This window comes from Ambystoma mexicanum, unplaced genomic scaffold, assembly GCF_040938575.1.
Source record: "Ambystoma mexicanum isolate Mex_15411 unplaced genomic scaffold, UKY_AmexF1_1 Mex_scaf49, whole genome shotgun sequence".
Classification (NCBI taxonomy): Eukaryota; Metazoa; Chordata; class Amphibia; order Caudata; family Ambystomatidae; genus Ambystoma; species Ambystoma mexicanum.
The window spans coordinates 145,855-1,091,666 of NW_027182465.1; the positions used below are offsets into that span (position 1 = coordinate 145,855).

The 945,812-nt window shown below is 48.6% G+C and overlaps 1 protein-coding gene and 2 pseudogenes across 1 annotated transcript; 2 read left to right on the forward strand and 1 right to left on the reverse strand.

Annotated features, from left to right (window-relative positions):
• The first annotated feature begins 486 nt into the window (after positions 1 to 486).
• LOC138560841 (zinc finger protein 585A-like) lies at positions 487 to 184,096 on the forward strand. The gene is made up of 8 exons (XM_069642748.1): positions 487 to 618; positions 6,903 to 6,963; positions 60,579 to 60,680; positions 61,789 to 63,507; positions 63,767 to 63,894; positions 115,526 to 115,531; positions 171,136 to 171,150; positions 181,234 to 184,096. Exons 4-8 carry the CDS (start codon positions 62,192 to 62,194, stop codon positions 183,303 to 183,305), a joined length of 3,537 nt encoding a protein of 1,178 aa, XP_069498849.1. The 5' UTR covers positions 487 to 618; positions 6,903 to 6,963; positions 60,579 to 60,680; positions 61,789 to 62,191; the 3' UTR covers positions 183,306 to 184,096.
• A 131,798-nt stretch (positions 184,097 to 315,894) lies between these two features.
• LOC138560838 (zinc finger protein 850-like) lies at positions 315,895 to 887,547 on the forward strand (annotated as a pseudogene).
• Positions 550,995 to 792,086, reverse strand: LOC138560846 (zinc finger protein 585A pseudogene; annotated as a pseudogene).
• Positions 887,548 to 945,812: the final 58,265 nt, after the last annotated feature.

Consider the following 945,812-nt stretch of genomic DNA (forward strand, 5'->3'; position numbering starts at 1 on the left):
ATCCTCTGCACATGCGCAGTGTCTCTTCAGCAACTAACCAGGCCGGATGCAGAGAAACGACTTATCTGCACATGCACGGTGCAAACCACATCATACTATCCAGGTTCATTTTCTGCATTCACTCATGATCTTCCGAGAAGGTAATGTGCATTGTGTACCTTCAGCCAGGCTTCCTGCTGTAAACTGCTTCTTTGCACATGTATACTGTAACCCTACAGACTACTAAACACACTCACTGCAGAGACACGATCAGAACAATCTACTTGCCAGGCTCACTTCTAAAATTCTGCTTCTGTGCACATGCGCACTGTGCCTCTATAGCTCCTTGCCAGGCTCATTTCTAAACTGCTTCTGTGCTCAGGCTAAAACACAGATTCTCTCCACATGCGCACTGTGCTTCTGTGGCTCTTGCCAGGCTCACTTTTAAAACACTTCTTTTATGCGCATGCGCACTGTGCTTCCACGGCTACTTGTCAGGCTCGGTTCTAAAACACTGCTTCTGTGCGCATGCGCACTGTGTTTCTTCACCTACTTGCCAGTCTCTCTTGTTTGCCTCGAGACCTCTTCTTCGGTTTTGGAATTTTTCCCGCCTGGGGACCTCGTGGTGACATGAGAGAGGTGAGAGGTTTATCCCTGACTGTAGCTTGGGTCCTTTAGAACGGAGGACGTGGCAAATGATCCTCCACCACACTCGGCATTTGTCATGGCATTTCTTCTAGCAGTGGCCTCAGAGGCAGTACTGAGAACTGGTGCAGGAGCATTGCAATCATTAGGCACCAGAAGCATTACAATCATTGGGTATGGCCTTTGGCCTAGTAATTGTACTAGCAGTGGGTTCGGAGGCAGTACTGAACAGGTGCAGGGGCCTTGCAATCATTAGGTATGGCTTTTGGCATGGCATTTGTACTAGCAGTGGCCTCAGAGGCAGTACTGAGAACTGGTGCAGGAGCTTTGCAATCATTAGGCACAGGAGCATTACAATCATTAGGTATGGCATTTGGCATGACAATTGTACTAGCAGTGGGCTCGCAGGCAGTACTGAGAACTGGTGCAGGAGCATTACAATTATTAGGCACAGGAGCATTACAATCATTAGGTATGGCATTTGGCATGACAATTGTACTAGCAGTGAGCTCGCAGGCAGTACTGAGAACTGGTGCAGGAGCTTTGCAATCTTTAGGTAGGCATTTGGCATGGCAATTGTACTAGCAGTGGGCTCGCAGGCAGTACTGAGAACAGGTGCAGGGGCCTTGCAATCATTAGGCACGGCATTTGGCATGGCAATTGTACTAGCCGTGGGCTCGCAGGAAGTACTGAGAACTGGTGCAGGAGCCTTACAATCATTAGGCACCAGAAGCATTACAATCATTAGGTAGGCATTTGTCATGGCATTTGTGCTAGCAGTGGGCTCGCAGGCAGTACTGATAACTGGTGCAGGAGCTTTGCAATCATTAGGAAGGCATTTGGCATGGCAATTGTACTAGCAGTGGACTCGCAGGCAGCACTGAGAACTGGTGCAGGAGCATTACAATCATTAGGCACAGCATTTGGCATGGCAATTGTGCAAGCAGTGGGCTCAGAGGCAGTACTGAGAACTGGTGCAGGAGCCTTGCAATCATTAGGCACAGGAGCATTACAATCATTAGGTATGGCATTTGTCATGGCAATTGTGCTAGCAGTGGGCTCGCAGGCAGTACTGATAACTGGTGCAGGAGCTTTGCAATCATTAGGAAGGCATTTGGCATGGCAATTGTACTAGCAGTGGACTCGCAGGCAGCACTGAGAACTGGTGCAGGAGCATTACAATCATTAGGCACAGCATTTGGCATGGCAATTGTGCAAGCAGTGGGCTCAGAGGCAGTACTGAGAACTGGTGCAGGAGCCTTGCAATCATTAGGCACAGGAGCATTACAATCATTAGGTATGGCATTTGTCATGGCAATTGTGCTAGCAGTAGGCTTGCAGGCAGTACTGAGAACTGGTGCAGGAGCATTACAATCATTAGGCACAGCATTTGGCATGGCAATTGTGCAAGCAGTGGGCTCAGAGGCAGTACTGAGAACTGGTGCAGGAGCTTTGCAATCATTAGGTAGGCCTTTGGCCTGGCAATTGTACTAGCAGTGGGTTCGGAGGCAGTACTGAACAGGTGCAGGGGCCTTGCAATCATTAGGTATGGCTTTTGGCATGGCATTTGTACTAGCAGTGGGCTCGCAGGCAGTACTGAGAACTGGTGCAGGAGCTTTGCAATCTTTAGGTAGGCATTTGGCATGTCAATTGTACTAGCCGTGGGCTCGCAGGAAGTACTGAGAACTGGTGCAGGAGCCTTACAATCATTAGGCACCAGAAGCATTACAATCATTAGGTATGGCATTTGTCATGGCATTTGTGGTAGCAGTGGGCTCGCAGGCAGTACTGAGAACTGGTACAGGAGCATGGCAATCATTGGGTAGGCATTTGGCATGGCAATTGTACTAGCAGTGGGCTCGCAGGCAGTACTGAGAACTGGTGCAGGAGCTTTGCAATCTTTAGGTAGGCATTTGGCATGGCAATTGTACTTGCAGTGGGCTCGCAGGCAGTACTGAGAACTGGTGCAGGAGCCTTGCAATCATTAGGCACAGGAGCATTACAATCGTTAGGTATGGCATTTGGCATGGCAATTGTGCTAGCAGTGGGCTCGCAGGCAGTACTGGGAACTGGTGCAGGAGCTTTGCAATCATTAGGAAGGCATTTGGCATGGCAATTGTACTAGCAGTGGACTCGCAGGCAGCACTGAGAACTGGTGCAGGAGCATTACAATCATTAGGCACAGCATATGGCATGGCAATTGTGCAAGCAGTGGGCTCAGAGGCAGTACTGAGAACTGGTGCAGGAGCCTTGCAATCATTAGGCAAGGAGCATTAAAATCATTAGGTATGGCATTTGTCATGGCAATTGTGCTAGCAGTAGGCTTGCAGGCAGTACTGAGAACTGGTGCAGGAGCATTACAATCATTAGGCACAGCATTTGGCATGGCAATTGTGCAAGCAGTGGGCTCAGAGGCAGTACTGAGAACTGGTGCAGGAGCTTCTTAATCATTAGGTAGGCCTTTGGCCTGGCAATTGTACTAGCAGTGGGTTCGGAGGCAGTACTGACCAGGTGCAGGGGCCTTGCAATCATTAGGTATGGCTTTTGGCATGGCATTTGTACTAGCAGTGGGCTCACAGGCAGTACTGAGAACTGGTGCAGAAGCCTTGCAATCATTAGGCACACAAGCATTCCAATCATTAGGTATGGCATTTGGCATGGCAATTGTACTAGCAGTGGGCTCATAGGCAGTACTGAGAACTGGTGCAGAAGCCTTGCAATCATTAGGCACAGGAGCATTACAATAATTGGGTAGGCATTTGGCATGGCAATTGTGCTAGCATTGGGCTCGCAGGCAGTACTGTGAACTGGTGCAGGAACATTATAATCATTAGGTATGGCATTTGGCATGGCAGTTGTACTAGCAGTGGGTTCGGAGGCAGTATTGAGAACTGGTGCAGGAGCTTTGCAATCATTAGGTATGGCATTTGGCATGGCAATCGTGTTAGCAGTGGGCTTGTAGGCACTACTGAGAATTGGTGCAGTAGCATTGCAATCATTAGGCACAGGAGCATTACAATCATTAGGTATGCATTTGTCATGGCAAGTTTACTAGCAGTGGGCTTGCAGGCTGTACTGAGAACTGGCGCAGGAGCTTTGCAATCATTAGGTATGGCAATTGGCATGGCAATTGTGCTAGCAGGGGGCTCGCAGGTAGTACTGAGAACTGGTGCAAGAGCAATGCAATCATTAGGCATAGGAGCATTACAATCATTAGGTATGGCTTTTGGCATGGTAATTGTACTAGCAGTGGGCTCGGAGGCAGTACTGAGAACTGGTGCAAGAGCAATGCAATCATTAGGCACAGGAGCATTACAATCATTAGGTATGGCATTTGGCATGGCAATTGTACTAGCAGTGGGCTCGGAGGCAGTACTGAGAACTGGCGTAGGAGCCTTGGAATCATTAGGCACAGGAGCATTACAATCATTGGGTAGGCATTTGGCATGGCAGTTGTATTAGCAGTGGGCTCGCAGGCAGTACTGAGAACTGTTTCAGGAGCATTGCAATCATTAGCTATGCCATTTGGCATGGCAGTTGTACTAGCAGTGGGCACGCAGGCAGTACTGAGAACTGGTGCAGGAGCATTGCAATCATTAGGAGCAGGAACATTACAATCATTGGGTCGGCATTTGACATGGCAATTGTATTAGGAGTCGGCTCGCAGGCAGTTCTGCTCACATTTAGAAATAGGGCCAGTTAAAAAGTCTAAACTCCTTCTCAAGTTAATAAAGTTTTTTTTTTTAAACTTTGGTTCTATTGGCATTTTTATCAAACAACAACATTTCCCCCACCCCCCTTCCCCTCACCCTAACCCAACACCCCCACTAGAGTTTCCTCAAACTGAAACCCCGAATGAGTGCTCTACAAACATGAACTGGTGTTAAGACGTTCACGGAAAGTTCTTCATCTGCGGATGAGGACTTGGCCGTAAATAGGTCTTTTCATGGTCTGTAAATCAATCACTGTATGGCAGACAGTGGACCCCTCATGTGCTGTACTTTCAACCCAGACTCTGCATTCCAATCCATTCTATTCCATTCTCTGAGGCTCTCCTCCTCATTTCTCGTGACCTGGTCGGCCCTCATGCGTCAGTGTACTTCCCATCCCCACGCTTGCCTCACTCCCTCCCATTTCAGTTGAAACGTGCTGGAGGCATCATTAACCATAGCAGTAAGTTTATCCATGAGAAACATGTTCTTTAATTTCCTCTGCCAGTCCTCCTTGGAGGGGGGTACCGGGCTCTTCCACTTTTGCACCAGGGCAACCCTCCCCACCCTCAGAATCTTTTCCCATATTCTGGGGTATCTGTATACTTCCGAGTCTCTTGGGGGAAGGCCCAGGAGGATCGTCAGTGGGTCTTGCGGTAGAGGTTCCCCGGTGACTTCAGTAATCCATCCTCTCATGCTCTCCAAATATGTCTGAACCTGCGGGCACTGCCACCACAGGTGTGCCCTCGTACCCACCAAACCGCAACCTCTTGGACATTTGGGAGAGACCCCCGGGAACATTTTTGATAACTTCAGCGGGTCCCTATGCCAACCCTGTATGATCTTTAAGTTGTGCTCCATGTCTGATGTAAAAAGGTTGCGGTGGAAGGCTATTTTGAAAATCTTACTACATGCTTCTTCCGATAGCTCCTCCCCTGCCAATTTATTCCAGTAGTTACAAAACCCTCTCCTTTCCGGTAGGTTAATGGTGTTCAATAATTTGTATATCTTAGATACCATCCCTCGTCTCGAGTCTGCTGAATCCAGCATTTTCTCAAAGGGGGTCAGGGATCCCTTGAACTTTTGCCCCCAGGTTTGTGTGCCCAAAATGCCTTTCAGCCTATTATTTTCAAATATGGAGATTGTACCCTGTCCCAGAGTCTCCCTCATTTCCTCCTATGTTAGAAATACTCCCTCTTTAAACAATTGGCCCGCCCATTCCATGCCCATATCCGACCAAACCTGAGCATTTTTTAATCCCTTGTTGCCCAATCCAAGTGGAGGACCCCAAAGTGAAGTGGAGAAGGCCATGTTGTCAAATGGTTGGTTTGGGTCCCCTCTTTCCAAATGGACCACAGCACCCCCACTTTCGGATGATTCCATAGCTTAAAGGTTTTTAATCTTGATTATTTGTGTCTTTTGATACCATGCTGCCTCACAACAGGTAGATGAGAGCTGGAGGAGCTTGAAGCCTGAAATGGTTTACACAATCCAAGCAATATGCCTAACATATCAATCATCAATACAAATCACTAGCCACTTCATCAAAAAAGCATAACAGAGATAAAATGATTCAAAAGGAGTTGATGCCAATTTGAGTTTGAGCATAGTGCCAGCATGTAGCCAATTAAAATTGAGGGTGTGAGCTCTCGTGCCTTGGGTGGAAAAGTACAACATATTCCCCGTACAGCTCAATCAAAATCAATAGTTCTGCTCAAAAGTCAATAGACAGTCCTCTGGGGACTCCAATGTCTCAGAAAAGCCAAAAATCCAGTTTAGTGGCATTAAAATCCAGCCAGGGATTAGGAGGGACTTTGACCCCTCCCACCTGATCCAGTGCTTTCTCTTCCAGCCTTCTGTTTTCTTGCCAGCCTACAGCAACATCTCCTCCGGCTCCCAAACTCAATTTTTTTTTATAGACTCTGGTCTCCTAAAGTTAACAACCACTATTAGCACAGCTATGAGACGGAAGCCAAAAGCTGCTCTGAACTCAAAAGCAGCTGATCACCAAATCTATGTGTAGCATTTTCCAGTTTTTGCAAAGTTCTTGACTCGCAATGTAATAAAACCTGTTTCATTTGAATAGCAGTGATTTATTGATATTGGGTAGGAGTTACTTATCTGTGGGGTGTAGTTTGGGAGTGGCGCGCATGCCGAGTGCAGGGGGCGCATGGTAGTGTTTCGCCCTGGGCACCAACTGGACTAATAACTGTCCTGGGTGGATGGGCTCCTTTTAATCTCCCTGGGACCTCAAATGCTATGTTTTTAAATGTGAAATATGTCTTAAGGAATCATTGGGCAATCATTTGCTGTGGGTGAGACCAGCGACTATTCACTCCTCTTTTAGTGAGAAAGTGATCTTCTGTTTTGGCCAAGTGTTATTTACGTTTGACCTGCTTGTTCTTCATAAACCTCCAGTTAATCCTGTCTTCTGTGTATGTGATCGAGCGTGCATTTCTGGGCGGTGAGAGAACGGAAAGCTCCTCTTTGGATGTTTCGATTATTTATCGTTATGGGATGTCTTGCGTTTATAATATTTAATAACGTAATAATGTCTTCAATTTATAGATCTAAACACAATATTGCGTCCTCCTACTCTGCAAAACGTAAGAAGCACAGGCACCAAAAGGTAAATAACTGCTGTAGATTTTGTCTGCACAGGTTGTTCTATGCTTCTGAGATAGCCAGTCTCCCACCCTGCGTTCCTGTACCCTTCATGTCTCCTTCTCTCCTGTCTTGTATCCATTCCTGCCTCTTCCTAAAACTGGTGTCCAGATCCAAGTTTAGCATCCAGGTCTGTGGCTCAGTGGACTAGGGCATTCGCTGGTAGGATCCATGGTTGTGTGATCTCATAGTCACTAGTTTGAATCCTGCAGGTCCACCCAGCCCTTCATCCATCCAAGATTGACAGAATGAGCCTCTGAGTTTTGTAACAATGAACATCTGTTACCTTCTGTCTAGGAAACCAAAATACATCAGTGTGTGTGTGGGGGGGGGGAAGCGGGGTGCACTCTACAAATACACATAGCATGTCATGTTAATCCTTTCCTCTATGCTGTTCTATTAAACTCAATTGGTAATTCGCTTTTGGACCTGTATGGTGTATCTCAGCACTATTCTATAGGGGGGCGGAGGAGTGGAATTGTAAAAGTGAGTTAAATAAGCACATTGGTAGCTACACCTAGTGTTGGTTGTCCTCTTTGCTGATCACTTGGGGAGCAAGGGATTGATGGTAAAACCTTTATCGGGAGGGGCTGAATGAAGCGGAACACCAGATCTACACTTTGGTGGGTGTTTTTATGTTGCTATTCATGAATGAGTGAGCGTTCTGGAGGGGAATTGAGGGCATGCGGTAGAGTCAATGGAAAGGATGGTATGTAGTGCGGAAGTATCACAGACACACACACACTTCCCTTGCCTGCCCACCCGCTAGAGCAGTCACAACATGAGGTGATTGAAACCTTCGCCCTCATGATAATGAAGGAAGCTGAGTAAAGGACAGTGACATGCCCACTTGCACACGCTTGTTAACTGTTAGCAAGTTAGGTGACCCGAGTATTGCAGGCTCCTGAAATCATCTGTATCCCTTATTTATTAACTTATTGTCACCAGTTGTGGGATAAAATGACCAACTGGCATTGTTAGGTGTTGGGATCCCCTATTGGCTAGCAGCCTGTGTGCATTCCTGATGACCCACTTTGAAGCACTCTTCCCACAAATTGACCTGGGAGGGAAGCTCCAAGATGTGGCTCCATCAACTGGGTCTAGGTCTTCATCAAGTCCTCGCATCTCACACCCTGCAGATACTGTTCCGAACAGCAGCATGATTCAGTCACGACGCGTGCCGAGCTCTGCATGACGTGCTATGTGAGGGATCTAAAATCCTGATATTGGACCATCCTGGCAGGAGGGGTGAGGGATGGAGCTCATCTGGTAATACCTCAATCACTGATGTTACAAAGCCTTTATGTGAAATATAGCATTAAGAGTCGTAGTTTTAGGCCAGAGTAACCTGACGTTTTATTTTCTTTTTTGAAACTTTATTTACACAACATCCATAGCAAATCCCAATACAATCAGCGTATTTCAAATAACACATGAAAAAAAGCACAACATTTTACACAGTACTATGTACACAGCGAGATATACAATACCCTAAATCCCCAACATCTCAAATACATCTCTCAATTACCCCCCCAACCAACAACTATAATGTCAATTTAAAACAACTGCAAAAATCTACCCCATATTTTCTCAAACAAAGCCAATTTACCAAGTCTCCTATACATCACTCTCTCCATATTTGCCAATTCATGCATCTCAGACAACCACGTCTCCACATTCAATGTCAAAGCATTTTTCCAGTTCCTCAATATAATTCTTTTACCAGTCATTGCCCCTCTGAACAACCACTTCTTCTCACTTTGAGTGAGATCATCCAAAGACTCATCACTCCCAAATATGATCACACTAAAATCCAAGACCGGGAGACCAACAATCACTTCATCACAGACACGTCCAATCTCACCCCAAAACAGTCTCACCAGCCTACAATCCCATAGCAGATGTTCCGTCGTACCAATCTCACATGAACATCTCCAACAATCTGCACTCTCCAACAACCCTCTTTTACACATTCTCTCAGGCGTCCAATAAATTTGATTAAGAATTTTAATCTGTCTCGATCTTTCCGTGAGTCCCAGCGAGCTCAACTTCACATTCATACACATGTTTTGCCGTAAGCCCTCTGTGATATCCAATCCGATTCTCCTGCCCCATTCCTCTCTTAGAGAATCATTCCCCTGATAACACGACACAAATGCTTTATACAGGCAACTGGCCAGTCCCCCACCCGATCCCACCAAATTCCTTGCAAACAGATCCAATGCAATGTTCCTCTCCAAATCCACAACTCCAATCGCACGTTTAAGCTTCACAAAATCAGAGGGTCTAAAGTTTTCAATACCATATTGTTGCTGCAATTGCCTTGCATTCATCCAACAACCATTTGTAAACAGATCAGCAACCCACCTCACCCCACCCAGAAACCAATCTGCCCAAAAGACCACCTTGCCATCTATTTTGATAGCAGGATTTAGCCACACCGAGGCATCAGGCTCCCTCAAAGCGTCCACCTTCAAATAACGACACAAGCCCTTCCAGGCGCTCCTCACGTTATCCATCAGCAAATCATGTCCACAACTCTGTCTAGAGACCGAAGTCAACACAGCTCTTGGAGTAAGAGGCCCATGGAAACTGGTTTCAGCCTCTACCCAGACATCCTGCAAGTCCTCCACAAATGGAACCAAAAATTCTGAAAAGAAAGCCAGGTGGTATGCCCTGAAATTCGGCACCCCAAGACCTCCCCTATGCAATGGCAATTGTAACTTCCACAACTTCAACCTCGGGGGCTTCCTATACCACAGGAACTCCTGCAGCATCCTGTCCAACTCTCTCCAAAAAGTCTCAGGGAACATCAAAGGGACCACACTCAAAACATAAGTAATTCTCAGGGTAGATATCATCTTTAAGGCATTCACCTTACCCCACAAAGAAAGATTCAAAAGACTCCATCTCTCAAGGTCCGTCCGCAAACCACTACACATGACCCGCGCATTTTCCTTAACCATGTCCCCTATCTCCTGAGTAAGCCTAACCCCCAAGTACAGCAATTTATCTGGACACCACCTGAAGCCCAAGTCCACCACAAACCTCCTATCAACAGAATGTGTCAAAGGCATAATATCTGATTTCATCCAAATAATTTGGTATCCAGAACAATGATGAAACTCTGCCATAACATCCATCAACTCCACATACATATCTAGCAACAATCGTAAAGCCGAATCCGGCAGCATCTTATAAAACTCCGCCGGGAACACACATTCAACTTACCAATCGCCATCCTAACCTCATCCAATAAAAAATCCTCCTCCAACAACTCTGAATCATCCACATTAATCCTAGATAGGCCCACCTTATCCAGAAATTCTGTACCCTCACCTGATACCTCTGGCTCATTCTTGTAAAGTTCTTCATAAAAGTCTCTGAAAATGTTGTTTATCTCACCCGGATGATAAATTATACTGCCGTCATGCGTACAAATCGACGGAATAGACCGCCCCGCCTCCCACTTCCTCAGCCTATAAGCCAACCACCTGTTGCATTTTTCACCCTTCTTATAATACGCACATTTCAAATAGAAGTTACTCCGATCATTACGTTCATCAATGAGTGAGTTCAATTCTCTCCTTACCCTTTTAAGTTCACCCACCGCCTCTCCACAAACGGGATCCACCATCACCCTCCTTGACGATTCGGTAAGTTTAGTCTCCAACAATACCTCCCTTTATAACGCTCTTTTTCCTTAGCCCAATCGATACACCAATTAAATGGCCCTGTATCGTACATTTCAATGACTCCCAGACAACACTGGGACGCATCACTCCTGACGTTTGTGTTATGGTACCACCTGCAGGGGTTTTCAGAAATAATCTCTCTTGCTCATACCCACACTTGCATCACTGTAAAATCATGATGCGTTAAATTACATGAAAGTGGGCAGCAAATATAGGTAAACCTACTCCTTCCAAGGACCCATTTTTTTATTTTGGAAAATATGTTGCTATCTTGAGATCTTTGCTTCAAATGGATGCTGGTTTTCTGTCATCTCATTGTCCATGTTGTAGCTCGGCTGCCCTGTGCTTCTCGATGGCGTTCTTTTCTTCTTCTTGCACCTAACCATTGGAATGCTCTCCACATTCTATCCGTGCATCCTGTACCTCATTCTATCCGTGCATTTCAGGTCACCTATCGTATTTTTCGTTCCTAATTAAAAACTTCTCTTCTTTCTCTTTCCTCTAATCAGCTTTGATCATTAGTTTTATTGTGCTTCATGTTTATTGTGCAATTGTATTTAGAATGTTTGTAAACAATTGTACCCTTCTTATGAAATAATGTATTCATGTGATCAGTTCATATTACACTTTACACATACACATATGAAAACGGTTACAAAACATATGTAATACAATTCATCATAAAACTACAAATCACTAATGTATACAGTAATTTCCATCGAAACTAAATAGCAATTCATCACTAAAGATGTAGCATAACTTTCCGCAATATTCACAATCGCTCCTACCTGAGCTCATAAAACATCATCATGACCATAACATTGGTTTTTCCATTGATTCAGGCTAATTCTGAGCAAGATAAGTCATTATGTTCTCTTACTAAATCATCAACTTCCATACACAGTGTAAAGCAACGTGCAGTGCCTTCTTCTCGGTTTTCAAGCAGTGCTGCCAGAAACTCATCTCTGATACTGTCCTAACGATTAATGAAACCGATCTATGAAAACCTCTAAAACCATTAAGGACCACATCGATGCCCTCGCTCCGGCATCTGAATCTCCCACCGGCCCCTCCGAAGCACTCCCTTGTGCATCCTCTCCTCAAGAAACCCACAGCTGATCCCTCCTGTCTGGCTAACTACCGCCCAATTTCCATTACTCCCTTTTTGGAGAAGCTCCTGGAAAAGCTAGCCATCTCCCAGCTTAACCTTCGTTCTGACGCTGTTGGCTCTCTCCATGACCACCAATCTGGATTCAGAGCTGCCAGAAGCACAGAAACTGCTCTCCTGGACATCTGTGAAGACCTGCTTTCTAATCTTGACTCTAACATTCCCTCCATCCTCATCCTACTTGATCTCTCCTCTTGACAACCATACCATCCTGCGCAATCGTCTCTGTGACAACCTGGGTTTCACTGATCAGGCTCTGGCCTGGCTGACCTCTTTCCTTTCTGATCGACCTTCCCAGGTAACACTTGGGTCCTTCCTATCCTCTATCTCTCTCTCTACCTGTGGTGTTCCCCAGGGGTCTAACCTCAAGCCCTGGCTTTTCAACCAATGCTTTGCAACTCTCGCCTACTGCATTTCCATTTTCTGTTCCAACTTCCAATGCTATGCTGATGACACCCAACTCATTTTCAGGCTTCCCTCAGGCACCTCCACTGCCAACCCCTTATCTAAGACTGCCTAATCGTCATTCAAAATTGTGGTGCTGCCAATGATCTTTGTCTAAATGCCAATAAGACTGAGATCCTTCTCATTGGTACACCTTCACCATCCTTTCCCCTCACTCTCTGGCTGGCCTCCCTTGGCCCTCCTCCTACTCCTACCAGCGAGGCTAAGAATCACAGGGTCATCTTTGACTCCACACTTTACTTCTCTGCTCACATCTCTGACGTCTCTAAAAAGTCAAACTTCCTACTGCACCTCCTTAGAGGTACTCCGCCTTTCCTCTCCTTCCCTCAGAAGCTCACTTTCTCCTAAGATCTGGTTCCCTCTAGGGTGGGCTACTGTAACAGCCTCTTCCTAAATCTACCTTCCTCCACTCTCCGACCTCTACATCTAATCCAGAACAAAACTGCAAGGCCTGTCCTTGGCCTCAAGCCCTGGTCACCTCATCCACCTTTGCAGCTTTGAAATCCCTTTGTTGCCTCCCAGTGGATGCAGGTATTACATTTAAAACTCTCTGCATTGTCCACAAGGCTCTCTGGGGCCTGGGTCCAAAATACCTTCAACTATCCCTCTGTAAATACCTCCCCTCTCGAGCCCTTCGCTCCTCTACTTCTAACTGCCTCAGGGTCGGTCCTTTTTCAAAGAAACGAGCAGGGGGCACATATCTGTTGTTGGCTGGGGCCTCCCTTTGGAACAGCCTCCCGACCATCTTGAAACTTGAGGTGCACCATCTCTGGTTCCGGGAGCCCCTCAAGACCTTCTTCTTCGCTTCTGCCTTTGCCCCTCTTCTCCCCTGTTGTTCTGCTTATCTCTCGTGGCACCGTGCACCTTGCCACCCTCTGTCCTTCGGGCACAGATACCGCTCACCCTGCCTCCCTTCTGAACTGCCGCTGATCAACCCCTGGCACTGGGATCTGTATCTGTACCCATACAGCCCCCCACTCGTCTTCTGCAATTATCAGATATATCCTGACTAATCATGCACTTGCTGGCTGCACTACCTTTTTCACTGAAATTTATTTCACTTATTATTCTTTTCTCGCCTCTGTTCCGCACTTTCCCTCACTCCCTTTTCTATGGACGTGTGCGCTCTTAATGTCACTGGGCATAGTAAGATTGCTATTTTCGTTCTCCCCTGTTGCCCTCCCTTTGCTTGGTCACGCTCTGAAACACTTGTGTATTGAGTGCCATATAAATACAATATCATATCATATTTGGCGGAGGGTTTGGTGGGAGCCGGTGTTCATGTCCTCCCCTGTGGATCGGAGGGTGGATGGCGGTGGGGGTTCTGGTGGTGGACAGCAGTGTGTGAGTTTGGGGTTGCACCCATGGAGGCAGAGTTGGGTTGGCAGGTGGTTATCAAGTTGACAAAGCCCGATCAGCATCTCAGTGGGGTTAGCCCTTTTGTGGTGTCCGAGTGGATCCGGAAAGGGGCGGGTGCTGTGCAGTCTTTCAAGGTAATCAGTGGGGGGCGTTTGTTGGTTAAAGGTGTGGGTGAGGTGACCAGGAACAAGGCATTAGATTTGGGTTGTCTTGGGAGACATCCTGTTTCTGTGTTGGAACAGGGCAGTGCAGTGTCTAAGGGGGTGATTTTTGGGGTACCTCTGTGTGCATGACAAGGATATTGTGAGTTCCTTGCAGGAGTTGGAGGTGTGACGGTTGGGTAGGAAAAGTCCAGATGGGGGCTTAATTTCTACAATGATGGCTATTCGGTTTAGGCGGAGTGAAGTGCCGGAGCACGTGTTTTTGCGGTTTCATCGTTTTAGGCTGAAACCTTATGTTCCAGCCCCTCTTCGATGCTATAAGTGTCAGGAGTCTGGTCACGTGGCGCGATCTTGTATGAAGGAGAGAAGGTGTGGTAAGTGTGGTGGTCCCCATGATATTAAGGATTGTGTCTCTGTATGTACACCGAAGTTTTGTAATTGTGGTGGGGATCATGTTGCTTCCTTTGGGGGATGTGTTGTGCAGGTGGAGGCCTGTACGTTTGTGAGTATGAAGGTGGCCCATAACATCAGGTATGCTGCAGCAGTTCAGAAGGTGTGGGCGGATCAGTTGGTTGTATTGGATAGTCCTGCTGGAGTGGTGAAGCAGGTGGAGGTTCAGTCCTTGGGGGCTGAGGGGGTGATTGGCGCGGGTGTCACTATCAGAATGCTGGATTTGTTGTGTTTTATTATCACAACTATTAATATGATGGCCGAGTGTCAGTCAAAATCGGACAGGTTGCAGGCGGTGGTGAAGGCAGCAAAGATGTATTTAAGGATTGGAAATATCACAGATACGGATGTTCATAGGTTGGTGAGTGGTGGTGACGTTCCCTGTGAGGGTTCAGGGGTCTGAGGTTGTGGCAATGGAATGCGAGGAGTTTGTTGGCGAATGGGCAGGGGTTGAAGAAGGAGTTGTTGAGGGTGGGTGATGTTGATGCTGTGTGTGTGTGTGTGCAGGAGACATGGTTTTTGTGCTGCAAGAAAGGTTTTAAGGGGAAGATGTTTTCTTGGATTAAAGCTTTTCTGATGAATAGGGTGTTTCGGGTGCATGTTGGGGATTTGTCGTCCCGAGTTTTTGATGGAAAATGTGACACCCCAGGGTAGTGTTGTCATCTCTATTTTGTTTCTTGTAGCGGTGGATGGCCTTATAGAGAACGTTCGGCAGAGTGGTCATCGGGTGGGATTCTGTGCAGATGATGGAGTGATTTGGGTTGTGGGTAAGGTGGGTGGAGTGATTCAAGGAAGGTTGCAGGAGGCTTTGGAGGTAATGGAACAGTGTTATCAGGCTGGGGGTTTTAAGGTATCCTCCAAAACGGTGTGTATGCTGTTTAACAGGCGACATAGTGGTGTCAGTTTGGATCTCAAGTACATTCCGGTGATCAAGAAGGGTGGTGGTCGGCGATTGGCGGTGCATTATGTGGAGGGGGAAGTTGGCGCTCAAGTATATACGGATGGTTCCAGGGATCCGGAGAGGAACGGGTTTGGTATGGCCTGCTATTTTTATGCGGGTGAGGGGTTTTGGGTGGCTAGGTTGTCAGATGATGTATCCATCTGCACGGCGCAGTTGATGGCTGTTAATATGGCAGTGCTTCGGATTATGGAGAAACAGTTGGCTATGGTGGTGGTGTTTGTGGATTCGATGAGTGCGTTGTTGGCTATTAAGGAGCGGAATTGTGATGGGAGGGATATAGTTGTGCTCATTAGACAGTGATTAGAGGAGTGTGTTGCAGGGGGTACGGTGGTGGAGTTGGCTTGGGCCCTTAGTCATTGTGGGGTCCTAGGTAATGAGTTGGTGGATCAGGCTGCGTATGGGGCCACATTGAGTTTTCTGGGTAATCATGCGCTTATGCTGTGAGAATACCGGTAGTAATCAGCAGGGCTGTGTTCCTGAATCTGTGTGGGTCGATCATTTTATGGAACTATACAAGAATAGATCCTTTGTCCAGGATACACAAGGACCCCTGACCGGCACTCCATGCTTTATTGACCTCACTGATGCAGCCTTTGTCATCTCCTGTGAGGAAGTTAGCAGAGCTCTAAAGAAGCAGAAATTAGGCGAGACAGCGGGCTGGTTAGGGTCCCTATTCATTTTTACCTGTCCGAACCTGGCATGTGTTCCATATTTGACTAGGCTGTTTATCTCAGTTGTACAAACACATGTTGTTCCGGTCTCTTGAGCGCAGGCAGAGATCATGCTGATACCAGGGAACTACCGTCGTTATCTGTTTGACTAATATATGATAAAGATGTATTGACAAACCTGGATTATTGATACTAATCTTATGGTCAGTCAGGTAGGTTTCTGCATTGCCCTAAGCACTGTGGATCAAAGCTTGAGGTTGTGCATAATATGTGACCAGTATGCCGTCTTAAGGATCATGAATGTGTATGCCATCTTTGTAGTCCTCCGTATGGCTTTTGATAGTGGCATGGAGCCGGCTATGGGACGTTTTATGTGGCTCAGCCCTAAACCCCCAATCATACAATTAAGCCCTCTATATCTTAGTCTTTCCATGTTAAGGTGCGTAGACCCATTGCCCTTAAGTTCCAAGAATATCCAATGATGAAAGAAAAAGTGTGGAAGGTTGGGAGTCCTTTTCCCAATCCGATCACTCTAGTACAGTGGTCTTCAAACTTTTGCTTACTGAGCCCTCCCCACCCCCTTTTTGAAAAAAAAATACAGTTTCTGGCCCCACTCACCACCTACCTTAAGTCTTTCTGTTCTATCGTCTGTCCTGGGCCACTTCTGGGCCGGCCAAGTCTCCCGATTTCCATGAATACCTTTTTTAGGCTATTTCATTTTTAATCTGTTTGAAATCACCGGGACAATGTTTCAGTCAATCTAGGGCATTTTAACAGAATAAAGGGGAAGGTGGTTCATCTGCATCTACTTCCGTGGCAGACGAGAGGTGCCGAGGTGCCTCCCCCTTTTTAATTTTTTTTATTTTTATTGAATACCTTGTGTTGCCAAAGAGAGATCAAGCTCAATGATTTTCCTATTAGGGGTGCCCCTCCTAGGAGCAACCCCGTGGGCTGGTGATAGCTCTTCCTCAGCCACTAGGTTCTCTTCCTCTCCTGCAACATCGATTTGTTCAACCTTACAGGAAATGAGTATTGTTCCATCCACAGTACTACCCTCACTTTCCGTAATGTTATATTCGAAAGATTAGTCAGGTCTTCCATGTCGCCTTCAGCATTGGTATGATCTATCCACGTCTGAGTTGGGGTTGAAGGACCTCCTGTGTGTCGCATTGTTCGGGAGGGCCTTTATCTGGACCTTTAGCTTGCATCAGCAGACCACTTGTATTTGGAACCATGATGTTTTTAATTGCCCGTTTTTGAATACCTGCACTTTTAATCTGTCCTCTTTTACAGGGCAGTTTAGCTGTTTTGTGTTACTCAGAGTGCTCCGTCAAAGTCTTGTTTGGGGTGAATGTCCCTTGTTTGCCTCCGGGCCTAATTTAGAGAAGATGTCATATTTCTTCAAGGGGTCACGTGAACACATAACCTTATTACTCACAGCCATCACCAATTAATTGTTATTAGAGACAGATAATGGAAGGACCGGTGTATCCTTATGTGCGCAGTGCCCCACCTACACACTAGTACAGTGGCAGTTCAGCTTCTCCCCCTGTTTGTGCATCTGTGGACAATTGCCCTTTCTTTTCTTGAGCGTTTTGGATCCTTGCTCCTTTAGTACTTGATTGCTCCTTCGCCGGTATAGTGGGATCAGCGAGGCGACCAGTTACCACATCTGCCGCCTTTACCGCATCGCGCAACTTTTCCAAGTCGGCCTGTCTCTTCATCTTGGATAATCGGGTCTATGATGCTATGAAGAATCTCTGTGATGTTTTCTGTGTTTTTATCTAAATTGGATTGTATTGCAGTTACAAAGCCTTCTAAAATCACCATCTTGGAATTGATCATCGCTAGAATCGTTGAATGGTCCCTGATTTGATTGTTTAGGGACACGTGCAATTTCATATATGGCAGAAGTGTTAGAGTAAGAGTCGCTGTTAAGTTAGTATCTACCTGCACCTTAGTCAATGTCTGGTCCTCCATTTGTGCCGCTGCCATATCCATTAGAAGATCTTCAGCGGTTAAGGGTTTTTCCTCGCTGATCGACTAGAGACGGAATCGTTGGATTTCGCAGATTTCCGTTTCTTTGGGCAAATCGAGCTCGCTGGTTGCTCTTGTTTTGGGCTCTTATCATATGATCCTCTGTCTACAATTATCATGGCCCTCCCGACATGAGAGAAGTTCCATTTTATCTCCTTACTGGGGTTGTTAGTAATGGTATCCAAACCTCTTTCGGTGGTCTTCCCGTTGACCTAGCAGTTGCCTCTCGTCTCTCAATCATGTCTTCTGAAGGACTCTATAGTATAATCGGGCCTCCAGTAAAACAACCTTTGTTTGGAGACCAAGGAGGCTTGAGTGAGGCATGGGAGCTTCCAGATTGATTTCATGGGGGGGTGATTCGCCTTTTTAGTAGACCAGTCATTGTGTGGTTTACCAAACCTATAGATAGTGTGAGGTTTAGTGTGGGAGGGCTGCGTGCCTCCCCCTAATGATTGAAAGGTTTTCTGCCCCCAAACCCCTTCCCTCCACGTCTTCTCCGCACCTGGACTTGCCCCTGCACCCTTTTCAGGGTTACAGAGGCAGTTGGCTCCTCGTTCCTCAAGAGGAGTCGAGCTGCGGGTGAGTTGAGATTGCTTTCCAACTGCATTATATTGTCGGCGGAGGTCGTAGAACAACATATTTCCACAACTATAGGTAAATTAGGAATCGCTGCCTCCATTACGTGCAACGACCATCCAATCGACAGTGTTCCCTCAATTGTGCAGTCCGAGCCTATAAGCTTCTGATTTGTATCAGGACAGTGCTCCCTCAATTGTGCAGTCCGAGCCTATAAGCTTCTAATTTGTATCAGCCTCCCTGTCACCGAATGATGTAATATGTATGTCCGCTCCCTCTGCTGATAGGATTTCCCCAATGCTTACATCAGTTTTTGCCATAGTTGTAGCCAAGGCTTCTCGGCGTCCTCGGTTCACGTAGCACAAATGAAGGTTGCTGACGGAGGCAACAATTGAAACCCCTTCCTAACGGTAAAATTATACCAGGTTGTTTAAATATCCTGTGTAAGTATACGCTTCTGTCCCGACCCCAGCGTCGGATTCAAATGCAGCTAGCATCAAAGGAACAACTCCAACAGTCTTCCAGCTGCGTGACTTTCCCCAACTCCGTGTGTAACAATAGACCAGAAACCAGCTTCCTAGATGGCTCCTCACGCCAACGCCTGTTAGTGGTGACCTGATGGCGACCTGGGGCTTCCGAACACATTCGCCAGCAAGGACTGATACAGACCTTGTACAAGGCGGGCGCCGGAAGAGTAACTTCTCTCTTTCTGTAGTGTTCTTTAATTTTACTGATTTAACTGCAGTAACTGCTCCCACTTAGCCAGCCAATTCTCGGCCGCTTTGAGGAGCGGCTGAAGATAAGTATGGGAGGTGGGGGGTGGAGCACGTATGGTCAACACAGCGTCCCTTTGCTTCTTTCCCCTCTTAAAGCGATACCATTCTTTTTGCCAGGTCTCGCTGTAGTAAACAGAATACAATGGACACAGTCAGTTTCACCAAATGAAGCAAAGTGTTATCCTGCAGTAACTTCTCCCACTTAGCCAGCCACTTCCTCTTTAAAACTCAATATTGTAATGGTGATCCAAATAACTGTTATTACTGACCTCGAATGACTCTATGTGCTGGAATATGAATAACCTTCGTACCAGGTGTTGCACTTGGCAATAATGTCATGGGTGTTGGTGATGGACAGGAGAAAGTTGCTGAGAGCAGTGTCAGTGGCAGAGGTTTGAGTTGGGGTGGGCAAGCAGAGGATAAACGTGGAAGTGAAGGCAGCAGCTGACGCTCGTTTCATCGAGCCGATGTTCCTGAAGGAGGTTGGCAGGGCTTTTGGAAGTGCGGAAACAGGGCCACAGGTACCCAGGTGGGAGGAGAGAAGAGTGGTTTGAACAAGAGACAGGGGTTACCAGAGGAGATGTGAGTGGTCGGTCAGAGTGGGTGAGGACATCCAGAGTGTGTCCAGCAGAGTGGGTTAGACCAGAAGGGAGAATGGAGAGGGATAGAGAGGTGCAGTGGTCAATTAAGAGTGGATGCTGTGCCAGGGGAGTCCAATTGGATGTTAGTCACCTTATAGAAGCAGATTGAAAGTAGGGAGGAACAGAAATCAGCCCATACAGGGAGGTAGTGACTGAGGCCGGTAAATGGTAGCAATGGTCAGGTTAGAGGAGGGAGAGATTACCAACTTGCATACCAGGCTCTCAAGAGTAGAGCTGAATGGGTAAGATGGAAAAAGGATCCCCCTCAGGGAAGATTATGGCAACCCCACCGCGGCTTGGAAATCGCATAGGAGGGAGTCAAATGCAGTGAATGAGCTGGCATTGAACCATGTCTCAGTAAGAGCGAGAATGTCCAAGTCAATGTCTTCTTGGATTCCATGTCAGCAGAGTATTTGTTGGCTGAGCGGACAGGTCACCAGTTGGAGACAGTCTCTGCCTTTGAAGGTTTTCTGAATTGGATCACATGTGTGTGGTAATTCAGGCAGGTGGAACCCGGCAGAGAGAGTGGTAGGGGGAGAGGCAGGAAAAGGAAGAAGTTAATGAGGGATAGCAGGATCCGGTCAAAGATAAGGAGATTGGCCTGAGGATCCTGAACCAGGATAGTGCCAGTGTGGTATACATTTGCGATGCAGCGTGATGAGAAGAAGCCCGCCAAGAGGGCTTCCCACTTGGTGTTGGTGCCACAATTAATGGGAAAGGATGTGCAAGTGGGGAGAGTAGAGATGAGAAATCCATAGGTCTGGAGAGGGGACGGAGAGGAGGATTTCAGTGAAGATCTCTCTGGAAGATGCACCAACGTAGGTGTCTGCGATTGGAAGGCCAGGATTTTCACCCAACGTGTCTTTTTGTGTGTCCACTTAACATCCAGATTTCATGAGCAAGGTAGGATAGGTGATAGTGTAGCAGTTAGAGTAGATTAGAGAGATGGTGAGTGGCATCTCAGTGGCATAGGATAGATGAGAGAAGGAGGGGGGAGTTAGGTTTGGGGCACTGCACTCCTGGCTCATGCTATTAGCTGGCTTAGTTGCTAAGGGGGGGCGTAAATGCAAATGCAGAGCAATAGGTGGGGTGCAGGATTCAATTTTAAAAAGGATTGCAATGCACAAAATGGATGCAAGATGTCAAGCACAATCACAGTGCAGTGCACACAGGTACGCGAGAGGAAAGGCAGAATCGCAACTAGAATGAATTTGCCACTTGTAGAACACAGAGTGCAGTGAAAAAAGAGGTGTTCGAGGGAGAAAGGCAGAATAGGCTTGGCACATTTATGATTCAAGGAAATGGCTGGATGAGGCAATAGGACTGGTCAGCCATCACTCACTTTGCGCAGGAGGAGGGGTGGGGCAAATAGTTGTTTGCCAGGGGGACACTCCCCTTCCCTTATCCTCTGCTTGTGTGTTTAATTTGCACTGCAAGTTCCACAATTGCTTTCTTCTTGTACAACGTAACTGTGCCTTTAAATCACTTTCCTTCATCAGCAAACATCCTCTGGCTACTTTTGTTTCCACCCGCGATCTTTCTATGCATCTGAGTAAGAGAATGCCGGGACCATGGTCACATTGTATCCATTGTGCTCTGCTTTCCAAAATGTTGGTTTCATTTTCAAACGTACGGAGCTCCACTAGCAGGCATTCTCCTTTTAACTCCACCGCACTTGATGCATTGTGTTTACTCTTCTGTTTGAAAGCTTTTCAGATTTCTGGACTCACCGGCTCTTATCTGAAGCTTTCTTAACACAGCGTGTTGCTGTAACAACGCTGCAGGGGCTGTCCCTCTGCTCCTAGACACAGCTGACGGTGCCTCGCAGACTGGTATGGTTATTGTGCTGTGTGCTGCTGTAAATCGTCCCTTTGTTGTACTGCAGCGCCTCGCCTCAGATCTCGCAGTGTACCGGTGGCCCCTGTGTGGTCGCAGGCCTGTACTGAGCAAAGGCCCACATCTCTGTCAACAATGCTCCTCGTGCATCCAATGATTCCCCACCGCGTTGATCTGCCATATAGCTCTTCAGATGGGCAGACCGTACATTGTGAAGAAAAGACTGAGGATGATCTGAAGGATGCTGTCTTGTGCTGATTTGGTTGACCTGACTTTAAGGTTTATGGAAAGAAAAGGGGAACAGAGGAAGGAGGTGACTGCTTGCATAAGGTTAGATAAGGTATGTAAAAACCGAACGAGTGAGGGAGAACCTATCCAGATTGGAAGTATTCCTGGACCTCCTAGTCCAGAGGAAAAGGATTAAAGGAGAAGGAATAAGCAATGCTTCACTGTCCTAAGGCGGGGGGCGATGCCATGTCCTTCAGGAAAAGTTTGGAGTCCGTGTAGTGTAGGGATGGGGAGTGTCGGGAGTAAGCGAACTCGCCCCTACATATATCCCTAATGTGCCTCTTTGAGTAGAGTACATATCTCTGTATCAGTCACTTTAGTCTTTGAGGACATCATTGTCACTGCTTCAGCAATGATTGATTCTGGGGTTACAGGTAATTTTACTACTGTAGAATATGTGCAAGCTTTGGTACCATTACAACCCAAGAAGCTCATTGAACCTGTGCAATCCACGGACTAATAAGTGAGCATGACTCCCTAATCGTGAAGAAAGCATATTGCTTGGTTTAATTGCAGCACCCCAGTTTACGATAATACTAGGAATGTCCTGGTTAGTGGAGTGCAATCCCACTATAGAGTTCTTGTTGGGTCCATCAACAGTCTGCTCTCCCCCCACCCCCTTATTTTTAATATTTATGTTCAACCTCTATTTCATCAGCTTGACAAAGCCTCTATTGGCTTCTGGTCGGGCCCGGATTAAATTTAAATCGTGTATTATTTATTAAGCACTTCAGGGCAGAGGGTGCCTGGCTTTACAGGTGACAATTACTCTGTATTGGCCAAATTGCCCGTTATCTTCGGCCTCCCAATGTCTTTTTGAAATTTCCATCCTATCGGCTGGAAAGAGTTTTTTTTTCTTCTGTAGCTGGACCAAAACTATGGAACTCTCTCCCTCTATATCTGCCAAAGATCCGGGACTTTGGTATTTTCAATAATAAAACACCCAAAGATGTTAGTGCGCTCAGTTTAATAAAAATTCAAAGTTTGACATGAAAACCTAATGGATTTTATTTGTTCATCTGAATCTCAACAACCCATTCATTCAAATTATTTACAGGTGGGTGACCACGCGTAGCTTGCACAATAGAATGCCTGATTACTAAGAGGGAATATTCACAACATGGTAGTATTGTAGGTTCCTTTCTTGCCAATAAGCACAAATATAATTTACCACAGATGATGTTGCATCATTCGATAGATTCACTATACACAGGTGGACTTTGAACAATTAAATGGTGTTTCTTCAAATGTACAACATGTGTGGATGCCTAGAGATAGCCCGAATCGGGCGAAATATTGGCATGTGCACCAATGACTTAATGTTGGGCCTAGGTGGTTTGGTTGCAATATCAGTGCTTAGTGTTAGAGGGTGTAGAAATTCAGATGTATAGGGTTGCCGGATTACGGGATATGTTGACCCCTAGGTATCTAGTATGATCCATGTGCCATTGGAACCCCCCACTCATCTGCAAATTGAACTACACCTTCCGTCATTGGGAAGAGGACGGATTGTCCGATTTATTTTAAGCCCTGACACCGCCCCGAATGTAAGTAAATCCTGCCTTATTGGATCAAGGTTGTGCTCAGGGTTAGATACAAATATCCCCATTTCGATATTCAAGGATTTCACCACCCTGTGTTTGCATAGTTGGATTCCCCTGTGTAGGTGACTTTCCCTGATCACATCTGCCAATGGTTCTTTCGCCAATGCGAACAGCAGTGGTGACGGGGGGGGGGGGCGCAACCCTGTCAGGTGCCTCTCTAGCCTGATATCAGAGGTTAGTTGACCATTCACTCTGACCTTAGGTAAATAGTACAATAGCGACACCATTGAGGTGAATTGCTCCCCCGCCCATCTTCCGCAGCACAGTGAATAGGAAGGGCCATGTCAAATGCCTTTGTGGTATTATAAGTTCAAACTGTTGTACCGCAGCCAGTAGACCAAATATTCTACAGAGACCATGGAATGTGCAGCGACCAGGTATGAACTCTGACTGATCTGCTTTCACCATCCTCTACATCAATGGTGCCAGTCTGGATGCCAGCACCTTGACTAGGATTTGTTGGTCTGAGTTAATGAGGTATATGGGTCAATCGGTCTTTCAGGGCCTTGTCCGGTTTAAGTAGCACCACTACCACTGCATCTCGTAGGGATGCTGGCAGTTGACCGTCCTTTAGGCTTTGGTTAAACATTTGTAACAGGTAGGGCCCCAGTTTCCTGGCGTACTGCTTATAAAACTCTGCTGTAAACCCATCCAGCCCGGGGGATTTCCCGGATGGCTGAAATCTAATAGCCCCTAGCACTTCCTCTAATAACCGTGGACGACCAGCCACTCTCGCTCCTCATCTGGACACCAGTACAAGGCCACTCGCTGCAGATAGTCCTCCATCACCCTTTGGGAGGCCTGTGTCTGGAAGGAGTATAGCCACCTGTAAATTTGACAACATTCTTGAACTGTCTCCAGGTCAGCGAACCTCTTCATCCCCTGTGCATCCTTAATGGATAACACTCGGTTCGTGGCATTGTCTATTCTTGCAGCTCTGGCCAATAGCCTCCCATGACTCTGTCCTTCCTTCATATTGCCACACTGCGGTTTTCCCCAATAGAAATATGACCTCTCAATGTGCTAGTTTGTTAAACAGGTGCATTTGTTTCTTGATCTCAGCCTGCTCTGGCGGCGTTGGTGTGGGTGTTCCCGTTTGTAATTGCTGAATGGATCTTCAGCATCGGTTATTTCCCTTCTGATCTGTTTCATTACCCCATATTCTCACGAGATGCATTCATCCCTAACCACACATTTAAATCTCTCCCATAGGATCGCGGCTGATTCCACTGATCCTTCATTTATTTCAAAGAATGTATCTATTACCCCGTCCAGACCCTCCCAGAACACCATGTCCATCAGCCTCTCACTTTTGAAGTCCCAGGGGGTCCTTCCCATTCGTCGAGCCGATGGTTCTATAGATAATAGCATTGGGGCATGGTCTGACGGTGTACGTGCCAGGATAGATGCCTCCGTTACTGATCCTCTAAGTGTTTGAGAGATCAGGCAGTAGTCCAGCTGGGAGGCCGAGTTGTGTACGGAGGAGTGGAATGTGCACTGTTGTATGTCCTGGTGCCTAATCCTCCAAACGCTGCGATTTCCCACCCAGAGCACGTCCTGGAGTTTGCGTTGGGTGATGAGCGCCCACTGTGCAGTCCTTGCTCTGCTCCATGACTGCCCAGATCACCTACCCGGGTATCATCAGCTGCCCTATTTGACGGTCAATACATTCTAATGTTTCCGTTGTGTCTTGGTTGGGACCATAATAGTTGATCCGAGTATATAGTCAATGGCAGATCAAACACCCCCCCCCCCCTTATTGGCCTCCAAAGACTACTTGGTGAGCTCGAGTCCTAAGCATTGGAGAACAGTCTAAGGATTAACACAGCTAAATCTAGCATCTTAAAAATCCAGAATACCAAAGTGAAAAACAGACATTCAAGCTTTACATGGTCTATCAGTACAATCTCACGTGCGATCATACATGAATACAAATATTTAGGATAGAACATCAATGATAATAAATCTGAGCACCCAACAAAGCTGAGATGAAATAAGCATTTCAATCCCTGTGCTTCATCATACATATGGTACATTTTCCTGTCTCCATCTGCTGACCTGTTAGAAGCAAAAAATAATTCCTGCATAAACATATGGCGCCCAATCCAAATTCCCGGAGAATCCGCTGAACTGGGTTTACCTAGGTTTGTTCTAGAAAACCATACTACCGTTGCCTAAAAGCTTTCCAATCCCTGTTGTTCGCTATGAGTTAGGACAGATCTCACTAAGGGTGGTTGTATGCTGGAATCCATTACTACTTGATAGGAAGGGCTTGCACTGTTGTACATTTCATTGCATACACCATTGTCAACAAACTGAAAATTCTGTTCATACCTGGAAGGAAGATTGCGTCGTCAATTTGGAGAAAGCTTATATTGATAAAACCACAATATCGAACCCTGAGCATGGAAAGCGAGTTCTGGTACAATGACTGGGTTAACACAGAGGAAAAATGTAATCAATACAACATTTTTAATCTGGTATCTTCACCCCAAAAATGTTCAATCAAACCCCTAAATACCTACAAAGATTTCTTGACCAAACATATTGCATGGAAATAATGAGACTTCGATTTAATCTATGGCCCACAAGAGTGCTAATAGCAACGAGCTCTAAAGGGCGTGAGCGTGCAACTACTTGTAGATTTTGCAACCTAGGGACCCAACCTGAAACTGGTGCACTGCAACGCGCTATCCATATTAAAGAAAGAAGCTTTCTATGAATTTCTTTGCTACTTTCACACCCTAATGCAATGTGGTCTATGACTGTGAATGCACAACGTATCTCTTTAAGCATTGCCACAATTAACGTCCCTCAACGACTAAGCTTGTGACACTGATGCACAGTATGATGTACAGATGTCCAGCATGAACTAAAGAACAAATGATTTTGTCACACTATGTATATAGCAAAACCTAACTTTAATTTTTAAATTCATAATTAATATGTTGCTAATCATCTCGGGGTAATAAATTGCACTATATGAACAAGCATGCTCTTCCATAACAAGAAAACAATGAAAATGCACTCGAGAAATGTGTTTTTAACAATGTTCAATATGATCTGTATTTATATCCGTTTCATTATTTGAAAAGTTATAACAACTACTAAAATAAATAAAAATAAGATTGTCTGCCCTGTATGGTGACCTCTACCACCGGGCCCCTTACCTCCTGGTTCTTGATCACGGTGGTCAGACAGAACCCAACAGAATTATGCATTAGGACACACACCGCCCGAGAATAAGATGAGTACAAGGAGAAATGGTGGTGGCATGCCCAGCCGTTCCCAAATCCTGCTTCTTTGTTTGGTGTGAAATATGTCTCTTGCAGAAACGCTACCACCACTTGATGTCTTTGCATATAAAGTAGCACCCTACGGCATTTAGATGGGCAGTTCAAAACCCTCAAGATCCATGTAATGTTTCTAAGTGCCCCAGGTATTGCATGTCCATATCAATATTTCAACCATGAATTGTACAGTTTGCATTGCGTTGCACAACGTAATACTCCTTGAGTTTATAGTATACAATATTAACTGACCTCTTTGTTTCCCTAACCCCATAAGTTTTGGGATGAACCCTTATCCAAGCAGTCTATTCTCTCCGACTCTCCTGGTCTCCCCTCTTCTGAGTCAAGGATCGTCTGGTTGGGCTGTAGCCCGACCGTGTGTCATTTACAGAGGCTGTCCAGAATGTGAACCAAATGCAAGAAACGCTGAACTCCACCTCTCCTGCTCCCCCGCCCCCACTGACAACCCCAACCTGTCGGTAATCTGATCTCCACCCCCAGCTGACAAACCCAACTAATCAGCATCACCATTTCTCCCCTCAACAGGTGCTTCCGCTTGAGGGGCAGCTATAACTTTAGTTTTCACCTATTATCAGAGTTCTGTCCTCTACCCCGTGCCACCCGGTCGCGAGTAAGGACAGGTTATACTGGATGCAGTGTCATCCATTGTTATCCATTCTCCTAGATGACTGAAGTATCGTGGGTCATAGGTTGAGTACTTCAGTCCTGTAAGTCTTCCATGGTCTTATGGTTTTTCGCTAGGGTGGGGGTTTTGATTTGAAACTTTGATTGTTGTAGTCCCCCCCCCCCCCCTTTGTTCGCTTTTGACATCTTGCCGGGCGTCCGGGATATGGCAGTTTCCCCTCTGTAATCTTTTTGGTTCAGCCTCTGGGACAATTTCCAAATATGGGTGCAGCTGTCCAGCCCAATGTCTATATTACATGCTTGATCCTCCCCACCCCCCTGCTGAAGTGTCGGTATTACTGGTTTCAACTGCTCAGTCTGTGACCCTCCCTCCAGCGGTTTTTGAGTACCACAGTCTGGTGTGCTCTTTTATCGCCTTCCCACCTGTGATCACTATGACATCTTACTGCTCAGACACTTGGTGCATTGGGCCACAGAGAGGTGAGCAGCACATTGTCACACGTGGGATGTGTCAATACAGCTCCGATATATCACCTTTTGGGGGGCAAGGATTAGTATTCATGATCAGTTTCTCATCCTTCAGTCCCTAGTGGGATTGGCAGGTTCTGCGTTCTCAAAGCACACCAGGGGCCCTCCACTTCACTCCTCGCTTGGATATTTTACAAGGTAGAGGTGCTCTGCTTCCCAAGCAGATTCTGGTTGGTTCATCTTGTAGCCAGTGGCTAGTCTCACAGGTCAATACTGCTCCGAAACTGGGGAAGACGAGAGTGGTTCAGGAGTCCTCTGCCAGTACAAGATCCATTCCTAGTCCTACACAAAGACAAGGTAATGCTACGCACAAACCCTAGCTTCTCACATATATCAAAATTGCATGTCCATCAAACGATGGAGCTTCCTGCATTTTTCCAAAACCGAACAAACACAGCAGAAAGAAGTCTACGTACACTGGATGCATGCAGAGCTGTCACCTTCTACCTTCAAAAGACAGTCGATCAGGAAGAAAGATCGGTTCTTTGTATCAGTAGCCGCTGGAAGAGAAGTGGACCCTATCTCTGAAGCGGCAATTTCTAAATGGATTGTCAACTTCATCCAACTCTGTTGCACTCTTGCCAAGAGAACATTGCCCTTTAAACCCAGAGCACACTCCACTCGAGGCACCGGGGCAACTTTAGCCTTCATAGCAGACGTTCCTCTAGATGACATTTGCAAGGCTGCCACTTGAAGTTCAGTACACACCTTCACCCAACACTAGTGTCTGGACAGTCTAGTGGTGACACACAGGTGGGACAAGCGGTGCTGAAACATCTCTTTTTGCAGCGCTGCCTTCTAATAACCCACCTCCTTCTAGTAGTGCTTGCTAATCTACGCAAAGCATGTGATTCTAAGCAGATCTACAATCCTGAGAAGGGATACAGAGTAATCGTGGATCTGCTTAGATTCACATGCACCCGGCCTTCCCTCTTGGAGTAGAAGGCGCCTGGGTATTAGAACCATGGATCTGTCACACCTCATGGTTCTTCTTACACTTCATGCTTACACTTCCCTCTTGTCAGGAACAATCTGAGGGACTTTGACGCGTGAGGGAATCGTGGTACAAGGGATGGTATTAGTCACGCCCTGCCGATGTCTCTTTTCAAACTTCGAAAAACTTCTGTGCATTACTCCAGCTTCCGCTGGATGTCGGCCTATGGAAAGCATGTGCATCTAAGCAGATACAAGCATCAGAAATACAATTATGGTGAGTAATGTTTCCCATATATATTTATTTTCACCTATTCGGCCACTGGTGTTCTCCTCCTACCAGGTTCATTGCTCAGGGAGGAAGTATTTACTTGCAGCTCACAGCCAGAGCAGGTGTTGTCTTTCAGTGTTGATTCTGCTACAAGGACATCTGGCCGCTGTAATTCTCAGGTTTGCAAGGAACCCGCTAACATCCAGACCCACAGTGGGGGTTGGGAGGGTGGGGGCAGTAGCCCACAGTCTATCACTCCAAAGCAAGGCATTTTGCCTTGGTGCAGCACCCTATAGGACTCTGACACTTACACCCTTGTCTTTGGAGGTGGTGCCCCAGGTTGAGTCTCCACTAGAGTGCATCACCTCAACACCTCCATCCCCCCCCCCGCTGTCCCACCAGAGGCACCCACACAGCCCCTGTTACCACTAACCTGCACACCACCTGGTCCACATCCAGTCCTATAAATATTTGTTTTAATTGTAGACATGTGTAGTATCTTTTTAAGAATAGCATGAATTGCGCAAAGCTTGGTCCCTGTAAAAAAAAAGAAAAGGTATCCGCACCCAGAAGGCAGCTCGGTGGGCTAATAGAAATATATATACTCTTTCCTGGGGGCGTAGAGCTGAAATGCTGCACTTTGGCCTTCCTGACTTGGGTTTGAGCGCCGTTACCAGGTCTTCCTTCACCCAAATGTGGTATTTAATGCTGAATTAAAAATAGTTGAGATCAATGACGGGCAAGAGCCATCTTGTCTACCTGAAGTTGACAATTACCATGCCTACTGCAACACCATACTACATACTGTGAAGATTCACAGGTTCTCGTCAGTTCTTCCCAGAGGGGAGCCCTTCCCTGTGAGGTTAGAGAGTTGTGGCCGCCACCTAATAGTCCCTATGTGGGATTAAGGACTAACTCCCTGAACCGGTTTACCCAGAATTTAGGGTCTTTTGAATACCTCTGAAACTCAACCTAAGAATACTACTGGTTGTTGTTGTAAGATCTCTTCACCTAGATTTTATATAACTGAGATGAGGAAGAGCCAAGAAAACATGCAGAGTAATAACAGGTTGACTGGCAATGGTACAGTAACGAGTTGGCCCAGGGAGGCATGTAGATTACATCAAAGGCACTAAAGAAAGACTTTGACGTTAAGCTGTGGAGAACTCAGCTACACGACATAAAAACTGATCAAGGACTTAAAGGAGAGAGTAGGGACAGCCTCGAGTGAAGGCAGCGTCTTTCCATCACAGCCCAGGAGATTCAAACACAGAACAGAGGAAGTCCTGAGAGGGCAGTCTGTCCTCAGACGAGAGGACCTCGTACAGGAAATTGAGAAGCCTTCCATGACTGGGTACGGACCCATCTCCACTAGCCGCTGCAAGAAACCAGGTGTTTGAACAACCTCAAGCAGATGGACTGTGTGGTCCATAAACTGTGCCGTGATCGCCAAAGCAGCAACGAGAAGCTGAAGAAAGACCCACTGACGCATGCAGAAGAAAAGCCGACCCAAGGCGGTGGAACCAGTAACGTGCCCTAGCCACTATCAAGGTAACGGAAGCCGCAGGTAACCCGAGTCGGTTCTTGGTAGGTACTCTAGTCAAACCAAGAGCCAAGAGGTACTCTGGAGTCATCTCCCTCGTCCTAGTGATAATCTACAAAACTGGGGAAGACGAGAGTGGTTCAGGAGTCCTCTCCCTTGTCACAGTGGGTACCTAAACAAGGTTGAAAAGTGTTAAAGGACAATAACGGATGGAGTAATCTTCCAAACAATAAGACTACTAATAAACAGTGAAACAAGGGACTCTTAAAACTTTATTTCAAATGACTGTACAAAGACGGCCCTCAAGGTTGATCCAGACAGACCAGAAGAATGGAGTCATTCTCTTGGTAGTACCTGTTTTGTCGAGTCAGTACCTGTTTTGTCGAGTCAGAACTTAGATCAAGACTGTTGCAGAATCCTTTAGAAATTATGCACTTTGCTGGGAGAAGAAGAATCTAATCTAGAGGAGAGGATGATTTTTAGACCAAACACAGCGTTTACTGCTGTAGGGGCTAATAAGATGAAAGGACTCAGACTTAAGTAACACAACCTTCAGAAGGAGGTACATCAGTTTCTGATGTTATTCTTATTTGGAGTATTGACAGCTTGTGCATAATGCAGCCAAAGTAAGACTCTTTGTTCAGCCTTTATCCCAAGATGATATGAGGCTAACTCTTTCTTAAAAGAAAGTTACAATGCAAGATCAAAATGTATGCACCATTTCCGCTCAGCTCTGCTGACAGTTGCCCACCATGCCCAGAGTTTCGGTGAGAACCAGGGAGCTGAGACGTGCAGTTTTCTTTATCAATTTTCAAGGTGCCAATTCATTTGCTACTGCTGAGCAAGCGGTAATAAGCTGAGACCATGGTAGAGGCAGGGGCAATTTGTTCTGTTGTGCAAGCACCAACGGTTCGATATGGTGCCCGATCTCTGCAATACTTAGGGCTGAGCCTGCCTTTTAGTAGGTGAAGTAATTTTAAAAGGGATCAACAAATGATCCAAGAAATGCCCTGAAGAAACGGCATAAATCTGGAGAAGCAAAAATTAGATCAAGAGTATGTCCCTTTGTATGTGTAGAGCTTATCCCTAATTGAGGCAGTGATAAACTATCCATACAAGATAAAATGGAGTCAGCCCAGAAATTAAAATGTCCTAAAATACAGATTATTATGGGAAAGAGCCAAAGCCGATAAGTTTGAAAAAAAGCCTGTTCAAAGGTTGTCCAGCTAAATGAAAGTGGGCTATATGCAATCAAAAAGTGAAGTGTGAAAGAGTGAGTGACCAAACTTCTCCCTAACAGATTGCATTGCTATATCCGGAGTCTGAGGGTAAAATCAACCAAATGAGGTCATTTCTTAAAAATTAGGGTGATAACACCCACCCCCCCCCATCACCAGGTTGGTGGTGTTGTGATCAATGTGTAAAATAGAGTAGTAGAGTAGCCCGCAGGTAAAATGTGCACCATATCAGTGCCAGATGGTAAACCATGTTTCTGTTAACCAAATCGGGTGCAACCCACACAACTTCTGCAAACTCTCCCTGCAGTTTACAGAAAGGGAGGGTGGTTGTGGCTGTACGATTCGGACAGCCAGGCCCCCACCCCCCACAGTGGGAACTGGTTTCTCTCAGGCACACCAAAAGGTGAGTGGCGTTTCAGACCCCTACCTCACTTCCTGTCTTTACAGACATGCTGGACCCTCGACAGGCTACATAAAAGGGATCCCACCCAAGACAAACGACCAGAAACTTCCAGTTGACCACTGGAACAGAAGATCGGATGAAAAGGAATAGAAATGACAGGTGTCCCGAAGACAACTCCGACCAGAGACTAGTGGGATCCATCAGTCTTGAGACTACCTGCATTTTGAGCCATCCCAAGATGAGCTGTGAACTTCCTGGGCTGCAAACCGCCAATACCCTGAGACCTCTAGCCAGAGTGCTGTGCAGCGTCTTCTGAAGGGAGAATCCTCTGGTTCACGTGGACTCTGCTAATTCCAGACCTAGGAATGTTAGGTGTACGAACCTCTGCGGGAGAATGCCTTCTACCAGGAGCTTAACGGCCCCAAAGACTAAGTTGAAATCGAGACAGTGGCGTTCCAGGGCTAAGGTCACGTATGAGCTGGTCAGTTCACTGGCCGGTCCAGGAACATTTCTGAAAAGGCTCGTTTACAGGTTAAGCAGGAGGTGCCGAGAGTAGTTGGTCTCACTACTCACTCCAATGGGTTGAAGTGCCATTGCAGGCCTTCTGTGATCGATGAGAAACGGGGGCTCTGTCGGGACAACAGCGCCGTCAGGGTGCCAAACATTCCAGCGGTTCCTATCTGCTTCTTCTGCTCAGGATACTTGGCTCCATTACTAAGTTTGGTGTAAACTCAGAAGTTCGACCTGGAATGGGTGTCTAGTGCCTTTCTGTTATCCTCTGTCTCCTTCGCGCCAAAAGGAAGAAAAACCAATGGGAGATCTGCTCACATTCAGCCACATTCAGCCATCCCAGAGGTGGACCTATCGTGAACCACAGTGATCCCAGACATCCAAGCACACCAGACATCCAAGCACACCAGACATCCAAGCACACCAGACATCCTGGCACCGAGGATATGAATTGGAACTGCACGGCTCCAGCCCACATCCTGGTTGCACACACAAGGCATGCAGAAGCCTGTGACAGCTTCAGTTTGCCCAGGGGTCTGCATGACCAAATAAGGAATTTCCCAGTCCGGCTCGACCTCGGGAAGGCAAACCTACAAGATGGCAAAAGGACAGAACAAAGGACCTCGTGGCATGGCCATGTTACGCACTGGCAACTGTCCTGGGCCAAACAAGGTAAATGCAGTTTGGTCCATAGAAAATAGTCAAACATGCTTTAAAAGTAACTGCTGCCACCAGCTCTGTCCTGGGCATACTTGTACATTCACGAAAAAATCCTTTGAAAAAGGGACTCCTGAGCACTGTAATGTAAGGTACATTGTGCACTGATAAAATGTTGCTAAGAAATAACAACAAAGTGAATGACTAAAGGAATCACTGTCTCCAAGTACTGACAGTCTGAAGGGCATGTCAGTTTCCCCATAACAAAATGAGCAAAAGCCCAGCAGAGTACAGCCGAAGGGTGGGCTCCACTGATAAACATCAGGCTAGGATAATCAGACAAGAGCAAAAAGTTGGGGGAGAAGGTGGGGGTGGGGGGTGGCTTCACAACTGGTCGAAAAATTACCCATGAATGGACATCTTTTCTAATAGCGTCTGTGGCAACCTGGGTATCTCTGGTCAGGCCCTGGCCTGGTTGACCTCCTTTCTCACTGATCGACCCTCCCAAGTCCAGCTTGGGTCTTTCCTCTCTTCTATCTCTCTCTACTTGTGGTGTGCGCTGTTAGGGAGAATTCTCATACAAGTGCTAATTCCTCCCACCTTGGAGCCCTCCAGCTCTTTTGCTAAACTTTGGGACTTTGAACTTTTCCTTTCCAATGTGTTTTCTGTGTTTGTATCTTTGGTTATGGAGCTTTAGACAACTCCATAGGCATCTTGTTTATTTGTGTCACACAGCAACTTCAGTGCAGTGGCATAGGGATGTCCCTTGGACTTGGTTTAAATACCTTCTCTGGGATAAACTACTGTTCCCCAGAGAATGTAAAGTTAAATTGACTTTACTAGTCTTTTTAAATTCATAGACCCAGCCCACACTATCTTCCTATAGAGTGTTGGATGGGTTACTTAGTATCCCCTGTGTCTAAACACTCCTGTAGCAGTCAAATGCTATCCTTTTCCATTGAAATGGCTGGTGGCAGTGGTTTTAGAACAAACCACCATGATTTTTCCAGACGGTGAACACCGGTAGCTAAAAATCGGGGCAGCCATGTTTTTCAATATGGCACCCAAGACCCCTCTGTAAAAACAGACTCCAGTCATCTTTTTCTGCCGTTTCTTTCTGGTGTCGTGCCAAACTAGGTTTGGTCCCTTTTTTTTTGTGAGCCTTTGACGGGTTTCAGGACTGAAGTCCACCCTTGGCGTCTGAGTGTCTGGGGTGGGCAGGAAGTGAGGGAGGTGCCCGAAACTCCCTGTGCTTAGTCTCCTAGGAGACCCAAATGCACTCTGGCGTGATTGGCTGACTGTCTGACAAGAACAGCCACCCTGCTGGGTGAGTGACAGCTAGGCTGGAATGAAAGGGAGAAAACTGTTTAAACGGTGAGTCTCCAGGACTGAAAGGCAGAGTCGACCACTGGAACGAAAGGACCGAAGACGAGCTGGGAGAGGGCGGCTGCTGCAACCACTGGACCGTTGGTTTGCCTGGTGAAGCCCTGCTGCAACTCCAAATTGCCAGATCTCCATTTGACAAAGAAGCTCCTTCAAGGACGGCTTCTTCCCTTGAGCTGGTGAGACCAATCGGCTCAGAAAACACCTGGATACCATTCTCAGTGCTGGTTAAGGTTTAGCCAGGGAGAGGGACACTGGTTTTGTGTTTTGAAGCAACAGCTACTTGAACTGACTCCATCTTGTTTGCTCCGACATTCCTGTGCAGTGCAGGAGTCCCCCCCCCCCTGACGTCCTCCCTCTTGTCCCCATGACTGAGGCTCAGGAACAGTGAGATCTGCAGGAACTGCCAGGAACCAACGTCTTCAGCTACATCTTTGTTCTTCATACTAAAGTACAGTGCCATCCAGTTGAGGGATCCTAACTCTTGCGTTGAGATGTTTGTGAAACGTTCCCAACTTGCAGGCCTAATCAGCTTGTGACCCAGCATATCTTCCTTTTTATCTAAACTACTTCTGAGGACTTTTACAAAGACTTCTCCACTTGTTACCAGAACTGTTCTGTCCTATCCAAGAACACTAGACGATTGACTTTGGCCTGGCCTATTGAATTGAACTGACCCTTTTGCCTCACAAAAGTGTTTTCTAACCCTCTGCACAAACCGTGGCCTTTTATTCCCATTGAAGTGCTATTTGGCTCCTTTTTCAGGGTAGCTTAAACTGTCTCTACAACTAAGAGTTTGGTACTGGAGTGCATTGGTGCTTAATATTAAGTTGATTTCTACTAGTGTATGTTTTCCAAATGATTGTGTAAATAAATGTATAGAGTTTTACCAAGAAACCTTGAGTGTCTACTTGAACCCCTGTGATTGTGATACTCCTGTGTAACTTCATTTACTGCTCACATTCCCTCTTGCGATAAGCCAAAGGTTGGTATTTACTTGCACCTGTAGTCTTAATTGCGTGTGATGTTCCCAGAGGGTACTGCATGCAATTCTGCCTAACATGTGCCATGTGTCTAACCTCTCCCTGGCTCTCTAACCACTAACTGGTACCTCTTGCCCACTGCATCTCTACCTTCTGCTCTAACTTTCAGTGTTATGCGGATGACACCCAGCTCTTCTTCGTGTTCCCCTCAGCCTCTTCTGCTCCTTCTCTCATACCAGACTTCCTGCCCGCAAATCAGGAATGGTGTGCCCCAACCATCTCTGCCTTAATGCCAGGAAGGCTGAGATCCTCCTCATTGGGGTACCTGCTGCCTCCTTTCCTCTCACTCTAGCTGCCCACCCTGGGCCCTCTACCTGCTCCTTCCTGTGAGGCTAAGAACTTTCATGTCGTCTCCTACTCCACCCTCTCTGTAGGTGTAAGTTTCCTTTTATTTCTTTTGGAGTGGACTATCCTCCATGTTTTATTGTACATAGTTTTTTGGTGTGTTTGAGGTATTTTGTTAGTTAATTTCTTTTTTATGTAAAATATTTTTGATACACATGAAAAATGTTTAATTTTCTATTTTAACATGGAAATTTTTTAATATTATGATTGATGATTTGATTAACAATATGTATGATTAAAATACAACTGTTTAATATATATATATATATATATATATATATATATATATATATATATATATATATTCAGTGGAACAACTTTGTTAAAGGGACCTTATGGTTAAGTTGCGCTACTAAAAACCTATGAAATTCAGTGAAAAAACTTTGTTAAAGGGACATTATGGTTCCAAGTAAAACCGAAAAACCCTTGAAATTCGCCAGTTATGGTAAGCTAAGCAACCATAACTTGCGCCACCACCGTGCACTGCTAAGACTAACACCCAGGACATCAAAGATGACATCACAAATGTCATTGATGACATCACTGATGACATCACATGTCTGGCTCACTATTTTTTCTTTTGCTGACAAATCTAGGCCACATGGTTTTCTTTAGTAACAGTCAGAAACTAAGAATTTTATTTTATTTGTATACATATCCTTCTAGTAGGTTCTTACAGTAATTCCCTTAGAGTCCAGTCACATCATATGAAACATATACATACGGGAAGACACAAGCTTGAAAGACAACAATCCTTTTTGTGCATAAATATAATCACTAGACTTATGAGCACTTTCTGATAGTTCTGTTTTTTTTTTTTTTATGGCTGTACTTTCCCTGTATATGGTCATATTTGTATACATTGTACTCACACTACTTTCCTTAGGGTCCAATCACATCAAGTGATACTTATACATAGGGTAAATAGCAGCTTTGAAACAGAGCAATCATTTATTTGCATGAAACTAATCAGTTAAGTTATGAATTGTTTCTGCTACTACTTGTGCTTGTTTTGCTAACTTCACTTTCCCTGTATATACCCATATTGGTATGTGTTCTTGTGTCTTTGTGTTTTGTCTATAGTAATGCAATTATGTAATACATGGGTTTTATTAGCTACTTATTACATATTTCACAGTACACAAAAATCTATTAAGAAAACAATGATCATTTCATTATTCAACATATTAACATTACGAATATCATACGTTCATCTTGTACGCTGCACACAATGTTATGTTTCTGTATGAGTAGCTTAGTATACTAGATAGAACCCCATAATAGGATGCTATTTATATCAATGCATCGTTCAATGCACTTATTAGGGTATATTTCTTGCAATGATTCTTGACACTTTTTTCGCAACATAATAAGAATCCCTTCTACACATATTTCATGAGAAGTACATACACATGTGATGTCATCAGTGATGTTATCAATGACATTTGTGATGTCATCTTTGATGTCCTGGGTGTTAGTCTTAGCAGTGCACAGTGGTGGCGCGAGTTATGGTTGCTTAGCTTACCATAACTGGCGAATTTCAAGGGTTTTTCGGTTTTACTTGGAACCATAACGTCCCTTTAACAAACTTTTTTCACTGATTTTCATAGGTTTTTAGTAGCGCAACTGAACCATAACGTCCCTTTAACAAAGTTTTTTTCACTGAATTTCATAGTTTTTTAGTAGCACAACTTAACAATAATGACTTTGACTTTATATACATGTCATATGGAACTGACTAGATCTCTTCTTATGAACTTGATGTCCGCAAACTTATTTAATGTTCGCGGACATGTTCGGAGAACAGTACCACTACCTAAAAACTGTGGGGGAGGAGGGGTGATGGGGTATGTTTGATTGTTATATCATAATATAGGAACATTTAACAAATTCAAAAAGCAGCACACAAACACATTATATATAGTAATACATAAGAAATGTAACCCATATATGTAACACACTAACCATTCATTTAAATACAATATGTTCTGAAATGGAATATACCACAAGAAGATAAATTGGCTTCCAACATAATTACCTCACAGACACAACAGAACTGAGAACCAGACCAGACCCACTGAATACATAGGACTTATCTTACCAGAAATAGTAAGTGTACTTCATTTTACTCATATATTTATAAACTTTCTGTATTAGATTAAAAAATATATTATCTTTTTTTTTTCTCACAGAAATGTCTAGTACTCTGGAATGGCTAGAGGACAATTTCCCACATGAAGAAATGTCACAAGATAGTGAAACTAATGGTAAACACTTTATAATATAAACCATTTATTTATTATTTTTTTTTATATACATTTAACATATAAATTATTTTTTTGTACAGAGCATACCAAAATAGAAAAAACTTCAGAAAACCCTGTTATGGATAACAGTCTTCACAAAATAGAAGAAAAAATGGATGTATTGTTGGCTAATTTTAATAATTTAAAAACTTTAGTAGAAAATCATTTCAAACCAAAAACCTCATACCATTGCCCCACATGTGCTTGTCCCTCCTCACCATATCCCAGTCAATTATCCCCAAACCCTCTCCATAATCCAAAACGTTTTGATGAGACTTCCATCCCTTCTTCACCTAATACCAATCATGTTGAAACCCCAAATTCTCCTGTTTTTGTTTCTGTTTCTGCCTCACCTTCTCTGTCATAAATTATTAATATATGTTAAATAAAGTAGAATTTTTATATTGTATTGTGAATAGATTCCATTTTTTTTTAAAAAAACAATAAGTGTCCGCGGACAGTGCGAGTGTCCTGAAATGTTCGTAAATAAACAAAAATGATGTGTCCTGAACAACAATACAACTGTTCGTAGTGTTCGCTAGCAACATGAAACTGTACTAAGAACACACGCGGTGTCCTGAATTGTTCGTAAACAAACAAAAATTAAAGTGTCCTAAAGAACACTATACCTGTCCGGTACTGTTCGCTAGCAAGTTCAAACTGTTCTAAGAACGCTATTGGTGTCCTGAAATGTTCGTACATAAACAAAAATGGAGGTGTCCTGAAGAACACTATACCTGTTCGTAGTGTTCGCTACCCAATTGAAATTGTTCAAAGAACACAATTGGTGTCCTGAAATGTTCGTACATAAACAAAATTACACGTGTCCTGAAGAACACTATATCTGTCCTTACTGTTTGCTACCAAGTTTAAACTGTTCTAAGAACACACGCAGTGTCCTGAAATGTTCGTTTCACGTGTGACGCACTTTTAATTACTTCAGAACCCGAACAGTGTCCGTAGGACATCAATGCGCATGCGCTAACCAATCTCCGTGCACTTGGTGTCCTGCGGACAGGCGCTTCCTTCGCGGACTAGTTCACGAACGGATCATATGACCGCGCCCACGCTCATCATGTGTCCTGAAATGCGGACACTGTTCGTGTCCCCGAACAATTTAAAAGTACATTTTCAGTTAATCCATAATATTTTTCAATAAAATCTCACCATGGCACAAGTCCCACATAGCAATCTTGAGTTTCTATATACCTTTTGAAACTTTCCGATCCTTTTTTTGTGTTCGATCTGTCTGCGGACAGTGCGCATGTCCGCGAACCGCGCACAAGCCCCCCTATAAAAGACCACGCCCAAGAGCTTATTCCCATTGTGTTTCTGGCTATTCTTCAGAACACAGTGATTTTTGCTGCCACCTGCAGACTACACCATCATCGAGATGGCATCCTTGGCTGCTGAACTGCCACTTGGTGCTGCACCTGCTTCAGCACCACCCCCACCCCCTCCACCACCACCACCTCCCCAAGGGCCTGAAGAGGGGAACAGGAGTGAGGATTCGGAGGAGGAAGAAGAGGATGATGAGAATGAGGTAGAGGAAAACCCTACTACCCGCACTAGGCGTGAGTCTTGGGTGTGGCGGTTATTTACCATTCATGGTAATGTTCCTAAGGCTCGTGCGAACCGTGTTACCTGCAATGAGTGCAAAATGATACTCAGTCGCGGGAAGCAGGGTAAGTACAGCTTTGGGACCACTACTATGAAGCGACACCTGAGGTCATTTCACACTGGGGCTATTCGCAGGGTTGTACCTTGCGAAGAACGTAGCAGGTTGATTTCCTCTACTTCTTCCTCTGTTTCTGATCCTGTCACCACAAGGACTACCTCTGTGGGACAGCGTCTTCCTCAAGCTGCCTCACAGGCCATACAGAATGCTGACGACCCTTACCTTTCGAGGGTCACAGTTGTATGTATGTACTGTGACACAGTACTCTGCAGGGGGGAGCGACTTCGGAGTGCTTTTGAGACTATCGTCTCAGAGCACGAGAAGACCTGCTCACTACCCAAATAAAACCCACTCTACATCTTCCTCTCTCAGCTCGCCCTTTCTTATCCCTGTGGTTGGTGTCCCCCCCTTTACCCTCCTTTACCCTCCTCTCCTAGTGTGTCGTGTCTGAAAAACCAAAAAAAATACAAAATTACAAAAATCAAAAAAAAATTAGGCTCTTTTCAGAGCCGCCTTTCCCAGTTAAAAAATAGAAGTGAAAATACATGAAGCAGGGCTCTTTGTATTTTTTAGAAGTCCGCGGACAGTTCGCGAACATTAAAAAAATAGGGTTGCTACTCCATCACAAACATTGTAATTTTCTCTGGAAAGAAGTGGTGGCTCTGAAAAGAGCCTTTGGGTGGTGTTTGTAAGTCAAAAATTGTAAATGCTTAACATCTACTTCAAAATCGTGGTTGTAATTCCAAAAAAGGTCGCAATGCATTTTGTAAATTTCTCAGAAATATCTGATTGCCAGCATAAGATGGACTCCATCTCTGCGAAAAATGTATGTACTACAAAACATAATATTTTCATTGTGAAAAGAAGACATGCCAAAATCTCTTAGAAAGCCACAAACAGCCTTATTAACATTGCGCCTTGCTTTTTCCATTTGTGGACCAAATGAAGAAGAACGAAGCCACATTTGTCTCTGCGCAATCCGTGAAAATATCACTTGAGAATTAGGAAACATGTCCATAACCTTCCTAAGTCCTTCTTTGATAGCAAATTGCAAAAATAAATCCAGTCACATGACCTAAACTGTTCCCGCCACAATGAATTACAATTATGTCTGGATGTTGCTCTGTCTCCAAAGTAGCACAGAGAGATAGCAAGTCCAACCACTTCATTCCACGTACTCCATGCCAGTGTACTTCCACATGTGGGAATCCAAGATCTACAGCTACTCCACAGCTTTCTGCATGCACCTTCAACCAATGTATCCACGAATCTCCTAAAATCCAAACAATCTGTTTTCTGAAACACACAGCCATAGCTATCTTTTGTTCTCTCAGCAAAAAGAGTATCTGAGAAAATCTCTCCTGGCACAACACACCCACCAAACTTTCCTGACCAATCCCTTTCAGTGCTTATTCTCATTTGCATGACTTCTGAACCCAAAAATCCCTGGATGTAACTCCCGATGTCCGCGAACTACCGCCATGTCCGCGGACATATCGTAACATGAACAGCCCTTCTACCATTTCCACTACGCTCTCTCTGCCATTTCCTCATTGGATGTACCTCAAAAATCACATGACCATGCACCAATCACATTCAAGACCTCTACATCTAACTGCATCATCATAGATCCAGCACTGCAAATGTACTCTGAATCTCTGAGTACAAGTGGCATATCATTGGCAAGCAGCATCTACCAGAAATACTGTACAAGTCTTCAAGATTTATACTTGCAGCTCCATGCATATCCATATGCATGAACACAAACTTCAAGTATGCATATTTTCTGTATAGTAGATGAACACATTTTCAAACAGACTTTTACCTTGTTAAATCTGTAAAATTAATTTACTGTACTTTTTTCAATTTCCTAAAATCAACTATCACTTATAAACCTTTATACTATTTACTTTCTTTATACACACACACTCAAATCATGTTAAGCTAACATTTTTTAAATGAAATATATAGACTACATATATTCAAACAAAATTGCATGCAAACACAATCTATGTTTAAACCTTTATAAAAATACTTATACAATTTCATATTTTTGTTTTTATTTATTTATTTACTTAATTACTTTAAATTAGACATGACATTGAGGCGCTATTACCTAGAACAGTTTACTTACAGAAATAGTGGTATTCACTAATATATTATAAATTTCACAAGACATAGTAAAGCTATTTTTTATTTGCTACAGTTAGTCATTCAATACAATTTGTTCATTAAGAACATATCATAGGTACTGAACTGATGCAATGTATCTTATGTAAATAAATTAGTTTAATGGTTTTAAAGACGGTACTGAGGATTTCAATTAAAAAAATCAATATCTAAATTAAAAACAGTGCTATATACAAACAAAGTTACTAATTTGAAGCTTTTACAATTGCAGTGAAGACCAGTTTCCTGAAAAGAAGCAGCCAAATTCGAAGAAGAAAGAAAAACTAAGAAGTTACCTGTTAATTTAAAAAAAAAGTAAGTAAAATATCACCATAATATTTGTATTATTAATCAAATATACTATAACGTTAATACGAGCTATTTCGGTTTCTAAACATAGAGATTTTGTACCATTTTGTCCAAAAATGTCCATGTCTTAAACAGCGATTTACAGCCAGAATGGCCCACAAATTTCTATTTTTGGACACACAAATTACCCAACTGAACCACTACAATTTTCATATTATAGAACAAACAACTGTTTTAATTGTATACATTAGATTTACTATTTGTACTTTTCCACACCACTAGCTTACTTTTTTTTGTCATCTGAACCCCAGTTTAGTAACACATAAATTCAAGAATACCTATCCCTACTAGTTTTTGTTCCCAATGCACAATCACACACCATTACATACATCTTTATCATCTTACTCAAACACTCATGCACACAGCACACATACATTCCAGAACACCCCAACCCATATCTTCTTTATTTTTTTCAACAGACCCTAAAGAATGCCTACCAAAAGTCAAGTCCGTAGAAAGCAACGCAAAAGTAGAGCAAATGAAAATAAAGGTGTCCAACATAAGAATCCATCTCTAGCAGAATTTGTAAAAAAAGTTGAAACAAAACCGCTAATACAATCATTTAGTGAAACACAAGAAGTTTCAAGTACAACAACTTCGCTTCCTCTATCAAAATGTAAAACAAACCAAAAAACAATTAACAGAAAATCAGCTATCAGTACAGATAAAACTACTTCTTCAAATTTTAATAAAGTGCAAAGTAAGCATACCAAGAAAAGTATTTTAGCCAAAATATACTGTCACAAAGTCCTTCAAAATCTTATAAAAACAGGAGAGAAATCAGGTTCAAAGCTTAAAACCTATCGTAGGAAATTAATTTTAGAAGCATTGATGGACAGTGCAATTCTTCTCAAAAGAAATGTATTTATTTTACTGTTAAACAAAATGAAACCACTAACAAAACTAATAACTATATTACAAAAAAGACTTCTCAATAAGCGAAATATCAACAGAAAGAACTTCTTAAGTATCAGCGGAGGTGAATGGAATCACACTACAAGCACAGAACCATATTTTAATGAAGAAGCGTACAAACAAAAGCAAACGAATACAATTGCCATACATAGCAGTGGTCGAGGTTATGAAAAAGTGAATAATACCATAATGGAACAAGAAGTACTTCTTACAAAAATATGCCCTGAAAACTTAGAATTACCCCTCCATTCAACTGAATCAGAACGTCTAGTGTACAAATGGCCATGCACGTCAATGTGTAACATTCCCAAACAATGTTTCAAATCTTTACGCCAATTCCTCAATAAATATGTAAAAAGCAAAGACAAAATCAAAATTTAATGACTGCAAAATATAGATACCTGTCCAGTGCGCAAGTACACATGACTACAAGGACATTCATTGGCCTGCATTACAGGACCTACTTGTAAAACCACTTTCCATGATATCAAAAGGATATCAACACATCATTCAACTATAAGAAATCTAGTCTATAAACTGTACTATGCTAAAAGTCCTGCTTTAGCACTAGCAAAGTTAAATAACATCCTTCTACATGGTACAGCAAAAGACCTACTTGAAGAAATTCACTATATCCAGAAAAAATATTTTGGAAGTGAAAGCCATTTACAGAATGAAATAGCTTTAAACCAATTAAGCAACAATTCTACACATGGCAACCTTTTGCTAAACACATACAAAAAAGAAATACTAAAATTTAAAAGTACATCAGCTGAAGTACCAAACCATGTATGTGTATGTTGCCGTAGAATTTTTTATAAAAGTAACACAAAAACTGTGGACCTATCATACAAAATAGAAGACAATGAAGATTCTAAATGGTTTGAATTAGCTCTCTACCTTGTAGCAGAAAACAAATATGAAATAACTGAGCCCTTAATACTTTGCAGATATTGCACTACAAAACTTGACAACAACCAAACTCCTTCACGTTCTATCACAAATAATTTGGAATTATACCCATTACCAAAACCTCTACAACAACTTAATTTATATGAGAGCATCATAATTCAAACGGTACACCCATTTCAAGCAATAATACGCCTTCAACCAAAAACAGAAAAATTACCTCCCTCTGAATTGGTAAAAGGCATTCGTGGAAAAGTAGTTTATTTACCATTAAATCTAAAAGAAAATGTGCATACTCTAGGAGTGCAACGTCCAATGCAGCAATCTTTAATTATATTAGTAAATGGAGTACCTACAAAAGACAAAAAAAATGGCAACAGCTGGTAGATTTATATAAAGTTAGACAAGCCTTCCAATATCTTAAAGAGAATAATGAATATTACAAAGAAATTAATATTGAAGAAAACTTGAAAGATACAACTGAAATAATTCAAGAAACACAAGAAGCTGGTCAATTTGAGCTACTAGATCCTGCTACAATATCAAATACATTAGACCATTATACAATTCATCCTTTGCACTGTAATGACACTGTACAAGATGTACTGGAAACTTACCAAATGCGTCAAACAAAAGGATCACCAATCAGTATATGGGAAAAAAGTATAGAAGCACGTGCTTTTCCTCTACTCTTTCCTACTGGCAAAGGAGGAAGGTATGATAATAGACCTATTCAAATGTCAGCTTCAGAATACCGCTCATTACGGATGTATTCTGAAGATCCCAGATTTAGACAAAATGTGGAATACATATTCCACCTACTCTTTGAAAGTGAACTAGCAACTTTATGTTACGGAGTTGCACACATATTAAAATCAGGATCACAGTTTCAAAATATGACAGCTACACAATTATTAGAGAAAGTGCAACAAAAGGAAGATGTTTTACAATCAAATATTACAAATCTATTAGCAAATATGCGTGGTACTAAAGAGTACTGGTTTCGGCGTCATGGAGATGTACGCTGTATGATCAGAAACCTTGGCCCACCCACTTGGTTTCTTACATTAAGTTGTGCAGAATATGCATGGGAAGATTTACATGACTTCCTACGCATATCAAATAAAAACAAAACAAACATAGATATTCTAACACCTGGAGAACTTTGTTCTTTGGATCCTGTTAATGTTTCAAGATAATTTCACCATCGCTTCATTGCTATGCTAGATTTTATTTGTAATAAAACTGTTCCTCCCCTTGGAGAAGTGCAACACTTCTTTTGGAGAAAAGAATACCAAGCCAGAGGAGCACCACATATCCACATGCTTTTATGGATTAAAGATGCTCCTAAATTTGGTCAAGACAGTGATGCCACTGTTTTACAGTTTATTGAAAAATATGTCACTTGTGAAATTCCATCAGAAGCCACAAATAGTGATCTTCATGCACAAATTTTACAATTTCAAAGACACAAATGTGGAAAATATTGTCGTCGCAAATACAAAAACAAAGGCAAATACTACACCAAATGCCTATTTGGTTTCCCTAGACCAGTTACAAATACAGGTCAAGTAAACAACCTCATGTCTTCAGTTAGATATAGAGTTAAAGGTAAGTCGCCTAAAAATACATATTACATAAAAAGAAAAGAAGAAGAAAAATATATCAATGATTATAATGCAATCATTGCCAACTTATGGAATGCAAACATAGATGTGCAGTACATTGCAGACAATTCTACTGCAGTTGCACGATATGTCACAGCATACTTAACTAAAGCAGAAAAGACAGAGCTCCAAGACCTCTGGAATGACCTGTCATCAGATAAAACAGTATCTCAGAAAGTATACAGCTTGGGCATAAAAATGCTCACCCATAGAGAATGTGGATCTTATGAAGCAGCTGATCGTTTAACTGGTACTTCATTGTATGGTAAATCTGAAAATATAGTATGGCTAAGTCTTGGTCCAGCTAAATCTAGAAAAAGAGTTCTAAAATCATATGAAGATATAGAAACAATAGCCAAACATGATCCCAACAGCCAAGACATTTTAAAAAACAATTTATTGGACACATACTACCCAAACAGAAGTAATACTTTGGAAAACATGTGTCTATACCAAATAGCCCAAAACTACACATACAAAAATAATATGAAACCTGATGAATAAAAAGGTAAATATAGAGTGACAGACTGTGAAGGCAGCTTAGTTAAACTCACTAAACCAAATGTAATTAATCATATCAAATTGTCATTGAAGACTCCTCAACATAAAGAAGTGTATTACATGTCCCTGCTACAACTCTTCAAACCATGGAGAAAAGAAGAACAATTACTAGATAACTATGACTCATATGAGGATGCTTTCAAAGCAAATGAAAGCACTATAACTGATGTAAACGTTATACAGTACAAAACAATGTTGCACAATGAACAGCAACATGAAGAAGAACTCCAAGCCCAACTAGATAAGGATACTCCTGACAGTAGTCAACCTTCTGTAACAGGAAGCCAAGAACCACTGGGAGAACCACTAATAACAAATGAGGCAAAATTAGCTATGATAGAAGTAGAAAACACCATGTGCCAGTATGAAGATAAGGAAGACTTAACTATACTACAATCAAAACTAAACAATGAGCAAAGTAGCATTTTTCAAGAAGTAACAAAACAAATTGCACATGGTGTAAAACATGAAAATAAAGAATGTCCTGCCATAATTATAAACCTATACTACTGTACGTCAGTGGTGAAGCTGGTTCTGGCAAAACATTCCTAATCAAAATCATTAGTAAGTTCCTTCAACAATTGACAAACAACAAACTGTCAGCTGTTGTCACTGCCCCCACAGGTTTAGCTGCCTACAACATAGGTGGTGTTACATTACACCGATTACTACTATTATCAGTAGAACACCAGAACAAATTAGACTATTACAAACTTTCTGCAGAAGCTGCAATGGAATTATGCAGAGTATTGAAACAAATGAAAATGCTACTAATAGATGAAGTGAGCATGGTCTCCAACCTGATGTTAGCTTTGATTCACCTCAGATTACAAGAAGTACTCAAAACAGACTATGAAGAGCTCTTTGCAGGAAAACACATTATTGTTTTTGGAGATCTGCTTCAATTAACACCAGTAAAAGGTGAACCTATTTTTAAAACATTAGGGCACAAACTCTGCCGTAAAACTGTTGGCAGCATTGGAAATGTCAACCTTTGGCAACATTTCCAATACAGAGAATTAACAGAAAACATGCGCCAATCTGCAGATCTCACTTATGCCAACATTTTTAAAAGTTTGAGAGTTTGTTTGTTTGTTTTATTTATTTGTAGAGCGCTCCGGACCCGTGGGTAGAAGGGCGCTTAAGAAGGCGGTTACAGGCATAACATATACATTACATTTACAAAGTACAATAATTTACAAAGCAAGGGTTTACATACAACAATTTACATATAATACAAGTATGGTTGCGGCTGTTAGCTTATTAGAGGTGGGGGTAAATGCTACTCATTGTTCAGTAACCAGCCAATAACAAGTTTCCTAAAGATCGGGAAGGATTGATTGGTTTTAATTATGAGTGGTATGGTGTTCCAGAGTTGGGAGGCTAGCACAGTGAAGCTCGTGCCTCCTGCTCTTTTTAAGGCAAATCTGGGCACTAGCAGGCATAAGGAGTTGGACGATCTAGTGGTTCTAGATGTAGGTTTTAAGGTGAATTTGTTGGAGATGTACGGTGGGGCTAGATTGTTTAATGCCTTGTAAGTGAGGCAGATAGTTTTGAGGTCAATTTTTTGCTGTATGGAGAGCCATTTGCACACTTTCCTGGTTGTGGAGATGTGCTCACGCCTTGGGATGTTGAGTGCTGCGCATAGAGCATTGTTTTGGAGAACCTGGAGTTTGTTAGTTACGGCTTGGTTGGCTGCTAGGTACAAGCTGTTGCAGTAGTCTAGTTTGGATTGGATGAGAGCTCTGGCCAGAGTGAGGCAGCTGTCGGGGCATAGGAAGGGTCTGCTAGCCCTGATTAGCTTACCCGTATAGGCAGTGGCCGAGGCAGTTGAGTTGATTTGTTTGACAAGGTTGGTGTTGGCATCAAGGTGGAAGCCTAAGGTTTTCACACTTTTAGCAATAGGGATGGTGTTACCGTCTATGATAATGTTCTTGTAGCAGGGACTGAGTTTGGACAGGTTATTGGGAGAGCCGACCAATAGAAGCTCCGTCTTCTCATCATTCAGGCAGAGGCCATGGGTGGCCATCCATGCCTGAATGATGGAGAAGATTTCGTTGATCCGGATGACGTCCGCATTGTAGTTGCCTGAGATGGTGAGGAGAATCTGGGTGTCATCTGCATAGTTGGTGTAGGTGACACCCAGACGGTCCAAAATGTCAAATAGAGGCTTCGTAAATATATTATACAGGGTGGGGGAGACACAGGAGCCTTGTGGGACTCCGCAGGTGATGGGGATCGGGTCCGCAGCAGCTGTGGTGGAGAAAACTCGCATGGTTCTGTTTGCTAGGAAGGATTGTATCCATGCAGAGGCAGAGGAGGAGAAGTGGGCTGCGATAGATAGGTGGTTGCATAGTATTTCGTGGTCGATTAAATCGAAGGCCGCTGAGAGATCTAAAAGAAGTAGGATTGCTGCATTGCCTTTGTCTTTGATTTCATCAATCTGACTTTTGAGGTCAACCAGAGCGGTTTCAGTACCATGTTGAGGTCTGAAGCCAGATTGACGCATACCTAGCAGTTGGTTAGATTCCAGGTACTCCTGAATCTGGATGTAGGCGACTCTGTCCAAGATTTTTAGCAGAAAAGGGACAGTGGTGATTGGTCTATAATTAGTTGGTATGGCTGGGTCTAGGGATTGTTTTTTTAGGAGAGGGAGTACCCAGGATTGTTTTAGGTTGTTGGGGACAGAATTGTTATCGAATGAGAGGTTGATTAGCTTGGTGATAAAAGGGGAGAGGTCTCTGGCCGCGTCTTTTATTATTTGGGCAGGGCAACTGAGTTGGTATACTTTCTAAAGAAGCAGAAGCAACATTGAAAACCCGGCACATTAATGCACTTTATGGCGATAATGCATGTGCTACAGATGTTATGGAACAATTAGCCCACAAAAATGTCAATTGTATGGCCTTAATGCCAACTCCTTCAAGCTGTCTCAAATTCAATGAAATAATGTTAAGTAAAGAAATGCAACCAATAATGGAAATTAGCACACAGACAAACTAGATGTACATGGTATGACACTACCCATGTGTGACCAAGCCACAACAAGACTAAATAATTTAGAAAAATCGATCTCAAACACAGCAGGCTTTAAAATTATCCTTAAATTGCAGAGTAATGCTTAAACGGAACCTTGACGTGGACCAAGGACTATTTAATGGAGCACTGGGTACAGTTGTTGGCTTTCAAACATACCCACGTGACAACAAAAATTCAGTTTGTCAATATACTCTTTGACAAACTTTCAGAAGTAAAACGGATAGGACGCTCAACAGTTAGATTCCTTCTCTTCAAAGATATGTATGTACACAGAGAACACTTTTCTCTAACTCTTGCATACGCAGTCACGATTCATAAATCACAAGGTCTTACCCTAGACAAAGCAATGATAGATATTGGTAACACAGTCTTTAAAGAAGGCATGAGCTACGTAGCACTATCACGCTTACGTACACTTGACAGTCTATTTCTAATCAACTTTGATGCAAGTAAAGTAAACGCTGTTATTCCTTGCATTTTAGAATATAATAGACTTCGCTCACTCCCCATCTAAACACATATTCTGTTCCACAAAAACTAAAACGTTGTAAAAGAAAACTAAATCAAACAGAAATGCAACAGGACGTCACTGCAAATCCTCCAAAGAGAGTAAAAGAAACTAATACTTCATCAAGTACCACAAACAAAAAAAAATCAATTAGAGAAAGTAAACCAGGTACTTCTTTAAAGAAGGAAGACAAACTCCAAAAAAAGCAGTCAGATACAGAACTACCTGGACCATTTAAATTCTCAAATATAGTTGGTGTAAGTTGCTATGCAAATGTAGCAATGAATATTCTATTTCAATTACCACCAATTGTTGACAACATTTACTTACACAGTACAGACCCTTTGTGCTTGCAAATGTGAGTACTTCACAGAAATGCAGCAAACAATCCTGACAACACATATAGGGCCTCATTACATGGTAGGCAGTAAGGGTTTACCGGTACCAGTATTTTACCGGTACCGGTAAATCCTTACCGCCTTACTACGAGGTCCCTTTGCGGGTTGGAGGATTTAACGCCTGCTTTTTGCAGGCGTTAAAAACCAACCCGCAAAGGGACTGGTGGAGCTAATTACGGTACCGCAATTTGCGGTACCATAATTAGCGCCTTCCCCATTCCCATAGAGCCCTATGGGGCAAAAATGGGAATGGGGAAGGGCAATGGGGGAAAGGGGAATTACCGCCCCACCAACCTTGGAATGGGGCGGTAATTCCCCTTTCCTCCAAGGCGGTACCAGTAAATTACCGGCATGAACCATGGCGCTAATAGCGCCATGGTTTACCGCCATCCGTGTAATGAGGCCCATAGTGTTTTTGGAATAAGACGACAATTGGACTACTGTGCTGGAATGGTGAAATTCACTATAAACTCACAGGAAGATCCACAAGAATTTCTAATGTACTTACTATTAGTATTGGAAAACAAAAACATACCTGTAAATGAAATCTTCCAGATTTCATACATGTGGAAACATACATGCACTCTGTGCAACAATGTGACACAAGAAGAAATTCCCAATGAACGCTTCATATAAATATCAATACCAAATTGTGAATCCATTGCATTTCAGCAACTTGTACAAAATGCAAACCATGGTAGATTATGCTCTACCTGCAATTCAGATAATCGCTCCACGTTAGTAATACAAACACATAGTAAATACGTAATACTAATGCTTCTACGTTACAATGCAGATGGTACCAAAAACAACTGCAAGCTGACTGGATTCACACATGGTCAAATATCACTTGGTAAGAAAACCTTCACAACAATAGGTATAATCTACCACGCAGGAGCCACAACCAATTCAGGGCACTACACTGCATACATAAAAAAAGAAATGTGGATGGTTTGAATGTAATGATAGTACCATTACTCTAAAGCAGAGATTACCAGCAAATCTTACAAACGCTTATTTGATGTTCTTAAAACCAAAATTTGATAAATAAACTGTATTTAAACCTTTAAGTAAATTTGTGTTAAAAAAATATAAACTGTTAGAATACTCCAACTAACTGCTCAAAGATTCTACAACAGCTAATCAGATAAATGAATACCACTAAATTAGACCAAAAAATACACAGTTAGAATACGCCAATTGTTATCTAACTGTCCCAAAATTTAACAATATCCAAATAGATAAATCAAAACCACTAAAATATATTAAAAAAATAGACAGTTAGAATACGCCAATTGGTATCTAACTGCTCCAAAATTTTATAATATCAAAACAAATGAAGAATCTGTTACTGCTCCAAAAAAAATACAACAAAGCAAAGTATAAAGCAGTAGCCAGAAACAACAAGTGAACACTGAAAACAAACAAATAAACTGTAGCATAACAGAAAAAGTTTTTCTTTTTAATCCAACATGGATTTTTTTTTCTCCCACAGACCCAATGATTTTAGCAACAAATACAGAAACTGAGCAAATTGCACAGTACTCTGATTTATACTCTACTAAATATGAGGGTCGAAAAAAAATAAAAGTATATTGCTTATACAATGTAATAAGTCATTACAAAATACTAATACTAACATGCTATTTTCTTTAATCACAGAAATGAAGAAGAAAAACATGGACTCCCATTACTAGACCAAACAGTAAGTATACAATAATAAGGACAACCATAGCATCATATCACATCCATAGTATCTAATACCTTTGTTCCTTATACATTTGTTTTTCACCCAAAGTTATAAGCAAATATGAATGTGATATGCTGCGGTGGTTGTTGCCAGGGCATAGAGTCTTGGGTGCATGGCCAAATGGCCATGCACCCAAGACTCTATGCCCTGGCAACAACCACCGCAGCATATCACATCCATAGAGTCAAACATTTCAACTATGATCTATGGGAAACTTTTAATGTCCACGAACAATGTGAGTGTTCTTAGAACACTTTGAACTTGCCAGCGAACAATACGGACAACGTTTTCAGGATACCCCCTAGGAACATTTCAGAACAACGCGATAGTTCTTAGAACACTTTCAACTTAACAACGAACAATACGGACAGCGGCCTAAGGACACCCCCTACGAACATTCCAGGACACCGGGAGTGTTCTCAAAAACGTCTTCAGAACACCCCCATTGTGTTTATTTGCGAACATTTCAGGACACCGCGGGTGTTCATTCAACTTGACAGAGAACAATACGGAAAGCGTCCTCAGGATACCCCCTACGAACACTCCCCGGACACCGCGAGTGTTCTTAGAAGCGTCTTCAGAACACCACCATCTTGTTTATTTGCGAACATTTCAGGACACGCGAGTGTTCTTAGGACACATTCAACTTGACAGAGAACAATACGGACAGCGTCCTCAGGACACCCCCTACGAACACTCCCCGGATACCGGGAGTGTTCTTAGAAGCTTCTTCAGAACACCACCATCTTGTTTATTTGCGAACATTTCAGGACACCGTGGGTGTTCTTAGAACGCATTCAACTTGACAGAGAACAATACGGACAGCATCCTCAGGACACCCCCTACGAACATTCCAGGACACCGGGAGTGTTCTTAGAAGCGTCTTCAGAACACCACCATCTTGTTAATTTGCAAACATTTCAGGACACCGCGAGTGTTCTTAGGACACATTCAACTTGACAGAGAACAATACGGACAGCGTCCTCAGGACACCCCCTACGAACACTCCCCGGACACCGCGAGTGTTCTTAGAAGCGTCTTCAGAACACCCCCATTTTGTTTATTTGCGAACATTTCAGGACACCGCGAGTGTTCTTAGGACACATTCAACTTGACAGAGAACAATACGGACATCGTCCTCAGGACACCCCCTACGAACACTCCCCGGACACCGCGAGTGTTCTTAGAAGCGTCTTCAGAACACCCCCATTTTGTTTATTTGCGAACATTTCAGGACACCGCGGGTGTTCTTAGAACACATTCAACTTGACAGAGAACAATACGGAAAGCGTCCTCAGGACACCCCCGACGAACACTCCCCGGACACCACGAGTGTTCTTAGAACAGTTTCACTTTGCTTGCGAACAAAACAGACACATATTGAGTCCTTAGAACACCCCCCAGTCAGTTTATTTAGAACATTTCAGAACACCTGTGATGTCCGCAAACAAATTGAACACAAAAAGAACGTCTAACACATAAAAAACACAATTTTCATCCTATCTCATACACTCCCACCCTCCCCAAACACTCCTACACACCAACACACTCTACAAAATACACATTTTGAACAAAGTTTCACCGCGCTGTCCGCGGACGTCCGCAAATCCAAGATGGCGGGCGCTACCAAAAAATCTGATGCGCTTCACGCTCCACGCCGTCCAATCAGTGAACACGTTGCATGTCCGCGAACATCACGCAAGACGATTGGCCAATCAGGATACTGTCCGCGGAGCGAACAGGGAAGTGTGTCCGCGAACCGAACACAGATATCACCAATTCTTTTTTGTACCTACTTTTTGGTCATTTTAAAAAAAACTACTGGACGGATTTTCACCAAATTTGCAAAAGCACGCTTTCGGGACCAAGCCGCTGCTCCTGGTCCAGATTTGGTGGAAATCCGTCCAGCGGTTTGGGCTGTAGGTGCGAGCAACATTTTTTTTCCCATTCAGTCTATGGGAAAAAAAAGTTTTGGGGCCCCCCCTATAACTTTGCCACCCCTGGACGAATCCACACCAAACTTTGCAAAAAAATTCAGAGTGACCCAAATACTTTTTTTTGCAAAGTTTGGTGAGGATCCGTCCAGGGAGAGCGAAGTTATAAGCCACCCAAAAAGTGCTCTTCCTATGGAAACAGCAACATAACCATAACTACTTGGCCACTACCGTGGCCATGTAATATATATATATATATATATATATATATTATTTTTTTTTTAATCTCACATTCATTGTGGGTCACTGTTATTTTTACAGTGTGCCTGTTTGGTAGTCCATTTAGTAGCCCTGATCCTGCTCATTGTTAGTCATGTGTGTGGTTGCTTACTTGCATGTGTCATGTTTGTGGCTTGTTTGCGGGGTAAGTATACATATGGCGCTCACCGGAGGGGGGTGGAGTGGAAGTTGTGTGTACAGGCAAATGGCATTTCCTTTCACATGTGCAGCATCACTGTGTATTTGCCTTGACAGTGTTTGTGAGTGTGGTGACTGTGGGAGTATTACATGTTCAGGACATTTGCACATGATTTGCTTGATGCTGTGTAACACACAGGTGGTGCTTTCCAAATTCTCACCAGCATGTGTTTTTATCATCATCATCGCTGGTGTTGGTCGACCTCTTGCACTGGGATACACTATTGCCATTTCATAGTATTGACACATTGGCTGCCCATTGCAGCTGACTCAGTTTGTGCTGCACTGTCCGACTGCCATGTCCTTCACACATGGGCATACCAGTGAAGTGTATTTTAGGGTTCTCTTCTAGGGATAGCAGCTCAATGATGCAGGTGATGTCACAAATTGAGGGGGGCTGCCTGCAGGGTGGGGTCATGGGGGGCTGGTTTCTGCCATGTGGATGGGGGCTGCCTGCAGGGTGGGGTCCGGGGTGATGGGTGCTGGGTTCTCCCATGTGGAGGGGGCTTGCCTGCAGGGTGGTGTCAGGGGGGCTGGGTTCTCCCATGTGGAGGGGGCTACCTGCAGGGCGGGGTCAGGGCTGATGGGGGCTGGGTTTTCCCATGTGGATGGGGTTGCCTGCAGGGTGGAGTCAGGGGTGCTGGGTTCTCCCATGGGGAGGGGGCTGCCTGCAGGGTGGTGTCATGGGTAATGGGGCTGGGATCTCCCATGGGGAGGGGGCTGCCTGCAGGGTGGTGTCATGGGTAATGTGGGCTGGGTTCTGCCATGTGTAGAGGGCTGCCTGCAGGGTGGGGTTGGGTTGAGGAGGGCTGGGCTCTCCCATGTTGAGGGGGGCAGCCTGCAGGGTGGGGTCAGGGGTGATGGGGGGGGGGGGCTGGGTTTTTGCCATGTGGAAGAGGCTGCCTGCAGGTTGGTGTCATGGGTAATGGGTGCTGGGTTCTCCCATGTGGAGGGGGGCTGCCTGCAGGGTGGGGGCAGGGTTCTGCCATGTGTAGGGGGATGCCTGCAGGATGGTGTCACTCCAATCTGTTGTGTTGGGTGCGGGTGCTGATGTGCACCATGCGACTGACCAGATCGCCCATGCCCGAACCCGGGTCTGCTTGAAAACACGTTGGATAGTGGTTCCTTTGGGAGCATTGCCATGTGGTGACAGCTTTACCTGTCATCAGGCCCATCTATGCTGGGAGCCACATGCTTGTTATGGTCGTTTGACCAGTGCGTTGTGAGGGGAAGGGTTGGGGCCGGGGGGATGCATTCAAAATTTAACTTGGCTGCTGGCTCTATGGTTCAGCACTCCCTTGATCCACCCAATGTTGAGGATGGAGCTGGCCTTCTCCCGCGAGGGTCAGGTCAAGGGGGGGGGTCCACAGTGCCGCCTCTGGTGTCTAAGGATTACTGCTGGTGTTTGGACAGCAGGCTGCAGACGCTGCCCTTTAGGTCACTCTACCGCTTCCTACAATCCTCAGCGTCCTGTGGGACGGTGCCCTCAGCTGTGCCATTGTTTCAGATAACTGACCAGACGGCTGCATTCCATTGCACTGATGTTTTAAGGTGCTGGGAGCCATATAGCTCCTCGGCACGGGCCTTCACCTCGCCATCCTGGATCTGCAGCTCCACCTCACAAAGTTTGCTTCCTCAGCCTCTGACCGGGCACCTTCCCCTTGGACATTGTTTCTCTCTCTCTCTCTCTGTTTGTCTAGATGGCTACAGGAAGTATTGTATTTCGAGCGGATTGCGTTTTTCAAAATGGCCACCGCCGTGCTTCCCCTTCTAGCAGTAACGGTAAATCCACCAAATCTGTGCAGAATTACTGCCATGGACTCGGTTTTGGCGGTAATTCCGCTGGACGGAATTACTGTTGCTGCCAATGGTGAGTGGGCGCTCCCACCAAGATTTAATGCAGCAGTGATCTGTTATGTTGTGAAGCAACGGACACACCTTGTTAATGGGGCATGATACTGTGCTGTTCTATTATAATTTATGGTGATAAGAGGGAGATCAGATAGGCGAGAGGGCACAGGCAGCTTGTCTGTGTTTTGCATTTTACTGACCCAATTGACTGCCTATTTCCAGGCCAATCGCTATGACCATTATCACTCACTACTTCCCCTTCCCCACCCAAAACACATCCTTCTGAAACTTATTTGAGATGCCCCTGTCTAGCAGCTGTATAGGGCCTGCTAGTGTTATTTTGTCTGAGAATGGCTCAGGTGCATCTGTAAAGGAACCTTTGGTGTAATAAAGATATCATGATAGAGTGTGCCTTCTGTTTAAAAAAAAAAAAAAAAAGCTCTGGCAAAGCCAACACTTGTGTATATGATAGACATTTGGACATTAGGCACACACTGACATATGGCCAGGTACTTGCACCATTTCCAGCTATTTTATGGGCAGGTACTAGTCATATGGAAGGGCCTCGTAAATGCTGATCCCTAGTCCACACAAAAGCCAAAACTATTGGCTTTGCCCATGCTTGTTGTCCCGATGAAGGTTCCTCTACTAGCCAGACCCATAAAACACTAAACTGAAGTGGACCGAAACACATCATGTCAACAGGCAGCCAATTATATATCAACTGAAGTCCATTATCAAGTATACAAAGGGCACCTGGTTGATGCCTTGCTCTACCCCGGTTAGTAGACTATATAACAACACAATTGAGCAAGGTCATAGTTGTCCAACTAATGATTACAACTTTGTACTTCTGAATGTCAAAACGATCTGAATTGACACAATTCTTGGAGCAAATACTGCAGTTATTATTTTGTGTGCAGTAGGTGTAAAAATACCTATACATATTAAGCCATAGGATATTCAACATAAAAAGTATACATGATATAGTGCATGGGTAGAAAGAATTCAAATAGACAATATTTGAAGTTGGAATTTTGACAATTACATTCTCTAAATCTCTTAAATTAGGGGACATGAGGGACATGAGACATCAATGCTTGTAATTGTCTAGTAGACCATACAAAAATGTGAAACAATTAAACGTTGAAAGACAACATAACAAACAGGTCAACACAACAGTGTTTCGGCCATTTTAGCTAAACTTGTGAAGCAGTGGTTTAGTAGGCCTTCATCAGGACGGATCAATTCTTGTGTGTGAGGAATCCTATGTGATCGTAATCAAAGAGGTACATTGGCGTACATCATCTAAGTGTCAGCGTACACTGATGGTAGTAGGTAAGTTGTGGTTCTGTACAGGGTTCAATCCAGTCAAAATGTCTGTGTGAACACAGGTTCTCAGCACAGGGTGCTTGTTCCTGCGTATAGGTCCGGGTGTTCAAAATGGATACAATTGGCCCCTGCGGCGGTGAATGACACGCTTGGATACAGTGAAGTTCAGCGTGTGGACGATCGGACCTTGCAGCGGCTGAAGTCCATTCTGACAAACTGTTGGCACGATGATGCACACATAGATTCCCATGGTATTTAAATGATGTTGTTGGGATTTTATATTTTTACATTGTTTTGTTCTAAATAAAATATGTATTTTTGTAATAGAGGTGTGCTGACATATTGGGCATTATTTGATTAGCCTTAAGTGTGTGTGTTTTTGGGAAAGTTAGGGTTGATCTAGCTCATTCCAGAGTGATGGATTAAGGGAGGCTTTCGGGCCCGCTCTATTAAAGAAAGATCATTGACTCATTCAGTAAAAATGCAGGTGTCTTGACTCAGTGTTTTACGAGTGGTTGGACGTGTGGCTTCGAGGTACTTCATCGAGCTTTGTTCTGAGTTTACCTTTTGTAGTGCGTATCAATTAACATGGGTGATTTAGACAAAACACTGAGGTAATGTGGGTTTTTAGGTTATAGGAAATATATGTATTCATTATCTTACATACTTCTAATGTAAACACACAACAGTAATAGATTGTATGTAATCACCCGACAATTTGAGCTCAACAGAGCCAACAGTTAGCCAACGTAGGAGGTTTTGCAAATGGGGTCCATCTAATTTGCATAAGAATACATTAATTTGAGACCAACATTAATACGATTTGCTCATTAATGTCACCCCAGTTTGGTTTTTAGTTTCTCAAGTAGCGTTAGTGCTTGCCACCTATTGTATACTCTGATAGGTTCATCATATACACCGTCTCTTAGACCATATGCTTGCCAAAATGGCATCTCATGTGAGTCGGCACAGACTTCCAAACTTTCCAACACTACCCAGCAGATGCATGTCGGAAAGGCAAGTGAACATGGTTCATCTGGACTGGAGATGAGTATGCCTCGTGCCTCACGCATACCCCATGCAGAGGAGAAGGGCGTGTGGAAGGCAACAGCACAACACGACACCTTCGAGGCAGAGGAAAGAACCAAGAAGCAATCAATGCCTGGCCTTCCTGAGTCCTCCCACCAACCAGTTGCTAGGGCCTCCTGCAGGTTCAGCCCTACCATGGTGGGATGGTCCTTTGGGCAGACCACCAGGGAAAGGGAAGCATTGAGGATGATAGCCAGGTACTAGAGTAGTGAAGGCAGCAGCAAGGTGTGGTTTAATAGACCAAGCACTGGCAGGCAAAGTCATTCACAATATCACAGCAGGCTGATGCGGGGAAGTGGAGGGCCTGGGCCATGCACAGCCTTTACTCCTGCAGGAATTACATTGCCAACGTGTGGTAGTGTTCAGCTGTAGGTTCCTGACAGCCCAGCTGAAACAGTTCACCAACTTGTGAAACAATGCAAGGATCTGGGAAAACCTGTGCATTACATTTTTGGTAGAGGAAGATGATAAAGATATGAATGAATCGATGGTCGTTGCTATGTTGGGAGGGGTACTGGGTCAAGGGCAGGACTCTGGCTCATTCTGCTTCTTAGTAAAGAATCTGAATGATGGAGTTTTTAATTGGTCTTCACTAAGCGAGTTCAGAAGCACGGATGTAGAGACTAGGATGGAGGGTGTTGTACAGCAGCGCATTCTACTTTTTATTGCAATCGCTTATTATAGTACATTGTGGCCAGATAAATGGATCAACATTCGGGGAGCACGGAAATTGGATTAAAAGGGGACTCGATCAATATGCGCCACACAAGGATATGGTTAGACCAAGATTGTTAAATATTGTGGGCCTTGAAATCCTAAAAAAGAGTTGTTGCTTCTGGAGGATGGTTAAGCTCACACAACCTAAAGTGGTGGCTGCACAGACGACACACCGGAGAACTGTTGAGGGGAGCTTGTCTTCTAAGGATTATCCCCTCAGAACATGGAGCACTTCCAAAAAATGTGTTCCTTGTGTCACCTCAAACTGGTGTTTGTCCCCCATACTGGACCGATGAGAGGTACTCGCATATACTGTTTATAGCTACCTACACTAGACATACAATAAATGTAGGACTGACGGATGAACAGGTGGACAGTTGCGCATTGTGGTGGGTCTATGCATACTATTCACACGTAAATGCATCTTATTCCAGGGTCGCTGCTATATGGGTTGCAAGAGATGCTGCCAATGGAATTCTCACCCTTTCAGATCATGGATCTGTGGGATTATGTTGAGCGGATTCCCCTCGAGTAGGGTGAGTAGAATCTCCACAGTAGATCATTGGGAATCATGTGTTAGCCCTAAATGGCAGCATCAATTTGTGGTTGTTTGTAGAGATGGGGCAACATCCCCATTGGTTACTAGGGATGTGATGAGAATAGTTCTTGGTCACAGCGCAGAGGGTACAGGGGCGCGCAGAGATTCAACCTAAGGTGCAAGGATCAGAATCCTCAAAAAGATGTCATGTTATGGAGTTTGGTAAGTAACAGACCCATTTACACCCACTCCTTAACAGTAAAACATAGGGTGTGCCACCTCCTGAAAACTGCACTGTGGTATTTTGAACAGGGAAACAGAAGTGAAGTGGGATCCCTCTGGCCAATTAAATTTAGTACCTGGAGATGGGGCACTTATAAACTAGGAAGGCAAATGGGTCATGTGGAGTTTGTGGAGTCTCTCCTACACTTTATTCTTGTGGTCTCTGACACGAACTCCAAACTCATCCCTCACCTCCAGGATTGACAGAAAAACAAGCTTATCTAGGTTTAACGTCGATGTTTGAATGTAGTGGCAGCATGGCCTGTGCCATTCTCACCGTGGGAAGAGATTGGCGCTTTACCATTAAATCACAGTTCTGTCCCTATTTCCTCGATGGTGCTGTTAATTATATTATTCATATTTTGGCCAATACACACGTCATCAGTGATTACACAATGGACTGGACAAGCAGGCACCCGATTGGTGGCAAACTCCTGCCTTTATCAGTTGTGTATGGAAATTGGGAGCATCCGTGTGCTATTTAGTCATTTCAGAATAGATATATTGGTAGAACATATATACATGTTCCTGATGATTAAAATATGCATTTAAAATGTTTGTTCCTAGTGTTTTGAATGCAAAACATTTCTAAATAAAAATGAAATGCATTATTCCTGCTGCATGTTACCTCTGTTTCACTAAATGTTCCCATTGGAGCACCACTTCTCTGCCACCTATTAGGGTGCCTTTCCCCAATAGATGGCACTTCAAAGTCAAATACGTTACTATATGAGGAGTTACTACTGAGTAGTCTTATGACGTGTGCTGCCTGTGATTGTGAACATGTTGAAACTAATAATGTGCGTCTCCTTTTATCTTAATAGGTGACTGATGCCCCAGAAATGCAACAGTGATTTAGATTCCCTGGACTATCGCAGGGAAAAGCTTCATTGTTAGAATGTGCAATTTCCGAGCATCCTAGAAGAGTGCAAGTTTGGTGTCCAGTTGCCTTTTCAGAGTATTCAGGAACTCGGATTGCGAAGCCTGTTGATACACGATGCCTTCCGTCCATGCAACCTCTTTGTGGTAGCATCCAGTAACCAAGCATGTTGATGCTGTAAATCCTGGGGGAGAGGGATATCTAGCACAACGTGACAATGTTTTATGTGCAGTTAGAAAAGCATTTCTCGTTTGTGCTCTGAATTTGGGAAAAGGTTAATTGAAAAGGCTTCTCTTGAGTCAAGGCACCTGACAATAAACTGGCAAGACACTTTACTTGTGCACAAAATGTGGGGACAGTTGCCATCTCAAGAACATACTTCTTGCCCACATGAGGACATGGGTGACAACCCATATCAGTGCACTGAATTTGATAATGTCATCCATTTGCATGATACAGTTATCAGCCACCAGCAAATGAATAAAGGTGAGAAACCTTATGAGTGCACTGAGTGTGGGGACGGGTTTGCTGCAAAGCAAGAGCTTACTATCCACCACCAGAGAACACATACAGGTGAGAAACCTTATGTGTGCATTGGATGTGGAAAAGGGTTTTCGAAGAAGGGAGGTCTTATTAGCCACCAGAGAACACATACAGGAGAGAAACCTTATGAGTGCACTGAGTGTGGGAAAGGGTTTTCTACAAAACGAGTGCTTGCTATCCACCAGAGAATACATACAGATGAGAAACCTTATGAGTGCACTGAATGTGGGAAAGGGTTTGTTCAGAAGGGAAATCTTACACGCCACCAGAGAATACATACAGGTGAGAAACCTTATGAGTGCATTGGGTGTGGGAAAGGGTTTTCTACAAAGCACGAGCTTACTAGCCACCAGAGAACACATACAGGTGAGAAACCCTATGAGTGCACTGAGTGTGGGAAAGGGTTTGTTTGGAAGATACATCTTACACGCCACCAGAGAAAACATACCGGTGAGAAACCTTATGAGTGCACTGAATGCGGGAAAGGGTTTGCTGGAAAGGGAGGTCTTATTATCCACCAGAGAACACATACAGGTGAGAAACCTTATGGGTGCATTGAATGTGGGAAAGGTTTTGCTCAGAAGGGATACCTTACTACCCACCAGAGAAAACATACAGGTGAGAAACCTTATGTGTGCACTGAATGTGGGAATGGGTTTGCTGAGAAAGGACATCTTATTAACCACCAGAGAACACATACAGGTGAGAAACCTTATGGGTGCATTGAATGTGGGAAAGGGTTTGCTACAACGGGAGCTCTTAGTAGTCACCAGAGAACACATACAGGTGAGAAACCTTATGGGTGCATTGAATGTGGGAAAGGTTTTGCTCAGAAGGGATACCTTACTACCCACCAGAGAAAACATACAGGGGGGAAACCTTATAAGTGCACTGAATGTGGGAATGGGTTTGCTTCAAAGCAAGCGCTTACTTTCCACCAGAGAACACATACAGGTGAGAAACCTTACGAGTGCACTGAATGTGGGAAAGGGTTTTCTACAAAGCAAAAGCTTACTATCCACCAGAGAACACATACAGGTGAGAAACCTTATGAGTGTGTTGAATGTGGGAAAGGGTTTGCTCAGAAGGGAGCTCTTACTAGCCACCGGGGCACACATAGATGCTTTCTGTAAAGCTATGAAAACCATCCTCTTCACATAAGGTTTCTCTCAGCACCATGAATACTAATCAAATGTCCCACTGCATAAGCTGCATTGTAATGATCAAATGCATAAACTGAAATGACAACTATGTTTGTAGCAATCATAATGTGCCAACGACTGCTACCATTCCTGTACCCCTGTAACTAAGCTCCTGCAAGTAACAGCGCCTCAATGCCCCTGGGCTGTTTGCGTGCTATATAAATAAAAATAAAATACAGGTGAGAAACCTTATGCGTGCACTGAATGTGGGAAAGGGTTTGTTCAGAAGAGACCTCTTATTATCCACCTGAGAACACATACAGGTGAGAAACCTTGTGAGTGCACTGAATGTGGAAAATGCTTCAGTCAGAACAGTCAACTTGGTATGCACCAGACAAAACATGCATGCCTGGGTCTATTTCAGTTTACTGAATAGTTCAGTACCCAGGATGTTCTTATCTGCAATGAGAGAGAACGTGTAGGTGGTGAAATCTCTTCTACAATTGAAGGTGCTTCCGATAGGCGGTGCTTCTACAATGCTACTGAGTTTGGAATGGCTGACTAATACTGTGAAGAACCTGCCTCCACAGCGGTTTTTGGTTTCCTTTGGCACACGAATGATGGCTGATTATGATTGTTGAATCGCTGTTGTTTGAAATGCATCCCTTCTGGAATATTCAGAATGGAGACTGTACCTTCTGTATTAAGGTAGCCATCCTATGAAACACTTTGCCTAAGGACCTCATGCAAATTAATGGACAACAACATTTTGCAAAAGCTTAGTCGGTGGTTGAATCAATAACTATAGAACCTCGTAGGATATATGAGGTGCCCCTTGGGACCCCGGCAGCTAGTAAGGACTCTGCCCCAGCTCTTGGCTCAGCTAAGGTCTATCGCCCTCCTCATGCTCCCATCTACTGAAATGGACCCCAGAGCGCATCTTGTCTTTTTAAGTACTGATATTATGCTCTTGCTACATAGATTATAAAAGTGGATTCGGAGGGGTTCAGAGTGCATTTCCCTTCCCAACTCCATTGCACAGCTTTAGCAACATACAACCCTTACAACGTACTCTGCAACACCTCCACTGCAGTTCCTGTTGCATCTAATGCACTTATATAGGGATAGAGAAGGTTTTCACAAAACAGAAAGGCTTTCGGGAGTGAAGCATAATATTCATTACATAAGTGTTAGCGATTAGCATTTTACTGTACCAACGTCTTATAGCCAAGAATGTAAAAAGGAAGTATTTGTTTACACATACACAAATCCCCTCATACTTTCCTTCTAGAGTAACACAATATTCCAACTTTCCACGTTCACATAGAATTCAAACACATTTGTTTGTCTGATAATAATTCTCATATTCTGTAATCAAATTAATTTATATCACTTCTTTTGTCAAGGACATTCAAATACATGGCAATCATATAAACCCCTGTCCAACACCACCTGGGTTTTAAATGCCCTTTCCATTGACAAAGACACAAAAGTCCTGTCCAGCCTTATCCCTTCTGCTTCAGGAACATCATAGTCCCAATAGACCGGCTCTATCACTGAATCAATATGTATAAAAGGCATTGCATTTCTAAAGGCACATCACAAAGTGTTAACCTAAAATAATAGCTTGTATAGGCTCGTTAAACCTATCCAATGGCAAATAACCATATATCAAGCAACACATTTCATTGTATATCATAATGTTCAATTCATAGCAAAATTGGAGTACATTATTCAGTCAAGCAAACCCCACTGCAATACTAACCCAATCCTGACACCCTCTAACAGGATCCCAGCATAGCATCGCCTCAGCAAGTCAGCCAGCCCTTGTCTAAATGCTTCTCAACCTTCATACTCTGTCAGTTGTTATAACTCTAATTATTTCCACATTTGACTATGGCAGTGCCATTTTTTTGTGCTCCTTGGAATTTGTGACGAACATCAGGTGGCACAAAGTTCCAACACGCTTCTTTCAGGCATTGAGACATGTGGCCATATCACTGTTTCATTACAATCCACACCGGCTTCCTGTGACCTCTCAGATTGGTTTTAAGGTGCTTTGTCTAGCAGTGTATTAACCATTTACTCCCCAAGAATGAGCAAACACTCCCTTCAAAAAAGTAGCCAAACTCCCAACTGTAAAATTGGAAACAATGGACAAATTGGTGCCAACCTTCCTGCTTTCTCCCACTCAGGTTCATGAATATGTTCAGCCCAGTGATGCCAGCCAGGCAGTACCAGTGGATGGTGGTTTACAGGGATTTCCGCTGGATAGGTAGAGAAACTATAAAGTAATGTATATTTTATTTTACATTAATTGCTAGTCATAAAGAAGTGTGAATTAAAAAGTTGCAATTTCTTTCTACTTAAGTAAAAAGAACAAATGACTTGCCTCTCTGCAATGTTTTTTTCTGATGGTTATACCTGCCATAGATTCCTCATCTTTGATATCCATATCCTTTTGCAGCTGTTATCCAGAAACCATTCTGCCGATAGGGGGTGCTGCACAGCTCTGTATCAGTCCAGCCCTCTTCGCACCTTGCACCAACATGATGTCTGGGCCAGTATAAGTAGCAGTGCTGTGCCCCAGACCTCAGTTCCACCCTCCTTTCCTAGCACTCTTGATGCTGAGGGACTGTGGAACTGATGGTGCACCAGTTTCCCAGAAGAGGGGCAGTGCAATGAGGAATCTGACAGGAACATCCATCAGAAGGAACATTACTGAGAGGAAAGTAATTTGTTCTACGAATGGATTCCTTCCTGCCATGGATTCCTCATCTATGATGGACTCCCAAAGCAGTACGTAATCTGGAGGAGGGAGGAAAGCAAGCACACCACCTAAACCACAAAACTCTGAAGGACTGCCCTATCCAAACTGGGATCCTGCCCCGCAAGGGAATCCAAGCAGTAATTCTTATCGAGCGTGTGCAGAGACGCAAACGTTGCTGTGTCAATCTGGAAAAGTGAATACCCTTCAGTTTGGATGATAGACGTATCTTGATGGCTGAAGGCCAACCGTCTTATGCACAGAATTGTAGAAATGTAGATTGCTATACTTGACCAACAAGCGGCCATTTTAAACATAGCAAGAATCGCCATTTTGCTTGTTAACCATTGCTCATTGCTTTCTGTCTAAACTGCTTTGCAGCCTGCAATTCTTGCGAATTCTGCTTACTCTGCTCAACTGTTAACATTGTTGTCTGAATATGAATGGGCAAGGCCGCGGGACTAAGGAGTTCATTGAAACTCCTCACGAGCAGCCAGGAAAGGAATGCCCACGCTCCCTCTCTGTAGCTTTGAGGGAGAGCCGCAGGGCATTTAATAATTTCGCAGCTGCCAGCCAGTCTCGTACTATGGTAGAATATGTTAGAATAAAGCAGCTAAAGGCTTGAATTATGCTGTTCTTACGGCCCCCCTTTCACTGAACCCTTTAGAGCATGTCAGCTCCCAGGACATGAATAGCACCTCATAGATAGCAAAGCTTGGAATGTGACTCTTCCCCCCGTGTGTAGCTCGCTTCCAAGAACAGAAGCACTGTGTTCTGTTCAACAACTAGAAGATGCCTCCGCACTTGCTAAATTTCACATTGTTACTAGAATAGACATCGAAAGTGTCATAATTGTCATACTCGTCAGAAAATGTCCATCATCACCCCGAGTTCAAAGAAACCCAATAAAGGGGGGTGTTAAACATGTCATAGCTGATTGTATGATATGCATTTTGTATATATGTAACTGATGTATGTTGTTCGCTCTCTTGCGTCCCTCGAGGTCTAGAGAATACACGTTGTGGGGCGTGAGACCTGAGTTGGCCAACTGAGACTATTTTTTTCTTGCAAATAAACCCTAGCATTGGGAATTCAACCTTGTGTCTGGCGTATCCTTTCGTGTATGGTTATTGCCTTGTTTCCATATCGCAAGGGACCCCTAAGGGCCCCTTTGAAGATGGTGCCCGAATAGGGACCCTCCCCCACTTGTCCCATCGTAGACGCTGTAACGGAGTAAAGGCGGAAGAACAGCGCGGACGGGACGATCGAGCCGGGATCAAGAGGTGTACAGGGCGCCCTGTAGAAGTGAGGAGAGATTCCTTCGCAGATCTGCACACATCTGATCCCTGATCGACGTACCGGGCCAGACGTTATTGGTTGCGTCAGTAAACAGGCAATTTGTTCTATCAGGTGAGTCATTCCCTGATTCAAAAGTAATCCTGATTTTTGGTTGAGTGTTGATTTTGCAAATTCAAACATCCAGAGTAAGGTTGGTTAGCCAAGGGGAAGGTTAAAAACATGCCTGGAGTACTGTCCACTTTAGCGGGGCTTTTCCGCTGCGGTAGACAGTCCTTGGAAAATGGCCAAAGTGCACCGCCTGGGGGAACGCCGGCTTATGACATGTATGCGAAATATGGTGTGGGTGCGATAATATTTTGTGAAATTTGGCATAGGCAAACTAGAAAGCAACAGGACCATCAGTGGTTGTTTTGAGATTGCGAGGATAGATTACATGGAAAGGGTGTGGATAAGAAAACAAGCGCGACCCGCGGCTTTTGAAACTATTAAAGACTGGAGGAGGGAAGCAATGCTCCGATTTAGGAGTAGAGAGAAGCATGCGCGTAGGCACAAATCGAAGCTTGAGTTAGCGGAAGAGAAGGAGGAGGAGGAGTGGACGGCAAGTCTAAGAAGGGAAGGGAGACATGAACAAATGAACATAGAGGGAATATACCTGCAGCGGGAACTACACATAGCAGATTAATTAATGGAACATTTGTTAACACATACCGGCCAAGGCCCAAAACCAGAATCAAAACCAAATATGCCAGTAGTGGTTGCACAGGCCCCACCAGTAGCTCTCACACTCCCTCCCGCAGCCCAAGCACCTCCTACCACCCAAGCATTAACCCAAGCCCCACCCGTAGCTCGAGCCCTCCCACAGGCAAAGACCATGCACGCAGCATTTCCCAGAATGGCCCTTCACAGATGCCACCTGTGCCACTTGTCCCATCTGCACCTCCCGCTCTGGAGACAGATTCAGCACTGTCCGCCCATCCCGAAGTTGAAATTGAGACCGGGGAGGCAAGAGGCGGGGCTGAAGAAGCAGGATTTGTACGGGTAACCCGCGGCGCGATCAGCAAAGAAAGAAAGGTTGAATTACAGCAAGAGGCAGAAATGTACATAGAAGGAAATGACGGGACGGCAGCATTGGCCTCATTGTATGGTTACCGAAGAAACAACGAGAGACAGGTAGTGTTGGAATGCATGGGGGAATTGTTAGTGGGGAAGTGGAAACAGTCACTTGGGAGATTACCGCCGCAACGATTGTTAGATTTGAATAAATTAGCACGCTGTGAGCAAAAAGATGAAGACGTAAGGGAATATGTGTATAAACTTATCGAGCTTAAAAATGAAATGGATGATGAATATGCTGAAATGTTTGCTACACCTGAGTACAGAAGAGACGATATCAAGAAAGGTAGGAAGGAGGCGTCGAAGTTGTATATGCAAAAATCATGGCGAAAGTTTTTTCGGGTGGCGCAAAGTGTTTGCCGCCCCCTGGACAGATAGGTGATAAACAAAGATTGCAGGCATGGGTGGGGGAAACAATGCGATGGATGTCGAACAAAAGAATGTCAGTGGAAGAAGTAAGTGAGATGTGTAATGGGTACCCATTGGAGATGAGAAAAGAAACGACGCGAACAATAGTAGGGGTACTACTGCAGCAGGTAGCTGGACACAATAGAGGAAGAGGAAACGCACAAGGCAGGGGACATTTAAATAATATGCATGGGGTATCATTGGGATTAAATCAATGTGCGTACTGTAAAGCGGAAGGACACTGGCGAGCGCAATGCCCGCATCTACAGAATAGAGGTGGGTTTGGTCAGAGAAGGCATAATGGAGGGCATCAAGGGTCGAATGGCCCAAATAGAAATAGCATGCAGCAGCAGGATTATAGCAATGGAGGTAATAAAAACCAATCCCATGTTCAAAACCAATCCCAACAAAACCAGGCTTTACACCAAAGTGTTCCAAACCAGAATCAGGGCGGGCAGGGCCAACAGAGAAACAATCAGAGTGGAGGACACTGAGGGGGAAATGGGAATATTTTTGATACACAGCCAAACACGTATTATAGCAGTAGTGGTGACTACACATCGGACGATGTGTTGTTTCCGCAATAGGACAGCCCACAACAGGGGTCAGAACCAGTGTCTATTCCCGTGAATCAGAGAGGACCCTGCGTAGAATTGAGAATCAGGAATAAAGAGCACTGTTTCCTTGTAGATACAGGGGCACAAAAGTGTTCGATAGACCACCACTTGGTTCCGGAGATACCACTGTCGGGGCAAAATAATGTTTCTGTAGGGTTCGCAGGTACACCAGTCATTAACCCAGTGTCCGAATCTGTCCCAGTCACAATATGACCATTTACGGAGCAGTGTCCATTTCTCCTGACAGAAAATTGTGGAGAGAACCTGCTAGGATTAAATTTGTTGAGAAAATTGGGGGCAGTTATACATTGTACGGCAAACGGGGTGTTTCTCACGATTTGGCCACATGATGTACCGGTGACGGAATTCATGTCCGAAGCGTTACCAGAAGAGCTAAGTAGAGTACCAACCTGTCTGTGGGCAATGCATGATAACGATGTGGGATGCTTGAAAATAGAGCCAGCAAAAATAACTTTGAAAGAAGGTATTACATTGCCATGAATTCCCCAGTACAAAATTTCTGTTGAAGGTGAGAAGGAAATTGCAGGCAGCAAGTGCAACAGCCTGATTCTTCCAGTTTATTCATTGCCTCCCAAGAAGGGAGGCAATGAAGTACCATATTGTTTCATAATTGATCTGCGTGCATTAAACAAAGTGGTAGACCCACAATTCCCTTTGGTCCCAGATGTCACAACAATATTGACAATGATACCTGCTACAGCAGAATACTTTTGTGTAGTTGATTTAAAGAATGCGTTCTTTAGCATTACAGTGGACAAGAGCAGTAGATATTTGTTCGCGTTCACTCTAGGAGGACGATCATTCACATTCACGTGCATTCCACAGGAATACACAGAAAGCCCGAGTATTTACAGTAGGGCACTAATGGAACAGCTAGATATGCTAGAATTACCTACAGGTTGCGTACTCTTGCAGTATATAGATGATTTATTACTAGCTGCTGACACAGAGGAGATATGCAAGGAGAGTACTGTATTACTATTGACACACCTAGCGACACATGGTCACAAGGCTAGTTTGAAGAAATTCCAGTATAATCGAAAGGAGGTGTCTTATTTGGGTTACCTACTTTCCAAAGAAGGGAGAAGACTAACGCCAGAGCGCATAGAAAGTATTTCTAGTATGCCTATTCCAAAAACTCAAAAAGGAGTGAGAGCTGTAATAGGCATGGCCTCTTATTGTCCGCAGTGGATCAGTAATTTTGCGTTGATTGTGAAGCCGATGATAAAGTTAACAAAAAAAGGATGCAGTGATGCCTTTACAGTGGGATGAGGAATGTCAGAAAGCGTTTGATCAATTGAAAGTTGCATTGTGTTCCGCACCAGTTTTAGGCACGCCGAACTATGCCAACATTTTTAGATTGTTTATAAGCGAGAGTGAAGGATGTGCGTTGGCGGTTTTGACACAGGAACAAGGTGGAAGAAATAGGCCATGCGGCTATTATTCTTCTGCGCTGGACCCTGTAGCGCACGCACTACCACGATGTTTGCGATCTGTTGCAGCGGCTGCTGCGTCAGTGAAACAAACTGAAGGAATGGTATTGGGGCACACTTTAATTCTGATGGTGCCACATGCCATAGACGTTCTATTAAATAGAACCCAGACGCAACACCTCACCTCTGCGAGACTAACAAGATATGAACTCCTCTTGTTTGCACCCCACATCCAAATTATGAGGTGTAACGCATTGAATCCTGCAGAATTAATGCCACTGCCCATAGCAGAAATTGGTGACAACGAATCACCACCCCATGATTGTCTAATGGTCACAGAAGAAGAAACAAAGGGAAGAGTTGATTTGAGTGACACCCCACAGAAAGAGCCAGATGGGGAATTGTTTTATGACGGCTCCTGTTTCAAATTACCTGATGGCACATCAACTGCCACGTATGCTATCACTACTCTGGAAAGGGTTGTAGAATGTAAAAGAATCCCCTATAATTCAGCACAAGCTGCAGAAATTTTAGCGCTGTCTAGAGCCTGTGAACTCTCTGAAAATTTGAACGTAAACATTTATACTGACAGCCAGTACGCCTTTGGCGTGGTTCATAACTTTGGTCGACTCTGGCCTGAGAGGGGTTTCTTGACATCACATGGGGCCAGGATTCAGCATGGCCCTTTAATTGTGCGATTGTTGTCTGCACTCATGTTTCCAAAGCGCCTAGCAATAGTGAAATGCGACGCGCATAAAAAAATAACATGCAAAATAGGAGAAGGAAACGCATTTGCAGACAGAATTGCGAAACAAACTGCCACTGATTTACATAATAAAATGATGACAGTACAAACAGAGGAAGTACCCTGTATGATAGAGGATGGAGTTGCCACTGTCAAAGAAATGCAGGCCGAGGCCACGGCCGAAGAGATTCGAGGGTGGGCTGAGGGCTCTGCTGAGGTAGATTTGGAGGGTTGTTGGGTGGACAAAGAACTGGATGTTGCCAAATTGTTATGTGACTGCAATGGTCACAATGGCGTGCAGCCCTACTCGGATCTGTGCAAAGAAGATAGTACAGCATTTATCCACAGTATGGAAAAATGGGCACATAAAAAAAATGCAGAAAGATTGGTGTAGAATTGTATTACATGCTTGCAACACAATGTAGGGAAGGGAACCGTGACTCCAACAGGCAGTTTTGGCCCACCCTCTATGCCATTTGAGATGATCCATTTTGATTTCATAGAAATGGAAAGGTGTCAGAACTATAAATATATGTTGGTAATGATGTGTGCATTCAGCAAGTGGGTGGAGGCATATCCCTTAAAAGATTGCACTGCAATGACTACGGCAAAAGTAATGCTCAAGGAGTATTTCTCCATGTTTGGGCTGCCCCGTGTCCTGTGGTCAGACAACGGCCCACATTTTGTGGGCGCAGTGGTATTACAGATCTGTGCAGGTCTGCAGATATATAAACGATTCCACAGCTCCAGGCATCCCAGTTCCGCCGGACTTGTTGAGAGACATAACAGTATTCTAAAATCGAAGATCGCAAAAATATGTGCTGGGAGCAAGTTGAGTTGGGTAGATGCATTACCTCTAGCGCTATTATGCATGCGTATGTCTATGCAGGCTAAAACCGGGCTCTCTCGCTATGAAATTATAATGGGGAGACCAGCAAATGTATGGTGTGCACCGCAGCCCAAAAGATTATGCAAGGTAGAGCATCCTGTGTTAAGTACATACTGTGGCCCTTTAATGCAGAAGTTGCGTTTGATTCATCAGCAGGTGCAGGAGGCGTTACCAGTACGATACACCGGACCGGGGCACGTGCTGGAGCCAGGAGACTGGGTGCTGATCAAAAACTTTGAGCGAAAAACATCATTAGCACCCAGGTGGTGCGGCCCCTATCAAGTACTTTTGGTGATGCAGACGGCCATTCAAGTAGACGGCCACACGGCCTGGATCCATGCGACGCATGCCAAAAGATTCCCAGGTTTGCTGAACACACCGCTTGACCAAGACGACCAGAGAAAGGAAACGGTCTTGGAAGCAAAAGAAACTACTGCCAGTTGACTGCCACAGCATCAGCCTGAGCAAGAAGTGAAACTCGAAACAGAGCCTGGAGAGACTGCCAAAAAGGGGAAAGGGCGAAAAAAGTGCCCCAACACTGGCCAGCAGAAACAACATCATTGTTGAATGACACAGAATCAGCATTGCAGACAGCTGCAAAAACGGAGCGTGTGCCCCTTTGGCACCCATCAGATCTTGTAACCACACCAGAGCCAATAACAGAATCTGCATCATTGCCGCGGCGCTCCACGTCACCTGTCATTGCGCCGCAGGCTGACACTGAGCCTGACACTGGAAGTGCATCGGCACTGTTCACAGATCACACTATACCAGGAGTGAAACGGTATAACCTCAGGCCTTGGAGGGCGAAGTGATCCACTGATTCTTGGTGTTTTTGCCTTTGGTTCCACTCACGGACGGAGAAGGAACCAGGGGTGTAGAGGAGAGAGGTGTGAGAGTTGTGCAAATCGGACAATTCAAGACTCACGGCTCCTCGGTGCGTTTATGACAGAGTACATGTGTCCTAAGCCAGAGCAGGACAAGCTGGATGCACATAGTACTCGGTCACTAAAAACTATTCAGAAATCGTCTGAGCAGTGAGATAAAAGGAATACTACTAATCGTGCCCAAACCAATGGTAAAGGCTGTGAAGGGCTGGCAGACTGAACTATGACATTTTTCCGTTGAACTTTTGGCATCAGAGCAAGTGTAACAACGAGAGATATCCACAACAAATTTTTACAGTAAGAAGAAGGATGATGAAGAGCAAATCGAAACTGGTTCCAGCTTCCTCCTGCACCGCTGCTGAGAAAATGATAGTTATAGAGACTGTAAATTCAGGGAAAAGGCATGGTAAAAAAAATGGTGTACTAACTTGGACGCTGGTTCTGTGTTTCATAAGTATGGTAGTACCAATGACAATAGCCATTGTATTATGGTGCATGGAGTCAAAGCACCCATTAGAAACACTCTTACCAGAAACGAATGTGTCCACTACTGAAAGCCAGGTTCATGTAATCACTTGTACATTGTCCCCAATTGAAGAGAGACAACGAGAAGGGTATGGCAACAACACGTTGTTGCTAATAATGAACATGACCCATGCAGTTCTAAAGAAAAGAAACTGCTGAGTATGTGCTCATTTATCACAGCATGGTGGGAAAGGGATAGGATGGTATGTACAACCGTTGCCATTAAGTTCTGCATGCAGAGCATCTTTAGGTGCAATCGTTTTTTGGGAAATGGAACAGAAGCAGTACGGGTCAATTAGATAAAACAAATATGAATGAATTCCAGGAAATTATCATGAGACCTGTGGGCTGCTCCATATTCCATAAAACACGTGTAATAATCCCAAAACCCACGCCAAAGAGTACACGAAAAATAAGAAAACAAAATAGGCAGGATAGATTGTCCCTGCCAGAAAAAACATCAGTAATGACGTTCCGCATGAGAGAAGAATGGAACAAAGACGCTGTGCCACCTTCCTATGCGGTGAATAACAGCCCAAGAACTGTCCCGTTATGCCTGAAGAAAAAAGGTATCTACTTAGTAGGCATGTCCTCTGGGTGCATGGATACAGTGGTCCTAAAATATGAAGTTGAACCAGTATACGTAGGAGACCCTGTTTATTTCGTATGTGGGGAAAGCGCATACCCATGGTTACCTAGAAACTGGGGAGGTACGTGTTACCTGGGTCTACTGTTTCCGGGAGTGTTCCTCTTAGAAACAGCAGAAGTAGCCAGGCGGTTAAGAGGTAGAACCCGAAGGAGTAGCGAGGACGGAATGATAGCATTAGATGCAGCCAAATCTTTTATACCATTCTTGGCCTAAATAGAAAACTCCTATAACATAAGGAAACTGTCCAGAATACTAAAAAATACAATAGATACAACAACGGATATCTTATACAACATGACGTTGAAAGAAAAAGGAATTAGGCTAATGGCACTACAAAACAGAATGGCTCTTGATCTAATATTAGTTGACCGTGGGGGATTTTGCAAACTCGTAAAAACTGCATGCTGTGTGTTTATAGATGATTACTCCCCTACGATATTTAATGCAATCCGGAAATTACATGTCCTAAGTTCCACACTCTCTACTGAAGAAGGGGGTCGGGGGATAGGATCCTGGTTTTGGGGACTATTGCGGTCCTGGGGATGGAAGCTAATTTCGATACTAGTGGTGGCGCTTGGAATATTCATAACATGTTGCTGTTGCATACAATGCCTACCAATAGCTTGCACTGAGATAACTGAGGGATGTACTAAGGGATGTATGCACATGATGTCGAGAGGAAAACAAACCCATGGCCAAAATGACAAAGACACTGATGAAACAAAAACAGTAAAACAATTCATTGCTATAGACATTAATGATGAAGATGATGCATATGATAGCATGCAGGGTTCAGACATAGATACCCCAGAATTATCCTCATACGAGGAGGATACAATTCATGAATAAGACGCTTGGCATATGGCCAAAAGGCGGGTTTGTCAATCTGAAAAAGTGAATACCCTTCAGTTTGGATGATAGACGTATCTTGATGGCCAAAGGCCAACCGTCTTATGCACAGAATTATAGAAATGTAGATTACTACACTTGACCAACGAGCGGCCATTTTAAACGTAGCAAGAATTGCCATTTTGCTTGTTAACCATTGCTCATTGCTTTCTGTCTAAACTGCTTTGCAGCCTGCAATTCTTGCGAATTCTGCTTACTCTGCTCAACTGTTAACATTGTTGTCTGAATATGAAAGGGCAAGGCGGCAGGACTAAGGAGTTCGTTGAAACTCCTCACGAGCAGCCCGGAAAGGAATGCCCACGCTGCCTCTCTGTAGCCTTGAGGGAGAGCCACAGGGAATTTAATCATTTCGCAGCTGCCAGCCAGTCTCGTACTATGGTAGAATATGTTAGAATAAAACAGCTAAAGGCTTGAATTATGCTCTTCTTACGGCCCACCTTTGACTGAACCCTTTAGAGCGTGTCGGCTCCCAGGACACGAATAGCACCTCATAGATAGCAAAGCTTGGAATGTGACTTCCCCCGTGTGTAGCTCGCTTCCAAGAACAGAAGCACTGTGTTCTGTTCAACAACTAGAAGATGCCTCCGCACTTGCTAAATTGCACATTGTTACTAGAATAGACATCAAAAGTGTCATAATTGTCATACTCGTCAGAAAATGTCCATCATCATCCCGAGTTCAAAGAAACCCAATAAAGGGGGATGTTAAACATGACATAGCTGATTGTATGATATGCATTTTGTATATATGTAACTGATGTATGTTGTTCGCTCTCTTGCGTCCCTCGAGGTCTAGAGAATACACGTTGCGGGGCGTGAGACCTGAGTTGGCCAACTGAGACTATTTTTTTCTTGCAAATAAACCCTAGCATTGGGAATTCAACCTTGTGTCTGGCGTATCCTTTTGTGTATGGTTGTTGCCTTGTTTCCATATCGCGAGGGACCCTTAAGGGCCCCTTTCAGCTGCCTGGCAAATGCCTGCAGGGCAAAGGTGGCAGCCCCTCCTGGTAGAATGAGCCCATATACCCTTACCCCACATCCTTCACACCCAGATCATAGCCTTCTGAGATGCAGAGAATGATCCACCTGGACAGGGTCTGTTTGGTCCCAGCACTTCCCGCACCAGCGCAGCCAACAGAAATCTGGTCATCCTTCCTAGCCTCTCGAGTATGAGAGACATTGAAATGAAGGTCCCGTATTGGGTCCAATCAATGAAATCTTTCCTCTGCCTTGGAAGGGTGAGGTGGAGGGAAGAACGCAAGAAGATGGATCTGAGAGATGGAAATCTGAGACCCTCTTTGGCAGAAAGGAGGGTCTTGCTTCCAGTCACCTTCTCCTTGGGGGGGTGGTGGGGAAAACAAATGCAGAGGTAAAACTAAGTATGGAGCTCACTCACCCATCTCGCGGATGTGATGGCAACCAGGAAAATCACATAAGGGTGAGCAATGGTACAGGAATGAAAGGGCCCAAACAGAGTGCCCATAAGAAAAGTTGAAACTAAATTCAAATTCCACACTGGAACTACGAACTGGTAGGGAGGTAACTGATTATACAAACTCCACAAGAACTGCATGACAATATTGATTGTGAAAAACAAGCCCTTTTCTAGGGACCTCTTGAACACAGAAATGGTGGCAAGGTAACCCTTCCAAGTGTCAATCTGCAGGCTTGTTTGGGCCAAGGAAAGCAGAAAATCCAACACATGGGGCAGTGGACAGGATAAAGGATCCAGGACCTTCTCCGGCAGTGAAAATGTATGCCACCTGCAGGCATAAATGGAGTTTGTAGCTGGCCTCAGAGTTGAAAGGAGGACTCCTTGTATCATATTACCTCAGTAGTCCAGCATGAAGGTTAAGGCTGCTGAGGTTCAGGTGTAGAACACGCCCCTCTGACTGGCGCATTGGCGCAAGGGAGGTCAGATGGGCCTGTCCATTAACTCTGGATACCACGTTCTCTAGCCCAGTCCAGGACGATCGGGATCAGTGTGGTTTTGAACAGACTGGATCTCCTGAGGGCCAGTGGGATGACTGGGATCGGTGGGTACTCATAAAGGAGGTCAAATGTCCACTTGACGGTCAATGCGCCCCTTAAAGCTCCGTACTGAGGAAATTCCCTGCAGTAGAACTCACTTCCGATTGACTCTGGAAGCGAAGAGGTCCAATTGATGAGTCGCCTCCCCCCACCCATAAAGCGAGATCTCCTCCAGAACTTCTTGACGCAGCTCCCATTTGTGGTAGGCCGAGGTCTGGCTGCTCAATGCATCTGCTGTGATGTTCTCCCGTGTGGCCTGATGAGCCGCTGTTGGGGACACCTAGTTCTCCAGAATCACAGTCTCATTGCTTCTCTGCCCTCTGGAGCATGCTCTGCCGCACTGACTACAGCTGACCAGAGGCCAAAGGAGAAGTTCACCATGGCACAAGATGCATTCATGGCTTTCACCACTAGGCTGCCTGACGCGAACACTTCCTTGCCTCATGCGTCCAGCCTTTTGCTTCACCTGCGTGGTGCAGAGCAGGGATAAGGTAGACGTTTTCAGGCTCACTGTAGTGGCCTGTACCACCATGCTTTCAGGTAATGTGTGGGTGGAGAGGAAAGCTGGGTCAGAAGGTGCCGGACAATGCTTCCATGCTAGGTCGGTGTCCATTAGGGGTGACCGAGGCAGGTTTATCCCATGCTTCTAACACTGGTGCCTCTACCACTATGTTGAAGGGCAGCAGTGCCTCTTCGGTGCATCGTCCAGAATGTTGCAGAGTTTGTATTGCACTCTGGACCTGGGCGGCACAGAGGAACCCAGGGTATCGACCACCTTTGCCATCAGGCACTAAAAAGCAGATTGAGGTTTACCTGGTGTTGGTGCTGGTAGAATGTCCAACTACAGGGAATTGTCCAGATTGCTTGCCCCTGGCATGTTAGCTGCCAGGTCCAGCATAGCGCCACTCCCATAGAACTACTCGGGGAAGTGTCTCCTCTCTAGAATCCATGGGCTCCAAACCCAAGGGATCTCGTTGTAAATGTCTTACTTTTTGACATGAAAGTGTCCATGGGAAGTGGCACAAATTCCTGCGGAGTACATGGTGCGGTGTCGTTCAAGTGTGAATGCGTGGAAAAAAGGAACTGAGGTCATGGAGTGTGGCTCCACTACTTATATTGGCCTCAATGTCATTTCTAGTGCAAACCGCATAGAGGCTTTGGACTGACCCGACACAGAGCCGGGACAAACCCCCTGACTGCAGAAATGTTTCTAGAGAACAGCTGTGCTAGGATATAGATACCATAGATGAGGAATCCGTGGAAGGAAGGAATCCATTAGAAATGCCTCAACTGGGGATTCTATTTGTACACCCCCATAAAGTAGTTTTACTTTAAACATCAACACATAGAGATTAAAATACCCCAAATTTAAATTATCTGGAGCACTCATGTATAATACAAATGGAGAAGGCTATACTCCTATGTCCCATCCCCTTTCCTCCATACTTAAGGGACATTCCTCCTTGCTGTGGGACGGGACCGGAGCACTTTGTTAAAAGCATCACATTTTTAAAAAAAATATGTCCTTGCTCTCTTTTTACGTGGTACCGCAAGCGGCCGTAACCCTGCCCTCCTTAGCTCCGCCCAGCACATCACCCATCAGTCCTTTTCTCCGCATGATCGGGACTGGACGCACTTGCATCTTTGTAAGATTTTTTCCTTCAAGTGTCCTTCTCTCCTGCTCCGGTTTAGCGGTCGCGTAGTAGTCCGTCTATGCCGGTTCGGTTAGATTTTCCTTCTTGTTCTTCCTGCGAGCGACGCTTCACTAGGGCGGATCCCCATCCTCTTTGTTTAGAGTGTTTGGGTCCGGATCACGGGTGGGACTCGTGCTTCTACTGCAATTCCCTTTCGGTCCGGTCACTTCAACGTCGTCTGGAGCGGTGGGAGGTGTTTCAGCGTGTTCCTCCCCCGCATTGTCAGAGTTTCATCAACGAAAAGAAGAGATGCCCGGTTAGTTCTTTAGTTTTTAGGGCACCCCAACTCAAAAGCTCTGTTACCGGGTTTCCCCTGAGGTGCCTTTCAGGCCTAAAAAAAGGTACCAGAGTTTTCTCCGAGGGCCTCCGTAAGGGGCCTGCCTACACCGGATTCCAATCTGAGGCCCCTCCTGTGGGGGCTATTCAACGGCCCAGTTCTACTGAGGTGGTGGGTACCGGAGCCGAGGTCTCCTTGTCTGGAGCTTCCCATACAGACACCGGGGTGTGCCCCAAGGCCTCGGCAGAGGCTTTCTGTACCAAACCAAGGTTTGAAGCCCCTCGTGAGCGAACTATTACCGGACTCTGGTCCAAGGTTCCTCTATCTGAGGCTAAGGTGACCGACAGAACTGAGAGGCCTGTTAAGGTCTTGTCAGTGAGGTGGATTCTTCATCGTTCCCGCGCTTGCGGTGATACCGGTTCTGTCGAGGGGGCACAGAGTGAGGTTCCTGACTGTAATTCCTCTTTTACCGGTGTTGCCGAGGTTCCTCTGTTATAGGATAATTTGGCTGATAGTATGTCTCAGAAACATCTTAGGCCACGTAGTACCGGCTCTGCTGAGGTTCCTTGTCTCAAGGCTAAAATGAAGACCCCTGACCCGTCTGTGGAGACCCCTGCCTCACTCCCACATGTGACGCAGTTCTCCTCAGGCACTGACAAAATGGTGGACGTTCCCACCAAGACAACAATTGCCATTTTGGATTCCTCCCTTACACCTACGCCATCGGCTTTAGGTGCTGGGAGTGTTCTTTTCAGGTGAACATCGATTTCCTTGTGCGAATCCCTTTCGTCCAGTTTATGACTTGAATGCTCGGTTGAATTTGCCGCACACGGTTTTGTTTCCTGCTGCATCTGTGCCCTTGATCTACGTTAATCCAGCTGGTGAGGGCCCTTCTTGGCAGGCCTCTCCCTTACGGCCGTGGAGCTACTCCTCTCATGAAACACATCTGCCCGCCCTAGTGTCTGAGCCTTCGGTAGAGGATGCCTTTTTTGGAAAATTTCAGAAGCTTATGCATTCTGACTCCATGAAGTAGTATCTGAGGTCTTTTGAGGTAAACCTGCCCTCCAGTGCCGTCTCCTGTGCCGACAGTTCCTACTGTGGCACTGGTTGTCCCGACAGCTGTGCCACCTCTAACGGTTGGCCCACCTCCAGCCCTTCCGCCCCTGCCTCCCTTGTCTCCAGTAGACAAGTCTTCGGCATAGCCAGATGTGTGATGCAGGTCGATACGGACGCATTGGATGACACGCAGGGAGATCAGGATAGAGATTACCAGCCCCGCTCTGTAAGGGCGTTCCATTACTGCTGGACATGTGTCTTCTGGATGTTCCACTACCTGAGGCAACTGCTCTGCAAGAAGGGGTGCTCTGGGACGTTCACCTTGTCTCCTCAGGAGCGTAGCGGCTTGTTCTTCCAGAAGGACATTTTGGCCAAAGTCTGCAAGGTCTGGGATAAACCACACTCTGGACTGATCGTAAACAAAAATATTGATGCTCGTTATAGGCTTCATACTTCGGAGGAGGTAGCCTTATAGTCTTGCCCGCTCCCTTCCTCCACGGTGGTGGCGGCTGCCACACAACAATACAGACCGGCTTCAGCGTCGTCTAAAGCGGCGGCCCAGGTCCTGGCCAAAGAGGACAAGCTTATTGACTCTTTGGGGATGAAGATCTTTGCTAATTTGGCCCTGCAGTTGCCGGGTGAACGCAGAGCTCCTATTAGAGGGGGCAAATATGAATATGTGGAAAGGTCTGTTGGAATTTGAGGAGTTCTTTCCCGCTGACAAGCTGGACGATTTTTAAGGCTGGCATGTCAGATGCCAGAGTCCTGGCGCAGGATATGCTTGAGGCTGCGCCGCATCATGTCGACACCTCGGCTCGGGGCCTCATGCTTGGTGTGGACACCTCTCGTCAGGCTTGGCTTCATGCCACAAAGTTTTCCAAGGAGGTTCAGGATAAAGTTCTGGACCTGCCTTTTGACGGCAAAGAACTGTTCCATTCGTCAACAGATGTAGAGCTGACCAAGACTAAGGACAGCACTCAGACAGCCAAGTCCCTGTCCGTTCTGGTGAAACCACCTTTCAGGGCTCAGAATGCCCTCACAGCCTTGGCCCTCCTCTGGTTTTCGGGGGTGTCTCGATCGAAAGACACGTAGAGTCGATCCTGCAGCTGGAAACTCCCATCAGCATTGAGGTCAGTTTTTCTCTCAATCCTCTGCCTCCTCCTCAGGATCAGGTGGTCCCGCCACTGAGAAACCTGCTAAATGAGGGTTTTCGATGCTTGCATGAGACCCAGGTGGGAGGGCACATTTAGTCTCACTGGGAGGCGTGGCAGACTATCACGAGGACCAGTGGGTCTTCTCCGTTGCTTGGGCAGGCTTCTGCTTGCCCCTTCCCGCTACCCCACCCATCAATCCTCCCTTCCATCAGTCTGGGACACCCTCCCTCGGAGCCGAGGTCCAGAAGCTTCTGGATCTCAAGGCGGTGGAACCGGTTCCCATAGGGGAGCGAGGGGAGGGCTTCTACTCCCGTCTGTTTACGGTGCCCAAATCCAACCAGGCTGGCCTGCGCACCATCCTAGACCTTTCCCAGTTCAACTACTGGGTGGGCCACTCCCACACCTGTCTGCAGAATATTACATTCTACCTATGTTTAAGTTGAAGCCTTCTGTAACAGCGCCACGATGCCTCAGGGCAGCTCTGTCCGCTTTATAAATGCAAATAAATAAAAAAATTGCCTTCATCAGCAAGAGCTGGAGCTCCCTTCCCACTTCAGGAGCAGTGGACCGCCGGTAAGTGCCCGCCCATCTGCGACACTTCACGAGGAGCGTCGCCCGATCCCAGTAAATTCAATCTAAATGTACTGGCCACCATTATCTTCACTTTGCACCCCTTTGCATGCCCCTAACAGCGCGCAGACAGCGCCACAACCATCTGCACTATTCCTCACCACGAGGAAATAGCCATTACAAAATGGCAGTCCGCATCTGTGCCTGATGGCTTTGTTGTGATTTAAGTGCACCTAGCCCCATCCTCCCGTGCCTATTGGCCATCAGCCCCTCTTATTCATATAAAAATGAGCCGGCCCACACTAAGGCACTCACAAAGGCACAACGCCTGTCGTGAGCCTGTGTGAGTGCCTCTCTGTGCCTTGGGCCACGAGTCCTACTCCGTGCCCCTGCCTACCCGCCAGTCCTTGCAACTTACAAGATTGCCAGCCAAGCAGTGCTACACCCGCCTGTTCAGGACATCTTCAACATGAACTTTGACACTTGTTAAGCCTACCCGCAGGCCACTTTTTAAGATTCTGAATACTGCATACTTGCCTACACTCTATCCCGCTTTTATTATGCATTATATGAAACTCAGTCTGCACCATTTACAGGTGCATACCACTTCCACCATGATTACTATGGCCATAATGTACACGCTAGTCGCTGTGCCTCATTGTAACAGCCTGCCTCACGTTTGTTGCAGCCATTGTTTTAACCCTGCCTCATGCTAATCGCGGCGCCTTATCACTACAATTGCCCAGCCATATGTTTGCTAAGGCCTCTTTGCACTAGCTTTGCCTCTTGTTTGCTGCCGCTGCATTAGCCTTGCCCTCTCATGATTGTTGTTGCCACTGCATTAGCCTTGCCCTCTCATGATTGCTGCTGCCACTGCATTAGCCTTGCCCTCTCAAGATTGTTATTGCCACTGCATTAGCCTTGCCTCTTGTTTGCTGCCGCTGCATTAGCCTTGCCCTCTCATGATTGTTGTTGCCACTGCATTAGCCTTGCCCTCTCATGATTGCTGCTGCCACTGCATTAGCCTTGCCCTCTCATGATTGTTATTGCCACTGCATTAGCCTTGCCCTCTCATGATTTTTGCTGCCACTGCATTAGCCTTGCCCTCTCATGATTGTTGCTGCCACTGCATTAGCCTTGCCCTCTCATGATTGTTGCTGCCACTGCATTCGCCTTGCCCTCTCATGATTGTTGCTGCCACTGCATTAGCCTTGCCCTCTCATGATTGTTGCTGCCATTGCATTAGCCTTACCTCCTCATGATTGTTGTTGCCACTGCATTAGCCTACCGTGTTTACCTACTGCACCAGCATCGGCTGCGCTGTATAGTATTAGCCTAGCCTAAACTGCTGAACCCTACTGTAGCTTGCCCACTCTGAACTCCATTTGCACCTACCTTTTGAATTAGCCTACTATCAGCCTTTCAGGCCCAATCAGGACACAGGCTTATAACCTATTGTCATTATGTACCCCCATTGGTCATACAAACTCCTAACCGGTGCCCTACCGAAGTTAGCTTGGCTTAACGCTTCACGTTGCCTTCTCCTTCCTCTCAGCATCACAGACCAATAGCCTGGTCACCAACACTCGCACCATTATGTTCTCCTGTACAACGACCCCATACAATACTCAAACCTGCCCCATAATGACAGACACACAAAACTGCATACAAAACTAGCCTGCAACAAGAATACTGTATCGCACAGGCTCCATGCAGCACTGCTGATGGAAACCTAAGATTGCGTGCTCGCCTATCTAAATTATATGAACTACCGGCAAAAAAGATTGAGCATCTAAACTACCTAAAACGGTGCCTACCTCATAAAGTAGACATAGAGTTTACTACAAGCTGCACCAATCATAAAAAAAAACACACCCAACCATCCTAGACGGGCGACTCAAGACAGTCCCAGTGCCATTTCTGCATATGAAAGCCACCCACTAAATCTTAAAGGGGCTCTCATAAATGCCAGGTCTCTAGTTGCTCATGCAACTGAAATATCGGACATTATCCTAACAGATATCCTTGACTTCTTCGCCATTTCAGAATCATGGTTGCATGATGCTGCAGGCCCTGCCCTATCTCTGGCAGTCACTGATAACTATGATAACTATACCATCCTGCGAGCAGATAGATATAGCTCTCGAGGTGGAGGATTAGCAATTATAGCTAAGACCAACCTAGATGGTTGCCAGTCAAAGGATCGAATCTAAAGGGTCGACAGGTCAAAGGATCGACACCAAAGGGTCGACAGGTCAAAGGATCACATTTTTTTTTCCACATTTGTTTTTCCCTAACCAAAAGCCTAAAAAAATGATATATATATATAATTAAAAAATAAATTCGATCTTTGACCTGTCGACCCTTTGGTGTCGATCCTTTGACCTGTCGACCCTTTAAATTCGATCCTTTGACTAGACACACTAGGTTATGAGAGTAGTTCTAACACCCACTATGAAATCTTGCAAAATGCCTCACGGTCAAATTACCCACTGCTAACTCCCAAACGTTGAATATCTTTCTTATCTATAGACCGCCAGGCCCTATTGGAACCTTCTTGGAAGACATATCCTCGGCCTTCTCCAGCATGGGGTCTGGCATGGATTCACATGCTCATAAATATTCCCCGTCGTCAGCCTGGGAATCCTCGGTAAAGAAAAAAATCAGTATCAGTTACGTTTCTGATCTGTCTTTCTTAGTAGTAATCAATCACTGGTCTCTGGGTCATACTGCTCCAGCCAATGACTGCCCTCTCCCTAAGCCTCTCCCCTGGCAGCCATCCTCAGATTTTTACCGCACGTTCAAGTGTTGGGAGTCCTCGTGCTATAGCTCTCGAGTTTTTACTTCGTTTTGTGTTTTTTCAAGGAGTTTGATATCATTTTTCAGTGAAACGAGCCTTAAGCTCCGTCGTTTCTACTTCCGATCAACGAGGACCCGTTTTGGAATTTTCTACACCCCTCTAGGGTGAAGTTTCGTCGAGTTACCCTTCTTGGAGGATTCCATAAGATCTAAGGCGTACCTCGTGGACATGGCCCAGGACAAGGGAAGCTCGACGCCCAGATCCAAGCTGTTCAGGAACTGCCCTGGATGCGGATTACAGAATGTTTTCAAGGAGGATGAGCATTTGAGATGTCTCTACTGCCTTCACGAAGACAAAATGCACGTGGAGAAGGACTGTGCGTTTTGCAAGAACTTGTCGGAATGGACTATGAGGGATCGTCGGATCTGCCTTGCCAGCTGGCTGGAGAAGAAGATGAAGAAGAAGTAAGAGCGAAGTCCTGTGAGGGCGCCCCGGCTACGGGGGCCCAACAGAAGGCAAAGCACTGCAGGTCCACGGGCACCGGGAGCGCCGAAGGGTCTTACCCCTCGGCTGCCAGGCAGGATGCACTTACACTGATGCCATCAACCATTAGCCAACACTCTGGCTCGGTGGAAGAGAAAATCCGAGAACCTGGGTAAGCTTCTGGAGAGGCCCTGGTCGATATCTAAGGAACCAGCCGAGGGGGAGCGAGGCAGTGACCCTACCCCCAAGGTGAAGGCCTCAAGCCCGCCTAAGGTGGTGAGGACCTTGATTCACCCAGCTAAGGCCTCTATCGAGGGAGTCGCGGCGGCCCTGGCAAAGCCTGTGGAGGCTACCCCAATGGAGGTGACCTCGGGGCCCAGAGTTTACCTGCCACCGCAGAGGGAATCCTCTTTTCAGCCCATCGATAAGACCCCCGTGAAGACCCCGGTGGAAAAAGAGGGGGGGCGGTGGCCGTCACGCACATGGATCCAGCATCTGCGGAGGAGCTGGTTGAAGTTGTGAAGGGCCTCAACAAGAGGTTCGAGGAGGTCCGGTCCCACTGGAGGAATCCCGAGGAGGTGGATGAAGAGAGCGATGGTGGTGCCGACGAGGGTCCCGTGGAGGAGGAGCAACCATCGCTCCTGTCGCAACCAGTTCCCGAGCCTCAGGACAACTTGGCGGCCATTTTGATGGCAATCCAAACCGTATGCACAGAGATAAGGACGAAGTTGCCTCTACCCCCAATGGACGAACCAGCAGAACTGGCCCCGTCAGGAAGCCCTCCAAGCAAGGGGAGGAGAGTTCACCCGCCCTTCCAGCCTTTGCGGCCCGCTCAGCCTTCATCTCCTTCCCCTGATCCTAGGGATGACACAGGAACGGATACGGCCACGACGGGGACGGATGACGATGGTGGTGATGACGGGATGGGCCTTCCATCACCATCCCCTCGGGCCTTCCCGCCCAATGAAATTGGCTCCTTCACGCCATGATTGCCAGGGCATCCAAGCTTTTCCAGCTCTGCCCCGAAGAACAGAAGAAGGAAGGCTTCCTCAATCAACGGCGCAAGGCCAAGAGGAAGATGGTGCTCGCGGTACCGTCGCTTGACGATATCTGGGACGAGGGACTTGCTCTCCTTGCTCTCGCCTGCCAAGAGGGATCGGTACAAGAAGAAGTACCGGGTCCCTGATAACGCCCCCTTGTGCCTTAGGACACAGGCAACCCCAGATTCAGTCATCTCTGTGGTGGTCAAGAAGAAAGCGGCGGGGGGGCGGCTTCAACTTCAACCTCCCCACCTGACGGCGAGGGAAAGAAACTGGACCTCATGGGACGACGAGTCATCTTGTCTGCGGTGACGACAATTAAGGCGGCCAAACACCCTAGCAATTGTAGCCTGCTACAACAGGAAGTTGTAGTACAAGATCGCTCCCCTGCTGGACTGCCTACTGGACGACAAGAGGGCGGAGACCCTGGAGATCCTGCAGGAAGGTGAGGTGGTGTCGGACCATGCCATAACGGTGGCCACAGACATCGCTGACACCGGGTTCCGCCAGTTGGGCAACGGTGTTTGCCTTCAACGGCGGGGATGGCTCAAGGCAACAGATTTCCGCCAGGACGTGCAAACCAGAGTTTTGGACATGCCCTTCGACAGGAACAACCTGTTTGGAAAGACAGTGGATGAGTCACTTCAGGCCATCAAGAGCGACTCGGAAACAGCTCGGGCCTTGGGAGTTTTGCAGCAACGATGGCTGCCCTTTCGGAAGTCTGGAGTCAGACAGGCTGCCTCCAAGGGATCCGGCAGCGGTTCCTGAACGTACCGCCAGGCGGCCCGCTCCCGTTGCAGGAGGCCTACAGAGGATGCGTCGTTGTCGCCAAGGCGTCAAGGCCGCCACCAAGCAGGACTGAACTGGCCGTAGCATCAGGCCCCCACCTGAGCACCCCGGTGGGAGGCCTGCGGCAAAGTTCATCAGCGTGTGGGAGTCCATCTCCACTGACCGTTGGGTGCTGGATGCCTTGGCCCACGGGCACACTCTCGAATTTCTAAAAAAGTGCCCCCGCATTCCTCCCGTGGCCAGGAAGGAAAATCACGTCCCTCAACTGCTGTTAGAAGTAAGGGCGATGCTCAAGAAAGGTGCCATTGAGCTCGTTCCGAAGAGGCTCCGGGGCTCCGGAGTATACTCAAGATACTTCCTAGTCAGAAAGAAGACAGGCGGTTGGCGCCCTATCCTGGACCAATGTCAGTTAAACAAATACCTCAAGGCCCAGAAGTTCAGGATGGTCACCCTCCAGCACGTGCTGGGACAGCTGGAGGAAGGCGAGGTCCTATCCTCGCTGGACTTGGAGGATGCTTACTTCCACATCCGCATTCTTAAAGGACACCGAGTTTCTCAGGTTTGTAGGACGGCACTACCAATTCAAGGCTCTGCCATTCGGATTGAAGTCGGCGCCCAAGGTATTTACCAAGTGTCTAGCACCAGTGGTGACGCGGCTGCGCCTGCGGGGGGGATCCACATTTACCCCTACCTGGACGATTGGCTCATCCATGCAAGGACAAGAGAACTCGCCGTCGAACACACAGCGCAGACCGTCCAACTGCTCACAGAGATGGGATTTTCCATCAACTACTCGAAATCCCGCCTGGTTCTGTCACAGGTCGCACTGTTTCTGGGAGCCAAGCTCAATACAGTGGCGCGATTGGCCTCTCCGTCGGAGACGACGAAGGCCATCTTGGGCAAGGTGCAGCACCTGCTGGACACGGACGTGGCCAGCGTGAGATCCATCAAGTCCCTGCTCAGCATGATGTCCTCATGTATCTACCAGGTGTGCCTGTGCAGTGTTACACTTCGGACTTTCCCATCGGCATCCTTGTAGAATTCATCTTAGTTACAGGCTCCTCTATGGTCCAGGTACAAGCTACCATGGCGTCTGTACAAACGTCGACGTACTCCAGGTCACCTGACACACCTTGTACGTGGAAGACGTACAGCAAGCCACGCCCCTTGTACGACTATAAAACCACCGTCTTCCAAGGGGCTCGTTGCTGCTAATTAGCGTTACCAGCTACACGCGGTTTCATCCGTTTCTTCTTCGTGTTTCCTTACACGAATCCATATCTGAACTCCTGGTTTTGACCTTCTGCCTGAAATTGGATTGCTTCGTCTCCTCCCTTGTTCTTGTTGTGACCGTCTGGCTGTTGAACTCGGAACGCTTCTGGGTATGGCTTTCTTCAGTGTCTTGCGGTTCTTTCCTGGTGGCCGCTCTGCACATCAATCATCTCAACAACTACTCAATCATAATCATGTACTCAGGTACATATCTATTGTCTTCCATGGACTTTGTTTTCTGTTGGATTCTGGGACATTCAGTGACTTCCCTGTGAGTCTTTTCTTCAGTGCATATGAACGCTTTCCTGATTTGCACCAACCCGACCCTAGTGCGTCCCTCGTGCCGTCCGGGGTTACTTACCTATACTAACTCCCCTGTTTGTTATTTTCTCCTGTCATTGTCTCCAGAATTCTGAACTCCTTATCCTGGACTCCTCCTACTCAAATATTCCTTACTCAGGTCAGTTGTTATCAATACTATAGCTAAAGTGGGAAACGATACTGATTTAGATTGATTCCACTCATTCGTGTTATTCTTTGTAGATAATCCCGGGGAAACGCAATTCCAGTCCAATATCCCTATAGGTAGTTGTTCTATCATTTACTGCTCTAATCACTTGTTTATAACATCAACACATCAACACTGTCTAATATCTTGTATTCTTTTGCAGCATTGGTATTGGCGGTGTGTGTTCTCCCCGCTCTTTTATTCAATTGACATCTCTGTCTGTTCTATTGAAACAGCAGAGAGGTACATTGTGGAAAAGAGCCCCTCGTTGAGGAAGCCTGAGTCTTATACTCAGGGGAGCTGGGATGGAAGGCTGAATTCGGAATTCTATACTACCAACATCTCCAGGGTCGTGTTCTCCGCATCTTTGACCTATTCGGAGTGGTAAGTAACAGAATTAGCAGCCTTAAAAAATGTCCACAGAGGCCAGTGATGCTTTGAATCAAATTGTGCAAATGGTCACGGATCTACGTACCGACTTAACCAATGCACAAGAAGCACTGCGCCAACGCATGGACGCCATTCAGTCTTTGGTTACCACACCAGCGTCACAGATGGCTGGTGCCGGAGCTACAGCATCCGATTCAGGGTTTCCACCTCCACAGCAGGAATCAAATCCGATCATGCTTACAACCCAGTTCCCGCTAGCTCCTCCTGAACGCTTCCTAGGAGATCCTAAACAATACAGAACTTTCATCAATCAATGCAAATTACATTTTCTGTGTTGGCCCACCTCATTTCCCACATCTACAACCAAAGCGGTTTTTATTTTGTCTCATTTGGGAGGCACTGCAGCTGCATGGGCTAACCCGTTGTTGGAATCTAGTAGTCATGTCCTGTACAATTGTGATGCCCTTCTTGCTATGATGAGTAAAGTATTTGATACACGTTATACCACTCAAGCTACTGATCTGGAACTCTTAAAACATAGACAAGGAAACAATTCTTTATTGGTTTATTTGGCTCGATTCAATCAGTTGGCAGCAGAGACCGACTGGCCTGAAGAAAAGAAGACAGCTGTCTTCTATCAAGGCCTATCAGATGAGCTAAAGGACATTCTCTCCACTGTTCCTGTAGTTCCCGCAGCATTCGGGGAATTACTAGATTTAGTCCTTCAGATTGATGCTCGTAAGTCTGAAAGACGTGGCGAAAAGAAAACAGCATTGCTCAGCTCGGTTGCAGCAGAGGCTTCATCTTCATCATCTCCTGCTCCTGAGCCTATGCAGATTGGGGCAATTAGGGGACCTCTTACCTCTGCTCAACGAGAATATCGTCGATCACACAATCTCTGCATGTATTGTGGGGCCTCTGATCACTTGTTACCTGAGTGTACCAAACAACCTAAAAGGAAGGCGGGAAACGCCAAATCCCGACAGTAGACAGAGTCCCTATGTCGGGAAACTCATCCTTGGACACTACAGTACAGAATCCGAGTCATCTAGTTCGCCTACCTGTTACATTTTCTTTAGATCATGGTGTTTCATTCCAGACTACAGCTGTGATCGATTCAGGTGCAACAGGTAATTATGTTGATCAATGTTTTGCCATCATGTCAGAAATACCATTAGTTCACAAAACCATCCCTGAAACAGTTAACGCAGTGGATGGTTCACTTCTTGTCTCTGGAATGGTAACACACCAAACAGTTCCACTCCATATGAGTACTGACGAAGGCCATACTGAAGACATATCATTTGATATCATTAAAGCACCAGCTTACAAAGTCATTCTGGGTATTCCATGGTTGAAACTTCATAATCCTGCCATCGACTGGTCAACATCTCAGATTCAGTTCTCTTCCAATATGTGCAATACTCGATGTACTACATTACTCGGTATTACCCATGACAGTCCAGTCAGGGCGCTAGTTTCACCTACTATGCATATTGGAGCTGTCTCTAAAAACGTATCCTCTGTGATACCTTCGCAATATACAGATTATTCAGATGTTTTTGACAAAGGCATGGCGGAGACTCTACCTCCACATAGAGCTTATGATTGTCCAATAGACCTAATTCCGGGAGTAAAAATACCATCTGGCAGAGTGTACTCTCTCACTCTCAAAGAAGACGAAGTTCTTAAAGAGTACATAGACAAGGCTTTGTCCATGGGATTTATTCGTTCTTCCAAATCACCTATTTCATCACCACTTTTCTTTGTCCCTAAGAAGGAAGGGGATCTACGTCCTTGTATAGATTATCGTGCTTTGAATGCAGCAACCATTAAAAACCAGTATCCTCTTCCTCTGATTTCTGTCCTTCTTGATCAGTTGGGTTCTTCCAAAATATTCACGAAGCTCGATCTTAGAGGAGCTTACAATCTCGTCCGCATGAGAAAAGGGGATGAATGGAAGACCGCATTTAAAACACGTTATGGCCTATTTGAATATCTTGTCATGCCCTTTGGCTTATGTAATGCCCCGGCCACCTTTCAAGCTTTCATGAACGATCTGTTTTACGACATTCTCGATCAATTTGTTGTTGTCTATCTGGATGACATTTTGATTTATTCTCAAAACCAGGAAGACCATGAAAAACACGTCAAGATAGTACTCCAACGTCTGAGAGAACATAGATTGTTCGTTAAAGCTGAAAAGTGCATATTTCATGCCTCAGAAGTGGACTTTTTGGGATATGATCTTACTAACAATGGTGTGCGCATGAGTCAATCCAAGATAAGTGCGATGTTGGAATGGCCTGTGCCTAATTCAGTCAAATCATTACAATCATTCCTGGGATTTGCAAACTTCTATAGACGCTTCATCAATGGGTTTTCTGAAATATCTGCACCACTTACCTCTCTGACAAGTGTCAAAGTACCATTTGTATAGTCCTCAGAAGCTCAGGAAGCCTTTGATCAATTAAAATCAGCCTTCACTTCCGCTCCTGTCCTCAAACATCCTGATCCCGAGCTTCCTTTTTTTGTGGAAGCTGATGCTTCAGGTTATGCCATTGGGGTGGTATTGTCTCAAACCTGTCCGCATTCGGGAGAGATTCATCCTGTTGCCTATTTTTCTCGTAAATTGACAGCTTACGAAAAGAATTATTCCATCACAGAACGCGAACTTTTAGCCATCAGAGACGCATTCTTGGAATGGAGGCATCATCTTTTGGGGGCTAAACACCTTGTAACTGTATACTCTGATCGCCGCAGTCGCTTAGCTTTCAAGTCTATGAAATGTCTTACTGCTAGACAGGCGCGGTGGCATTTATTCTTTTCACAATACCAATTTGTTATTACATACCGTCCTGCTAAAGCTCAAGTTCCGGCTGATACTCTCTCACGCTTACATGCGGATGGCCAGTCTCAACACATAGAAGCTCTTCCTCTTCTACCAAACAAGGTTGTTTGTGCTTGTTCGATCCAGCCTTCTTTGCGTTCAATTATCCTTGAATGGGTTTCAAAAAATTCAAAAGAGATCAGTGACCTCAATCTGGAAGTCATTCAGGGTGTGCCATTCATTCAAGGGCGCGTCTATATACCATCAGGTCAAGCTAGAGACTTAGTTCTTCAGTGGTCTCACGATTCCCTGATTGCTGCACATCCAGGAAGTCAAAAAACTCTTGAAGCCTTACGGCTTTGGGCCTGGTGGCCTTCTATGGTTCGTGATGTAAAGGATTACATTTTGACATGTTCCATATGCACTCAGTGTAAAACTTATTGGGCCAAACCAGTTGGATTGTTACAACCTCTTCCTGTGCCGTACAAACCTTGGCAGATGCTGTCTATGGATTTCATTGTGGAACTTCCTGACGTTCAGGGGTATGACACTATTTGGGTAATCGTTGATTACTTCCCTCAATATGCATTGTTCATACCTTGTTCTGGTTTACCTGCAGCTCCTGAATTGGCAAAACTGTTCTTGACGAATGTATTTCGTTTCTTTGGGTTACCTTCGGCCATTGTTTCCGATCGTGGCCCCCAATTTACGTCACGATTCTGGAAGGCTCTTACAGCTTCTTTGGGTATTGAAGACAGGTACTCCTCCGCTTACCATCCGCAAACGGATGGACAAACTGAGAGAACTAATGCTACCATTGAACAGTATCTACGCTGTTCATGCCTTCAGTACCAACAGTCTTGGTTTACTTCTTTGCCTTATGCAGAATTTGCATATAACAACTCTATGCATACATCAACTGGAGTTTCTCCTTTTTTCGCTCTCTATGGTGGTCATCCTAGAGCACTTCCACTTGATCCGGTATTACCAACCATTAATCCTGCAGCAAAGGATTGCATCAGAGATATTGATAAGATTCATCGGGATGTACGCTGCCATTTACTCCGAGCTCAAGATCGTGCCAAGAAGTATGCCGATGTGCATCGATCACCTGCTCCAGTCTATCGCAGTGGCATGAAAGTGTGGTTATCGTCCCGCAGTTTGCGAATTGCAGGTAAACGCTCACTTCTGCCTAAATTTGTGGGGCCCTATGTCATTACAGATGTCATCAATCCCGTGGCAGTCAAGCTTTCTTTGCCGCGTTCATGGCGCATACACCCAGTCTTCCACGTCTCCTTGATCAAGCCTTTCATCCATGGAACTCGCCTGCCTGATCGTCCTTCGCCAATTTTGGTGGATGTGAGGAGGAATATGAGGTCTCGCGTATCCTGGACTGCAGGGTGTCTAGGGGTACATTGTTCTACCTCGTGGATTGGAAGGGGTATGGGCCTGAGGACCGTACTTGGGAGCCGCTCTCCAATTTGCATTGTCCAGTTCTTCTCAGGAGTTTCCATTCCGCCAGGGGGTTGCCGGTGTCTTTGGGGGAGGATGCTGTTACACTTTGGACTTCCCTGTCGGCATCCTTGCAGAATTCATCTTCGTTACAGGCTCCTCTATGGTCCAGGTACAAGCTACCATGGCATCTGTACAAACGTCGAAGTACTCCAGGTCACCTGACACACCTTGTACGTGGAAGACGTACAGCAAGCCACGCCCCTTGTACGACTATAAAACCACCGTCTTCCAAGGGGCTCGTTGCTGCAAATTAGCGTTACCAGCTACACGCGGTTTCATCCGTTTCTTCTTCGTGTTTCCTTACAAGAATCCATATCTGAACTCCTGGTTTTGACCTTCTGCCTGAAATTGGATTGCTTCGTCTCCTCCCTTGTTCTTGTTGTGACCGTCTGGCTGTTGAACTCGGAACGCTTCTGGATACGGCTTTCTTCAGTGTCTTGCGGTTCTTTCCTGGTGGCCGCTCTGCACATCAATCATCTCAACAACTACTTAATCATAATCGTGTACTCAGGTACATATCTATTGTCTTCCAGGGACGTTGTTTTCTGTTGGATTCTGGGGCATTCAGTGACTTCCCTGTGAGTCTTTTCTTCAGTGGATATGAACGCTTTCCTGATTTGCACCAACCCGACCCTAGTGCGTCCCTCGTGCCGTCCGGGGTTACTTACCTATACTAACTCCCCTGTTTGTTATTTTCTCCTGTCGTTGTCTCCAGAATTCTGAACTCCTTATCCTGGACTCCTCCTACTCAAATATTCCTTACTCAGGTCAGTTGTTATCAATACTATAGCTAAAGTGGGAAACAATACTGATTTAGATTTATTCCACTCATTCGTGTTATTCTTTGTAGATAATCCCGGGGAAACGCAATTCCAGTCCAATATCCCTATAGGTAGTTGTTCTACCATTTACTGCTCTAATCACTTGTTTATAACATCAACACTGTCTAATATCTTGTATTCTTTTGCAGTATTGGTATTGGCGGTGTGTGTTCTCCCCGCTCTTTTATTCAATTGACATCTCTGTCTGTTCTATTGAAACAGCAGAGAGGTACATTGTGGAAAAGAGCCCCTCGTTGAGGAAGCCTGAGTCTTATACTCAGGGGAGCTGGAATGGAAGGCTGAATTCGGAATTCTATACTACCAACATCTCCAAGGTCGTGTTCTCCGCATCTTTGACCTATTCGGAGTGGTGAGTAACATGCAGGCTATGGATGCGTCCTCTACAAGAGTTCCTCGACGCCCGTTGGATACAAGCGGCGGGCAGCTTTGAAGACAGGATCCCGCTCAACGAGGCCTTCCGCCAAGCAATTTGGTGGTGGGACACCCGTGCGCATCTCGCAGTGGGCACAGACTTGCAGACCCCGGCACACCAGGAGACGGTGATGACGGACACCTCCCTGGAGGGAAGGGGAGCGCACTACGGAGATCTCCACGCAAGAGACCTTTGGCTCCCAGAGGAGCGGTCACTCCACATCAACATCCGGGAGCTCCGAGCTGTGTTCTGGGCTCTCAGGTCATTCCTTCCATCCCTCAAGGGCAAGGTGGTGAGGGTCTTCACCGACAACACCACCACAATGATCTACATCCGGAAGCAGGGAGGCACCAGATCCCCAGCCGTATCCAAGGATGCCCAGGATCTGTGGCACTGGGCCGTCGCCCAGGGGATGTTTCTGGTACCATTTCATCTGGCAGGAATAAAGAAAACCATTGCCGACTCACTCAGCAGGGAGCTGCGCCCGTACTACGAGTAGGAGCTGCATTAGGATCAAGCGGATCGAACCTTCCAATGATGGGGCAAACCCTAGATCGGCCTGTTCGCGACGGTGGCAAACTCCAAGTGCCAGAGGTTAACCAGCAGGTTTCCCCAGCCTAGGAGCATGGGTGATGCCTGTTCCTGTATGCATTCCCCCCCCCGTTGCCGTTGCTCCAGCGACTCGTCAACCAACTCAAGAGGTCATGGTGCAGGAGGATCCTCGTTGCACCGGTGTGGCCGAGGCAGATCTGGTTCCCGGACCTTCTGGACTTGTCAGCGTTCCCCCCAATCAAACTGTCAACGGATCTTCTCTCCAGAGAAGGAGGCGCCATCCTCCATCACGACCCGACGTCGCTGAACTTGCAGACCTGGCTCCTGCAGCACTAGAGTTTGGATGGTACGATATCCCGACGGACTGCAAGGAGCTGCTTGCAAAGGCCAGGGCATCCTCAACTCTCAAGTGCTATGGACACAAATGGAAGAGGTTCTCTGTCTGGTGCCGTGCACAGAAGATTAACCCTCTGTGAATTACGCCCCCACAAGTGCTGCCATACCTGCTGTCGCTGGCCAAGGCGGGGCTGTCTCATGCCTCCATCAAGATACATCTGGCAGCGATCTCCCGCTACACCAGAACTACGGGACGATCATCTCTGTGGTCTCATCATCTGGTGAAGGAGTTTATTAAGGGACTGTTCCATTCATTCCCGCCAGTGAAGGCTCCGGCCCCGGCGTAGGAGCTCAACGTTGCACTGACCAGGCTCATGGGGGGGCCCCATTCGAGCCTCTGCATTCGGCACCATTGAAGTTCCTGTCGTGGAAAACAGCATTTCTTGTGGCCATCACCTCCGCACGATGAGTGGGAGGGATCCAGGCCCTATCCTGCAAGCCTCCATACTTGACTTTTCACGAGACGAGGGTGGTGCTGGGGACGCACCCCTCCTTCATGCCCAAGGTGCCGTCAGACTTCCATCTCAACGAGCCCTTGGTGTTACCAGTATTCTTCCCGTCGCCTTCGTCGCCGGCCGAGAGGACTTTGCACTCGCTGGATGTAGCTAGAGCGCTGAAGTTCTACGTGGACCGCACAAAGCATTTTCGGAAGATATCACAGCTGTTTGTGAACTTTGGACCTGTGAACCAAGGGAAGGCTCTGTCGAAGGCTTCCATTTCCAGATGGCTCTCCGGCTGCATCATGCACTGTCACGAGTTGGCAAACCGACCGTTGCCCGGCCGTCTGAGAGCCCATTCGTCCAGAGCGATCGCTGCTACCACAGCGTTCTTGTCTGGTGTACCCCTGCTGGACATCTGCTGGGCTGCTATGTGGAGGTCGACGCACACCTTCACGAAATTCTACTGCGTCGACTGGGATTCCAGGGAGGAGTCCAGGGTCGGTCAAGTAGTTCTGCGCAACCTGTTTGCCTGAAGGTGGGCCTGGTGAGGAGGTAAGAGTTGCTTAATGTTGAGTTGTTGAAATGCTTAATGTTGAGCCTTGCCATCTCCCGTGGTTTTGCATGTGTGTACTGCTACGTATTCTTATATTCATGAGCATGTGAATCCATGCCAGACCCCATGCTGGAGAAGCAACAAGTTACTTACCTGTAACTGTTGTTCTCCAGCATGGGTCTGGCATGGATTCACATGCAAACCCTCCCTCCTTCCCCTCTGCGGCTCTTCACTTGGTCATACTGCCACTTTACGTGCTACCAAATCTGAGGATGGCTTCCAGGGGAGGGGCTTAGGGAGAGGGCAGTCATTGTCTGGGGGCAGTATGACCCAGAGACCAGTGATTGGTTACTACTAAGAAAGACAGATCAGAAACAAAACTGATACCGATTTCTTTTCTTTACCGAGGATTCCCAGCCTGACGACGGGGAATATTCATGAGCATGTGAATCCATGCCAGACCCATGCTGGAGAACAACAGTTACAGGTAAGTAAATTGTTCCTTATCCAACAACTTAAAAAACACCTCCCACACCTTAGTGCTAGGTGATTTTATCTTAGGTTACAATGATATCAAGGACACCCACTCTGTCATTGCCACAATACTGACAGAACTTGGCTTCACTCAGAAAGTAAACCTACCCACGCACGACAAAGGTCGAACTCTCTACTGGATCGCAGAGTACAACTGTAATGTCAACATCACGCCCATTGCTCCCCAGATCTGGACGGACCACCATCTCCTAGCATTTACATTGGCAACCAATCTAGCCACAGTCCAGACCTCCCCGCTTGCTCCACCTACCTTTACGAGGAATAAAAAATGCATGACAGTTGACAAACTGCTGCTCCACTTATTACCTAATCTTAATTCTTTACCAGACATCGTGGACCCCAATTCCTTAACTGAACAGTATAACGCAATCATGAACTCTGCCCTTGACAATAATGCACCTCTCAAATTAAGGAAGAGCAAACACAAAAAAAACCTTAACACCTGGTTCACTCCTCATCTAAAAAACCTTGGACTATGTGAAAGAAAACTTGAACTGCTTGGAGACTCTCACCCTCAGCAGAAAACAAATTAAACCTTACCAACATCTCAACCCAATATAAGACAGACATCCTCCTAGCTAAACAGGAGATGTATGATAACAGAATATCACAATCCAAATCTAGTATCAAAGAACTGTTCATTATTCTAAAAGAATTGGAAACACCTATCGCACTGCAAGAAAACTGTACCAAAGATAAAAAGTGGTGCACCAGTATCCAGCACGCCTTAACTAACAAAGTGTACAACATGCAAACTAAAACTGCTCATAAGAAAGCCTCTCAAGCACCTCAAACCTCTCACAGTATAGCTCCTCTGCCGCACTGTGAACATGAAACTCGCTTCAGCTTCTCTAAAGTTTCTGTCATTGAGGTGGAGCAGGTCATACTGGGACACAAACCGTCCAATTGCAAGGGTGACCAATGCCCGCCACAACTTATTAAGGACGCTGTGAGAGAACTTGCGCCCTTCATAACCAAACTTATCAACTCCTCATTCACAACCAGTACTGTCCCAAACAATTTGAAAGAATCCTGGGTACTACCACTACTCAAGAGCAAACCCTGCACCCCGCCATAACCACTAACTTTAGACCCATCACGACTATGCTATTTCTCTTAAAAATCTTAGATAACGTGGTCTACATCCAAATACAGAACTTCCTGGAATCTAACCTTCTACTAGGCTCTCGCCAATCCGGATTCCAGCCCCAACACAACATTCTGTCCCTACTTCTGCAGTGCTTTCTACAGACTTGACTTTTGGTAGGTATTCTTTAGGGTCTGTTGAAAAAAATAAAGAAGGTATGGGTTGGGGTGTTCTGCAATGTATGTGTGCTGTGTGCATGAGTGTTTGAGTAAGATGATGTATGTAATGGTGTCTGATTGTGCATTGGGTACTACAACTAGTAGGGATGTGTATTCTTCAATTAATTTAAAAAAAAAAAAAAAAAAAAAAATAATATGTTAATAAACTCAGGTTCAGATGACAGAAAATAATAAGCTAGTGGTGTGGAGAAGTACAAATAGTAAATCTAATGTATACAATAAAAACAGTTGTTTGTTCTATAATATGAAAATTCTAGCGGTTGAGTTGGGTAATTTGTGTGTCCAAAAGTAGGAATTTGTGCGCCATTCTGGCTGTAAATCGCTGTTTATGGGGATTTTTGGACAGAATGGTGCGCGATCTCTATTTTTAGGCACAGAAATAGCATGAATTAACTTTACAGTATGTTTGAGAAATAATACAAGTATGATGGTGATATTCTACTTACTTTTTTTCTAAAATGAGCAGTTTACTTCTTAGTTCTTCTTTGTTCTTGAAATTCGGCTACTTCTTTTCAGGAGAATGGTCTTCACTGCAATTGTAAAAGAAACAAATTAGTAATTTTGTTTGTATATAGCATTGTTTTTAATTTAGATATTGATTTTTTTTAATTGAAATCCTCAGTGCCTTCCTTAAAACCAGTAAAACTATCTTAATCACATAAGATACGTCGCACCAGTTCAATACGTATGATATGTTCTTAATGAACACATTGTATTGCAATGAGTAACTGTAACAAACAAAATATCTTTAGTATGTCTTGTGAAATTCATAATGTACCACTGAATACCACCATTTCTGTAACTAAGCTGTTCTAGGTAATAGTGCCTTAATGTCATGCTTAAATTAAAGTAATCAAATAAAAATATGTAATTGTATAAGTATTATTTTTTGAGATTTGAACATAGTGTGCATGCATGCAATTTTGTTTGAATATATGTAGTCTATAAATTCCATTTAAAAAATGTTAGTTTAACATGATTTGAGTGTGTGTGTGTAAAGAAAGTAAATAGTATAAAGGTTTCTAAGTGATAGTTGATTTTAGGAAATTGGAAAAAACACAGTAGATTCATTTTACAGATTACACAAGCTAAAAGTCAGTTTGAAAATGTGTTCATGTACTGTACAGAAAATATGCATACCTGTAGTTTGTGTTCATGCATATGGATATGCATGGAGCTGCAAGTATAAATCTTGGAGACTTGTACAGTATTTCTTGTAGATGGTGCTTGCCAATGATATTACACTTGTACTCAGATAGATTCACAGTACATTTGCATTGCTGATCTATGATGATGCAGTTAGATGTAGAGGTCTTGAATGTGATTGGTGCATGGTCATGTGATTTCTTAGCTACATCCAATGAGGGAATGGCACAGAGAGTGAAGTGGAAATGGTAGAAGGGCTGTTCATGTTACGATATGTCCGCGGACATGGCGGTAGTTCGCGGACATCGGGAGTTACATCCGGGGATTTTTGGGTTCAGAAGTCATGCAAACGAGAATGAACAGTGAAAGGGATTGGTCAGGAAAGTTTAGTGGGTGTGTTGTGCCAGGAGAGAGTTTCTCAGATACTCTTTTTGCTGAGAGAACAACATATAGCTATGGCTGTGTGTTTCAGAAAACAGATTGTTTGGATTTTGGGAGATACGTGGATACATTGGTTGAAGGTGCATGCAGAAAGCTGTGGAGTAGCTGTAGATCTTGGATTTCCACATGTGGAAGTACACTGGCATGGAGTACGTGGAACGAAGTGGTTGGACTTGCTACCTCTCTGTGCTACTTTGGAAACAAAGCAACATCCAGACATAATTGTAATTCATTGTGGAGGGAACAGTTTAGGACATGTGTCTGGAATTTCTTTGCAATTTGCTATGAAATAAGGACTTGAGAAAGTCATGGACATGTTTCCTAATTCTCAAGTAATATTTTCACGGATTGCGCAGAGACAAATGTGGCTTTGTTCTTCTTCATTTGGTCCACAAATGGAAAAAGCAAGGCGCAATGTTAATAAGGCTGTTTGTGCATTTCTAAGAGATTTTGGCATGTCCTCTTTTTCACAATGAAAATATTATGTTTCGTAGTACATACATTTTTCACAGAGATGGAGTCCATCTTACTTATGCTGGCAATCAGATTTTTCATAGAAATGTACAAAATGCATTGCAACCTTTTTTAGAAATACAGGATCCATTTTGAAGTAGGTGTTAAGTATTTATAATTTTTGACATACAAACACCTCCCAAAGGCTCTTTTCAGAGCCACCACTTCCTCCCAGAGAAAAATGTAATGGTAACAATAGGGTAGCATCCCAATTTTTTTAATGTTCACGAACTTTTAAGAAATACAAAGGGCCCTGCTTTATTTATCTTCACTTCTATTTTTTAACTGTGAAAGGCGGCTCTGAAAAGAGCCTTATTTTTTTTTTTTTGTATTTTATTTTTATTTTATTTTGTTTTTTTAGACACAACACACTAGGAGAGGAGGGGAAAGGAGGGTAACGGGGGGACACCAACCACAGGGATAAGAATGGGCGAGCTGAGAGAGGAAGATGTAGAGTGGGTTTTATTTGGGTAGTGAGCAGGTCTTCTCGTGCTCTGAGACGATTGTCTCAAAAGCACTCTGAAGTTTCTCCCCCCTGCGGAGTACGGTGTCACAGTACATACATACAACTGTGACCCTCGAAAGGTAAGGGTCATCAAAATTCTGTATGGCCTGTGAGGCAGCTTGAGGAAGACGCTGTCCCACAGAGGTGGTCCTTGTGGTAACAGGATCAGAAACGGAGGATGAAGTAGAGGAAATCAACATACTATGTTCTTCGCAAGGTACAGCCTTGCAAATATCCCCAGAGTGAAATGACCTCAGGTGTCGCTTTATGGTCATGGTCCCAAAGCTGTACGAACCGTGCTTCCCGCGACTGAGTATCATTTTGCACTCATTGCAGATAACACGGTTCGCACGAGCCTTAGGACCATTCCCATGAATGGAAAATAACCACCACACCCAAGACTCACGCCTAGTGCGGGTAGTAGGGATTTCCTCTACCTCATTCTCGTCATCCTCTTCTTCCTCCTCTGCATCCTCACTCCTGTTCCCCTCTTCAGGCCCTTGGGAAGGTGGTGGTGGAGGGGGTGGGGGTGGTGCTGAAGCAGGTGCAGCACCAGGTGGCAGTTCTGGAGCCAGGGATGCCATCTCGATGGTGTAATCAGCAAGTTGCTGGAGAAATAGCTGTGCTCTGAAGAATAGCCAGAAACACCATGAGAATAAGCTCTAGGGTGTGGTCTTTTATAGGGGTGCTTGTACGCGGTTCGCAGACATGCGTGCTGTCCGCGGACAGATCAAACACAAAAAAGGGTTCAAAAAGTTTCAAAAGATATGTAGAAACTCAGGATTACTATGTGGGACTTGTGCCATGATGAGTTTTTATGGAAAAATATTGTGGATTACTCGAAAATGTACTTTTAAATGTTCGGGGACACAAACAGTGTCCGCATTCAGAACACGCGATCAGCACAGGCGCGGTCACATGATCCCTTCGCGAAAAGGTCCCCGAAGGAAGCTCCTGTCCGCAGGACACCAAATGCACGGACATTGGTTTGCGCATGCACGCTGATGTTCTACGGACAGTGTTTGTGTCCTGAATTAATTAAAAGTGCGTCACACATCAAACGAACATTTCTGGACATCACGTATGTTCTAGAAACTTGCTAGCGAACACTACGGACAGATATAGTGTTCTTTAGGACACTTCCATTTTCGTTTGATTACAAAACTTTTCAGGACATCAATTGGGTTCTTAGAACAGTTTGAACTTGCTAGCGAACAATACGGACAGGTATAGTGTTCTTCAGGACACCTCCACTTTTGTTTATTTATGAACATTTCAGAACATGCGCGCTGTCCGCGGACATCTACATTGTTTTTAAAAATATAAAAAATAGGAAGTAATTACAACACAATATAATAATGTAACTTTATTTCACATATATTAATAATTTATGACAGAGAAGGTGAGGCAGAAACATAAACAAAAACAGGAGAATTAGGGGTTTCAACATGATTGGTATCAGGTGAAGAAGGGATGGAAGTCTCAAAACATTTTGGATTATGGAGAGGGTTTGAGGATAATTGACTGGGATTCGGTGAGGGGGGGGCAAGTACATGTGGGACAATGGTATGAGGTTTTTGTTTTAAAATGATCCTGAACAAAAGTTTTCAAATTATTAAAATTGCTCAATAATAAATCATTTTTTTCTTTTAAGCTGCCAAGCGTGTTTTCCATAAGTTTCTTCAGACATATTTTCTATTTTGGTATGCTATGTACAAAAAGATATATATATATGTTAAATATATATAAAATAATAATAATTAAATGGTTTATATTGTAACGTGTGTACCTTAGCTTCACTATTTTCTGACATTTCGTCACCTGGGAAGTGCTCCTCTAGCCATTCCAGAGTACTAGACATTTCTGTGAGAAAAAAAAATATATATAATATTTTTTTTAATCTAATACAGAAAGTTTATAATGATATGAGTAAAATGATGTGCACTTACTATTTCAGGTAAGATATGTTCTGAGGACTCTGTTGGTCTGGTCTTGGTCTTAGTTTAGGAGCGTCTGTGAGGTAATTATGTTGGAAGCCTATTTATCTTCTCTGGGTATATTCCATTTTAGAATATATTGTATTTAAATGAGTGGTTAGTGCGGTACATATATGGGTTACATTTCTTATGTATTACTAGATATAATATGTATGTGTACTACTTTGTGATTTTTTAAATGTTATCATGTTGTAATATAACAATTAAACATACCCCCCCCAGACTTTTTAGTTAGTGGTACTGTTGTCCGAATATGTCCGCGGACATCAAAAATGTTCGCGGACATTACATTCAGTAGAAGTGGTTCAGTATGTTCCATATTACATGTACATAAAGTCAAAGTTACTATTGTTAAGCTTTGCTACTAAAAACCTATGAAATTCAGTGAAAAAACATTGTTAAAGGGATGTTATGGTTGAGTTGCGCAACTAAAAACCTATGAAATTCAGTGAAAAAACTTTGTTAAAGGGACGTTATGGTTCCAAGTAAAACCGAAAAACCCTTGAAATTTGCCAGTTATGGTAATATAAGCAACCATAACTCGCGCCACCACCGTGCACTGCTAAGACTAACACCCAGGACATCAAAAATGACATCACAAATTTCATTGATGACATCACTGATGACATCACATGTCTGGCTCCCTCTTTTTTCCTTTACTGATATATCTAGGCCAGTTACAATCAGGAACTAAACATTCACTATACTATAATACAAAGTACTATGTTTGTAGACTTATACTACAAATATGTTCTTACAGTAATTCAATTAGGGTCCACTCAAAGCATATGAACCATATACAAGGTAGAAAACACAGACTTGGAAGACAACAATGCTTTCTATGTATGAAGATGATTAGTACGGTTATCAACACTGTGTTATAGTTCTGTTGTTTTTTTATTACTGTACTTTCCCTGAATATGCTCATATGTGTACACATTGCACGTACACTACTTTCATTAGGGTCTAGTCACAATATGTGATAGTTATACATAGGGAAGTAGTAGCTTTGAAGCAGAGCAATCATTTCTGTACATGAAGATAATCAGTTACGTTATGAAAATTGTCAGGTAATACTGCTGTTTTTTTGTTTACTTCACGTTCCCTGTATATGCTCTATTTGTATGTGTTATTGTCTGTTTGTGTTGGTGTGCAGTAATGCAATAATGTAGTAATTGGGTTTTATTAGCTATCTATGACATGTTTCACATTATGCAAAACTCTAATAAAAAAGCAGTTATCATTTCAGTATTCAACATGGCAAGATTAGGAATATTGCACCTTCATCATTTATGCTGCACACACTGCTTATGTTTCTGCATGAATAGCTTAGTATACTGGATAGAACTTCATAATAGAATGCTATGTATATCAACACATTCCTTAATGCACTAATTAGCTCATGATATTTATTCCAATGATCCTTGACACTTTTTTGTCAATATTACAATAAGAATTCCTTCTACAGAGTTTTCATGAAAAGTAAATGCACGTGATGTCATCAGTGATGTCATCAATGACATTTGTGATGTTATCTTTGATGTCCTGGGTGTTAGTCTTAGCAGTGCACGGTGGCGGCGCGAGTTATGGTTGCTTATCTTACCATAACTTCCGAATTTCAGGGGTTTTTCGGTTTTACTTTGAACCATAACATCCCTTTAACAAAGTTTTTTCACTGAATTTTATATATATATATATATATATATATATATATATATATATACCTTTTTTCAATAGTGATTTAATCTTATACATACAATGTAATAAGCAACTATCACTAAAATCAAATGATCATTTGGTGAATATTTTTTTCCCAGGTAGACAACAGAGTCATAACCTGTTTCTTTTCCATCTTTGCATATGCCGATATTAATTCGACCACAAATGTGCCATTATTTAACTGCTGCAATTTTGCATATTAGATCGCTATCATATATTGCATTTTACTATTGACACTAGTAAGGTGTTTATGCAGTCGGAGACCATGTCGGCCTGGTGGTACAAGAGGGTTCTGGGCCTCATGGCCTTGTTTATTTTTTATTTATTTATTTTATTTATTTATAAAGCGCAGCCAGGCCCGGAGGCATACGGGCGCGTAAGTTTAGATCTGGTTACAGTTACATTTGAATGCGGTAAGCAAAGGTTACAGTGGTTACGGTTACAGATAAGTACAGACATTAGTAATACAGATACATACATACATGTTGCAATGTTCATGGGGCAGGTAATGGAGGCTGCCGATGAAATATAGTATAAAATAGATTAAATTAAGTTATTTACAATACGTACAGTAGGCAGTCAGTAATTCAAGGATCTGGGAAGTTTCGGCTATCACTGTGTCCAAGTCGTGTAGCCAACGCTTTGTGTTGCGTTTGAATAGGTTAAAGGAAGGTTCTGACCTAAGGCACGCGGGGAGTGTGTTCCATAATTTCTATGCTTGTACAGGGAAACTAGCTCCACCCGAGTTATGGAGTTTGAATCTCGGTATGGACATGGTGTTTGCTTGAGCTGCTCTGAGTGGTCTTGATGATGTATGTGGTGTGAGTTGGTTGGTGAGGTAGGCTTGTGCAAGGTTGGCCCTGGCTTTGTGTGTGAGGGCCAAGGTTTTGAGGGATATTCTATGCTCTACTGGGAGCCAGTGCAGATTATGTCTAACCTCAGAAATATGCGACTTTTTAGGGATGTTGAGAGCTGCCCTGATGGCATTATTTTGAATTACTTGTAGTTTGTTGATATTTTTGTGGCTCATGCCTAAATAAAGGGCATTACAATAGTCTACTTTGGACAAGACTAACACTCTGGCAAGAGTAATGCAATTTGGTGTGGAGATGAACAGCCTTACATTCAGTGATCAATTTGCAGGTGTAAGCGGCTGATGATGCTACTGCATTAGTTTGTTTGGTGAAGGATAAGGTGGCATCAAGGTAGATACCAAGGGTTTTCATGTTGTTTGAAATGGGGATAGGATTACCATCTATGGTGAAAGATTTGAAAGCAGGGGTGAGATTTTTTAGTTTAGCGTGAGTGCCAAGGATGAGCAACTCCGTTTTTTCGTCAAAGTCCATGATGTGCATCCATGCTTGTATTACTGAGCAGATTTCATTGGGGGTTTTGCTGTCTGTTGCATAGTCACCTGAGATAGGAATGAGTATCTGGGTGTCGTCGGCATAGTTAGTATATGTGACACCCTGATAGTCAAGGCTATCGATGAGGGGCTTTGTGAACACATTATAGAGCGTCGGGGACACACAAGAGGCTTGCGGGACCCCACAAGGTACCGCTGAAGGTTCAGCTGAATCAGTGGGAGATAAGACCCTCATGGTTCTGTTCACCAAGAAGGAACTGATCCAGGCAGTGGCTGCGTCTGAAAAGTGTGCTGCAGTTTTAAAGTGGTGACAGAGTGTTTGGTGGTTGACCAAATCAAAAGCTGCTGACAGATCAAGCAGTAAGTGGAGTGAAAGTTTACCGTTGTCTTTTAGGATTTGGATCTGGGTAGTGAGATCTATTAATGCAGTTTCCGTGCGTGTCTGGGACGGAAACCGGATTGCCTGAGTCCCAAGAGATTGTTCGATTCTAGATAAGCCTATTTGAGGTAAGCTGCTCTATCCAGTATTTTTAATAAGAAGGGTACAGTTGTTATTGGCCTATAGTTAGATGGGTTGGCTGGGTCAAGAGATGTTTTTTTGAGTAGGGGAATAGCCCAAGCGTCTTTTATGTTATCAGGCACTACTACAGATTTGAAGGAGGCATTGATAAGGTTAGTAATAAATGGTGCCAGGTCATGTGCTGCTGCTTTGATGATCGGGGCAGGGCAGGCGTCACCTTGGCAATTTGATGGTTTGAGTTTCCTGATGACGTTTTCTACTTCCCAAATTGAGAGGGGTGAGAAGCTGAATGGCTTGCAAGTTGACTTAGAGGTGGGTGACTTGTTAGGGAGTTGTTTGTAGTCAGGGTCAGTGAGTAACAGCGATTTTATATATATATATATTTTTTTTTTTGCATTGATTTTAGATTGTAAGCGAGCTATTTTATCTAATAAGGCTTTCTGAATGTTACTGCACCATAGTGCATCTGTGTCACATTTGTCAATAGGGGCAATAGAGGATTCTAATTCTCTTAGAATCTTGAAAAGTTCTTTTGTATTGGTTTCCGCTTGCGTAATCCTTTTGTTGTAGGTGTCTTTTTTAGCGAGTAAGATGACTTCTTTATAGCTAGAGGATGCTAAGGCTAGTGCAATCTTGTTGGTTACTGTAGGGCACTTTTTCCAATGTGCTTCTGCAGTTCTCTTAGTTTTGCGTAATTCTCTTAGATACGGCGTGAACCATGTATTCAAGTGATATTGTGGTTTAGATTTCCGCAATTTTAGGGGGACGATGGTATTCAGTGCTTTAAGAATTGCCTGATTGTACATATCCACTAAGACTGTAGGGTCAGAGTAAATGTTGTTGAGAAGGGGGAGCAATAGCGGTAGGAGTTTATCCGGTGTAATGTCTTTCTTGTTTCTCGTGCTGGTAGCTGGAGTGATGATAGGAGCCGGGTGTTGTGTGTTGGCTTTGATTGAAAAGGTTATTTTATGATGATCCAACCAGATACAAGGATCATTAGATAAGAGATCAATAGAGCAGTTGAGGTTAGTGAGCCAGTCCAGTGTTCTTCCTTGTGCGTGCTGGCCTTTCCTCTTGCTCGTCTCAAGATGAGGAGAACGCAGATGGCTCTTTGGAGCTCGTGGCTTCAAGCAGTGGATCCAGATTCCAAAATAATATTGGTTCCACCTTTCATGAGGACAGACCTCCTGTGGTGGTCGTCTCGCAGAAATCTGTCGATGGGCACTCCTTTTCAGGACCCCTGTCCACTGTTGACTGTCAAGACGGATTCCTCCCTTCTGGGTTGGGGTGCGACATTGGCTCTTCTTCAGGTTTCAGATCTTTGGTCGCCACAGGACAGAACGCTTCATATGAACTATCTGGAGCTCCTGGCGATATTCCTGGCGCTGAAAGTGTTCAAACCAGGCATTGTCAACAAGGTGGTTTGTGTCCTCACGGACAATGCGGTGTCCATGTTCTATATCAACAAGCGGGGGGTACCAGGTCTCCTCCTCTTTTGGATCTTGCCATTCAGATTTGGGAATGGGCCATTCAGCATGGTATCTGGATAGTAGCAGTACACATCCCGGGGCAGCTGAATATCACTGCAGATGCCCTCAGCTGATGGTCAATTGTCAGCTACAAGTGGGAACTGAACAAAGAGATCCTCTTGGATATTTTTTGCTGTTGGGACACCCCAGAAGTGGACCTCTTTGCGACTTCTACAAACAGCAAGCTTCCCCTGTATGCCTCCATGAACAGGCTCGGAGCCTCTTCAGTGGGGGCTGCTTTCGAGATTCCATGGCACAACATGAGGGCCTACGCTTTTCCGCCTCTTCCTCTCATCCATCGGGTGCTTTGCAAGCTGAGGAACACGCTGAATTGCTCCCTGCTGTTCATAGCCCGTTGGTGGCTGGCCAGGTTTTGTTTTTTGGAGCTTCAGCATCTGTCGGTGTGCCCGCCACTCAAGCTTCTGCTGGTCCCCGATCTGCTACACCAGAGCGGTCAGCAACTGTGGCACCCCGCCCCGCAATCGTTCAGCTTGGCGGCCTGGTGCCCGAGTTCAGATCTTTAGAGCATTTCAATTTGTCTGCGGATAACATGTGCATTATTTTGAAAGCCCTTTATTCTGCTCCCCTCCATGGTGGTGGTGGTGGTGGTGTTTCTTCCAGGGCTTTGAAATCCCCTCATTCTGCTCCCCTCCGTGGTGATGATGATGGTGGTGTTGGTTCCAGGGCTTTGAAAGCCCCTCATTCTGCTCCCCTCTGTGGTGGTGGTGGTGCTGGTGTTTCTTCCAGGGCTTTGGAAGCCCCTCATTCCGTTCCCCGTGGTGGTGGTGGTGTTTCTTCCAGGGCTTTGAAAGCCCCTCATTCTGCTCCCCTATGTGTTGGTGGCTTTAGACTGTTGCTTCCAGGGCTTTGAAAGCCCCTCATTCTGCTCCCCTGCGTGGTGATGATGATGGTGGTGTTGGTTCCAGGGCTTTGAAAGCCCCTCATTCTGCTCCCCTCTGTGGTGGTGGTGGTGCTGGTGTTTCTTCCAGGGCTTTGGAAGCCCCTCATTCCGTTCCCCGTGGTGGTGGTGGTGTTTCTTCCAGGGCTTTGAAAGCCCCTCATTCTGCTCCCCTATGTGTTGGTGGCTTTAGACTGTTGCTTCCAGGGCTTTGAAAGCCCCTCATTCTGCTCCCCTATGTGTTGGTGGCTTTAGACTGTTGCTTCCAGGGTTTTGAAAGCCCCTCATTCTGCTTCCATCTGTGGTGGTGGTTTTAAAACTGAAGGGGCTTGATGTGCCCTTTCCTTTCGGTGGTGGCACCCTGCCACTTAATGCTGGCAGGGACATTGCTTTCAGGCCGCTGGCAGACAAGCGCAAGCCGACGGGAGGAACCCTTGCTGCCATTTTTTCACCCGGCCCACACAGCACACGTGGCACTGGCTTTCACCTTCTCTGGTGTGCCCGGATTGGCCACCGTGTACCCCATTCCCCTCAGGCCACGCTATGGTCCGGGTCGGGTCACAGGACCCGTGGCCCCAGACTGGGGCATCATCTTCACCCACGGCCCCAGGCACAGGCGTTTACTCTTCACCCAGGCCGCACCGCACACGCGGCCCAGGGCTTTCACCTTCTCTGCTCTGGCCCGGCCCGCAGCCCAGCTTGACCCCTTCAGGTTTCCCAGGGGTAGGGGTGCTCAAGGCTGTGACTCCCCAGGGCTACAGCTCTTTCCTTTCTTTCTGTCCTTTTTACATTCGCCTTTGGTTTCTCTGCCTTTCAACTGTCACCTTCTAACGGTTCCTCCCTCTTAAGGAAATTCTAGTCCATGTCTCTGTTGGCAGGGGAGGCCTGCCCATTGTCCCTCAGCCTCAAGGTTCCATGTGTCTCCCCTGGTGGGGACCGTGGTACAGTCGGGTAAGATCATGTTACACACATACACATTTAATAAAAGCTTTAAAACTCCTTCTTGTGGCTTGTCTTTTCTTATATATTTATTTATTTTTCCATAACCCCATATCTGTAAGGGCCCCATTTGGGCCAGGGGTTACATTCATCTCATTTTTGAATTATTTTTAAATCCTTTTAAAGATGCACAAAATGAAAATGTAATTTGTCAAAGTTGGCATTTTGTACTGGAGAGAGTATTGCACACTTGCTATTTCTATGCAGAATGGGACTGAAATACCAGCGGTAACTGGCAAATCTATTTAATGACACTAGAGAAGGTTTTGCATGACAGAAGCAAGCAATTGATGGATGCATTATGTGGCCATACATTGACACTGTTTAATACACTGCAGCACTCAAGATCCATGTCTGGGGCAGGCCACTCATCCAGTCCCGTTTTTATTTGCATTCTAATTTTCAGGTTATCTGTAAATGTTCTCCTCACTGCTTACTCCATGAGCCACCTGGGAATGTTTACAAGTGAGGTATGTTTCCCCCTTTGAATGGATCTTCTGATGACGCCCAAAATCCCACCTCAGAGGCTTTTCCAATGTTCATAAAAGTCACAGCTTGGAGAGGAACTTGTCTTCCATTTCATACGCTATTAAAATTTCTCACTAGGAGTGATTGACAGCAGCACGGAGCAGACCTCTGAGCAAAGTTTTTCTTGCACTTTGTGCTCTGGTTCAGTTTCTCGGCAACGTGAACCATTTGATGTTTGTACAGGTCAGAGCCCAGAGTGAAGCTTTGCATGCAGTTTGTTGTTTCTCTTCAGTGTGTGATGCCTGTACAGATGAGAACTGGGACTGAACCCTTTCTTGCACTGGTATGGTTTCACCCATATATACAGCATCTGATGTGATGACAGCGGAGAGCTCTGAATTCAGCTTCCCTCACTCTCTGGTATGCAGCTTTTGATGCCTGCATAGATTAGAGCTGTATTTGAAGCTTTTCATGCGTTTTGTGCATGATCCTCTGATGTAATAAGAGATTTGAGCACCAAGTGAAAATGTTCTCACACACTGCACTGGTGTGGTACCTGCCCCCCCCCCCACGTATGCAACATACGAGTCCTGGACAAAGAAGAGCTCTGAGTGAAGGTTTATTCGCACTCCTGTTGGGGCAGACCCCCAATTACCTCAGTGAAAACTGAGTTCCCCACCTGAGGAACAAGTGCACTTTTTGTACGTAAAGCAAGGTTTATTGTAAACATATCCAGGGAGCACTTAGATGGTACTGTAGGACCAAACTAACCCAAGTCTCAGAAAATTACATCAGTTGATATATTTGTATACATTTTAGCAACCGTTGAAACACTCCAAGATATTTTATGACCACCCACCCCTCAAACATGATTGGACAAAACATTTACAAAGTACCACCATCTTTTGCCCAGTTCATTCTTTCTCATTGATCATTGACAATCTTTACTAACATCTTCTGATCATGTTCGAAATCTGCCTTTACTGGGGATTGGTCTGTGGTAGGTCGTGACATCATGGCACAATGAAACATTCACATACAACATTATTCATTACTTGGTAACAACTGGCCTAGAGCCCTTTAACCTTAAGTGTGATTGCACATGGTCAACTTGGATATCTTAGCAATACGAGGAAGGGCTCAACAAACAGGTTCTCTTTGAACTACTGATTGCGATCTCATCTGCCCCAGCATCCCTGTTCCTCTTTAGACATTCTAATTTATGCAACTAATACTCCAACATGTACACCCGCTAGTTTTACCCTGAGAAAACAATTGAACACCGGGCACCCTGGCCTTAGGCCCTATCTTTATTGCTGGCCCAAACTCCTCTGCACAACTTCAATGCAATGGGCAAGATTGCATCTGTCATTTGCAGAACTGTTAAGCCATAAACCATTATGTCCTGCTTGATGGTTGACCTTCTACTGGATTACTTATTCTTCCCCTATCAATCCCCAAGCAGAAGAAATTCAGCTGTGAGTCTTCATCCCAACTCCCCAGTCCTTCAGGGAACTGGGGACTTCCTTCACACTGACCGCAAGTGTAGCACATTCTAATGCAGTGCCAGTTACAGCCGCTGCCCGGGTTTATCCGTTCTAAGAGGAATCACTGCTGCTGCCTGGGAATGCACATAACACGCTGTCCCGCCGTGCCTCATAGCAATAATTACCAGCACCTGACACGGAAGGACAGCTCCCTTATGAAAAACGATATGTGCACATGCTGCATGCGCACATGCTTCCCACAGCATTAAGGAAATTGTAGTTCCTCGCCACCAGAACAGTTTGGGCCCCAGCGCAAGACACCTCAAGGGCTTGTTAGCCTGCGCTTGGTGGCTCTGGCCACAGGAGACCCTAGATGTTGCCCCAAGTGCCCCCATCCACCTAACAATGGACCAAAATTAGATGTTCCTCAGGTGTTACAAGAAAGGCCAAATAAAGGGTAGAAGAACTGCACACACCTCGCCAGGCTGGAGGCAACTGCCTGTATGCGTTGTGTCCACAGGTCTAGAAGTTATCTGGAAGAGCAGCCACACGTCGAGACATATATGCAATGAAAAGCAAGCAGCTGCAGTTCTCATTTGTGCCAACAGGCACTGTGCTAATGCCCATAAAACATGATCCCGTTTGGCTATGGGTGGTAAATCGAGCACAACCTTTGCTTGATCCCTTTGAGCAAAGTTATTTCTTCAAACAAAACATTAAAGAAGTGGGTTCCATTGTCGGATTATAAGATCTCACAAATTCCCCACTGCGGAAATGCCTCTCTCACCAGAAATCTCGCTGCCAATTCAGCATCAGCATGTACAAAGGGACCAACCTCAAGCCACCAGGAGAATGGAGAAGCTACCATGGTTAAATATCTGAAATGACTGCACCGCATGATCATGTCCACGATAGTGATGTGGAGTACCTTGAATGGACCAGAGGGCCTGGGCAAGGCCCCCCATCTTTGACCCCATGGTATTTCTGGGATTGAACTCCTTGCACACTACACAATTCCTTATGAATCTATTTACATGTTCTTGTAAGTTAGGGATAAACCAGTCCTCCTGCATCGCCACTGCGGTTTGTTGTAGAGAAGTATGCAATGGGTAGTGCAGAGCCAAAAGAGGCAGCTCTACAGGCATTACTATGTTCCCCGTCACCCCCTGTCTTCACAGCAAATCCGTGTGTTAGAGAACACATCTTTCCTTTTTCCAGAACTCCTGTTCTTCTATAGGGGCTTCTCTTACATTTCTATAATCTAAAGCACCGGGACTGCAGTATATGAGGCTGGTAACCGAATGTGTTGGGACACGGGTTCCATGTACTGGAAAATGTAAATATGCTGCTTCCTTCACGGCCTTGTCTGCGACATCATTCCCAAGAGCTATTGAACCTGTGCGGTTAGTATGGGCAATGTATTTAACTAAACCTATCTCTACTGGCAAAGTTATTGTTTCAATTAATTGGGATAGCAGCGCAGCATGCTGGACAGGGAAGGTGTCACGCCTCCTAACCCCTCTTCTCTATAATCTTGATAACCGAGCATGGACAGTGGACGTGACATACTCGGAGCCAGAATAAACGGTGACTGCCTTCCCCTTACTAATTTCTAGTGCCTCTATGATTGCCACTAATTCCGACGCTTGCATAGAGTATGAAAAGGCAACCATCTCTTCAATCTGACCATGTGTTCCCCATCCACAAGACCTATGACAGCTGCACCTGTAAGCCTCTCACCCATCTCCTGGTTGATGGGTGAAGTCCCAGCAACAAAAATCAACTCGAGCCCCTCCAGGGAATCCTCTTTCACATTCACCCTCTCTTCCTCTTCTCCCTCATACATGGCACATCCATGAACAATATCTTCAGGCTGCACTGGCTCAGCTACAAATGTTGAAGGATTCGGGAGGAATCGATGCATTTGACAAATGACCTCATATCCTGAAACACGAATGCGAAAAAAGATCAAATGGCTTCTTGTAATTCAGGGTCACTAAAACCAGAGCATTGCTGATTGCAGCCTTGAGTTCCCACAAACAAGTCCCCGTTCCTTCAGACCACTCGATCGGACCATTCCTTTTTTTTGTATAATGTATGGTTCATTTCAAACCTTTCATACAGTATCCACACACTTTAAAACTATTTTCATCATCTTCACAACCAGAATGTCTATGTTAATATTCTTTAACATCCACCCAAATAATGTTACATTCTTTTTCAAACAAACAATACACACAAAAAAGAAGAGGGGGTAAAACGCAAACACAGGGGTGATTACAAAATCAGCCTATGGATATCCTAAAGCAGATGGCGCAGATCCTCCAGCCAGTCCCTTTGAATGGAAGATCTGCAACACCTCTTACACAAATTTATGTATTTGTATGTCTGTGCAGTGTATGTTGTGATGCAGGGTTGGGGGGGGTGTCGGGTTTGTATGGGTGTTTGTATTTGTATGTCTGTGCAGTGTATGTTGAGATGCGGGGTGGGGGGTGTCGGGTCTGCCTGAGTGTTTGTTTTTGTGTGAAAGTGCAGTGTATGTTGTGATGCGGGTGTGGGGGAGTGTCAGCTCCGCCTGAGTGTTTGTTTTTGTGTGAAAATGCAGTGTATGTTGTGATGCGGGTGTGTCGGGTCTGCCTGAGTGTTTGTTTTTGTGTGAAAGAACAGTGTATGTTGTGATGCGGGGGTGGAGTGGGGGTGGAGGGTCTGCCTGAGTGTTTGTTTTTGTGTGAAAGTGCAGTGTATGTTGTGATTCAGGGGTTTGGGGGGGGCGGGTGGATGGTCTTCCTGAGTGTTTGTTTTTGTGTGAAAGTGCAGTGTATGTTGTGATGCGGGGTGGGGTTATCAGGTCTGTCTGAGTGTTTGTTTTTGTGTGAAAGTGCAGTGTATGTTGTGATGCGTGGGTGGAGTGGGGGGTGGAGGGTCTGCCTGAGTGTTTGTTTTTGTGTGAAAGTGCAGTGAAAGTTGAGATGTGGGGGGGGTGTCGGGTCTGCCTGAGTGTTTGTTTTTGTGTGGAAGTGCAGTGTATATTGTGATGCGGGGGTGGGGGGAGTGTCTGGTCTGCCTGAGTGTTTTTTTTTGTGTGAAAGTTGGGGGTTTGGTGTTTGGGCCTGTATGGGTGCATAGTGTATTGGTGTATACTTGTGAGTTTGTGTGCTGGGGTGGGGGGTTCGGGTCTGTATGGGTGTATGGTGTGCCACTTATGAGTTTGTGTGCTGAGTGGGTGGTGGGGGGGTTCGGGTGTTTATAGGTGCATGGTGTATGCTTGTGAGTTTGTGTGCTGAGTTGGTGGGGTGGGGGGTTTGGGTCTTATGGGTGCATAGTGTTTTGGTGTACGCTTGTGAGTGTGTATGCTGAGTTGGGGGTTGGAGGTTCGGTCTGCATGGGTGCATGGTGTATGCATGTTAGTCTGTACGCCAGGGTGGGGTTTGGGGTCTGCATGGGTATATATGCATGGTGCATGCTTGGTGGCATGGGGCATAGTGTTTGGTTGGGGGTGGGGGCCATGGGGCATAGTGTTTGGTTTGGGGTTGGAGCCATGGGGCATAGAGTTTGATTTAGGGGTGGGTGACATGGGGCATAATGTTTGGTTGGGGGAGTGGGCCATGGGGCATAGTGTTTGGTTGGGCAGTGGGGCCCATGGTGCATAGTGTTTGGTTGGGGAGTGGGGGTCATGGAGCATAGTGTTTGGTTGAGGGGTGGGAGCCATGGGGCATAGTGTTTGCTTGGGGGATGGGGGCCATGGGGCATCGTGTCGCACTCCAAGAGTGAACCCAATAATAAAGCTAAAACAGGCACAGTTAGGAGACATACATCCTTTGCTTTTTGAGGAAACCTGACTCACCGAAGGCCATACTCCATACATGCTAACCCTCCCGATTTAGGCGGGAGACTCCTGACTTTAGTGAGAAATATTGCTTTTTCTCACGTTCTCCCGCCTAAGATAATTCCAGCGCCAATACATTTCTATGAGAAAAACTATGCCTCCCGATTTTCTCTCTCAAAAGTCCCTCTTAGGTGGGCCTGAATGTTGGCATGTATGATACTCCTCTTGGGCAACCCAAACAGCAAAGTATATCAGTCCAAAATAACGGAATGTCCAATCAGGGGTCAATAAAATATATATATAATTTAAACAGACGATATGCAATAACTAAATAGAAATACATGCTAACAATGGAAAATGTGTAGTACAAAATGTAAGTTTGAAATACAAATAAAAATCGTTACACCTCAAAACGTATTCTTTTTCCATGTGTTTAATAAAAATTGGGGGTTGAAAAAGCCTTCTACCACGCCACGCCACGCCCCACCACGCCTATCACCCAACCCACATTTACTTTTCGGCCCACTACAGCCATCATGTCAAAATCAGTTGTGCATCCCTGGCTTAAATGCTGGGACCTGGAGGATGTGGGGCTGTTTCTGTACATGTCCTGGAGAGCAGTGTCTTAAACTCTGGACTTGTGCATTAGATTATATAATGGGTCTCTGAGGCTGTGGTGCTGCCTCTGTGCATGTCCTGGGGAGCAGTGTCTCAGGGTCTGGACTTGTGCATTAGATTATATAATGGGCCTCTGAGGCTGAGGTGCTGCCTCTGTGCATGTCCTGGGGAGCAGTGTCTCATAGTCTGGACTTGTGCATTAGATTATATAATGGGTCTCTGAGGCTGTGGGGCTGCCTCTGGGGAGCAGTGTCCCAGGGTCTGGGCTTGTGCATTAGATTATATAATGGGTCTCTGAGGCTGTGGGGCTGCCTCTGAGCATGTCGTGATGAGCAGTGTCTCATGCTGTGGGCTTGTGCATTAGATTATATATTGGAGCTCTGAGGCTGAGGTGCTGCCTCTGTGCATGTCCTGGGGAGCGGTGCCTCAGGGTCTGGGCTTGTGCATTAGATTATATAATGGGTCTGCCTCTGTGCATGTCCTGGGGAGCAGTGTATTATGCTCGGGGTTTGCGCAGTACCTTGGACATGATTCCGATACAAGGCTCCCATATTTCGGATAAGCTCCTGGTTGTAGCAGTGCGTGTCTGGAGTCTGCACCCCGCCTTCTGCTCAGTTACAGCCCCAGAAACTCCTTTCAGCTGCAGGAAATCCCAGCTGAGAGAGGAAAGGCACATCAGCTTCTGATCAGGTGAGTGATGGGCTGTGCAAGGTGTGCTGTGGGATGGGCTGTACAGGGTGTTCTGTGTGATGGGCTGTGCAGGATTGTGCTGTGTGATGGGCTGTGCAAGGTGCGCTGTGTCATGGGCTGTGCAGGAGTGTGCTGCGTGATGGGTAGTGCTGAGTGTGCTGTGTGATGGGCTGTGCAGATTGTGCTATCGTGATGGGAGGATGTTGGGATACTCACTGGAAGATGATGAGTGTGCACGGAATTCATCCCAATATCACACACCTAGGGTACGGGTGTGTGATCTCCCCATTGAATAGCACACTTGCCACATTAGGAAACGCTGGGAACTATATTAATCTGTATTTGTTCGTCCAGCCCCCAATCTGGAGGGGAGGGGGGTCAATTACCTCCACAACGCGAGGGTATCTCAGGGGGCAAAGTTCGTTTTCCCAAGAAAGGGAGCAGAATAATGGTAATAGGACAAATGGGGGAGGGGGTGGAGGGAGGTTCCTAGAGGCAGGAGGTGGGAGGTATATTGTATTTACATATATATTATCACTGTGACCTTTCACAGACACTCCTATCGGTAGGAAAATCGGACAGGAAAGGTCTTGTCATTTTTTCATACCTGTCAGAAATTGCTATCTGCAGGAAATTTACAAAATACAGATCCATGAAAATTTGACAGGGTAGGACAATCTGACAGCAAAGGTCTGTGGCGTGGGAGTGTGCAGTCTACTGCAGTCCTCCCTTCATTTCCTGGTTGCATTGTTGTTTTCTGGAGGCGGAGCAACGTCCTTGGAGTAAGCAGAAGGCTGCTTTAAAGTCTCCCCCCACCCCCTACCGCGGCGCAGACACAGAGTGTGGCGTGGGAGTGTGCAGTCTGCGAAGGCGGTGAAGTCTGCGAAGGGAATGGACACCTTTTAAATGAACGTTGTTTGTTACAAAAGTTTGGCTGCATTGTGAACCTCCCTGGCCCTCTTTCAGCGAACTGTGTGGTTGGAACTGTGTGCCCCCAGGTACTGGAGATACAAAACCAAAGCCAATTGACATTAATGGCATATGGTGTTGCCTGTAGCCATTCTTTTAAAAAGACACCCTTTGGCTGCATTGTGAACATTGTGAACCAGTACCAGTGCTCCAGTGGCATAATGTTGAAAGGACTCTTCTACGCATTTAAAAACGTGCCGAGTGGGGGTCGAGCCTTCTAGTGACTGGTGCTGTGGGCAAAGGGTTAGGGCTGCTGGTATAGTCCCACCACCCTCCTCCATCTCATTACCCACCCTGTGTATCCCTGCACCACACTGTAAGGTTGGAGCTCCCAATTTATCTGCAGTTGTAAAGTGATGACGCGCAAAGCAACGCTTCGTAGTGCCATCAATCACAATAAGCGTCATTCTACAGGAAATCAAACTAAACATGACTTAGCAGAAAATACTAAGCACAATTTGCCCTCACAAGCAGAGGTGACCTTTTTTGGAGCTAAACCTTCCTAATCACCGCGTCACTCATCTATATCACTGGATGAGGTTCAAGAACATTCCCTCACACAGGCAATAGATAATAACAACTCTTTGTTGAAACTGGTGGTTAATTTGAAACGGGCGTCAATGGGTGGTGAACCATTGTTGCCAGGGACAAATAATCTTGAAGATGCCATTGATATTAATCTCTCGACACACCTGACCTGGTGGTTTTTGCATCACATTCCGAATCGGCTAGTACAGACGACTCTGTGAGTGATTGTGATAGTATCAATCGGAGTGACCTCTCTCGGAGCGAACAGAGTGATCTTAAGGCTTCCATTGCCCTATTATCGACCAAGATGGACACTCAATCTGAGACCCTGGCCCTTATATTGGAGGAACAGCGCCATAGTAAGAAACATATGCTGAAATTAATCTTATCACTTCCTCCATAAAAAATACAGAGCTTCAATTACTTAAGCAGAATTATGGGTAGCCCGCAGGGAGGTAAAATCAGCCCACCATGTCGCTCAACAAAGATTCCGACTGACAAGAAAGGTCAAAACGATACAAAAAGATCATTAATCCCCGAGAAGAGTAAGAAAATAAATTTGGTGGACTGGGATTTTGAGGAGGTACATATTCCCCCGCCGACGGAATTAAAAACGGCCCTCACGAACAAGTGCCAACCATACAATCTCCACTTATTCAATCAAAGTTGGAGAGTATAACAAAAATGTCAAAACATACCGAAACCTACGCTATCAAGAGTAGCTGTTGCAATAAGGGGACATTAATTTAAAACCGTGCCACAGACGGTATCATACGTCAGACATATTTGAAGGGCCCGTTGAAAATTGGGGGACAAGACCCTCTGGAATTTTTTTTTCCAGAGAAAGAGATTTCTAAAGAAGGGCATACAACTAGGGTGAAGGATGCCCCCGCTCCGGAATTAGTTTTCACTGAAGATTGGTCAGCTATGACAGATAGGGTGCAAACTCAAATAAATCACATGACCCCAGAAGCCATGGGTATTAAGATTTCACTGCCTATTATACACCCTAATGCTTTAAAAGATGAGGGCACCTGGATTATTTTGGTGGCGAATGCTCAAACAACTGAAAGTACCTTTCTAAACAGGTCTACCCTTCTGTCTATCTTTAAACAACTGCCTTACCTGGAAGTAATTCAATCAGGCAATATCTTAAAAATGGAGCTGTCTCTATGGAATAGTGCCACAAACTGGGCGTTGGTGGAGTTTGTGTCCCCTCTAATGGTGGCTCTCCTGAAAACACATACTGAGCAGCTGATGTATGCCAGTTACACCCTGATTGCCTGTAGAAAAATGCGAGGTCCTAATCAACGTGAAGAAAAACTACTTTCCCCTGGGGGCAGCCACGTAAATACGCAGTTGACGGAGCATGATGCGCCGAGAGCCTTGCAATCTCAGAGTTCCCAAGCACGTGAAAAAGCACCCATGACTGAATATTGGATACCATTGTGCCCATTTAATGGGGCAAACTGACCATTAGAACTAACATCTTGTTTACACTGGTTATCCTGGAATACGCGGTGCATTAAACGTTTTTACATCGATGGCTGTCAAATATTATTTACATATGCTACTCCCTATAAGAAGGGTAGGCTAGCGGGGGCTCAGCAATAGGTGTAAAATCAAATCTGAAATGGACCTGCTTCCTAATGTGATGAAATCTGCAACTATTTGAATGGGTGTCCTGAAGTAGCCTCAAGCCACGTGAAGAAACCCTGATTATAAATATGTATGACCCTCCTGGTGGTGTGCAAACCTGCAGAATTCAGAATATTGTGTTAGAGGCTATCTCTAATTGGTCTGAGCGAACACCTAATGGTCATGTCTTATTTGTGGGTGTTTTTAATAAGAGAGATCTACATTTATTTTAAAATTCTTCAATTAGGAGTCCTAACTCTTGGTCAAGAATCATAGATTTCTTTGAGCTAAAGTTCTTGGAACTGCCTCGTGATTCTGATTACGAATTGCAACATACTTGGTCGAATGGAATAGCAACATTTTTTGTCACGTGATGACTGATCCTGAGCTTGGCCTTTTATGTAGTTCTGTTTCTATCACTCACAATAAGTTAAGTGACCATGGTGTACTAAGTTGGACTATGAGGGTCAAAACAAGTTTCCCATCGGTGGGTAAATGCTCCAAGGTTATGGTTAACCATGCGGGCAATAGACTCCGGTGGGTACCTAGTAATATCAAGTTTATAAACGGGTTTATATAGCAAAGTTCGTCTGATATGGAGGAGATATCGATTGCACTCGGATGGGATTTGGGAAATATGGTTATTGCCGCAATGCAATTGCCCAGAAATGCAAAGTTTGAAAGTAAAAGGAAAGTTAATGCAAAAAATCCAAACCACTGTGATCACATTATCTCGGAAAGAAGGAAACAATATCGCCAAGAATGTAAGGGGATTAGATCTAATGTCAGTGTTTATCCTCTTCAGAGATCAAAAATATTAATAAATCTGCCCACTAAGTATCGAAATTGGCTTAAATTGTATAAATCTTCAATTGGAGGATCTAACTGGCTGAAAGTATTTCAGTGTTTAAAGACGCATAATACGGGCACATTTTGGCGCTGCTATAACTACCGTACGTCCCTCTCACCGGTTGAAATCAACCCCACATCTAAGAGGTATGGTTGATATATATCCAAAGCCTTTACTACTCCTTGGAGAACTCTCACAGTGAGACCGGCTGAGACCGGCTGTTCCGTCAATTTCGAGTCCTCGTTTAGTGAGGAAAAGAAATGGAGTATACTGGGCGATGATATCAAGGAGGAGGATTTGGTTTGCCTTCTTGACAAAGTCAAAGCATCTAGGGCCCCCGCCCCTGATGGAATGCCAAACCTCGTTTTTAAGAGTGACAGCAATCTGTGGGCTAGGGTTTTGGGTGTCTTGTTTAAGTACATAGTACAGATGGCGGAGATCCATCATGGTCCTGATTTTTAAAAAAGGCGGAAGATTAGAATCATGAAACTTCCGCCTTTTGGCCCTGATGGACTCCAGCCAGAAACTGTCTGCCGATATGCTACTGGAGCAAGTGTCTAGTTGGTTGGAAGATAGGAATATCCTGAGTATATTCCAGACGGGTTTCCGAAAGAGAGATACGACTATTACAAGTATTGCCACGCTACATTTTCTTATCCATGAAAGCACTAAAGGGGTTGGCAGACTCCATTGTTGCTATGTGGACTTCTCCAATGCTTTCAACTGTGTCTCAATACCTACATTATGGACCAAATTCAAAGAATGGGGTATCGACCCTCAATTGTTGTATTTCATACAATCTTTATATACAAATAAATCAATTGCTATTCGTTTTAGCTCTGAGGGCCAACATTCTGAATTTGTAGCAACAAATCTGGGCCACAAGCAAGGCTGTGCACTCTGCCCAATTCTATACAATGCTTACACAGCAGATATGGAAATAGCCTTGAAGTACGTACATAATTTCCCACCGAGAATAAATGGCATAGAAGCAGTCAGTGTGCTTTACGCCGATGATATTATCATCTTCGACCAAACAAAAATTGGGTTGCAGCGTACACTGAATGTGTTGTCTATTTATGCCAGGGAAAATTAAATGGTCATAAACAAAATAAAGACCAAGACGATGAGCCTTGGGGGGTCCCATAGAGCTGTAGAGAGATTTAAATGGCAGATGGAGATGACCTTTTTAGAAAGTGCCCAAGAGTTCCTCTACCCGGGTTTTCCTACAATGATTAGACCATCCGCATCATATTATGAGTCCTTTGGAAACCGTGGCTGGACATGAAAAATTACATAGAGCATCGCGGGGGGTGTAATATACAGGGATTTGTAGAGATTTACGGGCCGAGCATTGCTCCCTCAGTATTGTATGCTCTAGAAGCCCTACCGCTAGCTCATGTCATTTGGCTGGAAAAACTTGAGGCCAAATTATTACGATCAATCAAAACCTTGCTAAAGGAGTACCAGTTGAGGCTCAGAGACGTGAATATGTGAATATGTTCTCAGTTGATCAGTCCTCCAATGACTTACTGAAGTTGCTGGGTCAAAAGAGGCAAGGAGACTGTGAAAACCACGTTTAACCTTCACCAAAAGATATTTGTCAGAATTAGTATTATGTTTGGCGGTCTTTGAAACCCGCTCAGATTACGAAAGGGTTATTAAAAGCAAGGCACAGCAAATGGATGAATTGCATACATTGAAAAGATATAGGGAACACTCGCTCCAAAGGTTTCAGGGCGCAGTACCACATAGCTACCTAACCAAATGCTCTAGCCCAGAGTTGAGGCGTTTCACAATGCAGCTCCGTCTTAATATCTTGCAGACTAAAGAATATGTTAGTCACTGGCAAAATGTTATAGCACAGGATGAACTTTGCAGGGGCTGTAATTTGGTGCCGGAGACCTCTGAACCCATATTGACCTCCTGTCCGGCTTTAATGCCCTACTAGAAAAGGGGATATGGCAGATATGTCAGTTCATTGGAAAGCATTAGGGGAGATCAATGTTGAGCCACATTGCTGGGGGCGCAGTCAGTAGTGATACATTCTGCAGCCTTTTTCATCTGGAAATTGGTTTTGAATCTAAAAATTGATGAATAAGCACATGTCACACTTTACATGAATCTTTAAGGATGATGAAATGTACTTATGATTCTCGGTTATTATTAGAGTGTTTAATGAGTGTATGTCTGTTATATTGTAATTTTAGCTGTCGTGTTTTTACGGTAATCGTAAATGTATTTGTTTTTTTAAGCAATGTGGATGCATTGTAGATGTTTCACTGTATAACTTGAGAATAGGTGATCTTTTTAAATGTGCTTAAAGTCTAAAAAATTAACTAGTGCACAATACATTTTTTTAAGTCATTTTCTCCGACCTATCAGAAATTCCTACCTGCAGGAAGTTGTACAAAATACAGAGGTAGGAAAATTTGACAGTGTAGGAAAACCTGACAGCAAAGGTCTCTGCATTTTTTCCTACCCATCAGAAATTCCCACCTGCAGGAAAATGTAAAAAATACAGAGGTTGGAAAATTTGACAGGGTAGGAAAATCTGACAGCAAGGGTTAGGCCATTTTCTCCTACCTATCAGAAAACCCAACCTATTGGAAAATGTAAAAAAATACTGAGGTAGGAAAATTGGACAGTGTAGGAAAATCTGACAGCAAAGGCCTGGGATAGAGAGTGGCATCGCTGGACCCACATGGGCATCCACTTATTAGAGGTGGGTGCTCTACCAGAGAGTTGTGTTCAATCGTAGACTACCAGGGACATCAAAGAGGGTCCTGACATCTTCCAGAGGCTATATTTACCAGCGAGAATGGCAGCCATTGAACCCCTGACGCAGACTGGGACCCTGAGCTCACAGACCCGTCATTGACGAACTATGGTGGCTCCATGTGAAAAAAGTGGGTGGGGCTTAAACCTTATTTTTACTCCAGTATATCATCCCCAGATGGATGCACTAGTTGAGCATTTTAATAAGACTCTCAAAAACGGTCCTCCAAAAGTTTGTGGAAGCCGATGAAAGGGACTGCGATATAATAATACCGTGGGCTCTCTTTGCGTTAAGAAAAGCTTCCCAGTCCCTACATTTCTCGCTATTTGAACTTCTATATGGACGTGAACCAAGGGACGTACTAGATATGCTTAGAGCGACCTGGGAAGAGAGGGAGGAAGCCGCATTACTTTTATCTCAGACAGCACAGAACATAAAGGAAGATATGAAAATTGTTCGAGATCAAGTCCATTCCCACTTAGCCAAGAATATCGAAAGGCCATGCATGACCTGAAAACAGCTACTCGCTCCCTTTCCATAGGACAGAAAGCATTAGTGTTGCTCCCTACAAAACTGAAAATAAAATGCTGTACTGCGGCATGGTCTATACAAGATCTTAGAACAGACTGGCCCATGTAATTGTAGGGCATCTCACCCAGATAGAAGACTCAATCTACCATATTTATAGTAAGCACGAGGTGTGTCAGCGGAATCAAAACTCAAGTTAAGGAGGAAACCGGCAAAGAGTCAGGGAGAGGGGCTCCTAAATTCAGAATCACAGATCAAACCACGCAAAAAAGAAAATAATTAGAAAACATAAATATTTTATTTAAATTTCATTTGTTTAAAACATAACATATTAAATCTTGTTTCGAGCTCATATCTAAATAGCAGCATTTTGTTGGTGAATAAAGTGCATAATCAAACAAAGTGCTTGTATAAAAACAAGACTGATAATTCACTCAGTGCTGGCTTCATGTTACTGAGCTGTCTGGACATCAAACCGGTTGAAGGCATCATCCGACTGATGGTCGGAGGCTGCGGCCACGTTTGACAATATAGGAAAAACCACAATTATTTAGACAAGGCAACAATGGTTCATTCTAACGCAAAAACTAAACAGGAGTGCCGTACGTCGACTACTAAACTGTCATGACCTACTATATGCACTAGGTCTGACATGTAAACAGGAAATAGTTTCGATGGTGCAGAGCATCTAAGCTGTTTCACAGTCGATGCCCATCTTCTTCAGGACGGCGCACTCCCATCAGAATATTTGCCACTAGAAATTTAAATATATATAATATATATAGGGCAATAATGCATTCGGCTATAAAGGTTTGTGCAAGCTAAATCCACAGTTTTGCCTAAAACATCGGAAAAAAAGGAGACAAGAAAAAAGACATAAAAACAGTCAAACAAACCCGTAAATTATTATATCACAGACTAAAAAACTGAATCAATGACCAAAAAATAAATTATAATAAAAATGATCTGTGAATAACGAACAGGATGCCCGCCTCCCTCTGGAATTGTCCGGAAAACATCCTCCATACTTGAGAAAGGGAGAAAGAAGGTTTGACAATTAAATTATCGAATTTACCATCATCTCAACCTTAAGGCTGGTCGCTTTTTCACAAATGTAGATCCTGAGAAATGGATGAGGACCAACACAGCAAGTTCTCTACCAAGTAGAACTGCAGAAAACGAAAACAGGAACACGTTATAATGAAAGAGGGGTAGTGAATAACTAATAACCACTCCAAAAGACAGGGGTACACCACCAAGTGGCAGTCCTTCCCAATATGACAGTTAAATCAAGAAATAGTGCTCATCTGAGTAAAAGTGGACAGAAAGCAATGGAATTCAGTCTCAATGTTGTGTCGCGAACGACAATTAGCAATTAGGCGTCTGGAAAGGTGTATCCTACCAGGGCATAGTAATGTTCAACATTGTGTAATTTAACACGCTAATAGCTGTAATAGTATAAATAAACAGTGTAAGCAACCGATGTTTAGGGTTATCGACCAGCCCAATTGTAATTAAGTTATATTCCACAATGTTGCAAAAATTAGTTAAAGCAGTGAGACCACTGCAGCAACCACGAGAATTGCGGCATTTAAGAAACGCAGTAAAAAGAAGCAGCAACGGTTTCCCGATTATTGAGAAAGCATAGAGTACCACTAAAGCGTAGCCTGTAAAATGGTATCAAGCGTCTCAGCATGTAGCCGAGGTCGCTGCGGCCCATGTTGGGCTAAGCCAAAAGCGGCTGCCGGCAGGCGCAAGTTGCAAAAGCCACTACAGCCGTGCCTGAGACTCAGCGTAAAGCTGAGCGCCTGTCCAATGCTTGAACAAACGCCCCCAGTGCCCCGGTTCTCATCATATAACTGAGCGCCTTGCAAGCACTAGAGGAACACCACTGACATCCAGACTCACCGTAAGTATATTCGCCCGTAGTCCTGCATGCAAACTCTGCACTGGGGCCTGAATGGATCTCACGGATCTCCCGGATCTCCCGCGAGACATCGGATGGAAACATTTAAATGGGCAAATGGGTGGGTCCTGGCGTCCTGCGTCATATGTTTTTGCAGGGTTGCGGGTTTGCTTGTTTGCTGACTCAAGACGGGCCGATACCGGGCGCAGGAAGTCGCCAACTTTTATTGGGAAAGAGTGCCCTATCCAATACTACATAGTCTTGAGCCACAAGCCAGATTAGGTGAAAAAATAATAATTGCGTCACCAACTCAGGGTGCAAGAACAGGGCCATAAACTATAAGAAATTGGACCCGACACATGAGTTAAGTGCAATCGCAAATTATGAATGGATATTAAGCGCCCGAACCTACAGTATTGCAGTGTGTCTGTAAATGCTGACAACTCAAAGCTAAAGAGAAAAGGAAAAAGCAACTGAAATTGAATGAAAATAAAATAGCAATGTAAAAATATGTTGTATTTACAAACTACTGGAAGAGTGAACCCATCCAGAACTACAGTGTGTCTAGACTAGACGAATAGTGCAACCAAAAAAGTGGAGCAGAACAAGAAATTCAGTAAATGTGAATATAAATAAGAACGACAATAGATTTCTAATAGAAAAAACTAGAAACAAAGTAGTCTAGCTGCGGAAGAAATTCTTCTAAATTTAAGCAAATGTAGAGGCAGTGGCAGCCCACTCTTCCTGTGAGTTCAGGCCCACTTTATGACTTTGAGTATTATAGATCCACCAGTTTTCACGAGTGGACAGTCTATTAGCCGAGGTGTGAGGATCAAAGACTCTTCCTTGTTCCACAGCCCACCAACGTAAATCATCACAGCCGTGATGATGTTCTAAGAAGTGGAGTGCAAGGGGAGATGTAAGGTTGCCTGTGCGAATCCTAGACTTGTGTTCAGAAATTCTGAGTTTCACAGGTCTAGACGTCTTGCCAATATAGGTCTTATCGCAGGGACATGTAATCACATATATAACATTCTTGGAGTTACATGTTGTATGGTCCTTAAGGTTCCATACCCTGTTGTTAATATTCACAGTGGTGGTAGCTGTAGTTGACCCGCAGTGGCAACAATACCCACATGGAAAATGACCATGGACTTTGTTCATACCCCACATTTCAGTGATGGTTTTGGGTCCTGTTGGAAATGAGGACCTATCAGCCTTAGAAAGCCAGCTCTTGAGATTTTTACCTTTTCTTAAAGCAAACATGGGAGGAGTCAAATCTGAATGGTTCAACTGCAAAAGATGCCAATGCTTGCTAATTGCTTTCTTAATGACCGAATGATGGGTGTTATAAGTCATTGCACAAACCATTCTTGACTGATTTGATTTGTCACAAGTATTCTTAGCTAAGAGAATCTCACGATGCTGGTGGCGTGCCCTCTTGCGGGATTGACGCAATACATGATGTGGATATCCTCGATCGACAAGTCTGCTTTCGATAATGTCGGCCTATTTGGAAAAGCCTTTTTTGTCCGTACAATTACGCCTTGCCCTTAAAAATTGGCCATAGGGAATGCTGACTCTTAAAGATTGGGGGTGGAAGCTTTCAAAGTGAAGGATGGTATTTCTGTCCGTGGGCTTACGATATAGATCTACTGCAATTGCCCCATCCTTAACTTTCAACAAAAGGTCCAAAAAGGGTATTGACATATTGTCAACAGTCATGGTGAAGCGAAGATGATCGTTCAATGAATTCATCCATGTAAGAAAAGTTTCATGATTACCCAAAGTTTTGTCCCAGATTATTATAATGTCATCTATGTATCTTCGGTAGAAGATAATAGATTGAAGGTAAGGGTTGGATTCATCGCAGATGGAAACCTTCTCAAAAGCCCACATAAATAGAGTGGCATAGTTTGGAGCAAATGAGGTTCCCATGGCGGTCCCCTTGATTTGTAAAAAGAAATCCTGCTTGAACCGAAAGTAGTTCTTTGTAAGTGCAATTTCTAAGAGGTCAATGAGGAATTCACTAGGGACCTGCTGTGGGTCGCTTCTCATGTCCGAAAAGAATTTTATGATGGGAAGAGATTCTGACTGTGGAATGTTGGACTATAACGACTCCACGTCTAAAGTGATGAATAAGTTGGTGGCAATGTTGAAAGGTAGGCCCTCTAAATGTACAATGGCATCCGTTGTATCTGCCAAGTAGGTGGGAGTATCGGCAGCAAGAGGTTTGAGAAAGAAATCGAGATACTTGTCCAAAGGCTCTAAAATAGAGCTGCAATTCCTGGTGGATTCAATCTATCCTTGTGGATTTTAGGAAGGATATAGAAGAGCGGAGCTCTAGTGCCTTTAATGGTAAGTTATTGAAATTCCTTAGGGCTCAAAATGTTGATATCACGTGCCCGTGTAGCCAGGGCAAGGATCTCATCCTGTATGCTATCTGTCGGGTCTCCTCTGAGTTTCAGATAGAAAGAGGTATTATTAAGTTGTCTCATCTTCTCAGAGTCATAGTACGTAGAGTCACAGACAACCACCCCTCCCCCTTTGTCAGCCTGCTTAATAATGATAGAAGAATATTCTTTGAGTTTTTTAAGACATTCCCATTCCCTCTTAGAGAAATTGTATGACCTGTTGTGTTTGGCATCAGTAGGAATGGAAAAGATAGAGTGGAAATCCCGGAGTACTGACTGTTCAAAAATAACAGTTTCAGGAGAAACCATTTGGGAAGTCGGTGTAAATGTGGACTTCAAATGGAATGGAGTGTTGTTCTCTTCTAGCATCTCAGAATTACTTGTACCGAAGTAGTCTTTTAGGCGGACCTTCCAAAAAAGTTCCGGAGTTCTATTTCTAGGTCCATGTGACTAGGATTCTTCATAGGAATGAATGAAAAGCCCTTTTCTAAGATGTCAGTTTCCTGTGTAGAAAGAATGCGTTTGGAAATGTTATAGACGGCTGAAAAATTATTGTTAGGAGTGTTCACCGCCGGTAAGCCTTCCTCCTGGTTTGGAATACATTTTCTATGGGCAGAGGCCCTAGATCGGTTGGAGGAAAAGGAAGATTAGGTGGAGGGAACCCAGAATATGGGCCCTGAGGGACATACATGAGCATCTGAGGATATTGTTGAAATTGCCAATTTTGGCGTCCTCTTCGCCCCCTGTATTGGCCTCTATTCAATCTAACATATTAACATCTCAAAAGAATGGAAGGAAGATCCGGTAGAGACTTCTTTGGTAGTGATGGCCAGTCTGTTAACTGAGGAAGGGGAGAAACATAATCTAATACCATCTGACCGTCCTGGAGCCCAACAGCATAACATCCATCCCACACTTTCTCGTCATCAAATCATAACACTTAAATCATCATTGAATCATCATTAAAATGTGTAACGTTTCCAATTTCCTAAAAGAATAAGATCTTCCCCAGCATTTAGCTGCGCTCTGGAGTCATTTGCTCCTCACTTAAACGTTCTTTTAGAGCACGCAGAAAAGTTGTTAAAGCAAATAACACTGATTTGTTTGATCCGTCAAACATAGCTTTCCACCAGTCTTCCGCACTCAGTGATTGATGTTTGTTGATCATAGGACCGAAGATAGTTGTTCATTGGGGCTGGAGTGCAGGACAGGAAAGCGTTACATGTTTTAGCGTCTCCTTAGTTGCTCCACAAAGACGACATGTAAGATCTATGTCGGCAAACTGAGTCCAGGAACTTAGACGTTCCTTGGTTGCCAATGAGATGAGCTTAAATTGCATGTATAATAATCTTGCTTGTTGATCTGGAAAGCGATTTAAATAGGCTTGGAGCTGGCCATATGCTCTTGCTTTGCCAGGGACCTCATTCATTAGTTTTGATTTGGATCTTAAGTTACATGTATTAATCCAGTCTGTTCTCCAAAGCTTCCTCTTGGCCAGATCTGGATTTTCTATCAAAGTTTGTAAAGTAATTTTGGAAACTTTCATCACATCAAGACATTGGGCGTTCCATTTAAAAGGGATAGTATACTCCTTTGCCGTATCTAACTTGTGCAGTATTTGAAATTGTGGCACTGGAACCGGTAACGCTGTTTTTCTGAACAGGTTTAACAGGTTCCAGCATACTCTTGCTTGAATTGAGATGAGGCCCAGTTCGTCACGTATGCAAACCGTTAATATTCCCTTAGGCAGATAAAGCACTCGAGTCCAAAATATGTTTTTGAGTGTGTTCCACAACTCGTAAGAACAACCAAAAGCATTCTCTGCACCGTAAATCAGTGCCAGCACCACCTTTTGTTTGAAAAAAGTGACAGTTGGCTTCAATGAGAAGTTACCATATTTTTTATTGATCATTGCAGCTTGGCATGCCAGCTGTCGACATTTGCTCTTCGTGCTCTCAATCCAAGGGGCATTGTTTCTACTAGCCCTGATCCTCATACCTAAATAGGTGGCATTGTTTACAATCTTAAGAGCATCTTTGTCAAGGTGGCAGTTGAATTTTCTCCTTTTTCCACTGTTCCCAGTCAGTTTCTCCATCACCAATATTTCACATTTTTATTTGTTGATACAGAGACCATTAGATGTTATATAGGTTTCAAGAATAGCGAGTTTTTCGCTTAAGCACTATAGGGGTCAGATCTAAAAGAATAAGGTCATCTGCATAAACTAGATAGTCAATGTGGGAATCGTGAATTTTCAGTGGAAAAGTGGCAGCTCCGTTGAATACACCATTGACGTCGGATATAAACAAGTTGAAAGTAATGGCTGCCAAAGGGCATCCCTGTTTGACGCCTTTGTGTGTACTAATTGGCGTGGGTAACTTGCCTTTGGAGTCTAGTCTGATCCTTATTGAGGTGTCTGCGTGTAGCTCCCTGATTGCGTCCAACAAGCTGGGGGGACAGTTCCACTTGCTCAGTTTTTCCCACATCAGGTCTCGATTAATACTGTCAAAAGCCTGAGAAAGGTCAATTAGAGCCAAATAGACCTTGGTGTCAGTTCTTAATGCTTCCATCTTTAGCAACTTCAACAGTAGCAGGTTGAGTCCACACCCAACTCCCTTTACAAACCCCGCTTGTCTTGGGTCTACGTGATTGGTTTCCATAGACCATTTTAGGAGTTTCTTTTGTAGGAGAGTGTGTAAACCTTTCCTAACACGTCGAGAAGTGCTATAGGTCTGTAGTTTTTTGGATTGGTTCTGTCGCCCTTTTTAAAAATTGGGACCACCACGGCACTCTTCCACGATTTTGGAGTGGCACAGCTTTTAACAATTCTATCGAATAAGATTACACAAAAGTCTGCCCACAAGTCTGGGTTACGTTTGATGGTGTTGTTTGTGAGGCCGTCTGGGCCAGGTGCTCTTGAGTCACGCACGTTTTTAATTGCGTGTAGAATGTCTTCTCTCTGGAACACCAAGTCCCAGTGGTTCATAGCCGGGGCGTTCCAATCCTTGCTCCCTACATCCTTACGGAAAAGGTTTGTGTAGCACAGCACCCACTCAGCTTCTGGGACTGAATTGGCCTGTAAAGCATGTTGGGGAGCCAAGTTGTTATTTATTTATCAGTCTCCAGTAGTCAGAGGAGTTTTTATTTTCCAGTTCAGAATTGTTCTGTAACATATCGGCCTTATGCGCTTTGATCCAGTTCTTATATTTCTGCTTGATCACTCTTTTGCAGACATAAAAGGTGGTGTTATCGAGGCCTGCTAGCTTTCTTAGGTCGAGCCTCATTGTTCTTTTTCGCTGCAAAATTTGTAAGTCATATTTATGTTTTGGAACAAACTCTTCGTTTTTGTTCATCAAATTGAGTCAGAAGGTGTTGATATTCAGGTGTATCTGGCTCTTGTTGAAAATCCGATGTAATATGAGTTACCTCAGCATCTCGAAGGTTTAGACGAATCCTGCTAGCTCCAGTGTTCACCACGTATGGAAATGTTATATATTTTAATGATGATTTAAGTGTTATGATTTGATGACGAGAAAGTGCGGGATGGAAAAATGTGTTTTATGTTGTATTCATTCACCTTTTTTTGGCTTTGGCTTGGATTCTTTTAAAGGTTTGAATAAACCAATAAAAAAAACTAAAACAAAAGAAAATAACATCCACAGCCTCTTGAACCAATTCCTAGATGTTTCAATGAGGAACCAGGAAGGGTTAAGGTTTTCTTTCCCTGCATCCGTACCTCCTGTGATTAATCCTATGGACCCCTCACTAACCCCCTGCCTAAAGTCTCCTCCCAGGTGGCCAGGGAAAGACAGATGCTTCCTGATCCTGGCCTTGACGGTGGTGCTCTGCGGGAGGATCACCTGGAAGGAGACAAGGCTCAGGGTGGTGAGGCCATTCCATGGGATGAGACACAGTATTTGTCTCCCAATGGGAAGAACCTTTTACAAATACCAAGGCATGTAATGGCTTATTGTTGTTGTCATTTGTCTGATCCACAAATTAAACATCTTAATGTGGGTAAAGCTAATGTGAAAGCCCTAAACACCTTAAGAAATGAAAGCCAGTCTGAGACGGATAATGTTAAAAAATCATCCTAACTCCAGAGGTACAGTGAAAGGAAATCTGTAAATAATGGCTTAAATGAACTGCCTTGCACTTAACAAGTACATTCTTGTGATGTTTCCTTAAATACACTTAATAGAAATGAACTTAAGTTCTAAAGTGGAAAGCTTGTTAAGGCAAACGACCCACACCTGAGGGAGGCAGAGGGGCTTAAAAGGCCCCTTCAGGTGCACAAGCATTGGGAGGAGTAACAGCAGTATCAGAAGGAATCTGAAGGAGGTACGTTGTTGGCAGTCACAGCAGAGGTTGGAGTAAAGAGAGGGCGCTGAGACCATTGCAGGACAGAGTTCAGCTGCTGATCCTGAGAGGGTCCTTTTCTCCCTAAATCTGAAGTGCAGAGGTGGCGATGCAGAAAGTGTGCAGGAATTAGGCTTTTCCTCATCTGAACCAAATTGCAGAGACTGCACAGTAGGAAGTGTGCAGGAGACCGTTGCTGGGGGCTGGTATGCACCTGGGGTTCTCAGGAGCAAACCGAGCTCTGTGTCTGTGTGACGGGAACGAAGGCAACATCAATGAGGAAGTGTGTCCATTCTTGAGAAGCCAGAGCAGTGGAAGTCCTGCAGCATGCAAAAGGATGAATTGAGAAGGAAGAAGCCGGTGAGTGTTACTGAGCGCTCCAATCCCTTTTGCGTAATAAGGGCAGGCAAAAGTAAAAAGAGAGAATCACTCGGTGCGAGTGAAATTGCTGTTAACCTTACTGTTGATTGTTGGACAATGGAGTGCAACAAAGGTAACACTCGCGTATGAGTGAAACTGCTTTGCTCATGTTATTGGAATATCGAACTGAAGAAAATAACCTAAATACTAATTGCGCATACCTAAAAGTGATTCTAAAGTGAAAGCAGAATCCTTTAGAAGCAGCAGAAATGTTGAATCAGTTAAGCCCAACTGACCAAACTTTAAGGTTGTGAGTTTCATTGAACATACACGTATTGCCCAAAGCCATTAGTGATACAAGCATTGCCCAAAGCCAAGAGACTAACATCAAGGCATATCATTAAATGAGTATAACCAATAGGAAGAAAAGGGGAAAATGTAATGTTTCCAAAGATGAAGTTTGTTGACTTATGAATGTTTCATGACATTTAAAGTTATTATAAAATCTCACATTGCGAAAGCCAGAAGGAGGAAAGTCAAAGTCATATCTTGAATGGCACTTGGTTACTGGTGTTGCAGGAATACAGGCATGGCAAGGAAGGTGAATGTTCAGAAGAAGATTTCCTTGCTTGCATTGACGTGTTGAAGAGCAATCATGTAAAACTTGTCTTTTCTGAAAAATTTTTGAAAGTCATAAAAACGAAAACTGCTGAAGCTGTAGATCTAGAACTTTAGAAGCACTGTTGGTTGTGTAAAACAGTCGGGGGAACGGAGTAAACTCATCCAGGGGATCTTTGTAGAAGTAGACCTGGTGTGAGAGTACTATGAAGTTATCCTGACAGATATACAAACTGTGATTTGTGGTGTTAAAAGGAGAGCTAAGAGTAGCTGATATCAAGAAACTGCGTTTCTTTGAATCTTATATGTTGTGGCAAATCATCCTGACCAAGAATATCATTGATGCTATTTGATGGACTGAAAATATCTATTCGAGGGAGAAGAGGAATCTTTACGTTGTTGAACATTGGATTAGTGGAACTTTCTTTTGACAAGTTGAAGGTGCAAAGAACTGTGTTGGAACTTTGTTACAAACCCAGATGTCCTTGTTCCTTTTTGTTGAACAGTGAACTGAATCCAACGGAAAGCCTGGGGAAGGGGAATTCACCCATGTTATAAAGAGAGGCTGTGATTACGTTACAAATACAATTGTTGTTGATGTGAATTGCCATATATTTTCTTGTGTATTTTATGTGCAAGTGTGAGGGCCAGATATCCCTTGTTTGAATGTTTCCTTTAGTTTATTTCAGGCAGGGAAATCCATGTCAGGGTAGGAATAGTGAGGTGTTTATTGACATTTATAATTTAATAAAATGGCATTTATTGATAAATCATCTAATGTTGCCCGCCTCAAATTTTGACCCTTAAGACCTTATAGGAAAAGTGGTGAATCTAAAATCATACGGGATCCCAGAAACTAGAAAAGAAGTAATCCTGAAGGAAGTGGAGAAGATGCTAGCAGCCAACATTATAGAGCCCTCTCAGAGTCTGTGATCCTCGCCAATAGTCTTGGTAGCTAAGCCTGATCAATCATGGAGATTCTGTATTGATTTTCAAAAACTAAACGCTGTGTCCCAGTTCGATAACTATCCCATGCCCAGGATAGATGACCTGATTCATTGACAGGGCGCAGCCGTTTATATTTCCACGACTGATCTCCTCTGAACCCTGAATACAAGGAAAAGACTGCATTCTCCACCTCTGTGGGATTATTTAAATATAAGGTACTTCCGTATAGCCTTCATGGTGCACCAGCACCCTTCCAAAGGATAACGGATTGTGTACTAAGACCATATTCTAGTTTCTGTGGGGCATATATAGATGATATCATCATCCCCACTTAAACCTAGGAGGAGCATATGACACACCTGTATAAAATCAACAAAGCCCCAATGGGCTGGTTTGGCTGCCAGCCCAAAGAAGTGTCACTTAGCCCAATCCACCGAGAAGTATCTGGGCTTCTTTGTGGGCAATGGGTTCTTTAAGGGCTTTCTTTGGGCTGGTAGGATACGCTTTATTCCCAATACATTGGGAAATGCGGAACCTGAGAAGATAAAGTGGGGTAAGAAAGAACAAGGCTTTTTTGATAGTCTTAAAACCATACTATGTCGTGAGCCCGCTGTTAAGGTCCCTAACTCTATTAAAGCAAGGCATAAAATAAGCAGTGTCGCAGAGCAATTTGCTATGCAATTTTGTAGGTTTGCTAATTAAATTAGCACTTGTGTAGCAAAGGTAGCTATTTAAGTTACCCTGTTCAATGAAAGCACAGCTCACCCTGCATTCCTTTCTTGCCTTCAGAGCTCTCTCCACCCTATTTTCTCTGTTCACTGCAAGTTCAAAGGGGCTAATGAAGAGAGAGTGCAGCAGTAATCACCCCCTTCACTCATGTGCCAAAAGGCCTGTGTGGGAGTGCTACGCACATTTTAGTTTTCAAATAATTGCAAACCAGAAATAATCGGGATAATACTGTCATTAAGCTAACTGTATCCTGTCTGGCAAAGACCATGTTGTGTTTTTTTTTTTAAAAAAAATGTTTAAAGGCTTTCAATTCCTTTTCTAAAAATGTAATGGGTTGCATAATGCATAATTACGATATTGCTACTGTAAAACACTGCATTGGCTCCATGTTTTACAGTGAAGTGTACCTACATCTCAGTGTCAACTAGATTTCATTTTGTTGGGGAAGATGCATCATATTGACAAGTGGACACTTTTGAAAATGTACATGAACACGCGGCCACAGGCTTTGATGGCAAACCTAGTCCTGTGGCCTGCTGGTTACATACATCTTGCAACTGGTGCTCAACCCATGAGCTGATCCCATACTCCTTGACATTCTATCTTACCGTGTTTAGTTTATACCCGCTACCCTGAAAGTGAGATGGCTGCAAACTACAATATTCTGCCTAGTTCGCCCAGTTCTCTGCCTGCTATGCCATTCACTCTTAGTTTTTTACATAATGAATACACAAAGCTAACTTGATATTTACTTAAAGTAGCGATCAATAGGTTCATCCAGTCTGTACATCTACAGACCCACTGCAAAACTGTACACTGTAGTTGGCCTCCAGAGCTCAGTTTGCTCTATGATTATGATTGCATTATATAGTTGCACCTGCAGTGGAGAGAGTTGGCCAAACTGTTCTTAAGAGTCTTTTTATCATATCTATTTATTTGTGTCCATTCATGCAGCTAACCTTTTTACAGAGACTCATCCAGGGCTCGCAAATTATTTTCGCCCACTCGCATAGTCTGGTAGATTTTAAGAAGGGCCAGTACCCTTTTTAGGGGATGTTGGAAACTTTTATTTAAACTTTACTTAGTTTGCAGTAAATGTCAAATAAACGTTTCACTGTGCATGGGTGGCAGCAGTGTGCCAAACTAAAGTGGGTTTGTGGTGGCATGCACCATTTTACAGAAAGAATTTGCAAGGCCTGACTTATCTCACTAATGTCTTACTTCAGCGGTATACAAAACAAAACTGCTGTATTGTTATTTTATATCTTGGGTACAAGTATCTTCTGGTGGCATTAAAAACATTAGTACAAAATTGATAATCAAATGGGTGTGTTTGCTAATCAAGAAAAATTTGATGAGCAAATTCTGCTAATCAATTTATGAAAACTAAATTATGCCTCGTAAAGATGTTATACTCCTAACTGACTCCTCCCAGGTGGGCCTGGGAGCAGTGCTTTCACAGACCTAGGAGGGAATAGAGCATTCAGTGATGTATATTAGTAGAAAATTGTTTCCTCGGGAACAAAACTATGGACCCATTCAGCTAGAGGCCCTGGTGATAAAGTGGGCAATGGGACATCTAAAACATTACCTCACTGGCAGGAAGTTTACCTTAATCACAGATCAATCGCCCTTTACGTGGATTAATTTGAGGACACATAAGAATCCTTGGATCATGCGCTGGATTTTCGATTTGCAACCTTTTTGATTTAGCGTGAAACATTGCAAAGGTAAGGAACAGGGCAATGTGGATTTCTTGTCCTTATTTTCTTTACCCGATGGAGAAGCCAGCTGCACGAGGGGAAGGGTATGCAAGGAATCTGAGTGTATTGTCACTGCTTCCATGGGGGAAGCCCCTTCCCATGAGGCCGGGGAGGTGAGGCTGCTACCCGACATTCCCCTAGGGTAATACTCAGCAGGTGGATCGCATGGGGGATGAAACCTTTCATGGGCCAGGGACTATCACCTTGGGAGAATGCATTATTCCCCTCCTTTGTTTATGTCCCTTCCTTCTTTTCCCCCCCACTCAGGACCCTGTGGTCCCCCACACGTCCATTTGTGTAGAGTTGAGGAAACCAAGTGCCAGGAACATGCTGAGATGAGGAAGAGTGCTACTGGACTCAATAATTATTATCAGTTCAGTACTGTGACAAGGAGGAAGGACGGAGCAATATGGAATGCCTGTGGGAACCATAATATGCAGACTAGTGGCCGGAGACTGCCTATTGGAAACTCATCATACAAATTAGAAGGACTAGATTATTGCTCAAACGGAGGAAGGGAGAGCAAAGGTTGAATGCTGCAGACAGAGAGAGATGCAGGGAAGCTGCAGACCGGGATGGCTGTGAAACTGAGACGCCGTCCCGGAGGGTGCTGCCAAGAACCAGCAGACCATGAGAAGTCAAAGGGATGGCAAGTACGCGGAAGCCTTAGAACGCCTCCCGAAGGAGAACCGTGCAGCCTGACTCGCTGAAGCCAATGTAGAGACGTGAACAGCAGCGGGAGCGGAGTGAGGAAGATCGAGAGGTTTCCATGGAGCGGGAACCAAGAAACAAGGTACGGGTGCTGCTTCGGTCCTTGGGAGGGGCTGGGAACCAAATGAGGGAGACATAAGAAGGGTCATGGACTTGATACAAACTGAAGCTGGTAAGACATGGCTCAAGGACTCTAATAGAAATATAAGGACAGAGCCCTCCACCACATCCATAGACATTTGGCAGGAGAGTGAACCAAGCATCCTGGAAGACCAATAGAAAGGGGTCTGGGACCCAAGTGAATCACAGAGGCAAAATCTATATAAGGGGGACACGGACCCCGAGATTGTCCAAAGGGAAGTAAGTCAAAACTATATTTGGTGGGAGAAACCATAACCGTTGGCAGCAGAGTATACAAGATCTGTTCAGGTGGACCTTAGCTGAAGCAAGAGAACCTGTGAAGGCAATACACCAGGGTCGGGGACCCATATGAAGTTGGGCAAGGCTCACAACAGCCAGGCATATGTGTCAGGGACCCCTAGAAGAGCAAGGGAACATCTAGTCCAGGGGCCTAGACCCAGAGTGAATTGGAGACAACCCAGAGGAATCTGGAAACCAGGTGAAAGAGAAAGAAAAGTGCAAGAGACGGAAATCAGGGGTGGAGATCCCATTTCCAAAGGAAGAGACATTTCCTGGAATTCTGAGTTATCCAGCCAAGCCAGTTGGATAGTGCACCAGACTTGACCCTACAATCCTAAGGCTTGTGAAAGGTACAATAATGTCTGAGCAGTTTGAAGTTTGAAGAGAAACCGGGGAAAAGGATAGGAGGTAGGGTAGCATTCCCCTAATAGTGTGAACCGATGACCAGAGGGGAGGGAGTCATCTCCTGGTTGACCAAAGAAAATTTGAAGTCTGTCGGACCGCCCTAGTGGGGCAACTAAGGTGGACAAGAAACACTGAAGCATCAGTGAACTGTGTTCTGAGAAATTATTTGGAACTGATTTTTTTTCGAGTGAGAAAGAAGGCCATTTGTGGGAAGGGAGACCTTTCCTAAACACATTGAACTTTTGGAAGACCCACCTTTTCTTTAGTTCAGTTTAGAGTGTACGGGAAGGAAATAGATTTTGGCACAGGAGGGTGAACCGTTTTACTTTGGACTGACATGCTGACTGAGTCATTAGTGTATTAGTTGATGTACGGAAACCCCTCTTAGTGATAGGGCATGATAGGATTTTCTTTTCCTTTTGTTACTTGAATAAAAGTATTTGCCAACAAATATGCCACCACTGTGTTAGGCTCGTGCTTCTGCACCCTTACAGCTGTAGGGGAGACATGGTATCACAAGTAGGACACTGACACAAAATATACAATTTGTAAAACCTTTATTAACTTTGTGGGGTTTGGAAAAACTCCTACTTTGCCCTATAATTACAACGGGAGTCATCTCAACCATCAAATAATGAAGAACAAAGTCGTGTCTGTCAAATCAAAAAGGCCTATGCTAACAAAACCTAATGCCTAACCTATCTCATGTGCAAAACAATGTGTAAAGGATAAATGTGTATGAAAGGAAAATCTGTGTTTGACAAAGTATAAATGCATGTGAATTTGCTTGCCTTTCACGATTAGAAAGCAAAGAATAAGGCAGTCTCCATACGCAGGATGACACACTCTGGCTCGGGCTGTAACTCTGAAACAGTTTGGAACATGGATCGAGGCCACCTGGCCTTCCACATCAAAGGATCTGATTCCAGTCTTCCCATGTTCACACCGGTCCCTCAAGGAAAACAAAAGTTTCACGTTGGTCCCCCTCTGCCGGGCTCAGACCTCTTCAAAGAAAACACAGTTCAACGAAGGTCCCCTCTGCTGGGGTCAGACCTTTCACAGTTTAACAATAATTTGCTGGGGTTCCCTTCCCCAAATCTTTTACCTTTTGGGTCTCCCTCAGTCAGACTCAAACCACTTTTCGGATGTTGAAGACTTTGGAATGTGCAGGGCTTACCTTTAAGGCCACCGCAGGACCACTTCCACTTAGAATTCAATGTCCAGCTTTTCCTCTCCCCTTCTCTCTGGGTTCTGTTCGTTCACTTCCCCATGCTTTTTACAGTTCAGGTCACCCTCAGTTGGGCTCAGACTGCTTTTCGGGTGTCAAAGGTTTTCAAATGTGCAGGGCTTCCTTTACAGACCACCACAAGACCACTTTGACTTAGAATTCAATGTTCAGCTTTCCCTCTCCCCTTCTATCAGGGTTCACTTCATTCACTTCTCCATTTACCGTTAATTTACTTTTATCACATCAGACAATGCACCTTTCACTGAGATTTTCAAATGGGCTACTCCTTATCACCAGACCACTCAGTTACTCAGTATCATTAATTCCACAGCTATCTTTACTTTAAAGTTCATTCGCAGGTCTGCCTTTCCTAGCCTCTCAACCACATGCATTCAGCCTTCACTTGTGATATACTGTTACAAACTTCATTCTTTCTTGGTACACACATGTCTCTCAGGTTGCTTGCCAACTGACCGGCTGTGTGCGGTTCTTTATTGCTTTTTCGATATCCAATTCACAAGTCAAGGTTCGTACCACAGGCTTGGCCTCTCTTCCCCAGCTCTGTTGGTCACCCGGGAGGGTCGCTGGCATCCTTGAAACACTCTGCAGTCTTCGATATTGGGATATGGCTTTCTCCACATGTCCTTCACCGCCCTGAGGAGGCAACGACTTCCTGAAGGGAAATCTTGAGGTTCCTGATCCGCTACTCTCGTCCCTAGGTCCGTCAGTCTGCTCCAGTAGGTTTGCCTTTCCCCCAGAAGTTCTGCTCGTACTGGTGTTCCACCTTGCTCAGAGTGGCTCTCTAGGTTCTGCCTTTTATCCGTGTCAGTAGAGCTAATTGGAATCAGGTGTATGTATTTGAAGTCAAGTGCCTGACTTTGCCTGACCCAATAGTGGGACATGTCCAGTACGATGTGCACGGTCTAGTTTACATCCATTTAACCTTGCAGTCAATGGGGTATATTACTATAAATGGTCAGTGGCAGCAGAGTCTTTGTTCAAAGGTAAGTGATTGGCATTACACCATTCACAGGTGTTCTAGCCTCTCAAATCTTCAAGACTACAATTAAAACATCCAAAACCTGACTCTCCAGGACGTGCAAGTGCTGTGCAAAAACAAACAAATGAAAGTTACCAAATGAAAGTTACATTTGCAATTGAAATAGAAACTCAGCAAAACCTGTCCCTGTGATAATCCAGATAGGTATTTAACATTATGGTTCTTCCAACATCTAGGCACTGTGATTATCATACACCAGTCGATACTTAGTTAACCGACCTCTGAAGAATGTTAGCAAATAAGATAGCTCAGCCGGTTGAACAGTCGTTGCTGCGATCTGTGCATGATCTGTAGGTTGCAGGTTCGAATTCCGACAAGGCCAACTCAGCTTTTCATCCTTTCAAGGTCGATAAACGAGTACCGACTTCGGTTTGGTGATAATTGTGATAAATATGTTCTATGTACATCGATTTGCCAAAAGTGCTATATGAATTACCATTTAACCATGAGATTAGATATAGAATTTAGCATTGAGTCCTTGCCTCTCTGCACTGTTGTATCTTAACATTGGCATACCATTAGGTAGTAATAGTTTCAGGAAACAAGGATTTCATTAAACATCAAAAGACAATTCTGCTATCAAACCTCAAAACACACAACACAATTCATGCTTGCTTTAGTATGTAATTGGCTAGGTGTTTGTGTTTTCAACATTTAAATATATACAGGAGAGATCAAATGTCCAGACCTTGCAGAAAACTGCTGCATAGTAGGGATTTCCATACAGTTTTTGCACACGTCGACTTGATGTCACATACATTTTACTCTCTTGCAAAGGAGAAAAGTCATTTTTACTCTCTTAAAATCACATTTACTCTCAAAGTTTAAAAATAGGGAGTAAAACACTCCCACCTCAAAATCTTATCTGGAGCACTGCCTGTGTGTATTAAAGGAAAATCAGTGTTTGACAAAGAATAAATGTGTCTGAATCAGCTCTCATCCCCACGTTTAGACAGCACGCAATAAGGCAGTCTCTATGGGCAGGATGACACACTCTGGCTCGGGCTGTAACACTGAAACAGTTTGGAACGTGAATCGAGGCCCGCCTGGCCTTCCACGTCAAAGGCTCTGCTTCTTGTCTTCCCAACAAAACAAAACATTTACACCGGCCCCCCTCTGTCGGGCTCAGACATCTTCAAAGAAAACACAAGTTCAACATCGGTCCCCCTCTGCCAGCCTCAGACCACTACAAAGAAAACACACATCAACGTTGGTCCCCCTACGCTGTGCTCAGACCTTTCACAGTTTAACAATACTTTGCTGGGGCTCCCTTCCCCAAGTCTTTTAGCCTTTGGGTCTCCCTCAGTCAGACTCAAACCACTTTTCGGATGTCGAAGACTTTTGAATGTGTAGGGCTTACCTTTAAGGCCACCGCAGGACTACTTTGACTTAGAATTCAATGTCCAGCTTTTCCTCTCCCCTTCTCTCTGGGTTCTGTTCGTTCACTTTCACTTTACAGTTCGTTCACTTTTATCACCTTAGACAGTGCACCTTTCACTGAGACTTTCAAATGGGCCACTCCTTTTTGCCAGACCACTCTGTGTTAGTACCTGATGTTGGTTTCCACTGGTTTCTCCAGGCGGGATAGGGTGAAAGTACTGGAAACTGAACCAGAGTCTAGAACCCAAAGGTTCTGTTAGAACACTATCGGGTCCCCAGTCTGAGGTGCGATCCACAGCAGTCAACAGTGAGCAGCTTACCCATAGGTATCTGGCTTGGATAGGTTGACCTATAACAGAAAGGTTAGATTTAGAACTCTGTTCTATATAATATCCGGTTCCATGTCATTTCATCGCGGGATGTTTTTTCGCTGGGTCCCCCCCCCCCATTTTCTAAAAAATGTGATGGTTTTTTTCTAAAACAAATTTGCGGTAAAAAACCCAGTGGAAAAAATTCCCGCGACGAAAGGACGTCGTACCGTCTTATCCTCCCCTTCCTCAACTAGCCCTTAAGTAATATACTTACTGTATTAGTTTGTGGATCTAGCTTAGGAAGATTGGACGAAAAAGGAATCATAGGCATGAATCACTTGGAGGGGGGAGTATGGCATAGGAAGGTAACAACAAGGTAACTCTATTAGGTATGAAGAAAAGAAATGTCTCTCTGAGAACTAGGCAAAGTTCTCTGAACTGTCCCTATCTAGTGTTACTTGAATAACCCAGGATTGAGAGTGGGATCTGGATCTGGCATAGATCATGAAGAAAGGTACTCAGTGAGGACCGTAAGGCAAGGAGTCGACTTGAGAAGTTGATTGGACACCCTTTTTTCTTGTGCGTCCGATCTTTATAATTGCGACCCGGAAGTACTTCAGGGTCTTCTGGGTCATGAGTGGGGCTTTGGCATGGGAGAACTGTGAATCTGGCGCTGTCCCCATTTCTGCCATCTTGGGTACAGGCGCCAGGTCTTAGCATGCTGCAGTTGCTTCGTGTCTGTGCCCCTTCGGGGAAGAGTTCACCATCCGCTCTCCAGGACAACCATGATGTCTCCCGAAACCGGGAGTTAGGAGCCGGGCACAGGTGGGCCTTTGTCACATTCTGTCTGGGCCACTGCAGTGATTTCAGACCCAAGGTGGGGGTGTTCCTAACACTCCGAAACTCAGTATTGTTAATTCCACAGTTATCTTTACTTTAAAGTTCACTCGCAGGTCTGCCTTTCCTTGCGTCTCAACCACCACACGTGCAGCCTTCACGTGTGATATATTGTTGCAAACGTCACTCTTTCTTAGCACACAGAGGTCTCTCAGGTCGCTTGCCAACTCACCGGCTGTGTGCGGTTCTTTATTTCTTTTCCGATATCCAATTCACGAGTCAAGGTTAGTACCAAAGGTTTGGCCTCTCCTCCCCAACTCTGTCATTGACCCAGGAGGGTCGCTGGTGTCTTTGAAACACTCTGCAGTCTTCGATATTGGGATCTGGCTTTCTCCACGTGTCTTTTGCGGCCCTGTGGAGGCAACAACCTAATGTAGGTAAATCTTGGGGTTTTGGACCTGCTGCTCTAGTCCCTTGCTCCATTGTTCTGTTCCAGTAGGTTTGCCCTCGCCCCAGAAGTTCTGCTCGTACTTGTGTTCCACCTTGCTCAAAGTATGTCTCTGGGTTCCACCTTTTATCCTTGTAAGAAGAGCTAATTGGAATCAGGTGTATGTATTTGAAGTCAAGTGCCTGATTTGCCTGATCCGATTAGCGGGACATGTCCAGAGTTGGTTTTGTTACTCTGTCACCCTCTTCCTCGGCCTAGTGATTGTGCAGGAGGGGGCGGGGGAGCTGGGACATCGGTTCCTAAAAAATTGGAAGGGTTGGATGTACAAAAAAGGGTGGAATACTGCGTCTCACCATCGGCTGCCGCACCCCTCCTTCCCAAAGACCTCTCACCCAGGTGATCCTCACACACTGGTCCACCCCCAGGGTCTGGATCCAAAGGCGATGGCTGTGCCCTGGCTACCTGAGAGAGAGATCCCCGGGAACTAGTGGGTGAGACACCCTGTGGTTTCTCACACAGCAGACACAACTGGAGGGACCAAAAAAGAAGATATGCCCTCAACCAAACTCCTTTCAATCTCCTCTGTGCTGGGTACGCTTTTATAGCCTAGCCTATCCTCTTCCAAGGGAAGGGAGTGTAGACTTCTCCCGGCTCTGAGTTTTCTCTCTTGTCACATGCTCCCCTTGGCCAGTTTCTGGCAAATCTATACTGGGACGGCTTTAAGAAGTAATTTAGACCTGCCCCTTTTCAATCTCTATTGTGGGGTGGCAGCAATGTGCTCAGGCTTCTCTTTTTCCTTGTGGCTTTCTTCATATTCTGGTGAGGTTTGTTTTCAGTTGGGTTTTGGGTGGATTTCTGTGTCTCCACTGCTCCCCTGCAATCCTTTCTTCCTCTCAGTTCATTTTTCCTTGCCCCACCATTCCCCCTGGGCTCTGTATTGGGTTGTTGGGCTGGGTGTTGGGTGTTTTCAGCCCTTTTTGGCATGAAAAATCCTAGTTCATCATTCTATGTATGGTTTCGATGATTCCACTCGGCTCATTCCAGTCTGTTTCTTTTTGGTTGTGCCCAGGTGCATTCTGGGAGTTGCAATTCTTAAAATGACAAAAGAGATCTGTGACAAATCCAGGGAGTTTCTCACCTCTCCCCAATGGGGAGGTGGGCAAGGTGGCATTGTGACTAAGGACCTCATTATGAGGTTGCAGTAACCCCGTAACACTGAATCCGGGACCTGACTTCCCGGTGCCACTGGGACATTACAAGTACCGGCAGTGCAGGAAGTCGGGCACCCCGTTTTGTAAGTCCCCATTCCCGTGGAGTCTGATAGGGGACATTGAAACACTGGCACCGTTGATTACGGTGCTGGTGCTTCTGTGACAAGTCTACCTGCAGGAGCTGTTGTGCCTGGCAGGGTCAGACCTGCCGGGCACTACGGCCCCTGCAGCCAGACTTGTAGTGTGGTGGTCTGTAAACAAGGGTGCCGGTAAGATTACCGGCAGCCTTGTTTCCAGACAGCCACACTCGTATTGAGGCCCTAAATGTATTTTATTACCATCTAAAAACCTCTTCCATCCCTAGTCCTCGGATCTTGGCCCTATTCTACAAAAGAAACTGTCCAATGGTGCTCGTCAGTGAGGTTGTTGCAAGCAATGAAGTCCTTTGTCTGAAAGCCTATGTTAAATTAGATTCTATCCCTACCACTTACAACAAAACATATAACTCAACCAAAGATACACTCAGGGCCTCAGCCGTTGCACGTGAATGGTGGTTGGTTTCTGACTCCCACACAGGCATGTGGTCTTTAGTAGGGATCACTGCATCCTGTAATGCACAGTTAATGCAGTGCTCAGAATGTATTTTCAAGTGCTCTCTCTCCAGCACAGCTCAGTCAGGTTCCATGAGTGCTTTCATCTGGTTCTAGTCCTTTTTCCACCACTCTTGGAGAGAGTTCTGGGTATCGTCTACTAGGATGGTTCTGACCGTTCTCGTCCCCAATATAGTTTTTAAATGGTACCCTGTCTTGGGTTTTGTTTTCTTGCACCCGCCCTTGGAGTCTGGTGTCTCTCTTCTGCTTTGAGGTTCTGTCTCTCTCACTCGAGTCGGGATCTTCACCTCTTATCCTGCTTTGGGATTTCACTCACCCCGCCTTGGAGCTGTCCTTCTCTCACCCTACCTTATGGCTAAATTCTGTCACCCCACCTTGGGATCTTGTCTCGCTCACCCCACCGTAGGGTTGTTATTCTCTCACCCTATCTTGTGGTCTTGTCTCGCTCACCCTGCCTTGGAGTCTGGATTCTCTCGCCTCACTTTGGGGGTCATCCTCATCTCACCCTGCCTTGGAGTCTGTGTTTGCTTACCCCGTCTTGGGGTCTGATTCAACCTCCCCTCTCCCAGTTCCCCCGGACCAACTGCATACCTTTACTTACGTGGCAGTGCTCCTCGGGAGAATTGGGGAGTTCTGTCTCCATGATTCCGCTTGTGCAACGTGTTCCTGCTGCTCCACATCGGGCAGAGCTGGCCGGCAGGCTGTCTGTGTGACTCCAGTAGCGGCTTCTTGGCATGCTTGGGGTTCAGCGGTTTGTCCTTCTCTCAGCTGTGCCTTCCCGGCTTCTAGTAATATCACATTACTCAATTATCAGACATATATACAGTCACCTTTAGGTTTGTAGGAATGGATACAACAGCTCAGACAACTAAAAGAAGGTAAGGAGTGATGCAGTAGAATGAAACTAGCCACAAAAATGATGCCCTAACTTTATATTTATTTATTTATTTATTTATACAGCGCTCATGATAGGCCCGCAGGCATGGGAGAGCTAAAAACAGAAAAGGCAAACACATCCAGTCATATTGCCAGAGTTTTGTGCAGCATTAGGAAAGGACCTCTGAGAGACCATAGTAAATCTAACTTTGTGCACAGACAGAAGTGAAGAGTTGTTATATCGAAGTGTCCTCACAGCAGGTAGCAGAAAAGGCTGTCAGACAGATACGCTGGCCTTGTGCCATATAAGCACCTGTGTGTAGGCGAAAGGTAATTCTTGAGGCTACGGGAAGCCAATGCAAGGCTTTCCTGGCCTCAGAGATGTGATCCCTCCCATGAAGGCCCTGAACATCTTGCACCACATTATACTGCACTGTTTACAGTTGGGCAATTTCCCCTTTACCATGGCCATACAGGAGACGAGAACAATAATCTGGTTTAGCTCCCACTATATCCCTTGCAATAGTAGTTCGATTATCGTGACTCAAGAACGGTGACAGCTGTGCTAGTAGTTTGAGACAATATGAGGACGATGAGACAGGACTGCTCACATGCGCCCTCAAATTAAGCTCCTGATACAAGATTACACCCATTGTTTTATCCCTAGGAAGTGAAGCAATCATACAACCAACCAGTTTAAATTCACCAAACTCTGAACCAAGCTTTCCAAGTTGGGCACTCGTGCCTGTAATCATCAGCTCGGTTTTGATGTTGTTGAGTGAGAAAACCGAGTTGATGACTTCGGTGTCTTTGGTGTCTTTGATGTAATCGCCAGTCAATGGTATAAGACACTGACTATCATCTCCTTAATTAGTATAAAGTAGCTGTGGCAGTCCACTCCACTCTATGCTGCTGAGACCTGAGTCTCTCTACTGTTCCTGTTCTTTTTGTGGGAGGACCCATAAAATCTGCCAGATTCCGCAGCGCGGCCGCCATGTTAGCTGCTGAGTTAGCGCAGTCTCTGGCAGTCCGTGGACAGGACTGGCAGATCCCCTCCCAATGGCGGCTGGGAGCCTTGAAGAACCTCTTCTATCGCCTCAGGCCAGGGACGATGAGGAGAGGCGGTGGATGAGAAGTTCCAGGCAGGGCCATCCCAGACTCGACCCTCCATGCACCCACTCAGCCTGCTCCTCCTCAAGAACACGCTTTTTACCGGTGCAGGGGCCTTGTAAAGACTTTGCACTTCAGCAGAAACTGCACACATTACAAATCGCCCAAACAGCCGAGTCATCAGGGGAGCGTTCATCTGAACTTCCTCAGAAATTCCCCCAATCAGAGGAAGCTGTGACATCCTGGGAGGACTCAACCTTAAATCATAACACTTCGTAGAAGAACCCAGAAACGGACGCCATGCGAGTGTGTGAGCCGGCGCCGGAGCATCCCATTCCCGGCAAGCACCCAGTCCAGCCCACCGAAGGGTGGACTGCGAGGGACATGCCTGCGGGTTCTTGGGACGCGGACACTAGAGCCTCGCAAAATGAAAGCCAACGTTATTCATCTAACATTTTGCCACCTACATCGATCATTGCGGCGCAGGCGACAAAGAGCACAATCCGGTCCCCAGGTCTGTCTGACCAGGCTGGATCCCCCTGCGGCCGTGGGGGAGCAGGCATGCTCGCGCCGTCCGCCCCACGGCTCCAGGAGATTGGGTGGGAACCCCCTCCGGGCCCGCCACATCATCAGAGCAGAGGGAAGTGCGGACTCTGACCCACGCGGCCGAGAGCGAGGCTTGGCTTTCGCATGGGGGCGGTGGCGAGGAGCTCTCTGGAGGCGGGTCCTTGCTACCGGTTGGAGGAAGAGCGGGGCTTGGATCCCGTCCAGAAAACACTAACTAGGAAGTATCAGTCCTGGAAGAAATGCGTGCTTATCCCCCGGCATCCACCTTGATTTCTTCAACACCACCCCAGAAGAAAAATAAAACCAGAAACGGGGGAAGAAGCACCCAAAAAATACAACTAAAAAATAAAAGACCAGCACGTCCACCAGTCCAAAAACAAAAGGGACCTTCCGTGAAGGTCCTGTCAAAATCATCAATATGTAACTCTTTGAAAGAATACTTTGCCAGTCAAGGCAAAAGAAAATACAACGTGTTAGCAGAACTAACGGATGCAGAAATGTTGGACGCCACCACAGACCCCCCAGTTGGCCCTAAAGCTTGAAAAAACCCTTTTATGCTAAATAAGGGGCCCTCAATAGAAACAGGATCTTTCATGGAAACGCCCCTGCTGCCAGGAAACCATCCCCCAAGACCCCACATTGCCACCCCTCCTCCGACCCAGAAAGCCACTTCTGTCGATTCTTTAGAAGTCCCACTGAGACCCAGTAAATCTCCAGCTAAAGCCTCTCCTATTGCCCTGCCGTCTTTTTCTGCAGCAAACCCAATTGACCCTGAGCACATGGGGCACCCATTCCCCGTCAAAAAACCAGTTCCGAGAGACCACCAAAAAAACTCCACAATGTTGGAATCAACAGATTTACCAGCCCAGGAGGAGAATGCCCCACTGCATTTGACACCATCAAAAATCCACCCGTCCCAGGGCCTTCTCCTTCTTCAACAGCCAAGGACCAGCGGCCTCTGAAGAACCCAGCACAAGTGCCCCACCTACAGGTCTCTCTGCAAGCTACACCTCGAAGAAAAAGCAGAGCCGGAGAACAAGTCGACGACGCTCAGAAAGACACTCTGACAAAAAAACTCGATTTAACAACATTGATGTCTGCTATAATAATTGCGCTTGCCTCTTCGGAAAACTGTACGAGGCCATAAACGATATGTTGAAGGACCAAACCACGCTAATTGCAATGACCCACACCAAATTGACCTACTTGGAGGGGTACATTACAGCCAAAGAAAAAGTAGACAGCGAACTGTAAAATGAAATCCTGGCTGCTCCCTCATGGATCGGCCCTCCTACAGGGGATCCCTTGCCTCGAGCAATTGTCATCAAAGACTCAACAGACCTTGCCACACAAACAGACTTTAGCTTTTCCAAAGAAAACCGACTGATGCCCCAAAAACAAGTGGCTGAAAAATCGAACCCTAGTGGAAATATTTTTGACCTGCATAAAAAACAACAAAAAAAACGGCAAAATAAGGAAAAGACCGACCCAATTCACCTATTTACATTCGTAGGGTGCCAAAAGGGGGCCAACAAATCCTGCTCACAACAAAAGGGGACAAAAGCTGGTCCCCCGCAAATCCTGATAAACCCAAACCAGGGCTCTACTCAGGCGGATTTATCACCTAACGCCAAGATAGCCGAGAACCCAAAAAACGTTTTACGAATAGTGAAAGCAGCAGAACAAATTGACCTAACAGCAGGAAATGGGGCCGTTCCATCTTTTGGAAAGATGGACCTCTCAAAAAAAGCCACTGAGAACTGTGGCTCACCCAGGTCTCCGACGCAGTGTTCCCGCTTCGCCAGGAACCCCTCACAGTCCTCTGCACGACAATCACCGCAGAGGATTTTATGAGAGACGAAAACTTCATGAACATTACTCTTCACATATCACCACCGAGTGCCTCCCAGCACCAGAACTGGGAAAACGGGAGAAAAACTCCGACCACCAAATCCAATCGCGCAGATTCTACAGTCTCTAAAAAACGCAGGAGGCACAGGGATAACAGACAAGTCGAGAATCGTGAAAATAATTCTAGCTATCCGAGAGGCCCAGAATCTCTTAGAACCCGCCCTTCAACGCCAAAAAGGCATTACAAAGGCACGGATCTATCCAACAGAGACAAAGAAGAGCGCAGAGAAAGACGCACTCCGGACAGGCGGACGAGAGAAACTCAGCCACAGAAGCAGAGTAGCCCCCACAGGGCAAAGGCTACCACACAAAAAATCATGTCAGCGTCGCCTAACACTGACAAACATTTTCAAGTTAGAACAGATCCCACAAAATTCTGAGGCAATAACCCTGAATAGGGGAACAGTCCTAAAAGTCCTGAAACACGCCAGAGATTTTAAAGACCTGATGACGGACGACCTAATCTTAGTCGAGCCATACCACAAAGACCAAAAGGCGAAGGCCTACTTACATGTCAGAGCGAACGTTCTAGACAGGAGGACCAAAGAAGGCGAGGCAGACCTCCTCAGAAGGGGCTACTATGTCACAGAGATGACAAGAACAACAGGTGAGCAAACAACCCGAATTCGGGACAGACATCCTTCGGCCCAGAAGCCCCATTACAGGTCAAAAACAGAGGCCAACAAGTGGAATTTATCTCACGCCCACAAACCAGGCATTCACCAAACACAGGCTACCACTGATAATCAATTCCAGACCGAGTTCGTAAACAGGAAAGCCACCAATAATCCTTTGAGTTTGCCAAGAGTAAGCAAAGACGTTCAAAAGAACAACGCCCGTCCCGGTTTGTACCGGGCCGCCGCAACGAGAGGCCAGAGTCTTACTGATAAGGACCATCAAGCTCCCGTGCATTTGGAACCCGTATCTTCTCGCAATAACTCGTCAACATTTGCACCAATCAAACAACTTTTGGCGTGGCTTCCGAAAGCCCCGGCGAATCTAAAGAGCAAATAGCAACTAACATCACCTAGTAAAACTACGAGGAAAATCGCAGACCCTACAAAACTAAATGGATTTTACATGGAGAAGATTCAAACTGTGGATCTCAAAATAATGTCCTTGAATACCAGAGGACACACTCACCTAACAAGAGCAGGAGATGTCAACCTGGGAGACTTCGACATTATACCACCACAAGAAACATGGCTCCTCGACACCCTGTCAGGGAGAATTCTCTGTAAAGGCTAATTTCCCAAACCTAGTGATTCCCCCAGCAGCTTTGCTGGATTTTTGGGGTTTATTTTTTTCTCCTGCTAAGAGTGAGACTCTTTTACTCCCACTCATAGACATGATTTGAGGTGTTCCTTTGACTTGGTATGTGTTTAATGGGCTATGGGGTCTTTTACTCCATAGGGCTTCATGTGTTTTTGATATATGTGTTACACAGCACCTTCCGTGCAGTAACACAGGGGTGTTCTAGAGACTCCCCAACATAGACTCCATACCCTGGGACTGACTACTGTCTCCCAGGGCATGTAAAGTCACCATTGGCTTTACTAGTCCCAAATTGGGAACAGATACAGTACAAACCATCATATTGTGGACGTACTGGTAGGGGCAATTCGATTGCCCCTGGGTCTGTTGTTCGAGGGGGCACTGTCCAGTCCCCCCCTGATCGAGTTTTGGCTGGTGGCAGAGGAAACTACTTCTTATATTCAACCGCAAATATATTCCTATGGTTTTTTCCCATTGTTCGAGGCTAATACTTTTTAACATAGCCTCAAACATACCGCCGGGTTATTTATTTAATATTAATTCACTGGTTGGTATTTTTTGCCAGAACTCGGTTCTAAAATGGCATTTGTGTTCGCTCCTGTGACTCCAACCCAAAGTTGAGCCCTTTGTTCCACTTTTGGCGGGCTTCTACACAGAAGCCCTCCAAAGTGGTGCCACTCTGTCTGGGTAACACAGGGGGTGTGGGAGGGGGATTAGGCACCCTGGACTGAGTTGCCTCGGCAACTCAAGTCACACTCTTGTGTGATTGGCCCAGTGGTGAGCCGCCCGGCTCACCACTTAGCATGTTTGAGTGACAGCTGGGACTGATGAATGGGGGTTTTCTGCATAAAAGCAGGGCTTTGGGGACTGGAACTTCAGAAGTCGCCACAGGACCTAAAGAATCCGAAGAGAGAGAAACTGAGCCGACCTGCCACGACGCCATCACCGGTGAAGCCCTGCTGAATCGCCTCACCACTTCCCGACGACAGAGAAGATCTTTATTCCGGAGAGTCTTCTTCCTTTGACTCGTGGGGATAACCAGTTTACCCACTTTTCGCCTTCCTGCATCATCCCGTGGTCGAATCGCTTGTCCAACCACCCCGGTGGCCGGATAGCCACGTTTGACCACTACCGCGAATCAAAGGGTAGTACCTTTAACCGGAGAACTCCGCGGCTGGTTTCTTCCCTGGCAGTGCAACGACCTTCAACTTTCCTCCACGTCGAGACCTCCTCTTCCTCTGGACGAAACACTGACTTGCACCCGCTGTCAGGAACAACTTCCCCCGCTGGAGCGTTCTCACCATTTCAGGTACTGTGTCCGGCCTGGTCTCCCTTGCAACAGACTGTTCGGGGTGACCAGTAAATCCTTGACTCTCTAACCTGGGTTGGCCTGGTGCCTGTTAACTAACTTTCTAAGAACTGATCCAACTCTTTTTGAACCATTTGCAAAGACTCTTAAGCATAACTCCACTGTGTGATCTTGGGCACATTTCGCCTGGCTCTCTCCCAGAGTTGGCCTGGCCTATGAACTTCCTTGCTCCTCAGCAGACTCTGCCTTCCTGCCTTACTGTGGATCTTTTAAAAAGTGTTGATCTTGTGTGCTCTCTTAATCCTGCTTTTCCCTCCATTTTTTTAATAACTTATTGGAGAGCCATCTTTGGCTAAGCGCTCACCTCTGTCTGCAAATAAGTGGTGTTTTAACTAAGACGTGTCCTATTAGTAATCAGGGTGTTTATATATGAATAGCGACTGTGTTTTGAACTTGCTTGCCATATTAGTGCTAGAGTATTTTACAAGTGTGTCTTTAAATAAATAATTATATACTTTTATACCAAAGCTCTGGTCAGTGTTTGCTTGTGTTACTGTATCTCTGTACCTATTATGTATGCTCTGTATACTGCCTAACTCTTCTTGAGAGAAGTCTGACTGCTCAGCCGCAGCTACCAGGTAAATCTGGGTGGTACAGACTGCTACCAATTGGGTTTACTGCCAACCACCTGTAGTCCTAAGCCTTTTGCAGTGGTCCCTAGGGGAACCGCACAGGTTTCTGCCTAACACACCCCAGTAATAGACGGCTTTTCTGTAGTGGTCTCTCCAGCAATTAAAGGACAACTGGGCCGCCCTTCGGCTGGACTCTTAGTGGCAGTCCAATCAGAGCCATTTAGCAGTACTAGTGAAGAGGGAGAGACCTGTCGCTCGCACCCAAACCACGAAGATCTCCTGGCTCGCTATAATAACAACCTATTGGAATCCTCAGGCCATTTCGGACAAGAAATTCTTAAACATCATTGAAACAGAGATTGACAGAATTATTGCAGACCAGGACGAACCTCTAATAATAATAAGTGGAGACTTGAACGCTAAATGTCAGAGGGGAGTTTCAAGCACCGATCCACCACGCCATAAACTCCAGGTAGAATCTCGCGTACAATTATGGCAATCGCTCATGGACAATCGCTCGTGCCATATTCAGACATGGGAAAGATGCTCCCAAAAAGGGACAATTGACTATATTTTCACATCAGAATCAATGCTCAGCCTGATCACATCCTTCAAGGTCATACGGACCGAGGCCAGCGACCACAACATCCTTAAAATTGGGTGGCACACTGAGAGCAGTCTGAGACTCCATATGCCCGAAGAAATTGAAACAACCGCGCAAGGAAATCGCCTTAGATTAACAGTGGAAAGAATCGGAGAACTTTCAAAAAACTACGCCACTCAACTCTCCAGGAAGGAGAGAGGATTTACATCCCCAACTGACTACCAACCTCTATTAATACCGTACTATTCAAATTCACAGAAAAAACAAGGGGAAATCAACAACCCCTTCACGAGTACGATAAGGAGCTGGTGATGAAATGGCGAAACCTGAGGAAATTGAAGAGACAGGCTGCAAACACCAATTCTGATATTCTAAAGAAAGCTTATTAAGATTAACAAAAAAGTACAAATCCTGGTTAAGATTCCATCGATGTTCTCTATATCAGCAAGACTCCAAGGAAATGTTGAGAAAGCTAGCAGACAAAAACTCCGGAGCATTTTGGCAATTGATCAAAAAGATTGGCAGTGCACCGACTCTCACAGTGTTAAACAATGTCTCGGAGGAAAGCTGGAAATCCCATTTCATCAGCATATTTCAGCCCCTCCTGCCAAAGTTGATCACCACTCAAGAGGATCCTGAAGTAATCAATTGGGAAGATTTCTCAAATACAGACGACATTGAGATGGCCATAAGGAGATTAAAATCCTCCAGAGCTCCAGGCCCTGACGTAATCACCAATATAGATCTGAAAAATCATCCGGCAGAATGGGCCACGTTCATCAGCCAAGTCTTTAAAAACTGCTGCCTTTCAAGATCGATTCCAAGGTCCTGGACCTCCTCCGTGGTCGCTCCAATTTTCAAAAAAGGAGATAGGGTGGTGCCTGGCAACCACCGCCCCATTGCGCTGCTGGACACAATCGGAAAGATCTATGGCTCATTTCTCTTAAGGAGTTTCCAAAAATGGGCAAAAACCACTCCATGCAATGACCCTTTCCAAGCGGGATTTATGAAAAACTCCGGAACGACAGTCAACATAATGATTCTCAGTATCATAAAAAACAAACTCATGACAGGGATAGGAAAGGTGTTCTTGGTGTTCATAGATCTCACTCAGGCATTTGACCAAATAGACTGAGAGATGCTATGGTCTAAACTGGACCACTGGAGCTGTCCGAGAGAAAAACTCGAGCCAATGAAGGCCTTGCAAACCGCAACCACCATGAGAGTCAAGCTAAATCAAGAAGGTCTGTTATCTGAGGAAATTCCAATGCACAGAGGGGTAAAGCAGGGCTGCCCGCTAGCCCCGGCCCTGTTTATTTCATTTTTGGGCGACTACAAAGAGGGCGACAGCGTCATAAGATCCTTCCCGCCCAAAATTGGTCCGACAGCAGTGGCCCGCCTACTATACGCAGACAACATTATTCTTCTTGATCAGACTGCAATTGGCCTCCAAAGACAACTGGACAACTTGGCCAAATATATATCAAAAAACAACTTGGAGATAAACAAAGAGAAAACGAAAATCTTGATTCTAGACAAACCATCAAAAAAGAAGGCAAAGAACCTAGGCTGGCACATTGAAAACTTGAACATCGAAGTAGTTAAAGACTTTAAATACTTGGGCGTGATGGTGGACAGCTCAAAAGGTGAGATAACGATGCAAAAACACCTGTGGGAAAAGACACAAAAACTTACCACGCAGGCCTGTATAATAGACAGGAAATATGGCCGTTTTTCGCTGTTACCAGTACTAAACTTCTACAAGGGGAAAGTTGTGCCGTGTCTGGTGTATGGCAGTGAAGCAATGCCAACGATCCCCTCGACAATATGGCGAAAACTGGAGGGTTATTTTTGGCGCAAGGTCCTTCAATTTCCCAATTCAACGTCCATCTCGGCAATTCAAAGAGAATTTGGTTTACTCTCTCTGAAAGCAGCAAACGAAGCTGGAGAAATGGCTTTGTTCAGAAAAGTGATAATGTCTGAATCTCCCCCACTGTACAACATGATAAAAATGGAAATGAAGGTCGGAAGCTGCAAGGCGTTAACAACATGGTCCACCAAACAGAGATCTCTTTTGACCGACATTGCATGCTCTGAAGAGGTTCTGATTCAGAATCCAACAAAAGTTAAATGTAAAATGGACCAGGTAGATTGGATCGAAACACAAGCCTTAGCTGAGAAAAACAAGCTATTGACCCATTTACCTTTTCAGACTCAAAAATTGCACTTCACTGCCCAAATCCTTAAAAGGTTCCCGATAAAGCTCTGAGACTCACCTTTCTAAGGTCACGTCTAAACGTACTCCCGACAAACGAAATTCGGGCTGTAATGGGCCTATCGACAACAAATCATTGCTGCCTATGCAAAAACGAATCTGAAACCGAATCGGTGAAACACCTCCTGATGAGCTGTCCATCGACCATCAAATGGAGAAGAGCTTATCTTGGACCCCTAATTGAATCAAGCATCCTTTATGAAGAAGAAGTATGGTGGAGTTGACTTTTGAGTGGTACAAAGACATCCTGGCCCCTAGCAACTGCAAACATTTTAAGGGCTGCTCTTGACGAATGTACTAAACAAACTATTGATTAACTCGGCCTGGGCCCGGTCATCTAGAAACTGTGAAAAAAGTAAATCTCAACGATACAAGGCAACAAGACATAAGAAACAAGAAACGAAATACGACATCAAAGAACTTTGCAAAATCATTGATTTGATAAAGGCAAATAATAAAAAAATAAAAAAATAAAATTAGTATAAAGTACCTCATTAGAATCAAGCAGATCAAGAAAGTGTGGCAGAGTGAAGATATTAAAAAATGTAGGTGACAAGCAGGAGTCACCAAGAAATCGTGGGCCCAAGGTCCCCCAAGAAAGCCCTAGCCGAGAGGTCACATAGAAATGACTCGAACCATCCGGCTGCCGCAGGAGAAAAACCAGCAGAAAATAGCAGGCTAGATTGAGAAACTAATTATCAACTATGTGGAAACGCTGTCGACAAAGCTAGGAGCATAAGAAGTGCAGTACCACCTCTCTCAAAAACCTGAAGCATATTTGCCTTCAAATACAACAGGGCGGATTCAGTACTATACGCACTGTGAAAACCGGACTGTCATCGTCGCAAGAGCTTATTGCTGGACAGAACATCCTGCATTTCAATATAGGTCACCCTATCCAGAATGCTGAACAAAAAAACGTAGTGTTAGTAATAGGCCAATAATTCAAAGGGATGTTTGTATCAAGTGTTGCTTTTTTAAGTAAGGGTGATATCCATGCCTGCTTAATACATGGTGGAACAAAACCTTTTCTAAGGAGGAATTAATACATTTCACAATCAAAGGAATAGATTGTGAAGCACAGTCCTTAACAATCATAGCAGGACGGCATCTCCCTTACAATAAGTGGGCTAAATCTGTTGCAAAATGACTAGGTCCTCAGATTCCGTACCCATCCTAAACTCGAAAACAGGAGCGATAATCTCAGAGCTTAAAGAAGCAATATTTGGTTGCAACCCCTCACACACTGTAGTTTTGCTCACAAAATCATCCGCTATTTGCACCGGCTTATGATCCGGCGGAACGGAATTAGTGGTGCTATTACCGTTACTACCACTTTTAAGGTTTACCGCCAGACTTGTGATGAGCCCTGTAGTGTTTTCTCTAAGAGCGGTGGTGTTCAGAGCAAATTTGCATGGTATTAACATTTTTCAAAACACGACCCGTTCTTCTCATTTCATATCTTAGAACACTTTTTAGGAAATACAGCAGTAGATGTGGTTTAAGCTACTATTGCTGGAACACAGAGTTTTGCCAGTCATGCCCCAGTGTCAAGATTGCAGTTATCTGAAGCATATGTCCAAGTTCTTAATAAATGACTCTCTTTTGTCCTCACACTGTTTCCCCTCAAGTTTATAATTGAAAAAGAGATTTTACAATTTATGAGAAAGATTAGATTACACGCGTTCTTTGACATCGACACAGAAACAACAGGTCACCTTTCAGTCACAGGACTGCAGAGTAATTCATCCTTTTTACCAGCCACTAAAGTAATGCCCAAAGAAGTACTCACCTTTGAATCCATTAGCCTCAAAGGGTTGGATGACATCTTGGCAGACAAAAAACATGCCAAATTCAATCTCACAAATGACCAGTACTTGGCACTCTGATCTTTAGAACAATAGAAGTCCGTCATTATAAAGCCAGCCGACAAGGGAGGAGGGATTGTGATATAGGATGTAGAACAGTACATAAGGAAGCTTACCAAAAAGCTTCAGAAAACCACTCTTAAATTAACCGAGCCAGCATATGTTGAAGGTCATCTTAGTTCTGAAGTATTTACATACCTAAATGAAAAGAATCCAAAAGTACCAGCTTTTTATCTGGTGCTCAAAATCCATAACTCCTTGGAGTCACCACCAGGAAGACCTATTGTCTCTGCTTGCAGGACAGTACTGAAACCAGTGTCAAAATATATAGATTTCTTTTCCAAACCTTTGTCAGCAGAGGGTGCTTTATATCTCAAAGATACAAAAGAAGATATTCAACTCATAGAGGGATTTACTTTTGGTTTGGACACAGACTGGTAAATTACATTAGACATAGAGTCAGTATATACTAACTTTCCCCAAGACCAAGGACTCTACTCTATGTACTAGAAGTATCTAGACACTACAGCCAGACCACAGCAGGTGCCAACTGATGTCCTCTTCAATCTAGCAGAAGTTGGCCTCAAACGTAATTACTTCATCTTCAGAAACAAGTTTTTGCAGCAAACCAAAGAAACATCTATGGTGGCGATATTTGCCCCAAGCGTGGCCAATTTGTTTGTCAGTGTCTTTGAGGCTAGGCACATTTGGTCTCCTAATAACCCAATATCTGGTACATATCAAACTGTATTAAATATACATCGCTGATGTCCTTATCTGGACAGGTAACCAGATCCAACTCGCAGAATTTGGCCGGTGTATGAACACCCTGGACTAACTTAAGGTTTACACAAACTAAGAGTCAATTCTCCATTTCTTACCTAGACCTGCTCATTAAAGCAGACCGGGGACAACTAGCGGTAAATTTATACTGCAAGCCCACTGATAGGAACACCATCCTACATCACCACAGCCAGCATCCTCAAAGTTTGAAAACTAAAATCCCATTTAGTCAGTTTCTCAGAGTGAGACATAATTGCAGCAGTCTCTCCAATTTTCACAAAGAAGCAGAGATTATCACACAGCGCATGCAAGCAAGGGGCTATGTGATGAATCGATAATGATTCCTTCCAGAAACCTGGCCTGGGGCCAGGAAAGGGCAGGGAAGGGCAGACGCGTTCTGATCCCGACCCTGGGGGTGGTATTCTACAGGAGGATCACATGGGGAGGGAAACAGGTCAGGCCAAATGGGAAACCCCCTTGTTCAATTTTCCCTGTAATCCCACATTATTGATGGGGTACTGCCATGTAGACAGAGTAGGAAAGCCTAACTTTATTGTTTGGAACTACAAATCCCATAATACCAAAAGTACTGGGACGAAGAAGAGTGCTGCAGAGCAGTGTTGGAACCAAGGTTAGTCATTCGGGCTGAATGCCCCACACCTCAGGAAGGCTGAGAGACTTAAAAGCTCCCAGCAGGTGCAGCTTGGACGAAGGAACTGTAACTGTGGTGGTGGTCGGAATAGTAGACAGAACTGGAACTGTGGCTGGAGTTCGTGAAGAAAGCAGAAGGCAGGGTGCTGGCAATTTAAGCAGAAGTGGGAAATCCGGGAAAACCAAAGAGATGCCGGGACTCGAAACAAGCAGATTTCAACTGCCTGTCCTGAGAGGGTCTTGTTCTCCCAAAATCTGAAGTGCAGAGACTGCGCAGCAGGAGATGTGCTGGGAGGTTGTCGTTCCCCATGTGAGCTTGATTCCCATGATTGACGGACATAATTGCACCCGTCTCGCCGATTTTCACATAGAAGCAGAGATTATCATGCAACATATGTGAGCAAGGGGCTATGTGATGAATCGATAATGATTCCTTCCAGAAACCTGCCCTGGGACCCTTCTCATGTGGCCAGGGAAGGGCAGACACTTTCTGATCCCGATGAAGTGCAGATGCTGCACAGCCGAAGACGTGCTGGGAGGTTGTTATTCCCCATGTGAGCCTGATTCCCATGATTGCTGGGCATATCCCATAACAGAGATCGAAGCGAGGAGCTGTGTTTGAGTCGCATGTCTGAGGAGTGAGAGGGGCTCCTAAACTAAGTGGCTGGACCGAGGCAGCCTTCAGTGTGGAAGGGTGCGGGTCCTGGAAGAGATAGAAGTAGTAGAAGTTGTGCCCGAAGTTGTAGAATTGGGGCAATTAGCAGAAGTTCATATCAGAAGCCGGTTAGTCAAACCGGGCGTTCTGATCTCCTGCGCCAGCACTGCCTGCAACAGTATCCTGTTCAAACCTTCACTCGTGCATAAGGTAAAGCGAGCTTAGGCGTGAGTTCAAATCTTTTTCTTTAATGTTTTTTTTTGCATTTTCAATAAATATGGAACATCCCCCTTTCATTCCCCTGCCACAACGACCCCCCTCTTGAACAAATGGACAGCTGACCCCTCACCAAAAGTTCCCCCCATGCGTCTTCAAGCCAGTTCCAGCATCCACAGTCTTTGTGGGCAAAGTGCCTTTCGAGAGTCTTTGCGAAGAAAGGATAAGACTACATCCGAGTCCTGGCCAAACATTTGCGAATTCCCCTGCACAGAGTATGTCCCTCGTTCCACGGCAACAATTTTCCAAATTTTATCTTTTCCCTCTTGTTCCGTGGGTATAGCCTTGTTTTTTCATTTCTGTACCACTGGCAGCAATGCCGCTATACTGAGGATAATGTAAGCCTTCCTCTGAGCCTTAGTCCGCATTCTCTCCATGGCTCCCCCCTATCCCCAGCATGGTCTCCCCAGATTCCTGTGAGCCTGCATCCCATAAATCCCTGAGATTGCACTCTTTAAAGGATCCCAGATGGGCTGTAATTTCCCACATGACCACAATATATGATCCCAGGATCCAAGCTCATCACACCCTCTCCAGCACCCATAACGGATCACCGGATAGCATTTGTGCAGTCTTTCGGGGGTGAAGTGCCACTACACCATGAACTTTATCCACATTTCCCTGATCAGCACCGCCCTAGTCAACTTCAGTATATTCCCCCACAATCGATCCCATTGGTCCCCTTCTAATGCGTGTCCCAGGGTGGCTTCCCACTGTTGCATAAATGGCCACTTCGCCACCACTAGTGGATTGGAGAATATCTTACAGAGTGCTGCTACCACTGTTAGTCGTTACATATTTCTCAAAGGGGATGAGATCTCTGGTCGCAGCCTTCATGACCACCGGATTAATAAGCCAATCCCGTAATTGAGTGTACCTAAATCTCTCCCCCTCCCCCAATTCAATGTTTTGTTTGCACTGTAGGTAATTCTTGATATCTTAACCCTCCACCAGGGCCATCAGCTAAACCAGGGAATCCCACACCTCCCCCACCAGCGCTGTGATCCTACTCCTATACATATTCTTAGGCCTGTCTGCCCTAAGGCACCAACGCACTTGTCTAGGGACTTCCCCACTACTGCTCTATCCATCTGCCTCCATATCTTGCCCTGATCATATTTAAACCACTCAAAAACCACCCAGATCTGGGCCGCCAAATAATAGAGATGAAAGTTCAGTACCCCCAGACTTCCCCCTACACTACAGAACGAATGAACACCCTCAGGAACTTGGAAAGGCGTAATGCCAGTGTACACTACAGAATTAATGAACACCCTCAGGAACGTGGGAAGGTGTAATGCCAGAGTACACTACAGAATAAATTAACACCCTCGGGAACTCGGGAAGGTGCAATGCCAGGGTGCACTACAGAACGAATGAACACCCTCAGGAACTCGGGAAGGCATGATTCCAGCGTACATTACAGAATGAATGAACACCCTCAGGAACTATAAATGGCGCAATGCCAGCGTACACTACAGAACGAATGAACACCCTCAGGAACTCAGGAAGGCGTGATTCCAGTGTACGCTACAGAACGAGTGAACACCCTCAGGAACTCAGGAAGGCGCGATTCCAACGTACACTACAGAATGAATGAATGAACACCCTCAGGAACTATGAATGGCACAATGCCAGCATACACTACAGAACGAATGAACACCCTCAAGAACTCAGGAAGGCACCATGCCAGCGTACACTACAGAATGAATGAACACCCTCAGGAACTCAGAAAGGCACAATGCCAGCATACACTACAGAATGAATGAACACCCTCAGGAACTATGAATGGCGCAATGCCAGCGTACAGTACAGAACGAATGAACACCCTCAAGAACTCAGGAAGGCACAATGCCAGCATACACTACAGAATGAATGAACACCCTCAGGAACTAAGAAAGGTGCAAAGCCAGCGTACACTATAGAATGAATGAACACCCTCAAGAACGCAGGAAGGCACAATGCCAGCGTACACTACAGAATGAATGAACACCCTCAGGAACTATGAATGGTGTAATGCCAGCGTACACTACAGAATGAATGAACACCCTTACGAACTGGGAAAGGAGCAATGCCAGCGTGCACTAAAAAATGAATGAACAACCTCAGGAACTCAGAAAGGCGCAATGCCAGCGTACACTACAGAATGAATGAACACCCTCAGGAACTATGAATGGCTCAATGCCAGCTTACACTACAGAATGAACACCCTCAAGAACTGGGAAAGGCACAATGACAGCGTACACTACAGAATGAATGAACACCCTCAGGAACTCAGAAAGGCGCAATGCCCGCGCATACTACAGAATGAATGAACACCCTCAGGAACTCGGAAAGGCACGATGCCAGCATACACTACAGAATGAATGAACACCCTTAGGTACTCGGAAAGGCGTGATGCCAGCATATACTACAGAATGAAGTAACACCCTTAGGTACTCGGGAAGGCACAATGCCAGCGTACACTACAGAATGAATGAACACCCTCAGGAACTCGGAAAGGCCAAAGGCCAGCATACACTACAGAGTGAATGAACACCTTCTGGAACTCGGGAAGGAGCATTGCCAGCATACACTACAGAACAAATGAGCACCCTCAGGAACTCAGGAAGGCATAATGCCAGCGTACACTACAGAATGAATGAACACCCTCAGGAACTAAGGAAGGCGTAATGCCAGCGTACACTACAGAATGAATGAACATCCTCAGGAACTCGGAAAGGTGCAGTGCCAGCGCCCAGGACACTACCGAACGAATGAACACCCTCAGAAACTCGAGAAGGCGTAATGCCAGCACACACTACAGAATGAATGAACACCCTCAGGAACTCGGGAAGGCGTAATGCCACCGTACACTACAGAATGAATGAACACCCTCAGGAACTCGGGAAGGCGTAATGCCAGCATACACTACAGAATGAATGAACACCCTCAGGAACTCGGGAAGGCGCAATGCCAGCGTACACTACAGAACGAATGAACATCCTCAGGAACTCTTGAAGGCGCAATGCCAGCGTACACTACAGAATGATTGAACGCCCTCATGGAACTTGGGGAAGGCGCAATGCCAGCGAACACTACACAATTAATGAACACCCTCAGGAATGAATGAACACCCTCAGGAACTTGGGAAAGGCGCAATGCCAGCTTACGTTGGTACATCATTTTACAGAAAAATGCCATTCAGCAGACAGTCTGCCAGGGTGTGTTCTAATTCCAACACAGCCATTGCCGCAGCGCTGGCCAAAAGCGGGCCCTTCTGCATACACTCTTTGAGGTCCTATCCGGAGTGCCTCGAGGAGCATGAGGAAGAAGCCTTGAGGAGAATGAGTAAGGGGCATCCGTAATGTAAGAGGCTCGATAAGCTTCCACTGCCGCAGGACCCTCCCTTTCACTCGGGGAACATTGCTAATGCGCCTTGAGGTGCACGATGGCAGGCTCCAGGCACTGTTCACTATTGTAAATGGAGCATTCAGTACTTGGTAAACACGCATGTGCCACCATGACCAGAAGGGCTGTTATTTTCACGCAATATTGCATTAGCCCCGGGGCAGAAAGCAGTGGAGAGCATGTTATAGGTGGCCAGAGAGAGCCGACTAGACCACCCACGACTCTGCAGTATAATAGACTCGTGGGGCAGCGCCAGCACGGCAGAGTGAATCGTGAAGGGCACTACTCAGGCGAGCAGGGGGTCCCTAAGCACAGGGGACATTCAAGAGCACACGCTTTTAAGATTTAAAGTGTGATCCTTCTCGCCAGATGCAGCTTCCAGCTCTCAGTGACAGCGCACAGGACCCCCCATCACTCTGACAGCACCCAGGTAAGATCTGCAGGGGGGGCATGAACAGGTAAAGACTATCACAGGCCCAGCATAAGCAGCAAAGACAATGCATAATCGGTACATTCATTGTACTATACAATGCATTTACTCCATCGGCCCATTTATGAGGTTTCTGAGCCTGCTGGGGCTCGGCCCCGGCTAGCCCTGGCCCACTTAACGCACTGCCATCAGGGTTCACTTACATTACCAATAAGATTGTTCTCTTTACAGGGTTGACCGTCGGTCCAATCATCAGCTTGTAGACAGCAGGAAAGACAGTGGGCCTCATTACACGGTAGGCGGTAGGGACATACCGTTACCAGTAAGGGATTACCGGTATCGGTAAATCCCCTCCCCAATCACGAACCGGACATACCGCTATTAGCGGCACCGCAAAGTACGGTGGCACTATTAGCGGCAAGTCCGTGAGCGCGCGGCCCCTCAGACCCGAAATAGCGGCATAGCGCTAATATCACGGCATCACGAGCCATGCGTACATGGCAATACCGGCATGTAGTAGACCCAAAGAACCCTTACCGGCAAGGCGCTAATACCGGCATCGCGAACCACACGTCAAAAGAGCACAGCAGAGTTCCCACCTGCCACAGGTGGACAAAATCAGCACAGGTGGAGGCAATGGAGACTGGCAGCACAAAAGAGCACACCACACCCCTCCCCACACCCATTCCCACACCAAGATGGATGCAATACTAGCAGCATTACATGGGCTAGAGGACATGATTGCAGTGCAGCAGCTACAACAACAGGCAGCACAGAGGAGACGCAGGAGGAGGAGGAGGAGGGCAAGACAGGCGCAGCAAGCACCACCAGTGCACCTAGTGATACCACAGAGGCAGCCACCAATTCCCAGGATCAGAGCCAGTCCAGTCAACCTAATCCCTGAGCAGATACACACCCTGTACCGTCTGGACTGGGATACCATCACCACCATAGTAGACATGATATACAACGACATTGTGAGTCTCATTGACATCCGTACTGCCATCCCCCCTCTACTGAAGGTAGTAACAGTGCTCCACTTCTTGGCCACAGGCACCTACCAGCATACGGTAGGTCAGATGCATGGCATATCACAACCAGTATTCTCACGCACACTGAACCAGGTGCTCGATGCCCTCCTGCAGCACACAAGTCAACACATATACATGCCACGGACTGCCCAGGAGATCTCCAACACCAAAGTTGGCTTCCATTCACTGGCAGGCATCCCAAGTTGCATCGGGGCCATCGACTGTACCCATGTAGAACTGGTGGTCCCACATGCCAATGAGGTAGTGTACCGTAACAGAAAGCAATACCACTCCATCAACGTCCAAATGGTATGTGACTCCAATAAGATCATCACACATTGCTGTGCCCAATATCCCGGTTCAACCCATGATGCAATGGTCCTGCAGAACTCGACAATACCACGATACATGGAGCGACATGCTGGACAACGTTCGTGGCTACTTGGTGAGTAGCAGGCCGACCACATGTCAGTGTGATGTGGATTGTGAGTGGGGGGGGAGATGCATACTCCAACTGGGCGTGAATGGGGGGGGGGATGCATACTCCAACTGGGCGTGAATGGGGGGGTGGGGGGGAGATGCATACTCCAACTGGGCGTGAATGGGGGGGGGAGATGCATACTCCAACTGGCCGTGAATGGGGGGGGGGAGATGCATACTCCAACTGGGCGCGAACTGGTGTCATGAGAAGAATGGACATACATATTTGCATCACTGTACAGTGAGGCAGCCCACAATGGACCCAGAGACAAAACCACATGCTGGAAGTGAGTGCCACGGCAAACATACCAATCCATTACGCCAAACAGGCCATTCCAAACAACATGCACACCGCACAACACACCATTCCCCCCATTACACAAATCAGCAACATGCATATCAAAATCACAACTGAAATGTACGCTGAACAACATCAGAAATGGTCCGCGCACATGAGTGCATACAAATGGATCCCCTGTAGCCATTGTGGTGAGGCACACCCGTACTCCACCACAGAATTGCCATCAAACAGCATGGGGACATCAACTAAGGAATGGCAGTGTACTAGTAGTGTGGCACTAACGTTGCCAGGGCCAGGAAACACAAATCACTTAAACTCTGGCGGGACATGGCAATCCCTGCTGTATGCATGCATGGTGCATGTCCACTTGCAAGGACCACCTCACCTTCCCACATTGCAGTTACTCTGATTGCCATGCGTGCTTGGATCAGTGGATGTCGTTGAATATGCAATGTTTGTTTGTGTGATATGTGCACGCTCCACATTATGTAGACACTTACACATACCCATTGTTGCACCCATACAGGTGATGCAGGTTATCCCCTGAAGAGGTGGCTCCTTACCCCTGTGCGGAACCCACAGAACAGGCACGAAGAGGACTACAATCATGCACACACCCGTATCCGCGTGGTGATCGAGCAGACATTCGGCCTATTGAAGGAACGCTTCCGGTGCCTCAGCAGGTCGGGCGGGGCACTCCTGTACGGGCATGAGAAGGTGGCCAAGATCACCATGGCATGTGTCATGCTTCACAATATGTGTATCAGACGGAATGTGCCAATGCCCCCTGACATAGAACTGCGACCACCGTCTGAGGATGATGACGGGGATGAGGATGGAGGAGAGGGGGCTGCAGGTCATGCAGGTGGCGATGCCCATGAGGGACGTGCTGTGCGGCAGCACCTGATAGACCATTGTTTCTGATGCACATGGATTAGGAGGGTGCAATTGGTGTTCAGCTCAGGGCACGGGGTGTATGGAGGACATACACACAGTGCACCCTTCAACAATAAAGCACACATACACAATGATCAATGTCCAGTCATGTGATTATCCATGCCATTACGTGTGTATTGAGCATTATGACATTCAAACGTGCATGTACCCTCCACCCCAACAACCCTCACCCCCCCACAACTCCCCCAAACACCCTCACCCCCCTCCCCCCACAACTCCCCCAAACACCCTCACCCCCCTCCCCCCACAACTCCACCGAACACCCTCACCCCCCTCCCCCCACAACTCCACCGAACACCCTCACCCCCCTCCCCCCACAACTCCACCGAACACCCTCACCCCCCTCCCCCCACAACTCCACCGAACATGGTGTGCACATCAGTGCTGCATTAGTTCCCAAGTGTCAACAGGGACAGGCTGGCCCTACTTCCCTCCTCCACTACCACCATTGGGGGGTTGTGAGTCTGACCGCCGCAAGGACCGGCTGGACCTGCGCAGGATGGTTGTCTGGTCGGAGCTAGTAGACGAGGGGGTGGCTGGTTGATCTGCTCCCTGTGAGTGATGCATGCTCTCCATCGCCTCAGCAATGCGCGTTAGGACCTGCCTCACAGCGGCCATCTCGTCACATAGGCGCGTCGTGTTGCTGTCCATGGCAGCTTTCATGTCCCTTGACAACACCCGGATCTCCTCCCTGGTCGAGGCAGCCTCGCTCACTTGCCGGGCAACCAGGGCATTGAGCTCCTCCTGGCGCTGGCGTATCAGGCTCATGGTGTCGTCTGCGGCCCTGCCCCTGTTACTCCTCGGCGCAGCTTGCTGCATGTGGCCGACATCAGGTGAGCTCGCCACGGGACTGAATGACCCATCCATTGCATCTCCGGCATGCACCTCATGGATGCTGCCATTGGATGTGTTGCATGGGCTGTGGAGTGGGGACAGCTGGGTGCTGGGTGTACGCTGCCCTTCCGGTGTCGGACATGGGTCGTCCACATCACTCATAGGTGCCGTGGCTGCTGCTTCCCCGACGGAGCTATTGGCTGCGGACGGCGTGCCTTCTGGCACTGGCTCCTGAGTGGTGGGGGTGGGTGGTGGGGGTGCTGCCACAGTGTCGGATGGCATTTCGACCCTTGGTGTGGTCGTTGCGTGGGTGGCTTTTGAACGCTGGGCCACTCCAGATATCCCAGTGCCCCTCGATGTACTGGGCCTGGTGCCTGCATCCTTTCCCTTGGCCTGCTTTTTGGGTGGTGGGGCCTGCGTTGCAGAGTCCAGCTCCTCACTGTCAGATTGTGACCCTGTGGGGGAGCAAGACAGGGATAACATCAGTGATGGGTCAACGTGCATCATGCATATGTTGTTGTTGCTGCAGTTCTTTGGATTTGGACATCTAGTTTGGGCCTGCAGGTTGTTGGCCAGATGGGTGGGTCATCCGGACATGTGTCAGGGTGACACGTGTGTGAGGTGCTGCATGCATGTGGTTGTGTGGGGATGTGCAGGGCATATATGCAGGGTTGTGTACATGTGTGTGTGATGACCCCATCCATTAGCTGATTCCCAATTCACATTTGGGGGAGGGACTCATGCTTGGCATTGCTGTGTTTTGCGTGGTCACTCACCTCCGTCTGACGTTGTTGCCACACCACACTCCATTCGGCCCACTCCCTCGATGGATTCTATGCCAATGGTGCTGGCACATGTCTCCTCCCACTCCTGCATCTTCATCTTGGATCCACCTCCGCCTCCTGTGCCCATGGCCAGATTCCTGTTGGCCGATAAAATGCTGCGTACACGGAGGCGCAGATCATCCCACCGCTTGCGCACGTCCTTTACGGTGCGAGGGGTGGAGCCCACCGCACTGACTTTCTGCGCCACCTCAGCCCAGATTTCCTTTTTTCTCAGGAGTGCCGGGCGCCGCATGTCGCTAGCGAACACTACGTCTGCATTTGCAGCCAGGGTGTCTGCCAGCATTTTCAATTCCTCGTTTGAGAAGCGTTCTTTGCGCTGGCGTGCATCGGCTTTCTTTAGGGCCTTGGGCATTGTTTGTTCTTGTGGGATGTGGTTGTGCCAGTCGTGGTGTTGCTGCAGGTCCTGAGTGCAGGGGATGGCAATGGATTGTGTTTTTAAAGATGGCCGCCGGGCTCTTTCCCGTTCCGGTGCGATGACGCTATTTCCGGTTCCGGTGTTTTACGGTGACCGCTAATAGCAGTGACCGCTAACAGCGGTGACCGCTAATAGCGTGCAGCATGAGGGCGGAGGTGCTATCAGCACTTTGGTCGGAGCCGGTAAGGTGCTTTTGCGCCATGGCGGTAGGGTCATTTACCGGCATGGCCCTATGCGCGTGTCCGCTAACTCGTAATGGAACGCTATTAGCGGTCTCCTACGATGGCGGACACGCTAATAGCGCCATGACGGTAAATCACATTTTTTAGCGCCTACCGTGTAATGAGGCCCAGTGACTTTCTTTTTTAAAAAAATTTATTTTGATTTAATTGCATTACAATGTTTACAAAATAAATAAATCCGACCAAAATGATAGTTCATTTGTTCTTTCTAGGTTAAGACTGGAAGATTTGTTTTCAACTGGAGGGCTACTTTTACAGGTTCAGCCTCTTCAAGAAAACAGAAACTCTGATGGCCAATAGAACCCATAGACTTTCTAGGTCTAGGGTGCAATAGTTCTTCAATGGGTCAGCCAAGAAACGGTGTCTATTTGCCGTTAGGCCGGAGCATTCAAGGATCACATATTTGGTAGTTTCTACCGTGTCCAGTACTCCACAAAAGCGACAATTATTTCAGGTGGATTGATTTCTAATTAACAGAATTTCATTTGTTTTTAATTGATTCAGTCTGAACCTTAAAAAGGTACTTCTTAGCCGTTTGTCTGGAAACTTGCGGAGGTATCCAGGCACCTCGTCTAGTTTTATCGGCGTGTTGGGTAAGTTGGCTGTGAACGAGTAGTTATTTGCAACTTCCAGAGTGTTTATCCAGTCTGCTTCAAGACATATTTTTTGGATACCCGGTTTGGATTTTGTATCAATGTGTAGTGACTTTCTACAGGATCTCTACAGTTCGTGATTCAATGTCCCCACCCAGACCCACAAGGGTAACCCCAAAACACCAGGTACTTTCTTGAAGCATTAGTAGAGCAGCATAGCAGCATGTGTCGACATGGAGTATACAGCTATGACCTTATATATATATATATATATATATAACGGTAATGTATGTTTTTTTAATTGTAGCACAGAGGAAGACCAGCCCTGAAGAAGACAACCTTTTGTCGATACTAGCCAGCGGCCACTATTGAAATTGTCATTTGATCTGAGTGTAGATAGCCAAGTGTCCACAGGTTTAGCTCGTAGGCACTTTGCACTTTCCCACAGGCCCTCAGCACTTTACTCAAGGGCCCCAGGAATGGTCCGCACCAGGCCTAGTACCTGCAGCTGTACATTGTACAGCACCAACGTCCTAGTACTCTTAGGACCGCGTGATAAGCTATAAAATCACGAGCAATGCAGGTTCACACAATGGGTAACATAGGCCCCACAGGGGCCATTACAGTGTCCGAGCACCCATGTGCTTTTATGATTTTGGAAATGTAAGCTCTGAATTGTTCATGTATTGTTAGTGTGATGTGTGTCTCCTTATTGTCATGAATGTTGGTCATAACAGCACAGTTCCAGGGGTGATGATGTGCCTGATTACTCTTGACTATGTCTGGAATTCAGCAGCTGATTAAACATTGCACTTTGATCAGAATAAAGTTACAGAAATCCTTCTTAGTCTTCTTCTCCTTGGGGAAACTCATGCATTGTCCAGGCAGGGCCCATATAGGCCAACAAGGGTAGGTAGTAGCAGTTCTTTGCAACCTCATGATATTCATTGCTCACTAGAATCCTCACTTCTAGCCATACAGCTTTTCTGTGTGGTTTTTACAAGTCTCCCTGTCCCGTGTGGGAATACAGGGACTCGCAGAGTTGGTTACACACAGTCACGCCCCTCTGGGCAGGTGCCATGTAGTGGTTGGTGATGTTTGCCAGAGGTACTACTACAGTGGCTTCAGTCATGTCCCCCATTGTCATCATCTGTTCCTTCCATAGGATGCCTCCTGCTAGTGTGTCTATGCTGGGGGCCTCCATCAGGACCACCAGAGTGGCAGCTCCTTTCAGCATGAAGCCGCTTCCCACAGGGATGGTTACAGACTGTCCTTTGGGTATGGTGGTTTCAGTCATGTCCCCCATTGTCATCATCTGTACCTTCCGTAGGATGCCTCGTGCTAGTGTGTCCATGCTGGGTACCTCCACCAGGACCAGAAGAGTGGCAGCTCCTTCCACCATGAAGCTGCTTCCCGCAGGGATGGTGACAGACTGGCCTTTGGGAATGGTGGCTTCAGTCATGTCCCCCATTGTCATCTGCAGTACCTTCCCTAGGATGCTTCGTGCTAGTGTGTCCATGCTGGGGGCCTCGACCAGGACCACCAGAATGGCAGCTCCTTCCACCATGAAGACACTTCTCGCAGGGATGGTGACAGACTGTCCTTTGGGAATGGTGGTTTCAGTCATGACCCCCACTGTCATCAGCAGTACATTCCTTAAGATGCCTCCTGCTAGTGTGTCCATGATGGCAGCCTCCACCAGGACCACCAGAATGGCAGCGAGTGGCAGCTCCTTCCACCATGAAGCTGCTACCCACAGGGATGGTGACAGACTGTCCTTTGGGAATAGTGGCTTTAGTCATGTCCCTTACTCATCAGCAGTATCTTCTCTAGGATGCATTCTGCTAGTGTGTCCATGCTGGGGGCCTCCACCAGGACCATCAGACTGGCAGCTCATTCCATCATGAAGCCGCTTCCGGCAGGGGTGGTGACAGACTGTCCTTTGGGAATGATGGATTTAGTCATGTCCCCCACTCTCATCAGCAGTACCTTCCGTAGGATGCCTCCTGCTAGTGTGTCCATGCTGGGGGCCTCCACCAGGACCAACAGAGTGGCAGCTCCTTCCACCATGAAGCTGCTTCATGCAGGGGTGGTGACAGACGGTCCTTTGGGAATGGTGGCTTCCGTCATGTCCCCCATTGTCATCATCTGTGCCTTCCGTAGGATGCCTCCTGCTAGTGTGTCCATGCTGGGGGCCTCCACCAGGACCACCAGAATGGCAGCGAGTGGCAGCTCCTTTCAACATGAAGCCGCTACCCGCAGGGGTGGTGACAGACTGTCCTTTGGGAATAGTGCCTTTAGTCATGTCCCTCCCTCATCAGCAGTATCTTCTCTAGGATGCCTCCTGCTAGTGTGTCCATGCTGGGGGCCTCCACCAGGACCACCAGTATGGCAGCGAGTGGCAGCTCCTTTTACCTGAAGCCACTTCCCGCAGGGATGGTGACAGACTGTCCTTTGGGATTGGTGGCTTGAGTCATGTCCCCCACTGTCATCAGCAGTACCTTCCGTAGGATGCCTCCTGCTAGTGGGTCCATGCTGAGGACCTCCACTGGGACCACCAGAGTGGCAGCTCCTTACACCATGAAGCCGCATCCCGCAGGGATGGTGACAGACTGTCCTTTGGAAATGGTGACTTCAGTCATGTCCCCCACTCTCATCAGCAGTACCTTCTGTAGGATGCCTCCTGCTAGTTTGTCCATGCTGGGAACCTCCACCAGGACCACTAGAGTGGCATCTAATTCCACCATGAAGCTGCTTACCGCAGGGGTCGTGACAGACTGTCCTTTGGGAATGGTGGCTTCAGTCATGTCTCCCATTGTCATCATCTGTTCCTTCCATAGGATGCCTCCTGCTAGTGTGTCCATGCTGGGGGCCTCCAACAGGACCACCAGAGTAGCAGCTCCTTCCACCATGAAGCCACTTCCCGCAGGGATGGTGACAGACTGTCCTTTGGGAATGGTGGCTTTAGTCATGTCCCCCACTCTCATCAGCAGTGCCTTCCGTAGGATGCCTCGTACTAGTGTGTCCATACCTGGGGCCTCCACCAGGGCCACCAGAGTGGCAGCTCCTTCCACCATGAAGCCGCTTCCTTCAGGGGTGGTGACAGAATGTCCTTTGGGAATGGTGGCTTCAGTCATGTCCCCCATTGTCATCATCTGTACCTACCGTAGGATGCCTCCTGCTAGTGTGTCCATGCTGGGGGCCTCCACCATGACCACTAGAGTGGTTGCACGTGTCTGCTTTTTCCACCATGAAGCCGCTTCACGCAGGGGTGGTGACAGACTGTCCTTTGGGAATAGTGGCTTTAGTCATGTCCCTCCCTCATCAGCAGTATCTTCTCTAGGATGCCTCCTGCTAATGTGTCCATGCTGGGGACTTCGACCAGGACCACCAGAATGGCAGCGAGTGGCAGCTCCTTTTACCATGAAGCCACTTCCCGCAGGGATGGTGACAGACTGTCCTTTGGGTTGGTCGCTTGAGTCATGTCCCCCACTGTCATCAGCAGTACCTTCCATAGGATGCCTCCTGCTAGTGTGTCCATGCTGGGGGCCTCCACTGGGACCACCAGAGTGGCAGCTCCTTCCATCATGAAGCTGCATCCCGCAGAGATGGTGACAGACTGTCCTTTGGGAATGGTGACTTCAGTCATGTCCCCCACTCTCATCAGCAGTACCTTCTGTAGGATGCCTCCTGCTAGTTTGTCCATGCTGGGAGCCTCCACCAGGACCACTAGAGTGGCATCTAATTCCACCATGAAGCTGCTTACCGCAGGGGTGGTGACAGACTGTCCTTTGGGAATGGTGGCTTTAGTCATGTCCCCCACTCTCATCAGCAGTACCTTCCCTAAGATGCCTCCTGCTAGTGTGTCCATGCTGGGTGCCTCCACCAGGACCACCAGAGTTGCAACCGCTTCCACCATGAAGCCGCTTACCGTAGGGGTGGTGACAGACTGTCCTTTGGGAATGGTGGCTTCAGTCATGTCTCCCATTGTCATCATCTGTTCCTTCCATAGGATGCCTCCTGCTAGTGTGTCCATGCTGGGGGCCTCCAACAGGACCACCAGAGTAGCAGCTCCTTCCACCATGAAACCACTTCCCGCAGGGATGGTGACAGACTGTCCTTTGGGAATGGTGGCTTTAGTCATGTCCCCCACTCTCATCAGCAGTGCCTTCCGTAGGATGCCTCGTACTAGTGTGTCCACACCTGGGGCCTCCACCAGGGCCACCAGAGTGGCAGCTCCTTCCACCATGAAGCCGCTTCCTTCAGGGGTGGTGACAGAATGTCCTTTGGGAATGGTGGCTTCAGTCATGTCCCCCATTGTCATCATCTGTACCTACCGTAGGATGCCTCCTGCTAGTGTGTCCATGCTGGGGGCCTCCACCATGACCACCAGAGTGGTTGCAAGTGTCTGCTTTTTCCACCATGAAGCCGCTTCACGCAGGGGTGGTGACAGACTGTCCTTTGGGAATAGTGGCTTTAGTCATGTCCCTCCCTCATCAGCAGTATCTTCTCTAGGATGCCTCCTGCTAGTGTGTCCATGCTGGGGACTTCGACCAGGACCACCAGAATGGCAGCGAGTGGCAGCTCCTTTTACCATGAAGCCACTTCCCGCAGGGATGGTGACAGACTGTCCTTTGGGTTGGTGGCTTGAGTCATGTCCCCCACTGTCATCAGCAGTACCTTCCATAGGATGCCTCCTGCTAGTGTGTCCATGCTGGGGGCCTCCACTGGGACCACCAGAGTGGCAGCTCCTTCCATCATGAAGCTGCATCCCGCAGGGATGGTGACAGACTGTCCTTTGGGAATGGTGACTTCAGTCATGTCCCCCACTCTCATCAGCAGTACCTTCTGTAGGATGCCTCCTGCTAGTTTGTCCATCCTGGGAGCCTCCACCAGGACCACTAGAGTGGCATCTCCTTCCACCATGAAGCCACTTACCGCAGGGGTGGTGACAGACTGTCCTTTGGGAATGGTGGCTTCAGTCATGTCCCCCATTCTCATCAGCAGTACCTTCCCTAAGATGTCTCCTGCTAGTGTGTCCATGCTGGGTGCCTTCACCAGGACCACCAGAGTTGCAACCGCTTCCACCATGAAGCCGCTTACCGTAGGGGTGGTGACAGACTGTCCTTTGGGAATGGTGGCTTCAGTCATGTCTCCCATTGTCATCATCTGTTCCTTCCATAGGATGCCTCCTGCTAGTGTGTCCATGCTGGGGGCCTCCAACAGGACCACCAGAGTAGCAGCTCCTTCCACCATGAAGCCACTTCCCGCAGGGATGGTGACAGCCTGTCCTTTGGGAATGGTGGCTTTAGTCATGTCCCCCACTCTCATCAGCAGTGCCTTCCGTAGGATGCCTCGTACTAGTGTGTCCACACCTGGGGCCTCCACCAGGGCCACCAGAGTGGCAGCTCCTTCCACCATGAAGCCGCTTCCTTCAGGGGTGGTGACAGAATGTCCTTTGGGAATGGTGGCTTCAGTCATGTCCCCCATTGTCATCATCTGTACCTACCGTAGGATGCCTCCTGCTAGTGCGTCCATGCTGGGGGCCTCCACCATGACCACCAGAGTGGTTGCAAGTGTCTGCTTTTTCCACCATGAAGCCGCTTCACGCAGGGGTGGTGACAGACTGTCCTTTGGGAATAGTGGCTTTAGTCATGTCCCTCCCTCATCAGCAGTATCTTCTCTAGGATGCCTCCTGCTAGTGTGTCCATGCTGGGGACTTCGACCAGGACCACCAGAATGGCAGCGAGTGGCAGCTCCTTTTACCATGAAGCCACTTCCCGCAGGGATGGTGACAGACTGTCCTTTGGGTTGGTGGCTTGAGTCATGTCCCCCACTGTCATCAGCAGTACCTTCCATAGGATGCCTCCTGCTAGTGTGTCCATGCTGGGGGCCTCCACTGGGACCACCAGAGTGGCAGCTCCTTCCATCATGAAGCTGCATCCCGCAGGGATGGTGACAGACTGTCCTTTGGGAATGGTGACTTCAGTCATGTCCCCCACTCTCATCAGCAGTACCTTCTGTAGGATGCCTCCTGCTAGTTTGTCCATGCTGGGAGCCTCCACCAGGACCACTAGAGTGGCATCTCCTTCCACCATGAAGCCACTTACCGCAGGGGTGGTGACAGACTGTCCTTTGGGAATGGTGGCTTCAGTCATGTCCCCCATTCTCATCAGCAGTACCTTCCCTAAGATGTCTCCTGCTAGTGTGTCCATGCTGGGTGCCTTCACCAGCAGAAGCACTCATCCAGTAGATGAGCTGGGGAGGTGTCTAACTTAGCTTTTGATGGCTGTGCCAACACTTTCTTTACACAAGAGGCTGCTGATGAGCAGGTCAGCAGCACCTCACTGCTGGGGCACTTTGCAGTTTAAGAGCAGTTAAGAACTAGAGCAAGCAGTGTGACCTGCCCTCTGATGCACACTACTGCACTGTTTATACCCCACAGGGGCTGATGCAGGGACACCCCAGCACTTGTGATCTCTGAATTAGCACCAGATGAACCAGAGCAAGCAGTGTGACCTGCCCTCTGATGCACACTGCTGCACTGTTTATACCCCACAGGGGCTGATGCAGGGACACCCCAGCACTTGTGATCTCTGAATTAGCACCAGATGAACCAGCGCAAGCAGTGTGACCTGCCCTCTGATGCACACTGCTGCACTGTTTATACCCCACAGGGGGCTGATGCAGGGACACCCCAGCACTTGTGATCTCTGCATTAGCACCAGATGAACCAGAGCGAGCAGTGTGACCTGCCCTCTGATGCACACTGCTGCACTGTTTATACCCCACAGGGGGCCGATGCAAGGACACCCCAGCACTTGTGATCTCTGCATTAGCACCAGGTGAACCAGAGCAAGCAGTGTGACCTGCCCTCTGATGCACACTGCTGCACTGTTTATACCCCACAGGGGGCTGATGCAGGGACACCCCAGCACTTGTGATCTCTGCATTTGCACCAGATGAACCAGAGCAAGCAGTGTGACCTGCCCTCTGATGCACACTGCTGCAATGTTTATACCCCACAGGGGGCTGATGCAAGGACACCCCAGCTCTTGTGATCTCTGCATTAGCACCAGATGAACCAGAGCAAGCAGTGTGACCTGCCCTCTGATGCACACTGCTGCACTGTTTATACCCCACAGGGGCTGATGCAGGGACACCCCAGCACTTGTGATCCCTGCATTAGCACCAGATGAACCAGAGCAAGCAGTGTGACCTGCCCTCTGTTGCACACTGCTGCACTGTTTATACCCCACAGGGGGCTGATGCAGGGACACCCCAGCACTTGTGATCTCTGCATTGGCACCAGATGAACCAGAGCAAGCAGTGTGACCTGCCCTCTGATGCACAGTACCACACAGTACCTCCACAGGGGCTGATGCAAGGACACCCCAGCACTTGTGATCTCTGCATTAGCACCAGATGAACCAGAGCGAGCAGTGTGACCTGCCCTCCGATGCACACTGCTGCACTGTTTATACCCCACAGGATGCTGATGCAGGGACACCCCAGCACTTGTGATCTCTGCATTAGCACCAGATGAACTAGAGCAAGCAGTGTGACCTGCCTCTGTTGCACACTGCTGCACTGTTTATACCATACAGGGGGCTGATGCAGGGACACCCCAACACTTGTGATCTCTGCATTAGCACCAGATGAACCAGAGCAAGCAGTGTGACCTGCCCTCCGATGCACACTGCTGCACTGTTTATACCCCACAGGGGCTGATGCAGGGACACCCTAGCACTTGTGATCTCTGCATTAGCACCTGATGAACCAGAGCAAGCAGTGTGACCTGCCCTTCGATGCACACTACTGCAGTGTTTATACCCCACAGGGGACTGAGCAGGGGCACCCCAGCACTTCTGATCTCTGCAGGAGCACCGGATGAACCAGAGCAAGCAGTGTGACCTGCCCTCTGATGCACACTACTGCACTATTTATACCCCACAGGGGGCTGATGCAGGGACACCCCAGCACTTGTGATCTCTGCATTAGCACCAGATGAACCAGAGCATGCAGTGTGACCTGCCCTCTGATGCACACTACTGCACTGTTTATACCCCACAGGGGGCTGATGCAGGGACACCCCAGCACTTGTAATCTCTGCATTAGCACCGGATGAACTAGAGCAAGCAGTGTGACCTGCCCTCCGATGCACACTACTGCACTGTTTATACCCCACAGGGGGCTGATGCATGGACACCCCAGCACTTGTGTTCTCTGCATTAGCACCAGATGAACTAGAGCAAGCAGTGTGACCTGCCCTCTGATGCACACTACTGCACTGTTTATACCCCACAGGAGGCTGATGCAGGGACACCCCAGCACTTGTGATCTCTGCATTAGCACCAGATGAACCAGAGCAAGCAGTGTGACCTGCCCTCTGATGCACACTACTGCACTGTTTATACCCCACAGGGGGCTGATGCAGGAACACCCCAGCACTTGTGATCTCTGCATTAGCACCAGATGAACCAGAGCAAGCAGTGTGACCTGCCCTCCGATGCACACTGCTGCACTGTTTATACCCCACAGGGGGCTGATGCAGGGACACCCCAACACTTGTGATCTCTGCATTAGCACCAGATGAACCAGAGCGAGCAGTGTGACCTGCCCTCTGATGCACACTGCTGCACTGTTTATACCCCACAGGGGGCTGATGCAGGGACACCCCAGCACCTGTGATCTCTGCATTAGCACCAGATGAACCAGAGCGAGCAGTGTGACCTGCCCTCTGATGCACACTACTGCACTGTTTATACCCCACAGGGGCTGATGCAGGGACACCCCAGCACTTGTGATCTCTGCATTAGCACCAGATGAACCAGAGGAAGCAGTGTGACCTGCCCTCTGATGCACACTACTGCACTGTTTATACCCCACAGGGGCTGATGCAGGGACACCCCAGCACTTGCGATCTCTGCATTAGCACCAGATGAACCAGAGAAACAGTATAACTCTGCATGCAATGATGCACTCCACACTTTCCTCTTGCACCCAAAGGGTGGTGAGTAATAGGCAGGCAGTGCCCCCAATATCTGAAACAACCTGAGGAACACATTGGACGACTGACATTTGGTGCTATCAACATGGTGTATTCAGTCACTTAGCCCCAAACAGAATTTGCCAAACAAGAAAAATACTTCCCCTGCATTCTAGCCAATAGCACCACATGCCTTGACCTCCTCTTTAGGGGTACCCCTCACCCTATAAGTCAGCAAGGTAGTTGCTCGCCCCGGCATCTGTATTCACCTTGCGTGACCCAGGTTCAAATCCCATTGGTGCTGACTCAGCATTTAACCCTTCCCGGTTTCTTTCCATGGGGTACCTTAACATTGGGAAATAGCATCTGTTATTACAGCGTTTGGAACCCGGAATGAAGCGCTATATATAATGTGATAGCAATGTTAGCTATTATATTTCACCTACTGTAAGATTTGGCTAACAGTCTGAAAGCCCCCCTCCCCCTTCTTAACTCTTGCACTCACAGGCCATTATTTCTCGTTTACAGGTGCGCAGCAGTGATAACTGCAACAGCCCTTGCAGAAGAAGTACAGCACTACGAGTCGCCAGAGGGAGAGTGATCAGACATCACGCTAAGCTCGATGCATCGGAGCACCCATTCTGCACTGCATCTTTGCTCTGAACCTGCATCCCTGCTCACATCAGATGAGCTGTACTGAGAACAGACTAATACAAGTGTGCTGAGTTCAAGAAGGCATCACCCAAAGCTCACACTTGTACAGATATCACAGCATCCTGCTGGCAAAATGGCACAGTGTACTGGGCATGAGAAAAGCTTCAGTCATGGCTCCCATCTGTCCAGGAAGCAGATGTTGCAGATGGGGAAGAAACCACACCAGGGTAGTGAGCTTGAAAAAAGCTTCACTCTAAACTCTCATCTGTTAGCACACCAGGGAATCCATACCGGGAGGAAACAGTACCAGTGCACGGAGTGCAATACAAGCTTCAGGCATTGCTCTTCCCTTTCCAGGCATCAGAGGTTACATACAGGAGAGAAACCATACCAGTGCACAGAGTGCAATAAAAGCTTCACTCGGAGCTCTCATCTGTTATCACATCAGAGGATCCATACTGGAGCAAAGCCATACCAGTGCACAGAGTGTGGGAAAAGCTTCACTCTGAGTTCTAATCTGTTATCACATCAGAGGATTCATACTGGGGGCAAAACATACCAGTGCACGGAGTGCAATAAAACCTTCAGGCATTGCTCTTCTCTTTCCAGGCATCAGAGGCTGCATACAGGAGAGAAACCATACAAGTGCACAGAGTGTGAGAAAAGCTTCACTCTGAGTTCTAATCTGTTATCACATCAGAGGCTGCATACAGGAGAGAAACCGTACCAGTGCACGGAGTGTGATAAGAGCTTCAATCGAAGCTCTCAACTATTATCACATCAGAGGATCCATACTGGAGAGAAACCATATCAGTGCACGGTGTGCCAAAAAAGCTTCAATCAGAGCTCTCATCTGTCCAGTCATCAGATGTTGCATACTGGGGTGAAACCATACCAGTGCACGGAGTGCAAGAAAAGCTTCAGGCATAGCTGTCATCTGTCCAGGCATCAGATGTTGCATACAGGAGTGAAACCATACCAGTGCACAGAGTGCAAGAAAAGCTTCAGGCATAGCTGTAATCTGTCCAGGCACCAGAGGCTGCATACAGGAGAGAAAATGTACCAGTGCACAGAGTGCAAGGAAAGCTTTGGGCATTGCTTTTCTCTTTCTATTCATCAGATGTTGCATACAGGAGAGAAACCGTACCAGTGCACAGAGTGCAAGAAGAGCTTCAATCAGAGCTCTCATCTGTCCAGGCATCAGATGCTGCATACAGGAGAGAAACCGTACCAGTGCACAGAGTGTGAGAAAAGCTTCACTCTGAGTTCTAATTTGTTATCACATCAGAGGATCCATATTGGAGTGAAGCCATACCAGTGCACGGAGTGCGAGAAGAGCTTCCATCGGAGCTCTCAGCTGTTATCACATCAGAGGATCCATACAGGAGTGAAGCCATATCAGTGCACGGAGTGCGAGAAGAGCTTCAATCAGAGCTCTCATCTGTCCAGGCATCAGATGTTGCATACCGGAGAGAAACCATACCAGTGCACGGAGTGCAAGAAAAGCTTCAGGCTTCGCTGTCATCTGTCCAGGCATCAGATGTTGCATACAGGAGAGAAACCATACCAGTGCACAGAGTGTAAGAAAAGCTTCAGGCATAGCTGTAATCTGGCCAGGCACCAGAGGCTGCATACAGGAGAGAAACCATACCAGTGCACGGAGTGCAAGAAAAGCTTCATGCATAACTTTTCTCTTTCCATCCATCAGAGGCTGCATACAGGCGAGAAACCGTACCAGTGCACGGCATGCAAGAAGAGCTTCAATCAGAGCTCTCATCTGTTATCACATCAGAAGATACATACTAGAGGGAAGCCATACCAGTGCACGGAGTGCATGAAAAGCTTCAGTCATAGCTCTTCTCTTTCCAGGCATCAGATGTTGCATACAGTAGAGAAACCATACCAGTGCATAGAGTGTGAGAAAAGCTTCAATCAGAGCTCTCATCTGTACAGGCATCAGTTGTGGCATAAACGAGAGAAGCCATGCCAGTGCACAGAGTCTGAGGAAAGATTCATACAGAGGGGGGAGTTTGTTATCATATCAGAGGATACAAACTGGGAAGAAACCATACCAGTGGACAGACCAGAGTGTTTGAAAATCTTCCCTCAGAGCTCTCGTCTGTTATCACATGAGATGCTGCATACTGGGGGGACGGGACCATACCAGTGCACAGAGTGCGAGGAAAGCTTCACTCAGAGCTGTCATCTGGCATCACATCAGAGGATCCATACTGGAGTGAAGCCACACCAGTGCACGGAGTGCGAGAAGAGCTTCCATCAGAGCTCACATCTGTACAGACATCAGATGTTGCATACAGAAGAGAAACCATGCCAGTGTACGTAGTGTGGGAAAAGCTTCAGTACTAGTTCTCTCTCCAGTCGTCAGATGCAGCAAACTGGGGAGGAACTGTAATCGTGCACAAAATGCATGCAAAGATTTACTCTGGGCTCTGACATGCTCAGACCTCAAATGGTCTATGATGGCGGGAAACTGAACCAGTGCACAAGATAACCTTTGCTCAGAAGTCTGCTTTGTGCACTGTCAGATGATCCATTGAAATGAGAAACTCTGAGCTATGAGGTGGGATATGGGCCATCATCAGAAGATCCATTCAGGGGTGATCAATACCTGACTTGTTAAAGACAGAGGTCACATGTGGCTCATGGGGAAAGCATTGAGGATAACATGTACAGATAGCCTGAAAGATTGTAATACAATAGAAACCTGTACTGGGTGAGCAGCACGCCCCTGACATGGATCTTGGTTTCTGCAGTGTATGTGTTAAACCATATATTTATGTGTACAGGTAAAGCATTCATATATTGCTTCATCGTGTCATGAAAAACCTTTGCTCATGTCATTGAATTGAGTTGCAAATTACAGCTGATAGCCCAGCCTCATTCTGCATAGAAATGTCAATGTTAAGTGTGTAATACCTTTCTCCAGTACAGAAAGGTCAACTTTAAAAATCTCATCATTATTTGTTGTTTGTTTAAAGGGTTTAGGATAACATAAAGTCCCACATCTCGATGTCATGCCTGTATAATTGTAAATCCTCTAAGAAGCAACATTAATTATCCTATTCTAAAAGTACTTATTATCTTTAAGAGATAAAGAGAGTGTCATGCCACTTACCAGTGGTCCCGTGTGTTGACTGGGGGCTCGCAGGGTCCCACCCTGGTGCTTGTATCTGTGATGGTGGGTTTTCCACAACAGTCCCAACAGAGAACCAGCGTTTCATTCCTAGCCTGCCTCCTCCGTCTGCCAGTGTACCTGTGGAGCCCTTTTTTGGTTGTGCCCACATGTAAAATGCCCGACAATAAGATCCTGCAGCATTTACAGTTATTGCATTGCCGAAAGACCAGACAAGCCTGTTGGGCCTTCTTCTTTTTCCCAATTTGACCTCAAAGTGATTTACATCCCTTGTAAATGGAATCAGAAAGCTGATGCCCTGTCACATTCTTTGGAGTCTGTACTAGTGATACAAGAGAACGAAGCGTTTCTCCCCAAAACTCTTCATGTGTCAGGTACAACCATACCTGCAGACCTTCCTACAAGAAACAGCAACAGACCCATGGAAGCCTGATCTTCTACAAATGTCTGATGTTACCGAAAGGAATGGATTGCTGTTCTTTCGGGGTCGGCTTTACATACCGACTACGGCTCTTCGTTCTCTGGTATAACACAGTTTCTATGATGCCAAGATGAGTGGACACTGTGGGGTGAAGGCCACACAAGAATTAATAGCCCAAAAGTTTTGCGGGCCAGGATAGGCAGGCAAGTACACGCCTATGTGAGTACTTGTCCGGTTTATCACCAGAATAAGACCAGCCGAAACGTCCATTTTGATTACTATAACCCAACGAAATTCCACTGTTTCCCTGGCACACTTTTGCCTTGAATTACATCATTGAACTTCCTGCATCCAACGGCCACACTATCATGGTGGTGGTAGACTGCTTTACAAAGACCACACACTTCATACCCCTGGTGTCTGTTCCTACTGCAACCCAGACAGCACAGGTGTTTTTACACAAAGTCTATTGTCTGCATGCACAAGAAGATACTGTCTGGCCGTAGCTCTCAGTTTCTTTCCAACTTCTGGATTCAATTGTGCAAACAACTAGGTATGCAGTGGGCATTAAGCTCTGGCTATCATCCCCAAACCAACGGGTAGACTGAGCGCACCAACCAGACCCTGGAGCAGTATCTGCAATGCTATGCAAACACCACCCAAGACAATTGGTACTTGTAATGGATATGGCAGAAGTCGCATCCAATGATGCCATACATTCAACCACCGGCCTGAGTCCCTTTTACTGCTCCACCGGGCAACATCCGAAACTACATCCTCTACGGGCAGTAATGCCCAGTCCCAATGGGGCTGCGGACATTGTGGTGGCTCGGATTCAGGAGAAACATCTAAAGGCCATGGTGGCCTTGGCAGATGCATAGAATCACATGAGTGTACAGGAAGACAGGAGATGTACACCAGAGCCCTTGTTTCAGGTGGGAGACCAGGTTTGGCTTTCCTTTAAGAATTTGCCAGTCAGGAATCTCCACACTAAGCTGGCTCCCAGATTTTTTGGTCCATTTAAGATCATCAAACGAGTGTCCTCAGTTGCTTTCCGCCTACTATTACCCACGGTCTGGCGGGTGCATCCGTTCTTTCATCCATATGATATGATAAGGAATTTACAACGTGCCTATACACAAGTGTTTCGAGGCGCAAAACACTTTTAAATCACTCTCAAAGGATATCCATGGCCGTTCCTGCAGTGTGTCCTGGAATTTGAGGTACACGAGAACTGTGACTCGCAAATCCGGCATGGAGTGCTTCAATTTCTGGTTGATTGGAAGGGCTATCCTGCCAGAGATCGCTCTTGGGAGCCTTGTTCCAATGTCCATGCACCATGCCTGTTCCACAAGTTGTTCTGCAGGTACCCCGAGGAAGCCCAGGGCTCCGTGTCTTCCTTGGAGGGGGCATATTATCATGCCACTTACCTGCCATCCCGTGTGGCGACTAGGGGCTCGCAAGGTCCCATCCTGGTGCATGTTTCCACAATGGGTTTTTTCTGCAACGGTGCCCTGCAGTGTTCCGCTTATTGGGGCGCTGCCATCATCTCGCACTGCGCATGCGCTGACAACCGTGGTCATCGATCCGCGCATGCGCAGTACTGAGGGTTATACGGTTGCGTCCGGCTGCCCTTCAAGTCTTGCTTTTGCACTGCAGCACTATTTCAGGAACTGAGCCGGTTGACTCTGCGTGTATCGAAGCTTTTCCCGGTTTTGTCCGTTTGCCACACTTTTACGCTCCTTGTGTTCCTTGTTTTGCCTAGCCCTTCTTGGATCCTGCCTTTTGCCTTGCCCTGTGTTAGGCAGAAACCTGTGCAGTTCCCTCTGGGACCACTGCAAAAGATTTAAGACTACAGGTGTTGGCAATAAACCCACTTGGTAGCAGTCCGCACCGCACAGATTCACTGTGGTAGCTGTGGCTGAGCAGTCAGACTTCCCTCAAGAAGAGTTAGGCAGTATACAGAGGATACATAAATAGGTACAGAGTTACAATAGCACAAGCAAACACTGACCAGAGCTAGGTGTCAAAGTATAAACTTATTTATTAAAGATACACTCATAAACTACACTAGCACATTAGAAAAGATAAGAGAGTCAAACACAGTTACTATTACTCATATGTACATCCCTAATCGTTTGTTGGACAATTCTAAGTTAACACCACTTATTTCCAACCAGAGGTGAGCGCTTAACATTAGATGGTACTCCAACAAGTATTACCAAAAGGGAGGGAAAAGGCAGAAATAAAGAGAGCCGTCAGGTAAAACACTTTTCACATAAGGTTGGCAAAGACAGTCAATAGTGGAACAAGGGGAATTAGTTCGGGGCCCGCGTGAGAGGGAGCCAGGCAAAAATGTGCCCAAGATCACACAATGTCACAAGTCTTTGCAGGTGAGTAGAAAATGGTTTTACTAGGGTTCTGAAAAGTTTAGTTAGGGTGTCCCAGACCTACCCAGGTTCGAGAGCCGAGGACTAAATCTACCCCGTACAATCGGTTGCAAGGGAGGCCGGGCGGATCACAGTACCTTTAAAAGTGGAAAGATTCCTCCAGCGGTGGTAGTCGTTCCTGGTAGTGGGTGTAAGTCGCGGCGTCGTCCCGAGGAAGAGGTGGTCTCGACGGGGAGGGAGGCTGCAGGTCGTTGCACTACCAGGGATGAGGCCAGCCGTGGAGTTTTCCGGTCACAAAGGATTTTTACCCCTCTTTCGCGGTTGAGGTAAAAAGTGGTATCCCGGTTGCCGGGGTGCTTGGCACAGGCAAGGCGGCCACGAGATGCTTCGGGACGGCGAAAAGAAGGCAGCAACTGGTTGTCCCCACCAGTTAAGGGAAGAAGACTCTCCGGCGGGAGATCTCCTCTGTCGTCGGGAAAAGTGGTGAGACGATTCCGCAGGGCTTCACCGGTGGTGTTGTCTTGGCAGGTCGGCTCGGCTTCTCCCTCTTCGGCTTCTTAGGTCCTGTGGCGACTTCTGAAGAACCAGTCCCAAAAACCCTGCTTTTATGCAGCAAACCCCCATTCATACAGCCTAGCTGTCACTCAAACATGCTAAGTGGTGAACGGGGTGGCTCACCACTTGGGCCAATCACACTAGAGTGCGACCTGAGTTGGCAAGGCAACTCGGTCCAGGGTGCCTAAACCCCCTCCCACACCCCCTGTGGTACCCAGACAGAATGGCACCACTTTGGAGGGCTTCTGTGCAGAAGCCCGCCAAAAGTGGAACAAAGGCTCGACTCGGGTTCAGGGTTACTGAAGTGAACCTAGACGCCATTTTGGCGGCGAGTTCCGGCAAAAAATCCCAACCGGTGAATTTATATTAAATAAATAAACCGGCGGTATCTTTAACATTGCACCAAAAAGTGGTGCATCAAAAACCAATGGGAAATCCCATTGGGAAATATTCCGGTGGAATATTTCCGTGGTATCCACTGCCACCAGCCAGAACTCGGCGAGGGGGGACGGGACAGTACCCCCTCGACAACAGACCCAGGGGCAATCTAATTGCCCCTACCAGTACTTCCACAGTAAGATGGTTTGTACTGGTTAAGTTCCTAAGTTAAGACTAGTAAAGTCAATGGTAACTTTACAGACCCAGGGAGACAGTAGTCAGTCCCAGGGTGTGGAGTCTATGTTTGGGGGTCTCTAAGACACCCCTGTGCTACTGCACTGAGGGTGCTGTGTAACACACATTTCAAAAACCAATGATGGCCTATGGGGAAAATTACCCCCCCAGCCCATAAGCACATAGCAAGTCACAGAGAACACTCTCAAGTCATGTCCAAGAGTGAGGATAAAAGAGTCTCACTCTTGGCAGGAGAAAAAAATAAACCCCACGAAATCCAGCAAAGCTGCTGGGGGACTCACTAGGTTAGGAAATTCAGCCTAAACAAAGAATTCTTCCTAACACCCTGCTTGTCTCCTGCCTCTTCCCTTTCCTTCATGCTCCCTCTTGATTCCTGGCCAGCCTTCTTCCCTCTTTCCCCTTTGCTCTAACTGCCTGCCTCAATCCTCTTATTCTGCCTGTTCCAAGTTTGTCCTGGGGATCCCTCTTGCCTGCCAGGACAATCTTTTGTCTGGTTATCTATCTGCCTGGTGTACCCATGTAGCCTTGTTACGCTCACCTGATAGCCACGGGGGCGCCACACAACACCAGATGAGAGGCTGTGCACTATCATGGACCCCTTCTGCTTGTTTGTATGTTGGCTGGTGGACAGATCCTATGACAGGAGAATGGAGGTTAGTGACCGGGTCTATGATGGAGACCCCCACCTCCCACTGATCAAACCCCTTCCCTTGGAGGTTCTGCCTCACCTTGGTTTATTGTATGTTGAGCTCTCCATCCTACCTCTCTGTGCAGGGGTGCGTGGCAGCTGGGGGCTTTCAGTGGGCCTAGTTACGTCACTGGTCCGGTGCCCCTTGTGTAGGGTCCAGTCCGGCTGTGACAGCGACTCTGTTTATCTACGTATAGAGTTCAGGTACGTATTTTAATTCTGTTCCTTCTCCTGTCCTTTTGATGTTGCTTAAAGTCTCTTTCTGTCTTCCACAGGTGTATTGATTGCGGAGCTGCTGCGCCGGATGAATAATGCTGAAGTAAGTGGTTTAGCATGAAGCGCCACGCGGCTCAATGTGACTTAGTTGCTAACCTGCCTTTCCTTCTTTCTCACCTTTTTCAGGATGCAGTGCGCTGACGATCCGGAGTGAAGTAAACCAACGACCGGTTATTCAGGTGAGTGAATTTTGGTGTTTTTAGCTTGTCACCTTTGCAGGAAGCGTTGCGCGATGTAGAACCAGTTGCTTGCCGAGTGCGGGTTATTAATCTGCTGTCCTTTTATCTTGCAGGTTGCGGAGCACTCCAGAGATGGGGAAGCCATCGAGCGTTCATGGAGATGCGGATGAACGTAGGAACTGCTACTCACAGGTAAGCTCCCTTTGGTAATGCTGTTCTTGTTCTTGCAGGCTGCGAAGCACTCCAGAGATGGCGAGATCGCCGAGCGCTGATGGAAGTGCGGATGGAAGTATCACTGGTAAGCTTCCTTTAATGCTGCTCTTGTTCTTGCAGGTTCTCGATCGTATCAAGGTTGATTACTCCAGATGTAAGCCACCGGAAGAAGCTGATGAGCTAGAACTGGACACGGTGAGCGTTACGCTGCACGAGTTCAGAATAATGTGAAGCGTGAATCCTAGTTCAGGCGTGGCTTATAGAGCCAGCCCAACCTGAAGATCGACCACACCCAAAACACTAGACTGCCAAGTTCAGTTCTTGGGGCTGAGTTGAAATAAGGGCCGCCATGTTGGATTAAGGTCCCAAGTGGAGCTTGCTTCCTTCTGAGTAAGGGGCCTGGCGCCAGGACTGACTCCATGTCCTCTGCTGGTGGGTCTTTACGTCCCTTTGAGTCTTTTGGGGGGGTGTAGCCTCACTGCTGTCAGGGGGCTGTTGCCTCTGAGGTGGTCCGGGGTAGAGATTGTGACAGCACTCCCCATAAGACCCCTCTCAAGGCATTCCTTCGGGCCAGCCCAGGTTTGGTTGGATGATATTGATGGAAACATTTAGGCAAGCGTGGTGCATGAAGGTGCTCGCTCGGCTCCCATGTCCTGTCTTGAGGGCCATACCCATTCCATTCCACTAAGTAATATAACTTGGACCTGGTGATTTTTGAGTCTAGGTTGTCCTTAACTTCGAATTCAGGCTCACCATGAACCAGTATCGGATTTGGTGGTGTCTTAACCTGGGTTCCAGGTTGAACTGGCTTTAGAAGTGAGACATGGAACACTGGATTAATCTGCATGTTCGGTGGTAAGGCTAGTTTTACCGCCACAGGGTTTATGATAGCCTTGATGGTATAAGGTCCTAGGTGTTACACTACGGCCTGCATTTAGGGGGGCTCCCGGGTTTGTGTCTTCACATAATAAGGTCAAACCCAGGTTTTGCAGGCGTCGCATTACACTTCACCGCGGCATAAGGAATGTCACGGCTCCATTCCTGAACCGCTGGCGGTTTTCCTGGAGGAAAAAACTTTTGCGGACTACAACTCCCATGATTCCTAGACACCAGGTGTAGTCCTGTGTCGGCAGACACCTGAGCCTTGTTTTCGCCGGGTCACTCCTCCTTTCTGATATAGTGAATGGCAGCTCACTGAACGCTGCTTCTGTTTGTAGTTGCTACCGGCGCTATTCTGACCTCTGTGTCAAACTTCCTTTTTCAAAGTAACTTTTGTGTACCAAACCCTGCTTTTCATACGGACTGCCTTTAGATTCGATTCTGTTCAACTTTGCTTCGTGTTTACCAAATCCTGCCTTTCAAGTACGGACTGCTTTTGTATTTGATTCTGTTCAACTTTGCTCCGTGTGTAGCAGACCCTGCTCATTGTACGGACTGCCTTTGGATTTTCTGATTTTCAACTCATTGGTTCCTGTGTTCCAAACCCTGCACCACGACCCTGAACTGTTCTTGGATTACAAGCATCAACCCCTCGAGCTGATTGTCTCCAGCGATCCTTTGCCCTGTTTATTCCTCTCCATTACCTGGACTTCCTACCTTTCAGTGCACATTGGGACGCTCTGCTGAAGTGCACCATCCCGTCCCTAATGTGCTCCTCGTGTCGCCCGGGCAAAAGCTACCCTACTAACATTCGCTTTTTTTTATTTTATACTTTCGTTGTTTCCCTCTTGGATTTTCGTCATTCCTATGCTCCAACAGTGGTAAGAGAAAGACATCATCTTACTTATCTCCAGTTCTTTAAAGGGTTCATTATCTGATTCTGATCTCTGTTCCTAGGGGGGTGGCTGTGATCCAGTTCCTGTTTTTTCAGTATAGGATAGTAGGGAGAGACTTAAAGGTAATTGTAGTAGATTATTAATAATTAGGAAAGTGCTCTAAATCCTTGGTGACTCAGCACTATTACTTTCTTTACAGCTGGGTCCGTGGCGGTGCAGTTCTCCCCGCTCTTTTATGTGATCAGTTTCTCTGTTAGTAAATACAGTACTACAGAGGGTCATATCGCAGAAAAGGTCTTTATTTTCCTCGCAGAGAGGAGGGTTGGTTGGAGGCCCCAACCAGGCTCCTTCAAGCAAGTCCCTGAGAAATCCAGGCATCCTGTCTTTTGGCACTCTCCGTCCGGTGAGTAACACTAGGTACCTGGGATGGAACGTTTGAGATTCTCTGATTGGTACGTGCCGAGATGCTAACCAGACTTCATCTCCAATTCGGTAGACTGGGGCTCTTTGTCGATGTTGGTCAGAGAACTTTTTCTGTCTTTCTTTGGCTTGAATGAGGTGTTCTGCCGCCCTTTTGAAAGTCTGGGTAATAGTTGTATGTAGGGTCTGTACCGCTGGCATTTCCAAGGTTGTGGGGATGTCCAACTACAAAGTATGTGGATGTCTTCCATACATGGTATAAAATGGACTTTGCCCAGTGCTGGAGTGTAATGAATTTTTATAGGCATATTCGGCTATCCAGAACACATCTTTCCAACCTCCTTCCATTTGATGTAACATGCACCATAGATATTGTCTCTAAAGTCTGATTCGTCCGTTCCATTTGACCATCAGTTTGTGGATGGTGACTGGTGGATAGACGGATATCAATTTGGGCCATTGCACAGATCTTCCTCCAGAAATTAGACACAAACTGGCTGCCTCGTTCTGAAATCAGGACGGAGGGGAATCTGTGTAGTCACACGATTTGTTCCAAAAATATCTTTGCCAGACTGGATGCATTTGGTAGACCCTTAAGCAGTATAAAATGGGCCATCTTTGAAAAGTGGTCAACTACCACTAAAATAGTGTTGAATCCCTGGCAGGGGGGTAGGTCGGTGATAAAATCGAGGGAGAGTGTATGCCAAGGCGCAGGTGGAATTTCCAAGGGCTGAAGGAGACCCGCAGGTCTTTGCTTTAGGGATTTATTCTGTGCACAGATGCCACATGATAGGATAAACTGTATAATGTCCTTGCGCCAGTTTGGCCACCAATAATGTCTTTTTACTTTGGCTAAAGTTTTAGCAATCCCTGGGTGTCCCTCCATCAGGGAATCATGGTAACCTGGGACGACTCGTTCTTGAAGTACCTTTGTTGGTAGATACAAACGTTCCCTGAAATACGGGAGCTGATCCTTGATTGTGCGATGTTCGTTTTGAGTGACCCACTCCTGTAATGCCTCGGTGCTCATTAGGAGCCGAATTTCCTTTTGAAGTTCGTCCAAGGATACTGTGGCGGTGAGACCTAGCAACTTGTCATCTGGTATGATGGCTACGGGATCTGGGGTCGTGTATGCGTTTTCATCGACTCCCATGCGGGATAAGGCGTCTGCCTTTCCGTTCCGAACTCCTGGTCGAAAGGTGATTATGTAATCGTATTCTGCGAAGAATAAAGCCCACCTGAGTTGAAGAGATGATTGAGCATTTGCCGTCTTGAGGTATTGAAGGTTCCGGTGGTTGGTAATTATAGTGATGGTATGTCTGGCACCCAAAAGGTAATGTCGTCAAGCCTTAAAGGATGCCTTGATCGCTAGGAGTTCTTTGTCTGTTATTGCGTAATTAAGTTCAGGTGCGGAGAACTTACGCGACCAAAAAGCCACGGAATGTAATTGGCCGGTCCCGGGATCCCTCTGGGAGAGAAACGCCCCATTGCCATGCTGAAGGCGTCGGTTTCCACTATATACGGGAGGTCCTGCCGGGGGTGTCGCAACAATGGGGCTGAGGTAAACCTCCTCTTAAGTTCCAGAAAGGCTTTTTCTGCCTCTTCCGTCCATTGGAAACGCTTGGTATTTTTTCGTAATAAGGAAGTAAAGTGATCGGATGTACAATCTGCGAGAAACCCAGAATGAATCGGCGGTAAAAGTTTGCAAAACCAAGCATACTTTGGACACCTTTAATCGAAGACGGAGACGGCCAATTAAGAATGCCGTCTACCTTGTGCATATCCATTCGGACGCCTCTGGGAGTGAGGACGAAACCAAAGAACTCGACTTCAGTGGCATGGAAGGAGCATTTCTCAAGTTTTGTGTATAGCTGGTGGTGTCAGAGTTTTGCAAGGACGGAGCGAACGTGCCTAACATGATCCTGTTTGGACGAGGAATACACTAAGATATCATCAATGTGAACTAGGGCACATACGTGAATCAACTCCCACAGTACATCGTTCATGAAGTATTGGAATGCGGGGGGAGCGTTGCAAAGCCCAAAGGGCATCACCTGATATTCGTACCGTCCATACTTGATATGAAAGGTAGTTTTCCATTTGTCTCCTTTCTTTAAACGCACGAGATGGTATGCCCCCAGGAGGTCCAATTTGGTGTATATTTGGGCATCTTTTACTTGGTCCAGAAGTTCTGGGATTAGGGGTAAGAGGAAGCGGTTTTTTACTGTTACTTGATTAAGTGCGCAGTAATCGATGCACGTTCTCAGGTCCCCCTCCTTTTTGGGTACAAAGAATAGCGGTGAGGCTGCTGGGAATTTGGACGGGCGGATGAATCCCTTGGCCAGATATTGGTCCAGGTATGACTTCAGATGGAGATTTTCTAGCTCTGTGAGTGCATAAATGCAACTACATGGGATTTGTGCACCGGGTATTAGGTCGATCTGACAGTCATATGGCCTGTGAGGGGGTAGAGTGTTGGCCTGTTCCTTTTGGAACACATTTTGGAAGTCTTGGTATTCTCGTGGCAGCGTACTCATTACGCCTAGAACCGCTGCCTCTTTACCTTGAGCTGGCGTGGAAGGGTCGGACATTGGCGTTTCTAATTCGTAGCAGGCATGGACACAGTCTTGGGAGAAGGTCAGTTTCTTTGCACGCCAATCGATGCTAGGATTGTGAGCCACTAACCACTGCATCCCCAAAATCACCTGAAACTGAGGGGCCTTGATAAGGTCAAATGCTATGGTTTCCCTATGTCCATCTTGGCACAGATGGATCAATTCTGCTGTGCGCTGAGTGACAGGACCCAAAGCTATCTCCGTACCATCAACGGTGGTAACCTTATCAGTTGTCGTTTTTTTATTTTTTTTATTTGTGTATATTCAAAAGAATTTTACTAAAAAAACCGAAGCAGTAAATTGCGCGATAACTAGCCAGGGTGGGACCCTGTGGCTGTTGTCATTTTCATCGTGTGTTCCAATATTTTCACGGTTGCCAGGAGCCAGGTTATTCTGTCTCCGCTGATCAGTCTATTCCACCAGGTGTCGTCGTCCCACCCTCGATCCTCCACAATTAGAAGATTCAAGTAAGCCCCTCTCAGGTTCTGGTTTTTCGGGCATGACAGAAGCAAATGTCTGATGGATTCGGTTTTATTTTCACATAAGCGACAAGCGCTCGTATCAGATAAACCTCTGATCTTGCGAATTTCGTTTGTGGCCACCAAGTTCATCCTTATCCTTAGAAGGGCATTCTGAGCCTCCCTATTGGGGAATTTTTGAAGGTACTTCATTGGCTCGTTGAGCTTACGGAATGTTGGAGGCAAGTGCTGGAGAAGTTTGTTGTTTGAAGCAGACTCCTGGGTTTGAATCCAGTCAAGCTCTTTCAATTTTTTGAACACTCTAGTTGGATGTGAGGTAAGGTCGGATTCCGAGCAGACGACTGAGTTGAGTAAAGCCAAGTTTGCTTCTTTCCATACTGCCAGCATTTGCACCTTGCCAGAGTTTAACTCCTTATTTAGGAGACCGAAAATATCATCACTCCCATCCATGATGCATTTTCGGTACAGTCTCAGGTAACTAATGTCAACTGTTGTCTTTAGAGACACTAGGCTCAGTTTTCTCCGGATAGCAGCTATGGACTTTGATTTTGGAAGGGACAGGACCCCTTTCCAAAACACACTTTCCAGTTTCTGCCAGATTTTACTTGGAATCAGAGGCATGGCTTCGGCTCCGTAAGTGATGGAGGGGATGACTTTCTTTCTGTAGAATTCGATCGCGGGGATACAAGAAAATTTACCGAATTTTGTGTCAATCGCCTTTCCTTGAGATGTCAACTTCTTTATTCTAAGTTGAAGGTTTGCCTGCGTTGAACTTTCTTGTTTGGTGCTGTCTATCAGGACTCCAAGGTATTTGTATACTGTGACTTTCTCGATCACGTAGTCTTCCAGATACCATTTGAAGTTGTCTGCGTTTTTTTTCTGGCCGGACTCCAGGGACAAGATTTTGGTTTTTTCTTTGTTTATTTTTAAGTTGTTCTCAGACAAGTAACGCAGGAGGTTTGATAATTGCCTCTGGAGGCCAATCTGTGTCTGGTCGAGTAGGATGAGGTTGTCAGCATACAATAGGTGGCTTATTTTTGCTGTGGACAGGGAAGGCGGAAAAGTCCTTGACGGATCTTCTGAGATGCCATAATCACCAATATAGGCCAGAAACAGTGCTGGAGCTAGGGGGCAGCCTTGTTTCACCCCTCAACCCGTCTTGATTTCAGATGACAAGTTGCCCATTTGTGACAATCGGACCCTGAGGGTGGTTTCTGAGTGGAGAGCCTTGATTGGTTGCAGAATCTCCTGAGGGCACCCCCAGCTTTCAAGTTTGTACCAGAGGCGCTGCATGTCGACCAAGTCAAAGGCTTGGGAGAGATCGACAAAGGCCACAAAGATCCTTGGTTTGCCCTCCAAGACCTTGCTTTTCAGTACACTGATGGTAAGTATGTTAGCCGCTGTTCCCACATTTCTTTTAAAGCCCGTTTGAAACCTGTCATTACAAGGGGCTGACTTTGACCAGGCATCAAATCTTTTTAAAAGAAGGCTCCTGCAGACTTTCCCAATGCAGTCCAAAAGGTCTATAGGGCGGTAATTTAGTAGATCGGTGATGTCACCTTTCTTGTAAATTGGGACGATAAACGTCCTCGTCCATGATGGAGGGAGCGATTTCTGGGCGGCACACTGCGCGAAGATAGCCCGGATAAGTGGTGCCCATTCGTCTGTGTTTTTTTTCAAGTCTAAGTTTGAAATTCCATCCGGGCCTGTCGCTCTGGAGTTCTTCAGGTTTTTAATATGATCTCTGATTTCCGCCAGGTCGTCCAATTACAAACAGTTTCCGTTTTTCGATTTTGAATCAGGCAGGCTTGTGGAGAGTGGAGCTTGAAAGAGGGACGAGAAGTGACTGAACCATTTTGCTTCCGCCGTGGCGTTGATGGTCGTGTTGTTTAGAGAAGGTGCTAAAGTTTTTAGCTGAGACCAGAAATCTTTTGCTTTATTTCCGCAGAGTGTTTTTAGCATGGATTCAGCGTCCTGCTGGTACAAGTTGTGGCGGTGGTTTTTTACCCAGTTTGTGTAGGCCTTTGTTTCTGACTTTAGTTGGTCTTGATTTTGTGGGAGGGACCCAAGCCGCCGTTTCAGTCTGCGTAGTTCACGCCTCTTTGCAACCAGTGTTGCATCAAAGGAATGTCTCGGAACAGTAAGTGATGGGGCCGACGTTTTTGATTTGGCCCTATATTGTAGAAGAAGAGGTACGTAGTCCAAAGAATCTTTTCCGCCAGAACGTAGCCCCAAAGCATATTTTGCAGACAAATCTGAGACTGATTTCGTTGTCAGGTTCAAGCGATTGCCTCGTGAATTTGAGGCAACCCCTACCACATACGGTGCCGGTGGATTAAAATGGGATTGCAGAGACATGGTGAGCTGGTTATGGTCGCTCACTTTAGTTTTGCGAACCTCAAAGTCTTTTACCTTCGAAAGAAGGTAGCGCGAGGCAAAAAAGTAGTCAATAGTGGCGTGGTGAACACCTTGCTCCCAAGTGGGTGAACGGTCAGCGTTGGGGAAAAATTAGTACAAATTTTCTATTTTTCTTGATGCCATCAGTGTTGACCACAGGCTCCCTCTTTTTGCGGCAGGATTCGAAGAAGAAGATTTGCCCAACTTTGTGCGGTGGTCCGAGCAGTGGGCGTTTAGGTCACCGCAAATGATGATCGAAGGGACCTGATTGGAAGCTTGGATTTCATCTACTAGATTTTCCATTGTCGCTAAGTATAACTGTTGGTTTATGGCTGCTGGGTTCCAGTAGGTGTTGATAATTGCGGTTTGAGAGGGCCCGCAATTTGGTTGATCCGCCCAGTCAAATAGTACTGCCAGGATTGAAAGGTTGGAAAGGAGGGTGGCCTTGATCTTCAGACCCCTCCCCTGCCGGTAGGCGATGAGAAGACCCGATGTCGGGCGGCCCATTAATCCTTTATTTGCTGGTGCCAAAATGACGTCGCAGCCGTCCATAGCAGGCGATTTCTGGAGCCATGTCTCTTGTAGGCAAATGATATCAAAAGCAGCCAGGTTTGCGTCGCTCGGCATTGTTAGGTACAAATGACCACGGGTGTTCCAAGAGCAGAGACGGAGGGGGGGTGGAGTTGGGTCGGCAGTCGAAGTGACCGAAAGCCCTCTTGGCCGACCTGCGCATTGCTATTTTTTCTTGAGTGTGAGAGCCTTTGGGAGCCAGGCCCACAAACTCTGAGGTTTGTTAGCTGAACAATGTGTGGCATTACTCAGAACAGTGGAAGTATCGGGTATAGATGTCACCTTTCCGACTTTCGATTTAGCGAGTAAGGCCCCTTGCAGTCAAAGGTTTTCTTTATACCCAGCGGTTCAGATTTTCAGTTTGAAGACGCGTTGATGGAAGCTGGGGGCTTCTGAATGTGGCTTTCAGAAACTTGCGTGGGATCGGAGTGACTTTTCCTTTCACTCCTGTTTTCGCTGTCACGACCTTTGACGTTTCGTCTCAAATTACACCCTTGGTCTCCTGACTGGTGAGAGTGAGATTTCTGATTTTGGTTTTCCAAAATGAAACCAAGGAATGCCAAATCCTCTTCAGCTCGAACGATTTCCTTTTTTGCGCTCGTTGAGACAAGGTAAATATAGGCTTTTGCTCGGAAGTTTGAGTGGTAAGGGTCCACTAACTGTAGGTCAGACGATTTAATTCCACGTAGAGCTGGTACGAGGCTGAACAATGCAAGTAATCCCCTTCTATTTAGGATTATGTCGTCTTTGTTTTCGGGATGCTGGACCAGCTTAATAGGAGACGCTCTTACGTGTAAGTTGGCTTTTCGGTATTGTTCGGTTTGTGAGGAAAAGTGAGAATTTGGGTGTTTCCCTCTGTCATTTGTTTTTCCACTCGAATGTTTGGAGCTTTGTGACGTGGAATGCCAGTCGGAAACCGAGGCGCCAACCTTTTCTCGCGCTTGTGGTATGCCAGGGATCCGCCTTGTGCGCTCTTGGACCCCGGGGGACACAAATGACAGAACTCGAAAGTTAGGGGAACTAGGGAGCTTGTGTCTGGACCCCTGATGTCTTTTCTTCCTGCGATCTTCCAGGGTGCTGAACTTTGGGTATGATTCGTCTTCTGATGAATCTTCAATAGTGTTCAAGTCAGCCAAAGCGCCCTGAACCACTGGCGAAACAGCAGCGCGAAGCCCCGTGCTTTCTTTCCTTCCTTCAGTTGTTGCTGGGCTTAAGGATCATCAAGATGCTGAGAGAGGTTCATCATGTCCGCCTCTGCCAGAAATTCCTCCGTTGAATGGGGAGAGGCTTTGTTCAGGTTTTGTGTAACCGGTGGTAGAACCGAAATTTGAGCCGTACTTTGAGTTGCCTCAGTTCTCAGGATTGGAGTAAAGATCCGCGGGGTAGCTTGTTTATCTTTTTTGTTTATTTTTTGGACCACACCTCTTTGTGGGTGGAGGTCTGGTCTCGTTGGAGAGAACATCGAATATGCACATTCATCTGTTCCCCCCGGAAAATGTTGGAGAGGAGGCAGTGACGGTGGTTCATCTGTGATGTCAATTACTTCTTCCGGTGTTAATCTATTTACAACCGCAGTAGTAGGCCTTTGAATAGCCGAGGTGGAGGCTATGGTAGGAGGTTGTACCAGCCTATTTTGACCACCCGCCCCGACATCCATCTGATTTTCTGAGTGAACTTCCGCGAAAGCCTTGTTTCCTTTAACTGCGTCTGATTTTAGGCTTGACAATTTGCCATCGAGGGCGGTGATGTAGCCTTCTAAAAAGGTTAATTTTGAATACATCTTTGCTTGAATCAAGGTATGGTCTTTTAAGGACTCATTTATCCCCTCGTAGAGTTTAATAAACGGATTTAGCGTTATGGTGACCGCTGACATAATTGGTAGAATGTCCCTCTTGTTTTGCGAGGGAGAGTCCGTTTGGTATACTGGTTGATGCGTGAGGCCTTTCGGGTTTGGAGTTGTTGTTTGACTCTCATTTAAAAGTCTTCTTACTACAGGAGAGGATGCTAGCTCTAAGGATCCACGTCTGATTCTGTCCGAGTGAGTCGGTTTATTTTGAAGGTCGGCCAACAGGCTGTCCAAATACAGACGGGATTGCTGCCTTATGTCGGCAGATGCTTGGCATGGCGCTTGCGGTGTAGTTTCAAGCATCCGAGCCTTTGAAGGTGCCACCACCCTTTGGTCTAAGGCTGTTGAAGGGTGAATGGAATAGAGCCGCCTTGGGCTTGAGCGTCCCGGCGGGTCTTTGTTGGTCTGCTTGTTTGAATGAGTAGAACCATGTACCGTGCCAAGTGTATTTGTTTGGTTGACCAGGACTGGTTTTCCCGTGAGGACCAAAGGAGACTTTTCACTATAATTTGTCGGTGTAGTTTGGGCGACTGCGCCCTTGTCACTTGGATCAGCTGATAAGACTTCGCCAGGCAGGTCAAGAAACGGTTCCTTCGGGGATTGGGCCCGCGGCAGCCGAGTTGGAGAGATTTGAGCCGTTTGCGGCTTTGAGGCGTCTTTCATCTTTGGCAGCTGATCTGGCGCCGGGGACCTTTTCTTGTTTTTTCTGGGGGTTGACAAGTTTTAACTGCTTCCAAGATTTCCTCATCGGTGAGGTCCACTTGTCTGCTCCGCGAATCCGGAGCGAATGCGTGGAAAAAGTCTGTAACTAGACTTGCCACTGAGGGCTTTATGGACTCAGGATTCCATGGTTTTTTAACGGAGTGGCCGCTAGGTTTAGTTTTGTTCGACGCTAGACTTGTAAAGATTTTATTTTGTGTTTTTTGCTTCAGCAGGCCTTTTCTTCTGAGAAGACGAGGTTTTCTAGAATCAGATGCCTCCACCTCCTTCCAGCGACGTTTTTTTGGATTTAAAGTTTCTGTGCAGGAGGAAGGGCTCATATCCGTAAGCGGAAGTAAAATGTGATCGAGTTGTTTGACAATTTGAGTTCCCTCGCCCCTCTGGTCCGCCGGAAGGCGGGGGCAGGTTTCTGCCAGGAGAATAGGGGCTGGCGAGTCCGAGCCCAAGTGGACTTGTGCCTCAATTTGTATCAGAGAGTTGGCGACAGTAATTTGAGGACTTTGTTCAGTTCTCAGTTCTCTGTTTTCCCTCTGACCCACGAGGAGGGGCGATGGTGGTGTTTGCTTTGCCGGGGGCGGGGGAAGAAGTCCCCTCCCCCCACTACTCTCCGCACTCGATGCTTCAGCGGGAGCCGCCTCCTTGGCGTCTTCAAGCTCCTCCCCCTGAATGGGGTCCGATTTGCGGGCGGCTGAAGGGCACTTTGCGGGCTTCCCCCCCCGCTCACGGGCCTCGGTCCTCCCTCCGGAGGTATCCCAGGCTCGGAGCTGTGAGGGAGGAATCCGCAGCTGCAGAAGTGACAACGGGAGTCGCTGCGCCACCGGACCTGGAGGTGAATGGGGAGCTGCGGCGCGCTGTGTGTCATCGCGCTGAATTACTGTGTCAGCCTGACTTCCTCGCGCCATTGTGGTGGGGATTTTTCTTGCGGCTGGATCTTTGTTTTCTTTACTTTCGGCCCGCCGCCGAGGGGGGACTTGAGATTGTAGTTGGCAGTGTGAAGAATCCGAGGTTAAGAGGCTCATGACGCCTCGAGGGTGAAGGTGTTGTTTTTGGGCAATTCGGGGCTGAGCACTTCTAAGCAAACGGCCCTCCTCAAGATCCATAGAGTCTAGCACGGTAGCAGAGGCAATGTCCAAAAGTGGCGAAGTTTCAGAGACGGCCGCCATGGCAGCCATGCACAGACTGCCAGAGACTGCACACTCGCAGCCACACTCCGCGGTCCGCTCCGCGGAATGAAGGGTTCTTGTAGGTACAGGAGGGTAGTAGCACCACCCACAGCAACCGTAGAAACAGTAGAGAGACTGCCAGAGACTGCACACTCGCAGCCACACTCCGCCGTTTTTTGACAAAGGGGAAGCCCCATGCTTGTTGCCAAATTTTGAGCCATGTACTTACCAACAGCTCTGCTGTCAATATAAGCCTCCACGGCATGCATCCAAGACGGTTGTTGGTGACTGATCAATATCACAGGCAGGGCAAGGTGCGAGGTCTGTGGCTCTTCCTTTTCGCTCGACAAATGGACCTCTACGTTTGCCGGGCCTGGAAGTTTCCCGACTCATGATCCCCTCCTTCTTTTTCAGAAGCTATGACCACTCTCCTAGGTAGCTTCACTGGGCATTCCCTAAGTATAGGGATAGTTGCTGTTGCCTTCTTTTGTCTCTTTCAGCTTTGGTTAGTGGACTGCGCATCCCCCCACCCCCCGATTTGCATGGGCTCTGAAGTGTTTTATGATGCATGTGGATTATTCTCCTTAGGACGTACATACATAGTACGGTTATCAGTTCTGGCCCGGTCCGTCTTTCGATCTTGCAGCCTGTGGTCGAGCTGTACAACGAGGTTAATAAATTCAGCGGAGTCTCTTGGAGGGCCTATCACCTGGTCTAGGACATCTTTCAATTCTCCCCGTAACCCTCGATGGAATAACGTGGTTCTTTTCTCTTCCGCCTACCCGGTTTCAACAATAAGTCTGTTAAAGGTGGCGATGTATGTCAGCTAATCTTGGCTGCCCTGGATCATCCTGTTTCACTAGCAGTATGGACCAATCTGCGGCACTACCACTCAAATACGACAGAACAAAGGAACACGTGACTGGTCATTCGGAAAGGCTCTGGGTCTGCAAAGGAAATGGAGGCGGCACTGGTTCATGAACACTGTGTATCTTTTCGGATCCCTGGTGAAACGTTCTGGAGGGGCCAAAGGAACGGCCCCAGGGAGGACTACTTGTACTGGATTGACTGATGTGGCTGAAACCGATGGAACAGTTCCTGGCAATGGAGCCTGACCAGCTTGTGTTTGGAGTAATTGCCTGGCTAATTCATCGGTGCAATCCTTAGCGACTATCAACTCCCTCCTAAGGGCATTGGTTTCTTGCCGGGCGGAGTGTACTTCAGCCCGTAATTCCCCCAGTAACTGGGCTAATTGGTCAGTTTCTGATGATTCCATGGCACTCAGGTGGATGTTTAAATGTGGCTTTGCGTTATGTTACACTCACCTGATATCCACGAGGGCGCCACACGACACCGGATGGGAGGCTGTGCACTATCCTGGACCCCTTCTGCTTGTTTGTATGTTGGCTGGTGGACAGATCCTATGACAGGAGAATGGAGGTTAGGTACCGAGACTGTGATGGAGACCCCCACCTCCCACCAATCAAACCCCTTCCCTTGGAGGTTCTGCCTCACCTTGGTTTCTTGTATTTTGAGCTCTCTGTCCTGCGTCTCTCAGCAGGGGCACGTAGCAGTTGGGGGCTTTCAGTGGACCTAGTTACATCACTGGTCTGGTGCCCCATGTGTCGGGTCCATTCCGGCTGTGACACCAACTCTGTTTATCTGCTTATAGAGTTCAGGTAAGTCTTTTAATTCTGTTCCTTCTCCTGTCCTTTTGATGTTGCTTAAAGTCTCTTTCTGTCTTCCACAGGAGTATTGATTGTGGAGCTGCTGCGCCCGATGAATAATGCTGAGGTAAGTGGTTTAGCTCTAAGCGCCGGGTGGCTCAATGTGACTTAGTTGCTAACCTGCCTTTCCTTCTTTCTCGCCTTTTTCAGGATGCAGTGCGCTGACGATCCAGAGTGAAGTAAACCAACGACCGGTTATTCAGGTGAGTGAATTTTGGTGTTTTAGCTTGTCACCTTTGCAGGAAGCGTTGCGCGATGTAGAACCTGTGCAAAACCGTCGAGCGTTGATGGAGATGCAGATGAACGTAGGAACTGCTACTCACAGGTAAGCTCCCTTTGGTAATGCTGTTCTTGTTCTTGCAGGCTGTGAAGCACTCCAGAGATGGCGAGACCGCCGAGCACTGATGGAAGTGCAGATGGAAGTATCACAGGTAAGCTTCCTTTAATGCTGTTCTTGTTCTTGCAGGTTCCTGATGGTATCAAGGTTGATGATTCCAGATGTAAGCCGCCGGAAGAAGCTGATGAGCTGGAGCTGGATACGGTGAGCGTTAAGCTACAGGAGTGCAGAATAACGCAAAGCGTGAATCCTAGTCTCGGTGTGTGGCTTATTTAGCCAGCCCCACCTGATGATTGACCACACCCAAAACACTAGACTTCCAAGTTCAGTTCTTGGGGCTGAGTTGAAATAAGGACCTCCATGTTGGATTAAGGTCCCAAGTGGTGCTTGCTTCCTTCTGAGTAATGAGCTTGGCGCCAAAGGTGCCAGGACTGACTCCATGTCCTCTGCTGGTGGGTTTTTAAGGCCTTTGGAGCATTTTGTGGGGGGGTGTAGCCTCACTGCTGTCAGGGGGCTGTTGCCTCTGAGGTGGTCAGGGGTAGAGATCGTGACAGCCTGCCTCCTCCATCTGCTGATGCACCTGTGGAGCCCTTTTTGGTTGTGCCCACCATTTTCCTCCGGCTCAACCCAAGTGACCGTCTGCCTACTTGCACCAATTTATTCGCTGAGACCTGCCCTGTCAGTGCTTGCATTGTTCCAATGCCATGCAAATCAAGGAAGCGCTGTCCCGTGATTTTGGGAGTCGACTCAGCACTGACCCCTCTTCCTGAATTAGGGTACGGTGTTGGGTTGGTTCCCTGCTCTACATCAACTTCTCAAGTCCCCCGTTGTCAGTCTGGCTTCAAGATCCAAGCAAGAGGCCCAGCGAACATGTACGCAGCACCAGAGTGAGGCTCAGTATAACAGAGAGTAACACGGAATTGAAGAGTCATTAATATATGAACAATTCTTGAATTAGCTTCAACTCACCATTGAGAACTTCAATACTCTAGAACAACCTCCCTGTGATGTGCCTTATTATTATTATTATTTTTTTTTTGATTTTTTATTATAACGTGCCTTAGATTTCATGAAAGGCCAGGCATTTTCCACTTCTGGAGGGCACCGAAAAGACTTTGGCAGGACAAAGTGGTGCTTTTTCCGAGGCCAACAAAGCACATTAAAGCAATAAACTCAAATTACTTGGGCTGGGCTTGCTGGGCTTGCTGGGCTTGCTGGGCTTGCCTTACAGCTGAGCAATGAGGTAGGGAATGAGCAATGGCCTTGCTTTGGCAGGGATGGGCTTTCCTTGATAATGAGGGCCTGCTTTGATAGGCACAGGCTGGCATTAATAAGACTGGGATTCCCTTAACTCTGCTGGACTTCCCATGGTACGGTTGTAGAGATGGACCTGACGTGATAGAACTGGGCTTCCCTTGATAGGACTGGACTTTCCATAGCACAGATGTAGGGATGGTCTTGCCTTGATATGGCTGGGCCTGGATTTGTATGGATTGTCTTGCCTTGATATGGCTGGACTTGCTGTAATAGAGATTCCTCAATGAGGCAGTCCCTGCATTGATAAGGCTAGGCTTTACCTTGATAGGGCTACAGTCACCAATAGGGCTCAGCTTGCCTTGATGGGGCTGGGCTAGCCTTATAAGGGTTGGGCTTGCCTTGATAGGGCTAAGCTCATCTTAGTAGGGCTCAGCTTCCCTTTAAAGAGCTGAGATTGCCTTAATAAAGCTGGGCTCACCTTGCTGTAGCTGAGCTTGCCTTAATAGTGCTGAACATGCCCTGATATGGCTGTACTTGCCTGGACAGGGCTACGGTTACCTAATGGGGCTCAGCTTGCCTTGATGGGGCTCGGCTTGCCTTGATATGGCTGGTTTCACTTTAGTAAACCTGGGCTCACCTTGCTAGGGAGAGCCTGCTTTCATAGGGCTTGGCTTGTCTTAACTCTTCTGAGCTTGCCTTAATAGTACTGAGCTAGCATTACAAGTGTCGAGCTTACCTTAGTAGGGATTGAGGAATGGGCTTGCCTTGATATAAATGGCCTTTCCTTGATAAGGATGGGTTTTCCTTGATGGGCTGTGCTTGCCTTATCAGGAATGGGCTTGCGTTCATAGGGCTGGGCTTTCCATGGCAGGGATGTAGGGATGTGCTTGAGAGGATAGGGCTGGACTCACTGTAATATGGCTGAGCTTGCCCTGATAGGGCTTGGTTTGCCTTGATAGGGATGGGCTTGCATTCATAGGGCTTGTCTTGTCTTAATTATTCCAAGCCTGCTTTAATAGGACTGAGCTGGCATTATAAGGGTTGGGCTTGCCTTATCAGGAATGGGCTTGCATTAATAGGGCTGGGCTTTCCATGGCAGGGATGTAGGGATGGGCTTGAGATGATATGGCTGGACATGCTGTAATAGGGCTGATCTTCCCTTAATATGGCTGAGCTTGCCCTGATAGGGCTTGGTTTGCCTTGATAGGGATGAGCTTGCCTTCATAGGGCTTGGTTTGTCTTAATTATTCCGACCTTGTCTCAATAGGACTGAGCTAGCATTATAAGGATTTGGCTTGCCTTGATAGGGATTGAGTTAATAAGGATGGGTTTTCAATATTAGGGCTGTGCTTGCCTTATTAGGAATGGGCTTGCATTAATAGGGTTGAGCTTCCCTTGATAGGGCTGAGCATTCCATGGAACAGATGTAGGAACGGGCTTCATATGGCTGGGCTTAGATGTGTATGGATTGTCTGCCTTGATATGCCTGGCCTCTCCGTAATAGGGCAGATCTTCCCTTAATATGGCTGAGATTGACTTATTAGGAATGGGCTTCCATTAATAGGGCTGTGCTTCCCTTGATAGGGCTGAGCTTGCCCTGCTTGTGCTGGGCTCGCCCTGATATGGCTGGGCTTGTCTTGAAAGAGCTAAGCTTGCTGTGATATGACTTGACTCACCGTAATAGGGCAGAGCGTGACTAAATAGGGCAAGGTTTGTCTTAATAGATCTGAACTTGGTCTGATCGGGCTGGGCCCAACTTGATAAGGCTGGGTTTGCCTGAATAGGTCTGGGCTTGCCTTGTTTTAGGGCTTAGCTTGCCTTTATATCACTGGATTCAATTTAATAAAGCTGGGCTCCCCTTGCTGGGGCTGAGCTTGCCCTGCTTGTGCTGGGCTCGTCCTGATATGGCTGGACTTGTCTTGATAGGGCTAAGCTTGCTGTGATATGACTTGACTCACCGTAAAAGGGCAGAGCGTGACTTAAAAGGGCAAGGCTTATCTTAATAGATCTGTACTTGGTTTGATAGGTCTGGATTCACTTTGATAGGCCTGGGCTATCCCGTATAGGTCCGGGCTTGCCGTAATATGACTTGGCTTCACTTGAATCGCCCTGCATAGGAGCTCTACGGGTCCCTGTGAGGATTAGGATTACCCTGAAAGGGATCCCTGCGAGGATTCTGACTGATGCCTAGGTGGGATTCCTATGAAGATTCTGGTTTCTTCCTGGGAGAGATAACTGGAAAGATTCTCATCGTTCCCTGGGATTGATGTCTGTAAGAACTCTGATTTCTCTGTACAAGGCATCCCAGCAAGGATTCTAATTGGGTCTTGGCCTGAAAGCCCAAATGGGACTCAGCGGTGCTGCAAACACCATTTGTTGGAGCGCACACAGCACTGAATGAATGTTTGCCCGCCTGCTGCTAGTTCCACTAATGTGCCCCACAAGACACTGGGGTAGCCCTCACACTGAACAGAACCCCGCCTGAGCTTCCATCGGAGACCCAGGTGAAGGGCAGTTTAGCCAAGCTTTAAACCTGCTTGCCTGGCTCGCCCTCCTGCCGCCACTTAGAAAGGCTGCCACATTAAGCATGGCACTGTGACCACACGTACCTTTCCAAGACCCCCACCATCGAGCCTCAAACTATGAGTATTACAGACCCAACTAGAAATCACATCCTTTCTTTATTTTTTAAATCAAACCCCATCTATTTTATTACAATGTGGGCCACCACAAGTCTGGTATTTAATATTTGGCCATAACCAGACAACGGTATTACTCTTTTGGTCTTGACAAGCCTATAATTTGAATGTGTTGCTGTAAGTGGCCTATTGAATTGCACTGCTGATCAGTAGGGCCTACTATTTGAGCTTCATGGTTTGACCCACTGAACTCTCCTTTGAACGCGCATCTCATGCACAGTACCCTCACCCTATCCTTTACATGGGGATTCAATGCCCTTTCCACTCATGGTTCCTTATATTGTTATTGCTCCCCCTCCTCAAGGTCCTTTCCCATCCCTCTACTCACTCAGCAAAGCCCTCTGCCCACTTCAGAATCAAGCACGGTTCCCCACGCACATCCAGGGAATAGGTGCTTAGGAAACACTTTCTCTGGACTCTGAACAAGCTCTGCCCCTTTCATCCACTTCATCTTTCACTACCCAGCCTGCCTCACCCTAGGCACACACCATTATGCCCACCGTCCACTCTTCGGAACGCCAAGTTACTGTGTAAGAAGACCTCTTTCCTCACTTTCCTCACTGACTTGTTTGACTCCTACCCCCCCCCATATCTCTCTTATGGGAATAATGGTCCCCACTCCCATTTTCCGTCTCACTCCTGCTGCTAAAGGAGGAGGCGGGGTACCCATTATGATGAACCGGTCCTGCCCACCTGCCCTTCTCCCCACACTATGACGTCCTCCCCTCTAGCCCCCCCACCCCCACCAGTCTGGGGCTAACCTGCTGGGATTTGATTGTATAATAGTTTACTGTCATGTTTAAAACCCCTGTTTATCAGCATTCAGTTCATATTTCATTTCCAGTCAACGTTTAATAGTATCCAGCAGTGGTAGAAGTGTACCAGAAAAGTCATGGAACTCTGACCCGGGCGGGCAGAACATGCCACCCATTATCAAGGGTTGTGCTGCCTCACAGCCAATGGAATGGAAACAGATTTCAGTTTAGCTGTAACTGCTATTGGTAGGTAAAGTGGAGAAATGTGCTTTAACTTCACAAAGAACAGTTTTGGAATGGTGAAAATGGGTGCAAAAAGTAATAAGACTGTTAACACTAAAATATAAAAGTAGTTTTATGTATTTTATTTTTTACATTTGTAGAGCGCACTGCAGCCCATGGGCATCGAGTAGTGGAACTCCACTCCCGACCGTTCCGCTCACTTAGGCCACTGCTATCCAGAATGCTTTCATTTACCGTTGGCAATAGGTTAAATGATTCTCATCGGTGAGATGTGAACCAATTAGCCCTACTGAACTCTAAACTTGTGCTGGTTCAAGTGTAACTGGTCAATGGATCGTGCGTTATGTACAAATGCGTGACTAGACTGACCCCTAGTTCTAAACTAAACTGAGATTTACAGCCTATCAGCAATCCTGAATCTGTTTCAAATAACTTGTGTTTGGAGCTTTGAGCTTTTTTTATAAGGAACGTACCCTGAACTACAGTGATTAGCTATCTTGGGGTGACTGTTGGGCAGAGCGAACGCCCTTTGAACCGCCTTTCTATCTATAACAACACTCCAGGACACTGAAGCGACGTGCCAGCGACACACGCAATGCACGTCGGGTCAGGCGTATTTGCAGATCAGCGTCTGGTGCAGGAAGATAACTTGGGATGTGAACTTGTTACAATGGAACATAGAATTAATCAGTAGCCTGAAGATTCCATGTTGCTCTGTGCCTTGGAAACAGCCGAAGCCACCCACCAAGAACCACTGTGGAGGATCACCAGGGCAGGCCAACAGAAGATCTACAGGGCAATCAATATGGACAGGGCCGGTAAGAGTTGCTCAAAGATGAACCACTGCGGAGGATCACCAGGACATGCCCACAGATGATCTACAAGGCAATCAATATGGACAGGTCCGGTAAGAGTTGCTCAAAGATGAACCACTGCGGAGGATCACCAGGACATGCCCACAGAAGATCTACAAGGCAATCAATATGGACAGGGTCGGTAAGAGTTGCCCAAAGACAATGAATGTGTTTGCCGTCAAAGAGAACCTTAACCCTATAGTTCAGGATGATCGTTCAGTATTGGTGGCTGAGCTGGAGTCGTCTTTACCTTGGAAGTAAAACAATAAAACATATTGGCCCTCATTACGACCCTGGCGCTAAGGGGTTTGCGCCAGCGTTAGCTGCGCCGACCCCTTACCGCCAACTACGAGTTCCCATAGCGCCATGGTCATTTTTCCGCCCGCTTTTTGCGGGCGTAAAAATCCATGGCGCTATGGGACCTCAGTGTTAATTACGCCACCGTAGTGTACGGTGGCGTAATTAACACCTTCCCCACTCCCATTGAGCCCTATGGGGCCGAAATGGGAATGGGGAAGGGTAAATGGGTCAATGGGGACTTACCGCCCTGCCGACCTCGGAATGGGGCGGTAAGTCCGCCATCCGCCATGGCGTAAAGGGACTTTGCGCCATGGCGGAAAAGTCCGCCGATGGCGGTAAAAATCCGCCAGGGTCCTAATGAGGGCCATTGTGTCTACACTTTTACCGGTGACGAGGCAGCAATCGTGTACATCGACTGGTGAACCAGTGGGATCCTCCAGCCAGAGTGACCAACAGCAAGCTCATGGTATCCCAAGCTCTGGTTCTCTCTAGTTTGGACTATTGAGACAGCCTCTTTCTAAATATACCTGCCTCTACTCTCCGCCCTCTGCAACTAATTCAGAACAGGACTGCGTGACTTGTCCTTGGCCTAAAGCCCTGGGATCGTATATCTGCAGCTCTGAAATCTCTCCATTGGCTCCCAGTGGATGCAAGGATTAAATTCAAAACCCTCTACATTGTCCACAAGGCTTTCTGAGGCCTGGGTCCAAAATACCTTCAGCTATCCCTCCGCAAATACCTCCCCTCTCAAGCTCTTTGCTCCTCTACCTCCAGCTCCCTTAGGGTCAGTCGTTCTTCAAAGAAACAAGCTGGGGGTAGATATCTGTCTTTGGCTGGGGCCTCCCTCTGGAACAGCCTCCCTGCCACTCTAAAACTTGAGGAGAACCATCTCCGGTTCCAGAAGCACTTCAAGAGCTTCCTCTTTTCTTCTGCCTTCGCTTCCCCTCTCCCCAGCTGATCTGTTCTCTCTTGGCACCGTGCACCTGACCACCCTCTGTCCTCCGGACCCAGGCACCTGGTCTCCCTGCCACCCTACAGCACTGCCTCCGGGCCACCCCTTGCAGTGGGGTCTGTATCTGTACCCATACAGCCCCCTCTTTTTTCTTCCTGCACTTATCAGACCTACCCTGTCTGCTGCCTTAAACCTAGCACTTGCAAATTTCTGGCTGCACTAAAACTGTTTGTTGCCTTTATTATTTATTTATTGTTATTTATCTGTTTCTCCTCTGCTTCGCACATTCCACTTCTCCTCCCTTCCATGCACTATTCCCCTCCCCCTCCTCCATGCACTTGCGCGTTCTCAATGTCACTGGGCCTAGTAAGATCGCTGTTTTGTTCTCCCCTGTTCCCCACCCTTGCCTTGTCACGATCTGAAACACTTGTGTATGAGCGCGATAGAAATAAAATATCAATATCAATATCAATGAATATTGAAGAATGTCTTGTATTGGACTCAGCTTTTGGTTATTCTGATTCAATCCACCTCCTATGCATTAGCTGACAGTTGCATGGTGCATCTCTGTTAGGCAGAAACCTGTGCATTTCCCTCTGGGACCACTGCAAAAGATTTAGGACTACAGGTGTTTGGCAGTAAACCCACTTGGTAGCAGTCTGTACCACACAGATTCACTTGGTAGCTGTAGCTGAGCAGTCAGACTTCCCTCAAGAAGAGTTAGGCAGTATACAGAGTATTCACAATAGGTCAAGAGAACACAATAGAACAAGTAAACACTGACCAGGGCTTGGTGTAAAAGAGATTTAATTAATTATTTAAAACCACATCTAGAAAAACACACAGGCACTAAAAGTAAGCAATTCAAAAACACGGTCATTAAAGATATACACTCCCTTAAAAGAATATTAGACAAGTCTTAAGTAAAGCCCCACTTATTTTCAGACAGCGGTGAGCGCTTAACGTAGATGGCAGTCTAATCATTCGTTTTAAAAAGGGAGAGAAAAGCAGAGGAATAAATTGAAACAGATCCCAACACTTTTTCACAAACACAAGAAGAGAGGAAGGCAAAGTAACGCCGTGAATTCAGAGTCAGTAGGCCGGATCCGCTTTAAGAGGATCAAAACGAAATGTGTCCAAGGTCACACGGTTGCAGTGCACAAAAGTCTTGTAACGGTTCAAAAAGGAGTTGGACCAAAGAAAGGAACTAGTTAGAGGGTCAAGGTGGCCAGCCCAGTCCAGAAGGTTAAGGGGTTATTATTACCTTGTTGCAATCTTTAGAAAGGGAGGCTTGGTGGACACAGTACCTTAAAGTGGTGAGAAGACTCCAGCGGGGGCAGTTGTTCCTGGCAGCGGATGCAAGTCGGTGCTTCGTCCTGGGGAAGAGAAGATCTAGTTGGGGAGGAAGACAGGAGTCTGTTGCACTGCCAGGGAAGAAACCAGCCGCAGAGTTTCTCAGGTAAAAGGAGCAGTCCTGTAATTCGCGGTCCAGTAGTAAGTGGCTATCCGGTTGCCGGGGTGCTTGGCACAGGCAATTCGACCACAAACCGGTCTGGGGTGCGAAGAGAAGAAGGTAAACTGGTTGTCCCCACAAGTCAGGGGAAGAAGCCTCTCCAGCCGGGACATCTTCTCTGTCGTCGGGAAGTGGTGAGTCGGTTCCGCAGGGCTCCACCGGTGGTTTCGTTGTGGTAGGTCGGCTCAGCTTCTCCCTCGTCAGATTCTAAGGTCCTGTGGCGACTTCTGAAGTTCCAGTCCCCAAAGCCCTGCTTTTATGCAGTATACCCCCATTCACTCAGCCTAGCTGTCAATCAAACATGCTAAGTGGTGAGCCGGCCGGCTCACCACTTGGGCCAATCACACAAGAGTGCGACTTGAGTTACCAAGGTAACTCAGTCCAGGGTGTCTAAACCCCCTCCCACACCCCCTTTGGTAACCAGACAGAGTGGCACCACTTTTGGAGGCTTCTGTGGAGAAGCCCACCAAAAAGTGGAACAAAGGGCTCGTCTTGGGTTGGAGTCACAGAAGAGAACACAAACGCCATTTTAGAATCGAGTCCTGGCAAAAAATACCAACCGGCGAATTAATATTAATTAAATAAACTGGCGGTATGTTCAAGGCTATGAGAATTAAATAATTAAAGTTGGTAGCCTCGAACAATGGGAAAATCCCATACGGAAATATTCACGGTCGAATATAAAAAGTAGTTTCCACTGCCACCAGCCAAAACTCGATCAGGGGGGATGGAGACGTGGCCCCTCGACTAACAGACCCCGGGGCAATCAAATTGCCCCGACCAGTATGTCCACAATATGATGGTTTGTACTGGTTTCTGTTAATAATTTTGGACTAGTAAAGCCAATGGTGACTTTACATGCCCTAGGAGACAGTAGTCAGTCCCAGGGTATGGAGTCTATGGTGGGGTGTCACTATGACACCCCTGTGTTACTGCACGGAGGGTGCTGTGTAACACCCATAGTAAAAACACATGAGACCCTATGGAGTAAAGGACCCATAGCCCATAAAACACATCAACAGTCAAAGGAACACCATAAATCATGTCCAAGAGTGGGGGAAAAAGAGTCTCACTCTTGGCAGGAGAAAAAATCAAACTCCAGAAATCCAGCAAAGCTGCTGGGGGACTCACTAGGTTAGGAAATTCAGCCTAAAGAGAGAATTCTCCCTAACACTTGTTCCCCCCAGACTAAGGGACAGGAGGATTTAATCCACTCCTGGATGAATCTCATACCTCTAGTCGATGACATACATCCTAGAGAGACCATTAGAATTTTGGTGGTGACAACCTGACCTGTGCTCAATGGTGAAATCAAACCCTTGCAAGCAGATTGACCATCTCAATAGTTTTGGGTTTTCCCCTTTCATTTGCATTAACCATCTCAAGGGTTGGTGGTCAGTCTGAATGACAAAGTAGAACCATACAAGTATGGCCTAAACTTCTTCAGAGCCCACATAATAGAAAAACACTTGCGTTCAATGGTTGCCCACCTTGTTTCAGGATCCTTCAGTTTTCTACTGATGAAGCAAATGGGGTGCTCCCTACCTTTCCCATCCAGTTGACTGAGGACTGCACCTATTCCTACATATGAAGAATCTGTTTGCACAATGAAAGTTTGGTGGTAGTCAGGAGCTCTGAGTACTGGGGCTTGGCAAAGAGCCTTTTTCAGGGTTTCAAAGGCCTGATTGCATTCCTCATTCCATCTAACCTTTTTAGGGAATTTAGGAGATGAGATGACATTCAGTGGAGAAGCTATGGACCCATAGTTCTCAATGAAATTCCTGTAATACACAGTGAGACCTAAGAAGGCTCTCACCTGGGTCTGAGTAGTAGGTGTTGTCCAATTTTGCACAGCTTCAATCTTACTGGGCAAAGGCCTTATTTCTCCACCTCCTACCTCATGTCCAAGGTAGACCACTTTACCCTGTCCAATCTGGCATTTACTTGCCTTTATGGTCAGATTGGCCTTTCCAAGAGCCTGCAAAACATATCTCAGGTGGTCCACATGTTCTTCCCAGGAATTGCTGAACACTGCCATGTCATCCAAGTATGCCATGCAGAAGTCTTCCATCCCATTCAGAACCTGGTTTACCATCCTTTGAAATGTAGCAGGTGCATTTTTCAATCCAAAAGTCATAACCTTAAACTGGTATAAGCTAACTGGGGTAGAAAATGCAGTTTTCTCCTTGGCATGGTCTGTCAGGGCTATTTGCCAATAGCCTGACGTCAAGTCAAATGTACTGACGAACTTAGCTGCACCAAGTCTATCCACCAACTCATCTGTCCTTGGCAAAGGGTGGGCATCAGTCTTAGTGACTGCATTAAGAGCTCTGTAATCCACACAGAATCTAAGTTCTTTAGATCCTGCCTTTGGTACTAACACAACTGGGCTAGACCATGGACTAGTAGAGGGCTCTATTACCCCGAGATCAAGCATCTTGTTGACCTCACCTTTGATGTGGGTTCTTACATTTTCTGACATTCGATATCCTCTGCTTTTGACTGGCAGACAGTCACCAGTGAGTATGTCATGCTGTCCCCAAAGGTTCAAGCCTGGTGAAAGTGAGAACAGAGAGGCAAATTGATTTAACATAGATTTGCACTCTTCCTGTTGCTCAGGTGTCAGATTTGAAGAGAGATTTACTCCATCAATCTTTTCGTCTAAAGGTAAGCCTCTGAGGAGATCAGGAAGAGCTTCACTCTCTTCTTCTTCCTCTGATGATACTAGAAGCAAAGCTCCTACATCAGGTCTAGAGACACACGCTTTTAGTCTGTTGGTGTGGAAGACTGTTGGAGCCTCCTTGGGGTTACCCAAGTCCACCAGATAGTTGACCTCTCCAAGTTTACCCACAACCTTGAAGGGTCCCATCCATTTGTCTTGCAAGGCCCTCTGCCTTGTTGGAATCATAACGAGAACTAGCTGGTCTTGAGTAAACTCAACCATGTTAGCCTTTTGGTCATGCCAGTGCTTGACCAATGCTTGTCCAGCTTTCAAGTTATCACTTGCTTCTGCCATCATTTGTGACATTCTCCTTCGGAGACCTATCACATTGTCAGTCACTCTGACTGGCTTGGGGGAATGAGCACTCTCCAACCCCTCCTTGATCAGGGCCAATGGACCTCTGACCGGATGACCATAAAGAAGTTCAAAGGGAGAATAACCTACTCCCTCCTGAGGGACTTCTCTATAAGCAAAGAGAAGGCATGGCAGTAGAAGGTCCCACCTTCTTTTAAGGGCGTCCTCTAAAGCACCCATCATGCTCTTCATGGTTCTGTTGAACCTTTCAACCAGTCCATTTGTATGAGGGTGGTATGCGGTTGAGAACTTGTAAGTAACTCCGCAGGTTTTCCACATGTCTTTCATGTAGTGGGACATAAAATTTGACCCCCTGTCAGAGATTACTTCCTTAGGAAACCCAACCACGGTAAAAATACCAAAGAGGGCCTTAGCCACAGCCGGAGCTGTAACAGTCCTCATAGGAATTGCCTCATGGTACCTAGTAGCATGGTCTACTACAACAAGTATAAACCTGTTGCCTGAGGAGGTTGGAGGATCAAGGGGACCAACAATGTCAATCCCTACACTTTCAAATGGGACTCCCACAACTGGGAGAGGCACTAAAGGTGCCACATTCTTGGAGCCAACCTTACCAGAAGTCTGGCAGGTGTGGCAGCTCCTGCAGTATTTGTCTACTTCAGCCCCCATCTTTGGCCAATAGAAGTAGAGTGAGAGCCTTTCCTTAGTCTTCTTGAAACTCAAGTGACCAGCCAAAGGAATCTCATGGGCTAACTGTAAGAATTGTGGTCTGTTCTCTTGGGGTACTACAAGTCGTTTGTTGTCCCCAGGTGCAGACTCGGTTGGTTCACTGTAGAAGAGGCCATCTTCCCAGTGTAACCTATATTTCCCAGGCTCTTGCCCTACAGCCTGAGCATCTGCCTGGTGGCAAAGACCTTCCAGAGTTGAACATTCTCTCTGTCCCTTACTGAAGTCTGCCCTGTTGGGTCCACCTTCTGCCAGTAAAGACTGCAGCTCAGGATGGTCAACAGGATCCAGATCTCCAATAAGTTCATGGCCTTTCACTAGCTCTTCTTCAGAGTCTAGTTCAACCACACAGGGTTGTACCTCCCTCTCAGTCTCATCTGGAGGGGGAGTTACTGGTGTAACTTTGGACAACCTAGGGGAAGTCCTTGTTGTCTGCACCGGAGTGCTGGCTGTGAGGTTCTTCTTAGAAGTTTTAGGTTTCCCTTTTTCTTCTAGTTTCTTAGAGACAGCAGCTGACATCTCCAGTGGAGCAGGAGTAATCTCTTTCTTCATCATCTCCTTGGGAGTACCACTCAGGGTTCTCTCCCTTGCAGGTCTGGTGAGCTCCTGTAACCTTTTACTAGGAGGTCTGGGGGGATGTGACACTACTCCAAGAGTTTTCAAGTCATTACCCAGCAGAACCCTTCCTGGCACCTCACTTTGTATGCTGACAGCTATCTTCACAGTCATGTCATTACACTGGATGAGAACTGGTAATTGGGGAAGCATCTGCACAGGCCCTACAGCTAACTTGGTCAGGCGTTTGGGTGCCTTAGCAACATCCTCAGCCTGAAAAAACGATTTGTCCACCACAGTTATGCTGGCTCCAGTGTCCCTAATGGCAGGAGTCTCCTGACCATTCACCTGGACACTGTCCTTATAATACTCTTTAGTATTATCTGGGATAGAATTATAGACATCTAAGTTCTGTTGTTCCCACAGATCCAGAGACACTAAAGAAACACTGGGACACCAATGGGTTCATCAGCCAGTAATAGAAAGTTTCCACTTGCCATTTGTACTTCCTCCTCTGGAGCGAAGGCTAAGGAGACAAGCTGGACCCCTGAAGGTTTACCCTTACATCTGGGATCTCCTTTCACATGGTCAGTAGAGCCACAAACAAAGCATTTACCAAATGCTTTCTGGAATGGTGGCTGGTTCTGACCTCCTTCTGGTTTGGCACCAGGAGGTACACTAGCCTGATTTGGTTTCCCTGGTGGCTTACCCTTTGGGTTCTGTTTGGAGCCCTCTTTGGAATTGGAATGATTAGAATTCTCTTTGGAGTCCTTCTTTGGCTGTTTCCCCTCATCCTTTTTCTGAGTAGCTCCAGAATCCTTTTGAGTGGCCCTGTTGGCAACCCACAAGTCAGCAGCCTTAGCTAACTTCCTGGAATCTAATTCCTTTGAATCAGCCAAGTGCTGTCTGAGGTCAGGAGAGCAGGCATCATAAATTCACTCCGACATTACAAGATTCTTCATTCCTTCATAAGTGTTAACTCTGTAACCCTTAATCCATCCCTCTAAATTTTTCAACCTTTCACTCACCCAAGTAGCCCAAGGGGTCCCATCATGCTTTTTGAGGGTCCTAAACCTCTTAAGGTAGTAGGAAGGGGTCTTCCCAAATCTCGCTATCAAAGCTAGTTTCACACATTCATAATCCTTCTTATCCACCTCCCCAACTCCATTACCACATCAGTTGCAACAGGGGGAAGCCTAGAGAACAACCAGGGAAGTAACTCATTCCCTTTGATGTCCTGGAGCCCCCTGTGATACCCAGACAGAGTGGCACCACTTTTGGAGGCTTCTGTGGAGAAGCCCGCCAAAAAGTGGAACAAAGGACTCGACTTGGGTTGGAGTCACAAAAGAGAACACAAACGCCATTTCAGAATCGAGTCCTGGCAAAAAATACCAACCGGCAAATTAATATTAATTAAATAAACCAGCGGTATGTTCGAGGCTATGAGAATTAAATAATTAAAGTTGGTAGCCTCGAACAATGGGAAAATCCATAGGGAAATATTCACGGTTGAATATAAAAAGTAGTTTCCACTGCCACCAGCCAAAACTCGATCAGGGGGGACGGAGACGTGCCCCCTCGACTAACAGACCCCGGGGCAATTGAATTGCCCCGACCAGTACGTCCACAATATGATGGTTTGTACTGGTTTCTGTTAATAATTTGGGACTAGTAAAGCCAATGGTGACTTTACATGCCCTGGGAGACAGTAGTCAGTCCCAGGGTATGGAGTCTATGGTGGGGTGTCACTATGACACCCCTGTGTTACTGCACGGAGGGTGCTGTGTAACACACATAGTAAAAACACATGAGACCCTATGGAGTAAAGGACCCCATAGCCCATAAAACACATAAACAGTCAAAGGAACACCATAAATCATGTCCAAGAGTGGGAGAAAAATAGTCTCACTCTTGGCAGGAGAAGAAAACAAACTCCAGAAATCCAGCAAAGCTGCTGGGGGACTCATTAGGTTAGGAAATTCAGCCTAAACAGAGAGAATTCTCCCTAACAATCTCACACTGAGTTGTCACCATTGTGGGACACCCAAAAGGATTGTAGTGCCTTCTATTGATCTATATGACTCCCCTCACTTACTATTACCCCTATCCTCGTCACCTGATGTCATCGACAGCAGTACAGAACCTACTAGCAATGACGATGAGTCTGCGGGACATGTTGCGGTGCAGGAGGAGGAGGAGGAGGAAGGGGGTTTATTTGATATTAGCCACTCTATCCTAACAATTCATGGAAGTTGGACTTCTGCAGACATGTTTGGTGTGTTTGAAAATGTACTGACCACTGGTGACAAAATGTGATTACCTGACAGAGAAACTAGCCTTGCAAAAAGAAAAGCTTAAGGGAATAGGGCGGCATTGTGAATCTATAGATACTAAATGCCTTGTCCACTCTACTGGAAAATTATGCTCATTCCACCACTGGCACTCTAGCTCTGGTTAATCCTTAAGGGGATAGGACGGTATTGTGAGTCTATAGATACTGAATGCCTTGCCCACTCTACTGGAAAATTATGCTCATTCCACCACTTACACTCTAGCTCTGGTTAATGTTTAAAGGGATAGGACAGCATTGTGAGTCTATAGATACTGAATGCCTTGTCCACTATACTGGAAAAGTATGCTCATTCTACCACTGGCACTCTAGCTCTGGTTAATGCTTAAGCGGATAGGACGGCATTGTGAATCTATAGATACTAAATGCCTTGCCCACTCTACTGGAAAAGTATGCTCTTTCCACCACTGACACTCTAGCTCTGGTTAATGCTTAAGGGGATAGAGCAGCATTGTGAATCTATAGATACTAAATGCCTTTCCCACTCTACTGGAAAAGTATGCTCATTCCACAACTGACACTCTAACTCTAGTTAATGCTTAAGGCGACAGGACGGAATTGTGAGTCTATAGATAATAAATGCCTTGCCCACTCTACTGGAAAAGTATGCTCATTCCACCACTGACACTCTAGCTCTGGTTAATGCTTAAGGGAGTACGACGGCATTGTGAATCTATAGATACCAAATGCCTTGTCCACTCTACTGGAAAAGTATGCTCTTTCCACCACTGGCACTCTAGCTCTAGTTAATGCTTAAGCGGATAGGATGGCATTGTGAGTCTATAGATACTGAATGCCTTGCCCACTCTACTGGAAAAGTATGCTCTTTCCACCACTGGCACTCTAGCTCTGGTTAATGCTTAAGCGGATAGGATGGCATTGTGAGTCTATAGATACTGAATGCCTTGCCCACTCTACTGGAAAGGTATGCTCTTTCCACCACTGACACTCTAGCTCTGGTTAATCCTTAAGGGGATAGGACAGAATTGTGAGTCTATAGATACTGAATGCCTTGTCCACTCTACTGGAAAAGTATGCTCATTCCACCATTGACACTCTAGCTCTGGTTAATGCTTAAGGGAATAGGACGGCATTGTGAATCTATAGATACCAAATGCCTTGTCCACTCTACTGGAAAAGTATGCTCTTTCCACGACTGGCACTCTAGCTCTGGTTAATGCTTAAGGGGATAGGATGGCATTGTGAGTCTATAGATACTGAATGCCTTGCCCACTCTACTGGAAAAGTATGCTTATTCCACCACTGACACTCTAGCTCTGAATAATGCTTAAGGGGATAAGGACAGCATTGTGAATCTATAGATACTGAATGCCTTGTCCACTCTACTGGAAAAGTATGCTCATTCCAGCACTGACACTCTAGCTCTGGTTAATTCTTAAGGGGATAGGGTGGCATTGTGAATCTAGAGATACCAAATGCCTTGCCCAATCTACTGGAAAACTATGCTCATTCCACCACTGACACATAAGCTCTGGTTAATGCTTCATCAGATAGGACAGCATTGTAAATCTATAGATACTAAATGCCTTGCCCACTCTACTGGAAAAGTATGCTCTTTCCACCACTGGCACTCTAGCTCTGGTTAATGCTTAAGGGGATAGGACGCCATTGTGAATCTATAGATACTAAATGCCTTGTCCACTCTACTGGAAAAGTATGCTCTTTCCACCACTGACACTCTAGCTCTGGTTAATGCTTAAGGGGATAGGACGCCATTGTGAATCTATAGATACTAAATGCCTTGTCCACTCTACTGGAAAAGTATTCTCATTCCACCACTGACAATCTAACTCTGGATAATGCTTAAGGGGATAGGACTCCATTGTGAGTCTCTAGATACTAAATGCCTTGCCCACTCTACTGGAAAAGTATTCTCATTCCACCACTGACAATCTAACTCTGGTTAATGCTTAAGGGGATAGGACGGCATTGTGAATCTATAGATACTAAATGCCTTGCCCACTCTACTGGAAAAGTATGCTCTTTCCACCACTGACACTCTAGCTCTGGATAATGCTTAAGGGGATAGGACGGCATTATCAATCTATAGATACTAAATGCTTTGTCCACTCTACTGGAAAAGTATGCTCTTTCCACCACTGGCACTCTAGCTCTGGATAATGCTTAAGGGGATAGGACGGCATTGTGAATCTATAAATACTGAATGCCTTGTCGACCCTATTGGAAAAGTATGCTCATTCCACTACTGACACTCTATTTTTTTTGTTGATAAAACATTTCATTGGTTTTGGTCAAAACATAACATACAAACAAAAAACAAAGAAAGGCACCTTAGATAAGGTAGCTGGGTCTTTTGGTCTTAATTGGTTACAATTTGCATAGCAGTCTCAGATGGCTCACAGACTCGTAAAATGACATTGTCAGTTAAACTCTACCCACACCACAGGCACGCATCAGTGGGCGTCTTCCCATTTTTGCCAGATCTTATTTGCCTTCTCCGGACACCCCCTTGCCTTGTACACTCTGCGCTCCATTGCAACGCAGATATCCACATCAGTAGTCCATTGTTCGTAATCTGGTGTTGCGGGGGAGCCCCATAGTTGTGCTATGTTCCTTTTGATCAGAGCAACAGTGGTGGATAGAAACAGTTTCTCATAACATGATAGATCACCCTCCTCTTCTATCCCCAACAATAGTAGTTTCGGGTCTCTAAGGATCGTCCTATTCATGACCTTTGACAACTCATTGCAGCACCCCTGCCAGCACTGCTGGATGTGAGTGCAGACGCACAGGATATGGAAGAAGGATCCCTCCTCCGTTTTACAGCGCAGACCTTTTGGGTCAGTACTCTTGCCCCATTTGAATAGTGCCACCCTTGTGTAATATATCCTGTGTAATATTTTTAGCTGGATTAGTCTGAGTCTAGATGATATGGCTATCTACCTGGGGAACATTAATGCACTGACCCACTCTTCTGGCACTACTGACACTCAAGCTCTGGTTAATGCTTAAGGGGATACGACGGCATTGTGAATCTATGGATACTGACAGGGTAATTCATAGAATTTCACACAAAAGTGGCGCACGCGGCTGGCGCACAGTGTGCGCGTGCGAATGTCTGCGCCAGCCGCGTGCGCTAAAATCGATATTCGTGCCCAGCGTATTCATGGATTTCAGGCTCCCAAACCAGCCGTGGCACAGAGTATCGCAGCGACCCTGCAGCAGCGCCAGTAACGCCCCCAAGAACGCCCTCGCGCAAGGAAAAGACTTCAAAATCGCAAAATCATCACAAAGGGCTGCGCTAACCCTGGACCAGTTAACAGGGCTGCCAAACAAGGAACGCAAAGCGTGTAACGTTCATATCAGGGGTACGCGGGAAGTTTTACACGCGATTAGCCAGGGTATGTGTATTACAGTGGTACGCGGGAAGTTTTACACGCGATTAGCCAGGGTATGTGTATTACAGGGATATGCGTGAAGTTTCACATGCGATTAGCCAGGGTACGTGTATTACAGGGGTATGCGTGAAGTTTTACATGGGTACGTGTATTACGGGGGTGCGCGGGAATTATCACAGGCGATTTGTCTGGGTACGTGTATTACAGGGGTGCGCGGGAATTATCACACGCGATTAGGCTGGGTGGGTCCTCACAGGTGTTCCCTGTACACCCTCCACGGCCCCTGCAGGCAGCCCACAAAACAGGGGTTTACCCTGCACAGCTGCTCATGTCCCCCAGCACCCCCACCCCCCAGCAGTCATCGGTACCCTCCACCAGGCCCCCACACATGTCCCCCAGCAGTGCAGGGACACCCTCCACCAGGCCCCCACTCTTGTCACCCAGCACTGAGGGGCACCCTCCACCAGGCCCCCACTCATGTCTTCCAGCACTGAGGGGCACCCTCCACCAGGCCCCCACTCATGTCTTCCAGCACTGAGGGGCACCCTCCACCAGGCCCCCACTCATGTCTCCCACCCCCCAGCACTGAGGGGCACCCTCCACCAGGCCCCCACTCATGTCCCCCAGCACTGAGGGGCACCCTCCACCAGGCCCCCACTCATGTCCCCCAGCACTGAGGGGCACCCTCCACCAGGCCCCCACTCATGTCCCCCAGCACTGAGGAGCACCCTCCACCAGGCCCCCACTCATGCCCCCCAGCACTGAGGGGCACCCTCCACCAGGCCCCCACTCATGTCTCCCACCCCCCAGCACTGAGGGGCACCCTCCACCAGGCCCCCACTCATGTCCCCCAGCACTGAGGGGCACCCTCCACCAGGCCCACACTCATGTCTCCCAGCACTGAGGGGCACCCTCCACCAGGCCCCCACTCATGTCTCCCACCCCTCCACCCCCCAGAACTGAGGGGCACCCTCCACCAGGCCCCCACTCATGTCCCCCAGCACTGAGGGGCACCCTCCACCAGGCCCCCACTCATGTCTCCCACCCCCCAGCACTGAGGGGCACCCTCCACCAGGCCCCCACTCATGTCCCCCAGCACTAAGGGGCACCCTCCACCAGGCCCCCACTCATGTCCCCCAGCACTGAGGGGCACCCTCCAGCAGGCCCCCACTCATGTCTCCCAACCCCCAGCACTGAGGGGCACCCTCCACCAGGCCCCCACTAATGTCCACCAGCACTGAGGGGCACCCTCCACCAGGCCCCCACTCATGTCCCCCAGCACTGAGGGGCACCCTCCACCAGGCCCCCACTCATGTCTCCCACCCACCCCCACCCCCCAGCACTGAGGGGCACCCTCCACCAGGCCCCCACTCATGTCCCCCAGCACTGAGGGGCACCCTCCACCAGGCCCCCACTCATGTCTCCCACCCACCCCCACCCCCAGCACTGAGTGGCACCCTCCACCAGGCCCCAACTCATGTCCCCCAGCACTGAGGGACACCCTCCACCAGGCCCCCACTCATGTCTCCCACCCCCCCAGCACTGAGGGGCACCCTCCACCAGGCCCCCACTCATGTCCCCCAGCACTGAGGGGCACCCTCCACCAGGCCCCACTCATGTCCCCCAGCACTGAGGGGCAGCCTCCACCAGGCCCCCACTCATGTCTCCCACCCCCAGCACTGAGGGGCACGCTCCACCAGGCCCCCACTCATGTCCCCCAGCAGTGAGGGGCACCCTCCACCAGGCCCCCACTCATGTCCCCCAGCACTGAGGGGCACCCTCCACCAGGCCCCCACTCATGTCTCCCACCCCCCAGCACTGAGGGGCACCCTCCACCAGGCCCCCACTCATGTCCCCCAGCACTGAGGGGCACCCTCCACCAGGCCCCCACTCATGTCTCCCAGCACTGAGGGGCACCCTCCACCAGGCCCCCACTCATGTCTCCCACCCCCCCACCCCCAGCACTGAGGGGCACCCTCCACCAGGCCCCCACTCATGTCCCCCAGCACTGAGGGGCACCCTCCACCAGGCCCACACTCATGTCTCCCACCCACCCCACCCCACCCCACAGCACTGAGGGGCACCCTCCACCAGGCCCCCACTCATGTCCCCCAGCACTGAGGGGCACCCTGCACCAGGCCCCCACTCATGTCTCCCAGCACTGAGGGGCACCCTCCACCAGGCCCCCACTCATGTCTCCCACCCCCTAGCACTGAGGGGCACCCTCCACCAGGCCCCCACGCATGTCTCCCAGCACTGAGGGGCACCCTCCACCAGGCCAAACTCATGTCTCCCACCCCCCCCACCCCCCAGCACTGAGGGGCACCCTCCACCAGGCCCCCACTTATGTCCCCCAGCACTGAGGGGCACCCTCCACCAGGCCCCACTCATGTCCCCCAGCACTGAGGGGCACCCTCCACCAGGCCCCCACTCATGTCTCCCACCCCCCAGCACTGAGGGGCACCCTTCACCAGGCCCCCACTCATGTCCCCCAGCACTGAGGAGCACCCTCCACCAGGCCCCCACTCATGTCCCCCAGCACTGAGGGGCACCCTCCACCAGGCCCCCACTCATATCTCCCACCCCCCCAGCACTGAGGGGCACCCTCCACCAGGCCCCCACTCATGTCCCCCAGCATTGAGGGGCACCCTCCACCAGGCCCCCACTCATGTCTCCCAGCACTGAGGGGCACCCTCCACCAGGCCCCCACTCATGTCTCCCACCCCTCCACCCCCATCACTGAGGGGCACCCTCTACCAGGCCCCCACTCATGTCCCCTAGCACTGAGGGGCACCCTGCACCAGGCCCCCACTCATGTCTCCCAGCTCTCAGGGGCACCCTCCACCAGGCCCCCACTCATGTCTCCCACCCCCCAGCACTGAGGGGCACCCTCCACCAGGCCCCCACTCATGTCTGTCACCCCCCCACCCCCCAGCACTGAGGGGCACCCTCCACCAGGCCCCCACTCATGTCCCCCAGCACTGAGGGGCACCCTCCACCAGGCCCCCACTCATGTCCCCCAGCACTGAGGGGCACCCTCCACCAGGCCCCCACTCATGTCTCCCACCCCCCAGCACTGAGGGGCACCCTCCACCAGGCCCCCACTCATGTCCCCCAGCACTGAGGGGCACCCTCCACCAGGCCCCCACTCATGTCCCCCAGCACTGAGGGGCACCCTCCAGCAGGCCCCCACTCATGTCTCCCACCCCCCAGCACTGAGGGGCACCCTCCACCAGGCCCCCACTCATGTCCCCCAGCACTGAGGGGCACCCACCACCAGGCCCCCACTCATGTCTCCCACCCACCCCCACCCCCCAGCACTGAGGGGCACCCTCCACCAGGCCCCCACTCATGTCCCCCAGCACTGAGGGGCACCCTCCACCAGGCCCCCACTCATGTCTCCCACCCCCCAGCACTGAGGGGCACCCTCCACCAGGCCCCAACCCATGTCCCCCAGCACTGAGGGACACCCTCCACTAGGCCCCCACTCATGTCTCCCACCCCCCAGCACTGAGGGGCACCCTCCACCAGGCCCCCACTCATGTCCCCCAGCACTGAGGGGCACCCTCCACCAGGCCCCCACTCATGTCCCCCAGCACTGAGGGGCAGCCTCCACCAGGCCCCCACTCATGTCTCCCACCCCCCAGCACTGAGGGGCACGCTCCACCAGGCCCCCACTCATGTCCCCCAGGAGTGAGGGGCACCCTCCACCAGGCCCCCACTCATGTCCCCCAGCACTGAGGGGCACCCTCCACCAGGCCCCCACTCATGTCTCCCACCCCCCAGCACTGAGGGGCACCCTCCACCAGGCCCCCACTCATGTCCCCCAGCACTGAGGGGCACCCTCCACCAGGCCCCCACTCATGTCTCCCAGCACTGAGGGGCACCCTCCACCAGGCCCCCACTCATGTCTCCCACCCCCCCACTCCCAGCACTGAGGAGCACCCTCCACCAGGCCCCCACTCATGTCCCCCAGCACTGAGGGGCACCCTCCACCAGGCCCACACTCATGTCTCCCACCCACCCCCACCCCACAGTACTGAGGGGCACCCTCCACCAGGCCCCCACTCATGTCCCCCAGCACTGAGGGGCACCCTGCACCAAGCCCCCACTCATGTCTCCCAGCACTGAGGGGCACCCTCCACCAGGCCCCCACTCATGTCTCCCACCCCCTAGCACTGAGGGGCACCCTCCACCAGGCCCCCACTCATGTCTCCCAGCACTGAGGGGCACCCTCCACCAGGCCCCACTCATGTCTCCCACCCCCCCACCCCCCAGCTCTGAGGGGCACCCTCCACCAGGCCCCCACTCATGTCCCCAGCACTGAGGGGCACCCTCCACCAGGCCCCCACTCATGTCCCCCAGCACTGAGGTGCACCCTCCACCAGGCCCCCACTCATGTCTCCCACCCCCCAGCACTGAGGGGCACCCTTCACCAGGCCCCCACTCATGTCTCCCAGCACTGAGGGGCACCCTCCACCAGGCCCCCACTCATGTCTCCCACCCCCCCACCCCCAGCACTGAGGGGAACCCTCCACCAGGCCCCCACTCATGTCTCCCAGCACTGAGGGGCACCCTCCACCAGGCCCCCACTCATGTCCCCCAGCACTGAGGGGCACCCTCCACCAGGCTCCACTCATGTCTCCCACCCCCCACCCCCCAGCTCTGAGGGGCACCCTCCACCAGGCCCCCACTTATGTCCCCCAGCACTGAGGGGCACCCTCCACCAGGCCCCCACTCATGTCCCCCAGCACTGAGGGGCACCCTCCACCAGGCCCCCACTCATGTCCCCCAGCACTGAGGGGCACCCTCCACCAGGCCCCCACTCATGTCTCCCACCCCCCAGCACTGAGGGGCACCCTCCACCAGGCCCCCATACATGTCCCCCAGCACTGAGGGGCACCCTCCACCAGGCCTCCACTCGTGTCCCCCAGCACTGAGGGGCACCCTCCACCAGGCCCCCACTCATGTCTCCCACCCCCCAGCACTGAGGGGCACCCTCCACCAGGCCCCCACTCATGTCCCCCAGCACTGAGGGGCACCCTCCACCAGGCCCCCACTCATGTCTCCCAGCACTGAGGGGCACCCTCCACCAGGCCCCCACTCATGTCTCCCACCCCCCACCCCCAGCACTGAGGGGCACCCTCCACCAGGCCCCCACTCATGTCCCCCAGCACTGAGGGGCGCCCTCCACCAGGCCCACACTCATGTCCCCCAGCACTGAGGGGCACCCTCCACCAGGCCCCCACTCATGTCTCCCACCCACCCACCCCCAGCACTGAGGGGCACCCTCCACCAGGCCCCCACTCATGTCCCCCAGCACTGAGGGGCACCCTCCACCAGGCCCCCACTCATGTCTCCCACCCACCCCCACCCCCCAGCACTGAGGGGCACCCTCCACCAGGCCCCCACTCATGTCCCCCAGCACTGAGGGGCACCCTCCACCAGGCCCCCACTCATGTCTCCCACCCACCCCCACCCCCAGCACTGAGGGGCACCCTCCACCAGGCCCCAACCCATGTCCCCCAGCACTGAGGGACACCCTCCACTAGGCCCCCACTCATGTCTCCCACCCCCCAGCACTGAGGGGCACCCTCCACCAGGCCCCCACTCATGTCTCCCAGCACTGAGGGGCACCCTCCACCAGGCCCCCACTCATGTCCCCCAGCACTGAGGGGCAGCCTCCACCAGGCCCCCACTCATGTCTCCCACCTCCCAGCACTGAGGGGCACGCTCCACCAGGCCCCCACTCATGTCCCCCAGGAGTGAGGGGCACCCTCCACCAGGCCCCCACTCATGTCCCCCAGCACTGAGGGGCACCCTCCACCAGGCCCCCACTCATGTCTCCCACCCCCCAGCACTGAGGGGCACCCTCCACCAGGCCCCCACTCATGTCCCCCAGCACTGAGGGGCACCCTCCACCAGGCCCCACTCATGTCTCCCAGCACTGAGGGGCACCCTCCACCAGGCCCCCACTCATGTCTCCCACCCACCCACCCCCAGCACTGAGGGGCACCCTCCACCAGGCCCCCACTCATGTCCCCCAGCACTGAGGGGCACCCTCCACCAGGCCCACACTCATGTCTCCCACCCACCCCCACCCCACAGTACTGAGGGGCACCCTCCACCAGGCCCCCACTCATGTCCCCCAGCACTGAGGGGCACCCTGCACCAGGCCCCCACTCATGTCTCCCAGCACTGAGGGGCACCCTCCACCAGGCCCCCACTCATGTCTCCCACCCCCTAGCACTGAGGGGCACCCTCCACCAGGCCCCCACTCATGTCTCCCAGCACTGAGGGGCACCCTCCACCAGGCCCCACTCATGTCTCCCACCCCCCACCCCCCAGCTCTGAGGTGCACCCTCCACCAGGCCCCCACTTATGTCCCCCAGCACTGAGGGGCACCCTCCACCAGGCCCCCACTCATGTCCCCCAGCACTGAGGGGCACCCTCCACCAGGCCCCCACTCATGTCCCCCAGCACTGAGGGGCACCCTCCACCAGGCCCCCACTCATGTCTCCCACCCCCCAGCACTGAGGGGCACCCTCCACCAGGCCCCCACACATGTCCCCCAGCACTGAGGGGCACCCTCCACCAGGCCTCCACTCATGTCCCCCAGCACTGAGGGGCACCCTCCACCAGGCCCCCACTCATGTCTCCCACCCCCCAGCACTGAGGGGCACCCTCCACCAGGCCCCCACTCATGTCCCCCAGCACTGAGGGGCACCCTCCACCAGGCCCCCACTCATGTCTCCCAGCACTGAGGGGCACCCTCCGCCAGGCCCCCACTCATGTCTCCCACCCCCCACCCCCAGCACTGAGGGGCACCCTCCACCAGGCCCCCACTCATGTCCCCCAGCACTGAGGGGCGCCCTCCACCAGGCCCACACTCATGTCTCCCACCCACCCCCACCCCACAGTACTGTGGGGCACCCTCCACCAAGCCCCCACTCATGTCCCCCAGCACTGAGGGGCACCCTGCACCAGGCCCCCACTCATGTCTCCCAGCACTGAGGGGCACCCTCCACCAGGCCCCCACTCATGTCTCCCACCCCTAGCACTGAGGGGCACCCTCCACCAGGCCCCCACTCATGTCTCCCAGCACTGAGGGGCACCCTCCACCAGGCCCCACTCATGTCTCCCACCCCCCCACCCCCCAGCTCTGAGGGGCACCCTCCACCAGGCCCCCACTCATGTCCCCCAGCGCTGAGGGGCACCCTCCACCAGGCCCCCACTCATGTCTCCCACCCCCCAGCACTGAGGGGCACCCTCCACCAGGCCCCCACACATGTCCCCCAGCACTGAGGGGCACCCTCCTCCAGGCCTCCACTCATGTCCCCCAGCACTGAGGGGCACCCTCCACCAGGCCCCCACTCATGTCTCCCACCCACCCCCACCCCCCAGCACTGAGGGGCACCCTCCACCAGGCCCCCACTCATGTCCCCCAGCACTGAGGGGCACCCTCCACCAGGCCCCCACTCATGTCTCCCACCCACCCCCACCCCCCAGCACTGAGGGGCACCCTCCACCAGGCCTCCACTCATGTCCCCCAGCACTGAGGGGCACCCTCCACCAGGCCCCCACTCATGTCCCCCAGCACTGAGGGGCACCCTCCACCAGGCCCCCACTCATGTCTCCCACCCCCCAGCACTGAGGGGCACCCTCCACCAGGCCCCCACTCATGTCCCCCAGCACTGAGGGGCACCCTCCACCAGGCCCCCACTCATGTCTCCCAGCACTGAGGGGCACCCTCCACCAGGCCCCCACTCATGTCTCCCACCCCCCACCCCCAGCACTGAGGGGAACCCTCCACCAGGCCCCCACTCATGTCCCCCAGCACTGAGGGGCACCCTCCACCAGGCCCACACTCATGTCTCCCATCCACCCCCACCCCACAGCACTGAGGGGCACCCTCCACCAGGCCCCCACTCATGTCCCCCAGCACTGAGGGGCACCCTGCACCAGGCCCCCACTCATGTCTCCCAGCACTGAAGGGCACCCTCCACCAGGCCCCCACTCATGTCTCCTACCCCCTAGCACTGAGGGGCACCCTCCACCAGGCCCCCACTCATGTCTCCCAGCACTGTGTGGCACCCTCCACCAGGCCCCACTCATGTCTCCCACCCCCCACCCCCCAGCACTGAGGGGCACCCTCCACCAGGCCCCCACTTATGTCCCCCAGCACTGAGGGGCACCCCCCACGAGGCCCCCACTCATGTCCCCCAGCACTGAGGGGCACCCTCCACCAGGCCCCCACTCATGTCTCCCACCCCCCAGCACTGAGGGGCACCCTTCACCAGGCCCCCACTCATGTCCCCCAGCACTGAGGAGCACCCTCCACCAGGCCCCCACTCATGTCCACCAGCACTGAGGGGCACCCTCCACCAGGCCCCCACTCATATCTCCCACCCCCCAGCACTGAGGGGCACCCTCCACCAGGCCCCCACTCATGTCCCCCAGCACTGAGGGGCACCCTCCACCAGGCCTCCACTCATGTCCCCCAGCACTGAGGGGCACCCTCCACCAGGCCCCCACTCATGTCTCCCACCCACCCCCACCCCCAGCACTGAGGGGCACCCTCCACCAGGCCCCAACTCATGTCCCCCAGCACTGAGGGACACCCTCCACCAGGCCCCCACTCATGTCTCCCACCCCCCAGCACTGAGGGGCACTCTCCACCAGGCCCCCACTCATGTCCCCCAGCACTGAGGGGCACCCTCGACCAGGCCCCCACTCATGTCCCCCAGCACTGATGGGCAGCCTCCACCAGGCCCCCACTCATGTCTCCCACCCCCCAGCACTGAGGGGCACGCTCCACCAGGCCCCCACTCATGTCCCCCAGCAGTGAGGGGCACCCTCCACCAGGCCCCCACTCATGTCCCCCAGCACTGAGGGGCACCCTTCACCAGGCCCCCACACATGTCTCCCACCCCCCAGCACTGAGGGGCACCCTCCACCAGGCCCCCACTCATGTCCCCCAGCACTGAGGGGCACCCTCCACCAGGCCCCCACTCATGTCTCCTAGCACTGAGGGGCACCCTCCACCAGGCCCCCACTCATGTCTCCCACCCCCCCACCCCCAGCACTGAGGGGCACCCTCCACCAGGCCCCCACTCATGTCCCCCAGCACTGAGGGGCACCCTCCACCAGGCCCACACTCATGTCTCCCACCCACCCCCACCCCACAGTACTGAGGGGCACCCTCCACCAGGCCCCCACTCATGTCCCCCAGCACTGAGGGGCACCCTGCACCAGGCCCCCACTTATGTCCCCCAGCACTGAGGGGCACCCTCCACCAGGCCCCCACTCATGTCCCCCAGCACTGAGGGGCACCTTCCACCAGGCCCCCACTCATGTCCCCCAGCACTGAGGGGCACCCTCCACCAGGCCCCCACTCATGTCTCCCACCCCCCAGCACTGAGGGGCACCCTCCACCAGGCCCCCACTCATGTCCCCCAGCACTGAGGGGCACCCTCCACCAGGCCCCCACTCATGTCTCCCACCCCCCAGCACTGAGGGGCACCCTCCACCAGGCCCCCACTCATCTCCCCCAGCACTGAGGGGCACCCTCCACCAGGCCCCCACTCATGTCTCCCAGCACTGAGGGGCACCCTCCACCAGTCCCCCACGCATGTCTCCCACCCCCCCACCCCCAGCACTGAGGGGCACCCTCCACCAGGCCCACACTCATGTCCCCCAGCACTGAGGGGCACCCTCCACCAGGCCCCCACTCATGTCTCCCAGCACTGAGGGGCACCCTCCACCAGGCCCCCACTCATGTCTCCCACCCCCCCACCCCCAGCACTGAGGGGAACCCTCCACCAGGCCCCCACTCATGTCCCCCAGCACTGAGGGGCACCCTCCACCAGGCCCACACTCATGTCTCCCATCCACCCCCACCCCACAGCACTGAGGGGCACCCTCCACCAGGCCCCCACTCATGTCCCCCAGCACTGAGGGGCACCCTGCACCAGGCCCCCACTCATGTCTCCCAGCACTGAGGGGCACCCTCCACCAGGCCCCCACTCATGTCTCCTACCCCCTAGCACTGAGGGGCACCCTCCACCAGGCCCCCACTCATGTCTCCCAGCACTGTGTGGCACCCTCCACCAGGCCCCACTCATGTCTCCCACCCCCCACCCCCCAGCACTGAGGGGCACCCTCCACCAGGCCCCCACTTATGTCCCCCAGCACTGAGGGGCACCCTCCACGAGGCCCCCACTCATGTCCCCCAGCACTGAGGGGCACCCTCCACCAGGCCCCCACTCATGTCTCCCACCCCCCAGCACTGAGGGGCACCCTTCACCAGGCCCCCACTCATGTCCCCCAGCACTGAGGAGCACCCTCCACCAGGCCCCCACTCATGTCCACCAGCACTGAGGGGCACCCTCCACCAGGCCCCCACTCATATCTCCCACCCCCCAGCACTGAGGGGCACCCTCCACCAGGCCCCCACTCATGTCCCCCAGCACTGAGGGGCACCCTCCACCAGGCCCCCACTCATGTCCCCCAGCACTGAGGGGCACCCTCCACCAGGCCCCCACTCATGTCTCCCACCCACCCCCACCCCCAGCACTGAGGGGCACCCTCCACCAGGCCCCAACTCATGTCCCCCAGCACTGAGGGACACCCTCCACCAGGCCCCCACTCATGTCTCCCACCCCCCAGCACTGAGGGGCACTCTCCACCAGGCCCCCACTCATGTCCCCCAGCACTGAGGGGCACCCTCGACCAGGCCCCCACTCATGTCCCCCAGCACTGATGGGTAGCCTCCACCAGGCCCCCACTCATGTCTCCCACCCCCCAGCACTGAGGGGCACGCTCCACCAGGCCCCCACTCATGTCCCCCAGCAGTGAGGGGCACCCTCCACCAGGCCCCCACTCATGTCCCCCAGCACTGAGGGGCACCCTTCACCAGGCCCCCACACATGTCTCCCACCCCCCAGCACTGAGGGGCACCCTCCACCAGGCCCCCACTCATGTCTCCTAGCACTGAGGGGCACCCTCCACCAGGCCCCCACTCATGTCTCCCACCCCCCCACCCCCAGCACTGAGGGGCACCCTCCACCAGGCCCCCACTCATGTCCCCCAGCACTGAGGGGCACCCTCCACCAGGCCCACACTCATGTATCCCACCCACCCCCACCCCACAGTACTGAGGGGCACCCTCCACCAGGCCCCCACTCATGTCCCCCAGCACTGAGGGGCACCCTGCACCAGGCCCCCACTTATGTCCCCCAGCACTGAGGGGCACCCTCCACCAGGCCCCCACTCATGTCCCCCAGCACTGAGGGGCACCTTCCACCAGGCCCCCACTCATGTCCCCCAGCACTGAGGGGCACCCTCCACCAGGCCCCCACTCATGTCTCCCACCCCCCAGCACTGAGGGGCACCCTCCACCAGGCCCCCACTCATGTCCCCCAGCACTGAGGGGCACCCTCCACCAGGCCCCCACTCATGTCTCCCACCCCCCAGCACTGAGGGGCACCCTCCACCAGGCCCCCACTCATGTCCCCCAGCACTGAGGGGCACCCTCCACCAGGCCCCCACTCATGTCTCCCAGCACTGAGGGGCACCCTCCACCAGTCCCCCACGCATGTCTCCCACCCCCCCCACCCCCAGCACTGAGGGGCACCCTCCACCAGGCCCACACTCATGTCTCCCACCCACCCCCACCCCACAGTACTGAGGGGCACCCTCCACCAGGCCCCCACTCATGTCCCCCAGCACTGAGGGGCACCCTGCACCAGGCCCCCACTTATGTCCCCCAGCACTGAGGGGCACCCTCCACCAGGCCCCCACTCATGTCCCCCAGCACTGAGGGGCACCCTCCACCAGGCCCCCACTCATGTCTCCCACCCCCCAGCACTGAGGGGCAGCCTCCACCAGGCCCCGACACATGTCCCCCAGCACCGAGGGGCACCCTCCACCAGGCCTCCACTCATGTCCCCCAGCACTGAGGGGCACCCTCCACCAGGCCCCCACTCATGTCTCCCACCCACCCCCACCCCCCTTCACTGAGGGGCACCCTCCACCAGGCCCCCACTCATGTCCCCCAGCACTGAGGGGCACCCTCCACCAGGCCCCCACTCATGTCTCCCACCCACCCCCACCCCCCAGCACTGAGGGGCACCCTCCACCAGGCCCCCACTCATGTCCCCAGCACTGAGGGGAACCCTCCACCAGGCCCCCACTCATGTCTCCCACCCCCAAGCACTGAGGGGCACCCTCCACCAGGCCCCCACACATGTACCCCTGCCCACAGTCCCTGACAATCCTCAAGCATGGGCCTAATGGCCAGCCACCACTGCGCAAAGACACAACCAAGTTTTACATGTGCCCATGATACTACTCCAATTGAAACAATGTAAATGGACACATGTGTCTCACACACAATGGTTGCAAGTGAACCTGAAAACCCATATCATGGCATGCATGAAAACAATGAGATGAAACCACACAATGAAGAATTAAAAAAACAAAATAATGTATTAAAAACAACATTCATGGCAAAAACACAATTAAAAATAACAGATAATAAACCTGGCTGTCCCTTTTCTACTTAAAATCAATAAATGATAATACAAAAAAAGTCTTCCTGAGTTCCAGTCCATAAAAAGAAAATGAAGGTAAAAAAGAAAACCATTGCTCCATGGGAAAAAATATTCATAGTAAGAAAACAATCCAAAATCAAAGTCCAACTATGTACAAAGTATTCAGGGTCCATCATCCCAACAGAAGAAATGAAACCTAAAAAAAAACTATCTAAAATGGAACTATATACAAAAGGTGGAGCAGTGTCCGTCGACTCCAAATAAAAACAAACAATAAAGGAAACCTATCACTAAATAACTATATACAATGGCGGCGGGCCAGTCCAGCGGCTCACTCAGTGGTGTTCCGGGCCAGGGCATCATCGAACTCCTCGTCTATGTCCCGGAGGCGGTCCTGTTCCATGGCCCTGAGGGTCCGCAGGGACGCCGACATGTTCACCTCCTACTCCCTGCGGATTGCCTCGAGGCACTCGGCCCGCCTCAGGGCCCTCCGCATGGAGTTCTCCGCCCTGACCATCGTGAGCCGCGCCTCTTCCGCCCGCCACCGCTCCGCATCTATGGCGTGGCCCAACCGCTGCCACATGGAAGACACTTCCCGTCCAGGGTCCTCCTGCCCTCCGGCCGATGCCTGCCCCTCCGATGTTGAAGGCCCCGAGCTACCGTGGCTCCCACCTACAGCCTCCTGCTGCTGCAGCTGCTGCTGCCCATGTGCCCTGTCCAATGGTGCCTGCACATCCTCCTCCAGCTGGGGTGCAGTTGTTGATGTGGCCACCCCTGCTGGACCTCCGACTCCTGACTGTGGCAGGGATCTGTTGTCCACCAGCCAGGCCGCACGGTCAGAGGCAGCTCCACAGGGCACCCAGGTGACACATGGGTGGGAAGATGGCATGGAGGACGACTGGGGCATAGGGGGTTCTGTGTAGGAGGCGGTCGGAACAAGGTCCAGGAAACGGAGGAATCCAGCCCTGGTGAGCTGTCCCAGTGGGTCAACGCGGTCAACGAGCCATGCGAGAAGACGTGCAGACTCATCATGAAAAGACTGCAGGTCAGCTTGCATGGCCCGTTGACGCAACGACATCCCACCCTGGAGAGGCTCAACCTGGTGCAGGATAGCCACATCCGCAGGGAGAGGAAGGCCAGGTGTTGTAAGCCAATCCCCTCCCTGAGAACGGGTCTGGAGGTAGGCATCCCCGCTGGTGCAAGATGATGCAGTGACAGGAGCAGGGACAGGATTGCACACAGGCACCTCCGCGGCGGTCTGTGCTGCCTCCTGTCCCTGATCCTGCACTGCACCACTAGCACCAGTGGAATCCCCACCTCCAGGCCCCGCCTCTGTCGCTTGCACGGCCTCCTCCTCCACCAAACCCCCCACCAACCTGGATGACTCCGTGCCATCTTCCTCTGTTGGGCCCTGTGGGGTTCCAGCTGCCCCTTCTGCTGCCGAGGAGTCCAACTCCAACCTCCGCCTCTTGGACCTCCCCTCGGCAGCTGCGGCCTGGGATACGGCACCGGACTCCTCACTCCCCGACGAGATCAGAACCAGGGAGGGGAGCCAGGCCTTGCATCTCCGGCTGGTGGTACGACCCCTGCCGCTGTGCTCCACAGCACCTTCTCCGCCCTCTTCATCAGTTGACGCTGCAGACAGGGAGAAAGAAAACACAGGCATCAGGGCACTGTACAATGGACTCATACACACATGACAGTTATACATGAGTGGCATTGGTAAACCTCACACATGGCATCACAATCCCCAACACACATGTCATTTCAACTTGCACACATGAGCCATACCACAGCCATATTGCAACAGCCAGCACCATCCATTCACATACAGCAGCATGAGCAGCCAAAGGTCATCCACACAGCACATGCAACACAGGGAGTGCACTACACATGCACACACACCACCAAACTTGCATGCATGTGTACACCTCCGCCAACTGTAGCAGTGTTCAGATCGCCATCCATGTCACACCTGACAATCAGTCCTCCACATCCTGTGCCATGCAAGCCCACACACACAAGCACCATCCATGTGTCACACATGAGACCCATCGCATGAGTCACCCTCACGGCCCTGTACACCCCCCCCCTACTTGGCCACATAAAAATACATGTTTAACCTGCACACTCCTGGCACACCACCACACGCACAGCTTACAATCAGTATGCATGTACACTTACCGCTCGACTCCAGACGGGTCTGCATCTCAAGGACCTGGACGTGGAGCGCTGGGGATATGCGTTCCAGGACCCTCATCTGATCTTCCGACAAGTGGCCATGGCGCCCCTTAGCATCCGCTGCCTTCAGGAGGCGCTGGGCCTTGTTTAGGGTCCTGGACCTGAAGTCCTCCCAGCGCTTCCTGACACGTTTGTAGTCGCGGACTGCCACCTCCTCTGCGTTGATGGCAGTCACGATGTCCATCCAGATCCGAGTCCGTCCTTCCTTGTCGGCCGCAACCTTCCAAAGAGGGCATCATACTGCCCCAGGACATGCTCCACCAGGGCACCAACTTCGGTGGCAGTGAAGCTGGTGCCCCTCTGCCTCCTTGGCCGGGGGTTGCCACTGGTGCCAGATGTTGCAGTGCCCGACATGGCAACCCCAGAGGCAGGAGTGGGTGGGCAACTGGGTCCTGGGGCTGGGCTGTGGAGCGATGGAAAAGCAGTCGGGAGTCTGCTGTTCCAGCAGGGGTGGTCACAGCAACAGCACCCCTGGCTGATGTGCAGGCAGCAAATGGCAGGGCACGTGGGCAGCAGGCAGTCAGGCAGCAGCAGATGGCAGGTGGGAGCGTGCTCAGGGCTCTGGGGGGCAGTAATTCGGCCTTCTGGGCAGGAGCGTGGTCTTCCGTGTGTGAACGCGTGGCCAGCTTGATACGGAGTGATTTGGCATGTGAAAATCCTGCACGTCTGCGTGTAATTCGAGGAAAGGCCCTTAGCGCGTGAGTGTTACGTTCACCTGACTCCCACGGAGGCGCTGGCCAGGATCGTGCTGCTGTGACCTCTTCTAAGGTGTTGCGCGGGGCTCAGAAGATGGACTGGACCGGACTCCCAACTCCTGCTTGTCCGGCTTGCAAAAGTATCCTTCTGTAGGCGAGAATAAGGGATTAACTGTCTGCGGGGAATGCTACCAGCCTCCCCCTTTCTCCTCTCACCCTCCTCGAAACCCTTCTGTGATTCCCGTGGCGTCTCACCTTAGGGTCTTGAAGGACGAGCTCTCCTTCCTGCATCTGATGCAGGGGCGCGTTGGTATCCAGTTACTTCACTGGATTCTTGGTTTTATGAGAACCAAACTTGCTTGGCTTCCAGGTAAGTTCCTTGAAAGTTTCCCCTTTTGTCCTTGCATCAATATGCTAATGTCAATGTCTTTTTCCCCATAGGGGCCGGGGTACGGAATGCCGGGGAAAAGGCACCGACCCGAGATGCGAGGTGCAATCCCTGTAGAAATCAGGTAAGTCTTGATGAGCGTTTTTGGGTAATGTCTTTTTATTCGCTCATTGACGCTAATGTCTTTTTCCCCATAGGGGCCGGGGGCCGGAAACGCCTGGATGCGGCGCGGACCCGAAATGAAGAGGGAATGACCCAACAGGTAAGTCTTAACATGGAGGTTTAGGTTTCCTCATTCCCTTCTCTCTCTCACCTTTGCTCTTGTCTTTTTCTCCCTAGGCGTGGAAGCGTGGCTGCGAATCCGGGTGATCGCTGCTGAACATGGAGGCGCCCTGTGAAGGTGAGTGGAATGCGGCGCTGCGGCGGTCGATGCGATGTGCTTTTAAATTAAGTGTCTTCCTTTGCAGGATCGTCGGCGAGCTGACTCCGGAATGCGGATCTTGCAGGTAAAGTCTTTTCCTTCTCCTATTCTCTCTTTCTCTTCCTTTGTAGGTGATGAGGATGCTGGCAGGCGTGGCAGAAGTCCGAATGCAGGAGCAAACACGGTGAGCGTCCAGCTGCTAGATGCAGAACAACGCGAAGCATGTGCTGCTCTTCGGGTGTGGTTTAAATAGCCTGTAAAGTAGTTCCAGGTATGTATCCTTCCACTCAGGTATGTATTCTTCCTCAGACCACACCCGAGTGATAAAGTAGTCCAAAAGATAAAGTAGTCCCATTCAGTCCTCAAGAGGGCCTGGATGTAGCAGCACGGTCTGCTTCAGGTAAGTGCACATTAAAACACTTACACACATGTCTTGCTTTATGAGCCTGGAACCTAAGGTGCCAGGACTGGGGTCCAGAATGAGCCTGGCGCCAAAGGCGCCAGGACTGCGTCCAAAAGGACCCAACTTGGGCCCGCTGAGACGTCCTTGGGGAAAATGATGTCTGCCTCTGGGGTTGCTGGGCTGGGCCTGGCTCCTTGGAGGTAGGCATTATGACAGTGAGCGCGTCAGCACACGTCTGTACATTCATTGGCCCAAAGGCCACCAGCATATGCGCGTCTATGAAGGCACGTGCACGTTGAATATGGCGCAAGTCTGAAATGTTGCGTGTTAAAAAAATTAAAGACACGTCCGAATGTCAAAGCGTGTAATATGTGGAAATGGCCCTAGCGCGTACACGCGGAAGTGACAAAGCATGTAATTGGTGGAAATGGCCCTAGCGCGTACACGCGAAAGTGACAAAGCGTGTAATTGGTGGAAATGGCCCTAGCGCAAACACGCGGAAGTGACAAAGCGTGTAATTGGTGAAAATGGCACTAGCGCGAACACGCAGAAGTGACAAAGCGTCTAATTGGTGGAAATGCCCTAGCGCTTACACGCGGAAGTGACGCTGGACGTGTGGGCCTGCATAAAATGTACGTGTAGAACACCATTTCCTTGTACGTGCTTTTCGTGGAGAGCGAGTGGGTGAAATCTGCACTTCTTGTCGTTTCACACGCGATTTACTTCACGGCGTTTCAAGTTCATACTCACTGTTACCTCTGACAGCTTTTTCTCTTTTTTCTCTTTTTCTGGTTTTCCTGGGCCTGTTCCCTCAAACAGCATTCCCTTCTACTGTTGTCCTGTCTCCTCAGACAGCGTACATTTCTTCTTTTGGCAGGGGTGTTGCCAACACGCACACGCGCTTCTTTTTCACGCTCTTTTTCCTGGCAAACGGTGAGTCACGCACGTATCTAACATCTGTGCTTGCCCCGTGTGTAGCCTACCCCTTCAGAGGTCAGTTTAGGCTGCGTGTGACACGCATACGTTAATTCTTGTGTTACTGGGTGCCACAGCGTAGTGCAGGTTCATTTTTCCACACACGTGGTCTACGAGGGGTTGCGTACACGTTATCTCCCTTTTTTGGGCTTCCTGTGCGTTGCGTGACCCGTCATCCTTCCCCAGGGGTCAAATCCAGCCTTGCCAGAGCACTAGGGTACGATTACCATCTGGTACCCAACCCCTTTTACCCCCAAATTGCCCAGGAAAATAGTCTACAGCCACTCCCATACACACATTAACATCAGTGCCATGGTTGGGAGGCGAGGAATCCGTAAGGGTGGCAAAGGTGGACGAGCCACAAGTGGTGGCCGTGGTGGATCCAGTAGGGGACGTGGTTGTTACTTCCAGGGCGACCCTGTCCCCCCATGTGTGGAGGACCAGTCAAGGGCATCCATAATCACCCCCCCGTTCCCCCTGGTTGAGGGTGATGTGGCTGACACCATCCATGCTCAGCCCTTGTTGGACCAGCCCATTGTGGCACCAGACATGGCTGACTCCATGGCTGACTTCCAGGTCAGCAGGCCTATGACATGTGCGCTGGTGCACGTTGATGTCATCAGGCCACGTGGATCAGGGGCAGCAAGGTCATCAGCTGCCCCAAGTAGGCAGGGTGGAGAGCCTGCAGGGGCAGCTGCGGCTCCATCCACCCCAGCACTCACACACCCAGCCAGGACAGTGTCGGTCCTAGTCCATCCTGCTGACATTCCCCCTGACACCATTACACTTGAGCCAATGCCTGCACCAACTCCCATGCTGAGTGTGCAATCCCACACTCCTGATACAGAGTCCACCAGGGCTCCTGCCCCTAGTGTCCAGAGCGGCGTAGGACACTCAGGATCCCCACCACCTTCCAAGCGGAAGAGGAAGAGTGCTCGTCCGGCACAGGCTGATGCCCCAGACATGGCTACACAGTCAGGCCCGTCGAGGAAGCCCAACTTCACGGATGCCGAACTGAATGCACTTGTCGAGTATGTGTCCGCACATGATAACGAAATGGTCATTGTATCAGGATCCAAGACCACACTTGCACAATGCCAGGCACACTGGCAGACCATTGCGGACATCGTAAGTGCCCTTGGAATCGTGTGGCGCACAGCCAATGATTGCTATAAGCGTTGGAATGACCTAAAGCGCAGGGCAAAGAAGAAGCTGGCCTCAAGTCATGCCGCAACTCTAGTGACTGGAGGTGGGTCTCCAGTAGAAGACATGGAACTCACTCCACATGAGTCAGTCGCTGGGACCTATGTCACGGAGGAACAGATCCAAGGCGTGGGAGATCTGCTAGATTATGAGGCATTGTCCGGTGAGTGCACATGCATGTGTGTGTCATCCATGTGCATGGTGTGTGTGTGAGGGCTTACCCAGAAACTCTGCCAAAGTCCGAAATGTGGCAAAATAAACACAATTTCTACACATTTCACTTGGCTCACAACACATGGCCTACCTTCCTGCGTTCCCACAGGTGTCCCGATGAAAACAGTACCTCACATGTGTGTGGATGCAGCTACCTGGCCGCCAAGGGGAAAGCCAAAAATGCAGCTAACTCCAAATCTTTTCGGACAGCAGAATTTGTCGAATTCTGTTTAAGCGCACACCATAAAGATATGGGCCTAGGGTGTCCAAGCCACCAAGGAAAACAGGAAACTCCATGCATCTCCAAAAACAAGACACCCGTGGGAATCTGAAAAGGCTTGACTTGCACAAATCGGCAAAGAATTTATTACCCAGAAACCCCGGCAAAGTCCGAAATTTTGCGACAAAAAGCCAATTTCCGCACATTTCGCTCGGCTCACCCACCGAAACACGCCGCCAACAACACACGGCCTACCTTCCCGCATTCCCACAGGTGTCCCGACATAAATGGTACCTCGCATGTGTGGGTACAGCTACCTAGGTGCCAAGGGAAAAGCATAAAACACGGCTAACCCCAAGTCTTTTCAGACAGCAGAATTTGTGGAATTCTGTGCAAATGCACCCCATACAGATATGGGTCGTAGGGTGTGCAAGCCACCAAGGAAAACAGGGAACCTCATACATTTCCGAAAAGAGGACACCCGTGGGAATCTGCAGAGGTTGACTTGCGCAAATCGGCCCAGAATGTATTACACATTAACCTTGGCAAAATCCGAAATGTGGCGGAAAAAAAAAACAATTTCCGCTCATTTCACTCGGCTCACCCACCGAAACACGCTGCCAACAACACATGGCCTACCTTATCGCGTTCCCACGGGTGTCCTGACGAAAACGGTACCTCATATGTGTGGGTGCAGCTACCCGGGCGCCAAGGGAAAATCAGCAAACGCGGCTAACCCCAAGTATTTTCGGACAGTAGAATTTGTGGAATTCTTTTCAAGAGCACACTGATAGGCAGAATCACCTGCTGTACCCTTAGGGAACACTACAGGCAATTAGGTCTACAAGTGTAAGCACAATATCACCTTTGGTACAAGCCTGTACTACACAGTAAAGTGGTAGTGATGGCTGAGCAGCCAGACTTATCTCAAGAGTTTAAGTGAGCAGTAGAACAAGTTACACAAAGGACCAACTAATACAGTTATTCAAGCAAACACTTACTCAAGGTTTCTTGGTAAAAAATATACATTTATTTACTCAGTCAGTTAGAAAACGTTACACTAGCATCTCAATATCACACACTAATGCACCACAAAAATCCAACCGGTAAGTAAATGAGCAAGTTTAGCTCCAAGATGAAGTGGGAGCAAAATGGAACTTCAGATATTTAATAAAGGAGGGAATAGACAAGGTTATAAGAATAGACAGCCCAAATACATTCATAGGCAGGACAAAGAGTTTTAATTAAATACAACCAGAAATTTTTATCAATAGGCCTGGGCCAAAGTCAATGGGAGTCTCACTGGCTTTGGGGAAGGAGCACTCTCCAACCCCTCCTTAATTAGGGCCAAGGGGCCTCTAACTGGATGGCCATAAAGAAGTTCAAAGGGACTAAATCCTACTCCTTCCTGAAGGACTTCTCTATATGCAAATAGATGGCATGGCAGTAGAAGGTCCCACTTTCTTTTAAGGGGTTCTTCTAAAGCACCTATCATGCTCTCCATTGTACGGTTAAATCTCTCTACCAATCCATTTGTCTGAGGATGGTAGGCAGTTGAGAACTCGTAAGTTACTCCACAGTTTTTCCACATGCCCTGCATGTAGTGGGACATAAAATTGGATCCCTTGTCAGAGATAACCTCCTTAGGAAAACCTACCCTGGTAAAAAATACCAAGTAGGGCCTTAGCCACAGCCTGAGCAGTAACAGTTCTCATAGGTATTGATACCGGATACCTAGTAGCATGGTCTACAACAACCAGGATAAACCTCTTTCCTGAAGATGTTGGCGGGTCTAAGGGACCAACAATGTCGATTCCTACGCTCTCAAAGGGGACTCCCACCACTGGGAGAGGCACCAAGGGTGCCACATTCTTGGCTCCACTCTTGCCAGAGGTTTGGCAAGTGTGACAGCTCCTACAGTACTTATCTATATCAGCCCCTAACTTAGGCCAGTAGAAGTATAAAGAGAGCCTTTCCTTGGTCTTTTTGAAACTCAAGTGACCAGCCAAAGGTATCTCATGGGCTAACTGTAGGAAATGGAGTCTACTTTCAAGAGGCACTGCACATCTTCGGTAGTCCCCTGGGATAGACTCAGTCGGTTCACTGTACAAGAGGCCATCTTCCCAGAACAACCTATGCTTCCCAGGCTCTTGCCCATTCAGCTGGGAAGTTGCCTGTTGGCGAAGACCTTCAAGAGTAGGACACTCTCTTTGACCTCTGCTGTAGTCTGGCCTACAGGGTTCACCTTCTACCAGTAAAGACTGCAGCTCAGGGTGGTCTTTAGGACCCAGATCTCCAACAGGATCAAGGTCCTATTCCAGTTCTGATTCCTCAGCAGCTGAATCAACCACACAAGGTTTTCCAAACACTCAGCCTCAGCTGGTGGAGGGATCACAGGTGTGATCTTGGACAGTCCTCTCGGGATGTCCTTGTTGGTAGCACAGGAGTGCTGGCTGTTTTCTTCCTGGAGGTTTTAGGTTGCCCCCTTTCCTCCTTCTTTGAAATTGCAGTCAGTAAGTCCTGTGGACTGGGAGTTATAGTTTCCTCTGTAATCTCCTCTGGAGAGCCCCTTAAGGTACTCTCTCTGGCCTTCCTAGTCTGCTCCTGTTTCCTTTTGCTGGAAGGCCTGGGGGTGCTTGATAAAACTCCAAGAGTGTTTAAGTCATTCCCCAACAGGACTCTCCCAAGTACTTCACTCTGCACACTTACAGGTATTTTGATAGTCATATCATTACACTGGATGAGAGCTGGTAACTGTGGAAGCATTTGGACAGGGCCTCCAGCAAGCTTAGTTAGGAATTTGGGTGCCTTAACAACATCCTCTTCCTTGAAAAATATTTCATCAACTACAGTTATACTGGCCCCATTGTCTCTGATGGCAGGGGTCTCCTGACCATTCACAAGAACACTGTATTTGTAATACTCTTTAGTATTGTCTGGAATAGAGTTATACACATCTAAGTTCTGTTGTTCTAAAGAAACACTGGCTGAGACTTTCATGGGTTCCTCAGCCAGTAAGCTGGACGATGGCATGTGAAACCTTGTTCACCGATTACGGCTCATCCAAATACATTTTGGCTACAAATCCAATGCTAATAAAAAGGAGCATATGGGCAGTGGAGTGGGACCCCCCAGTACAAAAAAGATCCTTTTTGAAAACCTACTGCTTGAGTAAAAACATCTCGGGCAACTTGAACTTAACAAGAAACTATCTTATGTTTTTATTTTTTATTATTAATTGTTTGGTTGATAAATCAACCTTTCAATATCACACATAATCAACAACAAATAGAAAAAAAACATGTTATAAATATTACATCAGACATTTCATTGTTTCAATACATCAAATTACACAAATGAAAGCAACTTTTACATTTTTACATTTTAGAGTCTCAAACGTCATAGAAGTCATACAAATTCAAACACAATTCATATATATATATACAGGTCCTATGCAATTTCTGTCTCTAAATTCTTACAGAGTTTCCGCACTCGCAAAACCCACAATTTGGAACGTATACTGGAGAACAAGTTAGCTCAGAATTTTTATCATTGAACAAATTATTGGATCGATTTAGACCACGTTAGTATGTGGGTTCAGTTGTCTCTAGATTTAATTCTAAGAGAAGTTGCACAGTAGCTATATGGACAGCTTGCAGAGGAGAAGAAAATATTCTATACCAGAGTACATCTATAGTTAGCAGGTTATAATTCTCATATACTCTTTTAAAGTATTTACGGAGTAGCTCCTTCAATGAGGAGCAAACAACTATTAAATGTTTTAGATTTTCCTCACAATCTGGCAGTTGACAAAACCGGCAAATATTCTGCTGTTTCTTTAGTTGTCCTCTTCTACATAAGATTTCTTTAGTGGGCCATAGGTTGAGTCTAAACCTGAGGTAATGATTTCTAAAGTGAGATGATGGAAATGTAAGTAAGTAAGATGCTGTAGTTCTCATTTTTTGCAATCCAAAAAGTTGGCTGCTATAGTCTTTGCAAATTGAGCATTGATCGAAGGTACAAATCCAATTGTGGTGATATAATTTCTTCTGAGCACGATTAGGATTTGTTATTAGCAAGTCGATTGTTATATCAGCATCTACTAACAGATTAGTAACAAAACTTCTCCACTTAGTTGGAAAAGGATGGGTAGATTTCAACATATAAATGGCCAATATGTGAGATAAATCAATACAATTTATAAACAACAAAAATGTCCTCATTAGCGAACATAATTTCCAAGCATAAAACACAAACATAGAAAGTGCTCCTAACTCGTAGCGTATCAAGGGCCCAGGAGTTGAATTTGGCAGCTTGAACACTTCACGCCATAATTTGCCCTCTAATCGATCCCAAAACGCACGTTCCCTTGGATGTTTTGTTTCAGAACCATACGTGAGAATTGGTAAAACTTTTTGTGCATAATATAAGAAGACCGGGGAGCATGTGAATTTGCCATATTTGTATAAGAGGACTTTAGCTTGGCAAGTTAGCGTATGCAATTTTTGATTTATGTCCAGAACATAGGGAAGGTCAAGCCTCAAATTGTTAATAATCACTCCTAAGTATTTATATTGTGGGGTGATACAAATGAGCTCTTCCAGAAAGGTCCAGATGGACGATTTAAGCGGGCGATATTTTCTATTACCACATTGCATAATCTGAGTTTTGGTTAGGTTAATTGACATGTGATTTTCTTGAACGTAATACGAAAGTCCTTTTATTAACCGTTGTAGACCAGACTGGGTTTCGGAAATTAAAATGAGATCATCTGCATATAAAATCAATGCAATTTGATGTGGCACTAGTTTCGGAGCATCTGAGTTGATGTCGATAAAGTTTTTGGCCATATCTAAGATAAACAAGTTAAAAATAGTGGCCGCCAGAATACAGCCTTGTTTGAGACCCCGTGCTGTCAATATTTTTGAGGTTAATTGCCCAGCTAAAGAGATTCTGATCTGGATTGCAGTGTCTGAATGTAAAAGTGCAATCAATCTAAGTAGTGAGCTAGGGCAGTCCATTTTAATCAGTTTGTTAATTAAAAGTTGTCTTTCAATTGAGTCAAAAGCCTCTCTAAAATCAACGAATGTTAAAAACAGTTGTTGGTTTTGATATTCACACAAGGCTTTTATGGAATTGATTGCAGTAATGTTTATAGCCATTCCTTTGCCTGCAACAAAGCCAGTTTGAAAAACATCGGCATTACCAGAAGTTTCAATCCAGGCCCGCAGGTCTCGCAGGATTAGACAAGCAAAAATCTTGCCCAGTGTATCAAGAAGGGCAATTGGTCTATAATTTGAAGGGTTTTGTCTATCACCCTTCTTGAACACCGGGATAATAATAGAGAGAGACCAGGATGTGGGAGGTGTCTGTGTATGTATAATTAGGGTGTAAAGTTGATTTAAAATCTTTGCCCATACTTCCGGGGCTTGCTTCATCATGTGATTGGAGATCCCGTCATGGCCAGGGGCACGCGAACGACTAGATTTGTTAATATAATATAAATTGTCTGTTAATGTAAGATGTAAACTAAAAACTCATTGATAAGAACGGCTATACAGGAGACTTGAATCCTCTGAGCAAGCATATAATTTTGTGTAATGCTCGATCCATTGGGCCTCTGATACATCGTTAATTTGTAAAGAAATCTGAGATTTAGCATTAGTCTTATTGAGCCGAATTTTTGGTTCCCATTTTTTGGAGCATACATTCCCCGTCCCTTTGGTAGAGACTAGCTCGGTGGGCCTTCATCCAATTTTTATGTCTTGTTTTCAGTAACTTAAGAGCTTGCCATTTCTCTTGACTAGGAAGAGCCAAGACAACTTTCTTTTCACGTCTGGACCAGGACTTTTGTCTCTGTACTTCAGGATCAAAAGTATGTAATGGAGAGTGGATTGCCTTCACCTTGTTTGTAGTACCAAATGTATATAATAGTTCACTATATTCTAGTATATTATTGTTGCCTAAATTCAACTCATACACAGTTGACCTTTCAAATACTCTGGCGAATTTCACTAGATTATCTTCAGTCCAATGTAATCTATTCATTCCATTGTTTAAAGACAAGGGCTGAAAAGTATTGTATGTCTCCATTTTTTTCGATTGGGCCATGATTTGCCGTTTCAAATTCAAAATGTTGTGGTCGCTATCCTTGGAAGGGATCACACAGAACAGTTTAACATCCAAGAATAGTTCCCGATTCACATAGATGAAATCAATAATGGCACCAAGGCGGCCTCTTTTCCAAGTGTTCTGCGGTGGTATATCACCTGGACAAGAGCCATTTAACATAATCACATTTTTTGAGTCAATGAAAGAGTTCCAAGAGGTCAGTCTGCTATCAATACATTTAGAAAGAGAGTCCTAGCAGTGCAAATGTATATCTCCCGCCAGTATAACGTGAGGGTAAATGGGGAGTTTAATTATCTCTGTCCATGTATCTTCTAAATCCTTAAGAAATGCGTTCGTGGACATTGCAACTGGATTCCAATATAAATTTATTATCGCATATCTGTGTTGTCCTATTTTAATTATAATCAATTGGATAAATTGATTAGGAGAAGACTGATGTTCTAGAACAATTTCTGAACTCTTTTTTATGGCCATCAATAGCCCTGACATAGGGCAACCTTTCACAGATTGTATTGCAGGATTGAAAACAATATCAAAGTTGTCCCACAGCGGACGCTCCGTAACCCAAGTCTCTTGAAATAAGATGACATCATGCTGAGTCAACTCATTAGTGTCATTCCTCAACAAATGGGCGTGGCCACGAGTGTTCCATCTTATCAGCAACATAGAAGGTAATAGGTGTGGAGGGGTTAGTTACGGCTGCTGTAGAGGACCTCGGGACATGGAGTTGTAATTTTGCGTGATTGGCTGATCAAAATGAAGCTGCCTCTGATATGAAACATATGTTCATGTTGGATGGCTTTGAGGGGCAGGGGCTGTTACTTGCCATGACTCATCAATAAGTAACTCAGAGCCTAATTCGTGTATTTCTCTTTTGGCAACTCGAGAAGATACCCAAACCCGTGCAATGGATAGGTCTCTATCCAGAATGAATGCAACCAAATCTATATCCGAAGATTGGAGGTCATCTAACGAAGGAATTGCAAGAATGCTAGTACGATTTACATCACACTTCAGAAATGGCCTGTCTCTACATCTAATTATTAGCGAATAAAGGGATTGTTTGGATGTCATTTTCAAGCCTTTTACTGGCAGCGACATATTAGGGCGCTGTGAAGTTATTCCCAGCGAATTGTTTTGGTATTGTGTTTGCGTGTTACCCCTTAGTACGGGTCCCAGAGGATAACTCCGCTGATCATCTGTTTGTAGTTGAATAACAGGCGGCTCAGCCTCAGGCTTATTATGTAATAATGCATTTTTATCCAGGTTAGCCATATATTGTTCCACCACAATTTTTATTGATTGTTCCATTGGGGGGATCAATTGTATTGAAAATATGTTGCTGGGTGACGGGTATGTTATGAGAGGTGTAGACAGTCTTTACAGGTTCAGTAATTTCTTTCACAGAGGGCAACTCAGGGACCTTGGGCATAGGTGGTATCTGTACCTCTCGATCCGTGTCCATTTGTGTTATTAGTTGGCTTTTATCCTGTAAGTTAGCACCAGAAGGAATCACAGCAGGAGCTTTCGTAGTTCTATGCATAGACATATAGTGATCAATCTCTTTTCTAATTTCATTACGTCTGGCTTCAATGTTCTTGTCTAAGACCACATCAACAGAGAAGGGAGTCAACACTGAGCGAGTGTCTCCCACCTTAGACTGAATTAGCGCATTATCCGAGTCCTTGGGTAAAGAGGGGGGCGTGGGATGGAAATTCAACTCATTATTCTGTTCAGCCTCCTTCACCAGGGCATCTAATGGCGCATAAGCAGCGATTTAAGGTGTGCAAAGGGAGTTGGTAACTTTCTTCGCAATGGCCAAATCACTATATTTTTTTTGTACTGCTTCTGCAGCCAAGGTAATATTCTTCTTGGGCAATGAAAGAGCTTTAATAAAAGCCTTGGTCGCTGATTTTGCCATCTTGGCAGGGGCCTTACAGTTTTTCGTAGTTTTCTGCGGCGGAGGCTTTTTTGATTTGATTGCCATTTCTAGTTGCTTAGGACCATTAAACGAGAAGATATTAAATGCTTGAATTGGGTCACTAAGGTTTTCCTTAGATGCACAACAGGCTACAAGATCAGTCGGGGCCTTTTCGTTGGGTTTTTCCATCTTTTGGGGCAACGAAAACCCATCATAGATTACATACGGAAAGTCAGGTATTAGTTTAAATTTTGTGGATTGTGCATGTATAGCTGGGCATATAGATATAGTGTCAGAGATTAGCGGGCTAACAGGCCTTTGTTTTTGCTTTTTTTGCCTATTCATTTCCATACTATCTGAGAGAGAAGTTTGCCATTGTAATAATTTCTCAATCTTTTTATCATGTGCCTGTAGTTTTCGGTCCAATGTTTCAAATAACTTGAAAAGGGAGGAGATGGCCAAATTCATGGCATGTAACGTAGTCTCTATCAAGATTGTAGGAGCAACGACTAAAGATGGAATTGGATCATGAGAGGGGCTTACCAAATTGCCCCAGCGGGGCGATGTGGACACCACGGGGGCACGACGGGGAGTAGGGGCAGCGAACGAGGAAACCATACTGTTTGCTGCATCAGAGTAAATAAAGGAGACTTTGGGTAATTCCAATGAGTCCTGTTTCTCCTCCCCTTCCAAGAAGGATGGGTTCGAACCTATCTCAATTACAGCGGAGCGTGGCTCCGGGGGGTCATGGCAATTTTCATGCGGGGAGGCCTCAGAGGGAGCATCGTGGGGAGCATGAGAAGCTTGGGGTACTGGGGCCTCCCCGGCATCCACTGGCACAGCAAAATCCCGGCCAGGTGGTTGAGATTCCAAGTTAGCATTTAGATTCAAATTAGGCCTTGGAGAACACACAGCTTCACAAACTGCAGGCATTGGCTGAAAATCTTTGGAAGGAGGAATTTCACCTTCTTTGATAAGATTGTTATCTGAAACTCCCCAAAAGTTTTTTCCACGGGATCTGGTACAACCGTGTTGAATTTAAAACAGGGGACTGCTGTTTTACCGGTGAAATCACAGCATAGTGGTTTAAATTCATTAAAAAAAAGCGTTTTATATCATCAGAGCAAAAGGCGCTGTTCGCAATACGAGCAGAGTTGCGTCTCCGTGGCGTGCTACGCATTTGTTTCAGCTTATTAGATTCTCCATGGGCACGACACGGTGTCAGCCCATTAGGCATTGCACTTTTTAGTGTATACATAACGCCCTCAACAAAGTTATCACAGAATAAAATGACAGTGAGCAGATGATATAATTATACAATTGGATAGTAAAAGCAATAGATCAATTAGTAATTACAAATGGGAGCACAGACTAAGTCTACACAAGGAAAATTGAGGCGCAAGCGGCTGCGTGCAAGCCGCAAACAGCCAAACAGCGCCTTAGTAAGCAGCTACTTAATCTGCGGGTGAAGTGCGCGCTGGAGTGCAAGAGCCTGGATATTGTAGCAAGAATCCTGGGAAAAGGAGCGGGCTCAGATGCGGGCTCCAATGTAGGATTCTTCTGATTGTACAGTTTTTCAAAGTCTGTGAGGATTCTGCAGCTGAAACACGGAAACCAACGTTCTCCGGCAGCGACAACCAAACACACCTTAATAGGCAGCTTGTTAAGTAAACCTTAAGGCAGTCTCTAATAACAAGCGTAAAGTGATACCACCAGATCAAAGGGCTCGTACTAAAGCAGATAATATGAGCCCCGCAGTCTCTGGAATAGTTTTGAGTCTGGATATGAACAAGTTCAAGGTTAAATAATTGGGTGGCTGAATCGTTGAGAGATAGAAGGATGTTACCAGATCAAAGAGTCTGCAATACTGATATGCAGGCCGCACAGTCTCTGGTATGCGGAGAAGAAAACAGTAAAAAACTGCTTTTTCAGAAATTCATGCAGGCAGGGAATAAATGTCAATGGAGTTGCAGGAAAGCCAGAATGAAGGTTAAAATCCAGGACATAAAATTGAACAATGTGGACAGCGATAGCCTGGTCAACCAGTAGTTAAGAAATAGAGCTTACTGTATACTGGCAATCCGCAGCCGCCCATGCTGAACAGCCAAACAGCACCAGCCCTTCTGCCACCAGGGCTTACGCTGCGAGGGTGACGCTGGTTGCAATTTGCAGCTTTCACTAAGATCACGTGATGCTATCACGTGAGTGCGTGAAGATCCGCCTCCCTACCAGCAAGAGCCGACTGCTCGCAGTGCTGTAATGGGGCCAAGGAGCTTCCATTGGGCGCAGGAGAAGTCTTTCAATGCATACAAATAGCACCAGTAGCAAGTCCAAACACAGCTACTTCCAACACAGGACGATACCAGGACGATACATCAGCTTGACCCCGTACTCCATCAGCGAGAGCATCCATCTCTCGATGCGCGGTGGTGGTTTGGACGAAGCCCCGGACATGATCGGAATCAGGGGCTTATGATCCATCACGACCACTACAGACTTCCCCAAAATGTAAACATGAAAGTGTTTGCAGCCCCATAGGATAGCCAAGGCTTCACGCTCAATCTGAGAATAGCGCCTTTCGGTCTCGGTGAGAGCCTTGCTGGCATATTCAATGGGCCGCATGGTCCCTTGGGGATCCACCTGCATGAGGACCGCCCTCAGTCGCACCGGGCTGGCATCCACCACGATCTCCGAATCCCGGTCCGGATTGGAGTAGACCATCGTCTCCTGCCCCGACAGGGCATTCTTGATGGCGGCGAAAGCCCTCTGTTCCTTCCCGGTCCAGTTCCAGGCCACAATATTTCTGGTCAGTGCCCGCAAGGGTTTCGACAGAGAGGCCAAGTCGCGAATAAATCGCCACAGTAGTTGACCATCCCCAGGAAGCTCCTGACCTCCGCGGGTGACCCCGGGGGAGCGGCCTCCTGGATGTCCTTTACCTTCTCCGGATCCGGGGAAATGCCCCCGGCGTGGAACACAAAGCCGAAGAATTCCAGCCTGTCCTTCAAAAACTCACATTTCTGTTTGTGGAGAGTCAGCCCAAGGCTGTGGAGCCTTTTCAGGGTGTCTTCCAGGCACTTTAGGTGTTCCGCCTCAGACCTCCGGAACACCAGGATGTCGTCCGACATGTTGATTACGCCTTTGAGTCCCGACAGGGCCCCCTTGATGGCATTTTGGAAAACTTCTGCTGCCGACGAGACCCCGAAGCTGAGCCTCTTAAACTGATACAGCCCCTCGTGAGTCGTAAAGGTGTTAATGTATCTTGACTCGGGGTGGAGCTCCAGCTGGTGGTAGCCAGACCTCAAGTCCAGTTTAGAGAACACTCTCGCCCCTTGCAGTACGCCACCAATGTCATCCAGGGTGGGCGTGAGGTGACGTTCCCTTTTGATCGCCAGGTTGGGCAGACTCATGTCCACGCAGGTGCGGACTGCCCCGGGCTGTTTCGGCTTTGGGGCCACCACTATTGGCGAGACCCACGGGGTGGGCCCTTCCACTCTCTCAATGATGTCCAAGTCGACCATCGTCTGTAGCTCCTTCTCCACCTGGGCCCTCAAGTGGAACGGGATGCGGCGATGCTTGAGCGCTGTTGGCCTCACCAACCCGTCGATGTGAAGCCGTATGGGGTCGGCCTTTAGCTTCCCTATGCCGTGGAAGATCATGTCAAAATGCTGCAGCAGGCGTTCCAGGTCGGTATGATATACGGCAAACGTGAAGTGCACCAGGTTCAGCGCCTCTGAGGCAGCGCAGCTTAAGAGGGAGTGCGGGCTCATGCTTGTGATGAAGAACCTCGCTTTTAACTTGTTCTGTCCGTGGGACACCGGTGCCACAAACACCCCTTGAGTGGGGGAGTGGCGAGTCACCTCCAAATGCACATATCCGCGCTGTGGATTCTGCCAACTCGGGCAGGCCAGGGAGTGCTGCGTAATGGTCAGTTGCTAACACACAGACCGATGCTCCCATATCTATGAGGACTGGGGTGGGGATTTCCCCAATGTTTACCGTGCATGTCGGTTGTCGGCTTCCTGCGGGGCCCTTGGCAATGCTTGAGATAAAGAAGATTGCTTCCTCCAAAGTCAATGGGAGTCTCACTGGCTTTGGGGAAGGAGCACTCTCCAACCCCTCCTTAATTAGGGCCAAGGGGCCTCTAACTGGATGGCCATAAAGAAGTTCAAAGGGACTAAATCCTACTCCTTCCTGAAGGACTTCTCTATATGCAAATAGATGGCATGGCAGTAGAAGGTCCCACTTTCTTTTAAGGGGTTCTTCTAAAGCACCTATCATGCTCTCCATTGTACGGTTAAATCTCTCTACCAATCCATTTGTCTGAGGATGGTAGGCAGTTGAGAACTCGTAAGTTACTCCACAGTTTTTCCACATGCCCTGCATGTAGTGGGACATAAAATTGGATCCCTTGTCAGAGATAACCTCCTTAGGAAAACCTACCCTGGTAAAAAATACCAAGTAGGGCCTTAGCCACAGCCTGAGCAGTAACAGTTCTCATAGGTATTGATACCGGATACCTAGTAGCATGGTCTACAACAACCAGGATAAACCTCTTTCCTGAAGATGTTGGCGGGTCTAAGGGACCAACAATGTCGATTCCTACGCTCTCAAAGGGGACTCCCACCACTGGGAGAGGCACCAAGGGTGCCACATTCTTGGCTCCACTCTTGCCAGAGGTTTGGCAAGTGTGACAGCTCCTACAGTACTTATCTATATCAGCCCCTAACTTAGGCCAGTAGAAGTATAAAGAGAGCCTTTCCTTGGTCTTTTTGAAACTCAAGTGACCAGCCAAAGGTATCTCATGGGCTAACTGTAGGAAATGGAGTCTACTTTCAAGAGGCACTGCACATCTTCGGTAGTCCCCTGGGATAGACTCAGTCGGTTCACTGTACAAGAGGCCATCTTCCCAGAACAACCTATGCTTCCCAGGCTCTTGCCCATTCAGCTGGGAAGTTGCCTGTTGGCGAAGACCTTCAAGAGTAGGACACTCTCTTTGACCTCTGCTGTAGTCTGGCCTACAGGGTTCACCTTCTACCAGTAAAGACTGCAGCTCAGGGTGGTCTTTAGGACCCAGATCTCCAACAGGATCAAGGTCCTATTCCAGTTCTGATTCCTCAGCAGCTGAATCAACCACACAAGGTTTTCCAAACACTCAGCCTCAGCTGGTGGAGGGATCACAGGTGTGATCTTGGACAGTCCTCTCGGGATGTCCTTGTTGGTAGCACAGGAGTGCTGGCTGTTTTCTTCCTGGAGGTTTTAGGTTGCCCCCTTTCCTCCTTCTTTGAAATTGCAGTCAGTAAGTCCTGTGGACTGGGAGTTATAGTTTCCTCTGTAATCTCCTCTGGAGAGCCCCTTAAGGTACTCTCTCTGGCCTTCCTAGTCTGCTCCTGTTTCCTTTTGCTGGAAGGCCTGGGGGTGCTTGATAAAACTCCAAGAGTGTTTAAGTCATTCCCCAACAGGACTCTCCCAAGTACTTCACTCTGCACACTTACAGGTATTTTGATAGTCATATCATTACACTGGATGAGAGCTGGTAACTGTGGAAGCATTTGGACAGGGCCTCCAGCAAGCTTAGTTAGGAATTTGGGTGCCTTAACAACATCCTCTTCCTTGAAAAATATTTCATCAACTACAGTTATACTGGCCCCATTGTCTCTGATGGCAGGGGTCTCCTGACCATTCACAAGAACACTGTATTTGTAATACTCTTTAGTATTGTCTGGAATAGAGTTATACACATCTAAGTTCTGTTGTTCTAAAGAAACACTGGCTGAGACTTTCATGGGTTCCTCAGCCAGTAAGCTGGACGATGGCATGTGAAACCTTGTTCACCGATTACGGCTCATCCAAATACATTTTGGCTACAAATCCAATGCTAATAAAAAGGAGCATATGGGCAGTGGAGTGGGACCCCCCAGTACAAAAAAGATCCTTTTTGAAAACCTACTGCTTGAGTAAAAACATCTCGGGCAACTTGAACTTAACAAGAAACTATCTTATGTTTTTATTTTTTATTATTAATTGTTTGGTTGATAAATCAACCTTTCAATATCACACATAATCAACAACAAATAGAAAAAAAACATGTTATAAATATTACATCAGACATTTCATTGTTTCAATACATCAAATTACACAAATGAAAGCAACTTTTACATTTTTACATTTTAGAGTCTCAAACGTCATAGAAGTCATACAAATTCAAACACAATTCATATATATATATACAGGTCCTATGCAATTTCTGTCTCTAAATTCTTACAGAGTTTCCGCACTCGCAAAACCCACAATTTGGAACGTATACTGGAGAACAAGTTAGCTCAGAATTTTTATCATTGAACAAATTATTGGATCGATTTAGACCACGTTAGTATGTGGGTTCAGTTGTCTCTAGATTTAATTCTAAGAGAAGTTGCACAGTAGCTATATGGACAGCTTGCAGAGGAGAAGAAAATATTCTATACCAGAGTACATCTATAGTTAGCAGGTTATAATTCTCATATACTCTTTTAAAGTATTTACGGAGTAGCTCCTTCAATGAGGAGCAAACAACTATTAAATGTTTTAGATTTTCCTCACAATCTGGCAGTTGACAAAACCGGCAAATATTCTGCTGTTTCTTTAGTTGTCCTCTTCTACATAAGATTTCTTTAGTGGGCCATAGGTTGAGTCTAAACCTGAGGTAATGATTTCTAAAGTGAGATGATGGAAATGTAAGTAAGTAAGATGCTGTAGTTCTCATTTTTTGCAATCCAAAAAGTTGGCTGCTATAGTCTTTGCAAATTGAGCATTGATCGAAGGTACAAATCCAATTGTGGTGATATAATTTCTTCTGAGCACGATTAGGATTTGTTATTAGCAAGTCGATTGTTATATCAGCATCTACTAACAGATTAGTAACAAAACTTCTCCACTTAGTTGGAAAAGGATGGGTAGATTTCAACATATAAATGGCCAATATGTGAGATAAATCAATACAATTTATAAACAACAAAAATGTCCTCATTAGCGAACATAATTTCCAAGCATAAAACACAAACATAGAAAGTGCTCCTAACTCGTAGCGTATCAAGGGCCCAGGAGTTGAATTTGGCAGCTTGAACACTTCACGCCATAATTTGCCCTCTAATCGATCCCAAAACGCACGTTCCCTTGGATGTTTTGTTTCAGAACCATACGTGAGAATTGGTAAAACTTTTTGTGCATAATATAAGAAGACCGGGGAGCATGTGAATTTGCCATATTTGTATAAGAGGACTTTAGCTTGGCAAGTTAGCGTATGCAATTTTTGATTTATGTCCAGAACATAGGGAAGGTCAAGCCTCAAATTGTTAATAATCACTCCTAAGTATTTATATTGTGGGGTGATACAAATGAGCTCTTCCAGAAAGGTCCAGATGGACGATTTAAGCGGGCGATATTTTCTATTACCACATTGCATAATCTGAGTTTTGGTTAGGTTAATTGACATGTGATTTTCTTGAACGTAATACGAAAGTCCTTTTATTAACCGTTGTAGACCAGACTGGGTTTCGGAAATTAAAATGAGATCATCTGCATATAAAATCAATGCAATTTGATGTGGCACTAGTTTCGGAGCATCTGAGTTGATGTCGATAAAGTTTTTGGCCATATCTAAGATAAACAAGTTAAAAATAGTGGCCGTCAGAATACAGCCTTGTTTGAGACCCCGTGCTGTCAATATTTTTGAGGTTAATTGCCCAGCTAAAGAGATTCTGATCTGGATTGCAGTGTCTGAATGTAAAAGTGCAATCAATCTAAGTAGTGAGCTAGGGCAGTCCATTTTAATCAGTTTGTTAATTAAAAGTTGTCTTTCAATTGAGTCAAAAGCCTCTCTAAAATCAACGAATGTTAAAAACAGTTGTTGGTTTTGATATTCACACAAGGCTTTTATGGAATTGATTGCAGTAATGTTTATAGCCATTCCTTTGCCTGCAACAAAGCCAGTTTGAAAAACATCGGCATTACCAGAAGTTTCAATCCAGGCCCGCAGGTCTCGCAGGATTAGACAAGCAAAAATCTTGCCCAGTGTATCAAGAAGGGCAATTGGTCTATAATTTGAAGGGTTTTGTCTATCACCCTTCTTGAACACCGGGATAATAATAGAGAGAGACCAGGATGTGGGAGGTGTCTGTGTATGTATAATTAGGGTGTAAAGTTGATTTAAAATCTTTGCCCATACTTCCGGGGCTTGCTTCATCATGTGATTGGAGATCCCGTCATGGCCAGGGGCACGCGAACGACTAGATTTGTTAATATAATATAAATTGTCTGTTAATGTAAGATGTAAACTAAAAACTCATTGATAAGAACGGCTATACAGGAGACTTGAATCCTCTGAGCAAGCATATAATTTTGTGTAATGCTCGATCCATTGGGCCTCTGATACATCGTTAATTTGTAAAGAAATCTGAGATTTAGCATTAGTCTTATTGAGCCGAATTTTTGGTTCCCATTTTTTGGAGCATACATTCCCCGTCCCTTTGGTAGAGACTAGCTCGGTGGGCCTTCATCCAATTTTTATGTCTTGTTTTCAGTAACTTAAGAGCTTGCCATTTCTCTTGACTAGGAAGAGCCAAGACAACTTTCTTTTCACGTCTGGACCAGGACTTTTGTCTCTGTACTTCAGGATCAAAAGTATGTAATGGAGAGTGGATTGCCTTCACCTTGTTTGTAGTACCAAATGTATATAATAGTTCACTATATTCTAGTATATTATTGTTGCCTAAATTCAACTCATACACAGTTGACCTTTCAAATACTCTGGCGAATTTCACTAGATTATCTTCAGTCCAATGTAATCTATTCATTCCATTGTTTAAAGACAAGGGCTGAAAAGTATTGTATGTCTCCATTTTTTTCGATTGGGCCATGATTTGCCGTTTCAAATTCAAAATGTTGTGGTCGCTATCCTTGGAAGGGATCACACAGAACAGTTTAACATCCAAGAATAGTTCCCGATTCACATAGATGAAATCAATAATGGCACCAAGGCGGCCTCTTTTCCAAGTGTTCTGCGGTGGTATATCACCTGGACAAGAGCCATTTAACATAATCACATTTTTTGAGTCAATGAAAGAGTTCCAAGAGGTCAGTCTGCTATCAATACATTTAGAAAGAGAGTCCTAGCAGTGCAAATGTATATCTCCCGCCAGTATAACGTGAGGGTAAATGGGGAGTTTAATTATCTCTGTCCATGTATCTTCTAAATCCTTAAGAAATGCGTTCGTGGACATTGCAACTGGATTCCAATATAAATTTATTATCGCATATCTGTGTTGTCCTATTTTAATTATAATCAATTGGATAAATTGATTAGGAGAAGACTGATGTTCTAGAACAATTTCTGAACTCTTTTTTATGGCCATCAATAGCCCTGACATAGGGCAACCTTTCACAGATTGTATTGCAGGATTGAAAACAATATCAAAGTTGTCCCACAGCGGACGCTCCGTAACCCAAGTCTCTTGAAATAAGATGACATCATGCTGAGTCAACTCATTAGTGTCATTCCTCAACAAATGGGCGTGGCCACGAGTGTTCCATCTTATCAGCAACATAGAAGGTAATAGGTGTGGAGGGGTTAGTTACGGCTGCTGTAGAGGACCTCGGGACATGGAGTTGTAATTTTGCGTGATTGGCTGATCAAAATGAAGCTGCCTCTGATATGAAACATATGTTCATGTTGGATGGCTTTGAGGGGCAGGGGCTGTTACTTGCCATGACTCATCAATAAGTAACTCAGAGCCTAATTCGTGTATTTCTCTTTTGGCAACTCGAGAAGATACCCAAACCCGTGCAATGGATAGGTCTCTATCCAGAATGAATGCAACCAAATCTATATCCGAAGATTGGAGGTCATCTAACGAAGGAATTGCAAGAATGCTAGTACGATTTACATCACACTTCAGAAATGGCCTGTCTCTACATCTAATTATTAGCGAATAAAGGGATTGTTTGGATGTCATTTTCAAGCCTTTTACTGGCAGCGACATATTAGGGCGCTGTGAAGTTATTCCCAGCGAATTGTTTTGGTATTGTGTTTGCGTGTTACCCCTTAGTACGGGTCCCAGAGGATAACTCCGCTGATCATCTGTTTGTAGTTGAATAACAGACGGCTCAGCCTCAGGCTTATTATGTAATAATGCATTTTTATCCAGGGTAGCCATATATTGTTCCACCACAATTTTTATTGATTGTTCCATTGGGGGGATCAATTGTATTGAAAATATGTTGCTGGGTGACGGGTATGTTATGAGAGGTGTAGACAGTCTTTACAGGTTCAGTAATTTCTTTCACAGAGGGCAACTCAGGGACCTTGGGCATAGGTGGTATCTGTACCTCTCGATCCGTGTCCATTTGTGTTATTAGTTGGCTTTTATCCTGTAAGTTAGCACCAGAAGGAATCACAGCAGGAGCTTTCGTAGTTCTATGCATAGACATATAGTGATCAATCTCTTTTCTAATTTCATTACGTCTGGCTTCAATGTTCTTGTCTAAGACCACATCAACAGAGAAGGGAGTCAACACTGAGCGAGTGTCTCCCACCTTAGACTGAATTAGCGCATTATCCGAGTCCTTGGGTAAAGAGGGGGGCGTGGGATGGAAATTCAACTCATTATTCTGTTCAGCCTCCTTCACCAGGGCATCTAATGGCGCATAAGCAGCGATTTAAGGTGTGCAAAGGGAGTTGGTAACTTTCTTCGCAATGGCCAAATCACTATATTTTTTTTGTACTGCTTCTGCAGCCAAGGTAATATTCTTCTTGGGCAATGAAAGAGCTTTAATAAAAGCCTTGGTCGCTGATTTTGCCATCTTGGCAGGGGCCTTACAGTTTTTCGTAGTTTTCTGCGGCGGAGGCTTTTTTGATTTGATTGCCATTTCTAGTTGCTTAGGACCATTAAACGAGAAGATATTAAATGCTTGAATTGGGTCACTAAGGTTTTCCTTAGATGCACAACAGGCTACAAGATCAGTCGGGGCCTTTTCGTTGGGTTTTTCCATCTTTTGGGGCAACGAAAACCCATCATAGATTACATACGGAAAGTCAGGTATTAGTTTAAATTTTGTGGATTGTGCATGTATAGCTGGGCATATAGATATAGTGTCAGAGATTAGCGGGCTAACAGGCCTTTGTTTTTGCTTTTTTTGCCTATTCATTTCCATACTATCTGAGAGAGAAGTTTGCCATTGTAATAATTTCTCAATCTTTTTATCATGTGCCTGTAGTTTTCGGTCCAATGTTTCAAATAACTTGAAAAGGGAGGAGATGGCCAAATTCATGGCATGTAACGTAGTCTCTATCAAGATTGTAGGAGCAACGACTAAAGATGGAATTGGATCATGAGAGGGGCTTACCAAATTGCCCCAGCGGGGCGATGTGGACACCACGGGGGCACGACGGGGAGTAGGGGCAGCGAACGAGGAAACCATACTGTTTGCTGCATCAGAGTAAATAAAGGAGACTTTGGGTAATTCCAATGAGTCCTGTTTCTCCTCCCCTTCCAAGAAGGATGGGTTCGAACCTATCTCAATTACAGCGGAGCGTGGCTCCGGGGGGTCATGGCAATTTTCATGCGGGGAGGCCTCAGAGGGAGCATCGTGGGGAGCATGAGAAGCTTGGGGTACTGGGGCCTCCCCGGCATCCACTGGCACAGCAAAATCCCGGCCAGGTGGTTGAGATTCCAAGTTAGCATTTAGATTCAAATTAGGCCTTGGAGAACACACAGCTTCACAAACTGCAGGCATTGGCTGAAAATCTTTGGAAGGAGGAATTTCACCTTCTTTGATAAGATTGTTATCTGAAACTCCCCAAAAGTTTTTTCCACGGGATCTGGTACAACCGTGTTGAATTTAAAACAGGGGACTGCTGTTTTACCGGTGAAATCACAGCATAGTGGTTTAAATTCATTAAAAAAAAGCGTTTTATATCATCAGAGCAAAAGGCGCTGTTCGCAATACGAGCAGAGTTGCGTCTCCGTGGCGTGCTACGCATTTGTTTCAGCTTATTAGATTCTCCATGGGCACGACACGGTGTCAGCCCATTAGGCATTGCACTTTTTAGTGTATACATAACGCCCTCAACAAAGTTATCACAGAATAAAATGACAGTGAGCAGATGATATAATTATACAATTGGATAGTAAAAGCAATAGATCAATTAGTAATTACAAATGGGAGCACAGACTAAGTCTACACAAGGAAAATTGAGGCGCAAGCGGCTGCGTGCAAGCCGCAAACAGCCAAACAGCGCCTTAGTAAGCAGCTACTTAATCTGCGGGTGAAGTGCGCGCTGGAGTGCAAGAGCCTGGATATTGTAGCAAGAATCCTGGGAAAAGGAGCGGGCTCAGATGCGGGCTCCAATGTAGGATTCTTCTGATTGTACAGTTTTTCAAAGTCTGTGAGGATTCTGCAGCTGAAACACGGAAACCAACGTTCTCCGGCAGCGACAACCAAACACACCTTAATAGGCAGCTTGTTAAGTAAACCTTAAGGCAGTCTCTAATAACAAGCGTAAAGTGATACCACCAGATCAAAGGGCTCGTACTAAAGCAGATAATATGAGCCCCGCAGTCTCTGGAATAGTTTTGAGTCTGGATATGAACAAGTTCAAGGTTAAATAATTGGGTGGCTGAATCGTTGAGAGATAGAAGGATGTTACCAGATCAAAGAGTCTGCAATACTGATATGCAGGCCGCACAGTCTCTGGTATGCGGAGAAGAAAACAGTAAAAAACTGCTTTTTCAGAAATTCATGCAGGCAGGGAATAAATGTCAATGGAGTTGCAGGAAAGCCAGAATGAAGGTTAAAATCCAGGACATAAAATTGAACAATGTGGACAGCGATAGCCTGGTCAACCAGTAGTTAAGAAATAGAGCTTACTGTATACTGGCAATCCGCAGCCGCCCATGCTGAACAGCCAAACAGCACCAGCCCTTCTGCCACCAGGGCTTACGCTGCGAGGGTGACGCTGGTTGCAATTTGCAGCTTTCACTAAGATCACGTGATGCTATCACGTGAGTGCGTGAAGATCCGCCTCCCTACCAGCAAGAGCCGACTGCTCGCAGTGCTGTAATGGGGCCAAGGAGCTTCCATTGGGCGCAGGAGAAGTCTTTCAATGCATACAAATAGCACCAGTAGCAAGTCCAAACACAGCTACTTCCAACACAGGACGATACCAGGACGATACATCAGCTTGACCCCGTACTCCATCAGCGAGAGCATCCATCTCTCGATGCGCGGTGGTGGTTTGGACGAAGCCCCGGACATGATCGGAATCAGGGGCTTATGATCCATCACGACCACTACAGACTTCCCCAAAATGTAAACATGAAAGTGTTTGCAGCCCCATAGGATAGCCAAGGCTTCACGCTCAATCTGAGAATAGCGCCTTTCGGTCTCGGTGAGAGCCTTGCTGGCATATTCAATGGGCCGCATGGTCCCTTGGGGATCCACCTGCATGAGGACCGCCCTCAGTCGCACCGGGCTGGCATCCACCACGATCTCCGAATCCCGGTCCGGATTGGAGTAGACCATCGTCTCCTGCCCCGACAGGGCATTCTTGATGGCGGCGAAAGCCCTCTGTTCCTTCCCGGTCCAGTTCCAGGCCACAATATTTCTGGTCAGTGCCCGCAAGGGTTTCGACAGAGAGGCCAAGTCGCGAATAAATCGCCACAGTAGTTGACCATCCCCAGGAAGCTCCTGACCTCCGCGGGTGACCCCGGGGGAGCGGCCTCCTGGATGTCCTTTACCTTCTCCGGATCCGGGGAAATGCCCCCGGCGTGGAACACAAAGCCGAAGAATTCCAGCCTGTCCTTCAAAAACTCACATTTCTGTTTGTGGAGAGTCAGCCCAAGGCTGTGGAGCCTTTTCAGGGTGTCTTCCAGGCACTTTAGGTGTTCCGCCTCAGACCTCCGGAACACCAGGATGTCGTCCGACATGTTGATTACGCCTTTGAGTCCCGACAGGGCCCCCTTGATGGCATTTTGGAAAACTTCTGCTGCCGACGAGACCCCGAAGCTGAGCCTCTTAAACTGATACAGCCCCTCGTGAGTCGTAAAGGTGTTAATGTATCTTGACTCGGGGTGGAGCTCCAGCTGGTGGTAGCCAGACCTCAAGTCCAGTTTAGAGAACACTCTCGCCCCTTGCAGTACGCCACCAATGTCATCCAGGGTGGGCGTGAGGTGACGTTCCCTTTTGATCGCCAGGTTGGGCAGACTCATGTCCACGCAGGTGCGGACTGCCCCGGGCTGTTTCGGCTTTGGGGCCACCACTATTGGCGAGACCCACGGGGTGGGCCCTTCCACTCTCTCAATGATGTCCAAGTCGACCATCGTCTGTAGCTCCTTCTCCACCTGGGCCCTCAAGTGGAACGGGATGCGGCGATGCTTGAGCGCTGTTGGCCTCACCAACCCGTCGATGTGAAGCCGTATGGGGTCGGCCTTTAGCTTCCCTATGCCGTGGAAGATCATGTCAAAATGCTGCAGCAGGCGTTCCAGGTCGGTATGATATACGGCAAACGTGAAGTGCACCAGGTTCAGCGCCTCTGAGGCAGCGCAGCTTAAGAGGGAGTGCGGGCTCATGCTTGTGATGAAGAACCTCGCTTTTAACTTGTTCTGTCCGTGGGACACCGGTGCCACAAACACCCCTTGAGTGGGGGAGTGGCGAGTCACCTCCAAATGCACATATCCGCGCTGTGGATTCTGCCAACTCGGGCAGGCCAGGGAGTGCTGCGTAATGGTCAGTTGCTAACACACAGACCGATGCTCCCATATCTATGAGGACTGGGGTGGGGATTTCCCCAATGTTTACCGTGCATGTCGGTTGTCGGCTTCCTGCGGGGCCCTTGGCAATGCTTGAGATAAAGAAGATTGCTTCCTCCTCCTCCTCCTCCTCTGCAATGTTCAGGTCCTGCATGCCTTGCTCGACAGCTGACACGCCCCTCACCCTCCGAGTGTTGCTCCCCCCAACTATTGCTGGTCCTCTCGTGTGCCACACCGGCCGCAGACTCTCGACTTTGCCGGGCACTCCCCCACGTGTGTCAGGTCATATCCGCAGTAGGGGCACGACTGAGCAGTCCCAGGCGCTGGAGGGCCACCTCCTCTCTTTGGTGTCCATCTTGCCCTCCCTGGAGCAGACTGTCCAATGGCAAACGCCTCTTCGCCCTTGCCAGAGTGTGTGGCTGCGTCCATCTTCACCCCCCTGGCCTCCGCCAGCTCGTAAATTCTCCCCGTGTCCAGGATTTGCTGTAGGTTCAGACCAGGCTCTCTCAGAACTTGCCTCCTTAGCTTCCCTGAACTGCACCCTTGCAGCAGGTGGTTACGGAGCATCTCCTCCTCATTCACCCACCTGCAGGAGGTTGCCAGGTGCCTCAGCCGCGCACAGAACTGGTCTAGCGATTACTCTTCTTGCTGCCTTTTCGCGCACATGAGAAATCTGTCAAAGTCCACATTGGCCATGGGCAGAAAATGATCTCGTAGGGCTTGCTTCACAGCGTCATACGTGACCACCGGGATATTAAGAGAGTCATAAATTCTTTGCACCTCCGTGCCTGCAGAATACACCATGATGGCAATTTTGGCATCATCATCCTCTTCCCCAGAGGCCCTGAAAAACATTTCCAGTTTCTTGACCCACAGGAGCCATTTCGGCCCCAGTTTGGAGGGTGGGCCTGTAGTGTCAAAATCGGGCATGGGGGCTAGTGTGCTGTGCATTCTGCGTGGAATGGGCACAAGGGCACCCTCAGGCTCTCCTTCCTCCCCCATGCTGGCGATCAGGCAGAGTCCTTACTATGGTACCTGACGGTGAAAGTGTGGTCCAGGCACCAGAAGGATGATGGCAATCCAGCCACCAGTGAATGTTGCTGGAAGTCCTGCAGCTTCCACTACTGTAAAGGTATCTGTGCCCTTATAGCACCTCCAGTCCCCTGCGAGGGAAGGAGTCGCCTTCCTTTTCCTTTTTTTTATTTTTTTTTAAATCCACAGCCCTGCCATATGCCAGGGTCGTGGGAGTGTCCAAAAATTGTCTTAAGTACACTGGGGATCGCAGCCGTCTCACGAGCACCCTCCCGGTCCGCAACCGCTGCGATCCTCAATGATAGAAAATGGCCGCCGGCCGTACGCATGAGTTCGATGCGACATGGAGCATCAATAATCACTCCGATGCCGTCGGAGCGGGAACAAAATGCTCCTGCGCCTCCTCGTTGCCAGTGTTGGATGGTGGGGGCTGCCCAGGGCCCCCACCGGCACTCACACGCACGCCAGCACACGCACACCAGGAACCACGCAGGACGCGTGTGTTCTGCTCAGGTCCCCGGCACGAACTGCCGGAGGACCGTCTTTATTATTGTGCAAGCCTCGGTCCCGCTCACGCATGCGCGCTAACAGCGTAACTACTACGCAACACACATGTTAACAAAAATGCCTTTATCTGGATTGGTGTAATGCTTCCAAATGCAAAAGGGCACTGTAAAAATGGTAGATGCGTTTTTTGAGGGCACAGGTAAATTTGTAGTTTTGTGCACATAGCCGATCACACATTGACTATAGTTTACCTTTTTGGCAAGTGGGGGGAGGCTTGAGTAATTGGGCGGAGCTTTGTGTAATTGGGGGCAGTCTTGTGTGTCTACGGGCGGGGCATAAATCTCAGGGGTTTTGATTGTCAAATGTAAGCAGGTATGCCCGGGGCATGCTTCTTGTCCTTTACTGCACATGCGCCATTAATTCCTATCTCGGTGCTCTGCATGTTTATCGCCTCTACATAAGACATGGATACTTTGCATCCTTTTACTGCGCATGCTCCGCTGATTCAATTTCTGTCTGTGCTAGTGCTATTCCGGCGCGTGCGCTATTGATTTATCTCTCTGCAATCTGCTTCGTACGATCACTGAGCATGCGCAAACTGTTCCATGATGTACGCATGCGCGGCTCATCAGACTTTCCCGTGAGTGTCTCCCAACAGTGGGCATGTGTCCCATCTCTCAAGCTGTTTTCAACTCTGAGCATGCGCAGTTTGTTCCATGGTGCATGCTTGCCCTACTGCGCATGCTCTCATGAGCCGTGTCAATCTACAGTCATTCCCTGATTTATCGGAGGTCATATTGCCCTGCAAGTGCGGCCCGGGCGGGGGGGCATCATCTTCCATAGGGTTCTACAGCGCCTTTAAGCGCCACGGCTGAGTCGCAGCGCTATACACCACACAGGTACTATTAATAACGGGTAATTCTCTAGTAACGCCCCGATCGCTCGCAGTATCTGTGGGTTCCCCTCTTGCTCCACGATACGAACATCAGATCCCATGCGCTGGGTGTTAAAAAGGCCATCTGCACGGGGTGGGGGTGTAATGGGCATCTGCACGGGGTGTGGGTGTAATGGGCATCTACACAAGGACCGTGTAGTGGGCATCTGCACGGGGTGGGGGTGCAGTGGGCATCTGCACGGGGTGGGGGTGCAGTGGGCATCTGCACAAGGGCCGTGTAGTGGGCATCTGCACAGGGTGGGGGTGTAATGGGCATCTGCACGGGGTGGGGGTGTAGTGGGCATCTGCAGGGGGTGGGGGTGTAGTGGTATCTGCACGGGGTGGGGGTGTAGTGGGCATCTACACAAAGGCCGTGTAGTGGGCACCTGCATGGGGTGGGGGTGTAATGGGCATCTGCACGGGGTGTGGGTGTAATGGGCATCTACACAAGGACCGTGTAGTGGGCATCTGCACGGGGTGGGGGTGTAATGGGCAACTGCACGGGGTGGGGGTGCAGTGGGCATCTGCACAAGGGCCGTGTAGTGGGCATCTGCACACGGTGGGGGTGTAATGGGCATCTGCACGGGGTGGGGGTGTAGTGGGCATCTGCAGGGGGTGGGGGTGTAGTGGTATCTGCACGGGGTGGGGGTGTAGTGGGCATCTACACAAAGGCCGTGTAGTGGGCACCTGCATGGGGTGGGGGTGCAATGGGCATCTGCATGCGGTGGGGGTGCAATGGGCATCAGCACGGGTGGGGGTGTAATGGGCATCTGCACGGGGTGGCCGTGTAGTAGGCATCTGCACGGGGTGTAGTGGTATCTGCACGGGGTGGGGGTGTAGTGGGCATCTACACAAAGGCCGTGTAGTGGGCACCTGCATGGGGTGGGGGTGCAATGGGCATCTGATGGGGTGGGGGTGTAATGGGCATCAGCACGGGGTGGGGGTGTAATGGGCAGCTACACAAGGGCCATGTAGTGGGCATCTGCACAGGGTGGGGGTGTAATGGGCATTTGCACGGGTTGGGGTGAAGTGGGCATCCGCAGGGGGTGGGAGTGTATTGGGCATCTGCACAAGAGCCGTGTAGTGGGCATCTGCACGGGGTGGGGTTGTAATGGGCATCTACACAAGGGCCGTGTAGTGGGCATCTGCACGGGGCAGGGGTGTAAAGGGCATCTGCTCTGGGCGGAGATGTAATGGGCATCTGCATGGGGTGGGGGTGTAATGGGCATCTTCGTGGGGTGGGAGTTCAACGGGCATCTGCACTGGGCAGGAGTGCAGTGGGCATCTGCAGGGTGTGGGGGTGCAGTGGGCATCTGCACAACAGCCGTATAGTGGGCATCTGCATGGGGTGGGGGTGTAATGGGCATCTACAGAAGTGCTGTGTAGTGGGCATCAGCACGGAGTGGGGATGTAATGGGCTTCTACACAAGGGCTGTGTAGTAGGCATCTGCACGGGGTGGGGGTGTAGTGGGCATCTGCAGGGGGTGGGGGTGTAGTGGGCATCTGCACGGGGTGGGGGTGTAGTGGGCATCTGCACAAGGGCCATGTAGTGGGCATCTGCATGGGGTGGGGGTGTAGTGGGTATCTGCACGGGGTGGGGGTGCAATGGGTTTCTACACACGGGTCTGTGCCGTGGGCAGCTCTACGTGGGGCTGTGCAGTGGGCATCTGTAAGAGGGGCTGAGAGATGGGCATTCGCAGCACCCACCTGGGAGGAGGGCTGAATGGGGCCTGGGGCCGGGCAGGCTACTGTCCCGGCCTTTCCTGCTCCTGATCCTTTTTCTATGATTACTGTTTTGCACCTGGTGCTCTCCATCACCCCCACCTGCCCTGGGAATACAACCTCAGTGGCTCACTTTAGGCAGCCATCAGGGCTGGACTGTGGCATAAAATTGGCTCGGACACCAATGGAAACGTGGCCCATATTGCAAATGGTTTGCACAATTTGCAATACGTTTTTGATAAAATGTAATGCAAATTGTGCGATTTAAAGGATATTTATTCAGCAACAATGGTCAAAACTACTAGTTGCATAGTGAAGTAACTCATCAAAGTGGCACACTTCAACCCAGAAAAACTGCCTCACCCTAGCATTTAGCGTTTTTGCAAAGTTCTTGACTCGCAATGTAATAAAACCTGTTTCATTCGTATAGCAGTGATTTATTGATATTGGGTAGGAGTTACTTATCTGTGGAGTGTAGTTTGGGAATGGCGCATGCCGAGCGTGGGGGCGCATTGTAGTGTTTCTCCCTGGGCACCACATGGACTAGAAACTGCTCTGGGTGGATGGGCTCCTTTTTGCTCCCTGGGACCTCAAATGCTACGTTTTTAAATGTGAAATATGTCTTTTAAGGAATAATTGGGGAATTATTTGCTGTAGGTGAGTGACCAGTGACTATTCACTCTTTTGGTGAGAAAGTGATCTTCTTTTTTGGCCAAGTGGAAAGTTGTCTCTGCTTGTTCTTCATAAACCTCCAGTTAATCCTGTCTTGTGTATGTGATGGAGGATGCATTCCTGGGCGCGGAGAGGGGAACGGCAGCTCCTCTCTGGACATTTCGATTATATATCGTTATATGATGTCTTGTGTTTGTAATAGAAAGGGCCTCATTACGAGGTTGGAGGTAGCCATGCCCTTGATAAGGGCATGGCTACCCCCAAACTCGGGTCCGGCTCCGGGTCCAGGGAAAGGCGAATTACCAGGCCATTCCAACCTTGGCGGGCCCGGTAATTCCCCTTGCGCGGGACCTGGAGCCGGTACGTCCCCGTTCCCATTTGAACCCTCATAGGGCTCAATGGGAATGGGGAGGATGGTAGCAGCAGTACCGTTCATAACGGTACCGTTGCTACCATCCAGATCTGCTCGCGGGTGTCGCTCTGCACGCGTGGTCACACCAGGCGTGCAGAGCGGCACCCGCGAGCAGAACTCGTAATGTGGCGGCATGGTAACAACGGCGCCAGTAGCACTATCGGTGCTGTTCTTGCCTTACCGCCACTGTTGTAATGAAGCCCAGTGTCTTCCATTTCTATATCTAAACTCACTATTGTGACCTCCTACTCTGTAAAACATAAGAAGCACAGGCACTGAAAAATAAATAACTGCTGTAGTTAGTTTGTCTGCACAGTTTGTTCTATGCTTCTGAGATAGCCGGTCTCGCACCCTGTGTTCCTATACCCTTCATGTCTACTTCTCTCCTGTCTTGTCTCCATTCCTTCTCCCTGCCCCTTCCTGGAAGTGGTGTTCCAATCCAGGTTTAGTGTCCAGGTCTGTGCCCCACTGGACTAGAGCATTCTCTAGAAGGATCCATGCGTGTGACCTCATAGTCACTGGTTTCAATCCCTGCAGGTCCACCCAGCACTTCATCCACCCAAGATTAACTGAATGAGTACCAATGAGCTGAGTAACAATGAACACCTGCTACCTTCTGTCTAAAACACCAAATACCCCTATTATGTTATGTCAATCCCTTCCTCTGTGCCTTCCTATTAAACTCAATTGATAAGTCACTAATGAACCTGTATGGTAGATCACATCACTTTGCTATAGGGGTGGAGAAGTTAGGCACATTGGTAGCTACAGGAAGTGTTGGTTGTTCTCTTTCCAGATCACCTGGGGAGCAAGAGATTGGTGGTAAAGCCTTAATCGGGAGGGGCTGAATGAAACAGAACACCAGATCTGCACTTTGGTGGGTGTAGTTTTGTGTCTAGGCATGAAAGAGTGAGCGTTCTGGAGGGGAATTGAGAACATGCGATAGAGCGGATGGAAAGGATGATATGGAGTGCAGAAGTAGGATAGACACACACTCCCCTTCCCTGCCCACCCACTAGAGGTGCCACAACATGAGGTGTTTGAAAATGAAGCCCTCGCGCTTGTGAAAAAACTAATCTTCTTGCTCTTTCCTCTAATCAGCTTTGATCATTGATTTGGTTATTGTGCTTAATTTTTATTGGACCATTGTATTTCAAATTTTTTTAAAGCGCTTTGGTGAATGCGCACAACGAATTAAATACAAATACAAAAACTGCCTTTAAAAAAAGAAACAAACAATTGTACCCTTCTTATGAAATAATGTATTACCTCCACGTCCACTCTTCCTCGTCCCAGTACTTACTTCATGAGGCCCCTGCCTCCGACACAGGACCTTCTTCTATTTCTTAAATTCCTATAACTCCTCCCCCACATCCACGTCACTCAGTTTAATTTTTCCTGCCTCCGGCAGGTTGGACTTTTTCTTCCCGGTGCGGGGCACTGGGGAGCACCGATTGCTTGCCCCCTGGGGGTGCTGTGTGGCGGGCCCCTCGGCTCCCTCAGGTGTGGTGCTGCTCCTGGGCCACCTGCGGGGCTTGGGGTCACAGTTGAGCTGGATTGCCTCGCTCGGTTCTTTGCTGGGCTCCGGACCGCAGCGTGAGCATTGTGTCCCGGTCCTGCACGGCCCCGGGAAGGTAAGGAGAGGGGAGGACTGGGCTTGATGTTTTTCCCCTCTCCTCCAGTTTTGGCCATCTTGATTCGACAGGCCTTTTCCTCGTGCTCTGTCTACACATCTTTATTGGAAATGATGGCAAGCACTTGGCAGTATGGGCTAAGTCTTCCCTTTTGTTGTGTGGCCTCTCTGCTTCTTGTCGTGGGGTGACAGTGGCAGAGAGTCTTTGAAAGTGCTGGGGCTCTGTTCTGTCGCAGGCATGTCACATACCACCCGCTCCTCAGACACACACAGCACAGGATGCACCGGATGTTAGCTGCATTCTCTGGGGGAAGGTAAGGAGAGGTGAGGACTGTGCTTGATATTTTTCCCCTCTCCTACTGGTATGGCCATCTTGACTCCTTCAACATGCCGTTTCCTCGTGCTCTGTATACACATCTTTGTTGGAAATGATGGCAAGCACTTGGCAGTATGGGCTAGCCTTCCCTTTTGTTGTGTGGCCTCTCTGCTTCTTGTCGTGGGGTGACAGTGGCAGAGAGTCTTTGAAAGTGCTGGGGCTCTGTTCTGTCACAGGCATGTCACATACTACCCGCTCCTCAGGCACACGCAGCCCAGGATGCACCGGATGTTGGCTGCATTCTTTGCGTGCAGCCTGTGAAACGGCGCATATTTGGACGCGTCTGCAAGCGGCCTGAAGGGTACCGGCCTGGCATAGTCTACACTTTGGGTTTGAGTCTCTGCGGTGCTGACTCGGCATTTCATCCTTCCTAGACCGACGCATTGGAACAATTTAGAGCTTGGGCTACCAGCTACTGGATACAGGGCTCAAGCCACCTCTCAGTAATGTGGCGAGTTAGTGGTGTGTTTGCGTCTGTGCTAGCTATGGACGCAGACTCCTTGTCCTCTTCCTCTGAACTGCACCAGGGAAGGTCAAAGGAGATGATTTTCTTTTCCCTTGTCCGGCATGGAATTATAGAAAATACATCATGGAAGTAATGGCCATTCAGAGGGTTCCCAGTGTCTCTTCTTTTAGGGCCTAGGTCCTCCGGTGCTGACGTGTTGCTTTCACGCCTCCTCTCAGACTTGTGGGAAGTGATATGGCACATGTCTGTGCTTAGAGGGGTTCTCAGAGCCCCTGGTGCCTGTGGAGGGGGATGTCACTTCAGTGGGTTTTTCCAGTGTAGGAATACCCCAGGTGGGGGGTTGCCTTTGATGTCTGCTATCCGGGATGGATTGCTTTGCCCTGCTTTGTGACAGTATTCTGCCCTGTTGACGCCAGCCTGGTGGCTCCTCTGTCGGCTGGGGGGGGGGCCTGGTCTGCTGGACTTCTGGGCTGTCCTGTATCTTCCTTTTGATAAGTCGGATCTTTTTGTGGGCTGACAAGCATGCTGTTATATTGTGGCGCAGGTATGCTTCAACGTCCTGTGATTTTCCTCTGGTGCAAGTGCGGTGACTGGCGGTTTTCCTTGGCTCCTCGTCTCTATCTTCTCTGAGGTGTATGGGACCGGTGGGGTTCGGCTTCCTGGGTAATGGGCTCCTTCCGGAGGGGGGTATCGGTTGCAGTTCCTATCTCCTCCTGTCCAGGTTTGCATGGTTAGGACTTTGGTACCCAGCTCACGGTCCAAGTAGTTGGCCATGGGATCCGTTCTCTAGGAAGGATTGTTGTGGGTTACCGTCTTGCCCGTTCCTCTCCCTGTTCAGGGTCAAGTTTTCTACTTGCGGGTGTTCCTGGTCCCTATGCCTTCTAGGATGTGTCAACTGCTTATGGGTCTCAAGACCCTGCACTGCTTGTCCGGATGTCTGGGGAGAGTGTACTCTGGATGCTGTGCACTGTTTTTAGCTCTGTTTCTCATTGGGACCTTTTCCCCGTTGCTGCTTTGGTATACCTCATGAAGTAAGTACTGGGACGAGGAAGAGTGGACGTGGAGGTAATACTCTGATTACTTACCAGTAATCTTCATTACTCCTTGTCCTACTGTTCCTCGTCACAGTACTGACGACCCTCCTCACCCTCCCTGCGGGGAAGGTCCCATGCTCTGGCTTGGTAATATGAAACTGAGTGACGTGGATGTGGGGGGAGGAGTTATAGGAATTTAAAGAAATAGAAGAAGGTCCTGTGTCGGAGGCAGGGGCCTCATGAAGTAAGTACTGTGACGAGGAAGAGTAGGACTAGGAGTAATGAAGATTACCGGTAAGTAATCAGAGCATTCATGTGATCAGTTCGTATTAAACTTTACGCATACAAATGTATTACAAAACATATATAAAATACAATTTATCATAAAACTACATCACTAATATATACATTAATTTTCATTGAATCTTAATAGCAATTACAAAAAATGTAGCAAAACTTACTTGAGCACCTAAAATAGAATTTTGACCTTAACACTTTTATTTGATTGATTTAGGCTAATTTTGAGCAAGACGATAAGTTGGTCTGTTACCAATTCTTCATCTCCTATACACAGTGTAAAGCAATGTGCAGTGCCCTATTCTTGGTTTTCAAGCAGTGCTGTCAGAAACTGTTGGTTCTGATACTGTCATAACGATTAACCAAGCCTCCCAGGACAGACCTGTGTAATGATCCCTTTTCCCTACATCCTCCCAGGACAGACCTGTATAATGATCCTTTTTCCCTACATCCTCCCAGGACAGACCTGTATAATGTTCCTTTCCCCTACATTCTCCCAGGACAGACCTGTATAATGATCCTTTTTCCCTACATCCTCCCAGGACAGACCTGTATAATGTTCCTTTCCACTACATTCTCTCAGGACAGACCTGTATAATGTTCCTTTCCCCTACATTCTCCCAGGACAGACCTGTATAATGATCCTTTTCCCTACATCCTCCCAGGACAGACCTGTATAATGATCCTTTTTCCCCTTTATTCTGCCAGTACATGCCAAACTGTTTCCTCCATAATCAATAGTTCACACAATCCACATGGTCTTTTTTGATTTCGCGCTACCTCTTTCAGGGCATATTACTGTCAGCACTGGTCGCCTGTTTCCCCTATAATCAATAGTTTACACAATCCACATGTTCCGTTTGATTTCGGGCTACCTCTTTCAGGTCCTATTACTGTCGGCACTGGTAACCTGTTTGTGCCAAGAGGCCATATGAATATATGCATAGCAGGTGCACGACACATTAGTTACTTCTGGGGACTTTTTACTTCATGGCTGACCCCCGTAAAAGCATTGTATGACTTTAGGCTAGCCATGTGCTCTTCATTTGCTGGCCAGTCCATTTTTCCAGTTTGTTGATAAACTATTTCTTCAGCTCATGATATTCGCTCTCCCAATTGGGACGCCAGTCAGCCAGTTTCAATGTAGATCTCACCAGTGACGTGTAACTATCAGCTTGCCCTATGGCAGAGGCCTTCTCCAAAAGTTCTAATAAAGGGCATTTGGGCTTTGTTCTCAATTTTATAAACAAGAGACCTCTCCACTTTAGTGCCATCGCTGGAAGAGATATGAGGCCTAATTCCAGTCTCAGTAACTCAATAGGAACATATGGGGCCATTCCAAGGATCTTCCTTCAGAATTTGCCCTTCATCACCTTCAGCCAAGTTGAATCCCTCATGGCCAATGCCTCGATGCCATAGAGCATCATAGCGCAACAACACTGGTTGTACAGTATCAAGATCCCCACGAGACCCAGTCCTGAAGTCTCAGTAACAAATTTAGTGATGAGGGATGTCAACACGACTGCCTTCCTGAGCTAAACTGAGATAATCTCTGCATAATGATCACTAGTCGACAACTCAAGTCCCAGGCATTTATGGCTTGTGAGGTACGCGATGCAGTTCCCACTAACAACAAGTTTGTGTTTTCCAATTTTCCTATTAATTAAGTGCATCATCTTTGCTTTTCCAAAATTAATGGGCAGCCCATTTTCACCTGCATACTTGTATCATTCAACCAGTAGTCTTTGAACACCCACATATGTGGGATCAAGGATCACAGGATCGGCCTTTGTATGACAGACAGTTTATTTTTACACAATTAAGTCTAGGGGAACAGTTGTCAATCCTACCTAGAGTTGCAGGCAGATCAGACAGGTATTTGTTAAACAGCAGGGGAGCTAGCGCACAGCCTTGTTTTATGCCTTTGTTGATAAATATTGGCACAGTGACAGCTCCCCTGCTGTCCAGCCTGAGCCGAACACTGGTATTCTCGTGCAGCCTCCTGATGGCACAAAGGGTACTCCCAGGGCAACCTATCCCCTCATCTTACTCCACAGTTTGTCTAAGGAGAGAAATGTTTCTCAAATCTACCAGTGTTGCCTACACACCAGGACTGCCTTTCTTTGTTGCTGCTCAAATCTACCAGAGTTGCCTACACACCAGGACTGCCTTTCGTTGTTGCTTGCACTATCGGCTTGTCCATGAGTCTTATGTTCTGGACCATCCCAGAACCAGGTCTAAATCCTGTTTGGAATGTATGTAACAGCTATGTAGATAGTCTGGCCATTTCTGTGTTTCGTTGAGTAAAAAGGAAGTGAACATTTTTCCTGTTACGTCAAGCATTGATAGCAGCCTGTAGTTTGAGGGTTCTGTACATTTACCTTTTTTGAAGACTGGGACTGGTGCCGATTTCCTCCAAGATGCAGGCTTTACACCCTGCAGACATACCTCACTGAACATAATCTCCAATATCGTGGTCCAAGCCTCGGGATCTTCCTCCATGCATACCTCGCTGAACATAATCTCCAATATCGTGGTCCCAGCCTTGTGATCTTTTTTTTAATACCATGTTTGCAAGTCCCTTAGGACCCGGAGCGTGAGATCCTTTGACCTTGGCTATTTTGTTCAGTATATCATCCCTGTCTGTTACAATATTGAAGCCTTCGGGTTCCTTATTTATAGCTTTGGCGTCCACCCTTGAACTTACAACATACTCCCTCTTCCCCCACCTGCTCTCAGGCCTCCCCTTGCCCCCTTCCCTCCTACTCTCCCTCTCACCCATCACACAGGAGATCTCCAAGACAGTCTGCTTTATGAAGGTCTCCTCCAAACAGGTGCTGCTTGGCTCCCCCAGAACTATAAAGGACAACATTGCCTCCCTCGCTCGCTCCTTGGCTGAGTTCTGCAACCACTCCTTTACCACTGGCTTCTTCCTACTACCTCTCAAGCACTCTCTTGTGCACTCCCTCCTAAAAAGGATGTCTGCAGACACTTCCTGCCTGGCTAACTGCCGACCTATCTCTACTACCCCCTTCTTGAGCAAACTCCTGGATAAGTTGGTCATCTCCCAACTAATCGATCACACTGAATCTGTTTCCCGTCTCCACAACCACCAGTCTGGCTTCAGAGGAGCCAGAGGCTCAGAAACTGCTCTTCTGAACACCTGTGAAGATTTGCTCTCATATCTAGACTGCAACTCTCCTTCCGTTCTCATTCTCCTTGACCTGTTCTCTGCCTTTGACACTGTCATTCATGCCACCCTCATAAATCGGCTCTGTGATACTCTTGGCATCACGGACCAGACACTGGACTGGTTGACATCTTTCCTTTCTGACCGGCCCTCCCAGGTTCAACTGGGCCCTTTTCTCTCCTGCACTTCATACTCTACTTGCGGAGTGCCTCATGGCTCTATCCTGTCGCCGTGGCTTCAGTGTTTTCCTTGCCCCCATCGCCCACTTTATCTCCACCTTCTCTCCTCACTTCCAGCGTTATTCTGATGACACACAGCTCTCCTTTAAGCTTCCCTCCTTCCTCTTATTCCCGACCGTCTGACTGTTATTCAGGCATGGGGTGCTGCTAATGATCTCAGCCTTAATGCCAGTAAGGCTGAGATCCTCCTCATTGGGTCTCCTGCCCCTTCCCTCCCACCTACTCTCTGGCCACCCTCCATGGGTCCCCTCTATACACCCTTGTGCGAGGCAAAAAAGCTGGGTGTCCTCTTTGACTCATCTCTCTCCCTCTCACCTCATATCACTGACCTTGCCAAGAAGGCCAACTTTCAGCTTCACCTCCTTCCAGCTTCGTGTCACCCTGCACAATCCATGGAGGCAGAAGATGGCGTAATATCAGACATCAGGCAGCGCCAATAATAAAGGCCACGGAGATCTGAGGGAACGATAGCAACGTTTAGAGGATATGTGTGGCAGCTCCACAAAAGTTCAAGAGAACGGATGACCACATGAACTCTACTTGGGGGCAGCAGTCTATCTGACCTTAAAGCTGAGTGACTCCCCGTACCCCAAATGCAAATGGGAAGCCCTGCTTTCCTTCTCTGACCTGGTCTCTGCTCACTACTCTCTCTCGCTTCTTCCCAACACCATGTTACCACATAAATGGTAGATGGGGATTGGGTGAGTTAAGGGTTTGGCAGCAGGATCACCAGAAAGACTTCTGACTGATAGGTGGGGTGGGAGGGGCTCAAGCCGATAGGTAGTGGGCAGCACACCCCTCTTCCACCTCCTTGGGGGTGGTGGGGGGTATACCACAACTTGCACTAAATTCTGGATGCATTTCTGGGGCACAGGCTTCACTTTAGACTTGCCAACTCATACCCTCATCTCTCCCTATTTTAGGATGCCCCACAGCCATCATTGTGAGGTAGAGTGGAGAACGAAGACCACATACCCCATTCTTCATCCTCCTTTTCCTGGTGCAGAATCGGATGTCATCTCGGCATGCAACCAGGGACAGGATGGGGGAGGCGCACACAGGTGAGATGTTTAGCAAGAGCACAGTGGGTCACAAGCCATGTGCCCAATAAACCAGCAGACCTCTGCTACCTAGATTGTATTACAATAGAAGAAGATTGAGCCGGCTTGCTTTCAGCTTGGAATTCTGACATCCCAACGCTGCACGCCATACCTCAATTTGCCTTGCCACACCAGGCTAGCACCCGGCCATCAAGAAGGGCACACGCCAGGCTTCCACAGCAACTACCTCTGCACTTGCCCCTCTCCACTGCAGCATCAAGAATTGGGAACATGAACTGAGGTTTTGTTAGTGATAACAGTAAATAGTTCAAAATGGGCTCTGCTGCATTGAAGGCACTCTGGTGTGAAGAGGGAGGCCAGTATGCATGGGATCTTCACACCGACTCTCCATAGCGAGAGTCGGCTACTACAAACGCCGCAGCGCGGGAACACTGAGGGACAGATGCAGAAACACATACTGTAGGGTTCCAAACTGAGGGGAGCTGGCGGCTATTTATCTCCTGCTTGTACCATACAAGAGGTTAACTTGATACTGACAGCTAACAGGAGCTACTTTTAGCTCCCCAAGCCAACTGATGCCGAACAAGCAACTTCTATATTTAACTCTATGCGTTTGGGACAATTAATAAATACACGTTATTACACATTTATACAACATTTAAAGCATAAGTGTCATAAATAAAAGCCAACATTTTACAGTTTGCATCTTATATATATGTTAGATTTGCGGAACTAGCTCATCATTCCCCATCGGGGTGCAGGGGTGGGTGCCTGACGTCCTGGCCGGTTTAGTCCTGATTGGCGTCAGCACACCGCCCTGGGGGTCCCTTGACGACGACGGCGGCCACCTCCGAAGGCCTTGGAGCGACCCTGTTGGCTTACTGGGTTGAGGAAACGGAGGGTTGGCAGTAAGAGGGTGAGCCCTCGCCGAAACCCTTCGAAAACCTGCTAGACTTCCCTCTGGAGGAACTAAAGGACGGCTGTGTTGCTGCAGAGTGCCCGAGGCACGGGCCATCTCCATGTCAGTCTTGATGGCCTGGAGGGTTGAGACCGCAGGCACTTGGGCACACACTCCGGTACCCAGTACTTTCTCTCAAGCCGGTCTCTCTACGCTGGGGCTAAGCAGGGTTCTTCAGCAGCGCCAGCCCCTCATCCCAGATGTCGTCCAGGAGCGGTACCGATAGCGTAGTCTTCCTCTTCGCCCCCCGGCATTGGTACAGGAAGCCCTCCTTCTCTGGGGTGAGCTGAAAAAGCTCCGACACCCGAGCAATCGTGGAATGTAAAGATCCCACTTTGTCCAGTAGAGAAGCTCTCGGCGTCGGTGATGCAGGGTCTCCCAATCCTGCGTCATCGTCCGTATCTGTCATCGCTGTGTCCGTCCCCATCCGCCTGCGGGAGGGAGGGGGCAGCGACAGTTGGAATGGAGGTGTAGGGTGTTTCCTCCTCTTATTCGTCGGTGGCTGCCCCACTGTCAACGGGGTCACCGGTAGTGCCGCTGGAGCTGACGGAGCCGTCAGCAATCTCCCCTGGATCTCCGACACCAGCGTGTGGAGTGTCGAGAGGATATCCTGCGACAAGTCTCTAGGGGGCACCTGGGGATCAGGGTCAATACCATCGATTGACGGTATCGATGCCGCCTCTGGCGGGTATCTCTTCGGCGTTCCCACCTTCGTTGTCACCACCGTGTATGGTGTGGATGGAAAATCTCTCCTCCTCGTCTGACGAAGACATGTCAGTACCCTGGTGTTCTTCTCCCTCCTCCTTTCTTCGGGTCCTGAGGCAGGGAGAGACACTCTGGCTCCCGCCGGGGCACCGTGGACAGGGTCCACACCTTTTGCCATTGAAAGGGAGGCCACCACCATCACGTTCAAAGAGGATGATTTGGCCTGGGCCTTCACAGGCAGGTCAGCCAACTTGGCCTTCTCATTCATGGGCGATTCAGACACCTTTCCCTGTTTGGCCTTCTCCGGGGTTTCCCGCAGCTTCCCCGGGGTAGCTGACTTCCTCTTGGATGACGAGCTGAAGCGGTGGCTGGAGATTGAGGCCGACAGAGACGATGAACGCGCCCTGACTAGCGCAAAACTTGCTGGAGCGGCCACCCTGACGGAAGCAGACTCGCAGTGCTTGTCCTTGTGTTGGGCCCCCACGGATGGAGCGCCCTCAAAGGACTTAGTCAGGTTGGCTGGACCCGGAAGCGGCATGCCCTTGAGAATCACCCGGGGTAGAGGCCCTGGTCTTCAGCCATGCCGCCAACCGGACGTGTCGATCCTTCATCGTGCGCTTGGTGATGCCACGGCAGATCTCGCAATCTTCTTCTTTATGCGCTGTGTGTAGACAGTACAGGCACTGGGAATACTTGTCATCCGAAAAAACATTCCCCAAATGGCAGCTGGTGCACAGCTTGAAGAGGGATGCTCTGTCTTTCTTCTCCTCCGACATGATCTAGTGTGGTGTAGGCCTGAAGACTTATGGAAGCTTCAAAGAAGAACACTCAACAATTTCTGCCCTTGAGGGGCGATGAAAGATGCCGAAAAACGGATCCCGTTAATCGGAGGGATAAGCGATGGAGCACATGGGCTCAATTGCACCAAAAACAGAGTTTTCCTAGCAAATAAAATGCAGAAAGCTCGAAACGTGAGGACCCTCAACACTTGAACGTGTGGTAAAAATCTGAAGATAGCTGCCAGAGGAGGAACTTAGGTAGATGGCAGTATGACCCAGAGCTCAGTGATTGGTTTATAGGAGAAAGACAGTTTAGAAATGAAACTGAAACTGTTTTTTCTTTTACCGATGATTCCCAGCCTGACGACAGGGAATATTCATGAGCATGTGAATCCATGCCAGACTGGAGAATAATTTATGACTAGTGTGGCGGATCGAAGGATGCATGCTCATTAAGGACATACTTCAACAATGTTTGTTAAATAATAAGGTGTAAACTGAACTATACCTATGGGTATTCCGTACCTAAAGGATTCACTAAGGCGCTTGTCAGTCTTTTCCAATGTCCAATAAAGAATCGGTCCACCGTCCAAAAAAACACTATCTGACTTGATTACTCTTACAAACAAAATAAAGGGGCAGGAGAATGACTCCCTTCTCCTGCTCAGTGCTTCCATCACTTGTCTTCTCAATATGTGCTTTTCCAATAGTTCCTGGTAACTCTTTTTATCAGTTCATTGAATTCTTTCCTCGCGTTATTCTATGTATTCTTCACTTTGGATGTGGCTTTACTTGGTACAGATTGATTTATCATAAACATTGTTTTGGTCTTCAGCTCTTCATACTCTTTCTTTTGATTGGATTGTGTCCTCCAACGTATTCCTCATCTTTGATAATCACATCCAGCTTCGGCTGCTTCAGAAAAAATGTTCTCGGTAGAGGGTGTCGTCGAGTTGATGTCCCTTTAAGGCCTCCGAAGAGGGTGACGTCATCGGGTGTATAAGTAGCACACGCAGCGCCCGTTGGCCTCACTTCAGTTTTTCCACAAACGTGTTTGCGTCCGAGAATTGGCGTGCCTCACTAGTATTTATTTACTACGCAGTTCTTCAAAAATATACATTGACGACATGTCTTCGTCATCAACCCCAAATACACATTGCTCGGGTTTCAAAAAGTGTAAAGAATGCAATTCAAAAATGTCCATCACAGATCTGCATCGCTCTTGCCTGTGGTGTCTGGGGGAAGGCCATGACACAGATTCCTGCTCAAAATGTCAGACAATGACAGAAAAAGTACTGCGAGAAAGGAAGGGGATGTTGCAGGTAGGTCGTAAATCTAAAATTGATTGTTCCTCGACTGTCAAGTCTGGAGATTGTTCTCCTTGACGCGAGAGTGACAAAAAGAGATTGAGATCCCGTAGTGGTTCCCGCCACTCGCCGTCCTCGACGAAACAATCGGAGAGACTGCACCATCGGACGCCATCCTCTTCATCATCGTTGGACGAATCCCCCAGGAAATGTAAGTGCCCCACCAAACATTCTCGATCTGCAGAGTGGGAGGCATTTCGTGTGAAAATACTGGAAATATCCAAAAAGGGCAAGCCTCTGTCCGTGCCTTTTTCGGAAGCCGGCCAAGAGCTGTCGGGTTCAGACACACGCGCGCCCTTGAGCCCGGGTGGTTGAAGAAAAACCCATCGAGAACCTTTGAAATCTGTGATGAGGAAAAGTCACCCGAGTGGTGATGAGCGCTCGAAGGTCGAAGACTCCACACACCTCGAAAAAGGCCATTGAATCCTCTCTGCCATCGGTGTCATTACCATCGACACCTTTGTCGATGTTGACACCGAAACCTTTGGCGCTGTTTCAGCACAGCCTTCTGAGCAGGTTAAAACGAACAAAGGTGGTAAACTAAAGCCTTCTCGAAAACCTTCTACACCTTTGTTGGTTCTTGAGAAAACTTATACCCCTCTCCCCCCCTAGAAAGAAGTACTTTAAATCCCTTTCTTAGATTTTTCAGGAGGAAGAAAGGTCTGACGAAAAGAAGGTTCCCTTTGGTCTTGAGTTTGGAACTTCAAATGTGCCAGAATGTTTAATCTCAGAGGAAAGTAAGATGAGAGACCTTATTGATGCACTGCACAATGCCAGTGGCTTTGATACATCTCCTGAAACTGAGTTCGGCACAGAGCCAGGAGTGCATGCTGACTCTTCGTATCGGCACCTGATGGTAAAGGTGGTAGAGTATCTACGCTGGGCTAGACCACTGGTTCAATTTATCCAAGATGACCTTACTGATATTCTGGACCACGGTCCACCTACAGAGCCAATCTTACCCTTTCATGTGGCCTTAAATTGGGAGTCCCCAGATTCTATACCTGCGGTGGGTAAATCCCTCACAAAAAATACTGCCCTTCCAGTAGCGACCCCGGCTATCTGTCCAAGCACCCCACTCCCGAGAGTCTGGTGGTCCAGGCAGCCACAGCTACATCAAATAAGGTAGCGTACCCTACCATCCTTCCAGATAGGGATGACAAGCGTGTGGATAGATGGGCGCGCAAGGTATTTTCAGCCGGAAGTATGGCCTTCAAGTTGGCCAAATCCACATATGCCTTAGCCAAATTTTCGTACACTCTGTGGGAGTGCATATCCATGGTGGTGGAGCACATTCCAGAAGGGGAGGAAAGAGAGGGTTTCCTTGCTATCGTTAAGGATGGCTATGCGTGAATCCCTTCAATCTGGATTGGATATTGCAGACAGCGTAAGCAGGTCCATGGCTACACGCATCGTTATGCGCAGATATGCGTGGTTGCAGAAGTCCTGGTTTTGCACCAGATGTGCAAGCCCGTCTTCTAAACATGCCATTTGACGGGTCTCATCTTTTTGGCAACAAGGCTGACGAGAGCCTTGAGAGGTTGCAGACCTCAAAGGCAGCTGCCATATCTTTAGGGGCCGCTATTTGGCAACCCTAGCCTTTTTCATTCTTCAGGACAACCTTGGAGGGGGCAATCCTATCGTTACTACTCCTCATTTGGAAAGGCGAGAGGAATGGACAGTCAAGAGGCCAAATAAGAAACCCTTGTGGTGGATGAGGAAAAAGTGCAAAGCCAGCTCCAGCTTCCTTGCCATTACCTGCTGCAGCAACCGCTCCAAAACCACTTTGAGAGCTTGCATCACAAAACACTGGTGGGGGGGCAGACTGTCTCAGCATTTCGAAAAATGGCAGGTCATTACTTCAGATGCTTGGGCTCTGGGGACAATGATATGATATGATAGGTTATTTATAACGGGCTTATGACACAGAGGTTTCCAAGCGCGGACCCGTGGATTGAACCTGTGTTGCTTCCAAGGCGAGCACGTTGCCACTGAGCTATCCTCACGGTTACTGCCTTCCATTACGCAGCCTCGCCTCACAACAATCCACTGGGGAAACACTCTTTGAGGATTCCAGATCCGCTCCTTGTGCAGGAAATATAAACCGTGCTGGAGAAAGCTACTATAGAACCAGTGCCTGTAGCGGAGAGGAACAAGGGTTGGTATTCCCCATATTTTTTGATTCCCAAAAAGGACGGGAGACTGAGACCCGTCTTGGACTTGAGATACTTGAACAAGTACCTCAGGAAGGACAAGTTGAAGATGGTCACACTTTCCCAGATCCTTCAGGTCCTCCAGTTACAGGATTGGTTGGTGTCATTGTACCTTCAGGATGCTTATTTCCATGTGCCAATCCATCTCATGCACAGAAAATACCTGAGGTTCGCTATTGGCGGCTCGCACTATCAGTTTCGAGTCCTGCCATTTGGGTAGACCTCCTCCCCAAGGGTCTTCACCAAACTGATGATGGTGGTGGCAGCGCATCTCAGGAGAAGGGGAATTCATGTCTACCCCTACATGGACGATTGACTGATCAGAGCACGTTCTCCCAAACAACCCTTGGATCATCTCAGTCACCTGCCACCCTTGACAGCATGGGCTTCTCCCTCAATTTCAAGAAGTCACAGATGACACATTCCCAGCAACTCCAATATATCGCAGCTGTACTAGACACATCCTTGGGAAATAGCTTGCCACCCAGGGCAAGGGCTCAAGACATTCTTCAGATGGTTACCAAATTTCCAATTGCCCAGAACCTTCTAGCCTTCGATTTCTTGAGGTTGCTCGGCCTAATGGCATCCTGCATTTTTCTGGTGCCAGAAGCCCACCTGAGAATGAGATCCCTTCAATGGGCTCTAAGAACACAATGGGCCCAGATCTCATGAAAGATAACGGACCTACTTCATGTTCCAAGCAGGGTAGCACAGGATCTTCTGTGGTGGGCCTGCAAGGACAACATTCTGAAGGGGGAACATTTTTGACAAGCAGGGCCGGAAATTACAGTTTGACAGGCACTTCCCTCATGGGGTGGGGAACCCATGCCAGCGATCTAATGGTCCGCTTTCATTGATCTCCATCGGAGTGCAAACTACGCATCAATCTTTTGGAGCTGAGGGCAATCAGACTAGCGCTGAAGGCCTTCCTACCCTCTGTACGCGGAAAGCATATGTCCTGATAATGACGGACAACACAGTGGCCATGCATTACCTCAACAAAATAGGGGGCTTAGGGTCATTACCACTGTGCAGAGAGGCAATGCAGCTCTGGTACTGGGCAATTTGAGAAGGAATCTCCCTATCGGCAGTTCACCTCGGCGGAGAGGAGAACGCAACGGCAGATGCTCTGAGCAGGCAGAGCGCAGTGTCCCATTAATGAAAATTAGCTCAGGAAGCCCTTCAAGAGACCTTCGCCCTTTGGGGGACCCCTCAAGTAGACCTGTTTGTGACCGGAGTCAACTGAAAGTGCGAGAGGTACTGCTCAAGGGAATTTCCTCAGAGAGGAGCTCTAGGACACGCATTTGTGGTGGATTGGGAGTTCCCACTGCCACCGATCCTCGTCTTTCCTCAGGTAATCAGGAGGTTGAGACGGTTTGGAAGTCGCATGATCCTAATTGCCCGGATTGGGCCAGGAGAACGTGGTACCCAGACCTTCTAGAAATGTCCCTCTGTCCTCTGATACGTCTTCCACAAAGAGAGAATTTCTCTCGCAAAGTGAGGGTCAGGTTCTCCATCCAGAGGTCAACACTCACAACCTTCACACATAGTTGTTGAAAGGCTGAGATGCAAGGATTGGGACCTCCCAGATGACGTCATGGAGGCGTTGCTTTCGGCAAGAAGGCCAGCAACAAAATCTCAGTTCCGTTGCCGTTGGAACAAGTTTTGCGACTGGTGCAGGGAAAAGAATGTTGATCCGTTTCTATGTTCAACTCTGGAAGTGTTATCTTTTCTCCTAACATCAGCACACAAGGTTGGGAACATTAAAGGTTACCTGGCAGCGCTTTCTATCTTCAAGCACTCTTCGGAAGAATGCTCCTACTTTAAAATTCCATTGGTGATTCATTTTCTGAAAGGGCTCACCAATGTGTTTCTGCCTTCTTCTTTTCAGGTTCCAGTTTGGGACCTTAACCTGGTTCTAAAGTTTTTGATGTGTGCCCCTTTTGAACCCTTGCACACATGTCCATTGAGGTTGACCTTCAAAACCATATTGTTGGTTGCATTGACATCTGCACGTAGAGTGAGCGAGTTGCAAGCACTTTCTACCAGGCCACCCTATACTGTATTCCAAAAGGACAGGGTTGTGGTGAGGGTAAAACCCTCCTTCCTTCCTAAGGTTGTATCTGATTTTCATCTAAATCAAAACATTGTTCTGCCGGCGTTCTACCCCCCGCCACATCCCACTAAAGAGGAAGAAAGGCTGCATAGATTGGATCGTGAAGTGCTTTAAGCTTCTATATTTCTAGGTTCTCCAAACTTAGAGTGGATGACAAACTCTTTATTTGGCTACACAGGAAAAAAATTGGGTCAAGCAAAAACAGACTTTATCAAGGTGGATTATACTTGGCATCTCAGAATGTTACAAATTGGAAGGCAAGGATCCGCCAGAGGGTTTGAGAGCTCATTCCATCGGGGGTATAGCCTCTTCTGCAGCTCTTCAAAGGGGCGTACCTATTAAATCTATCTGTGATGCTGCAACATGGTCATCACTGCATACATTTGCAAAGCATTACTGTCTAGATGCTTCCCACTCCCAGGATGTATCCTTTGGTAAGGCAGTACTGTATTTGGCCTTATAAAATGCAGACAATTTCAAATTATCCTCCCTCCTCCATTTCTACATACTGCTTTGGGAGTAGAAATGATGAGGAATACTTTGGAGGACACAATCCATTCGAAGAACAAGTTACTTAGCAACTGGTAACGTTCTTTCAACTGGATGTTCCTCCAACGTATTCCTCATCGCCCTCCCAGGAATCCACAGAGGTCTGACTTGTGAAAATCGGCCCGGAATTTATTACCCCGAACGCCCGGCAAAGTCCGAAATGTGGCAAAAAAACCACAATTTGCGCACATTTCACTCTGCTCACCCACCGAAACACGCTGCCAACACCACATTGCCTACCTTCCTGCGTTCCCGCAGATGTCCCGACGAAATCGGTACCTCACATGAGTGGGTGCACCTAACTGGAGGCAAAGGGAAAAGGCTAAAACACGGGTAACCCCAAGTCTTTCGGCACAGCAGAATTTCAGTAATTTTGTTTCATTCGGACAACCTACAAATTTGGGCCTAGGGTGTCGAAGCCACCAAGGAAAACTCGGAACCCCATGCATTTCCCAAAAGAGGACACCCATGCGAATTCAGAGGTCTGACTCGTGCAAATCGGCTTGCCAACAACACATGGCCTACCTTCCCGCGTTCCCACAGGTATCCCAATGAGAGGCAGACCTTGTATGCGTGTGGTCGTACCTGGGTGAGAATGGGTAAATCATTTGTACAGTAAGTGCTCTTTAGTGCTCTCAGTAAAGAGTAAAGTGTTGTCAGTAAGCCCGTTTGAATGCACCTTTCCTCACACTTCTCATACATACATGTGTAAAGACCTGTAGGGGGTGTCTGTACTTCCGCTCTCTATATGGTAGAGGAGAGGCACAGAGGACCCCAGCCAAGATTCTCTATTATTGGTACGTGGTCGAGAAATCAAGGCCTAGCTTCTTAGGAGGTGATGCAGGCTGGTTCTTAAGTACAGTGTAGTCCCCGAACCCCCACAAAGGAATGTCCACACACTGTATTACTGAGAACACAGTCTTTATATAATTAATATTCAAAGGTATGTACACGATCACAATAACGCACTTTGTACTTGGAAGTCAATGATAAATATATACATGTCTAGAGTGGTACCACTAATGTTATCAAATCTCATTACAGTGCATCATCTGTACGATTAAAATGTCACACAGATCAATAACGAGTAAACCAGCAATAGAGATAGGCAGGAACGTAAGATGGTTGAAACAATAGGCAGAATGCTGACCCCTACCACTAGGCACAGTTCTGTGTGGAGTTCCCCCCACCTGGGCAACCTGTAAATAAAGATATATAGCACAAGCCCAGTCCAAATGTTCAATAGTCTTACTTCTTCCTATTAAGGTTTTATCCCCCCAATGTACCTGGTGGAGTAGAGTTCTCCGACGATGCACCGACCGATCATTCTTGAGTGCCTCCCTTTTAGGCGGGAGCCACGGATCGTCGAGAGGTGTCGGGGAACTTGGCGTTCGGTGTCGGGGAATCGACGGCCTTTCTTGAGTGCCCTCCCTTTAAGGCGGGAGTCACGAGTCGTCGAACGTCCAACGGTGAACAGGGTGAACTAAGGCAAGGAAGTGACAGCTTCGTTCCTAGCGGTGCTCGTCGATGACAGAGCGTTGGGGTCCTGCAAGGAAGAGGCGTGCGGGGCACCTCGATGACAATAGTTCTGGACCGCAAAGAGGTGATGAAGAACTGTGGCTCAGCAAGGGCGTCGAGTCATCGGCATCTCTGCGGTCTGTAGGTGGCGGGAAACCCACCAGTGAATGCTCCTCGGCGCGTCGACGGTCGGGCCTTCTCCAGCGGGAGACAAGCGGATGACGATGCAGACGGGAGCGTCCGATGATCAATGAAAGTTCTTAGACAAACGGGAGCACGGCGGCTCCGGTCGGCGACAGCGGTCGTCGACAGTGGCGGACAACAGTCCGGGTGCTTCTCCTTGGAGTTCCGCAGCAGTCCCCGTATCGGGTCAGCAGCCTGTCGAAGGTCTGTCTACCAGGGAGCGTTGGAAAAGATCAGCTGTGTACGATGGTCCCTCGTAGCTCGGGAAGAGGGCGCCTTACCATGTCCTCTCTGGGTCAGTCCTTGGAGGCACAGCAGCTTTCAGATTGTGAAGGAGAGCAGCAGCAATTCTTCTCGTCCAGCAGGGCTTCAAGGTCAAGCATCAGTTAATCCAGTTACTCGTCGTAGTGGACTTCAGGTTCTGAACACGATCCCTAGCAGTGAGAGGTCCCTAGATATACTGTTGATCTCCCATTCATTCCGCTGGGTCACACTCAAGCATCCAATCACGACTACGGGCATTCATGCAGGCAGGCAGCCAATCAGGCACACAAGGTATTCAGGCCATTCACTTCTCTCCAGACACTCACAACAAGTTATGTGTATTGGGACAAGTACCGAGCCATTCAACACTGCAAGCTGCATTTATACCGGTTTCGGGCAGGGTTGCCTCAGTCATTGTGTCAACCACCAGATACTAGACACCCACAACACAGAATGCATATTCGTCACACACTCTATTCACCCAGGTCCCACCCACAGGAGGTACCCACAACATACATCACCGGGAAGGCTCCAGCTAGTCTGACTGGGCCTTCACAACAACACCATATATGGCACTTCCATCCAACAGCCAGTCAGGGGGAAGGGACAGAATCAGGGCTTCCCAGGACTTTGGGAAAACAAGGTAATGGGTAATAGAAAGCAAGAGGCCACTGGGGCCATCTTGTTTTCCATCAGGAATCAACTGATCCCAATGGCAGGGCCGGGGTATCCCAAAATGGAGGATACTCCGCGCACCTGTCAAATTCAGCATGGAGCTGCCACCAGCCCATACCCTGCTCTGTGGGCCACCCACAGGTGCCCAAAAACATACACTAGGGGCACAGGGTTGTACCCCCACCCATGGGTGCCATAAGGGTATCCCACGGGTCCGTTCACCAAACCAAAAGAAAGGGAGCTGCACCGCCAGGAGTCCCACATGAACTCCTGCACGGAAAACACGACAGAACACACAATGAAAAGCAGTAAAGGACAAGGATACGGAGGCCCGGTCCCTCCGATGCATTTCCAGCATCACAGTCGCCCCCCAGACTGAGGTGGAGGGTACCTAATCTCCCACGGGATAGACACCCTCATCCAGATGGTCAACATCCTTCTGGAAAGGCCATCTGCATTATCGTGACTCTTCCCTGGTCTGTGCTCTATGGTGAAGTCTAGCCCTTGCAGGCTAATGGACCACCTGAGCAGTTTCGGGTTCTCACCCTTCATCTGTATAAGCCACTCTAGGGGCTTATGATCTGTTTGGACCTTGAAGGTAGACCCCGTAAGGTAGGGCCTAAAACGCCTAGGGCTCCAAACTATACTAAAACACTCCTTTTCAACAGTAGCCCACCTAAGTTCTCTACCCTTGAGGTGTCTACTGATGAATATGATAGGATGTTCTCTCCCTTTGTCATCTAACTGGGACAAGACAGCTCCAATTCCGGTGTCGCAGGCATCCGTCTGGACGATAAAGGGTCGGCTGTAGTCAGGCGCACACAACACGGGTGCCCGACACAGACTTTCTTTCAAGCCTTTAAAGGCCCTCTGACAGTCTTCAGTCAAATTGACCTTCCTAGGCTGCTTGGGTGAAGTCAGAGCTGTCAGTGGTGCAGCTATGGTTCCATAGTCCGCCATGAAATTGTGATAGTACCCAGTGAGACCCAAAAAGGCTCTCACCTGGGTTTGAGTAGTGGGAGTCTCCCAGTCATGTACATCCTGCACCTTACTGGTGAGAGGTTGGATTTGACCACCTCTTACCTCATGACCAAGATACATGACTTTCCCCTGAGCTATCTGGCACTTGGTGGCCTTGATAGTGAGGCAAGCCCTTTTTAAGGCCCGCAACACTCCACCCAGATGTGTCAAGTGCTCTTCCCAGGTGGCACTGTAGACGGCAATGTCGTCTAAATAAGCTACACAAAAGGCTTCCAGCCCACTGAGAGCATGATTGACCAATCTCTGGAAGGTGGCAGGGGCATTCTTTAACCCAAAAGGCATGACCCTAAACTGGTAGAGTCCCTCTGGGGTGGAGAACGCCGTCTTTTCCTTGGCATGGTCCGTCAGAGCTATTTGCCAATAGCCTGAGGTGAGGTCAAAGGTGCTCACAAATTTGGCAGCACCTATGGTGTCCACGAGCTCATCAACCCGGGGCAGTGGGTGCGCGTCAGTTTTGGTGACGGCCTTGACTCCTCGGTAGTCCACACAGAACCTCCAATCCTTGGTACTGGCCTGGGAACTTGCCTTGGGGACAAGAACCACTGGACTGGACCAGGGACTGGTTGAGGGTTCAATAACACCCAGATCCAACATCTTGGCGACCTCAGCCTGGATGTGGTTCTTAACCGTATCTGACATTCGGTAGCTCCTGCTCTTGACAGGCACGCTGTCACCAGTGTCAATCTCGTGCTTACACCACGCTGTAAGGCCTGGCATCAGCGAAAACAGAGAGGCATACTGCTGGAGCAAAGTCCTGCAGGCCCTCTGCTGCTCGGTTGTCAAATCTGGAGAGAGCCACACTCCCTCCACTGAGCCATCCTGAGGGTTGCTATGCAGCAAATCAGGGAGGGGCTCACTCTCATCCTCTTCTTGCTCTGAAGCCAGCAAGAGACATGAGACTTCTGCTCGCCTGTGGAACGGCTTGAGCCTATTAACATGGAATACCTGAGGGGCTACCCCTGGGATTCCCATGTGGACCAGATAATTGACCTCGCCCATCTTGGAGACTATCCGGAAGGGTGCAGTCCATTTATCTGCCAATGCCCGAGGCTTGGTAGGCTCCATCACGAGGACCTCCTGTCCCGGAGTCCACTCCACTTGCGATGCTTTAAGGTCATGCCAGTATTTGTTCAATTCCTGGCTGGCCTTGAGATTCGCCGTTGCTTGTCCCATCATCTGTGTCATCCTCCGTCTGAGGCCTAACACATAGTCCCCCACTTGCTTGGCGGGACCGGGAGAGGCGGCTTCCAAGCCTTCTCTGATCAAGGCGAGGGGCCCCCTCACGGGATGTCCAAAGAGCAACTCAAAGGGGCTGAAACCAACACCCTCTTGAGGTACCTCTCTGTAAGCAAACAACAGGCCTGGCAGGAGGAGATCCCATTTCCTCCGTAGGGGCTCTTCCAAAGCACCTAGCATGCCCTTGAGAGTTTTATTAAACCTCTCAACCAGACCATTGGTCTGGGGGTGGTAAGAAGTGGAGAACTTGTAGGTTACCCTGCACTCTTTCCACATGGTTTTCATGTAACTAGACATGAAGTTGGATCCTCGGTCAGAGACAACCTCCTTGGGGAATCCAACTCGGGTGAAAATGCCCAGGAGAGCCCCGGCAACCACCTTGGCCTTAACAGTCCGAAGGGGTATAGCCTCAGGGTACCTGGTGGCATGATCTATCAAAACCAGGATGAACCGAGGTCCACCTGATGTGGGAGGGTCAAGGGGACTGACGATGTCGATGCCCACCCGCTCAAACAGTGTGCCAACCACTGGCAATGGCTGCAGTGGGGCAATGACACTGCCTCCAGTCTTGCCAGACAACTGACAAGTTGGGCAGGTCCTGCAGTGGGACTCCACTTCTTCTCCCATCCGAGGCCAGTAGAAATGGGCAGAGAGCCTCTGCTTAGTCTTCTTGGTACCAAGATGACCAGCCAAGGGCACCTCATGCGCCAACTGCAGTAGGAAGGGCCTGTAAACCTGGGGTACCACCAACCTCTTGAGGGCACCAGGTTCAGGGTTTGTGGGCTCACTAACAAGGAGCTCACCCTCCCAATAAATCCGGAAATTCCTAAGCACTTCGTCTTGTGCCTGGGACAGGGCCTGTTTCCTCAGACCCTCGAGAGAGGGACACTCTCTCTGTCCTTTACAGAAGTCTGCCCGGGAGGGGCCCCCTTCAGCTAACAAGCATTGAAGATCAGGATGATCCTCTGGGTTGAGAACCTCTCCCACAGGAGAGTCTTCTGTCTCTTCTCCCACAGGAGTTGAGACGGGGTTTACCACTGGACCCAGCCCGTCCAGAGGATGGATCCCAATGGGTGCTGTAGGAACAGCAGGAAGAGAAGGGGCTCCCTCCACAGAGGTGGCCTTCTTGCTCTTCCTTCCTCGTGCCTTAGGCCGCGCCTTCGGCTCGGGTACCTGACTCACAGCCAAACCCGGTGTCACCTGTGACTTAGTGACCGCAGCAGCAGTCATGGGAAGACCATCGGTGATCAACCCCAACTCTACTAGATCGTTACCTAACAGAATGTTAACAGGGACATTGTCCTGAACCAGGACAGGAAGCTTTGCTGTCTTGTCTCCAATTACGAGTGTGACTCGGGCTACAGGCGATAATTTGGGAGGCCCACCAGCTAACCTGGTGGTTCTCAGAGGAGCATCTACATAGTCCTCTGGCTTGAGCAGGGTTCTGTCCACCACTGTCATGCTTGCCCCTGTGTCTCTCAAACCAGTAGAAGGCTGGCCATTCAGGAGGACACTTCTCAAAAATTTACGGGTGTTCTGTGGGATAGTCGCCAGTACTTCCGCGTACTGGTCCCAGGCCCCAAGGGACACTAAGGAAATCTCTACGGGAGCACCAAAAGTGATACCGGTAGAGGAGGGGAGGGCCATGGCTTCCACCTCAGACATGACGTAAGGGTAGGTCAGGCTGACAGCCTGTACTCCGAGTACCTTACCTTTACACTTGGAGTCACACCTTTTGTGATCCAGAGCCCCACAGTCCCAACAAGTGCCGGGAGTGCGTGGTACGGTACTGGAACCACCGGGACCCTGCTTTGCAGCAGGTGGACCACTACTCTTATTCCCACCCACAGATGACTTATCCCCACTAGATTTTTGGGTTTTAGGAGAGGAGGGTTTAGGTTTATTCGACTGTGACTGCTTTGGGACTCCTCAGCTTTCTGAGAGGCCCCCTTTTCTTTGTCCTTGTCCTTCCCACTGGAGTCCTTAGGGAACACCCGGTGGGAGACCCACTTGTCAGCCAACCTAGCCAGCTTAAAGGGATCCAAAATGTTCTGGTCAGCAACATACTGACGCAGCTCCGGTGAACAGGCTTCAGAAAAATGCTCAAAAAACAACAGGTGGGACAATTCAACAAAAGTTTTCACCTTGTAACCGTCAATCCACCCCCTTATATTCATATGCGCAGCACTCATCCAGTCGACCGAAGACACATTCTCTCTTTTCTTAAAATCCCTGAACCTTTTAAGGTATTGGGTAGGTGTCTTGCCAAACTTGGCAATCAAAGCAGATTTCATACACTAACACTGACCCCGTTCTTCCACACTCAGCTTCAGAATACAGTCATATCCAGTTTGAGGCACTCTGCTTAGCAAACACTTAGCCCAATCTCTTTTGTCAACATCTTGAATTGCACAAGCCATTTCAAATGCTTCAATCCATTGGAGGATATCAGAACCACCCGAAAACACACCAACCAAATCCTTCATAAATTTAGTGGCTGGGGACCTGACACTCTCACTGGGTTTCGCTGAAGTCTCCACTTGAGCTTTCTCTAGCAGGATTCTCTGACATTCAGTGTCCTTGTCTTTGAGTTCAAGATCCCTATTCTTGAGTTCCACTTGTTGCGGCAGCTCCTCTTTCTTAAGCTCAGCATCTATTTCCAACTTGCGATATTCAAAGGAAATTTCATCCTTAATAACTCAAGTTCCAAGGTATTGCTGGGGTTCAGAACAGAGGCAGCAGGAATGGCGGCATTCCCAGAAACAGATTCAGTAGAAACCCCCGGGGCAGAGTCCTCATTGGTTGCATTCCCCCCCTCATCAAGAGTTTCACCATTGGTCTGGTAGTCTACCAGGACAGCTATCATCTCAGCCCTAGACTTATCCACAAAGTCTAACTCCCTGGCTTCACAAGCACTCTGGAGAGCCTCTAAGCTCATCCGAGTCAATTTACCATTTGCAATAGACTCCATTGCTTGTAATACAGTTATTTTGTACACACTCAAACCTTAATTGAATAAAGTTCGGATATTTTGTAAGTGGCACGGTTATACACTGAGTCTTAAAACCATAAGCATCCCACCGCTGCCACCAGTGTAAAGACCCAGTGGGGGGTAAAGACCCAGTGGGGGGTATCTGTACTTCCGCTCTCTATATGGTAGAGGAGAGGCACAGAAGACCCCAGCCAGGATTCTCTGTTACGGTAGCAATAGACGAGCAATCAAGGCCTAGCTTCTCAGGCGGTCATGCGGGCTGGTTCTTAAGTACAGTGTAGTCCCCGAACCCCCACAAAGGAATGTCCACACACTGTATTACTGAAAACACAGTTTTTATATAATTAATATTCAAAGGTATGTACACGATCACAATAACGCACTTTGTACTTGGAAGTCAATAATGATAAATATATACACGCCTAGAGTGGTACCACTAATGTTATTAAATCTCAATAAAGTGCACCAACTGTACGGTTAAAATGTCACACAGATCCATAACGAGTAAACAAGCAATAGAGATAGGAAGGAACGTAAGATGGTTAGAACAATAGGCAGAATGCTGACACCTACCACTAGGCACAGTTCTGTGTGGAGATCCCCCCACCTGGGCAACCTGTAAATAAAGATATGTAGCACAAGCCCAGTCCAAATGTTCAATAGTCTTACTTTTTCCTGTTAAGGTTTTACCCCCCCCAATGTACCTGGTGGAGTAGAGTTCTCCGACGATGCACCAACCGATCCTTCTTGAGTGCCTCCCTTTCAGGCGGGAGCCACGGATCGCCGAGAGGTGTTGGGGAACTTGGCGTTCGGTGTCGGGGAATCGTCGGCCCTTCTTGAGTGGCCTCCCTTTAAGGCAGGAGTCACGGGTCGTCGAACGTCCGACTGTGAACAGGGTGAACTATGGCAGGGAAGTGGCAGCTTCGTTCCTAGCGGTGCTCGTCGACGACAGAGCGTTGGCGTCCTGCAAGGAAGAGGCGTGCGGGGCACCTCGATGACAATAGTTCTGGACCGCAAAGAGGTGATGAAGAACTGTGGCCCAGAAAGGGCGTTGAGTCGTCGGCCTCTCTGCAGTCTGTAGGTGGCGGGAAACCCACCGGTGGATACTCCTCGGTGCGTCGACGGTCTGCCCTTCTGCAGCGGGAGACAAGCGGATGACGATGCAGACGAGAGCGTCCGATGATCAATGAAAGTTCTTAGGCAAACGGGAGCACGGCGGCTCCGGTCGGCGACAGCGGTCGTCGACAGTGGCGGACAACAGTCCGAGTGCTTCTCCTTGGAGTTCCGCAGCAGTCCCCATATCGGGTCGGCAGCCTGTCAAAGGTCTGTCTACCAGGGAGCGTTGGCAAAGATCAGCTGTGCACGATGGTCCATCGTAGCTCAGGAAGAGGGCGCCTTATCAGGTCCTCTCAGGGTCAGTCCTTGGGGGCACAGCAGCTTTCAGATTGTGAAGGAGAGCAACAGCAATTCTTCTCGTCCAGCAGGGCTTCAAGGTCAAGCGTCAGTTAATCCAGTTACTCGTCGTAGTGGACTTCAGGTTCTGAACACGATTCCTAGCAGTGAGAGGTCCCCAGATATACTGTTGATCTCCCATTCATTCTGCTGGGTCACACTCAAGCATCCAATCACGACTACGGGCATTCATGCAGGCAGGCAGCCAATCAGGTACACAAGGTATTCAGGCCATTCACTTCTCTCCAGACACTCACAACAAGTTATGTGTATTGGGACAAGTACCGAGCCATTCGATACTCCAAGCTGCATTCATGCTGGTTTCGGTCAGGGTTGTCTCAGTCATTGTGTCAACCACCAGATACTAGACACCCACAACACAGAATGCATATTCGTCACACACTCTATTCACCCAGGTCCCACCCACAGGAGGTACCCACAACATACATCACTGGGAATGTTCCAGCTAGTCTGACTGGGCCTTCACAACAACACCATATATGGCACTTCCATCCAACAGCCAGTCAGGGGGAAGGGACAGAGTCAGGTCTTCCCAGGCCTTTGGGAAAACAAGGTAATGGGTAATAGAAAGCAAGAGGCCACCGGGGCCATCTTGTATTCCATCAGGAATCAACTGATCCCAATGGCAGGGACGGGGTATCCCAAAATGGAGGATACTCCGCGCACCTGTCAAATTCAGCATGGAGTTGCCACCAGCCCATACCCTCTCTGTGGGCCACCCACAGGTGCCCAAAAACATACACTGGGGGCACAGGGTTGTACCCCCACCCATGGGTGCCATAAGGGTATCCCACGGGTCCGTTCACCAAACCAAAAGAAAGGGAGCTGCACCGCCAGAAGTCCCACATGAACTCCTGCGTGGAAAACACAACAGAACACACGATGAAAAGCAGTAAAGGACAAGGATACGGAGGCCCTGTCCCTCCGATGCATTTCCAGCATCATAACATGTCACAATGCAGTCGGACAGGCAAGGTGGAATTTAGCACAAGGAGGAACCGCGCTGTGAGCAGTGAAGCCATGACAAGGCACCCACCATTTCACTGGCCATTCATACACCTTTCGTGTCTGCAGTCAGTAGGCATCCATTTCAGCAGTCGCACCTCTACCAAATGACTTGCGGCAGAGCAAGCGTATCTGCACACTCACAGCAAGTGGACATCTGCTCACAATGCAACTGTATCTCTAGCAATATCTTGCACATCATTTATTTATTTATCCATATGTTCCCCAGCGACATTGCTTGCTCAGGTAGCGAAATCTTGCACCTTAAACACGTTCCCACGGGCAACAGAAGCCTTAATCTTATTGTTCTTTACAGGCCCCCCTCTTCCACCCCAGAGTTTAATGAGCAGATAGCACACCAGCTCAACGTGCTTAAAGGGCCAAATACATCCACCTTAATCCAAGGAGACTTTAATCGTTGGTACGGGGATTGCAATGACAAAGAAGCTAGCAACCTTCAGAGGCTGCTTAACAATATTGATTTCAAGATTGATAACCAGGAACCCACGATGGACAATGGTCAGAACTGGACTGGGTTATCACAAACAATCTGGAAACTCGTGACTTTGTGACAGAACCGTGCATATGGTCAGATCACCATAGTATAACATTCCACATCTCCTTGCCTTATCCCAAGCTCAAAATTCCCAACCACCCCAACCCAGCAACATACCAAAACTATAAAAACATTGACAGGAATCTACTCGCGCAATGCCTTGCCGACGTGGAAAATAGTCAAGGTGAGAAGGACTCATGTGAATCCCTATTGACTAATCTATTAAGCCACCTTGAAAAATTAATAAACCAAGCAGCACCCCTTCAAATAAAACCATGCAGACCAGTAAAGAAACAACAACTTTGGTTCACTAGTGAACTCACAGAACAAAAAAAGATTAAGAGAAATAGAGAAAACAGTTGGCGAAAAAATCCCTCATCCGCCAACAAAGCTTCCTGGAAAGAAAGTGAAACTAAATACAAACTTATGATACTTGAAGCCAAGAAAAACCATTACAATGACCAAATAACAGCGGCAGCCAACTCCACCAGTAAACTCTTTAACATCTTAAAATCAGTGGAAAAACCCATCGCCATTACTCCCCCTTTTTCACCAACACAAGAAGAATGTGATGCCACCCAGACCGGCTTCTTCAATAAAATCTCCAAAGCCAGGGACACTATTTTACATTCATTGATGAAAAAAAAGACGTCAATGACCATGCCCCCGGAGATCCCACCTCCACTCTCTGAAACCTTCAATTTTTCAGAAATCACGGTAAAGGACATGACTAAAACCCTCACCTCTATGAAACCTACCACCTGTGCAGAGAACATTCTCCCTCCTAAAATAATCTTGGACAACACAGACATCTTTGCACCGATGCTGACCAAAATGATCAATGCATCCTTTAGAGATCAGGAAGTACCTAAGGCCATCAAAAAAGTTACAGTAACACTGATGGTCAAGAAACCCAACCTCGACCAAAGAGATCCCAACAACCTGAGACCCATTAAAACTATAACTTTATATAAAAAACCATGGACAGGATCGCCACTAGTCAGTTACAGGCACATGTGGAATCAACAAGCTCCCTCCACCCTCAACAATAAGGTTTACACCCGGCTCACAGCACGGAGTCGGCCATGCTTGATCTACAGACCAAGATGCTTAGCATCATTGACAAAGGAAAGGCAGGCCTCCTCATCCTTCTCGATCTAAGCGCTGCGTTCGACCTATTGGACCATAACTTACTCCAGGCCGCTCTGAAGAAAACAGTAAACTGTTCAGATGAAGCCATTGGCTGGATAATGTCGTTCCTAAAAAACAGGTTATCCAAGGTCCATTGGGGCGACAAGTTCTCCATAGAAAAGGAAATTCTATGCAGAGTTCCCCAAGGCGCTAGCATGTCACCATTACTATTTAACATCTACCTGAGATATCTATGCCTTGTCCTCGATTATATCAACGCATTCTTTACCAACTACGCCGATGACACGCAGCTGGTGTTTGAGCTAATTGGAGATTACCACAAAGATAGTGACCAGCTCACCATGATATTCAACAATGTGGAACATTGGATGGACTCCAATTGGATGTGCCTTAATGGACAAAATACAGAGCTTATGATATTCGGCTCCCAGCAGTCAGAGCTAAACTATCTACCCCGTACAAATCTTTCAAAATTAAAGACACACAGATTCAGGTCCTGAGTAAGGTCAAAACCCTGGGTATGATGCTTGAAGCATCCTTGGGGATCAATGCGCAGGCACAATACATTAAAAAGAAAACTGTGCTTACCACCTTAGATTACTTAAATCCATCCGGCCTTACATATCAGAGGACAATAGTGCCACCATTGCTAGAGCCATCATAATGTCTCGCTTGGACTATATTTTATTTATATATATTTTTTTTAATTCTTGTAATGCGCCAACATGCCCGTAGGCCTCAGGGCGCACATAAAACTGAACAAAACAAACAAACACACATGGCAAAGAAGAAAGAAGTGTCAAATTGTTATTCCAGATTGAAGAAGTGGGTTTTTACAGCACGTTTGAATGCAGTGTAGTCCTGGATCTGCCGCATCTGGGCTGGGAGTTTGTTCCATAGAAGGGGACCTTGAGCGTCAAGAGTGGTGCCTCCAAATTTGGCTGTCCTGTATTTTGGATGCTTGAGAATAGTGGCAGAGGATGAACAAAGGTTCCTCACGTTAGATTTAATGCTAATGCGGGCTGACAAATAAGTGGGGCTACAGAGGCTGAGGCATTTGTGGGTTGTGGTCAATATCTTGTACGTTATCCGATGTTTAACGGGAAGCCAATGAAGTTTTTTCCTAAAAGTGGAAATGTGTGTACGACGGGACTGATTGAAGATATTACGAACAGCATTATTCTGAGCATTATTCTATGGCAATGCCTTGGTTCTGGGTTCCTCCAAAAAGTGTTTACACAGCTACCAAGTTGTCCAGAATAATGTGGTAAGGATTGTTAAGCATAAAACCAGGTCACAACACATTAGTGACTCCAGAAGGGAGCTACACTGGTTGAAAATCGAGGATAGGGTAACACTTCAAGGCTCTAACAATCGTGCATAGATGTATCCATGGAAAAGCCCCGGCTTACTTAAAATCCAGGATTCAACCCTATACAGCAGGCAGAACACTAAGATCAACCCATCTTGGCAAAATCACAGTGGCTCTGCATAAACTGAAATGCGGCCTTGGCAGATCCTTTCCAATACTGGCAGCCGGCCTTTGGAATAATCTCCCCATCCACATTAGACTGGGAACCAATGATATGAGTTTTCGCAAACAAGTGAAAACTCTTATCTTCAAATAATCTTTTGAAGAAACCTATAACAAGGCTCCCTGCTCTCCTTCTTGTCAGTCCCGTTATGCAAAGTATTCGTCCTAGTGATATGTTCATGTTTCTGCGCCCCGAGGCCCGCGGGCTACTGGTGCAATACAAATATTAAATAAATAAAAACTGTGTCTGCATTCAAATCTCATGTGCCACCAATCGTATCTGCACACTCACAGCAAGTGGACATCTGCTCACAATGCAACCGTGTCTATGCCAATATCTTTCACATCATTTTCCAGCAGTTGCATATCAACTGTGTCGGCATTCAAATTTCATGTATCTGCAATCGTATCTGCACATTGGCTCCCTTGGCTACCTGGCCTAGAGGCGCCGTCTTTCACACCAACTTCCGAGTATGCCCATAGCAAGTATGTTGAAACATTTATATGTGCAACCTTACCCACACTAAACAAACTCCATCTAACATGCTAATCATTTCTGCAGTGCTGGGAAAGTGCATTCACAGAAATGACATCTGCATGTTCTACGTAGCTTTACCTCACTCACACACCAATCGTACCCAAGTCATTCATACAGAAGACATTTCAGTCACACAACACATAAGATTAGTTCAGGTAAAACAATAAAGAAGGCAGGGTGGTACGAGGTACGCAAGACACCGCCATATAGATGGTGTCCAAGTACCACTTTCATGACACGTAGACCTCAAGGGAGGGAGCCAAAGTGGTGTGTACTATTTTCAAAAGACACCCCTTGAGTGGAGGGAACCCGAATGGTGTTCCCATATTCTCCAACACACGCCTCGAGTAGAGGGAGCAGGACTGGTGCTGCTTTGCATGGCAAGCCTTGGGTGGAAGGAGCCAGAATCGCGTTCCTTTCCAATGTTCGCCTGAAGCGGAGGGAGCTTCACTGATGTTTTTTTCTAAGGCATACCTGAAGTGGAGCGAGCTGCACTAGCGTGCCTTGCCAAGACACCCCAAAGTGGAGAGAACAGAATAGTGTTCCTTTCTTGTGTAAGCACGCCTCCAGTGGAGGCAGCAGAACTGATGTTTTCTGGAAGGCAAGCCTCAAGTGGAAGGAGCCGGAATTGCATTCCTTTCCAATGTACGCCTGAAGCAGAGGGAGCTTCACTGATGTTTCTTTCTAAGGCAGGCCTTAAGTGGAGCGAGCTGCACTAGCATTCCTTGCCAAGACACCCCAAAGCGGAGTGAACCAGTGTGGTGTTCCCTTCTTCTCCAAGGCACATCTTAAGTGGAGGGAGCTGGAGTGGCATTCCTTTCCAAGTTGCCCATGAAGTGGAAGGAGCCTGAATTGCGTTCCTTTGCACGTCACACCTCGCGCAGAGGGAGCTAGACTGACGTTTCCTTCTGAGGTAGGCCTGAAGTGAAAGGCACCGTAGTGATGTGACTTTCCAAGGCAGGCCTCAAGTGGAGGGAGCAGGACTAGCATTGCTTGCCAAAGTACGCCAAAGGGCAGTTAACCACAATGGAGTTCCTTTCTTGTGCATGGCACGCCTCGAGTGCAGGGATCCGTAATGAATTTTCTTTTGCAGGCACACCTCAAATGGAAGCAACCTGAATCGCGTTCCTTTGCAAGTCATGCCTTGAGCTGAGGGAGCAAGATTGATGTTTATTGCTAGGTCAGGCTTAAAGGGAAAGGTACAGGAGTGGTGTGCCTTTCCAAGGCATGCCTGAAGTGGAGCGAGCTGCACTAGCATTCCTTGCCAAGCACCCCAGAGGGGAGTGAACCAGAGTGGTGCTCCCTTCTTCTCCAAGGCACGTCTCAAGTGGAGGGAGCTGGAGTGGCATTCCTTTCCAAGATAGCCTGAAGTGGAAGGAGCCTGAATTGCATTCCTTTGCAAGTCACACCTCACGTAGAGGGAGCTAGACTGACCTTTCCTTCTGAGGCAGGCCTCAAGTGAAAGGTACAGGAGTCGTGTGCCTTTCCAAGGCAGGCATCCAGTGGAGGGAGCAGGACTAGCAATGCTTGTGAAGGCACGCTAAATGATGTGACGTGAGGTGAAATGCTGTTGCATTTTTATTGAAGGTACACCTCCAGTGCAGGAAGCAGGAGTGCCAGTCCTTTGTAAGAAATGCACAAATTCAGAGCCTAAGGGTCCCTTTCAAGGAATTTTGGGCATTTCCGGAAATCAGTCGCTCTCCCAATACTTTTCCTTTGTATGATACAAAAGGAAACAAGGCTCTAGGCAGATAGAAAGTGGGCTGGCTTGGAAGGGCATTGGGGACAGTACACCCGAGTATCCTTCCTCTTTCATTGTTTTGTGCACACCTTACATTTTCTGTAAGGTTGTGTCTTTGTGGCTGTGGCAGGAACATAATCAGCAAAGTGTCGAAACTTGCAATCTGGCCACATCTCCTACCTCTGGAAAGGAGGGAATTTGTACATGGACCATAGTCCGAGATTAAACAACTTCTTTTTCAGTTCAGAAATGAGAGGTTGTTTTGTGGAGCAGCTGCACGGTACAGCACATAAGCATTGTGCGTAGCTACATGCACAATGTGTATGGCCAACTTTTGGTACCACATGTGCAACTTGCGTTCAGCATGATATGGCTGAAGCACTTGGTCTGCTTTATCTACTCCACCCATGTACCTGTTGTAGTCCAGAATGCACTTGGGCTTCTGCACTTTCTGCGCCTACCCGCGCACAGTGACTAGTGAAGTACTTTCATCATGAATAGTACTTAGCATGTGCACATCCCTTTTGTCGCAGAATTTTACTGCCAACAGTTCATCCCGCTGCAATGCCATACATGCTCCCTTGACCAACTGCTTACACACAGGTTGTCTGGGGAGGCCTTTGCGGTTACTGCAGATTGTACCGCATGCCAGTGTGCCCACATTGTCCAATTCCTTGAAGAGTGGAATTCCTGTATAGAAATTGTCCACACACAAACGGTGAATCTAAATGGGCTGGGCAGCCCGGAGGGTTTAGGGTGGAGTCTTTTCCAGTGTAGACTCTCATGCTGTAGGCATACCCAGTGGTACTTTCACACAACATGTACAACTTGATCCTGTTAAGTGCTCTTTTGCTCGGAATGTACTGCTTGAACACTATCCGACCCTTGTACAACATCAATGATTCATCAATGGAGAGGTTCTGGCTAGGAACATACACCTCCACAAATCGGTGACTAATGTGCTTCAGAAATGGCTCAAGTTTGAATCTAAATTTGGGTCAGTTCTCGGTAATGCTGCAGAGTTGTCATTGAAATGCAACACACGTTGCAGTGCTTGAAAGCGATTTCGACTCATTGTTGCTGGATAAAACGGGTTGAAAATACTGCTTCAGTAGACCAATACATTGAGATAGACTGCTTCAGCGATATTCCCATGAGCAGAATGCGCCCCCAAAATTTTCTCATTTCAACATTCATCATTGGAACCCATGCTTGTGCTCTGGAATGGATTTCATAGTGGGACCCCTTGACCTCACAAACTGCAGCGTATAAATTGGTTTGCTGAACCACATCTGCAATGACCCCATCATCAACAAAAAGGTTGAAAAAGTCAATAGGCTGAAACCCATCTGTATTCACCGTGCACCCTGATATACCAGTGAAAGGGGGCACAACAGGCTGAACGATTGCTGGAGGCACCCACTGCGACTCATCAGCCAAGTCAGGAACTGGCAAATTCCCTGCACATCCTGCATGTCCCCTCACCCTTGCAGGTCCCCTGCGTGTGGGAAGTGTGGGAAAAGGAGCATGTACTCTTTCATCCTCTTCGTCATATGATGATGAGGAGCTGGAGGAGCTACCATCCATGGAATACTCACTTCACCAATCACTTTCCTGCTGACCCTCAGAAGCACTATCTGTTTCGGATTGCATATCCAGCTCTGTGCCTTGCTCCGAGCCCGACTCCATCACTGCAGCGAAAGCCTCTGCACCAGACATTGTTCGACGAGAAGCCATGACTACTGCGGAACCCTTCACTGCCCAAAGAACAGATAAAGACTGAAACAATACGTATGTCTGCTTCTCAAAGTATGGAACCTAGTAGAGTAAGTGGTATTCAATGCCACAGACCTACACCACACAAGTACGCCAAAATGTCCAGACTCTGCTCACAAGCTGTAGCAGCCCTCTGCAATATGACGTACTCTCAGCACGCTACAAAAACTGAGTACTGCTTTGAAAAAAACACTCACATGTAATGCTAAGGACCAGCTCACTGCTTTCTTACAAGTGGGTAGACATCTACAACACACCTGCACCTACAACAAAAAATCTAAGAAAGATGTCCTCTTCCGCTATACATTACACAAATACAAGTGTGGGAACAAGGATTGCACCCACAGTACCAATTCAGAGACAGCCAACGTGTGTTGCACCCTCCCCCTCCATGGGGTGCTGGTGGATGGGAAATGGAGGTGAGAAGCAACCATGTAACGTATTAGTGATTGGGTGAGTTGAAAAGGCAGAGGCGATCAAGACACAGACAGGGAAGATAAGGAAAGTACATGGCAGGCCCTTCAAGACAATTGCTGGTACACTTTCGACAAAATCCCCTGCTCATTCACATAGGGTTCTGTGTTGGAAGGGGGAAGGTCACAAGGACGGAACTACTGCAAGGGCAAGCAAGTGCAATTAGGCTGTTGAAAGTGGTGATGGTTAGCAAAGAAATAAGCAGCACCGACATATTGAATACATTGACATGCCATAAACGCGAATCAATTGCTAGGAAGTTGGAGTCTCACTGTCAACATATTATTGCCATGCCACACAATCCAGTAAGTCCATCAGTTACTGGGCTTCCCCTCGCAACATAGCGTATGGGCAAATCCGACAATGTCTTCAGTGAAAATGTCCATTCCTCTTTTTGAACGGTGCACCCCGTCTCGGAGAAACATCACTTCACCCTTGATGAAGCCATGGTGAATAGTCTGAATTCTATCATTGCCCTTTGTCAGTCTTGCCAGCTCCCCATTCGCAGTTCTCGAGGAGCTGATGGCCCTTGCATTCCAATCCCTCCTGGGAATCATCTGGGACCAGCCCACCACAGTGTTTGGAAACCTCTCTGTGCAATCCATTCCAGTTCTGCCATCAATAGCTCCCGTACCCCTTTCCGTCCCATAGACGCCAAATCATTTCCTCCCAGGTGCACCACTATAAGGTCAAGGGGGTCGGGGGGCCTCTCCCTTTTCCAGAGCATCGCTGATGGCTCCCCGGAGCGGCTGAAGGTGCATCCCCCTGACCCCAAACCAGTGGACCGAGAGGGCATCCCTTCAAGACCCAGATGTGGTTGGCCCTCTGAAATGTCGTGCAGCCCTTTGGATGAAAGAGTGGCCGATAATCCACCAACCCTCATCCTCACTAGGAAATGGAAACAAGAAAACCCCCTGCACTGCACGGTGGTAAGGTGACTTGCACGTACTGCACTGTGATACTTTGGCTGGGTGACTATTCTGACAGAGGACATGAACTCCACAGAAAGTGTGCTTTCTGGGACCACTGCTGAACTTGGACGACACAAACGGTGACCGTTGCAATAAAATGAAAGCCCTCCATAGCAAGTGCGCATTGCATACTCAGAAGAAATGACCATCTGCATTAGTAACGCTAACATATTTTAAAAAGTCCTGGGGTTGCCAATTTGTTTTTCCTACAAAGCAGCCACTTCCTCTATGCAGGCCACACCCATCATTGCCCCCATGAACTCCCCACTACCCGTTCCCACCCATACCACTGACACTGCAGCCACAGTCCCTCCCACCACAGTAACCATCCACCCCCACATTACAGTGCATAATTACAAAAGCATGTTATGTACTACTTACATAAGTCAGCGACAGCTTTCGTGGAGCCACAACTGCAAAGGCAACAACAAAAATTACATTCTGTACTTAGCCCACCAATAACACCTCAATACTGTCTGGCTGCTATCTGCAAACTGTTCGATTCCTGCCACCAGATACATGGCGCATCCCAGTCATCTACCACCATGAAAGGCTGAACTGCACACTGATAGGTAATAGGGATAAGACCAATGGGCGTATTGCAACCCCCACCACAAGTAAACCTTGGGCAGATGGTTTACTGGCAAACTGCCCTCCCAGTGGAACAGCACTTTTCAGCTGGTCTGGGGGCAATTCATGGGCTACACCCGCAAGTGTGTCCCTGGCCACCACATTACCTCCCCCAAGCACCCACTCCCGCTCACACCACAAACACTCCTGCCCCAGTTCCCACCCACACCACTATCAATCCGCCCCACGTAATATAGAATGTTGAAATAACCCAAATTCCATTCTTACATAAAAAAGGAGAAGCTTGAACTGTACAAGACCTGAAAAGGGAAAGAAAAACACCTATATTATCTGTGTCAGCCCAGCCAAAAACCAACCCACACTGCCATGCTCCCATCATCAACGTCCGCTACTGAGCACCGGGGCATACTCACAACATTCATTCTTTCACAACGCCCAGTGCCCACTTTCTATGGTGCTCACTTCCCCTGTCCGAATACTGTGCACAGGAAGTAAGCACCACACCAATGTGTTGTGCATTTGAAGGCGCACATCCAGCTATCCACACCCAGCACTGCACTTGGTTCCTTGCAAAGCAGCCAGCCCCCATCCATTCATCATAATTCAAGGTGTCTAGTGCACCCCCCATTCCCTCAAATCACCAACAGAAAAATCAAGAGTGTTCTTATTTGTTTGCCCCTTTGGCATGGGGCAGATGGACACATCAGTTTACAAATCTGCCACCAGGGTGCCCAAAACCTACTGCCCCATCTATTGGGGGGCCTGTCCCACGTTTTGTGGTGGCCTTCCCCCCCACCCCAAATGGATGGGGGGGGCATCTCATGTAGCCCTCCCTGGGGTCAGATGCCCCTTCCTAGGAGCAGATATCTGCCCCCAGGGGTGGCTGCATAATGTGCCCCCCTCCATTTTGGGTGGGGGGGAGAGGGCCACCGCCCTTTCCGTTACATAATTCCCCGGTGGTTTAGGGTGCCCCTAAGCCCGCCCACCTCACTAAAATGTGTCCTGCCATTTTCATTTTTCTTCTGTTTGCCCACCTTCCCTTGGCGCAGATGGGCACATTAGTGTGCCAGTCTGCCCCCAGAGTTTCCCAAAACCTACTGCTCCATCAATTGGGGTGCCTGTCCCACGTTTTATGGTGGCCCTCTGCCCCCCCCACCCTGGGGTCAGATGCCCCTTCCTAGGGCCAGAAATCTGCCACCAGGGAGGACTAAATGAGGTGCCCCCCTTCCACTTAGGGTGGGGGGGACAGGGCCACCCCCCTTTTGATATAAAATTCACCTGGCGGTCTAGTGGGGGGTGGGATGCGGGGGGTCACTCTCCCAAAACAAACCATTTCTCTATTTTAATTTTTTTTTATTTTCTTGCTTTTCCCTAGGTGCAGATGGGCCCTAACCTGCAGGCCCCATCCTTTGGAGTCCTGCCCACACTTTCCTGGTGGCTCTCTTCCCTCCCACCCCCCAAATGTATGAGGGGCACCTCATGTAGTCCTCCCTGGGGGCAGATGGCCCACCCTCGGGGAGGAGGGGCTACATGACGTGCCCCCCATCTACTTGGGGTGGGGGGTAGAGGGCCACCCCCTTTTCCATGAAAACATGTCCATGGTGGTCTAGTGTTGGGGGGTCACTCCCCCTACAGCCACCCATTATTCATTTATTTTTTATTTTGGGATTTGGGCATCCATCTGCCCCCAAGGGGGCCCAAACCTACAGCCCCATGTTTTGGGATCTCGGGGAGAGGGGGCCGCTATGCAGCCCACGTCACAAACACTTCCATTGTGTTTCAAAGGCATTGCTGCCTCATAAATGGTGTAGTTGGAAAGGGGAGAGTCTCCTCTTTCCAACGACACCTCCCTCGATCTCAACGACTCCATAAAGCGAGGGAGAGGAGGACTCACCTTGTCTGTTCACCATGGCAGCCGAAAATGGCTGCCGCAGTGAAATTACTTTCAGTTTCATGTCGGCGTGCATTACGCACTCAGGCGTGAAACTGAAAGAAATCCAAACCCTGTGCCGTGAGGAGGAACCTCCACCTCACATAGCCCAGGGGTTGGATTTACGAACAAAATGGAGTGAAAAAAAGGACGAGCCATCTTGTCCTTGGCGCTACAAACGTAATGTCAAGGACTAGATAGCTTGTCCTTGGTACTTAAGGAGTTAAAGGGTCATTGAATCATTTCAGTGAAAATATAGGTGTCTTGACTTTGTGTTTTTAAAAGTGGTTGGACTTGTGAAGTCAAGACAGGTTACAAGGTACTTCATCTATCTAGTGCGTATAAATTAATATGGATGATTTAAACAAAACACGGAGGTAATGTGGGTTTTTAGGTTATAGGAAATATGTGTATTAATTATCTTGCGTACTTCTAACGTAAACACACAACAGTAACAGATTGTATGCAATAACCAGATCATTTGGGCTTAACACAGCCAGCAATTAGCCAACTGAGAAAGTTTTGCTTTTATCAGTTTATATTTGACATGGGTAGTATAGCTCAGAAGCATCGCGCTTGTCTTGGAAACAGGATTGAATCCCTTGTCCGCGAGTAGAAACCTCTCCGGTATTAAGCGTGTTATAAAAAAATAATGATATTTTATCTAAGAATACATTCATTTGAGACCAACATTAATAAGATTTGCTTCCCAGATGTCACCCCAGTTTGGTTTAACATCTTAGTTTCTCAAGTGACGTCAGTGCTTGCTACTTGCTGTGTACGGTGATGGGATCTGCATATACACTATCTCTTAAAAGCTTTCAGCATTTTAGATGCTGAAAATAGACTATATGCTTTCCAAAATGGCATCTTGTGTGAGCCTGCACAGACTCCCACACCTCCCAACTGTATTCCCCCAAAATACCGAAAAAAAGCTGAATGCGCTTTAACTGCGCTTTTGGCTCTGACCATAAAATCGAATGCCATAATGCTGTACAGGGGTAGCAGGGTTTGCGGGGACGTCCCCCTCTTCCATGACATTGTTTGTTTGTTTGTTTTATTATTTATATTGCGCACCAGACCCAGAGGTATTCGGGCGCGAAAGCATAAAGAGGGATGCTAAGCTTAGGTTACACAGTGGACAGAAATAAGTACAGCTAGGGTTACAATGCTGTATGCATGAAACAACAGGCAAGGCAAAAGGATATATACAGTGAGTAGCATGAATAAGTGTGAAGCACATAAATATAGCAAAAGCAGTGAGGTCGCATATATACAATAGGTACTAAGAAGGATGCAGGTGAGGTGGGGGCAGACGTCATGTTCCTTTATCCAGTGAATGAGACTAGATCTGAATTGTGGGAAGGGGAGATCTTCCCTTAAGGCAAGGGGGAGGGAGTTCCAATATTTTGCTGCTTTAACAGGGAAGCTACTCCCACCGGACTTAGTGAGCTTGAATCTATGTACTAGTAGGAGGTTGGAGTTGGCTTTTCTCAGGGGGCGAGAGCTGTTTGTCTAGTGAATCTGTCTGTGAGGTATTGTGGGGCTGCGTGGTTAAGGAATTTATGTGTCAAGGATGCAGTTTTAAGGAGGATTTTATCTTTTGTGGAAAGCCAATTGACGGATCTCCTAAGGTCAGATATATGGGCATTTTTAGGGACACTTAAGGCAGCTCTCAGGGCATTGTTTTGAAGAGTCTGGATTTTGGATGTGATGTATTTGTTACTGCCTATATATAAGGCGTTACAGTAATCCAGTTTGGATAAGATTAGGGCTTGTGCTAAAGTGATGCAGTTATTGGGTGAAAGGAAGGGCTTGGCTGCTCTGATTAGCTTGCAAGTATAGGATGTGGCTGAGGCCATAGCATTTACTTGTTTACCAAAGGTGAGCGTGGAGTCTATGTAGAAGCCAAGTGTTTTAACTACGTTGGCCTCAGTAATGTTGTTGTTGTCAATTATGAGGGAGTGTAATTAGGACCTAGTTTTTTAATGTTAGATGGAGTACGTAGAATGAGGAGTTCTGATTTGTCATCATTCAGGCATAGACCGTGAGAGGCCATCCATGCCTGGATGATGAGGTACACTCTGTTCACAAAGGGCAAATCCTTGTCATAATCTCCCGTCAACGGGATGAGGATCTGTATATCATCGGCATAATTTGTGTAGGTGATACCTAGACCATCTAGATCATCGAAAAGGGCTTTGCGAAGATGTTGTACAGAGTGGGCGATACGCAGGAGCCTTGGGGTACACCGCATGATAGAGGTACAGCATCCGCAGCTGCTAGGGGCGAGAAGACTCGCATTGTCCTGTTATCAAGGAAGGACTGGATCCAAGCGACTGCCTCCTCGGAGAAGCAGGCCGTGGGAGACCAGGTGGTTGCAAAGTATAGAGTGGTCTACCAAATCGAACGCTGATGAGAGGTCAAGGAGTAGTAGAAGTGCTGTCTTACCTTTGTCTCTCAGTGTGTCTATTTGGGCCTTGAGGTCTAAGAGTGCAGTCTCAGTACCATGCTGAGGTCTGAAGCCAGACTGACGAACTCCTAGGAGGTGATTTTGTTCCAGATGGTGCTAAAGTTGTAGGTATGCTACTTTATCCAAGATTTTAAGTAGGAATGGCACTGTGGTTATGGGGCAGTAATTGGTTGGGGTCGAGGGTTTGTTTTTTAAGGAGAGTGAGGACCCAGGAATGTTTCAGGTTGCTAGGTATGGTGCCTGATGTGAATGAGGCGTTTATAAGTTTTGTGATGAAGGGGCAAAGTTCACGGGCAGCGTCTTTTATAATTTGGGCTGGACATGGGTCGCCCTGACAGTTGGACGGTTTGATGGTGAGGATAACTTTATCAACTTCTTTGGTAGATACTTTGCAAAAGTGGAAACAGGGGGTAGGTGGTATGGGTGGAGTTACGGTGGATTGTGGTGGTGGTAAGAGGTTTGTGGCAGTCTTAGAAGTAATAATGTTATCTTTTTTATTGTTAATCTTCACCTGGAGCATTGTTATCTTGTTGGCCAAGGCATTTTGTTTTCTCATGCACCAATTTTTATCCTTCAGACAGGAGTCAGGAGCTTGAATGGGGGAATTCTACCTCTTTTTACCTCATTGGAAGTGGGGGACAATAAAGAAAAAAAGAAAAGGCACCCTGCGGCACCAGCCCCAACCAACGTTAGTGGGAGGGAACTGACACTGCAGGGGTACAGGAGAGTCGTCGGCACACTTCTGTGCGTGCCGCCGAAGAAGGTAAGTGGCGGGGTAAGCGGGCTGTTGGACAGTGATCTATGTGATCACTGCACAGCAAGATTTTGTGATTTGATATTTTCGAATTCACAATTTCCTGATGCGCTGTAATCACGTAGATCCCCTTCCAACACTACCCAGAAGATGAATGTCGGAAAGGCAAGTGGACGTGGATCATCTGAACTGGAGAGGAGTATGCCTCGTTTCTCATGCGTGGCGCATGCAGCAGAAAAGAGCATGTGGAATGCAGCTATACATACAACACCTGTGAGGCTAAGGAGCGAACTAAGGAGCAATCCATATGTAGGCTTCCCAGAGTCCTCCCACCAACCAGTTGCTTTAGGCTTCCTTCATGTTGAGGCCTACGATGGTGGGATGGTCTGTTGGGCAGACCTCCTTGTAAAGGGAAGAATTGACGATGATAGCCAGGCACTAGAGTACAGAGAGATGGGCATGGCTGAAGGCAGCAGGAAGGTGTGGTTTAATAGACCAAGCACTGACAGGCAAAGTCATTCACAGTATCACTGCAGGCTGATGCGATATTGATGATGCAGGGAGGCAAAGGTCCTGGGCAATGCTCAGCCTTCACTCCTGCTAGAATTACATTGCATACTTGGGGGAGAGTGTTCAGCCGTAGGTTCCCGTCAGCCCAGCTGAGAGCAGTTCACCAACTTATGGAACAATACAACGATCTGGGAAATCATGTGCATTACATTTTTGGTAGAGGAAGATGATGGCAAATATATTAGTATCTCTTGAATGAACCGATGGACTTGGCTATGTTGGGAGGGGTACTGTGTCAAGGGCAGGAATCTGGCTCATTCTTATTAAAGAACTTCAATGATGGAGTTTTTAATTCTTTTTCACTCAGTGAGTTCAGAAGCACACATGTAGAGACGAGGATGGAGGGTGTTGAGGTACAGCAGGGCTATTTTATTGCAATCGCTTATTATAGTATATGGTGGACAGATACATCGGTCACCATTCGGAGAGCACAGACATTGGATTCAAAGGGGATTAGAGATTGATATGTGCCACACAGGGATATGGTTAGGCCAAGATTGTTAAATATTGTGGGCCTTGACATTCTAAAAAAGAGGTGCTGCTTCTGTTATGTTAACAATATTTACAACGTGCACAGTCTCCTGAGGCACAGTCTCCCTGAGGCATCATGGCACAAAGGGGAACACAGCAGACTGGAGCCATAGGAAGGCCTAGAATCACCAAGTTTTAAGAAGACAATGAAAGTGCAAGTGGTGGGTAATTAAGCACACACATCCTAAGGTGGTGGCTGCACAGAAGACACACCTGAAAACAGATGGGGGTGGGGGAGCGCTTCTAGGGATTATCCACTCAGAACATAATGATTGGATTGGCTCACATCAACCTGGCGTTGGTTCTCCATACTGGAATGCTCAAAGGTTCTCGCATATACTGTTGTGATAGCTACTTACACTAGACACACAATACATGCAAGGTAGGACTGACTGACAAACAGGTGGACGGTTGGTGGCTCACACATCATGGGGTGGCTAACTGAGCATACTATTCACACGTACATACATCTTATTCCAGGGTTGATGCCATATGGGTTGCAACAGATGCGGGCAATGGAATTCTCACCCTTTCAGATCATGAATCATGAATTGGTGGTTAGTAGAATCCATTGGCTACTAGGGATGCGATGAAAGCAGTTCTTGGTCACAGCACAGAGGGTACAGGGGCATGCTGAGATTCAATTTAGGGTGCAATAATCAGAATCCACAAAAAGGGGTCTGGATTGGATTATAGGAGCCTGGTAAGTAACTGTCATGACCCTTGCCCCTGGCCCTCACTGGCAAGTCAGCCTTCCAGTTAGGGCCACGTCAAAGGCCTTAAAACCTCATCCAAGACTCTCTTGGAGTCAGTCTTGGCGCCAGGCTCATAACCATCATGAAGACCAACGTTAGAATGTGACTATTTACTTGAGGCTATTTAACTAGGGGGGGTTTCAGCCAACATGGAGGCACACACATAGCTCAGTAACAAGAAACTGAGCTATGCGGTCTAGTCTTTTGGGTGTGGCAGCCTGGGACTACTTTACCTGGACTACTTTGGGTGTGGCAGGCCTGGGACTATTTTACCTGGACTACTTTACCTGAGACTATTTAAACCACACCCAAACAACAGAACATGCTTTGCGTTATTCTGCTGTGGGCAGCGTAACGCTCACTGTGTCCAGTTCTTTGATGCCAGCTTACCTGAAACCAAGGACCTGCAGAGAGAGAAAGAACACTACGAAACTTACCTGGAACAGTATCCTGTCTTCAATCCATCGCTGACTTCAGTTCCACTCACCTGAAGGTACAAACTCCATCATCCGGCACCGCATGCATCCTGGAATACCATAACCTGGAAAGAGGAGAAAGACAGCATTAGTAAGCGTTTACTCACGTTTCCTCACGAATGAAGAAAGCCACATAATTCTGACCTGGGTAGTCATCTCCTGGTCAGTATTATTGCTGGAACATTACGGCGCTCGGCAAGGAACATCGCAACCTGCAAGGAGCGAAAAGACACAGGTTAGCAATATAAAAGGCGAAACAGCGCCACGCATCGCGCATTACTCACCGGACAGCATCGCGCACACCGCGCTTTCACCTACCGGCCCATGCTCATCTTCAAACTGCATGACAACACCTTTCCATACCTAAAAGGAAAGAATCAAGACATTATTATTCGAACTAAGAGGAACATACGAACTGCATATAAAGACTGTAAAGCAGCAAACCTACAGAGTCGCAGCAGGCCTGGATTCCCACAGGGGGGCTTGCACCAGTGAAGGAACTTGGTCGCTGCTTGCCCCCACATCTACGCGCCCCTGCCACGAGGAGCAGGATGGAGAATCCATCTTTTACAATATTAAGGTGAGGAGAAGGCCCAAGGGGAAGGAAGGAGTTGAGACCAAGGGAGGTGGGAAAACATAAAGACAATCTGGTATTGAATCCAGCTCTCCTATATTGCAGACCCATCTTTAACCAGAGCCATATCCAAGGGACCGGGAGAGGGTTTGAGAGTGCAAATCATCCAACCAGGGCTGGGTGGCGTCCCTGTGGATACCAGGTGAGCGTAACAGTAACAGACCAATTTACACCCATTCCTTAGCAATAGCACAGAATGTGTACCCCCTCCTGAAAATTACACAGTGGTATTTTGATCAGGGAAACAGAAGTGGTAACCCACTGTCCAATAAAATTCAGTACCTGGCAATGGGGCATTTGTATAAACAATTAAGAGGACTGATGGGGTGATATAGGGTAGTCTCTCATACACTTTATTGCCAGAAATGTCATTCTATTGGTCTCTGACACAAGCTTGTTCTTTCTGTCACTCCTGGGGGAGATGGATGGGTTAGGTTTAAAGTTCATGTTTGAATGTAGTGCCAGTGTGGCCTGTGCGATTCCCACTGTGGGAAGAGATTGGCACTTTACTTTTTAAATCACAATGCTTTCCTTGTCTGCTCGATGGTGCTGTTGGTTAGATTATTAGTGTTTGGGCCAATGCACATCATCAGTGGCTACCTAATTAACTGGTCAACAGGTGTCCGATTGGTGGCAAACTCTGGCCATGATCATTTGTATATTTATATTGGGAGCTTCCATGTACTCATTTAGTCATTTCTGAATCAATAAAACGGTAGAACATATATGCATGTTCCTGATGATTACAATATCCATTTTAAATTGTTTTTCTCCTAATGTTTTGGATGCTAACATTTTCTAAATAAAAATGAATTGCAGTATTCTTGCTGCATGTTACCTCAGTCCCATTAAATGTTCCCATTGGAGCAGCACTTCTCTGCCACCTATTAGGATGCCTTTCCCCAATAGATGGCACTTCAAAGTCATATAAGTTACTACGTGAGTTCACATCACTGCTACTGAGTAGAGTCTTATTACATGTGCTGCCTGCGATTGTGAATGTTTTGAAACTAATATTGTGCATCTCCTTTTATGTTAATAGGTGACGGATGCCCCAGAAATGCAACAGTGATTGTTTGATTTTCTGGACTAATGCAGTGAAAAGCTTCATTGTTAGAATATACAATTTCCAAGCATCTTAGAAGTGTGCCAGTTTGGGGTCCAGTTGTCTTTTCAGAGTATTCAGGAACTGAGCTTGAGAAGCCTGTTGGATACATGACAGCTTCTGTCAATGCGACCCCCTTCGTGGTAACATCCTGTAACTAAGCGTGTTCATTCTGTAAATCCTGGGGGAGAGGTATATCTAGCATGAAAATTACAATGTGTTATGTGCAGTAAGAAAAGCATTTCTCATCTGTGCTCTGAATTTGGGAAATGGTTCAGTGAAAAGGCTCCTTAATTCAAGGCACCTGACAAAATAAACTGGCCAGAAACTTTACTCGTGCAGAAATGTGGGAACAATTGCCATCTCAAGAACATACTTCTTGCCCACATGAGGACATGAGTGAAAAACCTTATCAATGCACTAACATTGAGAATGGCGCCCATTTGCATGATACAGTTATCAGCCACCAACATGAGTGCAGTGAATGTGGGAAAGCGTTTTCTGAGAAGGGAGAGCTTACTATCCACCAGAAAACACATACAGGTAGGAAACCTTATGAGTGCACTGACTGTGGGAAAGTGTTTGTTCAGAGAGACATCTTATTAGCCACCACAGCACACATACAGGAGAGAAACTTTATGAGTGCAGTGAATGTGGGAAAGGGTTTGCAAGAAAGGAAGATCTTACTTCTGAAAGGAAGCGCCCCCAATTCAGCACGATCCTCCCCGCAATGAGAGACAATAAGGGACTCTCCCGTAGTGGGAATAAGGCCAAGACAGAGTGCGGGTGAGCGTAAGTGGGAGTTTATCCAAAAATAAGGCATGCAAAGAACTCTGCAACCTACGAGAGCGCTCTGTCTGACAATAGCAAAGACAGGCGTATTTCTAATACAAAAAACGTCATCAACACCTAAACACTATAGGGGGCACAAGTTAATTGGGATTGGGTGGCGTCGACTAACTATAGGTGTTGCTGCAGCGGGGTTGGTCTTGGCGTGACGACGTCACTGGTCAGCCTCGTGGGTTGGGTTGGGCCTGGCAGGCCGGCTTGAGGTCATCTGCGCGGTGTTGATGTGCTGGGGCAGCCTGTGACAATGACGAATACCTTTCCTGTCTCATTTGCCCTAGGCCATGCACACTGTAGTTATTCAGAAAACGACATTTAAGTTCATTAATAAATCGCTTCAACAGCTTATCTTATAAAATAAACACAACACATGAGGAATGCACCTCGTGAGAGGTCTGGTGGTTGTCGGTTGGGGTGAGATTTACCTGTGTCCTATTGACCGGTATTTTAGGTCGCGGGACGGGGCTCTGGGGCCTGGGCCGAATGATACATGTCTGTCGGCTGCGTTAGAAGTTATTATATAGATGGGTCTCTGTGTCTTGTCCCAATGATGGGGGTCGTCCTTGCGCGGGGTCAGGATTCTTGGGGGGTTCGTGGGATTTATGAGAGGGTGCTGGTAGATCAGTGGGTTCAACCGTGGGTTTATTACCGTGCTGTAAATAACACAGGTGGCGGGCTGTGGCCTTGGTTGCGGCGCCGGGGCCTCTGACTCTCTGAAGTAACGCCAGCTTGGTTGGGGGAGGTGAGGGAGCGCGGCACAAGTCTTAGCTTTTTTATCTGGCAGGCTTGGTGGGGTGGGAGAGGGAATGGCCTTGCATATATCCACAAAGGTATTTTCCTCGTGCGTTGCTGATCAGTGAATGCAGAAGTTCTATACTGTTCTGCCTTATTTTGACGTTATTTAGACACACATATATATTTCAATTTCGTTACACATTTCTTTAATACAGTCGGTTCCAGTACCTTTTCATTACCTAACATTATATTCACTACATTGTGTGCGTATTGTATGTACATTAGACGTTATACGAGGGATATCTAGGTTATGGCCTACAGAGATTGATGCTCGCCGCTTTGGGTGATTCAAAAACATATATGAGTTCAAGTTTCTACATACTATTGAAAAACACTTTTACAAAATAGAGGTTACACGTTTAGTCAACATCTTTCTCCGTGGTTATAGCAGCATTAGTCCAGACCTGGAGGGATATCATATAACGTTACATTTTTATGGTTTATTCACATTTTAAACAGAGGTAGTTCATTAATACCAATACTTGAATTATTTTCTACCTTCTTCAGATAGTGATGCTTCAGCTTTTTTCCCCGTTACCCCGGCCTTGCGGTCCGGGTCATACGGGGTGCAATATCACATTGTTACTAATATAATGTTGCCGTGTTGGCATCTCGGGTTTAGCTCATCTCCGACTTTCTCATGGGAACGCGCTTGCAGCGGATCTGCCAGGGCTGCTGAGGCGGCAGAGATGCATGAAAGGCCCTCCAAAGGTGGGGGCCTCGTTACAGTGTGCTGAACTCACACCATGTTTGCTATGCAAGATGGCGTCTAGGCCTAACTTAATTTTTGGTAAATGCACGGACAGGGTACGTGTGGGCAATGTCGTCGGCGGGTGAATCCTCCTCCACCTGGGCCCGGGTGGCATGAGGGGGCGCCCACCGAGTCATGGTCCTCACCTGGGGAGGAAGCTGTAGGTGAGGAGGGCCTCGTGGCCATTGCTCCCCTACATTTCCCCCCTTTCGTTACTTAAAGTAACGAATTCTTTAGCTCTTCCAATCTTCTACATTCTTGTTCCTCTATCACTGCGTCATCCCATGCAGGGGTTCCTTTTATAGGCATCCATGCTCTGCACACCCCCCTTAAACTCTCACCTCTCCTAGCATACTCGTCTGGTGTACATGTTAAATATATACAGTCGCCAGTTTCTTCCAGATCTACCCAGACCTCCTCATACCATTCCAGTTCTACGTCTCGTGGTTCTTTGATAGTGGTGTGCCATAGTTTATCTACTATGTACTTATCACGGCACATAGGCACTAACTGGTACCTGGGGGTGTTATCTGCTCCTGTCTGCACATGTACTTCTTGTGTTGCTTTAATTGTACCACCGGAGTTGCCCATTGTCACCATCATCATTGCACCGTTAGGAACTGCGTTAGCACAACACCGGAGGCCCACCTGGCACAGGCAGAACATCACAAGGATGATCACCACTATTGGTATCAGGAACTTCATTGTCACTCCAAGCCATGAGGGAACCCAAGAGAAGATATTGTCGAACCACGAGCTATCCTCAGCTCCACCTTCCATTTTCATCTTCTCGCCCAGGTTATGTACTGCTTCAATAACGTGGGACAGGGACCCATTTTCTGCGTCTTCAGAAGGTACGAACGTGCAGCACGCACTTCCTATTTTTCGGCAAACACCTCCATCGATTGCTGTTAACAGGTCTAGAACATACCTGTTCTGCATGGTCATTAGTCGCAGAGCTCGTAGTTCCACCTTTATTATGTTGAACCCTTCTTCAGTGTCATTGGCCAACTGGATCAGTTCCCACCGTGTGATCTGGAGCCATTTTGCATTTGCTCGTGCTTGGACACTTGATACCAGAGAGGCAAAGAATGTTTCCACGGAGCTGAACAGGCGATACCTGTCTGGGATCTGTGCCAATAAATCAGATGATGCTTGCGATATGTAGTTTGAGGCTCGCTTGTTCCTTGAGAGCTCTTCTCCTTTCCCTCCGGAGGACAGGACATAAAGGTGCCCTTGTGTAGTTGGAGAAGCTACATCCTGGTTCAAGCCTCCTTTCATCATGTTACTTCTGTCAATGTGGCTTTCTGGAATCACCATTAGTGTTGAATGCAAGGTGGCCATTGAACAGCTACCACTCCATGATTGGGGAAGGTGCAGGTACGCCTTGTTTCCGCATACCCAGTATGTGTCCATTAGTGCTGCTGTTCCTTTTTTCATATCTGGGATGGTGAGAGTTTTGTTACAATTCTTGTTCGTTCCCATTGCCATTTTTCCTTCTCCCTTGAAACATAGTTCGTTTTGTATTTCACTTTGTAGCTTGAAGGGTTTCTCCATCGCTGTTACCCATGTTAGTTTAGGGATGTGTTCTTTCCATATTGGCAAGCACGTTCTTTCCATCCACCGCAACTTGTCCGGTTGGACACCTTTCAGTGCTTCTGCCTTGCACAGCACTTCTTCGTCTTTCCATTTGTTTTCGGAAAACAGTGTCCCTTGTATTGCAAAGAAAGGTTCTTTAAGACAGATCACTCCAGACGCTTGCGAATAGCACGTTTTGTTGTTCTGTAGCATTCTGAAAGAGACATCGTGTGCTTGAAAAGTGTTCTTTATTCTACACAGCGTGAGATGAAGGAGACATTGGGCATCCACAATGGGCAATTCTCGTGGCAACAATACTTTAGGTGTGCCTGATGCATGGGGGATAAGCGAGCAGACATAGCAGCTCTCATTGGTTGTCTGTTTGGCTGTTGTGCTCATATCTGCATACCATTTATTTGCTTGGTGAGGGTGTCGTGGGTCTTCCATTTTGTCTAACCCTAGCCCATAATACTCATTATACCCCTGTCCACCAGTCTCTCTTCTCCGTCTACTTTTCTCCCTTCTTCTGTACCTTTTCGTTATAGTAGGTGAAGAACCAGGCCCCCCTTCCTCCTTCCCACCCCCCTTTTCTAATTCTTCATATAGGGACTTGTGTTCTGTCATCATAATCACTTTTCCATCCTCCTTAATAAACAAGAGATCGTTGTTTGAAGTTGGGGCGGGAGGGATCGTGCGGTTGTTGTATGTTCCAGGTTGGGACATTGTGTCATTATTTACATTTTTGGTTCTTGATTGTGACAGGACAGCAGTGGGTGGTGTAGTATAGTATCCCCACACAAAGTGTGATCCATCCCAGATCAAAAAATCACCTTCTTTGATACCTACAGTCGGAATTGTTTTCGTTCCAGGGGCAAGGGTGGTGTTGTTCCCCCCTCCCCCCTCGTTCATCTCGGTAGAGATGAACGCTATAACCCAGTGTAATACTAGACAAAACATCGAGATGAAGAACACGATAGCACACATTGATAAACCACATTCAAATGAATATGTTAACCTAGCCACTAACATTTCTCTAAATCTAACATATCTATTAGTTGCAGGCTGCCCATTCGATGCCATGATAAATCCTGTTTGAGACACAAGAGTTTATTAAATACAAACATGTAAACATTTCCACGTTGTAACGTTTCGGTGATAAAATATAGGGTTAGGTGAGGGAGGGGGTGTGTTGACAGACAAGGTAGCCTTTCAATCATCATTATTCGTTCCTTACTTTATATATATATATATAAATAATAAAAAACATGACAGTTTAAAAACAACAATAATAAAAAAAAACATCTTAAAGAGCACAGGAGAGGAAAAAAGAACCCCACGCAAAACTTTCAAAAATTGTAATAAAAAGAAAATTTGCATATACATATGTACATCTTTTAGTCCAGGACATTTGTTGTGCGCTAATTGTGTTCACTGTTCATCTCATAATGCACACAAAATTCCAATCATTCATTCCGCACAACTTCATCGTCCGCTGTTGCCTGTGCCTCGTCCTGTACCTCACTCTCCGCAGCGCTGTAAGCTTTACGTACGTCTGTCAAATGCACCCAATATCGCAGGCCCTTCACCTTTACTGCTGTGGGCGTACAAAACACTACCTCATAGGGGCCATGGAAACGTGGTGCATTCCACCTCCGCACAAAACTTCTGACATATATAAGGTCACCAGGCATTAGCTGTAGTGGTTTTTCAGGCAGCCTGTTTGGTTCAGTCGCGTTCCCCTCCTCTCTTGTCGAGGGGGGGGCTAGTTGCTTTGCAATTACGCGCGCTGCCCGTGTCAGTTTTCGCAGGTATTCTGTGAACTCCTCCCCCAATATAGCTGCGCTTCTGTGTGCATCAGAACGCTCACGGAGAGGCGAATGCGCTGTGTGCATTCTTCTTCCCGTGACGATCTCGTGCGGGGACAAATGGTGGTCCTTACTTGGCTGGTTTCGTAGTTCAAACAAGGCCAAAGGCAGGCAGTACATCCAAGTCTTTTTAAGGGAAAAACAAAGTTTTGATAATCTGCTTTTTAACAGGCCATTTATCTTTTCCACGACGCCATTACTTTGAGGATGATAAATCGAACATAATTTGTGCTTTATTCCCAATAATGTAGTCACTTCTTTAAATAATTCATTAACAAAATGCGTCCCGTTATCTGAGCGAATAACGTCGCAAATTCCCCAGCGCGGAAACACTTCTCGCACTAGGAACTTCGCGGCGCCCTTCGCGTCAGGGCGGGCACATGGGCCTGCCTCCACCCACCTCGAAAATGGACATACAACCACAATCATGTATCGAGCCCCGTTACACCTTTCTCCCATGTCTACATAATCAATGTGGAGCTCTCTGAACGGGCCACTTGGTTTTGGTATCGTACCCCTTAGTGTACGCAATGTCATACCTGAGTTGTAAATTTGACATGTCGTGCATTCTAGAGCTAACCTTGTGACGTGTTCCTGGAGGCAAGGTGCAAACCAATCTTCTTGTATCTCTGCCATTATGTGTTTCTTTGTGTTGTGTGCGGGAAAGTGTAGTTGTTGAAATGCTATTTCTAGCAGCGTAATTGGCATTACCACTTTTCCTGAACTCTCTTGTCGCCACAATAAATCAGTTGGTGATTTGCTGCATCCTCTCTTAGTCCACAGCAATTTTTCCTCTGCACTAGCTCCCTCTTGCAGCTCTATTATCTCCTGTGTGGACATCATGTTATATCCTGTGGGGACCTCTTGGCTTGCTGTGTGGTGCAACATGTACTCCCCTATTTCACCTTTTTGTAAATATGAAGCTGCTTTGGCAGCGGCGTCTGCTGCCGCGTTCCCCAAAGATATAAAATCTGTATTTGTGGTATGAGCTTGACATTTTACGATGGCCACTGCCGTGGGGTCTTGCAGGGCCTCAATCAGTTCTTTCAATAATTCTGCATGCTGGACTGGCGTTCCGTCTGCTCGCCGAAACCCTCTCCGCCCCCACCGGGCCAACCCGCCGTGAGCTGTTGTTGTCATGTATGCTGAGTCTGTATATATGGTCACTGCGCACCCCTTGGCGGCATGCAATGCTTCTATTAGCGCTATTAGTTCTGCTGCTTGCGCTGAATAGTGTGATGGGAGGCGGTGTTGTACTAGTATCTCATATTCATCTTCCTCTAATCGTACCACTGCCATACCCACATGCTTTTCTCCTGTCTCCATGTCGATTGATGCTGACCCGTCCACAAAATACACCTCACCCTCGGTCAGGGCATTTTCAAAAATCACTGGATCCTTACTTTCGTCACCTGTGTACGTGGCGCAGTTGTGGTTTTGCATGTCCTCTACGGTGCATGCCTCTGTGATGAATGTGGCTGGGTTCACTGTTTTACATCTTACTATATGGATGTTAGCGCTGGACAGTATTATCTCATATGCTGTGGCGCGTTGTGTTGTCAATGTGCTCTTTGTTCGCTCTAGTATTGCAAAAAGTGAGTGTTCCACAAACAGTGTCACCGGGCAGCCCATCACTATCGTGGCACTTTTTTCAATTGCGAACGCGGCTGCAGCTAGGGATTGCTCGCACGCGAAATGACCTTGCATTACTGCGTCTAGGGTGCCGCTATAGTAAGCAAGTGGTTTGTGCCCTAAAGATGTTTTCTGTGTCAATACTGCTGTCATCAGTGTTCCTTTGCAGTGTGAAAATAAGAAGAATTCGCGCCCATAATCTGGATTTGCTAGTACTGGAGCGCTTGATATCAGCTCTTTTAGTGAGTTAAATGCTGTGTTCATCTCCTCTGTCCATTCTATGTGTTTGTGTTCTTGTTGTGCTTCTTTCAGTGCCTGTAACAAGGGCCTTGTGTACGCCGCATAGTCCAATATCCATGCTCGGCAATAGTTACACATACCCAGAAATTTCTGCATCTCTTTTACTGTTTTGGGCTCTCCAATTGTTCTAATCGCCTGTGCCCTGTCTGGTATAATTCGCTTGCCATCCTTTGATATCAGCTGACCCAAGTATAGGACCTCTGTCAGACAGTACTGTAACTTCCCCTTGTCCACCTTGTATCCTTTATTGGCCAATAAAGTCAAAAGTGTTATCGAGTCCTGTCGGCACTCTTCCTCAGCCTGTGCACAAACCAATAAATCATCAACATACTGAATCACTGTGCTTTCTACAGACAAATTCCCCAGATCTTCATGTAGTACCCTGTTAAATATGCTTGGGCTCTCGCAATATCCTTGTGGTAGTCTGCAGTGTTCGAACCTCCTTCCTCCCAATGTAAATGCTGTCAAGTACCTGCTCTCTTCCGCTAAGGGAATCGAGAAAAATGCATTTTTTAAGTCAATTACTGTGAAGTGTGATGCTACTTTTGGAATGTTGCACAGTATTGTCGCCGGGTTCGGGACTAAAGGGAACTCCTTCATTACCACATCGTTCAGTGGGCGTAAATCTTGTATCATCCTCCATGAACCCCCCTTCGCCTTTTTGATTGGGTAAATGCATGTGTTGCATGGGGAGTTTGAGGGCACTATTATACCCTGTGCTAGCAGTGCATCGATTGTCTCTCTGATCCCTTCTTCTGCTTCTCGCGACAGTGGATATTGTTTCACCCGGGGTAGTATTGCTCCCTGTTTTAATTTTATCACCACAGGCTGAACTTCATGCAGCAACCCTACATCGTGGGGGCCATTAGTCCATAAGTTAGTGGGTACTGAACTCATGTCTTCATCAAAAAATGTGTGCGGTGCTCCTACTACCGCCATTAGTTCAACCTTAGTTTGTCTGGCTGTAACTACAATGTCGCAGGGCATTGCCAGTTCCATCACTATTTCACCATCTCCCTCAGTGTCAGAAAATAGCTCCTCGTCCGAGAGCTCTCTCAGCGGGATATTTGCATTTGTACACAATACTGTCCGCCACTCGCATCCTTCCATGTCAATACCAATCACACATATTCTGTTTGTTGATACATGTATTGCATGCAAATCCAACGATAGTACTGCCCCAAGAGCAGTGTCAGGGCTTGCTATGGGACGAAAAAGGAATTCTGCTGGGATCCTCCACTCCACCCTTTTTAGTTCTGGTACTATGAGAGCCAATGTTCTCATACCTTCAACAAACATCTCCTCATTTCTTGGTACCCCTCTGATCTCTTTCATGATTGTATGGCCGTGTATTACTGCTAATATACGGAGGGGGCATATGCCTGGCGTTGAACATACGATGCCGCTCCCTGTGAATGATATTGTCATATTTAGTTTGCTCAAGAGATCTCTCCCCAGTAAGTTGATGGGAGAGTTTTCATAGTATAGTAAGGGTGCTTTTACTGTTTTACCCCCTACTGTCACATCCAATACCTCTGTGTAAGGAACTTCAATTACAGCCCCAGAGAACCCCTGCGTCTCTAACGTTCTATTAGATAACGGGAACCGGCCCTCTCTAATGCATGATTTCTCCGCTCCCGAATCCACCATGAATATGAATTGCTTGTCTCCTATCTGCGCTCCTATCAATGGTTCCTCTGATGCATTGTGGGTCGTAGACAGTACTGGACACGCAAGTGCTCTCTGTGGGCTGTCCTATGCGGGGTGTCTCATTGCCCCCCCTTGATCGAAAATGTTCCCCGAAACTACTGACACTCCACTGTAAGGTGCGGGGGCGGGTGCCCCATTAGCTACTGTGGCGAAAGTGTTACCAGGCGTGTAGTGCACATTGTCATTATTCTGTGGGTTGGTTTGTGTTCGGTACTGATGTCCGTGTAGTTGTGCGTTACTCCTTTGTACTACATTGTCTGGTTGCTGGTATTGTCCCATGGGGAGGCCGTAGGGGCTTCCTGGATGGGGGTGTCCATACTGTTCTATCTCTTGGAAACCGTTGTTTTGTCTGCTCCTGCATTCTCTTGAGTAATGCCCCCATCTCCCACAATTCCAACAGCTCCCCTGTGGACCTCTGGGACCCTGCCACCCATTTCCTCCCATTCCTCCATACCCTTGTCCTCCTCTTCGACCCCTGTACCCACCTCTTCCTCCTCTTGGGGCCCACTCTTGCCACGTTGGACCTCCGTTCTGCTCCTGCTCTGTCCACTGTCGTTGCCCTTGTCCTGCCCAATTCGCTGCTATTCTTCCTTGTATTGCTATTTGCCCCTCCTCTCCTTCCTCTCCCTCCCGTATGAGTGGGAGTCCCGCTACCGCGGCTGCGACCTTCACCAATTTTGATTGCACCAACTTCGCCTCGTCCGCCAACCTTTTCTGTGCTACTTCCCTCTCTCTTTCTTTGATCCGTTTACAATGGTGTACTATTATGCTTTGGATCTCCGGCCAGCCTTTTGCCTCAACGCCTGCTATTTTATCTAGTGCCTTTTGCACTTCCTTTGGGAGCCCTCTCTTAATGATGAAATAAAATAGAGATGTGGATTGGTGCCAGGGCGTACCCGTTTCCGCTCTCCACATCTCCTGCACCCGGAGAATGTAATCCATAGCGTCCTCCCCGTCATTCATGGTACATTGCATTACTGACTGCAAATCAGGGGTATCTGGGAAGGTTTCCCGCAGTGCGTCCCACACCCTTGCTCGCACGGTGTTAAAAGACGCCCCATCATGGCGATCACACTCTAAAGTTACAGCTGGAAAACCCGCTTTAGCCCATACTCTGTCTGCCTGATCCCCTACTGCGGACACTAGTAGGCTCTTCACATCGCCTACTGCCAGTGGTATACCAGCGGTATGTTTCTCAAATGCATATATCCACTTGCTTGCCCCTCCTGACAGCTGTGGTAGTAATTTCATTAAATTAGCCTTGTCCATCTGAGCCCACGGTATATAGTTTGGCCTCCCGCCCCCCCTGTGGAGTAACGGGAGTTGTAATTTCCCTTTTGCCGTTGCAGCTTCCTTTTCCTTAGTCACTGCTGACTCCAATGACGCCATCTTCCCCACCCTATTTCGTAGTCGTCCCATCCATTCGTCTTCTATAGTTCCCAGTGAACATGCACCATCTAGCTCCTCGCCTTCTCCTCCTACTGCCATGCTCAATCTATCACTCTCATCCACCCCTCCTCTGACATCACATAACAAATCCTCTCTGATCCCTCTCTCTCGTGAGACATCACCAATGCTTCCTTCTGCTGTCCCCACTTCTATTATTCTTGTTGGTTCTTCCTCAATCCTGAACAGTATTTCCCCCTTTTTCCATCCCTCCTCAATTTGTCTATTTTCGCTCGACGCTCTAGACGTGCGTCCAGATTGTGTGGGGGCGCATGCTGTGCGTTCACATATGTCTTTTATTCTTGAGAGTTCATCTCTTGCCACTGTAAGCCTCGACTCTAAGTCACTCGTTAACTTCTCTATATCCACCCTCTGTGTGCCTCCCTGGGCGCGCTCTCTGGTGTTTTCGTATGGTGGGGGTGCAGTTGGTCTTTGTGGTGTGCTGGTCGAAGGGGGAGGCACATAAATCGGGTCGCTATATCCTGCTGCAGGGGCTGGTTTAGGTAATATTGGGTACAACTTAATCACCTCCGCCGGTTGTTCTGTACTTAGCTGTTCCTTTTCCTCTCGCGGGATCATTAGTGGATTATCTGTGGTGGAAGGTAAATCAATATTTGGTGTTGGAGCTTTGGGTGGGGGTACTTCCTCAAACAATCTCCAGAGATCTAATATCTCCTTCCTATTCTGCCATTGTTTCCCCTTATACTTGAGGCGAATACATGTACATACCATATCAAGAACGCTTTTGTCAAAAGACCCTCCTTCTGGCCAAATCTGGGGCAACCCCTCCCCTTTCAATTCTGTTAACCATTGATCATGATATTTATTTATGCGTTCAGCATATCCCGGCAAGCTCTTACAAATGTGTGACAAGGGAGTTTCAGCCCCCATCCTCTAAATCGCTAGCGCTACCGCGTTCGCCTTCGTTACTTTTGATTAGGTGTAGATATGCGTATGTATACCTTTATGGCACAGACAAGAGCGGACCTCTCAAAATTATCACCCACTGTTATTCACTGTGCAAATCTCTTCTCACTCACCATATCTCATCTCCTTCCCATTCCCAGGCACTCTTATGTAATCTCACTTGCAATTGATCAAGTAATGGTTATGGCCACACTCTCTGGCACCACCTCGCGGCCACCCGTTCGTCTCCAACACTCGTACGGTGCGCGCACCCTTCACAATACTTTCTACTCACACTTTTGTCTTTTTCCTCCCTTTCCTCCCTGGCCAGCTGTCCCTGTTTCCCTGCTAAGGTTACTGTGTTCACGTCTGTACGTGCCACTACTGAGTCCCCACTTTTTAAGATGTTCTAACTACTTTATACCCTTCTCATTTTCACCCCCTACCCCGTGGAAATGGAAAAAAAGAAATAGAGAGAGAGAGCACAATCACTAAAAATATTCCCGGTGTCTCCTTTTGCTAGACACCAATAACTTATTTCTCACTTCTTCATATATTCCCAGTACTAGTCTAGATAGCACTATGCGGCGCCGCCTTCCACCCCCTTTCGGAGCTAGGTTTCCGTCACTTCTACCACGTCACTTATTTCTTACTCCTAATGGCCATATGCAAAGAAAGAATAAAGAAAGTTTCAAGACCCGTCTTTAGTAGACCCCCGATATTCTTCTCCTCTACCTGTCCCCGTTCTTTTATTCCCAATTCCCCTTCTTCTCCCCTTGACGATCACTCGCACTCGGTACTCACGTGCCCGTCTTGAACCGATACTCTCCGAAACTGGGTCCGTCCAGGCGGCGTCACCGGTAACTCAACGGTCAGCCCCTGGCTCCGGCGAGCGGCACTCAAAGGGGATTTTTTTCCAATCGGGATCCCGTACCCTTTCTCATTGAGTGCGCACTTCTTATTGTGCCGGTCGCCGTTGGCGGGCGGCCTCCCGGAGACGGCTCACCGTGCGTATCCCTTCTCGACCGGAGATTCTCGTGCCACAAGGGGGTCGTTAAGAAGGAGTTAGGAAAAATAGTTTGGAGATATCACGCTATCGGGGTCACCACTGAAAGGAAGCGCCCCCAATTCAGCACGATCCTCCCCGCAATGAGAGACAATAAGGGACTCTCCCGTAGTGGGAATAAGGCCAAGACAGAGTGCGGGTGAGCGTAAGTGGGAGTTTATCCAAAAATAAGGCATGCAAAGAACTCTGCAACCTACGAGAGCGCTCTGTCTGACAATAGCAAAGACAGGCGTATTTCTAATACAAAAAACGTCATCAACACCTAAACACTATAGGGGGCACAAGTTAATTGGGATTGGGTGGCGTCGACTAACTATAGGTGTTGCTGCAGCGGGGTTGGTCTTGGCGTGACGACGTCACTGGTCAGCCTCGTGGGTTGGGTTGGGCCTGGCAGGCCGGCTTGAGGTCATCTGCGCGGTGTTGATGTGCTGGGGCAGCCTGTGACAATGACGAATACCTTTCCTGTCTCATTTGCCCTAGGCCATGCACACTGTAGTTATTCAGAAAACGACATTTAAGTTCATTAATAAATCGCTTCAACAGCTTATCTTATAAAATAAACACAACACATGAGGAATGCACCTCGTGAGAGGTCTGGTGGTTGTCGGTTGGGGTGAGATTTACCTGTGTCCTATTGACCGGTATTTTAGGTCGCGGGACGGGGCTCTGGGGCCTGGGCCGAATGATACATGTCTGTCGGCTGCGTTAGAAGTTATTATATAGATGGGTCTCTGTGTCTTGTCCCAATGATGGGGGTCGTCCTTGCGCGGGGTCAGGATTCTTGGGGGGTTCGTGGGATTTATGAGAGGGTGCTGGTAGATCAGTGGGTTCAACCGTGGGTTTATTACCGTGCTGTAAATAACACAGGTGGCGGGCTGTGGCCTTGGTTGCGGCGCCGGGGCCTCTGACTCTCTGAAGTAACGCCAGCTTGGTTGGGGGAGGTGAGGGAGCGCGGCACAAGTCTTAGCTTTTTTATCTGGCAGGCTTGGTGGGGTGGGAGAGGGAATGGCCTTGCATATATCCACAAAGGTATTTTCCTCGTGCGTTGCTGATCAGTGAATGCAGAAGTTCTATACTGTTCTGCCTTATTTTGACGTTATTTAGACACACATATATATTTCAATTTCGTTACACATTTCTTTAATACAGTCGGTTCCAGTACCTTTTCATTACCTAACATTATATTCACTACATTGTGTGCGTATTGTATGTACATTAGACGTTATACGAGGGATATCTAGGTTATGGCCTACAGAGATTGATGCTCGCCGCTTTGGGTGATTCAAAAACATATATGAGTTCAAGTTTCTACATACTATTGAAAAACACTTTTACAAAATAGAGGTTACACGTTTAGTCAACATCTTTCTCCGTGGTTATAGCAGCATTAGTCCAGACCTGGAGGGATATCATATAACGTTACATTTTTATGGTTTATTCACATTTTAAACAGAGGTAGTTCATTAATACCAATACTTGAATTATTTTCTACCTTCTTCAGATAGTGATGCTTCAGCTTTTTTCCCCGTTACCCCGGCCTTGCGGTCCGGGTCATACGGGGTGCAATATCACATTGTTACTAATATAATGTTGCCGTGTTGGCATCTCGGGTTTAGCTCATCTCCGACTTTCTCATGGGAACGCGCTTGCAGCGGATCTGCCAGGGCTGCTGAGGCGGCAGAGATGCATGAAAGGCCCTCCAAAGGTGGGGGCCTCGTTACAGTGTGCTGAACTCACACCATGTTTGCTATGCAAGATGGCGTCTAGGCCTAACTTAATTTTTGGTAAATGCACGGACAGGGTACGTGTGGGCAATGTCGTCGGCGGGTGAATCCTCCTCCACCTGGGCCCGGGTGGCATGAGGGGGCGCCCACCGAGTCATGGTCCTCACCTGGGGAGGAAGCTGTAGGTGAGGAGGGCCTCGTGGCCATTGCTCCCCTACACTTCCCATCAGAGAAGAACACATACAGGTGAGAAACCTTATGAGTGTGTTGAATGTGGGAAAGGGTTTGTTCAGAAGGGAGCTCTTAGTAGCCACCAGAGAACACATACAGGACATAAACCTTATGAGTGCACTGAATGTGGGAAAGGGTTTGCTACAAAGGGAGAGCTTACTAGCCACCAGAGAACACATACAGGTGTGAAACCTTATGAGTGCATTGAATGTGGGAAAGGGTTTGCTACAAAGGGAGAGCTTACTATCCACCAGAGAACACATACAGGTGAGAAACCTTATGAGTGCACTCAATGTGGGAAAGGGTTTGCTCAGAAGAGACATCGTATTAGCCACAACTGTCATGATCTCTGCTTCCAAAAGGTCAGGGTTTTCCCAACTCCCTTGGAAGCAGATCCATAACCCAGGTTCCGAGTGCCAACCAGTCCCAATTGAGACCTTTTGGACCCATTCCTGGCGCCAGTGGCACCAGGCTCATAAATATGCCCAGTCCCAGCGCTGGAAGCGCCGGGCTCATAATGCTTGGGTGGACTTACCTGCAGCAGACCATGCTGCTTACTTGCCTGCCAGTTGAGCCTCTGATCCTCTTCTGTTTGGAACTACTTTTCCTGTTGGGTGGGGCAGGAGCCACTCCCTAGATTCAGAACACTGGAACTCTTCTGGAAAGCAGGAACTCTTTTCTTACCTAGGCGTGGCTGTGGAAGGAGAGACCTAAGCACTACAGGAGGCTATTTAAACCACACCCGATGGATGAATCTTGCTTTGCGTTATTCTGCATTCTCTGCAGCAGAACGCTCATCGTGTCTTCTGCTTCTGATCCTGGGCCTAAGGAAAAAGGCTTACCATCCTGAATCCAGTCTTCAGCAACACCTATAAAGACAAGAAAGAACAGGTTAGCATTACGGTCTTCAGTGACAGCTCTTCACTTACCTGGTCCATCGGCTGTCACCAACGCCTCGCGCTGCATTCCGGCATCTGAAAGACAAAGGCTTACCTACTCTTCGTGCGCTCCGGAGCTCTTCACACTGCATTCCGGCATCTGAAAGACAAAAGCTTACCAACTCTTCGCACGCTCCGGAGGCCTTCGGCGCTGCATCCCGCATCTGAAAGACAAAACAAGGTGCGTTTAAAGACATTGGGGAACTTTAATACTCACATGCCATTACTCCTTTCCACATCTAACCCAGTGGGTATTCCGGCACCCTGCAGCCGCTCCAAACTTGTACCTGCAAAATAAAAAGACAGTTAGAGCGCATCGTGAAGCAGGCAACAAGCGCTTACTTACGTGCTTCCAGGCGCTTCTATTCATCACACGGGCTCCATCTTCAACTCACTTCAGCCCGTCATCCGCCATCGCCGGAACCCTGCAAAACAAGAAACATCATTACTAAAGACTTTAAAGACATTAGAATTACTCGAAACTTACCGTTTGTGCAGTAAACGACGGACAGCAGTCCTCTGAAGTCAAGAGGCCTGCTCCCCTTATCCAGTGAAGAAACTGGTTACAGCACCCTGCCCCGAGGCAGATGGAGAGCACGGCGTTCACTTACCTAAGGTGAGAGCGTTAACCTTTGGGGTTCTACAGGAGAAGAGAAAGGGAAGAAGAGAGAGACATTCAATAACCCAGTTCCTTAATCCCATATTTTCTATCTGCAGACATCTTACCCTTCGAGTCAGACATACAGTGCACAGAGGTCCAGCCCAAAGAGCCAGCCGTGTGTTACACATCAGCTTTGAAGATACGGTATACGCCCAGTCAAGACCGGCGCCTCTACGGGAATCAGGGGAGCGTTACAGAACGCAAAGCCTACCACAAAACTCCCGTCCAGCCGCTATGGAAACCTCGGATACCGACCAGCTAGCCCAGTTACTTGGGGAACTAAGTGCAGAAGTGCATGCAGCCCGTCAGGAAACGAACGCTCTAAGAAGGGAACTGATTATTTCCAAGGAGCGAACAGATGATCTCGCTAGACAATTGCTACAGTCACAAGCTGGACAGACCCCATTACCCGCATCTGGGGGAAATCTTCCTTCTACATCCTCTATGAATCCAGTGCAGATCAACCTACCTGGGAATGTACCTCTGGCTCCGCCCGAACGATTTTCTGGTGACCCAAAGAGGTTTGCAGTATTTATCAATCAGTGCCGGTTGCATTTCTTATGCCGGCCAGCAGCCTTTCCAACTGATCAAGCTAAAGTAGCTTTCGTGCTTTCGTACCTTAGTGGCAATGCGGCAGACTGGTCGATCCCTCTAGTAAATCAAGATGATCCGGTCCTCCATGATTTTCAAGCTTTTCAGCTCAGTATGGAAAAACTGTTTGCAAGACATTCACAGGGGCAGGCCTTGGACAATGAGCTTCTTTCGTTGCGACAAGGTAATCAAGACCTTTTGGCTTATATTGTGTCTTTCAACAGACTGATAGTGGAAACTCAATGGCCTGAGGACAAAAGGATTACGCTGTTTTATAGAGGTCTACGTGGAGAGCTCAAAGATGTGTTAGCCCAAGTAGTGAATCCCCCACAAGATTGTTCGGACTATATAGACTTAGTCGTTCAAATAGATCACAGACTGCAGAACAGGAAGGCCGATCGTTCCAAGTTTGATGCTCGAGTATTTTCCAAACCGCCAACTCCTTCCAAAGGAGTAGACTCCGGGGAACCCATGCAAATAGGGGGTCTGAAAGGTCCTCTAACACAAAAGGAGCGGGAAAGGAGAAAACAGTTGCAATTATGCCTCTATTGCGCAAACTCAGGGCACTTTCTTCGAGACTGTCCGGTGAAACCTGCCAAGAAGGCAGTAGGAGCTGCAATTACCAAAGTTACAAACTCTGAGCAGGGAAACGACCTTGCCCGACAAGAATAGAGGTCCTCTTGCCGAGCGTGAAAACCAGTTCCGTGACCTCGCATTTCATGATACCTATGGTCCTCATTAGCCCTGATAATCCGGATCGATTACATGCAATTGAAGCTTACGTCGACAGCGGTGCCATCGGCAATTATGTGGATCATGAAATGGTTTTGAGGATGAATCTAACTCTTTGTCCCAAGGCTGTAAAGGACGTCATTACTACGGTGGATGGTACGGAGATAGCCTCCGGGCCAGTAACGCATACCACTCAAGAGGTGACGCTAGTAAGTCAAGATGGACACCATGAGAAGATCGTGTTCGATGTGATCAAGGCCCCTCAGTTTCAGATTATTCTAGGAATACCTTGGTTAGAGAAACACAATCCTCTGATCGATTGGCGAGCAAGAACGGTCCAGTTTCCAGAATGTGTCTCTACTTGTCACCCTCCACCTGGTGTTGCACTGGCAGCAATTTCTTCAGAGACTCCCCAGTTACCTCCCGAATACCTAGAATACCAAGATGTTTTCCGGAAGGATCAGGCTAACTCTCTACCTCCTCATAGGTCTTATGACTGCCAGATAGACCTGATACCTGGATCTACTCCTCCTTGTAGTAGAATTTATGCCCTCACCGAGCCTGAGAACCTTCACCTTCGACAATACCTGGATCAATACCTGGCAAATGGGTTTATTCGTCCTTCCAAGTCCCCTGCTTCTTCAGCTTTGTTCTTCGTTCCAAAAAAGGAAGGAGACCTTAGAACTTGTATAGATTATCGCTCCCTGAACCAGATCACCGTTAAGAATAGACATCCGTTACCTTTGATCCCTGAACTCCTGGACCAAGTCAGAAAAGCATGCATATATACAAAGCTGGATCTTAGAGGAGCTTACCACTTGGTACGAGTAAAAGAGGGCGATGAATGGAAGACGGCCTTCCGCACCAAGTATGGGCTATTCGAATATCAGGTCATGCCCTTCGGACTTTGCAATGCCCCGGCCGCCTTTCAATATTTTATGAACGATGTCCTCAGAGAGCTCATAGATGTGTGTGTTGTTGTTTACATTGACGACATCCTCGTTTATTCTTCATCGGAATCTGAACATCGGAAACACGTGAAAATGGTCCTCGAAAGATTGCGTCAACACAAACTTTTCGCTAAGTTGGAAAAATGTGTTTTCAACGTGACTGAAGTTGAATTCTTGGGATTCATATTATCACCTGGCGGAGTGCGTATGGATTCAAAGAAGGTCGATGCAGTTCTCAAATGGCCATCACCATCCTCCGTAAAAGGTGTGCAAAGCATGTTAGGCTTCGCTAACTTTTACCGCAGGTTTATCCCCGAATTCTCTCGAATAGTCCAGCCCATCACTGCCTTGTTAAAGAAAAGCAAACGTTTTGAATGGTCTACCGAGGCGGAACAAGCTTTCCAGGATTTGAAGACTAAATTTATCTCTGCACCAATCTTAAAACACCCTCGCCCCGAACTCCCCTACATCGTGTAAACTGATGCTTCAAGCCTTGCCATGGGGGCAGTTCTATCACAAAAGGACCCGGTAACCAATCAGTTGCATCCCGTGGCATTTTGGTCCCGCAAATTCTCGCCTCCTGAAATCAATTACACGATTACTGACAAGGAACTTCTGGCTATCAAGTCTGCCTTTAAGGCTTGGCGGCATTATCTGCTGGGGGCCCGACACACCGTTACTGTGATTACGGATCACCGAAACCTGCAATATTTGAAAACCGCAAAAGCCCAATCCTCTAGACAACTCCGTTGGGCATTATTCTTTGCCGAGTTTGACTTCATAATTACCTATCGACCTGGTACAAAGAACGGTAAAGCTGATGCCCTTTCTCGGATGGGAGTGGAAGAACACTTGATCAACCCTAAACCTGTACCAATCATTCCCGAACAAAGAATTCTGGGTGTAATCGCCACAGAATCCATAGAGGAAGTTAAGGATAAAGCCAGGCAACTTGTTACTCCAGCAGACATACAGAATTGGCATCTGCAGGGAAAGGACTTTGCAGTAAAGGACAACTTATTGTATTTCCAAGAACGATTATACCTACCCAGCACAGATTTACAGAAAAAAGTAATCTCTTGTTATCATGATTCTTTAATGGAAGGACATCCCGGTATGGCCAAGACCTCAGAAAAGATCAAGCGCTACTTCTGGTGGCCGTCTTGGAAAAAAGATATCAGAGACTTTATAATGTCCTGTGGAGTATGCGCCCAAAACAAGAGTCAAAAGGAAAGACCAGCAGGCCTCTTACGCCCTATTGACATCCCACCTCGCCCTTGGCATACGCTTTCTATGGACTTCATCACCGATCTACCTCCATGCTCTGGATACAATACGATTCTAGTAATCGTGGACTTATTCTCCAAGATGGCGCATTTCATTCTGCTCAAAGGCTTGCCAACAGCAGCAACTCTGGCCCGAGAATTTCTCAAAAACAACGTCCGACTGCACGGTTTTCCTTCAGTTCTAATTTCGGATCGAGGTAGTCAATTTATTTCTCATTTTTGGCGAAGTTGCTGTCGGTCTGCTCAAATTGATGTGAGACTATCGACCAGTCACCACCCTCAGACCGACGGACAAACCGAGAGGACCAATCAAACTCTGGAACAGTATTTACGCTGCATGCTGCAACAAACTGAAAAAACTTGGAAAGACATCCTTTGGATAGCCGAATATGCCTACAATAACTCTGTCCATTCGGGAACTGGGAAAACCCCATTTTTTCTTTTGTACGGCAGTCACCCTCGAACCTCGGAGTTGGATCCCCTCCAAGATCTTGAAACACCAGCAGTAGACTACCTGCATTCTACAATCACCCAAGCCTTTAAGGAAGCTGTTTCTCACCTTCAAAGGGCTAAAGAACAATACAAGAAAGGAGCAGATCAACATCGGAAGGAAGCCCCTCAATATCAAGTAGGGGATCAAGTCTGGTTATCCACCAAATATCTACCTCTAAAAGGGCCACGCACATTCAACCCAAGATACCTTGGTCCCTATTCCATCACTACCATAGTAAACCCAGTAGCGGTCAAGTTGGACTTGCCCCCGCACATGAAGACACATCCGGTCTTCCACGTCTCTCTATTAAAACCCGTGCAACCTCAAACCCGACTAACTAAATCTCCAAAACCTATCCTAGTTGATGGAGAACTCGAGTTTGAAGTCAAAAGCATTCTGGACTCCAAGATCTCCAAATCTAAACTATTTTACCTAATTGACTGGAAAGGCTATGGCCCCCAAGAGAGATCCTGGGAACCTGCTGAATATGTCCACGCTCCTCGCCTAATCAAAAGATTTCACCGAACATTTCCTGACAAGCCAAAACCCCCGGAGAAGCCCGGTTTGGGAGGGGCCTTGAGGGGGGGTACTGTCATGATCTCTGCTTCCAAAAGGTCAGGGTTTTCCCAACTCCCTTGGAAGCATATCCATAACCCAGGTTCCGAGTGCCAACCAGTCCCAATTGGGACCTTTTGGACCCAGTCCTGGCGCCAGTGGCACCAGGCTCATAAATATGCCCAGTCCCAGCGCTGGAAGCGCCGGGCTCATAATGCTTGGGTGGACTTACCTGCAGCAGACCATGCTGCTTACTTGCCTGCCAGTTGAGCCTCTGATCCTCTTCTGTTTGGAACTACTTTTCCTGTTGGGTGGGGCAGGAGCCACTCCCTAGATTCAGAACACTGGAACTCTTCTGGAAAGCAGGAACTCTTTTCTTACCTAGGCGTGGCTGTGGAAGGAGACACCTAAGCACTACAGGAGGCTATTTAAACCACACCCGATGGATGAATCTTGCTTTGCGTTATTCTGCATTCTCTGCAGCAGAACGCTCATCGTGTCTTCTGCTTCTGATCCTGGGCCTAAGGAAAAAGGCTTACCATCCTGAATCCAGTCTTCAGAAACACCTATAAAGACAAGAAAGAACAGGTTAGCATTACGGTCTTCAGTGACAGCTCTTCACTTACCTGGTCCATCGGCTGTCACCAACGCCTCGCGCTGCATTCCGGCATCTGAAAGACAAAGGCTTACCTACTCTTCGTGCGCTCCGGAGCTCTTCACACTGCATTCCGGCATCTGAAAGACAAAAGCTTACCAACTCTTCGCACGCTCCGGAGGCCTTCGGCGCTGCATCCCGCATCTGAAAGACAAAACAAGGTGCGTTTAAAGACATTGGGGAACTTTAATACTCACGTGCCATTACTCCTTTCCACATCTAACCCAGTGGGTATTCCGCACCCTGCAGCCGCTCCGAACTTGTACCTGCAAAATAAAAATGCAGTTAGAGTGCATCGTGAAGCAGGCAACAAGCGCTTACTTACGTGCTTCCAGGCGCTTCTATTCATCACACGGGCTCCATCTTCAACTCACTTCAGCCCGTCATCCGCCATCGCCGGAACCCTGCAAAACAAGAAACATCATTACTAAAGACTTTAAAGACATTATAATTACTCGAAACTTACCATTTGTGCAGTAAACGACGGACAGCAGTCCTGTGAAGTCAAGAGGCCTGCTCCCCTTATCCAGTGAAGAAACTGGTTACAGCACCCTGCCCCGAGGCAGATGGAGAGCACGGCGTTCACTTACCTAAGGTGAGAGCGTTAACCTTTGGGGTTCTACAGGAGAAGAGAAAGGGAAGAAGAGAGAGACATTCAATAACCCAGTTCCTTAATCCCATATTTTCTATCTGCAGACATCTTACCCTTCGAGTCAGACATACAGTGCACAGAGGTCCAGCCCAAAGAGCCAGCCGTGTGTTACACATCACCTTTGAAGATACGGTATACGCCCAGTCAAGACCGGCGCCTCTACGGGAATCAGGTGAGCGTTACACAACAGCACACATACAGGCGAGAAACCTTATGAGTGCATTGAATGTGGGAAAGGGTTTGTAGAAAAGCGAGATCTTGCTATCCACCAGAGAACACATACAGGAGAGAAACCTTATAAGTGCATTGAATGTGTGAAAGGGTTCGCTCAGAAGGGATGTCTTATTAGCCACCAGAGAACACATACAGGTGAGAAACCTTATGAGTGCATTGAATGTGGGAAAGGGTTTGCCCAGAAGGGACATCTTATTAGTCACCAGAGAATGCATACAGGTTGGAAACATTATGAGTGCACTGAATGTGGGAAAAGGTTTGCACAAAAGCGAGATCTTATTATCCACCACAGCACACATATAGGTGAGAAACCTTACAAGTGCTTTGAATGTGGGAAAGGGTTTGCGCAACGTCGCGACCTTGCTACCCACCAGAGAATACATACAGGAGTGAAACCGTATATGTACATTGAATGTGGGAAAGGGTTTGCTCAGAAGGGACGATTTATTAGCCACCAGAGAACACATACAGGAGTGAAACCTTTTGAGTGCATAGAATGTGGTAAGGGGTTTGCTAAGAAGGGACATCTTCGTCGCCACCAGACTAAACATACAGGAGCGCAACCTTATGAGTGCACTGAATGTGGGAAAGCGTTTGCTCAGAAGGGATGTCTTATTAGCCACCAGAGAACTCATACAGGTGAGAAACCTTTTGAGTGCATTCAATGTGGGAAAGGGTTTGCTCAAAGGGGACATCTTATTGGTCACCAGAGAACACATACAGGTGAGAAACCTTTTGAGTGCATTGAATGTAGGAAAGGGTTTGCACAAAAGCAAGATCTTATTATCCATCACAGCACACATACAGGTGAGAAACCTTATGCATGCGTTGAATGTGGGAAAGGGTTTGCACAACAGTGAGCTCTTGCTATCCACCAGAGAACGCACACAGGCGAGAAACCTTATAAGTGTATTGAATGTGGCAAAGGGTTTGCTCAGAAGGGACATCTTATTAGCCACCAGAGAACACATACAGGAGGGCAACCTTATAGTTGCACTGAATATGGAAAATGCTTCAGTCGGAACAGTCTCCTTACTAGGCACCAGACGAAACAGGCATGCCTGGGGCTGTTTCATCTCAGTGAATGTGGTGAATACTTCACTACACAGGATGTTTAACCACCTAAAGTAATAACTTGTATAAGTTCATCAACCTATTCCATGGTAAATTACAATATATCAAGCAATACATTTCAATGAATATCATAATGTTCAAATGGACATGTAGGTGGTGAAATCCCTTCTGCAACTGAAGATGCTTCAGAAAGAAGGAGGTGCTTCTACAGTGCTATTGAGTTTTCCATGGCTGTTGACTAATACTGTGAAGTACCTGCCTCCACAGCTGTTCTCAGTTTTCTTTGGCACACAAATGATGGCTGATTATGATTGTTGAATCACTGTTTGAAATGCATCCCTTCTGCAATATTCAGAAGGTAGACTGTACCTTCTGTGTTAAGGTAACCATCGTATGGAACAAGTTGCATAAAGACTTCATGCAAATTAATGGGCACCAACATTTTGGAAAAGATTAAAGACTCAGTGGTTGAATAACTATAGACCCTCAAAGGATATATGGGGTGCCCCTTGGGAACCTGGCAGCTAATAAGGGCTCTTACCTTAAGGGGGGGCTCCCACCCCACCCCCTCAGCAGTCGGCTTAGCTAAGGTCTAGCACCCTTCTTATGCAACAGGGAAGCTACTAGCTACTGAAATGGAACCCAGAGGGTGTCTCCGCTCATCTTTTTCCCTTCTGATATTATGCTCTTGCTATTCTAAAAGTGGATTTGGAGGGGCTCAGAATGCATTTCCCTCCCAACTCCATTGCTCGCTCTATCAATCTACAACCATTACAACTTACTACGCTCCCAGGTTCTGCAACACATCCACAATGTCCCATTTAATGCACATATATAGAGATCTAGAAAGTTTTCACAAAACAGAAAGGCTTCCGGGAGAGAGGCATAATATGCATTACATAATAGTTCTTATCAATTAGCATTTCTCTGTGCCAACGTCTTCGAACCAAGAATGACCAACGTGAAGAAATCAGTATTTATTTACACATATAAAAAATCCCTCATACATTCTCTCTGGAAAACCCCAATATTTCCAATTTCCAAACCCCAATATTTCCACTTTCCATGTTCACATAGAATTCAAACATATGTTTGTCTGGTAAGCATCAAGTCTCATATTCTGTAATCAAATCAATCTACATCACTTCTTTAGTCATGGATTTTCAAATACAAGTCAAGCATATAAAGCCCTGTCCAAATCCACCTAGGGTTTAAATTGCATTTCCATTGACAAAGACACAACGTCCTGTCCAGCCTTATCCCTTCTGCTTCAGGAAAATCTAAGTCCAGATAGACCTGCTCTATCACTGAATCAATATGTATAAAATGTCATCGCATTTCTAAAGGCAAATCGCAAAGGTTTAGCCACCTAAAGTAATAACTTGTATAAACTTGTCAACCTTTTCTATCGCACATTGCAATATATCAAATAATACATTTCAATGTATATCATAATGTTCAAATCCATAGCAAAATATTACTGCACCATCCAAAAAAGATCAAAACTGGAGCACATTCTGTCAAGCAAACCCCATTGTGTCTTGGGAGGATAGCTCAGTGGCAATGCACTCGCCTTAGAAGCAAGTCAACGTGGAGCAACACAGGTTTGATCCCCTGGTCCATGCTTAGAAACCTCTGGGTATTAAGTGCGTTATAAATAACCAATTACAATTATCCTCTAGGTACCACTTGTGATATAGCAAGGTCCATCTACTCAATGCACCCACTGTGATGTTCTCCTGTGTGAGCAATATAAGGATACGTGTGAAGGTGCACTCTCTTTAATTTGAAATTCGATAGATTACATTTTTCTCCTCAATAGAGTACGTTGTGGTAAAATGGGTTTAGGTGCACCTTGTTGGGTCTGTAGAAAGATGGCTTCCCATGGTACACGAGAGGCAGTGACAAGGGCACACTTTTATCCGATATAATCAGACGGGTTTTAAATACTAATAAAGTTTCACTAATTCTCTTTGAATTTCTTGAAAAGATTATTTATATTCGTTAAACAAAATTTGATTTTCGGACAAACTGTTTTTCTTAGTTTTCAAACAACACAATTAGTGAAACATTAACATTGCAATTGACAGTCATTACATTGTATATAGCGTTTCTTATTTTTAACACAATATATAAAGTGTTCAGTTGAATGTTCATCAATTTGGGACAAAACATAGATTTTTGTTCGCCTGTGTGGCCAGATGAGCTGCCGTCAGGGAGACTCAGTTCTCCAGAACCACAGTCTCCTTGCTTCTCTGCACAGAGGCAAGGACCCTGCTCCACATTGTTTTTTGAGGTAGTGCATGGCCACTGTGTTGGCAGTCAGGATCAACACAGTCTTGCGTTTTACAGAGGGGAGGAAAGTGACCAGGGCCCGCCTGATCACTCCAAACTCTAGGAAGTTGATGTGTTACAGAGACTCTGCTCACCATAGGATCTGACAAGTGAGCACCCCAACTGGTCAGAGATGCGTCTGTGACTATCGTCCCCTGGCGCAAGGTTGCTGAAACAACGTGCTGCTCAGCAAATTCTTGCTGGACCACACTGCTGGGTCCTCAGCCACTGAATCGCGACCTCTAGGAAGTTCCCATATGTCGCCCTAGAATGACGACCATTGGCAATCAGGCCACTGAAGCTATCTCATGCACAGTCTTGACTGCAGCATCAAAAGGTGCAGGAAGGCAGAGGCTCGGGCTTGTGTCTGTAATTTAAGGTCATTGACCATCCAGAAAATGAAAGCCACTCTATCTTTGAATGGGAAAGCCCTGCCTAGGTGAGTGTCTAAGACTGCCCCAATAAATCAGAGGGCAGTGGATGACAGAACCTGATACTTTGTGAAGTTCAGGGAAAAGCCCAAACTGTGCAAGGGTGCATGTACTCCGTAGGTAATGTACTGAAATGACGCCTCAACTACTGCGCCCCCGCAGTCATTGCAACTTTGGAGGTGCACAAAATACTGACTGCCATTACTGCACCCAAGCAGAGCAGGGGTTGGAGGAGTGTCCCCCGCTCTCCTTGGGCGCAGTAACAGGAGTCGGGGGTTGCAGGGGTGTCCCCCGATTACCATTGTGGTAAGCAGGAAACAAGAAAGTAATAAAAAGAAGAGAAGCACCATTCAGCGTCGGTTCCGAGCCACATTGTTGGGAGGAACTGACACTGCAGGGATAGCGAGGTGTAGGCGACGCACACAGAAGTGTGTCGCTGTTAAGGTAAGTGAGGGGGGTCAGGAAGGGGAATGCGGGTGGGGGACGCGGGCAAAGTGATCTATCTGATCCCTGCGCTATGCCATAATTGGCGTCAACATTTTCGTTGGTGCAGTTACAGGCGGCACAGTGATCACATAGATTCACTCTGTACATGCTCCGACACTAGCTCCGATAAGCGAGTTCAGATGAGCCAGTCCAGATAGGGAAAGACATGGATTCCGTCCCTTCTCAGTTGAGCCATTTCCACTGCAAGTAGCTTGGTGAAAACTCTGGGTGCTGACGAAAGACGAGTCCAGAGAGAGAGGGGAGGCCCATGGATTTTGGTCCAGTGGGCATTGGAGAAAAATAGACAATATCCTTGATTGATGGACTGCAGGGCCCAAGTATTGGACCTGGCCTCTGACCACTCCCTGCTGAACAGGGACAGCCTTGTCCCCACTGGTCACAGGTGCTGGAACCCGCCACTGAGGTTTGGTGTCTGCTGCAATACCTCCTCGCTTCGAACGAAGCCCTCTCTCGGCCTCTCTGGAAGTACCTGCCTTGGGTTGTCCACGGCACCTCTGGGCAAACGTGGGAAAGGGAAAAAAAACCTGCTCTGTGATGAGAATAGCATGGTGGGCTGCTGCACTGCGAGTCCCAATATCTTGGTGGTCTCCTCAGATGTTTCGACTTTCGGGAGGGCCTCATCAGCCTTGACTCAAAATAACTTTTGTCTGTCAGAAGGCATCGCTAGCAGCCTTGGCTGGATGTCGGCTGCAAACCCTGATGTCCTTTGCCATGAATGGTGCTTGACTGCAATGCTAGTGATCATGAATGTGCTCATGCAGTCCGCTGCGTCTTGACCAGATTGCAAAATCTGCCACGCTGCCTCCTTGTTTGAGACCAGGGACAGAAACCCCTCCTTCATCTCGCCCCTAGGGCGTGCTCTGCCACACAGACTGCAGCCGACCTGAGGACAAAGGAGAACTTCTCCATGGCACAGGATGCATTCATGCCTCGCATCGCTAGATTGCCTGATATAAACACGTTCTTGCCCCATGCATCCAGCCTTTTGCTTTCCCTGTCCGGTGTAAGGGAGGGAAAAGGTAGAGGTTTTCAGGCTCACTGTAGTGGCCTGTACCTCCAGGCTTTCAGGCAATGCGTGGGCGGATAGGAAATCTGGGTCAGAAGTTGCAGGATAGTGCTTTCATGCTAGACCTGTGTCCATTGGGGGCAACGGAGGCAGGTTTCTCCCACGCTTCCAAAACTGGAGCCTCTACCACCACGATGAAGGACAGCAGCGTCTCTTTGGTGCATGGTCCCAAATATTGCAGAGTTCGTATTGCACTATGGACCTGGGCGGCGCAGAGAAACCCAGGGTATCTGCCACCTTTGCCATCTGGTACTAAAAAACAGCTTGAGGTTTATCTAGTGTTGGTGCCGGTAGAATGTCCAACTCCAGACCACTTGCCCCTGGCAGGTCAGCTGCCAAGTTCAGCATATCACCTCTCCCGTAGAACTCCTTGGGCAAGTCTCTCCTTTCTAGAACCCATGGGCTACAAACACATGGGATCTCGTTGCCTTCCTCATTGTAAATGTCATACATTTTCGACATAAGTGTCGATGGGAAGCGGGACATATTTCCACAGAGTCTGTTGTGCGACTTCGAAGTGTGAATGTGTGGAAAAAAGGAACTGAGGTCATGGGGCCTGTCTGCACTGCTAATACTGACCGCAATGTTATTTCTGGCGTAAGGTGCATAGAGGCATTGGACGGACCTGACACAGAGCGGTGATGAGCACCCTGACGGCAGAAATGTTTCCAGAGAACAGCTGTGCTGGGATATAGATATTGTAGATGAGAAATCCGTGGCAAGAAGGAATCCATTAGAAATGCCTCTACTAGGAATTGCATTTTTACGCCCCCATAAAGTAACTTTACTTTCAACAACAACACATAGAAATTACAATAGCCAAAATTTAAATCATCTGGAGCCCTCCTGTACATTAAAAATGGAGAAAGCTATATTCTCATTTGGCTAATTAGACTAAGCTTGGCACAACACGTGCAAATACTGTTTTTCAAATGGAAAACATGGCGAATGGAATCCATAAAACTGGAATCTCCAATATTACTCCAGAAGTCTGTTTCCAAGAAATGCATTCATCACCAGGAGTGCCATCTTCGCTGAATGCTGCAGTGTTTACTCTTTGTGTAGCATGTTCTACAGCTCTAGTTTCCTTTTCTCCCCAGGATCCCCTCTAGTGTGTTAAACTATTGCCTATCTCTATAGGAGCATTTAGGATTAGTAGATGGTTCCCTAGCCTGGGATCGACAGGTGGAGGTGCAATTACTCAAATTACACTATTAAAGCACTATCTTATAAGAAATTGGTTTGATGTGAAGGGCCCAGAGAAGATGTCAAGTGTTCCATTAAATTATGTTGCTATGTATTTTATAAAAGTGACATTTGGTGAATAGAGTCGAAAGGGCAAATGGAATGGAAATGTTTGCTGTGTTGCGAGACAATAAAACTCATGCACATTTGGAAATTAAATGGTACCTTTCTGTCTGAAATGAAAGAGTTGTGGGTGTTATGGTATCATAGCTGTTCTCTAAATTCAAAGAAGGAATAGTGTACATAAATATTTACAAAATAAAGCTGGTTTTAGATCAATTAACATGTTTAATGTAAAAGTCTCCCACTGGGATTTACACACTTAATTAAATGATTATTGAACTTCAGCCAATATGGCACTGCGTTAACATTAAATTTAGATTTTTTGTAATAACTCCATTGTTGTGTTAAATCTCTTTTTTTTTCTGGCTTCACTTTTGTGTAAACTGCTTCCTGGCACAGAGTTGACCACCTCTATTCCAGTTTTATGCTGGAATTAATGTTATTGTCCACTTTTTAAACTTTATTCTCATGAATATGGAGAGAGCGGGTTGTGACGGAGGAGGTGGGGTAAAGAGAAGAAGGTGGTAATAATGTCAGTGGAGGTGTGGGAAAGCGGTGTACTTGGAGGGAGCTGGTCGTGTCGGAGCAAGTGGGGTAAAGTGAAGGAGGTGGTAATCTTTTCTTTGGTGGGACAGGAAAGAGTTGACCGTGGAAGGAGTTGGTAGTGACAGAGGAGGTGGGGTAAAGAGAAGGAGGTGCTGGTGTTCAAATCTGCAGGGTGTGCCCTTCCATACCTTAACCCTCATTCTATATTTCCTGTATTTTGTGTAAACATTTGATAGCATGACCTGCCACTTTTCTTACACTTTGAACAAAAGCGATGGATGAACTTTCTTTTGTATGGGATTTTGATTACTCTGGTGTTTTTCTTTTTTTTGCATGGGATTGTGATAACTGAGTCAGGAATGATACTGGAAAAAGAGTCCGACATGATTTTCGCTGAAGACTTTTATTATAACACAAACTGGGCTGGGAAAAGGCCTTGATGTCCCTGCACTAGCACAGTTTCTCTTCCTAATTCAAAACTACAGATCTGTCAGTGTCAGAATGTCTACAACAAAAGTGCCCTGTGTCCAAAGTACTATAATAGCCCTCACACTCTAAACAAACAAATGCTCAGGTGAAAAGGAAAATGGGCCTTGTTAGGCAGAAACCTGTGCAGTTCCCTTAGGGAACACTGCAAAAGATTTCGGACTACAGGTGTTAGCAGTAAACCCACTTGGTAGCAGTCTGTACCACCCAGATTTACCTGGTAGCTGTGGCTGAGCAGTCAGACTTCCCTCAAGAAGAGTTAGGCAGTATGCAAAGTATACACAATAGGCACTCAGACACAATAATACAAGCAAACACTGACCAGAGCTTTGGTATCAAAGTATATAATTATTTATTTAAAAACACACTGTTTGAAACACTCCAGCACTCTTATTGTAAAATACTCTAAACACAGTTACTATTATAATACATACAACCCTTATTCCTTATCAGACAAGTCTTAGTTAACACCACTTATTTTCATACAGAGGTGAGCGCTTAACTATAGATGGCAATTCAATAAGTTTATGAAAAAGGGAGGGAAAAAGACAGAATATGGAAAGGTACACCACTCTAAGATTTAGGAACACTGTTAGCAAGGCAGAAGAGCAAAAGTCACTTGTGAGCCAAAGTCCATAGGCTGAGCCCACTCTTAGAGAGAGCAGAGCACAAATGCGCCCAAGATCACACAGTTACACTAGGCTTGGAAAGTGTTGCAGAGAGTTCGAAAAAAAGTTTAGAGAGGCTCAGAAAAGGTTAGCCAGGGTGTCCCAGGCTAACCCAGGTTCGAAAGCCGGGGGCTAAATCTACCCCATACAGTCGGTGGCAAGGGAAGCCAGGCGGGACACGGTGCCTTAAGTGGGAAGGATCCTCCAGCGGTGGCAGTTATTCCTGGCAGTGGGTGCAGGTCTCGTCGTCGTCCAGGGGAATAGAAGATCTCGACTTGGAGGAAAGATGAAAGTCGTTGCACTACCAGGGAAGAAACCAGCCGCGGAGTTTTCCGGTTAAAGGTAGTACCCTTTAATTCGCGGTCGTGGTAAAACGTGGTATCCCGGTTGCCGGGGTGCTTGGCACAGGCAAGGTGGCCACGAGATACGTCGGGAAGGCGAAAAGACGGTGAAACTGGTTATCCCCACCAGTCAAAAGAAGAAATCTCCTCTGTCGTTGGGAAAAGTGGTGAGACGGTCCAGCAGGGCTCCACCGGTGGTGTCGTCGTGGCAGGTCGGCTCAGCTTCTCCCTCGTCGGATTCTTAGGTCCTGTGGCGACTTCTGAAGTTCCAGTCCCCAAAGCCTTGCTTTTATGCAGAAAACCCGAATTCACTCAGCCTAGCTGTCACTCAAACATGCTAAGTGGTGAGCCGGCCGGCTCACCACTTGGGCCAATCAGGACGGAGTGCGACTTGAGTTGCCTAGGCAACTCAGTCCAGGGTGCCTAAATCCCCCTCCACCTCTCCTAAGCACCCCAGACAGAGTGGCACCACTTTGGAGGGCTTCTGTGGAGAAGCCCGCCAAAAAGTGGAACAAAGGGCTCGACTTCGGTTGGAGTCACAGAAGAGAACACAAACGCCATTTTAGAGTTTTGGCAAAAAATACCAACCGGAGAATTAATATTAATTAAATAAACCGGCCGTATGTTCGAGGCTATCGTAATTACATAAATAAAGATAGTAGCCTCTAACAATGGGAAAATCCCATACAGAAATATTTCCGGATGAATATAAAAAGTAGTATCCACTGCCACCAGCCAAAACTCGATCAGGAGGGACGGAGACGTGCCCCCTCGACTAACAGACCCTGGAGCAATTGGATTGCCCCCGCCAGTACGTCCACAATATGATGGTTTTACTGGTTCTGTTCAGAATTTAAGACTAGTAAAGTCAATGGTGACTTTACATGCCCTGGGAGACAGTAGTCAATCCCAGGGTATGGAGTCTATACTGGGGGGTCACTATGACACCCCTGTGTTACTGCACTGAGGGTGCTGTGTAACACACATCACAAAAACACATGAAGCCCTATGGGGTAAAAGACCCCATAGCCCATTAAACACATCTAGAGTCAAAGAAACACACTCAAATCATGCCCAAGAGTGAGGGTAAAAGAGTCTCACTCTTGGCAGGAGAAGAAAATAAACCCCAAAAATCCAGCAAAGCTGCTGGGGGACTCACTAGGTTAGGAAATTCAGCCTAAACAGAGAATTCTCCCTAACAGGCCTCATTATAAGTTTGGCAGAATGGTGACAATGATGCTGGTAAGCTTACCGGCACCATTGTCACCTACCGCCAAACTACGAGTTGTACTGACCTGGCAGGCTGTGCGGAACCCGCGAGCATAACTCGTGGATGCACCGGCACCGTTATAAACGGTGCATCCATACTCCCCATTCCCATTCAGCCCTATGGGGCAGAACGGGGATGGGGAGCACTTTAATACCGGCACCCGCGAATGGGCAATTACTGGGTCCGCAAGACTCGTAATTGCCCGGTAATTGCCCATTCGCGGGTGCCGGTTCTTTCACGGGTTTGGCGGGAGCCGTGCCTGTCTTACAGGCACGGTTTCCGCCAAACTTCAAATGAGGCCCAATGTATTTGGCCTTGAGTGTTTTACAAATGTTCAGCTGCAGGCTATTAAATGCCATGTCCGCCCTGGCGGTCGGGAGTGCAAGCTATTCACACCTTGGGATTTACCAAGGTGCGGATAGTGTTCTGTTTTTCGTTTGTGCCCAACCCGAAATGCTCTATGCGTGAGCTCATCTCCTGTCCGGAGGGGTCCAGGGGAACAAAAGATGACTGCTGCCTTTAAAATGGAAGAGGCAATAGGTCCCTTTTTGGATGACAGCAGCCATTGAAAATGTTCAAAAATGGACACTGTCATCCGAAAAGGGACCTTTTTTTAATATCAGTGGCCATTTTGTTTTGTATATATTTTCTTTTCACCTCCGCGGGAACTGATGTCAGAATCGCAACCGGTAAATGCTGATTCTGATAGGTCAGACCGCCTTTCCCGGGTGCGAAAAACAGTTTTTGACGTTCCCTTGGGTCAACAGCAACATTTATCTTCAAACTCGTCTTCTTTTTTATGTGTGGTTGGGATTACCTGGTGTACTCTCCTGCCAAGGATATTGTTCCCTCGCTATGTCTTGTGTCTTATTCACTTCCAACTCTCCCGGTGTATTTGTCATGATCACTGGCCCTACCGATATTGGCCTTGGCCCTTGCACCTACCCTAGTGTAATAGCAGGCACATATGCACACAGCCCGGGGTTTCCAAGGCACCACTGGGGTTCTTGGGCCATGTTGAGAAAGAACAAAAAGAGTTGGTCCCAAGCCTGGCATGCCAAGTGCCACGTTTCTTATTCATGAGGTGACTATGCTCTGCCACTTCTTATTCCTTATTCCTCCAACATGGAGGCAGAGTAATCCAAGCAGCATTTAAAATGCTGCAGGGCTGCCTTTGGGTGTGGCTGGTTCTGCCTCTTGGGTGGGGCTAGGCATGCTTAGTCATTGAGTGTGGCTAGGTGTGGTTGGCTATTTAAGCCACATCCAGGCAAGGGTTCTCTGCTTCGCATCATTCTGCCACTGCAGCGTGACGCTTACCGGCCTTGCTGCTGCTCTCTGCACCTGAAAGAAGAAAGAAACAGCTGTTAGACGGGGCTCCGCTCTACGGACCTGATCTACGATCCTCGACAGCACTCACCTGGTTATCCTTGTGTGAATTATTGGCAGCAACGCTTCTTGACATCTCGGCTTCTCGACTCCTCCGTCGCCGCTGCTGCTGGAAAGAGAAAAGAAACAAGACAACAGTTAGTAAGTGGAATTACCACGCAAAGTAGCAGCGCTATGAACAGTATTAACATTGCGCATACCATTAAGGCAGCAATTGAAGAAGGTGAAAGCAGCCTTGTGCTTGGGGGAAAAGCAGCGTTTCAGAAAGCACCAACATAGCACCTTCAACGGCAGCAGCTGCTAGACAATCCACAACAGAGCACCACGCGCCAAAGTGGCAGCGATCTGCATCAAGACACGCTACAGAGCGCCTAGCATAGAAGGGACAGCGCACAGCCAAGCTGAACATTTTAACCACCCTTTACAGACAATTATCTACGCCGCAAGGCAAAAGGACACAAGTGCATACAGCACAGAGCATACAGCCAAGCTGAACTTGAAAAACATCCTTTACAGATAATTATCTACGCCGCAAGGTAAAAGGACACTGATCGACGCAGCAGCAGGCCTGGGCTGTTATAGGCCACCACAGTCAGTGACGTAACTGACCTACACCTATTGCACCCCTGCTCAAGAGATAGCAGGATGGAGAGCTTCTTCTCTTCCCAATAAATCAGGATCACACCCATGGGTTCAGTTCCACCAGACGGTCTGACACAGATACCACATGGAAGAGGTTTCCTGGTGCCCCCGCAGAGCTAAGGTGAGTGTTACAGGACGCAAAGCCCTTTCTGAACCTCTGCCCGGGCATTATGGAAACTTCAGACACAGACCAGTTAGCCCAGTTGTTGGGGGAACTCCGAGCTGAGGTCCACACTGCCCGACAGGAAACAAACGCTCTACGAAGGGAATTAGTCGTGAACAGGGATCGAACTGATGAGTTGGCTCGACAGGTCGTTCAGAGTCAGGCTAGTCAAGCCCCATTACCGGGGAGTCAGCCTCAGGCCCTGTCATCAAGTACAATTCCCCCATACAGGTGGTTCAACCTTTTGCCGTCCCTTTGGCCCCGTCTGAAAGATTTTCAGGTGACCCAAAGAAATTTGCTATCTTTATGAATCAGTGGCATTTACACTTCTTGTGTAGGCCCGGGATGATCACCAGCGACCAGTCCAAAGTTGCCTTTGTGCTATCATACCTGGGGGGAGTGCCGCTGATTGGTCCATTCCCCTAGTAAATCAGGACGGTTCTTTGTTGCGGGACCTTGGAGAGTTTCAGAGAGAACTGGAAAGGTTATTTGCCCGCCATACCAGAGGACAGGCCTTGGACAATAAACTAGTGTCACTCCGACAGGGCAGTCAGGACCTGCTAACTCACATAGCCACATTCAACCGACTGGTCGCCGAGACCGACTGGCCAGAGGAAAAGAGAACAACCCTATTCCATAGGGGTCTGCGGAGTGAATGGAAAGATGTACTAGCCCAAGTCATGAACCCACCTGTCGGCTGTGCTGAGTTTATCGATCTTACAGTACAACAAGACCATAGACTCCAGGATAGAAGAACTTATCAGGCACGGGCGGAAGGGAAGTCAGTGTATATACGTCCTGGGGAGACTCAACTCTGGCACTCTGAAAATCAGCCAGAACCTATGCAGATCAGGGGGGTACGAAGCCCGCTTACCAAAGCCGAAAGGGAAAAAAGAAGACAGCAGCAGCTGTGCTTATATTGTGGTAAGTCGGGGCATTTCCTGCGTAAGTGTACCGTAAAACCCCATCACAAAACCTTAGGGGCCCTGGAAAAGGAGAACCCTGACCTCGACCAGGACCACTACAGCGCCCGGGAAGCATAGGGGTACGTTTGTCGAGCGAGGAAGAGGAACCACAGACTTCCCACTTCGCCATGCCAGTGATCCTGATATGCCATCAACAGCCGTCTAAAATGCACGCATTGGAAGCATACATAGGCAACAAGGCGGTAGGAAACTACATTGATCAGGATCTGGCAGTACGGATTGGTCTTCCCACGTGTCCGAAGGCTGCAACGGAGAACATTACAACAGTTGATGGTACCCAGTTGTCCTCTGGACCTGTCACCCAAAATACCGACACCGTAACCCTCCTTTGCCAAGATGTCCATAAGGAAAACATTACCTTCGGCTTAATAAGCGCCCCACAGTTTCAGCTGATCCTGGGGATCCCTTGGTTGGAGGCCCACAACCCACACATTGATTGGCGTGCTAGAGTGCTGACCTTCTCCAGGGAGTGCACCCATTCCTGTTATGCAATGGAATCACAGTCTTCGGTGGAGCACGTCCGAGCTGTCGACAACAGAAAAGGACCACTGTTGGGTCTGATCGGTGTACTACCCCCTGTATACCTTGTCTTCCAGGACGTATTTCGAAAAGAAAAAGCAGAAACACTGCCTCCGCATCGGGCGTATGACTGCCAAATCGATCTCGTCCGTGGTGCCCCGGTCCCTTGCAGTCACATCTATGCCTTAACGGAACCGGAAAACCGCCATTTGAAGACCTACCTAGACCAGTATCTGGCGAACGGCTTTATCCGGCCATCCAAGTCTCCAGTGGCCTCATCCCTCTTCTTCGTACCAAAGAAGGAGGGGGACCTCAGGGCCTGTATCGACTATAGATCACTTTACCAGATAACGGTGAAAAACAAATACCCTTGCCGCTCATTCTGGAGCTCCTAGACCAAGTGAAAGACGCACATATCTACACCAAACTGGACCTCAGGGGGCCTATCATCTGGTACGAATAAAACAAGGGGACGAATGGAAGACAGCATTTAGGACAAAGTATGGCCTCTACGAATACCAGGTGATGCCTTTGGGGCTTTGTAATGCCCCAGCTGCATTTCAAAGTTTCATGAACAATGTATTACAAGACCTGTTGGACCTTTGTGTTATAGTATACATCGATGACATCCTGGTTTATTCCACCACGGAGCAAGAACATATCAAACATGTAAGGGTTGTTCTAGAGAGGCTATGAAAACATATGCAAAGCTAGAAAAGTGCACCTTTCACGTCACCGAAGTTCAGTTTTGGGGATTTATCCTTACCCCTCATGGCATCCGGATGGCCAATCGCAAGGTTGATGTGGTTCTCAACTGGCCCTCACCCACATCGGTCAAGGGAATACAAAGCTTCCTAGGCTTAGCACATTTTTACCGCCGTTTTATCCCTGGTTTTTCTCACATAGTTCATCCAATCACAACCTTACTGCGGAAAAATCAACGCTTCGTCTGGTACACAGAAGCCGAAACAGCCTTTCAAGAACTGAAACATCTGCTTACCTCGGCCCCGATATTAATACACACAAAGCCTGATCTCCCATATGTGGTTGAGACAGACACCTCCAATATCGCCATGGGAGCAGTCCTTTCACAGAAAAACCCTGAAACCGGCCGCTTGGATCCAGGGGCGTTCTGGTCGAAAAAACTCACTCCTGCAGAAAGGAATTATGCCATCACAGACAAATAACTTCTTGCAATCAAGGCAGCATTCAAATAATGGAGGCATTACCTCCTAGGGGCCAGACACACGGTCACAGTTATCTCCGATCATCGTAACTTGCAATATCTGAGTTCTGCCAAGGCACAATCATCCCGCCAGCTGAGATGGCCTCTGTTTTTCGCAGAGTACGACTACGTTATCACCTATCGCCTGGGAACGTGCAACGGCAAAGCAGATGCCCTATCTCATCTGGGGGAAGGAGAAGATGCATACACAGTCCCAAAACCAATCGCTATCATACCTGAAAACAAACTCCTGGGTGTTACAATGATATCCCCTTTGGATGAACTAAAGGCCGACGTACAGCGCCAGATGAGTACAGAAGACTACAGGCTTCAACCTCGAGAAGTACGAAACACACATACCAGGATGGATAACCATTCTACATGGGCCGCCTCTATCTTCCGACTGAAGCGCAACAAGAACGGATCATTGCCAATTACCATGACACGTTATTGGAAGGACACCCTGGATTGACAAAGACAATGGCCAGGATTAAGCGCGGCTACTGGTGGCCAACCTGGTGAAAAGATATCGCGCAATATGTATTAGCATGTGGGATTTGCGCACAGAACAAGGCTGCCAAACGAAAACCGGCAGGACTCCTGCATCAACTAGCAATTCCTCCTGTACCATGGTATACGCTAAAACTAGACTTCATCACCGACCTTCCCCCCTGCAATGGTAATAACACAATCCTGGTTGTAGTGGATGCATTCTCCAAAATAGCTCACTTCATACCCCTGAAAGGACTATCTACCGCATCCACCTTGGCAAAAGTATTCTTAGAGCAAATTGTCTGGCAACATGGTTTCCCATCGGTCCTGGTGTCGGATTGCGGCAGCCAATTTGTTTCCAAGTTATGGAAAAAAAGTTGTGAATTAGCACAAGTCGACGTACGTCTATCCACCAGCCATCATCCTCAAACAGATGGCCAGACTGAGCGAACCAACCAGACACTTGAGAAATACTTAAGATATTTGCTCCACCAATCAGAAGGTACATGGAAAGATATGTTATGGGTTGTGGAATACGCTTATAACAACTCACATCATGCTACCATCGGACAAACCCTGTTTTACACCTTGTATGGCCGACAAACGCGGACGTCCGTTTTTGACTTGGCAGAAGAATTGGAGATGCCTGCTGTAAGAACTTTACACACCAAAATCAGCCAAAGTCTCAAGGAAGCCACTGAACAATTGACACAGGCCAAGGAAAGACATAAATTATTTGCAGATCAACATCAGAAAGAGGGTCCCGCTTATAAAATTGGTGACGCAGTATGGTTAGCTTCCAAATATGTACCCACTAAAGGTCCCAAGGCCTTCCGCCCCAGGTTCTGTCGCCCATACACCATTGAAGCAATAATTAACCCAGTCTCTATGAAGCTATCCTTGCCTTCTAGCATGTGTATCCACCCGGTATTCCACGTATCCCTCTTAAAACATGTCCAACCAAATACCCGAGTGAAGGCACCCCCGGTTCCTGTAATCAAAAATGACGAAGCTGAATACGAAGTTAAAGAGGTACTAGATTCAAAAGTAACAAGGTCCAAGCTGTATTACCTCATCGAGTGGAAGGGCTATGGGCCACAAGACAGGTCGTGGGAACCCAGTGAGCATGTGCAATCTCCTCGGCTAATCAAAAGATTTCATCGTGAGCACCTGAGTAAAGCAGGGCTCGGAGTGCCGGGAACTACCTTAAGAGGGGCCTTAGGGGGGAGGTATGTCATGATCACTGGCCCTACTGATACTGGCCTTGCCCCTTACACCTACCCTAGTGTAGTAGCAGGCACATATGCACACAGCCTGCAGTTTCCAAGGCACCAATGGGGTTCTTGGGCCAGGTTGAGAAAGAACAAAAAGAGTTGGGCCCAAGCCTGGCGTGTCTGGCGCCACGTTTCTTATTCATGAGGCGACTATGTTCTGCCACTGCTTATTCCTTATTCCTCCAACATGGAGGCAGAGTAAACCAAACAGCATTTAAAATGATGCAGGGCTGCCTTTGAGTGTGGCTGGCTCTGCCTTTTGGGTGGGGCTAGGCATGCTTAGTCATTGGGTGTGGCTGAGTGTGGTTGACTATTTAAGCCACACCCAGGCAAGGGTTCCCTGCTTTGTGTCATTCTGCCACTGCAGCGTGACGCTTACCGGCCTTGCTCCTGCTCTCCGGACCTGAAAGAGGAAATAGACAGCTGTTAGAAAGGGCTCCGCTCTACGGACCCGATCTCCGATCCTCGGCAGCACTCACCTGGTTATCCTCGTGTGAATTCTTGGCGACATCCTGGCTTCTCGACTCCTCCATCGCCGCTCCTGCTGCAAAGAGAAAAGAAACAAGACAACAGTTAGTAAGTGGAATTACCATGCAAGGTAGCAGCGCTATGAACAGTATTAACCTTGTGCATATCATTAAGGCAGCAATTGAAGAAGGTGAAAGCAGCATTGTGCTTGGGGGAAAAGCGGCGCTTCAGAAAGCACCAACATAGTGCCTTCAACGCCTGCAGCTGCTAGATGATCAACAACAGAGCACCACGCACCAAAGGGGCAGTGCTCTGCATCAAGACATGCTAGAGAGCGCCAAGCATTGAAGGAACAGCGCACAGCCAAGCTGATCTTTAAAACTACCCTTTACAGATAATTATCTACACCACGAGGTGAAAGGACACTGATCCACGCAGCAGAAGGCCTGGGCTGGATATAGGCCACCACAGTCAGTGACGTAACTGACCTACACCTACTGTGCCCCTGCTCAAGAGATAGCAGGATGGAGAGCTTCTCTTCCCAATAAATCAGGATCACGCCCAGGAGTTCAGTTTCCACCGCAGGGTTCTGAGACAGATACCACATGGAAGAGGTTTCCTGGTGCCCCCGCAGAGGTAAGGTGAGTGTTACAGTATTTCCCTGTAAGGATTTCTTTCACACTATTGGAACAGCCTGGTATACTCTCCTGCCAGGGCTTTTCATATGTGAACTCCTGCCCACTCTCCCACCTTTGATGGTTCCACTTTTTAGCCTCCTTGGCAAATATACTTGATTTCTTATATATGGTTGCTTTGTCTCTTATATGCTTGCAGCATGCATTGACCAACTTGAAATTGTCTCCTTTTAGAAAACTGCTCTTTGTCTTTCTCCGGTTTTAGAAACCATTCCTTTTCTCTCTCTTGGTTTCGCTATGAGTAATTTAAGTTTGGTGTGGCCGCCCCATTTCTCTCTGCCTCTTTGTGGACTCACCTGTTCTCAATGGCACCTTGTTTCTTCTGTGGTCCGCTGTTGGTCTCCGGCTGCTTTCTGCTTTGCAACAATTTCTCCATTGTTTTCATGCTTCTGCTGTGCTCGTCCGCTTTGCATGGGAATCCGGTGTGGAAAGCGATGTGCTCCAACGCAGGCGAGTGCCCAGAATCCCTCCACTGGCTCCTGGCATTCTTGCCTTGTGTCCGCCACTCAGTTTATCCCGCTGTTGAAGTCTGTGCAGAGACGCATACAGCCCTCACTACTGGCACCTAATCTCACAAGGGCGTTTAACCCCAGAATAGAGAGATTATTCAGGCCAGCTCCTACCGACCTTCTGTAGAGGTCAGCTAAAACCAGATTCACTAGTGGTCACCACTACCAGAAAGAGGGATGGCACACTTCTGGCCTTTGCTGAAGCCCCGCCAGACAAGGAAAGCATTACAATCTATATCTTTGGAAGGAAGGTTGCCTCCTCAGCGGCATATCAAACCAGAATCGCAACCAACACTACACTTCTGGCTAGTTAGGGCTGCCACATGTGGGATGACCTGGAACATCAGATTGAAGCAGTTCAGAACCCCTGAATTCACAATTATTAAGTACTATTGCAGAGGGCAAGCAGGTATCAAACTGCATCCTCAAAAATAATCTTGATGCAGCAGACAATGCATGCCGCATCATTGCAGAAGGCATGCATATCAAGCGCCATGCCTGGCTCAGGCAGTCTGGTTTTAAACTAGAAACTCAGCCACCCTCCTTAATATGTCGGTGGAGCCTAACATACTTTTCAGGAAGGATGTTGAAGATGCCCACGAGCTCAAAGGAGGAGTGCTACACTCTTAAATCCATTGGCCTACGTACAACAGGGCTCTTCAAATTGCAGAATGTTTTAGGGTCGGGTTCTCAACTCTCTTCAAGTTAAACTCAGGGCGGACAGACTTAATCTTGGGGCCCACGTAAGGACAATCTTCCTCTTCTGGTTTTCAAATAAAAGATCCAGAGGAACAGACAGATTATCACCAGGGAGAGGCTCCACCCACCCTCCCCAAACAATGCTGAACTGCTGCAGTTCCCCATTCCATGCCACTCCAGTAGTAGGTCCAATTTCACTTCACCCACGGCTGGGAGGGGATAACGTCAGACAAGTGGGTGTCGTCCACCATGGCAGGCGGGTATTGTATCGCACTGTTACAGAAACCACCCAACCGCCCACCAAGACGAGAAAAATGACACCTGGAGGGAGATGCATACTGTTATAAGAAGTAAAGGCACTGCTGGAGAAGGACGCCATAGAGATCGTCCCAGAAAATCAGGTAAACAAGGGTATTTCTTCAACATACTTCCTTGTGCCAAAGAAAGACGTCTCCATGCGCCCAGTACTAGATCTGTGCCCAGCGAACAGATAAGTTAAACTCCAAATGTTTTGCATGACCACACTTCAAGAAGTAATCCCCCTCTTAAAACGGGGGCATTACAGGGCAACATTAGATATGAAAGATGCATACTTTCATATTTTAATGCTTCCTGCGCACAGAAAATATCTGCGTTTCAAGATAGCGGGAGTTCACTACCAATTCAAGGTACTTCCCTTCGTCATCGCTTCGGCGCCAAGAGTATTCACGATGGTGCTCGCAGTAGTGGCAGCACACCTGCGCAGAAAGTCGATCCCTGTATACTCTTATCTGGACAACTGGCTAATTACTGGGAAATCGGCTCAAATTTGCAAACAAAACACACAAAAGACAATCTGGGTTTCTCCATCAACAGAAAGAATTCAAGTCTGGTCCCCAGCCAAATAAAACAATTTCTGGCAGCAATTCTAAAGACAAAAAAGGAGTTGGCTTTCCTGTCAAATGAGAGAGTATACAATATGCTGTTGCAAGTACCTCACTACAGACCAGTCGCCAGATAACTGTACGCAAAGCAATGCGCTTGCTCTGGATGATGGCCTCATGCATTCACTTGGTGCCACACGCACGCCTGTGCATGCACTCAATGCAGGAATGGTTAGCAAAACAATGGTCTCAGACAAGCGGTCAGTGGACGATCTAGTGGCTGTTTCACTAACCCTGGTACAGGCTCTTTGCTGGTGGTCCAGGGACAACATGCTAAAAGGCAAACCCTTTGGCGTACCACTAGCACAAGCGGTCCTAACTACAGATGACTCACTCACCAGATGGGGCGGCTCACTTCCTTCACCACACAGCCCACGGCCAGTGGACACCTACTACAGCCCAGAGACACATCCGTTTCCTGGAGCTTTTGACAGTCCTCAATGCTCTTTAGCAACACCTTGCAGGTCAGACACTGCAAGTCCTTACAGACAACACCACTGCCATGGTCTACAGTAAGGAGCATGGAGGCACTCATTCTCAAAGTCTGTTAAGCTATCCCCAAAAATATGGAAGTGGGCACTCAAGCAGAACATGTTGCTAACATCTCAACATGTTCCAGGGGAACTCATTTCTCTGGCAGACACCCTAAGCAGATACCCTCTACCAGAGGAACACGAGTGGGGACTCGATAAGGATATCCTAAATGGAATATTCCCACAATGGGGTAATTCCCCCATTAGAAGATTTGTTCGCCAGAAACCTAATCGTGCAATGCACAGACTTTGCATCCATGTTTCCCCAACCAGGGTCCAAGGGGAACGCCTTGTGGTAAAACTGGTCAGGGAAATTTGCTTACGCTTTTTCCCCCCCAACTCCACTCCTGAGCAGAATAGTGCACAAGATGCACCAGGAACAAGTGACCCGAATCCTGGTTGCTCGTATGTGGCGAGACAACCTTGGTTTCCACACAAAACTGCACTTGTGTATGTGTCCAAATTCATTGTCTTTGCTAAGCATGCTAACCCATCGTGCTTAGCGCGATCTGAATGACACAAGGCCTAGTAAGATCGTTGTTTGCCCCCCGTCCTTGTCGCACCTAAAAACACTTGTGTACAGGAGCATTATAAATTACTTTTCTGATGCTTGTTAATCTGCTTAAAATCACATGCTGTGCATATAGTCCGACATATAGTGGTAATCGCAGAGTATTGCATCTGTCTTTCAAGGATTGAAAGGGGATGTCGACATGGGCGTGCCTGTGTAGTGTACCCCAAATCCCTCATGCGTTGAGGTCCCTCAAATTGTTTTTTTCCGCTCAACTGGTTGGTCACCTTATGCAGAGCTCGAAAGAGATATATTGCAAGTTTAGTCACTTCTTTGTCCCACGACCGATGGTCATCTAGTCTTCTACTTTCAACTTCGGCTACTTCGTGGACCCCTACGCCGAAGACGTCCACTGCTTTCGGTGACTTGTGCATCGGTCGCCACTGTCGACCGCGTGGCCCCGGTCCTCTGGCCAGGCCTATAAGTAGGGAGAGTGGGGCCCTGGGGTTTGATTCTCTGAGAATCAATTTCCTTTTCCCCACTTTCCCTTTCTCGTCTGGCTGCTGCCTTTTACCTCTGCAATGGAGAGGACTCCATTTAAGTTTTGTCCGTCTTGTAATGGAAAATACCCTTGGAAGGACACCCATCGCAAGTGCAATCGGTGCTTACCTCGTGACCACAATGAGCGATCCTGTAAATCCTGCAAACTTTTTCATCCCAAGATGTTAAAGGATAGGCGGATGAAACGATGGGCGGTCTACCCAATGCAGTCCGAGAGTTGTTCCCCCCTCTGCGCCGTCGCCTCGAGTGACATGGATTCTAGTGGCAGCCATGGCTCTGATGTGGAGGCCATAGACTGTTTAGCGGTACCGTCCGGTTCCCAGTTGCACATCCACGGCCCGACAGGCAGGCCACTGGGACTGCTATGCGGAGATCACACCACGGTGACAGGGGCACACCCACACCACCCAATGATAAACATACAACCCACGAGCTCCCTCAACGGATATGTTGAATAAGCATCAGATGCCAACAGGCCAGCCAAAAACTACAGTGCTTGCCGATCTTCAAGATTGGGCGCCCTCCCCGCATCCGTCGTCTTGGCATGCGTCCACGCATTTCACCCATAAGGGCGTCTCATCTAAAAAACACACGAGCACTGATGTGCTCTCTAAGAGCGCGTCAGCCCCAAAGATTTCGGCAGAGCTGAAGGCTGCAACGACGCTTGCAGGCACGTCGTAATCCCTCTCCCAACCACCAAAGCTACGCGAGAGTCTTGCACCTATTGTTTAGGCGGCAGAACAACCAAAAAGTACCCCCTCTCGTCAGGATGAGTATTCTGACGGGTACCAGCCCCTCTCTATGGCTTTATCTGATAAATCCCCTCCTTCTAGGGACCTTTTTCCTCCAAGAGAGCCTTTCCATCCTCCAGACCGCTCTGGTTCGTCCCTGTGCACCAGAGTGAGGTTTGAGAAATACATGGACAGACTGTCACAATTTGTGGACTTTTAAGAAAAGTTTATTACCCCTAAGGGACCTAGGGGCGAGGATTCCTGCCCTATTTTACCAAAGGTGCAGAAGCTTACAAGCCAAACTCTAACCATGAGAGGCATACGCGGATTCCTATGGTCATGAGGACAATCCGTTTGGGCAGGACACAACTGACCTGTGCCCAGACTGGGGTCAAAATCAGCCTGCAGAGGAAGCACCATGGCTTTCCCCCACTCCAACTCCTGACCCAGGCGTCATGTGTATGGATCCTCCCTCCTCGCCTCAACAGAGGCAGGCATTGCCTATTATACATCAAATGGCTTTTAATGAAATCCTGAAAAAGGCTGCAGACCACTTCCAAATTGCCACGCAGGAAGCTGTTCAAGACACTGATTTATTTGAGTACATTCTGAAGGAAAGCCCCCCACAAGTCAGACAATCCCCCTGCTAAATTCCATTAAGGTGCGACTTGCCCCTTCTTTACTGTCCTCTTCCCTTACAAGGGCTGTCAATCCTCGGGTTGAGAAACTGTTTCGCCCCTCTCTGTCTGACCCTTTGTACATCTGAGGGCATGCCACACCAGATTCCCCAGTTGTTATCACCACCATGAAGAGGGCTGGGGTGCCACTGTCTACTGCAGAGGCAGCCCTCGACAAAGACTGCAAAAAACTGTAAGCCATTGGTAAACGTGTCACCACTTTGGCGCATATTCTACAAGAATTGCAAATAATACTACTCTTCTTTCGAGTTATAGTGATGTGCAGTAGAACCTGCTTCAGTTAGGCCTCCAAGAAGTCCCTGAACCGGTGCGATCACCCCTGCTGGCGGTCGTCTGAGGAAAAACAGGTGACCCACAGCATCCTTAAAAATACACTAGATGCAGCTTAGATGGCGGGGTGTACTCTGGCTCAGGCTACTCTTCTCAAAAGGCACGCCTGGCTAAACAACTCAGGGTTCAAGCCAGAGACTCAGGCCTCCTTAATAAACAACCTGTGGAAGAAACACATTTGTTTGGTAAGGTTGTGGATGATGCCTTGGAGACGGCGGAAAAAGAACATGAGACTAAAGTGTCTTAATCAAATCACAGCCAAACCTTTTAAACAATGTGGAGGGGCTAACTCTCGCTGTTCCTTTCTGGGCCAGTCTTTTTCCCCGATCTCCACACAACCAGTATGGCGCAGGAGGTACCGCATGGTCCTATGGACAAGGCTCAGCTGGCAACTGCCCCATCCTATTCCCTGTGGCGGCTGCGGAAGCAATGGAAGTTCCACCCTTAGTTGCCATCACGTTCCTTTCTAAATGCGCAGCAGCATTCTAGTCTATTTTCAACATGGCCACCGCTCGAAACCAATATAATCATTCGGACTATTGCTGCAGTGCGTTACAACCCTCCAGCCTCTTTGGGGTAAGACGCTAAGGACCCTGTGTTTGGTACTCTCTCCTTTGAGTTTTGTTTGCTATCCTTTTTGCTTTGGGGATCATTCTCCTCGAGTCTCCTGCACGCCGCAGGCAGCTCCCTCCTGGTCTCTCCCCCCATCCGGCTCTCTCTCTTGCACTCTGCAGTCCCTCCAGTCCAGGCTCTCTCCTGGTTTCCTTGTGCCCTTTACCTTTACTGGCAGTTCCCTCTGTGGCAGCTCTCGAATTGGGGCACGTTATCTGTTATGGTACTCACTCTGTGTTAGCAGCATTATCAGCAAAGTTAGCATTCTATCCTGCACGTTCAGCATTCAGCCTATGGATTCCGTGTACTCCACTTCTCTCCAGCATACACACAGAAGTGGACACAATTGTCATCCTCACGTCTGAGTTACTACTTAACCAGCCAACACCCCAAAGTCTCTCAGAGTGTCCCTCTCAGATCAACTACCTCTCAGGGGTTTTCCTGCTTAAACAGGCTTTTCCCGGCTGGTCTGTTACAGGGAAGGAGCCACTAGTCCACCTATTCAACAGGCAGACACAGTGGCTTCCCCCTGTGACAGGCTCTACCTCTTCAAGGAGCGGAAGAAAAGAGGAAAGAAAGGAAAAAAGAAGGGATCCTCCTATTCCAGCCAGACAAAACAGGTGCAGAGTTTGGGGTTCTCTCAAACATAGAACCCGACCTTGATAGCAACAGCCAATACCATCAGAGGGGACAACGAAGAGGCAAAGGTAGAGGCAGAAACTCCACCCCAAGAGGCTCCCTGGCCTCGGCTTCAAAATGACTCTCCAGTCCGGGTCCCCTCCCCATGCCTCCCCGGTTGGGGGACGTTTAACATATTTTCTTCATGCATGGGAAGGGGAATCAACTCTTACCAGTGGGTGCTCAAGATCGTCACCCACGGTTATTGTATCGAGTTCAACCGTCCACCTCATTACCATCCACCAAGAAACAACACCTGCAGATTCTGCTGGAAGAGGTGGAGATCCTTCAGGAAAAGGGCGCCATAGAAGTCGTCCCATTCACCAGGTAAACAAGGGTATTTATTTAGCGTACTTCCTGGTACCCAAAAAGGATCTCACCATTCACCCTGTGTTTAGACCTGTGTCCAGCGAACAAATTTGTCAAACTGCAAAAGTTCAGAATGACAACATTGCAGGAAGTAATCCCACTTGGCCCACTAAGCCGGTAGACCGCTCGCTTTGACATCCGTGCAGATCTTGCTAACGCAGGTTCGAATCCCGGCAGGGCCAAACTCAGCCTTTCATCCTTCCGAGGTCGATAAATGAGCACCACACACCGTGGGTAATAATAAGCAGCACTCAGATGGCTGAGGGTTCGTAGCGCTATATAAATGCCAAATTATTATTATTATTATTATTATTATTATTATTATTATTATTATTATTATTATTATTATTATTACATACCAACATTGGATGTGAAAGATGCATTCTTTCATATTTCAATGTTGCCAGCGCACAGAAAGTACCTAAGGTTCATGATCGAGGACAAGCACTATTGGTTCAAGGTCCTTCCCTTCGGCATTGCCACAGCCCGAAGGGTGTTTACAAAGGTACTGGCAGTAGTAGCTGTTCACCTGCGCAGGTAGTCCATTCCAGTTTATCCTTACCTCGACTTAATCACTGGAGATTTGTATGGAACATGCCTATCAAATACCCAGAAGACGGTAGATCTTCTCTTCATTCTGGGATTCTCGAGAAAAAGTCCAGCCTAGACCGCAGCCAAGTCCAACAGTTTCTGGGGGCTCTAATTAAGACCAAAGACTGGATCGTCTTTCCCTCCAATGAGAGGGTTAAAAACATGCTGTTCCCGATCCCTCATTACATAGCCAATCACGAGGCGGTCGTACGCAAAGCCATGTGACTATTAGGGATGATGGCCTCCTTCATTTATCTAGTGCCACACGCACGTCTGCGCATGCGCCCCATGTGCCCCATGCAAGAGTGGCTCTCGAGCCAATGGTGTCAGGCCAGTGGACAATGGGATGATCTAGTGGTTGTCTCATCAGCCATCGTCATCTCTCTGCAGTAGTGGTCAAGGGAAAACCTCTTGCAAGGGAAAACCTTTACCACCCCAACAGTAGAAGCCACTCTCACCACGGACACATCTTTGACTGGGTGGGGGGGCTTACTTCCTTCATCAGACAGTGCACAGCGTTTGGTCCCCAGCAGTAGCATCCAACCACATAAACCTGTGGGAACTGCTAGCAGTGTTCAATGCCCTGAAGGCCTTTCAAACACAACTCCAGGGGAAGACATTCCTAGTCCTCACGGACAGTACCACAGCCATGTATTACCTGAACAAGCAAGGGGGCACTCACTCTCTATGGAAATGGGCTCTCAAACACAAGATGTTCCTCCTGTCGCAACACGTTCCAGGGTAACTCAATCTTCTGGTGGATGTGCTCAGAAGAGACTTCCCACTACCCGTAGAGTACGAGTGGCGATTGCACAAAGACATTGTTCTCAACGTCTTCTCAGACTGGGGCTTCCCAGAGCACGACTTGTTCGCGACTCTGGCGAATGCACAACGCCTCCAGGTACCTGCAGAACCACTCCAAGGGGAACGGACTCTGGATAACATGGACAGGGAAATGTGTCTACACTTGCCCCCCCCGCCCGACTCTCCTACTCAACAAGATAGTGTGCAAGATGCACCAGGAACCAGTCACGATGATTCTGGTGGCCCTGAGGTGCGCCCGCCAACCTTGGTTCTCTTATCTTATGCCAATGTCAGTCTCCCCTGCGAGGAAGCTGCCATGCTCATACAACATGCTGTCACAAGACAGGGGGTAAACACTCAATTTAGCAGCCTGGCTCCTGAGGTCATAGAGTTTGGACACCTCAAACTCCCTCAAAGATGTATGGACATACTTAGAGATGCACTAAAACCTAACACCAGACATTGCTAATCCAGGAAATGGAAACGCTTTTTTATCTGGTGCAATGCCAAGAGCATCAACCTAATTGAATGCTCACCAACACATATTGTCCTGTACCTGACTCACCTATTAGATTCAGGCTTAGTTTTCAATTCCTTAAAAGTCGGCTAAGCTGCACTTTCAGCTTACAATCATCCCAGAAAAAGGTTTTGTGGTGGAAAATTCCAATAATCAAGGCTTTTATGCAGAAGGTTAAAAGACTTCATCCCCCTATTTCCGACCCAGATCCCAGATGGGACCTGAACGTTGTACTGACTAGACTAATGGGACCTCCCTTTGAACCTATGCATCAGGCTAGCCTTAAAGCACTCACTCACAAGACCGCCTTCCTGGTGGCAGTCTCATCAAGAAGGAGAGTTAGTGAACTGTAGGCCCTTTCAGTTCAAGACCCGTTTGTCATCTCTGGGTACTGCTCGCTAGTCTATGCACAGCATGTGATTCTAACCAGATAAACAAGCATCAGAAGACATGCATTACTTACCATAAAAGCATTTCTGATGATTATATCTGCTTAGATTCGCATGCGCCCACCCAGCATCCCCTATTGGAGAAGAAGGAACATAGACCTCTTACACCTCTCTCTCTGTACTCTCTCATGATCGTCATAAGGCTCCTTTACAGCAGAAAAAACACATGTCACTTGGGTTGATATCAATACCTTCCCACGTCGTGTCCTTTGATTGGCGATCTATTACAATGGGATTTTCCTTCTTTTGGTCGAAGAGTTTGTTGAAGTGCGGTACCCAAGTAGTTGCTGATTGATTAATAAGAGCCCACATAGCTGCGGTATTTTTTCCTTTCAGTTTTTCCAGCATCTCTTCTCATCTGTTTTTTTTTTGTACATTCTCCTTCAATTCCTATATTGCTGTCATGCTTTGATGATTGCTGCAATGTTCTTTTTGAATTCCTTTTTTTTCGCAGCTACCACCGGGTCATGAGCATGTCGATAGGTGATTCTTGAATAATTTGACCGTCCAAGTTTTTTCTCAAACTCTTACAATAGATTTATGTAATTTAATCTTGTTGTTCCTTTAATATCTTCAGCCTGATAATATTTTTAAGGTTTTCTGTCCACTTATCGGGCAGCTCTTACTGATGGTCTTGTTAGTTTGAGCGGTGAGATTACATACTGAATTTCGCTGTGCCCTGAGGATGTCTTTTGAAGTTCATACCGAATCTTGCAGATGGCCTCCTCTCTTTCCGGTTTGCTGTTTGATTGATCTTGAGGTTTTCTCACTGTTTGTTTAGGTGGGATGTTGTTACCACTATGCACTTCCTTCGGCTGCTCTTCCTTTAACTTCTGTCTAAAAATTGAATTCCTTTGGTGCCTATCTTCGATTGATTCTGTATCTGTGATGTGGCACGCCAGAGGTTAGCAGTGTGTGGCGTTGAACAACATAAATGAAAAACGTATAATGTTGGTTTACCTTAATCTATGTAAGTATACACATGCATTGGCCCCGGTGACTGCTCCATTTACTCCCTTCCACAGCCTGGTCAGAATGCCCCTAAAACTCACCCTATTGTAAGAAGCTCACTACTTACAGACAAATCTGATTTCTCATCTATTGTATGTTTTTTTTGGAATCAAAAGAGCATTATTCCTCCTGTATATAAATAAGTAAATTAAATAAATAAAAACAAAAAAAAATCTACCCTCCTCCCCAACCCACAGATGTGTCCATAATATCCCCACAGCACTACTGCAAGCCAACACACCCAGAACATGTGTGGTTTAGCTCTTTATTTTTGATTTTCTTTAAAACAACAAACAGCCACTTTGACTACTGGATCCTTGCATTCCATGATTGGGGGCTGTAGTTGGCCTGAAAACAGTTCTGGTTGGCATTTGCAGAGGTCTGTCTGGGAAAGAGTGAATTCACTTTTTTGTGTGAGTATTTGTTTTCATGGGTGTGCTTGGAAAAATAGCTAAGATATCCCAGTTATTGAATGTATGCTTGGTGTGTGACGGGTGCTGTGTTTTCTCATTGCCTTCCGAGGGATGGTAAAAGCTGTCCTCCTTACCCATCACCTTGTCTATAGATGGAGCTATACCTGCACTCTGGGAGTCCTGCTGCTCGAAGAAGGATCAAAGCTCTGCACCTGCATTCTTTTGCAGCTCTACTTCGGAAGACAAGAAGAAACCCACAGCAGAGCTCCTTTCGTTAGATCCAGTGGTGACATCCTGCTCAAGCCATTGTCTCCCTGATTCTCTTCACCATGCATGCCTCAGTTGAACCAGAAGTGGGTGCCAGGTATCTGTTGACTTGCTGAACCGACCTTAGAATCTTCCACCCATGACGTAAGTACCCTGGTTCCATTTGGCCTGTGTATGAGGCTGCAATGCCCTGTGCTGCCTTCTATCCTGCCAGTCACCGGTGAGCTCTCCTCCCGGTCGTTCTTCTGTGTCTGGTACTTCTCTCCTGTGACTACCAGCAATCTTTCTTCCCCGGGGTCTCCTCTCCACAACCCGAGCATTAGAAGCCACCTCCTGTGCCAGAGGATGACCGCAGCTGTTCTGGATTTCCACTCCTGTGGCCGGGACTCTGGACCTGGGTATCTCAGTATTCAATAATCCCTCTTCAAGTGCCTGGGATCCACCCTGCACCAATGTTTCTTCACTGGAGCCTAACCAAGTCCCCAAACAACGTGCACAGCAACTGCCTCTGGGAAACACCATAACACCATCCGCATAGCAGTTTTTTTAGTCCCAGTCTATTGCTCTACTGACCCTCTGGTTTACTGGCACGCACTTACTTTGATTTTTTCTTCGATCTTAGCCTCTTATTCATCATCAATGGGTTCCTACGGCTTGACTGGTCAAAACACCTCCCTCACCCCTGCTCACTGGCACTACAGAAATTCTCTTTAGAAACAATTTTGCTAAAGGTAACCTTGTCCTGCCAAAGACTGTCCCTTTCACACAAGTTATTTTATGTTACAGATTTTCATACCGAAGTACAGCGCAGCCACCACCAAAAGGCAACCTGGCGCTAAAACTGAATAGACACTATTGGAGGAAGAAGGACACGGCTAAAAGAGTAAAGTTTTCAAAGCCTTTCTAAATTGCAAATGGGGGGCCACAGAGCGAAGAGCAATGGGAAGGGCATTCCACAACATGGCAGCCCTGACAGAAAATGAGCAGCCGCCAATTCTAGCACGATGGAACCTACTGACAGCTAGAAGGAAGCAATCCTTAAAATGCAGCATACGGCCAGGAACATAAGGTGGAAACTTTGACTTAAAATACTCAAGGCCAACGGCATGAATAGCCCTGCGCACCAGACAAAGGGATTTGAATGCACTCGTTTAGCCGCTGGCAGCCAGTGAAGAGCATTAAGAACAGGAGAAATGTGCGCCCGATAGGAGGAACCCGTGCAAGGGGAGCAGCTGAGTTCTGAAGAATTTGAAGGCTGCATAGCAAATAGTCAGGCTGGGCCAGATAAACAGAGTTACAATACTCAATCCGACTAAGGACCAGATCATAGACCACGTGAGCCTATGGGGTGTTTGGGGAGGGTGTGTGGGTGGACCTCCGATCTCCTTGCTCAAAATAAACCCACCTCATTAGAAGCAAGTGCACGTTTAGTCCGTAAAGCAAGTTTTTTGTACAAACGGCTCCGAGGGGCTAGATGACGCTGTAGTCAAACTAACCCGATTCTATCTGAACCACACAAACGTTGCACATTATAAACACTTTGCAACATTGAACACACTCCCACATATTTTATTACAAAGTCACCCCTCCCCCCCCAAAGAATACTTGGTCAAACCTATACTACGAGATCTAATCCCCCAAGTTCCCATATTCCCATTTGATACATTCAACTCCTTTCAACACAACTCATGTTACCAGCACACCCCTTTTCGGGATCTTTCTGTAGTCAGACGGGACATCATTACATAGTTACATATTCACGCACAACAAACCTAATTTATTAAAGTTCCATCTGGTCTGGGACCTCTAACCCCGGTCGTGATGAACATGGCTTGACAAGGGCACTTCTACAATATGAGGAGGGGGAGAGACAAACAAGTTCCCTTTGAACTGATGGTAGCCATCTTATCCGCCCAGACTTGCTGGCCTCCCTGAGATCTCCTATTTCATGCGAATCTATTATGACTACCATTTCCGCACTCATGTCCTCTGGCCACATCCCGGCCATGTTTGAGAACCTCATTGCCACCCATTAACCATTGACCAACTCTGCCCTTAAGCACCCCTTGCACTGGGTTTATAACCTGGCTTCAAGTCGACCCTATCAGGTGGGCAGACTTCCATGGTAATGAATAACAAACTCCAGTGTACTCGGGAAGATTACATCTCCTCTCCACAATAGTACTAACTCGTAAACCCTTGCCTGGCCGCAACTGACCATTTGATGTCATCGCAGGTTCCTGAATGCAGTTTGCCGACTTCCCCATCCTTCGTACTCAATCAACCGGCATCCCAGGTCGCACAGAATGTACCTCGCCACTCCAGGTTTCTGCGGCCTGCACCAAATGTCTATACAGATTCATGTATTCACTATGTACCCCTTGTTCCCCAATTGTCCTAAACACATTTCCCTGAATCCCTGTTCATATATGTCTGTACATGTGTTTTTAAGACTACCGTGTCCCGTCGCAGTGGCTTCTCTGACCTTGAATCTCCTTTCTCAGGTTTGAATATGAAGCTCCTCGCTTCCCATCTTTTAGGTTCTGCATTGCACGCCACCTGATTACATTATGTTTACATTATATCAGCAGACTTGTCATTATGTTGCTACGTGTGTGTGATTCTAAAATGTATCAACTATACACAAAATAACACTAATAGTAGCACTCCTTTCGTTCCCATCAAATACATTAGATACATGCCGCTAACATCGTGTCTACCCCAGTCACCAATATGGCATGCACAAAACAAATCTTTCTTCTCTGTTGAAACCTTTATTGACCACCCCAACATCCCTCCCTTTAGTTAATTCATTAACTAACCAACCAATCGCTTGTACTTCTAAAACATCTGCTTGGGGGAAACAAGACCCTACAAACATCTCTTACTAGTCCCCCTATGGACATACTCCTTCACTGAACAAACCCAGCTCACCACCCCCCTCCTCCAGTCCACAACCTACACGATGCTAATGCCAATTTGGAGGAGACCTAACCAACCCTGTATCCATCTGTGACTCTGAGTACCCATATGATATGAAAGGGCAGTGTTCCTAGCCTTGGACAGTGTCATAGTCATCATGGCAGCTGATGTTGGTATCTTAGCAGATCAGCAATGTAAGAGCATCTGACAGGTGCAAAAGATAATCAATAAAATGACAGAAATTGACATGAGGATCTTCACAACTATGCTTCTCCATTATGGCGCTCTTGCTGCAGTGGTTGTCTGGCATTGCCGGGTGTTGTGCAGCTCAGCTTCCCTGCTCCTGAGCTCTTGACATGGCTCCACCCATGCCAAGCCGTCTGGGAACTCTCGCGGCCCCTCGCCGGCATGCCCCGATCCACATCGGTTTCTGGACACAATGCAGATCTTCTGTGTTGATCACGTACACCTGCTGCCTCCTTTGGCTGGATTTGACAACTGGTCTAGTCCCTTTTTGAACTTTATACCAAGATTGCAGTTTTGATTTGAATTAAAGGGCAAGTCATTCTTTGGTCCCCCGGGTGTGATCTTCATGGTTCCCGCTGGGCCATCTTGTGTCAGTCCTAGGTCCACATAAGTCTGATATGTTCTTTTTCATCCCAGCACTTTCAAGAAAGACAAGGTCTTGAGTATTACAATAGTACATCTCTTTACTAGATACATCAAGGACCACATTGACACCCTCGCTCCGGCCCTTGTTGATTTTTGCAACCACTCACCCCTGAAGCACTCCCTTGTGCATCCTCTTCTCAGGAAACCCACAGCTGATCCTTGCTGTCTGGTTAACTATCGCCCAATTTCCATTACCTCCTTTCTGGGCAAACTCCTGGAAAGCTGGCCATCTCTCAGCTTAACCTTTATTCAGATTCTGTTGGCTGTCTCCATGACCACCAGTCTGGTTTCAGGGTGGCCAGAAGCATGGAAACTGCTCTCCTGAACATCTGTGAAGATCTGCTCTCCAACCTGGACTTTAACATTCCCTCTGTCCTCATCCTTCTTGATCTCTCTTCTGCCTTCGACACGGTCAACCACACCATCCTGCTCAACTGTCTCCGTGATAACCTGGGTATCACTGATCAGGGCAAAACAGAAAGGTTATGGCTGGAAGGTTTTGAATTAATCATAACCACGGGCAAAGCTCTGGGCAACTCTCCAGACCATCGTTCTTCACCTGCCAAGCCATTACAGAAGGGGAAAAACCATATGCAAATCAATCTTGGTCCTACCCCAAAAGGGGCAGTCCAGCCCAAACTGCTTGGTCACATCCCTTCTGCATGAGACCACAAGCATCTCCAGACATGTTTCAGCCTTGTTGGGTGTCATCAGTGAGGAGTAGCTTGGGTCTCTAGGCCCGGCAGACTCGGGACCCATGTCTGGACATACCCGTCCCACTCGGGTGACTTTAGCAAAACAGAAAGGTGATGGCTGGAAGGTTTTGAATTAATCATAACCACGGGCAAAGCTCTGGGCAACCCTCCAGACCATCGTTTTTCAGCCTACCAAGCCATTACAGAAGGGGAAAAACCATATGCAAATTAGGCTTGGTCCTAACCAAAAGGGGGAGCCCAGCCCGAACGGCTAGGTCACATCCCTTCTGCACAATACCACATGCATCCACAGACATGTTTCAGCCTTGTTGGGCATCATCAGTGAGGAGTAGCTTGGGTCTCTAAACCCGGCAGACTCGGGACCCACGTTTGGGCATACCGTCCCACTTGGAGTGACTTTAGCAAAACAGAAAGTTGATGGATGGAAGGTTTTGAATTAATCATAACCATGGGCAAAGCTCTGGGAAACCCTCCAGACCATCGTTTTTCAGCCTGCCAAGCCATTACAGAAGGGGAAAAACCATATGCAAATCAGGCTTGGTCCGACCCCAAAAGGGGCAGTCCAGCCTGAACTGCTTGGTCACATCCCTTCTGCACGAGACCACAAGCATCCCCAGACATGTTTCAGCCTTGTTGGGCATCATCAGTGAGGAGTAGCTTGGGTCTCTAAACCCGGCAGACTCGGGACCCACGTTTGGGCATACCGTCCCACTTGGAGTGACTTTAGCAAAACAGAAAGGTGATGGATGGAAGGTTTTGAATTAATCATAACCACGGGCAAAGCTCTGGGCAACCCTCCAGACCATCGTTTTTCAGCCTGCCAAGCTATTACAGAAGGGGAAAAAAATATGCAAATCAGGTTTTGTCCTACCCCAAAAGGGGCAGTCCAGCCCAAACTGCTTGGTCACATCCCTTCTGCATGAGACCACAAGCATCTCCAGACATGTTTCAGCCTTGTTGGGTGTCATCAGTGAGGAGTAGCTTGGGTCTCTAGGCCCGGCAGACTCGGGACCCATGTCTGGGCATACCCGTTCCACTCGGGTGACTTTAGCAAAACAGAAAGGTGATGGCTGGAAGGTTTTGAATTAATCATAACCACGGGCAAAGCTCTGGGCAACCCTCCAGACCATCGTTTTTCAGCCTGCCAACCCATTACAGAAGGGGGAAAAACCATATGCAAATTAGGCTTGGTCCTAACCAAAAGGGGGAGCCCAGCCCGAACGGCTAGGTCACATCCCTTCTGCACGAGACCACAAGCATCCCCAGACATGTTTCAGCCTTGTTGGGCGTCATCAGTGAGGAGTAGCTTGGGTCTTTAGGCCCGGCAGACTCGGGACCCACGTCTGGGCATACCCGTCCCACTTGGGGTGACTTTAGCAAAATCGAAAGATGATGGCTGGAAGGTTTTGAATTAATCATAACCACGGGCAAAGCTCTGGGTAACCCTCCAGACCATCGTTTTTCAGCCTACCAAGCCATTACAGAAGGGGAAAAACCATATGCAAATCAGGGTTGGTCCGACCCCAAAAGGGGCAGTCCAGCCCGAACTGCTTGGTCACATCCCTTCTGCACAAGACCACAAGCATCCCCAGACATGTTTCAGCCTTGTTGGGCATCATCAGTGAGGAGTAGCTTGGGTCTCTAAACCCGGCAGACTCGGGACCCACTTTTGGGCATACCGTCCCACTTGGAGTGACTTTAGCAAAACAGAAAGGTGATGGATGGAAGGTTTTGAATTAATCATAACCACGGGCAAAGCTCTGGGCAACACTCCAGACCATCGTTTTTCAGCCTGCCAAGCCATTACAGAAGGGGAAAAACCATATGCAAATCAGGGTTGGTCCGACCCCAAAAGGGGCAGTCCAGCCCGAACTGCTTGGTCACATCCCTTCTGCACAAGACCACAAGCATCCCCAGACATGTTTCAGCCTTGTTGGGCATCATCAGTGAGGAGTAGCTTGGGTCTCTAAACCCGGCAGACTCGGGACCCACTTTTGGGCATACCGTCCCACTTGGAGTGACTTTAGCAAAACAGAAAGGTGATGGATGGAAGGTTTTGAATTAATCATAACCACGGGCAAAGCTCTGGGCAACACTCCAGACCATCGTTTTTCAGCCTGCCAAGCCATTACAGAAGGGGAAAAACCATATGCAAATCAGGCTTGGTCCTAGCCAAAAGGGGCAGGCCAGCCCGAACTGCCAGGTCACATCCCTTCTGCACGAGACCACAAGCATCCCCAGACATGTTTCAGCCTTGTTGGGCATCATCAGTGAGGAGTAGCTTGGGTCTCTAAACCCGGCAGACTCGGGACCCACGTCTGGGCATACCCGACCCACTCGGGGTGACTTTAGCAAAACAGAAAGGTGATGGATGGAAGGTTTTGAATTAATCATAACCACGGGCAAAGCTCTGGGCAACCCTCCAGACCATCGTTTTTCAGCCTGCCAAGCTATTACAGAAGGGGAAAAAAATATGCAAATCAGGCTTTGTCCTACCCTAAAAGGGGCAGTCCAGCCCAAACTGCTTGGTCACATCCCTTCTGCATGAGACCACAAGCATCTCCAGACATGTTTCAGCCTTGTTGGGTGTCATCAGTGAGGAGTAGCTTGGGTCTCTAGGCCCGGCAGACTCGGGACCCATGTCTGGGCATTCCCGTTCCACTCGGGTGACTTTAGCAAAACAGAAAGGTGATAGCTGGAAGGTTTTGAATTAATCATAACCACGGGCAAAGCTCTGGGCAACCCTCCAGACCATCGTTTTTCAGCCTGCCAAGCCATTACAGAAGGGGGAAAAACCATATGCAAATTAGGCTTGGTCCTACCCAAAAGGGGCAGCCCAGCCCGAACGGCTAGGTCACATCCCTTCTGCACGAGACCACAAGCATCCCCAGACATGTTTCAGCCTTGTTGGGCGTCATCAGTGAGGAGTAGCTTGGGTCTTTAGGCCCGGCAGACTCGGGACCCACGTCTGGGCATACCCGTCCCACTTGGGGTGACTTTAGCAAAACAGAAAGGTGATGGATGGAAGGTTTTGAATTAATCATAACCACGGGCAAAGCTCTGGGCAACACTCCAGACCACCGTTTTTCAGCCTGCCAAGCCATTACAGAAGGGGAAAAACCATATGCAAATCAGGCTTGGTCCTAGCCAAAAGGGGCAGTCCAGCCCAAACTGCCAGGTCACATCCCTTCTGCACGAGACCACAAGCATCCCCAGACATGTTTCAGCCTTGTTGGGCGTCATTAGTGAGGAGTAGCTTGGGTCTCTAGGCCCGGCAGACTCCGGACCCACGTCTGGGCATACCCGACCCACTCGGGGTGACTTTAGCAAAACAGAAAGGTGATGGGTGTAAGGTTTTGAATTAATCATAACCACGGGCAAAGCTCTGGGCAACCCTCCAGACCATCGTTTTTCAGCCTTCCAAGCTATTACAGAAGGGGAAAAACCATATGCAAATCAGGCTTGGTCCTACCCCAAAAGGGGCAGTCCAGTCCGAACTTCTAGGTCACATCCCTTCTGCACAAGACCACAAGCATCCCCAGACATGTTGCAGCCTTGTTGGGCATCATTAGTGAGGAGTAGCTTGGGTCTCTAGGCCCGGCAGACTCGGGACCCACGTCTGGGCATACCCGTCCCACTCGGGGTGACTTTAGAAAAACAGAAAGGTGATGGCTGGAAGGTTTTGAATTAATCATAACCACGGGCAAAGCTCTGGGCAACCCCTTCAGACCATCGTTTTTCAGCCTGCCAAGCCATTACAGAAGGGGAAAAACCATATGCAAATCAGGCTTGGTTCTACCCCAAAAAGAGCAGTCCAGCCCGAACTGCTAGGTCACATCCCTTCTGCACGAGACCACAAGCATCCCCAGACATGTTTCAGCCTTGTTGGCGTCATCAGTGAGGAGTAGCTTGGGTCTCTAAGCCCGGCAGACTCAGGACCAACGTCTGGGCATACCCATCCCAATCGGGGTGACTTTAGCAAAACAGAAAGGTGATGGATGGAAGGTTTTGAATTAATCATAACCACGGGCAAAGCTCTGGGCAACACTCCAGACCACCGTTTTTCAGCCTGCCAAGCCATTACAGAAGGGGAAAAACCATATGCAAATCAGGCTTGGTCCTAGCCAAAAGGGGCAGTCCAGCCCAAACTGCCAGGTCACATCCCTTCTGCACGAGACCACAAGCATCCCCAGACATGTTTCAGCCTTGTTGGGCGTCATTAGTGAGGAGTAGCTTGGGTCTCTAGGCCCGGCAGACTCCGGACCCACGTCTGGGCATACCCGACCCACTCGGGGTGACTTTAGCAAAACAGAAAGGTGATGGGTGTAAGGTTTTGAATTAATCATAACCACGGGCAAAGCTCTGGGCAACCCTCCAGACCATCGTTTTTCAGCCTTCCAAGCTATTACAGAAGGGGAAAAACCATATGCAAATCAGGCTTGGTCCTACCCCAAAAGGGGCAGTCCAGTCCGAACTTCTAGGTCACATCCCTTCTGCACAAGACCACAAGCATCCCCAGACATGTTGCAGCCTTGTTGGGCATCATTAGTGAGGAGTAGCTTGGGTCTCTAGGCCCGGCAGACTCGGGACCCACGTCTGGGCATACCCGTCCCACTCGGGGTGACTTTAGAAAAACAGAAAGGTGATGGCTGGAAGGTTTTGAATTAATCATAACCACGGGCAAAGCTCTGGGCAACCCCTTCAGACCATCGTTTTTCAGCCTGCCAAGCCATTACAGAAGGGGAAAAACCATATGCAAATCAGGCTTGGTTCTACCCCAAAAAGAGCAGTCCAGCCCGAACTGCTAGGTCACATCCCTTCTGCACGAGACCACAAGCATCCCCAGACATGTTTCAGCCTTGTTGGCGTCATCAGTGAGGAGTAGCTTGGGTCTCTAAGCCCGGCAGACTCAGGACCAACGTCTGGGCATACCCATCCCAATCGGGGTGACTTTAGCAAAACAGAAAGGTGATAGCTGGACGGTTTTGAATTAATCATACCGACGGGCAAAGCTCTGGGCAACCCTCCAGACCATCGTTTTTCAGCCTGCCAAGCCATTACAGAAGGGGAAAAACCATATGCAAATCAGGCTTGGTCCTACCCCAAAAGGGGCAGTCCAGCCCGAACTGCCAGGTCACATCTGGCCTGGCTGACCAGTTTCCTCTCTGATCAACCCTCCCAGGTCCAACTTGGGTCCTTCCTATCATCTATCTTCCTCTATACCTGTGGGGTTTCCCAGGTGTCTAACCTCTCACCTGGCTCTTCAACCAATACCTGGCAACTCTCACCCACTGCATTGCCATTTTCTGCTCAAATTTCCAGTGCTACGCTGATGACACTTAACTCATTTTCCAGCTGCCCTTGGCCACCTCCTCTCCCACTCTCATCTCTGACTGCCTAACTGCCTTTTAAGATTGGTGTGCCACCAATGATCTTTGTCTGAATGCCAGCAAGACTGAGATCCTCCTCATTGGCACACCATCTCCATCCTTTTCCCTCACTATCTGGCCAGCCTCCCTTGGCCTCTTCTTACCCTTTCCTGTGAGGCTAAGAATCTCGGGGTCATCTCCACACTTTCTTTCTCCGCCCATCCTACTGCACCGCCTCAGGGGTACTCTGCCTTTTCTTTCCTTCCCTTAGAAGCTCACTGTCTCCCAAGCTCTGGTTCTCTCTAGGTTGGACTATTGTAACAGCCTCTTTCTAAATCTACCTGCCTCTACTCTCCGCCCTCTGCAACTTATTCAGAACAGGACTGCAAGACTTGTCCTTGGCATCAAGCCCTGGGATCGTATCTCTCTAGCTCTGAAATCTCTCCATTGGCTCCTAGTGGATGCAAGGATTAGTTCCAAACCCTCTGCATTGTTCACAAGGCTTTCTGGGGCCTGGGTCCAAAATACCTTCAGCTATCCCTCCGCAAATACCTCCCGTCTCGAGTTTTCACTCCTCTACCTCTAACTCCCTCCAGGTCAATCGTTTTTCAAAGAAACAAGCTGGTGGTAGATCTCTATCTTCAGCTGGGGCCTCCCTCTGGAACAGCCTCCCTGCCACTCCAAAACTTGAGGAGAACCATTTCTGGTTCCGGAAGCACCTCAAGACCTTCCTCTTTGCTTCTGCCTTTGCACTCCCCTCTCCCCTGATGATATCCTCTCTCTTGACACTGTGCACCTGACCACCCTCTGTCCCCTGGGCCCAGGTACCTGCTCACCCGGCCACCCTTCTGCACTGCCTCCCGGCCACCCTTTGCACTGGGGACTGTATCTGCACCAATACAGCCCTCTCCCCCCAATTTTTCTTCCCTTTCTGCACTTATCAGACTTACCCAGTCTGCTGCCTTAAACACAGCACTTGCCACTTGCGAGCTGCACTACCACTGTTTATTGTCTCCATTTTCTATTTATTTGTATTTATTTATTTATCTGCTCTCCTCTGCTCCTCACTTTCCACTCTCCCCCTTCCATGCACTTTTTCCCTTTTCACTTACCCATGCACGTTCTCAGTGTCACTGGGCCTAGTAAGATTGTTGTGTTGTGTTGTGCTCTCCCCTGCTCCCCTTCCTTGCCTAGTCGCACTCTGAAACACTTGTGTACGAGTGCGATACAAATAAAATATCATATCATATCATACAGATTTCTCAGGAGATAGAGAGGCGAGTGAGGCTGTGTGGGTTTGGTGTGTTTTCCTTGGCCGTACATTAGATGGCCATCTCTTTTCCCGTGGGGGGAGCCCCTTCCCATGAGATCCTCCCTCATTATACCACCCCCAGGTGGACAATTGGGTAGCAGCCTCACTACCCTGGCATCAGGGGAAGGAGTTCCCCCTTGGGGAGAAGTGACAGCATCCAGGAATGCAAGCAGAAATCCATGACTTTGCTGACATTGCGTTGCACTTATAACATGGAACTGCCAGGCAAGACTAATACTGCAATTTACCTTTGAAGAGAAGTTGCTGGTTACGGGTGTTGTGGGTCAGCTAAGGGAAACCACTGAAATAGCCCAACCCAAATAAATGACCCAACACCCTGGCAGTCTCAGCCTACCAGAAGGGGCAACACAAATACATACATGAGTGAAACATTATAAAATGGGTTGGTTGATACCAGCAGTGGCAGCATGTTTGGAGAGGCCCAACAGTGCAACATGAAGTGCTAGATGCATGCACAGCTGTCACAGGTGCTGAAAGAGCGCTCTAACTCCTGGAGAAGGTTCAAGGGTTTTTATTAAATGTTAAGGCAGAGCGCTAGGGCCATCCCTCACTCTCGTCTTGATGAAGCCTTTCCCACCCTCGCCCAGGTGTCCTTATCCCCCAGATTAGTATAGAGAGTTTATTGCCCCTACTGTCTAATTTCTACAGTAAGGTCGCCTCATCTATCTAAGCCTCCTCTCGGGATATCTACAGTGGTCCATCTCAATCCACGTAGCTAGTTGGATCTATCAGAATCCTCATAGTGAACTCTACAAGGGGGCAATGATAATCCTGACAGGTTAAAAGCTGTGAAACAACATTCATTAGATACTAAAACCGCTGAAAACAGATGGTAGTTAGACTGGTCACATGTGCCTAAAAGTGATTCTGAGGTCAAGATTAACCAACAAATCCATTGTGAAGCAGTGGTGAACAATGTGGCACTGAAGTTAAGTGACTGAACATTACTAATTGTGAGCATTGCCTAAGCCAAGAGTGAAGCAAGCATTTCTACAAGGCCAATGGAGATGCAGGTATTGCCAGAGCTAAGAGTTGGTCAAACATTGGCCCTCATCCCGAGTATGGTGGTCTGGAATAAGGGGGCCGGTAGCAATGTACCAGCACACTTTCTGGACCGCCATACTCTGAGAATGCCGGTAGAGGCCACAGATGTTTTCAGGCCCCTGCTGCCATGTCTCTCCCTGAGCACCGGCACTGTTAGTAACGGTGCCGGTGCTTCAGTGACCCCATTTCCATGGAATCCTATTGGACTCCATGGAAACGGGGAGTAACCGTGACCATCGCAACTTGTGATAGCCTGGTGCCACCAGGATATCAGGCAGAGGTAAGGGTGTTACGGTGTTGCGGGTACCTGCCTCCTACCGGCGGGTTTTACCAGCAACCCCGTTATGAGCCCCATTGTCTAAAGCCAAAAGAGACTAACAACACGGCATACAGTTAAGTTATTCTGGTTGGCTGGAAGGAAAGAGGTGAATGCAAGGCCATAAAAAGAGCTTGTTGATTATTCCCTAAAGGTTGTTGCAACTCACATTACCAAAGCCTCGAGGCGGAATGGTATAATTATATCCTTAAGGGCAGTTTGGTTGTTGATGCTGCAGGAAGACAAGAGTGGCAAATGGGCTGCCCTTCTGGAAAGTGAATGGTCAGAAGAAGAGTGCCTTGCTTACTTTGAAGTGTTTGAGAGGCCCTGAAGTTGAATCTTGTCTTTTCTGAAAAGTTGTTCAATGTCACAAAAATACAAATTGCTGAAGCTGTAGTTAATGTTGATGTTGCTGAAAAACCAGTGGCAAATAGGCTACTCTTCTGAAGGGTGAATGTTCAGAGGAAGAGTGCTTTGCCTATATGAAGGTGGTGTAGAACACTGATGTGAATATTGTTTTTTCGGCAAAAGTTGCTAATCACAAAATTGTAGACTGTTAAAGCTATGATAAAACCTTTGGTTGTCAGTAGATTTAAAAATTCAGAAGCCCAGTTGAATATGGAACCCTATGTGGCAGGCAAGTAGGCCCGCATGGTGCATCCTTTCAGAAATTAACCTGGCATGAGAGTTGCTCAGGTAGAAGCAGTGGTGCTTTGAAGTCATCCTGACAGAGATATAGACTGTGATACATAATGCTGTAAAGAGAAACTTAAGAAGTGCTACCAAGAAGCTTTGTTTCTTTGACCTTTCCAAAAGTTGTGTTTCTTTGAATCTGACAAGAACTGTGATTCCTCTTTGACATTTATAAGTTGTGGCAAAGCATCTTGACAAGGAACACAATTGGTGCTATTTAATGAAGTAGAAATCATAGTTCACGGAAGAAGAGAAACTTTTCTGTTGTTGAACAATGGTTGACAGAACTTTCTTTTGACACAGTGAGGGAGACAAGAACTGAATTGAAACTTTATTGGGCAGCCATATTTCCAGGTTTCTTTTTGTTGAACATTGGAGTTGAATCGACCTTGAAACATGGGGAAGGGGAGATCACCCAGGTTACTAGAAAAGACTGTAAATACATTGGAAATACCGTTGTTGATATTTGGTGTGAAGTGCCATATATATTTTCTTGTATATTTTATGTTTAAGTGTGAAGGCCAGATATCCCTTGTTTGAATCTTTGCTTTAGTTTTGACAGGGAGGTAGATCCTCTTCAGGCTAGTCCTAATGAGGCGTTTGTCGAACTTTATAATTTAATAAAACGGCACCATTTGAGAAATCACCCAAAGTTGGCCATTTCACATTTCTGACTCCTCACAACGCTGCGAGGTACTGAGAATCAGTGTGTATGAGAACACAAAAAAATGCATTTTTAAATCAACTACTGTGAAGTGGGTCGACCCAGTAGTGATGTTTAAGAGTATGGTGGCAGGATACGGTACCACTGAAAATTCCTCCTCAACAATATTATTGAGGGTGCGCAAATACAGGACCATCCGCTAACTGGACCCCTTTAATTTCTTCACAGGGTAGATAGCTGTATTGCATGGGGACACAGAAGGTCTTGTTATGCCTTGCTTCAACAGTGCCATAAGGGTCTCGTAAATCCATTTGTCCGCCTCCCTGGACATGAGGTACGGTTTAACCTGCAGCAATATTGCACCGGGATTCAATTGTATCTTCACTGCTCCAGCCCACATCATGAGGATTGCTGGTCCACAAATAGTCTGACATTTTTCCCAATTCCTCCTTCCAATATGGCAATGTACTTCTAACGATGAGCATGAGCTGTGGCACTTCCCTTTGCTATATCACGATCTGGCAAGACACCCCAATTTCAAGGACCATCTCTCCTGTGTCTTCGGTACCTTCAAACAATTGCTCATCGGACACGTCCCTCAGCGACAAGGTTGTATCGATGCACAGAACTGTGCGCCGCTCTCTGCCTTCCTCGCCAGTGCCTGAGAGAACCACCCTGCTCTTCTTGATCACTACAGTGTCTAAGAGAATCGTAACAATGGTGCCTGGTGTTACCTCCTGTGGCACATCAGGCCAAAATATAAACTCAATCAATACTCGTCAAGTCGGATTTCAGATCCCCGGGACCCAACTTAACAAAACCAACAAAACCATCACCCCATAAAGAAACCACTGAATAAACGGGTACCCCTATAATCGCGCTGTCGCTACAATAGGCCAGCAAATGTGCTGCTTCCCTTACTGGGTACAACCCTTCGGTCAAGCATACAATACCTTCCTCCGTGAAAGCAATTGACTACTCAGGAGGTAGCTTCCCAAGCGATTCGCTGGGGTGTCCATACAAAACAACAAAGGGGCTGATACATTTTGAGTGCCTACCTTAATATGAAGATCTTCAGTATAAGGAGCCAACAGGATAGCCCAAGAGAATCCCTGTGTGCCCATCATTTTGCCTGACATGGAGAACTCACCTTCCTTAATGCAGGATTCTGCATCCCCTGTGTCGCGAATGAATGAAAACGTTTGGTCACCTACCTGCACACCCATTCAGGGTTCCTCTTCCGGATTGGTGGCAAGAGACTGGACACATTGGAGACCCCTGTGGACTGTCCTACTCTTTGTAAATATTTGCACCGGCGGAGAGAATAAGTATTCCCTCCAAACACACTTGCTCCTCTATAGTGAGTAACCAATCCTTGGGATAAAGGATTCTTGGCCCATGTCTGCACCGATGCTTGTACTGGCATGGTTGGTGGTATCCCAAAGGTCTGTGCAACCACAGTCACTGAGTTCTGTTCAGCCTGTGCCTGCTGTGATTGCACATATCCTGGAGCATATGGCAGGGTCAGGGTTTGCATCTGTTGAGCTCCAATACTGCGGCCGCTCACAACAGTCTTGTGACACATGTCCCAACCTTCCACACGACCAACACTGAATCCCATATGATCCTCCGTAACTGTTACCCATTGTTCCATTAAACCGAGGACCCATTCCTCCAAACCTGTAAAATGACCTGCTTTCTTGTAGAAATCCTTCCCCTGCCCCTCGCAAAGCCTCTCATTGGCCTTGGACCGGGAACATACCCGTCCATCTACCCGTGTCATACCCGATTCACTGCATCCCTGTTGTCCCGATTGCCCCTGCTGTCTCTCCATGGAATTCGTAATTACTGCCCCTTCTAGACAAATCTTTGCCAATTTCTTTTGAACAAGCTTAGCCTCTGCTTTTTCTGCCTGCTCTACGCTTTCGTTTTCATGTCTTATTTTGCAAAAATGCACAATATGTGCTTGAATCTCCAGCCAACTCTTGGCATCTATACTTACCACCTTTTCGAAATCATGCCTTTCTTTAGCATGTGATAAAAGATTGCCACTCTTTTATCCAACCCTTCTCTCGTCTCTGCCCTCCACATCTCATGAATTAACTGGATGTGTGCGGCAGGATCATCCTCCAATTTCATTGTCTTCATTAATATCACATTTATATCCGGGGTATCCGGATACATAATTCCCAGGGCACACCAAACCTGTACCGTATAATGATTAAATGCTGCTCCATCCGGGATGTAATTTGGGGGCAGCCAGGGGTCGCCGCAGAGTGTAGTGTGCACCGGTGCTCGGAGGCGTGGTGTAGAGAGGTCCTCTGTACTCACTGTGCATCTTATCAGCGGCTGCTGCAGCAGGGTGCAAAGTATCTTAGGAAAAACACAATCTGCTGCTGGTGTTCAGAGGCGTGGTATAGAGAGGAGTTCTGTACTCACTGTGTATCTTATCAGCCGCTGCTGCAGCAGGGTGCAGAGTGTTTTAGGAAACACACAAGCTGCTGCTGGTGCTCAGAGGTGTGGTGCAGAGAGGAGCTCTGTACTCACTGTGCATTTTATCAGCGGCCGCTTCAGCAGAGTGGAAAGTTTCTTTGGAAACACACAAGCTGCTGCCGGTGCTCAGAGGCATGGTGTAGAGATGAGCTATGTAATCACTGTGTATCTTATCAGCAGCTGCTGCAGCAGGGTGCAAATTGTATTAGGAAACACACAAGCTGCTGCTGGTGCTTTAAAAAGTGGTGTAGAGAGGAACTCTCTACTCACTGTGTATCTTATCAGCGGCCACTGCAGCAGGGTGCAAAGTGTCTTAGGAAACATGTGAGCTGCTGCTGGTGCTCAGAGGCGTGTTGTAGAGATGAGATCGGCACTCACTGTGCATCTTATCAGCTGCCGCTGCAGCAGGGTGCAAAGTGTCTTAGGAAACACACAAGCTGGTGCTGCTGCTCAGAGGCATGGTGTAGAGATGAGATCTGTATTCACTGTGTATCTTAGAAGCTGACGCTGCAGCAGGGTGTAAAGTGTCTTAGGAAGCACACAAGCTGCTGCTGGTGCTCAGAGGCGTCGTGTAGAGAGGAGCTCTGAATGCACGGTGTATCTTATCAGCAGCTGCTGCAGCAGGGTGCAAAGTGCCTTAGTCTTAGAAACACACGAGCTGGTGCTCAGAGGCGTGCTGTAGAGATGAGCTCTTTACTCACTGTGCATCTTATCAGCGGCCGCTGCAGCAGGGTGCAAAGTGTCTTAGGAAACACACAAGCTGCTGCTGGTGCTCAGAGGCATGGTGTAGAGATGAGCTCTGCACTCACTGTGCATCTTATCAGCGGCCGCTTCAGCAAGGTGCAAAGTGTCTTTGGAAACACACAAGCTGCTGCCGGTGCTCAGAGGCGTGGTGTAGAGATGAGCTATGTAATCACTGTGTATTTTATCAGCGGCCGCTGCAGCAGGGTGCAAAGTGTCGAGCTGCTGCTGGTGCCTAGAGGCATGGTGTAGAGGTGAGCTCTGCACTCGTCGTGTATCTTATCAGCAGCTGCTGCAGCAGGGTGCAAAGTGTCTTAGGAAACACACAAGCTGCTGCTGGTGCTAAAAAAAAGTGGTGTAGAGAGGAACTCTCTACTCACTATGTATCTTATCGGCGCCCACTGCAGCAGGGTGCAAAGTGTCTTAGGAAACATGCGAGCTGCTGCTGGTGCTCAGAGGCGTGGTGTAGAGATGAGCTCTGCACTCACTCTGTATCTTATTAGCGGCGGCTGCAGCAGGGTGCAAAGTGTATTAGGAAACATACGAGCTACTGCTGGTGCTCATAGGCGTGTTGTAGAGATGAGCTCTGCACTCACTGAGTATCTTATCAGCAGCCGCTGCAGCAGGATGAAAAGTGTCTGAGGAAACACACGAGCTGCTGCCGGTACTTAGAGGCGTGGTGTAGAGATGAGCTCTGCACTCACTGTGTATCTTATCAGCGGCTGCTGCAGCAGGGTGCAAAGTGTCTTAGGAAACACACAAGCTGCTGCTGATGCTCAGAGGCATGGTGTAGAGAGGAGCTCTGGACTCACTGTGTATCTTATTAGCGACCGCTGCACCAGGGTGCAAAGTGTCTTAGGAAACACACAAGCTGCTGCTGGTGCTCGGAGGCATCATGCAGAAAGGAGCTCTGTACTCACTGTGTATCTTATCAGCGGCTGCTGCAGCAGGGTGCGAAGTGTCGAGCTGCTGCTGGTGCTCAGAGGTGTGGTGTAGAGATGAGCTTTGTACTCACTGTGCATCTTATCAGCAGCCGCTGCAGCAGGGGGCAAAGTATTGTAGGAAACACACAGGCTGCTGCTGGTGCTCAGAGGTTTGGTGCAGAGAGGAGCTCTGTACTCACTGTGCATTTTATCAGTGGCTGCTTCAGCATGGTGCAAAGTGTCTTTGGAAACACACAAGCTGCAACCGGTGCTCAGAGGCGTGATGTAGAGAAGAGCTATGTAATCACTGTGTATCTTATCAGCAGCCGCTGCAGCAGGGTGCAAAGTGTCATGCTGCTGCTGGTGCTCAGAGGCATGGTGTAGAGATGAGCTATGTAATCTCTGTGTATCTTATCAGCGTCGGCAGCAGCAGGGTGCAAAGTGTCTTAGGAAGCACAGAAGCTGATGCTGGTGCTCAGAGGCGTGGTGTAGAGAGGAGCTCTGCATGCACTGTGTATCTTATCAGCAGCTGCTGCAGCAGGGTGCAAAGTGCCTTAGTCTTAGAAACACACGAGCTGCTGCTGGTGCTCAGAGGCGTGTTGTAGAGATGAGCTCTGTACTCACTGTGCAATTTATCAGCGGCCGCTGCAGCAGGGTGCAAAGTTTCTTAGGAAACACACAAGCTGGTGCTGGTGCTCAGAGGCATGTTGTAGAGATGAGCTCCTTACTCACTGTGTATCTTAGCAGCAGCCACTGCAGCAGGGTGAAAAGTGTCTTAGGAAACACACAAGCTGCTGCTCAAAGGCGTGGTGTGGAGAGGAAGTCTGTACTCACTATGTATCTTATAAGCGGCCGCTGCAGCAGGGTGCAAAGTGTCTTAGGAAACACACGAGCTGCTGCTGGTGCTCAGAGGCATGGTTTAGAGATGAGCTCTGCACTCACTGTGTATCTTATCAGCGGCGGCTGCAGCAGGGTGCAAAGTGCCTTAGTCTTAGAAGCACACGAGCTGCTGCTGGTGCTCAGAGGCGTGTTGTAGAGATGAGCTCTGCACTCACTGTGCATCTTATCAGCTGCCGCTGAAGCAGGGTGCAAAGTGTCTTAGGAAACACACAAGCTGGTGCTGCTGCTCAGAGGCATGGTGTAGAGATGAGATCTGTATTCACTGTGTATCTTAGAAGCTGACGCTGCAGCAGGGTGTAAAGTGTCTTAGGAAGCACACAAGCTGCTGCTGGTGCTCAGAGGCGTCGTGCAGAGAGGAGCTCTGAATGCACAGTGTATCTTATAAGCAGCTGCTGCAGCAGGGTGCAAAGTGCCTTAGTCTTAGAAACACAGGAGCTGGTGCTCAGAGGCGTGTTGTAGAGATGAGCTCTGTACTCACTGTGCATCTTATCAGCGGCCGCTGCAGCAGGGTGCAAAGTGTTTTAGGAAACACACAAGCTGGTGCTGGTGCTCAGAGGCGTGGTGTAGAGATGAGCTCTGCACTCACTGTGTATCTTAGTAGCAGCCGTAGAAATCCTTCCCCTGCCCCTCGCAAAGCCTCTCATTGGCCTTGGACCGGGAACATACCCGTCCATCTACCCGTGTCATACCCGATTCACTGCATCCCTGTTGTCCCGATTGCCCTTGCTGTCTCTCCATGGAATTCGTAATTACTGCCCCTTCTAGACAAATCTTTGCCAATTTCTTTTGAACAAGCTTAGCCTCTGCTTTTTCTGCCGGCTCTACGCTTTCGTTTTCATGTCTTATTTTGCAAAAATGCACAATATGTGCTTGAATCTCCAGCCAACTCTTGGCATCTATACTTACCACCTTTTCGAAATCATGCCTTTCTTTAGCATGTGATAAAAGATTGCCACTCTTTTATCCAACCCTTCTCTCGTATCTGCCCTCCACATCTCATGAATTAACTGGATGTGTGCGGCAGGATCATCCTCCAATTTCATTGTCTTCATTAATATCACATTTATATCCGGGGTATCCGGATACATAATTCCCAGGGCACACCAAACCTGTACCGTATAATGATTAAATGCTGCTCCATCCGGGATGTAATTTGGGGGCAGCCAGGGGTCGCCGCAGAGTGTAGTGTGCACCGGTGCTCGGAGGCGTGGTGTAGAGAGGTCCTCTGTACTCACTGTGCATCTTATCAGCGGCTGCTGCAGCAGGGTGCAAAGTATCTTAGGAAAAACACAATCTGCTGCTGGTGTTCAGAGGCGTGGTATAGAGAGGAGTTCTGTACTCACTGTGTATCTTATCAGCCGCTGCTGCAGCAGGGTGCAGAGTGTTTTAGGAAACACACAAGCTGCTGCTGGTGCTCAGAGGTGTGGTGCAGAGAGGAGCTCTGTACTCACTGTGCATTTTATCAGCGGCCGCTTCAGCAGAGTGGAAAGTTTCTTTGGAAACACACAAGCTGCTGCCGGTGCTCAGAGGCATGGTGTAGAGATGAGCTATGTAATCACTGTGTATCTTATCAGCAGCTGCTGCAGCAGGGTGCAAAGTGTCTTAGGAAACACACAAGCTGCTGCTGGTGCTTTAAAAAGTGGTGTAGAGAGGAACTCTCTACTCACTGTGTATCTTATCAGCGGCCACTGCAGCAGGGTGCAAAGTGTCTTAGGAAACATGCCAGCTGCTGCTGGTGCTCAGAGGCGTGTTGTAGAGATGAGATCGGCACTCACTGTGCATCTTATCAGCTGCCGCTGCAGCAGGGTGCAAAGTGTCTTAGGAAACACACAAGCTGGTGCTGCTGCTCAGAGGCATGGTGTAGAGATGAGATCTGTATTCACTGTGTATCTTAGAAGCTGACGCTGCAGCAGGGTGTAAAGTGTCTTAGGAAGCACACAAGCTGCTGCTGGTGCTCAGAGGCGTCGTGTAGAGAGGAGCTCTGAATGCACGGTGTATCTTATCAGCAGCTGCTGCAGCAGGGTGCAAAGTGCCTTAGTCTTAGAAACACACGAGCTGGTGCTCAGAGGCGTGCTGTAGAGATGAGCTCTTTACTCACTGTGCATCTTATCAGCGGCCGCTGCAGCAGGGTGCAAAGTGTCTTAGGAAACACACAAGCTGGTGCTGGTGCTCAGAGGCATGGTGTAGAGATGAGCTCTGCACTCACTGTGTATCTTAGCAGCAGCCGCTGCAGCAGGGTGCAAAGTGTCTTAGGAAACACACAAGCTGCTGCTGGTGCTCAGAGGCGTGGTGCAGAGAGGAGCTCTGTACTCACTGTGCATCTTATCAGCGGCCGCTTCAGCAAGGTGCAAAGTGTCTTTGGAAACACACAAGCTGCTGCCGGTGCTCAGAGGCATGGTGTAGAGATGAGCTATGTAATCACTGTGTATTTTATCAGCGGCCGCTGCAGCAGGGTGCAAAGTGTCGAGCTGCTGCTGGTGCCTAGAGGCATGGTGTAGAGGTGAGCTCTGCACTCGTCGTGTATCTTATCAGCAGCTGCTGCAGCAGGGTGCAAAGTGTCTTAGGAAACACACAAGCTGCTGCTGGTGCTCAGAGGCGTGGTGTAGAGATGAGCTCTGCACTCACTGTGTATCTTATTAGCGGCGGCTGCAGCAGGGTGCAAAGTGTATTAGGAAACATACGAGCTACTGCTGGTGCTCATAGGCGTGTTGTAGAGATGAGCTCTGCACTCACTGAGTATCTTATCAGCAGCCGCTGCAGCAGGATGAAAAGTGTCTGAGGAAACACACGAGCTGCTGCCGGTACTTAGAGGCGTGGTGTAGAGATGAGCTCTGCACTCACTGTGTATCTTATCAGCGGCTGCTGCAGCAGGGTGCAAAGTGTCTTAGGAAACACACAAGCTGCTGCTGATGCTCAGAGGCATGGTGTAGAGAGGAGCTCTGGACTCACTGTGTATCTTATTAGCGACCGCTGCACCAGGGTGCAAAGTGTCTTAGGAAACACACAAGCTGCTGCTGGTGCTCGGAGGCATCATGCAGAAAGTAGCTCTGTACTCACTGTGTATCTTATCAGCGGCTGCTGCAGCAGGGTGCGAAGTGTCGAGCTGCTGCTGGTGCTCAGAGGTGTGGTGTAGAGATGAGCTTTGTACTCACTGTGCATCTTATCAGCAGCCGCTGCAGCAGGGGGCAAAGTATTGTAGGAAACACACAAGCTGCTGCTGGTGCTCAGAGGTTTGGTGCAGAGAGGAGCTCTGTACTCACTGTGCATTTTATCAGTGGCTGCTTCAGCATGGTGCAAAGTGTCTTTGGAAACACACAAGCTGCAACCGGTGCTCAGAGGCGTGATGTAGAGAAGAGCTATGTAATCACTGTGTATCTTATCAGCAGCCGCTGCAGCAGGGTGCAAAGTGTCATGCTGCTGCTGGTGCTCAGAGGCATGGTGTAGAGATGAGCTATGTAATCTCTGTGTATCTTATCAGCGTCGGCAGCAGCAGGGTGCAAAGTGTCTTAGGAAGCACAGAAGCTGATGCTGGTGCTCAGAGGCGTGGTGTAGAGAGGAGCTCTGCATGCACTGTGTATCTTATCAGCAGCTGCTGCAGCAGGGTGCAAAGTGCCTTAGTCTTAGAAACACACGAGCTGCTGCTGGTGCTCAGAGGCCTGTTGTAGAGATGAGCTCTGTACTCACTGTGCAATTTATCAGCGGCCGCTGCAGCAGGGTGCAAAGTTTCTTAGGAAACACACAAGCTGGTGCTGGTGCTCAGAGGCATGTTGTAGAGATGAGCTCCTTACTCACTGTGTATCTTAGCAGCAGCCACTGCAGCAGGGTGAAAAGTGTCTTAGGAAACACACAAGCTGCTGCTCAAAGGCGTGGTGTGGAGAGGAAGTCTGTACTCACTATGTATCTTATAAGCGGCCGCTGCAGCAGGGTGCAAAGTGTCTTAGGAAACACACGAGCTGCTGCTGGTGCTCAGAGGCATGGTTTAGAGATGAGCTCTGCACTCACTGTGTATCTTATCAGCGGCGGCTGCAGCAGGGTGCAAAGTGCCTTAGTCTTAGAAGCACACGAGCTGCTGCTGGTGCTCAGAGGCGTGTTGTAGAGATGAGCTCTGCACTCACTGTGCATCTTATCAGCTGCCGCTGCAGCAGGGTGCAAAGTGTCTTAGGAAACACACAAGCTGGTGCTGCTGCTCAGAGGCATGGTGTAGAGATGAGATCTGTATTTACTGTGTATCTTAGAAGCTGACGCTGCAGCAGGGTGTAAAGTGTCTTAGGAAGCACACAAGCTGCTGCTGGTGCTCAGAGGCGTCGTGCAGAGAGGAGCTCTGAATGCACGGTGTATCTTATAAGCAGCTGCTGCAGCAGGGTGCAAAGTGCCTTAGTCTTAGAAACACACGAGCTGGTGCTCAGAGGCGTGTTGTAGAGATGAGCTCTGTACTCACTGTGCATCTTATCAGCGGCCGCTGCAGCAGGGTGCAAAGTGTTTTAGGAAACACACAAGCTGGTGCTGGTGCTCAGAGGCGTGGTGTAGAGATGAGCTCTGCACTCACTGTGTATCTTAGTAGCAGCCGCTGAAGCAGGGTGCAAAGTGTCTTAGGAAACACACGAGCTGCTGCTGGTGCTCCGAGGCGTGGTTTAGAGAGGAACTCTGTACTCACTGTGCATCTTATCAGCGGCCGCTGCAGCAGGGTGCAAAGTGTCTTAGGAAACACACAAGCTGTTGCTCGTGCTCAGAAGTGTGTTGTAGAAATGAGCTCTGCACTCACTGTATATCTTATCAGCAGCCGCTGCAGCAGGGGGCAAAGTGTCCTAGGAAACACAAAAGCTGCTGCTGCTGCTCAGAGGCGTGGTGCAGAGAGGAGCTCTGTACTCACTGTGCATCTTATCAGCGGCCGCTTCAGCAAAGTGCAAAGTGTCTTTGGAAACACACAAGCTGCTGCTGGTGCTCAGAGGCGTGGTGTAGAGATGAGCTATGTAATCACTGTGTATTTTATCAGCGGCCGCTGCAGCAGGGTGCAAAGTGTCGAGCTGCTGCTGGTGCCTAGAGGCATGGTGTAGAGGTGAGCTCTGCACTCGTCGTGTATCTTATCAGCAGCTGCTGCAGCAGGGTGCAAAGTGTCTTAGGAAACACACAAGCTGCTGCTGGTGCTAAAAAAAAGTGGTGTAGAGAGGAACTCTCTACTCACTATGTATCTTATCGGCGGCCACTGCAGCAGGGTGCAAAGTGTCTTAGGAAACATGCGAGCTGCTGCTGGTGCTCAGAGGCGTGGTGTAGAGATGAGCTCTGCACTCACTGTGTATCTTATCAGCGGCGGCTACAGCAGGGTGCAAAGTGTATTAGGAAACATACGAGCTGCTGCTGGTGCTCAGAGGCGTGTTGTAGAGATGAGATCGGCACTCACTGTGCATCTTATCAGCTGCCGCTGCAGCAGGGTGCAAAGTGTCTTAGGAAACACACAAGCTGGTGCTGCTGCTCAGAGGCATGGTGTAGAGATGAGATCTGTATTCACTGTGTATCTTAGAAGCTGACGCTGCAGCAGGGTGTAAAGTGTCTTAGGAAGCACACAAGCTGCTGCTGGTGCTCAGAGCGTCGTGCAGAGAGGAGCTCTGAATGCACGGTGTATCTTATCAGCAGCTGCTGCAGCAGGGTGCAAAGTGCTTTAGTCTTAGAAACACACGAGCTGGTGCTCAGAGGCATGGTGTAGAGAGGAGCTCTGGACTCACTGTGTATCTTATTAGCGACCGCTGCACCTGGGTGCAAAGTGTCTTAGGAAACACACAAGCTGCTGCTGGTGCTCGGAGGCATCATGCAGAAAGGAGCTCTGTACTCACTGTGTATCTTATCAGCGGCTGCTGCAGCAGGGTACGAAGTGTCGAGCTGCTGCTGGTGCTCAGAGGTGTGGTGTAGAGATGAGCTTTGTACTCACTGTGCATCTTATCAGCAGCCGCTGCAGCAGGGGGCAAAGTATTGTAGGAAACACACAAGCTGCTGCTGGTGCTCAGAGGTTTGGTGCAGAGAGGAGCTCTGTACTCACTGTGCATTTTATCAGCGGCTGCTTCAGCATGGTGCAAAGTGTCTTTGGAAACACACAAGCTGCAACCGGTGCTCAGAGGCGTGGTGTAGAGAAGAGCTATGTAATCACTGTGTATCTTATCAGCAGCCGCTGCAGCAGGGTGCAGAGTGTCATGCTGCTGCTGGTGGTCAGAGGCATGGTGTAGAGATGAGCTATGTAATCTCTGTGTATCTTATCAGCGTCGGCAGCAGCAGGGTGCAAAGTGTCTTAGGAAGCACACAAGCTGCTGCTGGTGCTCAGAGGCGTGGTGTAGAGAGGAGCTCTGCATGCACTGTGTATCTTATCAGCAGCTGCTGCAGCAGGGTGCAAAGTGCCTTAGTCTTAGAAACACACGAGCTGCTGCTGGTGCTCAGAGGCGTGTTGTAGAGATGAGCTCTGTACTCACTGTGCAATTTATCAGCGGCCGCTGCAGCAGGGTGCAAAGTTTCTTAGGAAACACACAAGCTGGTGCTGGTGCTCAGAGGCATGTTGTAGAGATGAGCTCCTTACTCACTGTGTATCTTAGCAGCAGCCACTGCAGCAGGGTGAAAAGTGTCTTAGGAAACACACAAGCTGCTGCTGGTGCTCAGAGGCGTCGTGCAGAGAGGAGCTCTGAATGCACGGTGTATCTTATCAGCAGCTGCTGTAGCAGGGTGCAAAGTGCCTTAGTCTTAGAAACACACAAGCTGCTGCTGGTGCTCAGAGGCGTGTTGTAGAGATGAGCTCTGTACTCACTGTGCAATTTATCAGCGGCCGCTGCAGCAGGGTGCAAAGTTTCTTAGGAAACACACAAGCTGGTGCTGCTGCTCAGAGGCATGGTGTAGAGATGAGATCTGTATTCACTGTGTATCTTAGAAGCTGACGCTGCAGCAGGGTGTAAAGTGTCTTAGGAAGCACACAAGCTGCTGCTGGTGCTCAGAGGCGTCGTGCAGAGAGGAGCTCTGAATGCACAGTGTATCTTATCAGCAGCTGCTGCAGCAGGGTGCAAAGTGCCTTAGTCTTAGAAACACACGAGCTGGTGCTCAGAGGCGTGTTGTAGAGATGAGCTCTGTACTCACTATGCATCTTATCAGCGGCCGCTGCAGCAGGGAGCAAAGTGTTTTAGGAAACACACAAGCTGGTGCTGGTGCTCAGAAGATGGTGTAGAGATGATCTCTGCACTCACTGTGTATCTTAGTAGCAGCCGCTGCAGCAGGGTGCAAAGTGCCTTAGGAAACACACGAGCTGCTGCTGGTGCTCGGAGGCGTGGTTTAGAGAGGAACTCTGTACTCACTGTGCATCTTATCAGCGGCCGCTGCAGCAGGGTGCAAAGTGTCTAAGGAAACACACAAGCTGTTGCTCGTGCTCAGAAGCGTGTTGTAGAAATGAGCTCTGCACTCACTGTATATCTTATCAGCAGCCGCTGCAGCAGGGGGCAAAGTGTCTTAGGAAACACAAAAGCTGCTGCTGGTGCTCAGAGGCGTGGTGCAGAGAGGAGCTCTGTACTCACTGTGCATCTTATCAGCGGCCGCTTCAGCAAGGTGCAAAGTGTCTTTGGAAACACACAAGCTGCTGCCGGTGCTCAGAGGCGTGGTGTAGAGATGAGCTATGTAATCACTGTGTATTTTATCAGCGGCCGCTGCAGCAGGGTGCAAAGTGTCGAGCTGCTGCTGGTGCCTAGAGGCATGGTGTAGAGGTGAGCTCTGCACTCGTCGTGTATCTTATCAGCAGCTGCTGCAGCAGGGTGCAAAGTGTCTTAGGAAACACACAAGCTACTGCTGGTGCTAAAAAAAAGTGGTGTAGAGAGGAACTCTCTACTCACTATGTATCTTATCGGCGGCCACTGCAGCAGGGTGCAAAGTGTCTTAGGAAACATGCGAGCTGCTGCTGGTGCTCAGAGGCGTGGTGTAGAGATGAGCTCTGCACTCACTGTGTATCTTTTCAGCGGCGGCTGCAGCAGGGTGCAAAGTGTATTAGGAAACATACGAGCTGCTGCTGGTGCTCAGAGGCGTGGGGTAGAGAGGAGCTCTGCATGCACTGTGTATCGTATCAGCAGCTGCTGCAGCAGGGTGCAAAGTGCCTTAGTCTTAGAAACACAGGAGCTACTGCTGGTGCTCATAGGCGTGTTGTAGAGATGAGCTCTGCACTCACTGAGTATCTTATCAGCAGCCGCTGCAGCAGGGTGAAAAGTGTCTGAGGAAACACACGAGCTGCTGCCGGTGCTTAGAGGCGTGGTGTAGAGATGAGCTCTGCACTCACTGTGTATCTTATCAGCGGCTGCTGCAGCAGGGTGCAAAGTGTCTTAGGAAACACACAAGCTGCTGCTGGTGCTCAGAGGCGTGGTGTAGAGATGAGCTCTGCACTCACTGTGTATCGTATCAGCAGCTGCTGCAGCAGGGTGCAAAGTGCCTTAGTCTTAGAAACACAGGAGCTACTGCTGGTGCTCATAGGCGTGTTGTAGAGATGAGCTCTGGACTCACTGTGTAACTTATTAGCAGCCGCTGCACCAGGGTGCAAAGTGTCTTAGGAAACACACAAGCTGCTGCTGGTGCTCGGAGGCATCATGCAGAGAGGAGCTCTGTACTCACTGTGTATCTTATCAGCGGCTGCTGCAGCAGGCTGCAAAGTGTCGAGCTGCTGTTGGTGCTCAGAGGTGTGGTGTAGAGATGAGCTTTGTACTCACTGTGCCTCTTATCAGCAGCCACTCCAGCAGGGTGCAGTGTTTTAGGAAACACACAAGCTGGTGCTGGTGCTCAGAGGTATGGTGTAGAGATGAGCTCTGCACTCACTGTGTATCTTAGCAGCAGCCGCTGCAGCAGGGTGCAAAGTGTCTTAGGAAACACACGAGCTGCTGGTGCTCTAAGGTGTGGGGTAGAGAGGAGCTCTGTACTCACTGTGCATCTTATCAGCGGCTGCTGCAGCAGGGTGCAAAGTGTCTTAGGAAACACACAAGCTGCTGCTGGTGCTCAGAGGCATGTTGCAGAGAGGAGCTCTGTACTCGCTGTGCATCTTATCAGCGGCTGCTTCAGCATGGTGCAAAGTGTCTTTGGAAACACACAAGCTGCAACCGGTGCTCAGAGGCGTGGTGTAAAGAAGAGCTATGTAATCACTGTGTATCTTATCAGCAGCCATTGCAGCAGGGTGCAAAGTGATGAGCTGCTGCTGGTGCTCAGAAGCATGGTGCATAGAGGAGCTCTGTACTCACTGTGCATCTTATCAGCGTACGCTTCAGCAGGGTGCAAAGTGTCTTTGGAAACACACAAGCTACTGCCGGTGCTCAGAGGCGTGGTGTAGAGATGAGCTATGTAATCACTGTGTATCTTATCAGCATCAGATGCAGCAGGGTGCAAAGTGTCGAGCTGCTGCTGGTGCTCAGAGGCATGGTGTAGAGATGAGCTATGCAATCTCTGTGTATCTTATCAGCATCTGCTGCAGAAGGGTGCAAAGTGTCTTAGGAAACACTCTAGCTGCTGCTGGTGCTCAGAGGTGTGGTGTAGAGGTGAGCTCTGCACTTGTTGTGTATCTTATCAGCAGCTTCTGCAGCAGGGTGCAAAGTGTCTTAGGAAACACACAAGCTGCTACTGGTGCTCAAAGGCGTGTTGTAGAGAGGAACTCTGTACTCACTATGTATCTTATCAGCGGCCGCTGCAGCAGGGTGTAAAGTGTCTTAGGAAACATGCGAGCTGCTGCTGGTGCTCAGAGGTGCGGTGTAGAGATGGGCTCTGCACTCACTGTGTATCTAATCAGCGGCCGCTGCAGCAGGGTGCAAAGTGTCTTAGGAAACACAGAAGCTGCTGCTGGTGCTCAGAGGTGTGGTGTAGAGATGAGCTCTGTACTCACTGTGTATCTTAGAAGCTGCCACTGCAGCAGGGTGTAAAGTATCTTAGGAAACACACAAGCTGCTGCTGGTGCTCAGAGGCATGGTGTAGAGAGGAGCTCTACATGCACTGTGTATCTTATCAGCAGCTGCTGCAGCAGGGTGTAAAGTGCCTTAGTCTTAGAAACACATGAGCTGCTGCTGGTGCTCAGAGGCGTGCTGTAGAGATGAGCTCTTTACTCACTGTGCATCTTATCAGCGGCCGCTGCAGCAGGGTGCAAAGTGTCTTAGGAAACACACAAGCTGGTACTGGTGCTCAGAGGCATGGTGTAGAGATGAGCTCTGCACTCACTGTGTATCTTAGCAGCAGCCGCTGCAGCAGGGTGCAAAGTGTCTTAGGAAACACACAAGCTGCTGCTGGTGCTCGGAGGCGTGGTGTAGAGAGGTCCTCTGTACTCACTGTGCATCTTATCAGCGGCTGCTGCAGCAGGGTGCAAAGTATCTTAGGAAAAACACAATCTGCTGCTGGTGCTCAGAGGCGTGGTATAGAGAGGAGTTCTGTGCTCACTGTGTATCTTATCAGCCGCTGCTGCAGCAGGATGCAGAGTGTTTTAGGAAACACACAAGCTGCTGCTGGTGCTCAGAGGTGTGGTGCAGAGAGGAGCTCTGTACTCACTGTGCATCTTATCAGCGGCCGCTTCAGCAGGGTGGAAAGTTTCTTTGGAAACACACAAGCTGCTGCCGGTGCTCAGAGGCATGGTGTAGAGATGAGCTATGTAATCACTGTGTATCTTATCAGCAGCTGCTGCAGCAGGGTGCAAAGTGTCTTAGGAAACACACAAGCTGCTGCTGGTGCTTTAAAAAGTGGTGTAGAGAGGAACTCTCTACTCACTGTGTATCTTATCAGCGGCCACTGCAGCAGGGTGCAAAGTGTCTTAGGAAACATGCGAGCTGCTACTGGTGCTCAGAGGCGTGATGTAGAGATGAGATCGGCACTCACTGTGTATCTTATCAGCGGCGGCTGCAGCAGGGTGCAAAGTGTATTAGGAAACACACGAGCTGCTGCTGGTGCTCAGAGGCGTGGTGTAGAGAGGAGCTCTGCATGCACTGTGTATCTTATCAGCAGCTGCTGCAGCAGGGTGCAAAGTGCCTTAGTCTTAGAAATACAGGAGCTGCTGCTGGTGCTCAGAGGCGTGTTTTAGAGATGAGCTCTGCACTCACTGTGTATCTTATCAGCGGTCGCTGCAGCAGGGTGCAAAGTGTCGAGCTGCTGCTGGTGCTCAGAGGCATGGTGTAGAGGTGAGCTCTGCAATCGTCGTGTATCTTATCAGCAGCTGCTGCAGCAGGGTGCAACGTGTCTTAGGAAACACACAAGCTGCTGCTGGTGCTCAAAAAAGTGGTGTAGAGAGGAACTCTCTACTCACTATGTATCTTATCAGCAGCCACTGCAGCAGGGTGCAAAGTGTCTTAGGAAACATGCGAGCTGCTGCTGGTGCTCAGAGGCGTGGTGCAGAGATGCGATCTGCACTCACTGTGTATCTTATCAGCGGCGGCTGCAGCAGGGTGCAAAGTGTATTAGGAAACACACCACCTGCTGCTGGTGCTCAGAGGCGTGGTGTAGAGAGGAGCTCTGCATGCACTGTGTATCTTATCAGCAGCTGCTGCAGCAGGGTGCAACGTGCCTTAGTCTTAGAAACACAGGAGCTGCTGCTGGTGCTCAGAGGCATGTTGTAGAGATGAGCTCTGCACTCACTGTGTATCTTATCAGCAGCCGCTGCAGGAGGGTGCAAAGTGTCTGAGGAAACACACGAGCTGCTGCCGGTGCTTAGAGGCGTGGTGTAGAGATGAGCTCTGCACTCACTGTGTATTTATCAGCGGCTGCTGCATCAGGGTGCAGAGTGTATTAGGAAACACACAAGCTGCTGCTGATGCTCAGAGGCATGGTGTAGAGATGAGCTATGTGATCACTGTGTATTTTATCAGCGGCCGCTGCAGCAGGGTGCAAAGTGTCGAGCTGCTGCTGGTGCCTAGAGGCATGGTGTAGAGGTGAGCTCTGCACTCGTCGTGTATCTTATCAGCAGCTGCTGCAGCAGGGTGCAAAGTGTTTTAGGAAACACACAAGCTGCTGTTGGTGCTAAAAAAAAGTGGTGTAGAGAGGAACTCTCTACTCACTATGTATCTTATCGGCGGCCACTGCAGCAGGGTGCAAAGTGTCTTAGGAAACATGCAAGCTGCAGCTGGTGCTCAGAGGCGTGGTGTAGAGATGAGCTCTGCACTCACTGTGTATCTTATCAGCGGCGGCTGCAGCAGGGTGCAAAGTGTATTAGGAAACATACGAGCTGCTGCTGGTGCTCAGAGGCGTGGGGTAGAGAGGAGCTCTGGATGCACTGTGTATCGTATCAGCAGCTGCTGCAGCAGGGGGCAAAGTGTCGTAGGAAACACACAAGCTGCTGCTGGTGCTCAGAGGCATGGTGCAGAGAGGAGCTCTGTACTCGCTGTGCATCTTATCAGCGGCTGCTTCAGCATGGTGCAAAGTGTCTTTGGAAACACACAAGCTGCAACCGGTGCTCAGAGGTGTGGTGTAAAGAAGAGCTATGTAATCACTGTGTATCTTATCAGCAGCCGTTGCAGCAGGGTGCAAAGTGATGAGCTGCTGCTGGTGCTCAGAAGCATGGTGCAGAGAGGAGCTCTGTACTCACTGTGCATCTTATCAGCGTACGCTTCAGCAGGGTGCAAAGTGTCTTTGGAAACACACAAGCTACTGCCGGTGCTCAGAGGCGTGGTGTAGAGATGAGCTATGTAATCACTGTGTATCTTATCAGCATCAGATGCAGCAGGGTGCAAAGTGTTGAGCTGCTGCTGGTGCTCAGAGGCATGGTGTAGAGATGAGCTATGCAATCTCTGTGTATCTTATCAGCATCAGCTGCAGAAGGGTGCAAAGTGTCTTAGGAAACACTCTAGCTGCTGCTGGTGCTCAGAGGTGTGGTGTAGAGGTGAGCTCTGCACTTGTTGTGTATCTTATCAGCAGCTTCTGCATCAGGGTGCAAAGTGTCTTAGGAAACACACAAGCTGCTACTGGTGCCCAAAGGCGTGTTGTAGAGAGGAACTCTGTACTCACTATGTATCTTATCAGCGGTTGCTGCAGCAGGGTGTAAAGTGTCTTAGGAAACATGCGAGCTGCTGCTGGTGCTCAGAGGTGTGGTGTAGAGATGGGCTCTGCACTCACTGTGTATCTTATCAGCGGCCGCTGCAGCAGGGTGCAAAGTGTCTTAGGAAACACAGAAGCTGCTGCTGGTGCTCAGAGGTGTGGTGTAGAGATGAGCTCTGTACTCACTGTGTATCTTAGAAGCTGCCACTGCAGCAGGGTGTAAAGTATCTTAGGAAACACACAAGCTGCTGCTGGTGCTCAGAGGCATGGTGTAGAGAGGAGCTCTACATGCACTGTGTATCTTATCAGCAGCTGCTGCAGCAGGGTGTAAAGTGCCTTAGTCTTAGAAACACATGAGCTGCTGCTGGTGCTCAGAGGCGTGCTGTAGAGATGAGCTCTTTACTCACTGTGCATCTTATCAGCGGCCGCTGCAGCAGGGTGCAAAGTGTCTTAGGAAACACACAAGCTGGTACTGGTGCTCAGAGGCATGGTGTAGAGATGAGCTCTGCACTCACTGTGTATCTTAGCAGCAGCCGCTGCAGCAGGGTGCAAAGTGTCTTAGGAAACATACAAGCTGCTGCTGGTGCTCGGAGGCGTGGTGTAGAGAGGTCCTCTGTACTCACTGTGCATCTTATCAGCGGCTGCTGCAGCAGGGTGCAAAGTATCTTAGGAAAAACACAATCTGCTGCTGGTGCTCAGAGGCGTGGTATAGAGAGGAGTTCTGTGCTCACTGTGTATCTTATCAGCCGCTGCTGCAGCAGGGTGCAGAGTGTTTTAGGAAACACACAAGCTGCTGCTGGTGCTCAGAGGTGTGGTGCAGAGAGGAGCTCTGTACTCACTGTGCATCTTATCAGCGGCAACTTCAGCAGGGTGGAAAGTTTCTTTGGAAACACACAAGCTGCTGCCGGTGCTCAGAGGCATGGTGTAGAGATGAGCTATGTAATCACTGTGTATCTTATCAGCAGCTGCTGCAGCAGGGTGCAAAGTGTCTTAGGAAACACACAAGCTGCTGCTGGTGCTTTAAAAAGTGGTGTAGAGAGGAACTCTCTACTCACTGTGTATCTTATCAGCGGCCACTGCAGCAGGGTGCAAAGTGTCTTAGGAAACATGCGAGCTGCTACTGGTGCTCAGAGGCGTGATGTAGAGATGAGATCGGCACTCACTGTGTATCTTATCAGCGGCGGCTGCAGCAGGGTGCAAAGTGTATTAGGAAACACACGAGCTGCTGCTGGTGCTCAGAGGCGTGGTGTAGAGAGGAGCTCTGCATGCACTGTGTATCTTATCAGCAGCTGCTGCAGCAGGGTGCAAAGTGCCTTAGTCTTAGAAATACAGGAGCTGCTGCTGGTGCTCAGAGGCGTGTTTTAGAGATGAGCTCTGCACTCACTGTGTATCTTATCAGCGGTCGCTGCAGCAGGGTGCAAAGTGTCGAGCTGCTGCTGGTGCTCAGAGGCATGGTGTAGAGGTGAGCTCTGCAATCGTCGTGTATCTTATCAGCAGCTGCTGCAGCAGGGTGCAACGTGTCTTAGGAAACACACAAGCTGCTGCTGGTGCTCAAAAAAGTGGTGTAGAGAGGAACTCTCTACTCACTATGTATCTTATCAGCAGCCACTGCAGCAGGGCGCAAAGTGTCTTAGGAAACATGCGAGCTGCTGCTGGTGCTCAGAGGCGTGGTGCAGAGATGCGATCTGCACTCACTGTGTATCTTATCAGCGGCGGCTGCAGCAGGGTGCAAAGTGTATTAGGAAACACACGACCTGCTGCTGGTGCTCAGAGGCGTGGTGTAGAGAGGAGCTCTGCATGCACTGTGTATCTTATCAGCAGCTGCTGCAGCAGGGTGCAACGTGCCTTAGTCTTAGAAACACAGGAGCTGCTGCTGGTGCTCAGAGGCATGTTGTAGAGATGAGCTCTGCACTCACTGTGTATCTTATCAGCAGCCGCTGCAGGAGGGTGCAAAGTGTCTGAGGAAACACACGAGCTGCTGCCGGTGCTTAGAGGCGTGGTGTAGAGATGAGCTCTGCACTCACTGTGTATTTATCAGCGGCTGCTGCATCAGGGTGCAGAGTGTATTAGGAAACACACAAGCTGCTGCTGATGCTCAGAGGCATGGTGTAGAGAGGAGCTCTGGACTCACTGTGTATCTTATTAGCGACTGCTGCACCAGGGTGCAAAGTGTCTTAGGAAACACACAAGCTGCTGCTGGTGCTCGGAGGCATCATGCAGAAAGGATCTCTGTACTCACTGTGTATCTTATCAGCGGCTCTGCAGCAGGGTGCAAAGTGTCGAGCTGCTGCTGATGCTCAGAGGTGTGGTGTAGAGATGAGCTTTGTACTCACTGTGCATCTTATCAGCGGCTGCTCCAGCAGGGTGCAAAGTGTCTTAGGAAACACACAAGCTGGTGCTGGTGCTCAGAGGTGTGGTGTAGAGATGAGCTCTGCACTCACTGTATATCTTATCAGCAGCCGCTGCAGCAGGGGGCAACGTATTGTAGGAAACACACAAGCTGCTGCTGGTGCTCAGAGGTTTGGTGCAGAGAGGAGCTCTGTACTCACTGTGCATTTTACCAGCGGCAGCTTCAGCATGGTGCAAAGTATCTTTGGAAACACACAAGCTGCAACCAGTGCTCAGAGGCGTGGTGTAGAGAAGAGCTATATAATCACTGTGTATCTTATCAGCAGCCGCTGCAGCAGGGTGCAAAGTGTCATGCTGCTGCTGGTGCTCAGAGGCATGGTGTAGAGATGAGCTATGTAATCTCTGTGTATCTTATCAGCGTCGGCAGCAGCAGGGTGCAAAGTGTCTTAGGAAACACACAAGCTGCTGCTGGTGCTCAGTGGCGTGGTGTAGAGAGGAGCTCTGCATGCACTGTGTATCTTATCAGCAGCTGCTGCAGCAGGGTGCAAAGTGCCTTAGTCTTAGAAACACACGAGCTGCTGCTGGTGCTCAGAGGCGTGTTGTAGAGATGAGCTCTGTACTCACTATGCAATTTATCAGCAGCCGCTGCAGCAGGGTGCAAAGTTTCTTAGGAAACACACAAGCTGGTGCTGGTGCTCAGAGGCATGTTGTAGAGATGAGCTCCTTACTCACTGTGTATCTTAGCAGCAGCCGCTGCAGCAGGGTGAAAAGTGTCTTAGGAAACACACAAGCTGCTGCTCAAAGGCGTGGTGTGGAGAGGAAGTCTGTACTCACTATGTATCTTATCAGCGGCCGCTGCAGCAGGGTGCAAAGTGTCTTAGGAAACACACGAGCTGCTGCTGGTGCTCAGAGGCATGGTTTAGAGATGAGCTCTGCACTCACTGTGTATCTTATCAGCGGCCGCTGCAGCAGGGTGCAAAGTGCCTTAGTCTTAGAAACACACGAGCGGCTGCTGGTTGCCAGAGGCGTGTTGTAGAGATGAGCTCTGCACTCACTGTGCATCTTATTAGCTGCCGCTGCTGCAGGGTGCAAAGTGTCTTAGGAAACACACAAGCTGGTGCTGCTGCTCAGAGGCATGGTGTAGAGATGAGATCTGTATTCACTGTGTATCTTAGAAGCTGACGCTGCAGCAGGGTGTAAAGTGTCTTAGGAAGCACACAAGCTGCTGCTGTTGCTCAGAGGCGTCGTGCAGAGAGGAGCTCTGAATGCACGGTGTATCTTATCAGCAGCTGCTGCAGCAGGGTGCAAAGTGCCCTAGTCTTAGAAACACACGAGCTGGTGCTCAGAGGCGTGTTGTAGAGATGAGCTCTGTACTCACTGTGCATCTTATCAGCGGCCTCTGCAGCAGGGTGCAAAGTGTTTTAGGAAACGCACAAGCTGGTGCTGGTGCTCAGAGGCGTGGTGTAGAGATGAGCTCTGCACTCACTGTGTATATTAGTAGCAGCCGCTGCAGCAGGGTGCAAAGTGTCTTAGGAAACACACGAGCTGCTGCTGGTGCTCGGAGGCGTGGTTTAGAGAGGAACTCTGTACTCACTGTGCATCTTATCAGCGGCCGCTGCAGCAGGGTGCAAAGTGTCTTAGGAAACACACAAGCTGTTGCACGTGCTCAGAAGCGTGTTGTAGAGATGAGTTCTGCACTCACTGTATATCTTATCAGCAGCCGCTGCAGCAGGGGGCCAATTGTCTTAGGAAACACACAAGCTGCTGCTGGTGCTCAGAGGCGTGGTGCAGAGAGGAGCTCTGTACTCACTGTGCATCTTATCAGCGGCCGCTTCAGCAAGGTGCAAAGTGTCTTTGGAAACACACAAGCTGCTGCCGGTGCTCAGAGGCGTGGTGTAGAGATGAGCTATGTAATCACTGTGTATTTTATCAGCGGCCGCTGCAGCAGGGTGCAAAGTGTCGAGCTGCTGCTGGTGCCTAGAGGCATGGTGTAGAGGTGAGCGCTGCACTCGTCGTGTATCTTATCAGCAGCTGCTGCAGCAGGGTGCAAAGTGTCTTAGGAAACACACAAGCTACTGCTGGTGCTAAAAAAAAGTGGTGTAGAGAAGAACTCTCTACTCACTTTGTATCTTATCGGCGGCCACTGCAGCAGGGTGCAAAGTGTCTTAGGAAACATGCGAGCTGCTGCTGGTGCTCAGAGGCGTGGTGTAGAGATGAGCTCTGCACTCACTGTGTATCTTATCAGCGGCAGCAGGGTGCAAAGTGTATTAGGAAACATACGAGCTGCTGCTGGTGCTCAGAGGCGTGGTGTAGAGAGGAGCTCTGCATGCACTGTGTATCGTATCAGCAGCTGCTGCAGCAGTGTGCAAAGTGCCTTAGTCTTAGAAACACAGGAGCTACTGCTGGTGCTCATAGGCGTGTTGTAGAGATGAGCTCTGCACTCACTGAGTATCTTATCAGCAGCTGCTGCAGCAGGGTGAAAAGTGTCTGAGGAAACACACAAGCTGCTGCTGGTGCTTAGAGGCGTGGTGTAGAGATGAGCTCTGCACTCACTGTGTATCTTATCAGCGGCTGCTGCAGCAGGGTGTAAAGTGTCTTAGGAAACACACAAGCTGCTGCTGATGCACAGAGGCATGGTGTAGAGAGGTGCTCTGGACTCACTGTGTAACTTATTAGCAGCCGCTGCACCAGGGTGCAAAGTGTCTTAGGAAACACACAAGCTGCTGCTGGTGCTATGAGGCATCATGCAGAGAGGAGCTCTGTACTCACTGTGTATCTTATCAGCGGCTGCTGCAGCAGGATGCAAAGTGTCGAGCTGCTGTTGGTGCTCAGAGGTGTGGTGTAGAGATGAGCTTTGTACTCATGTGCCTCTTATCAGCGGCCACTCCAGCAGGGTGCAGTGTCTTAGGAAACACACAAGCTGGTGCTCAGAGGTGTGGTGTAGAGATGAGCTCTGCACTCACTGTGTATCTTAGCAGCAGCCGCTGCAGCAGGGTGCAAAGTGTCTTAGGAAACACACGAGCTGCTGCTGGTGCTCGGAGGTGTGGGGTAGAGAGGAGCTCTGTACTCACTGTGCATCTTACCAGTGGCTGCTGCAGCAGGGTGCAAAGTGTCTTAGGAAACACACAAGCTGCTGCTGGTGCTCAGAGGCGTGTTGTAGAGATGAGCTCTGCACTCACTGTATATCTTATCAGCAGCCGCTGCAGCAGGGGGCAAAGTGTCGTAGGAAACACACAAGCTGCTGCTGGTGCTCAGAGGAATGGTGCAGAGAGGAGCTCTGTACTCACTGTGCATCTTATCAGCGTCTGCTTCAGCATGGTGCAAAGTGTCTTTGGAAACACACAAGCTGCAACCGGTGCTCAGAGGCGTGGTGTAAAGAAGAGCTATGTAATCACTGTGTATCTTATCAGCAGCCGTTGCAGCAGGGTGCAAAGTGATGAGCTGCTGCTGGTGCTCAGAGGCATGTTGCAGAGAGGAGCTCTGTACTCACTGTGCATCTTATCAGCGTACGCTTCAGCAGGGTGAAAAGTGTCTTTGGAAACACACAAGCTACTGCCGGTGCTCAGAGGCGTGGTGTAGAGATGAGGTATGTAATCACTGTGTATCTTATCAGCGGCCGCTGCTGCAGGGTGCAAAGTGTCGAGCTGCTGCTGGTGCTCAGCGGCATGGTGTAGAGATGAGCTATGTAATCTCTGTGTATCTTATCAGCATCAGCTGCAGCAGGGTGCAAAGTGTCTTAGGAAACACTCTAGCTGTTGCTGGTGCTCAGAGGTGTGGTGTAGAGGTGAGCTCTGCACTTGTTGTGTATCTTATCAGCAGCTGCTGCAGCAGGGTGCAAAGTGTCTTAGGAAACACACAAGCTGCTACTGGTGCTCAAAGGCATAGTGTAGAGAGGAACTCTGTACTCACTATGTATCTTATCAGCGACCGCTGCAGCAGGGTGCAAAGTGTCTTAGGAAACATGCGAGCTGCTGCTGGTGCTCAGAGGCGTGGTGTAGAGATGGGCTCTGCACTCACTGTGTATCTTATCAGCGGCCGCTGCAGCAGGGTGCAAAGTGTCTTAGGAAACACACAAGCTGCTGCTGGTGCTCAGAGGTGTGGTGTAGAGATGAGCTCTGTACTCACTGTGTATCTTAGAAGCTGCCAGTGCAGCAGGGTGTAAAGTATCTTAGGAAACACACAAGCTGCTGCTGGTGCTCAGAGGCATGGTGTAGAGAGGAGTTCTACATGCACTGTGTATCTTATCAGCAGCTGCTGCAGCAGGGTGTAAAGTGCCTTAGTCTTAGAAACACACGAGCTGCTGCTGGTGCTCAGAGGCGTGCTGTAGAGATGAGCTCTTTACTCACTGTGCATCTTATCAGCGGCCGCTGCAGCAGGGTGCAAAGTGTCTTAGGAAACACACAAGCTGGTGCTGGTGCTGGTGCTCAGAGGCATGGTGTAGAGATGAGCTCTGCACTCACTGTGTATCTTAGCAGCAGCCGCTGCAGCAGGGTGCAAAGTGTCTTAGGAAACACACAAGCTGCTGCTGGTGCTCGGAGGCGAGGTGTAGAGAGGTCCTCTGTACTCACTGTGCATCTTATCAGCAGCTGCTGCAGCAGGGTGCAAAGTATCTTAGGAAAAACACAATCAGCTGCTGGTGCTCAGAGGCGTGGTATAGAGAGGAGTTCTGTACTCACTGTGTATCTTATCAGCCGCTGCTGCAGCAGGGTGCAGAGTGCTTTAGGAAACACACAAGCTGCTGCTGGTGCTCAGAGGTGTGGTGCAGAGAGGAGCTCTGTACTCACTGTGCATCTTATCAGCGGCCGCTTCAGCAGGGTGGAAAGTTTCTTTGGAAACACACAAGCTGCTGCCAGTGCTCAGAGGCATGGTGTAGAGATGAGCTACGTAATCACTGTGTATCTTATCAGCAGCTGCTGCAGCAGGGTGCAAAGTGTCTTAGGAAACACACAAGCTGCTGCTGGTGCTTTAAAAAGTGGTGTAGAGAGGAACTCTCTACTCACTGTGGGCCTCATTGCGACCCAGGCGGTAAGTTACCGCCTGCGTCGAACCTTTACCACCATCGCGTAAACTATGTTTACGCCATGGTGGTTAGCGGACTTACCGCCCCATTCCGAGGTTGGCGGGGCGGTAAGTCCCCAATCCCAATTTACCCTTCCCCATTCCCATTTTTGCCCCATAGGGCATAATGGGAATGGGGAAGGCGTTAATTACGCCACCGTAAATTACGGTGGCGTAATTAACATCAAGGTCCCTTAGCGCCATGGATTTTAACACCTGCTAAAAGCAGGTGTTAAAACCTCCATGGCGCTAAGGGACCTCGGAATCAGGCGGTAAGGGTCGGCGCTGTCTACGCCACCGTAAACCCCTTACTGCCTAAGTCGTAATGAGGCCCTGTGTATCTTATCAGCGGCCACTGCAGCAGGGCCCAAAGTGTCTTAGGAAACATGCGAGCTGCTGCTGGTGCTCAGAGGCGTGGTGTAGAGATGAGATCGGCACTCACTGTGTATCTTATCAGCGGCGGCTGCAGCAGGGTGCAAAGTGTATTAGGAAACACACGAGCTGCTGCTGGTGCTCAGAGGCATGGTGTAGAGAGGAGCTCTGCATGCACTGTGTATCCCTTCAGCAGCTGCTGCAGCAGGGTGCAAAGTGCCTTAGTCTTAGAAATACAGGAGCTGCTGCTGGTGCTCAGAGGCGTGTTTTAGAGATGATCTCTGCACTCACTGTGTATCTTATCAGTGGCCGCTGCAGCAGGGTGCAAAGTGTCGAGCTGCTGCTGGTGCTCAGAGGCATGGTATAGAGGTGAGCTCTGCAATCGTCGTGTGTCTTATCAGCAGCTGATGCAGCAGGGTGCAACGTGTCTTAGGAAACACACAAGCTGCTGCTGGTGCTCAAAAAAGTGGTGTAGAGAGGAACTCTCTACTCACTATGTATCTTATCAGCAGCCACTGCAGCAGGGTGCAAAGTGTCTTAGGAAACATGCGAGCTGCTGCCGGTGCTTAGAGGCGTGGTGTAGAGATGAGCTCTGGACTCACTGTGTATCTTATCAGCGGCCGCTGCAGCAGGGTGCAAAGTGTCTTAGGAAACATGCGAGCTGCTGCCGGTGCTTAGAGGCGTGGTGTAGAGATGAGCTCTGCACTCACTGTGTATCTTATCAGCGGCCGCTGCAGCAGGGTGCAAAGTGTCTGAGGAAACACACGAGCTGCTGCCGGTGCTTAGAGGCGTGGTGTAGAGATGAGCTCTGCACTCACTGTGTATTTATCAGCGGCTGCTGCAGCAGGTTGCAAAGTGCCTTAGGAAACACACAAGCTTCTGCTGATGCTCAGAGGCATGGTGTAGAGAGGAGCTCTGGACTCACTGTGTATCTTATTAGCGACCGCTGCACCAGGGTGCAAAGTGTCTTAGGAAACACACAAGCTGCTGCTGGTGCTCGGAGGCATCATGCAGAGAGGAGCTCTGTACTCACTGTGTATTTATCAGTGGCTGCTGCAGCAGGGTGCAAAGTGTCGAGCTGCTGCTGGTGCTCAGGGGTGTGGTGTAGAGATGAGCTTTGCACTCACTGTGCATCTTATCAGCGGCCACTCCAGCAGGGTGAAAAGTGTCTTAGGAAACACACAAGCTGGTGCTGGTGCTCAGAGGTGTGGTCTAGAGATGAGCTCTGCACTCACTGTGTATCTTTGCAGCAGCCGCTGCAGCAGGGTGCAAAGTGTCTTAGGAAACACATGAGCTGCTGCTGGTGCTCGGAGGCGTGGTGTAGAGAGGAGCTCTGTACTCATTGTGCATCTTATCAGCGGCTGCTGCAGCAGGGTGCAGAGTGTATTAGGAAACACACAAGCTGCTGCTGATGCTCAGAGGCATGGTGTAGAGAGGAGCTCTGGACTCACTGTGTATCTTATTAGCGACCGCTGCACCAGGGTGCAAAGTGTCTTAGGAAACACACAAGCTGCTGCTGGTGCTCGGAGGCATCATGCAGAAAGGAGCTCTGTACTCACTGTGTATCTTATCAGCGGCTGCTGCAGCAGGGTGCAAAGTGTCAAGCTGCTGCTGGTGCTCAGAGGTGTGGTGTAGAGATGAGCTTTGTACTCACTGTGCATCTTATCAGCGGCTGCTCCAGCAGGGTGCAAAGTGTCTTAGGAAACACACAAGCTGGTGCTGGTGCTCAGAGGCATGTTGTAGAGATGAGCTCCTTACTCACTGTGTATCTTAGCAGCAGCCACTGCAGCAGGGTGAAAAGTGTCTTAGGAAACACACAAGCTGCTGCTCAAAGGCGTGGTGTGGAGAGGAAGTCTGTACTCACTATGTATCTTATAAGCGGCCGCTGCAGCAGGGTGCAAAGTGTCTTAGGAAACACACGAGCTGCTGCTGGTGCTCAGAGGCATGGTTTAGAGATGAGCTCTGCACTCACTGTGTATCTTATCAGCGGCGGCTGCAGCAGGGTGCAAAGTGCCTTAGTCTTAGAAGCACACGAGCTGCTGCTGGTGCTCAGAGGCGTGTTGTAGAGATGAGCTCTGCACTCACTGTGCATCTTATCAGCTGCCGCTGAAGCAGGGTGCAAAGTGTCTTAGGAAACACACAAGCTGGTGCTGCTGCTCAGAGGCATGGTGTAGAGATGAGATCTGTATTCACTGTGTATCTTAGAAGCTGACGCTGCAGCAGGGTGTAAAGTGTCTTAGGAAGCACACAAGCTGCTGCTGGTGCTCAGAGGCGTCGTGCAGAGAGGAGCTCTGAATGCACGGTGTATCTTATAAGCAGCTGCTGCAGCAGGGTGCAAAGTGCCTTAGTCTTAGAAACACACGAGCTGGTGCTCAGAGGCGTGTTGTAGAGATGAGCTCTGTACTCACTGTGCATCTTATCAGCGGCCGCTGCAGCAGGGTGCAAAGTGTTTTAGGAAACACACAAGCTGGTGCTGGTGCTCAGAGGCGTGGTGTAGAGATGAGCTCTGCACTCACTGTGTATCTTAGTAGCAGCCGTAGAAATCCTTCCCCTGCCCCTCGCAAAGCCTCTCATTGGCCTTGGACCGGGAACATACCCGTCCATCTACCCGTGTCATACCCGATTCACTGCATCCCTGTTGTCCCGATTGCCCTTGCTGTCTCTCCATGGAATTCGTAATTACTGCCCCTTCTAGACAAATCTTTGCCAATTTCTTTTGAACAAGCTTAGCCTCTGCTTTTTCTGCCTGCTCTACGCTTTCGTTTTCATGTCTTATTTTGCAAAAATGCACAATATGTGCTTGAATCTCCAGCCAACTCTTGGCATCTATACTTACCACCTTTTCGAAATCATGCCTTTCTTTATCATGTGATAAAAGATTGCCACTCTTTTATCCAACCCTTCTCTCGTCTCTGCCCTCCACATCTCATGAATTAACTGGATGTGTGCGGCAGGATCATCCTCCAATTTCATTGTCTTCATTAATATCACATTTAAATCCGGGGTATCCGGATACATAATTCCCAGGGCACACCAAACCTGTACCGTATAATGATTAAATGCTGCTCCATCCGGGATGTAATTTGGGGGCAGCCAGGGGTCGCCGCAGAGTGTAGTGTGCACCGGTGCTCGGAGGCGTGGTGTAGAGAGGTCCTCTGTACTCACTGTGCATCTTATCAGCGGCTGCTGCAGCAGGGTGCAAAGTATCTTAGGAAAAACACAATCTGCTGATGGTGTTCAGAGGCGTGGTATAGAGAGGAGTTCTGTACTCACTGTGTATCTTATCAGCCGCTGCTGCAGCAGGGTGCAGAGTGTTTTAGGAAACACACAAGCTGCTGCTGGTGCTCAGAGGTGTGGTGCAGAGAGGAGCTCTGTACTCACTGTGCATTTTATCAGCGGCCGCTTCAGCAGAGTGGAAAGTTTCTTTGGAAACACACAAGCTGCTGCCGGTGCTCAGAGGCATGGTGTAGAGATGAGCTATGTAATCACTGTGCATCTTATCAGCAGCTGCTGCAGCAGGGTGCAAAGTGTCTTAGGAAACACACAAGCTGCTGCTGGTGCTTTAAAAAGTGGTGTAGAGAGGAACTCTCTACTCACTGTGTATCTTATCAGCGGCCACTGCAGCAGGGTGCAAAGTGTCTTAGGAAACATGCCAGCTGCTGCTGGTGCTCAGAGGCGTGTTGTAGAGATGAGATCGGCACTCACTGTGCATCTTATCAGCTGCCGCTGCAGCAGGGTGCAAAGTGTCTTAGGAAACACACAAGCTGGTGCTGCTGCTCAGAGGCATGGTGTAGAGATGAGATCTGTATTCACTGTGTATCTTAGAAGCTGACGCTGCAGCAGGGTGTAAAGTGTCTTAGGAAGCACACAAGCTGCTGCTGGTGCTCAGAGGCGTCGTGTAGAGAGGAGCTCTGAATGCACGGTGTATCTTATCAGCAGCTGCTGCAGCAGGGTGCAAAGTGCCTTAGTCTTAGAAACACACGAGCTGGTGCTCAGAGGCGTGCTGTAGAGATGAGCTCTTTACTCACTGTGCATCTTATCAGCGGCCGCTGCAGCAGGGTGCAAAGTGTCTTAGGAAACACACAAGCTGGTGCTGGTGCTCAGAGGCATGGTGTAGAGATGAGCTCTGCACTCACTGTGTATCTTAGCAGCAGCCGCTGCAGCAGGGTGCAAAGTGTCTTAGGAAACACACAAGCTGCTGCTGGTGCTCAGAGGCGTGGTGCAGAGAGGAGCTCTGTACTCACTGTGCATCTTATCAGCGGCCGCTTCAGCAAGGTGCAAAGTGTCTTTGGAAACACACAAGCTGCTGCCGGTGCTCAGAGGCGTGGTGTAGAGATGAGCTATGTAATCACTGTGTATTTTATCAGCGGCCGCTGCAGCAGGGTGCAAAGTGTCGAGCTGCTGCTGGTGCCTAGAGGCATGGTGTAGAGGTGAGCTCTGCACTCGTCGTGTATCTTATCAGCAGCTGCTGCAGCAGGGTGCAAAGTGTCTTAGGAAACACACAAGCTGCTGCTGGTGCTAAAAAAAAGTGGTGTAGAGAGGAACTCTCTACTCACTATGTATCTTATCGGCGGCCACTGCAGCAGGGTGCAAAGTGTCTTAGGAAACATGCGAGCTGCTGCTGGTGCTCAGAGGCGTGGTGTAGAGATGAGCTCTGCACTCACTGTGTATCTTATTAGCGGCGGCTGCAGCAGGGTGCAAAGTGTATTAGGAAACATACGAGCTACTGCTGGTGCTCATAGGCGTGTTGTAGAGATGAGCTCTGCACTCACTGAGTATCTTATCAGCAGCCGCTGCAGCAGGATGAAAAGTGTCTGAGGAAACACACGAGCTGCTGCCGGTACTTAGAGGCGTGGTGTAGAGATGAGCTCTGCACTCACTGTGTATCTTATCAGCGGCTGCTGCAGCAGGGTGCAAAGTGTCTTAGGAAACACACAAGCTGCTGCTGGTGCTCGGAGGCATCATGCAGAAAGGAGCTCTGTACTCACTGTGTATCTTATCAGCGGCTGCTGCAGCAGGGTGCGAAGTGTCGAGCTGCTGCTGGTGCTCAGAGGTGTGGTGTAGAGATGAGCTTTGTACTCACTGTGCATCTTATCAGCAGCCGCTGCAGCAGGGGGCAAAGTATTGTAGGAAACACACAAGCTGCTGCTGGTGCTCAGAGGTTTGGTGCAGAGAGGAGCTCTGTACTCACTGTGCATTTTATCAGTGGCTGCTTCAGCATGGTGCAAAGTGTCTTTGGAAACACACAAGCTGCAACCGGTGCTCAGAGGCGTGATGTAGAGAAGAGCTATGTAATCACTGTGTATCTTATCAGCAGCCGCTGCAGCAGGGTGCAAAGTGTCATGCTGCTGCTGGTGCTCAGAGGCATGGTGTAGAGATGAGCTATGTAATCTCTGTGTATCTTATCAGCGTCGGCAGCAGCAGGGTGCAAAGTGTCTTAGGAAGCACAGAAGCTGATGCTGGTGCTCAGAGGCGTGGTGTAGAGAGGAGCTCTGCATGCACTGTGTATCTTATCAGCAGCTGCTGCAGCAGGGTGCAAAGTGCCTTAGTCTTAGAAACACACGAGCTGCTGCTGGTGCTCAGAGGCGTGTTGTAGAGATGAGCTCTGTACTCACTGTGCAATTTATCAGCGGCCGCTGCAGCAGGGTGCAAAGTTTCTTAGGAAACACACAAGCTGGTGCTGGTGCTCAGAGGCATGTTGTAGAGATGAGCTCCTTACTCACTGTGTATCTTAGCAGCAGCCACTGCAGCAGGGTGAAAAGTGTCTTAGGAAACACACAAGCTGCTGCTCAAAGGCGTGGTGTGGAGAGGAAGTCTGTACTCACTATGTATCTTATAAGCGGCCGCTGCAGCAGGGTGCAAAGTGTCTTAGGAAACACACGAGCTGCTGCTGGTGCTCAGAGGCATGGTTTAGAGATGAGCTCTGCACTCACTGTGTATCTTATCAGCGGCGGCTGCAGCAGGGTGCAAAGTGCCTTAGTCTTAGAAGCACACGAGCTGCTGCTGGTGCTCAGAGGCGTGTTGTAGAGATTAGCTCTGCACTCACTGTGTATCTTATCAGCTGCCGCTGCAGCAGGGTGCAAAGTGTCTTAGGAAACACACAAGCTGGTGCTGCTGCTCAGAGGCATGGTGTAGAGATGAGATCTGTATTCACTGTGTATCTTAGAAGCTGACGCTGCAGCAGGGTGTAAAGTGTCTTAGGAAGCACACAAGCTGCTGCTGGTGCTCAGAGGCGTCGTGCAGAGAGGAGCTCTGAATGCACGGTGTATCTTATAAGCAGCTGCTGCAGCAGGGTGCAAAGTGCCTTAGTCTTAGAAACACACGAGCTGGTGCTCAGAGGCGTGTTGTAGAGATGAGCTCTGTACTCACTGTGCATCTTATCAGCGGCCGCTGCAGCAGGGTGCAAAGTGTTTTAGGAAACACACAAGCTGGTGCTGGTGCTCAGAGGCGTGGTGTAGAGATGAGCTCTGCACTCACTGTGTATCTTAGTAGCAGCCGCTGCAGCAGGGTGCAAAGTGTCTTAGGAAACACACGAGCTGCTGCTGGTGCTCCGAGGCGTGGTTTAGAGAGGAACTCTGTACTCACTGTGCATCTTATCAGCGGCCGCTGCAGCAGGGTGCAAAGTGTCTTAGGAAACACACAAGCTGTTGCTCGTGCTCAGAAGTGTGTTGTAGAAATGAGCTCTGCACTCACTGTATATCTTATCAGCAGCCGCTGCAGCAGGGGGCAAAGTGTCCTAGGAAACACAAAAGCTGCTGCTGCTGCTCAGAGGCGTGGTGCAGAGAGGAGCTCTGTACTCACTGTGCATCTTATCAGCGGCCGCTTCAGCAAAGTGCAAAGTGTCTTTGGAAACACACAAGCTGCTGCTGGTGCTCAGAGGCGTGGTGTAGAGATGAGCTATGTAATCACTGTGTATTTTATCAGCGGCCGCTGCAGCAGGGTGCAAAGTGTCGAGCTGCTGCTGGTGCCTAGAGGCATGGTGTAGAGGTGAGCTCTGCACTCATCGTGTATCTTATCAGCAGCTGCTGCAGCAGGGTGCAAAGTGTCTTAGGAAACACACAAGCTGCTGCTGGTGCTAAAAAAAAGTGGTGTAGAGATGAACTCTCTACTCACTATGTATCTTATCGGCGGCCACTGCAGCAGGGTGCAAAGTGTCTTAGGAAACATGCAAGCTGCTGCTGGTGCTCAGAGGCGTGGTGTAGAGATGAGCTCTGCACTCACTGTGTATCTTATCAGCGGCGGCTACAGCAGGGTGCAAAGTGTATTAGGAAACATACGAGCTGCTGCTGGTGCTCAGAGGCGTGGGGTAGAGAGGAGCTCTGCATGCACTGTGTATCGTATCAGCAGCTGCTGCAGAAGGGTGCAAAGTGCCTTAGTCTTAGAAACACAGGAGCTACTGCTGGTGCTCATAGGCGTGTTGTAGAGATGAGCTCTGCACTCACTGAGTATCTTATCAGCAGCCGCTGCAGCAGGGTGAAAAGTGTCTGAGGAAACACACGAGCTGCTGCCCGTGCTTAGAGGCGTGGTGTAGAGATGAGCTCTGCACTCACTGTGTATCTTATCAGTGGCTGCTGCAGCAGGGTGCAAAGTGTCTTAGGACACATGCGAGCTGCTGCTGGTGCTCAGAGGCGTGTTGTAGAGATGAGATCGGCACTCACTGTGCATCTTATCAGCTGCCGCTGCAGCAGGGTGCAAAGTGTCTTAGGAAACACACAAGCTGGTGCTGCTGCTCAGAGGCATGGTGTAGAGATGAGATCTGTATTCACTGTGTATCTTAGAAGCTGACGCTGCAGCAGGGTGTAAAGTGTCTTAGGAAGCACACAAGCTGCTGCTGGTGCTCAGAGCGTCGTGCAGAGAGGAGCTCTGAATGCACGGTGTATCTTATCAGCAGCTGCTGCAGCAGGGTGCAAAGTGCTTTAGTCTTAGAAACACACGAGCTGGTGCTCAGAGGCATGGTGTAGAGAGGAGCTCTGGACTCACTGTGTATCTTATTAGCGACCGCTGCACCTGGGTGCAAAGTGTCTTAGGAAACACACAAGCTGCTGCTGGTGCTCGGAGGCATCATGCAGAAAGGAGCTCTGTACTCACTGTGTATCTTATCAGCGGCTGCTGCAGCAGGGTGCGAAGTGTCGAGCTGCTGCTGGTGCTCAGAGGTATGGTGTAGAGATGAGCTTTGTACTCACTGTGCATCTTATCAGCAGCCGCTGCAGCAGGGGGCAAAGTATTGTAGGAAACACACAAGCTGCTGCTGGTGCTCAGAGGTTTGGTGCAGAGATGAGCTCTGTACTCACTGTGCATTTTATCAGCGGCTGCTTCAGCATGGTGCAAAGTGTCTTTGGAAACACACAAGCTGCAACCGGTGCTCAGAGGCGTGGTGTAGAGAAGAGCTATGTAATCACTGTGTATCTTATCAGCAGCCGCTGCAGCAGGGTGCAGAGTGTCATGCTGCTGCTGGTGGTCAGAGGCATGGTGTAGAGATGAGCTATGTAATCTCTGTGTATCTTATCAGCGTCGGCAGCAGCAGGGTGCAAAGTGTCTTAGGAAGCACACAAGCTGCTGCTGGTGCTCAGAGGCGTGGTGTAGAGAGGAGCTCTGCATGCACTGTGTATCTTATCAGCAGCTGCTGCAGCAGGGTGCAAAGTGCCTTAGTCTTAGAAACACACGAGCTGCTGCTGGTGCTCAGAGGCGTGTTGTAGAGATGAGCTCTGTACTCACTGTGCAATTTATCAGCGGCCGCTGCAGCAGGGTGCAAAGTTTCTTAGGAAACACACAAGCTGGTGCTGGTGCTCAGAGGCATGTTGTAGAGATGAGCTCCTTACTCACTGTGTATCTTAGCAGCAGCCACTGCAGCAGGGTGAAAAGTGTCTTAGGAAACACACAAGCTGCTGCTGGTGCTCAGAGGCGTCGTGCAGAGAGGAGCTCTGAATGCACGGTGTATCTTATCAGCAGCTGCTGTAGCAGGGTGCAAAGTGCCTTAGTCTTAGAAACACACAAGCTGCTGCTGGTGCTCAGAGGCGTGTTGTAGAGATGAGCTCTGTACTCACTGTGCAATTTATCAGCGGCCGCTGCAGCAGGGTGCAAAGTTTCTTACGAAACACACAAGCTGGTGCTGCTGCTCAGAGGCATGGTGTAGAGATGAGATCTGTATTCACTGTGTATCTTAGAAGCTGACGCTGCAGCAGGGTGTAAAGTGTCTTAGGAAGCACACAAGCTGCTGCTGGTGCTCAGAGGCGTCGTGCAGAGAGGAGCTCTGAATGCACAGTGTATCTTATCAGCAGCTGCTGCAGCAGGGTGCAAAGTGCCTTAGTCTTAGAAACACACGAGCTGGTGCTCAGAGGCGTGTTGTAGAGATGAGCTCTGTACTCACTGTGCATCTTATCAGCGGCCGCTGCAGCAGGGAGCAAAGTGTTTTAGGAAACACACAAGCTGGTGCTGGTGCTCAGAGGCGTGGTGTAGAGATGATCTCTGCACTCACTGTGTATCTTAGTAGCAGCCGCTGCAGCAGGGTGCAAAGTGCCTTAGGAAACACACGAGCTGCTGCTGGTGCTCGGAGGCGTGGTTTAGAGAGGAACTCTGTACTCACTGTGCATCTTATCAGCGGCCGCTGCAGCAGGGTGCAAAGTGTCTTAGGAAACACACAAGCTGTTGCTCGTGCTCAGAAGCGTGTTGTAGAAATGAGCTCTGCACTCACTGTATATCTTATCAGCAGCCGCTGCAGCAGGGGGCAAACTGTCTTAGGAAACACAAAAGCTGCTGCTGGTGCTCAGAGGCGTGGTGCAGAGAGGAGCTCTGTACTCACTGTGCATCTTATCAGCGGCCGCTTCAGCAAGGTGCAAAGTGTCTTTGGAAACACACAAGCTGCTGCCGGTGCTCAGAGGCGTGGTGTAGAGATGAGCTATGTAATCACTGTGTATTTTATCAGCGGCCGCTGCAGCAGGGTGCAAAGTGTCGAGCTGCTGCTGGTGCCTAGAGGCATGGTGTAGAGGTGAGCTCTGCACTCGTCGTGTATCTTATCAGCAGCTGCTGCAGCAGGGTGCAAAGTGTCTTAGGAAACACACAAGCTACTGCTGGTGCTAAAAAAAAGTGGTGTAGAGAGGAACTCTCTACTCACTATGTATCTTATCGGCGGCCACTGCAGCAGGGTGCAAAGTGTCTTAGGAAACATGCGAGCTGCTGCTGGTGCTCAGAGGCGTGGTGTAGAGATGAGCTCTGCACTCACTGTGTATCTTTTCAGCGGCGGCTGCAGCAGGGTGCAAAGTGTATTAGGAAACATACGAGCTGCTGCTGGTGCTCAGAGGCGTGGGGTAGAGAGGAGCTCTGCATGCACTGTGTATCGTATCAGCAGCTGCTGCAGCAGGGTGCAAAGTGCCTTAGTCTTAGAAACACAGGAGCTACTGCTGGTGCTCATAGGCGTGTTGTAGAGATGAGCTCTGCACTCACTGAGTATCTTATCAGCAGCCGCTGCAGCAGGGTGAAAAGTGTCTGAGGAAACACACGAGCTGCTGCCGGTGCTTAGAGGCGTGGTGTAGAGATGAGCTCTGCACTCACTGTGTATCTTATCAGCGGCTGCTGCAGCAGGGTGCAAAGTGTATTAGGAAACACACAAGCTGCTGCTGATGCACAGAGGCATGGTGTAGAGAGGAGCTCTGGACTCACTGTGTAACTTATTAGCAGCCGCTGCACCAGGGTGCAAAGTGTCTTAGGAAACACACAAGCTGCTGCTGGTGCTCGGAGGCATCATGCAGAGAGGAGCTCTGTACTCACTGTGTATCTTATCAGCGGCTGCTGCAGCAGGCTGCAAAGTGTCGAGCTGCTGTTGGTGCTCAGAGGTGTGGTGTAGAGATGAGCTTTGTACTCACTGTGCCTCTTATCAGCAGCCACTCCAGCAGGGTGCAGTGTTTTAGGAAACACACAAGCTGGTGCTGGTGCTCAGAGGTATGGTGTAGAGATGAGCTCTGCACTCACTGTGTATCTTAGCAGCAGCCGCTGCAGCAGGGTGCAAAGTGTCTTAGGAAACACACGAGCTGCTGGTGCTCTAAGGTGTGGGGTAGAGAGGAGCTCTGTACTCACTGTGCATCTTATCAGCGGCTGCTGCAGCAGGGTGCAAAGTGTCTTAGGAAACACACAAGCTGCTGCTGGTGCTCAGAGGCATGGTGCAGAGAGGAGCTCTGTACTCGCTGTGCATCTTATCAGCGGCTGCTTCAGCATGGTGCAAAGTGTCTTTGGAAACACACAAGCTGCAACCGGTGCTCAGAGGCGTGGTGTAAAGAAGAGCTATGTAATCACTGTGTATCTTATCAGCAGCCATTGCAGCAGGGTGCAAAGTGATGAGCTGCTGCTGGTGCTCAGAAGCATGGTGCATAGAGGAGCTCTGTACTCACTGTGCATCTTATCAGCGTACGCTTCAGCAGGGTGCAAAGTGTCTTTGGAAACACACAAGCTACTGCCGGTGCTCAGAGGCGTGGTGTAGAGATGAGCTATGTAATCACTGTGTATCTTATCAGCATCAGATGCAGCAGGGTGCAAAGTGTCGAGCTGCTGCTGGTGCTCAGAGGCATGGTGTAGAGATGAGCTATGCAATCTCTGTGTATCTTATCAGCATCTGCTGCAGAAGGGTGCAAAGTGTCTTAGGAAACACTCTAGCTGCTGCTGGTGCTCAGAGGTGTGGTGTAGAGGTGAGCTCTGCACTTGTTGTGTATCTTATCAGCAGCTTCTGCAGCAGGGTGCAAAGTGTCTTAGGAAACACACAAGCTGCTACTGGTGCTCAAAGGCGTGTTGTAGAGAGGAACTCTGTACTCACTATGTATCTTATCAGCGGCCGCTGCAGCAGGGTGTAAAGTGTCTTAGGAAACATGCGAGCTGCTGCTGGTGCTCAGAGGTGCGGTGTAGAGATGGGCTCTGCACTCACTGTGTATCTTATCAGCGGCCGCTGCAGCAGGGTGCAAAGTGTCTTAGGAAACACAGAAGCTGCTGCTGGTGCTCAGAGGTGTGGTGTAGAGATGAGCTCTGTACTCACTGTGTATCTTAGAAGCTGCCACTGCAGCAGGGTGTAAAGTATTTTAGGAAACACACAAGCTGCTGCTGGTGCTCAGAGGCATGGTGTAGAGAGGAGCTCTACATGCACTGTGTATCTTATCAGCAGCTGCTGCAGCAGGGTGTAAAGTGCCTTAGTCTTAGAAACACATGAGCTGCTGCTGGTGCTCAGAGGCGTGCTGTAGAGATGAGCTCTTTACTCACTGTGCATCTTATCAGCGGCCGCTGCAGCAGGGTGCAAAGTGTCTTAGGAAACACACAAGCTGGTACTGGTGCTCAGAGGCATGGTGTAGAGATGAGCTCTGCACTCACTGTGTATCTTAGCAGCAGCCGCTGCAGCAGGGTGCAAAGTGTCTTAGGAAACACACAAGCTGCTGCTGGTGCTCGGAGGCGTGGTGTAGAGAGGTCCTCTGTACTCACTGTGCATCTTATCAGCGGCTGCTGCAGCAGGGTGCAAAGTATCTTAGGAAAAACACAATCTGCTGCTGGTGCTCAGAGGCGTGGTATAGAGAGGAGTTCTGTGCTCACTGTGTATCTTATCAGCCGCTGCTGCAGCAGGATGCAGAGTGTTTTAGGAAACACACAAGCTGCTGCTGGTGCTCAGAGGTGTGGTGCAGAGAGGAGCTCTGTACTCACTGTGCATCTTATCAGCGGCCGCTTCAGCAGGGTGGAAAGTTTCTTTGGAAACACACAAGCTGCTGCCGGTGCTCAGAGGCATGGTGTAGAGATGAGCTATGTAATCACTGTGTATCTTATCAGCAGCTGCTGCAGCAGGGTGCAAAGTGTCTTAGGAAACACACAAGCTGCTGCTGGTGCTTTAAAAAGTGGTGTAGAGAGGAACTCTCTACTCACTGTGTATCTTATCAGCGGCCACTGCAGCAGGGTGCAAAGTGTCTTAGGAAACATGCGAGCTGCTACTGGTGCTCAGAGGCGTGATGTAGAGATGAGATCGGCACTCACTGTGTATCTTATCAGCGGCGGCTGCAGCAGGGTGCAAAGTGTATTAGGAAACACACGAGCTGCTGCTGGTGCTCAGAGGCGTGGTGTAGAGAGGAGCTCTGCATGCACTGTGTATCTTATCAGCAGCTGCTGCAGCAGGGTGCAAAGTGCCTTAGTCTTAGAAATACAGGAGCTGCTGCTGGTGCTCAGAGGCGTGTTTTAGAGATGAGCTCTGCACTCACTGTGTATCTTTTCAGCGGTCGCTGCAGCAGGGTGCAAAGTGTCGAGCTGCTGCTGGTGCTCAGAGGCATGGTGTAGAGGTGAGCTCTGCAATCGTCGTGTATCTTATCAGCAGCTGCTGCAGCAGGGTGCAACGTGTCTTAGGAAACACACAAGCTGCTGCTGGTGCTCAAAAAAGTGGTGTAGAGAGGAACTCTCTACTCACTATGTATCTTATCAGCAGCCACTGCAGCAGGGTGCAAAGTGTCTTAGGAAACATGCGAGCTGCTGCTGGTGCTCAGAGGCGTGGTGCAGAGATGCGATCTGCACTCACTGTGTATCTTATCAGCGGCGGCTGCAGCAGGGTGCAAAGTGTATTAGGAAACACACCACCTGCTGCTGGTGCTCAGAGGCGTGGTGTAGAGAGGAGCTCTGCATGCACTGTGTATCTTATCAGCAGCTTCTGCAGCAGGGTGCAACGTGCCTTAGTCTTAGAAACACAGGAGCTGCTGCTGGTGCTCAGAGGCATGTTGTAGAGATGAGCTCTGCACTCACTGTGTATCTTATCAGCAGCCGCTGCAGGAGGGTGCAAAGTGTCTGAGGAAACACACGAGCTGCTGCCGGTGCTTAGAGGCGTGGTGTAGAGATGAGCTCTGCACTCACTGTGTATTTATCAGCGGCTGCTGCATCAGGGTGCAGAGTGTATTAGGAAACACACAAGCTGCTGCTGATGCTCAGAGGCATGGTGTAGAGATGAGCTATGTGATCACTGTGTATTTTATCAGCGGCCGCTGCAGCAGGGTGCAAAGTGTCGAGCTGCTGCTGGTGCCTAGAGGCATGGTGTAGAGGTGAGCTCTGCACTCGTCGTGTATCTTATCAGCAGCTGCTGCAGCAGGGTGCAAAGTGTTTTAGGAAACACACAAGCTGCTGTTGGTGCTTAAAAAAAAGTGGTGTAGAGAGGAACTCTCTACTCACTATGTATCTTATCGGCGGCCACTGCAGCAGGGTGCAAAGTGTCTTAGGAAACATGCAAGCTGCAGCTGGTGCTCAGAGGCGTGGTGTAGAGATGAGCTCTGCACTCACTGTGTATCTTATCAGCGGCGGCTGCAGCAGGGTGCAAAGTGTATTAGGAAACATACGAGCTGCTGCTGGTGCTCAGAGGCGTGGGGTAGAGAGGAGCTCTGCATGCACTGTGTATCGTATCAGCAGCTGCTGCAGCAGGGGGCAAAGTGTCGTAGGAAACACACAAGCTGCTGCTGGTGCTCAGAGGCATGGTGCAGAGAGGAGCTCTGTACTCGCTGTGCATCTTATCAGCGGCTGCTTCAGCATGGTGCAAAGTGTCTTTGGAAACACACAAGCTGCAACCGGTGCTCAGAGGCGTGGTGTAAAGAAGAGCTATGTAATCACTGTGTATCTTATCAGCAGCCGTTGCAGCAGGGTGCAAAGTGATGAGCTGCTGCTGGTGCTCAGAAGCATGGTGCAGAGAGGAGCTCTGTACTCACTGTGCATCTTATCAGCGTACGCTTCAGCAGGGTGCAAAGTGTCTTAGGAAACATGCGAGCTGCTGCTGGTGCTCAGAGGCGTGGTGCAGAGATGCGATCTGCACTCACTGTGTATCTTATCAGCGGCGGCTGCAGCAGGGTGCAAAGTGTATTAGGAAACACACCACCTGCTGCTGGTGCTCAGAGGCGTGGTGTAGAGAGGAGCTCTGCATGCACTGTGTATCTTATCAGCAGCTGCTGCAGCAGGGTGCAACGTGCCTTAGTCTTAGAAACACAGGAGCTGCTGCTGGTGCTCAGAGGCATGTTGTAGAGATGAGCTCTGCACTCACTGTGTATCTTATCAGCAGCCGCTGCAGGAGGGTGCAAAGTGTCTGAGGAAACACACGAGCTGCTGCCGGTGCTTAGAGGCGTGGTGTAGAGATGAGCTCTGCACTCACTGTGTATTTATCAGCGGCTGCTGCATCAGGGTGCAGAGTGTATTAGGAAACACACAAGCTGCTGCTGATGCTCAGAGGCATGGTGTAGAGATGAGCTATGTGATCACTGTGTATTTTATCAGCGGCCGCTGCAGCAGGGTGCAAAGTGTCGAGCTGCTGCTGGTGCCTAGAGGCATGGTGTAGAGGTGAGCTCTGCACTCGTCGTGTATCTTATCAGCAGCTGCTGCAGCAGGGTGCAAAGTGTTTTAGGAAACACACAAGCTGCTGTTGGTGCTAAAAAAAAGTGGTGTAGAGAGGAACTCTCTACTCACTATGTATCTTATCGGCGGCCACTGCAGCAGGGTGCAAAGTGTCTTAGGAAACATGCAAGCTGCAGCTGGTGCTCAGAGGCGTGGTGTAGAGATGAGCTCTGCACTCACTGTGTATCTTATCAGCGGCGGCTGCAGCAGGGTGCAAAGTGTATTAGGAAACATACGAGCTGCTGCTGGTGCTCAGAGGCGTGGGGTAGAGAGGAGCTCTGCATGCACTGTGTATCGTATCAGCAGCTGCTGCAGCAGGGGGCAAAGTGTCGTAGGAAACACACAAGCTGCTGCTGGTGCTCAGAGGCATGGTGCAGAGAGGAGCTCTGTACTCGCTGTGCATCTTATCAGCGGCTGCTTCAGCATGGTGCAAAGTGTCTTTGGAAACACACAAGCTGCAACCGGTGCTCAGAGGCGTGGTGTAAAGAAGAGCTATGTAATCACTGTGTATCTTATCAGCAGCCGTTGCAGCAGGGTGCAAAGTGATGAGCTGCTGCTGGTGCTCAGAAGCATGGTGCAGAGAGGAGCTCTGTACTCACTGTGCATCTTATCAGCGTACGCTTCAGCAGGGTGCAAAGTGTCTTTGGAAACACACAAGCTACTGCCGGTGCTCAGAGGCGTGGTGTAGAGATGAGCTATGTAATCACTGTGTATCTTATCAGCATCAGATGCAGCAGGGTGCAAAGTGTTGAGCTGCTGCTGGTGCTCAGAGGCATGGTGTAGAGATGAGCTATGCAATCTCTGTGTATCTTATCAGCATCAGCTGCAGAAGGGTGCAAAGTGTCTTAGGAAACACTCTAGCTGCTGCTGGTGCTCAGAGGTGTGGTGTAGAGGTGAGCTCTGCACTTGTTGTGTATCTTATCAGCAGCTTCTGCAGCAGGGTGCAAAGTGTCTTAGGAAACACACAAGCTGCTACTGGTGCCCAAAGGCGTGTTGTAGAGAGGAACTCTGTACTCACTATGTATCTTATCAGCGGTTGCTGCAGCAGGGTGTAAAGTGTCTTAGGAAACATGCGAGCTGCTGCTGGTGCTCAGAGGTGTGGTGTAGAGATGGGCTCTGCACTCACTGTGTATCTTATCAGCGGCCGCTGCAGCAGGGTGCAAAGTGTCTTAGGAAACACAGAAGCTGCTGCTGGTGCTCAGATGTGTGGTGTAGAGATGAGCTCTGTACTCACTGTGTATCTTAGAAGCTGCCACTGCAGCAGGGTGTAAAGTATCTTAGGAAACACACAAGCTGCTGCTGGTGCTCAGAGGCATGGTGTAGAGAGGAGCTCTACATGCACTGTGTATCTTATCAGCAGCTGCTGCAGCAGGGTGTAAAGTGCCTTAGTCTTAGAAACACATGAGCTGCTGCTGGTGCTCAGAGGCGTGCTGTAGAGATGAGCTCTTTACTCACTGTGCATCTTATCAGCGGCCGCTGCAGCAGGGTGCAAAGTGTCTTAGGAAACACACAAGCTGGTACTGGTGCTCAGAGGCATGGTGTAGAGATGAGCTCTGCACTCACTGTGTATCTTAGCAGCAGCCGCTGCAGCAGGGTGCAAAGTGTCTTAGGAAACATACAAGCTGCTGCTGGTGCTCGGAGGCGTGGTGTAGAGAGGTCCTCTGTACTCACTGTGCATCTTATCAGCGGCTGCTGCAGCAGGGTGCAAAGTATCTTAGGAAAAACACAATCTGCTGCTGGTGCTCAGAGGCGTGGTATAGAGAGGAGTTCTGTGCTCACTGTGTATCTTATCAGCCGCTGCTGCAGCAGGGTGCAGAGTGTTTTAGGAAACACACAAGCTGCTGCTGGTGCTCAGAGGTGTGGTGCAGAGAGGAGCTCTGTACTCACTGTGCATCTTATCAGCGGCCGCTTCAGCAGGGTGGAAAGTTTCTTTGGAAACACACAACCTGCTGCCTGTGCTCAGAGGCATGGTGTAGAGATGAGCTATGTAATCACTGTGTATCTTATCAGCAGCTGCTGCAGCAGGGTGCAAAGTGTCTTAGGAAACACACAAGCTGCTGCTGGTGCTTTAAAAAGTGGTGTAGAGAGGAACTCTCTACTCACTGTGTATCTTATCAGCGGCCACTGCAGCAGGGTGCAAAGTGTCTTAGGAAACATGCGAGCTGCTACTGGTGCTCAGAGGCGTGATGTAGAGATGAGATCGGCACTCACTGTGTATCTTATCAGCGGCGGCTGCAGCAGGGTGCAAAGTGTATTAGGAAACACACGAGCTGCTGCTGGTGCTCAGAGGCGTGGTGTAGAGAGGAGCTCTGCATGCACTGTGTATCTTATCAGCAGCTGCTGCAGCAGGGTGCAAAGTGCCTTAGTCTTAGAAATACAGGAGCTGCTGCTGGTGCTCAGAGGCGTGTTTTAGAGATGAGCTCTGCACTCACTGTGTATCTTATCAGCGGTCGCTGCAGCAGGGTGCAAAGTGTCGAGCTGCTGCTGGTGCTCAGAGGCATGGTGTAGAGGTGAGCTCTGCAATCGTCGTGTATCTTATCAGCAGCTGCTGCAGCAGGGTGCAACGTGTCTTAGGAAACACACAAGCTGCTGCTGGTGCTCAAAAAAGTGGTGTAGAGAGGAACTCTCTACTCACTATGTATCTTATCAGCAGCCACTGCAGCAGGGCGCAAAGTGTCTTAGGAAACATGCGAGCTGCTGCTGGTGCTCAGAGGCGTGGTGCAGAGATGCGATCTGCACTCACTGTGTATCTTATCAGCGGCGGCTGCAGCAGGGTGCAAAGTGTATTAGGAAACACACGACCTGCTGCTGGTGCTCAGAGGCGTGGTGTAGAGAGGAGCTCTGCATGCACTGTGTATCTTATCAGCAGCTGCTGCAGCAGGGTGCAACGTGCCTTAGTCTTAGAAACACAGGAGCTGCTGCTGGTGCTCAGAGGCATGTTGTAGAGATGAGCTCTGCACTCACTGTGTATCTTATCAGCAGCCGCTGCAGGAGGGTGCAAAGTGTCTGAGGAAACACACGAGCTGCTGCCGGTGCTTAGAGGCGTGGTGTAGAGATGAGCTCTGCACTCACTGTGTATTTATCAGCGGCTGCTGCATCAGGGTGCAGAGTGTATTAGGAAACACACAAGCTGCTGCTGATGCTCAGAGGCATGGTGTAGAGAGGAGCTCTGGACTCACTGTGTATCTTATTAGCGACTGCTGCACCAGGGTGCAAAGTGTCTTAGGAAACACACAAGCTGCTGCTGGTGCTCGGAGGCATCATGCAGAAAGGATCTCTGTACTCACTGTGTATCTTATCAGCGGCTCTGCAGCAGGGTGCAAAGTGTCGAGCTGCTGCTGATGCTCAGAGGTGTGGTGTAGAGATGAGCTTTGTACTCACTGTGCATCTTATCAGCGGCTGCTCCAGCAGGGTGCAAAGTGTCTTAGGAAACACACAAGCTGGTGCTGGTGCTCAGAGGTGTGGTGTAGAGATGAGCTCTGCACTCACTGTATATCTTATCAGCAGCCGCTGCAGCAGGGGGCAACGTATTGTAGGAAACACACAAGCTGCTGCTGGTGCTCAGAGGTTTGGTGCAGAGAGGAGCTCTGTACTCACTGTGCATTTTACCAGCGGCAGCTTCAGCATGGTGCAAAGTATCTTTGGAAACACACAAGCTGCAACCAGTGCTCAGAGGCGTGGTGTAGAGAAGAGCTATATAATCACTGTGTATTTTATCAGCAGCCGCTGCAGCAGGGTGCAAAATGTCATGCTGCTGCTGGTGCTCAGAGGCATGGTGTAGAGATGAGCTATGTAATCTCTGTGTATCTTATCAGCGTCGGCAGCAGCAGGGTGCAAAGTGTCTTAGGAAACACACAAGCTGCTGCTGGTGCTCAGTGGCGTGGTGTAGAGAGGAGCTCTGCATGCACTGTGTATCTTATCAGCAGCTGCTGCAGCAGGGTGCAAAGTGCCTTAGTCTTAGAAACACACGAGCTGCTGCTGGTGCTCAGAGGCGTGTTGTAGAGATGAGCTCTGTACTCACTGTGCAATTTATCAGCAGCCGCTGCAGCAGGGTGCAAAGTTTCTTAGGAAACACACAAGCTGGTGCTGGTGCTCAGAGGCATGTTGTAGAGATGAGCTCCTTACTCACTGTGTATCTTAGCAGCAGCCGCTGCAGCAGGGTGAAAAGTGTCTTAGGAAACACACAAGCTGCTGCTCAAAGGCGTGGTGTGGAGAGGAAGTCTGTACTCACTATGTATCTTATCAGCGGCCGCTGCAGCAGGGTGCAAAGTGTCTTAGGAAACACACGAGCTGCTGCTGGTGCTCAGAGGCATGGTTTAGAGATGAGCTCTGCACTCACTGTGTATCTTATCAGCGGCCGCTGCAGCAGGGTGCAAAGTGCCTTAGTCTTAGAAACACACGAGCGGCTGCTGGTTGCCAGAGGCGTGTTGTAGAGATGAGCTCTGCACTCACTGTGCATCTTATTAGCTGCCGCTGCTGCAGGGTGCAAAGTGTCTTAGGAAACACACAAGCTGGTGCTGCTGCTCAGAGGCATGGTGTAGAGATGAGATCTGTATTCACTGTGTATCTTAGAAGCTGACGCTGCAGCAGGGTGTAAAGTGTCTTAGGAAGCACACAAGCTGCTGCTGTTGCTCAGAGGCGTCGTGCAGAGAGGAGCTCTGAATGCACGGTGTATCTTATCAGCAGCTGCTGCAGCAGGGTGCAAAGTGCCCTAGTCTTAGAAACACACGAGCTGGTGCTCAGAGGCGTGTTGTAGAGATGAGCTCTGTACTCACTGTGCATCTTATCAGCGGCCTCTGCAGCAGGGTGCAAAGTGTTTTAGGAAACGCACAAGCTGGTGCTGGTGCTCAGAGGCGTGGTGTAGAGATGAGCTCTGCACTCACTGTTTATATTAGTAGCAGCCGCTGCAGCAGGGTGCAAAGTGTCTTAGGAAACACACGAGCTGCTGCTGGTGCTCGGAGGCGTGGTTTAGAGAGGAACTCTGTACTCACTGTGCATCTTATCAGCGGCCGCTGCAGCAGGGTGCAAAGTGTCTGAGGAAACACACAAGCTGTTGCACGTGCTCAGAAGCGTGTTGTAGAGATGAGTTCTGCACTCACTGTATATCTTATCAGCAGCCGCTGCAGCAGGGGGCCAATTGTCTTAGGAAACACACAAGCTGCTGCTGGTGCTCAGAGGCGTGGTGCAGAGAGGAGCTCTGTACTCACTGTGCATCTTATCAGCGGCTGCTTCAGCAAGGTGCAAAGTGTCTTTGGAAACACACAAGCTGCTGCCGGTGCTCAGAGGCGTGGTGTAGAGATGAGCTATGTAATCACTGTGTATTTTATCAGCGGCCGCTGCAGCAGGGTGCAAAGTGTCGAGCTGCTGCTGGTGCCTAGAGGCATGGTGTAGAGGTGAGCGCTGCACTCGTCGTGTATCTTATCAGCAGCTGCTGCAGCAGGGTGCAAAGTGTCTTAGGAAACACACAAGCTACTGCTGGTGCTAAAAAAAAGTGGTGTAGAGAAGAACTCTCTACTCACTTTGTATCTTATCGGCGGCCACTGCAGCAGGGTGCAAAGTGTCTTAGGAAACATGCGAGCTGCTGCTGGTGCTCAGAGGCGTGGTGTAGAGATGAGCTCTGCACTCACTGTGTATCTTATCAGCGGCAGCAGGGTGCAAAGTGTATTAGGAAACATACGAGCTGCTGCTGGTGCTCAGAGGCGTGGTGTAGAGAGGAGCTCTGCATGCACTGTGTATCGTATCAGCAGCTGCTGCAGCAGTGTGCAAAGTGCCTTAGTCTTAGAAACACAGGAGCTACTGCTGGTGCTCATAGGCGTGTTGTAGAGATGAGCTCTGCACTCACTGAGTATCTTATCAGCAGCTGCTGCAGCAGGGTGAAAAGTGTCTGAGGAAACACACAAGCTGCTGCTGGTGCTTAGAGGCGTGGTGTAGAGATGAGCTCTGCACTCACTGTGTATCTTATCAGCGGCTGCTGCAGCAGGGTGTAAAGTGTCTTAGGAAACACACAAGCTGCTGCTGATGCACAGAGGCATGGTGTAGAGAGGTGCTCTGGACTCACTGTGTAACTTATTAGCAGCCGCTGCACCAGGGTGCAAAGTGTCTTAGGAAACACACAAGCTGCTGCTGGTGCTATGAGGCATCATGCAGAGAGGAGCTCTGTACTCACTGTGTATCTTATCAGCGGCTGCTGCAGCAGGATGCAAAGTGTCGAGCTGCTGTTGGTGCTCAGAGGTGTGGTGTAGAGATGAGCTTTGTACTCATGTGCCTCTTATCAGCGGCCACTCCAGCAGGGTGCAGTGTCTTAGGAAACACACAAGCTGGTGCTCAGAGGTGTGGTGTAGAGATGAGCTCTGCACTCACTGTGTATCTTAGCAGCAGCCGCTGCAGCAGGGTGCAAAGTGTCTTAGGAAACACACGAGCTGCTGCTGGTGCTCGGAGGTGTGGGGTAGAGAGGAGCTCTGTACTCACTGTGCATCTTACCAGTGGCTGCTGCAGCAGGGTGCAAAGTGTCTTAGGAAACACACAAGCTGCTGCTGGTGCTCAGAGGCGTGTTGTAGAGATGAGCTCTGCACTCACTGTATATCTTATCAGCAGCCGCTGCAGCAGGGGGCAAAGTGTCGTAGGAAACACACAAGCTGCTGCTGGTGCTCAGAGGAATGGTGCAGAGAGGAGCTCTGTACTCACTGTGCATCTTATCAGCGTCTGCTTCAGCATGGTGCAAAGTGTCTTTGGAAACACACAAGCTGCAACCGGTGCTCAGAGGCGTGGTGTAAAGAAGAGCTATGTAATCACTGTGTATCTTATCAGCAGCCGTTGCAGCAGGGTGCAAAGTGATGAGCTGCTGCTGGTGCTCAGAGGCATGTTGCAGAGAGGAGCTCTGTACTCACTGTGCATCTTATCAGCGTACGCTTCAGCAGGGTGAAAAGTGTCTTTGGAAACACACAAGCTACTGCCGGTGCTCAGAGGCGTGGTGTAGAGATGAGGTATGTAATCACTGTGTATCTTATCAGCGGCCGCTGCTGCAGGGTGCAAAGTGTCGAGCTGCTGCTGGTGCTCAGCGGCATGGTGTAGAGATGAGCTATGTAATCTCTGTGTATCTTATCAGCATCAGCTGCAGCAGGGTGCAAAGTGTCTTAGGAAACACTCTAGCTGTTGCTGGTGCTCAGAGGTGTGGTGTAGAGGTGAGCTCTGCACTTGTTGTGTATCTTATCAGCAGCTGCTGCAGCAGGGTGCAAAGTGTCTTAGGAAACACACAAGCTGCTACTGGTGCTCAAAGGCATAGTGTAGAGAGGAACTCTGTACTCACTATGTATCTTATCAGCGACCGCTGCAGCAGGGTGCAAAGTGTCTTAGGAAACATGCGAGCTGCTGCTGGTGCTCAGAGGCGTGGTGTAGAGATGGGCTCTGCACTCACTGTGTATCTTATCAGCGGCCGCTGCAGCAGGGTGCAAAGTGTCTTAGGAAACACACAAGCTGCTGCTGGTGCTCAGAGGTGTGGTGTAGAGATGAGCTCTGTACTCACTGTGTATCTTAGAAGCTGCCAGTGCAGCAGGGTGTAAAGTATCTTAGGAAACACACAAGCTGCTGCTGGTGCTCAGAGGCAGGGTGTAGAGAGGAGCTCTACATGCACTGTGTATCTTATCAGCAGCTGCTGCAGCAGGGTGTAAAGTGCCTTAGTCTTAGAAACACACAAGCTGCTGCTGGTGCTCAGAGGCGTGCTGTAGAGATGAGCTCTTTACTCACTGTGCATCTTATCAGCGGCCGCTGCAGCAGGGTGCAAAGTGTCTTAGGAAACACACAAGCTGGTGCTGGTGCTGGTGCTCAGAGGCATGGTGTAGAGATGAGCTCTGCACTCACTGTGTATCTTAGCAGCAGCCGCTGCAGCAGGGTGCAAAGTGTCTTAGGAAACACACAAGCTGCTGCTGGTGCTCGGAGGCGAGGTGTAGAGAGGTCCTCTGTACTCACTGTGCATCTTATCAGCAGCTGCTGCAGCAGGGTGCAAAGTATCTTAGGAAAAACACAATCTGCTGCTGGTGCTCAGAGGCGTGGTATAGAGAGGAGTTCTGTACTCACTGTGTATCTTATCAGCCGCTGCTGCAGCAGGGTGCAGAGTGCTTTAGGAAACACACAAGCTGCTGCTGGTGCTCAGAGGTGTGGTGCAGAGAGGAGCTCTGTACTCACTGTGCATCTTATCAGCGGCCGCTTCAGCAGGGTGGAAAGTTTCTTTGGAAACACACAAGCTGCTGCCGGTGCTCAGAGGCATGGTGTAGAGATGAGCTATGTAATCACTGTGTATCTTATCAGCAGCTGCTGCAACAGGGTGCAAAGTGTCTTAGGAAACACACAAGCTGCTGCTGGTGCTTTAAAAAGTGGTGTAGAGAGGAACTCTCTACTCACTGTGGGCCTCATTGCGACCCAGGCGGTAAGTTACCGCCTGCGTCGAACCTTTACCACCATGGCGTAAACTATGTTTACGCCATGGTGGTTAGCGGACTTACCGCCCCATTCCGAGGTTGGCGGGGCGGTAAGTCCCCAATCCCAATTTACCCTTCCCCATTCCCATTTTTGCCCCATAAGGCATAATGGGAATGGGGAAGGCGTTAATTACGCCACCGTAAATTACGGTGGCGTAATTAACATCAAGGTCCCTTAGCGCCATGGATTTTAACACCTGCTAAAAGCAGGTGTTAAAACCTCCATGGCGCTAAGGGACCTCGGAATCAGGCGGTAAGGGTCGGCGCTGTCTACACCACCGTAAACCCCTTACTGCCTAAGTCGTAATGAGGCCCTGTGTATCTTATCAGCGGCCACTGCAGCAGGGCCCAAAGTGTCTTAGGAAACATGCGAGCTGCTGCTGGTGCTCAGAGGCGTGGTGTAGAGATGAGATCGGCACTCACTGTGTATCTTATCAGCGGCGGCTGCAGCAGGGTGCAAAGTGTATTAGGAAACACACGAGCTGCTGCTGGTGCTCAGAGGCGTGGTGTAGAGAGGAGCTCTGCATGCACTGTGTATCCCTTCAGCAGCTGCTGCAGCAGGGTGCAAAGTGCCTTAGTCTTAGAAATACAGGAGCTGCTGCTGGTGCTCAGAGGCGTGTTTTAGAGATGATCTCTGCACTCACTGTGTATCTTATCAGTGGCCGCTGCAGCAGGGTGCAAAGTGTCGAGCTGCTGCTGGTGCTCAGAGGCATGGTGTAGAGGTGAGCTCTGCAATCGTCGTGTGTCTTATCAGCAGCTGATGCAGCAGGGTGCAACGTGTCTTAGGAAACACACAAGCTGCTGCTGGTGCTCAAAAAAGTGGTGTAGAGAGGAACTCTCTACTCACTATGTATCTTATCAGCAGCCACTGCAGCAGGGTGCAAAGTGTCTTAGGAAACATGCGAGCTGCTGCCGGTGCTTAGAGGCGTGGTGTAGAGATGAGCTCTGGACTCACTGTGTATCTTATCAGCGGCCGCTGCAGCAGGGTGCAAAGTGTCTTAGGAAACATGCGAGCTGCTGCCGGTGCTTAGAGGCGTGGTGTAGAGATGAGCTCTGCACTCACTGTGTATCTTATCAGCGGCCGCTGCAGCAGGGTGCAAAGTGTCTGAGGAAACACACGAGCTGCTGCCGGTGCTTAGAGGCGTGGTGTAGAGATGAGCTCTGCACTCACTGTGTATTTATCAGCGGCTGCTGCAGCAGGTTGCAAAGTGCCTTAGGAAACACACAAGCTTCTGCTGATGCTCAGAGGCATGGTGTAGAGAGGAGCTCTGGACTCACTGTGTATCTTATTAGCGACCGCTGCACCAGGGTGCAAAGTGTCTTAGGAAACACACAAGCTGCTGCTGGTGCTCGGAGGCATCATGCAGAGAGGAGCTCTGTACTCACTGTGTATTTATCAGTGGCTGCTGCAGCAGGGTGCAAAGTGTCGAGCTGCTGCTGGTGCTCAGGGGTGTGGTGTAGAGATGAGCTTTGCACTCACTGTGCATCTTATCAGCGGCCACTCCAGCAGGGTGAAAAGTGTCTTAGGAAACACACAAGCTGGTGCTGGTGCTCAGAGGTGTGGTCTAGAGATGAGCTCTGCACTCACTGTGTATCTTTGCAGCAGCCGCTGCAGCAGGGTGCAAAGTGTCTTAGGAAACACATGAGCTGCTGCTGGTGCTCGGAGGCATGGTGTAGAGAGGAGCTCTGTACTCATTGTGCATCTTATCAGCGGCTGCTGCAGCAGGGTGCAGAGTGTATTAGGAAACACACAAGCTGCTGCTGATGCTCAGAGGCATGGTGTAGAGAGGAGCTCTGGACTCACTGTGTATCTTATTAGCGACCGCTGCACCAGGGTGCAAAGTGTCTTAGGAAACACACAAGCTGCTGCTGGTGCTCGGAGGCATCATGCAGAAAGGAGCTCTGTACTCACTGTGTATCTTATCAGCGGCTGCTGCAGCAGGGTGCAAAGTGTCGAGCTGCTGCTGGTGCTCAGAGGTGTGGTGTAGAGATGAGCTTTGTACTCACTGTGCATCTTATCAGCGGCTGCTCCAGCAGGGTGCAAAGTGTCTTAGGAAACACACAAGCTGGTGCTGGTGCTCAGAGGTGTGGTGTAGAGATGAGCTCTGCACTCACTGTATATCTTATCAGCAGCCGCTGCACCAGGGGGCAAAGTATTGTAGGAAACACACAAGCTGCAACCGGTGCTCAGAGGCGTGGTGTAGAGAAGAGCTATGTAATCACTGTGTATCTTATCAGCAGCCGCTGCAGCAGGATGCAAAGTGTCATGCTGCTGCTGGTGCTCAGAGGCATGGTGTAGAGATGAGCTATGTAATCTCTGTGTATTTTTTCAGCGTCGGCAGCAGCAGGGTGCAAAGTGTCTTAGGAAGCACACAAGCTGCTGCTGGTGCTCAGAGACGTGGTGTAGAGAGGAGCTCTGCATGCACTGTGTATCTTATCAGCAGCTGCTGCAGCAGGGTGCAAAGTGCCTTAGTCTTAGAAACACACAAGCTGCTGCTGGTGCTCAGAGGCGTGGTGTAGAGATGAGCTTTGTACTCACTGTGCCTCTTATCAGCGGCCACTCCAGCAGGGTGCAGTGTTTTAGGAAACACACAAGCTGGTGCTGGTGCTCAGAGGTGTGGTGTAGAGATGAGCTCTGCACTCACTGTGTATCTTAGCAGCAGCCGCTGAAGCAGGGTGAAAAGTGTCTTAGGAAACACACGAGCTGCTGCTGGTGCTCGGAGGTGTGGGGTAGAGAGGAGCTCTGTACTCACTGTGCAGCTTATCAGTGGCTGCTGCAGCAGGGTGCAAAGTGTCTTAGGAAACACACAAGCTGCTGCTGGTGCTCAGAGGCGTGTTGTAGAGATGAGGTCTGCACTCACTGTATATTTTATCAGCAGCCGCTGCAGCAGGGGGCAAAGTGTCGTAGGAAACACACAAGCTGCTGCTGGTGCTCAGAGGAATGGTGCAGAGAGGAGATCTGTACTCACTGTGCATCGTATCAGCGGCTGCTTCAGCATGGTGCAAAGTTTCTTTGGAAACACACAAGCTGCAACCGGTGCTCAGAGGCGTGGTGTAAAGAAGAGCTATGTAATCATTGTGTATCTTATCAGCAGCCATTGCAGCAGGGTGCAAAGTGATGAGCTGCTGCTGGTGCTCAGAGGCATGTTGCAGAGAGGAGCTCTGTACTCACTGTGCATCTTATCAGCGTACGCTTCAGCAGGGTGCAAAGTGTCTTTGGAAACACACAAGCTACTGCCGGTGGTCAGAGGCGTGTTGTAGAGATGAGCTATGTAATCACTGTGTATCTTATCAGCGGCCGCTGCTGCAGGGTGCAAAGTGTCGAGCTGCTGCTGGTGCTCAGAGGCATGGTGTAGAGTTGAGCTATGTAATCTCTCTGTATCTTATCAGCATCAGCTGCAGCAGGGTGCAAAGTGTCTTAGGAAACACTCTAGCTGCTGCTGGTGCTCAGAGGTGTGGTGTAGAGGTGAGCTCTGCACTTGTTGTGTATCTTATCAGCAGCTGCTGCAGCAGGGTGCAAAGTGTCTTAGGAAACACACAAGCTGCTACTGGTGCTCAAAGGCATGGTGTAGAGAGGAACTCTGTACTCACTCTGTATCTTATCAGCGGCCGCTGCAGCAGGGTGCAAAGTGTCTTAGGAAACATGTGAGCTGCTGCTGGTGCTCAGAGGCGTGGTGTAGAGATGGGCTCTGCACTCACTGTGTATCTTATCAGCGGCCGCTGCAGCAGGGTGCAAAGTGTCTTAGGAAACACACAAGCTGCTGCAGTGCTCAGAGGTGTGGTGTAGAGATGAGCTCTGTACTCACTGTGTATCTTAGAAGCTGCCACTGCAGCAGGGTGTAAAGTATCTTAATAAACACACAAGCTGCTGCTGGTGCTCAGAGGCATGGTGTAGAGAGGAGCTCTACATGCACTGTGTATTTTATCAGCAGCTGCTGCAGCAGGGTGTAAAGTGCCTTAGTCATAGAAACACACAAGCTGCTGCTGGTGCTCAGAGGCGTGCTGTAGAGATGAGCTCTTTACTCACTGTGCATCTTATCAGCGGCCGCTGCAGCAGGGTGCAAAGTGTCTTAGGAAAAACACAAGCTGGTGCTGGTGCTCAGAGGCATGGTGTAGAGATGAGCTCTGCACTCACTGTGTATCTTAGCAGCAGCCGCTGCAGCAGGGTGCAAAGTGTATTAGGAAACACACAAGCTGCTGCTGGTGCTCGGAGGCGTGGTGTAGAGAGGTCCTCTGTACTCACTGTGCATCTTATCAGCGGCTGCTGCAGCAGGGTGCAAAGTATCTTAGGAAAAACACAATCTGCTGCTGGTTCTCAGAGGCGTGGTATAGAGAGGAGTTCTGTACTCACTGTGCCTCTTATCAGCGGCCGCTTCAGCAGGGTGGAAAGTTTCTTTGGAAACACACAAGCTGCTGCCGGTGCTCAGAGGCATGGTGTAGAGATGAGCTATGTAATCACTGTGTATCTTATCAGCAGCTGCTGCAGCAGGGTGCAAAGTGTCTTAGGAAACACACAAGCTGCTGCTGGTGCTTTAAAAAGTGGTGTAGAGAGGAACTCTCTACTCACTGTGTATCTTATCAGCAGCTGCTGCAGCAGGGTGCAAAGTGCCTTAGTCTTAGAAACACACGAGCTGCTGCTGGTGCTCAGAGGCGTGGTGTAGAGATGAGCTTTGTACTCACTGTGCCTCTTATCAGCGGCCACTCCAGCAGGGTGCAGTGTCTTAGGAAACACACAAGCTGGTGCTGGTGCTCAGAGGTGTGGTGTAGAGATGAGCTCTGCACTCACTGTGTATCTTAGCAGCAGCCGCTGCAGCAGGGTGCAAAGTGTCTTAGGAAACACACGAGCTGCTGCTGGTGCTCGGAGGTGTGGGGTAGAGAGGAGCTCTGTACTCACTGTGCATCTTATCAGCGGCTGCTGCAGCAGGGTGCAAAGTATCTTAGGAAAAACACAATCTGCTGCTGGTGCTCAGAGGCGTGGTATAGAGAGGAGTTCTGTACTCACTGTGCCTCTTATCAGCGGCCGCTTCAGCAGGGTGGAAAGTTTCTTTGGAAACACACAAGCTGCTGCCGGTGCTCAGAGGCATGGTGTAGAGATGAGCTATGTAATCACTGTGTATCTTATCAGCAGCTGCTGCAGCAGGGTGCAAAGTGTCTTAGGAAACACACAAGCTGCTGCTGGTGCTTTAAAAAGTGGTGTAGAGAGGAACTCTCTACTCACTGTGTATCTTATCAGCAGCTGCTGCAGCAGGGTGCAAAGTGCCTTAGTCTTAGAAACACACGAGCTGCTGCTGGTGCTCAGAGGCGTGGTGTAGAGATGAGCTTTGTACTCACTGTGCCTCTTATCAGCGGCCACTCCAGCAGGGTGCAGTGTCTTAGGAAACACACAAGCTGGTGCTGGTGCTCAGAGGTGTGGTGTAGAGATGAGCTCTGCACTCACTGTGTATCTTAGCAGCAGCTGCTGCAGCAGGGTGCAAAGTGTCTTAGGAAACACACGAGCTGCTGCTGGTGCTCGGAGGTGTGGGGTAGAGAGGAGCTCTGTACTCACTGTGCATCTTATCAGTGGCTGCTGCAGCAGGGTGCAAAGTGTCTTAGGAAACACACAAGCTGCTGCTGGTGCTCAGAGGCGTGTTGTAGAGATGAGGTCTGCACTCACTGTATATCTTATCAGCAGCCGCTGCAGCAGGGGGCAAAGTGTCGTAGGAAACACACAAGCTGCTGCTGGTGCTCAGAGGAATGGTGCAGAGAGGAGCTCTGTACTCACTGTGCATCTTATCAGCGGCTGCTTCAGCATGGTGCAAAGTGTCTTTGGAAACACACAAGCTGCAACCGGTGCTCAGAGGCGTGGTGTAAAGAAGAGCTATGTAATCACTGTGTATCTTATCAGCAGCCGTTGCAGCAGGGTGAAAAGTGATGAGCTGCTGCTGGTGCTCAGAGGCATGTTGCAGAGAGGAGCTCTGTACTCACTGTGCATCTAATCAGCGTACGCTTCAGCAGGGTGCAAAGTGTCTTTGGAAACACACAAGCTACTGCCGGTGCTCAGAGGCGTGGTGTAGAGATGAGCTATGTAATCACTGTGTATCTTATCAGCGGCCGCTGCTGCAGGGTGCAAAGTGTCGAGCTGCTGCTGGTGCTCAGAGTCATGGTGTAGAGATGAGCTATGTCATCTCTGTGTATCTTATCAGCATCAGCTGCAACAGGGTGCAAAGTGTCTTAGGAAACACTCTAGCTGCTGCTGGTGCTCAGAGGTGTGGTGTAGAGGTGAGCTCTGCACTTGTTGTGTATCTTATCAGCAGCTGCTGCAGCAGGGTGCAAAGTGTCTTAGGAAACACACAATCTGCTACTGGTGCTCAAAGGCATGGTGTAGAGAGGAACTCTGTACTCACTATGTATCTTATCAGCGGCCGATGCAGCAGGATGCAAAGTGTCTTAGGAAACATGCGAGCTGCTGCTGGTGCTCAGAGGCGTGGTGTAGAGATGGGCTCTGCACTCACTGTGTATCTTATCAGCGGCCGCTGCAGCAGGGTGCAAAGTGTCTTAGGAAACACACAAGCTGCTGCTGGTGCTCAGAGGTGTGGTGTAGAGATGAGCTCTGTACTCACTGTGTATCTTAGAAGCTGCCACTGCAGCAGGGTGTAAAGTATCTTAGGAAACACACAAACTGCTGCTGGTGGTCAGAGGCATGGTGTAGAGAGGAGCTCTACATGCACTGTGTATCTTATCAGCAGCTGCTGCAGCAGGGTGTAAAGTGCCTTAGTCTTAGAAACACACGAGCTGCTGCTGGTGCTCAGAGGCATGGTGTAGAGATGAGCTCTGCACTCACTGTGTATCTTAGCAGCAGCCGCTGCAGCAGGGTGCAAAGTGTCTTAGGAAACACACAAGCTGCTGCTGGTGCTCGGAGGCGTGGTGTAGAGAGGTCCTCTGTACTCACTGTGCATTTTATCAGCGGCTGCTGCAGCAGGGTGCAAAGTATCTTAGGAAAAACACAATCTGCTGCTGGTGCTCAGAGGCGTGGTATAGAGAGGAGTTCTGTACTCACTGTGTATCTTATCAGCCGCTGCTACAGCAGGGTGCAGAGTGTTTTTCGGAAACACACAAGCTGCTGCTGGTGCTCAGAGGTGTGGTGCAGAGAGGAGCTCTGTACTCACTGTGCATCTTATCAGCGGCCGCTTCAGCAGGGTGGAAAGTTTCTTTGGAAACACACAAGCTGCTGCCCGTGCTCAGAGGCATGGTGTAGAGATGAGCTATGTAATCACTGTGTATCTTATCAGCAGCTGCTGCAGCAGGGTGCAAAGTGCCTTAGTCTTAGAAATACAGGAGCTGCTGCTGGTGCTCAGAGGCGTGTTTTAGAGATGCGCTCTGCACTCACTGTGTATCTTATCAGCGGCCGCTGCAGCAGGGTGCAAAGTATCAAGCTGCTGCTGGTGCTCAGAGGCATGGTGTAGAGGTGAGCTCTGCAATCATCGTGTATCTTATCAGAAGCTGCTGCAGCAGGGTGCAACGTGTTTTAGGAAACACACAAGCTCCTGCTGGTGCTCAAAAAAGTGGTGTAGAGAGAAACTCTCTACTCACTATGTATCTTATCAGCAGCCACTGCAGCAGTGTGCAAAGTGTCTTAGGAAACATGCAAGCTGCTGCTGGTGCTCAGAGGCGTGGTGCAGAGATGCGATCTGCACTCACTGTGTATCTTATCAGCGGCGGCTGCAGCAGGGTGCAAAGTGTATTAGGAAACACACGACCTGCTGCTGGTGCTCAGAGGCGTGGTGTAGAGAGGAGCTCTGCATGCACTGTGTATCTTATCAGCAGCTGCTGCAGCAGGGTGCAAAGTGCCTTAGTCTTAGAAACACAGGAGCTGCTGCTGGTGCTCAGAGGCATGTTGTAGAGATGAGCTCTGCACTCACTGTGTATCTTATCAGCGGCCGCTGCAGCAGGGTGCAAAGTGTCTGAGGAAACACACAAGCTGCTGCCGGTGCTTAGAGGCATGGTGTAGAGATGAGCTCTGCACTCACTGTGTATTTATCAGCGGCTGCTGCAGCAGGTTGCAAAGTGCCTTAGGAAACACACAAGCTTCTGCTGATGCTCAGAGGCATGGTGTAGAGAGGAGCTCTGGACTCACTGTGTATCTTATTAGCGACCGCTGCACCAGGGTGAAAAGTGTCTTAGGAAACACACAAGCTGGTGCTGGTGCTCAGAGGTGTGGTCTAGAGATGAGCTCTGCACTCACTGTGTATCTTAGCAGCAGCCGCTGCAGCAGGGTGCAAAGTGTCTTAGGAAACACATGAGCTGCTGCTGGTGCTCGGAGGCGTGGTGTAGAGAGGAGCTCTGCATGAACTGTGTATCTTATCAGCAGCTGCTGCAGCAGGGTGCAAAGTGCCTTAGTCTTAGAAACACAGGAGCTGCTGCTGGTGCTCAGAGGCATGTTGTAGAGATGAGCTCTGCACTCACTGTGTATCTTATCAGCGGCCGCTGCAGCAGGGTGCAAAGTGTCTGAGGAAACACACATGCTGCTGCCGGTGCTTAGAGGCGTGGTGTAGAGATGAGCTCTGCACTCACTGTGTATTTATCAGCGGCTGCTGCAGCAGGTTGCAAAGTGCCTTAGGAAACACACAAGCTTCTGCTGATGCTCAGAGGCATGGTGTAGAGAGGAGCTCTGGACTCACTGTGTATCTTATCAGCGGCTGCTGCAGCAGGGTGCAGAGTGTATTAGGAAACACACAAGCTGCTGCTGATGCTCAGAGGCATGGTGTAGAGAGGAGCTCTGGACTCACTGTGTATCTTATTAGCGACCGCTGCACCAGGGTGCAAAGTGTCTTAGGAAACACACAAGCTGCTGCTGGTGCTCGGAGGCATCATGCAGAAAGGAGCTCTGTACTCACTGTGTATCTTATCAGCGGCTGCTGCAGCAGGGTGCAAAGTGTCGAGCTGCTGCTGGTGCTCAGAGGTGTGGTGTAGAGATGAGCTTTGTACTCACTGTGCATCTTATCAGCGGCCGCTCCAGCAGGGTGCAAAGTGTCTTAGGAAACACACAAGCTGGTGCTGGTGCTCAGAGGTGTGGTGTAGAGATGAGCTCTGCACTCACTGTATATCTTATCAGCAGCCGCTGCAGCAGGGGGCAAAGTATTGTAGGAAACACACAAGCTGCTGCTGGTGCTCAGAGGTTTGGTGCAGAGAGGAGCTCTGTACTCACTGTGCATTTTATCAGCGGCTGCTTCAGCATGGTGCAAAGTGTCTTTGGAAACACACAAGCTGCAACCGGTGCTCAGAGGCGTGGTGTAGAGAAGAGCTATGTAATCACTGTGTATCTTATCAGCAGCCGCTGCAGCAGGGTGCAAAGTGTCATGCTGCTGCTGGTGCTCAGAGGCATGGTGTAGAGATGAGCTATGTAATCTGTGTGTATGTTATCAGTGTCGGCAGCAGCAGGGTGCAAAGTGTCTTAGGAAGCACACAAGCTGCTGCTGGTGCTCAGAGGCGTGGTGTAGAGAGGAGCTCTGCATGCACTGTGTATCCTATCAGCAGCTGCTGCAGCAGGATGCAAAGTGCCTTAGTCTTAGAAACACACGAGCTGCTGCTGGTGCTCAGAGGCGTGTTCTAGAGATGAGCTCTGTACTCACTGTGTAATTTATCAGCGGCCGCTGCAGCAGGGTGCAAAGTGTCTTAGGAAACACACAAGCTGTTGCTGGTGACCAGAGATGTCGTGTAGAGATGAGCTCTGTACTCACTGTGCATCTTATCAGTGGCCGCTTCATCAGGGTGCAATGTGTCTTTGGAAACACACAAGCTGCTGCCGGTGCTCAGAGGTGTGGTGTAGAGATGAGCTATGTAATCACTGTGTATCTTATCAGCGGCCGCTGCAGCAGGGTGCAAAGTGTCGAGATGCTGCTGGTGCTCAGAGGCGTGGCCTAGAGATGATCTATTTAATCACTGTGTATCTTATCAGTGGCCGCTTCATCAGGGTGCAATGTGTCTTTGGAAACACACAAGCGGCTGCTGGTTCTCAGAGGCGTGGTGTAGAGGTGAGCTCTGTACTCGTTGTGTATCTTATCAGCAGCTGCTGCAGCAGGGTGCAAAGTGTCTTAGGAAACACACAAGCTGCTGGTGCTGAAAGGCGTGGTATAGAGAGGAACTCTGTACTCACTATGTATCTTATCAGCAGCCGCTGCAGCAGGGTGCAAAGTGTTTTAGGAAACATGGGACCTGCTGCTGGTGCTCAGAGGCGTGGTGTAGAGATGAGCTCTGCATTGACTGTGTATCTTAGCGGCTGCAGCAGGGTGCAAAGTGTCTTAGGAAAAACACAAGCTGCTGCAGGTGCTCAGAGGCGTGGTGTAGAGAGGAGCTCTGCATGCACTGTATATTTTATCAGCAGCTGCTGCAGCAGGGTGCGAAATGCCTTAGTCTTAGAAACACACGAGCTGGTGCTCAGAGGCGTGTTGTAGAGATGAGCTCTGTACTCACTGTGCATCTTATCAGCGGCCGCTGCAGTGCAGCAGGGTGCAAAGTGTCTTAGGAAACACACAAGCTGGTGCTGGTGCTCATAGGCGTGGTGTAGAGATGAGCTCTGCACTCACTATGTATCTTAGTAGCAGCCGCCGCAGCAGGGTGCAAAGTGTCTTAGGAAACACACAAGCTGCTGCTGGTGCTCGGAGGCGTGGTGTAGAGAGGAACTCTGTACTCACTGTGCATCTTATCAGTGGCCGCTGCAGCAGGGTGCAAAGTGTCTTAGGAAACACACAAGCTGTTGCTGGTGCTCAGAGGCGTGTTGTAGTGATGAGCTCTGCACTCACTGTATATCTAATCAGCAGCCGCTGCAGCAGGGGGCAAAGTGTCTTAGGAAACACACAAGCTGCTGCTGGTGCTCAGAGGCATGGTGCAGAGAGGAGCTCTGTACTCACGGTGCCTCTTATCAGCGGCCGCTTCAGCAAGGTGCAAAGTGTCTTTGGAAACACACAAGCTGCTGCCGGTGCTCAGAGGCGTTGTGTAGAGATGAGCTATGTAATCACTGTGTATCTTATCAGCAGCCGCTGCAGCAGGGTGCAAAGTGTCGAACTGCTGCTGGTGCTCAGAGGCATGGTGTAGAGGTGAGCTCTGCAATCGTCGTGTATCTTATCAGCAGCTACTGCAGCAGGGTGCAAAGTGTCTTAGGAAACATGCAAGCTGCTGCTGGTGCTCAGAGGCGTGGTGTAGAGATGAGCTCTGCACTCACTGTGTATCTTATCAGTGGCCGCTGCAGCAGGGTGCAAAGTGTCTGAGGAAACACACGAGCTGCTGCTGGTGCTCAGAGGCGTGGTGTAGAGAGGAGCTCTGCATGCACTGTGTATCTTATCAGCAGCTGCTGCAGCAGGGTGCAAAGTGCCTTAGTCATAGAAACACAGGAGCTGCTGCTGGTGCTCATAGGCGTGTTGTAGAGATGAGCTCTGCACTCATTGTGTATCTTATCAGCGGCCGCTGCAACAGGGTGCAAAGTGTCTGAGGAAACACACAAGCTGCTGCCGGTGCTTAGAGGCGTGGTGTAGAGATGAGCTCTGCACTCACTGTGTATTTTATCAGCGGCTGCTGCAGCAGGGTGCAAAGTGTCTTAGGAAACACACAAGCTGCTGCTGCTGATGCTCAGAGGCATGGTGTAGAGAGGAGCTCTGGACTCACTGTGTAACTTATTAGCAGCCGCTGCAGCAGGGTGAAAAGTGTCTTAGGAAACACACACGCTGCTGCTGGTGCTCGGAGGCATCATGCAGAGAGGAGCTCTGTACTCACTGTGTATCTTATCAGCAGCTGCTGCAGCAGGCTGCAAAGTGTCGAGCTGCTGCCGGTGCTCAGAGGTGTGGTGTAGAGATGAGCTTTGTACTCACTGTGCTTCTTATCAGCGGCCACTCCAGCAGGGTGTAGTGTCTTAGGAAACACACAAGCTGGTGCTGGTGCTCAGAGGTGTGGTGTAGAGATGAGCTCTGCACTCACTGTGTATCTTAGCAGCAGCCACTGCAGCAGGGTGCAAAGTGTCTTAGGAAACACACAAGCTGCTGCTGGTGCTAGGAGGCGTGGTGTAGAGATGAGCTCTGTACTCACTGTGCATCTTATCAGCAGCTGCTGCAGCAGAGGCGTGTTGTAGAGATGAGCTCTGCACTCACTGTATATCTTATCAGCAGCCGCTGCAGCAGGGGGCAAAGTGTCGTAGGAAACACACAAGCTGCTGCTGGTGCTCAGAGGCATGGTGCAGAGAGGAGCTTTGTACTCACTGTGCATTTTATCAGCGGCTGCTTCAGCATGGTGCAAAGTGTTTTTGGAAATACACAAGCTGCAACCGTTGCTCAGAGGCGTGGTGTAGAGAAGAGCTATGTAATCACTGTGTATCTTATCAGCAGCCGCTGCAGCAGGGTGCAAAGTGTTGAGCTGCTGCTGGTGCTCAGAGGCAGCTTTGTACTCACTGTGCATCTTATCAGTGGCTGCTTCAGCATGGTGCAAAGTGTTTTTGGAAATACACAAGCTGCAACCGTTGCTCAGAGGCATGGTGCAGAGAGGAGCTTTGTACTCACTGTGCATCTTATCAGCGGCTGCTTCAGCATGGTGCAAAGTGTTTTTGGAAATACACAAGCTGCAACCGTTGCTCAGAGGCTTGGTGTAGAGATGAGCTATGTAATCTCTGTGTATCTTATTAGTGTCGGCAGCAGCAGGGTGCAAAGTGTCTTAGGAAGCACACAAGCTGCTGCTGGTGCTCAGAGGCGTGGTGTAGAGAGGAGCTCTGCATGCACTGTGCAATTTATCAGCGGCCGCTGCAGCAGGGTGCAAAGTGTCTTAGGAAACACACAAGCTGGTGCTGGTGCTCAGAGGCATGGTGTAGAGATGAGCTCCTTACTCACTGTGTATCTTAGCAGCAGCCGCTGCAGCAGGGTGAAAAGTGTCTTAGGAAACACACAAGCTGCTGCTCAAAGGCGTGGTGTAGAGAGGAACTCTGTACTCACTATGTATCTTATCAGTGGCCGCTGCAGCAGGATGCAAAGTGTCTTAGGAAACACACAAGCTGCTGCTGGTGCTCAGAGGCATGGTGTAGAGATGAGCTCTGCACTCACTGTGTATCTTATCAGCGGCCGCTGCAGCAGGGTGCAAAGTGCCTTAGTCTTAGAAACACACGAGCTGCTGCTGGTGCTCAGAGGCGTGTTGTAGAGATGAGCTCTGTACTCACTGTGCATCTTATCAGCGGGCGCTGCAGCAGGGTGCAAAGTGTCTTAGGAAGCACACAAGCTGGTGCTGGTGCTCAGAGGCGTGGTGTGGAGGTGAGATCTGTATTCACTGTGTATCTTAGAAGCTGCCACTGCAGCAGGGTGTAAAGTGTATTAGGAAGCACACAAGCTGCTGCTGGTGCTCAGAGGCGTCGTGCAGAGAGGAGCTCTGCATGCACGGTGTATCTTATCAGCAGCTGCTGCAGCAGGGTGCAAAGTGCCTAAGTCTTAGAAACACACGAGCTGGTGCTCAGAGGCGTGTTGTAGAGATGAGCTCTGTACTCACTGTGCATCTTATCAGCGGCCGCTGCAGCAGGGTGCAAAGTGTCTTAGGAAACACACAAGATGGTGCTGGTGCTCAGAGGCGTGGTGTAGAGATGAGCTCTGCACTCACTGTGTATCTTAATTGCAGCCGCTGCAGCAGGGTGCAAAGTGTCTTAGGAAACACACAAGCTGCTGCTGGTGCTCGGAGGCGTTGTGTAGAGAGGAACTCTGTACTCACTGTGCATCTTATCAGCGGCCGCTGCAGCAGGGTGGAAAGTGTCTTAGGAAACACACAAGCTGTTGCTGGTGCTCAGAGGCGTGTTGCAGAGATGAGCTCTGCACTCACTGTATATCTTATCAGCAGCCGCTGCAGCAGGGTGCAAAGTGTCTTAGGAAACACACAAGCTGGTGCTGGTGCTCAGAGGCTTGGTGTAGAGATGAGCTCCTTACTCACTGTGTATCTTAGCAGCAGCCGCTGCAGCAGGGTGAAAAGTGTCTTAGGAATTACACAAGCTGCTGCTCAAAGGCGTGGTGTAGAGAGGAACTCTGTACTCACTATGTATCTTATCAGTGGCCGCTGCAGCAGGATGCAAAGTGTCTTAGGAAACACACGAGCTGCTGCTGGTGCTCAGAGGCATGGTGTAGAGATGAGCTCTGCACTCACTGTGTATCTTATCAGCGGCCGCTGCAGCACGGTGCAAAGTGCCTTAGTCTTAGAAACACACGAGCTGCTGCTGGTGCTCAGAGGCGTGTTGTAGAGATGAGCTCTGTACTTACTGTGCATCTTATCAGCGGCCGCTGCAGCAGGGTGCAAAGTGTCTTAGGAAGCACACAAGCTGGTGCTGATGCTCAGAGGCGTGGTGTGGAGATGAGATCTGTATTCACTGTGTATCTTAGAAGCTGCCGCTGCAGCAGGGTGTAAAGTGTATTAGGAAGCACACGAGCTGCTGCTGGTGCTCAGAGGAGTCGTGCAGAGAGGAGCTCTGCATGCACGGTGCATCTTATCAGCGGCCGCTGCAGCAGGGTGCAAAGTGTCTTAGGAAACACACAAGATGGTGCTGGTGCTCAGAGGCGTGGTGTAGAGATGAGCCCTGCACTCACTGTGTATCTTAATTGCAGCCGCTGCAGCAGGGTGCAAAGTGTTTTAGGAAACGCACAAGCTGCTGCTGGTGCTCGGAGGCGTGGTGTAGAGAGGAACTCTGTACTCACTGTGCATCTTATCAGCGGCCGCTGCAGCAGGGTGCAAAGTGTCTTAGGAAACACACAAGCTGTTGCTGGTGCTCAGAGGCGTGTTGTAGAGATGAGCTCTGCACTCACTGTATATCTTATCAGCAGCCGCTGCAGCAGGGGGCAAAGTGTCTTAGGAAACACACAAGCTGTTGCTGGTGCTCAGAGGCGTGGTGCAGAGAGGAGCTCTGTACTCATGGTGCATCTCATCAGCGGCCGCTTCAGCAAGGTGCAAAGTGTCTTTGTAAACACACAAGCTGCTGCCGGTGCTCAGAGGTGTGGTGTAGAGATGAGCTATGTAATCACTGTGTATCTTATCAGCGGCTGCTGCAGAAGGGTGCAAAGTATCTTAGGAAACACACAAGCGGCTGCTGGTTCTCAGAGGCGTGGTGTAGAGGTGAGCTCTGCACTCGTTGTGTATCTTATCAGCAGCTGCTGCAGCAGGGTGCAAAGTGTCTTAGGAAACACACAAGCTGCTGCTGGTGCTGAAAGGCGTGGTATAGAGAGGAACTCTGTACTCACTATGTATCTTATCAGCAGCCGCTGCAGCAGGGTGCAAAGTGTTTTAGGAAACATGGGACCTGCTGCTGGTGCTCAGAGGCGTGGTGTAGAGATGAGCTCTGCATTGACTGTGTATCTTAGCGGCTGCAGCAGGGTGCAAAGTGTCTTAGGAAAAACACGAGCTGCTGCAGGTGCTCAGAGGCGTGGTGTAGAGAGGAGCTCTGCATGCACTGTATATTTTATCAGCAGCTGCTGCAGTAGGGTGCAAAATGCCTTAGTCTTAGAAACACACGAGCTGGTGATCAGAGGCGTGTTGTAGAAATGAGCTCTGTACTCACTGTGCATCTTATCAGCGGCCGCTGCAGCAGGGTGCAAAGTGTCTTAGGAAACACACAAGCTGGTGCTGGTGCTCAGAGGCGTGGTGTAGAGATGAGCTCTGCACTCACTGTGTATCTTAGTAGCAGCCGCTGCAGCAGGGTGCAAAGTGTCTTAGGAAACACACAAGCTGCTGCTGGTGCTCGGAGGTGTGGTGTAGAGAGGAACTCTGTACTCCCTGTGCATCTTATCAGTGGCCGCTGCAGCAGGGTGTAAAGTGTCTTAGGAAACACACAAGCTGTTGCTGGTGCTCAGAGGCGTGTTGTAGAGATGAGCTCTGCACTCACTGTATGTCTTATCAGCAGCCGCTGCAGCAGGGGGCACAGTGTCTTAGGAAACACACAAGCTGCTGCTGGTGCTCAGAGGCATTGTGCAGAGAGGAGCTCTGTACTCACGGTGCCTCTTATCAGCGGCCGCTTCAGCAAGGTGCAAAGTGTCTTTGGAAACACACAAGCTGCTGCCGGTGCTCAGAGGCGTGGTGTAGAGATGAGCTCTGCACTCACTGTGTATTTTATCAGCGGCGGCTGCAGCAGGGTGCAAAGTGTACTAGGAAACACACGAGCTGCTGCTGGTGCTCAGAGGCGTGGTGTAGAGAGGAGCTCTGCATGCACTGTGTATCTTATCAACAGCTGCTGCAGCAGGGTGCAAAGTGTCTTAGTCTTAGAAACACAGGAGCTGCTGCTGGTGCTCATAGGCATGTTGTAGAGATTAGCTCTGCACTCACTGTGTATCTTATCAGTGGCTGCTGCAGCAGGGTGCAAAGTGTCTTAGGAAACACACAAGCTTCTGCTGATGCTCAGATGCATGGTGTAGAGAGGAGCTCTGGACTCACTGTGTATCTTATTAGCGACCGCTGAACCAGGGTGCAAAGTGTCTTAGGAAACACACAAGCTGCTGCTGGTGCTTGGAGGCATCATGCAGAGAGGAGCTCTGTACTCACTGTGTATCTTATCAGCGGCTGCTGCAGCAGGGTGCAAAGTGTCGAGTTGTTGCTGGTGCTCAGAGGTGTGGTGTAGAGATGAGCTTTGTACTCACTGTGCATCTTATCAACGGCTGCTCCAGCAGGGTACAAAGTGTCTTAGGAAACACACAAGCTGGTGCTAGTGCTCGGAGGTGTGGTGTAGAGATGAGCTATGTAATCACTGTGTATCTTATCAGCAGCCGCTGCAGCAGGGTGCAAAGTGTCGAGCTGGTGCTGGTGCTCAGAGGCATGGTGTAGAGAGGAGCTATGTAATCTCTGTGTATCTTATCAGCATCGGCAGCAGCAGGGTGCAAAGTGTCTTAGGAAGCACACAAGCTGCTGCTGGTGCTCAGAGGCGTGGTGTAGAGAGGAGCTCTGCATGCACTGTGCAATTTATCAGCGGCCGCTGCAGCAGGGTGCAAAGTGTCTTAGGAAACACACAAGCTGGTGCTCAGAGGCATGGTGTAGAGATGAGCTCCTTACTCACTGCGTATCTTAGCAGCAGCCGCTGCAGCAGGGTGAAAAGTGTCTTAGGAAACACACAAGCTGCTGCTCAAAGGCGTGGTGTAGAGAGGAACTCTGTACTCACTATGTATCTTATCAGTGGCCACTGCAGCAGGATGCAAAGTGTCTTAGGAAGCACACGAGCTGCTGCTGGTGCTCAGAGGCATGGTGTAGAGATGAGCTCTGCACTCACTGTGTATCTTATCAGCGGCCGCTGCATCAGGGTGCAAAGTGCCTTAGTCTTAGAAACACACGAGCTGCTGCTGGTGCTCAGAGGCGTGTTGTAGAGATGAGCTCTGTACTCACTGTGCATCTTATCAGCGGGCGCTGCAGCAGGGTGCAAAGTGTCTTAGGAAGCACACAAGCTGGTGCTGATGCTCAGAGGCGTGGTGTGGAGATGAGATCTGTATTCACTGTGTATCTTAGAAGCTGCCGCTGCAGCAGGGTGTAAAGTGTATTAGGAAGCACACGAGCTGCTGCTGGTGCTCAGAGGCGTCGTGCAGAGAGGAGCTCTGCATGCACGGTGTATCTTATCAGCAGCTGCTGCAGCAGGGTGCAAAGTGCCTTAGTCTTAGAAACACACGAGCGGGTGCTCAGAGGCGTGTTGTAGAGATGAGCTCTGTACTCACTGTGCATCTTATCAGCGGCCGCTGCAGCAGGGTGCAAAGTGTCTTAGGAAACACACAAGATGGTGCTGGTGCTCAGAGGCGTGGTGTAGAGATGAGCTCTGCACTCACTGTGTATCTTAATTGCAGCCGCTGCAGCAGGGTGCAAAGTGTTTTAGGAAACACACAAGCTGCTGCTGGTGCTCGGAGGCGTGGTGTAGAGAGGAACTCTGTACTCACTGTGCATCTTATCAGCGGCCGCTGCAGCATGGTGCAAAGTGTCTTAGGAAACACACAAGCTGTTGCTGGTGCTCAGAGGCGTGTTGTAGAGATGAGCTCTGCACTCACTGTATATCTTATCAGCAGCCGCTTCAGCAGGGGGCAAAGTGTCTTAGGAAACACACAAGCTGTTGCTGGTGCTCAGAGGCGTGGTGCAGATAGGAGCTCTGTACTCACGGTGCATCTCATCAGCGGCCGCTTCAGCAAGGTGCAAAGTGTCTTTGGAAACACACAAGCTGCTGCCGGTGCTCAGAGACGTGGAGTAGAGAGGAGCTCTGTCCTCACTGTGCATCTTATCAGTGGCCGCTTCATCAGGGTGCAAAGTGTCTTTGGAAACACACAAGCTGCTGCCGGTGCTCAGAGGTGTGGTTTAGAGATGAGCTATGTAATCACTGTGTATCTTATCAGCGGCTGCTGCAGAAGGGTGCAAAGTGTCGAGATGCTGCTGGTGCTCAGAGGTGTGGTGTAGAGATGAGCTATGTAATCACTGTGTATCTTATCAGCGGCCTCTTCAGCAGGGTGCAAAGTATCTTAGGAAACACACAAGTGGCTGCTGGTTCTCAGAGGCGTGGTGTAGAGGTGAGCTCTGCACTCATTGTGTATCTTATCAACAGCTGCTGCAGCAGGGTGCAAAGTGTCTTAGGAAACACACAAGCTGCTGCTGGTGCTGAAAGGCGTGGTATAGAGAGGAACTCTGTACTCACTATGTATCTTATCAGCAGCCGCTGCAGCAGGGTGCAAAGTGTTTTAGGAAACATGGGACCTGCTGCTGGTGCTCAGAGGCGTGGTGTAGACATGAGCTCTGCATTGACTGTGTATCTTAGCGGCTGCAGCAGGGTGCAAAGTGTCTTAGGAAACACACGAGCTGCTGCAGGTGCTCAGAGGCGTGGTGTAGAGAGGAGCTCTGCATGCACTGTATATTTTATCAGCAGCTGCTGCAGCAGGGTACAAAGTGCCTTAGTCTTAGAAACACACGAGCTGGTGCTCAGAGGCATGTTGTAGAGATGAGCTCTGTACTCACTGTGCATCTTATCAGCGGCCGCTGCAGCAGGGTGCAAAGTGTCTTAGGAAACACACAAGCTGGTGCTGGTGCTCAGAGGCGTGCTGTAGAGATGAGCTCTGCACTCACTCTGTATCTTAGTAGCAGCCGCTGCAGCAGGGTGCAAAGTGTCTTAGGAATCACAAAAGCTGCTGCTGGTGCTCGGAGGCGTGGTGTAGAGAGCAACTCTGTACTCACTGTGCCTTTTATCAGTGGCCGCTGCAGCAGGTTGCAAAGTGTCTTAGGAAACACACAAGCTGTTGCTGGTGCTCAGAGGCGTGTTGTAGAGACGAGCTCTGCACTCACTGTATATCTTATCAGCAGCCGTTGCAGCAGGGGGCAAAGTGTCTTAGGAAACACACAAGTTGCTGCTGGTGCTCAGAGGCGTGGTGCAGAGAGGAGCTCTGCATGAACTGTGTATCTTATCAGCAGCTGCTGCAGCAGGGTGCAAAGTGCCTTAGTCATAGAAACACAGGAGCTGCTGCTGGTGCTCATAGGCGTGTTGTAGAGATGAGCTCTGCACTCACTGTGTATCTTATCAGCGGCCGCTGCAGCAGGGTGCAAAGTGTCTGAGGAAACACACAAGCTGCTGCCGGTGCTTAGAGGCGTGGTGTAGAGATGAGCTCTGCACTCACTGTGTATTTTATCAGCGGCTGCTGCAGCAGGGTGCAAAGTGTCTTAGGAAACACACAAGCTGCTGCTGCTGATGCTCAGAGGCATGGTGTAGAGAGGAGCTCTGGACTCACTGTGTAACTTATTAGCAGCCGCTGCAGCAGGGTGAAAAGTGTCTTAGGAAACACACACGCTGCTGCTGGTGCTCGGAGGCATCATGCAGAGAGGAGCTCTGTACTCACTGTGTATCTTATCAGCAGCTGCTGCAGCAGGCTGCAAAGTGTCGAGCTGCTGCCGGTGCTCAGAGGTGTGGTGTAGAGATGAGCTTTGTACTCACTGTGCTTCTTATCAGCGGCCACTCCAGCAGGGTGTAGTGTCTTAGGAAACACACAAGCTGGTGCTGGTGCTCAGAGGTGTGGTGTAGAGATGAGCTCTGCACTCACTGTGTATCTTAGCAGCAGCCACTGCAGCAGGGTGCAAAGTGTCTTAGGAAACACACAAGCTGCTGCTGGTGCTAGGAGGCGTGGTGTAGAGATGAGCTCTGTACTCACTGTGCATCTTATCAGCAGCTGCTGCAGCAGAGGCGTGTTGTAGAGATGAGCTCTGCACTCACTGTATATCTTATCAGCAGCCGCTGCAGCAGGGGGCAAAGTGTCGTAGGAAACACACAAGCTGCTGCTGGTGCTCAGAGGCATGGTGCAGAGAGGAGCTTTGTACTCACTGTGCATTTTATCAGCGGCTGCTTCAGCATGGTGCAAAGTGTTTTTGGAAATACACAAGCTGCAACCGTTGCTCAGAGGCGTGGTGTAGAGAAGAGCTATGTAATCACTGTGTATCTTATCAGCAGCCGCTGCAGCAGGGTGCAAAGTGTTGAGCTGCTGCTGGTGCTCAGAGGCAGCTTTGTACTCACTGTGCATCTTATCAGTGGCTGCTTCAGCATGGTGCAAAGTGTTTTTGGAAATACACAAGCTGCAACCGTTGCTCAGAGGCATGGTGCAGAGAGGAGCTTTGTACTCACTGTGCATCTTATCAGCGGCTGCTTCAGCATGGTGCAAAGTGTTTTTGGAAATACACAAGCTGCAACCGTTGCTCAGAGGCTTGGTGTAGAGATGAGCTATGTAATCTCTGTGTATCTTATTAGTGTCGGCAGCAGCAGGGTGCAAAGTGTCTTAGGAAGCACACAAGCTGCTGCTGGTGCTCAGAGGCGTGGTGTAGAGAGGAGCTCTGCATGCACTGTGCAATTTATCAGCGGCCGCTGCAGCAGGGTGCAAAGTGTCTTAGGAAACACACAAGCTGGTGCTGGTGCTCAGAGGCATGGTGTAGAGATGAGCTCCTTACTCACTGTGTATCTTAGCAGCAGCCGCTGCAGCAGGGTGAAAAGTGTCTTAGGAAACACACAAGCTGCTGCTCAAAGGCGTGGTGTAGAGAGGAACTCTGTACTCACTATGTATCTTATCAGTGGCCGCTGCAGCAGGATGCAAAGTGTCTTAGGAAACACACAAGCTGCTGCTGGTGCTCAGAGGCATGGTGTAGAGATGAGCTCTGCACTCACTGTGTATCTTATCAGCGGCCGCTGCAGCAGGGTGCAAAGTGCCTTAGTCTTAGAAACACACGAGCTGCTGCTGGTGCTCAGAGGCATGTTGTAGAGATGAGCTCTGTACTCACTGTGCATCTTATCAGCGGCCGCTGCAGCAGGGTGCAAAGTGTCTTAGGAAACACACAAGCTGGTGCTGGTGCTCAGAGGCGTGCTGTAGAGATGAGCTCTGCACTCACTCTGTATCTTAGTAGCAGCCGCTGCAGCAGGGTGCAAAGTGTCTTAGGAATCACAAAAGCTGCTGCTGGTGCTCGGAGGCGTGGTGTAGAGAGCAACTCTGTACTCACTGTGCCTTTTATCAGTGGCCGCTGCAGCAGGTTGCAAAGTGTCTTAGGAAACACACAAGCTGTTGCTGGTGCTCAGAGGCGTGTTGTAGAGACGAGCTCTGCACTCACTGTATATCTTATCAGCAGCCGTTGCAGCAGGGGGCAAAGTGTCTTAGGAAACACACAAGTTGCTGCTGGTGCTCAGAGGCGTGGTGCAGAGAGGAGCTCTGCATGCACTGTGTATCTTATCAGCAGCTGCTGCAGCAGGGTGCAAAGTGCCTTAGTCATAGAAACACAGGAGCTGCTGCTGGTGCTCATAGGCGTGTTGTAGAGATGAGCTCTGCACTCACTGTGTATCTTATCAGCGGCCGCTGCAGCAGGGTGCAAAGTGTCTGAGGAAACACACAAGCTGCTGCCGGTGCTTAGAGGCGTGGTGTAGAGATGAGCTCTGCACTCACTGTGTATTTTATCAGCGGCTGCTGCAGCAGGGTGCAAAGTGTCTTAGGAAACACACAAGCTGCTGCTGCTGATGCTCAGAGGCATGGTGTAGAGAGGAGCTCTGGACTCACTGTGTAACTTATTAGCAGCCGCTGCAGCAGGGTGAAAAGTGTCTTAGGAAACACACACGCTGCTGCTGGTGCTCGGAGGCATCATGCAGAGAGGAGCTCTGTACTCACTGTGTATCTTATCAGCAGCTGCTGCAGCAGGCTGCAAAGTGTCGAGCTGCTGCCGGTGCTCAGAGGTGTGGTGTAGAGATGAGCTTTGTACTCACTGTGCTTCTTATCAGCGGCCACTCCAGCAGGGTGTAGTGTCTTAGGAAACACACAAGCTGGTGCTGGTGCTCAGAGGTGTGGTGTAGAGATGAGCTCTGCACTCACTGTGTATCTTAGCAGCAGCCACTGCAGCAGGGTGCAAAGTGTCTTAGGAAACACACAAGCTGCTGCTGGTGCTAGGAGGCGTGGTGTAGAGATGAGCTCTGTACTCACTGTGCATCTTATCAGCAGCTGCTGCAGCAGAGGCGTGTTGTAGAGATGAGCTCTGCACTCACTGTATATCTTATCAGCAGCCGCTGCAGCAGGGGGCAAAGTGTCGTAGGAAACACACAAGCTGCTGCTGGTGCTCAGAGGCATGGTGCAGAGAGGAGCTTTGTACTCACTGTGCATTTTATCAGCGGCTGCTTCAGCATGGTGCAAAGTGTTTTTGGAAATACACAAGCTGCAACCGTTGCTCAGAGGCGTGGTGTAGAGAAGAGCTATGTAATCACTGTGTATCTTATCAGCAGCCGCTGCAGCAGGGTGCAAAGTGTTGAGCTGCTGCTGGTGCTCAGAGGCAGCTTTGTACTCACTGTGCATCTTATCAGTGGCTGCTTCAGCATGGTGCAAAGTGTTTTTGGAAATACACAAGCTGCAACCGTTGCTCAGAGGCATGGTGCAGAGAGGAGCTTTGTACTCACTGTGCATCTTATCAGCGGCTGCTTCAGCATGGTGCAAAGTGTTTTTGGAAATACACAAGCTGCAACCGTTGCTCAGAGGCTTGGTGTAGAGATGAGCTATGTAATCTCTGTGTATCTTATTAGTGTCGGCAGCAGCAGGGTGCAAAGTGTCTTAGGAAGCACACAAGCTGCTGCTGGTGCTCAGAGGCGTGGTGTAGAGAGGAGCTCTGCATGCACTGTGCAATTTATCAGCGGCCGCTGCAGCAGGGTGCAAAGTGTCTTAGGAAACACACAAGCTGGTGCTGGTGCTCAGAGGCATGGTGTAGAGATGAGCTCCTTACTCACTGTGTATCTTAGCAGCAGCCGCTGCAGCAGGGTGAAAAGTGTCTTAGGAAACACACAAGCTGCTGCTCAAAGGCGTGGTGTAGAGAGGAACTCTGTACTCACTATGTATCTTATCAGTGGCCGCTGCAGCAGGATGCAAAGTGTCTTAGGAAACACACAAGCTGCTGCTGGTGCTCAGAGGCATGGTGTAGAGATGAGCTCTGCACTCACTGTGTATCTTATCAGCGGCCGCTGCAGCAGGGTGCAAAGTGCCTTAGTCTTAGAAACACACGAGCTGCTGCTGGTGCTCAGAGGCGTGTTGTAGAGATGAGCTCTGTACTCACTGTGCATCTTACCAGCGGGCGCTGCAGCAGGGTGCAAAGTGTCTTAGGAAGCACACAAGCTGGTGCTGGTGCTCAGAGGCGTGGTGTGGAGGTGAGATCTGTATTCACTGTGTATCTTAGAAGCTGCCACTGCAGCAGGGTGTAAAGTGTATTAGGAAGCACACAAGCTGCTGCTGGTGCTCAGAGGCGTCGTGCAGAGAGGAGCTCTGCATGCACGGTGTATCTTATCAGCAGCTGCTGCAGCAGGGTGCAAAGTGCCTAAGTCTTAGAAACACACGAGCTGGTGCTCAGAGGCGTGTTGTAGAGATGAGCTCTGTACTCACTGTGCATCTTATCAGCGGCCGCTGCAGCAGGGTGCAAAGTGTCTTAGGAAACACACAAGATGGTGCTGGTGCTCAGAGGCGTGGTGTAGAGATGAGCTCTGCACTCACTGTGTATCTTAATTGCAGCCGCTGCAGCAGGGTGCAAAGTGTCTTAGGAAACACACAAGCTGCTGCTGGTGCTCGGAGGCGTTGTGTAGAGAGGAACTCTGTACTCACTGTGCATCTTATCAGCGGCCGCTGCAGCAGGGTGGAAAGTGTCTTAGGAAACACACAAGCTGTTGCTGGTGCTCAGAGGCGTGTTGCAGAGATGAGCTCTGCACTCACTGTATATCTTATCAGCAGCCGCTGCAGCAGGGTGCAAAGTGTCTTAGGAAACACACAAGCTGGTGCTGGTGCTCAGAGGCGTGGTGTAGAGAGGAGCTCTGCATGCACTGTGCAATTTATCAGCGGCCGCTGCAGCAGGGTGCAAAGTGTCTTAGGAAACACACAAGCTGGTGCTGGTGCTCAGAGGCATGGTGTAGAGATGAGCTCTGCACTCACTGTGTATCTTAATTGCAGCCGCTGCAGCAGGGTGCAAAGTGTCTTAGGAAACACACAAGCTGCTGCTGGTGCTCGGAGGCGTTGTGTAGAGAGGAACTCTGTACTCACTGTGCATCTTATCAGCGGCCGCTGCAGCAGGGTGGAAAGTGTCTTAGGAAACACACAAGCTGTTGCTGGTGCTCAGAGGCGTGTTGCAGAGATGAGCTCTGCACTCACTGTATATCTTATCAGCAGCCGCTGCAGCAGGGTGCAAAGTGTCTTAGGAAACACACAAGCTGGTGCTGGTGCTCAGAGGCTTGGTGTAGAGATGAGCTCCTTACTCACTGTGTATCTTAGCAGCAGCCGCTGCAGCAGGGTGAAAAGTGTCTTAGGAATTACACAAGCTGCTGCTCAAAGGCGTGGTGTAGAGAGGAACTCTGTACTCACTATGTATCTTATCAGTGGCCGCTGCAGCAGGATGCAAAGTGTCTTAGGAAACACACGAGCTGCTGCTGGTGCTCAGAGGCATGGTGTAGAGATGAGCTCTGCACTCACTGTGTATCTTATCAGCGGCCGCTGCAGCACGGTGCAAAGTGCCTTAGTCTTAGAAACACACGAGCTGCTGCTGGTGCTCAGAGGCGTGTTGTAGAGATGAGCTCTGTACTTACTGTGCATCTTATCAGCGGCCGCTGCAGCAGGGTGCAAAGTGTCTTAGGAAGCACACAAGCTGGTGCTGATGCTCAGAGGCGTGGTGTGGAGATGAGATCTGTATTCACTGTGTATCTTAGAAGCTGCCGCTGCAGCAGGGTGTAAAGTGTATTAGGAAGCACACGAGCTGCTGCTGGTGCTCAGAGGAGTCGTGCAGAGAGGAGCTCTGCATGCACGGTGCATCTTATCAGCGGCCGCTGCAGCAGGGTGCAAAGTGTCTTAGGAAACACACAAGATGGTGCTGGTGCTCAGAGGCGTGGTGTAGAGATGAGCCCTGCACTCACTGTGTATCTTAATTGCAGCCGCTGCAGCAGGGTGCAAAGTGTTTTAGGAAACGCACAAGCTGCTGCTGGTGCTCTGAGGCGTGGTGTAGAGAGGAACTCTGTACTCACTGTGCATCTTATCAGCGGCCGCTGCAGCAGGGTGCAAAGTGTCTTAGGAAACACACAAGCTGGTGCTAGTGCTCGGAGGTGTGGTGTAGAGATGAGCTATGTAATCACTGTGTATCTTATCAGCAGCCGCTGCAGCAGGGTGCAAAGTGTCGAGCTGGTGCTGGTGCTCAGAGGCATGGTGTAGAGAGGAGCTATGTAATCTCTGTGTATCTTATCAGCATCGGCAGCAGCAGGGTGCAAAGTGTCTTAGGAAGCACACAAGCTGCTGCTGGTGCTCAGAGGCGTGGTGTAGAGAGGAGCTCTGCATGCACTGTGCAATTTATCAGCGGCCGCTGCAGCAGGGTGCAAAGTGTCTTAGGAAACACACAAGCTGGTGCTCAGAGGCATGGTGTAGAGATGAGCTCCTTACTCACTGTGTATCTTAGCAGCAGCCGCTGCAGCAGGGTGAAAAGTGTCTTAGGAAACACACAAGCTGCTGCTCAAAGGCGTGGTGTAGAGAGGAACTCTGTACTCACTATGTATCTTATCAGTGGCCACTGCAGCAGGATGCAAAGTGTCTTAGGAAGCACACGAGCTGCTGCTGGTGCTCAGAGGCATGGTGTAGAGATGAGCTCTGCACTCACTGTGTATCTTATCAGCGGCCGCTGCATCAGGGTGCAAAGTGCCTTAGTCTTAGAAACACACGAGCTGCTGCTGGTGCTCAGAGGCGTGTTGTAGAGATGAGCTCTGTACTCACTGTGCATCTTATCAGCGGGCGCTGCAGCAGGGTGCAAAGTGTCTTAGGAAGCACACAAGCTGGTGCTGATGCTCAGAGGCGTGGTGTGGAGATGAGATCTGTATTCACTGTGTATCTTAGAAGCTGCCGCTGCAGCAGGGTGTAAAGTGTATTAGGAAGCACACGAGCTGCTGCTGGTGCTCAGAGGCGTCGTGCAGAGAGGAGCTCTGCATGCACGGTGTATCTTATCAGCAGCTGCTGCAGCAGGGTGCAAAGTGCCTTAGTCTTAGAAACACACGAGCGGGTGCTCAGAGGCGTGTTGTAGAGATGAGCTCTGTACTCACTGTGCATCTTATCAGCGGCCGCTGCAGCAGGGTGCAAAGTGTCTTAGGAAACACACAAGATGGTGCTGGTGCTCAGAGGCGTGGTGTAGAGATGAGCTCTGCACTCACTGTGTATCTTAATTGCAGCCGCTGCAGCAGGGTGCAAAGTGTTTTAGGAAACACACAAGCTGCTGCTGGTGCTCGGAGGCGTGGTGTAGAGAGGAACTCTGTACTCACTGTGCATCTTATCAGCGGCCGCTGCAGCATGGTGCAAAGTGTCTTAGGAAACACACAAGCTGTTGCTGGTGCTCAGAGGCGTGTTGTAGAGATGAGCTCTGCACTCACTGTATATCTTATCAGCAGCCGCTTCAGCAGGGGGCAAAGTGTCTTAGGAAACACACAAGCTGTTGCTGGTGCTCAGAGGCGTGGTGCAGATAGGAGCTCTGTACTCACGGTGCATCTCATCAGCGGCCGCTTCAGCAAGGTGCAAAGTGTCTTTGGAAACACACAAGCTGCTGCCGGTGCTCAGAGACGTGGAGTAGAGAGGAGCTCTGTCCTCACTGTGCATCTTATCAGTGGCCGCTTCATCAGGGTGCAAAGTGTCTTTGGAAACACACAAGCTGCTGCCGGTGCTCAGAGGTGTGGTTTAGAGATGAGCTATGTAATCACTGTGTATCTTATCAGCGGCTGCTGCAGAAGGGTGCAAAGTGTCGAGATGCTGCTGGTGCTCAGAGGTGTGGTGTAGAGATGAGCTATGTAATCACTGTGTATCTTATCAGCGGCCGCTTCAGCAGGGTGCAAAGTATCTTAGGAAACACACAAGTGGCTGCTGGTTCTCAGAGGCGTGGTGTAGAGGTGAGCTCTGCACTCATTGTGTATCTTATCAACAGCTGCTGCAGCAGGGTGCAAAGTGTCTTAGGAAACACACAAGCTGCTGCTGGTGCTGAAAGGCGTGGTATAGAGAGGAACTCTGTACTCACTATGTATCTTATCAGCAGCCGCTGCAGCAGGGTGCAAAGTGTTTTAGGAAACATGGGACCTGCTGCTGGTGCTCAGAGGCGTGGTGTAGACATGAGCTCTGCATTGACTGTGTATCTTAGCGGCTGCAGCAGGGTGCAAAGTGTCTTAGGAAACACACGAGCTGCTGCAGGTGCTCAGAGGCGTGGTGTAGAGAGGAGCTCTGCATGCACTGTATATTTTATCAGCAGCTGCTGCAGCAGGGTACAAAGTGCCTTAGTCTTAGAAACACACGAGCTGGTGCTCAGAGGCATGTTGTAGAGATGAGCTCTGTACTCACTGTGCATCTTATCAGCGGCCGCTGCAGCAGGGTGCAAAGTGTCTTAGGAAACACACAAGCTGGTGCTGGTGCTCAGAGGCGTGCTGTAGAGATGAGCTCTGCACTCACTCTGTATCTTAGTAGCAGCCGCTGCAGCAGGGTGCAAAGTGTCTTAGGAATCACAAAAGCTGCTGCTGGTGCTCGGAGGCGTGGTGTAGAGAGCAACTCTGTACTCACTGTGCCTTTTATCAGTGGCCGCTGCAGCAGGTTGCAAAGTGTCTTAGGAAACACACAAGCTGTTGCTGGTGCTCAGAGGCGTGTTGTAGAGACGAGCTCTGCACTCACTGTATATGTTATCAGCAGCCGCTGCAGCAGGGGGCAAAGTGTCTTAGGAAACACACAAGTTGCTGCTGGTGCTCAGAGGCGTGGTGCAGACAGGAGCTCTGTACTCACGGTGCCTCTTATCAGCAGCCGCTTCAGCAAGGTGCAAAGTGTCTTTGGAAAAACACAAGCTGCTGCCGGTGCTCAGAGGCGTGGTGTAGAGATGAGCTATGTAATCACTGTGTATCTTATCAGCAGCTGCTGCAGCAGGGTGCAAAGTGTATTAGGAAAAACACAAGCTGCTGCTGGTGCTCAAAAAAGTGGTGTAGAGAGGAAGTCTCTACTCACTATGTATCTTATCAGCGGCCACTGCAGCAGGGTGCAAAGTGTCTTAGGAAACATGCAAGCTGCTGCTGGTGCTCAGAGGCGTGGTGTAGAGATGAGCTCTGCACTCACTGTGTATCTTATCAGCGGCGGCTGCAGCAGGGTGCAAAGTGTATTAGGAAACACATGAGCTGCTGCTGGTGCTCAGAGGCGTGGTGTAGAGAGGAGCTCTGCATGCACTGTGTATCTTATCAGCAGCTGCTGCAGCAGGGTGCAAAGTGCCTTAGTCATAGAAACACAGGAGCTGCTGCTGGTGCTCATAGGCGTGTTGTAGAGATGAGCTCTGCACTCACTGTGTATCTTATCAGCGGCCGCTGCAGCAGGGTGCAAAGTGTCTGAGGAAACACACGTGCTGCTGCCGGTGCTTAGAGGCGTGGTGTAGAGATGAGCTCTGCACTCACTGTGTATCTTATCAGCGGCTGCTGCAGCAGGGTGCAAAGTGTCTTAGGAAACACACAAGCTGCTGCTGCTGATGCTCAGAGGCATGGTGTAGAGAGGAGCTCTGGACTCACTGTGTAACTTATTAGCAGCCGCTGCACCAGGGTACAAAGTGTCTTAGGAAACACACACGGTGCTGCTGGTGCTCGGAGGCATCATGCAGAGAGGAGCTCTGTTCTCACTGTGTATCTTATCAGCGGCTGCTGCAGCAGGCTGCAAAGTGTCGAGCTGCTGCTGGTGCTCAGAGGTGTGGTGTAGAGATGAGCTTTGTACTCACTGTGCATCTTATCAGCGGCCACTCCAGCAGGGTGCAGTGTCTTAGGAAACACACAAGCTGGTGCTGGTGCTCAGAGGTGTGGTGTAGAGATGAGCTCTGCACTCACTGTGTATCTTAGCAGCAGCCGCTGCAGCAGGGTGCAAAGTGTCTTAGGAAACACACGAGCTGCTGCTGGTGCTCAGAGGCGTGGTGTAGAGAGGAGCTCTGTACTCACTGTGCATTTTATCAGCAGCTGCTGCAGCAGGGTGCAAAGTGTCTTAGGAAACACACAAGCTGCTGCTGGTGCTCAGAGGCATGTTGTAGAGATGAGCTCTGCACTCACTGTATATCTTATCAGCAGCCGCTTCAGCAGGGTGCAAAGTGTTGTAGGAAACACACAAGCTGCTGCTGGTGCTCAGAGGCATGGTGCAGAGAGGAGCTCTGTACTCACTGTGCATTTTATCAGCGGCTGCTTCAGCATGGTGCAAAGTGTCTTTGGAAACACACAAGCTGCAACCGGTGCTCAGAGGTGTGGTGTAGAGAAGAGCTATGTAATCACTGTGTATCTTATCAGCAGCCGCTGCAGCAGGGTGCAAAGTGTTGAGCTGCTGCTGGTGCTCAGAGGCATGGTGTAGAGATGAGCTATGTAATCTCTGTGTATCTTATCAGCGTCGGCTGCTGCAGGGTGCAAAGTGTCTTATGAAGCACACAAGCTGCTGCTGGTGCTCAGAGACGTGGTGTAGAGAGGAGCTCTGCATGCACTGTGTATCTTATCAGCAGCTGCTGCAGCAGGGTGCAAGGTGCCTTAGTCTTAGAAACACACGAGCTGCTGCTGGTGCTCAGAGGCGTGTTGTAGAGATGAGCTCTGTATTCACTGTGCATCTTATCAGAGGCCGCTGCAGCAGGGTGCCAAGTGTCTTAGGAAACACACAAGCTGGTGCTGGTGCTCAGAGGGGTGGTGTAGAGATGAGCTCTGCACTCACTGTGTATCTTAGCACCAGCCGCTGCAGCAGGGTGAAAAGTGTCTTGGGAAAAACACAAGCTGCTGCTCAAAGTCGTGGTGTAGAAAGGAACTCTGTACTCACTATGTATCTTATCAGCAGCGGCTGCAGCAGGGTGCAAAGTGTCTTAGGAAACACACGAGCTGCTGCTGGTGCTCAGAGGCATGGTGTAGAGATGAGCTCTGCACTCACTGTGTATCTTAGAAGCTGCCGCTGCAGCAGGGTGTAAAGTGCCTTAGGAAACACACGAGCTGCTGCTGGTGCTCAGAGGCGTCGTGTAGAGAGGAGCTCTACATGCACGGTGTATTTTATCAGCAGCTGCTGCAGCAGGGTGCAAAGTGCCTTAGTCTTAGAAACACACGAGCTGGTGCTCAGAGGCGTGTTGTAGAGATGAGCTCTGTACTCACTGTGCATTTTATCAGTGGCCGCTGCAGCAGGGTGCAGTGTTTTAGGAAACACACAAGCTGGTGCTTGTGCTGGTGCTCAGAGGTGTGGTGTAGAGATGAGGTCTGCACTCACTGTGTATCTTAGCAGCAGCCGCTGCAACAGGGTGCAAAGTGTCTTAGGAAACACACAAACTGCTGCTGGTGCTCGGAGGCGTGGTGTAGAGAGGAGCTCTATTCTCACTGTGCATCTTATCAGCGGCCGCTGCAGCAGGGTGCAAAGTGTCTTAGGAAACACACAAGCTGTTGCTGGTGCCCAGAGATGTCGTGTAGAGATGAGCTCTGTACTCACTGTGCATCTTATCAGCGGCTGCGGCAGCAGGGTGAAAAGTGTCTTAGGAAACACACGAGCTGCTGCTGGTGCTCGGAGGCGTGGTGTAGAGAGGAGCTCTGCATGCACTGTGTATCTTATCAGCAGCTGCTGCAGCAGGGTGCAAAGTGCCTTAGTCTTAGAAACACAGGAGCTGCTGCTGGTGCTCATAGGCGTGTTGTGGAGATGAGCTCTGCACTCACTGTGTATCTTATCAGCGGCCGCTGCAGCAGGGTACAAAGTGTCTGAGGAAACACACAAGCTGCTGCCGGTGCTTAGAGGCGTGGTGTAGAGATGAGCTCTGCACTCACTGTGCATCTTATCAGTGGCTGCTGCAGCAGGGTGCAAAGTGTCTTAGGAAACACACAAGCTTCTGCTGATGCTCAGAGGCATGGTGTAGAGAGGAGCTCTGGACTCACTGTGTATCTTATTAGCGACCGCTGCACCAGGGTGCAAAGTGTCTTAGGAAACACACAAGCTGCTGCTGGTGCTCGGAGGTATCATGCAGAGAGGAGCCCTGTACTCACTGTGTATCTTATCAGCAGCCGCTGCAGCAGGGGGCAAAGTGTCGTATGAAACACACAAGCTGCTGCTGGTGCTCAGAGGCGTGGTGCAGAGAGGAGCTCTGTACTCACTGTGCATCTTATCAGCGGCCACTTCAGCATGGTGCAAAGTGTCTTAGGAAACACACAAGCTGGTGCTGGTGCTCAGAGGCATGGTGTAGAGATGAGCTCCTTACTCACTGTGTATCTTAGCAGCAGCCGCTGCAGCAGGGTGCAAAGTGCCTTAGGAAACACACGAGCTGCTGCTGGTGCTCAGAGGCATGGTGTAGAGATGAGCTCTGCACTCACTGTGTATCTTATCAGCGGCCGCTGCAGCAGGGTGCAAAGTGCCTTAGTCTTAGAAACACACGAGCTGCTGCTGATGCTCAGAGGCGTGTTGTAGAGATGAGCTCTGTACTCACTGTGCATCTCATCAGTGGCCGCTGCAGCAGGGTGAAAAGTGTCTTAGGAAACACACAAGCTGGTGCTGGTGCTCAGAGGCATGGTGTGGAGATGAGATCTGTATTCACTGTGTATCTTAGAAGCTGCCGCTGCAGCAGGGTGTAAAGTGTCTTAGGAAGCACACAAGCTGCTGCTGGTGCTCAGAGGTGTCGTGCAGAGAGGAGATCTGCATGTACGGTGTATCTTATCAGCAGCTGCTGCAGCAGGGTGCAAAGTGCCTTAGTCTTAGAAACACAATTGCTGGTGCTCAGAGGCGTGTTGTAGAGATGAGCTCTGTACTCAGTGTGCATCTTATCAGCGGCCGCTGCAGCAGGGTGCAAAGTGTCTTAGGAAACACACAAGCTGTTGCTGGTGCTCAGAGGCGTGTTGTAGAGATGAGCTCTGCACTCACTGTATATCTTATCAGCAGCCGCTGCAGCAGGGGGCAAAGTGTCTTAGGAAACACAGAAGCTGTTGCTGGTGCTCAGAGGCGTGGTGCAGCGAGGAGCTCTGTACTCGCGGTGCATCTTATCAGCGGCCGCTTCAGCAAGGTGCAAAGTGTCTTTGGAAACACACAAGCTGCTGCCGGTGCTCAGAGGCGTGGTGTAGAGATGAGCTATGTAATCACTGTGTATCTTATCAGCAGCCGCTGCAGCAGGGTGCAAAGTGTCGAGCTGCTGCTGGTGCTCAGAGGCATGGTGTAGAGGTGAGCTCTGCAATCGTCGTGTATTTTATCAGCAGCTGCTGCAGCAGGGTGCAAGGTGTCTTAGGAAACACACAAGCTGCTGCTGGTGCTCAAAAAAGTGGTGTAGAGAGGAAGTCTCTACTCACTATGTATCTTATCAGTGGCCACTGCAGCAGGGTGCAAAGTGTCTTAGGAAACACATGAGCTGCTGCTGGTGCTCAGAGGCGTGGTGTAGAGAGGAGCTCTGCATGCACTGTGTATCTTATCAGCAGCTGCTGCAGCAGGGTGCAAAGTGCCTTAGTCTTAGAAAAACAGGAGCTGCTGCTGGTGCTCATAGGCGTGTTGTAGAGAGGAGCTCTGGACTCACTGTGTAACTTATTAGCAGCCGCTGCACCAGGGTGCAAAGTGTCTTAGGAAACACACAAGCTGCTGCTGGTGCTCGGAGGCATAATGCAGAGAGGAGCTCTGTACTCACTGTGTATCTTATCAGCGGCTGCTGCAGCAGGCTGCAAAGTGTCGAGCTGCTGCTGGTGCTCAGAGGTGTGGTGTAGAGATGAGCTTTGTACTCACTGTGCATCTTATCAGCGGCCACTCCAACAGGGTGCATTGTCTTAGGAAACGCACAAGCTGGTGCTGGTGCTCAGAGGTGTGGTGTAGAGATGAGCTCTGCACTCACTGTGTATGTTAGCAGTAGCCGCTGCAGCAGGGTGCAAAGTGTCTTAGGAAACACACGAGCTGCTGCTGGTGCTCAGAGGCGTGGTGTAGAGAGGAGCTCTGTACTCACTGTGCATCTTATCAGCAGCTGCTGCAGCAGGGTGCAAAGTGTCTTAGGAAACACACAAGCTGCTGCTGGTGCTCAGATATGAGCTCTGCACTCACTGTATATCTTATCAGCAGCCGCTGCAGCAGGGGGCAAAGTGTCGTAGGAAACACACAAGCTGCTGCTGGTGCTCAGAGGCATGGTGCAGAGAGGAGCTCTGTACTCACTGTGCATCTTATCAGCGGCTGCTTCAGCATGGTGCAAAGTGTCTTTGGAAACACACAAGCTGCAACCGGTGCTCAGAGGCGTGGTGTAGAGAAGAGCTATGTAATCACTGTGTATCTTATCAGAAGCCGCTGCAGCAGGGTGCAAAGTGATGAGCTGCTGCTGGTGCTCAGAGGCGTGGTGTAGAGAGGAGCTCTGCATGCACTGTGTATCTTATCAGCAGCTGCTGCAGCAGGGTGCAAGGTGCCTTAGTCTTAGAAACACACGAGCTGCTGCTGGTGCTCAGAGGCGTGTTGTAGAGATGAGCTCTGTATTCACTGTGCATCTTATTAGCGGCCGCTGCAGCAGGCTGTCATGACCACTGCTTCCAAGGAGTCGGGACCAACCCAACACCCTTGGAAGCAGGCTCATAACATATACCATCGGCGCCAGCAAGTCCCAATGGGGACCTTTTGGACCCTGTCCTGGCACCGGTGGTGCAAGGCTCATAAAATGGACCAGTCCCGGCACAGGAAGCGCCAGGCTCATAACAAGTGTGAAAGTGCTTGGGTGGACCTACATGCAGCAGACCATGCTGCTTACTTACCAGCAGAATGATGTTTCATTCTCTTCTGGCAGGGACTACTTTTTCTTCTGGGTGGAAGCAGGAACTCTTTTTACCTGGGCGAGGCTGTGGAAGGAGACACCTAAGCACTCCTGTGGGCTATTTAAACCACACCCGATTGGTGCAACGTGCTTCGCGTTATTCTGCATCTGCAGCAGGACGCTCACCGTGTCAGCTCCAGGGAATCTACAGCTCCGGATCCTGTGAATAAGAAAATTACCTGCTGGAACCAATCTGCAGTCTTCAGCAACTCCTGCAAAAACAAAAGGCACAGGTTAGGCAAAAGCAAGGTTGGCTCTTCAACTTACCCGATCCATCGGCAGCATCCAAGGCGTTTTTCTGCATTTCTCGTCCAGCATCGGGCCTGCAAAGACAAAGAACATTGGTTACTAACGCTTAGTTGCAAAACGACTTACCTGCGTTACGCTCGCCCCAACTCTGCTCGCGCCGCATTCCATCACCTGTAAAGACAAAAAAGAGACATTAAGGTGCATTCTACAGCCCTAGAGCAGCCTTTCTTCTTACGTGCCACCCTATTCTCCATCTTCTTGCTTCGTTCATTGCCACGAACCGGGAGGGCATCTTCTTTGGCACCGGCAGCAACTGAAAAGGAAAAAGACATAGACATTAAAAGAGAGCAATCTAAAAAGAACTTTAATACTTACAAGTCACGCTTGTGCAGCAAACGGCGGCATCGCTCTCAAATCATCCTCTGCAATCAAGAGGCTGAACTCAAATCCAGTGAAGTAACTGGACCCAGCGCGCCTGCACAAGACGCAGGATGGAGAGCCCGGCATTCACCTATTTAAGACACCTCACCCTTCAGATCAAATTTTCAGTGAAGAAGGGGCCTAATCCGGGAGCCAAACGAATCCTACGCCTAACGCTGAAGACGGTTTCACCGCCCAGTCAAGACCCGCGCCTCCGAGGGAATCAGGTGAGCGTTACAGAACGCGAAGCCTTACCACATATTTTCCGCCCAGGCGCAATGGAAACTTCAGACACAGACCAATTGCCCCAGTTACTTGGGGAGTTGAGGGCAGAAGTACACGCAGCACGCCAGGAAACGAATGCCTTAAGGAGGGAGTTAGTGGTCTCTAAGGAACGAACAGACGACTTGGCTAGACAATTGCTGCAAGCCCAAGCGGGACAAACTCCTCTGCCTACTCCTAGTGGGAGTCATGCTCCAACGACTTCTACCAATCCGGTGCACATTAACCTACCAGGAAATGTACCTTTGGCTCCACCCGAGCGCTTTTCAGGTGATCCGAAAAGATTTGCTGTGTTCATCAATCAGTGTCGCTTGCATTTTTTATGCAGAACCGCCGCTTTCCCAACGGACCAGGCTAAGGTGGCCTTCGTGCTCTCATATCTTAGTGGCAGTGCCGCAGATTGGTCTATTCCTTTAGTGACTCGAGATGACCCTGTTCTTCATAACTTCCAGGATTTCCAAGCTAGTATGGAAAAATTGTTTGCAAGACACTCGAAGGGACAGGCCCTGGACAATGAACTTCTTTCACTACGACAGGGAAATCAAGATCTTCTGGCCTACATTGCATCGTTCAACAGATTAGTGGTTGAAACCGGATGGCCTGAGGACAAGAGAATCACCCTTTTCTACAGAGGCCTGCGTGGAGAACTTAAAGACGTTCTGGCTCAGGTGGTGAATCCTCCACAAGACTGTTCCGAATACATCGACCTGGTGGTTCAATTGGATCATAGAATACAGAATCGGAAGGCCGATCGTTCCAGATTTGAAACTCAAGTTTTTTCTAGACCACAGAATTCAGCTAAAGGAAATGCTACCGTGGAACCCATGCAGATTGGGGTTGTGAAAGGACCTCTAACCCAAAAGGAAAGGGAAAGAAGAAGACAATTGCAATTGTGCCTCTATTGCGGAAACTCGGGACACTTCCTTTGAGATTGCCCAGTGAAACCAAGGAAGAAGATAGTAGGAGCTTCTGATAAAGGTGCCGAAGGTTCTGAGTCAGAAAACGACCTCGCCCGACGAGTGTAGAGGTCCGCTTGCCGAGCGTTAAAACCAGTTCTTTGACCTCGCATTTCATCATGCCCATGGTCCTCGTGAGTCCAGAACAACCTAATCGTATGCATGCCCTTAAAGCATACATTGATAGTGGCGCAATCGGCAATTACGTGGACTGTGAATTGGCCGCCAGGATGAATCTATCTCTTTGCCCTAAGACGGTGAAAGACGTCATCACCACCGTGGATGCTACGGAAATAGCTTCCGGACCAGTAACTCACACCACCATGGAAGTGACATTGATAACCCAAGATGGACATCAAGAGAAGATTGTGTTTGACGTGATCAAGGTTCCGCAGTTTCAAGTTACCCTGGGAATCCCTTGGTTGGAGAAGCACAATCCTCAAATTGATTGGCGAGCAAAGACAATCCGGTTTCCAGAATGCGCTCCTACCTGTTATCCTCAGCCCCTTACTAAGCTGGCAGCAACTATTTTTGAGAATCCTCAACTGCCTCCAGAATACCGGGAATTTCAAGATGTCTTTCGGAAAGATCAAGCTAATTCTCTGCCTCCTCACAGATCATACGACTGCCAGATAGACTTGATTCCGGGATCCACTCCTCCGTGCAGTCGAATTTATGCCCTCACAGAACCTGAAAATCTTCACCTGAGGCAGTATTTGGACAAGTACCTGGCTAATGGATTTATCCGTCCTTCGAAGTCCCCAGCCTCCTCAGCTCTGTTCTTCGTTCCAAAAAAAGAGGGAGACCTAAGAACATGTATAGATTATCGTGCCCTAAACCAGATTACGATTAAGAACAGGTATCCGTTACCATTGATCCCTGAACTTCTTGACCAAGTTAAAGGTGCCTGTATCTACACAAAGCTGGACCTCAGAGGAGCTTACCATTTGGTGCGAATAAAAGAGGGCGATGAATGGAAGACGGCCTTTCGTACTAAATATGGACTGTTCGAGTATCAAGTAATGCCCTTTGGATTATGCAACGCACCGGCTGCCTTTCAGTATTTTATGAATGACGTCCTCAGAGAGCTCATTGACGTGTGTGTAGTTGTCTATATAGATGACATTCTGGTCTACTCGTCCGAGGCGGAACATCGAAAACATGTCACAGCAGTACTGGAGAGGCTCCGTAAACACAGACTTTTTGCAAAGCTGGAGAAATGCGTTTTTCATGTCACTGAGGTCGAATTTTTGGGATTTATTTTGTCACCTAATGGAGTCCACATGGACTCAAGGAAAGTGGACGCTATCATTAAGTGGCCCTCACCAACGTCTGTGAAAGGTGTTCAAAGCATGTTGGGCTTCGCCAACTTTTATCGTAGGTTCATTCCAGATTTCTCTCGAGTAGTCCAACCCATTACAGCCCTCCTTAGAAAAAATAAGCGTTTCGAGTGGTCGACAGAGGCTGAACAAGCTTTTCAAGAACTAAAAACAAAATTCACCTCGGCTCCGGTTTTAAAACATCCTCGTCCGGAACTCCCCTATATCGTTGAGACCGATGCTTCCAGTCTCGCAATGGGAGCAGTGCTTTCGCAAGGAGACCCAGAGACAAACCAGTTACACCCAGTGGCATTTTGGTCCCGCAAATTTTCGGCTCCCGAAATCAACTATACCATTACAGATAAGGAACTTTTGGCTATTAAGTCCGCCTTTAAAGCCTGGCGGCATTATCTCCTGGGAGCCCGACACACAGTCACCGTCATTACGGATCATCGTAATTTACAGTACCTTAAATCAGCCAAAACTCAATCCTCTAGACAACTTCGCTGGGCACTATTTTTCGCCGATTTCGACTTTGTGATAATTTACCGACCTGGCAACAAGAATGGTAAAGCTGATGCCCTCTCCCGAATTGGAGTAGACGAACTCACGACCAATCCTGAACCCGTGCCCATAATTCCGGAACAGAGAATCCTGGGTTTGGTTAATGCACAATCCATTGAAGACATCGAAGTTTCAGTTAAAAAACTTCTGACTCCAGCAGAGGTGCAAGACTGGCAACTCAAGGGAAAAGACTTCACTACGGATAAGAACTTACTATACTTTCGAGGAAGGTTATATCTACCTTGTACCGATTTACAAAAACAGGTGATCTCATGTTACCATGACTCCTTAATGGAAGGACATCCAGGTATTGCCAAAACGTCAGAAAAGATAAAAAGGCATTTTTGGTGGCCGTCTTGGAGAAAGGACATTAAGGATTTCATAAATTCCTGTGGTGTGTGCGCCCAAAGCAAAAGCCAGAAGGAGAAACCAGCAGGCCTCTTACAACCCATAGACATTCCTCCACACCCGTGGCATACTCTCTCCATGGACTTCATCACGGATTTACCACCATGCTCCGGATTTAATACAATTTTAGTAATTGTGGACCTATTCTCGAAAATGGCTCATTTTATCCCATTGAAAGGGTTACCCACAGCTTCAATTCTGGCCCGAGAGTTCCTCGAAAACATCGTTCGGTTGCACGGCTTTCCTTCAATTTTAATCTCAGACAGAGGAAGTCAATTTATTTCCCACTTCTGGCAGAGTTGTTGTCGCCTAGCCCAAATTGATGTAAGGCTTTCAACCAGCCATCATCCCCAGACCAACGGGCAGACCGAGAGGACCAACCAAACCCTGGAACAATTTTTGCGCTGCATGTTACAACAATCGGAGAGTACTTGGAAAGACATTCTCTGGATTGCGGAGTACACTTATAATAATTCAGTCCATGCTGGAACCGGAAAGACTCCTTTTTTTCTTTTATATTGAATCCACCCCCGCACGTCAAATCTTGATCCACCTCAGACTCTTGGGACCCCAGCTGTAGATCATCTGCATTCTACAATCACTCAAGCCTTTAAAGAGGCCACGTCTCACCTTAAGCGAGCCAAGGAACAATACAAGAAGTGTGCAGACCTACGTCGAAAGGAGGCCCCTCAATATCTTGTAGGAGATCAAGTCTGGCTATCAACCAAACATTTACCTCTCAAAGGACCGTGTACTTTCAATCCACGATACCTGGGACCTTACCCAATCACTGCCATAATAAATCCAGTGGCAGTTAAATTGGGTCTACCTGCCCATATGAAAATACATCCAGTTTTCCACGTTTCTCTACTGAAGCCCATGCAACCTGGAACCCGTTTGACGAAATCTCCAGACCCTATTCTTGTGGACGGAGAACTGGAATTCGAAATACAAGACATCCTAGACTCCAAGATTTCCAAATCAAAACTATACTATCTGATTGACTGGAAAGGTTATGGCCCTCAGGAAAGATCTTGGGAACCGTCGGAACATGTTCATGCACCCCGTCTGGTTAAGAAGTTTCATCGAACTTTTCCTGATAAACCGAAACCCCCGGGGAAGATGAATTTGGGAGGGGCCTTGAGGGGGGGTGCTGTCATGACCACTGCTTCCAAGGAGTCGGGACCAACCCAACACCCTTGGAAGCAGGCTCATAACATATACCATCGGCGCCAGCAAGTCCCAATGGGGACCTTTTGGACCCTGTCCTGGCACCGGTGGTGCCAGGCTCATAAAATGGACCAGTCACGGCACAGGAAGCGTCGGGCTCATAACAAGTGTGAAAGTGCTTGGGTGGACCTACCTGCAGCAGACCACGCTGCTTACTTACCAGCAGAATGATGTTTCATTCTCTTCTGGCAGGGACTACTTTTTCTTCTGGGTGGGGCAGGCACCACTCCCTGGATCATTGATGCTGGAACCCTTCTGGAAGCAGGAACTCTTTTTACCTGGGCGAGGCTGTGGAAGGAGACACCTAAGCACTCCTGTGGGCTATTTAAACCACACCCGATTGGTGCAACGTGCTTCGCGTTATTCTGCATCTGCAGCAGGACGCTCACCGTGTCAGCTCCAGGGAATCTACAGCTCCGGATCCTGTGAATAAGAAAATTACCTGCTGGAACCAATCTGCAGTCTTCAGCAACTCCTGCAAAAACAAAAGGCACAGGTTAGGCAAAAGCAAGGTTGGCTCTTCAACTTACCCGATCCATCGGCAGTATCCAAGGCGTTTTTCTGCATTTCTCGTCCGGCATCGGGCCTGCAAAGACAAAGAACATTGGTTACTAACGCTTAGTTGCAAAATGACTTACCTGCGTTACGCTCGCCCCAACTCTGCTCGCGCCGCATTCCATCACCTGTAAAGACAAAAAAGAGACATTAAGGTGCATTCTACAGCCCTAGAGCAGCCTTTCTTCTTACGTGCCATCCTATTCTCCATCTTCTTGCTTCGTTCATTGCCACGAACCGGGAGGGCATCTTCTTTGGCACCGGCAGCAACTGAAAAGGAAAAAGACATAGACATTAAAAGAGAGCAATCTAAAAAGAATTTTAATACTTACAAGTCACGCTCATGCAGCAAACGGCGGCATCGCTCTCAAATCATCCTCTGCAATCAAGAGGCTGAACTCAAATCCAGTGAAGTAACTGGACCCAGCGCCCCTGCACAAGACGCAGGATGGAGAGCCCGGCATTCACCTATTTAAGACACCTCACCCTTCAGGTCAAATTTTCAGTGAAGAAGGGGCCTAATCCGGGAGCCAAACGAATCCTACGCCTAACGCTGAAGACGGTTACACCGCCCAGTCAAGACCCGCGCCTCCGAGGGAATCAGGTGAGCATTACACAGGGTGCAAAGTGTCGTAGGAAACACACAAGCTTGTGCTGGTGCTCAGAGGGGTGGTGTAGAGATGAGCTCTGCACTCACTGTGTATCTTAGCAGCAGCCGCTGCAGCAGGGTGAAAAGTGTCTTAGGAAAAACCCAAGCTGCTGCTCAAAGTCGTGGTGTAGAGAGGAACTCTGTACTCACTATGTATCTTATCAGCAGCGGCTGCAGCAGGGCACAAAGTGTCTTAGGAAACACACAAGCTGCTGCTGGTGCTCAGAGGCATGGTGTAGAGATGAGCTCTGCACACACTGTGTATCTTAGAAGCTGCCGCTGCAGCAGGGTGTAAAGTGTCTTAGGAAACACACGAGCTGCTGCTGGTGCTCAGAGGCGTCGTGTAGAGAGGAACTCTGCAGGCACTGTGTATCTTGTCAGCAGCTGCTGCAGCAGGGTGCAAAGTGCCTTAGTCTTAGAAACACACGAGCTGGTGCTCAGAGGCGTTTTGTAGAGATGAGTTCTGTACTCACTGTGCATCTTATCAGCGGCCGCTGCAGCAGGGTGCAGTGTCTTAGGAAACACACAAGCTGGTGCTGGTGCTCAGAGGCGTGGTGTAGAGATGAGCTCTGCACTCACTGTGTATCTTGACAGCAGCCGCTGCAGCAGGGTGCAAAGTGTCTTAGGAAACACACAAGCTGCTGCTGGTGCTCCGAGGCGTGGTGTAGAGAGGAGCTCTATACTCACTGTGCATCTTATCAGCAGTCGCTGCAGCAGGCTGCAAAGTGTCTTCGGAAACACACAAGCTGTTGCTGGTGCTCAGAGGCATCGTGTAGAGAGGAGCTCTGCATGCACTGTGTATCTTTTCAGCAGCTGCTGCAGCAGGGTGCAAAGTGCCTTAGTCTTAGAAACACACAAGCTGGTGCTCAGAGGCGTGTTGTAGAGATGAGCTCTGTACTCACTGTGCATCTTATCAGCGGCCGCCGCAGCAGAGTGCTAAGTGTTTTAGGAAACACACAAGCTGGTGCTGGTGCTCAGAGGCGTGGTGTAGAGATGAGCTCTGTACTCACTGTGTATCTTAGAAGCAGCCGCTGCAGCAGGGTGAAAAGTTTCTTAGGAAACACACAAGCTGCTGCTCAAAGGCATGGTGTAGAGAGGAACTCTGTACTCACTATGTATCTTATCAGTGGCCGCTGCAGCAGGGTGCAAAGTGTCTTAGGAAACATGCAAGCTGCTGCTGGTGCTCAGAGGCGTGGTGTAGAGATGAGCTCTGCACTCACTGTGTATCTTATCAGCAGCGGCTGCAGCAGGGTGCAAAGTGTCTTAGGAAATACATGAGCTGCTGCTTATGCTCAGAGGCATGGTGTAGAGATGAGCTCTGCACTCATTTTGTATCTTATCAGCGGCCGCTGCAGCAGGGTGCAAAGTGTTTTAGGAAACACACAAGCTGCTGCTGGTGCTCAGAGGCGTCGTGTAGGAAGGAGCTCTGCATGCACTGTGTATCTTATCAGCCGCTGTTGCAGCAGGGTGCAAAGTGCCTTAGTCTTAGAAACACACAAGCTGGTGCTCAGAGGCGTGTTGTAGAGATGAGCTCTGTACTCACTGTGCATCTTATCAGCGGCCGCTGCAGCAGGGTGCAGTGTCTTAGGAAACACACAAGCTGGTGCTGGTGCTCAGAGGCGTGGTGTAGAGATGAGCTCTGCACTCACTGTGTATCTTAGCAGCAGCCGCTGCAGCAGGGTGCAAAGTGTCTTAGGAAACACATGAACTGCTGCTGGTGCTCGGAGGCGTGGTGTAGAGAGGAGCTCTATACTCACTGTGCATCTTATCAGCGGCCGCTGCAGCAGGGTGCAAAGTGTTTTAGGAAACACACAAGCTGTTGCTGGTGCCCAGAGGCGTTGTGTAGAGAGGAGCTCTGCATGCACTGTGTATCTTATCAGCAGCTGCTGCAGCAGGGTGCAAAGTGCCTTAGTCTTAGAAACACACGAGCTGGTGCTCAGAGGCGTGTTGTAGAGATGAGCTCTGTACTCACTGTGCATCTTATCAGCGGCCGCTGCAGCAGGGTGAAAAGTGTCTTAGGAAACACACAAGCTGCTGCTGGTGCTCGGAGGCGTGGTGTAGAGATGAGCTCTGCACTCACTGTGTATCTTATCAGCGGCGGCTGCAGCAGGGTGCAAAGTGCCTTAATCTTAGAAACACAGGAGCTGCTGCTGGTGCTCATAGGCGTGTTGTAGAGATGAGCTCTGCACTCACTGTGTATCTTATCAGTGGCTGCTGCAGCAGGGTGCAAAGTGTCTTAGGAAACACACAAGCTTCTGCGGATGCTCAGAGGCATGGTGTAGAGAGGAGCTCTGGACTCACTGTGTATCTTATTAGCGTCCGCTGAACCAGGGTGCAAAGTGTCTTAGGAAACACACAAGCTGCTGCTGGTGCTCGGAGGCATCATGCAGAGAGGAGCTCTGTACTCACTGTGTATCTTATCAGCGGCTGCTGCAGCAGGGTGCAAAGTGTCGAGCTGTTGCTGGTGCTCAGAGGTGTGGTGTAGAGATGAGCTTTGTACTCACTGTGCATCTTATCAACGGCTGCTCCAGCAGGGTACAAAGTGTCTTAGGAAACACACAAGCTGGTGCTAGTGCTCAGAGGTGTGTTGTAGAGATGAGCTATGTAATCACTTTGTATCTTATCAGCAGCCGCTGCAGCAGGGTGCAAAGTGTCGAGCTGGTGCTGGTGCTCAGAGGCATGGTGTAGAGAGGAGCTATGTAATCTCTGTGTATCTTATCAGCGTTGGCATCAGCAGGGTGCAAAGTGTCTTAGGAAGCACACAAGCTGCTGCTGGTGCTCAGAGGCGTGGTGTAGAGAGGAGCTCTGCATGCACTGTGCAATTTATCAGCGGCCGCTGCAGCAGGGTGCAAAGTGTCTTAGGAAACACACAAGCTGGTGCTGGTGCTCAGAGGCATGGTGTAGAGATGAGCTCCTTACTCACTGTGTATCTTAGCAGCAGCTGCTGCAGCAGGGTGAAAAGTGTCTTAGGAAACACACAAGCTGCTGCTCAAAGGCGTGGTGTAGAGAGGAACTCTGTACTCACTGTGTATCTTATCAGTGGCCGCTGCAGCAGGATGCAAAGTGTCTTAGGAAACACACGAGCTGCTGCTGGTGCTCAGAGGCATGGTGTAGAGATGAGCTCTGCACTCACTGTGTATCTTATCAGCGGCCGCTGCAGCAGGGTGCAAAGTGCCTTAGTCTTAGAACACATGAGCTGCTGCTGGTGCTCAGAGGCGTGTTGTAGAGATGAGCTCTGTACTCACTGTGCATGTTATCAGCGGCCGCTGCAGCAGGGTGCAAAGTGTCTTAGGAAACACACAAGCTGGTGCTGGTGCTCAGAGGCGTGGTGTGGAGATGAGATCTGTATTCACTGTGTATCTTAGAAGCTGCCGCTGCAGCAGGGTGTAAAGTGTCTTAGGAAGCACACGAGCTGCTGCTGGTGCTCAGAGGCGTCGTGCAGAGAGGAGCTCTGCATGCACAGTGTATCTTATCAGCAGCTGCTGCAGCAGGGTGCAAAGTGCCTTAGTTTTAGAAACACACGAGCTGGTCCTTGGAGGCGTGTTATAGAGATGAGCTCTGTACTCACTGTGCATCTTATCAGCGGCCGCTGCAGCAGGGTGCAAAGTGTCTTAGGAAACACACAAGATGGTGCTGGTGCTCAGAGGTGTGGTGTAGAGATGAGCTCTGCACTCACTGTGTATCTTAATTGCAGCCGCTGCAGCAAGGTGCAAAGTGTCTTAGGAAACACACAAGCTGCTGCTGGTGCTCGGAGGAGTGGTGTAGAGAGTAACTCTGTACTCACTGTGCATCTTATCAGCGGCCGCTGCAGCAGGGTGCAAAGTGTCTTAGGAAACACACAAGCTGTTGCTGGTGCTCAGAGGCGTGTTGTAGAGATGAGCTCTGCACTCACTGTATATCTTATCAGCAGCCGCTGCAGCAGGGGGAAAAGTGTCTTAGGAAACACACAAGCTGTTGCTGGTGCTCAGAGGCGTGGTGCAGAGAGGAGCTCTGTACTCACGGTGCACCTCATCAGCGGCCGCTTCAGCAAGGTGCAAAGTGTCTTTGGAAACACACAAGCTGCTGCCGGTGCTCAGAGACGTGGTGTAGAGAGGAGCTCTGTACTCACTGTGCATCTTATCAGTGGCCGCTTCATCAGGGTGCAAAGTGTCTTTGGAAACACACAAGCTGCTGCCGGTGCTCAGAGGTGTGGTGTAGAGATGAGCTATGTAATCACTGTGTATCTTATCAGCGGCTGCGGCAGAAGGGTGCAAAGTGTCGAGATGCTGCTGGTGCTCAGAGGCATGGTGTAGAGATGAGCTATGTAATCACTGTGCATCTTATCAGCGGCCGCTGCAGCAGGGTGAAAAGTGTCTTAGGAAACACACAAGCTGCTGCTGGTGCTCGGAGGCGTGGTGTAGAGATGAGCTCTACACTCACTGTGTATCTTATCAGCGGCGGCTGCAGCAGGGTGCAAAGTGTATTAGGAAACACATGAGCTGCTGCTGGTGCTCAGAGGTGTGGTGTAGAGATGAGCTATGTACTCACTGTGTATCTTATCAGCGGCTGCTGCAGCAGGCTGCAAAGTGTCGAGCTGCTGCTTGTGCTCAGAGGTTTGGTGTAGAGATGAGCTTTGTACTCACTGTTCATCTTATCAGCGGCCACTCCAGAAGGGTGCAGTGTCTTAGGAAACACACAAGCTGGTGCTGGTGCTCAGAGGTGTGGTGTAGAGATGAGCTCTGCACTCACTGTGTATTTTAGCAGCAGCCGCTGCAGCAGGGTGCAAGGTGTTTTAGGAAACACACGAGCTGCTGCTGGTGCTTGGAGGCGTGGTGTAGAGAGGAGCTCTGTACTCACAGTGCATCTTATCAGCAGCTGCTGCAGCTGGGTGCAAAGTGTCTTAGGAAACACACAAGCTGCTGCTGGTGCTCAGGGGCGTGTTGTAGAGATGAGCTCTGCACTCACTGTATATCTTATCAGCAGCCGCTGCAGCAGGGGGTAAAGTGTCGTAGGAAACACACAAGCTGCTGCGGGTGCGCAGAGGCATGGTGCAGAGAGGAGCTCTGTACTCACTGTGCATCTTATCAGCGGCTGCTTCAGCATGGTGCAAAGTGTCTTTGGAAACACACAAGCTGCAACCGGTGCTCAGAGGCGTGATGTAGAGAAGAGCTATGTAATCACTGTGTATCTTATCAGCAGCCGCTGCAGCAGGGTGCAAAGTGTTGAGCTGCTGCTGGTGCTCAGAGGCATGGTGTAGAGATGAGCTATGTAATCTCTGTGTATCTTATCAGCGTCAGCTGCAGCAGGGGGCAAAGTGTCTTAGGAAGCACACAAGCTGCTGCTGATGCTCAGAGGCGTGGTGTAGAGAGGAGCTCTGCATGCACTGTTTATCATATCAGCAGCTGCTGCAGCAGGGTGCAAGGTGCCTTAGTCTTAGAAACACACGAGCTGCTGCTGGTGCTCAGAGGCGTGTTGTAGAGATGAGCTCTGTATTCACTGTGCATCTTATCAGCGGCCGCTGCAGCAGGGTGCAAAGTGTTTTAGGAAACACACAAGCTGGTGCTGGTGCTCAGAGGGGTGGTGTAGAGATGAGCTCTGCACTCACTGTGTATCTTAGCACCAGCCGCTGCAGCAGGGTGAAAAGTGTCTTGGGAAAACCACAAGCTGCTGCTCAAAGTCGTGGTGTAGAGAGGAACTCTGTACTCACTATGTATCTTATCAGCAGCGGCTGCAGCAGGGTGCAAAGTGTCTTAGGAAACACACGAGCTGCTGCTGGTGCTCAGAGGCATGGTGTAGAGATGAGCTCTGCACTCACTGTGTATCTTAGAAGCTGCCGCTGCAGCAGGGTGTAAAGTGCCTTAGGAAACACACGAGCTGTTGCTGGTGCTCAGAGGCGTCGTGTAGAGAGGAACTCTGCAGGCACTGTGTATCTTGTCAGCAGCTGCTGCAGCAGGGTGCAAAGTGCCTTAGTCTTAGAAACACACGAGCTGGTGCTCAGAGGTGTGTTGTAGAGATGAGCTCTGTACTCACTGTGCATCTTATCAGTGGCAGCTGCAGCAGGGTGCAGTGTCTTAGGAAACACACAAGCTGGTGCTGGTGCTGGTGCTCAGAGGCGTGGTGTAGAGAGGAGCTCTATTCTCACTGTGCATTTTATCAGCGGCCGCTGCAGCAGGGTGCAAAGTGTCTTAGGAAACACACAAGCTGTTGCTGGTGCCCAGAGGCGTCGTGTAGAGATGAGCTCTGTACTCACTGTGCATCTTACCAGCGGCCGCTGCAGCAGGGTGAAAAGTGTCTTAGGAAACACACGAGCTGCTGCTGGTGCTCGGAGGCGTGGTGTAGAGATGAGCTCTGCACTCACTGTGTATCTTATCAGCGGTGGCTGCAGCAGGGTGCAAATGTACTAGGAAACACATCAGCTGCTGCTGGTGCTCAGAGGCGTGGTGTAGAGAGGAGCTCTGCATGCACTGTGTATCTTATCAGCAGCTGCTGCAGCAGGGTGCAATGTTCCTTAGTCTTAGAAACACAGGAGCTGCTGCTGGTGCTCATAGGCGTGATGTAGAGATGAGCTCTGCACTCACTGTGTATCTTATCAGCGGCCGCTGCAGCAGGATACAAAGTGTCTGAGGAAACACACAAGCTGCTGCCGGTGCTTAGAGGCGTGGTGTAGAGATGAGCTCTGCACTCACTGTGTATCTTAGAAGCTGCCGCTGCAGCAGGGTGTAAAGTGCCTTAGGAAACACACGAGCTGCTGCTGGTGCTCAGAGGCGTCGTGTAGAGAGGAGCTCTGCATGCACGGTGTATCTAATCAGCAGCTGCTGCAGCAGGGTGCAAAGTGCCTTAGTCTTAGAAACACACGAGCTGGTGCTCAGAGGTGTGTTGTAGAGATGAGCTCTGTACTCACTGTGCATCTTATCAGTGGCCGCTGCAGCAGGGTGCAGTGTCTTAGGAAACACACAAGCTGGTGCTGGTGCTCAGAGGCGTGGTGTAGAGATGAGCTCTGCACTCACTGTGTATCTTATCAGCAGCCGCTGCAGCAGGGTGCAAAGTGTCTTAGGAAACACACACGCTGTTGCTTGTGCCCAGAGGCGTCGTGTAGAGATGAGCTCTGTACTCACTGTGCATCTTATCAGCGGCCGCTGCAGCAGGGTGAAAAGTGTCTGAGGAAACACACAAGCTGCTGCTGGTGCTCGGAGGCGTGGTGTAGAGATGAGCTCTGCACTCACTGTGTATCTTATCAGCAGCGGCTGCAGCAGGGTGCAAAGTGTACTAGGAAACACACACGCTGTTGCTGGTGCCCAGAGGCGTCGTGTAGAGATGAGCTCTGTACTCACTGTGCATCTTATCAGTGGCCGCTGCAGCAGGGTGCAGTGTCTTAGGAAACACACAAGCTGGTGCTGGTGCTCAGAGGCGTGGTGTAGAGATGAGCTCTGCACTCACTGTGTATCTTATCAGCGGCCGCTGCAGCAGGGTACAAAGTGTCTGAGAAAACACACAAGCTGCTGCCGGTGCTTAGAGGCGTAGTGTAGAGATGAGCTCTGCACTCACTGTGCATCTTATCAGTGGATGCTGCAGCAGGGTGCAAAGTGTTTTAGGAAACACACAAGCTTCTGCTGATGCTCAGAGGCATGGTGTAGAGAGGAGCTCTGGACTCACTGTGTATCTTATTAGCGACCGCTGCACCAGGGTGCAAAGTGTCTTAGGAAACACACAAGCTGCTGCTGGTGCTCGGAGGCATCATGCAGAGAGGAGCTCTGTACTCACTGTGTATCTTATCAGCGGCTGTTGCAGCAGGGTGCAAAGTGTCGAGCTTCTGCTGGTGCTCAGAGGTGTGGTGTAGAGATGAGCTTTCTACTCACTGTGCATCTTATCAACGGCTGCTCCAGCAGGGTACTAAGTGTCTTAGGAAATACACAAGCTGGTGCTAGTGCTCAGAGGTGTGGTGAAGAGATGAGCTCTGCACTCACTGTATATCTTATCAGCAGCCGCTACAGCAGGGGGCAAAGTGTCGTAGGAAACACACAAGCTGCTGCTGGTGCTCAGAGGCATGGTGTAGAGATGAGCTCTGCACTCACTGTGTATCTTATCAGCGGCCGCTGCAGCAGGGTGCAAAGTGCCTTAGTCTTAGAAACACACGAGCTGCTGCTGGTGCTCAGAGGCGTGTTGTAGAGATGAGCTCTGTACTCACTGTGCATCTTATCAGTGTCCGCTGCAGCAGGGTGCAAAGTGTCTTAGGAAACACACAAGCTGGTGCTGGTGCTCAGAGGCGTGGTGTGGAGATGAGATCTGTATTCACTGTGTATCTTAGAAGCTGCCGCTGCAGCAGGGTGTAAAGTGTCTTAGGCAGCACACGAGCTGCTGCTGGTGCTCAGAGGCGTCGTGCAGAGAGGAGCTCTGCATGCACGTTGTATCTTATCAGCAGCTGCTGCAGCAGGGTGCAAAGTGCCTTAGTCTTAGAAACACACGAGCTGGTGCTCAGAGGCGTGTTGTAGAGATGAGCTCTGTACTCACTGTGCATCTTATCAGCGGCCGCTGCAGCAGGGTGCAAAGTGTCTTAGGAAACACAAAAGCTGGTCCTTGTGCTCAGAGGCGTGGTGTAGAGATGAGCTCTGCACTCACTGTGCATCTTAATTGCAGCCACTGCAGCAGGGTGCAAAGTGTCTTAGGAAACACACAAGCTGCTGCTGGTGCTCGGAGGCGTGGTGTAGAGAGGAACTCTGTACTCACTGTGCATCTTATCAGCGGCCGCTGCAGCAGGGTGCAAAGTGTCTTAGGAAACACACAAGCTGTTGCTGGTGCTCAGAGGCGTGTTGCAGAGATGAGCTCTGCACTCACTGTATATCTTATCAGCAGCCGCTGCAGCAGGGGGCAAAGTGTCTTAGGAAACACACAAGCTGTTGCTGGTGCTCAGAGGCGTGGTGCGGAGAGGAGCTCTGTACTCACGGTGCACCTCATCAGCGGCCGCTTCACAAGGTGCAAAGTGTCTTTGGAAACACACAAGCTGCTGCCGGTGCTCAGAGACGTGGTGTAGAGAGGAGCTCTGTACTCACTGTGCATCCTATCAGTGGCCGCTTCATCAGGGTGCAAAGTGTCTTTGGAAACACACAAGCTGCTGCCGGTGCTCAGAGGTGTGGTGTAGAGATGAGCTATGTAATCACTGTGTATCTTATCAGCGGCTGCAGCAGAAGGGTGCAAAGTGTCGAGATGCTGCTGGTGCTCAGAGGCGTGGTGTAGAGATGAGCTATGTAATCACTGTGCATCTTATCAGCGGCCGCTGCAGCAGGGTGAAAAGTGTCTTAGGAAACACACAAGCTGCTGCTGGTGCTCGGAGGCGTGGTGTAGAGATGAGCTCTACACTCACTGTGTATCTTATCAGCGGCGGCTGCAGCAGGGTGCAAAGTGTATTAGGAAACACATGAGCTGCTGCTGGTGCTCAGAGGCGTGGTGTAGAGAGGAGCTCTGCATGCACTGTGTATCGTATCAGCAGCCACTGCAGCAGGGTGCAAAGTGCCTTAGTCATAGAAACACAGGAGCTGCTGCTGGTGCTCATAGGCGTGTTGTAGAGATGAGCTCTGCACTCACTGTGTATCTTATCAGCGGCCGCTGCAGCAGGGTGCAAAGTGTCTGAGGAAACACACGAGCTGCTGCCGGTGCTTAGAGGCGTGGTGTAGAGATGAGCTCTGCACTCACTGTGTATTTTATCAGCGGCTGCTGCAGCAGGGTGCAAAGTGTCTTAGGAAACACACAAGCTGCTGATGCTGATGCTCAGAGGCATGGTGTAGAGAGGAGCTCTGGACTCACTGTGTAACTTATTAGCAGCCGCTGCACCTGGGTTTAAAGTGTCTTAGGAAACACACACACTGCTGCTGGTGCTCGGAGGCATCATGCAGAGAGGAGCTCTGTACTCACTGTGTATCTTATCAGCGGCTGCTGCAGCAGGCTGCAAAGTGTCGAGCTGCTGCTGGTGCTCAGAGGTGTGGTGTAGAGATGAGCTTTGTACTCACTGTGCATCTTATCAGCGGCCACTCCAGAAGAGTGCAGTGTCTTAGGAAACACACAAGCTGGTGCTGGTGCTCAGAGGTGTGGTGTAGAGATGAGCTCTGCACTCACTGTGTATTTTAGCAGCAGCCGCTGCAGCAGGGTGCAAGGTGTTTTAGGAAACACACAAGCTGCTGCTGGTGCTCGGAGGCGTGGTGTAGAGAGGAGCTCTGTACTCACAGTGCATCTTATCAGCAGCTGCTGCAGCAGGGTGCAAAGTGTCTTAGGAAACACACAAGCTGCTGCTGGTGCTCAGAGGCGTGTTGTAGAGATGAGCTCTGCACTCACTGTATATCTTATCAGCAGCGCTGCAGCAGGGGGTAAAGTGTCGTAGGAAACACACAAGCTGCTGCTGGTGCGCAGAGGCATGGTGCAGAGAGGAGCTCTGTACTCACTGTGCATCTTATCAGCGGCTGCTTCAGCATGGTGCAAAGTGTCTTTGGAAACACACAAGCTGCAACCGGTGCTCAGAGGCGTGATTTAGAGAAGAGCTATGTAATCACTGTGTATCTTAACAGCTGCTGCAGCAGGGTGCAAAGTGTTGAGCTGCTGCTGGTGCTCAGAGGCATGGTGTAGAGATGAGCTATGTAATCTCTGTGTATCTTATCAGCGTCAGCTGCAGCAGGGTGCAAAGTGTCTTAGGAAGCACACAAGCTGCTGCTGATGCTCAGAGGCGTGGTGTAGAGAGGAGCTCTGAATGCACTGTGTATCTTATCAGCAGCTGCTGCAGCAGGGTGCAAGGTGCCTTAGTCTTAGAAACACACGAGCTGCTGCAGGTGCTCAGAGGCGTGTTGTAGAGATGAGCTCTGTATTCACTGTGCAACTTATCAGCGGCCGCTGCAGCAGGGTGCAAAGTGTCTTAGGAAACACACAAGCTGGTGCTGGTGCTCAGAGGGGTGGTGTAGAGATGAGCTCTGCACTCACTGTGTATCTTAGCACCAGCCGCTGCAGCAGGGTGAAAAGTGTCTTGGGAAAAACACAAGCTGCTGCTCAAAGTCGTGGTGTAGAGAGGAACTCTGTACTCACTATGTATCTTATCAGCAGCGGCTGCAGCAGGGTGCAAAGTGTCTTAGGAAACACACAAGCTGCTGCTGGTGCTCAGAGGTATGGTGTAGAGATGAGCTCTGCACTCACTGTGTATCTTAGAAGCTGCCGCTGCAGCAGGGTGTAAAGTGCCTTAGGAAACACACGAGCTGCTGCTGGTGCTCAGAAGCGTCGTGTAGAGAGGAGCTCTGCATGCACGGTGGATCTTATCAGCAGTTGCTGCAGCAGGGTGCAAAGTGCCTTAGTCTTAGAAACACACGAGCTGGTGCTCAGAGGCGTGTTGTAGAGATGAGCTCTGTACTCACTGTGCATCTTATCAGTGTCCGCTGCAGCAGGGTGCAAAGTGTCTTAGGAAACACACAAGCTGGTGCTGGTGCTCAGAGGCGTGGTGTGGAGATGAGATCTGTATTCACTGTGTATCTTAGAAGCTGCCGCTGCAGCAGGGTGTAAAGTGTCTTAGGAAGCACACGAGCTGATGCTGGTGCTCAGAGGCGTCGTGCAGAGAGGAGCTCTGCATGCACGTTGTATCTTATCAGCAGCTGCTGCAGCAGGGTGCAAAGTGCCTTAGTCTTAGAAACACACGAGCTGGTGCTCAGAGGCGTGTTGTAGAGATGAGCTCTGTACTCACTGTGCATCTTATCAGCGGCTGCTGCAGCAGGGTGCAAAGTGTCTTAGGAAACACAAAAGCTGGTCCTTGTGCTCAGAGGCGTGGTGTAGAGATGAGCTCTGCACTCACTGTGTATCTTAATTGCAGCCGCTGCAGCAGGGTGCAAAGTGTCTTAGGAAACACACAAGCTGCTGCTGGTGCTCGGAGGCGTGGTGTAGAGAGGAACTCTGTACTCACTGTGCATCTTATCAGCGGCCGCTGCAGCAGGGTGCAAAGTGTCTTAGGAAACACACAAGCTGTTGCTGGTGCTCAGAGGCGTGGTGTAGAGATGAGCTATGTAATCACTGTGTATCTTATCAGCAGCCGCTGCAAAGTGTCGAACTGCTGCTGGTGCTCAGAGGCATGGTGTAGAGGTGAGCTCTGCAATCGTCGTGTATCTTATCAGCAGCTGCTGCAGCAGGGTGCAAAGTGTATTAGGAAACACACAAGCTGCTGCTGGTGCTCAAAAAAGTGGTGTAGAGAGGAAGTCTCTACTCACTATGTATCTTATCAGCGGCCACTGCAGCAGGGTGCAAAGTGTCTTAGGAAACATGCAAGCTGCTGCTTTTGCTGAGAGGCGTGGTGTAGAGATGAGCTCTGCACTCACTGTGTATCTTATCAGCGGCGGCTGCAGCAGGGTGCAAAGTGTATTAGGAAACACATGAGCTGCTGCTGGTGCTCAGAGGTGTGGTGTAGAGAGGATCTCTGCATGCACTGTGTATCTTATCAGCAGCTGCTGCAGCAGGGTGCACAGTGCCTTAGTCATAGAAACACAGGAGCTGCTGCTGGTGCTCATAGGCGTGTTGTAGAGATGAGCTCTGCACTCACTGTGTATTTTATCAGCGGCCGCTGCAGCAGGGTGCAAAGTGTCTGAGGAAACACACGAGGCGTGGTGTAGAGATGAGCTCTGCACTCACTGTGTATCTTATCAGCGGCTGCTGCAGCAGGGTGCAAAGTGTCTTAGGAAACACACAAGCTGCTGCTGCTGATGCTCAGAGGCATGGTGTAGAGAGGAGCTCTGGACTCACTGTGTAACTTATTAGCAGCCGCTGCACCTGGGTTTAAAGGGTCTTAGGAAACACACACGCTGCTGCTCGGAGGCATCATGCAGAGAGGAGCTCTGTACTCACTGTGTATCTTATCAGCGGCTGCTGCAGCAGGCTGCAAAGTGTCGAGCTGCTGCTGGTGCTCAGAGGTGTGGTGTAGAGATGAGCTTTGTATTCACTGTGCATCTTATCAGCGGCCACTCCAGCAGGGTGCAGTGTCTTAGGAAACACACAAGCTGGTGCTGGTGCTCAGAGGTGTGGTGTAGAGATGACCTCTGCACTCACTGTGTATTTTAGCAGCAGCCGCTGCAGCAGGGTGCAATGTGGTTTAGGAAACACACAAGCTGCTGCTGGTGCTCGGAGGCGTGGTGTAGAGAGGAGCTCTGTACTCACAGTGCATCTTATCAGCAGCTGCTGCAGCAGGGTGCAAAGTGTCTTAGGAAACACACAAGCTGCTGCTGGTGCTCAGAGGCGTGTTGTAGAGATGAGCTCTGCACTCACTGTATATCTTATCAGCAGCCGCTGCAGCAGGGGGTACAGTGTCGTAGGAAACACACAAGCTGCAACCGGTGCTCAGAGGCGTGGTGTAGAGAAGAGCTATGTAATCACTGTGTATCTTATCAGCAGCCGCTGCAGCAGGGTGCAAAGTGTTGAGCTGCTGCTGGTGCTCAGAGGCATGGTGTAGAGATGAGCTATGTAATCTCTGTGTATCTTATCAGCGTCAGCTGCAGCAGGGTGCAAAGTGTCTTAGGAAGCACACAGGCTGCTGCTGATGCTCAGAGGCGTGGTGTAGAGAGGAGCTCTGCATGCACTGTGTATCTTATCAGCAGCTGCTGCAGCAGGGTGCAAGGTGCCTTAGTCTTAGAAACACACGAGCTGCTGCTGGTGTTCAGAGGCGTGTTGTAGAGATGAGCTCTGCATTCACTGTGCATCTTATCAGCGGCCGCTGCAGCAGGGTGCAAAGTGTCTTAGGAAACACACAAGCTGGTGCTGGTGCTCAGAGGGGTGGTGTAGAGATGAGCTCTGCACTCACTGTGTATCTTAGCACCAGCCGCTGCAGCAGGGTGAAAAGTGTCTTGGGAAAAACACAAGCTGCTGCTCAAAGTCGTGGTCTAGAGAGGAACTCTGTACTCACTATGTATCTTATCAGCAGCGGCTGCAGCAGGGTGCAAAGTGTCTTAGGAAACACACAAGCTGCTGCTGGTGCTCAGAGGCATGGTGTAGAGATGAGCTCTGCACTCACTGTGTATCTTAGAAGCTTCCGCTGCAGCAGGGTGTAAAGTGCCTTGGGAAACACACAAGCTGCTGCTGGTGCTCAGAGGCGTCGTGTAGAGAGGAGCTCTGCATGCACGGTGTATCTTGTCAGCAGCTGCTGCAGCAGGGTGCAAAGTGCCTTAGTCTTAGAAACACACGAGCTGGTGCTCAGAGGCGTGTTGTAGAGATGAGCTCTGTACTCACTGTGCATCTTATCAGTGGCTGCTGCAGCTGGGTGCAGTGTCTTAGGAAACACACAAGCTGGTGCTGGTGCTGGTGCTCAGAGGCGTGGTGTAGAGATGAGCTCTGCACTCACTGTGTATCTTAGCAGCAGCCGCTGCAGCAGGGTGCAAAGTGTCTTAGGAAACACACAAACTGCTGCTGGTGCTTGGAGGCGTGGTGTAGAGAGGAGCTCTATTCTCACTGTGCATTTTATCAGCGGCCGCTGCAGCAGGGTGCAAAGTGTCTTAGGAAACACACAAGCTGTTGCTGGTGCCCAGAGGCGTCGTGTAGAGATGAGCTCTGTACTCACTGTGCATCTTATCAGTGGCCGCTGCAGCAGGGTGAAAAGTGTCTTAGGAAACACACTGCTGGTGCTCGGAGGCATGGTGTAGAGATGAGCTCTGCACTCACTGTGTATCTTAACAGCGGCGGCTGCAGCAGGGTGCAAAGTGTACTAGGAAACACACCATCTGCTGCTGGTGCTCAGAGGCGTGGTGTAGAGAGGAGCTCTGCATGCACTGTGTATCTTATCAGCAGCTGCTGCAGCAGGGTGCAAAGTGTACTAGGAAACACACCAGCTGCTGCTGGTGCTCATAGGCGTGTTGTAGAGATGAGCTCTGCACTCACTGTGTATCTTATCAGCGGCCGCTGCAGCAGGGTACAAAGTGTCTGAGGAAACACACAAGCTGCTGCCGGTGCTTAGAGGCGTGGTGTAGAGATGAGCTCTGCACTCACTGTGTATCTTAGAAGCTGCCGCTGCAGCAGGGTGCAAAGTGCCTTAGTCTTAGAAACACACGAGCTGGTGCTCAGAGGTGTGTTGTAGAGATGAGCTCTGTACTCACTGTGCATCTTATCAGTGGCCGCTGCAGCAGGGTGCAGTGTCTTAGGAAACACACAAGCTGGTGCTGGTGCTCAGAGGCGTGGTGTAGAGATGAGCTCTGCACTCACTGTGTATCTTAGCAGCAGCCGCTGCAGCAGGGTGCAAAGTGTCTTAGGAAACACACGAACTGCTGCTGGTGCTCGAGGCGTGGTGTAGAGAGGAGCTCTATACTCACTGTGCATGTTATCAGCGGCCGCTGTAGCAGGGTGCAAAGTGTCTTAGGAAACACACAAGCTGTTGCTGGTGCCCAGAGGCGTCGTGTAGAGAGGAGCTCTGCATGCACTGTGTATCTTATCAGCAGCTGCTGCAGCAGGGTGCAAAGTGCCTTAGTCTTAGAAACACACGAGCTAGTGCTCAGAGGTGTGTTGTAGAGATGAGCTCTGTACTCACTGTGCATCTTATCAGTGGCCGCTGCAGCAGGGTGCAGTGTCTTAGGAAACACACAAGCTGGTGCTGGTGCTCAGAGGCGTGGTGTAGAGATGAGCTCTGCACTCACTGTGTATCTTAGCAGCAGCCGCTGCAGCAGGGTGCATAGTGTCTTAGGAAACACACAAACTGCTGCTGGTGCTCGGAGGCGTGGTGTAGAGAGGAGCTCTATTCTCACTGTGCATCTTATCAGCGCCGCTGCAGCAGGGTGCAAAGTGTCTTAGGAAACACACAAGCTGTTGCTGGTGCCCAGAGGCGTCGTGTAGAGATGAGCTCTGTACTCACTGTGCATCTTATCAGCGGCCGCTACAGCAGGGTGAAAAGTGTCTTAGGAAACACACGAGCTGCTGCTGGTGCTCGGAGGCGTGGTGTAGAGATGAGCTCTGCACTCACTGTGTATCTTATCAGCGGCGGCTGCAGCAGGGTGCAAAGTGTACTAGGAAACACACCAGCTGCTGCTGGTGCTCAGAGGCGTGGTGTAGAGAGGAGCTCTGCATGCACTGTGTATCTTATCAGCAGCTGCTGCAGCAGGGTGCAAAGTGCCTTAGTCTTAGAAACACAGGAGCTTCTGCTGGTGCTCATAGGCGTGTTGTAGAGATGAGCTCTGCACTCACTGTGCATCTTATCAGTGGATGCTGCAGCAGGGTGCAAAGTGTCTTAGGAAACACACAAGCTTCTGCTGATGCTCAGAGGCATGGTGTAGAGAGGAGCTCTGGACTCACTGTGTATCTTATTAGCGACCGCTGCACCAGGGTGCAAAGTGTCTTAGGAAACACACAAGCTGCTGCTGGTGCTCGGAGGCATCATGCAGAGAGGAGCTCTGTACTCACTGTGTTTCTTATCAGCGGCAGTTGCAGCAGGGTGCAAAGTGTCGAGCTGCTGCTGGTGCTCAGAGGTGTGGTGTAGAGATGAGCTTTGTACTTACTGTGCATCTTATCAACGGCTGCTCCAGCAGGGTACTAAGTGTCTTAGGAAATACACAAGCTGGTGCTAGTGCTCAGAGGTGTGGTAAAGAGATGAGCTCTGCACTCACTGTATATCTTATCAGCAGCCAATGCAGCAGGGGGCAAAGTGTCGTAGGAAACACACAAGCTGCTGCTGGTGCTCAGTGGCGTGGTGCAGAGAGGAGCTCTGTACTCACTATGTATCTTATCAGTGGCCGCTGCAGCAGGGTGCAAAGTGTCTTAGGAAACACACAAGCTGCTGCTGGTGCTCAGAGGCATGGTGTAGAGATGAGCTCTGCACTCACTGTGTATCTTATCAGCGGCCGCTGCAGCAGGGTGCAAAGTGCCTTAGTCTTAGAAACACACGAGCTGCTGCTGGTGCTCAGAGTCGTGTTGTAGAGATGAGCTCTGTACTCACTGTGCATCTTATCAGTGGCCGCTGCAGCAGGGTGCAAAGTGTCTTAAGAAACACACAAGCTGGTGCTGGTGCTCAGAGGCGTGGTGTGGAGATGAGATCTGTATTCATGGTGTATCTTAGAAGCTGCCGCTGCAGCAGGGTGTAAAGTGTCTTAGGAAGCACACAAGCTGCTGCTGGTGCTCAGAGGCGTCGTGCAGAGAGGAGCTCTGCATGCACGGTGTATCTTATCAGCAGCTGCTGCAGCAGGGTGCAAAGTGCCTTAGTCTTAGAAACACACGAGCTGGTGCTCAGAGGCGTGTTGTAGAGATGAGCTCTGTACTCACTGTGCATCTTATCAGTGGCCGCTGCAGCAGGGTGCAAAGTGTCTTAAGAAACACACAAGCTGGTGCTGGTGCTCAGAGGCGTGGTGTGGAGATGAGATCTGTATTCACTGTGTATCTTAGAAGCTGCCGCTGCAGCAGGGTGTAAAGTGTCTTAGGAAGCACACAAGCTGCTGCTGGTGCTCAGAGGCGTCGTGCAGAGAGGAGCTCTGCATGCACGGTGTATCTTATCAGCAGCTGCTGCAGCAGGGTGCAAAGTGCCTTAGTCTTAGAAACACACGAGCTGGTGCTCAGAGGCGTGTTGTAGAGATGAGCTCTGTACTCACTGTGCATCTTATCAGCGGCCGCTGCAGCAGGGTGCAAAGTGTCTTAGGAAACACACAAGCTGGTGCTGGTGCTCAGAGGCGTGGTGTGGAGATGAGCTCTGCACTCACTGTGTATCTTAATTGCAGCCGCTGCAGCAGGGTGCAAAGTGTCTTAGGAAACACACAAGCTGCTGCTGGTGCTCGGAGGCGTGGTGTAGAGAGGAACTCTGTACTCACTGTGCATCTTATCAGCGGCCGCTGCAGCAGGGTGCAAAGTGTCTTAGGAAACACACAAGCTGCTGCTGGTGCTCAGAGGCGTGGTGCAGAGAGGAGCTCTGTACTCACTGTGCATCTTAACAGCGGCCACTTCAGCATGGTGCAAAGTGTCTTTGGAAACACACAAGCTGCAACCGGTGCTCAGAGGCGTGGTGTAGAGAAGAGCTATGTAATCACTGTGTATTTTATCAGCAGCCGCTGCAGCAGGGTGCAAAGTGTCGAGCTGGTGCTGGTGTTCAGAGGCATGGTAGAGATGAGCTATGTAATCTCTGTGTATTTTATCAGCGTCGGCAGCAGCAGGGTGCAAAGTGTCTTAGGAAGCACACAAGCTGCTGCTGGTGCTCAGAGGCGTGGTGTAGAGAGGAGCTCTGCATGCATTGTGCAATTTATCAGCGGCCGCTGCAGGGTGGTTGCAAAGTGTCTTAGGAAACACACAAGCTGGTGCTGGTGCTCAGAGGCATGGTGTAGAGATGAGCTCCTTACTCACTGTGTATCTTAGCAGCAGCCGCTGCAGCAGGGTGAAAAGTGTCTTAGGAAACACACAAGCTGCTGCTCAAAGGCGTGGTGTAGAGAGGAACTCTGTACTCACTATGTACCTTATCAGTGGCCGCTGCAGCAGTGTGCAAAGTGTCTTAGGAAACACACAAGCTGCTGCTGGTGCTCAGAGGCATGGTGTAGAGATGAGCTCTGCACTCACTGTGTATCTTATCAGCGGCCGCTGCAGCAGGGTGCAAAGTGCCTTAGTCTTAGAAACACACGAGCTGCTGCTGGTGCTCAGAGGTGTGTTGTAGAGATGAGCTCTGTACTCACTGTGCATCTTATCAGCGGCCGCTGCAGCAGGGTGCAAAGTGTCTTAGGAAACACACAAGCTGGTGCTGGTGCTCAGAGGCGTGGTGTGGAGATGAGATCTGTATTCACTGTGTATCTTAGAGGCTGCCGCTGCAGCAGGGTGTAAAGTTTCTTAGGAAGCACACGAGCTGCTGCTGGTGCTCAGAGGCGTCGTGCAGAGAGGAGGAGCTCTGCATGCACGGTGTATCTTATCAGCAGCTGCTGCAGCAGGGTGCAAAGTGCCTTATTCTTAGAAGCACACGAGCTGGTGCTCAGAGGCGTGTTGTAGAGATGAGCTCTGTACTCTCTGTGCATCTTATCAGCGGCCGCTGCAGCAGGGTGCAAAGTGTCTTAGGAAACACACAAGCTGGTGCTGGTGCTCAGAGGCGTGGTGTAGAGATGAGCTCTGCACTCACTGTGTATCTTAATTGCAGCTGCTGCAGCAGGGTGCAAAGTGTCGAGCTGCTGCTGGTGCTCAGAGGCATGGTGTAGAGGTGAGCTCTGCAATCGTCGTGTATCTTATCAGCAGCTGCTGCAGCAGGGTGAAAAGTGTCTTAGGAAACACACAAGCTGCTGCTGGTGCTCAAAAAAGTGGTGTAGAGAGGAAGTCTCTACTCACTATGTATCTTATCAGCGGCCACTGCAGCAGGGTGCAAAGTGTCTTAGGAAACATGCGAGCTGCTGCTGGTGCTCAGAGGCGTGGTGTAGAGATGAGCTCTGCACTCACTGTGTATCTTATCAGCGGCGGCTGCAGCAGCGTGCAAAGTGTATTAGGAAACACATGAGCTGCTGCTGGTGCTCAGAGGCGTGTTGTAGAGATGAGCTCTGTACTCTCTGTGCATCTTATCAGCGGCCGCTGCAGCAGGGTGCAAAGTGTCTTAGGAAACACACAAGCTGGTGCTAGTGCTCAGAGGTGTGGTGAAGAGATGAGCTCTGCACTCACTGCATATCTTATCAGCAGCCGCTGCAGCAGGGGGCAATGTGTCGTAGGAAACACACAAGCTGCTGCTGGTGCTCAGAGGCGTGTTGTAGAGATGAGCTCTGTACTCACTGTGCATCTTATCAGTGTCCGCTGCAGCAGGGTGCAAAGTGTCTTAGGAAACACACAAGCTGGTGCTGGTGCTCAGAGGCGTGGTGTGGAGATGAGATCTGTATTCACTGTGTATCTTAGAAGCTGCCGCTGCAGCAGGGTGTAAAGTGTCTTAGGAAGCACACGAGCTGCTGCTGGTGCTCAGAGGCGTCGTGCAGAGAGGAGCTCTGCATGCACGTTGTATCTTATCAGCAGCTGCTGCAACAGGGTGCAAAGTGCCTTAGTCTTAGAAACACACGAGCTGGTGCTCAGAGGCGTGTTGTAGAGATGAGCTCTGTACTCACTGTGCATCTTATCAGCGGCCGCTGCAGCAGGGTGCAAAGTGTCTTAGGAAACACACAAGCTGGTCCTTGTGCTCAGAGGCGTGGTGTAGAGATGAGCTCTGCACTCACTGTGTATCTTAATTGCAGCCGCTGCAGCAGGGTGCAAAGTGTCTTAGGAAACACACAAGCTGCTGCTGGTGCTCGGAGGCGTGGTGTAGAGAGGAACTCTGTACTCACTGTGCATCTTATCAGCGGCCGCTGCAGCAGGGTGCAAAGTGTCTTAGGAAACACACAAGCTGTTGCTGGTGCTCAGAGGCGTGTTGTAGAGATGAGCTCTGCACTCACTGTATATCTTATCAGCAGCCGCTGCAGCAGGGGGCAAAGTGTCTTAGGACACACACAAGCTGTTGCTGGTGCTCAGAGGCGTGGTGCAGAGAGGAGCTCTGTACTCACGGTGCACCTCATCAGCGGCCGCTTCAGCAAGGTGCAAAGTGTCTTTGGAAACACACAAGCTGCTGCCGGTGCTCAGAGACGTGGTGTAGAGAGGAGCTCTGTACTCACTGTGCATCTTATCAGTGGCCGCTTCATCAGGGTGCAAAGTGTCTTTGGAAACACACAAGCTGCTGCCGGTGCTCAGAGGTGTGGTGTAGAGATGAGCTATGTAATCACTGTGTATCTTATCAGCGGCTGCGGCAGAAGGGTGAAAAGTGTCTTAGGAAACACACAAGCTGCTGCTGGTGCTCGGAGGCGTGGTGTAGAGATGAGCTATGTAATCACTGTGCATCTTATCAGCGGCCGCTGCAGCAGGGTGAAAAGTGTCTTAGGAAACACACAAGCTGCTGCTGGTGCTCGGAGGCGTGGTGTAGAGATGAGCTCTACACTCACTGTGTATCTTATCAGCGGCGGCTGCAGCAGGGTGCAAAGTGTATTAGGAAACACATGAGCTGCTGCTGGTGCTCAGAGGCGTGGTGTAGAGAGGAGCTCTGCATGCACTGTGTATCGTATCAGCAGCCGCTGCAGCAGGGTGCAAAGTGCCTTAGTCATAGAAACACAGGAGCTGCTGCTGGTGCTCATAGGCGTGTTGTAGAGATGAGCTCTGCACTCACTGTGTATCTTATCAGCGGCCGCTGCAGCAGGGTGCAAAGTGTCTGAGGAAACACACGAGCTGCTGCCGGTGCTTAGAGGCGTGGTGTAGAGATGTGCTCTGCACTCACTGTGTATTTTATCAGCGGCTGCTGCAGCAGGGTGCAAAGTGTCTTAGGAAACACACAAGCTGCTGATGCTGATGCTCAGAGGCATGGTGTAGAGAGGAGCTCTGGACTCACTGTGTAACTTATTAGCAGCCGCTGCACCTGGGTTTAAAGTGTCTTAGGAAACACACACACTGCTGCTGGTGCTCGGAGGCATCATGCAGAGAGGAGCTCTGTACTCACTGTGTATCTTATCAGCGGCTGCTGCAGCAGGCTGCAAAGTGTCGAGCTGCTGCTGGTGCTCAGAGGTGTGGTGTAGAGATGAGCTTTGTACTCACTGTGCGTCTTATCAGCGGCCACTCCAGAAGGGTGCAGTGTCTTAGGAAACACACAAGCTGGTGCTGGTGCTCAGAGGTGTGGTGTAGAGATGAGCTCTGCACTCACTGTGTATTTTAGCAGCAGCCGCTGCAGCAGGGTGCAAGGTGTTTTAGGAAACACACAAGCTGCTGCTGGTGCTCGGAGGCGTGGTGTAGAGATGAGCTCTGTACTCACAGTGCATCTTATCAGCAGCTGCTACAGCAGGGTGCAAAGTGTCTTAGGAAACACACAAGCTGCTGCTGGTGCTCAGAGGCGTGTTGTAGAGATGAGCTCTGTACTCACTGTATATCTTATCAGCAGCCGCTGCAGCAGGGGGTAAAGTGTCGTAGGAAACACACAAGCTGCTGCTGGTGCACAGAGGCATGGTGCAGAGAGGAGCTCTGTACTCACTGTGCATCTTATCAGCGGCTGCTTCAGCATGGTGCAAAGTGTCTTTGGAAACACACAAGCTGCAACCGGTGCTCAGAGGCGTGATGTAGAGAAGAGCTATGTAATCACTGTGTATCTTAACAGCTGCTGCAGCAGGGTGCAAAGTGTTGAGCTGCTGCTGGTGCTCAGAGGCATGGTGTAGAGATGAGCTATGTAATCTCTGTGTATCTTATCAGCGTCAGCTGCAGCAGGGTGCAAAGTGTCTTAGGAAGCACACAAGCTGCTGCTGATGCTCAGAGGCGTGGTGTAGAGAGGAGCTCTGAATGCACTGTGTATCTTATCAGCAGCTGCTGCAGCAGGGTGCAAGGTGCCTTAGTCTTAGAAACACACGAGCTGCTGCTGGTGCTCAGAAACGTGTCGTAGAGATGAGCTCTGTATTCACTGTGCAACTTATCAGCGGCCGCTGCAGCAGGGTGCAAAGTGTCTTACGAAACACACAAGCTGGTGCTGGTGCTCAGAGGGGTGGTGTAGAGATGAGCTCTGCACTCACTGTGTATCTTAGCACCAGCCGCTGCAGCAGGGTGAAAAGTGTCTTGGGAAAAACACAAGCTGCTGCTCAAAGTCGTGGTGTAGAGAGGAACTCTGTACTCACTATGTATCTTATCAGCAGCGGCTGCAGCAGGGTGCAAAGTGTCTTAGGAAACACACAAGCTGCTGCTGGTGCTCAGAGGCATGGTGTAGAGATGAGCTCTGCACTCACTGTGTATCTTAGAAGCTGCCGCTGCAGCAGGGTGTAAAGTGCCTTAGGAAACACACGAACTGCTGCTGGTGCTCAGAGGCGTCGTGTAGAGAGGAGCTCTGCATGCACGGTGGATCTTATCAGCAGTTGCTGCAGCAGGGTGCAAAGTGCCTTAGTCTTAGAAACACACGAGCTGGTGCTCAGAGGCGTGTTGTAGAGATGAGCTCTGTACTCACTGTGCATCTTATCAGTGGCAGCTTCAGCAGGGTGCAGTGTCTTAGGAAACACACAAGCTGGTACTGGTGCTCAGAGGCGTGGTGTAGACAGGAGCTCTATTCTCACTGTGCATTTTATCAGCGGCCGCTGCAGCAGGGTGCAAAGTGTCTTAGGAAACACACAAGCTGTTGCTGGTGCCCAGAGGCGTCGTGTAGAGATGAGCTCTGTACTCACTGTGCATCTTACCAGCGGCCGCTGCAGCAGGGTGAAAAGTGTCTTAGGAAACACACGAGCTGCTGCTGGTGCTCGGAGGCGTGGTGTAGAGATGAGCTCTGCACTCACTGTGTATCTTATCAGCGGTGGCTGCAGCAGGGAGCAAAGTGTACTAGGAAACACACCAGCTGCTGCTGGTGCTCAGAGGTGTGGTGTAGAGAGGAGCTCTGCATGCACTGTGTATCTTATCAGCAGCTGCTGCAGCAGGGTGCAAAGTGCCTTAGTCTTAGAAACACAGGAGCTGCTGCTGGTGCTCATAGGCGTGTTGTAGAGATGAGCTCTGCACTCACTGTGTATCTTATCAGCGGCCGCTGCAGCAGGGTACAAAGTGTCTGAGGAAACACACAAGCTGCTGCCGGTGCTTAGAGGCGTGGTGTAGAGATGAGCTCTGCACTCACTGTTTATCTTAGAAGCTGCCGCTGCAGCAGGGTGTAAAGTGCCTTAGGAAACACACAAGCTGCTGCTGGTGCTCAGAGGCGTCGTGTAGAGAGGAGCTCTGCATGCACGGTGTATCTAATCAGCAGCTGCTGCAGCAGGGTGCAAAGTGCCTTAGTCTTAGAAACACACGAGCTGGTGCTCAGAGGTGTGTTGTAGAGATGAGCTCTGTACTCACTGTGCATCTTATCAGTGGCCGCTGCAGCAGGGTGCAGTGTCTTAGGAAACACACAAGCTGGTGCTGGTGCTGGTGCTCAGAGGCGTGGTGTAGAGATGAGCTATGCACTCACTGTGTATCTTAGCAGCAGCCGCTGCAGCAGGGTGCGAAGTGTCTTAGGAAACACACAAGCTGTTGCTGGTGCCCAGAGGCGTCGTGTAGAGATGAGCTCTGTACTCACTGTGCATCTTATCAGCGGCCGCTGCAGCAGGGTGAAAAGTGTCTTAGGAAACACACGAGCTGCTGCTGGTGCTCGGAGGCGTGGTGTAGAGATGAGCTCTGCACTCACGGTGTATCTTATCAGCGGCGGCTGCAGCAGGGTGCAAAGTGTACTAGGAAACACACCAGCTGCTGCTGGTGCTCAGAGGCGTGGTGTAGAGAGGAGCTCTGCATGCACTGTGTATCTTATCAGCAGCTGCTGCAGCAGGGTGCAAAGTGCCTTAGTCTTAGAAACACAGGAGCTGCTGCTGGTGCTCATAGGCGTGTTGTAGAGATGAGCTCTGCACTCACTGTGTACCTTATCAGCGGCCGCTGCAGCAGGGTACAAAGTGTCTGAGAAAACACACAAGCTGCTGCCGGTGCTTAGAGGCGTGGTGTAGAGATGAGCTCTGCACTCACTGTGCATCTTATCAGTGGATGCTGCAGCAGGGTGCAAAGTGTCTTAGGAAACACACAAGCTGCTGCTGGAGCTCGGAGGCATCATGCAGAGAGGAGCTCTGTACTCACTGTGTATCTTATCAGCGGCTGTTGCAGCAGGGTGCAAAGTGTCGAGCTTCTGCTGGTGCTCAGAGGTGTGGTGTAGAGATGAGCTTTGTACTCACTGTGCATCTTATCAACGGCTGCTCCAGCAGGGTACTAAGTGTCTTAGGAAATACACAAGCTGGTGCTAGTGCTCAGAGGTGTGGTGAAGAGATGAGCTCTGCACTCACTGTATATCTTATCAGCAGCCGCTGCAGCAGGGGGAAAGTGTCGTAGGAAACACACAAGCTGCTGCTGGTGCTCAGAGGCGTGGTGCAGAGAGGAGCTCTGTACTCACTATGTATCTTATCAGTGGCCGCTGCAGCAGGGTGCAAAGTGTCTTAGGAAACACACAAGCTGCTGCTGGTGCTCAGAGGCATGGTGTAGAGATGAGCTCTGCACTCACTGTGTATCTTATCAGCGGCCGCTGCAGCAGGGTGCAAAGTGCCTTAGTCTTAGAAACACACGAGCTGCTGCTGGTGCTCAGAGGCGTGTTGTAGAGATGAGCTCTGTACTCACTGTGCACCTTATCAGTGTCCACTGCAGCAGGGTGCAAAGTGTCTTAGGAAACACACAAGCTGGTGCTGGTGCTCAGAGGCGTGGTGTGGAGATGAGATCTGTATTCACTGTGTATCTTAGAAGCTGCCGCTGCAGCAGGGTGTAAAGTGTTTTAGGAAGCACACGAGCTGCTGCTGGTGCTCAGAGGCGTGGTGTAGAGATGAGCTCTGCATGCACGGTGTATCTTATCAGCAGCTGCTGCAGCAGGGTGCAAAGTGCCTTAGTCTTAGAAACACACAAGCTGGTGCTCAGAGGCGTGTTGTAGAGATGAGCTCTGTACTCACTGTGCATCTTATCAGCGGCCGCTGCAGCAGGGTGCAAAGTGTCTTAGGAAACACACAAGCTGGTCCTGGTGCTCAGAGGCGTGGTGTAGAGATGAGCTCTGCACTCACTGTGTATCTTAATTGCAGCCGCTGCAGCAGGGTGCAAAGTGTCTTAGGAAACACACAAGCTGCTGCTGGTGCTCGGAGGCGTGGTGTAGAGAGGAACTCTGTACTCACTGTGCATCTTATCAGCGGCCGCTGCAGCAGGGTGCAAAGTGTCTTAGGAAACACACAAGCTGTTGCTGGTGCTCAGAGGCGTGTTGTAGAGATGAGCTCTGCACTCACTGTATATCTTATCAGCAGCCGCTGCAGCTGGGGGCAAAGTGTCTTAGGAAACACACAAGCTGCTGCTGGTGCTCAGAGGCGTGGTGCAGAGAGGAGCTCTGTACTCACGGTGCCTCTTATCAGCGGCCGCTTCAGCAAGGTGCAAAGTGTCTTTGGAAAAACACAAGCTGCTGCCAGTGCTCAGAGGCGTGGTGTAGAGATGAGCTATGTAATCACTGTGTATCTTATCAGCAGCCGCTGCAGCAGGGTGCAAAGTGTCGAACTGCTGCTGGTGCTCAGAGGCATAGTGTAGAGGTGAGCTCTGCAATCGTCGTGTATCTTATCAGCAGCTGCTGCAGAAGGGTGCAAAGTGTATTAGGAAACACACAAGCTGCTGCTGGTGCTCAAAAAAGTGGTGTAGAGAGGAAGTCTCTACTCACTATGTATCTTATCAGCGGCCACTGCAGCAGGGTGCAAAGTGTCTTAGGAAACATGCGAGCTGCTGCTTTTGCTGAGAGGCGTGGTGTAGAGATGAGCTCTGCACTCACTGTGTATCTTATCAGCGGCGGCTGCAGCAGGGTGCAAAGTGTATTAGGAAACACATGAGCTGCTGCTGTTGCTCAGAGGTGTGGTGTAGAGAAGATCTCTGCATGCACTGTGTATCTTATCAGCAGCTGCTGCAGCAGGGTGCAAAGTGCCTTAGTCATAGAAACACAGGAGCTGCTGCTGGTGCTCATAGGCGTGTTGTAGAGATGAGCTCTGCACTCACTGTGTATCTTATCAGCGGCCGCTGCAGCAGGGTGCAAAGTGTCTGAGGAAACACACGAGCTGCTGCCGGTGCTTAGAGGCGTGGTGTAGAGATGAGCTCTGCACTCACTGTGTATCTTATCAGCGGCTGCTGCAGCAGGGTGCAAAGTGTCTTAGGAAACACACAAGCTGCTGCTGCTGATGCTTAGAGGCATGGTGTAGAGAGGAGCTCTGGACTCACTGTGTAACTTATTAGCAGCCGCTGCACCTGGGTTTAAAGAGTCTTAGGAAACACACACGCTGCTGCTGGTGCTCGGAGGCATCATGCAGAGAGCAGCTCTGTACTCACTGTGTATCTTATCAGCGGCTGCTGCAGCAGGCTGCAAAGTATCGAGCTGCTGCTGGTGCTCAGAGGTGTGGTGTAGAGATGAGCTTTGTATTCACTGTGCATCTTATCAGCGGCCACTCCAGCAGGGTGCAGTGTCTTAGGAAACACACAAGCTGGTGCTGGTGCTCAGAGGTGTGGTGTAGAGATGACCTCTGCACTCACTGTGTATTTTAGCAGCAGCCGCTGCAGCAGGGTGCAAGGTGGTTTAGGAAACACACAAGCTGCTGCTGGTGCTCGGAGGCGTGGTGTAGAGAGGAGCTCTGTACTCACAGTGCATCTTATCAGCAGCTGCTGCAGCAGGGTGCAAAGTGTTTTAGGAAACACACAAGCTGCTGCTGGTGCTCAGAGGCGTGTTGTAGAGATGAGCTCTGCACTCACTGTATATCTTATCAGCAGCCGCTGCAGCAGGGGGTAAAGTGTCGTAGGAAACACACAAGCTGCAACCGGTGCTCAGAGGCGTGGTATAGAGAAGAGCTATGTAATCACTGTGTATCTTATCAGCAGCCGCTGCAGCAGGGTGCAAAGTGTTGAGCTGCTGCTGGTGCTCAGAGGCATGGTGTAGAGATGAGCTATGTAATCTCTGTGTATCTTATCAGCGTCAGCTGCAGCAGGGTGCAAAGTGTCTTAGGAAGCACACAGGCTGCTGCTGATGCTCAGAGGCGTGGTGTAGAGAGGAGCTCTGCATGCACTGTGTATCTTATCAGCAGCTGCTGCAGCAGGGTGCAAGGTGCCTTAGTCTTAGAAACACACGAGCTGCTGCTGGTGTTCAGAGGCGTGTTGTAGAGATGAGCTCTGTATTCACTGTGCATCTTATCAGCGGCCGCTGCAGCAGGGTGCAAAGTGTCTTAGGAAACACACAAGCTGGTGCTGGTGCTCAGAGGGGTGGTGTAGAGATGAGCTCTGCACTCACTGTGTATCTTAGCACCAGCCGCTGCAGCAGGGTGCAAAGTGTCTTAGGAAACACACGAGCTGCTGCTGGTGCTCAGAGGCATGGTGTAGAGATGAGCTCTGCACTCACTGTGTATCTTAGAAGCTGCCGCTGCAGCAGGGTGTAAAGTGCCTTGGGAAACACACGAGCTGCTGCTGGTGCTCAGAGGCGTCGTGTAGAGAGGAGCTCTGCATGCACGGTGTATCTTATCAGCAGCTGCTGCAGCAGGGTGCAAAGTGCCTTAGTCTTAGAAACACACGAGCTGGTGCTCAGAGGCGTGTTGTAGAGATGAGCTCTGTACTCACTCTGCATCTTATCAGTGGCTGCTGCAGCAGGGTGCAGTGTCTTAGGAAACACACAAGCTGGTGCTGGTGCTGGTGCTCAGAGGCGTGGTGTAGAGATGAGCTCTGCACTCACTGTGTATCTTAGCAGCAGCCGCTGCAGCAGGGTGCAAAGTGTCTTAGGAAACACACAAACTGCTGCTGGTGCTCGGAGGCGTGGTGTAGAGAGGAGCTCTATTTTCACTGTGCATTTTATCAGCGGCCGCTGCAGCAGGGTGCAAAGTGTCTTAGGAAACACACAAGCTGTTGCTGGTGCCCAGAGGCGTCGTGTAGAGATGAGCTCTGTACTCACTGTGCATCTTATCAGCGGCCGCTGCAGCAGGGTGAAAAGTGTCTTAGGAAACACACGAGCTGCTGCTGGTGCTCGGAGGCATGGTGTAGAGATGAGCTCTGCACTCACTGTGTATCTTAACAGCGGCGGCTGCAGCAGGGTGCAAAGTGTACTAGGAAACACACCATCTGCTGCTGGTGCTCAGAGGCGTGGTGTAGAGAGGAGCTCTGCATGCACTGTGTATCTTATCAGCAGCTGCTGCAGCAGGGTGCAAAGTGTACTAGGAAACACACCAGCTGCTGCTGGTGCTCATAGGCGTGTTGTAGAGATGAGCTCTGCACTCACTGTGTATCTTATCAGCGGCCGCTGCAGCAGGGTACAAAGTGTCTGAGGAAACACACAAGCTGCTGCCGGTGCTTACAGGCGTGGTGTAGAGATGAGCTCTGCACTCACTGTGTATCTTAGAAGCTGCCGCTGCAGTAGGGTACAAAGTGTCTGAGGAAACACACAAGCTGCTGCTGGTGCTCAGAGGCGTGGTGTAGAGAGGAGCTCTGCATGCACTGTGTATCTTATCAGCAGCTGCTGCAGCAGGGTGCAAAGTGTACTAGGAAACACACCAGCTGCTGCTGGTGCTCATAGGCGTGTTGTAGAGAGGAGCTCTATACTCACTGTGCATCTTATCAGCGGCCGCTGCAGCAGGGTGCAAAGTGTCTTAGGAAACACACAAGCTGTTGCTGGTGCCCAGAGGCGTCGTGTAGAGAGGAGCTCTGCATGCACTGTGTATCTTATCAGCAGCTGCTGCAGCAGGGTGCAAAGTGCCTTAGTCTTAGAAACACACGAGCTAGTGCTCAGAGGTGTGTTGTAGAGATGAGCTCTGTACTCACTGTGCATCTTATCAGTGGCCGCTGCAGCAGGGTGCAGTGTCTTAGGAAACACACAAGCTGGTGCTGGTGCTCAGAGGCGTGGTGTAGAGATGAGCTCTGCACTCACTGTGTATCTTAGCAGCAGCCGCTGCAGCAGGGTGCATAGTGTCTTAGGAAACACACAAACTGCTGCTTGTGCTCGGAGGCGTGGTGTAGAGAGGAGCTCTATTCTCACTGTGCATCTTATCAGCGGCCGCTGCAGCAGGGTGCAAAGTGTCTTAGGAAACACACAAGCTGTTGCTGGTGCCCAGAGGCGTCGTGTAGAGATGAGCTCTGTACTCACTGTGCATCTTATCAGCGGCCGCTGCAGCAGGGTGAAAAGTGTCTTAGGAAACACACGAGCTGCTGCTGGTGCTCGGAGGCGTGGTGTAGAGATGAGCTCTGCACTCACTGTGCATCTTATCAGCGGCCGCTGCAGCAGGGTGAAAAGTGTCTTAGGAAACACACGAGCTGCTGCTGGTGCTCGGAGGCGTGGTGTAGAGAGGAGCTCTGCATGCACTGTGTATCTTATAAGCAGCTGCTGCAGCAGGGTGCAAAGTGCCTTAGTCTTAGAAACACAGGAGCTGCTGCTGGTGCTCATAGGCGTGTTGTAGAGATGAGCTCTGCACTCACTGTGCATCTTATCAGTGGATGCTGCAGCAGGGTGCAAAGTGTCTTAGGAAACACACAAGCTTCTGCTGGTGCTCGAGGCATGGTGTAGAGAGGAGCTCTATACTCACTGTGCATCTTATCAGCGGCCGCTGCAGCAGGGTGCAAAGTGTCTTAGGAAACACACAAGCTGTTGCTGGTGCCCAGAGGCGTCGTGTAGAGAGGAGCTCTGCATGCACTGTGTATCTTATCAGCAGCTGCTGCAGCAGGGTGCAAAGTGCCTTAGTCTTAGAAACACACGAGCTAGTGCTCAGAGGTGTGTTGTAGAGATGAGCTCTGTACTCACTGTGCATCTTATCAGTGGCCGCTGCAGCAGGGTGCAGTGTCTTAGGAAACACACAAGCTGGTGCTGGTGCTCAGAGGCGTGGTGTAGAGATGAGCTCTGCACTCACTGTGTATCTTAGCAGCAGCCGCTGCAGCAGGGTGCATAGTGTCTTAGGAAACACACAAACTGCTGCTTGTGCTCGGAGGCGTGGTGTAGAGAGGAGCTCTATTCTCACTGTGCATCTTATCAGCGGCCGCTGCAGCAGGGTGCAAAGTGTCTTAGGAAACACACAAGCTGTTGCTGGTGCCCAGAGGCGTCGTGTAGAGATGAGCTCTGTACTCACTGTGCATCTTATCAGCGGCCGCTGCAGCAGGGTGAAAAGTGTCTTAGGAAACACACGAGCTGCTGCTGGTGCTCGGAGGCGTGGTGTAGAGATGAGCTCTGCACTCACTGTGCATCTTATCAGCGGCCGCTGCAGCAGGGTGAAAAGTGTCTTAGGAAACACACGAGCTGCTGCTGGTGCTCGGAGGCGTGGTGTAGAGAGGAGCTCTGCATGGACTGTGTATCTTATAAGCAGCTGCTGCAGCAGGGTGCAAAGTGCCTTAGTCTTAGAAACACAGGAGCTGCTGCTGGTGCTCATAGGCGTGTTGTAGAGATGAGCTCTGCACTCACTGTGCATCTTATCAGTGGATGCTGCAGCAGGGTGCAAAGTGTCTTAGGAAACACACAAGCTTCTGCTGATGCTCAGAGGCATGGTGTAGAGAGGAGCTCTGGACTCACTGTGTATCTTATTAGCGACCGCTGCACCAGGGTGCAAAGTGTCTTAGGAAACACACAAGCTGCTGCTGGTGCTCGGAGGCATCATGCAGAGAGTAGCTCTGTACTCACTGTGTATCTTATCAGCAGCTGTTGCAGCAGGGTGCAAAGTGTCGAGCTGCTGCTGGTGCTCAGAGGTGTGGTGTAGAGATGAGCTTTGTACTCACTGTGCATCTTATCAACGGCTGCTCCAGCAGGGTACTAAGTGTCTTAGGAAATACACAAGCTGGTGCTAGTGCTCAGAGGTGTGGTGAAGAGATGAGCTCTGCACTCACTGTATATCTTATCAGCAGCCGCTGCAGCAGGGGGCAAAGTGTCGTAAGAAACACACAAGCTGCTGCTGGTGCTCAGAGGCGTGGTGCAGAGAGGAGCTCTGTACTCACTATGTATCTTATCAGTGGCCGCGGCAGCAGGGTGCAAAGTGTCTTAGGAAACACACAAGCTGCTGCTGGTGCTCAGAGGCATGGTGTAGAGATGAGATCTGCACTCACTGTGTATCTTATCAGCGGCCGCTGCAGCAGGGTGCAAAGTGCCTTAGTCTTAGAAACACACGAGCTGCTGCTGGTGCTCAGAGTCGTGTTGTAGAGATGAGCTCTGTACTCACTGTGCATCTTATCAGTGGCCGCTGCAGCAGGGTGCAAAGTGTCTTAGAAACACACGAGCTGCTGCTGGTGCTCAGAGTCGTGTTGTAGAGATGAGCTCTGTACTCACTGTGCATCTTATCAGTGGCCGCTGCAGCAGGGTGTAAAGTGTCTTAGGAAGCACACGAGCTGCTGCTGGTGCTCAGAGGCGTCGTGCAGAGAGGAGCTCTGCATGCACGGTGTATCTTGTCAGCAGCTGCTGCAGCAGGGTGCAAAGTGCCTTAGTCTTAGAAACACACGAGCTGGTGCTCAGAGGCGTGTTGTAGAGATGAGCTCTGTAGTCACTGTGCATCTTATCAGCGGCCACTGCAGCAGGGTTCAAAGTGTCTTAGGAAACACACAAGCTGGTGCTGGTGCTCAGAGGTGTGGTGTAGAGATGAGCTCTGCACTCACTGTGTATCTTAATTGCAGCCGCTTCAGCAGGGTGCAAAGTGTCTTAGGAAACACACAAGCTGCTGCTGGTGCTCGGAGGCGTGGTGTAGAGAGGAACTCTGTACTCACTGTGCATCTTATCAGCGGCCGCTGCAGCAGGGTGCAAAGTGTCTTAGGAAACACACAAGCTGCTGCTGGTGCTCAGAGGCGTGGTGCAGAGAGGAGCTCTGTACTCACTGTGCATCTTATCAGCGGCCACTTCAGCATGGTGCAAAGTGTCTTTGGAAACACACAAGCTGCAACCGGTGCTCAGAGGCGTGGTGTAGAGAAGAGCTATGTAATCACTGTGTATTTTATCAGCAGCCGCTGCAGCAGGGTGCAAAGTGTCGAGCTGGTGCTGGTGTTCAGAGGCATGGAGTAGAGAGGAGCTATGAAATCTCTGTGTATCTTATCAGCGTCGGCAGCAGCCGGGTGCAAAGTGTCTTAGGAAGCACACAAGCTGCTGCTGGTGCTCAGAGGCGTGGTGTAGAGAGGAGCTCTGCATGCACTGTGCAATTTATCAGCGGCCGCTGCAGCAGGGTGCAAAGTGTCTTAGGAAACACACAAGCTGGTGCTGGTGCTCAGAGGCATGGTGTAGAGATGAGCTCCTTACTCACTTTGTATCTTAGCAGCAGCCGCTGCAGCAGGGTGAAAAGTGTCTTAGGAAACACACAAGCTGCTGCTCAAAGGCGTGGTGTAGAGAGGAACTCTGTACTCACTATGTATCTTATCAGTGGCCGCTGCAGCAGTGTGCAAAGTGTCTTAGGAAACACACAAGCTGCTGCTGGTGCTCAGAGGCACGGTGTAGAGATGAGCTCTGCACATACTGTGTATTTTATCAGCGGCCGCTGCAGCAGGGTGCAAAGTGCCTTAGTCTTAGAAACACACGAGCTGCTGCTGGTGCTCAGAGGTGTGTTGTAGAGATGAGATCTGTATTCACTGTGTATCTTAGAGGCTGCCGCTGCAGCAGGGTGTAAAGTGTCTTAGGAAGCACACGAGCTGCTGCTGGTGCTCAGAGGCGTCGTGCAGAGAGGAGCTCTGCATGCACGGTGTATCTTATCAGCAGCTGCTGCAGCAGGGTGCAAAGTGCCTTATTCTTAGAAACACACGAGCTGGTGCTCAGAGGCGTGTTGTAGAGATGAGCTCTGTACTCTCTGTGCATCTTATCAGCGGCCGCTGCAGCAGGGTGCAAAGTGTCTTAGGAAACACACAAGCTGGTGCTGGTGCTCAGAGGCGTGGTGTAGAGATGAGCTCTGCACTCACTGTGTATCTTAATTGCAGCCGCTGCAGCAGGGTGCAAAGTGTCGAGCTGCTGCTGGTGCTCAGAGGCATGGTGTAGAGGTGAGCTCTGCAATCGTCGTGTATCTTATCAGCAGCTGCTGCAGCAGGGTGCAAAGTGTCTTAGGAAACACACAAGCTGCTGCTGGTGCTCAAAAAAGTGGTGTAGAGAGGAAGTCTCTACTCACTATGTATCTTATCAGCGGCCACTGCAGCAGGGTGCAAAGTGTCTTAGGAAACACATGAGCTGCTGCTGGTGCTCAGAGGCGTGGTGTAGAGAGGAGCTCTGCATGCACTGTGTATCTTATCAGCAGCTGCTGCAGCAGGGTGCAAAGTGCCTTAGTCTTAGAAACACAGGAGCTGCTGCTGGTGCTCATAGGCGTGTTGTAGAGATGAGCTCTGCACTCACTGTGTATCTTATCAGCGGCCACTGCAGCAGGGTGCAAAGTGTCTGAGGAAACACACGAGCTGCTGCCGGTGCTTAGAGGTGTGGTGTAGAGATGAGCTCTGCACTCACTGTGTATCTTATCAGCGTCTGCTGCAGCAGGGTGCAAAGTCTCTTAGGAAACACACAAGCTGCTGCTGATGCTCAGAGGCATGGTGTAGAGAGGAGCTCTGGACTCACTGTGTAACTTATTAGCAGCCGCTGCACCAGGGTGCAAAGTGTCTTAGGAAAAACACAAGCTGCTGCTGGTGCTCGGAGGCATAATGCAGAGAGGAGCTCTGTACTCACTGTGTATCTTATCAGCGGCTGCTGCAGCAGGCTGCAAAGTGTCGAGCTGCTGCTGGTGCTCAAAGGAGTGGAGTAGAGATGAGCTTTGTACTCACTGTGCATCTTATCAGCGGCCACTCCAACAGGGTGCATTGTCTTAGGAAACGCACAAGCTGGTGCTGGTGCTCAGAGGTGTGGTGTAGAGATGAGCTCTGCACTGACTGTGTATCTTAGCAGCAGCCGCTGCAGCAGGGTGCAAAGTGTCTTACGAAACACACAAGCTGCTGCTGGTGCTCAGAGGCGTGGTGTAGAGAGGAGCTCTGTACTCACTGTGCATCTTATCAGCAGCTGCTGCAGCAGGGTGCAAAGTGCCTTAGTCTTAGAAACACACGAGCTGGTGCTCAGAGGCGTGTTGTAGAGATGAGCTCTGTACTCACTCTGCATCTTATCAGTGGCTGCTGCAGCAGGGTGCAGTGTCTTAGGAAACACACAAGCTGGTGCTGGTGCTGGTGCTCAGAGGCGTGGTGTAGAGATGAGCTCTGCACTCACTGTGTATCTTAGCAGCAGCCGCTGCAGCAGGGTGCAAAGTGTCTTAGGAAACACACAAACTGCTGCTGGTGCTCGGAGGCGTGGTGTAGAGAGGAGCTCTATTTTCACTGTGCATTTTATCAGCGGCCGCTGCAGCAGGGTGCAAAGTGTCTTAGGAAACACACAAGCTGTTGCTGGTGCCCAGAGGCGTCGTGTAGAGATGAGCTCTGTACTCACTGTGCATCTTATCAGCGGCCGCTGCAGCAGGGTGAAAAGTGTCTTAGGAAACACACGAGCTGCTGCTGGTGCTCGGAGGCATGGTGTAGAGATGAGCTCTGCACTCACTGTGTATCTTAACAGCGGCGGCTGCAGCAGGGTGCAAAGTGTACTAGGAAACACACCATCTGCTGCTGGTGCTCAGAGGCGTGGTGTAGAGAGGAGCTCTGCATGCACTGTGTATCTTATCAGCAGCTGCTGCAGCAGGGTGCAAAGTGTACTAGGAAACACACCAGCTGCTGCTGGTGCTCATAGGCGTGTTGTAGAGATGAGCTCTGCACTCACTGTGTATCTTATCAGCGGCCGCTGCAGCAGGGTACAAAGTGTCTGAGGAAACACACAAGCTGCTGCCGGTGCTTACAGGCGTGGTGTAGAGATGAGCTCTGCACTCACTGTGTATCTTAGAAGCTGCCGCTGCAGTAGGGTACAAAGTGTCTGAGGAAACACACAAGCTGCTGCTGGTGCTCAGAGGCGTGGTGTAGAGAGGAGCTCTGCATGCACTGTGTATCTTATCAGCAGCTGCTGCAGCAGGGTGCAAAGTGTACTAGGAAACACACCAGCTGCTGCTGGTGCTCATAGGCGTGTTGTAGAGAGGAGCTCTATACTCACTGTGCATCTTATCAGCGGCCGCTGCAGCAGGGTGCAAAGTGTCTTAGGAAACACACAAGCTGTTGCTGGTGCCCAGAGGCGTCGTGTAGAGAGGAGCTCTGCATGCACTGTGTATCTTATCAGCAGCTGCTGCAGCAGGGTGCAAAGTGCCTTAGTCTTAGAAACACACGAGCTAGTGCTCAGAGGTGTGTTGTAGAGATGAGCTCTGTACTCACTGTGCATCTTATCAGTGGCCGCTGCAGCAGGGTGCAGTGTCTTAGGAAACACACAAGCTGGTGCTGGTGCTCAGAGGCGTGGTGTAGAGATGAGCTCTGCACTCACTGTGTATCTTAGCAGCAGCCGCTGCAGCAGGGTGCATAGTGTCTTAGGAAACACACAAACTGCTGCTTGTGCTCGGAGGCGTGGTGTAGAGAGGAGCTCTATTCTCACTGTGCATCTTATCAGCGGCCGCTGCAGCAGGGTGCAAAGTGTCTTAGGAAACACACAAGCTGTTGCTGGTGCCCAGAGGCGTCGTGTAGAGATGAGCTCTGTACTCACTGTGCATCTTATCAGCGGCCGCTGCAGCAGGGTGAAAAGTGTCTTAGGAAACACACGAGCTGCTGCTGGTGCTCGGAGGCGTGGTGTAGAGATGAGCTCTGCACTCACTGTGCATCTTATCAGCGGCCGCTGCAGCAGGGTGAAAAGTGTCTTAGGAAACACACGAGCTGCTGCTGGTGCTCGGAGGCGTGGTGTAGAGAGGAGCTCTGCATGCACTGTGTATCTTATAAGCAGCTGCTGCAGCAGGGTGCAAAGTGCCTTAGTCTTAGAAACACAGGAGCTGCTGCTGGTGCTCATAGGCGTGTTGTAGAGATGAGCTCTGCACTCACTGTGCATCTTATCAGTGGATGCTGCAGCAGGGTGCAAAGTGTCTTAGGAAACACACAAGCTTCTGCTGGTGCTCGAGGCATGGTGTAGAGAGGAGCTCTATACTCACTGTGCATCTTATCAGCGGCCGCTGCAGCAGGGTGCAAAGTGTCTTAGGAAACACACAAGCTGTTGCTGGTGCCCAGAGGCGTCGTGTAGAGAGGAGCTCTGCATGCACTGTGTATCTTATCAGCAGCTGCTGCAGCAGGGTGCAAAGTGCCTTAGTCTTAGAAACACACGAGCTAGTGCTCAGAGGTGTGTTGTAGAGATGAGCTCTGTACTCACTGTGCATCTTATCAGTGGCCGCTGCAGCAGGGTGCAGTGTCTTAGGAAACACACAAGCTGGTGCTGGTGCTCAGAGGCGTGGTGTAGAGATGAGCTCTGCACTCACTGTGTATCTTAGCAGCAGCCGCTGCAGCAGGGTGCATAGTGTCTTAGGAAACACACAAACTGCTGCTTGTGCTCGGAGGCGTGGTGTAGAGAGGAGCTCTATTCTCACTGTGCATCTTATCAGCGGCCGCTGCAGCAGGGTGCAAAGTGTCTTAGGAAACACACAAGCTGTTGCTGGTGCCCAGAGGCGTCGTGTAGAGATGAGCTCTGTACTCACTGTGCATCTTATCAGCGGCCGCTGCAGCAGGGTGAAAAGTGTCTTAGGAAACACACGAGCTGCTGCTGGTGCTCGGAGGCGTGGTGTAGAGATGAGCTCTGCACTCACTGTGCATCTTATCAGCGGCCGCTGCAGCAGGGTGAAAAGTGTCTTAGGAAACACACGAGCTGCTGCTGGTGCTCGGAGGCGTGGTGTAGAGAGGAGCTCTGCATGGACTGTGTATCTTATAAGCAGCTGCTGCAGCAGGGTGCAAAGTGCCTTAGTCTTAGAAACACAGGAGCTGCTGCTGGTGCTCATAGGCGTGTTGTAGAGATGAGCTCTGCACTCACTGTGCATCTTATCAGTGGATGCTGCAGCAGGGTGCAAAGTGTCTTAGGAAACACACAAGCTTCTGCTGATGCTCAGAGGCATGGTGTAGAGAGGAGCTCTGGACTCACTGTGTATCTTATTAGCGACCGCTGCACCAGGGTGCAAAGTGTCTTAGGAAACACACAAGCTGCTGCTGGTGCTCGGAGGCATCATGCAGAGAGTAGCTCTGTACTCACTGTGTATCTTATCAGCAGCTGTTGCAGCAGGGTGCAAAGTGTCGAGCTGCTGCTGGTGCTCAGAGGTGTGGTGTAGAGATGAGCTTTGTACTCACTGTGCATCTTATCAACGGCTGCTCCAGCAGGGTACTAAGTGTCTTAGGAAATACACAAGCTGGTGCTAGTGCTCAGAGGTGTGGTGAAGAGATGAGCTCTGCACTCACTGTATATCTTATCAGCAGCCGCTGCAGCAGGGGGCAAAGTGTCGTAAGAAACACACAAGCTGCTGCTGGTGCTCAGAGGCGTGGTGCAGAGAGGAGCTCTGTACTCACTATGTATCTTATCAGTGGCCGCGGCAGCAGGGTGCAAAGTGTCTTAGGAAACACACAAGCTGCTGCTGGTGCTCAGAGGCATGGTGTAGAGATGAGATCTGCACTCACTGTGTATCTTATCAGCGGCCGCTGCAGCAGGGTGCAAAGTGCCTTAGTCTTAGAAACACACGAGCTGCTGCTGGTGCTCAGAGTCGTGTTGTAGAGATGAGCTCTGTACTCACTGTGCATCTTATCAGTGGCCGCTGCAGCAGGGTGCAAAGTGTCTTAGAAACACACGAGCTGCTGCTGGTGCTCAGAGTCGTGTTGTAGAGATGAGCTCTGTACTCACTGTGCATCTTATCAGTGGCCGCTGCAGCAGGGTGTAAAGTGTCTTAGGAAGCACACGAGCTGCTGCTGGTGCTCAGAGGCGTCGTGCAGAGAGGAGCTCTGCATGCACGGTGTATCTTGTCAGCAGCTGCTGCAGCAGGGTGCAAAGTGCCTTAGTCTTAGAAACACACGAGCTGGTGCTCAGAGGCGTGTTGTAGAGATGAGCTCTGTAGTCACTGTGCATCTTATCAGCGGCCACTGCAGCAGGGTTCAAAGTGTCTTAGGAAACACACAAGCTGGTGCTGGTGCTCAGAGGTGTGGTGTAGAGATGAGCTCTGCACTCACTGTGTATCTTAATTGCAGCCGCTTCAGCAGGGTGCAAAGTGTCTTAGGAAACACACAAGCTGCTGCTGGTGCTCGGAGGCGTGGTGTAGAGAGGAACTCTGTACTCACTGTGCATCTTATCAGCGGCCGCTGCAGCAGGGTGCAAAGTGTCTTAGGAAACACACAAGCTGCTGCTGGTGCTCAGAGGCGTGGTGCAGAGAGGAGCTCTGTACTCACTGTGCATCTTATCAGCGGCCACTTCAGCATGGTGCAAAGTGTCTTTGGAAACACACAAGCTGCAACCGGTGCTCAGAGGCGTGGTGTAGAGAAGAGCTATGTAATCACTGTGTATTTTATCAGCAGCCGCTGCAGCAGGGTGCAAAGTGTCGAGCTGGTGCTGGTGTTCAGAGGCATGGAGTAGAGAGGAGCTATGAAATCTCTGTGTATCTTATCAGCGTCGGCAGCAGCCGGGTGCAAAGTGTCTTAGGAAGCACACAAGCTGCTGCTGGTGCTCAGAGGCGTGGTGTAGAGAGGAGCTCTGCATGCACTGTGCAATTTATCAGCGGCCGCTGCAGCAGGGTGCAAAGTGTCTTAGGAAACACACAAGCTGGTGCTGGTGCTCAGAGGCATGGTGTAGAGATGAGCTCCTTACTCACTTTGTATCTTAGCAGCAGCCGCTGCAGCAGGGTGAAAAGTGTCTTAGGAAACACACAAGCTGCTGCTCAAAGGCGTGGTGTAGAGAGGAACTCTGTACTCACTATGTATCTTATCAGTGGCCGCTGCAGCAGTGTGCAAAGTGTCTTAGGAAACACACAAGCTGCTGCTGGTGCTCAGAGGCACGGTGTAGAGATGAGCTCTGCACATACTGTGTATTTTATCAGCGGCCGCTGCAGCAGGGTGCAAAGTGCCTTAGTCTTAGAAACACACGAGCTGCTGCTGGTGCTCAGAGGTGTGTTGTAGAGATGAGATCTGTATTCACTGTGTATCTTAGAGGCTGCCGCTGCAGCAGGGTGTAAAGTGTCTTAGGAAGCACACGAGCTGCTGCTGGTGCTCAGAGGCGTCGTGCAGAGAGGAGCTCTGCATGCACGGTGTATCTTATCAGCAGCTGCTGCAGCAGGGTGCAAAGTGCCTTATTCTTAGAAACACACGAGCTGGTGCTCAGAGGCGTGTTGTAGAGATGAGCTCTGTACTCTCTGTGCATCTTATCAGCGGCCGCTGCAGCAGGGTGCAAAGTGTCTTAGGAAACACACAAGCTGGTGCTGGTGCTCAGAGGCGTGGTGTAGAGATGAGCTCTGCACTCACTGTGTATCTTAATTGCAGCCGCTGCAGCAGGGTGCAAAGTGTCGAGCTGCTGCTGGTGCTCAGAGGCATGGTGTAGAGGTGAGCTCTGCAATCGTCGTGTATCTTATCAGCAGCTGCTGCAGCAGGGTGCAAAGTGTCTTAGGAAACACACAAGCTGCTGCTGGTGCTCAAAAAAGTGGTGTAGAGAGGAAGTCTCTACTCACTATGTATCTTATCAGCGGCCACTGCAGCAGGGTGCAAAGTGTCTTAGGAAACACATGAGCTGCTGCTGGTGCTCAGAGGCGTGGTGTAGAGAGGAGCTCTGCATGCACTGTGTATCTTATCAGCAGCTGCTGCAGCAGGGTGCAAAGTGCCTTAGTCTTAGAAACACAGGAGCTGCTGCTGGTGCTCATAGGCGTGTTGTAGAGATGAGCTCTGCACTCACTGTGTATCTTATCAGCGGCCACTGCAGCAGGGTGCAAAGTGTCTGAGGAAACACACGAGCTGCTGCCGGTGCTTAGAGGTGTGGTGTAGAGATGAGCTCTGCACTCACTGTGTATCTTATCAGCGTCTGCTGCAGCAGGGTGCAAAGTCTCTTAGGAAACACACAAGCTGCTGCTGATGCTCAGAGGCATGGTGTAGAGAGGAGCTCTGGACTCACTGTGTAACTTATTAGCAGCCGCTGCACCAGGGTGCAAAGTGTCTTAGGAAAAACACAAGCTGCTGCTGGTGCTCGGAGGCATAATGCAGAGAGGAGCTCTGTACTCACTGTGTATCTTATCAGCGGCTGCTGCAGCAGGCTGCAAAGTGTCGAGCTGCTGCTGGTGCTCAAAGGAGTGGAGTAGAGATGAGCTTTGTACTCACTGTGCATCTTATCAGCGGCCACTCCAACAGGGTGCATTGTCTTAGGAAACGCACAAGCTGGTGCTGGTGCTCAGAGGTGTGGTGTAGAGATGAGCTCTGCACTGACTGTGTATCTTAGCAGCAGCCGCTGCAGCAGGGTGCAAAGTGTCTTACGAAACACACAAGCTGCTGCTGGTGCTCAGAGGCGTGGTGTAGAGAGGAGCTCTGTACTCACTGTGCATCTTATCAGCAGCTGCTGCAGCAGGGTGCAAAGTGTCTTAGGAAACACACAAGCTGCTGCTGGTGCTCAGAGGCGTGTTGTAGAGATGAGCTCTGCACTCACTGTATATCTTATCAGCAGCCGCTGCAGCAGGGGGCAAAGTGTCGTAGGAAACACACAAGCTGCTGCTGGTGCTCATAGGCATGGTGCAGAGAGGAGCTCCGTACTCACTGTGCATCTTATCAGCGGCTGCTTCAGCATTGTGCAAAGTGTCTTTGGAAACACACAAGCTGCAACCGGTGCTCAGAGGCGTGGTGTAGAGAAGAGCTATTTAATCACTGTGAATCTTATCAGCAGCCGCTGCAGCAGGGTGCAAAGTGTTGAGCTGCTGCTGGTGCTCAGAGGTATGGTGTAGAGATGAGCTATGTAATCTCTGTGTATCTTATCAGCGTCGGCTGCAGCAGGGTGCAAAGTGTCTTAGGAAGCACACAAGCTGCTTCTGGTGCTCAGAGGCGTGGTGTAGAGAGGAGCTCTGCATGCACTGTGTATCTTATCAGCAGCTGCTGCAGCAGGGTGCAAGGTGCCTTAGTCTTAGAAACACACGAGCTGCTTCTGGTGCTCAGAGGCGTGTTGTAGAGATGAGCTCTGTATTCACTGTGCATCTTATCAGCGGCCGCTGCAGCAGGGTGCAAAGTGTCTTTGGAAACACACAAGCTTGTGCTGGTGCTCAGAGGGGTGGTGTAGAGATGAGCTCTGCACTCTATGTGTATCTTAGCAGCAGCCACTGCAGCAGGGTGAAAAGTGTCTTAGGAAAAACCCAAGCTGCTGCTCAAAGTCGTGGTGTAGAGAGGAACTCTGTACTCACAATGTATCTTATCAGCAGCGGCTGCAGCAGGGTGCAAAGTGTCTTAGGAAACACACGAGCTGCTGCTGGTGCTCAGAGGCATGGTGTAGAGATGAGCTCTGCACACACTGTGTATCTTAGAAGCTGCCGCTGCAGCAGGATGTAAAGTGTCTTAGGAAACACACAAGCTGCTGCTGGTGCTCAGAGGCGTTGTGTAGAGAGGAGCTCTGCAGGCACTGTGTATCTTGTCAGCAGCTGCTGCAGCAGGGTGCAAAGTGCCTTAGTCTTAGAAACACACGAGCTGGTGCTCAGAGGCGTGTTGTAGAGATGAGCTCTGTACTCACTATGCATTTTATCAGCGGCCGCTGCAGCAGGGTGCAGTGTCTTAGGAAACACACAAGCTGGTGCTGGTGCTCAGAGGTGTGGTGTAGAGATGAGCTCTGCACTCACTGTGTATCTTAACAGCAGCCGCTGCAGCAGGGTGCAAAGTGTCTTAGGAAACACACAAGCTGCTGCTGGTGCTCGGAGGCGTGGTGTAGAGAGGAACTCTATACTCACTGTGCATCTTATCAGCAGCCGCTGCAGCAGGCTGCAAAGTGTCTTAGGAAACACACAAGCTGTTGCTGGTGCTCAGATGCGTCGTGTAGAGAGGAGCTCTGCATGCACTGTGTATCTTTTCAGCAGCTGCTGCAGCAGGGTGCAAAGTGCCTTAGTCTTAGAAACACACAAGCTGGTGCTCAGAGGCGTGTTGTAGAGATGAGCTCTGTACTCACTGTGCATCTTATCAGCGGCCGCCGCAGCAGAGTGCAAAGTGTCTTAGGAAACACACAAGCTGGTGCTGGTGCTCAGAGGCGTGGTGTAGAGATGAGCTCTGTACTCACTGTGTATCTTAGCAGCAGCCGCTGCAGCAGGGTGAAAAGTTTCTTAGGAAACACACAAGCTGCTGCTCAAAGGCGTGGTGTAGAGAGGAACTCTGTACTCACTATGTATCTTATCAGCGGCTGCTGCAGCAGGGTGCAAAGTGTCTTAGGAAACATGCAATCTGCTGCTGGTGCTCAGAGGCGTGGTGTAGAGATGAGCTCTGCACTCACTGTGTATCTTATCAGCAGCGGCTGCAGCAGGGTGCAAAGTGTTTTAGGAAACACACAAGCTGCTGCTGGTGCTCAGAGGTGTGGTGTAGAGATGAGCTCTGTATTCACTGTGTATCTTAGAAGCTGCCGCTGCAGCAGGGTGTAAAGTGTCTTAGGAAATACACGAGCTGCTGCTGGTGCTCAGAGGCGTCGTGTAGGAAGGAGCTCTGCATGCACTGTGTATCTTATCAGCCGCTGCTGCAGCTGGGTGCAAAGTGCCTTAGTCTTAGAAACACACAAGCTGGTGCTCAGAGGCATGTTGTAGAGATGAGCTCTGCACTCACTATGTTTCTTAGCAGCAGCCGCTGCAGCAGGGTGCAAAGTGTCTTAGGAAACACACGAGCTGTTGCTTGTGCTCGGAGACGTGGTGTAGAGAGGAGCTCTGTACTCACTGTGCATCTTATCAGCGGCCGCTTCATCAGGGTGAAAAGTGTCTTTGGAAACACACAAGCTGCTGCCGGTGCTCAGAGGTGTGGTGTAGAGATGAGCTATGTAATCACTGTGTATCTTATCAGCGGCCGCTGCAGCAGGGTGCAAAGTGTCGAGATGCTGCTGGTGCTCAGAGGCGTGGTGTAGAGATGAGCTATGTAATAACTGTGTATCTTATCAGCGGCCGCTTCAGCAGGGTGCAAAATATCTCAGGAAACACACAAGCATCTGCTGGTTCTCAGAGGCCTGGTGTAGAGGTGAGCTCTGCACTCATTGTGTATCTTATCAGCAGCTTCTGCAGCAGGGTGCAAAGTGTCTTAGGAAACACACAAGCTGCTGCTGGTGCTGAAAGGCGTGGTATAGAGAGGAACTCTGTACTCACTATGTATCTTATCAGCAGCTGCTGCAGCAGGGTGCAAAGTGTTTTAGGAAACATGGGACCAGCTGCTGGTACTCAGAGGCGTGGTGTAGAGATGAGCTCTGCATTGACTGTGTATCTTAACAGCAGCCGCTGCAGCAGGGTGCAAAGTGTCTTAGGAAACACACAAGCTGCTGCTGGTGCTCAGAGGCATGGTGCAGAGAGGAGCTCCGTACTCACTGTGCATCTTATCAGCGGCTGCTTCAGCATTGTGCAAAGTGTCTTTGGAAACACACAAGCTGCAACCGGTGCTCAGAGGCGTGGTGTAGAGAAGAGCTATGTAATCACTGTGAATCTTATCAGCAGCCGCTGCAGCAGGGTGCAAAGTGTTGAGCTGCTGCTGGTGCTCAGAGGTATGGTGTAGAGATGAGCTATGTAATCTCTGTGTATCTTATCAGCGTCGGCTGCAGCAGGGTGCAAAGTGTCTTAGGAAGCACACAAGCTGCTGCTGGTGCTCAGAGGCGTGGTGTAGAGAGGAGCTCTGCATGCACTGTGTATCTTATCAGCAGCTGCTGCAGCAGGGTGCAAGGTGCCTTAGTCTTAGAAACACACGAGCTGCTTCTGGTGCTCAGAGGCGTGTTGTAGAGATGAGCTCTGTATTCACTGTGCATCTTATCAGCGGCCGCTTCAGCAGGGTGCAAAGTGTCTTAGGAAACACACAAGCTTGTGCTGGTGCTCAGAGGGGTGGTGTAGAGATGAGCTCTGCACTCACTGTGTATCTTAGCAGCAGCCACTGCAGCAGGGTGAAAAGTGTCTTAGGAAAAACCCAAGCTGCTGCTCAAAGTCGTGGTGTAGAGAGGAACTCTGTACTCACAATGTATCTTATCAGCAGCGGCTGCAGCAGGGTGCAAAGTGTCTTAGGAAACACACGAGCTGCTGCTGGTGCTCAGAGGCATGGTGTAGAGATGAGCTCTGCACACACTGTGTATCTTAGAAGCTGCCGCTGCAGCAGGATGTAAAGTGTCTTAGGAAACACACAAGCTGCTGCTGGTGCTCAGAGGTGTGGTGTAGAGATGAGCTCTGTATTCACTGTGTATCTTAGAAGCTGCCGCTGCAGCAGGGTGTAAAGTGTCTTAGGAAATACACGAGTTGCTGCTGGTGCTCAGAGGCGTCGTGTAGGAAGGAGCTCTGCATGCACTGTGTATCTTATCAGCCGCTGCTGCAGCTGGGTGCAAAGTGCCTTAGTCTTAGAAACACACGAGCTGGTGCTCAGAGGCGTGTTGTAGAGATGAGCTCTGCACTCACTGTGTTTCTTAGCAGCAGCCGCTGCAGCAGGGTGCAAAGTGTCTTAGGAAACACACGAGCTGCTGCTTGTGCTCGGAGACGTGGTGTAGAGAGGAGCTCTGTACTCACTGTGCATCTTATCAGCGGCCGCTTCATCAGGGTGAAAAGTGTCTTTGGAAACACACAAGCTGCTGCCGGTGCTCAGAGGTGTGGTGTAGAGATGAGCTATGTAATCACTGTGTATCTTATCAGCGGCCGCTGCAGCAGGGTGCAAAGTGTCGAGATGCTGCTGGTGCTCAGAGGCGTGGTGTAGAGATGAGCTATGTAATAACTGTGTATCTTATCAGCGGCCGCTTCAGCAGGGTGCAAAATATCTTAGGAAACACACAAGCGTCTGCTGGTTCTCAGAGGCCTGGTGTAGAGGTGAGCTCTGCACTCATTGTGTATCTTATCAGCAGCTTCTGCAGCAGGGTGCAAAGTGTCTTAGGAAACACACAAGCTGCTGCTGGTGCTGAAAGGCGTGGTATAGAGAGGAACTCTGTACTCACTATGTATCTTATCAGCAGCTGCTGCAGCAGGGTGCAAAGTGTTTTAGGAAACATGGGACCAGCTGCTGGTACTCAGAGGCGTGGTGTAGAGATGAGCTCTTCATTGACTGTGTATCTTAGCGGCTGCAGCAGGATGCAAAGTGTCTTAGGAAACACACGAGCTGCTGCAGGTGCTCAGAGGCGTGGTGTAGAGATGAGCTCTGCACTCACTGTGTATCTTAGTAGCAGCCGCTGCCGCAGGGTGCAAAGTGTCTTAGGAAACACACAAGCTGCTGCTGGTCCTCGGAGGCGTGGTGTAGAGTGGAACTCTGTACTCACTGTGCAGCTTATCAGCGGCCACTGCAGCAGGGTGCAAAGTGTCTTAGGAAACACACAAGCTGTTGCTGGTGCTCAGAGTCGTGTTGTAGAGATGACCTCTGCACTCACTATATATCTTATCAGCAGCCGCTGCAGAAGGGGGCAAAGTGTCTTAGGAAACACACAAGCTGTTGCTGGTGCTCAGAGGCGTGTTGTAGAGATGAGCTCTGCACTCACTGTATATCTTATCAGCGGCCGCTTCAGCAAGGTGCAAAGTGTCTTTGGAAACACACAAGCTGGTGCTGGTGCTCAGAGGCGTGGTGTAGAGATGAGCTCTGCATGCACGGTGTATCTTATCAGCAGCTGCTGCAGCAGGGTGCAAAGTGCCTTATTCTTAGAAACACACGAGCTGGTGCTCAGAGGCGTGTTGTAGAGATGAGCTCTGTACTCTCTGTGCATCTTATCAGCGGCCACTGCAGCAGGGTGCAAAGTGTCTTAGGAAACACACAAGCTGGAGCTGGTGCTCAGAGGCGTGGTGTAGAGATGAGCTCTGCACTCACTGTGTATCTTAATTGCAGCCGCTGCAGCAGGGTGCAAAGTGTCGAGCTGCTGCTGGTGCTCAGAGGCATGGTGTAGAGGTGAGCTCTGCAATCGTTGTGTATCTTATCAGCAGCTGCTGCAGCAGGGTGCAAAGTGTCTTAGGAAACACGCAAGCTGCTGCTGGTGCTCAAAAAAGTGGTGTAGAGAGGAAGTCTCTACTCACTATGTATCTTATCAGCGGCCACTGCAGCAGGGTGCAAAGTGTCTTAGGAAACATGCGAGCTGCTGCTGGTGCTCAGAGGCGTGGTGTAGAGATGAGCTCTGCACTCACTGTGTATCTTATCAGCGGCAGCTGCAGCAGGGTGCAAAGTGTATTAGGAAACACACAAGCTGCTGCTTGTGCTCAGAGGCGTGGTGTAGAGAGGAGCTCTGCATGCACTGTGTATCTTATCAGCAGCTGCTGCAGCAGGGTGCAAAGTGCCTTAGTCTTAGAAACACAGGAGCTGCTGCTGGTGCTCATAGGCGTGTTGTAGAGATGAGCTCTGCACTCACTGTGTATCTTATCAGTGGCCACTGCAGCAGGGTGCAAAGTGTCTGAGGAAACACACGAGCTGCTGCCGGTGCTTAGAGGCGTGGTGTAGAGATGAGCTCTGCACTCACTGTGTATCTTATCAGCGTCTGCTGCAGCAGGGTGCAAAGTCTCTTAGGAAACACACAAGCTGCTGCTGATGCTCAGAGGCATGGTGTAGAGAGGAGCTCTGGACTCACTGTGTATCTTATCAGCGGCTGCGGCAGAAGGGTGAAAAGTGTCTTAGGAAAAACACAAGCTGCTGCTGGTGCTCGGAGGCATAATGCAGAGAGGAGCTCTGTACTCACTGTGTATCTTATCAGCGGCTGCTGCAGCAGGCTGCAAAGTGTCAAGCTGCTGCTGGTGCTCAAAGGTGTGGAGTAGAGATGAGCTTTGTACTCACTGTGCATCTTATCAGCGGCCACTCCAACAGGGTGCATTGTCTTAGGAAACGCACAAGCTGGTGCTGGTGCTCAGAGGTGTGGTGTAGAGATGAGCTCTGCACTCACTGTGTATCTTAGCAGCAGCTGCTGCAGCAGGGTGCAAAGTGTCTTAGGAAACACACGAGCTGCTGCTGGTGCTCAGAGGCGTGGTGTAGAGAGGAGCTCTGTACTCACTGTGCATCTTATCAGCAGCTGCTGCAGCAGGGTGCAAAGTGTCTTAGGAAACACACAAGCTGCTGCTGGTGCTCAGAGGCGTGTTGTAGAGATGAGCTCTGCACTCACTGTATATCTTATCAGCAGCCGCTGCAGCAGGGGGCAAAGTGTCGTTGGAAACAGACAAGCTGCTGCTGGTGCTCAGAGGCATGGTGCAGAGAGGAGCTCAGTACTCACTGTGCATCTTATCAGCGGCTGCTTCAGCATTGTGCAAAGTGTCTTTGGAAACACACAAGCTGCAACCGGTGCTCAGAGGCGTGGTGTAGAGAAGAGCTATGTAATCACTGTGAATCTTATCAGCAGCCGCTGCAGCAGGGTGCAAAGGGTTGAGCTGCTGCTGGTGCTCAGAGGCATGGTGTAGAGATGAGCTCTGCACACACTGTGTATCTTAGAAGCTGCCGCTGCAGCAGGATGTAAAGTGTCTTAGGAAACACACAAGCTGCTGCTGGTGCTCAGAGGCGTGGTGTAGAGAGGAGCTCTGCAGGCACTGTGTATCTTGTCAGCAGCTGCTGCAGCAGGGTGCAAAGTGCCTTAGTCTTAGAAACACACGAGCTGGTGCTCAGAGGCGTGTTGTAGAGATGAGCTCTGTACTCACTGTGCATTTTATCAGCGGCCGCTGCAGCCGGGTGCAGTGTCTTAGGAAACACACAAGCTGGTGCTGGTGCTCAGAGGTGTGGTGTAGAGATGAGCTCTGCACTCACTGTGTATCTTAACAGCAGCCGCTGCAGCAGGGTGCAAAGTGTCTTAGGAAACACACAAGCTGCTGCTGGTGCTCGGAGGCGTGGTGTAGAGAGGAACTCTATACTCACTGTGCATCTTATCAGCAGCCGCTGCAGCAGGCTGCAAAGTGTCTTAGGAAACACACAAGCTGTTGCTGGTGCTCAGATGCGTCGTGTAGAGAGGAGCTCTGCATGCACTGTGTATCTTTTCAGCAGCTGCTGCAGCAGGGTGCAAAGTGCCTTAGTCTTAGAAACACACAAGCTGGTGCTCAGAGGCGTGTTGTAGAGATGAGCTCTGTACTCACTGTGCATCTTATCAGCGGCCGTCGCAGCAGAGTGCAAAGTGTCTTAGGAAACACACAAGCTGGTGCTGGTGCTCAGAGGCGTGGTGTAGAGATGAGCTCTGTACTCACTGTGTATCTTAGCAGCAGCCGCTGCAGCAGGGTGAAAAGTTTCTTAGGAAACACACAAGCTGCTGCTCAAAGGCGTGGTGTAGAGAGGAACTCTGTACTCACTATGTATCTTATCAGCGGCCGCTGTAGCAGGGTGCAAAGTGTCTTAGGAAACATGCAAGCTGCTGCTGGTGCTCAGAGGCATGGTGTAGAGATGAGCTCTGTATTCACTGTGTATCTTAGAAGCTGCCGCTGCAGCAGGGTGTAAAGTGTCTTAGGAAATACACAAGCTGCTGCTGGTGCTCAGAGGCGTCGTGTAGGAAGGAGCTCTGCATGCACTGTGTATCTTATCAGCCGCTGCTGCAGCTGGGTGCAAAGTGCCTTAGTCTTAGAAACACACGAGCTGGTGCTCAGAGGCGTGTTGTAGAGATGAGCTCTGCACTCACTGTGTTTCTTAGCAGCAGCCGCTGCAGCAGGGTGCTAAGTGTCTTAGGAAACACACGAGCTGCTGCTTGAGCTCGGAGACGTGGTGTAGAGAGGAGCTCTGTACTCACTGTGCATCTTATCAGCGGCCGCTTCATCAGGGTGAAAAGTGTCTTTGGAAACACACAAGCTGCTGCCGGTGCTCAGAGGTGTGGTGTAGAGATGAGCTATGTAATCACTGTGTATCTTATCAGCGGCCGCTGCAGCAGGGTGCAAAGTGTCGAGATGCTGCTGGTGCTCAGAGGCGTGGTGTAGAGATGAGCTATGTAATAACTTTGTATCTTATCAGCGGCCGCTTCAGCAGGGTGCAAAATATCTTAGGAAACACACAAGCGTCTGCTGGTTCTCAGAGGCCTGGTGTAGAGGTGAGCTCTGCACTCATTGTGTATCTTATCAGCAGCTTCTGCAGCAGGGTGCAAAGTGTCTTAGGAAACACACAAGCTGCTGCTGGTGCTGAAAGGCGTGGTATAGAGAGGAACTCTGTACTCACTATGTATCTTATCAGCAGCTGCTGCAGCAGGGTGCAAAGTGTTTTAGGAAACATGGGACCAGCTGCTGGCACTCAGAGGCGTGGTGTAGAGATGAGCTCTGCATTGACTGTGTATCTTAGCGGCTGCAGCAGGATGCAAAGTGTCTTAGGAAACACACGAGCTGCTGCAGGTGCTCAGAGGCGTGGTGTAGAGATGAGCTCTGCACTCACTGTGTATCTTAGTAGCAGACGCTGCAGCAGGGTGCAAAGTGTCTTAGGAAACACACAAGCTGCTGCTGGTCCTCGAAGGCGTGGTGTAGAGTGGAACTCTGTACTCACTGTGCAGCTTATCAGCGGCCACTGCAGCAGGGTGCAAAGTGTCTTAGGAAACACACAAGCTGTTGCTGGTGCTCAGAGTCGTGTTGTAGAGATGACCTCTGCACTCACTATATATCTTATCAGCAGCCGCTGCAGAAGGGGGCAAAGTGTCTTAGGAAACACACAAGCTGTTGCTGGTGCTCAGAGGCATGGTGTAGAGGTGAGCTCTACAATCGTTGTGTATCTTATCAGCAGCTGCTGCAGCAGGGTGCACAGTGTCTTAGGAAACACACAAGCTGCTGCTGGTGCTCAAAAAAGTGGTGTAGAGAGGAAGTCTCTACTCACTATGTATCTTATCAGCGGCCACTGCAGCAGGGTGCAAAGTGTCTTAGGAAACATGCGGGCTGCTGCTGGTGTTCAGAGGCGTGTTGTAGAGATGAGCTCTGCACTCACTGTGTATCTTATCAGCGGCCGCTGCAGCAGGGTGCAAAGTGTCTGAGGAAACACACGAGCTGCCGGTGCTTAGAGGCGTGGTGTAGAGATGAGCTCTGCACTCACTGTGTATCTTATCAGCGGCCGCTGCAGCAGGGTGCAAAGTGTCTGAGGAAACACACGAGCTGCTGCCGGTGCTTAGAGGCGTGGTGTAGAGATGAGCTCTGCACTCACTGTGTATCTTATCAGCAGCTGCTGTAGCAGGGGGCAAAGTGCCTTAGTCATAGAAACACAGGAGCTGCTGCTGGTGCTCATAGGCGTGTTGTAGAGATGAGCTCTGCACTCACTGTGTATCTTATCAGCGGCCGCTGCAGCAGGGTGCAAAGTGTCTGAGGAAACACACGAGCTGCTGCCGGTGCTTAGAGGCGTGGTGTAGAGATGAGCTCTGCACTCACTGTGTATCTTATCAGCGGCTGCTGCAGCAGGGTGCAAAGTGTCTTAGGAAACACACAAGCTGCTGCTGCTGATGCTCAGAGGCATGGTGTAGAGAGGAGCTCTGGACTCACTGTGTAACTTATTAGCAGCCGCTGCACCAGGGTGCAAAGTGTCTTAGGAAACACACACGCTGCTGCTGGTGCTCGGAGGCGTGGTGTAGAGAGGAGCTCTGTACTCACTGTGCATCTTATCAGCAGCCGCTGCAACAGGGGGCAAAGTGTCGTAGGAAACACACAAGCTGCTGCTGGTGCTCAGAGGCATGGTGCAGAGAGGAACTCTGTACTCACTGTGCATCTTATCAGCGGCTGCTTCAGCATGGTGCAAAGTGTCTTTGGAAATACACAAGCTGCAACCGTTGCTTATAGGTGTGGTGTAGAGAAGAGCTATGTAATCACTGTGTATCTTATCAGCAGCCGCTGCAGCAGGGTGCAAAGTGTTGAGCTGCTGCTGGTGCTCAGAGGCGTGTTGTAGAGATGAGCTCTGCACTCACTGTATATCTTATCAGCAGCCGCTACAGCAGGGGGCAAAGTGTCGTAGAAAACACACAAGCTGCTGCTGGTGCTCAGAGGCATGGTGCAGAGAGGAACTCTGTACTCACTGTGCATCTTATCAGCGGCTGCTTCAGCATGGTGCAAAGTGTCTTTGGAAACACACAAGCTGCAACCGTTGCTCATAGGCGTGGTGTAGAGATGAGCTAAGTAATCTCTGTGTATCTTATCAGTGTCGGCTGCAGCAGGGTGCAAAGTGTCTGAGGAAGCACACAAGCTGCTGCTGGTGCTCAAAGGCGTGGTGTAGAGAGGAGCTCTGCATGCACTGTGTATCTTATCAGCAGCTGCTGCAGCAGGGTGCAAGGTGCCTTAGTCTTAGAAACACACAAGCTGCTGCTGGTGCTCAGAGGTGTGTTGTACAGATGAGCTCTGTATTCACTGTGCATCTTATCAGCGGCCGCTGCAGCAGGGTACAAAGTGTCTTAGGAAACACACAAGCTGGTGCTGGTGCTCAAAGGGGTGGTGTAGAGATGAGCTCTGCACTCACTGTGTATCTTAGCAGCAGCGAATGCAGCAGGGTGCAAAGTGCCTTAGTCTTAGAAACACACGAGCTGGTGCTCAGAGGCGTGTTGTAGAGATGAGCTCTGTACTCACAGTGCATCTTATCAGCGGCCGCTGCAGCAGGGTGCAGTGTCTTAGGAAACACACAAGCTGGTGTTGGTGCTCAGAGGCGTGGTGTAGAGATGAGCTCTGCACTCACTGTGTATCTTAGCAGCAGCCGCTGCAGCAGGGTGCAAAGTGTCTTAGGAAACACATGAACTGCTGCTGGTGCTCGGAGGCGTGGTGTAGAGAGGAACTCTATACTCACTGTGCATCTTATTAGCGGCCGCTGCAGCAGGATGAAAAGTGTCTTAGGAAACACACAAGCTGTTGCTGGTGCCCAGAGGTGTGGTGTAGAGATGAGCTCTGTACTCACTGTGTATCTTAGCAGCAGCCGCTGCAGCAGGGTGAAAAGTTTCTTAGGAAACACACAATCTGCTGCTGGTGCTCAGAGGCGTTGTGTAGAAAGGAGCTCTGTACTCACTATGTATCTTATCAGCGGCCACTGCAGCAGGGTGCAAAGTGTCTTAGGAAACATGCAAGCTGCTGCTTATGCTCAGAGGCATGGTGTAGAGATGAGCTATGCACTCATTGTGTATCTTATCAGCGGCCGCTGCAGCAGGGTGCAAAGTGTTTTAGGAAACACACAAGCTGCTGCTGGTGCTCAGAGGCGTGGTGTAGAGATGAGCTCTGTATTCACTGTGTATCTTAGAAGCTGCCGCTGCAGCAGGGTGTAAAGTGTCTTAGGAAACACACGAGCTGCTGCTGGTGCTCAGAGGCGTTGTGTAGAAAGGAGCTCTGCATGCACTGTGTATCTTATCAGCAGCTGCTGCAGCAGGGTGCAAAGTGCCTTAGAAACACACGAGCTGGTGCTCAGAGGCGTGTTGTAGAGATGAGCTCTGTAATCACTGTGCATCTTATCAGCGGCCGCTGCAGCAGGGTGCAGTGTTTTAGGAAACACACAAGCTGGTGCTGGTGCTCAGAGGCGTGGTGTAGAGATGAGCTCTGCACTCACTGTGTATCTTAGCAGCAGCCACTGCAGCAGGGTGCAAAGTGTCTTAGGAAACACACGAACTGCTGCTGGTGCTCGGAGGCGTGGTGCAGAGAGGAGCTCTATACTCACTGTGCATCTTATCAGCGGCCGCTGCAGCAGGGTGCAAAGTGTCTTAGGAAACACACAAGCTGTTGCTGGTGCCCAGAGGCGTCGTGTAGAGAGGAGCTCTGCATGCACTGTGTATCTTATAAGCAGCTGCTGCAGCAGGGTGCAAAGTGCCTTAGTCTTAGAAACACACGAGCTGGTGCTCAGAGGCGTGGTGTAGAGAGGAACTCTGTACTCACTATTTATCTTATCAGCGGCCACTGCAGCAGGGTGCAAAGTGTCTTAGGAAACATGCAAGCTGCTGCTTATGCTCAGAGGCATGGTGTAGAGATGAGCTCTGCACTCATGGTGTATCTTATCAGTGGCCGCTGCAGCAGGGTGCAAAGTGTTTTAGGAAACGCACAAGCTGCTGCTGGTGCTCAGAGGCGTGGTGTAGAGATGAGCTCTGTATTCACTGTGTATCTCAGAAGCTGCCGCTGCAGCAGGGTGTAAAGTGTCTAAGGAAACACACGAGCTGCTGCTGGTGCTCAGAGGCGTTGTGTAGAAAGGAGCTCTGCATTCACTGTGTATTTTATCAGCAGCTGCTGCAGTAGGATACAAAGTGCCTTAGTCTTAGAAACACACGAGCTGGTGCTCAGAGGCGCATTGTAGAGATGAGCTTTGTACTCACTGTGCATCTTATCAGCGGCCACTGCAGCAGGGTGCAAAGTGTCTTAGGAAACACACAAGCTGGTGCTGGTGCTGGTGCTCAGAGGCGTGGTGTAGAGATGAGCTCTGCACTCACTGTGTATCTTAGCAGCAGCCGCTGCAGCAGGGTGCAAAGTGTCTTAGGAAACACACGAGCTGCTGCTGGTGCTCGGAGACGTGGTGTAGAGAGGAGCTTCATCAGGGTGCAAAGTGTCTTTGGAAACACACAAGCTGCTGCCGGTGCTTAGAGGCGTGGTGTAGAGATGAGCTATGTAATCACTGTGTATCTTATCAGTGGCCGCTGCAGCAGGGTGCAAAGTGTCGAGATGCTGCTGGTGCTCAGAGGCGTGGTGTATAGATGAGCTATGTAATCACTGTGTATCTTATTAGCGGCCGCTTCAGCAGGGTGCAAAGTATCTTAGGAAACACACAAGCTGCTGCTGGTTCTCAGAGGCGTGGTGTAGAGGTGAGCTCTGCACTCGTTGTGTATCTTATCAGCAGCTGCTGCAGCAGGGTGCAAAGTGTCTTAGGAAACACACAAGCTGCTGCTGGTGCTGAAAGGCGTGGTATAGAGAGGAACTCTGTACTCACTATGTATCTTATCAGCAGCCGCTGCAGCAGGGTGCAAAGTGTTTTAGGAAACATGGGACCTGCTGCTGGTGCTCAGAGGCGTGGTGTAGAGATGAGCTCTGCATTGACTGTGTATCTTAGCCGCTGCAGCAGGGTGCAAAGTGTCTTAGGAAACACACAAGCTGCTGCAGGTGCTCAGAGGTGTGGTGTAGAGAGGAGCTCTGCATGCACTGTGTATTTTATCAGCCGCTGCTGCAGCAGGGTGCAAAGTGCCTTAGGAAACACACAAGCTGCTGCTAGTGATCAAAGGTGTGTGCTGCTGCTGCTGGTGCTCAGAGGCTTGGTGTAGAGAGGAACTCTGTACTCACTATGTATCTTATCAGTGGCCGCTGCAGCAGGGTGCAAAGTGTCTTAGGAAACACACGAGTTGCTGCTGGTGCTCAGAGGCGTGGTGTAGCGATGAGCTCTGTACTCACTGTGTGTCTTATCAGCTGTCGCTGCAGCAGGGTTCAAGTCTCTTAGGAAACACACGAGCTGCTGCTAGTGCTCAGAGGTGAGGTGCAGAGAGAAGCTCTGCACTCACTGTGTATCCAGGCCGATGCAACAGGGTGCAAAGTGTCTTAGGAAACACACGAGCTGCAGCTAGTGCTCAGAGGTGTGTGCTACTGCTGGTGCTCAGAGGCACGGTGTAGGGATGAGCTCTGTACTCACTGTGCATCTTATAAGCGGCCGCTGCAGCAGGGTGCAAAGTGTCTTACGAAACACACGAGCTGCTGCTGGTGCTCAGAGGCGTGGTGTAGAGAGGAGCTCTGCACTCACTGTCAACTTATCAGCGGCCGCTGCAGCAGGGTGCAAAGTGTCTTAGGAAACACACGAGCTGCTGCTGGTTCTCAGAGGCGCGGTGTAGCGATGAGCTCTGCACTCACTGTGTATCTTATCAGCGGCCGCTGCAGCAGGGTGCAAAGTGTCTTAGGAAACACACGAGTTGCTGCTGGTGCTCAGAGGCGTGGTGTAGCGATGAGCTCTGTACTCACTGTGTGTCTTATCAGCTGTCGCTGCAGCAGGGTTCAAGTCTCATAGGAAACACACGAGCTGCTGCTAGTGCTCAGAGGTGAGGTGCAGAGAGAAGCTCTGCACTCACTGTGTATCCAGGCCGATGCAACAGGGTGCAAAGTGTCTTAGGAAACACACGAGCTGCAGCTAGTGCTCAGAGGCGTGTGCTACTGCTGGTGCTCAGAGGCACGGTGTAGGGATGAGCTCTGTACTCACTGTGCATCTTATAAGCGGCCGCTGCAGCAGGGTGCAAAGTGTCTTACGAAACACACGAGCTGCTGCTGGTGCTCAGAGGCGTGGTGTAGAGAGGAGCTCTGCACTCACTGTCAACTTATCAGCGGCTGCTGCAGCAGGGTGCAAAGTGTCTTAGGAAACACACGAGCTGCTGCTGGTTCTCAGAGGCGCGGTGTAGCGATGAGCTCTGCACTCACTGTGTATCTTATCAGCGGCCGCTGCAGCAGGGTGCAAAGTGTCTTAGGAAACACACAAGCTGCTGCTGGTGCTCAGAGGCGTGGCGCAGAGATGAGCTCTGTACTAACTGTGTATCTTATCAGCAGTCGCTGCAGCAGGGTTCAAGTCTCTTAAGAAACACACAAGCTGCTGCTGGTGCTCAGAGGCGTGGTGCAGAGAGGAGTTCTGCACTCACTGTGTATCCTGGGCCCGAGATCAGAGGGTATCCAGGTGACCAGTGCAGTTTCAGTTTCAGCCAGGAGTTCAGCAGGGGAGAGGAGGAGAGAAAGCAGAAACAAAGAGGAGGGTCTTGAGGTACTTCCAGTACCGGAGATGGTTTTCCTCAAGTTTCAGGGAGGCTTTTCCAGAGGGAGGCCCCAGCCAAAGAAAGAGATCTACCACCAACTCATTGCTTGCAGAAGTGACTGATCCTGAGGGAGTTGGAGGCGGATTAGCAAAGAGCTCGAGAAGGAAGAAATTTAGGAAGAGAGAGTTGAAGGTATTGAGGCCCCAGGCCCTAGAAGGCAGTGGGTTTTGAACTTAATCCTTCCTCGCAGCCACTGGAGCTCCCCCCACTGCAGGAGCAGTGCCATGCCTAGAGGTGCCACAAAGGCACACCCCAAATAAAGGTAGGCCGTCTGCCCCCACACGGATGCACTGCGAAGTCTGCAGCGCGAGTTTGATTTTTCCCACCCTACCCGCCGGAACCTCTCCATAATTCGATATTATTGCATGGAAGCGGATAGCTAAACATATCTTGGCTGGAACAGTCTTCTTTACACCGGAGTGTAATTATCCACCATTGCCTGCCACAAGGCTTTTTGCATTTCCAATATGGCCGCCCGCCATCCCTTTGCCGAAGGCACACATCAAAGGCACCATTCCTGTCGTGAGCATGTCTGGAGCTGTATGGACTGTGTGCCAGACACTATTCCAACTTCACCAATAACACCTCCGCACCCGCGGCTGTATGCTTTGGACACCTGGTAAGACCCCGCCCCACTCCTAAGCTGACTCCTGCCCTCCTGAGCATTCTCACCATATGTTCTTCACGTCCGCCAAGGTAAAGTCTCCCCCATACACAAGACTACTGACAAACATGGCGTAACTTCGCAATGTGCCTCACTCGATTGCTGCCATACGCATTTGTAAATTTACAGCACAGAACCCAACGAGTAAACAACTGCTCCTGGTACAGAACTCCCTGCATATGTATGTGCGCTCGTCTCCTACGAAACGCCTGCTGCCAAACTCCACCCCAGTACTTGAACATGATTCTCTGGACCGTGTGATGCATGCTACCAGTACCAGCATAGCATTGTGCAGCCTAGACCCTGACCTTTGCATGATACCCCATAGACCAATTAGACCAATCCCAGCGTATTACAAATGATGCCCAAAATGTCTTGCATCTGTTGCACATTCCTAATTAGTATTTTTCCATCATGATCAGCTGCCTCAACTCTGTAACTTAAAGTGACTTTCCACTATGTGCTACCCAGGATCATAACTAGCCTGCTCTGCAGACTACTGCAACCACATTGATCTCTGCTTGCTGTGCCGATATGCCCAAATTAGCTACTGTCATTACTCTGATTTTAGCCACTTCTGACTACACTGATCATAGCCTGATGTGCCTATACCCCCAAATTAGCTACTGTCATTACTCTTGATTTTATCCTGTTGTGACTGCACTGATCATAGCCTGATGTGCCTATATCCCCAAATTAGTTACTGTGATTACTCTGATTTTAGCCTTGTGTGACTACACTGGTCATAGCCTGATGTGCCTATATGCCCAAATTAGCTACTGTGATTACTCTGATTTTAGCGTGTTCTGACTACACCGATCTTAGCCTGCTGTGCCTAAATCCCCAAATTAGCTACTGTGATTACTCTGATTTTAGCGTGTTGTGACTACACCGATCTTAGCCTGCTGTGCCTATATGCCCAAATTAGCTTGTGTGATTACTCTGATTTTAGCTTGCTGTGATTATATCGAACCTAGTCCATTCTGCCTTTGGTGTTAAATCTAGCCCACTGTGCCCATGCTCAAATTAGTTTACAGTAATTATCCTGTTTTTAGTCTGCTGTGACCATATTGAATATTGACTACCGTGATCATACTGAACTTAGCCCACTTTCTCCATACCAAACCCAACCCATGTGAACAACTGAGCTGAGCCTTAGCTTAGACTACCGCAAACTTTCACTCCCACTTTGATTCTAGCCTGACCTAGCTTCCACCAACTAGGCCCAGCCTCACCTCACCTGACCTCGCCTACTGCAGCCAGTATTAAATGCCGTACGATGTCTATCAGCAAAACCTTGCTGCTATCCACACCAATGCTGCTCATACAAATAACCTTGATAACCATGGAACAAATTAAATACGCACCTCGTCTCACAGTGAATAGAAACACTAGGCTTTGAGCCAGACTCCCTACCCTCTACGAACCTAAAATGACCAGCAACACACATTTAAACCGCCACACTAACCCTAAACCTACCTTTCTGCATATGGCGCAAGCCCACATGCAAATTATCTCAGATGCCAAGACGAATGAACATATACCAGTAACCATGAAATCTCAAAGATTAACTAATACTACCATGATAGCTGGAGCTTTGATTAACTCCAGATCTGTTGTGGCTCATGCCACTGAAAAAGCCGACATTCTAACATCAGACAACCTTGACCTCCTAGCAGTCACAGAAACCTGGCTGCATGAAGCAGCAGGCCCAACGCTTACATTAGCGATACCAGAGGGTTATCAAGTCTTAAGAATGTACAGACCTAATTCTAGAGGAGGTGGCTTAGCTATTATTGCTAAAGCTAACCTGGATTTAAGACTATCCGCGCTACCAGCACTCAAATCCTGTGAACTACTCTCAGCGAAACTACCTACGTCACCATGCACACACGCTAACTATCTACCTTATATATAGGCCGCCAGGACCCATAGACTCATTTGAAGAGGACATATCTAGCCTCTTAGCTAACAATATTAAAGACACATCCCAGATTATTACCTTAGGCGACCTCAACCTAGGATTCAACTATCCTGATGACAAACAAGCTCAAGCGATAGCTACCATGCTAGCTGAACATGACCTCACCCAAAAAGTCCTCTCCCCTACTCATGATAAAGGCAGGACTCTAGAGTGGGTAGCCACCTTAAACTGCCCAACTACTATCAATAAAATCACACCCCAACCGTGGACTGACCATTACATAATTGACTTCAGCTCATCACTCAACAAACAAATAGATAAAGATAAAATCATGGCACCCTCTCTTCCAACTAGATCCAAGAAAAACATCACAACCGACAACATCCTACCTCTTCTCCTTCCTGTAATTAATGCTCTGCCGAGCAATTCCAACCCAGACACCCTGGTGGACTCCTACGACGACACTATGGCTAAGGTCCTAGACACTGTTGCCCCAGTTAAGGTACGCAAGAGTAAACGACAGTCTCACCTTAATACTTGGTTCACTCCTCACCTCAAAGAACTTAGACTGGAAAAAAGGAAACTAGAAAGTACATGGCAACACACCCCAATGGAGAAAAATAAACTTAAACTAAAACTCTGCGCCAATAATTATATGAAAGAAATCATCCAAAGAAAAAAAGAAGTCTACAATGATAGAATCTCTAAATCTCTCCATGCCCAGGCCTAACCGTGCAGGGGGTGGTGTTGCCCTTATCCTCCGTGAGTGGATTCCTGCCACTGTCACTCCTACGCAGACCTACTCCTCTTTTGAATGTCTTGTCTGCCGACTCTCTCTCTCTCCTAGCCATTCCCTTACCGTGGCTACTATCTATCGGCCACCTGGTCAAATTTCCTCCTTCCTCCATGAGTGGGCTGACCTCTCCACCCCACTCCTGTCCTCAACCAGTCAACTCCTCTTTCTTGGCGACTTCAACATTCACCTTGATGCCTCCAGTCCCCCCACTGCTCTCTTTCGTGACCTCTGCGACTCTCTCTCACTCTCTATTCTCCCGTCTGGGCCTACTCACTCTGCTGGGCACACTCTTGATGCTCTGATCTCCTCTGACCTTCCCCTCTCCGTCCCTCTCTCCACTCCTCTCTCCTGGAGTGATCACTTTCTCCTATCCTCCCACCTCACCCTCCCTACCCCACAGGCAAAGCCACCCTCTTCACTGCCACCCACCTTCTCGGTCATCCGACCCATGAAGCGTGTGTCAGTTGAGGCTTTCGCTTCTACCTTCTCGCCCCCCCCCGACCCTTCGGCTGACTCCCACCCTGACACAGCCCTCTCCATGCTCCACTCTGCTATATCTGTTACTCTTGATATCCTTGCCCCCGTCATGAGAATCCGCCTGAAGCCCAAAGCCAAATGTAACTCCTGGTATGACTCGGATCTCGCCACCCTAAAACGCAAGTGCAGGGTTGCAGAGAGGAAATGGCGTGCTTCATGTTCATCCTCTGACAAACTGGCCTGTCGCCTGCTCCAAAGGCAGTATCGGCTCTCCGTTCTCACCAAGAAGAGAGCCCTTATCCAAGCCCGCATCTCTGCGGCATCTAACAACTCTGCCGAACTCTTTAAAATCTGCAAGGAGCTGGCCAACCCTGTTGCAGTCTCTACCTCTCCTGTCCCCTCCCAGGCCCTCTGCACTGCATTGGCCTCTCACTTCATCTCTAAAACTCAGGACATCCTGTCCTCGCTCTCCTCCTTTGACCTCCCTCCCTCCCTCCCTTCCCGGCTCTTCCTCTGGCCCTTCTGCAGTCACCCCTCCTCCCTCTTTCTCTGCCTTTCCACTTTTCTCTGCTGACGAGGTTTCCAGACAAGTCCAATCTATGAAAGTCTTGTCTAAACAGGTTCACCCCTGTTCCTCCAAAACTATCAAGGACCACATCGACTCCCTGGCTCCTGCCCTGGCTGACTTTTGCAACCACTCCTTCGCCTCTGGAGTCTTCCCTTCCCCCCGTAACCACTCCCTTGTGCACCCTCTTCTCAAGAAACCCTCTTCCGACCCCTCCTGCCCGGCTAACTATCGCCCTATCTCCATCACTCCCTTCCTGGGCAAGCTCCTGGAGAAACTGGCCATCTCCCAGCTTAACCTCCATGCTGAATCTGTTGGTAGTCTTCATGACCATCAATCTGGTTTCAGAGCTGCCAGAAGCACGGAAACTGCTCTCCTGAACATCCGTGAAGACCTGCTCTTGAACCTCGATTCCAACACTCCGTGTGTTCTCATTCTGCCCGATCTCTCCTCTGCCTTGTCAACCATGCCATCCTGCTCAACCGTCTCCGTGAAAACCTGGGTATCACTGGTCAGGCTCTGGCGTGGCTGACCTCTTTCCTTTCAAATCGACCCTCCCAGGTCCAACTGGGGTCCTTCCTCTCGATCAGAGAGGGAAGAGGTCAGCCAAGCCAGGGCCTGATCAGTGATACCCAGGTTATCACGGAGACGGTTCAGCAGGATAGGATGGTTGACCGTGTCAAAAGCAGAAGCGAAATCAAGTGTGACGCTCACCTGACTCCCACGGAGGCGTTGGTCAAGTCTGGGTTGCTGTGGCCTCTTCGAGCGTGATGTGCAGAACTCGGAACACCGACTGAACAGGACCCTCAAATCTTGCTTGTCTGGCCCGTAGGAATATCCTTCTGCAGATGAGAAAGGGGATTAACAGTGTGCAGAATAGTGTGCTTGCTCCCCCCGTCCTCCCTTCGTTCTTCTCTAACTTCCTCCGAAATCCCCAGTTGAAGCTCACCTTATGGTTTGAAAGGATGAACTCTCCATCCTGCTTCTGGTGCAGGGGCGCGTGTTTGTCCAGTTACTTCACTGGTTTTCAGAATGGCGCTGGCAAAATCCACTTGACTTTTCCGAGCGGAACGCCGTAAGTATGAAGAATACAAAAGTTCAAGTGTTGAGCCTCCTTTTCTGTTGCCTTCCTAACCTGTGATCTGTCCTTTATTTCAGGTGCAGAATGAAGGCGATGCGTTGAGGGATTGACTTGCCGATGGTAAACTCAGGTGAGTTAGCAATGGGGGCGATCCCTCTTAATGTCTTTATATTCCTCCAGTAATGTCTTTTGTCCTTTCCCCATAGGGGCCGGGGTGCGGTACCTGCCAACAAAGCGGCGCCGACCCGAAATGAGGAATGATCCACCAACAGAAGACCGGAAAGTGTTATGGCGGAAAATTAGGCTTTCCTCATATGTTCCTTCTGCTGACCTTTTGTCTCTTCTTCTCTCCCCTAGGCGCAGAGATGTGGCGACCGGTGCAGACAGTCGCGGTGGAGCCAGAAGAACTCCCGAGGACAGGCGAGTGAAGCGCGGCGCTGCAGCGAGCAACGCGGTGCTTTTAAATGAAAGTCTTTTCTCAGGAACGCTGGCGTGAAGGTTCTGGATGCAAGTAAGTAGTTTGATAAAATTCTTGGTTTTCACCTTTCTCTTCTCTTCTTTCCTTACAGGTTTTTCCAGGATCGAGGCAGGTGTGGCTGGAGACCAGATGCAGGAGCAGACACGGTGAGCGTTCAGCTGCTTGGATGCAGAACAACGCGAAGCATGAGCTACTGTCTGGACGTGGCTTAAATAGCCCCCAAAGTAGTTCCAGGTAAGTATCCTTCCCTGGCCACGCCCGAGTGGCAAAATAGTCCCAATGAAAAAATAGTTCCTTTCAGGTCTCAGGGAGGCCTGAATCTTGCAGCATGGTCTGCATCAGGTAAGTGCACAAAACACCTTCCTTTATGAGCCTGGCGCTCCAAAGAGCCCCTATAAGGGGCCGCTGGGCTTTTACCGGGGGCATGATGCCTGCTCCCGGGGGTGCTGGGCCTGGCCTGGTGCTCCGGGGGTAGGCATCATGACAGCACTCCCCCCCAAGGCCTCTCCCAAGGTTGTTCCCTCTGGAGGTTTCGGTTTGTTTGGGAAATTCCGACGGAACCTTTTTACCAGCCGAGGTGCATGTACGTGGTCGCTGGGTTCCCAAGACCTTTCCTGAGGCCCGTACCCTTTCCAATCAATTAGATAGAAAAGTTTTGATTTTGAGATCTTAGAATCCAAAATGTTCTTCACCTCGAATTCAGGCTCCCCATCTATCTGGATTGGTTCTGGTGGCTTTATTAATCTGGTTCCTGGTTGCACTGGTTTCAAAAGTGACACATGAAAAATGGGGTGAATCTGCATGTTAGCTGGTAGATCGAGCTTGACTGCCACTGGGTTAATTATAGCTTTGATTGAGTAAGGGCCCAAATACCTTGGATTAAAAGTTTGAGGTCCCTTGAGCAATAAGTGTTTGGTAGCCAACCATACTTGATCCCCTATTTGGTATGGAGGCGCCTCACTCCGATGCAGATCCGCATTCTTTTTGTATTTCCCTTTCGCTTGTTGCAAATGTGCAGTTGCATCCTTGAAGGCTTGAGTTATCGTGGAATGCAAATGGTCTACTGCGGGAATTTCAAGGCTCAGAGGTGAGTCCAGGTCTGAAGTACGAGGGTGATGTCCATATAGGGTATAAAAGGGGCTTTGTCCAGTTCCAGAGTGTACCGAGTTATTGTATGCATATTCGGCCACCCATAAAATATCCTTCCAATTACCCTCCGATTGGTGCAACATACATCGTAGGTATTGTTCAGGGGTCTGGTTCGTTCTCTCCGTCTGACCATCGGTCTGTGGGTGGTGGCTGGTTGAGAGTCTTACGTCGATTTGTGCCAGTTGACAACACTTCCTCCAAAAATGAGAAATAAACTGGGTTCCCCGGTCGGAGACTAGTATGGACGGGAATCCATGCCAACGGATGATATTTTCGAGGAATTCCTTGGCTAGGACAGAAGCTGAAGGTAATCCTTTCAATGGAATAAAATGGGCCATCTTGGAAAATAAATCCACCACAACCAGAATAGTATTGTATCCATTACAAGGGGGCAGGTCCGTGATAAAATCTAGTGACAAGGTGTGCCAAGGTGCTGGTGGAATGTCTAAAGGCTGAAGAAGACCGGCGGGTTTTGTCTTTTGGCCTTTGTTTTGGGCACAAACTCCACAGGACATCACAAAAGATTTAATATCCTTTCACCAGGAAGGCCACCAGAATTGTTTAATTTTTTCCTCAGTTTTGGCAATGCCAGGATGTCCTTCTATCAGGGTATCATGATGACGGGAAATAACCAGTTCTTGCAATTCCTTTTCTGGCAGAAATAAGCGTCCTTGGAAGTAAGGTAGGCCATCGTTGACCGAAAAGTAAGACCCCATTTGGATCCAATCCTGCAAGGCTGTAGAGTCCAGGAGTTGTTTTACCCGTGCTTTAATGTCTTCAAGGGTTTGTAAAGAGGTTATACCCAAAATTCTTTGTTCGGGAATTATCGGCACAGGTTCTGAGTTTGTGTCTATTTCTCCCATTCCTATTCGAGATAGCGCGTCCACTTTGCCATTCTTACAGCCGGGGCGGTAAGTGATTACAAAATCGAACTCAGCAAAGATCAAAGCCCATCGGAGCTGACGTGACGATTGAGCCTTGGCAGTTTTTAAATATTGTAAGTTTCGGTGATCAGTGATCACGGTGATGGTATGCCTGGCACCAAGAAGATAATGCCGCCATGCCTTAAAGGCGGACTTAATGGCTAATAATTCCTTGTCGGTGATTGCATAATTTACCACAGGCAGCGAGAACTTTCTGGGCCAAAACGCTACGGGGTGCAGTTGGTTGGTTTCAGGGTCTCTCTGAGACAGGACAGCTCCCATGGCTAAGCTGGACGCGTCAGTTTCGACTATATATGGGAGATCGGGACGCGGGTGCTTCAAAATAGGTGCAGACATGAATTTAGCTTTCAATTCCTGAAAGGCCTGTTCGGCTTCCTCGGTCCATTCGAAGCGTTTATTTTTCCGCAAGAGTGCAGTGATGGGTTGTACCACACGTGAAAATTCCGGGATAAATCTGCGATAAAAATTGGCAAAACCAAGCATGCTTTGGACACCTTTCACCGAACTAGGTGATGGCCATTTGAGGATGGCATCCACTTTTCGCGAGTCCATTCGGACCCCTTTAGGTGTCAGGATGAATCCAAGAAACTCAACCTCGGTGGTATGGAAAACGCACTTTTCCAGCTTTGCAAACAGTTTGTGCTGGCGCAATTTCTCAAGGACGGCCCTGACATGCTTTCTGTGATCAGATTCCGAAGAGGAGTACACAAGAATGTCATCGATATATACGACAACACAAACATCGATGAGTTCCCGAAGGACATCGTTCATGAAGAATTGGAAGGCAGCAGGCGCGTTGCACAACCCGAAAGGCATCACCTGGTATTCGAATAATCCATATTTTGTATGGAAGGCCGTTTTCCATTCATCGCCTTCTTTTACTCGCATCAGATGATAAGCCCCCCGGAGATCTAACTTGGTGTATACGCAAGCGTCCTTCACCTGGTCAAGGAGTTCAGGGATCAGAGGCAGAGGGTAACGGTTTTTAAAAATTATCTGGTTCAATGCGCGGTAGTCGATACAAGTTCTAAGGTCGCCTTCTTTTTTGGGCACGAAGAACAAAGCCGAGGATGCCGGAGACTTTGACGGGCGAATGAAACCATTGGCCAGGTATTGATCTAAATATTGTCTCAAATGCAGATTCTCAGGTTCAGTAAGGGCATAAATCCTGCTACAAGGGGGTTGTGCACCGGGCACCAGATCGATTTGGTAATCGTACGATCTGTGGGGAGGTAACGTGTTGGCCTGTTCCTTTTGGAAGACGTCCTGAAAGTCTTGGTATTCCAGGTAGTTGCATGGAGACAGAGGTTACAGACGCTAGACTAATCTTCAGATTTTCTGGGTAGCAGGTTTGTGCACAATCCGGGAAGGTTATTCTCTTCGCTCGCCAATCAATTTGAGGATTATGTGTCTCTAACCAAGGGATTTCGAGAATAACCTGAAACTGTGGAGCCTTGATTACATCAAACACAACTGCCTCCCGATGGCCGTCCGGACCTATAAGTGTCACCTCAGCAGTGGAATGTGTTACCGGTCCAGAGGCAATTTCGGTTCCATCGACTGTGGTGATGACATCTTTGCTGGTTTTAGGACGCAGAGGGAGGTTAATCCTAGAGACCAATTCACGATCCACATAATTTCCTATAGCCCCACTATCGATGTATGCCTTGATTGCATGCAACCGCTTAGGCTGTTCCGGATCTACGAGGACCATTGGCACAATGAAATGCGAGGTCTGAGAGTTAGTTTTCAAACTCGGCAAGCGGACCCCTACGCTTGTCGGGCGTGGTCGTTTCCCGAAACAGAGTCTTCATGGTTTTTATCAGCAGCTCCTACCACCTTCTTGGGCGGTTTTGCTGGGAAATCTCGTAGAAAGTGTCCAGAGGACCCACAATAAAGACATAATTGCATCTGCCGTCTTCTTTCACGTTCTTTTTGAGTTAAAGGTCCTTTAACCCCTCCGATTTGCATAGGCTCAGAGACATCAGCACCCTTGGGGTTAGCGTGGGTCTTGACCAACACCCGGGTCTCAAACTTGGACCGATCTGCTTTTCTGTTTTGAAGTCTGTGATCCAATTGGACCACTAAGTCTATATATTCTGTGCATTCTTGGGGCGGATTTACAACTTGGGCCAGGACATCTTTAAGTTCTCCGCGTAGACCTCGATAAAATAACGTGATTCTTTTATCCTCTGGCCACCCAGTTTCCACAATTAGTCTATTAAAGGTTGCAATGTATGATAGGAGGTCCTGATTGCCCTGTCGCAGGGATAGGAGTTCGTCATCCAGAGCCTGCTCCCGAGAGTGTCGAGCAAATAACCTTTCATGCTTGCTTGAAATCCTTGAAAATCACGGAGAATCGGGTCATCTTGAGTAACCAGTGGAACTGACCAATCGGCAGCACAGCCGCTGAGATATGACAATACAAAGGCTACCTTGGTCTGGTCATTAGGGAAGGCCCCAGGTCTGCATAGGAAGTGCAAACGACACTGATTCATGAATACGGCGAATCGTTTGGGGTCCCCAGCAAAGCGTTCAGGTGGGGCCAGCGGCATGTTTGCAGGTAGATTAATCTCCACAGGGTTACCGGGAACCACAGGAGCGGGGTTCCCCCCGGAACCGGGTAGAGGAGTGTGTCCAGCTTAACCTTGCAAAAACTGTCTAGCCAGGTCATCAGTTCTTTCCTTTGATACAATCATTTCCCTCCTGAGAGCATTAGTCTCTTGACGAGCGGCGTGTACTTCGGTCCGTAATTCCCCCAGTAGTCGGGCCAACTGATCAGTCTCAGAAGTTTCCATAGCGCCTGGGTGGGAATTTGTAGGAAGGCTTCGCGTTCTGTGACGCTCACCTGACTCCCACGGAGGCGCTGGACTAGTCTGGGTTGCTGTGGCCTCTTCGAGCGTGATGCGCAGAACTCGGAACACCGACTGAACAGGACCCTCAAATCTTGCTTGTCTGGCCCGTAGGAATATCCTTCTGCAGATGAGAAAGGTGAGTAACAGTCTGCAGAATAGTGTGCTTGCTCCCCCCTTCCCCCCTTCGTTCTTCTCTAACTTCCTCCGAAATCCCCGGTTGAAGCTCACCTTATGGTTTGAAAGGATGAACTCTCCATCCTGCTTCTGGTGCAGGGGCGCGTGTTTGTCCAGCTACTTCACTGGTTTTCAGAATGGCGCTGGCAAAATCCACTTGACTTTTCCGAGCGGAACGCCGTAAGTATGAAGATTACAAAAGTTCAAGTGTTGAGCCTCCTTTTCTGTTGCCTTCCTAACCTGTGATCTGTCCTTTATTTCAGGTGCAGAACGAAGGCGATGCGTTGAGGGATTGACTTGCCGATGGTAAACTCAGGTGAGTTAGCGATGGGGGCGATCCCTTTTAATGTCTTTATATTCCTCCAGTAATGTCTTTTGTCCTTTCCCCATAGGGGCCGGGGTGGAGTACCTGCCAACGAAGCGGTGCCGACCAGAAATGAGGAATGATCCACCAACAGAAGACCGGTAAGTGTTATGGTGGAAAATTAGGCTTTCCTCATATGTTCCTTCTGCTCACCTTTTGTCTCTTCTTCTCTCCCCTAGGCGCAGAGATGTGGCGACCGGTGCAGACAGTCGCGGTGGAGCCAGAAGAACTCCCGAGGACAGGTGAGTGAAGCGCGGCTCTGCAGCGAGCAACGCGGTGCTTTTAAATGAAAGTCTTTTCTCAGGAACGCTGGCGTGAAGGTTCCGGATGCAGGTAAGAAGTTTGATAAAATTCTTGGTTTTCACCTTTCTCTTCTCTTCTTTCCTTACAGGTTTTTCCAGGATCGAGGCGGGCGTGGCTGGAGACCAGATGCAGGAGCAGACACGGTGAGCGTTCAGCTGCTTGGATGCAGAACAACGCGAAGCGTGAGCTACTGTCTGGGCGTGGCTTAAATAGCCCCCAAAGTAGTTCCAGGTAAGTATCCTTCCCTGGCCACGCCCGAGTGGCAAAATAGTCCCAATGAAAAAATACTCTCTTTCAGGTCTCAGGGAGGCCTGAATCTTGCAGTATGGTCTGAATCAGGTAAGTGCACAAAACACCTTCCTTTAAGAGCCTGGCGCCAAAGGCGCCAGGACAGAGTCCAAAGAGCCCCTATAAGGGGCCGCTGGGCTCTTACCCGGGGGCATGATGCCTGCTGCCGGGGGTGCTGGGCCTGGCCTGGTGCTCCGGGGGTAGGCATCATGACATCAAGTAAGATGAGGACACAGGGGGTGTTGGAATCAAGGTGAGAGCAGTTTCCATGCTTCTGACCGCTCTGAAGCCAGACTGATGGTCATGGAGACAACCAACAGATTCAGAGTGAAGATTAACCTAGGAGGTGGCTAGCTTTTCCAGGAGTTTGCCCAGGAGTATGTGTATAGGCGCGTTACAAATACCATATCATATCATATCATGAAAGGAGTGATGGAGATTGGGCGATAGCTAGCTGTGCAAGAGGGGTCAGCTGTAGGTTTCTCAAGAAGAGGGTGGTCAAGGGAGTTCTTCGGGGGGAAGGGAAGACTCCTGTGGTGAAGGAGTGGTTGCAGAAGTCAGCTAGAGCAGGGGCCAAGGTGCCAATGTGGTCCTTGATGGTTTTGGAGGAACAGGGGTGAATCTGTTTTGGCGATTCTTTCATAGATCGGACTTGTCTAGAACCCTTGTCTGGGGAGAAAAGGGGAAAGGCAAAGAAGGAGGGAGGAGAGATGGCCGAAGAAGGGCTAGAGGAAGAGACGGGAGTAGAGGGAGGAGGAGAGGAAGAGAGAGCACAGGATGTCCAGAGTTTTAGAGATGAAATGAGAGGCCAGGTCCGTGCAGAGGGCCTGGGAGGGGACAGGAGAGGTAGAGACTGCAGTAGGATTGACCAGCTCCTTGCAGATTTTAAAGAGTTTGGCTGAGTTGTTAGATGCCACAGAGGTGCAGACTTGGATGTGGTCTCTCTTCTTGGTGCGGACAGAGAGCCGGTATTGCCTTTGGAGCAGGCAGCAGGACAGTTTGTCAGAGGATGTACCAGAAGCACACCATTTCCTCTCAGCCACCCTGCACTTGCATTTAAGGGTGGTGAGGTCTGAGTCATACTAGGAGTTGCAATTGGCTTTGGGCTTCAGGTGGATCCTCATGACAGGGGCAAGAACATCAAGAGTATCAGATATAGCAGAGTGGAGCAAGGAGAGGGCTGTGTCAGGGTGTGAGTCAGCCAAATGGAGAGTGGGGGGTGAGAAAGTGGCAGCAAAAGCCTCAACTGACACACGCTTCATGGGTCGGATAACCGAGAAGGTAGGTGGCAGTGCTGGAGTTGGCTTGGCCTGAGGGGTGGAGAGCATGAGCTGGGAGGAACGGAGAAAGTGATCACTCCAGAAGAGAGGCGTGGTGAGAGGGATAGAGAGGGGAAGGTTTGTAGAGATAAGAACATCAAGAGTGTTCCCTGCAGAGTGAGTCGGGCCACAGGGGAGGATAGAGAGTGAGAGAGAGTTGCAGAGGTTGGAAAAGAGTCCAGAGGAAGGACATGAGGCATCCAGGTGGATGTTAAAGTCTCCAAGAAGGAGGAGTTGAGTGGTCGATACCAGAAGGGAAGAGGAGCGGTCCGCCCATTCAGAGAGGAAGGAGGAGATACGACCAGGTGGCCGATAGATGGTAGCCACAGTAAGGGAATGGCTAGGAGAGAGAGCCTGCCGACAAGGCATTCGAAAGAGGAGTAGGCCTGCGTAGGAATGACAGAGGCAGGGATCCACTCTGGGAAGATCAGGGCTACACCCCCTCTGGAACGGTTAGACCTGGGCGTGGAGAGGATCTTGTAGCCGTCAGAGAGGAGAGTGTCAAAGCTTGTGACCATGTCTCGGTGAGAACCTGGACATTGAGGTCAAGTTCTTTCAGGAGGCGGCAGATGTCAGAGGAGTGTTTGACAGCTGAGAGAGAGTTAAGAGTGGCAATATGGAGAAGGTTGCCATCTTTGAAAGACTTCCGGGGAGGGGTTCAAATCAGAGGTATGGCCTGCAGAGGTGTAAAAGAAGGCCGAGCGGGGGCATAAAAGGAAGGAGAGGGCAAGATAGTCAAGGAGGAGACAGCAGGGGGAGGCAAGAAACCCGTGGAGGGAAGACAGAGAACAGCAGGAGTAGGAAGGAACTTGATGAGGCACGTGAAGCATCTATCAAAGAGGAGAAGATTGACCCGAGGGCTTTGGACCAAGACGGTACCATTCAGGTAAACATTTATGGTGACCTGAGAGGAGTCGAAGGAGGCCAAGAGGGCCTCCCACCAGGTGCCACCATTAATGGGAGAAGAAGCGGCAGGAGAAAGCACAGAAACCATATGAAGTGTCCTCCAGTGGGTGTCCGGGTGTCCCTCTGGGTGGGAGCCAACTGGATGAAACTTCCTCTGGCGAGGGAACAACAAAGAGGATGTCGGTGAGGATTTACCTAGAGGAGGCATTGGTATAGGTGTCAGTGATAGGGAGGCCTGGGTTGGAGACCAGGAGGTCCTTTTTAAACTTCTTCCTACCAGATTTAGTGAGAAGAGCAGGATAGTCGATAGAGAAGCAGTAATAATAATTTTAATGTGACATAGTTTAAATAATAAACTTTACACATATTAATCTATATACTAAAACCATACATTGAATAAAATTCCAATACAATACAATATATATACATTAAAAAAATAATCAAATTCAGATAATGCAGAGTTATAATGATTCATTCACTGTCTCTATAATTCATCGTCAACCATATAAACCAGAGGTACTAATCATTTTGCCTCATAGTCATGGGTATAGTCATCTATTTTATGATACACTTAGCAATATCACAGTTTCCATATAGGAGCACAACCTGGCCAATTCCCAACAAGCATTATATAGATATACCCAACTTAACATCTACCCTTAGCCAGATAGAATAAAGTGCTTTTAACAATCTTATGCTGTTGGTGTTGATACAATGATTCCAGAAAAGCATGTCCCCTATGGTTTCCATATTATCTACATGCTTTCCCAGATGAGTAATTATATCATCTGTCATTGACAAACATTCCGTGAGTACATGCTTAGCTGTCTCAAGATGTTCCAAATTCCTACAGAGACGGCAGTAGCGTAGATCTTTGGGTAGCTTATCCATCACCCCTGTGGTCATCCTTATGGGAAGATATTCAATTCTTAGTAACAGTATAAATCTCCTGAGCCTAAGGGATGGGCATAGCGACAGATATGTCTGCGGTTTCTTATATGTGTATAATCTATTTTGCACAAAGCTATATCTTTTTAGCTTGCGTAGATGGTCAAAATTTTCAAGCCAGTCCCACAGCTCTAACCGTCTCCCCATAAGAGATTGCATCGCTTCAGTATATGACCCTTCACGATGTCTCCAACAGATGTCTTTGAGTAATTGTTCCATTTGATCTTTAAATTCTCTAATGGGACCCTCAGTGTTACTTTTCAAAGAGAATGACATTAGTAGGGCATTACCCTTGCCGTTCACCATTTTTAAATAAAATCCCATCCTCTTTTTCAATACCTGCACTTTTAACGATATAAGCCCCAGCTCCAATCTTAATAGCGACATGGGTATACAAGCCGGAAGTCCCAGGATCCTTCGCCAGAATTTTCCCTCCACAATTTGTAGCCAATCTAGATCCATTTTAATCAGGGATTCAAGGCCATAGACTATCATGGGGGAAAAAACCTGGATATAAAGATGACGGGTTCCCCATAGAGTAAAACCTCCCTGTTTAGTTGTGAAGCTTTTGAAGAGGGCAGTAATTTGTGCTGCTCTTGTTTTTCGGTGGCGTTTACATGTAGTATAGTCACCTTTGGGTTCTAGCTCTATCCCAAGATATTTATATACCGGGGCATATGAGATTGCAACACTATCAATGCGAAGTAGTACACGTGAAGATCTTTTACTTGTGTATCTCATCACTTGTGTCTTCTCCGCATTAATAGTGAGCCCATTATGTGCTGAATATTCCCAGAGGGCTATTGCCGAACGTCGTAATCCACTGATAGTATGGTCAAATATAACTATATCATCCGCATATGCGAGAACCAAACAAGGGGTTTTACCTATGCTGGGAGGGCAATTTTTTGCAGTAGCTATTTTCAAAGGGATGTCGTGAACATATAGATTGTATACAAGTGGAGCAGTCACGCATTCCTGTTTAACCCCTCTATTCTGTAGTACTTCCTCCGACACATGACCGTCCTGGTCTAATTTTAATTTCACCTTAGTGTTCTGATGTAGTAGCCTAAGGTAATACAGAAGATCAACTGGACAACCTAATTTTCGTAGCTTCGTCCAGAGTTTTTCTCGTGGGATAGAATCGAATGCGGCTTTGAAATCTACAAAGAGAGCGTAGAGGGGGGGGTTGCCCACCTTGTAGGGCCCTACTGCGCATATAGTCCACAACCAATAGGTTGTGGCTAGTGGAATACCCCGTTCTAAAGCCGCATTGGAATTTACATAATATATTGGCCTGATCAACCCATTTCTGGAGTTTTCCCAATAAAAGTGAGACGAAAATTTTGCTTGTACTGTCTAACATAGAAAGTAATCTATAGTTGTTGGGATCGAGTCTGTTTCCTTTTTTAAATATAGGAATTAGAATGGCCGATTGCCAAGAGCTTGGGATGTTTCCTGTGCTCAAAATTTTTGTGAACAGGATGTTCATTACTACAGACCAAAACTCTGGGTTGCTCTTTATTACAATATTGGCCAGACCATTTGGTCCAGGTGCTCTGGAAGATTTCAGTGCTTTAATCGTAGACAAGATGGATTCATAGGAGATGTCTATAGAAGGGTCAGTTGGAATTTTACCTATCTCAGTCATCTCGTCATATTTAGATTCTATATTACGCTTTTCCAGGAACCTGGTCCACTCTGCACTAGATATTGGGTTTGCTAACTGCCGAGCCTCGTTTCCCCTGGCTTCATTAAGGAGAGACCGTATACTACTGGATTTCCGAGAGCAAATAGTCTGCACCAGCCTTTGCCGGGACCTATTTCTATCAAGGCTTCTCTTTGCCTTGATGTCTGTAGTTAGAAAATATAGGTGAGACAGAGAGCACCATAGAGTAGGTGGTGAGAAGAGGAAGGGGCAATGGAGGAGGGGATAGGGGCAGGGAGAACCCTAGAGAAGGACACAGGGAGGGGCGCAAGCAGGCGAGACAGAGAAAGACAAGACAATAGTAGGCAATCGGACAAGACGACAGGTGCTCAGACAATGGAAGAAAGTTTGCTAGGTGAATGCTTTGCTAAGAAATCAAAACCACAGAATGGCACAACTTTCACAATGTCGTTTATATACTGGAGAAAAAAAACCCACCTAAGTCTGAGAATCCTGTCTAAGGGGAAAAAAGGCCTAGGTTTCACAATGCAATTTATAAATACCGGAGAAAACACACTTAAGTCTGAGAGTCCTGTATAAGGGGAAAAAGGGCCTAGATTTCACAATGCAATTTTAAATACATACACAATGCAATTTTTAAATACCGAAGAAAACACACCTAAGTTGGAGAGTCCTGTATAAGGGGAAAAAGGGCCTAGGTTTCACAATGCTATTTTAAATACTTACACAATGCATTTTTTTAAATACCAGAGAAAACACACCCAAGTCTGAGAGTCCTGTATAAGGGGAAAAGGGCCTAGGTTTCACAATGCAATTTCAAATACTTACACAATGCAATTTATAAATACCAGAGAAAAAACATACCCAAGTGTGAAATCTACTATGTGGCAGAGTTGTCAGGGTAGAGTGAAGGCTCTATTACTAACCCGGGCCACTCCTACCTTGCATAGTCGCTGCCGGTTGATGGCTGGCCACTGGCCTCCCCTACTGACACCTGCAGACACTATCAGGAGCCGCCTCTGTGAAGGCTGCCCTTTGCCTTGTGGCCCTTAGTCGCAGGGGCTGCACGGGCAGATGGCTGCCATGGGAGGGTGGGTGATGACCAACAGCCACCCAATCAGGGGAGGTGGGCGGGCTTGGAGGAGGGAGGAAAACAGGGACCAGGAAATGGATACTGGGGAGGGAGGTGGAACAACAGCGCTGAGAGCGCTGCGAGCAGCATATGGATAATACACAATAAGGCCCAGGAAGGTCTGTTGGCTCAAGGCTCACCTGAAGATCACTGCCAAAGTGGCAAGAAAGGAGCTTAACGGGCCGGTAGGTGTTAGGCAGAATTACATGCAGTACCCTTTGGGAACACTACACACAATTAAAACTACAGGTGTAAGCACAATCTCACCTTTGGTACAAGCCTATACTACACAGTTATATGGTAGCAGCAGCTGAGCAGTCAGCCATATCTCAAGAGGGATGTGAGCAGTACAAGATGTTACACAAAGGACTTGCAATCACAGTAGTTCAAACAAACACTTTTCAAGGTTTCTTGGTAAAAGAATATACATTTATTTACATAGTCAGTTGGCAAACATTCCACTAGTAAGAAGCAGCTCAATATCACACTATAATACACTACAGTACACAACCAATATGTTTCTGAACAAGTTAGGCTCCACTGAAGTGGGAGCAAAATGGCACTTCGGTAACTTTCAAAGGGGTAGAAAGACAAAGGTTAAAAGAATGAAAGCACAATTACTTTCATAGGCAGGGCAAATAGTTTCAGTTCACTACAACAGGCAATTCAATTCAATAGGCCTGGGCCAAAGTCAATGGTTCAGTGTCTTGGATAGGATAGCACAGTTCTGGTAGTAAACGGTTAAGTCTTTTCCAATGTTCTTAGAAGTAGTTTGCCAGAAAAAGAGTTATATGTCGGATTAGGTGCGAACAATACTCCAAAGTTGGGTAAGTTTCACAAACTTTCACCGCGGCAGAAAGGATTTCCACACCGCGTTTGCACAGTACCTTAAGTATGATGAAAAGCTGTAGCTGAGGCAGTTGATCCTGGCAGTTCCTGCAGATCTCGCTGTTCCTGAGCTTCAGTCGTGGGGACAAGAAGGAGGACGTCGGGAGGTTCCTGCACTGGACAGGGAAGAGGCCACAAGCTTGGCAAAATGTCGGTTTTAAGATGTGAGTGCCTTAAAGTCCACAAATTGATATCCTTCTCACTGGCTATTCGGTTTTCAACAGCACTCTGATGAAAATTCGACCAGTATGGAGACGGTGTCCAGGTGGCTTACGAGTTGGTTGTTCCCACCAGCTCAAGGGAAGAAGTCGTCCTTGAAGGGGCTTCTTTGTCAATGGAGTTTCAGGCAATTCGGACCTGCAGCAGGGCTTCACCGGGCAAACCAACGGCTCAGGAGTTGCAGCAGTCGTCTTCCTTTAGCTCGTCTTCGGTTCTTTCGTTCCAGTGGTCGACTCTGCCTTCCAGTCCTGGAGACTCGGCTTTTAAACAGTTTTCTCCCATTCATTCCAGCCTAGCTGTCACTAAACCCAGCAGGGTGGCTGTCCTTGCTAGACAGCCAGCCAATCACACCAGAGTGCATTCAGGTCTCCTAGGAGACTAAGGACAGGGAGTTTCAGGCACCACCCTCATATCCTGTCCACCCCAGACCCTCAGGCGCCAGAGGAGGGCTTCACCAAAGGGCATCGAACAAAGGGACCAAACCTGGTTTGGTGCGCAAGGTTAAACACAAGAAGGAGCTTTCCTAAAAGAAACAGCAACAAAAGATGACCAGAGTCTGTTTTTACAGAGGGGTCATGGGAGCCATATTGAAAAACATGGCTGACCCGATTTTTAGCTACCGGTGTTCGCGGTCGGGAAAAATCATGGTAGTTTGATCTAAGACCACTGCCACCAGCCATTTCAAGAGGAAAGGGTAACATTTCACTGTTACATGAGTGTTTAGACACAGGGGATGCTAGACAACCGCTCCAGCACTCTATAGAAAGAGAGTGTGTGCTGGGTCTATGAATTTAAAAAGATGCACTGGGAGACAGTAATCAGTCCCAGGGAAGGTATTTAAACCTTGGGAAGTCTGAAAGACATCCCTGTGTCACTGCACTGAAGGTGCTGTGTGACACACAAGAAAAAGATGATGCCTATGGAGTTGTTTAAAACTCCATATCAAAGAACCCAAAAGTAAAACAAACATCAAAATACATGAAAGAGTGGGAAAAAAGGCTCACACTCTTTCCAGGTAAATATTAAAATTCTATAACTCCAGCAAAGTTGCTGGGGGTCTAAAAAGGCAAGGGAAATTAGCACATTCTTGAGAATTCTCCCTAAGAGTAGACTCGATGCACTGCAGGCAATCACACCAATCAGGGGAAGTGGGCGGGCTGGGAGGAGGGACGGAAACAGGAACCAGGAAATGGATGCCAGGGAGGGAGGGGCAACAATGGCACTGTGAGCGCTGCGAGCATCAGATGGAAAATACAAAATAAAGCCCAGAAGGATCTCTTGGCTCACCTGAAGATCACCGCAAAGTCAAGAGACTTAAAATGAACAGAGTGTGCAAGGAAAACATTGGGTGAATTAGTCATTCTCTGAAGCTCATGATGAATTGAAATACATGTTGTTGTAAATTAGGCCTTTTGTGTATGGATTCTGTCCCGAAGTTCTGGCTACTATTCTACCCCCTTTCCTGATTAATGATTCAAGTCATCGATCAGTTAACAAATGGCGAGAAACCCGCTCGGCAATTTTCACAATGATATGAAACGAATACTTTCATACACCTTTAATCTGTCCTTCCGCTAGTATGGATAATTGCACTTCATTTTCCACAAAAATGTCTCCTTTTACTTTCTGTCTCCAGCACTCATCGCGGCCACCTGCCGCCCTTTTGAGATTTCCTATGTGGAAAATGGAGACTGGAAAACACAGACATTCGCCTCCCTGCCGTTCTGAGTGGCCCACACCTTGGTTGCCATGACAACAACTGTAAACTCTATCAGAGCGCATGCGCGCTCACCATAGCAACGGACACATCAGCAGGGAGATGCAGCACGTACACACCCTTCATTCCAGGCGGAACGGTCGAGACGGCGAGCCTCCAGCTTTTACCCTGCACACTTTTCTGCTGACTCACGCAGCAGCATTTCATGCCGTGCACAAGGTAAGCGAGGCGGCCCCCTCCGGCGAATTCCGCCGCATACGCAGACAAGCGTCCACTCTCCCTGACATTTAAATGGTCTGCTCTATCTGTGCTTCTTCATCTTTGACACGCAATTTCACGCGGCCATTTCCCGTGCACAACCAGTGCAAAATAACTGGCGTCACCCTGGCTGCAACAACGAATTTGGAGTCAAATCCCTAGTTAGCTTTAATTTAGTTTGAACAACTTTTCGACACATTAAAGTGGTAACTATCAACATTCAACTTACTTTTAGTAAATATTTTAAAGCATAACACCTTACTAGAAGCAATGCGCATAGCCCATTTTTAATTCAATTTTCCTTGCTGAACCCTATTTTCAACCTCACTGTAAAACGAGGTTTTGACTCTTTTGCCTTTTTTCTTGTCTTCTCAGGAACCGTTTACCAGTCAGCATCGGTTCATTACGTATACCTGTCATCAAAGGAATTGGACTACATCAAAGCAGTGAAATTGTATCCAAACAAGGTACAAATAGAACTCGTTGCAATGTCTTCCTTTGAACTGTATACCACTTGATACACAGTATCAATATATCAGCAGCATAACATAAGGCTTTAGAACTTTATTCAAACAAGCCTCCTTCTCTGCTCATGTTTTCTTTTAGAAAATACCCTGATGTGTGATTTTGATTAACACACCCTAGTAGCCACTTACATGACTGCTTCTGTTGTCTGGTATCCATCTCCGTGCGGCCTGTACCTGAGCACTTGGGATTTGAAGCACCGGCAGGTAAGCCTCCCGACCGGTGCTGAGAGTTTTTTAATGAGTACATCAATGCCCTAATAATACAGGCACCCGCATCCTTATCCCACTCACTTGATATCCATATATTCTCCACAGGGTCCCCCAATAGGAGCCCTGATGAAGGCGGACCTATTTCAATAGACTACCGCCGAAACGTGAAGAAGACAGGGAACTAAATCGAACACATACATCCCTGCCCCTTGGAACCCATTCTATTGTCCCAACAATCAACCTTCACGTTGGCAAGAATAAAAGATATCTTATACCTAAAGACCCTGCAGCATTAATTGCTTTGCACAGAAACAATTTTGGGAGCCATGATGCTAAATATCTATTGAACTATTATTAGGCATCTGTATCTTTTATCTCCTGCTCACTGTTTCTGCTTTTGACATATGTTTGTCTCACAGTATTCCTTTGTACTTTTTGAATTCTTCACTGTATGTACCATGTGGATGTATTTATTTATTTATCTCTTTTTTATGCCCTTGGTTGAGATTGCAATCACATTGACTTTTTTTTGCTATACGGTTTGCTAAAAATATAGGATTTATACTCCCCTTTTTAATTCAGAGTTGACTGTTTCTTTTTCCTATCCATAGTGTTTATTTACCTAGTAACCACTGCCATTACCATTTAAATACTTGCCTTTGAAACACACAGCAAATATACTCTATGAGTGGAAACTCCTGAACTGCGGTTGATTTAGTCTTAGGATTTCCGTATTATGGAAACTTTACTTTGTTAAAGCTAGTTGACAGATTTATAGAATCAGATATCTGTTCACCCTACATGTCTGTGTTCACTTTCTTAAAAGAAGAACTATTAGTAAGGGTGCATTCCTATGTTTAGATGTTTCACCTTTGGCCAAGTACCCTTTCTAGCAAGGCCATCCCCTACTAACCCCTAGTTCTTTTTTTCTGTTACCGTAAATGAGGCATGCGACTTTCTGCATTTTTATATTTTAAACCTTAATGATTAGCTTCAAAGATATTCAGGAATAAGGCATTATTTTACTATTAAGTACACTTCTGCTTTGTACAGCCTTAAAATGTGATATGATTTGTTTTTTGGTCTACCTGCCTTGCAACCTTTATTTGTTCACTCTTTCCAGAAGTGCTAATGAGAGTAGGGGTGGTTCAGTTTATGTTGATGTTTAAATTAGCAGCTATCTACATCCTGCCTGCCTGTCAGATTGCCGAGAACAATGGGTAAATCTGCCACAAGTAGCCACTGAACCCTGCTCTGGTATGTTCCAGCATGTGTTGATGTCTCTCACCAGTTACTTCCACCTCACCTATTACCCTTTATGTCATTCCTTCAGGAGTGGTGTGATTTTACAGGTGGGCAGAGGGTGCACCGACACCTGGGAGTTGTTACAGCGTCATCCTCTTCTGGATTTTCGGAGCGCCCACTGTCCATACGTGCCTGAATCATCCCAAATCATACTCTAACCTTGTTACACCCCAGTTTCTTTATTGATATAAATTGACTGAATTCAATCAAATAGGATCCTATGCATATTTCATTACTCCTGTTGTGGTCAGAATTGTGTATCCTCAAGGAAAATTCAAAGAAATACAGACATGTTGACAAGAAAGTTTAAATGTGGACAATAACATTTATTCCAACATAAAAATGGAATAGAGGTGGTCACCCCACTAATTAAAACAAATGAATCACCTCTGTTCCAGGAAGCAGTTTACACAAAAGTGAAGCAAGAAAAAAGATTTAACACACAAATGAAGTTATTGCTAACAACTTATATTTAATGTTGACACAGTGACATAATGGCTGAAGCGCAATATTAATTTCATCAGCAATGTATTCAGTGTATGAATCCCGGTGGGAGACTTTTACATTAGACATGTCAGTTTATCCAAGACCAGCTTTATTTTGTAAACATTTATGTCCACTGTTCCTTCTTGGAATTTAGAGATCAGCTTTGATATCATTAAACCCACAACTCTTTCATTTAAAAAAGAAATGGACCATTTCATTTCCAAATGCCCATGAGTTTTATTGTCTCACAACACAGCAAATATTTCTAGTCAATTTGCCTTTTTCACTCTATTCACAAAAATTCCCTCATCTAAAATACATGTCAACATAATTTATTGGAACACTTGACATCTTCTCCGGGCCCTTCACACCAAACCAATTATTTATAAGATAGTGCTTTAATAGTATGCATGCACCCTGCCTTGTGTAGTTGCACCTCCACATCCCGATCCCAGGCTAGGGAACCATCTACTAATCCTAAATGCTCCAATAGAGATAGTCAACAGTATAATACAGTACAAGCGAATCCTGAGGAGAAAAGGAAACGAGTGCTGTAGAACATGCACACAAAGTGGAAACACTGCAGCATTCAGCGAGGATGGCACTCCTGGTGATAAATGCATTTCTTGGAAGCATACTTCTGGAGTAATATTTGTGATTCCAGTTTTATGGATTCCATTCTCCAGGTCTTTGCACATGTCTTGTGCCAAGCTTAGTTTAATTAGCCATGGGAGAATACAGCTTTCTCAAATTTTATTATTAAGAAGGGTTCCAAATAATAAAACTTAGGGGTATTTTAATCCCCATGTGTTGATGTTGAAAGTAAAACTACTTTATGGAGTGTAATAATGTAATTCCCAGTAGAGGCATTTCTAAGGATTCCTTCCTGCCACGTATTCCTCATCTATGATATCCATATTCCAACGCAGCTGTTCTCTAGAAACATTTCCGCCGCCAGGTGGCGCCAGACAGCTGTGTCAGGTCCGTCCAAAGCCAGTATAAGTAGCAGGGCCGCGCCCCATGACCTCAGTTCTTTTTTTCTGCGCACTGTGCTCGCTTATCGGGAACGTGCTCGTCGACATTTTCTAAAAGTGATTCGCCATGCAGACTCCATCAAAGGCCTCCGATTTTAAGCCATGTGCAGACTGCAATAGGCAGATGTCTGCCCTCGATCTGTACCGCGATTTCTTGTACTGTCTGGGCGAAGACCACGGCACCCAGGATTGTGGGTCATGTCAGATTTCCATCTCTCTCAGATCCATCTTCCTGTGTTCTTCCCTCCGTCTCAACCTTCTAAGGCAGAGGAAGGATTTCATCGATTGGACCCAGTACGGGTCCTAAAGTTCTACGTCGCTCATATTCGAGAGGTTAGGAAGGATGACCAGCTTTTTGTTGGTTACACTGGTGCTCGCAGGGCTGTGACCAAACAGACCCTGTCCAGGTGGATCATTCTCTGCATCACATAATGCTATGATCTGGGTGTGAAGGATGTGCCATGAGGGTCTCAGGGCTCAGTCTACCAGAGGAGGGGCTGTCACCTCTGCCCGGCAATGGGGTCCCTTGTCCTGGCCATTTTCCTGGCAACTATGTGAGCATCTCTGCACACGTTCGCTATGCATTACTGCTTGGATTCCCGTGTGGGCCAGAATGCCCATTTTGATAGGGAAGTCCTTCAGAGTTTTATGGTTTAGGCGATGTCCTTGCTTTCCTCCCTCCTCCAGATTACATACTGCTTTGGGAGTCCATCAAAGATGTGGAATCCGTGGCAGGACGGTATCCATTAGTAGAACAAATTACTTACCTCTCAGTAATGTTGCTTCTAATGGATGTTCCTGCCATAGATTCTTCATCGCACTCCCTACCTGCCCCAGAATTCTAGGGAAAGAGGGTGGAACTGAGGTCATGGGGCACGGCACCACTACTTATACTGGCCAGACAACATTTTTGCACGGGACTCGTAGAGGCGTCGGACAGATGCAGAGTGGTGCAGAACCCCTAGCAGTGGAAATGTTTCCAGGGAACAGCTGCGTTAGGATATGGATATCATAGATGAGGAATCCGTGGCAGGAACATCCATCAGAAAAAAAACATTAAAAAGAGGCAAGTATTTTTTTCTCATAATTTAAGTAAAACAAATTTGAACTCTTTGAAATGCACACTTCTTTACAACTAGCAATTCATATACAATAAAATATAAATTGTTTACTTTATAGTTTCCCTACATATCAGGGAGAAATCTCTGTAGACCACCATCCACTGGTACTGCCTGGCTGGCATCACTGGCCTGAATATATTCATGAACCTGAGTGGGAGAAAGCAGGAAGGCTGGCATCTATTTGTCCATTGCTTCCAATTTTAGAGTTTTGCTACTTTTTTGAAGGGAGTATTTGCAAATTCTTGGGGAGTAAATGGTTAATACACCGCTTATTGTAGGGATGGTATTAAAAGCTGCCTTTTTTTTAATTACAAAAATAATGCTCTATGGCACATTCAGCCAAAGGTTTATGGGTTCTAACAGCAGGTGGACATTAAAACAGGAGAATCCAGCAAAATGAAGGAAAGACAAAACAGAACAGATGGGTCTTCAGCAAGCATCTGAAGGTCTCATGGCCAGAGGTGGCAATCAATCCTAGACAGAGGCCATTCCAGATACAGGGAGCAAAAACACCCCCACAAAAAAAGAGTTACATCACCTCCTCATCTAGAGTAGTAGAGGCACAGGGAGGACAAGGGTGGAAGGATCCATTGCAGAATGGGGTATTGGGGGGGGGCATTTGCCATAAATAGCGCAATGAGCTAGACAAAGCACATTAAAGCCAATGTGAGAGGTGACAGGTAGCCCGTGTGGCTCGTAATGAAAGAGTGAAATGGCCACATTTGTCAATGCCTGAAAGAAGCAGGTTAGCACTTTGTGCGCCACCTGAAGTTAGTCACACATGCCAAGGAGCACAGAATAAATGTAATTGCCATAGTCAAATCTGGAAATAATTAGGTGTATAGCACCTGACATCAGAATGTTAAAGGTTGAGAAGCATCTATACAGGGGCGGGCTGGCTGACTTGCTGAGGCAATGCCATGCTGAGATCCTGTCAGAGGGAGCAGGGGACATATGCCTTAAGCTGTCCCTTTGAGTCATGATTTGCATAGTAGTGCAATGGGGTTTGCTTGATGGAATAATGTACTCCCATTTTGCTATGCATTGAACATTATGATATACATTGGGCCTCATTACAAGTCTGGCGGTAACCGCGGCGGTAAAACCACCTGGTTACCGCCGGACTCGTATTACCATTCCGCCTCCGTGAGTCTCGGAAATACCAGGGGCATTACGACCCCGGTGTCCCGGGAGTCAAGGAGGTGGAATGGTGTTAATCCCCATTCCCATTGAGTCCTATCGGACTCAATGGGAATCGGGATCATGGAAACACTGGCAGCATCTCGTGATCGTGCCGGTGTTTCCTCGTCAGCCTGCAGGCGGGAGGTGTTCAACCCGCCAGGTCAGACCTGGCGGGAACATCACCTCCCGCCTGCAGGACTCGGGATCGGGTGGTCCGGAATTAACAGTGGCGGCGGGTTTACCACCACTGTTAATTCCGGACCGCCCGACCCCTAATGAGGCCCATTGAAATGTATTGCTGAATATATTGTGATTTGCCATAGGATGGTTTCGATGAGCCTTTACAAGTTATTACTTTAAAGGTTAAACCATTGTGATTTGCCTTTAGAAATGTGATGCCGTTTCATATATATTGCTTCAATGATAGAGCAGGTCTATTTGGACTTAGATGTTCCTTAAACAGAAGGGATAAGGCGATTTTAACCCCAGGTGGAGTTGGACAGGGCTTTATATGCTTGACATGTTTTGGATTGTCCTTGACTAAAGACATCAAGTAGATTGAATTGATTTTAGAAGACGAGAGTTGATGCTTAACAGCCAAGCAAATGTGCTTGAATTCTATGTGAACTTGTAGAGTTGGAATATTGTGTTATTCTAGAGAGAATGTATGAGGGATTTTTGTGTGTGTAAATAAATACATGCTTTTTTACAACATTAGTCATTCTTGGCTTTAAGACGTTGGTACAGTGAAATGGTAATTTATAACAGTTTTATGTAATGCATATTATGCCTCTCTCCCTGAAGCCTTTCTGTTTTGTGAAAACCTTCTCTATCCCTATATATGTGCATTAGTTGTGACAGGAACTGTCGTGGATGTGTTGCAGAACCTCTGAGTATAGTATGTTGTAAGGGTTGTACATTGATAGAGCTGTGCAATGGAGTGGAGAAGGGAAATACACTCTGAGCCTGAATCCTTTTTTAGAATCTATGTAGCAAGAGCATAATATCAGTACAGAAAGAGACAAGATGCCCTCTGGGTTCCATTTCAGTAGTTGGGAGCTTCCCCGTAAAATAGGAAGGGAGGGGGCACCCCATATATCAATGAGGGTCTATAGTTATTGATTCAACCACTGGGTCTTTTTCCAAAATGCTGGTGTCCATTCATTAGCATGAGGTCCTTAGGCAAAGTGTTCCATAGGATGGTTACCTTAGCACAGAAGGTACAGTCTCCCTTCTGAACATTCCAGAAGGGATGCATTTCAAACAGCAGTGATTCAACAATCATAATCAGCCATCATTTGTGTGCCAAAGGAAACCAAGAACCACTGTGGAGGCAGGTTCTTCACAGTATTAGGCAACAGCCATGCCACACTCAGTTGCATTGCAGAAGCACCACCTTCTCTCAGAAGCACCTTCAATTGCAGAAGAGTTTTCACCACCTACATGTCCTCCCTCATGGCAGATAACAACATCCTGCATGTTTTGTCTGGTGCCTAATAAGGGAACTGTTCTGACTGAAACATTTCCCTCATTCAGTGCATTTAAGAGGTTTTTCACCTGTATGTATTCTCTGGTGGCGAATAAGATGTCTCTTCTGAGCAAACCCTTTCCCACAGTCACTGCACTCATGTGGTTTCTCATCTGTATGTGTTCTCTGGTGGCTAGTAAGCTCACCCTTTGTAACAAACCCTTTCCCACATTCAATGCACCCATAAGGCTTATTACCTGTATGTGTTCCCTGGTGGATAATAAGGCATTGCTTCCGAGCAAAACCTTTCCCACATTCAGTGCACTCATAAGGTTTCTCACCTGTATGTGTTCTCTGGTGGCGAATAAGCTGTTCCTTCTGAGCAAACCCTTTCCCACATTCACCGCACTCATGTGGTTTCTCACCTGTATGTGTTCTCTGGTGGATAGTAAGGTGTCTTTTTGTAACAAGTCCTTTCCCACATTCAGTGCACTCATAAGGTTTCTCACCTGTATGTGTTCTCTGGTGATTAATAAGGCATTGCTTCCGAGCAAACCCTTTCCCACATTCACTGCACTCATGTGGTTTCTCACCTGTATGTGTTCTCTGGTGGATAGTAAGCTCTCTCTTTGTAACAAATCCTTTCCCACATTCAATGCACCCATAAGGTTTCACACCTGTATGTGTTCTCTGGTGGATAATAAGGCGTTGCTTCAGAGCAAAACCTTTCCCACATTCAGTGCACTCATAAGGTTTCTCGCCTGTATGTGTTCTCTGGTGTCTAATAAGAGATTCCTTCTTAGCAAAACCTTTGCCACATTCACTGCACTCATGTGGTTTTTCACCTGTATGTGTTCTCTGGTGGAGTGTAAGCTGTTCCTTCTGAGCAAACCCTTTATCACATTCAGTGCACTCATAATGTTTCTCACCTGTATGTGTTCTCTGGTGGATCGTAAGGTGTCTCTTTGTAACAAACCCTTTCCCACATTCAGTGCACTCATAAGGTTTCTCACCGGTATGCGTTCTTCTCTGGTGGAAAGTACGCTCTCTCTTTCTAGCAAACCTTTTCCCACATTCAATGCACTCATAAGATTTCTCGCCTGTATGTGTTATCTGGTGGCTAATCAGATAATCCTTCTGAGCAAACCCTTTCCCACATTCACTGCACTCGAGAGGTTTCTCACCTGTATGTGTTCTCTGATGGCGAATAAGAGATCCCTTCTGAGCAAACCCTTTCCCACATGCAATGCACCCATAAGGTTTCTCACCTGTATGTGTTCTCTGGTGGTTAATAAGGTCTTGCTTCCACATAAACCCTTTGCCACACTCACTGCACTCATGAGGTTTCCCGCCTGTATGTGTTCTCTGGTGGCTAATCAGATGTACCTTCAGAGCAAACCCTTTCCCACATTCACTGCAGACATGTGGTTTCTCACCGTTATGCATTTGTTTGTGGCAGTTAAGTGTATCATGCAAATGGAGGCTAGTCTCAAATTCAGTGCACTGATAAGGTTTTTCACCCATGTCTTCATGAGGGCAATAAGTATGTTCTTAAGATGGCAATTGCTCCGACATTCTGTGCATGTATAAAGTTTATTGCCAATTTGTTTTGTCAGGTGAGGACCCTTTTCACTGAACCGTTTCCCTAATTCAGAGCACAAATGAGAAGTGATTTTCTTACTGCACAGAACACATTGTCATTTTCATGCTAGATATCCCTCTCCCCAGGATTAACAGACTGAACAAGCTTTGTTACTGGATGTTACCAGGAAGGGGTTGCATGGACGGAAGCCATCATGTTCATGCATCCAACAGGCTTCTCAATCTGAGTTCCTGAATACTCTGAAAAGACAACTGGACCCCAAACTTGCACTCTTCTAAGATGCTTGGAAATTGCATATTCTAACAATGAAGCTTTTCATTGCGTTAGTCCAGAGAATCCAAAAATCACTGTTGCTGCATTTCTGGGGCATCAGTCACCTATTAACATAAAATGAGATGCATATTATTAGTTTCAACACGTTCACAATCGCAGGCATCACATGTAATAAGACGACTCTACTCGGTAGCAGTGATATGATCTCACAGAGTAACTTACACGACTTTGAAGTGCCATCTATTGGGGAAAGGCACCCTAATAGGTGTCAGAGTAGTGGTGCTCTAATGAGAGCATTTAATGGGACAGAAGTAACATGCAGCAGGAATAGTGGGATTTATTTTTATTTAGACCATTTTAGCATCCAAAACATTAGGAAACAAAATACAGCTCGATGAATAAACCTTTTAAATGGATAGTTTAATCATCAGGAACATGTATACATGTTCTATCATTTTATTTGTTCAGAAATGAGTACATGGAATCTCCCAATTTCCATATACAAATGATAAAGGCAGGTATTTGACAATAGCAGCAGCAGCTTGTCACCAATCGGCCATATGTCCGACCAGTCTATTATGTAATCACTGATGACTCCATTACATTTGGTCAAATGTGTATTGGCCCAAACTTGAATAATATAACCAACAACACAATTGAGGAAATAAAGAATGCATTGTGAATTAAAGGAAAAGTACAAAACTCTTCCCACAGTGAGAATGGCAGAGGCCACGCTGGCACTACATTCAAACATGGACTTTAAACCTAGATAAACTCCAAACCCATCCCTCTCCCCCAGGAGTGACAGAAAGAACAAGCGTGTTTCAGAGACCAATAGAATGACATTTCTGGCAATGAGGTAAACTGTATGAGAGACTCCCCGAACTCCCCAAAACACCCCAGTTGCCCCTTCCTAATTATTTATACAAATGCCTCATTGCTAGGTACAGACTTTAATCTGCCAGATGGGTCCCTCTTCTGTTTCTCTGTTCAAAATACCACTGTGTAGATTTCACAAGGGGGTACATACCCTGTTTTATTGTTAGGGAGTGGGTGTAAATGGGTTGGTTACTTATCAAACTCCCATAAACCGAGCTAGACCCTTTTTTGTGGATTCTGGTAATTGCCCCCTAGGTTGAATCTCAGCATGCCCATGCACCCTCTGTGCTGCACCCAAGAACTGCTTTCATCCCGTCCCTAGTAACCAATGGGGATGTTGCCCGATCACTGCCAATATCCACAAATTGATTGCAACCATTTAGTGATTGCAGACATGATTCCTGTTGATTTACGGTGGAGATTCTACTCACCCTACTCCAGGGGAACCTATGCAACATAATCCCCCAGATTCGTTATCTGAACAGGTGAGAATCCCACTGCCAGCATCTGTTGCAACCCATCTGGCATCGACCGTGGAATAAGGCTTATGTACGTGTGAAAAGTATGCATAGTTAGTCACACCAGGATGCGCGAGACACCAACCGGCCACCTGCCAGTCCTACCTTAGTATATTTATTGTGCGTCTAGTTTAGGTAACTATCACAACAGTATATGCGAGAACCTTTGAGCGTTCCAGTATGGAGGACAAACACTAGGTTGATGTGAGCCAATACAATCATTGTTTGTGAGTGCTCCATGTTCTGAGTGTATAATCCCTAGAAGCCCCCCATCTGTTCTCAGGTGTGTCTTCTGTGCAGCCACAACCTAAGCTGTCTGTGCTTAAGCACACTCCACTTTCGCGGTCTTCTTAAAAAGTGGCTATTCCAGGCCTTCCTGTGGCTCCGGTCTGTTCCTCTTCGCGTCATGATGCCTCCTGGTGACTGTGCACCTTATAAATATTGTTAACATAACAGAAGCAGCACCTTTTTTAGGATGTCAAGGCCAACAATATTGAACAATCTCAGCCTAACCATATCCCTGTGTGGCACGTATCAATCTCAAGTCCCCTATGAATCCAATTTCGGTGATTTATCTGGCCACATTGTACTATAATGAGCGATTGCAACAAAGAATCCCTGCTGTACCTCAACACCCTCCAACCTTGTCTCTACATGTGTGCTTCTGAACTCGCTGAGTGAAAACGAATTAAGAACTCCATCAATGAGGTTCCTCACTAGGAAGTAGAATGAGCCAGATTCCGGTCCTTGACCCAGTACCCATCCCAACAGTGCCAAGTCCATTGGTTCATTCAAGAGGCACTTATATCTTTGCCATTATCTTCCTCTACCAAAAATGTAATGCACATGTTTCCCCAGATCCTTGCATTGTTCCACAAGTTGGTGACATGCTTTCAGCAGTGCTGTCAGGATCCTACGGCTGAATATTCTCCCGCAAGTTAGCAATGTAATTCTAGCCAGGGATGGCCCTGACATTTTGCCTCCCTGCATCATTAACTCGCATCAGGCTGCTGTGATACTGTGAATGACTTTGCCTGCCAGTGCTTGGTCTAATAAACCACACCTTGCTGCCTTTATCCATGCCCACCTCTCTGTACTCTAGATCCTGGCTACCATTGTCAATACTGCCCTTTCCTAGGAGGGATGCCCAGCGGACCGTACCACCATACCACCATGGTAGGCCTGAACCTGCAGGAGGCCTGAGCAACTGATTGGTGGGAGGACGACTCTGGGAAGCCTAGATATGGATTGCTCCTCCTCAGCCTCGCAGGTGTTGTATTGTGCAGTTGCCTTCCACACGCCCTCTTCCTGCGCTATGTGCGTGAGGAACAAGACATACTCTTCTCCAGTCCAGATGATCCACGTCCACTTACCCTTCCGACATTCATCTTCTGGGTAGTGTTGGAAGGGGATCTACATGATTACTGCACATCGGGAAATTGTGAGATCATACAGATCACTTTTCACCATCCAGCTTTCCCCATCAGTTACCTTTTTGAGCGAGGCACACAGAAGTGTGCCGCTGACTCTCCTGGACCGCTGCAGCGTCAGTTCCCTCGCACTAACCTGGGTCTGAGCTGGTGCCGCAGGGTGCTTTCATTTATTTCTTTAATGTACCCTACTTCATATGTCATGAAAGCGGGGGGGGGGGGACATCGCCACAACCCTTGCTCCCCCTCCATGTTTGGCTTTAGATTGGGAATGCTGATACTTTTTTTATTTTACATGAGCCAGGCTTTGTGTAATTCATACTACACTTAAAAGATATTAGACATGTCCCCAATTAGAAATAAATATTTACAGGACTGGATGTGGACTAGGAGGTGTGCAGGTTAGTGGTAACAAGGGAAGGGGGTGCACTCAGCGGAGACCCGACCTGGGGCAGCACCTCTAAGGACAAGGGTGGAAGCTTCAGAGTCCAATACACCAGGGCGACATGCCCTGCGTTTGAGTGCCACACTGTGGGATACACCCCCACACTGTGGGTCTGGGTGTGAGCGGGTTCCCTGCAAACCTGATGACTACAGCTCCCAGAGGTCCTTGCAGCAGGATCCTCACTAAATGACAACACCGGCACTGGCTGTGAGCTGCAAGCAAAGACCTCCTCCTACCAATCTCAGTGCTCAGGGAGGCAAACACCAGTGGCTGAGTAGGGGTGAATATTGGTTGGATTTGGCTCAGTCAGCGACATAGCTGCAAGCATTAGCACTTTTACTTTGGTATAGACAGGCAGATTCTTGGACATGTCAGGTGCTTTTTATCCCGGACTGCAAGGGGCTAGAGCTCTGAAAAAAACAAATAAGGGTAAGGGTCCTACGGGAAGGCAGATCGCTTTAAATAAGTATTGTGACGAGGAAGAGTTGGACTATGAGTAATGATGATTGACACTAAGTAATCAGAGTATAAGTGCAAGAATTGCAATAAAAGACCCGGTGGCTAGACCTTACAAATGACTTCTGGCCAAACCACTGTGTAAGTTGGCATTTGAACATTGCCAAAAGTGAAATATACCCAATTTCTGCCATAAATGGTTTCAAGAGATTCTCTTTTACCCCAGCCTACCCAAGGCCCGTCACATGCCTTTGTGACACACTGGTGAAGACCATTCACAGGGCCCCCGCAGTGTTTCTGTATCGTGTGTGGTCTGACAGACTGTGTAGGAAACTGAGTGATATGGTATTGAAGTCGCTAATGCACCTTTCACAGACCCCCAACAGTGTATATATTTCTTGTGAGGTCACACTGACTGTGTAGGAAACGGAGTGCTATATTATGTTGACCTCTACTGCACCTTTCACAGGGTGTACCCTGTACTCAATTGTCACTGTTTGATGCCTCTGCTTTGTGTTCTTGTTCCTACCCCCTCCTCGCATTCAGAGATGCGAACATGTTTCCACTTAGTACGGACACTATGGGCTCTACTCTAATACTCAATAGTTATTACAGGCCTCGAAATTAACATTGGAGAAGCAGGAGCTAAAAGCAGCTCCTGGGTATCCAGCATTGACCAGTGACCAGGAGCTAACACTGGAGAAGCAGGAGCTAAAAGCAGCTCCTGGGTATCCAGCATTGACCAGTGACCAGGAGCTAACACTGGAGAAGCAGGAGCTAAAAGCAGCTCCTGGGTATCCAGCATCGACCAGTGACCAGGAGCTATCACTGGAGAAGCAGGAGCTAAAAGCAGCTCCTGGGTATCCAGCATTGACCAGTGACCAGGAGCTAACACTGGCCAACAAGGATCTAGTGAAGATCGTTCTGCAGATGTAGCTTCCACAAAAGATGGAAACATATCAGTTTATCTATTATTTATGGCCCCTTATGCTTTAAATGGCATATACATGTCATAATGTTTATTTATAGATTGTCCCAAATTCACATAGGTGTGCTTGTGTGGCACTACCTGGTCTGGGAGTCAAATGTAGCTCCTGGCGACTGTTGGGTGTCAAGCTAGCCAGGCTCGTCTATGCTACAAGCAGGAACTAAATAGCTCCCAGCTCCCCTGAATTTCCCGCCCTGTATTATATGTTTCATCATATTTTGGCCCAATTTTCTGATGCTTATTTATTTAAATATAACATTAGGTTTTCTAACACCACTTACACTTGTCTTTTGTAAAAAATGTAGGTTTTGTTAGGCCTCTACAAAATAAAATCTGTTTGAAGTGAAGGTACAATTTGCTATTTAAACAGTTATTGCATTTACCTGAGCATAGTATTATCACTTTATTTATTTGCTCGTCTTCACCTACAGACATGTTGTTTGTTTTAAGAACTATTAACATGTTTTATTCCTAAAGAAGTACAAGTTTCGTGATCTAATAAATTGTTAACCAGGTTTTATGCAGTTCTAAAAATCCAAAGTGAATGGTGATTTACATTATTGTTATTGGTATGTTTGAAGAGGAAAATGTATGTTGGTGAGGAAGAAGCTGGTCACATTATGCACAGGTTACTCATTTCCTACATTTTGTCATCATTATGCGTCAGAGTATATGGGGTCCAACATACCAGGCAGTCCGCTCCTGTGATCTCTTCATGGCCATATGGCAACTGAGGTCATTTCCTGTGATGCCATAAGGTAAAGGTTCATGCAACATAATGTCCTGTGATGTCATGGCCTGTCATTTCATCGGGTGAAGTTGATGTGACATCATTTTCCATGATGTCATCATTATGCTAATTACTATTTTTGAAACGTTCAGATTCTTATAGATTGTTGGTCACAGAATGTTGGCATGTATGCTTTGGGACGACTATCTGCTGGACGCGTTTTGGGCGGACTGCGTTGTGCGCATGGGTATACTATGCACACCGTTGCCAATTTTCTAAAGATTACTAGTGCGCCACACGTGCGCCGACCATTTTGGGTGACGCTGCCTATTTATAGGGTACAGCAGGTGGGATGTTTATCTGCATAGCTGTCTGTAGGACGTGGGTGGCGCCACAAGCAAATTAACGTTCCTTTGCATATGCTGCACAGTGGTGATGTCGCCAGGACACAGAGGAACAGATACACATGATTGTACTTGCAGTACACACAAACGTCCGCTCCCACATGCATTGACAGGTGGTGGAAAACATGCAGACATGCAGAGCCTGCTGGCGTTGTACGGTTCCCTTCCTTGCCATTGTGGATAGTCCAAAGGACACCTACCTTTTTCTTAATTGTGAGCATTGCAACGAGGACTGTGTGCCGCTGAGTGAGAATGTTATTTCAGGAAAAAAAGCACAACTCCCAAACACTTAGCAACATTTTCATTATTAACGTTCACTTGTGCACATTCCTACAAGCCATTAGGCAAGGGAAGGGGTAGCACAAGTGGATACTTACTGTGGGGAAATGCAGATTTGCAGAACTTGGTTGTTAGGGAAGCAAGAGATTGCTGTGTCACTGTAACGTCTCCCATGACACGATCTTTGAGGGGATGGCGGCCTCCGACATGGAAAAGGACTACACGTGCACGTGTGCCATTTTGTCCAAAACATATCCTGGCACGCAACCTTTAAGGCGGCACAATTGTTCCCCAATTTCTACACTTTGACTTCCAGACTGTCCATTTTGGTATTCACAGAGTTCCTTTCCTTTGCTATGCGCACATGCTGTTGTGGAAGGGTTGCGGCTTGCGCTGCCTTGCTTTCCTTTCCAATATATTTTCTTACTGAAAACAGAATGTGTTTGCGGTACATGCAGAAATATATTGTACATAATTTACGGCTCACACTACTGTGCATACCAATGGGGTTACTATACAAAGTCATTCCGTCATGAGGGACATTTCTTTCCTGCCACGCTAAGGTGCTTGGCATTGCTGCGTTACAAAATGACACGTTATACTGATGTACTATTGCATACTGCAGCACCTGTGCAATCATTACAGAAAGTTGTTTCCTTAGTACATTGTAGTGACGTTCTGCTCTTAGCACTTGCCAGTCGTTACTCTGGCCATTAGTTCTTTGTTCCCATGTACAGTAGCAGTGCAGTATGATTGGTGAAGGTAGACGTTACTTCTGTTGTTCATGCATTCCCTTATGGTGCCCTCCCTATGGCTTTCTCCCGTTTGTTTTTTAAGTAAACAATTTGCAAACCTACTCTATGTTCCCTTGCCATTCTTCGACATGGTGCTCTTTGTATATATTTTTTGCGTTTGGTGATTGGTACCACCATGTAAGAGAGCAACTGCCTTCCTCAGCAGGATGGATGCCAGCCGATGTACGCAAAGAGACGCATAGTCTGCGACTGCTGAGTGCATTAACATGCTGCCAGCAGTTTCGCTATGTTGCACAGTTCTTCTTTACAAACTAAGGGTATCCTGCTAAAAACCAATGAAATTCACTGGCAAAAAACGTTGCTAAAGGAACGTTATGGTTACGTTGCACTAGTAAAAACCTATGCAATTCAATGGACATCCGTTGTTACAGGGACGTTATGGTTACAGGTAAAACCGAAAAACCCCTGAAATTCGCCAGTTATGGTAAGCTAAGCAACCATAACTCGCGCCACCAGTGTGCACTGCTACGACTCACACTCATGGCATCAAACATGACATCACAAATGCCATTGATGACATCAGTGATGACATACTCTCAATATCAAAGGAATCCCGGTTAACACTATACGAACATACGTTTGGAGTGTATACTCTATCTAGGTCCGGGATGGATAAGCAATCATTATAAATAAGAGAGCTATAGGTAACAAGTTGTACTTACGGAAGTGGCAATTAGTAGCAACCTTTCATAAAAATCAACAGTATTTTATTAAATGTAAACAATGCAAAAAAATTATTAAATCACTAAAAACATTCAATTGCACAAGTGCTAATAACAAAAACACATATCTAAAAACAATTCTCATAGGAGTATGTCAAAATCAATGAATGATTCTTGTTACAGAAGAAAATGTGTGTATCAAAGCATTATGTCATTGCATACACTTATCAAATCATTGGGCCTCATTACGAGTCCGGCGGTAACCGAGGCGGTAAAACCGCCCAAAATAGGGAAAGGTGTGGGTATGAGTTGGCAAGTCTAAAGTGAAGCCAGTGCCCCAGAAATGCATCCAGAATTTGGCGCAAGCTGTGTTATACTCCTCTTCAAGCCACAAGTAGGTGGAAGAGGGGTGTGCTGCCCACTGCCTATCGGCTTGAGCCCCCCGCCCCCCCCAGCTGCCAGTCAGCAGTCTTTCTGGCGATCCTGCTGTCAAACTCTTAACTCACCCAATCCCCATCTACCATTTATGTGGTAACATGGTGTCGGGTGGAAGCCAGAGAGAGTAGTGAGCAGAGACCAGGTCAGAGAAGGAAAGCAGGGCTTCCCATTTGCATTCGTGGTACGCAGAGTCACTCAGTCAGAAAGACTGCTGCCCCCAAGTAGGGTTCATGTGGTCATCCGTTCTCTTGACCTTTTGTGGAACTGCCATACATCTCCTCTCGAATTTGTTATTGTTCCCTCAGATCTCTGTGGCCTTTATTATTGGCGCTGCCTGATGTCTGATATTACGCCATCTTCTGCCTCCATGAATTGTGCAGGGTGGCACGAATCATGGGATGACGTCACTTCTCCCCAGAGGGGAGCACTTCCCTCTGGGGCTAGGGAGGTGAGGCTGCTAACAGATATTCCCCCTAGGGGTGGTCAAATGCGGGAGGACCTCACAGGGAAGAGACATCCCTCTGGGGCTAGGGAGGTGAGGCTGCTAACAGATATTCCCCCTAGGGGTGGTAAAATCCAGGAGGACCTCACAGGATGAGACTCCCCTCTTGGGGATAGGGACTCCCGTTCCGTAGTGGAAGCCCCTTAACCTTTGAGACCCTAAGATCTCTACAACCTATTTCTACCATCATGTATTGTAATGTTCCTACTTTTACTCCTGTAAACTTTGACAAAGCCAAGGTGACAAAACGCCAGGGTCGCTCTCAAGCACTTTTCCAAAGTACTGAGATGAGGGCGGCCTGAGGGGGTGTAAAGATCACACCATGAAAAGCAATAAAACACTGACAGTCCGCCTGGTAGGAACCAGCTGCACAGTATAAAAAGAGACAAAGGACTAGAATCAGGTATAGACCAGCGTGAACGCTGGAAACCCTAGGAAGTTCAAACCTGCTTGCAGGGAATTGATCTGCAGCCGCAAGTCCGTGTCAGAGAGGACTTTGTAGGCCAGTTGGCAGAAGACTCAGAGGAAGCGAGGAGAACTGAGTTTGAAGATGGTCATCAGTGAGTGACCTCAGCGAGGTGGACCGAAGGTCCAGCAACAACGTGGAGACTGACAGACCGTGTACTCTGCAGGGATTTGGGTTGATTGTTCGTGGTAAACTGACCGCAATATAATTGCTCAGGCAATCATTTGAAACGTACATATTAAAGAAGGGAATAACACGAACTATCAAGGCAAATCCTACAATGATGAAAGTCACTTTATATTAGATAAAATGCGCCTGATAAACAGAATACACCACACCGACCCAGCCTCCCCTACTTACCTGCATGCTCGCCTCCACTTCCCCTGCAGCCCCCCCTTTAATTTTTTGGGTCCCCTGCTTCCAATGTTATGGTAACAGAGGATACCCCTGCATCCCAAAAATACCGACCATGGGGAGCTTAGGACTCCCCCGCATCCCCCGCTCTCCATGTTTAGTATTTTGAAAAGTATGCGGTAAAGAGCACAGAAGGTCAATTCACACATGTAACAAACGATCAAATGATTTATTCGCTCAAAAATGTTTGAACAAATTGGCCAATTCCCCCTGCAGAGTCAGTACAGAGCGGAGAAGGAAGCAGAGGCAGCGGCTGAAAGCTGCAACCGCATCAGAGACCCCAGGAAGAACCAGTGATGTGGACGCTCCATAAAAGAGGTAACAGGGCCCACGGTAGACCCAGTAGGTGCTAAGGTGACTTTAAAAACATTGAAGAAAGCATTATAAATCTGCCTTGTCCCAGTTACCCCATCAAAACTACTGGCTTTAAAGACATTGAGGAGAGCATAGGGAGTAATCTCCCTCGTCCCAGTTGCCCCCTCAAAACTACTGGCATTAAAGACATTGAGGAGCGTGCCATGAGTATTCTCCCTCATCCCAGTACCCCCATCCACGCTACTGGCATTAAAGGATTCCCATCCACGCTACTGGCATTAAAGGATTGAAGAGTACATTAGGAGTATTCTCCCTCGTCACAGTAGCTCCATCCACGCTACTGGCATTAAAGGATTGAAGAGTACATTGGGAGTAGTCTCCCTCGTCACAGTAGCTCTCTCAAAGCTGCCGACTGTGAGAAGTAGAGCAGGAGTCATCGCCCTCAGAACGATTGTGAAAAACAACAAAAGCCCAAGGCTAAAGACCCACCCTACCCCCCCGAGATGGGGTGGAGAAGATCAAGAGGCCAATTCATGGAATTAATGTGCGCTGAAAATTCCCGCGCAAGTGTGCGAAAGCGTGCGAATCGCAGTGCAAGTGCGAAAATCGCAGCGAAACTCACTCAAATCGATTCATGGAAGTCTGTGCGCGTGTAAATACTGGGATGTGCGCTGAAAAACTGCACGGCACACGCCTGCGCACAGGTCATCTAACGGCGTGCGTAACGTGCACAGCGAAAGCGCACATATGCGGCGCACACAACAAAAGTAGGCGTGACACGCGGAATGGGGAACAACGCGTGAAAATGTGGGTGTCACGGGGAAGTACAGGAGGCAAGTGTGCGGAACACCCGCACGCTCGCCTACAACACGTATTCATGGAATCGAACGGGGCTAACGCGTGCGCCAAAAAAGATGCGCTAATCCGGAAAGACGTACGCCAGCAGGAAGCAGGCGTACGTGGACCCCCCACGCAGCATAAAAATGCGCGCAAACAACAAACAAGCTCAGACGCCAGGATGAATATACCGTTCCTAGCAGCAGTGGTCGTGGGATACCGCAGGAGGAGGAGGAAGATAGTCAGACCCAGAATTTTTACACCCAGAACCAGCCTTTTTGGGATGCCTGATGACCAGGTGTATGGGAGGTACAGGTTTCCACCTTCCATAATACTCGACCTGGTGAGTGAGTGGGAGGATGACCTCACATCACCCACCCTGTGCTCCCAAGCACTCAGCCCCCTGGAGAAGGTCCTAATGTACTGCACTTCTTGGCCACTGGATCATTTCAGCGGACAAGTGCCATAGTGGGGGGGTGTCACAGGCCACGCAGTCACGCTGCCTACACCAGGTCTTGGCCATCATCACTGCACGCCCATCAGTCCGCAGGCACATATACCTGCCCAGAACACCTGCAGAAAGGCAGGCTGGGGTCCAGGATTTCTATGGGGTGGCACAATTCCGAAAAGTGCTAGGTGTCATTGATTGCACCCATGTGGCTCTACGTCCCGCCAGGACATCTGAGCACATCTATAGAAACCGCAAGCACTGGAATTCCATCAACATGCAGGTAGTATGTGATGCCAAGGGAATCATCACCTCAGTATATGCCAACTATCCAGGGTCCTCCCACGACAGTTTCATTTACAGAATGTCAACCCTAAACCGGGACCTAGAAGCTGGGCGGCATGGTGATACATGGCTGTTTGGTGAGTATAAATGCCACTGCACATGCATGCATGTCAGATACTGAGTAATGTCACAACCCCACTAATGATACCCGTCACCACCTCCCCAGGGGACAGTGCCTACCCTCTGAGCACCTACATGATGACGCCAATTCGGAACCCCACCAGACCACCCGAGGTAAGATACAACACAGCCCATATTGCAACCCGGGGCATAGTGGAGCGCACATTCAGAGTGCTCAAGTCACGCTTTCGCTCCCTTGACCGTTCTGGTGGGCAGCTGCTATACGCTCCCCCAGTAGTGTGCAGGATCAGAGTGGCAACTTGTGTCCTGCACAATGTTGCAACACGCCGGGGCCTGCCGGTGGACATGGTGGTGAACCCCACATCCCCAACCACATGCACACACGCTGCGCATGGGAGGTGAAAGGGCACGTGGTGAGGCAGCCCGTATGCAGCTGGTGGCCAATTACTTCACATAAAATCACACCCCTGTGGAGTGCACACATCCCTGGCACATACCAGATGACAATCAATGATGATGACATAAGGGACAGTCAAGTGTCACAACCATACCAGCCTGAGATTGTTCACCTGGAAGTGTTACATTGTGTGCCTCCCTACCTACCGAAACACCACCAATGCTGTGTCATCAAAAGACACACATATATGCTGCAAAATTGATTACCCCCTTGCAAAACACAACATGAAAACAGCGCCATGTCACCCAACCCCTCCCCAGCTCCCCCACCCAACACACCATGGCATGTCATGTAATGTGAAAGCAAACCAAGCAATGCACAACACCTGACACAAGTGTCACAATGTACACTGCCCCAAATGTAAACAGGCCACAGACAATATGCTCCCAGTAATCAATAACAAACAGCACACATGACCAAATACTTACCACCACCCCAATGCACCAACACATCCTTAGAAATTGCAAAAACATGACAGTACTAAGTGAAAGTAGTGGTAGTCGTACAACCTGAATAAGCCAGCACATCGACCCCTTCCAACTGTAGAGTGCTGCTGCCACGCAAATGTGCCAGTGTACTGCATACAACATGAACTCCATCTGCAAAGTAGATGCCCTTGTGAAGACATGAGGAAGGAACCTGCAAATTAGGTGGAAGACATGGATGCACAAGCACATATCAATACACCATGCAGTGTACAATACAACAACAATATACACTAGGGATGTCTACACAGTATTGACTACAGACTGCCCACACAGCTCATGGGAGCCCAATGTCACTGTGTATGTCACTGTCACTTGGTCACACCCTTTGCAAGCCCAGTGAAACGGGAAGCAGGAGGGTTGTGTGTGTCACAAACCCAAGCATCTAACCCAAACTCAGGACAAGCCTGCATGTGCCCAGCCGGAATACAGTGGATGCCCACGGGAGCCACACAAGGCAACACACTGTAAAAAAACAAAAACAAATCACTAATCAAAAATGGCCATGTGGGGGCCAGAGGGAGGCCACCCAGGAGGTCCGAGTACAGGGTGCACACCAACAGCCACCTGTGTGGATGTTGGGAAGAAAAAAAAAAACACCTCCATGGGCTCATGGCCTGCACGGCTACGCTAGTGTGGGAGAATTGCTGCTGTCGCTCTCCTCACCCTCTGCTGCTGCATCAGGAGGTGGTGGCACTATGGGAGGCAGCCCATGCAAAGCCCTGGTATGGTCCTCCATGGCAGCAAGCATGCGGGTGTGGAAGGTCTCGTTCTGGAGGATTATAGTGCGGAGATCCCCATGCAGCACCCGACGGGTTGCCTGCATTTCTAAACGCATGGCCTCGCGTGATGCCCAATCTCCTCACGTGTTGCTTGCAGCTCAGCTGAGAGCGAACGTGTGATCGGCTCCAGCTGCTGTTCTGCCCTAAATTTATTGGAAGCCTAAAGTTCAACTAGAGTCTGCCTGAGGTTATGTAGTTCTACCCTCAGGGCTTCCCTGTGGCCCTGGGACTCCAGTGATATGAATTTGCGCAGAGTCTCCAGTGCCGCCTGTCGGTCCCTGTTGGACGCCAACATGTCTTCCCTGTGTGATTGGCAAATGGAGTCTGTTGCCTGCTGTTGTTGCTCCATCTGCCTTTCAGGGGGGGAGAATGGAAGTGGCCACCCTCTCCATTGCCTTACCCATCATCTCTGCTGATGCTGCCTGTTGGGTTGCCATACCGTACATGGATTGTTCCCATACGGTATTGCCTGGTGACGTACGGCCACCGCGTCGGCGGGCACCACACCTGTTTGGGGCAAGGTGATCTGCGCCTTGCTGTGCCGGCACTGCCTGAGGCTGCAGGACTGTATTCCCCCTCTGATCTGCTGGCCCAGGAACAGGATCAGATGTTGTGGAGTGTGACCCTGCATCCGTAACCACCAAAGGCGGACTTACCAACACTGACATCCCCATAGAGGGTTCTACCCCTGGTGCAGGTGGGTTGGACAGAACAGAATCCCTGCCAGAAACACTTACCTGCGACTGCACATAGGTCTCATCATCCGAATCAGCACCTGAATAGAGGTCTGGGGAGGTGCACCCAGAGACACCCCTGGACAGCATGGTCTGCAGTAATAATGGGTTCTCACCCACCACCACACCACGTCCCCACTGGTGCCGGGTCATGCCTGAGATTCCTCCTGGGTCTGCACCATCTCCTCAACTTCAACAGCATCAAGTGCGTCATCCCCTGCAAAAACATGAAAGACAAAAAAAGGAAACAGGCATTAGCACCATAGCACACAAATAGGCCTGACAAACTAGAGAACCAGTACATGATTTACACATGTCCCACATGACTATAACCCTGCCATGCATGCACTGTCACTGAGTTGGAAGGGGAGGCAAAGGGCAGAGACTGATGACACCAAGATGGAAGAGCAACACATTTGCTGCATGCTAGGTAGCACTGACATCACACATTGTGTATTGGACATGCCACTCACAGGCCAAACTTGACACATGCCAGCACACAGATAGCATGTAGCATAGCCATGATACATTTGACAAGTACAGCCATATGTCAGTGAATGAGTACTGTCACCCATCCATGTGAGATGTACATGATGAGATGAAAAATGCTACATAGTGTGACAAAATACACATGTGCCACTCACTGCAACACATGCAGCGTACAAGAATACAGTGATTGCAGGCAGAAGTACATATCAATGGTTGTTCACTTAAACTTCCCATGAAACAACTATCATGTACCACATACAAACAGGCCCCAAAAATCACTGTCAGCAGGCCAATACTCAATCAGCCTGAATGCTCTACTCATTCACATGACAAGGTAACACATGTGGGCCAATGTGGTGTGTAATGAATGACAGAAGCATGTCACATATGTGACAATAGGGCTGAGAAATGCGTTGCAAAAGTGGGAGAATTTAAACAATCAGCCTGAACGAACACTGAAAAATACGGAACAATGTTGTTGCAAGATGCCACTTCCAGGGCAACTGCCGTAATGTTGCGCAAAATGTCTACTGTGGCCAGAAGGGATACTGTCATACCCCAATCCAAGGCCGCTGAATGTTTTGGATGAAGCACATGGGTTATCCATACCACTCAGGCACATACACCCCCACCTGGCACTCAATCAGAACCTGTCACACACACAACATACACATGGATTACACACACACATGCATGCATGGGCACTCACCGGACAATGCCTCGTAATCTGGTAGTTCTCCCACGCCTTGGATCTGTGCCTCGGTGACGAAGGTTCCAGCAACATACTCATGTTCAGTGAGTTGGTTGTCCTCTTGTGGAGACCCACCGCCAGTCACCAGAGTAGCGGCATGATTTGAGGCCAGCTTGTTCTTTGCTCTGCGTTTCAGGTCATTCCAGCGCTTGTAGCAATCATCAGCTGTGCGCCTCACAAATCCAAGGGCACTTATGCGGTCCGCAATGATTTGCCAGTGTGCCCTACGCTGACCAGGTGTGGTCTTGCACCCTGCAGTCACCACCATTTCGCGGCCATGTGCTGACATATAGGCCACAAATGCATCAAGTTCGGTGTCATTAAAGCTAGGCTTCCTTGACGTGCCGGAGTGTGCAGCCGTGTCTGGGGTCTCAGCCTGTTGTGCCCGAGCACCCTTCTTCCTCTTTTTCAGAGGTGGAGCGGAGCCTGAGTGGCTTACACCGCTCTGGTCAGTAGGGGCAGAAGCGCCGGTGGACTGGGTAGTAGGAGTGTGCGAATGCACAATGACCATAGGACTTGGTGCAGGTATTGGCTGAAGTGTGATGTTGGCAGGGGGAACGTCAGTATGATGGACCCGGACCGACACTGTCCTGGCTGGGAGAGTCAGAGCTGGGGTGGATGGAGCTGCAGCTGCCCCTGCAGCCTCCCCACCCTGCCTACTCGGGGCAGCACATGAAATAGCTGCCCCAGATCCACGTGGCCTGGTGACACCAACTTGCACCGCCACACGTGGCCTAGACTTGCTGACCTGGAAGTCAGCCTGGGAGCCATCCTGTGCCAGGTCAGGTGCCACTATGGGCCGGTCCAACAAGGGCTGAGCTGGAATGGTGTCAGCCACGTTTCCCTCAACCATAGGGGGGGGCATGGGTGTCCCTGATTGGTCCTCCACACATGGGGGTCTAGGGTCACCCTGCAAATCCTGGCCACGTCCCCTACCGCGCCCACCATGGGACCCTTTTGGAGGTCGGCCACCTTTGCCTCCCAACCATGGCACTGATGTTGTTGTGCGTATGGGAATTGCAGTAAACTATTGTCCTGGGCAATTGGGGGTCAAAGGGGTAGGGTACTAGATGGAATTGATACCCTAGTGCTCTGGCAAGGCTGTCTGTGACACCTGGGGAAAGATGACAGGTCATGCAATGCACAGGCAGCCCAAAAACAGAATATAACGTGCACGCAACCCCTCGTAGAACACGTGTGTGGAAAAATGAACCTGCACTACGCTGTGGCACCCAGAAACACAAAAATGAGCGTACGCGTGTTACACGCAGCCTACAATGACCTCTGAAGGGGTACGCGACACACGGGGCAAGCACAGTTGGTAAATACGTGCGCGACTCACCGTCTGCCTGGAAAAAGAGCGTGAAAAAGACGCACGTGTGCGCGTTGGCAACACCCCCGCCAAACGAAGAATTGTACGCTGTCTGAGGAGACAGGACAAAAGAAGAAGTGAACGCTGTTTGAGGAGACAGGCCCAAAAAAAAAATAATGAAAGCTGTCAGAGGTAACAGGGAGTACGAACTTGAAACGCTGTGAAGTAAATCGCGTGTGAACCGACAAGAAGTACAGAATTCACCCAATCGCTCTCCACGAAAAGCACGTACAAGGAAATGGCATCCTACACGTACCTTTTAAACCGGCCCACACGTCCAACGTCACTTCAGTGTGTACGCGCTAAGGCCCTTTCCTCCAATTACACGAGCTGACACTCGGACGTGCAGTTTTTGGACGTGTACGATGAACATGCACCCGTGTTCAGGGAAACGCCGGCGCGCGTCACGTCACAAACGAGCTTACGCGCTAAGGGCCTTTCCTCGAATTACACGCTGACTTGCACTTTTTTCACATGCCAAATCACTCCGTATCAAGCTGGCCACGCAAAAACACACGGAAGACCACTCTCCTGCCCTGAAGGCCATTTTCCTGACCCCCAGAGCCCCGAGCACGCTCCCACCTGCCATCTGCTGCTGCCCGACTGCCTGGTGCCCATGTGCCCTGCTATTTGCTGCCTGCACATCAGCCAGGGGTGCAGTTGCTGTGACCACCCCCGCTGGAACCAAAGACTCCCGACTGGGATACCATCGCTCCACAGCCCAGCCCCAGGACCCAGTTGCCCACCCACTCCTGCCTCTGGGGTTGCCATGTCGGGCACATCATCTGGCACCACTGGCAACCCCCAGCCAGAGAGGCAGAGGGCCACCAGCTTTACTGCCACTGAAGTTGGTGTCCTGGTGGAGCAAGTCCTGGGGCAGTATGATGCCCTCTTTGGAAGTTTGCGCGCCGACAAAGAAGGACGGACCAGGATCTGGATGGACATCGTGACTGCCATCTACGCGGAGTGGGTGGCAGTCCGCGACTTACATGTCAAGAAGCGCTGGGAGGACTTCAGGTCCAGGACCCTCAACAAGGCCCGGCGCCTCTTGAAGGCAGCGGATGCCAAGGGGCGCCGGGGCCACCTGTCGGAACACCAAATGAGGGTCCTGGAACGCATGTGCCCAGCACTCCACGTCCAGGTCCTTGAGAGGCAGACCCGTCTGGAGTCGAGCGGTAAGTGTACATGCATACTGATTGTACGCTGTGCGTGTTGTTGTGTGCCTGTAGTGGGCAGGTTGCACATGTGTTTTTGTAGGACCATGTATGGATATGTATGTACAGGGGGGTGATGCTGACACATGCAAGTCCTCTCATGTGTGAGACAAATGGATGGTGTATGTGTGGGTAAGCATGAAGGCCAAATGCAGGTGTGGGAGCACACATGTTTGAAATTCTGTGTATGTACGTTAGCATGGTTGTGGTGTCACACATGGATGGTGGTTCCTGCTGCATGTATCTGCACTGTGTACATGTGCATGTGTGTGTATTTGACAGTTGTGCAATTGTGATGCAACATAAATGCATGTGACACTGACATGTAGAAGGCAGAATGCCAGATGTGACATGGATGGGGATGTCATGACTGCAACAGTTTGTGGACATGTACACATGCATGTAGGTCTGGTGGCGTGTGTGCATGTGTTGTGCACTCCCTGTGTTTTATGTGACGTCAGGCTCACCTTCGGTTGCTGGTGCTGTTGTTTGTGTATGGATGGTGCTGCCTGGTGCAATATTGCTGTTGAATTGCTCATGTGTGTGAGTAAAAATGACATGTGTGTTGGGGAGTGTGATTCCATGTCTGAAGTTTGACACTGCCACTCATGTACAACTGTCATGTGTGTATCTGTCCATTGTACAGTGCCCTGATGCCTGTGTTCTATCTCTCCCTGTCTGCCGTGTCAACTGATGAAGAGGGCGGAGAGGGTGGTGTGGAGCAAAGCAGCAGGGATCGCACCGCCAGCCGGAGACGCAAGGCCCGGCTCCCCTCCCAGATTGCCATGTCGTCGATGAGTGAGGAGTCTGGTGCCGCGTCCCAGGCCGCAGCTGCCGGGGGTAGGTCCAAGAGGCGGAGGTCAGAGATGGACTCCTCGTCAGCAGAAGGGGTAGCTGAGACCCCACAGGGTCCGACGGAGGAAGATGGCATGGAGTCATCCAGGTTGGTGGGGGGTTTGGTGGAGGAGGCGGCCGTGGAAAGGACACACACGGGGTCTGGAGGTGGGGATTCCACTGGTGCTAGTGGTGCAGTGCAGGGGCAGGGACAGGAGGCAGCACAGGCCGCCGCAGAGGTGCCTGTGTGTAATCCTGTCCCCGATCCTGTGACTGCATCATCGTGCACCAGCAGGGATGCCTACGTCCAGACCCGTTTTCAGGGAGGGGATCCGCTTACAACAACTGGCCTTCCTCTCCCTGCGGACGTGGCTATCCGGGACCGGGTTGAGCCAGTCCTGAGTGGGATGGCGTTGCGTCAACGGGGCATGCAATGTGACCTGCAGTGTTTTCGTGAAGACACTGCACATTATCTCGAATGCCTCGTTGACCGCGTTGACCTACTGGGACTGGTCACCAGGGCTGGATTCCTCCGTATGCTGGACCTTTTTCTGACCCCCTCCTCACCTGAACCCCCACGCGCCAGTCGTCCTCCATGCCATCTTCCCACCCATGTATCACCTGGGTACCCTGTGGAGCTGCCTCTGACCCAGCGGCCAGGCTGGTGGAGGACAAATCCCTGCCACAGTCGGGAGTCGGACCTCCAGCAGGGGTGGCCACCACGACAACTGCACCCCAGCCGGAGGAGGACGTGCAGGCAGCAAGAGCCAGGGCGCAGGCACAGGGACAGCAGCAGCAACATGGTGGAAGCAATGATGGCTCGGGGCCTTCAACATCGGAGGGGCAGGCATCGGCCATAGGGCAGGAGGACCCAGGTTTTCAAGTGTCTTCCGTGTGGCAGCAGTTGGGCCACGCCATAGTTGCGGAGCAGCAGCGGGCGGAAGAGGCACGGCTCACAATGTTCAGGGCAGAGAACTCCATGCAGAGGGCCCGGAGGCGGGCCAAGTGCCTCGAGGCAATTCGCAGGGAGTTGGAAGTGAACATGTCGTCGTCCCTGCAAACCCTCAGGGCCATGGAAGAGGACCGCCTCGAGGACATTGAGCGGGAGTTCGATGATGCCCTGGCCCGGGACATCCAAAAGTGAGCCGTTGGACTAGGCCACTGCCATTGTATATAGTTAGTTAGTTAGTGTTAGGTTTCATTTTTGTTTTCTATATTTTTTGGGGCGCTTGGACAATACCCTACTTTTTTGTATATAGTTCTTCATTAGTTAGTGTATTTTTGTAGGTTTCATTTGAACAGTTGGGCTCATGGACCCAGGATTTCATCCTTGTAAATATTTGAAGTGTGGATTTGTGAACATATTCATTTTATTATTTTTCCATGGAGCAATAGATATTACTTTATCAGTTTGCTTTGGATTTGCTTTGTTGGAGGGAGACTTGAGACATTTTTGATTTCATATTTTTTGGATTCTTATTTCCTTTTTTTATCATTATGTGACATTCTACATTGTTTTCCTTATGTCCATAGTTTGTTGTTTTAATTTGTTTCACCACAGTTTTTTTGGGCAATACATTTTTTCACGTACTTCAATGTCTGGTATTGTCTCATTGTTCTCATCATGTCACGATGTGGGTTTTCACATTAACTGGCACCCATTGTGTGTGTGTAACGGACATGTGTTGATGTACATACATGTATTTTGGGTTGTTTCATGTCATGCCCATTTCAATGTGGAGTGTATGTTATGCTTGGTTGGTTATTTGGCTGTGGGATTTGGGTGCCCATGAGGGCCATGATTGTGTGTCATGTTAACGTGTTGGGGGGGTGACATGAGTGGGGGCCTGCTGGCAGGTGCCCCCGACTGCTGGGGGGTGGGTGTGCAGGGGGACATGAGTGGGACATGGTTGGGGGCCTGCTGGCAGGTGCCCCTGACTGCTGGGGGTTGGGGGTGCTGGGGGACATGAGTGGGGGCCTGCTGGCAGGTGCCCCTCACTGCTGGGGGGTGGGGGTGCTGGGAGACATGAGTTGGTGATCATATTGCAACGTGACATGTGGCTTGGCTGGGGGACATGCCCATGGTGGATGGGCTGCCTGTGGGACATGACCAGGGGTGCAGGGTAGTCCCCTGTGGTGTGGGCTGCCTGCAGGGGCCGTGGAGGGGTAGAGGGGACACCTGGGAGGACCCACACTGCCAATTCACGTGTAGGACTCTCCGCGCACTCCCAAAATATGCGTTCCCCGCTCTGACAGCAAAATCACGTGTGAAACTTCCCGCGCACCCCAGTAATACACGTACCCTGCTCAAATCGCGTGTGAAACTTCCTGTGAACCCCAGAAATACACGTAACCCGCTCGCCCAAGGCCTATCGCGTGTGAACCTTCCCGTGCACCCCAGTAATACACGTACCCTGCTCAAATCGAGTGTGAAACTTCCCGCGAACCCCAGAAATAAACGCCCCCACTTGCACAGGGCCTATCGCGTGTGAAACTTCCCGCACACCCCAGAAATACACATACCCTGCTCAAATTGCGTGTGAGACTTCCCGCGAACCCCAGATTTACACGTACCCCGCTCACCCAAGGCCTATCGCGTGTGAAACATTCCCGCGAACCCCAATAATACACGCACCCCACTCGCACAGGGCCTATCGCGCGTGAAACTTCCCGCGAACCCCAAATTTACACGTACCCCGCTCGCCCAAGGCTTATCGCCTGTGAAACTTCCCGCGAACCCCAGTAATACACGTACCCCGCTCGCCCAAGCCTTTCGCGTGTGAAACTTCCCGCGCACCTCAGTAATACACATACCCTGCTCAAATCGCATGTGAGACTTCCCGTGAACCCCAGATTTACACGTACCCCGCTCGCCCAAGGCCTATCGCGTGTGAAACTTCCCGCGCACCCCAGTAATACACGTTCCCTGCTCAAATCGCGTGTGAAACTTCCTGCGGACCCCAAATTTACACATACCCCGCTCGCCCAAGGCCTATCGCGTGTGAAACTTCACGTGAACCCCGGAAATACACGCACCCCACTCGCACAGGGCCCATCGCCTGTGAAACTTCCCGCGCACCCCAGTAATACACGTACCCCGCTCGCCCAAGGCCTATCGCGTGTGAAACTTCCCGCGCACCCCAGTAATACACGTACCCTGCTCAAATCGCGTGTGAGACTTCCTGCGAATCCCAGATTTACACGTACCCCGCTCGCCCAAGGCCTATCGTGTGTGAAACTTCCTGCAAACCCAAGTAATACACGTTCTCCGCTCGGCGTTTGCTGTGTGGCGGCCCTGTAAATTGGTCCAGGGTTAGCCCAGCCCTTAGCGCTGGATTGGGGATTTTGATGGCTTTTCCTTGCGCGAGGGCGTTCTTGGGGGCGTAACTAGCGCTGCTGTAGGGTCGCTGCACCACTCTGCACCACGGCTGGTTTTGGTAGCTAAAGTCCATGAATACGCTGTGCGCGGAAATGGATTTTAGCGCACGCGGCTGGCGTAGAGATTCGCACACGCACACTGTGCGCCAGCCGCGTGCGCCACTTGTGCGCCAAATTCTATGAATTACCCTGTTAGTCGGGAGTGGCCTTCCTGATTTCAGTGGATTAACTAAAAGTTGCTGCTGTTGTTGTTTGAAAGACAGTGAACTGTCAAAAGAGAAAGTGATTAAATCTTCTAAGAGGGTTATAAGAAAGGAAGAGAAGTCCAAGTTCACCCTGAGAGAAGTTTGGAAAGAGCCACAGGTGCTCCTAAGAAGTATTGTGTGATCTTGGAGTAAAACTACTTGGACCAGGAGAAGGGAGACATTCTCCTGGTTGGTAAATCAAACTCTAAAGTACCAGAACAAAGTTCTGAAGTAAGAAGGACTAAAAGAAGAAAAATCTGGTTGATTTCAAGTTTGTCAAAAGTGAAATGAATACCGTTATCCTTAGTGGAAATGGAAACGTGAGTCATTCTCATGGCCCCTCCCTCTTTATGAACTTGAACTGTTAATTTATTCAGCATTTGTATGGCGCCTATAAAGCAAATGTTTTCCAGGTGCTACAACACAAAGTGAGAGGGGGACACAGGAGAAAAACAACAACGGTCATACTAGGACTTGTAACATTCGGATCGTGCAAGTGCAGTAACAGGCAGTGCAAGGGGAGGAGGCAAGTCAGTGAGGGAGGATGGGATAAGGGTAGGGGGAGAGGGTGGAAAACCTAAAGGATTGGCAAAATGCCAAAGGGAGCCAAAGATGGCAAGTGCCAGGGAGCAAGGGGTGAGAGTCAACTAGTGCGAGATGGGGGTGGATAGGCTTGTCCGGCAAGGGCGCCCGAGGGCAAGTGCTGATTATATAGGGCCTGGGGGAGACTGGTCGAGGGGGGCAAAGGCCCCTGTAAGACTCATAAGGGAGATCAGGAACCAGTCACAAGCACCTGGGGGAATTAGCAAGGAAGGGGGAGAGGGCAGGAGACAGAGAAAAGGAAAGTAATGAGAAGCTTCTGAGGATCCGGCTTAAGTCTGAAGGGCAGGGAGGCCATTCCAGAGGGAGACTCCTGCTGAAGAAAGATCTACCTCCCACTCTCTGCTTGAAGAAACGTCTGGTCTGCAGAGAGTTGGAGCTAGAGGACCAAAGGACTCTAGAAGGGAGGTGTTTAGGGAAAGAGTTGGATTAAGTGAGGTCACATGCCCCAGAAAGCCTTGTGGATGATGCAGAGGGTCTTGAATTTGATCTGTGCAGCCAATAGAGAGAATTTAGGGCTGGAGAGATGCGGTCCCTGGGCTTGAGGCCAAGAATAAGTCTCACAGTCCTATACTGGATTAGTTGAAGAGAGCGAAGGGAGGAAGAAGGTAGATTGAGGAAGAGGCTGTTGCAGTAGTCCAGCCTGGAGAGAACCAGAGCTCTGGAGACATTGGGCCTCATTCCGAGTATGGCGGTAAGGGATAGCGGCCACCGGTAACGAGACCGGTGGCGGTATTCCCTTACCGCCATACTCCGAGTTCCCTCTGCGCCCTCGCCCTTAACGCCTGCTTTGAGCAGGTGTTAAAGTCGAGGGCGCAAAGGGGCCTCCAAGCCAATAACGGTGACCGTAATGAACGGTCAACGTTATTTGCATCTTCCCCATTCCCATTGAGCACTATGGGGGCTCATTTGGGAATGGGGAAGAGCCTTGGTGAATGGGGAATTACCGCCCCGCCAACCTTGGAATGGGGAGGTAATTCCGCCATCCACCAAGGCGCTGCCGGTCCGGGTACGGCGTAAACCAAGGCGTTAATAGCGCCATTGGTTAGCGCAGTACTCGGAATGAGGCCCATTGAGTTTCTGGGGCAATGGAGAAAGCCACCCAGGAGGTGAAGCTGAAAGTGGGCCTTCTTGGCAAAGTCAGCAATATGAGGTGAGAAGGAGAGAGAGGAGTCGAAGATGACCCCCAGGTTTTTTGCCTCACACAAGGGCAATGTGAGGCTCTCCCCACCCCTAGGAGGGCAGCCAGAGAGGAGGAGGAGGGAAGGAAGGGGCAGGAGTCCCAATGAGGAGGATCTCAGTCTTACTAGCATTAAGGCAGAGATGATTAGCAGCACACCATGCCTGAAGTCAGACAGTCGGGAGTGAGGGATGAAGGAGAGGAGGGAAGCTTAAAAGGTGAGCATAACACTGGAAGCGAGGAGAGAAGGTGGAGATCAAGTGTGCGAGAGGGGCAAGGTAAATGTCGAAGCCATTGTGACAGGATGGAGCCTAGAAGCACGCCGCAAATGGAGAGTGAGGTGGAGGAGTCAAAAAGGCCGAGTTGAACCTGGGAGAGCTGGTCAGAAAGGAAATAGGTCAACCAGCCCAATGCCTGGTCCGTGATGCCAAGGGTATCACAGAGCAGATTTATGAGAGTGGCATGATCGACAGTGTCAAAGGCAAAGGACAGATCAAGGAGGATGAGAACAGAAGGAGAGTTGGAGTCGAGGTTTGAGAGCAAATCTTCACAGGTGTTCAGAAGAGCAGTTTGTGCCTCTGGCTGCTCTGAAGCCAGACTGGTGGTCGTGGAGACAGCCAACAGGTTCAGTGCGAATGATTAGTTGGGAGATGACCAACTTCTCCAGGAGTTTGCCCAAGAGGTGGTTAGTTGAGATAGGGCAGCAGTTAGGCAGGCAGGAAGGGTCCGCAGAAAGTTTTTTTAGGCGGGGGTGCACAAGGGAGTGCTTGAGAGGTAGTGGGAAGGAGCCAGTGGCAAAGAAGAGGTTTTAGAACTCAGTCAAGGAGGGAGCGAAGGAGGCAATGTTGTCCTTGATAGTTCTGGAGGAGCAGGGAAACACCTGTTGGAGACTTTCATAGAGCAGACTGTCGTCGAGAACTGTTCTGGTGCTGTGGGCAAGGAAGAGAGTAGGAGGGCAGGAGAGAGGGGACCCAAGGAAGGCCTGATAGAAGGTGGGGGGGGAGGAAGGGAGGAAGAGGAGAGGGAGGACAGGATGTCCTGAGGCTAGATGAGAAATGGGAGGCTAAAGCCATGCAGAGGGCCTGGGAAGGAGAAGCAGAAGTGGAGACTGCAGTAGGATTGGCGAGTTCCTTACAGATTGAAAAGTTCTGCCGTGTTGTTGGGGGCACCAGAGACACAGGCTTGGATATGGGCCCACTTCTTGGAGCGGATGCAGAATCTGTATTGCCTTTGGATCAGGCAACAGGCCAGTTCGTCAGAGGATGTACAAGAAGCCAACCACTTCCGCAACTCTGCACTTGCTTTTCAACAAGGCAAGGTCAGAATCATACCAACTATTGCACTTGGAAGCAGGCTTCATGTGGATCCTAATGGCAGAGGTAAGGGTGTCAAGAGTGTTGGCAATGGAGAGGTGAGAGGTGAGAGGTAAAGGTTAGCAAGGGCAGAGTCAGTGGGAGAGTTAATAGCAGCTACTGAAACCTGCTTCATCTGTTGATTGACGGCAAAGGAGACTGGCAGAGGCTTAGCCAGGGAGTCCAGGAGCTCAAGATGAGAGGAGAGCATGGTCAGGAAAGAGAGGTGTAGCGAGAGGGTTAGAGAAAGGGACGTCTGTAGAGATGAGCATATCCAGGGTGTGCCTGGCTGAACGAGTCTGACCGGATGGAGCAATGGTGAGGGAAAGTCAGAGGTCACGGAAGAGTTACGTGGTTGCATCATGAGAATCAAGAAGAATATTGAAGTCTGAGTAAGAGGTCGGCCCACTTTGAGAGGGAGAGCGAGACCAGCCCTGGGGTCCTGTACATGGTGGCGGGAGAGAGAGTAGAAGAGTCACAAAGCTTGCAGACAAGGCATTCAAAGGAAGAGTAGGATTTAGTGGGTATGACAGAAGCAGGGACCCAATCAGGGAAAACTCTGCCGTCCGACCAGTTAGGCCTGTGCTTGGAGAGGTTCTTGTAGCCCTCAGGAAGGTGAGTGTCAAAAGCAGTGACAGAGCTGGCATTGAACCACGTCTCAGTGAGAGCGGGGAAGTCAAGGTCAAAGTCTTCAAGGAGTTGACAGAGGTCAGAGGAGTGTTTAACAGCAGAGCAAGAGTTAAGGGTACCTAAGTGAAGCTGGTTACCACCTTTGAAAGTCATCCAAGGAGGGGTACAGGGAGGTGTTTTAATAAGGCCCCTCTAAAATGCTTGGTTTTACTTGGAACAAGGCTTGATTTTTCTTTGTTGATGGGAAAGCCCAGTTGGTTTCCTGCGTTTGTGGCAAATTGATGGATTCTCTCCTGTTATTAGCCAGTTGTCCAGATATGGGTGCAATGTTATGTTTGGGGCACATATGAGCACCCACCACTGAGAGTTACTTAGTGAAGACAAGGCGCCGATGGAATCCCAAAAGGCAGCCCATAGAACTTAAAATGATGGTTTGCTACATTGAGCTGCAGATATTTGCAGTGACCTGGAAACATTAAAACAGGAAAGTATGCATCAAGTTGCCATGACAATGCCCTTCTTTTGCAGGGGGATATCTTTGAGGGTAACCATCCTGAATTTCTGGAATTTTACACATTTTCTTGCTGGCTGTTGGTTCAATACTGGCCTTTTGGTTTGTCTATATTGGGTAAAAGGAAATTGTAAGAAAAACAACGCCTATTCACCAAGTGGTTGGCACTGGCTCTATTGCTTGTTTTTGTATCAGCACCTTGATCTCTTATTGGAGCTGTGAGAACGGATTGTGTGGAGGCAGGTCCAACTAATTCTCTGTCCGCACTTAACACCCACTTGGCTGACATAATCCCCTCCCAAGCGTTGCTGTTAATCAGTCCTAGGAACCGCCACTTAGTCTGAGCCAATCCAGAGACTGAAAGTGACCAAAGCATCTGCGACCCTGGGGCCCTCTGCAACCGAATTAAGCAATCCCAGTGAATTTAGGAACCCTAGTGTTGGTGCTTAGCTTAATTGGAACAAGCGGGACAAGCTTGCATAGGAATTTTACTGCACACACCCCACAACATGGCTTAAGGGGTGGATGGTAATCACTCTACCTCTTCCTTGCCTGATCATGGTTGGTGTAGTTCTGGCCAAGCCTACTCCACTGGGCTTTAGAGCAGTGGTCTTCAATCTGGTGGGGAGGGACTTCCCCCGGGGGATGGGAGTTGCAGGGATGTCCAAGGGGGGCGCCACACTCTTTTAAAAAGGGATTAAGATGACTGCTTTTAATTGAAACTATAAACAGTAGAAAATCTGTTTATATTTTTCAAGAGCCTGCTGCCCCCTAGACATCCTTTGCCCCGCTCCCTGGGGGTGAGGGGGTCAACCTCTATGTGGGGAGCCCAAAAACATTATTTTGACTCAAAGGGGTTGGGGGATTCAGTATGAAAACCTTTGAAGACCACTGTACTAGAGTGATGGGATTGGGAAAGGACGCCTAATCTTCCACACTTAACTTGTTCTTTCATCACTGGAACAGTTTAGTCATCTGTTGGCTTTTCAACTACTTTCAAGACTCTTGACTCACTACAAAACATATTCTTGGAACTTAAGGGCACTGGGTCTACTTATGCTAGAGGGCTTATTTCTTAAGTAGGGTAAAATTGTTGATTTTTTTTTAAAGGCATTTGTATTTAATTTATTGAGAACTTTCACCAAAGTTCTTTACAAAAACTCGAAATACAATGGTACAATAAAAATGAAGCATGATAACTAAATCAATGATCATAGCTGATTAGAGGAAAGAGAACCAATACGAGTTGTTAAATGGGAACAAAAGATATGATAGGTAGAGGATTCAGAGGTAGAAGGTGGAAGAGCATTCCAATGCTTAGGTGCAAGAAGAGGAAAAGAACTGAATCGAGAAGCACAGGGCGGCCAAGAGGGACAATGAGAGGACAGAAATCTGGCAGGTCATTGTAAGCAAAGCACACAAGATAGCAACACATTTTCCAAAATAAAAATCTGGATTTACCCTCCTTGGAGCAAGTAGGTTTACCTATCTTTGCTGCTTACTTTCACATGTAATTGACTACATTATCATTTACAGTGAGGAGAGTGCGGGTATGTCTAAGAGAGATTATTCCTAAAAACAAAATATATTGGTTCTAAAATATCCACGTTCCTCCCCTGCAGGTGGTACCATAACACCAAGGTCTGGTTACTCTGGCCTAAAACCAAGACTCCTAATGCTATACTTTCACATAAAGGCTTTATCACATCAGTGATTGAGACTTTAATGGAAAAGGCCCATCCCTCACCCCTCCTGCCAGGGTGGTCCAATATCAGGATTTTAGATATGATATATGGCATTTATAACACGCCTGTACGGGTAAGTGTTTCCTCCCGAACTGCTTGAGCGATGCTCCAAGAAAAGGTCAGCCATTGCAACATGGATGGTTAAACCAAGTGACACCACCAAGCTTGCCTTCAAAAACATTGCTAAAGAATCTAAAGCCGCCATTATCTCAGCCAAAGTCAATTCCTTCAACACCAGGATAGTCAACGCTGAATCAAGATCCAGAGAAATGTTCGCTATCTTCAGGGAACTGGGATCTCCCGCACCCATCCCACCTTCCCTAACCAAAGACGAGGACTGGTGTAACAAGATTCAGGATGCCATGCTCGACAAACTGAACACCCTACAAGACAAAATCATCAGTCACCAAAATGCACTGAAACAACAACTATCCAACCTACACCTGGATCCCGCTTGCAAAATCCCAGCCTTCTCATTTGAAGAGATGAAGGAACAGGACATACTAGCAATCCTCAACTCTATGAAGCCATCAAACTGTAAGGGTGAATCCTGGCCAGCACAGCTCATTAAAGCCAGTGCAGCCACCCTGGCACCTTTTATCACAGCGTTTATTAACGCCTCCTTCAAAACCAACAGTGTCTCATCATGCCTCAAAGAAGCCTGGGTGTGTCCACTGCCGAAAAAACCTACACTGGACCCTAAACTCCCGGGAAACTACAGAACTATTACAACGGTCCCTTTCCTGCTGAAGATTCTGGATAAGGCAGCCTACCTACAGGTCCACAAATACTTGGAGACTCATCACCTACTAGGCTTCCGTCCAAAACACGCAACGGAAACGGCATTATTGGACTTAAAAAAAAAAGAACAGATCGATGACCTCAGAGATATAGGCAAACCCGCCCTCCTGCTACTCCTTGACTTATCAACGGCCTTTGACCTTGTCGACCATGATACTCTTTGCCACCACCTCTCCACAGACGCCAACTTTTCGCCAAATGCCATTGCCTGGATTTCATCCTTCCTCAAGGAAAGAGCAATGAAGGTCTTCTCAGACCAAGCCAGTGCAAGGCCCGAACTAATCAAATGCGGAGTACCACAAGGATCTTGTATCTCGTCCACTCTTTACAACCTTCATGAGATCGCTATTTAATTATCTGGACTCCCTAGGCATCACATATACTAATTATGCTGATGATACTCAGGTCCTCATACCCCTGACAGGAGACTATGAGGCTGACCAGAAATCCCTTGACTCTATCCACGTCACTATCCAAACCTGGATGGCCGTAAAATTGGCTGTGCCTCAACAGTGAAAAAACAGAACTCTTAATCATTCGCTCACTGGAAATACTCAAGAAACTGGATGAAAAATACAACTCCTTCCGGATCAACAACACCCCCACATCCTTGTATCGCACGCCGTAAAAACTCTGGAAGTCTACTTAGATTCGAACCTCACTATGGTCAGGCAGGTTAACACCATCTCTTCAGCATCGGCCTAGCTCTAAAAACTAATCACAGCAGCCAGACCATTCCTGACGCAACAAAACTGCCTCACCATCTACAGAGCAATAATTGGGTCCTGACTGGACTATTGTAACACACTGCTGCTAGATACCTCTACGAGAAACATCAGGAAACTCCAAACGGTACAAAACAATGCTCTCAGAGCAGCCACTGGCATCTCAAGTAGAGACCACATCTCGGCCACTAGAAAATCTGTTCACTGGCTCCCCGTCAAGGAGCGTATTATTTTTAAGACTCTGCCACTCACCCACAAATGTCTGCATGACGCAGCACCCCTCTACCTCGCCCAGAGATTTACCCCTCCACACACCCACAAGAACAGCCTACACTAACTGTTTGGGCATCCCCAAAAGCATCAGGGCAAGGGCAGGGGGTTCAAGTTTCCCAGTCATTGTGGCCACCAACTGAAACCTTCTACCCCCCCTCATTCAGGAACATCGAGATTCACACAGCGTTCAGGAAAGCAATCAAAACACTCTTGTTTGTGTAGGCTCCTAAACACCTGCCGTCTTATATGTATAATATATGAAGAACTGTACTCCTTAAGACAGAGGATCTTCACACAACTAAGACATTCCTTGTATGTATCATATGAATATGACTGTTTTCTCCAATGCACTTGCTCCCTGTAACCTTTGCAATGCCTCTTGTTCACGCAACTAAGACATCTTCTTGAAACAGCGCCTCAATGCCTCTGGGCTGCAGGCGCTTTACAAATACAAAAAATAAATTAATAAATAGGCGTGATAAGACAAGGAGGGGGAACAAGGGAGGACAAAATAACAATCTTACTAGGCCTTGTGTCATTCAGATTGCGCAAGTGCGGGGAAGGGGAGAAGTGCCTGGGAAGGGGGAAGTGCAGTTAACTTACAAGTGCAGCCAGTGGGTGGCTCATAAGTGTAGACAGAAGGGACTATAGAGTTGCAGATACAGACCCTTAAGTGCTGGGGAGCCTTGAGGCAGTGCAAGGGCAACTGGACATGGAGGAGCCTGGGCCAGAGTTCAGGGGGTGACCAGGTGACCAGTGCACGGAACAGTCAGGTGCACCAGCAGGGGAGAGGAAGAGAAAGCGAAAGAGAAAAGGAAGGTCTGGAGTTGGTTCCGGAACCGGAGGTGGTTCCGCTCAAGTTTGAGAGAGGCAGGGAGGCTGTTCCAGAGGGAGGCCGCAGCAGAGGAGATAGATCTGCCCCCAACTCTCTCCTTGGAGAAGTGTCTGCCCCTCAGAGAGTTGGAGGTGGATGAGCGGAGAGCTCGAGAAGGAAGTTGTTTTGGAAGAAATATTTGCAGGTAGAGGGGTCCCAGGCTCCAGAAAGCCTTGTGGACAATGCAGAGGGAAGTGGATCCTTGCAGTCGAAGAGTAGAGGCAGGAAGATTTAGAAAGAGAGGACCAGAGCTCTGGAGACAGTGAGCATCTGGGGGAAAGTGAGAAAAGGAAGAATACCTCTGAGGAGGTACAATTGATAGATTGACTTCTTAGAGACGTCAGAGATGTGAGGAGAGAAGCAGAGAGTGGAGTCGAAGATGACACCAAGGTTCTTAACCTCACAGGAAGAAGGAGGTAGAAGGCCCAGAGTGGGCGGTAAGAGAGAGGGGAAAGGAGGGAGCAGGTGTCCCAATGAAGAGGATCTCAGTCTTACTGGCATTAAGGCAGAGATCATTGGCAGCACACCATTCCTGAATTGCGGCCAGACAGTCTGGTATGAGAGAAGAAACAGAGGTGGCTGAGGGGAGCCTGATAGAAAACGTAGTGTCATCCACATAACATTGAAAATTAGAGCAGAAAGTAGCGATGCGGTGGGTAAGAGGTGCCAGGTAGTGGTTGAAGAGCCATGGAGAGAGGTTAGACCCCTGGGGAATACGAGAGATAGAGAGAGAGAGAGAGAGAGAGAGAGAGAGAGAGAGAGAGAGAGAGAGAGAGAGAGAGTAAAGACCCCAGTTGGACCACCCGAGAGGGTCGGTGAGATAGGAGGTCAACCAGGCCAGGGCCTGATCAGTAATATCAAGGTTGTCCCAGAGACAATTAAGCAGGATGGCATGGTTGACTATGTCAAAAGCAAAGGACAGATCAAGGAGAATGAGGACAGAAGGGAGATTAGTGTCAAGATTGGAGAGCAAGTCTTCACAGGTGTTCAGGAGAACAGTTTCTGTGCTTCTGGCAGCTCTGAAGCTAGACTGGTGGTCATGGAGGCAACCAACAGATTCAGCATGCAGGTTAAGCTGGGAGATAGCCAGTGTTTCCAAGAGTTTGCCCAGAGTGATGGAGATCGGGCGATGGTTAGCCGGAGAGGAAGGATCAGCCGAGGGTTTCTTTAGAAGGTGGGGCATAAGCGAGTGCTGAAGGGGGCAGGGGAAAGTGCCATTGGCAAAGGAGTGATTGCAGAAATCGGCCAAGGCTGGAGAAAGGGGGTCGATGTGGTCCTTGATAGTCCTGGGTGAGCAGGGGAGAACCTGCTTCGATTAGACTTTCATAGATCGGACATGTCTAGAAACATCATCAGGGGTGAACAGGTGACAGGAGGAGGAGAGACTGCCTCAGACAGGCCAGGAGTGGTAGAGAAGGAGGAATAGGAGGAAGAGAGGGTGGGCAGATCCCTCACATAGCACATCTTGCAGAGTTCGAGAGGTGTTATGACCGAATCATGCTGCTGTTAGCAACAGTATCTGCAGGGTGTGAGCTGTGAGGACATGATGAAGACCTAGGCCAAGTTGATGGAGCCACATCTTGGAGATTCCCTCCCAGGGCAATGTATGAGAGAGTGCTTCAAAGTGGGTCTTCATCAGGAATGTGCATGGGGTGCTAGCCAATAGGGGGCCCTACCACCTAACAATGCCAATTGGTCTTTATTTCCCATAACTGGAGACAAGAAGTTAATAAATAAGGGATACAGATGATTTCCGGAGCCTGTAATACTCTGATCACCTGACTTGCTAACCGTTCACGAACGGGTGCAAGTGGGCACGTCACTGTCCTTGATTCACATTCCTTCACAAGCATGAGAAAGGGGCTTCCTTTTAAATCACCTCATGTTGTGCCCCTCTAGCGGGTGGGCAGGCAAGGGTAGTGTGGGTCTGTCATACTTCTGCACTCCACATCCGATAGTTAGGGGAAAGTATGTTCTTAAAGATTTGATTACAATTTACTGGAGTAGTTTTAATAATAATGGAATGCAAGGTAGATTAAACGTATTTTTACCCTTTTCTTTTATTATTTCAAAGCAATGTAAGCTATTGATATAATGTTTTAAGAAATTAGCGTTTCTTTTTTAACTCAGTGCATTTAGGAATCATGTTTATTCATTGTAATGTAATGAAATGCTTCCTCTTTTTCCCCACTTTGTTATGTATTGTTGTTGGTGCAATTGGGTGAATCGTTTTTTAACCAATAATAAACCTAAATAATTGTTTTAAACGTCAACACCCCATACCATCCTTTCCATCTCATGCTCTCAATGCCCCTCCAGACCACTCACGCGTTCATGTCTACATACATAACACCAAGATGGATAAGATGCTGTAATCACCCGCCAAAGTGCAGATCTGGTGCTCTGTTTCATTCAGCCCCTCCTCAATCCCTTGCGCCCCAGGTGATCTGGAAGGAGAACAACCAACACTAGGTGTAGCTACCAATGTGCGTATTTAATTCACTTGTAGAACTCCAGTGCTCCACCCCCTATAGCAGAGTACTGTGATCCACCATAGAGGTCCAATAGCGAATTAGCAATTGTGTTTAATAGGACGGCACAGTGGAAGATAGTAACATAACATAACATAACAGGTGTATTTGTGGAGTACACCCACCCCACACTGGTGTATTTTGGTTTTATAGACAGAATATACCAGATGTTCATTGTTACACAACTCAGTGGTACTCATTCAGTTAATCTTGGGTGGATGAAGTGCTGGGTGGACCTGCAGGGATTGAAACCAGTGACTATGAGGTCACATGCATGGATCCTTCCAGAGAATGCACTAGTCCACTGGGGCACAGACCTGAACCCCAAACCTGGACCTGGCCACCATTTCCAGGAAGAGGCAGGAATGGAGACAAGACAGGAGAGAAGGAGACATGAAGGGTACAGGAATGCAGGGTGGGAGACCAGCTAAATCAGAAGCATAGAACATACCTGTGTAGAAAAACAAACTACAGCAGTTATTTACCTTTTGGTGCCTGTGCTTCTTATGCTTTGCAAAGTAGGATGACACAATAATGTGTTTAGATCTAGAAATGGAAGACATTATTACGTCATTAAATACTAGAAATGCAAGACATCCTATACCGATATATAATCGAAACATCCAAAGAGGAGCTGCCAACATCCAAAGAGGAGCTGCCGTTCCCCTCTCCCCGCCCAGGAATGCACCCTCCATCCCATACACAGAAGACAGGAATAACTGGAGGTTTATGAAGAACTTTACACTTGGCCAAAACAGATGTTCACTTTCTCGCCAGTCACTCACCTACAGCAAATGATTCCCCAATGATTCCTTAGAATATTGTGATGTATTCCACATTTTAAATGGCAGCATTTGAGGTTCCAAACAATGAAAACACAGCGCATCCCCCGCTCGGGATCTCGGTGAGTGACTGCAGATTGGCCGGACTGAACATCTGCATCAGCAAAGCCGAAGAACGGACATGCGCAGTGCTGAGACACGGATACACAGAGCATGCGCAGTAAAAGGATGCCGAGTCAGGCACGAGTATTCGCAAACACACACAGCGCATGCTCAGTGAAACGTCTGCGCAGCGTGATGAACAGTCGGGGCACTGAGACATGGATCACCATGGATCCTGCGAGAACACAACGGGGCAGGCATGCTCATGGGTAGCACACGCACAGATAGAAATTACGAATCCCGAAGGGCAGGGCATGCTAGAAGGAAAAGCATGCCCGGATTACTTACCGGTAATCTTCATTACTCCTAGCCGTACTCTTCCTCGTCCCAGTACTTGCCTTTAGGTGTGTCCATGCTCACTGGAACTCTTTTTTACAAGCTGGCTCATTCTGGCTCCTCCTACCCCAGGAGGTATAACCTCCTGTTAAATTCATACGTGCAGGAAACAGTGATCAAAACAATCATGTTGAAGTCTAAATAATGCGCAGCGCTAAAGGTGTTGCTTCTTTATTCACCGGCGTGTAACTGTCAACTTGGCAGTAATTCCGCCCACACCACGTGATCAGCTGACACCCGATCTAGATAGTGAAATGGGGCAAGCTAAACGCTTGTCCCTATAGACATAAACATAGGACATTACACCCTGTAAATCCAAAGCAATAAATGGGCAACTTCCTCCAACGGGCGGGCGGGAAGAGTAGTGCGTACTGGGATGAGGAAGAATAGGACTAGAGTAGACTAGGAGTAATAAAGAAAGTAATCCGGCTTTACCTCTGCGTCCCTCTTCCTTGGTCAGTACTTACCTTTGAGTCGCACCAAAGCAAAACAGGAAGGATGCCCATGCACACCACAAAAGACACAAACAGCAAGGGTAATGCAAAAGCAACCCAATACCTATTTATTCAAGGAAGAAAAAACAGCAGGAAGACAAAGTCCCCTGCCACCTCCTAAATCAGACACAGCCCCCAGAACCGCACGCCAAAGGAAGTGCACGGTGCCCCCTCAACGTTGAGCTGGTAATAAATGTCCAGTAAGGGCACCCCCCGCAAATTAGCCCAGGAGGCCCACCCCCCTTGTGCACCGGCCCTGGCCCCGGCCCGCTGGCAGATTCCAGAAAAATCATAGGCAAGGAGAATCAAGGACTTAATCCACCGGCTGATAGTAGGATTAGAGGCCCTGCGGCCACATTCCCCCGCCCCAAAGGTAACCAAGAGATGGTCAGAGAGATGAAAGGACTTGGTCCAGGAAAGACAGTGCAGAATGACCATCTTGACATCCAGGCAATGCCAAGCCTCCTCAGGAGAGGACGGATCAGGGAAAAAGGCATGAAGGACAACCTCCTGACACCGATGGAACCAAGAGGAGACCTTAGATACAAAGGAAGGTTCACATTGCAGTAACAAGGCCTCCTCCCGGACCACCAAAAACCGAGGACGACATATGAGAGCCCTGATCTCCCCCAGACGGTGAGCCGAAGTTACAGCCACCAAAAAGTAGTCTTGAGAGTCAACCACTTCAGCTCGACATCCTCCAGCAGTTCAAAGGGAGGCTTCTGTAACATAGCCAGGACCTTAAGGGCAGGTCCCAAGGAGGATCCCTAACCGGGCCCAAAGAACGAGAGTTCGCCCACCCCCTTCAAGAGCCTCGAAACCAGAGCCTCTCCTCCAGTTGGAGGAGACCAGGAAACGCAAAAGGCCCGAATGGCCACCCACTGAGAACGGAGAGTAGAAACAGCCAACCCTTTTTCAGCACCCTCCTGGAGAAACAGCAAAATGTCAGGAAGCCCACAGACCAGAGCCTGAACACACCTCGGGGAACACCAGGGCAGAAAATTGGTCCAATAACGGATGTAAGAATTAAGGGTAGAGGACCGATGCGCCCTCTGGACCATCCCAGCAACATCTGCAGAAAGGCCTAATGCTTGCAGACCCCTCCTCCCAGTTTCCAGACCCCCAACGGATGAGAGAAAAGAGGGAACCGCCCACCCTCATGGGAGATGGCCAACTGTGCAAGATCCATGGAGTAGTCAATTGCCACTCCAGAAGACAACATAACCACCCCCAGCAAGCCCGGTAGGGGACCACCAGGATGAACATTCCCTGACACATCTTGATCCTGCTGATGACCCTCGGAACCAGAGAGATAGGAGGAAAAGCACAAAGAAGGCCCGGATGCTAGGCCAAGGAAAGAGCATCCACCCCTCAGGCCCCTGTGAACGGAGTCCAGGAACAAAACCGGAGAAGCTTTTTTTCCCTGGGACCTGGCTCTCAGGGCAGGCACAGTGCTTACCTGTTTAAAAATTGCTAAGGCAGGCGCTCTGTTACCAGTCATTAGCTTCTCCTCCAAACGCACGTTTTCATGACTCCATCAATCTTCAGGGAGGCTGAGTTTCTTTCCTGTTTCAGGCGTGTCTTCATTTCTTTTTCAGGTGTGGCACGTTAATTGACTCTGAGGATTCTGGTACTTGTATTTTTCGCACTTGATTCTACTGGCAGGTGACTGGAAACAACTCCCTCCATAGCACAAATTTCCCCTTGATGGAGGCAGGGGGAAAGCCATGGTTTTGGCTCTCCACTGTAAGGCAATATGGCCCTGCTGCTGCTGCTGCCTTTGAGCCCGGTACTCCTGGAACAATGTTTAAAAATTGGTAAGGCAGGCGCTCTGTTACCAGTCATTAGCTTCTCCTCCAAATGCACGTTTTCATGACTCCATCAATCTTCAGGGAGGCTGAGTTTCTTTGCTGTTTCAGGCGTGTCTTCATTTATTTTTCAGGTGTGGCAAGTTAATTGACTCTGAGGATTCTGGTACTTGTATTTTTTGCACTTGATTTTACTGGCAGGTGACTGGAAACAACTCCCTCCATAGCACAAATTTCCCCTTGATGGAGGCAGGCTGAAAGCCATGGTTTTGGCTCTCCACTGTAAGGCATTATAGCCCTGCTGCTGCTGCTGCCTTTGAGCCCGGTACTCCTGGAACAATGTTTAAAAATTGGTAAGGCAGGCGCTCTGTTACCAGTCATTAGCTTCTCCTCCAAACGCACGTTTTCATCACTCCATCAATCTTCAGGGAGGCTGAGTTTCTTTCCTGTTTCAGGCGTGTCTTCATTTCTTTTTCAGGTGTGGCACGTTAATTGACTCTGAGGATTCTGGTACTTTTATTTTTCGCACTTGATTCTACTGGCAGGTGACTGGAAACAACTCCCTCCATAGCACAAATTTCCCCTTGATGGAGGCAGGGGGAAAGCCATGGTTTTGGCTCTCCACTGTAAGGCATTATGGCCCTGCTGCTGCCTTTGAGCCCGGTACTCCTGGAACAATGTTTAAAAATTGGTAAGGCAGGCGCTCTGTTACCAGTCATTAGCTTCTCCTCCAAATGCACGTTTTCATGACTCGATCAATCATCAGGGAGGCTGAGTTTCTTTGCTGTTTCAGGCGTGTCTTGTGAAACCCACGCTGCTTAAACTGAGCCGCGAAGATCCCGAAATGGAAATAAATTTAAGAAGCGGGAAATGCTTATACGATAAGTCACAAAGAATGTTGCAACCAATACCAGCTCCTAGCAATGTTCCGCCTAAGGCGCCTGATAAAGTGGAAACTACTCTGTTGATTATGGATTAATTTTGTGAAGGGAACACGCAACTAGAAAAACGAATGAGTGGCAGCCCTTGTGTTGGCGATATTAGGATGAATAGCTCATGAAGATCCTCCTCTCACACATGTAAAGGGGCTCACATATGCTCACCATCAAAGAGCAATATCATATCATTGTGTAAACCCATTACCAACATACCGTTTTAAGATAACTCAATACTGGGTACTTCTAATGAAGAGTTATTTATTCCATTTTCTGATATATCATTGGTAGCACCAGTGGTAATGAATGAGCTCCACTAAACAGTTTGGCTCTCACTGGGGCCTTCAACCCCAGTATCAAATACATTTGGTGCTACAGATCAAGTTCATTTCTTCAGCACTCAAACTAATCAACAAGAAAGACTATCTTTTGCGGGGAGTGCTGAGGCATTGAATTTGCAAGTAAAGATAAAATTACAAGTCCGTTCGGCACCGGCAGAGGAGGCATCCTTAAATGGGAGATCTTCCCCATTCACAATCTTCGCTACTTGCCCTGTGTAACAATTCATCAGCTCGACAATGAATCAATCTGCTTTCTCACTGTTCCCCCTGGAAGAATCCCTCATTGATCTCAATGAGCAAGAGTTGCAAAATTTTCCGGTGCTTTCAAGAATATTAAATTTGCTGGACAAGGGTCACGAGCACAAACATTTTGCAATAAATGAGATAAAAACCTCAACAAAGGATGATAGACCATACTTTAATACTGTCAAAACTGTATGCGCAAGTGGTCCAGCATCAGCCTGCTGAGAGAACAGGTTTTGATACAGCCACATACATTGACATTATTGATATGGCCAAACTGCAACATGAAAGAATTCTGGCAATTGAGGATATCCTGTTTAAAGCAAATTTGGTCCCTCAAGATTTAATGGGACCCTACCTACTCTGAATGCTACCATGGAGTATAACCAAACTAGCTATGCCACACCTGATAGCCCTTCAGCATTGACTGATATTATTGACCAAAATGGTAAAGTGTTGGCTCAAGAAATTAATAATGTTGATGAGGGCACAGGACAGGTCGAAACTCAACAAACAATGCATTTCTCTTCACGCAAAGCAAAAAGACTTCACATAAGGGCCCAAAAAAGAAGGCAAAAGTCCAAGAATTCAGTAATTACTATAAACTTACCAACTTGTCAACAAACAAAATCTAAGAATTTACCCAATAAAAAAAATTGTAAAATTGCTGAGGATGATATTCTTTTAGATTCAAACCATCTAAGTACCGAAAGTAAAATTTTGCTCCAGCTGAAAGATGCATATCTCGTCATGGCTGAAAACTCCATGTCTAATGTAGATTTTGAGAATGGGTATACCCATCCTGAGTTACATAGTAATCAGATCACTCCTGATATTGACACAGACCAACTTGTCAATTTGGTACAAACACAGATGTCAAATTTCTTTAATAAGATGCAAAATAAAAAGACATCTGGCTTGATACCTTCAATTAATGCAAATAGAGGCATCAACTTACAAACAACGGTAAGCACATTGATGCCTAGTGGATCTGCTCAAACAAATGGGGCCTCATTACGACTGAGGCGTAACGGGTTAACAGGCTCCGCTAAAGGAGGCGGACCCGTTAAACCCGTTCTGCCTCGTTACAAGCTCCCGTCGCGGGACCCGGTAAGTAACGCCTGGTCAAACCAGGCGTCCTTACCGGGTCCCGCGAGGGGAAGAGGGAACAAAGAACGGGCCGCTCATAATCGGCCCGTTGTTTGCTCCCTCTCCCATTCCCATTCAGCCCTATGGGGGATGAATGGGAATGGGGAAGGTCCGGGCCCCGGTTCCTGGAGGGAGGAATTACTGGGCTCTCCGAACTCAGAATGGGCCGGTAATTCCCCCTTCTGGGAACCCAGACCCGATTTTGGCCAAAGTCGTAATGAGGCCCATAATGTCTCCTCTGATTCTGCAGTGATGCGAAAAAATTGACAAACCCTTTATCCTCAGCTCCAGGCCCAAATATTCTAAAACAAAATGCGGGACGAATATTAAAGACCACAGAATTGCACATAGGCCCTAATGCTGCTGTATTGTGTACAGATCTTTCAAAATTGATACCTTCAGAACAGAAAGATGGTAATTTAGGAACTCAGATTAACCAGAATTTAGAAAATGCTTTTAAAAATGATATCAACGACGATGACCAAATACCTTCCTTTTCTGGGGTTACCCCTGAAATGAAACTCTTTTTAGGGTGGGAGACAGACTCATCGCGAAATGGGCAAGTTTCCGGTAATCGCTCCGCTCTCATGAAAATCTTTCAATTCATTCCGGCATTACGAAATTTGGTATCTGATGATGTCGAATGGATTAAACTATCGAGATATAATAACCACAGGATGATTTGTAAACTTCAGTCCCAGATAATAGCAAAGCTGTTATGTGAACATCAAGCAGATTTTTCTGCCCTCAGCTTTATGCTATTTGCCTTCTGGCGAAGGAAGATACTCACGCTTTCATTGAATTCAACCCTTCTATGATACCTGTGAATAATGAATTAGATATATCGGTTACTCAATCTACATCTCTGAATGATACTATGGTGGGTCAACTGGAATCTTTTTCAAACATACTAAAGGACTTGCATGTTTGGAACCACTCATTAAATCCCTCACACTGGTTCCCACTCCAGTACAAAATTCAAAAACCACTACAATCTCCATATTTTCCTGGAATTGTTGTGGTTTTTTGAGTTTCTTTTCATGGCTCAAGCAAGTAAAGATACAGTAGATACCCATGATAATAATGTTGCAAGAGACAATGGCTGTAATGGATATCCACTTAGATGGATACACATCGTACTGTCATCGTGCAAAAAAAGGAGACATTGGACGCCCCTCAGGCTGTCTTGCTGTCCTAATTTCAAACTAATTGAGATTCACTTCAAAACTGATGCATTCATCCAATGAATTTATTATGGTGGAAGTGATTTACGAAGAAACAAGCACCACTAAGTTTTTAATGGTATCCATTTATTGGAATCCTTATACGTCTCAGATTGAGACTGTGCTTCAAAATCTCAATCTAGCATTATGTGAAGCTGTTATGCTTGAACCCGCATATGAAATTATCATTGGTGGAGATTTTAATTCAGTTTTGAGGTATCAGATGGGTGGATCACCTGATATACATCTTAGTGACCCCCACAGTGACCCCCACAGAGTATTGAGGGAAAGAGGTCTCTTATGGTCTCAATTTTTAAATGATTGCGATATTTATATTATATCACAGAAATTTGATGGAGCCCATCCAACCTGGCATAGAGGGATTTGTAGCTCCTGTATTGATTATATAGCAACATCTCGAGAGTTGTCTGGGAGATGTGGCCCGATCATTTTGATTGACTCTAAACTAAGTGACCACATGATTCTGAGGTGTAATATATCGATCACGGTCAAACTCTATCAAGCCTGAAGGGGCCCCTGGGGGACCCTCACATGAGGAAACAAGGCACAATCACCACACACAAACTGATACGCCAGACACAAGGTTGTATTCACAAAATCTAGGGTTTATTGCAAAGCAAATAGTCTCAGTTGGCCAACTGGGTTCCACGCCCTGCGACGTGTGTGTTACCACACCTCGGGGGACGCAAGGGAGAGAAAAACGTACATCAGTTACATATATATAAAACAAGCATATTGCAATCAGTAGTGTCACATCAAATACCCCCACTTGTACATTTCCTTTGAATTGAGCACAATGATTGACAATGGTGATGAGTATGACACCGTAAACATTTATTTAGCAACTGTTTGCAGTTTTGTGAGACTGCAGACATGAGTCTTTGTACCATGTGCGCCCCGCTTGTTCACTCGGGTTCCGGACACATGGATTTTATGTTAGCACCGAGGAGTCTCGCTGTTGGGCTGTCCGATTTGCACAACCCTCACGCCGCTCTCCTCTAGGCCTCCAGTTCCTACTTCATCCGAGAATAGGAACCAGAGGCAACAAAAGATCAACAAAATGAAGATTTGATCACTTCTTCTTTCGATGTCGTAGATTGTACCGCCTTGCTCCTGGTACCGTGTGATCAATGAACAGTGCTGGTGCACTTCCAGACTGAAACTCGGAGTCAGCCTGTGGCGCAGTGGCAGATGATGGTGGGTGCCACAATGATTATGCAAATTTCGTTTCAGGCTGCGGCACAATGGCAGATGCTGGTGGGCGCCAAAGTGGTACACGTTTCGTGTCGGCCAACAGTGATGCAGCAATCTTTTCAGGCTTTCTTTCAGGATCAGGCAGATTGTGAGGCAAAGAACTGTCAACCGTGTCTTTTGTTTCTGGAACCGCTGTTTCTTTCTGGTCGCCTTGGTCAGGCAATTTTTCAGATGGTGACGGCACCTTCTCGGCATGGGTTGCGTGAATCCATGCTTTTCGTCCATCCATACGAATGGCCGTCTACGTTGTCAGGAGTATCAAATAGGTACCACGCCACCTGGGTGCTAACAATGCCTTTCACTCAAAGTTTTTAATTAGCACCAGTCTCCTGGTGTCATGCCTGCGCCACGGGCCACTCATTTTCAACCATCATGGACTAATTGTTATTCATTCATCTTCATAATACTCTTTGAACAACCCCTATTCACACTTTAGTCCTTAATTCCCATTTGCGCAACATTGATACTTTCCTATTTAATTCAACTAACTACATGTACCATAATGCACCTTGCTACAGCTATCAATTCCTGGACATTCCCATTCGTCAGTATTGGAACCACAATCCCTAGAAGCCCTAGCGATCAGTGCTGCTTCCACCATCTCCGGACCAGAGAGGGAGGAGGCAGATTATCTTTAGGAGTGCTGCTCCAGGTGCTGCCAATTAGCCTGCCTTAGTACAGGGCAGGGCTGTATTTAAGCAGCTGCCTGCAGGAGCTCAGTCTCTTGCATCAAGAGTCTCCCAGCCCCTTTTTGCCTTTTGCCACGATTTTGTATGCTGTACCTGCTTTATCCTGCTTTTGATCCAGTGCCCTTTCCGGGCTCCCTGCCTTGCAGCCGACCACGCTCCGCTGCCTTCTACCTACAGCCCTTGTCCTCTGGGCTTCCTGCCTTGCAGCCTGCTTCCCTCCGCTGCCTACGGCCCTTGTCCTCTGGGCTCCCTGCCTTGCAGCCTGCTTCCCTCCGCTGCCTACAGCCCTTGTCCTCTGGGCTCCCTGCCTTGCAGTCTTCTTCACTCCGCTGCCAACAGCCCTTGTCCTCTGGGCCCCCTGCCTTGCAGCTTGCTACACTCCTCTGCCTTCAGCTCTTGTCCTCTGGGCTCCTTGCGTACAGCCCTTGTACTCTGGGCTCCCTGCCTTGCAGACCTGCTCCTTTGGGCTCGCTCCTTGCTGCCCTGCTCCTCTGGGCTCTCTGTCTACCGTCTACTAAAGCTCTCTGCCCTGCTCCTCTGGGCTCCCTGCCTTGCAGCCTACTACAGTCCTATGCAGTCCACAACAGTTTATCTGCACCTTGTGCCATCCGTTACTGCAGCCCTGCTTCCCTGTTTGCAGCCCCCTGTTTCCTGGCTGCTGCTCCCTTGCTCTCTTCCTTGTTTGCAACCCCCTGTTCTTGATCCCTGTCCTTCTCTTCCTTGAGTCCTCTGTCCTTCCCTTAGATTACCCATTTCAGTTATACTGTTTTTCCTTTATTTTCTTCTGCTAGATTGCTCATTGACTTCCTTTTCCCTGGATATTTCTGTTCTTGTCTTCTCTTGTATCGTATGTAGATCCCTTTGTAGAGAGCTTGACGGTTGGTTTCTGGCAGGCAACCTCTGCCCCTTCCCTTGTCACGTTTCAGTGTTACAGAAACCCACTGCTGTTGTTCCCAGCCATGAGCATACAGCGTGGGCCCCTGTAATAGCAATCTGTGCAGAAGGCTGGAGTTTCCTAAGGTCCGTGGAACACTCTTTCCCAATTCTGCATACACCTCAAGAGGGAATCCAGTTTGTTTGTACCTTTGTATTTCCTGCTACAATTGCCTACTCTTCGTTCTTGTTGAGCTTCCTGCTGTGTGTGTGCGCTTATCGGTCACCTTACATCAGCACAGCCACCCAAACCTTACCTGGGTGCCCTGTGCCACTCTTGACAGAGTGCCATCCTTGACACCTGCCTCCAGTGCGTGTCCCGGGCCAGTCTATCTGATCGGTAATGCCTCCTGCACCTGCTGATGAATCAAACGCAATTTTTGAATCAGGAGATTATAATAAATGCTGAGCACAGGGTATTCGATTTCCCTCAGCTTCTTCAGCTGAGGTGTACACCAAACATTCGCCGGTCTCCCCATGACTATTTCATATGGGGAGAGCCCAGTTCTTGCCTGCACAGATGTTCACATGCACAGTAGCACTATTGGTAACGCATCTACCCAGCTTAACTTGCTTCCTGCGCATATCTTGCTAATCTTAGATTTCAAGATATCATTGTGGCGTTCAATAAGACCGGCCGACATCGGATGTCTCGAACAATGGAATCGCTTATCGAGCTGGAGACCTGCGCAAATCTCCTTCAACATTACTTTTGCCGTGCTCATGGCAGTGCAGTCTTTTAATGGATATGCTTCCACCCATTTGCTAAATGCACATATGACCACTAGGACATACTTCACGTTTTGGCATTTCTCCATCTCTATGAAATCAAAATGGATTACCTCAAAAGGCATAGAGGTAGGGCCGAAACTACCTGTAGGAGTCACCGTTCCCTTCCCCACATTGTGTTGTAGACACGTGATACAATTTTGGACCAACCTCTAGGCATTTTTCTTTATGTGTGCATTCTCCCATACTGTGGCTAGATGCTGAACTATCTTTCTGGCACAAATATGAGTAGGGCTGTGGGCCATCGTGACCATTGCAGTTACATAGGAATTGGGCAGCATCCAGTTTCTATTCTCCTTGCCCACCCAGCAACCCTCCAGATCTAATTCAGCAGAGCCCTCAGCCCACCCTTGTATTTCATCTGCAGTGGCTTCTGCCTGCATCTCTTTGACGGTGCCAATTCCATTCTCTATCATGCGGGGCACTTCTTTTGTCTGTACTGTTAACATTTTGGCATTCAAGTCAGTAGCAGTTTGCTTCGCAATCCTGACTGAAAATGCTTTTCCCTCTCCCACTTTGCAAGTTACCTTTTTATGCGCCTCGCATTTCACTATTGCTAGGTGCTTTGGACACGTAAGTGCAGACAACAATCGTACAATCAAAGGGCCTTGTTGGATCCTGGCCCAATGTGATGTTAGGAAACCCCTCTCAGCCCAGAGTCGGCCAAAGTTATGAACCATGCCAAAGGGGTACTGACTGTCAGTATATATGTTTACACTCAGATTCTCAGAAATCTCACAAGCTCTGGTTAATTATCTCTGCTGCTTGTGCAGAGTTGTAAGGGATTCTTTTAGTCTCCACAATACTTTTTAATGTGGTAATGGCATAGGCAGCAGTTGATATGCCATCGGGTAGTTTAAAACAGGAGCCGTCACAAAATAACTCTCCATCTGGCTCTTTTTGTGGGGTATCTGTTAAATCAATTCTTCCCTTCGTCTCTTCCTCAGTAACCATTAAACAATCATGGGGAGGTGATTCGTTGTCACCAAGTTCTTCCGTGGGTAGTGGGATTAATTCTGCAGGATTCAAAGCTCTACACCTCATAATTTGGATGTGTGGTGCGAACAGGACAATTTCGTATCTAGTTAATCTAGCAGATGTGCGGTGTTGCGTCTGTGTTCTATTTAATAGAACGTCTATGGCATGTGGCACCATCAAAATTAAGGTTTGCCCCAATACCATCCCTTCCGTTTGTTTCACTGATGCAGCAGCCGCTGAAACAGCTCGCAAACATTGTGGTAATGCGTGCGCTACAGGGTCCAGTACAGAAGGAAAATAGCCGCACTGCCTATTTCTTCCACCTTGTTCCTGTGTTAAAACTGCCAACGTGCAGCCGTCATTCTCATGCACAAACAATCTGAAAAAGTTTTCATAATTTGGTGTCCCCAAAACTGGAGCAGAACACAATGCAGTTTTGAGCAAGTCAAATGCTTCCTGACATTCTTCATTCCACTGCAAAGGCATCACAACATCCTTTTTTGTCAACTCCACCATTGGCTTCACAATTAGGGCAAAATTCACAATCCATTGCCGACAATAAGAAGCCATGCCTATTATGGCTCTGACTCCTTTTTGTGTTTTTGGAAAAGGCATACCAGAAATACTCTCTATTCTCTCTGGCGTTAGTCTTCTCCCTTCTTACGAAAGTAAGTAACCCAAATAAGCCACTTCCTTTCGACAATACTGAAACTTTTTTAAACTGGCTTTGTGGCCATGTGCTGCTAAGTGTGCTAATAGTAAAATGGTACTCTCTTTACAAGTCTCCTCTGTATCTGCAGCAATCAACAAATCATCTATATATTGTAACAATACACAACCTGTTGGTAACTCTAGCATATATTGTTCTTTCAATGCTCAGCTGTAAATGCTTGGACTTTCTGTGTAGCATTGAGGAATGCGTGTGAAGGTGAACGATCGCCCTCCTAATGTGAAGGCAAACAGATATCTACTTTTTTGGTGTACTGGAATACTGAAGAAAGCATTCTTTAAATCAATAACACTAAAGTATTCTGCCAAAGCTGGAATCATTGTCAAAATTGTGGTAACATCTGGGACCAATGGAAATTGAGGATCTACTACCTTGTTTATTGCACGCAGATCAATTATGAAACGATATGGTACCTCATTACATCCTTTCTTATACACCAGAAGAATGGGGCTGTTACACATGCTGCCTGTAATCTCTTCAATCACCCCCAATTTTACCAAATCAGGCACAATACTTTTCAATCCTTTTTCTCCTTCTGCTGAGATTTTGTACTGTGGAATACGCAGCAACGTTACTCCCTATTTTAGTGTCATTTTCACTGGCTCTATCTTCAAGCATCCCACATCATTATCATTTACCGACAACATACAAGTTGGTACTTCACTTAATTCCCCTGGCAAAGGTTTGGACAAAAATTCAGACACTGGTACATTATGTGGTGAAATAGTCAAAAATACTCCATCTGGTGTACAGTGAATAACTGCACTCAGTTTTTTCAACAAGTTTAAACCTAACAAATTTCCCCTGCAGTTTTCTGTTAAGAGAAATGGACAGTACTCAGTGAATGGACCTAATGTTACTGGTACTGGTTGGGACACTGGATTTATTACTGGGGTACCTGCGAACCCTACTGAAATATTTTTATGCCCTGACAGTGGTATTTCTGGAACCAAGTGATGGTCTATTGAACACTTCTGAGCCCCCGTATCCACAAGGAAGCTGTGCTCACTATTCCCGACTTTCATTTCTACGTAGGGTCCTTTCTTATTCACGGCAATAGACACTGGTTCCAACCCCTGTCTTGGGCTGTCCTATTGGGCAAACAACACATCATCCGATGTGTAGTCACTGCTGTTATTGTAATACACATTCGAATGAGTATCAAAAATGTTCCCGCTCCTTCCTTTATTCCCATTTTGCATGTTCTGCTGGCTCTGATTCTGAGTAGAGGTATGATTCTGGACTTGGTTCTGATTTTGGGCACCATTCCCTTGATTATTTTGGTGCTGCTGCATATTATTTCTATTATGCCCATTCGCTCCTGGATGCCCCCTATGACGTCTTCTCTGGCCATTCCCATTTCTATTTTGTAAGTGCGGACATTGCGCTCGCCAGTGACCTTCCTCTCTGCAATACGCACATTGATTTATTCCCAGAGGCCCTCCATGCATATTCGAATTACCTCTGCCTTGTGCATTCCCTCTCTCTCTATTGTGTCCCGCTACTTGCTGGAGTAGCACCCTTGTTTTCAAATCCGCCCTATCGTTCATTTCTTTCTCTTTCTCCGTATTTACTCTATTCTCATAGTATTGGGCCATATGTAATACTTCGCCCAACGTTTTTGCTTGCCATGGTGTCATGATCTCTGCTTCCAAAAGGTCAGGGTTTTCCCAACTCCCTTGGAAGCAGATCCATAACCCAGGTTCCGAGTGCCAACCAGTCCCAATTGGGACCTTTTGGACCCAGTCCTGGCGCCAGTGGCACCAGGCTCATAAATATGCCCAGTCCCAGCGCTGGAAGCGCCGGGCTCATAATGCTTGGGTGGACTTACCTGCAGCAGACCATGCTGCTTACTTGTCTGCCAGTTGAGCCTCTGATCCCCTTCTGTTTGGAACTACTTTTCCTGTTGGGTGGGGCTGGAGCCACTCCCTAGATTCAGAACACTGGAACTCTTCTGGAAAGCAGGAACTCTTTTCTTACCTAGGCGTGGCTGTGGAAGGAGACACCGAAGCACTACAGGAGGCTATTTAAACCACACCCGGTGGATGAATCTTGCTTTGCGTTATTCTGCAACCTCTGCAGCAGAACGCTCATCGTGTCTTCTGCATCCGGTCCTGGGCCTAAGGAAAAAGGCTTACCATCCTGAATCCAGTCTTCAGCAACACCTATAAAGACAAGAAAGAACAGGTTAGCATTCCGGCATCTGAAAGGCAAAGGCTTACCATCCTGAATCCAGTCTTCAGCAACACCTATAAAGACAAGGAAGAACAGGTTAGCATTCCGGCATCTGAAAGGCAAAGGCTTACCTACTCTTTGTGCGCTCCGGAGGTCCTCACACTGCATTCCGGCATCTGAAAGACAAAAGCTTACCAACTCTTTGCACGCTCCGGAGGCCTTCGGCGCTGCATCCCGCATCTGAAAGACAAAACAAGGTGCGTTTAAGACATTGGGGAACTTTAATACTCACGTGCCATTACTCCTTTCCACATCTAATCCAGTGGGTATTCTGGCACCCTGCAGCCGCTCCGAACTCGTACCTGCAAAATAAAAAGACAGTTAGAGCGCATCGTGAAGCAGGCAACAAGCGCTTACTTACGTGCTTCCAGGCGCTTCTATTCATCACACGGGCTCCATCTTCAACTCACTTCAGCCCGTCATCCGCCATCGCCGGAACCCTGCAAAACAAGAGACATCATTACTAAAGACTTTACAGACATTTGAATGACTCGAAACTTACCGTTCGTGCAGTAAACGACGGACAGCAGTCCTCTGAAGTCAAGAGGCCTGCGCTACCTATCCAGTGAAGAAACTGGTTACAGCACCCTGCCCCAAGGCAGATGGAGAGCTCGGCATTCACTTACCTAAGGTGAGAGCGTTAACCTTTGGGGGTCTACAGGAGAGGAGAAGAGGAAAGAGATAGGGACACCCCAATAACCCCAGTTCATTAACCCCTTATTTTCTATCTGCAGACATCTTACTCTACATGTCAGGCATACAGTGCACAGAGGTCCAGCCCAAAGAGCCAACCGGGTGCTACACATCACCTTTGAAGATACGGTAGTCGCCCAGTCAAGACCGGCGCCTCTGCGAGAATCAGGTGAGCGTTACAGAACGCAAAGCCTACCGCAAAACTCTCGCCCAGGCGCTATGGAAACCTCGGATACTGACCCCCTATCCCGGTTACTTGGGGAACTAAGGGCAGAAGTGCATGCAGCTCGTCAGGAAACGAATGCTCTAAGAAGGGAACTAATTATTTCCAAGGAGAGAACAGACAATCTTGCTAGACAAGTGCTACAGTCACAAGCCGGACAGACCCAGTTACCCGCATCAGGGGCAAATCTTCCTTCAACCTCCTCTATGAATCCAGTGCAGATCAACCTACCTGGGAATGTACCTCTGGCTCCGCCCGAACGATTTTCTGGTGACCCAAAGAGGTTTGCAGTATTTATCAATCAGTGCCGGTTGCACTTCTTATGCCGGCCAGCAGCCTTTCCAACTGATCAAGCAAAAGTAGCTTTTGTACTTTCGTACCTTAGTGGCAATGCGGCAGACTGGTCGATCCCTCTAGTTAATCAAGATGATCCGGTTCTCCATGATTTTCAAGCCTTTCAGCTTAGTATGGAAAAACTGTTCGCAAGACATTCACAGGGGCAGGCCTTGGACAATGAGCTTCTTTCGTTGCGACAGGGTAAACAAGACCTTTGGCTTATATTGCATCTTTCAATAGACTAATAGTGGAAACTCAATGGCCTGAGGACAAAAGGATTACGCTGTTTTATAGAGGTCTACGTGGAGAGCTCAAAGACGTTTTAGCCCAAGTAGTGAATCCCCCACAAGACTGTTCGGATTATATAGACTTGGTCGTTCAAATAGATCACAGGCTGCAGAACAGGAAGGCCGATCGTTCCAAGTTTGATGCTCGAGTATTTTCCAAACCGCCAACTCCTTCCAAAGGAGTAGACTCCGGGGAACCCATGCAAATAGGGGGTCTGAAAGGTCCTCTAACACAAAGGGAGCGGGAAAGGAGGAAACAGTTGCAATTATGCCTATATTGCGGAAACTCAGGACACTTTCTTCGAGACTGTCCGGTGAAACCTGCCAAGAAGGCAGTAGGAGCTGCAGTTACCAAAGTTACAAACTCTGAGCAGGGAAACGACCTCGCCCGACAAGAATAGAGGTCCTCTTGCCGAGCGTGAAAACCAGTTCCGTGACCTCGCATTTCGTGATACCGATGGTCCTCATTAGCCCTGATAATCCGGATCGATTACATGCAATTGAAGCTTACGTCGACAGCGGTGCCATCGGCAATTATGTGGATCATGAAATGGTTTTGAGGATGAATCTAACTCTTTGTCCCAAGGCTGTAAAGGACGTCATTACTACGGTGGATGGTACGGAGATAGCCTCCGGGCCAGTAACGCATACCACTCAAGAGGTGACGCTAGTAAGTCAAGATGGACACCATGAGAAGATCGTGTTCGATGTGATCAAGGCCCCTCAGTTTCAGATTATTCTAGGAATACCTTGGTTAGAGAAACACAATCCTCTGATCGATTGGCGAGCAAGAACGGTCCAGTTTCCAGAATGTGTCTCTACTTGTCACCCTCCACCTGGTGTTGCACTGGCCGCAATTTCTTCAGAGACTCCCCAGTTACCTCCCGAATACCTAGAATACCAAGATGTTTTCCGGAAGGATCAGGCTAACTCTCTACCTCCTCATAGGTCTTATGACTGCCAGATAGACCTGGTACCTGGATCTACTCCTCCTTGTAGTAGAATTTATGCCCTCACTGAGCCTGAGAACCTTCACCTTCGACAATACCTGGATCAATACCTGGCAAATGGGTTTATTCGTCCTTCCAAGTCCCCTGCTTCTTCAGCTTTGTTCTTCGTTCCAAAAAAGGAAGGAGACCTTAGAACTTGTATCGATTATCGCTCCCTGAACCAGATCACCGTTAAGAATAGATATCCGTTACCTTTGATCACTGAACTCCTGGACCAAGTCAGAAAAGCATGCATATATACAAAGCTGGATCTTAGAGGAGCTTACCATTTGGTACGAGTAAAAGAGGGCGATGAATGGAAAACGGCCTTCCGCACCAAGTATGGGCTATTTGAATATCAGGTCATGCCCTTCGGACTTTGCAATGCCCCGGCCGCCTTTCAATATTTTATGAACGATGTCCTCAGAGAGCTCATAGATGTATGTGTTGTTGTTTACATTGATGACATCCTCGTTTATTCTTCATCGGAATCTGAACATCGGAAACACGTGAAAATGGTCCTCGAAAGATTGCGTCAACACAAACTTTTCGCTAAGTTGGAAAAATGTGTTTTCAACGTGACTGAAGTTGAATTCTTGGGATTCATATTATCACCTGGCGGAGTGCGTATGGATTCAAAGAAGGTCGATGCAGTTCTCAAATGGCCATCACCATCCTCCGTAAAAGGTGTGCAAAGCATGTTAGGCTTCGCTAACTTTTACCGCAGGTTTATCCCCGAATTCTCTCGAATAGCCCAGCCCATCACTGCCTTGTTAAAGAAAAACAAACGTTTTGAATGGTCTACCGAGGCGGAACAAGCTTTCCAGGATTTGAAGACTAAATTTATCTCTGCACCAATCTTAAAACACCCTCGCCCCGAACTCCCCTACATCGTGGAAACTGATGCTTCAAGCCTTGCCATGTGGGCAGTTCTATCACAAAAGGACCCGGTAACCAATCAGTTGCATCCCGTGGCATTTTGGTCCCGCAAATTCTCGCCTCCTGAAATCAATTACACGATTACTGACAAGGAACTTCTGGCTATCAAGTCTGCCTTTAAGGCTTGGCGGCATTATCTGCTGGGGGCCCGACACACCGTTACTGTGATTACGGATCACCGAAACCTGCAATATTTGAAAACCGCAAAAGCCCAATCCTCTAGACAACTCCGTTGGGCATTATTCTTTGCCGAGTTTGACTTCATAATTACCTATCGACCTGGTACAAAGAACGGTAAAGCTGATGCCCTTTCTCGGATGGGAGTGGAAGAACACTTGATCAACCCTAAACCTGTACCAATCATTCCCGAACAAAGAATTCTGGGTGTAATCGCCACCGAATCCATAGAGGAAGTTAAGGATAAAGCCAGGCAACTTGTAACTCCAGCAGACATACAGAATTGGCATCTGCAGGGAAAGGACTTTGCAGTAAAGGACAACTTATTGTATTTCCAAGAACGATTATACCTACCCAGCACAGATTTACAGAAAAAAGTAATCTCTTGTTATCACGACTCTTTAATGGAAGGTCATCCCGGTATGGCCAAGACCTCAGAAAAGATCAAGCGCTACTTCTGGTGGCCGTCTTGGAAGAAAGATATCAGAGACTTTATAATGTCCTGTGGAGTATGCGCCCAAAACAAGAGTCAAAAGGAAAGACCAGCAGGCCTCTTACGCCCTATTGACATCCCACCTCGCCCTTGGCATACGCTTTCTATGGACTTCATCACCGATCTACCTCCATGCTCCGGATACAATACGATTCTAGTAATCGTGGACTTATTCTCCAAGATGGCGCATTTCATTCCGCTCAAAGGCTTGCCAACAGCAGCAACTCTGGCCCGAGAATTTCTCGAAAACATCGTCCGACTGCACGGTTTTCCTTCGGTTCTAATTTCGGATCGAGGTAGTCAATTTATTTCTCATTTTTGGCGAAGTTGCTGTCGGTCGGCTCAAATTGATGTGAGACTATCGACCAGTCACCACCCTCAGACCGACGGACAAACCGAGAGGACCAATCAGACTCTGGAACAGTATTTACGCTGCATGCTGCAACAAACTGAAAAAACTTGGAAAGATATCCTTTGGATAGCCGAATATGCCTACAATAACTCTGTCCATTCGGGAACTGGGAAAACCCCGTTTTTTCTTTTGTACGGCAGTCACCCTCGAACCTCGGAGTTGGATCCCCTCCAAGATCTTGAAACACCTTCAGTAGACTACCTGCATTCTACAATCACCCAAGCCTTTAAGGAAGCTGTTTCTCACCTTCAAAGGGCTAAAGAACAATACAAGAAAGGAGCAGATCAACATCGGAAGAAAGCCCCTCACTATCAAGTAGGGGATCAAGTCTGGTTATCCACCAAATATCTATCTCTAAAAGGGCCACGCACATTCAACCCAAGATACCTTGGTCCCTATGCCATCACTACCATAGTAAACCCAGTAGCGGTCAAGTTGGACTTGCCCCCGCACATGAAGATACATCCGGTCTTCCACGTCTCTCTATTAAAACCCGTGCAACCTCAAACCCGACTAACCAAATCTCCAAAACCTATCCTAGTTGATGGAGAACTCGAGTTTGAAGTCAAAAGCATTCTGGACTCCAAGATCTCCAAATCTAAACTATTCTACCTAATTGACTGGAAAGGCTACGGCCCCCAAGAGAGATCCTGGGAACCTGCTGAATATGTCCACGCTCCTCGCCTAATCAAAAGATTTCACCGAACATTTCCTGACAAGCCAAAACCCCCGGAGAAGCCCGGTTTGGGAGGGGCCTTGAGGGGGGGTACTGTCATGATCTCTGCTTCCAAAAGGTCAGGGTTTTCCCAACTCCCTTGGAAGCAGATCCATAACCCAGGTTCCGAGTGCCAACCAGTCCCAATTGGGACCTTTTGGACCCAGTCCTGGCGCCAGTGGCACCAGGCTCATAAATATGCCCAGTCCCAGCGCTGGAAGCGCCGGGCTCATAATGTTTGGGTGGACTTACCTGCAGCAGACCATGCTGCTTACTTGTCTGCCAGTTGAGCCTCTGATCCCCTTCTGTTTGGGACTACTTTTCCTGTTGGGTGGGGCTGGAACCACTCCCTAGATTCAGAACACTGGAACTCTTCTGGAAAGCAGGAACTCTTTTCTTACCTAGGCGTGGCTGTGGAAGGAGACACCGAAGCACTACAGGAGGCTATTTAAACCACACCCGGTGGATGAATCTTGCTTTGCGTTATTCTGCAACCTCTGCAGCAGAACGCTCATCGTGTCTTCTGCATCCGGTCCTGGGCCTAAGGAAAAAGGCTTACCATCCTGAATCCAGTCTTCAGCAACACCTATAAAGACAAGGAAGAACAGGTTAGCATTCCGGCATCTGAAAGGCAAAGGCTTACCATCCTGAATCCAGTCTTCAGCAACACCTATAAAGACAAGGAAGAACAGGTTAGCATTCCGGCATCTGAAAGGCAAAGGCTTACCTACTCTTTGTGCGCTCCGGAGGTCTTCACACTGCATTCCGGCATCTGAAAGACAAAAGCTTACCAACTCTTTGCACGCTCCGGAGGCCTTCGGCGCTGCATCCCGCATCTGAAAGACAAAACAAGGTGCGTTTAAGACATTGGGGAACTTTAATACTCACGTGCCATTACTCCTTTCCACATCTAATCCAGTGGGTATTCCGGCACCCTGCAGCCGCTCCGAACTCGTACCTGCAAAATAAAAAGACAGTTAGAGTGCATCGTGAAGCAGGCAACAAGCGCTTACTTACGTGCTTCCAGGCGCTTCTATTCATCACACGGGCTCCATCTTCAACTCACTTCAGCCCGTCATCCGCCATCGCCGGAACCCTGCAAAACAATAGACATCATTACTAAAGACTTTACAGACATTTGAATGACTCGAAACTTACCGTTCGTGCAGTAAACGACGGACAGCAGTCCTCTGAAGTCAAGAGACCTGCGCTACCTATCCAGTGAAGAAACTGGTTACAGCACCCTGCCCCGAGGCAGATGGAGAGCTCGGCATTCACTTCCCTAAGGTGAGAGCGTTAACCTTTGGGGGTCTACAGGAGAGGAGAAGAGGAAAGAGATAGGGACACCCCAATAACCCCAGTTCATTAACCCCTTATTTTCTATCTGCAGACATCTTACTCTACACGTCAGGCATACAGTGCACAGAGGTCCAGCCCAAAGAGCCAACCGGGTGCTACACATCACCTTTGAAGATACGGTAGTCGCCCAGTCAAGACCGGCGCCTCTGCGAGAATCAGGTGAGCGTTACACATGGGCTTTCTGATGTCATTATTACATTTTGAATTGGAAGTACTAACCCTTTCACATACTTGTCAACAAATAATCTTTCCCTACTTCCGTGCTTACATCCTGTCCACTAATGTCCGTGAATACTTCCTCAAATGTATTAAAATAATCTGTAGCTAACTCGTCCTTGCCCTGCACTGTTAGGGAGAATTCTCTGTTTAGGCTGAATTTCCTAACCTAGTGAGTCCCCCAGCAGCTTTGCTGGATTTCTGGAGTTTGTTTTTTTCCATCCTGCCAAGAGTGAGACTCTTTTTCTCCCACTCTTGGACATGAATGTGTGTAATTCCTTTGAATGCCAATGTGTTCTATGGGCTATGGGGTCTTTTACTCCATAGGGTCTCATATGTTTTGCTATGTGTGTTACACTGCACCCTCTGTGCCGTAGCACTGGGGCGTCCTAGCGGACCTCCATCATAGACTTCATATCCGGGGACTGACTACTGTCTCCCCGGGCATGTAAAGTCACCATTGGCTTTACTAGACCTAAATTTACTAACAGAACTAGTACAAACCATCCTATTGTGGACGTACTAGTAGGGGAAACTACTTGTTATATTCGACCCCGAATGTAATCCTATGGGATTCTTCCCATTGTTGGAGATTGATACCTTTTCTCGTTAATCTCTAACATACCACCGGTTTACTTATCTTAAATAAGTCTATCGGATGGTATTTTCTGCCAGAACTCGGTTTTTAAAATGGTGTCTGTGTTCGTCTCTGTGACTCCTAAACCAAAGGTTGAGCCCTTTGTTCCACTTTTGGCGGGCTTCTGTACAGAGACCCTCCAAAGTGGTGCCATTCTGTCTGGGTTACCACAGGTGTGTGGGAGGGGGTTTAGGCACCCTGGACTGAGTTGCCTTGCCAACTCCGGTCGCACTCTGGTGTGATTGGCCCAAGTGGTGAGCCACCGCGCTCACCACTTAGCGTGTTTTGATTGACAGCTAGGCTGAATGAATGGGGGTTTTCTGCATAAAAGCAGGGCTTTTGGGACTGGATCTTCAGAAGTCGCCACAGGACCTAAGAATCCGACTAGGGTAAAGCTGAGCTGACCTGCAACGACGACACCTCCGGTGGAGCCCTGCGGAACCGACTCACCACTTCCCGACGACAGAGGAGATCTCCCAGCCGGAGTGTCTCTTCCCCTGACTGGTGGGAACAACCAGTCCCCTTTGCTTTTTCTTCGCTCCAGGACGCAGTGGTCGAATTGCCCGTGCAGAGCACCTCGGCAACAGGATAGCCAAAACCCCTGTACCGCGACCAAAAGGCGGTGCCTTGTAACGGAGCACTCCGCGGCTGGCCTCTTCCCTGGTGGTGCACCGGACTTCACTTTTCTTCGACGACGAGATCATCTCTACTCTTGGCAAAGACCCGACGTGCATCCACCACCAGGAACAACTGCCCCCGCAGGAGCTGTCTCTCCACAAACAAGGTACCGTGTCCACCTGGCTTCCCTTTCTGCCGGATAGAGTGAGGTGTCTTAATCCTCGCCTTTCCATTGGGTCGCCTCCAAGCTTTCTTTAACTTGTTGTTCTGAACTGGTCCAATCTTTCCATAACAATTTGCCATAAAGACTCGAAGCGCATTTCCACTAAGATACTTTTTGGGACACATCGCCTTGCCTCTCTCCGAGTGGGCCTGGCCTCTGAACTTTGGAATCTACAGTGGTTCCTGTCTTCTTGCCTTGCATTTGTTCTTAAAAAATATTGGTATCGAGTTGATTTCTTAACCCGCCTTTTCTCTCCCGTCCTAATGAATACTAGAGTGCCATCTAGGTTAAAGCATACACCACTGTCTGCAAATAAGTTATGCCATTGAACCTAGACTTGTCGAACTATTGTTAGGGGGATTGATATTTTCTTCGTATAGTAATTGTGATTGAAATCGTTTGCAGTATTAGTGCCAGAATGTTTTCTCTAGATGTGTTCTTATAAATAAATAACTATATATCTTTACACCAAAGCCTTGTTGCATGTTTGCTTGTCTTACTGTGTAGATTGCCCTATTTTGTATACTCCACATACTGCCTAACTCTTCTTGAGGGAAGTCTGACTGCTCAGCCACAGCTACCAAGTGAATCTGTGTGGTACAGACTGCTACCAAGTGGGTTTACTGCCAAACTCCTGTAGTCCTAAATCTTTTGCAGTGGTCCCAGAGGGAACTGCACAGGTTTCCGCCTAACATGCACACATGCAGTCAACTTGTCCCATTGAATTCTCTTCTTCGGAACAATTTCTTTCAATTTCTGTATTATTCGTGCTGGTAATGCTACCATATTTGTCCCCGGCTTTCCCCCTACCTCTTTATTCCTATCCTCCAGTATTAAATCCGCCCACGTGCCACCATAGGCCGTTATATCATCTACCTTTCTTATCTGTTTCCATATGTCTGTTGGCAGGATTACTGGGAATATTAAATGTATGTCACCCGTAGTAAGCACGGATGATTGCAGGCAGGACTCTACTTCTTTATAAAATCCCGCGGGATTCTTTCTTATATCGGGAATTGTCTGTTTTATGTTATTCACTTCCTGTCTGGAAAAGGGGACATGTACATATTGGGCGGTATAATGGGCTGGTGTTACCTGCGCAGCACCCCCATTAACACCAGCAACACCAGCAATCTCTACTTTTGGCACAAAGGTAGGTGGGACTTCTCCCATTGGAAATACCGCACTCACTGTTCCTCCCCCTTCTCTCATATGTAAGAGTATTCCCAAGTCAAGTGACAAGGCCGTTTCCCCCGTCCCACGTTCTAGTGCTCTCTTATATACTGCCATTATTTTGGGGGGGGCTGGTTTTCTTGTCATTTATATCTTTATCTATTAAATGTTCAGCCATCGCCTGCAATGCTTTTCTTTTCATGGGTAAGGGGTATTCATCAAATATTTCATGTATTTCCATTGCGGGAATACTAGGATCTGCCATCCATTTTAGCGCTTCTCGTATACAAACTTTTAGTTTATCGCCTGTCTGTGTTGAGGGCGGTAAATATCGCTGCTGTATATATGGCTCTACCGCTTCCTTCCTGTCTCTTCTAATATCTCTACTCCTATACCCAGGCATGGCAAACATTTCAGCATATTCATTATCTAGGTCATTCTTCAGCTCAAATAACCTGTTCACATGTTCCCTTATTTCTTCATCTCTATCTCTACAACGTGCTAATGCATTCAAGTCTAACAATCGTTGGGGCGGTAACTTCGCAATTATCTGTTTCCATCTAGACACTAAGGGGTCGATTCATGGAAATAATGTGCGCCGAAAATTCCCACGCAGAGGTGCCAAAACGTGCAAATCGCAGTAAAAGTGCGAAAATCGCAGTGCAAGTGCGAAAATCGCAGGGAAACCAGCGCACATCGATTCATGGAAGTCCGTGCGTGAGAAAAACATTGGATGTGCACTAAAAATGTGCGCCGCGCACGCCGGCGTACAGATCATCCAACAGTGTGCGCCACGGCCACTGCGAAATCGCACATAGAGCGGCACACATCACAAAAGTAGGCGTAAAACGGGGCGTAACACTCGGGATGGGGAACAACGCGTGAAAATATGGGCGTCACGGGGGAAGTACAGGAGGCAAGTGCACGGAACGCCCACACGCTCGCCTACAACCCGTATTCATGGAATCAAATAGGGCAAACCAGCGCACGGTCAAAGAGGCGCACAGGGCCAAACAAGTACGCCACAAGAAAGCAGGCGGTAGCGCCCCTGCGCCTGAAAAAAATGTGCGCCAAAATGTGCGCTAACAAAAAGCAGCCATATACAGCCATGATGAATGGGCCATACAGTGGCCCTCTAGGACAAATGAGGTGCAAAGGGGTACCGACAAACACGGACACCCGCTGTGTGAAAAATAGCGTGTGCGTGTGTTCCTGGGTGCGCGGGAAGTTCCACACGCGATCGGCGTGGGTATGTGGACTTTTGGGGTGCGCGGGAAGTTCCACACGCGATTAGCCTGGGTACGTGTACTACGGGGTGCGCGGGAAGTTCCACACGCGATTAGCCTGGGTACGTGTACTATGGGGTGCGCGGGAAGTTCCACACATGATTGGCCTGGGTACGTGTACTTCGGGGTGCGCGGGAAGTTCCACACGCGCTTAGCCTGGGTACGTGTACTACGGGCTGCGCGGAAAGTTCCACAAGCGATTAGCCTGGGTACGTGTGGTTCGGGGTGCGTGGGAAGTTCCACACGCAATTTCAGCAGGGTATGTGTATTTCGGTGGTGCCGGGGAATGCTACACGTGATTTGGCCATGTGGGTCCTCCCAGGTGTTCCCTCTACACCCTCCACGGCCCCTGCAGGCAGCCCACACCACAGGGGACTACCCTGCACCCCTGCTCATGTCCCACAGGCAACCCATCCACCATGGCCATGTCAACCAGCCAACCCACATGTCACCTTGCACTACTGATCACCAACACATGTCTCCCAGCACCCCCACCCTCCAGCAGTGCAGGGGCACCCTCCACCAGGCCCCAAACATGTCTACCACCACCCCCACCACCCAGCCACCAGGGGCAGCCTCCACCAGGCCCCCACTCATGTCTCCCACCACCCCCACCCCCCAGCAGTGCAGGGGCACCCTCCACCAGGACCCCACACATGTCCCCCTGAACCCCCACCCCCCAGCCACCAGGGGCAGCATCCACCAGGCCCCCACTCATGTCTCCCACCACCCCCATCCCCCAGCCACTAAGGGCAGCCTCCACCAGGCCCCCACTCATGACCCCTATCACCCCACCCCCCAGCAGTGCAGGGGCAGCCTCCACCAGGCCCCCACTCATGTCTCCCACCACCCCCACCCCCCAGCCACCAGGGGCAGCCTCCACCAGGCCACCACTCATGTCCCCTATCACCCCCACCCCCCAGCAGTGCAGGGGCAGCCTCCACCAGGCCCCCACTCATGTCCTCTATCACCCCCACCCCCCAGCCACCAGGGGCAGCCTTCACCAGGGCCCCACTCATGTCCCCTATCACCCCCATCCCCCAGCAGTGCAGGGGCAGCCTCCACCAGGCCCCCACTCATGTCTACCATTACCCCCACCCCCCAGCAGTGCAGGGGCACCCTCCACCAGGACCCCACACATGTCCCCCTGCACCCCCACCCCCCAGCAGTGCAGGGGCAGCCTCCACCAGGCCCCCGCTCATGTCTCCCACCACCCCCCAGCCACCAGGGGCAGCCTCCACCAGGCCCCCACTCATGTCCCCTATCAGCCCCACCCCCCAGCAGTGCAGGGGCAGCCTCCACCAGGCCCCCACTCATGCCCTCTATCACCCCCACCCCCCAGCCACCAGGGGCAGCCTCCACCAGGCCCCCACTCATGTCCCCTATTACCCCCATCCCCCAGCAGTGCAGGGGCAGCCTCCACCAGGCCCCCACTCATGTCTACCATTACCCCCACCCCCCAGCAGTGCAGGGGCACCCTCCACCAGGACCCCACACATGTCCCCCTGCACCCCCACCCCCCAGCAGTGCAGGGGCAGCCTCCACCAGGCCCCCACTCATGTCTCCCACCACCCCCACCCCCCAGCAGTGCAGGGGCAGCCTCCACCAGGCCCACAACCATGTCCAACTCATGTCTCCCTGCACCCCCAAACCCCAGCCACCAGGGGCAGCCTCCACCAGGCCCCCACTCATGTCTCCCATCACCCCCACCCCCCAGCAGTGCAGGGGCAGCCTCCACCAGGCCCCCACACATGTCCCCTATCACCCCCACCCCCCAGCAGTGCAGGGGCAGCCTCCACCAGGCCCCCACTCATGTCTCCCATCACCCCCACCCCCCAGCAGTGCAGGGGCAGCCTCCACCAGGCCCCCACTCATGTCTCCCATCACCCCCACCCCCCAGCAGTGCAGGGGCAGCCTCCACCAGGCCCCCACTCATGTCCCCTATCACCCCCACCCCCCAGCAGTGCAGGGGCAGCCTCCACCAGGCCCCCACTCATGTCTCCCATCACCCCCACCCCAGCAGTGCAGTGGCAGCCTCCACCAGGCCCCCACTCATGTCTCCCACCACCCCCACCCCCCAGCAGTGCAGGGGCAGCCTCCACCAGGCCCCCACTCATGTCCCCTATCACCCCCACCCACCAGCAGTGCAGGGGCAGCCTCCACCAGGCCCCCACTCATTTCCAACTCATGTCTCCCTGCACCCCCAGCCACCAGGGCAGCATCCACCAGGCCCCCACTCATGTCTCCCATCACCCCCACCCCCCAGCAGTGCAGGGGCACCCTCCACCAGGCCCCCACTCATGTCTACCATTATCCCCACCCCCCAGCAGTGAAGGGGCAGCCTCCACCAGGCCCCCACTCATGTCTACCATTATCCCCACCCCCCAGCAGTGCAGGGGCACCCTCCACCAGGACCCCACACATGTCCCCCTCCACCCCCACCCCCCAGCAGTGCAGGGGCAGCCTCTACCAGGCCCCCACTCATGTCCTCTATCACCCCCACCCCCCAGCCACCAGGGGCAGCCTCCACCAGGCCCCCACTCATGTCCCCTATCACCCCCATCCCCCAGCAGTGCAGGGGCAGCCTCCACCAGCCCCCCACTCATGTCTACCATTACCCCCACCCCCCAGCAGTGCAGGGGCAGCCTCCACCAGGCCCCCACTCATGTCAACCTCCACCCCCACCCCCCAGCCACCAGGGGCATCCTCCACCAGGCCCCCACGCATGTCCCCTATCACCCCCACCCCGCAGCAGTGCAGGGGCAGCCTCCACCAGGCCCCCACTCATGTCCCCTATCACCCCCACCCCCCAGCCACCAGGGGCAGCCTCCACCAGGCCCCCACTAATGTCTCCCACCACCCCCACCCCCCAGCCACCAGGGGCAGCCTCCACCAGGCCCCCACTCATGTCCCCTATCACCCCCACCCCCCAGCAGTGCAGGGGCAGCCTCCACCAGGCCCACACTCATGTCCAACTCATGTCTCCCTGCACCCCCACCCCCCAGCCACCAGGGGCAGCCTCCACCAGGCCCCCACTCATGTCTCCGATCACCCCCACCCCCCAGCAGTGCAGGGGGCAGCCTCCACCAGGCCCCCACTCATGTCCCCTATCACCCGACCCCCCAGAGCAGTACAGGGGAAGCCTCCACCAGGCCCCCACTCATGTCTCCCACCACCCCCACGCCCCAGCCACCAGGGGCAGCCTCCACCAGGCCCCCACTCATGTCCCCTATCACCCCCACCCCCCAGCAGTGCAGGGGCAGCCTCCACCAGGCCCCCACTCATGTCTCCCACCACCCCCACCCCCCAGCAACCAGGGGAAGCTCCACCAGGCCCCCACTCATGTCCCCTATCACCCCCACCCCCAGCAGTGCAGGGGCAGCCTCCACCAGGCCCCCACTCATGTCCAACTCATGTCTCCCTGCACCCCCACCCCCCAGCCACCAGGGGCAGCCTCCACCAGGCTCCCACTCATGTCTCCCATCACCCCCACCCACCAGCAGTGCAGGGGCACCCTCCATCAGGACCCCACACATGTCCCCCTGCACCCCCACCCCCCAGCAGTGCAGGGGCAGCCTCCACCAGGCCCCCACTCATGTCTCCCACCACCCCCAGCCACCAGGGGCAGCCTCCACCAGGCCCCCACTCATGTCCCCTATCACCCCCACCCCCCAGCAGTGCAGGGGCAGCCTCCACCAGGCCCCCACTCATGTCTACCATTACCCCGACCCCCCAGCAGTGTGATTCGCCTGGGTACGTGTATTCCTGGGGTGCGCGGGTAGTCTCCCATGCAATACCATCAGGGTACATGTATTATGGGTCCGCGTGAACTTCCACACGCGATACCAGCAGGCTACGTGTTTTACGGGGTTCGCGGGAAGTTCCACTCGCGATTGGCCTGGCTACGTGTGTTTCGGGGTGCGCGGGAAGTTCCACACGCGATTGGCCTGGGTACGTGTACTACGGGGTGCGGGGGAAGTTCCACACTGATTGCCCTGGGTACGTGTATTTCAGGGTGCGCGGGAAGTTCCACACGCGACTGGGCCTGTGAGAGTGGGGTACGTGTATTACAGGGGTGGGTGGGAATATATACTCGCGACTGGGCCTGGGAGAGCGTGTTACGTGTATTCCTGGGGTGGCCGGGAAGATTCACACGTTCGCCTACGACGCGCCGAAAAATAAATGGTCCAATCCTGAAACATGTACGCCAGCATGAAGCAGGCGTACGTGGACCCGCGCAGCATAAAAGTGCGCGCAAACAACAAACAAGCTCAGACGCCAGGATGAATATACCGTTCCTAGCAGCAGTGGCCGTGGGTTACCAAAGGAGGAGGAGGAGGATAGTGAGGGCCCGAATTTTCAGTCCTAGAACCAGCCTTTTTGGGATGCCTGATGACCAGGTGTATGGGAGGTACAGGTTTCCACCACACATAATACTGGACCTGGTCAGTGAGTGGGAGGATGACCTCACATCACCCACCCTGTGCTCCCAAGCACTCAGCCCCCTGGAGAAGGTCCTCAATGTACTGCACTTCTTGGCCACAGGATCATTTCAGCGGACAAGTGCCATAGTGGGTGGGGTGTCACAGACCACGCAGACACGCTGCCTACACCAGGTCTTGAACATCATCACTGCACGCCCATCAGTCCGTAGGCACATATACCTGCCCAGGACACCTGCAGAAAGGCAGGCTGCCGCCCTCGATTTCTACGGTGTGGCACAATTCCCCAAAGTGCTAGGTGCCATTGACTGCACCCATGTGGCACTACGTCCCCCCAGGGCATCTGAGCACATCTATAGGATCCGCAAGCACTGGCATGCCATCAACGTGCAGGTAGTATGTAATGCCAAGGGAATCATCACCTCAGTATATGCCAACTATCCAGGGTCCATCCACGACAGCTTCATTTACCGAATGTCTACCCTAAACCGCGACCTAGAAGCTGGGCGGCATGGCGATAAATGGCTGCTTGGTGAGTATGAATGCCACTGCACATGCATGCATGTCAGATGCAGAGTTATGTCACTACCCCACTAATGATACCCATCACCTCCTCACCAGGGGACAGTGCCTACCCTCTGAGCACCCACATGATGACGCCAGTTCGGAACCCCATCACGCCTCCAGAGGTAAGATAAAACACAGCCCATATTGCAACCCGGGGCATAGTCGAGCGCACATTCGGAGTGCTCAAGTCACGCTTTCGCTCCCTTGACCGTTCTGGCGGGCAGCTGTTATATGCGCCCCCAGTAGTGTGCAGGATCATAGTGGCAGCATGTGTCCTGCACAATGCTGCAACACGCCGGGGCCTGGCTGTTGACATGGTGGTGCCCCCACATCCCCAACCACATGCACGCCCTCTGCGCATGGGAGGGGAGAGGGCACGGGGTGAGGCAGCCCATACACAGCTGGTGGCTAAATACTTCACATAGAAATCACACCCCTGTGGAGTGCACACAGCCCTGGCACATATCATCTGATAAGCAATGATGACTCGACCTGACAATTATGATGAACAAAGGGACAGTCAACTGTCAGAACCATAGCAGCCTGAGATTGTGCATGTGGAAGTGTCACAATGTGTGCATCCCTACCTACACAAACACCACCAATTCAGTGTCATCAAAAGACACACTTCCATGCTGCAGGAATGAATACCCACTTGCAAAATACTACATGAAAACAGTGCCATGTCACCCAACCCCTCCCCGGCACGGCCACACAACACAACATGGCATGTCATGCAATGTGAGAGCAAACAAATTAATCCCCACAACATGCCCTAAGTGTCACCAGCTACAGTGTCCCTAATGGAAACATGGCCACACATGAAATGCTCACAGTAATGCAGGACCTACAACACACATTACCAAATACTTACCAAGTATACCAATCACCTACACAACCTCCAACCTACCTTAAACATGACATTACAGACTTAACACTTTGCTAGCCTCACTACCTGATGATGCCAGCACTTCAAACACTTCCAAGTATACAGTGTTAGCGCCAGGCAAGAGTGTAGGTGCACTGCTTACAACAGGGACTCCAGTTCCAAGGTGGACCGCCTTGTGAAGACATGAGAAATGGACCTGCATATTAGGAGGATGAGATGGATGCAGAGGCACATATCAATACACCATGCAGTGTACAATACAACAACAATATGCACTATGAATGTATACACAGTATTGACTACAGACTGCCCACACATCGAATGGGAGTCCAATGTCACCATGTACGTCAATGTCACTTGGGCACACCCTTTGCAAGCCCATGGAAACGAGAAGCAGGAGGGGTGTGTGTCACAAAAACCCAAGCATCTGAACCAAATTCATGACAAGCCTGTATGTGCCCAGCCGCAATGCAGCGTATGCCCACGGGAGCCACACAAGGCAACACACTGTCCCAAAAAAATATAAATAAATAAATAAAAATCAAAAATGGCCATTAATGGGCCTGGGGGTGGGGGAGGCCACCCAGGAGGTCCGAGGACAGGGTGCACACCAAAACCCACCTGTGTGGATCTTGCGAAAAAAAAACACCTCCATGGGCTCATGGCCTACACGGCTACCCTATTGTGGGAGAATCACTGCTGTCGCTCTCCTCACCCTCTGCAGCTGCATCAGGAGGTGGTGGCACTATGGGAGGCAGCCCACGCAAAGCCCTAGTCTGTTCCTCCATGGCTCCAAGCATGCGGGTGTGGTAGGTCTCGTTCTGGAGGATAATTGTGCGGAGGTCCCCATGCAACAACTCACGGGATGCCCAGACCTCCGCCCTAGTTGCCTGCATCTCAGCTGAGAGCGTACGTGTGAGATGCTCCAGCTGCTGTTCTGTCCTTCTGTTTGTTGAAGCCTCAAGCTCAACAAGAGTCGTCCTGAGGTGAAGGAGTACCACCCTCAGGGCTTCCCTGTGGCCCTGGGACTCTATGGAAATGGCTTCCTGCAGAGTCGCCAGTGCCGCCCGCCTGTCCCTGTCAGACGCCAACATGTCCTCCCTGTGTGACTGGCAGATGGAGTCTGTTGCCTGCTGTAGTCGCTCCATCAGCATTTCGGGGGGGGGAACAATGGAAGTGGCCACCCTATCCATGGCCTGAGCCATCATCTCTGATGATGCTGCCTGTTGGGTTGCCATACCGTATATGAATTGCTCCCATGAGGTATTGCCAGGTGGCTGACGGCCACCACGTCGGCGGGCACCACACCTGTCTGGGGCAAGGCGAACTGCGCCTTGCTGTGCCGGCACTGCCTGAGGCTGCAGGACTGTATTCCTCCTCTGATCTGCTGGCCCAGGAACAGGATCAGATGTCGCAGAGTGTGACCCTGCATCCGTAACCACCAAAGGCATACCTGCCAACACTGACATCCCCATTGAGGGTTCTAACCTGGTGCAGGTGGGTCGGACAGAACAGAATCCCTCCCAGGAACACTCACCTGCGACGGCACATAGGTCTCATCATCCGAATCGACACCTGAATACAGCTCGGGGGAGGTGCAGCCAGAGACACCCCTTGAGAGCACGACCTGCAGCAGTTGTGGGTTCTCACCCACCACCACACCACGCCCCTCACTGGTGGTCGGTCGGCCCTCAGACCCCTTCTGGGTCTGCACCATCTCCACAACCCCAGCAGTATCAAGTGCGTCATCCCCTGCAAAGACATAAAAGAAAACAAATGGAAACAGGCATTAGCACTATGGCACACAATTAGGGCTGAGAGGCTACAGAAACAGTACTTGATTGACACATGTCCCACATGACTAAAACCCTCCCATGCATGCACCGTCACTGCGTGTGAAGGGTAGGCAGATAGCACACATTGATGACACCAAGATGGAAGATGAACACATTTGCTGCTTGCTGCCTAGCAGTGGAATCACACATTGGCCAGTGATTGGCAGGTCAAATACACATGCCATCACACAGATGGCATGTACCCTATCCATGAAGTGAAGAGGGAGAGGAGGTCACCAATTGTTCATTCAGTCCAGTTTGCTTATGAAATTGATTTTTTAATTGAAAAGGTTCAAATGTTTAACCTGCAGCTGCCAGTCCAAAATGGTCCTATAGCACAGGGACATGGCTAAACAAATCATGCCCAGGAAACAAAGCCAGTCCACTGTACCATAGTCATGTCAGACATGTGACAATAGGACTGAGAAATCCCGAGTAAAAGTGGTGGTATGCAAACAATCTGCCTGAATAAACAGAGGTAAATAAGCAACAATGTTGTGGCAAGATGACACTCCAAGGGCAACTGGCGTGGTGTTGGGCTGGATGTCTAATGTTGGCAGAAGGGATGCTGCTATACCCAAAATTCCGGTGCGCAAAATGTATAGGAAGAGGCACATGGGTGACCCAAACCACTCAGGCACACACACCCTCACCTGGCACCCAAATAGAAGCCCTCCCACACACACCATGCACATGGATGCCACACACATGCATGTGCACTCACCAGACAATGCCTCGTAATATGCCAGTTCTCCCACACCTTGGATCTGTTCCTCCGTGACGTAGGTCCCAGCAACCTGCTCATGTGGAGTGAGTTCTATGTCGTCTGCTGGAGACCCACCTCCAGTCACTAGAGTTGTGGCATGACTTGAGGCCAGCTTATTCTTTGCCCTACGCTTCAGGTCATTCCAGCGCTTGTAGCATTCAGTAGCTGTGCGCCTCACGATTCCAAGGGCACTTATGATGTCCGCAATGGTCTGCCAGTGTGCCTGACGTTGTGCAGGTGTGATCTTGGATCCTGCAACAATCACCATTTCGCGGTCATGTGCGGACACATACTCTACAAGTGCATTCAGTTCGGCCTCATTGAAGCTGGGCTTCCTTGACGGGCCAGACTGTGTAGCCGTGTCTGGGGCATCAGCCTCTACTGGACGAGCACTCTTCCTCTTCCGCTTGGAAGGTGGTGGGGATCCTGAGTGTCCTACGCCGCTCTGGACACTAGGGGCAGGAGCCCCGGTGGACTCTGTACTAGGAGTGTGGGATTGCACACTCAGCATGGGAGCTGGTGCAGGCATTAGCTCAAGTGTGATGGTGTCAGGGGCAATGTCAGCATGATGGGATTGGACCGACACTGTCCTGGCTGGGTGTGTGAGATGTGGGATGGATGGAGCTGCAGCTGCCCCTGCAGCCTCCCCAGCCTGCCTACGCGGGGCAGCAGATGACCTAGCTTCCCCTGATCCACGTGGCCTGATGACACCAACGTTCACCTGCGCATGTGGCCTAGACCTGCTGACCTGGAAGTCAGCCATTGAGTCACCCTGTGCCAGGTCTGGTTCCACAGTGGGCTGGTCCAACAAGGGCTGAGCATGGATGGTGTCAGCCACGTTAACCTCAACGAGGGGGGGGGGGCATGGGTGTCCCTGACTGCTCCTCCACACATGGGGGGCTAGGGGCACCCTGCAAGTCACGGCCAATTCCCCTACCGGATCCACCACGGCCACCACTTGGGGCTCGGCCACTTTTGCCACCCTTACAGCTTGTTTGCCTCCCAGCCATGGCACTGATGTTATTGTGCGTATGGGAGTCGATGTGAACTATTGTCCTGGGCAATTGGGGGTCAAAGGGATTGGGTACCAGATGGTAATCGTACCCTAGTGCTCTAGCAAGGCTGTATGTCACCCCTGGGGAAAGATGATGGGTTACGCAACGCACAGGCACCCCAAAAAAGGGAAGTAAGGTGCACGCAACCCCTCCTAGATCACGTGCGCGGAAAAATAAACCTGCACTACGCTGTGGCACCGAGAAACACAAGAATGAACGTATGCATGTCACACGCAGCCTAGAATGACCTCTGAAGGGGTACGCGACACACGGGGCAAGCACAGATGTTAAATACGTGCGCGACTCACCGTCTGCCAGGAACAAAAGCGTGAAAAATATGCGCGTGTGTGCGTTGGCAGCACCCCTGCCAAAAGAAGAATAGTACGCTGTCTGAGGAGACAGGACAACAGTAGAATGGAATGCTGTTTGAGGAAACAGGCCCAGGAAAAAGAGGAAAAGAAAAAGAGCTGTCAGAGGTAACAGGGAGTACGAACTGGAAACGCCGTGAAGTAAATCACGTGTGAACCGACAAGAAGTACAGATTTCACCCACTCGCTCTCCACGAAAAGCACGTACAAGGAAATGGCGTTCTACACGTACCTTTTATACACACGTCACAGTGCGCATACCCGATGAGGCCATTTCCACCAATTACACGCTTTGACACTCGGACGTGTATCTCTTTTTTTTTTACACGCGCCATTCTCTACGGCCATGCGCGTGACGTCACAGCTGCACATGGGGGCCTTTGGGCCAATGAAATTGCGTATGTGCGCAGACGCGCTTACGCGCTAAGGGCCTTTCCTCGAATTACACGCAGACGTGCAGGACTTTTCACGTGCCAAATCACTCCGTATCAAGCTGGCCACGCGTAAGCACACGGAAGACCACGCTCCTGCCCAGAAAGCCGATTTACTGCCCCCCAGAGCCCCGAGCACGCTCCCACCTGCCATCTGCTGCTGCCTAGCTGCCTGCTGCCCACGTGCCCTGCTATTTGCTGCCTGCACATCAGCCAGGGGTGCTGTTGCTGTGACCACCCCTGCTGGAACCGAAGACTCCCGACTGGGATTCCATCGCTCCACAGCCCAGCCCCAGGACCCAGTTGCCCACCCACTCCTGCCTCTGGCGTTGTCATGTCGGGCACTGCAACATCTGGCACCACTGACAACCCCCGGATAGAAAGGCAGAGGGGCACCAGCTTCAGTGCCAGGGAAGTTGGTGTCCTGGTGGAGCAAGTCCTGGGGCAGTATGATGCCCTCTACGGAAGTGTGCGCGCCGACAAGGAAGGACAGATTCGGATCTGGACGGACATCGTGACTGCCATTAACGCGGAGGGGGTGGCAGTCCGCGACTTCCAACATATCAAGAAGCGCTGGGAGGACTTCAGGTCTAGGACCCTGAACAAGGCCCGGCGCCTCTTGAAGGCAGCGGATGCTAAAGGGCGCCGGGGCCACTTGTCGGAAGATCAGATGAGGGTCCTGGAACGCATAGCCCCAGCGCTCCACGTCCAGGTCCTTGAGAGGCAGACCCGTCTGGAGTCGAGCGGTAAGTGTACATGCATCATGATTGTAAGCTGGGCGTGTGGTGATGTGCCAGTAGTGTGCCGGTTGCACATCTGTTTGTATGGGGCCGACTATGGGTGGGGGGTGTACAGGACCGTGAGGCTAACACATGCGAGCGCTGTCATGTGTGAGACATGGATGGTGCTTGTGTGTGTAGGCTTGCATGCCAAATGCAGTTGTGTGGGCACACATGTTTGTATGAATGTGTATGTAAGTAGGCATGTTCGTGATGTCACGCATGTATGTTGTTTTCAGCTGCATGTATCAGCACTGTGTACATGTGCATGTGTGTGTATTTGACAAGTGTGCAACAGTGATGCAAAATGGATGCATGTGACAGCGGGATGTGGAAGCCTGATTGGCAGATGTGACATGGATGCCCATCGGAACACTGCGACAGTTGGCTGAGGTGTACACATGCATGCAAGTGTGGTGGTGTGCGTGCATGTGTAGTGCACTCCCTGTGTTGCATGTGATGTCTGGCTCTTCTTTGCCTGCTCATGCTGTTGTATGTGTATGGATGGTGCTGGCAGTTGCGATGTGGTTGTGGTATGGCTCATGTGTGCATGTAGAAATGACATGTGTGTTGCCAATTGTGATGCCATGTCTGAGGTTTGCCAATGCCAATCATGTGCAACTGTCATGTGTGTATGTGTCCATTGTACAGTGCCCTGATGCCTGTGTTTTATTTGTCCCTGTCTGCAGCGTCAACTGATAAAGAGGGCAGAGAAGGTGCTGTGGAGGGCAGAGGAGTCCGGTGCCGCGTCCCAGGCTGCAGCTGCCGGGGGGAGGTCCAAGAGGCGGAGGTCGGAGTTGAACTCCTCAGCAGCAGAAGGGGCAGCTGGGACCCCACAGGGCCCAACGGGGGAAGATGGCACGGGGTCATCCAGGTTGGTGGGGGGTTTGGTGGAGGAGGAGGCCGTGCAAGCGACAGAGGTGGGGTCTGGAGGTGGGTATTCCACTGGTGCTAGTGGTGCAGTGGAGGACCAGGGACAGGAGGCAGCACAGGCCACCGCGGAGGTGCCTGTGTGCAATCCTGTCCCTGATCCTGTCACTGCATCATCTTGCACCAGCAGGGATGCCTACGTCCAGACCTGTTTTCAGGCAGGGGATGAGCTCACGACAACTGGCCTTCCTCTGCCTGCGGACGTGGCTATCTGGGTCCGGGTTGAGCCTGTCCTGACTGGTGTGGCGTTGCGTCAACGGGCCATGCGAGGTGACCTGCAGTCTTTTCATGAGGAGACTGCACGGCATCTTGAATGGCTCGTTGACCCCGTCGGCCTACTGGGACAGGTCACCCAGGCCGGATTCCTCCGTTTGATGGGGCTTGCTCAGACCCCCTCCTCAACTGAACCCCCTATGCGCCAGTCGTCCTCGTGCCATCTTCCCACCCATCAGTCACCTGGGTGCCCTGTGGAGCTGCCTCTAACGGTGCGGCCAGGCTGGTGGAGGAGGCATCCCTGCCACAGTCGGGAGTCGGACATCCAGCAGGGGTGGCCACATCAACGACTGCACCCCAGCCAGCGGAGGATGTGCAGGCAGCAGGAGGCAGTGCATGGGCAGAGGCGGAGCAGCAGCAACGTGGTGGGAGCCATGATGGCTAGGGGCCTTTGACATCGGAGGGACAGGCATTGGCCGGAGGGCAAGAGGACCCAGGACGGGAAGTGTCTTCCGCGTGGCAGCGGTTGGGCCACACCATAGATGCGGAGCGGCAGCGGGCGGAAGAGGCACGGCTCACGATGGTCAGGGCGGAGAACTCCATGCGGAGGGCCCTGAGGCGGGCCGAGTGCCTCGAGTCATTCCGCAGGGAGTTTGGGGGGAACATATGGACGGCCCTGCGGACCCTCGGGGCCATGGAGGAGGAGCACCTCCGGGACATTGACCAGGAGTTCGATGATGCCCTGGCCCGGAACATCCCGAAGTGAGCCGTCGGACTAGCCCGCTGCCCTTGTAAATAGTTCTGTAGTTAGAGTTAGGTTTGGTTTAGCATTTTTTTTGGACCTTTTGGACAATGGGCCACATTTTTTATATATTATTTTTTTAGGTAGTGTTATTAGATAGGTTTCACTTCTTCTGTTGGTATCATGGACCCTGGATTGTTTATCTGTATATAGTTGACTTTTGGATTTTCATTTTTTTTAATGATTTCCCCATGGAGCAATGGTTTTCGATTTTATTTTTCCATTGGATTTACTTTTGTGGACTGTGACTTTGGACACCTTTCCTTTGGATCATGATTTGTGGTTTTGCATTATTTCATGTACCTGCTTGTTTTTTTTAAAATAATTTCCATTATTGTTTGTTTATTTTGGGTTCAATTTATGTTGCGTTTAATACATATTTTTCTTCAATGTGTAGTATCATCTCATTGGTTTCATGCATATCATGATATGTGTTTTGACATTCACTGACACCCATTGGGTGTATGTGAGGGACATGTGTTCATTTCCAAACTTGCAATTGGGCTTCTATCATGTTTTTGCCATTTCTAAGTGGGTGGATGCAATACTCAGGTGGGTGTTTGGCATTTGGAGGCTGACAATAAGGGCCAGGGATCTAGATTGTGTTGACATGTTGGCTGGGGGACATGAGTGTGGGCCTGGTGGAGGGTCCCCCTGCACTGCTCGGGGGTGGGGGTGATAGGGGACATGAGTGGGGGCCTGGTGGAGGCTGCCCCTGGTGGCTGGGGGGTGGGGGTGATGGGAGACATGAGTGGGTGCCTGGTGGAGGCTGCCCCTGCACTGCTGGGGGGTGGGGTGGTGGGAGACATGAGTGGGGGCCTGGTGGAGGCTGCCCCTGCACTGCTGGGGGGTGGGGGTGATGGGAGACATGAGTGGGGGCCTGGTGGAGGCTGCCCCTGGTGGCTGGGGGGTGGGGGTGCAGGGGGACATGTGTGGGGTCCTGGTGGAGGGTGCCCCTGCACTGCTGGGGGGTGGGGTGGTGGGAGACATGAGTGGGGGCCTGGTGGAGGCTGCCCCTGCACTGCTGGGGGGTGGGGGTGATGGGAGACATGAGTGGGGGCCTGGTGGAGGCTGCCCCTGCACTGCTGGGGGGTGGGGGTGATGGGAGACATGAGTGGGGGCCTGGTGGAGGCTGCCCCTGCACTGCTGGGGGGTGGGGGTGATGGGAGACATGAGTGGGGGCCTGGTGGAGGCTGCCCCAGCACTGCTGGGGGATGGGGGTGATAGGGGACATGAGTGGGGGCCTGGTGGAGGCTGCCCCTGCACTGCTGGGGGGTGGGGGTGATGGGAGACATGAGTGGGGGCCTGGTGGAGGCTGCCCCTGGTGGCTGGGGGGTGGGGGTGCAGGGAGAAATGAGTTGGACATGAGTGTGGGCCTGGTGGAGGCTGCCCCTGCACTGCTGGGGGGTGGGGGTGATGGGGGACATGAGTGGGGGCCTGATGGAGGCTGTCCCTGCACTGCTGGGGGGTGGGGGTGGTGGGAGACTTGAGTGGGGGCCTGGTGGAGGCTGCCCCTGGTGGCTGGGGGGTGGGGGTGGTGGGAGACATGAGTTGGACATGAGTGGGGGCCTGGTGGAGGCTGCCCCTGCACTGCTGGTGCGTGGGGGTGATAGGGGACATGAGTGGGGGCCTGGTGGAGGCTGCCCCTGGTGGCTGGGGGGTGAGGGTGGTGGGAGACATGAGAAGGGGCCTGTTGGAGGCTGCCCCTGCACTGCTCTGGGGGGTCGGGGTGATAGGGGACATGAGTGGGGGCCTGTTGGAGGCTGCCCCCTGCCCTGCTGTGGGGTGGGGGTGATGGGAGACATGAGTGGGGTCCTGGTGGAGACTGCCCCTGGTGGCTGGGGGTGGCGGTGCAGGGGGACATGTGTGGGGTCCTGGTGGAGGGTTCCCCTGCACTGCTGGGGGGTGGGGGTGGAGGGAGACATGAGTGGGGAATGGTGGAGGTTGCACTTGATGGCTGGGGGGTGGGGGTGATATGGGACATGAGTGGGGGCCTGGTGGAGGCTGCCCCTGCACTGCTGGGGGGTGGGGGTGATGGGAGACATGAGTGGGGGCCTGGTGGAGGCTGCCCCTGGTGGCTGGGGGGTGGGGGTGCAGGGAGACATGAGTTGGACATGAGTGTGGGCCTGGTGGAGGCTGCCCCTGCACATCGGGGGGTGGGGTGGTGGGAGACATGAGTGGGGGCCTGGTGGAGGCTGCCCCTGCACTGCGGGAGGTGGGGGTGGTGGGAGACATGAGTGGGGGCCTGGTGGAGGCTGCCCCTGCACTGCTGGGGGGTGGGGGTAATGGTAGACATGAGTGGGGGCCTGGTGGAGGCTGCCCCTGCACTGCTGGGGGGTGGGGGTGATAGGGGACATGAGTGGGGGCCTGGTGGAGGCTGCCCCTGGTGGCTGGGGGATTGGGGTGATAGGGGACATGAGTGGGGGCCTGGTGGAGGCTGCCCCTGCACTGCTGGGGGGTGGGGGTGATGGGAGACATGGGTGGGGGCCTGGTGGAGGGTGGGGGTGCAGGGGGACATGCGTTGGTGGGCAGTAGTGCAAGGTGACATGTGGGTTGGCTGGGGGGCATGGCCATGGTAGATGGGGTGCCTGCAGGGCATGTGCAGGGTAGGCCCCTGTGGTGTGGGCCACCTGCAGCGGCCGTGGAGGGTGTAGAGGGAACACCTGGGAGGACCCACACATGCAATTCATGTGTGGTGCTCCCCGCGCACCCCTGTAATACACGTACCCTGCTGCTTTTGCGTGTGATAATTCCCGCGCACCCCTGGAATACACGTACCCTTCTGCTTTTGCGTGTGATACTTCCCGCGGACCCCTGGAATATACATACCCTGATGGAATCGCGTGTGATACTTCCCGCTCACCCCTGAAATACACGTACCCTGCTGATTTTGCGTGTGATACTTCCCGCGCACCCCTGAAATACACGTACCCTGCTGCTTTTGCGTGTGATAGTTCCTGTGCACCCCTGGAATACACGTACCCTGCTGCTTTTGCGTGTGATACTTCCCGCGCACCCCTGGAATACACGTACCCTGCTGTTTTTGCGTGCGTTACTTCCCACGCACCCCTGATGTACACGTACACAGGACAATCGCGTGTGGAACTTCCCGCCAACCACTGAAATACACGTTCCTTGCTTGGCGTTTGTTGTTTGCCAGCCCTGTGAACTGGTCCAGGGTTAGTGCAGCCCTTTGCAATGATTAGGGGATTTTGAAGGCTTTTCCTGGCGCGAGGGCGTTCTTGGGGGCGAAACTGGTGCTGCTGCAGGGTCGCTGCACCACTCTGCGCCACGGCTGGTTTCGGAGGCTAAAATCCATGAATATGCTGTGCGATGAAAAGGATTTTTTCGCACGCGGCTGGCGCAGTGTATCGCACGGGGACACTTTGGGCCAGCCGCGTGCGCCTTTTTTGTGCGAATTTCTATGAATTACCCTGTCAATATTCTCCCATGCATTCCAACACTACCTGTCTTCCGTTGCTCCTTCTGAAATCATACATTGAGGCCAATGCTGACTTTCCATTTATATACATTTCTGCCTGCTCTTGCAATTCACGTTTTCTCTCCTTGCTAATCGCGCTACGAGTCACTCTCGCGCATCCACTTAGTCCGGTCCCGTCTCTTGTTTCAACAAATTCAAGTTCAATTACTGTAGTGGCAGTTGGGACAGAAACAATCTCTAGGGATTGAGGTGCAGATGGGACAATGGGAAAGGGCAGTATCTGTTGCGGTGCAGATTGGCTAACAGGAGGCGCTGAGTGTGCAGTCTGTGGCTGTGCTAGGATTTGAACAGTTGGGAGGGGCTGAGCAACCGGAGGAGGTTGAGTAACAGCTACTGACGCGGACTTTTGAGTTTCTTGCCTTGGGCCTTGCTTTGTGTCAGTCAATATTCTTTCTATCAATTCATCTGATCCATGCAATTCTCTTTGTGGATATATTTTTCTATACTCAACTGATCGCGTCTATTTGACTTTCTCAAACTATCACTCCACTCCTCCTCCTCTTTTTCTTCCTCTCTTTCTGATTTCGATTTATGCCTGCGCGCATGTTTCTCTCTACTTCTATAACGAAGCATAGCTTCCCTTCTCCAGTCCCTAATAATATCCAATGCCCCAGGGCGTTTTCTTTTGTATTAACACATTTTCCAAATTGTCTATCCTATTCATCTCAAAACTCCCATGATTCGGCCACTGAAGGTCCTCCTGTTTTCTGGTTTGCCTATGCCAAATCTCACAAAACATTATCGCTCCCACACCATAGTTCACATACATCTTCTACGCCAGGTGGCGCGACCTGGCCAGTTTCCAAAGATTGTCCGCCGCAGCGGAAAAATCCTGCTAACGTGGACAATACCCCAGGCATGTTTTAACCTTTCCCTTGGCTAATTAACCTTACACTGGGTGTTTGATTTTGCAAAATCAACTCTCAACCAATATCAGGACTATTTCGAATCAGGGTACAACTCACCTGATTAGTCAAGTTGACTTCCAAGACACAATTTGTCCGTATACTGACGCAACCAATGACGTCATGTCTGCGTATCTTGGCTCACTCTGCCTCGTTTCGGGACCCTCGCCTCCTTGTTCTCTGGCTGGGCATGTCGATCAGGGATCAGATGTGTGCAGATCTGCATAGGAGTCTCATCGCTTACGCAGGGGCGCCCGAACACCTCTTTATCCTGGCTCGATCGTCCCGTCCTATCCGTTCTCTCTGCCTTCCTTATTTTACAACGTACACGATGGAACAAGTGGGGGAGGGTCCCTATTCGGGCGCCATCTTGAAGGGGCCCCTGGGGGACCCTTGCGTGAGGAAACAAGGCACAATCGCCACACAAAAACTGAAACGCCAGACACAAGGTTGTATTCCCAAAATCTAGAGTTTATTGCAAAGAAAATAGTGTCAGTTGGCCAACTGGGTCCCACGCCCCGCGACGTGTGTGTTACCAGACCTTGGAGGATGCAAGAGAGAGAAAAACGTACATCAGTTACATATATATAAAACAAACATCTTGCAATCAGTAGTGTCACATCAAATACCGCCCCGTGTACATTTCCTTTGAATTGAGCACGATGATTGACAATGGTGACGAGTATGACACCTTAAACATTTATTTAGCAACTGTTTGCAGTTTTGTGAGACTGCAGACATGAGTCTTTGTTGAAAAGAACATCATGCTTCTGTTCTCGCTAGCAAGCTGCATGTGGGGGGGGGAGCCACATTCCAGGCCTTCCTATCTCCTAGTTTCTATTTGGATCCTGGGGGTCAACTCGCTCTCCAGGACTCTACAGGGCTTGGGAAAGGGGGGGCGCAAAGAAGAGCATAATTCAAGTCATTTAATGTTAGTTTCTAACATTTCTACTGTGTTTTCGGGACTTGCTGGCACCTGCGGGCTGATTAGGATGCCTCGCTGCATTTCTATCTGGGTTACTACGTTATATTTCAACATATCTCCCTTGGCCTTGCATTGTGCACTACTAAAGCAGAATATTATTTCAGCTAAGCATTTTAGCAGAAAGCAAAAAGCAAACGTTAGAGAAAACAAAATGGCGATTTCAGTCGCTTTAAAATGGCCGCACCTTAGTCAAGCTTATGGCTATATATTTCTAATACTAAATGCATGAGACGGTTGGTCTTCAGCCAACATAATGCATAGCCTTACGATCAAGGGGTGTCTGTTTTTCTGGATCGACAAGCCAACCCTGTTCTAGCTCTTATAGAATATGACAGATATAATCTCTCTATATGGTGGAACCCCAAGCTATGCAGGCTTCTGACTGCAAGGATCAATCAGGAACTATGGATTGTAAAAGACCAACAAGGAGCTAACTCTTGCTATGAGGAAGCAGATGCCTGGAACATAGCAGTGATCCAGGATCAGCTGCTTGCCCTGGCAAGGGAAACAAATACATTCAATGAAGGTGTACATCCCAACATATTTGTAAGTGAAATTAAAATGCTTAAACGACAAAAAAATATTGACCTTCAACAATTAAGAAAAGCAGCACATGTCATCAATATGAATTACTTGTAAAAAAAAGATTATGTCTAGCTATAAATCAAGGCTGAAAGCAATTCAATTTGAGAATTATTTAAAGAAAAATCTAAGAATTATTCATCCCCTTGGTAGAAATAAACTAATATTGTAGTCAGCTATTTCAGGTGACATGTGGTTCTCTTATTACAAATATCAGCTACCATGTGGTTTTGATTTATATCCTGTGGAGAAGATAACGGATGCAATTTCAGCAGCATGTCCATGGGATTTCATGGATATAATATGGGAATTGAATAAACGTAACTATTCTAAGGCATCGGGGCCGGACGGGATTCCCCCGTGTGTATTAAAGGATGATCCCCATATTTGGGCTAGAATCCTAAAAATGCGCTATGATATTATCTTTCAATCCAAAGTAATCCCGCCCTCATGGTTAACATCATAATTATCCCTTTACATAAGAAGGGATCAATTGAAAGACCTGAGAACTTCCGTCCAATCGCTCTAATCGATATTGCCGCCAAAGTGTTCGCTATATTAGTACTCAAAGATTTAAACACCTTTTTGGCGACACACCAGACTCTATCACGGTATCAAACAGGCTTTAGAAAATTGATGGACACACCCCTAAATGCCACGATTTTGGCGCCCCTACTGGCATCTGTAAAAAAATGATAAAAACAATACCATTTATATGGCTTGTATAGATCTTTCATCAGCGTTTGATAGTGTGGTTAGAGGGTTATTATGGCAAAAAATGCAACGGTTCAACATTCCTCAAAACATCATAGCAACTATTGCTCTATTTCATGACAAAACAAATTATCAAGTACGAATTGATGAATCTGGTCTCCTATCTGACAGAATTCCGACAGACGTAGGGGTAAAACAGGGCTGCAATCTTGCAGCCGTGCTCTTTAATTTATACCTTGCGGATATTGATGAACTACGGTTACATTTTGACAGTTTTCTGGTCAGATTAGGCGATCTGCGAATAAACTAGATCGCCTTTGCAGATGATGTGATTTTATTAGATTACACACCATTTGGTTTGCAAATGAAACTCCAGCTATTCTCTGAATTTTGCAAATTACATAATTTGTCGACGAATACAACTAAATCGAACCTCCTTGTATTTTCTAATAGGAAAAAAATGACTAATTTTCAATGGAGTATAGAGAATAGTCCAATCCACTACACAATGGGAGTGACGTATTTGGGATACAATCTTATAAATACAAACTCGTTAACTATGTGGAAAAATACCATAACCATTAAAACGGCTCCATTTATGGCACAAATGAAGATTATTTAAAACAAATATTGTAAATTCTCCTTAATGCCAATAATTGACTTCTACTTGCTAAAAGTGGGAGCAACCATTTTATATGGTCTGGATCTCTGTCTGGCTGAAATTGTGGCAATTCCTAATAAGATCCAAGGTAATATCTGGAAGACTGTTCTTAGTCCACCTAAAAGTTTGCCTAATGTCATCATTCTGCATGCACTGGGTCTAAACTCACTGGGGATCTAAGATGCAATGGAGAAGGCTCAGTAACTTTGGCAACATGTTAAATCCTCCACCAAACTGTCTTTATGAAGATCTAACTTTAATGATAGAAAAATCTTCACCTCCATCTATTCTAGCATTTAAGAATCAAATGCTGGACTTGTTAAAACTCATAGCCATGGAACCGGATGATTTAATTTGGCGTCCTAATGTGGTAAAAAAGAAAATGTATCAGTATTATTGGGCATCAATATCAGATCAGATTGGGACATGCAGTGCTTTCACTGAATACGCAAAATTTAGACATAAACACGGCCTAGATTACCGTATATTATTTGTTTTCCCTGTACCAGGCTAGGAATCTCTACCTGACATATAGATTGAATTTATTTCATACGTATGCCCGAATTAAACTCTGGAAGAATTCCAAGTAGATCATTAATTATGGTTCATGTCGATTTTGCCATAATAATATTGAGTCTGAGACCTTGAAACATCTGATTCTGGTTTGTCCATTTTTCAAAGATCGAAGAAATGTAACCTTGGGAAAGCAATTGGGAGATAGAACATTATGTTCTTCTGAAATGTTATGGTTGAAATGTATGTGGTGAAGGAGTAATAGTTTTGATTATTGGCTCATATCCAGTCCAAACTCAATGAATTAGACTTTTTGAACCGAGTGGAATGGTTATAGTGTGTTACGCTCACCTGGTATCCAAGGGGACGCCACCCAGCCCATGGTGGATGATTTGCACTCTCGAACTGTCTCCCGGTCACTTGTTAAGGCCTCTGGTTAAAGATGGGTCTGCAATATAGGAGAGCTGGATTCAATACCAGATTGTCTTTATGTTTTCCCACCTCCCTTGGCCTCCACTCCTTCCTCCCCTTAGGCCCTCTCCTGACCTTAATATTGTAAAAGGTGGATTATCCATCCTGCTCCTCGTGGCAGGGGCGCGTAGATGTGGGGGGCGGGCAGCAACCAAGTTACTTCACTGGTGCAAGCCCCCCTGTGGTAATCCAGGCCTGCTGCGACTCCGTAGATTTGCTTCTTTACAGTCTTTAAATGCAGTTCTTATGTTCCTCTTATTTTGAATAATAATGTCTTGCTTCTTTCCTTTTAGGTATGGAAAGGTATTTTGGTGTTGACATGCAGTTTGAAGATGCGTGGTGTGCGCGATGCTGTCCGGTGACTAATGTACGATGTGACTAGATGTACGATGATATTCTGCTATCTATAACAAGTCCTTCCAATTTCTTTCCACTTGATGTAACATGCAACGTAAGTATTGTTCGAGGGTTTGGTTTGTTCTATATGTTTGGCCATCTGTTTGAGGATGGTGACTTGTAGATAGTCGAATGTCAATTTGGGCCATTGAACAGAATTTCCTCCAGAAGTCAGATACAAACTGACTACCTTAATCTGAGATCAAGACCGATGGAAAGCCATGTAGCTGTACGATTTCCTCCAGGAATACTTTTGCTAAATTGGATGCATTTGAAAGACCCTTAAAAGGAATAAAGTGTGCCATTTTAGAGAACAAGTCTACAACTACTAAAATGGTGTTGAATCCTTGACTGGGAGGTAGATCTGTAATGAAATCAAGGGACAGTGTGTGCCATGGTGCGGGAGGAATTTCCAATGGTTGGAGAAGACCAGCTGGTTTCTGCTTTTGGGACTTGTTTTGTGCACACACAGTGCAAGATTGGATAAATTGTATGATGTCTTTACGCCATGTGGGCCACCAATAGTTTAGTTTGACTTTAGCTAGAGTTTTGGCAATTCCAGGATGTCCTTCAATCAGGGAGTTGTGATAATCCGAAATAACCTGCTCTTGTAAATCTTTACTTGGCAAGTATAGACGGTTCCTAAAATATGGTAACTGGTCTTTAATGGTGTAATGTTTTCCTTGAGTACACCACTCTTGTGAGAAAGTGGGATCCATTAAGAGTGGATTTTGTTTTGGAGTTCACCCTGTGTCAATGTTGTCGTAAGACCCAGGAGTTTGTCTTCTGGAATGATGGCTACTGGATCTGGAGTTATGTATACCTTCTCATCAACACCCATGCGGGACAAGGCATCAGCCTTTCTGTTTTGGACTCCTGGCCGGTAGGTGATCACATAGTCATATTCAGTGTTAGGGAGAATTCTCTGTTTAGGCTGAATTTCCTAACCTAGTGAGTCCCCCAGCAGCTTTGCTGGATTTTTGGGGTTTATTTTTTCTCCTGCCAAGAGTGAGACTCTTTTACCCTCACTCTTGGACATGACTTGAGAGTGTTTCTGTGACTTGCTATGTGCTTATGGGCTAGGGGGTATTTTTTCCCCATAGGCTATCATTGGTTTTTGAATGTGTGTTACACAGCACCCTCAGTGCAGTAACACTGGGGTGTCATAGAGACCCCCAAACATAGACTCCACACCCCGGGACTGACTACTGTCTCCCTGGGTCTGTAAAGTCACCATTGACTTTACTAGTCTTAACTTAGGAACTTAACCAGTACAAACCATCTTACTGTGGAAGTACTGGTAGGGGCAATTAGATTGCCCCTGGGTCTGTTGTCGAGGGGGTACTGTCCCGTCCCCCCTCGCCGAGTTCTGGCTGGTGGCAGTGGATACCACGGAAATATTCCACCGGAATATTTCCCAATGGGATTTCCCATTGTTTTTAATGCACCACTTTTTGGTGCAATGTTAAAGATACCGCCGGTTTATTTATTTAATATAAATTCACCGGTTGGGATTTTTTGCCAGAACTCGCCGCCAAAATGGCGTCTAGGTTCACTTCAGTAACCCTGAACCCGAGTCGAGCCTTTGTTCCACTTTTGGCGTGCTTCTGCACAGAAGCCCTCCACAGTGGTGCCATTCTGTCTGGGTACCACAGGGGGTGTGGGAGGGGGTTTAGGCACCCTGGACTGAGTTGCCTTGCCAACTCATGTCGCACTCTGGTGTGATTGGCCCAAGTGGTGAGCCACCCCGCTCACCACTTAGCATGTTTGAGTGACAGCTAGGCTGTATGAATGGGGGTTTGCTGCATAAAAGCAGGGTTTTTGGGACTGGTTCTTCAGAAGTCGCCACAGGACCTAAGAAGCCGAAGAGGGAGAAGCCGAGCCGACCTGCCAAGACGACACCACCGGTGGAGCCCTGCCGAACCGTCTCACCACTTTTTCCGACGACAGAGGAGATCTTCTGCCGGAGAGTCTCCTTCCCTTAACTGGTGGGGACAACCAGTTGCTGCCTTCTTTTCGCCGTCCCGAAGCATCTCGTGGCCGCCTTGCCTGTGCCAAGCACCCCGGCAACCGGGATACCACTTTTTACCTCAACCGCGAAAGAGGGGTAAAATCCTTTGTGACCGGAAAACTCCATGGCTGGTCTCATCCCTGGTAGTGCAACGACCTTCAGCTTTCCTCCACGTCGAGATCACCTCTTCCTCTGGACGACGCCACAACTTGCACCCACTACCAGGAACAACTACCACCGCTGGAGGATCCTTCCCACTTTTAAAGGTACTGTGTTCCGCCCGATTGTACGGGGTAGATTTAGCCCTCGGCTCTCGCACCTGGGTAAGCCTGGGACACCCTAACTAAACTTTTTCTAAATTCAGTAAAACCTTTTCTACTCACCTGCAAAGACTTGTGACATTGTGTGATCTTGGGCATATTTTCGCCTGGCTCTCTCTAAAGCGGGCCACAAACCAATTCTCCTTGTTCCACAATTGACTGCCTTTTCTAACCTTATGTGAAAAGTGTTTTACCTTGCTGCTTTCATTACTTCTGCTTTTTCCCTCCCTTTTCTAATAACTTGTTAGAGTGCCATCTGACGTTAAGCGCTCACCTCTGTTTGGAAATAAGTGGTGTTAACTTAGACGTGTCCAACAAATGACTAGGGATGTACATATAAGTAATAGTGACTGTGTTTTGACTTACTTACCTTTTTCTGTGCTAGTGTAATTTATGAGTGTGCCTTTAAAATAAATAAGTATATACTTTTACACCTAGCTCTGGTCAGTGTTTGCTTGTACTACTGCGCCTCTGTACCTATCCTGTATCCTCTATATACTGCCTAACTCTTCTTGAGGGAAGTCTGACTGCTCAGCCACAGCTACCACAGTGAATCTGTGTGGTACAGACTGCTACCAAGTGGGTTTACTGCCAACACCTGTAATCTTAAATCTTTTGCAGTGGTCCCAGAGGGAACTGCACAGGTTTCTGCTTAACATTCAGCAAAGAAAAGACCCCACCGCAGTTGACGGGATGATGGAGACTTTGATGTTTTTAGTTATTGCAGGTTTCAATGATCAGTTATGACCGTGACAGTATGTCTAGCACCAAGGAGATAGTGTCGCCATGCCTTGAAAGCTGATTTTATAGCCAAGAGTTCTTTGTCTGTGATAGCATAGTTGAGTTTGGGAGGTGAAACTTTTCATGACCAGAAGGCCACAGGGTGTAACTGGCCAGTTCCTGGGTCCCTTTGTGAGAGAACAGCTCCCATAGCCATGCTAGAGGCATCTGTTCCAACTATTTAAGGGAGATCTGGGTGAGGTTGCCATAGAACTGGAGCAGAAGTGTATTTTTTCTTAAGTTCTTGAAAGGCCTTCTCTGCTTCTTCAGTCCAATGGAACTTTTTATTGTTTTTTTTCTCAATCGTGATGTAATTGGATGCACTATTTGGGGAAAATCTGGGATGAATCGGCGGTAAAAGTTTGCAAAGCCCAACATACTCTGGATTCCTTTAAATGAAGTTGGTGACGGCCAGTTAAGAATGGCATCTACCTTGTGCCTATCCATTCTGATACCTTTTGTTGTGAGGATAAAACTGAGGAACTCCACTTCGGTGACATGAAAAGAGCATTTTTCAAGTTTAGCATACAGTTTATGTTGGCAGAGTTTAGTAAGGACAGAGCGGACATGCCTGACATGGTCTTCTTTTGTAGCAAAATACACTAAGATGTCATCAATGTAAACCAGGGCGCAAACGTCGATTAACTCCCGCAAAACATCATTCATTAACTACTGGAATGCAGCAGGAGCATTGCAAAGTCCAAAAGGCATTACCTGGTATTCATACAAGCTGTATTTGTTACAAAAGGCGGTTTTCCATTTGCCTCCTTTCTTCACTCAAACAAGATGGTACAGCCCCCTAAGGTCCAGTTTGGTATAGATTTGGGCGTCTTTGACTTGATCCAATAATTCAGGAATAAGGGGCAGTGGATAACGTTTTTTTACTGTGATCTGGTTTAATGCGCGATAGTCGATGCAAGTCCTCAAATCTCCTTCCTTCTTTGGTAAGAAGAATAAGGGACTGGCTGCCGGTGATTTAGATGGGCGGATACATTCATTTGCCAGGTACTGATCAAGATAAGATTTCAAATGGAGGTTTTCTGGTTCCGTAAGTGCATAGATTCGACCACAAGGAATTTGCGCACCAGGCATGAGGTCGATCTTACAATCGTAGGGCCTGTGCGGTGGTAGAGTATTGGCTTGTTCTTTCTGGAACACGTCCTGAAAATCTTGGTATTCATTTGGTAGAGTACTAGTCACACCTAGTACAATCGCCACAGTACTGGGAGTAGCAGATGTACATAAGTCTGTTTTCCCCTTTTCTTGGTAATAACAGGTGCGAGCACAATCATCGGAAAAGGCCAACTTCTTGGCAAGCCAATCTATTAGAGTGTTGTGAGCTACCAACCATGGCATCACTAAGATTAGTCGAAACTGAGGAGCTTTGATGAGTTTGAATGCAATAGATTCTCGGTGTCCATCCTGGCACAGTAGGGTTAGTGCTGCTGTGCATTGGGTTACTGGTCCCGAAGCTATTTCTGTCCCATCAACTGTAGTAACTTTTTCAGTAGTCGATTTAGAGCATAAGGGTAGCCCCATCTCTGCTGCCAGATCTTGGTCTACATAATTCGAAACTGCTCCGCTGTCTATGTATGCTTCGACAGCATGCATCTGAGACGGTTGTTGATGATTGATCAAAATTACTGGTAATGCAAAGTGTGAGGTCTGTGGCTCATCCTTCTCGCTCGACAAGCGGACCTCTATGCTTGCCGGGCTTGGTAGTTTTCTGACTCCTTGTTATTATCTTCCTTTACTGTGGCTCCAATAGTTCTCCTTGGTGGTTTCACTGGACATTCTTTGAGGAAGTCGCCTGATGTTCCGCAATATAAGCATAATTGCTGTTGCCTTCTCTTGTCTCTTTCAGTTTTAGTTAAAGGGGGTCATACACCTCCGATTTGCATGGGTTCTACCGTGTTTTCCAATGTACGTGGAACATTATCCTTTGACCAGACATACACAGCTCGAGTGTCTACCCTTATCCGGTCCGCTTTTCGGTCTTGTAATCTGTGATCTAATTGCACTACAAGGTTGATGAATTCTCCACAGTCTTTAGGTGGGTTAACCACTTGAGCAAGTACATCCTTTAGTTCCCCTCGTAGACCCCGATGAAATAGTGTGGTCCTTTTTTTCCTCAGGCCACCCAGCTTCAACGACTAGTCTGTTAAATGTTGCTATATATGTAAGCAAGTCTTGACTTCCTTGACGGAGTGACAAAAGGTTGTTGTCTAATGCTTGGCCTTGGGTATGACGAGCAAAGAGTTTTTCCATTTCCATCTGGAAACCCAAAAAGTCATGTAATAACAGGTTATCCTGATTTACCAATGGAACCGACCAATCCGCAGCACTGCCACTCAGATATGACAAGACAAAAGCAACCCGCGCTTGGTCGTTAGGAAAAGCCCCAGGTCTGCAAAGGAAATGAGACGACACTGGTTCAAGAACGTTGCATACTTCTTGGGGTCTACTGTAAATCGTTCAGGGGGAGCTAAAGGAACTGCCCCAGGAAGGGTTATTTGTACTGGATTGGTGGAAGAAGTTGGTACAGGTGCTGGCGGTATGTTACCAGGCAATGGGGTCTGTCCTGCCTGTGATTGGAGCAATTGTCTACTTATTTCATCGCTACGATCCTTAGTAACAATCAAATCCCTCCTAAGAGCGCTGGTTTCTTGCCTGGCTGAATGCACTTCAGCGCGTAATTGTCCCAACAACTGAACTAACTGGTCAGTCTCTGAAGTCTCCATGACGCCCAGGTGGATAATATTATTGAGGCTTTGCGTTCTGTTACGCTCACCTGGTATCCACGGGGACACCACCCAGCCCTGGTTGGATGATGTGCACTCTCGAACCCTCTCCCGGTCCCTTGGTAAGGCCTCTGGTTAAAGATGGGTCTGCAATATAGGAGAGCTGGATTCAATACCAGATTGTCTTTATGTTTTCCCACCACCCTTGGCCTCTACTCCTTCCTCCCTCTTGGGCCCTCTCCTCACCTTAATATTGTAAAAGGTGGATTCTCCGTCCTGCGCCTCGTGGCAGGGGCGCGTATCTGTGGGGGCGAGCAGCGACCAAGTTACTTCACTGGTGCTAGCCATCCTGTGGGAATCCAGGCCTGCTGCGACTCCGTAGATTTGCTTCTTTACAGTCTTTAAATGCAGTTCTTATGTTCCTCTTAGTTTGAATAATAATGTCTTGCTTCTTTCCTTTTAGGTATGGAAAGGTATTTTGGTGTTGTCATGCAGTTTGAAGATGAGCATTGGCCGGTAGGCGAAAGCACGGTGTGCGCGATGCTGTCCGGTGACTAATGTACGATGCGCAGTGCTGTTTCGCCTTTTATATTGCTAACCTGTGTCTTTTCTCTCCTAGCAGGTTGCAATGTTCCTCGCCGAGTGCCGTAATGTTCCAGCAATGATACTGACCAGGAGATGACTACCCAGGTAAGAATTTTGCGGCTTTCTTCATTCGGGAGGAAACATGAGTAAACGCTTACTAATGCTGTCTTTCTTTCTCCTCTTTCCAGGTTATGGTATTCCAGGATGCATGCGGTGCCGGATGATGGAGTTTGTACCTTCAGGTGAGTGGAAATGAAGTCGGCGATGGATTGAAGACAGGATACTGATCCAGGTAAGTTTCGTAGTGTTCTTTCTCTCTCTGCACGTCCTTGGTTTCAGGTAAGCTGGCATCAAAGAACTGGACAAGGTGAGCGTTACGCTGCCCACAGCAGAATAACGCAAAGCATGTTCTGCTGTTTGGGTGCGGTTTAAATAGTCTCAGGTAAAGTAGTCCAGGTAAAATAGTCCCAGGCATGCCACACCCAAAGTAGTCCAGGTAAAGTAGTCCCAGGCCTGCCACACCCAAAAGACTAGACCGCATAGCTCAGTTCCTTGTAACTGAGCTATGTGTGTGCCTCCATGTTGGCTGAACCCCCCCAAGTTAAATAGTCCCAAGTAAATATTCCCATTCTAATGCTGGTCTGCATGATGGTTATGAGCCTGGTGCCAAAAGCGCCAGGACTGACTCCAAGAGAGTCTTGGATGAGGTTTTAAGGCCTTTGACCTGGCCCTAACTGGAAGGTTGACTTAACAGTGAGGGCCAGGGGCAAGGGTCATGACATAGTGCTTTAGAGTGATGAATTTTTTGGAGTGAACTTGAAAAGTGTATGTCATTGCTACCAGTAGGCCAGGACTACCATCTCTATTAGACATTCAGGTAATCCGGATTAGACAAACGTTAAGCAATTCTCATGTTATATAGGCCAACTTTAATAACGAGATCCAATATATGATCGGGGCCTTTGTTGATATGTGAAAAAATAAGTATGCATATCGTTATTTGGCCCTTGTCAATATGAATTGGAAATGTATAACATATGATGAAGATAACATATGATGAAGATACATGATGAAGATACATGAAGCGGAAAGTGATGATCCTTAAGAAATATTGTCAGATTGATGGATATGTTGGACGTATAACCATGAGTTGTGAAATTTGAATGGGGCTTTATCTTGTATATGAAAAAAAACCTCTGTATACTGTCATTTTGTCCTTTGACAATATGAGTTGGAATTGATTACAATATGAAAAGGACACTAACTCTGTTCTATTTTAAGATAGTCGTATGGAGAAAAGAGCTGTATTTTAAGAAACATTGGGCCTCATTATGAGTCCGGCGGTAACCGAGGCGGTAAAACTGCCTGGTTACCGCCGGACTCGTATTACCATTCAGCCTCCGTGATTCCCGGAAACACCAGGGTATTACGACCCTGGTGTCCTGGGAATTCCGGAGGTGGAATTCGGTAAATCCCCATTCCCAGTCTGATAGGACTCAATGGGAATGGGGAAGTGGAAACATAGGCACCATCTCGTGATGGTGCTGGTGTTTCCACGTCCGCCTGCAGGCGGGCGGTGTTAAACCCGCCAGGTCAGACCTGGCGGGAACATCACCTCCCGCCTGCAGGAGTCGGGATCGGCGGTCCAGAAATAACAGTGGCGGCGGGTTTACCGCCACTGTTATTTTCTGTAATGAGGCCATTTTTAGAATTATGTATACGATGGATTTATTAGAGTCACACTTTTAGTTGATCACAGGATATTAGAATTTATTTAGTTATGATGATTTTTATACTTTATAGTTTCATGTAAATATGGCAAGGCTTGTACAAATTTGTAAAGTTTTCTTTTATTGTTTGTAAAGGTGCAATAAGCACCAAACACACATTTAAAAAAAGAAAAGAAGCCTTGTGGCAGTATCTCGATGAGCATTTACAGAACCTTCCAAATCCCCAGGAGGGGCATCTATGTTTTCTGTGCTTAAAAAGGAGTCAACTGAACTAAGACCGCGCCTTGACTACCATGGCTTGAATAAAATCACAAAGAAAGACAAGTGCCTCCTGCCACTCATCCCAGACATCCTGGAGGCCGTCTGTGGTGCCAAGATATTCACCAAGCTGGACTTTTGTGGCGCCTATTATTCAATCCGGATTAAGAGTGGGGAGGAGTGCAAGACCGCTTTCCGAACACCTTTTGGCCTTTTCCAGTATCAGTTGATGGCAATCGGCCTGGCCAACGCTCCGGCGGTCTTCCAGAGATACATGGACCTCATCTTGGCCGATTTACTGATGCATTCAGTCATGGTTCAGTTTAGTTAGATGATATCCTTCCGTTTTCTAAATCCCCCGAAGAATGCAAAAATCATGTCTGTCAGGTCTTGGAGAGACTACAGGCCCAGCGACTGAAGGTGAAACTTGAGAAATGCCAATTTGATGTACCTTTTGCAGAGCCTGTTAACGCAGGTTCGAATCCCGGCGGGGCCAAACTCAGCCTTTCATCCTTCCGAGGTCGATAAATGAGCACCACACACCGTGGGTAATAATAAGCAGCGCTCAGATACCTGAGGGTTTGTAGCGCTATATAAAAGCCTAATTATTATTATTATTATTATTACCTGGGGTACATTCTTTCCAAGGATGGTGTTTCCATGGATCAACGGAAAGTACTGGCAATCTTGCAGATGCCTTCCCCTCGTTCAATCAAGGAGCTTCCGTGATTTCTTGGCATGGCAAATTTCTATAGGAAGTTTATTCAGAACTTCTCAAGTACTGTGCTCCCCTTGACATCTCTACTCAAGAAGAATGTCAGATTCATTTGGCCGTCTTCAGCCCAAAAGACCTTTGAGGAACTTAAGCATTTATTCACGTCAGTGCCCTTGTTGAAACAGCCTGATTACAGGTGCCCTTTCATACTAGATTCTGATGCTTCCGACTTGGCTGTCGGAGCCATCCTCAAACAAGAATTCAAGAACCACAAAGAACACCCGGTTGCCTTTTTTTCCAAGACCCTCTCAGGGGAGGAGTGCAACTACTCAGTATTGGAGAAAGAGCTGATCGCTATTAAATGAGCTTGTGCTGAATGGAGACACCTACTCCTTGGTGCCCGGACACCCACCGAAGTATGGACTGATCATCGGAACCTAATGACATTACAGAACTATGCATGCCAGAATAGCAGGCAGGCACGGTGGGCACATTCCTTCTCACATTATCTCCTGGTGATGACTTACATCCCTGGAACCAGAAATGTAATTGCAGATCTCCTATCCCAGAATGGCTACAACAATACTGAAAGGGTGCCTCATGGGAAGATGTTTCCTACCATATCCTTTGTATGTTTTATTGAGACCTGGTTACAACAATTAAAAAGAGAGACAGTCGGGGAGCCCCTAGCGGCAGAACCCAGGAAGATACTTAACCTCCAAAATGGCTTGTTCGACCACCAATCTGCTGTCTTTGTGCCATCTTGTGCATTTCATCTCAAAATCCTGGAATTAGGTCACAATTCTTTGGTAGCTGGTCATCGAAGCCACAAGGCTACCTTACAACTGATAGGACATTATTTATGGTGGCCTGCTTTCTCCAAAGACGTTAAGGAATATGTCAGAACCTGTGTGACCTGTGCCCAGAACAAGACACCCCACCAGTTGCCCATTGACGACTTTGTTCTCCCTGTTCACCAGCTCGTACCTGGCAGAAGATATTGACAGACTTTATTGTGGATCTCCCAGAGTCCCAAGGATGCACTGTGATCATGGTTACGGCGGATACATACACCAAGTTGGCACATTTTTCTGGTTTACAATAGATTCCTATGGCAGAAGGCATGAGTGCTGTTTTTCTCAAAGACATATTTCGTTTGCACTATCTCCCAGAGGTGATACTTTCCGACCGCTGTTTTCAATACACCTCAAAGTTCTGGGCTGACGTGTAAAAAACGAGGTATTGCTAGGGTTATGTCATCAGGTTGTCATCCCTAGATCAACGGCCAAACTGAGCACCTGAACCAAACCCTGGAGCAGTATTTGAGGTGTTTCACCAACCTCTCCCAGGATAACTGGTGTTCGTTGCTGCCCCTTGCAGAATTCTCATACAACGCAGTTCATACTGCTCTTAGCAAATCACCTTTCTTTTGCTACTATGGATACCATCCCACTTGGTTTGCTAGGATCGTTCCAGGGTTCACTCCGTCCCTTCCGTGGAACAGCATTTGGAACACCTCCATGTGGTTCAACAAGGGACCCTTCAGGCCCTACACTATGCCCAAAGCAGCGTGACAAAATTTGCCAACTGTAAAAGAAGAGACATAGGCAGTTACCAAGCAGGGGAACTGGTACAGCTTTCTTCCAATCATCTTCCTAGAAGACTTAAACCCGGAAGTTCTCTCCAAGATATTTCAGTCCCTACAAGATTCTCAGATGCATTAATCACGTGGCCTACGAACTAAGGTTGTCCTCTACGTGGAGTCGAATACACCCTGTATTCCACATTTCGTTGCTAAAGACATTCCAGGGGAGACTCCACAAGGATATAATTCCTCCTTATGAAGACAAAACCGAGGAATATGAACTGAACAAGATCTGTGACTCCAGGTACTATCATGGAACTTTACAGTATTTGTTTGACTGGAAAGATTATCCCAGTTCTGAACGGTCTTGGGAATCTTCAAAGAATATATATGCCTTGCGATTGATTCACCGGTTCCATCAGCGAAACCTGTGAAAACCAGGAGAAACCAGGTACAGAAGGGGGCATGATGTCATGAGGGTGATCAGCTGGCGCTTGTGTGACATGGTTTCCTTATCATGGCACTTCCATTTCTTGCCCTGATCCAAGATGGCATCTGGATACCTCAAACACGCTCTTATGTCATCACGTGTGCGTGCAGTGACCGCCCGTTATCCGGAAATAAAACAGTAACAGACGGTAAGAGCCGCACATTGCAGTTGCCCTACATTGCTCTACACTGTGTTGCGCTCTTATCCTCTGTGCTTCTGCCTTTCCTTGAACTCATTTTGTCCTGGTTTCCCGTGCCTCGCGTTTAATCCTGGTTGCGCTTGGCACCTCTTGCGGCCAGGCCGCCACTCTTTCTCCTTTATTCCTGGACTTCATAATGTTTTCCCTTTTTCTTCCCTTCTCCCGCGTACTCTCCTGCCTGCTTTTGTCACACGCCGAAGGAACTGGCGTGTGTGGACCAAGTGGCGCTTGGACGGCCATTATTCTCCCCACCACGTTGTTTCCCACGTTGCATTGTGACGGTCTACAGCCCCGGGCGCGAGACGCCTTTTTCCGTCAGCCGCGACTGGAAGCCTACGCGTTGCAACCCATTCGCGTTAGGCTCCGGGTGAAACGCTGACATTGTTTTCCTCGCTCCGCTGTGTTGTGTCTTCGCTTCAATTTGCTCTCCTTTCCTGGGCATTCTGTGCCTTGCTCTTTTGTGCTCCCTCCTCGCTTTTCTTGGTTATTTTCCTTTTCTCTGTCTATCGCATTTCTGATGTGACTTTTTTTCCTTCCTCTTCCTCTTACTTGTTATTTCTTGTGCTTGTTCAGCTCGGTTCCGCCTCTACTGCAATTTGATTGATCCTTGTATTTCTCCTTACTGTTTCCATTTTTCCTTTCTTTTTTTTATTATTCAGTTTGCTTTTTGGTCCGCAACCTCTGCAGACCTTTTCTTCAGCACGTGTGCTACTTGTATTTGGATTCCTGGCTCCACCTTCAGTTTGAAAAGTAACAGCCTCTGGAACCTTTTCTTGTTTTGCCCAGAGAGTGTTTTTTTGTGCCGTCAGGCTTTTTCCCCCAAATTGTTTGTTCCGGAAGAGGGTCCCCCAGACTTCTCTGTCTTAAGGTCAGAGTGGCTTCCTTTCGGGGCAGACCTTATCTCCTAACCAAAAAAAAGGCTCTGTGGAAAAAAGAAGTTTGTGCGCCCAGTGGACTCCGAGACTTCAGGTGAGGAGGAGGGTGACTGGTGTGACCAGGAATCGGGGACTACTACAGCTGATATGGACTGCTTTTGCTGCTTCCTTCAAGTCCCTGGTAGCTGGTCCTCTTGCTCTGCGCTTCAGAGCCTCGTAGGACCTATTCTGTCACCGCCATTGGAGATTCATTCTTCCCTCCTCATACTTGCGCAGCAGATTCCTTCTGTTAGTTCTGTTACTTGGCCTTCTTTCACATCCTCAAAGACTCTTCCTGGGATTGTGCCACTTGGACTCTCTACTCTGCAACTTGTTTAATTTTTTTCACCCTTCTTTTTTCCCTGGGACCTGGCTCTCGGGGCAGCCACCGTACTTACCTGTATTCTACTAACCAGGGTGCACAGTGGCTACCTGTAAGGACAGGCCTTAGCTCTTCACACCAAAGGATTCCAGAAGCAAAGAGGTGAGGACTGATCAAGGCACCGGGGCATGGATATTTGTTCCAGACGGGCCCACTCACACAGGATCTTGTCCCTAATTTCCGAAATTAAGGGAAGGCCCAGTTTAGGAGAATGTTTGTACTGACGACAGAAGGCCTCTGCAGCCCGTTCCACCACAGATGGCGCCTGAGAACACATGGAGACTTAGATCTGGTCCATTACCAGTTGGACCTCTTCCTGGTCCAAGTATTTCCCAGTGGTCTCCTCGTCCTCAGAGAAAGGGGAGGCAGTAGAGGCAGAAGAACAGGAAGATGAAGCATCCGGGGCAAGCTTTGGAGACCTGCATTGGAAACACCAGGGGCATCCACCTTTCTCTTCTTAAAAGGCCTGGACGCAGAAGAAGAAGCCTCCTCAGAATGGTGCCGCTTAGAATTGTGATTCCTCATCTTAGAATGCAGCCGTGGAAAGAAGGAAACACCTCCCGAGGCAAGCAATCCATTTGAAAATAAAGTCTGGGAGGGGTCAGAAGCCCCGCAACTTCCTCCCCGCCCACACTCACTATTGACCCGAGGCAAGGCATGTAACCTCCCCATCCCAGCCCCAGAAGCGATGACACACCGGGAGGCCAACCACAACACCCGGCAGGCGGAGGGCACTGGAGACCTCTGCAGGACCCCACAACCCTGCAGTGGATCCAATGGGCATCCATGCACCCAGTAACACTCCAAGCCCCGCAAAGGAGCAACTGAACTAGGGTTGCCAGGTATTGTGCTCACGAGCCCCACAAGGAGAGGATACAACAGTTCCGGCAGGAACAAAAGAACTGCCTTGGATTGGGTAAGTGGGAGGTTATACCTCCTGGGTGGGAGGGGCCAGAAGAGGCCAGCTTGTAGAAATGAGTTCCAGTGAGCATGGACATACTCAAAGGTAAGTATTGGGACGAGGAAGAGGAACTTGGAGGTAATGCTCTAACAAGAGACACTCATAATACAACTCTTGAGTGGCTTGACCTCAAAGAAAGTTTTGCGAACGTGAAGGGAATCATTTCTTTCACATATCTGAAATACATAACAACATTATGCGGCACCTGGCAGGGACATTTTCTCAAAAAAATCAGGAGAATGCTTTTTTCCAATTGGGTATGAATTATTTTAGGAGGGAGAAAGTAAATAATAGCAACATTGTTATTAAACGAACTGTATGTCTCCCACCTAAATCGGGAGGGTTGGCATGTTTTTTATTTGGTGAAGATATAGTGTAGCTAAGTAACGTACATGCCAACCCTGCTGATGTAGGCACGAGTCTACAGATTAAAATATATATATATATATATATATATATATATATATATATATATATATATATATATATATATATATATATTCAGGGAAAAAACTTTGTTAAAGGGACGTTATGGTTAAGTTGCGCTGCTAAAAACCTTTCAAATTCAGTGAAAAAACTTTCTTAAAGGGACGTTATGGTTAAGTTGCGCTGATAAAAACCTATGAAATTCAGTGCAAAAACTTTGTCAAAGGGACGTTATGGTTCCAAGTAAAACCGAAAAACCCTTGAAATTCGCCAGTTATGGTAAGCTAAGCAACCATAACTCACGCCACCACCGTGCACTGCTAAGACTAACACCCAGGACTTCAAAGATGACCTCACAGTGGGGGTGCTGGGAGACGTTAATGACCTCACAGTGGGGAAGGCGTTAATTACGCCACCGTAAATTACGGTGGCGTAATTAACAACAAGGTCCCTTAGCGCCATGGATTTTAACACCTGCTAAAAGCAGGTGTTAAATCCTCCATGGCGCTAAGGGACCTCGGAATCAGGCGGTAAGGGTCAGCGCTGTTTACGCCGCCGTAAACCCCTTACCGCCTGGTTCGTAATGAGGCCCAATGTGTTCTATGGGCTATGGGGTCTTTTACTCCATAGGGTCTCATATGTTTTTCTATGTGTGCTACCCCGCACCCTACGTGCCGTAACACTGGGGCGTCCTAGCGGACCTCCATCATAGACTCCATACCCGGGGACTGACTACTGTCTCCCCGGGCATGTAAAGTCACCATTGGCTTTACTAAACCTAAATTTACTAACAGAACTAGTACATACCATCCTATTGTGGACGTACTAGTAGGGGTAATTCGATTACTCCTGGGTCTGTTATTCGAGGGGGCACTGTCCCGTCCCCCCTCGTAGAGTTTTGGCTGGTGGCAGTGGAAACTACTTGTTATATTTGACCCCGAATATAACCCTATGGGATTCTTCCCATTGTTGGAGATTGATACCTTTTTCCTTATTAATCTCTAACATACCACCGGTTTACTTATCTTAAATAAGTCTATCGGATGGTATTTGCTGCCAGAACTTGGTTTTTAAAATGGCGTCTGTGTTCGTCTCTGTGACTCCTAAACCAAAGGTTGAGCCCTTTGTTCCACTTTTGGCGGGCTTCTGTACAGAGACCCTCCAAAGTGGTGCCATTCTGTCTGGGTTACCACAGGGGTGTGGGAGGGGTTTAGGCACCCTAGACCGAGTTGCCTTGCCAACTCCGGTCGCACTCTGGTGTGATTGGCCCAAGTGGTGAGCCTCCCCGCTCACCACTTAGCATGTTTTGAGTGACAGCTAGGCTGAATGAATGGGGGTTTTCTGCATAAAAGCAGGGCTTTTGGGACTGGATCTTCAGAAGTCGCCACAGGACCTAAGAATCCGACGAGGGTAAAGCTGAGCCGACCTGCAACGACGACACCTCCGGTGGAGCCCTGCTGAACCGACTCACCACTTCCCGATGACAGAGGAGATCTCCCTGCCGGAGAGTCTCTTCCCCTGACTGGTGGGAACAACCAGTCCCCTTTGCTTTTTCTTCGCTCCAGGCACAGTGGTCGAATTGCCTGGGCAGAGCCCTCGGCGACCGAATAGCCACTACCCCTGTACCGTGACCAAAAGGTGGTGCCTTGTGACGGAGCACTCCGCGGCTGGTCTCTTCCCTGGTGGTGCAACGATCTTCAACTTTCCTTCGACGACGAGATCCTCTCTTCTCTTGGCAAAGACGGACGTGCATCCACCACCAGGAACAACTGCCCCCGCTGGAGCTGTCTCTCCAAAAACAAGGTACTGTGTCCGCCTGGCTTCCCTTGTTGCCGGATAGAGTGAGGTGTCTTAATCCTCGCCTCTCCATAGGGTCGCATCCAAGCTTTCTCTAGCGTGTTGTTCTGAACTGATCCAATCTGCCGATAACATTTTGCTACAAAGATTCGAACGCATTTCCACTAAGATACTTTTTGGGACATATTTCGCCTTGCCTCTCTCCGAGTGGGCCTGGCCTCTGAACTTTTGGAATCTACAGTGGTTCTTGTCTTCTTGCCTTGCACCTTTGTTCTTACAAGTATTGGTATCAAGTTGATTTCTTAACCCGCCTTTTCTCTCCCCTCCTAACGTATACTAGAGTGCCATCTAGGTTAAAGCATACACCTCTGTCTGCAAATAAGTGATGCCGTTGAACCTAGACTTGTCGAACTATTGTTAGGGGGATTGATCTTTTTTTGATAGTAATTGCGATTGAAGTTGTTTGCCATATTAGTGCCAGAGTGTTTTACATAGATGTGTCGTTATAAATAAATACCTTTATATCTTTACACCGAAGGCTTGTTGTGTGTTTGCTTGTCTTACTGTGTAAAATTGCCCTATTTTGTATACTCCACATACTGTCTAACTCTTCTTGAGGGAAGTCTGACAGCTCAGCCACAGCTACCAAGTGAATCTGTGTGGTACGGACTGCTACCAAGTGGGTTTACTGCCAAACACCTGTAGTCCTAAATCTTTTGCAGTGGTCCCAGAGGGAACTGCACAGGTTTCCGCCTAACAACCCCCACCCCCCAGCATCCAGGGGCACCCTCCACCAGGCCCCCACTCCTGTCTCCCAGCACCCCCACCCCCCTGCACTGTGGGGCACCCTCCACCAGGCCCCCACTCATGTCCCCCTGCACCCCCACCCCCCAGCACTGTGGGGCACCCTCCACCAGGCCCCCACTCATGTCTCCCTGCACCCCCACCCCCCTGCATCCAGGTGCACCCTCCACCAGGCCCCCACTCATGTCTCCCAGCACCCCCACCCCCCTGCATCCAGGGGCACTCTCCACCAGGCCCCCACTCATGTCTCCCTGCATCCCCACCCCCACCAGTCAGGGGCACCCTCCACCAGGCCCCCACTCATGTCTCCCAGCACTCCCACCCCCAGCACTGTAGGGCACCCTCCACCAGGCCCCCACTCATGTCCCCCTGCACCCCCACCCCCCAGCATCCAGGGGCACCCTCCACCAGGCCCCCACTCATGTCTCCCAGCACCCCCACCCCCCAACACTGTGGGTCACCCTCCACCAGGCCCCCACTCATGTCCCCCTGCACCCCCACCCCCCAGCATCCAGGGGCACCCTCCACCAGGCCCCCACTCCTGTCTCCCAGCACCCCCCTGCATCCAGGGGCACCCTCCACCAGGCCCCCACTCATGTCTCCCAGCACCCCCACCCCCCAGCCGTGCGATTTGCCTGGGTACGTGTACTCCAGGGGTGCGCGAGTAGTCTCACACGCGATTCCATCAGGGTACGTGTATCATGGGTCTGTGTGAACTTCCACACGCGATACCAGCAGGCTCCGTGTATTTCGGTGTGCGGGGGAAGTTTCATATGCAAATTAGCAGGGTACGTGTATTTCGGTGTGCGCGTGAAGTTCCATACGCAATTTCAGCAGGGTACGTGTACTCCGGGTGCGCGGCAAATTCCACACTCGAATCCAGCAGCCTACGTGTATTTCGGGGGTGCCGGGGAGTCCCACACGTGAATTGGCTTTGTGGGTTCTCCCAGCTGTTCCCTCTACACCCTCCACAGCCCCTGCAGGCGGCCCACACCACAGGGGACTACCCTGTACCCCTGCACATGCCCCGCAGGCAGCCCATCCATCATGGCCATGCCCCTCAGCCAACTCACATGTCACCTTGCACTACTGCCCACCAACGCATGTCTCCCAGCACCCCCAAACCCCACCAGTCAGGGGCACCCTCCACCATGCCCCCACTCATGTCTCCCTGCATCCCCACACCCCAGCACTGTGGGGCACCCTCCACCAGGCCCCCACTCATGTCTCCCTGCACCCCCACCCCCCTGCATCCAGGGGCACCCTCCACCAGGCCCCCACTCATGTCTCCCTATCTCCCCACCCCCCACCAGTCAGGGGCACTCTCCACCAGGCCCCCACTCATGTCTCCCAGCACCCCCCTGCATCCAGGGGCACCCTCCACCAGGCCCCCTCATGTTCCCCTGCACCCCCACCCCCCAGCATCCAGGGGCACCCTCCACCAGGCCCCCACTCATGTCCCCCTGTACCCCCACCTCCCACCAGTCAGGGGCACCCTCCACCAGGCCCCCACTCCTGTCTCCCAGCACCCGCACCCCCCAGCACTGTGGGGTACCCTCCACCAGGCACCCACTCATGTCCTCCTGCACCCCCACCCCCCAGCATCCAGGGGCACCCTCCACCAGGCCCCCACTCCTGCCTCCCAGCACCCCCACCCCCAGCACTGTGGGGCACCCTCCACCAGGCCCCCACTCATATCTCCCTGCATCACCAGGCCCCCACCAGTCAGGGGCACCCTCCACCAGGCCCCCACACATGTCTCCCAGCACCCCCACACCCCTGCATCCAGGGGCACCCTCCACCAGGCCCCCACTCATGTCTCCCAGCACCCCCACCCCCCAGCATCCAGGGGCACCCTCCACCAGGCCCCCACTCATGGACTCTGCACCCCTACCCCCCAGCATCCAGGGGCACCCTCCACCAGGCCCCCACTCATGTCTCCCAGCACCCCCACCCCCAGCACTGTGGGGCACCCTCCAACAGGCCCCCACTCATGTTCCCCTGCACCCCCACCCCCCAGCACTGTGGGGCACCCTCCACCAGGCCCCCACTCATGTCTCCCAGCACCCCCACCCCCAGCACTGTGGGGCACCCTCCACCAGGCCCCCACTCATGTCCCCCTGCACCCGCACCCCCCAGCATCCAGGGGCACCCTCCACCAGGCCCCCACTCATGTCTCCCAGCACCCCCACCCCCCAGCACTGTGGGGCACCCTCCACCAGGACCCCACTCATGTCTCCCAGCACCCCCACCCCCCAGCACTGTGGGGCACCCTCCACCAGGCCCCCACTCATGTCCCCCTGCACCCCCACCCCCCACCAGTCAGGGGCACCCTCCACCAGGCACCCACTCCTGTGTCCCAGCACCCCCACCCCCCAGCACTGTGGGGCACCCTCCACCAAGCCCCCACTCATGTCCCCCTGCACCCCCACCCATCAGCATCCAGGGGCACCCTCCACCAGGCCCCCACGCATGTCTCCCAGCACCCCCACCCCCCAGCACTGTGGGGCATCCTCCACCAGGCCCCCACGCATGTCCCCCTGCACCCCCAGCCCCCAGCATCCAGGGGCACCCTCCACCAGGCCCCCACTCATGTCCCCCTGCACCCCCACCCCCCGCCAGTCAGGGGCACCCTCCATCAGGCCCCCACTCCTGTCTCCCAGCACCCCCACCCCCCAGCACTGTGGGGCACCCTTCACCAGGCCCCCACTCATGTCTCCCTGCATCCCCACACCCACCAGTCAGGGGCACCCTCCACCAGGCCCCCACTCATGTCTCCCAGCACCCCCACCCCCCAGCACTGTGGGCACCCTCCACCAGGCCCCCACTCATGTCTCCCAGCACCCCCACCCCCCAGCCGTGCGATTTGCCTGGGTACGTGTACTCCAGGGGTGCGTGGGTAGTCTCACACGCGATTACATCAGGGTATGTGTATCATGGGTCCGCGTGAACTTCCATACGCGATAACAGCAGGGTACGTGTATTTCGGTGTGTGCGCGTGAAGTTCCACACGCGACTGTGCCTGTGAGAGTGGGGTATGTGTATTCCAGGGGTGGGCGGGATTATTTACTCGCGACTGGGCCTGGGAGAGCGTGTTACGTGTATTCCTGGGGTGGGCGGGAAGATTTAACCGCTCGCCTACAACGCGCCAAAAAATAAATGGACCAATCCTGAAACACGTACGCCAACATGAAGCAGGTGCACGTCCCGCGCAGCATAAAAAAGAGCGCAAACAACAAACAAGCTCAGACGCCAGGATGAATATACCGTTCCTAGCAGCAGTGGCCGTGGGATACCGCAAGAGGAGGAGAAGGATAGTCAGGGCCAGAATCTTCACACCCAGAACCAGCCTATTTGGTATGCCAGATGACCAGGTGTATGGGAGGTACAGGTTTCCACCACACATAATACTCGACCTGGTCAGTGAGTGGGAGGATGACCTCACATCACCCACCCTGTGCTCCCAAGCACTCAGCCCCCTGGAGAAGGTCCTCAATGTACTGCACTTCTTGGCTACCGGAACATTTCAGCGGACAAGTGCCATAGTCGGGGGGGGGGTGTCACAGGCCATGCAGTCACGGTGCCTACACCAGGTTTTGGCCATCATCACTGCACGCCCATCAGTCCGCAGGCACATATACCTGCCCAGAACACCTGCAGAAAGGCATGCTGTCAGCCAGGATTTCTACAGGGTGGCACAATTCCCCAAAGTGCTAGGTGCCATTGATTGCACCCATGTGGCTCTACCTCCCCCCAGGGCATCTGAGCACATCTATAGAAACTGCAAGCACTGGCATGTCATCAACGTCCAGGTAGTATGTGATGCCAAGGGAATCATCACCTCAGTATATGCCAACTATCCAGGGTCCACCCACGACAGCTTCATTTACAGAATGTCAACCCTAAACCGGGACATGGAAGCTGGGCGGCATGACGATGCATGGCTGCTTGGTGAGTAGAAATGCCACAGCACACGCATGCATGACAGATACAGAGTAATGCCAATACCCCACTAATGATCCCCATCACCACCTCCCCAGGGGACAGTGCCTACCCTCTGAGCACACACATGATGACGCCAATTCGGAACCCCATCACGCCTCCCGAGGTAAGATACAACACAGCTCATATTGCAACACGGGGCATAGTGGAGCGCACATTCGGAGTGCTCAAGCCACGCTTTCGCTCCCTTGACCGTTCTGGCGGGCAGTTGTTATACGCTCCGCCAGTAGTGTGCAGGATCATAGTGGCAGCATGTGTCCTGCACAATGTTGCAACACGCCGGGGCCTGGCTGTGGACATGGTGGTGCCCCCACATCCCCAACCACATGCAAGCCCGCTGCGCATGGGAGGGGAAAGGGCACGGGGTGAGGCAGCCCGTATGCAGCTGGTGGCTAATTACTTCACATAGAAAGCACACCCCTGTGGAGTGCACACAGCCCTGGCACATACCATCTGACAATCAATGATGACTCAATCTGACAATTACGATGAACAAAGGAACAGTCAACTGTCAGAACCATAGCAGCCTGAGATTGTTTGTCTGGAAGTGTCACAATCTGTGCATCCCTACCTACACAAACACAATCATTGCAGTGTCATCAAAAGACACACTTCCATGCAGCAAAAATGAATACCCACTTGCAAAATACAACATGAGAACAGTGGCATGTCACCCAACCCCTCCCCGGCACGGCCACACAACACACCATGGCATGTCATGCAATGTGAGAGCAAACAAACTAATCCCCACAACATGCCCCAAGTGTCACCAACTACAGTGTCCCTAATGGAAACTGGCCACACATGAAATGCTCACAGTTATGCAGGACCAACAACACACATTACCAAATACTTACCAAGAATACTAACCACCTACACAACCTCCAACCTACCATAAACATGACAGTACGGACTTAAAAAATTGGTAGCCTCACTACCTGATAATGGCAGCACTTCGAACACTTCCAAGTATACAGTGTTAGCGCCACGCAAGAGTGTATGTGCACTGCTTACAACATGGACTCCAGTCCCAAAGTAGACCACCTTGTGAAGACATGAGAAATGGACCTGAAAATTAGGAAGATGAGATGGATGCAGAGGCACATAACAATACACCATGCAGTGTACAATACAACAATATGCACTAGGAATGTATACACAGTATTGACTACAGACTGCCCACACATCAAATGGGAGTCCAACGTCACCGTGTAAGTCAATGTCACTTAGGCACACCCTTTGCAAGCCCATGGAAACGGGAAGCAGGAGGGGTATGTGTCACACAAACCCAAGCATCTGACCCAAATTCAGGACAAGCCTGCATGTGCCCAGCCACAATACAGCGTATGCCCACGGGAGCCACACAAGGCAACACACTGTCCAAAAAATCAAAAATCAAAAAAAAAAAAAAAAAATCAAAAATGGCCATGAATGGGCCCAGGAGGGTGGGGGAGGCCACCCAGGAGGTCCGAGGACAGGGTGCACACCAAAACCCACCTGTGTGGATCTTGCGGGAAAGAAAACACCTCCATGGGCTCATGGCCTGCACGGCTACCCTATTGTGGGAGAATCGCTGCTGTCGCTCTCCTCACCCTCTGCAGCTGCATCAGGAGGTGGTGGCACTATGGGAGGCAGCCCACGCAAAGCCCTAGTCTGGTCCTCCATGGCAGCAAGCATGCGGGTGTGGGAGGTCTGGTTCTGGAGGATAATTGTGCGGAGGTCCTCATGCAACAACTCACGGGATGCCCGGACCTCCGCCCTAGTTGCCTGCATCTCAGCTGAGAGAGTATGTGTGAGCCGCTCCAGCTGCTGTTCTGTCCTCGTGTTAGCTGAAGCCTCAAGCTCAACCAGAGTTGCCCTGAGCTGACGGAGTTCCACCCTCAGGGCTTACCTATGGCCCTGGGACTCAATGGAAATGGCTTCCCGCAGAGTCTCCAGTGCCGCCTGCCTGTCCCTGTTGGACGCCAACATGTCCTCCCTGTGTGACTGGCTAATGGAGTCTGTTGCCTGCTGTAGTTGTTCAATTAACCTTTCTTGGGGGACAATGGAAGTGGCCACCCTATCCATAGCCTGAGCCATCATCTCAGTTGATGCTGCCTGTTGGTTTGCCATACCGTATATGGATTTCTCCCATGCGGTATTGCCAGGTGGCGTACGGCCACCGCGTCGGCGGGCACCACACCTGTCTGGGGCAAGGCGAACTGCGCCTTGCTGTGCCAGCACTGCCTGAGGCTGCAGAACTGCATCCCCCCTCTGATCTGCTGGCCCAGGAACAGGATCAGATGTAGCAGAGTGTGACCCTGCATCCGTAACCACCAAAGGCTGACCTACCAACACTGACATCCCCATTGAGGGTTTTACCCCTGGTGCAGGTGGGTTGGACAGTACAGAATCCCTCCCAGAGACACTTAACTGCGACGCAACATAGATCTCATCATCCGAATCGACACCTGAATAGAGCTCGGGGGAGGTGCACCCAGAGACACCCCTTGAGATGACAGCCTGCCGCAAGTGTAGGTTCTCACCCACCACCACACCACGTCCCTCACTGGTGCCCGGTCGGGCCTGAGACCCCTCCTGGGTCTGCACCATCTCCACAACCCCAGCAGTATCAAGTGCGTCATCCCCTGCAAAGACATGAAAGAAAAGAAATGGGAAGAGGCATTAGCAACATGGAACACAATTAGGGCTGAGAAACAACAGAAACAGTACTTCATTGACACATGTACCACATGACTATAACCCTCCCATGCATGCACTGTCACGGCGTATGAAGGCGAGGAAAATGGCACACATTGATGACACCAAGATGGAAGACCAACAAATTTGCTGCATGCTGCCTAGCAGTGCCATCACACATTGGCCTGTGATTGGCATGTCCAATACACATACATGACACATGTCATCAGACAGATGGCATGTACCCTAGCCATGTCACACATGTGACAATAGGACTGAGAAATGCCTAGTGAAAGTGGTGGAATGCAGACAATCAGCCTGAATGAACACAGAATAACATGCAACTATGTTGTGGCAAGATGACAATTCAAGGGCAACTGGCGTGAGGTTGGGCTGAATGTCTAGTGTTGCCAGAAGGGATACTGCAACACCCAAATCCTGGTGCGCAGAATGTATTGGATGAAGCACATGGGTGACCCAAACCACTAAGGCACACACCCCCTCATCTGGCACTCAATCAGAAGCACTCACACACACGCCATGCACATGGATGACACACACATGCATGTGCACTCACCGGACAATGCCTCGTAATCTGGCAGGTCCTCCCACGCCTTGGATCTGTTTCTCCGTGACGTAGGTCCCAGCAACATACTCATGTGGAGTGAGTTCTATGTCCTCTGCCGGAGACCCACCTCCAGTCGCTAGAGTTGCGGCATGACTTGAGGCCAGGTCATTCCAGCGCTTGTAGCAATCATTAGCTGTGCGCCTCACGAATCCAAGGGCACTTATGAGTTCTGCAATGGTCTGCCAGTGTGCCTGACGTTGTTCAGGTGTGGTCTTGCATCCTGCAGTAATCACCATTTCGCTGTCATGTGCGGACACATACTCCATAAGTGCATCAAGTTCGACCCGATTGAAGCTGGGCTTCCTTGGTGGGCCGGACTGTGTAGCCATGTCTGGGGCATCAGCCTGTACTGGACGAGCACTCTTCCTCTTCCGCTTGGAAGGTGGTGATACTGAGTGTCCTACGCCGCTCTGGACACTAGGGGCAGGAGTGTGGGAATGAACACTCATCATGGGACTTGGTGCAGGCATTAGCTGAAGTGTGATGTAGTCAGGGGGAACGTCAGCAGGATGGACTAGGACCAAAACTGTCCTGGCTGGGACACTCAGAGCTGGGGTGGATGGAGCCGCAGCTGCCCCTGCAGCCTCCCCACCCTGCCTACTCGGGGCAGCAGATGACATAGCTGCCCCTGATCCACGTGGGCTGGTGACACCAACGTGCACCGCCACACGTGGCCTAGACCTGCTGACCTGGAAGTTCACCATGGAGTCACCCAGTGCCAGGTCTGGTGCCACAATGGGCTGGTCCAACAAGGGCTGAGCAGGGATGGTGTCAGCCACGTTACCCTCAACCGGGGGGGGCATGGGTGTCCCTGACTGGTCACCCACACATGGGGGCTAGGGTCCCCTACCGTATCCACCACGGCCACCTCTTGTGGCTCACCCACCTTTGCCACCCTTACCACGTGCTCGCCTCCCAACCATGGCACTGATGTAGTTGTGCGTATGGGAGTTGCAGTAAACTATTGTCCTGGGCAATTGGGGGTGAAAGGGGAAGGGTACTAGATGGAATTCATACCCTAGTGCTCTAGCAAGGCTGTATGTGACCCCTGGGGGAAGATGACGGGTCACGCAACGCACAGGCACCCCGAAAAAGGGAGATATTGTGCACGCAACCCCTCCTAGACCACGTGCGTGGAAAAAAAAAACCTGCACTACGCTGTGGCACCCAGAAACACAAAAATGAACGTATGCATGTCACACGCAGCCTAGAGTGACCTCTGAAGGGGTAGGCAACACACGGGGCAAGCACAGATGTCAAATACGTGCGCAACTCACCGTCTGCCAGGAAAAATTGTGCGTAAAATACGCACATGTGCGCGTATGCAACACCCCCCGCCAAAAGAAGAATTGTACGCTGTCTGAGGAGACAGGACAACAGGAGAAGTAAACGCTGTTTGAGGAAACAGGCCCAGGAAAAAGACAAGAAGAGAAAAAGCTGTCAGAGGTAACAGGGAGTACGAACTTGAAACGCCGTGAAGTAAATCGCGTGTGAACCGACAAGAAGTACAGATTTCACCCACTCGCTCTCCACGAAAAGCATGTACAAGGAAATGGAGTTCTACACGTACCTTTTAAACATGCCCACACGTCCAGCGTCACTTCTGCGTGTAAGCGCTAAGGCCCCATCCTCCAATTACTCACGCTGACACTCTGACGTGCAGTCATTGGACGTGTAACATGCACCCGTGTACAGGGAAACGCCCGCGCACGCACGTCACAGACGCGCATATGCGCTGTTGGCCTTTGGGCCAATGAATTCGCGTATGTGTGCTGACGCGCTTACGCGCTAAGGCCCTTTCCTCGAATTACACGCAGACGTGCTGGATTTTCACGTGCCAAATCACTCCGTATCAAGCTGGCCACGCGTAAGCACTCGGAAGACCACGCTCCTGCCCAGAAGGCCGAATTACTGCCCCCCAGAGCCCCGAGCACGCTCCCACCTGCCATCTGCTGCTGCCTGATTGCCTGCTGCCCACGTGCCCTGTCATTTGCTGCCTGCACATCAGCCAGGGGTGCTGTTGCTGTGACCACCCCTGCTGGAACCGAAGACTCCCGACTGGGATTCCATCGCTCCACAGCCCAGCCCCAGGACCCAGTTGCCCACCCACTGATGCCTCTGGGGTTGTCATGCCGGGCACTGCAACATATGACACCACTGACAACCCCCGGCCAGAGAGGCAGAGGGGCACCAGCTTCACTGCCACCGAAGTTGATGTCCTGGTGGAGCAAGTCCTGGGGCAGTATGATGCCCTCTTTGGAAGTTTGCGCGCCGACAAGGAAGGATGGACTCGGATCTGGACGGACATCATGACTGCCATCAACGCAGAGGGGGTGGCAGTCCACGACTTCCAACATGTCAAGAAGCGCTGGGAGGACTTCAGGTCCAGGACCCTCAACAAGGCCTGGTGCCTCTTGAAGGCAGCGGATGCTAAGGGGCGCCGGGGCCACTTGTCGGACGATCAGATGAGGGTCCTGGAACCCATATCCCCAGCGCTCCACGTCCAGGTCCTTGAGAGGCAGACTCGTCTGGAGTCGAGCGGTAAGTGTACATGCATCATGATTGTAAGCTGTGTGTGTGGTGATGTGCCAGTAGTGTGCAGGTTGCACATCTGTTTGTATGGGGCCGAGTATGGGTGGGGGTGTACAGGGCCGTGAGGCTAATACATGCGAGGGCTGTCATGTGTGAGACATGGATGGTGCTTGTGTGTGTAGGCTTGCATGCCAAATGCAGTTGTGTGGACACACATGTTTGGATGAATGTGTATGTAAGTAGGCATGTTCGTGATGTCACACATGGATGTTGTTTTCAGCTGCATGTATCAGCACTGTGTACATGTGCATGTGTGTGTATTTGACAAGGGTGCAACAGTGATGCAACATGGATGCATGTGACAGCGGGATGTGGAAGCCTGATTGGCAGATGTGACATGGATGCCCATCTGAACACTGCGACAGTTGGAAGAGGTGTACACATGCATGCAAGTGTGGTGGTGTGCGTGCATGTGTAGTGCACTCCCTGTGTTGCATGTGATGTCTGGCTCACCTTTGCCTGCTCATGCTGTTGTATGTGTATGGATGGTGCTGGCAGTTGCGATATGGCTGTGGTATGGCTCATGTGTGCAAGTTGAAATGACATGTGTGTTGGCGATTGTGATGCCATGTCTGAGGTTTGCCAATGCCACTTATGTACAACTGTCATGTGTGTATGTGTCCATTGTACAGTGCCCTGATGCCTGTGTTTTATTTTTACCTGTCTGCAGCGTCAACTGATGAAGAGGGCGCAGAAGGTGCTGTGGAGCACAGCGGCGGGGATCGCACCGCCAGCCGGAGACGCAACGCCCGGCTCCCCTCCCAGGTTGTGATCTCGTCGGGGAGTGAGGAGTCCGGTGCTGCATCCCAGGCCACAGCTGCCGGGTTGAGGTCCAAGAGGCGGAGGTCGGAGTTGGACTCCTTGGCAGCAGAAGGGGCAGCTGGGACCCCACAGGGCCCAACGGGGGAAGATGGCACAGAGTCATCCAGGTTGGTGGGGGGTTTGGTGGAGGACGAGGCCGTTCAAGCAACAGAGACGGGGTCTGGAGGTGGGGATTCCACTGGTGCTAGTGGTGCAGTGCAGGACCAGGGACAGGAGGCAGCATAGGCCGCCGCGGAGGTGCCTGTGTGCAATCCTGTCCCTGATCCTGTCACTGCATCATCTTGCACCAGCAGGGATGCCTACGTCCAGACCCGTTTTCAGGCAGGGGATGAGCTCACAACAACTGGCCTTCCTCTGCCTGCAGACGTGGCTATCCGGGTCCGGGTTGAGCCTGTCCTGACTGGTGTGGCGTTGCGTCAAAGGGCCATGCGAGGTGACCTACAGTCTTCTCATGAGGAGACTGCACATCATCTCGAATGGCTCGTTGACCGCGTCGGCCTAGTGTGACAGGTCACCCAGGCCGGATTCCTCCGTTTAATGGGGCTTGCTCAGACCCTCTCCTCAACTGAACCCCCTATGCGCCAGTCGTCCTCCGTGCCATCTTCCCACCCTTTAGTCACCTGGGTGCCCTGTGGAGCTGCCTCTGACGGTGCGGCCAGGCTGGTGGAGGAGGCATCCCTGCCACAGTCGGGAGTCAGACGTCCAGCAGGGGTGGCCACATCAACAACTGCACCCCAGCCAGTGGAGGATGTGCAGGCAGCAGGAGGCAGGGCACAGGCAGAGGCACAGCAGCAGCAGCAACGAGGTGGGAGCCATGATGGCTCGGGGCCATCGACATCGGAGGGGCAGGCATCGGCCGGAGGGCAGGAGGACCCAGGACGGGAAGTGTCTTCCGTGTGGCAGCGGTTGGGCCACGCCATAGATGCGGAGCCGCAGCGAGCGGAAGAGGCACGGCTCACGATGGTCAGGGCAGACAACTCCATGCGGAGGGCCCTGAGGCGGGCCGAGTGCCTCGAGGCAATCCGCAGGGAATTGGAGGTGAACATGTCGACGGCCCTGCAGACCCTCGGGACCATGGAGGAGGACCGCCTCCGGGACATTGAGCAGGAGTTCGATGATGCCCTGGCCCAGAACATCCCGAAGTGAGCCGTCGGACTAGCCCGCTGCCCATTTTTTTTGGACCTTTTGGACAATGGGCCACATTTTTGTATATAGTTTTTTTTATTAGGTAGTGTTATTAGATAGGTTTCATTTCTTCTGTTGGGATCATGGACCCTGGATTGTTTATCTGTATATAGTTGACTGTTGGATTTTCATTTTTTTTTTTTATGATTTACCCATGGAGCAATGGTTTTCGATTTTAATTTTCCATTGGATTTACTTTTGTGGACTGTGACTTTGGACAGCTTTCCTTTGGATCATGATTTGTGGTTTTACATTATTTCACGGACATGCTGCTTTTTTTTTTTAAATTCCCATTTTTGTTGTTTATTTTTGATTCAATTTATGTTGCTTTTAATACATATTTTTTCTTCAAACTTCAATGTGTAGTATCATCTCATTGGTTCATGCATATCATGATATGGGTTTTGACATTCACTGACACCCATTGTGTGTATGTGAGGGACATGTGTTCATTAACAAACTTGCAATTGGGGTTCTATCATGTAATTGCCATTTCTAAGTGGGTGGATGCAATACTCGGGTGGGTGTTTGGCATTTGGAGGCTGACCATAAGGGCCAGGGATCTAGATTGTGATGACATGTTGGCTGGGGGACATGTGTGGGGGCCTGGTGGAGGGTGCCCCACAGTGCTGGGGGGAGGGGGTGCAGGGAGACATGAGTGGGGGCCTGGTGGAGGGTGCCCCACAGTGCTGAGAGGTGGGGGTGCAGGGGGACATGAGTGGGGGCCTGGTGGAGGATGCCCCTGGATGCTGGGGGTGGGGGTGCAGGCGGACATGAGTGGGGGCCTGGTGGAGGGTGCCCCACAGTGCTGGGGAGTGGGAGTGCAGGGGGACATGAGTGGTGGCCTGGTGGAGGGTGCCCCTGGATGCAGAGGGGTGGGGGTGCTGGGAGACATGAGTGGGGGCCTGGTGGAGGGTGCACCTGGATGCAGGGGGGGTGGGGGTGCTGGGAGACATGAGTGGGGGCCTGGTGGAGGGTGCCCCTGGATGCAGGGGGGTGGGGGTGCTGGGAGACATGAGTGGGGGCCTGGTGGAGGGTGCCCCTGAATGCAGGGGGGTGGGGGTGCTGGGAGACATGAGTGGGGGCCTGGTGGAGGGAGCCCCTGACTCGTGGGGGGTGGGGGTGCAGGGAGACATGAGTGGGGGCCTGGTGGAGGGTGCCCCTGGATGCTGGGGGGTGGGGTGCAGGGGGACATGAGTGGGGGCCTGGTGGAGGGTGCCCCTGGATGCAGGGGGGTGGGGGTGCTGGGAGACATGAGTGGGGGCCTGGTGGAGGGTGCCCCTGACTGGTGGGGGGTGGGGGTGCAGGGAGACATGAGTGGGGGCCTGGTGGAGGGTGCACCACAGTGCTGGGGGTGGGGGTGCAGGGAGACATGAGTGGGGGTCTGGTGGAGGGTGCCCCTGGATGCAGTGGGGGTGGGGGTGCAGGGGGACATGAGTAGGGGCCTGGTGGAGGGTGCCCCACAGTGCTGGGGGGTGGGGGTGCAGGGAGACATGAGTGGGGGCCTGGTGGAGGGTGCCCCACAGTGCTGGGTGTTGGGGGTGCAGGGAGACATGAGTGGGGGCCTGGTGGAGGGTGCCCCTGGATGCAGGGGGGTAGGGGTGCAGGGGGACATGAGTGGGGGGCTGGTGGAGGGTGCCCCACAGTGCTGGGGGGTGGGGGTGCAGGGAAACATGAGTGGGGGCCTGGTGGAGGGTGCCCCTGGATGCAGGGGGGTGGGGGTGCAGGGGGACATGAGTGGGGGCCTGGTGGAGGGTGCCCCACAGTGCTGCGGGGTGGGGGTGCTGGGAGACATGAGTGGGGGCCTGGTGAAGGGTGCCCCTGGATGCAGGGGGGTGGGGGTGCTGGGAGACATGAGTGGGGGCCTGGTGGAGGGTGCCCCTGGATGCATAGCGGTGGGGGTGCAGGGGGACATGAGTGGGGGCCTAGTGGAGGGTGCCCCACAGTGCTGGGGCGTGGGGGTGCAGGGAGACATGAGTGGGGGCTTGGTGGAGGGTGCCCCTGGATGCAGGGGGGTGGGGGTGCTGGGAGACATGAGTGGGGGCCTGGTGAAGGGTGCCCCTGGATGCAGGGGGGTGGGGGTGCTGGGAGACATGAGTGGGGGCCTGGTGGAGGGTGCCCCTGGATGCAGGGGGGTGGGGGTGCTGGGAGACATGAGTGGGGGCCTGGTGGAGGGTGCCCCACAGTGCTGGGGGTGAGGGTGCAGGGGGACATGAGTTGGACATGTGTGGGGTCTGCTGGCAGGTGCCCCACAGTGCTGGGGGGTGGGGGTGCTGGGAGATATGCGTTGGTGGGCAGTAGTGCAAGGTGACATGTGGGTTGGCTGGGGGGCATGGGCATGGTGGATCGGCTGCCTTCGGGACATGTGCAGGGTAGTCCCCTGTGGTGTGGGCCGCCTGCAGGGACCGTGGAGGGTGTCGGTTGAACAGCTGGGAGGACCCACACGGCGGATTCACATGTAGGACGGCTCGGCACCCCCGAATCCACGTAGGCTTCTGGATTCGCGTGTGGAATTTCACTTGCACCTTGGAATACACATACCCTGCTGAAATCGCGTGTGGAACTTCCTGCGCACCTTGGAATACACGTACCCAGGGCAATCGCGTGTGGAACTTCCCGCGAACCCCGTAATACACGTACCCTGCTGATATCGCGTGTCAGACTACACATGCAACCCTGATATACACGTACACAGGCAAATCGCACTGCTGGGGGGTGGGGGGGTGGTAGGGTGCCCCTGACTGGTGGGGGTTGGGGATGCAGGGAGACATGAGTGGGGGCCTGGTGGAGGGTGTCCCTGGATGCTGGGGGGTGGGGGTGCTGGGAGACATGAGTGGGGGCCTGTGGAGCGTGCCACTGGATGCAGGGGGGTGGGGTTGCTGGGAGACATGAGTGGGGGCCTGGTGGAGGGTGCCCCTGGATGCAGGGGGGTGGAGGGGGACATGAGTGGGGGCCTGGGGGAGGGTGCCCCACAGTGCTGGGGGGTGGGGGTGCAGGGAGACATGAGTAGGAGCCTGGTGGACGGTGCCCCTGGATGCAGTGGGGTGGGGGTGCTAGGAGACATGAATGGGGGCTTGGTGGAGGGTGCCCCTGGATGCAGGGGGGTGGGGGTGCAGGGGGACATGAATGGGGGCCTGGTGGAGGGTGCCCCACAGTGCTGGGGGGTAGGGGTGCAGGGAGACATGGTTGGGGGCCTGGTGGAGGGTGCCCCTGGATGCAGGGGGGTGGGGGTGCTGGGAGACATGAGTGGGGGCCTGGTGGAGGGTGCCCCTGGATGCTGGGGGGTGAGGGTGCAGGGAGACATGTATTTGACATGAGTGGGGGCCTGGTGGAGGGTGCACCACAGTTCTGGGGGGTGGAGGTGCAGGGAGACATGAGTTGGACATGAGTGGGGGCCTGGTGGAGGGTGGCCCTGACTGGTGGGGGGTGGGGGTGCAGGGAGTCATGAGTGGGGGCCTGGTGGAGGGTGCACCACAGTGCTGGGGGGTGGGGGTGCAGGGAGACATGAGTGGGGGCCTGGTGGAGGGTGCCATGGATGCAGGGGGGTGGGGGTGCTGCGAGACATGAGTGGGGGCCTGGTGGAGGGTGCCCCCGGATGCTGGGGGGTGGGGGTGCAGGGAGACATGAGTTGGACATGAGTGAGGGCCTGGTGGAGGGTGGCCCTGACTGGTGGGGGGTAGGGGTGCGGGGAGACATGAGTGGGGGCCTGGTGGAGGGTGCACCACAGTGCTGGGGGGTGGGGGTGCAGGGAGACATGAGTGGGGGCCTGGTGGAGGGTGCCCCTGGATGCAGGGGGGTGGGGTGCAGGGGGACATGAGTGGGGGCCTGGTGGAGGGTGCCCCACAGTGCTGGGGGGTGGGGGTGCTGGGAGACATGAGTGGGGGCCTGGTGGAGGGTGCCCCTGGATGCAGGGGGGTGTGTGCTGGGAGACATGAGTGGGGGCCTGGTGGAGGGTGCCCCTGGAAGCAGGGGGGTGGGGGTGCAGGGGGACATGAGTGGGGGCCTGGTGGAGGGTGCCCCACAGTGCTGGGGCGTGGGGTTGCAGGGAGACATGAGTGGGGGCCTGGTGGAGGGTGCCTCTGGATGCAGGGGGGTGGGGGTGCTGGGAGACATGAATGGGGCCCTGGTGGAGGGTGCCCCTGACTGGTGGGGGGTGGGGGTGCAGGGAGACATGAGTGGCGGCCTGGTGGAGGGTTCCCCTGAATGCTGGAGGGTGGGGATGCTGGGATACATGAGTGTGGGCCTGGTGGAGGGTGCCCCACAGTGCTGGGGGTGGGGGTGCAGGGGGACATGAGTTGGACATGTGTCGGGTCTGCTGGCAGGTACCCCACAGTGCTGGGGGGTGGGGGTGCTGGGAGATAGGCGTTGGTGGGCAGTAGTGCAAGGTGACATGTGGGTTGTCTGGGGGGCATGGGCATGGTGGATCGGCTGCCTTCGGGACATGTGCAGCGTAGTCCCCTGTGGTGTGGGCAGCCTGCAGGGGCCGTGGAGGGTGTCGGTTGAACAGCTGGGAGGACCCACATGGCGGATTCACGTGTAGGACGGCTCGGCACCCCCGAATCCACGTAGGCTGCTGCATTCGCGTGTGGAACTTCCCGCGCACCTTGGAATACACGTACCCTGCTGAAATCGTGTGTGGAACTTCCCGCGCACCTTGGAGTACACGTACCCTGCTGAAATCACATGTGGAACTTCCCACGCACCCCGAAATACACGTACCCAGGGCAATCACGTGTGGAACTTCCCGCGAACCCCGTAATACACGTACCCTGCTGATATCGCATGTCAGACTACACGCGCAACCCTGATATACACGTACACAGGCGAATCGCACTGCTGGGGGGTGGGGGGTGGTAGGAAGGAGTGGGGGCCTGTTGGAGGGTGCCCATGGATGCTGGGGGGTGGGGGTGCTGGGAGACATGAGTGGGGGCTTGGTGGAGGGTGCCACTGGATGCAGGGGGGTGGGGTTGCTGGGAGACATGAGTGGGGGCCTGGTGGAGGGTGCCCCTGGATGCAGGGGGGTGGAGGGGGACATGAGTGGGGGCCTGGGGGAGGGTGCCCCACAGTGCTGGGGGGTGGGGGTGCAGGGAGACATGAGTGGGAGCCTGGTGGACGGTGCCCCTGGATGCAGGGGGGTGGGGGTGCAGGGGGACATGTGTGGGGGCTTGGTGGAGGGTGCCCCTGGATGCAGGGGTGTTGGGGTGCAGGGGGACATGAGTGGGGGCCTGGTGGAGGGGGCCCCACAGTGCTGGGGGCTAGGGGTGCAGGGAGACATGAGTGGGGGCCTGGTGGAGGGTGCCCCTGGATGCAGGGGGGTGGGGGTGCTGGGAGACATGTGTGGGGGCCTGGTGGAGGGTTCCCCTGGATGCTGGGGGGTGAGGGTGCAGGGAGACATGAGTTGGACATGAGTGGGGGCCTGGTGGAGGGTGCACCACAATCCTCGGGGGTGGAGGTGCAGGGAGACATGAGTTGGACATGAGTGGGGGCCTGGTGGAGGGTGGCCCTGAATGGTGGGGGGTGGGGGTGCAGAGAGACATGAGTGGGGGCCTGGTGGAGGGTGCACCACAGTGCTGGGGGGGTGGGGGTGCAGGGAGACATGAGTGGGGGCCTGGTGGAGGGTGCCCCTGGATGATGGGGGGTGGGGGTGCTGGGAGACATGAGTGGGGGCCTGGTGGAGGGTGCCCCTGACTGGTAGGGGGTGGGGGTGCAGGGAGACATGAGTGGGGGCCTGGTGGAAGGTGCCCCTGGATGCTGGGGGGTGGGGGTGCAGGGCGACATGAGTTGGACATGAGTGGGGGCCTGGTGGAGGGTGGCCCTGACTGGTGGGGGGTGGGGGTGCAGGGAGACATGAGTGGGGGCCTGGTGGAGGGTGCACCACAGTGCTGGGGGCTGGGGGTGCAGGGAGACATGAGTGGGGGCCTGGTGGAGGGTGCCCCTGTATGCAGGGGGGTGGGGGTGCAGGGGGACATGAGTGGGGGCCTGTTGGAGGGTGCCCCACAGTGCTGGGGGGTGGGGGTGCTGGGAAACATGAGTGGGGGCCTGGTGGAGGGTGCCCCTGGATGCAGGGGTCTGGGGGTGCAGGGGGACATGAGTGGGGGCCTGGTGGAGGGTGCCCCACAGTGCTGGGGGGTGGGGGTGCAGGGAGACATGAGTGGGGGCCTGGTGGAGGGTGCCCCTGCATGCTGGGGGGTGGGGGTGCAGGGAGACATGAGTTGGACATGAGTGGGGGCCTGGTGGAGGGTGGCCCTGACTGGTGGGGGGTGGGGGTGCAGGGAGACATGAGTGGGGGCCTGGTGGAGGGTGCACCACAGTGCTGGGGGGTGGGGGTGCAGGGAGACAGGAGTGGGGGCCTGGTGGAGGGTGCCCCTGGATGCAGGCGGGTGGGGGTGCAGGGGGACATGAGTGGGGGCCTGGTGGAGGGTGTCCCACAGTGCTGGGGGTGGGGGTGCTGGGAGACATGAGTGGGGGCCTGGTGGAGGGTGCCCCTGACTGGTGGGGGGTGGGGGTGCAGGGAGACATGAGTGGGGGCCTGGTGGAGGGTGCCCCTGGATGCTGGGGTGTGGGGGTGCTGGGAGATATGAGTGTGGGCCTGGTGGAGGGTGCCCCACAGTGCTGGGGGGTGGGGGTGCAGGGGGACATGAGTTGGACATGTGTGGGGGCCTGCTGGCAGGTGCCCCACAGTGCTGGGGGGTGAGGGTGCTGGGAGACATGCGTTGTTGATCAGTAGTGCAAGGTGACATGTGGCTTGGCTGGGGGGCATGGCCATGGTGGATGGGCTGCCTGCGGGACATGGGCAGGGGTGCAGGGTGGTCCCCTGTGGTGTGGGCTTGCTGCAGGGGCTGTGGAGGGTGTAGAGGGAACACCTGGGAGGACCCACACGGCCAATTTACGTGTAGTGCTCCCTGCGCACCCCTGAAATACACGTGCCCTGATGGAATCGCGTGTGATACTTCCCGCGCACCCCTGGAATACACGTACCCTGATGGAATCGCGTGTGATACTTCCCGTGCACCCCTGAAATACACGTACCCTGCTCATTTTGCATGTGATCCTTCCCGCGCACCCCTGGAATACACGTGCCCTGATGGAATCGCGTGTGATACTTCCCGCGCACCCCTGGAATACATGTGCCCTGATGGAATCGTGTTTGATACTTCCCGCGCACCCCTGGAATACACGTACCCTGATGGAATAGTGTGTGATACTTCCTGCGCACCCCTGGAATACACGTACCCTGCTGATTTTGTGCGTGATACTTCCCACGCACCCCTGGAATACATGTGCCCTGATGGAATCGCGTGTGTTACTTCACGCGCACCCCTGATGTACACGTACCCAGGACAATCCCGTGTGATACTTCCCGCGAACCACTGAAATACACGTTCCCCGCTTGGCGTTTGCTGTTTGGCAGCCCTGTGAACTGGTCCAGGGTTAGCGCAGCCCTTTGCGATGAATTGGGAATTTTGAAGGCTTTTCCTTGCGCGAGGGCGTTCTTGGGGGTGTAACTGGCACTGCTGCAGGATCGCTGCGCCACTCTGTGCCACGGCTGGTTTTGGAGGCTGGAATCCATGAATGCGCTGTGCGATGAAATGGATTTTATCGCACGCGGCTGGCGCAGTGTATCGCACGGGGACACTGTGTGCCAGCCGCGTGCGCCACTTTTGTGCGAAATTCTATGAATTACCCTGTTTGACTTTATATACATATCATATGGAACTGACTGAATCTTTTCCACTGTACTTGATGTCCGCGAACTCATTTAATGTTCGCGGACATGTTCGAAGTACAGTACCACTACCTAAAAACTCTGGGGGGGTATGTTTGATTGTTATATCATAACATAGGAACATTTAACAAATTCAAAAAGAAGCACACAAACACATTATATGTACTAATACATAAGAAATGTAACCCATATATACAACACACTAACCATTCATTTAAATGCACTATGTTCTAAAATGGAATATACCACAAGAAAATAAATTGGCTTCCAACATAATTACCTCACAAACACGACAGAACTGAGAACAAGAGCAGACCCACTGAGTGCATAGGACATATCTTACCTGAAATAGTAAGTGTACTTAATTTTATTCATATATTTATAAACTTTCTGTATTAGATAAAAAAAATATATTATCTTTTTTTTTTTCTCTCACAGAAATGTCTAGTATTCTAGAATGGCCAGAGGAGCATTTCCCACATGAAGAAATGTCACAAGATAGTGAAACTAATGGTAAACACTTTATAATATAAACCATTTAATTATTATTATTTTGTATACATTTAACATATATATATTTTTCTTTGTACAGAGCATACCAAAATAGAAAATACTTCAGAAAAACCTGTTATGGATAACACTTTTCACAGTATAGAAGAAGAAATGGATTTATTGTTGACTAATTTTAATAATTTGAAAACTTTTGTGGAAGATCATTTTAAACCAAAAACCTCGTACCATTGCCCCACATGTACTTGTCCCTCCTCACCATATCCCAGTCAATTATCCCCAAACCCTCTCCATAACCCAAAACGTTTTGATGAGACTTCCATCCCTTCTTCACCTAATAACAATCATGTTGAAACCCCTAATTCTCCTGTTTTTGTTTCTGTTTCTGCCTCACATTCTCTGTCATAAATGATTAATATATGTTAAATAAAGTTTAATGTTTAAATTGTGTTGTAAATAGTTTCGTTTTTTTTAAAAAACAATGTAGGTGTCCGCAGACAGTGCAGGTGTTCTGAAATGTTCGTAAATAAACGAAAATGGAGGTGTCCTGAAGAACACTATACGTGTTTGTACTGTTCGCTAGCAAGATGAAACTATTCTAAGAACACACGCGGTGTCCTGAAATGTTCGTAAAAAAAAAAAATTAAAGTGTGCTAAAGAACACTATGGCCCTCATTACAACTCAGGTGTTAAGGGTTTAATGGCGCCATAGGCGCCGTTAACCCTTAACGCCTGATTACAAGTGTCCCTTTGCGGGTTGGTGTTTAACGCCTGCTTTTAGCAGGCGTTAAAAATCCAACCCGCAAAGGGACTTTGGAGCTAATTACGGCACCGTAATTTACGGTGCCGTAATTAGCGCCTTCCCCATTCCCATTATGCCCTATGGGGGCAAAAATGGGAATGGGGAAGGGCAAATGGCGAATGGGGAATTACCGCCCCTCTCACCTTGGAATGGGGCGGTAATTCTGCCATCCACCATGGCGGAATCGTAACCTTAGCGGCATGGACCATGGTGCTAATAGCACCATGGTCCTCCGCCAAGGTTGTAATGAGGGCCTATATCTGTCTGTAGTGTTCGCTATCAAGTTTAAACTCTTCTAAGAACACAATTGTTGTCCTGAAATGTTCGTACGTAAACGAAAATGGAGGTGTCCTGAAGAACACTATACCTGTTCGTAGTGTTCGCTAGCAAGTTCAAACTGTTCTAAGAACACACGCGGTGTCCTGAATTGTTCATAATTAAATGAAAATGGAGGTGTCTTAAAGAACTCTATACCTGTCTGTACCGTTCGCTAGCAAGTTGAAAATGTTCTAAGAACACAATTGGTGTCCTTAAATGTTCATACATAAACGAAATTGAACGTGTCCTGAAGAACACTATATCTGTCCTTACTGTTCGCTAGCAAGTTTAAACTGTTCTAAGAACACATGCAGTGTTCTGAAATGGTCGTTTCACGTGTGACGCAATTTAAATTAGTTCAGGACCCGAACAGTGTCCATAGAACATCAACGCGCATGCGCTACCCAATCTCTGTGCATTTGGTGTCCTGCGGACATGCGCTTCCTTCGCGGACTTGTTCGCGAACGGATCATATGACCGCACCCAAGCTGATCGCGTGTTCTGAATGCCGACACTGTTCGGGTCACCGAACAAATTGAAAGTACATTTTCAATGAATCCATAATATTTTTCAATAAAATCTCACCATGGCACAAGTCCCACATAGTAATCCTGAGTTTCTACATACCTTTTGAAACTTTTCAAACTTTTTTTGTGTTCGATCTGTCCGTGGACAGCGCGCATGTCCGCGGACCGCGCACAAGCACCCCTATAAAAGACCACGCCCTAGAGCTTATTCTCATTGTGTTTCTGGCTATTCTTCAAAACACAGCGATTTTTGCTGCCACCTGCAGATTACACCATCATCGAGATGGCATCCCTGGCTGCTGAACTGCCACCTGGTGCTGCACCTGCTTCAGCACCACCCCCACCCCCTCCACCTCCACCACCTCCCCAAGGGCCTGAAGAGGGGAATAGGAGTGAGGATGCAGAGGAGGAAGAAGAGGATGATGAGAATGAGGTAGAGGAAAACCCTACTACCCGCACTAGGCGTGAGTCTTGGGTGTGGCGGTTATTTACCATTCATGGGAATGTTCCTAAGGCTTGTGCGAACCGTGTTACCTGCAATGAGTGCAAAATGATACTCAGTCGCGGGAAGCACGGTAAGTACAGCTTTGGGACCACTACTATGAAGCGATACCTGAGGTCATTTCACTCTGGGGCTATTCGCAGGGTTGTACCTTGCGAAGAATGTAGCAGGTTGATTTCCTCTACTTCATCCTCTGTTTCTGATCCTGTCACCACAAGGACCACCTCTGTGGGACAGCGTCTTCCTCAAGCTGCCTCACAGGCCATACAGAATGCTGATGACCCTTACCTTTCGAGGGTCACAGTTGTATGTATGTACTGTGACACAGTACTCTGCAGGAGGGAGCGACTTCGTAGTGCTTTTGAGACTATCGTCTCAGAGCACAAGAAGATCTGCTCACTACCCAAATAAAACCCACTCTACATCTTCCTCTCTCAGCTCGCCCTTTCTTTACCCTGTGGTTGGTGTCCCCCATTTACCTTCCTTTCCCCTCCTCTCCTAGTGTGTCATGTATAAAAAACCCAAAAAAATACAAAATATCAAAAATCCCCAAAAAAATAAGGCTCTTTTCAGAGCCGCCTTTCACAGTTAAATAATAGAAGTGAAAATAAATGAAGCAGGGCCCTTTGTATTTTTTAGAAGTCCGCAGACAGTTTGCAAACATTTAAAAAATTGGGTTGCTACCCTATCACAAACATTGCAATTTTCTCTGGGAGGAAGTGGTGGCTCTGAAAAGAGCCTTTGGGAGGTGTTTGTAAGTCAAAAATTATAAATGCTTAACACCTACTTCAAAATGGATGTTGTAATTCCAAAAAAGGTTGCAATGCATTTTGTACATTTCTCAGAAAAATCTGATTGCCACCATAAGTAAGATGGACTCCATCTTTGCGAAAAATGTTTGTACTACGAAACAGAATATTTTCATTGTGAAAAGAAGACATGCCAAAATCTTTTAGAAAGGCACAAACAGCTTTATTAACATTGCGCCTTGCTTTTTCTATTTGTGGACCAAATGAAGAAGAATGAAGCCACATTTGTCTCTGCGCAATCCGTGAAAATATCACTTGAGAATTAGGAAACATGTCCATAACCTTCCCAAGTCCTTCTTTCATAGCAAATTGCAAATAAATTCCAGTCACATGTCCTAAACTGTTCCCTCCACAATGAATTACAATTATGTCTGGATGTTGCTCTGTCTCCAAAGTAGCACAGAGAGGTAGCAAGTCCAACCACTTCATTCCACGTACTCCATGCCAGTGTACTTCCACATGTGGGAATCCAAGATCTACAGCTACTCCACAGCTTTCTGCATGCACCTTTAACCAATATATCCATGAATCTCCCAAAATCCAGACATTGAGGCGCTATTACCTAGAACAGCTTAGTTACAGAAATAGTGGTATTCACTGGTATATTATAAATTTCACAAGGCATAGTAAAGATATTTATTTTGCTACAGTTAGTCATTCAATACAATGTGTTCATTAAGAACATATAATATGTACTGAACTGATGCAATGTATTTTATGTAAATAAATTAGTTTAATGGTTTTATAGAAGGCACTGAGGATTTCAATTAAAAAAATCAATATCTAAATTAAAAACAGCACTATATGCAAACAAAGTTACTAATTTGAAGCTTTTACAATTGCAGTGAAGACCAGTCTCCTGAAAAGAAGCAGCCCAATTTGAAGAACAAAGAATAACTAAGAAGTTACCTGTTAATTTAAGAAAAAAAGTAAGAAGAATATCACCATAATATTTGTATTATTACTCAAACATACTATAACGTTGATACAAGCTATTTCTGTGCCTAAACATAGAGATTGTGTACCATTTTGTCCAAAAATCTCCATGTCTTAAACAGCGATTTACAGCCAGAATGGCCCACAAATTCCTATTTGTGGACACACAAATTACCCAACTGAACCGCTACAATTTTCATATTATAGAACAAACAACTGTTTTAATTGTATACATTAGATTTACTATTTGTACTTTTCCACACCACTAGCTTACTTTATTTTGTCATCTGAAAACCAGTTTAGTAACACATAAATTCAAGAATACCTATTCCTACTAGTTGTAGTTACCAATGCACAATCACACACCATTACATACATCTTTATCATCTTACTCAAACACTCATGCACACAGCACACATACATTCCAGAACACCCCAACCCATATCTTCTTTATTTTTTTCAACAGACCCTAAAGAATGCCTACCAAAAATCAAGTCCGTAGAAAGCAACGCAAAAGTAGAGCAAATGAAAATAAAAGTGTCCAACATAAGCATCCATCTCTAGCAGAATTTGTAAAAAAAGTTGAAACTAAACAGATAATACAGTCATTTAGTGAAACACAAGAAGTTTCAAGTACAAAAGCGTTGCCTCCTCTATCAAAATGTAAAACAAACCAAAAAACAATTAACAGAAAATCAGCTATCACTACAGATAAAACTACTTCTTCAAATTTTAATATAGTGCAAAGTAAGCATACCAAGAAAAGTATTTTAGCCAAAATGTACCGTCACAAAGTCCTTCAAAATCTTATAAAAACAGGAGAGAAATCAGGTTCAATGCTTAAAACCTATCGTAGGAAATTAATCTTAGAAGCTTTGATGGACAGTGCAATTCTTCTCAAAACAAAGTTATTTATTTTAATGTTAAACAAAATGAAACCACTAACAAAACTAATAACTAAATTACAAAAAAGACTTCTCAATAATCAAAATGTCAACAGAAAGAACTTCTTAAGTATCTGCGGAGGTGAATGGAATCACACTACGAGCACAGAACCATAATTTAATGAAGAAGCGTACAAACAAAAGCAAACAAATACAATTGCCATACATAGCAGTGGTCGAGGTTATGAAAAAGTGAATAATACCATAATGGAACAAGAAGTACTCCTTACAAAAATATGCCCTGAAAACTTAGAATTACCCCTCCATTCAACTGAATCAGAACGTCTAGTGTACAAATGGCCATGCACGTCAATGTGTAACATTCCCAAACAATGTTTCAAATCTTTACGCCAATTCCTCAATAAATATGTAAAAAGCAAAGACAAAATCAAAATTAAATTACTGTAAAATATGGATACCTGACCAGTGCGCAAGTACACAGGACTACAAGGACATTCATTGGCCTGCATTACAGGACCTACTTGTAAAACCACTTTCCGTGATATCAAAAGGATATCAACACATCATTCAACTGTAAGAAATCTAGTCTATAAACTGTACTATGCTAAAAGTCCTGCTTTACCACTAGCAAAGTTAAATAACATCCTTCTACATGGTACAGCAAAATACCTACTTGAAGAAATTCAATATATCCAGAAAAAATATTTTGGAAGTGAAAGCCATTTACAGAATGAAACAGCTTTAAACCAATTAAGCAACAATTCTACATATGGCAACCTTTTGCTAAACACATACAAAAAAGGAAATACTAAAATTTAAAAGTACATCAGCTGAAGTACCAAACCATGTATGTGTATGTTGCCGTAAAACTTTTTATGAAAGGAACACAAAAACTGTAGACCTATCATACAAAATAGAAGACAATGAAGATTCTAAATGGTTTGAATTAGCTCTCTACCTTGTAGCAGAAAACAAATACGAAATAACTGAGCCCTTAATACTTTGCAGTTACTGCACTACAAAACTTGACAACAACCAAACTCCTTCACGTGCTATCACAAATAATTTGGAATTATACCCAGTACCAAAACCCCTACAACAACTTAATTTATATGAGAGCATCATAATTCAAACAGTACACCCATTTCAAGCAATAATACGTCTTCAACCAAAAACAGCAAAATTACCTCCCTCTGAATTGGTAAAAGGCATTCGTGGAAAAGTAGTTTATTTACCATTAGATCTAAAAGAAAATGTGCATACTCTAGGAGTGCAACGTCCAATGCAGCAATCTTTAATTATCCTAGTAAATGGAGTACCTACAAAAGACAAAAAAATATGACAACAGCTGGTAGATTTATATAAAGTTAGACAAGCCTTCCAATATCTTAAATAGAATAATTAATATTACAAAGAAATTAATATTGAAGAAAACTTGAAAGATACAACTGAAATAATTCAAGAAACACAAGAAGCTGGTCAATTTGAGCTACTAGATCCTGCTACAATATCAAATACTTTAGACCATTATACAATTCATCCTTTGCACTGTAATGACACCGTAGAAGATGTACTGGAAACTTACCAAATGCGTCAAACAAAAGGATCGCCAATCAGCATATGGGAAAAAAGTATAGAAGCACGTGCTTTTCCTCTACTCTTTTCCTACTGGCAAAGGAAGAAGGTATGATGATAGACCTATTCAAATATCAGCTTCAGAATACCGCTCATTACGGATGTATTCTGAAGATCCCAGATTTAGGCAAAATGTGGAATACATATTCCACCTACTCTTTGAAAGTGAACTAGCAACTTTATGTTACGGAGTTGCACACATATTAAAATCAGGATCACACTTTCAAAATATGACAGCTACACAATTATTAGAAAAAGTGCAACAAAAGGATGAGCTTTTACAATCAAATATTACAAATCTATTAGCAAATATGCGTGGTACTAAAGAGTACTGGTTTTGACGTCATGGAGATGTACGTTGTATGATCAGAAACCTTGGCCCACCCACTTGGTTTGTTACATTAAGTTGTACAGAATATGCATGGGAAGATTTACATGATTTCCTACATATCCTGCATATCAAATAAAAACAAAACAAACATAGATATACTAACACCTTGAGAACTTTGTTCTCAGGATCCTGTTAATGTTTCTAGATATTTTCACCATCGCTTCATTGCTATGCTACATTTTATTTGTAATAAATTCTTGTAAAAATCTGATTTTTGTTTAAATACAAGTAATAATAAAAAAAAAAATAATAAAAAAAAAACTGTTCCTCCGCCTTGGAGAAGTGCAACACTTCTTTTGGAGAAAAGAATACCAAGCCAGAGGAGCACCACATATCCACATGCTTTTATGGATTAAAGATGCTCCTAAATTTGGTCAAGACAGTGATGCCACTGTTTTACAGTTCATTGATTGAAAAATATGTCACTTGTGAAATTCCATCAGAAGCCACAAATAGTAATCTTCATGCACAAATTTTACAATTTCAAATACACAAATGTGGAAAATATTGTCGTCGCAAATACAAAAACAAAGGGAAATACTACACCAAATGCCGATTTGGTTTCCCTAGACCAGTTACAAATACAGGTCAAGTGAACAACCTCATGTCTTCAGTTAGACATAGTGTTAAAGGTAAGTCACCTAAAAATACATATTACATAAAAAGAAAAGAAGAAGAAAAATATATCAATGATTATAATGCAATCATTGCCCACTTATGGAATGCAAACATAGATGTGCAGTACATTGCAGACAATTCTACTGCAGTTGCACGATATGTCACAGCATACTTAACTAAAGCAGAAAAGACAGAGTTAAACTCACTAAACCAAATTTAATTAATCATATCAAATTGTCATTAAAGACTCCTCAACATAAAGAAGTATATTACATGTCCCTGCCACAACTCTTCAAACCATGGAGAAAAAAAGAACAATTACTAGATAACTATGACTCATATGAGGATGCTTTCAAAGCAAATGAAAGCACTATAACTGATGTAAACTTTACACAGTACAAAACAATGTTGCACAATAAACAGCAACACGAAGAAGAACTCCAAGCCCAACTAGATAAGGACACTCCTGACAGTAGTTAACCTTCTGTAACAGGAAGCCAAGAACCACTGGGAGAACCACTAATAATAAATGAGGCAGAATTAGCTATGATAGAAGTAGAAAACACCATGTGTCAGTATGAAGATAAAGAAGACTTAACTATACTACAATCAAAACTAAACAATGAGCAAAGTAGCATTTTTCAAGAAGTAACAAAACAAATTGCACATGGTATAAAACATGAAAATACAGAATGTTCCTGCCATAATTATAAACCTATACTACTGTACGTCAGTGGTGAAGCTGGTTCTGGCAAAACATTCCTAATCAAAATCATTAGTAAGTTCCTTCAACAATTGACAAACAACAAACTGTCAGCTGTTGTCACTGCCCCCACAGGTTTAGCTGCCTACAACATAGGTGGTGTTACATTACACTGATTACTACTATTACCAGTAGAACGCCAGAACAAATTAGATTATTACAAACTTTCTGCAGAAGCTGCAATGGAATTACGCAGAGTATTGAAACAAATGAAAATGCTACTGATAGATGAAGTGAGCATGGTCTGCAACCTGATGTTAGCTTTGATTCACCTCAGATTACAAGAAGTACTCAAAAGAGACTATGAAGAGCTCTTTGCAGGAAAACACATGATTGTTTTTGGAGATCTGCTTCAATTAACACCAGTAAAAGGTGAGCCTATTTTTAAAACATTAGGACACAAACTCTGCCGTAAAACTGTTGGCAGCATTGGAAATGTCAACCTTTGACAACATTTCCAATACAGAGAATTAACAGAAAACTTGCGGCAATCTGCAGATCTCACTTATGCCAACATTTTAAAAAGTATCAGATTTGGTATACTTTCTAAAGAAGCAGAAGCAATATTTAAAACCCGGCACATTAATGCACTTTATGGCGATAATGCATGTGCTACAGATGTTATGGAACAATTAGCCCACAAAAATGTCAATTGTATGGCCTTAATGCCAACTCTTGCAAGCTGTTTCAAATTCAATGAAATCATGCTAAGTAAAGAAATGCAACCAATCATGGAAATTAGCGCCACAGGCAAACTAAATGTACATGGTATGACACTACCCATGTGTGACCAAGCCACAACAAGACTAAATAGTTTAGAAAAATCAATCTCAAATACAGCAGGCTTAGAAAAGATATTAAAATTATCCTTAAATTGCAGAGTAATGCTTAAACGTAACCTTGACGTGGACCAAGGACTAGTTAATGGAGCACTGGGTACAGTTGTTGGCTTTCAAACATACCCAAGCAACAACAAAATTCAGTTTGTCAATATACTCTTTGACAAACTTTCAGAAGTAAAAAGGATAGGACGCTCAACAGCAAGATTCCGTCTCTTCAAAGATATGTATGTACGCAGAGAACAATTTTCTCTAACTCTTGCATACGCAGTCACGATTCATAAATCACAAGGTCTTACCCTAGACAAAGCAATGATAGATATTGGTAACACAGTCTTTAAAGAAGGCATGAAGAAGTAGCACTTTCACGCTTACGTACACTTGACGGTCTATTTCTAAACAACTTTGATGCAAGTAAAATAAACGCTGATATTCCTTGCATTTTAGAATACAATAGACTCCGCTCACTATACACCCCCCACTTAAACACATATTCTGTTCCACAAAAAGTAAAACGTTATAAAAGAAAAATAAATCAAACAGAAATGCAACAGGATGTCACTGCAAATCCTCCAAAGAGAGTAAACGAAACTAATACTTCATCAAGTACCACAAGCAAAAAAGAATCAATTAGGGAAAGTAAACCAGGTACGTCTTTAAAGAAGGAAGACAAACTCCAAAAAAAGCAGTTAGATACAGAACTACCTGGACCATTTAAATTCTCAAATATAGTTGGTGTAAGTTGCTACTCAAATGTAGCAATGAATATTCTATTTCAATAACCACCAATTGTTGACAACATTTACTTACACAGTACAGACCCATTGTGTTTGCAAATGTTAGTACTTCACAGAAATGCAGCAAACAATCCTGAAAACACGTATAGTGTTTATGGAATAAGACAACAATTGGACTACTGTGCTGGAATGGTGAAATTCACTATAAACTCACAGGAAGATCCACAAGAATTTCTAATGTACTTACTACAAGTACTGGAAAACAAAAACATACCTATAAATGAAATCTTTCAGATTTCATACATGTGGAAACATACATGCACTCTCTGCAACAATGTGACACAAGAGGAAATCCCCAATGAACGCTTCATATATATATATATATCAATACCAAATTGTGAATCCATTCCATTTCAGCGACTTGTACAAAATGCAAACCATGGTAGATTATGCTCTACCTGCAATTCAGATAATCGGTCCACGTTAGTAATACAAACACATAGTAAATACATAATACTAATGCTTCTATGTTACAATGCAGATGCTACCAAAAACAACTGCAAGCTGACTGGATTCACACATGGTCAAATATCACTTGGTAAGAAAACCTTCACAACAATAGGTATAATCTACCACGCAGGAGCCACAACCAATTCAGGGCATTACACTGCATATATAAAAAAGAAATGTGGATGGTTTGAATGTAATGATAGTACCATTACTCTAAAGCAGAGATTACCAGGAAATCTTACAAACGCTTATTTGATGTTCTTAAAACCAAAATTTGATAACTAAACTGTATTTAAACCCTAAGTAAACTTGTGTTAAAAAAATATAAACTGTTAGAATACTCCAAAAGCTATCTAACTGCTCAAAGATTCTACAACAACTAATCAGATAAATGAATACCACTAAATTAGACCAGAAAATACACAGTTAGAATACGCCAATTGGTATCTAACTGTCCCAATATTTAACAATATCCAAATAGATAAATCAATACCATTAAAATATATAAAAGAAATAGACAGTTAGAATACGCCAATTGGTATCTAACTGCTCCAAAATTTTATAATATCCAAACAAATAAATAATATGTTACTGCTCCAAAAAAATGCAACAAGCCAAAGTATAAAGCATTAGCCAGAAACAACAGGTGAACACTGAAAACAAACAAACAAATAAACTGTAGCATAACAGAAAAAGGTTTTTTTTTTAATCCAACATGGATTTTTTTTTCTCCCACAGACCCAATGATTTTAGCAACAAATACAGAAACTGAGCAAATTGCACAGTACTCTGATTTGTAATCTACCAAATATGAGGTAAAAAAAAGTATGTTGATTATACAATGTAACATGCTATTTTCTTTTATCACAGAAATTAACAAGAAATACATGTACTCCGTTTACTAGACCAAACAGTAAGTATACAATAATAAGGAGAACCATAGCAGCATATCACATCCATAGTATCTAATACCTTTGTTCCTTATACATTTTTTTTTCACCCAAAGTTATAAGCAAATATGAATGTGATATGCTGCGGTGGTTGTGGCCAGGGCATAGAGTCTTGGGTGCATGGCAAAATGGCACCCAAGACTCTATGCCCTGGCCACAACCACCGCAGCATATCACATTCATAGAGTCAAACATTTCAACCACGGACTATGGAAACTTTTAATGTCAGCGGACATTACGAGTGTTCTTAGAACACTTTCAACTTGCCAGCGAACAATACAGACAGCATTTTCAGGACACCCCCTACGAACATTTCAGAACAATGCGATAGTTCTTAGAAGACTTTCAACTTGACAACGAACAATACGGACAGTGTCCTCAGAACACCCCCATTTCGTTTATTTGCGAACATTTCAGGACACCGCGAGTGTTCTAAGAACACATTCAACTTGCCATCGAACAATACGAACAGAATCTTCAGGACACCCCCTACGAACATTTCAGAACAACGCGAGAGTTCTTAGAACACATTCAACTTGACAGAGAACAATACGGACAGCGTCCTCAGGACATCCCCATTTTGTTTATTTGTGAACATTTCAGGACACCGCGAGAGTTCTTAGAACACATTCAACTTGCCAGCCACAACCCCCCATTCATATTTGCGAACATTTCAGGACACAGCGAGTGTTCTTAGAACACATTCAACTTGACAGAGAACAATACGGACAGCGTCCTCAGGACACCCCCTACGAACATTCCCCGGACACCACGAGTGTTCTTAGAAACGTCTTCAGAACACCCCCATTTTGTTTATTTGCGAACATTTCAGGACACCGCAAGTATTCTTAGAACACATTCAACTTGCCAGCCACAACCCCCCATTTATATTTACGAACATTTCAGGACACAGCGAGTGTTCGACAACGTCTTCAGAACACCCCCATTTTGTGTATTTGCGAACATTTCAGGACACCGCAAGTGTTCTTAGAACACATTCAACTTGACAGAGAACAATACGGAAAGCGTCCTCAGGACACCCCCTACGAACATTTCCCAGACACCGCGAGTGTTCTTAGAAACGTCTTCAGAACACCCCCATTTTGTTTATTTGACAACATTTCAGGACACCGCGAGTGTTCTTAGAACACATTCAACGTGACAGAGAACAATACGGACAGCATCCTCAGGACACCCCCATTTTGTTCATTTGCGAACATTTCAGGACACCGCGAGTGTTCTTAGAAGCGTCTTCAGAACACCACCATCCTGTTTATTTGCGAACATTTCAGGACACCGCGAGTGTTCTTAGAACACATTCAACTTGACAGAGAACAATACGGACAGCGTCCTCAGGACACCACCATTTTGTTTATTTGCGAACATTTCAGGACACCGCGAGTATTCTTCGAACACATTCAACTTGCCAGCCACAACCCCCCATTCATATTTGCGAACATTTCAGGACACAGCGAGATTTCGACAACGTCTTCAGAACACCCCCATTTTGTGTATTTGCGAACATTTCAGGACACCGCGAGTGTTCTTAGAACAAATTAAACTTGACAGAGAACAATACGGACAGCGTCCTCAGGACACCCCCTACGAACATTCCCTGGACAGCAAAAGTGTTCTTAGAAACGTCTTCAGAACATCCCCATTTTGTTTATTTGCGAACATTTCAGGACACCACGAGTGTTCTTAGAACACATTCAACTTGCCAGCCACAACCCCCCATTCATATTTGCGAACATTTCAGGACACAGCGAGTGTTCGACAATGTCTTCAGAACACCCCCATTTTGTGTATTTGTGAACATTTCAGGACACCGCGAGTGTTCTTAGAACACATTCAACTTGACAGAGAACAATGCGGACAGCGTCCTCAGGACACCCCCTATGAACATTCCCCGGACACCGCAAGTGTTCTTAGAAGACTGTCAACTTGACAACGAACAATACGGACAGTGTCCTCAGAACACCCTATTTAGTTTTTTTGCGAACATTTCAGGACACCGCGAGTGTTCTAAGAACACATTCAACTTGCCATCGAACAATACGAACAGAATCTTCAGGACACCCCCTACGAAAATTTCAGAACAGCGCGAGAGTTCTTAGAACACATTCAACTTGACAGAGAACAATACGGACAGCGTCCTCAGGACATCCCCATTTTGTTTATTTGCGAACATTTCAGGACACCGCGAGAGTTCTTAGAACACATTCAACTTGCCAGCCACAACCCCCCATTCATATTTGCGAACATTTCAGGACACAGCGAGTGTTCGACAACGTCGTCAGAACACCCCCATTTTGTTTATTTGCGAACATTTCAGGACACCGCGAGTGTTCTTAGAACACATTCAACTTGACAGAGAACAATACGGACAGCGTCCTCAGGACACCCCCTACGAACATTCCCCGGACACCGCGAGTGTTCTTAGAAACGTCTTCAGAACACCCCCATTTTGTTTATTTGCGAACATTTCAGGACACCGCGAGTGTTCTTAGAACACATTCAACTTGCCAGCCACAACCCCCCATTCATATTTGCGAACATTTCAGGACACAGCGAGTGTTCGACAATGTCTTCAGAACACCCCCATTTTGTGTATTTGTGAACATTTCAGGACACCGCGAGTGTTCTTAGAACACATTCAACTTGACAGAGAACAATGCGGACAGCGTCCTCAGGACACCCCCTATGAACATTCCCCGGACACCGCAAGTGTTCTTAGAAGACTGTCAACTTGACAACGAACAATACGGACAGTGTCCTCAGAACACCCTATTTCGTTTTTTTGCGAACATTTCAGGACACCGCGAGTGTTCTAAGAACACATTCAACTTGCCATCGAACAATACGAACAGAATCTTCAGGACACCCCCTACGAAAATTTCAGAACAGCGCGAGAGTTCTTAGAACACATTCAACTTGACAGAGAACAATACGGACAGCGTCCTCAGGACATCCCCATTTTGTTTATTTGCGAACATTTCAGGACACCGCAAGAGTTCTTAGAACACATTCAACTTGCCAGCCACAACCCCCCATTCATATTTGCGAACATTTCAGGACACAGCGAGTGTTCGACAACGTCGTCAGAACACCCCCATTTTGTTTATTTGCGAACATTTCAGGACACCGCGAGTGTTCTTAGAACACATTCAACTTGACAGAGAACAATACGGACAGCGTCCTCAGGACACCCCCTACGAACATTCCCCGGACACCGCGAGTGTTCTTAGAAACGTCTTCAGAACACCCCCATTTTGTTTATTTGCAAACATTTCAGGACACCGCGAGTGTTCTTAGAACACATTCAACTTGCCAGCCACAACCTCCCATTCATATTTGCGAACATTTCAGGACACAGCGAGTGTTCGACAACGTCTTCAGAACACCTCCATTTTGTGTATTTGCGAACATTTCAGGACACCGCAAGTGTTCTTAGAACACATTCAACTTGACAGAGAACAATACGGAAAGCGTCCTCAGGACACCCCCTACGAACATTTCCCAGATACCGCGAGTGTTCTTAGAAACGTCTTCAGAACACCACCTTTTTGTTTATTTGACAACATTTCAGGACACCGCGAGTGTTCTTAGAACACATTCAATGTGACACAGAACAATACGGACAGCGTCCTCAGGACACCCCCATTTTGTTTATTTGCGAACATTTCAGGACACCGCGAGTGTTCTTAGAAGCCACTTCAGAACACCACCATCCTGTTTATTTGCGAACATTTCAGGACACCGCGAGTGTTCTTAGAACACATTCAACTTGACAGAGAACAATACGGACAGCGTCCTCAGGACACCCCCATTTTGCTTATTTGCAAACATTTCAGGACACTGCAACTGTTCTTCGAACACATTCAACTTGCCAGCCACAACCCCCCATTCATATTTGCGAACATTTCAGGACACAGTGAGTTTTCGACAACGTCTTCAGAACATCACCATTTTGTGTATTTGCAAACATTTCAGGACACCGCAAGTGTTCTTAGAACAAATTCAACTTGACAGAGAACAATACGGACAGCGTCCTCAGGACACCCCCTACGAACATTCCCCGGACAGCGCAAGTGTTCTTAGAAACGTCTTCAGAACACCCCCATTTTGTTTATTTGCGAACATTTCAGGACACCACGAGTGTTCTTAGAACACAATCAACTTGCCAGCCACAACCCCCCATTCATATTTGCGAACATTTCAGGACACAGCGCGTGTTCGACAACGTCTTCAGAACACCCCCATTTTGTGTATTTGCGAACATTTCAGGACACCGCGAGTGTTCTTAGAACACATTCAACTTGACAGAGAACAATACGGACAGTGTCCTCAGGACACCCCCTATGAATATTCCCCGGACACCGCAAGTGTTCTTAGAAACGTCTTCAGAACACCCCCATTTTGTTTATTTGTGAACATTTCAGGACACCGCGAGTGTTCTTAGAACACATTCAACGTGACAGAGAACAATACGGACAGCGTCCGCAGGACACCCCCATTTTGTTTATTTGCAAACATTTCAGGACACCGCGAGTGTTCTTAGAACACATTCAACTTGCCAGCCACAACCCTCCATTCATATTTGCGAACATTTCAGGACACAGCGAGTGTTCTTAGAAACGTCTTCAGAACACCCCCATTTTGTTTATTTGCAAACATTTCAGGACATCGCGAGTGTTCTTAGAACACATTCAACGTGAGAACAATACGGACATTTTGTTTATTTGTGAACATTTCAGGACACCGCGAGTGTTCTTAGAACACATTCAACTTGACAGAGAACAATACGGACAGCGTCCTCAGGACACCCCCATGAACATTCCCCGGACACCGCAAGTGTTCTTAGAAACGTCTTCAGAACACCCCCATTTTGTTTATTTGTGAACATTTCAGGACACCGCGAGTGCTTTTAGAACACATTCAACGTGACAGAGAACAATACGGACAGCGTCCTCAGGACATCCCCATTTTGTTCTTAGAACACATTCAACTTGTGTTCTAAGAACGAGTGTTCTAAGAACGAGTGTTCTTAGAACACATTCAACTTGCCAGCCACAAACCCCCATTCATTTTTGCGAACATTTCAGGACACAGCGAGTGTTCGACAACGTCTTCAGAACACCTCCATTTTGTGTATTTGCGAACATTTCAGGACACCGCGAGTGTTCTTAGAACACATTCAACTTGACAGAGAACAATACGGACAGCGTCCTCAGGACACCCCCTATGAACATTCCCCGGACACCGCAAGTGTTCTTAGAAACGTCTTCAGAACACCCCCCTTTTGCTTATTTAGGAACATTTCAGGACACCGCGAGTGTTCTTAGAACACATTCAACTTGACAGAGAACAATACGGACAGCGTCCTCAGGACACCCCCATTTTGTTTATTTGCGAACATTTCAGGACACAGCGAGTTTTCGACAACGTCTTCAGAACACCCCCATTTTGAGTATTTGCGAACATTTCAGGACACCACGAGTGTTCTTAGAACACATTCAACTTGCAAGCCACAACCCCCCATTCATATTTGCGAACATTTCAGGACACAGCGAGTGTTCGACAACGTCTTCAGAACACCCCCATTTTGTGTATTTCCGAACATTTCAGGACACCGCGAGTGTTCTTAGAACACATTCAACTTGACAGAGAACAATACGGGCAGCGTCCTCAGGACACCCCCTACGAACATTCCCCGGACACCGCAAGTGTTCTTAGAAACGTCTTCAGAACACCCCCATTTTGTTTATTTGCGAACATTTCAGGACACCGCGAGTGTTCTTAGAAGCGTCTTCAGAACACCACCATCTTGTTTATTTGCGAACATTTCAGGACACTGCGAGTGTTCTTAGAACACATTCAACTTGACAGAGAACAATACGGACAGCATCCTCAGGATACCCCCATTTTGTTTATTTGCGAACATTTCAGGACACCGCGAGTGTTCTTAGAAACACATTCAACTTGCCAGCCACAACCCCCCGTTCATATTTGCGAACATTTCAGGACACAGCGAGTGTTCGACAACGTCTTCAGAAACCCCCATTTTGTGTATTTGCGAACATTTCAGGACACCGCGAGTGTTCTTAGAACACATTCAACTTGACAGAGAACAATACGGACAGCGTCCTCAGGACACCCCTACGAACATTCCCCGGACACCGCAAGTGTTCTTAGAAACATCTTCAGAACACCCCCATTTTGTTTATTTACGAACATTTCAGGACACTGCGAGTGTTCTTAGAACACATTCAACGTGACAGAGAACAATACGGACAGCGTCCTTAGAACCCCCCCATTTTGTTTATTTGCGAACATTTCAGGACACCGCGAGTGTTCTTAGAAGCGTCTTCAGAACACCACCATCTTGTTTATTTGAGAACATTTCAGGACACCGCGAGTGTTCTTAGAGCACATTCAACTTGACAGAGAACAATACGGACAGCGTCCTCAGGACACCCCATTTTGTTAATTTACGAACATTTCAGGACACCGCGAGTGTTCTTAGAAGCGTCTTCAGAACAGCACCATCTTGTTTATTTGCGAACATTTCAGGACACCGCGAGTGTTCTTAGAACACATTCAACTTGACAGAGAACAATACGGACAGCGTCCTCAGAACACCCCCATTTTGTTTATTTGCGAACATTTCAGGACACCGCGAGTGTTCTTAGAACACATTCAACTTGCCAGCCACAACCCCCCATTTATATTTGCAAACATTTCAGGACACAGCAAGTGTTCTTAGAACAGTTTCAGCTTGCTTGCGAACAAAACGGACACATATTGAGTCCTCAGAACACCCCCCATTCAGTTTATTTAGAACATTTCAGAACGCCCGTGATGTCCGCAGACAAATCGAACACAAAAAGAACGTCTAACACATAAAAAAACACAACTTTCATCCTATCTCATACACTCCCACCCTCCCCAAACACTCCTATACACCAACACAGTCTACTAAATACAAATTTTGAACAAAGTTTCACCGCGCTGTCCGCGGACGTCCGCGAATCCAAGATGGCGGGCGCTACCAAAAATCTGACGCACTTCACGCTCCATGCTGTCCAATCAGCAAACACGTTGCATGTCCGTGGACATCACGCAAGCCGATTGGCCAATCAGGACACTGTCCGCAGAGCGAACAGGGAAGTGTGTCCGCGGACTGAACACAGATATCACTAATTTTTTTTACCTACTTTTTGGTCATTTAAAAAAAAAACTACTGGACGGATTTTCACCAAATTTGCAAAAGCACACTTTCGGCCGCTGCTCCTGGTCCAAATTTGGTGAAAATCCATCCAGCGGTTTGGGCTGTAGCCGCGAGCAAATTTTTTTGCCCATTCAGTCTATGGGGAAAAAAAAAAGTTTTGGGACCCCCCCTATAACTTTGCCCCCCCTGGACGAATCCTCCCCAAACTTTGCAAAAAAAATCAGAGTGACCCAAATACTTTTTTTGCAAAGATTGGTGAGGATTCGTCCAGGGAGAGCGAAGTTATAAGCCGCCCAAAAAGTGCTCTTCCTATGGAAACACCAACTTAACCATAACTACACTGCCACTATCGTGGCAGTGTAATACGTCTTTTATCATAAAAGATGGTTTTAGTTTCTCCTGCAGTGATGTCTCAGGCGATCCCAGCAGGAGAAAAAAGAGGGAGATGTATGAGACGAGATACTGGAGATGTGTAGGGAGAGATAATGGAGATGTAGGGATACTGTATATGAGGGGCAGTGTGTGGGACATGACATTATATTCAGAGGAGGCAGTAAACTGAATACAAAAATACTGACAGCAAATGTAAATGCACAGTAAGCACGTTTTAAAATGATCCACTTCAGGGTGTGTAGAGGAGGAGCCAAGTACCCCCACCTCAGCCACGTCATCTATAATGCCTATAGATTTTAAACCAGAGTATGGAACATACACAGAGCAGTTGAAACGGCAAAAGGCAGAGTATGAAAAACGTGCAGTACCTTTGAGAATAGTAATCCTAGAAACAAAATTCCAGAGGAAGCCATACTTGCTTCCACGGAAGTATGACAATCATTTGAATGATATTCCTGAACAAGCAGCTCAGATAAACAATGGGCCTCATTACAACCCTGGTTTTAAGGGGTTAACGGCGCTGTAAAAGGCTGCGGCGCCGTTAAACCCTTAACGCCAGATTCACACTTTAACGCCTGCTTTTTCAGGCGTTAAAGTCCAACCCGCTAAGGGACCTTGGTGCTAATTACGGCACCGTAATTTACAGTGCCGTAATTAGTGCCTTCCCCATTCCCATTGAGCCCTATGGGCCAGAAATGGGAATGGGGAAGGGGCCATGGTGAATGGGGATTTACCGCCCCACCAACCTTGGAATGGGGCAGTAAATCCGCCATCCACAATGGCGAAATCCGGCATGGACCATGGTGCTAATAGCACCTTGGTCCAACGCCAGGGTTGTAATGAGGCCCAATGAAGAGGAATGGGGACATCGCACTAAGTCGAGTGACGCGCATAAAGGATGCAGAGACATAAAGAAAATGAAGATATTCTATAAGGCATCAAAAAAGTATTAAGGAAAAGTGACATCTTGGGATCAAGGTGAAGAAGCTTATGCCACAGAATGAAGAAGACATCAAGTTGTTTTACACGTGGAAAGATGCAAGAAACACAAGCAGCATAGTAATCATGAAGCTAGCCTTATGCTTTATAGTGAATAGTTGCGGCGAGTGCCAAGTGTATATTCAGTGCAAATGATCAAGTAAAGGATGGACGTTTCCACTATACATTATAGCAGTGCTGAACAGTAACAAGAAGGCCTCATTTTCAGTGTGTCGCAGTTAAGAAAGCAATTGAATTACAGGAGTGGATCTCAGAAGACAAAGTTGGATGAGCCAAAAAGCCATGGTCTTATCAAACCGGAGCAGACTGACATTAAATACAAAATGTGTGAAAGAGAAATTACTGTTTTAAATACACTAGATACACTAGAAGCTCGATTCCATGGTCTCCAGTCACGTGGAAGGATGAAGTTGGACGAACAAGGTGGTCACACCTACGCACAAGTGCAGTCCGTGCCCTCACTCCCCGAATTTCTCAGAGCACAGAACACTTTCAAGGACGAGCGTCAAAGCCCTAATTGACAGTGAACCATTCAGGTGATGATGGATTATTATGCTAATTGGTGGGAAGCAAGTGTTAAAACATGCTCTCACAAGCACCTGGATGTTCAACCTGCCTGCAGCTAGACATAGGTGGTAAAGTACTGACGGGGGTTAGAAGCCAACCAATTGTAGAGGACCGCATACTTAAGGGTTCTAGAGTTTGTTTGTTTGTTTGTTTGTTTGTTTATTTCATTTCTATAGCGCTCCGGACACGGGAGTAAAAGGGCGCTTAGTACAAGTTACAAGGCACAATACATGGTAATAAGCAGTAATAGTAGAGCAACAGATATATACAGAATATACAGACAGTGGAGGTGATAGCAACCAATAAAGACAAAAATGAGACATGTGCAATATGTACAATTTAAAGCTAAGTCTAACTTAAAGGTTGACTTTTGTCAAAAGCCACCCAATGGCAAGTTTCCTGAACGACTGGAAAGATTTGGATGACTTAATATTAAGTGGCAGGGTGTTCCAGAGTTGGGAGGCGAGGACAGTGAAGCTCGAGCCTCCGGCTCTTTTAGAGGTAAATCTGGGCACTGTGAGGCATAAGGTATTAGAAGATCTCGTGGTTCTGATGGAAGATTTCATGGTGAATTTGTTAGTCAGTTATAGGGGGGGCTAGATGATTGAGAGCTTTGTAAGTGAGGCAGAGGGTTTTTAGATCGATTTTGTGTTGGATAGTGAGCCATTTGCATGTAGTTCTGGTGGCAGAGATGTGCTCACGCCTGGGAATGTTTAGCGCTGCCCGTAGCGCATTATTTTGAAGGACTTGGAGTTTACTAATTATCGCTTGGTCAGCCCCTAAGTAGAGGCTATTACAGTAATCTAGTTTAGATTGTATAAGAGCTCTAGCTAGTGTGAGGCAGCTGTTAGAGGAAAAAAATGGTCTAGAAGCTCTAATTAGTTTTCCTGTATAGGCCGAGGCTGAGGCTGTTGAGTTGACTTGCTTAGTGAGGTTAATATTGGCATCGAGGTAGAAGCCAAGGGTTTTCACGTTTTTGGCAACCGGGATGGTATTGCCATCAATTGTGATGTTGGAATAGTTGGGACTAAGTTTTTGTAGATTGTTCGGAGAACCAACAATGAGCAGTTCAGTCTTCTCGTCGTTCAGGCAGAGGCCATATGTGGCCATCCATGCCTGAATGACAGAGAAGATTTCATTGATCCTGGCTACATCGGTATTGTAGTTGCACGAGATGGTGAGGAGTATCTGGGTATCATCCGCGTAATTAGTGTAGGTGACACCCAGACAATCCAGTTTATCAAAGAGGGGCTTTGTAAAGATAATTGTATAGGGTGGGTGAAACACAGGAGCCTTGTGGGACACCGCAGGTGATAGGGATGGGGTGTGCTGCTGCCACCGGAGAGAAAACTCTCATAGTTCTATTGGCCAGGAATGACTGTATCCACATGACAGCAGAGGGGGAAAAGTGGGCGGCCGAGAAGAGGTGGTTGCAGAGTATTTTATGGTCGACCAAGTCGAAGGCTGCTGAGAGATCTAAAAGGAGTAGGATAGCAGCCTTACCCTTATCTTTGATTTCGTCAATCTGACTTTTAAGATCAACAAGGGCCGTTTCTGTTCCATGTTGAGGCCGGAAGCCAGACTGCCGCAATCCAAGTAATTGGTTGGACTCTAGGTAATGCTGAATTTGCAAGTAAGCAACTCTGTCAAGGATTTTTAACAGGAAGGGAACGGTTGTGATAGGCCTGTAATTTGTGGGGATGGCTGGGTCCAAGGTCTGTTTTTTTAGTAGCGGGAGGACCCAAGACTGTTTCAAATTGTTGGGTACCGAATTGGTGGAGAATGACACGTTTATGAGCTTGGAAATGAAAGGGGCGAGGTCTCTTGCTGCATCTTTTATAATCTGTGCGGGACAGCTGTCCCCTTTGCAATTTGACGGTTTGAGGGAGGTTATGATTTTTTGCACTTCTAGTACGGTTACTTTTTTGAAGTTGAAGCCATCGTTAGTGTTAGGGGTGGTAGGTGAGCTAGGGATAGGGGGGCTAGGGGTGGGGCTACTATTAGAGAGTTGTAGCCAGTGATTTTGTTTGCAAGGGCATCTTGGATGCTAGTGCACCAGGGTTGGTCCTTCACGGACATGTCCGTAGGTGGATTGGGAGTTTCTAACTCCTTCAGGGTGGTGAATAATTCTTTGGTATTGGAACTTGCATTACTTATTCTTGTATTGTAGGCTTCCTTTTTAGTGTGAATTATTTCTTTTTTTTATAAAGGGAGGATGCATTTTTGAGATTGATTTTGTGTTCCTCTGATGGGTTCATTTTCCAAAGAGTTTCCATTTTGGACTTTTTATTTCTTAGTATTTTAAGTTCTGGCGTGTACCAGGAGTTAAGGTGTGCTTTAGGTTTACCTTTACGTAGTTTTAGAGGGGCAACAAGGTCGATAACTTTGTTCATGGCTTTATTGTAGGTCTCTACTAGTGAGTTAAGGTCCGATGTGTTAGGGATCATGTTTAGGATGGGTAGAACCAATGGGATGATGGCTTCAGTGGTGATGTTCCGCTTATTTCTCGTCAGACATGCTGGTGCAGGTGGGCACTGTATGTGGTATGGGTTGTTAGTGCTAATGTCAAATGGAAGTAGGAGGTGGTCGGTCCATATAAGTGGTTGGGGGTCTTTGCAGGTAATGTTACAGTTGTGGGCAGTGAGCCAGTCTAAGGTTATGCCTTTCTGATGTGTAGGTAAGGTGTTAAGTTGAGTGTAGTTGTGTTCGCAAAGTGCAGTAGCGAGGGATGATGCTGGAGTGTCGTGAGGATCATTGTATCCCAAGTTAAAGTCACCTAGAATAATATCCTGTGATAAAGGTTTAGATTTTTCAGCTATGAGGGAGGTTATGTCTTCCTCGAAGGAGCCTATGGGTCCAGGGGGTATGTATATAAGTTCCAGGGTGATAGTATTCTTAGGAGTGGTTTGAATTTTAATGGATAAGTGTTCACAGGAATGTAGAGGGAGGGAGGGAGTTTGTGTAGCCAATGGGACGTCGTACATTTAGTGACGTTCAAAGTGGCCATTTTGAGAGGAGGGCTTAGTTGCCCCACCAGATGTTAAGTACCCTATCATTTTCCTTCATAACTCATATTAGTATAGAATGTATGCTTAGATATTCCCTTAACACCAATCCCTACTGACCATAGGTTTTTGTAGTTTGCCATGTAGGATGACGCAGTTTAACTTCATTGATGACAAATTTTGGGTACAAGAACCCAGTTTTTTATGAGATGCTTTGAGTAAGAGGATCGAGCAAGTGCATTGATGTTCGTTGTACTCCCTGTTTTAGATACATGAAAATAAAACAGTTACCCTTTGCCAAACTACCTGAGTCGTTTTGATTATTGGTGTATGAATAAAATTCTGCATCCCCATCCATCTCCAGGGTATTGCTACTCGCCTTAAAGGGAGGGGAACACCCAGTTCAGGTGAATAGGTCATCTGTCCAGTTTGAACTGTATACATATATGAACCCAATTAAACAACTAACATTTTCCCATTAATTAAAAATGTACCCTTAACAAAGCAGTGCAAAATTCTTCAGATGAAATGTCAAAATAATGTGCTGTTTTACAGTAGAATTCTAACGTGCAGGCAGTTTGCTGGCTGTGACTTCATCGCACAAACTGTGAAGGAAAATATGTGCTCTGGTGAAAAGTGCCATTGTACCGGAGGAAATGATTGTTGCAAATTTTGTTTTGTGAAGCTATGCTTCCAGAGAAGCCAGCTCGGATGATGTGTATACGTCAGGAGAATGGGCAGGTCTTAGTGAGATTGACAGGGTTAGGGTATACATTTTGCTGACAGAAGGGGTGGATGCAGATGTGGTTCTGAGAAAGACGGGAGAGCAGCAGGCAGAGGAAGCAGAATCGTGCACTGCAAGATTTTCCATGAAGCTGGGGCCTTGAGCGGTCCTTCCAGCGTGGCAGAGCTCTGCAGAATTCACAATACTCTTGTGTGCTGATAATCCACTTCAGAGAGGGGTTTCCCATGATAACAGTGCAGAAGTCTCACACACTGCAAGTGAGTATTGGTAAAATTGAGGAGCATGTACAGATAACTGAGTTTATCTTTACAGTCAGTCAGGCCGATTAAGTGGTAACTTTATGAACAGTTTATTTTTAGCATTTGCTGAAGTGTAGTCAGAGAAAAGAAAGTTGGCATACTGTCATGCTTTTGTTTTAGTTTCTTCTCTTAGACTGAATAGTTTGCCAATTGCCTCGGGACCCAAGTTCTGGGTAAGATATGAAATGCAAATGTTTTGTTATGAACACAGGCTGGTCATGTAATCTAATGTAGAGGTGATATTATGTATTAATGTTCATACACATGACCTGTTTTCAAACAAAATTGCATATTAAAAAAAGGCATTTTTAAAACTGAATCAGTGGGGTTATGTTTTTCTGTATCTAAGTGCATTCAATGACAAAGAGGGTGTGAAATTACAGTGAAGAGCCCCAGTGTGTAAAGAAAAAAGGCAACACATTTTACCATGGGTGGCAAAACAGGAGGTAAAGTTTGGGGTCCTAGCAAGTAAGTTTAAAAACGTATGTTGCATGTGTGATTGGTAAATTATTCAAAATGAAACGTGTCTTATAAACAAATCTGTCCAAGACAGTAGTCCAGACTTGTAGATAAGTGACTGGAATGAAAGTTAGTACTGTCGAGTTTCTGTGTGTGCGAGAACCATCGTTCTGTGTTTAGAGTTGACCCTAAATAAAATACAGGTATAAAAAGGAGACTTGTCACCCCACATAGGGCATCACCATAACCACGCTGTACCACCATTTTACCACTATACTAAAATATCACCAAATTATGTATAGCCCTCTGACAAAATTCCTAACATTTCTCTTTGTAGTTCTGCATTGCAGAATGTTTCCTTCTTCAGACTTCAATGGGAGTGAAGGTACTTATTACCTTGTCTGGAGTTAAGAATACATCCTATTTTCAGCCTTTGATTCACATGATAAGAGAGCATGATTTTGTCCATTTTGCAAGCCTTTTCCATGTCTTTAATTGTTCAGGACTTGGCATCAACAGTTCTTTCCTGCACCTAATCCAAGAGAATGTGTCTTATGCACCTGTCTTCTTAGATTCGTAGGTAGCGTGGCCTTGGTGAGCCCGTCTTGACTTTGAGCCAGATCGCCTCCCCTGGTGTTCTCCATGCATCTGTTATTCCATTGCTGCAGCCTTAGCTTTTCTCTTCATGATTTCTTGCTCACTATTTTCACGATACCGACGTCCATCTTCCTTATAATGGTGGCTTTGCCTGTGTTCTATTTACTACTTTAGCAAGTCTCTAAGATGACTTTAGCTAGCTTGCATTTCTGCATATGTACATCAATTCTTCTTCTTGTCATTTGTCTTCTATTTGCATATACTTTTTTCTCTTTACATCTGTATTTACTTTGTTTCATGGTTTTCATTGTCACTTCGTCAATATTTATACATCGTCTTCAGTGTATCATCTTGCTTCACCATCAGAGTCATATGTGCCTCTTTGTATCACATCCGCTCATGACGTCACTGGGTCTTTTGCTTGGTTCTTGTTATATTCCTTCAGGCATTGGTTCTTGGAGGCTTGTCTCAACTCTGGGATACATTCAATATGGTTGTCTCAATGGGAACTGCCTCCCAAAAGCTTGCTGCGGTAATAACTTTATAGCACGTGTCAGGCACTGTACAGTCTCATGTCTCCAGTACATCAGAGGTTACCGGGTGGGGTCTCCTGATGACGTATATTTCTTCTCCTCCACAACTACTTCCCACTACGGTGCTTCTTGGGCCCGGCCCTATGAGGTATTAGAAAGAAGTGGCGTGTGCAACTATCAGATTGCACGACCCGATAGAAGGCTTAAGACACAGATATACCACATTAACCTCTTGAAGGAATGGAACGAAGACCCTGTTCTGTCTTTCTCTGTGGTCATGGCTGGCTTATTGTCAGAAGAGAAAGACAAAAATAATTTGGTACCCTCAGACCTTCCCTTGCACCAACAAATAGATATCCAACACCTCTTCGAACAATTTCCCAATGTCTTCTATGGCGAACCTGGGAGAGTCTAAGGAATCTTCCACCATATCCGCATGCCCTCTGTTTAAGTTGTTATTTGAAACCATTCAGGATCCCCGAGATCTGAAAAGAAATAGTCCTCCAAGATATGGAGAAAATGTTGGCCGCCGATAACATAGAAATATCACAAAGTCCCTGCTCCTCACCAGTAGTCCTGGTAGCTAAACCCAATTAATCGTGAAGGTTTTGATATTTTGCATAGACTTTAGGGAAGCTCAATGCCATATCCCAGTTTGATAACTACTCGATGCCTCGGATAGACGACCCCATTGATCAACTGCAATCAGCTGTCTATCTCTCCACTATTGATCTGGCCATGGGCTATTGGCCGGTCCCCTTAAATTCAGCAGACAAAGAAAAGACTGCATTCTCCAACTATTCCACCTTAAAGTCATTCCATTTGGGCTTCATGGCGCTCCTGCTACTTTCCAGAGATTAATTAACCTAATTTTGCGGCCCTACTCCAGCTTTTGCAGTGCATATCTGGATGATATAGTCATTCATAGTCAATCCTGTCAAGAGCATATGTTACACCTGTATTAAATAACCAGAGCCCTGTTACAAGCAGGCATAAACGCCAACCCCAAGAAATGCCACTTGGCCCAGTCGGCAGTAGAATAGTTGTTTTTTTGGGTGGGAAATGGATTAGTCCCAACCCAAATAGAAAAAGTCTGTTTTGTCCAAGAAACACCAGCCCTAAAGACTAATCGGTATCTGAGAACCATTTTAGGGCTTACCGAATATTGCAGGAAGTTATTTACAACTTATTCAGCCATCACCTCCTGTTTGACCGATAAGTTAAAGAACGTAGAACGACAAAAAATATGATGGAAAAGAGAAGACCAAACTAGTTTTGACACTAAAATCAATCCTTTATATTTGTAACGCTCACCTGATTCCCGCCGGTCTTGACTGGGTGAATGCCGTATCTTCAAAGGTGATGTGTAACACACGGTTGGCTCTTTGGGCTGGGCCTCTGTGCACTGTATGTCTGACTCGAAGAGTAAGATGTCTGCAGATAGAAAATATGGGATTAATGAACTGGGGTTATTGGGTGCCTCTCTCCTCTTCCCTTTCTCTTCTCCTGTAGAACCCCAAAGGTTAACGCCCTCACCTTAGGTAAGTGAACGCCGAGCTTTCCATCTGCCTCGGGGCAGGGTGCCGTAACCAGTTTCTTCACTGGATAAGGGTGCAGGCCTCTTGACCTCAGAGGACTGCTGTCCGTCGTTAACTGCACGAACGGTAACTTCTGGGCACTTCAAATGTCTTAAAAGTCTTTTGTAATGATATCCCTTGTTTTGCAGGGTTCCGGCGATGGCGGATGGCGGGCTGATGAGAATTGAGGATCGAACCCGCGTGAGGAATAGAAGCGCCTGGAAGCACGTAAGTAAGCGCTTGTAGCCTGCTTCACGATGCGCACTTACTGTCCCTTTTATCTTGCAGGTACAAGTTCAGAGCTTTAGAGAAGCTGAAGGGTGCTGGAATACCCACTGGATTCGGCGTGGGAAGGAGTAATGGCACGTGAGTAATAAAGTTGCCCAATGTCTTTAAACGCACCTTCTTTTGTCTTTCAGATGCGGGATGCAGCGCCGAAGGCCTCCGGAGCTTGCGAAGAGCTGGTAAGCTTTTGTCTTTCAGATGCCGGAATGCAGTGCGAAGACCTCCGGAGCATGCGAAGAGTAGGTAAGCCTTTGTCTTTCAGATGCCGGAATGCAGCGCGAGGCGTTGGTGACAGCCGATGGACCAGGTAAGAGATGCGCTGCCACTGAAGACCGTTCTTTCTTTGTCTTTACAGGTGCTGCTGAAGACTGGATTCCAGGATGGTAAGCCTTTGTTCCCTTAAGCCCAGGATCAGAAGCAGAAGACACGATGAGCGTTCTGCTGCAGAGAATGCAGAATAACGCAAAGCAAGATCATCCATCGGGTGTGGTTTAAATAGCCTCCTGTAGTGCTTAGGTGTCTCCTTCCACAGCCACGCCTAGGTAAGAAAAGAGTTCCTGCTTTCCAGAAGAGTTCCAGTGTTCTGAACCTAGGGAGTGGCTCCTGCCCCACCCAACAGGAAAAGTAGTCCCAAACAGAAGAGGATCAGGGGTTCAACTGGCAGGTAAGTAAGCAGCATGGTCTGCTGCAGGTAAGTCCACCCAAGCATTATGAGCCCGGCGCTTCCAGCGCTGGGACTGGGCATCTTTATGAGCCTGGTGACACTGGCGCCAGGACAGGGTCCAAAAGGTCCTAATTGGGACTGGCTGGCACTCTGAACCGGGGTTATGGATCTGCTTCCAAGGGATTCGGGCAAGTCCTGATCTTTTGGAAGCAGAGATCATGACAATAGTGTGCCTGTGTTGAAGGTTTCCAACATCATACTCCAGATGGATGACTCCAAGGTGGGGATAGGGGCCGTTCTCTCACAAGAGTACAAGGACGTGGAACATCCCTTGCTATAGATCTGCCGGGAACTATTCCCTCAGGGACGGAATTATGCCACCATCGGATTATAGGCACTAGTGATAAAATGGGCCATAGATTACTTGAGGTACTTCTTGACGGGTAGGAAGTTTAAATTAATAGCAGACTATTCGCTCCTTACTTGCCTCATTCTTGGAAAGGATACTAACCCGAGGATAAAGCGCTGGTCTTTAGATCTGCAGCTCTTTTGCTTTAGTGTGGAACATAGAAAGGGAAAAGGTCAAGGGAACGTTGATTTCTTATCAAGCGAGAGATGGGGACGCTAGCAGCATTAGGGGAAGGGTATGTGACGAATCCCTAGAGGTCGTCACTTCTCCCCAGGGACAGTGTGGTGAGGCCTCTACCTGATAGTCCCCTCTTGGGTGGTATAATGAGGATGGGGAGGGACTCGATCTCTGGGAACAGAGACAACTATCTAGGATATGGTCCGGGACAGCACAACAAAACCACACACCTCTCCTTTTCTATCTCCTGAGAACTCAGTATCTAGTCAAGAGATGTGCTATTGTAATACTCAATCTTTATCTTGAAAGTACTGGGATGAAAAAGAACATACCAGACTTAATTGGATCTAGGACTGAGACAATTTGGCCCCGCGGAACCATGAAGGAAATGTGGGGATTATCAGAACAAGGGGTGGCACAGACCAAAAAAGATTGGGCCAATGTTTGGAAGAAATATCTCAAATATCTGATATGGCTCAGGGAGCCAGAGAAATCTGTTAAGATCCAGTTACTTGCACGTTTTTTGTTTGTGTTTTAAGGGCGATGGCACAGTACCTGTTCGCACAAATGGGAACAGCAGCTGCACACTTTGTGTCGCTGATTTGGCTCGAGGTACATCAGCACTCCTTGATGTGTTTTAGTCTTGTAGATAGTTTGCAAATCAACAATGACCTCCAGCCTGGCGAGGGGTGTGCAGTCTCACTGCATTACATGTGCCTATCCTTATTGTTCCCTACAACATCTGACACTTGCCTGTTTTGTCCCCTGCGCCCCTTAAGTCACCAGACATGAACACCTTGTTGACTTTGCCTGAACGTGGAGTAGTGAAATTGTTGACTAGAACTAAAAGATCAAATTACATATCCCCAGTAACTACAGAAGCTCTGATGAACATTCCTGAGCAGCATCGGTTATTCAGCGGAACTGAGATGTTCTTTTCTTCTCTTTTGCCACCTGGCAGTTCAAGAAATCGCAAATACAAAGTGGCTTCAGGTCACCCACTATAAGTTTTTACTGTTTGTAAAAAATTTTGGAGTCAACATTCAGTGCAATAAAAGAAGAACTGCGGGCTGTGAGGCTCATGGCTCTGAAAAACAGGTACACCCTCAACCTCCTCACAGCTATGGAGTGGGGAGTGTGCCAAAATATTGGGAGCACGTGCTGTACCTCTGACTTCCTATTGATTCAGGAAATGGGACTCTGACATAGACAATTGCTGCATTACATAATCTAAGGGGGGGGTCATGCAGAAGGAAACAGAAATCACAAATGACCCTTGGATGGACTCTCTTTTCTATTAGGTGCCAATGTGAATAAGCAAAGCTGTGAAGATCCTCATGCCAATTTGTTTTTTTTTTATTGATGATCTTTTGTGCTTGTTAGAATCTCTTATGATGCTGTTCTGCTAAGATACCAACAGCAGCTGCCATGATGACTGCAACACTGTCAAAAGCTAGGAGCAAGGCTAGGATCACTGCCATTTCATATCACAGAGTCAGAGATGGATCCAGATTTGATTGGGCTCCAGGTGCAGCGCTATGTCCTCCACCAAATTGGCATTAGCAGCGTGTAGATTGTGGAACTGTGGGGGGGGGGTGAGCTGGGTTAGTTCAGTGGAGGAGTATGTTTATAGGGGGAATAGTATGAGAGATGTTTGTAGGGTCTTGTTTCCCCAAGATGTTTTACAAGAACAAACAATTGGTGTGTTAGTTAATAAATTAACTAAAGAGGGAAATGTTGGGGTGGTCAATAATGGTTTCAATAGGGAAGAAGGGTTTTTGTTGCGCATGCTATATAGGTGATTGGGGTAGATACAATTTTAGCGGCATGTATCTAGTGTATATAATGGGAATGAAAGGAGTGCTACTATTAGTGTTATTTTGTGTATAGTTGATACATTTTAGATACACACACCTGTAGCAACACAATGACTAATCTGGTGATACAATGTCAACCTAATGTAACCGTGTGGCGTGCAACACAGAACCTAAAAGATGGGAAGCGAAGAGCTTCATATGCGAACAGTGTGGGACAGTTGGGGAACAAAAGGGTACATAGTGAATGCATGAATCTGTATACCGCCCCATAATTAGGTTTGGTGTAGGCCACAGAAACCTGGAGTGGTGAGATAAACTCTACGAGACCTGGAATGCTGGTTGATTAAGTATGAAGGCTAGGGGAAGACGGCCAAACTGCATTCAGGCATTTGTGATAACATCAATGGTCAGATGTGGCAAGGTAAGGGTTAACGACTTTGTGCTATTGTGGAGAGGCGATGTATTCTTCCTGAGTACGTTGGAGTTTTTTATTCAGTGACCACGGAAGTCTGGCCACCTGGTAGGGTCGTCTTGAGGCCAGGTAATAAACCCGGTACAAGGGGTGCTTAAGGGCAGAGTTGGTCAATGATTTATGGGTGGCAATCAGATTCTCAGAAATCACTAGGATGTGGCCAGAGGCCATGCGTGCTGAAATGGTAATCATATAATAGATTAGCGTGAAATAGGAGATCCCAGGGACGCCAGCAAGTCTGGGTGGATATGATGGCTGCCATCAGTTCAAAAAGAACTTGTTTGTCTCTCCCCCTCCTCATATTGTGGAATTGTCTTTGTCAAGCCATGTGCATCACAGCTGGGGTAAAGGCCCCTGACAAGATGGAACTTGTAATAAATTAGGTTTGTTGTACATGAATATGTAACAATGTCCCTGCTGACTACAGAAAGATCCCACAAAGGGGTTTGCTGTTAACATGATTTCATGCAAATATATGTTGAAAGTACTTGAATGTATCATATGGGAATATGTGAACTTGGGGGAATTATATTTCTTTGTATATGTTTGAACAATCATGTTTGGAGGGATCACTTTATAATAAAATATGTGGGAGTGTGTTAAATGTTGCAAAATGTATATAATGTGTAACCTTTGTGTGGTTAGGAGATAATCAGGTTAGTTTGGCACAGTGTCATCTAGCCCATCCCAGCCGTTTGTACAATAAACTTGCTTTACGGACAAACGTGCACTTACTACTTATGAGGTGGGTCTATTTTGAGCAAGGAGATCGGAGGTCCACCCACACACCCTTTCCATGCACCCAATAGGAACAATGTGAATTTGAGTGTTTGGCCAAATGTCATTTGTGCTGCCTCTTTGGCACGTGGCTCTTGGCTGGCCCAGGTGTTGTTGAAAGCCGATGGGAGCAGTGCCGTGCTCTTCCCTGCTACAGGCTCCCGGGGGGAGTGGTGGTCAATGGCGGGTCAAACCCCTGGGCCTGCAAGTGCACAAGAGGAACTTGCAGGGAGTGCATAAGGGACTCAAACATTGCCAAAATACCCTAATTTCCCTCATGGACATTTTGGGGCAGGATGATTAGGGAAGTGGTGGTACGGCCTTGTTAGTGTGTACTTCTGCGGCTGCTGGCCTGGATGCACTCACGCAGCAGCCTCAACTCAGTTAGCTGCTGCTAGGCAAGAGTGGTCATTGCCCCATGCCTTTCCTCCATTGCAAGTAGTCGCCCATCCATGTCTCCATGTCTTGGATGATGGGCATGGGTAGAGAAGGGGGCTGTGCAGTGTTGCCGGGCTGAAAGACAGGGTCGGGTAGGGGTTGTGGTGGTCATCCTCCATGCTGTACCTGCCACAACGGCTTGGTGGCTGGTGTGCTCATGGTGGTTTGGAGGGCACAGGAGTGGTATGCTGGTGGCAGATGGCAGTCGTCCTGGCACAGCTGGCAGTGGGGCCTTCCCAGGCCTGCCTGCACACGCTGAGACTAGCATTGAACGCCAGGCACACCACTGTCTGAGTATGTGCCAGTTGGGGTGAGAGTAGTATGCCGTTAGTCTTCTGCGAGTCACATCTGTGGCCTTGCATTACACTCGCGCTACATTGTGTGTGTCCTGCTCTTGACATGCTGTTTCTTCAGTCTGTTTGCTCCAACGTGTGTTTCTACATGTGGGTGGCAGGAGTGCACATTGACCGTCTACCAAGATAGCTTGCTGTTGCATGTGCTGTGGGCCTATGATTCCCGTCCTGGTTTCCCTTGGCACACATAGGCGCGTGTCATGTGTCCATGTGTGAGGCTGTCCATTTTGGCTACGCTGCTTGTGCATGGCTATATCTGCAGGTGTGTGTGGGAATGGGTCATTTGCTGTGACTCACACGTGTTGGACCTGTTCCCTTGCCCATTTGGTGGTTCTCTGCCTGCTGATGCATGTATTTAGACTCAACATTTGCATTTACATGGTGTCTGTTGTACTTGCCACCATTGCCTTGCATCCCAGCTCCTACCTCGGTCATCCCAACTTGCTCTATGCCCTCCATGTGCATGATGGAGCTGCAAGTCTCCCCCCGGGGCATGTGGGTCACGGGTGCCACTGTCCCTCCTCCTGTGACAGCAGATTCCCTCCTGTGGGTGGCCAGGAGGTTTTGGACCCTCTGCCACAAGTCGTCTCTACACTAATGCAAGTCCTGTGGTGTGCGTGGGACAGTCCCCACAGCTATGCCCTCATCTGCCAGCGCCTGCCAGATGTCTGTCTTGCTCCTCTGGCTGATCCTCCAGTTGCAATTCCCAAAGAGGGCCTTGGCATGCATCACAGATGTGTCCGTGAGTTCAGCAAGCTCTGGCGCAGCGAACTTCAGCTTCCTTAGCCAGACCAGAGGGAACCGCGATTTGGCACTCCCAGGCGTATCTGCACTTCCGGTTCTGGTGGATGGCAGCAGGAAGTGGGGTAATTAAAGTGAAATGAGTTTTCAAAATGGCCACCGGAGAGCTTCCTTTTCCTGCGGTGATGCCATTTCCGGTGCTGGAAATAGAAGCGCCAGTGATTCCAGCAGTTTGCATGCCAGCACTGCCTTTTCTGGCACATTTCTCATTGGGCCAATAGCCTGGCTGCTTAGAAGGATACTCACTCGCCAGCAAGTTTATGTCCAGGGCCTTCCCACACACTGCAGTGGCTTCTGCAGCACGATACATACTGTGGAGTCATATTTCTTTTGGTCAGAGGCCACCACATCTTACTCCAACCGAGACGGCATGACAACCCAAGGAATGGAGTTCTATTTTTGGGTACATAAAGGGCAAATCGGATAGATAATTGTACAGTCCTACCTGGGATCCTTGGGCTGATTTAAAATTTGCAGATTCGTTGGTTGGCGCCCAGTTCAGGTACTCATGTCTCTTTTTTTTCTTCTGTAAAACAGTGCCTTTCCTGCAGTGTTTAGGGAAATAGGATAGCTGGTGTGTAAAATATCATTGCAACATGAAACTCACTTATACTTTGTGTGCGTGGCGTACAGTGCACACTATTCAAAATTACCACCATGAGAGAGAGCGTCCACACATTATTATTAGAAATATAATCTTTATCTAAAAACACACCACACTTACAGGTAAGTAAACTTAAAAAAGAAAGTGCCACAATGTATCAGGCACATGAATAAATTCAAGGAGAGCGTTTGAGAAAAGTCTCTTTCGTGGAAGGAAAAATGTGGTAATACGTAAAACAAAGGCCTACCAAGGTCAGCAGTTCTGAGGGTAGACAAGGGAGGTCACTTGTGCAAATAGGGACAGTCTTTGGCAAGACAGGGCTACCTTTAGCAAAATTGTTTCAAAAGAGCTTTTCTGGAGTACCAGTGAGCAGGGGTGGGAGGAGATGTTTTGACCACTCAAGCCATAGGAACCCATTGATCGGAAATAAGAAGCCAAGAGTTAAGAAACATGCAAAGTAAATGATTGCCAGTAAAGGCAAAGAGTCAGTATAGCAATGCACTGTGACTGAGAAAGCAGTTCTGCGGATGGTGTTTCCCTGGGGCTGTTGCTATGCACGTTGTTTTGGGACTTCCTTAGGCTTCAGCAAGCAAAGAGACACTGGTGCAGAATGGATTCCAGGCACTTAGAAGATGGACTATTGAATATTGATGTATACAGGGTCCCGGCCACAGGAGTGGAAATCCAGAACAGCTGCGGTCATTCTCTGGCACAGAACGGGGCTTATAATGCTGGGGTTGTGGAGACGAGACCCCGGGAAGAAAGATTATTGAAAACTTGCTTGTAGAGTCACAGGAGAGATGTAGCAGACATAGAGGAAAGACCAAGTGGAGTGCTCACCGGTGTCGCTCAGGCTCGAAGGCAGCACAGGACATTTCAGCATCCCACACAGGTGAGAATGAACCAGGGTGCTTGCGTCCTGGGATGAACATTCTCAGGTCGGTTCAGCATGTCCGATTTCTGGCACTGCCTTCTGGTTCAAGTGATGCCACTGAGGCGGTCATTTGTTTTGTGCAGCGCACCTGCCGAAATTTGACACCAGCTGAAATGACTTTAATGGGTAATCTGAGTGAATTAAATAGAACTGCAAACTGAGTGCCAATTTCTCCATTTTGGGCATGTTGAAACCTCATCAGTAGTCGCATTTGCTGTTTTTTATTGCTCCAACATGGGCACCACTACTTGACCACCAGAGTGCTTTGGGGGGTTTGTTCCTTGTTCCTTGAGGGCCAGTGATTGGCCGTGGCCTAACACTCAGGGCCAATCAGCATCACCAGCAGGCGAATACCAGCCCCCCTCCAAAGGCCCACTCTTAAAGCCCCTGCCTGTGCTCTGCAGGCCCTGTATCATACTACAGGCTAAGAATGTGCAATGATGCTGTGTACTTCATCCTCCCGCACTTGGACTTTGACATCCGCCCTTTCTGTTTTTACGCAAATACTGACTGTTTGCTCTGTTGCCTGCCTTTTCCCTCCTCGACTCTGTGCCTGTGCCACCGCTGACATTCTCATCACTGGTCTATCTCAGCTGGCACTTCTCTCTACTTCATGATCAAAAACTCCTACATTGTCTTCTCTTCCTAATCTCTCACTCCCACTGCGTCCACTCCTGTACTGCTGCTGTCCTGCAATGCATGTGTCTTAAAAATAGAATTTAGGTGTGCTCACATCCTGCACAGTTCTGCGGCTGTTACTCTTACCATCCACTTGCTGCCCGTGCATTGAGGTCAGAACTGTGCACTGCGGCACCCAACCTCATTATCTCTCCACCTCCTTTCCTTCTTCCAAGAAGGCACTCTCCATTTCTCCAATCGACTCCAACTGCTTCACTATCAACTATACTCCCTCTCTCACAAAATCTGGATGAAAAAAAAACATAAAGACACCTTTGCTGCAAATCCTGGTCTCCCAAATGCAGACACCTATGTCAGTGCATCCTCCAGAGAGATCTTCACTGACATCCTTTTCTCTGTCCCATCCCCAGACCTATGGACTTCCCATATAATCTCCCATCCCATCCCATATAATGTCCCATCCCCTTACTCTTCCTCTCCCATTAATGTCGGCACAAAGTGGGAAGTTCTCTTGGAGGGCTTCTTCTCATCTCGCTGCTGCATTGTCTACTTCACAGGCACCATCCTGGTTCAAGGCTCCCAGGCCAACCTTCTCTTTGACCGGATCCTGCCGTCCCTCATCATCTTCCTTCCTTTTCCTGCTTCTCCCCCCAGCTCGGCCACCTCTTACTTTATTACCACGCCCCAGGACTCCACCTCAAAAGACGTTCAAAGGCAGCGATCATCTCGACCTGGCGACCCTCAAATCACGCTCAGCCAACAAACACTATGCTGACATCTGAGGACACTGACCTTGACATACTCGCACTCAGTGAGACGTGGTTCAATGCCAGCTCTGTCACTTACTTTGACTCTCTCTGTTAGGAACACCCCTAGAAGTCTTTGGAAACACTGGAAGATTCACCATCATCGGCGCACCCAGTGGAATCCAAGATGGCGCCTGTTGGATCACGTTTCCACTACCTAATAGTACAGGTCTAGTTCTCGCACTCAGTTTCCACGTGATCACTCCTACTTATACACAGGAAATCTAATACACTCTGCGTTGCTACTCGCTCCCGTGTATGCATTGCTTCCTAACCCATGGTTCTGTGCTCTCCAGCAGTCCTGTCTCCCGCATTTTCATTTTCCTTTCTTCAGTTCAGCTCTGCTGACCCTGGCATTGCGGCGCCTTTTTCCCCGCTCGGCTTTTGCCGTATTAGCTGCTCGCAGCGCCTTTCCTCAGCTCGGCGTCTACCAAACTTTGGCAGTTCGCTGCGTCCTTTTCCACACGGCTTGCCGTGTTAGCTGCTGCTAGCCCCACTCGGCATCTTCTTCTCCGCTCCGGCGCCTGCCGCTCCTGTGCTCGCAGCTTCTGTTGCACTTACCTCTCTCTGTTTCTTTCCGCCGTCGGCCTCTCTCATCCGCGGCTCCTCTCCTCCTGCTGTCACTTTGTTTCTTTCTCCTCTCTCACCTCTGGAGTCTCGTCTCTCGAGTGTCAGTTCGCTTCTCCTGGTATTGTTGGGTTCTCACCAGCTCCTTACCTTGGATTATTCGTATTCCGCATCCAGTCTTCAATTGAACAACAAGCTTACTATTCTACTTCTTCATTGATCCTGTGGACTACCATTCTACACAATCGGAACCTGTCTGATTCTGGGTTTTCTTCCCCACGAGGGTTTCCCAGGGGGGTGGCCCCCTAGGAGCACAGAGTACTACTCACGGTCTCTGGACTCCTGGGGGGACGTCTCTCTACTCTACAAACATCCGGATAAAGCCCGAAGATTTGTGAGTACCATTCCTGGCATAAAAAGAAGGCGAGGTGTTGAAAGAGATTGTAAGAGATAGCAACGCCATGGAGCAGCAGATACAGCAGCTCGTAGCAGCTGTACAAAATCTCAATACCGAAATGCAAACCTTGCGCAATGAAAACACCATGCTTCGCCAAGTAGTACACTCAAGAATCGAACTGCCTCCAGGACCCCTCCCAATGGGGAAATATGACGGCAGTCCCAAGAAGCTAAAAGAATTTATTGACTCTTGTACGGTACAATTTACATTAAAACCGGCCTTTTTTCCAAACGACCGATCCAAGGTCAGCTTCATGATATCCAACCTATCAGGGAGTGCTCTGGCTTGGGCCACACCCCTGGTGACTACTAATAATCAAATCTTAGACTCTCTAGTCGGGTTCTCCAACAGCCTACAGGCCATGTTTGGACGCAGAGAATTAGTGGTCTCTGCACAAGAAAATCTCTTAGACCTGAAACAAGGAACAATGGAGATTCTGGAGTACATCACACAGTTCAAGCAACTGGCACATGAAACGGCCTGGGCAGATGCCGCCCTCATTACTATTTTTAGGAGAAATGTAAATGAAGACTTGAAGGACGAACTGTCTCGGGTGCCTCGCCCGCATAACCTCGCAGAGATGATTACACTCGTTCTACAGATGGATTATCGTATCCAAGAAAGGTACTTAGAAAGGAAGAAAGGAAAAGCCAAAGGACCTTCTCCAACTGTACGAAGCAAATTTGCCAAGACCTCACGAACCCATGAGGAAGAACCTATGCAAATAGGAATCACCAGAGGTCCTCTTACCTCAGAAGAGAGAAACCGAAGACGCTCTCTGGGTCTCTGTATGTACTGTGGTTCGGACAAGCATGTTTTGAAGGACTGTAATCTAGTCCCTCCCCGCCGCTCGGGAAACGCCTTCACCCGTTCATAAAGGGAACCATGAACGGGCATGGAACTCCGAGTTCCCTCAACGGAGTGGCTAATTCAACTCAAATGGTGGTTTTACCGGTAACCCTCCGATTCAATGACGTTTCCCTCGAAAACGTTCCAGCTCTTGTAGATTGCGGGGCAGCGGGTCTTTTTATGGATACCGATTGGGCTTACAAGAACAAGATACCCCATATAGCTAAGGAATTACCTGTCCCAGTCGAAGGAGTAGATGGAAAATCCTTATCCTCTGGACCCATACGAGCCAATACCTCCGTCCTCACAATGAGGATAGCTTCCCATGAAGAGGAGGTGATCTTTGACCTCATTAAGGCAGCTCACTACCCGGTAATCCTGGGAATACCTTGGTTGGCCAAACACAATCCCTATATCAATTGGAAAGCTGGAACCATGTTTTTGGGATCCGAATACTGTATCTCCACATGTCAACACAACGGTGCAACTGGTATACACGCCTCCAATGCACCTGTAATCTCTCAGAACTCTAATGCAGTGGTGCTAAATCTGAAATTGTTACCAGAATGTTACCACGAGTACCGTAATGTATTCTCTAACGAGGAATTCAAGGAACTGCCTCCGCACAGGAGAGACGATTGCAGTATAGATCTCCTGCCAGACGCGCAGATCCCATTTGGAAGGATGTACACCCTATCTAATCCCGAAAAGGAAGCCCTGAAGGAATATCTTCAGACAAATCTACGCAACAGACTTATCACTGAATCAAAGAGTCCAGCTGGAGCGTCCTTGTTTTTCATACCGAAAAAAGACTGCAAGGAGCTGAGACCCTGCATCGATTATAGGGGGTTAAATAGGGTCACCTACAAGGATCGATATCCCTTGCCTTTGATTCAAGACATTTTAGAAGCGGTAAGGGGTGCCTCCATTTTCACCAAACTGGACCTAAGAGGCGCTTATCATTTGATTCGGATCAAAAGCGGAGACGAATGGAAGACGGCATTCCGCACCCCTTTTGGGCATTACGAATATCACGTTATGCCTTTCGGCCTGGCCAATGCTCCATCAGTTTTCCAAAGATTTGTTGACCACTTGTTCTCGGATTTATTACTTCATTCACTGATCATATATCTTGACGATATATTGATCTTTTCTACCAATATACAAGAGCACATTTCTCATGTTTCAGAGGTACTACGTCGCCTTCAAGACAATCACCTTTTCGCCAAATTAGAGAAATGCTCGTTTCATCAAGAAAAGATTCCTTATTTGGGCTTTATTCTTTCCAAAGAAGGGGCTTCCATGGACCCCAACAAGGTACAAGCCATTTTGCATTGGAAGGCTCCACAAGGAGTCAAAGAAATCCAAAGGTTTGTTGGCTTCGCGAATTTCTACAGGAAATTTATACCCAACTTCTCCAAAGTCATCAAACCATTGACAACGCTTCTACAGAAAGGAAGGAAATACGTTTGGTCTACGGAGACACAACAAGCCTTCGACGAACTTAAGTCTGCCTTTTCATCCGCTCCCATCCTTAGACTGCCGGACCAAACCAAACCATTCCTCCTAGAGACTGATGCCTCTCATTCGGCTATAGGAGCGGTCTTGAAACAGACGTCTCTTAGCGGCAAAGAGCATCCCATTGCCTATATGTCGAAGACCTTGACTTCCTCGGAACAAAATTACACGGTTCTGGAAAAGGAATTGCTCGCCATTAAAAAGGCATGCCAAGAATGGAGACATCTTCTGGTAGGAGCAAGACATCCCATAACTATCAGAACCGACCACAGGAACCTTAAAGTCCTTCAGAATTTCGAGTGCCAAAACAGCCGACAAGCCCGATGGGCCTATTTTTTCTCTTCTTTTGACTTTCAGATCACCCACATTCCAGGCACCTGTAACCAAATGGCTGATGCCTTGTCTCGCAGTACACAAACAGTAGACGGTACAGTTAAGGAGAAGATATTTCCGCAAACCACCTTTGTTTTTGTAGTCTCTTCATTTCTCCAAGATGTCCGCCGTCAAATAAAAGACATACAAGATAGTGATATCCAAAACTACCAGCTTCAGGAAGAACATGGTCTATATTACTATGGCACTAGTCTGTTTGTGCCTACAGAAGACCTAAGACAGCAAGTATTACACATGTGCCACGATCACAAAGTAGCAGGTCACAGAGGAATAGCAAACACTCAGGAACTGATCAGCCGTCATTTTTGGTGGCCCACCTTAACTGCAGACGTTAAAGACTACGTTTCTTCTTGTGTCATCTGTCTGCAAGAAAAGACACCAAGGAGACTCCCAGTAGGAAAACTGGTCCAACCCACTCTACCCGACCAACCTTGGGAAAAAATTTCTACCACCTTCAAATAATAATACCACTATAATGGTAACTGTGGATTCAATGACTAAAATGGCACATTTTATTCCCATGAAAAAACTCCCAACAGCAGCTCAGATGGCCTCCTGTTTTTTGCAGACAATATTCCGATTGCATGGACTCCCCAAAAACATCATCTCCGATAGGGGACCACAATATATATCGTCATTCTGGAAAGATCTATGCCAATCCCTAGGAATACAACGAGATCTGACCTCTGGATACCATCCACAATCTAACGGTCAGACAGAGAGGCTGAACCAGTCTTTAGAACAATACCTTAGATGCTTTATTTCGGCTACCCAAGACAACTGGGACGACTTCCTTCCCTATGCGGAGATAGCATACAATAATTCTCAACACTCTGCTACCAAAATGTCTCCTTTCTACTGTACATACGGATATCATCCTGTAATAATCCCTACCACTCCTCCCAGAATTACCAACTCTCCTGCAGTAGAAGAATTGGTAGCCAACATTCAGTCTGGACATGCCCTGGCCCGTACAGCTCTCAAGGAAACACAAGAAAGGACTAAAAAACAAGCAGACAAGCGAAGGTCCCAAGAACCCACTTACCATCAAGGGGATTTGGTATGGTTATCCTCTCGATACCTCCCAAAAAGACTGATACCTACTAAACTGTCCCCCAAGTATTTTGGTCCATTTACTATTTCCGGAGCAGTAGGGAAAGTGGCATATCGCCTTCAGTTACCTCCTTCTTGGTCTAGGATACATAATGTTTTCCACGTCTCTCAGCTAAAGGCCAATGTTTCAGACAGGTTCCAAAGGCAAGATAGAAACAAACCTTTGCCTATTGACTCCTCCGAAGGACAGGAATATGAAGTATCGGCCATAGCGGACTCCAGATACCATCGGGGAATTCTTCAATATCTCCTAGATTGGAAAGGTCATGGACCGTCCGACAGGACTTGGGAACCAGCTTCTGCAGTTCATGCACCTGCATTGGTGCGCCGATTCCACAGGTCTCAACCGTGGAAACCTGGACCTTCCACCCCACGGGAAGGGCATACTGTTAGGAACACCCCTAGAAGTCTTTGGAAACACTGGAAGATTCACCATCATCGGCGCACCTAGTGGAATCCAAGATGGCGCCTGTTGGATCACGTTTCCACTACCTAATAGTACAGGTCTAGTTCTCGCACTCAGTTTCCACGTGATCACTCCTACTTATACACAGGAAATCTAATACACTCTGCGTTGCTACTCGCTCCCGTGTATGCATTGCTTCCTAACCCATGGTTCTGTGCTCTCCAGCAGTCCTGTCTCCCGCATTTTCATTTTCCTTTCTTCAGTTCAGCTCTGCCAACCCTGGCATTGCGGCGCCTTTTTCCCCGCTCGGCTTTTGCCGTATTAGCTGCTCGCAGCGCCTTTCCTCAGCTCGGCGTCTACCAAACTTTGGCAGTTCGCTGCGTCCTTTTCCACACGGCTTGCCGTGTTAGCTGCTGCTAGCCCCACTCGGCATCTTCTTCTCCGCTCCGGCGCCTGCCGCTCCTGTGCTCGCAGCTTCTGTTGCACTTACCTCTCTCTGTTTCTTTCCGCCGTCGGCCTCTCTCATCCGCGGCTCCTCTCCTCCTGCTGTCACTTTGTTTCTTTCTCCTCTCTCACCTCTGGAGTCTCGTCTCTCGAGTGTCAGTTCGCTTCTCCTGGTATTGTTGGGTTCTCACCAGCTCCTTACCTTGGATTATTCGTATTCCGCATCCAGTCTTCAATTGAACAACAAGCTTACTATTCTACTTCTTCATTGATCCTGTGGACTACCATTCTACACAATCGGAACCTGTCTGATTCTGGGTTTTCTTCCCCACGAGGGTTTCCCAGGGGGGTGGCCCCCTAGGAGCACAGAGTACTACTCACGGTCTCTGGACTCCTGGGGGGACGTCTCTCTACTCTACAAACATCCGGATAAAGCCCGAAGATTCGTGAGTACCATTCCTGGCATAAAAAGAAGGCGAGGTGTTGAAAGAGATTGTAAGACTCTCTTACCAAACGGCTTTAATATCACCTCCAAGCCTCAACCTCGCCGGGCTGGCATTGCCTTAATCGTGTGCCTTAATCTTAATCTTAATCTAAATGGATTCCTTCTTCAATCCTTCCCACTCAGCCCTATTCATCCTTTGAGAGCCTATTATGCAAATTGGTCATCTCTCCCTCCAGACCATTGCCACCATTTACCAGCCTCCAGGTGCTTCGTCTCTGTTTCTCTCCGAGTGGGCTGATTTCTGTTCCTCCCTACTCTCAATTACCTCCAACCTGCTACTCCTGGGTGACTTTAAATCCAATTAGACACCACTTGCACAGCATCCACCCTTTTCATTGACCTCTGCACCCCTTTATCACTCTCCATTCTTCCTTCTGTTCCAACCCACTCTGCCCGACACACATTGGACACCATCATCCATTCTGACCTCCCTCTCTCATCTCCTCTGGTCACACCTCTATCTTGGTCTGACCACTCTCTTCTCTCCTCCCACCAGGGTCCCTATGGCCTTATGACAACTCCTCCAAAAGCCCTGGCAACCTCGTTCGCAGAAATCTGTCTGATGAAACGAGTGTCAGCTGCTGCCTCCACTTCCACTCCCACTTGCCCACCCAACTCAGACTCTACCTCTGACTCTTCTCCCAGCAACCTCTATCTTTCCATCACCAACACTCTTGACATCCTTGCCCCAGTCACGAGGATCCACCTGAAACCTGCCTCCAAGCGTAACACCTGGTATGACTCAGAACTTGCAGACATGAAACGTAGGTGCAGGGCTGCAGAACGGAAGTGGCAAACCTGGGGTTCACCTTCTGACAAACTGGTCTGCCGCCTGCTCCAAAGGCATTACAGACTCTGCATCCGTACCAAGAAAAGGGCCGCCATTCAGGCAACAGTATCTGGCGCGTCCAACAACACGGCTGAACTCTTTAAAATCTGCAGGGAACTTGCCAACCCGTCTGCAGTATCCTCTGCCCCTACTCCTTCCCAGGCCCTCTGCAATGCACTTGCCACTCATTTCACCTCCAAAACCCATGCCATACTGAACAGCCTTGTCACACTTCTAACCCAAACCAACCGCCCTGCCTCCCCCAACCACTCACCCTCCTCCTTTACCTCTGTCTCTCCGGAAGAAGTCACCAGAGTTGTCAATTCCATGAAGGTCTCTTTCAAACAGGTTGCCCCTTATCTAGAACCATAAAGGACATTTTCTCTCTCGCTGATCTTTGTCATCTATTCCTTTGCTACTGGTTCCTTTCCATCCTCCCTCAAGCACTCTCTTGTGCATCAGAAGACCCTTCCTGCCCAGTAAACTATCACCCCATCTCCATCACCCCTTTCCTGGGGAAAAGGCTTGAGTAGTTGGCCCTGCCACAAGTTAACCTCCACACTGATCTTGTTGGCAGTCTCCACGACCATCAATCTGGGTTCTGAGAAGCCAGAAGCATAGAAACTGATCTTCAGAACACCCGTGACGAACTCCTTGCATCCCTCGATTCCAACTCCCCTGCTGTCCTCATCCTCCTTGATATCTCTTCTGCATTTGACACAGTGAACCACTCATAAAAAAGGCTCCATGACACCCTTCGTATCTCGTTGCAGGCACGGGACTGGCTGACTTCCTTCCTAACTTACCACTCTTCCAAAGTCATACTGGGCACCTTCTCCTCCCATACTTCCGTCTCCACCTGTGGCATCCCCCAGGGCTCCATTCTTTTGCCTTGGCTCTATAACATATATCTTGCTCTATGAGCACACCTCGTTTCCTCCTTCTTCTCCCCCAAATTCCAGTGCTTTGCCGATGACACACAACTCTTCTTCAAACTTCCTACAGACGCCCATGCACCCTCCATCATCCCAGACTGCCTCTCAGACATCTAGGCCTGATGTATCTCCAATGACACTGCCCCAATGCCAGCAAAACGGAGACAAGAAACGCTGGATTAATCTTCACCTCCTCTCTCTCCTTCCTCACTGATACTCAGGACATTTACAAGAGGTCCCACTTTCAGCTTTTCCTTCTACCTTTCCTCACCTCCCCCCAGAGATTCAACTTTACACAGGCACTCGTTCTCTCTAGGCTTAACTATTGCAATACCTCCTGCTATAGCCTCCTCATCGGCATACTACTCCAAACTCATCTACGCAGCAAGACCCTTCCTATCCTCACAAAATGGCCTCACTATTGCTAGGGCCATCATAGGATCCAGGTTGGACTACTGCAACGCACTCCTTGGTGGGACCTCCGGTAAAAACATCGCTAAGCTCCAGCTTGCCCAGAACAACGCCCTCACGGCCGCTACAGGTTTTTCCAGGAAAGACCACATTTCTGACCTTAGGAGGCAGGTCCACTGGCTGCCCATTAGGCAGAGGATCATCTTTAAAATCCTCTCCCTCACCCATAAATGCCTCTATGACCTTGCTCCCCCCTACCTTGCCCAGAGAATTTCACGACCCACCTCGGCCAGGCCCACCAGATCTGCCTACACCAACCTGATTTCTACCCCCAAGACTTGTAGAGTACATGCGGGCGGCTCGAGCTTCTCAGCCCTAGCAGCCTCAAATAGGAATGCCCTACCTTCGCACCTCAGGGGGATTGACTCTCACCTAGCCTTCCGCAAAGCCTTAAAAACTAGGCTGTTTGTCTAAACCTACCTGCCTTTATATCTACAGGCAGACAAACGTCATTTGAAACTATGCTCCGCTCCTCTCCTCTCTCTGTAACTAAGTACCTTATGTTTTCTATGTTCACATAATCTTGCTGTTTACGTCTTCATGTAATAGCGCCTCAATGTCTATGGGCTGCAGTGCGCTCTACAAATGTGAAAAAAAAAAATAAAAAAAAAATAAATGAATCTACCTTAATCCACACTTTCCCAGGCAGCCATCTGCATATGCCAACAAGAACTGGTTTCAGGCCAACTACAGCCCCCAATCATGGGATACAAGGACCCAGTTGCCAAAGTCGCCAGTGTTAGTTTATTTAAGATAATCAAAAAGAAAGAGAAAAAAAAAACACATGTTAAGGGTGTGGTGGCTTGCAGCAATGCTGTGGGGGTATTATGGACACTTCTGTGGGTTGGGGGAGGGATCGAGGTCAGGTTTTTTTTTCATTCATTTTATTTACTTATTTATACAGAGGAGGAACAATGCTCTTTTGATCACAAAAGAACATACAACAGATGAGAAATCAGATTTCGCGGTGAGTAGTGAGCTTCTTACAATGGGGTGCGCTTGAGGGGTTCACCAGAGTGTGGATGGGAGTAAATGGAGCAGTCAACTGGGACAATGCATGTGTATACTTACACAGATTAAGGCTAACCAACATTGGACATTTTTTAGGTTATGTTGATCAATACCACACACTGCTACCACCCAAGGCACAGTCTCCAGGCACTCAAGTGAAGGTAGGCGGTACGGCCAGCTGTGCTCGGGACGCGGACATTATGGGTGAAGTGCTAGAGTAGAGGAAGAGAAGGACAGAGGCAGGTTAAGGCTGAGGGGAAAAACGTTTGCTTGAAGTAGATGAAAGGTAGGGTAAGAGGATAACTTGGAGGTGAGCGTGTGGGGTCAGAAATGTGAGGCAGACAACTTTGTGAAGGTTTTTCAAAGATGCCATTTTATTAACTCAAATGGTTCAGATAAAACCTGAGTGTATTCTCCCAGTAAGACCTCGAGAATCCCATATTCAGGTGGCCAGGAAACGCCCATTGCTGTTGGATCCAGTACCTGGGGATGGACATTTGTGATGTCATCTTTGATGTGGGTGTTAGTCTTAACAGTGCACGGTAGTGGCGCGAGTTATGGTTGCTTAGCTTACCATAACTGGCAAATTTCAAGGGTTTTTCGGTTTTACTTGGAACCATAACGTCCCTTTAACAAAGTTTTTTCACTGAATTTCATAGGTTTTTAGTAGCGCAACTTAACCATAACGTTCCTTTAACAAAGTTTTTTCACTGAATTTCATAGGTTTTTAGTAGCGCAACTTAACCATAACGTCCCTGTAACACAATTTTCTTTTACTGCATTTCATAGGTTTTTATTAGTGCAACGTCACCATAACATCCTTTTCAATAGATGAAGACCACTAGCATCTTAGGTCCTCAAAGTGGGAACCCCAGGTGGTAAAAAAGATTTTTCTTCCCAAACGGGGACGCCTGCGGCGTCCCGGTGCAGGAAGGAAAATCTTTTACCAAGATGGCCACCATGGAAAGGGAAGGCGGGGAGTATAAAGAGAACACAACAGGGCATGAACGGGGGGTGGGGAGGGAACAGGAGAGAGACACGGGGCATGAGCTGGGGTTGGGGGGATCACGAGGGAGACACAGGGCATGAGAGGGGGTGGGGGTAACAGGAGAGAGACACGGGGCATGAGAGGGGGTGGGGGTAACAGGAGAGAGACACGGGGCATAAGCGGGGGGTGGGGGGGCAACAGCAGGGAGACACGGGGCATGAGCTGGGGTTGGGGGGATCACGAGGGAGACACAGGGCATGAGAGGGGGTGGGGGTAACAGGAGAGAGACACGGGGCATGAGAGGGGGTGGGGGTAACAGGAGAGAGACACGGGGCATGAGCGGGGGGTGGGGGGAAACAGCAGGGAGACACGGGGCATGATTGGGGGGTGGGGGGCAACAGGAGAGAGACACGGGGCATGAGAGGGGGTGGGGGGTAACAGGAGAGAGACACGGGGCATGAGAGGGGGGTGGGGGGTAACAGGAGAGAGACGCGGGGCATGAGCAGGGGGTGGGGGGCAACAGCAGGGTGACACGGGGCATGAGCAGGGGGTGGGGGCAACAGCAGGGAGACACGGGGCATGACCGGGGGGTGGGGGGCAACAGAAGAGAGACACGGGGCATGACCGGGGGGTGGGGGGCAACAGAAGAGAGACACGGGCAACACCAGGGAGACACAGGGCATGACCGGGGGTGGGGGTAACAGGAGAGAGACACAGGGCATGAGCGGGGGGCAACAGCAGGGAGGCACGGGGCATGACCGGAGGGTGGGGGCAACAGGAGAGAGACACGGGGCATGAGAGGGGAGTGGGGGGCAACAGCAGGGAGACACGGGGCATGAGTGGGGGGCAACAGCAGGGAGACATGGGGCATGAGCGGTTGGTGGGAGGCAACAGGAGAGAGACACAGGGCATGAGCGGGGGGTGGGGGGAACAGGAGAGAGACACGGGGCATGACCGGGGGTGGGGTGGCAACAGCAGGGAGACACGGGGCATGACCGGGGGGTGGGAGGCAACAGGAGAGAGACACGGGGCATGAAAGGGGGGGTTGGGGGGCAACAGCAGGGAGACACGGGGCATGAGCGGGGAGTGGGGGAACACGAGGGAGACACAGGGCATGAGAGGGGGTGGGGGTAACAGGAGAGAGACATGGGGCATGAGAGGGGGTGCGGGTAACAGGAGAGAGACACGGGGCATGAGCGGGGGGTGGGGGGAAACAGCAGGGAGACACGGGGCATGAGAGGGGGTGGGGGGTAACAGGAGAGAGACACGGGGCATGAGAGGGGGGTGGAGGTAACAGGAGAGAGAGACACAGGGCATGAGCAGGGGGTGGGGGGCAACAGCAGGGAGACACAGGGCATGAGCGGGGAGTTGGGGGCAACAGCAGGGAGACACGGGGCATGACCGGGGGTGGGGTGCAACAGAAGAGAGACACAGGGCATCAGAGAGGGGTGGGGGGTAACAGGAGAGAGACACGGGGCATGAGCGGGGGTGGGGGGCAACACCAGGGAGTCACAGGGCATGACCGGGGGGTGGGGGTAACAGGAGAGAGACACGGGGCATGAGCGGGGGGCAACAGCAGGGAGACACGGGGCATGACCGGAGGGTGGGGGCAACAGGAGAGAGACACAGGGCATGAGAGGGGGTGGGGGGCAACAGCAGGGAGACACATGGCATGAGTGGGGGGCAACAGCAGGGAGACACGGGGCATGAGCGGGGGGTGGGAGTCAACAGGAGAGAGACACGGCATGAGCGGGGGGTGGGGGGAACAGGAGAGAGACACGGGGCATGACCGGGGGTGGGGGGCAACAGTAGTGAGACACGGGGCATGACCGGGGTGTGGGAGGCAACAGGAGAGAGACACGGGGCATGAGCGGGGGGTGGGGGGCAACAGCAGGGAGACACGGGGCATGAGCGGGGGGTGTAGGGAACACGAGGGAGACACGGGGCATGAGAGGGGGTGGGGGTAAAAGGAGAGGGACACGGGGCATAAGAGGGGGTGGGGATAACAGGAGAGAGACACGGGGCATGAGAGGCGGGTGGGGGGTAACAGGAGAGAGACACGGGGCATGAGAGGGGGGTGGGAGGGCAACAGCAGGGAGACACGGGACATGACCGGGGGTGGGGGGCAACAGAAGGGAGACACAGGACATGATCGGGGGTGGGGGCAACAGGAGAGAGACATGGGGCATGAGAGGGGGGCGGGGGGGTGGGGGGTAACAGGAGACAGACACGGGGCATGAGCGGGGGGTGGGGGGCAACAGCAGGGAGACACGGGGCATGAGCGGGGGGCGGGGGAAAACGAGGGAGACACGGGGCATGAGAGGGGGTGGGGGGTAACAGAAGAGAGACACGGGGCATGAGCGGGGGGTGGGGGGCAACAGGAGGGAGAAACAGGGCATGACCGGGGGGGTGGGGGGCAACAGGAGAGAGACACGGGGCTTGAGCGGGGGGTGGGGAGTAACATGAGAGAGACACAGGGCATGAGCGGGGGCAACAGCAGGGAGACATGGGGCATGAGCAGGGGGTGGGGGGAACACGAGGGAGACACGGGGCATGAGAGGGGGGTGGGGGGTAACAGGAGAGAGACACGGGGCATGACCGGGGGGTGGGGGCAACAGCAGAGAGACACGGGGCATGACCGGGGGGTGGGGGCAACAGAAGGGAGACACGGGGCATGACCGGGGGGTGGGGGGCAACAGGAGAGAGACACGGGGCATAAGAAGGGGTGGGGGGTAACAGGAGAGAGACACAGGGCATGAGAGGGAGGTGGGGTAACAGGAGAGAGACACGGGGCATGAGAGGGGGGTGGGGGGAAACAGCAGGGAGACACGGGGCATTATCGGGGAGGTGGGGGGCAACAGGAGAGAGACACGGGGCATGAGAGGCGGTGGGGGTAACAGGAGAGAGACACAGGGCATGAGAGGGGGGTGGGGGGTAACAGGAGAGAAACAAGGGGCATGAGAGGGGGGTGGGGGGTAACAGGAAAGAGACACAGGGCATGAGCAGGGGGTGGGGGGCAACAGGAGGGAGACATGGGGCATGAGCGGGGAGTGGGGGGAAACAGCAGAGAGACACACGGGGCATGAGCAGGGGGTGGGCGGGAGAGGATAGAGACACACGGGGCATGAGCGGGGGGTGTGAGGGATATAGACACACGGGGCATGAGCTGGGGGTTGGTGGGAGGCATACAGACACACGGGGCATGTGCGGGGGGTGGGTGGGAGGGATACAGACACACGGGGCATGAGCGGGGGGTGGGTGGGAGGGATAGAGACACACGGGGCATGAGCGGGGGGTGGGCGGGAGGGATAGAGACACACGGGGCATGAGCGGGGGGTGGGTTGGAGGGATAGAGACACACGGGGCATGAGCGGGGGGGTGGGTGGTAGGGATAGACTCACGGGGCATGAGCGGGGGCTGGGTGGGAGGGATAGAGACACACGAGGCATGAGCGGGGGGTGGGTGGGAGGGATAGAGACACACGGGGCATGAGCGGGGGGTCGGTGGGCGGGATAGAGACCCACGGGGCATGAGCGGGGGGTGGGTGGGAGGGATAGAGACACACGGGGCATGAGCAGAGGGTGGGGGGAGGGGAGAGACACACGGGGCATGAGCAGGGGGTGGGGGGAGGGGAGAGACACACAGGGCATGAGCAGGGGGTGGGGGGTGGGGAGAGACACACGGGGCATGAGCGGGGGTGGGGGGAGGGGAGAGAGACACAGGGCGTGAGCGGGGGGTGGGGGTAGGGGAGAGACACACAGGGCATGAGCGGGGGGTGGGTGGTAGGGATAGAGACACACGGGGCATGAGCGGGGGGTGGGAGGTATAGAGACACACAGGGCATGAGCGGGGGGGTGGGTGGGAGGGCTAGAGACACATGGGGCATGAGTGGGGGGTGGAGGGAGGGAGAGAGACACACGGGGCATGAGCGGGGGGTGGGGGGAAGGGGAGAGACACACGGGGCATGAGCGGGGGGTGGGTGGGAGGGATAGAGACACACGGGGCATGAGCGGGGGTGGGTTGGAGGGCTAGAGATACACGGGGCATGAGCGGGGGGTGGGTGGGAGGGCTAGAGACACACGGGGCATGAGCAGGGGGTGGGTGAGAGGGCTAGAGACACACGGGGCATGAGCAGGGGGTGGGGGGAGGGAGAGAGACACACGAGGCATGAGCGGGGGGTGGGGGGAGGGAGAGAGACACACGAGGCATGAGCGTGGGGTGGGCGGGAGGGCTAGAGACACACGGGGCATGAGCGGGGGGTGGGTGGGAGAGCTAGAGACACAAGGGGCATGAGCGTGGGGTGGGTGGGAGGGCTAGAGACACACGGGGCATGAGCAGGGGGTGGGGGGAGAGACACACGGGGCATGAGCAGGGGGTGGGTGGGAGGGCTAGAGACACACAGGGAATGAGTGGGGGGTGGGTGCGTGGGCTAGAGACACACAGGGCATGAGCGGGGGGTGGGTGGGAGGGCTAGGGAGACACAGGGCATGAGCGGGGGGTGGTTGTTTGGGCTAGAGACACATGGGGCATGAGCGGCGGGTGGGTGGGAGGTCTTAGAGACACACGGGGCATGAGCGGGGGTGGGTGGGAGGCCTAGAGACACACGGGGCATGAGCGGGTGGTGGGAGGGATACAGACACACGGGGCATGTGCGGGGGGTGGGTGGGAGGGATACAGACACACGGGGCATGAGCGGGGGGTGGGTGGATAGAGACACACGGGGCATGAGCGGGGGGTGGGCGGGAGGGATAGAGACACACGGGGCATGAGCGGGGGGTGGGTTGGAGGGATAGAGACACGCGGGGCATGAGCGGGGGGGTGGGTGGTAGGGATAGACTCACGGGGCATGAGCGGGGGCTGGGTGGGAGGGATAGAGACACACGAGTCATGAGCGGGGGGTGGGTGGGAGGGATAGAGACACACGGGGCATGAGCGGGGGGTCGGTGGGCAGGATAGAGACCCACGGGGCATGAGCGGGGGGTGGGTGGGAGGGATATAGACACACGGGGCATGAGCAGAGGGTGGGGGGAGGGGAGAGACACACGGGGCATGAGAAGGGGGTGGGGGGAGGGATAGAGACACACAGGGCATGAGCAGGGGGTGGGGGGTGGGGAGAGACACACGGGGCATGAGCGGGGGTGGGAGGAGGGGAGAGAGACACAGGGCGTGAGCGGGGGGTGGGGGTAGGGGAGAGACACACAGGGCATGAGCGGGGGGTGGGTGGTAGGGATAGAGACACACGGGGCATGAGCGGGGGGTGGGTGGGAGGTATAGAGACACACGGGGCATGAGCGGGGGGGTGGGTGGGAGGGCTAGAGACACACGGGGCTTGAGCGGGGGGTGGGGGGAGGGAGAGAGACACACGGGGCATGAGCGGGGGGTGGGGGGAAGGGGAGAGACACACGGGGCATGAGCGGGGGGTGGGTGGGAGGGATAGAGACACACGGGGCATGAGCGGGGGGTGGGTGGGAGGGATAGAGACACACGGGGCATGAGCGGGGGGTGGGTGGGAGGGCTAGAGACACACGGGGCATGAGCGGGGGGTCGGTGGGCGGGATAGAGGCCCACGGGGCATGAGCGGGTGGTGGGTGGGAGGGATAGAGACACACGGGGCATGAGCAGAGGGTGGGGGGAGGGGAGAGACACACGGGGCATGAGCAGGGGGTGCGGGGAGGGGAGAGACACACAGGGCATGAGCAGGGGGTGGGGGGTGGGGAGAGACACACGGGGCATGAGCGGGGGTGGGGGGAGGGGAGAGAGACACAGGGCGTGAGCGGGGGGTGGGGGGTAGGGGAGAGACACACAGGGCATGAGCGGGGGGTGGGTGGGAGGGATAGAGACACACGGGGCATGAGCGGGGGGTGGGTGGGAGGTATAGAGACACACGGGGCATGAGCGGGGGGGTGGGTGGGAGGGCTAGAGACACACGGGGCATGAGCGGGGGGTGGGGGGAGGGAGAGAGACACACGGGGCATGAGCGGGGGGTGGGGGGAGAGGAGAGACACACGGGGCATGAGCGGGGGGTGGGTGGGAGGGATAGAGACACACGGGGCATGAGCGGGGGGTGGGTGGGAGGGCTAGAGACACACGGGGCATGAGCGGGGGGTGGGGGAGGGAGAGAGACACACGAGGCATGAGTGGGGGGTGGGGGGAGGGAGAGAGACACACGAGGCATTAGCGTGGGGTGGGCAGGAGGGCTAGAGACACACGGGGCATGAGCGGGGCGTGGGTGGGAGAGCTAGAGACACAAGGGGCATGAGCGGGGGGTGGGTGGGAGGGCTAGAGACACACGGGGCATGAGCAGGGGGTGGGGGGAGAGACACACGGGGCATGAGCAGGGGGTGGGGGGAGGGCTAGAGACACACGGGAATGAGCGGGGGGTGGGTGGGAGGGCTAGAGACACACAGGGCATGAGCGGGGGGTGGGTGGGAGGGCTAGGGAGACACGGGGCATGAGCGGGGAGTGGTTGTTTGGGCTAGAGACACATGGGGCATGAGCGGCGGGTGGGTGGGAGGGCTAGAGACACACGGGGCATGAGCGGCGGGTGGGTCGGAGGGCTAGAGACACACGGGGCATGAGCGGGGGGTGGGGGGGAGAGACACACGGGGCATGTGCAGGGGGTGGGGGGGAGGGAGAGACACACACGGGGCATGAGCAGGGGGTGGGGGGAGGGAGAGACGCACACGGGGCATGAGCGGGGGTGGGGGGAGGGAGAGAAACACACGGGGCATGAGCGGGGGTGGGTGGAAGGGCTTGAGACACACGGGGCATGAGCGGGTGGTGGGTGGGAGGGCTAGAGACACACGGGGCATGAGCGGGGGGCGGGTGGTAGGGCGCGAGACACACGGGGCATGAGCGGGGGGTGGGTGGGAGGGCTAGAGACACATGGGGCATGAGCGGGGGAGGGAGAGAGACACACGAGGCATGAGCGGGGGGTGGGCAGGAGGGAGAGAGACACACGGGGCATGAGCGGGGGTGAGGGGAGGGAGAGACACACGGGGCATGAGCGGGGGTGAGGGGAGGGAGAGACACACACCGGGCATGAGCGGGGGTGGGGGGAGGGAGAGAGACACACGGGGCATGAGCGGGGGGTGGGGGGGAGGGAGAGAGACACACGAGGCATGATGTGGGGGTGGGGGTGGGGGGGACAAACAAAAACACAGACATGCCGCAGGGACATGAGTTTGTGCGGCAGATCCCGCTCCTCGGCCCTCTGCTGGCCACCGTGTGCGATGGCGTTAGCGGTGGGCTGGAGGAACAGGGGACACACGGAGCATGAGCGGGGGTGGGGGGGACAGGAAGGACACACGGGGCATGAGCGGGGGTGGGGGGGACAGAAAGGACACAAGGGGCATGAGCGGGGGGTGGGGCAGACACGGGGCATGAGCGGGGGTGGGAGGAACAGGAGACAGACACGCTCCTGCTGACCTGACAAAGCCTCTCATGCGGGAAAGAAAGATGGCGGGCGTCTCTGAAGTCAGACGCACTGCACGCTTTCAGCGCATCCAATGAGAGAGCACGTCAGATGTCCGCGGACATCACGCAAGCTGCTGGCCCAATCATCGTCCTGTCCGCGGAGCGAACAGGGAAGTCCGTCCGCGGACCGAACACAGATATCACTAATTTTTTTTGCCCTACTTTTTGGTCATTTTAAAAAAAACTACTGGACGGATTTTCACCAAATTTGCAAAGACACACTTTCGGGACCAAGCCGCTGCTCCTGGTCCAAATTTGGTGAAAATCCGTCCAGCGGTTTGGGCTGTAGGCACAAGTAAAATTCTTTTCCCATTCAGTCTAGGGGAAAAAGTGAAATTTTGGGACCCCCCCTATAACTTTTCCCCCGTGCACGAATCCTCACCAAACTTTGCAAAAACATTCAGAGTGGGCCATATACTTTTTTTTGCAAAGTTTGGTGAGGATTCGTCCAGGGGGAGCGAAGTTATAAGCCGCTCACAAAGTGCTCTTCCTATGGAAACAGCAACTTAACCAGTGTAATACTCCCGAAGAAGTACCATAAGTATCCCATTAAGTATTTGGCTTTACAGAAAAATTGGCTTTTGCATAGTTTAAATTGATAACGTTTAAAGACTCCTCTTCCTTATTACTCTGGGACTCATACAGCTTTTCATTTCTATGAATGTCATTAACTTTAAAAGGGGTTTTATTCCTCCTAATACATGACGGATTATGACTGTCCTTGTTAGGCGGAAACATGTGCAGTTCCCTCTGGGACCATTGCAAAAGTTTTAGGACTACAGGTGTTTGGCAGTAAACCCACTTGGAAGCAGTCTGTACCACACGGATTCACTTGGTAGCTGTGGCTGAGCAGTCAGACTTCCCTAAAGAAGAGTTAGACAGTATGTGGAGTATACAAAATAGGGCAATTTTACACAGTAAGACAAGCAAACACGCAACAAGACTTTGGTGTAAAGATATAAAGGTATTTATTTATAACGACACATCTATATTAAACACTCTGGCACTAATATGGCAAACAACTTCAATCGCAATTACTATCAGAAAAGATCAATCCCCCTAACAATAGTTCGACAAGTCTAGGTTCAACGGCATCACTTATTTGCAGACAGAGGTGTATGCTTTCACCTAGATGGCACTCTAGTATACTTTAGGACGGGAGAGAAAAGGCGGGTTTAAGAAATCAACTCGATACCAATACTCGTAAGAACAAAGGTGCAAGGCAAGAAGACAAGAACCACTGTAGATTCCAAAAGTTCAGAGGCCCGGCCCACTCGGAGAGAGGTGAGGCGATATGTCCCAAAAAGTATCTTAGTGGAAATGCGTTCGAGTCTTTGTAGCAAATTGTTATCGGCAGATTGGACCAGTTCAGAACAACATGCTAGAGAAAGCTTGGAGGCGACCCTTTGGAGAGGCGAGGATTAAGACACCTCACTCTATCCGGCAACAAGGGAAGCCAGGCGGACACAGTACCTTGTTTGTGGAGAGACAGCTCCGGCGGGGGCGGTTGTTCCTGGTGGTGGATGCACGTCCGGTCTTTGCCAAGATAAGAGATGATCTTGTCGCTGAAGGAAAGTTGAAGATCGTTGCACCACCAGGGAAGAGACCAGCCGCGGAGTGCTCCATCACAAGGCACCACCTTTTGGTCACGGTACAGGTGTAGTGGCTATCCGGTTGCCGAGGGCTCTGCCCTGGCAATTCGACCACTGCGTCCGGGAGCGAAGAAAAAGCAAAGGGGAATGGTTGTTCCCACCAGTCAGGGGAAGATACTCTCCGGCAGGGAGATCTCCTCTGTCATCGGGAAGTGGTGAGACGGTTCAGCAGGGCTCCACCAGAGGTGTCGTCGTTGCAGGTCGGCTCAGCTTTAACCTCGTCGGATTATTAGGTCCTGTGGCGACTTCTGAAGATCCAGTCCCAAAAGCCCTGCTTTTATGCAGAAAACCCCCATTCATTCAGCCTAGCTGTCACTCAAAACACGCTAAGTGGTGAGCGGGGAGGCTCACCACTTGGGCCAATCACACCAGAGTGCGACCGGAGTTGGCAAGGCAACTCGGTCCAGGGTGCCTAAACCCCCTCCCGCACCCCTGTGGTAACCCAGACAGAATGGCACCACTTTGGAGGGCCTCTGTACAGGAGCCCGCCAAAAGTGGAACAAAGGGCTCAACCTTTGGTTTAGGAGTCACAGAGACGAACACAGACGCCATTTTAAAAACCGAGTTCTGGCAGAAAATACCATCCGATAGACTTATTTAAGATAAGTAAATCGGTGGTATGTTAGAGATTAATGAGGAAAAAGGTATCAATCTCCAACAATGGGAAGAATCCCATAGGGTTATATTCGGGGTCGAATATAACAAGTAGTTTCCACTGCCACCAGCCAAAACTCGACGAGGGAGGACGGGACAGTGCCCCCTCGAATAACAGATCCAGGAGTAATCGAATTACCCCTACTAGTACGTCCACAATAGGATGGTTTGTACTAGTTTTGTTAGTAGACTTAGGTCTAGTAAAGCCAATGGTGACTTTACATGCCCTGGGAGACAGTAGTCAGTCCCCGGGTATGGAGTCTATGATGGAGGTACGCTAGGACGCCCCAGTGTTACGGCACGTAGGGTGCGGTGTAACACACATAGAAAAACATATGAGACCCTATGGAGTAAAAGACCCCATAGCCCATAGAACACATTGACATTCAAAGGAATTACACACATTCATGTCCAAGAGTGGGAGAAAAAGAGTCTCACTCTTGGCAGGATGGAAAAAAACAAACTCCAGAAATCCAGCAAAGCTGCTGGTGGACTCACTATGTTAGGAAATTCAGCCTAAACAGAGAATTCTCCCTAACACTCGCCCCCCCCCAGATTAAGGGACAGGAGGATTTAATCCACTCCTGGATGAATCTCATACCTCTAGTCGATGACATACATCCTAGAGAGACCATCGGCATTTTGGTGGTGACACCCTGACCTGTGCTCAATGGTGAAATCAAACCCTTGCAGGCAGATCGACCATCTCAGTAGTTTTGGGTTTTCCTCTTTCATTTGCATTAACCATCTCAAGGGTTGGTGGTCAGTCCGAATGACAAAAGTAGAACCATACAAGTACGGCCTAAACGTCTTCAGAGCCCACACGATAGCAAAGCACTCTCTTTCGATTGTTGCCCACCTTGTTTCAGGATCCTTCAGCTTGCGGCTGATAAAGCAAACGGGGTGCTCCCTACCTTTCCCATCCAGTTGACTGAGTACGGCACCTATTCCTACATTCGAAGCATCTGTCTGCACAATGAAGTGTTGGCGGTAATCAGGAGATCTGAGTACTGGGGCTTGGCAAAGAGCCTTTTTCAGGTTTTCAAAAGCCTGATTGCACTCCTCGTTCCATCTAACCTTTTTAGGAAATTTGGGCGAGGAGATGACATTCAGTGGAGAAGCTATGGTCCCATAGTTCTCTATGAAATTCCTGTAATACCCAGTGAGGCCTAGGAAGGCTCTCACTTGGGTTTGAGTAGTAGGTGTTATCTAATTTTGCACAGCTTCAATCTTACTGAGCAAAGGCCTTATTTCTCCACCTCCTACCTCATGTCCAAGATAGACTACCTTACTCTGTCCAATTTGGCACTTACTCGCCTTTATGGTCAGATTGGCTCGTCCAAGAGCCTGCAAAACATCTCTCAGGTGGGTTACATGTTCTTCCCAGGAATTGCTGAACACTGCTATGTCATCCAAGTATGCCATGCAGAAGTCCTCCATCCCATTCAGAACCTGGTTTACCATCCGTTGAAATGTAGCAGCTGCATTCTGCAGTCCGAAAGGCATTACCTTAAACTGGTATAAGCCAACAGGGGTAGAAAATGCAGTTTTCTCCTTGGCATGGTCTGTCAGGGCTATTTGCCAATAGCCTGACGTCAGGTCAAATGTGCTGAGGAACTCGGCGGCACCAAGTTTATCCACCAACTCATCTGTTCTTGGCAAAGGGTGGGCATCAGTCTTGGTGACTGCATTAAGAGCTCTATAATCCACGCAAAATATAAGCTCTTTAGATCCAGCCTTTGGTACTAACACAACTGGGCTAGACCATGGACTAGTAGAGGGCTCTATTACCCCGAGATCGAGCATCTTGCTGACCTCACCTTTGATGTGGGTTTGTACGTTTTCTGACATTCGGTATCCTCTGCTTTTGACTGGCAGACAGTCATCAGTGAGTATGTCATGCTGGCCCCAAGGGGTCAAGCCTGGTGAAAGCGAGAACAGAGAGGCAAACTGATTTAACATAGACTTGCACTCTTCTTGTTGCTCGGGTGTCAGAGTTGAAGAGAGATTTACTCCTTCAACTTTTTCGTCCAAAGGTAAGCCTCTGAGGAGATCCGGAAGAGCATCACTCTCTTCTTCTTCCTCGGATGATGCTAGAAGCAACGCTCCTACATCAGGTCTTGAGACATACGCTTTGAGTCAGTTGGTGTGGAAGACTGTCGGAGCCTCCTTGGGTTTGCCCAAGTCCACCAGATAGTTGACCTCTCCGGGTTTACCCACAACTCTGAAGGGTCCCATCCATTTGTCTTGCAAGGCCCTCTGCCTTGTTGGGATCATAACGAAAACGAGCTGGTCATGAGCGAACTCAACCATGTTAGCCTTTTGATCGTGCCAGTGCTTGACCAATGCTTGTCCAGCTTTCAAGTTATCGCTTGCTTCCGTCATCATGTGCGACATTCTCCTCCGGAGACCTATCACGTAGTCAGTCACTCTGACTGGCTTGGGGGAAGGAGCACTCTCCAACCCCTCCTTAATCAGGGCCAATGGACCTCTGACGGGATGACCATAGAGAAGCTCAAAGGGAGAATAACCTACTCCCTCCTGAGGGTCTTCTCTATAAGCAAAGAGAAGGCATGGCAGTAGAAGGTCCCACTTACGCTTAAGGGGCTCCTCTAAAGCACCTATCATGCTCTTCATGGTTCGGTTGAACCATTCTACCAACCCATTGGTTTGTGGGTGGTAAGCTGTTGAGAACTTGTAAGTAACTCCACAGGTTTTCCAGGTGGCTTTCATGTAGTGGGACATAAAGTTTGACCCCCTGTCACAGATTACTTCCTTAGGAAACCCGACCCTAGTAAAAATACCAATGAGGGCCTTAGCCACAGCCGGAGCTGTAACAGTCCTCATAGGAATTGCCTCAGGATACCTAGTAGCATGGTCTACTACAACAAGTATAAACCTGTTGCCTGAGGATGTTGGAGGATCAAGGGGACCAACAATGTCAATCCCTACTCTCTCAAATGGGACTCCCACAACTGGGAGAGGCACTAAATGTGCCACAGTCTTGGAGCCAACCTTACCAGAGGTCTGGCAGGTGTGGCAGCTCCTGCAGTGTTTTTCTACTTCGGCGCCCATCTTTGGCCAAGAGAAGTAGAGAGAGACCCTTTCCTTAGTCTTCTTGAAAATCAAGTGACCAGCCAAAGGAATCTTGTGGGCTAACTGCAAGAACTGTGGTCTGTTCTCTTGGGGTACTACAAGTCGTTTGTAGTCTCCAGGTGCAGACTCGGTCGGTTCACTGTAGAAGAGGCCATCTTCCCAGTGCAACCTGTATTTCCCAGGCTCTTGCCCTTCAGCATGTGCTTCTGCCTGGTGGCGAAGACCTTCCAGAGTTGGACATTCTCTCTGTCCCTTACTGAAGTCTGCCCTGTTGGGTCCACCTTCTGCCAGTAAAGACTGCAGCTCAGGATGGTCAACAGGATCCAGATCTCCAATGAGTTCCTGGCCTTCCATTAGCTCTTCCTCAGAGTCTAATTCTACCACACAGGGTTGTACCTCCCTCTCAGGCTCAGCTGGAGGTGGAGTTACGGGTGTAACGTTGGACAACCGCGGGGAAGTCCTCGTTGGCTGCACTGAAGTGCTGGCTGCTGGTTTTCGGGGTAGAAGTTTTAGGTTTCCCTTTCGCTTCTGATTTCTTCGAGACAGCTGCCGACAATTCCAGTGGAGCAGGAGTGATTTCTTTCTTCATCATCTCCTGGAGAGTACCGCGCATGGTCCTCTCTCTTACAGGTCTGGTTAGCTCCTGTAACCGTTTACTAGGAGGTCTGGGAGTATGCGATACAACTCCGAGAGTTTTCAAATCGTTACCCAACAGTACGCATCCTGGTACCACACTCTGTATGCTGACAGGTATCTTTACAGTCATGTCGTTACACTGGATGAGAACTGGTAATTGGGGAAGCATCTGCACAGGCCCTCCAGCTAACTTGGTGAGGCGTTTGGGTGCCTTAGCAACATCCTCGGCCTGAAAAAACGATTTATCCACCACAGTTATGCTGACCCCAGTGTCCCTAATGGCAGGAGTCTCCTTACCATTCACCTGGACACTGTCCTTATAATACTCTTTAGTATTATCGGGGATAGAATTATAGACATCTAAATTCTGTTGTTCCCACAACCCCAGAGATACTAAAGAAACGCTGGCTGAGTCTCTGATGGGTTCATCAGATAGCAGTAGAAAGTTTCCACTTGCCATTTGGACTTCCTCCTCTGGAGCGAAGGCTAAGGAGACAAGCTGGACCCCTGAAGGTTTACCCTTACATCTGGGATCTCCTTTCACGTGGTCAGTCGAGCCACAAACAAAGCATTTACCGAATGCTTTCTGGAATGGTGGCTTGTTCTGGCCTCCTTCCAGTTTGGCACCAGAAGTCACACTATTCTGCTGCGGTTTTCCTTGTGGCTTACCCTTCTGGTTTTGTTTGGGGCCCTCTTTGGAATTTGAGTTATTCGAATTCTCTTTTGAGTCTTTTTTAGGCTGTTTTCCCTCATCCTTTTTCTGAGTTGCCGCAGAATCCTTATGAGTAGCCCTGTTGGCAACCCATAAATCAGCAGCCTTAGCCAGCTTCCGGGAATCCAATTCCTTCGAATCAGCCAAGTGCTGTCTGAGCTCAGGAGAACAGGCATCATAAATAGACTCCAACATAAAAGGATTCTTCATACCCTCATAAGTGTTCACTTTGTAACCCTTAATCCATCCCTCTAAGTTCTTCAACCCTTCACTCACCCAGGTAGCCCAAGGGGTACCATCATGCTTTTTGAGGGTTCTAAACCTCTTAAGATACTGGGAAGGGGTCCTCCCAAATCTAGCTATCAAAGCTAGTTTCACACTTTCGTAATCCGTCTTATCCGCCTCCCCCAACTCCATTACCACATCAGTCGCAACAGGGGGGGAGCCTAGAGAACAACCATGGAAGTAAATCATTCCCGGTGATGTCCTGGAGCCCATGATTGTACTCAAACAGCTTTAACCAATCCAACACATCCAATCTCGGTTCATACATACCCACTAATTCCTTCGGCATCCATGGTCTTTTGGGACTGGAGCTCCTAGAGGAACCAGAGGAGAGAGAAGCATTTTCCACAGACAACTTTTTCAACTCTAACTCGTGATTAAGTTCCATTTCCCTGAGTCTTAACTCAGCTTGCTTCTGCTCAGCCTGGGCATTCATCCGTCTGAACTCGAGCTCTTGGTTTCGTTCAGATTGAGCCAAGAACCGTTTGTATTCTAATTCGAGCTTCATTTTTTCAAGTTCAAAATAAGCAGGGTTACATGTGGGACCTGGTATGGGCCCCGTAGGTACAGCTGGTAAGGCAGGTAGAGGAGCAGGGGAGACAGTTTCGTTAGCCTCTCCTTCCTCTTCGGCCTCTTCATCACTATCATCAGAATTATGATTTAGATCAACACCATCACTGTTATCTACATTTGCTGGAGAAATTGGTTCCTCTGAACCAGTACCCAGACTTTGGTTCACCAGCAATCTCTCTATTAGTTCTAACTTCTTGCCCCTTACAGAAAGATTCTCTTGCCTACAGAGAGCTCGTAAACTCTCAGTATTTTCACCTGACAAGGATTCTTGACTGTAAGCTTCCATAGTAGACATGTTTTTGAAAGTTGCTTTTTAGTGCTAAGCTTTGTGGTTAGTTATCCTAAAGTGTCGAAAAGCACTCTAAACTGTATACTCAATACAAATCCCACCGCTGTACACCAGTGTTAGGCAGAAACCTGTGCAGTTCCCTCTGGAACCACTGCAAAAGATTTAGGACTACAGGTCTTTGGCAGTAAACCCACTTGGTAGCAGTCTGTACCACACATATTCACTTGGTAGCTGTGGCTGAGCAGTCAGACTTCCCTCAAGAAGAGTTAGACAGTATGTGGAGTATACAAAATAGGGCAATTCTACACAGTAAGACAAGCAAACACGCAACAAGGCTTCGGTGTAAAGATATAAAGGTATGTATTTATAACGACACATCTATATTAAACACTCTGGCACTAATATGGCAAACAACTTCAATCGCAATTACTATCAGAAAAGATCAATCCCCCTAACAATAGTTCGACAAGTCTAGGTTCAACGGCATCACTTATTTGCAGACAGAGGTGTATGCTTTCACCTAGATGGCACTCTAGTATACGTTAGGACGGGAGAGAAAAGTCGGGTTTAAGAAATCAACTCGATACCAATACTCGTAAGAACAAAGGTGCCAGGCAAGAAGACAAGAACCACTGTAGATTCCAAAAGTTCAGAGGCCCGGCCCACTCGGAGAGAGGCGAGGTGATATGTCCCAAAAAGTATCTTAGTGGAAATGCGTTCGAGTCTTTGTAGCTAATTGTTATCGGCTGATTGGACCAGTTCAGAACAACACGCTAGAGAAAGCTTGGAGGCAACCCTATGGAGAGGCGAGGATTAAGACACCTCACTCTATCCGGCAACAAGGGAAGCCAGGCGGACACAGTACCTTGTTTGTGGAGAGACATCTCCGGCGGGGGCAGTTGTTCCTGGTGGTGGATGCACGTCCGGTCTTTTCCAAGAGAAGAGATGATCTCGTCGTCGAAGGAAAGTTGAAGATCGTTGCACCACCAGGGAAGAGACCAGCCGTGGAGTGCTCCGTCACAAGGCACCACCTTTTGGTCGCGGTACAGGGGTAGTGGCTATCCGGTTGCTGAGGGCTCTGCCCGGGCAATTCGACCACTGCGTCCTGGAGCGAAGAAAAAGCAAAGGGGACTGGTTGTTCCCACCAGTCAGGGGAAGAGACTCTCCGGCAGGGAGATCTCCTCTGTCATCGGGAAGTGGTGAGACGGTTCAGCAGGGCTCCACCGGAGGTGTCGTCGTTGCAGGTCGGCTCAGCTTTACCTCTTCGGATTCTTAGGTCTTGTGGCGACTTCTGAAGATCCAGTCCCAAAAGCCCTGCTTTTATGCAGAAAACCCCCATTCATTCAGCCTAGCTGTCACTCAAAAGACGCTAAGTGGTGAGCGGGGAGGCTCACCACTTGGGCCAATCACACCAGAGTGCGACCGGAGTTGGCAAGGCAACTCGGTCCAGGGTGCCTAAAACCCCCTCCCACACCCCTGTGGTAACCCAGACAGAATGGCACCACTTTGGAGGGCCTCTGTACAGGAGCCCGCCAAAAGTGGAACAAAAGGCTCAACCTTTGGTTTAGGAGTCACAGAGACGAACACAGACGCCATTTTAAAAACCGAGTTCTGGCAGAAAATACCATCCGATAGACTTATTTAAGATAAGTAAACCCGTGGTATGTTAGAGATTAATGAGGAAAAAGGTATCAATCTCCAACAATGGGAAGAATCCCATAGGGTTATATTCGGGGTCGAATATAACAAGTAGTTTCCACTGCCACCAGCCAAAACTCGACGAGGGGGGACGGGACAGTGCCCCCTCGAATAACAGACCCAGGAGTAATCGAATTACCCCTACTAGTACGTCCACAATAGGATGGTTTGTACTAGTTCTGTTAGTAAATTTAGGTCTAGTAAAGCCAATGGTGACTTTACATGCCCGGGGTGACAGTAGTCAGTCCCCAGGTATGGAGTCTATGATGGAGGTCCGCTAGGACGCCCCAGTGTTACGGCACGTAGGGTGCGGTGTAACACACATAGAAAAACATATGAGACCCTATGGAGTAAAAGACCCCATAGCCCATAGAACACATTGACATTCAAAGGAATTACACACATTCATGTCCAAGAGTGGGAGAAAAAGAGTCTCACTCTTGGCAGGATGGAAAAAAACAAACTCCAAAAATCCAGCAAAGCTGCTGGGGGACTCACTAGGTTAGGAAATTCAGCCTAAACAGAGAATTCTCCCTAACAGTCCTCACCCCCATTCTGACAGTCAGTTTGAGAAAATAAAAGCTCTCTCTGACAAGCCATTTCATATTTTGGCATCAGGGATATTCTCTTCCTTGAGGAAGACTACTCCCACAAAATCCTCCTGTTCCCCTGGGGCCCTTCTCCTCCCAGTGATCCTCTGGGCCAATACTAATCCTGTGAAATTCTCCTATTCCCCTTCTCCTCAAGGCTAATACTAATCCCGTGAAATTCTCCTGTTCCCCTGGGGCCCTTCTCCTTCCAGTGATCCTCCAGGCTAATACTAATCCTGTGAAATCCTCCGGTTTCCCTGGGCCCTCCTCCTCCCAGTGATCCTCCCGGCTAATACTAATCCCGTGAAATCCTCCTGTTCCCCTGGGGCCCTTCTCCTCTCAGTGATCCTCTGGGCCAATACTAATCCTGTGAAATCCTCCTGTTCCCCTGGGGCCCTTCTCTTCTCAGTGATCCTCTGGGCTAATACTAATCCTGTGAAATCCTCCTGTTCCCCTGGGGCCCTTCTCTTCTCAGTGATCCTCTGGGCTAATACTAATCCTGTGAAATCCTCCTGTTCCCCTGGGCCCCGTCTCCTCCCAGTGATCCTCTGGGATAATACCGCCCCCAGGGTCAGGAAGCATCTGCCTTTCCCTGGCCTCCTGGGAGGATATTTTAGGTAGGGTTTTGTGAGCACCAACGCTCAATTGAGTCTGCTATGCGGTTCATGGCCTGCCGCAGTTGGACCATTTCATTGCAGATTTGGTTGGTGCATGCCTCCATGTTCTCCCTCGTCTGCTGTGCAAGTGTAGCAATGTCCTCCCTCAGGCGGACTGTCTCTGCCACATGTTGCCCTACTAGGCCACTCATCTCGGTCTGCCTCTGAAAGATGGACGAGAGGTCATGTCGCATGGTGGGTGCTGGTGGGATGGCTGATGCACCTGGATCCATTGCACTTGCATCAGAAGAGAATACCTGGGGGCTCCATGGCCCTTCAGGGGTGGGTGATTCTCCATGACTACCCGGACCTGAAGAGAACCTCGGGCTTGCCAGTAAGGGGCTTGTTGGTCTGGGGCGCTGGCTTTCATCATCAATGGCAGATGTTTCCTCCTCATCTGAAGGTGGGGCAGTGGCTGCTGCCTCACCCGTTGAGCTGGTGGCAGCAGAATGCTTTCCCTCGATGCTGCCTTCACCTGCTGGGAGACACACTTCCGTGGGTGCCACGACGGGAGCAGGCATGGCCTGTGGATGCGTGCAACTGGTGTTCCGGCTGCCTTTGTCCCTGTGGTCATGGTCACTCGTTCTGGCTGCCCTTGCGGATGTGGCGGTGTCCCCTGTGGCATCCCTCCTGGGTTTTTTGCTGGATGTGGGAGCAGGTGTGGAAGTGCGTGCCTCCTCAGTGTCAGTGTGTGATCCTGTACGGGTGAGAAATGTGGAAAACCATCAGTCATGGGTCGACCTGCCTTGAGCTAAATGAATACGTCATGCCGTTCTATGCATTTAGGGCTCTTTAGTGTGGATGCAGGTAATGGGGATGTTGGGTGGGTCATGCATGAATGGCTCTGTGTTGTACGGGTATGTGGTCATGGCATGCATGTTTGTTTGTGGCTGGATCCACGGCATTCATATGGACACATGATTGGGGGGAACATCACACTTGTTTGATGCATACACTCACCTCCATCGGACGAAATGGCCACGACATGCTCCATTTGTCCAACCCCCTCGATGGATTCCACCCCGATAGTTGATGCACACGTCTCCTCCCACTCAGTGAGCTTGATTGGCGATTCACTGCCTCCTCCTGTGCCCGTAGCCAGGTTGCGGTTACACGGAGCCGGAGGTTATCCCACCTCTTTCGGCAGTCTTTAACTGTGCGGGTTGTGGTGCCTACCGTGCTGACCTTGTGGGCTACCTCTTCCCAGATGGCCTTCTTCTTCACAATGGTCTCCCGACGCATGTCATTATTGAAGACCACCTGTGCATTTTCTGCTAGTGTCTGCGTGAGCATAAGGAGCTCCTCCTTGCTAAATTTCTCCTTGCGTTGCCGCTCAGATGATTTTTTAACGGCTTTGGGCATCTTTACGGTGTCCTTGGTGTATTTTCCAACGTGGTTCCTGGTAAGGTGTCCTGGATAAGGAGGATGGCAATGGTTTGTGTTTTTAAAGATGGCCGCCGTGCTCTTTCCCGTTCCGGTGCGATGACGCTATTTCCAGTTCCGCAAAATTACAGTAACCGCTATTTGCATGTGGCGGCAGGTCGGGAGTGCTAACAGCGCTTTCGACGATGCCGTTAAGGGACTTTTTGGGGACTTTTGCGGCATGGCGGTAGGCTCATTACCGGCATGGCAGTAGGCTCGTGCCCGCGATCTCGTAATGGCACGCAATTTGCGGCCTCTTGCGAGGGCGGACACGCTAATTACGCCATGCCGGTAATTGGCGATTTTTACCGCCTACCGTGTAATGAGGCCCATTATCCTTTTCACCATAGAATTCATTTGTTTAGAGTTCGAGGGTCAAATAGTACTTTGGGCAAAGGGTGGTTTTGTTTTGGACTTCGGACACAGGCGGATCCCTAGTTTTGAGTTTAGGTAGGGATACTTTGCTAGTGCAGGGACAGCGAGGCCTTTTCCCAACCCAGTTGGTGTTATAACAAAAGTCTTCAGCCAGTCTAACTTATGTCCCAGTATTATTCCAGACTCCACAGTTAGCACAATCCTATCGAAAAGAAAGTTCATCCATCGCTTTTGAAAAGTGGCAGGTCATGCTAGCAAATGTTTATACAAAAACAGAAAATGTAGAGTGCGGATTTACTTGACTGGATTGATTACACTATTTTGTATCAATCCATTGATTTGTAAACACTTATCTTAATTTCCTCCATTTTTTCTTTAATGCTGATGAAGGTTAAGGTATGGAAGGGCACACCTTGCAAATTTGAACACAAGCACCAACTCATCTTTACCCCACCTCCTCCGTCACTACCACCTCCCACCATGTTCACCTCTTTCCCACTGATCCACTAAAACGATTACCATCTCCTTCACGTGACCCCACCTCCTCAGTCACGATCAGCTCCCTACATGATCATTTAAGACAACATTCCCATCACAGTGTCTCAAGTAATCAAGACTCTGGGCATGTATCTCGAACCTAGCCTTACCATGGATAGGCAGGTCAATGCCATCGCATCTTCCACAGCCTATCACTCTAATGATCAATGCATGTATCTCGAGCCTAGCCTTACCATGGATAGGCAGGTCAATGCCATCGCATCCTCCGCAGCCTATCACTCTAATGATCAATGCATGTATCTCGAACCCAGCCTTACCATGGATAGGCAGGTCAATGCCATCGCATCCTCCGCAGCCTATCACTCTAATGATCAATGCATGTATCTCGAGCCTAGCCTAACCATGGATAGGCAGGCGAATGCCATTGCATCTTCCACAGCCTATCACTCTAATGATCAATGCATGTATCTCGAGCCCAGCCTTACCAAGGATAGGCAGGTCAATGCCATTGCATCCTCCGCAGCCTATCACTCTAATGATCAATGCATGTATCTCGAGCCAAGCCTTACCATGGATAGGCAGGACAATGCCATTGCATCTTCCGCAGCCTATCACTCTAATGATCAATGCATGTATCTCGAGCCAGCCTTACCATGGATAGGCAGGTCAATGCCATTGCATCTTCCGCAGCCTATCACTCTAATGATCAATGCATGTATCTCGAGCCTAGCCTTACCATGGATAGGCAGGTCAATGCCATTGCATCTTCCGCAGCCTATCACTCTAATGATCAATGCATGTATCTCGAACCTAGCCTTACCATGGATAGGCAGGTCAATGCCATTGCATCCTCCGCAGCCTATCACTCTAATGATCAATGCATGTATCTGGAGCCCAGCCTTACCATGGATAGGCAGGTCAATGCCATTGCATCTTCCGCAGCCTATCACTCTAATGATCAATGCATGTATCTCGAACCAGCCTTACCATGGATAGGCAGGTCAATGCCATTGCATCTTCCGCAGCCTATCACTCTAATGATCAATGCATGTATCTCGAGCCTAGCCTTAGCATGGATAGGCAGGTCAATGCCATTGCATCTTCCGCAGCCTATCACTCTAATGATCAATGCATGTATCTCGAGCCTAGCCTTACCATGGATAGGCAGGTCAATGCCATTGCATCTTCCGCAGCCTATCACTCTAATGATCAATGCATGTATCTCGAGCCTAGCCTTACCATGGATAGGCAGGTCAATGCCATTGCATCTTCCGCAGCCTATCACTCTAATGATCAATGCATGTATCTCGAGCCTAGCCTTACCATGGATAGGCAGGTCAATGCCATTGCATCTTCCGCAGCCTATCACTCTAATGATCAATGCATGTATCTCGAGCCTAGCCTTACCATGGATAGGCAGGTCAATGCCATTGCATCTTCCGCAGCCTATCACTCTAATGATCAATGCATGTATCTCGAACCAGCCTTACCATGGATAGGCAGGTCAATGCCATTGCATCTTCCGCAGCCTATCACTCTAATGATCAATGCATGTATCTCGAGCCTAGCCTTACCATGGATAGGCAGGTCAATGCCATTGCATCTTCCGCAGCCTATCACTCTAATGATCAATGCATGTATCTCGAGCCTAGCCTTACCATGGATAGGCAGGTCAATGCCATTGCATCCTCCACAGCCTATCACTCTAATGATCAATGCATGTATCTCGAGCCAGCCTTACCATGGATAGGCAGGCGAATGCCATTGCATCTTCCGCAGCCTAGCACTCTAAACTGATCAATGCAATAAGGTCCTTCCTCTCCCAACAGAACTGCATCACCATCACAATGGCCATCATTGGTTCAAGGCTGGACTATTGCAATGCCCTCTTTGTTGGGACATCCCAGAAGAATCAGGCTAAACTCCAAATAGCTCAGAACAATGCCTTAGGGGCCGCAACAGGCATCTCACGCAGGGATCACATTTCTGGGGGCAGGAGGCAGGTACACTGGCTACCTGTCAAGGAAAGGATTGTCTTCAAAGCACTGGCCCATGTCTTCATGGCCTGGCGCCCCCCTACTTAGCACACAGGATCACCAAACAGACCTCCTCCAGACCATCTAGGTCTGCCTATGCCAATCCTATCACTGCACCTTCCACACGTAGAGCACGTGCTGGGGGTTCCAGTTTCCCCAACCAGGGCTGCAACATTTTGGAACACCCTCACAGCCCCGATCAGGATGATTGATTGTCATGCAGCTTTCCGGAAGGCCATCAAAACCAGGCTATTTGTCTGAATGGCCCATCCCATCATGCTATGCATTCTTGTATCTGTATTCTTTATGTCACTAATTGACTGTTTGTTCTGTAAAGTAACTTATTAGCCTGTAACCAAGTAAACTGTATTAAGCATTTCTCCATGGGCCACACTCCTGTAACCCTCAAGCAAGCTCTCTTACATGTCCTTATAGTGCCTCAATGCCTGTGGGCTGTAGCGCGCTCTCCAAATCCAAAAATAAAATAAATACATTCCAGCATAAATCTGGAATAGAGGTGGTCCCACTAATCAAAACAAATGAATCGCCTGTTTCAGGATGCAGTTTACACAAAAAGTCAGGGAAAAAGATTTAACACAAATGGAGTTACTAACAATTTATTTTTAATGTGAACACAGTGGCATATTGGCTGAAGCTCAATATTCATTTCAACAGCATTTCACTCAGTGTATGAATCCTGGTGGGAGACTTTTACATTAGACATGTCCGTTTATCCAAGACCAGCTTTATTTTATAAACATTTTTGTCCACTATTCCTTCTTGGAATTTAGAGAACAGCTGTGATATCATTACACCCACAACTCTCATTTCAGACTGAAAGGCACCATTTAATTTCCAAATGTTCATGCCTTTTACTGTCTCACAACACAGAGGATATGTCTATTCCATTTGCCCTTTCTACTCTATTCACAAAATGTCACTTTTCTAAAATAAATGTCCACATAATTTGACACCTTCTCTGTGCCCTTCTCATCAAACCAATTTCTTTTAATTTAGTGTTTTAATAGTGGGCATGCACCCTCCCTTGTGTAATCACACCCCCACATGTCGATCCCAGGCTAGGGAACCATCTACTAATCCTAAATGCTCCAACAGAGATAGGCAATAGTGTAATACAGTACAGGGGATCCTGAGGAGAAAAGAAAACTGTAGTGCTGTAGAACATGCTACAAAAAATGGAAACACTGCAGCATTCATCAAGGATGGCACTCCAGGTGAGGCATGCATTTCTTGGAAACGGGCTTCTAGAGTAATATTGGAGATTCCAGTTTTATGGATGCCATTATCCATGTTTTCCCTTTGCAAAACAGTCTTTGCACATGTGTTGTGCCAAGCTTAGTCTAAATGCCATGTGAGAATATAGCCTTCTCCATTTTTATTATTCAGGAGGGCTCCCAATAATTTACATTTGCAGTATTTTAATCCCTATGTGTTGATGTTGAGAGTAAAATTACCATATGGGGTTGTACAAATGTAATTCCCAGTAGAGGCATTTCTAAAGGATTCCTTCCTGCCACAGTTTACTCATTTATGATATCCATATGCCAGTGCAGCTGTTCTCTAGAAACATTTATGCCAGCAGGGCGGTTGGCCGGCTCTGTGTCTGGTCCGTCCAAAGCCTCTATGTGCTTTGCACCAGGAACAACATTGAGGCCAGTGTAAGTAATGGAGCCATGCCCCATGACCTCTGTTCCTTTTTCCTCATTCATGACTAAACGTGAGCTTGCCAGAGACCAGATATCCAGTTCCATTCATAGTAATTAGTATGTATTGGTAAGCACATGAACAATTTTATAAGTTAAACGGACACACCCATTTATTTATTTTAGAATCAAGACTATGGGCCTTATTATAACTTTGGTGGTAGGGTGTGAACGGTGCCGTTATGGAACCGGCACCGTTCACACTGTACCGCCAAAGTATGAGTTTTACTCGCGGGTGCCTGACAGCCCACCAGGTCTGACCTGGCGGGCTGTGCGGCACCCACGAGCAAAACTTGTGGATGCACCGGCACCGTTATTAACGGTGCTGATGCATCCATGCTCCCCATCTCCGGGAGTGCGGTAACACTGCCACCCGCGAATGGGCAATTACTGGCCCATTCAACTCATTATGGGCCGGTAATTGCCCATTCGCGGGTGACGGTGCCGGAGGCTGGCAGTAGCCAACCTCGCCATACAGGCACGGCTACCGCCAACCTCGTAATGAGGTCCTATTCTACTACACAGCAGTTACCAAGCGTTAGCATGAAAGAGAAAAGTTGAAGAGGGGCCATTAAGAATCACTGCAAAAAGGGAGTATACAAATTTGACTAATTTTTGATTCAGTGCTGGTAAATAAGACGGACCTTATGACTAAAGCAGTTCCCACATTCAATGCAGTTATGCATTTTCTTTTAACTGCATGTGTTCTCTGGTGGCTAATGAGATGTCCCTTCCAAGCAAACCCTTTCCCACATACAATGCATTCTTAAGGTTTCTCACCTGTATGTGTTCTCTGGTGCTTACTAAGAACTCCCTTTGAAGCAAACCCTTTCCCGCATTCAGTGCACTCATAAGGTTTCTCACCTGTATGTGTTCTCTGGTGGATAGTAAGTTGTTCTTTCCGAGCAAACCCATGTCCACATTCAGTGCACTCATAAGCTTTCACACCTGTATGTGTTCTCTGGTGGTTAATAAGATGTCCCTTCTCAGCAAACTCTTTCCTACATTCAGTGCACTCATACGGTTTCACACCTGTATGTGTTCTCTGGTGCCTAATAAGTTGTCCTTTCTGAGCAAACCCTTTCCCACATTCAGTGCACTCATAAGGTTTCTCACCTGTATGTGTTCTCTGATGCTCACTAAGAACTCCCTTTGTAACAAACCAATTCCCACATTCAGTGCACTCATAAGGTTTCTCACCCGTATGTGTTCTCTGGTGGATGGTAAGATCTCCTTTCTGAGCAAACCCAATTCCACATTCAATGCACTTATAAGGCTTCTCACCTGTATGCGTTCTCTGGTGGATAGTAAGTTCTGGCTTTGTAGCAAACCCTTTCCCACATTCAGTGCACTCATAAGGCTTCACACCTGTATGTGTTCTCTGGTGCATAGTAAGTTGTCCTTTCTGAGCAAACCCATTTCCACATTCAATGCACTCATAAGGCTTCTCACCTGTATGCGTTCTCTGGTGGATAGTAAGTTGTCCTTTCCGTGCAAACCCTTTCCCACATTCAATGCACTCATAAGGCTTCTCACCTGTATGTGTTCTCTGGTGGATAGTAAGACCTCCCTTTGTAGCAAACCCTTTCTGACATTGAATGCACTCATAAGGTTTCTCACCTTTATTCATTTGCTGGTGGCTGATAACTGTATCATGCAAATGGACGTCATTATCAAATTCAGTGCACTGATACGGTTTTTCACCTATGTTCTCATGTGGGCAGTAAGTATGAGCTTGAGATGTCAATTGTTCCCACATTTTGTCCATGTGTAACGTGTCTTGGCAGTTTATTTTGTCAGGTTCTCTTAAGCGGAGCCCATTCAATTAACCATTTCCAAATTCAGAGCACAAATGAAAAATGCTTTTCTTACTGCACATTGTCATTTTCATGCTAGATATACCTCTCCCCTAGGATTTACAGAATGAACACGTTTGGTTACTGGATGTTACCACAAAGGGGTTGGATGGATGGAAGCCATCATGTATCAACAGGCTTCGCAATCCCAGTTCCTATTTACTCTGAAAAGGCAACCTGACCCCACATTTGTGCACTTCTAAGATGCTTGGAAATTGTATATTCCAACAATGAAGCTTTTCACTGCAATAGTCCAGAGAATCGAACCATCACTGTTGTTACATTTCTGGGGCAGTCACCTATTAACATAAAAGGAGAAGCACATTATTAGTTTTAATACGTTCACAATCGCAGGCAGCACATGTAACAAGACTCTACTCAGTAGTAGTGATGTGAACTCCTCCCGTAGTAACTTATTTGACTTTGAAGTGCCATCTATTGGGAAAAGGGACCCTAATAGGTGGCAGAGAAGTGGTGCTCCAATGGGAACATTTAGTGGAACAGAGGTAACATGCAGCAGGAATAATGCGATTCATTTTTATTTAGAAATGTTTTGCATCCAAAACACTAGGGAAAAACACAGGCTTGGTGAACAAACATTTTAAATGCATATTTTATATATTTATTCAGAAATGGCTAAATTAGCACATGGAAGCTCCCAATTTCCATACACAAACGATAAAAGGCAGGCGTTTGCCACCAATCGGGCGCTTGTTTGACTGGAACAGTCCATTATGTAATGACTATAACTTGTGTATTGGCCCAAACATGAATAATATAACCCAACAGCACAATCGAGGAAACAAGGACAGAATTGTGATTTAAAAGGGAAAGCACCAATCTCTTCCCATGGTGAGAATGGCACAGGCCATGCTGCCACTATATTCAAAACATTATGCCTCATTACACGGAAGGCAGTAAGGGTTAACGGTCACCGGTAAGGGTACCGGTGACCATTAACCCTTACCGCCATACTACGAGGTCCCTTTGCCCCCCAAAGGGACTTTGGGGGCAATTATGGTACCGCAATTTGTGGTACCGTAATTGCCGCCTTCCCCATTCCCACTGAGCCCTATGGGGGCTCAAATGGGAATGCGGAAGGGCCTTGGTGAATGGGGAATTACCGCCCCGCCAACCGTGGAATGGGGCAGTAATTCCCCATTTCCCAAGGCGGAATCGGTAAAATACCGGCGGCAACCATGGCGCTATTAGCGCCATGGTTACCGCCGTCCGTGTAATGAGGCCCATTGACTTTAAACCTAGATAAGCTTATTTTTTCTGTCAATCCTGGAGGTGAGGGATGGATTTGGAGTTTGTGTCAGAGACCAAAAGAATATAATGTATGAAAGACTCTGTGAACTCCACAATATCACCCCATTTGCATTCATAATTTTTTATATAAATGCCCCCTTGCCAAGAACTACATTTAATTGGCCAGAGGGATCCCACTTCCGTTTCCCTGTTCAAAATACCACAGTATTGTTGGGTGTAAATGGGTATGTTACCAGGCTCCTCTAACCCAACCCAGACCACTTTTTGTGGATTCTGATCCTTGCACCTTAGGTTGAATCTCAGCATGCCCTTGTACCCTCTCTGCTGTGACCAAAAACTGCTTTCATCACATCCCTAGTAACTAATGGAGATGTTGCCCATCGCAATTGATATCCACAAATTGATGCCACCATTTAGTGATTACACACATTATTCCTGTTGATCTACTGTGGCAATGCTACTCCAGGGGAATCTGCTCAACATAATCCCACAGATCCATGACCTAAAAGGGCTAGAATTCCAAAGCCTGCATCTCTTGCAACCCATATGGCAGTGACCCTGGAATAAGATGTATGTACGTGTGAATAGTATGCATAACCCCAACTGTCCACCTGTTGGTCTGCCAGACCTACATTTATTGTGGGTCTAGTGTAGGTATTGTGTGTCTAGTGTAGGTATTGTGTGTCTAGTGTAGGTATTGTGTGTCTAGTGTAGGTAGCCATCACAATAGTATATGCGAGAACCTTTGAGCGTTCCAGTATGGGGGGACAAACACCAGTTTGAGGTGACACGACGAAATCATTTTTTTGGGAGTGCTCTATGCTCGGAGTGGATAATCCTTAGACGACAAGCTCCCCCTAATCTGCTCTCAAGTGTGTCATCTGTGTAGCCACCACCTTAGGCTGTGCGAGCTTACCCACCCTTCAGAAGCAACACCTCTGTTTATTTATCATCTTCCTTTACCACAAAGTTGACTAGTCTAGTCAAAAAAGTTGCCCTACTTCATACCTGGATCGCAACAACTCTGACGACATCGCCAAAGAAAAGCCCTTCACCCCATCACGCAAGAAAACTACAGAAAAATGGTTCACCCCACTACTCAAAGCCATTAAAAGGAAAAACCGAAAACTAGAATCTGAATGGAGGAACAACAACACCGCAAACAAATTGAAATACCTACAACAGATCCGTGCATATAAAAAGGAAATACAAAAAGTGAAGAGGAAACATTACGACAACCGAATCTTCAGAGCACCAAACGCTCAAAAAGAACTATTCAAAATCATAAACGAAATAAAAAACCCACCGGCCTGCAACAACATGCCAATCCCATCGACGAAACTTTGCAAGGACCTCGGAGACCACTTCAAAAACAACATAACCTCCGTCCAACACACCATACAAAACAGACCAAGCGTTCACAGCTCAAACCCCACCAACACAGACGAGGAACACGCAAACAAACTATGAAACTTCCCAGAAATATCAGTTGAGGCTTTCGTCAAACTGGTAAACCAAAGCAACAAATCGGGCTCTCCTGAAGACCCTTGCCCCTCGGACATATACAAAACAATTCTCAAACAAGGAACCCCCATGGAATACCACAGGAACCTCCTCAACCTCTCAATCTCAACAGGTAAAGTACCGCAGGCCTTCATATCGGTTTACATCAAGTCACTAATCAAAGACACAACAGGAAACGTAGAGGACTTATCTAGCTATAGACCCATCTCCAACATACCCTACATAGCCAAACTGCTAGAAACGTATGTCTACCAAATAACCCAAGAATTCATAGAAGAGCATTGCCTACTAGACCAGGCACAAGTTGGCTTCAGACCTATGAGAGGAACAGAATCGGCTCTCCTCTCAATATGGGACGACCTAAAAACAAACGCAGACGCAGACAACAGCACCGCCCTGATTCTCCTTGATCTGTCTGCAGCCTTTGACACTGTCAACCATGCCCTCCTCATAAAGAGATTAGAAGGACTAGGGATAACAATCACTGCCCTACTATGGATCAAATCCTTCCTAACAAACAGAAAAGAAACAATATGGATGAAACCTTGTAAAACCAAACCCAGAGTCTCCACGTGCGGAGTACCACAAGGATCATCCTTCTCCCTGCTTCTATTCAACATCTACATGTACCTATTAATCAAACTCATCAAAAAACACGGCCTCACATGCTACAACTACGCCGACGATAATCAAATAATCTTCAACACACAAGACACCCGAGAAGAAAATACCACACTAGAGAATTGCCTTTGTGACATATTCAACTGGATGAATCTCAACCATCTCAAAATCAACCCAGGCAAAACAGAGATAATGATTGTTTCAAAAAAGGGAGGAGACATCAACTACATCCCCTGGCCAAGAGAGCTCGGCACCACACCAGAACCATCATCAACTGTAAAAAACCTAGGGGTCCTGATGGATAACAACCTCATTCTGGAGCCACAAGTAAACTCGGTAATCAAGAAATGTTTCTTCCTCCTGCGAGCAGCAAAAAGGATCCTACCGTTCCTGTCATTCGCCAACAAAACACTTACCATCATCGCTCTGATCATGTCCAGAGTGGACTATGCCAATAGCCTATACCTGGGCATGCCCGAACGACTTCTAAAAAAAACTGCAACGCATACAAAATGCTGCAGCCAGACTCCTCCTCAAGCTACCCAGAAGAGACCACATCACACCCGTGCTAAAAATACTACACTGGCTACCAGTGAAACAGCAAATAAAGTTCAAGGCCATGTGCTTCACGCACAGAGCAATACACAAACAAGGCGCAGAATTCCTAAGCGACAAACTACGCCTACACCAACCGACAAGAACACTAAGATCAAGCACCGACATACGCCTGGTACCAAAACCCTACAACAGAAAAAAACTTGGAGGATCGTCTTTCTCTCACCAGGCACCCAAAACCTGGAATGACCTACCTAAGAATATACGGAATACAACAAACCACCTAGCATTCAGGAAACTCCTCAAATCATGGCTCTTCAAAGCGTAACCACAACGGAGACGCACTAGAATGCCCAGACATTAAAACAATGACAAAAATAACTCCAACCTCGACCACTCTCAAATTGGACAAACACTCAAACCAAAGAACTAACCACTCGACAGAGCATAAGACATCATGGAAAATAGCCACAAAGGAAGGCTGAAGAGACTGACCACATACCTAGACCCACACGAAAGCCCAATTGACTCTCCCACTCATACGTACCGGACGAACATATCCAGACCGGCAGACGCCTCTAGATAGACGTTGGTGTCATGCCTTCAGACTCACCCAATCAGGATCGCGTGGTATGCAGGCGGCGGAGAGAAACGTGGACCCCTCCCGCGATCACCTCCGTTCGACCTTTAGGGGGACGCTGCGCTCCGAGGCATCCCTGGCGTCGCTTTCCACGCCTGCATTGGGGATTGCCTTGGAGACTGCAGGCGCGGAGGGGAGCGGCACTCCATGCTGCGGTCCTCCGCTCGACACGGATTGTCACAAAGAAGGGGTCACGTGACACGGCCTCCAGGAAACAGGCACCAGATGAACCAGTGGGTCACGTGACCAAGTGAATGATCACATGACCAGGAAATCGTCCACGATTGGCCAGCGAACCAGGAAGACTGCAATAAAAGGGGCTTGGCCTTTGCACACATTGCTTCTCAGCTGATCTCTTGGCTTTTAGCGATTTTCTGCATTTCTGAACTTCATGGTTATCGAATTCTTGGATTTTGGACTTCATTTTCTCTTCTGGATTCCCTCAATTTTGACGCTTGGATTCTTACTGACCTGTATACCTGGATTACCTGAACTTTGGACCGATTCTTGGATTGTTTATAGATTGACCTTTGGATTTGGCGCTTGGTAAACCTTCAGCTACCGTTTGTCTGAACTCTTGGAACTCTGTCAAGTACTGTTTACCTTCAATCAGACCCTCTCCTCTCCCTTCAGATCCCGTGATCCCATCCTCTCCTCTGCACCACCCATCTGACCCCAGGGGGGGGAATACAGCTAGGTTCAAGGCACTCATCATTCACCTCAAGGGTAGGTCTTTCTTATTATTATCTGTTTATGTTTGTTGTGAATACCGTGTAGCCACTAGCTAACCTGGTATTTTCTTTGCAGCCACCCGGGACCTGGTGTTTCCTGTTTACCTCCCCACCTGTGGCTCCAATAACCGGTCAGCGAGTATTTTTACCCCTCTCTGACTGGTGCTTGGGGACGGAGGTATACTAATCCACATGGACCTCAGGATTTGACAGACTGAGAAGCCTTTTTACCACTGGATTATGGATACCTCTGCCGGGGACCTGGTGGCTGCCCTTGTATAAGCAATCACTGTCTTAAGGGCTGATATGACAGCCGCTAATACGGCTATTCATCAGCGGTTAGATGCCTTACAAAGTGAAAGACATGCCTTACCACCAGATGAGGAGTTTGGAGATGTACCCGAACAGGCTACACCGCCTGTAGGGGCAGTGGCACCAGCCCCAGTCTACGTCCCCACCCCATTTCCCTTGGCAGCCCCCGAGAAATTCCAGGGTGACCCACGTAAATTTCACACTTTCCTGAATACTAAGGCGGCCTTCACTTTATCTCATTTAAGCGGCATTGCCGCTACGTGGGTGAATCCCCTGTTGGAGAATAATAGCCCCATTTTGTACGATTTTGATAGGCTGGTGGCAGAAATGACTAAGGTTTTTGACACACGAAATAAAGCACAAACACGGGACCTAGAATTTCTAGATTTGACCCAAGGAAAAACCACCTTAATAGAATACATAACCTGATTTAACCAACTGTCTGTCGAAACTGCCTGGCCAGAAGAAAAAAAGGCAGTTGTATTCTATAAAGGTCTCAGTGAACGTATGAAGGACGCTCTGTCCGTTATACCTACATTACCTACCCAATACCCTGAATTGGTTGACTTGGCCCTACAAGTTGATGCCCGGTTCAATGAGAGAAACACTGAAACCAAGAGAACAAATCCGGTATTTTCCCTAAGCTCGACCTCTACAGAACAAACTAGCGAACCCATGCAAATAGGGGGAATACACAGTCCCATATCGCCCTTAGAGAGAGAACGACGCAGACAGGCTAATGCTTGCTTTTACTGCAGAGTGTCAGGTTATTTCGTCAAGGAATGCCCCCAAAGGCCCAAACAAAGAGCAACGGGTTTTCCAAAGGCTCGTCCTTAGATAAGGGGGCGCAGACGAGCCTACCAGTACAACCGTACGTACCCCCTTCATTGCCGGATTCAACCCGGCCCTTGTTCCTTCCGGCACTTTTTTTTTTCCTCTGACAACGTCAAACACCAGGTACACTTGGTCATCGATTCAGGGGCGACAGGTAATTACGTTGGCAGTGCTTTGGCTGCGTCCCTAAATCTCCCATTACAGAATAAAAAACACCCAGAACCTGTACAAGCGGTAGATGGTTCTCTGTTGATTTCGGGCCCTATCAGACAACAGACGGCCCCAGTAACTCTCATAGTGCAGGACACACACCAGGAAATCCTTAGTTTTGACTTGATAACTACTCCTCAATACGGTATTATCCTTGGTATCCCCTGGTTACGCACACATAATCCGCTCATTACCTGGACCTTGGGCTCTATTTCTTTCGAATCTTTGTTCTGTCAGGAACATTGTTTGTTATCCCCAGAACAGGTAACGACACCGGCACAAGCGCTTGGGGCATTAGCTCATTTGTCGATACAAGAACCACAAATGGAGGTTGACACCCCTAGGCATGTGGTCGGTCTGGTCTCGGCCCAGATACCCTCGCAATATCATGACTTTCTGGAAGTGTTTGATAAAAAATCCTCTGAACACTTACCCCCGCATCGTCCCTTTGATTGTCCTATAGATCTGGAACCAGGGGCTCTCGTGCCCCACGGGCGCATCTACTCCCTTTCAGCATCAGAAGATCTGATTCTTAAAGAGTACATACAACATTCTTTACGTTTAGGCCACATCAGACCCTCACAGTCTATTGCAGCCAGTCCTATTTTCTTTGTACCCAAGAGGGAAGGCGACCCTCACCCTTGTATTGACTATTGTCGTTTGAACAACATCACGATCATGAATAGATACCCCATACCACTTATCACCCCGCTGTTAGATCGTCTCACACATGCCACTATCTTTACCAAGCTCAATCTACGAGGGGCGTATAATCTCATACGAAAAGGGGATGAATGGAAGACAGCTTTTTGTACCAAATGCGGCCTCTTTGAATATACTGTCATGCCCTTTGGGCTATGTAACGCACCCGCAACCTTTCAAAGGTTTATGAATGAAATTTTCCACGATATCATAGATAACTATGTGGTGGTATATTTGGATGATATTTTGGTATTCTCTCAATCACACCAAGAACATGTCACTCATGTACGAGAAGTCCTGAGTCAGCTGCGCACTCACTCCCTTTACGCTAAACCAGAAAAATGCCTATTTCACGCCAAGGAAGTAGACTTCCTAGGTTTTCACATCACACCTGGCGGCCTGGCTATGAATTCAACCAAGATCCCTGCAGTCGCAGACTGGCCCATTCCACAAACTGGCAAGGAAGTGCAGTCATTCCTTGGCTTCGCCAACTTCTACAGGCGATTTATTGCAGGGTTTTCGACCTTGGCTGCCCCCTTAACTCAACTCACTAGCCCCGTACCCCGTTTGTTTGGTCCTCTTCTCAACAAAATGCTTTCCTGGCTCTCAAGACGGCCTTCACCACAGCCCTTATTTTACAGCATCCTAATCCAGATCTCCCTTTTATTCTTGAAGCTGATGCCTCTTCCTATGCTTTGGGAGCTGTCTTATCTCAATCATGCCCATCCACAGGTCTCCTACATCTGGTTGCCTTTCATTCCCGAAAATTCACACAGGCTGAAATCCATTACACAGTCACAGAGAAATAACTTCTCTCCATTAAAGATGCCTTCCAAGTCTGGCGCCACCACCTGCTTGGGGCAAAACATCAGGTCAAGGTTTATACTGACCACCGCAATCTCCAGGATTTGGCCACATTCAAGTGCACTAATAGCCGCCAAGTCCGCTGGCATTTATTCTTTGCAGCATATGACTTTGTCATTAAACACCGACCGGGCATAGCACATGGCAAAGCTGACGCTCTCTCCCGCATCCCTGGGGGCGTTTCTTTGCCTGTCTTTCCGGAGACACTTCTGGACAGAAAACACATCATATGTCTCTGTACACCAACAAAAGACTTACTGACCTTAGTTCAACAATGGGTTAAGTTACATCCAGAACAACTTCGGGAGTGGGAGATAGAAACGTATGAAGGCCTACCATATATACAGGGGAGATTATACTTACCAACGCCAGACACTCGCTCCATCGCATTAGAATGGTCTCATGATGCCCCCATAAATGGTCATCCCGGCCAGAAGCGCACACTGGCCTTGCTCCAACGTTGGTGTTGGTGGCCTTCCATGAACAGGGATACAGTGGCGTATGTTACTTCTTGTTCGGTGTGTGCTCAATGCAAAAACAGAAAGGGTCGTCCTCTAGGCCTACTACAACCATTGCCTCTCCCAGTTAAACCATGGCATACTGTTACTATGGATTTCGTCACTGATTTACCTAAAGTTAATGGGTTTGATACTATGTGGGTAGTGATCAATTCCTTCACGAAGATGGCCCGATTCATTCCCTGCACCGGTATACCTACAGCACCTGCCCTGGCTGACCTCTTCTTCCGCCATGTCTTTTGTCTTTTTGGGTTAACCGCTATTGTCATTTCTGATAGTGGCTCCCAGTTTACTTCCCGTTTTTGGCAATCCCTTACGAGACAACTAGGTATAGACACACGTTTCTCGTCCTCCTACCATACCGAAACTGACGGGCAGACAGAACATGTCAATCAAACCATGGAGCAATATCTCCGGTGTCTCTCTTTACAACATCAACAATCCTGGCACAAACTCTTGCATTTAGCTGAATTTGCGTACAATAAAGCACCCCACTCATCCACAGGCTACTCACCTTTCTATTCCTTGTACGGGCAACACCCTCGTATACTTCCTATTCCAGATGTACCTCCTCTACTCTCTCCTTCTGTTTCTTCATGTGTACAGAATCTTAAACGCATCCATCACCAGGTTACATTACATCTTCGGGAATCACAGGCTTCTATGTGTCAGGCTGCTGATAGGAAACGAACAATAGCCCCCACTTATGCAGTTGGGGACCGGGTATGGCTTTCCACCAGACATCTACCTATACCCGGTTGTCGTAAGCTGCTTCCTCGCTTTGTGGGGCCGTATCGTATTACCAAAGTCATCAACCCAGTAGCCTACAGAGTTTCCCTGCCAACTACTTGGCGTATAAACCCTGTGTTCCACACTTCCCTTCTCAAACCGTGTCCACTCTCCACTCGTATCATCCTTCCCCCTTCCCCTGTAATGAAAAGTACCTCTGAGGAATACGAGGTCAATGACATTCTTGGATCCCGACTCACGAAGGGCCGTCTCTACTACCTAGTGGACTGGTTGGGCTACGGGCCGGAGGAAAGGTCTTGGGAGCCTGCTGATCAGGTACATGCCCCGCTCCTGGTCGCCCGGTTTCATAGGAACAAGCCCCATAACCCACGAGGACGTGTGCCATTGAGGGGGGGCTCTGTCATGCCTTCAGACTCACCCGATCACGATCGCATGGTATGCAGGAGGCGGAGAGAAACGTGGACCCCTCCTGCGATCACCTCTGTTCGACCTTTAGGGGGACGCTGCGCTCCGAGGCATCCCTGGCGTTGCTTTCCATGCCTGAATTGGGGATTGCCTTGGAGACTGCAGGCGCGGAGGGGAGTGCCACTCCATGCTGCGGTCCTCCGCTCAACACGGATTGTCACGAAGAAGGGGTCACGTGACACGGCCTCCAGGAAACAGGCACCAGATGAACCAGTGGGTCATGTGACCAAGTGAATGATCACGTGACCAGGAAATTTTCCACGATTGGCAAACGAACCAGGAAGACTACAATAAAAGGGGCTTGGCCTTTGCACACATTGCTTCTCAGCTGATCTCTCGGCTTTTAGCGATTTTCTGCATTTCTGAACTTCATGGTTATCGAATTCTTGGATTTTGGACTTCGTTTTCTCTTCTGGATTGCCCTCAATTTTTACGCTTGGATTCTTACTGACCTGTACACCTGGATTACCTGAACTTTGGACTGATTCTTGGATTGTTTATGGATTGACCTTTGGATTTGGCGCTTGGTAAAATTTCAGCTACATTTTGTCTGAACTCTTGGAACTCTGTCAAGTACTGTTTACCTTCAATCAGACCGTCTCCTCTCCCTTCACATCCCGTGATCCCATCCTCTCCTCTGCACCACCCATCTGACCCCAGTGGGGAATACAGCTAGGTTCAAGGCACTCATCATCCACCTCAAGGGTAGGTCTTTCTTATTATTATCTGTTTATGCTTGTTGTGAATACCGTGTAGCCACTAGCTAACCTGGTATTTTCTTTACAGCCACCCGGGACCTGGTGTTTCCTGTTTACCCCCCCACCTGTGGCTCCAATAACCGGTCAGCGAGTATTTTTACCCCTCTCTGACTGGTGCTTGGGGACGGAGGTATACTAGTTCACGTGGACCTCAGGATTTGACAGTTGGCTTGCGTCGCATCTGGATAGGATCGATTGAAGGATATGCCCGTACCTAGAACACCAGCCTGCGTGGCGCTCAGATGGAGTTGTGAATGTTAGCATGCCCACACCTGGATGGGTCTCTAGACACTAGCCTGCGCCATATCTGGAAGGGAGTGTGAATGTTGGCATGACTACACCTGGATGGAGTCCTAAGCATTGGCCTGCACTGCGTCTAGATGGGAATGTGAGGGCCAACAAGTGCCACACTTAGACAGAACTGTGAATGTTAGCATGGTAAAGGTCAGGTAACCCACTAACCAATATAAGCTCAAACTCTGCATACTTATCTCACTCAAAAAACTCACACAACCATCTCTCGCACAACAAGCCGCGCGCACTTCACAACACTGTAACAACACATAAGCCGGATCAACAGCACACGCGGACTGACTCCGATCCGATACCCGCACCAAAGCTCAGCACCCAGTGTATACCGAGTTGAAGCTGCTAACAGAACACCACTCCTTTCACTATCCTACTCCCTTCTTCACTTTACTAACCCATCCCACCTTTATCGTTTACAGATCCGCCTGGGGACCAATTCCTTTGGTGGCGGTGCGCGGTACAAATACCTTTAACATTTAACATTTAACATTACCAAATGTAATGCACAGGTTTTCCCAGATCCTTGCATTGTTTCACAAGTTGGCGAACTGCTCTCAGCTGGGCTGTCAGGAACCTACAGCTGCACACTACCACAAGTTGGCAATGTAATTCTAGCAGGAGTAAAGGCTGTGCATGGCCCAGGCCCTCTGCCTCCCTGCATCATTAATATCGCATCAGCCTGCCGTAATACTGCGAATAATTTGCCCGCCAGTGCTTGGTCTATTAAACCGCACCTTGCTGCTGCCTTCAGCCATGCCCATCTCTCTGTACTATAGTGCCTGGCTATCACCATCAATGCTTCCTTTTCCCAGGACGTTTTCCCAATGGACCATCCCACCATGGTAGGGGCAGACCTGCAGGAAGCCTGAGCAACGGGTTGGCGGGAGATCTCTGGAAAGCCTAGATATGGATTGCTCATTCGTTCTCTCCTCGGCCTCACAGGTGTTGTATTGTGCTGTTGCCTTCCACAGCCCCGTTACTCTGCATTGGGTATGCATGAGGAACGAGGCATACTCCTCTCCAGACCAGATGATCCATGTCCACTTGCCTTTCTGACATTCCCCTGCTGGGTAGTGTTGGAAGGTTTGGGAGTCTGTGTAGGCTCACATGAGATGCCATTTTGGCAAGCATATAGTCTAAGACGGTGTATATGCAAAGCTATCATAGTATACAATAAGTGGCGAGCACCAACGTTACTTGAGAAACTAAAAAACAAACTGGGGTGACATCTGTGAAGCAAATCACATTAATGTTGGTCTCAAATTAATGTATTCTATGCAAATGGACTCCATAAATTTGTTATAAGCAAATCTTTCTCCGTTGGCTAATTGTTGGCTAAGCCCAAATTGTCTTGTCATTACTTACAATCCATTACTGTTGTGTGTTTACGTTAGAAGTACGCAAGATAATTAAAACACATATTTCCTATAACCTAAAACCCACATTACCTCCGTGTTTTGTTAAAATCATCCATTTTAATTGATATGCACTAGAAAAAGTAAACTCAGAACAAAGCTCTAAGTACCTCGATGCCACAGGTCCACCAACCACTTGTAAAACACAAAGTCAAGACACCTGCATTTATCCTGAATGATTCAATGATCTTTCTTTAATAGAGAGGGCCCGAAAGCCTCCTTTAATCCTTCATTCTGGGATGAGCTAGACCAACCCTAACTTTCTTAAAAACACACAAACTTAAGGCTAATCAAATAATGCCTAACATGTCAGCAAACCTCCATTACAAAATTACATTTTTTATTTTACAACAAAACAATCTAAACAAAATCTCAACAATTCATATCATTCAAATACCACGGGAACCTATGTGTGCATCATCGTGCCAACTGTTTAGCCTACACAGTTGGCACGATGAAATCTCTTGGCACGCTGAAATCCGCGCCTCCCTGAAATCTCCTCTTCTCCATCCCCCGCCCTGACCTCCTTCACTACCTTCACTTCTCTCTGACTTCCCTATTCTCCCTCCTTAAAGCGCTATATAAACCTAATAAATACAAATAATAGACTTCACTGCAAATCAATGGACACATTTGAGAACACTAATGAGATCGTTATATTTTTTTCATAACATTTTATTAGGTTGTACAATTCAGCAATACATCAACAACAGCATTGTGATTGATAATCTCAACGTTCAGCAATATACATTTGTGTGGAAGATAGGTTATTAGTCGGCGTTAGGTAGAACTCCATTGTCCAATACTATATTTGATCTTGGTGGATATATCAGCAGTTATGGGCTAGGTGATTCTAATTGAAGGTTATGGGCTGATCAGTAGAGGGGGCTGCTTTGTAGCCATCTGGTGAGCGGTGGCCTTCTGGTCAGAGCCGGGAATCTTGTAGCATAGTCCATGAAGTGATCCCAGATATTCATGGATTTGGTGAAGGAATTATTTTGGATCGCGGTTACCTTTACCGCCACCGCAATGTCCCAACATTTGGACCACCATAATGCTATCGAAGGTCCCTCCTCATGTTTCCACAGGCGGGCCATATATCTAATTGGTTGTCTGTCGACACGCTGTGTTTCCGTCCACTTCAAGCTTAATGTCTTATGGCTATGCTGGAAAATGATGCGAGTACTTGGCCATATGATGTCAATGTGTGCCAAATGTCTATCCTATACACAAGCCAAAAGTCTTGGCTTTGCCAGTGCTTTTTTTTAACAAAACATCAATGCAAGGAACAGATGTGAGGAGACGTATTGCTTATAAATCAAGTAGCTGAAGGCACACTCAGTGATGGTATCTTTATTACACCAAATGTTCCTTTACAGCTGCAATTGAGCCATTCTCAGACACAAATAACACTGGCAGGCCCTATATACACAGCATAACTTTTGATGTTGCTGCTAGACAAAGCTATCTCAAATAGGTTTCAGAAGGGTGTGTTTTGAGTGGGGAAGGGTAGGTAGTGATTGGGAAAGGCCAAAGAGATTGGCCTGGCAATAGGCAGTCAATTGAGTCAGTAAAATGCCAAACACAGACAAGCTGTGTGTCCCTCACTCCTATCTGATCTCCCTCTTATCGATATTCTAAGGCAAAACATTTGGCTTCTAGCACCAGCTAATACCCAAAACTAAGAAGGGGTGTACAGATAACATGCAATCATCTTGTCACCCTCTTTTAGTAATAAAAGGGAAATAAGATGGTCGGTTTTCACAAAATGATTGTTCAATATAGGTAAAGAAAGAGAAGTTTTTTTTCTTAGAGGAGAGAGCTAGTCAATAATTAAAGTGGTATGCATAGTTTGCTAATGAGGTGCTAAACCTTTAAGGTTTTCTTCAGTTGTACAACTATTGAATAGTCAAAGATGATCGTTGCACGAGACGCGACGGAGGGCGTGCTATAAAAGGGCAAGGTGACCTTCTTGGTGTTCCAACCGCATCGGGAGAAGTACAGAAAAGCCAACAGCTTTTGGGTAGTACAATTCTTTTTACAGGTATTGGTATCCAATGGAAAGTTAAAGACAACAGGCAGTCAATTCAAATGGAAGGCACTCAGCATTATCAGGTATTGCTATTATGTGCAAGGTACTTGCAGAATTTGGCACAAGTTTTCCTTGCTGGTGCCTTGACACTCCTTCCCACGTTTGGACGCCTCTCACTCTTAACTAGTCATGGTCACCAATGCTGAGAGGCGGGGCACGATGAGAGAAAGGCATGGCCCTGAGTGGTCAGGAATAATCAATTTTTTCTCGCGCCAACCCAAGCACTTTCACCGGCTTCCGGTTGCTGCAAGGATTAAATTCTGCATGTTCCACAAGGCTTTCTGGGGCCTGTGACCCTACTACATCTAACTCTCTGTCCTGAAATACCTAACCACTAGAGCCCTTAGGTCACTGAGCTCCAACTTTCTTCAGATCAGGTGTTTCTCCAAGCAGAGAGTAAGGGGATAGAGCTCTCCTCCACAGGAGGCTTACGCTGGAATGGCCTCGTGAGCTGGATCTCCTTAAGTTCCGGAAGCTTCTCAAGATCCTCCTATTCTTCTTCCCTCCCTCTCCTACTCCCCTGCCACAGTGACTCAAGACCTTCCCTTTCTCTTCTTCCTTCCCTCTCCCCCTGCCAATTGTACCCCTCTGCCCTGGTTCCTTCAGAGTCTTACAGGGCACTAGCCCCCCCCCCGTGTCCAGTCCACCCATGCACTTGTTCTCCCCTGACCCACAACGCCCTCCCTCCCTGATCCCCCCCCCCCCCACCTGCACATGACTGGATGGCTATTCCCTCCCTCTCCATTGCACTTAGCTTTATTCCCCTTCTCTTACCCGGCCATGTCCTCGTCACTGGCCCAACTGCCCTGTTCCAGCACTTCGCCCTTCCTTCTGCACTTCTGGTTACTGCACTTGCATGATCTCAATGTCACATGGCCTAGTAAGATCACTTTTCGTCTCCCCTGTTTCCATACCACCCCCCAGCCTTGTTGCACCTCGAAACACTTGTGTATAGGCACATTACAAATAAACAATATCCAGAGCTAATGATTTGCTACCGCTATACTTACAGTTAGATGAAACTACATAGGGAAATATTGGTTCCCCGACGTCACCAGAACAGCCAGGTCTGTGGCTCAGTGGACTAATGCATCCACTACAGGGGCCTTTGTTTGACCTCATGGTCACAAGTTCGAATCCTGGCAGGTTCCCTCAGCCCTTCTTCCTTCCGAGGTCGATAGGAGTACCATTAAGTTGGGAAACAAGCAACTGCTATTAGCGCCAAGATGGGGGTGAAGGTGCGCTTTATAAATACACTGGTTATGTTACAGAGTTGATAGCGGGGGTGGGGGGAAAGGAGAGTGCAAGTAACTAGTAAGTGCTGCCAGGAAACGGCTCATATGTGCAGGGGGTCAGGGGATTGCAGGGTTGAAGATACAGTCCCTTAAGTGGCTGTGTAGTCCGGAGGCAGTGCAGGGGCAACTGATCATGCAGGAGCCTGGACCCGTAATATCAGTGGGTGGCCAGATAGCCAGTATGCACAGCAGTCAGGGACATCAGCAAGGGAGAGGAGGAGAGGAAGTGAAAAGGAAGATCTTGAGTTGCTTACAGAACCTGCTTGGAGAAGCGTCTGACCCTCAGAGAGTTGGAGGTGGATGAGCGGAGGACTCAAGAGGGAAGATGTTTAGGAAGATAACGTTGCATGTAGTGTGGTTCCTGGCCCCAGAAAGCCATGTGGACGATGCAGAGGGTCTTGAACTTGACCCTCGCAGCAGCTACAGAGAGCCAGTAGAGAGATTTCACATATAATGTATGGTATATATTTTCCTGTACTAAACTTTGGTTGTATTGTACCACATGTGTTGGTTGAAACTTCACGTTTACGGTTTCCAATATGGTAAATTAAAATTAAAAAAATATATATATTTCGGGTTCGCCCTGATCCCTTCTGTGTTACATATAGACGTGTCTACCTGGATGAGTCAGGGAAGTGCCAGGAGTCTCTTAACATATCCCAAGAGGAAGCACATTGAATTGAAAATGATGGTTGGATACATTGAGCTGCAGATGTTGGCAGTAGCCTGGAAAAGTCTGCATCATGTTGCCATGACATCGCCCTTCTTTTGCAGAGGGATATCTTGGAGGGTAATCATCCTGAATTTCTGGGATTTTACACATTTTCTTACTAGCGGTTAAGTCCAATACTGGCCTTTTGGTTTGTCTTTATTGGGTACACGGAAATCGTGAGAAAATACCCCCTACTTACCAAATGGCTGGTACTAGTTCTATTGCTCCTTTTTGTGGCAGTGCCTTGACCTCTTTAAGGAGATGTGAGAAATGATTGTGTGGAGGCAGCTCTAGTAATTCTCTGACCGCGCTTAACATCCGCTTGTCTGACAATCCCCTCCCGTTCGTGGGTGAATGTTGTTAATCAGTCCTAGGAACCGACACTTAGCGGGACCCAATCCAGGGACTGAAAGTGACCACTGCATCCACGACACCTGGACCGTCTGCAACCGAATTAAGGGATCCCAGTGAATTTAGGAAGCCTAGTGGTGGTTCTTAGATTAACTGGAATAAGGGGGACAAGCTTGCATATTAATTATACTGCGCACACACCCATAACAGGGATTAAGGGGTGGAAGGTAGTCACCCTACCTCTTCCTTGCCCTATCAGGATTGGTGTAGTTCTAGCCAAGGCCCCAGATGCTTTTTTTTTTAAGGATTAAGTTGACTGCTTTTAATGGAAAATATAAGCAGTAGAACATTTGCTTACATTGTAAAGAGCATGGGTCCCCCTGGACATCCTTTAGGCCCCAACAAAGGGGAGGGGGGCAACTTGTAGGTGGGGGGCCAGAAACAATATGTTTACTTAAAGCAGGGGTGGGGGGGCTAAGTATGAAACGGTTTGAAGACCACTGCACTAGTGTGATCAGATTGGGAAAGGACGCCTAATCTCCCACACTTCATTTGAACAATATACTCATCTGTTGGCTTTAAAGACTCTTGACTAACTACAAAAAATATTCTTCAAATTAAAGGCCACTGATCTATGTACCTTAACAGGGAAAGGCTCCACGCTAGAGGGCTTAAAGGCCACTGGGTCTACGTACCTTAACAGGGAAAGGCTTGAGCTAGAGGGCTTAAATGCCACTAGGTCTACGCACCTTAACAGGGAAAGGCTCCAAGCTAGAGGGCTTAAAGGCCACTGGGTCTACGTACCTTAACAGGGAAAGGCTCCACGCTAGAGGGCTTAAAGGCCACTGGGTCTACGTACCTTAACAGGGAAAGGCTCCACGCTAGAGGGCTTAAAGGCCGCTGGGTCTACGTAACTTAACAAGGAAAGGCTCCACGCTAGAGGGCTTAAGTGTATGATTGGAGGATTTACCATGATGAATGGCTGAGCGCAGAGTCTGCCCTGGTGACACATGGTTCATCGGAAAAACTCTGACACTCCACTAGGTCTTTGTTAGTCACAATGTACTGCCACTTGTATAAGGTTTGACAATCACCAAGAGCGAGCATAGTGACCACTCTATCCTCAATCTAATTATTAGGGATTGGGGAGAGGTTAGCAGACAGAAGATGGTTGGAGACTGTTAGGAAAAATTTCTCTGTACTGTACCTTTCCTACATCTTTATGGAACCCCCAAACTTTTTGCTTTTGTTTTTGATGCTGACTTACTCTTTTTGCAGTGCAGTGAAGCTTCAAGCTTCACTGCACTGGCTTTTGCTCATATGTCATGAGGAAACAGGCATGTCCTTCTCGCTGTTGGTACTGGAACACATTGTTTCCCTTAGTAGTGTTACAGTGTTACTACTTTTGGTTACTTTTTTTTATCACTTGTGGTTAACTTTTGTACAATTCAGCTGATACTGCAGTACAATGGGGTACACTTTTTGGTTTTGCCCTAAACTAACACTCAGAGGATTTTTGGTTACTCTAGGTGTGCTAAAAGGAATGGTGGCAGCAGTGACTTTTTCCCACTTTTTCGGGACTTTTCGTTTTAACCTTACCACGTTTAGCTACTAACTGTGGCTAGTTTCCAAACATGGCCGTGCCACATGGTTTTTCACATGTCCTTTGGCCATCTAGTTCTTTAGCCATCTTCCTGGTCTGTGAGGCCAGGGAAATCCTAATGTCATCCGCCGTCATGGCCATTGCCGTAATTGGCAGTTGTATCCGCATTGGAGCTGGAGACACAGAGGTAGAGTGTTTTAGTCCTTTCTCTGTGTTCTTGCTCCCAGTCCCAGTTACGTGACGCAGCACCGCTGGAAGTATTTAGACTCCCCGCCTCCGGGTAGTCGCTGCGTTGCAACCCACTTTGGACACTTCCTGTTTCTGGGTTTCCTCGCTCAGATCCTCTGCCGGATCTGCCAGAGGGTTTCCTGTTTTTCCTGTGTTTCCTGTTTCCTTCCTCGGAACGCCACTATTTCGTTCCGCTACTCCGGGCGGTACTCCGGTGTGCCTATTTTCAATTTCTCTCTCTCTTCTGATTCCGGGAATCCTTCCTGTTTCTCACTTCCTGTTGGCTCCTCCAAGCTGGCTTGCTGCACACCTATTTTCCTCTTTCTGGAACCATTGCCATTTATTCTAACTGCCACAAGGAGCCTCCGTCTCTCCTGACTCGACGATTGGACTTCTTCTACTCAACAACCCGCCTCGCTCCATTGCTCTCTTCAGCGACTATTCTGGGATTGAAGAGTCTACACTGCTTCGCAGGGTTTTTTCCCTTTTGGGTTTTTCCCTAATTCCGGCTTGGTTCCGGAAAGGGAGTCACGGGACAGCTGTTTATCCAGCGGTCACTGTGGCTTCCCTCCGTGACAAGCACATTCATCACAAGAAGGAAAGAGACTATCTTGCACGACGACGTCTACAAGAAACCGTCAACTCAGACAGCTCAGGTGAGGAGAGTGTGCTTGTGGGGGAGAAAGAGTTTGAATTGCACCACTCATCACAGATTGCAATGCCCAAAAGCTTCAAGGATGTCCGCTGAGGATCAGGTTCAAGAACTGTGGAAGGCTTTTCAAGCAATGTCTCAAGAGCTACAAGGAGTGAAGACCGAGAATGCTCTGCTTAAACAGATGGTATCAGCTAGAGAACCTGCCCCCCCGGAATTACCACCCATGGCGCTGTCCTCTGGGAAATTCGATGGATCTCCCAAAAAGGTGAAGGAGTTTCTGGAAGCCTGCATGGTTTATTTCACTTTTAGGCCTCGTACCTTCGCTACAGATCAAGCCCGGGTGGGTTTCTTAATTTCAAATATGACAGGAAACACCCTGTCTTGGGCTACACCATTGGTGACTAGTGGAAACGCCATTTTGCAGGATTTTCCAGGGTTTCAGAATTTGCTGAACAGACTTTTGAACAACCAGGCGGTAAAGGACTTTTGTCCTTTACCGCCTGCGAAGATTTACTGGATGTCAAACAAGGTTCTCTAGATGTATTATCTTACATCTCCTCTTTCAAAACCTTGGCAGCTGGAGCGGGGTGGCCTGAGACAGCACAATATGCCATATTCAGGAGAGGATTGAAGGTAGAAATCAAAGATGAACTGGCCAGGTCTCCTCGTTCACCCACTTTTTCAGACCTACTAGCGGCTGCTCTTCACATAAGAGTATCGTTTACAGGAAAGAAGGGCGGAGCGTCGCAAACAAAGAAGCCCTGGTTATCCTTCAGAACCCTCTGCACACTCACTCCCTGGGCGCTCTACTGATGCTTCTTCCGAAGAACCAATGCAGATCGGCGCCACCAGAGCACCGTTATCAGCTTCTGAAAGACGTCGCAGAAGAGAAAAAGGATTATGTGCCTACTGTGGTTCAGACCAACATCTTCTCAAGGACTGCACAGAATTACCAAACAAAAGGTCGGGAAACGAATACCCTCGGCGTCAGTAGGGACAAACGACTGGGGGTCTCCCAACATTTCTCATCGTCCCCATGTCTCTCTTTCAGTTGCATCTTCCGAGTCTAAAGAGGACTTCAGACTCATGGTGATTCCTGTTCATCTTGACCTAGAGAACAGACAAGTTAAGACCGTAGCCCTACTGGATTGTGGAGCAGCGGGTAACTTTGTTGACACCCTGTGGGCAGACAAGGTGGGTCTCAGCCGGATACCACGGAAGGAAGTTCAGAAGATTGAAGGAGTGGATGGGACACTATTGTCTTCTGGTCCTATTACCCATACTACAGAAGAGCTTTCTTTGACGATAGACCAACACAAGGAAACCTTATGTTTTGACATCATCAGAGCCGCCCATGTTCCCATTATATTGGGCATCACATGGCTCTGCAGACATAATCCATTGATAAACTGGTCTGAGAATAGGCTAAGCTTCAATTCCCCCTACTGCGCTACCAACTGTTTTCGGTTAGAGAGTAGGAGAGATCTACAGCCAGTCAAGATTTTTCCCAACAATCACGTGGGAGTCCATGCGTTGCCCAGTTTTTGCTCAGTATTTTCTGAAGTTTTTCAGGAGTGCCTTCATGCCAAATTGCCGCCTCATCGGCCAGAGGACTGTACCATCGACTTGGGACCCAATGCCCTGGTTCCGTTTGGTCGGATGTTCTCTCTCACACAAACGGAGAAACAGGTTCTTCGGAAATACTTAGATACAAATTTGGAGAATGGCCTGATACAACCTTCAAAATCCCCTGCAGGAGCCCCTTTATTTTTCATTAAGAAGAGAGACTCCACTGATCTTAGACCCTGTATAGACTACCGGGGTTTGAATAAGGTTACCATTCGTGATAGGTATCCGATGCCCCTTATCACTGACATCATTGAGGCTGTACAAGGAGCTAAAGTATTTACCAAGCTTGATCTTGGAAATGCATACCATCTGCTACGGATTGCCCAAGGAGACGAATGGAAGACTGCATTACGTACACCTCTGGGCCTGTTTGAATATAAGGTAATGCCGTTTGGTTAGGTGAATGCACCAGCGGTATTCCAGAGATTTATGGACCAGATGTTTTCCGACATGCTTTTGATATCAGTCATCATTTATCTGGATGATATCTTGATTTTTTCATCTAACTTGGAGGATCACATCGAACAAGTCAAGCAAGTTTTAATCGCCTGCAAAAGAACAATCTTCTGGTTAAGGCAGAAAAATGCAAATTTGCTGTTCCTTCGGTTCACTATTTGGTATATGTACTGTCTGTGGAAGGGATCGCCATGGACCCAGACAAGGTACACGCCATTCTCAACTGGTCGACCCCTACTTCTGTTCGGGAGGTGCAGCGGTTCTTGGGTCTCTCGAATTATTATAGGAGATTCATTCGAAACTTTCAGAAGTTGTGTATCCCATTACCCGAGTGCTCAAAAAGGAGGCCTACTCGTTTTCCTGGTCCACTGAGGCGGAGGAGACCTTTTGGCATCTGAAAAGCCTTTTTTGCTCAGCCCGAATTCTACAACATCCGAATCAGACTCTACCATTTATTCTTGAGACGGACACTTCTGCCGTTGCTGTTGGGGCCATTTTGCTTCAGAACTTCCAGGATGTAGAACACCCGGTCACCTACTTATCTAAGACTCTCTCCTCCAATTCAATTATTCTGTTCTTGAAAAGGAGTTACTGGCGATGAAATTGGCTTGTGAAGAATGGTGGCACCTCCTCATGGGTGCCCGTCATCAGTTCCTCATTCGCACAGATCACAAGAATCTGAAAGCCTTACAAGAGATGGAATGTTCAAACTCCAGACAGGCAAGATGGGCTTATCTGTTTTCACAGTATGACTTCCAGATCACATACATTCTGGGGTCGCTCAATCGACTAGCTGACGCCTTGTCTCGAAAGGACTCCCATACTGAAACAGAGTCTGTCAAGACTGAGCCCATGTTCCAGCGAAACCAGATTCTAGCAGTTGTGGGTTCTTTTCTTCAAGAGGTGAAGGCTGCTGTCACGCAAGAATTGCCTCAAATCTCCTTATTTTCTGATTCCCCCTTTCAAGTAAAGGATGGATGGGTGTTTTATAAGAAGAAGTGGTATATCCTAGAAGGACCGCTACGCAGGAAGATTCTGAGATGGTGTCATGACTCACGCATGGTGGGACACATAAGTGTAGACGGCACCTTAGAACTCATCTCAAGGTCGTTTCTCTGGCCCAACATAAGAAAGGAGGTGTTGGAATATGTGAAATCTTGTCCAATTTGTGCCAAAGCCAAGTATGCCTCGGGCATACCTCTAGGACTCCTCACCCAGGTGGAAAAGCCGACTCGCCCATGGGGACTCATCTACACAGACTTTATTGTGGATCTTCCGGAGTCCGAATCATGTACTTGTATCATGGTGACGGTGGATGCTTTTTCCAAATTGGCACATTTCTCGCCTCTTCTGAGATTACCTACCGCAACTAGGATGGCAGAGACCTTTGCCCAAGACAAAGGTAGAAAGAGCCCTTTCTTCCGGTTTCCATCCGCAATCAAATGGACAAACTGAGCGTCTCAACGCAACTCTCGAACAATAACTGAGATGTTTCATTTCTCAGCACCAAGACAATTGGGTCTCTTTACTTCCCACGGCAGAGTTCTCCTACTATAATTCCAAACACTCCGCCACAGGCCTTACTCCATTTTTTTGTACTTATGGAGTTCACCCGAGATTTCTAATACCAGATGTACCCCATTTTTCCAACTCGCCAGCAGCTGAAGAGGTTTTGAGGAGTATCCAAGAGCATAGACCAACGCATTGCAAGGAGTGGAAGATAGCAGACGAAGAAATAAGGTTGGAGCTGACAAGCACCATAGAGAATGCCCTTCATGGAAGCCAGGAGATAAGGTGTGGTTGTCTACTAAGTACCTTCCCCGATGGACAGGACCTTCCAAACTGTCTCCACGCTTCTTGGGGCCTTTTTCCATTCTATCAAAGATCAATCCTGTGACCTATCATCTTCAACTCACCCCTTCTCTTAAACGCATTCACCCTGTTTTTCATTCCTCTCTCCTCAAAACTTACTATCCAGATCCCCACCACAGGTCTCTCTCCCGACAAATTCCTGTGCCTACATCCACTCAAGATGAGTATGAGGTTTCTGCGGTAAGAGATTCTAGGTTTTGTCGTGGTAGATTGGAATACCTTTTGTCATGGAAGGGTTACCCAGAGTCGGAGGACTCCTGGGAACCGGCTTCCCAGATACATGCCCCCGGTTACTTGCCAGATTCCACCGCTTGCACCCGGGGAAGCGGGGTGTTCGGGGTCCATGGAGGAGCATACTGTCATCCGCCGTCACGGCCATTGCCGTAATTGGCGGTTGTATCCGCGTTGGAGCTGGAGACACAGAGGTAGAGTGTTTTAGTCCTTTCTCTGTGTTCTTGCTCCCAGTCCCAGTTACGTGATGCAGCGCCGCTGGAAGTATTTAAACTCCCCGCCTCCGGGTAGTCGCTGCGTTGCAACCCACTTTGGACACTTCCTGTTTCCGGGTTTCCTCGCTCTGATCCTCTGCCGGATCTGCCAGAGGGTTTCCTGTTTTTCCTGTTTCCTTCCTCGGAACGCTACTATTTCCTTCCGCTACTCCGGGCAGTACTCCGGTGTGCCTATTTTCAATTTTTCTCTCTCTTCTGATTCCGGGAATCCTTCCAGTTTCTCTCTTCCTGTTGACTCCTCTGAGCTGGCTTGCTCCACACCTATTTTTCCTCTTTCTGGAACCATTGCCATTTATTCTAACTGCATCAAGGAGCCTCCGTCATTCCTGACTCGACGATTGGACTTCTTCTACTCAACAATCCGCCTCACTCCATTGCTCTCTTCAGCGACTATTCTGGGATTGAAGAGTCTACTCTGCTTTGCAGGGTTTTTTCCCTTTTGGGTTTTTCCCTGACTCCGGCTTGGTTCCGGAAAGGGAGTCACGGGACAGCTGTTTATCCAGCGGTCACTGTGGCTTCCCTCCGTGACAAGCACATTCATCACAAGAAGGAAAGAGACTATCTTGCACGACGACGTCTACAAGAAACCATCAACTCAGACAGCTCAGGTGAGGAGTGTGTGCTTGTGGGGGAGAAAGAGTTTGAATTGCACCACTCATCACACCTAAGCACTTCCAGTGCCCGGGAAAGCAGAAGCTTTTGGCGGGATACTGGTTTGCTGGCAGGATGTGGGCTGGGACTGTCTGGTTCCAATCCACAAACTGGTTTCAGTATGTCCGAGTCATATGCATGAGTGTTACCGCCAGTGGTGCTGATTGGACCACTGGAAGGGTGTGTGTGGGCTACCTCCGTCTTTGGCTAGTGAGGGCAGCTGCTCTTACCTGGCTTTTAGGATTAGAATGGAACTCCTGCATCAACTCTACAGGGATCCTGGAGAAACCTGAAGGAGGCAAGACTTCTATCCAACTGAGACCTGCGAAGAAACCAAAGACCCGTCGGAAGCAGACCTGGCTACCGACTTATGCTGCTGTCCTGGAGGAGCGCTGTCTTGCTGAAGATCTTCAGTGCTCCTGCGAAGGAGCTGCGACCCTGGGAGCGGAGGGAACATCCATGCCCGATGTCTGCTCGGTGCCCTGCACCAGCAGACCCGTCGGAAGCAGACCTGGCTACCGACTTATGCTGCTGTCCTGGAGGAGCGCTGTCTTGCTGAAGATCTTCAGCGATCCCACGAAGGAGGTGCGACCCTGGGAGCGGAGGGAACATCCATGCCCGATGTCTGCTCGGTGCCCTGCAAAGAAAAGCCTTTGGAATTGCCCCTGGACCGTCCTGTGGCTGACCAGCTCAGAGTTTGGGCTACCGCGCTCCCGTCGTCACTGTTCCGTGTTTTGACTTGGAACTTTGGGGATCATCACCTGGCCCTACAAGACTTGCCTCTGCGAAATCTCGGCGTCCTAGCTTCAAGGGGAGTTCCTTTGCATCACTGTGCTGACCACCATTCAAAATCACTTACCTGACTCGAGACCAGTCCCGAGAGGGGTCCTGCATTGTGTTTAAATACATTCTTCATTCAAGAGTCCTTGCAACAGTGAAAGACACCAACCAGAAATCAGCTAGAACCTGCAACCCCTGCGAATCGAGGACTGCGACTTCGGTGGGAAAAGCAACCTCAGGCCCTCTTCCTTTGTCCTGCCAAATCTGGGGAAGAATCGGGAGTATGGGGGGAAGTTACAGAGCTTCTTCCCTACCCCTATACTCACATTATAAGTCAATGGGCTTATAATAAACCTTTATTCTAACTATTGGCTTTGCCATTGCTTGTGTAAGACTTCTGAAAGTTGGGGCTACTTCTGTTAGCTAGTTTAACTTGTACTCTGACAATTAGAAACCTTCACTGGACCCCAGAGACCCTACCTGCATTTTCTCCTGCCTCAAAAATTCTGAGGAACTTTACCTGAACTATTGGGCAAAAGACCCCAGACAACGTAGGGCTGGACACTTAGTTGGGGGTCATTCTCTGTGGACCTTGAGTGCATAAATATAACCTTACCTTTCCTTTCCTTTGCAGGGGTTATGCATATTATGCCCTCTGATAAGTCAATGTATATATGCATCTATTTTGCTAGTAGTCATTTTTCTATAGTGTGTTTTGGCCAATAAATAATTGTATTTTTATACATCCTGCCTAAGTGTATTTGTGATTCCCATTGTGTGAACTCCTTGTGGACCGTTTACAAGCTCACCACCTTGGAATAACTTAGCATGTGCTACCTGAACTGGTTTGGCTACAGATCCCCAGAGTTGTCTGTCACAATATAGGTTGGCATTCTATACATCCGCCCACCAGGCCAGAGTATAGAAAATCACTCCTAACAGTGGCCTCGACATACATTGTGGTGGAAATAGGATTAGCTGGTCGCACAGAAACTTGCAGAAAGTACACAATCTTGTCAGCAATCTTAGCACCCCTGACTGGGGATCAGTTTGGCAGCCTATCGGTGGACGTGACGGAAGATCGGTTAAGAGAAACAGTGGCAGCAATACAGAAGGGTAGCTTTATAATATCATCCACAGTCACTACTCAGTACTACTTCCATAAGGAAGTCAGAGACGCGAAGAGGGAGATGGGAAAGGCCAATCGGGGCATTAAGCGCAATACTCCTATAAAGTACTTAAGCGCAATACTCCTATAAAGTACTTAAGCGCAATACTCCTATAAAGTACTTAAGCGCAATACTCCTATAAAGTACTTAAGCGCAATACTCCTATAAAGTACTTAAGCGCAATACTCCTATAAAGTACTTAAGCGCAATACTCCTATAAAGTACTTAAGCGCAATACTCCTATAAAGTACTTAAGCGCAATACTCTTATAAAGTACACAGAGATCAAGGTGATCAGGTTGAATAAAAGCAAGTACAGGAGATTGATTAAATCATGATCATAAAAGCTTTATTTTGACATACAATGGCCCTCATTACAACCCAAGCGTTAAGGGTTTAACAGCGCCGTTAACCCTTAACGCCTGATTCCCATTTTAACGCCTGCTTTTAGCAGGCGTTAAAATGCAAGGCGCTAAGCCGCCTTGGTGCTAATTACGGCACTGTAATTTACGGTGCCGTAATTAGCGCCTTCCCCACTCCCATTATGCCCTATGGGGCAAAAATAGGAATGGGGAAGGGGCCATGGTGAATGGGGATTTACCGCCCCGCCAAGCTTGGAATGGGGCGGTAAATCCGCCATCCACCATGGCGTTAACGTAAATTACGCCTTGGCGGTAAAGTTGAAAACTTACCGCCAAGGTTGTAATGAGGGCCAATGTAATTAAAGCACATGCATACAATACACATTGTAAAAAGAATATAATAAAAATACAATGAATGTCAATATTCATAAATATTACACCCTATTGCACAGAATTGGTTTATTTTTTTATTTATTGAGCATTTGTTAGGCGCTTGTACAAGTAAATTGTGTTTCAAAGCGCCCACAGGGAAACAGGGAGGGGACATGGGATAGAAAACAATACACTGGAGGATAAAGACAAATCTACTAGGCCTTGTGAGCATTCAGAGCATGCAAGTGCAGAGAGGAGAGGGGAAGAGTGGGGTGGGGGTAAGTGCTGAAGTGCTCGTGCGTGAGCAGCAGGTGTAAAAGTGCAAGCCTACAGTGGCAAAGGCCAGTAAGTGTCAAGGCAAGTGCAGCGTGCAGGCAGTGGTGGAGGCGATTGGGTGTGGAAGGCCAGGGCCCCAAACACCAATCACATCGACTGTGATTAGCAGAGAAGGGAAGAAGGGATGGACGAGGTGAAAAGGAAAGTCTTGAGGAGCTTCCTGAATTTGAGGAGATCCGGCTCAAGAGGAAGGGGGAGGCTATTAAATAAGAGGGTGCCAACTGAGGAAAGAGATTTGCCTCCGGCCCTCTGTTTAGTGAAACGATTGACACACAGATACTTGGTACCAGAGGAATGTAGAGGTCTAGAGGGTGAGTATTTAGTAAGAGCAAGTTGTAGATAGCGTGGCCCCAGACATCTGTATTGGATGATACAAAGGGATTTGAACTTGATCTTTGCAGAAACTCATAGCCAGTGAAGAGTTTTTAGGGAAGGAGAGATGCGGTCCCTGGGCTTTAGGCCAAGGATAAGTCTTGCTGCCCTATTCTGGATTAGCTGGAGGGGTCATGGAGAGGAAGAGGGTAGATTCAAGAGAAGGCTGTTGTAGTAGTCTAGCCTAGAGAGAACCAAAGCGTTGGTAACATTGAGCTTTTGTGGGAAAGTGAGAAATGGGAGAATTCCTTTGAGAAGGAAGAGTTGAAAGTTGAACTTCTTAACTAAGGCCTTAACGGATGAGGTCCATCCCGCACCCCTCCTGCCAGGATGGTCCAATATCAGGATTTTAGATCCCTCACATAGCACGTCATGCAGAGCTAGTCACGTGTCATGACTGAATCATGCTGCTGTTCGGAACAGTAGCTGCAGGGTGAGAAGACCTAGGCCCAGTTAATGGAGCCACATCTTGGAGCTTCCCTCCCAGGGCAATTTGTGGGAGAGTGCTTCAAAGTGGGTTGCCGTCAGGAATGCACACGGTTTGCTAGCCAATAGGGGATCCCAACACCTACCAATGGCAGTTGGTCATTTTATCCCATAACTGGCGACAATAAGTTAATAACTAAGGGATGCAGATGATTTCAGGAGCCTGCAATACTCGGGTCACCTGACTTGCTAACAGTTCATGAACGCGTGCAAGTGGGCATGCCACTGTCCTTGACTCACCGTCCTTCACAATCATGAGGGCGACCGTTTCAATCACCTCATGTTGTGACTGCTCTGGCGGGTGGGCAGGCAAGGGGAGTGTGTGTATCTGTGATACTTCTGCACTCCATACCATCCTTTCCATTGACTCTACCGTATGCCCTCAATTCCCCTCCAGAACGCTCACTCATTCATGCCTAGAAACAAAACACCCACCAAAGTGCAGATCTGGTGTTCCGTTTCACTCAGCCCCTCCCGATTAAGGCTTTACCATCAATCCCTTGCTCCCTAGGTGATCAGCAAAGAGGACAACCAACACTAGGTGTAGCTACCAATGTGCTTATTTAACTCACTTTTACAACTCCACTCCTCCACCCCTATAGAAAAGTGCTGAGATCCACCATACAGGCCCAATAGCGAATTACCAATTGAGTTTAATAGGACGGCACAGAGGAAAGGATTAACATAACATACTATGTGTATTTGCAGAGTGCACCCCATCCCCCCTTTTCCCCCCCACACACACACACACACACACTGATGTATTTTGGTGTTATAGACAGAAGGTAACATTGGTCATTGTTACGTAACTCTGAGGCTCATTCTTTCAATCTTGGATGGAGGGCTGGGTGGACATGCAGGATTCAAACTAGTGACTATGAGATCACACAACCATGGCACCATAGAATGCACTAGTCCACTGAGCCAAAGACTTGTGGGTGGGAGACCGGCTATCTCAGAAGCATAGAACAACCTGTGCAAACAAAAACTACAGCCGTTATTTACCTTCTGGTGCCTGTGCTTCTTATGTTTTGCAGTGTCGGATGACGCAAACATTTTTTGAGTTCTAGAAATGGAAGACATTATTACGTTATTAAATACTACAAACGCAAGACATCCTAAAACGATATATAATCGAAACATCCAAAGAGGAGCTCCCGTCCTCTCCCCGCCTAGGAATGCACCCTCCATCACATACACAGAAGACAGGATTAACTGGAGGAATATGTAGAACAAGCAGAGACAACGTAAATAACACTTGGCAAAAACAGATGATCACTTTCTCACTAAAAGAGGAGTGAATAGTCACTGGTCTCTCACCCACAGCAAATGATTCCCCAATGACTCCTTAAGACATATTTTATGTTTAAAAACGTAGCATTTGCAGTCCCAGGGAGACAAAAAGGAGACCATCCACCAAGGACAGTTACTAGTCCAGTTGGTGCCCAGGGCGAAACACTACAATGCGCTGGCTGCGCTCGGCATGCACGCCACTCCCAAACTACACCCCACAGTTAAGTACCTCCTACCCAATATCAATAAATCACTGCTATACAAAGGAAACCAGTTTTATTACATTGCTAGTCAAGAACTTTGCAAAAGCGCACAATGCTAGTGGGGGAGCTTTTTCAGTCAAAGTGCGCCACTTTGAACTAGTAGTTTTGGACACTGTAGCTAAATAAATATCATTTAAATTGCACAATTTGCATTACATATTATCAACCACAACCCCCCCCCCCCAAATGGGTACTATTCAAACAGCCTGCAGTAAAAGTAATGAATTGCATTTTGCAAGTATGGTGCACTTTTTCATTGGCATTTTATTTGTATCGTGCTCGTACACAAGTGTTTCAGAGCGTGACAAGGCAAGGGAGGGGGACAATGGAGAACATAAACACCACCACTCATCCTCCTATGTACATCCTTAAATACATCTGCGCTGCCTTCACCACCGCCTGTAACCTGTCCGATTTCGACTGACACTCAGCCGTCATATTAATAGTTGTGATAATAAAACACAACAAAACCGCCATTCTGATAGTGACACCCCCTCCAATCACTCCATCAACCGCCAAAGACTGCACCTCCCCCACCTCCAGTCGCTTCACCACTACAGCAGGACTACCCACCACAACCACCTGCTCCTCCCGCACCTTCTGAACTGCTGCAGCATAACTGATGTTATCGGCCACCTTCGTACTGACAACCTTACAGGCCTCCACCTGTGCAAAACACCCCCTAAAGGAAGCAACATGATCCCCACCACAATTGCAACACTTCAGTGTACATACCGAGACACTCAGTAATATCATGGGAACCACCACACTTGCCACACCTCCTCTCCCTCCTACAAGATCGTGCCACGTGATCGCACTCCTGACACTTATAGGACCAAAAAGGCGCTGGAACATAAGGATTCACCCAAAAACGCTGAAACCCCAAAAACACATGCTCCGGCACCTCACTCCCCCTAAACCTAATAGCCACAGTCATAGAAACTACACCTCCATTGGGATCTTTCCTAACCAAATGCCACACCTCCAAAAAACCCAACTCCTGCAAGGAACTCACAATATCCTTGTCATACACACACAGAGGTACCCCATAAATCCCCCCCTACACACCACACTGCCATGTTCTGACACGGAAACAGGATGTCTCCCAAGACATCCGAAATTCAACACCTCATTCCTGGTCACGTCACCCACACGTTTAACCAACAAACACCTCCCACAGATTACCTGGACAGACTGCACAGCACCAATGCCTTTCCAGACCCACTCTAATGCCACAAAAGGGCTAAACCCACTAAGATGCTGATCAGGCTTCTTTCAGAGAAGTCCTGTTATAAATAAAAGCATTGGCAAAGCCAACAGTTGCTGGCTTGTGTATACGTAGAAGGCATTTGTGAGGCACTAATAGATGCCCACAATCAGAAAAGTATAAGCATCTCTAATAGTACTTTTTCTGCATTTTCCTCAGTTCTCTCCTTTCCTTCCTTCAAAGAAAGACTTTCCCGCCTAGTGATTCTTAGCCTGGCATTGCCAAGACAGGATCAAATCAACATTTTCAAAACAATCACTGCAAAAGGTGTTGTCGTCATTGTAGTAAAGTGATCTCCAGGCTTCTGTCTTACCCTCCTACTATGAATTGTAACATTAAAGAAGCTTACCTTTTCTACGTGCCTGGCTCTGGAGTGGTTCCTGTGTGTCCTGCCTAAGTAAATTACCACTCCAGAGCCAGGCACGTGGAAAAGGTAAGCTTCTTTAATGTTACAGTTCTTTAATTTCTTACATTCGTGCCAGGAGTTCTGCTACTGTTCGAGCTGTTTACGCTGGTAATACGCGGCGTGATGGAGAGAGCAGTCATACGAAAGGGTGACGTTTGAGGAGAGGACCCAAAGAAGCATGCTGACGTGAACCGGAAGTCTGTGCAACGTGAAACCAAGGTTGCATGAAGTTTAAAAGTTTGTCGAGAGCCCTTGCGCATACATGGAGAGGAATGTAGTGACAAAGGAACTACTGCTTTGAACTAAGGCACGCAGAGGCCTTAAGAAGTGACCAGCAAGGGGAAGATTGTGGGCGATGTGGACATGTAGAACAGTGAAACACTTCACTGAAGGTGCTACAGTGGAGTAATAAGTTACTGGGTAAACGCAGAGATCCTTCTCCAGCCAGCATGGGATTCCAGAGATTGGAGACACAGCTCATAACGTAACCTAGCCATTGATAAAGAAGGTCTTAGATTGAGTACTTTATCCTTCTCCAGCCAGCATGGGATTCCAGAGATCGGAGAGCCAGGTGCGAGCCAGCATAGGATTCCAGAGATTGGAGACCCAGCTCATAACCTGACATAGCCGTTGATAAAGAAGGTGTTAGGCTGAGTACTTTCTCTTTCTCCAGCCAGCATGGGATTCCAGAGATTGGAGACCCAGCTCATAACGTAACCTAGCCATTGATAATGAAGGCATTAGATTGAGTATGTTATCCTTCTCCAGCCAGCATGGGATTCCAGGGATTGAAGACCCAGCTCATAACGTAACCTAGCCATTGATAAAGAAGGTCTTAGATTGAGTACTTTATCCTTCTCCAGCCAGCATGGGGTTCCAGAGATTGGAGACCCAGCTCATAACGTAAAGTAGCCATTGATAAAGAAGGTGTTAGATTGACTACTTTATCCTTCTCCAGCCAGCATGGGGTTCCAGAGATTAGAGACGCAGCTCATAACGTAACCTAGCCATTGATAAAGAAGGCGTTAGATTGAGTACTTTATCCTTCTCCAGCCAGCATGGGATTCCAGAGATTGGAGACCCAGCTCATAACGTAACCTAGCCATTGATAATGAAGGCATTAGATTGAGTATGTTATCCTTCTCCAGCCAGCATGGGATTCCATAGATTGGAGACCCAGCTCATAACGTAACGTAGCCATTGATAAAGAGGGTCTTGAATTCAGTACTTTATCCTTCTCCAGCCAGCAGGGGATTCTAGAGATTGGAGACCCAGCTCATAACGTAACCTAGCCATTAATAAAGAAGGTGATGGATTGAGTACTTTATCCTTCTCCAGCCAGCATGGGATTCCAGATTGTCATATTCAATGTGACAATGATATCTAATCTGTGGTCACACTGTCTTTCGGTCCACTTCAAGCTCAATGTCTTATGGCTCTGGCTAGTAGGGGACCTTTATCGGGACAAACAATTGAATATGTGACATAACAATTACCTCCCATGTGTGTTTTGTAAAGTATCACAGATTCCTGTTGGAATAATTTGTTATGTGCCAATCTTTCTAAATGTCACTTAAATACAAACATTTTACTAACCTTTCCCAAAAATCTTAAGGTCAGGCAATTATTTCTTGTATTTCCACTAGTGACATGATTCACAGTGTCATCCTCATGTCTGAAAATTGCATGTGTCTGCAATATCTATATACATCTTTCTATATGCCTCAAATTGATCTGTGAATTGAATACATCCCTCCTGATGCGAGGGAAATCCTGCAGCAGCTAAGCACTTTCAACTGTATTTCTCCTCTAAACCAATCACTGTCCTCTGGGTCATACTACCCCCATCCAATGACAGTCCTCTCCCTAAGCTCCACCACTGGTGGCCATCATCAGATTTGGTAAGCATGTAAAGTGGCAGTATGAACCAAGAAGCGCCACAGAGGGGAAGGTGGGAGGCTTTGCATGTGAATCCATGCCAGAATCATGCTGGAGAACAATAGTTACAGGTAAGTAACTTAAACATTCTCCAGCATGGGGTCAGGCATGGATTCAAATGCTCATGAATAACGAGTACACAGCAGTACATATACACAACCATGGGAGGCGGCAAGGCTCAACAGAAGCAATAAACACACAGCTCTGGAACAGACTCACCTCAAGCAAACAGATTGCGTTGCATGGCTTGGCCAACTCGGACGTCCTCCCTGGAATCCGTCAACGCAGTAGAACCTTGTGAAGGTTTGCGTGGAACTCCACGTCACAGCCCAGAAGATGTCGAGCAGGGGCACACCAGAAATACACTGAACTAAGGTCTACTACTTGAGCAACCTCGGAGGACCCTGGATCCGGAGTAAATTAGAAGAAAATGAGAACAAACAAAACCATTAACTCCGCAAGGTATACTTTTACCTTATCCTACGAACCACAAGACACTCGTCCACTCAGCATCATAGACTATAACAATTAGGAGAAAAAAATGTCAAATATAAATGCTGATGTGTTAAAAGACAAATGTTGGAAAAGAACATCAAATTGTTGAATGACTGAACATACTTGTGCCTTGAGGCAGAGCAAGGGCGAAACGCATGCAACTGCCTCCTAACGAGGCTTGTTGGCACTATTGCACTTATATTGATGTTTGGAACACTTATATGAATACCTATTGAGGATTTGAAGAAACATAGGCACCACTGGTTAATCATTGATGTCTGGACATATATATGTATTTCCACTAGTCACATGATTCACTAGTGTTATGCTCATGTCTGACATTCCACGTGTCTGCAGCACATAAGGATGTTTTCAGTTGCACAAGATGTCTACATACATCTTTCTATATGCCTCAAATTTATCTGTGAATTGAATACATACCTCCTCTTGATGCGAGGGAAATCGTGCAGCAGCTAAGCTCCTTAAACTGTATTTCTCCTCTAAACCAATCACTGTCCTCTGGGTCATACTGCCCCCATCCAATGACAGTCTTCTCCCTAAGCTCCACCCCTGGTGGACATCTTCAGATTTGGTAAGCAGGTAAAGTGGCAGTATGAACCAAGAAGAACCACAGAGGGGAAGGTGGGAGGCTTTGCATGTGAATCCATGCCAGAACCACGCTGGAGAACAATAGTTACAGGTAAGTAGCTTAAACCTTCTCCAGCATGGAATCTGGCATGGATTCAAATGCTCATGAATAACGAGTACACAGCAGTACATATACACAACCATGGGAGGCGGCAAGGCTCAACAGAAGCAATAAACACACACCTCTGGAACAGACTTACTTCAAGCAAACAGATTGCATAGCACGGCTTAGCCGACTCAGACCTCCTCCCTGGAATCCCCATCAACGCAGTAGAACCTTGTGAAGGTGTGCGTGGACCTCTGTGTCGGAGCCCAACATATGTCGAGCAGAGGCACACCAGAAAGAAACGCTGTTGTCACTGTAATGGCTCTGGTGGAGTGGGCTCTCGGCTGGTCAGGTAGCTGTCTGCCAGCTAGTCGATGCCAGTGCCTGATGAAGCAAGAGAGCCACCTGGAGATGGAAGGCCATTCCTTGATTTACAGGTCCAAAGTTAACGAAAAACTGAGAAGTCTTCTGAAAACTCTTTGTATGTGCCACATAGAACTTCATGGCATGAGCAACGTCCAGAGAATGCTAGGTCTTTCCGCTGGTGACGACGAGTTTGGGAAGAAGACAGGTAACACCAAAGGTTTGTTGTGGTGGAATTCCAATGGCACCTTTGGCATAAAGGTTGGTTGGGTACTCAGTACCACCTTTGAAGCGTGGAAAAACAAGAAAGGCTGCCTGCAAGGCCGTGCCTGACTCTCCTTGAACTGCCTGGCCAGGGTGATAGCCACGAGGAAAGCCGTTTTCCATGAGAGAAACTTGAGCGGGGTTGTCATCGGCATAAACGGCATCCTCCTCGATATCTCGGAGATCAGCGTATTCAGCGTAGAGAGAATGTCCACTGAGAGGTCTCTAGGGCAAAGCTGATGCGCAGGGCATATTGGAAGCTGGGGCACAGGAGCAGAGCCCAGGACCTTGTCATCCCGAGGCCCTCGTCGCCTTCCTCAATGGTATTTTCGTCATTGTCGCCCTCATCTGTACTCTCGTCGTAGAGCGCGGCTCCGGTATTTCCCTCGTTGCCATAGCCTTCCTGGACAGTCTGTAGGTAGACGAGTTCCTCCACTGAGGAGATATCCGTGCCCTGGAGGACTTCCGCGTGCACCCCTTTCGTGGAGTCCAGAGGGAACTGTCTCGGGGCGATGATCGCCATCCCCTTCTCCAGGGTCTTCTGGGTGGGTTGGAACGCAGCCTCTCTCCTCGGAGGGAGGGACACTCTTGCCTTAGGAAGGGTGCCCTGTGGGTCCGCCCCCACGGCTTTCGAAAGGGATACTACCACCACCTCGATGGAAGGAGGCACCTTCGTCTGATGCACCTGGGCCTTCATGGTCTGACAGGTCTCTTGTCCTCCGTGGTCATCCCAGACACCTTGTCCTTCTTGACTTCTCCTTGGGGGGCGGGTCGGGACTGGGCCTCCTTTGGCCTTTTTTCCAACAAGGGTAGGCCGGACGTCATACCCTGTTTGGTCTTCTCTTTGGTTGCCTCTGGGGCCTCCTTGAGCTTGCCCGGGTGGTCCGACTTCCTCTTAGATGAAGATTCAGAGTGATGACTGGCAACCGAAGCAGCTGGACATGTCGAACGTGCCCTGGCCACCGAGGAGCCCGCTGCAACGGCGCTCCAGACAGTAGTGGACTTGCAGTGCTTTGCATTTTGTTGGACTCCCGCAGGAGGGGCACCCTCAAAGGACTTTGAAGCCAGCTCAGCTTTCCCAGAGCCGGAAGAGACATGCCCCTGGGTGCCACCCAGGGTAGAGGCCTTGGCCTGCAGCCACTCCTCCAGTGGTTTACGTCGGTCCTTCAATGTGCGTTTCGCGAGCTCACTGCAAAATGCACAATCTTCCTCCTTGTGCGCTGGGTGCAGGCAGTAGAGGCACTGGGGATGTGTTTTGTCCATATAAACATTCTGCAAACCGTATTCAGTACAAAGCTTAAAGAGAGAGGGAGAATCCTTCTCCTCGTCGCTATGATCCACGCGGTGTAGGCCTTGAAGAATCTTCTGGAAGCCTCCATGAAGAAACTCGATGAAATCCGCCCTTGAGGGGTGCTGAAGAATCCAAAAAACGGGTGCCCATTAATCGGAAGGTTGATAGATGGAGCACAAGGGCTCAAATGACCGAAAAATAGAGTAAAACTCTTCCAAAAAGTGAAAAACGCAGTAAAATCTCGAGAGCTAAGCATGAGGACTCCCAACACTTGAACGAGCGGTAAAAATTTGAAGATGGCTGCCAGAGGAGGGGCTTATGTAGAGCACAGTCATTGGCTAGGGGCATTATGACCCAGAGCTCAGGGATTAGTTAGGAGAAATACAGTTCAGAAATTAAACAGATTTTTTTTCTGTTACCAAGGATTCTCAGCCTGACGACAGGGAATATTCATGAGCATGTGAATCCATGCCAGACCCCATTCTGGAGAAATATTAATTAGCAAAGGCTGCTAGTCAATTTTTGAAAACTAATTTATGCTCTGTGAGAAACCTGAAGGTGTCTCATCCGCTAGTCCCCGGGGATCTGTCATCCAGGTGACCAAGACATGGTCATCGCTATTGGATACAGTTCCTGGGGGTGGACGGGTGTGGGAGGATCGCCTGGATGAGGGGTACTTGGGGAGTGCAAGTGGGACACCAACGGGTGAGACGCGGTACCACCTTCCCTATAACACATTTTCCCCATCCTAACCCATAGGATACTCAGATATTCTATCCCCTACCTCTTTTCCAACACAAACACTTTCCAACACCGTGACAGACAACGGCCTAACAACCAAGACGTTTACCTGACATGTCCCAACACAAGGGTAGACGAGAGAGACCTGGTGGTCTCGGGCTTCCTTGAACACTCCAAAGTAACCATTGTATCAGTCTACTGCCGAAACACAGGCCAAATGCAAGTTCTGAGGGAAGCCATGTGTGAGATATTGAGTAGGACAGAGGGTCTTCTTATCCTGGGGGGAGACTTCAACATGTGGGCAGACAAGGAAATGGACCACAGGAGGGCAAATCACCTGCAGGGGCAGATCTGGAGCCACGCGAGAGGGACTGGGAGTCTTCATGTGGGACCGGGGGTTGGATGATGTATGGCGAGACGCCAACCCGACCGTGAAGGGTTTTACATTTTACTCGGCAGTCCACAGGTCTAGAACGAGGATAGATTACTAGTTCATGCAACACCAGCAAATCAACAGGGCTAGTGTTAGGACAGTTTTTCTGAAGTGCTACCCACTTCTTCAAAACCATTCAACTGAGGCAGTACAAGACTCCACTCTTAGTATAAGACTGTACCACCTGAGTACATGGTAGCGTAGGCAGAGCAGCCAGGCTTATTTTAGAAGGGAGAGAGGGCAGTAGATACAGTACAAGTGAACATTTTAATACAACTGATCCAAAGAAACACTGAAACACTATGTATTGTAAAAATAAAGGATTTATTTAAATACAGGTAGGCCCAGATAAATCTAGGGGTTAAGTAAGTACTAACACATTATATGAAATCACAATATAAAACACACACTATACTTGAAAGCACACAGGCCCAAGTATAAACCTTATTTGGAACACCTAACAGTAGTTCTAGTGAAGTCGAAACCTTGTTATACACATTTAGTATAAGTCAAGCCTATTCTTTGGGAGTAAAAAACCAATGGTTACTTTTAGATTACTTTTGGTAATACAAGGACAGTAGGCCCTTCCAGTTGTACAGTGACTCTTGGAACAAATCACATAAACAGTCTACTGGACAATATACTTTTGGTGAATAGTGAAACACTTATTCTAGGTGCAGTAACTGGTGTACTGGATGAGGGACCTCCCAATCACAGAAAACACCCCAGGACTACACAGAAATCGCAACAGGCTTAAGGTAAGTATATACCCAAGCCAACACAGTACCTCAGCAATGAAGATGAGATTGCAGCAGGAGAATTTCAGGGACTGCAGTCAAATACCCGGTCAGTGGATTCCTTGTCCTGGAGACTGAACACAAGACCTCAGAAGGGACTTTGCAGCATGGATCGATGAAGAAGGCTCTAGGCAAGATTTCTCTTGCGGCTGAATGCAGTTCAGCGGGTTTGGTGCCTTTTCAAGGAGCACAGAAAAAGACAGAAAATCACAGTTGAATTCTCGTGGTTTAAAAGGTCCAGCACTCTTCTGAGGGTACTTTTTGGACTTGCTTCATGTCTCTGGAGATACACCAGGATGCCCATGAAGATTCAGCGAGATTCGGAATTCGGAAGACCGTGCACCGCACAGTGGCTGGAGGTCCCAGGGTATTGGGGTATTGCAAGAACGCAAGGTTGCAGCAAACCGTGGGATGGCTCAAAATGCAGCTCGTCTTGAGTCTAGTGGGAATCACCAGGCTCTGGGTTCGGGTCGTCGTTTTCGGAGACCCCAGGTCAATCGGAAGGAAGGGCGGCAGCAGGCTCTGGTTACACAGCAGGCTCTCCGGTCGCTGGAAATCATTCCCGCCGATTTTCCTTCGTCATCCTCTTTGGTTTTCTGTTCCAGTGGTCGACATCCCTTCAGCTTCCAGGTTTCCAGTATTTATCAGGAACTGCAACACAACCTCTGCATTCTCTCCCCGCATTTTACAAGAAAGGGGCGTCTGGCTGTCCAATCAGGACAGCCAATCCCCCACTGGGATTTGGCCCAGTTGAAGGAAGGCCTAAGACAAAGGAGGGGGAAGTTTTGGACTCCTCCCCCACTTCCTGTGCTTTCAGACTGACTGGAGCCTGGGCGGGGTGTCCAGGGGACTCCCGCCAAAGACAAAACACAAACAAAGGAATGTCCCACCCTGGATGTCAAGGGAAGGAACAAGAAACGACAAGAAACACTAAAATGGCAGAAAAAGAAGACAGGGGCCATTTTGGGAAAATTAGCACCCTTAGGTGCCTTTACTGCAGCTGTGATCACAGCCCGCGGTAAAGGTGCACCAAATTAATACAAGGTATCACTGCCACCAGCCATTAAAGGTAAACTTGTAAAGCTGCTTCATCGTTGGCAATATGACTCTGTACACCTCTCCAGAATGTTTCCAGCGGTTGATCCCTACTGCTGGCATGGATGCGGAGCTAGGGCCAACTACTGGCACATGTGGTGGGACTGCCCCAGGGTTCAGGTGTTCTGGACAGAGGTCCTGGGATGGATCAGGGACGCGGACGGAATAGTACTCAGGTTAGACCCGATGCTGGTTCTCTTTGGCTTAAAACATGGGGAGGAGAGATGGGGAACACCCACGCCCTTAGTGCATTTTTTGCTACTGGCGGCTTGCGCATGTCAGGCCAGATTCTGGAAAAGGGGGTCCCTTCCCACGATGCAAGAGTGGTCGTCAACAGCAAAGGACATTTACCTTACGGAAAAGATAACGGCAGCACTCCACCGGAGTAACGCCACAGTGGAATCGGAATGGTTGCAATTCCACAATAGGTTTCAGTGAAAGGACAGGCCCGGCGTGACAAAACGTTGAACATGAGAGGAAAGACACAGCTCGAAAGGTAAAGAGCTCTCTCGTAAATAGTCCACTTGGTCCAGGACTTACACTGTTCCAATCATAAAATTACGAAGAGAACGAAAAACTCTGGTTGCAAAGGGGTGGGCGCAGAGGGGTTAACAAGGCCGTAATGTGTTCAATTGATTACAGTACGTTAAGAGAGTCCACCCCTCATGTTGTTGAAGTGCTTCAATGCTTGACCCTGTCAAAAGTTAATAAAAAGAAATTTACAAAAAAAAACAAATTGGTATAGAAAGCTGCATGTCCCTCAGCTCTCTGGTTCTCATCTTGGAATAAAGGCTACAAAAATCTTACTTTGGTAGCATTTTTCAATCAGCTGTCAATGCTCCAAAACAACTTTTCCAGACAGTGGGCCTCATTACACGGACGGCGGTAAGGGTTTACTGGTACCTGTAAGGGCACCGGTACCGGTAAACCCTTACTGCCTTACTACGAGGTCCCTTTGCGGGTAGGTACTTTAACGCATGCTGTTTAGCAGGCGTTAAAAACCAACCCGCAAAGGGACCAGGGTGCTAATTACGGTACCGCAATTTGCAGCACCGTAATTAGCGCCTTCCCCATTCCCATAGAGCCCTATGGGGCAAAAATGGGAATGGGGAAGGGCAATGGGGGAAGGGGGAATTACCGCCCCGCCAACCTTGGAATAGGGCGGTAATTCCCCTTTCCACCAAGGAGGTGCCGGTATTTTACCGGCATGGACCAAGGTGCTAGCAGCACCTTGGTCCTCCGCCTACTGTGGAATGAGGCCCAGTGAAAGATCTTTCTGGCATCAGTAGCACTAGATTCCCAGAAACGTTGCACCAATCGGGTCTCCCCCCACCCAAAAATAAAATCAAGGTTATTAGGGATAACATCAGACACCAAGTGTCCTCTACATCTGTGCTGTAACCTTCTGTACCTCCTTCCGAGACTGTGGTACCTTTACAGAGGTTCCAGTCTTTCCAACTTATTAGCCTCTCCACAACAGTAAACGCTGGGTTTGTCTAAAATCGGCCTCATCTCTAGATGAGAATCTTCTTTCCATCTTTAACTCTAGAGCCAAGGAGATAGGTGTGTTTCTCGCTGGAGACCTCAATTCGTCCCTTGCTCATGGTTTCTTTCCTGCCACTCTGAAACATGCGTTGGTTATCCCACTATTGAAGAAACCATCTTTGGATGCTACAGTGGTAGCAAACTATAGTCCCATTTCTTTACTCCCTTTCTTTATGAAATTGTTGGAGTCAGTAGTCACTCCCCAGCGTAGGTCTTTTCTGGAAGACCAGCAAGTTCTGGATCCTGCACAATTGGGTTTCTGCTCACTTATGGGCACTGAGCCTGTACTGGTTTCCGTCCTGGATGATCTAGCCTGAATTAAAGATCAGGGCGGTGTGACAGGTGTGATGAATCCTGTGGAGTCATCACTGATTCCCTGGCGTCAATCTCCTCCCATGTGACCAAGGGACGGTAGTCGCTACCTGTTCCTCACCCTGGGGGTGGTACTAGGGGGGAGGATCACATGGAAGGAGTTGGCTATATCAGAAGCATAGAGCAAGCTGTGCAGAGAAAAAAATACAAAAGTTATTTACCTTTTGGTGCCTGTGCTTCTTACGTTGTGCAGAGTAGGATGACACAATAGTGTGTGCAGATCTAGAAATGGAAGACATTCTTATGTTATTAATTAAATAGTACAAACACAAGACATCTCCTCTCCCCACCAGTAATGCACCCTCCATCACATACACAGAAGACAGGATTAACTGGAGGTTTATGAAGAACAAGCAGAGACAACTTAGCACGAGGCCAAAAAAGATGATCGCTTTCTCACCAAGAGGAATGAATAGTCGCAGGTTACGGATTGTGAAGGATTCAGTGGTCAAAATGTTTTTTAAAAGTGTGTGGAACTATGTTCCCTCACCCTGCCCCCATTTCTGCCCACTCCCCCATACTCATGGGTCCTTCCTTTCCTCCACTGCGCCCTGCAACATTGTGCTTTCCAACAGTTCTAGTAAAACTGAAGAAAACGGAAGGAAATGGATTTCAATGACCACCATTAGTGTCCCATTCAGCATGCACCTTCATGCAGCCTCCCCTTCACTGTTCAGACCTCTTTAAAAACATGCCTAGCCACATGCACCCCGCACCCACCCCACACCCATTGCCTGCAAACAAAATCCCACAATAGGCAGATCCAGATCACTGTCACACTGGGCTTCTTGGCTGTTTGGGAATGGGTTTTACATCCCAGGATATTGAAATAAATTATCCCTTTCACACACGTGAGAGATAGAGCAGTGCAAGGCTACACTGGCTTGATCTCGGGGAGGCCCACGTTCGAGTCTCCAGTAGAGATGAATTTGAAAAGAAAGTATTCTTTAAAAAAAAAAAAAGGGAACATCGTACCCTTTAGTTTCCGCCCACTTTGATCGCTGGATGTATTTCACAAAAGGCTCGGTCCTCGAAGAGTGAGTGCAGATTGGCCGAAATAAAGATCTGCATCAGCAAAACCGAAGAACAGACATGCGCAGTGCCGAGACTGCTCCTCAGAGCATGCGCAGGGCTCAGACACCGTTCCGAAGATCTTGCGCACTGCTGAGACTGCTCCTTAGAGCATGCGTACTGTTCAGACACTGTTCTGAAGATCTTGCGCACTGCTGAGAATGCTCCTCAGAGCATGCGCAGTGTTCAGACACCGTTCCGAAGATCTTGCGCACTGCTGAAAATGCTCCTCAGAGCATGCGTACTGTTCAGGCACTGTTCTGAAGATCTTGCGCACTGCTGAGAATGCTCCTCAGAGTATGTGTAATGTCGAGACCCCAGCTGCGCATGCCTATTGCCGATTTAACTCCTGAGAACATGCGTAGTGCTGAGACACTATCCCCAGAGCATACGTTTGCTCAGATATCGATCCCCGAAGCACGCGCAGTGCTGAGATGTGAGATACTGATACCCAAAATATGCGTCCTGCTGAGAAACCCATCCTCAGAGCATGCGCACTAAAATCATGATGAGACGGGCATGCGCAAATCTTGGAACACCGGATGCTGAAAGTTCCAAATCTTACTCAGAGGCGTAAACATGCCGCGCGCTGAGAGAGCAATAGCACGTGCAGAGCGCTGAGAGAATCCCCAAATTATACGCAGGAAAAGGAATAAACTGCGCATGCTCAAGGATCTGCGCATGCTCAAAGATCCAAGTCTTATGCTGAGGTGTAAACATGTCGAGCCCTGAGAGCGAATCACCGAAGTATACGCAGGAAAAGGAGCAAACTGCGCATGCTCAAAGACCAGCACTGGCACGTGATGAGCGCTGAGAGAGAATCCCCAAAGTATACGCAGGAAAAGGAACAAACTGCGCATGATCAAGGATCTGCGCATGCTCAAAGATCCAAGTCTTATGCAGAGGTTAAACATGTCGAGCCCTGAGACATCAATGGCACGTGCTGAGCGCTGAGAGAATCACCAAAGTATATGCAGGAAAAGGAACAAACTGCGCATGCTCAATGACCAGACATCCATGTGATGAGCGCTGAGAGAGAATCCCCAAAGTATACGCAGGAAAAGGAACAAACTGCGCATAAAAAGGGACAATAGGGGCGAGGGGGGCACTATCTTTCCCTTGTCAGCTTGCCTTTAATTCTAGTCACTAAACCTGCATCTGCCGACATTACAAGGTAGTCATTTATCAGCGAGCTATTCCGCTCAGTTCCTTCATATTGCTGCTATGCGTGCATGCATGTACTATTTGAAATTTTGAGCACAACACATAATGGGTCACAGTGGAATGTTTTTCTCTTTTCATATGCGCAGAGGTACAGAAACAGCTGTGACTTATGTGATATCTTGGAGGGGACCGCCTCACGCTGCATACATATTCAGCCTCTCGTCATGCACACAAGAAGGAGGCCGACAGCTTGTTCTTCTTCTTGCTGATAGATTTTTATCCATCAGCAGTGATTTTTGGATACCGAGGCTTGAGCCTCATTACTCCATCTTCCCGGGTGAGTATTTAGTCGTGGGTTTTTTATTCTTCTTGGAGCTGGGGTGCAACACCTCTTTATTCATACAGTGGCCGCCAGGAATTGGAGCCTTTCCCTTCCATGGCTCCTCCCCTTCCCTCTGTCCCCGGGTACTCCTCACGCATAGCTCTCAACCATTTCTGTTGCAAAGGCGGGTGAAATCACCCGATTTTGTTTTTGGCGGGTGAGACGCCCATTGAAATGAATGGGCGGGCAGGAGGCTTGGCGTGTGGGTCAGCCCTTTACAAGGCGGGTGACACCCGCCAAAAGCGTGTGAGTTGAGAGCTATGCCTCACGTGACATGAGTGCAGCGGCGACACCACAACTTACATAACAGACAAGTCCCTGCAGTCTCTTCATTGGACCCCTTGCCTTCCTTCTTGACCTATCGCTGACCTTTAACACTGTTTATCACTGCACCCTCATAAGCATTGTGCAATTCCACTTTGGCATTCACAGCACATCCCTCCAATCAATCCCCTCTTACCTGTTTTACCAGACCTTGCCAGAGCATGCTGAATTGATACAGATCTGTAATTATTAACCGTACAATCTTACTCTGCAAACACTTGAATTTCACAATTTAAAACTCAATATCTTTCTCTTTAAATAATCATTTGCTGGGCCTCAGGTTCAGGGGGCAGAACAAGAGGCTGCATTGATGGAGGCAGCATGTCAGAAATTGTGCAGGAGGCCTGCCAACATGGACTGCATCACTGCAGGAACTGTGGAGAATTGATTGTTGCATAATGCCATTATACATTCCTGAACGCTGTTAAGATGGCTTAGCAAATTAAGAGCTTGCTAGAGTTATCTGTGAAACATGCAGACACAGGTTCACATCCTGGCAGGACCAAGCCCACCATCCATCCATGTAATGTCAATTACACGCCATCCCATGAAACTGGGTCTAATTACCACCTGTGGTGGTCTCCTCTTTCTTTGTTGCCAGGCCCACCGCCCTAAAATATCTGGGGATTCACCACGCCACCCCTGCTTGCCACCAATAAAAACAACTTGTTTTTTTTGTATTGTTATGTCTGAAATTATTCAACCTTACAATACAATTAAAATCTCATACATTAGCAAAAGAAAACATTTATTCCAAACTCAATGTCATAAGACAATCAAATATCAGATTCTTATTTACTCTGCTTATGCCCTGAATCAGGTAAAATGTCAATTGCAAGCAAAACATCTAATAGTCCCTAAAATCAATGATATACATTGTCCACTAAAAATCATCACCCATCCTTTTTCTTCAGATAAATGTCTATAGTTCTCAAAGTGCTTAGTCAGGTATACATTTCTTATTTCTGTTAATTTAGGTCAAGATACCAGTAAACGTTTCAACGTTTCCAGTTCATCAGGATTATCACGAAAGGGACAGCATTGCTCCTTTTCAGACCAATTCGGCCTTCTCCCTCTGACTTCCTTCTTGGCCACAAATGAAAACGTAGTCTCAGAAACCAGGTGCAACATTTATGTCATGGGAACTTCTTTAAATAATAAGGTATGCAATTAATTGGCTTTATCTCATATTTACATTTTTTAAAAACCTTTACATTGTTCCAATTTCATAGACCAATCATACCACCATAATTTCTGTTTTGCCTTATCCGGGGTCAACAACAAGATATCTAGGGAGATATCCACTGCGGATAGCAATTTGAAACATGCTCTCTTCCATTTCAGCATTAATCCGTCAGTTTCAGCCTCTAACGAATTTCCAATAAGGGGGAGAATCGAATTTGTACTAACAAGCACTTCCTCAAGAATGCTAGGGCTCTCCACTTAACCAGGATACACCAAGGTTGGGGCCAGCTTTTGCTTATAATATATTACCACAAGGTCATATGAGTACCTACTAAACCTCCTGTGAATGATCAGCCCTTGTGAGACAGCTTTTTTGGACTTCTGCCTTAGCTCAGCTCTATAAAGGGCCTCTATGGTATTATCATTGCTACAGACGCCCAAACATCTATATTCTTTCAAACGTGGCTTTATACAGATATCATTTAAGACAAGATTTTTTCCTGACTGTTTTTGATGTAAAAATCATCACATTTGATTTATTCAGATTAATGCTCTATTGCAAATGCTTCGAGCATCGTTAACTGTCTCTGTAGGCCAACCAGCATCTGGTCCAACAGGATGAGATGGACTACGTATAATAACCATGAAATTGGGCTTTTGCCTAATTTAGGAGAAAACGAGGCTGCCTTAGTGGGAACATTTTAATTTGAATTGAACTCAACAACCCAGTAGAAGGGAGCCATACTCCTGGACAACAAACACTTTATTTGCCTTTAGTTTAATACAAGTGTGAGGGACAGAAGTAGGGATTTTGACACAGGACGGTAGATGTTTAAGTCGATCAGACATTCTGACACAATCCTAGGTGTTTTCGTTGAGGCTGGGAAATCCCTCATAGAAGTAGGTACAGATAGGTTTTCTTCCATTCATTTAAGACTAAACAAAAGTATATAGCCAAAACCATGCCATCTGCTTGTCCTTCTCTTCCTCCTGCACCCTTACAAATGGTGTGAGCTGTGTGATTGGACCCAGTTGACATAAACTGGGGCACCCTAAAATTCTAAAAGTTAAGTGACCGAGCCTCAAAACCCTCTTTAGCTACCAGTGAGTCTATAGGGTTTGACCTTTCCAGTAGGTGAGGTATCACTATAGAGCCTGGAGAGCGACAACTGATACCCCACAGGCCTAGTTTTAGTAGCTCCCAAGGGCACATACATCCATCTACTATACAAGTCTGGTCTTGCCTGGAAACATGACTTGGACGTTATGGCCAGGGTAAAAGATTCAGACTACAGAGGGGATGTCAACATTTAAATCCAAAATAACAGGAAATGTGCTTATCATATCAAGACTAGGAAAAAGATTGCCATGGGAACCTTAGAGAATGCCCGATTTCCCAAACTCTTGGAAGTGCCTGAACAAGATCTAACAGATAGGGGGACTAAGGGCTTTGGAGAGGCATATTAAGAGCCAGACCCGATCATGGAGACCCCCAGCACAACGTACAGTAGAGGAAGAACCCAAGATTTTTCCTGATCTAGCACTTGCTTAATGCAATTACCTTTTTTAGCCTGCCTCATAGTTAACTCTGAGGAAGAAGGAATAACAAACGATGGCCCATTCTTTTCTCTTAAAACAGTGATTGCTGTACCATGGAGTCACCATTAATCAGGGGCCCATAGAACCCAGCTAATGGCACCGAGAAGTAATTGAAGTGTTGTTAGAAATCACCCACTTAAATTCAGGACACTTGGGGATGGCCAAAACCCAAGGGCAAGTGGTGAGCAGGTTCTACTGGTCGGGTGTGTACGCTGACATGAAAAACTTTGTTGCAACATGGTCCCTGTGCCAGAAGACCACCCCATCTAACCTTCCACTAGCACCATTGCAACCTTAATAGACATTCCTTTCCTCCAAGTAGGGATGGACATAGTTGGCCCGTTAGAACCCTCTAGACTAGGAACCAAATATATTTTGGTCTTCATAAATTATGCTACATGATACTCTGATGCCTTCACAAGAGGAGCAATATATCACAACAGATCCTCAAACACTGTATCCCTCTTCTCTCACATTTTGATTTCATGAAGGAGATATTAACCGACCAAGGAACTACTTTTATGAGCAACAATTATGTGAGAGGTTAAATAAATCTTGCAAATTAAAACCCTGAGAACCGTTGCGTATCATGCCCAGACCGACGGCCTAGTAGAATTCTTTAATAAAGCCCTCAAAAGCAAACTAAACAATTTAGTAGAAGCTGACAGTCAGAACTGGGTCATGATGGTGCCCTGGCCAATATTCGCCAAACAGAAAGCACTCCAAGCTTCCCTCAGATTTTCTTGGACATGTTGCGGGAGACATGGGAAGAAAGGGAGGAGGCTATATTACCTCTATCCCAAGCTGCATAGCAGATTAAGGAACCCATGGCTGTGGTGAGAGATATAGTCCACTCCCAACTCAAGGAAGTACAGGAACAACAAAAGACCCAATATGCTAAAAAGGCAATCAGTCTGTCTTTTTCTGTGGGATAAAAGGTATTAGTACTACTTCACACTTCGGAACATAAAATGCCACCTCTCTGGCACGTCCCCTTTGAGGTATTTGAAAGAAGTGTGCAGGATTCCAAGTTGCCCGCCGTGCACTGAGGATGTGAACTGTTCCAGAAGCGTTGATAAAGGGCACATGTAACAGTGTTTGTCGGATGGCCTCCTCTTTCAATGAAGGTCTGGGCCGCACTGCGGTGGTTGGTACTCCACTGGACTTAACTTGGTTTGAATTTGGAGTCAAATTCAGAGGCTGAAGGGGAGATATGCGGTCTGACCATGCCCGAAATTTTGCTACGCGGCCCGACCCCATAACAAGCATGGGTTGTTCTCAACACATGGCCCGTATAAGCTAAGCATGTCAAGCTGCATCAAGCTTTGCACGGACCTTCTGGAGACATTGGTGGGCAAATAATAAGTCGGCATGATGCACTGAAAGATCCTCCTCTGCGGCACAGCAGAGGATTAAGCAAACTCGTCAGATGGACGCCACCTGTGCTCATAAAAAAGGGCCAACATTGGGCCTCATTAGGAGTTTGGAGGTAGCCATTGCGTTTTTAGTGGCATGGCAACTCCCAAACCGGGTACCGGGTCCGGGTCCCAAAAATAGGGAATTACCGGGCCATGCCGACTTTGGCAGGCCCGGTAATTCCTATTCTCGGGACCCGGACCCAGACCCGGTACCCGGTTTGGGAGTTGCCATGCCGCTAAAAACGGTACCCGGTACATCCCCATTCCCATTTGAGCCCCCATAGGGCTCAATGGGAATGGGGAGGATGCTAACAACGGGCCTGTTAATGACGGGCCCGTTGTTAGCATCCTGGACTACTAGCGGGTCCCGCTCTGCACGTCTGGTCTGGCCAGGCGTCCAGAGCGGGACCCGCTGTAGACCTCGTAATGGGGCAGCCCAGAATAAACGGTGCCGGTCCCCTACCAGCACCGTTCATTCCACGGCCGCCCTCATTGTTATGAGGCCCACCTTGACCCCAAGCTAGTACCACGTATAAGGATACGATAAGGCTACAAAGTGTGGGTCATCCCTGATGAACCTTAGCATGGCACATTTAAGCCATGACTTTTTGAGGTCTGGAAGCTCACAAGCCTATGGGATGCCTAGTCACAGGTTCCCGGTTCCTCTGCCAGTATCCATTTAGGACTGTGGCAGTTCCCCTCTTGCTGCAGTAAACTTCTAGAGGCGGATCTGAAGCTTTAGTCTGTTCTGGGTAAATAACAGACAAGTGGTTGGCCCTAGAGTGGGAAGGATACACAATTCTGGATTTTGGCTGTCTTTGTTTTTTATACTGTGTAATCACACCCTCAGAGATTGTGCCTAATGCTTCTGCATGGACGGAAAACTACAGGTGGATTAGGTTCTGGGGGCAACTGTCCAGCAAAGATAGCTAAGTGCGCTGTTGAGTAGTACCACCAAGTATCACCAGGGGGGTCAGATATTATCTACACTGCCTTGGCCACAAGCTTAATATAACGGAGGATACCCCAATAGTAGTAGGCACATATGCCAGGGATAAAAAAGAAAGTCGGTGTGCCTGGCCAATCTACGCCCCAAGTAACTCAGGTCAGTCCATTGCAGGACATATGGGCCAGGACTTCCAGGCTTCAACAACCCAGTACTCCCACTTCTCTGACAATCCTCACCCCAGCAATGGCGGGAGATAAAGAAGATTTCACAAAGAGTTTTCAAGACTTTCAAAGCTCATTTACTGCCTCATTCCAAACGCAATTTAGGACATTCACTTCGGAGATCAAACAAATGATTAACGACTTTAAGAAAGGTCTAACAAACCTGGGGGAACGTATGAAAGCAAATGAACGGGCGATACAGGAATACACTCAAGACAACAGACAAATGGAGGAACTCGTGGACCATTTGGTGAAAACAACACATAATTTAGAGATACAGTGTGAAGACCTAGCGAACAGGTCCCGCAGTGCATATATCTGAGTTACAAACCTTTCGGAAACAGTTGGGGATCCTGACTTAGAAGAAGCAATAATTTCTATCTTTAAAGAGATATTGGGTTCAGATGAAGAAGTGACAGTACCAATAGATTGCGTCCATAGGGTGGCCCCAAAAAGATCGGGTCCTGGAATGCACCCTAGAGACGTCCTGTTGGCAAGCAGAGACTATCCACAAAAGGAAAGAATACTGAGGGCAGCCAGGCAAGTCAACCCTATCAGATTCAATGGCTCAACTATACAATTGTTTCAGGATCTTTCCCAGCTCACACTTCAGAAATGCGAATAGTGGTTAAAACGTGGCAAGTCAGAAAGATTAAGTATAGATGGACATTCCCATTTGGTTTAACGTTTGCAATTGACGGGAGAAAACATAGGGTCACCTCCCGGAAAGAAGGTATGGATCTGCTAAAATTGCAGAGGATGAAGGGGACATTGCTCAGGATCAACAGCTACAAAGGAGCAACCTTACATCTGGAGCTGTGCAAGGAAATCACAACTGCGACAAGGGAGACACACAAAGTAGAACTTCAAGCTGGACCCGGTGGAACCCCTGTCTTAAAGGCCTGCAAAATAGGTCTACTAAGTGAAACTGAATGAGAGGGGGAAAGGAATTGGATGAGCATTGGGCCAGATATGCAACAAAACTACAGGTTCAGGTTGAGTTACTCCGACTTGGAATCAGTGGTGTGGAGGTGAAGAGGGTGCTAGTATACCCTAGTGGGGTCCCTGGAGGAAGAGATTACCCAAAGCAGAAGAGTGATGGTAGTAGGTACTTTAGGTACAATGGGTCACACCAGGGAGAGCTGTTGGGGAGGGTGAAGGTTATTGTGGTAAATGTTATACTTTTTGGGGGATTTAGGTTAAATATTTGGGGTTCGGGGTTGGTCCACACTGCAGTTGTTTATTGATATACGACCAGGGAGCAAGGTCTGACATTAGGGCAGTGTACATATTTTTAAATTAAAATCTCAAAACTTTCAAGTGTATAACCCTTAATATTCGGGGGTGTAATACCCCAGTAAAACACAAGAAATTGGCATCGACCAGACATTTTAGCTTTACAGGAAACCCATGTACAACAACAGGACAGGTCCCGACTTTATATTACACACTATTCCATTATCATATTATCATTATTATTATTTTCAGAGAGATAACCCTAAGCGTGTCCCTCTTAGCCATTGTCGTGGTGCGCCCCTCAGAATGCATCTGTGGTTGACAGCCTTTGATTGGGACCCCCATCCCCTCCCCCACTTCCGTTTCCCTTCCCCCTACCCCACACCTCTCCACTGTGCGGGCTCAACCAGCCTCTAGCCCCTCACTGACCCTCCGTCTCACGAGTTGAGCCCTAGCTCCATCCCAGCGTATTTCTGTGCTGGTACCCTTGACCCATGAAATATTCCAAGATAGCCTTTTCTCTTAACCCTCTCCCGGTGCCTCCTTCTAAACACCCAACCCAGGTGGGCCTTATGCATAATCCTGTGGGACCAAAATCAATCACTTTGTAGTGATCTTGGACACCGTCCGGGGTGAAGGGGGTCCCATCTCCCTCTGACTCTCTGTGTGGGCCATTTGGAACACATTTCTTCTTGGAGCTCTTCGATGTGTGTTTAGTCCACTCCCAGGACTTCCTCTTGACCGGCACCCTTTGTAGATTTCTAGCTCCAGCTGTGGTCTCCTTCCTCTTCAATTCCCAAGAGTCTCATTCCTTCTTCACATGAGGTGATCCTGTGCTGCCTCCCTTCCCATTCAAGCAAGAGACCGAATGGAAATGTCCATCTGTACTATATCTAATTTTTCCTCAGTTCTCTGACCACTGAACCCATCATCTGTCCCTTTGTCAAGGTGATCTGTGCTACATCCTGATAAAGTTGCATGCTGGATCCGTTATACATGATTGCCTTTACTCTTCTTGCCACTGCCAACACTCTCTCTTTTTGCTCATAGTTATGAAGTGCGACCAGCGCATCCCTGGGTCTTGCACCCGGTTTGCTCCTCTTGGGTCTGATGCACTTTTATCTCTGTACCATCTTTCAACTCTATTAAGCCTTCAAGCACTTGTTTGGCCATCAAGCTCAGGTCATTGTCGCGCACTTCTTCCGCCAGGACTTTAATCCTTATGTTAGAGTGTCTTGATCAATTTGTGAGGTCCTCAATTTGGATCTCTAGGTCTGCGTAACCCTGGATAGGTGCTCTACAAGTTCATCAATCTTCTGTGTCTCCTCGGATAGATCCTGCACTGCAGTTTCCATCATGTCGACTCTCTCCTCAAGCTTACTCATGTCCCCCTTAACCTCTTGCAGAGCTGAAGAGAAGTGATATCTCATCTTGCTCATTTGTGTCTGCAGGTTGTTCGCAATTTTGTCCCCAAAGTGCTGGAAGCACTAGCAAAGGACTTCTTGAGTAACTGCCTGGTCATTTGCTGGCTTGTCTCGGGGCCCCACCTCCATTGGTCCTTCCTGGTCCTGCCCGCCCTCTAACAGATGTCCATCATCTTTACACCACAGTTTCTGCAAGTTGCCCTCTTGTTTGTTTGTGTGGATTTCGTTAGATTTTGGGCTTCTTTTCCTTTACTTTTAGGCATCTTATCCAGTGATGGCAGGGGAAGGTACTAGTGGTCCTAATAGTGGTTGAGGATCGATATGCTAGACCCTGCAGTGTTGAGGTATGTGCCAAGGGCTGTCCCTCAGTGAACTGTGATCCTAGCTCTTGCACCTGTCTTCTCCGGGGTGGGATGCCTATTTCCTCTTGCTGTTTCAGGCCAACCCTGCCGAACCCTGTCCGTGGACAAGGAGTCTCCCCTAGTCCTCTGGCCACCCGGGTCCTGGCACCCTAACCGGCGCATTCTCCGTGCTGGCTAGTCTACTCGCCAGTGACCAGGGGCTGGATATCAACAGCTTGTGATGCCCCAGTGGTGCCTTTCCTTGGCTCTTCACGCTCTGTGGGGGATCTCCAACCAGCTGTCTCTGCCGGTCTGCCACTCCTCCACAAGTTTTGCCATTGATCTAGGTGTGGGGCTAGGGGTCCTCCTCTCCCCCCCCCCAACGCAGTCGGCTCTGCACCCGAGTGCTTCTTAGCTTTCCCTGCATCAGACCCGGTTGGCCGCACTGTGCTGTGGTCTCCTTAGTTCAGTAATATGTCCCTCAGTTCAGTAGCAATGGTTTCGGCAGTTTAAATGTTTACGTAGCCTGCACTTTAATGACTTTTTTGTATTCCTTTTGAATCTTTTGATGGGTAATCTATAATGCCTTTTTGTTTTGCAGAGTGCACGTGCTTAGTGTCCTTTTCTGCATTCTGTTGTCCTTTGTACGCAGATTACACATGTCCCAATGTCATTTCTAAGTTTTGTTTTGCCGATGACTGTAGAATTTGGCGGCCACGAGGGCATTAGATCTTATAATGGAGTGCCGCAAAGTTATGGGTAAGTGGCAGCACGATCCGAGAATGATGCTGTATTGTGCAGTGGTAAAAGCGGATTGCTCGCTAGTGACTGCGTCGGGTGTTTGCCGGGACGGGAATGAAACTGGGGATCACGTCAGGTTTATGAGCTGAAAGCAGAGCTGAATGCCGGTGGTCACGTTGGGTGCTGGAGCTGTTATCTTGTCCGTTTGCTCACTGGTGTTCACTTTTTCTCCATTGAGATTCTGGGCAAGCGGATTGTTGATCATGGTGAACCATGGCAGGCTCCCTGCTGGCGCTGACAACAGGACTTTGGTAAGCCCCAGCTTCCCGGGCTCTTTATGCTCTGTGCGTTGGGTTCACATGGCTATCTCACTCTTTTTGCCGCACCTCCACAAGTTTCGTTGTAGAACTAGGTGAGGGGATGGGAGTGCCCCTGCTTGGCTCCAAACACGGCGTCTTCCCAGTGACTCTCATATAGGAGTCCTGTGTGCCGTGTTGAGCCCACCCCCGTTACCCTCAACAGGGGGCTAGCAGTATCTCAGATGCTGCTGAACTGCTGTCCCCACAGGCGGGCCTGTGGGGCTACTCCTCTCCTGCTTCCCTTGTGGCCGCGCTGCAACCGCGGGGGACCTCTGTCCCACATGTCTCACTCTATTGCTTGCCCATTCACTGCTTTGTTGCTGGCCCCCAACCCCCGCTCCGGGCAGTTTGCACTCTATTTCGTGCCAGTGGGCTGTGGATCACCTGGAGGTGATACCGTCCCTAGCCTGGGGAGGTATCAGCTTTTGAAATCCTTATGTATCATGCCCCAGGGGGAAGGAGGACTCTGTTTACACAGCTCTCCGCATGGCAGCCATCTTTGGAAACCCCTGATAAGAGATTTGAAGCTCACCTCTTAATATGGGTCCCACATAACAGATTTTAAGGTCATCTTCCCATCCAAACTTGATTGCCAGACTTTCAATGTTTAAAAAAAAGTTGCCACAATCCTCACCTCCATGGTATAGTTGTAAAATCCCTTGTGGAAGACGGCGCCTGGTTTGTATTGCAATAAATTGTTCTAACCCAGTTTGTAAGCGAGTTTTGGCCTGTAATTTGTGAGCAGCCAAGCAGATTACGGCGTTCTCTAGGGAGGCCATGTCAAAACCTGGAGTTAAAGGATAGTTCCGGGACTTTTTTTTTATTGTTCCTATGGTTCGGCCATGTGTTTTTAAGCATAAATCGGTAGATCGTAGAAAACTTTCCTATGGACCTTACCCGACTTTTCGTCCATTAACGCACTCGAAAACATCCGCCATTTTATGATAATCCTCTCACTTGCCGCATCGCCCTGGCTCACCTGCTTTTGCGGCACTAAATCAAATCCCCCGCCCCTGAAACAGACTTGATCAAAACATTCATATTCCCCGCCTCTATCCGTGACGTGACTGAGCTGCGTAGGCAAACGCGCCCAGGCGTCTTCTACGCGACTCCACACAGAACCAGGAAATCAACACAGATGAGCTCAAACAACACAGCGCGCCACAATTGGGAATATGAAACTGTACTTTTAAATTAAACCGCAAGATTGTAAATTTGGTAAAGTACATTTATTTGACATCAAATGTTTTGAGAATATTCAGCGATTAGCATTTTTATTTGCTCACGTTCCAAAAAGTTTGTTTCGAGGCACACGATGTTCCTTTGCTGTACACAGGGTCTTAGATCATCTCACAATACAGCGCCATAATTCGGAATATGAAACAGTGGTTTAAAAGCAAACGGCAAGATTGTACATTTGGCAAAGTACATTTATTTGACATCAAATGTTTTGAGAATATTCAGCGATTTGCATTTTTATTTGCTCACGTTCCGAAACGTTCGTTTCGAGGCACACGATGTTCCTTTGCTGTACACAGGGTCTTAGATCAATGAATTTTTATTTGCTCTCGATCCAAAATATTTCGTCTTGAGGCAAGCGATGTTCGTGTGCAGTAGACAGGGTGTTGGTTTACGATAAAATAAGCTCTTCGGTCGCACTGATAATCGCATGGCTATTCCAACAACGAGGCACTAGGGCACCACAACGGTCTGTATGTTGCATCTAGCCGTTAGTACCGCGTAAGGGCATACTTGTACTTGGCGATCGTCCCACAAAATGGTCAGGGTGCTAACGTTGTTCACGCGGAGAAGCAACTGGCGATTATAGAAGCCATCCGCCGGTGTCTGGTACTCGTGACACAGACAATAATGGATGATGTATCTATTTGAAAAACATAAAAAAAGGAAATTAGTCTCACCATCAGATCTTTATTAAAATTATTCATTTTATATATTAGGTCTGGAAATTATTTCATAGCTAGGACAGTGCAACTGGGTTTTATACGTCAAGGGGGGGCTGTAGGATACTGAGACAGTCCCCCAGTGCAGGGGTTGACAGGGAGTGCAGGTGGAGAGTGGAAGGGCCCAGGACCGAGGTCGCAGACAGTGGACAAGTTGTAGCAGGGGAGAGGGAGAGAGAAAGCAGAAGCAAAGAGGAAGGTTTGGAGGTGCTTCCGTAAAAGGAGACGGTTCTCCCCAAGATAGTGCGCGGTACAAAACAATATGCCACATAGAATGAACAAGTACAACTTAACCCGTCTTTAAAGCTACTGTATAGTAATTAAATTGCGGTATAAACTCATCTAAAGAGTTACTTATATTATATTTGCATTTTCCATTGTGTCTGTGCGTAGGGCAGCCCCGAAATACCACTCCTTCTATGCCGACGTTTTATTTCTTCTAATGAACGAACATGAAATGGCTTTCGTTTCTGAAATTATATTCATTATCGTTTCTTACGTGGTCCCGGCCTGTCAAGGTCAGATAACAATAGAACCTTATACTGAGTCGTGGGCCATTCTGGCACCCGAGAAAAAATCAAAGCAGCTGACCTTCACTTTGAACGAACACACATTCCTAGTTAGCTACATTCAGTGTAAGGCTGTCTTACAGGACTTGAAATTTACACTCCATCTTTGCATTTTGTCTGCGTGCTTTGCTGCCCCACAGAACCATAAATACGGAGACATTCTATATTTTTGGAAAAATCATTTATATTACTGTTTGGTTTAATTTAATGCGCAAATGAACAAGGTTGGATAGATAAACATATTCAATGGGCCTGCGACATGAGAAGACTCGAGAGAACAGACAATCAAATTACAATCATTTAAACCGTGATGTGTATTTCTCAATGAGCTCTTCTTTAGGTGGACATGGAACAGAGGCAATGTTGGGTGGCAATGCAGTTGTCACCTGCACAGGTTCGTTCACAACTCCATTTATGTGCCTATCTAGGACGTCAACAATAAGTCTCTCAATAAACTCATATTGCATATCCTCAAACACTGGTTTGATCACCCATTGTTTACTTCTTTTAGTGAAGGCCTTATTGTAGCGAAGTGTCCCTAAAGTTCCGGTCGTCCTACTTTGTTGACGGCCGACATTATGGTTATGTGCCAAGACCGCTAAAAGAGTCCGATTTATCATGCCCTCCATGCCAAAATGCAATCGTTTTGGCCTGTACTTTAGGCACATATTGTGGAACACCTCCAAATCTCCTGTGTGGCAGAATTCCGTGAGTCCCCTCAAAGCTTTTGTTATAGTTTTATCAAATACAATCTTTTCAATGGCTTTGTGAGTGGGTGATGAAGGAATCAACCACTTCTTCTTCCGTGCCTCCTCTGTGGACAAATGGCCATGTTCACAATTGTGGAAATGTTGGTTCGTGTTCCAGCTGTGCACGTTTGTACAGTGTAGCATTACTGACCGCCATTTTTCCAGTAGAATTTCCAACGACCCTCCACATGTTTTTGAGCTCCACCAAAGATGGTTGCTGATTGACTTGGACCACTGTGAAATACCTTGCATATCTTTTTTTTTACCTGCAGCCGACAATTTTTTATTGATTGTTTTTGCAAGATGCCAAACGTCAAATTGGTGATTTATATTTTTGTACTCTTCTCTCATTGTCTTGGCAATTGAAACGTGTCTGTCCGTGGCTATCAGGTCGATCACCATTCCCCGCGATTGTAGTTCTTGCAATGATGCTACAAAGCCAACTTTCTCCATGGCCACTGAGGATGTACTTTGTGACACCTGCACAACCACCGAACTCACAATTTTCTTACTTTCCATGTCCTGAAAGTGGTAGGTGCAGTACCTGGCTGAAAATCCTGGGCTGTCGCACTGTCCATCACCGGCTAGCCTGAACCGTTTGCCCGCGAATGTACTATCAATAGACATTTTTTCCATTCTCCAAGCTTCGCTAATGGCTGGAAATAGATAATTGGTTTGGTATTTGTAGAACTGAGTTTTCGCAATGAAACGGATTCCCACAAACTGAAAGAAAGACTCTAATTTTTTAAAACTTGAACCACTAAAAAGTGCAGCCGCTGCACAAAGTAGATTGCCTGCTGGCAGTTGTCCCAGCATGGGTTGTGCAGACCATGAGAAAGGATGATATTTTGTACAGGTGGCATGTATTTTAAGGTTAGTGCCTCGAATTGCACGAGTCACATTAATCAATGGCTCCCCACATACTTCCCCACCTACCGAATGCCCACATTTCAACCGAATAATAATATCAATCAAACAACTATCGAATACAATGAATTTGGCCTCTTTCCTTATACTGTCACTCTGCATCCCAGCTGGTTCGGCCTGTAACGTTGTGGACATGTCACTCACATGAAAGGTAGAATCTCTGATATCGTCTTCGCTATGTTCAGTGTTTCATTATAGTCCACTTCATTCTCTTCCATTGCAACATCTGTTCCTTCTCCGGCAATGGGTGAATAGGACAATTTCTTCAACTTTCTCGTGGTCTTAGTTTTTGCGGGTGTGGATTCTGTGAATTTATCTCCAACTGCATCCGAACTACCAGGAGGACATTCACTATCAATGGCTGGTGGTGGTATAGCTCCGTTGTCAATCACTTCATATTCTTCCCATTGGCACGATGCATCTCCAGTCTCAAGTCCCTGCCAAAAGGTTTGACAAGCAACATCTCTCGTTCGCTTCACTGTCTGTGTAGATCTAGTTCGTACACCCACTCGCAACTAGAGGACAGATTGGAAAAGGGATGTTCAGTTTAAACACAACTTACAGTATTGAACTATTAACAGTGAAAAACAACATAATATAGTGACCAGGACACTAACCTTCTTTTGCTTTCTTTTGTTTGAAACTTTCTTGCCTCGAACTTCAACATCAGGACGCTGTTGCTCCGACTCGTGTGTGCATGTCTCCACTTCCTCTTGCGCTGCAACGACTACATTTTCATGATAAGCACATCCATCACGCACTAACGCTCCATCGACTCCCTGAAACATAGAACTTTCATTAGTATGTATAATAATATCGAAAACACAAAATGTACTTGGGGACCAATACCCACGTACATCTCAAAAGCAAAACACGAATGAACGCTTTGTGTAGAACATTCAAACGACAATTATTCACGCATTGTTGATCTAGTTAGATGGAACTGTCAAGATCCATACCTCGGGCTCCTCATAGACTTCCATTGATGATATTATTGAAGATGATGCTTCAGTGACTCCCTGAAACACAGTAATTGCATTAGTATGGTTTTCTATTTTGATAAAAAGAACAGAAACTTTGTGCAGGCGTGAACGGCTCATCTAAATAGACCTGCACAAATGATCAGTTGTCTAAAATAAATAATGGATATGTAAATATGATTCGATTTGCTTGATCGTTGGAAGTGTCACCACCCAGAGATCTGCATCAACTACTAGGGGTGATGTTCTTGTAGAAGAAGCTCCGTCATCTCCCTGAAACATAGTACTTGCGTTAATAAAGAAGGAAGTATAGCGGATGTAATCACGTCATATGATTTCGCTTGATCGAACTGTCAGTATCCATACCTCGAAATGCATAAGAACATCAAGGGACGATGTAACTGCGGTGCACACTTCTGCAAGCTGTTGCGCCGACCCGTAACTGCATGCTCCCCCTTCTTCTTGGACTAATGCTCCATCGACTCCCTGAAACATAGGACTTTCATTAGTAATGAACACAAAATTGAAAAAAGAAGACACATAGGAGGGCGACGGAACTGTCCTGAAACGTACCTCGAGCATCTGAGTGACATCAACGGTAGTCGTCAATACGTTGGACTCCTCAGCATCTCCCTGAAAGACAGTACTTGCATTATTTTGGATAACAATAATTATAACTGAAAACAAAGACTAGAGGACGAGTACAAGGGTGTACCATTAGGTAACATAATTACACGATAAATTAAAACTATTGATTTACATGCCTAAAACAAGTCAGTGGCAGAATAGCCAAGTAAGATTACCCGATAGGCGCTTGAAGTGGCTGATGACTGCAATAACGACACGGATGGAGAATCTTCCGCCTTCATATTGAGTGGATACATAAATGGGAAATTATTGTTAGCTAATGCTACACACTACCGCAAGGCCAAGAGATAAATACGTAAACTTGACTCACCAGTGGAGGGATGTGGACGAATAGAGTGGGAATAGCGGTTGAGAGCAATTTTCGCCTCGCTCGCGGTGTGTTCTTCTTTATTAGCAATGATGTGGAGTACATGTCAGAGGTAAAGTGCCTGCTGCAGATGCGGTATCGATCACCCCTCTTGTCCGCAAAGACCTCTAGGACTCTACTTTCAAGCTCAGACGGTGGATATCCGCAATATCGGACCTATTCTCTTATCTGATCTATTGTCTTAGGGAAAACATGCATTATAGTACCTTCAGATTTATTATGGGTCTTCGAAGGGCAACCGCCAATGGAACAGGCAGGCATTGTGGAAAGTTCTGAAAAGTAAAGATCAACAATTCTCTATGAATACCAATGTAAACTCAGAACATGTGACTAGTTCCTTGCATGTACTGTCTTGAACGAAAAGAAATTGGACGCAAAATGATTATGGTACATGGCCTTACCTTGACGAACAAACAGTTAGATGCAGGGATCAGAGTAGTTTCTTGTCGTAGAACAGGGAGCAGTTCACAGGTTGCAAACTGACGAGTTTCCTCGAAGTGGTCACGGAAGTTCACAGAGACGAAGAGCAGATAACCAGCACCTTCACGGGTTGACTAGCAAAGCGCAAAGAAGTGCTCATTAGAAATATGAAGTGGGTTATAAAGAATTCGAAACAGGGGTGTGTTTGTGAATGAATGACGTGTATATGTCGTGGCATTATGTGGATTGCAGGGGGCCGTCCAGCGTGAGGGGGGATGCTTGGCAGGAGACACGGGGTCTGGAGGTAGACATGGGAACAACAACCCATGCTCTATAGACCACTTTGAAGTGTACATGGTCTTTGGCACCTCTTGGCCTTTATCGCTCCCTGACTGCTCCAGTTGCCAGCACAAGTACCCCGGTGCGAACTGCCTTTGATAGGGCGGGGGGTGGATTGGGGCGGTGGTCGTGCAGACAAGACACAGGAAGACTTGTGAATGGAGACACACTTATGTGGATTGCAGGGGGCCGTCCAGCGTGAGGGGGGATGCTTGGCAGGAGACACGGGGTCTGGAGGTAGACATGGGAACAACAACCCATGCTCTATAGACCACTTTGAAGTGTACATGGTCTTTGGCACCTCTTGGCCTTTATCGCTCCCTGACTGCTCCAGTTGCCAGCACAAGTACCCCTGTGCGAACTGCCTTTGATAGGGCGGGGGGTGGATTGGGGCGGTGGTCGTGCAGACAAGACTCGTTTGCCGCAGGGCCTCACCAAGGAGAGGCCATCTAACTGCATGTAAGAGGCTGGCTGCAGGATCTAGTACATGGAAGGCAGGGGGGTGAGTTTATAAATACCTCACCCTCCCAGGAGAATATATGGGTGCAGTTCACCCTGGAGACCCTGGATGCCTAAGCAGTTAGTCAGCAGCAGGCTGGCCTGTGGTGGCAAGGCGGCACGGGCCAGAGGTGGTCATCTCTGTACCCGGTGCCCAAAAGGATGATTTATTATGATCAACCATATTTACCTATAACCATGTTTTGTATCAATAAAATACAACGGCCTTCCTTTTATTGCCAACGCTTGAACAAATCAAAACAACCATTGTTAAAATATATATTGGGTTTTATTTTGGATCTTAATTTCAATTGAACATAAATAATAAACATTACACATTGTAAATTTGCGGTTGCAGCACATCCAGGGAAAATCCGCGGTATTGTCCACTGTCGCTGGGGAAATGTTGTCTAATGGCAAGTACCGCACAGGCAGGTATTACTCTCGAACGCGGTGTCCGAGCCTCCCGTGAAGCCACCAAGTGAAGCAACGATAGGCCACCAGCCTGTACCACCTGTGAAAATGAAAGATGCAAACTGTATTAAAATGACAAAACTTTCTTATCACTGTCGATTCAGGTAAAAAATGTCATTCTGCTTTGAAAAAAATTCTATCTAGAAAATGCACAATATGGAACCAATTTACATGCATTCGAATGATATGTAGATGTAATTTTATATGTGGGAGACGACCATGACATAGTAGTGGCATCACTGACATCACAACCAGAGTATACTTACTCGTTACTCGGATTACGCGGACGAACAGTGCCGCGAAGTTCGTGCATAAGCACCATCATCATCCTCAACACGGTCCATGAGAGGCAGGCTTCCCTGAACTCTGGCAGCTCGGTGATGCATTGCGGACTTGGCTCGCCTTCCGAAATGTAGGCCAGGCATCCCGAGTTTTCTCGGCAGCAGCAGTTCTCCTCCTCAGTTGGCATTAGCTCGCACCGATTGCACATGCACCAGGTGGAGACGCCGTCCATGCGACATTGTCCAGGCTCTTCATCCGTTGACTGGTCCTCCCAACTGCCGTCCGAATCCCCATCGTTTTCGCGTGCTTGCCTTTCCAGTAGTTCTTCCTCGGTGTACTCGGGCTCGTACATATACGGCATTATTGTAGCCATTATGTGGTAAAGAAAGTAAAATAATTTATAGCGGTGGTACTGGTATCTGTTCACACGGGCTACAATCAACGAAGGTAGCTGACCAGAGCACAGAAACGAGTCACAGAATACTCAAAGTAACACAGAGAGAGGAATGGATTTGAAAATCTGCTGCTGTGTGTTGTGAAACGGTCTGTTTATACTTATTGAGGAAAGAGGCGTCCTGCCATTTCCATGGCGACACTTCATTAGCTGAGGCGCAGCGATTGTTGACACGAAACGGGAAATGGGCGGTACGCGTCTGCTGATGTCAGGCTCAGGGGCGGGGGATTTGATTTAGTGCCGCAAAAGCAGGTGAGCCAGGGCGATGGGGGGAAATGATAGGATTATCATAAAATGGCGGATGTTTTCGAGTGCGTTAATGGACGAAAAGTCGGGTAAGGTCCATAGGAAAGTTTTCTACGATCTACCGATTTATGCTTAAAAACACATGGCCGAACCATAGGAACAATAAAAAAAAAGTCCCGGAACTATCCTTTAAGGTCTGATCCGACTCGCTTCTGAATTCCGAGCAAACTGAAAGAGACTCAAGTTTATGTATGCCTTGGGTCTACCAATGAGTTTATCCATGAACAACCTCAGATTCGAACTGGGCCTTAGATCACTAAAATCTCAAGCGGGGTCGAAACTGATGGTCTTGCATCATCGTATTATGACAACCCAAGATCATTCATTATATACAGACATGAGAAAACATCTGGAGGCAGGAAGCTCTCAATATCTGGGTAGGCTAGACTTGCTGGTGAAGGAGTGGCTTGGGAGCGCGGACATAGACACAAGATTGTTGGAGGAAAACCCAACAAAGGCCAAAAAAAATGGGAGGAAATGGATTGGATCCAGACTCTTGATAAAATAAGATCAGGGCCTAATCCGAATCCTCTCCAAATGTCAGAATGAAAACTGGGCTTCCTCAGTAAATATCTAATACAATTCCCAGATTGGAGACTGCAGAACACATTTCTGAGATTAAGATTAAACATCCTCCATACTGGGGAAATTCTAGCGAGAAGAGGATTGGGGGCCTTAGCCTTGAATCTGTGTCAGTCCTGTGCCAAGCCAGAAAATCAGTCAATCAATCATCTGACGATGGAGTGTGAGAGCACGAGAAACTCCAGACAACAGTTCTTTAGCAGATTCATTTTTGAATCAACGTATTGGGTACATGACCATTTTTGGGAAAGCCTGATTGATGGTCAATCCCAACAAAAGACGATCGCTGTAGTTAAGATGCTGGAGGACTGTAAGTTAGAACTGTAAAATCTATGCAAATGTCTGCCCGGGGGTCTGGAGAGAAAAAATGTTGTCCCCTAGGAGCGCCAAAGCTTGGACAATTTGATTTCCTGCGGAAGTTCCCTCTATTTCTCCTCAGTTTTCACTCCTTTCCTCTTTTCCTCTTTTCTCTTTCAATTATTCTAGTCTGTGTTTCCTTGTTCTTTTTTTTGTAAGAGTCGAAGGTTGGAAAAAAATTGTTTTTTCTGTTTTGGATCTGCTTCTTTTTAAAGCATTTGGTTTTATTCTCAGCTTAAATATTTTGTATGTTTGTGAAAGGTTACATTTTTGTAACCATATAAAATAAAAAAAAATAGAAAAGAGTTTATCCTCTGCGTAACACTCAAGAATGAATTCTGATTGCGCTATATCCGAATCAGTTTTATGAGGGGAGGATTGATCTTTTACTTCAGGAAAAAGAACATTTTAATTGGAAGGTAGGTTAATTCCAGAGAGTTTTCCTTGCCAGTGTAATCCCTAAAGTGCTGGGTTTTATATAAGCTTGGGGAGCTCTGATTTTTAGAACAATATGGTCCCACTGTTTCAACTGGAAATGGGAAGCAGTAAGAGTATCCCACATTATTTGAGACCAGAAAACTAAGTCCTGGTCTCTTACAGGAGTATGGGTCTGTAAGAAGATTGATTGTCTGAAGGCTTGTATCCTGTCTGTGCTCTCAATATTTACAAGAATTCTTTACTCAACGGGAGGTAATATAATTAGAAGCATAGATTCCTCAACTTGTTTCAGTTGAGACGCATCCCGCAGCTGACACCATATGCGAGGCATGCATGGTATCACAAGTGAAGACACAGAAACAAAAGGTTCAACATTTATTAAGTTTGACTGGGGTTGGAGACTTCCTATCTGGCCCTAACTCTATAATGGGAGTAGTCACGACCATCAAAGTAAACCAAATAGTCCGAGTCAGTCAGTCAACAAAAAGAATAGTCTGTGTCATAAACCTATACTTGCCCTCATGCTTTACAATATCTAAGTGTGGGTAAATGAATGTAAAAATAAAAGAGTGTATTCAAAATAATGTCAGAATGGCTGACAAAATGGCCCTCCACTGCCTTCCCCAATTTAAGTTCACTGGGGTATTCACAACGTTCTTCAAGGTAGTTAGAATGCACAATTCACCAGTTCTCACAAGTTCCATAGGATTCCTCTTCCTATGCTGCTTAACCGTTCAATACTTGACAATGGTAATTTCACTTGACTTTCTCCGGGCTTCCCTCGCTCATGTGAAGTTTCTCAAACAATATGTTCTTTTACTTATTATTCGCTCTGGCGAATTACTTGATTCACAATCGTTCAAAACCAACACACATCTGTCTGTGCATCACACTGTTCTTCAAGTTAGCTCCACCTCGTAGAGCTTGGGAAAAAATCCTTCCCCCAACCTTTATACTTGGTACTTTTCGTCTGTCAGAGACCTTTGCAACTGATGGTACTATCACCCCCATATGTGACCACTCCAACAGCAGGGTTCAAATTAGGTTCAATATCAGCACTTTTGTCAGAGACCTTCGCAACCACACAGTATTGTCACCCCTGTGTGTGACCACTCCAACAAAAAGGGTTTCTCTTTATAGTTAATTTACAGGTCACTTAGGTAGGCCCACAGCCCCACAATCAGAAACAGCTAACACCCTTCGCTGACCATCTTTAGCCTTAAGGATCGCAGCAAATCTCTTATCCCTTTTTTCGCCCGTTCCATTGAAATATCCTTGACATTCGTTCATTCGTTACTTTCATCTTACTGAGGCATATTTCCAATGTGCCTCCTCTTATGGCACCGCTCCGTTACTTTATATTGCTCTCTGAGTCCCCTGCCGGTTTATCACAAAGTCTCTCCTTAATTAAAAAGCACTTTTCCTCTTCACACGTAGCCTCGCGTGCAACATTGTCATTTTGTTTTCACTCGTGCATATCACATATCGGGCTCTTCCCTTTACAAACTCAATGGCAGTGAATACAATGTTGCGCTCTTTGGTTTTCTCCACGACTGAGGTCAGGGTCTTGCCCACCTGCTCCTCAGATGCTCCCAGGAACTCTCGCAGCCTTGTGGTAGCAACGAGCACTTTGGAGTCTCTCGAAGCCAATGGTCGAGCACACCTGCTCGCTGCCCTTGTAGTCGACTCTTTGGTTACTTGGAGACATGGCTCCCTTGCCACGCGGCTTGCAGCCCTATCCTGCAGCTTACCAGCTTCTCAGCATCCCATTCTCCATGACCTGCTTTCTGAATCCTTCGTCGCTCCTCTGCTCCGCCATTCAGCTCGCCTGCCCCGGTCTTGCCTCTTTACATTTCTTGTGCTCATCTTTTTATACTCATTACAGCCCTCAATATTGTTCAGTTGTGTGCGATTGGGAGTAAGTGCCTGACCCCATTAGTGGGACAGGGCTTTTGACCAGCACAAGTGGTAATCCTCACAACCTCACTCTTCCTCGTCTCAGTAGTTCGGTTTGCATGTAAAGAGGGGGGTATGAGATGTGCAATATCCCATGAAGGCTGAAGGAATATGGGATATGTGGTTGGCAGGGACAGAGGGATACCTTGTCTTGCCGTCGGGAATTTCGTCCCCACTCGCCAAGGACCCTCTATCCAGGTGATCCTCCCTCGCTTATCCACCCCCAGGGTTGGGATCCAAAGTGATGGCCACCTGAAAAAAGGATCCCCTGGGACTTGGTTGTGAAACACCCTTAGGTTTTTCACAATAGTCAGACTAAGAAGGAGTGAGTTTAGGGTGTCCTATGGCTGGCGAGGATGGTTGGAGTGAGATTCAATTAGGGTCATGTAGAATTCCCTTTTTGCTCTACTAAGAGTGGACTTATTTGTATTTATTTATTTAATGTATTTATTGTTTGCTTGTTAGGGTCTTATAATATAAGAACATACTGTTTCAAAGCGCCAACAGGGAAGAGAGGGAGCAAGGCTGGGAAATACATTACAACACAATATTTAAGATCAGTGGGGGGGAAGAGGGAGAGGGATGAACCGACTATGCCTTGTGATTATTCAGAACATGGAAGTGCAGCAAGAAAGAGGGATGAGGGAATAGGGGGTAAGTGCTGAGAGACTTCACGGCAGGGAGGTAGAGTTGCAAGTCCTAATGCGTGTGGGTAATCCTACATTTGTGCAGCAGCCGACACATGTCTGTTCTGAGATAGCGTATGAATGGGGTGACCCATGGTTGAGGATTCTGAGACCTTGTGGTGAAAGTAAGCAGTTGGAAGGGAGAGGAGAATGAGTAATATAGTAGGGATTGGAAGCGGGCGAAGGCATAATTAGTATAAGAGGCCTCAGGTATGAAGGAGGAGAGAACTGTAGGTCTGAGAGAAAGGGAGGACTGGCAGAAGGTTTACATTTCCTTTTAGTAATATGTGAATCAAGCGGTGAGGAAAGGTCAGAGGATGGAAAGGAGATGGGGACACAATTGCGTGGTCAGATAGGGATGGTGTGACAGTAGTATTAGTGGCTGAGAGCGAGGTGGGGATGAATATGAGATCCAGAGAGTTACCCCTTTGTAAGAAAAGACTGAAGTTCAGATTTCTGAGAAGTGGTTGGAGAGGGAAGGTTAAACAGAGGTCATTTACCCATAGACATGCAAGAAGAATGCACCCTATCAGAACAGCTTTGCCTTTAGAGATTTAAAACATGCAGGGCCTCATTACATGGTAGGCGGTAACCATGGCGCTATTAGCGCCATGGTTGCCGCTGGTACCGTACCGAGTCCGCCAGGGTGAATGGCAGAAATACCGCCACATTCCAAGGTTGGGGGGGGTTGTAATTCCCCATTCACCATGGCACTTCCCCATTCCCATTTGAGCCCCCATAGGGCTCAATGGGAAGGGGGAAGGTGAAAATAACGGTACCGCTGTTAGCGGTACCGTAATTTGCTCTGGAGTCCCTCAGCGGGTCCCTTTCTCAACGTGTGGTCTGACCACATGTTAAGGACGGGACCTGCTGAGGGACCCCGTAGTATGGCGGTAGGGGATTACCGGCACCGGTGCCCTTACCGGTGCCGGTAATCTCCTACCGCCATCCGTGTAATGAGGCCACCAGCATTTAGCCCAGGGTTGCAGGTGTACAATATGTATTGTAGTTTAAAGGAATGTTTTTTCAAAAAAGCGCTCTTGCAACCACAATAATTGGAGGATATAACAGCAAACCTACGGCCCCACCAAAACATTTATATTTTCCATTCCCTTCCATGTGGGATGGTGCCAATAGGATGCATTGGCACGTTTACCCTTATAAACACTGGCAGAGTGCTTAATAATTACATCAGCACAACATGCTGCCATTTAGAAAATTCCACTAAGCTTCTGACTACTGCAGACAAGGGTCATCAGCCCTTCTCCCCTTATGCTTTCACTTACCCATAAACCTGCTTTTCTGTCCTATGGATTGATTCTGTGATCGTCAGCGGTGTTAGTGTAATACAGAGGATATTGTGCCCTTTCCCATGGACCATAGAGATCATGGACTGGGTCTTCTAGCAACACAAAGGTCAAGGACAGCCATGGGTCCTGGTGCCTGTTAGAGAGAATTCTCAAGAATGTGCTAATTTCCCTTACCGTTTGAGACCCCCAGCAACTTTGCCGGATTTCTAGGATTTTATTTCTTAACCTGGAAACAGTGTAAGCCTTTTATCCCACTCTTTCATGTATTTTGATGTGTGTTTTACTTATGTGTTCTTTGGATATGGAATTTTAAAACAACTCCATAGGCATCGTCTTTTTCTGTGTGTCACACAGCACCTTCAGTGCAGTGTCACACGGGTGTCTTTAAGACTCCCCAAGGTTTAAATACCTTCTCTGGGGCTAACTACTGTCTCACAGAGCATGTAAAGTTAAATTGACTTTACTAGTCTCTTTAAATTTACAGACCCAGCACACCCTAGTCAAATGTTACCTTTTCCCTCTTGAAATGGCTGGTGGCAGTGGTTTTAAACAAACTACCATGATTTTTCCCGACCGCAAACACCGGTAGCTAAAAATTAGGTCAGCCATGTTTTCCAATATGGCGCCCAAGACCTATCTGTAAAAACAGACTCCAGTTGGGGGCGTGGCTTGGAGCCATGATGGTCGGATCGGCTCCATAAGAGCTCCCAGTTTACACCACGCATCCAACCGTAATGCTCCAGTGAAAGGCGACCTCCAGCTTATCCCGACGGTGCTCCTGATGGCTAAAGCGACCCTGCATAGAAGGGTCTAACCCCGGTCACTACACGACGCTTGGACCCCGAGGCGAATTGAGCCTGAAGTGGTGCCGCGGGGTAGCGTTAACCCGCTCTCAAAATTGTGGGTGTCACCATAAGGTTCGCCTAACCGCTACGGAGACGCACTGAGGCGCAAGCATCCCCCTGAGCGAGGCAACCACCAGCCTGCTGTGCGCAGCACCCAGGCGGCGGGGAACACTCGCTGCGGACAGTTCCAGCCAAGGTGCCCCAGCCGAAGCAGCAAACCGGCATTGTCATCCCCAAGCAAGCGGCTACACTGGACCAGACCCTGCACATCGGCGCTGGGGGCACTGAACCATCGGGCCCTAGCGAACCGGGCGAGCCACCAGCCCCGGGACGGAGACACACTGTGCGCATCCCAGGAAGACGGTCCAACAGAAAAACACCGAAGCGCATAGGGGGTACCACCAACATGAGGAATCCAAAGTGGCACCCAACACACTCCTCAGCATCTCCAGGAAATCAATAGCACCCAGCGTAGTACGCCGTGCTGTGGAGGTGAGAGGAGGGGGGACCGCGGCTGCGAGCCGTGGCTGGGTAATTCACCTTCCCCGAAGCCCGACCCACAGGAGAGAGCAGCAGATCGGAGGTGAGGGCGGTCCTGGGCTCCCATCGCTTCCCAGCACCGAGGCAGAGCCGGGCCGCGGTGCTGCCTGGCAGAGCGGGCAACCTACATCACCTCCTGCAGGGAGGACAGCAGACCCTGATTGACTGGGAGTGGTGGAGTCCCGGGGATCTGGGGACCTCCCGTGGGAGCAGCCGCAGTGGCCCTGGGCCCTTGTCGCACAACACACATCAACCCGGTGAAACACGGTGAGGCATGCCACCTCTTCAGCCCCGCTTCCGCACCCACAGCTGAAGCAGAGCCAGGTCCAGCAGCAGACGCAGCCCAGGGCCCCCCTGCAGCTCCACCCCCCCTCCAACAGGGGCAGATAACGCTCACCCTCAGGACACAAACATTGCAGGTGCTGGCACCTGGGGGACTGGAGGTCCTCAACTCTGCATCTGGCAATGGGGATCCTTGGAGCATCCAGCCATCAGCAACAGCCTAGCTCCTGCCGTGCTGCAAACTCAAAGCGGGAGAACTAGCCCATCTAACGAACCCCCCCATCCCAACCCGTACCACTGGGATAGAACCGAGCAGTGTGGCTGTTCAACAACATAATCGGCCCGGCACCCACATGGCACTCTCACATCAATGGAAGCACTGAATCCTAACAGCAACGGCGAGGGGGAAGAGGGACGCCCGAAGCGGTCAATCACCAACAAGAACTGGGCCCACACCGCACATCGCACTCAGGGCCAAGGAGCCAGGCCACAACGCCACCCAATCTGCAATCCCCGCGGAGGAGACCCCACCACAGGGGCATGCAGATAAGGGCAAACTACACTACAGCAGTCAGACCCAAGCGCACCACACAACAGCGCAAGTGACAGCAGCCGGGAGTAGGATAGGCCGGCCAACCCCATGAGAGACCGGTCCGCCGGGAAGAACCTGCACACCCGCACCCAGTCGAAGCCCACGGAAGGGTCCCACCCAAACTCTCACTGGAAGGGCTCAGGGCAATCCATACAAACCCACAAGGGTGTCATAAAACCCTGTATATGCTGAAGTGACCCACAGCCCGGGAAGCACGTCACCTGCCACTGGTCTCCGGCCCAGAACACTCGCGCTAGCACCAAAGGAAGGAGTGAGGGCCATACCCAGGAAGCCTCAGGAGGAGAGTAGCCACCTAACACCGGCGGGCCCCTACCCTTGGAGTGTCCTACCAAAGGCAACCAGGCACACCCGGACACAGCTCCCCCCGCCCTGAGGCTACCCAGTGAACGCCTGACTAACCTTCTCCTCTGTAACCCCAGCACGCTGCACTCCAGTCCCCGGGACAGCCTGGAACTCACCATGGCTAAAAAGTCAACCAAGCAAGCAGACATTGCAACTCTGCTATCCACCCTTGCACCAGATGGATCCAGAAGAGGGGACCGCCTGGAGCTAGGATAAACAATCGCCGAGAGCACACAAGCAGAATCACTCTGGGAAGCCTCAACCCAGGCGGTCACGAAATTGAACCTCCAGGACCTTCTGGCAGCATTATCCAAGGAATTCCAGAGGAGCACTGAAGAGGTGAAGAGCACCATCACGGTCCTCGAGGCGAGAGTGGAGGAACTGGCGACAAGGACAACAGAGGTTGAAACAACCATATGCGAGCAAAGCTACAAGATCGAGAAGGGGGCGGACAGGCTAGCCGTTTTAGAAGCCAGGTGTGAAGCCCTTGAACTCAAACAGGAGGACTCAGAGAACCGCTCCCGCCGCAATAATATACGCCTGAGAGGAATTCCCACATCCGTCCCAGAGGCAGACTTGGAGCATTACGTGAGCGACCTCTTTCACTTTATCCTGACTCTACCGGATGACTACCCCCCTGGTGCTCGACAGGGTCCACAGAACCAGAGTTAGATTGAACTCCTCGGCTCCGCCATATGTCCTCGCTAGACTACATTATTTCAAAGTCAAGTCGAGAAACTCTCTGCGAATACTGTTCAGAGATGCCTCCATCTCCCTATACCAAGACCTTGCCTCAATCACACTTCTGAAAAGGAAAGCACTGAAACCAGTCACGGAATGGCTGAGGGAGAAAGGCACACCGTACCACTGGGGCTTCCCCACAGCCCTAATCTTCACCTGGAACGGGACCGTCCGCCATATACGCAAAGTGCACGAAGCAGAGAGACTGTTGAACCCAGATGCGGGAGAAGGAACCAACAACGAAGAAGCTCCTTCACAACAGGAAGAACCACAGGACCCCAACTGTTCATGGTCGCAAGTTGAGAGGTGACGCCGGAGAATCAGGGGCCCCCCACTCAGAAGCAAATACCCAAGTAAAGATGGCTAAAGTGGGGCGATACCGGTGCCCCGAACCCTCGGATCCAACAAGCACCACGAAGTTCCTGATGCCACAACCGCGGGCCACACATCGTACTCCCGAAGCAAGACAACACTCTAATCTTACATTCAGCTTTCATCGCCATACAGCAGAGGCCTAAGTGCCTCATCCTCAGCAGGATGCGTTGGTCCAGCCGGAGTCCCCGTTGGTCGAAGGCTGGCCCAAGCAACCAAGTTTTGTTCTATTAGGGGGGGATGAGGGGTGGACACCGAAAGGGGCACAAATCACCAAGACATGATCCAACCCAACCGACGGCCACCCACACGGGCCAGTGGCACATGTAGCATAACAGCACCCACCAACCGCATCCAGATCGCCCCAAAATGGGTTCAACCATAAAAAATCTGACTATGAGCAACAGGAATGTCCAGGGCTTGAATTCCCCCAGGAAACTGAAGTCCGTGGAACACCGCCGAGCCCAACTGGAAGCAGACATTAGGGGTGTCACGGTATTAGTTTTATGACGGTACAATAACCTTCTTGCCAAATGACGGTATATCATGGTTATAGCGGTATAGCAGGTGGAGTTAACTAATCTTAACAAATATTTTCTAAAAGGTCATAAATTGTCAGGTTTATCATCACAAACAAAACCAGGCACCCAGGGCCAGAATTGGGCTTTTCAACATACTTTCCACTGAAATGCCACCCCTTGCTTGCACCGAACACAAACGCACGTGTGGAGAGGAGGGGGGGGGGGGAGCCCTGCTGCAACTGGCAAAGCAAACTGAATAGCTTTTCCTAAATGGTCCTTTAGGCTTTTAGCTCCCCCACGGGCTACTGGTGAAGATGAACATGTTGCCATCTTGATAATCTGCATGCCACAGATCAATGGAGTCTGATGGTAGTATACGCTTGTGCGCATACACACGCACACACACTCTCTCTTAATGTTACAGCCTTTAGTTTACTTCCGGGCCACAAGGTGTTCAGTAATCACAGACATGTTACCCTTTGGTATGGCAGCAGGGAATACCCACAGAGATGATTACATTTCGCAGTGTGACTTATTATACATAAATTCAATGAAAGAACCAGGCAAATCCCCCATTGTCATATGTTTAGAAAACGTTATCCATTATAAATATATAAACCCCAAAGCCACAAACCCAAAGTCCCGGGAGGATAGCTCAGCGGCAACGTGCGTGCCTTGGAAGCAAGACGACACGAAGCAACACAGGTTCGATCCCTGGGTCCGCGCTTAGAAACCTCTGGGTGCTTAAGTGGGTTATAAATACGCAACGAAGACAAAAACAATTACGCAACTAAATAAAGAAAACCAATTTCTTTAACAGTGCCTCGATGCCCGCAGGCTGTATGAGCACTTTAAAAAAAAATGTACATAAAAAAAACCTCTTCCTTCTTGGCACTGTATTTATTCTTCCTATTGCTAACATATTGCTTTTGTGTCAGGCACGTGTGGTTTATGGAATGGCATTAAAAATTGCTCAAACCGAAACTACTTAGCAGACAGCACATCCAACAGTGCAAGACCAAGACTGTGCAGCACTTGCTTACTGCAGCCTTTCCAAATCAGATTGAAAAGCCCACTTAACGGTATGAACGGTATACCGGTATAAACAATGCGACGGTTATTATTGTTCAATTAAGTGGTTCACGGTATCTTTAACGGTATACCGTAATACCGTTACATCCCTAGCAGACATAGGGCCTCATCATGAGTTTGGCGGTAACCCTTAAATGCGGTGGTAGCGCTTTTACCGCTGCATTTAAGGGTCCGCCAGATCATGGCCTTGGCGGATTTCTCCCCAGCTCTGAGCTGGGGGGAAATCCGCCAAAATTTCACGCTCTTACTGCCGACGGGAAATCCGCCGGCGGTATGAGCACGAAATTTCCCCATTGAGCCCAATGGGGAATGGGGAATTCCTGAATGGGCTCAATGGGGAATGGGCAATACCCGTTCCGCCGAACCCGTGATCCGGCGCTATTAGCGCCGGAGGTTCAGCGGTAGGGCTATTAGCGCCGGCGCTAATAGCGCCAGCGTTACCGCCCAACTCGTGATGAGGCCCATAGTCTGCCTATAAGAAACCCACCTCTTGTCCGCGGATGAGCAACGTGTCAAATAACAAAGATTCCCTAAAAGATATTTCGCATCCTCTGGACAGAAGAGAGGAGAGGTGGCGATCTTGCTCAGCCAATCAGTGATTCTGTCAAGGGTTACAGTCAAGCGGGACCCCGAGGGTAGGTTTTTGCTAATCAGGGGCCTCCTGGTTGAACTCCCAATAACTATCATAGCAATTTATTGGCCAAATGAGTCCCAGGAGTGCTTCCTGCTCAGGATTCTCCCAGTGATAACGTCCTTCACAGAAGGCAAACTGCTAATTGGAGGCGACTTCAATCTCACCCTGGACCCAACTACGGACAAAACCCTACCACCCTCAGGAACTGACTTCTCAAAGGCACTGGGGCTCGCAGAATTTCTGAGAGAGACGGGAACGGTGGACGCCTGGAGGCTATCGAATGATAAAGCTTGTGACTACACCTTCTCACATGTCCACAGGGGCCTCTCCAGAATAGATCTCCTACTCGTATCAAGTGTGCTGGTCCCCCTGCATCGCGGATATCTACATAGGGCTAAGGGTAATCTCCGACCATGCCCCAGTTAATGCACAGCTCCATACAGAGGGTCTACCAACACCGCAGCAAAGGACCTGAAAGCTGCAGGACTATCTCCATGTGGACATAGCAGACAGCCAGGAACTATCGGGAGCTCTAATCAGCTATTTCACAGAGAACTTAGGCAAAGGACCCCCGGAGGCTACAGAATGGGACACCATGAAGTCAGTGATTAGAGGGGTGGCCATGAACTGCTGAGGGGCACACAGGCGCAAGCACCAGCTCAGACTAGAAGAACTGGAAACGGAGGTGGCACAGAAAGAAGCAAACCACAAAAAACGCCAATCGACAAGGTCATGGAATGAGCTACGCAAAGCTAAAGTAATCCTGGAAATGCACCTGGCAGACCGAATAGCCTGAGTTTTAACATACACGAAACAGTATTACTACTTGAACACCAACAAGGCCAACCGCCTGCTCATGCATAAGCTCAAGAAAGTACACACCAGAAACAACATCACAGTCCTACGGGATCGAGATGGGATTCCCCGTTGCTCGGACCCCGAAAAGCTAACTATCATGACCGAGCATCACAGGAACGTGATGTCAGGGAAGACCACAGAGGCGGTAGCACATGCCACCTACCTGCGAACGGTCCCAGAAATGCCCCACCATCCGCAGATCGACACTCCTTGCATCCCTGCTGTCAAAGAGTGATTAATAGCTTTTTAGTGGGCATTTAGTTAGTCAGCTCCCCACTGGCTGCCTATCCATGATAAAGTCCAGATCTAGCGATGTGCACACCTATTATTGAGTTTTTAGAAAAGATGCTGAATGTGTGTTGTTAATTCTGACAGAGTATGTTGTGGATGCGGGGGGGAACACACAGCTCTGGCACTAAAAGCTGCTACTATGGAACAAGAAACAAATAGTATCCCAATTAATGGACACTCCAGTCCCATGCACACCAAAACTGTCTGGGAGAACTCAGTCAAGGTGCATGCATGTTCATATACAATTAGACAATCGATTCATTTATGGTTTGTTCTGACAAAAGTAGTGGTAGACCTTTGTTTACATAACGTCACTGACGTGATGTCCTCCTGCCCACATTGATGGGAAAACACACGGTTCTTAAAGCAGCCATTTTGACCACAGTGTGCTGGTGTTTTTGCCCTCACAGCCGAACAAGACAAAGGTAAGACTCATTACTGCTTATTTGGAACTTATTACATACATGGAATAGCAATACCTATGGCCATACTCATGATACTGATCACTATATACCTCATATTTACAGAGTCAATTGAGCTGAATCCAACCATTCACTCTTTTGAGTTGAATTTACATCGACCACATCCAGATCCTCGAATTGACCTCTGCATCCATGATTAGTTGAATCCTTCACAATGTGAGTATGTCTCACTGCTCTAACATTGACCATATGTGTTTTTATATGCATGATCATATATTGTTAAGATGCTTTTATGATTACAGTATGCATATATGTTTTCAGAATATCTATGGTGAATAAGCACGGTTATAAGATGCCCATGAGGGGCCCCACTGCCTTCTACCTACTTGTGAAGTGGCTACCTCTATTATAGGGTAGGCATTCCTCTAGTCAGTCAGACAACTCTACCCTACCAGTTTAAGTATACATTTTGTACATTGTACCTTCCTCATATTTTACAAGAGGTGGAGCAACATCCTTCTCCTTATGTTGAAACTCATTCAGAGTGCCTTTCCTTGGAAGAATTGATAAGTTTATTGAGTCGCAAGTAATGACCAAGGTGACGTTATATTGCACTTATCTGACATCACAGTCGAAATTAACATACTTAAATATAAAATATTAACTCTGCTAAAAGATCCTTGGACGTAAAGCATTTTTTTTCTCATTTACCTTGTTGTAGAAGCTTGAAGATAAATTGTCACTTTATTTAAGAAGTATTGCACCTGACGAAGGCACTAGGATCCCGAAACACATAGAGCGCATGATTTTTGTTCATCATTATTTACTACATACTATATCACAAATTAAAGTCTGACTTTTGGATAATTGTTTAATTGTATATTTATTTTATTTCATTAATAAAGCTTGCAGAAACCCGTAGGCATTGAGGCGCTGTTACAAACCAGTTACTTGCATAAGAGATAAACAGGTGAGCAGTTTGAATCAGAACACAATGTATCATGTCTTTAGTAGGGAAGGCAATTAGGCGAACAACCAGGTTTTGAGGTATTTCTGGAAATACTCAGTAAGAGGGTTCTGCGCTCAGAGCGGGAGGAAGTGAGTTCCTTTGATCGGCTGCAATGGATGGGAAGTTTGGGCCTCCGGCTTTTGCACGTCTGACTTTGGATTGCGGAGGTGGTGTGCTAGGTCATGGTAGGCTTTGATGACTGAGCGTTGCTGATTTTCTGAGAGTGGCGGGGGAGCACAGTGTTGGACAGGCATCTGTGAGTAAAGGGCATGCTTTTCAAAATTGCCTGTTCTTGGATACGCAGCCAGGGAGCTGCTTTTCTAGTGGCAGAGATGCCTTCCCATTTGGGAATGTTGAGAGCTGTTTGGAGCCTAGAGAGACCGCTCCGCCTCCTCAAGCCCAGCACCCTCCTCCCAGACACCGCTCCGCCCTGCTTGAGTCCGCTCGGATCTAGTTCCCATCTGAGGAACGGACCCTAGCAACGCAGTGTGTGCACACGTCGGGCGTGCCCGCGACTAGTTCCCATCACAGGATTATCCCACTGTCAGGCCGATTCATGGAATAATTAGCGCGGCGCAAGTGGGCAAAAACGTGCGAATCGCAGTGGAATAGCGAAAATCGCAGTGCAAGTGCGAAAATCGCACAAAAAGCAGCGCACGTCGATTCATGGAAGGCCGTGCGCGAGAAAACCAGCGGATGTGCGATAAAAAAGTGCGCAGCGCACGTTGGCGCACGTTGGCGCACAGGCCAACAAACAGCGTGCGCCAGGTCACAGCGAAAATCGCACAGGCCACAGCGAAATTCGCACATAGCGCGGCGCACGCAACAAAAGTAGGCGGAACACGGGCGTAACACTACGAATGGGGAACAACTTGCAAAAACGTGGGCGTCACGGGGGAAGCACAGGGCACAAGTGCGCGGAACGCCCAAACGCTCGCCTACAACACGTATTCATGGAATAGAATAGGGCAAAAAAGCGCACGCTCAAACCAGCGCACAGGCACAAACACGACCGCCACAAGAAAGCAGGCGGTAGCGTCTCTGCGGCTGTAAGAAATGTGCGCCAAAAGGTGCGCCAACAAATAGCACCCATATACTGCCATGATGAATGTCCTATACTGTGGCCCTCCAGGACAAATGACGTGCAAAGGGGTACCCACAAACACGGACATGCTGACAAAAAATACGTGTGCGTGTATACCGGGGTGCGCGGGAAGTCTCACACGCGATTTGGCCGGGTACGTGGATTTCAGGGGTGCGCGGGAAGGTCCACACGCGATTCCATCAGGGTAGGTGTATTTCAGGGGTGCGCGGGAAGTCCCACACGTGATTACAGCAGGGTACGTGTATTTCAGGGGTGCGCGGGAACTTCCACACGCGAATAGCCTGGGCGCGTGTATTTCAGGGGTGCGCGGGAATTTCCACACGCGAATAGCCTGGGCGCGTGTATTTCAGGGGTTCGCGGGAAGTTCCACACGCGAATAGCCTGGGCGCGTGTATTTCAGGGGTGCGCGGGAATTTCCACACGCGAATAGCCTGGGCGCGTGTATTTCAGGGGTTCGCGGGAAGTTCCACACGCGAATAGCCTGGGCGCGTGCATTTCAGGGGTGCGCGGGAATTTCCACACGCGAATAGCCTGGGCGCGTGTATTTCAGGGGTGCGCGGGAATTTCCACACGCGAATAGCCTGGGTGCGTGTATTTCAGGGGTGCGCTGGAATTTCCACACGCGAATAGCCTGGGCGCGTGTATTTCAGGGGTGCGCGGGAAGTTCCACACGCGAATAGCCTGGGCGCGTGTATTTCAGGGGTGCGCGGGAATTTCCACACGCGAATAGCCTGGGCGCGTGTATTTCAGGGGTTCGCGGGAAGTTCCACACGCGAATAGCCTGGGCGCGTGTATTTCAGGGGTGCGCGGGAATTTCCACACGCGAATAGCCTGGGCGCGTGTATTTCAGGGGTGCGCGGGAATTTCCACACGCGAATAGCCTGGGCGCGTGTATTTCAGGGGTGCGCTGGAATTTCCACACGCGAATAGCCTGGGCGCGTGTATTTCAGGGGTGCGCTGGAAGTTCCACACGCGAATAGCCTGGGCGCGTGTATTTCAGGGGTGCGCGGGAATTTCCACACGCGAATAGCCTGGGCGCGTGTATTTCAGGGGTGCGCGGGAAGTTCCACACGCGATTACAGCAGGGTACGTGTATTTCAGGGGTGCGCGGGAATTTCCACACGCGAATAGGCTGGGCGCGTGTATTTCAGGGGTGCGCGGGAAGTCCCACACGCGATTACAGCAGGGTACGTGTATTTCAGGGGTGCGCGGGAATTTCCACACCCGAATAGCCTGGGCGCGTGTATTTCAGGGGTGCGCGGGAATTATCACACGCGATTTGGCTTGGTACGTGTATTACAGGAGTGCGTGGGAAGTTACACACGCGATTAGGCTGGGTGGGTCCTCACAGGTGTTCTCTGTACACCCTCCACGGCCCCTGCAGGCAGCCCACAAAACAGGGGACTAGCCTGCACACCTGCTCATGTCCCCTATCACCCCCACCCCCCACCATCCAGGGGCACCCTCCACCAGGCCCCCACTCATGTCTCCCACCACCCCCACCCCCCACCATCCAGGGGCAGCCTCCACCAGGACCCCACCCATGTCTCCCACCCCCCCCCGCCCCCCAGCAGTGCAGGGTCAGCCTCCACCAGGCCCCCACCCATGTCTCCCACCACCCCCACCCCCAGCAGTGCAGGGGCAACCTCCACCAGGCCCCCACTCATGTCCCCTATCACCCCCACCCCCCACCATCCAGGGGCACCCTCCACCAGGCCCCCACTCATGTCCCCTATCACCCCCACCCCCCACCATCCAGGGGCAGCCTCCACCAGGCCCCCACTCATGTCTCCCACCACCCCCACCCCCCAGCAGTGCAGGGTCAGCCTCCACCAGGCCCCCACTCATGTCTCCCACCACCCCCACCCCCCACCATCCAGGGGCAGCCTCCACCAGGCCCCCACTCATGTCTCCCACCACCCCCACCCCCCAGCAGTGCAGGGTCAGCCTCCACCAGGCCCCCATTCATGTCTCCCACCACCCCCACCCCCCAGCAGTGCAGGGTCAGCCTCCACCAGGCCCCCACTCATGTCTCCCACCACCCCCACCCCCCACCATCCAGGGGCAGCCTCCACCAGGCCCCCACCCATGTCTCCCACCACCCCCACCCCCCAGCAGTGCAGGGTCAGCCTCCACCAGGCCCCCACTCATGTCTCCCCCCACCCCCACCATCCAGGGGCAGCCTCCACCAGGCCCCCACCCATGTCTCCCACCACCCCCACCCCCCACCATCCAGGGGCAACCTCCACCAGGCCCCCACTCATGTCTCCCACCACCCCCACCCCCCACCATCCAGGGGCAGCCTCCACCAGGCCCCCACCCATGTCTCCCACCACCCCCACCCCACACCATCCAGGGTCAGCCTCCACCAGGCCCCCACTCATGTCTCCCACCACCCCCACCCCCCAGCAGTGCAGGGTCAGCCTCCACCAGGCCCCCACTCATGTCTCCCACCACCCCCACCCCCCACCATCCAGGGGCAGCCTCCACCAGGCCCCCACTCATGTCTCCCACCACCCCCACCCCCCAGCAGTGCAGGGTCAGCCTCCACCAGGCCCCCACTCATGTCTCCCACCACCCCCACCCCCCACCATCCAGGGGCAGCCTCCACCAGGCCCCCACCCATGTCTCCCACCACCCCCACCCCCAACCATCCAGGGGCAACCTCCACCAGGCCCCCACTCATGTCTCCCACCACCCTCACCCCCCAGCAGTGCAGGATCAGCCTCCACCAGGCCCCCACTCATGTCTCCCACCACCCCCACCCCCCACCATCCAGGGGCAGCCTCCACCAGGCCCCCACCCATGTCTCCCACCACCCCCACCCCACACCATCCAGGGTCAGCCTCCACCAGGCCCCCACTCATGTCTCCCACCACCCCCACCCCCCAGCAGTGCAGGGGCAACCTCCACCAGGCCCCCACTCATGTCCCCTATCACCCCCACCCCCCACCATCCAGGGGCACCCTCCACCAGGCCCCCACTCATGTCCCCTATCACCCCCACCCCCCACCATCCAGGGGCAGCCTCCACCAGGCCCCCACCCATGTCTCCCACCACCCCCACCCCCCAGCAGTGCAGGGGCAACCTCCACCAGGCCCCCACTCATGTCCCCTATCACCCCCACCACCCACCATCCAGGGGCACCCTCCACCAGGCCCCCACTCATGTCCCCTATCACCCCCACCCCCCACCATCCAGGGGCAGCCTCCACCAGGCCCCCACTCATGTCTCCCACCACCCCCACCCCCCAGCACTGCAGGGTCAGCCTCCACCAGGCCCCCACTCATGTCTCCCACCACCCCCACCCCCCACCATCCAGGGGCAGCCTCCACCAGGCCCCCACTCATGTCTCCCACCACCCCCACCCCCCAGCAGTGCAGGGTCAGCCTCCACCAGGCCCCCACTCATGTCTCCCACCACCCCCACCCCCCACCATCCAGGGGCAGCCTCCACCAGGCCCCCACCCATGTCTCCCACCACCTCCACCCCCCAGCAGTGCAGGGTCAGCCTCCACCAGGCCCCCACTCATGTCTCCCCCCACCCCCACCATCCAGGGGCAGCCTCCACCAGGCCCCCACCCATGTCTCCCACCACCCCCACCCCCCACCATCCAGGGGCAACCTCCACCAGGCCCCCACTCATGTCTCCCACCACCCCCACCCCCCACCATCCAGGGGCAGCCTCCACCAGGCCCCCACCCATGTCTCCCACCACCCCCACCCCACACCATCCAGGGTCAGCCTCCACCAGGCCCCCACTCATGTCTCCCACCACCCCCACCCCCCAGCAGTGCAGGGTCAGCCTCCACCAGGCCCCCACTCATGTCTCCCACCACCCCCACCCCCCACCATCCAGGGGCAGCCTCCACCAGGCCCCCACTCATGTCTCCCACCACCCCCACCCCCCAGCAGTGCAGGGTCAGCCTCCACCAGGCCCCCACTCATGTCTCCCACCACCCCCACCCCCCACCATCCAGGGGCAGCCTCCACCAGGCCCCCACCCATGTCTCCCACCACCCCCACCCCCAACCATCCAGGGGCAACCTCCACCAGGCCCCCACTCATGTCTCCCACCACCCCCACCCCCCAGCAGTGCAGGGTCAGCCTCCACCAGGCCCCCACTCATGTCTCCCACCACCCCCACCCCCCACCATCCAGGGGCAGCCTCCACCAGGCCCCCACCCATGTCTCCCACCACCCCCACCCCACACCATCCAGGGTCAGCCTCCACCAGGCCCCCACTCATGTCTCCCACCACCCCCACCCCCCAGCAGTGCAGGGGCAACCTCCACCAGGCCCCCACTCATGTCCCCTATCACCCCCACCCCCCACCATCCAGGGGCACCCTCCACCAGGCCCCCACTCATGTCCCCTATCACCCCCACCCCCCACCATCCAGGGGCAGCCTCCACCAGGCCCCCACCCATGTCTCCCACCACCCCCACCCCCCAGCAGTGCAGGGGCAACCTCCACCAGGCCCCCACTCATGTCCCCTATCACCCCCACCACCCACCATCCAGGGGCACCCTCCACCAGGCCCCCACTCATGTCCCCTATCACCCCCACCCCCCACCATCCAGGGGCAGCCTCCACCAGGCCCCCACTCATGTCTCCCACCACCCCCACCCCCCAGCACTGCAGGGTCAGCCTCCACCAGGCCCCCACTCATGTCTCCCACCACCCCCACCCCCCACCATCCAGGGGCAGCCTCCACCAGGCCCCCACTCATGTCTCCCACCACCCCCACCCCCCAGCAGTGCAGGGTCAGCCTCCACCAGGCCCCCACCCATGTCTCCCACCACCCACACCCCCCAGCAGTGCAGGGGCAACCTCCACCAGGCACCCACACATGTCCCCCTGGCCCCAGGTCCTGACGATACACAATCATGGCAGTAATGGGCAGCATACCCAGCACAAACACCCAGGCAAGGATAGCATCCACCCACATAGTGAATGCAATTACATGATACAACCCCAATGGCAACAATGTAAATGGACACATGCCCGACACACACACATACACAATGGGTGCAAGTGAATGTCAAAACACATATCATGACATGTATGAAACCAATGAGAAAATAACACAAGTGAAAGTAAAAATAAAAAATGTATTATAGATTAGAAATAAGTAAACAAATCAAACATACAACTATGTGGATAAGCAAATTAATGGTCCATGTCCGAGAACAAAAGTCATAATCAAAAAAACAAAGGAATAAAAAAAAATTGTCGTCCAAAGCAATATCATGTAGTATGAAAAAATATGAAAAACCATTTCCTCATGGTGAACACAATAAGAAATGAAAAAGAAGTATCTACAAAAAGCAAACTATATACAGGAATGTTCCAGGGTCCATGAGCCCAACACCATAAATGAAACCTACTACTACCTAATCTAAAAAATATATACAAAAAAGTGGCCATTGTCCGAGCGGTCCAAAATAATAAAACAAAATAAAGGAAACCTAACACTAACTAACTAAATAACTATATACAAAGGCAGCGGGCAAGTCCTGCGGCTCACTTGTTGATGTTGCTGGCCAGGGCATCATCGAACTCCATGTCGATGTCCTGGAGGCGGGACTCTGTCCTGGCCCCGAGGTCTCGCAGGGATAACCCCATGTTCAGCTCAAACTCCCTGCGAGTTTCCTCGAGGCACTCAGCCCGCCTCAATGCCCGACGCATGGAGAACTCCGCCCTGACCATGGCGAGCCGCTCCTCTTCCGCCCGCTGCCGCTCCGCACCTATCCGCTGGACCAACTCCTCCCACACGGAAGACACCACCATCCCAGGGTTGCCCTGCCCTCCGGCCGATGGCTGCCCCTCTGATCTTGATGGCCCCGAGCCATTATGCCTCCCACGTCGAGCCCGCTGCTGCCTCCGACGCCACTGCCTCTGCCAGCACGACGGCATCCAGGCTGATGGAAACCACCGACGCCGTCGTGCACGTGCCCTGCCTGATGATGCTGTCACATCTTCCATCTGCTGGGGTCCAGTTGCAGTGTTGTCCACCCCTGCTGGACCTCCGACTCCCAACTGTGGCAGGGATGGGATCCCCACCGAGCTGGCTGCATTGGTCGGGGCAGGTCGACAGGGGGCCCTGGTGGCATCTGGCCCGGAAGACGGCAAGGAGAACGACTGGTGGACAGCCTGCACAGAGGAGGAGAGGGCCGCCACATTGGCCAACACATGCAGGAAACCCCCGAACATGGGCGATCCCAATTGGGCCACGTCGGCACGGTGCACTTCGTGATGACGTGCGTGCTCCTCCCGGGAAGCACGCACGGCATCACGAATCACAGCCGTGCGCATCGCGACCCCAATCAGGACCTTCTCCACACGGCCAGGGGTTCCCACGTCCGCAGGTGGAGGGGAGTCAGGTGACATGGACATCCCCACTACCTGCGGACGGGCCTGGGACGGGGCATCCCTGCTGGTGCATGGTGGTGCACTCACAGGGTCAGGGACAGCGACATGCACAGGCCCCTCCACGGTGACCTGTGTTGCCTCCTGCCCCTGGCCCTGGACTGCACCACTTGCACCAGCAGGGATGCCCCCACCAGGCCCCATGTGTGCCCCAGTGGCGGCCTCCTCCTCCTCTGTGCAAACCACCAACCTGGATGGCTCCTCACCGTCTCCCGCCGTTGCAGGCCCCTGTGGGGGCTCACCCACCCCTTCCGCTGCAGCCGTGGGTGCATCCCCGCCGCCTTGCTCCACAGCGCGTCTCTGCCCTCTTCTTCACTAGCCGCTGCGTAGAGGGAGACAAAGAACACAAGCATCAGGGTACTGCACAATGGTCCCCTAGACAGGAAGCAATAGCAGATGAGCACCACTGTCAAAGTACACTTCCATCATGTCCCTCCACAACACATGGGTCAGTCCAGGCAAAACACACACAGTAACAGGCATGCTGCATGCCATGGATATTTCCATGCATGTCCAATGGACTCTTGAAACATTCAATGATATGCAACTCACATGCATCATGGCTCATGCATATCACATGCACACACCTCACCTCAGTCACATCCATCTGGCCCCAAACACACCAAACACAGCCAAAACAAGGGTAAGTTGGCTGCTTCACTGAATCTGTGCATTGTCACACACATGTGTCATGCATCCATGGCATGCACAAGTCACAGACACGCAGGTCAGGCACACAGACATGGCTACCATATATGTACCTGGCATCAGCACCCATCCCTCACCCCCACCCATGTCCAGGTACAGAGACTGGCATGCTCTCATGTTCAAAATCTGCATAGGGCTCCCCATGCCGCATTTGGACACATGCAACAACCACGTGGGTCACACATCACTGGTCGCACATGCATTACCGTGATGTCCCTGCACACATACATGCATACATGGCCTATGGCACACATACAGGCAAGTATCATAGAACCAGCACACCGCAACATGCCCTGTCTCACACAGTAATGCTTGGACACTTACCGCTCAACTCCAGACGGGCCTCCCTCTCAAGGATCTGGGCGTGGAGCGCTGGGCGTACACGTTCCAGGACCCTCTTCTGGATGGAACTCATGTGGCCCCGGCCCCCCTCCACGAGGCGCCGGGCCTTCACAAGGGTCCTGGACCTCAAGTCCTCCCAGCGCTTCTTGATCTTCTGGACGTTGCGGGTTGCCACCCCCTCCGCGTTGATGGCAACCACACAGTCGGCCCAGATCCTCTCCCGTCCTTCCTTGCTGGCGCGGGACGATCCAAAGAGGGCATCATACTGCCCCAGGACATGCTCCACCAGGACACCAACTTCGGTGGCAGTGAAGCTGGTGCCCCTCTGGCCTGGGGTTGCCACTGGTGCCAGATGTGGAAGTGCCCGACATGGCAACCCCAGAGGCAGGTGTGGGTGGGCAACTGGGTCCTGGGGCTGGGCTGTGGAGCGATGTAATCCCAGTTGGGAGTCTTCAGTTCCAGCAGGGGTGGACACAGCAACTGGACCCCTGCAGATGGCTGATGTGCAGGCACCAAATGGCAGGGCACGGTGGCAGCAGGCAGGCAGGCAGGCAGCAGCAGATGGCACGTGGGAGGCTGCTCGGGGCACTGGGGGGCAGTAACTCGGCCTTCTGGGCAGGAGCGTGGTCTTCCGTGTGTTTTCGGGTGGCCAGCTTGATACGGAGTGATTTGGCACGTGAAAATCCTGCACGTCAGCGTGAAATCCGAGGAAAGGCCCTTAGCGCGTAAGCGCGTCAGCACGCATACGCGATTCTATTGGACCAGAGTCCCTCAGCGCGTAAGCGCGTCTGTGACGTGACCCGCAAGGGTGTTCCCCACTCAGCACGTGCTGAAGGAGCACACGTGAAAATACTGCACGTCCGAGTGTCATCGCGTGTCATTGGACAAAAGTGCGCTTACACGCGATTGGCCTATGTACGTGTATTTCAGGGGTGCGCGGGCACTTACACACGCAAGTACGTCAGCGCACCTGTATCCCGTGGTGCGTGGGAATTTCCACACGCTATTGGACTGGCAACTAGATTCCAGGGGTGCGCAGGTCACACGCTCGCCTAGTACACGCGCAAAGCATTAATTTGCGCACTTATCAAATGACAAGCCAGATGCCAGGATGAACATACCGTTCCTAGCAGCAGTGGCAGTGGGCTACCAAAGGAGGAGGAGGAGGAGAGTCAGGGCCAGAATATTCACACCCAGAACCAGCCTGTTCGGGATGCCTGATGACCAGGTGTATGGAAGGTACAGGTTTCCACCACACATAATACTGGACCTGGTGAGTGAGTGGGAGGATGACCTCACATCACCCACCCTGTGCTCCCAAGCACTCAGCCCCCTGGAGAAGGTCCTCAATGTACTGCACTTCTTAGCCACTGGATCATTTCAGCGGACAAGTGCCATAGTGGGTGGGGTGTCACAGGCCACCCAGTCACGCTGCCTACACCAGGTCTTGGACATCATCACTGCACGCCCATCAGTCCGCAGGCACATATACCTGCCCAGAACACCTGCAGAAAGGCATGCTGCGGCCCAGGATTTTTACGGTGTGGCACGATTCCCCAAAGTGCTAGGTGCCATCGACTGCACCCATGTGGCTCTACGTCCCCCCAGGGCATCTGAGCACATCTATAGGAACCGCAAGCACTGGCATTCCATCAACGTGCAGGTAGTATGTAATGCCAAGGGAATCATCACCTCAGTATATGCCAACTATCCCGGGTCCACCCATGACAGCTTCATTTATCGAATGTCCACCCTATGCCGGGACATAGATGCTGGGCGGCATGGCGATACATGGCTGCTTGGTGAGTATGTATGCCACTGCACATGCATGCATGTTGGATACTGAGCAAGGTCACAACCCCACCAATGATACCAATCACCACCTCCACAGGGGACAGTGCCTACCCTCCCAGCCCCCACATGATGACGCCAATTCGGAACCCCACCACGCCACCCCAGGTAAGATATAACACAGCCCACATTACAACCCGGGGCATAGTGGAGCGCACATTCGGAGTGCTAAAGTCACGCTTTCGCTCCCTTGACCGTTCTGGCGGGCAGCTGTTATACGCTCCCCCAGTAGTGTGCAGGATCATAGTGGCAGCATGTGTCCTGCACAACGTTGCAACACGCCGGGGCCTGCCCGTGGACATGGTGGTGGCCCCACATCCCCAACCACATGCACAGCCGCTGCGCATGGGAGGGGAAAGGGCACGGGGGGAGGCAGCCCGTACACAGCTAGTGGCTAATTACTTCACATAGTATTCACTCCCCTGTGGAGTGCACACTGGCCTGGCACATTCCATCTGACAGTCAATGATGACTCAACCTGAGACTGATCCTGAATGTCTGGAGATTCAACCGTGAAAAGCATATCAGCCTGAGATTGTTCACCTGGAAGTGTTACAATGTGTGCATCCCTACCCACACACAACACCAATGCAGTTTTGTGAAGAAACACATTCAAGCAGCCAAAATGAATACCCACTTGCTAAATGCAACAAGAGGACAGTGCCATGTCACCCAACCCATCCCCAGCACCGCCACACAACACACCGTGCCATGTCATGCTATGTGCAGGTAAACAAAGTAATCCCCACAACATGACAAGTGTTGCAATGTACAGTGTCCCCAATTGAAACTTCCTACACCTGAAATGCTCACTGTAATGCAGGACCAACAACAAACTTGAGCAGGTACTACCATTAACATGACTTCAGTAATGTGATAAATCAGTTGTCTCACCACCTGGATATGCCTGCACTCCCACCACTTCCAACTGAACAGTGTTGGTGCCATGTAGAGTTGTAGGTGCACTGCTGCCAACAAGGACCCCATCTCCAGACTAGAGGGCCTTGTGTAGACATGAGGAAGGGACCTGCAAATTGGGAGGCAGACACAGATGATGAGTTACACATCAATGCAACATGCAGTGTACAACACAACAGCAATATGCACTAGGAATGTATACACAGTATTGACTAGACTACCCACACATGTAGTGGGAGTCCAATGTCACCATGTACTTCAATGTCACTTGGGCACACCCTTTGCAAGCCCATGGAAACGGGAAGCAGGAGGGGTGTGTGTGACTCAAACCCAGGCATCTGAACCTAATACATAACACGCCTGCATGTGCCCAGCTACAATGCAGCGTATGCCCACAGGAACCACGGAAGCCAACAAATTGTCCCAAAAAAATTGGGAAAAATATAAAAATAAAAATAAAAATAAAAAAAATTCAAAAATGGCCATTAAAGGGCCCAGGGGGGTTGGGGAGGCCACCCAGGAGGTCAGAGGTCAGGGTGCACACCAGAAACCACCTGTGTGGATCCTGGGAAAAAAAAACACCTCCATGGGCTCATGGCCCACACGGCTACCCTATTGTGGGAGTATCACTGCTGTCGCTATTATCACCCTGTGCAGCTGCATCCGGAGGTGGTTGCACTATGGGAGGCAGCCCACGCAAGGCCCTACTCTGTTCCTCCATGGCTGCAAGCATGCGGGTGTGGTAGGTCTGGTTCTGGAGGATGAGGGTGCGGAGGTCCCCATGCAACAACTACGGGATGCCCGGACCTCCGCCCTCGTAGCTTGCATCTCAGCTGAGAGCGTACGGGTGAGACGCTCCAGCTGCTGTTCTGTCCTTTGGTGTGTTGAAGCCTCAAGCTCAACTAGAGTCGTCCTGAGTTGATGTAGCTCCTGCCTCAGGGCTTCCCTGTGGCCCTGGGACTCTATGGAGATGGCCTCCTGCAGAGTCGCCAGTGCCGCCCGCCTGTCCCTGTTGGACGCCAACATGTCCTCCCTGTGTGACTGGCAGATGGAGTCGGTTGCCTGATCTAGTCGCTCCATCAGCCTTTCAGGGGGGACAATGGAAGTGGCCACCCTATCCATGGCCTGAGCCATCATCTCGGATGATGCTGCCTGTTGGGTAGCCATACCGTAAATGGATTGCTCCCATGCAGTATTGCCAGGTGGCGTACGGCCACCACGTCGGCGGGCACCACACCTGTCTGGGGCAAGGCGGAATGCGCCTTGCTGTGCCGGCACTGCCTGAGGCTGCAGGACTGCATTCCCCCTCTGATCTGCTGGCCCAGGAACAGGATCAGATGTCGCGGAGTGTGAACCTGCATCCGTAACCACCAAAGGCCTAGCTGCCAACACTGACATCCCCATTGAGGGTTCTGACCCTGGTGCAGGTGGGTGGGACAGAACAGATTCCCTCCCTGGAACACTCACCTGCGACGGCACGTAGGTCTCATCATCCGAGTCAACAGCTGAGTACAGCTCGGGGGAGGTGCAGCCAGAGACACCCCTTGAGAGCACAACCTGTAGCACTTGTGGATTTTCACCCACCAGCACACAACGTCCCTCACTGGTGGTTGGTCGGCCCTCGGACCCCTCCTGGCTCTGCACCATCTCCACAACCCCAGCAGTATCAGGTGCGTCTTCCCCTGCAATGACATAATAACAAAGAAATGGAAACCTGCATTAGCACCATGGCACACAATGAGGGCTGAGAAGCAAGAGAACCAGTACTTGATTGACACATGTCCCACATGACTAAGACCCTCCCATGCATGCACCCTCACTGCGTATGAAGGGCAGGCAAATGGCACACACTCATTACACAAAGATGGAAGATGAACACATTTTCTGCATGCTGCCTGGCAGTGGCATCACACATTGCCCTGTGATTGCCAGGTGACACACACATGCCATCACACAGATGGCATGTGCCATTGCTATTGAGTGTAGATGGAGAGGAGGGCAGCACTTATTCATTCTGTCCAGTTCCCACATGCAATAGCTTTTCTAATTGAAACAGGTCTGCTTTATCACCTGGAGCTGCCAGTCCAATATGGTCCAATTGCACAGGGACATGTGTGAACATATGATATCCAGGTAACAAAGTCACTCCACTTTACCATGGCCATGCCAGACATGTGACTAGAGGACTGAGGAATGCCTAGTATAAGTGGTGGAATGCATACAATCTGTCTGATTGAACATAGGAAAATAAGCAACAATGTTGTGGCAAGGTGACACTTCAAGGGCAACTGGGGTGCTGTTGGGCTAGATGTCTACTGTTGGCAGAAGGGATACTGCAATGGCCAATTGCAGCTGTGCAGGATGTATTGCATGAAGCACATGGCTGACACATTCGACTCAAGCGCACACACTCTCACCTGGCACACCAACAGATGCCCTCACACACACACCATGCACATGGATGACACACACATGCATGTGCACTCACCGGACAATGCCTCGTAATCAGGCAGATCTCCCACGCCTTGGATCTGTTCCTCCGTGACGTAGGTCCCAGCGACTGACTCATGTGGAGTGAGTTCCATGTCTTCTACTGGAGACCCACCTCCAGTCACTAGAGTTGCGGCATGACTTGAGGCCAGCTTCTTCTTTGCCCTGCGCTTTAGGTCATTCCAGCGCTTGTAGCAATCATTGGCTGTGCGCCTCACGATTCCAAGGGCACTTACGATGTCCGCAACGGTCTGCCAGTGTGCCTTGCGTTGTGCAGGTGTGGTCTTTGATCCTGCAACAATGACCATCTCGTTATCATGTCCAGACACATACTCGACAAGTGCATTCAGTTCGTCATCCGTGAAGTTGGGCTTCCTCGACGGACCGGACTGTGTAGCCGTGTCTGGGGCATCAGCCTGTGCCGGACGAGCACTCTTCCTCTTCCGCTTGGAAGGTGGTGGTGATCCTGAGTGTCCTGCGCCGCTCTGGACACTAGGGGCAGGAGCCCTGGTGGGCTCTGTATCAGGTGTGTGGGATTGCACACTCAGCATGGGAGTTGGTGCAGGCATTGGCTCAAGTGTAATGGTGTCATGGGGAATGTCAGCAGAATGGACTAGGACGGACACTGTCCTGGCTGGGTGTGTGAGAGCTGGGGTGGATGGAGCCGCAGCTGCCCCTGCAGCCTCTCCGCCCTGCCTACTTGGGGCAGCAGATGACCTTGCTGCCCCAGATCCACGTGGCATGATGGCATCAACGTGCACCAGCGCACGTGTGGTAGCCCTGCTGACCTGGAAGTCAGCCATGGAGTCAGCCAGGTGTGGTGCCACAATGGGCTGGTCCAACAAGGGCTGAGCATGGATGGTGTCAGCCACATCAGCCTCAACGGGAGGGGGGGAGGGGAGGGATAATGGGTGCCCTTGACTGGTCCTCCGCACATGGGGGGACAGGCTCACCCTGCAAGTTACGACCACGTCCCCTACCGGATCCACCACGGCCACCACTTGTGGCTCTTCCACCTTTGCCACCCTTACGGAATCCTCGCCTCCCAGCCATGGCACTGATATTAATGTGCGTATGGGAGTGGCTGTAGACTATAGTCCTGGGCAATTGGGGGTCAAAGGGGTTGGGTACCAGATGGTAATTGTACCCTAGTGCTCTAGCAAGGCTGATTGTAACCCCTGGGGAAAGATGACGGGTCACGCAACGCACAGGAGGCCCAAAAAAGGGAGATGACGTGCACGCAACCCCTCCTAGACCACGTGTGCAGAAAGAAAAACCTGCACTACGCTGTGGCACCCAGTAACACAAGAATGAACGTATGTGTGTCACACGCAGCCTAGAATGACCTCTGAAGGGGTAGGCTACACACGGGGCAAGCACAGAAGTTAGATACGTGCGTGACTCACCGTCTGCCAGGTAAAAGAGCGTGAAAAATGAGCGCGTTTGGTTGGCAACACCCCCGCCAAAAGAAGATATGTACACTGTCTGAGGAGACAGGACAACAGTAGAAGGGGACACTGTTTGAGGGAACAGGCCCAGGTAAACCAGTACGAGAGAAAAAAGAGAAAAAGCTGTCAGAGGTAACAGGGAGTACGAACTGGAAATGCCGTGAAGTAAATCGCGTGTGAAACGACAAGAAGTACAGAATTCACCCACTCGCTCTCCACGAAAAGCACGTACAAGGAAATGGTGTTCTACACGTACCTTATATACAGGCCCACACGTACAGCGTCACTTACGCGGCGTGTACGTGCTATGCCCATTTTCACCAATCACACGCTTTGTCACTTCTGCGTGTAGATCCATTTTCACCAATCACACGCTTTGTCACTTCTGCGTGTAGATCCATATTCACCAATCACACGCTTTGTCACTACTGCGTGTAGGTCCATTTTAACCATTTACACGCTTTGTGACTTCTGCGTGTAGGTCTATTTTCTCCAATCACACGCTTTGACACTCGGACGTGTCACGCAACATTTTCCTGCACGTGCACGTGACTTCATGGACGCGCATATGCTGTTGATGGGTTTACGCGCTAAGGGCCTTTCTTCGATTCACACGCAGACGTGTGGGATTTTCACGTGCAAAATCACTCCCTATCAGGCTGTCCACGCGTAAGCACACGGAAGACCACGCTCCTGCCCAGGAGGCCAAATTACTGCCCCCCAGAGCCCTGAGCATGCTCCCACCTGCCATCTGCTGCTGCCTGACTGCCTGCTGGCCATGTGCCCTGCCATTTGCTGCCTGCACATCAGCCAGGGGTGCTGTTGCTGTGACCACCCCTGCTGGAACCAAAGGCTCCCGACTGTCACCCCACAGCCCAGCACCAGGACCCAGTTGCCCACCCACTCCTGCCTCTGGGGTTGCCATGTCGGGCACTACGACATCTGGCACCAGTGGCAACCCCCGGCCAAGGAGGCAGAGGGGCACCAGCTTCTGTGCCAGGGAAGTTGTTGTCCTGGTGGAGCATGTCGTCGGGCAGTATGATGCCCTCTTCGGAAGGTTGCGCGCCGATGGACGTCGTGACTGCCATCAACGCGGAGGAGGTGGCAGTCCGCGACTACTAATGTGTCAGGGAGCGCTGGGAGGACTTCAGGTCCAGCACCCTCAACAAGGCCCGGCGCCTCATGATGGCAGCAGATGCTAAGGGGCGGGCGGGGCCACTTGTCGGAAGATCAGATGAGGGTCCTGGAACGCATATCCCCTGAGCTCCACATCCATGTCCTTGAGAAGCAGACCCGTCTGGAGTCGAGCGGTAAGTGTACATGCATACTGATAGTAAGTTGTGCGTGTGGTGGTGTGCCAGGAGTGTGCAGGTTGAACATGTATTTTTATGTGGCCAAGTAGGGGGGGGTGTACAGGGCTGTGAGGGTGACACATGCGAGGGGTCTCATGTGTGACACATGGATGGTGCTTGTGTGTGTGGGCTTGCATGGCACAGGATGTGGAGGAATGATTGTCAGGTGTGACATGGATGTCGATGGAGACACTGCGACAGTTGGCGGAGGTGTACACATGCATGCAGGTTTGGTGTTGTGTGTGCATGTGTAGTGTACTCCCTATGTTGCATGTGATGTGTGGATGACCTTTGGCTGCACATGCTGTTGTATGTGAATGGATGGTGCTGGCTGTTGCATCATGGCTGTGGTATGGCTCATGTGTGCAAGTTGAAATGACATGTGTGTTGGGGATTGTGATGCCATGTCTGAGGTTTACCTATGCCACTCATGTATAACTGTCATGTGTGTATGAGTCCATTTTACAGTGCCCTGATGCCTGTGTTTTCTTTCTCCCTGTCTGCACTGTCAACAGATGAAGAGGACGGAGCAGGTGCTGTGGAGCACAGCGGCAGGGGTCGCACCACCAGCCGGAGACGCAAGGGCCAGATCCCCTCCCAAGTTGTGATCTCGTCGGGGAGTGAGGAGTCTGGTGCCGCGTCCCAGGCCGCAGCTGGCAAGGGGAGGTCCAAGAGGCGGAGGTCGGAGTTGGACTCCTCAGCAGCAGAAGAGGCAGCTGGGACCCCACAGGGCCCAACGAGGGAAGATGGCACGGAGTCACCAGGTTGGTGGGGTGTATGGTGGTGGGTGCCCCTGCACTGCTGGGGGGTGGGGGTGGTGGGAGACATGGTTGCGGGCCTGGTGGTGGGTGCCCCTGGTGGCTGGGGGGTGGGGGTGGTGGGAGACATGGGTGCGGGCCTGGTGGTGGGTGCCCCTGCACTGCTGGGGGGTGGGGTGGTGGGAGACATGGGTGCGGGCCTGGTGGAGGCTGCCCCTGCACTGCTGGGGGGTGGGGTGGTGGGAGACATGGGTGGGGGCCTGGTGGAGGCTGCCCCTGCACTGCTGGGGGGTGGGGGTGGTGGGAGACATGGGTGGGGGCCTGGTGGAGGCTGCCCCTGCACTGCTGGGGGGTGGGGTGGTGGGAGACATGGGTGCGGGCCTGGTGGAGGCTGCCCCTGCACTGCTGGGGGGTGGGGTGGTGGGAGACATGGGTGGGGGCCTGGTGGAGGCTGCCCCTGCACTGCTGGGGGGTGGGGGTGGTGGGAGACATCGGTGGGGGCCTGGTGGTGGGTGCCCCTGCACTGCTGGGGGGTGGGGTGGTGGGAGACATGGGTGCGGGCCTGGTGGAGGCTGCCCCTGCACTGCTGGGGGGTGGGGTGGTGGGAGACATGGGTGGGGGCCTGGTGGAGGCTGCCCCTGCACTGCTGGGGGGTGGGGTGGTGGGAGACATGGGTGCGGGCCTGCTGGTGGGTGCCCCTGGTGGCTGGGGGGTGGGGGTGGTGGGAGACATGAGTGGGGGCCTGGTGGTGGGTGCCCCTGCACTGCTGGGGGGTGGGGGTGGTGGGAGACATGGGTGGGGGCCTGGTGGAGGCTGCTCCTGCACTGCTGGGCGGTGGGGGTGGTGGGAGACATGGGTGGGGGCCTGGTGGAGGCTGCCCCTGCACTGCTGGGGGGTGGGGTGGTGGGAGACATGGGTGCGGGCCTGGTGGAGGCTGCCCCTGCACTGCTGGGGGGTGGGGTGGTGGGAGACATGGGTGGGGGCCTGGTGGAGACTGCCCCTGCACTGCTGGGGGGTGGGGGAGTGGGAGACATGGGTGCGGGCCTGGTGGTGGGTGCCCCTGCACTGCTGGGAGGTGGGGTGGTGGGAGACATGGGTGGGGGCCTGGTGGAGGCTGCCCCTGCACTGCTGGGGGGTGGGGTGGTGGGAGACATGGGTGGGGGCCTGGTGGTGGGTGCCCCTGCACTGCTGGGGGGTGGGGGAGTGGGAGACATGGGTGCGGGCCTGGTGGAGGCTGCCCCTGCACTGCTGGGGGGTGGGGTGGTGGGAGACATGGGTGCGGGCCTGGTGGTGGGTGCCCCTGCACTGCTGGGGGGTGGGGGTGGTGGGAGACATGGGTGGGGGCCTGGTGGAGGCTGCCCCTGCACTGCTGGGGGGTGGGGGTGGTGGGAGACATGGGTGGGGGCCTGGTGGAGGCTGCCCCTGCACTGCTGGGGGGTGGGGTGGTGGGAGACATGGGTGCGGGCCTGGTGGTGGGTGCCCCTGGTGGCTGGGGGGTGGGGGTGGTGGGAGACATGGGTGCGGGCCTGGTGGTGGGTGCCCCTGCACTGCTGGGGGGTGGGGTGGTGGGAGACATGGGTGCGGGCCTGGTGGAGGCTGCCCCTGCACTGCTGGGGGGTGGGGTGGTGGGAGACATGGGTGGGGGCCTGGTGGAGGCTGCCCCTGCACTGCTGGGGGGTGGGGGTGGTGGGAGACATGGGTGGGGGCCTGGTGGAGGTTGCCCCTGCACTGCTGGGGGGTGGGGTGGTGGGAGACATGGGTGCGGGCCTGGTGGAGGCTGCCCCTGCACTGCTGGGGGGTGGGGTGGTGGGAGACATGGGTGGGGGCCTGGTGGAGGCTGCCCCTGCACTGCTGGGGGGTGGGGGTGGTGGGAGACATGGGTGGGGGCCTGGTGGTGGGTGCCCCTGCACTGCTGGGGGGTGGGGTGGTGGGAGACATGGGTGCGGGCCTGGTGGAGGCTGCCCATGCACTGCTGGGGGGTGGGGTGGTGGGAGACATGGGTGGGGGCCTGGTGGAGGCTGCCCCTGCACTGCTGGGGGATGGGGTGGTGGGAGACATGGGTGCGGGCCTGGTGGTGGGTGCCCCTGGTGGCTGGGGGGTGGGGGTGGTGGGAGACATGAGTGGGGGCCTGGTGGTGGGTGCCCCTGCACTGCTGGGGGGTGGGGGTGGTGGGAGACATGGGTGGGGGCCTGGTGGAGGCTGCCCCTGCACTGCTGGGGGGTGGGGGTGGTGGGAGACATGGGTGGGGGCCTGGTGGAGGCTGCCCCTGCACTGCTGGGGGGTGGGGTGGTGGGAGACATGGGTGCGGGCCTGGTGGAGGCTGCCCCTGCACTGCTGGGGGGTGGGGTGGTGGGAGACATGGGTGGGGACCTGGTGGAGGCTGCCCCTGCACTGCTGGGGGGTGGGGGAGTGGGAGACATGGGTGCGGGCCTGGTGGTGGGTGCCCCTGCACTGCTGGGGGGTGGGGTGGTGGGAGACATGGGTGGGGGCCTGGTGGAGGCTGCCCCTGCACTGCTGGGGGGTGGGGTGGTGGGAGACATGGGTGCGGGCCTGGTGGTGGGTGCCCCTGCATTGCTGGGGGGTGGGGGTGGTGGGAGACATGGGTGGGGGCCTGGTGGAGGCTGCCCCTGCACTGCTGGGGGGTGGGGTGGTGGGAGACATGGGTGCGGGCCTGGTGGTGGGTGCCCCTGGTGGCTGGGGGGTGGGGGTGGTGGGAGACATGAGTGGGGGCCTGGTGGTGGGTGCCCCTGGTGGCTGGGGGGTGGGGGTGATAGGGGACATGGCTGGGGGCCTGGTGGAGGGTGCCCCTGCACTGCTGGGGGTGGGGGTGCAGGGGGACATGAGCAGGTGTGCAGGGTAGTCCCCTGTGGTGTGGGCGGCCTGCAGGGGCCGTGGAGGGTGTACAGGGTACACCTGTGAGGACCCACCCAGCCTAATTGCGTGTTTAACTTCCCACGCACCCCTGTAATACACGTACCCAGCCAAATTGCGTGTGATAATTCCCGCGCACCCCTGTAATACACGTCCCTGGCCAAATCGCGTGTGATTATTCCCGTGCACCCCTGTAATACACGTACCCAGCCAAATCGTGTGTAAAACTTCCCGTATACCCCTGTAATACACGTACCCAGCCAAATCGCGTGTGATAATTGCCGCGTACCCCTGTAATACACGTGCCCTGGCTAATCGCATGTAAAACTTCATGCGTACCCCTGTAATACACGTACCCTGGCCAATCGCGTGTTGAACTTCCCGCGTACCCCTGTAATACACGTACCCTGGCTAATCGCGTGTAAAACTTCCCGCGTACCCCTGATATGAACGTTACCCGCTTTGCGTTCCTTGTTTGGCAGCCCTGTAAACTGGTCCAAGGTTAGCGCAGCCCTTTGCGATGATTTTGCGATTTTGATGGCTTTTCCTTGCGCGAGGGCGTTCTTGGGGGCGTTACTGGCGCTGCTGCAGGGTCGCTGCGATACTCTGCGCCACGGCTGGTTTGGGAGCCTAGAATCCATGAATACGCTGTGCGCGGAAATCGGTTTTAGCGCACGTGGGTGGCGCAGACAATCGCACGCGGACACTCTGCGCCAGACGCTTGCGACACTTTTCTGCGAAATTCAATGAATTACCGTGTGCTTCTATAGCTACTTGCCAGTCTCACTTCTAAAACACTGCTTCTGTGCACATGCGCACTGTGCTTCTATTGCTACTTGCCAGGCTCCCTGAAGACAGACTGCTTCTCTGCACATGCGCAGTATGAACTCTTACCCGCGCTGTATTTGAGGGCCATCAGATTGAAGACCCAGGGCCACCTTGTTTGCCTCGAGACCTCTTCTTCGGCTCTGGAGTTTTGCCCGCCTTGGCACCTCGTGGTGACATGAGAGAGGTGAAAGTTTTTTTTTATCCCTGACTGTAGCTTGGGTCCTTTAAAAAGGAGGACTGGTCAAATGATCCTACACCACGCTCGGCATTTGGCATAGCAGTTGTAGTAGCAGTGGGCTCATAGGCAGTACTGAGAACTGGTGCAGGAGCCTTGCAATCATTAGGTATGGCATTTGGCATGGCAATTGTGTTAGCAGTGGGCTCATAGGCAGTACTGAGAACTGGTGCAGGAGCCTTGCAATCATTAGGTATGGCATTTGGCATGGCAATTGTGCTAGCAGTGGGATCGCAGGCAGTACTGAGAACTGGTGCAGGAGCCTTGCAATCATTAAGCACACGAGCATTACAATCATTAGGTATGGCATATGTCATGGCAATTGTACTAGCAGTGGGCTCATAGGCAGTACTGAGAACTGGTGCAGTAGCCTTGCAATCAATAGGTATGGCATTTGGCATGGCAATTGTGTTAGCAGTGGGCTCATAGGCAGTACTGAGAACTGGTGCAGGAGCCTTGCAATCATTAGGTATGGCATTTGGCATGGCAATTGTGTTAGCAGTGGGCTCATAGGCAGTACTGAGAACTGGTGCAGGAGCCTTGCAATCATTAGGTATGGCATTTGGCATGGCAATTGTGCTAGCAGTGGGATCGCAGGCAGTACTGAGAACTGGTGCAGGAGCCTTGCAATCATTAAGCACACGAGCATTACAATCATTAGGTATGGCATATGTCATGGCAATTGTACTAGCAGTGGGCTCATAGGCAGTACTGAGAACTGGTGCAGTAGCCTTGCAATCAATAGGTATGGCATTTGGCATGGCAATTGTGTTAGCAGTGGGCTCATAGGCAGTACTGAGAACTGGTGCAGGAGCCTTGCAATCATTAGGTATGGCATTTGGCATGGCAATTGTGCTAGCAGTGGGTTCGGAGGCAGTACTGAGAACTGGTGCAGGAGCCTTGCAATCATTAGGAACAGGAGCATTGCAATCATTAGGCACAGCATTTGGCATGGCAATTGTGCTAGCAGTGGGCTCATAGGCAGTATTGAGAACTCGTGCAAGAGCCTTGCAATCATTTGGTATGGCATTTGTAGTAGCAGTGGGCTTGCAGGCAGTACTGAGAACTGGTGCAAGAGCATTGCAATCATTTGGTATGGCATATGTCATGGCAATTGTACTAGCAGTGGGCTCTAAGGCAGTACTGAGAACTGGTGCAGTAGGCTTGCAATCATTAGGCACAAGAGCATTACAATCATTAGGTATAGCATTTGGCATGGCAATTGTACTAGCAGTGGGCACTAAGGCAGTACTGAGAACTGGTGCAAGAGCATTGCAATCATTTGGTATGGCATTTGGCATGGCAATTGTACTAGCAGTGGGATCGCAGGAAGTACTGAGAACTGGTGCAGTAGCCTTGCAATCATTAGGTATGGCATTTGTCATGGCATTTGTACTAGCAGTGGGATCGCAGGAAGTACTGAGAACTGGTGCAGGAGCCTTGCAATCATTAGGCACACAAGCATTCCAATCATTAGGTATGGCATTTGGCATGGCAATTGTAGTAGCAGTGGACTCGGAGGCAATACTGAGAACTGGTGCAGTAACCTTTCAATCATTAGGCACATGAGCATTACAATCATTAGGTATGGCATTTGGCATGGCAATTGTACTAGCAGTGGACTCAGGGGCAGTACTGAGAACTGGTGCAGGAGCTTCGCAATCATTAGGCACAGGAGCATTCCAATCATAAGGTATGGCATTTGGCATGGCAATCATTTGGTATGGATTGCATTTGTAGTAGCAGTGGGCTTGCAGGCAGTACTGAGAACTGGTGCAGTAGCCTTGCAATCATTAGGCACAGGAGCATTACAATCTTTAGGTAGGCATTTGGCATGGCAATTGTGCTAGCAGTGGACTCGGAGGCAGTTCAGAGAACTGGTGCAGGAGCATTGCAATCATTAGGCACAGGAGCATTGCAATCATTAGGCACAGCATTTGGCATGGCAATTGTGCTAGCAGTGGGCTCAGAGGCAGTACTGAGAACTGGTGCAGGAGCATTCGAATCATTAGGCACAGGAGCATTGCAATCATTAGGCACAGCATTTGGCATGGCAATTGTGCTAGCAGTGGGCTCAGAGGCAGTACTGAGAATTGGTGCAGGAGCATTCCAATCATTTGGAGGAGTTGTTGGGAAACAAGTTAATCAAGTTGTGTTATGGGTAGTGTAGTAAAGAATGTTAACTATGTTAGAAGATTTGGACTATGACTAGTGCTGTTTGGAACAATGCAAAAATGTGTTTGTGAAACAGATGCATATCTTGGTTAGTTTTGTGCTGGTGATTTTATAAGAGAAATGCGGAGTGAGGCAGCAGAGTGTAGTTGCAGACATTGGCAGACTGTATCCGGTGACCTGGAACCCGAGTCTTTCTACTGCTACTATTGTGGAAGGTGGAGCCTGTTACCATTCAACACCTTTAAAAATCGATTGCGGCTGCGGAGCGGGCTACAGAGTGAGGCAACAGATTGTAGCTGCAGACCATGGCAGACTGTGGCGGGCATTGCGGCTTGGGCGTCTGCAAAAGGTGAAGAGGTAAAGGCTTTTCAATCAAGGAAAACACGGTGTGCGTGCTTTGTTTTTGATTGTACTTCCTGGCTCGGAACTCGCTTTCCGCAAGTACCTTATGAGGAGTTAACGTATTATTGACATTAGCAACACTCAATCAGGGGCTTTGTCCCGTGTATTAATTCTGTCTTACGACTGTCTGCTTCAGGGTACTTTGCCTCTCGAACGGATTTTGACATTATTGTTTGCTTTAGCTGCTAGCCGCTGCAGCATCCGTGATAGCCACTGATAGCTGCTGTGGCGTCCGTGTTCTGAGATGACACAGTGATACACATACAGTCGGCTCGATTTGCATATCCTGTGAATAGTGCCCAGTACCGATTTATGAGTCGGGTGGGGACTGCGGGTAACTTACCTTTGACCCACCTGACGGTTGTTGGGCTAGTTGCGTCATCACTGTGAAATTGCTCTCTTGCCGAGTAAACCAGGCAAAGTCCTCTGCTGGGGTGGGGACTGCGTTGTGGCTGCTCTCTGTGTTATCGGGTGGTTGCAGCACATTACTCTACTCTTCTGTGAGTTCGGTTAAGTTTCTTTTCTCCTTGGGGGGCGGGGGGAAGGAAAGGAAGAGAAGAAGGGAAAGAGAAGAGAGCCAAGGGTAAAAAAAAGGGGGGAGGGGAAAGAGAGACCTCTACCTTTGATCTAATGAAGACCTATAATTTGAGAAGTGCATCAGCTGGCTTAGACCTCCGTACTCCCGAATTAGAGGATTGTGGCACCAGTTCATCTATTACACCAAGAGTTAACAGAATCACATCTTTAGAGGCCTTGAGGGGTTGGAGATTGACATGCATCCGAGAATGGATTGCAAGAAGACAGACAGAGATGGTAGCGTGAAGGGAATCGGAAAACAAGGAAAAGAAAAACATATCTGAGAATCGTCAGCATAGAAATTACTTTCATCAAAGATCCTAATCTACCAGCCAACACATTCTTTACGTTCTCTTGACCAACATCTGCTGGTGGTACCTCGTTCTAGATCAGTTTATTGGGTAACAGACGATTCTCTTCCAGGGGGGACCTCGGCTGTGGAATGACCTTCTTTTGGAACTCCGTCGAATAGACTCTTACAATTGTGTTAGAAAACGTTTATAAACTAACTTGTTCAGCTGAGTTGGCTGTTGTTGGTGTTTTGTTATAACAGCTGCGTCCATATGCAGGTTCCCTGCTTGGTTCCCAGAGATATGCACTTCATAAATAATTAAATCAAATCAAATGAGGAGATAGCCCAAATGAAGAGGAAATATTAGCGTGACACAATTTAGTAGGGGAAAAGTGGAAGAACATTTCCTAGCCCAGGAAATTGAGAAAAAATGATTAGATAGATAGAAGGAAGACCATTGCAGAAAGGACCCAAAGAAATCCTGCGACAATGAGTAAGAGTGGGAGTAGAGTGGTCAACAATATCAAATAGAGAAGAACGGTCAGGGAGAAAGTGAATAGAAGAAAGTTTGGAATGACGAGCAGTTAGAAGCGAGTTAGATATGCTAAGGAGAGCAGTGTTAGTGAAGAGCAATGTTCAGTTGATGAGGTATGGAGGAGTAGAGAAGTTGAGTCTTAGAGGAAGAGAGGGGAGGTGAATAGGTGTTAGGAGGAGGTATGGTTACCTTGTCAGCTTTGTTTGTTGGAAGGTTGTGGAAGAGATGGAGTAGTAGGAGGATCAGCAGGAGTGAACGCGTTATAGGTGAGTAGTACAGGGTGGAGGGACAGTACAGTAATTAGGGAGCGTGGGGTACTCACAGATGCAACAGGGAGAAAGGCAAAGGCTCATAGGCAAGGGCCTAGTTATGAGTCCGGCAGTAATCTGCTTGTGCTACCGGCAGGTTTCCAGTGGACTCATTACACAGTTTCCGCCGCCTGAGATCCCGGTGCCACCGTGACATTACAAGTCCCGGCAGCCAGGGTATCAGGCAGCAGAAAGTGTAAGTCCCCATTCCCATGGAATCCGATAGGACTCCATGTGTCCTTGGGAATGGGGACACAGAAGCACCGGCACCGGTGCTAACAGTGCTGATGCTTCTGTAACAACCCTGCCTACCGGGACCGTTGTTCCCCCTAGGTCTGACCTGCCGGAGGCAACAGCCCACGGAGCCAGAGTTGTAGTGTGGTGGTCCGGAAAGGGTGCCGGTACGGTGCGACCGGCAGCCTTATTTCTGGACCACCTAATGTGGCCCAAATAGGCTGGTCAACAGCTGGTCTTCACCCTTCACGGTTTCACCCTTAACTGGGACGCCCATAGGTAGTTCAGAAGGGATGACACACGCTCTGTTCCATCAGTGGCTGGTCTCTCTGATATTGTCCCTGCTGTTGCTGGGATGAAGTAATTTCTTCCTGATTGATGTTCCCAGAGGAGCCCCTTGTGGCCTTTAGCTTTTTTGCCACTATTGCCAGTAATAAATGCAGGCCTAGAATGCAGTGCAATGGGAGCCTAAAAATTCGGGACACTCTCTGCCTCTCAAATGGGCTAACAAGAGATTTCTTTAAGAGATATGTGTGATAACATCACCTGATGTTAGTCATTATTTGATAAAGAAGTGATTGTTATTGTTGTGCATGGTGTGAAAACAAGTTGCATTCCCACATAAAATCTAAACATACAGTAAGTTAGAGGAATCAAATGGTGTTTTTGACTTTTAGAATACCGTTTTACTATGAGGGTTTAATTTTGGGAGAAATTAGAATTCTCTGGGCTCAGAGGATTGTAGCAAGGAGGGGGTTGGGCTCAGAGGATTGTAGGTGGCAAGGAGGGTAGTGGGCTCAGGGGACTGAGCATGGAGGGGGCTGGGCTCAGCCGGATTGTAGCAAGGAGAGTGCTGGGCTCAGCTGGATTGTAGCAAGGAGGAGACTGGGTGCACCTGGATACTGTGATAAGGCCTGCTGGCACACTCGGATGTGAGAGAGTGCTGGGCATGGGGGAGTTAAGTCCTAATGACGTTCGTCAATACTGTATTTCATTCCCTGCCAGGCAAATGCTGCCAAAAAAATGTTCCAGGCCACAGCAAAATAAGGGCCAGACTCTTTAATTCTTTAGTCGTTTCAAAATTGTATATTTAACTTTGACTATCATGGCAATGTTGTTCACATGAGCATATGCTTTATGAAAGAAACACTTAAAATACAAGTAATAACGTGTACATTTTGCCAGCACATGCACGGTGTGGGTCAGGGTGGGTGAATTGTAAAAATCTTTTTCTCTAAGAAAGTGCCTCTGCTAGTTAAAGCTCAATTTTTGATTTTTCCCATGTATATTGTGTCAGTGGTGGAACATCCATCACCCTGCAGGTCACCCAGCGGTTTAAGCATTCCAATGGATGTGTTGTCTTTTACATTTTGCTTTGTACATGCAGGTGGCTCCTCGTAGTTGGGGTCAGAGACCTAGGATTAATGTGTTTGAATTGAGCACTGCTCCGATGGTGCTCAGCTACCAATAGCGATGAGTATTCACTCGTCCCTTTAATGAAAGCGTGCTCCGATGGTGCTCAGCTACCAATAGCGATGAGTATTCACTCGTCCCTTTAATGAAAGCGTGCCCCGATGGTGCTCAGCTACCAATAGCGATGAGTATTCACTCGTCCCTTTAATGAAAGCGTGCTCCGATGGTGCTCAGCTACCAATAGCGATGAGTATTCACTCTTCTCTTTAATGAAAGCGTGCTCCGATGGTGCTCAGCTACCAATAGCGATGAGTATTCACTCGTCCCTTTAATGAAAGCGTGCTCCGATGGTGCTCAGCTACCAATAGCGATGAGTATTCACTCGTCCCTTTAATGAAAGCGTGCCCCAATGGTGCTCAGCTACCAATAGCTATGAGTATTCACTCGTCCCTTTAATGAAAGCGTGCTCCGATGGTGCTCAGCTACCAATAGAGATGATTATTCACTCGTCCCTTTAATGAAAGCGTGCTCCGATGGTGCTCAGCTACGAATAGCGATGATTATTCACTCGTCCCTTTAACGAAAGCCTGCTCCGAGGGTGCTCAGCTACCCATAGCGATGGTGCTCAGCTACCAATAGTGATGAGTATTCACTCATCCCTTTAATGAAAGCGTGCTCCGATGGTGCTCAGCTACCAATAGCGATGATTATTCACTCATCCCTTTAATGAAAGCGTGCTCCGATGGTGCTCAGCTACCAATAGCGATGATTATTCACTCGTCCCTTTGATGAAAGCGTGCTCCGATGGTGCTCAGCTACCAATAGCGATGAGTATTCACGTGTCCCTTTAATGAAAGCGCGCTCCGATGGTGCTCAGCTACCAATAGCGATGAGTATTCACTCGTCCCTTTAATGAAAGCCTGCTCCGATGGTGCTCATCTACCAATAGCCATGATTATTCACTCGTCCCTTTAATGAAAGCGTGCTCTGATGGTGCTCAGCTATCAATAGTGATGAGTATTCACTCGTCCCTTTAATGAAAGCGTGCTCCGATGGTGCTCAGATACCAATAGCGATGAGTATTCACTCGTCCCTTTAATGAAAGCGTGCTCCGATGGTGCTCAGCTACCAATAGCGTTGACTATTCACTCGTCCCTTTAATGAAAGCGTGCTCCGATGGTGCTCAGCTACCAATAGCGATGAGTATTCACTCGTCCCTTTAATGAAAGCGTGCTCCGATGGTGCTCAGCTACCAATATCGATGAGTGTTCACTCTTCCCTTTAATGAAAGCGTGCTCCGATGGTGCTCAGATACCAATAGCGATGAGTGTTCACTCGTCCCTTTAATGAAAGCGTGCTCCGATGGTGCTCAGCTACCAATAGCTGTGAGTATTCACTCGTCCCTTTAATGAAAGCCTGCTCCGATGGTGCTCAGCTACCAATAGCGATGAGTATTCACTCGTCCCTTTAATGAAAGCCTGCTCCGATGGTGCTCAGCTACCAATTGCGATGAGTATTCACTCTTCTTGTGACACATTTATGTAGATTGTTTTAATTTACAGAACGTTTTAAATATTTGCAGCAAATTCAAATGTGTATCTTGTTCTCTTTTAAAGCACACTAGCTTTTATTCATCCGTTCCTTTATGCCACTTAAAGTTGTTCAATTAATTTGGATATTATTTTGCGTAGACTGATAAATAATGTTCCTGATTCCGTTTAGTTTGTGTCTGTTGCTGTACTGCCCAAGCCAACGTCGCCAGTGGCTGCTACAAAAAGTGAAAATGTGATTTGACCATGTATGTTCGGTGCCGATGAACAACTTTACTTCAATACTTTGTGTTGTGGTACAATTTAACACGACACACCTATGTGTCTTGTTAAATTTACCGGCCAATAACGACAGTCCCCTTTCTACTCAAAATCATTGATAAAATAGGCTATAATCAAGTACAAACCCATTTAGAAAATAACCAACTTCTTGGCTCAAGACAATCCGGATTTAGGCCAAACGACAGCACCGAAACGGCTCTACTGGACCTTCAAATCCAAATGGATACTATTAGAGACTCAGGCAAACTATGTATTCTCCTGCTATTAGACCTTTCTGCTGCTTTCGACTTAGTGGATCATGTGCTACCCTAGCTAATGACTTCAATTTTTCCACGGATGCAACCAGGTGGATTAAATCCTTCCTAGCTGAGCGAACTTCTAGAGTCGCTATAGGAAAGGAAGCAGCTGACCCCATCCCCGTCCCCATTGGAGTGCCACAAGGCTCCTGCCTTTCACCCACACTTTATAACGCATACACTAAGCTCCTATTCTCAGCGTTAGATGATATGGGTGTCATCTACACCAACTTTGGAGATGACACCCAGATCTTCATCCCGCTCTCAGGCAACTACACCCAAGATACCTTACTCATTAGTAAAATATATGCTATCATCCAAAACTGGTTGGCTCTAAATAGCCTTTGTCTCAACGATGAGAAGAACGAAATTTTGATGGTGGGCTCTCAATCTAACATTAGCACCCTCCACTCTGACTATGCATCCATCAACATTGATGGTACCACCGAACCAGTCTCAAAACAAGTAAAAACCCCAGGAGTTTACTTGGATTCCAATCTCTCCATGACTAAACATATCAGTAATCTCTTGTCCACCACAGCATGCACAGCGAATTTAATCTCACTAAGTGGACAATTCCTCACCCCTACCAACTGCGTCACCCTGGCTAGAGCACTGATTCTTTCTCGACTCGACTATTGTGATGTTTTACTATTAGGTACCTCTAAATCTAACTTTAAAAAATTACAACTCATACAAAACAAAGCCCTAAGAGCAGCTCTAGGCATCAGGAAATCAGACCATATTTCTAAGATCAGGAAAGACCACCACTGGCTTCCTGTTGCAGAAATAATCTTATTTAAGACACTCTACATAACCTACAAATGCCAACCGGATACAGCTCCTAAGAACTTAAAAAAAGCCATTCAAAAAATAGTTTTCACTAGAATACTAAGGTCCAATAATCTCCAACTTCTAGAGACACCCAGATACAAGAATACCAAAGTAGGAGGCAGCAGCTTCCGATATTTAGCCCCCAAACATTGGAACTCCCTCCCCAACAGCATCAAAGAAGAAGGCTCCTTCTCTGGATTAAAAATAAATCACTCAAAACTTGGCTATTTAAATAGCGGTAATGACATAGGTTTTGAGCGGGTTTAAAATATGCTTTATGTAATCTGTATCGTCCAATTGTAACTAAATGTAATCATGTTTTTTAATAACTGCTCTGTGCAATATGTGAATTATTGTGTGTAATATGCTAACTTTGCGCTGTAACCTCATCGTGACACCTAAGGGTCTGGGCGTGTAACAAATATAATAAATAAAATAAATAAATATGTGACCACTGACTTAGACGTGTTGTTCACACAGCCTTTTGCTCAGTTGAGTTGGGTAGGGTTGGTTGCTTTGTGAAGCGTTTCGTGGTTTCGGATTTGTTACAGTGGCTGCGCATTAGAACATGACTAACTACTACCTAGTCCGGATCAAATCTAAGAACTGATTTACGTTGTCATTAAACTGCTGTGCATTGGTCTCTTGCGCCGTAAAAGCATGATTTCAGTACACCCCAAATGGCTCAAACAGCAGCTGCCTATCATTTCAGAAGATTAAAAGGAGCACATGTATTACATCTGCAGACGGAAAGTCCCCCTGGGGCTGGACTCTGTTACTTTGAAGTGATCTGGATGACTTGAATGCAGTGCACCCTCCATCGCTGAAGGATACATTGAACGTATTAAGTGAACAGAGGTAATTGGGCATGTTGTTTGTCCGTGTTTCAACAGGCCTTTTAAATTTGGTGTCTCCTGTTTGCCCTTTCTTGCTTTGCTGACTAAGCCAGGTTGGGTAACTTGACATGCCCTTTTCCCCAGCCCGACATTTCATTGAACAGTTTGGTAAATAGAGGTTGAAAGTTGGCCTCAGCCAAGTCTCTCCCCGGATTAAATATGATAACCCCAAGGTACTGTATTTTTTTCTGTCTCAACTTCCAACCCCAGGGGCCGCAGGATCTCCACCTCTCTTAGGCTCGCCCCCGCAAATATAAAGATAATGGATTTCCCCTTATTTACCATGAAGCTGTAATATCTTCTGTATTTTTCAAAAATGTCTAGGGCTGGCAGGACCGAGCTCGATGGATTCACCAGATGGAGCAGGGCATCGTCTGCACATAGTCTTAGCTTAAATTCCCTCTCCCCACCCTAAACTCCTCCATCTGTGGGACCTGCTGGAGCTGCTCCGCCAGCAGTTACATTGACAGAGCGAAGGGAAGCAGTGATAGGGGACAGCCCTGCCTCGTGCCCTTCCACAATCTAATAGAACTAGATAGCCATCCATTGGCTGCCACCCTCGCCACTGGGGAAGCATACAATGCTCTGATTCCCTTCAACAAATCCATATTTCTGCAGTAGCCCATCGAGAAAGCCCCAATTCACCCAGTCGAATGCCTTCTCGGTGTCAAGAGCCACCAGCACCGACTAACCTGTCCCCTTCCCCGCCTCCTCCATCAAGTGCCACGTTTTACGCAATGTGTCTGCCCCCTGCTTCTCCTGTATAAACCCCACCTGGTCCCCTTCCATCCGAGTGGCCAGTATTCTGGTGAAAATGTTGGCGTCCACATTTAAAAGCGATATTGGGTCTAGGACTCTAGGGTCTTTCCGCTCCTTGGGTATAATTGTTTTCAATGTCCTACCAAAGGAGGGGGGCACCTTCCCCGTGAACAGGATGTGATTGAACAATCTAGTCATGCGGTACGCCAGGCTGCCTTAGAACACCTTATAAAATCCTGCTGTGAATTTGTCCTCACCGGGGGCCTTCCCCACCTTCAACCGGTTGATTGCCTCAAGTACCTCCTCCTGGGTGATAGGGGTCTCCATGTCTTCCAGCTCCTTCTCCCTCAATCGCGGAAGAGACATTTTTCTTAAGTACCCCTCCACCTCCTCCACTTCCAAGCCCCCTTCTTCTCGGTATAACTGCTCATAGAATACCACAAATCCATACAAAACAGCCCCCGTGCTTGTATGCAGGACCCCCTTGCATCCTCAACAGCTGATACCCATCTGTCCGATTTCTGTCCCCATAGCTTCGCTGCCAGATGGGCATCAGCTTTATGCCCCTTCTTGTAATATTGCTGTCTCGATGATTGGAAGCCTAGGCCCACCCTCTCCACCTCGATTTCCCTCAACTCCTGCCATTTACCCCTGGCCACTTCCAGGTTCTCTCTGATGTTATCCCTCCACCCCTGGGTCTCCTGCCTCGGGGTCCTGATTTCCCTCCTAAGTGTTTCCGCTCGAAGTGTCCGGATTGTCTTTTTAGTTGAGCCCTCACGTATCAGAAGGCCCCGCCATGTGGCTTCAGCCGCATCTCAGACCATACCCAGATCCACTTCCCCTGTGTCATTGATGCTAAAGTATTCTCCTATGACAGCCTTCATTTCCTCGAGAAAGACTGCGTCTTTCAACAATATGTTGTTGCAGTGCCAGAGAGATTCCCTTGTTTATAGGCCCAACAAAGACACTGACATGACGACTATGTCATGGTCTGACCAACTAATGGGGATATGTGTACTAATTACCACCCTCTGTAAAACCAGTAACCAATACGAGTCCTGGACCCATGAGATGAGGAAAAAAAGGTGTAACTCCTGTCAGCCGGGGGACCTTCCCTCCACCCTCCACACATCCACCATGTCCTGACGCCTCATAAGGTCCAGTTAGCTCCCCCATGCTTCCCCCGTCCTCCCGCTCCCTTCGCTACGCCCCCCCACTGCACTGTGATCCATGCTCTGGTCCGCTCACATATTAAAGTCCCCCCAGTAGCAGTAACCCCACTGCCTGGCCCAGTAGTTCGCCCATAACCTCCTGTAGAAACTGGGGCTGTCCCGTGTTTGGGCAATACATGGTAGCTAGGGACACCTGCACTCCTTCCAAGATCCCCGAGACCACCATGGACCTCACGTCCGCCCATTTCCACACCCGTGGCTCGCCCAAGCTGATTCTCGTATTGATGAGGATGCCCACCCCCCCTTTCTTAACCCCACTAGATGCCCAGAAGAGCGGCCCGATCTGAGAACCTGGAATACGTCGTTCTCCCCCCGAGCAGCCTCGTCTCCTGGACTACCAGCACATCCAACCCTCCATTACGGAATCCCCACCCCAGTAATGGTGGTTTCCTTGGTGAGTTCATTCCTTTCACATTTAGGCTTCCCACCTGTAATACATCGGCCCGGCCACTGTTGTCATCCTCCACCATTCAGAGTTTCCTTCCAACCTCTCGGCCCCTCCACTCCCTGCTGACCACTCACACAAGCTGTTCACTATATTCTCTATTCTCCCCCCTTCCAACTCCCTCCCCTTCCACCCTCTCTTCCTCCCCTCCTCCTACCTCTGCCTCCTAACAGAGAACCACCTTCCTTTCAAGACGCCCACCTTGTGATAGGCCACCAGGGGTGACTATTTGCCTCGCCCCATCTCAATTAACCCCTCACTTCCCCCCAAAGTCACTTCAGTCTTTTCCAGCAAGATCTCTGCCCTTATGTGACTCAAAGGGTGGGTCCCCCCTCTCAGGGGTCCATGTGCTTCATCTGTGGAGGGGAGTTAAGCTTTTTGAATTTCGTGCCACCCGGCATCTTCTTCTTTGCTCCCTGGGGTCCCTCCTGCCCTCGTTGCTCCGCCACTCCAGCCACAGCCCCTTCCGGGCTTTCATTCGGGTCTTCTCCCTTGATGACCTGCAGGACCTGGTGTGCCTCCTGGCCACTGGTCACCCGATTGTCCGCCTCACCTCTTTCGAAAGACAGGGAGAATGTAAAGGACCAATGGTATCTGATACCCTTCTCCGTCAAACATTGCTTTAGGGGGTGACAATCCCTCCGGTGAGACATGGTGACGCCCGAAAGATCCTGGAACACCCTGACCATGTCCCCCTTTTATTGGAAGCTCCTCAGACGCATTGTCTTCTCCAGGAGCTCCATATTTTCTCTATTTCTTAGGAAGCGTACTACTTTTGACCTTAGCCCTCTTCCTCCACCACCTCTGCCTCTGTGTGCCCCCTCCAGTTGCACCTCCTTTCTGCCCTCCAGAACAAAGAGCTGGTTGATCAGTCCTTGAACCTTTCTTCCGACCTCTGCCGCCATTTCTCCCTTCTGCTCTCTGACCCCCAAATTGCGCAGATTATTCCGGTGCTCCCTGTCTTCCAAATCCTCCAATTTCAGCAGGGTTTCTTCTTCCCTTACCTACAGGTCCGTCAGTCGTGCCTCGTATTTCATGTCCAGGAGGTCCATCTGTAAGTGGTTATTCTCCATCCCCTCCATCTTATCCTCCAACCTATCCACTCGGCCCTTGAGATCACAAATTGACGCCTGGATGTCTGTCCGGATTGCCTTAATTTCTTGGAAGATGTCCTTTAAATCCTCCCTAGTCAGGGCTGGAGCCGGTGCACCTCCACCTGCCGCCTTCTTGTTTTGGGGCGCAGGGGCTTCCCTTGGGCCACTGCCAGAGCTTCTCCTGAAGCGCTGTAGGGACACGATCCCAGTCAATTCACTGCCTCTCAGTCTAAGGGGTCCCTGGGGCTTCTCCAGTGTGGTCGTGGACAAAAGTCTGCTGGACACTTCCACCCCCAAAACACCTTCAAACCACCACAAAGTCACTCTTTAATCCCTCTTCTCCCTGTGGCCTACTGAGCACTTGCACTTACTTTTCAGTTCAAACTCTGGGCCCTTCTGGATCCACTCCCACAGGCCTCTGTGTGGCCCCTTTGCCCCCAATCTCTGTCCTCCTCCTGCTCCTGTATGTCCCTCAGCCCCTGTGTCCAATGCGCCTTGTCCTCCCTGGCTTGTTGACGCCGTCCGCTCCGTTCCTTCTCCCCTTTGTGACGGGGATCACCCATGTAATGTGGGCGAGCCTGTTAGCCCGTCTGGTCTGCGCTAGCTCAGAGGGACCCCCGGGCCTCCTGAGAACTGCTCCGGATCTCAGCTCTCTGGGCCCAACCGCTCACCTTCTCTCTTCTCTGTGGCCCGACTCTCTGTGGCCCAGCACTGCTCCAGTGGAGGTACGGCCGGGTCTCCTCCTCCGCTTCACCCTTGTTTGCAGGTCCGCTCCTTCCTCCCAGCACCATGCTGCTGGATTAGCTTGTCCGGGTTCTCCTCTGCCCTCTCCAGCCTCCCCTGGGCGGCGTGTCTTCTTGTCCCATCCGTGCCTTCCTCCATTAGCCGGCTCGCCCCTTGCAGCTCTGCTGTGCTTCCCTGTCCTGGAATTCCTCTCACCACTCTGGCCTCGCCTGGCCCATAGTTCCTCTCCTGATGTCCGCTGCTCCCTCTCTGACCCAGTGGGCCCTGCTCAGCACTGCTGGGCTCCTCTGTCCGGGTGTGCTCACCACGACTCCCGCCTCACCTGTGCCGCGTCTCTACACCTCCCGTTGTGGGATGCAGCCAGCCACCACAGACCAAACATCTGCTGCACTGCGGCCTCGGACACTAGTACACCCTTCCGGGTGGCTCGGCAGGGACTGGGAGGAATCTAACTTTTTTAACTAACTAATCTAACTTGTCTCGCTGTGGACGGCCTGTGGCTGAGCACCGCCACTATGTGGCCATCTTGGTCCGCGCCCCCTGGTGGTCTCCAGTGTGTCTTTTTAATGTGGCTTTCTCAATGCACACTAAAAACGTTCACTTTAAGTTCCAGAAAGCATCATAGCTTTTCAGTGTGACTTTCTCAATGCCACACACCATTTGTTTTTACCTCATGTATTCCCCTCCGACGCCATGAGTCACCAGGTCTTTGCTCAGTCTCCTCTCCAGAGTAAATGCTAATCCCAGGGACTCCGGGCTAGTCCTTGGTCTCAGCATTCATCCTTGAGCCTTCCACCTTCCCTCGGTTCTCTCCTCCCCCTGCCCTCTTCTCCTTGTCCACATGTTAGGGCCCCCCCTCTAGTGCCTCACACTTTTCCTTTACTCCCAGCTCTAGTCATCTCTCTGCGTCACCATTATCTGTGCTGATCTGACAGGTGTTCTTTTCTCATCTTGAAATGTTGCTTAGGGACTCCCGGGAAGGCATTTGCCTACTCTATAGGACCTCGGCCCTTCTCCTTGGCCTCAGAGATGGAGTGTTTACATCAGCGACAATGCCTCTCTTGCAGTTCCATGGGCCTTTACTGCTGGCCCCGGTGCCATGGCCTGGGCCACCTGGTTACAGCAGTCAGGGAAGAGTGTGTGTACAAACACCACCATTACAACGACCATAAAGAAGCAGCAAATATTACACATATCATATATGTCAATGTGTTATGCGTGTTTTACACTGTGCCACTTTGCAGTAATTTTGGATGGTGAAAGAGCAGACCGCTTACGTCGACCCCTGAAAAGGTCATCATATAGGAATCTGTGCACCTCCGATGACCCTGGCTTGCCTCATGTTCTATAATGCGCTGGTAAATATGTCTTCAGTTTATCGTCCCACGGTTGAAAGGACCCCTCTCGCCACATTTAGTAAACGCCAAACAAGCTTTGACAAAAATGTCCTTTTGTATTTCAGAGTAACTTAACCAATGTCTTTTACTCCCATCTTTCCTCCAAAATGCTATCTCTGCTTTAATTTGTTTATGTTTGGGAGGTTGAATTGGATGGCGCTGAAAGAATTGGGAAAGTTGATCTGTTTTTGGACGTTGACAGTAATAGTTTGCCACCTGTGGATCATCTTTCCGTGGTCTGTGCTGCACACACCAGTTCCCTGAGTCTTCAGTATGTGGTAACGCAGATAAAGATTCTACCGAATGACTAGTACCTGCCACTTCTTCTGGAGGGCAGGGGTGATGCCTCTATTCTTTCAGACAGACTGGTTTCTGCCACGTCGTCCTTGGGGGAATCTTCAATTGTTTGTGACAGCAGACTGGTCCCACTACCACCTGCCACTTTGTTAGGGATAATTTTTATTTCTGTGCAAAATTCCTCCGACCTTGGAGACTCCCAGCTCTTTGGATGATATTAGGATTTTTTAATTTTAACTCCTGAGTGAGTGGGAACTTGTTATCACTCTCTCTCATGTGTTTTCCCTGATTTGGATTTTATGAGTTTGACAAACTCCATAGGCATCTGCTTTTTGTTTATTGACACACAGCACCTTCTGTGCAGTGTCACAGAGACGTCCTTTGGATTTCTCTTAAGGTGTAAATACCTTTTCTTGGGTAAACTACAGTTCCCAAGAATAGTAAAGTGACATTGATCTTACTTACCTTTCTACTTTGTAGATCCAGCACACACCACCGTATGTGGAATGCTGGGGGGTTACTTAATAGCCCCTTATCCTACTTTCTCCTGTAACATTTGTTGTTACCATCACTATTTTAAATGGCTGGTGGCAGTGGTTTAATTTTTACTCCCATTGTGCGTTTCTACCGCAGGCTGAATACTCGGCTGCAGTCCAGCACCCATGGGTGTCCATTTTGTCTTCATTGTTTGCCATTTTCTATCTGTGAGGTCTTTTTTGGCTTTTACTCTGTGCAGTGAAACAGATTTCAGTCCTTTGCGTGTTTTGCCTTTTGCGGGCTTCAGCCCAGAAGCCCGCCCCTGGCTCCAGTATGTCTGGAAGGACAGGATGTGAGGGAGGGTCCTGAAACTCAACTGTCCTTTGTCTCTAGGAGTGCCTGAACGAAACCAGTGCTGATTGGCTGGCTGGCTGTCCTGAAAGGACAGTCACCCTACTGTGTGATTGACAGCCTAGGCAGGGCATGAATGGGAAAATGTGCTTAAAAGGCGAGGGTTTTGGGACTAGAGGCTGTTAAGGAGAATTCTCAGAAATGTGCTAATTCCTCTACCTTAGAGACCCCCAGCAACTTTGCTGGATTTTGTGAGACCCTTTTTCCCCACTCTCTCATGTATTTTAATGTGATTTTGTGCACTGTGTTTCTTTTGGTAGTGGAGTCTGACAAACTCCATAGGGTCATCTTTTACATTGTGTCACACAGCACCTTCAGTGCAGTGACACAGGGAAGTCTTTCAGATTTCCCCGAGGTTTAAATACCTTCTCTGGGATAAAAGTGAAATTGACTTTACTTACATTTGTAACTTTTCTAGGCCAAGCAGACACTATCTTTCAATAGGGTGCTGGAGGGGTTACTTAGTATCCCCTTTGTCTAGCTTCTCCTGTAAGTTTTTTTATGTTACCCTTTCCTCAATGAATGGCTGGTGGCAGTGGTTTACTTTTACTACAATTGTGTGTTTTTACCGCGGGCTGCTTTCGTAGCCACAGTAAAGCACCTATGGGTGCCATTTTTGTCAAAATGGCCCCAGTTTTCTTTTTACGCCATTTCTTTGTGGAAAGGTCCTTCTTGAGATTTACTCTGCGCGCCAAACCAGGTTTGGTCCCTTTGTCCATTTTGCCTTTGGTGGGATTCCCGAGTGAAGCCCGCCTCTGGCTCCAGGGTGACTGGCGGGGGCAGGAAGCGAGGAAGGTGCCCGAAACTCCCTGTGCTTAGTCTCCTAGGAGACAGGTATGCACTCTTAGGTGATTGATCGGCTGGCTGTCCGGCAAGGACAGCCACCCTCCTGGGTGACTGACAGCTAGGCCGGAAAAGAATGGGAGAAACTGTCATAAAAGGCGAGGTTTTATGGCTTGGAAGGCAGAGTTGACCACTGGACGTAGGAATCCGAAGAAGAACTTGAAGAGGATGCCTGCTGCAACTCCTGGACCATTGGTTTGCCCGGTGAAGTCCTGCTGCTGTGCTGAAACTCCAAATTCGTATCGACAGAGAAGCCCCTGCATGGACGACTTCTCCCTTTGAGTTGGTGGGACCAATCAACTCCAAAGTAAGCCACCTGGACAGCCTCTCGGAGCTGGTTGAAATTCCACTGCAGTTGATGCTGGAACCGAATAGCCAGGGAGAGGAACGCTATATCGTTTGTGTTGCTTTTAAGCTGGCCAAGAGCTCCAGGAAGATCCTCCAGACTCCCAGGATGCAGAACTCACCGTGCCTGAGCCTCCTCAACAGAGTGCGGGATCCCAGATGCAAGGAAATCCCATCTCGACACCCAGGAACCGCAGTGCTGCTATTTGTGGTAGACATAAGGAGCTGTAACACCGAAGTGCCACTTGTTTGAAGTTTGCCGGTTGCGAGCGATGACCGTCCCATTACATTGCAGGAATCCCCAGACGTCCTCCCTCTTGTCTCCATTACCTAGGCCCAGGAACAACAGGATCTGTAGAGCTGCACAGGAACAGAAGTCATCTGCTGCACGTTTTCTTCAACCGAAAGGTACTGTAAAGTCTGAGAGAACTTACCTCTAGTTGTGCTACCTTGCTTGTCCTCGCTGGAGACTTGTCTCGGTTGCTATTGTAGAGTTGCTTGCAGCTTCTCTACCTCGCACGCCTAATCAGCTTGTGGCCCTACTTTGATTTCCTCTATTCTACAAAGGCTTTTTAAACATTGTGAAAGACTTTCTACTTACCTGCAAGAAGTGCTTCAGCTCACCTTGACTTTTGCTAACTTAACTTTGGCTGGTCTGGCTCCCTGAATGACTCTTCTCTCCCCTGCTTGTGTGTTTTGCCTTCCTTCTAGGAAAGGGTTATCTGACTTTGCATTGGGGGTTATTTTGAAAGTACTTACTAGCTTAAGATAACTGTGTGAATACTTTTATTCTGAACTCTCTTTTCTTTGACACTCCTCTCAAGAATATTCTAAATGCAACAGTGATATATTAATGCCAACAGCACCCTAGCTATTGAAGTCACCTGAGGGTGTAGCTAGTGCCTGTATGCCATTCCAAATGGGTATTTGCTGATTTAGAAAACTAAGAGTGTGTATTTGGTGGAGGATATTTGGTTGTTGCTTTATATTGCTCTGTTCTGACGAAGGCTTATTCTAACTGACTGATAAATAAATTAATACTTGTTTAATCAAGAAACCTTGTGTGTAAGAGTTTATTTGAATACTTGTCACTGTGATTCTCTGTGTAACTCCCCTACAGCTCACATCGACCCCTCTTGAGTTAGGCCTGGCTACTCAACCACACTACCAACCTGTGTAGTACAGGTTATACTATAGACTTATACCAAAGGTTGGGTTCGTACTGCCAGGAGGTCCGGGTTGTTGTAGTGAACCCAAAGGGTACTGCATACAATCTTGCCTAACCGAGGCAGAGTGGACCACTGGAAGAAACACCCGAAGCAGAAATTGTGAAGAGAAGCATGCTGCAACCTCCTGGACCTCGAAGTACCAGTGTAGCGCTGCTGTTGTGCGGACCTCCTTTTTCGAATCGACAGAGAAGCTCCGGAAGGAGCGACTTCTTCTCTGTGCGCGGTAATGATGAAGCGAACTTGCGGCTTGTATTCAAGTGTCCATAACTTTGTGATGGATACTGAAAATGCACAATGCTGCCTGAAATTCCAGATTAGTAACTCTCTCTTTTTATCTCTTTCCCCTCCTTGCAGGTTGTGGGACCGTGGCTGGATGGTGGAGCAGTGAGAAAGAAGAAAGCCGACGTTCGAAAGGTTCACAGAAGCCAGCCCAGCTGCTCGAGCTGAAGAAGACACTGCTGTGGTACTGGTGAGTATTACTATGACTGTCTTTTGCTCAGAATAAAGTACTGACTTTGATTTTGCTCTCTTTTTCAGGACAGGACCGGGACTGTGGGTAAGCGTTGTACAGCGTACTGCAGGAAACAACGCGAAGCACGGGCTCAGTCTTGGGCGTGGCTTAAATAGGCAGCCACGCTCAATGACTAGAGCTTTCATTAGCAATGTCAGCAGCCAACTAGTCGGCCACCTTAGGAATACCAGGAAGTGCCTGATTCTCAATGTTAAAGGCCTTTTGAGACTAAAATAAATGCCAGGAGCACTAGGCTAACACCCAACTGGCCCCCATATTCTTGATCTGGTCCCCGTTAAGACCCCAGTGGGAAGCATACCCTGGCAACTTGGTGGTGATCATGACAGTGCCCCCCACACACCAAAGCCACCCCTCCCAAGGATGAGTGCCCTGAACCGGGTTTAGTTTGATGATTTCGATGGAATCATCTTAGAAATCGGGGGGGGCATGAAAATTCTTGCTGGGTTCCCATGTTCTGTCTTGTGGCCCATACCCCTTCCAATCCACTAACTAAAACAGTTTTTTCCTCACTACCTTGGAGTCTAATATGTCTTTCACTTCGTATTCGGGTTGATCTCCTTCAACATCTACTGGAGCTGGTGGTGTCTGCACTCGGGTATCTTCTGGGTGGACCGGTTTTAGTAGGGAGATGTGAAACACTGGGTGCATCTTCATATGGGCCTGTAACGCCAGTTTCATGGCCACCATAATGGCCACGGGATGGATCAACGCTACTATAGCGTATGAGCCCAAGCATTTTGGATGGAATATCTGCTATCCTTTCAATGCAATGTGTTTCGAGGCTAACCAAACTGCATCACCCACTTGGTACCTCGGTGCTTCCCTGCAATTACGATCTGCAAACTTATTTTGTGTCTCTTTTGCGGCTGTAAAGTGTGCCCTGGCATTCTGTACAGCTTGAGAAATGTCTTTGTGTAAGGTCTTCACTGCTGGCTTTTCCAGGGGTTTTGGAGGGTCATAGACTGAGGTTCATAGGTGTCATCCGTGCAAGATATAGAAGGGGCTGAGTCCTGTAGATGCGTGCACTGAGTTGTTATAGGCGTACTCCGCCACCCATAGGATATACAACCACAAAGGTATTGCTCTAGCATTTGATTGGTACGTTCCGTTTGCCCGTCCGTCTAAGGATGGTGACTCGTGGAGAGACGCACCTAAATCTTGGCCAGGTCACAGCATTTCCTCCAGAACCTTGATATGAACTGACTACCCCGATCCAATACCACAGCGGACTGGAAACCATGGAGCTTCACAATGCTTTCTAGGAAGGTTTTGCCAGAATTGGGCCGTGGGGATTCCCTTCAGAGCCAGGAAATGAGCCATTTTGGAAAACATGTCTACCAAAACTAGGATGGTGTTAAATCCTGTGCAAGAGGGCAGATTGGTAATAAAATCCATGGAGACAGTGTGCTATGGTATCGGTGCCACCGTTAGAGGACGGAGTAGGCCTGCTGGTTTCTGTTTTTGGGCTTTATTTTGGACGCAGATTCCGCATGTCTGAATTAAATGATTGAAGTCCTTGCGCCAGGTTGGCCACTGTTAGGCAGAAACCTGTGCATTCCCTCTGGGACCACTGCAAAAGATTTAAGACTACAGGTGTTTGGCAGTAAACCCACTTGGTAGCAGTCTGTACCACACAGATTCACTTGGTAGCTGTGGCTGAGCAGTCAGACCTCCCTCAAGAAGATTTAGGCAGTATACAGAGCATACCTAATAGGTACAGAGGCACAGTAGCACAAGCAAACACTGACCAGAGCTTGTGTAAAAGTATATAATTATTTATTTAAAAGACACACTTGTAAATTACACGAGCACAGAAAAAGGTAAGTACATTCAAAACACAGTCCTAATTACTATATGTACATCCCTAGTTATTTGTTGGACAAGTCTTAGTTAACACCACTTATTTCCAGACAGAGGTGAGCGCTTAACGTTAGATGGCACTCCAACAAGTTGTTTAAAAAGGGAGGAAAAAGGCAGAATTAAGAAGCAATACAGCAAAACACTTTTCAGAGAACCACAGTAAGTATTAGAGAAGGCAGTCTATTGAGGAGCAAGGAAGTTCAGTGCCAGGCCCACTTTAGAGAGAGCCAGGCCAAATATGCCCAAGATCACACAATGTTACGAAGTCTCAAAAGTCTTTACAGGTGAGTAGAAAAGTTCTGTTAAGCTTAGAAAAGTTTAGTTAGGGTGTCCCAGGCGGTCACATACACCCCCTGAGGTGTTAATTGGTGAAGATTTGTGCCTGTTTGACTTGGCCCAGCAGAACCGGAATGAGTGGGAGCGGGTACCGGTTTTTAACTGTGATTTGGTTCAGCACACAATAATCAAAGCATGTTCTTAAATCTCCCTATTTCTTAGGCATGAAGAAGAGGGGAGAGGCTGTGGGTGACTTCGAAGGTCGGATAAACCTATTGGCTAAGTACTGATCTATATACGCCTTCAGAACAATATTTGCCTGTTTGGTCCGTGCGTAGATTCGACTGCACGGAACTTGGGACCCTGGTATCAGATGGATCTGGCAGTTGTATGGCCGATGCAGTGGTGTATATTTGCCTGCTCCTTCTCAAACACATCCTGGAAATCGTGGTATTCGGGAGGCAAAACGCCTACTAAACCTAGGGTCGTTTCGCTTTTCGGGATGGTTCATATTGGACTCTTGGGTGTATGGTGGTCCACCCCTTAACACAAGTGTTTACAGTTGGGGGCAAAGGTCAGTGTTCATGGGCCTCATTACGACCCAGGTGGAAAACCATGGTGCTAATAGCACCATGGTCCATGCCGGTAACTTACCGACTCCGCCATGGAGCAAGGGGGAATTACCACCCCATAACAAGGTTGGCGGGGTGGTAATTCCCCCTTCCTCCATGGCCCTTCCCCATTCCCATTTTTGTCCCATAAGGCTCAATTGGAATGTGAAAGGCGCTAAGTACGGTACCGCAAATTGCGGTACCGTACTTAGCACCAAGGTCCCTTTGCGGGTCCCTACTTTAAAGGCTGGTGTAGACCAGCCGTTAAGGTCGGGTCCCGCAAAGGGACCTCGTAATCAGGCACTAATGGGTTTACGGGGCTGCAGCCTTTTACGGCGCCGTTAACCCATTAGCGCCAGGGTCGTAATGAGGATGTGCGGATTGTGTGTTTGTAGCCAAGGTAAGCCTAAAATGATCTTAAACTGCGGGGCACTGATAAGGTTGAATGAGATCCTCTCCCTGTGTATGTCTTGGCAAAGCAAAGTTAGCTTGTCAGTGCACTGTGTTACCGGTCCTGACACTAACTGGGTGCCGTCGACAGCGGTGACATTCTCGGTCTCTGATTTGGAACGAACCGGAAATCCAATTCTGCTTGCCAAGCTGCAATCCATGTAATTACTGATAGCTTTGCTATTCACGTATGCTTGCAAGGCGGGCATCCGGGAGTGTTGCTGGTGGCAAATCAGGATTATGGGAACAACAAAGTGTAAGGTCTGTAATACCTTTTCTGCGCTCGACATGTTGACCTCTACACTTGTCGGGCGCTGGAGTTTTCCAGACAGCTCTCCTCTTCAGTCTTTTCCAATGCCCCCAAAGCCTTTCGGGGTGGTTTTACCGGACAGTCTCAGAGGAAGTGTCCAGCCTTACAGCAATAAAGACATAACTGCTGTTGCCTTCTCTTCTCCCTCTCAGCCTTTGTGATGGGGCCCCAAACTCCTCCCAACTGCATTGGCTCTGGATGGGTATCTGGAGCATGTCGCACTGGACTTCCTTTTGGGCGGACATAATATGTCTGCTCTCCGAGCCTGCACGATATGCTATGCGATCTTGCAATCAGTGATCCAACTGTATGGTTAAATCGATATACCCTTCACACCCCTCGGGAAGATTTACCACCTGAGCCAAGACATCTTTGAGCTCCCCCCTTAAGCCTTGCTAAAACAATATCGTCCTTTTCTCCTCAGGCCAATTCCTTTCTGCAACCAATCGGTTAAAAGTAGCCACATAGGCCAATAGGTCCTGGCTACCCTGTCACAGTGAGAGTAATTTGTTGTCCAATGCCTGTCCCTGAGTATGACGAGCAAAGAGTTTCTCAAGTTCCTGTTGAAAACAGGGGAAGTTCCGTAACAAAGGATTGTCTCTGTTCACTAACGGAATTGACCAGTCCGACGCATGTCCCACAAGATACGACAGCACAAAGGCAACCTTTGCCTGATCTGTGGGAAATACTCCAGGTCTGCAGAGGGAGTGCAGGCAGCATTGATTCATGAAGAACGAAAAGCACTTAGGGTCCCCTATAAACCGCTCCGGGGGTGCCAGCGGAATGTTCCCGGGTTCCACCACTTGAACCGGAGCCACAGGTGGTGGTGGTGGTGGTGGTGGGGGCGCGGGCGAAACTCCACCCAGAAGGACCGCCTGCCCCGCTTGCGCCTGTAATACTTGTCGGGCCAACTCATCTGCCCGATCCCTGTTTATGACCCGTTCTCTTCGCAGAGCATTTGTCTCGGACCGGGCTGCGTGTACCTCGGCCCTCAGCTCACCAAACAGCTGGTACAAGTGATCTACCTCCGAGGTCTCCTTAATGCCCAGGTAGAGTAGTTTCAGTAGGGCTTTGCATTCTGTAACGCTTATCTGATCTCTGCGGGAGCGTACAGAAGCCTCTTCTCTCAGGGGGCCTATGGGCATGATCTGGCTTATGGCTGGCGCCATGCTCTGCAAAAACGTGAGACACAGATTAGTCCCTTGACGATTCCCGGGTCATACCCTCCCTGCAATGTCCTGCTCTCCCCTCGAACCTCTATAATGCGAGTGGATCCCAGCTCACCTGTAGGTTATGTAATGTGGGCTTTCCGTCCTGCATTCTTGCATGGGCGCTGATTCTGAAGAAGGGTTTTCCCAGTTAATTCACTGGAGTCCTGTTAGTCTTGGTATGGCTTAGAGTTCTGCTAAGCACAACTGATGCTTCTCATACTGCTGCTGGTCAACTAGTAAGTTCGTTTGACGACTTCCTTTGCTCTGATGTGCACTTTTCATCTCTGTATTCTTTCTCCTCTTCCTTTGCAGGTGAACGTGCAAATCCTGTGATGGTGAGTAAAGTGTTCGTAGGAACAAGCATTTTATGGTAGGTCTTGTAGCTGGGGAGACGATTTAACTCAGTGCACGGTAATGCTGCGGCGCACATGCTGCTTGTCCGTAAATGTTCTGAACTCTGTGCGCGTTAATGATGCAGCGCATGTGCTGCTTGTCTTTTGAGGTTTTTAACTATGTGCGCAGTAATGATGCGGCGCACGTGCTGCTTGTCTGTTAATGTTTATAACTCTGTGCACGGTAATGATGAAGCGCACTTGCGGCTTGTATTAGAGTGTCCATAACTTTGTGCGCGATACTGAAAATGCACACTGCTGCGTGAAATTCCAGATTAGTAACTCCATCTCTTTACCTCTTTTCTCTCCTTGCAGGTTATCGGACGGTGGCTGGATGGAGCAGCGGGAACGAACAAAGCCAATGTTTGAAAAGTTCACAGAAGCCAGCCCAACTGCTCGAGCTGAAGAAGGCGGCGCTACAGTACTGGTGAGTATTACTATGAATGTCTTTTGCTCGGAATAAAGTACTGACTGTGATTTTCCTCTCTTGTTCAGGACAGGACCGGGACCGTGGGTAAGCGTTGCACTGCGTACTGCAGGAAACAACGCGAAGCACGGGCTCAGTCTTGGGCGTGGCTTAAATAGGCAGCCACGCTTAATGACTAGAGCTTTCATTAGCAATGTCAGCAACCAACTAGTCGGCCATTTTCAGAATACCAGGAAGTGCCTGATTCTCAATGCTAGAGGCTTTCTGAGACTGAAATAAATGCCAGGAGCTCCAGGCTAACACCCATCTGGCCCCCATATTAGTGCTCTGGTCGCCCTTAAGAACCCAGTGGGAAGCATACCCTGGCAACTTGGTGGTGATCATACACATATCCTACTTTCTCATGTAACATTTTTTGTTACCCTCATTACTTTAAATGGCTGGTGGCAGGGGTTTAATTTTTACTACCATTGTGCTTATCTACCGCAGGCTCAATCCTCAGCTGCAGTACAGTGCCCATGGGTATCTATTTTGTCAAAATGGCCCCTGTCTTCTTTTTTTTGCCATTTTCTGTCTGTGAGGTCTTTTTTTGCTTTTACTCTATGCATTGAGACAGATTTGAGAGCTGGCTCCAGTGTGTCTGGAAGAACAGGATGTGAGGGAGGGTCTTGAAACTCCCCTGTCCTTTGTCTCTAGGTGTGCCTGAATGAAACCAGTCCTGATTGGCTGGCTGTCCTGAAAGGACAGTCACCTTACTGTGCGGTTGACAGCCTAGGCTGTGTATGCATGGGAAAACTTGCTTAAAAGGCGAGGCGTTTGGGGACTAGAGGCAGAGTCGACCACTGGAAGAAACACCCAAAGCAGAAATCGCGACGAGAAGCCCACTGCAATCTCCCGGACCTCGAAGTACTGGTGAAGCCCTGCTGATGTGCCGAGTTCCTTTTTTTGTATCAACAGAGAAGCTCCGGAAGGGACGACTTCCCTTGGGTTAGTGGGAAAAACGAACCCCGAAACGAACTCCACTTTGCGCAATCCCCGACTTGCTGTGCCTCTCCCTTGCTGCAGAAGCCCAATGCTAGGGGTTGAGTGTCCATAACCGAGTGCAACATCTGCCGCAAAATGAATCCGGATAACTGTTCCAGGAGCCTCCTAAGGACATTCCAAAAGCAGGAAATCCCGATCCAGAGTCCCTTCACCAGGGTCCCGGACCGAGGGAGTAAGGAAAGTCCAACCGGAGATATTCGATCTGTATCAGTGCTGTTTACGAAGCGCTGAAACCCGCGAAGTGCTGCTGAATTCAAGAGAGCCCGTAGCTGTTAACGACCTTCCTGAGTACCGCCGCAGGAGCCCTCCAGACGTCTTCCCTCTTGTTCCCACGACTGAGGCTCAGGAACCAGGGCCTGCTTGGCTGTAGCAAGATGGAATCCAGCTGCACCACTTTTCTTCTAACCAGAGGTACTGTTTGGGCTTGGGGGTACTTACATTCTTGCTTTAAATCGTGCTGTCTCACTTGAGATTTGCACTTGCTTAACTTTCTTAGTTGATTTCAACCCCCCTTTGCACAGGCCTAACAGCTTGTGTGTCGTCAGTGATTTCCTTTGAACTGTTTAACTTTGTGAAAGACTTTATCCAAGAAGTGCATCAGAACTATAGACATTGCCCAACAGACAGTGGCTGTCCTGGCTCCCTAAAGGCACCTTTCTGAATCCATTGACTTTGGCATTGCTTGTGCCTCCATAGGCTGTAGCTTGTTGAATACTGTTACTGCTGGGAACGGCTTACCTAGATTTCAATGGAGGATTCAGTCATCCTTACATTATAAGAAACTGCTCTAACCTTATATTTTCCTTAACCCTTCCTTCCTGAAGCTCAGAATCTGAAAAGTTGTGTAGTACAGACTTATACCAAAAGGTGCGTTACCTAATACCAAGCAGATAAGTCTGGTGTAGACTCACGCAGTGTGACTGCACCAGTGTTTACCTAACGCACTCCGCCTAAAGGGGTGTCCTCCGTTCTTTCCGACACACTGGTTTCTGCCACTCCCTCCTTGGGGGAATCTTCAATTATTTGTGTCAGAATGGTACCACCACCAGCTGCCAGTGCCACTTCCTCCAAAGGGGTGTCCTCAATTCTTTCGAACTAACTTGTTTCTGACACTTTCTCTGTGGGTGCATTTTCAATGGTAAAAGAATGGTACCCCCCATGGCCACTTCCTCGGGGCTATCCTTAGAGAATCGTTCCACTGGCGGCCACTTCCTCGGGGCTATCCTTAGAGAATGGTATCACTGGTGGCCACTTTCTCTTGGCTATCCTTAGAGAATCGTTCGACTGGCGGCCACTTCTTCTTGACTATCCTAAGAGAATGGTACCACTGGCGGCCACTTCCTCTTGGCTATCCCAAGAGAATGGTACCACTGGCGGCTACTTCCCCTTGACTAGCCTAAGAGAATGGTACCACTGGCGGCCACTTCCCCTTGTCTATCCCAAGAGAATGGTACCACTGGTGGCCACTTTCTCTTGGCTATCCTAAGAGAATGGTACCACTGGTGGCCACTTCCTCTTGGCTATCCCAAGAGAATGGTGCCACTGGGGCCACTTCCCCTTGACTATCCTAAGAGAATGGTATCACTGGTGGCCACTTCCAGAATGGTACCACTGGTGGCTGTTAGGCAGAAACCTGTGCAGTTCCCTCTGGGACCACTGCAAAAGATTTAAGACTACAGGTGTTTGGCAGTAAACCCACTTGGTAGCAGTCTGTACCACACAGATTCACTTGGTAGCTGTGGCTGAGCAGTCAGACTTCCCTCAAGAAGAGTTAGGCAGTATACAGAGTATTCACAATAGGTCAAACGAACACAGTAGAACAAGTAAACACTGACCAGGGCTTGGTGTAAAAGAGATATAATTATTTATTTAAAACCACATCTAGAAAAACACACAGGCACTAATAGTAAGCAATTGAAAAACACGGTCACTAAAAGATATACACTCCCTTAGAAGAATATTAGACAAGTCTTAACACAGATGGCACTCTAATAATTCGTTTTAAAAGGGAGAGAAAAACAGAGAATAAATTGAAACAGGTCCCAACACTTTTACAAGAACACATCAAGAGAGGAAGGCAAAGTAGAACCGTGAAGTTAGAGTTCAGTAGGCTGGATCCACTTTAAGAGGATCAAACGAAATGTGTCCAAGGTCACACGGTTGCAGTGCACAAAAGTCTTGAAAAGGTTCAAAAAAAGACTTGGACCAAAGAAAGGGACCAGTTAGAAGGTCAAGGCGGCCAGCCCAGTCCAGAAGGTTAAGGGGTTATTATTACCTTGTAGCAATCTTTAGAAAGGGAGGGCTGGCGGACACGGTACCTTAAAGTGGTGAGAATACTCCAGCGGGGGCAGTTGTTCCTGGCAGCGGATGCAAGTCGGTGCTTCGTCCGGGGGAAGAGAGGATCTCGTCGGGGAGGAAGACCAGAGTCTGTTACACTGCCAGGGAAGAAACCAGCCACGGAGTTTCTCAGGTAAAAGGAGCGATCCTTTGGTTCGCGGTCCAGTGGTAAGTGGCTATCCGGTTGCCGGGGTGCTTGGCACGGGCAATTCGACCACAAGCCGGTCTGGGGTGCGAAGAGAAGAAGGTAAACTGGTTGTGCCCACCAGTCAGGGGAAGAAGCCTCTCCAGCCGGGAGATCTTCTCTGTCGTCGGGAAGTGGTGAGTCGGACCGCAGGGCTCCACCGGTGGTGTCGTTGTGGTAGGTCGGCTCAGCTTCTCCCTCGTCGGATTCTCAGGTCCTTTGGCGACTTCTGAAGTTCCAGTCCCCAAAGCCCTGCTTTTATGCAGCACACCCCCATTCACTCAGCCTAGCTGTCAGTCAAACATGCTAAGTGGTGAGCCGGCAAGAGTGCGACTTGAGTTACCAAGGTAACTCAGTCCAGGGTGCCTAAACCCCCTCCCACACCCCCTGTGGTACCCAGACAGAGTGGCACCACTTTTGGAGGCTTCTGTGGAGAAGCCCGCCAAAAAGTGGAACAAAGGGCTCGACTTGGGTTGGAGTCACAGAAGAGAACACAAACGCCATTTTAGAATCGAGTCCTGGCAAAAAATACCAACCGGCGAATTAATATTAAATAAATAAACCGGCGGTATGTTCGAGGCTATGGGAATTAAATAATTAAAGTTGGTAGCCTCGAACAATGGGAAAATCCCATAGGGATATATTCGCGGTCGAATATAAAAAGTAGTATCCACTGCCACCAGCCAAAACTCGATCAGGGGGGAACGGAGACGTGCCCCCTCGACTAACAGACCCTGGGACAATCAAATTGCCCCGACCAGTACGTCCACAATATGATGGTTTGTACTGGTTTCTGTTAATAATTTGGGACTAGTAAAGCCAATGGTGACTTTACATGCCCTGGGAGACAGTAGTCAGTCCCAGGGTATGGAGTCTATGGTGGGGTGTCACTATGACACGGAGGGTGCTGTGTAACACACATAGTAAAAACACATGAGACCCTATGGAGTAAAGGACCCCATAGCCCATAAAACACAATGGGCCTCATTAAGACCCAGGCGGTAAGTTACCGCCTGGGTCGTACCTTTACCACCATGGCGTAAACTACGTTTACGCCATGGTGGTTGGCGGACTTACTGCCCCATTCCGAGGTTGGCGGGGCGGTAAGTCCCCAATCCCCATTTACCCTTCCCCATTCCCATTTTTGCCCCATAGGGCATAATGGGAGTGGGGAAGGCGTTAATTACGCCACCGTAAATTACGGTGGCGTAATTAACAACAAGGTCCCTTAGCGCCATGGATTTTAACACCTGCTAAAAGCAGGTGTTAAATCCTCCATGGCGCTAAGGGACCTCGGAATCAGGCGGTAAGGGTTGGCGCTGTTTACGCCGCCGTAAACCCCTTACCGCCTGGGTCCTAATGAGGCCCATTAACAGTCAAAGGAACACCATAAATCATGTCCAAGAGTAGGAGAAAAAAAGAGTCTCACTCTTGGCAGGAGAAAAAAACAAACTCCAGAAATCCAGCAAAGCTGCTGGGGGACTCACTAGGTTAGGAAATTCAGCCTAAACAGAGAATTCTCCCTAACACTCGCCTCCCCCCCCCAGACTAAGGGACAGGAGGATTTAATCCACTCCTGGATGAACCTCATACCTCTAGTCGATGACATACATCCTAGAGAGTCCATCAGCATTTTGATGGTGACACCCTGACCTGTGGTCAATGGTGAAATCAAACCCTTGGAGGCAGATTGACCATCTCAATAGTTTTAGGTTTTCCCCTTTCATTTGCATTAACCATCTCAAGGGTTGGTGGTCAGTCTGAATGACAAAAGTAGAACCATACAAGTATGGCCTAAACTTCTTCAGAGCCCACACAATAGCAAAACACTCTCGTTCAATGGTTGCCCACCTTGTTTCAGGATCCTTCAGTTTTCTACTGATGAAGCAAAAGGGGTTCTCCCTACCTTTCCCATCCAGTTGACTGAGGACTGCACCTATTCCTACATTTGAAGCATCTGTTTGCACAATGAAAGTTTGGTGATAGTCAGGAGCTCTGAGTACTGGGGCTTGGCAAAGAGCCTTTTTCAGGGTTTCAAAGGCCCGATTGCATTCCTCATTCCACCTAACCTTTTTAGGGAATTTAGGAGAAGAGATGACATTCAGTGGAGAAGCTATGGACCCATAGTTCTCAATGAAATTCCTGTAATAACCAGTGAGACCTAAGAAGGCTCTCACCTGGGTCTGAGTAGTAGGTGTTGTCCAATTTTGCACAGCTTCAATCTTACTGGGCAAAGGCCTTATTTTGCAACCTCCTACCTCATGTCTAAGGTAGACCACTTTACTCTGTCCAATCTGGCATTTACATGCCTTTATGGTCAGATTGGCCTTTCCAAGAGTCTGCAAAACATATCTCAGGTGGTCCACATGTTCATCCCAGGAATTGCTGAACACTGCTATGTCATCCAAGTATGCCATGCAGAGGTCCTCCATCCCATTCAGAACCTGGTTTACCATCCTTTGAAATGTAGCAGGTGCATTTTTCAATCCAAAAGGCAAAACCTTAAACTGGTATAAGCCAACTGGGGTAGAGAATGCAGTTTTCTCCTTGGCATGGTCTGTCAGGGCTATTTGCCAATAGCCTGACGTCAAGTCAAATGTGCTGAGGAACTTGGCTGCACCAAGTCTGTCCTTGGCAAAGGGTGGGCATCAGTCTTAGTGACTGCATTAAGAGCTCTGTAATCCACACAGAATCTAAGTTCTTTAGATCCGGCCTTTGGTACTAACACAACTGGGCTAGACCATGGACTAGTAGAGGGCTCTATTACCCCGAGATCAAGCATCTTGTTGACCTCACCTTTGATGTGGGTTCTTACATTTTCTGACATTCAATATCCTCTGCTTTTGACTGGCAGACAGTCACCAGTGAGTATGTCATGCTGTCCCCAAGGGGTCAAGCCTGGTGAAAGTGAGAACAGAGAGGCAAACTGATTTAACATTGATTTGCACTCTTCCTGTTGCTCAGGTGTCAGATTTGAAGAGAGATTTACTCCTTCAATCTTTTCGTCTAAAGGTAAGCCTCTGAGGAGATCAGGAAGAGCTTCACTCTCTTCTTCCTCCTCTGATGATGCTAGAAGCAAAGCTCCTACATCAGGTCTGGAGACATACGCTTTTAGTCTGTTGGTGTGGAAGACTTTTGGAGCCTCCTTGGGGTTCGCCAGATAGTTGACCTCTCCAAATTTACCCACAACTTTGAAGGGTCCCATCCATTTGTCTTGTAAGGCCCTCTGCCTTGTGGGAATCATAACGAGAACTAGCTGGTCCTGAGTAAACTCGACCATGTTAGCCTTTTGGTCATGCCAGTGCTTGACCAATGCTTGTCCAGCTTTCAAGTTATCACTTGCTTCTGCCATCATTTGTGACATTCTCCTTCGGAGACCTATCACATAGTCAGTCACTGCGACTGGCTTGGGGGAAGGAGCACTCTCCAACCCCTCCTTGATCAGGGCCAATGGACCTCTGACCGGATGACCATAAAGAAGTTCAAAGGGAGAATAACCTACTCCCTCCCGAGGGACTTCTCAATAAGCAAAGAGAAGGCATGGCAGTAGAAGGCCCCACTTTCTTTTAAGGGGGTCCTCTAAAGCACCCATCATGCTCTTCATGGTTCTGTTGAACCTTTCAACCAGTCCATTTGTCTGAGGGTGGTATGCGGTTGAGAACTTGTAAGTAACTCTGCAGGTTTTCCATATGGCTTTCATGTAGTGGGTTTCAAAATAGGGATTGCCTTACTGCCACAGGTTCTTAAGGCTAAATATAATGGGACAACAAAAATGAACCTGGGCGAAATGAGATCAGAACATCTATACACATTTAAACAATACCAGGTCTTGTCAAAAAATATATATATATATATTTATTTATAAACAATTTACACAAATATTTATTGTTCTCAACATCCCCATTTAAACACCACCATTCATTTACACTCTCACTATACATGTCAATATTCCACACTTGTGGCACTCAGACCATCTAGAACCAAAATATTAACATAAATTTCAACACCTCTTGGTGATTACAGTAAGTGTTAATACAAAGACAAATAGCACCATGCTTATTTGCTGTAACTCAACATATGTTTCGGTCGTCACAATAGGCCTCTAATTTAAGCCGGTAAATATAAGCGACCTTCTTCAGGAGACGGATGGTTCTGTTGCAACCATTCCAAAATGTCAAAAGGTGGAGGATGTCATCAAACCTCAATCTACAAACAATATACATAACATCAGAATTCCAATCTCTTATTTGTTTAGACACAGATATATCTTGTGTGTATATCTCAGTTTATGTGTATACAGATTGGCACTCACCTCCACGGGAAATAATGGAGACGCGTGTCAACGATGGACTAAATCCTGCAGTGGTGCTAGATAACTCTGCACCTATACTGCAACGTAAGAGGAGGACAAAGCATCTTAGTAAGCCTGCCCTATAAACAATACACCATTGTATAAATGGTCTGGACACACTGTCTTACCTGATCAAAGATTCAGGTATGGGGGTGTCTTGCGTCTTTAGTCAATAAATCCAAAGAGGAAAAATCCCTGTTCTCGCCTGAAATGCAACACAGAGACTCAATACTCAAATATTTTCATCTTGACCGCTCATTAGCAAACTATGGATACCACTTTAATTATTGACTAGCTCTCTCCTCTAAGAAAAATAATTTCTCTTTCTTTACCTATATTGAACAATCATTTTGTGAAAATCGACCATCTTATTTCCCTTTTATTACTAAAGCAGGGTGACCAGATGATTGCATGTTATCTGTACACCCCTTCTTAGTTTTGGGTATTAGCTGGCGCTAGAAGCCAAATGTTTTGCCTTAGAATATCAATAAGAGGGAGATCAGATAGGAGTGAAGGACACACAGCTTGTCTGTGTTTGGCATTTTGCTGACTCAATTGACTGCCTATTGCCAGGCCAATCTCTATGGGCATTCCCACGCACTACCTACCCTTCCCCACCCAAAACACATCCTTCTGAAACCTATTTGAATTAGCTCTGTCTAGCAGAAACATCAAACGTTATGCTGTGTATATAGGGCCTGCCAGTGTTATTTTTATCTGAGAATGGCTCAGTTGCAGCCTTCGGTGTAATAAAGATACCATCACTGAGTGTGCCTTCAGCTGCTCGATTTATAAGCAATACGTCTCCTCGCATCTGTTCCTTGCATTGAAGTTTTGTTAAAAAAAGCACTGGCAAAGCCAACATTTTTGGCTTGTCTATAGGATAGACATTTGGCACACACTGACATCATATGGCCAGGTACTCGCATCATTTTCCAGCTGTTATCATCGTATTGCCAGGTACTAGGGCCTGGTAAATGCTGAGCCCTTGTCCATACAAAAGCCAAAACGAATGGTTTTGCCAATGCTTGTTTTTGTCCTGATGAAGGTCCCCTACTAGCCATAGCCATAAGACACTAATCTCGAAGTGGATGGAAACACAGCGTGTCGTCAGACAACCGATTAGATATAAATGTCACATTAAATATAACTCATTAGTGTCTTCAAATGCGTCCATTGATTTGCAGTGAAGTCTATTATTTGTATTTATAAGGTTTATATAGAATAATGAAATTGAAGCATATTTACAAACGTGAAACAAACCAATGAAACAATATGTAGAACAATTTACCTAGGTAGTAGAAAGGTGAAGGGAGAGGTGAGGAGTAAGGGAAGAGAAGAGAGTGTCAAGATGGGCAGTATAGATGAAGTTTCCAGGGGCCTAGGAGGAGGCATAAGAGGGAAAGGAGAGGTAGGAAAGGTGGGTAGGAGGGAGAATAGGGAAATAAGAGAAGTGAAGGAGGTCAGGGCAGGGGATGGAGAAGAGGAGATTTCAGGGAGGCGCGGATTTAATCGTGCCAAGAGATTTCAAACTGTTATGCTAAACAGTTGGCACGATGATGCACACATAGGTTCCCGTGGTATTTGAATGATATGAAGTGTTGAGATTTTGTTTGTTTACATAGTTTTGTTGTAAAATAAAATATGTAATTTTGTAATAGGTGTGCTGACATATTAGGCATTGTTTGATTAGCCTTAAGTTTGTGTGTTTTTGAGAAAGTTAGGGTTGATCCAGCTTATCCCAGAATGATGGATTAAAGGAGGCTTGCGGGCCCTCTCTATTAAAGAAAGATCATTGAATCATTCAGTAACAAAACACTGAGGTAATGTGGGTTTTTAGGTTGTATATGTGTATTCATTATCTTGCGTACTTCTAACGTAAACACACAGCGTTAATAGATTGTAAGTAATAACCAGACAATTTGGGCTTAGCTAACATTTAGCCAACGGAGAAAGCTTTGCGTATAACAAATTTGTGGAGTCCATTTGCATAGAATACATTAATTTGAGACCAACATTAATGTGATTTGCTTCACAGATGTCACCCCAGTTTGGATTTTAGTTTCTCAAGTAACGTTGGTGCTCGCCACGTATTGTATACCATGATAGCTTTGCATATACACTGTCTTAGACTATGTGCTTCCAAAATGGCATCTCATGTGAGCCTACACAGACTTCCAAACCTTCCAACACTACCCAGCAGGGGAATGTCAGAAAGGCAAGTGGACAAGGATCATCTGGTCTTGAGAGGAGTATGCCTCGTTCCTCATGCATACCCAATGCAGAGTAGGGGGGCTGTGGAAGGCAACAGCGCAATACAAAACCTGTGAGGCCGAGGAGAGAACGAATGAGCAATCTCCCACCGACCCGTTGCACAAGCTTCCTGCAGGTTTTCCCCTACCATGTTGGGATGGTCCATTGTGCAGACATCCTGGGAAAGGAAGCATTGACGATGATAGCCAGGCACTAGAGTACAGAGAGAGGGGCATGGTTGAAGGCAGCAACAAGGTGCGGTTTAATAGACCAAGCACTGGCAGGCAAAGTTATTCACAGTATCACAGCAGGCTGGTGCGATATTAATGATGCAGGGTGGCAAATGGCCTGGGCCATGCACAGCCTTTACTCCTGCTAGAATTACATTGCCAACTTGTGGTGGTGTTCAGCTGTAGATTCCTGACAGCCCAGCTGAGAGCAGTTCACCAACTTGTGAAAAACACTAGGGAAAAACACAGGCTTGGTGAACAAACCTAGAGTGCATAGAGCACTCCCAAAAAATGATTTCTTTTTGTCACCTCAAACTGGTGTTTGTCCCCCATACTGGAGCGCTCAAAGGTTCTCGCATATACTGTGGTGATAGCTACCTACACTAGACCCGCAATACCTACACTAGGCCCGCAATAAATGTCGGTCTGGCAGAGAAACAGGTGGACAGTTGGGGTGACTATGCATACTATTAACACATACAAAAATTTTATTCCAGGGTCGCTGCCATATGGGTTGCAAGAGATGCAGGCTTTAGAATTCTCACCCTTTCAGATCATGGATCTGTGGGATTATGTTGAGCAGATTCCCCTGGAGTAGGTTGAGTAGAATTTCCACAGTAGATCAACAGGAATGATGTGTGTAATCACTAAATGGTGGCATCAATTTGTGGATATCAATGGTGATGGGGCAACATTCTCATTAGTTACCAGGGATGTGATGAAAGCAGTTTTTGGTCACAGCACAGAGGATACAATGGCATGCTGAAATTGGACATAAGGTGCAAGGATCAGAATCCACAAAAATGGGTCTGGGCCAGGTTAGGGGAGCCTGGTAAGTAACAGACCCATTTACACCCACTCCTTAACAGTAAAACAGAGTGTGTACCACCTCCTGAAAACGACACTGTGGTATTTTGAACAGGGAAACGGAAATGGGATCCCTCTGGCCAATTAAATTTAGTACTTGGCAAGGGGGCATTTATATGAAAATTAGGAAGGCAAATGGGGTGATATTGTGGAGTTCAGTCTTTAATACACTTTTTATTCTTTTGGTCTCTGACACAAACTCCAAATCCATCCCTCATCTCCAGTTTATCTAGGTTTAAAGTCAATGGGCCTCATTACGAGTCCGGCAGTAATCGCGGTGGTAAAACCGCCTGGTTACCGCCGGACTCGTATTACCATTCCGCCTCCATGATTCCTGGAATTACCGGGGCATTACAACCCCGGTTTTTCGGGAATCACGGAGGCGGAATGGTGTTAATCCCCATTCCCATTGAGTCCTAAGGGACTCTATGGGAATGGGGATCAGGGAAACACCGGCAGCATCTCGTAATGCTGCCGGTGTTTCCTCGGCCGCCTGCAGGCGGGCGGTGTTAAACCTGCCAGGTCAGACCTGGCGGGAACATCACCTCCCGCCTGCAGGACTCGGGATCAGGCGGTCCGGAAACAACGGTGGCGGTGGGTTTACCGCCACCGTTATTTCCAGACCGCCTGAGTTATAATGAGGCCCAATGTTTTGAATGTAGTGGCAGCATGGCCTGTGCCATTCTTACTATGGAAAGAGATTGGCGCTTTCCTTTTTTAAATCACATATCTGTCCTTGTATCCTCGATAGTGCTGTTTGTTGGGTTATATTATTCATGTTTGGGCCAATACACAAGTCATGAGTGATTACATAATGGACTGGTTAAGCAGGCGTCCGATTGGTGCAAACGCCTGCCTTTTATCATTTGTGTATGGAAAATGGGAGCTTCCATGTGCTAATTTAGTCCTTTCTGAATAAATATATAAAATATGCATTTAAAATGTTTGTTCACCAAGCCTGTGTTTTTCCCTAGTGTTTTGGATGCAAACATTTCTAAATAAAAATGAATTGTATTATTCCTGCTGCATGTTACTTCTGTTCCACTAAATGTTCCCCATTGGAGCACCACTTCTCTGCCGCCTATTAGGGTGCCTTTCCCCAATAGATGGCACTTCAAAGCCAAATAAGTTACTACGTGAGGAGTTAACATCACTACTACTGAGTAGAGTCTTATTAAATATGCTGCCTGCGATTGTGAACATATTGAAACGAATAATGTGCTTCTCCTTTTATGTTAATAGGTGACTGCTCCAGAAATGCAAAAACAATGATTGTTCGATTCTCTGGACTATAGCAGTGAAAAACTTCATTGTTGGAATATGCAATTTCCAAGCATCTTAGAAGTGCGAAAATCTTGGGTCCAGTTGCCTTTTCAGAGTATTTAGGAACTGGGCTGCGAAGCCTGTTCATACATGATGGCTTCCATCCATGCAACCACTCCTTGGTAACATCCAGTAACCAAGCCTGTTCATTCTGTAAATCCTGGGGGAGAGGTATATCTAGCATGAAAATGACAATGTGTTATGTGCAGTAAAGAAAGCATTTTTCATTTGAGCTCTGAATTTGGAAAAGGTTAATTGAAAAGGTTCCTCTTAAGAGAAAAAGGGGGAGCTTGCTATCCACCAGAGAACACATACAGAAACCTTATGAGTGCACTGAATGTGGTAAAGGGTTTGCTACAAAGCAAGAGCTTACTGTCCACCAGAGAACGCATAAAGGTGAGAAGCCTTATGAGTGCATTGAATGTGGAAAAGGATTTGCTCAGAAAGGAAAACCTATTAGGCACCAGAGAACACATACAGGTGAGAAACCTTATGAGTGCACTGAATGTGGGAAAGGGTTTGCTACAAAGCAAGAGCTTACTAGCCACCAGAGAACACATACAGGTGGGAAGCCTTATGAGTGCGTTGAATGTGGAAAAGGATTTGCTTGGAAAGGAAAACTTACAATCCACCAGAGAACACATACAGGTGAGAAGCCTCATGAGTGCACTGAATGTGGGAAAGGGTTTGCTACAAAGCAAGCGTTTACTGTCCACCAGAGACGCATACAGGTGTGTGAAGCCTTATGAGTGCACTGAATGTGGGAAAGGGTTTGCTACAAAGCAAGCGTTTACTGTCCACCAGAGACGCATACAGGTGTGTGAAGCCTTATGAGTGCATTAAATGTGGAAAAGGATTTGCTTGGAAAGGAAAACTTACAATCCACCAGAGAACACATACAGGTGAGAAGCCTCATGAGTGCATTGAACTTGGAAAAGGGTTTGCTACAAAGCAAGAGCTTACTATCCACCAGAGCATGCATACAGGTGAGAACCCTTATGAGTGCACTGAATATGGCAAAGGGTTTGCTACAAAGGGATTTCTTAGTAAGCACCAGAGAACACATACAGGTGGGAAACCTTAAGAATGCATTGAATGTGGGAAAGGGTTTGCTTGGAAGGGACATCTTATTAGCCACCAGAGAACACATGCAGGTAAAAAGAAATGCATAACTGTGTTGTCTGGGAACTGGTTTCGTCATAAGGTACGTCTTATTTACCAGCACTGAATCAAAAATTGTCACATTTGTATACTCCCTTTTTGCAGTGATTCTTAATGGCCCCTCTTCAACTTTTCTCTTTCATGCACACGCTTGGTAACTCTGCTGTGTAGTAGAATAGGGCCTCATTACGAGGTTGGCGGTAGCCGTGCCTGTTTCGCATGCATGGCTACCGCCACCTGCGAATGGGCAATTAACGGCTCATTACGAGTTGAATGGGCCGGTAATTGCCCATTCGCGGGTGGCGGTGGAGATGGGGACCATGGATGCACCGTTCACACCGTACCGCCAAAGTTATAATGAGGCCCATAGTCTTGATTCTAAAATAAATAAATGGGTGTGTCTCTAACTTATAACATTGTTCATGTGCTTACCAGTACATACTAATTACTATGAATGGAACTGGATAGCTGGTCTCTGGCGTGCTCACGTTTAGTCATGAATGAGGAAAAAGGAACAGAGGTCATGGGATCGTGGCTCCACTACTTACACTGGCCTCAATGTCTTTTCTGGTGCAAAGCGCATAGAGGCACAGAGCCGTGCCGAGCTCCCTGACCGCAGAAATGTTTCTAGAGAACAGCTGCACGGGGATATGGATATCATAAATGAGTAAACTGTGGCAGGAAGGAATCCATTAGAAATGCCTCCACTGGGAATTACATTTATACACCCCCATAAAGTAATTTTACTTTCAACATCAACACATAGGGATTAAAAGACTCCAAATTTCTATTATTTGGAGCCCTCCTGAGTATTAAAAATGGAGAAGTCTATATTCTCATATGACAGTTAGACTGAGCTTGGCACAACACGTTTGCAAAGACTTTTGCAAAGGGAAAACATGGATAATGGCATCCATAAAACTGGAATCTCCAATATTACTCTAGAAGCCTGTTTCCAAGAAATGCATGCCTCGCCAGGAGTGCCATCCTCACTGAATGCTGCAGTGTTTCCACTTCGTGTAGCATGTTCTACAGCACTACAGTTTCCTTTTCTCCTCAGGATCCCCTGTACTGTATTACACTATTGCCTTTCTCTGTTGGAGCATTTAGGATTAGTAGATGGTTCCCTTGCCTGGGATCACCATGTGGGGGTGTGATTACACAAGTGAGGGTGCATGCCCACTATTAAAGCACTAACTTAAAAGAAATTGGATTGATGAGCAGGGCACAGAGAAGATGTCAAATTATGTGGACATGTATTTTAGAAAAGTGTCATTTTGTGAATAGAGTAGAAAGGGCAAATGTAATAGAAATATGCACTGTGTTGTGAGACAATAAAAGTCATGCAAATTTGGAAATTAAATGGTGCCTTTCTGTCTGAAAGGAGAGTTGTGGGTGTAATATCACAGCTGTTCTCTAAATTCCAAGAAGGAATAGTGGACATAAATGTTTATAAAATAAAGCTGGTCTTGGATAAACTGACATGTCTAATGTAAATGTCTCCCACCGGGATTCATACACTGAGTGAAATGCTGATGAAATGAATATTGAGCTTCAGCTATTATGTCAATGTGTTCACATTAAAAATAAATTGTTAGTAATTCCATTTGTATTAAATCTTTTTCCCTGACTTTTTGTGTAAACTGCATCCTGAAACAGAGGCGATTCATTTGTCTTAATTAGTGAGACCACCTCTATTCCAGATTTATGCTAGAATGTATTTGTTTTATTTTTGGGTTTGTAGAGCAAGCTACAGCCCACAGGCATTGAGGCGCTATAAGGACATGTAAGAGAGCTTGCTTGAGGGTTACAGGAGTGCACCCCATGGAGAAATGCGTAATACAATTTGCTTGTTTACAGGCTAATAAGTTACTTTACAGAACAAACAGTAAATGAGCGACGGGAAGAACACAGATAGAAGAATGCATAGCATGATGGGATGGGCCATTCAGACAAATAGCCTGGTTTTGAAGCTGCATGAGAATCAATCATCCTGATCGGGGCAGGGAGGGTGTTCCAAAATTTTGCGGCCATGGTTGGGAAACTGGAACCCCCAGCATGTACTCTACGTGTGGGAGGTGCAGTGATACAATTGGCATAGGCAGACCTAGATGGTCTGGAGGAGGTCTGTTTGGTGATCGTGTGTGCTAAGAAGGGGCGTGCCAGGCCATGAAGACATTTATGTGTGAGGGCCAGTCTTTTGAAGACAATCCTTTCCTTGACAGATAGCCAGTGTACCTGCCTCCTGACCCCAGAAATGTTGTCCCTGCGTGAAATGCCTGTTGCAGCCCTTAAGGCATTGTTGTGAGCTATTTCGAGTTTAGCCAGATTCTTCTGGGATGTCCCAACAAAGAGGGCTTCATAGTCCAGCCTTGAACCAAGAGATGAACATTGTGGGAGGTGGTAATGACAGAGGAGGTGAGTTAAGGGGGTGGGAAAGAGGTGATCATGGTGGGAGGTGGTAGTGACGGAGGAGGTGGGGTAAAGAGAAGGAGGTGGTGATGGGTTCAGTGGATGGGTGGGAAAGAGTTGATCATGTAGGGAGCTGATCGTGACTGGGGAGGTGGGGTAACGTGAAGGAGGTGGTAATGGTTTCAGTGGATGGGTGGGAAAGAGGTGAATATGGTGGGAGGTGGTAGTGACGGAAGAGGTGGGGTAAAGAGAAGGAGGTGGTGATGGGTTCAGTGGATGGGTGGGAAAGAGGTGAACATGGTGGGAGGTGGTAGTGACGGAGGATGTGGGATAAGGAGGAGGTGGTGCTTGTGTTCAAATTTGCAGGGTGTGCCCTTCCATACCTTAACCCTCATCGGCATTATAGAAAAAATGGCGGAAATTAGTGTTTACAAATCAATGGATTGATACAAAATTGTGTAATCAATCCAGTCAAGTAAACCCGCACTCTACATTTGCTGTATTTGTATAAACATTTGCTAGCATGACCTGCCACTTTCCTTACAACAAAAGCGATGGATGAACTTTATTTTCCATAGGATTGCGCTAACTGTGGAGTCCAGAATGATACAGGGACATAAGTTAGACTGGCTGAAGACTTTTGTTATAACACCAACTGGGTTGGGAAAAGGCCCTGCTGTCCCTGCATTAGCGAAGTATCCCTACCTAAACTCAAAACTAGGGATCCGCCTGTGTCCGAAGTCCAAAACCAAGCCATCCTGTGTCCAAAGTACTATTCTGACCCTCGCACTCTAAACCAATGAATTCTTAGGTCAAAAGGATTATGTCTTTGGCCTTCAATGTTTTTTAATTGTTCAAAAGAAAGGAAACCTGTAGAACTCCCACAAAAAATAAGTCTTTCAAGTCTGGGCATCCTTGCTCCAGAGGTTCTTCCATTACCCTGGATTATTCATCCCTTTTTTTGGGTTACAAATATAGATTTCGCCCCCCCCCTTGCCGTGGCGGACGTGGCGTTTAACGGCCCACCAGCCTGAGCGTTGCAGGCCCGAGCTGTGGGGCGTTAAACCTGGCTATGGATAGCTTTTTTTGTTGTTTTTTCCTGATGGGGGGATGACTCTGCGTGAGCGCATCTCTTGACGGAGAAAAAAAAAAGACATACAAAATGACATCTGCCCTAATAATGGAAGATTGATTAGGTTCCTTTCGGATGACAGCAGCCATTGAAAATATGTATTTTAGAAAAATCTCGCCAGGGAAAGGTGGATTCTGATTGGTCGTAGGCACATTTTTTTTGGCACAGAAGGAGCAGATGTCTCTATTAGAGAGTGGAGTTCTTAGGACTGGTGTGAGCGTGATCATTTTTCTGGAGGTGCGAGATAGTGGTTTTAGCTTCTCGATTGCCATGGGAGGAGTATTTATCAACAAACCTAAAGAATCAGGCATGTTGGATTTCAAGGAGTACTAACGGTGTAGCATATACTCTTGTTGTCCCTCTCTTTAATTCACAACTTTCTTTCCCAAGGCACAAAATTCCCAATACACACCACAAAGACAGTTCCTACTACTACTTCTGATAGAATAAGTTAGTGAAATCTGGCAACACCCTGTATAAGTAGCTGTTTGAAAAAGGCGCAGAGCAGCAGCAACGCGGCACAGCAGCAAAGCGGATAAGCAGTACTTGAAAGGTACTTGCTAGGTGCGCGCGTGTGCACAATATATAGTACGCCTCAAAAGGGGTGTGTCACTTGCCCCAATGCCTACAGAAAAACAAGGAAAAAGGTGCTGTAAGTAAAATTTCCTTAGTGTAAATCGTAGGCAATAATGTCCTTTCAATTTGTTCACCTTCTGGGGCAGTTAGTTGCAATCTAAAAGTCCAATAGTCTCGAAGATTGCAGCCGCCGTTTAAACGCACAGTCTCACTGTGGCACTTGAAAGGTACTTGCAAGGTGCGATTCTATTCTCAAAGTCTGGATTGTCCAACCCAGAAACGTGTTGGTTTTTAATTCTGAATTGTGGGATCTCCTCCCTTTCCATTATTCGCTGAACTAGTTTCTCATTAATAAAACTCCTTTCTTGCTCAAGCGCTAACATGGCTTTTATCAATTCAGAATGACCGTTTATACCAATATGGATCCATGGCTGTTCATCACCCATGTGTATTTCAGAAAGGGTTGTTATATGTTTTCCTGTTGTCACCTCAGGGATAGTATTTTGCTTGTACTTCTCTTCTTTTAAGTAAAAGCGTAATGTATGCTCATCTATTTCAGTCTGCCATTTTTTCCTAAGATCCAAATCAATCTCCATGGATTGTTTCTCTTTTTCACTTCGCATTTCACCCTGTCGCATCAGGATGACGGTGACACTAGGCACACAACCATTTTGAAGACACACTTCCACTGCATCATTTGATTTAGCAACAGTATGGCATTTGCTTACACTGTTGTTTTGTGACTTAGTTTTCTTAGGCCTCAATAGTTTTTTTTGTTAGAGACCACAGGACTCTATTTACCCCATCAATGAGGGGTGACAACCTCTTCAGGCAATCTGTTTCCATCAAGAATGGGATTTCACTGATAGACGTGATTAACACTTCCTGTCTCATTCTGTGTTTTCCTATCTTTATGTTAACCTCAGTGACACCTTCGATAGATATCTCCTCACCATTGACATTATGTATTGGGCCTTCATTTTGTCTGTCGTTGATGTGATTTTGTGAGGATCTCCCTTCAGTGATACTTTTTACCAACTCTTTGGACATAATTGTGGCCTGTGACCTGTGTCAATCATTGCAAATGCATGGCACTTCTCCTCCGCAGTAATGGAAGCATAATACCTGTCGTCAACTTCTTCTAATACACACAAAAAGTGAGAATTTTTGATGATTCAGGACCCACTTTCTTGCTAAGCACAGGGGCAAGTGAAAGGATATCTTTCCCTCCTTTTTGCCCATTTCACTTTGAGAAACTTTGTTTATCTCCCCATGTTCAGAAGTCATCTGGAGTGTAGCCACTGTTCGTCCTCCATCCGGGGACCATCAATGTTCACACTGCATTCCTTTAACTGAGCATCCTTACAACAATCATGTGGTGACTTATCCTTTCTTGCTCAGGATGTTCATCTCCCTCTGATGCGGTTACTGTATCTTAATCTCTTGAAATAGGTGTGGCTCAAAGTACTCCTCGGGTGATCGATCTGTACCCTCCTTTTTGGTACTCATTTGTTCTGTCTGCATTTTATAGGCATTTTGAGAATCTAGGGAGGATGTTTTACCAGTCAAGCCTACTCCTTCATCACTTGTCTTATCGTGGCATGTGATGTCTTTTTTGAATCTGCCTCTTTGCTCTATTGGAGTTTCTTGTTAATTTTTTTCCTTTCTCTTTTTCATTTGCACACACTTCGATAGTCTGGTTCAATGCTAAATTAAACCAACTCCCCTTTTTATGTGCATTTGCATCCCCTACCTCATTCTCATGTGTCGTCATCTTCGTGTTTAAGTCAGCAAGCAACTCAGGGCCATTACACAAGACTGGTTCATGGGATTCTGTACCTTTATCATTGCAGGATCTATAAGTACTTAGTAACTTATTATCAGAAGGAGCTAGATCGCTCCTGCAATGTTCTGCCCCCTCATTTGATGGCAGTTTTTGAACTGCACAGAGCTTTCCTATTTGTTCAGACAGCATCTTAACTTGGGCATCAATGCATTGAAATCTGTCCATTTCTCTAGCATCTTCTCTTGGAGGTCTAGGCTGGTACTGGTTACTTTCGCCCTGGTTGAATCTGTTCTGGTATCTCTCGGGAGATTGATTTCTATTTGAGTTATTCCTGAACTCTTGATTCATGGGAGGTGGGGAGCGGGGTGTAACCATTCTTTGGTTGTGATCCACTGGTGGTGGTGATTGATTATAATGGCGTGGGCCATAGTACATGTTTTGTCTTTCATTTTGTGGTAACTGTCCCCTATGCTGATTTCCATTTTCAATTAACCGATCCATGTATCGTGGTCTGTCCCGATTGACATATACCATGGTATTAGACTCAAAACTGCATTGTGCTCCCAATGTCTGGTATGGACCATTGTTTCTTTGATCTTGATTTTGTCTTTGATTGTTATTTATGCCTGACATAGCGGGTCGGTACCTCCCCACCCCCCGGGTCTGTCTCCCATATACCTTGGACTAATGTAAGTCTCGCTATTGCTCGAATCATGTGACTGGAAAATCAGCATTTGGGATGGTGGCCTCAGTGGAGCGCCTCTCTGATCAGATGTCATATTATTTCTGACTTGAGTTTGGGCTGATTCAAGTGGCATTTTTGCAGATCTGATTTCCATTACTGTTGCTGAGGAGTCGTTAGATTTTGTCTCTTTAATTCTATCTCTCTCTCTCCACTCTGACAATATTTGACTTCATATAGTTTGGTCCCTTGTTCTACAATCCACTCCGGTGACTTCTCGCGATCAAACATGTGAATTAACTGTGATATAATGTCTTTCTGTAAGCCATAAAAGTAGGCAGTCTTAAATTTAGTTGAATTAGGACTAAAGGATACATCAAAGCTAGAGAAAGCCCTTTTTAAATCTTGGAGACATTGACGAGGCGATACATTTGGCTTGGCTGTCATGGTATATGCGGCTTTCTTTGCATCCTGCAATGACTGATATAGTGAAAAATGATGTCTAACCTCTTTTTCAAATTCTGCCCATGACCTGTTTCTTGTTCATTTAAGCCCTGGATAATGCACTGTTCCCAGGTGGTCCTCTATGCAGCAATCACCTCCCTTTTTGAATTTTTTAATTAGGGCCTTGATTGATTTCATTATTTTGATAGGGCTACTTGGCGCTGTATTTGGAGTTGCATTATTCTGTTGTGCGCGCACCCAGCAGAGTACCATATGAGTACTGACTGCAGTACCTGCACACCTGGCTGCCAGTTTCAGCGCCGCTCGAGGATCGAGGGTTTTTCTCCATTTTCCATCTCTACTGCCACTCTGGTACAAGCACTGAACTTTCTACATGATTCTATACTATAACAGATGTTATTCTGAACTTCAACAACCGGATTGTAACTAAATATATATGTTTTTTACTTTGTAGATGACAAGCCACGCCCCTAACTTCCCGTGGCTTGACAAATACAGAGACGTGCATGCACCCAGCAGAGTACCAGACGAGTACTGACTGCTGACCGCGGCGCAGCGAGTCAGCGTGTAACTCTACTAGTAAGAACCTTTTTCTATCTTATTCTTTCTTTTTTCTTTTTTTACCTCTATCAGAGTAGACTGAGGCAATAGAATTGTATTGTGATATTATGTAAATCAACTTTATAAATAATTTCCTAAATTCATTTTTTTTTTTTTTAGAATTAAAGTTTGATAATTGACTGGTGTTGTGCTACCACTTACCAACATCTGCTATAGTACATTGTAGTGCGGAGGCACGATCATGAATCGCTTAACTTCAGGGATGCCCCGGGTCCCAAGTCTATTAACGCGCAATACCTCAAATAAGTCCCCAAGTAATATTGGCGCCCCTAAACCAGCAATTCTATCAACAAAAAAAAAATCTTGGCTTCTCGCCAGACATACGCCAGTTTTTGGCAACTCTGCATTCTGACTGTGATATTAACAATATGCCGGCCAACATGGAATTACTTGACCATCTTCATAAAAACTCTGATAAACATACAATGTTCTTGTCTGATAACACTATGCAGCGCTGTGCATCGTTTTCCTCAAGCCCCGCAAGTAATGCTTCTTTCCATACTTCTACTTATTTACCAGAATTCACTATGGAAGCACAACAAATTACATCTGAATTATTGGCTGAAGCCACAAATCAAAAATCGCTTTACTCTGATATTGTAACTCCTGATATAATTAAACCTTTGCCTATAATACAAACAGTGGCAATTGATCCTTGCTTGCCTCAAGCTCCTCGCTTCCTCTACCCAAAATTTTGATGCGAATAATTTGAATCAATTACCGATTCCAAATGAAGTAACAAATGCTTCGAACGCTTCGGTACCTATTAAGACACCTGAGCCCTATAAAACAGATGTTCCTGATTATATCATCTCCCCAAATGAGGTGACAACTATTCCGAACACTTCTGCTCTCCCCAAGACACCGGAGCTCTATACAACAGATCTCCAGACGACATCATTTCCCTAAATGAATCTCCTTCCTTTGTTGCTTCGTTTTCCAAACCGACAGCATGTCCATCGTTTGGCTTTCCTTCTGTTAACAATCCTTCACTGGACGCTGCTTTAACAGCTATTAACACAACTATTTTTTCACTAGTTAAGCTTTTTGAAGTGTTGGACCATAGATCGACAGGTCAGCAAGATTCTTTATCTCTTTTGCACAATAAAATAGACTGGATTGCAGGCTCAAGTATCAAGTGTACTTCTCCTGTGGAAAGAAATGAGCTTCAATCTGTGATGCCTTTGGAGAGTACATTCACACCTTGACTCATTTCCAGCAATTAACGAAGATGATTTAATTATAAATTCCCCTGATGTGCAAATTGTTGAAAAACCTCTATATGAAGCTTTCAGTAAATCGGCTCAAATCTCCAAAAGAAGGAGAGGAAATCACAAAATCTAAATTTCTCTGCTAGAAATCCTGATATTGAACAAAGACCAACAAAAAAATCTCTGAAAAATAAAAAGAGCCAAAAAGCTAAAACAAAAAAGTTTCTTGCAAATTTAGCATCTGCGGATAAATTGTCTCATGATCTATCGAATCAGGATTTGGAAGAGCCAAATAAATGCCCTTTGCCTCCAAGTGCTGTTACATCGACTCTGTCTTCAGTTCCAGAAATATCTGAAGGTAAGAAGCCTATTCATCCTCAACCAAGCTGCACTGTAAGTGAAGATTCAAATGCAGTTGAGTCTAATGACATTCAAGATGAGCTTATGAATATGTCTGTGTACCCTAATAGTTCAATTACTGAAGTTGTTCACCGCGGTTTACATAATCCTACATCTAACAAACAACAAGGGCTAACTACATTTCGTGTTAATTTTGGTACTAACTCCATAGCCGTCGAGTCCCTTGATCAAAGGTGGAAAGACTTGCAAGCAAACTGTCTATGTCTGCAGGATAGGACCGATCAGTTAGATACCCCTATATTAACCAATCTTAAATATTGTGGAGATGTATCACAAAAAGGCTTAATCTCAGAGCAACCTTTGGCAAATACGGATATTATCCATGATGAGCATAGGCCAGACATATATCTTCCAAATCCTTCAATGCTAAGAGACGAATGTTTGCAGATGACAATGCTTGATAGGATACACTTGGATCCATTCCCAAAACGTAAGACTATACTACATATATTGAATACAATACCTACACTATCCCAAGTTAACTCAAATGACATTGCTTCCCTATGGTACCCAATACCAGCACAACAAGATGTCAGTGCGATAGATGTGTACTCGGTAATTGTTAAAAACCTTATCTGGAATGAAAGATAGGAACTGTACAACAGAGGGTTAAAGATTGAAGCCTTCTTTCCTCCTCCTAAGATTGACAAAACTGTGTCCAAAAATGCTAATTCAAATATACCACATGCGCTCAATACTGAATTGACTTGCTGTATGTGTCAACAGAAAAAGGCCCAAATCAAGGCCCTCCACCATCCAAATGGGACTGGCTTAAACATGACAAAAATGTCAAAAGCTTTCAACTAAATCACTAGACTAACCCTCCTAAACTATCTCATTCCTGCACTCTGGCATCGTGGAACACAAGAGTTATTATCCACCAATAAATCGAATCTCAATTCTTATGACGTGGTTCTACTCCAGGAAACCTGGCTACAAACTAGTCCCTGTTGGATTGATCATCACCTTACCATTGTTCCGGCCTCTAAGCCAACTAGAGGGCGTCCTGCTGCTGGCCTCTTGGTTGCTGTCCTGAATGATAGCCAGCTTACTCTTAAAGCTTGGCCATCACCTGACAGTGGAATTCAGGTTGCTCAATTATCAATGACAAATCACTCATCCTTTCTTTCCCTCTTGTTTGATACTCAATATCTATTGGAATCCGCTTTCTCCTTCTGAGTTTCGATTTGTGGATGAAATGGAAAATGTGTTAAATCAGGCTTTATCCATTCCCAGTATTAGAACAGTGATTATCTCTGGTGATTTTAATTTAAATTGCTTGAGCACGAAGAGAAAATACAATTCAAGATCCTATAAGTGGTCCAAGCTTATTGAAGAAAGATAGATGTCTATGTTAAATGGATCCTTCTCTACCGATACTCCACCCAAGCCAACGTGGGAAAGACACAATAGTAGTTCTATATTAGACTATGTTTTCGTATCTGTTGAGGCCATCCCCTTAATAATATCATTTAAGGTTTTAATGACCGAACTCAGCGATCATAACATCCTAGAAGTCTCTTGGTCACCCCATGAGGTTAGAAGTCAGGATTACTATAACTTGACAATTGAAACAAATAATGAAGGTAACCGTCTCAAATGGTATCCTTCGCAGATAGCTAAATTGGAGAAAAAAATATTTGAATTAGCAAATGATAATTCTACTATAGATAATGTGTTTTATAGTGACTGCATTCAAATTTTAAATCAGGAAACAACTATACTACCACGTACGATATATTCACACAAATACCCGCGATTAACACAGGTAGCAAATTTAAAGAAAGCAATGAATAAGGAATTGAGATCCATAATTGCAAAGTCATGTAAAAATATCAAGAATCAAATAAGAAACCTCTATAAAAATCTAATTAAACAACTCTTGTACAATTATAATCAGGATAGAGCTGAAACTATGTTAAAGCGTTAGTCTCCAAGTCTACTGGAGAGATCTGGAAAGTTCTAAATTCCACGCCTCGTAATGCCCACAGATCTATTTTGCTAAATCCTATTGATGAGTCATCATGGTCAATCCATTTTGAGTCACTGTTACAAGAAGCAAATCAGAACTGGGATTTACAATTTATACCGAATCCTCGTTTATCTGACCTTGTATTTGACATTTTACTGCTAATTAAAAAACTAACTTAATCTCGAGCTCCTGGACCTGATTTACTCACAAACGCTATCTTAAAGAAAAATCCAGAACTGTGGGCTAATGTCTTAAAATCTATTTTTACGAGAGTCATCGATACAAACCAAATACCTCTGTCATGGCAACAAGCAATTATTATTCTGATATTCAAAAAAGGAAACAGATCAGACCATGTGAACTATAGACCGATAGCCCTGTTAGATGCTCCAGGGAAAATTTTTGCTAAACTTATTCTTAGAGACTTCTCTAAATGGCTGAATAAAGAACGACATTTCGACATCAATCAATCTGGTTTTGTGGCTGGTATCGGCACTGTTTTAAATCTTTTCATTTTATCAGTATTAAAATATTAAGCGATTTTAACCAAACAACTGGTTTTTATGGCTTTTATAGATTTTAAACAAGCTTTTGACTCATTGTCTAGAGTAGTTTTATAGAAGAACCTCAGATATTAATTGTCCTACATACATTAGATTCTTAATTACTACATTTTACTCTGACACTTCTATAAGAATCAAGCTTACATCGAATGGACTATTATCAGAGCCAATTAGAACAAACTCTGGTTTAAAACAAGGATGTACTTTTGCGGCAATTCTATTTAATCTGTATATTAATGATATTTGTACTGTTTTTAATTCTGTACTATCCTTTCCTCCAAAAATCAATGTCTGCGATATGTCATATTTATTATACGCTGATGATCTGGTGGTAATAGACAGAACCCATATTGGGCTACATAGGAAATTAACAGCACTTTATGAGTATACATCAAAAAACGAATTAATAATCAATACCTCAAAATCTAATATTATGATGTTTCACCATGGTCGTTTGCCAGCCAAAACTAATTTTACCTGGAAACTAGGAAACTGTAACCTAGATATGATTAAAGAATATAAATATCTTGGTGTTAATGTTAATTCGCACTTGCTTGACTTACCGTATCAAGATGAAATTGCTTGCACAATTAAACTGCTTGCGATTCAAGGGAAAGCACTTCCAAAAAACTATGGAAACTGTTCAATCATACCAGCAAGAATATTCTATCTACAGAAAGTGGTCCCAATAATAACTTATGGTAGTCAAACTAAAATTAATCCAAAAGGTGTAAAATGGGACTATATCGAGGGCCTATTCTGGAAACATATTTTACCAATACCAGTATGTACTCCTATCGCCCTCATTAGATTCAAACTAGCTCTTGTGTCACTAAATGCTACAGTCTCTTGGTTTATGTTATCTCTGTACCGAAAATGCCTAATTGCCACTGATTTAGATATGAACTTATTTCCAGTTCTAAAAAATGCTCTTGAGAAACCACTATATAAACCACTATAACAATGGAAAAACCGCTGTTTGTCAATTCTCAATGATGCTGATATATCTCTAGATTTGTTACTAAATTTTCCTGACAAAGCCAAATTGAAACTTTGGAGAAGTGATTGGATCAGTACTATCAAACATATTAGTGCATATCAGGCTTACAAAAAAGGTGCCTTTCAATTACGAGCAGTCAATGTGCTTCCACAGTATCTAATCAAATTCCCTGAGAGAAAATATGCCGATGCATTCCTACGGTTTAGGTTTAACTTAATACCTACAAAAGATAAAATAGCTTCCCTTAACCACTTAAGAGGGTCTTAGACGATGTTAGGTCGTGCCCCAAGAAAAAGTCCAAAAGGTGCAAACCTTGGGTTGGAAACCCTGTAGGGCTGGATTCCTTCCTGACAGGCTGTGTGGATGCTTAGTCCTGGAGTCTGCGTAGCATCCAGTCCTCTTCGTGCTCTGGTTTATAGTATGGCTTAAACGCTTGGTTTCCTCTCTCCCCGGGTTGCCTCCAAAGTCGCGGCGATCTCGTTCCACTGGATGCTACGCAGACTCCAGGACTAAGCATCCACACAGCCTGTCAGGAAGGAATCCAGCCCTACAGGGTTTCCAACCCAAGGTTTGCACCTTTTGGACTTTTTCTTGGGGCACGACCTAACATCGTCTAAGACCCTCATGTTTGGAATGTCTTCAGATCTACCTACATTTTAGTCCGTTGGCGACATGACCAGATTCTGAAACATTCAATACTTTAAGATGTAAATTCAATTTCATCTCCAGTCCTGCTTGGGTGGCGGATTCGAAACAATTATACAATTATACAATTTTCGGCACCATATGAGGACCAATTTAGGGTTAAGGCTTCGAACAGACTTCAAGATCTACAACCAAGTCTTTTGAATTGTCTAAAGCTTCACCTCTGAGAACTACTGTGTTATTGTCAAAAGTTTAGCATCAACATTTACAGCATATAGTGCGCCCTGAAGAAGGCGACTACTGGCTCACTTAATTGAGCCAGATAGGTTGATTTCGCCGAAACTGTAATGACATTTGAAGATCAATTATGTACAGTAGGCACTTAGCACTTTTTTGTACTTAGCACTTTATTCCATTGGCAGCAATTTCCTTTTCAATCAGCATCTTTATCATTCAAATGAAATTCAAAAATATGAGACAATGATGCTTTATCTTGATTAGGTACTCATTACTCTTTTGCACCTAGCACTTTATTCCATTGGCAGTAATTTCCTGTTCTATAGCATCCTTATCATTCGAATGAAATTCAAAAACATGAAGATAGTGATGCTTTACCTTGATTAATACTGGGGCATGAATTGTGGTAATTAAATTGCGACTGAATGGTTTCATGTATTAGATTGGTACAAATATTTTATACCAATATTAATTCATCTATTTTATTGTTATACTGTTTACATATTATGCAATTTTATAATGTTTTGCGATGATTATTAAAATATGAAAATATGAATTTGCTATGATTGAGCCACTATTCTTTTCCACCTCTATTCCTATAATTGGGTACTTAAAATTAATATAGTACTCCTCCATGTGAACTCTTCCCCTTCGGGGGTTTTTTTGTCCTGCATGGAACACACTTGCCACACCCAGTAGCAGTCTATTCCCACCAGGCCAATGCACTAAAATATGTAGGAGGTTTTGGCGTTGGCCTATTGTCAATGACTTATCTACGCCACCAGCCTATACCCTTGCAGGTCTCAGTTCCACCTCAGCATTCATGGAGGAACACACCCACACCAACACGCACATTTCCTAACTTGCCTTTGTATTACCCCTTTTTGTTTCTTACTTTTACCTACAGCGGTAAACACATTTACCACTGTAAGGTGATCCCCAAGGTGCTTCCCAGTTACTTTCCCCCACCGAAATAGTGATCATCAGACATGTGAAAAGGAGAAAAAAATGACACCAACTTTGCTTCTGTTCATGGGCGTAGTTTTAGGGGGGGGACATGGGTGTTTGTCCCGTGGCACACCATTTTTCATGGCACACCATTTTGTCCCCATTCATTTGGCTGGGGCACCTTTTCTTCGGATGCCATGCACTCCCAGCATTTTCAGCAAAGTTACTCCACTGCTTCTGTTATTGCACTTATTATTTCTGTAATTCAACTAACTCCCAGCTCCAAGAGGCGGACGGTGGCTACAATCCAAATGGGTTCTGAACATGGAAAAATAGACAAAGATTCCCAAAATGAAATTGGGCAAAAAGGAGGGAAAGATATCATTTCACTTGCCCATGTGTTTGGCAAAAAGTGAAAAGGGACTGAGAAAGACGAGTCCTGAAATCAGCAAAATGCACACTTTTGTGTGTGCTGGAAGAAGTTGAGGACAGGTATTATGCTCCCATCACTGTGGAAGAGAAATGCAAGGCATTTGCAATGATTGACACGGGTGCACAGGCCACGATCATGTCCAAAGAGCTAGTCAAAAGTATCAATGAAGGGAGATCCTCACAAAATGATACCAAAGTGAGACAAAATGAAGGTCTGGTGCACAATTTTAATGGTGAGGCGATACCTATCGAAGGTGTCACTGAGGTTGACATAAAGATAGTGAAACACAGGATGAGACAGGAAGTATTGGTTACATCTCTCAGTGAAATCCTGTTTCTGATGGGAACAAATTGTCTGAAAAGGTTGTCGCCCCTCATTGCTGGGGTAAATGGGGTTTTATGGTCCCTAACCAAAAAGCCTTTGAGGCCTAAGTAGTTGAGGTCAAAAAACAACACAATAAAAGAATGCCATACAGTGGGTAAATCAGATGATGCAGTGGAAGTGTATCTTCAGAATGGCTGTGTGCCTAGTATCACTGTCATTCTAATGTGTCAGGGTGAAATGCAGGGTGAAGAAGAGAAGCAGTCTCTAGAGATTTATTTGGACCCCAAGAACAAATGACAAACAAAAATAGATGCAACACATTATGCTTTTTCTGGAAAGAAGAAAAATGTAAGCCACCTGCCATGCCAGAGATGAACACAGAGAAACACATTTCGACCCTTTCTGAAATACAAATGGGAGATGGGCAGCCATGGATCCCTACCCGTGTAAATGGTCATTCTTAAATGATAGAAGCCACTTTAGCACTGGAGCAGGAAAGAAGCTTAATTAATGAGAAAATACTCCAGTGAATAATTGATTCCGAAATTCAGAATATAAAAACACATTTTTGTGTTGGATGATCCGGACTCAGGGAATAGAGTCATAGGAAGATGCATGTTAAAAATCACAATTGGTCCTAAAACTATCTGTCACAATGTGTGGATAGTGAGTGGGGCACAGAATACATTTTATTTGGGAAATGACATTATGCATAGAATTTGTATGGTGCTGGACTTCCAAAATCACAAAGTGTGGTCCAGATTGGGGGGGGCCTGCACCTGAATTTGAAGACAAGACAGGCTTATCATTGTGCACAGATGGTATCATATGCGATTGAGCTACAGGGGAAGAAGGATGTTACCATTCCTGCATTCACCAGGCAGGTTACCATGAAGCTAAAACACAGAAAGGGACAGCAGATGATGGATTCTGATGCATTTATGTGTCTAAATGAATCCATGAGGCAGCAAGGGCTAGAATGTGAATATACACCACTGGTGGAGATTGGGGATGGACCCCTTAAGGTACTGGTGGACAACTAATGGTGCCAGGATATTAATTTAGAAGAGAATTCAACATTAGGAATGGCAATACAAAAATCACATTATACTGCAGATTTTAATAATGCAGTGATCGGGAACATTCCTGTAGGATATGTGAATGCATAGGATGAGTTGTCAGGGTATTTGGATTCTCAACCTAATGGAATATTTAAAATTCAATCTGTGTATCCTTATGAATCAAGTGAGACAGTGTGCCGTCACCAAGATTGCATCCTATTTGACTTAAATTAGACTGAAACAGGAAAACCGCATGTTGAACTGGAAGCCAAGATTCCAAAATATTTCAAATGTGTCAACTCTCCAAAGAGATACAGCCACACAGAGGAGAGCACAGAGGTTCCTCCATTGGAGGATGTCCCAGAATGTTCAAAAATGGTAGAGGAACAGCTTCAAGCTGCAGATGCATGCACAAATGAAGAGGAGAGAGATCAGTTGAGAAAAATATTTATGGAGTTTAAAGAGGTTTTTGCTAAAGACGCGTATGATTGCGGCCTAACCGATCTGCATGTTGCCATATTACCGGAGGGACACGGTAGGAAACCAGTATTTGTGCTTCAATATCAGTTGCCCTTAGCATGTTTGGAATCATTAGCTGAGATAATTAAGAATTTAGAATCTAGAGGAATCATTAGGCCTATTCATAAGACATCAAATACTCCCATTTTGGCATGCTAAAACCTAATGGCCAGTGGCGTTTGTGTGCAGACTTACGAGAATTAAACAAAAAGCTGCCTGTTTCCTGGTGGCCACTCCCATGTATTGATCAGGGTCTCGCACAGGTACACAGTTCAAGGGTGTTTACCACATTGGATCTTACAGCTGGATACTGGTGTGTGAAGCGCCACTGGCTGAAGATATACAAAATGTGTTTGCATTTTTGTTTGATAAATCCCAATGTGCATGGTCCCGTACACCTTTCGAGCATGTCAATAGTGGGAGTGAATTCGGAATATTTTTGAGGCAGGCACTACCAGATGCTGCAGAGAGGGTGGACAATAGTTTATGGAGATGATGTGCTCATTAACCATGAGAATCTGGAAAGTCATTTTATTGAGATTAGACATGTGCTTGGCCAGTTACAGAAGGCGGGAGCCAAGGTATCTTTGCAAAAGGCAAAAAAAAAGTGAACTTCTTAGGCCACGAGGTGACTGAGAATGGGGTGAATCCAAAAAAAAAAGGTGGAGGCAATACAGAAGTTGAAAGATCCTACTAATTTGAAAGGATTAAAGAGTTTATTTGGGATGACAGGCTATAACAGAACATGTATTGAAAATTATGCAGGGATTACCCAAACTTTAACTAGGTTATTGAAACAGGATGTACCCTGGAGGTGGTAAAAGGAGTAATGTGAAGCGGTGGCCAGGCTGAAAGAATGCCTCATGAAGGCACCATATCTGGCATATCCTATAAAGAACCAAGATTTGTTTGTAGATATAGGGTTCACTGATCAGTGTATGTCAGCAGTGTTATCTCAGAGGCATGATTTAAATAACAAGACTATTGCATATGCGAGCAAGGCATTATCTCAGGTTGAAACTAAATTCCGTGAATGTGAGAAAGCACTCCTGGCCACTGTCTGGGCATTGCAACATTGATGTCCCATCATTCAAGGGGAAAGAGTAATTATTAAAACGAATCACCAACCCTTACCGTTTCTGCAAAGTAAAAGAATTAAATCATGGAATTTGGCACAGTCCGGTATTACTTCCTGGATGTTGGCATTATAGGTGTTCCCTGTGGAAGTAAAATATGGACAGAATAAAAAGAGCCCAGTTGCCCAAGGGCTGGCGGATCTGCACGATTGCACGGCTGAATGTGCACCTGATGAAGCAGAAATCTTTTTTTTTTTTTTAATTGAAACTTCAGCTCAGTAAGCCTGGTAGCGAATTAACAGGCAACCAAACTTTTGTTACAGTAGGACATCATTGTTCCTTTGATAAAAAGACTTCTTTCCCATTGAAGACATTGTGTGACATTGTCATCTATTGACATTTTGTTTTGCACAAATTCCTTAAGGTTATTTCCCATTTAGGTATAGAGAAACTACAAAGTTCACAATGGAACTGGAATCAACAGGTGTAAAGTCTCCTAGATTGCACACTCGTGTGGTTATCGCAGGGCATCTTGTGATTAAATGTTCGATGGATTCAATTTGGAGATTACAAAAGCGGCAAAGATTGCCATTTATTTTGTCAATGTGTCGTAGAGATTGTATTTCTCTGGTGTGCAGGGCATTCAAACGCAGCCTCAAAAATTGGTCACGATGATGTCGTGATGGACACGTGACCAGATAACGACTTTGGACATTGAGTTTGTGCTCGTCGATTCCTGATCTCAAGAATGTAGGTTTTGTTAGTAGCAAGTCGTAATCCTGAATCCAACACCATAATTCAAATTTCTTTTTGACACATTGCGGTCGGTTAAGTAGATCATCTAGACTTAGATCTGCGTTGGTTAAGGCTGCTTCCAGGAGCTGTTGCCAGGTTTTAAGTAGGCTTGGTAGCCCGCTTCCCGATTGATGTTCAAATATTTTGTATGCTGGGTTTAATGGATTCAGCTTCATCTTGCGTAGTAACATTAGGGACTTCCACATGACACAACTAAAGCCGAAATACAATCCAATTTGAATGAATTTGAACAATCTTCCCACAAAGCATTTAATGAGGATGTGTGTAGGGATTTACCAACAGTGTATGTAGATGGGTGCGCATATCATGTGGAAAATAATACGGAAAAATAGCTTGTGGCAGGAATAGGAAATATATGGTTTAAATGTGACAACATCCCAATAGTGAGCATGAGAATTGGATCTGGGAGTAGTCAAATAGCAGAGTTATCTGCTATTTATAAGGAAATTGCTACCGCAGTAGAAAATAAACTCAGGGAGAGTTTTAGTGACTGACTAGATAGTTTTGTGGAATATTTACCTGGCTGGAAAGCGAAAGGTATGCTCACATATAACAAAAAATATGGATAGACAAACTAGTGTCAGAAAATGATTTAATAGTATATTGGAGAAAAATCTGAGGCCATTTAAAGACGCCAGGTGAGGACAAGGAGGGTAATGACAACGCAGATCAATTGGCCAAAATGAGAGCTGTAATGGGAGAGTTGTTTCCCATTGAACACCTGCTTGGTGAAATACAGGTAGATGCGATCACACGCTCCAAATCTCCAAAAGAAGTCGAACAGCCTGTAGTGCAATGGAGTTATGATACCCCAGACCAGGACCTAATCAAAGAGCAAAAAGAAGACCCAATGTAGTGCCTGTTTTATAATCACTTGGCGGATGCAGAACACAATCCCCCGACTGAAAATGAAGGGAAAGAGGAATGAAGGGAACTGTTGAAGAACAAAAGAGAATTAAGTTACAAGATGGATTGATGATTAGAGAATCTCTAACATGGCAAATCCCATGGGTGGTGCCTTTGTCATTGCGGGGACTGATGTTACATCATGCACATGATGCAATAACTGCGGGACACAGGGGTTCACAAAAAACTTTGGATATTTTAAAAGATTACACCTATTGGCCACATATGTCTCAGGATGTTGAACTATACAGCAGAGGGTGTCGCGTATGTGCACAATTTCAGCCTCCTTCACCTATGCATAGGGCTCCATTAATGAAAAGAGGTTTGACCCTTCCATGGTCAGATTTGCCAATTGACTATATTAGGCCTGTAAAAAGATCAGCCAGGGGAAAGAAATAATTATCAACAGTGGTTTGTCTGTCCAAGTCGGTGGAATGCATTTCCGCATTGGATTGCAGTGCACAAATAGCAGCCACGCCACTGGTAAATCATATCTTTTCAAGATTTGGGTTACCCCAAAGGATAGAATCAGACTGAGGAAGTCATTTCACTAGTCCCCTTGATGACTAAAGGTTGGCAAATATTGGGCGTGAAAAGGAAACTACACATCTCGTATCGGCCACCTTCTTCAGGTAGGGTGGAAAGGAACAATAGGTCCATTGAGGACATATTGAAGAAGTATGTTGCTGAGGCAGGTTCTAGTTGGGACCTTCGGTTGCCCTTAGTATTGAGGGCCACAAGATCGTCCCCCGCTAAATCAACAGACCGGAGTCCTCATGAAATAATGACAGGGAGAAAGATGGTGTGGCCACAACACTTATTGTACAGAACCCATGAGCAAACACTTCTAAATGCCTCCACAATTCACGAATATGTGGAAGAGTTGAGGAAACACTTACAAGATGCATTTGCATTTGTGCAGCGGAATTTGGATATTATGATAGGAAGACATCTACAAGGGAATACAAGGTGGGAGAACAGGTATATAAATTTAATTTTGGGAAAAATAAGCATAAACACTCTAAGTTTCTTGCAGTGTGGCAAGGGCCATTTAAAATAATAGACTTTGGCAGTAGCCATGCCCTTAATAAGGACATGGCTGCCACAAAAACCGGGTCCGGGTTCCCTGAATTACCGGGCCATTCCAAGTTTGGAGGGCCCAGTAATTCCTCCTACAGGGAACCCGGGCCCGGACCTTCCCCATTCCCATTTGAGCCCACAATGGGAAATGGACCAGGGAGCTAACGACGGGCCGATCACAACCGGCCCGTTGTTAGCGCCCTGGTCCCCTCGCGGGACCCAGGAATGATGCCTGGTTTTACCAGGCGTCCTTACGGGGTCCTGCGAGGGGACCTCATAATATTGCAGAATGGGTTAATGGGCGCCGCCCGTTAACCCATTCCGCAATAGTCGGAATGAGGCCCAAGGTGGCCCCTGTGGTATACTGAATAGTTAAAATGGAGGGTGAAATGACAGTGGAACAGTTTGTCCTTGTAAATCAAATCAAGCCTTTCCACCCGAAACATGAGGTGAGAAGTCTGGAGCAGATTGAGACTAGTTCAATGGAAACAAGGAGTGCAGAGTAAAAAGAAATTGAGTTAACAGGGGAATTAGGATAAACATACCCGTCTTTCAGTGACATTATTGAGGAATACTGAGTGGTTCTGAGATGAAGAGATATAACATGAGGAGGCGTGCATTTTTGTCAATTATTTTAGTTGTATGATGTGGGATGTATGTTTTAAATTGTATAATGATAAACCTATTTTCAGGTGTTCCAGTGTGGCAAATAAACCCCATGGCGCCACCATAAGGATAACAATAATCTAATTATATTTTCAGACATTGCAGCAGAAGAGGGATAGAAAATGGTGTTCTGCTAGGTAATTAATTTGTTTTGTTTCTTTTACTTTAGATGACTAATTCATTGCCCCGGCAGGGCTGGATTCTTGGAGCACTCGACCCTTGGGGATGCCACGGGATGGAAGGCCCCGGGAAAGCCCCCAGACCGAGAGAAGGGGGTGAAGATAAGGAACCCAAGAGGCCATAAAGATGACGCCGGTGGAGGAGATTCCATGGAGTGCCGGATTGGAGAAGTTCTGCTGATGACAGCGTTGTGTCTTTGTAGTGCAGAGACTTTTTGACAGGACATCCCGGCAACGTGGTCCTGCATATTAGGAGTACCAGGAATCAAAAAGACTGGTCTTCACTATTGTTTTTATTTTTAATTTATGTACATTCCGAGATAGTGATCAGATAAAAAGGGATTGCAAACTCTATTAAAAAAAATAAAATAAAAGAGACATCCTAAAAAAGAATACAATGAAAATGGATATCGGACCACTGATAAAAGATGAGATCTTTTTTTTAAAGTTACTAAAAATATATACTATTTATTGATGTGATTGGATGGTTGTATGTTGTGTAAACACACACCCCCCCCAAATGTAAATGCACAGTAGGCACGTTTTAAAATGATCCACTTCAGGGTGTGTAGAGGAGGAGCCAAGTACCGCCACCTCAACCACGTCATCTATAATGCCCATCGATTTTAAACCAGAGTATGGAACATACACGGAGCAGTCGAAACGGCAAAAGACAGAGTATGAAAAACGTGCAGTACCTTTGAGAATAGCAATTCTAGAAACAAGATTCTGGAGGAAGCCATACTTACATCCAAGGAAGTATGACAATCATTTGAATGATATTCCTGAACAAGCATATCAGATAAACAACTAAGAGGAATGGTGACGTCGCACTAAGTCGAGTGACATGCATAAAGGATGCAGAGACATAAAGAAAATGAAGATATTCTATAAGGCATCAAAAAAGTATTAAGGAAAAGTGACATCTTGGGATCAAGGTGAAGAAGCTTATGCCACAGAATGAAGAAGACATCAAGTTGTTTTACACGTGTAAAGATGCACAAAACACAAGCAGCAAAGTAATCATGAAGCTAGCCTTATGCTTTATAGTGAATAGTTGCGGCGAGTGCCAAGTGTATATTCAATGCAAATGATCAAGTAAAGGATGGATGTTTCCACTATACATTATAGCAGTGCTGAACAGTAACAAGAAGGCCTCATTTTCAGTGTAGTGCAGTTTAGAAAGCAATTGAATTACAGGAGTGGATCTCAGAAGACAAAGTTGGATGAGCCAAAAAGCCATGGTCTTATCAAACCGGAGCAGACTGACATTAAATACAAAACGTGTGAAAGAGAAATTCCTGTTTTAAATACACTAGATACACTAGAAGCTCGATTTCCATGGTCTCCAGTCACGTGGAAGGATGAAGTTGGACGAACGAGGTGATCACACCTACGCACGAGTGCAGTCCGTGCCCTCCCTCCCTGAATTTCTCAGCGCACAGAACACTTTCAAGGACGAGCTTCAAAGCCCTAATTGACAATGAACCATTCAGGTGATGATGGATTATTATGCTAATTGGTGGGAAGCAAGTGTTAAAACATGCTCTCACAAGCACCTGGATGTTCAACCTGCCTGCAGCTAGACATAGGTAGTAAAGTACTGATGGGGATAGAAGCCAACCAATTGTAGAGGACCGCGTACTTAAGGGTTCTATAGTTTGTGTAGCCAATGGAACATCACCTCCCGCCTGCAGGAGTCAGGATCAGGCGGTCCGGAAACAACGGTGGCGGCGGGTTTACCGCCACCGTTATTTCCGGACCACCTGATTTGTAATGATGCCCCTTCTCTGTCGTCGGGAAGTGGTGAGACGATTCAGCAGGGCCCAACCGGTGGTGTCGTCGTTGTAGGTCGGCTCAGCTTCTCCCTCTTCGGATTCTTTGGTCCTGTGGCGACTTCTTAAGTTCCAGTACCAAAGGCCCTGCTTTTATGCAGAAAACCCCCCCATTCATCAGTCCTAGCTGCCACTCAAACATGCTAAGTGGTGAGCCGGGAGGCTCACCTCTGGGCCAATCAGAGGAGAGTGCGACTTGGGTTGCCGAGGCAACGCAGTCCAGGGTGCCTAAACCCCCCTCCACCCCTCCTAAGGAACCCAGACAGAGTGGCACCACTTTGGGGGCTTCTGTGCAGAAGCTCGACAAAATAGTGGAACAAAGGGCTCAAACTTTGTTGGAGTCACAGAGGCGAACACAAACGCCATTTTGGAACCGAGTTCTGTCAAAAAATACCAACCGGTGAATTATATATTAATAAACCGGCGGTATGTTCGAGGCTATATTATTTATATATTAAAAAGTGGTAGCCTCGAACAATGGGAAAATCCCATAGGAATATAGTTGCGGTCGAATATAAAAAGTAGTATCCACTACCACCAGCCAAACATCTATCAGGGGGGACTGGACAGTGCCCCCTCAATCAACAGACCCAGGGGCAATCGAATTGCCCCTACCAGTACGCCCACAATATGATGGTTTGTACTGGTTCTGTTCATAATTTAAGACTAGTAAAGTCAATGGTGACTTTACATGCCCTCTGAGACAGTAGTCAGTCCCAAGGTATGGAGTCTATGTTTGGGGGTCACTATGACACCCCTGTGTTACTGCACTGAGGGTGCTGTGTAACACACATACCAAAAGCATATGAAGCCCTATGGAGTAAAAGACCCCATAGCCCATAAAACACATTTAAAGTCAAAGGAACACTCTCAAATCATGCCTACGAGTGGGAGTAAAAGAGTCTCACTCTTAGCAGGAGAAAAAATAAACCCAAAAAAATCCAGCAAAGCTGCTGGGGGACTCACTAGGTTTGGGAAATTAGCCTTTACAGAGAATTCTCCCTAACAGAGAAGTATTCCAACTTTTCATGAGATGGCCAGATAATGGGGAGCTTTCACAGTCACAATTATCAGGCAAGCTAGCGATGCTACTATGTCTCACATCGTGCCGAGGAGTATCAGATGTCAAAGCACTAGAAATTGTCAGGAAAATATTCTATCCTGAAGGAGTGGCTTTTACCATAGCTAAACGAATGAAAACAGACTCTTGAGTTATCTTGTACCCATATTTCACAGAAAATAAGAAATTATGTGTGGCCCAGTGTATCAAAGATTATGCGGCCGCCACAGCCCAGTTGAGGCCACTAGGCACGACACAGTTGCTAATAGCACGTAGGAAGCCTTATCACACAGTAGCATCAGCGACAATTGCTAGATGGGTGCGCGAGGTTATGCATTGGGCAGGGATAGACTTGTCTCAGTTTGGCACGTCTAGAGCTTTCATAGCAGGGGTTCCACTTCAAGATATAATAAAAGCAGCGGATTGGTCTTCTGAGTCGACCTTTAAGACATTTTATTTCAAGCCTGTATCTGATATAACGAATACGGTGGTAGGAAGCTTTGAACAAGCATAATGCAAGCCTCATGCTTGTCATAGAATAAAGATTGCCCACGCTTACAGCTCAGGAAAGTCTTCATTCAATTAAAGACAAGGAGGCGAGCATTATATCCCACCCAGATGATGACGAAAGTTGAACTTATGTAGTGCATATTGAATGCTCACCTTTGTCTGGATACCCACCCTCAAATAATTTTCTCCGTTTCTCGTAGGAGATGACCAGAAAGCAGCTTGATCGCAATCAGAGAAGATCAGCTTGAAATCACGTTTCATGAGCCCATGGTTTCGGGCATTTCAGTTCAGAGTCTCTGTTCACAGTTCCATTAGTGGTCTTGTTGACTGACCACGAGACTGTTCGTGTTATTACAGTTCTGGAAGGAAGAAAAAAAGAAAAAGGAAAGGACCTGATGCAGAGGGTTCTTATGGGCTGACCTGAGAGCGGATAGGTGCAAGAGAGAAGCTCAAGAGTTCTAGACTCCATAGGTTTTTTGGGACTTTTAGTTTAAATGGACTAAAGATAGAAGAGATCCTTGGAGAACTTTGAAACCTAAATTGGTGGATTTTTATGTTGGAAATAAAAAAGTGCAAATGTTATGTTCTAAAAGTTTAATGTGAGAAGCTATTGGCAGTAATAAAAAGAAAGTAAAGTATAATGCTCGCCTCCTTGTCTTTAATAGAACGAAGACTTTCCTGAGCTGTAAGCCTGGGAAATCTTTATTAATCCACAAAACACCACTTTAGTGGTTTCTTCAAATTCTATTTCAAGATGTTTAACCACACAATAGTACTTCAGTGGCTTCTACCTGGTCCACTCACCTGCCAGGTGTCAGAAACCCGTGGGTATTCTCCCAGTAAGACCTCGAGAATCATGTATTCAGGTGGCAAGGACACGGCCATCTCTGTCAGATCCAGTTCCTGGGGGTGGACCAGTGGGGGAGGGTCACCTGCTGTTTTTTTTGGTTATTCCATTTCTACCTCCCTTCCACCCACAGAAGATCCCTTAGTAAAGTCCTATCAACCCTACACCTCTGGTAAACTAACTGGAAGTCCAGACCCCGTGACATCTCAAAACCACGTCTCCCAGAACCTCTGTTTCCCTGTTTGATACCTGCATACTTCCGGCCATTCTTTTCCACGCCCCGCTAGTCAGTATTCCCTGCGCTTCCCATTTGCGCAGAAGAAACACTACCGTTCCCACAACTCCCCTTGTTTATTTTGTGAACCCTATCAATCCCATCCCTTTGATTGTCATCTTCCGAACATCCAATCTGCTCAGATAAAATGCTACAATTCCCACAATCCCCCATGTTCTATCCTCCATCCCAGTCATTCTCGGCCATTTCACAAACCCTACCCATTCCGTTATTCTCAGTCTACCCATCCACCCCCTTCTTACAATAGCACTGTTTCCCAATCCTATCCCGTAGGACATTCCGAGATGTATTCTGCTTTACCGACTGGTAATAAAGCTGTTTACCTGACATGTCCCAACAAGAAGGTCAGGCAATTACTTCTTATAACACACACCTGATGGCCCTTCCTTTTCTCCGCAGGAATAAAAGGTGAACAAGAAGGTACAGGACGAGCAAGGTGAGTACAGAAGAAAGCACGTTGAGAAGGCTAACACTCGGCAGTTCAAGAGAAGTAGAAAGACTGCAGGGAGCGAGAGGGTGACGAGGAGAGAAGACCTGCAAACAATAGCACAAGAGTCCTGCACCAGATGTCACTTTTACACGAGGCAAGCCTATGCCAATAGGCAGGAGCGAGGGAAGCTCCTGCGGCCGCGGTACCGGCCTTAATTCTAGAGAGAAAAGTCAAACGGTTCATTACAACTAGAGGATCGAAGAGGGCACCAATAAGAACTGGGCTGTGTTGAATGAGAAGCGCAGAGTGGCTAATTTGAACTGTTTTCCAAGAAACCTTGAGTGAAATGGAAAGTGGTAAAGGGGAGACCAGCTACAGAGGGAAAACTGCACCACGTGGGTGCTAAATCAAGAGACTCTGGTCGATATCCCCATGTGAAAGAACTACAGAAACCAGTAGGCCATAGGAAGGCCACCAAGGGAATCAAAGTGGTCATACGTGAGGGTCAAGCAAAATCCCTGTACAAGCGAAAGACTTTGATCTAAAAGTTGATTGAATGCAAGGGAAGTGAATCCCGTAAATATTGACGTGTATAAAAAGTAAAGAGGGGTGAACCACTATTGCCCTGCTCGAGAGACAAAGAAGATTTGGTGAGGAGAGGCTAAAAATCGAAGGATCAGAGCCCGGCAGAGGGGCTCTAAGGCCAAAAGGTTGTTGCCCCGACATAAAAGAAGAGTAAAAGCTTTCACGTAAAGAAACGGCAGGAGTGGACCAGAGGGAGGGATGCCGCAGATGGAGCCATCACCCAAGTACTAACCGTCAAGAGGTGTCCAAGCCCGAACGAGGGAGATCCAGGAGGGGTGGAGCTAGCATCCAAACTTCAAGTGAGAAAGAAACTGAAATATATATCTCATATGACGATCAATTATGTTTCTGCCCTCTGCACCTTTTTAAATCAACTTGGTTCACAACAGAAGAATGCTTTACATTATTGCAGTATTCAAAATGATTCTTCCATTGATCACCCCTCCACCAGTAAGTAGTACGTATCAGACATCCCCATATAGACCTCCCAAAATACTAACAATACAAGTTCAGGCATCATACCGATTGGCAACACTAATCACTCGTATGCGAACATAACCTCAATTGCCCATATCAAGTTAACATGCACAGAAATGTAAATACATTGAACACAGTCCCACATAAACAACAGGCGATCTAGGCACCACCCACTCTTAGAACAATCGACCATATCTACCTTTGCATAGTAGACCCGACCTTATACATGTCCTACTTTATGTACCCTCCGGAGCATGAATAAAAATAACCCAAAGTTCTCTTAAACACCCCAATATCCCCCATAAAAGCATACAGACACTTTCCTCTCAATTGACGATACGACAACCAGTTCACCACTTCATACTCCATTAAAATGAAACCCTTCATTGAAAGTGCTCAACAATTCATCCATCCGAGATTGCCTCAACTTATATCGCTTATATAATATAATTCTAACAACACATTAGGACCAGGCCCCATCCCAGAAAACAAGTGGTAGATAATAAATAGGCCTGGAAAATGGAGGACATGCAAGGAAAATGAATAACCAACTATTGAAAAGACAAGAAATCTAAGAAATGTAATGGAGCACCCCAAGAAAAAATTGTATTATACAAATATACTGCATAGTTGGTGTAGGTACACCATCCCACCAACCCAAAGACCCCCCCATAGGCGACATAAACATCAAAATGAAATCAACATATATAATAGAACAAAGCCATCAGTACCTAAAAAGAAATCATGGATGTATACTTTTGGCCTCATTACCGCTCAGGCGGAGAAGCATGGTGCTATTAGCACCATGGTTCATGCCGGTAACTTACCGACTCCGCCATGGAGAAAGGGGGAATTACCACCCCATTCCGAGGTCAGCAGGGCGGTAATTCCCCCTTTCTCCATGGCCCTTCCCCATTCCCATTTTTGCACCCTAGGGCTCAATGGGAATGGAGAAGGCGCTAATTACGGTACCGCACATTGCGGTACCGTAATTAGCACCAAGGTCCCTTTGCGGTCGGGACCAGCCGTTAAGGTCGGGAGCCGGAAAGGGACCTCGTAGTAAGGCGCTGAGTGGTTAACGGCGCTGCAGCCTTTTACGGCGCCGTTAATCACTTAGCGCCTGAGTCGTAATGACCCCCTTTGTGTGTGGATTGCTCATGGTGATGGAGAGATTATTATGCATGATCTCTACAGATATTGAGGTGAGTGTCATGATAGAATTGTTTCTACATAAGGCAGCGTTTGACGTTTGTTCTTAGGCTTATAGGCTTATAGGAGGGGTATCCAGGACTCTGGACTATTTAGAATGTTAGATCTAGGGTACAGTCTTTATTGCTGACTTGCTTCTATTTCAGAGGGGGGGTTTGTTCACATCTTGTGGTTGTCTTTTGAGATTTTCTGGTTGGTTTAGTGGAGGATCCTGTTATTGATATATTTGTCATTGATAGTGGGTCAGAGAAAATGGCTAATGATTTACGTGTGCTTACGTGGAATGTAAATGGACTAAATAATTCAAAGAAAAGGATAAAGATCATGAGTCACATGAGAGAGCTGAAGTGCGACATTAGTTTTATTCAGGAGACTCATCTGCTTAAAGATGAGGTTGGTAACCTTAGAAAAGGTTGGGTTGGAAGGGTTCATGGCTCATGTTATTCCACTCGATCGAGAGGTGTGGCGATTTTGGTTAGGAGGAATTTTCCATTGAAGATTTTACGTGAAATGTCGGATGGTGAGGGCAGAATGGTGGCTTTGTTGGTTAATATTCAGGGTTGTTTGGTGATGCTATGCAATATTTATGCCCCTTCTATTGATGATGGTTCATTCTTTAGGAAGGTGGCTCAGACGCTTCAAGATTTGGGTTCGGATAACATCATTCTTGGTGGTGACTTTAATACTGTTTTGAATAAGGATTTGTATAGGAGTGTACCGGGAAATTTTAGACATAGTGATCGCCATTATGTTTCTCTTACGAATTTACTAGAAGAACACGCTTTGAGGGATTGTTGGAGGTTGCAACACCCCCATGCTACAGAATATAGTTTTTACTCAGGTGCACATTCGGTTTATTCCAGGCTAGACATGTTGACGGCTGGACTAATGACAAAGAATTTTAAATCAAGCGAAATAGGCACAATCCTATTGACGGATCATGCACACGTGATGATGTGTATTGACTTGGGAGGTCCTGTTCAGAGACAATATACATGGAGAATGGATAATACGTATTTGAAAATGGATAAGGAAGTGGACAAGTTGAAGGCAGAAATTGATTTCTTTGTTTCAGTAAATCACAATGGCAATTTGAGGCCGGAGGTAGTTTGGGAGGCTTTAAAATGCACTATGAGGGGTTACCTGATTAGACTAGAGAGGGGAACGCGACAAGGTTGCCCGCTTTCGCCCTTGTTATTTGTTCTGGCGATTGAAGCTTTGGCGGCTGTCATACGAAATGAACTGGATGTGGAAGGTGTCTCATGTTGGGGTTTACAACAGAAAATTTGGTTGCTTGCAGATGATGTACTTTTGATACTGCGGGACCTACATCTGTCTTTACCGACGTTAATGGATGTCTTAACTTCATTCCAGGGTATATCTGGTTATAGAGTAAATTGGAGCAAATCAGAAGTGATGCCGCTAGCTCCTGGGTGTAACAAAAAATATGTTACTGATCTAGGATTTCGATGGTGTCCGGATAAGATGTTGTATTTGGAGATTTGGATCACTCCGAAGATTTGAAACTTGGTAAGAGTGAACATGAATGTGATAATTGTGGCTTTCAGAAATTACTTGGAAGATGGAGTCTTTCTGAATCTGTCACTTTGGGGGAAGGTCAATGCATTAAAAATGATGTCGGCCCCTAAAATCAACTATATTTTAAGCATGATCCCATTGAATATTAAGGCTTCTTATTGGAAAGAATTGGACAGGTTTATACAAGGATTCTTGTGGGACGGTAAACCGGCAAGATTGAGTTTGTGGAAGTTACAATTACCTTTGGAGAAGGGCGGGTTAGGTGTACCTAATTTCAAGACCTATCATCTAGCCTTTAGTTGTGCTTTCATGGTAGATTTCATGGAAACAATTCCTAGTGTATGGGCTGTGGCCGAGGCTAGTGCTAATGGTCCTTTGTCACCTAGGACGTTCTTGACCACAATATCGAAAGGTGTGAAAGATGTATTGACTACTTCATTGAGGAATTCATGGAAGAATTTGAATGTCTTGTTGGGTGTGGCTGCATGCAGGGATCCAAATGCATCAGTATGGATGAATCTGACTATTACATTGAATGGTAAATCGTTTTTCTGGACTGAATGGTTTTTGGGTGGTATCAGTTGGATTGGTGACCTCTTCACTGAGGGTGGATGGAAAAGCGCTAGAGATTTACAAAGGGAATTCTGCATTGAAGGTTTCAGATTCTCGGACTATAGGAAACTGAAGCAGGCTGTTGGTGAGATTGATTTTCAGAATAGTCTAAATCTGGGATTTCTTACAAGGAACTCATCGTTAAATGAAGGCGGCTTGGCGAGCCGGATATATAGGCAGATCCTACTTGAGTATAAAGGCAATGATTTGCTAAGAATTGAATGGGGTCGGAGAATTGGGGCGGACGTTACTGTGGAAAGTTGGACTAGGATGTGTGAGAATGTCAAACTGTGTTCCTTGGGTTTGACAGAACGGACAAGACAAATTAAGATCCTAAATAGGCTCTATTGGACCCCAGAACAATTGTGGAGGAGAGGCTTGAAGGACGGTCCAGAATGTTGGGCGTGTATTCAGGAGGAGGGTACGATGGAACATATGATGTGGGATTGTGTGAAAGTTCGAGGGTTTTAGAGCGATGTTGGTGGAATATGTGATGAAATACTAGATGTGACAATTGATTTCAATTTTGAGACAATTATTCTGGGGAATGATTCAATATTGGATGATCTCTCTCAATGCCAAAACAAGTTGTTATTTAGAGGGGCTGCAATGGGTAAGAAAATTATCCTTTGAAATTGGAAATCTGTTGCTATGATAAATAAAGAAATGTGGCTGAGTGAAATGCAAGATTTGGCAGCTATGGAGGAACGTTTGTATAGGAGACAGGGCAAGGAAGGTTTGTTTGCAAAGATATGGGGGACATTTGTGGAACTGTATTGATTGCTCAGTTTGTAGGTAATGAGATGTGAACAAAGGGTGCGGTGGGTTTCTGTGACTTTGTATTTACATTCTTTACTTTCTTATGTATATATGTTCTTGTATTATATGTTGATATTCTGGATTTCTGCATTGAAAATAAATGTTCAAAAAGATTCTTCCTCTTTAATGCTACTGTGTTTATCTAGTTTCTGTCGTTCAAATCGATGGACTTGGGCAGCGGACAGTCACAGAGTGCTATGGGGTCACAATGTAACAGTGAACTCACCGGGTCTGGCGGGCACATCCGTTCTCCTCGCTACCTCCAGGTCTTCTGCTTGAGTTTCCCTGCACAGCCCAGCAATATCTCCTTTGCAGTTTTTTCTGCTCTGCGTCTGCCAACCTCAGAGCTCTCCTGGCTCCCACTGCTTACCAGCCCTCGTCTGCCAATGGTGCTCATCTCACAGAGGGGAAAACTGTTAAATGGAGTGCTTGCCGCTGAGCGATCTCTAGTTGAAAACTCGAGCATAGGAGACCCTCTGAGGACCAGCATTCAAATTACACACCACGGTGGTTCCGGCATTTCGACTCACATACAACTTCTGCTGTTAGATGAGGTGGGAAAACTACCCCACCTTCTTCCTTATGGCCTGCACCTGAAGGGGCTTTTTATGCCTCTCAGTCTCCATTAGGTGTGGGCCATGTTTCCTAAATGACTGCAACTTGCAGTCTTATGTCTCTTAAGTCCTCTTCTTCGTCCCAGTATTTTGGGAGTTATAAGGCTTAAAGCCCACAACGTCAGATTCAGCTTTACCAATGAATTCATCATCACCAGGGTAATTGCTCTCCTTATATATGGTTACTCCCCGAAGAAGTACCATAAGGATCCCATTAAGTATTACTCTCCTTACATTTGTATACTCCCCGAAGAAGTACCATAAGGATCCCATTAAGTATTACTCTCCGTACATGTGTATACTCCCCGAAGAAGTACCATAAGGATCCCATTAAGCATTACTCTCCTTACATGTGTATACTCCCCGAAGAAGTGCCATAAGGATCCCATTAAGCATTACTCTCCTTAGTACCATAAGGATCCCATTAAGCATTACTCTCCTTACATATGTATATTCCCCGAAGAAGTACCATAAGGATCCCATTAAGTATTACTCTCCTTACATATGTATACTCCCCAAAGGAGTACCATAAGGATCCCATTAAGTATTACTCTCCTTATGTATGCATACACGCCAAAGAAGTACCATAAGGATCCCATTAAGTATTACTCTCCTTATGTATGCATACACGCCAAAGAAGTACCATAAGGATCCCATTAAGTATTACTCTCCTTATGTATGCATACACGCCAAAGAAGTACCATAAGGATCCCATTAAGTATTACTCTCCTTATGTATGCATACACGCCAAAGAAGTACCATAAGGATCCCATTAAGTATTTGGCTTTACAGAAATTGTGTTTCTCAGAGTTTAAATTGGTAATGTTTAAAGACTCATCTTCCTTATTACTCTGGGATTCGTACAGCTTTTCATTTCTATGAATGTCATTAACTTTAAAAGAGTTTTTCTTCCTCCTAATTAATACATGACGGATTATGACTGTCTGTCAAGGTGTGTGTCCTGGGATCGGGCAGCACCTGTGGAGGCAGGATTCCTGGAAGGCGTCCGAACTGGGGAGGCCAGGCTGGTGGGAAGTGTCACCGGCTGATGGTATACAATAGTAGCAACTCCAACCCTTCTCGGTAGGACAAGGGAATAGGATACACCTCCAGACGTTACAAGACTTCCCCTGCGGGTCAGATGAAGTGACTGCAGCGGGAGGGATGGTGATGCTACAGACGAAAGGAGTGGAAGATGCACAGGAGGTTCTTGCAGAGTCTGGAAACCACAGCGAGATGGGCGAAGGGAGAACCAGAAGCGTGGTGTTCAGGAGACTGGAGATGAGGAGGAGCAGGCAAACTTGAGAAACCAAGGGGAACAGGAGAGGAGATCCGATTGGCGAGGCAAATTGTCAGAAACCAATCAAGGTGGCTAATAGGCTGGCTGATTCCAGAGCAGACAGCACAGGAGGCGCCCACAAAGGGACCCAAGGGAGACTAGGGCCAGTGAACCGGCTGGAGAAGTCTGGAAACCGGTAAGGCAGGCAGAGCAGGAAACAAAGAACCAGGGAACCGGCAAGGAAGGGCAGAAGCAGGTGAAGAAAGCAGAAACTGGACACTGGCGCTGCTACGGCTGGTCATGAATGAACCGCGTTAAGACGCGATTCGTTCTCTGACTCAACCGCTATTTACGGCCCTCGGCATGAAGCCGAGGCCTGAAGCGCAGGCTGGACCACACATGCGCAGCCGCCCTGGCCAGAAGCGAAAACGAGGGTTGACACGCAAGCCGCCGGCCTCTGCGTATTGTGGTACATGCGCGCGCCGAAAACAATTAGAGGTTTCTGACGTCGGGAGGCTTCTCCCGACTAGCCGAAACCTCGGATAGACCCGCCAAAACCGGCAGCGTCTCGCCGTCCCCCAGGTAAGTGGCCTAACACCATGACCCCCCGCAGAAGGACCAGGAGCACCAGGCTTCCAGGGATGAGCGAGATAGAACTCCCGAACCAGACGAGGTGCATGAACATTGGCAACTGGTTCCCAGGTGCGATCACAGGGGGGGTAGCCCTTCCAGTCCACTAAATATTGCAATTTTCCCCTATAAAAACGGGAATCACAAATCTCCTGGACCTCAAATTCTGGTGTACCCAAAACATCAATGGCTGCAGGTCGAGGATGGGAACGACCATAGGAGTTGGGACGACAGGGTTTCCGCAGGGAAACATGAAAGACTGGGTGAACATGCGAAGAGGTAGGTAAAGCCAGTCTAAAGGCTACCGGAGATACCTGCTTAATTATACGGAAAGGACCATGGAATCTAGGGGCCAATTTCAGTGGTAGATTTCGGGCAGGAAGATTTCTGGAAGATAACCACACCAGGTCTCCTACTTGAAAAACCGGACCAAGACTCCGACGCTTGTCAGCAGCCTTTTTCATACTCGCCCTGGCCATAGTCAAGGAACCTGTCGCCTGGCGGTGACAACCTTGTACATTGGCTATCAACCGATGAGCCGAAGGAACTGAGCTGGGTTGTACGGGAGGGAGAGGTAGTAACTTGGGGTGTAGGCCAGAGGAACAGTAGAAGGGACTAAACCCGGTAGCCTTGTGCACAGAGTTGTTGTAAGCTACTTCTGCCAGGGCTAAATGAGACATCCAATTGGACTGGGAAACATTAGTGAAACAGCGTAAATACTGTTCCAAAGTCTGATTGGTCCTCTCCGTCTGCCCGTTAGTTTGTGGTTGATGACCAGAGCTAAGGGCTCTATGTATACTCAAATGTCGGCAGAGTTGACCCCAAAAGGCAGAAACAAATTGAGAGCCCCTATCTGATATCATCTTCTCTGGCAAACCATGTATATGGTAAATGTTCTGTAAAAAGGACTGGGCCATCTGAGCAGCTGTGGGTATCTTCGGGAAAGGAATGAAGTGGGCCATCTTAGTAAAGCAGTCTACTACTACCATGATGCAGGTCTGGCCCTCGGAACATGGAAGATCCACAATAAAGTCAGTGGCTAGTGTGTGCCAAGGGTAAGGTGGAATTTCAGTAGGATGCAATAGGCCTACAGGTCTCTGTCTCGGAGTCTTAGCCTGGGCACAAATCGGACAGGACTCCACATATTGCTTGACTTGGGTAGCCCAGCCAGGCCACCAAAATTGACGGGCAATCACCTCTTGTGTAGCTCGAATCCCACGATGTCCTTCTATTTTGGAATCATGTAGTCCCTGCAATACAGCTCTACAGAGATCTTCAGTGGGTAAGTACAATCTTTTCCGAAAGAGCAGAAGGCCATCTCTTTCGCTTATTTGTAGAATCTTCAATAAGTTGGTACATTTAGGGTCCACTGTCGTCTCCTGGGCTACTCTCTGTAAGTAGGGTACTAGGGCTAGGAGAAAATGTTTCGGGGCTAGCACTGGTTCTCCCTTGTTTTCCTGCACAATATCGTCTTCCAGAGAGTGAGATAAAGCATCGGCTTTGACATTCTTATTGTTGGATATGTAAGTGATATGGAAATCAAAATGTGAAAAGAAGAAGGCCCACCGAGCCTGGCGTGATGTTCTACATTGTAAGGAACGTAGAAACTGTAAGTTTCAGTGGTCCGTGCGCACTTCCACTGGGAATGCCCTCCTAATAGATGGTGGCGCCATTCTTCGAAAGCAGTTTTTATGGCTAGGAGCTCCTTCTCGATGATAGGATAGTTTCGTTCACTGGCGGTGAGTTTTCGGGAATAGTATGCTAGGGGAAATTCAGTCTCCAAATCTGGATCAAGTTGTAACAATACAGCCCACACAGCGTAGTCCGACGCATCAGCTTCCACAATAAAGGGTCTGTCCTCCCGTGGGTGTTGAAGAATGGGAGAGGTGCTGAAGGCTTCTTTTAATCGCAGAAAGGAATCAGCGGCCTCCGGTCCCCACTCAAAGGCCCACTTAACACTGGTCAGGTTAGAAAGAGGAGCTGCCCATTTGGAAAATGATGGTATGAATAGACGATAAAAATGTACGAATCCAAGGAAGTGTTGAAGCGATCGCCGATCTCTGGGAGGCTTCCACTCCAGAACAGCACGGACTTTAGCAGGATCCATATGTATACCTGTAGCACTGATGACATATCCCAGGAACTCCACTTGATCTTGATGGAAATGGCACTTTTCTGGCTTGACGTATAAGTGATTCTGCTGTAACCTCTCTAGAAACTCTTTAACTTGAACTATGTGTTCCTTGCAGTCCTTGGAATACACAAGGACATCATCCAAGTAAACCCAAACTGATACTCCGATTAAATCAGGAAATGTGTGATCCATAAGATGTTGAAAAACTGAGGGAGCGTTGCACAAGCCAAAGGGCATCACGCGGTACTCGTAATGCCCCATTGGAGTCTTAAATGCGGTCTTTCACTCATCACCAGATCTTATGCGCACTAGGTGATAAGCTCCTCGGAGGTCTAGCTTGGTGAACACCCGGGCTTCATGTAGTGACTCCATAATGGTTTGTATCAAGGGGAGTGGATACCGGTCTTTCGTGTGATCTTATTTAATTGACAATAATCGATGCATGGCCGAAGGGTGCCCTCTTTCTTCTTAACAAAGAATAAAGGAAATCCCGCAGGAGAGGTGAAGGGTACGATGTATCCCTTTTGTAGGCAATCCTGTAGATATTCCCGTAGTACCTCCCTTTCTTGTGCTGTTAGGGAGTACACCTTGCCATGTGGTATAGTAGTGTCTGGAAGAAGATCTATGGAACAATCAAAGCTTCTGTGCGGAGGCAACGGGATATCCTTTGGGTCAGAAAAAACCTCCTGGAATTCAATGTATTCTGACGGTATTGTAGAGACCGAGTAAAGACTTGCTCTACTGCAAACATCGGTCTGGGTTGAGGTTGTGGTCTTCATTGCCGGATGGTAGGTGCCTAAGCATTCTTGTGTGCAACGGGCTGAACAAAACTCTAGAGTCCTTGTCTCCCAATTGATGTTAGGATTGTGATGCAACAACCAAGGTAAGCCCAGGATAATTGGGTACGAAGGTGTCTTGATGACATCAAAAGAGATCAGTTCCAGATGCTCCTCTATTTGTAGTTGTAATGTTCTTGTGTGCTGATGAACCGGTCCAGAAGAGAGAGGAGTCCCATCAATAACTTCCACCACGGAAGCACATCTCTTCTCCAGCAAAGCAATCCCGTTTTTGGCTACAAAGTCAGCATCAATATAGTTACCGGAAGCTCCACAATCCAACAGACCAAGGACCTCTACAGGTTTGTTTCTTGCCCACGTAACCTTGATTCTTAAGGCCATGAGTACCACTGGCTGCATTGGTTGTTTTTCCCGGTGATCATCCAGAAGGACTGAAATTAAGGAAGAGGGGCCTGTCGTTGCCTTCCCTACATACGACAGGCTGTTTAGTTTTATGATTTACGGAGAGGTTGTTGAGGGCACGTAGAGAGGGAATGCCCGGAGGCCCCACAGTACAGGCACAACCTGAGATCTCTCCTTCTTTTCCTTTCGGCGTCTGACAGGGAACCTCTTAGGGCTCCCAATTGCATGGGTTCAGATGCTTGTTCTTGAGAGCTTGAGACTTTAGGGATTTCTGACAGGACTCTCGAAAGCGTCTTTTCAGATCTACGCCTCTCGTTCCGTCTCTTAGTCAATCTATGGTCGATACGTAGGACTTGTTCTTGAAGAGCCTGCAAGGTCTCTGGTTCTGGTATATGTAACAACTCCTCCTTGTATTCCTCCCTTAGTGCCCTACGAAAGAGCGTCTTCTGGGTTACTTCCGGCCATTGGGAATCCGTGGCCAACTGGTGAAAACGACTGATATAAGCAATAATGTCACTGGAGCCTTGTTTTAAGTCCATGGGCCTCATTACACGGAAGGCGGTAATGGTTAACGGCCACTGTTAATAGTAACGGTGACGTTAACCATTACCGCCTTACTACGAGGTCCCTTAGTGGGTTGGTGCTTTAACGCCTGCTTTTTGCAGGCTTTAAAAACCAACCCGCTAAGGGACCTCGGAGCTAATTACGGCACCGCAAAATTGCGGTGCCGTAATTAGCGCCTTCCCCATTCCCATAGAGCCCTATGGGGCAGAAATGGGAATGGGGAAGGGCAATGGCGGAAGGGGGATTTACCGCCCCACCAACCTTGGAATGGGGCGGTAAATCCGCTTTCCGCAAAGGCGGTGCCGGTAATTTACCGGCATGGTCCAGGGTGCTAATAGCACCCTGGATCACCGCCTTCCGTGTAATGAGGCCCCATTAGTTGGTTCTGGGCTGTAGCTGCTAGGTTTGGTGACTGGAAAACTTCCAAAAAGGCCTTTTCAAAGGCTACAAAATCCTCCAATATTGGGCTCTTGGCGTAGCGCAGGCCAACGCATTGCCAACCAGATTGCCCAAAATATATCCAATCTTGGCCTTATCCTGATTGAAATGGGTTGGACGACACAAGAAATGGATTTGGCAATGATTGCAAAATTCAGCAACTCGTCTGGGATCTCTGTCGAATTTCACAGGGCTGGTCTGTGCCATCACAGTCTCAGGCGAAATATTAGCACTGGCCCCTTGAGCCACCATCTGTCTTAATGCCAATTTCTCCTGATGAAGTGCCGACATCTCGGCACGTAAGGCTCTGATCTCACTCCTTAAATCCTCCATGTCATCCATCCCTGGATCAGTACAGATAGGTAGGCGTCTTAATCTGTTAAGGTGTGTGTCCCGGGATCGGGCAGCACCTGTGGAGGCAGGATTCCTGGCAGGCGTCCGAACTGGGGAGGCCAGGCTGGTGGGAAGTGTCACCGGCTGATGGTATACAATAGTAGCAACTCCAACCCTTCTCGGTAGGACAAGGGAATAGGATACACCTCCAGACGTTACAAGACTTCCCCTGCGGGTCAGATGAAGTGACTGCACCGGGAGGGATGGTGATGCTACAGACGAAAAGAGTGGGAGATGCACAGGAGGTTCTTGCAGAGTCTGGAAACCACAGCGAGATGGGCGAAGGGAGAACCAGAAGCGTGGTGTTCAGGAGACTGGAGATAAGGAGGCGCAGGCAAACTTGAGAAACCAAGGGGAACAGGAGAGGAGATCCGATTGGCGAGGCAAATGGTCAGAAACCAATCAAAGTGGCTAATAGGCTGGCTGATTCCAGAGCAGACAGCACAGGAGGGGCCCCCCCAAGGGACCCAAGGGAGACTAGGGCCAGTGAACCGGCTGGAGAAGTATGGAAACCGGTAAGGCAGGCAGAGCAGGAAACAGAGAACCAGGGAACCGGCAGGGAAGGGCTGAATCATCTGAAGAAAGCAGAAACTGGATACTGGCGCTGCTACGGCTGGTCAGGAACGAACCACGTTAAGACGCGATTCGTTCTCTGACTCAGCCGCTATTTACGGCCCTCGGCATGAAGCCGAGGCCTGAAGCGCAGGCTGGACCGCGCATGTGCAACCGCCCTGGCCAGGAGCGAAAATGAGGCTTGACACGCAAGCCGCTGGCCTCCGCGTATTGTGGCACATGCGCGCGCCGAAAACAATCCGAGGATTCGGACGTCGGGAGGCTCCTCTCCCGACTAGCCAAAACCTCAGATAGACCCACCAAAACCGGCAGCGTCTCGCCGCCCCCCTAAGTGGCCTAACACTGTCTTCACCCTCATTCTTACAGTCAGTTTGAGAAAATAAAAGCTCTCTCTGACAAGCCATTACCTATTTTGGCGTCAGGGATATTCTCTTCCTTGAGGAAGACTAATGCCGTGAAAGTCTCCTGTTCCCATGGGGCCCTTCTCCTTCCAGTGATCCTCTGGGCCAATACTAATCCCGTGAAATCCTCCTGTTCCCCTGGGGCCCTTCTCCTCCAGGCTGGTACTAATCACTTGAAATTCTCCTGTTCCCCTGGGGCCCTTCTCCTCCCAGTGATCCTCTGGGATAATACCGCCCCAGGGTCAGGAAGCATCTGCCTCTGGGGAGGATATTTTAGTTAGGGTTTTGTGAGGACTCTGCAGGATTCATCACATAGGGAGGTAGGCTTTTAATTTGCTTTCGAACAAATCCATGTGGACTTTCTCAGATGTCCTGTGGAAGAGAATTCCATGCAAGTGAAGCACGAAAAGAGAAGGGAAGCAAAAGGTGGGTGAGGAGCCTCAAGGGTAATCAAGGATGCAGAAAAGAGATTGGAAGAAGGCTTGTAGAGTTGGATAGATACATGGTGGCCAGGAGAAACAATTTAAATCTGGTCCTGTTTTGCATTAGCAGCCATACAGCCTGGTGGCGGTATGAGGAAGTAGGTGTGAAGTAGTTCAAAGAGAGTCCTGGTAGCAAAGTTAATGATATTGTCGAGTGTACAAAAAGCATAGTTGGGGAGACACACAAGGATGCTAGCACAGTTGTCTACTTTAAAGAAGGCACTCTCCCCAACACCCTTACAAACCACCTTCTTATTTCCACCAATCTCTTTTTTAACGCCCCTACCTTAGCAGGAATAGGGGCGGGGGTGATTGAGAGGCGGGGGGTGTAAGGATAAATACATAACGGCTGATGCCATAAACTCTGCTTAACACATGTTTCACTTCTCAACTATTTCAGATTTCAGGAGCACATGGTGCCCAGCTGCATCGTCATAAATTGGGATGCATGGACTCAGCATCACCCTCAAATCAACACATTAACACCCGAATCCCATTTGAATTCCACAGTGAAACAGCACTCGGCCACGCTTCAATCCTCCTCACCACTCCCACCAGTCTCTCCGATTTCTGATGCCTTCTGCACTGTTGCCAACATCTTCCTTTTTGTCTGTTGCACCACCTGGCTTGTATTGCTACCTAATTACTGGTCCTCATTACGAGGTGGGCGGAATGGGTTTAACAGCTCCGGGAATGGTGCTGGCGCCGTTAATCCCATTCTGCCCTATTATGAGGTTCCAGAGCGGGTCCCGGGAGGGGACGAGGGAGCTAACAATGGGCCTGTAATTAACGGGCCCGTTATTAGTTCCATTCCCATTCCCATTGAGCCCTATGGGGGCTTGAATGGGGAAGATCCAGGTCCGGGTTCCGTGAAAGGGGAAATACCGGGCCCTTCTAGGTCGAAATGGCCCAGTATTTCCCCATTCAGGGAACCCAGACCCGGACCCAAGTTTGGAGGCAGCCATGCCCTTATTAAAGGCATGGCTGCCTCCAAACTCGTAATGAGGCCCACTGAAATGCCTGCTTTTCTCCTCCTTGCGTTTTGCAACATCCTCTTGATCCCCGCTATCAGAGGAGTTCCGCAAGTGCCTATTCTTTGACCTCTACAAGTTACTCTTTACAAGCAGCTCCTAAGCAAGCACATCTCCTGCTGTGGGTTCCCGTGCCAGCTCTTATCCAAATACTTTTCTCTTTCCCTCTTTTAACCAGAGCGTTCTTCCCACAGCACTGATTATCTGTCTAAAATTCCCCAGTGTGCGACAATTTACCACCCAATACTCAATTTCTCGAAAACTCATGTCATCACCACCAGCACCTTTCCTCAAATTCTTGCCCCTTTCCCTCCACCATGACAGGTTCACTTTCCCCATGACTAGGAACCCATAATGACCTTTCTGACTCCAATAGGAAAACAGGTGGATTCTGGGTGGGCACAATCTTTTTATGCCCTGAATGAGGCAGGAGGCTGAAACTGTCACACTCACCTGTGTCTCTGCAGGAGCGATGGACGAGCCTCCCTTGACCCCGAGTCTTCACTTCCCCTGTTTCACCCAGAGGAATACCTATCAAATACAAGGTGTACACTCAGACCTGAATTCACCCGATTCCCCATGGCCCTTCCCTTCTCTTTACTGTGTGCTGTGATGTCCCCCTATGGGCTTACCTTGATCGTTAGTAGGGTGTGCACTCCATCCTGCATTTGCAGGGGCACGATTCACTCATGTGATTGGTGCCGATGTCTGTAGGCTGAGTTCAGATGCCAAACGCTGTTTTATGCCTTCACAGCGAGGCCGAGAGTTCAAGGGGCCAGTTTCTTCACTGGCTAGAAAGTCCTTCCCACAAGTGAACGTTGCGCGGAGAATGTCGAGTGTCCAAAATTGTCTGTATTGTCTTTGTTTGTATGGTTTTTTGTGGGTGAATAGCGCTGCGTGTAGGAGCTAGCTGCTGGTAGGTTTGCGGAGCGCCTTCAATTCGAGTGCGCCTTGTAATGTCTCTCCCTTTCCCTTGCAGGAGAAATTATGTGGTATTAGCGCCTCGAGTCCGGGTTCAGCGCTACTGGAGACTTGGTGGTTAGGTGAGTTTGCAGAGGCTTTTGGTAAGTATGCACCGCGTAGAGAGAGAGAGCGGTTAGGCAGAAACCTGTGCAGTTCCCTCTGGGACCACTGCAAAAGATTTAAGACTACAGGTGTTTGGCAGTAAACCCACTTGGTAGCAGTCTGTACCACACAGATTCACTTGGTAGCTGTGGCTGAGCAGTCAGGCTTCCCTCAAGAAGAGTTAGGCAGTATACAGAGTATTCCCAATAGGTCAAGAGAACACAATAGAACAAGTAAACACTGACCAGAGCTTGGTGTAAAAGAGATATAATTATTTATTTAAAAACCACATCTAGAAAAACACACAGGCACTAATAGTAAGCAATTCAAAAACACGGTCACTAAAAGATATACACTCCCTTAAAAGAATATTAGACAAGTCTTAAGTAAAGCCCCACTTATTTACAGACAGCGGTGAGCGCTTAACGTAGATGGCACTCTAATAGTTCATTTTTAAAAAGGGAGAGAAAAGCAGAGAACAAGTTGAAACAGATCCCAACACTTTTACAAGAACATAACAAGAGAGGAAGGCAAAGTAAAACCGTGAAGTTAGAGTTCAATAGGCCGGATCCACTGTAAGAGGATCAAACGAAATGTGTCCAAGGTCACACGGTTGCAGTGCACAAAAGTCTTGTAACGGTTCAAAAAGGAGTTGGACCAAAGAAAGGGACCAGTTAGAGGATCAAGGCGGCCAGCCCAGTCCAGAATGTTAAGGAGTTATTATTACCTTATAGCAATCTTTAGAAAGGGAGGCCTGGCGGACACGGTACCTTAAAGTGGTGCGAACACTCCAGCGGGGGCAGTTGTTCCTGGCAGCGGGTGCAAGTCGGTGCTTCGTCCGGGGGAAGAGAGGATCTCATCGTGGAGGAAGACAGGGGTCCGTCACACTGCCAGGAAGGAAACCAGCCGCAAGGAGCGGTCCATTGATTTGCGGTCCAGTGGTGAGTGGCTATCCGGCCACCGGGGTGCTTGGCACGGGCAGTTCGACCACAAACCGGTCTGGGGTGCGAAGAAGGAAGGTAAAACTGGTTGTGCACACCAGTCAGGGGAAGAAGCTTCTCCAGCCGGGAGATCTTCGCTGTCGTCGGGAAGTGGTGAGTCGGTTCCGCAGGGCTCCACCGGTGGTGTTGTCGTGGTAGGTCAGCTCAGCTTCTCCCTCGTCGGATTCTCAGGTCCTGTGGCGACTTCTGAAGTTCCAGTCCCCAAAGCCCTGGTTTTATGCAGCATACCCCCAAGGTAACTCAGTCCAGGGTGCCTAAACCCCCTCCCACACCCCCTGTGGTACCAAGACAGAGTGGCACCACTTTTGGAGGCTTCTGTGGAGAAGCCCACCAAAATGTGGAACAAAGGGCTCGACTTGGGTTGGAGTCACAGAAGAGAACACAAACGCCATTTTAGAATAGAGTCCTGGCAAAAAATACCAACCGGCGAATTAATATTAATTAAATAAACCGGCAGTATGTTCGAGGCTATGAGAATTAAATAATTAAAGTTGGTAGCCTCGAACAATGGGAAAATCCCATAGGAAAATATTTGCGGTCGAATATAATCAGTAGTTTCCACTGCCACCAGCCAAAACTCGATCAGGGGGGACGGAGACGTGCCCCCTCGACTAACAGACCCCGGGGCAATCGAATTGCCCCGACCAGTACGTCCACAATATGATGGTTTGTACTGGTTTCTGTTACTAATTTGGGACTAGTAAAGCCAATGGTGACTTTACATGCCCTGGGAGACAGTAGTCAGTCCCAGGGTATGGAGTCTATGGTGGGGTGTCACTATGACACCCCTGTGTTACTGCACAGAGGGTGCTGTGTAACACACATAGTAAAACCACATGAGACCCTATGGAGTAAAGGACCCCATAGCCCATAAAACACATTACCAGTCAAAGGAACACCATAAATCATGTCCAAGAGTGGGAGAAAAAGAGTCTCACTCTTGGCAGGAGGAAAAAACAAATTCCAGAAATCCAGCAAAGCTGCTGGGGGACTCACTAGGTTAGGAAATTCAGCCTAAAGAGATAATTCTGCCTAACAGTCGCCCCTGTCATAAATCACCAATGTATCAATTGAAAAGGATATGGTAACCAAAAAAGGATACAATTGGTAGGGTTCTTCCGGATCCTTTTTCACACAACTTGATTGTAGGTAGGTCAAATTCGACCTTCCAAATGATACAACTCTCTGACTGATGAAACAGGCAGAGAGATGGATCACTGGAAAGGGCGTGGGCATTGTATCGTAAGATATGCCAAGGATAGATAAAGTATCATAAGAAACTGTCCCAAACTCAAATCACTATGATAGCACAGTATTAGCATTAATTCAAAACACTGACCTTATGGCAAAAAACTGAAGTATTCAACAAAAGTCTCTTGAAGAAAACCAGGAGTTGAACCAACGACAAAGGAGGGGAAGATTAGTAAGGGAGATTTATCCCGAACGACACGAGGCTCACGCTAGATACCGGGTTGGTGCACCACAGGATAGCGTCCAAAGTACTGTGCACAATCACCTTCCAATAGTTCATGAAATACTTCCTTTCCCACGAAGAACAAAAATTAGAAGTTGACCTGTTAACTGTCACAGGTACCAAAGGTTCAAAGTAGTTCAGAAAACCATGTGCAGGATTGCACGCGACAGCGTACACGCAGCCAGGACAGCCGCGCTTGGAGACAGCGTTTCTGCATGGAGATTTAGTACACAAATGGAATACACGCAGCCAAGGACAGCCGCGCTTGCAGACAGCGTCTGCGTGGAGATTTGGCACGCGAACAGGATACACGCAGCCCACGACAGCCGCGCTTGGAGACAGCGTCCGCGTGGAGATTTGGCACGCGAACAGGATACACGCAGCCCACGACAGCCGCGCTTGGAGACAGCGTCCGCGTGGAGATTTGACACGCAAACAGGATACACAGCTCAAGGAATTAGCGTGTGGAGGAAAACACGCTCCAAAAGGCCAAAGAAGTTGCTGAAGGGAATGCGAGGACGCAGGTCCAGAGTTCAGCTACAAAACGCCAAAAATGAATTAATCAGAAGCAGCGATCGACGTTTCCACACTGCTTATGTACGTACTGCCGTGATACACGTGACAAAATTAAGTCACGTGAATTTAACAACGTGAAAAATGCATGTCGTTTTCCGGGCAATGCATCGAACAACCTCAATTTCGAATAGAATGGTCTAGCGGTTCTATGGGCGTAACTCATTTTGTATGGAGAGGTTGTTCCCGGTCCAGAGATATTTCCAGCAGGCATGACAATGCCACCCCCCAAAGGAGCAACCTCTCCCCTTTTCGAGTGGAATCGCCCTAATAAAGCAGGAGCATGAATGTTAGACAGTGGTTCCCAGGATATATCCTCGGGACCATAGCCTTTCCAATCCACCAGATAATACGGCTTCCCAGACCGTAGCCTCATGTCCAGTATGTCCTGTACTTCATATTCGTCTGACCCTTCCACAGAAATAGCAACAGGCCGTATAGGCAATCTAGTAGCATCAGAGCACAGTTTGATGAGTGACACCTGAAATACAGGATGCACCCGCCACCGTTGTGGCAATGCACTTCATATGGCCCGATGTATTTAGGCAACAATTTCTTTTTACCGGGTATCCTCAAGTTTTTAGTGGACAGCCATACCTTCATACCTGCTTTGTAGACAGGTGCAGGGATTCTATGAGCATCGGCATAGGTCTTATCTCGTTTTTTAGCTTGCTCCAATTGCTGCATAACTTTCGTCTGTAGACTCCTTAGATCTCTAATATTACATCCTGCTGCAGGAGTATCCAAAGACAAACTGGAATCCAAAGGAATGGATCAGGGGTGTTGCCCATACAGAGCATAGAAAGGCGAAGTACCTATGGCACTATGGTAGGAATTATTATAGGCAAACTCTGCTGCTGGCAGGACATTGAGCCAATCTGACTGAAACTGCAGACACAAACATCGCAGATATTGTTCCATAGTGCTATTGACTCTCTCAGTCTGTCCATCTGTTTGAGGGTGATAAGCACCCGACAACCTGTCATCAATTAGTAATGCCGAATTTAGTGCTCTCCAAAAACGTGACACAAATCGTGAGCCCTTGTCAGTGATTATCACTGAAGGTAGGCCAAAAAACCGGAATATATGCTGGATGAATAAATCAGCCAGACCAGCAGCTTGTTGGTAAACCAATACAGGGGATAAAAAGCGCCAATTTTGTAAAGTAGTCCACCACAACCCATATGGTATCGTAGCCATTATTTCTTGGAAGTTCTACCACAAAATCCATTGATATCATGTCCCATGGTTTTTTAGGAACAGGTAGGGACTGGAGTAAACCCACTGGTTTGCCAGGAGTGTTCTTGCATTGACTGCATACAGAACATGTTGAAACATAATTTATAACATCTTGTGTTATAGACGGCCACCAACACCATATTTTCAGCAACTCTAGGGTCTTCTTCTGTCCAGGATAGGCTGCAATCAAGGAATAATGACCCCAACTGAGGGCCTTGTTCTGAGTGGTACCAGTTGGTAGATAGAGTACTCCTTGTTTGAAAGGCAAACCATTGTATATATCAAAATTCAATTCCTGAATCAATTGTGGATCTAGTTTCACCCACTCCTGTAACTCGTTTTTTAGGGAAGGTTGTGCAGAACAACTACATATCACGTGATCTGCCAACAACTTATTTTGCATAGATGGTTCTTCCTTCATCTCTTCACCAATGCGAGACAAAGCATCCGACTTGACATGTTGTCTGGCAGGGCGATAAGTAATCTGTAAATCGTATTGAGCCAAAAAAACATGCCATCTGGCCTGTCTAGCTGTAAGACATTTCATAGTTTTGAATGCCTGAAGATTTCTATGATCCAAGTACACCAGCACCTGATGTTTGGCCCCAAGAAGATGATGTCGCCATTCTCAGAAAGCATCCTTGATTGCAAGTAATTCACGCTCAGTGACAGTATAGTTCTGTTCGTATGAGGTAAGCTTACGTGAGAAGAAAGCAACTGGATGCTCCTCCTTGGTTTCTGCACAAACCTGCGAAAGTACAGCTCCTGTAGCGACACTGGAAGCATCTGCTTCAACGATAAACTGACAATCCGGATCAGGATGTTGAACTACAGGTGCAGTTGTAAATGCTTCCTTTAACATCTCAAAAGATGCTTGGGCATTCTGGTTCCAACAGAATGGAACTTTGAAACGAGTTAAAGCTGTCAATGGGGCCACTGTTTTGGAGAAAGAACGAATAAATCTGCGATAATAATTTGCAAAACCTAGGAATGACTGTAATGACTTGACATTGTGTGCAACGGGCCAATTCAATATGGCCTTCACTTTGGAACGACTCATTCGAACACTTTGATTGGTAATGTCGTAACCCAGAAATTCCACTTCTTGTGTATGAAAGACATTTCTCGGCTTTAACAAAAAGCTTGTTCTCTCTCAGTCTTTGTAAAACAGCTAACACGTGTTTAACATGTTCTGGAAAAGACGATGAATATATCAAAATGTCATCCAAGTAAATCACCACAAATTGGTCCATCATATCTCTGAAGATATCGTTCATGAAGAACTGAAATGTGGCGGGAGCGTTACAAAGACCAAAAGGCATCACTAAATATTCATAAAGGCCGTACCTTATAAGCAGTCTTCCATTCGTCTCCTTCACGAATGCGAACCAGATTGTAAGCACCGCGCAAGTCCAATTTAGAGAAGTACTTGGAAGTTCTTAATTGATCTAACAGACCATTTATCAGTGGTAAAGGGTACTGATTCTTTATGGTGATGTTGTTAAGAGCCCTGTAATCAATGCAAGGCCTTAGATCTCCTTCTTTCTTCGGAACAAAGAATAAAGGAGAGGCAGCCGGCGATTGAGATGGCCGTATAAATCCCATATCAAGAGCTTTATCAATGTATTCTTTCAAGACAACATCTTCTTTGGGAGTTCAAGAATAGACTTGACCAGTAGGGATTTTAGCTCCAGGAATTAGTTCAATTGGACAATCATACTGTCTATGTGGAGGCAGCTGTTCTGCCTGACCTTTGTCAAACACATCGGCAAAATCTGCATATTCACTTGGTATATGTGTACCGCTCTGATGTACCACACTAATAGTGGAAATTCCCTCAATAGAGGCCAAAATATGTGATTTATTTGACACCTCCTGACTGGTAAAGCAATGTTCATTGCAAAAAATGGAAGGATATTGGATCAATCCCATAACCCAGTCAATGGCGGGATTATGAAGAGTCAACCAAGCAAGTCCAAGTAATATTTTGTAGTGAGGAGCCGCAATAACATCGAAGACTATTTCCTCCAAATGACCATTTAATAAAGTCATCTGAATAGGTACAGTCTCCTGAGTTACCATACCGGAAATCAAGACTGATCCATCCACAGTATTAACAGTTTCAGGTTTGTTCTTGTCTACAAGGGGTATAGAACATTTCTTGGCATATGTGATATCAAAGTAATTATTAGTGGCTCCAGAATCAACCATAGCCTTGGAAACCAATTCTTGATCATCAAAACGTAAAGTCATCTCAACAGCTATAGGTGCGTGCGCTGGAAATGTAATGGAGTCTGATGTAACACTCGACACAGGGACTCCTGCTACTGTCGAGTTTTGGCGTTTCCCAAAGGCTTAACTGTTTTTTTAGGACATGCCTCCAGTAAATGCTCAGATGAACCCAATACATAAATAAATTGTTTTTTCTTCGGTTCTATCTTTCTGCTCTAGACAACCGGCCTCTCACCGCACCAATTTGTATTGGTTCAGGATCATTCGAAGAAGCTGCCGGTGTCTAAGAACGAACCGGTGCATGCAGGAAAGGTTTTCTCTCTCCTTTGCGAGCATTTCTTCGGGCATCAATTTGTAAAATCAAATCAAGAAATTCTGAGAAACCTGTAGGAACCGCTGGGACCGTGGACAAGGCATCTTTGAGTTCTTCTGAGAGACCCTTGTAGAAAACAGCCGTCTTCCTGTCTTCAGGCCATTGGGTTTTGGCTGTTAATTGGTTGAATCGGGCGATGTAAGCCAACAGAGGTTGACTGCCTTGTTGTAGATTCAGCAACTCCAGATCTGTGGCTTGAGTAGCGTAGCGCATATCAAAGACTTTGCTCATAGCAGCCAGAAGATCATCGTAATCGTACAACAAGGGGCTATTTGATTCCAATAAAGGATTAGCCCAAGCAGCCACTGTACCCCCCAAATGGGAAAGCACGAATGCTGCTTTAGTAGTTTGGTCAGGAAACGAATTAGGCCGGCAAAGGAAATGAAGTCGGCACTGATTAACAAAAGTTCTATAGGTTTTAGGATCACCTGTGAACTTTTCCGGGGGAGCCAAGGGAAACTGTGTTGGCATAACCACTTTAAGAGTTTCCTGTGATAATGATGGTGCCATAGTCCCTAGATCCAGATGCAGTGGCTACTGGAACCTGTGCTCCCTGAGGAGTGGCATGCATGGCATCTTGCATAACATCCATTCGATGCCGTAGCATGTCCCGTGCCGTAATCATTTAATTTCTCAAGTCAGTGATTAACTGAGTCAAAACAGTTAAAGGATCCGTACCCTCCATGGCTTCTGATTCTGTCATAAATCACCAATGTATCAATTGAAAAGGATACAATTGGTAGGGCTCTTCCAGATCCTTTTTCACACGACTTGATTGTAGGTAGGTCAAATTAGACCTTCCAAATGATACAACTCTCTGACTGATGAAACAGGCAGAGATGGATCACTGGAAAGGGCATGGGTATTGTATCGTAAGATATGCCTAGGATAGATAAAGTATCATAAGAAACTGTCCCAAACTCAAATCACTATGATAGCACAGTATTAGCATTAATTCAAAACACTGACCTTATGGCAAAAAACTGAAGTATTCAACGAAAGTCTCTTGAAGAAAACCAGGAGTTGAACCAACGACAAAGGAGGGGAAGATTAGTAAGGGAGACTTATCCCAAACGGCACGAAGCTCACGCTAGATACCGGGTTGGTGCACCACAGGATAGCGTCCAAAGTACTGTGCACAATCAACTTCCAATAGTTCATGAAATACTTCCTTTCCCACAAAGAGCAAAAATTAGAAGTTCACCTGTAAACTTTCACAGGTACCCAAGGTTCAAAGTAGTTCAGAAAACCACGTGCAGGATTGCACGCAACAGCGTACACGCAGCCAGGACAGCCGTGCTTGGAGACAGCGTTTCCGCGTGGAGATTTAGTACGTGAACAGAACAGAATACACGCAGCCCAGGACAGCCGCGCTTGAAAACAGCACCCGCGTGTGGCGATTTGGCACGCAAACAGGATACACGCAGCCCAGGACAGCCGCGCTTTGAAACAGCATCCGCGTGTGGCGATTTGGCACGCAAACAGGATACACGCAGCCCAGCACAGCCACGCTTGAAGACAGCGTCCGCGTGGAGATTTGACACGCGAACAGGATGCATGTGTGGAGGAAAACACGCTCCAAAAGGCCAAATAAGTTGCTGAAGGGAATGCAAGGACACAGGTCCGGAGTTCAGCTACAAAACGCCAAAAATGAATTAATCAGAAGCAGCGATCGACGTTTCCATGCTGCTTATGTATGTACTGCCGTGATACACGTGACGGAACTAAGTCACGTGAATTTAACGAAGTGAAAAATGCAGACGTCGTTTTCCGGGCAATGCATCTAACAACCTCCCTTTCGAATAGAATGGTCTAGCGGTTCTATGGGCGTAACTCATTTTGTATGGAGAGGTTGTTCCCGGTCCAGAGATATGTCCAGCAGGCATGACAGCCACCCCCCCCAGACTAAGGGACAGGAGGATTTAATCCACTCCTGGATGAATCTCATACCTCTTTTCGATGACATACATCCTAGAGAGACCATCAGCATTTTGGTGGTGACATCCTGACCTGTGCTCAATGGTGAAATCAAACCCTTGCAGGCAGAGTGACCATCTCAATAGTTTTGGGTCTTCCCCTTTCATTTGCATTAACCATCTCAAGGGTTGGTGGTCAGTCTGAATGACAAAAGTAGAACCATACAAGTATGGCCTAAACTTCTTCAGAGCCCACACAATAGCAAAACACTCTCGTTCAATGGTTGCCCACCTTGTTTCAGGATCCTTCAGTTTTCTACTGATGAAGCAAATGGGGTGCTCCCTACCTTTCCCATCCAGTTGACTGAGGACTGCACCTATTCCTACATTTGAAGCATCTGTTTGCACAATGAAAGTTTGGTGGTAGTCAGGGGATCTGAGTACTGGGGCTTGGCAAAGAGCCTTTTTCAGGGTTTCAAAGGCCTGATTGCATTCCTCATTCCACCTAACCTTTTTAGGGAATTTAGGAGAGGAGATGACATTCAGTGGAGAAGCTATGGACCCATAGTTCTCAATTAAATTCCTGTAATACCCAGTGAGACCTAAGAAGGCTCTCACCTGGGTCTGAGTAGTAGGTGTTGTCCAATTTTGCACAGCTTCAATTTTACTGGGCAAAAGCCTTATTTCTCCACCTCCTATTCTGTCCAATCTGGCATTTACTTGCCTTTATGGTCAGATTGGCCTTTCTAAGAGCCTGTAAATCATATCTCAGGTGGTCCACATGTTCTTCCCAGGAATTGTTGAACACTGCTATGTCATCCAAGTATGCCATACAGAAGTCCTCCATCCTATTCAGAACCTGGTTTACCATCCTTTTAGGTACGAGTTCTGTCAGCAGGTGGAGCACCTTCATGAGAAGGTGCTGGGACAAGGAACTGATATTTTATTTATTGTTTGCTTGTTAGGCGCTTTTAACCAGATTTAATTGGCTGTATAAGAGCCCACAGGGCAACAGCGGGGGGACATGGAATGGAAGTACATTAAAAACACAAATATAAATATAGTGGGGGAAGGAACGGTCAAACCTACGATGCCTTGTGAATATTTAGACTGTGCAAGTGCAGGAAGAGGGCAGCGTAGTAGGTGCTGGGCTGTCCGTGCTCATGGGTGTCTATATGGAAGTAATGCAGACTCCCATGTAAAAAACAGAGCAATCACTGTCCCGTACAAAGAACCAGCAGAGGGATCAAAACCCTGTGCACAAAACAGAGGAATCACAATCCCATGCTAAAAGCATCAGTAATGTGATATATTTGATGGTATCATCACTCCTTTACCTGTGGTAACCTCCTCCCATGTGGCCGGGGACGGCTGTCAGTACCTGACCCTGGGGGGCAGTTGTATGAGGGAGGATCACATGGGGGGGGAGATAGCCTCCAGGAGAGGGTTATGGCATGATCGGGTGAGACAATGTACCCCCCTTTAATTTCTGAAGATACACCTCCAATTCCCCATAGCCTATTGTAACACCTTCCCTCTTCCCCCCCATGGAGGGTAGTACAAATCATGTTACACCCCGAAGGCCAACTCTCAAAATCCAAAGGGCCTTACAAAACCCTTTTTCCAACTCCACCTACTCTTCTTCCAAACAGTCTGCCTTTAATACCCATTGCAAACATTCATACAGTGCATTCAGTAAGGCACTACTATTCCCACAACACTGGGATGAGGAAGAGGAGTGGAGTAATGCAGAGCACAGGTATCCACGAGCACAGGCAGCGCTCTAGTGGCAGCAAGTGCACACCTGTGTCCTGTAAGGAAGGCACCACTATCCCCACAACATGGGGATGAGGAAGAGGAGTGGAGTAATGCAGAGCACAGGTATCCACGAGCACAGGCAGCACTCTAGTGGCAGCAAGTGCAAACCTGTGTCCTGTAAGGAAGGCACCACTATTCCCACAACACTGGAATGAGGAAGAGGAGCTGAGTAATGCAGAGCACAGGTATCCACAAGCACAGGCAGCGCTCTAGTGGCAGCAAGCACACACCTGTGTCCTGTAAGGAAGGCACCACTATTCCCACAACACTGGGATGAGGAAGAGGAGCGGAGTAATGCAGAGCACAGGAATCCACGAGCACAGGCGGCGCTCTAGTGGCAGCAAGTGCACACCTGTGTCCTGTAAGGAAGGCACCACTATTCCCACAACACTGGGATGAGGAAGAGGAGCGGAGTAATGCAGAGCACAGGTATCCACGAGCACAGGCAGCACTCTAGTGGCAGCAAGTGCACACCTGTGTCCTGTAAGGAAGGCACCACTATTCCCACAACACTGGGATGAGGAAGAGGAGCGGAGTAATGCAGAGCAAAGGTATCCACAAGCACAGGCAGCGCTCTAGTGGCAGCAAGTGCACACCTGTGTCCTGTAAGGAAGGCATGGGTTCAAAGTAAGACAGACACAAGTGATCACAGTTCAAGCGTGTTTATTGAACTGTAAAAAAATGTGAGAGATAAATTCTTGATCTAAATCTAAGATGGGGCAAGCTACAACCATCAAACAATAATAATAATAATTATACAGTCCTAGTGGAGTCTAATCAGATAAAAAAGGGCCTATACTAAAAAATAAAACTATTGCCAATCCTTACTGCTATGCTACAAGCTAGAGTGGGATAATGTTCACAAGAAAAGAAAGAGTGTTCACAAAATGATACGTCAGGATGCTACGGTCCGGGTCTCCCTTCACCAATTTTTTAGCACAGGACAAGGCAGGACTCTTGAGCACAGCGCACTTTAGGGTTTCTCCAGCACAAGCGTAAAGTTTCTTTCCACAATATCAGGGCCTCCTGTACCCAAGTCTCGCTCAAGCAAAGACTGTTGCTTCTGAGGACCTGATAGCTATAGACACAAAACAAAAGTTCCTTCTATTAATCTTCACCTCGGCCGATTATTCTTCACCCTTGGTCCCCCTCAGCCGGGGTCCGATCCTTTTCTCAAAGTTAGCCTCCCTCAATCTGGCTCAAACCATCAACTCACTGTGGACATCCCTCAGTCGGGTTCATGCTTGTCATCACAATGCTCACGGGTATCTTACTATTTACCCCAATTGGCAGGCATCCCTCAGTCAGGTTCACGTTTGCCAATTATAACAGTTCACTTCGTTTTCACAACATGTCAAAGACTTTCGACTGTACGAGGGGCTTGGCTTGACCCTTGTATGACCACTTTGACACTTCACGCTCACCTCTGCAAGGCATCTTGGTCTCTGTAGTTTCACTAACCAAAAGTTTCTTAGTTCAATACTTGCTCTTTCTTTCAGGTGAGGGGTGCCAGCTTGAGTCTTTCGAACGAGCACCCATGTGACACTGGACCACTCTATTGCTGGTACCGATTTCACTCACAAAATACCTCTGTTATCCTCAAATACAATGTTGCCACTGCAACCTTGAGCCGAACACAGTCTGGTCTACTATCGGCTTATTCCAACTCACTGGCTGTGCTGAACTCATTAGCATTTCCTTCGCCTCTGGCTTCAAGGATGGTACCACGATGGAAACCATTTCTCCCCACCCTGGCAATCAGTGTGGGAGGTTTCCACATACCGCTGACATCTGACACCACTCACCAGCTGCGATTTCCAGTGTTATGTTTCCTTTCACTGAGGTTTTGCAGGCCTGGGTTGAAAAGAGCAGGGGTAATTTCCTCCTTTCTCCATTTTAACTGCTGTCCCGGAATGGCTGCTTCCTCGTGCGTTCAGACTTGCTCAAGTGTGCTCTCGTGAGCCGCCTTTTATCCCAGTGGGGAAGGGAAAGGGCAGTCAGGTGTTTGCATTTATCGGCAATTGCCTGACCCTTGTGTTGGGACATGCCAGGAAAATGGCTCTGGTGTTTGTCTGTTTTTCACAGTGTGAGAAAGTGTTTGTGTTGGAAAGGGGGCAAGGGTAGAACTTCTACGTATCCTACAGGGGGGGTGGGGAAAAGGTGTCATAAGGAAGGGGATACCGCATCTCATCCTTCTGTGTTCAACTTCCACGCCCAAAGACCACCCCATCCATGAGATCCCCCACACTGGTCCACCCCTAGGAACTTGTTCCAAAAGCGTTGGCCATATCCTGGCCACCTGGAAGACAGATGCTCAGGGACTAACAGGTGAGACCCCTTCAGCTATCTCTCACAGTTTGGGATATTTGAATCACTCAAGCAAGAAACGCAAGCAGGCTGCTGGCAGGAGAGAGTTGCTAGTCTCCGTGCAAATTGAGGTCTGGAAGGAGGTTGGAGAAGCCAACTGTGTCAGAAGGGAGAAGGCTGCTGGAAGGGATAACACAGCTTGAACACCAAAAAGCCAGTAGAGTGCTCCTGGGCATAGCGCTTTGCTCACCGGAATCCCATGCAGAGCAGACAAGCACAGCAGAAGCGTCCGTAAGCATGAAAACAGCAGAGAAACGGTTGCAAGCAGAAAGCAGCAGGAGACCATCAACAGCAGACCATAGAACAAACGAGATTCCATCAAGAACCGGTGCATCCATAAACCAGGGTGGATTGGCGGCCGCACCAAACTTAAATTACTGATAGCGGTGCCAAGAAAGAGAAAAAAGGAATGGTTTCTAAAACCAGAGAAAGACTGAAAGAGCAGTTTTCTAAGAGGAGAGACTTTCAAGTTCGTCAATACATGCAAGCATTTAAGAGACAAAGACCATATATAAGAAACCAATTATATTTGCCAATGAGGCTAAAAAGTGGGCAGAAGTTGACATATGAAAAGCCCTGGCAGGAGAGTGTACCAGGTTTCCGAATCACACATAAAAAGGAAGACAATCAGTTTGAAGAGAACTTTTGTTGTTGACCCAAGGGAACGCCAAGAGCTGTTCTTCGCACCCAGGAAAGACGGTCTGACCCATCAGAATCCATATTTCCCGGGCAAGATTTTTCTAAAATACATATTTTTCAATGGCTGCTATCATCCAAAAGGGACCTAGTCCATCTTCCATTTTAAGGGCGGACAACATTTTTTATGTCATTTTTTTCCTCGGTCAAGAGATGCGCTCACGCAGAGTGCATCTCCCATCAGGCAAAAACAAAAAAAAAAGCCATCCATACCCAGGTTTAATGCCCCACAGCTCGGGCCTACAAAGCTCAGGCTGGTGGCCCGTTAAACGCCACGTTCGCCCCGTCAGCGGGGTGTGAAAACTATATTTGTAACCTATAAAAAGGAATGAAGAATCCAGGGGAAGAGAAGAACCTCTGGAGCAAGGAGGCCCATACTTGAAAGACTTCTTTTTTTTGTGGGACTTCTACAGGTTTCCTTTCTTTTGAACAAATAAAAAACACTCAAGGCCAAAAGACATGATCCTTTTCACCTTAAAATTCATTTGTTTAGAGTTCGAGGGTGAGAATAGTACTTTGGACACAGGATGGTTTTGTTTTGGACTTCGGACACAGGCGGATCCCTAGTTTTGAGTTTAGGTAGGGATACTTCGCTAGTGCAGGGACAGCAAGGCCTTTTCCCAACCCAGTTGGTGTTATAACAAAAGTCTTCCGCAAGTCTAACTTATGTCCCAGTATCATTCCGGACTCCACAGTTAGCGCAATCCTATGGAAAAGAAAGTTCATCCATCGCTTTTGTTGTAAGAAAAGTGGCAGGTCATGCTAGCAAATGTTTATACAAAAACAGCAAATGTAGAGTGTGGGTTTACTTGACTAGATTTATTACACTATTTTGTATCAATCAATTGATTTGTAAACACTTATCTTAATTTCCTTTAATGCTGATGAAGATAAGGTATGGAAGGGCACACCCTGCAAATTTGAACAAAAGCACCAACTCCTCTTTACCCCTCTTTACCTCTTTACCCCACCTCCTCCGTCACTACCACCTCCCACCATGTTCACCTCTTTCCCACCCATCCACTAAAACCATTACCATCTCCTTCACGTGACCCCACATCCTCAGTCACGATCAGCTCCCTTCATGATCACCTCTTTCCCACACCTTTACCCCACCTCCTCTGTCACTACCCACTCCCCCCATGGTAATGACCAGAAAGTTTAAGACAACATTCCCATCACAGTGTCTCAAGTAATCAAGACTCTGGGCATTTATCTTGAACCAGCCTTACCATGGATAGGCAGGTCAATGCCATTGCATCTTCCGCAGCCTATCACTCTAATGATCAATGCATGTATCTCGAGCCTAGCCTTACCATGGATAGGCAGGTCAATGCCATTGCATCTTCCGCAGCCTATCACTCTAATGATCAATGCATGTATCTCGAGCCTAGCCTTAGCATGGATAGGCAGGTCAATGCCATCGCATCTTCCGCAGCCTATCACTCTAATGATCAATGCATGTATCTCGAACCTAGCCTTACCATGGATAGGCAGGTCAATGCCATCGCATCTTCCGCAGCCTATCACTCTAATGATCAATGCATGTATCTCGAACCTAGCCTTACCATGGATAGGCAGGTCAATGCCATTGCATCTTCCGCAGCCTATCTCTCTAATGATCAATGCATGTATCTCGAGCCTAGCCTTGCCATGGATAGGCAGGTCAATGCCATTGCATCTTCCGCAGCCTATCACTCTAATGATCAATGCATGTATCTCGAGCCTAGCCTTGCCATGGATAGGCAGGTCAATGCCATTGCATCTTCCGCAGCCTATCACTCTAATGATCAATGCATGTATCTCGAGCCTAGCCTTGCCATGGATAGGCAGGCCAATGCCATTGCATCTTCCGCAGCCTATCACTCTAATGATCAATGCATGTATCTCGAGCCTAGCCTTGCCATGGATAGGCAGGTCAATGCCATTGCATCTTCCGCAGCCTATCACTCTAATGATCAATGCATGTATCTCGAGCCTAGCCTTGCCATGGATAGTCAGGTCAATGCCATTGCATCTTCCGCAGCCTATCACTCTAATGATCAATGCATGTATCTCGAGCCCAGCCTTGCCATGGATAGGCAGGTCAATGCCATTGCATCTTCCGCAGCCTATCACTCTAATGATCAATGCATGTATCTCGAGCCCAGCCTGGCCATGGATAGGCAGGTCAATGCCATTGCATCTTCCGCAGCCTATCACTCTAATGATCAATGCATGTATCTCGAGCCCAGCCTGGCCATGGATAGGCAGGTCAATGCCATTGCATCTTCCGCAGCCTATCACTCTAATGATCAATGCATGTATCTCGAGCCCAGCCTGACCATGGATAGGCAGGTCAATGCCATTGCATCCTCCGCAGCCTAGCACTCTAATGATCAATGCATGTATCTCGAGCCTAGCCTTACCATGGATAGGCAGGTCAATGCCATTGCATCTTCCGCAGCCTATCACTCTAATGATCAATGCATTTATCTCGAGCCTAGCCTTACCATGGATAGGCAGGTCAATGCCATTGCATCTTCCGCAGCCTATCACTCTAATGATCAATGCATGTATCTCGAGCCAGCCTTACCATGGATAGGCAGGTCAATGCCATTGCATCTTCCACAGCCTATCACTCAAACGATCAATGCATGTATCTCGAGCCTAGCCTTACCATGGCTAGGCAGGCCAATGCCATTGCATCTTCCGCAGCCTATCACTCTAATGATCAATGCATGTATCTCGAGCCTAGCCTTACCATGGATAGGCAGGTCAATGCCATTGCATCTTCCGCAGCCTATCACTCTAATGATCAATGCATGTATCTCGAGCCTAGCCTTACCAAGGATAGGCAGGTCAATGCCATTGCATCTTCCGCAGCCTATCACT

Excerpts from the sequence above, each read along its gene's own strand:
- LOC138560841 (XM_069642748.1), top strand. The coding sequence starts at position 62,192 with ATGTGGGGACAGTTGCCATCTCAAGAACATACTTCTTGCCCACATGAG. Across the intron at positions 63,508-63,766 it reads AGCCACCGGGGCACACATAG|AGGTGAGAAACCTTATGCGT; the intron begins ATGCTTTCTGTA and ends AAAATAAAATAC.